At 38.7% G+C, this 905,265-nt stretch overlaps 7 protein-coding genes, 3 long non-coding RNA genes, 1 other non-coding gene and 3 pseudogenes across 26 annotated transcripts; 3 read left to right on the top strand and 11 right to left on the bottom strand.

Annotated features, from left to right (window-relative positions):
• Window positions 1–26,105: 26,105 nt before the first annotated feature.
• On the bottom strand, window positions 26,106–29,974 carry LOC123380509. The gene is made up of 3 exons (XR_006586363.1): window positions 29,332–29,974; window positions 27,077–27,361; window positions 26,106–26,627 (listed from the first exon to the last, which is right to left on the bottom strand). It is a non-coding gene; the product is annotated as an uncharacterized LOC123380509 (long non-coding RNA).
• Window positions 29,975–103,080: 73,106 nt separating this feature from the next.
• On the top strand, window positions 103,081–109,400 carry LOC123380508. Its single transcript, XR_006586362.1, has 2 exons — window positions 103,081–103,587; window positions 105,514–109,400. It is a non-coding gene; the product is annotated as an uncharacterized LOC123380508 (long non-coding RNA).
• ADM (adrenomedullin) lies at window positions 103,937–105,667 on the bottom strand. 2 transcript variants are annotated; one of them, XM_045038945.1, is made up of 3 exons: window positions 105,550–105,667; window positions 105,249–105,398; window positions 103,937–105,040 (listed from the first exon to the last, which is right to left on the bottom strand). In XM_045038945.1, the coding sequence occupies exons 1-3, from the start codon at window positions 105,645–105,647 to the stop codon at window positions 104,722–104,724; spliced, it is 567 nt and encodes a 188-aa protein (XP_044894880.1). In that variant the 5' UTR covers window positions 105,648–105,667; the 3' UTR covers window positions 103,937–104,721. The 2 variants fall into 2 exon arrangements, with proteins under 2 accessions (XP_044894880.1, XP_044894881.1); XM_045038946.1 differs by having other exon boundaries at window positions 103,937–105,037.
• A 6,028-nt stretch (window positions 109,401–115,428) lies between the features above and the next one.
• On the top strand, window positions 115,429–604,955 carry SBF2 (SET binding factor 2). 3 transcript variants are annotated; one of them, XM_023239557.2, is made up of 42 exons: window positions 115,429–115,635; window positions 215,166–215,251; window positions 331,885–332,022; window positions 348,654–348,776; window positions 350,524–350,634; window positions 352,914–353,019; window positions 390,174–390,306; window positions 391,565–391,673; window positions 393,807–393,920; window positions 396,738–396,815; window positions 397,931–398,044; window positions 398,504–398,632; window positions 401,963–402,061; window positions 413,739–413,943; window positions 420,648–420,757; window positions 422,459–422,608; window positions 476,154–476,222; window positions 518,712–518,882; window positions 526,776–527,038; window positions 529,449–529,621; window positions 530,663–530,736; window positions 532,192–532,387; window positions 542,039–542,166; window positions 543,847–544,022; window positions 545,971–546,116; window positions 548,645–548,843; window positions 556,726–556,922; window positions 559,271–559,411; window positions 560,295–560,390; window positions 567,267–567,341; window positions 568,661–568,845; window positions 572,414–572,590; window positions 574,621–574,722; window positions 575,419–575,604; window positions 590,657–590,783; window positions 593,516–593,643; window positions 594,906–595,139; window positions 596,208–596,312; window positions 598,457–598,650; window positions 599,345–599,432; window positions 602,093–602,224; window positions 603,216–604,955. In XM_023239557.2, exons 1-42 carry the CDS (start codon window positions 115,581–115,583, stop codon window positions 603,312–603,314), a joined length of 5,721 nt encoding a protein of 1,906 aa, XP_023095325.2. In that variant the 5' UTR covers window positions 115,429–115,580; the 3' UTR covers window positions 603,315–604,955. The 3 variants fall into 3 exon arrangements, with proteins under 3 accessions (XP_023095325.2, XP_023095326.2, XP_023095327.2); XM_023239558.2 differs by lacking the exon at window positions 567,267–567,341; XM_023239559.2 differs by lacking the exons at window positions 560,295–560,390; window positions 567,267–567,341.
• On the bottom strand, window positions 158,111–158,538 carry LOC101086842 (10 kDa heat shock protein, mitochondrial-like). The gene is given in 2 exon segments (XM_011286713.4): window positions 158,111–158,357; window positions 158,360–158,538. Coding segments are annotated over 2 exon segments (306 nt in total). The 5' UTR covers window positions 158,535–158,538; the 3' UTR covers window positions 158,111–158,226.
• LOC102900162 lies at window positions 404,045–406,514 on the bottom strand (annotated as a pseudogene).
• On the bottom strand, window positions 432,526–432,921 carry LOC111556620 (annotated as a pseudogene).
• Window positions 604,956–609,666: 4,711 nt separating the features above from the next.
• Window positions 609,667–613,998, bottom strand: LOC102899545 (annotated as a pseudogene).
• Window positions 613,999–624,192: 10,194 nt separating this feature from the next.
• Window positions 624,193–703,141, bottom strand: SWAP70 (switching B cell complex subunit SWAP70). 3 transcript variants are annotated; one of them, XM_003992986.6, is made up of 12 exons: window positions 702,947–703,138; window positions 676,798–676,938; window positions 662,304–662,477; window positions 647,329–647,556; window positions 645,016–645,162; window positions 643,771–643,879; window positions 641,436–641,617; window positions 635,234–635,341; window positions 633,207–633,373; window positions 627,186–627,384; window positions 626,112–626,208; window positions 624,193–625,786 (listed from the first exon to the last, which is right to left on the bottom strand). In XM_003992986.6, exons 1-12 carry the CDS (start codon window positions 703,043–703,045, stop codon window positions 625,680–625,682), a joined length of 1,758 nt encoding a protein of 585 aa, XP_003993035.2. In that variant the 5' UTR covers window positions 703,046–703,138; the 3' UTR covers window positions 624,193–625,679. The 3 variants fall into 3 exon arrangements, with proteins under 3 accessions (XP_003993035.2, XP_023095324.1, XP_044894879.1); XM_023239556.2 differs by lacking the exon at window positions 635,234–635,341 and having other exon boundaries at window positions 702,947–703,139; XM_045038944.1 differs by lacking the exons at window positions 624,193–625,786; window positions 626,112–626,208 and adding an exon at window positions 626,222–626,929 and having other exon boundaries at window positions 702,947–703,141.
• A 45,931-nt stretch (window positions 703,142–749,072) lies between these two features.
• On the bottom strand, window positions 749,073–767,654 carry WEE1 (WEE1 G2 checkpoint kinase). Of its 5 annotated transcripts, XR_006586361.1 has the most exons (13): window positions 765,952–767,651; window positions 764,273–764,478; window positions 763,709–763,772; window positions 763,348–763,520; window positions 762,522–762,643; window positions 758,730–758,876; window positions 755,522–755,617; window positions 755,349–755,434; window positions 754,345–754,515; window positions 754,100–754,245; window positions 752,897–752,985; window positions 749,501–749,681; window positions 749,073–749,304 (listed from the first exon to the last, which is right to left on the bottom strand). XR_006586361.1 is itself a non-coding variant. In XM_045038939.1 (12 exons), the coding sequence occupies exons 1-12, from the start codon at window positions 766,525–766,527 to the stop codon at window positions 749,186–749,188; spliced, it is 1,995 nt and encodes a 664-aa protein (XP_044894874.1). In that variant the 5' UTR covers window positions 766,528–767,654; the 3' UTR covers window positions 749,073–749,185. The 5 variants fall into 5 exon arrangements, 4 of the variants coding, with proteins under 4 accessions (XP_044894874.1, XP_044894875.1, XP_044894877.1 ...); XM_045038939.1 differs by lacking the exon at window positions 749,501–749,681 and having other exon boundaries at window positions 765,952–767,654; XM_045038940.1 differs by lacking the exon at window positions 749,073–749,304 and having other exon boundaries at window positions 749,316–749,681.
• A 22,298-nt stretch (window positions 767,655–789,952) lies between these two features.
• Window positions 789,953–845,959, bottom strand: ZNF143 (zinc finger protein 143). Of its 7 annotated transcripts, none has more exons than XM_006937087.3 (17): window positions 845,823–845,903; window positions 832,126–832,302; window positions 828,767–828,885; window positions 828,360–828,452; window positions 827,410–827,493; window positions 826,573–826,656; window positions 824,866–825,062; window positions 824,220–824,294; window positions 813,557–813,676; window positions 811,707–811,782; window positions 810,910–811,035; window positions 808,021–808,200; window positions 804,661–804,888; window positions 801,059–801,207; window positions 797,789–797,950; window positions 792,406–792,552; window positions 789,953–790,959 (listed from the first exon to the last, which is right to left on the bottom strand). In XM_006937087.3, the coding sequence occupies exons 3-17, from the start codon at window positions 828,876–828,878 to the stop codon at window positions 790,876–790,878; spliced, it is 1,917 nt and encodes a 638-aa protein (XP_006937149.1). In that variant the 5' UTR covers window positions 828,879–828,885; window positions 832,126–832,302; window positions 845,823–845,903; the 3' UTR covers window positions 789,953–790,875. The 7 variants fall into 7 exon arrangements, with proteins under 7 accessions (XP_006937149.1, XP_044894873.1, XP_006937150.1 ...); XM_045038938.1 differs by lacking the exon at window positions 845,823–845,903 and adding an exon at window positions 837,283–837,329 and having other exon boundaries at window positions 828,767–828,881; XM_006937088.4 differs by lacking the exon at window positions 845,823–845,903 and adding an exon at window positions 837,283–837,328.
• Window positions 845,960–846,177: 218 nt separating this feature from the next.
• Window positions 846,178–848,512, top strand: LOC105260976. Its single transcript, XR_890812.4, has 2 exons — window positions 846,178–847,310; window positions 848,121–848,512. It is a non-coding gene; the product is annotated as an uncharacterized LOC105260976 (long non-coding RNA).
• Window positions 848,513–853,795: 5,283 nt separating this feature from the next.
• On the bottom strand, window positions 853,796–900,794 carry IPO7 (importin 7). Its single transcript, XM_011286710.4, has 25 exons — window positions 900,551–900,794; window positions 889,356–889,437; window positions 885,615–885,768; window positions 883,993–884,151; window positions 880,298–880,454; window positions 878,701–878,790; window positions 875,887–875,981; window positions 875,424–875,508; window positions 872,847–872,981; window positions 872,081–872,180; window positions 870,524–870,600; window positions 870,253–870,369; window positions 867,939–868,028; window positions 867,362–867,527; window positions 867,049–867,209; window positions 865,342–865,470; window positions 863,350–863,416; window positions 863,145–863,270; window positions 862,619–862,716; window positions 860,796–860,891; window positions 859,918–860,138; window positions 859,623–859,828; window positions 858,243–858,449; window positions 856,819–856,935; window positions 853,796–855,947 (listed from the first exon to the last, which is right to left on the bottom strand). Exons 1-25 carry the CDS (start codon window positions 900,632–900,634, stop codon window positions 855,850–855,852), a joined length of 3,117 nt encoding a protein of 1,038 aa, XP_011285012.1. The 5' UTR covers window positions 900,635–900,794; the 3' UTR covers window positions 853,796–855,849.
• Window positions 867,609–867,792, bottom strand: LOC111556839. Its single transcript, XR_002736554.1, has one exon. It is a non-coding gene; the product is annotated as a small nucleolar RNA SNORA23 (small nucleolar RNA).
• Window positions 900,795–905,265: the final 4,471 nt, after the last annotated feature.

Below are 905,265 nucleotides of genomic sequence, written 5' to 3'. Positions count from 1 at the left end.
GAAATAAAGTACTCATCTGAGCTGAGTGTGGTCAATCCAGTGTTTGAATTCAGGGTCTTTATCTGAGAGGTGATAGGGCACAGTGGCTAAAAGCACAGATTCTGGAGTCAAACTGTGTTCAAACCCCAACTCTGACCCTGAATTAACTGTGTGAATCTAAGCTAGTCATTAACTCCTCCAAACCTACCAGTTTTTATCAATTAGCTGGGATTTATATTACTGTGTTTGTTGTCCTCTATTTGCCCTTCCATATCCACTTTTCCTCCCTCCGTGCACACCCTGATTTATGTCCCAGGATACTGGCCTATAAGAATGGAATCAAGGGACTCCGTTGCTCTCTGGCATCTGGTTGTGTCCAGGAATTTAGCACATGGGACGAGAGTGAAATCTTGGTATTTATTTCCCTAGATCCCACTCTGCTGGGTTGCTGCAGGTTGGTTGTGACCCTCTCCCAAAGACCACAGCTACTTTTCATTATAGCTTTTTTCCACAGGTTCCTAAAACCACTACCTCCTCTTTCCTTTTCAGGCCTGGCATAGTAACGGTTCCCCACTATCACTAGCTCCAACATACTCTAACATCCCTTGTCTCTTTCCCTAAACTCTTTCCACTTAATCCCCTCATTAAGTGCTCTTCAATTACCCACTTTTGAGTGCCAGGACCTTGACTAATACAACTACATGCTTACAGTAGATACACCTTTGGGTGGCTAACTGGTTCACAGTGACTCCTTTTCTCTGAGAACCATCCTTATACAAAGGTGGCCATCCCTGTACTACATGTCCCTTCAACCTGATTGGTTCAAGGATAGATACCTGACCCAAGGTAGGCCAATCAGATTCTCCCTCATAGAAATGTGATATTTGTAACAAAGAGAAGCCAGTAGGACTGCACCAGGTTTATCTCCAAATCCACCTTGTAAAGAGTCTACAAAAGCAGGCAAGAGTGGGTTCCTATATTTCCAAGTTTTGATTATTCAACCCTTCCTCCTGTTCCGTGAGATACCCTATTATCCTTTCAATACATTTCTTCTTCTTTAACTAGCCAGAGTTGGTTTCTGCTGCATACATTCCAAAGAATGTCAATGAATACAGTACCTTATAGAATTTTATGAGATAATATATACAGGGTAGTTAGCACAATGTTTGATGTATGGTAAGCTCCCAATAATTTGTAGCATTTGTTGTTTATAACAGTGGAACTAATAAGAGAATGAGAAGACAAGCCACAAACTGGGAGAAAATATTCATAAAGACACATCTGAAAAGAACTGTTATCCAAATTATACAAAGAACTCTTAAAATTCAACAATAAGAAAATTAACCCAATTAAAGGATTAAAAGTCCAATACAACAGGAGACTTAACTCCAAAATGGAAGGGTCCATATGGGGTCATATTATGTACTCCCACTGCAGTAAAGTTAGAGGGGCACTCTTCATGGGCTCCTATATATAAAATAAAATCTATACTCCCTTCACAGGAAACCAAAGGGCCTTCTCATTCCTGTGAACCTGTAGAAGACCTCAAACTTCTTATTATGGTTGTACATTTTTCACTCTCCTTTCCCCAATTTATACTAACAATTCCTCCTTACAGTGGGCCATTCAAGAGGATCACCACAGACATTTTAATTACAAAGCAGAAAAACCCATCTATTCCTGCTGTCTGTTCCCATTCCCATCTGAGGATGCTTCAAGCCTGATATCTAAAAATCTTCTCGCTGGCAGCATTGGCAGACACTGGGTTTGTAATTTGCTCTAACCATTAACCTGTATTTTTCTTGTGTCTATAAAAGTACCTCTTATTAATTACCTAATTGCTTACTAAGCAGAACAGAGTCTATATGATGGCTAAACACCACCTGTTACACAGTTATGGCCTCAGTAACTCTCAAAATAAGATTATATTATTAAATACTAAAATAACTCAAATGCATAAAGCAGTTCTACAAAATAGAATGGTATTAAATGTTTTAACTGTTGCACAAGGTGGAACTTGTGCTCTCAAAAACAGTGCTGTGTGTGCATTCCAAATTACCACAAAAATATTTCTGGATTTCTAACTGACATGAATATTCAAATTGGCGCTTTTAAACAATCCCTCTCTTTCCTTTAATAATTGGTTAAACATCTAGACTGGAGGATTTCAATCACCTATTAAGGGTCTCTCTGTTGGACTTCTCATAGTTCTAGCCATGCTAATCCTAATATGTTGCCTTTTTCAATGTCTCTCTGCTTGGTGCTGAGACTCCATCACCATGGCAGATGATCCTTACCCACAGAGGTACCACCTTACCATCCATGTTGGATTCAGCTGCTTCTGCCTTTTGTAATTCCCCTGTATATTCCCTGACTGACCATTGTTGACCATTAGGTAGGTACATCACACCCCTACTCAGCGGGAAGAAGCTACAGAGATGAGATCTTCCACCTTCAACAACCTTAAAGATTTAAGGGTCAAAATTGTTCAGGAGGGATATGATGAGGGACCTTATGACAAGCTGATGGTCAAGCACAAGCTAGCACACTGCCCCTCCCCCCTCCCCCCAGGTGGGATATGTGTGGTATTCCTCAGGCACTCCTAGCTGTTCACAGACAAAGGAAAGGGAAAGAAAACCAAAGGTTAAACTGATAGAGTCTTCATCAGTTTACAAATATTTCATCAATAGCCTAATCTCCAGAAACTCCCTACTGTCTTAATGATAATGTTTTGCTAAAGAGGAAAACATCCTTAGCTTCACAATAGCTAGGTCTCCAGTAATCAGTGAGTCTTCTTTAGCATATGGAAATCCCTTTAAGAAATTTGACTTTATCTTCCCCAACTCTACTGTATATAACCACTCTTCACAACCCCAGTGCAGATCTTTCTGCCTATGGGTCCTGTCCCATTGTTTAATAAAATCACCTTTTTGCACCTAAATGAATAAATAAATAAATAAATAAATAGTAAAAGACAATAACAAATACCTCACCAAATACAGATGGCAAAAAGCATATAAAAAATGTTCGACATCACATTTCATTAGGGAATTATAAATTAAAACAATGAGATACCACTACACATTATTAGAATGGCCAAAACCCAAACACTGACAACAGTAAATGCTGACAATGATGTGGAGCAACTGGAACTCTCATTCATTGCTGGTGAGAATGCAAAATGGTACCGCCACTTTGGAAGACAGTTTGCAGTTTTTTACAAAATTAAACATGCTTGTATTATACAATCCAGTAGTTATGGGTATTTTCCCACATGAGTTGAAAACGTATGTCTACACAGAAACCTATACAAAAACCTGAACATTTATAGCAGCTTTGTTCATAATTGCCAAAACTAGAAAGCAACGAAGGTCTCCTTCAGAAGGTGGACATAGAAATAAACTGTGGCAAACCCAGAGAATGGAATATTATTCAACTCTAAAAAGAAATGAGCTATTGAGCCATAAAAAGCCATGAAGGAAAAAAATGCATATTTTTTCAAATGCATATTATTAAATGAAGATGCCAGTCTAAAAAAGCTATATATATACTATATGATTCCAACTACCTGACATTCTGGAAAAGACAAAATTGTGGAGACAAAAAAATTAGTGGTTGCCAGGGGGTGGGAAGAGGGAGGTATGGACAGTCAGAACATAGAGGAATTTTAGGGCAGTGAAGCTACTCTGCATGATACTATAATGCTGAATACATGTCACTTATACATTTGTCAAAACCCATAGAAAGAACAACACCAAGAGTGAACCCTAAACTATGGACTTTGGGTGATGATGATGTGTCATTGTAGGTTCATCAATTGTAACAAATGAACCACTCTGCTGGTGGTGGGGGTGGGAGGGTGTTGATAGGGGAAGAAATGGGGGTGGGGGTAGGAGGTATAAGAATTCTCTATGGTTTCCACTCATTTTGCTGTGAACCTAAAAGTTCTCTAAAAAATGAAGTTTACTAATTTTTTTTAAGCGGAAAAAAGGTGGAGCTAATAATTCCCTCACATATTTTGTGAAAATTAATGAATCCATGTGGTCTCTACTAAACTCTGATGAGCTCCCATAGGACTCAGTTCTGGAGAGTTAATCTAGGCAAATCTCAATTAGTTCTAATGTCCTACAAGAGAGATAATATTAACAATGCCACAAGATGTCCACTGACTGATGAATGGATAAAGAAGATGCGGTGTGTGTGTACACACACACACACACACACACACACACACACACCAGAATACTACTCGGCAATCAAAAAGAATGAAATCTTGCCATTTGCAACAACGTGAATGCAGCTAGAGTGTATTATGCTAAGCAAAATAAGGCAGGCAGAGATAGACAAGTATCAAATTATTTCACTCATCTGTGGAATTTAAGAAACACAACAGATGAACATGGGGGAAGAGAAGGAAAAATAAAATAAAAACAGAGAGGAAAGCAAACTCTAAGAGACTCTTAAATACAGAGAACAAACTGAGGGTTGCTAGGGGGTAGGTGGGTGGGGGGATGGGCTACATGGGTGATGGGCATTAAGGAGGGCACTTGTTGGGATGAGCACTGGGTGCTATATGTAAGTGACGAATCACAGGGTTGTATTCCTAAAACCAATACTACAGTGTATGTTAACTAACTTGAATTTTAAAAAATAAATTAAAAAAAAAAAAACAATGCCACAGACTGACACAGTCCAGCAGTGGACTTGTTATTTGGTCTGTTTGAGTTTCCTCATTTGTAAACTGTTCTCTCCCTCTCCCACAGGAGTCTTGTGAGATGGTCAATCAATCAAGTCCTGGGGAGGCAAATGATTAAGTGGTCCAAAGAGAGCACTCCAGCTCCTACACACAGGGAAACTGAGACACCTAAACAATGACCAATTAGAGTTTTTCTGTGAAATTAGTTGAATTACTAGGAGTTGTCTCTCTTCTTTTAAGATCACAAACTTAAGGATAATTAAATCCTGAAGTCTCTGAGATTGTTTCAACATATGGGAACAGTGTGCTAGAAAAGAACTCCAACATAGAAGGAAGCCATCCCAAAAGATAGAGGAAAATAGAGAAATGGATTCCTGGCAAATTTGGGGGTTCCTTGATCCAGCTATGCCTGAAGCTAAAACCTGGAGTTTTCCTTTATGAAAGCCAATACATTCTCTTTTTGCCTATGCTGATTAGAGATGGATACCTGTTATTTGCAGCTGAGACAGTCCTATCATTATATAAACCTTTCTTCTAAAAATGTTAGATACTTTCAGAATTATTTCCTTTGTCTTAAAAAAATAAAAATATGGGGTGCCTGGGTGGCTCAGTCAGTTGAGCGTCTGACTTCGGCTCAGGTCATGATTTCATGGTTCATGAGTTTGAGCTCTACGTCGGGCTGTTTGCTATCGGCACAGAGCCCACTTCGAATCCCAATCTCCTTCTCTCTCTGCCCCTCCCCTGCTTGCACTCTATCTCTCTCAAAATAAATAAATAAACTTTAAATAAATAAATAATAAAAACAGAATTATTTCCTTTGTCTTAATAAAAGCCCTGGGAAATAATGGGTACAGAAATTTTTCTTTTCATTTTTCTGGGGGGAAAAAACTAATATGTTAAGAAATATTTTCATGGGCGCCTGGGTGGCGCAGTCGGTTAAGCGTCCGACTTCAGCCAGGTCACGATCTCGCGGTCCGTGAGTTCGAGCCCCGCGTCAGGCTCTGGGCTGATGGCTCGGAGCCTGGAGCCTGTTTCTGATTCTGTGTCTCCCTCTCTCTCTGCCCCTCCCCCGTTCATGCTCTGTCTCTCTCTGTCCCAAAAATAAACGTTGAAAAAAAAATTTTAAGAAATATTTTCAAATTTACATAGCAAGTATTTACAAATTTACATGGTTCCAAGTGTAGAATACCAGTCCCACTAGGGCCACATTATGACCTTTCATGAGTTCCAGACACTTTTGTCTTCATGAGCAACTTCTTCCATAAAATGATATTTGAAATTGCATTTTATGAATGCACTGGGATAACACAATCCAGACTGGCTTCATTTTTCTATATTATTTTTATTTTTTTTTCTGTTTTTTTTTTAAGATTTTATTTTTAAGTAATCTCTACACCAATGTGGGGCTCAAACTCACAACCCTGAGAGCAAGAGTCCCATGCTCCACCAACTGAGCCAGCCAGGCACGCTTTTTTTTGTTCTTTTTGAAAGAAACCAAAACATTTGGCCCTAATGAGCCAAATGGGTAAGACGACCCTAAGCCTTGTTTGCAAAAGAAAATAGAAAGAAGTATGAGATAATATATGTGAATATACTAGGTACTCTGTTGACCATAAGTCACTGAACAAATGTAAGAACTACTAATTATAAAAGGGTGCTCTCAGGAGGGTAATACAAATGTGTAGCCCACATATATGATCATGAAATGGTTAAACACCAAAACCCCAAGTGGCTACAAATAGGAGAGGCTTAATGGTAAGAGACCAAAGGATGGGGAATCAATGGCTTTTGACAGTAAGGAGCCTTTTGCAAGTCACTGGGCTCTGTCACTGGGCCCTGTGTTCATGGCATGGACCAGCATGAAGCACTGCCAAGGAGAAGCAACCTTGGGCACAGAGGGAAGCTGACATACACTCAGTTGAGTCTAGTCCTGCTCTTCAACTGGACAAGGCTGGCAGAAGTCATGAAGAGACATGTGGGCCAGGGAGTAGTTTTGGGACAAGGCTGAAAGAGAGTTTTTACCCAGGTGGCCATAGGCAGGGTGGAGCCAAAAGCATAGATCAAATGTCAAGTGCAAAAAGGTAAAGTGAGGTCAAAGACAAAGAAATGACAGGTCAGGAACAGGAGGGATCAGGAACAGGAGGGATCAGGAACACTATGTGGTGGGGCGCCTGGGTGGCTCAGTTGGTTAACCATCCGACTTCAGCTCAGGTCAAGCTCCGTGTAGGGCTCTGTGCTGACAGCTTGGAGCCTGGAGCCTGCTTTGGATTCTGTGTCTCCTTCTTTCTCTGCCCCTCCCCAACTTACAATCTGTCTCTCTCTCTCTCAAATAAACATTAAAAAAATTAAAAAAAAAAAAAAAGAACACACTGTGTGGAGCTGTCAGAAGAGGATGACACACAAAGCCATGAACTAGAAGGCATGTTTTAGGGGCCTGTTATAATGTGCTGACCCCATGGCCCAAAGGCAGTCCCTGGTATCTGTAAGATTTTGTGCAGAGTCAGACATACTGGATGAAATTAAACCCTCTCAAAAACATAGTCACTGAAGATTTACTCCTTTACTGTAAACTTTGAACAACTGTTGTTGGAGAGACTGGGAATTCTCCACTGTTGATATTAAGACCCCACTTTAAGGAAGTAAATCAGTTCAATGTAGAAATGTAGTATGCAGACAGCTTGAGGTACAGAAGAGGATTAAGAAATAAAACCAGGCTAGGGGCACCTGGGTGGCTAAGTCTTTTAAGCGTCTGACTCTTGATCCCAGCTCAGGTCATGATCTCATGGTTCATGAGTTTGAGCCCCCAAGTCAGGCTCTGCACTGTCAGCATGGTGCCTGCTTGGCTCTCTCCCTCTCTCTCTGCCCTTCTCCTACTCTCTCTCTCTCTCTCTCTCTCTCTCTCAAAAATAAATAAAAAGAAAGAAAGAAAGAAAGAAAGAAAGAAAGAAAGAAAGAAAGAAAGAAAGAAAGAAAGAAAAAGAAAGCAAGCCAGGCTAAGGTAAGACAACAAATGAAGAGGATGCCAACCAAAGCAGGACACAGATGATGTCCTCTGCCACACCTGACTGGAGTTGTCACAGTCCCCTAGCAAAAAGTGAATTGCATCAAGAAACGAACAACATTTTATCTTCATTTGTGGTTACTTGTATAAGTGCATTTGCTTCAGTCTGCTTGTATAGTTTTCATCCCCCACTGTGAGCTCAGCCATTCTAGACTAGACTTTGAGTTCTCATTGCCTTTATAGAGTTCTGAGAGCAAGATGTCTCGTATGGTAATAGAAGACACCTGCCTTTATGGAAAGACACCTTGGACAGGTAGGTTCCAACAGTCACTGCTTAGATCCTAGTGCCCAAATTGAGAAGATGAGGTAACCACTCTCCCCCTCACCTCCTTTGAAACTACAGAACAAGCCAGAACATTAGAGAACAAGGCCTCAACAGGCCTAGTACTATGCGGGTGTGCCACATATTACATAAGCACATGGATTAATTAAGAAGCAAGGTCTGAACTGGGTCAGACATGAAGGGGCCCAAGAAACAACAAGTACTCAGATAACTGAGAACATGACACAAAAACTTGCCAGGCAGCTGTGCTGTTAAGTCAATAAGAACGTGTTGCCTGGAGATGCTCGGTCTCTGCAATATGACTGAGCCTTTTGTCGTGCTGCCTCTTGCTGCTTTTTGCTGCATTGCTGAAGGAATGACCTTCACAGCACAGGCCTGCGGGCACGGTGAGAGGGGAGGTGGAAGTCCTCACACTGGGCGGAGATTGGGAAGCCATGATGGGCGGTGCCCTCCGAGGTAGCCAAGGCTCCTTCAGTTCACCTTCACGGACAGCCTGGCCTGGGTTGAAAGCAGTGGGGGAGGATGTCAAGGTTTCAAAAACGTGGCCCACTCCAGCCTTCCCTGGTTCTGTAAAAATTGTGTAGGAGCGCTGGGTCCCTTCTAGAGCCTCAATAACTCATAAAGTCAATGTGCTCAGGTGCCCGGCTTCTCTCTTTGCCTCCTTCAAACAAGTAAAATTTTATCTCTCCCTCTCTCCCTCGCTCTCTCGCTCTCTCTTTTTTAAATAAGTGTGTTTGTTTCTATTTTTATTTTTGTTTTTCTTCAAACCAAAAACTTTAATAACCACTAGAAACACAAAGAAGAGGAAATTGTGATATATAGTCACTTCCTAGACTACAGCCCAAACTCCTAGAAAGAGTCTGTGTCTTAACATCTGCCCTGAGCTGCAGACCACAGATCTCAGTTTTAAATTGGAGGCAGGGACGCCTGGTGGCTCAGTTGGTAATGCGCCCAACTCTTGCTCTCTGCTCAGGTCATGATCTCACAGGTCCTGAGTTCCAGCCCGGTAACAGGCTCTGTGCTGATGGCAGGGATCCTGCTTGGGATTCTGTCTCTCCTTCTCTCTGCCCCGCCCCCACTTGTGCAAGTGCACGTGTGTGCGCGCACGCACACTCTCTCTCTCTCTCAAAATAAATAAACTTTAAAAATAAAAATAAAATAAATAAATTGGAAGCAGAATGGGCTTCTTTTAACCATTCTGTTTAAAAAGAGCTACAGAGGAGCATCCTGCATGCAACACTCCAGGACTCTTCTACAAAAAAGAGAGCTAGGAATCCGTACCAGGTGCAAACAACACATCTTCTGCTACCTCTGACAGACTCAGAGCCTTCCAGTCATTCTCAACGCCACTCCTCGCCATTGCACTTGATGGAGCTGACTGACCACGTGGAAAATTACCCAAAAAAAAAAAAAAATCTGTGAAAGAAACTTGCAAGGAAAGTTACAGAACATCACAGTGGAAAACTCCTGTTTAGCAGAGCAGAGGACCAGAGCAAAATCTTTGCAGAGCCATGCCACTGAGCTTCCCCCACCTCCATCTTCACCTTTATTCTTCCATCTTGGCTCACTGACCCTTTATAATTGCTGGCATCATGTAATACACTGGCCTACAATGAGGAAGGGAAACAAAATTTTAAGAGACACGGTTAGAGGTACCTGTTCTGCCTACCTCCCTGTCTCTTGGAACTGTCCCTGCTCCTAGTCCCTTCAGTCTAGCTGGTCATTCATTCATTTATTGCATAGATATTTATTGACCACTTACTATATCCCAAGAGTGTGGTAAGTGGAGATACAAAAAATGAGCAAAACAGACAGGCCCAACCTTACAGAGTTAACTTTTTAGTAGGGAGAGTTAGGTGATATGCAAGTAAATAAATAAATGAAGAACATAATTTGGGGTAAAAATGCTTGCTATGAATTTTTAAAACAAAAAATGAAGTGATATTCTAGAGAGTGATTTGGAGAAGGGCTGCCTACTCTAGATAAAATAGACTAGGAAAACCTCTCTGAAGAGTTAAATATGAGCTTACACATGAGTCAGGAAGAGTTTTGGCCACAGTGAAAATTGTGGACAAAAGAAAGAACAGGTGTAAAGGTCTTGGGGTAGAAATGGGAGAGCAACAGAAAAGCCACTGTGGCTGAAGCCTATATAAGAAAGGAGGGTGGTAAAGAGAGTTTGAAGAAGAACAGAGGCTTTGGTAAGAAGACTGAGTTTTACTTTATTTTTTTAATTTATTTTTTTAATTTACATCCAAGTTAGTTAGCATATAGTGCAACAATGATTTCAGGAGTAGATTCCTTAATGCCTCTTACCCATTTAGCTCATTCCCCCTCCACAACCCCTCCAGTAACCCTATGTTTGCTCTCCATATTTAAGAGTCTGTAATGTTTTGTCCCCTTCCCTGTTTTTATATTATTTTTGCTTCCCTTCCCTTATGTTCATCTTTTCTGTGTCTTAAAGTCCTCATATGAGTGAAGTCATATGCTATTTGTCTTTCTCTGACTAATTTTGCTTAACATAACACCCTCTAGTTCTATCCACGTAGTTGCAAATGGCAAAATTTCGTTCTTTTTGATTGCTGAGTAATACTCCATTGTGTATGTGTGTGTGTGTGTGTGTGTGTGTGTGTGTGTATCACATCTTTATCCATTCATCCATCAGTGGACATTTGGGCTCTTTCCATACTTTGGCTATTGTTGGGGTGCATGTGTCCCTTCAAAACAGCATATCTGTATCCCTTGGATAAATACCTAGTAGTAAAATTGCTGGGTCATAGGGTAGTTCTATTTTTAATTTTTTGAGGAACATCCATACTATTTTCCAAAGTGGCTACACCAGCTTGCATTCCCACCAACAATGCAAAAGAGATCCTCTCTCTCTGCATCCTTGCCAGCATCTGTTGTTGCCTGAGTTGTTAACGTGTAAGGTGGTATTCTGATAGGTGTAAGATGGTATCTCATTGTGGTTTTGATTTGTATTTCCCTGATGATGAGTGATGTTGAGCATTTTTCATTGTTGGTTGACCATCTGGATGTCTTCTTTGGAGAAGTATCTATTCATGTCTTTTGCCCATTTCATCACTGGATTATTTGTTTTTTGGGTGTTGAGTTTGATAAGTTCTTTATAGATTTTGGATACTAACCCTTTATCTGATATGTCGTTTGCAAATATCTTCTCCCATTCCATCAGTTGTCTTTTAGTTTTGCTGATTGTTTCCTTCACCGTGCAGAAGTTTTTTATCTTGCTGAGGTCCCAATAGTTCATTTTTGCTTTTGTTTCCCTTGCCTCTGGAGATGTGTAGAGTAAGAAGTTGCTGTGGCCAAGATCAAAGAGATTTTTGCCTGCTTGTTCCTCAAGAATTTTGATGGCTTCCTGTCTTACATTTAGGTCTTTCATCCATTTTGAGTTTATTTTTGTGTATGGCGTAAGAAAGTGGTCCAGGTTCATTCTTCTGCATGTTGCTGTCCAGTTTCCCCAGCACCACTTGCTGAAGAGACTCTCTTTATCGCATTAGATATTCTTTCCTGCTTCATCAAAGACTATTTGTGAGTCCATTTCTGGGTTCTCTGTTCTGTTCCATTGATCTGAGTGTCTGTTTTTGTGCCAGTACCATACTGTCTTGATGATTACAGCTTTGTAGTATAGCTTGAAGTCCGGGATTGTGATGCCTCCTGCTTTGGTTTTCTTTTTCAAGATTGCTTTTGCTACTTGGGGTCTTTTCTGGTTCCATACAAATTTTAGGATTATTTGTTCTAGCTCTATGAAGAATGTTGGTGTTATTTTGATAGGGATTGCATTAAATATGTATCTTGCTTTGGGTAGTATCGGCATTATAACAATATTTGTTCTTCCTATCCAGGAGCATGGAATCTTTTTCCATTTTTTTGTGTCTTCTTCAATTTCTTTCATAAGCTTTCTATATTTTTCAGTGTATAGATTTTTCACCTCTTTGGTTATATTTATTCCTAGGTATTTTATGGGGTTTTGTGCAACTGTAAATGGGATTGATTCTTTGATTTCTCTTTCTGTTGCTTCATTGTTGGTGTATAGGAATGCAACCAATTTCTGTGGATTGATTTTATATCCTGCAACTTGGCTGAATTCATGAATCAATTCTAGAAGTTTTTTGGTAGAATCTTTTGGGTTTTCCATATAGAGTATCATGTCATCTGTGAAGAGTGAGAATTTGACTTCCTCCTGGCCAGTTTGGATGCCTTTTATTTCTTCGTGCTGTCTGATTGCAGAAGCTAAGACTTCCAATACTATGTTGAATAACAGTGGTGAGAGTGGACATCCCTGTCTTGTTCCTGACCTTAGGGGGAAAGCTCTCAGTTTTTCCCCATTGAGGATGATATTAGCATTGGGTGTTTCATACATGGCTTTTATGATCTCGAGGTATGATCCTTATGTCCCTACTTTCTTAGGGGTTTTTATCAAGAAAGGATGCTGTATTTTGTCAAATGCTTTCTCTGTATCTATTGAGAGGATCATATGGTTCTTGTCCTTTCTTTTATTGATGTGATGAATCACATTGATTATGTTGCGGATATTGAACTAGCCATGCGTCCCAGGTATAAATCCCACTTGGTTGTGGTGAATAATTTTTTTAATGTATTATTGGATCCGGTTGGCCAATATATTGTTGAGGATTTTTGCATCCATGTCCATCAGGGAAATTGGTCTATTGTTCTCCTTTTTAGTGTGGTCTCTGTCTGGTTTTGGAATCAAGGTAATGCTGGCTTCATAGAAAGAGTTTGGAAGTTTTCCTTCCATTTCTATTTTTGGAACAGTTTCAAGAGAATAGGTGTTAACTCTTCCTTAAATGTTGGGTAGAATTCCCCTGGAAAGCGATTTGGCCCTGGACTCTTGCTTTTTAGGAGATTTTTTATTACCAATTTGATTTTTTACTGGTTATGGGTCTGTTCAAATTTTCTATTTCTTCCTGTTTCAGTTTTGGTAGTGTATATGTTTCTAGGAATTGTCCATTTCTTCCACATTGCCCATTTTATTGGTCATAATGTTGGTCAAATATTGCTTATAATATTCTCTTATTATTGTTTTTATTTCTGCTGTGTTGGTTGTGATCTCTCCTCTTTCATTCCTGATTTTATTTATTTGGGTCCTTTCCTTTTTCTTTCTGATCAAACTGGCTTGTGGTTTATCAATTTTGTTAATTCTTTCAAAGAACCAGCTTCTGGTTTCATTGATCTGTTCTACTGGTTTTTTGGGGGAGGGTTTCAATAGCATTAATTTCTGCTCTAATCTTTATTATTTCCTGTCTTCTGCTGGTTTGGGGTTTTATTTGTTATTCTTTTTCCAGCTCTTTAAGGTGTAAGGTTAGGTTGTGTATCTGAGATCTTTTTTCCTTCTTTAGGAAGGCCTGGATTGCTATATACTTTCCTCTTATGACCACCTTTCCTGCATCCCAGAGATTTGGGGTTGTGGTGTTATCATTTTCATTGGCTTCCATGAAGTTTTTAATTTCCTCTTTAACTTCTTGGTTAGCCCATTCATTCTTGAGTAGGATGTTCTTTAGTCTCCAAGTATTTGTTACCTTTCTGCATTTTTTTCTTGTGGTTGATTTCGAGTTTCATAGCATTGTGGTCTGAAAATATGCACAGTGTAATCTCAATCTTTTTGTACTTGTTGAGGGCTGATTTGTGTCCCAGTATATGGTCTATTCTGGAGAATGTTCCATTTGCACTAGAGAAGAATGTATATTCTGCTGCTTTAGGATGAAATGTTCTGAATATATCTGCTAAGTCCATCTGGTCCAGTGTGTCATTCAAAGCCATTGCTTTCTTGTTGATTTTTTGATTAGATGATCTATCCATTGTTGTAAGTGGGGTGTTGAAGTCCCCTACTGTTATGGTATTACTATCAATGAGTTTCTTTATGTTTGTGATTAATTGATTTATATATTTGGGTGCTTTCACATTTGGCGCATAAATGTTTACAATTGTTAGGTCTTCTTGGTGGATAGACCCCTTAATTATGATATAATGCCCTTCTGCATCTCTTGATACAGTCTTTATTTTAAAGTCTAGATTTTCTGATATAAGTATGGCTACTCTGGCTTTCTTTTGTTGACCATTAGCATGATAGATGGTTCTCCACCCGCTTACTTTCAGTCTGAAGGTGTCTTTAGGTCTAAAGTGGATCTCTTGTAAACAGCATATAGATGGATCTTATTTTCTTATCCATTCTGTTACCCAATGTCTTTTGATTGGAGCATTGAGTCCATTGACCTTTAGAGTGAGTACTGAAAGATATGAATTTATTGCCATTATGTTGCTTGTAGAGTTGGAGTTTCCGGTGGTGTTCTCTGGTCCTTTCTAGTCTTTGTTGCTTTTGGTCTTTATTTATTTGTTTATTTTTTCCATCTTTTCTCCCCTCAGTGAGTTCCCCTTAAAATTTCTTGCAGCGCTGGTTTAGTGGTCACAAACTCCTTTAATTTGTGTTTGTCTGGGAAACTTTTTATCTCTCTTTCTATTTTGAATGACCGCCTGCTGGATAAAGAATTCTTGGCTACATATTTTTCTGATTCAGCACATTGAGTATATCCTGCCACTCCTTTCTGGCCTGCCAAGTTTCTGTGGATAGGTCTGTCTTCTCTTGTAGGTTAAGGGCTTTTTTTTTCCCTTGCTGCTTTCATGATTCTCTCCTTGCCTGAGTATTTTGTGAATTTGACTATGATATGCCTTGTTGATGGTCAGGTTTTGTTGAATCTAATGGGAGTCCTCTGTGCTTCCTGAATTTTGATGTCTGTGTCTTTCCCCAGGTTAGGAAAATTTTCCACTATGATTTGCTCACATAACCCTCTAGCCCTATTTCTCTCTCTTCTTCTTCTGGGACCCCTATGATTCTGATGTTGTTCCTTTTTAATGAGTCACTGATTTCTCTAATTCTTAAATCATGCTCTTTGCCTTAATCTCCCTCTTTTTTTCTGCTTCATTATTCTCCATAAGTTTGTCCTCTATATCACTGATTCTCTGTTCTGCCTCATCCATCCTTGCCGCCATGGCCTCCACTTGAGATTGCAGCTCAGTTATAACATTTTTTAATCTATTTTTGACTCCAGCTAGTATTCTTATTATCATGATTCTAAATTCTGGTTCAGACATCTTGCTTGTATCTGTGTTGCTTAAGTCCCTGGCTGTCGTTTCTTTCTGCTCTTTCTTTTGGGGTGTATTCCTTTGTTTTGTCGTTTTGAAGGGAGAAAAGGAATTAATGAGGTAAAAAAATAAAATTAAAAAATATTAAAATTAAAAAATATTAAAATCAAAAAATTAAAAACAAACACACACAAAAAAATTGAATAAATTATGCTAGATCCTAGGTGTGTTTTGGTCTGGGTGTTGAATGGGGCTTGATAGATTAGAGAAAAAAGGGGAAAGAAAAAATAAGGAAATTGTTTGAAAATTTGAAAAAATGAATACACCAAAGTAGACTAAAATGAAATAATGGAAGTAAAATAGAATTTGAAAAAATTTACACAAAAGTAAAAAATACAGTAGAAAAAGTTAAAGAAAAATGTTTTTAATAAAAATTGAAAACAAAAATGATTTTTTTCTCTTTCTGGATTCAAGAAAAAGAAATTAAAAATAGAAAAAAGAAAAAAAAGAGAGAGAGAAAGTTGAATAGATGGGCCAGTGAACAGACTGTAATATGACTGAAATTACTTCGTTTTCCCCTAGAAGTCAAACTATGAAGTACTTTATAGTCCATAAACTAAGTAGGCAGTGAGACTTGTGTTCCTGAAGAGCAAGGTTGGCCCAGGTGGGCGGGGCTCAGTGTAATGGCTCCATTCTCCACTAGATGGCACTGCTTAGCTTATTGGGGTGGATTGTTGTGGTGCTTGTAGGTGCATATGCACATGCACAGGAGTGGTGAAAATGGCGTCACCCAGCTACTCAGTGTCTAGTATCTGGACTCTGTTTTCCCCAATCAGCAATTGTGCACCTGTCCTTTGTCTTCAGCTTCTGTCCACTCCCCACTTTTACACAGCCCATGACCAAGTCCCATGCAGCACCTCCCTCCTGAGTTTCATCTCAGATGCAGCTGTTTTTCCCAGCCCCTTACTTCTGAGGGACTGTGGCTTTGACCTGTTCTGCCCCTCTGCAGGAAGGTCTCACTGAGCAATGGCCAGGTGCCAGCCACACCCAGTAACATTTGCGGGACCGTGCTACTGCTGATGCCCAGAGACTGTGGCTGGGTGCCAGCCCATCCTAGAAAAAATTTGCGAGATAGTGTAGCAGCAGGGTTTCAGGGATTTCGGAAAATCACAACACAATCTGGCACCAGGCTTCACCTCCAGTGCCCTTGTTCCAGCATCAGTGAATATGGTTGTTCTCTTGGGTCCACTGGGGTCTTTGCCTTTGGGGAGCCCTCACAGCTTCTACCACATGTCCTCCCAGCAGGGGAACTGCCTCTCTCCATGTGACCTGAAGACCCTGGACTTCACACTGCTCCTGGAGATTTTCCCTTCCCACCAGAGCACCGTCAGGTATCAAGCTGCAGAGTTTCAGACTCTATGCTCCCATTTATAGTCTTAATGGAATTTAAACCCTCTCCTTTCTCCTTTCTCCCTTTTTAGTTCAGTCCCTGCAGCTGTTTCCACTTTTCCACTTTCTCTCCAGCTGCTTTTTGGGGGGTTGCTCTTCCCATATTCACCACCCACCCCTCTCCCCACCCCCCGCCCCGACTCCATCCTCTCTCTGCACACAAAAGCACTCCCTGCCCTCCGCGGCTTCTCTCTCCCCCAGTTCACCTCTCCATGCCATGTACCTGCTGAATTCTATGGTTCAGGTTGTGCAGATTGCCGTGTTAACCCTCATATCAGTTTTCTAGGTGTGCAGGATGGTTTAGTGTTGGTTTGGCTGTATTTCATGGATGTGAGACACACAAAAAACTTCCATGAAGTTCTGCCATCTTGGCTCCTAAAAGCGATTGAGTTTTAACTTTAAAGGCAACAGGAAATCACTGGAGAATTTTAAAAAGGGAATGGCATAACCCAATATACATTTTTAATACAAATTCTCATATTTTATTTGCTAATCTACACATATTTCTAAATTAAGAAGATGCTCACAAGAAAGGTTAGGGTTACTCACTCTAATCCATTAGTAAGTCTGGGTTTGACTGAACTTTTAAATTACTTTTGATAATTCATGCATCCTGGCTCTTAGACTTCACTGAGATAAAAGAACTGTTTTCTTTTTTTATTTAGAATGATGGTAGACTTAGCCCCAGTCTAGAGTTTCTCCCAGTGAGACAAACATTTTGGAGAATTCCTTAATTCTCATAAGGAAAATACATGCTAACCATATACTCCTGTCACCAAACTTTAAATAATCATAGTGTTGAGCAATATTTGTGATTAGGTCAGGGGTCAATAAAGATCTAGATAGTAAATACTTCAGACTTTGAGGCTATATGCTCTCTGTCAACCTCTTAACTCTGCCATTGTAGTGTGAAAGCAGCCATAGGCAATACATAAACAATTGCTTATAGTTGTATTTTGATACAACTTTATTTATAAACACTGAAATTTGAATTTAATATGATTTTCATGTGACAAGAAATATTATTCTTCTTTTATTTTTTCCAAAATGTAAACACCATTCTTGGCTTATGGTTAATATAACAACAGGTAGCAGGCCAGATTTAGCCAGGGGGCTGTGGTTTCCTGACTTCTGTTTTAAGTGAATTGGTAGATGCCTGGTGAATTGGTAGATTGGTAAATGCCTGCTAGACATTTTTAATGGGATTATTTTGGTTATAGTGTGGAAAGTGGATCATGGGATATGTGGAGTAATGGTGGAAGCAGGGAAATCAATCAGGAGGTGACTGGCATAGTCTAAGCAAGACCTGATGGTAGCCCGATATGGTAAATGGGAACAGAGAAGGACAGAATAGAGAGAAGCATGATTTTGGGTTTGGTCTTGAACAACTGCATATATAGGCCTGTCATTTATTTTGATGTCAAAAACTAGGAAGGAAGAGGTTCAGGGGAAAATCAAGAGTTCTGGTTTATCTGTGTTAAGTTTGAGATGTCTTTCAGGTATCCAAATGGAGATACCCAGTAAGTTGGAATTCAGGGAAAATATCAGGGCTGGATATGTGGGGGTCATAGGCATTTAGGAGGTAGTTAAAGCCCCAGCACTAATTCAGATCAACTGTGGTGTATAGATAGAGAAGATAAGAGGCCCAAGAAAGGAGCCCACAGGAATTTCCACAATTAGCAAAAGAGGGTGAAGAAAGGAGCCTACAGGAACTTCCAGAATTAGCCAACAGATGAAGTGGACAAATCAGAAGAATGGGTTACCATAAAGGTCAAAGAAGCAAGTTGCTGAAGAAGGCCATGATCGAGTATGAAGAGAGACAGTATTGTGAGGAGTGATAAAATCTTTAGATTTGGTGACATGAAAATAATGTATGTCCTTGACAAGAAGAGCTTCAAAGAACTGATGGAGAGGAAATTGGAATGGTGACTGGGACTTCCAGTTAAGCATGGAGGTTTAAGCACAGGTGTACCTCCATTCCCTCCCAGCACTCATTAAAGTCAAGGTGATGAAATACAAAAGAATGAGACCACAAGAACAATGAGAATGACATAAAGGTGACAGAGGTCAAAAGAAGTTAATAAATGCTTGGAAGAGGTGAGAAGCTGGATAATGGTAACTAACTTAGCAAAGCAGAGAACGCTGGAAACAAAGATCCTGCAAAAGGAAGGAGGGTGCCAATAAGAGGCAAGCTGGTTCCAATCACTGAAGTCCAGAAAGGCTCGTGGCTTTGAGCCAAGGTAAGAAATGGGGTTGAAAACAGGAGGATAGATAGAAAGTATTTATAAGGAAGTGTTGACTCCTCCAGAGCTCCTCTCTATTCTTGCACTGCCAGGGAACTATCCTGGTGGGAAATAAATGGAAATAGTCTCTGCAGAAATTAATCCAGAGAGACTTCAAAATAAGACATACCTGGGCGCCTGGGTGGCTCAGTCAGTTAAGTGTTCAGCTCTCGATTTCAGCTCAGTTCATGATCTCATGGTTTCATGAGTTGGAGCCCCACCTTGGGCTCTGGGCTGGCAGTGCAGAATCTGCTTGGGATTCTCTCTCTCTCCCTCTCTCTCCCTCTCTCTTTGTGCCCTTCCCCCACTCGTGCTCTCACTCATTTTCTCTCTCTTTCTCTCTGTCTCTCAAAATACATCAATAAACTTAAAAAAAAAAATAAGAGATACCTAGCACAGGGGATGTAGGGGTGAGGCACTATACTGAAAGCAGGGAAAGTAGGTAAAATTTACATACTAAGTGGTGAGACTCCTATCACCCTCCCCAGCTCACCAGCCAGCCGAGCTCATAGCTCTCTCTCTCTCTCTCTCTCTCTCTGTAGCCAGCTAAGCAGCTGTGGGCTACACCCACTCCAGGCTGGTAGTCAGGTTGGCTGTGTGCAAGCAGAAGCTGGTCAAGATGAGAGAAGAAACCAGCAGAGATGAAAGATGTCCCTGGGAAATGCAGACAGTTTTGAGTTTCAGCCTTAGGCCGGGACCAGGCAGTTCTTACTATCCCAGGCTGTGAGATCCCCCAGTGTATCCTCCCAACAAACACCTTTACTGGAACAACTTGAGTGGCTCTGTCCTCCACCTTGTAGCCAGATGATCCCCAACCAGGGCAAGAGGCAACCTATGAAAGGCTGATCTTCCCCACCCTGTGCAAGCCCCATTTGCAGTCTTCCTATAATAGTCTATTATGCAGAGATGGCCCACTAAGCTCCAGGTGCCCTTCGCTCAGGGACTTATGGCCAGGAACCGCCCAACGCAGGTCTAGAGATTCTGGGAGGGCAAGCAGTGTTTCCACTTCATAAAAGGCCAAGTTCTTAAACAATATTTGTGTAATCACCACATTTTACAGACAATGAAGGTAAAGCACGGGGGAGTTAAACAATTTACCTGAAGTCCCAGAGTTTAATTATTGAAAGAAGTGCTTGGGGATAAAACCTAGTCTCCTGACCTTCAGGCCCTCTTTGTACTGCCCCACTTCTTTCCCTCTCATCATGCTCAAAGACTACTTTGACAGGTGGATTTTCCTTACTTCCATGACACTACTGAAACCGAATCCCTAAAACATGAAACTTTAGGTTCACCATTGCATGGTAGACAACATGCTGCATGCGGAGTCCAGTGATGTGGGTTCTAGTCCCAGCCCTGCCTCTTATTCTGTGCTATCACTTAGGCAGGTCTCTGAACATATTTCCTCATGTGTAAAATGTGGAGAGAGTGGCAGTCCTAGGAGCAGAGGAAAGAATGCAAATCCGAAGGGCCTGAGAGGATAGCCTGAATATGCCTCTGACACTCGAGATTTCTGTCAGGGTTCCCAATTCACTTAAACATTGATGCAAATTTTGGATTCTGTTTCTATACGTCTTTTTTTTTTAACATAAATATGGGTGGGAGTGGTGTTCCCCATAAATAATTCACATCAAAATGATGCTTCAGGAAGATAGTCCATATCTTCATGGCATAGCATTACTTATTCCAATTTGAAAAGTCCAGGATAAGAATGCTAAGAGAATTGCCAGCTCTTAAAATTCTTTAAAATGTTGTGAACTTCAACAAGTGCATCTCCATTCTGCCACCGTGGGAGCCAACATCCCCAAACCATCCATTCCTAGAACAGAAGTCAAGCCTTGATGCTATTAAGCTCCTTCAACACCGGAGCTGTGGCCAGGAAGCTGTACTGCCTTCTTAGAAGCTGTGAGACCAGAGCAGACACAGGTGTTAAATGGAAGCTGGCCCCATATTCCTCCAGACTGATCTGTACCCAAGCGACGACCACAATCTAATATTGGTGACAGCCATTACCATGACTGTCATACCCAGGAGCCTTGTTTTGAGCTTCTCATACTCCAAGGCTTTGTCCAGGGGGTGCAGCCGGGGTGGAGGAGTTGTAGAGGTGGGGGAAGGGAATGCAGAGTCCCTCTGGACTGCAATGCCCAGGGCATGACAGACAGCCAACAATCTCCTTTCCTGGAGGCTCCAGCAGAAGTCATAGTATTTAACATTGTCAGACTCCCCAACAATGCTGACCCTACCCCACATGGTGGGTCCCTTGGGAGTTCTTAAACAGAGGTATGCATATGTCTGTGTGTGTGCACATGCGCGCGCGCATATCTGTTGGGAGGGAGTTCAGCCTGGGTTACTTTCCCAAACACTGGTGTCAAACCTTCCTGACTGCCCAAAGGGACGGACTAGAACTCTCTCTCACCTCCATGCCTTTACAAATGCTGTTTCCTTTACTCGAAATTACCATCTTCCTGCCTCCCCACGCTGCATCTGCAAAAGTGCCATTTGCTCTGGGTTAGTGTCCTCAAGAGCCTCACCTCCAGGCAGAATTGGACACTCCCTCCCAAGCCCGTCCCTGTTGAAGCATAAGTCACCTGACAAGTCATCTGCTTTCTTGCCCATCCCCTCCACTCTCTCCAGACTGAGCTTTCTATCTGCGCCTGACACAGTTCTGATTCTAGAAGATCTCCCCTGCATGGCCCTTGTGAAGGAAGGAACACACATGTCAAAGAGGGAAGCAGCAGCAATGACTCAGGCCAGAGACACGGAAGGCCAAGCTGTATGGTTCCACCACCAATTTTCCAAGGCCTCACAGGTGCTTCCCTCAAGCCACAGAATACTAGGCCTTAGAGAAACCCCCTTCTTGCCACCCAAAATTGCCCTTTCCCACTGCAGTTATCCTCTGGAGCCCCAGCAGGAAACCCCTGGGAGCTGAACTCTCTTCTCTCTTCTCAGGCCCCAGGGGAGGGGAGAGCCTGGGTTTCTGGGCCTCTGTAATTAGGCCCCAGGGATGCTGAAGGAACTCGCACATTCCTGCTGGCTAAGCATGTTGTCCTAGGAGAGGCAGCTAGCTTCTCTCCCTGACAGGGCAGGTCTCTGGCAGGAAGCCCAGGGCCAAGGCTGGGGCACAGATCTCATTCCCCCTTCACTCTGCTTCCTGCTCTTTCTGTCCCTATCCTATGTCAGTGTTCCTGCCAAAGTCCCTTTCTGTAACCCTAACTGTCCTTGTCTCTGCCTCCATCCTTCTCTTCCCTGGGCTGTTACAGGGCTCGCTCCTTGATCCCCATGCCTCCCCACCCCTGAATGTCCTGTTAGTAAGCACCACAGAATGTTCTAGAGTACAGTGACCTGCAGGCACCCTCGGTGGCCAAGGGCCCTTGAGGACGTAGCAGCAGGGGCTGGCGAGAACTCCCAGTTTCCAGCCAGGCTGCACGTCCCACTAGTGAACTGTTAACTCAATTCCAGCCAACAGACATTATCAAGGCCCACTCAGGGCCCAGCCCTGTTCTAGGTCCTGGAGGGACACACATAGCCCAGCCCAGCCCCTGAGGGGAGACAGGCCTAAGAACCCCCAGTTACAATCTGTTGACTAGACAGAGAAGACCCCTAATGAGTGGGAAGGGCATAGGAAGCAAGGGAAGGGAGCAAGGAAGAAATCAGGGTTGCCACCCCATCCCAGGATCAGGACTCTGAAGGCTGGTTCCCAACAGGGGGGCAAATGAAGGGAGCCAGGGAGATTATGCAGGTTCACTATTCCCATGTGAAACTGCCATTTTCCTGGCTCAGTTTGCAAATGGTAGGCCCAGGAGAGTCCCCCAAGTCCCAGGGAGGAGGGGGAGGGCAAAAAGCTATGCAACAGTTCCATCCTGAAGCACCAATTCCTGATTTCAGCCAAACCCCCGGGAGCAAAACCAAAAGACTGTGCATTGTGACAAGGAGGAGGAAAAAGAGAACAGGGAAAGGATGCGGGGTTGCAGAGGGTGAGAGATGGGCAGGAAGCAAAAGGCAGAGTTGGCTGTGGGTTTCTGTGAACGCAGTCTCAGCTACAGGTATGCAGGTGCTAAGCATCACACAGGCCCAGAAAGAGGCTTGCTCAGCCCTGCCCATGGGGGATGCTGCTTACCTGGCCAGCCTGCTCTGTGTACCATGGGAATGGCTGCAATGGACTTCCGACCCGGGGTCAAATTAGCTCCCTACAATGGCATCCAAAGGGGCTCCCACCCTGGACTTTCCTCAGGCAGTCACTTCACACACACCTTTTTATAGACCTCAAAAACATAGAATTTGGTTACTCATAACCTCTGGCACTTATTACCACATTTTTTAAACCAACGTGTGACCTTCATTCATTATTTTATTTGATGTCATGCTGAATGATGGCTGAAACCTTATTTTAAAGTCAAATTCAAGTGACGGAAAGTCAAATAATACATTTGTATATTATGGATGAGGGTTGTACTCAGAAAGTTAAAATATATTAGCTCCTTCAGGGACTGGGGGTACTGCTGGTTGCATGTAAAACAAACAGAAACTAAGAACATCTCAGTAAAGCTAAAGGTCATGGCTTCTTTAATTATGTGGGAACTCAGAAACCCACGGGGCATCCCTTTCCAGAAGTCCTGCATCCTCAGGATCCCTCATACTAAACACCCATCTCTAGAACAGCAGCCAAGCTACGCCCAGCCAGCCAAATCCAGCCCTGTTTTGTAAGGCCTGTGAGCTAAGAGTGGTTTTTACATTTTAAGTTGTTAGGAAAAAAGCAAAAACAAAAGAACTATATTTTCTGACACTTACAAATGACATGAGTTCAAATTCCAGCATCTATGAATAAAATTGTATCAGAATACAACCACATTCATTCATTTGTGTTTTCCATGGCCCTCGTCACACTACAGTGCAGAGTTAAGTAGTTGCAATAGAGAGAGACAACCTGAAAGCCTAAAATGTTTCTTCTCTGGCCCTTTACAGAAAGGTGTGCCAATACTTGCTGCAGACCGAAGTCCAGGAAAGAAATTTACAACCCTTGTGTCTGAATGTTCTCACTTCTCTCCTCCTCTCCTCCCTCCCCTCCTCATTTCCCCTCTCCCTTTCCCTCTCCTTCCTCCTACAGCTGGGTGGGCCCAGAGAAGTGGATGCTATCCATTTCCTTTATGTAAGATCTTCCGCCTTTCTGACTCCAGCCTCATGCGTAAGCTCTGGGGACAGGCATAGGAACCCTCCCAAGGCCAGAGCTTTCTTGTGGGTATGCCTCCAATGGGCCACAGCTATGCAGCAATGTGGGCTGGTCACTCCTGTGGAAGAACCTCACTTACATCTCCTTGGAAGGTGGCCCTCTCAAGCGGGCCCCCTCTGGCAGCAAGGACAATAATCTTCCCCCAGCAGCCAGCTGTGCTGCTTCCCATTGTGGACAAAGGCGTGTGTGTTCTGTGTGCCCAGGGAGCACAGAGCACGGGCCACAAGGGGTTAAGCAGGGCAAGGAGAGCAGGAGGGAGCTCCTGGTGGACACAGCATCAGACGGTAGCCCTGAATCGCTCCCTTCGTGCACGTGTACAGAACCATTTAATCTATTGTCCAAATCAGTACATTTTCTTCTTTTCAGATCAACTTTAATAGAGTAAAATGTAGCCATTTTAAATGTATGGTACTATGAGTGACTGATCTACCAGTGTAACTACTGCTACAACCAAGATAGAAAGCCTTGCCATTACCCCCCAAAGTTACTATGTACCCTTTTGTAGTCACCCCCCACCCTTAGTCCCACTGCTCTCCCAGACAACTACTCATCTGCTTTCCATAACTACAAATTAGTTGTGTCTGTTCTAGAATTTCAAATAAATGAAATCAATCACACAGCATGTACTCTTTGTGTCTGGCTTCTTTCACTCAGGATAATGTTTTTCAGATTCATCCATGTTATATGTCAACACCAAACTGATGTCCTTTTTTTTTTCTTTTTTTTTTTTCTTTTTTTTTTTTTGAGTGAAAGATGCTATGAATAGTCATGTCAGGTCATAAGTGGGCGTCAGTCAGAACCTTCAGGACAAATCAGGACAATGGTCGCTCTATGCATGTGGGCAGTTTGTATCCTTTGGAGAAGCTGGGCTTTTTTAGTCAAGTTAAGCTGACTGCAGGGTGACTGTTCTAAAAATCCATGTGTATTCCGCAGATTAAAGCTTCATCATTATTTCAGTATACTCAAATCAAAAAGGTCTGATGGATGTTAAATCCAGTGCCTTATCACAAGAGACTTCAGCACTGCTGGTGTCGATGGAAAAAAAGACAAAGCTTATATTCTTTACATATATGATCTTCAACTACTATAAATGTTTGAGGGGTCATGAAGTTTTCTTTTTTGATTTTCATCACCAGCTTGTACAAACAAAATTTCTTGTCAATGATGATTATCAAGAATTTGAAGAAATCATTAAAAATCTTGACCAAAAGTTTATTGTTGCCACTTCAGCATGAAATTGGTTATAAAAACGTACATTAATGAAATCAAGTTCATGTTTAACAATAAAATGTTTGAAATGATATTATTTAGACTTTTATACAAATTTAATATTAATATTTTCCTTTACTTTGTATCTTAGTATAGTTATAGAACATGAAGAAATGTTATATCTTCACCAAGCCCCACATACGTGTCCCCAAGTCCCCTTCAGTTTACCCCAGTATGCCATACACATACTCTTATTTTCTATGTGTGCTGTGACAGGGAAAGATTAGGCAGCACAACCCCTGACTAGGGGAGAAGCAGTGGCCTGGGCCGGAAACCTGTTGTTTTGCTAAAGAAGTCTCTCCTGCCCTCTAGTGATGATCTTTGTGGCTGGGTCTCCACAGGAAAACAGTGATGTAAGGGGTTATTAAATATATCAGTTTTACATTTGCAAAAATATCTTCCCTATTATGTAGGCGTTGTGCCTGCTCTGGGTCCTGGCAGGTGAAAGCCTTCATGGGCGTTCCCCTGTTGCTCCATGGGGCCTGGAAAGGTCAAGACTGTGGCTCATATGCCATGATTCTGCCACTCCCTTCTGCCTTCATCTTCTCCACTACCATAGCATGGGGAAAATCTCTACCATCCCTGGCCAGAAGACCCCACTTACCATCACCTAAAACCACCCGCATCTGAACCCCTTCCCCAACCCCCAGATGCAAAGACCACAGGAAAAGAGAGAGATGAAAGCATCTGTTCTGTCCAGCCATCGGACATCAACGAGCAAGCTCCAGGCCTCAGGTATCCAGGGGATTCGCAGCCCGCCCCACCCTGCCTGGCACATTGAGGGTAAGGGGGCCAGTTCCACCATAAACACTTCCTGTACACCCACCCGATCACCTAGGTGGAGACCTAGCCTTTTATCAACTAGCAGCAGCGGGTACCAAGAGACCACCAAGAGAAAACACAAAATCATCATCCGTCAACTGATACAGTACCAGTTTTAAAATATCAATGTATAGTTACATAAAAGTTATATGAAATTAGAACATATAAAAGTTGAGGCTAATTTACGTGGGCAGCAAAAACTCTGGTGGGTTTTTTTATTTGCATGTTTTTATTTTATTTTTGAGAGAAAGAGAGAGCATCCATGCAGGGGAGGGGCAGAGAGAAGGAGACAGAGGATCTGAAGCAGCTCTGTGCTGACAGCAAAAAGCCCGGATGTGGGGCTCGAACTCACGAACTGGAAACTCACAAATCCCGAAATCATGCTCAACAGACTGAGCCACCCAGGCGCTCCTAGCAGAAACTTTGTTGAGGACAATGGAGTTCATCTGAAATGAGAACTACCATTTACTCCTGAGGTAATTTCAGTTATGTTCTGAGTACAAATCCAGCAAAGTACAAATTCTATATAACACATACTGGTATTCAGTTCTATCCCATCTTCATCTTTGGAGCTATCTCTAGCCTCTCATCCATTTAGAGACCTCTGAAGGCCAGAGGCCCTGACCCCTTGTCTGGACCTCATTTTACCAGGCTGAGACCCAGGAGTCCATTTTGGGAAGAATTGTCAGAAGGTTGTCATAATGGCGGAGTGATAATTTCATGACTGCTGTGATGAAGGGTATCAGAAGGACATAGGATTTCTCTCCCAGCCTTTGCTTCTAAGTGGGACCTTCAGAAGCACACACCTCCTTCCTGAGTGCACCTGCCATGAGGTTAAGTCCAAGTTTAGGTGTCTAATAATTCCCTTTGCCCTAGACTTTGTGAGAGGACTTACCTTGGGCTGCAGAAGTTGATGGTAATCAGCCCAACCTCTTCTTAGTCACAGAGACAGATGTCACAAGGCAGGTACAGTGGTGTCCAGGTGGGCAGGCTCTGGGCATGCCTCACTTGAAGCCATAAAGCAGCTCTCCGGAGCCCGCCAGGCAGCCAGTATCTGATCAGCCAGGGCCCCACTAGACCTTGCACAGGATGGCAGTGATCAGCAGATGGGTCCCACTGAGTCACCTTGGGACTGAATTCTGATGATCTCTTGAGGAATCTTCCCATCACATTGTTCTTTCTGAACACAAATTTTATCACAGGCTCTATATTGGATAGGACTTTTTGCCAATGATTAAACACACACACACACACACACACACACACATACACACACCTTTCTGAAAAGTCTCAGGGATGGCTAACTTCAGGCAAAGCATCTTATGGGGCTCAAATGATGACATTTTCCAGTCTACCGCTGCCTCTACTCTGTTCTCCTCCTTGCTGACTTCAATCTCAGATTTTACATCTAAGGGAGAATGACTACAAGCAACTTCAGGCCTTCATCTTCCTGGGTAAAAGGCCAGTGAGAAAAGAAGCATCTTCCTCAAAATTCCTGCTCCATTCCTGGAAATCACTCTGCTAGACAGCTCTTGAGCCATGCACTAATCCCTGAACTGAGTTCTGCAGTCGAGTGATTGAACAGAGCACATGCTCAGTATGTCCAGACTGTGTCCCCCTCCCCCTAAAGTCCGGCTCCCAAGGCAGCAACAAACTCAAGTCCTCATTCCTGAGTCAAGACAACCTGCCCATGACCACTTCCATGGGTCAAAACCTCACTTCTACAGAATTCTTTGTCCTCCTATCTTTCCTTCTCTTCCCCGGGCTATCCACTGAGAGGCCTACCCCACTGAGCCTCTCCAGGTCAGCTGGTTCTCATAACCTACTTCTCTGTGCCCCCTCCACCACCCCCAAGTTTAGGCCTGAACTCAGGGACTGGGAGTTCCAAAACACTTGGGTCTTTTAGCAGCAGGCATCCAGAATTCCCAGGAAATTGGGGGGGAAACAGAGCTTCTCCATACTCAGGTGCCCTGAGTATGCCCCTGCCAGCCTGCCAGCCTGCCTGGCACAGAAGACCAGCTGCAGCTCCAGGTGTGGTATGTGAAGGACTGGGAAGTCAGAGCAAAGTAAGACCAGTTCAGGAAGCATCCAGCTCCCTCCTGGATAGCTCAGACTGTGAAGGGTTTCAAACGCCATGCTGAGGGGCTGAGACTTTATCCAACAGTCCTAGCAGATGGAGAATAGTCAAAAGGCTTATTGAATGGATAAATGGATAGATGGACAAACAAGTAACCTGGACCCAGAGATGTAAAGTGACTTGCCCTACATCACACAGCAAACAAGTAGGAGCAGCAAGACCAAACTCCAGGCCTCCCTTTGCCTGTCCTAGGGCCCACGCTGCCTCCACCCCAAGCGGACTTTTGGGGAACCTGAAGATTATCAGCCATTAGTTTTATTTCTGGACTTGGGATCCTGAGCTTCGAGAGAAAGCAGGTGTCTAGGGATTAGAAACCTAGACACAGTTGGTGAGAACCAGCAACCAGGAAGCTTCAGGAAGATGCAAGCTGGCACCTGATGCTGAGGCAGAGAATCTGAGTGAGTGAATTCTCTGGGAGTGAAGTAGAGGAAGGATGGAGAACTGGCCCAAAGCCCAGCTGCATTTTGTTCTGGGTGAGTCCAGCCAGACTCTGAGAATAGTGCATGCTGAGGAAACCCAGACTTCACCACCCCTTATGGAGGTGCAACTTCTGAGGAAGCTTCAGGAGACATGGGGGCAGGCACTTCTCCTGCTGAGCCTGGCCTTTTGCACCAGGCACAGAGCTCTGCCCAAGCTGTCGTTCACAGAGGCCAGGGACAGGGATTGAAGGTGGAGGGGAAGAGCCTTCTGCCCCTGGTTTACCAGAGCCTGAAACTAAGGCAAGATAAATCAGGATTTCAAAGGTGAAAAAAGGTCCAGAATTTCCATATGTGCAAGAACTTTGCATCTGGCTCACCATGGTATTCCCCAGTGCCTGGAATAGAGCCTGGAACACATAATAGATGCTCAATAAATATTTGGTGAATAAATCATGGACTCAGTAAGGTTTGGGGGAAGCAAATTTGCACTCTGCTTATGTCCACAATCCCCTCTCTACTGTGCCCCCACCAGGTAATAAAAATTCTGGCAGGAATCAAGTCTACACCATTTACAGTGGTTAAGTGAGAACTTACCGTCCTCAGAGTGGTAGCCCACCCCAAGTAGAACACATCACCTTAGCTCTGCCAAACATGTTTGATGGATACAAAAGGTACTAGACTGGAAATCAGGAAATTTAAGTCCCAGGGACAGCACAGACTCTATCAGTGACAGATGTGAAAAACCACTTTCAGAACATTTTCACATTCAATCACCCTATTATTATCCCCATTTTATAGATGTGGCCGCACAGCCAAGAAGTGGCAGCGCAAGGCCGCGGGGGGCTCTTCTCAACCCGTGTACTGGCTTCGCGACCCCAGGCAGCTTTGTTTGCCTTCTGGGGTCTGTTTCCCATCTGCGGTGCTGCGGTCTCTAAACACAGTCCCGGACCTCCTGGGGTGGAGGCGCCCCCTGCTGTCCCTTGGGCCACCGTGTCCAGTGCCGCAGTGCCCGCTCTCCACCGCCTCCTCCCGAGCTCCGAGCGCCGCCTGGAGGAGCCTCTGTGCCCTCGCTACGGGCCGGTCCAGCTTGAACGTGCCACAGTGCTGAGTGTCGGGGACTGCTCCGGTTCTGGCAAGGCTGAGGCCACCATCTGGTCTGGATGTTTCTGTCAACTTCCCCTAGAACGGAGAGTGGAAGAGCCAGACCAGGAAGGCAGGAAGGAAAGAACAGGGAGAGCAGACGGCAAGGAAGAGACACCCAACCCTCACATGTCCCCTCCCCTCAGCCTCAGTCGGTCAGGGATCCCTAGGCCTTGACAGGGCCCCTTTGAATATTGACTGTCACAAAGCCCCATTTCTGGGCATAGTTACTTAGCATCCACAATGGGCTGTGTGGGACCAGCTGTGCAGGCTCAGGAGCCCCACAGATGAGCAAGACCCAAGCCTGTCCCCCAAGAACTCACAATCTCATGGATTGAAGGCATGAGGAATAGGAGGAGTAGACAGACAGGGTCACCTTCCATCCAGCCTGAAACGTGCCCTGAAGAGGCACGTCCCTTCGACTGGAGGCACAGAGGAGATGATGTCTCCACTTGAGAGTTTAGGGAAGAAGGGGAGCCTGGAGTTGCCACTGCCGGGATATGCCAGAGGCAGGGCTGTTTTAACCCCAGGAAAGAGCACATACAAGGTATGGGGACACAGTTACCATGAGGAAACCTGCCATCTCTTTTAGCTCTGAGGTCCCCCTTTAAGAGCACAGCCTCCAGCCCTACATCTTACTTCCCTGTCTCTACCTAGCTTCCTCTCGGAGTCTCCGGATTGACTTCTCACAGTTCTCCAGGTGCAGGTCAGCCATGCATACTCTGGCCTCCTGACTTCTGGTCCCCTCTTCCCTAATCCCCAGACCCTTTGCCAGTGAGGAGTGAGGACCACAGGAGGGTCACTTACAAAGGTTTGGCCCCACTACAGAGTCATGATCTCCATCTACCAGGGAGCCTTCCTGAAGACCTTCATTCAACCCAGGGGTCTCGCCACTTTTCTAGCCAACAAGTTGCCCTTCTCTTCTCCCCTCAAAGCCCCAAAGCAACCTTTGCCAACCTCAGTATTTTCAGAATAGCCTCTCCATCTACTCTACTGACCCAGTCATCATTCCGCTGACACTCCCTCAATTTCTCTTCCTCCAAATCTGTACCTCTCTCATCTCCCATTCTTTCCTCCTGACTCCCCCTCTCCAGTCTTACCTATGTCCTATCCACACTTCACCCACCTTTCTGATATAGATGGACAGATGATAGATACATAGATAGATAGATAGATAGACTCATATGGATATGTGTGTGTGTGTGTGTGTGTGTGTGTCCTATTGGTTCTATTTTCTCTCTAGAACCTATTCTATTCTATTTCCCTAATAGAACCCTTCTCTCCAGTTCATCCACAGAGACATAGCCCAGGCTTCTTTCTGGGGGAATTCAAATAAGTTTGAGATCATTGTGGAAGTCCTGACAATGCCGTGGCCCTCTTCTCAGGCATCAAGGATCCAACTTGAGCATCACCCGGCTGGACTGTCCTGTTGTTGCAATCCTTCCAGGAATAGATTGGCTCATGACCCAACACTGAGGAGGTCCCTTGTACTGATGAGACAAGATTATGAGAAAATGGGTTTAATTTAAAGAAAATGTTGATAAGCGTAACAAACATTCACTCTGCAGATTACATATCAATGTTAAAGAGTCACCAAAACCTCTATTCTCATCAGATTTAGTCACTCATTCACTCACTCAACAAATATTTATTAAATCTCTACACATTCCAGACACTATTTTAGGCTTTGGGAATGCAGTAGTGAGGAAAAAAAAATTCAAGCATAGAAACAGACAAGAAACAGAAAGATGTAATATTTTATAGAATGGTAAAGAACTAAGAAGAAAAATTAAGCATGGCAAGGGGATGGGTAATGGAGAAGCAAAGGAGTGAGGTGTCTTATTTATGTAGAATGCCTGGAGAAAGTCTTTTTGTTAGGGTAGCAATTGAACAGATGGCTGAAGGAAGTGAGAGAGTGAGCCACTCAGGTCTTTGAGAGAAGAGGTTTCAAGCAGAGGGAGCAGCAAATGAGAAGACCTTGAGGCCTGATGTGCCAGCATGTTTGAACAGTAAGAAGGCCAGTATGGCTGCAGTAAAGTGAACAATAGAGAGTATAGGAGAAGTAGTGACAGACCAAATCAGAAGCCTTTTACTATTTTACTGTGAGAAAGATGAAGAAGCCTGGACTCTGTCCAGGGTTGATGTATTGGCTCCATAAAACTCATAAGAGGTGGAGAATAAAGGAAAGGGGGTGGGTGGTTTTACCATCCAGAACTTCTGTGCCAGCATCTCCTGGACACCTTTGTGACTGAATTCTCAACAGCCATTGCTTTACCTCCGGTTACATTGTCTTACCTCAGAGATGGGACAGGGTTTAACCACAGGGAAAATCACCTGCCAATTGGAGAAGTGTAGTGAGGGAGAAGGACCACCAGGCGGCCGCACTTTGACTACCATCTTTACAAGTTTATGTTTATGCTTTCAACATTGCTTCCACTAACTGTCTTCATTATCATCTTAGCTTTTGTGTCAACATTCCACCTTGAAGACTGTCTTCTAGCAAATGTGCTCAGCTCAGATGGATACAGCTGCTCCCCTTCTCCTTACCCACTAGAGTGTTCATCCCCACCCTGCACCTCCTTCTTGATTACTGAGTATCACAGACTTGTGGCTTGAAGAAGTACCTTCTGGGGTCAGGGAACACAGAAACTTCTCTGTTCCTTCCTCACTTTCTGTTCCCACCATCAGTATTCTACAGCTATGGCCAACCCTATCACCCCCTACACACTACTTCATTCCATTATGAAGTGGAGAGTCAGAAAATAAAGATATGAGAAGGGACAAGAAACAGAGAGAAGGGGAGAAATAAATCAAAGAAATTAGGAGCAAGAGCATCTGGGTAGAGTTAAGGCACTTCACTCCTGAAGAGGTAGCTCAGGAACCTCTGCATGTGGGGAGTAGGGAAAGGACTCTGCTTTCCCAAATGTGTTCTCTATTCTTTTTTAAATGTATTTATTCTGAGAGAAAGAGTGAGCATGAGTGGGTAAGAAGAAGGGAGAGGAATAGACAGAATCCTAAGCAGGCTCTGCACTGTCAGCATGGAGCCCAACATGGGGCTCAATCTCACAAACCATGAGAACATGACCTGAGCTGAAATCAGGAATTGGAAGCTTAACCGACTGAGCCATCCAGGTGCCCCACAAATGTGTCCTCTAAAGTTAAGAATGATGGCATCAGGCACCTCTACTGGAGAGTCTCTGAGGTACAGGCATAGTCTTCTAACCCAGAGGGCTCAGCCATAGGGATAGACCAGAGCCCCAGGCAATAAACATTCCTCCTGAAAGCCAGAGTAGAACACCATGTCCTTCTGTCTCACAGAAATGACATTCTCTCCTCCCTTTCCAATTCTTTCCTTTCTGACTTCAATATCAGACACGTCCGAGGCCCCCCTTCCCTGCCCCCCATCCACATTGTGTGAATCTATGCATGGGTTTCTCAGGGGTGAATAATTGCAGTGACTCAGCCTGACCACCTGCATCCATTTCCCAGCTCTTTTGCCTGTGGTGCATCCTCGGGATGTCCTCCACACCACAAAGCAAGATGTGCCATCTCTGCCTTTGCTGAATCCAAATTCAAGAGAATGTTTCCATGATTTGTTATGTTCTGAGAGGGCTTACATAAAAAGTAGTTGTTTCCAGGGCAAAGCAAAAAATAGTCAATGGAATTTAGAACAATCCTAGGAAAGCCTGGTCCCAGTGGAGAAGAGAAAATTCTCCTGCCACAATTAAATCCTTATTGTTGCATAGTCCTGCCCCTGCAGGAACCCAAGATCTCTCACTTCTATTAGAAGGGTGTTTTGGGACCCCCACCCCTGGCCTCTTTCCTCAAGACAGCATGAAAGATATTAGCTCTGATGCAAAGCTCCCAGGGCAACAGATGAGAAGGTGTCCCTCCTGTCTTGTCTATTTTCTGTGTGCTGACATGTCCGATCTATTTAACTCCTGCCCAAGCCTCTTTTCTGAGTGAAGTCTCATTTATCCAACTACCTACTTGTCCCACTTGGATGTCTAATGGAGATCTTAACATGCCCAAGTCTGAACTCTGGATTTCCTCCCCCAAACTCTGAAGCTTCTCTCCTTGCTGTCTCCATCTCTCCCAGTTAATGGCACCACTATTCACCCAGTTTCTGAAACCAGATACATGGGAGCCATATGTGGAGTCTCCCTCACCTAACACATATGATCTTCTTGTTCTACATCTGAAATGTGTCTTCCATGCCATGACATTGGATCAAGCAACCATCACCTCTCAGCTCAAAGACTACAGTTGTTTCTACTTAGTCTCTTGCATCCATGTGGCCCCTTTCCAATCATTTTCCACATAGCAGTTAGAATAATTTATATTAAAATTTTATATTTTAATGTATATAATTTATATTTTATATTCATATTTTGTAATTTTATATAAAAATATAAACCAGATCACACCAATCCTCGTTTAAGCCATTCCCTTTCCACCTTGCTCATCGTGGCCAAAAAGTTGTGCATGAATATGTCTCCTGCCTGCCTCCCTGATCTCATTTCATGCCACTTTCTCATTTGCTGCACTACTTAAGCCACACTGCCTTTCCATTCCTGAAACACATTTTCTTTCCCACCTCAGGGCCCTAACATTTTTTATTTCCCCCTGCCTGTGCATGTTTATCCCTCTACCGTATCCTTCAGATCTCAGCTTAAAGGTCACTTCCTCAGAGCCTGTCCCCAACATCCTTTCTAAATAGGTCTTCCCTCTAGTTCCTTGGTATTCTCTTTGGTTGTCCCATTTATTTCCTATATAACATTTCACCTATTAGCAGTTAATTATATGTTTACGTGCTTATCATCAGTCTCCCCCACTTTTGTCTGTCATCCCCACAATAATGAGCCCAGGCCTAAAGGAAGACACACCAGGGTCTCAAGCTGAGAAGAGGCGGACACGAAGATTCTTGAGAGAAGAAACCATGGATTGTTTATTGCTGTGTTCTCATTGCCTAGCACAGAATCTGGCAGAAGCACTTATTGAATGACTGGATGAATGGATTGTTGGCCGGGTAGGTCAGTAGGTGAATGAGGGAATTTCAGCCTTGGGCAAAATCTATAGAAACCATGTTTAAGGAAGGGGAGGTGATTAGACAGAACAGACTCTGCACCTACAGGAAACTTAAATAGACCCAAGTGCAAAGATGTAAACAATGTCATTTCAGTACATGGATTAAGAAAAAGGCTAGGAAAGTACACACAACCTTGCGTGTACTCAGGTGATACCTGCATGAATCAAGGCAAAAAGAATTAAAATCAAAAGAATAAAGAATGTAGTCTGCTTTTCTCCTTCATCTTGGGCAGAGCTGCTTGTATTAAGTTAATCCTATTGGTTGTAGGATGATCCATGATACTCTGGGACATTTACATGACAGTCTTGATTCTTGGTGCACCAGGAGATCTGTCTCCTAAGGGAAGACCTGTTGTCCATTGACTCCCAACAACCACTGCAACCAACAGAAGAGACACAAATGGAAAGGAGAGAAGACTCCAGTGCAGGATCCAGAGGGAGAAGAAGCATAACCAAGTGTCACTAGAATGGGCACACAGGAGAAGTATGCAGGGCCAGTGGGAGGAAAAAGAGAAAAGAGAGAGAACCTCCTCATTAACACTGAGCTAGGGATTCCAACCCAGCTAAAAAATGGGCAAGTGTAAAGTTTAGAGGGCATTTCTGCTTTGCATTAGTATTAAAAACAGCCTGTCCAGTAGGCAGAAATGTCAGAGATGGGAGGCAATGTAGAACCAGGTACAGCTGCATCATGGTGTGCAGAGTTCCATTCATCAGTGGCTGGAGGAATGGACAGCAAGTTCAAAGTTTGTAACTGGGTATAGAGCCCCAGACATTTTTGGCTTAGGAAAGTATAACCAAGTGAACTAGGAAGAAGGGACCAAGGTGGGAGCCCAGTCTATGGATATACCAACACAGTAAGGCTGGAAGAGCCCAACCAGGGGCCAAGCCTGGTGTTTTCCAGACCAAGTCTACTGATAGGAAAATGATTTCAAGCTCCAGAGAATGAGGACTGAGGCAACCATCAATATTGGCTTAGGCTCTGGGATGAACTCAGGCCTGGAAATGGTAATATCAATTGTTGCAACCATGATGTAGTAGAGACACTGAAGCAGGAACAGCAAAGTGTATGCAAAACTGACAGCATCCTTGAGAACCTTAGCATTGCTTCCCACACCGAGAGGTAGAATGAAAGAAAGATGTCATTGCCAGGAAATTTGAAGGATGACCAGGAGACACCAAATTCCCTTTCCCTTGGAGTCCTTTAGGAGGAGCTAGCTCTCTGGCTTGATGTGAGGACTCTCCTCTGAAGCCTCAGGAAAAGACTTCTCCACCAAAGGCCATTTTGTAACTCTCTGATTCCCTAGTTTGAGCCAGGACTCAGGAGAAAGAGGCATCTCGTTCTTGCCTTGCCCTGGCCTTTCCTACATTCTGTCTTAAGAAGTAGTCTCCAGGTAAAGAAGATAAGAGTAAGGAACCATCCTTCCCCCAGGGTCCTCATACCCCTGTGTGAGGTCACCCTATCAGGAACCTATGACACACACCTTCTGGGTCACAACAAGCCACACCACTGGTATTTGGCTCCCAGCTCCCTCCAAAGCCCGCCAACAAAATTCTCTCTAATCAACACTGTTCATTCTGCTGTTGTTCCCGAGGGGAAACTGCATAGGGAGAGTGTATTTCACAATTGCTGGCTTCACGTCAGGACCAAAGGAACAGTGTGTAGTGGAAAGAGCACTGGGCTGGGAGTTAGGAGCTCTGGGTCCAGCCCTGTTTCTGAAACTAACAGGCAAGCTTTGATTTCCCTGCCCTGTCTCCCTCACAGAGGTAGAGTTGGGGTCAAAGGAGAAACTATTTGTGATTTGCATCTTACTGTAAATACTTTGGCATGAAAAAGAGCCTTGGGCATGGGATCTCAGGATAGACTCCCCTTAGCAGCATTTACAAATGTAACTCTGATCCCTAGCCATAGCTGATTTTACCAAGAATGAGCCTGTCACCACCAGGGCCAATTAAAACTTTTTCCCAAGGAATTTGAAACTGGGGAAGGAAGAGAGATCAAGAGAGCAAGAGGCTCATGTGAACTCAGAAGCTATGGGGAAATCGTGTTTTCTTGCCATACAGTCTGGAGAGCAGAGAAACCCAGTCTATAATGAAAGAGGAGAATGAAACAAATATGCAAGATGGCAGACATGACGTAAGAGGAGGGCCCATGGACGTTTTGTTGTGGGTTCCAGGTGTCTCTGAAACCTGGCTGTATCTTTTCTTAAACTGGCTTTTAAAAATGGGTTCCTCTCTGATCCCAAGCCTCCTGACAGCTTCAAAGAGGTGAGTGCTGATGGAGGCTGTTATCAGATCCGCTCATCAGTCAGCTTGTTTGGTCAGGGCTCTCCACCACTGGTCTATGCTCCAGCAGACTAGAGACAGGCTCGGGCTCACATCTGCATCTTACCCCCACCGCACCACCCAGCCCATTTCATTGGCCACAGTAGGTGCTCGGTCAACTTTTGTCGGGTTGAGACAGATAGAACCCAAAAACACCCATTCCTGCATGAGGCGTGTTCCTCAGGACTGGTCCAGGCAGCTCTCCCTCCCTGTGCAAGGTTGTCTTTGGTGCCGGCCTCATGGCCAGCCCACAATGAATCCATGACCTGCCCAAGCCCTTCCGGCCCTGCAATCTGTGACCCTGCGTGAGCCCAGGACTCAACCCCTGATGTATCCAGCCCACAACTTCCCAAGTTTTATTTTCATTAACCCAACTGGAAAATTGGACTTCATTCAGGATTGTGCTGAAAACCAGATGCTGGAGCTGGGCTCTGGTTTCCTAGATAAACACATTGCAATAATATGCATCTACCCGTGAAATGCTCTCTGTGGCGGCACGTGGCAGCTCTCCAGAAGAAAGAAAAACAGTGTCAAAGCTACATTTGAAGCTTCTCACTCCCCTTCATGGCCTAGCCAAGTTTTTTGCTGGCCCCATTGCAGGCCAGCTCCCTTTCTGCTGGCTCCCCTCGCCCTCTCCCCATCTCTGGCCAGGATCTTAGCTTCTAGAAAGAATTTCAAGCCTTCCCCAATTCCCCCATCTGGAAGGATGCCCTTCCTCTGAGCTCCCACCATGTCTCTCATGTCAACCCCAGTCCTAGTAATAAAAAGATAGTGCTATGATTGTTTGGCTTGCCCGGTTCCTCCAGAATAGCTTGGAAGTTCCTTGAGGTGAGGAATGGAGCCTTGTTCTCTCCGCCCAAGAGCTGGCAAAGGTAGCTGTTAATGTTGCTGAATGGATGTGGAGGTGGTGTGGGTTTCTGGAATGCTGTTGGGGTCTGCTTCTCTTAGCCTGGTGTTTTCAGTCATCCAATGTTCATTGACCTTTTTACTTTGAAGAAGACTCTGTGCTTAGCGCAGAGTAGGAGGGATTGTGGCACACCCCTGCCTTCAAGGAGCCCACCAGGTGGTAAGAAGACGAACCCAGGAGATACAGTAACAGCATGAGGTTTTCTTTCCCCATCATCTGCTTCTTACCTACACATAACCCCACCATCTTCTGTAGGGAAGTTTCGTGTCTAGATAGTCATAGTAAAGTGACAGAAACTGTTAGCATAAAAACCCCAGGCTATGGAAGACAATCAATATTAGAAAGAGGATTACTTGTCTTATGGATGCTGCTATCTGATGATTTTGAAAGACATTAAAACCTGAAGATCCCAGGGTATGATTCCAAAAGTTCTAGAATGGAGTGTAGACCCTGGGAGGAGGCTAAGAAGTGGAATATCTAAGGCTATTTCTGTATGGACCCATGAATTATTTGAAGAAAAAATTAATAAATCTTTTGCTATGTCCTCTGGACTTGACAGGTGTACATGAACCCCTGACAGTAAGAAGTATGTCTGATGGTAGATTGTAACCACCTCATATCTACCCATGTGTTATAGGAATAGTCCAAAAGTTACAAGATACTTTCAATCTGAAATAACTGGGAATGTACAAGGGCCTTTGGGAGGAAGGGAGGACTTTTTAGGGGAGCCATGCCCTCGTTTAGGAATATGTGTAGTCTGACATTTGGGTTTAAGCCCTCCTGTTGTCCTCCTTGCTGATACTCTTGGCCTTCTGGAACTCAACTGCTCAAGGTGGGCTGTAAACATCCTATCACATTGCGATTTGGGGAAGGCCATGTGGGAGGATGAGCACATGAATTCGAAGAGCTGCCAGAGGAATCACAATTACAACCCCAGCTGTTGTTGTTGTCAGGGACACTTCCCTTTGACCAACTCACATAACTGCAGTTCCGCTCCAGACCACATGGTGCTTCTGTGTTCTGAGGACAGTCAGATCCTAGAGAAGCATTCAGCCGCTGCCCCCTCTCCTGACCCTCAGGTACAGATGGGTATGACAGCAGGGTGACCAGGACAGAGGTCAGATCTTCCAAGAGAATAGGGAAGGCAGGGCGGATTTCCCAGTAACCTCACAGACTGAACTAAAAGCAAGAAAATACCAAAACAGGCTTGATTTAGACAATAAAATGTAATCTACATAAAGTCAAATTAGGTCCTTCACATTTTTCTATTGGAAGAGAATTAAATCCTTAAATTAAAAAGGCTGAGGTTATGTTTAGGAAATCGATTATGGTGGCAGTTGTGAAGGCCACTTTTATTTATAAATGACAGGCAACGACACCATTTTTAGTGTATGTCAGACTTTTGTGTGACTGCTTTCTTAGGAACCACAGAATTTCTTTTTGTTCTAAACAAATAACAATTCCTGTAGGGGACCTCAGTTCATGAGGCGCTGAGACTCTTGGAAGCGGGGAGCTGGGTGACCCACTCTGAAGGAGGGGATCACAAGTGCATCAGAGCATCCACTAAGCCACTTACATTTTAACATCTTTGAATTGTGTGTGTAGATCCTTTATCTTTTTAATATATTTTTTAAAGTTTATTTATTTATTTTGAGAGAGCTCAGAGAGAGAGTGTGTGCATACACAAGCAGGGGAGGGGTAGAGAGAGAAGGAGCAAGAGAAAATCCCAAGCAGGCTCTGCTGTCAGCACAGAGCCCAGTGTGGGGCTTGAACCCACGAACTGTGGGATCATGACCTGAGCCAGAATCAAGAGTCACACTCAACAGACTGAGCCACCCAGGTACTCCAAGAAATACTGTCTTTTTTTAAAGTAGGCTCCATGCCCAGCGTGGAGCCCAACATGGGACTTGAACCCATAACCCCGAGATCAAGAACTATGCTGAGACCAGGAGTCGGATGCTTAACCAACTGAGCCACCCAGGTGCCCCAATCCTTTATTTTATATATGAATTTTCTAATAACAACTTAGCCTTTTTAATAGACTTATTGTTGCCATATATACTTTGTGAATCTTAATATTTTGTTATATATATTTGTTACATATTTACTGCAAATCTTTCCTCTCACCCTATTTTTTTTTCTTATTGCTTCCTCAGTCTATGCTTTACTGTTTGTCTGTCTGGCACCTGTTGGTTTTTCTCTCGAGGAGACAGACTGTAAGACAAACTCAGAGACCAGAGGGGAGAAATCCAAAGAAAAAGAATCAGAGACTCAGACAGGGAGAGCGAGGGGCTTAGAAGTGGCTGGGGACTGGGAAGAGTAGAAAGACAAGAACTAGAGAGAGGGAGACAGAATTTCAGAGAGCTTCTTTTGTGTTTGTAACTCATTGATGATGCTTTAATTTGCACAAAAGTATTTGGTAGTCAAATCTGTCTCTTCCAGACTTCTAGATTTTTGTCTTACTTAAAATGCCCTTTCCCCTACAAGATTAAAAGATACTCTCATATATTTTATTCTAAAATTTTTTTAGTTTGTTCTTTACTATTATATCCATTTGAGCTTTATTTTTGTATATGTGTGGAATAGGAATCTGGCTTAATTCTTTTCCAAATGGATATCAAATAATGCCATTTTATAATTCACGTTTATTCCCTTCTCTTTACCCTCTCATGTGAAATACCATATTCATCATATACTAAACTCCCACATAGAGATGACTCTGTTTCTGGACTCTATTCTGTTCCACTGAATTGTATATTCCTGTGCCCAAACCACAATGTTTTGTTGGTGGTGGTGGTGGTGGTCTTTTTTCATAAACTTTTTTTTAACATTTATTTATTGAGACAGAGAGACAGAGTATGAGTGGGGGAGGGGCAGAGAAAGAGAGGGAAACACAGAATCTGAAGCAAGCCTCAGACTCTGAGCTGTCAGCATCAAGCCCAATGCAGGGCTTGAACCCACAAACCATGAGATCATGATCTGAGCTGAAGTTGGATGCTTAACTGACTGAGCCACCTAGGCACCTCCAAACCACAATGTTTTAATCGCTGTAGCTTTATAGTATATTTTGATATTTGATAGAGCAAATTTTTCACCACTGTTCTTTTTCAAAATGTTCTTGGCTAGGTTTATGTCCTTTCTCTTCCAGATGAACTCAAGAATCAGCGGTCAAGTTCCATAAAAAGTTCAGAACACATCAAATAATGTGTTTCTAAGTGTTCCTCTCTGTCTGATTACTGATGTGTTTCTCCTCAACCCCACCTCCACCTCCTGGAAGCAGTTCATATGGTCATCAGCAAGACACAAAATTTTAATTAAATTGTTAAAACTCCTACATTCTAAATAAAAGTAGAAGCTTGTAAAAATCAATTATCCTAGACTATTCCTGGGGTCAGAAGTAGGAAGACCAGAATCCACTTTATTAGATTTAACAAACTTATTTTAAAAATAGAAAGAATGAGGGGCGCCTGGGTGGCTCAGTCGGTTAGGTGTCCAACTTTGGGTCAGGTCATGATCTCATAATTGGTAGGTTCAAGCCCCACCATAGGGCTCTCTGCTGTAAGTGCAGAGACCACTTCAGATCTTCTGCCCCCCACCCCCATCCCTCCCCTGCTTATGCACCCGTGTGTTCTCTCTCTCTCTCTCTCTCTCTCTCTCTCTCTCTCTTTCTCTCTCAAAAATAAACATTTTTTAAAACTAAAAAGAATGAAACAATCCTAAAGGGTATTGGTCAGTACAGTCAAAAAGTGTGAACATGAAAGGAAGCAGAGACAGTATCTACAATATGAGGATGGACAGAAGATGTAACATATGCTACCTGTGCCTCCAATTCTATCCCCTCAGCCCTATTCATTTTGGTTCCCACCAGACTATCTTTTAACTGGCATACCTATGTATCTTGACTTGAGGACTTTTTCTGGCTGCTAGAGTTCATTCTGTCTACATATGCAGTGGGATGGATATGTTGGCAAATTAACTATTCAACCCAACCCTGTGGTCAGGATCGTCACTCAACCAATGACTTATGAAAGCTGGTGGGTAAAGAACCCAGATCTCTTACCCTAGGGTAAGTTAATACTAAGGTGCAAATTGTATGCTCTCTCTCTGCATCCCCAATGAAGGTTAGATTCCAGTTGCCCATCATTATAACTTGTTTGGTAACACACCTGTGTTGACTTCCTTCTCTTCTCTGTTTCATCTCCCTATTCTGCTACCATTGTTTCTTGGAACCACCTCCCAAATAAACTACTAGCACTCAAATCCTGTTTCAGGGTCTGCTTTTGGAGGCACCCAAAGGAGAGTCAGCTCCATAACCTATCCAGCTTCAGTGGCAGGTCTTCCTCCCTCCTGGACAGGAGAGGATCAGATCTGTTGCCATCAAACCCCACCATCATAAATCAGCTTCCCCTTATCCTGACTCCAAGCTCACCAAGCAACCTTCTGATTATAACCTGGCTGATGGTTTTTCTACAGAAAAAGAGGGACTACTGACTAGAAGCGAATGTTCAGTCCCCAAGGAATTCTATATTTTCATTGCCAATGAACACCTGGCAAATAGTTTACAAAGTGAGCTGTTGCAAGCTTAGGCAGTGAAACCTTATTTTGAGTGTAATAGAGCCACTCTCAGTGTTGACAAAATGGCATTTTCAAGCCTGTAGGCTGGGAACCAGACTCTGGGCCAAGGTGACTTTCCCAGGTAAATGCAGCTTTATGAGGAGCCTAATGAAAGCCAACCAGCCTCTCCTGCTATCACCTAACCTGGCCACATACTTTCCTACAGGCTTCAGTGGCAATGTTCTACTTCTACTAAGTGAAGCGATAGATGAAATCAAACTTTTTCAAAGCTTCCTGTTCACTCTTAACAGAGAAATCTCCGTACATCATCAAAATTTTTCCCCCAGGGTGTTCGTAATTCTAAGACCTCCATTTCCAGTTAGACTTCTCTCTTCTACATGAGTCATTCTAGATTTCTGATTATGGGCATGATAATCATAATTCTGGGTTTTCTGAGACAGCCCAGATTTCAAATATTTAAGCGCTAGCCTTAAGATATTTAAAAATCCTTGAAATTCTAAGGTTTCAGTGTCTAACTAACCTCTCCCATATTGCATTAACACTGGGAACTAGCCCAAAACAATTTTTGTAAGATGATGTGTTCTTGGTGTTGATTTGGATCTGAAAGTCCTGTTACAAAAGATTCCTAAGCGATGACACACAAACACATGCTTGAGCTGTTTCTAGCTCAATCACTCAGACTGTTATATTTAGCCAAAGGAATCCTTTATTCAGGACAACTTGATATTCCTTTTTATACATTGTCTTGTGTATTTTAAATAATAAAACCACTTGATTGAAGTCCCCTTACAACAAAGTAATTTTTCTTAAGAAAGAAAGGAGAAAAATAACAAGAAAAAGACAAGTCAACATTCAGAGAACACCAGTGGCCCAGTGGCCCCATTGAGATGAGACTCTGGTGGTTGTTGTGGAGCTGTCCACCAGGGAGGTGCTGACAATATCCTAGTATTGGACAGGGGCTGGCTGCCCTCCTCAAGAGTTGTGAAAAAAAAACCCTCCACACCCCTACGACCATCCCATCCCCAAAGAAATATAAAGGACTATGAGAAGGTAGGTAAACAGGCCAATGTCTCCTGGTTGGAGTAGGGAAGACAATAATCAGTTGCCAGAGTCTTCTGAATCTTCTCCACATGAATCCACACATACCTGCCTAAGACACCTTTCCTTTGATTGTAAACATTCAGTGCAGTAGCTGCTATGGATGTCTCCAGGGAGTCTTTCAGTCCCTACAGATGCTAACTATGGTAGACTTAATACAGAAACAGGACTAGCTGCTACAGGGGGGCTACACCCTAAAATTCCCCTTCTTTCTCCATTGTCCGCTCCAAGAATAAGGACCTGAAGCCCTACCACTTCTCCTTACTTGTATAGCTTGGAGAAAAGGATTGATTGCCATTGAAGAGACAATTAATTGTCTTGTATGTATGTGTGTGACAGGCTGGCTGACTCTGAACAAGTCACTCTTCTTCTCTAGGCTCGGTCTCATCATGTGTAAGAGGAAGAAATGCCAGGGAATCAGAGCCCTTCTCCTGTATCCGTGTCCTTGGCCATCTTCCCTCAGTTATATGTGTCCCTAGCAGGCTATTCACAGCCTTTTTGCAAAAGGTTTCTGCCACTCAGGTTCTCCAGCACTAAGGACCCTGATGTTAACTCTGGGAATAAGAGCCTGGGGTGTGACCACTGTGGGTACTGTCTGAAACAATATTGTGGGTAAAGCCTGAAACCCTTTGTTTTGGAGTATAAAGTGGGGGTGGGAGGGAGTGGCAAGAGAAAGGAGACTCCAAATGTTGGGGAAAGCTTAAATCATCGTCTTCTTCTCTTTTTTTAAAGATAAGACTTTATTTTTATAAAAATGATACATATTATAAAGAATTTGCACAATGCTGAAGAGCACAAAAAGATATTTAAAAATCTTCAAAATCCCACCACTTCAAAATAGTCATGCCCAGCACAAGTGAACATCATTGCAGATAGTTCTCTCTTTCTATATACAGAGAGGATAGGTAGTCAGGTAACTAATAAGGGAGAGTGGATGAAAGGATGGGTGGATGGACAGATGGATTGATGGATGAATATAAAGAAATAGTTGATTAAAAAGGGATCACACTTCATATACTATTTAATAAAAGGAGGGACACCTGACTGGCTCAGCCAGTAGAGCACGTGACTCTTGATCTCAGGTCATGAGTTAGAATCACATGGTGGATGTAGTGATTACTTAAAAAATAAAAATTAGGGGCGCCTGGGTGGCTCAGTCGGTTGAGCGGTTGACTTTGGCTCAGGTCATGATCTCGCGGTCCGTGAGTTCAAGCCCTGCGTCAGGCTCTGTGCTGACAGCTCAGAGCCTGGAGCCTGTTTCGGATGCTGTGTCTCCCTCTCTCTGACCCTCCCCCATTCATGCTCTGTCTCTCTCTGTCTCAAAAATAAATAAACGTTTAAAAAAATTTAAAAATAAAAATTAATGAAGTGCCTGGGTGGTTCAGTCGGTTAAGTGTCCAACTCTCGGTTTTGGCTCAGGCCATGATCTCGAGGTTCGTGATCGAGGTTCCTGGGATCCAGCCCCACATAGGGCTCTGTGCTGACAGTGTGGAGTCTGCTTGGGATTTTCTCACTCTCTCTCTGCTCCTCTCTCTTTCTCTCTTTCTCAAAATAAATAAGTAAACACTTTTAAAAAGGTATAAAATTTAGTTTTCCTTGAATGTAACAAAAGACAATGAACCAAAGAAAAGCTAATGGATTTCCTTGATTTCCTTTATTCTCCACAAGAGATGTTATTCCTGAAAGATACCTCTAAGGTTAAGAAAATATATTATAAAAAAATATTAAGAGACTGGAATCACTATGGTTTTTTTTAAAACATTCTTCAACTTAAGTATCTATCAATTGACTGGCTGCTATGAAAGATAAGGAAATTAACACCCTTACACTTCCTCCCATTTCCCCTCCCCCACTTCCCGAATATTATGAGTAATATTTTTTTTTCTATTTTTGTCTCTTAACATGAGTCATTGTCAGTGCATATAATCAGTACTAACTAGTGCATGTAAAGGAGAAATGTGATGACCTGGACATCTATTACAGACACCAAAGAATAACAAAAAAAGAGAAAAACTTAAAATTTTGTTTGGCTACAGAAACATAATAATTTCAACCATTTGTGTGAACCACTAATTTTGTATTCCTAATTACTATCACATCACAAGAGTAATTTTATGTGATTATCTTCAAATGTCAGGTTTTTAAAATAATAATAAAATTAAGTCAATGAACAAAGCAGATTATCTCTAAGGCTTTTGCAGCACAGTGACTTTTTCCCAGAGCTCAGAGGACACTTGTCCTGTCTCTAAGCAGAGTCAGACTTGACAGTAACAATAATTTCTAACATTGCTCAGCACTTACCACCAGGCAGGGCATAAGTACTTTATATATATTGGTTCATTTAATCCCCCAATATATCAGTGAGAGACATGCTATCTCCTTTATTTAAAAAGTGAGGAAACTGAGGCAGAGTGGTTAAGTAATGCTTAGGATTCCACAACTAGTGAGCAGGGAGCCTAGATTCAAATGATTTTTTTAGTAAACAGTAGAGCTGGAATTTGAGCATTACACATTTCCCCAAATGGTAGCTCACTGGCTGTGTGGCCTTCGGCTAATCACTCCTCCTCTCTGGGCCAGAATGCCTTCTATAAACTAAAGACTAATAAGGATTTCCCTGCCTGTTACCCAGGGATTCACTGGGGATCAAGTGAGCAGTGCCTGGAAAAGAGCTTTATTAAGCAGCAATACCGCCTTCTTCTCCTCCTGAACTCAGTATGGCATGCAGCCGGTGGCCTTGGTCAGGACTCAGGCAGGAATCAGCCTCTGCTGATGAGAAAAACATTACCACGAGGCCGCAAAAACAAAACAGTCCTCCTGCCAGAGGGCAGTTAGATGGGATAGGCAGGGAGTTCCGATGGCCATGAACGCTTTACTAAGTTCATGCTCATGATGAATTTGAGCAAGACACTACTTGTCCTTTGGGTTCATTGTCAGACTACTATTTGACAGAAGTCATTGCATGGAGAGAATGACAAGATTGCCACTGGTTGCCGTCTCTACTCCCTCAGGCCAGCTCTTTTCTCTCGGGCTATGGAGTAGACATTCTTGACCTGGCCAAGATATCAATCTGCCTCTCCAGCTGTGATGCCTGAAAGGTGAGGGTCAGAGAAAGGCCCTTTCAAAACATCAGGTAGCATGAAGTGGGAGGCCACCAGGCCAGCATTCTGAGCCATGGAACTCCTAGGACAGGAAAGCTGACTTCTGGCCCAGACTCAAAACTGTGATATTGGGCAAGTCCCTTTTCCCCTCAGGGGTTTTGTTTTCTCATCTTTAATGTAAGGCTTCCTGGATGTTCTCCCAAGGCTCTTCTAACTCTGCCCTTGTGCTGGCTATTTTGGGGAGAGGTGCAGTACGGATATGACTGTGATTTATCTGGGAGATTTCCAGAGAGAGGAATCAAGCAAGAATCTAGAGACCACAAACTAAGATAAAGTGCAGTTTAAAACCTCTGGCTTTCAGTGTAAAGTTATAAAACCACAGCATTTGGTTTGTAGGGCAAAGAGGAAAAGAGAGTACAGCCAAGAGGAGCATCTGGGGACAGGGGTTTTTAACCAATGGTCACTGTGATCTTCTATTTTATATTATATGCAAGGCACAGGAGACACAGGGGGAAAGAGAAGCTCCAGAAGGTCCTAAAATGAATAAGATATGGTGTCTGCCCTCATAGGAATTGTAATCTAGGGTAAGAAACAGCTGTAGACTGAGCCAAGAGAGGAAGGAAGGGGGTTTGGAGCCACCCTTAAATCCTGTGCTAGGTATGGCATGGTCAAAGGCAGAGGTCCTCTCTGGTCAGAGGAGGTGGGGAGGGTAGCAAAGCTGGCTAGGTACAAGGGATACTCTTGAAAACCATCCCAGAGTCTTGGCAAAGAGGAGAGAACTCCGAAGCTCTGGGAATCAGATGTCACTGACATCAGTGTCAGTGAGGTGTCTCAGTTTCACACCTCAGTGAAGCCCTGTTTCTCTAAAGCAGGGCCATTTCTTAAGGAGCCAAAAAGGAGCCACACTTCCCCTTCCAACTGCCCACCTCTGGCATCAAGGCCTCATAACCTCTCAGAAGAAGCCAAGATTCCCAAACCTGTTCCCAGACTTGTCACTTACCTCATTTCCCACAGGGCTTCTCTCTAAGAGCCAGATCAGGGTCCCACCTCTCAGGGGGCCTGCAGGATTAGGAAAGAGGCTGCTGGATTTTCCCCACTAGATTATCAGGAACAAGGCTGTTTCTGTCTTGCTGGCTTTCCATGCTCTGCTGTGGGTCTAACATGTAGCCCAGACAGATAGGAATGGAGAACAGCTCATCTGGGACTTGCCCCCAGTCCTGGAATGTTGACTACAGTGCTGTGGGTCCACTCATGCAGGCCCCCCCTCTGGGGCAAACCTGAAAGGGCTCTGTGATCCAGGACTTTGTAAAGGTTACAAAAGGATCATTTGAAAGACCTGTACCCATCCTATGTTATCAAACATGTATTACTGTTTATTTTATATATTTAAAATACATGTATACAGGGGCGCCTGGGTGGCGCAGTCGGTTAGGCGTCCGACTTCAGCCGGGTCACAATCTCGCAGTCCGTGAGTTCGAGCCCCGCGTCGGGCTCTGGGCTGATGGCTCAGAGCCTGGAGCCTGTTTCCGATTCTGTGTCTCCCTCTCTCTCTGCCCCTCCCCTGTTCATGCTCTGTCTCTCTCTGTCCCAAAAATAAAAAAAAAATTTAAAAAATTTAAAAAACGTTGGAAAAAAAAATAAAATAAAATACATGTATACATATTACACATATATATTAGACAACTTACATTTACATAATGTAATACATATTACACTATATCTAATGTGTGTGTTTGTGCGTGTGTGTGTACGTGTGTGTGTTTATACTGAAGTACAGCAGTCACCCCCATTGGAGGTTCAAGATTAACTATAGATCCCTCCTCACCAGTACTGGATCCAGGTGGAATTTCTGTCCTGGTCTTCTTGCCATGACCTGACAAAATGTTACCTCTCACTCACCTGTCCACCTGCTGATCCACATCCCACACAGACTCACACTAAACCTCACTAGATTAGTCACTTCCTTCTATCAGATTCCACTTACTGATTATGATTCCCATATTTCTTTTTTTATTTTCATTTTTAATTGTGGTAAAAAAAAACCCACATAACATAAAATTTACCATCTTAACCATTTTCAGGGTACTTTCATTGGTATAAAGCATATTTCACATTGCTGTTCCCATATCTCCTTTTGTCATTACCTGGAATTCAGTCTTGAAGTGACAGGCCTCACTCATTGTAACTGCATTGCTTCCAGGGATTGACACCTATTTGTAGAGACTGCAGTGTGTGTAGAGCTGAAATGTAGGAAGCACATACTTCACCTTAAGTGCACTCTGCCAACAGCTGTCATAAGTTATCTGCACATTTTGCTGATTCCATGGATAAAAGCAGGTCAGTCCCTGCAGCCTTAGGCCAGGCTGTGGCATGAGCTTTCGTCCAGAGAACCCAGTCTCACAAAGGGACCAGATCTACAGATGGAATTGAGTCTTCCAGTCAGATAGGGGGACAAGAGGACTCTGTCTTTAAGAATGGAAGGTGCCTGCCTATGCGGTCCCTGCTTTGATTTTTGGAGAAAGCACCTGGAGGAAGCAAGTTATGTAATGTGAGTTTCTTATTCTGTAAAATGGGAATAACATCCATTTTATAGATTATTTCAGTGCTTTAAAATTATGATATACGTGAACTATTTACTGTGACATAACAAGTGCTTAATAAGAGGAAGAACAGTATTTGTTATTATTATTGAACCCCAAATTCCTCAAGCCCTAGAAGGCTAAAAGCCTAGTGAAGATGCTTTAACAGCAATAGCTCTTTTTATTTTTTAATTCAAGTTAGTTAACATACAATATACTATTGGTTTCGGGAGTAAAACCTAATGATTCATCACTTATATATAACACCCAGTATTCATCCTTAATGCCCATCATCTATTTAGCACATCCCCCCACCCACATCCCCACCAGCAGCCCTCAGTTTGTTCTCTGTATTTAAGAGTCTCTTATGGTTTGCCTCCCTCTCTGCCTTTTATTTTCCTTACCTTCCCCTAGGTTCATCTGTTGTGTTTCTTAAATTCCACATATGAGTGAAACCACATGATATTTGTCTTTCCCTGCTTGACTTATTTCACTTATTTCATAATACACTCTAGTTCTATCCACTTTGTTGCAAATGGCAAGATTTCATTCTTTTTGATCTCCAAGTAGTATTCCAGTGTGTGTGTGTGTGTGTGTGTGTGTGTACCACATCTTTATCCATTCATCAGTTGATGGACATTTGGGCTCTTTCCATACTTTGGCTATTGTTGATAATGCTGCTATAGAAATTGAGGTGCATGTGCCCCTTCAAATCAGCATTTTTGTGTCCTTTGGATAAATACCTAGTAGTGCAATTATTGGGTCATAGGGTAGTTTTATTTTTAATTTTTTGAGGAACCTCCATACTGCTTTCCAGAGTGGCTGCACCAGTTTGCATTCCCACCAACAGTGCAAGAGAGTTCCTCTTTCTCCACATCCTGCTAATATCTGTTTTTCTTGAGTTATTCATTTTAGCCATTCTGACTGGTGTGAGGTGGTATCTCATTGTGGTTTGATTTGTATTTCCCTGATGATGAGTGATGTTGAGCATCTTTCCATGTGTCTGTTAGCCATCTGGATGTCTTCTTTAACAGCAATAGTTCTTATTTCACCAGTTCACTGCTCCCCCTGGATAACTTAGGCCCTCACACTTATGGAATGTGCCCCAGGGGGTATCTTTGCTCACCTATCTCTGACACCCCTTATTCCACAGGGCTCTAGTTTCTTATGCTACTCCTCACACCCAGCACCACGACAGGTGTATTGGGCTCCTCACAGTGTCACACCAGCTCTCTACATGGTAAGCAAAGGTGTTCTAAAGAAATGTGGCTGGTACGCCAATTTTACATTTAACATTCTTTGTGAAATGGCTTCAGTGTTTATGTAGAACTCCCTGTTAATCACAAGACAGGCCTGAGTGAGTCTCTTAGGACTGGGTCTAGGCGATAAACACCAAATTGTGTTCATATTTCCTGCCCCCTCCTCCCCTGGGTTGAGTGCTGTCCTGAGAGCACTCATGCACAAGAGGCAAATCTGTCCCAGAGCAAGGGATGCAACCAGGCCAAGCACAGATCTATCATCATTATCATACTGTGCTTTGATATCCAAAACACAACGTCCCTAGCACCTGCCCTGTATTAGTTATTTATTGCTGCATAATGAGTTATTCCAAACTTACTAGCTTAAAACAATAAACTTTTATTATGGAATCAAGAATTTGGGAGAGGCTTAGCAAGGTGGTTCTAGCTCAGGGTCTTTTGTGAGATTGCAGTCAAGGTTGTCAGCCGGGCTGTAGTCATTGAGGCTTGATCAGGACTAGAGCATCAAGCTTACTCACAGGCTATCAGCAGGAGGCTTTTGTTCCTTGTCACATGGATGTCTCCAGAGATTTCATGACAGGCCTTCCATGGAGTGAATTATCAAAAGAGAAAGTAACCAAGACTGATACCGCAATTGTTTATAACCCAATCTTGGAAGTGACATACTGCTATTTCTGTCACATTCTATTGATCATACAGATCTACACTGGTAGCAGGTTGAAGAAGACTACTCAAGGGTATGAATACTAGGAGATGGGTATCACCAGGACCATCCTGGAAGCTGGTTACCACACACCCTCTGCCTGCTCCTGCTCCAGCTCTACAATCTTGCCTGAGGATAGCCTCTCTTTCTTCATGGTCAAAGAGGGTAGTTTAGGGACCCCGAGCATGAGCTAAGCAGTGACAAGGTAGCACTGGGATCCAGGGATATATTTGCAAAGAATAGGAACTAGAAAAAGAGAGAGCAGGATGGAGGAGGACAGAAGTAAATCAAGGAGTACAGAGTCTTGAGGGAAAAAAAGGAAAGGAGGTCTTGCAATATTGTGGGACAGGACAACTGGGAATAGACAGGACAACTGGATCTTCAATGAGGTAAGATTGATAGAAATAAGTGGTTTAAAACAACAGAGGTTTATTTCCCCCTTTGCTATCTGTCCATGACTGGAGGCTGTGCTCCACATCTCCTTACTTGGGAACTCAGGCCGATAGATCAGCCATCTTCTTGAACATTGCCTAAACTACTGGCAGAAAGAGAGCTCTGAAGGGTCTTGTCTTGGCAAGGAGATGCTCTGAACCAGAAGTGATGCATGTCCCTTCCATTTGCAGCCCATTGGCCATAAATGGTCACTTCAGCTCCAGCCAGCTACAATGATGCCTGGAAGTACAACCTCACTGTGTGCTTAGAATAGAGAAGAACTGGAAATAGTTGGTAAATGGCACTCATTCCTCAGGGTCTAAGGGCAGAGCAAACTTTTCAAAGAGAAAGTCAGGGAAGGGCTGAGAGTAGATCCTAGGGCCTAACCTGGAATATGGTCTTTGAATATGGAATTTGGAGTCTTTTCCAAAGCTGTGTTCCAACAGACTCTCTGCCAGTTACTCCATCACCCCTGGGCTCAGCTCATCTTTGCTGCCTCACACAGCAATCCAGAGGGGCAAGTGTCTCTTGAGTCCTCTGTGTTAGGCCCAGGTCATTCCCTGGCCTTCCCTTTACACTGCACTCAGCCCTTTGATCCAGGGGGAGGATGTCTACACACCAGGTTACACATCCACCAAATTTCATGCTCCAAAGCATGGTCACACCCCTGGGATCTCTGGAGACAGCATCCCACGCACTTCCTAGAGATGAGTATACCTAGCCCTAGCCTCACTACCTAACCATGGCTTCTGGCAGACAGATCTAGAACAAGCTCCCATCAGACCTGAGAGGTCCCTGGAGAAGTGAGATCCTTTCCTGCCTAGGCCTCACTTCTCTGCCTTTTGACTAGAAGCTCAAGTTCTCACCCACACTAGCCAGCCCTGCCCACCCAACACAGGCAAAAGTCCCACCTCTCCAGCAGGCCTTTCACAAAGGGACCTGGGGGTAGCCATAGCTTACTACCCTGACAGACTCCATATGACTTCCTCATGCTTGTTTGTCTGTTTGTTTTTACATTCTCACTTCCAAAAACATCTTAGGTTACAGCTGATTTAGTCATTGGCCAGGCTTAAGGACTCCATTCATTCACTGACAGATTAGGAAACATCCATGGCACTCTACTCCAGCCTCTTACCCCCTCCCTTAAGCCATTCCTAATCAGCATATCAGAATAGAGGTTCCTGTTTGGCTTAGTCAGTAGAGCATGTGAGCATGTGACCCTTGATCTCTGGGTCATGAGTTTAAGCCCCACATTGGGTGTAGAGATTTTAAATAGGTAAACTTTTTTTAAAAATTGAAAAGAAAAAAGAATAAAGAAGCAGCTTGAGTAACATATACAGAATATCTACTAGGTTAAGCATTAGGCCAAATGCTTCATATACATTATTATCTCACAATAACCTAACAAGTATATCTGTTATTTTCCCATTTTAAAGATGAGGAACGCTGGCTCAGAGAAGTCACACTACTTGCCCAAGATCACACAGCTAGTAAGTGACATACCCAGGATTCAAATGAAATCTGCCAGACAATAGATGCAATACTCTTAACCACTAGGTGAGGTTAAATAGTGACAAACAACATACTTACAAAAGTGCCTCCACATGGCTTTGGCCTTGGATGGCATCAGGGGCGATTGGCAAGAAAAGTGTCAGTCTGAGCCAGACAATTCACTGCATAGCTCAGGTCTCACCATCTGTTGTCATTCACAGCTGACAGCTGAACAGAAAGGCTGGACATACAAATTGTCTCAGGTGACAGGAAAGGACAGGGAAACAGCTTAGAGAACAAGGGGGTGTAGAGATGTAAGTCATAGACACCTCCTGAGCCACATCTGTCTCTAGGGACAGTGAACACTGAACCTGTGGAAGTGAGTCCCTTTCTCCACGCCTCTGGCTGCAGGGAAACATGACAAAGGCAGACATGGTGGCCAGAGGGCAGGCGAGGGCAGCAGAGAGCTGGCAGCAGAAGCTCAGGAGAGAGCTATGAGTGCAGCTGGGAGAGACCTCCTGGAGGAAGTGGGAGGGGCCCATGGAGAACCACCATCTGCCAAGGAAATCCCCTCCTCTAGGTTCACACAGAGGGCAGCTCAGGTTGAAGCTCAGATGTTAGGGGAGCGCACTGGGAAGTCAGCCTGAAGGAGAAGGGGAAGCAGAAAGATGCCAGAGACAACAGCAATGAGAGTCAAGAAAGAGGGCCCGGAACATGCTAGAGGTCGCCAGAGTCCTGGAGTAGCTCTAAATGTGAGCCAGCCCTGTTCTCACCAGCCAGGAGAGCAGAGAGGAATTTAGACAAAAAAGCAAAGAAGAAAGGCTGCCTGGTTCATTTTATGAGGTCATCATAACCCTGATAACAAAACCTGTCAAAAACAGCATATACCCAAAAAGAAACAATGGTGCCTCACTTTTATTTTCTTTTCATTTTTTTTTTTTGTTTATGTAATTGGAGAGAGAGAGAGAGAGAGAGAGAGACCATGTGTAAGCAAGCAGGGGAAAAGAAGAGAGAGGGAGAGAGAGAACCCTGAGCAGGCTATCCCTGTCAGCACAGAGCCCAACTCGGGGCTCAAACTCGCAAACTGAGAGATCATGACCTGAGCCGAAACCAAGAGTCTGACACTTAACTGACTGAGCCACCCAGGAACCCCTTTATTGTTATTATGTAAGAAAATGGAAACAACTATGTATCAATAGGAAATTGTTCAATAAATTGTGGTATCTCCTCAATGGCATATTATGCAGTTGTAAAAAATGGTGAGGAAGATTTTTATGTACTGAGTGGAATGAATTCCAAGGTATGATGTTAAGTGAAAATGCAAGTATAGGGGCGCCTGGGTGGCTCAGTCGGTTAAGGGTCCGACTTCAGCTCAGGTCATGGTCTCGCGGTCCGTGGGTTCGAGCCCCGCATTGGGCTCTGTGCTGACAGCTCAGAGCCTGGAGCTTGTTTCCAATTCTGTGTCTCCCTCTCTCTCTGACCCTCCCCCGTTCACACTCTGTCTCTGTCTCAAAAACAAATAAACATTAAAAAAAAAATTAAAAAAAAAAGAAAAGAAAATGCAAGTACATAAGACTACATATAGTTTACAGCCAATTGTGTGTATATATTTCTTAACAGGAAAAATTATACTTATGTATTTACCAATCTATGTGTAAAATATCTATGAATAAATGCACAACAAACTAGCAACATTTATTGTATCTGTACATCCTTTTCTGTGATTTTTAAGCCAGGTAAATATATTACCTGTTTATTAATACGTTTAATCTTAAGAAAGAAGAGTTGAGGGGGGAGGGGGCAGTGTGGAGACAAAAAAAAAAAAAAGGAAGAGCTGGGAAAAATGTTTGCAAGAAGAGTTTTGAAGGTTCTTTGTTTTGCTAGAGAGAATATATACTTATTTTTTTAATCTCTATTTACTTTGAGAGAGACAAAGACAGAGACATAGCAGGAGCAGGGGAGGGGCAGAAAGAGAGGGAGACACAGAATCAGAAGCAGGTTCCAGGCTCTGAACTGTCAGCACAGAGCCCCAGGCAAGGCTTGAACTCACTAACCATGAGGTCATGACCTGAGCAGAAGTCAGAGGTTTAACCTACTGAGCCACCCAGGCGCCCTAGAAAATATATTTAAACTACTATTGTTAAACATCACAAAACTATGGTAATGGCAAAAGTACTGACAAAAATGCAAATTAGTAACTTAAGACATGACATAGGAAACATCAGAAATTAATGGGGAGCATTTCTGCCCTCTTCCCCCACCCCACCGAATGCCGCTCCAGCAGCAAGGCGCTGGTTCAGAGCTCCTGGCTCCTGCTAAGCTAGCGCCGCTGTCGTCTCTCCAGCCTCTGTCACAATCATCTACTTGGACCTCATCAGCCATGATGAGATGTTCTCCAACATCTACAAGATCCAGGAGATCACTGACGGGCTGTGCCTGGGGCTGTAGGACAGAGAGTAACTTTGATGAATCACTCATTGGTGGAAATGCCTCCACCAAAGGCTCCCAGGGCGAAGGTACTCAAAGCACAGTAATAATTGGTTTCGGTATCAACCATGAATATTATCACTTGCAGGAATTGGCTTCACAAAAGAAGCCTGCAAGAAGTACATCAAATGATCTTTGTCTGTCTAAAATGAGTCAGGTAGTTTTCCTCCTCTTTTTAAAATGATCTTATAAAAATAATTAGTATTATTTCATTCTAAATATATGATAGGATTCACTCAATTAAGCATTAAGTTGTTTATAAGATTCTTATTTTTTTTTAATCTATAGGATCTATAATGATACCTCCTCTTTCATTCCTAATGCTGTCAATTTGTATCTGTCTCATTAATCTGGTTAGAAGTTTATCAATTTCACTGATCTTTTCAAATAACAAGCTTTCAATTTTATTTACTATTATTTTTCTGTGCTCTATTTCATTAGTTTCTGCAATGAATAATTCTCAGTCATTTCCTTCTACTTGTTTTGTGAGCAATTTGCTCTTTTTCTAGTTTTTTTTTTTATGACGGAAGCTTAGATCATTGATTTTTAAACCTTTATCCTCTAATATCAACATTTAAAGCTAAAGTGTATTTGAAAGCACTGCTTCAGTTACATATCACCAATTTTAATTTGTTTTGTTTTCATTGTCGTTCAATTCAAAATATCTTATATTTTATATATATCTTATATTTGTATATAAATATTTTATATTTCCTTTCTTTGACCTGTGGATTATTTATTTTATTTTTTTTATTTTTTATTTTTTTTTATTTTTTTTTCCAACGTTTATTTATTTTTGGGACAGAGAGAGACAGAGCATGAACGGGGGAGGGGCAGAGAGAGAGGGAGACAGAATCGGAAACAGGCTCCAGGCTCTGAGCCATCAGCCCAGAGCCTGACGTGGGGCTCGAACTCCCGGACCGCGAGATCGTGACCTGGCTGAAGTCGGACGCTTAACCGACTGCGCCACCCAGGCGCCCCAACCTGTGGATTATTTAGAAGAGTGTCATTTGATTTCCAAATATTTGTGGATTTCCAGCTACCTTTTTGTTATTGATTTTTAATTTAATTCATTTTTAGAGAATGTACTGTCTGTGATTTCAGGTCTTTTAAATTTATTGAGGCTCATTTTATGACCCATGATGTGTTCTAACTTTGGAATTATATATATAATATACAATTCCACATGCACTTGCAAAGAATGTGTGTCTGTCATTATGGGATGTTAATGTTTTATAAATGTCCAGTAAGACAAATATGTAGATAGTATTCAAGTTTTATCTTTTTTGTTTGTTTGTTTGTTTATTTATTTATTTTGAGAAAGAGAGAGAGAGAGAGTGGGGTTAGGGCAGAGAGAGAGGGAGAGAGACAGAATCCCATGCAGACTCCACGCTAGCAATGCAGAACCTGACGTGGGGCTCGAACCCTCAAACCATGAGCTCATGACCTGAACCAACACCAAGACTCAGAAGCTTAACCCACTGAGCCACCCAGGTGTCCCTCGAGTTTTCTTTATACTTAGTAATTATCTATTATATGAACTACTGGCAATGGAGCGTTGATATCTCCAACTGTAATTACGTATTTGTCCATTTCTCCTTTCATTTTTGTCAGTTTTTATGTCATATATTTTGAAGCTCTCTTATTGGGTATATACATATTTAGAGTTACGTGTTCTTGATAAAATGACGATTTCATCACTAGGAAACGTCCCTTGTTATCCATAGTAATAGTTCTTGGCCTGAAGGCTACTTTGTTTGATATTTATATAGCCACTCCAGTTTTCTTATGATAAGTGTTTGCAAGGTATATCTTCTTCTATTTTTGACTGGAGTATCTGAACCATCAGTGATTAATTCTATGTGGATGGATTTAAGTTTATCATCTTGTTATTTGTTCTCTACTTGTCCTGTTTGTTCTTTTTTTGTCCCCTTTTTTGTTTCTTTTCCTGACATTTTTTTGATTACTTGATAGCTTTTTCAGTATTCCATTTTATCTCCACTTACTTAGAGTTTCTAAGCTACACTTATTTGGGGGTTTGTTTGGTTTTTGCCTTTTTATTTCTCTGGTTTTAAGTGGTTGCTTAACATTTTATGTATATATATTTATCCTATCATGGTCTACCTTCAAATAATATACTGCTTCATGTATAACATCTGTCTTACAATAGTATGCTTCTATTTCCCCATCCCATCACTTGTGTAATTGTGGTGACATATTTTATTTCTACATACGTTATAAGCACCATGAAACATGATTATCATTTTTAAACAGTGAATTATCTTTTAATAAAATGTTAAAATGAGGTAAAATTATTTTATAAATATTCATATATTTGCCCTTTTCTCTGCTTTCTTTTGTGTAGTGAAGCATCCAACTCTTGATACTGGCTCAGGTCATAATCTCACAGTTGTGAGATCAAGCCCCCATCAGGTTCTGTGCTGGGTGTGGAACCTGCTTGAGATTATCTCTCTCCCTCTTCCTCTGCCCCTCCCCCCACACATGTGTACTCTCCCTCTCTCAAAAAAAAAAGTTTATTTTTTAAAATAGCTTTCTTTCTGAGATTTCCTGATTCTTTTTGCCTTTCCCACTTTTAGCTGCATGTTCTCTTTTTAGTTTTTGTGGGTTTTTTTTTTTTTACCTTATCAATTTTTATTTCTCTGCTTGAAATTTTCCAAAGTGCAGGGCCCTGTCTTTAAGTGGCACACAGGTTACTCAGTTTCAAGCATTCATGTTCAAATAGGCTAAAGTGCCCTGTCCCATCAGGCCTTACCCTAAAGCCCTTTGTTCCCATCCTTCTTTGGAGTAGGAAAATTCCTTTCAGTTTTAGCAGCTGCTCTCAAAATGACCTTTTGTGCCTTGTATCATGTCTGATGCTCTCTCATAATTGTTCAAGTCCATCAGATGCCCTGTTGCTTCCCTCTGCTCTCTCTTACACAGATGCCCAAACACATTGTTGGTGGTGGTGCTTGTATTTTGTCACGTAGTTTTGTTGTAAACATTGTCCTTAGGTCTTTAATTTTGTTAGCTAGTTGCTCTGTCTGTTTTCATATGATAATTCAAGAAGATTCAAATCTATGCTGCCCCACTCCTGCCATCTTCCTAGAATTCCAACATGAAGCATTCTTTAAATCAGAGGAAAGGTGGGAAACATTAGATATTCTGAAGTACCTTTTACATTCCTTTTGGAATTTAACCACACCAACAGAAACTTGGACAAAATAAATTGATTGACACAGGAAGTACACTATGTAGCATTTTGTATACTTCTTTTTTATAAAGTTATTTATTATGTGTTTCATACATAATCTTCACAGTGATCTTTTTAATGGTTTCAGAATATTCCATTGAGTAGAGGTACCAAAATTTACTCAGCCTGTCCTTTATCATTGGTCATGTGAATTGTTTCCATTTTTCTGCTGTCTCAGATGATGTTGTCATAAATACCTTTGTGCACTTAGTTTTCTGTTTTTGTTGAATTATTTCCTTATGATGGAATCCCAAGAGTAGGATTACTGGGTCAAGGGTAGGAACATCTCCCTGGGTCTGGCAATCTATAATCTGAAAATGTGTTTTGAGAATTATTTTTCTTATAATAGGGGAAAGGTTAAGACTCAGTTGTTGATAGTAAGGATCACATGAGGGAAATAGGAATATTTACTAAGGATCATTGCTATTTTAGCTTTTCTCCCAGCTATCAGTCTTTCCTGTTCATTTTTCTCAACTTCTATTTTTCATTCACTTAACCAACATACGTTGATGGCCTACCATGTGTCAGACACTGTGATTTCCCTCCCCCACACGAGGATGAACCCCACAAGTATGTGTGGTGTTCTGCTCAAGGACTGATCCAATACCTATGATACAAAGGGGCCCAATCTAAATGTGCACTGGCCTAGATTCTCTGTGAGCATAAAGAATGCTTTGGGCTGTCCTCATTTGACCCCTCCAGACATATCTGAGACTGTTCAAAGGACCCTAGAATATTGGCCTGGAGAGATCTGCTATCAGCAATCCACAGGCAGGCTTAGCCCTATTCTAGGGTGGACTTGAATAGAAAAGGGAGGACCTAAGCAATCTCAATGCACTGGTATAGCTGCCCAGAAATAATCTTATTTTTATCCCCCCAAAACTGGTAAGCTAGAAATAACACCCATGGTGTCCTAATTTCAACCTGTCAGCTATGATGATTCTTACATATACCTAACTTTCAACTTCAGTCCCCCTGTCTTTCCATGGCTTCCTGAAAACTGAGCGCTGCCCTGAGCCCAAGTCCTCTTGTCTTGGGTTCTTGTTATGGTTACAAGTCCTTGTCTGCCCTGTCCAGCACCCTCCTACAATGGGACCAGACCTTTTCTACAATTCTCAGTCACTGGCTGAGTTTGTGTGTTCAATGGCCTGAGTATTGAAAACCAAGATTCTGTCTCTACTCCATGCTCCATAGCTGCACCCTAACACTGAATGGAGCCCTGCAATCACAAGCCTTGCCCCAACCTGACTAGAATTCACCACATCTTTATAGCCCCTGCCAGGACCATTTAACTCCTGGGGCCCATCCCATCTAGTCCATGTTGCTGAGGAGCTTGCATAACTCGTGTTCAAGCTTGCTGAGTTAATAATCATCTTCCCAACCACAATGTTTTACAGGTGAGGAATCAAGTGCCAGAGAGTAAAAGTGACTTTGCAAACCAAAATAGCAAGTTTGTGTCAGATGTAGCCCTAAAGCTCAAAGTTTCTCATTCCTAAAAGGAAACCAGTGGGTGGAATACCAGAGAAGAAATTTAGGAGTAGATTCGAAAACAGGAGTCCAGTTATAAGTCCTGAGTCCCCCTGGAGTGGGGAAGAAGAGAAGGCCCCAGGATTTGAGAATAAGATAGGTTCCAGTTTTCAAGACAGGAGCATAAAGTCAGGAGGTATGAGCAGCAGAGTTACATTATGTGGAGAACGAGACCATCAGGTTGGATCTATTAAATGCCTCTTGCATCTCCAGAATGTCCCAGGGACCTGGAACACGGCTGGGCCTACGCATGCAGGCTAGGGGGTCACATATATAGGCCAAGGGAAAAGAAAGAGTAGAAAACTGAGGAAGGACATAGAGGCCAGAAACCAGGTTGGGCCTGACACATGTAGATGCTCAGGTAGCTCACATGTCAGCTGGGACCTCTCTGCATCATGAGGGTAAGGCAACATTTGCTCCAAATACACATCACCATGCCCTATGGAAATTCTAAGCTTTCTCTAAGATTTTTGTTTTTGTTTTTGTTTTGTTTTTTGTTTTTTTAATTTACATCCAAATTCGTTAGCATATAGTGCAACAATGATTTCAGGAATAGATTCCTTAATGCCCCTTAACCACTTAGCCCCTCCCCACTCCCACAACCCCTCCAGTAACCCTCAGTTTGTTCTTCATATTTATGAGTCTCTTCTGTTTTGTCCCTCTCCCTGTTTTTTTATTCTTTTTGTTTCCCTTCCCTTATGTTCATCTGTTTTGTCTCTTAAAGTCCTCACATGAGTGAAGTCATATGATTTTTGTCTTTCTCTGACTAATTTCACTTAGCACAACACCCTCCAGTTCCATCCACGTAGTTGCAAATGGCAAGATTTCATTCTTTTTGATTGCCAAGTGATACTCCATATATATATATATATATATATATATATACACACACACACACCACATATTCTTTATCCATTCATCCATCGATGGACATTTGGGCTCTTTCCATACTTCGGCTATTGTTGATAGTGTTGCTATAAACATGGGGGTGCCTGTGTCCCTTCGAATCAGCACACTTCTATCCTGTGGATAAATGCCTAGTAGTACAATTGCTGGATTGTAGGGTAGTTCTATTTTTAGTTTTTTGAGGGATAGGATTTTTGTAAATGCACATGACACAGATATTCTTACATCCTGGTCTCTCAGAGGTAATGTTCTTTGAAGACAATCTTTGTTCAGCTCCATATCAATTCAACCACAAAATTTAGCCTTTTCATGGAAAAAGATTTTTAAACACACCATCTATGGGACGCCTGGGTGGCGCAGTCGGTTAAGCGTCTGACTTCAGCCAGGTCACGATCTCGCGGTCAGTGAGTTCGAGCCCCGCGTCGGGCTCTGGGCTGATGGCTCAGAGCCTGGAGGCTGTTTCCGATTCTGTGTCTCCCTCTTTCTCTGCCCCTCCCCCGTTCATGCTCTGTCTCTCTCTGTCCCAAAAATAAATAAACGTTGAAAAAAAAATAAAAAATAAACACACCATGTATGAGATTACTAAACTTTGCTGAAAATGTTGGGGGTGTCACAGGGAAGGAGTCCCAGCACTCACTGTACAACAGACAGCCTAGAAATCCTCACAATACATTCCTGCTATTGTCAGTCTTTGTTAGCCAGCCCCTTATGATGGTTTCCTCTATTGGCCCAACACTACACTTTACTGTACCCATCCTCACCTACTCTTCTGGTTCCTCTGTTTTCCTTCTCCCTTCTCTATCTTCTGTTCTTTCCTCTCCCCTACCATGTCTCCAAAGTCAGAAACAAATTCCTTTCCTCATCTCAACACAGAAAGCCTGGAGCAGGAGGTGAGGTGGGGGCACATTCTTATACCCCTACTGCTTCTTTACCAAACTCTTTTTTCAAACAAACATACTTCCCTCCTATAGAGGAATTCTAGTACCAGATATTAAAGTAATTCAAAACGTTTTCCACCTGAATAGCCATGTATAAACAAAAGTATGCAGAATTATTCTGATGCATAGTTCATGCCAGACCAAGCACTATAATTGTCCTATTCAAAATGGACTGAAAAGAAGGTTTAGAACATCCTGTCTGATTCAGAAGAGTGCCCTTGGCCATGAAGGCTCAGTTGAATCTGAAAAATCCTGGGAAAACTGAGTTTATCTATGTCTCTTGAAGGTATTTTATAAATTGCTGCTACAGAAAAGATGTTCAATTTAGTTGCAAAAATTGTGCAGTGGATGTTTCATATGGTCAAACCAGGTGACCAGGTGATCAATGAAGCTTCAACATATGTGACTTGTTCTAGTTACTACCTAGGGGGTATAAAACAACAACCAATTTATTATTCTCAAGGATTATATGGGTCAGGAATTCAGAAACAACATAGTAAGCACAGTTTGTATCTGTCCCACAATGTCTGGAACCTCAGCTGAGAAGTCTGAAAGGCTGAGGGTTACTCAATGGCTGAGTACTGGGAATATCTTAAGTCCCTTCCACTCATGTATTTAATGCTGGAACATCTACATGTGGTCTCCCCACCACCTGGGCTTTCTCATAGTATGGTGGTTAGGTTCTGTGGTAAGAGGCCTCTAAGATGTCCCTGATCCCTACCTCTTGGTATTCACAGTCTTATGTAATCCTATCCCCTTGAGTAACTAGGTTTTAACCAATAAAACATGGTAACATTGAGCGAATATTTCTTCTTTTTTTTAGTTTATTTATTTATTTTGAGAGAGAGAGAGAATCAGTGGGGAAGGGGCAGAGAGAGGGGGATGGGATAAGGATCCAGAAGCAGGCTCTGGGCTGACATCAGAGAGTCCAATGAGGGACTCGAACTCATGAACCGTGAGATCATGACCTGAGCTGAAGTCAGACACTTAACTGACCGAGCCACCCAGGTGCCCCTGAGGGGATATTTCTTTCATGATTAGCTTATGAATATTGTGACTTCCGTCTTATCAACAGACTTTCTCTCTTTTGCTGGCTTTGACGAAGCAAGCTGCTGTGTTGGAGAGACCCCCATGACAAGAAATTGAAGGTTACCCTGGCCAATAGCCAGGAAGGAAGAGATCCCAGCTCTGGTCAAAACCTTGATTGTAGCCTATGAGAGATCCTGCAGCAGAGGAGCAAACCAAGCCATGGTCAAATTCCTAACTCAGAGAAACTGAGATAGCATATGTGTGTTGTTGTATATTGGTAAGTTTTGGGGTGATTTGTTATATAGCAATAGGTATCTACTATAGGTTCCAAGAGCATGCATTCCATAAGAACCATGCAGAAAATGTGTCATTTTTTATGACCTACATTCCGTTACATAGCATTACTTACCCCAAACTCACAAACCTGCCCAGACTCAGGGAGATGGAACATAGATCCCATCTCTCCAAAGAAGGTATGTCAAAGTATCATCATAGAACAACATGTGGGAGGACAGATGGTGGTGTGGCCATCTTTGGAAAATACAGTCTGCCACATGGCTCTTTGGCCTTGTCCCATAGCATGGCCTGATCTGATCATGTGTAAATTTTAAGAAAGATTTATATTGTTTTGCTATTTTGAAATTAAGGTTTTGTTTTATGCTCCTCCTGAAATGTCTCTTCTGCTTTTAAGAAATGCTCAAATAATATCTCAGTATGTCACAAGATAAATGGGAATTGGCCTTCCTACAACCAGGGAGACTTCAGAACCATAATTTCCAAGAATGTGACTGACTATCTGAAGCACAAGATTCTCTCCACTTAAGAATGACTCCTCATGAATTACGACATTGCCCCGGCTACATGTTCTGAAACATTCCAGCATTGCCCCACACTCCATGCAGGTTGAACAGAAATAGAACAATGAGCGAGGAGGATGTGGTGGGAAGAACAGATGGACACTCAAGCCAGGCTGGGCTCCAGTGATGATTCCAGCATGCCTTAGACTCTTAGAATTTCTGAGTGAGAAGATATCTCAGAGACTGATCAATTCAACTTATACTAGCAATGACAGTAGCTACATTTAGTAAAACCCAGCTACAGCAGCAAGCCCTTTACAGATGAATGAAGTAGACGTCAGTATCCTGATGTAACTCAATACTACGTCAGACCGCCAGTTTGTAAACTCAGGTTTCTACTTTAATGCCCCAATTATTTTAGCTTGAGTCTTCAAAAAAATCTAGGTTTTTACCAAGTTCCCCTGGGGCATACCTACACAGCCCACCTGTTTCTTATGTACTTTTTTTTTTAATATTTATTTATTTGGGGGAAAGCACAAGTGGCAGAGGGGCAGAGAGCGGAGGACAGACGATCTGAAGCAGGGTCTGCGCTGACAGGCTGACAGCAGCAAGCCAGATGTGGGGCTTGACCTCACAAACCGCAAGATCATGACCTGAGTAGAAGTTGGATGCTCAACAGACTGAGTCATCCAGATGCTCCATTTCTTCTGTACTTTCTACCTTAGCCAGGTGCCTGGTTCTACATGCAGGACTTGTAGATCTGAAATCTGCTTCCCTTAGGGCATGACATTCCTAAGGCTACTGCTCAGCTCCAGCATGAACTGTGCAGACCCTTTCCCCGTTTTCCCATTGTGATACCACAGATTGGGAGAGAAGAGAAAAGGATTACAACAGAGAGAAACTTAAAACCCAGTATTACTGTTCCAATTTCCCAGGCCCTGGGTTTGACTTTTACACTCCCTTCTGCTGCTGCCGTGGGGCAAGGGCCAGCCTGCCTCCCACAGTGGGAATACTCTTGATTTCCCAAATAGGTCCAGATAAAGGAGATTGTTATTTCCCCACACTTCAATCTAAGGCCCATCTCCTTTGTCCTTATTTCCTGCTTTAGGATTGATTTTTTTCCAAGACACTAGACAACTGAAGTGTCCATTTCAGAGAAGACTCCAACTCTGAAACAATATCAGAGCAAGCATTCTGGCCATAGAACACCATGCATATGATACTGCAGCCCAGCCAAGCCTGAGCCCCATAAAGCCCAGCTAAGATCCTTTTCACATTCTCTCTTCTGACATGAGTTTATAACCAGGTAATAGTCTTCCAGGCATCTTCAGTGTCTCAGGTCTGTGACTGACTAGTTGAAAAATGGCTCATTCATTTTCTAAAAGCAATAATAAATAGACAGGTGGCAGTCTAAATCCATACTTAGGAAATAAACACTGCTCAAAAAGAAACCATGTGGAGAGATTAAGGCTGCCTAATATAATGACATTTCAAAAAATTTTTTTTATTTTATTTATTTGAGAGAGAGTGGGCATGAGACAGGGAGAGGGGCAGAAGGAGAGAGAGAGAGAGAGAGAGAGAGAGAGAGAGAAATACCAAGCAGGCTCCATGCTCAGCATGAAGCCCAATGCGGGGCTCGATCAGTGACCCTGGGATTATGACCTGAGCCGAAATGAAGAGTCAGATGCTCAGCAGACTGAGCTACACAGGGGTCCCAATAATGACAAAATTTTATACAATTTTGTTAGCCATTTTAGTTTCTTGGAGCCACAGAATATCAAATCCACCCATTTCAGAGTAAGAATCTTGATCCACATTTGCGAAAGACCCATAGGAAGCTTTTTCCTAGATAGTTCTTCGTTTTAGAGGCATGACCCTCCTTGTGAATTATAAATGACAGTTCTTTTGCACTCCCTACGTATCAAGAAATCAAAAAATCTTCAGGTTCGATCTCAGCCAAGTTCACCTTCTTGTGCCCACTTTATGGGCAGAGGAAACTGAGGTTCCATGAAATCCAATAATTTGTCTGAATTACACAATTAGAAAGTGGGAAAGCTGAAATTTGGAACACTAACAGCACGAAGTGCTCTGGTTCTTGCCACTATACCAGGCCACACTTGGTCTCAAAGGAAATGTTACGTATCACAAAAACATGCTGTGTGAAGACCAGCCAAGCGTGCAACAAATTGGTCCCATTCAGTTTGGGATTACAAGCAGTACAAACAATAGAGCAGCCTTCAAAATGAACTTCCGTTTCCAGGATGAAAAGGAAACATGGGGACACAAGCTCTTAGGAGACACCTGCAGTGAGCAAGGACCCATGCCAAAGAAAGGGCATAAAGAAGAGCCTGAAAATAGAGGACTCCAAGGAGGACACTATATCCAACTTTTCATCCCACAAATTTTTGTCAAATGTGTCCTTTGTGCCTGGCTTTATATAAGCTAAGCAACAGGCATAGAACAAGGAAAAGTCAGAGTTCCTGCCCATTTTTAGGCATCCTGATCTGGCAGAAAAGGCAAGCAAGTAAATACTGAGCTTGTATTCCTCTGATTCAAATGAAAGCTTCATCCCAATTAAAAAATCCATGGCAACCCTGACAGCATTTGCACCCAAGGACAGCTGGGGTCTGAACTTGTCATTTTCTTTCCCTACCTGGAGTAGAATCCCTGGGCCAGCCCTGGCTGGGCACCCAACAGGATCCTTCCAGACCTCTGGAGCAGCTCATCACCCTCGTAATCGTTTTACCCTGGAGTGTTTTGGCCTTTTGAGGTACAATGTGTGACTACGACTATTGTCAACAGGCAATGACACAAAGCAACTGTCATTTTTGGCAAAGGCCAGCTGAGCAAAAGCTTAACTCAGAAGCCTGTTATGGTTTTTGTGAAAACAGATTACATCAGTGCTTACCCAGGGGTCTCCCAGCCAGGCTAACGAGTGTTTTCTTTCGTGAGTGTGCGTGTGTCAGCCGTGCTCCTGCCTCGTGGGCATGCAGGAACTCCACATAGAGTGAAATGGCACAAAAGTCTCCATATCTCAGTGCTTTGTCATTTTGTCCAGCAGAGCCCTTGGCAAACCTGCTTGGCAGGGAGGCAGACATTCTGAGAAGTCTCTGCATGCCAAGTCCTGTGCTGCGTTCAGGGAGATAGATGCAGGAGGTTAGCCAAGGTCATGGGCTCCCAGGGAAAGAAACATCCACTGAGTGACTGCCATGAGCCAGGTGCTGGGCCAGAGATTTCACTTACTTTACTCATTGAATGGGAAACTGTGTGCCCTCAGCCCCATGTCATTACCCCACCTTGAGGCCACCACTTGGCAAATCCACTCACTACAGCAATGGTGAGTAGTACACATTTTACCCCAGATTCCAATGGGGACAGAAAGGGAACATTTACATTGGGGACCACTAATAAATCTGAGTCTGACACTTCCGTCATCTTCTGCCTCCTCTCCCTCCTCCATCTCTCTGACTCTCCTGAGGCAGAGTTCCTCTCCCCTTTCTCTCCTTCTCTCTCCCTCTGCATACACAGCTTCTTAATCCCCTCCACACCTTTCCCTGTCACTTGCCTAACCCCACACAAAAAGCCTAATAGACAGACACAAAAGACAAGAATGTCCTAATATTCCTCAAACAGGACCCTTGTGGGTCTCACTTTGTCTCATTCATTCATTTAACAAATAGTTACCAAGTGCCCAGCACTGTTTTCACTGCTAACAGTGAACATAATAGACAAAAATGTTTGCCTTCATGTAGCTTCCATAATCCTATCAGGACCCATTTTTACATCTAAGAAAACTGAGGTTCAAGGTCAAATGATCCCACAGAGTCGGACACATGGAGTCCAAGGCCAAAATTTAGGCCATAAAAAGTAACTAGCAAGATCTATGCAGCGTTTCAAAGGTCCAGCCAGCACCCTGAGGTTTGTAGTGAGACTGGGTGCCTAGAACTTGGAGAACTAGCTGTGGAAGTCGTGCCACAAAATGAGCCCTTGGAAACAAGTAAGTCTGGGTTCAAGCACCAGCTCAGCTATTTACTGACACTAGTTACTTAACTCTTTAAGTCTCCTTTTTCTCGTTTGTAAAATGGGGATAAAATTTGAACTTACCTTATAGACTGTGATATAAATATAAAGATATGTAGATAGATATACAGATATATAGGAATATAGGTAAGAGATATACACACTCATGAAACCCTCACAACAACCCTATGTTGTGCTAGATAACATATATATTTGGTGTCTAGCACATAATAATCCCTATAAATATCATTTATTATTTATTTATTCATTTTTTTTTGCTATTATTATTAGGCAGAAAAATTGGACTACTTGGTAGTAGAAACTCATAACTTATCAGCCTAGTATCCCTCTTTTTCTTCTGGGAACAGACTTTCTCACAATCAGCTCCTCACCCATTATCAACCTCCTAACCAACCAACTCTATCCATGACATCTTCATGGAAGCCACCGTGTTAGTACAATATGACCCTCATCTCCCAAACATTGAACCCAGCTGCACTAATCAGAATTTTTCTCCCAGGAAGTTTGCATCTGGAACAGGAAAGAGATATCAATCTCCGGGTAGCTAAAGCTGCTAATGCTAGCAGCCATGTTTTCAGCCACATGAACTGAGGAGCAGAGAAGACCAGTCTACAATAAGAACAAAGAATGAAATTGATGTGCAGAGAGAAGCAGAAATGGGATATGGAAAGTTAAGCCATCATTTGTGTGCCTGGTTCTACTTCATTCATCAGGGCCAACTGCAGTTTTGTCCTTGACTTCCAGGAGAAAACTCTATAAGTAAATTCCTTGTTTTTCCCCACACTGCTTTGATTTGGGATTTTATTCCTTGCAATTAGTAAGAGTCCTAACTACATACAGGTCTAATCCAGCAAACTTGGCCTTGATACATGGGGTACACAGGCCTCTAAGGGCTCCTCTCTAAGGACATCCCTTAATAGTCAGGATTAATTATTCCCAGTCAGTTTAATAACCCTCTTCTTTTCCCGTTGATTTATTGGCATGAGGAGGTCAGCATGGCCAAGTGGTAGTCTTTACTTCCAGATTAATGGTACCATTGAGGTGTTCCATGGCAGAAACAGTCCTCCCTTGTGAAATAAGACTTCTAGACTACCAGAGCCTAAAATAGTAGAGATGGGAAACAAAAATTTTGCTAGTGGACAACTAAAAGGAACTGTAAGAGGAACCACTCCCATCTCCACCCCTTGATGCCTAGATCCATTAAAAACTATTAGCAAAATAGCAACATATATTTGTCACTGATTTAAAGCACATATTATATCCTGGAAGACTTTGCCCCAGCTCTACAAAGTGTTTCCACCCAGCTGGTACCATAACTAAGTCTAAAAAGTTTTTACTATTACTAAAGGTCATACCACCACTTTCTCAGGTGAGTTGCTTCAAGGTGATGGGCAACATTACAAGACCAGCAAATTTCATGAGTATGAGCCCATTACCACACTTCAGTTTCAGTGCATTCCCTGATCAGAAGCAATGTTCTGTGAAATACCATGTGAATAAAACATTCTGTAAGTCTCAGGATGGTGGTTCTGGTAGAAACATGGTGAATAGGGAAGGTAAATTTGTATTCAGAATAAGTGTTTATTTCATTGAGAAAAAGTTCTGTCCCTTCCATGATGGACATGATCCTTTGTAATCAACCTTCCACCAGGTGGCTTTCTAGTGCTCCCAGAGAATGGTGCCATATTGAATGGTCAGTGTTGGTCTCTGCTGTTGGCAGGCTGGACACTCAGCAGTGATGATTGGAAGTACATGTTGCTGAGCCCATTAATAAATAACCTCCATGGAGCATTTCATGTGGTTTCCACTGGACTAAGATAGGGCTGGCTGAGAAAAGAGATTAAAAGATGTCCACAGACAGGTCACCTCATCCATTTGTGTATTTATACCCTCTTCTGATGAGATTTCTGTTTGGTGAGCATTCACATGGGACACAATATCTTAGCACTCTGATCATATTAGAGATTCCTACTCACAGACCTTCTTATCCCAATTTTTCAGCCATGACCCTTCTCAGTCTTGACTACCCAGCAAAACTATTAGCCACTACCCACGTGTCAAAACAGATCCAGACTTCTGCCAACTGGGAGGATTTTTCTCCTCTCTTACCCTTCAAAGCCACCCATGTTGGCAGGCCTGCAGTTCTATAACCATCTACTTTGGGGTAGCACCAGCATACTATACAGACCCATCTTTAAGCCAGGCCTGGAATTTTTCCTCCTCAGCCAACTTGTTATAGGGAACTCCCCAGGAGACCACAGATTCAGGTTAAGAGGGAAAAGGCAATGTGGTAGGAGCATGGACTGTGGGAACATGTGCCATTTACTTCTGTAACTTATTTGCACCTTCTGGACTTGCTTGAGCCTGATCTCATATATACCACTTCCATTTAATGATGAAACAACATATTTCATTCCAGCAAATGACCAATTTTATGGCTTGGAGGATTAGACAACATCCAGTTCATGATGGGCAACTTATGTTGCATAGTAACTTGGTGACTCATGGTCAATCATTCAGTTTCTACTAAGGCCCAACCTTAGTAGAAACCCTTAGTAAACCTTCTACTAAAGTTTCTACAACTTAGAAACTGTTTCTTCAAAGAATACTTGTCTACAGAGGATAGTAAAGCTTTGCCTCCAAATCCTAAGTGTCTGGGCTGTGATTCACCTACAGGAGCCTGCTAAAGTTGCCACACAGAGTCCCTATCTGCCAGAGGCACTTCAAGTATCATTGAATATGCTTCATTATACAGACCAAGTGGTAGAGCTGTTTGTATGGCATCCTGGACCAGATGCAGAACCTTCTCTTGTTTGGTGTCTCAGTCAAAACTGGCAGTCTCTTAGGTTTCTCAACAAGTTAGTGAGAGTTACTTGCCCAAATGAGTTGTATGTTGCCTCAAAAACCTAAAGAAGCCCAATCAGTATGGTATCTCTCGCTCAGTGGTGAGAAGGGCCAGATGCAACAACTTTTTCTTCACTTTGGAAGAGATCTCTCACTAGGCCCCAGACCACTGGGCCTCTAGAAATTTTACAAAGGTGGCAAGCCCCTGAATTCTTCAGGAATCTATTTCCCAACCTCTGTATGCATCTATCTTTCTAATGTATCTAGCATAGCTGTTGCTTCCTGCTTATCAGGAAGCATGATATCATCAGCATGATATCATCAATCTACTACCAGGGTGATTCAAAATGGAAGGGCAATTAAGGTCCCTTGGAACAAGATAATGTCATAGGCCTGAAGAGCTGATACACACCTGAGGTAAGATAGTGAAGGTATATTGCTGTCCCTACCAATTGAAAGCAATCTGCTTCTGGCAGTTTTACTAACAAATAAGGTGGGGGAGGGGAGGATTCAGATCAACAGCTGCATGCCAGGTGTGTTGAACTATTCCAACAATAAAATTACATCTGTAACCACCACCTGATTCAATTTACAATAATTCATGCTTCAAGATGAATCTATCACAAGGTAGGTATTATTTTACAATTTACAGATGAAAAGGCAAACCACAAAAAAAGTTCACACACTATGAAGGGTAAGACTCTGGATTTGAATCCAGCATCCATTATGCTTTATCATTGTCCTACCACAGCCTTTAAACCATGATTTTTCCCATTTGGACCTTTGATCTAAGTCATGTAAAGATCTATCAAACCCTCCAGAAACAAGAGAATGAGTTATCAGAAAAGATATACTGTTCCCAGAGGATACAAAGGAAGTGTCTAATAAATATTGATTATATAAACCTTGTCCTTATCAAGCTTTATTTGTATCTCCCTGTAGTAGGTAATACAGATAAATAAATGGAAGCTTACAACATAGTGTGAATAAGTGTAATGATAAGAATGGGTCTTGTAAGAACACATAGGAAGTACCTTAACCCAAGTATGGGAGTCAAGGAAATTTTTCTCAGAGGAAGTGATACTTGAACTGAGATGTATAGGATCAGTAGGAGTTAGGCAGACGAAGTAGGGCAGGGCAAAGGGTGGGGGCAAGGAATAGAAATGAGTACAGGAAACGCCAAGTGCCAAAGCCTTGAAATGACAAACAGCACAGTGGATTCATTCAGCAAGTCTGGACCGCAGAGTGTGAGGAAGGTAAGAACAAGAGATGAGGCTGGAAGACTACACATGGGCCAGATCACGAATGAACTTAAGGAGTTTGTATTTTACCTTGAAGATAATAGAGTCATTGAAGAGATTTAATTAAGTAGGGGATACCATGACAGTTACACACTTTAGAAATATTACTAAAGCTACAGAGTGAAGGCTGGAGAATGGGAAGCTACTGCAGTAGTTGAGATTAAAGACAATGGCCCAAACTCAGGTTGTGACAAAGGGAATGCCAGAAATGGGTAGGCTGGAGACACAACTGATCGGCTGTTTGACAGTTATGTCAAAAAAAATTTCAACTGAGTTTCAGCTGTGGTAACCATACAGCATATGATGAGAACTAGAGCTGAGGAAGAATGTAGAGTTAGAAGAGGAAGACAGGATATTAATGGTGAAATCCTGACAAGGAATTCAATAGAAATTGGTGGGGGGGGCGGTGGGAGAATAAGAAATCCAGGTCCACTGAAAGTCTGTGTCAACTCTTCTGTGTCTCATAGTTAAATAATTAATCGTAGACAACAAGTTGTATGCAACTTTTAGAACATCTGAAGGAGAAGATTAGACTGTATCAATGAAAGACTTTTTCTGCTATTTCAGAATGCAAAAGGCCGACTGGGAGATGTGGTTTAGATGCTGAAAGATTGACATTTCTCAGTAGTCTAGTAGTCAATGAAAATAGGAAATGTGAAATCAGCAGCATTGTCTTGACTTTTCCAGGCTATGTGGAGATGTCACTCCTCATGCCCCACTTGAACAGGCTCTGGAAGGACTTTTGTGATAGAAAACTAACATATATTTGTATATGAACCTTCATGGACTGGAGAGGAAATTTTGAAAGAGTGGCACAGCACTCTGAGAATTGTGATTCTTCTGGAGGGTAGCAGAGATGGAGCAGATTGGAGATGGGTGACGTTATAGGCTTCTATTGTTTAAATACAGTTTTGACACATGTAACAATAGTGTCGACCCTGGGAATAACAACAACAATGACAAAGCAAAAACAAAAAGCTGTGATTTCCACCTTCAATAGCCAAGCAATCTTGAAAAAGAAAAGCAAACCTAGAGGTATCACAACTCCAGATTGCAAGTTATATTACAAAGTGGTGGTAATTAAAACAGTATGGTAGTGGCATAAAAATAGACAGATCAATGGAATAGAACATAAAACCTAGATATAAACCCACAATTATATGGTCAGTTAATCTTCAACAAAGGAGGAATGATTATACAATGGGAAAAAGACAGACTCTTCAACAAATGGTTTTGGGGAAAACTGGACAACTACATGCATGAAGAATGAAATTGGACCAGGACATCTGGGTGGCTCAGTTGGTTAAGTGTCTGACGTCAGCTCAGGTCATGATCTCCATGGCTCACATGTTCAAGCCCTGCATCGGGCTCTGTGTTGACAGCTCAGAGCCTGCAGCCCGCTTTGGATTCTGTATCTGCCTTTCCCCTGCTCTCTCTCTCTCAAAAATAAACATTAAAAAAAAATTTTTAAAGAATGAAATTGGACCACTTTCTAACACCATACACAAAAATGAACTCAAAATGGATTAAAAACCTAAATGTAAGACCTAAAACCATAAAAATCCTTGAAGAGAGCGCAGGCAGTAATTTCTCTGACATTTCTAGATACGTCTCCTGAGGCAAGGGAAATAAAAGCAAAAATAAACCATTAGGACTTCATCAAAATAAAAAGTCTCTCACAGTGAAAGAAACAATAAAACTAAAAGGCAACTTGTAGAATCGGAGAAGATATTTACAAACGTTATATCTGGTAAAGGGTTAGTACCCAAAATATATGAAGAATTTATACAGCTTAACACCAAAAAAGTCCCAAATAGTCCAAGTAAGAAATGGACAGAACTGGGGCACCTGGGTGGCTCAGTCGGTTGGGCGTCCGACTTCAGCTCAGGTCACGATCTCACGGTCCATGAGTTCAAGCCCCGCATCGGGCTCTGGGCTGATGGCTCAGAGCCTAGAGCCTGCTTCCGATTCTGTGTCTCCCTCTCTCTCTGCCCCTTCCCTGTTCATGCTCTGTCTCTCTCTGTCTCAAAAATAAATAAAAACGTTAAAAAAATTAAAAAAAAAAAGAAATGGACAGAAGACATGAATAGACATATTTCCAAAGAAGACATACAAATGGCCAACATACACATGAAAAAATGCTCAACATCACTTATCAGGGAAATACAAATCAAAATCACAATGGGCTATCACCTCACACCTATCAGAATGACTAAAGTGTTATCAAGGATGTGAGAAAAAAGGAACCTTCATGGACTGTTGATGGGAATGCAAACTGGTGCAACCACTGTGAAAAACAGTACGGAGTTTCCTCAAAAAGTTAAAAATAGAACTATTCTGGGGCGCCTGGGTGGCTCCGTCGGTTAAGCCACCGACTTCGGGTCAGGTCACGATCTCATGGTCCGTTAGTTCGAGCCCCGCGTCGGGCTCTGTGCTGACTGCTCAGAGCCTGGAGCCTGTTTGAGATTCTGTGTCTCCCTCTCTCTCTGACCCTCTCCCGTTCATGCTCTGTCTCAAAAATAAACGTTAAAAAAAATTAAAAAAAAAAAAGAACTATTCTACTATTCAGTATTTGCACTACTGGGTATTTACCCAAAAAATACAAAAACACTAATTCAAAAGGATACATGTACCCCTTTGTTTATTGCAGCATTATTAACAATAGCCAAACTATGGAAGCAGCCCAAGTGTCCATTAATAGATGAATGGATAAAGAAGATGTGATATATAGATATAGATGATATAGATATAGATATAGATATAGATATAGATATAGATATAGATATAGATAGATGTATGAAGAATGCTATTCAGCCCTTAAAAGGAATGAAATCTTGCCATTTACACTGACATGGATGGAGCTAGAGAGTATAATGCTGAGTAAAACAAGTCAGTCAGAGAAAGACAAATACCATATGATTTCACTCATGTGGAATTTAAGAAACAAAACAAATGAGCAAAGGGAAAGAGAGGGAGAGAGAAACCAAGAAACAGACTCTTAATTATAGAGAACAAACTGATGGTCGCCAGAGAAGAGGTTGTGGGGGGATGGGTGAAAGAGGTGATGAGGATTAAAGAGTACACTTATCATGATGAAATTAATTAATTAAACAATTAATTTTTAACAAACAGTGATTTTAACCATTGGTTTTCAAATTTAGCTACACATTGGAGTCACCCAGGGAGTTTAAAAAATTACTGAAACAGGGGCACCTGGGTGGCTTAGTCGGCTGAGTGTCTGACTTCGGTTCAGGTCATGATCTCATGGTTCATGAATTTGAGCTCTGCATCAGGCTCTGTGCTGACAGCTCAGAGCCTGAGGCCTGATTTGGATTCTATGTCTCCCTCTCTTTCTGCGCCTCCTCTGCTCATGCTCTGTTTCTCTCTGTCTCTCAAAAAATGAATAAAAATGTTTAAAAAATAGAATAAAAAGAGAAATGAAAGTCTACCTCAGGGACTTCTGGGAACTTCTCATTAACCCAAACTGTATTTCAAGGCCATCTCAGGTTGTAATGAGGCCTTGGAATTTGTGTGCATTGCTTTCAAGATTCTATGGTAGAAGACAAGGGAGAAGGTAGTTAAGACTGTTATTGGGTGAGCCAACCTACAATGTCTACAAAACATGAATGTACTACTTTTGTATTTTTTAATGTAAATATAGTAGTATAAAGACTGTAAGGAAATAACATACCTGGGAGAAATTTCATCATAACCTGACCTGTCTACCACACTATTTTACACTCATAGAAGTCCATCCAAACCCCAAACCTCTCTGCTGCTTTTACTGAGGCTATGTTAATTAGTTAATACAGCAACCTTTTCAAACCCAAAGTTTTATTCCAGTAGAAAAGAAGCAATCATTAGGCTAAGCCTGGTGAGTGGAATGACCACAAAATTCTCCCCAAAGTCCTGGCCTTCTTTTGCTTGATAGTCTCCAAAATAAAGTTAATTTCTCTGCTGACCTGATGTTCACATTAAACTGTTTGTTGCCAAGGGTTTGAATTACTGCAAATATGTCCCTTGGGTTTATCCCAGTTGAATTAATAATCAGAGCCCCCACCACGATCTCTTGTTTGGCAGTTACTCTCATTCCAACCTCCCTCCTGAATTTAAAACTCATGATTTCCAACTGCCTGCTGGATAAGAACATCTCAATGTCCCACGAGCAAATCAACCTTGGTATGTCACCATGATCTCATGATGTTCCCCCCAAACTGCTGCATTCCCCATCTCAGTGATTAGTTAAGTCCAGTGATCAAGTTGTTCAAACTACAGATCTCAGAACTATGCTCATATCTTCTCTTTTCTTTATCTCTTATTTCCATACATGCTTTCCAATCTTTCTCTTCTCTAATTCACACCCAACTCACCTTCTATCTGGATTATAAACCAAATGTCATTCAAATCATTCCAATGTCCTGAGGGTAGCAAATATTGTGACTTCAAGAAATGGAAACAAAAGCCAGTGGGGTTGAAGAATAAACACAAGGAGAGTGTCAGGAGATGAGGTCAGAAAGGCAGGCTGGGTCCGAATCCTGTATAAGTTATATTCAAGAGTAAGACATGCTAATATATATAATTGTGATGGAAAGCCGTTGTAGGGCTTGCTAATGAACGTGTACCAACTCAATACACTCTATGTCATTCGCTCTTCATACTGGCCTCAAACCACTTTGGTAAAATGTACATCAAATTACACTGAAAACCCATTGTACCCATAATCCCAGTCTGATCATGAGAAAAACATCAGGCAAATTCCAATAGGGGGCATCCTACAATATTCTTGACCACACTCCTCAAAACTGTTGAGGTTATTAAGAAGAGGAAAATCTGAGAAATTGTCATAGCCAAGAGAAGCCTAAGGAAACGTCGATTGAATGTAATGTGAGATCCTGTAACAGAAGATGGGCACTAAGCAAAAACTAAAGAAATTTGATAAACTAGGAACTTTAATTAATAATAAGGTATCAGTATGGGGTGCCTGGGTGGCTCAGTTCGTTGAGCATCCGACTTCAGCTCAGGTCATGATCTCATGGCTCAAGAGTTCGAGTCCTGTGTCAAGCTCTGTGCTGACAGCTCAGAGCCTGGAGCCTGCTCCAGATTCTGTGTCTCCCTCTCTCTCTACCTCTGCCCTGCTCACACTCTGTCTCTCTCAAAAAAAAAATAAACATAAGAAAATTTTTTTTAATTTTTTAGAAATAATAATAATGTATCAGTATAGATTAGTTCATTGTAATAAATATATCATGCTAGGGAGCCTGGCTGGCTCAGTAATTAGAGCATGCAATTTTTGATCTCAGGGTTTTGAGGTCTAGTTTCGGTCTGGGTTATAGACTGCTTAAAAAAAATAAATTAGGGGCGCCTGGGTGGCTCAGTCTGTTAAGTGTCTGACTCTTGATTTCAGCTGAGGTCATGATCACACGGTTCATGAGATCAAGCCCCATGTCAGGCTCTGCACTCACAGCACAGAGCCTGCTTAGAATTCTCTCTCCCTCTCTCTCTGTCTCTCTTCTGCTCGTGCCTTCTCTCTCCCTCTCTCTCAAAATAAATAAACATTTAAAAAATGTTAAAAAAATAAATGTTTAAAAAATATGCATACACACATATTATGCTAAATGTAAGATGTTAATAATAAGGGAAACTATGTGCATCTATGCAGGAATTCTCTGTAGTACCTGCTCAGTTTTTCTGTGTACCTAAAATGTTCTAAAAAATAAAGTATGTTAATTTAAAAGGAAAAAACTCTATAGTAATTCCTTAGTTCCTAAAGGACAAAGGCTAAACCCAGAAGCACAACGTGTGCTTAGGGCATTTTTCCAAGCCAATTTTTCGTATTCCTTCGCACACACACCCAAATTACACCATAGCTACAATGAACATTTAACTTTTCCACTGACATCCCAGGCCCTTCTGTGCCTCTGAGTCTTTGCACATGCTGTTCACTCTGCCTGGAATGCCATACTCTGCTGATCTCAGCTTAGCTAACTCTTCAGTGATTCGACTCAAGTGTTTCCCCTAATTCTTCCAATTCATTTGTCCTGTGACATTCCATAGCTCTTGAAACATGACACATTCTCTGCCACAACAAACTCTAGAAGAACAAGCTGTCCAGATCAACCATCTCTCCTTTACCATCATGGTCTGAGCAGCTCCCCAGGCCATCTCCACCGTTTACATTTTCCAAGGCAGACCAAAGCACAGTATGAACCCTCCCATGCCCACAACCGCAGGAGATCCATATCAAGCTCTCAGGGTGGTCCTGTTGACTTCCTTTCCTTCCATGTGAAGTGACTAGAGAAGCATTCAGTTCTGTTACACAGATTAGGTGGAGATCAAACTTCATAGCTTTTCCAAAGAAATCCTCTTTACAAACATCCTCTCTTTTCCATGCATTTTATACCTTTGACGTAGGTGAGCAACCCAATGAATTCTGTTATCAGTTTCAGGTATTCTTCTTCAGATATTCTTCTCTGAATATCTATAGGTTGATTTGTCTTGGGACTTGCTTTGCTCTTCTGACCTCTAGCATATAGTGCTGGATATGCCTACAGGCTTCAACATTCCTTCCCACATCCTTCTTTCTGCCTTCCCATGCTCAGAGGCTAGAAAGTTTAAACAACAGTTCCCCTGCAGCCAGGATACTAAGTTCAATTAAGAGTCCTCCAATGAGACTAAGAAGACATAAATAGGATGGAGAGCATCACCCCACTGCCATTTTGTCTTGGCAATCAAGGTCATTAGCACCTGAGTATAGAAAGCTAGAGGGGCAGCTGATCTCAGCTTTTCAGTGGCTGCTTGCCACTTTCCTGGGTATTAAGAGGCAGCTGTGATGCTCATGGCAGAGTTGACAGAAGAGGCATCAGCTCTGTGATCCCAGCTCACAGCCACAGCCGTCCATTCTTGAACACATTAGTTCTGATGGTAGTCCCTAACTCTAGCTACGCCAGCTCTTCCAATGATTTGGAAAGCACCTAACTCCCTACACTAAATCCTTGCATGCTTAAAATATCTAGACTAGTTTCTGTATCTATATTAGTCTGCTCAGGCTACTGTAACAAAATACCACAACTGGGTGGCTTAAAAACAGAAACATTTGCTCACAATTCTGGATGCTGGAAGTCCAAAATCAAGGTGTTGGCAGGGTTAGTGTCTCCTGAAACCTCTCTCCTTGGCCTGCAGGTGGTCAATATCTTGCTGCCCCTTCACATGCTCACCCCTCTCTGCATATACACCCGTGGTGTCTCTCTTTGTCCCCTAATTTCCTCTTATTATAAGGAAACCAGTCAGATTTTATTGGGGCTCACCCTATCATCCTCATCTTAACTTAACTGTCTCTTTAAAGACCCTCTCTCCAAACTGTCACATTCTGAGGTAGTGACTGTGTCTAGAGTTTTGATATGTGAATTTGGGGGGAGACACAATTTAGTCTATAACACTATCCTTCCCTGAAACCTGACTAATATAGATAGATAGATAGATAGATAGATAGATATAGATATAGGTATCTCAATGTGTCTGTCTATACTTCCAATTTAACATCCTTTAACAAACGAATGAACAAATAAACATGGCAGGGCTTCACAGTAAAAGTTCATCATTAAGTCACTTTCTTCTCTTTGTAAATGTTACTAAATTTCCTTTCCAACTTCTCTACCTTCTGGCCATTTTTTATTCTGCAGTTCTTAAGGAAGGCAGAAGAGACCTTCTTTATTAGCTACCTGTTGCTACTTACCAATATTACCACAAATTTAACTGCTTAATACAATACATACTTATTATCTCATAGTTTCTATGGTTCAAAAAACCAGACATGACTTAACTGGACCCTCTGCTCAGGGCTTCAGAAAGCTGCAATTAAGCATCAGCCAGGGCTCTGTTCTCATCTGAGGCTAGCCTAGAGAACAATCTACTCCAAACTCACTCAGAATTTGGTTGGCAGAATTCAGTTCCTTGTGGCTGTAGGATTCCAGGCTTCAGTTTCATGCTGCCTGTCAGCCAGTGGCCACCTTAGCTCTTAAAGGCTGCTCACAGGTTCTTGGCACACGGAGTGTGGCCAACATGGCCATTTGCTTCCTCAAAGCCAAGAGAGCAGTTAGCAAGATGGTACGAAAACCATATACCACATAATCAATAGTCATGTACATTCACGACTTTTGCTGTATTCTCTTGGTTAGAAAGAAGTCACAGGCTACACCCACGCTCAGAAAAAGGGGATTACACAAAGGTGGCAATGCCAGAAGTAAAGTTCATAGAGGTCACCTTAAGAGCCTGCCACAATTCATTTCTGCTTTCTTCCCTCTGTTAGGGTCTCTGCGATTAGGAACCTGAGCCTATCCAACAGCCACAAACATAGAAAAGGGGCATGGGGCCCTCAATCAGAGCAAGTACCTCTTCTAGCATACACTCCTGCACAGGAGCTGTCTGAAGGCAGAGAGCCCATCTGTCTTGGCTGTCCTAGGTCTAAGAGTGGCAGAAGAATTCAAGCTGTGATGAGACCCTGAGCTGCCTGAACGTCTCCTGGTTGCTATTCCAATCTCAAAGGAACCCCCACAGAGACAGTTACAGTTCTTTGCATTTCAACAAGGCCCCAGAGGACCCAGCATGCTCCTCTGAAGCAGCCCTTAATACCTTAATACATAGGACCTCGTTCCTCTGAAGGGCCAGGACCTTGCCCATTTTTCTTTTTAAGTGTTCACAGTTCTGACCCAAGGTCAGGCATATGGTAGGTGCTGAATATACTTTAGGAAGAATGGATTAACTCCACAATTTAAAAACAAATGACTGTGAAATCAGAACCTAAAGAACTTGGAGAATTTGTTAAACTACTAAAAAAATGGAGTGAGAGCCATATAACAGAGTTCTATTACTCAGATATAGAAAGGTGGCCAGAATAGATCAATGAAAATGAAGTTTCATGTGATTATGTTTTTTAAAGAAAAAAAATAATATGTATTAATAATGATAATAACTGGCACAATGATTATTGTCCATGATAGTCTACATTTTATTTTTCTATCGTGTGTGACATTTTTCTATTCTGATTTAAGACAATGAAAAGGATTATATAGGACCCTAGGAAGCTAAATGTCTCCTCAATTAATCATGCCTCTTTTCTCTGTTTTTTTTTTCCCTGTTTTTATATGGTTATTATGCTGATAATTCAGGGAATTCCATTTAATTCAACAAACATTTGTGGAGGGCCTACCACGCGCAAGGTATTAGACATTAGACAGAGTGTCTCACGATCCAGTGATGGATAAGAGCAGGAAGGTGAGTGGTGTAACAGTGTTGTGACACGGTTTTGCAGCTGCTTGAATAGCCATATACACAGCAGGTTGATAAATAACTGGTTGTCCACCAGCAGGAAGTTTCCCATGCAAAGTCACAGTTACTCTTCATATACCCTGCCTTCGTCAACATTTTTATCTATGACTTCAGTGAAGAAGATAAGCACAAAATTCAGAGTAATAGCTAAGAGCTAAAAGAAGCATGATGCAAAATAATCTGAACAGCGTGAAGTTCAACAAGAATCATTGCTAAGATTTGTATTTAGTTTCAAAACACCAACAGTACAAATTCATGGGGATTCTTGTCTTGGCGGTAATTCATGTAAAAAAAAACAACAACTGGGTTTTTTATTGACCACGGATTCATTATGAGGCATTAATGGAATGTGGCTGATAAAAACAGAGGCCAGGGCAATTCTTGACCACAGTCATAAATCTAGTGTGCAGATAAGAGGCTGACAGGTCAATCCTGTTCTAGTCAGATCACACTGGAGTCTATTTTCACTTGTAGGCACTCATTTCACTGTTGGAACAAGGCATCCTTAACCCATTTTTGTGAAGAAGTATTTTCTCACATTCCTGTTCCATCCTGGTTTCTCACACCCCCCAAAAGCAGTGTGCTAAAATGGGATAATGAGGTCTACTCTTCTGACGTAGCGAGGTTACAAAGCACTGATGTCACATGAACCAGGTTTCTTACACAGATTTCAGTCATGCCAGCTTTGTGTTGACTTATTCGTTTATTGCAGCCTCCTCTCCGTAGGGACTCAGGCCTAAATCTGGGGATGATGAAATGACCAGAAATCTGACTTACAACCACAATGTGTGCTCCAAATGACTCCTCCCTCCTACTACAGTCACAACACAACCTTTGTCCTTGAACCAGCTGCCCTGCCTAGATTCTTATTCTTCCTGTAAAGACCCTAAGGCACCAACCTTGCCAAACTCCTATAGGAGTCTAAATCCACCATTTAGTTTGAAAACTGAGATCCCTGCTACTCTCTATAAATGCCTCCCCTCCCTTACCAGCAATCCCTCCCAACTCTGGCTTCCCATGTTCTCCAGGCCTGAGAATTGGGAGTGTGCAAAAGTGTAAGGAGGTAAGTAGGAAAAGAAGGAGAGAAAGAAGTAAAGAGATTAACCCTGACCCCAAAGATGGGTCTTTTTTGCTATTGCTCCAACAAATCATGGTTCTTTCTTTTCTTTTCTCTTTGTCCCAAAACCCTCTTCAGTGCACATACCTGCCCAGGGGCTGAGGGAATCCCAGGCTTACAGAACCTACTCCCTCCAAAAGAGTTGATCCTATAACTAGAACCAGTCCAGCAGGGCCACCTCCCAGTCCAGGCAAGATGCCAAGGATCTGCTGAGCCAGAACTTCTTCCTTATCCTCAACAAAGGCCTGAGAAACTATGGTCTGTCCAACTAATGCCCCTTGGGCTAGAGGTGTGCGTATCACATCTATAAGTCAGACTTTGTGTTCAACACTGTGAATGCTTTATCTCATTTAATATCTGTGGTAAAAAAAAAAAAAAAAAAAAAAAAAACAACTATGCTGTGATGTCTTGGTTAACATATCTTCCAACTGCAAGAACAGAAAGCTCTACTCAAAATGGCATCAAGTGATGGGGATTATTGGTTTACACACTAGAAACAATAGAAGTGGAACAGGCTTCAGGGTGGGTTGATTTAGGAGTTCAGCAACTTCTTTCAGTAGTCCTGTTTAGCATCTCTCCACTCCAGGAGCTTCTTGGTGGCTCGGTTGGTTAACTGTCTGACTCTTGGTTGGCTCAAGTCATGATTTCACAGTTCCTGGGTTCCAGCCCCACATCAGGCTCTGTGCTGACAGTGTAGAGCCTGCTTGGGATTCTCTCTCTTTGCCCCTCCCCTGCTCTCTCTCTCTCTCTCTCTCTCAAAATAAATAAACAAATTTAAAACAACAACAATAACAAAAATATCTTTCCACTCTACCAGCTGCAATAAGAGCTTCCATTTAGGGCTGGCCCCTGTTGCAGTCTCAGAGTGGCTTTCTGTTGCTACTGGAACCACATATATCCCCCATTCTTATCTAGCAGGAGACAGGGAACGTTATTTATTTTTCTCCTGGAAGTAACCAGTAAACTTTGGCAAGCTCATTGGCCTGAATTAGGCCACACTCACCATTACAGCTGCAAAATGGAAGTGTATTAGGCCTGAGCCTTCAATAATGGAGTAGTCTGTTGGGCAGAGATGTGAATACCCTAACAAAAGTCATGGTAGTTACCAAGAGAAGCAGAACAGATACTGGAGAAGCAACCCCAAGGCTCTCATAGGTACCCACTACATCAGTTTTGCTAAGAAGAAACTGAACCTCAGAGAACCTATGGAACTTTGTAAGTAAGGGAGCCAAGATTCTCACCCATCCCTGTCTGGCCCAACACCAGGATACCTTGAGGGATGAAACTAATGAAAAACTGGAATAGTCATCCTTCACCTTCAGCCTTAAGCATATAGGTGGGAAAGGGGAGCAGGGGCTTCATGAGACTGTAAAGATCTCAGCCACTGTGTTGGCATTCAGGAGTCACTGAATCAACCCACCCCACAAATCTGAGGCAGCTTTGAATGTGGGGACATCAGCTGGTACTATGCCTAGCTTATCAAACATCTACAAACTGAAGACAGATTGCAAATCTATTGCCCATGATGAAAAGTTCTAGAGCACTGCCTTCCAAGTCCATTCTGGGTTAAATCCATTTAACCTGGTTAAACGGGGCTGTGGTCTAGCCTGGAAACCCTGCCACAATGCATAACATTGCTCCTCCTGCAAATATCTTCCAAGTTCCAAAGGACAGATTTGCAAATAGACTTCTGGAGCACAGCCCCAACCACTGCTGGGAACTGCCTTTCTTTGACTTGTTTATTCGGGAAAGCTGTTCTGGACTTTCACCCAGCAGCTGCCTGGCAGGAGGTGACCTGGATTTGGCCAACAGAGGGTGGGGCCAGCAGGAGGGTAAAGCTGATAGCTACTGCTCAGTGCTAACTGGACACCAATCTGTACCCTGGGAAGGGAGAAGGGCAGAGCATTCATAGGCCATAGTACAGCTGGTCTCTGACAGGGACTTTATGTAAGGAGTGCAAGTCTCCCCTTCCAACCCCACTTCCACTTGGTGGAAGAAGGATAGACAAAGTTGCATGCACTCATGTGGCTTGAAAGCCTTTTACAAGTTTTGAGGGTCAGCAAGCATAAATTTTCCTTTAAGCGGCTGATGTTTCTCCTTCCTGTTGAAGTCTCTCACAAGGCAGCATCAGGTTTGAGGATCATGGCCTGCGGCGGCTGCACTAACCTTAAAGAGTTCTGTGGTCTCTTTTGAGTGATTTTTCTGTTCCTGATCCTGGCAAACTTACCCATTTTCTGACAATATTTAGAGTCTGATGTAAGTGTGAACTAGATAATGACCTTTAAAGTCATAGCATGTTTTTCTCTTTAAAGCTTTACTTTCTTCCTCAGAGCATCTGCAAAGTCCTCTGACCCCTCTGCATGGTCTCTTGGTGATTTCCCCAAGTTTCTGTCCACTTGTTGGGGTGGGGACTAGTGGATGATGGGCAGAACCTTCATGTGTCTTGGGCCATGAGGAGTTTCTGAGCCAGTTGAAACCATTCCTTATGCTTCAAAAGCTCTTGCAGCCCATTCTGAGATGCATAATACTGACTGGCTCATCTCAGGCCTATCTTTGTCTCTGGATATTTTTGGATCTTTCCCCAAAACACATACAAGAGCATACAACGAGCTCCCCCCATGAGTAGTTACTAGAGCTTGGCTAACATTTCAAGCTTGACATGACTAAAGCAATACCATATCTGCAGCTTAACTTTAGGTGACTCACCAGAAGAACTATTTTAAACAAAATGTGTAGAGACTGAGATTACATTTGTTCTAGGAAAAACAGACTGAAGGGACAAAAAGCTAATATGGTGTTTTGAAATGCTCTTTTTAAGTTCATAGAAGCCCTGCTGTATTTTCTTGACAGCATGCTAGTCACCAAACACAACAGGAGGGGCAAAGATGGTATCTAAAACACTCAAACTGGGGCACCTGGGTGGCTCAGTCAGTTGGTTGGGTGTCTGACTTCAGTTCAGGTCATGATCTCACAGCTGGTGAGTTCGAGTCCCGTGTCAGGCTCTGTGCTGACAGCTTGGAGCCTGGAGCCTGCTTCGGATTCTGTGTGTGTGCCTCTCTCTCTCTGCCCTCCTCCACTCATGCTCTGTCTCTCTCTGTCTCAAAAATAAATAAACATTAAAAATTATTATAAAACACTCAAACCACCACATCCTGACACCATCCAGCAGGAGTGTATGTTCATCGGAGAACAGGTTTGCTGAAATAGCAATGGTCTTGTTCATCTGGTCACGAGGGAGCCTCATAAACACCCTTGCAAAATAACATCTGTCAGGATAAGGGTCCAGTAGCCTCATGAAGGAAAGAGTTCACCAGGCATCTGTCCTACCTTATGGTTGTCTTCAGTTCTCCTGGCAATTACTATACCCTCTTCCCCACTCCAAAGTGTAGAACCAGACTAGGGTTTCTAGCTCTGACACTTGGGCTGAACCAGGTTTCTAGGGGAAGCAAGGGTTCAATAGGTACACAGGACAAAAGGCTCCTATGCTACTCAAATCAAGCACACAGGTGAGCATCAAACTCATTATTCTCCTGAGAAGTTGATTCCCTTCCTGAAAAAACATCTGTGCCCTGAACACTATCAAGATAATCTCCAGGGGCTCTAGTGGCTCAGTTGGTTAAGCATCCCATTCTTGATTTTGGCTCAGGTCATGATCTCAGGGTTCCTGAGATCAAGCCCTGCATCAGGCTCTGTGCTGGTAGTGAGGAGCCTGCTTGGGATACTCTCTCTCCCTCACATGTGCCCCTTCCCACATGTGTGTGTGCTCTCTCTCAAAATAAATAAAATAAACATTTTTTTAAAAAGATAATCTCCAGAAGACAAATACTGTATACTACCATATGATCTTACGCATATGTGAATCCTAAAAAAAGAAAAAGAAAAAATTGAACTCGTAGACACAGAGAGTAGAATGGCAGTAGCCAGGGGCTGTGGGGAGGCTGAGAAAATGATAGGTGTTAGTCAAAGGGTATAAACTTCCAGTTATAAGATGAATAACTCTGGAGATTGAATGTACAGCCATGAGGACTATAGTCACCAATACTGTGTTATATACTTGAAACTTGCCCAAACAGTAAACCTGAAGAACACTTACCACACACGCAGACCCGAGAGGTAACTAGGTGAGGTGATGGATGTGTTCATTAACTTAACTGTGGTTATCATGTCACAATATAACACATGTTCAATCATCACACTGTATACTTTAAATATATATAATTTTATTTGTCAATTATGCCTCAATAAATAAATAAAGCTGGGGGGAAGGAAGAAAAAAAAAAAGAAAACCTAAAAAAGAGAGAATCTCCAGGAGGGGAGGAGAAGTTGAAATCACTACTTTGACCTGGTCCTCTGGAGTTTTCCTTTCTGCCTTGGGTCTCCACTTCACGTTCCATTACCATCAGAACATGAGCCCCCTCGGGGAGATTCTACTATCTCTTTAGTAGTACGCAAGTCCCTTCCCTGAACTCTGATTTATACAGCTGAGACAGACCAGAACTTTTCCAAAGGCTTTACCAGATTCTAAGAGGGAACAACAGGGACATAAACAAGAAAATATGTGAAGCATAAACAGTCAGGCTTGTGCAAAACATTAACAGTGGTAATGCTTTAGGAAATGAGACACGGAAGGAGGAATTTTGTACATTCTAACCTTCTTGTTTGATTTTTTTCCACAAGAATTTTATTTAATTTGTGAGTAATACACATACATTTTGAAGCTTATATGGTATTAGTTTGGGTCCTACCATAGCATCCTAGTTGCTATGGGTAGTTGCTCTACCCACCGACTTTTCACCTTATTAACTCTGAGAGTCTTTCTTCTGTTCCTTTCTACCCCCACCCATTCCTTCTCAACAGGACTCACAGACCTACTGGAAAGAACAATGGATGATAAGTTTGATCATTTATTCAATGAACGTGCTACCACATGCCAACTATCATTCCAGACACTGAGCAATAGGCAATCACATACTTTCCATGCCTATTAGTAACACTCAGATGCCTTTTCTCTTTGATAGGAGAAAGATCAAGCGTCATTTCCTTCCATCTACAAGTCCCGGATCTTACTTTTTTTTTTTTTTTAAGAGGAAGAATAGGCACTTAGAATTATACAAAAACACACTTAATAGATTCATTAATCTCTGCCAATAAAAAGCTCTTGGTCAAACGAATTCTTAGAAGACAATGGAAAGGAACTCATTTACATACAAATGGATCTTCCTGGAGAATGCAGAGGAAAATCCCACTTTCAGATTTGGAGCAGCAACAACTACTAATATAGTCAAGACTAGGACATCTCTGTGCTCTGGGTGCCTCTACTAAGATGACTAAGGACCCTTATCAGGCCCATCTAAGCATATGACTAACTCTTCCCATGCTCTTCACTGTGCTTTTCCCTCTGTTGATCTAACCTGAGCTCAAGAATTCTCACCTGGAAGTGAATAAAATCGGGCTACCTTCATTTTCCTAGGGGGCCCTCTTCCTTAATCTGCTTCTGTTTCCTCAAGAAAACATTTGGAGACATTACAAAGGAACCTCATCCCAAGGTTTACAGCCACCTCTGCTGAGGAAACTACTTCCCAACAGGTATTTCTGAGGAATGCTACTCACTGGCACACCCCTGGGAGAACAGCCAGTGCTTGAGGAATTTGCCTTCAGTCTTGACTTCTAGGACTTCATGAGCCTGTGAAGAAAGGACTTCCAAACCTAAATCTCATTGGCCAAGAGCCCTGTATGAACTCCCTTGGAAGGTTGTCTGGGGTCAGTCAGGGAATCTGCCCTTCCCTCCTGCCCCCTACCTAGCTTATACCAAAGGATAGGCAGACAGGAATTAATGGCCAAAAAGAAGGAAGCCACGTGTGTGGCCCGACAATCCATCCTAGGAAGTGACAGACCAGATGGTATCCAACTACATAAACATATATTCTGAAATCCCCCAAATTCTTCAAGGCTTTTTGCTAAAATAAACCAATGCATAACCATCCTAGAATCATTTCAAGAATTTATTTCTAAGGAAGCAGCAGGTGGCAGCAAAGTTTCACATTTTTTACCCTTTGGGCTGGAATGAAAACAAAGTGTCATGGAATAGTCTCCTCATCTCTGAGTCAGCCAACTGGCCCAGAAACTGGCACACTGCCATCTTGTAATGTGGAGAATATAGTCTTCTCGAGTGGACTCTGTGCATTTTGACAAAAGAACCCAAAAAAAGTCCCCCGCCCCCCACCCTCAAGCCAGATGCCTGCCTGGTTCTGTAGGTCAGATAGGACAGTGACTGCCACAGAGTGGCCAGATCACAGAGGCAGAGGCTGTGGCTGTGAGTCTCATGTTCTCTTGCCCAATGTCAAGGAGTTGCTCACACTTGGTGGGGAGGCCGCAGAGAAACCCAAGTATGATTAAGTGGAAATAGCCCTAAGAATTGTCTATTCACCTCACAGCATTTTCACCATCTCTTACAATATAAAACATGGGGTGAAACGTGTGGGTAGAGAAAGATAGGGGATTCAAGGAGTTTTCAAATCTGGTCTCTGGTGCACCTAGAGATTTAAGGACCTTACCACCTCACAGCCACTGTAGCTCTGGGCTCAGGAGCAGGCAGTGCCAAGATCACTGTCTGGTTTGGCCTCAAATGTCTTCCTTGCCTCAGTTTTGCGCTTGGCTCCTAACTTCAAATTGTGGCTGGAAAGTTTCCATTGCCACAGCACAGCACTAGAGTTTGGAACCCAAATGTTTGCTGAACTGTTTTGCAGAGTAAATCCAGCTTTGTCTTTAAGAAGTAACAGGCCAGTTTATTTCATCCCCCAATGGTGCTTTGTGCTCTCTCAGCCCCACTTTAGATTGAGCTGCTTAAATTCCATCCAGGGGGAAACTTTTTTATCATTTAAAGGAGAGATGGAGGAGGGTGGAGATGGGGCTGAAGGATTTTGTAGAGTCACTATTTTTAAAGTTACAAAACTTGTTACAGAAAAAAAAGACAAAATTCAAGACCTTGTTCCAAGAACCTAAACAGACTTTTTTAAAAAAATTATTTTGTTTATTTTGAGGGGGAGGGGGGCAGTGGGAGAGGCAGAGAGAGAATCCCAAGCAGGCTCCACGCTGTCAGCACAGAACCCAATGCAGGGCTTGAACACATGAACTGTGAGATCATGATCTGAGCCGAAATCAAGAGTCGGACACTCAGCCGACTGAGCGACCCAGGCGTCCCTCCTAGACAGATTTTACAAACAGATATATTTATGGGTTTTCTTTTTGGAAGTGCAATTGACAGAAAAGTGAGTAGCTTTGGCTTTTTGTAAGTTACATAATTACATCTGCAGCATTAGCAGCTCCTGGTGATCAAAGAGAACATTCCTGAAAGGTGTAGTAGAGGTAGGACAAGTTCATTTATTTACATAACATGGGGCTTCAGCCCCAAGCACGTAATTTTCTTCTTTCCTGCAGAAAATGTGATCTTGTTCTGAGGATTTAAGGACATACTTCACAGCTCTCTGCACTGAAAGGGTCCTTCAAAATTATCTACCAAGGAAAACATTCTATAATTCCTTTGAATGTAATAAACAATATCTTTTGGGGCAACTTGCAGCAAATGTTCCAGAATTCCTATCAACATTTAATTCCCTCTCTGCATGTATGTTCTACACTCCCCAAATATGATGTTAAATCATTTAATGCAGAGAATTGACAGCACCAGGAAAATATTTGGATAACTGTCTGGAGTTGCCATTATTGGCTTTAATTATGACCTACTGGCTCTTGGGTCCTGCAGCAGCCAGAAAATGAGATCTGTATGCCAAAATATTCATTAGAATTCCCTTTTCAGTCATTGTTCAGAAAGAAAAGTTTCCTTCTGGCTCCCATCTTCATGCTTTTAAGTAAAGTCATTAATACGCCAGATTTTTTAAAGGATTGGTCAGAAAACAAGATTATGTGCATACCTTGTATTTTGCATTAAAAAACATCTTGAAAAGGTCAAACATCCCTTTGCTCTCATTCTATTACCCTGAAGAAAGAATCGTTTTTGCAGCCTTGAAGTTAGCTGGTACCCTCCACCCAGGCCTCCTCCTCCAAGCTCTCTTGAAAGGACATAATCCTATAAGCTTTGTAACCGGATGTCCTAGTGAAGCAAAGCTTGACCCTCCAGAGCAACTGATCAGAGAAGATAGTTTAATTCCTTCTGCTCTTCACTGCTCATTTCTCACTGAGTATAAGATCTTAGAATGTTGTGTAAGGGAGGAAACTGAGATGTCATTGATTTCATCTCCTCATTTTAGAGATGATTATTAATCCAAGGTGAAGTGGTACAACCATTGCTTCAGCTTTGGGTTGTAGCATGGGGAAAGAGCAGGTGTTTTGTTTTGTTTTTTTTTTTTTTAATCAGAGCATCCTTGGTTGTTACTATTAAAAACAGCTGCCATTTAATGAGCATTTACTACACTGCCAGGCACAGAGTTGAAGCTGTCATATACGTTGTCCTCACAACAAGCCTATAAGGTAAATATTATTATCCCCACTTTATAGCTAATGAAATGGAGACTCAGGTTAAGGGATTTGCCCAAAATTACAGGGCTAGGTGGAGGAAGAATCCATGTACAAACTCAAGGCTGCCTGACTTCAAAGCCTATGTCCTTTATTCTTCCCCCATGCTGCCTGCTGAATGAAACAAGGCCAGAGTACAAATCAGTTTGGGCTCTCACATCACTTTACTTTTTCAAATAATGGGGTGAGGAAAGAGTCCTCCACAGTGATAAAGTAGAGAAGAATGCCTATACCTTTTGTAGCAACGTGGATGGAACTGGAGAGTGTGATGCTAAGTGAAATAAGTCATACAGAGAAAGACAGATACCATATGGTTTCACTCTTATGTGGACCCTGAGAAATTAACAGGAACCCATGGGGGAGGGGAAGGAAAAAAAAAAAACAGGTTAGAGTGGGAGAGAGCCAAAGCATAAGAGACTCTTAAAAACTGAGAACAAACTGAGGGTTGATGGGGGGTGGGAGGGAGGAGAGGGTGGGTGATGGGTATCGAGGAGGGCACCTTTTGGGATGAGCACTGGGTGTTGTATGGAAACCAATTTGTCAATAAATTTCATATTAAAAAAAAAAAAAGAAGAATACCTATATTCAGGCGGTCCCCAGTTACCAGAATTTGCAAAGATATCAACAAGAACCATATAGATGCAACTATTTCCCATTATCTACTTGTCATGTTTAACAGAACAGTTTACTCTGAAAGCTTTGAAAGACTTCCCAGCTTTTAATAAAAGTTGGATGATTGAGTGTTGACAATTTTTCTCTCATTTAATAGAAAATTGGTGGGGGAAATTCAGAATGAATGCTTATTTTTGGAAAAAAAAATTATTTGGAGGATTGTTTTTTATGCTCCAGGTCATACGGAGCTGGGAGAGCAGATGTGGTATGAATTACGGAAGTTTATCTGATGATTGTCTACAGTGGCACAGATGATGGAGTTATTGCCTGGAAACGCTTGAGTTTTCCACTGAAACATGGGCTGGGAAAGAAACTTTGATGTTTTAGGAAAACTAATAAAATTAAGATAAAGTTGGAAAGTCATGCGTTAGACTAAGGAACATGGGATGGAGACATTCAGGGGAAATGTCCACATTTGTTAACCTAGGTGCCAGTGAAAACTTCATGTAAACTGAAACTTTACTTTCTCCCAATGAGACAAATCATTTACCTGGATTAGTTATAAGTAACCTGCCTCTTCCCTGCTCCCACAGCTCCCTCTCTCTGAAAATGAAGTCATTTAAAACCCTCTGTAGGTAGGTACATGCCTGCTCAGGAAGTCTTAAAGGAGCATCACTTCCATGTTGGGATTGTTTCAGTGTCCAATTTGCTCATTCACTGCTACCCTCCTAATCCAAGTCAACATCATGTCTCATCTGGACCACTGTGACAGCAGTATATCCAGTGCCTGGAACAGGGCCCACAACAGAGTAGGAGCTTAAAAAAAAAGATTGCTGATTGATTGATTGAATGACATCCTGCTTGCCTTTAATCAGTGACCCAGTGCTGGTTCCTTGACCCTTGTTGTATGCCTGGTATCAGACATGATATCCTATCTCCAGGACTAAAGCCCTGCCCTGTTCTCGCTGATCCCTCTGACAATAGTTAGAGCTGCCGTAACAAAAATGCCATAAATTGGGTGGCTTAAACAATTGACGTTTTCTCTCACAGTCCTGGAGGCTGTAAGTCCAAGATCAAGGTGTAAACTAGTTTGGTTTCTTCTGAGGCCTTCCTCTTGGCTTGCAGATGGCTGCCTTCTCACTGTGCCCTCACATGGTCATCCTTCAGTCTACTTGTTGTCGTGTCCTAATCTCCTTTTTGTATAAGGACACCAGTCATACTCGATTAAGGCCCACACACAAGACCTCATTTTTCTTTAATTATCTCTTTAAAGGTCTTATCTCCGGGGCGCCTGGGTGGCTCGGTCGGTTAAGCATCCAACTTCGGCTCAGGTCATGATCTCACGGTCCGTGAGTTCAAGCCCCGCGTCGAGATCTGTGCTGACAGCTCAGAGCCTGGAGCCTGTTTCAGATTCTGTGTCTCCCTCTCTCTCTGCCCCTCCTCATGCTCTGTCTCTCTCTGTCTCAAAAATAAATAAACGTTAAAAAAAATTTTTTTTTTAAATAAAAAAATAAATAAATAAAGGCCTTATCTCCAAATTACAGTCACATCCTAAGGTTCTGAAGGGTAAGACTACAACATATGCATTTGGGGAGGGGAAACACAATCCAGCCCATGACAAGCTGTCACAAGCATTTTCCTCTCTCTGTCTTCTATAGTTGGACATCCCTGAGGCCTGCCTATCTTCTGCTCCTATAATGCCTATTGCTGTGTTCTCTGCCATTCATGATGCCTTGTTACTTCCTACTGTTCCTCCTTGATGCCAATTCCTTATAGCAAAACCATCTGTTGTCTGTTACCTCGTCCTGGGCTGGCCTTCTTCCCGTCACCTGCGGCTGGTGTTCTTGCCAAACACCTGTCCCTGATGGCTGCAGTTAACCCTCCTATTTCTGGCTGTGTTACTGGATACAACCCTAAATCTAAAACTAACAACTAAACAACTAAATAAGCAAACTAACTATTGGTCTCAGTCTGTTATGATCACTGGGGTACATTTTTGAAATAGCTTAAGAGCGATAACGTCTGGGCTGAATAAAGTTAAGTAGTCTCACAAAAATAAAATTTTACTCAAAATCACACAATGGCATTATGCCCCACAGAGAACCTAGTTCAACTGGTTTGGGATGGGGCCTGATGAAGTTTCGGGGTGATGGTGGGGTTTGGAGCCAATGGCCAAGAAAGAATTATTGAAGTCATCTTTGGTGCAAAAAGGTGATTTTATTAAAGCACGGGGGGACGGGACCCATGGCCAGAAAGAGCTGCACTGGGGTTGTGAAGAGTGACTGGTTACATACTAAGGAGTTGGGGGAGGTAAAGTCAAGAAGATGTTTCTTAAAGGAATTTCCATATGCTAAAGAGAATTTACAGATTACTGGAGGCCTAGCTATTGTTAAGCTAAGGTTGCTTTTCCCTCTAGCAGAGCATTAACATTAAGACAGTAGGAATGGGGCACCTGGGTGGCTCAGTTGGTTAAGCATCAGACTTTGGCTCAGGTCATGATATCACAGTTTGTGGGTTTGAACCCTGCATAGGACTCTGTGCTGACAGCACAGAGCTGGAGACTGCTTCGGGTTCTGTCTCTCCCTCTCTCTCTGCCCACCCCCCTGCTCATGCTTCGTCTCTCTCACTCTCAAAAATAAATAATAAACAAACAAATAAACAAACAGAAAGACAGTAGAGAGTTCCTGGACTTTAGGCTATTGATAAGATTGCCCTTTTTTTTGTAATCGTATCAGTTTAACCATTTGTTTTCTGTCCTTTCCTTTGTTCTTGGGCAGCCAGGAGCCCCTGAGAATATTATACATACCCTACCTTGGTGGTGGGGGTGGGCAAGGTGGGGGGTTGCTAGCTTGTGCTTGGCCCTCAGCTTGCCTTCTAGTCCCTCATCAGGACTTGGGGTCAGTATTTTTTTTTTTAACCTCTTCCAAATGATTTTATTTTATTTTATTTCAATTTATTTTTAAATATTTTATTTTTAAGTAATTTCTACACCCAACATGGGGCTCAAACTCACAACCCTGAGACCAAGAGTCATCAACTCTCCACCAACTGAGCCAGCCAGGCACCCCTCCTCCAGGTGATTTTAACGGGCAGAAGAGGTTAAAGATCACTGCTTTAACTGGAGAAACAAACCCATCCAATTCAGACAAAAACTAGAGCACAAGAGTGAAAGTAGGCTAGGAGATCCTGTCCCACGTGTGACTTGCGAATATAATGCACTGAGTCTTTCAGTGTCCGGTTCCACCCAAATACAGAGGTGGGTGACTCACTCTGTATCTCCACCACCCATTTGGTGTAAAGTGCCCACACTTTGGTCTAAGAAGCTGCGGGTGACTTCATAATGTCTTCTACCACACAGAGCAACCAAGATGGGGCTCAACAATGACTGTGGGCACAGGCAAGCATCACTTCTGCTGGGCCACCTGAGTGTGGCTGATGATGAAAGATACTTCTCCCCCCACACCCCCACCTGCACCTGCCCTGCAGTGGTAAAAAACAAAACAAAACAAAAAACAAAAAAACCCAACCAACCAAACAAAAACACAGCTAATGAGGCTCTTCAGCTCAGCAACAGTGGGACTCACTCAAAAGGCGGATGAGCTCCAGGCATTGATCAGCCTCCACAGGCTTCCTGTGGCTGACTGGCGGCAGTCTCTGGAGGGTGCTGTCCTTTTCATGGTGGGGATTTTCCCCAGGCCTCCCTCCAGCCTCCTAGGTACCAGCCCTCCTCCAGGCCAGAGGATGCTTGGGTGAAAGGGCTTAGTCTGGCACTCTCTCTAGACTGTTTCCAATATGTCCTTAGGGCAAAACCCAATCCCTCAGGCTTCCGGGCCTTCCTTTTGATTCTCAAGGGCTTTTTCTTCTCTCAACAAAACCTGGTTCTCTGCAAATTAAAGGCTTTGGCTTTCAAAACTATTGTTCACGATGTGGGCTTCAAGAGGCTATTTTAAAAGTCAGAAAACTGAACATTGACTGTTTTATTCTGACTGTTTCTTTCTCTTTGCATTCCGGTTGTACCAATCCTAATTCTCTTCCAGGCAATGCCTCTGATTTACTAGGGAAAAGGTCAAGTGGAAAAAGTGTAGCAAAGAAAAGCACAAAGATTAACAGTTCAAGATACTCTGTCTCTGTAAGAAATACTACAACATTGACCACTCCAGGGCCCCACCCGACCCTGACAAGTGAGCAGGCCAGGATGTTCTGGCTGAGTTTACACAAGCACAGGGAAATGGAGAATCAAGATTTATCTTGATAATAAAAGTTCTTTTTTTTTTTTTTAATTTTTAAATGTGTATTTATTTTTGAGAGAGAGACAGAGCGTGAGTGGGGGAGGGGGAGAGAGAGGGAGACGAAGAATCTGAAGCAGGCTCCAGGCTCTGAGCTGTCAGCACAGAGACCAACCCAGGGCTTGAACTCACAAGCCATGAGATCATCTGAGCCAAAGTCAGATGCTTAACCGACTGAACCACCCAGGCACCCCTTAATAATAAAAGTTCTAAATGTGAATTATGAAAACATTGTTTTCTTCAACCAGTCGATGGCATGAAAACAAAAGGGAGAGGGGTTGCTCAAGATTAAAAGAAACTTTAGAGATACAACATTCTTATTTGGAATCTGTTTTGAAATAACCACTGTCAAAAGACATTTTTGAGGCAAGAAGGCAAATTTGATTATGGAATGGGTATGAGATGATACCACAAAATTACTGTTAATGTTAAGTGCGACAATAGCATTTGGTTATGTAAGAAAGATTTTTTTTTAAAACAGATGTATATAGAAGTGTGTGTGGGGGTGAAATGATATAGTGTCTGGACAGTAGACAGGAGAGTAAAGAAGGAAGGATGGAAGGAAGGAAAAGAAAACCAGGTTCTCTGGCAAGAAACAAAAAACAAAACAAAATTGGGATAGATGAATTAAGCACGGCAAATTCTTGCTAAGTGTTAGTTTATATGTTTATTTTATTTTAAAGAGATAGAAAAAGAGAGAGAGAGAGAGAGAGAGAGAGAGTGCAAGCTGGAGAGAGTGGCAGAGGGAGACAGAAAGAATCTTAAGCAGGTTTCATGCTCAGTGCAAAGCCTGATGCACAGCTTGATCCCACGAACCTGGGATCACGACCCGAGTCAAAATCAAGAGTCAGACGTTCAACCGACTGAGCACTTAGGAGCCTCAATTTTTATTTTATTTTTAAGTAAACTCTACACCCAGTGTGGGGTTTGAACTCACCACCCCAAGATCAAGAGTTGTATGCTCCACTAACCCAACCATCCAGGTGCCCCTGATAAGTATTAGATTTTGACAACAGGCATATGGAAGTTCATGTTATTATCTCTATTTTTTGCGTATGCTTGAAAAATTGCATAATAATTTTTTTAATTGTAAAACTAATACAGGAGAGATGGACTGAGCAATAGAAGAGAATAAAAGGACCAGAAGCAAATTCAAGTATTTAGTGTTTAAGAATTTAGGGAGTGGGGGGATTGGTTAAATAGGTGATGGGGATTAAGAAGTGCACTTGTGATGAGCACAGGATGATGTGTGGAATTGTTGAACCACTATATTGTACACCTGAAACTAATAGAACACTGTGTTAACTAACTGGAATTAAAATGAAAACTAAAAAAAAAAAAAAAAAAAAAAAAAGAATCTATTATATTACTGATTTGCAGGCAGATGAACTCTCTTCAAATAAAATCTGACATAGAGCCCCAACATATGAAACAAAAAAAGAATAGGACTGCTCCATCTGAAGCTGCAGTAGGAATCTGGCTCTTTTGCTTCCTCTTTGTCTCCCCAGGAATCTACAGAAATAACTCAGGAAAATCCTGTGGCTCTATAGAACACAGCTTGAAAACCTCTGTAGTATATGATAAAGGAAACCTCTTAAATCTGCAGAAAATGTGTACTACTTAGTATATGTACTAGGCAACTGGCCAACGATTTGGGAGAAAAGAAATCGAGTTAAATCCCTACCTCACATCATACGCCAAAATAAATTCCAGTTGCATAAAAATATTAAATATACAAAATGAAATTACAAAAGTGTTAGAAGAGAGGCATCTGGGTGGCTCAGTCGGTTGGGCACCCTACTCTTGATTTTGGTTCAGGTCCATGATCCCAGCGTCATGGGCAGGATCAAGCCCTGTGTTAAGGTCTACACTCAGCATGGAGCCTGCTTAAGATGCTTTCTCTCTCCCTCTGCCCCTTTCCCTGATTTGCGCCACATGCTCTATTCTAAAATAAAATAGGCGTGACTGGGTGGTTCTGTCAGTTAAGTGACCAGCTTCAGCTCAGGTCATGATCCTGTAGTCCCTGGGTTCGAGCCCCACATCGGGCTCTGTACTGACAGCTTAGAGCCTGGATGGAGCCTGCTTTAGATTCTGTGTCTCCCTCTCTCTCTGCCCCTCCCCCGTTCACACTCTGTCTCTCTCAAAAATAAATAAACATTTAAAAAATTTTTTAATTAAATTAAATTAAAATAATTAAAAATAAAAGAAAGCTCATGCTCTCTCTAAAAAAATAAAAATAAATACATTTTTAAAAACTGTTAAAAGAGGGGCGCCTGGGTGGCGCAGTCGGTTAAGCGTCCGACTTCAGCCAGGTCACGATCTCGCGGTCCGTGAGTTCGAGCCCCGCGTCGGGCTCTGGGCTGATGGCTCAGAGCCTGGAGCCTGTTTCCGATTCTGTGTCTCCCTCTCTCTCTGCCCCTTCCCCGTTCATGCTCTGTCTCTCTCTGTCCCAAAAATAAATAAACGTTGAAAAAAAAAAAGTGTTAAAAGAAAAATAGGCAAATATTCTAAAATACACAGAAAGACCCTAAGGAAACCAAGAAAGACAGAAATTATACCAAGAAAGACAGAAATTATAGGGGTGTCTGGGTGGCTCAGTCACTTAAGCATCTGACTTCTGTTCAGGTCATGATCTCATGGATTTGAGCCCCGTGTTGGGCTCTGTGCTGACAGCTCAGAGCCTGGAGCCTGCTTGCGATTCTTTGTCTCCCTCTCTCTCTGCCCCTTCCCCACTTGTGCTCTCTCTCTCTCTCTCTCAGAAGTAAATAAACATTTTTTAAAAGACAGAAATTATAAAGGGAAAGATTGGTAACTTTGATTACATAAATATCTATAAGTTTTGTATGGCAAAAAAAGCACACTCCACAAAAAGGAAAAAAAGGAATGTGCGAACATGACGGACTTTAATATTCTTAATCATTAGGTAGTATTTCAAGTCAACAGGAAAAAACAAACACTCCAACAGAATAAAAGGATCAAGAATATATATATGTATATACAGGGGTGCCTGGATGGCTCAGTTGGTCGAGTGTCCGACTTCGGCTCAGGTCATGGTTTCGCAGTTCGTGAGTTGTAGTCCCGTGTCAAGCTCTGTGCTAACAGCTCAGAGCCTGGAGCCTGCTTCGGATTCTACATCTCCCTCTCTCTCTCTCCCCCCCTCCCCTGCTCATGCTCTGTCTCTCTCTGTCTCTCAAAAATAAATAAATGTTAAAAAAAAATTTTTAAAGAATATATATATACATATATATATGGAGAAAGAGAGAGGGAATATAAATCATCATAAAGATATGTTAAAGAGGGTTCCTATGAAGGAAATGGAAAGGGGTATGGATATTAAAGGAGAAAAAATTAAATAATTAAAATAAAACAAGAGAGAAGCCCAGAATAGACTGGTAATGACAGTTTGCTTAAAATTGAGGAATATGTTTAATTCAGCTTTCTGCACTTGAGTTCAATTTGTATATAAATGTATATGTATTATATATATAAATGTCCAAAAGGGTATATACTAAGATATTAATAGTAGCTATCTCTAGGAGTGGTATGAAAGGTGAATCTTTTTTCTTCACTGAATAAATATCGTACAATAAGGAAAAGGCATTTTTTTTTTTTATGTTTCAAAAACTCATCTTAATACTCAGAAGTACTTTCCTGCTATTGGATAAATGCACAATAATCTACTAAATTCAGCCACCTGTGTGATCACAGTCATTTTTATTGTTTTTCCAGAATGTTCCAAAATAGCTCTGGAATAAGACCAGTGGGACCACCAGATAGCTATCTAGCCTCACCCTTCGTCCCATGCAAATGGAGATCAAGCCTCCAATCCAGCTTTGGCAGAAATCTCCGTAGGACCCAGGATAACAAGGCCTTCTCCTTGGCTGAGGAAAGGAGGGGCAGCCTTCAACTTACAGCAGTCAGCTTACAACAGCCTCTGAAAAGCTGCCTTGGGCAACAATTGCCAAAGACAAAAGGTTCCACCTCAAGAGTGGAAACTCTATTTGTAGCTTTGTAGACACAGGTGTTCTTACAGGCGACTAAAGACCTACAGAGTGGGACTGTGTTTGGCCAGGAATAGCTCAGAAGGCCTTCCCCTCAGAAGCCAGCTCTTGAGGCCTTCAGGGTATGTTCTAACTATATTTGGCAATGAAAACCAAAGAGGTCAGTGGCTTAGCTCAGGGGGGGGGAAAGCTATTCCTGATTTATATCCCCTGCTTCAAACTAGGACCAAGAATTTTAAAACTCACTTCATTTATTTATTTTGCACTCACTGAGCATACCACTAAAGACGTTTTCCCTTCCAGTCCTACCAGCCTCATGTAAACCTTCCAGAACCACAGGTGTAAATCACCTACTCAAGCCATCTTCATATTAGAGGACATTTGGGGACACCTGGCCTGAAAATCCAAATGTTAAAATTATCCCACTTACTCTCCATGTATTTGTAGCATTAAAATAGACTATAGCACTTGGGTGCAAATTCAGACTCTAGCACTTACTACTCACTGTGTGACCGTGGCTAAATTCCTTTGTGTCTCTGAGGTTTAATTCTCTTATCTACAAGTAGAGATAATAACACCTATTTTAGAAAGCTGCTCTAAGAATTAAATGAGATAGGGGTGCCTGGGTAGCTCAGTCGGTTAAGCCTCCAACTTTGGCTCAGGTCACAATCTCATGGTTTGTGAGTTTGAGCACTGCATCGGACTGTCTGCAGTCAGCAAAGAGCCCACTTTGGATCCTCTGTACCCCTCTTTCTCTGTCCCTTCACTGTTCGTGCTCTCTCTCTCTCTCTCTAAAATAAATAAACCTTTAAAAAATATTAAAAAAAAAGACTTAAATGAGATCAGGTGTACAAAGTGGCTAGGAGAATATATGATACAAAGCGGGTGCTAAGAAAAGAATCCGTTTCTATCCTCCCCCATAACTCCCTTCCACTCCTGTTCAGCCAAGGTGTTTGGCTTCTCAAGAAATTGCCCAGTATCCTTCGTCTGATTACAAGTGGATGGTACCATTCCCACAGCCAGCAACAGTAGCTAAAGATAAAAGTTGTGACTACTCAGCTGAGGACATGTCGAATCAGCTCACAAATGACTCATCACTGTTGATAAATGATGTGTTCTTGGCATTAGGAGGCCTTATCCTGACAAGCTTCAACACCTTATGAAAAAAATCCAGAAGGTAGATTGAATGGCTCACAGAGAAGGTCCCAGGGTTTGATGGTGACCTTCAGTCAGTTCTGAACTTGTACCACACTGGTCATAGGAGGGTCTTCTGTCTGTTCAGACACATCTCCAGTCACAAAGTTTTCAGTAGGGAAGGACTCCAGCCGAGCAGCTGCCTCGTTCGTCTCTGAGCTGAACCATCCCCTTCATTGCCTTGGATTCCCTGAAGGGAGTCATAAGACTCCTTGGGCTAAAGGCTAGATGCTCATTCCCTGCTCAGAACAGCCCTAAGTTAGTGTCCAACCTGCCTTTGGCAGCTTTGTCTGCTGCCTGAAGTCCTGCCAGGGTGAGGTTTGGCTGGAGGGTTCTGTGGCTGTAGGACAAACCTTGGTTCAAGGAAAAGGGTATTTAATCCTGAGCCACTGTCTGTGAGGCCGAAGTGTTTGCTACTCTCTGCAGCTTCTATAGCCCCTTCAGACCACCCAGAACCACTCACTGACACAGAAATTCCATGGCTGGAATTTTTAGTCACTCCTTCATTCATACATGCCCTGTACCTTTTACAATGACTGGCACAGAGTTCTCTCTGAATTTTTATTAAAAGACCCTTGATGACAAGGATGGTCAGTTGCTGCATTTGTAACCTTCTCAATTTTGATGAACCTCACAAAATTAAGATCAAATAGGACAATGAACTGTATGAATACTGACACTATTAATTTGGACCCCAGACCTAGGACTGATCTCTTTTGCTACTGTATATACAGGTTTTTTTCTGAAAGTAACTATCCCTGGCCCCCAGGGTAGCAGGTGTGGGGGATGGGCTAAATGGGTGATGGGCATTAAGGCAGGCACTTGCTGTGATGAGCACTGGGTGTTATATGTAAGTGATGAAACACTAAATTCTACTCCTGAAACCAATATTACACTGTATGTTAACTAACTGGAATTTAAATAAAAAATTGAAACAACAAATCAAAAAAGAAAAAAAAAACAGGAAGAAGAAAAAGGCAAAGAAAGAAAGAAAGAAAGAAAGAAAAGAAAAGAAAAGAAAAGGGTGCAAAAGGTCCAGGAAAAGGCAGGCTGCTGGAAACATTTCCATTCTCCAAACTCAGATTTTTCTCCACCAGGAAGGTTTCTGAGATCACCTACAAACACCAACATTTCAGCCATGCTTTGAAGTGGAAAGGCTAGGGACACTTGCTGAAAAGGACAAGCAGTTGATCTCCATCCTGGGTTCCCAGGACGTCGGGTGAGACAAATGGGGCAGGGAAATCAAGATCAGGGGTGCTTCCTCTTATCCTCCCCTTCTGTCCTGTTCCCAGGTCCTCTGACCTTCTAGTCACTCACTGAGGCTTAGTGTCCACCTTCTATCACCGGAACGCGGGTCAACCTTCTAAGATGATAAAGCTAGGCGGAGGAAGGAAGGAGAGAGCAAAAGGCAGCCTGGAGAGAAGTGGAGAAAAAAATGAAAAAACTTGGGGAGGAGGAAGGAAGAGGAGAGCGGCAAGAGAGGGCGGAACAATGAAGGTCTCAGGCCGTCAGAGGCGCACGATTCCGGCGGCACGTCCGTCCCGCCCGCCTCCGGCCAGCAGCTGCACGCTGCGCAGCGTGTGGGCGCTGAGTCACGGTCCCAGAACAGGGAGCCGCCGTGCAGGTCTGGGGGGGGCCGGCCCTGGTTGGCATCTGCAAACTGTTTTTTTCTTTCCTCTCTCATTAGGGCTGTGTGCTGACTCCCACGTAGGAGGACTTATTAAACCGCACGTACCGCCTGACGGCCCTCGGGTCGTTCCCCGGCTGCCGGCTGGGGGCGCCACAGCCTCGCTGATGAGCCCGCCGGCTGGCTGGGGCACCAGGCCGGCAGAAGATTGGGGTTACTGGCGTGGCTGCCGGATTCCCGGAGCAGTGCGAACATTTTGCTGGAGTAGCTTCTAACTTTTACACCGCGGCAGCCCGGGACAACTCCTCACTTAGAAGACCTCGGAGACCACCCTAACTCTCCGAGGTGCGTTTTCTTTTTCGCACGGGGTTCCGCGAGAAACTCCATAAAATCTGGGACTCTGTTGCGCAACGCAGAGAGTCGAGTCTCCCCTCTGCGCTAGGGCTCACCCTACCCAACCCGGCCCGGCCGCCACGCAAGGCTGCGACTTGAGCAGCCTTCGCGAAGCCCGGACCCGCTCGCAGGACAGGCGCTCTGCGCGCAGCACAAGGAGAGCAGCGCACGGGACAGCTCCGCCCGCGCGCGGACACGGCCGGCTCGCGCTGGAGCAGCCGTGCCACCTTCCCACTCTAGGCGGCTCCCGGACGCGCCAGGACCAAGGGAAACGTCTCTCCCAAGACTCGTGAGCCGAGAATTAATCAGCATCGAGATAGTTTATTGATTTGCTATTTCGCATATCACCCATTTTATGTAATAGATATACAGAGACACGGTGCTTCCTTCTTCCACAAGAGGTAATCAGTCTTGCACGCACACGCTCTCACACATTCCACGCAGCAATGTTCCATCTCGCTCAGACATTCACGTATTAAAATAAGTGGGGTGGGGGGGCAATGCAATTGCTTTAAAATGCCCTGAATACAATATATAACGTACAAAAATATCTCTATATTTGAAGTTACAAAAAAAATCTTGACAGCAACGAACTTAAATATTGATAGTTACCTCTATATATACAACACGCATTGCACTTTTCCTCGCTAGGTTTTGGAAAGTTCAAGTAATAGTGGGGCTTGCGCCCCGGTGGGGTGACAGTCCCCCGTGAGAAATCAGTTTGTGGGTAGGCACGGCAGGGACTCAGACCCCTGCCCCTGGGTGGGGCGGGGGGGGGGGGAGTCTCAAGCATCTGTATCTCAATTTTTCTCCTCTCCGTGAGTCTGGCAGACACTCCCTCACATTCTTCTGCCCCCACGGGGCACCTGGGCCCGATTGGGAGGAAGGGAACGGTGCCTCCGAGGAGAAGGGGCTCCTGCAGAGCCAGGGCTCGCCGCTGGACGGTGCCTACCGGACTCCCGGTCTCTGCAGGGCTGTCTCAGCCCGGTCTCCGTCGGCTGAGGAGCTCGGCTCTGGGAAACCCTCAGCCCCCAGGGGAAGCCAGCGGGATGCATACGCGCGCCTGTTCGCTGCTGCCACAGGCGCCTAAATCTTAAGGAGGGTGTCGAGCACCTGATGCACCCGGGAGGAGGCCGGAACCGCGCGTGCCTGTGGCTCCAGGGACAGAGTCCAGTTGGGGCCAGTCTCGGGCAGGGAGCGCCGGCGCCGGCGGCCGTAGCCCTGGGGGCTAATCTTGCTCCTGGGGGCGACGCCGTCCTTGTCCTTGTCCGTGAACTGGTAGATTTGGTGCGCCAGTTTCTGCACCGTGCACGTTCCGAAGCGGCAGCCGAAGCTCCGCAGGCCCTGGAAGTTGTTCATGCTCTGGCGGTAGCGCTTGACTCGGACGCGGGCGGCGTCCGGACTGCTGGGGAAGGGAAGGAAGGTAACATGAGACCCCCATCAAGCAGGGCTTTGGCCTCAGCCACCAGGAATCCGAGCCATTCAAGGACCAGAGGGAACTGGAAACTGCTACCGCGCTCTGAACTGCCAGACAGCCCTGAAGATCCCCAGGGCCAGGGTAGTGGAGGAGAGTTCCCCCTTGCCCACCCCGCTTCGGCGCAGGGCATAGTTACCTGGCCTGGGGGTTGTGAGTGGCGACCTTCACGTCCTGGGGCCGAATGAGAGTCTGGGTTGGCCCGGCCTTCACGTAAGTGAGCCCTGTGGGGTAGCTGCTGGACACCCGAAGTTCCCTCTTGCCACGACTTAGAGCCCACTTATTCCATCTAGAAAACACAAATAGACTCGATTCGCGTGCGTCCAGGCGAGGTCCCGGTCCAGACGGGCTCCCGTTCACTTCTAACCCCTCGGGACCGACAGCCAGTTTCCCTTGTCTCCCAGGTACAAGCACTGAGGAAGGAGCTGCTTGCGACTCACTTCTTTCGGAACTCTGACGCCACGTCGAGCCGTGCAGTGTCCGCGCCCAAGAAGGCCAGGGAGCCCAGGTACATGAGGGCGACGGGAACCAGCTTCATGCCGGCGGCGATGTGCAAACCCTGGAAGGAGAGAGAGGGGCCGAGCGTGAGCACCCCGCCTGTAGCACTGCCCGGGCGGGGCACGGAGGACGTGTGGGGGCCCCCCGCTCGGGCAGGCTCAGCCCGCGCTCTGCCTGGCTCAGACGCTTATCTCGCCCGGGCGCAGAGAGGCGCCAGCTGCATTTGCACCCGCCGGGCGGGTGACGGGCCCCTCAGAGGAGGCCTTTACCCAGCGCCAGGCTCCCAGAGGTTCCCTGCCCAACTTCTCGTTATTTGGCTGGCGGAGTAGAAGGGAGTGGGTCTCTGCAGTTCCAGCTGTGTGCACGGCTGGACCCAGGATATAGGACGCAACCCGCGAAGGACCTTCCAAAATGGGCTGTACCCCTCACCCAGCACTCCCAGTTTCCAGCACTCTAAAGTCCCTCCCCCCACTACCCGCCCTCCCACCCCCCCCCACCCCCGCTAACCCGCCCCGCCTGTGGCGCCTACCTGCTGAGGGGGTGATCTGCCAAGGTCTGGGAGGTGAAGTCTGAGACGTCGCTCTGGCACTGGCAAAACCCCACCGTCCAAGCCGCGGTGAGAAACCAGAGGTGGCAAGGCTGGAGCTGTTCCGGCTAGTGTCACCAAGAAACCACTGAGTGTCCGGCTCCGGTGCCTCAGCTTTATAAGAGCAGAGGGGGCGGGGCTTGGGCTGCCCTCGCGCCCTCCCATTCTTCCCTCGGGCGCGCGCGGGCCTCTGCATTCGGGCGCGCGCATTGCAGCCCGAGGATGTGGGATTGCGGTGAGGGTCCCTCATGCCCAGAGGGCTCAGAGATGAGCTCCAGAGATTGGTTCAGGAACTACCACAAGCCTAAATCTTCAGAACATAAACCAGGGAGAAGCAGGGCCGGTACAACCTCTTGGGGTCCTTACTCAGGACCTATGCAACCCAGAGTGTGAGGCCTACTGGCACGGAACTGCAGCAGTCAGCGGGAGGTACCACGCGTATGGCCCGAGCCCCGGACCTCGGGAGCGGTGGCCTCGAGTGGACCGCGCCCCCTGCCGGCTCGGCGCCTGACCTGACCGCGACCCCAGACTCCTGCAGAGCCGCAGGAGCAGGACACAGAGCAGAGACTGGAGGAGTGGGGCTCGCCAGCACCCCCCGAGAGGATGAGACTCCAAGGTTCTGGGATGGGCTAGAAAGATTTCGCAATAAGGGCAAGGCTCGGGAAGGCTGATTTGAGAATTGGGATTTGGAGGGGGGGAATTATCTGAAGCTTCAGAATTTAGTTGCCTATTTGGAAATATGGGAATAACTAAAATTAGGACGGACGACACCGTTTCGTTTCCTTCCCCTTGTAATCCAATTATTCCTTACAAGGGTACAACCTGAGAGTTTGCCTGGCTACCTTCGGAGACTTCATTCACCCATTGTAAACGTGTGGATTTACAGCCTGGGAGCACACTAATGCTTCACCTATGTTAATCGCTTTAGAGTTTACAAAACAGTCACATCCTGATCTTTGATCCAGACACCCACCCTTGAGTTAAGCGAGTTAACATTACTGTTCTCATTTCCTAAGGAGAAAATTGAAGTTCAGAGAGAGGAGGTATTTGACCAAAGTCACACCAAAGGTAGGGAGCAATAAAGTCCTAACTCGGCCAGGGAAGCAAACACCGCAGACCGGGGCGCGGCATGGATATTTCTAGGCTGGGGTCATCATGCCGTCAGGGGGGAGAGGAGAATCCTAGCCCCCGCCCAAGGATTTATGCCTGTTCATGATGAGTCACCCCCAAGCACGTTTGTCACCCTTTTGTGTTCTTCCTTCACCTCTTCTTGACTTCATTTTCTTCTTTTCTGAGGGCCAAACTGGAAGGGAACTCAGCCCCGCGGGGCTCCCTAGTTCTTGGATTCCGGCTTCTGGTATCCTATCACCACCCACTGCCCCACTCGCAAGTCCTGAAGCCTGGTGCCTAGACCAAGAGGCTGTGGTCCCGGGACCATTGGGACTCTGCCGGCCAGCTTCCAGTCCCCACCCCGAGGCTGTGTAAACGTGGGCAAATTAAGTTTCCCCATCTATGACATGTCTTCTGCAGATTTCTACGCTTCCTACCTGCTCTGTCAAATTGGTCCTGAGACCCATTGCAAAGAAGACTGGGCGCTAGGTGGCAGGGAATGGCCTGGTCTGGGCCACATACTGCTGGTTCAGCGGCCTTTTCATTCTCAGGACTGAACCATGGACATTTTACCCCGGGAAGGAATGGCTGCCGCCGATGTTATTTATTCTGAGGACTCTTCCCCCAAGGGAATCACCTGAATGGACCTGAGTTCCGGCTGAGGGTTGGGGGGCAGATTCCTGACTCTGGCTGTGGCACTGACTCTCTCAAGGGCTGGGGTCAGAGGGGTGCAGCGCAGCATAGTGGCTGGGTTCCAGCCGCCTGGAGGGCTGCAGGGCTGTCACTGCAGCAGGCGGCTCTTCCGTTGGTACCTCAGACAGTGGATATTACTGTGCGCCTGCTGTTTCCAGGAGCCTCCCCCAGCCAAACTATTCTGCTTCTCTCCCACTTCCCATCTCTTCCTCAGGCTCTCCGCACCAACCTTGTCCAAGACAGGCTGGCTGTCAGTTTTGTCTGAGGATGCGAGTTACTTGTCGCCAGCTTCCAGTTGGGTCCGCGCCAAGACAGGTTTTACTTTCATTTCCCTGGCGCGCGAGTCTCGACTTCTGTAAAGGTCAAGGACAGCTGGGCGCCGGCCCACAGCCAGGGTAGGTCCCGTGGTCTGGACTCGTTCCTTCCAGTTCCCACCAGCCCTGGGCGGTCGGTCTGCAGAGGACTCTGCGCTGTCCCTCGTTGCCTCCTCTGTGTCTTTTTGGAGAGCCTATGATTCCGTGGGAGTGGGTGGAGAGTTGGGGGGGGGGGGGGCAATTGGCTTTAGTTCCTCTGCAGGATCGCGAAGCGTGCTCTAGATGCAAACTTCGCTTTGAGCTACGGGCTGCTTCAACAAGCAAAGCAAACCCTGGAGGGGAGACTGGGCTCCGCTCCGCCTGGCTCCAGTGGCTACACCAGCGACTTAGCAGCGATACAAGGAATTCCCACCTGAGAGAGCCTTGGCACAATTCTTATCAGCCCAGGTGACCCTTGGCGCTCTAGCGCTTAGAGATCTGACGCTTGAAAACCCCCGCCAATCATTCCCCCCCCCCCCCCCATTTGTTTAAGTACTGAATTGGCAGCTCGGGATCTTGCTAGAACACCGTATCTTCGAAAGTGTGTGCGTGTGTCTGCGCGCGCGCGCGCGTTTGCGTAAGCGAGCGACAAGAGCCCGAGAGTTCCGTTGGGGGGTCATAGGGTATACGTTGTAAAAATATATAAAATTATACAAAATTTGCCAGATGTTGGCATCTTTTTCTCCCATTCTACTTTGGTTCGCTTAATCATCTCAGAGGAAACACACACACACACACGCACACACGAATGTATTTTCAGTTACACGGTGGGATCTAGAAGAAAACCTCACAGGAGTTCTGCTTCTGGTAATTTGTTAACGTGAAGTTTCAAACAAGCTGCAGTGATTGGATTCATATTGAGTAGAAGGAAGGAAGGGAAGGAAGAAACATCTTTAAAATCTCACTGTCAAGAAAAGAGAAAGACAAAGAAAAATTCTAGTAAATGATGGCCCACTTTTTTTGTGCCCAAGAATTCTTAAAGGGTCGGATTGTAAATAAACCCCAAAGCAGGGTAATAAATGTATGCATCCTGAAATCATACGTAAAGACACACAAATATGCTGAATGTTTGTTATACTGGTGTCTCAATTGGTGTCTTCTTTACATTCCAACTGAATTATTTTTAGGCCCTCAATCCAAGCCTTATTGTTAGTGATGTTTGGAGTTTAAAAAAACTGTGGTGGTTTCTCAGCTAATATATGGACACATTCCCTAAAGCCAGTTTGACCACACTCAGCTCATGCAGAAAAATGAGAAGCAATATATTATATTAATGATAGTAAGAAGAATAAAACTGAGGAGCTCAGTGCATTGCATAATTATCTCAGATGCCTCTTTTTTCAAACAGGAAAGTTCATAATGCATGTGTTATTCATGTTTCAAAACCATGCTGCTAAGCTAAGGGCTTGTTTACAAAGCCCACTTGAAAACAAGGTTTAAGAAACTTCCTGGAAGTTTCTAAACACAAAGTGGTTTAGAGAAAGGACACAATCAGTTTTACAGATTTGATCACTCACAGGGAAAAATAAAGCAGGATTCAAAACTTGGCACTTCTTTGGAATCTCTGACCTGTCCGAGGAGCTAATAAAATATAGATCCTTTCCAGAAAAATGCACATGTAAATAAACCAATTTAAGTATAAAATAGGCATACAATTTGCTGCCTCATTTTTGTGCAGAAACAATCAGTCCTGGGGTACCTGGTTGGCTTAGTTGGTAGAGCACACAACTCTTGATCTCAGAGTGGGGAGTTTGAGCCCCATATTGGGTTGTAGAGTTTACTAAACCAATTGTATATATATAAATCAGTCCTTGGGGCACCTGGGTGGCTTAGCCGGTTAGGTGTCCAACTCTTGATTTCAGCTCAGGTCATGGTCTCACTGTTAGACTGAGCCCTGCGTTGGGCTCTGTGCTGGCAGCGGGGGGCCTCCTTGCGATTCTGTTTTTCCCTCTGTCTCTGCCCCTCTCCCTTGCTCATGTGGGTGTTCTCTCTCTCTCTCTCTCTCTCAAAATAAATAAACAAACTTTAAAAATATAGTAAAAAATCAGTCCTTATATGTGACAAGCCTCCTTGAAGCTTAAAGAATATAAGTTGCTATAGACAGATGAAAGAGAATACAGAAAAGATGGTAAACATATAGAAGCTTGTTATACTAACAGCTATAACTTCAAGACAAATTTATAAACTTCAAGAGAAATTTATTACTGATGACCCAATGATTGGTATTAATAAATGGATTATAAAAGAGATGATTAGACCATTTGGGTGTCATCTGTAGCCAAAAGTGTTAACAGGAGCAACCATTATGCTGCCTGCCTCCAGGTGGGGATCCTATGCTATCAGATTAGAACCACTTTAATGAAGCAATTCTTATGCATGGGGCTATGTGATTTGAAAGTGCATTTATTCCTTTAACAACTATTTACTGAACACATATTACATGCATAGCTCTGTGCTGAATGTTGGGCATACAGTAATGATTAATGCAAACATCTTGTTCTCAATGAGCTTACAGCATGGTGGGTAGCCAGATGTAAATACATCTTCAAAAGAATAAATACATGATTATAAACTATGGTAAGTGTTCTGAAGGAAATGCAAAACTAGGGGGACCATGTTCCAAATGGAGGAAACAGCATATACAAAGCCTTAGAGGTAAGAAAGCACTTGGTATATTAGAGAGAGGCTGGTATGGTTGAAACACGTTGAGTGAGGAAGAAGAGTGGCATGAAATAAGATCAAAGAGGTCATCAGGATTAGAGTAAGTAGGACCCTTTGGGACATGATGAAGATTTTGTACTTTATTCATGATGATGTGGGAATCTGTCGACAGGTGTAAAGTTGAGAGAGACATGATCTGATATACATTTATTTAAAAGATCATTTTGGCTATTTAATGTGGCCCGGATGAAGGAAGAGCAAGAAGGGAAACAGTGGCAGTGATGGTACTCTGGAGAGACTGGTGAGGGCGTAGTCCACCCATAATCTCTATTAATTTACCCCTACACAGACATACACACACATGCACACATTCCACTCTAAGCTTCACCAATAGGGCCGGCTTTGTGGACATGCACCATGTTCTGTCACACAGGGTCCCACAGTTGGTTTAATGCTCTGTTTGTCACTGTTTTGAGATTCTTAATAGTTTTTTAACAGAGGATCCTACGTTTTCATTTTATATTGGGCTCTACAAATGATGTAGCCAGTCCTACTCATCAAAAAAACATGCAAGCTAAGTAAAAGCAGCCTGCAAACTCTCACAGCACCTACTTACACTATAGCTGCTAATGTCAGGGGTACTTAATATGTGTCAGGATTCAACTATTCATATAATCAACATGTGTGAAAGCAACTACTGGACAATTTCCATCAGCCATCAGTGAAGCCTCCTTCCTGTACCCCAAACATACACCCAAGGCAGAAACAGTGTGTTTGCTATACAATTTAATTTGAAGATAAGGTTCATTGCCCGCTTACCGTCCTTAAGTTTTTTTTTATCTACGTGGAAGATCTAGAACCACCAATGAAGGAGGGACATCAGTTAGGAAGTCATAGCAATAGTTAAGGTGGAAGGTGGTAGTGGCTCAGATAGTGGGGTGACAATGGGGGTCAAGAGGAATATACATATTTGGGAAGTGGGATCAATAGGACTGAGTGATGAATGGGGGGCTGAGAGAGGGGCATGTGTCGAAGGTAACAATCATTAAGATTTTTACCTAGGCATCCGAAAGGATGGGGATATGGCAATGGATCAGGCAATTTTCTAAATCGTGTCCTTTGCTACTGTAAAGACCATTTTAAGAAGTCCAAGCCCTGCTTGTGGACATTTGGTTAAGTCTAACTCTCATATTGCCTCTCTGAACTGTAGCGGCTAACCACAGGAAGCACTTGAAATGACTGTACAGATCAACCACTCACTCCGCAACAGCCAACTGTAGGAGCAGAGGGCTGATAATTCTTGCTCACTAGTAACTGGGTGCATTTTTGTCTTCTAAAGCATAGATGAAAGGCATATGCTATGTTGCATATTCTTCTTCCCTTCCTGCTCCTGCCTGCCTTCAGTAAAACAAATCTGGGTTTTACTCCCTCACTCTTTGGTGAAAGGTGATGGTGGTTATCTCAAGGGGATGGTCTGGCCTTCAGCCAACCTCAGTAATCAGGTGCCTTGTTAGGGCTTATCAGTTTCAGCAGATTGGCAGTTGTTGGCCGAGAAGCAAAGCACAGCTCCAGTGTATGCTAAATATGTTCACATGTGTATATAAACATATGGTGCCTTTATACATATACCTGGGATATGTCAAAATCCCTATGCTACAAAACACCCATTTGCAAATGGAATGGCAGCCCCCCTATGACTCAGCAGATGGAATATGCCTAACAGCACACAATGTTTAATTCTAGGCTTTGAAAACAACTAAGCTTCAATTAAAAAAAAAAAGTAAGTTAAAATTATTCATTTATTTAAACAAATTTTTTAATGTTTATTTTTGAGAGAGACAGAGTGTGAGCAGGGGAGGGGCAGAGAGAGAGAGAGGGAGACACAGAATCTGAAGCAGGCTCCAGGCTCTGAGCTGGCAGCAGAGAGCCCAACGTGAGGCTTGAACTCACAAACTGTGAGATCATGATCTGAGCCAAAGTCAGCCACTTAACCAACTGAACCACCCAGGAGCCCCTAAAAAGTTAAAATAATTTAAACCCACACTTGTTAATAAAATAAAGCTCAACATATTTAAAAAGTAAAATGGGACTCCTATGTCATGCTATATACAAAAATTAACACAAAATGGCCTAAATACAAGCTAAAACTATGAAACTCTTAGAAGAAAACAGGAGCAAATTTTTATGACCTTGGATTTGGCAATGGATTTTTAGATATGACACCAAAAGCCCAGAAAACAAAAGAAAAAATAGATACATTATATTTTATATAGTATATACATAAAATGGAATACTATTCAGCCATAACAAAATGAAGTACTGATACATGCTGTGGAATGGATGAAGCTTGAAAACATTATACTAAATGAAAGAACCCACAAAAGATCACATATTGTATGATTCCATTTACATCAAATATCCATAATAGGTAAATCCATAGAGAGCAAGCAAATGGTGGTTACCAGGGGCTGGGGGAGGAGAAATGGGAGTGGCTGCTTACTGAGTATGATAGAAATTATTTTGGAACTAGATAGAAGCGGTAGTTATACAACATTGTGAATCTACTGAATACCACTGAATTGTACTTTGAAAGGGTTAATTTTATGTTATATGAATTTCACATTAATATATTATTTAAAGTTTTATTTAAGTAATCATTATACCCAACATGGGGCTGGAACTCAACACTGTAAGATCAAGAGTTGTATGCTTTTCTGAGCCAGCCAGGCACCCCTTTGCCTTAATTTAAAGACACATAAAATGGGGAAGGAACATGACAGTTGCCTTAAAAATCTGAAAGTCTAACTAAAAGATAGATTTTTATTTCTGGGTAGTTCCAGAGAGAATAGGGGAAGTTACAGAACAACTGTAACATAATGAGTAAGACCTTTCTAATAGGGCTTTTAAACAGTGGAATGCGCGGCCTCCCAAGGAAGTAAGGTTACTTCTTACTGAAAGTGATCAAGTTGGATGATGAGCTCTTCAGGGAAGTTATAGAGAGGATTCTTACATAAGGTGTGACTGAGGCTTTTTTGGTTTAATTATTTTCAAGTTCAATCTGTTATCTTCTTTCCACCCCTGTAACTAGACTGATTAAGTTTGACCACAAGCAATTTGCATACAAATTCCTAGAGTTAAGGTATTCCTTCCTGGGAATTTTAGTTTTAGTGTAGCCCAACCCTCTCAATTTTTGGATGAATAAAGTATGGCACAGAAAGAGGAAATGATCAATTATACTTTCAGAATTGAAACTCCAACTCTCTGGACTCTGAGTTCAGAGTTCAAGCTATAGCAACTTCCTGTTGGTAGTTGAGGGGAAATTGTACATTCACTCTTTAAATATATTTGTTAAGCACCAACTGTATAACAGACAGATGTAAATGGTATGGGTCAAGTCCTCAATTAGTAAAGAGTAGCGATAAGCAACCACGAAGATGATCACATTTGCAAACCATGGAGATTCCCAAAACTTCAGCCTACCCCCTGTAACTTATCCGACTACTAAAACTTCCTCAGATACTAACAAATGACAAAACAAACTCATCTGGGTGTTTCACCAGCCAAATTTGAAATGATCAATACTAGCAGCCAAAAAGAAAGTGACCTAGAGAATCTCTAGTGAGACCCACTAATTCTTTGTATTGCGTGCTTGAGTGGGTATGTTGGAAGCCACCACCTGCTCCTGCTGCAAGAGCCCTGGGACCGCGGCAAGGGCAGAAAACCTAGGCGGGAGGGGCTCCCTTGGGAGAGACAAAGCCTGCTCCCTCACACTCTATTGAATCCGGCCAGTTCAGGAGGATCCCGGGGATGCCGCGTTCTTTGGTGGAATCCAGCCACCCCCACCGGGCACTCCGGGGGAAGCCCAGGCCAACCGCCCCCAGCCCACCCAGCACTGAAGCACGAGGCGCCTCAATATTGCGCAAAAGCCTCTCCCTCCCCCGCCTGCTCGGTGGCATGTTCCTAAAATTCCCATCTGCACAACATAAACAGGAAACGTGCAGCAAAAGCCCTGGCAGTGCAAATTCCATGCTGCAGTCGAGGGCGGGAGAATCTCGTCTTTGGTAGGGGAGTAGTGGGGGGAGGGGAAGAGCCAAACTTTTCAGGAGACCCCTCAACGATCCTTGTCTCTTCTTCCCAGATCCAGAAAGAAAGAATAGAGAAGGCGGAAGGAAAGGACTCCCCGCTTAGGAAAAAAAGGGGAGGGGGCGGGGGGTGGTGGGCCACGAAAGGGCAACCAGGCTTCCAAGTGAACCACCAGGAGCGGCTGCGGTGGCGGGAATACGTCCAGCAGCCCACTCTGCTAAGCCAGCAGTCCGAGCGACCCGGGGAGCTGCGGGGTGGGCTCACCCTTGGCCACGGGTCCGGGAGTCTGCGCGGGTGGGGGCGGGGGAGGAGCAGGCGCTCGGCTTAGCGCAGGCGCACAGTGCGCCTTGGTTGTCAAACATGGCTGAAGTGCCGCCGCTGCCGCTACTGCTGCTGCAGGGAAAATGCTGAGCCCTCCCGGGCCCGGTGGGCGGCGGCGGCAAGGGCGGCGACGGGCACCTGCTTCCCGGGCGCTGCGGCGGCGGCCATGGCCCGGCTGGCCGACTACTTCATCGTAGTAGGCTACGACCACGAGAAGCCAGGTAAGGGTGTGGGGCGGGCGCCGCCCCCGGGCCTCCCCGCCCCCGTCCCCCCCCCCCCCCCCGGCTGCTGTCCAGTGGGCTCTGCGGGGCTGGGCGTCGCAGCAGGGAGGCGGGGAGGGCCGGGCCGGCCGCGGCGGAGCGGGAGGTCGGTGTCCGGCCTTCGTGGCTGGGCTGAGCCTCACGGTGGGCGTGAGGGACCGGCACGAGGGGAGGGGGAGGGGAGAAGAAGGGGAAGAGGCCGCGTCCGCGGGGGCCCAGGGAGGCCCAGCTGGGCCAGCTGGGGGCGAGTCCGGGTGTTGCGACCCTCGCTCCGGAGGAGGCCGGGTACCAGGGGCAGCGCCCTGGTGCCCGCGGGATTGGGCCAGGATCTCAGGGCTAGGAGGGCAGGAGCCAACTGTGTTAAGTTCCTCGGGGATAAACTTCTGCCCTGCATCCTGAGTGAGTAACGAGTGACGCAGGGGGCTGTCCTCTCCAAAAGGAAATGCTGAGAGAGTCCAGTGCTACCTCACCCCTTCCTTGTCGGAGCCCTGTCTAGTCACCGCCCCAGTGAACCCATGGTACTGGGGAAGGGGGTCCTTGCAGTTTTAAACGTTTCTGGGAAATGCTCCCTGTTCTTTCAGGACAAGATATGATAGTCATTTCAGAGTGTCTGAGCACTATCTTTTAAGTAAGGACAGTCATCCAACCGCTGAAGGTCTTAATGTGTGACTAAAAAACCTTTTTTTGGATTAAAAAAGTCTTTTTGAGTATAATTGACACACAGTGTTTAATGCATGTTCTAATCTTCTAATTCATCGCAAAATTTTCTTCATAAGGAACAGTTTGGCAAATGCATTGAATTTTAATTTCATCATTGAACTTCTGCAACTTAAGAAAATTCAGGGTTCATGCACGTTTATTTTTGTATTTGCATTTCTTTGTATTCTGTAGCTAAGCATAATGTAATAAATTGAACTAGAAAGCACATGTATTTCAGGTTAATTCCAGTTGCACATTTGCAAGGAATTTTATACAGCAGCTGGTAGTCCCTACATCTTTCAGAGGAGATGCTGAGATTGTGTTTTGCTGATGGTTACAGTCATCTGTAGCGTCAGAATGTCATTGTGCTACCCATTCTCTGTCAACTCCTCCTTTCACTATTACTCTTCTAATTTCCTTCAGTGGGAAATTTTTATTTAAAAACATTTTTTTTTTTTTTTAATGTTTACTCGTATTTGAGAGAGAGGAAGAGCGTGAGCAGGGGCGGGGCAGAGAGAGAGGGAGACACAGAATCCAAAGCAGGCTCCAGGCTCTGAGCTTTCAACTCAGACCCCAATGCAGGGTTCAAACTCACAAGCCTCAAGAGCGTGACCTGAGCAGAAGTTGTCGCTTAACCGACTGAGCCACCCAGGTGCCCCAGTGGGAAACTTACATTTTTTAATCTGTCACTACTCATGACCTAATGGAGGTCAATTGTTAAGAGAAGGGGTTGGGCTGTATTTAAAGTATCTTCTGGCTCCAACATTTTCTTATTTCCTAGTAATTTTGCATTCTGCAGTCTCTTACCAACAATATGGAGAATCACAGTTTATTTATTTTTTTTAATATTTATTTTTGAGAGAGAGCACGCAAGTCGGTAGGGACAGAGAGGGGGACTGAGGATCGGAAGCAGGCTCCACACTAACAGCAGAGAGCCCAATGTGGGACTCAAAGTTACAAACCCTGAGATCATGACCTGAGCCAAAGTGGGTGGCTTCTCCAGCTGAGCCACCCAGGCTATTTTTAACATTATTTCATTTTTAGCAACATTGTTTTTTCTCACTTAAGAAAATTGAAACAATCACAAACTTGCAGAAACTTGCAAATAAGGTAGGAAGAACTTTTTTCCCTGAACCATTTGAGAGGAAGCTGCTGACCTGATGCTGTCATTCCAGAATGCTTTAGTGTGCATGTTTTTACAAAAAAGGATGTTCTCCTTTAATCACAATACAATTATAAAAATCAGGAAATTTCTGTTGATATAGTACTCCATCTAGTTTTAAGCGTTGTTGATAGTGCTATTAATCTTTCTACTGGCAAAAGGATCCCATTCAGAATTATATGTTGCTTTTATTAGTCATGTCTCTTTATTCTTCGGTCTGGAACAATTCCTTCATCTTCTCTTGCTTTTCATAACCTTGACACTTATGAAGATTATAGGGCAGTTATTTTGTAGAATGCCCCTCAGTTTGGGGTTATCTGTTCTCCAGTGATTAGATACATACAGGTTATGTACTTTGTGTAGAAATATCACAAAAAGTGATGCTCATTGCAGCCTATCAGGTGGTACACAATTTCAGTTTATCCCATTATTGATGATTTTCACTTTGATTACTTGATATAAGCAATCCCTGCCAGGCTTCTTCGTTATAAAGTTAATATGTAATTGTTAATAAATAGTTTTGTGAGGAGTACTTTGAAGCTCTGTAAATATCTTGTTCCTCATAAAGCTTTTCTTTTTAAATGTTTATTTATTTTTGAGAGACAGAAAGAGAGAGCCGGGGAGGGGCAGAGAGAGGGGGAGACACAGAATCCGAAGCAGGCTGCAGGCTCTGAGCTGTTAGCATAGAGCCCCACATGGGGCTTAAACTGCAAGATTATGACCTGAGCTGAAGTCAGATGTCAGACTCTTAAACTGACTGAGCCACCCAGGAACCCCTGTATGATTTTTTTTTTTTTTTTTTTTTAGTGGATTATATTCTGTTACTATTTATTTTGATGTTTAGGTTGTTTCTTATTTGGCCAATGAGAGCCCATTCAACCTGGCTTCTGTGTCTTTATGACATATCCCCATCATTCTTTGAGCATGTCTTTACTTTTTGGCATGAGAAAGTTTATCCTATACTATATCTGCCTTAGTCCTGCAATTGGCCATTTCTCTAGGGTCCCTGAATCCTTTTAGTGGAGAATGATTTTTTTTTTTAAGTTTGTTTATTTTTGAGGGAGAGAGAGAGGAAAAGAAAGAATCCCAAGCAAGCTCCACACTGTCAGTGCAGAGCTGGATGCCAGGCTTGATCTTATGACTATGAGACCATGACCTGAGCCTAAGAGTCAGACACTCAACCGACTGAGCAACCCAGGCTCCCTAAGAATGATGTTTTGAATTGTTTTAAATGTTTATTTATTTTTGAGAGAGAGAGAGAGAGAGAGAGAGAGAGAGAGAGAAAGAGAAAGAAACAGACAGACAGACAAAGCATGAGTTGGGAAGGGTCAGAGAGAGAGGGAGACACAGAATCCGAAGCAGGCTTCAGGCTCCAGGCTCTGAGCTGTCAGTGCAGAGCCTGACGTGGGGCTTGAACTCACAAACTGTGAGATCATGACCTGAGCTGAAGTTGGATGCTTAACTGACTGAGCCACCCAGGGGCCCCTGAGAATGACATTTTGAAGCTAAGATTTCAGTGCTAGTATTTTTTTTTTTTAATTTTTTTTTCAACGTTTATTTATTTTTGGGACAGAGAGAGACAGAGCATGAACGGGGGAGGGGCAGAGAGAGAGGGAGACACAGAATCGGAAACAGGCTCCAGGCTCTGAGCCATCAGCCCAGAGCCCGACGCGGGGCTCGAACTCACGGACCGTGAGATCGTGACCTGGCTGAAGTCGGACGCTTAACCGACTGCGCCACCCAGGCGCCCCTCAGTGCTAGTATTTTTATTGCTGTTCGGTTGTTAGTGCTCTCAGACCCTCTTAATGGATGAAGTTGGGGAATACATACATGTATGTACACAAACACATTTACATATATTTTTATTTGTCTGTATATAGTGAAAATGATGAGTTTACACTAATACCTCCAATTTCAGTACGACAGTCCAGGGTCCATTCTAGTTTTTTTTTTTTTTTTTTTCATATTTGTAATACTCTTCTTTGATAGTGAGAAATCTCGTTTCCATTATCCTTAATATATTTATTCAATCCTCCTGTATTTGACCAATCTTTCATATTTGCTACCTCCTCCTCCTCTCTTGGATGCCTTTCTTTCTCTGCTGATTCTTCCTTGTGTCCCTTCCACTCCACTACCCTTGTCAGGATCTAACAGCCTATACCAGGATATCCTGATAAAGGGACACCTTCCTCAACCTACTCTGACTCCCCATATCAGCTTCCCCATTGTTTGTGGATATATTTCTCACCCCACTTAGGCGCTGATACCCCACACTGGGCTACTTTCATGTGAATACATCCTCTTTGCTCTGTTCACCCTAGTGTCCCATGCCAGGTTGCCCTTCTGCATTGACACCCTTCTTCCAGTACTTGAGCTGAGAACATTTTTGAACGACCCTTCCCACATGGACTCCTTACTTGGTTCACTTGGGCTCTGACAACCCGCACCCCACCCAGGGCTGTCATGACTACTCACCATCCCACAGCAGAGAAAAGGAAGATTATTTTTTGTTTTTTGTTTTTTTTAAAGTAAACTCTCTGCCACATGTGGGGCTCGAACTCACAACCTCAAGGTCAAGAGTCTCATGCTCTATGGGCTGAACCAGCCAGGCACCCTAGGGAAGATTATTTTTTTAATTAACAGAATCCAGAAGCTTTTATAAACTATAGAATTTGGATAGTAAAATGTATGACTTTATTATAATTTCTTTACTTGGGATAATTTTTCTTTAGTCATGTTTATCAAAGTGTAATTTACATATAATAAAATCACTTTTTTAACTGAACAGTTTAAAGAGTTTTGACAGGTGTATACATAAATGTAGCCACTACCACAATCACGGTATAGATATAGAACATTTCTGTCCCTACAGAAAATTCTCTCTGCCCCTGTGCTGTCAGTTCCCTCCCTAGCCTCTGGCAATCATTGATTTGCTTTCTGTCCTTTTTTGTCTTTTCTTAGAATAACATCTAAATGGAATTATATAGTGTTTAAAAAAATTTTTTTAATGTTTATTTTTGAGAGAGAGAGAGCGCGCTATCACGAGTGGGGAAGGGACAGAGAGAGAGGGAGACACAGAATCTGAAGCAGGCTCCAGGCTCTGAGCCCATTGTGGGGCTTGAACCCTGAGATCATGACCTGAGCCGAAGTTGGGTGTTTAACTTACTGAGCCACCCAGGAGCCCCTGGAATTATATAGTGTTTTTAATGTCTGACTTTTTTTCACTTAAAAACATGTTTGAGATTTATCCATTTTGTATTTATTGTCAGTTGCTCCTTTTTATTGCTGAATATGATAGAATTTATTCATTCACCATTTGGCGGACATTTGAGTTTCCAGTTTTTGGCTATTATGAACAGTTATTCTGAATGTTTGCATACAGATCTTTGAGTGTTCATATGGTTTCATTTCTTTTGGATAAATACATGGGAGAAGAATTGCTGGGTCATATAGTAAGTGTCTGTTTAATTTTGTGTGAAACTGCCAAACTATTTTCCAAATTAGCTGTGCCATTTTGCATTCTTTCCAGAAATGTATAAAAGTTCCAGCTGATCTTTTTATTTTATTTATTTTTACTTTCTAAAATTGAAACTTTTTTTAGCGATTCTAGTGGATATGTAATCGTATTTCATTGTGGTTTCAATTTGCATTTTCCTGGTGACTAATGATGTTAATCACCTTTTCATGTGCTTACTGTATTTGAATATTTTTTTGTAAACTTTCAGATCAAATTTTTGTTCTTTTCTATTGAATTGCTTGGCTTATTTTAAAGGTTTTTTGTCTGTTTGTTTTTCACTTTCCAATGCAAGTCCTTATCAGGTGTTTTGTAAATAGTTTCTTTCAATCTGTGGTTTGCCTTTTCATTTTTTTACAGTGTCTTTTGAAGAGCAGATGTTTTAGTTTGGGATCACTTTGAAGACATTTGAACACTCTTATGTCTTGAGTGGTCTCCTTTGAATAGTCCTTTTTATGTGAAGCCCTCTGTTGAAACTTATTGGAAGAAAATCCACTAAATCTGTGTACTTGTTTGAATTGTAAGTGAAGAACAAACCTAGTTCATTCTGTAAATCTTTATTATGAAGTTTTCTTTGGGAATTACTATGATTTTATTACCTGTCTCTAAAAGCTAATCAGATTATGATAATATGATACTGAAATATTGTATACTTAATACCACAGTTTTCCTGCATTTAATCAGTGCCCTCTATATATGTTCCTAAAGTTACTTTTCATTTAGTAACACTTTTTTTTTAGTAATACTTCTTAGTTAAATTTTTTCATATATCTGCATTAAAATTGGGTTGAAAGACAACCTTGTCTTTTGAAAAATTGCTTTTACAAACTGTTAAAAATAATTAATGCAATTTGAATTGTATCCAAAACAATGGTAGCAGACACATAGTAGATGTTTGGTAATGATGTACTGAATGAACACGCAATTGCTGAAAATATGGAAAATACAAAAAGCTATAAAGAAAGAGTGTGGTTATAAAAGAGTAACAGGAAGGGAGTGCTTGGGTGGCGCAGTTGGGTAAGTATCTGATTCTTGATTTTGGCTCAGGGCATGATCTCACAGTTGTGACATTCCAGCCCTGCATCAGGTTCAGAGTTGAGCATGGAGTCTGCTTAAGATTCTATCTCTCTGCCCCCCCTGCCCCTCTCTCTCCCCCACCCACATGCTCTCTCTCAAAATAATAAAACATAAATGAATTTTTAAAAGGGTAACAGGAGGAATTTTTATGTTGGTAGAACTATTTTGTTTCTTGGGGTTTTTTTCTTTCCTTTTTTTTTTTTTTAATTTAAATTATAGTTAGCATACAGTGCAATATTAGTTTTAGGAGTAGAATTCCATGGTTTTTATCACTTATAGATAGTACCCAATGCTCATCACAAGTGCCCTCCTTAGTACCCATCATTCATCTAGCCCATCTCCTACCCACCTCCCTACATCAACCTATGGTTTGTTCTCTGTCATTGAGAGTCTTTTATGGTTTGTTTCCCTTTCTTTTCCCTACCCCATATGTTCATCTGTTTTGTTTCTTATATTCCACATATGAGTGAAGTCATACAGTGTTTGTCTTTCTCTGAATGACTTATTTCACTTAACATAATACATTCTAGCTCCATCCACGTCATTGTAAGTGGCAAGATTTCATTCTTCTTGGTGGCTGAGTAATGTTCCATTATATATATGTATATGTATATGTATATATATGTACATATACATCACATCTTTATCCATTCATCAATTGATGGACATTTGGGCTCTCTCCATAGTTTGGCTATTGTCCATGCAATAGAACTATTTTGTATCTTGACTAGGTGGTGGATACATGAACCTACATATATGATAAATCATATGGAAGTGAAACACACACACACACCAATGTGAATAAATATAGTAAAACTGGGGACTCTGAATAAGAAATTGGATTGTATTAGTGTCAGTTTGCTGGTGTTGATATTGTACTATAATTTTATAGGGTGTTACCATTGGGAGAAACTGGGTAAGGAGAAATGGGGTTTCTGTGTTATTTATTATTACAACTATCTCAAAATTAAAAAAAATAATTCAAAAAAGTTATAAAATAAAGCTATTTTATTTAATAAGATAAAGTTATAAAATAAAGTAGATAAAAAGATACTCATAGTATTCTTACTTTTTCCTTAATGTTGATGACATAAGGAAAGATTATTCTATAAAATTCCAGGAAAACATCTTCAGTAGATGTTATTATTATATCTTATGGGTATATCAATTTGACTTCATCATTTCACTTTATTATTGGATATTTAATATGTTTCCAGTTTTGTGCTCTTATAATATACTGTCATGCTAAGGAGAATATAACTTGAAAACCACTGATTTTTATGACAGATTGATTTTGATAATTTGAAATTAAGACTTTATTTTCCTGACTTTGCATATGACTCTGGCACAATATTTAGGAAATTAGGAAATATCATGTTTCTAACAGGTGAACTTATTTAACCAAAACTGTTTATTTTTCTTATTGTTTCTTCTACTTTACTGAAATTTGTCCAAGATAAATTGATAATGACCACATGAGTTAAATCCCTTAATGACTTTTTTTGTTGTTTTCTTTTTAAGTTAATTTTTTTTTTTTTTTTAAGTAGGCTTCATACCCAGCATGGAACTTGAACTCATGACCCTGAGATTAAGAGTTGCTTGCTATACTGACTGAACCAGCTGGGCACTCCTCTTTTTGTTTACTTTTGCTGTCCATTAATACATTTAGAATTTAACCGATTTATCTAGATATATTTAACCTGGAGTCAAGTATCATAATTATTTGAGGTTCTCGTATTCTTTCATATCAACTCACCTAAGTATATTAGCAAAAGATTTGAAATACTTCTTAGGTGTTTCATCAGTTTTATTTAGGCAGTATAAGTGAGATAAGCTAAGAGGTAAACTTATGCACAATACCTGTCCATATAGGTTGAAACACTTTAAAAACTGATTATTGGTTATCATGGAACCATTGTAATTCATAGTCAGCCTGGGTTCCTTCCCTCATTCCCCATTCTTCTTTCTTTCATCCTTTCTTTCTTTTCTTTCACAAGCTGGGGAGAGGGGAAAGAGAGCATTCCATGCTCAGTGCAGGGCCTGATCCCACGACCCTGGGATCATGACCTGAGCCAAAATCAAGAGACAAGTTATGTAAGATGAATAAGCATTGCCATGGGGATAAGAGGGTAAAGGAGATTATAGCCAGGGAGAAAAAAATGTAAATATGTGACTGTCTTGTTCCAGGAAGTGGAGAAAAGTATAGTGTAGATGGGAATTGACGTGAGCTTTGCTGGAGTGGGTTCAGATAAGATTATGAAAAGTTCTGTATAGGCTATGGAATTTAGCCTTGACTCTGTAGACAGTGGGGTCTGTTGAAAAATGGGGGTCTTGAAAAACAAGAAACAACATAGAAATATGACTCAAATGGCAATGGACTAGAGGAAGAAAGACCAGTGTGAGAAAACTCAGGAACTTTTACAGGGAATGGAAAGGAAGGTATGGAGTCCAGAGAAATTTGAAAGCTCAAATTAGTGAAATTTAGTAGTGAAATGGATGTGAGGGGTAAAGGAGAAAGAGTAGTTGAGGGTAACAAAGTCTCTAGCTAGTTAATTGGGCAGGTAATGATGCTATGAATGCAAATAGGGAATTCAGGAGAAGAAATAAATTTGGATGCAGGAAAGAAATGCTGAGCTTAGTTTTGGATATGTTAAAGGTGCTTGCCTATAATCAAGGTAGAGATGTCATTTAGGTGTTGTTAGATATATGGATCAGGATGTAAGAAGAGAATTGAAAATTAGAGATTTAAGTTGGCAATTACCAATAACCAACTGATTGTCAGATATAACAAAAAAAATGAGGTTGTTGAGGAAATGTGTATAGGGTGAAAAAATAAGTAGCCTAAGAAATGAACCCAGAGAAAATTCAATATTTAAGAAGGAGATGGAGCAGTAATAATTAGGAGTGGTCAGAGGTATTGCAAGAGAACCAAGATTGTGTGATATCATGGAAACCTTGGGTGTAGAGAATTTTGAGGAGGAGGAAATGATGAATAAATATCAAAAGCTCTGAAGATGTAATGTATAATGAGGACTATCAGTAGTGTCTTAGTCCATTTGAGCTGCTGTAACAACTGTAACACTCATTGCTGTAACACTCATTGACTGAGTGGCTTAAACAACAAACATTTATTTCTCACAGTTCTGGAGGCTGTGAATTCCAAAATCAAAGCCCAAGCTGATTCAGGGTCTTCCTGTGAGGCCTGGCTTCCTGGTTCATGGGTAGTGGTCTTCTCATCATGTCTTTGCATGGTGGAAGGGACAAGAGAAGTCTCTGGAGCCTCTTTTATAAGGGCACTCATCTCATTCATGAGGACAGAGCCCTCATGGCCTAGTCACCTCCAAATATCATCACTTTGGCTCCACCTTCAAATGCTATCACATTGGGAGTTAGGTCTCAACATATGAGTTTTGGGGTGACACAAATAGTCTTACTATAGGCTCATGGACTTGATAATAAGGACAAATAGGCTCATGGACTTGGTAATATGGATAGTGACTTTAGAACATTACAGTAGAGTTGTTGGGGGGCCAAAGCCAATTTGATAAATGCGCGTCCTAAGTCATATGCTGTATAAGCCTCACCGAATCCAATTTATTTTCTCTTTAGAGCTCATGATGGTGTGAACTTCCCATAGCTGTGGGAAGTGAAAGAGGAGTCAGAAGTGATGTAAAATTCCAAACATGAAACTCTGGGATACTTGTGATATCATGACTTAAATAGGTGGTTGAAAATATTTTTCTGTTAAAATTTGTCTTTGTGAACTTGGAAGATGGTGAGTTTTACTTCATAGCCATCCAAATTGAGACTTCAGAAAAGGGGACAAGTAGAGGCTGGACACAGAGACTTGACAGTCATTAGGATAGAGCTATGGCCATGTAGATAAGGACTTAAACCCTAGAAAGAACCTGGGTCCTAATGATTTATAGTGAGATTGTCATAACTGCCCTCTGAATTTTTATTTTTTACATGAAAGATTATAACCTCATATGGTTAAACCATTATAAATTAGAGTTTTCTGTGCCAGAAATCAAGAGTCATGAAAAGTGAGTCATAGAAAGTGAGGGAATATTTCTCAGTGTCAGGTATGGCAGAATGATCAGTGACACGTGGAGTTAATCAAGATCTTTCCATTTCATAAAATGTTAGAGTTATAAGTTAACTGTACAGATTGTTTAATTCAGTCCACTTTGTGGATATGAAACCGATGCACTGGGGTGCCTGGGTGGCTCAGTCTGTTAAGCATCCAACTCTTGATCTCAGTTCAGGTCTAGATATTGGGGTTGTAAGTTTAAGCCCCGTGTTGGGTTCCATGTTGGGTTTCATGCTGGATGTGGAATCTACTTTCTTCTTTTCAGAAAGAAACTGATGCACCTGGTTGCACCACCCACCCACTTCCTCTTGTGAATGGTTACACCACTGTTGGGTGGCAAATACTGGGCTAGAAGTTACCTAAGCCTGTACTCCTGTATGCCATGTTCTGATTTGAGAATTTATTCAAGGATAGTCTTACCCCAGAATTGTTACAGCTGGAATCATCTTGTGTTGTAAACCAAATTGCAAAACTTAAAGCAGGAGAAAGGATAGTAAGTTGAAACAGCAGATTAAGACCATTTGTTTGAGTCATCTGATTTTGAGAGGTAAGAATATCTGGTTGGAGGGCTGCCTGGATGGTTCAGTCAGAGGAGCATATCAATATCTCTTGATATTGGTGTTGTGAGTTTGAGCCCCACATTGGGTGTAGAGATTACTTAAAAAAGAAAAAAAAGAGTATCTGGTTGGAAAACTTTGAACACTTTATCTTAAGGATAAAGGCTTTATTATTGTTACTGTTTTTAAGGATGTCTTTTTTTTTTTTAATTAAAAAAAATTTTTTTTTTCAACGTTTATTTATTTTTGGGACAGAGAGAGACAGAGCATGAACGGGGGAGGGGCTGAGAGAGAGGGAGACACAGAATCAGAAACAGGCTCCAGGCTCTGAGCCATCAGCCCAGAGCCTGACGCGGGGCTCGAGTTCACGGACCGCAAGATAGTGACCTGGCTGAAGTCGGACGCTTAACCGACTGCGCCACCCAGGCACCCCAGGATGTCATTTTTTTTATCTGAGTTGTCTGTTTGATTGGTGCTTAGTTAGATATGTTTGAATTAAATTGCAGAAATAGGTCCAATGAGAGTTTAAAAAAATGTATAGGACAGATTTGAACGTAAATGAAGGCAGAACAATGAGTGGAAATGGATGGAGTTAGAGCAATTGATGCTGGAGAGGGTGGACAAGTATGGGAAGAAAGTTCCTTAGGACTTGGGGTCTCAAACACATTCTGTGTACAGAATACAAGTGTATCAGTGGGTTCTGACTCCTCCCTTCTAAAGAGTGTGTATTTTGGAAAATAAAATTGCCATTTGATTAGTCTTGGAGATATTTTATAATGGTGTACGTAAAAACATGTCACTGATCACCTGTGGGGATTTTGTGGGAGGTGACAAGTAACATAGGCATTTGATAGAACCAGAAATATACAGGTAAACTTAGCATTAGTGGATAGGGAAATACAGTTTTGGGTATTGGGAAAAGATAGTGGTAAAGTGTGTTGAGAAAGGTTTCAGGGTAAGCTTTTAAATTTTAGACACAACTATCAAAATAATGAATTCCTAAGAAACGTAACCTCTCAAAATAATTTTTTGAGCAGCAATTTTATTTCCCAGTTGTAGGTTAATTTATGTTATATATTATGTGCCTGACATGATGATCATCTTCATTAAAAACTGTTATAAAAATGAAGACACTGACTAAATCACTGTGTTGGTAGTAGACTAGTGTTTATTTATTTTAAATATTTATTTATTTTGAGAGAGAGAGAGTGGGAACTGGGGAGGGCAGAGAGAGAAGGAGAGAGAGAATCCCAAGTAGGCTCCTTGCTGTCAGCGCAGAGCCCAGTGTGGAGCTCGATGCCACGAACTGTGAGATCATGACCTGAACTGAAATCAAGAATCGGATGCTTAACTGACTGAACCACCCAGGCGCCCCTAGTATTTCTTAATTTTAAAACATTGCTGTTGTCAAAACTGAGATCATTAGGTATTAACAAGATTTAATGCCCAGTTACTTAATTATTGCTGAACTTGAGTAATTACTTGGGTTATGAAATTATTTACAAAGTAAAGGCTGTTCATTTAAAATTCTCATTTCTGTAATCTACCTTTTAAAGGAAAAGATAACTTATAGTTTCATAATTATTTAACTTTTTCTTATACTTATGTCTTCATTTTAGAATTTTTCATTAGAGCTTTTATTTATTTTTATTTTTTAGTTATATCTGTGTTTCATTGTTTACTGAAAAAAATGAATGAAAGTTTTGCCTATGGAAATATTTCATACAACTGCTGCTTAAGTTTAAATGAATTTGAGACAGGCTAGATTTAAAACAAAATTTATGTACAGTTTTACAGATATCGATTATTCTAGAGTATAGGAACAAAAAGATTAAGAAAAGAAAAAAAAAAGCTTGTATTTTAAGGGGACCTTCACATTATTATAGGAAAATACCAGAGAAATAATCTTTACTTTTCAAGATGTTTTAACAATACTACAGTGTATTGTATGATAGCTACAGTTTAGCTCTCCAGCACTTATGAGCTCTCCAGCACTGCCATAACACATCTTGCAAATTTGGTGGCTTATAAAAACACTTATTTTCTCACAGTTCTGGAGACTGTAAGTCTGAAATCAAGGTGCTGGGAGGGCACTGCTCCCTCTGAATACTCTAAGGAAGTATCCTTCCTTCTTTTAGTTTCTGGTGGCTCTAGGCTTCCTTGGTTTGTGACAGCAATCACTCTGATCTCTGCCTCATTTTTACATGGCTTTCTTTTGTGTCTCTGTGTCCAAATCTCCTCCTTTCTCTTATGAAGACAATAATCATTGGATTTAGGGGACACCCTAAATCTAGGATGATTTCATCTTGAGATCCTTAACTAATTACGTCAACAAAGACCCTATTTCCAAATAAGGTCACATTCTGGAGTTCTGGTGGAATTTTGGGGGTGACACTATTCAACTTACTATAAACATAGTGGCTCATGAAGTTTTTATAATGCTTGCTGTTTGTACGTATTAGGAAATTTATCTGGACAGAATAGTACAAAATATAAGACTTAATTAAAAAATAATTTTGTAATAATTTTGTAATAGGTTGTACTTTCAAAAGGCAAATACATTTAAAAAAAACCATTCTCATAACGTTACAAGTTAAAACAACACTCAGTGTAAATATTTGGGTGAATAATATACTATGGAAAAGTCAGAATTCCTTGGAATACACACACACACACACACACACACACACACACACACACACATACACACATACACATACACAGTTTTGCACATAGTTTTTAAAAAGGTTTAGATCTATGTGTGTTCTTTTTTAAAATTTTTTTAAAAGTTTATTTATTTTGAGAGAGACAACGTGAGTGGGGGAGGGGGAGAGAGAGAGAATCCCGAGCAGGCTCCACACTGCCAGCGCAAATCCCAATGCAGGGCTTGAATTGATGAAGCTGTGAGATCATGACCTGAGCTGAAACCAAGAGTCAGATGCTTAACTGACTGAGCCACCCAGGTGCTCCTAGATCTATGTATGTTCTTTGTTGTAAATTTTACTTGTGCTGGGGTGTCTGGCGGGCTCAGTTGGTAGAGCATGTGACTCTTGATCTCAGGGTACTTAGTTCAAGCCTCACGGTGGGCATGGAGGCTACTTTAATTTTTTTTTTTTTTTTTTACTTGTGCCACCGGTTCTCTCCGTATTGTTGTGTTGGGAAAGCCAATCGATATTTTCTTTAGATGTGTCACACAGCTTACATTTATTTAGGCATTTTCTTTATAGGAGAGACTATCAGATTGGATCTTCAGTTCATTTAAAAATACTGAGCATTTTCATGTATATTACGGACTCTTGATAGAAATACAGTGAGTTACCCTGTGGGGTCTATCAAAGTTAAATAATTTGCTCACTTTTATACTGATTTTAAATTGAATTAAGTGGGATTAAATGGTACTCAGATGATTTTCTAACTTTAAATCAAAACTTTTCTTAATACATTGTAGGGACTGGGGAGTGGAGAAGATTGAGGGAGAGGAATAGGGAGGGTTTTTTAGGTTAGGGGACAGTAGTAGTAACAGATGTACTGAAGTGATAAACAATGAGTAGATTCTCAATTTGGCTGAAATATTAGGACTGGAAGAGAACTGATACGTTATAATATTGGGACTTGAACAGAGAACTTGTAAGTAATAAATGAAGATTATATTAGAGTAGTTAGGACTTTTTCCCCCCACCTGTTTTCATAGGCTAGTTACTTTTCATTGCGTTTTTTTCTCGTCCTTCTGCACTTTATCTCTTGCGTTGAAATTCTTGATACTTTGGAAAACAAAATTTAAAAACCTGTTACATAAGAATGTTCAAAAGTATTTCTGTAGGAGAACTTGCTTTCATAAGAAGCAGAGTAATTGCCTTTGATTTTAAACTGGTGGTCTGCTCTCCTTTCTTTACAATCTGTGCATCTTGTTTTACTCCTCTTGACTTTTCCTACTTGGGAGATCTAGTTTCTGACTGATCTTTTTCTGCTTGGCTCTTAAATTCTTTTTTTTGTCCAGATGATTAGAAATTCTGCTCATCTATTTTTCTACCCAGTTTTGACTTATACTGTCATGGTTCTAGTATATCAGCACCTTCCTGCTTTCACTTACCTGTCTATTGCTAAAATTGTTTTATATTTTATTTATTGTAGTAATACATTCTTGTTATAAACATTTCAAACATTACAGAGGTTGCTGAATCTTGGCTGTAGTACCCATCTCATCAGATCTTGTCACAGTTAGATTCTAGGTACTGTTACAGAAATTTTTAGTTCTTTTTTATTTACTATTATTTTTTTAATTGAAGTATAGTTAAAATACAGTGTTATATTAGTTTCAGTTGTACAATATAATGATTCAACAATTCTCTACATTAGTGCTCATCACGATAAGTATACTCTTAATCCTTTTTGTCTAGTTCACCAGTCTGGCCCCCTCACCTCCCTCTGGCAACCACCACTTTGTTAACCTGCATTTAAGAGTCCATTCTTTGGGCGCCTGGGTGGCGCAGTTGGTTAAGCGTCCGACTTCAGCCAGGTCACGATCTCGCGGTCCATGAGTTCGAGCCCCGTGTCGGGCTCTGGGCTGATGGCTCAGAGCCTGGAGCCTGTTTCCGATTCTGTGTCTCCCTCTCTCTCTGCCCCTCGCCCGTTCATGCTGTCTCTCTCTGTCCCAAAAATAAATAAACGTTGAAAAAAAAAATTAAAAAAAAAAGAGTCCATTCTTTGTCTCTTTTTTTCCTTTATTCATTTGTTTTATTTCTTAAATTCTATATATGAGTGAAATCATATGGTATTCATCTTTCTCTGAGTAACTTTCTTAGCATTATATTCTCTAATTCCATCTATATTTTTGCAAATGACAGATCTCATTCTTTTTTATGGCTAAGTAATATTCCATTATATATATATATATATAGAGAGAGAGAGAGAGAGAGAGAGAGAGACATATATATATATATATATAGAGAGAGACACATATATATATGTCTCTCTCTCTCTCTATATATATATATTTTTAATAGAACCCCAGTCTTCCAATGTTGGCAATGGAAGGAAAGCCACCACATGTGACAGGTTGACTTGACCTCAGAGCTCCCCAACCTCTTCTGTTTCTCTAGTGTTTTTATAGAATGCTACTTTTTTCTTCACATTCTGGCCTAAATAACTCTCTCCCCACCCAGTCATTTCCCTTTTATTTGTTGAGATACAGCTGAAATAAGACTCTTTTTTTTTTTTTTTAAGATTTTATTTTTTTTAAGGAGGTGTGACTGGCTGGCTCAGTCGGTAAAATGTGCCACTCTAGTGGCACACTCTACCCAGTGAGCCAACCAGACAACCCTGAAATAAGACTTTTCTAAAGGCTGAAAACAAAACAAGGATAATGAAGCTAGAGAGTAACTTTCAAGTCAGTCATCTGGTTTGTGAGGTATAGTTTAGGCCTGTTTGATCTGTGGTCTCTGAAAGAGATACTGTTCTAGCTAGCTTATGGTCTCCTGTCATATGATGGAGGTCATTTTTCCTGTCAACATGTTTTCTTAAGTCTAGGCCTTCGATGGGGGTCAAACAGTCCATTCCTGTTAGATCTATCTAAGGTACACTTTCCTGGTTCTAGTTTCCTGTCCAGGGATCTGTCTCTTCTGGATGATTATACCAAGACTGTGCTTCAGGAGATATTTCATTCCTTAACCATGGTCCTTAAGCTATGGGATAAACTGGACTGCTATATTAGAATTCAGACAGGAAAAGAAGAATGTACCACATACAGAAATGTGGGAAGAGGACATCTTTTTTTACCTGTTTTCCACCCATGGTCTCTCAGCATTGACAAAACTTTGATGTTACCTGGAAACACGGTCATAATATTCATGTACAAATCAAAGTGCAGCTAAACAAGCATCACATTCTCAGTTACTTTTAAAAGAAAAATAAATTCTGTAGAACTATGTGTTCATATTTGTTTTTAATTAATGCTTTGTAATCTTCCCTGTTTGATTTTAATCTGAACAAATAATGATACCATTTTCATTACTCAGTAAGCATGAATGTTAGTTGAAGCAGTTTTTAAAAAAACAATAGTTTGAGTCTCCAAACATCTAAATCCTGGGCTGATTTAATTTGTACATTCAAATTGAAATAATGTTTTCTGAAAGCTGTCCTACCACTTTTGTTTTTGACCAAAAAAAAATTTTTTTGTACATTTACCTACCACTGGATTTGACTTAGAGCCTATAGAGAGTGTTATCTACCTTCTTGATTTATTTTCAGCCCTTCAAGGCATCATTGTAGATTAACACAAAGGCCCTCAGGAAGGTGACATATTCCTGGGAATTGACCACATAGTCCTCATCCTGGTTCAGGTCCTCCATCACCTTTGCAGTGTTGGCATCCTACAGCTTTGGGCCAGTGGTGAGCTCTTTCTGGATTGGCTCCTTCTGCTCCTTCTTGGTCAGGGTGTTCTTGAAACCTTCCCTCCCTGAGTACTTATGGAAGATGGCCATGAGGAGGCCAAAGCCCTGATCAGGTGACATGCCATGGCTGGGCGCTGGGCTCAGAACAGGTGGTTAGGAGAGCATTGAGAGAGTGTTGAGGGACCTCTTACCACTTTTTTTTTTACTCTTTTGTAGAATGAGTCTAGTTTTTCTACTAATGATTAAACAATAACTAGTTACCAAAGCATCCGATTAAAATATCAAACTAAACCAGCATAACTGGTGTTTTATGCACATGTTATGGCTCACTAGGGATTATGTATTTTTAATGGACAATTTTGGAGAAATGGTATGGTGAAATCACCATTTTGCCAAGATGCCATCCTACTGGGTGTGAAGTGATGTACTGCTGACATTTTAACATGTTTTTCTGGAAGTTTTTGTGTGCATTTATAGGTATCATTTTTTTTCCCAGTGTGATTTCTTTTTTTTAATGTTTGTTTATTTATTTTGAGAAAGAGAGAGAGGGAGAGGTAGAATTCCAAGCAGGCTCCATGCTGTCATCATAGAGCCTGACATAGGGCTCGATGTCATGAACTGTGAGATCATGACCTGAGCTGAAATCAAGAGTTGGATGTTTAACCAACTGAGCCACCCAGGTACTCCATCTTTTTTTCCTTTAATTGAAGTATAATTGACATACTGTATCTTACGTTTTAGATATAGTGATTTGATATTTTTATACATTATGAAATGATCCCCACTGTAAGTCTAGATATAGACACTGCTCACTCTCTCTGTCAAAATAAATGAACAAACATTACAGTATTATTGACTATGTTCCCTATGGTATATGTTATCATTTTTATTTTACTTGTTACAAAAGAAGTTTGTAGCATCTATTTTCTTACGCAATCCGTATTTTTAAAACTTAACTGCTTATTACTGGCAGCTTTCCATATTCTAAATATATATTATATGATAGCACTAATTTTTATTAGCTAAAAATTATGTTTATTATTTTAACATATAATTTATTGTCCATATAGTCATTTTACCAATTAATCACTTATGATTAGACATTTTGGTTATTTCTAAATTTTTGCTGTTAAAAATAGTTGCCTGTGAAGAATCCTCCTAGCTAAATCTTTGCATTCATCTTTAATTTCTTGGGATAAAAAAGAGGCCAGTAAAGTTTAGTAGTTAAAACCAAGGGATTGAGCCAGATGATCTGAGTTTGATTCCTGGTTGATTCCTCTTAGTAGTTCTGGCCTTAGACAAGCTATGTAATTTTTCTGCGTGTGAGTTTCTGTATCTATAAAATGGTATGATAATAAATAGTATCACCTCATAGAGTTGTTTTGAAGATTAAATGAGTCAGGTGCCTGGGTGGCTCAGTCAGCTAAGCATCTGACTTCGGCTCGGGTCATGATCTCACAGTTCATGAGTTTGAGCCCCATGTCGGTCTCTGTGCTGACAGCTCAGAGCCTGGAGCCTGCTTCAGATTCTGTCTGTGTCTCCCTCTCTCTCTGCCCTTCCCCTGCTCGTGCTCTGTCTCTCTCAAAAATAAACAAAAATTAAAAAAAAAGATTTTATGAGTTAATTTCTACAAATTATTTAAACAGTGTCTGGCACACAGTGTTAAGTTTTAATTTCTAACAGTAGAATTGCTAGGTCAAAGGATAGGTATATTTATGTTTATACTTATAAGTATATTTATGTGTTAATTTTCTCTTCAGCATCCTTTCCTGTGGGAAGCTGTTGTCTGTTTCCTGTAGTCCCAGAGAAAATGCTAGTCCTAGTTACTCCCACCCCCTATCTTAAACTGGGCTAAATAGAGCCATCTCTGGGTCTTTTCTTCTGGAAGAAAACAAGGAAATCTCTTTCTTTCTACAAGGATAACTAAGGTTGGAGACCATGACCAAGTTGGGGGTGCCAATGTGTTTTTTCCCTCCTGTGTTTAGAGAGTCTGGCTGAATATTGAACAGAGTCAAAGATAGCCAAAACATGAGGGAGAGAGTGCGAGCTTTGAAAAGATCATTTAAACTTCTGGTTCCAGCCATTCTTGAAAGCCAAAAGAACATTAAAAAATAGTTTTGAGGTGTATTGCTCAATTCTCTTCCGGAAGGATTGTGTTAATTTTTACTCTCATTTCCTTCAGGGGGATTTTAATTAGAAAAAAATCACTTAGTAAGATTCATTGCTTAAGCAACAACAGAGGAAACTGCAAAGTCTCATGAAGATGAGAATGCTAAGGAACTGGAGCAGGGATATGAGACCTTATACCTAATTCAAATTATGTCTCTGCAGTGTTACAAGTTGTTACTTGTCTTTGGCCTTTATCATGTCCTAAACATATTTAAAACCAGTGATCTTAGTTCTGAAAATTACAAGGTCTTCCCTTGAGGGCAATATCCTATGAACAGAAAAATCTTTAAAACTGGAAAAAAGTCCTTTCAGCAGAGATACTTCTATTATTTTAGCAGACTACTATCTAATGGATGGTGAATAATCATTTACTTAGTATTTATCAAGTAGACAGAATTGTAGAACTTTCTTTTTTGGTGATTTCCCTAATAGACTGAGTTTGGAGAAATAATTTTTATCTTCCTTGGAAAGGCTCATTTTCCATTGGTGAGACCCTTCTGTAGATAACTTCTTTTCCCTTGAGCCTTTGTTTGTAGCTCTTTTATATATTTTATTAATTTATAAGGTCAGTACCATGATTTTAAGAAAACAACTTGTTTGGGAACTTGACATCTCAAGGTATTTTCTCCTTTAAGCAAATATTCTGTCATTATATTTTATGTAAAATATAAGACTTGAAAACTTGAAATTGAAGATTTTTTTTATGTTTTGAGAGAGTGAGTGTGCACATTCTTACAGCAGGGATATGTACCCAACAAGTGGCTCCATCTCACCGTGAGATCATGACCTGAGCTGAAATCAGGAGTGGGATGTTTAACAGACTGAATCACCCAGGCGCCTCAAAGATTCTTGTTTAAAGAAAATGACTAGTTTTGGGACAAGTTTTTAAGTGAAAAAAATCTGTTTATAGTTAAGGACATCTGCTTGTAGGTAAAAATACGTGCTTTGTTTTTTCCAGATTAAGCTAAGTCTAGTTACATTTAGAGAAAGAAATCAAGTATCAGAACAAGCTTGGAAAATAATAGTACGAAAATTAATTTGCAATGGAAAGTGGCAGTTGGGACTGGAGTGAATTTTACAAATGCTTTATATAATTGTCCCACGCGGTTGTATGGAATTTGAAAAGAATGTTACTTGTTTTTCTTTTGAGACAGATGTTTTACCAAATAATTTTAGCTTGAGCAAACCAAGATCCACACAGGATTAGATTAATAATATCATTTTTTTTAAAGGAGGAAAGAAATGAGAGGGAACAACAATAAAGATTGATTTAGGATGGTGAAAAACTGAAGGTTTTTGAAAATACAAGTTAACTACATTACCCTTCTACCTCCCCCAAATTTTCTTTTACTGCTATTGTTCAGATTGTGTGTTTGAAGAATGTGATTGTAGAAGAATGAAGGATATTTGAAAACACTATAGCATTTGATAAAGTCACCACAATATGTTTCAGGAGATTATAGGATAATATTCTCTGGCCTTTTTAAATTTTTTGAAAGATGGGATGCATAGTTTCTATTAATATGACTGCCACTTATCAAATACCATATGTCAAACTTTATCTGGTTTCGTTAATTTCTCTTAAATATATAAGGTAGATGAAGTTACTGAGATTTGGAGACATTAAGTAATTTGCTCAGGGTTACATAGCTGGAACTTGAGGCATCAGTATCTGAATCCTGGTGTGTGTGTTTGTTTGAGTTCAAGGCTCTTGTTCATACACAGTGAACAAATCCTCTGTTGAAATTGGGGTATCCCCAGGTAAATACATTATTTAGTTATTTGTTTATTTGAAAAGTCTCTATTGGCTATTATGTGCCAGGCATCACGCTGCAACAAAAAACAAGCCAGATACTGAAGGTTCCCTTTTACAAGTTCTATTAATAGGAGTAGAGAATTTAGGAAAAAGCTAGACTCTTCTTTAGAAAAAGATTAGCAGCCTTTCATAAGTGAAGTGCCAAATGGATTTAAGCCATTCAGTCAAGTGTCAATAATTGAGTGATTGGTTGGTATTCGGGGAGGGGGATATTGACTTTGTTCTTAAGGAATTTATAATTTTGTTAAGCTTGATCAGTCTCATTAGCAAATGGAAAATTCTTCCTTTAAAAGACTCACATCCTTATCAGTTCCTTTAAAAGACTCACATCCTTATCAGTATGAAAACTAAATTTGTAATCATTGGGTAGTTTTGGACAGCCACAAGGCATCAAGAGGATACTAGCAAGGGTATATAGATGGGGAGTAGGAGATGGAACTGCCTACAGAAAAAAAAAAAAATCCACCTAAATGTCTTCTAGGACTTGGAAATTCAGTATTGTCAAATGAACATACCTGGCTCTTCCAAACTTTTTCACCTTGGTCATTCACCCAAGTCAGAAACTTGCTGCACTTTTTCTTTTCTCCCTCATTTTCACTTGAAAGTGTTTAATTTTTCTTCTTAAATTTTTCTCACATTCTTCTTTCTGTCTGTTCCTATAGTCAATGCCTTTCTTTTCCTGGAAGGGAAAATGGAAGGGTCTTTTTCCATTAGTATAAAGAGCACTCTGTTTGGACATAGGTTTGGCTGCCTATAGTAGAGACCTAACATAAATGTCTTCAACAATATAGAAATTTATTTCTCTTTCACATAAAGGTCTGGGTCTAGACAGTTTTAGGTTTGTATAGGCTGCTTCCAGCTTTACTTATTTATTTATTTTTTACTTTTTATGCTGATTATTTTGCTGACTTGTCTATCTATCTATGAGCTCTTTTAAGATAGGAATTGTATCCTACTCATTTTTTAAAAATTCCTAGTCCCTAGTAAAGTACCTGGCATCTAAGAGATCCCTAATAAATATGTGTGAAATGAATTTTGAATGAACAATTTACTTATGTGGGATGGCAACCTAAATGCTATCCTTTTCTGCTCCCTCCATGTCTTTAAATAGGTACTTTACCTAAAAACAGAATTTTTAGTATAAATAGATCAGGTCTTTATACAACCGCTAAATCATTTATGCTCAGCTTTTTTTTCTGATAGGCTAAGTTTAATTTTCCTGAAATACTTTGATTATTAGAGTTAGAGATAAGGGAGACTGAGTCACTGTACAAATTATCGATGGGGGGAGGGGTAAATTATGGCTGCTGGCCATCCCTTCCTCATTATAAGGACTACTCTGGAGCCACGAAGAGAGGAGTGTGGCAACAGAACTGTTTTGGAATCTATTGACTGTTATGATCTTCAAGCTGTCTGCTATTTACAAATGTCCCTTAGTAGGCTTTATCTAAGATGGAAGCACAGTTATATAAGCACCTTGAATTGTAGTTATTATTTTTTATATTAATTTCATAAATTAATAAAAAGACTTATTTGGGCATCTTTTCTCACATAGTGCTTGAGTTATATTATTTTTATTTATTTTTTAATGTTTATTTGTGTTAGAGAGAGGGAGATAGAGTGTGAGTGGGGGAGGGGCAGAGGGAGAGGAAGACACAGAATCTGAAGCAGGCTCCAGACTCTGAGCTGTCTGCACAGAGCCTGATGTAGGGCTCAAGCTTACGAACCATGAGATCATGACCTGAGCCGAAGTCCGACGCCTAACCGACTGAGCCACCCAGGTGCCTCATAGTTATATTATTTTTTAATGTTAACTACGTTTTTGCTTTTTAGGGATAACAGAGTGTTCAAGTATTCCCTTACATATCCTATAAGAATTTTTGAATATGTTGAATGTGTTCCAGATACTTTAATTTCAACCAGGATAAGTTTTCCATTTGTTATGGCACATTCCTCTTTTTTACATAGTAAAGGTAGTTTAACAAAATGAAAGAGAAAAATAGTATCAACTCAATAGGTGCAGAAAAACAGATTTGACAAAACTCAACATCCATTTATGATAAAAACTCTCAACAAAGTGTGTATAGAGAAGTGTACCTCAACATACTAAAGCCCATGTATGACAAACTCAGAGCTAACATCATACTCAGTGGTGACAAACTGAAGGCTTGGGGTGCCTGACTGGCTTAGTTGGTAAAGCATGTGACTGTTGATCTTGGGTTGGGAGTGTAAGCCCCATTTTGGGAACAGAGCTTATATTTTGAAAGGAACCCTGAGGGGAGCTTGGCTGTCTCAGTCAGTACAACATGCAACTCTTGATCTTGAGATTGCAAGTTTGAGCCCCACATTGGGTGTAGAGATTACTTAAAAATAAAATCTTAAAAAACAAACAAACCCTGAAAGCTTTTTCTCTAAGGTCAGGAACAAGACGGGAATGCCAGTTTTATTCAGCACATTATTAGAAGTCCTAGCCATAGCAATAAAGCAAGAAAAAGAAATAAAAGGCATTGACATTAGAAAGTAAGAAGTAAAACTGTCAGTATTTGCAGATGACATGATACCCATTCATAAAAAATCCTAAACTCTGCACCGAAAAAAGTGTTAGAACTAATAAACGAATTCAGTAAAGTTGCAAGATACAAAATCAGTATACAGAAGTCTATTGCTTTTCTCTATACTAATAACGAACTATCAAAAAGAAATAAGAAAGCAATCCCATTTACAACTGCATCAAAAAGAATAAAATACCTAGGAGTAAATTTAACCAAGGAGGTAAAACATCTGTATACTGATGAAAGATGAAAGAAAATGGAAAAGACACAAATAAATGGAAAGATATTTTGTGCTCATGGTTTGGAAGAGTTAGTATTGTTAAAACTGTCCATACTATCCAAAGCAATCTATAGATTCAATGCAATCTTTATCAAAATTTCCTTGGCATTTTTCACAGAACTAGAACAAATAATTCTAAAATTTGTTCAGAACCATAAAAGATCCCAAATAGCCAAAGCTGTCTTGAGAAGGAAGAACAAAGCTGGAGGTATCACGCTTCTTGATTTCAAACTCTACTACAAAGCTATAGTAATCAAACAGTATGATATTGGCCTTACAGTAATGTCACACAGGGGCGCCTGGGTGGCTCAGTCGGTTAAGTGTCCAACTTTGGCTCAGGTTATGATCTTGCGGTTCATGAGTTCAAACCCTGCATTGGGCTGTGTGCTGACAGCTCAGCGTGGAGCCTACTTCAGATTCTGTGTCTCCCTTTGTGTCTGCACCCCCACCCTCAAAAATAAATAAAAATTAAAAAAAATTTTTAAAATAGACACAAATCAGTGGAACAGAATTGAGAACCCAGAAATAAGCCCACACATATATGGACAATTAATTATGACAAGGGAGAGATGCTTGGGTACCTCAGTCAGTTGAGCATCTGACTCCTGATCTTGGCTCAGGTTGTGATCTCATGGTTTGTGAGTTTGAGCCCCATGTGAAGTTCCGCTTTGGGCTCTGCACTGACAGTGTGGGATTCTCTCTCTTGCCCTCTTTCTCTCTGCCCTTCCCCTGCTCTCGCACATGCACTCTCAAAATAAACAAACTTAAAAAAATTTATGACAAGGGAGCCAAAAACATACAATGGAAGGAGGACAGTTTCTTCAATAAAATGTGTTGGAAAACTAGTCAACTGAATGCAAAAGAATGAAACTAAACCATTATCTTACACCATACATAAAAATTAACTCAGAATGGATTAAAGATTTGAATGTAAGACCTGAAATCATAAAATTCCTTGAAGAAAACATAGGCGGCAGTCTCGACATAACTTTTAGTGATATGTTGTGGATCTGATGCCAAAGGCAAGGGTAAGGAAAGCAAAAATAAACAAATGGTACTACATCAAACCAAAAAGCTTCTGCGTATTAAAGGAAACCATCAAAATGAGAGGGCATCCCAATGAATGGGAGAAGTTATTTGCAAATCATATATCTGCAAATACCTTAGTATCCAAAATATGTAAAGAACTCCTACAACTCCCTGGTTGGCTCAGTCAGTGGAGCATATGACTCTTGATCTCAGGGTCATAAATTTGAGCTCCACATTGTGTGCAGAGATTGCTTTAAAAAAAAAAGAACTCATACAAGTCAACAATAAAAAACAAATCTGATTAGAGAAGGGCAGTGGAAGAATGCCTGGGTGGCTCAGTTGGTTAAGTGTCCGACTCTTGATCTTGGCTCAGGTCTTGGTCTTGGAGTCATGAGTTCAGGCCTCATGTTGGGCTCTGTGCTGGGCATGAAGCCTATTTAAAAAAAAAATGGGGGCAGAGGATCTGAATTGATGTGTTTCCAAAGAAGACATATAGATAGCCAGTAGGCACATGAAAAGATGTTTAATGTCACTAATTACTAGGGAAATGCAAATCAAAGCCACAATGAGATATCACCTCTCACCTGTTAGAATGGCTGTTGTGAAAAAGTTAAGAGATAAGTGTTAGAGAGGATATGGAAAAAGAGAGCCTTTGTACACTGTTGGGAAACAGTGTGGAAGTTCCTCAAAAAGTTAATTATAAATACATCAGGGGCACCTGGGTGGCTTAGTTGGTTGAGCATCCAACTCTTGATTTTGGTTCAGGTCATGATCCTGGGGTCATGGTATCGAGCCCTGTGTCATGCTCTGTGCTAAGCATGAAGCCTGCTTGAGATTCTCTCTCTTTCTTCCTCTGCCCTCTCCCTCACTCATGTGCTTTATCTCTAAAATAAAAAAATAATAAAAAATAAAATTTATAAAAATAACCAACTTGTTTGAGTACTAGCTTCATATCTTTTGGGGATAAAAATGTGGAATCATTAAAATTACTATAAAATATGAATGATATATGTGCTTATTTCCTTTTGTCCATACCTAAAGGTTGATTTCTTATGGTGGTATTTTTTGTTTAAAGGAGGATTACAGAAGAGTCTTATATGTTTTATTATTGGCCTTTAACAGATGTAGCCAGAAGGTATCTATAAAGTGATAGGAGATTTTAAGATCCTAAATGTGTATTGTGTATAATTTTTGCAGCAGGAAAGTAGTAACCCTTCTTTAGGATTAATTAAATGTTGTATTGAACAATGAGAAGATGTTGATCAATTTTAAAGAATGTCATCACTTTTTATGTGATTTTTCTGACTTACATGGTCATAAAATTAGTTTACACATAACTTCCCAGGGAAACCTTTGTCTTAAGATAAAGATCTGAGACCTCTGGTGTCAGAGGTCTTCACAGAATATTTTGAGAAAGCATCAACAGTTCATTTTGCACTGGTGAATTCAGTAGCCAAGAACTCAGAACAAAACAACAAAACTAAGGGCAACTTGGTTAAAAGTTATCATGGTTTTTACTTTAGTTTTCACCATGTGTGTGTGTTGTGTATGCAGATACATGTATGTATTTATATTTTAGTTGAGTGACAGGTTAGTTGTCTTTTGGAAATTATGTCTCATAAAAGAATTTATACTTACATAGAAAGTATGATCAACATCACTACTGTCTTTTGTGTTCTATCAAGAGGCAGCTCCCAAGAGGCTTACACTCTGTTTTATAAATACAAGACAGTGTGTGAAAAGATAACTAACATAAAATTGCCAGGTGAGTGCTATAGCAGGAAGACTGAGTGTTCAGAAGGCTGAGGGTGACAAGAAAGGGTAGTGGAAATAATTGATTTTAAATTGAAACTGGAGGGTGGGGCGCCTGGCTGGCTCAGGTGTTGGAGCATGCAACTGTTGATCTTGGGGTGGTATGTTTGAGCCCCACGTTAGGTGCAGAGATTACTTAAATAAAGAAACTTAATTTTAAGTAATCTCTGCACCCAATGTGGGGCTTGAACTCATGACCCCCTGAGATCAAGAGTCTCATGCTCTTCTGACTGAGCCAGCCAGGGGCCCCCAAAATAAAATCTTAAATAAAAACAGAAACTTGAGGGATTAGATATATATTTTTTCTCTACATATGATTATGAAAAATTTCAAAGCTGTGAAGTTGAAGGAAGTTTACAGTGAACACTGCATGCATACTATCTATTTTGTACAATTTACATTTTACTATATTTTATTACATATTAATCCATCTGTTTAATTCCTCTGTCATCCATTTATTCATCTGCTTTTGGATGTGTTTCAAAGTAATTGTTGATATCATTATGCTTAATTATTAAACTTAGCATGCATATTATCAACATTCTAAAATGAAATAATTCTTTTTTTTTTTTGATGTAAAATTTACATATAATGAGATACACAAATCTTAAGTTTACGTTTCTGGGAATTTTATGCACTGTATAACCCAGCCTCTTATCAAGATATAGTAGGGGCACAGTCAGTTAAGCGTCTGACTTCAGCTCAGGTCATGATCTCATGGTTCAAGGGTTTGAGCCCTGTGTTGGGCTCTGCACTGACAGCTTGGAGCCTGGAGCCTTGTTCAGATTCTGTGTCTCCCTCTCTCTCTGCCTCTCCCCAACTCACGTTCTCTTTCTCTCTCTCTCTCAAAAATAAATAAACATTAAGAAAAAGATACAGTATAGTACCGTTACCTCAAAATGTTCCTTTATGCCTGTTCCCAGTTCATTCTTGCCCCTAACCTCCTAGAGGCAATCACTGTCCTTTTTCACCATAGATTAATTTTTCCATTCCAGAACTTCATGTAAATGGAATCATACAGCGTATATACTCTTTTATGTAAGTCTTCTTTCACTCAGCATGGTTTTTAAAATTTATTTTTATTTTTTATTTTTTTTTAATGCTTATTTTTGAAAGAAAGAGAGAGAGAGTGCGAGAGCATAAGTGGGGGAGGGGCAGAGAGAGAGGGAGACACAGAATCCAAAGCAGGCTCCAGGCTCTGAGCTGTCAGCACAGAGCCCAGTGCGGGGCTTTAACTCATGGACTGCGAGATCATGATCTGAGCCAGTCAGAGGCTTAACTGACTGAGCCACCCAGGCGCCCCTCACTCAGCATGTTTTTGAGATGCATCCACATTGTTATATCTGTCAAAAGTTTCTTCCTTTTTTTTTTTTTTTTTAAGTTTGTTTATTTTTGAGAAAGAGCACATGCTTGTGAGCGTGCAAGCAGGGGAGGGGCAGAGAAAGAAGCAGGTGCCCCTCTTCTGTTTTTTTGTTTTTTTGTTTTTTTGTTTTAACTGTTAGTAATACATAGCAGTTTATCCCTTCTTTTGATGGATACCTGGACTATTTAGTTTTTGGCCATAATGACTAAAACTGCTATGAATACTCTTATGAGTCTTTTTGTGAAAATGAAAATATATGTTCATTTCTCTTGGGTAAATATTTAGCAGTTGAATTTTTGGGTCATAGGTGGGCATGTGTTTCATTTTATAAGAAAGTGCCCTAACCTGGTTGGCTCAGTTGATTAAGCGTCTGACTCTTGATTTTGGCTCAGGTTATGATCTCACGTTTCATGAGATTGAGCCCCATGCAGGGCTCTGCACTGACTATGCAAAGCCTGCTTGGGATTTTCTCTCTCCCTCTCTTTCTGCCCCTCCCCTGCTTGCTGTCTCGCTCTTTCTCTCAAAAAATAAAAAATAAACTAAACTAAAAAATAAAATAAAATTTTGATATAATTTTTAAGGTTGATCTAACCAATTTCCTTGCTATCAAACAGGAGAACCCAACTATCCAAATCAGAGGAGAATGATAAATACTTATTAAAATAACTATGAGTTATTCCTAGAAAGTATATAACTATTTTAATATATGAAGTTTATCTAATATGATCCAGGCATTAGTATGGTTAAAAACACAGTAAATGGTAATGAGATCACTTGTCTTTGGATTTGGCATTTTTTGTTATTAAAAGTCCTGAATAGGAGCTACTGTGTATTCTCTTTGTGTTTCTTGTTATTTTAGTAAGTCTGCAAATTGATTCCAGATATGATAACCTTAGAATAAAAGAAATAATTTATTGTTTTATAAAATGGGTTTCTTTTGTTGTCAACTTTAAAAGTTGTTATGTTTTGGAATATTTTTTAAAATGTTGATCCTTTAGATAAGGTGTATCTCATATTGATGTAACATTTTTACCCTGTTATGGAAAAATCATTTCATTAAGATCAAAGGTATTTTCAGAGTATTTGGTATTATATGCAAATTGTATGAAGGGTGAGAGATTCCCTAGAGTTAAGGCATTTTGTGGCTACAGTGGTCTAGTAAATTTAAAAAAACACTGTTTACCAGATTTTTACATCCAGTAATAAGATTTATTTCTTCCTTCTTAGTTATGGTCTAAGGACAAGATTTTTATGTTGAGTGAAAGAAAAGAAGTGCATGCAGATTAATAGTATCAGCTAACATTTATTCAGTGCTTGCTATATACACAAAACACGTTACAAACATCTCATTTAATCCTCATAGCCTTACTCTATTTCCATTTTACAGATGGGAATTGGAGGCTGTAGGTAACCAGTCTAGAGTTATGCATCTTAGAGTAGAGGACCTGGGATTCAATCCCAAGCATTCTTTCTATAGTCCATCCTCTTTTAACACCTGAACTGTACAGTTTCATTTCAGTGAAATAAATTAAAATTTCCTCATTTGAATTTAAATAAGATTGGTTTCAAGGAAAAGAGTTACTCAAGCTAGTTTAGTCAAAAGAGAGGTTATTATAAAGGGTACAGAAACGATCTAGAAATCCAAAGGCTCAGTTCATAAGAGCTAGCAATAACTCTCAAATGCAGGCATGTAGCCTGTCTGTTGCTCATCTCTACAGGACTGCTCTGTTCAACTCCCCTTTTTTTTCCCTGTTGGTCAGTTCCTTTGCTCCCTAGGGTTTCCTGTTCCTTTTCTAATTTCCTCTAGCTGTCCTACTGCCCCTCTATAACTCTGCCGGCCTGTCTGCTTTGTTTATCCCATTTCTTGGGATAAATCATACTGGCCTTTCTCACCTTTTTGAGGCAGACCACATAAGTGAATGGGCTGTCCTCTGGGTACCTATTCTATCCAGTCATTTCTGAACAGAGGTAAAGTCACATGATCCCAAACCTGGTCATTGACCCTCAACATGGCCATGACATTTTCACTGAGAGGTGGGGTATGAGTCAGCAGGTATCATAAGATTTACCGATTAGACCTAGTTTAGGTGATTTATCAAAGAAAAGGATGGTCATGTGAAATTTTTTACTCGATGAAAATTTTCTTTTTTCATTTTAGTTATATTAAATATTTCTGTAATTGAGAGAGAGAGAGAGAGAGAGAGAGAGAGAGAGAGAGAGAGAGAACGTGAGTGGGGGAGGGGCAGAGAGAGAGGGAGACACAGAATCCGAAGCAGGCTCCAGGCTCTGAGATGTCAGCACAGAGTCTGATGTGGGGGCTTGAACCAACAGACAACGAGGTCAAAACCTGAGCCGAAGTCGGATGCCCAATCAACTGAGCCACCCAGGCGTCCCTAAATAAATATTTTCTAAGGTGCATTCCACAGAACAGTGCTAGGCAGTGGCCTATGAACAGTGGTAACTTTGGCTAAATATATATGGAAAATTCTGCTTAATGTATTTACTTCTTGGAGATTCACAGTGTGGATTAGCATATTAAAAATTCTTAGAATACCTGCAATATGGAAATTTGATGATGTCTTTTTAATATACCATTTCCCACACATATTTGGTCACAGAACTGGTAATGTATGATAGTTACCTCACTGAGCAGTGCTTTGGGAAGCTCTGCATTAAAGTAAGGTAAGAGTTTTTGTTTATTTTGTGTGTGTGTGTGTGTGTGTGTGTGTGTGTGTGTGTGTGTGTTTAAGGATTAGTGTTACAGAATACTGTTGGTAATTCTACTTGGCAGTCATTGACAGTAGAGGATCGTTGTTAAAAACATGAGCTTTGGCTTACATAGACAGGATTTTAATTTCAGCACTATCATTATATGTGATTTTGTATAAGAACTTAATCTTTATGGGCCTCAGTTTGTTAATCTGTGATATTTCCTGTTGGGTGCTTAGTCCAGTGTCTGACATGGTAAATACTTTATAAGTTGTGACATGTAAAACTACCTGTGTTTCTACTAGAAAATGTTTGGGTGCACCAGTTAGGGCAATCATTCTTCTATAGTAGGAAATTATCTTATATCTGAATAGTTTTATCTAGCATAATTCATGTGTTAGACTTCATTTTAGATAAATATGGAATATATGTGGGTTCAAAAGAGAATCTCAATTCAGAGAAAATATATTGTTGGGAGAGAGGCTATTAAATCTTCCACACCTGGGAGTAGAAAATATTGGGGTGGGTTAAGGGGGGAGGGTTACTGTTTAATATCAGCTCTATAGGAGTGTGAAGGTGTAGGGGGTGACAGTATGGTAGGAGATCATACTTTGGAGAGGGTGGGTTAGATTTTTAAGTGTGAATTTACCTAATGATGTTTTGATTTAAAAACCCAATGCATATGGATAAACATAATGCTCCAAGTGTGAACAGCAGCCACAGCCCAATTCTGAAAAAAAACAAAACAAAAAAAGAAAAAACAGCTGCAAGGGCTTGCATCAGTTGTTAAACTTTGTGTCATGAGTCCCCTCCATTTTGCCACAATTAATTGGACAACAGATTGGTATCAGTGATACATATGTAGGCCATTGGCTTATAAACTAGCCTGATCCAAGAGCTGTACAGTATTCTTTCTTACAAAGTGGTGAATTAACTCAATGTAATCCTCTTCCTTACAGAATTTGACTATGAGATAGCAAAGAAAGCAGTAAGCAGAAGCTTAGGACATTAGAAACACTGTAGTAGAGAAAGTAGTCATAGTGGAGAGTAAAACATAACCACTGTCATAGTAGAGGCAGAATCAGGAAACAGTTATGACAATGTTTAGAGTTCTTATTGGATACTAGTCTTACTTTATGCTGACTAGTGTTTCAGTTTTCAGTGAAGCCTAATTGTGGAGACTTTTCTTGTGCTTCCGTACTATGTCACATATTCTTGCACTAAACTTGCATTTGTGAAGTAACTTAAGTGAACTTGCATATAGTTTTGGCAATTGGAAAGAGCCCATCTTGCTTACTACTACCAGCTACATCCTTTAAAGCACAATAATCCACTTAGTTGATGTAAATGGGATTAATTGATTAGCTGGGTGGGAGTAACAGGGACTTTGCCTGTGGCATTACTGACCAGGGAAGGTAATAGAGGTTGTGCTTCCCTTTTTTGACATAGTTGCCCCAGTATTAGAGTGAAGAAACCTGGGTTAATGGCTCTGCCACCTATTAGCTATGTATGATCTTTTTTTTTTTTTTTAATGTTTATTTATTTTTGAGAGAGAGTGAGTGAGAGCACACAAGCTGGAGAGGGGCAGAGAGAGAGACTGAGGATCTGAAGCAGGCTCCATGCTGTCAGCACCTGATGTGGCCCATCAGAGCCTGATGTGGGGCTTGAGCTCACAAACCGCAAGATCATGACCTGAGCCGAGATTGGATGCTTAACTGACTAAGCCATCCAGGGGCCCCTAACTATGTATGATCTTAGATAACTCTTAATTTCATGGGCCAGAGTTTTCTTCTACAATTTGAATTAGTCAAATTGTTTTTCCCCCCAGAAAAGAAGCTTTTTAGCAAAAAGCATTGTTCACAGCATTTAGAAATGGTTAGAGATAGCAATAGATATGAAAAATGAGAGGAAATAGTATCAATTAAACATTAAAATATTGGTGCAGCTTAACTAGTAAAATCTAATAGTACTCAACATTATTCTACTCTTTTATTTGTGAAAAAGGAATGATGGGGGGGTAATACATCTTCATAAGTGCGACATTAACTTGTCTACTTTTGTTACAGTGTGTTTGTTTTTGCTCTTTATTATATTTCAAATATTTATAACCATTTCCTCTAAGAATTTGACAAACAGATTTGCTTTTAATGCAGTGCTTTCCTAAGCTTTTTATCCAGAATCAACCTGATAAGTGGGGCAAAAGACCAAATGCTTTTTTTTGTTGGAGAATCTTGATCTTAAAGTTCGCCAAACTAAATTATACTATGATTCACCGTTAGTAATATTAGGTCAGGAGTCTTTCTTACCTCTTATGAGAAAAAGTGCCCTTTAGCAAAAACAATTGAAGACTACCCCCAAAGTAGTCATTGTACTCTTAATATTGATAGATTAATATTTAAGTATTGGTAGATGCTGTAATTTAGAGATTCTTTGTTATAATTTTCTGTTTCTCCATAGAGTTGGGAACATAGCCAGGAACAAAAAGAAGCTTTGTAAAAAGAAATATATATTTTTTGACAGTTTGCCTTCTTTATGCTTCTATGTATAATTTATAGAATCAGAAAACATTTGTTGCAAAGGTGTATAATCCAGTCTCTTATGGCAGGCCTCTATTCCTAAACATAGAGGTGTAGTCTGGATTTGTGTTAAGAAATGGGAAATTCTAGGGGTGCCTGTGTGGCTCAGTCAGTTAAGCGTCCCAGTCTTTTGTGTGGTGTTCAATTTTCCCTCCCACAGAACTTTTGGGATCTTATATATATTCTTATTTTTTGAAACTTCACTTCTTTAAATTGTTTTAATGATCATTTATTTTTAAAAGAGCATGAGTGGGGGAGACAGGTAGAGAGAAAGGGAGACACAGAATCCGAAGTAGGGTCCAGACTCTGAGCTGTTAGCACAGAGTCCAACATGGGGCTCAAACTCATAAGCCGTGAGATCATGGCCTGAGCTGAGGTTGGACGCTTAACTGACTGAGCCACCCACATGCCCAAAAACTTCATGTCTTGTAGTGGGTCTTTTTGTATCCATTATTATAGATGTTCAGTAGCTCTTCCAAATTGGTAACTTGTGAATTTAAGTCCTTCCATTCTCCACTGTTTCTGTTCTCTTTTTGGAGCCCCAATTTTCATCTCTTTGGTTTTTGTTTTCTTTTTTGCTGTTCTGTTTCTTCCCTTTTTCTTCCATCTCCTTTTCATTTATACTGTCATTAAAAATATTTCAACAGCTTTTTTTGTTGCTGAATACTCCTTTTCATAACATTTTCTTCTTGTTTTTTTTTTAATGGTTGCAATATCTTCTCTTATGTCTCTAAATGTATTACTGACTTTATTTATTTATTTACTTATTTATTTATTTATTTATTTATTTAAATGTTTATTTATTTTTGAGAGAGAGAGAGAGCATGAGCAGGGTAGGGGCAGAGAGAGAGGGAGACAGAGACTCTATCAGTGCAGAGCCTGATGTGGGGGCTCCATGCCATGATCCGTGATAGCATGATCTGAACTGAAGTCAAGAGTCAGATTCTTAACTGACTGAGCCACCCAGGCACCCCAAGATAGTACTGATTTGAAAAAATGTTTTTGTTTTCTTGAATATGTCTTTTTCTTCTAAGCCTCTGTGCCCTCCCTCCCCCTCCCCTTGTTTTGATCTTCCATGTTAGAGGCTTTCCTTAGCTTTCTCCTAATCTTGTACTCATTGTAAGGTTTTGGACTATTGGCTTCACTGTTGGGTGATCGGGCTGGGATTGGGTTTGATAACCTCCCCAGTTTTTTTTTTTTAATTTTTAAAAAATATTTTATTTATTTTTGATAGAGAGAGACAAAGCACAAGTTGGGGAGGGGCAGAGGGAGAAGGAGACACAGAATCCAAAGCAGGCTCCAGGCTCCGAGCTGTCAGCACAGAGCCTGATGCGGGGCTCGAACTCACAAATTGCGAGCGAGATCATGACCTGAGCCGAAGTTGAATGCTCAACCGACTGAGCTACCCAGGCGCCCTGTGTTTTTTTTTTTTTTTTTTTTTTTAAACCTTTTATTTGTCAGATTTTCCAGAGTAGGATCTTTCCATTTCCTGCCTGGGAAGTATAGATTTGGTTGCCAGAATTTGGTGAGCCAGGTAGGGGAATATTTGAGGTTGCAGAATTCACTATGTAAACTTTTACATAATTCCCTCTCTTTTCAGCTCAAAGGCTAAATATTCCCATAGGTTATGGAAACTGATTTGACAATAAATTTCATATAATAAAAATTAAAAAAAAAATATTCCCATAGGTGAGTTTCTGTCTTTTAAATCTTTTCCTGATGGTAAATCTCCACTCTTCTGCTGGGATGGAACAAGGACAGTCACCCATGTACATAGAGACTATTTGGGGATCTACCAGTTTCTTAACTATGCTTTTAAATAGTTCTACTCACATTTCACTTCTAGAAGTATTTGGTACTGCCAACTACAGAGCTTGTTGGGGGGGTTTTGAAGTATAAATCAGGTAGCTTCTTGTCATCCCTTGTGATGGCATAAGATTTAATGTTCTGAGGTGAGCTAATTCAGCTAAATTTATCTGGCTGCTTTTTAACTTTTATTTATTTATTTTTTAGTAGGCTCCATCCCCAAGATGCTTGAACTCAGGCCCCTGAGATTGAGAGTTGCATGCTCTACAGATAAGCCAGCCAGGTGCCCCCTGCTTTTTAACTTTTCAGCTTGCATTTTATCCTCTCTTGTTTTTTCCTTTTTCTTTGTGGTTGCATTGCTAATTATTGTTTCTTTGCTAGCACCTCTCCTTTATTTTAAAACTTCTGAAACACCAGAAAAAAAACTTCTAGTAATTTTATTTGCTTATTGACTAATACCCAGTCAGGTTTCTGCAAAATCATTTTAAATTTTCAGAATATCTTGGATGTTATTTTGCAAGATTTTGTTTGTGTTTTTACAATGAGATGTCAACTCTTAAAAAAGTGTTTTCAGGGGCACCTGGGTGGCGCAGTCGGTTAAGCGTCCGACTTCAGCCAGGTCACGATCTCGCGGTCCGTGAGTTCGAGCCCCGCGTCGGGCTCTGGGCTGATGGCTCAGAGCCCGGAGCCTGTTTCTGATTCTGTGTCTCCCTCTCTCTCTGCCCCTCCCCCGTTCATGCTCTGTCTCTCTCTGTCCCAAAAATAAATAAACGTTGAAAAAAAAAATCTTACTATAAAAAAAAAAGTGTTTTCAGATTAAGATAACATTTCTGACAAAAAGAATACAACTGAAAAATATGTACATGTGTCTGCTTTATTGGCTAGGGCTTATTCTGTTTTTCTTCCTTTTCCATTATAGTCATAAAAAATGATATGCTGTGAATCTTTCCTCTGTAAGCTCTCAGCTCTACTTGTTGGCTAAGACAGATATTAAACCAGAAGAGAAGGGGGTTCTGGTAAAAATAGTAAGAGAAAATGTAGCAATAATCATAAATGTGAGACTTTTTTTTTTTCATTTGGCAAATATTTATTGAATACCTATTATGTGCCAGTAATGCATAAAATGAATGTGGTCCCTGCTCTTATGGAGTTTATAGTCAGTTTGACAGACATTAAAAAAAAGTATTAAATGACTGTTATCTACAATGTCAGACTATGTTAATGTTTACAAATACTCCAAAACAGTGTGCATCTCAATTTTAATGTGCATATGAATCTACTGCAGATTTGTTACAAATGTAGATTGTGATTCAGTAAGTCTGAGTTGAGGCCTGAGATACTGCATTTCTTTCTTAAAAAAATATCCTTTTTAAGGTTTGAGTTACATGTGATAAAATTCACACATTTTAGGTATATATGTTAACAACTTTTGACATCTCTATCTCTATCTCTATCTCTATCTCTATCTCTATCTCTATCTCTGTCTCTATCTATCCTATTGTTACAACCACCCTAAAGACAGCGGTTTTAACAAGTTCCAGGTAATGCAAATACTGCTGGTTTGAGGGACCACACTTTTGAGTGTCAAGGTTATAATCATCAATTCAGACTTTACTCACCGAAACTGAGATAGCTCAATATCTATTTTTGGGACAGAGAGAGACAGAGCATGAACGGGGGAGGGGCAGAGAGAGAGGGAGACACAGAATCGGAAACAGGCTCCAGGCTCTGAGCCATCAGCCCAGAGCCTGACGTGGGGCTCGAACTCCCGGACCGCGAGATCGTGACCTGGCTGAAGTCGGACGCTTAACCGACTGCGCCACCCAGGCGCCCCGAGATAGCTCAATATCAACAAGAAGTTTTGGGTTGATTTTTATTTTAAAACTGGTCATGACTATATATGTACATTTTTAAATTGTTTTGAATTGAAAACGAAGTGTCATGAATTAAAAAGATACCAAAAACTGACCTGTTCTTGCTCCTAGCTACACAGTTTCCCTTTGGACAACCATTTCTTGCATATCCCTCCTTAGATATTCTGTACATATAGAAGTAATTATATATTTAAATTCTCCACTTACCTCCTCCTTTTTTACACACATGGCTGCTGTTCTAAAGACCTGTTTCTCTGATGCTTTTATTTTATTTTATTTTATTTGGGGGTGGGTGGGTGGAGAAAGAGTGAAAAAGAGGATTCCAAACAGGCTCTGTACTGTTAGCATGGAGCCCGATGCAGTGCTCTATCTCACTACTGTGAGATCATGACATGAGCCCAAATCAAAAGTTGGATGCTTAACTGTCTGAGCCACCAAAGTGCCCCTGATGCTTTTTATTTTTAAAATGAGATTTTATCTTTTATTTTGTAATTTTAAAAACATTGAAGTGAAATTTATATAGCATAAAATGCATAGATCATCAGCATACAATTTGAGCTTTAACAAATGAATACACTCTTGTAATGTAAATCCCAATCAAGACCTGATGCTTAACTTGGACAGGCTTCTGTCATGCTTATTTTGATGTTTCTAATTCTGTGATCATGCTAGGATTTAATAAAGCATTAATGAACCACTGCTTTATTGTATATAGGACTCATAGGTGCTTTGAGATATCAACTACTTTAAAAGAAACTTTGTTTTTTTAGAGACATTTTAGGTTCATAGCAAAATTAAAGGGAAAGTACAGAGTTCCCATACACCCTCTACTCCCACATGCATAGCCTCCCCCACTATCAACATCTTGCACCAGAGCAGGACATTTGTTACAGTTGATGAACCTAAATTCACACATCATAATCACTCAAAGTCCATACAAAATATAGAATAGTTTCACTGTCCTAAAAATCCTCTGTGTTCTATGTATTCATCTCTCCCCTTTTCCTAACCCCCGGCAAACAATGATCTTTTTACGGTCTCCATAGTTCTGCCTTTTCCAGAATGTCATATAGTTGATATCATGCCATATGTGGCCTTTTTCAAATCGGTGTCTTTCACTTAGTAACATGTAGTTAGGGTCCCTGTATGTCTCTCCATGGCTTGATAGCTCATTTCTTTTTAGCTATGAATAATATTTCATTGTCTGCATGTTCCACAGTTTATTAATCAAGTCACCTACAAGGACATCTTGGTTGCTTCTAAATTTTGGCAATTATGAATCAAGCCACTCTAAACATCCATGTGCAGGTTTTTGTGTGGACATACGTTTTCAACTCCTTTGAGTAAATACCATGGAGCACAATTGCTGGATTGTATAGGAAGATTGTGTTTAGTTTTGTGAGAAACTACCGAAGTGTCTTCCAAAGTGGCTGTACCATTTTGCATTCCCTCCATCAATGAGTGAGAGTTCTTGTTTCATATTCTTAGCTACATTTGATGTTGTCAGTGTTTTGGATTTTGGCCATTCTAATAGATGTATAGTAGTATCTTATTGCTTTAATTTGCACTTTTCTAATGAAATATGGTGTTGAACATTTTTATATGCTTATTGCTGCATCTGCATATCATCTTTGGTGAGGTATCTCTTCAAGTCTTTTGCCCATTTAAAAATTATTGGGTTGTCCATTTTCTTATTGTTGAATTTTAAGAGTTCTTTGTGTATCTATCTATATCTATATATATGTACATATATGTGTGTGTATATACATATGTATATATATATGTATATATATATATTTAAGTTTAACTATTTATTTTGGAGGGGGAGAGCACAAGCAGGGTAGGGGCAGAAAGAGAGGGAGAGAGAGGATCCCAAGCAGGCTCCATGCTGTCAGCTCAGAGCCTGATGCTGGGGCTCTATTCCATGAACTGAGCTCGATTCCAGAGCCTGATGCTGGGGCTCCATCTTCCATGTGAGATCATGACCTGAGCTGAAACCAAGAATTGGACACTTAGCCAACTCAGCCATCCAGGCACCCCTTTGCATATTTTTGGTAACAGTCATTTATCAGATATATTGCTTATGGATATTTATTTCCCAGTCTGTGGCTTGTCTTCTCATTCTCTTGAATTAACTCACTTTTTAGAAGGGGATTCTGAAAAAGATTGAAGGGTAACGAAAGTTCTGATACAGAGAATGGTTTATAATTTTATGACTAACATTTTTTTTAATGTTTATTTATTTTTTGAGAGAGAGAGAGAGAGAGAGAGAGAGAGAGACAGAGCACAAGCAGGGGAAGGGCAGAGAGAGTGAGGGAGACCCAGAATCCAAAGCAGGCTCCAGGCTCCGAGCTGTCAGCACAGAGCCTGACACAGTGCTCCAACCCACAAACTGTGAGATCATGTCTTGAGCCAAAATCAGATGCTTAGCCAACTGAGCCACCCAGGCAGCCCTATAATTTTATGATTTAAGATAGATCTCCAGGGACACCTGGCTGATTCAGTTGGTTTAGCATCTGACTCAATTTCCCCGTAGGTCATGATCCCAGTGTCTTGAGATTGAGCCCCATGTTGGGCTCCACACTGGGCTTGGAGCCTGCTTGGAATTCTCTCTTTCTCCCTTTGTCCCTCTCCTCCGCTCTCTCTCTCTCGCTCTCGCTCTCTCTCTCTCTCTAAAACAAAAACAAAAACAAAAGAGAGGTCTTCAGATAAAAAATTTGGAAGTACTACTTACACATTCAGAATCACTTAAGATTTTTATTAATTTTGTGAAATACATATCAGTTGCATTAACCTGCATATTATTTTAAAAAGAAAAACACTTTAGTTACTCTCCATTGTCAACTTTTTTTTTTTTTTAAGATTTTAATCTCTATATTCAACACGGGGCTCAAACTCACAACCTTAAGATCAAGAGTAGCATGCTTTATTGACTGAGCCAGCCAGGCATCCCCCACTCTGTTGTCTACTTAATAAAATTCTTTCATTATCTCTCTTGAACACATTTCCAATTTTTATTGTTATTGTTTTCCTTTATAGATGATATATAATACATCAGCCAAACTGAACCATTCTGTATTTCCCACAGAGGTCAGATTCAGGGCCTTGTTTGTTCTGTCTTTCTCCTCTCTATTCAAAAATCTTCTATCCTTTAATTCAAGTACTACCTTTTCATGATACCTTAAGGAAGACTTTGAATCTAACCTAAGAATATGGTACAAAATATGCAAGACTTAGTATCTAATGATGTTTGTTGTAGCATTATTTATAGTAGCTAAGTAGTGGAGACCACCATAATGTTTAGCAACAGTGGAACAATTATAATGAAAAATGATGTATAGTAGGGCCATATAGAAACATGGAGAGATGATTATGGTATAGTTGGGGGTAAAAAGCCAAATACCAAAATCATGCATGCAAAGTAATTACAGTTCTGAAACAAAAAACAAATGAAAATAGATGAAATGAGGAAGTACACCAAAATAAGTTTTATTAGAGTGGTAGAATGACATGTGCATTTTTTTCTCATTTTATAAATTTTATGTAATACATGTAAAATTAATAATAAATTTTTATGGTAAATATTTGTGCATTTTATTTTACTGTTTAAAGGTTTGGTCAAAGCACTGTTAGGAAAACCCCAAAATGAAGCACATAAAGTGTTGAATATTGGGTAACTGCATTGTAAGGGTTTGCAGTGTTTTATAGTTAGCTATAAAAGTTATATCTTTTAGTGATCAGGAGAGCTAGGAGACATCTGAATGTGATGTTTGGATATGGCAGAATTGGTGAAATTTTAATCTTCTAGTTTCTGGCTCTTTGAAGAAAAAAACATTCTTAAAAAATCATGGGGTATTGCCTGTGAGAAGAAAAGAAGGTAAAATAAGATGAGAGTGCATCTTTTTTTTTCCTTTTTCTTTTTTTAAGTAGGCTCCATGTCCAATGTGGGGCCCAAAGTCACGACCCTGAGATCAAGAGTTGCAGGCTACCAAATGAGCCAGTCAGGTGCCCCAAGATGCGAGGGCTGATGAATGAAGATATTGAAAGGACATAGGAAAGGGAAGGGCAGCCATATAAATAGAGATGACTATAAAAGAGAGACACCAGAGTGTAAAAATAGTGTGGAGAAGGCCAAAGCTTGGAATGAAGCTTGTGACAAATGCTTAAGTCCATAAAAAGCTTTTAAAATTATTTTAATAGCAATAACAACAAAGACAGAAAGAATAGTCCTGCTGTTTGGACTGTAGTGTTATGTTAGTAAATTGTCAGCGAAAGCAGAGCATTTCTGTTCCCATTTGGCTTTGATCTTTTATTTAAAGGAGAATTTTCTATTTTTATTTTTATTTGAATATAGTTGACATACAATGTTACATTAGTTTCAGATGTACAATGTAGTGATTCAACAAGTTTATAGTTATGCTGTGCCCACCACAAGTGTAGCTACCATCTGTCACCATATAATGCTATTACAGTACCAGTGAGTATATTCCCTAAACCGTACCTTTTATTTTCATGACCTGTTAATTCCATTACTGGAAGCCTCTACCTCTTCCTCCTCTTCACTCATTTTGCCCATAACCCCACCTGCTTTTCCTCTGGCAATCATTGGTTTGAAGGAGAATTATTTTTATTTTATTGTAATTTTTAAAATTTATTTATTTTGAGAGTGGGAGTGAGAGCAGAGAGGGGTAGAGAGAGAGGGAGAGAGAGAGAATCCCAAGCAGACTCTGTACTGTCAGCACAAAGCCCAGTGCAGGGCTTGAACTTACAAACCACAAGATCATGACCTGAGCTGAAATCAAGAGTCAGACGCTTAACTGACTGAGCCACCCTGGCACCCTGAAGGAGAATTATTTTTATAATAAAGAGGATAAAAGGGCTATTGTTCTTTTATAGTTACTTATATTTATTATGTAAGATTTCCATGTTTATTGTAAATTTATTAAAAAAATTTTTGGGGGATACCATTAGTTTATTATAAAAGAGAGACATGAGAATTATTTACATGATGAAAGATTTCACAACTTCACTGGAATGGGCAGCTTCACTTCATGCCATTTCAATAATGATTTATTTCAGTCTACATACCTTCCAAGAATGTCACCATCTCTAAATAAGAAATAATCCTTGTCATCTAGAACTACTTTGGTGCCTCCGTATTCTGGGAGAAGAACTTTATCTCCAACTTTCATACTGACTGGTTGATCTCTCCACCCTTTCCTTTAGAGCCTGATCCAACAGCTACTACTGTTGCTTGCAAAACTTTTCCTTGAGATTTTTCTGGAAGCATAATGCCTCCTTTGGTTACAGTTTCAGCTGCACTCCTTTCAACTAAAACTCTGTCAAAGAGGGGAAGAAACTTCCTAAACGCTTGTCCTGCCATGACTCTGGCCGCTGCAGTTCCTACTCTGCTCTGGAGTTGCCGCGGCTGCAGTGAGACCCGCAGTCTGACCCCCGGGCCACGTGAACGTGGGAAAAGCTCCATGTTTATTGTAAATTTAAAAGACAGACCTGTATGGGAAGAAACACACCACCCATATTTATGCCACTCAGGTATAACTATTACTGATGTTTTCTTGTGCACCCTCCCAGAATTCTTTTGAGCGTAATGTATATATATGCAGCATATTTTTTATAAAAAAGGGATGAAACTGCTATTCAGTAGTTTCTTCTTTTTCTCAGAAGTTAATTTCCTCAGAATATGTTCTAAAGTTTTCCATGTTGGTAAATGGAGACTGAACCATCTTTTAAAAAGCTTTTATTAAATTACAGCATGTATTGGGTCGCCTGGGTGGCTCAGTCGGTTGAGCATCCGACTTCAGCTCAGGTCACAATCTCACGGTCCGTGAGTTTGAGCCCCGCGTCGGGCTCTGGGCTGATGGCCCAGAGCCTGGAGCCTGCTTCCGATTCTGTGTCTCCCTCTCTCTCTGCTCCTCCCCCATTCATGCTCTGTCTCTCCCTGTCCCAAAAATAAATAAACGTTAAAAAAAATTAAAAAAAAAATTACAGCATGTATGCACGAGAGTATGCAAACTGCACAGCTCAGTAAATAATCTTCAAAATGAATATACTCATATAAACACCACTCAATTTAAGAAATAGACCATTATTAGTACCCTAGAAGCCCTAATTATGCTCTTTTCCAATCATTAACCCTTCCTCCTCTCCAGAGATACACTGTTCTGATTTCTAATTCCATAGATTACTCTAGCCTGTGTTTGTACTTCATATGTATATGAATATAGTAAATATGAATATGGTAAATATTCTTTTGTTTCTTCTGTCACTCAACATTATATTTTGAGGTTCATCTATGTTGTATGCAGTTGTGGTTTTTTATTGTTGTGTAGTATTCCAGTTTATGAACAAACCACAATGCATTTATCCATTCTACTATTGATAGACTTTGAGTTATTTGTAGTTTATTCTGTTTACCACTATACATACATAGTGCACATAGTTTTGTGCCTGGCAGATAAAAGGCATTCAATAAGTGTTTATTGAATTTAAGAATGAAATGTCTCACATTTCTTTATGATTACTACTGAATGTTCTCCAAGTTATAAAATGTTAGTAATATATTTTTATCTTCTTCCTGCTAATGCAAAGACCTTGGAATACTTTAACACCATTTATCCCTCCTGACTTGTATGCTGCTACTATAGTTTAGTTTTGTTTAAAATTTAAATCCTGTAGGGGTGCCTGGGTGGCTCAGTCGGTTGAGTATCTGACTCTTGATTTTGGCTCAGTTCACAGTCCCAGGGTTGTGGGATTGAGCCCTGCATCAGGCTCTGCTCTGAGCTTGGGGAATGCTTTAGATTCTTTCTCTCTCTCCCTCTACCCCCTTCCCTCCCCACTTCAAAATAAAATAAAATTTTAAAAGATTAAAAAAAGATTTAAGCCATATAGAACAGTCAGTATTCATTTAGGTTTACTTACAATTTATTCTTTCTGTTACTCCTTTTTCCCCCCCTTCCTGCTTCTCTAAAGACTTCATCTGGCATAAATTTTCTTCTGCTTGCAGCAAACTTTATTTGTAATAGTGCCAAAGTAGGAGCAAGCCAAATGTCTTTAATCAGATGAATGTATAAACAAATTGAGGTATATCCATATATACAGTCGAATACTACTCAGCAATAAAAAGGAACAAACTATTTTTATTATTTTTATTAAATTTTTTTTTTAAACTTTATTTTCGGGGGGGGGAGAGAACGAGTGGGGGAGGAGCAGAGAGAGAGAGAGAGAGAGAGAGAGAGAGAGAGAGAGAGAGAATCCCAAACAGGCTCTGCACTGTCAGCACAGAGCCCAATGTGGAGCTTGATTTCATGAAACATGAGATCATGACCTAGTGATGAGCCGAAATTAAAAGTTAGACACTTAACCGACTGAGCCACCCAGGTGCCCCACAAACATTTTATTTTATTTTATTTTATTTTATTTTATTTTATTTTATTTTATTTTATTTTATTTTATTTTATTTTATTTTTTTTAACTTCTATTTGTTTTTAATGTTTATTATTGAGAGAGAGAGAGAGAGAATGCATGCATGCACGAGTAGGGGAGGGGGAGAGAGAGAGAGGGAGACTGAGGATCTGAAGTGGGCTCTGTGCTGACAGTAGAGAGCCCGAAGCAGGGCTCAAACCCAAGAACCATGAGATCATGACCTGAGCTGAAGTTGGATGCTTAAGCAACTGAGCCTCTTAGTTGCCCCCAAAAGGAACAAACTATTGTTATACACAATCACATAAAAGAGTCTCAAAATAATTATACTGAGTTTTCTTTGTGGGAATTTTTTTTTTATGTTTTTATTTATTTTTGAGACAGAGACAGAGCATGAGCAGGGGAGGGGCAGAGAGAGAGGGAGATACAGAATCTGAAGCAGCTCCAGGCTCCGAGCGGTCCGCATAGAGCCCGACACGGGGCTCAAACTCACGGATTGTGAGATCATGACCTGAACTGAAGTTGGATGCTTAACCAACTGAGCCACCCAGGCGCCCCTCTTTGTGGGAATTCTAAGAATGCTCTGTTCTTGTTTGAAAGTGTTTATTTCACATTATGCTTGAAAGATATTTTTTCAGGGAATAGAATTCTATTAGTTATTATCATTCAGCAGTTTGAGGATGTGTTTCTGTTGTGTTTTGGTTTCTATTATTTTTATTGAAGGTAGCAGACAGTCTAATTTTTTTTTCCGTGAAGGTAATCTGTTTCCTTCCTCTAGTTGCTTTAAGCATTTTTTTCCCTTTGTCTTTGTCTTTGAATGTAGTATGATTTTCTTTGTACTTACTTGCTTGAATTTCATTGGGCTTCTTGTATCTCTATCATGATGATTAAAATCATTTTTTAAGAATTTTAAGCCATTATCACTTTGCATGTTCTTCTGTCCCATTTTCTTCCTCCTTTTGGAATTTTTGATTTTCCCACTATACCCTCCTCTGTCTCTTGCACCCTTCCTTTTGTTTTTGTTATATTTTATCTTTTTGTCTGTTTGTGTTTTATTCTGCATATTTTCTTTTGATCTATATTCTGAGCTGCTGTTAATCCCACCCATGGAATTCTTAATTTTGGTTAATTGTATGCTCCAATATTAGATTATTTATTTGGTTCTTTGATGATTTTGTCACTTATGCCTTTTATTTCCTTGAACACATTTAGCATGTTTTTTTTTTTTCAGGTTTATTGAGATACAATTGATGTAAAATAAACTGCACATCTTTAAAATGTGCAGTGTGATGAGTTTTGATATGTATGATCATCACCACAATCAACATAATCATAATCATTACTCCTGTAAGTTTCTTCATGTGTCTTTATAATTCTTGCCTCCTATTGCTTTCACCCCTGCTATTCCCTGTCCCTAAGTAACCACTGATCTGCTTTCTGTTGCTACAAATTACTTGTATTTTTGGAAATGTACAGTATGTACTTTTTGGGGAACTTCTTTCACTTTGAATAATTATTTTGAGACTCATCCATGTGGCTGTGTGTATTAAATAGTTTCTTTTTATTGCTGAGTATTCTGTTGTATGTATATATCTAAGTTTGTTGATACATTTATCTATTGAAGGACATTTCGGTTGTTTCTGGTTTTTGGCTATTACAATAAAGGTGCTAAGGAACATTCTTATATAGGTCTATGCATGGGCATAAGGCATGGATATTTTTTAGTCTGTTTCTGATAACTGTATTTTCTGGATCCCTGTCGGGGAATCTATTGTTGCTTTAAAAAAGATCTTTCTGGATCTTTCTCAGATCTTTCTGAGCCTGGGTGGCTCAATTGGTTAAGCATCTGACTTCAGCTTAGGTCATAATCTCACGGTTTGTGAGTCTGAGCCCCACATCGGTCTCTGTCTTGACAGTTCAGAGCCTAGAGTCTGCTTCGGATTCTGTCTCCTTGTCTCTTTGCCCTTTCCCTGCTCCCTGCTCGCACTGTCTCTCTCTCTCTCTCAAAAATAAAAAATAAACATCAAAAAAACAACTAAAGACTCTTTCCTTTTATGCCTAGTCATATTTGACTTATATTGGATGTTATGAATAGAAAAGTTATAGAGATAACTTAAGGTTTAAGTGTAAACATTTATGGTTGCTTCTAGCAGGCGACTAGAGACACTAGTGATTCTGTATCACCTTAATTCAGTTTTAAGTACTGAGATGATTACAGGATGATACAAGAGAAACTGCATAAGTCTGCCAGTTGATTTTTCAGCAGAAACTTTTCAGGCCAGAAGGGAGTGGCATGATATATTCAGAGTGCTGAAAGGGAAAAAACCTACAAGCAAGAACACTCTGCTCAGCAAGATTATCCTTCAGAATAGAAGGAGAGATAAAGAATTTCCCAAACAAAAGTTAAAGAAATTTATCATCACTAAATCAGCCTTTCAGGAAATGTAAAAGGGAATTCTTTAAGTGTAAAGAAAAGGCCATAAGAAGGAAGAAAATTAGAAAAGGAAAAAATGTCACAGGTAAAAGCAATTGTATTAAAGGTAGTAAATTAATTACTTATAAAGCCAGTATGGTGGTTAAAACACAAAAGTAGTAAAATCAGTTATGTCCACAAAAATTACCCAAGGGATACACAAAATAAAAAGATGTAAAATATGACATCATCTACATAAAACATTGGAGAAGAGAGTAATAATTTAGTGCTTTTAGGATGTGTTCAAATGTAAGTGACAGTCAACTAAATAGAGACCACTGTGCACTTAAGATGTTATATACTAACCAAGTGGTAACCAAAATCAAAAACTTGTAATACATACACAAAAAATAAAGAGAATGGAAGGGCACTTGGCTGGCTTAGTTAGTGGAGCATGACTCTTGATCTCAGGGTTGTGAGTTTGGAGTCACAAGTTCAAGCCCTACTTTGGGGAGAGTTTAATTAAAAAAAAAAGAGAGAGAGAGAGAGAGAGAGAGAGAGAATGGAATCCAAGCATAACACTAGAGAAAGCCATAAAACCACAAGGTGAGAGAGCAAGAGAAGAAGAAAGGAATATGGAAGAACTACAAAAACAACCAAAGAACAACTAATAAAATGGTAGTAAGTACATACCTATAAATAATTACTTTAAATGTAAATGGACTAGTGTTACACTCAAAAGACATAGGGTGACCAAATGGATAAAAAAACAAGACCCATCTAGATGTTGCCTACAAGAGACTAATTTCAGACTGAAAGACACATACAGAATGAAAGTAAAGGGATGGAAAAACATATACCATGCAAATGGAAGTGGGGGGGAAAAAAAGGCCAGGGTAGCAATGCTTATCAGACAAAATAGGCTTCCTTCCTTCCTTCCTTCCTTCCTTCCTTCCTTCCTTCCTTCCTTCCTAATGTTTGTTTTTGAGAGGGGAGAGCTTGAGTGGGAGAGGTGCAGAGAGAGGGACAGAGGATCTGAAGCAGACTCCATGCTGACAGCAGATAGCCTGATGCAGAGCTTGAACTCATGAACTGTCAGATGCTCAACCCACTGAACCACCCAGGCACCCCCTTATTTATTTGGTTTTAATTTAAATCCCAGTTAGTTAATGTATAATGTAGTAATTGTTTCAGGAGTGGAATTTAGTGATTTATCACATAAAACACCCAGTGCTCATCCCAACTTAATTCCTGTCACTCAGCCCATCTCCCCCCCCCCCCCCGCAACTCCCCTCCAGCAACTTTCAGTTTGTTCTGATTTAAGAGCCTCTTATGGTTTGCCTCCTTCTCTGTTTTTATCTTATTTTTCCTTCCCTCCCTCTATGCTCATCTGTTTTGTTTCTTAAATTCCACATATGAGTGAAACAATATTATTTGTGTTTCTTTCACTGACTTACTTTGTTTAGTATAATACACTCTAGTTTCATCTACATTGTTGCAAATGGCAAGACTTCATTTTTTGATTGCCAGGTAATATTCAGTGTGTGTGTGTGTGTGTGTGTGTGTATACATACACACACATACATACATCTTCTTTATCCATTCATCAGTCAGTGGACATTTGGGCTCTTTCCATACTTTGGCTGTTGTCAATAGTGCTGCTATAAACATTGGGGTGCACGTTCCCCTTGGAATCAGCATTTTTGTATCCTTTGGATAAATACCCAGAAGTGCAATTGCTGGGTCATAGGGCCATTCTGCTTTTAATTTTTTGAGGAACCTTCATATTTTCCATAGTGGCTGCACCAGTTTGCATTCCTACCAACAGTGCAAAAGTGTTCCCTTTTCTCTGTATCCTCACCAACATCTGTTGTTTCCTGAGTTGTTAATTTTAGTCATTCTGACAGGTGTGAGGTGATATCTCATTGTGGTTTTGATTTATATTTCCCTGATGATGGGTAGTCAGACAAAATAGACTTTAAAACAAAGACTGTAGCAAGAGACAAAGACACTACATAATGATAAAAGGACCAATCAAACAAGAGGATATAGTAATTGTAAATATCTATGCACTCAACATAGGAGCACCTGAATTCGTAAAGCAGTATTAAATAGGCATAAGGGAAGAAATTGACAGTAATACAATGATAGAAGGGGAGCTTAACACCTCACTTACATCAATGGATAGATCATCCAGACAGAAAATTAATGAAAACAGTGGCTTTGAATGACACATTTGACAAATAGACCTAACATATCTATATATACAGAACATTCTATGCCCAAACAGCAAAATACACATTCTTTTCAAGTGCATGTGCAACATTCTTCAGGATAGATCACATGTTAGGCCACAAAACAAATCTCAGTAAATTTAAGAAGATTGAAATTATGTCAGGCATCTTTTTGACAACAATAGCATGAAATTAGAAATCAGTTAAAAGAAAATCGTAAAAAAAAACATGTATAGGTCAAATAATATGCTGCTAAACAGCGAATGGGTCAACAAAGAAGTCAAAGAGGAAATTAAAAATACCTGGAGACAAATGAAAATGAAAACAAATGGTTCAAAATCTTTGGGATGCAGCAAAAGCAGTTCTCAAATGTGTTTATAGTGATATAGGCCTACCTCAAGAAAAAGAAAAAATCTCTAACAACCTAAAGGAGCTAGAAAAAAGAACAAACAGAGCTCAAAAATAGTAGAGGGAAGGAAATAATAAAGATTAGAGTGGAAATAGATAGATAGATAGATAGATAGATAGATAGATAGATAGATAAAAAGAAAAGCTCAATGACACCAATCTTTTCTTTGAGACAAGTTGGTAAACCTTTGGTCAGACTCATGAAGAAAAAAAGATAAATAAAATCAGAATTGAAGGTGGAGAAATGATAATTGACACCACAGAAATACAAAGAATTATGAGAGTATTATGAAAAGTTATGTGTCAACAAATTGGACAACCTAGAATAAATGGATAAATTCCTAGCATACAATCTTCTAAAACGGAATCAGGAAGAGAGAGAAAATCTGAACAGATTGATTACTAGTAATAAAATTGAATCAGTAATAAAAGAACTTCCAACAAAGGAAAGTCCAGGATCAGATTGCTTTACAGGCAAACTCTACCAAACGTTTAAAGATGACTTAATACCTGTTCTCCTCAACGTGTTCCAAAAAACAGAAGAGAAAGGAAAACTTCCCAATTCATTCTATGAGGCCAGCATTACCCTAATAGCAAAACTGGTCAAAGACACTACAAAAAAAGAGAGGCCAATATTTCTGATGAACACAGATGCAAAAATCCTCAAAAATTATTAACAAACCAAATTCATGGATACATTTAAAAATTCATTCATGATCAAGTGGAATTTATTCCAGAGGTACAGTGGATGGTTCAGTATTCACAAATTAATCCAATACTTGATATTAACAAGAGGAAAAAGCATTTGACAAAATACAGTATTTGTTCATGATAACAGCTTACAACAAAGTGGGTTTTAGAGGGAACATATCTCAAGGGTGAAAAACTGAAAGCTTCTAGTCTAAGATCAGGGACAAGACAAGGATGACCTCTCACCACTTTTATTCAGCCTAGTACTGGAAGTCGTGACTGCAGCAATTAGACAAGAAAAAGAAAGAAAACACATCCAGACTGGTAAGGAAGAAGTAAAACTCATTATTTGCAGATGACATGATACTTAATGTAGAAAACCCGAAAGACTTCATGAAAAAACTATTAGAACTGATAAATGAATTAAGTAAAGTTGTGGATACAAGATTAATACAAGATATTTGTTGCATCTCTATACACTAATAATGAAATAATGAAAGAGAAAACATTCCCACTTAGAGTTGCACCATAAATAGTAAAATACATAGGAATATATTTAATTAAGGAGGTGAAAGACCTATACTCTGAAACCTGTAAGACATTGATGAACAAAATTGAAGATAACACAAAGTAATAGAAAGATATACCATCTTCTTGGGTTCAGATAATATTCTTAAAATATTTATACTACCCAAAGCAACCTACAGATTCAGTGCAATCCCTATCAAAATGCCAATAGCATTTTTCACAGAATGAGAACAAATAATACTAAAATTTGCATGGAACTATGAAAGACATCAAATATACAAAACAGTCTTGAGAATGAAGAACAAAACTGGAGGTATCATTCCAGATTTCAAGTTATACTACAAAGCTATAGTAATTAAAACAGTATGGTACTGGTGCAAAAATAGAAACAGATCATTGGAACAGGATAGAGAGCTCAGAAGTAAACCCATACATGTATGGTAAATTAATCTATGATAAATGAGGTAAGACTATACAATGGGGAAAAGATAGTCTCTTCAATAAATGGCATTGGGAAAACTGGACAGCTACATGCAAAAGAATCAAACTGGACCACTTTCTTACACCTTACATAAAAATAAACTCAAAATGGATTAAAGACCTAAATGTGAGACCTGAAACTATAAAACTCCAAAAAGAAAACATAAGCAATATTCTTTTGGACATTGGCCTTAGCAACATATTTATGGATCTGTCTCCTCAGGCAAGACAAACAAAAGTGACAATACGCTATTGGATTACACCAAAATAAGAAGCTTTTGTATAGCAAAGGAAACCATCAACAAAACAAAAAGGCAAGGTAGTGAATGGAGGGAGATATTTGCAAATAATATATCCAATAAAGTTTAGTATCAAAAAAATACACAAAAAATTTATACAACTCAACACCAAAAAAACAAAAAATCCAATTAAAAAATGGGCAGAGGACCTCAATAGACTTTTTTTTAAAAAGAAGACATATAGATGATCAACAGACACATGAAAAGATGCTCAACATCATTAATCATCAGGGAAATGCAAATCAAAACCACAATGAAATACCACTTCATACCAGTCAGAATGGCTGGTATCAAAAGGACAAGAAATAACAGATGTTGAAGATATGGAGAAAAGGGAATCGTTGTGCACTGTTGGTGGGTGCTAACATTTGAGAAAAAGTATGGAGGTCTTTCAAAAAGTTAAAAAGAGAAATACCACACAACAAGGATGTCCACTGTCACCACTGTTAATTCATCATAGCACTGGAAGTCCTAGCCTCAGCAGTCAGACAACACAAAGAAATAAAAAGCATCCACATTGGCCAGGAGGAAGTCAAACTTTCACTCTTCACAGATGACATGATACTCTGTGTGGAAACCCCAAAAGATTCTACCAGAAAACTGCTAGAACTGATCCATGAATTCAGCAAAGTTGCAGTATAAAATCAATGCACAGAAATTGGTTGCATTTTTATACACCAATAGTGAAGCACCAAAAAGAGAAATCAAGGAGTTGATTCTATTTACAATTGCATCAGAACCAATAAAATACCTAGGAATAAACCTAACCAAAGAACTGTAAAATCTGTAGACTGAAAACTATAGAAAGTTTATGAAAGAAATTGAAGATACAAAAAAATAGAAATATAATCCATGCTCATGGATTGGAAGAACAAATATTAAAATGTTGATACTACCCAAAGCAATCATACATATTCAATGCAATTCCAATCAAAATAACAACAGCATTCTTCACAGAGGTAGAACAAATAATCCTAAAATTTGTATGGAACCATAAAAGACCTCAAATAGCCAAAGCAATCCTGAAAAAGAAAACCAAAGCTGGAGGCATCAAAATTCCAGACTTCAAAAGGTGTTATAAAGCTATAATCATCAAGACAGTATGGTATTGCCACAAAAACAGACACTCAGATCAGTGGAACAGAATAGAGAACCCCGAAATGGACCCACAAACATATGGCCAACTAGTCTTTGACAAAGCAGGAAAGAATATCCAATGGAATAAAGACAGTCTCTTCAGCAAATGGTGTTAGGAAAACTGGACAGCAACATGCAGAAGAATGAACCTGGGCCAGTTTCTTACACCATACACAAAAATAAACTCAAAATGGATGAAATATTTAAGCATAAGACAGGAAGCCATCAAAATCGTCAAGGAGAAAGCAGGCAAAAACCTCTTTGACCTTGGTCGCAGCAACTTCCTACTCAACATGTCTCTGGAGTCAAGGGAAACAAAAGCAAAAATGAACTCTTGGGACCTCATCAAGATAAAAAACTTCTGCATGGTGAAGGAAACAATCAGCAAAACTAAAAAGCAACCGATGGAATGGGAGAAGATCATAATCCAGTGAAGAAATGGGCAAAAGACATGAATAGGCACTTTTCTAAAGAAGACATCCAGATGGCTAACAGACACATGAAAAAATTCTCAACATCACTCATCATCAGGGAAATACAAGTCAAAACCACAATGAGATGGCACCTCACAGCAGTCAAATGGCTAAAATTAACAACTCAGGTAATGACAGATGTTGGCGAGGATGTGGAGAAAGAGGAACCCTCTTGCACTGTTGGTGGGAATGCAAACTGGTACAGCCACTCTGGAAAACAGTACGGAGGTTCCTCAAAAACTTAAAAATGGAACTACTCTACAACCCAGCAATTGTACTACTAGGTATTTATCCAAGGGAAACAGGTGTGCTGTTTTGAAGGGGCACATGCACCCTAATGTTTACAGCAATGCTATCAACAATAGCCAAAATACAGAAAGATCCCAAATGTCCATCGATGGATGAATGGATAAAGAAGATGTGATATATATAGAATGGAGTATTACTTGGCAATGAAAAATAATGAAACCATACCATTTACAACAATGTGGATGGAACTAGAGTATATAATGCTAAGTGAAATTAGTCTGTCAGAGAAAGACAAATATGATATGACTTAACTCACGTGGAATTTAAGATACAAAACAGGTGAACATAAGGGAGGCAAAGCAAAAATAATATAAAAACAGGGAGGAGGTCAAAACACAAGAGACTCTTAAATACAGAGAACAAACTAAGGGTTGCTGGAGGGATTATGGGTGGGGAGATGAGCTAAATGGGTAAGGGGCATTAAGGAAGATACTTGTTGGGATGAGTGCTGGGTGTTAATATGTAGGATGAATCACTGGATTTTACTCCTGAAATCATTATTGCACTATGTGCTAACTAACTTGGATGTAAATTTAAAAAAATAATAATAATAAAAAAATAGAAATACCATAGAGGGGTGCCTAGCTGGCCCATTAGGTGGAGTGTGTGACTCTTGATCTTGGGGTTTTGATTTCAAGCTCTGCATTGGGTATAGAGGTTACTTTAAAATAAAATCTTAAAAAAAATACCATATGGGGGCGTCTGGGTGGCTTAGTTAAGCATCCAACTTCAGGTCAGGTCATGATCTTACAGTTTGTGGGTTTGAACCCTGTGGTGAGCTCTGTGCTGACAGCCTAGAGCCTGGAGCCTGCTTTGGATTCTGTGTCTCCCTCTCTCTCTCTCCCCACCCCCCATGCTCTGTCTGTCTGTCTCTCTCTCAAAAATAAATAAACATTAAAAAAAATTTTTTTTAAATAACAGATCTTCTTGTGGGGGGGGGGCTGGGTGACTCAGTCCATTGAGCATCTGACTCTTGATTTTGGGTCAGGCCATAATCTCACCATTTCTGAGTTTGAGCCCCACATTGGGCTCTGCACTAACAGTGCAGATCCTGCTTAGAATTCTCTCTCTCCTTTCTCTCTGCGCCTTCCCTCCTCGAGAAAGTCGAGATAGAAGGAACATACTTAAATGTGCCAACAAACATATGCCAACAAAGAGGACAACCTGGAAGAAATGGACAAATTCCTAAGCACCCACACACTTCCAAAACTCGAACAGGAAGAAATAGAAAACTTGAACAGACCCATAACCAGCAAAGAAATGGAATCAGTTATCAAAAATCTCCCAACAAATAAGAGTCCAGGACCAGATACCTTCCCAGGGGAATTCTACCAGACGTTTAAAGCAGAGATAATACCTATCCTTCTTAGGCTGTTCCAAAAAATAGGGAAGGAAAACTTCCAGACTCATTCTATGAAGCCAGCATTACTTTGATTCCCAAACCAGACAGAGACCCAGCAAAAAAACAGAACTACAGGCCAATATCCCTGATGAATATGGATGCAAAAATTCTCAGTAAGATACTAGCAAATCAAATTCAACAGCATATAAAAAGAATTATTCACCATGATGAAGTGGGATTCATTCCTGGGCTGCAGGGCTGGTTCAACATTTGCAAATCAATCTATGTGATACATCACATTAATGAAAGAAAAGATACGAACTATATGATCCTGCCAATCGATGCAGAAAAAGCATTTGACAAAATTCAGCATTCTTAATAAAAACCCTCGAGAAAGTTGGGATAGAAGGAACATACTTAAACATCATAAAGGCCATTTATGAGAAGCCCACAGCTAATATCATCGTCAATGGGGAAAAGCTGAGAGCTTTATCCCTGAGATTAGGAAGACGACAGGGATGTCCACTCTCACCGCTGTTGTTTAACATAGTGTTGGGGGCGCCTGGGTGGCGCAGTCGGTTAAGCGTCTGACTTCAGCCAGGTCACGATCTCGCAGTCCGTGAGTTTGAGCCCTGCGTCGGGCTCTGGGCTGATGGCTCAGAGCCTGGAGCCTGTTTCCGATTCTGTGTCTCCCTCTCTCTCTGCCCCTCCCCCGTTCATGCTCTGTCTCTCTCTGTCCCAAAAATAAATAAACGTTGAAAAAAAAAACTTCTTAAAAAAAAAATAACATAGTGTTGGAAGTACTGGCATCAGCAATCAGACAACAAAAGGAAATCAAAGGCATCACAATTGGCAAAGATGAAGTCAAGCTTTCACTTTTTCCAGATGACGTGATATTATACATGGAAAATCCGATAGACTCCACCAAAAGTCTGCTAGAACTGATATAGGAATTCAGCAAAGTTGCAGGATACAAAATTAATGTACAGAAATCAGTTTCATTCTAATACACTAATAATGAAGCAACAGAAAGGCAAATAAAGAAACTGATCCCATTCACAATTGCACCAAGAAGCATAAAATACCTAGGAATAAACCTAACCAAAGATGTAAAAGATCTGTATGCTGAGAACTATAGAAAGCTTATGAAGGAAATTGAAGAAGATATAAAGAAATGGAAAAACATTCCATGCTCATGGATTGGAAGAATAAATATTGTTAAAATATCAATACTACCCAAAGCTACCTACACATTCAATGCATTCCCAATCAAAATTGCACCAGCATTCTTCTTGAAGCTAGAACAAGCAATTCTAAAATTTGTATGGAACCACAAAAGACCCTGAATAGCCAAAGTAATTTTGAAGAAGAAGACCAAAGCAGGAGGCATCACAATCCCACACTTTAGCCTCTACGACAAAGCTGTAATCATCAAGACAGCATGGTATTGGCACAAAAACAGACACATAAACCAATGGAATAGAATAGAAACCCCAGAATTAGATCCACAAAAGTATGGCCAACTAATCTTTGACAAAGCAGGAAAGAATATCCAACGGAAAAAAGTCTCTTTAACAAATGGTGCTGGGAGGACTGGACAGCAACATGCAGAAGAATGAAACTAGACCACTTTCTTACATCATTCACAAATATAAACTCAAAGTGGATAAAGGACCTGAATGTGAGACAGGAAACCATCAAAACCCTAGAGGAGAAAGCAGGGAAAAACCACTCTGACCTCAGCCGCAGCAATTTCTTACTCAACACATCCCCAAAGGCAAGGGAATTAAAAGCAAAAATGAATTATTGGGACCTCATGAAGATAAAAAGTTTCTGCACTGACAAGGAAATAATCAACAAAACTAAAAGGCAACCAACGGAGTGGGAAAAGATATTCGCAAATGACATACCAGACAAAGGGCTAGTATCCAAAAATCTATAAAGAGCTCACCAAACTCCACACCCGGAAAACAAATAACCCAGTGAAGAAATGGGCAGAAAATATGAATAGACACTTCTCTAAAGAAGACATCCAGATGGCCAACAGGCACATGAAAAGATGCTGAACGTCGCTCCTCATCAGGGAAATACAAATCAAAAGCACACTCAGATACCACCTCACATTAATCAGAGTGGCCAAAATGAACGAATCAGTAGACTATAGCTGCTGGCGAGGATGTGAAGAAACGGGAACCCTCTTGCACTGTTGGTGGGCATGCAAACTGGTGCAGCCGCTCTGGAAAACAGTGTGGAGGTTCCTCAAAAAATTGAAAATAGACCTACCCTATGACCCAGCAATGGCACTGCTAGGAATTTACCCAAGGGATACAGGAGTGCTGATACATAGGGGCACTTGTACCCCAATGTTTATAGCAGCACTTTCAACAATAGCCAAAGTATGGAAAGAGCCTAAATGTCCATCAACTGACAAATGGATAAAGAAATTGTGGTTTATATACACAATGGAATACTACTTGGCAATGAGAAAGAATGAAATATGGCCTTTTGTAGCAATGTGGACGGAACAGGAGAGTGTGATGCTAAGTGAAATAAGTTATACAGAGAAAGACAGATACCATATGTTTTCATTCCTCTGTGGATCCTGAAAAACTTAACGGAAGACCATGGTGGGGAGGGGAAGGGGAAAAAAAAAAAGGTTAGAGAGAGAGGGAGCCAAAACATAAGAGACTTTTAAAAACTGAGAAAAAACTGAGGGTTGATGGGGGGGGGGGTGGGATGGGAGGGAAGGGAGGGTGGGTGAGTGGTATTGAGGAGGGCACCTGTTGGGATGAGCACTGGGTGTTGTATGGAAACCAATTTGACAATAAATTTCATATTTAAAAAAACAGACAAAATAAAAAGTTGTAATTTTGTTAATAGTTTGGTTTATGTACTGCTTAAAAATGCGTGTGATCTGTACACACAAAATATGTTTTGTTTCTTAAATATTGGCTCATACTATCATGCTGTTTTGTGAGTTTTACCCCCATTTACTATGTTTTGGATATCTTTCTGTACTAATAAATAAAGGTATATGTTATTTTGAATAGTTATATACTGTTACTTGAAAAAATGGATTGTGCTTATTATGACTGGACTGTGATATGTGACTGTATTATAATTCACTTAACCTATTACCCATTTCAGATATCCAAATGATACAGAAGTAATTTAAATTTTTTCAGTGTTACCCAACAGTGTTGTAGTAAATAGGCTTATATATCTCACCTGAGTACTTATTTCTGTTGAATGAAATTTTTGGAATGAAACTCTTGTTTTAAAAACATGCACATTTAAAAAATTTCTGAAACATATTACTAATTGACCTCTAAATTTGATCAATTTACTCTTCTACCAGTAAGGTATATGAGTGCTGTTTTTTGTTTTTGTTTTAAATCCCATTATCAGCTCTTGGTATTATCAGTTTAACTTTTGCCTGTCTGATAGATAATAAATGGCATCATATTTTAATTTACTACAACTGCTACAAATGTTTGAGACTAGAATGATGCAATGTTCCTGGGTACTAGTAAAAATAGTTTCCCTTGGGATAGTTTGAAGAAAACTGCACAGAATGTTATCTTAAGAACTTCCATGCCATGCCAGAATGGATGAATTGAAGATTGCTGTTAATACAATTAAAGAAATGAAAGCAAACAAAAACAAAAGCAAAAAACAGCTCTCTCTCACTTTTTAAAAAAACTGATGTCATCATTATCATCTTGTTCTCCTGTAGAGATAATAAAGGAAATAAATATAGAACAGTTATTAGGAAATAAACTTCTATTTTTAATAGCACAAATACAGCCTCTACAACTAGTTTTTAGAGACAGAGAGTACTCTTTGTCTAGGATTTAGATGTTTACTATTTTTTAAAGAACATTCTTATACCACTTAGACAACTGCTTTCTTGATAGGAAATTGAGTTTTCAAAATGCTGTGTCTGTTTAAAAGATCCTTTTCATGTTTCTGGTAGAATTTAATGTTCCATTCAAGTCTTTTTTTAATGCAAGTAGGAATGTTTTTATTTCTGTTAATTGAAATAGTTAAAAATTTTGATAATATTCTCAAGTTGTATTTTAAGACATACTTCTGATGTGGGTCAGATTAGAAGATTGCCAGTGATTTGTTTTTGTTTTTGTTTTTTATTTATATAACTTAAGTAATTCTGAGTAACACAGATTCTCAGGGACAGTAAAAGAAATATTTTATGTTCTCTTTATTTTTAATAAAATTTTTGCATGAACATTTATTTGTGAAGTCAGTCTCCTCACACCTTCCTACTCCCGGTATGGTAAACTGAGATGTCAAATAAACCATTAAAAATGAAACAGTATTTGAGGTGTGTGACTATTTAAGACTATTTTTGGTTTTTACTTAATAAGATTAATAAAAATTATTAAACACTCTCAGTATTTTTGTTGCATTGGCTACTGGGCATCCTGGTAAATCGTGCAGACATAGTCTTTATTTTCATAGATTTATAGTCTCATAGGGGTCTCAGAGAATAAAAAAGCAAAAGAAAACAAAAACACCATACTTAGAATTCATGACAGGTGTTATAAAGGGGAAAATAGTGGAACATTAGAGGATAATGAGGAGACCAACTTTTGACAAGATGGTCAGGACAAGCACTCTGAAGCAGTGACATAGAAACAAACATGTAAAGGATTAGAAGGAGTCTGCTCTGAGAATAGCTAGGTGTCTTAGTTCAGGCCACTTTAATAAAGTTCCACAGGCTGGATGGCTTATAAACAACAGAAATTTATGTCTCACTGTTTTGGGGGCAGTAAGTCTGAGATTAGGAAGTCAGCATTGTTGGGTTCTGGTGTGAGGCCTTCTTCTAAGTTGCAGATTGCCATCTTCTTGTTGTATCCTTACATGGTGCAAACAGGGCAAGAGAGCTTTCTGGCAACTTCTTTATAAGGACATTAATCCCATTTGTGAGTACTCTACCTTCATGACCTTCTGAAAACCCTGGCTCCTATCTATCCCTACCTCCAATGCTATCACATTGTGGGTTAGGATTTCAACGTATGAATTTGTGGGGGAATCATTCAGTCCACTGTACTAGGGGATGGACAGGGTAGGAGAATTAAGGCAGTTTGAGGAAACAGTCTATAAAAAGAACTTTAGGTATAAAACATCTTGGCATGTTCAAGGAATTGAAAAGAGGGACTCTATAGTTGAAATATAATGGGTGAAGTTGAGACTAGACTGGGTTTTATGAGGTTGTGGAAGTAGGGGCCAGATCACACACATCTTGTAAGCTTAGTAAGTAATTTATTTTTTATTCATAGTGCAAGGGATTTTTATTCAAAGTGCAATGAGTAGGCAGTTAGGAACAGTGACATGATCCAATTTTTTAAAATGTTTATTCATTTATTTTGAGAGAGAGCATGTGCACGTGCGTTAGTGGGGGAGGGACAGGGAGAGAGTGGGAGAGAGAATCCCAAGCAGCCTCTGCACTGTCAGCGCAGAGCCCGATGTGGAGCTGGATCCCATGAACTGTGAGATCATGACCTGAGCATAAACCAAGAGTCAGACTGTTAACCCACTGGGCCACCCAGGCACCCTGAGATGATCCAATTTTTAACTGTTGTGTGAATAATGTATGGGGAGATGGGAAATAGTAATCTAGGTAAGAAATCATGATGTCTTGAGTAGAGGCAATAAAGATTGGATGGATTCAAGATATATTTAGGAGACAGAGATGACAGGACATATTGAGGAACTGGACATGGGACAGAGAGGAAACATAATTGATGTCCATATTTCTAACTTGTTAGGTTTTACAGTCAGTAAGTAAAGCAGTGTGTGCCTACCATGTTACTTTTTATTTGTATTCTTGGTTTCATAAAATGAGTAAGACTTTCAAATACACAATTTAGGAGAGGTGTTTTAGTCCATTTGGTTTCCTATAACAAAAATACCATAGACTGGGAAGCTTATAAATGGCAGTCATTTGTTTCTTATCATTATGAAGGCTAGAAAGTTCAAAATCAAGGTGCTGGCAGATTCAATGTCTGATGAGGACTTGTTTCCTTGTTCATAGACAGCCATCTTCTTGCTGTGTGCTCACAAGTCAGAAGGGCCAAAGGAGCTCTCTGTGGTCTCTTTTATAAGGGCAGTAACTCTTCATGAGTGCTCCATCCCCATGACCTAATCACCTCTCAAAGGTTCACCTCCTAATACCAATCACATTGGGGGTTAGGATTTGAACCTATGAATTTTGTGAAGTACGAACATTCAGTCTGTAGGAAAATGTATAGAGACTTATGGCTGGAATGTAGAGAACTGATAAAACATCCCTGAAAATATGGCATAAATTAATAAAAATGCTTTATTCTAAAGTTTATTTTGAGAGAGCACATGCACACGTGCAAGTTGGGGAGGGTCAGAGAGAGAGGGGGACAGAAGATCCGAAGTGGGCTCCACACTGACAGTAGAGAGCCCAGTGTGGGGTTTGAACTCACAAACCCATGAAATCATGACCTGAGCCAAAGTCAGATGCTTAACTGACTGAGCCATCCAGGCACCCTCAAAATGATCTACTTACAAGGTTAATGAAACACATTTGTTGCTTAAAAGACATTGTTTATCCTAGGTACTTATTAAGTATTTGTTGAATTAATGAATATATTTCCAGACATTCCCAGTGCTCTTTATTCTTTCTGAAAATCTGAGTTTCCCTTTAGTATCATTTTTCGTCAGCCCAAAGAAATTCTTTTAGCATTTTGTGTGCAGGTCTGCTGGCCCTAAGGCTTTGTTCCTTTTGTTGTTTTTGTTGTTCCCCCTTTTTCCCCCCCGAATCTTTTTTTTTTCCTTTCTGTTTGTCCAGATTCCATAATTTTATTGGTCTATTTTCAAGGGCACTGAATTTTTTTACTCATTCATCTTCATTTACGCTCATCCATTGAATTTTCATGTTACGCCATTGAATTTTAAATTTTAGATATTTTATTTTTCAGGCTAAGATTTCTATTTGGTTATTTTTAAAGTTTCCATTGCTCTATTAAGGTTTCTTTTTATTTGTTATGTTTTTATATTTTTCTGTATCATTGAGCAGAGTCCTAATACTTGCTTGAAAGTCTTTATCTACTAATTTTAACATATGAGCAATATGTACTTAGTCCTCCTTTTTGAATTTTTTTTTATCTGTCAAAGAATTTTGGATTGCATCCTGGACATTGTGAATATGAAGTTGTGGGGTCTCTGAATTCTGTTATATTCCTTCAAAAAGTATTGATACATGTGTTTAGCAGGCAATTGATTAACCTGATTGGACTCAAATTCTAAGCTCTGTCTCTTGGGTGGTAGTCTTAATTCAGTTCTTTTATCCTTAATTAGGCTTCTTACAGTTTACTCCTTGCATATGTGCTTCAGAAGTGAGCCAGAAAATTGTAGAGTTTGTACCTGGATTTTATGTTTTTCCTTCTCTAGCTGTCTTCTTTCTGAGATTCCTCTTTTCAACATCTGTGGTCTCCCTGAACTCTGTGCTCTAGTTCTTGAAGACGATGAGATTGTGAGGTTTTTATATGAAGTTTTAGGTACCCCCTGTGGTGCTAACTGGACCTGCCCTTAGGAAAAGGCTCTAAATGAGAAATTCACCCACTACTACTCTCTTCCAGCTATTGACTTGCCTCCAGTATTTGCCTTCTTTTGGTCACTCTTCAGTGTGTTTAGGTAGTTGACTTTTGTATTTTGTTTACAATTTATAGTTATTTGTGTGAGGATTGATCTGGTAGGTGCTTACCTAGCTGTACCAGAAGCTGAACTTTGCCTTGTTCCTTTTTGTATTGGGAAAGTCCTTTCAGTATTAAGTTCCCTACTGTAGATATCAGGTTTTGGACATATCATGTGCTAATTAATTAAGTCATTGCCATTTTGAATATTGTTTTTATAAATTTCCTGATTCAAAGAGAAAAGTCACACTTCCTGATCTTAAAATGGAAATCTTAAAATTCTAATGGAGAAGATAATCAGGTAAACAGAAAATAAGTGAAAGGAGACATGATAGAGGCATAAACAGGATACTAGGAAGAGCACAGAGAAAGGGAACCCTAACCTGATCTGGTAGTGAGGAGAGGAGACACAGAAGACTTTTTAGAGCATAGGATTTCTGTGTTGTATCTATAAGAAATCAGGGTGTTCTAGTTGAAAAATGGAATAAGTGACTCCCTAGAAAGAAGAAAGAGCATAGGTAAATATGTGGGGGCCTAAAATGAATGACTTTTAGAAGAATTGCAGGTGGTTTTGGTATGGCCTCAGTTATGGAGTAATATAAGGATGTGGGAAAATACAAAGCCAGTGAGATTGGGCTGGAGCCAGATCTTGAAGGGCCTTGAATGTCATGCCAAGGACTTTGGATTTTATAGGTAGTGGGAGGCCATTGACATGTTTTAAATGTGGATGTGACATCATCAAATTTACATGTTTTATAATGATTATTTTGGCATTTGTGCACAGAAGGGGGAAAACTGGGGGTATGGACACAAATTAAGGCAAGAAATTATGAAAGCTAAGAGAGTGGTAGTAAAGAGGAGGGAATGAATTCAAGTGAGAACTTAGGAGAAGAAACAGTGGGTTTTGGTAACAGATTTGTTGTGCGTGTTGTGTTAAAGGATAAGGAGAAGTCTGGAATGATTACCAGTTATCTTTACTCTTAGAGAATATTATAAAATACGGTAACATCTCTCTTGGCTCAGTTTTTTCCCCTTATAAATATTATCAGGAAGCAGTGATATATGTTGGCCTCTGGTAGAGGCATCACTGTTTCTGACTTGTAGCAGTGAGCATTTTGTTGTTTTACAGTGATGTTACTTTCAGAGTTATAAATAGAAGAAACCATATAAACTTGTCAGTAGTTTCATTTGCTTGTTATTTTAAGTATGTAATCACGAATTTTACAAATTTTTTCTCATATGTATTAATAACTTATTGTTAGCTGTTTTTTTAATTAAAAAGTTTTTAAAATATTTATTTTGAGAGAGAAAGTGCTGAGCAGGGTAAAGACAGAGAGAGAGAGAGAGTGAGAAAGAGAGAGAGAGTGAGAAAGAGAGAATCCCAAGGAGGCTCCGTGCTGTCAGCGCAGAGCCTGATGTGGGGTTCGATCTTACGAACTGTGAGATCATGACTTGAGCTGATATCAAGAGTCTGACGCTTAACCGATTGAGCCATGTAGTGCCCCTTGTTTTTTTTTGTAAAGAAAACATTTAGGAAATAGAAGAATATAAAGTGAAAAGTCTCTTTTACCATGCCCACTCTCATTCCTGTTTTCTTAAACTGAAATGTCTTTTAGTTTTGTTTTGTTTTTGTTTTGTTGGTGGACACATAATGGAGGAATGAATATATTGAATAAATTTAGATAGCATCGACTGGTTCTCCAATATGGAAAATGGGCAATTTAGTAAACTTAATAACTAACTTCTCCCTTTACTTCCTGATATGTTTGCTATGTTAATATTCTTAATCTAATTTGTTTACATAATGTTATTAAACTTAAGTTTTTTGAATTATGAAAAGTATAGTGTCTGCTGATTACTTACTATGGAAGAATCTAAGAAATTAGAGTAAGTTGTACCTGTCTTTAACTCCTGAACTATCTGTTGTGACTTTTAGACTACTCATTTAGACATTAGTTTGCTTACAAACTTAAATGTTAGCTTTTTCCTAAGATAAATTTTCTTTCTTATCTCTTAGCTTTCTACTTTTTAATCCTTTAAAAAGTTCTTATTTTGGGGTGCCTGGGTGGTTCAGTCAGTTAAGTGGCCAACTTTGGCTCAGGTCATGATCTCACGGTTCATGGGTTCAAGTTCTGATGTCGGGCTCTGTGCTGACAGCTCAGAGCCTGGAGCCTGCTTTGGATTCTGTGTCTCCCTCTCTCTCTGCTCCTCCCCCACTTGCTTTCTGTCTCTGTCTCTCAAAAATAAATAAATATTAAAAAAATTTTTTTAAGTTCTTATTTTGAGCCTATTTTTCCACATTCCTTAAGTTGTAGAACTCTAATCAGACACTATGTAATAAGGATTAGAACAATCTATAATGGGAAGATTTCTCAGTTCCATTAGAAGAAATAGGAGGGGAGGATGGGAGAATCATGATTATGGTCTTCATACAGCTTTTTATATATTAAGGAAGGAATAGACTTATTCTTTGTAATTAGAGGTGACATCAACTGGTGAGAATACTTGGGGAAGATTTTGACTCATTGTAATGAAAAACAAAGTTTTAAGATAATTTGGATATTTTCAACAATAGAATGAAATCTCTCAACCCCTTTTAGCATCTTTTTTCCCTTTTCTAGTTAGAATTCCATAGCTATTTATTGTAACTTTTGTTCTTATCTACCCTCAGGTGCCTTATTCTCCTTATTGTCTCAATCGAATACTCCCAGCATTGAATGAACCTAACAATTCTTTGGTTCTCTTATGTTTTAAAACAGCCAAATACTGCTGGAGATTACACCAACTGTTGGACTTTTCTTCCTTAAAAATTTGGAATAAGATATTATGGAAGTACAGAAAAGGAACACTTTGTCTTGGGACACAAGTGTCAGGAAACATTTCTAAAGAGATGACACTTGAAGTTAATCTTGTAAAATATGTAAGAATTAACTAGGGGCGCCTGGGTGGCTCAGTTGGTTGAGTGTCCGACTTCGGCGCAGGTCATGATCTCTCAGTTTGTGAGTTCAAGCCCTGCATTGGGCTCTGTGCTGACAGCTTGGAGCTCGGAGCCCGGAGCCTGCTTCCAATTCTGTGTCTCCCTCTCTCTGCCCCTTCCCCGCTCATGCTCTGTCTCTCCCTGTCTCTCAAAGATGAATAAACGTTAAAAAAAAAAATAAAAAAAAGAATTAACTTGATGATGTGAGAAAAGGAGATAGAATTGAAGAGGCATTTCTGGCAGAAGGGATAATATATTCAAAGGCAGATAGATGAATTTGAATGGACCTACTCATTTGGGGTGCTATACATAGGTTGTTGAAACTAGAGTGCTCGTAAGGAAGGGTATGGATGGGAGTTAAGTGAGATTCAGATCATTAGGAATTTGATCATTATCCTGACTGTGATGAGAAGTCAGTTAACTGGACAAATTCTGGCAGGATTGAGGAAAATAATTTGGAGTGAAGTCAGGGAGAACAGCTAAGAAGTTATTACATTAGTCCATGGAAGAAACAAGGAGGACCCAAAACAAAGCCATTGTAGTAGGCATGGGAGAATATTGAATTTCAAAATCCTAAGAGTTACATGGTTTTGTTACTGATGCAGTTAACAATGATGCCTTCTTTTTTATTGCAGGCCAGATGATACATAAAGAGATTCCTACAAGATGGTATTTACCTTAGTTTGGAATCTACTTTTCAGTAAGGCAGGCGCAGGAAACTGCATTATTAATAGGTCAAAACTCAGTATGTCTCTTGGAAAATATATTTTTAAAATGATAGTGAGAAATGTGACTTTCAGAGTGAGAGTATTTAATAGTCTTCCTGACCAGTATAGTCTTTGTTTGTTGGCTACTTTGTTTCTAGACATGATTTAGGTTCTACCCTTCAGATACACTTTGATTTGGAACTGAACCAAGCTGAGATAGAGGTAGGAGTGGGTTTGAATTTTGTTGGCATGGATTGTGAGATAGAATGGTTCCAAGCTAACAGTTTGTGTAGTAGCTACATGATTAAATGGGTAGCTTTCTATTTCTGCAGCAGCTTCCTTGTTTGCCAGCTTCCTGCAGTGATGGTGACAGCTTTCCTGATTGTGGCTGAGGTAGAATAGTTCTATAGGCTAGGAGTTGTTTCTGGGAGCTCGTTCACTCTAGATAGAGCCTGCCTTTCCATTTTTTCCAGTGATTTTGTTCTCCATATGATTCACGTATTAAATCCCTTTTTGCTTAAACTACTTAGAATGGGATTCTGATCCTTGACCAATACAGTAATTGGTACCAAAAATGTTACAGGCAACAAATCCTCAAGAAATATGGGGTGGCGGGGGAGGATCATTTGTAATCACTCCTTGGTGCGTAGTGGTAAAAATTACTTGTTTTCACCAGCAGTCACCTGAATGAAGGCAGAGCTTTGGTGAACTGAGTGGTGATGTATTCTAGGAGACAAAGAAATATAAAGATTGTGGGAGGATTGGCTATTTTTAACTCCTCTACAGACTTTAAAGCAGTGGTTCTCAACCTATGGTGATTTTGCCCTCCAGGGACTATTTAGCAATGTGTGGAGACATTTTGGATTATTACAACTGGGGGAGGAGGGTGCTGTTGGTATTTAGTGGGTGGAGACTAGGGATGCTGCTGTCCAGGACTTCCTCCTCTCCACCAAAACAACAACGTTATCTGGCCCACAATGTCAATAGTGCTGAGCTCAAGAAACTCTGATTTAAGGCAAATGGCATGGGTGGCAGAGTTTTAAAGTCTTGGCTGAAGTTATGGTTAGAGAACAAAAGAGTTTTGTGATTGGCTTAAAAGAACCTTTTACATCTTATGACTCCAGGGCTGTCAGAGCCAAAATCAGGTGGAGGGTCTGATCCAACAGGCTGTTGAACTTACAGTATAGGTTGAATCCACAGCTTAATCAGGCTTCTTAGGTGTAAATTGGGGGCATTGTTTGGGATAGAGTGAGATTCCAAGAATTGGAATGGTGGCACTTTGAGTATTTGGATTGACTTCAGGTTTTTTGTTTTGTTTAGGTATTCTTAATCTGTTATTTTTACTGAGCCTCCCTTGCCAGCAGAAGCAACCTCTCTTTCCTTGACTATACCTTGTAGAGCCAAGGCTGTTCTCATTCCTATCCCAACCATCTCACAGTCTCTGGACCTATTGCTAGAGTCAGATCCCAGAAAGTCCAAGGGGCCCATTTCAAACTTAAAGACAAGTTTTATGCATCAAAAGAATTGCCAATATTTTACTCATTTATATTAGCAAAAACCTAGGAAATAGATATAAATTTGGATTTTGAGGGTGCTAGACGAGGAAAGGAGGAATCTAATTTTAGTTTGAGTTGAATTTATTAATGTAGGTTCACTTAATGAGAGATTTCAGATTTGGTGATTGCTCAGGCAGCGAGGACTGGTTCTAATTGCTTGTTTGGCTGACTAAAACCTTGATTCAGTAGCAACCTACACTGAATAGAGTTGAGGTGCCAGAGTTGGGGAATCGGGAATGTGGGGTGAATTTATTATGTTTATAGCTGGCTTCCTTAATCTCTAATTTTGTCACCCAAGGTGGATATTCTCTACTATCTTTAAGAAATTAAAGTGATGAAGGGAATGTCACATCCTTAGAAAGTGCTGTAGTGGCTATTTTGTCTAGCCTTGGTATGAACATGAGAGATGCTGTTATAAGATGGGCCCTCTGAATTCAGTGGGATCCTGGAATGGCAGAGGCAAGTGACAACTTAACCATCATAGGCAAGGTGGGCATGGTTATCATTGTAGACAAATTGATCAAGGAGTCCCTAAGACTGCCATGTAGAGATGGCTCACTGAAGTACCTCCCATTGAGGCAGAACTTTTCTTTTTTGGGGGTGGGGGAAGTGATATCACAAGTAGGTTTAGTTAATTTTCTTCATAGCTTTCCCTAAAGAAAGAGACTTTTGGCCACTTATGAGTATAACTGTGGACCAGGAAGGGAAAAATACTCAAACCTTTCAGGGGTTATTGGAACCTGAGCTAAAGCTAATTCCTAGTGATTCAGGATACCACCCTGTCTCACCAGGCAGAGTGAGAGCTTTATGGAAATTAGAAATGGAATGAAGCTTTGGTGTGAAACTATTTCATAGTAGGCCTGGTGAGTCTTATGAATTCATCCTGTGGTTATATCTTGTTTCTTAGTACATATCTGGAATAAATGTGTTTGACAGCTGGGAGGATTCCCAAATTGGCTTCCATGTCCACGGGTTAAGAGCCTACCCATTGTAGGAAGAGCCAACTTTAACCCCCTGGAGCTCTCTCTTTCTACCAAGATAATAAGCCAAAAGCAGTCTCACATCCCGAATTACAGAGATTGTGCCACATTAAAGACTTGAAAGATTCAGGAGTGGAAAGGTTCAGGCTGCATTTAATACTTGTTTTGCCTGTGTGGAAGACAGATCCTGGAGAATGATGGTGTGTGATCATAAGCTGCTTCCACCACTCTAGTGGTATTTGGTTCTCCATATGTGATCTGTTTATTAGAAATAGATCCTGACACCTGGTGATTAAGTATTGCTCTGTCAAAGGCCTTTCATCATATACACACGCACACACACACTGTCTCTTTCTCTCTCATAACAGAAAATATTAGAAATAGCCAACAACGTAGTACAGTGTCACCGTATTGCCTCCATGGTTATATCAGCTTTTTAGCTCTGTGCCATAGTTTAGTGTATAGGGATTTTGTTTATCTCACAATCTCAGAGTACGTTCCACTGGTACTATACAGTGATAATATCATGCTATATGACAGTACTTTGTGATAGAAAACCAGCAGACATCCTAGATCCTTTGTAAAGGACCCAGATGATGGGTATATGAAATACATAGAAATTTTTAAGATCTGACACCTTCATGAAGTTTCTGAGATTATCGTGTTTGGGGATATGTTGAGATGTCTCTTCTGAAATAGAAGAAAAGCTACTACATCTTATATTCCCTGATACCAAAAGGATTGCAGTAACTGGTGGGTCTCTTTGGATTTGGAGTCAGAATGTACTACATATAAGTATACTGTTATAACCCCTTTATTGAGTAATTTGTGAAACTGTTGTTTGGTTGCTATATGGAGCTTGTTGTAAGCTCTGAAAGGAGAATCACAGTAAGGGCCCTTTGATTTTGGAGCTAAGCTACATCTCCTTTGGCAAGCAAATATTCTACTTTGGAAAAAGGCTTGCTGTTTTTTCTGACAGGGAACGAATATCCAAATACTGGTTATCAGTGACATGAACTACATATACGCAGGGCATGTCTAGCAAGCAGCATTCCATCATCAAAAGAAGTGGTATATCTAGGATTGGGCAAGATGTGGGTACTGAAAGCACATGTATGTCACACAAGCAAAAGGCTCTTTATGTACTGCAACCTCTCATAACCCTACACCCATGGTTTCATCCCTGGGGAGTTCCCCATATGCCTGGTTGACAGATGGTTGTGTATAATGTGTTGGCACTTTGTCTGACTGACTCATGGGCAGACTGGTAGAAACTACCAGTTGCTTCCTATTTTTTTCTCTTTCTTCAGAAACAAAACTGTGTTTTTTCATTTTCATTTTTAATTTTTTTAGCAGTATAATTACTTAACTAAGTATAATAACTAAGACTCCCTTTTGGTTGGGTGTGACTATGCGACTAGGGTTTAGCCAGTGATAATATAAGTGATATTATTCTTCTAGGAATTCTCCTTAATCTGTGCCTTTCTTTCTTCTCAATTTCTACTTGAAGCATGGATGTGTTATTTGGAGCTCTAACAGACATACTAAACTATGGCCGTGAAGGGCAAACCCTGTAGACGGTAGAGTGGTGAACCAAAAGAAGCTGGATTCCTGAGATCATAGATCTGTCAGTCCTGGATTCCTACTTCTAGAGTTCTTTTTTTTTTTTTTAATGTTTATTTATTTATTTTGAGGGAGAGAGTGCGAGCAGAGGAGGGGCAGAGAGAGAGGGAGAGAGAGAATCTGAAGCAGGCTCTGAGCTGTCAGCACAGAGCCCAATGCAGGGCTTGATCTCACAACCACAAGATCATGACCTGAGCTGAAATCAAGTGTCAGATGCTTAACTGACTGAGCCACCCAGGTGCCCCTTTTAGAGTTCTGTTATATGAAGTGAAGGAGGCCTCTATCTTATTTAAATCGCTGATATTGTATTTTTTCTGTCATGTGCTAGTGAACCTAATTGTAACTGAGACACTGAATGCCTGGATGGATAAGGTGCCGCTCTTTGAGACAGGGAATGGAGGAGAGGATACAGGTTTTACAGAAAAGATAGAAAATCCCATTTGGGTCTTGATTAATTTGCTCTGCCTGTAGAAGTGCTCAATAAGGAGTATAGATGGATGACACTGGGAGCTTGAGAAAGGTGCTCTTTTATCGTAGGAGAAGGCAGTGTTTGTTTTCAGGAGAGTCTCAAGCAAAACAACCTGCAGTAAAGTATATTGTATCCAGTCTTAGAATTTGGTTTTTGTTTTGCAGGACAGGAAGTCTGATTTTTAAGAAGAGTTGAGCAGAAAATATAAGGCTTGAATTATCTATGCTGTAGTTCTGCTCAAAGGTGAGCTTTGAGTTGGAAGTTAAGAGATGCAAAAGAATATGGATTTATGAAGGGGAGACCATTGTAGGTGAGGGACATGTTTAATATATTTGGGAAGAAGATATCTGGTATCTGTATTTGTTGAAAGGCCTGGTTGATTTGTAAGGCACAGGTGGCTAGAGATAATTTAAAACATGCATATTTTTCTGCCTTCTCTTTTGTTGACTTAGGGTTAAGGAAGCCATTGATAGGGACATGTTGAAAGAGTTGTAATCAGAAAGGTGTATCATGCTTGGTTGCATTGTGCAACAAATAGGAATATCTATTTTGAGAATGTTGAACACGGTGACCTTTGCTGTTGTTCGATCAGTAACTTTTCTCCCTAGTTTAAAAATGTTCTATTTAAAAATTCTTATACTAAAACTAAGTACCTGTCATACAGTAATCTTGTTTTCAATAGGAGGGAAATTAAAAAAGCACAAAGTGATACAGCAAGTCATACATAGTAGAGAAGAATTGTGTTAAATTTGCTATTCTCTTTTCATTCTAAAAGGGTTAATATGTTTTAGATTCTGCTAACTAATATGTGTTGTTAAGCTGTTTCTATGAAATTTGGAATTCTCATGTGGGAGTATTTTTTCCTGCTGTACTATGAACAGAGGCTAAATATTCTGTATATAATGGTAATACATTTCTAAAATACTTTGAAAGGCACAGATATACAATTATACTGCAGAATTTTTTTTAAAAGTTGCTTCTTTTTCTCTTCCCCCTATTTCCCTCTACAGAAGAAAGAAGTTCTTTCTTCTTCTACCTCTCTTTCATTTGCCAGGTTGCTATTTTCTCAGTATTACAAAATAAGCATGTCTTTGTAATCTTGAGTTTGGTTTAAGATAACTTTAACCAGTGCAGAAAGGTCTTTTATTCTATATCATACAAAATAACAATAGGCAGTAGCCTGGAGTTCTTTGCCAGAAGACAAATTATTGAGGTTTAGTTTAAATTCATATAGTTGAAATGAGTATAGTTTTCCTAGGAAGGTAATCTATCTGGAAGAGACTTTTTTGTCTACAAGCATGGTTTTATGCCCTCTAGTGGTAACATGTGTATATTTCACATTTTCTGATATTTGTTCATCATGGATAGAATTTTAGAGCCAGAAGAGACCTAAGATCATTTTTTGGTGGTAGACCAAGGTTCAGAGAAATTAGAGAATTTGCTTAAGGTTGCTAGTTAGAGATAAAGCTAAGACAGGCCTGAGATCTCTTGATAATCTTTTTTTTTTTTTTAACAAAACTTAATGGTGTATATCTGTGAGGACTTTCTAAGATTATTTATTGTGGGAAGTATTTATATTTTGGGTTTTTTCCTGTTTATTCATATTACTGTTGATATCTTTAATGTACTAGTGTTTTGAGATAAGAAAGTGTTTTGGACTTAAAAGAGTGACTGACACAGAAAGGAAATGGAAAACATATTTACCTTTGAGAAGACACAGTAGTTGAAGGATTACTTGTGGGAGATGGTTGAACTTATATTTATCTTGTTACATTTAGTACAGAAAATATTAATGATTGTGTCTCTGGGCTAACCCTGGGATAGGCTAGTTCTTTCAGTAGGGAACAGGAGAGAGCCAGTGCCCTAGAACTGCATAGATTTACTAGGGTCATATACTAGGCTCAACATCATTCTATGTTGAAAGAAGAGTTGGTTCTGGCAGTTCCCGTTCATCCACCCTGTCAGGCAAGCAGTAAGCTTCAAGGACAGAGAAATTTTAAGTGATCCCAACGTTTGTTAGAAGAAGGCTACAGAGTGGATGATAGTGCCCTGAGAAGAGGTTTGGAGCCAGTTGATATCAGGACACCAGCCATTGGTTGAGAAGCATTTGAGTATTAGATTTAGGATGACTGGGATTCACATTTGTGGTCTGTCACTCATTTATGCAGTGTGACTTTGGAAATATTACCTGAAATGTAAGTTTATTTCGTTATGTGTAAGTGGAGATTAGTATTTTGATTTCATAGGTAGGTAGGATTAAATGCCTCATGTATAGTAACTGCACTTAAATGTTAGTTGGATCTGGATCTGAGGGTGACTGACCTGAGCAAAAACAAAACCACTGTTCTAGGGAGACTGGGATTTTGAACAACTATTTCCACATAAGAAAGAACTTTCTAATAATGTGGGAAGTAGTGATTTTGTTTTCACTTAGAGATGTTTAAGGCAGAGGATTAACAACTATTCGGGATTATTATAGAAAGTATTCAAACATTGAATTGTTATAATTTAATTTAATCATATGATTTATGAAACTCATAAGGAGAATGACAGTTTACTAGGGGCACTTGGGTGGCTCAGTTGGTTATGGGTCCAACTTCGGCTCAGGTCACGATCTCATGGTTCATGGGTTCAAGCCCTGCATGGGGCTCTGTGCTGACAGCTCAGAGCCTGGAGCCTACTTCAGATTCTGTGTCTCCCTCTCTCTCTGCCCCTCCCCTGCTCGCTCTCTGTCTCTCAAAAATGAATAAAATGTTAAAAAAAATTTAAAAAAAAGAAAATGACAGTTTACTGCATGTACTTATATTTTTACTCTATTATTCTTTCAGCCTGATGCCTCAGTATTCCTTCTTTTAGCCCTTCCTTTCTCTTTGAATAATTTCTTTAGCTGATGTTTAAGGGTAAGTCTGCTAGTGCCAAACTGTTTTAGTTTTTTTTTTATGTGAAAACATCAGGATTTTCCCTTCATTCCTGAAGGATAGTTTTGCTGGAAATTGAATTCATAGTTGACAGTTTTTTCTTTCAGCTCTTGAAAAGTATTATGCCACTTCCTTCTGACCTCCATGATTTCTGGTGAAAAATTTGCTGTCATTCTTTTATTGTTATTGGTGTTATTCTAGTGGCAATGTAGTCTTTCTCTCCTGGCTTCTTTTAAGAACTTTTTCTTTTTAGTTTCCAGAAGTTTAATTATGAGGTGTCTTGGTGTAAATTTCTTTTGAGTTTATCCCATTTGAGGTTCACTCATCTCCTTGAATTTTTTGTTGGCTTTGCCAGATTTGGGAATGTTTCAGCCATTATTATCTCTGAATACACTTTCAGTTCCACCCTCTCTTCTCCTTCCAACACTCCAGTGTTGTGAACTCTAAATATTTTGTTATGGTCCCGTGGGTCCCCTGAGAACTCTGTTCTTTATGTTTTAGTTTATTTTGTCTAGTTCAGATTGGGTAAAGTCTACTGATTTATCCTAAATTTCAATAATTCTAACCTGTGCAATATCTAGTGTACTATTGACCCCATCCCCATCCATTGAGATTTTTATTTTGGTTATTTAGGGTTATTTAGGGATTATTTATTTATTTTGGTGGGGTATTTTTTGGTTTTAGAATTTCCTTTTGATTTATGACTTCTCTTTCTTTGCTGATATTTTCTAGTTTTTCATATTCCAAGAGAATTTGTGATTGGTTGTTGATGAATTTTTTGACAGTGCTTTAAAATCCTTGTTAGATATTCTAGTGTCTGATTCATGTCTGTGTTGACATCAGTTGATTGTCTTTTGTCATTCAGGTTTTGATTTTCCTGGTTCCTTATATGATGGGTGATTTTTTAAAATTATATCCTGGACATTTTGGCCATTTAATTAGTCATTCTATTTAGATTTAGCACATGGAACATAGTCTAATTTTGTGAGTTGTTATTCTAGTGGCAGTTTAATTTTCAGAGCTTTTGCAGTGTTATTTTGGTCTTTTTGGTTTATGTGGTTCTCCATACTGGTTCATACTGGTGCTGCCTGCCATGGCAAAAGTGTTTCACAGGCTAGGATGTTTGATGTTTCTTGGTTGGGGAGATTAATCTCCCCACAGGGCCTAAAATGTTGAGTTGATTTTTTTTTTCTTTCAGTATCTTAAAGATGTGATTCTACTGTCTTCTGGCTTGCATTGTTTATAAGAAGTCTGCTGTCATTCTTATTTTTGTTACTCTGTATAGAATGTGTCTTTTTTATTTGGTTTTTAAGATTTTTGCTTTATATCTTTTTAAAGTAATTTAACTTTAAAGTAATTTGACATGCCTTGGTATAATTTTATTTATTATTATTATTATTATTATTATTATTATTATTATTGTATTTGGAGTTTGTTGAGCTTTGGTCCCTGTATTTATAGTTTTCATCAAATTTAGAAAAATAAAATTTCATCAGATTAGGCTGTTATTACCTCAAATCTTTTTCATTTCCTTTCCCCTTTGGGGACTCCTGTTACATGCATATTAGGCCAATGAAAATTATTCCACAGCTCATTGATGCTCTGTTCATATTTTTTTTTCAGTCTGTCTTGTGTTTCATTTTGGAGAGTTTCTATTGCTGTAACTTGTTCACTGATCTTTTTTTTTCTGTAGTGTCTAATTTATTAATTTTATCCAGGGTATTCTTCATTATCTATTCCTAAAAATATGCATCATAGTCATAATAACTTTGAATGTCCTTATCTACTAATTTCATCTGTGTTGATTTGAAGTTTGTTTTGGTTGACTTTTCTTTTCATTATGGCTCATATTTTTCTGCTTCTTTTCATGCCTGGTGGTCTTTGGCTAGATGTTAGACATTGTGAATTTTACTCTGTTGAGTGGTGAATATTTTTATGTTCTTGTACATAATCTTGAATTTTTCTGAGATGTAATTAAATCACTTGGACATGGCTGATCATTTTAAGTCTTGTTTTTCATTTTTTTTAAGGTGGGTCCATAGCAGCATTTAGTCTAGGACTAATTTTTCCATACTACTGAGGTAATACCCTTCTGAAATTTCTTCCTAAAGCCCAAGGAATTAAGACGGTTACTTGCACCTCCCCTCCCCCCAACCACCCCCCCTCCCCCCTCCACTTCCCAACCCTTGGCTGTTGAGAACACAAATTGTTCCTGCCTTTTGTGAGCTCTGGAAAATCACTCTCTCTGTTCCTTTTATGTGGGTTGTTCCCTGGCCTCAGGTGGTACTAATCAAGTATTTAGGGGAAGACTCAGGGAGGTCCTCTGTGGATCTCTGGACTTGTCTCTTCCTATTAGTCTCTCTTCTCATTGGTACTGTGCCCTGTGAACTCCAACCTTCTTGTCTTTTCTTGGCTTTCAACTCTCTATTGCTTCAGCTCAGGGAGACCGCTGGACTCTGCTTGGATTCCTCCTTCCTGCAGTCTGGAAATGCTCACTAAGGAATAAGCTATAGCAATTGTCGGGTCCACTTAATTTGTTTACTTTCTCTCAGGGTTCAGTGTCCTTTACTGCCTGATGTCAGTGTCTAAAAACCATTGTTTCACATATTTTTGTCTGGTTTTTAGTTGTTGCAGGTTGGTGGGTTAATTCAGTCTTTGTTATTCACATTTTGGATGATGTGGAAATCCCTAAATCAGTGATTTAGACAATTTTATTATGTAGCCAGTGAGAGAATCATTTAATGATTTTGATCAAGAGGGTTAGCATGATGACCTTTGACTTTGCAGAGCCTATTTCCATACTGCCAGATGCTTGAACATGTTGGAGTGAAGAGAAACAGGAATCAGGGAGGTGATGAGCCTGCTGCTGTCATCCAGATGAAAGATGGTCAGAGTGTGAACTCCTTGGGTGATTGTGAGTGATGCTGGTGAGAGGGCACATTTGGTAGGTATTTGGAGATACAGACTTGAGAAGACTTTCTTTTAAAAATAGTGATTTGCACCCATATAGTTTGTACAGTATTTCAGACTGCCTGTAGTTCTTTATTCATTGCTATTAGAGAAGACATTTTATTCAGTAAGAAGATGCAATCTCAAGAGCTTTACAAAATGCAAATCATATGTTTAGTTTTGATTTCAGTTTGTACTCTTCTATCTTTGATTTTTATTTTTTTAAAATTTACACCCAAGTTAGTTGGCATATAGTGCAATAATGATTTCAGGAATAGAATCCAGTGATTCATCTCCTACGTATAACACTCAATGCTCATCCCAACAAGTGTTCTCCCTAATGCCCCTTGCCCATTTAGCCCACCCCCACTCACAACCCCTCCAGCAGTCCTCAGTTTGTTCTCTATATTTAAGAATCCCTTATGTTTTGTCCCCCCCCACCCTGTTTTTATTTATTAAAAAAATTTTTTTTAATGTTTATTTCTGAGACAGAGACAGAGCATGAGTGGGGGAGGGGCAGAGAGAGAGGGAGACACAGAATCAGAAGCAGGCTCCAGGCTCTGAGCTGTCAGCACAGAGCCCGACACGGGGCTCGAACTCACAAACTGTGAGATCATGACCTGAGCCAGAGTCAGTCGTTCAACTGACTGAGCCACCCGGGCGCCCTGCCCTCCCTATTTTTATATTATTTTTGCTTCCCTTCCCTTATGTTCATTTGTTTTGTATCTTAAATTCCACATATGAGTGAAATCATATGATATTTGTCTTTCTCTGACTAAATCTTCTATTTTTCTTAATCTTGACATTTATTCTCTAAATCATTGAATTTATACATTATCAATGAATTTTGAGTTTAATGGAGACTGAGGTTGTGTGGTTATTGTCGATTTATTATTTTTAATGGTATACTTTGTTCTCTATTCTGTTCAGTTTTAAATGCATTCTTTTTCACTTCTGTAAAAGCCCCAGGGCTCTTGGCTAAGTTTAACTCTGGAAAAAAAATAGTTTGTGTGTTCTAAATAAACCTATTGAATAATAGGAGATTATACTGGAAAAATCAGAAAATCACATTACATTCCTACCTAAATTTTTGAATAACCACAAAAGGCTTGTTTCAGTTGAAATAAACAGACTTCTTTGATTAAATACTAAATGGATCAAATATGAAAGCTTTTTGTGGAATGATTTCCTGCATGCTTTCATTTCAGTTAATGAACAGTATTCCTTTTCCTTATCCTTTGAAAATTGGTCTTTACTGACACAAATAGATCTACTTCTTTTGATGAGTTTCAATTTTCTAGTTGATTATTTTAGCATTATAACACAAGTCTTCTGGTGAATAAGTAAATAATATTTACCAATTTTCATTTGCTAAAAAGCATATTTTGTAATTCAGGGATGGGAAGTTTGAGACCTAAAAGTTGAATATGACCCTCATATTAATTTTACCTATTAACAGGTAAATTAAGTTTCTGTTGGTTAGCTTCTACCCTATTAAAGATGAGTAAGTCAATTATATATACTTGGAAGGTCAGAATTTCTGATTTTCTGGCATTGTGCTTTTGCTTTTGTCATTTACCCTGAGATGATATTCTCAGTGAAGGAGAGAACAGGTGGTGGCACAATGCTGAAGTTCCAGGCAGATTGTTTTGGGATAGAATGCATTACGACTGTTACCAATGTCAGTAATGTGTATATAGCATGTTTTGACTGAGATGTTTTCCAAGTAGAAATTTTGACTCCAGTTGGTAGATTAAAACCTACTCCATAGGTAGATTAATCAGACCTATGCCAATATTAATGAAGTTTTTTGGAAAATATTTTCTGAAGAAACTTCTTGAACAGTTTTTTAGTATAACACAAATAATTTCCATTTTTCAATTTTTGGTGTTTTTTTACTGAAATTGTTTTTATTGAGAATTTGTTAATACCCATTAAATTAACTTAAGATAGTCACATTTTATGATATGTATGTATATGATATGATAGTTATATTTTATGATATGACATAATATACCCTAACTAAAATACAAAAACAAAAAAAGTGATATACAGTGGGTAATAGAGGTAGGATGTAGAAAGTGAATGTGCTGTGCTGACTAAAGAAATTTCACAGAGATGAAGCTTGAGTCTGAAATACCTTTGTACAGATATGTGCTAGTATCAAACGTTGTTTTAAAAAAAGATTTATGTATTTTGGGGCACCTGGATGGCTCAGTTGGTTAAGTATCTGACTTTTGATTTTGGCTCAGGTCATGATCTCGTGGTTTGTGAGTCTGAGCCCCACATCGGGCTCTGCACTGATGGTGCAGAACCTGCTTGGGATTCTCTTTCCCTCTCTTTCTCACCCTCCCCCCCTCCCACAAATAAATAAATAAGCTTAAAAAATTAAAAAAAAGATTTACATGTTTTATTCAAAATGACTTTAATAAATCAAGAGTCCTGCGGTCACCAGAAGACCAATATGAAGCTTCACTGTTAGTGGTCCAGTTATCAAGAGAAGCCATTCTCTACAATGTATCAGTTAGATCAGCCCAATCTCAAATATTATATTCAGCTTGGAGTACTACTCAGACAAACTGGCACATACTCATTTTGTTATAATCATCATGGTTATCATCATCATCAGCAACATTTACATATAGCATTTACCATCTGCCAAACACTTGTTGACATACATTACATATTTATTAATTTCTTTTTTTTTTTTTCACAAGAACTCTAAGACATAGGTAATAGTATCACTTTTTAATGATGGGGAAAAAAATGAAGCACGGAGAGGTAATGTGATTTTCCCAGGGCCACATAGCAAGTAAATATGGAACTAGATTAGGATGTAGGTAGTATAGATCCTGAGTCCGTGTTCTTTTCTTTTTTTTTTTTTTTAAAGTTTATTTATTTTGAGAGGGAGAGAGAGAGAGAGAATATGAGCATGTGTGAGACAGGGAGGGGCAGAGGGAGAGGGAGATAGAGAATCTTAAGCAGGCTCCATGCCCAGCATGGAACCCAACGTGGGGTTTGGTCGCATGACCCTGGGATCATGACCTGAGCTGAAATCAAGAGTTAGATGCTTAACTGACTAAGCCATCCAGGTGCCCCCTGAATCCATGTTCTTAACCATGTAAAATAATATCAAATTGGGATCCATGGGATAAATTGGAAATACAGTTGATAAAGAAGATTGGGCCAATGGAGAGAGGCATAGAGAAGGAGGCAGGGGACAAGATTTTTGTTAGCTTTATTCAAAGATTTGAAAGACTGTCAAGTAGAAATGGGACTGAATTTATCCTGTATCCCAAGAATGTTGACTGTGACCAACAGGTAGCTATTCTAGCAAAACAGATTTTTTCTCAAGTTTTCTTTCATGTCAACAAATCAAATACCTGTTAATACAATGAAGTATTTATTACCAAATGTTTCAGTTTTCTAGGGGTGCTATAACAAAGTACTACAAATTAGAGGTACCTTAAAACAACAGAAACTTGTTCTTTTACTGTTCTTGAGACGAGAAGACTGAAATGAAGGTGTAGGCAAGGTTGGTGGTTGCCTGCAATCCTTGGCATTCTTTGACTAACACCTGCAACTCTATAGTCTCTGTTTGTGTCTTCACATGGTGTTTTCCCTGTGTGTTTATCTATGTCTCCGTTTATTATTACCGGGACACTTGTCATTGGGTTAGGGCCTACCCTAATCCAGTATGACCTCATCTTAACTAATTGTATCGTCTAAGACTGTATTTCCAAATAAGGTTTCATCCTCAGGTTTCAGGTAGACATGAATCTTTGGGATATAGTATTTAACCTGGTAAACCTAAAAACTCAATATATTTCCTGTCTTCTGGGGGTTTAGAAAGAGTTTTATTTTATTTTATTTTATTTTTTTTTGGCATTTCAAAATACTATTTATTTATTTATTTATTTATTTATTTTTAATATATGAAATTTATTGTCAAATTGGTTTCCATACAACACCCAGTGCTCATCCCAAAAGATGCCCTCTTTAATGCCCATCACCTACACTCCCCTCCCTCCTACCCCCCATCAACCCTCAGTTTGTTCTCAGTTTTTTAATTTTTTTTTTCAACGTTTATTTATTTTTGGGACAGAGAGAGACAGAGCATGAACGGGGGAGGGGCAGAGAGAGAGGGAGACACAGACTCGGAAACAGGCTCCAGGCTCTGAGCCATCAGCCCAGAGCCCGACGCGGGGCTCGAACTCACGGACCGCAAGATCGTGACCTGGCTGAAGTCGGACGCTTAACCGACTGCGCCACCCAGGCGCCCCTGTTCTCAGTTTTTAAGAGTCTCTTATGCTTTGGCTGTCTCCCACTCTAACCTCTTTTTTTTTTTCCTTCCCCTCCCCCATGGGTTTCTGTTAAGTTTCTCAGGATCCACATAAGAGTGAAAACATATGGTATCTGTCTTCCTCTGTATGGCTTATTTCACTTAGCATCACACTCTCCAGTTCCATCCACATTGCTACAAAGGGCCATATTTCATTCTTAGAAAGAGTTTTAAATTATTCAAATTCATCTAAAGATATCTATTTTGTGTTGAAAAACCAAAAGTTACATATAGAGAGAACAAGAAAAGAGAGAGAAAAATAATTATTCTTAGATTTAAACAGACACAATTATCTTCTCAGTTTTAATTCACGTATTATATTTAGTGTCATTTTTGAAATAAAAGAATGTGATAGATTGATTATGATAATATAAATAGCATAATTAAATATTTTATATATAAGTTTCTCAGAAAGATCTTCTGCTATGATAATCATCCAAAGATAAGATAGGCTGCCTTGAGATATTGCACATTTGTGTCACAATACCTATACAAACACAGACTAGAAGGGCAAACAGAGAAATATAGGGGAAATATAGAGAAAACTATTACAGGAGGAATGTATACACTATAGAAGAGTTATGCTAAGACTCTTTCATCCTTCCATAGATTATGATAGATTCCATTGAGTGTAAGCAAAAAAAAATTTTTTAATTGTCAAGTTAGCTAACATATAGTGTAGTCTTGGCTTCAGGAGTAGATTCTCGTGATTCATCACTTACATACAACATCCAGTGCTCATCCCAACAAGTGCCCTCCTCAGTGCTCATTACCCATTTTCCCCATTCCCTAAACTCCCACCACCATCATTGCTCAACTTGTTCTCTATATTTAAGAATGTCTTATGGTTTACCTCCCTCTCTGATTATATCTTATTTTTCCTTCCCTTCTCCTATGGTCTTCCGTTAAGTTTCTCAAATTCCACATATGAGTGGAATCATATGATATCTATCTTTCTCTGACTGACTTATTTCACTTAGTAATACCCTCCAATTCCATCATCCACATTGCTGGAAATGGCAAGATTTCATTCTTTTTCATTGCAGAGTAGTATTCCAGTGTGTGTGTGTGTGTGTGTGTGTGTGTGTGTGTGTGTGTGTATGTATATATACACATATATATGTACATGTCTGCCTTTGGAGACAGGTCAAGAAGAAGTTGCTGTGGCTGAGGTCGAAGAGGTTGCTGCCTGTTTCTCCTTTAGGATTTTGATGGTTTCCTGTCTCACATTTAGGTCTTTTATCCCTTTTGAATTTATTTTTATGTATGGTATAAGACAGTGGTCCAGTTTCATTCTTCTGCATGTTGCTGTCCAGTTCTCCCAGCACCATTTGCTAAAGAGACCCTTTTTTTCTGTTGGATACTCTTTCTTGCTTTGTTGAAGATTATTTGGCAATATTTTTGTGGGTCCATTTTTGGGTTCTCTATTCTATTCCATTGGTCTATGTGTCTGTTTTTGTGCCAATATCATACTGTTTTGGTGATTACAGCCTTGTAATACAGGCTAAAGTCTGGGATGGTATGCCTCCAGCTTTGGTTTTCTTTTTCAAGATAACTTTGGCTATTTGGAGTCTTTTGTGGTTCCATACAAATTTTAGGATTGTCGTAGCTCTATGAAGAATGTTGGTGCTAGTTTGATTGGGATTTCATTGAATGTGTAGACTGCTTTGGGTGTATTGACATTTTAACAATATTTGTTTTTCCAATCCATGAATATGGGATGTGTTTCCATTTCTTTGTGTCTTCTTCAATTTCTTTCATAAGCTTTCTATAGTTTTCAGTGTCTAGATTTTTCACCTCTTTGGTTAGATTTATTCCTAGGTATTTTATGGTTCTTGGTACAGTTGTAAATGGGATCGATTCCTTGATATCTCTTTCTGTTGTTTCATTATTGGTGTATAGGAGCACAACCGATTTCTGTACATTGATTTTATATCCTGTGACTTTGCTGAATTCATGTATCAATTCTAGCAGGTTTTTGGTGGAGTCTTTCAGGTTTTCTATGTAGAGTATCATGTCATCTGCAAAGAGTGAGGGTTTGACTTCTTTGCCAGTTTGGGTGTCTTTTATTTCATTTTGTTGTCTGATTGCTGAGGCTAGGGCTTCCAACACTATGCCAAACAACAGTGGTGAGAGGGGACGTCTCTGTTGTGTTCCTGATCTCAGGTGGAAAGCTTTCAGTTTTTCCCCATTAAGGATGATATTAACTGTGGTCCTTTCATGGGTGGCTTTTATGATGTTAAGGTATGTTCCTTCTATGCAGACTTTCTTGAGGGTTTTTATTAAGAAATATACTGTATTTTGTCAAATGCTTTTTCTGCATCTATTGACAGGAGCATATAGTTCTTCTCCTTTCTTCAATTAATGCAGTGTATCACATTGATTGATTGTGAATATTAAACCAGCTCGGTAGCCCAGGAATTATCATGGTGAATAATTCTTTTAATATACTGTTGAATTCGATTTGCTAGTATCTTGTTGAGAATTTTTGCATCCATGTTCATCAGGGATATTGGCCTGTAATTCTCTTTTTTAGTGGGGCTTTTGTCTGGTTTGGGAATCAAGGTAATGCTGGCTTCATAGAATGATTCTGGAAGCTTTTCTTCTGTTTCTACTTTTTGGAACAGCTTGAGAAGAATAGGTATTAACTTTGCTTTAAATGTCTGGTAGAATTCCCCTAGGAAGCCATCTAGCCCAGGATTCCTATTTGTTGGGAGATTTTTGATAACTGGTTCAGTTTCTTCTCTGGTTATGGATCTGTTCAAATTTTCTGTTTCTTCCCTTTCGAATTTTGGTAGTGTGTGATGTCTCTAGGAATTTGTCAATTTTTTCTGGGTTGTCCATTTTGTTGGCATATAATTTTTCATAGTATTCTCTAATAATTGTTTGTATTTCCATGGTATTGGTTGTGATCTCTTCTTTTTTCATTTGTGATTTTATCAATTGGGTCCTCTCTCTTTCCTTTTTGAGAAGTCTGGCTAGGGGTTTATCAATTTGTTTATTCTTTCAAAAAACCAGCTCTTACATTCATTGATCTGTTCTACTGTTTGCTTGTTTGTTTGTTTGTTTTGGATTCTATATTGTTTAATTCTGCTGTAATCTTTATTTTTTCTCTTCTACTGGCTTTGGGCTTTCTTTGCTACTGCCTTTCTAATTCTTTTAGGTGTGAGGTTAAGTTGTGTATTTGGGACCTTTCTTGCTTCTTGTGATAGGCCTGAATTGCAATGTATTTTCCTCTTAGGACTGCTTTTGCTGTATCCCAAAGGGTTTGGACTGTCGTTGTTTCATTTTCATTTGCTTCCATATATTTTTAAAATTTTTTAAAATTTCCTGGTTGACCCATTCATTCTTTAGCAGGATGTTCTTTAACCTCCATGTATTTGGGGGCTTTCCAAATGTTTTCTTGTGTTTGATTTCAAGTTTCATAGCGTTGTGATCTGAAAGTATGCATGGTATGATTTCAATCCTTTTATATTTGTTGAGGGCTGTTTTGTGACCCAGTATATAATCTGTTTTGGAGAATGTTCCATGTGTACTCCAGAAGAATGTATATTTTGCTTTAGGATGAAAAGTTCTGAATATAGCTGTTAGGTCCATCTGGTCCAAAGTGTCATTCAGAACTGTTGTTTCCTTGTTGATTTTCTGACTGTGCTGGTGTGGAGGAGAGGCCATCTGGTTCACTCAGTGTCAGTCCTCCTCTAATAGATAAGCAGTTGCCAGGCACAGTGGGGTGGGGTTTGGTGTAAGTGGGTCCCACCTTCACTGGGGGCCGCTGTCCTGTTCTCTGAAGCCCTACCATGTTGGTGATGGGCAGAAAAAAGGCCACACCCTAATATCTCCTCCCAGTGTCTCAAACCATGGTGTTCAAGCAGCCCTCACAGAGTAGCGGGTATGGTAGGCTTGTCCTGCCCCATAGTCTCCCGTGCCTCCCAGGCACTTGGCTGGGATTCAAACCCCAGTGCCTTAACGTATCCTGTTCCAGGCGACCCAGTTCTGGGGTAGCTCCACTCTGCCCAGCTGACAACGGGCCTCTGGCTGGCACCTGCAAGGTCTTTTGTCCTTGAGGTGGGAGGCAATAAGCTCTCTTCCCATAGTACTCAGGGAAAGGACTGTTGTCTCTCAGTGCGCCCTGAGATGCCTACCATCTCCCTCCCCCCAAGTAGGCACACATGGCAGTGGCTCCATTCTGGAGAAAGTCACACACTTTTGAAATCTCTGAGCTTTAGCTCTAAGGCTGTTTGCAAAATAGCAACTGGCACTCTCTGTATTTCTCGTTCCCCAGTTTGTGGTCCAGAGATGTTTTCCTCTTGTGCTAACTCAATAGTGCAATTTCACAGCTTCTCTGTCTTTCTCTCCCTTTTGTCTCTCCCTTCCAAAGGGAAGGTTCCCTCCCTTCCCTGCCTTGCAGTTTTATCTGCCCCACTTCACATATACACACCTTGATCCTGCCAAGCTGTCTCCATCTACCTGTGGAGATTTTTCTGTCACTCTGCAGACTAATTTCCTGGGTGTTCTAAGTGTCCCCAACTCAATATAGCGGTGTTTGAGGGATGAGGGAAATCCTGGTCTCCCTGCTTCTCCACCATCTTAACTCCTCCCTCTAGGCAGAATTTAAAGAAGATATAGTTCTCCCGATTGTCTTAACTCTGATAACAGAAGGATATAAACACCATGGCGTTAAAAATAAAATTTTCATCACTCTAAAAAGGTCTCTAGCATGCTTTTCATTCAAATCAACCCTTGATACCCATTCCTAGCCCTGCGCAAGCACTGATCTCCTTTCTATCACTATAGATTAGTCTTCTGCAATTTCATAGGAATGGAATCCTGTGATATATAGTTATTTGTGTTTGCTTATTTTTTAATTTTTCATGGCTATTTATTTATTTTGAGAGCAAGTGTGCAAGCAGGGAGGGACAGAGAGTGACAGGGACAGAGAATCCTAAGCAGGCTCTGCTCTGTCAGCACAGAGCCCAGTGTGGGGCTCCAACTCATGATTTGTGAGTTCATGACCTGAGCTGAAATGAAGAGTCAGATGCTTAACTGACTGAGCCACCCAGGTACTTCTGTGTTTGCTTCTTTTGCTCAAAATAATAGAGATTTGTCCATGCTCTTGCATATATCAGCAATTTTTTTCCCATTTAGTGCTGAATAATATTCCATTGTGTGGATATACTGCAGTTTATTATTCATTTACCTGTTAATGACCCTAAATATTCATGGTTTTTGATGCTATGGCATATGGTATTTTTATTTTAATTTTTATTCCTAGCATATAGAAATATAATCAATATTTTATACTACTACTTTTTGACATCTTGCTAAATTCATTTATTCTAGTGCCTTTTTAAAAAATTTCTGAGGATTCTTTATGAGTTGTTTACAAATAAAGATAGTATTCTACTTTCATTGCACTACTTAGAACTTCAGTACAATATTGAATAGCAGTCATGGTAATGGACATCCTTTTTTTGAATTTTAGTAGGTAAACATCGAGGCTTTAATCATTAAGTATGATGTTAGCCATAGGCTTTTTATAAATATTATTTATCATAGAAGAAGTTGTATTTGTGCTTCACTGAGTTTTTTTTAAATCATGAATGCATATTATATCTTATCCAGTCCTTTTCTGCATTTATTGAGACAGTTATAAAGCTTTCCTTTTATTGTCTGTTAATATGATTTATTTATTTATTTTAATGATAGTACCACATTTTCTTGATTTCTATAGCTTTTTTATGTCTTTGAGCCAGGAAGTATAAGTCCTCTTCTGCTCAATTTGATTCCACTCCCTGCAGTTTCTTCAGTGTGGGGGCCTAGATTACTCCAACAATTTTAGTCTTTGTTGCAGAAGTATTGTCCTTGCTCTTCCATCTTCAGCTGCTCTTTTCGAATTGGTCATTCAGCTTGTGAGCTATGTTGGGGTTCTCTTGTTTTCGTGTCTGCTGTTCTTAAACCATTATTGTTGCTTCCTTCTGACTTCTGCACAGATGCTGATACTTTGCAGACTTTGCGGATGTTAGTTTTCCTCCAAATGCACTATTTTTGGAGACACCTTTTCACCTAGTTTTGTTATAAATGTTGTCCATGAGATTGGGTTGTGCTATCTTTTTTTTTTTAATTGTGATTAAAAACATAACATAAAATTTACCTACCAAAATATTTTTAAGTGTATGGTACGGTAGTGTTAACTACTATATGTATACTATAGCACATTATTTTGCAACATATCCCTAGAACTTTTTCATCTTGCCAAACTGAATCTCTTTACCAACTGAACAACAACTTTCCTTATCACGCCTGCCCCCAGCCCCTGGCCACTACCTTTTACTTCTGTTTCTAAAAGCTTGACTACTGTACATACGGCATTATAAATGGTATCATGCAGTATTTGTGGTTTTGTAACTGACTTATATTACTTAGACTAATGTCCTCAAAGCTCATCCATGTTGTAGCATATGACAAGATTTCCTTCTTTTTTAAGGTTGAATAATATTCCATTGCATGTATATACCACATTTTCTGTATCCATTCACCTGTTAATAGTTATTTTGGTTGCTTCTACCTCTTGGCAATTGTGAATAATGCTGCAGTGAACATGGATGTGCAAATATCTCTTTGAGATCCTGTATTCAATTCTTTTGAATGCATACCTGGGTGTAGGATTTCTGAATCATATGGTAGTTCTATTTTGTTTGTTTGTTTGTTTGTTTGTTTTTGTGGAACTTCCATAAGGGCTGTACAATTTTATGTTCTAGCCAACAATGCCCAAGGGTTCCATTTTCTCTGCATCCTCACTAACGCTTTTTATGTTCTGGAATTTTGATAGTGGCCATCCTAATTTGTGTGAAGTGATATCTCATGGTGGTTTGGTTTTGCATTTTTCCAATGATTAGTGATGCTGAGCATCTTTTTGTATGGTGTTGGCCATTTGTATCTCTTTTTTGCAGAAATGTCTTTTTTTTATTGGGTTATTTGGTTTTTGTTATTGTTGTTAAGCTGTAAGAATTCTTTATCTATTTCAGACATTAACCCTTTAACATGTGCAGATATTTTCTCCCATTCTGCAGGATGCATTTCCTTGTGTTGATTGCTTCCCTTGTTGCACAGGAGTTTTTACTTTTGATGACTGTTTTTGCTTTTGTTGTCTGTGCTTTTGATGTCATATCTGAGATATCATTGCCAAATTCAGTGTCATGAAGCTTTTCCTCTATGCTTCCTTCTTAGGAGTTTTATAGTTTCAGGTTGTAAAGTAGGTCTTTAATCCATTTTGAGTTAAGTTTTGTATACAGCATAAAATAAGAGTCCATCTTCATTCTATCACAGGTGGATATTCCCAGTAGCATTTGCTGAAGAGCCTATTCTTTCCACCTTATCAGCTTTGTTAAAGATCTTTAAAGAAAAAATTTTTTTAACGTTTATCTTTATTTTTGAGACAGAGACAGAGCATGAGCAGGGAAGAGGCAGAGAGAGAGGGAGACACAGACTCTGAAGCAGGCTACAGGCTCTGAGCTGTCAGCACAGAGCCTGACGCGGGTGTCGAGATCATGGCCTGAGTTGAAATTGGATGCCCAACCGACTGAGCCAGCCAGGTGCCCCAGAGATCATTTGATTTATACATGAGGGCTCTCTATTCTTTTTTTTTTTTTTTTAATTTTTTTTTGTTCAACGTTTATTTATTTTTGGGACAGAGAGACAGAGCATGAACGGGCGAGGGGCAGAGAGAGAGGGAGACACAGAATCGGAAACAGGCTCCGAGCCATCAGCCCAGAGCCCGACGTGGGGCTCGAACTCACGCACCGCGAGATCGTGACCCGGCTGAAGCCGGACGCTTAACCGACTGCGCCACCCAGGCGCCCGAGGGCTCTCTATTCTGTTTCATTGGTCTTTATATCTGTTTTCATGCCAGTTCAGTTGTAGTATTTTTATGCTGCCTGTTATAATTAATTAATCATTGAGGAATAATTGATATATAACATTATATTAGTTTTAGATGTACAACATAATGATTCAATATTTATATTCATTATTTTTTGAAGAGAATCTTTTTTTTAACTTTATTTATTTATTTTGAGAGAGACAGAGACAGTGTGAGTTGGGGAGGGACAGAGAGAGAGGGAAACAGAGAATCCCAATGCACACTGACAGTGCAGAGCCTGACGCAGAGCTCAAACTCACGAAACTGTGAGATTATGACATAAGCCAAAACCAAGAGTCAGATGCTTAATCGACTGAGCCACCCAGATGCCCCAGTATTTACATTCATTGTGACATGATCATCACAATAAGTCTATTTCTTGTGAGAATTTTTAAGATTAACTGTCTAAGCAACTTTCAAATATTTAATATAGTATTATTAACTGTAGTCACCATGCTGTACATTACATCTTCATGACTTATTTATTTTATAACTGGAATTTTGTATCTTTTGACCCCCTTTACCCATTCCTCCCTTTCACCCCCCAGCCTCTGGCAAATAATCCAATCTGTGTATCTATGAGCTTGGTTTATTTTTTAAAATTCTAAACATAATTAAGGTCACATGGTACTTGTTTTTCTCTGACTTATTTACTTATAATACCCTCAAGGTCATCCATCTTATTGCAAATGGCAAGATTCCTTTCTTTTTATGGCTGAGTAATATTCCATTACACACACACACACACACACACACACACACACACACACACACCATTTTCTTTATCCATTTATCTGCTGGTGGATACTCAGGTTGTTTCCATATATTGTCCATTGTAAATAATGTTGCAGTGAACTTGGGGGTGCATATATCTTTTTGAGTTAGTGTTTTTATGTTTTTCAGATAAATGCCCTGAAATGGGATTGCTGGGTCATAGGGTAGTTCTATTTTTAATTTTTTGAAGAAACTCCATACTGTTTTCTATAGTGGCTGCACCAGTTTACATTTCCACCAACAGTACACAACATTTCTCTTTTCTCTGTATCCTTGCCGTTTCTTGTTATTTTTGTCTTTTTGATGATAGCCATTCTGACAAGTGTGATGTGATTCTTGTTATAGTTTTGATTTGCATTTTCCTGATGATTAGTGATGTTGAGCACCTTTTCATGTACCTTTTGGCCATCTGTATGTCTTTGCAATAATGTCTGTTCCAATCCTCTGCCCATTTTTAAATCAGATTGTTTTATTTTCTGTTGAGTTGCATGATTTTTTATATATTTTAGATATTAACCCCTCACCAAACATATGATTTGGAAATATTTTCTCCCTTTTTCATTTTCTTGATGGTTTCCTTTGCTGTGCAGAAGCTTTTTAGTTTGATGTAGTCCCAGTTGTTTATTTTTGTTGCCTTGGCTTTTGGTGTCAAATCTAAAACAAGTCATTACCAAGACTGATGTCAAGGAGCTTTCTGTATGTATTTTCTTCCAGGAGTTTTATGTTTTTTAGGTGTTATGTTTAAGGCTTCAATCCATTTTGAGTGGATTTTTATGTATAGTGTAAGATGTGACCCAGTTTCGTTGTTTTTGCATGTAGCTGTCCAATTTTCCCAGCATGATTTATTGAAGAGAGTGTCCTTTTCCCTTGGTATATTCTTGGCTCCTTTGTTGGAAATTAATTGACCATGTATGCATAGGTTTATTTTGGGATTCTTTATTCTGTTCTGTTTCATTGATCTATATGTCTGTTTTTATGCCAATACCATTTTGCTTTGATTACTATAGCTTTGTAATATAGTTTGAAATCAGGGAGTGTGATGCCTCCAGCTTTGTTCTTTATAATGATTACTTTGCCTATTTGAGGTCTTTTGTGGTTTCATACAAATTTTAGGATTGTTTGTTCTATTTCTGTGGAAAATGCCATTGGAATTTTGATAGGGATTGATTGAATCTGTGGGTTACTTTGGGTAGTATGGACATTACAACAATATTCCTCCAATTAGTATGGACTGTATTTCTATTTATTTGTGTCTTCTTTAACTTCTTTCATCAATGTCTTGTACTTTTCAGTATACAGGTCTTTTATCCCCCTGATTAAATTTATCCTTAGGTGTTTTATTCTTTTTGATGTAATTATAAATGGCATTATTTCCCTCATTTCTCTTTCCAGTGGTTTTTTTTAATTAGTGTATAGAAATGCAGTTTATTTTTATGTATTGTTTTTGCATCCTGTAACTTTACTGAATTTGATTAGTTCTTTATTTTGAGAGAAAGAGAGAGCGAGCATGTGTGCAGGAGTGAGTGGGGAAGGGGCAGAGGGAAAGGGAGAGAATCTTAAGCAGGCTTCATGCCCAGTACTGATCCTGGCGTGGGGATCAGTCTTACGACAGTGAATTCATGACCTGAGCCAAAAATCAAGAGTTGGAAGCATAACCTACTGAGCCATTCAAGTGTCCCTGAATTTGTTGATTAGTTCTAACATTTTTGGGGGGACTCTTTAGAATTTTCTATATATAACATCATGCCATTTGCAAATAGTAACAGTTTTACTTCTTCTTTACCAATTTTGATGCTTGCTCTTTTTTTTTTTTTTTGCCTAATTTCTCTGGCTAGGACTTCCAATACTATGTTGAGTGAAAGTGGCAAGAGTGGGCATCTTTGTCTTGTTTGTGATCTTGGAAGAAAGCTTTCAGCTTTTCACTGTTGAGTATGCTGTTAGCTGTGGGATTTATTATGCTGAGGTACATTCTCTCTATACCCACGTTGTTGATTTTTATCAACATTTTTATCATAAATGGTTGTTGAAAGGACCTTATTCAATTTGTACTATAAAGTTTTTATAAAACTTTACTATAAAGTTTTAATTTGTACTTTTACCAATATCTCCCTATTTTCCCCTACCCCCCAGTATAATGCTAAGTGAAAAAGCCAGACAGAGAAAGACAAATACCCTTCATTATTAGTACATTTAAAGATACTTTTGTCTTTGAATGTAAATAATAATAAATTTACTTGCAATATATTAGCCAGTCAGAGAGTCCATACTTAAATTACCATAGTTTTTCATGAATATCTTTGCAGTATTAAGTGGACTAATTATAAAGTTTGCTAGGTGTATAAATCATCAAAAAAAAAAAAGTTATTGTGAGAAGTCTTTATGCATGCATCCTGCACTTTTAGACAATTTTGAATTGCTTTTTAAGCCATGAAGGAATATCCACTTTTAAGATTGTTCTTTTGGATACTCCCTTACTTATTTTTTAAATTTGGATTCTTGAAAGCTTGTATTTCTCATCTTTGGACTTAAGCTGCTAGTATATCAAAAAAGAAGTAAGAAATACCTCTGTTCCAAAATTCGGAATTTTTCAGGTTGGAACTTTTTAGTCTGTCTCTGATTTCATTAGACTCATGACCTGATTTCTAAACAATACCATTTTCTTTCCTAATCTTTACTCAAATGTCATTATACTGTGCCTATGTCTGCCCTTTTATTTGCATTTCAAAAACCTCAAGTCCTAAATATTCTCACAGCAAGTTTTATCCTTTTCTCCTTAGCACCTAACACAAGGCCTCGCATAGTATTATTGTTGAATAAATGAATTTCTGTAATAGTCTACTTGCCAGCTTTTCTGGATTTGGCCTCTCACCATTCTGTGTGGTTTTTCAGACCAGAAAAATTGGTAGCTTGTCCACAGGTATTATCACTACTTTCTGTGCAAATTATTGTTGTTTTTTTTTTGAATAGGTGTCATTCTTAGAAGATTCTTCCTTTATGTTGACTCAAAGATAAGTCCTTTGAATTATATCTTTGGCTCTATTCTATTCTATTCTATTCTATTCTATTCTATTTTCTTTCATGTAATAGCTCTTCAGATATTTGGAGCACAATATTCTCACATGTGCACCTACTTTCCTTTTTAAGTTTTCTTACTAACTCCTTTAATGTAATTGTTTCTAGACCTTTTACCAGTTTGAAAGAAGTTGATCTATCGTGGTGTTTCTTACAGTGTATTCTAGTTTGGATTCTTTGTGACAAGTAATGCAGGTGTATTCTAGCCTAAGAGGGAAGGAGATTGTAAAAATACCTCAGAAGTTTGGTGACAGGCATTACAGTGCTGCCATAATTTACTACAGGTAGAACTTAGCTGTACAGCCTTTCTCTGTGGCATCTCTGCTTCTTTCTACATTTGTGTATACTCTTAATTTGTTTTTTCTACTGGCAAGTCTGACTAGAGTTTCTGTTTTTCTGTAACTTTAGTCTTTTTTAAATTTATTTAAAAATTTTAAAAAATTTTTCCTTGAGAAAGAGAGAGAGAGAAAGAGACACAGAGTACGAGTTGGGGGAGGGGCAGAGAAAGAGAGGGAGGCACAGAATCCAAAGCAGGCTGCAGGCTGTGGAGCTCAAACTCACAAGCTGTGAGATCATGATCTGAGCCAAAGTCGGATGCTTAAGTGACTAAGCCATCCAGGGGCCCCTGTAACTTTAGTTTTACACATGACCCCTGTGGTTTCCCAACCTTTCTCTAGATCATAGTAAGTCTTGGTACTTTTTTTTTTTTGACTGCTTTAGTCTCTCATTTTTTTCTATTCAGAATTCCCTAGCAGAAGAATTTGATTTGTCTGGCATACTTTTTATGGCCAGGTTATTCTGGTTATAAGTTGCTTGCCAGTTTATAGATGCCCTTGCCCACTTACTAGTCCTATTCATTTATTCAACAAGTATTTTATTAATTCTCTAACAAATACCAGGAATTATCCTAAGTACCTAGGATACATCGGTAAACAAAGCAAACCAAAAACCATTGTTTTCATTTTAGAGAGATGATACAGACAAGTAACAGTAGGTAAAAACAAATAAAGGATTTAGTAATTTTCTGGCTGGTGAGAGGAGTGGCAGGATTGTATGCTCTTGAATGTGACTGCTGCCCTTCCTTGAACAGTGAGTGATTCCATTTTTTATAGAAAAGGGTGTGAGCAGATGGATATCATAAAACAAGTGTAGTGTAGATAATCTCTGATCTAGTTTTGATAAACATATCATAGGAAATGATTTAGTGAATTATGTATTAGAGTAGCATCTCTCAAAGTTCAAAGCCTGTATTAAACCAAGCGATATATACTTTGTACATCTATAAGCACACACAGAAGGCACTCAACTAATTTTTGTCAATTGTTACAATGAATATCAAACATCCTGTTTTGTCTAGAGCAGTGTATTACATTTTTCCACTTAATTGATCCCTACTCAAACAATAGTTTGGCAGATATAGTTGTTCCTTATAGCTACTGGCAATGTCACACCTAGAGTATTCTAGTTAGCAATCCCAGAGAATACTGGTGGGCTCCTCTGGAGTCATGGCCAAAGCTAGGAGAGTCACTTTGTTAGGGGGGTGATGGATGATTGGATTATCCTGGGTCATTTGCAAATCCTGTGGCTGAGCTGGGTAGCCTGAAAGCTCTACCAGGACCCAGGGGAAAGTGGGTTACCGAATATAAGGAGGAGAAAAGTATTCCTGACCACACCAGTATTTCCTCACACTTCCTAAATTTGTTTTGGGCAGTTTGTGTAGCATATATACTTTTTTCAAAGAAACACATTTCCAAATGTGCTGGTGTCCCCTTTTTAATATAGTAACCACATTTATCATCATCATCATAATAATAATAATAATTCTTCTTCTTCTTCTTCTTCTTCTTCTTCTTCTTCTTCTTCTTCTTCTTCTTCTTCTTCTTCTTCTCCTCCTCCTCCTCCTCCTCCTCCTCCTCCTCCTCCTCCTTCTTCTTCTTCTTCTTTTGAGAGAGCGAGAGAGAGAGAGGTTATGCATGTGAGCAGGGGAAGGGCACAGGGAGAGAGAATCCTAAGCAGGCTCCACACCTAGCGTGAACCTGATGTGGGGCTCGATCTCACGACTGTGGGGTCATGACCTGAGCTGAAATAAAGAATTGGACACTTACCTGGCTGAGCCATCCAGGTGCCCCTAGTCATCATAATTCTTAATTTTATGATAGAGTAGGAGAGTAGGGACTGGGAAGAAAACATGAAGGCACTGATTAATAACTTCCCCCTCCTTTGCCAGTTTAGCAGTGCACAATGCAGTGGACAGTCACAATTTTGTCTGCCATTTAATACATGGTGCAAATAAGAGCTGCTTCCACAACGACTCTGATTGATATGGCATACTTCACTTCTGGACATAAGGATCAATCCACAGTGGACATCTACTCTAGAACACTCTTCCCTCACTATGGCTTATTCCTCAGTGTAAAATGCCATCTTCTCAGCATTCTTAAATATAATTAGTATTGCCTAAAAGAATAAGTGTCAGATAAAATACGTAAATTAGAAAAGGAGTTTAAATATTCAGACTAAATGCTTAAAAATCAAGAAGCAAGATTCAGAAAATGTTAATTTACTTTTGGTATGGTACTTTCATAAGTTCCTCAAAAGCTGATTGTTGCAGCAATTTATATATGTGATATTTGGAAACCAAATTATCGTAGCTCTTTCCACATTTTATTTATAGTGAAATATTATTTTACCATTTTCTTTTAAAATTTTTAAAAATGTTTATTCATTTTTGAGAGAGAGAGCGTGTGCACACACATGCACGGGGGAGGGGCAGAGAGAGAGAGAAAGAGTGAGAGAGAGAGAGAGAGAGAGGGACACACAGAATCCAAAGCAGGCTCCAAGCTCTGAGCTGTCAGCACAGAGCCCAATCCACAAACCTTGAGATCATGACCTGAGCCGGAGTCAGACGCTTAACCGACTGAGCCACCCAGGGGCCCCTGTTTTACCATTTTTATTGTCATTTTCTAAACTAATTTCCAGTTCAAATAACATTACCATATAACTGAAAGTTATTGCACTCACAAGTCATATTTCTGTGTGCATTTAGAAATGTTATATCAGTATTTCAAACTGAGCTTTCATGTTATATCATGCATATAATTTTAAAATCAGTAAATAGGGGCCCCTGGGTGGCTCAGTCGGTTAAGCGTCTGACTTCGGCTCAGGTCATGATCTTTCGGTCTGTGAGTTTGAGCCCCTGCATTGGGCTCTGTGCGGACAGCTCAGAGCCTGGAGCCTGCTTCGCATTCTGTGTCTCCCTCTCTCTCTCTGCCCCTCCCCCACTCACTCTCTGTCTCTCTCCCTCAAAAATAAACATTATAAAAAAATAAAATCAGTAAATAATGTTGCTTTTGGAGAACTTTTGAAAATTATGCTGCTGACAAGAACTTTTTACTTGTTTATTTTTTATTAAAATTTTTTTAATGTTTATTTTTGAGAGACAGAGAGATGAAGCACAAGTGGGGGAGGGGCAGAGAGAGAGGGAGACACAGAATCCGAAGCAGGCTCTGGGCTCTAAGCTGTCAGCGCAGAGCCTGATGTGGGTCTTGAACTCATGAGCCATGAGATCATGACCTGAGCTGAAGTTGGATGCTTAACTGACTGAGCCACCCAGGTACCCCCAAAGAAGAACTTTTAATCTCTCAGATTGGCAGTAATTAAAACAAATTTTTAAAATAACAATTGTTGCTAAGAATGTAGTGAAAATGCCAGTCTTATTCCTAAAGAATTTACAGAATGGAGGCACCTGAGAGGCTTGGTTGGTTGGGCATCCGACTCTTGATTTCGACTCAGGTCATGATCCCAGGGTTGTGGGACTGAGCCCTGTGCTGGGCTCTGTGCTGAGCGTAGAGCCTGCTTAAGATTCTCTCTCTCTCTCTCTCTCTCTCTCTCTCTCTCTCTCTCTGCCTGTGCCCCTCTCCCCTGCTTGTGCTCTCTCACTCTCTCTTAAATAAAAAAAATAAAATTAAGTTAAAAAAAAAGAATTTACCGAGTGTAAAAAGACTGTTGAATATCTTTCTGGTGGGCCCTATGGCTTTGTGTTAGTTTGAAAAGTTTTCATTCTCTTTGACCCAGTAGTTGTATATCTAAGAATTTTTCTGGGGAAAAGGGAGATGAGGGTAAAGTTTTATATAGAAAACTGCTTTTTATAGCATTATTTATAATAACAGGAAAGTAGAAAATATGTTTAACATCAAAGGCTCATTGTAAAATATCAAGTAATAAATGAATAGATAAAGCTAGGTTTTAGTAAGATCCCAATTCTGTAGAAAAAAATACATGTGTCTAAAATAATCTGAGATAAAGTAGTCTAAAATATTAACAGTAATTATTTCCACCTGTGGGAATGGGTACTTTCTCTATATTTTTATGTATTTAAAAATTTTTCTGCAGTTACCATTTTTTATTTTTATAATTAGTAAAAATTAGTATGATAAAATATTTCTTGAGCCTAATGTACATTAGCTATCACTCTCAGAACTGAATAAACAGTGTATGGACACCTTGTTAAATATGATTAGATATATAACATGCATTTATTTCTCTTTGAAAAGACAGGGAGATATGAGCTTAAAACAGTTGTCAATATTAACAAATTTATTAAAATAAACATTTAACTCAGTATGAACTAAGTGCCAGGCATTCAATATACTCTGTGCTTGGGGATACAAAGATGGTCCTGAAAGAAAGAAGAAGCTTGCTCTCCTTTCTTCTAGAAAGTTTTCCATAGTGTTCTCTGCTACAGTGAGTTAGGTTCCCTCCTGTCCTCGTACTTACCACGCTATACTCATTATCAGTTTATTTGCCTGTTTCTCCTATTAATTATGAGTGTCTTGAGGATAGGGACCATGTCTTTTTCATATGTGTATCTCCAGGACTTAACAATTTGGTGAATTAGGTCTGCTTACGATGTCAGAAGTGGTCATGTTTGAGGTGGATTTTGAAAAAATGAGTGCTTGTGATAAACCACTTTTAATTTAGTTTACCTTTCATGAAATACTTCATTCCCCTATAATGATGGATATATGAGGAGTTACTGTACTGCAGCAGTTGTTTATTTAATTGAGAATGTTTTCATTTTGCCTTTTTCAAATGTGACCTCGTTTTTAGAACACAGTACTAAGCTGTTCAGTTAAATGAATTTAACTTTTATTTATCTCTTAAAGATAAAAAATTTGGCCATGGAGCGATTGAGCTCTCTATGTGAGGGCCAAGGGGAAACTTGAGTTTACTGGGAGAGGGTGAGAGATGATAGTAGATAGTTGTTTAAAAAAATAACAAATTGAATCAGGTATTAAAGGCTCCCTTAAGTCAGGTGTATAAATAATCAGAATGTTACTTTTACTTCAAAGTGAACTGGGACAACATGTAAAATATGCAAGCACCTGAAGATCTTTAAAAAGTAGAGCAAAAAGCAATTTAGATCTAATGTGTACTTTCTATCCCTAAGTTACTCACAGATTATATCTCCAGTGTTGAATTATAAGTTGATCCATTATTTAGAATCATAGGATAATTGTGTAACAACAATGATCTTATAGGTGGGTGGTTTTCAACATAATTTTGCCTCCTCCCCCCAAGACATTTGGCAATGTCTCGAGATGTTTTTGGTTGTAATGACTTGGTGGTGATGGTGGTGATAGTGATTTGAGACTAAGGATGCTGGTAAACTAAATATCCTACAGTACACAGGACAGGCCTTCCCTGCCCCCAACACACAACAAAGGATTATCCGGCCCAAATGTCAATAGTGGTGATGTTGAGAAACCCTGCTTAGACATTTGCAAGTTCTCAGCCCACTCAAAAAAAATCTTTATTTTACCTGTAATAGTGTTTATATTTATATATCCCATAACTGAAACTTAGTGCTAACAGTACCATTTCATTTGTTGCTTAAGATTACTTTGTCTCCCTAAAAGAGTTGTGGTTTTTTTTTTTTGTTTTTTTTGTTTTTTTTGTTTTTTTTTTAGAGATACTATTAAGATTGCTTTCCTTACTGGGAACAGGGATAGTTCTCCCAAAGTATAGTAGAGGCTCTACTAGATTCCAATATCTCTGTTTATTTTTCTTAGCTTTTCATATATGTCACTCTTTTGAGAATCTATAGGACAGGGATTGCTTGTTATTTCAGTATTATGTTTAGAAGGTAAATACTTTTATACCCTGTAAAACTTGAGAACATTTAATATATCAATTTATTCAATAAATATTCATTTAGAAATAAGGATTAATATAATGAGTAGTAAGATTTTTTGGTACCATGTAGCTAATTCACTTTGATTTTATTAATAGGGTCAGGAGCAGGTCTGGGGAAAATAATCCAAAGATTTCCACAGAAGGACTGGGATGATACTCCTTTTCCACAGGGAATTGAATTGGTAAGTTGGTGTTGCTTTATTGTACATTTATAATGATACTTTTCTTTTTATGTTATTTATGGTTATATTTATGTTATAGTTACTGTTAAATAATTTGGTGATTTAACTGTAACATATTACTAGAAATAATCCCCTTGCCTTCAAGTCTAGTAACTTTTGAATATATTGATTCTGAAATACCTGTTTTGCTATTCTTTTCCCATGTAAACTTCTCTCTAATATTAAAGATGAAATTAATGATCTTTATGTACATGGAAGCTGAAAAATTCCTCTGCTTCTTTAGTCAAAATTTTAACCTAGTAGCTTCAGTGAGCGTGGCACTAAACAAATACTTATTATATTTTTGTCTGAAAAATTTCAGGTTATTGTTTTGGTGAAAGCTAAACAAAAACAGAACTCCCCACACCCCCACCCCAAAGATTGGTTTAATGATCACCAGTCATGTTTAGTTTGCTCTTGAAATCACAAATCTGAATTCTTTTTAGCTACACAGTCTGCAGATTGCTTTATAGTAGTGTAACTCAACATCTTTATTTTTGTCAGCTATTTTAAAGGGATTTAATAATTGAGCATAATTTTGATGGCCAGGACATTCTATCTGATGATGTATCTATGGTGGTAAATGAGGGACTAGAAAGATGACCACTAAAGTATTTGGCAATATGGCTATAAAGTTTTGTTGTCAGACATAGTGGAGTGTGGGTGTATGTGTAGGTGTGTATATGTATATATCTATATTGTGTGATTGAATACATATACATACACACATATGAGAAGTGTTCTTTTTTTAAAATGTTTTATTTATTTATTTTTATTTATTTTTGAGAGAGAGAGAGAGAGAGAGAGAGAGAGAGAGAGAGAGAACGAACATGAGCAGGGGAGGAGCAGAAAGCAAGGGAGACACAGAATCTGAAGCAGGCTCTGGGCGCTGAACTGTCAGCACAGAGCCCGACACAGGGCTCGGACCCACGTGTCATCAGATCATGTCCTGAGCCAAAGTTGGATGCTTAACTGACTGAGCCACCCAGGTGCCCCAAGAAGTATTCTTTAAAGTAGTTCTTGTTGAGAGAACATTTGGTATGATTTGATAGTGAAGAGTGAAGGCTCTGGAGGAGACTACCTAGGTTGAAATCCCCAGGTGTATGGTGTGACTTTAGACGAGTTACTTCATTTTTTTGAGCAGCAGCATCTTCATCTATAAAATGAGGATAATGCAATACTAATCTCCTAGGGTGTTGTAAAGATAAAATGGGAAAAATATACAAAATGCTGAGAACAATGGCTTCCATAAAGTAAGTGGAAGTAGCTTACTTAGTGAATGAAGTAGCTTATTGATAACGACGGTGATGATTGTTGTTGTCGTCATTGTTAACGTTTGTTTGCCATCTTACAGCGTCTCCTCTTCCTCCCCTAACTCCCTCAGCAGAATTGTTCATTCTCTTACTATCATGGGTCAGAAATACCCATTAGGAATAAAACTGATGTTGAAAATTGTGCATTTTCTCATTCTAGCTAATGGCTGTCCATTTCTGTTTATAGAGGATAAAAGATACATTGCTGAGTGTTTAATTTTGATTTTTACAGCTATACAAAGAGGGCTGCAGGTTCTGTAGACACACAGAAAGGTCAAGTCTTGAAGTTTTGTATTGAAAAAATGGGTAAAGAATGTGAGGATCTAAGGAAAAGTAACTTTTTGGAGAGGCCCTTGTATTCCTTTCTCTTCTCCTCCACATGCCTACAAATACTTGTAACTGGCCTTATGGTGTGAATAGCCAGGTATTTGCACTATTAAAACCTTTAAGCTCTGCTTCAGCATTCCTTTTAGTGGTGACTGAAACTGGAAAATTTTAGTGCTAGGGACCATCGAGAACTCTTATGTGAGTTCTTACCATTCCTCACATCAAAGTGTGGACGGATATAAACTATATCAGTTATATCAGTTTGACAGTGTGAACAGTAAACCACCATCATAAGTTTCAAGAACAACAGACATTATGGGAGCTATTAGCTATGACTGGGACGGGATTGTTTTTGTGTTCTGAAAGCCAGGGAAATGGATACTGTGATGTTTCTGATGTTTTTCCAGTAGTGAGGGAGAGACACATACTGAGTTCATTACCTAGTAAATGGTATTTTTCCTTTGTGTGACAGACACTCCCATGTTCAAGTGCTACCAGTGTATCTCTAATAATAAGTAGAATCATGTGCTGCTGACTGGTGAAGTAGAGGTGCTTAGAGTTAGATCTTTTCCTTACCTAACAGTTTCCCAGATGACATCTTGGCTGATTCTTAGCAAAGCATTTCAAGATCTTTTTTTGATGGGTTAATAGTTAAAGAATATTTGATCTGTTGAACTACACTGGCAATTTTTTTTCCTTTTTAATTTTTTCATCATTGATAGCAATTCCAATACTCTAATGTCTATTGTGCTTTGTCAGGTACAAAATAAATTTGTTTACCTAACATCTATTAAAGCCCATTTTAAAAACAGAATTGTTAACTTAAATTTTTCTTGTCCTTTTATTATTTATTGCTTTTTGCTATGCTTGATGTATTAGAGACATTCTGCATCTAAATAGCAATAACTTGAATAACTGAAATACTGTGTAATCTAATGTAACTCCTGTAGCATCAAGACCACATATAGGCCTGATAAAATTTTTTCCAATTGAAAATGATCTGGCTCAGTCCCTAAGTGGTTAGTTGATTTCAGAGTGATAGTGACCCTTTTCCAAAAATGTTGGCCCTTCCAAAGTAATGGAACAACTTTTAGCATGTAACATTAATGTTAATATCTACAGTTGTATAGGATTGATAGACTATGGTTAACTCACATAAATTGGATGATTGATGGTAGTATATCTAATTTAAAGATAAGTAAACTGAGGATTAGGAAGTTTAAACAGTTTCCCTAGGCTCTAACAGCTAAAATGCAGCAGAGCTAGGCTTTAAGTCCATTACCACATGAAATACTGACTCAGTCTCGGCCAAAATCTGAGAATATTCTGAGAGTGACGCTTTAGACTGTGGTTAGCATTTGTATTTTAGTGTAAATGCAGGATCTGAAAACAGGGTTCTATAATTTTGAAGAACTGAGGTTCAGAAATGTTAAAAGAATGCTGTGTTGGATAGAAACCAACTTTACATATTTATTTTGCTGGAGGACAAGTCTAGGTTCAGAGCATAACATTATACTGAAATTATTTTCTATTGCTACCTCTCCTCTCCAGACAGCATATATTTGTTGTATATAAATCTAAATGACAAATTATTGTGTTTACCTGAAGACTAAACTTTATGACTGTGGGAAAGGGTTTTAGATATCCATTCACTAATAAGTCAAAACCTAAATTTAATTTAGAAGATACTGAATTTGTTCTTTCTGTTTTTATGTAAAGAATTTGCCCTTTTTTTCCCCTTTTCTTCTATTGAGAAATGCTGGACTCTAATTTGAATGGATTTTAAAAATAAAAATATGAAAATAAGCTAAACCAAGCATAATGACTGCTTTTCCAGTTCTGGGATATTTTTATCTTTTTCTTGTGCTTTTTAGGCATACATGGAAACCACAGACAGTCATATAAATAAAATTTCAGTTAATTTTAGTAACAGTATTTCAAAGAAAATTTAAGAATTGTTTTGCAGAGGCATTCTATGGCCAACGATCTATTTCTGATTATGGGAACAAATGTTTTTATTGGCTAGGGTTTGGACATCAGCAAAATAGTATTGTTTTGGCACTACATCTTTTTAAAGATGCCCTGTCTCAGAAGTGAATCCTTTTGTACTATTATTCACAAAATTTGTCATATTCTTTACTAGGGAATGTCTGCACCAAGGCATTTGTAGAGCTATCTAATTAAAAAAAATTTTTTTTAATGTTTATTTATTTTTGAGAGTGAGACAGAGAGACAAAGCCCGAGCTGGGAAGAGGCAGAGAGAGAGGGAGACACAGAACCTGAAGCAGGCTCCAGGCTCCGAGCTGTCAGCACAGAGCCTGACATGGGGCTCAAACCCATGAACTGTGAGATCATGACCCAAGCCAAAGTTGGATGCTTAACCAACTGAGCCACCCAGGCACCTGAGCTATCTAATTTTTTTAGAAGAATAAAGTACTGTGATAGAAAAATGTGGCTTGAGTAAAAGAGTAATAGATATTTAGTTAGAATTTTAAGTTTCATATTGGTAAAAAAAATTAGTTCAGTTATTAAAATATAGACTAGTGATTTGACTACCTTCAATATGAATCTAGTTTTCTGTAATTGTAAGTATAGATTGGAGAGAAGAGGATTGTTGTGTATGCAACAATCGGCAGTTTTAACATAGGAGAATTAACCTTAGTATAGGATGCTATTTGTGGTCAGAGAAGTAGGTATAAGTACCATGTAATGCTTTAATTCTTTAAGCTGTTTAGAATGCACTGAACACAACATACAGGATAGTAGTTGTCCATTTGACCTAGATATAAATACTGTGTAGTCAGGGAACTGAGTGTAGAGGGATAGAAGAGAATATTCTCCCTCCTTTGTAGAGGAGTATGCATGAAAGGAGAATGAGAAAGGTAGTGTACATATTGGATGATGGAATCAGGGCTCACAAATATTTTATTTTATTTAGTCCTTTTTAAGTAATCTCTGCACCCAACATGGGGTTTGAACTGATGACCCTGAGATCAAGAGTCACATGCTCCACCGACTGAGCTAGACAGGTACTCCAGGGCTCATGAAGATTTTAAAGCGCTGGAATTATAGGCTATTAGCTAAGAAGATGAAATCTGGGACAATAGGAAAAAATGTAGGTTTCTGCATGTAAGTATAAAAAGTCAGCTGTATAATTATTTAGAATAAAGAAGGGCAGGATGATTTTCCAGCCAGAGAGATTTGAGAAATACACAAAGGCAGTTAAAAAAACAAAAACAAAAACAAAAACAAAACAATATATATATATATATATATATATATATATATATATATATATATATATATATAATTGTAAACAATACTTATGAAAGATACTATGGGTAGTGTCCCAAGCCAAGCCACTGTGCTGACATAGAGTGCTTGGTGATGAATTCAGTTGAAAGGTGGTATCCAGAATATGTGGAAGGATTTTTGATTTTGTGTAGAGTTGATGCTGAAAACATAAAAATACTGATGTGCAGTATAAAGACATGGCTTTTTAAAAAGTTTTGGGGCGCCTGGGTGGCACAGTCGGTTAAGCGTCCGACTTCAGCCAGGTCACGATCTCGCGGTCTGTGAGTTCGAGCCCGACGAGCCCTGTGTCGGGCTCTGGGCTGATGGCTCAGAGCCTGGAGCCTGTTTCCGATTCTGTGTCTCCCTCTCTCTCTGCCCCTCGCCCGTTCATGCTCTGTCTCTCTCTGTCCCAAAAATAAATAAACGTTGAAAAAAAAAAAGTAAAAAGTTTTATTTATTTTGAGAGGTAGTGTGGGTTCGGCTTTTGGCTTTGTCTAGCAAAGCTGAGGACAGCAGAAAGGATTACTCAAGACTTCATGCAAGTCAAGAGAGGTGAGAAGGAGGCTAAGGGAAGTCTCCCAAGCTGCTCTCAAACTTCGGTATTTATTAAGTATACATTCAGGGAAACATTGCACAATACATCAGTGGGCTACATGCCAGTAAGAACATATAGTAAGTGTGAAGAAAAGGCATTGCCAAGACTACAAAAGAGCAGTGCAGAAAGCAGGGTGGAGAACAAGATAAGATATTCCATAGATAACATAACATGGTCTAAGGGATTCATGAGCACAGGCAGGACCCAACCTGTGTATACACATTAACTAGATACTGCCTCATTGTTTTCAGCAAAGCCAGAAAGCAGTGTTCTGCTTTCATTGCGTTTCCTATAACCTTCTAACCCAGGGCATAGTTATTTGATTTCCCACAAGAGAGAGCAAGTGCAAGTTGGGGAGGGGCAGAGAGGGAGAGAGAGAATCCCAAGTGGGCTCTGCTCAGCCAGCGCATCTGCTGATGCGGGGCTTGTCCCACCAATTGCAATATCATGACCCAGGCTGAAATCAAGAGGCACATGCTTAACCAACTGAGCCAGCCAGGCACCTCTGAAGATATATATGGCTTTTAAAACATGCTAAGGACTACAAACAGGACTTTTAAAGTTAGTTCATGACAAAGCAAGTAGATATAAATGGAAGTTAAGCTGGTAAGTGGTGGTTTGAACTCACATTTTGTTTCCTATTCCCAGACAGTTGTCTCTTTGAAGTAATAAAACCATATTTCAGGTTGGAACATGATGTAGTGTAGAGCATGCATCTGCTGTTAGATTCTCTCAACATCTCTGAAACAGAGGATATTCAGTCTTAATGTTATTCTCACATTCCTCCATGCTCACTTAAGTGGTTTGTTATCCCATAATAGTACTAGACTTTCATTTACTTATAATTCTCTTTATTTTACTAATGTATTGGTAATCTCAGTTATGGTAAAGAATCTTTCACTGACCCAGTCTGTATGGTCTGCTATTAGAGTACTACTCTCAGAACCACCATAGGACAAGGTTTTCTTGCCATGCTCAAGTTCTCCCATACTTGATGCTTTGAGGCCATAGAGAACTTCCTGAGGAAGATGTGGATCTACACAGGCCTAACCTACTACAAATTCACATTGTTTGCAAATAGCCTGGACCTCATTACTACAAGGAATACTGCTACTCATCTGTCATGTATTGTATCACCCTGTGGGTTACTCTACTCTTCTTAATTTCCAGTTCCTTTTTCTACTCTTCTGTTTCCATTGATCTCAAGTATGGTTAGTACTAACAAAAAAAACTTTACTTCATCTCTTTTGGCTTTTATCCTGTTTCTTCTTCATCATAAAATGTTTGAAATGATTCTCCTTCATTTGCTGTCTCCATTTTTCTAAGAGACGTGTGGTGCAGTGGAAATAATATAGTATCAAGAATTTTAAAACCTTGAGCAAAGTGAATTTACCCTTTCTGATAATAATATTTTTCCTACAGGGATGTTATCAGGTGGTTGTCTATTAATACTTCAATAAACTATAATATGACATAATTATTATAATATTATGATTTCTTACCATCCACTCTCAACTCATATACCAGTCTTACCCACATCTCAAGGATTTATTCTGAAGTATAGTGTATGTCTTCTCCATTCTGAAATCACAATTGAAGTTTTTAACATTTTCTTGATTCACAAATATATTTCTTAATTCATGAATATATTTCTTAATTCATACTAGTTGTTATGATAGATAAACCTTGAGATTTTAGTGGATAGCATGGTAGAATTTTTTTCTCTTCTTACTTGCATAAAGTCTAATTAATGGCAGTGGGATAGATGGGAGTGTGGGCTATCTTCAGAGTGTGGTTCTCAGGGTCATCTTGGGTATCACCATTCAGTTGACAGAGTAGTAAGAGAAAGCATGGAAGATCGTAAGGCTGGATTTTATGGGATAGGCCTGGGAGGCAGTATATATCACTTCATTCTACTTAACGGAAGTCAGTTATATGGCCCCAGTTAACTATAATGGGAGTTTGGCAAATAAAGCCTAGATGTATGCCAAGGGGAAAAGTGAAACAGATTTAGTGAACAACTAGCTTTTCTCTGCCATAGCATTCTTGCTGAATTCGAACATCTTTTCCCTTATCTTAATTCTCTGTGACCATTTTATTTTGGACATCACTAATTCAGTGTTTGTGGTATAATAAAAAGTAAATATTTAGTCTTTGTCTCAGTTCCTGGCACAGAGCTCCTGAAATCCTTGGAATTTATTGCCTTTGTATGCTAATGAGATAGCTGATTGGTTTAGTGGACCCTAGATTGCTTCAGGAAGGGGCTGGTCTATGAGAGGGACCAATCTTGTAATTAGAGGGTTGGAAATTTCAGCCCCACTGGGGAGAGGAGAAAGGCTAGAGACTGAGTTCAATAACCAACAGCCAATGATTTAATTAATCAGTCACGCCCACATAATGAAAGTTACTATAAAAACACCTAAACCAAAGGGTTCAGAGATCTTCTGAATTGGTGAACACATTGATGTGGTGGGAAGGTAGTGTGTTTAGAGAAGGTATGGAGGCTTTGTTGGTCCCCCTTCTCCATACTTTGCCTTGTATTCTTCTTCTGTTTGGTTGTTCCTGAGTTGTATCCTTTATAATAAACTGGTAAACATAAGTAAAATGGTTTTCCTGAGTTCTGTTTTTCTAGCAAATTCTCGAACCTCAGGCGGGTGGTAGTGTAAGCCCCTGGATTCAGAAGTGTGGATAAGATTAGACACCGTTTACAGCTAGTGTCTGAAGTGAGGACAGTCTTCTGAAGCTGAGCCCTGAGCCCTTGACTGACCTGTGGCGTCTGTACTAACTCTGGGTAGTGTCAGAATTGAATTGAATTGTTGGACACCTAGTTGGTGTTGGAAAAATAAAAACATACCTTTGGTATCAGAGAAGACGCAACATAGTCTTCGTCGTGCTAGTTTGATGAACAAACCCGTAGGTTTGAGATAAATATATCTCACATTTACATATATATAATATCATGTATATATATCTCATATATATATATTTATATATCACATTTTCTTTAATCATCCGTTGATCATTGATGGATACTTAGGCTGCTTCCATATTTTGGCTACTGTAAATAATAATGCAGTGAACACAGGGGTACATATAATTTTTTGAATTGGTGTTTTTGTTTTCTTTGGATAAAACCCAGAAGTAGAATTTCTAGATTATATGATAGTTCTAGTTTTAATATTTTGAGGAACCTCCATACTGTTTTCCACAAATGCTACACCAGTTTACATTCTCACCACAGTGCACAAGGGTTCCATTTCTCCACACCCTCCCCAAGGTTATTTTTTTTTTGTCTTTTTCATAATAGCTAATCTGATAGGTGTGGGGTGATATTTCATTGTGGTTTTGCATTTCCCTGATGATCAGTGATGTTGAGCATCTTTTCATGGGTCTGTTGCCAATCTGTATGTCTCCTTTGAAAAAATGTTCAAGTGCTCTGCCATTTTTTGGTATTAAGTTGTGTAAGTTCTTTAAGTATTTTGGATATTAACTTCTAATCAGATATATGATTTGCAAATATTCTCCCATTCAGTAGGTTGCCTCTTAGTTTTGTTGATGGTTTTCTTCACTGTGCAAAGCTTTTTAGTTTGATGTAATCCTATTTGTTTATTTCAGCATTGTTGCTCTTGCCTGAGAAGACTGGTCCCTCCAAAACATTGCTAGGACTGATGTCAAAGAGTTTACCACCTGTTTTCTTCAAGGAGTTTTATGGTTTCAGATCCTACGTTCAAATCTAATTCATTTTGTACATAGTACAAGTACATAGTATATGAAAGTGGTCATATTGTACATAGTATAAGTAAAGAAAGTGGTCCAGTTTCATTCTTGTGCTGTCCAGTTTTCCCAACTCCATTTGTTGAAGAGACTGTCTTTTCTCCATTGTATATTTTTGCCTCCTTTGTCACAGATTAATTGACCATATAAGCATGGGTTTATTTATTTCTGGGCTCTCTATTCTGTTCCATTGGTCTATGAGTCTCTTTTCTTTCTAGTACCATACTGCTTTGATTACTGTTTCCCCTTCCTTCCTTCCTTCCTTCCTTCCTTCCTTCCTTCCTTCCTTCCTTCCTTCCTTCCTTCCTTCTGTGTTTTATTTTCTCTGGGAAGTGGTGGTATTACTATTCTGTCAGTCTTCTGTACTTGAATCCTAGTCATACCTCACGCCACACAAAAATATTAACCTGAAATGGATTATAGACTAAATATAAGCTGAAACTGTAAAAGTTTTTTTGTTTGTTTGTTTGTTTTTTACTTTGAAAGAGAGAGAGGGCAAGCTGGGGAGGGGCAGAGAGAGAGAAACCCAAACAGGCTCCACACTGCCAGTGTGGGGCCTGATGCAGGGCTTGAACTCACAAACTGTGAGGTCATGAACTGAGTCCAGATCTAGAGTTGGATGCTTAACCTACTGAGCCACCCAGGCACCCTGAAACGATAAAGGTTTTAAAAAGAAAATTTAAGAGAACATCTTTGCAACTTTTAGTTTAAGGAAAGACTTTAGATAGAACACCAAAAGCATGAGTGGAGTACCCGAAAACCTTTGAAAAAGAATGTATCAGTATGCAAAAAAGGTAGATCTTCAAATAGCAAGAATTCCCATTTTGTTTCATAAATTTTATTTGGAACTACAGAAACTGGTTGCTACTTGAGCCTTGTATTTTTTCTGTTTACCTGTAGTGAAGAGGAGGACCCTGAAAGAAATAAGGGGACATGCAGCAATTCACCTAGAAACTCAGAGTTTTCCCAGGTGTTATCTATGCTTCTAAGCCAGGTTTTCTTCTTCAAGTCAGAATTTTGGGTATATTCAAATATGTGGGGTGACTTTGACAATAGAACTTCCTTATTAAAGTTTTAATTGCTATGGATGGTAGCCAAATTTAGATATAAAACTTCAGATATACAAACATTATTATATGTGAAAGATTTTATGGTATGGAAGAAAGAGTACAGAACTCTGGGGATTTATTTATCTGTGTTAGTATTATATACCTATATACATGTATATATATATGTGAGATATATATATATATATATATATATATATATATATATATATATATATATATGACAATAGCTATTTAGAGAGAGCATCCATTTCCTAGGTCATATAATCTATTTTCAAAGGTATTTAAGGAACAGTAATTTGGTATTATCCATCTCCCCAACCCTCAGCTCTGGGTCTAATTAAGTTCTTCTATGATCCAGACATCTTATTTATCATATGAAATATGTTCAGATATTTTTTGCTTGAGTTTCTCTTGTGCTTTGAGTATTCCTGTGGAACTTTCGGTTATGGATATTACTGTGCACAGTCATCTCTTTATAATTATAGTTACAAATGTGCCACTTTTAAAAAGTGAAGTATTTGGTGGCCTCTAGTGGTACTCATGTGTCTATAAAAAATCACTAATACCACCAATATACAAAATTTTAGGGAGAAAGAATTAATAGGGTGACAAAACACATATAAGTAGATTTATCTAGGAAAAGTTTTTGATCTTTGAGAACTAAAATCGTATTAATCACTTATAAATCTATCAGTGATGTGACTGTCTCTACTAATTTGTAGCAAATTTTATCATTACTAGATTTGCTTTACTTTTCACATATGCCTTGAAATTATATACATGTATCTTATTTGGAAGTATTTCTATGTAGCTTGTACTTTGGTCAGCAATAACGTACTCTTTAGATTGTACTGAGATGTGTCCATGAAGGGGGATGGTAAGAATGATTCTGACATCTCCTTAAATAATAGGATCATTATTTCATAAATTAATCATAAAGATGATCAGTCCTTAAAGTCTATTTCTTTAAACAGCAAATTCTGGCTGACTTAAAAATATTTCAAGTTCAGCCCAGAATTATCCAGATATCCAGAATCTGAAATATATGTAGGAATTTAGACAGATCATTTCAGAATTTGGGAAAATTTATATAAATTCAAGATTTGGAAAGGTAAAGAGAAAACTGACAGTTTTAGGTAGGTTAACTTTTTTAAGTGCTGAAATTAATCTGTATTCATGCTAAAAATAAGATGATGAAATCCAGAGATTTAATAACTTGCCCAAGGCCATAAAGCTCCTAACTGTTGGTTGAGATAATACTAAAATCCTGGTTCTTTGACTCTCTACTAAAACTTTTTGAAAACTGAAATAAAATATTCTTTGTGTTGGTTGGTTGTTTTGTTTTTTTAATGAAGAAGTTAACAGGATAAGCCTTATTCTAATTAGGAAGGATTACCTGGCATTAGAAAGACATGAAAAGTGTTTTAACATTGAAATCAGAATAGTCTAATGTTACAACAAATCTGTGTTAATTAAGGAGTTAGCAGTTTTTATTTCCTCCAAAGATAGACTCATATTTATAAGAAATGCCTATAGTACATGTGAATTTGGAAATAATTTTGATTATGTGAAATCTAATGAAAAAGTTGGATTCCACTACTGGGCGCATAACTGACTGAAAGATTTCATTAGGGTATAGTAATATCTTCAGTACTTTCCTCAAATTCAGTGGTATGTACTTTGGAAAGAGAAATAAACGGATATAAAACTTGTATGAGATATGCTATCAATTTGTGAATTGTAATTTCTTGAATGAATTAATTTTTTAATGTTTTTATTTATTTTTGAGACAGAGAGAGACAGAGCATGAGCAGGGGAGGGTCAGAGAGAGAGGGAGACACAGAATCTGAAGCAGGCTTCAGGCTCTGAGCAGGCAGCACAGAGCCCGACGTGGGGCTTGAACTCACAGACTGTGAGATCATGTCAGACGCCTAACAAACTGAGCCACCCAGACGCCCCTGAATTAATTGTAATTTCTATTGTTTGAGGCACACTGGGCTCTTTCCTGGGCAGAGACAGCTTTTCCTGAGACTTCTCAGTACTGATACATAAGATAGAGTCCTAGATTCTGGTTTTAAATGTTTTACTTCCTTACAGGCCAGAGTAGAGGAAGAGACATGTTCTGAATTGAAAAGAGGCACAGGAAGGTCCCTGTTCATAAGTAATATTTTGTACTCATTCCATCAACCAGAGATTCTTTTAAGCTAAATATGGCCTCTTTAAAATTTCTGGAAGATGCTTTTTAATTTTACATTGTATATTTGCTTATATTAATATTGTTCTGCCAAGGTAGAATGTGTAATTTTATTTCACAGAACAACTTGTTGCCTAATGGTGACAGTGACTACTTTAAATAGAATGATGTGATGCTGCTAGTCCTAAAAGTGAAGAACCATTTTCTAAACATGAAAAAAGAATAAAGGGTGGAGTCCAGAAACTAATACCTTAAATATAGGTTCCAGGTGATTTTTTCCTCAAGTTTTTACTTACACTCTCATTGTTAGCATACAGTGTAACATTAGTTTCAAGTGTAGAATCAAGTGATGTATCACTTAAATTTAACACCCAGTGTTCCTCACAACAAATGCCTGCCACAGTACCCGTCACCCATTTAACCCATCCTCCTGCCCACCTCCCCTCCAGCAACCCTCAGTTTGTTCTCTATAGCTAAGAGTCTGGGTTTTGATTTGCCTTTCCACCCCCCATGTTCATTTGTTTTGTTTCTTAAGTTCCACATGAGTGAAATCATGTGGTGTTTGTTTTTCTCTGACTTATTTTGCTTAGCAGAATACTCTTTAGCTCCATCCACATCAGTGTAAATGGCAAGATTTCATTCTTTTTGATGGCTGAGTAATATTCCATTGTCTGTATATACCACATCTTCCTTAGCCATTCATCAGTCAGTGGACATTTGGGCTCTTTCCATAATTTGGATATTATTGATAGTGCTGCTATAAACATTGGGATGCATGTATCCAATGTACTGATCCCTTTGAATCAGTATTTTTGTATCCTTTGGGTAAATACCTAGTAGTGCAATTGCTGGATTATAAGGTAGTTCTATTTTTAACTTTTTGAGGAACCTCCATACTATTTTCCAGAGCGACTGTACTAGTTTGCATTCCCACCAACAGTGTAAGAGTGTTCCCCTTTATCCACATCCTGGCCAACACCTGTTGTTTCCTATATTTGTTTGTTTGTTTGTTTGTTTTTTAAGATTTTATTTTTAAGTAATCTCCACACCCAGCATGAGGCTCGAACTTACAACTCCGAGATCAAGAGTCATGTATTCCACTGACTGAGCCAGCTCGGCAACCCAATCTGTATTGTCAATTTTAATCATTCTGACAGGTTCAAGGTGATATCTCATTGTATTTTTGATTTGTATTTCCTTGATGATGAGTAATGTTGAGCATCTTTTCATGTGTCTGTTGACCATCTGTATGTCTTCTTTGGAAAAATGTCTATTCATGTCTTCTGCCCATTTTTTAACTGTATTATTTTTGGGGGGAGGTGTTGAGTTTTAGAAGTTCTTTATAGACTTTGGATACTAACCCTTTCTTTATCAGATATGTCATTTGCAAACATCTTTTCCCATTCTGAAGGTTGCCTTTTAGTTTTGTTGATTGTTTCCTTTGCTGTGCAGAAGTTTTTTATCTTGATAAAGTCCCAATAATTTATTTTTGCTTTTGGTTCCCTTGCCTTGGGAGACGTGACTAGTAAGAAGTTGCTCTAGATAAGGTTAGAGAGGTTGCTGCCTTTATTCTCCTCTAGAATTTTGATGGTTTCCTGTTTCACACTTAAGTCTTTCTTCCATTTTGAATTTATTCTTGTGTATGGTATAAGAAAGTGGTCCAATTTCATTCTTCTGCATGTTGCTGTCCAATTTTCCCAGTACCATTTGTTGAAAAGTCTTTTTTCTATTGGATACTCTTCCTGGCTTGTCGAAGATTAGTGACCTTGTAGTTGTGGGTCCATTTCTGGGATTTCTATTCTGTTCCATTGGTTTATGTGTCCATTGTGCCAGTACCATACTGTCTTGATGACTACAGCTTTGTAGTAAAGCTTGAAGTTCAGAATCATGATGCCTCCAGCTTTGCTTTTGTTTTTCAGGATTGCTTTGGCTATTCAGGGTCTTTTGTGGCTCAGTACAAATTTTAGGAATGTTTGTTAATAGTTCTGTGAATAATGCTGGTGTTATTTTGATAGGGATTGCATTAAGTCCGTAGATTATTTGGGGTAGTATAGACATTTTAACAATGTTTGCTCTTCCAATCCATAAGCATGGAATGTTTTTCCATTTCTTTTTGTCATTTTCACTATCCTTCATAAGTTTTCTATAGTTTTCAGAATATAAATCTTTTACCTCTTTAGTTAAGTTTATTCCTAGGTATCTTATGGTTTTTGGTGCAATTGTAAGTGGGATAGATTCCTTGTTTCTCTTTCTGCTGCTTCATTATTGGTGTATAGAAATGCAACAGACCTCTGTACATTAATTCTGTAACTTTACTGAATTTGTGTATCAGTTCTAGTAACACTGGTGATTTTTTTAAAAAAAAGATCATTAAAGAGCAGTCTTATGAATTCTTAGGAAAAACATTTTTGAGTAGTTTGCACATTTCTCTGGAATTCTGCCTTAAAATGTATAGATATTTTGAAAATTTGGCTACAATTGGATTCCATTTCACTCATTTAACTATTTATTGAGCACTTACTAGGTGTCAAGCCTTGAGATGAGTGTTGAAAATACAGCAGTGAACCAGATAAAATCCTTGTCTTTTTAGAAATTAAGTCTCTAGTGGAGAGAAACTGGCATTAACCATAATGAATAGGTAAATCATAAAATATGTGAGAGGTGATAAGCACTATTAAAAAATAAAAAGGCAGTGACAGGAAGAGTGATAGCTCCTTAGTTTGTAAATAACCAAGGCAACCTGTTGCTGAAATAGTCTAGCGAAAGCAAACAAGCCAGGTTAAATGCTTTTAGAATTTAGATATTACCAAGGAAATTTTAACTGTATACTTTTAACCTTACCAAATTATTAAAGAAAATATCTTTAATATGAAATAGTGATGGACTTTAGTTTGTTGGCTTTAAGTAGCCAAGAATTATTCAGACATGTGAGTTGTACATGATCATGATTATAATTTTCTGTGATCAAATAGGTTATACACTTAATGTGCAACCTATTTGTTTTGTTTTTAAATTATTTTTTTCAAGTTTATTCATTTATTATTTCTAAGAGAGAGAGAGAACACAAGTGGGGTAGGGATAGAGAGACAGACAGACAGACAGACAGACAGACAGAATCCGAAGCAGGCTTCAGGCTCTGAGCTGCCAGCACAGAGCCCGACATGGGGCTCGAACTCACGAACTGTGAGATCATGACCTGAGCTGAAGTGAGACGCCTGACCCACTGAGCCACCCAGGTGCCCCAATGTACAACCTATTTGTATATGATACAAAATTTTCTAAAATATTTGTATTTACTACAAGTGCCAAGAAAAGGGTAAAGAGATAGTCACACATTTACAATTTATTATTAAAGCAAGGTAAGTACAAATATAAAAATTCTGTTTTTCTGAATTAACTGAGCAGTTGTTTAACTGATATGGGACTTTTCATTTTGGGACTTGTAAGGAAGAAAAATGATTCTATGTACTTTTGATACCATACCAGGGAGTTTACTGCTACTAATTATTTGTTAATATACATAATACAGCACATAAGTATTTATTCTTTTAATACAATTCATAGGCTTGGTCATTTTTTTAGATTAATATAATTATCTAGTGTATATATATATATATATATATATATATATATAATATATATAATATATATATTTGTGTGTGTGTATGTGTGTATGTATATATATAGATAGATAGATGGTTAATTTGTCCTTTGATACCACTAATGTTTAGTGATTCCCTTTCCCTTCTTTCTTTTTTTCCTGCTTGGCAAACATTTGCAGAAAGAGACTGACTGGTATGTTATGAGGCTGCCTCTGGTTATTGGTAGACATTTCTCTACAAGTTCTTCCTATTAGAGTGTGACCTCATTTAAAATCTGGGATAATGATGAAAATATTGTGGAATCCTTAAAGTTTTCCTCATCAAATTCCAGTTTTTTGTTTTCCTCATCAGATTCCAATTCCAAACTCCATTTTGATGGTTAAATCAGTTTGTATATAAAACTCTTGCCAGGTGGTCATTTGGCTTTAGCTTATATTGAATACTTCCAGTGATTTATTTGTAAGTAATTTCTTAGTGCCTGCTATGTGCTGAATAATTTGTTAGGTGCTGGGAATACAATGGTAAATAAGACAGATGTGGCCTGTGCCTTCATGTTCAGACTAGTAGCATTTTTATAGTGATGGTGAACTTCCTCTTGTATATATATTCAGCTTAATCATCTTATACGTATCTTCTTAAAGGGTCTTGTTCTTTTCCATAAATTTATAGCATTAACCTGACCTATTCAGGTTAATATTCCAGTTTTTGTCACTGTACTTGGAAATACTGTGTTTTTTCTTTCTCAAAAGTCTGTTCATTAAATTTGTGTTAAATACATATTCACATTTCTTTTTTGAAAATTGGAGGTTCTAAAATGTTTGGATGTGTTATAAAATTACAAATACTGTAGGACTCGGGACACGTGGCTGGCTCAGTTGGTGGAACATGTGACTCTTGATCTTGGGGTTATAGGTTCAAGCTGCAAGTTGGGTGTAGAGATTATTTAAAGACAAACAAGAAAAGAACAAATACTATAGGATTTTTATTCTAATAAATTGGATTTTCTTACACTCATACGGGCAGAATGTTGAATCTTATCATCCTATTCAGTTACATTATACTGTGAGTGAGACTTCAGACACATAATCTAATTGACATGACTAAGATGGGAATGTTGTTCCATGTAATCCTGAATGTTATATTGTGTCAGTGTAAGCTTAGGATCTTAAGTTGCCTTCTGCTTTTCAAAAAAAAAAAATTCCAATTCTGGTATATCTTTGGACAATATTTTTTACTAGCTTTGCAATAGATCATATTGAGATTTCAGAATGGAAATGGAGTGGTATTTAATTGACAGGGTTTAGTTGGATGACCAATTGAATATGGAATGCACTAAGTGCCAAAACTCATCTCACAGATTCAAATTTGGGTGATTGGGAGAACAGAAGTACCTTGACAAGATAGTGCAAAAGAAGAAATAATTTCAGGTCTGTCCAGTTTGACTGCAAATGAATTTAGGTGTTGTAACACCTAGAGACAATGTGGTAGAGTGATTAAGAGCATGGACTCTAGAATTTGACTGCTTGAGTTTTAATTCTGGCTTCACATAGTAATTCTGTGACCTTAAGCAAATTACTTAAAGACTGTGCCTTTTTCCCATCATTCTAATCGGAATAAAAATAGTATTTACCTCATAGGATCATTATGAGGTTCAAATGAATTAATATATATAAAGTGCTTAGAACAGTGTGTGGTTCATAGTAATCATTATGTGTTAAGCTGTTACTACTGTTGTCATTATTAGGGTATGTTTTCCAAAATAATACTGTGATTTTGGGATAAAAGTTAGTGATGTAAAAAGGATTTATTTCTCTTGGAGCAATCCCAGGAGACTTAATTCTCCTTCCTCTCCTTTTCTCTCACATTTGTAGAACCAAGGTATAGAAAATTAATTGTGCAATTTTAATTATTAAATCATGTTAGTCTTATTATGTACTTTAGGGAAGTGGGAGTTGGAAGAAGTGTTTGAAAATGTTTTGTCACTGTAATTACAGTTCCTTTTGATTCTCTTAAAAGGCCATATTGAAGATGTTTATTTCCTGCTTTTTCACTTTCATCTGGACACTATGTATTAGCTCAGTTAAATCCAAAGCTTGGATGTCAGATTTCATTTTTTCTGCTAGACCCTACTCCGTGACATTAGCTTTGTCCTTCAATGAACTTATCTGCTTTTTTAGACTGTCCTGCACTGTTTTTGCTAACCTTTGTTTTTATACACTTCCTAGTATTTTCAGGGAACCTACAGGAAGCAATTTGCTCTCTCAGAGGAACTTAAACTAGCCTAAAGACTTATCTGGAAAAGCTGTTTTTCAGAAATTACAGATGAAAGGGACAGTCTAAGGAAAGTTATCAGATTGGAGGAAGACTGGCAAGTAAACAGGACTGTCCCTGGTTATTCTTGGATCTGTGGAATTCATATAGTTTGGATTTCCTTGTCTGTGATTTCCCTCTACCCATCACCTTAAAAATTTTTTTTTAACTTTTATTTATTTTTGAGACAGAGAGAGACAGAGCATGAACGGAGGAGGGTCAGAGAGAGAGGGAGACACAGAATCTGAAACAGGCTCCAGGCTCTGAGCGGTCAGTACAGAGCCCGACGCGGGGCTCAAACTCATGGACCGCGAGATCATGACCTGAGCTGAAATCGGATGCTTAACTGACTGAGCCACCCAGGCGCCCCTACCCATCACCTTTAAATAAGCTATGCCTACCCATTTCTGATAAATGTTTAATGAGCCTGTCTGTTTAATTGCATGCCAGATATATGTGTACAAATATGGAATGTGCCTAGCAATTTGATACTGATAATTCATGTATCAAAACTTGTGACTGATTTATTTATTTAATTCTTAAAGAGTTTATTTAAGGACATTTAAAAAATAATATTGTTCTTAGCTGCATTCTAGTATCCTTGACCAGAAGAGAAAGCAATGCCATTTTAGTTAATGCTCTGTCTAGTTGCAAGGAAGAAATTTGCTCAGATAGCTTAAACCCTAAGTTCTTATTTCAGGCAACTATGCTTTGAGTGTTCAGCATTTGGGTGTGTCTTTTCACTCTTGGCTGTATGTGTCTTTGTGAATTATATTCTTCCACTGCTCCCAAGGACACAAGTTTAATTTAGTTCCATTAGTTATCATCAGCATTTATTAGACTTAGATTCAATCTCAAATAACAGAAAACCCAAACAGTAGTGGCTTAAATGAGGTGGAGATGTATTTTTCTACCCTGTAAAATAAAATAAGTTTAGAGGAAGATGGTTTGGTGCTACTATAGCAATTTTGTGATTTTATTAAAGACTCAGGCTTTAATTTTTTATTTCTCCCTTTATGGGATGTTACCCTTATCTTCATGTTCTTATTCTAGGCAGAAAGAAAGGAAAAAGGGGAAAAGGATTAAAAATGTGGCTGAGTCTTCCTCCTCCTAAGAGGAGCTTTCCCAGAAGTGTGCTCAGTGATTTCTACTTACATCTCCTTGGCCAGAACTAGTATGTAACCATACCTAACTACAAGAGAGGCAGAAAATTTTGGTGGGTTCACTTATTTGTTTGTTTGTTTGTTTGTTTTTAAGCTGAGCATATTGCCATTCCCAATAAAATCTCCTAATAAGGGAGAAAGAAAAAATAGATATTGAGTGGGCAGCTAGTCATCTCTGCCGTATCCTCCAATATAGAGTCCTTATAGGGCATCCTTCAGCAGACACCCCTGGACTAATTATTTGTGGCCAGGAAATTAAAATTGGTTTCTCTTGAAGTTCTTGGCTTTGCAAGTCATAAAGAACTGCTTTGGGTTTTGTTTTTTTTTTGTTTTTTAAGTAAATTCTCTCCCCAACGTGGGGCTCAAACTCAGGACCCCAACATCAAGAGTTGTATGCTCTACAATTGAGCCAGCCAGGTGCCCTGGGTTTAGTTTGTTTTTTAAAGAAGGGGTGATATAACTGGCAAGCACTATGAGGCTTCATTAGGAATAGAGTTATTTAGTTTGTTGAAAGAATGCATAACTCTAGATATATCCATGTATGTGGCAGTCAGAAAAAAAGATTTCAAACTGTTGTTTTAAAGTAACCTGATCTCATTTCTAATTACGAATCTTTGATCTTTCCAAATACGCTGATGTCTTTCATTATATGTTCTATTAGAAATGTATTTCTTAATTTCAAGGCCAGTTCACTAGTGTTTATTTTTAGTAGCTTTGCATATTTAGCCATTATTTGTTCTCTCCTCTCCCCACCTCAAAGTATTTTAAGAGAAGCCCATTGTTTTTGCTCATCCTTATGTCCCCACTGTCAAGTATATATGAGGTGGTAAATAAATATTTGGTGAATAAATAACTGACTGAAGGAACAAGAATGGTGGCATTCTGTTTCACACTTTGAATACTCCCAGACTGGGAATCTGGTATTTTAGGAATTCACCTTTTCAACTTTTATACTACTCTAGAGAGGCAACATAATAGACTAGAAATAATATGACTTTGGAGTAATTAGCACAACAAACTTTTTGATCCACTACTTGTGTGTCAGGTACTGTTTTAAATACTGGAGTAGGAAAACAAATAAGTGTGTTCCCTTATCTCTAGGAAAGAGGGAGACAAGCTTATAAATAGTTTAATTATTGAACTACTGTGATATATGCTGTATGTATACACTAGGTTCTAAAGGTAGATCCTAGTGGGTTAACCTAGGTTGGAACAGTGAGTTTGAAGAGAGCAGGATTTGATCCAAGAAAACTTTGCAGAGAAGATGGTAGCTATGTTGGCAAGAATTAGCCAGAGGAAGGTGAATGGGGATTGTGTTCTGGATAGAGAATAGCTGCTTGTGCAGGGGAACAGATATGAGAGGATACAAGGCACGTAGGGAGTGGCAGGAGGTATAGGAACCAACTAATAGAGAACTTAGATTTTATCCAGAGTAACACTAAAGATGTTTTCAAAATGGCTTTTTTTTCTCTCTAACAAAAAGGGAAGTATGTTCTTACCTTTTAGAAGATCTCAGAAATACAGAAAGGTATACAAAGAATATGATTACTTGTATTCTCTTCAACTAGAGATATAACTACTCTTAAAATTTTGGTATATATACTGCCATAATTCCTCAGTGTCTCTCCCTTCTGTCTTCCCTCCTTTTCCCTTTTCCTTCTTTTCTGTTTCTTCTTTTCTCTTTTCCCCTTCTCTGGCCAGATCTTATTGGCCCATATGGCAAGTAAGTGAAGAACTCACTGAAAAAATAGGTTAAGGTATAGAAAGAGGCACAGTTTTTTCTTGGAGTCATTTTCTGAAATAAATGTTATAAATGAGGCATAGATTTGGGGATGGAGAGTTTGAATTTGGTTATTAGGTGTGTTTTTACAAAAATTTCATACACACCTATAGCACTTAGTATGTGTCCAGTTCTGTTTTAAGAACTTTCAAACATTACATATTTAAATCTCATGACAACCTTACAAAGTAAGTATTACTATTTCCATTTTATAGATGAGGAAGTTGAGGCATACAGAGGTCACACAATTTGTTCAAGGTTTACATTAGCTGTAACTGTAAATTTAAATTATGGTGGTCTGGCTCCGGCATTCATGCTTTTTCCACTGTACTTTCAGGTTGAGGCTGAAATGTGTATGAAACAGTCAAGTAAGTATATTCAGCAGACATGTGGTTATGCAATTGAAGTCCGGGGATGGGTCAGGACTGGGGATATAATTTGGGGAATGTCACATAGGAGGATATTAAAGTCATGAGAGTTAGTTTTTCCAATGTCTTCAGTCATATATTCTGTGATGGTAGTGAGTGTGCCTTGTTTTCTGGTTGCTTTTCTCTGGGCATCTCTATTTTGGCACTATTCCTTTTAAAATTGTGCCTTACATAACTAGATGTTGAGGTTGTAATGCAGAGCTATGACTGTATTTCCCCCTTTTGGGATACATGCTACTTCTATTAATGCTTTGGTTATATTATTGCCTTTTTTTTCCTTTTCCTTATACCAACTATTCTACCTTGCCCCAACATGCATATTGACTTTGTGATCACAATCCCACACCTTCTGCTCCCCTTGGGTTTTATTTACAGAAAAGCTTACCAAGATAACCTTCCCCATGATATACTTAAACAACTGATTTTTTTTTTAAACCAAAATGAGAACCTTATATGGTACCTAAATTTCGTAATTCTATTCTACCCAGCCATTTTACTTTTCCTTGTCATTAGGGAAGGAGTCAAAGAGCAAAGGAAATTTCTAGAAAAAGCAAAAATACATATAATCTTTCCCCAGTGTTCCTACTTCTGAATGCTCTTCGACGGTGGATGTGTATCACAGAATTAACTTATGTATATCTAAGAGTGCCATGTATTAAAAAGGGAAAGTCAAAACAGAGGATGTGAGGTCATTTAAATCAGTTTTGCTTATAAGCAGCAGTTAATTAGATCAGACAAAAAATTTGGGGGGGCTTTAAAACAGTTGTTTATATTTAGAATAGGAGTGTAAGAGTTTGCTTATGGATGGTTGGTGGTTTGCAGTTAACTCAAGAACCTGCATTTATATGTTAATAAAATTTAGATAGGTATATCTAAAAATATTTAGATGAATATAAGGAAATACTGTTGTTTTGCAAGAAGGAGTTTTTTAACGTTAAAAAAGCCTACTTTCCAATCACCAAAAGGTTTTTTTTTTTTTTTTAAGCTTTGATGATTTGAAAGGTCAACTCAATATAGAAATAGATATTATCTAGCCAACTCTGGTATTCAGTTACTTTCCGTAAAGTAAATGATCTGATAGCATGACAAGTTGGATCTTATTAAAGATATAAACAGTTTAAAGTGCTTGGCAATTTTCCCTATTTGTAACTGTTGCTGTAATGTGAAAACACTGGCATGACTAGAAAAATAAAATTATGAAGACATTTAAAAAGTTACTCTATTTTAAGATAAGATGGAGTTGAAAATTGTCAGAAATACAAAGAGTATTTGACCTTTTAAAATTTCTATCACAATTCTAGTGAAGTAGAAATAAAATGAAATTTTAACAAAAGGACATACAGAATTTCTAGATTATAGAGATACATATAATTTTTGGCTTTGCCCCAAAGTTTCATTTTATATCTTCCTTTGAAAAATTCAAATGTATGGGGACAGTATATATTTTAATATTGCAGCTTATGTTGAACCAAGAACACTTTATACATTTTCAAACTCTGTAAGTTTATTTATTTCAACTTTGTTTAATGTATGTGTCATCAGAACATGGCAATGGTGTTACAAAACTTCATGATTCTAGAAATGACTTTTACATTTTCGAACAGTTGAATATTCCATTTTGAGAGAAAATAAATTGTGGATTAAGTGTGACCAATGTATAAAACAATTCTCTTAGTGATAGCGAAACAATTACTGAGTTATAACTATTAGCAAAAATAAAGTTGACTGGCATTTATTTTCCATGTGACCAACATTGTAGCTATCTGTAAGTCTGGAGGGGCACCTGGGTGGTTTAGTCGGTTGAGCATCTGACTTCATCTCAGGTCATGATCTCCCAGTTTGTGAGTTTGAGCCCCGCGTCCGGCTCTGTGCTGACAGCTCAGAGCCTGGAGCCTGCTTCAGATTCTGTGTCTACCTCTCTCTCTGCCCGCCCCCCCCTCAAAAATAAACGTTAAAAAAATTTTTTTTAAGTGAGTCTGGATAAAGTTTAACACCAAATGTAGCTCTATAGAGAAAGAACATTCAGTTATTCACAGAGCTTTCAATAATAAAATAGAATTTAGAATTTTGTGATTTTGTTGGAGTCAGAACCTGGATAACTTCCATTCTTTTTGACTTAAATCAGCTTCTGGGTTTACTACTAAGTGTTATAATAGGCTACATTGTAGACATATGGGTGAATTAGAAATAGATCGTTCAGTTTAGGACTGAAACCAAGCCTTGAATTATTTTAACTGTTGATTAGATTAAGGTTATCTGCTATTTCTAGGGCTTTTAGACTAGCTGCCTGCTAAAAGGAAACATAAATTCACTTTGGAGGAAGATAACACCATGCAGAGTCTCAAATTATTTCAACCTTTTTTTTTAACATACGATATCGAGCATTAAGTTGAAAGTAATCAGACATTCAAGGGGACAAGACAGTGTGACAAAAAACTAAGATACAATAGACAACAGAGACAGACTTACATACAAGGGATTCAAATAATGCTGTCAGTCAAAACTGTGCTTAATGTTTAAAGAAAATAAAAGATTTGGCATTTTGTCAGAGTGTTTGAAACTAATAAAAGAACTAAATCAAATTCAAGAACTGAAAAAATACAATAGCTGAAATAAGCAATGAGAAGATTGACTTAACAGCAAGCTAAGCATTGCTGAAGAGAGAATTAATAAACTGGAAGATAGGTCAGCAACTGTCTTTCAAACTATTGCATGGTCAGGAAAAAAAGATGAAAAGTACAGAAATGAGTAGATAAAATGAACCAATGTATAAAATATCTTAAGGAATCTCCAAACACTAGCACAACTAATAACTGAATTCTGGGAAGTTATAAAATATAAGATCAATATACAAAAATTGTTTTTGTGTTTATTAGCAACGGACTATTGGAATTCAAATTCATATGGAAATGTGAAGGAATAGAATAGGAAAACAACTTTGACAAGTATGAGCAAAGTTGGAAGACAAACTAATTGACTTGAAGGCATGTTACTAAGCTACTGTGATCAAAATGGTTTTTAAAAAAATGCTTATTTATTTTGAGGGAGGGCAAGTGGGGAGGGGCAGAGAGAAGGAGAGAGAGAATACAAAGCAGGCTCTGTGCTGACAATGTGGGGCTCAGTCTCATGAACCATGAGATCATGACCTGAGCTGAAATCAAGCGTTGCCAAAATAGTTTAATATTGGAGTCATGATAGATACTGGAACAATATTAATTCCATCAGTAGAACAGAAGAGAGAATCCAAACATAGATTTGCATACACATATACACACATACATATACACAACTGATTTTTTAGCAGAATTAAATAATTCAGTGGAAAAAAGGATAATCTTTTCAACAAATGATGCTGAAACAATTACATAACTGTATTAACAAATGAACTTCTTTTCACATCTCCAGAACTCCAAATGCATCATTTAGGTAAAATATAAAACTAAAACTTTTATTTTGCTGATCAGTCTGTTAATTTTATTAATTTTATTGGTCTTTTCAATGAGTTTGTTCTTCTGCTTTGATTTCTTATTGGTGGAAGCTGAAGTCATTGATTTGAGACTTTTATTCTCTTCTAATAAAAGATGTTTAGTACTATAAATGAATCCCCAAGTATTGCCTTCACTGCATCCCACAAACTTTAATACATTATGTTTCATTTTTATTTAGTTCAAATTATTTTTTAACTTCCTTTTTAAATTATTCTTTGACTCATGGGTTATTTAGAATGTGTTTCTTACTATTTTGGGACTTAGTTGATAATCTCTCTTTTATTGGTTTTTAATTTAATTCCATTGTGGTCAGAGAATGTGGTTTGTGTGACTCAAATAATTTTCAATTTAGTGAATGCCTTTTTCATGGCCCAGAATATGGTCTGTCTTGGCTTCTACTATTTATGTTTGAGGTTCTTAAATCTTTATTCTCGGTAATTGCAAAAATTTCCCATCCAGTCTTACTTCTATTATCATTGCTTACATTTCACTGTTGTTAGAGTTACCATTTTTTTTTAAATGGGAAGCTTTTTTTTTAATGTTTGTTTATTTTTGAGAGAAAGAGAGAGACAGAGCATGAGTGGGGGAGGGGCAGAGAGAGGGAGACACAATCTGAAGCAGGCTCCAGGCTCTGAGCTTTTAGCACAGAGCCTGATGTAACGTTTGAACTCACAAACCATGAGATCACCACCTGAGGTGAAGTCAGACACATAACCGACTGAGCCACCTCGGCGCCCTAGAGTTATAATTCTTAAACACCAATCTGTTTGTTTTTCCAAAAGCTCTGGTGATATCCCATTATCTACAGAATGAAATTTGTTCTCTTTATTGGGGGGAGACAAGGTCTTTCATTATCAGACCACAAGTTATTCTAAGAAAGCCTTATCTAGTACTGTCATCCTTTTCTGCCCCTTTTCAAACATTCTGTATTCCAATTCATGTTAAACCGATTTTCTTTTCCAATAATGCTTTATGGAGGGCATTTCCTACATCTATACGTTTAATCAGGCTATTCCTTTCCCCTGTAATTCCCTTTCTCTTCCCTTCTTAATTTATATTTAACGTTCATGCTAATTCTGCTCACCTATGGTATTTTCTCTGCTTTTTTCAGCCAGAATCTACTATGTCTTTGGTTCATTGTTTATGTATATCTTAATGGGTGCCATATTTATGTATTTACTCAGTGTTTCTTCGGATCTCAATAGTGAGGAAATTAAGACAGTATTTAAAGGTTTTAAAAAAATTAATAAAATAATATCCTTAATTCTGCACATCTATAAAATGATATGTTCCTATGGTTTAGTAAAGGTGATATGTAGTAGTTAATGTTGATGATTAGTTGGAAAATAAAATTATGAATGATGTAAATATCATACCCATAGTGACAGAAATAGGTGGATCTAAATATGAAGAGGAGGAGGAGTTGAGGTTACCTCCAAAGCTAGAAATTCCTTCTGTGGTAGCCAAAGCTGTTTCAATCTATAATTTCATATTATTTTCAAAACTTAGTTTAAGTTATCATAAAGCAATAGAATGAACATCCTTCAAATAATATTTCTTCTAAACAACCTAAAAATTTCTCCTTGCAATAAAATGATGTACATTTATGTTTCAAGTTAAAATAAAAATTCAGAGGTATTTATCATTTATTATGATTACTTTCTTTCACTAATTTGTTTGATGAGCTAATTACCTGCTGTATACTTGTGATCTATAAAGAATTGTGTGAATGGGAGTTGTTCTTATAGCCAAGAAAATAAGCTCTGTGCAGTAATAACATTTGAATAGGCTTTACTCTTTTCAAAGCTCTTTCAGGTGTGCTGTTTCTTGGGAGGAAAGGAATCCTAGTGAAAGGAATCAGTGGGTATATGGAATCTTGTGGTCTTTCTTTCTAGTCAGTGGAAAGATGCAGAGGAGACAGAGCTAGGTGAGCAAAGGTGTGCCGGGGGTTTTCTTGTCACCATTACAGTACCTCTTTAGAACTGGATTATTTGGACTAGATTGTAGACATTTTTAGAGGTATTAAGTATGTGGTGTGTATGCATAGCTGAATATAGACATTTTCAAATATTATTGAATCTTTTGAAGGTGAGATCAAGTATATAAGAATCTAAAATTTGATGATAATGTATAAATGTGTTCTCCTCCAAGGGAGATAGATGCATGTCAACCTTTAACATAGAAAGTTGGGAGGAACACTTTAGTTATCTAGGAATCTTACAAGAAATGCTGACTAGTATTTCTATAATGATTTCACCCCAATTCCAGAAGGTATAAGTCATATGTGATTATGAATTTAATACATTAGGTAATTACTCCAGTTCTGTCTTTATCCTTATTTGGTTATTTATCCTCCCAGTCATGCCTGTTCTTGTTTTTACTTAGTAGTTGACCTTTTTACACAAACTTGGGGGCGGGGGAGAAACATCAAGAACGAAATCCCTCCATTTCATACCTGCCGTATTTATAAATGTTTTTTTGAAGTGTTTGTTAAGTCTGATCTGTTTTACTCAGGTGCAAAATGTGGGACATTTGTGTTAAAGTAGAATTAAAAGAGATGATCAGTTATTTTTAAGGTGAAGCATTTGCAGTTACACTGCTTAGAAAACAGGTTTTTTAGTCTGGATAGTTTCATTCAATAAAATATATTTACTATTTAAATTTTTTTCATGTTTATTTATTTTTGAGAGAGAGACAGAGTGTGAGCAGGGGAGGAGCAGAGAGAGGGAGACACAGAATCGGAAGCAGGCTCCAGGCTCTGAGCTGAGCTGTCAGCACAGAGCCCGACAGTGGGCTCAAACTCACGGAGTGTGAGATCATGACCTGAGCTGGAGTCAGATGCTTAAACCGACGGAGCCACCCCAACATATTTACTATTTAAACAAAACAAATCACTGTAGCTAAAACTTAAATTTATTTTTTGAAACATTTTAAGCCATGTCAGTCAACTTAAAATAAATGTAAATGTTAAGTTATTAAATTTACATTAAAATATCCCCTCTTCCATCACTAATGTTCTTCTCGAGAAGTAACTAATTTTTGTCTGTTGATCTTAATATTATGTGCTGATATTTCTTTAGAGCATGAGAATAGTGTTGTGCCCCTGCACTGTCTGAATTCCTGTTTCATGGACTCCATGAACATAATAAAATGGTGCTTAATTTAGACAACTATGTTTTGGATAGTTTATTATACAGCAAGAGTAACTGAAAGATAAGTGGAGCTTGAATATGCTAAAGAAAAAGGCACTTGTAGTAATGCCATTGCTGGGTCATAGGGTAGATCTATTTTTAATTTTTTGAGGAACCTCCATACTGTTTTCCAGAGTGGCTGTACCAGTTTGCATTCCCACCAACAGTGCAAGAGGGTTCCCGTTTCTCCACATCCTCTCCAGCATCCATAGTCCCCTGATTTGTTCATTTTAGCCACTCTGACTGGCGTGAGGTGGTATCTCAGTGTGGTTTTGATTTGTATTTCCCTGATGAGGGGTGACGTTGAGCATCTTTTCATGTGCCTTTTGGCCATCAAGGCATTTGTACTGTGTTTGCAAAAGTCTTGAGATAGGATGTTAAATTGTCTGAAGCTTAGTATTTATTTTGGATTTGGAGGGATGTTCATAACAGAAGAGAAAGCTGCAAAGATAGTAGGAGCCAATTGTTTGTGGCTTTTAACACTTCATTAATGGGTTTAAACTTTTTTGTATGTGCAATGGGAACATAAAGATTTTTTGAGTATAGAAGATCATAGAAAATGACCATGGAACTTTCTGTCTTACGTCGTTCCAAAATCTTGGAATGTGTCTTGAGTTCATTTATGCTTATATGTTTACTCAGCAAACATTTGTCACACTTCTACTTTTGGCCAGGATCGTAGTTTTGATTTTTTTAATATTAAGGCTTATTTATTTGTTTTTATGAAATTATATAGAGTCAGAACAAGGATCTAGTAAGAAAGCCATAATATTTTTTATATCTATAAGTAGGGCACTAAAAATTTTCATGGCTATGTGTATACAATAAGTAGTTACAGTGATAATTCAGGACATGATTATGGTGGAAAAGACTTGAAGGTTAAATCAAGATCAGAAAATATTTAGTGGGGATACACATTTCTATGGATTTGTTAAAACTCACTTGTTGATATCTAGGAAAAAGCCTGCTGGAATTTGATGGGGATTGCACTGAATCTGTAGATCAATTTAGGAAGAATTGATATATATATATTTTTTTAATTTAATGTTTGTTTATTTTTGAGAGAGAGAGAGAGAGACAGATAGAGACAGAGACAGAGCATGAGCAGGAGAGGGGCAGAGAGAAAGGGAGACACAGAATTGAAGCAGGCTCCAGGCTCTGAGCTGTCAGCACAGAGTCTGACGTGGGGCTCGAACTCATGAACCACAAGATCATGACCTCAGCTGAAGTCAGATGCTTAACCGACTGAGCCACCCAGGCGCCCCTTAGGGAGAATTGATATCTTTTTAAAAAAATTTTTTTTTCAACGTTTGTTTATTTTTGGGACAGAGAGAGACAGAGCATGAACGGGCGAGGGGCAGAGAGAGAGGGAGACACAGAATCGGAAACAGGCTCCAGGCTCTGAGCCATCAGCCCAGAGCCCGACGCGGGGCTTGAACTCACGGACCGCGAGATCGTGACCTGGCTGAAGTCGGACGCTTAACCGACTGCGCCAGCCAGGCGCCCCAGGGAGAATTGATATCTTAACAATATTGATCAACCAATGTATGAACCCATAATTTCTCTCCATTTATTTAGCTGTTCTGTAGTTTCCTTCATCAGTGATTTGTAGTTATCCTGCAACCTTGCTAAAGTCATCTATGAGTTTATGTTCAATTTTTTGAGTACTTTTATTTTTGATTATATTTATTTAGAAAATATTCTTAAACTTTCACATCATAATAACACATTTGCAGTTGTGCTATCTCGGTCAATATGGCCTTAAAATTTTTTTTTAATCAAAATATTTTGTGCACAAACTAAGAAAATGTTTTGCTTCTTCTTTGTTTTTATCTATCTTATATTTGCTTATTACTTATCATTTTCTGTAAGTTTGGATTCCAAAAGATTTTGTCAGTATCTTTTATTGCAGATTGTTTCACATGGGATTCCATCATGAGGGTCAGCAAATTTCCAACTGTTATGCCTTTCTTTGATCTCTTTTTACAGGCAAAAATTCATATACAGTTGACCCTTTAACTGGGTGCCCACATATTCCCTTTCCTATGTAGTCAAAAATCTGTGTATGACTTGGTTCCCCAAAAACTTAACTACTAATAGCCTGCTGTTGACTGGAAGCCTTGCCAATAACATAAGCAGCTGATTAACACATATTTTCTATGATGTATGTATTAGAAACTATATTCTTACAATAAAGTAAACTAGAGAAAAAATGTCATTAAGAAAATCACAAGGAAGAGAAAATACACTTACAGTGCTGTACTGTGTTTCTCAAATACAAAAATCCACATATAAGCAGACTTGTGCAGTTCAAACCCTTGTTGTTCAAGGGTCAGCTGTTAATTTCTTAGTTTTCTCAATACTTAAGCACAGTGCATGGCTCTCTGTTTAATAAATAGCTATTGATTCCTTTGAGAAGAGAGAAATTGCATGTAGATAACACAAAACCATTTTCTCAAGGCTTATTACCACCAAGGAAATAATAGCAAAGGAGCAAGAAATAGTTGTACATGGGAAACACAACTCTGAGCTTGTGGTCAGCTTGTTTGGATATTATCTGCATTGGTCCAGGTGGAGGGAAATTCCTGTGTTGATAGCTGAATTAAACTAGATAAGAAAACAATAAAAAAATAAACTTATTAATATAAAATAATTAGAAAATATAGTTTGAAAGAAAACACAGCTATTTCCCCTATCTGTTTAAAACTGATGAAAGGTTTACAACTCTATAAATTTACTACCTTTTATTTTGTTGAGCATTTTTTCCTATAAATTGTGTTTAAAACAGATAAAATATATTATTTCTCATTTTCAATCCAAACAACAGTAGGTTTTTTTTTTTTAATTTGAAGCTCAATAACTATACTTTCATCTAATCCCACAGTCCTCAAAGTCTTTAACCAATGATATACCACTATAGATTCTTTATCTGGCTCTCTGTTTTTGGTATTAGAACATGTTGTAAGATGGGTTGGGATTCAGATAGGTTGATATTTTTGTGGTGATCCTTTCCCAAATGTAACTTTTCCTTTTAATTTTCAGGAGGTTTGAATCAATTTTTTGAATGGAAGAGGGGTTGTGGTTAATGATACAAGTATCTGTGTAAACTCTTTGGACTTCATAAAATATTAGTTCTCTCATTAATTTATTCAGAAATTATTTGATTGCCAAATTTGTGTGCAGTATTGGTTCTTCCATATTCTGATAGATGCTTTAATCAAATAATAAATTAGAGGGGCACCTGGGTGGCTTAACCAGTTGAGTGTCTGACTTTTGGTTTCTGCTCAGGTCATGACTTCACAGTTTGTGGGATTGAACCCCGCATTGGCCTATGCACTGTGCACTGACAGCATTGAGCCTGTTTGGAATTCTCCCTCTCTTCTCTCTCTCTCTCTCTTTTTGCCTCTCCCCTGATGCGTGCCCACTCTCTCAAAAATTTGTTAAATTTTTTTTAATGTTTATTTATTTTAAGAAAGAGAGAGAGAGACATAGTGGGGAGGGAGGGAGGGTCAGAGAGAGAGGGAGACACAATTTGAAGCAGGCTTCAGGCTCTGAGCTGTCAGCACACAGCCTGACTGGGGGCTTGAACTCAGGAATTGCGAGATTATGACCCAAGCCGAAGTTGGATGCTTAACCTACTGAGCCACCTAGGCGCCCCCATAAGTAAATAAACACTAAAAAAATTTTTTGAAGTAAATTAGAAAGTCCATTACAGGTATATTCCCAAAAGTTTAAATAATCCTTTGGTGGGGCTTATTAAAACTGTGCTCCAGTATGACAATGAAAAGATGTGCTGTATTCTTTTTTCATTTCCAAGTTTTAGATAAAATTTCTTAGCACTGTATACTGTGGTAGACGTTGTAAACCAAATTAAAAGACAAAAATGTTGATATCCTTAACCAATGAGCACCTAGAAATGAATACTAAAACCCAACAACAAAAAAATAGAATACAAACTGTCTTTTTGCTGAAAAAGAAATTTACTTTGCCAGCAACCATGAGAAGCTACCTCTAATCTCAGTCACTATTTTATTTTATTTATTTTATTTATTTTTTATTTTTTAATTTTTTTTCAATATATGAAATTTATTGTCAGATTGGTTTCCATACAACACCCAGTGCTCATCCCAAAAGGTGCCCTCCTCAATACCCATCACCCACCCTCCCCTCCCTCCCACCCCCCATCAACCCTCAGTTTGTTCTCAGTTTTTAAGAGTCTCTTATGCTTTGGCTCTCTCCCACTCTAACCTCTTTTTTTTTTTTTTTCCTTCCCCTCCCCCATGGGTTTCTGTTAAGTTTCTCAGGATCCGCATAAGAGTGAAAACATATGGTATCTGTCTTTCTCTGTATGACTTATTTCACTTAGCATCACACTCTCCAGTTCCATCCACGTTGCTACAAAGGGCCATATTTCGTTCTTTCTCATTGCCATGTAGTACTCCATTGTATATATAAACCACAATTTCTTTATCCATTCGTCAGTTGATAGACATTTAGGCTCTTTCCATAATTTGGCTATTGTTGAGAGTGCTGCTATAAACATTGGGGTACAAGTGCCCCTATGCATCAGTACTCCTGTATCCCTTGGGTACATTCCTAGCAGTGCTATTGCTGGGTCATAGGGTAGGTCTATTTTTAATTTTCTGAGGAACCTGCACACTGTTTTCCAGAGTGGCTGCAACAGTTTGCATTCCCACCAACAGTGCAAGAGGGTTCCCGTTTCTCCACATCCTCTCCAGCATCTATAGTCTCCTGATTTGTTCATTTTGGCCACTCTGACTCTCAGTCATAATTTTAAAAGGCAAATTAAAATAACAGTGAATGAAGAGTTTGGCAGTCAGATTGGCCAAATTATAAAAGGTCTGTAAGTTGGTAACTGTGTAGGCATATTACACATTAATGATCAGGTTTTAATTTGTTCCAACAAGCATGTTCTTTGGTATTTCTTAAAAGAGCACAATACAGAAAACCTTCTCAGTAGGTGTGTGGTTAGGTATATATACCTATATATATATACTTGGTCTATAGACCAAGTTTCAGATTTATGGAAAAGAATTAGGTGGATTTGTCTTGAAAGCTGTTCATGATACCATTAAGTGAGAAAAAGGAGATGTGGATAGATAACAAATTTTTATTTGAAAAACTGTTACATGTATATCTTTATAGCTACGTCTGAAGAAATGTAGGAATATTTGTTTATTCTAGTGGCATAAAATATTTTACTTGTTTTTCAAATAGGAGTAGGTGATTTTGATTGTATTTTTTAAAGAATATTCTTCATATAAGTACACAAATTGAAATAATCACATTCTTTGGGAGATACCCTGTTGTGGCATTTTATAAAACTACCCAGTTAATAGGGAAAGCCTTCAGTTTTTCCTATTGATATTAAAGAGGGAGAAAGCAGAACAAGTATTAGTAATATGTAATACTCCAAAGTGTCTGTCATAAATGAACTACTAAGAGTGGGGGAATGAATATTTTTATTCAAATAAATTACAAGTATTTGTGAGCTGGGCCTCATGTCTTCTTCTCTTTTCGTGTGTGTGTGTGTGTGTGTGTGTGTGTGTGTGTGTGTGTGTGTTTTGGTTGGTGTCTATGGTACCCATGACAATAACCTGTCAAGCCCTTTGAGAACTCCTGTGATACATCTCTGACTCCCCAGAGTGACCAGCACAGGTTGCATACATGGTAGACACACAAGAACAGATGGATTGAAAACAATCCTCTTGCAGACTTTAAAAAAATGAGAAAATCTCAAAAGTCAAACCAGGAAAAAACCCATCATGTCTTACTTCTTATTCCTATTTCTTTTCCTCAGTACTCTTCCTTCCTGCCTCTTTCAGAGGTGAGCATTCTTGGATTCCATTTTATAGTATTTTGTGACACTCTAATCCCAATGAATTCTTTGCTTTCAGTAGGGAAACTGACGGGGAGGGGAGGGTTTCCTCCAGTTGAGTCAGGTGTTTGGAATGGTGAGACTAGGGAGGGAGGGATAAAGCCAAAGTCATGAGCTACTTATGTGGTGACTCATGAAGGAATCAAGGTTTGAGGAGCTGCTGGCAAAGGAGAAGAAAGGTGTAGACAAGGGGTGTGTGTGTGTGTGCGCGCGTGTGTGCACATGCATCACACCTGCAAAGGTATATATCTTACCAGCTATGCACCCAAGGTTACATATTAATGTAATTTAATATGTGACACATAAGGCTACTCAATTCTTTTTTTTTTAATATTTTTTTTCAACGTTTATTTATTTTTGGGACAGAGAGAGACAGAGCATGAACGGGGGAGGGGCAGAGAGAGAGGGAGACACAGAATCGGAAACAGGCTCCAGGCTCCGAGCCATCAGCCCAGAGCCTGACGCGGGGCTCGAACTCACGGACCACGAGATCGTGACCTGGCTGAAGTCGGACGCTTAACCGACTGCGCCACCCAGGCGCCCCAAGGCTACTCAATTCTTGTAATATGCTGCTGTAAGAGATACTTGCAAGTAGAATGCAGTATGTAGGTGGAAGGGTCAACCTATATGAATGTCCTTGTTCAGATTTCCATGTCTCCATCTTCACTTCCAATGTAAATGTACTTGTTACTGTTTGGAAAATAATATAATTAAATTTGCTAAAATTATGTGTAAACTGATAGTATCCAATAACTCTGTGAGAGTTATGAGGAAAACCAAGTGCTTTCTAACAAAGATTTTTGATCTAATTTCACTCCTTAACTGTTTGGTTGTTGGCCTATTTTTAGGATATTGTTTGTATTCTGAATGATTGAGGGTGTTGAACAAATGAGATGTTGGAAAATTCTTGTGATTCAGCTTTGAAGCAGATTTTCAGGACCTGCTTTAAGTTCTTGCTGTACACTCTAAAATACACAAGAAATATACAGTTTATTCTACAGTGTTCAAGTAAATGCATGGTGTGTACCAGCGTATATTCTTATATCGATGGTGGTTGGTTTTGTTTCTAAAAAAACATCAGGTTTTTTGACTGGCTCAGTCAGTAGAGCATGTGACTCTTGATCTCAGGGTCATGAGTTCAAGCCCCACATTGGACATAGAGAATACTTTAAAAAAAGTACTATTGGGGCACCTGGCTGGCTCAGTCAGTGGAGCATGTGACTCTTCATCTTGGAGAGATGTGGGTGATCAACTACTGGATAGTCATCTTTAAAACTGGCTTGTGAGAATACCAGCCCTGAGTATCTCTGCTTTGAAGTTGTGGCTTAAAGCTCCTTTTTACCATGTGAAAAAAATCTTTCCCTATCTAAATAATGTTAAGACTTTATATGTAAATGTCTTGGGGAGAAATTAGGAACATTCCCAAATTCATATTAAATTCTTTCTTAGCAACAGAATTGGATTGAAAGACAGAATATTCTGTTGGAAAAGGAGAGATGGGAGAGGTTCAAGGAAGGAAGCAGGCTAGATGGGATGAAAGAAGCAAACCAGTCTTACTTGAAAGTTTTGTCTATTATCTAAGTGTATTTTAACCATTACCTCTCTGTGCATATTTTCTCTTCTGAATGTCAATTCCATTTCTTTGGAGAATAATCTCCAGTTATTGAATGTTGGTGATGTGGAAATGTTGGGATTTGGAGCAAATGGTCAAGAAAGAATTCTCAAGATGTCTTCAGTGCAAAAGGGTGGTTTTATTAAAGCTTGGGGACAGGACTCAAGGGGTGAAAGAGCTGCATTGGGTTGTGAGGGTTGGCCGAATTTATACTTTCAAGTAGAGATGGGGTTAGGGATAGCCTAAGTCTCTAAGGAATTTTGGAGGCAAGGTTTCCAGGACCTTGAGGGGGCTAGCTATTGTTCGGAAAATGTCATTTATTACTGTTTAATGAAATCTTAGTTATGAGATCCTTCAGATGTATATCAGTGGGCCATATACTCAGAGAATGATTGCTAACATATGTCTTGGGAGGTAGAGATAATGGAAGTTTCCAAAGAAATTTTTATGTATTAAAAGAGACTGACAGTGTCCTAGAGGTCGGGGTAATGTTAAGCTAAGATTGCCTTCACCCTTAGCAAATTATTAACATCAAGGCAGTTGAGTTCCTAGAGGAAGATCACTCTGCCTGTCTCAAGGACTTGTCAGTGGACTCCAGGTTCTAAGGAAATTTAAGTTTTCTCTTTTGCCTTTGTTTTTCACATCAGTTGGCAATCATCACTAATAGGCAAATGCAAATTGAAACCACAGTGAGACCATGTCACACTGACTAGGGTGAGTACTGTTAAAAAAAACCTGTAAAATAACAAGTGATAGCAAGATGTAGAGAATTTGGAACCCTTGTGCACTGTTGATGGGAATGTAAAATGGTGCAGCTGCTGTACAGTGGTTCCTGAAAAAATTAAAAATAGAAATATCATATGACCGAGCAATTCCACTTCTGGATACGTATTCAGAAGAATTGAAAGCAGAGTCTCAAAGAGATATTTGTACATCTGTGTTCAAAGCAGCATTATTCATAATAGCTAAAATGTGGAAGCAACCCAAGTGTTCATTCCCTGATGAATGGATAAAGAAAATGTGGCACATGTATACAATGGAATATTGGCCTTAAGAGAGAAGGAAATCCTGTCCCATGATACAACATGGATGAACCTTGAGGTTCACATACATGAAATCTTTGAAGTAGTCAAACTTTAGAAACAAAAAGTAGAATGGTGTTTGCCAAGAGCTGTAGGGGAGGGTAATGGTAAGAAGTTGTTCAGTCGGTATAGAGTTTCGTCCATGCAGGATAATAAAGTTTTAGAGATCTGTTGCGCATCAATGTGAATGTAGTTGACATTATAGAACTGTACATTTAAAAATAATTACAATAGTAAGCTTTATGTGTTTTTACCATGGTCAAAAATAAAAAACTATTGATACTGAGGCCTAACTGCTGAGATACTCCAATGTATATGGTTTACAATGCGTGCCTGGCACAGAAAAGTTTTAGAAGCCTCCTGGATGATTCCACCGCTTAGTCAAGTTTAGAACCACTGAAATAAGGATAAAAACATAAGGGATTGTAAGACAAACTACTAGGTAGTTAATATCTACTAGGTAGATAATATCATATGTTATAAATAATTTTATTCTAGGACATTAAATATTCTTTGGTTCACATACTATAAATTCTGATTTACTAAGCAATCATTTATTAATTCAGCCGTTAGAGTTGAAATCAGAGAACCCTTTTAATAGTATATTGAAGAGATTTGTGAAAACAAATGAATCAAATTGTCTTATGAATGGTTTTCACCAATGTCTATAAGATACTAGCACATCACTTGGTTAACAATTTTTAAATCTACTTTCATCTTTGCAATGGCATACATACAGTTAAATGTTTATTTAACCTAAACTTTTGCTTTATGTGAAGGATTAAGTGCAGTTTAACTAGAATTGTGGTTATTATTTATACCTCCCAACATTGTTTTTCCTGTACATATATACAAATTTTCATTTTCTGGGTTTTGAAAAAGTTAATTTTGTCTTCAGTTTGTTACTGATACTTACTAGTATGTACACATGAATCATAAACGGTAGATGTATTTGATGCAAAAGGCAAAGAGGAACAGAGAATACTGACTGAGACCATCTTTTTTTTCTATAGGGTTTTAGAAAATGGGAGACTCAGACAACGATGGCAGATTTATTTAGTAAAATATAATAATAATACAACTAACATTTTAATTTTCTAAGTCTAGAATTTCTGCCTTAAGTAAATGAGAATACTTAAAAATAAAATTATTTCTTTGAAAACATTTTCCAGTCCTGAGCATTGCAAAATATCTACTGGCAGGATATTAACTTGGAACAGCAGACTGTTCTTTTTTTAGTAGCCTTTTTCCTGCAGATGTGACTTTAACAGAGGAAGATGTGTTGTTTTTGTTTTCTGTTTTTTTGGGGGGGGGAGGGATTTGTGGTGCTCTAGTAGGTAATCAGAAGTAGAAGTGAAGGCAGTAGTCATTTGTTAAATGAACTCTAGTCAATTTAGGTATACTGTGTGTACAACTGTTTAAAGATTGGTGATTTCTAGTGTTCTTATAAAATTGTTTTTTGAAACTCCTTGGGGTAAATTTTAGAAATAAATTTTAACTAATTTGATACTATGATCTCTGATTTTGGAGGTGGGGGAAGGGCAGATATATTTAGTTTCTGTTCTAAAATGGGAGGTGAAAAATTGGTGACAACATTTCTTATATTCGATTATCACATGACATTAGAAAAATCGGATGTATGGTGCAATCAAATACTTATTACAGAATTTAAAAAATATTTTGTTAATACTTTCCCCTTACCCATGTTAGAATATATATACTTTCTGGTTACATTTAAATTTTATACTTAGGCATAATTTTCTTTAGGCTAAATTAGGTAATATTTCTTTAAAATATTTTATAAAGATTAATATCCTACTGAACAGGAATTTGACCTAGACTTACCTACATATGTGTATATGCTTCCAACTCTGATCCTGACACTTGACTTTTTGCATTTTTCCTTTGTTGTGCTTCAGTCCCTGTCGTAATCTGGAATGCAAAAAGAACTTCCGGGAAGGACATAGTATTACTTAAAAAATGTACAAATAGGAATAGAGTCATTAGTCAGTGACTAAGGATAGCTGAATTCTATTTCGCTGATGTTTAAAGTGTCTAATGTCCTGTCTTTCAGTGAGACCAACATTTGGCATTCAATATCAGGGATTGTGGGTGAGGTAAAAGGAAAGGTGAATTCTAATAATGAATCAAGGCAGGAACTGAAGGAGGCTTTGTTTGTTTCTTTAACTTGTTTTGTAATAAGATCAGTTGTTTCAGTGCATAACCAAGTTTTAGTGACATGAGGAATTGCACGTTGCTTGTGAGATGTAGAATGACATAGGAACTGCCAAAATTCTTTTCATTTATCATGAATTCCAGAAACAGAACTTTTGACCAGAAGTATCACATTCCTTTTTTTTTTTCAACTAAACATTTTTCGTTCTTTAGGGAATAAAGCATTCCAGCTTTACTCGAAATCCCAAATGGAATCATATTGCATGATTGTAATCAGAAAAAAAAATTTTGTAAATAGCACCCAAGAGAGACTCTCAAAGCTGCTTTACCAACTTTAAGTACAGCTTTGTGTCTCTAAGCAGTCTATACCTAATCTTTTCTCTTTTCTCTCCTCCCAATAATCACACCTAATTTGTATTGGAACTTTAATGAAAGTTCACAAACTTTCAGTCTAATTGGGAAAGAGAATGTCAGTGGGTTAACATGCAAGAAGCTGAAGTATAGTACAGGCTTTGCTTGTGATTTCATTTTATTTTTTAATATTAAGCTGAAAAGCCAAATAAGACCTGGCTTTAACACATACCTTTTGTTTTGCTACTTACTTCATGTATGTCAATACTGTGTTGAAGAGAAAAATCACTAAACTGGGTTTTTGACAAGGTTGAACTATTTAACTCTGTTCTGGGCACTTTATTTAATTTCTCTGAGATTTAGTTTCCTATCTCTTAATTTCCTTCGTGTCTTCCTTCCTGCCTTCCTCCCTTCCTTCCCTTCTTTTTCCTTTTCTTTCTTAATTCAACAACTCTGTATGTTATGAGCCCTCCTTTTCTTTCTAATAGGATTTCTCTCCTCTAATGGAAAAGAGAAAGGCTGGATGATGTTTTCTATATTCCCAAGCCTTTTAAGATCTAAGTTAGGAAAAAGGAACAGTTAAGAAACAAATAGATAAGTGCCATTGGTAACTTATAATGTCTCTAGCTACAACAGGAGCTCAGATTTAAGTAGATTAAAACTTGAAATGTGATGAAAGGGTGAGTAGTGTTTTATCTGCTAGGAAGAAAAGGATGGGGGGAGGGTGTTAGTGAACGGATCAAGGCAGAGTTTGAAGAAAGGTGGAGACATCCTATAAGAGACTGACCCCCCTGATGCAAAGACTCAGGTAGGTAGAGGTGGGGGAAAAATGAAAATGAAAATTTCATAGATTTATGAAGCCAAATAATGGATGAAGTCTGCATAGAAATGTGTATTTGAATTAGAAGAGGCACTAAGAAGCCATTGCAGAATCTTGAACAGGAAGGTAACATGATAAAAAGCAGTGTTTTAAAAAATTACTCTATCAGCAGTGCTTCATTGGAATGTTTAGAAGAGAATAGCACAGTTTTCCCTGATGCATAAATTCTGTCCTGGCATTGGAATTTGGCCATCAATTCTTAAACAGTTAACATTTTTCTACTGTATTTAATTATTTTACCTGGTATGTGAAAATCAACTTTATATGTATTTTTACTTTCTGTTTCAGAGCAGCATCTCAGTATTATGTTAAAAAACAAACAAACAAACAAACTTAACAGAGGGGCACCTGGCTGGCTCAGTTGGTAGATAATGAGACTCTTGATCTCAAGGTCGTGAGTTTGAGCCCATGTTAGGTATAGCAATTACTACAAACAACAATAATAACAACAAGAAAAAAAAAACCTTAATGGACAAAAAAACCTTAATTCAAATTTGAATTAAAATTCAATGACATTTGGTGCTATAAGTCTAAATACCTCAACCAAAGTGATGTTCAGATGAGCAGATAGATATTTTATGTGCACAGTTGTGTCATAACTGGATTTTCTTCATGATCACCAGCAGGTTTCTTTTGACATTTGGAAAATTGGAAGATCCATCCTGACTGTAAAAACATTTAAATGTGAAAGATATATCTTAGAATTGAGACTATATGATGTTTTCATAATATGTCTCTAGGAGATTTGGAGGCTCAATTAGTATTATATACTAATAATTGAAGCAATAAAATAGGTAGGGAGTATTGTAGGATTTAATTATCCAGAATTAGCAGGAGACAAAAAGAATAGTTACTGATAATAGAAAATCAGATATGTGTACTATGAATGAATAGTAAGTGAGAATTTAGTATACTTCTATGTGTGTATATGAACGGCTTTGGACCTCAGATTTTAATTTCTAAAGTGGGGGGTGGGGGCTGGTAAATTCTGTCCTATCTTGTGGGGTTGGTTGTGAGGAACAAACTGAAAGACACTGTGTTTTAAATTTGCTTAAAGAATTATATAAACGCTTAACATGCTGCCCAAATGTATTTATTATCATTATTACCACTATTATTTCTAAAAATACACAGCAGTATATTACAGTTCTTTATTAAAAAGGTGATTTTATAAAAAGATTAGAACTTGCGGTACTTGGGATAGGAATATTCATTTCTGGTATGATTTGAATGTATTAGTATTTCAGAAAAAAGAATCTAAAAGAATGTTATATTTATTTGCTCACTGAAGCCAGGAATTTCTGTAACAATGGTGAAGTCATCTATATCATAATTAAAAGAATAATATAAAACACACACAAAGATATGTATATGTAAATAGTTCATACAAACTCAAGTGTGCAGATGAACTTCTTTCCCATCTCTCTAGTCAGGGACCAGTGAAATTCCTTGGGGCCTGGTAAAACAAATGAACAAAATGTACCTGTCCTTTAGGTGTCTTTTTATATATATAGCTCAGGGCAAACACTCGTTCCACACAGAATAAAGCAACCTCTGCTGAAGGTTGTAGACATTGTTTCTATAGGAGGAAACAAACTTCCATGTAGAGAATAAGTAGACATAACAAACAAGAGAGTAAATACAACAAGAACTGTAGGTAATAGAAAAACCTCAAAAAGACTATAAAACAAGTTTGTTTAAAATGATTAGAGGTTAAAAGAGGAATAGGAACCATAATGGAAAACTTGCGCATTATGAAAGAGGAACAGGAAGGTTTGAAACAGAACAAATAATGCCTAGAAATGAAAAAAAAAAAAAAAAAAAAACAAAAACAGCAGTGCTTGATTAAATACTTATTATTTACCAAGCATGTTCTAAGTACTTTACATGCATTATTTTACTTAATTTTTTCAACAATCCTTTGGGAAAATTGCTATTTTTATTCGTATTTAAAATTTGAAGAAACTGAGCTCAGGGAAGTTAAAAGTCACATAGCTTGTAAATGTGGGTGCCAGAATTTGAACTGGTTGAATTCCCTTGACAACATTGATGAAGAAAGAATAGAAGTAGACACTAATAATGTTAGTAATATAAAGGGTACATGTTGAGATTTAAAAATTATAATAGCAATTTTTAGTAGGTTTATTCTAAAAATATGAAAAATTTTAATAAAATTTGTAATTTCTAGTTTTCTAGAAAAATGTAAATTACCAAAGTTGACTAAAGGAAATAGAAAACCTAAAAAGAAATCTAGCCATTAAAAATTGATTCCATTTTTAAAAAGTGCACATAAGAGAAACACCAGTCTCAGTTATTTCATTTGTGAATTTTACCAGAATTTGTATTAGTAGGTTACCTGTGTCTTATATGAGATGTTCCAGAAATGAAAAGTTGAATAATTTTCCTGAGTAGCACTCATCACATCTCTAACATGTCTCACTGGCCCACTAGAAAGTAACCTTCATGAGGGCAAGGATCATGCCTTGCTTGTGTGTCTACTGCATTTTTAGCATTCAGTAAACTACCTGTCATCTGGTAGGTCTCAGTAAATGCATGACTGAAAAGTAATATATTAAATATTGTTTTAACATATTTATAAATATTTAATTGTATTCTCTTTATTTGAACTATCATAATTCCTATAGAAAAGTTGTATATGAAACAAGTTTATGTTCTTATATTTTATGATTTATTCTTTATAAAATTTATCTTATGAGGTTTTAACAAAAATACATAAGAGTTTTAAAGTATATCATTTTAGATGCATTAAGTAACTTAATGGGGGGAATCTTTTCATGATGTATGCATATATCAAATCATCATCTTGTATACTTAAGTATCTTACAATTTTATTAGTCAAATATATTTCAATAAAGCTGGTGAAAATGCCAGCCAAAAATTTTAAAAAAGCACATCGTTAAAATGTGTTTATTATTAGAGAATGATGTTTGTGAGATATAACAATTCTTCAATACTTTAAAAAATGATTTAATGAAGGAAATAACAAAAGAAATCCCCTTTTTTGTTCTCCGTCATAAGTATAAAATTTTATTTTTGATATATTTTTCCCTATTTGTCCTTCATCCTGTTTTCAGCATACTTAGTAAGGTTTTGTCTTAACAGGAATATTTTCATATATTCTTTTCTTTCATGCATTTTATTATTTAAAGAGGTATGTCAGATTTAAATGATTTGATTTCCCTCCTCTCACCTCTTCTTTTTATTCCTTTTGCTTGTATATTCTACTTCTTGCACCCTATTTTCTCCAAAGATATATTTGCCAAAGGACTTATTAAAGATGAATAAATCTTTAAAATTTTTCTTAAATATTTATTTATTTTTGAAAGAGACAGAGCGTGAGAAGGGGAGGGGCAGAGAGAGAGGGAGACACAGAATCTGAAGCAGGCTCCAGGCTCTGAGCTGTCAGCACAGAGCCCAACGTGGGGCTTGAACTCATGGACCATGAGATCTTGACCTGAGCCGAAGTCGGACGCCCAACTGATTGAGCCACCCAGGCACCCCAATAAATCTTATTAAAGATTTATCTGATGATAAATGCCAGATTTACTCTCAGGTTTTTTGCTTTTCTTTCATGAGTTTAAATAAAGGAAAAGCCAGATATACTTTAGAAATCAAGGATTCAATCTTGCCATGTATGGAGTGTGACATTTTTGTTCATGGCTAGTGTGATTCTTCTTTTGTTCCTTGAAATCAGAGATTTTTCATCTTTCTGCGATTCAGAGTAACTTTTGATGTCATTTAAATTCAAATGTGAAAATTAAATAAAACTTGTAACTGGTTTCTTAAGTGAATAGGAGTTTTTGCACTTGATAGATTTTTTTTTAATAGTGAAAAGAAAACATCTGTAACAGCACTTAAGTTAAATTTTTGTTCTTAATTTATTTGTATTTAAAATGTAACCACAGTTAGTTACTTCCAAAGAGGAAATCTTAGTGAAGTTAAGTTATTGGCACAACACCAAAATTGCGTGTTAAATAAATATGTGTGGGTGGTTCGTTTCTGGTACTTTATAGTTTTAGAAAAGAAATACTTTCTCAGATTTGAGTTATTGCACAGTTTTACTGAAGCCCATACCATATATTTTTGTTGTTGTTTTTAAATAGATTTAAAATATTTATTTTCTTTTTATATTCTCCAAAATTCACTGAAAAGTAGTTTATTCTGAAAAAGGTCTGTGATTAAGTATTTATTTTTTTGTTTTGTTTTGAATTAATTTTTTAATTTGAGTATAGTTGGCATACAATGTTACATTAGTTTCAGGTACACAACATAGTAAATCAGTTTTTCTGTACCTTACCACAGCGTGTATTCTTGTCTGTTACTTCACATTTGTTTCTAACACATATAGGAAATCATCTCCACCCTTTAGATTAAAAACTAATTATTAAGTAATGTTTCCTACTTGGAAAAGTATCTTCTTTTATCTTAGAATTTAAGTTCTTGGGATAACCATAAAGTGTTTCCGTGAAATCTTCTGAAATTGTATTATAGTATATTAAAATGAGTTATGAAGTTTAATTCATTTCATGCCAGGATAACATAACTTTAACTTTTTTATTAGATCATTGAAAACATAAGGTGATGGGGGCATCTGGGTAGCTCAGTTGGTTAAGTGTCTGACTTTAGCTCAGGTCATGATCTCGAGTTCGTGAGTTCGAGCCCCACATCAGGGTCCATGCTGACAACGCAGAGCCTGCTTGGGATTTTCTCTGTCTGTCTCTCTCTCCCCCTCCTTTCCCCACTCTCTCTTTCTCTTTCTCTCAAAATAAACAAAAAAAAAAAAAACATAAAGTGGACAGTAATTAAGTTGGTTTCATGTGCTTGTGTATGTATTTATACTTCTAAAATGTGGATTTACACGTGGTTAGCTGCTATTTAGTATTAAGCTGCTATTTAGTGTATTGCTTAATTTGTGTTTATATTTATATTTCATATAAAGTAAGTATTAAAGTTACACCCACGCACAACTATCATAACAAATTATTATGTGTACACATATTTTCCTGGATGGAATTAAACATTTCAACAAGATCATTAATTTTCCCAATTAGACTTTTTTGTTGTTGTTAAGTACTTAAATAGAAGCTGTTCAGTTTTTAAAGGATCTCTAGTGGAGGACAAAGGAAATGTATGTGTTAGAGGATCCATTTTTGTTTCTAGTTAGTTGAGATCTTAATATGATGGAGGTTGGTTTTTGTGATATTAGACTTTTTGATTTTTGGACTTGTGTCCATTGGTATTATAAAATGGTTTAAAACTTTGAGACCATGCAATTAGATTGTGTGTATTACTAATTTTATTAATAATTAAATAATTAGTAATTAGATTGGTATATTACTAATTTTATTAAATTTTGCTGTGTTTCATTTTTTTGTGTGTAGAAATTTATCTCAGATGTTGAAGTCATGACATTTTAGTTAAAGCCAAAGTTATATTTTTCTCTGTAACTTCCATGTAATGTCAAAACAAGAGTCGCAAAGAACAGTTTATACATTGTAATTAGTATGGCTTCTAAACACAGAAAAATTGGTGGATTGTAAGTGTTAAATTGATTCGGAATTACTAGTTAATACCCCTTGATTAGTATTAACTGTCCCTGTACTTTGGTAATTTATTAATAATGAAAGACTGCTTTAGATGAGTGGAAAACTCAAGAGTTACAGAATTTTCTTTTTGCTGTCTCTACATTCATGTATTTTTGTAGCCTCAGAAAAGGCAGTGAGAAATGTTTTATTTTTCCTCAAACATATAAAATACATCTGGAAGAATAAATTCACATCTGGTTCATGGATTTCCTCCATGGAGATTATCCAAATTCAGTGTCAAGATTAGAGTTTGTACTCATGGGTTTGCAGAATCTTGTACGGAATTTGAAATATTTTGTTTGGAAGTATTTGGGGAAACAATTGATTCAGATGTTTGTGTTAAGTTCTAATTTTAGATATATTTCTCCCTTATTAAAAGTACAAATGTTTTGTGATTCGTAATATCAAGGCACTTGTAAACACTGTTTACATTTAACAAGATTATTTTGTAGGACCATTCTCAAACATTGTTTTGTGAAAAAGAGATCAATTAAATTGTTAAAATTATCAGGTCATGATCACTGGTGACCCTGTTATTAGAAACGTACTTCTTGTACATAGCATAGTGTAGCCTCAATTATACTGTCACACTTCATTGACTCTATTTAAAATAGAAGCAGCAGCAACCATTTTTAAATTACTCTAAATGTCTGCCTAAATGCAATCTATACGTTTGAAATATAATAGTGTATGTACTCAGTTCTTCCTTCAGTCTTCCCTCAATGGCTAACGAATATATTTGTGTCTGAATGGAGTCCCTGGAGTAGCATAAAGTAGAAGCATTTGTGGGCTCAATCCAAGAAACATGTGCACTAAAAATAATATTGTCAAACATTTATGAATTATTTGTCTTATGCATTGAGGCTGCCAAACCAGGCTGCTAGTCATGTGAATTGAACTTGATAACACTAGAACAAATGGATGTTGCTCATTAAAGAGGATGTTTGATTTTTTCAAGGATTCTTTTTCACCCTTTAACATGTGATATATTTTCCATATAATAACATAATAAAATATAGATAAATCTATACCTGTTTGCTTTTCTATATGTTTTTTAACTTCGAACTTTCTGTGGAATAGAAAAATGTGTTTTGCATATGTGTCTAATTTAGTGATTTCTAAACAATATGGGAAGAATTTTTGTGTTTCAGCAGATTTTCCAGTGCATCATCAAATTGTAGGTATTATTAGAGTCTTGTAAGGAGCCGGTCCTTGAGAGCTTCTACTTTCCTCTTTTACTTCTATTTTCAATTTTTCTCCCACTTTAGTCATTGGCACATAAAATTTTGTTCTTGGAAAATGAGAATTAAGGTGGAAACGTTAATTTTTTATCATATTTATACAATTTTTACTGTTAGAAAATCTGTTTGCTGTATAGGTACATACAGTCACCTTAAAAAGTGATCTAATACCATTTCCTTTTGCAACCTTCTGTTCTGTAGTCCCTATTTTTTGTTTTGTGGGTCTATGAATATTATCTTACAGTTACCACAGAGAACTCTGAATGAATACTTCTTTGGTACATTGGCTCTTTTTCTATGTGTATGCATGTACGTGTGTGTGTGTATACATATATATGTATGCGTGTGTATATCTATGTGTGCGTATATATATGTGTGTGTGTGTGTGTATACACACACACACACACACACACATACTTTTAAAGTATTTTAAAAGTATTTTAGGGGCGCCTGGGTGGCGCAGTCGGTTAAGCGTCCTACTTCAGCCAGGTCACGATTTCGGGGTCCGTGAGTTCGAGCCCCGCGTCAGGCTCTGGGCTGATGGCTCAGAGCCTGGAGCCTGTTTCCGATTCTGTGTCTCCCTCTCTCTCTGCCCCTCCCCCGTTCATGCTCTGTCTCTCTCTGTCCCAAAAATAAATAAACGTTGAAAAAAAAAAAGTATTTTAAAAGTATTTCTTGAGGGTCTATATAGCAGGCAGTGTTCAGGGCACTAATTTTAAGCTGTCTGATTTACCTTTCTTCCCTTTCAGGAAGTGGAACTCCTTCTTGGCCTCTGTCATTCGTAATTTACAGCTCAATTTATTCTACTATTCTTTCTCAATTCCATATCCTTTCTAATAATCTTCTCTTTATTTTACTTTGAATTTTATGGTTTTATTTTGTACCATTGATGGTTGTATTTTGAACTCAGACATCAGAAATAATGGTGTTATTGTAAAGGATGTACTTTAATAACTTTTAACATCTGCATACATCCGTGAAGCCATTACCACAGTCAAGATTATGAACATATCTATCACCTTTAAAAGCTTTTTATGCCCCTTGGTAATTATTCCTTCTCATCTCCAGACAACCACTAATTTGCTTTCTGTCACTGTACATTTGTAGTGGTTGAATGGTGGCTTCCCACCACCACTTGGAGCTTGTGAATATGACCTTATTTGGAAGATGTAATTAAGGGTCTGGAGATGACCTCATCCTGGTTTAGGGTGGGCCCCAAATCCAATGACAAATGTCCTTGTAAGAGAAAGAAGACAGGGAGGAGAAGGTGATTAATGGAAGTTGAAATTGCAGTGATGCACAGGCCAAGGACTGTCAAGTGTTGCTGGCAGCCACCAAAAGCTAGGGAAGAGACATAAAATAGATTCTTCCTCAGAAGCTACTGAAGGAACCAACCCTACCAACACCTTGATTTTGGACTTCTAGCCTTCAGAACCCAGACAGAATAAATTTCTGTTGTCTTAAGCCACCAAGTTTGTGATAATTTGTTTTTAATTTCTAGAATTTTATAGAGAGTTTATGGCATGTAGTCTTTCTTATCTGGATTCTTCGACTCCGTATATTTATTTTGAGATCCATCTTTGTTATTGCATGTATTAAAATTTAACTTTTTATTGCTGAGTAATATTCCAATGTATATATCACAGTTTGTCTATTCACTTGTTGATGAACATTTGGTTATTTCCAGTTTCTTGCTATTATAAATAAAGTTGCTATGAACAGTTGTGTCAAGTCTTTGTGTGGACATATGATTTCATTTTTCTTGGATAAATTCCTAGAAGTTGAATGATTGAGTATATTTAACTTTTTAAATAAACTGCCAAGGTTTTTTTGAAAGCATTGTACATTCCTTCAAGTACCATATAAAGGTTCCAGTTCCCCTATATGTTGGCCAACTCTTGGTAGAGTCAGTCTTTTTAATTTTAGCTATTGGACTATTATACGGTGGCATTTCATTATGGTTTTAATTTTCATTTCCCTAATGAAGTGTAATATTGAGCAATTTTTCATGTGGTCATTTTCCATCTGCTTATGTTATTTGTGAAGCTATGTGGTCAAATCTTCATCCGATTAAAAAAGATTTTTTTCTTATTGAACTTAAAGATTAAAAAAAGCCATCTGGATAAAAATTCCTTTAAGCAGGTATATGATTTATAAATATTTTTCCTCCTCTGTGACAGGTCTTTTAATTCCTTTATAAGTATCTTTTCAAAGAGCATAAATTTTTAAATCTAATTTATCAATTTTTATTAACTATTTTTTTGCATGTTGTATCTCAGAGATTGTTGTCTAATCAATGTAAAAAAATGTTTTCTTATTTTTTTATTTCAACAGGTTTACTGAGGTGTTGTTTATGTAGAATAAACTATACATATTAAAAAAAACATTTGAAAACCACCATGAAATCACCACAGCGAAGATAACAAATGTATTCATCATCCATGATAATTTCCTCTTGCTCATTTGTAATCTCTCTGTCGAATTTTTCCCTATCCATCCCCTTCTGCCAGGCATTCACTTTGCTTTCTGTCACTGTGGATTAGATTGCAATTACTAGAGTTTTATATAAATTGGAATTCTATTATGTACTCTCTTCTGCCTGGCTTATTTCAGTCGGCACCATTATTTTGAAGTTCATCTGTGTTTTATCATGTATCAGTAATCCATTCCCCCTTTTTTTCCTTCTGAGTAACATTCCATTGTATAGATATACTACTATATGTTTAGTTAGTTACCTGTTGGTGGATCTTTGGGTTATTTCCAGTTTTGGGCTATTACAAATAAAGCTGCTATGGGCATTTGTGATATGTATTCTTTGGACATATGCTTTCTTTACTCTTGAATAAAAATTCAGTAATGGAATGGCTGGATTGGATGGTAGGTGTATGTTTAATTTTCTAAACAAATGTCTAAACCTTTTTTCCGAAGTGGTTATATCATTTTACATTTTCACCATCAATGTATGTGAAATTTAGTTCCTTTGCATTCTCATCAACAGTTAGCATGGTCCATCTTTTTAATTTTAGCCATCCTAACAGATAAGTAGTGGGATCAAATGATTTTAATTGCGTTTGTTTAATGACTAATGATGTTGAACATATTTTCATGTTGTTATTTGCCGTCTGGATGTCTTCTTTGGTGAAGTGTATATTCACAAATTTTGAAATATTGTAATTGAGTTGTTTTCCTGTTTTTGAGTTTTAAGTGGTCTTTTATATAATGAATACAAATCCTTTATCATATGATTTGCAAAAAAATTTTAATGCTGTGTATTTTCATTTTCCTAATGGTAGGCATTCTATTTTTGAAGAGTAGAGTTTTTAAGTTTTAATAATGTCCATTTCATGAAACCTTTTTCTTTTATGGATTCTTTTTTGTTTTATCTAAGAATCATTGCCTAATCCAAAGTAGTGACCAAGATTTTTCTCTTATTTCTTCCAAGAATTTTTTATAGTTAGATTTTTTAAATGAAGTCTATGACCCATTTTTAGTTGATTTTTGCATTTAGTGAAAGGTACAGAGCACAAAGTTCACTTTTTTGCCTGGAAATCCAGTTGTTCCAGACTGTTGAAAAGACTAGTTTTTTTTGCTCCCGTGAATTTGCCTTTGCACTTCTGTTAGAAAAATCAATTGTCTATATATTTGTGGATCTGTGTCTGCACTCTCTATTCTGTTCCATGATCTATTTGTCTGTCTTGATGTCAGTAGTACCCTATTTTGAAATTGTTTTTTATAATGGGTCTTGAAATCTGGACTTTGCCCCCCCCCCATTTTTTTTCAAAGTCGTTTTGGCTGTTCTAAGTCCTTTGCATTTCCACATAAATTTTCTAATCTGCTTTTCAGTTTTTAAAAATAAAACCTGCTGGAATTATTTTTTATTTTATTTTTTTAATTGAAGTATAATTAAAATACAATGTTACATAAGTTTCAGGTGTATAATATAATGATTCAACAGTTCTATACATTCTGTACATTACTGATCACTATAGCTATACTCTTTTTTTTAATGTTTTAATGTTTATTTTTGAGAGAGAGAGAAAAACAAAGTATGAGCAGGGGAGGGGCAGAGAGAGAGGGAGACACAGAATCTGAAACAGGCTCCAGCACAGAGCCCGACATGGGGCCATGAGATCATGACGTTAGCCCAAGTGTGACGCTTAACTACTGAGCCACCCAGGTGCCCCTTTATAGGTATACCCTTACTCCCCTTTATTTCGCTCATCTCCTCACCTACCTCCTCGGGCAGTCACCAGTTTGGTTTTTGTATTTAAGAGTCTGGTTTTTGTTGTAGTTGGTCTTTTTACTTTGTTCACTTGTATTGTTTCTTAAATTTCACATAGGAGTGAAATCGTATGGTATTTTTAATTTAATTTTTTATTTTTTAAAATTTATATCCAAATTAGTTAGCATATAGTGCAACAATGATTTCAGGAGTAGATTCCTTAATGCCCCTTACCCATTTAGCCCATCCCCCCTCCCACACCCCCTCCAATAACCCTCAGTTTGTTCTCCATATTTATGAATCTCTTCTGTTTTGTCCCTCTCCCTGTTTTTATATTATTTTTGTTTTCCTTCCCTTATGTTCATCTCTTTTGTCTCTTAAAGTCCTCATATGAATGAAGTCATATGATTTTTGTCTTTCTCTGACTAATTTCACTTAGCACAACACCCTCCAGTTCCATCCACGTAGTTGCAAATGGCAAGATTTCGTTCTTTTTGATTGCTGAGTAATACTCCATTGTGTGTATGTGTGTGTGTACACACACACACACACACACACACACACATCTTCTTTATCCATTCATCCATCGATGGACATTTGGGCTCTTTCCATACTTTGGCTATTGTTGAAAGTGCTGCTATAAACATGGGGGTGCATGTGTCCCTTCGAAACAGCACACCTGTATCCCTTGGATAAATGCCACCAGTGCAATTGCTGGGTCGTAGGGTAGTTCTGTTTTTAGTTTTTTGAGGAACCTCCATACTGTTTTCCAGAGTGGCTGCACCAGCTTGCATTGCCACCAACAATGCAAAAGAGATCCTCTTTCTCCGCATCCTCGCCAACATCTGTTGTTGCCTGAGTTGTTAATGTTAGCCATTCTGACAGGTGTAAGGTGGTATCTCATTGTGGTTTTGATTTGTATTTCCCTGATGATGAGTGATGTTGAGCATTGTTTCATGTGTTGGTTGGCCATCTGGGTGTCTTCCTTGGAGAAGCTCTTCCAACCTTTTAAAAATCACTTTCTGTTAGGTTAATTTGGTAGATTTCATCATATTTTGTTTTTTATCCTTCTTTTTTCATGTTTTCATCATATTTTCAAGCTAGACTGCTTTTCCTCAAAGCTAGGCCCATGTATCAGGCACTTTTTTTTTTTTTTTGTAAATAAAGTTTTTTTGAAACTCAGGCCCATTTGTTATTGTATAGTCTATGGATGCTTTTAGTATACAAAGGAAAAGTTGTGATAGAGATCATATGGCCCACAAATCTAAAATATTTATCATCTGTTCCTTTAAAGAAAAAATGTGCTGACCTGTGACCTAGATGATTATGTAGTCCACTAGTAAAGATCATTTTCTTTCTAACCTGGCATCTTTTATTTCCTTTTCTTGCCTGATTGCACTGGTTAGATCTTCTAGTATAATAATGAATAGAAGTGGTGACAACAGATGTCCTGTCTTGTTGCTGATTTTAAGGTGACAATATTCAATCTTTCATCATTATGTATGATATTAGTTATAGAATATGTTCCTGAAAACTGGATATATATGTTGTTTTCCAGTCACCCATTCTTGATTTTTTGTATTACTGGGTGATGACTGGTTAGTAGAGGTTGGGTCATGTGCCTTCCCGTGGCTTCAGTGGAGACTGAGAGAAAATATTTGGCATTTTCAGCTTATGTTAGTGGTCTGGCCTCATAAGTTGGTTATTCCCTTAAATATAAGAAAGAAGTTCAGATTTTTTGCAGGCTAAAAGAATATCAAATGCCTACTGCTTCCATCATTCAGAAGGTATTTATCATGTAGTGATACCATGTTCGTGTTGTACAAAGACTAGCACAACCCATTTTCTTCAATAAGATTGTAGCAGCGTGATGATTCTTCATGAAGGAACTGAAAGTTGGAGATATAAATTCCTTGTATAAAATGTTTCTTTCTGTCATCATGTTTTAGTGGCTCATTATCAAGATGCCAAAAGTTGCTGAGTTCTAGTAAAGGGGCTACTTATTCCCTAAGTTTGTTTTGAAATTTTCCAAATTTGTGGCTTTAATTATGCCATTTTTTTCACTTCTCTCTCCTAAGACCATCTTTCATAGGCCAATCTCAAATTCTCCACCCATATCAATCCTGGGACACAGTGTTTTCTTTGTTCTTTTGAATGCCAACAGCATTTACTTATTTCCAATCATCCACAAAATCCTCCAGTAAATAGAGGCAGAGGAAATACTTACCATGAGGCCAGCATTATCCTGATCTTAAAACTAGGCCAAGATGTTACAGGAAAAGAAAACAACAGCCAGTATCTATAGAAAAGTAGATAATAAATATCCTTAACAAAATATTAGCAATTTGAATCTAGTAATACATAAAATGGATCATGTACTATGACTCAATGGGCTTTATCCCAGGAATGCAATGATTGTTTAACACTCAACAAAAGAAAAACTGGTCAGAGATGACTTCTGAAATGGTGGCATGAGATGTTCTACAGATCCTCTTCCTAGCAAAACTAGTGTAATTGGTAACAGTTAAAACAAATAAATAAAATTCAGCCAGCCATTTAAAGTCTCTGGAAATGGTCCTAAGGACATATGGCAAATGAAGACACATTTAAGAAAATCTAGTTGGGATGAACATGGGGTGTTATATGGAAACCAATGTGACAATAAATTTCATATTAAAAAAATAAATTAAAAATGTGAATAGAAAATGAAAAAAAATAAAGAAAATCTACTAAATCTTAGTTGAGAAACTTGAAAGTCTGTGACATTTGAGTCATGACCTGCCCTTTTCACTTTCCCAACAGCCTTGCCCCAGAGGGTTCAGACAAGCATACGGGGCTCCTTCCCCCAGTATACCCCCTTAGCTCCCAGTCTAGGACAATGTTTTTTTCCCCAGATGGGGCAAGCTACTAGCATTTCTTGTCCCCTTTCCTTTGTACATCCATGTTGGAGAAGCTCTATTCCAGGCAAGACCAAGGAAGAGGGCTAGGAGTCTCTTCCTCTACCCAGACCCTCTGCTTCCTCCCCCCAGTAGGAGGAAGGAAGCACTGTTCCAGGGACAGTTGGCTGAGAATTCTAGGTCTTCAGTCGCCCTTAGCTGAGCTCATTAGTTGAAGGGAGGTTTCCCACTGGGAAGGGCAAGATGAGAGGACTAGGAGTGACTGTACCTAACCAGCACCCTACTCAAAGCAAGGGTGTCACCCTGAGAGAAGCTGGATTCTGTTTAGGTCTCTAGCTCTAGAGTAGTGATACAAAGTTTTGCTTGAGGGTGGGGAGGAGGCAGGCCAAAAGAGCGGAGAGCTCTGAAGCTCTCCCCAAAGGAACTGCCTTATTGAAACCAAGTGTGGGAGAGTTCAGACCTAAAGGTATGCTTACAGACTGTGGTAGGCAGTTAAGAGAAGGCTGATGGTTCCTTGAGCACAACAAGATAAGTTTTAGACCAGCTAGAAGTTTACCAGATAAAACCAGGGAAAGAGACAGTTAAGACTAGCCCTCTTGGGCTTGGAACAAAACTCAAAATACTGGCTTGAAAGACCACCCTCTACAAAGAGGACAGGATTTAACTGAATAAGACTGTAGAGCAATTTATGCCCGGCAGCACTGTTGAAAACCACAGTGCAATGAACTGGCAGTTAGGGGAAGCTAACAGTTGGGTGTGATACCAACAGAAGCAGACAACACAGAAATGGGGGGAAAAGACAAGGAGAGAGCCCTGTCCAAACTACTGTCATCCCAGAGTATCTTTGTGCATGCCCCAGGCTGTGCCCTCTAAGGAATATCATCAGAGGCTTCACACTGTGAGGGAGACAGACTTCACTAAAATGGTCCAGCTAAGTCATTAAAGAAATTAAAAAAAGCAAACTACAATAATCCACAGATGGATGAGAGAGCACTATCCAGAGTTAATAAAGATATTATCTAAAGTGTACAGTTTTAAACCAAAAATTATGGGACAGGCAAATAAGCAGGAAAGTATGACCTGTACACAGGGAGGAAAAAAGCAGGCAATGGAAACTGCCTGTGTAGGTGTTCAGATGACAGACTTAAGTGACAAATATGTCAAAGCAACTATTATAAATAAGTTCAAAGGACAACGGGAAATCATGCTTTAAGAAGTAAATGAAGATAACCATGTCTCATCAAATAGAAATCATCTATAAAGAAACATATTGGGAAAATAAGATAATTGCTGAGAGAAGTTTTAATTTAAAGGTCTTAAAAAAATGAAGATGGGCTTTTTTCTTCCAAGTTTTAATTTAAATTCTAGTTAGTTAACATACAGTATAGTATTGATTTCAGGAGTAGAATTTAATGATTCATCACTTACATGTAATACCCAGTGCTCATTATAACAAGTGCCCTCCTTCATACCCATCACCCATTTAGCCCATCCCCCACCTACTGCCTTCTGTCAACCCTCAGTTCTCTATTAAGAGTCTTCTATGATTTACTTCTGTGTCTCTCTTTTTTTTCTTTTTCCCTTCCTATATGTTTATGTTTTTTTGTTTCCTAAATTCCACATATGAGTGAAATCATACGGTATTTGTCTTTCTGTGACTTATTTTGCTTAGCATAATACACTGTAGTTCCTTCTATGTCATTGCAAATAGCAAGATTTCATTCTTTATGGCTGAGTAATATTCCATTGTATATATATCCCACATCTTCTGTATCCATTCATCAGTCATTGGACACTTGAGCTCTTTCCATAGTTTGGCTATTGTTAATAATACTGCTATAAACATTGGAGTACATGTACCCCTTCAAATCAGTATTTTTGTATCCTTTGGATAAACCCAGTAGTGCAATTGCTGGGTTGTAGGATAGTTCTATTTTTAACTTCTTGAGGAACCTCTGTACTGTTTTCTAGTGTGGCTGCACCAGTTTGCATTCCCACTGACAGTGCAAGAGGGCTCCATTTCTCCACATCCTCACCAACATCTGTTGCTTCCAGTGTTGTTGATTTTAGCCATTCTGGCAGGTATGAAATGGGCTATATATCATGTTTATGCATTTGGTATTTTTAAGGTGAGCATTCTCCCCAAATTGATTTGAATATTCAACCCAGTCTTACTTAAATATTTAAATGATAGCAGGTGGTGTGTGTGTGTGTGTGTGCATGTGTGCGTGTGTGCATGTGTGTTTTGTAAAGGACCTTACAAGCTAAAAGCTAATTCTAAAATTCATTTGGAAATGCAGTGGATACTAGATTAGCCAATCCATTTGTAAAAGAAGAAGAAGAAGAAGAAGAAGAAGAAGAAGAAGAAGAAGAAGAAGAAGAAGAAGAAGAAAAGAAGAAGAAGAAAAGAAGAAGAAGAAGAAGAAGAAGAAGAAGAAGAAGAAGAAGAAGAAGAAGGAAGAAGAAGAAGAAGAAGAAGAAGAAGAAGAAGAAGAAGAAGAAGAAGAAGAAGAAGAAGTTGTAGAACCTACCCAACTTAACTTTAATAAAAAGGTACATTAATCAAGAAATGTGACATCGGCATGAAGATTGACATCAATAGAACCAGAAAAGAGAATCAGAAAGTATATCTCCAAAGAGTCCACTGACTTTTGATAAAGCTACGTAGGCAATTCTTTGGGGGGAGAAGATAATCTTTTTGACAAATTGTGCTGGAACAGCCAGAAATTCATAGGACAAAAAGGAATCACAACCAGTATCTCATATGCGAAAATTAAGTTGAAAAGGATCATTTGAGCTAAAGATATAAAACTTCTAGAGGAAGGCATAGGATAAATTCTTTGAGATTATGGTTTAGGCAAAGATGTCTTAGAGTACAAGAAGCAGAAACCATAAGAGAAAAAGTTGATAAATAATACTTCATTACAGTTAAATGCTTCTGCTCCTCAAGATGCTAATAATATGAAACCACAAGGCACAGTTTAGCAGAAGATATTTGCAAATACATACATGATTAAGGAACTTTTATCCAGAATATAAAGAATTCTTACAACTCAGAAATACCAATCCAACTAGAAAATGGGCAATGACTTGTACCAACACTTCAGGAAATAAGGTGTACGAATGATCAGTGTGTTCAAAGTACTTGGTCATTAGAGATTTACATATTAAGACTATAGTGAGATATCTTTCCACATACAATAGAATGTCTAAAATTGAAAATACACGTAAGTACAAATGTCCCTGGACATGTGGAGTAGCTGAAACTCTCATACATTCTTACTGGTAGTGTAAAATGGTACAATCACTTTGAATAATTGTCAGTATTTTAAGCATGTATTTTTGTCAACAGGTTATGGGTAAAAAAGATATGGTACATTTATACAACAGAGTTAATATATTTTAGAATAATGATGAATCTCAAAAATCTTATACTCAGTGGAAGAACACAAAGCTACAAGCCAGAGACTGTATGATTCTGTCTACATGAAATTCTTTAAAAGGCAAAGTTGTGGAGACAGAAATCATATCAGTGGTTTCTAGGGCTATGGGCAAGAGAGACATTCAACTGCAAAGAGTACAAAGAAACATCTTACATGACTCTTTACTTAGCAATATTCATATAACTATATACCTGAAATTATTATGTTTTAATGCATGTACATTATACCTAAATAACGCTATTATTAAAAGAGAAGTGTAATTGATACCCAAAACAACATGAGTGAATCTCAAGGTCATTATTCAGAATGATAGTAATGAGATGTAAAGGACTATATTCTGTATGGTTTTATATGAAATTCTCAATAAAATGGAAACTATAGTGACACTAAGTAGATTAGTGGTTGTCAGGGGCCAGGGATGGGTAGAAGGAACTGACTGCAACAAGGCAGGAGGGAATTTTTTGAAGTGATTGGCATGTCTGATATTAATTGAGGAGATTGCTTCATGGGTATATAAAAATTTCAGAACTCATCAGTATATATGTATACTTCAAATGAGTACATTTTGCTTATGGAATTATATTTCATTAAAACCAACTTTTAAAAAACTTGGGATTCAGTGAAAGCTGTGCTTAGAGGAAAATTTGAGCAAAAATTTTACCTTTAAATAATTATGTAATAAGCTGAAAGACTTAAAATTAAGGATTCAAGTTTTTTACCTGAAAACATAAAATGACAATCAAATCAAAAGTATATATAGAAGGAAGGAAGTAATAAAGATAAAAATAGAAATCAATAAAATGGAAAATTGACAAAGGTAAGAAAAAATAACCACAAAAAATTGAAGTTGTTTCCAAGACTAATAGAACACACACATACACAAAAATTGTTGGTATTAGGAATGAAAGAGCGTATATCACCATATATTCTGATATTCAGGAGAAAACAAAGGAATGTTATGAACAACTTTCTGCCCATGAATTTGACAAGTGACATGTAAGAAACAAATTTTAAAAATACAACTTACAAAAATATAAACTGAAAGAGAAATCTGATTAGTCCACTATCCATTATAGACATTGAATTCATTATCAAAACCCTTTCCACAGGGAAATCTTCACATCCAGATGATGTCAGTGATGAATTCTTTCATACACATAGAAGAAGTAATACTAATTTTACACAAACTGTTTCAGAAAATGGGGGAGGAGGATGAGGTAAAAATTCCCAACTTACTCTTTTAGGTTAGCATAACTCTCACACCTAAACTAGATGAGGATTGGGGCACCTGGATGGCTCAGTCAGTTAAGCGTCCAATTCTTGATTTCAGCTCAGGTCATGATCTCACAGTTCATGAGTTCATGCCCTGCATTGCTGTGTCAGCTCAAAGCTGTTTGGAATTCTGTCTCCCTCTCTCTCTGTACCTACCCCACTCATGCTCGCATGTTCTCTTTCTCTTTCTCTCTCTCAAAATAAATCATTAAAAAAAAAAAAAAACTAGATGAGGATGGTAAAAGAAAACTAGGTGTGCCTGGCTGGGTCAGTTGGAGGGGCATGTGACTCTTGATCTTGGGGTTGTGAGACTGAGCCACATGTTGGGTATAGTGATTACTTAAAAAAAATAAAAAAATAAAAAAAAAACATGGACCACTATGTTATGAATGCAGATATACAAATCCTTACCCAAATAGTTGCACATGAAATCTGTAGCAATATATGAAAAGTTTAATACATCATGATTCATCATAATCAAGTGGAGATTTAGCTATGAATGCAAGATTCAAATGCGCGATTGGTTTGAATTTTATTGTGTTTTATATAAACACAATAAAAGACAAAGCAACTACATACATGGTTGTTTCAATAAAGGCAGGAAAAAAATTGAAATAATTGAACACCCATTTATAATAAAAAATTTTTATTATAAAAAAAATTGGATAAACTTCCCCAATCTGATAAAAATGGTCTTGAAAAAACCTACAGCTAACATTCCACTTAATGGAATAATACTGAAACAATTTTCCCCTAAGACTGGGAACGTAACAAATATACCCACTCTCACCACTTACATTCGGCATTGCTGTGTTGTTCAGTAAGGTGAGGGAGATAAAGACACAATGGTTAGAAAGGGAGACGTAAACCATCTTTATTTGCAAATGATGTGTTTATGTAGAAACTTGTAAGTAATCTACAAAACAATTACTAGAACTAGTAGAATTAGTAAGGTCTCAGTATACATGACTAGTATTATAAATTTTCTTTCTGTAGTCTGGTGGCCTTATGTGGAGATGGCATTAAGTAAATCTCAAATTTAATAGTTTGAAAACACACGAAATGCTTTTTGGATTAATTTAAGAAAAAAACACACAAGACCTCTAATTGGAAACTCCAAAACATTGTTGCGATAAATTAAAGAAGATAAAGGAACAGGTAAGTCATATTCATGGATTGGATTCATAGAATTGTCACTATTTTTCCTATAATAATCTGTTGTTTGAATATGATCCTAAACATAATGCCTACAGAATTTTTTGGTAATAGTTATCAAGATGATTCTATAATTTATATAGAAATTCAAAGGACTTAGAACAACCGAAAAGTCTCGAAGGAGAAAAACGATGACACACTTACATTCTGCAATTTCAGGATTTATTATAAAGCTGTAGTACTCAAGACAGCGTTGTATTAGCATAAAATTTGCAAATACTGTAGGTTAGTGGAACAGAGTAAAACTCCAGAAAAAAAGCCCACACTTGAAAGATCAGTTGATTTTGAGGTGACAAAGCAATGCAGATAGGGAAAGGAATATCTTTTTTAACAAATGAGGCTAGATTGCCAGAAACAATAATTAATTTTAGATGGATTATAGATTTAAGTTTGAAAGTTAGAATTATAAAAGTTTTTGTAAGATGTTTAGAAGAATATCTTCACCACCTTGGAGTAGGCAAATAAGTAGGATAGAGCAAGCAATACTTATAAAAGAGCAAACTGATAAATTAGACTTCTTTAAAGTTAAACGATTTTCCTCATCAACAGCCACTGTTAAGAAAATAAAAAGGCAAATGACAGATTAGGCCAAAATTATTTACAATATATTTACAAAATGTATATCTGACAAAGGATGTGTACCTGAAATGTCAAAACAATGGTCTACATGACTGTCACTTCTGAGTTAGGTTTTAAAAAGACTGCAGCTTCCATCTTGGGTGTGCTTTTTCATTCTACCTCTCTTTTACATAACTGGGTCTGGGGGAAGCCAACTGCCATATCATGAGGACCATCAGACAACCTATGGGGAGGCCCTTCTGGGAAGAAACCGAGGCCTGTCATAAGCTATGTGAGTGAACTTGGAAGCAGATCAACCTGGCTGACAGATTAACTACAGGGTTGGGAGAGACTGAGCCAGAGCTACCCAGCTGCTAAGCCCTTGGATTTCGGACCCAAAGAAACTGTGATATAATAAATGTTTGTTGTTTGAAGCTGGACTTTGGGGTCAAAAGTTACACAAATAATGCATTCGGCAAAAATGAAGCAAATGGAATAGTTGTACCCTGCTAATGGGAACAACCCATAAACCACTTTAAAAACCAGCAGGGACTACTAAGGGTAAATGTATGCATACTCTATGACCCAACAATTTTACTCCTTCATATATACGCAACAGAAATGTGTGCACTTTACATCAAAAGACATATACTATAAAAATATTTTACCAGCAGTTATAGATGCTGAGATGAGTTTAGACTTTTATTTTACGAAAATAGAACCAATAACACTTACCTGCTGTAGTTGATGTCACATTTGAGAGAAACAGGACTCTTTGGTGACTCCTAGGTTTTTGGACCTGGGTACATGGTTGAAGGGAAAAATCAATCATTTTGTTTGGGCCACACTGAAATTGCCTAGTAGACTTCCAAGTGCAGATGTTAAATAGATAATTGAATTTATGAGTGTGGTAGTAGATATATGTATTTCAGAATCTTCACTGTATATATAAATATAATCTTCAAGTCTTGGAGCTAGATGATTTCATCTTGGGAGTATTCCTACAGATGATTAGAGGGCTTTGAACTTATCCAGTTCTAGTGAACTTTAACATTTAGAGTTTTGGTAGAAAAGGCTGAGATGGAACTGACAGTGAGATATGCAGAAGCCCAGGTAGTGTGGTATTAAGCAAAACTGGAGAAGTGGTAAATCCTGTTAAATATTGCTGAGAGAGAAATTAAAGATGGGAGAGTCAGATATATTGGACTTTGCATGCTGTTCATATTTGGGCAAGTTACATTCTGTAATTCTTAATTTCTTTACCAGAAAAATTTGTAAGGATTTCTTTTTTTTTAAGTTTTTATTTATTTAAGTAATCTTTGCACACCATGTGGTGCTTGAACTTACAACCTTGAGGCCAAGAGTTGCATGTGCTTCTGACTGAGCTAGCCAGGTGCCCCGTGAGGATTTCTTTTTCACTAATTTTTTCTTTCATGGGTTTAGGAGATTTTTTAGTTTCTTTATTTTGTTTTGTGGTCTCAGCCTTAATGAACAGGCACTTGCCTGGAAAGTAATACCATTTCACAGCCTGATGTTTAATCATTTAATGTAGAACAAAATTGGATTAGAATAGTGGTTCCTAGAGGGAGCTACAGGGACCTAGGGTCCTAGAGGGTGACTGAATGCTGTAAATGTGTTGGTTTATTTCTTTTTTCTTTATTCTATAGTCTTTTTATTTAGATGTCCCATTTTTCCCCAGTTTCTATTGCTGCTGCCTATAATATAGTCCAGAAAAAATAGTCATAAATTCTGCATTTTGGAAAGCAAGTTGCTTTGCACTTTATAAATTAATTTTTTCTCTGAAGCATTGATCCACATTGACAGGTGATGAAGTAGGTTAGCATGACTGTCAGCAATGCACAACTGAGCTGCCTTTCAACTCTAGTGCAAAGGCAATACTTTGAAAGGACTTATGTCCCAGACCACCCACAGTTCCATTATTTGTATTTGGATAATGACTTTCCCTTACGTATCATAAAGCTCGTGAGAAATACTATTTTATTATTATTTTGAAATGCCTTGTGGAGAAGAGGGCAAGTAATTTAGGTATAAATAACTGATTGCTGATGACATTTCCAAGATTACCCTCTTGATAAAGGATATAATTAAGACATTTTGCTAATTCCATTGCTGTTTTTTTTTAATGTTTATATTTTATTTATTTTGAGAGCATGTGCAAGCACTTAAACGTGAGGGTGGGGCAGAGGGAGAGGAAGAGAGAGAATCCCAAGCAGGCTCCACATTGCAGCACGGAGCCCCATCTGGGGCTAGATCCCACCAACCATGAGATCATGACCTGAGCTGAAATCAAGAGCCGGGTGCTTAACCAAATGAGCCACCCAGGTGCCCCTCCATTGTTCTCTTAACAGAAACTTGACTTATAAGGTTATTCAAAATAAATAGGTGAAAATATGTATTTCCAGGGGAAAATATTTATTTTATTATATACTAAATCTTACATATTAAAAGGCAAAATTTTACTCACTTGGTATTTTTTATTACTATATAAGTAATTTTGGTTTTAAACCTTTGGTTACAGACTGTATCTTACACAGTGATAAATTAGCTGGCATATTTAGAAGATATAATTTTCTGGTTTTTAAAACCTATGGCATCTATTTAGCCAAATTCTTAAAAATAGAGACAGATTGGGGCGCCTGGGTGGTGCAGTCGGTTAAGCGTCCGACTTCAGCCAGGTCATGATCTCACGGTCCGTGAGTTCGAGCCCCGCGTCAGGCTCTGGGCTGATGGCTCAGAGCCTGGAGCCTGTTTCCGATTCTGTGTCTCCCTCTCTCTCTGCCCCTCCCCCATTCATGCTCTGTCTCTCTCTGTCCCAAAAATAAATAAACGTTGAAAAAAAAAATTAAAAAAAAAATAGAGACAGATTGGTCTATGAAAGTCCTCCTTGTTGTTCAATCAGTATGACATAGTTTATATGTAATTATTAGATGGTAGGGCATTCTGTGGCTCCTGGTTCAGTTTACTTTTGAAATAGTTCACTATTAATGTAGTTTGGACTTCCAGGTTTTGGTCTGGCATTTAAAGAACTTGGAAGTCACCAATCCAGCCTAACAGGTAAAAAGCTGAACACATTGAAAAATCAATGACTCTTATTTGGTCAGTAGTTCTTCACAGGGCAAACTGCTGCCGCCCAAATTGCAGAGACTGAAAGGTCCATCCAGTACAGAAAGTCACAACTTACCAGAGCAGCAACTTCCACAAGAATGGTGTCAGGGAGGGAAATGTGAGCTGTTCATTGGTGAATTGCTAGAGGCTCAATACAGGTAAATCCGAGAGATAAAAAGTCTAGCAGGACATCCTTCACATTTTTGTGAGTTTTACCTCTTGCATCTCTACTGAGTTCTCACAATGAATATTAGAGAAAAATCCTCTGTGATTCTCACAAGGGAAAGGAAAAAGGAACCATTTGGAACAGGGCATTCTGTTCTTAACAAGGTCTGCTCTCAGGAGAATCTGTTTAAGAACCTAAATGACTGGGGTTTTATCAGAGCTTAACTGACTTGAGGGAAGGAAAATACCCAACCCCAATTGACACTAGCTTTTCACATGGAAGAGGGAAATACCCAACTGTGCAGCCCACTCTAGCCGTCTTGTGCCACAGGGGGTGGGGAGCTGAGAAATATTTGTGAAGTTCACAGTCTGGGGCATGGGCTTATTAGTAGACTGAGACCTATTCATAGGGCTATACAATGCTTCTCCTCCCTTCCTCCCACCTCACCAACACATTACTAAAGCCTGTCTACAGCAGTTCTTTTTATCTAGTACACTGTGCCTGCCTATAACAAAAAATTACAAGACATACTAAAGTGCGAAAAAACACAGAAGAGATGAAACAAACAACAGAATCAGATTCACATATTGTAGGGATGTTGGAATTATCAGACCTGGAATTTAAAACCATATTCTAGGGGCTCTAATAGGTAAAGTAGCATGTAAGAACAGATGGGCAGTGTAAACAGAGAGAAATTTTAAGAAAGAATAAAAAAGTGCTACAGATAAAAAGTGCTAACAAAAATGAAGAATGCCTTTGATGAGCTTATTAGTAGACTGGACAAGGCTCAGGAAATCTCTTGAGCTTGAGAATATCTCAGTAGAAAACTCTAAAACTGAAAAGCAAAGAGAAAAAAAATACTGGAAAACAAAAACAGAACAGAATATCCAAGGACTGTGAGGCAACTACAAAAGGTATAATGTACATGTAACAGAAATGCCAGAAGAAGAAATAGAGAAAGGAACAAAAGAAATATTTGAAACAACAGTGACAGAGAATATCTCTAAATTAATGTCAGACACCACAGATCCAGGAAGCTCAGAGAACACAAAAGCAGAATAAATGACAAAAACTCTACCTAGGCATATCATTTTCAAACTGCAAAAACTTAAAAAAAAAAATCCTGAAAGAAACCAGAGGGGAAAAAAGCCTTACCTATAGAGGAGCAAAGATAAGAATTAACGTCTGACTTCTCCTCAGAAACCGTGCAAGCAAGAAGAGAGCTCAATGAAATATTCAAAGTATTAAGAGAAAAAAGCCCACAAGCATAGAATCCTGTGAAATTATCCTTCAAAAGTGAAGTAGAAATAGCCTTCTTAGGCAAAGAAAAATTGAGGGAATTTGTTGCCAGTAGACCTGTCTTGCAAGAAACATTAAAAGAAGTTCTTTAGAGAGAAGGAAAATTATAAAGGTCAGAAACTCAAATCTACATAAAAGAAGAGCATTGGGGGAGGAATAAGTGAAAGCAAAATAAAAACGTTTATTTTTCTTATTCTTTTTTTTTTAAGTTTATGTTGAGAGAGAGAGAGTGTGCACGAGCAGGGAAGGGGCAGAGAGAGGAAGAAAGAGAATCCCAAGCAGGCTCCGTGCCATCAGTGCAGAGCCGGATATGGGGTTAGATCCTACCAACCATGAGATCATGACCTGAGCCGAAATCGAGTCAGATGCTTAACCGATTGAGCCACTCAGTTGCCCCTATTTTTCTTATTCTCAGTTGATCTAATAACCGTTTGTTCAGAATAATAATAGCAACACTGTATTTAACTATGTATGCTGTGTGTGTGTGCTTATATGTGCTTATGCAGAATCTGAATGCCAGCAATAATACAAGTGATGGAAGGAAGAATTAGGATTATTTTGTAGTCATAAAATACTTGCAGTACCTGTGATGCAATAGAGTGTTGTTTGAAAGTAGACTGGATTAAGGGTGCCTGTCTGGCTCAGTCAGTAGTGCATGCACCTATTGATCTTGGGGTTGTGAGTTTAAGCCCCACATTGGGTGTGGAGATTACATAAAAAAGTAAAATCTTAAAAACAAAACAAAAAAAGAAAATAGACTGGATTAGTTGTAAGTACATATTGCAAACTCTAGGGGAACCACTGAAATTTTTATTTTTTTATTTTGAGAGAGAGAGAGAGGTGTGCACAAGCAGGGGAGGGGTAGAGAGAGAGGGAGAGAAAGAGAATCCCAAGCAGGCTCTGCGCTGACAATGAGAAATCAAGATTTGGATAGATGCTTAACTGACTGAGCCACCCAGAAGCCCCTAAATTTTTTTTTTAAGTATAACTGGTAATTTCTTACTAGATCTGTCTTCTGAGGCAAGGGAAACAAAGCAAAAGTAAACATTGGGACTACATCAAAATAAAAAAATCTTTGCACAGTGAAGGAAACAATCAACAAAATTAGAAGGCAACTAGAGAATGGGAGAAGATATTTGCAAATGACATATCAGATAAAGGGTTAGTATCCAAAATATATAACAAACTTCCATAACTCAACACCTAAAAACAAATAATCCAATTAAAAAATGGACAGAAAACATAAATAGACATTTTTCCAAAGAAGACATCCAGATGGCCAACAGACACATGAAAAGATGCTCAACATCACTCATAATCAGGGAAATGCAAATCAAAAGTACAATGAGCTGTCATCTCATACCAGTCAGAATAGCTAAAATTAACAACACAAAAAAACAAATATTGGCAAGGATGGAGAGAAAGGGGAACCTTCTTGCACTGATGTTGATAAAGCCAACTGGTGCAGCCACTATGGAAAACAGTATGGGGGTTTCTCGAAAAGTTAAAAATAGAACAACCCTACAATTCAGCAATTGTACTACTAGGTATTTATCCAAAGGATACAAAAATAATCTGATATTTGTAGGAGCATTGTCAACACTAGCCAGCTATGCAAAGAGGCCAAATGTCCATCAACAGATTAATGGATAAAGATGTGTATATATAATGGATTATCATCAGCCATAAAAAAGAATGAAATTTTTCCATTTACACTGATGTCGATGGAGCTAGAGAGTATTATGCTAAGCGAAATAAGTCAGAGAAAGACAAATACCATATGATTTCACTCATGTGTAATTTAAGAAACAAAACAAATGAACATAGTGGGGAGAAAAGAGAGAAAACCAAGAAACAGACTCTCAACTATAGAGAACAAACTGATGGTTACCAGAGGGGAGGTAGATGGGGGAGATGGGTTAAATAGGTGATGAGTATTAAGGAGGGCATTTGTTGTGATGAGCACTGGGTGTTGTATGTAAGTGTTGAATCACTAAATTCTACACCTGAAACTAATATTACACTACATGTTAACTGGAATTTAAATAAAAACTTGGAAAGAATTTTAAAAAGTGTAATAGGCTAAGAAAGAGAAAATAGAATCATATAATATGCTCAGTTTAAAACCACTAAAAGCAGAAAAAAGAGTGGAAGATAAAAATAGAAACAAAGAAAAAGGACAACAAATAGAAAACTAACATATGGTAGATAGTAATCCAACTATACCAATAATTAAATAGCAGCGGTCTAAATGCACCAATTAGAAGACACATATTGTCAGAGTGGATCAAAAAGCAATACCCAATGATATGTTGTCTACAAGAAGCTCACTTTAAATATAAAGATATATAGAGATTAAAAACAAATTGGTGGAGGAAGATATACTATGCTAATACTAATCAAGAGAAAGTAGAAATAGTTGTATTAATTTCAGGCAGGTAAGACTTCAGAGTAAGGAAAGTCATCCAGGATAAGAAGGGGCATTATGTAGTGATAAAGGTGTCAGTTTTCCAAGAAGGCATAGTGACCCCTAATGTGTATGCATCTAAAGACATAGTGTTAAAATATGTGAGGCAAAAATGGATAGATTTATAAGGAGAAATAGATGAATCCACTATTATGGTCGGAGACTTCAACATCCCTGTATCAGAAATGTTCATTCAGATCCAGTAGGCAGAAAACTAATAAGGACATAGGTTAGTTAACTTAACACTGTCAGTCAACTCAATGTAATGGACATCTATACACTACTTCATCTAGTAACAGCAGAATGCATGTTCTTTTCAAGATATGCTCACCAAGATAGACCACATTCTAGGCCTCATAGCATACCTTAACAAACTTAGAAGTATGGAGATCATACAGTCTGTTCTCAGGCCACAATGGAATTAAGCTAGAAATCAATAATAGTTCGAAAATCCCAATGTACTTGGGAGATTCAACAGCAGTTCTAAATAACACATGATTTAAAAAGAAATCTCAAGAAAATTTTAAAATATTTTGAACTATTTAAAGTAACTTAAGAAATGACAAATTGACATGATAACATTTTCTTTTTTTTCAGACATGTACTTCTTACCGTAGCACATACTGTTTTTCCTCTCTCTGAGATTCTACCTGGCTCTGTTCAAAATATCACAAGTTAGCATTTATTGACTACTCACAAGTATTTGGGGTGATTTTTTGTTTAGAAAAAAATACTCAAAAATTGTTTTTCAAATGATTAAACAGTTCTAATTTGTTAAGAGAACAGAAGTTATACATCCATTATTTATTGGTCTTAAAAATAACACTAGAAGAATATAGCATGTTAATTATATGTAGTATGACTACATATGTGAAAGATTCTAAAGTTAGTATAAAAGACAAAAATCTTGTGTTGCCAAAATGATCTTTTAAAATTTGATAAATATGTACAGTTCAGGGGTAATATAAAACTAAGTCTTGCATCTAAAGCAGCTGGTTCTTTCAGTGTGGGAAGAAATTGATTTTTTTCCAGCTGAGCACTGGATGAAGTTCTTAGTGTATTTTTGGTTTGTGTTGATTGACAGTTATGAATTGTGGCTTAATTACTTGAATCATACACAATACAATTTTTTTTTCCCTAAAAGGCCTTCCTGAATTGAATTCAGCTATGTGGAAAACAGGTTTTGTTTCTCATTTTATGCATATTCTAGGGTATAATATCACTGAGTGCAATATTAGGTAGAATTTTCCACACTGCATTCATGCTATATTTTCTCTTTCTCATCTCTGTCTCTGTCTCTTTTACACACACACACACACACACACACACACACACACACACACACACGTTGGCTAAGCTCATTTCGTTTAGCTTTTTTTTTTAAGCTCCTTTAATTCTTGAATTTAAATGCATGTGTATGTGCCATCCACTTATTCTAATCCTAAATTGTTATTTGCTTCTAACTCATACCCTCTTTCATACCTGTTGCAGAAATTATGACTTTGGTACAGATAGAAAGTTAAATTGACAGAATTAATTTTCTAGTCCTAGTACATTAGAGAAAGCAGATGTGTGATAAATAATAGAGTTATATGATTACATGGTAGCACTGCTGATGAGGTATAATATACCTCTTTCTTATGTTTGTGTGAGAAAGTTAGGTTCTGTTTTAGGGTAGGCCACACTTTTTCACTTATAGTGTACTTCAGCTAATCACAACTGTACATAGGTTACAAAAATGGCAACTTAGGCCCTGTACTCATGAATATCTACTTTTTAGAATAAGACATTTTAAAACTAAATATAGCAATAAAAATTATCTCTTTTCTAGGAGTAAATAAAATCACTTAGTACACATTATCTCTGAGGGAAAAAGTAGGATATTGGCTATAATTTTGGTATAAAAAATTATGGATAGTTATAGGCTCCTAGACTCTTATGGTTCTCTTGAGACTTATTATTTTAATTTTTTTGTTTCTTGAAATTACTAACTTTGTTGCTTTACTTTCCTTAGATATTTTCTTCAGATCATGTTTGTTGTAATTTTTCCACTATAGTTGAGTGTGTATTTGGTAGTCTTAAAGTTTTTTATTTTAAATTTCTTTCAAATAGTTAAGGGTGATTACATTTTACAGTACACATAAATTGAATTAAACTTTTTAAAGAGAAGTTTATTTATTTATTTTGAGAGAGGAGAGAGAGAGAGAGAGAGGGAGAGAGAGGGAGGGCATGTGCATGCATTCATATGAGGAGGGGAGGATCAGAGAGAGAGGGAGAGAAAATCCCAAGCAGGCTCTGCGCTGTCAGTGCAGAGCTTGACACGGGTCTTGATCCCGCAAACTATGAGATCATCACCTGAGCTGAAGTCATGAGTCGGATGCTTAACCAACTGAGCCACCCAGGTACCCCTAAATTGAATTAAACTTTTACTTTAGCGTTTCAAATCAGGCTAATACCCTCTGGACTTCTTCCAAGAGAAACATGGAAGCAAAACCCAAAAACTCCCTAGAAATCTATTGGGAACTGAAACTTCAACAAAATTGACATTTTTCTTGTTTTTTAGATCATTTCATGCTTCATTAAATGTATCTCCTTCTGCAACAAACCACAAAAATATGCACTGGTTCACCTATAAAGTATAGAATTATCCTGAAATGAAAGCAACTGTTGAATGTTTTACGTTTCCATAGTGCTAATACTTTCTGGAGGGAGAAATTGTGAGATAAAGGCCCTCTACCTTCCGCATCCCCAAGGTTATCTGTGTTGCAAACATAAAATAATAATTTTTTGCTTTTTTTGTATACTGGGCATTATTTCTATGTGCTTATTCGGAAACATTCATTTCAGTTCAAGTCTTTATGGAGCATTATCTCTATGTATAGATTATGCTAAGCAATATGGATATTTTCTGTTGACATATAACTGTTGGGGTGACAATCATGCTTATAAGAAATTGAGTACAGAATATGACATGTAGTATAGTAAATGATACAGAGAAGCTAAAATAATTAGGGAAGACTTCATCTATCCACAGGAGGGTAGTAACCAAGTAGAGAACTGGCACTTCTTGAAAGCCCTGGACATGTTTATAGATAAGTGTTATGTCTGACCTGGAAATTTCTTCCTTTCTTAGCTCCTTAAGGATCTATTGTTTGTGCCACTCATTTGGCACCACGTGCATGTTACTTTTCATTGTGTTTACCTTTTAACACTTACCTGTCTAGTTCCACACTAGATTATATTCACTTCCTGGAAAGGGAAGATAGTGCTATACTTCATTATACTTAATTGTAGCATATCTTGCATATAGTTGGTACTCAGTGATATTTCATAGTTATATCATCTCTAGAAGGGATGTTGATGAATTTCCAGTACTTATTTCTCAGATACAACATTCTTGCATTTTCCTGCAGGAGAACAGCGATAACATAAAAGTTAGGTTTCTTCATAGAAGCTCCTTTTTCATAGCTTCCAGAGCTGGAAATTCAAGAAGGGGGGAGAAAAAAAGCAGGTGAATGATTTAGCATATCTGCCTAATATTTGAGACTTAGGAAACAGGAAGTTGTTTGTGGGTTATAATTATATCAAGTTCTGATAGTTTGTTTATTTTTGTGTGTGTGTGTGTGTGTGTGTGTGTGTGTGTGTGTGTTTATTCTTCATAGTAATGTGTATCTATTAGGTGGACATGGTCCCTTCTACTTGAATCAGTGTTTGAATGAGACCTGTCAAAATATATATAACATAAAACTTATAATTTTATCCATTTTTAAGTATACAGTTCAGTTGCATTTAAATATATTCACACTGCTGTGCAGTCACTGTTACCATCCATTTCTACAACTTTGTCATCATCTCTTACAGAAACTCTGTACTCATTAAATAATAACTCCTCATTCCTCTGCTTCCCCCAGCCCTTGGTAACCACTATCCTACTTTTTGTCTCTATGAATTTTATTTTTCTAGATATTGCATGTAAGTGAAATCATATAATATTTGTCCTTTGTGTCTGGCTTATTTCACTTAACATAGTGTCTTCAAACTTCATCCATGTTACAGCATGTATCAGATTTTCATTCTTTTTGAAGGCTAAGCAATATTCCATTATATGTATATACTACATTTTATTTATCCGTTCATGCATTGATAGACATTTTGGTTGGCTTTATTTTTAGATTGTGAATAATACTGCCATGAACATTGGTGTACTAAGTTTTTATTTGAGTGTTCATGTATTTCACATTTCTCCCTACCTCTTTTCTAGTTAATACAATTCTTTTGAGATGATGTCTTTAAATAACTCAAAATGCCATTAGTTGGATCTTGATCCGGCCTGTAGACCTGGATCTCTTTAAAAGGTGACTTTATTCTATTAAAATGTATTGATTCTTTAAATTTTAACTTAGAAAACAGTCTTATTTCTCTTAATTCCAGGTTTTTTGGGTGTCTTACTGCCCTCTGTATACATAATACTTGCTTCCAAGACATAAAGTATTCTGGGCACCCATGGAGACAATAGAATTAATTTAATTAAAGTAAATCAGAAATACGTTTATAGAGGAAGTGAGATTGAACTAAGGCTCGAAAGATTTGTAGTACCTTGATGAATAGTTGGAGGATGAGACAGGCATTTAAAGAAGGAACGTTTTGAAAGATACAGAATCAGGGAAGTCCCAGATATGTTTGGAAGCAGTGGGAGTTTTATTAGCACATGGGTTGTTTAGAAATAAAGAAGGAATAAGGAGCAATGAAGGAATGAGGAATAAGAAAGTCTGAGTATTGAACAACAGAATTTGGTTTCTTTTATTCAGAAATAAATCTAGGATCTAGGGACCTAGAGATCCCTTTGGGATCTAGGATGAGTAGTTAGGTCTGTGAGATAAAGAGTGGCTAAAGACTAGCAGATACTATGAAGTGGCTTTTATAGTTTTGGGGAAAGTAATAGATTGTGAGAAGATGAGAATGTGGGGGCTGGGAAGAGGAAAAGGTCAGAATTTGATATTTTAGCAGTGGAATAATTACATTTTATAATGAGTCTTAGCATTAGACCTTGCCAGTTGAGTAATTGAGAAAGAGAAGGGGCAGAAAGTGATTTGAGCATATTAATTCATTAATTGAATAGGCATTTAATTTACTCTGTCTCAGGTAGTATTCTAGGCTCTGATGATTAATAGATTAGTAAATTACAATTTTACTTTTAAGGGCCTTAATCTTATAAGTAGATGTTTTTTTCCTATAAATTTTCTGTAGCTTAATTTCTTAAAAGATTTATGGGTAAAATTTTCAGATGAACAGGAAATAGACCAGCAAGTTCATTATTTTTCAAGAGAAGCTATTATAATGATTTTGATGGAGTGTGGATTAAAATTTAATTGGGGGAAAGACATTAAAAATTGGGTAGGTTGGTGTGCCTGGGTAGCTCAGTTGGTTAAGTGTTTGACTCTTGATTTCGGCTTAGGTCATGATCTCATGGTTTGTGAGATTGAGCCCTGCATTGAGCTCTGTGCTGACAGTGTGGAACCTGCTTGGGATTCTCTCTCTCCCTCTCTCTATGCCATTCTACTATTCGTGCTTTCTCTCTCTCTCAAAATAAATAAACATTCAAAAAAATACAAAAATTTGTTAGGTACTTAACATATACAAAATCATGGGGCCATTTAATTTCACTGTTTATTTTATTATAAATATTTTTTAATGTTTATTTATTTTTGAGAATGAGAGAGAGACAACATGAGTGGGGGAGGGGCAAAGAGAGAGGTGGACACAGAATCTGAAGCAGGCTTTAGGCTCTGAGCTGTCAAGCACAGAACCCGACACGGGGTTCAAGCTCACGACCTATGAGATCAGGACCTGAGTCGAAGTCAGACACTTAACTGACTGAGCCACCCAGGCACCTCTTTACTTTCACTCTTCAAGAAAATCAAATATTTCAAGTTCTCAGAGTTCTGGAATTATTTATTTACATATGTTTTTTCAATGAAGTATAATAAATCATACATATTTAAGATACAGTTTGAGTGATATATGTGTACTCCCATAAAATCTTTAACACAATCAAAAAAATGAATGTATATGTATCATTTACCAAGTTACCTTTCTCTTTCCCTCTTTTACATTCCTAGACCTTCTGTCACTGTAGATCATTTTGCATTTTCCAGAATATTTAATATAAATAGAATCATGCAACATTTTTGATTTAGCTTCTTTCATTCAACATTATTGAGATTCGTATTTGTTGTTGCATATGTCAATAAATTGTGTCTTTTTATTGCTGAGTAATAGTATTTCATTGTATGTGTGTACCACAGTTTTATCCATTCGCCTGCTAATGGATATTTGGTTGTTTCCAGTTGTTGGCTGTTATGAATAAAGCTGTGAAAGAGATTCATGTAAAGTCTTTATGTTTACACATGATTTCATTTCTCTTGGGTAAATTCCTAAAAGCTAAATGACTGGATGATATGTTAGGTATATGTTTACGTTTTTAAGAAAACTGCTAAACTGTTTTCCAAACACATTTTATCAATTTGCATTCTTACAAGCAGTGCATAAGACTTCCTAGTTCTTCTTCCTCCTAGACAACCCTTGGTAGACTTCAATCTTTTTAATTTTAGCCATTCTATAAGTGTGTATTGGTATTTATTGTGGTTATTTGTCATCTGAAATTTGTTCTTTGGTAAAATGTCTATTCAAATGTTTACCTATTTTTAAAATTGAGTTGTTTCCTTATTGAATTATAAGAGAAGTTTTTCATATGCTCTCTATACGTGTATATGTTTTGCAAATGTTTTTCCCAATCTGTAGTTTATGTTTTCATTTTTAGGACAATGTCTTTTGAAGTGCAGAAGTTTTTTGTTTTGGTGAAATCTGCTTTATAAATTTTCTCTCTTTTTTTGGCATGATATCTAAGTTTTGCCTAACCTGAGATCAATGAAGATTTTCTTTTATGTTTTCTTCTAGTAGGTATTGTATTGTATTGTATTGTATTGTATTGTATTGTATTGTATTGTATTGTATTGTATTGTATTGTAGAGAGAGAGCATGAGCTGGGAAGAGGGGCAGAGGGAGGGAAAAGATCTTAAGCAGTCTCTATGCTCAGTGCAGAGCCTGATAGAGGGCTTAATCCCATGATGCTGGGATCATGACGTGAGCTGAAATCAAGAGTCTGATGCTAAACCCACTGAGCCACCCAGGTACCCCTTTTCTAGTAGTTTTATATAGTATCCTTTCCATTTAGTTCTACAACTCATTTTAAGTTAATTTTTATATTTTGTACAAGTTATGGTTCAAAGATTATTTTTGTGGGCAGGGATGTCTAATTGTTCCAGTGCCATTTTGGAGAAAATATTCTTTTTTCTGTAGAATTGCCTTTGTAAAAATCAAGTTTTTATGTATGTATGCACCTATTTTTGGACATTGTCCATTCTGTTCCATTGATATTTATCATCCTTTCTTAATTACTGTAGCTTCCTTTATATTAGGTCATGAAACCTAGTACTATGAGGTTTTTAGCCTTTTTCTTCTTTTCAGAATTATTTTGGCTATTCTACTTCCTTTGCATTTCCACATAAACTTTAGAGTCAGGTTGTAGATTTGTATAAAGAACAATCCTACACTTGATCTTAGCCAAAAGGCCAAGAAACGATTGTATAAAAAACAATCCTACTACAATTGACTGGGCTTGTGTTCAATTTATATATCAGTTTGGAGAGAAGTAACATATTAACTAAATTAAATTTCCCAATCTGTTAGCATGGTAGCTCTTTATTTTTTTTTATTTTATTAAAAAAAATTTTTTTAATCTTTATTTTTGAGAGAGCGAGAGAGAGAAACAGAGCATGAACAGGGGAGGAACAGAGAGAGAAGGAGACACAGAATCCGAAGCAGGCTCCAGGCTCTGAGCTGCCAGTGCAGAGCCCAACGCGGGGCCCAAACCCACGAACTGTGAGATCATTCATGACCTGAGCTGAAGTCGGACGCTTAACTGACTGAGCCACCCAGGCGCCCTGTTGTTTTGTTTTTTTTTTTTAAATTTTAATTCCAATGTAGTTGTATTAATTTCAGATGTACAATATAGTGATGGAACAATTCCAATGTATTACTCTGTGCTCATCAGGATAAGTATACTTTTAGGGGCATATGGGTGGCTCAGTTGGTTTAGCATCTGACTTTGTCTCAGGTCATGATCTCATGGTTTGTGGATTCAAGCCCTGCATCTGGCTCTCTGCTGTCAGCACAGAGCTCACTTCAGATCCTCTGTCCCCATCTCTTTCTGCCCCTCCCCCTTTCATGCATCTGCTCTCTCTCTCTCTTTTAAAAATCAAGATTAAAAAAAAAGATAAGTGTACTTTTAATCCCTTCCAACTGTTTTACTCATGCCCCCCCCCCCCACCTCCCCTCTGGTAACCATCTTGTTTGCTTCTTTCTTGTCTGCTTCTTTTTTTTCCCCTTTGTTCATTTGTTTTGTTTCTTAAATCATACAAGTTGTGTGAAATCATGTGGTATTTTTCTTTCTCTGACTAGCTTATTTCTTTCTCTGACTGGTTTAGCATTATACTCTCTAGATCCATCCATGTTGTTGCAAATGGCAAGATTTCATTTTTTTGGGGCTGGATAATACTCTGTTGTGTACATATGTGTGTGTGTACATAGATATATGTGTGTGTGTGTGTGTGTGTGTGTGTACACGTCCTCTTTGTCTTATTCATCCGTTACCGAAAAACACTTGGGCTGCTTCCATAATTTGGCTCTGGTAAATAATGCTGCAGTAAACATAGGAGTACATATATCTCTTGGAATTAGAGTTTGTTGAGAGATTTTTTTATTTCTTTCATTATTGTTTTGTAGTTTTTTACATATAGATCCTGTATATATTTTGTTGAATTTATTTCTAAGTAGTTCATGTTTTCTGATGCACTTGTAAATGGTACTTAAAAATATAGCTCTTGTGTTTTATTCCCTTGCTAAACTCACTTACTAGTTCTAGTAGCTTTTGTAGATTATTTTAGACTTGTTCATAGATAGTTATGTCACAAGCAGAGAAGAAAGTTTTGTTTTTTCCCTTCTAATCTGTGTGCCTCTCTTCCTTATCTTGTTGCACTTGTTGCACATCCACTACAATGTTAAGTAGTAGTGGTGATGACAAGTATCCTTATCTGCTCCATATATGAGGGCAAAAACCAGTGTTTCACCATTATATATGATATTAGCTTTAAGTTTGGGCCTGATAACCTTTTTCAGGCGGGGCAATTTTCTTCTATTCCTAGTTTGCTGCAAGTTTTAAATCATAAATGGATGTCACAATTTGTCAAGTGCTTTTTCCTCTATCAAGTCGATCATATGGAGATTTTTTTCAGTCTCTTGATACGGTGAATTGCACCAATCAATTTGCAAATATTGGATTAGCCTTAAATTACCAGGATCAACTTCACTTAGATGTATTCTTTTTGCATATCACTGGATACAATTTGCTAACATTTTGGGGGGATTTTTCATTTGTATTCACGAGGGATATTTGTCCAAGGGATATTTGTAGTTTTCCTGTTATGACTTTGTCTGGTTTTGGTCTCAGTGTAGCACTTGTCTCAAAAAGTAGGTTTGGAAATCTTTCTTTTCTATTTTCAAGAAATTTTTATGGAGAATTAATATTGTATCTTATTGAAATGTTTAACTGGATTGCCAGTGAACCAATAAGGCCCAGGACTTTTTTTTGTTGTTGGAAGATTAGAAGTTCAGAGACATAAGACTATTCAAGAAACCTATTTCTTTTGTGTCTTTTTAAGATTTTACCTTTTTCATGTGAGTTGTCGAGTTTATGAGCATGAAGTTTTTTGAAGTACTCCTTTATTATAATATTAATGTTGGATCTGTGGTAATTTTTTTAAATTCCTGTTATAATTTGTGTCTTCTCTTTTTTTCTTTGGTCAGTTTGGCTAGAGTTTTATAAATTTTTTTGAGCTTTTCAGAGAACCAGCTTTCGGTTTCATGGATTTTTCTCCATTGTCTTTCTATATCCTGTTTTAAAAAAATCCCTCTGATATTTATTCTTTATCTTCTTCTGCTTATGATCTATACTCTTGGATATTTGAGGGGAATTCTCTGCAAATCTCTGGAGTTTTATCTCAGAACATTTCTCTCTTCTGTGATACTCTGCTCTGCAAACTCTAGCTTCTTAGTCTTTCTGGATATCTGCCGTGTCTTTGCCTGGAAGCTCAGTGTGGGTAACTGGGGCAATCATAGGGGTCCCCTCATCTCTCATAGATCATTGTACTTTATTAACTGATGTCTAGTGTTTTGAAAACTGTTAAGTCATATATTTTGTCCAGTTTTTTTTTTAAATTGGTTTTGGCAGGAGATTAAGTCTAGTTCCCTGTTATTGCATCTTGGCCCATCATTTACTTTTCAATTTTTATCTTATCTAAATGGCAAAGTCTTGAAGAGAAGACAGCTTTTGTACCCTACATAGTGTGTACTATAGGACCTTGTACTCCATAAGTGCTTTTTGCAAATTTGACTTATTACTTGAGTTTACTTGAACTGGATGGAAGAGGGAGATAAAGCAGAAGAGTAAAGGCACCATCTGACTGCATTTTCCCTGCTTGTCAAGTGAACTCAGTCTGGAGCCCTGATAGTAGAATTTCTATATTCCACTCCCATCTGTTAACTCTAGTGCTTATAGTTGGGTTACTAGAACTACCCCTAAAACCCCGTCAGACATCATCTGATCCAACTGGCCCCCTTAACCTTAGTTTTCACAAGAATTGTAATTTGATAGACTAGTAGGATGTTGAGAAGGGGAGAAATCTATAGGAAAGTCATAGACTAAAAAATAATCTCAAGGAGTCTTTTCTGGATGCTGACTCCAAATATTCAGTTTCACTATTAATCTGAAGATTGATTTTTCTCATGTTCTCAATTTTTCAGCAGTTATTGTTTCTTCAACCGTTCTTTCAGTCCCTTTGGAGTCTCTCAATCCACCTTATATGTCTTTTAACTCTAGTTTCAGGGGCACCTGGGTGGCTCAGTTGGTTAAACGTCCAACTCTTGATCTCAGCTCAAGTCACGATCTGATGGTTTGGGGTTTAAGCATTGCATCGGGCTCTATGCTGACAGTGTGGAGCCTGCTTGGGATTCTCTCTCTCTCTCTCTCTCTCTCTCTCTCTCTCTCTCTCTCTGCCTCTACCCCACTTGCTTAAATAAATAAACTTTAAAAATTTTAGCTGTAGTTTCAATTAAAATTTTTTTCTGACTCTGCTGAGTTCTCAGTGAATGCATCAGGACTATCTTCTAATTCAAGACGTCTGCCTTCAGTCTATCTAGAGAAAAGTCTGTTTCATCTATTGATTTTTTATATCAATGACCGAATTTTTTATTTTCACATTTTCTTTTTTCTAATGTTTATTTTTATTTTTGAGGGAGAGAGAGAAAGTGAGAGAGGGAGATTGAGGATCAGAAGCAAGATCATGACCTAAGCTAAAGTTGGACACTTAACCAACTGAGCCATCCAGGCACCCATATTTCCACATTTTCTAATTGGGTTCTTTTCATACCTACATTTTCCCCCTTTCTTTTGTTTTCATTATTTCTTGTTCATTTTAACCTGAAGTTTTGCCCTCATGTATCCCTGTGAAAATTCTGTATGAATTTACTTTTAATGTTTTAAATATTTATTTCCTTAAAATTATTTTCATATTGAATAAATTCGTGTAGTGATTATTGATTTTTCTGACTGTAATTCTTAGCATTAGATTTCTCCATATGATTCTGAATATTGGTGTGCTGGCTCATTTTGGGTGGGAGTTATTTTTCTGCTGTTGTTTTTCTCTCCCCTTCTTTCCAGTGTGCTCATACCTGTTTCTAGGTATTCAGTTAATTTTCAGTTAAACCCTCCTTGTCCTCAATCTAGAACTAAGTCTTATTCCAGAATTTCATTGATTTTTGTCATAAGTTACATTGGAGATAAGATAGAAACATTTGGTACTTTGCTTCAGTTTCTGGTAACATGTTAATAGATTATGCCAGCACCCTCTCCCTTAGACATTTTCCTAAAAGGACTAGGTGGCTTCGGTTAAGTGTCCAACTTCGGCTCAGATATGATCTTGCGGTTCGTGAGTTCGAGCCCTGTGTTGGGCTCTGTGCTGACAGCTCAGAGCTTGGAGCCTGCTTTGGATTCTGTGTCTCCCTCTGTCTCTGCCCTTCCCTATTCGTACTCTGTCTCTCTCTCAAAAATAAATAAACATTGACAAAAAAAATTTTTAATGAAGTAAAATAAAAGCCCTCACTGGAGGTTGGTGTGTGTGTGTGTGTGTGTGTGTGTGTGTGTGTGTGTGTGTTTCCTAGCCTTCTTTCTTGAACTAGCTCGGTTCTGGAGGGCAAGGGCTGGTATGGTACTGAACACTGCCACTCCTTTTTAAGGTCTGTAATCAAAGGCCTGAACTTTTAGCCAGCTTTACTTTTTATTAACCATTTCTGTTTTATTACTGGCTGCTAGAATTTTTTTAAAATTCTTTTTTAATGTTTATTTACTTTTGAGAGAGAGAGAGAGAGAGAGAGAGAGAGAGGCAGAGAGAGAGGGAGACACAGAATCCAAAGCAGGCTCCTCCAGGCTCTGAGCTGTCAGTACAGAGCCCAAGGTGGGGCTCGAACTCACAGACCGCGAGATCATGACCTGAGCCAAAGTTGGAAGCTTAACTGACTTAACCACCCAGGCACCCCAGGCTGCTAGAAATTTTTTTAAGTTTATGTATTTATTTTGAGAAAGAGAGAGCATACGTGGGAGGGGTGGCGAGAGAGGGAGAGAGAGAAAATCCCAAGGAGTCTGCACTGTCAGCATGGAGCCTGACACAGGGCTCGAACTCATGAACCATGAGATCATGATCTGACCCAAAATCAGGAGTCAAACACTCAACCTACTGAGCCACCCAGGCGCCCTGGCTGCTAGAAATTTTTATCTTGTTTTTAACCTATGTGTTTTGTGTTATCTTTTCATATATTTTATGTATCCTGGCCATGTTTTTGGTGTGCAATTAGTGATCAAAGTTTACCATTATGCTATTCTGATTTGAAGTCACATTTCCCGGTTAGGAGATTTCAGAATAAATATACCTGGCTTAACTCTTCTAGATTCTCAGTGAATAAGAAAAGACAAGAAAAACTCAGGATTATAAATCATATGTTATTCTTCTTTTGGTCCTCTGCAACAGATAATACAGAAGTGGTTTCTTTATAGAGCATTGGTTACTTGTATTACTTAGTTTCATTCTAAATTCTGTGAGTTACTTCTCCACGAATTTCTGCTGCCCAAGTCTTCTAAACACTGTCATACAAAGAGACATCGTTAGCTTAGAAGCTTGAGATCCTGGAACCTATCTGGATTAATTTGGGAACATTATTTAACCTTTCCATATTTGCTTCTTCCCTTATGAAACAAGTATAATTAATATCTGCTTTCCCTATCTCATGGGATAGTTGTGAACATTATAAAAGATAGAGTTCAATTCAACAAGGTTTTACTTAGCACCTGTTTGGAGAAAGACATATAGTTAGGTTCTAAGGAAATTGAATAAAACACAGTCCTATGGCTATTTATAATACAGTGGGACATACAGCTTGTTTTATAACCAGTTATAATACAGCATAGTCTGTGATAAATGCTTAAATACAGATATTAAACAACAATTTAAGAGGACCTAAAGAAAGATGCAACTTAGGCTTCAGGAAGTGAGCAAAAACCTTACTGAGGGCTGATCTTTGATTTAAAGCCATCGGGCTTTAAAAATGCCAAGGTGCTATGTAAACATGACAATGCTATTATTTTATATGCCAAATATTTTTCCATGAGCTAATCTGATTGGAGACCACTAAGCCATTTCTTCTTTATCTTTTTTGTTCGTTATGTAGGTTTGCCCTTGCTATTAAATCTTCATTCTTATTTGTCATGATGGTTGGGATGAGGCATACTCTTGTGGTATTACAGCCAATCTTTCTCTCTTCTGTGAATACTGATTTAGATGATGCTTTTTCAAAAGAACAATTTTCTCTTTATAGGTTTTATTTTTTGATAATGCAATAATTGAAAAGAAAATTTTCCCTCCAGGCTGCTTTTTCAGAGATTGTTACCTCTGAAGTTCCAAGGAAACACTTTGCTATTATCCAGATACATTTAGACTCAGCTTTTGCAGTAGAACATTTTGTTCTATTTGCTATAATTTTTTAAGGGACAAAGATAAACAGCTTAAATAGATAACCATCTCTGGTTGCTGCTTCTAACAATAATATTTAGCAGCTAGTGAATATTCTGTAAGTGCCTTTCTCAGAAAGGCTGCATTAAGTAAACAAGCAGTAAATATTGTTGGTGACTGATAGATGATAGAATTCAAAGCTAGCCAACCACTCATATCAGGCTAAAACATTGTTTTTCTGTTTTGGTAAATAGTACTCATCTTGTTTAGACAGGTCTTATCAAAAACAGTGTTAGCATTTCATACCAAACATATTTTTATAAAGCTCATGAGAACTAAAACTAACAAATTTTGAATTGCTTCAATCATATTTCATTAGCTTCTTTTGATGTATGTTTTGGTTTATTTCCAAATCACAAGTTATACTGTATCCTGTGTTTTGAAGAATGATAGCTCTTGTGCAGTGTTCCAGTCAGTCACCATTTACAGTAAAATTTGGCTTGTTTTTGTCATGGAAATCTCAGCCATGGATTGAATTGATACTTGGGAACATACTTTTATTTAGTCCTTGGCTGCCAAAAGATTTCATTACAGGTGTTTTGTGAGGTTTATGTAACTAATATTTGGTGGCTTCTGTATTAGATACGCTGTAATTTGAAGTGTCATTCCTTTGCAAAGCTTTTAAGAGATGTAACTATTTCTAGTCCTCTTGACTAAGTCCTCTTGACTAAGGAGACAGTTATTATATACATATTTTGGTTTAGGTGTTGTCTTGAATTACTTTATGTTTAAGTAGCAATGCATCATCAGAATCACCAGAAACACTAGCAAGTAAACTCCCACATGGATTTTATCTTTTTTATTATATTTTTATTGCTTGGCACAAAGTTGTTGTTCAGTAAACTAGTTGAATTAATTACCATCCACTTCAGAGTCACCATCACTCCTCCTATTGCTTATAGTAATTACTGATATCTAGGACCTGAAACCTATCCCCCAACAATGGTTTTTTCTTCCCTCTTTCATCCTACTTTTTAGGTCTCAGGCAAAAGGTTTACTCTCTTCTGGTCATCAGTGACCTTCCCCTTTTACAATGATAGCAATAGCAGTAATAATGAAAATGATATTTATTGCTAGTATGTCCGAGTACCAGCTTGTGACAGGCCAGTGGTTCTATAATAGGGTTTATTAATCATTTTCTATCTCCAGGTACTATGCTGAATAATCCACATGCATTATATCACTTAATCTTACCAGCAAAATAATAAGTTGTTTTATGCTCAAGAAAAACTGAGGTTCAGAGAAATTCACCAAAACCATAACCTAAGTTAGGGCCAGACTCAGGATTCAGTTCCTTTCTTTCTGGTGCCAAAGGCCATGAGATTATCAAGGTCAGCTTTCTTTATGAATCTGTTTTTCACTATGTCTGATAAATTGCCATCTAGCTTCTGGTTTAATACGTCTAGTAAGTGGTTCTTATTCTCTAGGAGATAATTAATTTCATTGTTTGACAGCTGTAATTATTAAAATGTTTTCATAATATTAAAGAAATATGATGTTTGTAATTTAAACTTGTTATGTCAGTAAACTTTTCTAGAGACATCTAAGATAGAATGAGTCTATTCTTACTAACATTGGCTATATTTAGCAAATTGTATTTAAAACATGTAGAAGGGTGCCTGACTGGTGCATTCAGAAAAGCATGTGTCTCTTGATCTTGGAGTGGTAAATTCAAGCCCCACATTGGGTATAGAGATTACCTAAATAAATACAAATTTAAATATATATATATATATATATATATATATATATATATATATACACACACACACACACACACACACACACATACACACAAATATATATATATACAAATTTAAATATATATATATAAATATAGGTAAGCAGGAAATCTCTTTTAGTGTGTGTATGTGATAAAAGACTCTAGAGAGCTTTTAGACATATTTAAAACTTTCTGTGTCCTTCATCTAGTTTATACTTACATCCATATCTAAGAAACAGAGATAGGTAATGGAATTCAGAGCAAATGTTTTTTAATTAGCCTAAATGAAATCATTAAAACACTAATTAAAAGTAGGTAAAAGGGATTGTAATGTAAGGAATGTATAGCTGTCATAACTTTTAAGTGATAGTAAAATGCAGAAAGAAGTGTTGCAAAATAAGTCATATGAGAGTTTGACAAAATTGAAGAACGTTTTCTTTCTAATTTTTGTTTTTCTATTTGTCTTCCTTGGTTAGTCTAACCAGTTTGTTTATACTGTTTTTAGTCCCTCTCTAGTTTGTCAGTTACACAGGTAGCTGTGTTTTTGTTAGCCCTTCATTTCTTACACATGGGCCTTTCTAAGACTAGCAATCTAGACATCATTTCAACATCCATGTTTTTTATATTTACTATGTGTCATATAGAGTGCTAATAAGCATTGGGCAAGGCACAGTTTAAGGCAAGGTTTTGTCCTCAGTTTTTTTTTTTTTTTCATTCAAAACAGAAAAAATTAAAACATCAAAATAGAGAATAGTGAACTCCTGTTCACTCACTCAGCTACAACCACCATTGCCACTAGGCCATTCTTTTTTCAGCTATAAGCCTTATCCACTCACCAGCCTCACACTTTTCCAGCTAGATTATTTTGAAAAAAACACAGATAATTATATTAATTGGACCATATGAAATTGTATATATCCATCCAATTTCAACCTACAAAATGATTGCATATGGTTCAACTTAGTTATCATTTCATTCATAAATATTTCAGTGTGTATTTCTAAAAAATAAGACCTCTTTTTGTTTATTAACACAACTTCAGTATCATTCTCATACCCAAAAAAATAACAATAAATCCTTAATATCACCAAATATCCGGGGCGCCTGGGTGGCTCAGTTGGTTAAGCGTCAGACTTCGGCTCAGGTCATGATCTCGCGGTTCGTGAGTTCGAGCCCTGTGTCAGGCTCTGTGCTGATGGCTCAGAGCCTGGAGCCTGTTTCAGATTCTGTGTCTCCCTCTCTCTCTGACCCTTTCCCATTCATGCTGTGTCTCTCTCTGTCGCAAAAATAAATAAACGTTAAAAAAATTTTTTTTTAAATATCACCAAATATCCAACAATCTTCATATTTCTTCATTTGTTTATGTATGTGTATTGCTCTTTCATTGTCTTTTGGTTTGCTTGAATTTGCATCCAGACAGGGTCCACATGTTGCTTTTAATTGTTGGTTTCTTCTTCCTTGCAAGTCATTTGTTAAAGACAGTGCTGTCTCTTAATTTCAACTTAGTAAGGAATTTAATAATTTTAATTAAAAATTAAAATAATTAAAAATTAAAATAATCTTAATAATCTTGTTCCAGTTTCATTAGGAATATGGGAAACCTATAAATATAACTCAGTGTATGTAAAAGCCTACTTTTTTTTTATGTAACTTTTATTGGGTAGTACTGAGCATGGTAGACACTGTTCAAACCCACTTTCATACTCACAACAGCCCTATGACGAAGAGACTATTGTTGACCTCACTTTACAATACCTGCAGTTGCTCAGACCCCAAACCTAAATCTCATTTTAGGTTCTCATCTTTCCCTCACATAAAACATTCATCCTATTAACTGCACCTTTAAAATAATTCATTAATTTTTCACCATCCCCAACACCATGAGCACAATCCTAGCTGCCATCATCTTTCTCTTAAATAATTACAGTAGCCTGGAAAAGGTAATATTTATGTTCATGGTGGAAAATTCAAAAAGGATAAAAAGTGAAATGTCTTTTCTACTCTGACCCTCCAGAGACAGTTTCTTGGGTTTTATTTCAGAGATAATTCTATTAATGTCCGACTATCCATGTTTACCCATTGGAGCAAATGCTTTCAGCACCCTGCCCATTTTTCCTCAGCACCTTGCAATTCTTTATACATTGTCTCAACATCTGATTGCCAGCACCTATGATTTTTAGCTTGAGGGCTTTGTCCCTTGGAGCCGGCTCTGCCCCTGAACATGGGCAGGCTAGAAGTTATGGGATATTCGTGCCTGCTACTTCAGGAGTATCCTTCAACTGATGACTTACAGAAATTGAGAGAAAAGCCTCTAGCTCCCTTACCCTTTGAGTGAGCTAACTCTGATGCATGCACTGCACTGACTGTCTCTCAGAATTCCTAGGCATGGCTGAGCTCCACTTGCCCACAGCTGTAGCCTTCTCATTAATGTACACCATGGCTGCCTTCTCTCCCCTACTCCTCTACCAGTTTCTTAGGATTATCTCCCAAATAAACTACTTGCACTGAAATTCTTATTCAGGGTCTGCTTTTAGGGAAACTGTAACATAAATTATGAAATGCTCAACAACCACCTTTTTTTAATTCTAAGTAATCAGAGACCTCCAGAAAAAAAAAAAAATCCTATTTACTTGGCCCTAAACACTCCAATTTGGCCAAGTTTATTTTTTTACTTCTCATAGGAAGCTTCTGGGATTAGTAGAATTTTGTCTGTTATTCTTTGAAAAAATTTTTATTGTTTAAGTTATTATACAATTAAATTGACCTTTTTGTTTGTTTAGTGTAGAGCTTTATATATTTTAACACATGTTTAGATCTGAGTAACCACCACCACCATCATGATACAGGGCAGTTTTATCACTCCAACAAACTTCCTCATGCTGTCCCTTTGTTGTCACACTCCTACCACTTATAACCCTTGACAACCACTGTTATGTTTTCCATTATTATGGCTTTATCTTTTTGAGAATGACTTATAAATGGAATCATACGGTTTATAACCTTTGGGTCCTCAGTTCTTTCAACTAGCATAAAATATTTGAGACTCATCTAAGTTTTTGCCTTATCAACAGCTTGTTCCTTTTTATTACTTAGTATTACATTATATGGATATACTGTATTTTGTTTATTCACCTGTAGAAGGGCAGGTTTGGGGCTGTTTCTGGTTTGGGGCTGTTATGAACAATGTGCTATGAACAATCACGTACAGGTTTTTGTGTGGACACGTTTCCATTTCGCTTGCGTATATACTGGTAGTGGAATTCCTGGGTCATATGGTAGCTCTATGTTTCATCTTGTACTGAACTGCCAGACTGTTTTTCAAAAGATAACTGCATCATTTTACATTCCCACCAGCAAATGTATGAGGGTTCCAATTTTTCCATATCCAGATCAACAGTTTTACCAGTCTTTTTGATTATACCCATCCCTAATGGGTATGAAGTGTTATCTTGTGTATTTTATTTGCATTTCCCTAATGACTAATGATGTTGCGCGTCTCCTCATGTGTTCTGGCCATTCTTTGAAGAAATATCTACTAAAATGTTTGCCCATTGCCTAATGAGATTGTTTTTCACTTTTGTGTTTTCAGAGTTCTTTATATATTCTTGAGACTTGGCTTTTTGTTTTTTTTAAACTGAATTTTCTTAGATGCAAAGTTTTAAAGTTTGATGTAGTCTGATTTACTAATTTTTTAAATGGATTTTGCTTTTGGAACTCTTCATCTAACCCTAGGTCATAAAGATTTTCTCTTACATTTTCTTCTATAAGTTTCATGGTTTTGTGTTTCATATTTAGATCTATGATCCATTTGGAGTTAATCTTTGTGTAAGATAAAGAGTTTAGTTTGAGGTTAATTTTTCTTTTTGCATGCATATAGATGACCTCTTGTTCCAACATCACTTGTTGAAAAAAGTCTAGTCTTAGTTGAATTGCTTTTGCACCTTAGGCCATATTTGTATGAGTCTAATTTTGGACTGTCTATTCTGTTTCATTGCCTTCACTAGTATTTTTATTTATATTTCTTAGCTGGTATGATACTGTCTTTATTACAGTAGCATTATAGTAAGTCATAAAATTTAGTAGTGTGATTCCTTTAACTTATTTTCTTTTGTAAAAATTCTTTTAGCTATTCTGGTACTTTTGTCTTACCATATAATATTTAAGAATGAATTTACCTATATCTTAAAAAAAGAAAAAAAAAGCCTTGCATGGATTTTGATATTGCATTAAATCTATACATCATTTTAGTGAAAATTGACATCTTTAATATGTTGAATCTTCTGACACTGTGTGTCCCTCTATGTATTTAAGTATTCTTTGGTTTTTTTCATCCTTGCTATGATTTGTTAGATTTATACCTATTTCCATTTTGTGGGAGCTATTATAAGTGAAACTTAAATTTTTTTATTTCATATTATGTGTTTCTAGTATATAGAAATTTAAGTGATTTTTGTTTGTTGACCTTGTAACCTGAAATTTTATTCATAGTAGTTCTATAAGTGTTTTTTTGTAGATTCCCTGGGATTTTCTACATAGACATTCTTGCATCTGCAAATTGGTACAGTTTTACTCCTTCTTTTCTAGTCTATATATCTTTTCTAAATTTTTTTTTAACATTTATTTATTTTTGAGAGAGCATGAGCGGAGGAGGGGCAGAGAGAGAAGGAGACACAGAACCCAAAGCAGGCTCCAGGCTCTGAGCTGTCAGCACAGAGCCCAACGTAGGGCTCGAACCCACGAACTGTGAGATCATGACCTGAACCAAAGTTGGATGCTTAACTGACTGAGCCATGCAGGCACCTCTCTAGTCTATATATCTTTTCTTGCCAGAACAGTGAATATAGATATCATTGTGTTGTTCCTATTCATAGGTGGAAAGTATTCCATCTTTCACCATTTACTATGATAGGTACAGGTTAATTACACATACCCTTTATTAGGTTAAAGAAGTACCCTTCTATTACTAGGTTGCTGAGAATTTTCATCCTGATGGGTGTTGAAATTTTGGTAAATACTTTTTCTGTTCTATTGATGTTACATTGTGATTTTTCTTATATGATAGATAATATTGATTTGTTTTTGAATATTGAATCAGCCTTAAGTTGCCTAGATAAACTACACTTGTTTACGTTTATTATTCTTACACTTGTTTGCATTTATTATTCTTTTTAATACACTGCAGGATTCCATTTGCTAATATTTTGTTGAGCTTTTTTGTGTGTACTTTATTTTGAAGCCAGTTTTTTAGTATAGTCAGCTTAATATACACTATGCAATTTTATTTTATGAAAGATTTCACCTTGGGCAATTTTTCCCTGTTCAGACCTGCTAGTAAGTAAGTCATTTTTCCTTGGAGGCAGGTGATATCTGCTTTTTCCTTTTGTTTTGTTAAACTTTTCCCTTGAAAATAATATGTCTGGCACCTTGCATTTCTCTTTGTTCTTTAGATGAGGTTGTGTTAGAGGCAGGCCCTTGAAATCTGTTTTCTTTAAGTAGAAAACTGGTAATTCTCAAGTTTATCTTCTTCCTTGGACTGTTATGAATCACTTGAAAGGACAAGAATGCAAATGAATATTTCACACATGGTGTAATTTCTGAAGTTTAAATTTCATGTAATATCAACCACATTACGTGTAAGCCTTTTGAAGGAGTCCGTTGAAATCAAGATTCCACTGGGTCTTTGTTTTTGAGATCATGATGATGGAATTATAAGTGGAAAAGCCCCAAATGAGAGCATTACTTCCATTTGTTATCCAGGAAATTAGTAAAATTCCAATGTTTATAAACAATGTTTATAAACTGGAAAGGAAGAGGAATTGAAACAGAACTCACCTTATTTCCTCTATTTAAACACTAGATTTTGAATTTTTTCTTTTCTTTTTTTAATGTTTTTTTTTTTTTAATTTATTTTTGAGATAGAGACAAAGCATGAGCAGGGGAGGGGCAGAGAGAGAGGGAGACACAGAATCCGAAGCAGGTTCCAGGCCCTGAGCTGTCAGTACAGAGCCTGACATGGGGCTCGAAGTCACAAACTGCAAGACCATGACCTGAGCCAAAGTCGGACGCTTAACTGACTGAGCCACCCAGGCACCTCAAGTTTTTTCTAAAAAAAACCCAAGGAATTCTTACTTGTTAATTTTCTTTTTCAGTGAAAGGTGTATCTATTACTGTTTTCATGGGGCATTATACCTGAGTGTTTCTGACTCTTACAGGCAGTGAGTTTCCAGAAGTAAGCAGATTTGTTGAGCCTAAAAGGTTTTGAGATATCAACTTTCAGTACTGACAAGAATCTTATTTCCCATAAAATATATGTGAAACAAAAAATATATATGAATGATCTTTTCTTAGAAGTATTGATAAAATTTCAACTTTAGTAACTATAGTCTTAATAAGTTCTACTTTAGAGGTTAGATAAATGCTTATGTTAAAAAGCAAAAGTAAATATTTGTGGTGAAATATTAGCAGTGAATCTGGATAAGGATGGATGGGTTTGATTGCACTAATTGAATTAAACCTGAATATTTATATATACACATACGTGTGTATATAAATGGTGCAACAATATTAGGAAGGAAGCATATAGAACTATAGTAGTCTCTCCAGCAACGTGCTCCCCCTCCAACCCCCCTGCCCTTCAATGGGATTCTGTCCTGCAATTTCAGTTACCTGTGGTCCTTTGTAGTCTGGAAGCAGATGATCCTCCTTCTGACAGATCATTAGTCAATAGTAGCCTAATGCTACATCACAGTGCCTTCATCATTCACCTCACTTCATTTTATCACATAGCCATTTTATCATATCACATCATCACAAGAAGAGTGACTACAGTATAATAAAATGTTTTGAGACACTACATTCATATAACACTTATTACAGTGTATTGTTATAATTGTTTTATTGTTAATTATTGTTAATCTCTTACTGTGCCTAATTTATAAATTACACTTTATCATAGACATGTACTATAGGAAAAAACATAGTATACCTAGGGTTTGGTAATATCTGTGGTTTCAGGCATCGCCTGAGTCTTGGAAAATGTGCCCTGTGGATAAGGGGGTACTTCTGTATTAATAATGAGTAACGGCTGGAGGTGAAGGGTAAACTGTCCATCTCACTGGGTAGGCAGCAAGAATTTGAACTTTTTTTCTCCAAACATTTGTATTATTTGGATTTTTAACAGCAAAAACAAATTCATTAAGTATTTATTTAAAAAATTTAAAAGTAAGGGTGCCTGGGTGGCTCAGTCGGTTAAGCGTCTGACTTTGGCTCAGGTCATGATCTCATGGTTCATGGGTTTGAGCCCTGTGTCAGGCTCTGTGCTGACGTGTCAGAGCCTGAAGCCTGCTTCAGATTCTGTGTCTCCCTCTCTCTTTGCCCCTCCCACATGCGTGCTCTGTCTCTCTCTCAAAAATAAACGTTTTTAAAAAAAGATCATATCATTTTTCTTTTTTAGTTTGTTTTATTTTCTTATGTAAAGGTGTTAAAATGATGAAATACATCAGTTGCTTTTCAATTGTAAACAAATCTCGTATTCCTGGGGTAAATTCCTCTTGGTCATGATATATTATTAGCCTTTTACTACACTGTTGAATTCAGTTTGCTAAAAAAACATTTTATTTTTTTTAATTTTTTTTTCAACGTTTATTTATTTTTGGGACAGAGAGAGACAGAGCATGAACAGGGGAGGGGCAGAGAGAGAGGGAGACACAGAATCGGAAACAGGCTCCAGGCTTTGAGCCATCAGCCCAGAGCCTGACGCGGGGCTCGAACTCACAGACCGCGAGATCGTGACCTGGCTGAAGTCGGACGCTTAACTGACTGTGCCACCCAGGCGCCCCTAAAAAACATTTTAAAAAGAATTTTTGAGGGGCACCCAGGTGGCTCAGTTGGTTGAACGTCCAACTTCAGCTCAGGTCATGATCTCCTCATTCAGGAATTTGAGATCCGCATCAGGCTCTGTGCTGATGGCTCAGAGCCTGGAGCCTGCTTCAGAGTCTGTGTCTCCTCTCTCTCTGTCCCTCCCCCACTCATTCTCTGTTTCGCTCTCTCAAAAATAAACATGAAAAAAATTTAAGAAAGAATTTTTGCAACTGTGTTTATGTGTTCAATATCCTTGCCAGGTTTTGGTATTGGTAATACTAGCCTCACAGAATGAAGTTGGGAAGTATTCAGTCCTTTTTAATTTTTGGAAGATTTTGTGTAGAATTCTTATTATTGATTCCTTAAATGTTTAGTAGAATTCAACAGTAAAATCATTTTGGACTGTAGTTTTCTTCATGGAAAGATTTTTACCTATAATTTTAATTTCTTTGTTAAATTATAGAGCTATTTATTTGTTTCTTCATGAGTGAGCTCAGGTAGTTTGTGTTATTTGGAGGACTTGTCTATTTCATGTCATGGTCAAGTTTATTCGCAAAAAGTTATTCATAATATTTCCTTATAATCCTTTTGATATCTATAATCTCTAGTGACATTATCTCTCTCATTCTCGATATTGGCAATTTGTGCCTTCTCTTTTTTTCATGATAAATCTGACTAGAAGTTTATCAAGTTTTTTGATCATTATCTTTTTCTATTATGTTTATTGTCTATTTCATTGATTTTTGTTTTTATCCCTATTATTTCCTTTTTTCTGTTTACTTTGAATTCAGTTTTCTCTTTTTTATCTAGTTAAGTAGATGCTAAGGTCATTGAGACCTCTTTTATTTTCCATTTTAAGTGTTTAGTGCTAGAACTTTCCCCTTAAGTCCTGCTTTAGTAGCATCCTACGAATTCTGAAAGGTTGTCTTTTCATTCTCATTTAGTTCCAAATACCTTCTGATTTCCCTTTTGATTTTTCTTCAACCCATGAGTTGTTTAGAAATGTGTCATTTAGTTTCCATGTATTGTAGATTTTCCAGAGGTCTGTTTCTGATTTCTAATTTAATTCCTGTGTGCTATGAGAAGATACTTTTTATGATTTGAATCCTTTTAAATTTATTGCAACTTCTTTTATGGCCCAGGATATGCTCTATTTTGGCAAATGTTCCAAGTATGCTTGAAAAGAATGTGTATTCTGCTGCTGTTGTATGGAGTGTTCTATAAATATCAGTTAGGTCAAGTTGGCTGATGGTATTATTCAATTCTCCTACATTATTAATATTTTTTTTGTCAATTATTGAGAGGGGAATTTTGAAATCTTTGACTAGAGGAAATTTATCTTATTTATTTGCTTGTTTACTTAGTTTTTGCAGTTCTGCTAGATTTGTTTCATGTATTTTGAAGATTGTTATCAGGGGTACGAACATTTAGGAATTTATGTCCCTATGTAAAAGGCCTTTTTTGTTTGTGTTAATATTCTTTGCAATCTACATTGCCATTAATGTAGCTACTCCAGCTTTCTTTTGGTTAATGTTGACGTAAAATATGTTTTCTCAATCCTTTTTCTTTTAACTTCTTTGGAACATTGTAATTAAAGTGTTTTTTTATAGGTAGCTTGCAGTTGAGCATTGCTTTTTTATCCACACTTGATATCTCTGCCATTTAATGTAATTATTAAATATTTTGGCTTGAGTATATTATTACTTGTTTTCTATTTCATTGATCTTCCATCTTTGTTTTCTGCTTTGTTTTAGTTTGATTATTTTTCTTGGTCATTGCATTTTATTTATTTTGTTGGATTATTAGTTTTAACTTTTTGTTTTGTCATTTTTTGGGGCTTATATATCTTTAGCTTATGGTGTGTTAAACTTAACACACTCTACCTTCAAGTGTCACTATGCCACTTTTCCTGTAATGTGTGAACCATACTGTACTACTGTACTCTTCCATTTTCCTCTCCTGACTTGAGCAATTGTTGACATCCATGTTACTTTTTTTTAAAAAAAATATTTCATTTATTTATTTACTTTTTAAAAGTTTATTTTAAGAGAGAGAGTGTGTGCGAGCAGGGGAGGTGCAGAGAGAGAGAGAGAGAGAGAGAGAGAGAGAGAGAGAGACTCCCAAGCAGGCTCCACGTTGTCAGTGCAGAGCCTGACACGGCACTCACAAAGCTGCAAGATCATGACCCAAGCTGAAATCAAGAGTTGGACAACCACCCAACTGAACCACCCAAGCACCCCTCCTTTTTAAAACAATGTTTGTTTATTTACTTATTTTGAGAGAGAGAGAGAAAGAGAGAGAGAGCGCGCGCGCACACAGGAGAGTGCGCAAGGAGGGGAAGGGCAGAGAAAGAGGGAGAGAGAGAATCCCAAGCAGGCTGTCTGCAGTCAGCTTAGAGCCCTACATGGGGCTCAATCACATGATCCACAAGATCATGACCTGAGCCCAAATCAAGAGTTGTATGTATAACTGACTGAGCTATCCAGTGCTCACCACCCCCCCCCCCATTTTACTTTTATGTATGCTTTAAACTCCATGCTGCAGTGTTATTTTGTTATATAGTCAATTATCTTTAAAAGAGATTTCAATAATACAAAAAATCTTTTGTATTTACCCATATACTTACTACTTCTGGTGTTGTTCATTGTTTTGTACAGATCCATATTTTCATCTGGTATTATTTTTGGCCATTATTTCTTCAGATGATTTTTTTCTGTTCCCCCTTTTCACTTCCTTGATTCTTATTACTTATGTGGTAGGCTGCTTCAGGTTGTCCTAGAGCTCACTGTTGCTCATTTCATTTTGGAGGGTTCTTCTCTCTCTCTGTATTTCTTTTCTTTACCTTTTTCTTCCTCTTTTTTCTTAGTAATCTCCATACCCAACATGGAGCTTGAACTCATGACCCTGAGATCATAAGTTGTATGCTCTTACAACTGAGACAGCCAGGCACCCCCTCTATTTCATTTTAGAGAATTTTATTGGTATGAATTCAAGTTTACTAATCTTTTTTCTGTAACATTTAATATGTTGTAAATCCCATCCAGTGTATTTTTTATCTCATACATTGTAGTTTTCCTTTTAGATGTTTGATTTGAGTCTTTTAGATTTTCCATGCCTCCATTTAATTTTTTCAACATATGAGAATCAGTTATAACAACTCTCTCTGTGTCTTTTCTGCTCATTCTAATATCTCTGTCAGTTCCAGATCAGTATTGTTTGATTATTCTCATTAGGGTTTGTGTTTCCCTATCTCTTTGGATACCTGTTAATGTTTTTTTTCTTAAGTTTATTTATTTATTTTGAGAGAGAGAGAGAGAGAGAGAGAGAGAGAGAGAGAGAGCAAGGAGGGGAGGGGCAGAGAAAGAGAAAGAAACCCAAGTAGGCTGTGTACTCTCAGCACAGAGCCTGATGCAAGGCTTGAACTCACCAACAGTGAGATCATGACCTAAGCCGAAAATAAGAGTAAGACACTTAACCAACTGAGCCCCCCAGGTGCCTCTTACCTGTTAATGTTTAGTAGGATGTCTGACATCATGAATTTTATCTTGTTGGGTGGTAGATATTTTGTATTCCTATAAATCTTCTTGAGGTTCTGAGATGCAGTTACTTGTAAACAGTTTGATCTTTTTGGGTCTTGCTTTTATGATTTGTTATGTGGGTTCTGAGCAGATCCAGTTTAGGACTAATTACATCCACTGCTGAGGCAAGACCTTTCTGTGTACTGTATCCAAGCTTTGGAGAACTATGAATTTTTCCAGTCTGGATAATGGGAGTGGGTATTTCTCCCAGCCATGCCTAAGCAATGGGCACTGTTTTTTCTAAACTTTGCAGATGGCTCTTCTGCCAGCCTCAGGTGGTTTCTTCACACACATGCACTGATCACTACCTTGCTGAATTCTTGAGAGGAACCCTCTGCAGATCTCCCACACTGTTTCTCTGTGTAGCTCCGTCCTCTCTGGTTTTCTCTGAGGAGTTTCTGCTCTGCCTCCTCATATGCAGAGTCCTCTCAACTCTGCATTCATTTCCTCCTCCCTACACCATAGCCTGTAAATTCTCTCAAGGCAGAAAGCAGGGCCAGCTCACATTGTTTCCTCCTTTCAGGGATCTTTGTCCTTCATTGCCTTATATCTAGTATGTTGCAAACCATTATTTCATACATTTTGTGCAGCTTTTTATGGTATTTTTAGGGTAAATCTTGGCACAAAGTGAAAGTCATCTCTCTGTATCAATTTTATATTGAATTACCTTACTGTATTCTCTTATTGTTATGGTAGTTTTTTTAGTTGATCCTCTTCAATTTTCCAAGTTATACTATCATGTCATTGGGAGATAACAATTTTTCCTTCCAATTTTTTTATCTTTAATTTCTGTCTTCGGTGTGAGTGTTTCAGCTAATGTGTCCAGTAAATGATATCAATGATAATGGAACTCAGTAAATAATTTATTTAAAAAAATTTTTTTAACATTTATTTATTTTTGAGAGAAAGAAACAGAGTGGGAGTGGGAGAGGGGCAGAGAGAGAGGGAGACACAGAATTGGAAGCAGGCTTCAGGCTCTGAGCTGTCAGCACAGAGCCTGATGTTGGGCTCGAACTCATGAGCAGTGAGATCATGACCTGACCTGAAGTTGGATGCTTAATTGACTGAACCACCCAGGCGACCCTCAATATATAATTTATTTAAGAATGAGTGTTATGGGGGTTCTTGGGTAGCTCAGTCGGTTAAGCATCAACTCTTGCTTTCGGCTCAGGTCATGGTATGAAGGTTCCTGAGATCGAACCCCATGTCAGGCTCCATGCTAACAGTGCTGGGCCTGCTTGGGATTCTTTACTCCTCCCTCTCTGCCCATCCTCCACCCATGTGCTTATGCACTCCCTCTCTCTCTCTTTCAAAATAAATAAACTTTTTTTTAATTAATTAATTTTTTAATTTTTTATGTTTATTTTTTTATTTTTGAGAGAAAGAGAGACAGAGCCTGAGCAGGGGAGGAGCAGAGAGGGAGACACAGAATCCGAAGCAGGCTTCATGTTCTGAGTTATCAGCACAGAGCCCGACATGGGGCTCACCAACCGTGAGATCATGACCTGAGCTGAAGTCAGGCGCTAAACTGACTGACCTAGGTGCCCCAAAATAAATAAACTTAAAAAGAATGGATGTTATATTGAATTATGTCTTAGTTTTTATTTGTTTATGTTTTTTAATGACAGCTCAGAGCCTGATATAGGGCTTGATCTCATGAACCATGAGATCATGACCTGAGCTGAAATCAAGAGTCTGACACTTAACTGACTGAACTGTCCAGGTGCCCCTGTCCTATTTTTTAAATTATGCAGTTGATTTTATTACTTTTCTGATTATATCTATTGATGTGATTAATTATATTAATAGATTCTGTTACTATTTTGATTTTTAACCTATTGTAGAATACATAAACCTGTTTTTTTTTAAATCTTTTTCATTGTTTTTCCTTTAGGATATTTTCTTTATCTTTCATTTACTTAAATTTTGTAATCATGTGCTAAAGTTAATGGATTTTAAGAAACATTAACTAATTATGCTAGGCATATGGAAATGTAATTCTCTCCTAAGGTTCTGGGCCTTTTTGTGGGGGAGAGGGATGTAATGGCTTTTTGGTTTGGGGTTTTGTGTTTTTTTTAATGTTTATTTATTTTGAGAGAGAGAGGGAGAGGAAGAATCCCAAGCAGGGTCCATGCTGTCAGCACAGAGTCCAATGAGGGGCTTGATCCCACTAACCAAACCAGGAGACCATGACCTGAGCTGAAAGCTTAACTGACTGAGCCACCCAGGCTCCCCTTGGGTTTTTTTGTAAATTTTTCCTTTGGATTAATTTTTTTATTTTCCTATTACCTAAAAATTAGAACTCCTACAGTGATCTAATTTCCTTTTCTTTCCTTTTCCATTTATTTGTCCCTTTTGGATACCTACTGGGACAATGTTCTAGTTTCTTTATTTTAAAATTTTATTATATTCCTCTAGCTTTGTAAATGTTCTCTGATATATAAATTCCTCTTCTTAATATTTTTATCTCTTCTTCATTCTCCTCTGTTTGAAATTTTCTGCATCTCTTTGCATTGTCTTTATGGCCACTGAGTTCCCTTTGTTTGTTTTTGTCTTCCATATTTGGTGACATTCATACATACCTGATACCTCCCATTCGTTATCTTTTCCAGGAAATTGTAAATCAGTTTACTAGCTTCCAAATTCTTGTCAACATTTTAAACGTGTTGTCTCCTTTCACCTTACTTTGCTGCTTTTTTTTTAATTACAATTTTAGAGGATTTTCAGGAGGTGTTAGAAGTAAACACATTTATTTAATCTGCCATGCTTAACCAGAAGTCATTAATAACATTTCTTTTGTGCTCTTCATCTTGGAATTGTTTTAAATTGGTAAATCATACAGTTGTAGTTTTTCAAAACTTGAAAGTTAGAAGCTATTCCAAGTGTTCATTTTCTCTTTGGTGTTTGCTTCTTGAAATTTTTGTATATAAAGACTTATGTGTAGGTATTTTTATGAGACTGACATGACAAAATATTTAAAACTTGAGAGGTTAGGTTAGCTCATCGTGTGGCTTCGACAACACATTAAGACTATAAATAGGATCTTTTTTCTAATTACTTATTGCTGGTATCAAAGAAAACTATTGATTTTTATGTGTTCTTATATCTCCCTATGTAATTAAACTCTTGTTAATTCCAACAATGTGTAGTCAATTTTCTTGGATTCTCCAAGAAGACAATCATATTTTTTTACACATAGTAAGAAATTTTATTATACTGGTGAGGACAGTGTAATGTGTAGTAGTAATAAAATATCTGAATGTAAATTTCCACTAAAAACTATTTAAGTGACCTATTTTAAATTAAGCTTCATTTAAAGCAAAGCAAATTGTTTTGGATTGTCTTTTTTTAAATTAATTATTTTTTAAATTTACATCCAAGTTAGTTACATATGGTACAACAGTGATTTTAGGAGTAGATTCCTTAATGCCCCTTACCCATTTACCCCCTCCCCCCTCCCATAACCCCTCCAGCAACCCTCAGTTTGTTCTCTGTATTTTAGAGTCTCTTATGTTTTGTTCCCCTCTCTGTTTTTATATTATTTTTGCTTCCCTTCCCTTATGTTCATCTGTTTTGCCTCTTGTATGTTGCAGAATTTGTATGAGCATGATCTGTGTGAAATGATGAGGGTCAGGTGTTTATAGTCAAAACATATAGTCAAAAACAAGCTGTTGCAAATACAGTCATATATGTATGAAAATATTATTTGTCAACATACATAGTGTGTTCATTGATAGTATCACCCTAAATAGATGTGTTTCCTTAGTGACTTGAAAAAGGAGGGCAAAATATAGGCCAGTTGGTTATGACAGTCAATTCTAAACAGTTTAGATTTTGCACCTGTGATAGCATTTTTTTTTTCTGTTTGCCAATAAAGACACTGGGGAGAGAAAAATCCTGATTTTATCCTGTTTGTTCAATGCTTATCATTTTGCTTACTGTCTTTTAGTGACTGTTCTGTTTCCAGCTGTCTAAACATTTTCTCACATTCCTGTCAGAAATGTGACTTGAGCTCAGGTTCAAGAATTGTAGTGTCCACTCCCTCATTGCTTATTACTTCCTCAGCATACTTTTAGTAAGATTTGAAGTAGGTGAACCAGCTAGTATTATTATAATTTAATTCAAATCCTATGAGGAATACTTCTCATTAAATAACAGGATCATCTCTTATACCCCAAATTCTGTTATTGCTTAATCTTATGATACAGTGGAATTTGGAAAGTAGACATTTTTTTTAATGTTTATTCATTTTTGAGAGACAGAGAGAGACAGTGCAAACAGGAGTGGGGCAGAGAGAGAGGGAGACACAGAATCCAAAGCAGGATGCAGGCTCTGAGCTGTCAGCACAGAGCCCAACACGGGGCTGGAACTCATGAACCGTGAGATCATGAGCTGAGCAGAAGTCGGACGTTTAACTAACTGAGCCACCCAGGCGCCCCAGAAAGTAGACATTTTAACTGGAGGTTAAATTTCCTTTGAATTTAAAATCCTTTGAAAATTGAAACCTCCAAAAACCTTTAACATTCTTGAAATTTTAAATCCTTTGAAAAAACATTTCTATAAATTCAGTTGTGTGAGCTCTTGCTTATTTTCTGAATATTTGTATATTCATTTTGTGCAAGAATACAGCATCAAAATTTCCTATCAAGTATTATTCTACTCATATTTTTAAAGATTTTTTTAATGCATAATATAAAATAATTCCTTTATTGCTGTAATTATATATGTGAAATAGGAGATCTCAGATATAACCAGTGTCTATCTTGACAGCATCTTTGTGCAAAATTTAGTAAAAAATATCTGACCAGGCCTGCCATGACTTACCATTACTATCTTAATTGTGGTCACATTAAGTTAGTTTTGAAGAAGTACTTATTGAATCTGAAAACTGATCCTTGGAATTTCCCAGAAGTTTTATCATTAATACCTTTTTTCTTATCAGAATTTAACAGAATGCCCTTTATAATGTAAACAATGAGGCCATTTAAGTAACTAAGGAGGTCTTACTATCCAAGCTTTCATATGCTCCTTCTGGATGTTTTATATTTATTATTTCTGTTAAAAGAAGAAATTTTCTTACAGATTTTATGTTTTAAAGGGACACCAGTTAAGTTTTTAAATTAAAGTTTACACAGAAAACTGTGTCTCAGTGAGCTATAAATTTTAGATTTGGATGAAGGTCTTGTGAAATGTTAAGGGTAACTTTTCTCCAAAGAACCTTCTATAATATTTCACCTTTGAGAGATCAGTCAAATTAATCAAAATAGTACTATGGACATTTTGGGTTATTCTATAATATTTTCATTATATTCTGTGTTTATATAAAGTACTTGAGAAAAGTGGGTATGTTAAGAGTTGCTTCTAGTTTTAAGCAGCAAATATTTGTTCATTTAAGTAATAGACCTGCTTGCTTATGAAAATTATTTGTGAACTGTGCTCTATGACTGGTACCTTTGAATTGAAAAGTCAGTATATGTGATAGAGTTAGAAATAACATAAAGAGATTATGCTTAATCCTCACTGGAAAACTATAATTTCATTTAAGTTTTGTGAAAATATGTAGTCATTCTGTAGTAAATAGCATTTAATGTCATTTACCAAGCCTAATGAGCAGCTAATGATAATGAATTACAGACCTCTAAGATAATGGTTCTATTTGTTATTAATTCACAGAACATATTCACTTTGTGTCAGAAGAGTTGTTTGTTGAGCAAGTGGAATTGATAATTCAGGCAGTATCCTGATATTATTTTATCACCCAGGCTCAGACATTTCTTTCTTGACTGTGAAACTCACTTTAGAAAATGATGTACCTAGGGGCACCTGGGTGGCTCAGCTGATTAAGTGTCCAACTTGGGCTCAGGTCATGATCTCACAGATCATGGGTTCAAGCCCCACATCGGGCTGTCTGCAGTCAGTGCAGAGCCTGCTTTGGATCCTCGCCCCTCCCAGCTTGCTCTCTCTCTCTCTCTCTCTCTCAAAAATGAACATTAAAAAAAAAAAGAGAACATGATGTACCTAATTCTGAAAAGAAGTTTGATGAGAAAGAGCAAGAAGATTTTGAAAGACACCTCTGAGTTTTGTTGTAACCTGAGAAGACTCCCTAGTTCCACCAAGGAGTATACTTTTCTGCTATCCAAATAGCTTCAGCCAAGGTTAGTTACATGTTAATACCCATTTCACTAAAATAGGAGGTTTCACACTTTCGGGCCTCACACTTTATACTCTTATAGATTATTGAGTATCCCCAAAGAGTTTTATTTATGTAGTTTTTATCTATTCATTTATGTATTAGAAATTATAACTAGAGGAGCGCCGGGGTGGCACAGTTGGTTAAGCATCCAACTCTTTGTCTCAGCTTAGATCATGGTCTCACCATTGAGAGATCTCAAGCCCAGCATCAGGTTCTGTGCTAACATTTTGGAGCCTGCTTGGGATTCTCTCTCTCTGCTCCTCCCCAGGTGTGTGTGTCTCTCTCTCTCTCTCTCTCTCTCTCTCTCTCTCTCTCTCTCTCAAAATGAAGAAACGTTAGTTTCTGGGCACCTGGGTGTCTCAGTTGGTTAAGTGTCCAACCTTGGCTCAGGTCATGATTTCACAGTTCATGAGTTCAAGCCCCACATCAGGCTCTGACAGCTCAGAGCCTAGAGCCTGCTTTAGATTCTGTGTCTCCCTCTCTCTGCCTCTCCCCTGTTCATGCTCTGTCTCTTTCTCTCTCAAAAATAAATATTTAAAAAAGTGAACATTAAAAAAATTATAACTAGAAAATTTTAAACAATTTAATCATTTAAAATCATAATAAGCCATCACATATTAAATAGCATATTTTTATGGAAAAATAACTATACTTTCCATAATAAAAAATAGAGAAAAGAGTAGTATTGTTTTATATTTTTGTAAATATCATATCATTGATATTGGCTTACTAAAAGACAGCTGGATTCTCATGCCTGCTTGTGCATTCAAGCTCTTACAATATGTTGTTTTGGTAAAGTATAGTAAGAAAGTCAGGTTTTTTACAGATATGTAGTTGGAAAAAGGAGGAATATTTTAATAGCTTTTTCATATAATTTTGGAAACTCTTACTTGAATACTATACCAAAGCTCAACCAATAGTAATTTTTTTAAATTAGATGCAGTGTGAAATGTGTAAACACATCAATGAACCTTTCATAGTGTTACCTTAAAATCTGTTGAGGGGTACCGGGTGCGTCATTTGGTTGACTCTTGATTTCAGCCCAGGTTATGATCTCAGGGTTGTGGGATTGAATCCTGCATCAGGCTCTGTGCTTACCATTGAGCCTTAAGATTCTCTCTTTCCCTCTGCCCATGTCTTCCGCTCACATGTGTGCAGTATCTCTCTCTATATATAAGTAAAAAAATAAAAACAGTCTGCTGGTCTGCCTAGCACTTTGAATGGGTCTTTTAACCATGCATGATTTTGTAATATTATACCTTGGTCATTTTACAGTGATATGAAATCAGTGAGTTATGCAGATCTTCCAAATATTGACACGTATTAATATATAATATTTTAAATATTACATTATTTAATATTACTGTCACATTCATCAGAAGTGCAAAAGCTAGGAGACTCATGACAGTGCTTAAAAGCTCATTTATCATTGGTAACACATAGTTTCAGATCTTTCTCTTAAAATGACAGGCCCACCCACTTCATTTGTTTTGAGAAAATGTCTGCCGAATACGTAAATCTGTATAAGCATATTTGTCTGTCAGTTATTCTTTCCAGTAAAAAAGGGTGTTCTTGAAAAAAAAAAGGCAGCTAGTTCAGCTCACAACTTAAACAGTTACACAAGTAGTTTTTCTCTAAACAACTATCATACTTCTCTATGCAGCAAAAGTTCTTTATATATACTATTTGAAACACAGAATATTTAAAAAGTTGTATACTCAAGGGTCAAGTTATAATTAAATTAAAATAGGATACTTAGAGCTTTGAAATTTCAACTTGCTGTGAGGCGTGTGCGATTGAGGTTTAAATTGCCAGAGAAAGTGAGCAGTCTTGCTCTTGCTTCAACAAATCCTCTCAAACGACCCCCTTTGACTTGAGTAGGCATAGTGGTCAAGTTGACTGGCTGGTGGTGAGACTGGCCTGTGGATGAGATTTGAATGCCAAGTCATCAGGGTCTGGCTGTGTAAAAGTCCAAAATATTGACTGTGATAATTGCAAAATTGAAACTGAGCAGGGGACTGGCATCTTACAGTCTGTTAAGCGAGAGAAAAATGGTGGCTTAGGAGGATGCTGGGCTAACCGCGTCCTGCTAATCACTTAGATTCCACCCACACCTGCCTAAATAACCCAGAAAACCACCAGAAGACTAGCAAAACGGATTGTCCAGAGCCAAGCGTAGACAAGAGGCCCACGGAAGAGGGGCCCCTCCCGGATCGGATCACTGAAGGAAAAGCAAGCTGAGCCTGCCCCTCCCGTCCCTGTGCACCTTGTCGATCCACCCCAGCTAATACGCCAGATCCCCAGCACCAAAAGCCTGGCAGTGTGCAAGTAGCCCAGACGGGCCACCCCACCCCACAGTGAGTCCCGCCCCTGGGAGAGGGGAAGAGAAGGTACACACCAGTCTGACTGTGGCCCCAGTGGTGGGCTGGGGGCAGACATCAGGTCTGACTGCGGCCCCGCCCACCAACGCAAGTTATTCAGGACAGCACAGGGGAAGTGCCCTGCAGTTCCGCACCACTCCAGGGACTATCCAAAATGACGAAACGGAAGAATTCCCCTCAAAAGAAACTCCAGGAAATAGTGACAGCTAACAAACTGATCAAAAACGATTTAAACAATATAACAGGAAGTGAATTTAAAATAATAGTCATAAAATTAATCACTGGGCTTGAAAACAGTATAGAGGACAGCAGAGAATCTATTGCTACAGAGATCAAGGGACTAAGGAACAGCCAGGAGGAGCTAAAAATGCTATTAATGAGCTGCAAAATAAAATGGAGGTGACCACCACTCAGATTGAAGAGGCAGAGGAGAGAATAGGTGAATTAAAAGATAAAGTTATAGAAAAAGAGAGATAAAAAAATCCAGGAGTATGGGGGGAGAATTAGAGAACTAAGTGATGCACTAAAGAGAAATAATCTACACATAATTGGTATTCCAGAGGAGGAAGAAAGAGGGAAAGGTGCTGAAGGTGTACTTGAAGAAATCATTGCTGAGAACTTCCCTGATCTGGGAAGGAAAAAGGCACTGAAATCCAAGAGGCACAGAGAACTCCCCTCAGACGTAACTTGAATCGATCTTCTGCACGACACATCATAGCGAAACTGGCAAAATAAAAGGATAAAGGGAAAATTCTGAAAGCAGCTAGGGATAAACAGCCTCTAACTTATAAAGGGAGACCCATAAGACTAGTGGCAGACCTATCTACTAAAACTTGGCAGGCCAGAAAGGAATGGCAGGAAATCTTCAATGTGATGAACAGAAAAAATATGCAGCTGAGAATCCTTTATCCAGCAAGTCTGTCATTTAGAATAGAAGGAGAGATAAAGGTCATCCCAAACAAACAAAAACTTAAGGAATTCATCACCACTAAACCAGCCCTAAAAGAGATCCTAAGGGGGATCCTGTGAGACAAAGTACCAGAGACATCGCTACAAGCATGAAACCTACAGACATCACAATGACTCTAAACGCATATCTTTCTATAATAACACTGAATGTAAATGGACTAAATGTGCCAACCAAAAGACATAGGGTATCAGAATGGATAAAAAAAACAAGACCCATCTATTTTCTGTCTACAAGAGACTCATTTTAGACCTGAGGACACCTTCAGATTGAAAGTGAGGGGATGGAGAACTATCTATCATACTACTGGAAGTCAAAAGAGAGCTGGAGTAGCCATACTTATATCAGACAAACTAGACTTTAAATTAAAGGCTGTAGCAAGAGATGAAGAAGGGCATTATATAATAATCACAGGGTCTATCCATCAGGAAGAGCTAACAATTATAAAAATGTCTATGCACCGAATACAGGAGCCCCCAAATATATAAAACAATTACAAACATAAGCAACCTTAATGATAAGAATGTGGTAATTGCAGGGGACTTTAATACTCCACTTACAACAATGAATAGATCATCCAGACACACGGTCAATAAAGAAACAAGGGCCCTGAATGAGACATTGGATCAGATGGACTTGACAGATATATTTAGAACTCTGCATCCCAAAGCAACAGAATATACTTTCTTCTCGAGTGCACATGGAACATTCTTCAAGACAGATCACATACTGGGTCACAAAATAGCCCTTCATAAGTATACAAGAATTGAGATCACACCATGCATACTTTCAGACCACAATGCTATGAAGCTTGAAATCAACCACAGGAAAAAGTCTGGAAAACCAACAAAAGCAAGGAGGTTAAAGAACACCCTACTAAAGAATGAATGGGTCAACCAGGCAATTAGAGAAGAAATTTAAAAATATATGGAAACAAACGAAAATGAAAATACAACAATCCAAACGCTTTGGGATGCAGCGAAGGCAGTCCTGAGAGGAAAATACATTGCAATCCAGGCCTATCTCAAGAAACAAGAAAAATCCCAAATACAAAATCTAACAGCACACCTAAAGAAAACAGAAGCAGAACAGCAAAGACACCCCAAACCCAGCAGAAGAAGAGAAATAATAAAGATCAGAGCAGAAATAAACAATATAGAATCTAAAAAAAGTGTAGAGCAGATCACTGAAACCAAGAGTTGGTTTTTTGAAAAAATAAACAAAATTGATAAGCCTTTAGCCAGGCTTCTCAAAAAGAAAAGGGAGATGACCCAAATAGATAAAATCATGAATGAAAATGGAATTATTACAGCCAATCTCTCAGAAATACAAGCAATTATCAGGGAATACTATGGAAAATTATATGCCAACAAACTGGACAACCTGGAAGAAATGGACAAATTCCTAAACACCCACACACTTCCAAAACTCAAACAGGAAGAAACAGAAAACGTGAACAGACTCATAACCAGCGAAGAAATTGAATCAGTTATCAAAAATCTCCCAACAAATAAGAGTCCAGGGCCAGATGGCTTGCAGGGGAATTCTACCAGACATTTAAAGCAGAAATAATACCTATCCTTCTCAAGCTGTTCCAAAAAATAGAAAGGGAAGGAAAACTTCCAGACTCATTCTATGAAGCCAGCATTACTTTGATTCCTAAACCAGACAGAGACCCAGTAAAAAAAAGAGAACTACAGGCCAATATCTCTGATGAAGATGGATGCAGAAATTCTCAATAAGATACTAGCAAATCGAATTCAACAGCATATAAAAAGAATTATTCACCATGATCAAGTGGGATTCATTCCTGGGATGCAAGGCTGGTTCAACATTCGCAAATCAATCAATGTGATACATCACATTAATAAAAGAAAAGATAAGAACCATGTGATCCTGTCAATCGATGCAGAAGAAGCATTTGACAAAATTCAGCATCCTTTCTTAATAAAAACCCTCAAGAAAGTCGGGATAGAAGGAATATACTTAAACATCATAAAAGCCATTTATGAAAAGCCCACAGCTAACATCATCCTCAGTGGGGAAAAACTGAGACCTTTCCCCCTCCCCCTGAGATCAGGAACACGACAGGGATGTCCACTCTCACTGCTGCTGTTTAACATAGTGTTGGAAGTTCTAGCATCAGCAGTCAGACAACAAAAGGAAACCAAAGGCATCAAAATTGGTAAAGATGAAGTCAAGCTTTCACTTTTTGCAGATGACATGATATTATACATGGAAAATCCGATAGACTCCACCCAAAGTCTGCTAGAACTGATACATGAATTCAGCAAAGTTGCAGGATACAAAATTAATGTACAGAAATCAGTTGCATTTTTATACACCAATAATGAAGCAACAGAAAGGCAAATAAAGAAACTGATCCCATTCACAATTGCACCAAGAAGCATAAAATACCTAGGAATAAACGTAACCAAAGATGTAAAAGATCTGTCTGCTGAAAACTATAGAAAGCTTATGAAGGAAATTGAAGAAGATATAAAGAAATGGAAAAACATTCCGTGATCATGGGTTGGAAGAATAAATATTGTCAAAATGTCAATACTACCCAAAGCTATCTACACATTCAATGCAATCCCAATCAAAATTGCACCAGCATTCTTCTCGAAGCTAGAACAAGCAATCCTAAAATTCATATGGAACCACAAAAGGCCCCGAATAGCCAAAGGAATTTTGAAGAAGAAGACCAAAGCAGGAGGCATCACAATCCCACAATTTAGCCTCTACTACAAAGCTGTAATCATCAAGACAGCATGGTATTGGCACAAAAACAGACACGCAGACCAATGGAATAGAACAGAAACCCCAGAACTAGACCCACAAAAATATGGCCAACTAATCTTTGACAAAGCAGGAAAGAATATCCAATGGAAAAAAGACAGTCTCTTTAACAAATGGTGCTGGGAGAACTGGACAGCAACATGCAGAAGGTTGAAACTAGACCACTTCCTCACACCATTCACAAAAATAAACTCAAAATGGATAAAGGACCTGAATGTGAGACAGGAAACCATCAAAACCGTAGAGGAGAAAGCAGGGAAAAAACCTCTCTGACCTCAGCCACAGCAATTTCTTCCTTGACACATCCCCAAAGGCAAGGGAATTAAAAGCAAAAATGAACTATTGGGACCGCATGAAGATAAAAAGCTTCTGCACAGCAAAGGAAACAATCAACAAAACTAAAAGGCAACCAACGGAATGGGAAACGATATTCGCAAATGACATATCGGACAAAGGGCTAGTATCCAAAATCTATAAAGAGCTCACCAAACTCCACACCCGAAAAACAAATAATCCAGTGAAGAAATGGGCAGAAAACATGAATAGACACTTCTCTAAAGAAGACATCCAGATGGCCAATAGGCACACGAAAAGATGCTCAACGTCGCTCCTCTTCAGGGAAATACAAATCAAAACCACACTCAGATATCACCTCACGCCAGTCAGAGTGGCTAAAATGAACAAATCAGGAGACTGTAGATGCTGGCCAGGATGTGGAGAAATGGGAACCCTCTTGCACTGTTGGTGAGAATGCAAACTGGTGCAGCCGCTCTGGAAAACAGTGTGCAGGTTCCTCAAAAAATTGAAAATAGACCTACCCTATCACCCAGGAATAGCACTGCTAGGAATTTACCCAAGGGATTCAGGAGTGCTGATACATATGGGCACTTGTACCCCAATGTTTATAGCAGCACTCTCAACAATAGCCAAATTATGGAAAGAGCCTAAATGTCCCTCAACTGATGAATGGATAAAAAAATTGTGGTTTATATACACAATGGAGTACTACGTGGCAGTGAGAAAGAATGAAATATGGCCCTTTGTAGCAACGTGGATGGAACTGGAGAGTGTTATGCTAAGGGAAATAAGTCATACAGAGAAAGACAGATACCATATGTTTTCACTCTTATGTGGATCCTGAGAAACTTAACAGAAGTCCACGGGGGAGGGGAAGGAAAAAAAAAAAGCAGAGGTTAGAGAGGGAGAGAGCCAAAGCATAAGAGACTCTTAAAAACTGTGAACAAACTGAGGATTGATGGGGGGTGGGAGGGAGGGGTGGATGGGTGATGGGTATTGAGGAGGGCATCTTTTGGGATGAGCATTGGGTGTTGTATGGAAACCAATTTGACAATAAATTTCACATTAAAAAAAAGTCTAGTTTGTCTGATATAGAAAAAAAGAAATACCTCAAACATCTCTATGCCCACAAATCTGACAGGCTAGATGAAATGTATCAATTCCTTGAAAGACACAATCTGATAAAACTCACACAAGAAGAAATAAACTATCTCAATAGGTCTATATCCATTAAATAAATTGAATCAATAACTAATAACTTTCCAAAACAGAAAGCATTAGGCCTAAATGTGTTCACTGGTGAAAATACTAAACATTTAAGGAAGAATTTATACAATCTCTTCCAGAAGATAGAATCAAAGGTAATTCTTCCTGGTTCATTCTATGAAGCCAATATTACCCAAATGCAAAAACAGAAAAAAAAAATCATAAGAAAACTACAGTTCACTGCCCCTCATGAACATAGATGCATAAACCCTCAACAAAATATTTACAAATTGAATGCAACAATGTATGAAAAGAAGTATAAACTACAACCGGATAGCATTGATTTCAGTTATGAGGCTGTTTCAACATTTGTTAATAAACACATCAAGAAGACAGATAAGAAAAAAAAATAACATGACCATATCAATAGATGCAGAAAAAGCATTTTAAAAAATCCAGTAGCCATTCATGATAAAAACATCAAGCAAACTAAAAATAGAGTGGAATTTCCTTAACTCGATATAGAACATTTACCAAAACCCTACAGCTAACATCATACTTAATGGTAAAAAGCTAGAAGCTTTCTCACTAATAACAAGGCAAGAATGTCTCTTATCACCACATCTTTTCAAAATTGTATTGGAAGTCCTAACTAATGCAATTAGACCAAAAAAAAAAAAAAAAAAAAAAAAAAGGTGGGGAGGAATAAAAGGTACACAGATTGGGGAGGAAGAAATACAACTGTCTGTTCACATGACATGATTGCCCATACAACAAAATCTGAAAGGATCAACAAAAAGACTCTTGAATGTGATAAACAATTACAGCAAAATTCCAGTATACAAAGTGTATATACAAAAGTCAACTGCCTTCCTACATGCCAACAATGACCAAGTTCTGTTTGAAATTAAAAATACATTATCATTTACATTACCACTGCCCCCAAATTAACTTAAGTTAAATTTAACAAAACACATATAAGATTTACATGAGGAAAACTATAAAACTTTAATAAAAGTACTCAAAAAGAACTAAAGAAAGAGATATTCCATGTTCATAGATAGGAAGACTCAATAATTCCAAGTATCAGTTCTTCCAAACTTGATCAATAGTAAAATGCAATTCCAATCAACATCACAGCAAGTTATTTTGTGGATACTGACAAACTGATTTTAAAGTTTATATGGAGAGACAAAAGATCCAGAATAGCTAACATGATACTGGATAAGAATAAAGCCAAAGAACAAAGTCACTATCTGACTTAAAAACTTACGATAAAGCTAAGTAATCAATACAGTGTGAGATCTGTGAAAGAAAAGACAAATAGATCAATCAAATAGAATTGAGAGACCAGAAATAGTATACACAAAGTCAACTTTGACAAAGGAGCAAAGGCAATGCAGTGGAAAAAAGATAGTCTTTTCAACAAGTGATGCTGAAATAACCAGATAACCATAAAATGAATCTAGACATTGACAGACCTTTCACTCTTCATAAAAAATTAGCTCAAAGTTGATCATACACCTAAATGTTAAAATAAAAAACTATAAAACTCCCAGAATATAGGAAAAAATCTAGATGACTTTTGGTTTTGGCAATAACTTTTTAGATAGAACACCAAACCAATGAACTATGGAATAAATAATTGATAAGCTAGACTTCATTAAAATTAAAACCATTTGCTGTGTAAAGGGCACTGTCAAGAAAATGAAAAGACAAACCTAAGACTGGGAGAAAAGTTTGCAAAAGACATACTAAATAATGTATCTAAAATATACAAAGAAATCTTGGGGCATCTCTGTGGCTCAGCTGGTTAGGAATCTGACTCTTGATTTTGGCTCAGGTCATGACCCTAGGTTAGTGGGATTGAGCCCCACATTGGGCTCTGTGCTGAGTGTGGAACCTTCTTAAGATTCTCTCTCTTTCGGGCCACCTGGGTGGCTCAATCTATCAGTTAAGTGTCCGACTTCGGCTCAGGTTATGACCTCGCAGTGTGTGAGTTCCAGCCCCACGTCAGGCTCTGTGCTGACAGCTCAGAGCCTGGAACCTGCTTCAATGTTTATTTATTTTTGGGACAGAGAGAGACAGAGCATGAACGGGGGAGGGGCAGAGAGAGAGGGAGACACAGAATCGGAAACAGGCTCCAGGCTCCGAGCCATCAGCCCAGAGCCTGACGCGGGGCTCGAACTCACGGACCGCGAGATCGTGACCTGGCTGAAGTCGGACGCTTAACCGACTGCGCCACCCAGGCGCCCCGAGCCTGGAACCTGCTTCAGATTCTGTGTCTCCCTCTCTCTCTGCCCCTCCCCTGCTCATGCTCTGTCTCTCTCTGTCTCTCAATAATAAATAAACATTTAAAAAATTAAAAAAAAAACATTTTTTCTCCCTCTCCCTCTCTAAAATAAAAAATAAAATAATTCAAAACAATAAAATAAAATATACAAAGAAATCTTAAAAAGTCAACCATAAGAAAATGAACAACTCAAAAAATAGGCAAAGGATCTGAACAGATACCTCACTAAAGATACACAGGAAAAAAAAAAAACATATGAAAAGAAATTCAACGTCCTATGTCACTAAAGAATTGCAAATTAAAATAACAATGAGATATTACTACCTATCTATCATAGTGGTTAAAATCCAAAATACTGATAATGCCAAATGCTAACAAGGATGTAGAGCAACAGAACTCTCATTCATTGCTGGTAGGAATGCCAAATGGACAACCACTCTGGAAGATGGTATGATACTTTCTTACAAAACTAAGCATATTCTTAGCATAAAATCCAGCAATTGTGCTCCTTGGTATTTGCCCAAAGGAGTTAAAAATATATGTTCACTCAAAAACTTACACATGAATGTTTATTGCAGCTTTATTCATAACTGCCAAAATTTGAAAGCAACCAAGATGTCCTTCAGTAGGTGAATGGATAAATAAACTGTGGGATATCCAAGACAATAGAATATTCTTTAGTGCTAAAAAGAAATGAACTATTAAACCTTGAAAAGGCATGTAGGAACCTTAAATGTGTATTACTAAGTGAAAGACCACTTTCCAAAAGGGCTGCAATATGGTATGATTCCAACTACATGGCATTCCGATAAATGCAAAACTATGGAGGCAGCAAAAAAGATTAATGTTTACCTGAAACTGAAGGCATTGTAGACATGAATAGGCAGAATACAGAGGATTTTAAGGACATTGAACCTGTATAATACTGCATGAAAATGTATGTATAATTCTATAATACTATATAATACTATATACATATGATACTGTATAATACTATATTGGTGGATACATGCTATTATACTTTTGTCAAAACCTACAGAAATACACCAAGAGTGAATGCTAATGTACATTGTGGACTTTGGGTGATAATGATGTGTCAATCAATATAGGTTCATCAATTTAACAAATGCACCACGGTGGTTGGGGATATTGATAGTGTGAGAGGCTGGTTTTGGGAACAGGGAATATATAGGAATTCTTAGTACCTTCTGCTCAATTTTGCTGTGAATCTAAAACTGCTTTAAAAATTAAAGTCCATTTTCAAAAATCTGAAAAAGTATATATGTTGATTAGCAGTATTATTCAAGAGATGGAACAAAAACAGAAATGAGCTCACCAATATAGCAGCTTTCTGTGCCAGATTACCTTCTGTTATTCTGCTTAATAAGTGTAATCTTGAGCAATTTATTTAACCTCTCAGTGCTTCAGTTTCCTCATCTGTAAAAGGTAGACTATTAGTACCTACCTGCTAGTTTTCTTGAGAAGTCTACATGAGTTAACACATGCAATGTGCTCAGAATAGCCCTTGCCATATAATTCAGTGAAGTAAACATTACTTCTTGTGAATTTAACCCACTTGGATCTAACCTATTTCTGTCATCATATCTACAACAGTTTCTTTCTCCTCTGTATCAATTTCTTCCAAAACCTGCCCCTCCTTTCTTTTTTTTTTTTTTAATGTTTAGGTATTTTTCTGACAGAGAGAAGAGAGAGAGAGAGAGACAGAGTGTGAGCAGGGAGGGGCAGAGAAAGGGGAGACACAGAATTGAAGCAGGCTCCAGGCTCCAAGCTCCAAGCTGTCAGCAGAGCCTGATGTGGGGCTCGAACTCAGACTGCAAGATCATGACCTGAGCTGAAGTCAGATGCTCAACCGAATGAGCCACCCAGGCTCCCCCCACCCCTTTTTTTAATGTTGCCTCTCCTTACATTGCCCCATACTCCCTGACTGAGTCTAAAGAGACATCAAAACAAGAGATCTGGATAGTTTCTTACATTTGGACAGAGACAGTCATCGTGTTCAGAGCTTTTCTACCAAAGGAAAAATTCTACCAGACTCATTTCCATAAGCAGATGTCATAGGAATAGCATAACAAACTTAAAAACACACTAATAAGCAAATAAGTGAAAACATTTTTCCTTACATTTTTATTTCAAAATAGTAATTAATCCAACAAATATTTACTGAGTACTTGAATAGCATTTATTCTATGAAGACTTCTCTTTAACTTCCCAGTATATCCAGAACCCTCCAGACCCAAGAATCACGAAGTTCCTCTACTGTGTTCCAAAGCCATTTTATACATTTAAAAAATAATAATTAATAAATTAATTATCTCTTCTTATCTATTTCCCTAGAACTTATCATCTACTCTACCAATTTGGTACAGAAAAGTTGGCTTGTAATTTTCTTTATGTGTATATTTCTCTTCATCAATCCATCTATCCAAATTCCGTGACCATATATCGTAAGCTTTCTTGTGGCCATCAAAAGGATTTCATTTTCCAGAACAGCAGCCCTCAAAGTGTGTTACACAGAATCATAGAGTTCCAGAGGTCAAAACTATTTTCATAATAATAATACTAATAATTAGTGGTTTCTTTCACTTTGTTGACATTTACATTGATGGTGCAAAAGTAATGGTGGGTAAAACTGCTGGCACCTTAATAGAAACGAATGCAGCAAGCCCCAAACTATACTTGTAGTCATTGTATTCTTCATAGCTGCACATCTGCAGTTTTTTCTAAAAAAAAAAAAAAAAGCCAGTTTCAGTTTAAAATGCCCTTGATGAACAATAAATATTTTAATTATTTATTATTATTATTTTTTAATATATGAAATTTATTATCAAATTGGTTTCCATACAACACCCAGTGCTCATCCCAAAAGATCCCCTCTTCAATACCCATCACCCATCCTCCCCTCCCTCCCACCCCCCATCAATCCTCAGTTTGTTCACAGTTTTTGAGTCTCTTATGCTTTGGCTCTCTCCCTCTCTAACCTCTGCTTTTTTTTTTTTTCCTTCCCCTCCCCCGTGGACTTCTGTTAAGTTTCTCAGGATCCACATAAGAGTGAAAACATATGGTATCTGTCTTTCTCTGTATGACTTAACTTGCGTTGGTGGGCGGAGCCACAGTCAGACCTGATGTCTGCCCCCAGCCCACCGCTGGGGCCACAGTGGTACTGGTGTGTACCTTCTCTTCCCCTCTCCCAGGGGCAGGACTCACTGTGGAGTGGTGTGGCCCCTGTCCGGGCTACTTGCACACTGCCAGGCTTGTGGTGCTGCTTTGATGGGAACCTGCGTATTAGCCGGGGTGGATCGGCAAGGTGCACAGGGGTGGGAGGGGCAGACTCAGGTCGCTTTGCCTTTGGTGGCCTGCTTCGGGAGGGGCCCTGTGGCACCGGGAGGGTGGTCAGAGGGATGGATCCACAGAAGCACAGCATTGGGTGTTTGCGGTGCAAGCAAGTTCCATGAGGGGAAGTGGTTCCCTTTGGGATTTTGGCTGCGGGATGGGTGAGGGAGATGACACTGGCCAGTGCCTTTGTTCCCTGCCAAACTGAGCTCTGTCCTCCCGGTCTCAACCCCTCTCCCTCCCGTTGTCTTCTAGCTCTCCCACTCTCCAAGCAGAGCTGTTGACTTATAACATTCCAGATGTTAAGCCCCTCTGGCTGTCAGAACACATTCCGACCAGCTGCTCCACTTTTGCAAGCCAGACTCGGGGGCTCTGCCTTGCCCAGTGGCCTGTCCCTCCACTGCCCCAGCTCCCTCCCGCCAGTCTGTGTAGCACGCACGGCCTCTCTGCCCTTCCTGCCCTCTTCCATGGTCTTCTTATCTACTCTTGGCTCCAGAGAATCCATTCTGCTAGTCTTCCGGCGGTTTTCTAGGTTATTTAGGCAGATATGGGTGGAATCTAAGTGATCAGCAGGACGCAGTGAGACCAGCGTCCTCCTACGCCGCCATCTTCCCCCAGACCTTTCTTTATTATCTTTTAATGTCCATGGGATCTGTAGTACTGTTGCCTCTTTAATTTCCAATGTTAGTAATTTGTAACTTTTTTTTTCTTAGTTAGCTGGCTAGAGGGTTGTTGATTTTAATGATTTTTTTTTCAAAAAACCAGCTATGTTTTGTTGATTTTCTCTATTGAATTTTGTTTTCAATTTAATTGATTTCTACTCTAATCTATTATTTCTTTTCACCTGCTTACTTTGAATTTAATTTGCTCTTTTTATAGTTTCCTAAGATAGAAGCTTAGATTATTGATTTTAGATCTTTCTTCTTTTGTAATATATACATACAATGCTATAAATTTTCCTCTAAGCACTGCTTTTGCTGAATCTCGAAAAATGTTGATAAGATGTATTTTCATTTTCATTGATTTAAAAATATTTTTTAATTTCTTTTGAGATTTTGTCTTTGACCCGCGTGTTATTTAGAAGTGTGTTGTTTAATCTTCAAATTTTGGGGGAATTTTTCAGCTATCTTTCTGTTACAAGTTCAGTTCTGTTGTGGTCTAAGAGCATACATTGTATGATTTCTATTCTTTTAAATACATGTAAATATATTATATAGCCTATAATGTGGCTTATCTTGATGAATAAGATATCTTTTTCATTGAATTGAATTGAAGACTCTTAGATTGATGAAGGAATTTTGAAATAATTCTGTTTCCTACCAGCAATAGATACTTAGCTCTTTATCTTCAACTCATTTCATGATTTGTTCTGAAGTGGGAAAGTTTTTCATTTATGTGATTTGTTCCTACATATGCTAATCTATGTCTCAGAATGAGGGGCATCTGTGGAAAATCTAGGGGCTGTCCTCATAAAATGTATATGTACATTAGATAAAGTGTTCTACGTTATAAATCTCCTTTTAAAAATATAGTGGCTGAGATAACATATCACATTAGCTGGAAATTTTTTTACAATGGGGTGATATGTAACATTTCAGAAAGATTTATAAAAAATAAATTTTCATTATGCTTTTAAAATGTGACAATTTTTTTCTATTCCCTTTAGTTTTGTCAACCTGGTGGGTGGCAGCTGTCCAGAGAGAGGAAGCAGCCAACATTTTTTGTGGTGGTCCTGACAGATATTGACTCAGATCGACATTACTGCTCATGCCTAACCTTCTATGAGGCAGAAATCAATCTACAGGTACAACCACTCTTCTAGGCAAACTACAAATGAACAACATTTAAGAATCTTTTTTTTAATGCCATATTTGTTTTTGCTAAACTGTAAGTTTAAGTTCTTTGGGCTACTTTAAATAAAGACTGAGGTACTAAACTGTTGGAGAAGAGAGAAAGTATACTTTGTTTTCTTTTATTTTTTTAATCATTTTTTTAAATGTTTATTTATTTTTGAAAGACAGAGACACAGAGTGTGAGCATGGGAGGGGCAAAGAGAGGGAGACACAGAATCTGAAGCAGGCTTTAGGCTCTGAGCTGTCAGCACAGAGCCCTATGCAGGGCTTGAACTCACGAACTGTGAGATCATGACCTGAGCTGATGTCAGATGCTTAACTGACTGAGCCACCCAGGCTCCCCTTAATTGTTTTCTTTTAAAATATTGATCAGAATCTGAATATTTCTAATAATAGCATATTCATGAATTGGTATATTAAGAAGATTTATATCCCCTCATGTAGAAGGTGTGATTTTTTCTCTCCTTTTCCTGAGCAATCTTTCACAGAATGTAAAGCACTTAATCAGAATGTTCATAAATCACCTATCACAATGCTTGATATTATTTTTTAAACACCCAAGTAAATGTCAACTCATTATTGTTAATGGCGGGAGTATCAACATGACTGAAATTCATAGGCTAGACCATTGAAACAAGAAATACTAGGTTTCTCAAAGAGTATTTGTTGGGGTTCTTAGTTTCAGACAACTGGACCTACTTTCTCTATGCATAAAAGGATTTATGACAATGAATTGCAGAGGTTATGTAATTTCATGGGTAAGAAATAAACAGGGAACCAACTTTGGATACTAGGAATTGCCTGGTTTGAGTCTATTTTAGTAGATACTTTTTCTCCCATTGACCACTTGTCACTTACAATGTTGGGTACTAGACAATATAACCTTTATATGTTACCCTAAAAATCTAATATCGTGTACAGCTTGTTTCACTATCTTACACCGGTGACTTCTGCTTTAATTCTCATATGTGTTGTTTCCTTGTGGACGTCAAGTTGCATACAGATCCCACCCCCCTGCAGAGGAATCAGAAAAACTCTTTGTTGTTGTTATGTGTTTGTTTATTTTGATTTCAAAGCTCTATAGTACAAGAAGGAAACTATAAAAGGGTTCAGAGGATATTGACTGAGCCAGTCAGCATTATCTGCAGTACTTTCTGCTACATGCAGGTGAATGAGTATCACTGCCATGGAAAAGGACTGGCTTTTCTAAAATGGCCTTACAAAAGAGCATTTGTCGTTTGGGTTACTTTAATTAAACCCTAATATCTGACTTTTCTAGATGCAGAAATCTGATTTTGCAGTACAAGAGGAGATAAATCACCTTTCCTGACACAGACTCACATTATCCACATTCATTAGACTGATGTATTAAAACCAGCTTGCTAGTTTATTAAGTTACAGTGATAAATTAAAAGATTACATGGAACAAAATATGCACCACATATTATCAATACATTCTTTCTTTGTTGTCAGATCATTGTGTGAAGCCATATCAAAATCTGAAGCATTTTGGCGTGGAATCAAACTAAGGAATACTTTATGCCAAATATTTAAAAAAAATTTTTTTTAATGTTTATTTATTTTTGAGAGAGAGAGTGTGAGCAGGGGAAGAGCAGAAAAAGAGGGAGACACAGAATCTGAAGCAGGTTCCAGACTCTGAGCTGTCAGCACAGAGCCCGATGTGGGGCTCGAACTCACAAACCGTGAGATCATATCCTGAGCTGAAGTAGGACGCTTATCGACTGAGCCACCTGGGTACCGCATGTCAAATATTTAATGCTTGCTAGACTAACATAACCCATTGTTTCTATTTGAAATTAGCCCATTGTTTCTATGTTGTCAATGGGGACAGAAAACTTAGAAGTTGATGACAATAGCCATTTCTGTTTTGGATAGTGTTTGAGTGGATGTTGCCGACAGGTAACTAATCAAATTCCCATTTTTGATCAATTCAGTTTAAAAGTATTCTCCAGCCAAGAGCCTACCTATGTCTTTTAGGTGACCTTTCATTTTTATGTTGATCTTCGGAATTTAAGTTGGTTCTGAGAATGCAGTAGCAGTATTTTCTTTTATTTCCGTATTCTTGACAGTACCTCTTTACAACTCCCTAGAATTGTCCAATGAAACTGATTATTTAAGTCTTCCTCCTTGCTCCTTCATTACAAACACTTCTTTCCCGAAAATAACTGACAGAAAAGTAATACATTAAGACAGTGTAGGGGGGTCCTGCACTGTCTATGGTGACATAGCAAGCTCCTGAAATCAGTTCCTCCCGCAGACACACCAAATCTACAGCTACATGGAGTGATTCCCTCTGAAAGAAATCTAGAAATGAGTTTAGCAACTCACATTTTGCAAACAAGAAAATACCCACACTGAAATAAGTAGGAAAATCTTAGACAAACTCTCACCATAAACCCTACCCCTGGCATAGCAACATGAGATTGGGAAGGAATTTACAACTACTAGCATTTTCCTGAGTCGTAAAGGATTTGGACCCAATATCTAGCCTCAACTTTAAAGACTTGTACTGAGGGATGGACACCCAAAACACCTAACTTTGAAAAATAATGGGTCTTATGTCCCTGAGACCCATCAACTATAGCAAACAAAGAAAGAGTTCTTAACAGGTTCATAAGAATTCACTGTGTCTGTGCCCCTACGACTCAGCATGGAAAGAACAGGAGAAATGCCCACCTCTCGGTCTTTCCTTGAAAGAGTCCTGTTTGCATACTTTAAAAGCTGCCTTAGGGTCGGGTCTCTAATTTAGCATATTTCTAGGGGCTGTACTGGAGACCAAGGAAGCTAGCAGGTACCATCTCTGTGTTGTCTCTCTGGCCCACTTTACTTTACCAGTTTCTCTCTGGAAAGAACTTATGCACATGTCTGGCACTTCAGATTTGCAGTTGCTGCCCAAGGAATGCACCCTTTTAATCTCCTGGCTCTGGTGGTCAGCAGAGCTTAAAGCTGTCAACTCCTACAGGACTGTAGCAAAGAAAGAAAGTTCTTAACTGGCCATCTCCACCCAGGAGTCAGTGAGAAGTAGCAGAGAGAAACACCCATCTCCAAGTCTTTCAATGAAAGAGGTATATTTGCATACACTAAGGTTGCTTCCTGAGAGTCTGGCTTTCAGTCAGTCTGAATCTAGTTGCTGAGGTCCTTCTCTTTGGGACAATGAAAGGTCTTGGCACACCCTCAACTACAGGAAGCACTAAGAATAAGGTAGGCTGTTTGTGGACAATTACAAAGATTTGAGAGACAGCCAAGAGCTACAGCAAGATTAAATGATAAGATTCATCCTCCTACAAGAGGCCACTTCTTCAAGACTAGGAGAGGTGGCTGTTTAATTGAATACATAGAAACTAAAAAGAGAGTCAAGAAAGTGGAGAGACAGAAGAATATGTTCCAAACTAAAGAACAAGATAAAACTCAGAAAAAGGAGAAATGGAGATAAGAGATTTATCTGATCAAGAGTTCAAAATAATGATCATAAAGATGCTCACTTAGCTCAGGAGAAGAATGAATGAACAAGGGTAGAATTTTAACAAACAAAACTTAAGAAAGAACCAATAAAAGTCAGAGCTGAAGCATATAATAACTGCATTGAAATGTACCATAATGGGATTTAACAGCAGACTAGATGAAGGAGAAAAAGGGATCAGTGAACTTGAGGACAGGGCAGTGGAAATCACCCAATCAAAAAAGCAAAAATGAAAAAAGAATGAAAAAGAGTAAACATAGCTTTAAGCATTTAAATGACACATTAAGTAGGCCGATGTTCGTGATTTAGGTATTCCAGAAGGAGAAGAGAGAGAGAAAGAGGAAGAAAACTTATTTGAAGAAGTAATGGCTAAAACCTTTCCTAACATGGGGAAGGAAACAGACACACAGATCCTTAAAGCCCATAGAGTTCTAATAAAGATGAACTCAAAGAGACTAGCACCAAGATACATTATAATTGAAGTGTCAAGAGGTGAGGACAAGAGAAAAGCAACTTGTTCATAAAAGGAAACCCCCATACTTATGAGCAGATTTCTCAGCAGAAACTTTGTGGGATACTAGGGAGTGTCAAGATACAGTCAATCTAACATATTCCACCTGACAAAAATGTCCTTCAGAATTGAAAGAGAAATAAACAGTTTTCCATACAAGCAAAAGCTAAAGGAGTTCATCACCACTAGACTGGCTTTATAAGAAATATTAAAAAGAGTTCTTTAAACCTAAATGAAAGGGTACTAATTAGTAACAGGAAAACATATTAAAGTATAAATCTTACTTGTAAAAAATATCTAATGTTGTAAAAGATGGTGGGTTAATCACTTATAAAGCTTAGTATGAAGGGACCAAAAGACTAGTAGGAAAAATGACTGTAACTACAAAAATTTGTTAATGGATACACATGATCAAAAAGATATAAATTATGACATCAAAAACCTAGATTAGGTGAGGGAGATATAAAATGTAGAGCATAGAATATATTCTAATGTAAACTGTTATCAACTTAAAATAGACTGTTATAAATTGTTTTATGTAAACCTCATGGTAACCACAAGCAAAAACCTATAGTAGATACACTAAAAATGAAGATAAAGGAATCTAAGCATATCACTACAGAAAATATCAAATCACAAAGGAAGAGAGTAAGAGAGGAAGGAGGAAACAACAGATTACAAAATATCCATAAAACAAGGAACAAAATGGCATTAGTAAATATAAACTGATCACTAATTACTTTAAATGTAGACAGATTAAATTCTCCAATCCAGAGACTTAGAGTGGCTAAAAGGATTTAAAAAATAAGACCCAACTAAATGCTACCCACCAGAGACTTTAGCTTTAAGGATAGAGACAGACTGAAAGTGAAGGGGTAGAAGAAAATATCTCCTGCAAATGGAAACCAAAGGAAAGCTACAGTAGCTATACTTGTCAGACAAAATAGACTTTAATCTAAAAACTCTCATAATAGACAAAGAAGGTGATTATATAATGATAAAGTAGTCAACTCATCAAGAGGATATAACAATTGTAAATATTTATATACCCAGCATCAGAGCAGCTAAGTAAATATAATATTTGCTTATGTTCTTTACGGATCTACCTTTTTTGTCCTCCAGTACCTATACTGCAGTTCACAATCACATACAGCTTTTAATTATCATTTCTCTTTGTTTCTTTTGTCTGGAATAGTTGATCACACTTTCTTTGCCTTATGACATTGACATTTTTGAATAATGCAGGTCCCATGGCCTCTTTTAATAGGCTGTCCATTATTGTGTGTTTTTTCTGATGTCTCTCATCTTTAGATACATCAGCAGTTGGATTACTGCCAACAATTGAAATACTGTGTGTTCCTTATATTGGTTTCCATTGGTGTCCATGTTAATTTTGGTAACTTGGTCAGGTGATTGTCAGATATTTCCATTGTCTAGTTGTTGTCTTTTGTCTTGCAACTAAAATGCCATCTGTGGGAAGATACTTTGAGACTATGCAAATATTCTATTACTCATTAATCATGCCCACCCCTAGATTTAGCATTAGTGATGATTCTTGCCCGTTCCAATTTTTATTTTGATGGCTGCAAAATGATTATTTCTTACCCCCACACACCCTCTACCTTTACCAGTTGGTAGTTGACATTTTGCACTAAGCAAGAGCTTTCCTGTCTTGTCTATCTGAGCTAGAGACTCACTTACTCCACTTTCTTTTTTCTTCAATACTATTTAATTAATGGTTTTCATTGTCTTATTGCACAAATTGTCATAGATTTGTACCCTTCAGGTTGGTTCCTGTATTCTTTTGATAAGGCCCTAGCATTTTTTAAGGCATTTTTTTAAAACTTTTTATCATAACAAGCTGATCCAGGCTCATCATATTCTTCCCTGCCCTTGGCCTTGAAATCAGCCATTTTCCCAAGGATCCCTGGCTAATTTGAGTAGAGAATAACATTAGAAATCAAGATGTAGGTTCTTATGTATTTGGAATCAGTGTTTAAAAAGTTTTTTTTTCTTTTTAAGTTCAGATATTTTTTCATTTTCCGTTTTAAGTGAACGAAATATTATAATTTATTTAGTTTTATAATCAACTTACAGAAGGTTAGATTCTGCTTCTTACGAGTTTTCCCAAGATTCTGAAAATAAAAATAAGTTGTAAGAGTTCTGGCTCCTATAGAATTACACTTAGGTAGTTAGATATTAGCCAGAATTGTATGACAGCTTTTCTGTGCTCACCAAAGAAAGTTAATGTTTTTTGGAATTGGTCTAAAAAAACAGCATGGACAATGAGGTAGGATTTTTAAAAATAATATTAAAACTCAGATGATGTTCCTTTTAGGTCATCATTAATGTTTTTCCCATTTTTGGTGTGAAGTTAACTATGTTCTTTTTTAAAAATGTGTTTTTCTTCTGTTACTGGATCATATCATCAGTTCAAAAATAGATCTTTTTAATTCTCATTTGGTCTGAATTACTTCAGACCAAATATACTATGACACATTATTTGGAAACCTGAAGAGGAGGAACTTAGGGACACATCATCCAAAGTATAATTGTGCAACTTTAAAAATGTTGGCTCTTATCTTTCCAAGATACAGTAATACTATCAGTAATCACAAGCAAAACCTTTTCATTAAACTTTCGAAAATGGGTTCCCAAAATTATTTGACTAAATATAATTGTGGATTTTTTTCAGGGATGAGTAAAATACAACAGATGTAAGGTTGCTTTATATTACTTCTCTAAAAAATGATAGACCTGTCTAAATTTTTTACTTAGTTGTATCACTTTAAAGTATTTTTAGTGTGTTGAAAAATGTGTTTATGAACCAATAATAATGATGCAATTTACAGTAAAGACATTTGGCATGTCAGCAAATAAATTGTCATCAAAGAAAGGGAGGGGGAAATGATTGAGGGTACACTGGAGAAGTAAGATGAGGAATAAAGAAGGAGTACATAGAAGGAATAGGATTTGTTTCTTCATCTCAATTGGCTTAACAATCTAGTGTGAGGCAAAATCAAAATTTAAATATAAAGATACTCCAAAGTACCTATGTTTAGCACTGATTCGATGATAGACTTAATAATTAAAGACAGGGCAGTGGAAATAAGTCTTACCGAGTTTCAAGGATTCAGTGGCCTTTTAGAAAACAAGAGCTAAGGAAAGCTTAGAGTAAAGGAAATGGAGCAGTCCAGGCAAAAAGCTCATGGATAGGAAAAAAGATTATAGTGTTTATGATACATTGAAGGGCTTATCATGTTCCAGGAACTATGCTAAAAGTTTTATAGCACTTTTATTCCATTTTATTTAATTCACATGTAGTTTATTTTATTCTTACAAGAACAGCACTTGGTAAGTTTTAACGTTCCAATTTTATGGATGAGGCTAAAAGACTTACCCAGGGACATTAAAGTACTAAGTCAAAAAGCTTGAATCTGTCTGTCTCCAAAGACCAAATACCAATATCAAATACTAAAGCATCTATTACAAGGCTGCAAAAATTATATCAGTGTGTTATTGGTTCAAGAAGAATTGTCAAGAATAAGACCAGAACTGGTCTTATTATTTATTATCAATATATGACTATGGAAACATTCATTACAAATGAATGGAGTTTGTACATTTTAACAAGTGTTATTTAAATAGTTATTGAACTTTGTGAGAAAAAAATAAATTGAAATGCTCATAGTAAAATACAATTCCAAATGATTGAGTAATTTATTTGGAAAAATGAAGTAATAAAAATGGATTTCTAAACTGATCTCTTGTTGGCAAAACTTGGAGCAGTAGGGGAAATCACATAAAACATTCAATAGATTTATCTGAAGAATAGACTAGTCATTTTTTCTTTTTTTCTCTTTTCCCTTTCCTGGTTATCAAGCTACTAAATTGTGCTTATTGTAGAAAATTTAGAACATATTGGGAGAAAAGTAAGACAACAGAAAAAAAATTATAGTTCGATATATTTTGTTTCAATATTAAGGGTTTTTTAAAAACTAAAACTCTATGTAGATCTAATTAATGTCTACACATTAATTGACCATATGGATGTAGTATACTTGATCCATCTCCTAATAGGCATTTAGTTTCCCTTTTGTCAATATCATGAATAACACTGTGATGAATATCTCTTTGGAATAATCTTGATTCTGCCAAGGAGGGTTTTGTCCGTGATTATCTATCTCACTGAATTAGAAATTACAAATAGAGAAAAGTGAGAAGTGGGTTTGCTAGTAATACAGTCAACATTATACTTGATAGTATTCTAGAGACTAATCCTCAGACCTCATTCAACAAAGAGAGTCTAGTGAAAAGTAGCATAAGTAACAATTCAGACAGTGATCAAAATTGAGGGACATACATCCTGAGTTTCTAATGTTTGTTTGATAATTTGCAGCATATGCAATTATCCACATAGGATTCTTGATATAGTAGGAATGGTGGAGATTATGCCTTTTGTGAAAGGGTCCTATCTCCATCCTCTCCCCCTTTTAAAATGAGAATTGCTTAATGGACAGAATGCTGAATCTTAACAGTCTCCCTGACATCCATCGCAGATACATTCTGTAGGGAAAACATTTCACTTAATTAGATATGATTGATTGGTGTTATATGCTTAAAATAGTATGAGACATTAAAACAACAGGAGAAGCTTTTGAGAACAGGCTCCTAAAGTCCTTCAACATTAAATCCCTTTTCTTAAATTTTGACAGTTTTACACTAGGAAAGGCTGCAGCAAGAACTGTTATTGCTATTTCAGTTTCACATAAGGATTATTACATGCAAATATACTTAATGGAAAATAGTGTGAACGTCTTTCCAGATTTACAGTTTAACTTTTTGTATGTCATCTGTTCTAAACAGTTTCTTTAAACTAGCACCTATTTCTTTTAAAGGTTGTATATGAGTACAAGACATTGGAAAGAGAAAACTAGCCCAAGAGTTATAAGACTTGACTTATTAATTCTCATTATACCTTTAATGAGCTGTATGATCATGGCAAGTAATTTCATGTCTCTGGGCATGAGATTGCTTGTTTGTAAAATAAAGTAGATACCTCCTAGTACTATAGTGTTTTTATTATTCTATCATATTAATAACTACATCTGATTTTATTTTATTTTTTATATTAATTTTTTTTAATGTTTATTTAGTTTTGAGAGACAGAGTGCAAGTGGGGGAGAGGCAGAAAGAGAGGGAGACACAGAATCTGAAGCAGGCTTCAGGCTCTGAGCTGTCAGCACAGTGCCTGATGCAGGGCTTGAACCGATGAACTGTGAGATCATGACCTGAGCCGAAGTCAGATGCTTAACTGACTAAGCCACCCAAGCGCTCCAGGCACATCTGATTTTAAAGATACATTTTAATTTTTCTCATAGTAGATACAAGGTTTCTACCCAAATTATGATCCACAGGATACTATTCTTCGTCATCTGAATAAGGCATACTTTTTAGACCACTATGTTGAATATAACCATATGTCCTATATCTTTATGGAATGTTTCAGTATGCCATGTTACATGATCATTAAGGTTTCAACATGTGTTCTTTGAGAAAATAAAGCTGAAGTCTTGAGTCTTTGTGCTCACCATATAAACTTCTAAATTAGGGATTCCATGGAAGTACATTTTATTTAACCCATGAAATTGTAAGCTTAATTTCTATGATCATATAACTCACCAAATAATATTAATATAATTTTTCATCTAAAAATGATACTTTATCATTTCTAATCTTTTTCGTCAATTTTCACATAGTGGGAAAGGACTTTGAAAAGAACCATTGACTTTGGTGGTTCACAAAATAATTTTCTTGAATTTATGAGAACGTAATTTTGAGTTGGTTAACCTATTAGAAAGGAAACAAACAAGAAGCTTATCTGTAGTTTCCCCACTTCATACAGAAGTTTGTACTCATTATCTCATTTTCTTCAGAGATAAGGTTTAGCTTAATAGTATTTCTCATAATGTTGATATTGTAAGTCAGTCCTAGATGTTCTTAGTCATTTTATAAGATACACCAGAGAATTCTTGAGTACTATCTAACAGTTGATTTGAGTTAATTATGTCTTGGGGATAAAAGATGAACATATTTCAGTGCCAGTGACCATATTCTTCAGTTTATGATGATTAATTTATTAACTGTGATTTATTCACTATATATTAACTGGAGGGTAAAAGGTGTTTTAAAGAAGATATGCAATAAGAATTACTGAAATAAAAGATGCCAAAAAGTAAAACTTCAATAAATTATCATTCTCATGTTTCTTACATTAAAAAGTATATTATAAATTATGTTACCAACTAATAGTGTGAACATAGGAAATGAATTTTAGTTAAGTATGCCTAGCTTAAAAATTTAGTGGTTAGCTCATATTTTTAAAGGTTATGTAAGAACTAAAATTAGGAAAATGAAATAGGCAGGATAGATAAATACTACAATTCAAGCTGGTATGTACATAGTATACTGCCTTTTTTTTTTTTAACATTTATTTATTATTGAGAGAGAGAAAGCATGAGCATGGGAGGGGCAGGCACAGAATCTGAAGCAAGCTCCAGGCTCTGAGCTGTCAGCACAGAGCCCGACGCGGAGCTTGAACTCACAAACTGCGAGATCATGACCTGAGCCGAAGTCAGACGCTTAATCGACTGAGCTGCCCAGGCACCCCAGAATACTGCCTTTTTCTAAGGCATTTTCTTTGGATGCTTTGACTTGTCTCATTGTTGGATTTCTTCTTTTCCCTTTCCCTTTCCCTCTGACTGTCCTATTTATTAAGTTCCAGCTCACTATTGTAGACCTCACTGATTTCCCTTCTCAGAGTTTCTCAACACTGTAAACATGAACTTCAAAATGTTACAATTTTGTTTTGCACTTATTACTGTTATTTCACCTGTGTTGGTTTTAGCACTTAAGCTAGATTATAAATTTCCTGACACAAAGAACTGCACCTTATCCTTCTGTGACACATGCTATGTGTCCAGCCACTTAGTAAATGTTTAATAAATAAACACATACTGATACATTACTATTTACTTTTTAAAACTTTAAACTTTTTGTTATAAAGATAATGCAAGAGTAAACATTTTAGCAAATTATTTTTCTCTGGATATGCACATATTTTTATATGGTATGTGAAAACCGTAATCCCATGACCCAGAGACAAATGCTAAGACAAATGCTAGTCTTTTGGTATATAACCTTCCAGGCCTTTTCTCCTCCATATTAAAAATATAAACATATTTAACACAAAATACGCACACACACACACACACACACACACACACACAAACACACTGTATACTACTTTTTTAAAGTTTATTTATTTTGAGAGAGAGAGGGTGAGAGTGAGCAGGGGAGAGAAAAAGAGAGAGAGAGAGGGAGGGAGAGAGCGAGAGTGAGAGAGAGAGACAGAGAATGAGTGAGAGAATCCCAAGTAGGCTCTGCACTGTCATTGCAGAACCAGTTGTTGGTCTTGATCTAATGACCAGCGCCGAAATCAAGAGTTGGATGCTTAACTGACTGAGCCACCTAGGTGCTCCTCCTTTTATCCTTTTTTAAGCAGAATATTTAAAGAAATACTGTAGGAAGAGTTTTAGTGTGAAATACTATTGTTGAAAATGAGCTTGGCACATTTTGGATATTGGATACAAGTCTTTTCAAGGTAGAAGAGACAGGAATCAAGCATCAAGAGTGCACAAAGACGAGGCTGACATATTCAACCTGAGTGAAAAGATGAACTTCCTAAATATTTTGAGTATGGAGTCAACCCATAAAATCAGTAATCTAATAATTTTTAGCATTTTTGTCTCAGGATACATTTAAAAAGCAATAGTGCTTTTGGGGAAAATTGATATGGTAAGTACTAATTTATCCCATGTTATTGAAGCACAGAGACTGTGACCTACATAGAATGTAAATTACGTAGAAGCTGGGAATCCCACTGGCACATGTAGTCCATGGTAAAAATAAGTAGGAAAAAAATCTATAAGTGGGCAAGTTGTAGCATGAGCTTATGGTGTGTATAAGAGATAAGGTGACCCTGCAAGTCATTGTGAGAAAATTCAGTAAACTTAGTGTTTAAGATAAATTTGTATCTTTAATGGCATCTACTAGAATTAGGAATAATCTTAGGTTAGAAAAAGGCTTGCAAGTACTGTTCAGTGAGATAAAATATGTGAAAATGTTTTCTACTATAAAATATAAAATTTCTGGGGCGCCTGGGTGGCGCAGTCGGTTAAGCGTCCGACTTCAGCCCGGTCACGATCTCATGGTCCGTGAGTTCGAGCCCCGCGTCGGGCTCTGGGCTGACGGCTCAGAGCCTGGAGCCTGTTTCCGATTCTGTGTCTCCCTCTCTCTCTGCCCCTCCCCCGTTCATGCTCTGTCTCTCTCTGTCCCAAAAATAAATAAACGTTGAAAAAAAAAATTTAAAATATAAAATTTCAAAGCATTATTATAACATCTGTTACATTCATAGCCTATGTTTTAAATTTCCTGCTTATTTTTAGATTTCTCACATCTTTTCAGCATGTGAAATACGTAATTGTTACACAAAAGATATTCTAGCTGCTGTAATGAATAAACAGTATTCCCTTAAATGATAAATTATTTATAGAAAAATTTTATCAAAACCACCACATTACTGTCTCTTGGAACAAACCTTATTTTAACCAGCAGTTTTGGGGTTTAAATTTTTTTAGTACTACATTTTTAGTACTATATTTTGCTTTGAAAAGAGGAGTATGAATTTTCTCTAAACTTGTGACAGTATATTCTCTTTTTTTGTAGAAACATTGTTTATTAATTATAATGAAGTATTTTAATAAGAATTTTGATATTTAATTCATAATTTGACTTAATAAAAACAATTAAGCAATAAATATTAAAAATAATTCCAGTCTTCCAACAGAGATTTGGAGAATTCAGTATTTTAAAAGGATGATGAAAGCTAGATTTAATGAACACAAACACACACACACACACACACACACACACACACACACACACACACACAAAACAGTCTTTGAAATTAAACATGAAAACCTGGTGTATTATTATAGTATAAAATCACTAAGAGGGATAGTATATCAGTGTATTATAGTAAACTCAAAGTTATCATAAGTAGTAGAGCTTCATCATATTTTATTTCCTTGGGATTCATCTTTTATTAAAAAATATTATAAGGAGTAAAGTTTGTATATAATTTCACTTTTGGGTTTTGGGTTTTTGTTGTTGTTTTTATTCTAAAGTATATATTAATGATGACATAAGATATACTAGATATATATTCTCAGGTAAATATTGCCAGGTAATCTATAAGCAAAAAGTATAACCAAACTAAAATTAGAATTTGGTGCTTATTTACTTCAACCAGAAATCAGAAAGTCTTAATATATTGCAAAATCTCTGATTAAAAAGATAAAATTATTACATAATATGGATGTTAATTGCCCTTAGTATTTTGCATTACTTTTTTTTGACATTTCTTTTTTTTTATTTTATTTTTCAATATATGAAGTTTATTGTCAAGTTGATTTCCATACAACACCCAGTGCTCATCCCAAAAGGTGCCCTCTTCAATACCCTGCATTACTTTTTGAGTTGAGATCTAATTACCATGCCATAAAATCCATCCTTTTAAAGTGTGCAATTTAGTCTTTTTAGTATATTAAAAAAAAATTTTTTTAACCATAGTACTGCATTTTGCTTTGAAAAGTGGAGTATGAATTTTTTCTAAACTTGTGACATTGTATGCTTATAGGAGAGCTGTTAGAATTAAGAATAACAACATCTTATGATTTATAATACAGTTATGAAGTAAAAGCCAACCTCTGTAATAAAAAGTGATATAAATAAAAATGGAATTGTTTTTACTTAATACAGATTTACACTATACTGGTGCTTTTTTTCTTTTTTGTTAATAACTATTCCATTTAGTGAATGTTTAGTTAAAGAATAGCTTTAAGAAAAGACCAATGCATTCTATTTTGTGTTTTGGTCAAAGTAGGTTAATGGTTATTTATTTGAAATGGTTATCTACTTAGTCAAGCTGACTTCTAATGGTACTCTAGGGCATTTATCACAATCTCATAAAATGAATAGCTTTATCTTTTTGAGGAATTTTAGTCGTTCTTTTGTCATTTCAAATTTGTTAGTAATCCATGAAGAATATGATTCATTATGTGTGGAAATATTTGGTAAATTCATATTCATCACATTTTTATTATTTCTAAGGATTTTAGAAACCAGCCAACCTTTTAGCTTTTGCTTTATAACAGATGAAAATCTTTCAAGAGCATAGGGACCTTATGACACATATAAAAAGTAAACAGATAGTTCCCTTTGGATATGTGCATTCCATAGACATCTAATACTTGATTATATTTCACTGTACTAGAAAATATACGAGCTCCAACGGAGATAGAAAATATAGTTTTTGGCCTCTATAAGTGAGGGGGGCGGGGGAGAGACTTTCCTTGGTGAACTAGCCAGAAAGTTATTCCAAGAAAATTCATTCCTGCATGTATGCAGTGAACAAAAATTAATGAAGTATCAACCATGTGCCCAGCTCTTGTTTTAGGAACTGGGAAATTACTAGTGAACAAGACAGAAATCCTGGGCTTCATTAAGCATATTTTAGTGGAGGAGACAGACAAACAAAAAACAAGATAAGCGTGGGGCACCTGAGTGGCTCAGTCGGTTAAGCATCCAACTTTGGCTCAGGTCATGATCTCACAGTTTGTGAGTTCAAGCCCCACTTCGGGCTCAGAGCCTGGAGCCTACTTCGGATTCTGTGTCTCCCTCTCTCTCTGCCCGTTCCCCACTCGCACTCACACTCTCTCTCAAAAATAAACATTAAAAAAAATTAAAAAAAAAAACAAGATAAGTGAAATAGGTTAATATGTTGGATAGTAACAAGTGCCAAGGAGAAAAATAAAGCAAGGAGAGAAAATAGAGAATGTTAGTGAATTGGGATTTTAATTAGGGTGCCAGCAAAGGCTTACCAGATGAGAAGTCACTTGAACGAAGACCTAATGGAGATGAGGGAATTCATCATTAGAGTATCTGTGGGAAGAGTATTTCAGGAAAAGGAATAACAGACAGTGCTTAAGAGCCTTAGTTGGGAGCATGCCCAGCATGTTTGAAGAGCAACAAGGAAGCAAACTGGGGCTAAGGAGGAATAGGAGAGACTGAAGGAGATTGTTAAAATAATCCAGACAAGCAATGATGGTGGCTCATAATACTGTGGTAGGAGTGGAGGTGGTGAGCATTCAGGATTTGCTGACAGTTTGGATATGGGGCATGAAGGGAGAGGAATCCAGAGTTTTGATTTGCCAAATGGACAGGTAGGATTTCCATTAGCTGAGACTCAATACTGTAGGAGGAATGGAGTTTGAGGAGAAAGATTTGAGCTATGGTTTGGACATGTTTAAGATATCTGTTAGTCATCTAAGTGGACAGGTCAAGCAGGCAATTGGATTTGGCATTTTGGGGAGAGGTTGGTGGGAGAAATGCGTTGGAGGATGTGTGATATATCGGTGAACTGTGCTAAGAATTAAAAGAAAAATAAGTAAAGGAAAGGCTTCAGGAAGGAAGACAGATTTTTGAGCTGCAAATTTGATTAATGGAAAAGAAAGAACATTCTAGTTAGGGAAAATGTCCTGGCATCTTAGAATATCATCTAGAAATTAATCTGAATGCTTTACTACCTTGTCTTTTTTTTAATTTTATTTATAAGTTTTATAGTGCATCATATAGTATAATGGAACAGTAAGTGCACAGGAAATACTTGTTGACACATAATGAGAACAAAAGTTTTCAAAGTTTATTTCATTAACCAGTATTTTTAGTCATTGTAATGTAGGGCATTTTTTTTTATTATAGATGTTTTTATTGTGCTAAAATGTACATGACATAGATTTGCCATTTTAACCATTATTAAGTGTACATTTCAATGGCAGTAAGTACATTCTGAAACTTAGTTTTGTGTAGAAAGATATTTTCTCTTCTCAAAAAAGTCAACATTGTTGCTTATGAGCAGAAGGAATTTAGAGCTGATTGGGTTTCACTTCTAAGAGCACTGAGCATTCTGTAAGCCTTAGAATCCTAAATGAGCATCACTTTTGTTTGAAAGATTGGTACAAGTAGAAAATCAAGAATGAAAATTAGTGCCTTCTAAAATAGATCTTTTCTTAAAAACTGACTCTCCATTTAAGTGAGTATCATTTTTAGTTGTTTGGGTCACTATCTAAAATAGTGTTAATGTGTCTTCTTTACCTTTGATTCCCGATCTCACATAGAAACCAAATGCTCACATAAAGTTGTGGTATATATCTGGAGCATAAGGAGCTTTTCAAAATTGAAATAAGCATGGCTTCCTTTATAATTTCTTTGTCTACTTACTTGCTTCTTAGATTCCTGTCAAAGTATGTATCTTTATTTTTAGTTTGAGTTTTGTAAATTATATTATAAATTATGTTTATAAATAATTTTAGATTTTGTAAATTACATGAAAATGTGTGATATGTCTATCTTTTGTGAATTATAAATCTAGAAATTCTGTCTGTTCATTTCAGTGCATCTTTTTCTAGGGAACAAAGAAGGAAGAGATTGAAGGTGAAGTGGAAGGGTCTGGTTTAATTCAGCCCGCAGAAGTATTTGCTCCCAAAAGCCTGGTGTTGGTATCCAGATTAGATTATCCAGAAATTTTTAGGGTAAAGAACTCATAGTTGTCATTATTGATTTGTATTATTGTGTGAATCTGCTTTGAGTGAATCATGGTAACAAGATTTTGTATTTAAAATATCTTTGAATTGATTTAGAGGTTCATCAATAAAATAAATGTAGTGTTAATAGAAAAAAATGTATTCATGTTGGATGAAATACATACCTAGATTAATGTAACTATTTAAACTTATAAGGATGTAGTGTTTGTTTTTAAATAGATCCCATGGCTACTGACTCCAAAATTTATGAATCTAAAAGAAATCATTTGATTGCCTGTAGCAAATTTAAAATGTATTAGCAGTATAACAACTTTGTGTTTTTATTTACCTTCTTTTGAGGAGACCAGGCTCAGTAAATAGATTGAATATCTAAATCTCAAATAGTTTTGGTCTCCAACATAGCTTTAAAATATTGTTTACTTCCAGATATTGTCTCTTTGAGACACTCAGAATTTTTAAATGCAAAAAAAAATTTTTATACATTTAAGCTTTGAAAGAAGAGGGCTTACTTTTCTTATTTCAGTTGCTACCTTTAGTAATAGTAATGTTGATTATTGTCCGAAATCACAGATGTCTTTGGAAAATATATAAAATATACCTTAAAATTTCTGCGGCGCCTGGGTGGCTCAGTCAGTTAAGTGTCTGACTTTGGCTCAGGTATGATTTCACGGTTCGTGAGTTCGAGCCCCATGCCGGGTACTGTGCTGACAGCTCAGGGCCTCGAGCCTGCTTTGGATTCTGTGTGTGTCTCTCTCTGTTTCTCCCCTACTTGCACGGTCTCTCTCAAAAATAAAGGTTTTTAAAAATTTAAAAATATACCTTAAAATTTCTGAAGGACTTGGGAAATTAATACATAATTTCTGGAAAACTTTTCCATATTCTTGAGATTATATATATTCTAGAAGAATTAACTTAGTGTCAAGATTTCAATGACAATGGGTAACTTCTAACAAATACTAATTTTTCTTTTTTTTTTTAATGTTTATTTTTGGGAAAGAGAGAGACAAATACAGAGTACAAGTAGGGGAGGGGCAGAGAGAGAGTCACAGATTCTGAAGCAGGCTCCAGGCTCTGAGCTGTCAGCACAGAGTTCGATGCGGGGCTCAAACTCATGGACCACAATAATGACCTGAGCTGAAGTTGGACGCTTAACCGACCAAACCACCCAGGCATCCCTACTAATTTTTCATAGTCACAAATTTTAATAAACTGAAAGATTCATAAAGATTGCATTTTATCTTCCATTTTACCACCTACCTTCTTCTGAGCTTACAGTGTTAATTATATCTTGTCTCTATTTTGCTAACCTCTGATAATTTACAAAATTTTTTTCTGTAGAACAAATATTCTGAATTTATAAGAATCACAAAGCAATAACATTTTGAAATTTTTATCTTGAAGTATGACTTTTTGCAAAGTAGGCTGAGACCACAACAGTTTTAAGCCCTACAAATTTGCTAGAGTGTTTATCTCAGCACAAACACCTGTTTTACAAATTATGGTTCTGCTTTTTATAAACTCATCGCAAAAGCTCATTTAGAGCTTCTGGTCAAGGAGGAAAATTTAATAAACTTAATAACATTTGCTGCTTAAAACTTATTCCATGGTCACTGTGGAATATACTTTACTGGCTTCAAAAAGAAATTTCCTTAAGAGCAGATGTCACAGCAATTTATTTTTTAATGCTTATTTTTTCCATGAAAAAGTAATCTCTTCTTTCATCTTCTCTTTGTAGGCTTGCCTAGGTTTGATCTACACTGTATATGTGGATAGTTTGAATGTCTCCTTGGAAAGTCTCATTGCAAACCTGTGTGCGTGCCTTGTCCCAGCGGCTGGAGGGTCTCAGGTAAATAGAATAAAAAGGGAGATGAAGAGGGCCTGTTCCTCTTCTCCTCTGCTCCAGTTAATTTAATTTTTGAAGAACAGAAAAAAATGGAATTCCTTAAATATTTTCATTTTAAAGAAGATCTTAGTTAAGCATTGTCCCTATGGTCTGCCTTCTAGAGACCCAAGATTCCATTCTCTTCTTAGGTCATAAGGTTAGTTTTAACACAGGGCTCACCTTTCACATAGCATAATTAGAAGTCATATTTTGTGTAACTTGAACTCTAGTTTACGTTTTCTTGGAAATATTCATTTTAAGCTGAACATTTAAAATGTCTCCTTTCTACCTTTATTACTCCTCTATACAGCTATGGCTCATTTCATTAACTTATATCAAAATGTTTTTTAGTGATAGAAATTAGAAAAACTCTAAACTACCTTTAGAAATATTAATGTTGATGACCATCCAAAATCACAGATCTTTTCCGGAAAGTATAAGCTATCCCTTAAAATTTCCCAAGGTTTTTGTCATATTTGAGCCTCATATGAGGACATTAAATTCTTTTACTGACATAAAAATTTCTCAGAGTAGTCATCTTGTTTGTCTTAAGATTTTAATTTTCATCTCTGCGGTCGAAAAATAAGAACCTGAGCTTTTATGCCTCAATGTTTCCAGGGCGCCATAGTTAAAAAAAAAAAAAAAAAAAAGACTTCCTTCACTTATTTTGCTTATTCTTGTGTAATGTTGTGGAAGAGGACAGCCCTCTAAAAATTACATTGTTTATCCTCCTCAGTCTGACAGAGGTGATACTTGCTATGAAACTGACATTTTTTCCCTTGCCCTTTGTCTTTTTTTTAATACGAAATTTATTATCAAATTTGTTTCCATACAACACCCAGTGTTCATCCCAACAGGTGCCCTCCTCTATGCTCATCACCCACTTTCCTCTCTCTCCCACCCCCCCATCAACCCTCAGTTCTTTCTCTTTTAACTCTTTGGTCTTACCTGGTGTCCTGTTACTCTTAAGTTTTTATCCTCTTGTCTTCCTCCTATTCCCTCCTCCCTCATTCTTCTTCCCTTACTACAAAGGCAGAATAGAAGATGTAAGTTTGGTTACAAATGAACCTAAACTTTAAAGCTGTGGAATTATTTTATGGAACTTTCTCATGTGGGATTTATTTTGACTTTATTATGTTAATTTATTTTTTAATTTAAAAAACTTTTTATTGTGGCTGCTAGACGTTTTAAAATATTACATATGTGGTTCATGTTACATATTTTACATATGTCAATAAAACTTTATTGACATATAATTGGCATAAAAATGGTGACTTTAATATTTTCTTATTTTTTAGTTAAGTATGATTGTCACTAATTTTTGTTTCTCCATTGTTATTAAATTTTCAGCTTTCTAATTACTGAATTTTCTCATACCATATTCATTTGGGCACAATGTAATTTGAATATTTTTGGTTTCATCATCACTCTTGCATCTATTAATTGGATCTTATAGGCTCATCATTACTCTAAATTTGGACTTCAAAAAAAAGTTGTTTTTTTTTTTACATTTTTTATTTATTTATTTTATTTAAAAAAATTTTTAACGTTTATTCATTTTTGAGAGACAGAGAGAGACAGAGCACAAGTGGGGGAAGGGCAGAGTGTCAGCACAGAGCCGGATGCGGGGCTCAAACTCAGGAACTGTGAGATCATGACCTGAGCCGAAGTCGGGCACTCAACCAACTAAGCCACCCAGGTGCCCCATATTTTTTATTTTTGAGAGAGAGAGAGAGAGAGAGAGACAGAGAGCACAAGTGGGGGAGGGGCAGAGAGAGAGTGAGACACAGAATCCGAAGCAGGCTCCAGGCCCCGAGCTGTCAGCACAGAGCCCGATGCGTGGCCTGAACCCACGGACCCGTGAGATCATGACCTGAGCCCAAGTTGGACGCTTAACCGACTGAGCCGCCCAGGCACCCCCCCAAAAAGTTGTTTTTTAATTTTATTTTGAGAGAGAGATAGAGAGCAAGTGGAGAAGGGACACAGAGAGAGGGAGATAGAATCCCAAGCAGGCTCTGCACTGTTAACACAGAGCCCCATATGGGCCTCAAACTCACAAACCTCGAGATCATGACCTGAGCCGAAGTTGAGAGTCAGATGCTTAACAAAACTGAGCCACCCAGGCTTCCCCCCAAAAAACATTTTTTTTAATAAATTTGAACTTTCAAAGGATTTTTTTTGTTTTAAAAAAATGAGAGAAATCATTTATGTTTGTGTATGTGTGTTTTTCACCCATTCTGCAGAAGCTGTTCTCCTTGGGTGCAGGAGACAGACAGCTGATCCAGACTCCTTTGCATGACAGTCTTCCTGTCACAGGCACTAGTGTGGCTCTCCTGTTCCAGCAGTTGGGTATGTCTTTTCTCCCATTGTCAGTGTCCTCTTGTAGAAGCCTATGAAAAAAAGATTTATCTGAAACTCATGTCACCTGACATAAATCAAGAAAATAAAAAGCTAATGATTAAATACCTGATATATAAAATATATAATTTTATGGGTCTTAATCTTAAATGGTATTCATTCTTTACTTTCTTTTTTTTTTTTTTTTTTTAAGTTTTAACCCTGGCCTCTTTTGCTCTGGAGTCAATTCGACTTTTAGAAAATAGGCAGATTTTCTTTATGCTTTCAAAAGTGAATAGATAGTATAGTTTGCATTTCCTTAGATGAATTAGTTTTGTACAATCCTTGTCAGATGGAACTAAAAGTCCCATTCTTCTAATCTATCACCTGAATCAGGACTTTATCTTTAATTTTCTAGCAATGGCAAGGCTGAAGAATTGTGGGGAGGACATCAGAAAAAGTACCCTCTATCCATTGGATACCTTGTACTTCATTTAGGGAGTAGTATAAAAATTTTTTTCAAAATTTTTTTTCTTTTTTTTTTAATGTTCATTATTTATTTTTGAGAGAGAGAGAGACAAACCAACAGACAGACAGACAGAGCATGAGCAGGGGAGGGGCAGAAAGAGAGGGAGTCACAGAATCCGAAGCAGGCTCCAGGCTCCAAGCTGTCAGCATAGAGCCTGATGGGGGCTTGAACTCATGAACCGCAAGATCATGACCTGAGCAGAAGTCAGACATTTAACCAACTGAGCCACTCAGACGTCCTAATTTTTTTTTCCAAAAATTCATTTAAATTCTAGTTAGTTGACATATAGTGTAGTATTGTTTTCAGGAGTAGAATTTAGTGATTCATCACTTACATACAACACCCAGTGCTCAACACAAGTGCCTACCTTAATGCCTATCACTCATCTAGCCCATCCCCCACCCCCCTCCCTCCATCAACACTCAGTTTGTTCTCTATCATTAAGTCTCTTATGATAGAGTCTCTTATGATTTGGGATGCCTGGGTGGCTCAGTTGATTGGGCGTCCAACTCAGGTCATGATCTCAGCTCGTGAGTTTGAGCCCTGCGTCTGGCTCTGTGCAGACAGCTTGGAGCCTGGAGCCTGCTTCAGATTCTGTCTCCCTCTCTCTCTGCCCCTTACCTGCTTATGCTCTGTCTCTTTCTCAAAAATAAATAAACATTAATTTTTTTTTAATAGAGTCTCTTACGGTTTGTTTCCGTCTCTTTTTTTCCCCCTTTCCATATATTCGTTTCTTAAATTGCACACATGAGAGAAATCTCATGGCATTTGTCTTTCTCTGACTTATTTTACTTAGCATAATACTCTCTAGCTCTAGCCATGTCATTGCAAAAGGCAAGATTTCATTCCTTTAGATGACTGAGTAGTAGTCCATTGTGTGTATATATCACCTCTTCTTTATCCATTCATTAGTCATTGGACACTTGGGCTCTTTCCATAGTTTGGCTATTATTGATAATGCTGCTATAAACATTGGGATACATGTACCCCTTCAGATCTGTATTTTTGTGTCCTTTAGGTAAATAACCTAGTAATACAATTGCTGGATTGTAGGGTAGTTCTATTTTTCACTTTTGAGGAATCTGCATACTATTTTCCAGAGTGGCTGCGCCAGTTTGCATTCCCACCAACAGTGCAAGAGGGTTCCCCTTTCTCTGCATCCTTGCTAACACTTACTACTTATGTTGTTAATTTTAGCCATTCTGACAGGTGTGAGATGGTATCTCATTGTGATTTTGATTTGTATTTCCCTGATGATGAGTGATGTTGAGTATCTTTTCATATGTCTGTTAGTCATCTGGATGTCTTCTTTGGAAAAATGTGCCTTCATGTCTTCTGCCCATTTTTTTTTTTTTTATTTTTATTTATTTATTTATTTTTTAATTTTTTTTAAATTTTTTTTTCAACGTTTATTTATTTTTGGGACAGAGAGAGACAGAGCATGAACAGGGGAGGGGCAGAGAGAGAGGGAGACACAGAATCGGAAACAGCCTCCAGGCTCCGAGCCATCAGCCCAGAGCCTGACGCGGGGCTCGAACTCACGGACCGCGAGATCGTGACCTGGCTGAAGTCGGACGCTTAACCGACTGCACCACCCAGGCGCCCCTTCTGCCCATTTTTTAAGTGCATTATTTGGGGGTTTTTTGGATGTTGAGTTTGATAAGTTCCTTATATATTTTGGATACTAACACTTTATCAGATATGTCATTTGCAAGTATCTTATCCTGTTCCATAGGCTGCATTTTGGTTTTGTTGATTGGTTCCCTCCCTGTGCAGAAGCTTTTTGTCTTGATGAAGTCCCAATAGTTCATTTTTGCTTTTGTTTCCCTTACCTCCGGTGACATATCTAGCAACAAATTGCTCTGGACCAGGCCAAAGAGGTTGTTACCTGTTTTCTTCTCTAGGATTTTTTTTTTCTTCTTCTTCTTCTCTAGGATTTTGATAGTTTCCTGTCTCACATTTAGGTCTTTGATCCATTTTGAATTTATTTTTGTGTATGGTGTAAGAAAGTGGTCCAGTTTCATTCTTCTCTTGCTGTCCAGTTTTCCCAGCATGATTTGTTGAAGAGACTGTCTTTTTCCTACTGGATATTCTTTTTTTGTTATTATTCTCAAGTTAGTTAACATACAGTTCAGTCTTGTCTTCAGGAGTAGAACCCAGTGATTCATCTCTTACACATGACACCCAGTGCTCATCCCAAAAAGTGCCCCCCTTAGTGTCTGTCACCCATTTAACCCCCGCCCCCACCATCAACCCTCAGTTTGTTTTCCGTATTTAAGAGTCTCTTCTTTCCTGCTTCATTGAAGATTAGTTGACCATATAGTTGTAGATAGTATAACTTTAAAGTGAGGATGTTTCTGATCACGGCTGCCTGAGATTCCTGTTTACCTCTTACTTGTCCTTTATATGTGCCTACATATGAGTGTCCCATTCTCCTTGATTCAGTCTTTGTCAGTGTTCTCCATCTGTCTTTGGGTCTTTTTTTAGTTACACTGGAACCTTCCCTTCCTTAGGGCTCATATTCTGCATCCCCATGGAGTTATTCCTTATACAAAACTCCTGCTCTCTTGTTTCCTTTCTATAATCATGCTGAATTTTGCTGCTTGCTCAGCTCTATAACTTATCCCTTCTTTTTCATGAAAGGCCCCATCCTTATTCTTCTGCTGTGACTTCAATTGTCAAATTTAGAAAGCCTCAGAAGAAATTAATGTAAATATATGCGGAGTTTTATAGTATCCTAATAAAGATGAATGGTGATGCCAATCCCCAAGTAGTAGTTTTTCTCCCATTACATCTATTTCCTTTCAGAAGTTCAAACACTAAAAAATCACCTATCCCTTTTTCTCTCCCCTCTGAAAGATTCTACTCAGTCATTTCAGTGAAGTCCTAATTTAATTAAACCTTTTTTTTTTTTAAGTGTATGAAATAGATAATCTCTCACTGGTGGCACTTACTTCTCTAAAGAATATCTTATTTATGAAATCCTCCTGCCATATACTTTTAGAAAATATTTTAGGGGCTTCATGGACTACCTGCAGCCTGTCCATGGTCCCTCCTAACCATTGACTTAGTTGATTTTAGCTAAACACTATTCCTGTGACTTTTTTACTTTTAGAAGAGGCTGTATACCTCTAAAGGGTCAATCAAAGCAAAGATTTACCATGAAGAGGAATAGAATAATAATGACACAAATATAATAATATCACATTCCCAAATGCTACCTTTTATCTTAATGAGTGCCTTACAAGCCTCGCATGTTTTTGAATTTTTACAATGATTTGATGAGGGGAGGAGAAGGATGTTACTGACATTCAGTGCCCATGACCAGGGATATTAAACATCCCTCATGCATGATGTATGTGCACCAGAAGAGTTTTTACTTCAAAAGCACTGGTAGCACTCCCACTGAGAAAAACTACAATAAAGTATAAATTTATAAAACCTGTATCTCTCTTCAGGTAACGGTGGTCTGTGTAACTTAGACTAACCCTCTTAGCAATAACTACTGGAAAAGCTAGGTAAATATAAGCATCATCTTCTTGAAAGTATCAGAAGCGGTAAAGGTGACTAAACCATGGTCCGAGAAAAGAAGGAAACCTAGAGAAGTGAGCCAGACATTTGGGACCAGTTTTTCCCAGAGCATCAGTTGATTTTGGAAGAAGTAACTGAAAAGCTGTCCACACACTATCGATATCCCGTAGGGATGGGGGAAATTGAGTTCAGGTTTACCAGGGGACATTTCTTTAAAAGCTGTCATCCTTTGAGTTGAGACTACAAAGGACCACAGCTGAGGAATGAGTCAAGGTCTACATAAGGTCCCTTGAGGAACTGAAGTGGAACTTGAGATCATTTTAGTTCCTTAAAATGGATTCTAGTGATCCTTGATGCTACTATAGTATATAGCTATATAGTACCAAGGTACCCCAAGTATGAGAAAACTTTGGAATGTTGTGTTCATTATCTTGATTGTGGTGATGGTTTTACAGGTATGCATATATATGTCAAAGTATATCAAATTCTACAAGTGAATTAAAAATATATATTCATACAAGAGCTTATACATGAATTTTCATAGCAGCATTATTCATAATAGCCAAAAAAATGGAAACAACCCAAAGGTCCATCAACTCATAAATGGATAAACAAATTTTGGTATATTTATATAAATGGATTATTATTGAGCCATAATAAGGAATGAATTTTTGATATGTGCTACAAATGGACAAATCTTGAAAACATTATGTGAAGTGAAAGAAGCAAGACTCAAAAGGTCTTATATTGTATGATCCCATTTATATGAAATGTGTACAACAGGCAAATCCATAGAGACAGGAAGTAGATTAAAGGTTGCCAGGAACTGGTGGGGGAGGGGACAGTGGAGTGACTGATAAGGAGAATGGGGTTTCTCTTCAGGTCATGAAATTGAGTTAGAGACTGGTGATGGTTTTACAACCTAAGCCTATTCTAAAAACCACTGAACTGTATTCTTTATAAGGGCAAGTTTATGGTATATGAATTATATCTCAATAAAGAAAAAACTTCTTGTCAGAAGAATTCAGAAGCCATCTTGAAGAGGCTTGCAACTGATCTGATGGTATAATTTGAGCTTCATAAATGATGGTAATTGCAATTGATTGAAACCCAGCAAATATTTTTAAATCCATGAATTCATAATAATATTAAATGAAAAATTATTACCTTAGAACATAATGGAACCAATTTGTTATCTTGAAAACTTATCAGTAAAGGAAAAGAGGGGCGCCTGGGTGGCTCAGTCGGTTAAGCGTCCAACTTCGGCTCAGGTCATGATCTCACGGCTTGTGAGTTCGAGCCCTGTGTCCGGCTCTGCGCTGACAGCTCAGATCCTGGATCTTCTTCGGATTCTGTGTCTTTCTCTCTCTCTCTCTGCCCCTCCCCCACTCACACTCTGTCTCTCAAAAATAAACATTAAAAAAATAGTTTTTTAAATAAAGGAAAAGAATCTAGCATTTATTCTGCCTTGTTTATATGACTATATAATACAGGACAACCAAATCGTAGATGAGGAGAATTGTGTCTTTTTAAAAGTATTCTATCAAGGTGTACCTGGGGGCTCAGTCGGTTAAGCATCCTGCTCTTGGTTTCGGCTCACATCATGATCTCATGGTTTGTGAGTTTGAGCCCTGCATCGGGCTCTGTGCTGACAGTGCAGAGCCTGATTGGGATTCTCTCTCTCTCTGCCCCTCCCCTGCTCTCTCTCTCTGTCTCTCTCTCTCTCTTTCAAAATTATAAGTAAACTTAAAAAAATAAAAATAATAAATAAAAGTATTCTATCAATAAATGAAAAAATTATAGTAACAGAACATCATCATTTTACAGTCTTTAGTAAATGAAGATCTGATAATCAACAAGTGTTATTATAAGAAGGAAAAAAGCAGGTATTATATATCTAGCCTTGTCACACACACTACCTGTAGTTTGGTCAGAGGGATTAATCTGAGTCTGATTTCAGGAAATACAGAAGACAGGGAAACACATTGAAATGCACCAAAAGATGGCAGTTGTCAAAATCTAGGCTCTCAGAAGATGTGGTGTGTGTATATATATGTATGTATGTATGTATGTATATAATGTGTGTGTGTGTGTGTATACACACACACACACACACACACACACACACACACACATATAATGGAATATTATTCAGCCATAAAAAAGAATGGAATCTTACCATTTATAATAACATGGATGGAGCTAGAGAATGTAATGCTAAGCAAAATAAGTCAGATAAAGACAAATACCATACTATTTCCCTTATATGTGAAATTTAAGAAATGAAACAAATGAGCACAAGAAAAAAAAGAGAGAGTAACCAAGAAACAGACTCTTAACTATAGAGCACAAACTAATGGTTACCACAGGGGTGGTAGGTGGGGGGATGGGTGAAATAGGTGAAGGGAATTAAGAGTACACTTATCATAATGAGCACTGAGTAATATATAGTATTGTTGAATCACTGTATTGTACAACTGAAACTGATATAACACTGTATGTTAACTATACTGGAATTAAAGTAAACTTTTAAAAAGTCTGGGTTCACAGAAAATCATTGGTCAAATGTCCCAGGTTCTTTTTTTTTTCTTTTTTTTTTCTTTTTTTTCTCTTTAATGTTTATTTATTTTTGAGAGAGACAGACAGAGCACAAGCAGGGGAGGAGCAGAGAGAGAGGAAGACACAGAATCCAAAGCAGGCTCCAGGCGCCATGCTGTCAGCACGGAGCCCAACACAGGGATCGAACTTACAGACTGTGAGATCATGACCTGAGCCGAAGTCAGACGCTTAACTGACCAAGCCACCCATGTGCCCCTGTCCCAGGTTCTTTAACAAATAAATTTTAATGAAAGGAAAGGAATGGAGGAATAACTTCAAGGTTAAAAGAGATTTATAACATACCCTATTTTTAATAGAGTGAGATTGAACTATAGTGTCTAGGAATGCACATTTTGGCAATGAAACTATAGAAAAAAAAGAAAATGATTGATAGAATAAAATCAAGATAATGGTTACTTATGGCAGTAGAGAGAGAATTCTGATTGGAGGCACAGGGAAGGGGCCTTTAGGGTTGCTGGCAAAGTTCTCTTTCTCAGCCTAGGTAGTGTTCCTTAATTCTTTAGGATAATTCACTAAGCCACCCATTTTACTTGTATGGTTTTCTATATTTGTGTTTAATCTTTCAATAAAAATATTTTTAAAAAACTTACAAAACTAACTCTTTACATGTATATATTTTATTTAAAAATATATAGTACTTCAACACATTAGAGATTTTATTCTCAGATAACAAAGTCTAGAGGTAGGCAGTACAGAGCTGATGTGTTGACTCACGATTGTCTTCAGGGATGGTATGGAAATTCTACTCCATAGTTTTTCCTTACTTATTAATAAGGGGTTTTTCCCTTACAAGACTGTGAGCTTTAAGAACTTCTTCTTATTCTGTGTGTCCTCTGTATTTGGCATAGTACCTTAGGCTCAAAAAACATTAATATTTGTTGAATACATGAATGAATACATTAGCCATGAAGAAAACGGCAATCATTATTTTATTAGATGATGTTCTTATGTATGGATGAAGTGTGTCGGAATGTATGACTATTAGTCATTTGAAGATCAGATTTCATTATTTTACTCTCTAGTATTTTCAGCTGAATTATCTTTTGCTTACATATTCAAAATTTAATTTTTCAGGGAAAAAATAAGGAAAAGATAAGAAAGGGAAGGAGAGAGAAGGATGCTTCTAAGCGCTGTGTTGTAGTTTCCAGAGCATGCGGCACTGATAATTCTGTCTAAAGGCATGTTCTTATCACCAGTCATTTTGGTTGGACTGTTGTTGAAGGCCATTATCAGAGTTCACTACCTGGGTTGGGGGTGAGATGGTGGTGGTGGATTTTATAAAGCATAGACAGGAAGCAGATAAGACTGTAAGATTCTTTTGTAGCCTTGACCAGTTTTCCTGTGGAAGGTCTAAATGTAATGATAGCATTTCCTTGGTTCTTCTCCCCACGGATTGTTATGATAATGAATTTGTTTTTCACAGTTTGAAAGGTCTCTGCCATTGCCTGAAATAATTATGTGGACTTCTACCATCACCCACCTCATTCCCCATAATTTCCTATTAATCACCTTCGTCTCTTACTTCCTGTATTATTTATTTGTTCCTTGTAGCCTATCTGAACTATTTTTGTTTACCTGCAGATTTGTGGAAAACTGTAGATGTTTTGTTTTTTTTAATGTTAGTAAGATTATATTCACAGGACTGGTTTTTATAGCCCATCTGATTTTTTTGTTTGTTTAATCCATAGCTGTTTAACTCACATGTCCCTCTTTAACCCAAATAATTTTGTGAAATTTTCATGACATGTTTTGCCATATCTGTTTAGTTATAATTTGGATTTTAACTGCAAATATGCTAATTTTAGAATACTTATTCCCCAGTTTTTACAGTATCCTATTTTAAAGTATACTTAAAAATGTATACTACATTTTTTAAGTTGCGTACTAAAATGAACTTGGACCCTCATCTATTGTCAGTTTCCGTAGTTAAACTACAATAGTCTTATATCATCCATGCTTATACTTCTATCACAGCTTTACCGATGTATTATTGACGCATAGCTTATGTAAGTTCAAGGTTTACAATGTGATGACTTGATGCAGATATATATTGTGAAATGATTACTACAGTAAGATTAGCTAATACCTCTGTCCTTTCACATAATTCTAAATTTTTATGTATGTGCTGATAATATTTAAGATCTACTGTCTTAAGAACTTTCAAGTATATAATACAGTATTATTATAATCACCACGCTGTACATTAGATCCCCTGAATTTATTCATCTTATACTTAGAGTTTGTGCCCTTTGACCAGCGTCTCCCCATTTCTCACACCCGTTAGCCCCTGGCAACCACCATTCTACTCTCTATTTCTATGAGTTCAGCTTTTTTTGATTCCACATGTAAGTGAGAACATAGAGTGTCTTTCTCTTTCTAATTTGTTTAACTTAATATAATGCCTTAAAGGTCTATCTATGTTGCTACAAAAGGCAGGATTTCTTTCTTTTTTATGGATGAAAAATATTCCATTGTATTACAGTTATTTTCTTTATTCATTCATCTATAGAAGGACACTTAGGTTGTTTCCATGTCTTGGCTGTTGTGAATAATGTCATGAACATAGGAGTGTATATAACTCTTCAAGATAGGGATTTCATTTCTTTTGGATATATAATCAGAGGTGGAATTGCTGGATCATATGGTAGTTCTATTTTTAATTTTCTGAAGTACTTCCACATTGTTTTCCAAAATGGCTGTGCCAATCTACATTTCCACCAAGAGTGCAGAATGGATACCATTTCTCCATAACCTTGCCAATACTTGTTATCTCTTATCTTTTTGATAAACATTCTAACAAATGTAAGATGATAACTTACTATGGCTTTGATTTGCATTTCCCTGATGGTTAGTGATGTTAAGCATCTTTTCATATACTCTACATGGCATTTGTATGTTTTTGGAAAAATGTCTATTCAAGTCCTTTGTCCAATTTTTAATCAGATAGGTCTTTTTTCTTGGCTATGAAGTTGTATGTGTTCCTTATATATTTTAGATATTAATCGCTTATCAGATAGATGGTTTGCATATATTTTCTCCTCTTTTGTAGGTTGCCTTTTCATTTTGCTGACTTATTTCTTTTGCTAGGCAGAAACTTCTTAGTTTGATATTGTCCCACTTGTTTATTTTTTCTTTTGGTGTCACATTCAAAAAATCATTGCAAAACCAATGTCAAGGAGCTTTCCCCTATGTTTTCCTCTAGTAGTTTTATAGTTTGGGTTCTTATGTTTACATATTTAATCCATTTTGAGTTTGTTTGTTTTTTAAGTGATGTGACTTAGGGGTCCAATTTCATTCTTTTGCATGTGAGTATCCACTTTTCCAAGCACTGTTTATTGAAGAGATTATCTTTTCCTCATTGAATATTCCTGGCTCCTTTATGAAATATTTGTTGACCTTATGAGTTTATTTCTGTGATCTCAATTATCTTCCCTTGATCTGTCTGTTTTTTATGCTAGTACCACACTATTTTTATTACTATAGCTTTGTAATATAGATTTAAATCAAGAATTATGATGCTTCTAGCTTTGTTTTTTGTCAGGATTGCTTTGACTGTTTGGGATCTTTTATGGTTCCATATAAATTTTAGGATTTTTTTCTGTTTCTGTGAAAAATTTCATTAGAATTTTGATAGAGATAGCATTGAATCCATAGATGGTTTTGGGTAGTAACATTTTAACAATATTAATTCTTCTGATTCATGAACACAGGATATCGTTCCATTTATTTGTGTCTTCTTTAGTTCCTTTCATCAGTCTTGTGGGTTTTAACATATAGATCTTTCATGTCTTGGTTAAATTTATCCCTGAGTTTGAAATTATTTTTGAATGCTGTTGTAAGTGGGATTGTTTTCTTTATTTCTTTTTTATTTTTATTTTTTTAAATTTTTTTTAACATTTATTTATTTTTGAGACAGAGAGAGACAGAGCATGAACGGGGGAGGGTCAGAGAGAGAGAGGGAGATACAGAATCTGAAACAGGCTCCAGGCTCTGAGCGGTCAGCACAGAGCCCGATATGGGGCTCGAACTCACAGACCGCGAGATCATGACCTGAGCCGAAGTCAGACGCTTAACCGACTGAGCCACCCAGGCGCCCCCTTTATTTCTTTTTTAGATAGTTTCTTGTTAGTATATAGAAATGCAACTGATTTTTGATTACTGTTGACTTTGTATCTGCGTCTTTACTGAATTAGTTTATTAGTTCTAATAGCTTTGTGGTAGGGTCTTTAGGGTTCTCTCTATATAAGATCATATCATCTGCCAAAAGATACAGTTTTACTTCTTTTCTTATGTGGGTGCCTTTTATTTCTTCTTGCCTAATTGCTCTGATGAGGGTTTCTAGTACTCTGTTGAATAGAGTGGTGAGAATGGGTACCTTTGTCTTATTCCCGATCTTACTAGGAAAGTTTTCAACCTTTTACCATCGAGTAAGATGTTAGCTGTGGGATTGTCATATGTGGTGTTTATTATGTTGAGGTACATTCCATCTATACCCAATTTGTTGAGAATTTTTATCATGAAATAATATTGAATTTTGTCAAATGCTTTTTTCTGCTTCTATTGAGATGATCATATATTTTTATTTATTTTTATTTTTTAAATTTTCATTTATTTTAGAAAGAGAGAGAGACAGAGCATGAGTGGGGGAGAGGGAGAGAGAGGGAGACACAGAATCCAAAGCAAGCTCCAGGCTCTGAGCTGTCAGCACAGAGCCCAATGTGGGGCCGAAACCCATGAACCATGAGATCATGATCTGAACCGAAATTGGACGCCCAACTGACCAAGCCACCCAGCTGCCCCAGTCATGATTTTTAAATCTTTCATTCTATTAATGTGGTGTATCACATTGATTTGTGTATGTTGAACCATCCTTACATGCAGGATTAAATCCCACTTGATGATTGTGTGTGGTCCTTTTAGTGTGATGCTGAATTCAGTTTGCAGATGTTTTATTGAGAGTTTTTGCATCCATTCATCAGGGATATTGGCCTGTAGTTTTCTTTTCAAATAGTGTCCTTATCTGACTTTGTTATCAGGATAATGCTGGCCTTGTAAAATTAGTTTGGGAGTGTTCCTTCCTCTTTAATTTTTTAGAAATTTGAGAGGAATTAGTATTAATTCTTATTTAAATGTTTGGTAGAATTTACTAGTGAAACCATGTAGTCCTAGACTTTTCTTTGTTGGGAAGTTTTGATTACTGTTTCCATCTCCTTACATATTATTGGTCTGTTTGAAATTTCTATTTCCTCCTGAGTCAGCCTTGGTATAAGCTTTTTTATATGCATAGTTTCTTTTTGCTTACCCAAATTAACCTCAGCCAGTTTTTCATTAACTATTATTAGGTCAGTTTTTATGTTGATTGTCTCTAATACTAAATATCGACATTATTAAAAAATTATTAAAATAGCCAGAGTTTTTTCTTCAGTTTATCTTATAAACATTATTTTTACTTTGTATATACACATCCTTAAAATTTTGATTATAGCTGTAACTTTTGGTTCAGAAAGTTACTTCTATTTTTAATTTTTTTTTTTAACATTTATTTATTTTTGAGACAGAGAGAGACAGAGCATGAGCAGGGGAGGGTCAGAGAGAGAGGGAGACACAGAATCTGAAATGGGCTCCAGGCTCCGAGCTGTCAGCACAGAGCCCAACGCGGGGCTCAAACTCACGGACCGTGAGATCATGACCTGAGCCAAAGTCAGACGCTTAACTGACTGAGCCACCCAGGCGCCCCTATTTTTAAATACTTTAATGGGAAAATTTTGGTATTCTCTTTTGTCTTCCCCTGGAAAAGCTTCTGTCTATAATGCTATATAATTATTCCTGAAGTGACATTAATTTTTACAAGAATATCAAAAATAATTTGTTCCTGAAATAGAAAGATGAAATGCCAGAGGAAATAATGAAAGTTTAGATTGTACAAAATATTATTTTTACATTAATACCTTTAAGAATATGTTGAGGGGCACCTGGGTGGCTCAGTCAGTTAAGCATCCAACTTCAGCTCAGGTCATGACCTCGTGGTTTGTGAGTTCAAGCCCTGCATTGAGCTCTGGGCAGACAGCTCAGAGCCTGGAGCCTGTTCAGATCCTGTGTCTCCCTCTTTCTCTGCCCCTCCCCTGCCTGTACTCTGTTTCTCTCAAAAGTAAATAAACATTTTAAGAATTTTAAATAAAAAGAATATGTTGATTGGTTAATTTACAAACCATATATTTTATGCATCAACTGTGGAATGATTTTTGTCTTTTTACCTTAAGTGATTGAAATCTAGTACCTTGGATTATGTTTCTGTTTTCACTCATTTTTTTCAGTTTATTCATGTAACATTATTACTTGTTTTTTGTCTTCTTAATTATAATGGGAAGAAGTTAAGTAGTCATTTTCTTTCTCAATATATGTAGTTAAAAAGAATAGTTGGAGAATTTGAACACACAAGAGTTTAGACCATTACTGTGAATGGCATATTGTGCTCTATATATGGAAAAGGAGGAATTAGGAGATTTAATGTTTTATTAGATCTATGACTAATCATTTTTTGACAGTTTGAATATCAACTCCTTTCCATGGGGATTTAAAACAAATTAAATCTTCTCACTAATCTGTTCTGGAGCAGTTTTTTGAAGGAACTACTTACCATGTGTACTCTATTCCAGAGGCCTTAGGATCTCTTGGGAAAACGGTTCAAATTTAATTTTTTGTAATAAACAGCACAAAGAATAAAGTCCCTATAATGCTTACCTGCAGGAGTATTTGTTTTTAATTTTTTTAATGTTTATTTACTTTTGAGAGAGGGAGACAAAGTGCGAGCAGGGGAGGGGCAGAGAGAGAGGGAGAAAGAGAATCTGAAGCAGGTTACAGGCTCTGAGCTGTCAGCACAGAGCCCATCAGGGGGCTTGAATTCACAAACTGCGAGATCATGACCAGAGCTGAAGTTGGATGCTTAACTGACTGAGCCACCCAGGTGCCCCAGGAGTATTTTTATTTTAATTAAATATTTACAAAGTCAGTAACATATGCCAGGTTCTGTGCTAGTCACAAGTGATATAAAGATGAAAAAAGTCATAGCCCTTACCTAGATATACTTTTAACCTAATGGAGAAACATACATATTTTAAAAACTGTATTACAGTATAATTAATGAAATAATAGGAATACCAAGAACTAAGAGAGATACCAAGAGAGATACCTTACTAGCTAGACAAGAGGATGAAGGACATTCCAGGTAGAAGGAAGAACATAAGCAATGGTATAGAGCCATAAAATGTCTTCATGAAATAGTAAGAGGTTTGATGAAGTTTGAGTATAGGGTTGTAGGAAATAGATTCTAATCAGGAAATTGATTGCTTTTCTTTTGAAAGTTAAAGATTAAATTTATGCTAGTTTTGTAAAGGAAGCCATTTTTAGGTTACCAAAGACTGATAGTCAGTGATCAATGGAGTGCTTGTTGACTAGTGTACTACCTTTGCTGGAATTACACATAAATAAAGCATGTGGTGGCTACATGATATAATTTGAGGACAGTTCAGAAGAATCCTGGTTCAAAAATGTCTTCTCCATTTTCCTTTTATGGTGTTTAAATGCTATATTAAATAGTAATCTCTATCTTTGTATTTAGTTATCCTTTAATGAGTGTAAATGTTTTGAGGCAAGATAGCCACTAAGAGTTATCCTTCATTGTCATGAAGTTCTCTTGTCTAAAATTTCATTTTACTCTTTTAGCACTCAGAGATTTAATATTCTTTGGCTATTCCAGCATTTAAGTATGCAACTTACGAATGATGGCAGGATAAATTACCCTCTCTTTTGTGCTCTGTAGCACTTTGTACATATCTATATTCTGTTACTTTTAATTATTTACTTACCATCTTCACTGAACTGTGAACCCCTGTTTCAGCCTGCCTCAAATTTCTTTATCCATCCCTAGAGTTTGCAATTTCTTATATATCTCAGCAGCTTGATAAAGGCTTAATAGTGGAGGAAAGAAGGAAAAAGGAGAAGAAAGGAAGAAGTTTTAATTAAAAGAGTTATTTCTGCCAAGGCAATTCCTTCCTGCTTGATCCTTGCTTTATTTTGTTCTGCAATTACTCAATATATTATCCTTCCCCTTTGTTTGTTACCTATTCCCAAGACACCTTTTGCTTCCTGCTTCTTAAATTTAGACTTTAAAAAGATTTTAAAACTTGGTCTATCAGAACAGGCACAGACTGGGAATCTGGGCCACTTGGGATTGGAGTAATCTGATGTGATTACCCCAGTCTCAGAATCAATTATAGGGTTATAAAGAAAAGAAATGTGCTGTACCTTTTTACAGTTTTGGTTGAAATGGTCATTTATGGATTGTTACTTGGGATATTCACAGTTTTAGAATTGAATTATTTGTGGTCATATGTATTTATTAATTCACTTCTTATATTTAAAGATTACCACGTTGCTAAGCTCTATTTATAAGCCTGTAAAGTATATTTAATTCATGTCACACTTAAGGGAGTAATCCTATGTTCATAACCACTAAAAATATACCCATGTCCCATGTATGGTTGCCCAATTCAGTTACATTTTTAAACCATTTTTTACTTAGAAGATTTTCATTTCTAACATATTTGGAAATAATGTACTATTTGTAATGTATTAAACATTGCCTCTCAGTGATAGTTATAAACTAACATATATGAACCTATATACAACTTTAGTTAATTTGTGAAGGTAGCAGTTTTGTTTTTCTTTACTGCTATATTCCCAGTGCCTGGAACATGGTAGGTTCTTGACAAATATTGATCAAATAAATGAGAAATCTCCTTTCCTTGACTTTTATTAAGTCAGGATCATTATTATATTGTCTTCTCCATTGTGGATTTATGTAAAAGAACTGTAATAAATTGTTTAAGGTTTCCTGAAATATATTCTGTCTTAAACCACAGCCTTCAGTTCCTCAATATGCCATTTGAAAGCTGAGACATAGTGTTCTACCTATGCAACATATTATTAATCAGAGAAGGGGACAATTTCTGGAGAAAATTTTTTGGTGTTTTCTTCAAAACAGGAAACAAATAGATTTGTTAATGTTTGATGCTATGAATTCTAGAACTTCAACCCCTAAAGAAAAGTTAAGAACAGGAAGTAATTTTTCAGAATGTTTTACTATTTGAATAATCAACAGGATGTATGTGAACCATTGTACTGAAATCAGTAGTAATTATCACTAGAATATTTGTTTGTCTTCTCTACTGTTATTGTGCAGCTTTAGATGGACATTAACTACTAAAGACAAGGAATCAATTCAAGACTATGTAGCAAACTGGTTATGACTTGTAGTTCAAAGAAATTTGAATTTCTAAATAATTACACAGCTATAAACACAGCAACAAACATTGCTAGTTAGGATTAAAAACAATTTCTTAAAATATTTGAGATTGTTAATTATCTGAATTTAAGAAAGCATGTGATATTCAAGAATACAAAAAAAATTTTTTAATGTTTTATTTCTTGAGAGAAAGAGAAAGTGAGAAAGCGCATGAGCTGGGGAGGGCAGAGAGAGTAATTAATCCGAAGCGGGCTCCATGCTGAGAGGAGCAAGCCCGATGCATGGCTCAAACCCACCAACTGGGAGATCATGACCTAGGTCATAGTTGGCTGCTTGACCAGCTGAGCCACTCAGATGCCCCAAGAATACAAAATTTAAGTAATACTTCAGTTAGGGATAGGTAAATTATTTGTACATATACACAATATTATTTTCTGGATAATGGAAAACTTCCCCTTTAAGTACTAGAATATTGTCCCTAACTCATTTCTAATGTAAATCCTAATATAAATCTTGTGTTAGTAAGTATAGTGTAATATTTCCTCCTTGGTATCCTAAACTGGTTGTTTTTACTGATATAAGTGGTTAAAGTCCCTTAAAAACTGAATACCTGCTTTCTTCACGATTTATCTAGTACTAAATGGTGCTGACTATGAATTTTATTTTCTGGTGGATGATCAGAACGGATTCTTTTTGTGGGAGATGGGGGGAACATTGCAGAGAGTTCAGATAGGAGTGGAGAGGCAAAAGTTCTTCCCCAGAGTCTTCAGGAAAGAAAGCCGGATTCCTTCTCACGGTATTCAGATTCTTTCTGAACATGCCCTTGAGAGAACTACTTATAGGTCTTACTGCCTTTTCCTCCTCAGCCCTGTTTATTTGCACATGGTTTTCTGTCAGCTTTGAAAGCCTTGTTTCTCCTGTCTCCCTAACTAACTTCTGCTTATTCTTCAAAATCCAGCTCAAGGATCGGTTCCTTTGGTGGGCCCAGTATAAATCATAGAGATCTGTGAAAGATGAAAGAGGGAGATAAAAGAGCCAGTGTTAGAGTGGTACATTCTGACATCACATAAATGAGAAACGCTTGACTGGCTTTTGTCAGCTTTAAAGATGGAAGGAGGCCATGAGCCAAGGAATGTGGGCATTTGCTAGAAACTGGAAAACCCCAAAATAGGACTTCTGAACATTAAGACCTGCTGAACTTCATAGTAATATGTTTGTGTTTTTTAAGCAAATGCATACTTTAATCATAATTCTTTTTTTTTTTTTCAACGTTTATTTATTTTTGGGACAGAGAGAGACAGAGCATGAACGGGGGAGGGGCAGAGAGAGAGGGAGACACAGAATCAGAAACAGGCTCCAGGCTCTGAGCCATCAGCCCAGAGCCCGATGCGGGGCTTGAACTCACGGACGGCGAGATCGTGACCTGGCTGAAGTCGGACGCTTAACCGACTGCGCCACCCAGGCGCCCCTTTAATCATAATTCTAAATTACTTATGTTCACATTTATATAAATGTTTCCATAAACCAAGAAAAACTGAGCTAATAAGTATTATACATTTAATGGTTAATATGCTTCAAAGAGTTTTTCTTGAAAAGTGAACAGGAGTTGGTTGAAATTGTTCCCACAGATATAAAGTATCTGTTAGTATTTTTATTCATAACAAATTCAGATCTAAGCTTTCTGAAAAGCTGTATTACCTAATACCATAAGAAGGATGACTAAGTACTTGACAGCCCCCCTCTTAAGCACTGGCTTAACATAAAGAAATTATTTTAAGAAACAGCCTCCCCTGCACCATCCTCACCCCTGTTTTATTTACAGTACAGAGACTAATATTTTTGCAAAGCATTCATTTAATCATGAAATGTAGACAGATGCAATGGTATCAAGGAAAAGAGTGTTTAGTACCTTTTCACTTTATTAAAGGTTTTGACAATGAGAGCCTTATAAAATGTCATGACATTCAGTTTGCTATACAATAAACATCTGTTAAGTAGGAGACATATGCCATATTATAAAACCATTTTAATGATTAAAATAATTCTGAATTCTTACTATAAAAATATTTGGCTAAAATATGAAACATCTTCGTAATAAAACTGACACTGTGCTTAAGTAACATTTCAGAAATGTCTCCTGGAAAAAATGGGAATGTTTCCTTTTGCCAGATAAACTCTGAAAAGTTTAGGTGCCATAAACAAGACAAAACTAGTAAGGAATATCCTGTTCCTAGAAAAGAACAGCATGTAATGTGGACTTCCTCCATGTCAAAGTGACAACCACTTAATGACAGTGACTTATTATACATAAAAAAATAGAATATAAAAGATAATATGTGTTGTTCTAAGCCATTAAGTTTGTGGTAATTTGTTACAGCAACCATTGAAAACTGATACGACCACAGAGTTTTTTTAACAAAAATTTTTGTTTGTATTTATGTATGTTTGTATGTATGTTTATTTTTGAGAGAGAGAGAGAGCACGAGCAGGGAAGGGGTAGAGAGAGGGAGACACAGAATCCAAAGCAGGCTCTAGGCTCTGAGATGTCAGCACAGAGCCCATTGCAGGGCTTGAACTCACAAACTGTGAGATCATGACCTGAGCCAAAGTTGGACACGTGACCAACTGAGCCACCCAGGCACTCCGATTTTTTGTTTTTAAATACTTTGACTCAGAACAGATGCAGTAAACTGGTGCAGAAAAGCCTCATGTATACATCATTCATATTTCCCCCAAATAATATTTTATATAGTTATAGTACATTATAACAACCAGGAAATTGATTTGGGCACAATACTATTAATTCAGGGAAGGAGTGACACTTCTCTGAGTAGACTTTTTATATAGATTCCACTTCTGGAAGTATATGTAGGTCTTACATATTCAGAACATAATACTAAATCAGTCATGATGGAAGAAACAAAAAATATATTAAAATTGAAAGCGTACGGAAACAAACTCCACTGTCTTTCAAATGAAGAACCTAGCCACACTGAAAAGAAAAACTAAAGTAACTTGCATACGCAGTATTTGATTAACTTCAGTTTTGGACAGGTTTGAGGAGAGAATTACATACAAATCATGAGCTCCTTTTTAGTTGGTGTGGTGTTTTGAGTTAGAATGGCTGAGGAAATTTTGCAACTACTTTATATGTAATATAAGATTTAGCAAATGGATAAATATGTGTATGTTATTACTCTCCAGGGTTCTCACTGGTGGAAGGCACACACAAATATGTGTTGGAGTCAGTGGGGAGACCCTGTAGGAATGGATTGGAATTAAAAGTAATGGTGTGGACCCAGGATTTCTCATGTATATGTATCTGTCTGTATGCATGTATATATGTTTATGTATTTGTGCATATATATATGTGTACGTGGATATATTTCTTATGTTTGTCTACTGAAGTGACTCAGGAACAAAAACTCCCAGTAAAAATGATCTAACATTACCCTAATACTCAGAATCTTGGTCCTTCTTTTTTTTTTAATGTTCCTGTTTAAATTCCAGTTAGTTAACATGCAGTGTAATATTAATTTCAGATGTACAGTATAGTGATTCAACACTTCTATACAATACCCGGTGCTCATCACAAGTACACTCCTTAATCCCCATCACATATTTCACCCAGCTCTCTACCCACTTGCCCTCTGGTAACCACCAGTTTGTTCTCTGTAGTTAAGAGTGTTTCTTGGTTTGCTTCCCTCTCTCTTTTTTTCCCTTTGTGCATTTGTTCATAAATTCTACATATGAATGAAATTACATCTTTCTGTCCTTCTCTGACTTACTTCACATAGCATAATACTCTCTAGCTCCATCCATGTTGTTGCAAACAGCAAGATTTTATTCTTTTTCATGACTGAGTAATATATTCGAGTGTGTGTGTGTGTGTGTGTGTGTGTGTGTGTGTGTGAGTGATATGCACACCACATCTTCTTTATCCATTTATCAGTGTATATTTGGGCTTTCCCCATAATTGGGCTATTATAGATAATGCTACTATCAACATCAGGGTGCATGTATCCCTTGAATTAGTATTTTTGTATCCTTTGGGTAAATACCTAGTAATATAATTGCTGATAGTTCTATTTTTAACTTTTTAAGGAACCTCCATACTGTTTTTCCAGAGTTACTGCACCGGTTTGCACCCTAGTGTAAGAGGGTTCCCGTTACTCCACATCCTTGCCAACACCTGTTGTTTCTTATGTTAATTTTAGCCATTCTGACTGGTGTGGGGTGATACCTCATTGTAGTTTTGATTTGTGTTTTCCTGATGATGAGTGATGTTGAGCATCTTTTCATGTGTCTGTTGGCCATCTGGATGTCTTCTTTCAAAAAATATCTGTGTGTCTTCTTTTTTTTTAACGTTAGTTTTTAAAATTTACATCCAAATTAGTTAGCATATAGTGAAACAATGATTTCAGGAGTAGATTCCTTAATGCCCTTTACCCATTGAGCCTATCCCCCCCCCAAAACCCCTCCAGTAACCCTCAGTTTGTTCTCCATATTTATGAGTCTCTTCTGTTTTGTCCCCCTTACTGTTTTTATGTTATTTTTGTTTCCCTTCCCTTATGTTCATCTGTTTTGTCTCTTAAAGTCCTCATATGACTGAAGTCATATGATTTTTGTCTTTCTCTGACTAATTTCACTTCTCTATGCGTGTCTTCTGCCCATGTTTTAGGTGAATTATTAATTTTTGAGTGTTGAGTTTTGTAAGTTCTTTATATATTTTAGATACTAACCTTTTATCAAATATATCATTTCCAAATATCATCCCCCATTCTGCAGGTTGCCTGTTACTTTTGTTGCTTGTTTCCTTTGCTGTGCAGAAGCTTTTTATTTTGATGAAGTCCCTATAGTTTATTTTTTCTTTTTTGTTTCCGTTGCTTCAGGAGATATATCTAGTAAGAAGTTGCTCCAGCTGGATGTCAAAGAGGTTATTGCCCCTGTTATCCTCTAGGATTTTAATGGTTTCAAGTCTCACATTTAGGTCTCTAATCCATTTTGAATTTACTTTTGTGTATGGTGTAATTAAGTGGTCCAATCTCATTCTGTTGCATACTATGGTTCAGTTTTCCCAACACCATTTTTTGAAGAGACTGGCTTTCTCTTGGATAATTGGATATTCTTTCCTGCTTTGTCAAAGATTAATTGATCATACAGTTCTGACTTCACTTCTGGGTTTTCTGTTCTGTTCAATTGATCTATGTGTCTATTTTTGTGCCAGTACCATACTCTTTTGATTACTACAGCTTTGTAATATAACCTGAAGTCTGGAATTGTGATGCCTCCAGCTTTGCTTTTCTTCTTCAAGGTTGCTTTGGCTATTCGAGGTCTTTTGTTGTTCCATACATATTTTAGGACTGCTCTGTGGAAAATGGTGTGAAAAATTCCCATTTTGATAGGGATTGCATTAAATGTATAAATTCCTTTGGGCAGTATAAACATTTTGACAATATTTGATCTTCCAACCCATGAGCAGCATGGTATGTTTTTCCATTTCTTTGTGTCACCTGCAGTTTCTTTCATCAGTGTTTTATAGTTTTCAGAATACAGCTCTTTCAATGCTCTGGTTAAGTTTATTCCTAGCTATCCTATTGGTTTTGGTGCAATTGTAAATGAGATTGATTCCTTAATTTCTCTGCTGCTTTACTGGTGTATAGAAATGCAACATATTTCTGTATGCTGATTTTGTATCCTGGGACTTTACTGAATTTGTGTTTCAGTTCTAGCAGATTTTTTTTAATGTTTATTTACTTTTGAGAGAAAGAGAGAGACAGAGGTGTGAGCCAGGGAAGGACAGAGAGAGGGAGACACAGAATCCGAAGTTGGCTCCAGGCTCTGAGCTGTCAGCATAGCTGACATCTCTTCATCTCTTGTTACAGCCTTTAATTTAAAATCTAGTTTTTCTGATTTAAGTATGGCTACTCCAGCTTTCTTTTGACCTCCAATAGCATGATAGATAGTTCTCCATCTCCTCACTTTGAATCTGAAGGTATCCTCAGGTCTCAAATGAGTCTCTGGTAGACAGCAAATAGATGGGTCTTGTTTTTTTATCCATTTTGATACCCTATGTCTTTTGGTTGGTGTATTTAGTCCATTTACATTCAGTGTTATTTTGAAAGATATGGGTAGAGTCATTGTGATATCTGTAGGTTTCATGCTTGTAGTGGTGTCTGGTATTTTGTGGTCTTTGCAACATTTCACTCAGAGTCCCCCATTAGGATGTCTTGTAGGGCTGGTTTAGTGGTGATGAATTCCTTCAGTTTTTGTTTGGGAAAACCTTTATCTCTCCTTCTATTCTGAATGACAGACTTGCTGGGTAAAGGATTTTTGGCTGCATATTTTTTCTGTTCATCACATTGAAGATTTCCTGCCATTCCTTTCTGGCCTGCCAAGTTTCAATAGATAGGTCTGCTACTACCCTTATGTGTCTACCTTTGTGTGTTAAGACCGTTTATCCCTACCTGCTTTCAGAATTCTCTCTTTATCCTTATATTTTGCCAGTTTGACTATGATAAATCGTGCAGAAGATCAATTCAAGTTACGTCTGAAGGGAGTTCTCTCTGCCTCTTGGATTTCAATGCCTGTTTCCTTCCCCAGATTGGGGAATTTCTCAGCTATGATTTGTTCAAGTATGCCTTCAGCCCCTTTCTCTCTTCCTCTGAATTCCTTTGATATGGATATTGTTCTGTTTGATTGCATCACTTAGTTCCCTAATCCTCCCCTTGTACTCATGGATTTTTTAATCTCTTTCTCAGCTTCCTCTTTTTCCATAATTTTATCTTCTGATTCACCTATTCTCCCCTCTGCCTCTTCAGTCCACGCTGTGGCTGCCTCCATTTTATTTTGCATCTCATTTATAGCATTTTTTAATTCATCATGACTATTTCTTAGTCCCTTGATTTCTGTAGCAATAGATTCTCTGCTGTCCTCTATGCTTTTTTCAAGCCCAGCAATTAATTTTATGACTATTATTCTAAATTCTTGTTCAGTTATATTGCTTAAATCGGTTTTGATCAATTCGTTAGTTGTCGCTACTTCCTGGAATTTCTTTTGAGAAAAATTCTTCCGTTTCCTCATTTTCACAAGTTTTCTGTCCCTTATGTGTTTTAAAAGCTTGTGTGCTCTGCACCTGTGAGCACTGTTATATTCAAGGAGGGTCATACACTGTCTAGAGCCTGGCCCTCAGATGTTTTTTCGGGGATTGTTATTTGCTCTCTGTTGTGACTTTGGTTATTTTATTACCTTACTCACAATAATATTTTGTACCCTCCACCAGGTGTGCTTTGATTTATTCCTTGGAGTAGCCCTGTAAAGGAAAACAGACAAACAGGAGACAAAAACATGCAAACACACAAACAAATAACACAAACAAACAAATAAACAAAAACAAAAACCTAAAGACTAAAAACAAAAAAACCCAAATTATTTCCTTGTTTATGTTTTGTTTATTTTATATATATATATATATATATATATGAAATTTATTGACAAATTGGTTTCCATACAACACCCAGTGCTCATCCCAAAAGGTGCCCTCCTCAATACCCATCACCCACGCTCTCCTCCCTCCCACCCCCCATCAACCCTCAGTTTGTTCTAAGTTTTTAACAGTCTCTTATGCTTTGGTTCTCTCCCACTCTAACCTCTTTTTTTTTTTCCTTCCCTCCCCCATGGGTTTCTGTTAAGTTTCTCAGGATCCACATAAGAGTGAAACCATATGGTATCTGTCTTTCTCTGTATGGCTTATTTCACTTAGCATCACACTCTCCAGTTCCATCCACATTGCTACAAAAGGCCATATTTCATTTTTTCTCATTGCCACGTAGTATTCCATTGTGTATATAAACCACAATTTCTTTATCCATTCATCAGTTGATGGACATTTAGGCTCTTTCCATAATTTGGCTATTGTTGAGAGTGCTGCTATGAACATTGGGGTACAAGTGGCCCTATGCATCAGTACTCCTGTATCCCTTGGATAAATTCCTAGCAGTGCTATTGCTGGGTCATAGGGTAGGCCTATTTTTAATTTTCTGAGGAACCTCCACACTGCTTTCCAGAGCAGCTGCACCAATTTGCATTCCCACCAACAGCGCAAGAGGGTTCCCGTTTCTCCACATCCTCTCCAGCATCTATAGTCTCCTGATTTGTTCATTTTGGCCACTCTGACTGGTGTGAGGTGATACCTGAGTGTGGTTTTGATTTGTATTTCCCTGATAAGGAGCGACGCTCAACATCTTTTCATGTGCCTGTTGGCCATCCGGATGTCTTCTTTAGAGAAGTGTCTCTTCATGTTTTCTGCCCATTTCTTCACTGGGTTATTTGTTTTTCGGGTGTGGAGTTTGGTGAGCTCTTTATAGATTTTGGATACTAGCCCTTTGTCTGATATGTCATTTGCGAATATCTTTTCCCATTCCGTTGGTTGCCTTTTAGTTTTGTTGGTTGTTTCCTTTGCTGTGCAGAAGCTTTTTATCTTCATAAGGACCCAGTAATTCACTTTTGCTTTTAATTCCCTTGCCTTTGGGGATGTGTCGAGTAAAAGATTGCTATGGCTGAGGTTAGAGAGGTCTTTTCCTGCTTTCTCCTCTACGGTTTTGATGGTTTCCTGTCTCACATTTAGGTCCTTTATCCATTTTGAGTTTATTTTTGTGAATGGTGTGAGAAAGTGGTCTAGTTTCAACCTTCTGCACGTTGCTCTCCAGTTCTCCCAGCACCATTTGTTAAAGAGGCTGTCTTTTTTCCATTGGATGTTCTTTCCTGCTTTGTCAAAGATGAGTTGGCCATACGTTTGTGGGTCTAGTTCTGGGGTTTCTATTCCATTCCATTGGTCTATGTGTCTGTTTTTGTGCCAATACCATGCTGTCTTGATGATGACAGCTTTGTAGTAGAGGCTAAAGTCTGGGATTGTGATGCCTCCTGCTTTGGTCTTCTTCTTCAAAATTCCTTTGGCTATTCGGGGCCTTTTGTGGTTCCATATGAATTTTAGGATTGCTTGTTCTAGTTTCGAGAAGAATGCTGGTGCAATTTTGATTGGGATTGCATTGAATGTGTAGATAGCTTTGGGTAGTATTGACATTTTGACAATATTTATTTTTCCAATCCATGAGCAGGGAATGTCTTTCCATTTCTTTAAATCTTCTTCAATTTCCTTCATAAGCTTTCTATAGTTTTCAGCATACAGATCCTTTACATCTTTGGTTAGATTTATTCCTAGGTATTTTATGCTTCTTGGTGCAATTGTGAATGGGGTCAGTTTATTTGTCTTTCTGTTGCTTCATTGTTAGTGTATAAGAATGCAACTGATTTCTGTACATTGATTTTGTATCCTGCAACTTTGCTGAATTCCTGTATCAGTCCTAGCAGACTTTTGGTGGAGTCTATCGGATTTTCCATGTATAATATCATGTCATCTGCAAAAAGCGAAAGCTTGACTTCATCTTTGCCAATTTTGATGCCTTTGATTTCCTTTTGTTGTCTGACTGCTGATGCTAGAACTTCCAGCACTATGTTAAACAGCAGCGGTGAGAGTGGGCATCCTTGTCGTGTTCCTGATCTCAGGGGAAAAGCTCTCAGTTTTTCCCCGTTGAGGATGATGTTAGCTGTGGGCTTTTCATAAATGGCTTTTATGATCTTTAAGTATGTTCCTTATATCCCGACTTTCTCAAGGGTTTTTATTAAGAAAGGGTGCTGGATTTTGTCAAAGGCCTTTTCTGCATCGATTGACAGGATCATATGGTTCTTCTCTTTTTTTTTGTTAATGTGATGTATCACGTTGATTGATTTGCGAATGTTGAACCAGTCCTGCATCCCAGGAATGAATCCCACTTGATCATGGTGAAGAATTCTTTTTATATGCCGTTGAATTCAATTTGCTAGTATCTTATTGAGAATTTTCATCCATATTCATCAGGGATATTGGCCTGTAGTTCTCTTTTTTTACTGGGTCTCTGTCTGGTTTAGGAATCAAAGTAATACTGGCTTCATAGAATGAGTCTGGAAGTTTTCCTTCCCTTTCTATTTCTTGGAATAGCTTGAGAAGGATAGGTATTATCTCTGCTTTAAACGTCTGGTAGAACTCCCCTGGGAAGCCATCTGGTCCTGGACTCTTATTTGTTGGGAGATTTTTGATAACCGATTCAATCTCTTCGCTGGTTATGGGTCTGTTCAAGCTTTCTATTTCCTCCTGATTGAGTTTTGGAAGAGTGTGGGTGTTCAGGAATTTGTCCATTTCTTCCAGGTTGTCCAATTTGTTGGCATATAATTTTTCATAGTATTCCCTGATAATTGTTTGTATCTCTGAGGGATTGGTTGTAATAATTCCATTTTCATTCATGATTTTATCTATTTGGGTCATCTCCCTTTTCTTTTTGAGAAGCCTGGCTAGAGGTTTGTCAATTTTGTTTATTTTTTTCAAAAAACCAACTCTTGGTTTCGTTGATCTGCTCTACAGTTTTTTTAGATTCTATATTGTTTATTTCTGCTCTGATCTTTATTATTTCTCTTCTTCTGCTGGGTTTAGGCTGCCTTTGCTGTTCTGCTTCTAGTTCCTTTAGGTGTGCTGTTAGATTTTGTATTTGGGATTTTTCTTGTTTCTTGAGATAGGCCTGGATTGCAATGTATTTTCCTCTCAGGACTGACTTCGCTGCGTCCCAAAGCGTTTGGGTTGTTGTATTTTCATTTTCGTTTGTTTCCATATATTTTTTAATTTCTTCTCTAATTGCCTGGTTGACCCACTCATTCGTTAGTAGGGTGTTCTTTAACCTCCATGCTTTTGGAGGTTTTCCAGACTTTTTTCTGTGGTTGATTTCAAGCTTCATAGCATTGTGGTCTGAAAGTATGCATGGTATAATTTCAATTCTTGTAAACTTATGAAGGGCTGTTTTGTGACCCAGTATATGATCTATCTTGGAGAATGTTCTATGTGCACTCGAGAAGAAAGTGTATTCTGTTGCTTTAGGATGTAGAGTTCTAAATATATCTGTCAAGTCCATCTGATCCAATGTCTCATTCAGGGCCCTTGTTTCTTTATTGACCGTGTGTCTAGATGATCTATCCATTTCTGTAAGTGGGGTGTTAAAAGTCCCCTGCAATTACCACATTCTTATCAATAAGGTTGCTTATGTTTATGAGTAATTGTTTTATATATTTGGGGGCTCTGGTATTTGGCGCATAGACATTTATAATTGTTAGCTCTTCCTGATGGATAGACCCTGTAACTATTATATAATGTCCTTCTTCATCTCTTGTTACAGCCTTTAATTTAAAGTCTAGTTTGTCTGATATAAGTATGGCTACTCCAGCTTTCTTTTGGCTTCCAGTAGCATGATAAATAGTTCTCCATCCCCTCACTCTCAATCTAAAGGTGTCCTCAGGTCTAAAATGAGTCTCTTGTAGACAGCAAATAGATGGGTCTTGTTTTTTTATCCATTCTGATACCCTATGTCTTTTGGTTGGCGCATTTAATCCATTTACATTCAGTGTTATTATAGAAAGATACGGGTTTAGAGTCATTGTGATGTCTGTATGTTTTATGCTTGTAGTGATGTCTCTGGGACTTTGTCTCACAGGGTCCCCCTTAGGATCTCTTGTAGGGCTGGTTTAGTGGTGACAAATTCCTTCAGTTTTTGTTTGTTTGGGAAGACCTTTATCTCTCCTTCTATTCTAAATGACAGACTTGCTGGATAAAGGATTCTTGGCTGCATATTTTTTCTGTCTAGCACCCTGAAAATTTCGTGCCAATTCTTTCTGGCCTGCCAAGTTTCAAAAGAGAGATCATCACGAGTCTTATAGGTCTCCCTTTATATGTGAGGGCACGTTTACCCCTTGCTGCTTTCAGAATTTTCTCTTTATCCTTGTATTTTGCCCGTTTCACTATGATATGTCGTGCAGAAGATCGATTCAAGTTACGTCTGAAGGGAGTTCTCTGTGCCTCTTGGATTTCAATGCCTTTTTCCTTCCCCAGTTCAGGGAAGTTCTCAGCTATTATTTCTTCAAGTACCCCTTCAGCACCTTTCCCTCTCTCTTCCTCCTCTGGGACACCAATTATGCGTATATTATTTCTTTTTAGCGTATCACTTAGTTCTCTAATTTTCCCCTCATACTCCTGGATTTTTTTATCTCTCTTTTTTCTCAGCTTCCTCTTTTTCCATAACTTTATCTTCTAGTTCACCTCTTCTCTCCTCTGCCTCTTCAAGCCGAGCTGTGGTGGTTTCCATTTTGTTATGCATTTCATTTAAGTTTTTCAGCTCCTCGTGACTGTTCCTTAGTCCCTTGATCTCTGTAGCAAGAGATTCTCTGCTGTCCTGTATACTGTTTTCAAGCCCAGCAATTAATTTTATGACTATTATTCTAAATTCACTTTCTGTTATATTATTTAAATCCTTTTTGATCAGCTCATTAGCTGTTGTTATTTCCTGGTGATTCTTCTGAGGGGAATTCTTCCGCTTGGTCATTTTGGATAGTCCCTGGCGTGGTGAGGACCTGCAGGGCACTTCCCCTGTGCTGTGGTGTATAACTGGAGTTGGTGGGCGGGGCCGCAGTCAGACCTGATGTCTGCCCCCAGCCCACCCCTGGGGCCACAGTCAGACTGGTGTGTGCCTTCTCTTCCCCTCTCCTAGGGTCAGGACTCACTGTGGAGTGGTGTGGCCCGTCCGGGCTACTTGCACACTGCCAGGATTGTGATGCTGGGGATCTGGCGTATTAGCTGGGGTGGGTAGGCAAGGTGCACAGGGGCAGGAGGGGCAGGCTTAGATCGCTTCTCCGTAGGTGATCCACTTCAGGAGGGGCCCTGTGGCAGCGGGAGGGAGTCAGATCCGCTGCCAGAGGTTTGGCTCCACAGAAGCACAGAGTTGGGTGTTTGCGCGGAGCGAGCAAGTTCCCTGGCAGGAACTGGTTCTCTTTGGGATTTTGGCTGGGGGATGGGCGGGGGAGATGGCGCTGGCGAGCGCCTTTGTTCCCCACCAAACTGAGCTCTGTCGTCAGGGGGCTCAGCAGCTCTCCCTCCCTTTGTCCTCCAGCCTTCCCGCTTTCCGAGCAGAGCTGTTAACTTTTTTTTTTTTTTACATTTTTTTTTCAACGTTTATTTATTTTTGGGACAGAGAGAGACACAGCATGAATGGGGGAGGGTCAGAGAGAGGGAGACACAGAATCGGAAACAGGCCCCAGGCTCTGAGCCATCAGCCCAGAGCCTGACGCGGGGCTCGAACTCACGGACCGCGAGATCGTGACCTGGCTGAAATCGGACGCTTAACCGACTGTGCCACCCAGGCGCCCCAAGCAGAGCTGTTAACTTATGACCTCCCAGACGCGCTAAGTCGCACTTGTTGTGGGAACACAGTCCGTCAGGCCCCTCCGCTTTTGCAAGCCAGGCTCGGGGGCTCTGCTTGGCCGGCGAGCCGCCCCTCCGCCCCGGCTCCCTCCCGCCAGTCCGTGGAGCGCGCACCGCCTCGCCACCCTTCCTACCCTCTTCCGTGGGCCTCTCGTCTGCGTTTGGCTCCGGCGACTCCGTTCTGCTAATCCTCTGGCGGTTTTCTGGGTTATTTAGGCAGGTGTAGGTGGAATCTAAGTGATCAGCAGGACATGCGGTGAGCCCAGCGTCCTCCAAGCCGCCATCTTGCCGATACCTATGTTTTGTTTAGATGATCTATCCATTGATGTAAGTGGGGTGTTAAAGTCCCCTACTATTATTGTATTATTATCAGTATTCAGAATAGAAGTAGCAATAAAGTTTCCCAAATAAAAACTAACAGTTTGTAACCACTAAACCAGCCCTGCAAAAAAATATGAAAGGAGACTCTTTAAGTGCAAAGTAGAGACCACAAGTGACAAAGATAAGGAATGATTAGCAAAAATCTCCAGAAAGAATGACAAAATCAGTAAAATAATAATTTAAAAAAGGCTATATATATGTGTGTGTGTGTGTGTGTGTGTATACATATATATGTATATGTATATGTATGTATATATATGTTGCTTTGAATGTAAATGGATTAAATGCTCCAGCCAAAAGACATAGGGTGACAGAATGGGTAAAACAATAAGATTTATCTATATGCTACCTACAAGCGACTCTTTGTAGACCTAAAGACACTTGCAGATTGAAAGTGAGGGGGTGTAGAATCATTTATCACACAAATGGATGTCAAGAAAAAAAAAAGCCAAAGTAGCAATACTTATATCAAACAAAATACTTTAAAACAAAGACTTTTAATAAAAGACAAAGAAGGGTATTATATAATCATAAAGGGGACAATCCAACAAGAAGATATAACAATTGTAAATATTAATGCATCCAGCATGGGGGCACCCAAATATATAACACAATTAATAGCAAACATGAAGGAACTAATTCAGGATCTTGGTCTTTAATACCATACCTCACAAAATAGTGCCAGGACTTCTTAGAGAAATTGCTGACCTTAGGGCAGGGACAAGGTAGTTATAATATGAGCCTGGATTGTTTTGTTAAGCCAGAAAGTAAGAAAAAACTAGGAAAAAAACGTGGGTCATGTCACAGGGCACAAGAACTAGGTTAAAGTCATGCCCACTGTCTAAATCTAGGACTTGTTTAGCACAAAAAATAGTTAAGTTAGTAATGACTTTATAGAGTGTTGGGATTAAAAATAGGAATTCATGAGTTCAAACTGATAGGGGATACACAAATAAGCATGTTAGGGAGGGATAAATGAGGAGTCTACTAATTGCAGAATGTTGAGTGCTAACTGGTGGATGTGGAAGAAGTGCTGGATTTGGAAAATCATTTTATAATCATCATAGCAAAGTCTGATTTTTGCAGTAATTATCAGTAGATGTGAAATCTAGGCAGAAATTTGGGGCATCTGGGTGGCTCAGTTGGATAAGTGTCCCATTTCGGCTCAGGTCGTGATCTCCCAGTTCATGAGTTTCAGCCCTGCATTGGCTTCTCTGCCGTCAGCACAGAGCCCACTTCAGATCCTCTGTCTCCCTCCCTTTCTGCCCCTCCCCTGCTGTGTCTCTCAATCTAAAAACTAAATAAACATTTTAAAAAATAATAAAAAATAAATCTAGGCAGAAATTTTGGTGAGGAGCAAGATACTTGCATGGCCTAAAGTGTCAGACCACAGATTGCTTGTTAGTTGCAAGGAAAAATGTGAAATATCCATTAGAAAAATTGGACAACATTAAGTAAAAATTTAGGTAAGCAAAACTGACATCACCAAGGACCACATGTCTGCTTATAGCAGTATAAAGAGATGAGCAAATCTCTTCCCCAAAGAACCAGTATGAAACTAGACAATAATTGTTGAATACAACTATTTCAGAGCTCTAAAAATTGACCAGAAGCAAACAAATTTAGAAGCAGTTATTCATGCTTGTATTTTGGGTAAGAACAGTAAAAATCTGCAGCGTTCTTAGCTGAAGTTGCTACCATCTCCCTCACATTTCAGGTCTGTCAGTAAGAATGATAGTTTCTTCCAGGGCAGAGCTGGCCATATAACCAGCAGCTTTGCCGCCAAATAGGACGGAAAGCTTAAATCCACATCATTGTCAGTAACAGTAGTATTGAACCCAGTAGGAAATGAAAGACAAAAAAACCCTCTAATTCTGCTTGTCTAATTTACAATCCTATTTGGGACTAGTGGCACACCTGCCAGAAATTTAACAGAGAAATCCTGAAAATAAGTCATAGAAGGCCTACCTGGAGACTCTGGACCAAGAAGGCAACAGAGGAGGCTCCTAAATTCATTCCTTTCACAGATACATCAAATGCACAGGTACACACAGAGCAATTCTCTCTGAGAGAAATCCAGAAACCGGTTGAGTAACTCCTGTACATTGGGCCCTTGACAAATACACACATTGAAATGGGTAGGAAAGATTAAGATACATTTTTGCCATAAACAGCACTCCTTGCAGAATGCTATATATCGAAGAGAGAAATCTCAACTCCCAACTACAACTTGAAGAGTGAGGAGTTTGGATCACACATCTTGTACCCCAACTTTTAAGGCTCCTGCCCAAGGGATGGGTCTTCCAAATTCCCAACTCTGTAAGTCAGCAGAGCTTTCGTTCATGAGTCTCACAGGACTATAGTAAACACACAGGCAGTTTTTAATGGAGTTCTGGGCACTCACAGCGACTATCCCTCCAGAACTCATTGCAGGGGGAGCTGCCAAAAATGCCCATCTCCCACTGTTTCTCCCAGCTACTTTACCAGTACCTGTCTGAAGGTTCAGCTTCTAATTAGCACATTTTTCAGGTGCCCGCTGCTGTCTTTACCAGAGCCCAAAGCAAAAAGACTCACTTCAGCATTTAGGACACACATTGACTGAAGGTGAAAGTATCTAAAAATATATTCCATGCAAATAGAAATAAAAGTAAAGCATGGGTAGCTATACTGATATATTAGACATAATAGACTTTAAGCCAAAAACTGTAATAAGAGATAAAGAGGTCATTGTATAATGACAAAGTGGTCAACTCATCAAGTGGATATAACAATTATGTTTATGTATGCAACATTGGAGTATCTGAATATATAAAGCAAATGTTAGCAGATTTGAAGGGAAAAATAGACAACAAAACAATAATAGTAAAGGACTTCAGTACTCCATATTCAACAATGGGTTTATAAGCAAACAAAATTAATTAAGAAAAATAAGACCGAGATGACACGTTAGACCAGATGGACCTCATAGGTGTATACAGAACCTTTCATCCAACAACAGAACACACATTCTTCTCAAGTGCACATGGATCATTCTCCAGGGTAGATCATGTGTTTGGTCACAAAACAAGTCTTAATAAATTTAAGAAGATCAAAATCATGTAAAGCATACTTTCCAACCAACCATAATGGTATAAAACTTAGATATTAATAAGAAAATTTGAAAATTCAAAGATATATAGAGATTAAACAATGTGCTCCTTAACAACCAATGGGTCAATGAAAAAGTCAAAAAGGAAATCAAAAACATCTTAAGACAAATGAAAGTGGAAATACAACATACTAAAATTTATGGGATGCAGCAAAAACATATCTAAGATGTAAGTTTATAGCAATAAATACCTACATTAAGAAAAAGGAAAGATCTCAAATATATGCAGGCTAAGGCTAACTTTACATTCCAAAGAACTAGAAAAAGAGCAAACAAAGCCTAAAGTTAGAAAGAAATAACAAAGATCAGAGCAGAATTAAATGAAATAGAGTTAAAAAGGCAATAAAAAAGGCCAATGATACTAAGATCTGGTTTGTTTGATTTTTTTTGAAAAGAAAAACAAAATGACAAATCTTTAACAAGACTAAGAAAAAAAAGAGAGAAGCTGCAAATAAAATCAGGTATGAAAGAAAAGACATTACAGTTGATACCACAGAAATGGCTAAGGACCATAAGAGAGTACTACGAATAATTACATGCCAATAGTTAGATAACCTGGAAGAACACATAAATTCCTAGAAACATACAACCTACCAAGACTGAATCATAAAGAAATAGAAAATCTGAACAAATAATTACTAGTAAAAAGAGTGAAGCTGTAATCAAAAACATCCCAGAAAGAAAACTTCAGGACCACCTGGCTTCACTGCTGAATTCTACCAAACATTTAAAGAAAAATAAAATACCTATTCATTTCAAATTCTTCCAAAAAAAGTAGAAGCAGAGGAAACATTTCCAAGCCCATTTTATGAGGCCACAATTACCCTGATATCAAAGCCAGATGTAGACATGGAAGGAAGGAAGGAAGAAAGGAAGGAAGGAAGGAAAGAAGGAAGGAAGGAAAGAAGGAAGGGAGGGAGGGAGGAAGGAAGGAAGGGAGGGAGGGAGGGAGGGAGGGAGGAAGAAAAGGAAAGAGAGAAGGAAAGAGAAACAAAGAAAGAAAGAAAGAAAGAAAGAAAGAAAGAAAGAAAGAGAAAGAAAGAAAGAAAGAAAGAAAGAAAGAAAGAGAAAGAAAGAAAGAAAGAAAGAAAGAAAGAAAGAAAGAAAGAAAAAGAAAGAAAGAAAGAAAGAAAGAAAGAGAAAGAAAGAAAGAAAGAAAGAAAGAGAAAGAAAGAAAGAAAGAAAGAAAGAAAGAAAGAAAGAAAGAAAGAAAGAAAGAAAAGGAGAGGAGGAGAGAAAGGAAAAGAGAAGGAAGGAAAGAAGGAAGCAAAGAAAGACAGAGGGAAGGAAGTAAAGAAAGAGAAAAAGAGAAATGAAGGAAGGAAGGAAGTAAACTACAAGCCAAATCTCAATGAATATAGAGGTAAAAATGCTCAACAAATATTAGTAAATCAAATTTAACAACATGTTAAGAGGATCATATACTGTGATCAAAGGGGATTTATTCCTGGAATGCAGTAATGTTTCAACATAAGCAAATCAATAAATTGTTCTCTTTAAAATGGTTATTTTATGGTGTGAATTCTACCTCAGTAAAAAAAAAAAAAACTTGTTAATATTGTGATAATGTTCCATATTGAATGAGACTAAAGAAACGCAACAACTAATTGGAATATCTGATTCCAGAACAAATTATGAGTGTAGAGAAAACAGTTCTAAAGAACATTATTGGGGGCGAAGCAGTATTGAGAAAGAACAAAACTGGAGGTATCACACTTTCTGATTTCAAACTATACTACAAAGCTGTAGCAATCAAAATAGTATGGTATTGGCACAGAAACATGTAGATCAATGTAATAGACTAGAGTCCAGAAATAAACCCATGCTTATATGGTCAGTTAATCTACAAAAAAGGAGGCAAGAATATACAATGGGGAAAAGACAGTCTTTTCAATAAATTATATTGGGAAAACTGGACAACTGCATGCCAAACAAATGAAACTGAACCACTTTCTTATACCACATACAAAGATAAAACTCAAATAGTTTAAAGACTTAAATGTAAAACTAGAAACCATAAAATTCCTAGAAGAAAAATTAGGCAGTAAGTTCTTTGAAATTGGTCTTAGCTGTATTTTTGGATTTGTTTCCTCCAGCAAGGGCAACATATTTTTTGGCAACATTTTTTCACATTTATATACTTCCTATGTAATTTTTCTCAGTCTGAGATTTGTCCTCATTTTTTGTTATTTTTTGACAGAAATTCTCAATTTAAAATTATTGAATTTATCAATCTTTTAATTTGTGACGTGTATTTTACACTTTCCCTATCTGAATTTATAAAGATATTCTCTGATATCTTCTAATGAAGGTTTTAACATCTTTTTATAGTGACTCCTGTCACCATTCAGAGAGCTTGTCAGTTCAGTGAAACATTTTTGAGTGTCTGCTATATAGTCAGTTCTTGGCAGGAGGGGTATAGCAATGTATAAGGCCCAGTATTACCTTGAGGGACTCGCATTTTAATGAAGGGGCAAAAAGAGCGAACAGGGGCGCCTGGGTGGCTCAGTGGGTTAAGCATCCAACGTCAGCTCAGGTTATGATCTCATGGTTTGTGAGCTTGAGCCCTCACAGAGCCTGCTTCAGATCCTCTATTTCCCTTTCTCTATGCCCCTCCCCTGTGTTCTCTCTCTCTCTCTCTCTCTCTCTCTCTCTCTCTCTCTCTCTTTCTCTCAAAAATAAATAAACATAAAAAAAAGAACATGAATATAAGAAGCAGAGATATCAAACTGAAAGAAGTATTCTGAGAGCTAGGTTAGTTTAATATTGATCACACAAGAGTGGGAGGCAGCAGCTGGGTTGGAAATCTGGAAGTAAGACCATAAAGACAATTTGGCATGGAGCTCAGACCTAGTCTGGTACGTCAGGTGTCTTCAAACAGTTTTAGCATCGGAATCCTAACTTCAAAGGAAATTAATGGTAACAACTATAATAATTACAATAGTAATTGCAACAATAATCATAATTTCAGCTAATATATCTATATATATTATTTACCATGGTGCCATGCTGAGAACTCTATGTATTATCTCATTTCTTCTTCATAGCAACCCTATAAGATAGGTTTTGAAATTATCCTCATTTTACCAACTGAGGTTCACAGAGATTAATATATAAAACTGAAGCAAAGCTTCTCTTAATAAATTGCTTCTGTGGAACAGAGTATACTTGAAAATCACTACCCAAAAGGATGGGAAGATACCAAAGAGATTGAGGCATGAAAGTGACATAATCAGATTTGTATTTTATGTCCATCATGCCGGAGAATAGATCTGAAATGAATAAGGACTGGATTAGAGAAACTAGTTATGAAACTTTCACATTAGTCAAAATGAGATAAAATTAAAAATGGAACTATAAGTTCAGGTGTATCATATGGGATAAGCTGGGAGTGATAAAAGAGGATAATGGGCAGTTACTAATGGGCTAAGAAGATATCTGCATGCCTCATGTGAAGGGACAAGCTGTAGTAAAGGGAGATAGAGGAAGTGTTTTACCTTAGAAAACTAATGGTAACTCTTGATTTAGTGGGTCCATGTAATTAAGGTTCAACTGATAATTTAAGGATGATTTGTTAATAAAAAAGAAAATAAGAAATGATGTAGTTTTTTAACTTCAATTTGGTATGTTTGAGGCTGTATTTTCTAGCATTGTCACTAGAAAAAATAGGGCTTATAAATTCTGGGGACTTATAAGGGGATAAAAGAAGGTCCATTTCTATTAATCATTTAGAAATGGTAAAAAAGGTAGAACAAATAAAAAGTATTGAATAAGATATTATGTGTATATATAGAAATAATTGCAATAAATATAAGTCAATTAAATGATCTCTTTAAAAGACAAAAGTTGTCAGAATGGATTTTTTTTTAATGCCAACTATATTTACAAGAAGTAGAGAAAGGTTGAAATGAAAAGATGGAAAAAGACATACCAGGAAAATTTCAACAACAAAGCTGGTGTGGTTATATTAACATCAGACAAATTGACTTTAAAGGGGAAAAAATTTATTTAACATTGCCAGAATCTAAAACAGGGATTTAAGTACAGTCCTTGGAGATGAAGTTGAAAAGAAGGTAATAGTGTATTTCCAAACAACTGATATGTTCACTGAGTGTTACACTGATTTGAAGAATAAAGACAAAATGAAAGTTTGGGAAAACAAATACCCATAGATTGTATGGAGTTTATAGTTTAACCAAATAGTTTTCTTTAGAGCTTTAAAAAATATTGGATTTTTCATTCCATGTCATTCTTAGTCTGTTTGTTGGCATCACATATAAAATTAAATGCATTTGGTAAGCATTTGCTCTTGTGTTTTCAGGAATTCAAAATGTCCTCAGCCTCTTCTGTGCAGTTCTCACAGAAAATAAGGTTCTCTTCCATTCTGCAAGTTTCCAGAGACTTAGTGATGCTTGCAGAGCCCTGGAATCTTTAATGTTTCCTCTTAAATATAGGTGAGATTTTCTACTTGGTACTTTAATTTATTCTGAATTCTGCATTACTTATTGATGATTAGTTGAAATGTCATAGCACAATCAATAGTTTTGAACCACAAGGGCATATTTTACAAAGTTACACTGTACACATGATTCTGATGGAAATCTAACCTAGAATTTGGAAAATTTCCAAGTTGTTCGTTATTGAGTGTTGATTAATTTAGTGGAAAAAATAACTTGCATAGTATTGTCAGCAACATTTAATTCTCTCTGAATACAATTGGTGATAAAAGTCTTAAGTTAGTTCTGGTTATTTGATATTAAAGACTTATTAATTTTTAGGAGTTATAATGGTATTATGTATATTTAAAAAGATACCTTACCTTTTTTTAGATATCTACTAAAGTATTTATGTATAAATGATATGATGTCTGGGAGTTGCTTCAAATAATACAGTAGGGGAGAGAATGAAAATGGGTAGAAACATACATGTAACCATGCATTGGTTATTGTCAAATCTGGATTGGATACATGGGGTTTCATTTTCCTTTTTTCCTCTTTATTTTCTGGGGGACACGTTAAAACTTTCCATAGTAAAAAGTAAAAACCAAAACAATCTAAACAGTGATGCTTGATAGTGTTATGAATAAAATATTTTATTCTAATATACTGTTTATCAATTTGATACTCATAACACTTAGGATCTTAAGTCATACAAACTAGAAAAAAATTTAGACTGCCTCCATATTTTATTTAAAAAAATTTTCTTTATTTTTTTTTACTATGTGCCTTTCTTAACCCCTAGATAAGAGAGCATTCTATGCCTTAATTTTTGTACTTTGCCATTCTGATTGAATTCAAACATCAAGTACAAAAAATGGAATTTGAATGATTGTTTTGTTTAGACAAATCATCATCATTATTGAGGGGGAGAGCCCATAAGGGAGTCACTGTTACCTCCTGATGTCAGATTTTTATGTAAGGAAAAATATTTTCAAGCAAGATGAATAAACCTAAAAAGACTGCTTACCTCAGAGGGATAAGGGATAAGGAAGCTGTCCTGGGTTCCGTTTACTTTATATCTTGTTATACCTGATCATCTCTTTTACATGAAAATTTTTTTAAATCTTTCTTTTTAAAAATTTAATGTTAATAACCATGAGAATATTAATGATAATGTAGGTAATCTAAAATTCATACTGCATAAAGATAAAAGAAAATACGTTCATATTACAGAAAAACAAATATATCTCACATATTCTTTTATTATTTCCAGTTATCCTTATATTCCCATTCTCCCGGCTCAGCTACTAGAAGTTCTAAGTTCCCCAACACCTTTCATTATTGGAGTACATTCTATCTTTAAAACTGATATCCATGAACTTGTAAGTATTCATCTTTAAATTGCCAGTTAATGAGACTAAAAGCTTATCATATTTATTTGAATCCTATAACATTTCACCTGATTACTATTTTCAGATCTCTTACATTCCCAATAGAAAAGATTGGCTGGAAGAAAAAGCATCACTGAAAAATATAAATATTATTTTTTTTTCATAGCAAGTATGGAAGATCTACAAAATAAATTTATTCATATTTAAAATGCCCCTTTTTTGGCATACTAATTTTATCTTCTGTATTCTTCATCCTATATATGAGAAAGGGAGATAAAATAATCCATTAATTAGTATTTTACTTATACTTTGTCATGAGTGCTTTAATATATTCATATTTTGAAGTGAGGTCTGGGTTAATGCTGAATGGCTAGTAGCTAAAAAGCAAAAAGTATTTGCAAAAGAGTGAAGGCTTTTAGTGGAATACAAGTTCTGTATGAGCTCCACCAAATTATTCTATTCTTAATGCCATATGAAAAGAAATAGCAAAGAAGAAAAGGAATACTGTATATTTAAGCCAGTGCTGGAATATTGTGTTTACTTCTCTGTACTGAACTTATTTAAGAGGGATTATAAGAAAATAATGTGCTTCGGAGAGGAACATCCAGGATTGTCAGAGTATAGAAACCATATCCTATGAGACCCTTAAATTTTCTCAGGTAATATCCTGGTTCTGTTTGATAGCTAAAGATAAATATTTAAATGGCTGTTGTAGGAAGGTTCACTTTTTATAGCTCTAAAAGGCTGAAGTAGAATCAATGGGTATAGTGGATATAAAAAGAAATTTCTCCTTAGTATAAAAGTTTTCAACTATGAGAGCTGACCAATGATGAAAAATGGGGTGCCTTACGTGAGGAATGTATGCTCAAGCACAGTAAGTGGAGTGCAAAGAACAAATTCCATGACACTTCAGGGAGTTTAAGAAAAATATCTTTACTGAAAGGTTGGGCTATATGATATCTATGATCCACAGCTTCTTAAGATTTTGTAATCCTACTTTTGTTTTAGTTTTAAATGCCAACAAAGATGCAAACTCTGTTGGTACTTACATATAGTTACAATTGTAGTCAAAGTATAGGTGTCATTAAAACTGACAAAGTACTATTCAACACTGTAATTATAAACGGGACCCTCATTCATATATTAATTACTTTTCCTTTCTTTATATGTTGGTATCTAGTTCCTATTTCGCTGTGATATCAGCATATGAAAATATGTGTAAATCAATAAACATAATCAGTAAAACCTACTTAGTACTAACTAGAAGCATACTGATCTGGTTGAAGGTCATTTTTTCCCACTAAATATAAACAGTTTCTGGAGGTAGGACAAGCCAAGTATTTCCAAAAATAAATTTATTAACTTTTAATGTATAAATTAGGATGAATTTTAAGCCTCTTGTCAGCATAAGAACTTCAACAGTATTGGCTGGTTTCTCTATTACATTTTTATGTAAGTTATTTTAAAATAGACTGTTGTAAAATGTAAAAATCAGTTTCTTTCTGAAGCACCCAAATGGTACCATTTTGGTGTGTACCAATTGTTTTGTTCGTTAACTCTTGTAATGAGTACTGTATTATTTAGGATATGGCTAAACTACTATACCAAAGCATCCAAAATACAGTGGTTAAAACAAAATGGAATTTTACTTAACACTTATGCAGCAGTCCCTAGTGGTATTCCATTATGCCAGACCAGCTTATTCCATGAACTCTTTCACGTTCTAAGCTTCTTTCCCTCTTGTTTGTACACCAGAAATCCCCTCAGCATTGTCATAATCTGAATATTCAAGGTTGGGTTGTTAACCAGTTCATAGTTTCAGCCATAGGAAGGAAAAGAAGAACATAGGAGAGCCTTACACCCCCTCTTTTGAATGCCTGAAGTGTACACATCACTTCTCACATTCCATCATCAGAAACTTAGTCACATGCCACACCTAATTTCAAAGGAAGCTAAGAAATACATGGTAGCTGGGAAGTCATGAACCCAACATTCTGTTCCTATGGACAACGAAGAGTCTCTTCTACACCTGGTTCTTCTTATTTTGAATTAATGAAGGCCAAATTAATTTCCTTAACAACAAATACATTTTATTAATTATTGATTAATTTTTATCTCCTTTAGCTAGATGTAATCATAGCAGATTTGGATGGAGGCACTATTAAAATTCCTGAATGTATTCATCTCTCTTCCCTCCCGGAACCACTTCTACATCAGACTCAAGCAGCTCTTTCTTTGGTATGACATTTTTAACAGTAATTTTCTTTTGATGTAAATGTAAACTCAGATCATTGGAATTAGATATCATTAGCAGTGTAATTACTTTAAAAAGAGTTGTGTGTTCTTAAAACATGAATATATCCTCAGAATATTTAGAATAGAATTCTTTACTGGATATTTTCTGAAGAATATACTTTAAATCCTGACTATTCATTTGTTTTACATTCACTGTTTCACTCGGCATATTTATTTAGTAGTTAGTATATACTGAATACTGTGTTAGGTATTGGAAACACACCAACACACCTGTGAAAATAAGACCAGACTCTGCCTCAGAATCCCTGATTTCCCTAGTGCCTCTAATTGGAAGGTAGCACTTCTTTTTCCTTCAGCCTCCTTATTGACATCCCATTCCTTTGGTAGATGTGCTACTTGCAAAACAGTGTGATATTGTCCTGCCAATATTTTCAAGTTACTACAGAAAAATGTAACTTATTGATAGATTAAATATCCAGCATTCTTTGGACTCAAGTTTTAATAAGTCTTGTAGCTTTGGTGTTTCTCACCGACACATTTATGTTTTTGTAGTTATTTTACTTTAGTTGATTTTGTTTTCAACTTTTTTAAAGTAAACTCCATGCTGAACAGGGGGCCTGAACCAATGATCCTGAGCTCAAGAGTCGTGTGCTCTATGGACTAAACTAACCAGGCACCCCTTAGTTGATTTTTAAAAGCATGGCATTTTATTTTACCAACAAAATTTTAGGTGCCAATTTATTCATCATCAGAAAATTGTAACTTAGAAATTCTTCATTACTTTCAAGCCATTACTAGAACTAAGGCCTTCATATTCTTGAATAATATTCCAATCTGAGCTGTTTAAAATAAAATTTCCCTTAAATAGGAACTCAGAAGGCTAGGATTACCAGGAAGTATTTTATTCTTAGAATATTTTCAAATTTGTATTAATCCTTATATTGTTAAGTGGTATGTGTGAGATGTGAACATTTAGAGAAGACTGACATTTCCTAGTGTAATCTAGAATACAAGATGTGATAGAGTAATAAGAGTACTAGTGCAGGACTCCGGAGACTTAGAGTCCAGTCTGCATCTTACCACTTGATACTACTGAGCAAATCACGTTCCATCTCTAGGCCTGTTTCCTGGTCTGTCTCTGCAGGAGAATGTTGTATGCACAGGATGCCTAAATGACTGTTTACCAAAGTCAAGGATGGATATGGTTTGGGATCATATGTGGCAACCTTTGTTGTTTTAATAGTTATGTATTTATCATAATATGTATTAAAAATAGCATATAAAACCTATGTTTTCAGAGATGATATTATCCAATAAAATACTAGATTTCAATAGGTGAGTTGATTTAAAGACAATTGAAAGAAAAGTACTAAGTACATTGGTGGTATATGGATAGAGCAGATGATGAGAAGGTAGTATTTGAGTGATTGAAAAAAAGTTTAATGTTTCTAGAAATCATAATTAAGTTTCTAAATCTTATATATGATTACTTAATAATAATATTAATAGTTATTCAGGGATGAAGTACCAAAATGAACAAATATTAACATTTTAGTTCTTAAGTCAATGGCTCCTGATAGAAATTCTGCTGCACACTGATATACCTTAACCTGCAACACCTGTGCCACCAAATTTGATCAGTGAGTAAAACTTGTTTTTGGTAAAGCTGTGTATACCTGTTTTTGTGGTTGTCAAGCACAGTGGTGGATTGGGTGGTACCCTGTAGTACCATAAATAAGACATGAGAACACAGTGTACTGTCAAGCTAGAACCAAAAAAATCACATTTGATTAACTGAGTGTGAGCTTTGACACACAAGAATATGAGCTTCATTTGGTTAGTAAATAACTGTGATCAAAGGGCAACACAGTTGAACTGAGTAATAACCATGGATGATTTTCTAGACGTGAATTATACTGTATTATTATACTGCAGTAATGATTGGGTTATTGGTTATAAATATTGTCAATATTTCAGCATCATTTTTAAGTATTTTTATGGGTCTTGTCATCAATTATAAGTATACTACCAAAACCTGAGTATTTGGAAATGATTCTGTAAAGACAAAAATTTGCTGCCTACTAATGCAATTTCATCTTTTTCTCTGTGTTAAGTCCTTCATAGATCTTTCTTACCTACCTGCTCCCCAACCTGTTTTTCTTTGAAGCCTAACTCAAATATTACCCTGTTTTTAGCTTTCTCTAGGTTGAATTAATTGTACTTTATGTTTCATATATTTTTCTACATATATTTGTAGTACTTGCACATTGCATTATATTTTTACTCCCTCTCGACTGTGAGGTTCATCAGCTATTCACTTTCCCCTCAGTATTTCTGTTAATTAATTAATTTTAAGTACATTAATAAACCTAAAAATAGATGCTTGCTTAACATTTTCAACTATATAGACAAATCACTCTGCCCTAGTCTGTTCCCTTACCAGAGGTAACTAATATTTTATAGTTTAGTATATATTCTTTCAGAACTTAACATTTTCATTTTGTATATTTAATCAGTGTGTGTGTATACACAGTTTAAGGTTTGTTTCCTTTTCAAATAAATGAGACCCTACTTGTGTGTGTTTTTTTAGAATATGTTTCTTCATCAAATATTTTATCTTAGAGATCTTTCCACAATAGTACATGCAGAGCTGCCTCAGCTAATTGCATTGTGTTTCTTAGAGGGAAATATATTGTAATTCATGTACTGATACTTTTTCATCTTAATGCTCCAAGTAGGTTAATTAATAGCTTTTACTGGTATTAAGATTTTGTATATAATCAAATTTCTTTGCTTTAGATTCTACACCCAGATTTGGAAGTAGCAGATCATGCTTTTCCCCCTCCACGAACAGCTTTATCCCATTCAAAAATGCTGGTAAGAAATTTAATATTTAAATCTGATGCTTTTAAACAGAGCTGTACTTTTATTTGTATGGCTGTTAAAGAAGCTGAATATACTGAGAGTCAGATGGACAGCCTTGTAAAAAGTGTACTGAATTAGAACTGTCACTGACTGATCTTGTGACCTACTCTCTGAGGAGCCACAGGTGGCACATTGACCTGGAGGGAGTAGAGTTGAGACTGTTGCCCTGAGGAGGCAAAAGTAAGTGTGGGATAAAAAATCAGAACATAGGTTATGACTTGGAAAACTATGCCAAGTATCAAATCGAAAGGGTCAGGCAAGGATAAAAGGGGGAAGCTTATAAAAAATGGATACACATATTGTTGACAATGAGAGAATCAAGTTTGAAGAGTGAGTGGATGAAAATAGTTTCGATTAGAAGCCATGGAAGAGTTAGTATATAATACAGTCTCCTTTTAAATTTTGCCCATTGCATTTCTTAGAGTTGAGCTTTACGGCCAAGAAAAACCTTATAGAACTGGACACCTTGGATAAGTTACTTAAGCATTCTTTAGCATTTCCATCCATTAAATAAAGGATTGACCAAATAAATCTGTAAGTTTCCTTATAGTTCTAAAACTATGATTTTATTAAAACCTGAATTATCAAAACATAGTTTTAAGTCATACCTTATTAATATAGGAATAGATTTTTATAAATTGGATAAACTTTGGAAGAATTTCATAAGCTTTTAAAATATAGTCTTTTGAGATTATTTTCTTTTATATTTATGACTGTAATTCTTTTGATGGATGTAAAAATCAAATGACTTGGGAAATATGTCTTTCTCTAACATGGTGAAAGGGTTAGACTTTGTGACTTTTTTCCAAGAGGAAAATTGGATACACTAGGAGGCAAGCTTTGTTTGGTTCACTTGTAAAAAGAACTATTTAATAGCCTACTCTGTTCAACAATAGAATGGGCTAGATGCCCACCACTCAGGGCTGCCACAAATAAGACTTATTGTAGGAAGCACAGACAGATTTATTAAATAACCTCTCAGATTCTTTTCAACTTTTTGTCTTTGTGATACTGCATTTTTTTAAAGAAATTTCAGTTACCTAACTTGTTTCTTCTTATATTTTCAGGATAAAGAAGTACGTGCAGTTTTTCTTAGATTATTTGCACAACTTTTCCAAGGATATAGATCATGCCTACAACTTATAAGAATTCATGCAGAACCGGTAATACATTTTCACAAGGTAAGATGATACAGTACCAAAATGCTGTATCTGTCTGAAATGTAGCCTCTCATTTAATGAAACAACTTGGTTGTCTTTTTCTAGCCTTGTATTTTGACCTTAGTTTGTTAAACGAAGGTCGTTCTTCAATCTCTGCTTTGTGTGATTTTATGGTAATTTTTAATAACGCTGTGGAACTGACATGTTTGTCTTTAGAGTTTGTTAATTTTAAGTTGGTTTTTCTTTTAAAATTGAGTGTTAATTTTTTGTTTCTCCTCCTGCTTTATAGACAGACCCATTTTTATTTTTTCCAATACATGTAGTATTTCTAGTATCAAAAGCCCTTTTTGAGAGAATGTATCTTATAACACATTTATACATAAAGATACTTATTCAGGTGTTGATCTTTCTATTTTTGTTTTGACAATTCATCTATTACTAAGTGATAAGATAGTCATTTCAATTTTTCTTTCTTTACAGACAGCTTTCTTGGGGCAGCGTGGTTTGGTTGAGAATGATTTCCTCACTAAAGTGCTCAATGGAATGGCATTTGCAGGTTTTGTTTCAGAAAGAGGTCCACCCTATAGATCCTGTGATCTCTTTGATGAGGTATAGTTCTTATCAAATGAATGCATATTTACAGACAAAATTGGACCAGTAGTTAAAAGTGGACAAGTGTTTTAATCAAAATCCTAAATATATTATAAATTAAATACCAAATAATCCAAATGTTATTTATTATTATGCTTATTAAATCTTGGTATTTATAATGTGGACTGGAAAATTAGAAAAATATAGGATGTTACAGAAGTACATAAACATCTTGAACACCTGAATTTAAATAGTTCATTAAAATATTTTTGAAAAAGTAACAGTGGTTATATAAATAGAACTCTTATTTTATAAGTTTGTGTATTTATTTTGAGAGAGAAAGAAAAAACACAAGCGGGGGAAGGGCAGATGGCTTGAGCCTGGATCAAGAGTCAGATGCTTAAATGACTGAGCCACCCCAGCGTCACAAAAACTTATTTTTAAAGGCAATAATACAGTGATTCCTTTATAAGTTTCATAGAGATAAAAGTCTAAGTTTAATATATAGATATGTGATTTCAAACTACAGTTACATTTAGTCTATTAGTGTCATAGAACCATAGCTTGGCTTAATGGCATTCTTATTAATCAATAATCAACATTTGTCTGTCTCCTGTAGGAGATCTTCAATGTATGGAAGACAGATTTTGTCTCTGTCTTCAAGGAATTGGCCTTATAAAGGGAAAATTAAGACAAATGTGACTCAAAATAAGGATGCTATTTTGTGTTAGTTTGATTTATTTTAGTACATTTTCCATTTATCATTTAGCTACGTTTATAGCAGCTCATTCTGGGATAGAACAATGAATATTATTCCCATTTCATTTTCTAAAAGAACACTGTATTGGAACCAATAAATCTAGAGGTTCCTTGAAGTCTATAAAAGGAAAACACTCCTGGCACCCAAGATAGTGGAGAATAGTAATAGTGATTATATTTTGCCACAGGTCATTTTATTGTGTATAGAGAGGATAGGACTCAAGTTGTTAAAGATCCTCAGTTCAGAGAGTGATCTTTTATTTTCTGTAAAGATAGTTAAGTAATCACAGATAAGAATGAAAGAAGAGGCACATGTTATAGTTCTGAGTATGGAGACCTTCACCAAATACTTCAGTTAATAACACAAAGCATATGAAGACTTAGGAGAGATTGCCCTGTGGTGAGCAATTCTTTCTAATCAGTTACTAATCACTGATTCCCTAATACCAACATTTAATATGATGGATCATTGACTATCTAATACTAATGTATATCAGCTGTTAGATCCTGAATTAAGTAATCTATACATAATGTTTTATGGAGTTAAATTAGATGCTCTCTAAGATCCTTTCTAGTCCCCATATTTTATTAATCTCTGAAGCATTTTGAATAGTTACATCAGTTTATATATTCCCTTTTTTTTCTATCTAATTCTCTTAGTAACTCCTTCTGGCAGCATTATCACAGCTAGTAAGTCAGATTGATTACTTGCAGAAAACTTGCTTGCCACAGCCTCTCACTGTTTTTGTAAATCCTTCCCTTGCCTAGAGTATCCTCCCTCTGCTTTTCAATCTAATCGTGACCTCCCATTTCTCATACTCTGCTCTTATCTCACCACCTCCTCCAAACTTTCCTAGAATAAGTGACTTTGAGAGCCACTTAGTCTGCATTAAGCTTTATTTTAGGTCTCTAACTTTATATGGCAACTTACCTTTTATTATACACCTTTATATACATTGGAAATAATGGTAAGACAAGGACTGATTCCTACTGAATCTCCCCTGAGTGGTCATCCAGTTCTGTGTTCTGCCTACAGTTACAATTTTTAGTGTCTAATTGATGTTGTTACTTGAAAGCCAGTTGTTCTTAGTATATTTCAGTCAAAGGCCTAGAACGAATGAGATACCAGATCTAAGTAATCTCTCCTTACCCCTGTTTTTTTGTTGTTGTTTGTTTGTTTGTTTTTAGGGAGAGCTGTGTAAGCAGAGGAAAGAGGCAGGGGGAGAGAGAAAAAGAGAGAGAGAGAGAGAGAGAGAGAGTGAGGGAGAGAGACTCTAAACAGGCTGCATGCTCAGCATGAAGCTCAACGTGGGACTTGAGCCCACAATCCTGGGATCATGACCAGAGCAGAAATCAAGAGTCGGGCACTCAACTGACTGAGCCACCCAAGCATCCCCCTCCTTCCACCCTTCTTGGGCCATTTCATTTGCTTGAATGTGCTTTTAAAGGAAAATAGCATTTGCTCCTAGGAAAGGGATCCTTGTTTTCATTGAACCCAGGGTAGCCTACCATACCCAAGACTTAATGAGCCTTTGAGAGACGGCCTGCATTGTGTGTTGTCTGGTCCCCACACTCCAATCAAATAGGCCTGTTAGAAGGAAAGGAATGTTTGTCTTTGTTTGACAATCTTTCTGAATCCTGGCCTAGAACAGAGTTTTATATGTTGCCTGTTCCAGTGAATCTGTTAGTTTCTAGAAGGAAAAATCTTATACCCTTTTTAAAGAAATCATTCATCTATTTATCCTTCTTCCCATTTTTTTCCTTTTTGTGCTCTTTCTCCACTCGCAAGTGGATATATTCACACAGTTCTCTTGGGGCGCCTGGGTGGCTCAGTCAGTTGAGCTTCTGACTTCGGCTCAGGTCATGATCTCATGGTCTGTGAGTTCGAGCTCCGGGTTGGGCTCTGTGCTGACAGCTTAGAGCCTGGAGCCTGCTTCAGATTCTGTGTCTCCCTCTCTCTGACCCTCCCCCATCCATGCTCTGTTTCCCTCTGTCTCAAAAATAAAATAAACATTAAAGAAATTTTTTTTAAAACACAGTTCTCCCAGTAAATTAGTTTCATGGGGAAATGGATTAGAGTTATATATTGTAAGAACTAGAAGGAGTCCACAGATCATTTTGTTTTTCCATCTGATTTTAGAGATGAAGAGACTGAAGCTCAGGGAGTTTTAGTGACTTGTTCCAAATCACTGTCAGCAGAGCTAGAACTAAAGTCTGAGTGACCTGACTTGAACATTTGGTTCATGTTTTGTAAGCTAGGGAAATGTTGGAGACTTCCTGACTGTCTGAAATTCTCTGAGAGCATTTTATGAATGAGGCCTGGAGAATGAGTGGGTCTCTCTCAGTTTCTTCCCCAAGAAGAAATAAGGCCCTGAATAATCAGGGAGAGACCACCAGACCATCCAAGGACTCAATCAACTCTGTAACTTTAGAATAGAGGTGAAATGCAGTAAAATGTAAAATATTTTGTTTTAATAGTAGCGTATGTTTTAGATGCTTTTTGGTTTGCAAATTGTATGAAATTATCATACTGTTTTCTAATTTAGCATTTTTGGAGTTGATGTTTTGCCATCTGATTCTTTTTCCAAGTTGGTAGCTTTTGAAGTAGAGCGAATTAAGGTTGAAGAAAATAACCCAGTGAAGATAATAAAGCATGTCAGAGAACTTGCCGAGCAACTGTTCAAAAATGTAAGTAAGTATATTTATTTAGACAGTCATTAATTTTAAAAGTATGTAATTATTTCGTTTAAAGAAACTACATCTTTCTAGTAATAATCTTTTTGCTCTGACTTAAAACCTTTAGGATTATAAGTTAGTTATAAGATATGTGCATCAAAACAGACCTCATTTTTCAAAGTGATTTTCCTGTTAATCAACTATATTATGAAAACACCTCAGTCACAGTTTCCCAATTTGTTATGTGCCCTCATTGGATTTTCATTTAGGTCCCTGTCTTCTTAAGAGCATATTGTGCATTTTTAAGACATAAAGATTAAACTCATTGGAGACCAGAACTAGAATTGACCAATGTGCTCTGCTTAGTGTGGTCCAGTGATTGTCATCTGGATCAGGAAAATTGAGTTGTATTGTTTTGAGCAGACAGGGAGTGAAAACTGAAAGGAAGAAACCAAATTGTCACGTGAGCACAGAAACTCAAGGGTGGAAATATTCCCTGTGTATAGAAGAAATGCAATAAATTCTAAAGAGTGGGATGTGATAAAGTGTGAAGTAATCACCTGGATACCAAAACAAAAGAGATCCTAAGATGACAGTGTCATTACATGCATGCAGAAAAATGGATTTTGGCTAATGATTACTAGTCATTCTTCCTACCTGTGAAGCCTTGCAGAGTTGAATCCTTTTACTAAGAAAAGGAAAGTAAACGGGAAGTATGGTCTTCCAGGGGAGAGTTGAGGGAAGATAATATTTTTCAGGAAATACAGTGAAGAAGGATTTGTGATCGGTATCCTAGTATTGTTTAACTTAATTACTTGAATAGATGGGTGTTTTTAGACAGTGGGTCATTAGTCAGTGCTTTGTCACACCCATTTGAAATCTGAGACCCAATTGGATAAAAACAAGAATGCTGAATTGTGTTTCTTTGTTTCATGTTATTCAGTTATTTATGAATTTTGTTTCTGAAGTTATTTTAAAATTTATCCCTTGACTAATACCCTAAACTCCACATATAACTGTGTCCAGTATACTAAATCTATTTCTTGGTTAGTATGCTAAAATTAAAAAAAAAAAGAATTCTGTCAGAAGAAAAATGTGTGTTCTGTGCTGGTGTTCACCATTTATGATGGCTGTGTAGAACTAATATAGAGCATGACCACATGAGAAATTTCTATTGATTGACTGTAATAATAATAATAAATATTGAATGCTTAACACAATGTACCAGACATGGGATTAAGCACTTTACATACATCATCTCTAATCTTCATAACAACAATATTAAGATAGGTGTCGTTATCCCCATTTTACTGAGGATCATTGGCTCAGGATCATATGGCTATTAAGTGATTGAATCCAGATTTTAAATTCAGAAACTTTCAATTATCCAATCCCTAAACCTATTTTCTTTCCCTCCATTAGACTGGCTTATCTCCAACTTGAAAAATAGTAATATTTTCAATGGCTGACTTTATACTTTGTCATTTTAAAGCACTTTAACATACTTTCTCATTTGATCTTGGAAATGACCCTGTGAGATAAATAGGGCAGTTGTTGATATGTGGGAAACCAAAGGTAGAAAGTCTTTTTTCTTGGCTACTAGGAGTGATTTATTGATGGATTTCAAAAAAATAGCAAAACATCAAATGGAAATCAGTGTTTGAGATTTTGGAACTGATCCCTTGAATAATTGAATGTTTATTTCTTAGATCTTTACAAGACTATTCCAGAACTGCAGAATTTTGTAGCCTGTAAGTGACCAGAGCTGGGGTTCTGACACAGGTTTGTCTCTGTTACATGACTGAGTACACAGTGTGTATGTAAGGGAGTGTGCCAAGTCACTTTGATGCAAAAACAAAGTAATTTCCCTTCTTGCCATCCTAGAACTTAAATTTTATGATACCTAGCTTGTACTAAGCTGACACAAGACTGAAAACTGCAATAAAATAAGTAATAATTATACATTCTTTTTTTTCTCTTTAAATAGACACTTTATTATATCCACAGGCAATAAAATCCCAGAGCTACTATTAGGTAAATCCAGACCCTGCTAAATACTTAATGTTACCAAGCTTCTGCGATGTCCAGCATGGTTTTGAGGCTGGTGACCTCAGTGTCTATCTTCCTGCCTGTCTTGGTGACAGCTCTATCTTGCTGGGCATGCAGTGTCACCATCTCTGTCCTCATTTCCAGCAGCTTCCTTTCATTTCAGCGAACACATTTCTTTCACTCTGCTCTTTTCTGGAACGAAGCCTAATTTGGTTATCTGTTCAGACTTTGATCACTTCATCCGTTACTTGGTTGTTTTAACCAATGTAGTTCAAGGTTTATTTTCTCATATTCTGCTCTGAGGGCTGAAAACTCACTGTTCTCCAAAATAATCATATCTTTTTTCACATTAGAAGTCTGGGACATTATATTGCTGAACAGTGATCTGCTGCATCTTGGTGACCATATCCTTGTAGACAATATCCATGTTGGCATCCATGTTCTTGACCAATGCAGAGATGGTGATTTCTGCTTGCTGGGTGATGAAACCATCTTTTTTTTTTTTTTTTTTTTTTTGAGTAAACACACTGAGGCATGGGTGTCCAGTAGAGCGTCTTATTCCCGCAAGAGAGGAAATCTGTCCTTTTGTGCTCCAAATCTCTCCCAGTGCTCCAGCTGCAGGCTCCTGCCCACTGCTACCCTGGGGGTAAGGCCCCAGCACCAGTACTCCCCATCCTGGAGCACTCCCAGTCTGCGAGGGACCAGTGCAGGGTGGGCACAAGCAGCTAATTTTTATACATTATTAAAGGTAAATGGAAAACACAGACAACGGCTGATGTGGTTTGGGTGGTGGGGTGCAGAGCCAAGGGCCAAGAAAGAATTCTTGAAACATCTTTGGTGCAAAAAGGTGTTTTTATTAAAGCACGGGAACAGTAGGACCCATGGACAGAAAGAGCTGCACTGAGGTTGTGACAGGTGACTGATTATATACTTTTAGGTTGGGAGGGGGTTAGGGATAGCACAAGCCTCCAAGGAATTTTGAAAACAAGGTTTCCAGGACCCTGTTGGGGGCTAGCTATTGTTAAGAAAATGTCATTTATTACTGTTTAGTAAAAACTCAGTCATGAGACCTTTCAGATGTGTATCAGTAGGCCTTATGCTTCGAGTATGATTGCCAATATACATCTTGGTGGATAGAGATAAAGGAAGCTTCCAAAGAAATTTCTATATGTTTGAGGTAGACTCACAGGATCCTGAGGGGTCAGGCTAAGATTGCCTTTTGCCCTTAGCAAAGTGTCAGCATGGAGGCAGCTGAGTTCCTAGAGGAAGGTCATTCTGCCTGTTTCAAGAACTTGTCAATGGGCTGTTAGTGGTAAGGAAATTTAATTGTTTTCTTTTTGCTTTTGTTCCCCCACATCAACACCTATCCTTTAAAAACAGTACTTTTAAAGTGATCATCATGAGGGACTTGTATGACTAGGTCAGAGATGGAAATCACCCTTCAAATGTACTCTGCATTTCTTGAGCCCTTATTGAGCTTTTCTCCCCCAATCTAATCCTATTCCATTTAATTTGATCCATTCCATTCTTTCAATATGTATTTATTAAGCGTCTGCTAGCACCAGGCATTTTCTAGGTACACGATTCCCATAGTATCCTTCGAAAGAGGATATATCTACGTGATGAGTGAGAATTTCAGAATATCCCCATGGATTGTCCTCAGACTTTCTGAGATTCTGTCTAGTTGTAAGATTCTAAACTCCACATGGTCCCAACATTCCTGAAGTAAATATGTTACAAAGTTAAAAGGCAGAGTATGATGGTAAAGTTACTTTCTTGGGTCATGCAGGAAGTTGAGGGGAGGGAGGAAGGATGGTCTCAATGCAAGGAAAATAATCCAGATGGTTCTATTTTTAACTAGTCAGTTTTTTTTTTTTTTTATCACATTCTAAATTCCCTTTTGGTCAGCAAGAACCAACCATATAATTTGGCTGTTTCCTTATTATTGGGTTAGAATTGAGACCTGGTGATTCCACTTAGATGTTTGTAAATACTTTGTTGCAGTGAAGTCTGGTATGTGTGCCTACTCTCTCTGCTTCATTTCCCTTTGAAGTACCTCAAAAACGAACCTTAATTTCTGTTTCTTCTCACTACTCCCTTGTATTGCTTTTTGGTGTGTGAGAATATGAGGAGACGTGAGTAGGATGGATTGTAACAGTGTTTGTGTGCTCTTTTAACTTTCCGGAGCTTCTTAAATAATTAAGGAAATAATTTGGTGACTTAGGTAGAGGACAGGAATGGGAAGGAGACATGAAGGAGAAGGAAGGGAATAACTCCATTAGAGACAAATTGTGTAAGCATTGGCAAGGTTTATACCATGAAGATTATTGGCCATTCACTATACAGCTTTTCTTTCCATTCCCAATTGATAATACTGGATCTGGGTCTGCTCAGTTTGGCTTTCAGAATCTTCCATGTCTATATGACAGCACATTTATCTACTTACTGGCTCTATCTCTGTGATTCTCACATATACTAATAAAGGACCACTGACTGTACACAAAATGAGAATGTTAAGATAGGCCAAGACAAGAAATTTAGAAAACCTCCATTCCAAGGCATCAAGGAATCAGTTGGATATGTATTTTACTGTTTTACATAGTGCAGTTTTTCTAATTTGTTTTGCATCTGCAATGGTATATAAATATTTGCTAGACTGTATAATTTGTTTGATAGTTTTCTTAAAAGTTAAAGGAAAAATGAGAAGACTTGGACCTTCTTATAGAATAATATGAGATTTCTATTTGTGCCTCATGGATGTTTCATTGCCTAGCATTGCAGTGACTAGGTTTTAAAATCCTAATGGGAGAACAAAGTCCAAATACAGGAATATCCATCATAAATCACATAAAGTCTATACCCTTTACATTTCAACATAAAGTTAATTTCACTACCATGAAAATTTAATCTACACTGATGTTATTATCTCTTTGCCAACTGTGAATAAAAGGATTTTGTTGTTGTTATAGGAAGGATGTAAAATACTGTGATCATCTTTAGTCTTAAAAAGTCAAAATATAAACAGCTTACTTAGATTATTGTGATGAAATGAGATCCCCAAAGCATAAAAATCAGACTTCTCCCTTATCTTATCTGATCTATTTGTTCATTTTTTTTTAATTTTTTTTTTCCAACGTTTATTTATTTTTGGGACAGAGAGAGACAGAGCATGAACGGGGGAGGGGCAGAGAGAGAGGGAGACACAGAATCGGAAACAGGCTCCAGGCTCCGAGCCATCAGCCCAGAGCCCGACGCGGGGCTCGAACTCACGGACCGCGAGATCGTGACCTGGCTGAAGTCGGACGCTTAACCGACTGCGCCACCCAGGCACCCCTATTTGTTCATTTTTAAGTCACGTTTACTGTGAGATAATTTACATGTAGTAATACGTACCTTTTTAAAAATGTACTCTAGGGGCGCCTGGGTGGCTCAGTCGGTTAAGCATCCAACTTCGGCTCAGGTCATGATCTCACAGTCCGTGAGTTCAAGCTCTGCATTGGGCTCTGTGCTGACACCTCAGAGCCTGAAGCCTGCTTCAGATTCTGTGTCTCCCTCTCTTTCTGCCCCTCCCCTGCTCATGCTCTGTCTCAAAAATAAATATTAAAAAAAAAACATCAAAATGTACTGTAGATATTAACAAATGAATGAAGCTGTATAATCCATCACCACTACAGTAAGGACAGAACATTTTTGACAACCCCCCTTAATTCCTTTCCTTGTTATAATCACTTCCTCGTACCACCTCAAACTCTTAATAACTGATCTGTTTTCTGTCTCTTTAGTTTTTGCCTTTTCTGTAATGTCAGTATGTAGCTTTTTGAATTTGGTTTCTTTCACTTAGCATACTGCATTTCAGATTCCTTTCTGCTGCATAGATCAGTTGTTTATTCCTTTTCATTGTTGAGTAGTAGTCCATTGCATGGATGCCTCAAACTTCTGTTTATCTATTAACCAACTGAAGGGCAATTGTGGCAGTTATGAACAAAACCACTAGAACATTTGCACAGGTTTTGTGTGAACATAAATTTTCACTTCTCTTGGGTAAATATTTAGAAGTAGGATGCTGGGATATATGGTAACAAAATGTAAACTTTATAATAAACTGCCAGACTATTTTCCCAAAAGTCTATACCATTTTGCATTCCCACCAGACATATATGAGTTACATTTGTTCTGCATCTTTACTAACATTTGTATCCTCAGGTTTGTTTGTTTGTTTGGTCTTATTTTGTTTTTAGCCATTCTCATAAGTATGTGGTGGTATCTTATAGTTTTAATTTGCATGTCAGCAGGTGAGCGAAAGTGTGGGTCTCTTACCTAGTTGATGCGTCCTCTCTTGGCACTTGTGAAAAGAGTACTTGTCTTAGAATATGAAACCTCCATCTAGAATTATGAATTAGAGCAGTGGTTCTCAGCAGGGGTAACCCCTCCCTTCCAGAAATTTGGCAACATCTGGAGACATTTCTGTTTGTCACAGCTGAGGAGGGTGTCCTAGTGGCATCTGGTAGGCAGATGCTAGGGATGCTTCTAAACATCTTACAATTTACAAATTTACAAGACACCCACTACTTCCCCATCCAAACAAAGAAATATCTAGCTCAAAATGTTAAAATTGCCATGATACAGAAACCCTGGATTAGGGGAATCAGCATATTAGGTATTAAAGTCATACACCAAACTTATTTGTGTTAAGGGTGCAGCTTTAATTCATCTGGGTGATCATTGAAAGTCCTGTGAGGATGGAAAGTGGAGAATGTTTCCTTTCATCAATATTGTATGCACAACTAGGCAACCCTAAAAAGTCCAGTTATATTTTGTCAGTGTTTAATGACTTAGTCCAGTGATAGTATTGATTTCAGCTGTGTTTGGAAGGTTTTGTGTAACTTGCTCTCCCACATGGCTCTATAATAATTGGTGCACATTAAATAATTATTAAATACCTAAATTAATATGGGAAACTTGGTAGCCACCAACAAGGTCACATCGATTTGTCATTCACTGCTGAGACCAACGTATAGGAAGAAATTGTTTTCCCCAATGTTGCCTACTTTGTATTTCCAGTAGGGTTTGGGGCTTTTTGTTTTATTTTGCTTGCTTTGCTTTTATTCGAAGTGCATTCTCAGCCTTGTTTTCCATAAGCCCTAGGCATATTCTCATTTCGCTTGCCAAAAAAAAAAAAGAAAAATCCATGTTTCCAGACCAGATGGTATGTGTGTCATTTTTTCAAGTCTGAGAAAATCATTGTACCTTCCATTACTATCATACATTCTCAGAGCAGGATTACAGAGCCCATTTCTTGAAAACCATTATCTAATTTTAAAATTCCCTCTAAACAATAGTGCATTTTGCTGGCTTTTGTGGGCAGTTCATCTTGGCTGCCTTGAACAAAATTGTTACCATGTTCACCATAGTGTTTAGTGGCCTGAATTCTTGGTTATTAATTTATATTTGCATTTCTCTGCAATCAAAGATGAAAATTTGGCAGCTTCTTTCTTCTATTGAAAATAATGAATTTCCTTGTTTCCACAAGGATATTCAACAACAAAATTAGGCTGCGGTTTTTAATGAGCTCAGTAATCTTCAAGGGAACAGTCCAAATGCAGCTGAAGTTCCAAGTAAGAGCAGATGTTTCTAAGAATATGCAGAGTTCAGTGAGCCTTAAATTTCCTCTCATTTCTTCTGTCTTCTTGAAAGCCATTATGTGACCAAATTGGGTGTAAAGTAGCAAATGTATTTCTTTATATTTACCACAGTGCCCGTTAGAGGGCAGCAGTATACAGACACACCATCCAGAAAAAACAAGCACTTTGATTCACAGGCATGAGCCTTTTTTGCATCTTCTGAACACAATTGAATATGTTATAATTTTGTAACTTTATCCCATAATATGAATTTTATGTATAATGTCTATACAACTGCAGGATAGCCTCATCTTTGAACTTTGTTTTAAAATGATTAAAAATGCTTTTTAATCTTAATTCTATAGATTTGGTTTATAATATTTCATATTGCTTATGAGAAGAATAACACTACTGATGACTAATAGCAATATCTTTTCTTTAATAAGTTATTTCTGTTTTAACTCTTATTGACTATGATTGTTGTTGTTGTTAAAATGTAAGTAGCTGGTGATATGATGGGATTCGTGGGAGAAAGACATGGTTTGAGTTTTAGAGGTATGGTGTCATGCTATAGAATATGCAGTGAATAAATATTTTTTACATGAATGTACTCTAAATTTTTAGAAAACAGCTTTCGTATTTTCTGGGAAAGTGTGTATGTGTGTGCACACGTGAGTGCACACAGGCACTAAAAGTTTTCCTGTAACAACTCATTTTGTCCTCTCAAGAACCTTATGAAGTAGGTACTGTACCATTATCTAGATTACAGGTGAGGAAACTAAAACACAAGTGGTGAGTGAATTGACACCGTACCAGGTCACACTACCAATAAGTGGCTAAGCTGGAATTTAACCCAGAAGGTCTGGCATCACAGACCAGGCACTAAAAATACTTTGTTGTACTACCTGTCTCATTGAATTGTCCAACCATTCCCTGTGAATCGTAGTGTCACCTGTCTCTATCACGTTTTTACACAGAGTCCTGTTTCTGGGCCTTTATTCCATTAGCCTTTTTAACCCTTTACTAATACCAGTTGCCATACTAGATTTATTATTATAGGCTTAGGTAAGTTTTGAGATCTTGGAACTTTGACTTCTCCACTTAATCTTGTTCAGAATTGCCTTGACTATTTTTGTATCTTTATTCTTCCATATAAGGTTTAGGATGAACTTATACATTGCAGGATTTTAAGTAGAAATAATATGTGTATCTTTATTTTTCTAAATGACCTTAAGTCATTTTCAGAACAAGATAAAAGAATATATAGTAAGAGAGAGATAAAATATAGTTAGGAAAGATAACTAAGAAGATGTATTTTTTAATTCTATTTTGCCATGTTTTAACATTTGTTACAATGAATATTATTTACATCATGGAAAATATATTTTAAGTTTTTATTTTATTATAAAGAAAATAAGTATAAATAGAAACAGAAGTAATAAAGACTGTACTTAAATGATTCTGATTCTGACCTCAAAATCCACATGAATTACCTTTCCAGCCTGAAAAAAAAAATCTGCCAGTGAGTTTTAGAAAATTGATATTTGTAACTTTGAGAAGATATCTTAGACATTGTGACTAAAGAACAGAAAAACAAAAACAAGCATACTACTTTTGAAAAGGACAGTTGCAGAAACTATAGACCAGTGATGTTGGTGTTAATCCAAGCATAATTTTAGAACAATTTTTTCAGCATTTAGTTTAGAAAGTGGTGATCATGAAGACTTGGCATAGAAATTTATTTATATATTTTCCCCCGCCTTTGCTAACAATGCAAAGGGAAAACACAAAGTGCATATAAGGGTTACTTTGGCAAGAACAAATTTTATAACTAATTTCACCTTCTCAGGAACCTTGTAAGATGTCCCTCAGGCAAAGTTATTTTCCCAACATCACACATGAGTCAAACAAAAACTAGAACTTGGGCTTTTTTACACTTAAAAGAGTATTAATTATTATTGTGTTGCTGAGATATGCTACCTATGTCATCTGCCATGGCTGAACCTTTTCTTTATCTGGGTTTGGACCATATAACCATAAAGAATTTTCGGGAGTAGCTCTAGTAGATGATGACAGATATCCATTTTAACTGTCTGGAGAAAGTATAGGGTAGTATTGAGCTTAATCTACAACACAAATAACAGGTTCAAGAAGAAGGGAATTTTCTGGTTGCAAAGGATAATAAATGCTAGAATTGGTCTAAGAATGGCAGTAAAACATCTTTCCCTAGAGAGCGTTATTAAAAGATGAATTCCATTCTACCTGTGGTGTTTGAAATATAATCCTCCTTAACTGGGTGGCAAGATAAAAATTTATGCCAGCCCTAAGGATCTATGAAAATATTAGCTGATATATTTACTTCAATTATTGCAATCCTAGTATGTGTTCAACATTGTGTCCCACTTATTATGAAATAGTGGGAAGTAGTTTAGGGTGCCTGCTATGTGCCAGGCAGTTTCTAGATGCAACAGGTATACAGCAGAGGGCAAAGAATATTTTTCTGATTGGCTGAAATGTTGGCCCTCACGGAGCTTCATTTTAGTAAGAGAAGGGTAGACAATAAGCAAGTTAAATAAAATTTATGATATGTGAAAAGATGGTAAGTGCTAAAGAGGAACATATAATAAGAGGGATAGGGAGTGTATTGGTATAACTTTAGATAAGGTGGGCAAGAAAGGTAGCATTTGAGCAAAGAAATGCAGGAAGAAATAAAGGATGCTGTTGAAATTGTAGGGGGATAGGCAAAAGTAACAGTTAAGTGCAAAGGCCTTGAGGCTGGAACAAGAAGGCCTGGGTAGCTAGAGCAGAATGAAAGAAAACAGTAGCAGGACAGTCCTATAGGAAAGCCAGATCTTGTGGGGCCTTGTAAATTATTTTAGGAACTTTGGATTTTACTCTGAGTAAGATAAAGAGCTACTTGAATGAACAGAGTATTGAGGTGATAGTTTGACATACTTTTAACTAGAGCACTCTGTCTGCAGTATTAAGAATAGAGGGAGGGAGGGAATGAGGATGGAAGCAGAGAGACCAGTCAGGAGACTGTTGTTCTGTGGTAATATAGAGATGTTGCCTTGAACCATAGGGTTGTTGAAAAATGGTCAGATTAGGAACATATTTGAAAGGCAAAGTCCAAAAAGTTTGCAGAGGAATGGATGATTGAGTGTTGGAGAAAGGCATTACAGATAGCTAAGCATTTCACCTGAGAGGAAAAATAAATATGCCATTTACTGAAGTGGAGAAGACTATAGAAAGCAGATTTGGAGGAGGGGAAAAGTAATTGCGCCATTTGGACATCTATTTAAGAAGTTATTTTTTTTTAATTTTTTAAGTTTATTCACTCAGAGAGAGAGGGAGAGAGCACAAGCAGGGGAAGGGCAGAGAGAGAGGGAGAGAGAATCCCAAGCAGGCTCTGCACTGTCATTGCAAAGCCCCATGTGGGGCTTGAACTCACGAACCATGAGATCATGACCTGAGCCGAAGGCAGATGCTTAACCGACTGAGCCACCCAGGTGACTCAAGAAGTTATTTTAAATCCAAATGGAAATACTCTGAACAGGCAGTTGAATATACGTATATGGCGTTCAGGAGAAAGCTCAGTTGGAGGAAAGAATTTATGGATCATTGGTGTTTTTATGGTTGAAATATTGAGAATGGAAGTTGTCCCCAAGGAAATAAGTGTAGATAGAAAAGAGGCCCGAAGTCTGAGCCCTGGTGTTTTTACATAGTTAAGAGATTAGGCAGATAAAAAAATAGACAAAGATGTAGCAAGAAGACCTAGAAACCACATGGAGAAAGTATTCATAGAAAAGGAGTTTGAGTGATCAGCTATATTATCAGATGCTGCTGATAGATCCCCTAAGAAGATTCTGGTACACTCTTTTATGGCATGTATCTGAATGTATATATAATCACTCATCTGTCTGATTTCAGTTTTTGTCCCTTTGAGCTCCCACTCTCTGCCTGGCAATCTTCCATTGGTATTTCAACTTCTGACTAATTTTACCTGTTTGATATTGCAGGAGAATCCTAACCCTCATATGGCATTCCAGAAAGTTCCACGCCCAACAGAAGGATCCCACTTGCGAGTTCATATTCTGCCTTTCCCAAAAATTAATGAAACTCGGGTACAGGAATTAATACAGGAAAATCTTGCTAAGAACCAGAATGCACCTCCTGCTTCACGAGTGGAAAAGAAATGTGTTGTGCCAGCAGGTCCACCTGTTGGTATGTATCTGTCTCTTTGTTTGTTTTAAAAGTAAACCTTTTATCAAGATAGAAGACACAAAAATGAAAGGGTGCTACTTGACGAATTTTTACAAAGTAAACAAACTTGTATAACCAGAATTAGAGCATTGTTAACACCCAGAAACACTGTTCCATTCACTGTCTCTCACAAACAGTAACCATTAATGTAACTGCTATACTATAGAATCTTCTCATTTTAAAAAACAGCTACATTGAGTTATATTTCACACACCATAAAACTCAATAAGTGCACCATTCAATGGTTTTTAGCATATCCACAGAGTTGTGCAACCATTTTCACTACATAATATCAGATTGTTTTCATTATGCCAAATAGAAATACCCATACCCATTAGTAGTCACTCCCCATTTTCCACCAAAACCATTCCTCTCTACCGTTAGGCAATAATCTTTATATCTTTATAGCTTTACCTATTCTGGACATTGTATATAAATGGAATTATACAGTATATGATCTTTTGTAACTGACTTCATTTAGCATAATATTTTCAAGGTTCATCCATGTAGCATGTAACAGTACTTCATTGCTTTTTATACCTGAATAATATTCCATCGTATGGAGATACACATATATGTATACATGTATGTGTGTATATGTGTATGTGTATGTGTATGTATATGTATATGTATATGTATATGTATATGTATATGTATATGTATATGTAAGTATATATATTTACGTTTTGTTGTCCATTCACCAACAGGTAGGTGGTTGGGTTGTTTCTACTTTTGCCTACTTTTGACTACTTTTTGACTACTGTTTTCAGAATGCTGCTGTGAGCATTCATGTGTAAGTTTTTGTATGGATATATGTTTTCAGTTCTTTCAGGTATATCACTAGGTGTGGAATTTCTGGGTCATATGGTAAGTCTATGTTTAATAGTTTTAGAAACTGCCAGACTGTTTTCCTAAACAGCTGCACCATTTTACATTCCCATTAGCAATGTATGGGGCATTCTGAATTCTCTATATACACTGATGTTATAGAGCATCTTTTCATCTACTTATTTACCATTCTTTATATCTTCTTTGGAGAAATGTGTATTTAGATCCTTTGTCCATTTTTAAATGGGCTACTGGTCTCTTTATTATTGATTCATAAGAGTTCTATATATATTTTGTATACAAGTCCCTTATCAGATATGTAATTTGCAAATATTTTTTCCCATTCTGTGGGTTGTCTTTCTTTACTGATTTTTATCTCTTCTTCTTCAGCTATTGAGGGAAATGTGTTATAGTCTCCTGTGATCATAGTAGAATTTACCTATTTCTCATTTTAATTCTATCCATATTTTCCTTCATATATTTTGGAGATGATTTGTTGGATCCACATATATTTGATATATCATAGCAACCTGGTGATTGATCCCTTTATCATTATGAAATGTTCCTCTTTGTGTCTAATAATACTTCTTGCCTTAAAGTATACTTTGATATTTATATAGCTATGCCAGCTTTCCTTTGCTTAGTGTTTGTATGGTTTATCTTTTTTTATCCTTTTATTTTCAAATTTTCTAGGGCTTTATGTTTAATATATGCCTCTTGTAGGGGCACCTGGGTGGCTCAGTCAGTTGAGTGTCTGACTTCAGCTCAGGTCACTTCAGCTTGTGGGTTTGAGCTCCACGTTGGGTTCTGTGCTGGCAGCTCAGAGCCTGGAGCCTGCTTCAGATTTTGTGTCTCCCTCTCTCTCTCTGCCCCTCCCCTGCTCACCCTCTCTCTCTCTCTCTCAAAACAAATAAACATAAAAAAAAATGTATACCTTTTGTAAACAGCATGTGGTGGGTTTTTTTTTTTTAGCCAGTCTATCTTAGTATATTACTTATATTACTTAATATACTATTTATCTTTGTGTAAATATAATTACTGATATAGTAATGGCCTTAATGTAGTTTACTGGTTGTTTTTTTTTCTGTTTAATCTTCCTGTTTTATGTTTCCCCTGCTTTCTTGCTTTCTTTTGGATTACTAAACTATTTTTCTTATTCCATAATTTATCTCTGTTAACTTTTTATTTATACATTTGCTTATTGATCTTTTAGAGGTTTACCTGCAGACCATGACACATATCTACTTTTGTCAGTTCAGCTTTCACCAGAAACTTTTGGTCAGCCTAGCCATATGCCAGATTCAAGCCTGGATTCTCAGTAGTCTTCTATCTGTACCCAAAATTGGTAGATCGCCTAGGGAAAATTTGGATGTGTGTGTTAACTCACCTCTCCAACTTTTTTCTCCTTCTCTGGAATTTTAGGTCCTCTAGTCCTCGTGCTTCTGTAGCAATCTGTTACGTTTAAATAGATCGTTTTGCATTTTATCTGACTTTTATAATTGTTCCTGTAGGAATTTTAATTTGCTACAGACTGTTCTATCATACCTGGAAGTAAGTGTGGTTTTATTATCAATGAATAACCGTATAGTCATTGTATATTTACATAGTAAGCTTAATAATTACACATTGTTAACATTAATGTTATATTACATATATAGTAATATTAATGCTACTTTTATTATTTATTTATTTAGTAATGTTAATTTGCCATTATTTTCCTAAGAATACCTTTTACTCAAGTGTTGATTGAACTTTTACATAGAGAAGAAGAGGGAGAAGGTAGAAACATTGGGGTGAATAATTATCTTTTGAAGGGATTAGTCAGGTTATTTTAATAATCATAAGCTAGTTGAGTTCTTTCTTTAATGTTTATTTATTTTTGAGAGAGAGGGAAAGAAAAAGCACAAGTGGGATAGGGACAGAGAGAGAGGGAGACAGAGGATTGGAAGTGGGCTCCGAGCTCAGAGCGGAAAGCCTGATGCAGGGCTCTAACTCACACACTGTGAGACCATGACCTGAGCCAAAGTCAGACACTTTATTGACTGAGCCACCCAGGCACACCAAGTTCTTTCTTTAAATACCCACATGAAGTTTGATAAAGTTTAATTTGCTTTAATTGTAGCCTTAACTGTCTCAATATTATCCTCATTTGATCTCTTTACTTTCTTCATTTTTAATCCACATCAAATTCATTCTTTAGATGCATGTGGAGTGTATCACTGTAATCAGTGAGGGAGGTACACATGACTCAGTATTTGGCCCTGCATGTAAAATCTGAATGAACGAACGAATGAATGAATGCAGGGGCCTCTGTCCAACTTTCTGGTTCATTTGAGTTGATAAGAGTCGGGATTTCCCTTGTACTAAAATTAAACAGTATGAAAGTTTCATTTTACATGATACTCATTTCATGAGTGTAAAATTGCTGTCACCTTAGGAGCCATTCACATTGTGAGAGGTTAATTAGTTTCGAGCTATTCCTCAGGGGAGCCAGAACTAGCATTGGTAAGCCAAAGCCTTAGAAAGGAAGCCCTGGGAATCAAGTGCCCACAAACCAGAGTTGTCATCAGACGTTAGAAAGCTAGTATTAGAACGCCACAACTGGGGGTTTGGCCAGTCTGAAGTATCAGTAACTCCAAGTGAAGAGCTTTCTTCTCTGAGTGAACTAAGTCATAGTCTCAAAGGAAAACAATAATTCCCACATGGTAACGGACTTATTATCAGAAAACGTGAGATGTTTTAATGGCTTGTCCTAAAGAAAATTTAAAATGTTGCTGAAGAGATTTTAGAATTAAAAGTTTATAAACACAGCTTAAAGATGTTGCTCAATAAAGTATGTGGTATTATTTGGAGACTCTAAGAAGTTTCCTACTTAACAATTTCTATTTCAGTCTATTCCACTGGCCTACATGTGTGGGAAGCACCAGAGCACACAATTAAGAATGAGCATTTCATAGAAGAGTCATGTGTAATAATCTATTTAACCATCATGGCCATGAAGAATGTCAGTGTCATATGATTAAAAATGAATTGAAAAAAAAAACTAGTAAAATTTGAGTTTTATTGTCTATTATATGGCGCCAATTGATTTCCTGATTCTGATAATACACTCTAGTTAGGCAAGATGTCACCAATGGGAAAAGCTGACTGAGGAGTGCATGAATCTTCTCCATACTATTTTGTAACTTTTGGTGAGCTTAAAATTATTGCAAAAAAAAATTTTTAAAATGATTTGAAAGATAAAAGATTTTGTATTGATGAAATGAAAGGGATGCTAATAAGTAAGATACGATAGTCTTTCTTCTTAAGTATGAGGGGAAGTAAAGGGATTATGCCTTTAGATTCCAAGAGCAACCATAAAATATAAAGGCTCTTAAACAAAAAACCATATCAGACCTATAAATGTAGAGAACAAACTGATGGTTGCCAGGGAAGTGGGGAGAGTTGGGAAAAATAGGTGAATGGGAACAGGAGATACAGGCTTCCAGTTTTGGAATGAATAAGTCACAGGAATAAGAGGCACAGCATAAGGAATGCAGTCTTTGGTATTGTAATAGCAGTGTAATGGAACAGATGGTAGCTACACTTGGAAACAAAGCATAATGTATAAACTTGTCAAATCACTAAATTGTACACCGGAAACTAACTACACTCAAATAAATAAAAAGAAAAAAATATATAAGGGGTCTTTCTTTTTGGCTTAAGAATGATTGATACTACATCATTTGTACCAATGATATAGTACTTTGTGAAATTAACATTCTTAACTAATACTACTTTGGTTTATATCCTTCTAATATTCTTTTCATAAGGTAAATTTATTTTAAGTAATTTTAGCCTATGTATTAGACTAGATTTTTTTAAAATATAATTTATTGTCAAAATGGTTAACATACAGTGTGTAAAGTGTGCTCTTGGTTTTTGGGGTAGATTCCCATGGTTCATCGCTTATATACAACACCCAGTGCTCATCCCAACAAATGCCCTCCTCAATGTCCATAACCCATTTTCCCCTCTCCCCAACCCCCCAATCCACCCTTAGTTTGTTCTCTGTATTTAAGAGTCTCTTATGGTTTGCCTCCCACCCTCTCTGTAATTATTTTTCTCCCTTCCCTTTCCCCGGTCTTCTGTTAAGTTTCTCAAGTTCCACATGAGTGAAAACATGGTATCTGCCCTTCTCTGACTGACTTATTTCACTCAGCATAATACCTTCCAGTTCCATCCACATTGCTGCAAATGGCATGATTTCATTCTTTCTCATTGCCAAGTGGTATTCCATTGTATATATAAACCACATCTTCTTTATCCATTCATCAGTTGATGGACATTTAGGCTCTTTCCATAATTTGGCTATTGTTGATAGTGCTGCTATAAACATTGGGGTACAGGTACCCCTATGCATCAGCACTCCTGTATCCCTCGGATAAATTCCTAGTAGTGCTATTGCTGGGTCATAGGGTAGTTCTATTTTTAACGTTTTGAGGAACCTCCGCACTGTTTTCCAGAGTGGCTGCACCAGTTTGCATTCCCACCAACAGTACAAGAGGGCTCCCATTTCTCTACATCCTCGCCAGAATCTGTAGTTTCCTGAGTTGTTCATTTTAGCCACTCTGACTGGCGTGAGGTAGTATCTCAGCGTGGTTTTGATTTGTATTTCCCTGATGATGAGTGACATTGAGCATCTTTTAATGTGTCTGTTGGCCATCTGGATGTCTTCTTTGGAAAAGTGTCTATTCATATCTTCTGCCCATTTCTTCACTGGATTATTTGTTTTTTAGGTGTTGAGTTTGGTAAGTTCTTTATACATTTTGGATACTAACCCTTTATCCAATATGTTATTTGCAAATATCTTTTCCCATTCTGTCAGTTGCCTTTTGGTTTTGTCAATTGTTCCCTTTGCAGTGCAGAAGATTTTTATCTTGGTGAGGTCCCAGTAGTTCATTTTTGCTTTTAATCCCCTTGCATTTGGAGATGTGTCAAGCAAGAAATTGCTGCGGCTGAGATCAAAGAGGTTGTTGTTCCCTGCTTTCTCCTCTGGGGTTTTGATGGTTTCCAGTGTATTAGACTAGAATTATTCAATCTTATGGTAAAGGTGACTGGTACGTAGTTCATAGGAGTAAAAAGTTACTCCCAAGTTCATATAGTAATTCTTGGGCCATAATCATTTCTCTTTTTGTGTGGTGTCTTTTCAGTTCCCCTCTACTCAGATTTGTAGAATCTGATTTTTTTGTCATATGTGGTTTTCCTTTGGTAATATCTTAGAAATATCAGCTTCTTTTTTTGTTAGTAGTCCTCTCATATATAAATGTTAGCTACTTTTTTCATGATACTGTACCCCAAACTTTACCAGTTTGTTTACAATTCAAGTTAAAAATTGGGGCATTTGGTGTGGGTTCAATTGCTGCGTCAGGCTCTGTGCACTGGCTGCATGGAGCCTGCCTAGGATTCTCTTTCTCCCTCCCTCTCTGCCCCTCCCCCATTGGCACGCTCTCAAAATAAATAAACTTAAAAAAATAGATACTTACTTTTGCTTATACAATTGAACTGTGCAGTATCAATTAATTTGCATAATAGTTCAGTTTATCTTTGGAAGCTATCCTGTGATATTATCCTCTATAAGCCTTTGACTAGCCTGACACTTCAAAACCTAAATATGTAATCAGAGTAATAAAATGGAATACCTCCAATGCCATGTAACCAGGGAAAAGAATAAATTCTAAATGTTGGTCATGTAAATAGCTATAGTCGTATAAACTGTAAATACTAATATTCCTCTTGCTTTTGTAGTTGCCAAAGAGGTTTAATTTGTTTGTGTTGTCTTTATATTCCTCTATTAGTCTCCATAATGGATAAGGTGACAACAGTTTTCAACAGTGCACAGAGATTGGAAGTTGTTAGAAATTGCATCTCTTTCATATTTGAAAATAAAACGTTGGAGACTGAAAAGGTAATAAAATTCCATCTTTCCCAAGTAAGCATTCATCATTTCCCTTTCAGATTTACATGTGTAGCTTGCCAAATGACCTCTCCTCTAATTCCATCTCTTGTCTTTATTGAGTGTCCTTTGATCGTTTTGATCATTTTAAGTGAATCAAGTCTAAGATTTAAAATCTTAGCCAAGCCTAGATATGTGGCTACCAGAGAAATACTAAGAGTCATTTTTTTCCTCAAACTTTTAAACATTGTTCACTAAATCCTATTTTACTTAGAAATTTAACATTTTAAGTATAATTTTATTTATTGCAAAGAATCTAGTCAGAATAAGTAATGAATTATAGAAACAGTGGTATTCAATTTAAATGGGTCTTATTAAAGCACATTTTCTTGAGGCTCATGGGTCGCTCAGTCAGTTAAGCATCTGACTTCAGCTCAGGTCATGATATTATGGTTTGTGAGCTCAAGCCCTATGTCATGTTCCATGCTGACAGCTCAAAACCTGGAGCCTGCTTCAGATTCTGTGTCTCCCTGGCTCTCTGCCTCCATCTCTCTCTCTCTCTCTCTCTCTCTTTCAAAAATAAACTTAAAAAAATCATAGTGTTTACAGTGTTCCCAGTATAATAATGTTATTGGAATAAACATAAGAGATGCTATTGAAAAAACAGTGTTTTAAAAAAACACATTTTCTTGACTTTTTAAATAAAACATGCTAAATGTAACGTAATCTTTTCTTAGTGACTCATTATAGCTCTGAACATCTATTACAGGAGGCTAAAGCGTGAAAAGAGTAACATTTTTACCCTTATAGTAAATGACCCCAAGCCTTTCTAGGTTTTGACTTTTTTTGGTTTCCATTTTCTCTTATGCTTGAAGTATCACAGACTTCCTTTTGCTTCTCTTGCTTTAGGTTTCCATCCTATTTCTTGTGCCTGCCTATAATAATACTGTGCCCTCTTTCTCTCAGACTTCTTCCCTTCCTTCTTAGTTGCTCCTTTGTTCTGTATTTTTTAGGTTTTCAAAGTTAAATAAGCTTATCACTGTTTTATATAAAATACATTAACTAGGCTCTCAATATTACTATTTTATATAAAATACATTAACTAGGCTCTCATAAACTGGAAGAGACATTCTTCTGGGTGATGAAATGAAAGAGTTTTAATACATAAATCTGGACATTTCTATTTGTTGATCTGAGTCCTTTATTATATTGAAATGAGGAAGGGAGATTTAGAATTTTCTAGTCATAAATTAAAACTGACTTGTGATTAAAGAACTGATTAAATAACCAGTTTAAAGGTATAAAGTCACCTGTGTTTATTTTCATTAAATTTTTCCTTCTATTCTTGCCATGAAGATGTGGCCAGTTATTAAAAGAGGTGTCTAAGTGTCATGAGTGTTTTGGTAACCAAAGTTTTGTTGAGTTTTTTTTTTTAGGTGAAGTTAAGGTTTTTTTTGTTTTTTGTTTTTTAACTTATCACATGAATCAGTTCTATTTCTTTTTCATGCTGGCTTACAAATAAAATTAACTGTTAACCCATATATTTATGTATAGTTGTTCTTAATAACAAATCAACTCTTGTAGAAGCTAGAAGTTTAATTCTAATAACTTTGTTAAATGGTTTATAGATAAGGTGCACTTGAATTTTTAGTGTGTTTGAAAGTACTTTTTTGCATTGATTCTTTTGTTCACTTCTGCCTCTCTTGTCCTCAGACCCTTCCAGCTGCATTGAGAGCCCTTAAAGGAAAGGCAGCAAGACAGTGTCTCACTGATGAGCTGGGTTTGCATGTCCAGCAAAACAGGGCTATATTAGACCACCAACAGTTTGACTACATAATAAGGATGATGAACTGTACTCTACAGGTAATTTTTAGTTGTTTTAGATTATTCCTAATATTTAAGACTACTTTTTATTTTCCCAGGAGATTCTGTAATTACTGATATGTCAAGTTCTTGAGCCTTCCACAGTGAATAAGATGAAGAACCAATATCCATACCATTTTGGGCAGAAACGCTTATTACTTGGCATAAACATTTTTATTTTCTCTTGAAAAATAGTAGGTTATATTACTTGTTCTCTAAGGAAGCTTTCTGAAAATGAAAAGTCATCTTTAAAACATTCATTTTTATATTACTTAATGTCAGATTACTTAATAATTACTACTTAATTATTCATGCCATTGTCAGGTTTTGGTTGTGCTATTAAGGTAGAGGGTAATGAATGATGGATAATCCAAATTATAAATGAATTACTCAATAAAGTACTTGCTAAACACTATGCATATAAAGCCAAAACATACTTCCATTTGGCTTCAAAAAATATATATATTATATTACAGAAATAAACTTCCCACAAAATAGTGATACCAATTTAAGAGAAGTAAATAATCTGCTTACCCCATCCTGTCTCACTTGTTAGATAATTTATTACATTGGCATTATATTCTTTACAGGTGATACAAAAATTATTTCTCAAACTTTCCTTTTTCAAACTTTTTGAACAAGGAGAAAAATGTTATTAAATATTAAAAATTCAAAGACTATCTGTGGGACTCTAGAGAAACTAAACAAAATGGATATTAAATTCTGTTACACTGGAAGATGAGAATTACCAGGTATAATTAATAATAAAATTTATGAATGAAAGAAGGCCTAATTAAATGGAAGATATACCATGTCCATGGATTAGAAGATAAAGATAGCAGCTCTCCCCAAAATAATCATTAGAGGCAATGCAATTTCTATCAGAACCCAAACTAGAAGAGAAAAAAAACCTAAGAATTACCAACACACCCCTGGGGCGCCTGGGTGGCTTAGTCAGTTGAGCATTCTCTTGATTTTGGCTCAGGTCATAATCCCAGAGTCGAGGGATCAAGCCCTGTGTGGGGCTTCATGCTGAGCATGGAGTCTGCTCTGTATTTTTCTCTCTCTCTTTCTCTTTCTCTTTCTCTCCTCTCTCCTCTCTCTCTCTCTCTCTCTCTCTCTCTCTCTCTCTCTCTCTCTCTTTCTCTCCTTCTGCCCCTCTCTCCTGCTTGTGTGCTTTCTCTCTCTAAAAATTAAATAAATAAACAACAGTTACCAACACACTCCTAAAAACAACAGCAACTTTAGAATTGGTCCTGTCAGATCAAAAATTAGTTTAAAAGAAGACATACCAAAATAAACAAACAATTAAAATAAGACATACAAATGTACAGAAGGCACCTGAAAATGTGTTCAACATCACTAATCATCAGGGAAATAGGAATGAAAATCACCATGAGATATCACCTCACATTTGTTAGAATGCTATTATCAAAAAAGATAAAAGATAACAAGTGTTGAGAGGATGTGGAGAAAAGGGAGCCTTTGTGTACTGTGGGTAAGAATGTAAATTGATACAGCTACTATGAAAAACATAAAATTAAAACTAAAACATATGATCCAACAGTCCCATTTCTGAGTATGTCCAGAGGAAAACAGGATATTGAAGAAGTGTCTGTATCCACATGTTCAATGAAGCATTTTTAACAATAGCCAAGATATGAAAACAATCTAAGTGTCTATCAACAGATGAATAGAAAAAGATGTGTTATATATAAGCAATGGAATTATTCACCCATGAGAAAAAAGGAAATCCTGCCATTTGTGATAACATGGATAGACATTGAAGGCATCATGATAAGTGAAATAAGCCAGACAGACAAAAACAAATACTGCATGTTATCTCTGATAGGTAGAATCTTAAAAAAAAAAAAAAAAAAAAAAAGGTCTAACTCTTAGAAACAAAGAGTAGAAAAGTGGTTGCCAGGGCCTGAGGGGTGGGGAAAATAGTGAGAAGTTGGTAAGAGGTGCAAACTTTTAGCTATTATAAGGCCAAGGCCTCAGGATCTAATGTAAAATGTGGTGACTGTAATTGATAAAACTGTATTATATACCCAAAATTTGCTAAGAAAGTGGAACTTAAATATTTGCACCAAACAAAAACAATAAAACAGGTAAATATGGGAGTCCTTTAATGATGTATGTATATATCAAGTCATCATGATGTACACTTTAAATATTTTATGATTTTATTTATCAATTATACTTCAATAAAACTTAAAATAATGTTTGACTAGTTTAAGATTGTAGTAATTAAGACACTATATAGTAGTTAGATTGACCCCTAGAACAGAATGTTCATAACAGATGATAACAGATATAAACAGAAGTACACATATATGGAAATGTGACTTATGACAAAACTGGCATTTCAAGGGAGCCAGTGTGGCTCAGTGGGTTAAGCATCTGACTCTTGATTTCGGCTCAAGTCATGATCTCAGGGTTGTGAGATTGAGCCCCATGTCAGGCTCTGCACTTGGCTTGGAGCCTGCTTAAGATTCTCTCTCCCTCTCCCACTGCTCCACCCCTGCTCACAAATACACTTTTACTCTCTCTCAAAAAAAAAAAAAAGGGCATTTCAGATCAGTGACCAAATGATGAAAAATTCAATAATAGTGCTGGGACAATTAGGTGAAAATGTACACAACTTCACTAATGTATGTGTACCACACTATGCACTAAAAACACTTTCACGTGGATTAAAGACTTAAATATGAAAAGCCAGGCTATCTAATTTTCCGAACAATCCTTAAAAGAGATATCCTTATGACTCTGGGGTAGGAACAGATTTGTTAAACCAGTTACAAATCATCCTGATCTTAAAATAAAAGATTGATAAATTTGACTACATTCAACTTAAGAACTTTTCTTCATCAAAAAATACCATAAAGTGAATGCATACCTCAGGGTGAGAGATGTTTGCAAAGAATATAACTGCCAACAGATTAGTGCTCAGATTATAAAAACTTCTACAAGTGGGGCACCTTGGTGGCTCAGTTGGTTGAGCATCCAACTTGATTTTGGCTCATGTCATGATCCCAGGGTCATGGGATCAAGCTCCATGTTGGGCTCCATGCAGAGCATAGAGCCTGCTTAAGATTCCCTCTCTCTGCCCCTCTCCCCTGCTCTTGCTCACTCTCTCTCTAAAATAAAATAAATAAAATAAAAACTCCTACAAATCAATAAGAAAAAGACAAATTTTTAATGGGCAAGAGACTTGAAAAAGTATCTCAGAAAAAAGGAAACCCACTTGGTCAGTAGGTGTATAGAAAGATTATCTAGAAATAAAAGACCTATGTCAATAATTGGAGAGTGTCAATTTAAACCATAATGCTATAGCCTTTTACATTCACTATTTTGGAATAATTAAAAAATCATATTATCAAATATTGGTGAAATTATGGAACAAACGGAAGTTTTAAACTTTGCTGGTTAGAATATAAAATAGTATATAACTCCTTTAGAAAATTTAGTAAGATATAAGATACTAAGAAATAAGATAATTTGTCATTTATGTGTAAAGCTGAATATGAACATATTCTCTGACCCAGTGATTCCACTCTCAGATGAGCTCTTACCCATATACACCAAGAGGCATGCACAAAAATGTTCATAGAAGCATTGTTTGAAATAGCAGAAAACAAAGGAACTAATATGCCAACCAGCAGTAGAATGAATAAATAAATTATGGGGTTTTAAAAAAATTTTTTTAACATTTATTTTTGAGAGACAGAGACAGAATGCAAACAGGGGTGGGGCAGGGAGGGAGGAAGACACAGAATCCAAAGCAGGCCCCAGGATCTGAGCTGTTAGCACAGAGCCTGACACAGGACTTGAACCCATGAGCTGTGAGATTATGAGCTGAGCCAAAGTCGGACACTTAACTGACGCTTGCCAGGCGCCCCTTTTTATGTTAGAATATTTTTTAGTAGAGAAAATGAATTGTAGCTACAAGGAACAATGTGGACGAATCTTAAGATAATTTTGCACAAAGGGGCGCCTGGGTGGCGCAGTCGGTTAAGCGTCCGACTTCAGCCAGGTCACGATCTTGCGGTCCGTGAGTTCGAGCCCCGCGTCGGGCTCTGGGCTGATGGCTCGGAGCCTGGAGCCTGTTTCCGATGCTGTGTCTCCCTCTCTCTCTGCTCCTCTCCCGTTCATGCTCTGTCTCTCTCTGTCCCAAAAATAAATAAACGTTGAAAAAAAATTAAAAAAAAAAAAGATAATTTTGCACAAAAATAAAAAGGCAATTCAATTACAATATGATTCCATTAGTATAAAAGTCAAAGCATGTAATGTATTATTTAGAAATATGCAAATTAGGGATACAACATGTATATGGTAAAACTATAAAGAAAAGCAAGGCTGTATACATATATATATCAAATCATTACATTGTACACTACAATTTTATTTGTCCATTATACCTCAATAAAACTGGGAAAAAAGGAAATCAAGGGAATAATAAACAAAATATTGAAGAAAGTTACCTCAAAGGTTAGAGAGGAAGGGCAGATGAACATAGAGATCTTTGATGGTAAAGGTAATATTCTATTTCTTAAACCAGTTGTATGAGTGTTCATTGTGTCATTATTCTTTATAACCTTATAACTTATACACATTAATATCTTAGGGTACTGCTATTGGGCTTTTCTACAGGGCATATTTTTCTCTTCAAATCCATTTCAAAGGATATCTTTCTCAGAAATTCTAATTTAAGGGGTGCCTGGGTGGCTCAGTCAGGTAAGCGTCCAACTTCAGCTCAAGTCATGATCTCACAGCTCGTGAGTTCGAGCCCTGCGTTGGGCTCTGTGCTGACAGCTCAGATCCTGGAGCCTGCTTTGAATTCTGTGTCTCCCTCTCTCTATGTCCCTCCCCCACTCATGTTCTCTCTCTCTCTCTCTCTCTCTCTCTCTCTCTCTCTCTCTCTCCTTCAAAAATAAATAAAAAATTAAAAAAAGAAATTCTAATTTAAAATTTACCATCAAAATGTAATCTTATAACAAGCACTTTGTAGCTTATTTAAGCAAATTGATGAGATCAGAGAGAATTTATCTTTACTGGAATACATTCTTACTTTAAAGTATAATAGACTAGCTATAATGGTTTATAATGGCAACAATTAAAAGCAACCTAGGGGTGCCTGGGTGACTCAGTCAGTTAAGCATCCGACTTCAGCTCAGGTCATGATCTCATGGTTCATGAGTTCGAGCCCCACATCAGGCTCTGTGTTAATAGCTCAGAGGCTGGAGCCTGTTTCAGATTCTGTGTCTCCCTTTCTCTGCCCCTCCCCTGCTCAAACTCTGCCTCTCTCTGTCTCAAAACTAAATAAACATTTTTTTAAAAAAGCAACCTAAATGTTTAACATTCGGATATTGATTAATTATGTACAACTATTTAGAATAGTGATCAGCTACTAAATAAAAAGAGGTAGATCTATACATGTGCTCATATGGAAAACCTTCCATTATATATATGTTGGTAGGTGGGAAATTACATAAAGTTAATATAATTCTATTTTTGACCTAAAAGTATACACACACACACACACACACACACATATATATGTATATATATAATATATGTATATATATATATTATACATACATATATAGATATAAAGATATTTGTAGTAAGTCCCAAACAATAATTATTTCTGGCTTATGGATTAGACACACACAGAGACAGGCACAGTTAAATTATGTAAAACATGGCAAGCATGTATTTTATAATTTTAAAAAAGATTCTCATTTTGGTAGGAAGGAAATCATTGAACACCTTTATGAAAAGAATAAAACACAATAAATTTGACCTAAAAAAGGCCATATCTTTTGTTACTTTGCTGCAGTTACTTTGATACTATCATTGTAGAGAACAAAGGAATTTGATTAATAGGTGAAGGTCTCTAGAAGCCCTACAGTTAGGTAATCTCTTGATACCCTATGATTGCTGATAAAAGTACAAAAACTATTTTATAGAGCTTTTTCCCCATTTCTGTGCTGCTTATTGACTGAGGAACTAAGTTTTAAGGCTTTCTTCAACTTAATTTTAGCATATACCAATTAGGCATTTATAGAATAGCCAGGTACCCTCAGGCTATGAATATTTCCCTTTTCCATTTGAATAATCACATTTCTGGGGAGAAAAAGGCATGGGCAATTTTTTTTTCCTGCTTTCAAATACACCGGGACTATGGCACTTACTATTTTATAATTCAGTATTTCATGAATACATAAAAATAGATCCTGTCCTTATTCCAGCACACGCTGTTGTTTAACATTATATAGAGGCTCTTCTCAGATATAAATGAGCTCACATGTGACAGTCTTATTTTAATGGGTTATTTATTACTAACTTGGGATTTATTAGTATTTATATTCTTGTTACAACAATGTTACTTGTGGGGATTTAACATGACATTCTGAACATTTTTGACAAAAGCGTAGAATTTCAAGGCAGAGGGGCCAGACATCTGTGTCGGTATTTTAAGAAAGAATCCTTAACTAAATGAACTAATTTTTAGCTAGCAATGCAAAAACTTTAGTTAAATTTTTGCTTTTCGTGATTTTGAAGTTATTCTGTCTTTCCCCTTCCTCAAGGGAAAATTAAGTGGAACATGAGTACTGCAGGGGATTATTTTATTTATTAGGTTCTTTCAATGCCAAGGAAATTTTTTAAAGGAAAAGTTCATAAAGGTTATAGATTATTTCTATTTATCATCTCATTTCAAATAACTAATTGTATTTGGGGTTTTTTTAATAACTAAGATTACTATAAATCTCTCCAAAACTGTCATGACCTTAACTCTTCATTTTAGCAGATACATGATTAAAACTTTATATGTGTCAAGATCATAGCTAAAATTTTTTAACAATAAGTTATAATTTAAAAGCCCAGTGAGGGGAGTACCTAGGTGGCTCAGTTGGTTGAGCATCCAACTTCAGCTTAGGTCATGATCTCACAGTTCATGAGTTCAAGCCCCATGTCAGGCTCTGTGCTGATGGCTCAGAGCCTGGAGCCTGCTTCGGATTCTGTGTCTCCCTCTCTCACTGCCCCTCCCTCGCTCATATTCTGTCTCTCTCTCTCAAAAATAAATAAGCATTATAAAAATTTTTTTTAAATAAAAGCCCAGTGAGGTCCTCCATTTTCAGTATCAAACAGCTGCATGCTACGAGGAGCTCTCCCACTAATATAGTAGAAATAGATCTTAGAAAATTGTAAAAAAAAAAATTTTTAAATACCCATGTGATTTTGGTACATTGTTTTTTCTAAGAAGAAAAGGAAATTTTCAATAGGCCCTTCCTCTGTTTTCAAAAAAAGGACAAATAGGGAAAACTAAATTTGTGAGCACAATTAAGCATTGGCCTCCATAAGGAGGGTTGTTTGAACCTGAGAGTTTTGCATTAGGCTAGGACACTAAAAGAGGAATAATCCCTATTTAGTAACATGCCCCTCACCCTCACCTCCGGAAGAATCCATTGTAAATCCTTTCTGGAATAATGCAGCCCCAATTTAGGCAATCAGGATATCCATAAGTTAAATTCAATAAAATATGAACTCACCATGTAAAATGACCAAATACCAAGGAAATGAGCCAGTATGAATTAGTGTCAACAAAACAACCAACAGCAGATTTATATGCTCAAATACTATATTTTGAATTATCCAATTCGAATATATAAGTAAAATATTTAAAGAAAAGACTGAGTACAAATAAGCCAATAATTAGAGAAACAAAAATGGCCAGGTGAATTTATATAATTACCAAAAGTAAAAATTCAGAGGATGTGGAATATTCAATATTGTTAAGATGTCTGTTCTCAGCAAACCCATCTACAGGTTGAATGCCATCCCAATAAAAATTGCAACACTTTTCTCTAGAGATTCACAGTGGACTCTAAAATTTATATGGAAATGCAGAGAACTTAGAATGGCCAAAGCAATCTTGAAAAAGAGCAGCATTGGATGACTTATACTACCTGATCTCAAGACATATTATCAACCCACCATAATCAAGACAGTATGGTACTGACCTAAGCATCAACAAATAGATCGGTGGAAAAGAGTACCCAGAAACAGACTTACATTTATGGGATTTTTAATGAAAACACCAAAGTGATCCAATAGGGGGAAGAAATTTTTTCCCACAAATAGTGTTGGAATAACTGCATATTCATATGGAAAAAAACTGAATCTTAACTTCTACCTCACATCAAACCCAAGGATAACTTTGAGGTAGAGCATAGACCCAAACATCAACTAAGAAACCATAAAGCTTTTAGGGGGAAAACATGGAACAGTTTCCTAACTTGGGAGTGGGCAACAGTTTCTTATCACAGAAAATGATAACCAAAAAGGAAAAAAATTATCATTATACTTTATTAAAATTAAAACTTATGCTCATCAAACCACACCATTATGAAAATGAATAGGAAAAATTGGGAAAAAATATTCCCAAAATATTATGTGGCAAAGAACTGGTATCATGTTTATATAAAGAACTCCTACAACTTAAGAAGAAGCCAAACCAACCAATTTTTAAAAATGGGCAATTTGAACAGATACTTTACAAATTGATATGTGTGTGAATGGTCAATAACCACATGAAGGTCTCAATATCGTTAGTCATTAGAAAAATGCAAATTAAAACCACTATGAGATAGTACTATATAACCCACCTATATGCTAAAATTAGAAAGACTAATGATGCCAAATGTTGGCAATGTTGTAAAATAACGAGAATTATACTTTATTGTTGAGAATGTAAACTAGTCTAATCGATTCAGAAAAAAAGTCCAAGAGATTCTTATGAAACTAAACATATACCTATCCTATGACCCAACAATTTCATAATAATTAATGTCTGCTATTTACTTTGAAATGCACTAAAAATAATATGGATTAATGGATAGTTAGATGGATAAATAATAAAGCAAGCGTAGTAAAATGTTCATGATACAATCTGGGGAGAAATATGTAGGTATTCAGTATAAAATTATTTCAACTTTGATATTTTTTTGTATAGAAGAGTAAAGAAATAAATACATATGCACAAAAACTCAATGGATAGGTCAAATATCAGACTAGACACAGTGAAAGAGAGAATTATAATGAACTGGAATACACATGTGAAGCAATTGCACATAGTAGAGCAGAGAGAAATAGGAAATGGAAAAAGTGCAGAAGAAAATACAGGCAGGAGATAGTAAGGTCGTCTCATACAATACTGTTCAAAGTGGTAGTCTGTGACAAGATAAGAAACTTGTGCCAAAATGCAAATCAGTGATCTTCATTGACAAAGTCTTACTATGAAAAAAAAGTAAGCTACTAAACATTGGGCTTAGTGTGACTTCATCGGGCAGTGGTCAGTATCCCCTAAAGTAACCAAGAATCCTGCCTTATTAAAGAGGAGAGGCTTAGGGGCGCCTGGGTGGCGCAGTCGGTTAAGCGTCCGACTTCAGCCAGGTCACGATCTCGCGGTCCGTGAGTTCGAGCCCCGCGTCAGGCTCTGGGCTGATGGCTCGGAGCCTGGAGCCTGTTTCGGATTCTGTGTCTCCCTCTCTCTCTGCCCCTCCCCCGTTCATGCTCTGTCTCTCTCTGTCCCAAAAATAAATTAAAAAAAAAAAAAACGTTGAAAAAAAAAAAAAAAGAGGAGAGGCTTCAAAGTCTAAGTCTCAGACTTTGTCAACGCTGAGAATTCCAGACACCAAGAAAATGTTTTCATAAAATTTCTTTGGTTGCTGAGTAGATTCTTATATTGGGTTTCTTTGACTGAGGACTCAGAATAATAATAGGAAACCACATACAGGTTTTAAAGTATGAGAGACTTTCACATCAGATTGATTTAATCTAGATTTTTTTTTAAGGTAGTTGACATCTATATTGGTTTGGAGGCAGGGGAGAGGGGGTGGGGCGGGTGCTCAGGAGCTCGTGGAGAAGTGTGCCCGTGTCCTCTTCACCATCACAGGCTTCTGGCTGTGCAGGATGGCACTGGCTCTGCGAATGGCATCCATGTGGAGATCTGGGCAGTACTTGTTCTTGTGGATCATGTGCCTGATGCTGCTTAGGATGGCCAGAGCATTCTTGTTGATGGTAATCCATACACAGGAGGTGGCGGGTTTTCATTGGCCTAATCTCCACTTTATGACCACCACTATACCTTTACCTTTGGCCACCAACTCCGTGCCCACACTCTTGTAGCGAATCAGTCAATTGTAGCAGGAGTTGTAAGCCTTCAGGTTACTGGGCTCGGTGCTGTATGTCTGCTTGTTCCTTTTGATCAGGAAGCTGGAGCAGTTCCCCACCACCATCCATTGTAGGTGGCAGACATGGCAGCAGCTCCTCTCATTACTGCAGCCAGAGGAGGAAAGGGCTATCTAGAAATTTTTAAGGACGCTCATATCCTGCTCCTATGTCTGAATAGCAAATTTGGACATTTTGTTAAGTGCTGTAGTCTGAATGTGTTCTCCCAGATTCCTATGGTGGAAACTTAACCTCTGAGGTGATAGTGTTAGGGGATGGGGTTTTGGGGAGGTGGTTAATCTCATGAGTGAGATTAATACCCTTATTAAAAAAGAGCCAACAGGGCTCCCTTAGCTCTTTTCACCAAATAAGGATATAGGAAGTCTACAACCCCAAAGAAAGCCCTCAGGTGATCGTGCTGGCACCCTGATCTTGGACTTTCAGCCTCCTGAACTGGGAGAACTGAATTTCTGTTGTTTATAACCTCTTAGTCTATGGTATTTTGTTACAACACCCAGAACAGACTAACATATGAAGAATTTATTAATCAGTAGAATCCCTCTTCCTTAATCAGGGTGTATTTTTTACTTTTTTCCTCTCCTCTTCAATTTACTGATTTCTACTCTATAGTAGTCTCTGTACTAGATATTGAGGTACACTTCATATGGAGGTGATTAAGATGAAGTCCTGGTTCTTAAGGACAACAACATTTTGGAAATTGGAAAATTGATGGGTTAATGATTTTATTTAGCAGACTCAAGACATCCTTTTCCTAACTGACAGTTGTAAAAGCCTTGAAGCAGCCGTATTTGCAGAACTGCAAAAGGTTCGGGGATTGGGGGCATCTAGTAATCTCTGGACACAGGAAGCTAAGGTGGGACTGAAACATTAAAAAGAGAATTGATTGAAAGTCTTCTTAAGGAGTGCCTGGGTGGCTCAGTTGGTAGAGCGTCCTACTCTTGTGATTTTGGCTCAGGTCATTATCTCACAGTCATAGGTTAGAGCCCTGTGGCAGGCCCTGAACTGAGCATGGAGCTTGCCTGGGATTCTCTCTCTCCCTCTCGCTGCCCCTCCCCTCCTTGTGCACACACTCTCTCTCAAAATATATAAACATTTCAAAAGAAACTCCTTAAGTTATAGTTGGATTGCCACAATCCCTATCAAAATAACACCAGCATTCTTCACAGAGCTAGAACAAACAATCTTAAAATTTGTATGGAACCAGAAAAGACCTCAAATAGCCAAAGCAATCCTGAAAAAGAAGACCAAAGCTGGAGGCATCATAATTCCAGACCTTCAAGCTGCATTACAAAGCTGTCATCATCAAGACAGTATGGTACTGGCACAAAAACAGACACGTAGATCAATGGAACAGAATGGAGAACCCAGAAATGGACCCACAAACGTATGGCCAACTAATCTTTGACAAAGCAGGAAAGAATATCCAATGGAAAAAAAGACAGTCTCTTCAGCAAATGGTATTGAGAAAACTGGACAGTGACATGCAGAAGAATGAACCTGGACCACTTTCTTACACCATACACAAAAATAAACTCAAAATGGATGAAAGACCTAAACATAAGACAGGAAGCCATCAGGGGCCTCTGGGTGGCTCCGTCAGTTGAGCATCGGACTTCAGCTCTGGTCATGATCTCACAGTTTGTGACCCGCGTTGGGCTCTGTGCTGACAGCTGAGAACCTGGAGCCTGCTTCAGATTCTGTGTCTCCCTCTCTCTCTGCTCCTCTCCTGCTCACACTCTCTCTTTCAAAAATAAATAAAGATTAAATTTTTTTTTAAAAAAAAGAGAGGAAGCCATCAAAATCCTAAAGGAGAAAACAGGCAACAACCTCTTTGACCTCAGCTGCAGCAACTTCTTACTTGACATGTCTCTGGATGCAAGGGAAACAAAAGCAAAAATTAACTATTGGGACTTCATCAAGGTAAAAAAACAAAACAAAACAAAACAAAACAAAACCTTCTCTACAGCAAAGGAAGCAATCAGCAAAACTAAAAGGCAACTGATGGAATAAGAGAAGATATTTGCAAATGACATATCAGATAAAGGATTAGTATCCAAAATCTATAAAGAACTTACCAAACTCAACACCCAAAAAACAATCCAGTGAAGAAATGGTCAAAAGACATAGACACTTTTCCAAAGAAGACATCCAGATGGCTAACAGACACATGAAAACATGCTCAATATCACTCATCATCAGAGAAATACAAATCAAAACCACAATGAGCTACCACCTCATACCTGTCAGAATGGCTAAAATTAACAACTCAGGCAAGAATAGATCTTGGCAAGGATGCGGAGAAAGAGGAATCATTTTGCACTGCTGGTGGGAATGCAAACTGGTCCAGCCACTCTGGAAAACTGTATGGAGGTTCCGCAAAAGATTAAAAATAGAACTACCCTATAACCCAGCAATTGCACTAGTAGGTATTTATCCAAAGGATACAGGAGTACTGATTCAGAGGGACCCATGTACCCCAATGTTTATAGCAGCACCATCAACAAGAGCCAAAGTATGGAGAGAACCCAAATGTCCATCGACAGAAGAATGGATAAGGAAGATGTGGTATAGGGGCGCCTGGGTGGCTCAGTCGGTTAAGTGTCTGACTTCAGCTCAGGTCATGATCTCACGGTTTGTGAGTTCGAGCCCCACATCAGGCTCTGTGCTGACAGCTCAAAGCCTGGAGCCTGCTAGGGATTCTGTGTCTCCCTCTCTCTCTGCCCCTACCTCCCTTGTGCTCTGTCTCTGTCTCTGTCTCTCTTTCTCTCTCTCTCAATAATAAATAAACATTAAAGAAATTTTTTTTAAAAAGATGTGGTGTATATATATTCGATGGAGTAGTAGTTGGCAATTAAAAAGAATGAAACCTTGCCATTTGCAACAATGTAGATGGAACCAGAGTGTATTATGCTAAGCGAAATAAGTCAGAGAAAGACAAATACCATATGATTTCACTCATCTGTGGAATTTAAGATACAAAACAGATGAACATAAGGGAAGGAAGCAAAAATAATATAAAAATGGAGAGGGAGACAAACCATAAGAAACTTAAAGACACAGAACAAATGGTTGCTGGAGGGGTGTTGAGTGGGGGGATGGGTTAAATGGGCAAGGGGCATTAAGGAGGACACTTGTTGGGATGAGCACTGGGTGTTATAAGTAAGTGATGAGTCACTGAATTCTATTCCTGAAATCATTATTAAACCATATGTTAAGTAACTTGAATTAAAAAAAAAAGAAGATACAGTTGGATTCCCCTCCCAGATCATGTTTCAGTTCTGTGTAAACAGCCAGCTGCCTCTCCTTTACCCTGGTAGAAGATTACAGGTTTGTTTGTTTATTTGTGTATTTGTTTTTAAGAGAAAGGACATCACTAGCCTGGGAGACATAGGTCTAGCTGAGGGAAATTCTGTTTTGCTGCAAACAAGGGAGTTAAGTGAATAACAGACATTGAGAATACCAGTTTAGCTCCCAGAACTCTGGCAATCTGCCCTCAAGTCAGGAAATTGGAAAACAGTTCTTTGAGAAATGTGACCAGCCAGAGAAAAAAAGATTTTACTAAAGATACTAAGATTAGAAGTTTCTCAACCAAAGAGCTTAACCGGGTCATGCTATAATGAAGCTTTCGGTCAACAAGCTTCACCATGTACACATTCTTTTTATTTTGTCATTCTTTACTTTGTGTGGAGCATGACCTAAGCAAGAGGGACCATTAAACAAAGTCAGTTCCTACTCCCCACCATTGTTTCCCAACTCTGCTTTCACTGCCCGCTCCTCCTTGTGAGAGAACCATCTAGTCAGCATTCCTAATTGCCCTGTCCTTTTCCTTCTTGGGGATGGGTATCACTTTGATGGCCTCAGACAACCTCAGCTTTCTTTTGGCTCTGAAACTGAGTTAGCCACAATCACTACCACTCTCTGGAAATAGGCCCAAAGAAATTAAACAGTTTTCCCAAATCTCAGAGCTCATAAATTGAGGAGGTGAGTTCTGAATCTAAATTTTGTTTTTTGTTTTTTATTTTTATTCATGCTGTGCCTTTAACTTACTGATGCTGTGTTCTTCAAAACACATTAAGTGGCAATAGGTGCTCTACAGCTAAATTTAAGTTTAGATCAGAAGCCTGTATTCTGGAAACTTGTGGATCTTTTATTTTCATTTTTTTTAAGTAACAACTACTATTGAAAAACTTCAACCTCAACTGAATAAAAACAGACCTTGTTTATGTTGTTCATTATTGTACAGCCAATATCCAGAACATCACCTGGTGCATAGAAAGTATTCATATGTGTTTGAATATGTAAATGATTATATAATTGTGTTTTTCCAAGTACAATTTTTTAATAAAGATAATTACAAAAGATGGAAAAATCAGCTCAGAAAGTGCAATTACTTCTTTAATCAGTTTTTTTGACATAACTTACATCAGTTTTAAATACTATCACATAAAGTATGGTGAAGAAAAGAAATTTTGCTTCACAATTAGAAACAATAAAACTTGCCAAGAGAAACAAAAGCCATTTTGAAAATAAATACAGTCCATGCCAAAGTAGCATAAAATGAAGCCAGAAGTCTTCAAAAAGAATAAATTTTTCTTCCCAATATTTTCTCACACTTTTATGGTTTCTGAGATTGGTGAAGGTTCAAGGGTTGAGATTCAAGGGTTGCTGAGCTATTCTGATTTAGCACCTTTGGTATCTGTTCTTTTCACTATTGTTCTTGGATTGAAATAAGATTCCATTTTTCCAAGTTACTTATTAAGGAAGCAACTTGGTTGTTAACAATTTTGAGTTTCAGATTTAGGAGACAATTCATTGAGAATTTAATTATTCTTTTTTTTTAAGTTTATTTTATCTATTTTGAGAGAGAAGCAGTGAGCATGAGCAGGACAGAGAGAGAGGGAGAGAGACAATCCCAAGAAGGCTCCACACTGTCAGCCTGATATGGGGCTCCATCTCACAAACCATGAGATCATGACCTGAGCTGAAATCAGGAGTCAGATGCTTAACTGACTGAGCCACTCATGCACCCAAGAAAGTTAATTATTCTAACAGTTGTAAGGTTTAGACCAAATCTTTGGCTACCACTACTCAACCAAGATCACTGATGAGAACTTATTGATAAATATAGTGGAAACTTTTCAGTTCTTACTTCACACTTGGTAGCATTTCATGATGCTCTTTACAAAACCTTCCTCCCTTATCTTTGATGACAATATTTCCCCTGGCTTTCTACTTCTTTTGAATTTTTCAGTCATTTTGATATGGCTTTTCTTCCTTCAGCCTTGCAAATGATGATGTTTATTTGCATCTTTAGGTTCATTTCTAGGTTTTCTGCTAGTCTGAGATTCTCAGAGCCAATCTTACTCCTCCCTGTTACCATCTTTTACTTATGCCATCCAAATTTGTATCTCAAGTCCAAATCTGCCTCTTCAGTTTCAAAGCTGAATATCCTGCTAGTTACTGTCCATCTGTGCTTGAATGTCCCAAAGCTATTTATAGATATTGTGTTCCAAACTGGAATAATAATCTTTTATCCCCATTTTGAGACCCCAAAAACTCTTCTGTTGAGTTTCCTACCTCAACAAATGACACCAATAAACCAAAAACGTGGAATTAGTCTTTCTCTTAGCCTTATCTTCCTATCTGATCAGCCACTGAGTCCTAGAAGTTTACTTCCTAAATCTCTCTCAACTCCATTCACTTTTCTCTCTCCTTAAATTCCAATATTCTGACTTAAGTCACCAACATTTCTTACCTCTGTTACTGCACTGACCTAACTGGTCTCCCTCCCTCCATTCTGACCCACCCCCCTACCATATCTATTTCCTTGCTTTACCAATGTGACATTTCTATAATACAAGTTGGGTCTTATCACTTCCTAACTTAAAATCCTTCCCCTTTGCCTTCAGAGTAAAGTCTAATCATATCTTGGCCCCTGCCTGCCTCTGTAGCTGTATCTTTCACTGCTGTCAGTCTTGTGGCCTTTGCACATCTTATTGCCTTAGTTCAGAACACTATTTCTTTCTAATCACTACTCCCTCATTCATCCCTTTCACCTACTAAACTCCTACTCATCCTTTAATCTCAGTGTAGATGTCGCTTCCTACTGGAAGCCTTCCTCAACCCATTAATTATGGATTGCTAGCTACTTTTGTGTGCTTCCACTATATGTCATACCGACCACATCCTGTCCAACATGACCCTGCAATAGTGCTTATTACAAATAATGAAACTACCTGTTTTGACTTATCTGTATTTTCTGTTATGTCTGACATGAAGTAGTTTCTCAATAAAAATCTGATAAATGACCAAATGAATAATTAAATGTAATGTAAGTAGCTACTTACCTCAGCTAGTGTGAGTTTGAGTTTTATACAGTTTCCATCCCTACACAGGTTTGTAGCTTTTACCCTTTTTTGGTTATACAGTAGGTTTCCCCTTATCTGCAGTTTCACTTTCCCATTTCAGTTACCAGTGGTCAGCCATCATTAGAAAGAGATGATCCTCCTTTTGACTATTCATAGATAGGTCAGTAGGTTAACAGTAGCCTAACACTGTGTCACAATACCTGTGTCATTCACGCCAATTTGTCTCCTCACATAGGCATTTTATTATCTTATATCATCACAAGAAGAAGAATGAGTACAATACAATATTTTGAGAAAGGGAGAGACCACATTAACATAATTTTTATTACAGTATATTGTTATAGTTATTTTAAATTATTAGTTATTGTTGTTAATCTCTAACAGTGCCTAACTTATAAATTAAACTATTCATCAATATGTATGTATAGGGAAAAAAACATAGCATATATAGGGTTCAGTATTATCTACAGTTTCAGGCATTCATTGGGGGCCTTGGAACATATTCCCTGTGGATAAGAGGGGGACTACTGGTAATCTAATCCCCAAACAAAACCAGCCTCTGTTCAATTTTATGTCTCATGTACAGGAATATCTTGGTAAGGGAATGTAGATGGATAGTTCAATACTTCATGACCTCTGCTTGAAAGTAAAACTTAAAGTTCACATACAGATGGTCAGTACTGTTCCAGTAGACAGTACTGTGACTGAGGTATTTATAGCTCACATGTTCATGCCTGGTACATTAGAATCAGGATGAAATTTAAAATTTGTATTTTTTAAAGTTCCACAGGTAAATTTGATGGGTAGCTAGAGTTGAAAAATTAATGTCCTATTATTTAGTGTAGTCATTTCTAAAACTTTTTTTAAAGTTGTTTAAATGTACATTTCTGGGTTCCATCATCAGAGATTTTGATCTGGTAAGTCTGAGAAGGGGTAGAGGTATCATTTAAAACTTAACAGTGAAATAGATTGCTTAATAAATATATACTCCCCATTGCTAAAGTATTTCACCAAATACTCTTTAGTCATTTTCAGGAAAGTTGACAGAAGGATTCCTACATTGTCAGAAGGGTCGGACTAGATGCCCCCAAGGTTCCTCTGACCACTGAATTCCATGATCTTAGGATCCTTTTCTTGCTTGCTTGCTTGCTTTCTAACTATATTTATTTATTTTGAGAGAGAGAGAGAGAGAGAGAGAGAGAGAGAGAGGAGAGAGAGATTCTGGAAGGGGCATAGAGAGGGAGAGAGAGAGAGAATCTCAAGCAGGCTTCACACCATCAGGTGGAGCCTGATGAGGGGCTCAAACCCGTGAACCATGAGAACGTGATCTGAGCCAAAATCAACAGTTGGTCACTTAACCAACTGTGCCACCCAGACACCCCTAGTTTATTTATTCTTATCACCATTATGCTCCTAGATTAAAGGAGAAAAATAATGATTAATCAGTGCAGAAAAGGCATTTGGTAAATCCAATGTGTGTTTGTTTAAAAGTTCTTAGGAGGGCGCCTGGGTGGCTCAGTTGGTTGGGCGGCCGACTTCGGCTCAGGTCATGATCTCGCGGTCTGTGAGTTTGAGCCCCGCGTCGGGCTCTGTGCTGACAGCTCAGAGCCTGGAGCTTGTTTCAGATTCTGTGTCTCCCTCTCTCTGACCCTCCCCCGTTCATGCTCTGTCTCTCTCTGTCTCAAAAACAAATAAATGTTAAAAAAAATTTAAAAAAAAGTTCTTAGGAAACCATTATACACAACGGAATACTATGTGGCAATGAGAAAGAATGAAATATGGCCTTTTGTAGCAACGTGGATGGAGCTGGAGAGTGTTATGCTAAGTGAAACAAGACATACAGAGAAAGACAGATAACCATATGTTTTCACTCTTATGTGGATCCTGAGAAACTTTAACAGAAGTCCATGGGGGAGGGGGAGAAAAAAAAAAGAGGTTAGAGAGGGAGGGAGTCAAAGCATAAGAGACTCTTAAAAACTGAGAACAAACTGAGGTTTGATGGGGGGGGGGGCGGTGATGGGTATTGAGGAGGGCACCTTTTGGGATGAGCACTGGGTGTTGTGTGGAAACCAATTTGACAATAAATTTCATATTAAAAAAAAAAGAAAAAAAAGAGAAAAGCTTTCATACTAGGCAAAACTACATAACAAAGACCTACAACAAAGCGGATACTTAATGAAGAAACTTCATATGTGTTCCTCTAAGATTGGAGCAAGATAAAGACACTGTCAACAATGTTGTCAAATCATTATGTTGTATACCTTACACTAAGACAATGTTATATGTCACTTACATCTCAATTAAAAAATATAAGCAGGGGAGGACAGAAAATGAGATCATAGAGTTAGAAAAGAAAGAGAAAGCTGTAATTTTCCAATGATATGATCCTCTGCCTAGAAAAGGTGCCACATTGAACAATGATTTTAACTAATGAAATGATTTAGTTAGGTTGCTGAATGTAAGATCAATCTAAAAAAATCAATAGCATTTCTTTTGACCAGTAAAAACCAACTAAAAAGTTAAAAAATGTTTTAAATACTCCCTCCATTTCCCCTTCCTTCCTCCAGTGTCCAACCACCATTAGGCAGTCTCATACAAGGCAGTAATGGCAGCTAGGCAGAAGCTGAGCCCCATACTTACCAACATGGGATCTCAGTGAAATGGTGTTGGTGGCCCAGTGGATTCAGAATACTGTTTACATTTAGAAGACTGAGCAATAAGTAACTATATTGAAGATAATGGTAGCCAGATTTTGCACTGGTAGAGAAGGTGCAAATAAAGAAAAGGACAAAGCTAGAATGAACGTTATGGTTTTGAATAAATTAGAGCTAATAATAAGAACTCATGATTTTCAACATACATTTGATACTGAAATAAATATAAGTGGAAATGTATGTATATGTCTGTGTATATATGTGGGGCAGGGGGGAATGGGAGTGGTTCATAGCTTTGTTCATTGAGAGGGCCTGGCATAGAGACACTCCAGTAACAGTGAGTACACCTACTATACAGATTTTGGTTTCTAAATACCAATCTCCACTGAAAGAAAGAAATGACTCCTTGAAGAAATGGCTAGGGCCAGGAATAGGGCAAAGAAAACATAAGAAAGGTTTTGGAGTTATCTTCACATTCCAGAAGATACAGAAGTACTCGAAGAATGAATGAACTCTAATTGGATTTTTGTTTGATTGTGGGAAAATATACATAACATAAAATTTACCATTTTGAGCATTCTTAAATGTACAGGTCAGTGGCCTTAAATATATTCACATTGTTATGCAGACATTTCCACCATTCATCTGAAGAACTTTTTCCATCTCTCAGATTAAGACTATACCAATTAAATATTAACTCCCATTTCTCCTCTCCAGCTCCAGGCAACCTCCATTCTATTTTTTGTCTTGATGAATTGCTGTATTTGTCCTTCTGAGATGGGCTTATTTCATTTAGCATAATGTTCTCAGTGTTTTATCTGCTGTTGTATCAGCAGAATTTTCTTCCTCTTTAAGGCTTAATAATATTCTATTGTATGTATACACCACGTTTTGCTTATCCACTCATCCATCAGTGAACACCTTAGGTTGTTTCTACCTTTTAGTGTTATTAATAATCCTGCAGTGAACAAAGGTATACAAATATGTCTTCAAGTCTCTGCTTTCAGTTCTTTTGAGTGTGTACCCAGAAGTGGAATTGGTGGGTCATGCGGTAATTCTATTTTTAATTTGGGGGGAACTGCCATACTGTTTTCAACAGCAACTGTACCATTTTACATTCCCACCAGCAATACACAAGGGTTCCAGTCTCTCCACATCCTCTCCAGTGCTTGTTATTTTTTATCCTTTTGGCAATAGCCATCCTAAGGGTGTGAGGTGGTATCTCACTGTGGTTTTGATTTCCATTTACCTAATGATGGTGGTGGTGTTGAGCATCTTTTCATGTGTTTATTGGCCATGTGTATATCTTTTTTGAAGAGATATCTCTGTAAGTCCTTTGGCCATTTTTAAATCAGTCTAGTTGGAATTTTTGAGGAACCTGACAATACTCTAAAATTTATTTGGAAGAACATACCAATACAAACTTTGAAACCATGATAATAAAACTAGTGGCATCAAGTAGACTAATAAACCAGTAAAATAGAGTGCATAGAGACATACTAGTCTTAATGGGAACTTAATAGGTGTCACAAATCAGTGGAGAAAGGAGAACTTATTTAGTAAATGCTGTTGGGAGGAGTGGATCACTGTATGAGGAGATGTAAAGCATTCCTAGAGAGCAACAATTACAAAGATGTTCTTCAGATGTTTACATCTCTGTGTAATGAAAGAACTCCAAAGTTAGTAGAAAAAATGAAGATGAATATCTTTGTGCCTAAAGAGCAGGGAAGAAATTCTTAAAATGTAAAACATGAATGCAATGATATAAAGTAAACATAAATATAAACAATACAAAACCAGATTGATTTCTTAAGTTATTAAAACTTTTTAATATATAAAGGACAACATGAGTGAAGTTAATATACAGATGTTAATTAACAGGCCAGAAATCATATTTGTTTTACCATCTAAAATCCACAAGGAAATAATATTTGGAATATAAAAAAGATTTCTTTATATCATTGAGTTAAACAGCACCCCCAATGAAAATTGAAAAAAGATATGAACAAGTTCTTTATAAAAGAGAGAACTTGAAACAAAGCTATAATGTTATGTAAATTAACATAATAACTCTTTATATTCTTAAGACTTAGAAAAATTAGAAGAATAATGCAAAGTGTTGGTAAGGATGTGGCAATACAGGAATCTTCATGCACAGCTGGTGAAGAACACAGGTAGGTAGAGTTATTTTGGAGAGCAATCAGGTGGTACTTAGTTAAAGGGAGACTATGTATATACCCTCCAACCCAGCAATAGTCCTTGATAGATGATTGATGGAGAGGGAGAAGAAGGGAGAGGGATATTAAAGGAATTATTAGTAATCCTATGTGATAAAGTACAATGTTTAGATTTGTCCTTTCCTAATACATGAATTAAAATATAGGTTTTATTATATATCTGTAATTAATTGATGATTACAGATTATTTAGTCCATATATTTACCTGTTTTTGAAAAGAGGAAGAGTAAGGACAAATTGGAGCTCCTATATATCCCTCACTGCCTTTAAACCTTCAACGTTGATGATGCACTTGACTTGCAGAAAAAGTTAATTCCCTTTACTACAGAGCTGCACATACACTAGCTCAAAATACAAAGAAGCTGAAAGGAAATCCAGCAAGAGCTGTAGGAGCTGCAGACCTGAATGACAAAATAAGTCAGAAGATTAGTGACACAACACTGACCTCTGAACATAAACATGGGTGCTGCTCCACTTCCTCCTTCCAAGTCTCTAGCAACTCTTAGCTCAGAACCATCTGGAGAAGGGAATTCTGGTGAACTTAGTTCCAGCTTATTTAAATTGACATAGTACCATCATTACCGTCTTCTTCCTAGTCAGTACCCTAATTTAACATGAGACTCTTTGAAGCTGTGAACTCAAATTCAGTTGTAATTCAGTCACCTACAGGATTAGACTTCATTATGAGTTTTAGACATCTCAACCCTGCAGCTACAGGATCTTATTTATTTTTTAGAGCAAGCATAGAAACTATCCCCTTGTCTGAACCTTGTGATAGAAATTCAATGCCCTGAGCTTATTACGATCTTTCTCCAAATTCTCTAGTTCATTTTGAAACAATGGACTAGCTTCATTGTTCCCCTTATTTGAACTAAAATATGTATGGCGACAATTAGTTGGCTATCTATAGGCACTCGATTATAGTTGTTTATTAGTGATGATTTAATTGTTTTGCCAGTGAGTGCCATGGACTACCAGTTTTTCATTAACTACTGGCAAAAGGCTAATAATGCTTTTCGGTTTTAGTAACTATTTTTATTAATACTTTTGTTTTAGAACAGTTTTAGTTTCACAGCAAAATTGAGGGGAAAGTATAGAGACTTCTCCTATATCCCCTGCCTCACACATGCATAGCCTCCCCCATTATCAGCATTCCTCACCTGAATGGTACATTTGTTACAATTAATGAACATACATTGACACCTCATAATCACCTGGAGCCCGTAGTTTATGTTTCACTTCTGGTGTTGTCCATTCATTGGGTTTAGACAAATGTATAGTGAGATGTATCCATCACTTTGGTATTATATGGAGTATTTTTACTACACTGAAAATCCTCTGTGTTCTGCTTATTAATCCCCCCTTCCAATTATTAACGCTTTTGAATATCATCAGATTAAAAAACCAATTCCAGATTTCCATCCTTAAATTTCTTTTCTTCTGAAACAGCTATTGGTACAGGTCCCGAAAATCCTTAAGTAGCACCCTTCATTTTCTGTAAGTTTGTTGTGTCATACTCATCTCCATTATATCTCTCTAAATGTGTAGAAAACACCAACCATAATTTCCAAATATTCTGGGCAATAACATAACTGCTTTTACAAATAAAATTTAAATTACTGTCTTACCTAGTTATATCAGATTTCATTGAATGTCTACTGTAATATCTAAGGGATATTTAATGGAAATTTAACAGACTGCTGAGAGTCATGGATTTGACATTCTGTGTATTGACCATTTAAGAACAATTCATGATAAATAGTAATTTGTATTTTTACTAGGTAGAAATTTGAGCTGTGCATGTAATGCTTTTGTGTGCTAGTCAAACACTTAGCTAGTATGTAAATCTTGCTAATCATGATCCATTCTGCATCTCAACTTGACCTTATTTTCAAATAGTCATTATGTGACTCATGAAATTCTATTTGTAAAATATATAGCATTTATGACATATGTGTTGCTTTAAGAATGGTAATAAAATAGGGGTGCCTGGGTGGCTCAGTGGGTTAAGCGTCTGACTCAGTTTCAGCTCAGGTCATGATCTTAGTTCGTGAGTTCGAGCCCCACATCGGGCTTCGCACTGACAGTGAAGAGCCTGCTTGGGATTCTCTCTCTCCTTCTCTCTCTGCCCCTCCTCTGCTCCTGCTCTCTCTGTCTCTCTCTCTCAAAATAAATAAACTTAGAAAAAAGAATAGTAATAAAATAAATACACATGTACCCAACACCTAGTTCAAGAAATACGACATTAACACTGAAGTCCTTGGGACTTTATGTGTATATTTTTAAAATATAATTCAGTTTGGTTTTTCCTGTTTGACCTTCATATAATTGGAATCATCCTTTTATATTAGATGCTTTGTCTTTTATATTAGATATTTTGTTCATTTTTCTGGTAATCTTTGGTTGTCTGCTTGTTTGGGAACCCTCAATATCAATGTCTTTAATTCATTGTTTTTTTTTGGGGGGGGGGGTTGTTTGTTTTTTCTTTTTGGAAGTGAGGGCAAGGAGCTGTTCAGATTTCCCAAAAAATAATCTAGTCACCTACCTGGAATGTGAATACCTGGCTGTCAGAGTTCTAGCCCAGTAGAGTAAGAGGGCTAGGTATCTTTAACATTCATTATGTAATATTTTACTTAATTTTGCTCATTTTTAGTATGGTACACCAACTTTCAATGGCCTCTGGTGTCCTTCAATTCAGGGCTCCTCTGTTGTACTTTCCCCAAGCATCTGAGCAAAAAACAAATGAAATAAAGACAAAAGACAAAAAACAAAAAACAAAAAAAACCACGAACCAATAGAACAGAACAATGAAACCAGGAGCTGGTTCTTTAAAAAGAGCAACAAAATTGATAAACTTTTGGTCAAACTCATCAAAAAAAGAAGACTCAAATAAATAAAATCAGAAATGAATGAGGAGAAATAACCAATACCACAGAAATATGAAATATTCTAAAAGAATATTATAAAAAATTATATGCCAACAAATTGGACAACCTAGACAAAATGGATAAATTCCTAGAAACTTAACAACCTTCAAAAACTGAACCAGGAAGAAATAGAAAATTTGAACAGACCAATAACCAGCAAAGAAATTGAGTCAGTAATAATAATAAAAACTCCCAATGAGCAAAGTCCATGACCAGACAGCTTCACAAGTGAATTCTACCAAACATTTAAAAAAGAGTGAATATCTATTCTTCTCAAACTATTCCAAAAAATAGAAAAGGAAGAAAAACTTCCACATTCATTCTATGAGGCCAGCATTACCCTGAAAACAAAACCAGATAAAGACACTACAAAAAAAAAAGAGAATTACAGGCTAATACCCATGATAAACACAGATGTGAAAATCCTCAACAAAATATTAGCAAATCAACCCAACAATGTATTTTTAAAAAATCATTCACCATAATCAAGTGGGATTTATTCCTGGGTTGCAAGAGTGATTCAGTATTCACTAGTTAATCAAAATGCTACATCACATAAATAACAGAAAAGATAAGAACCATATTATCATTTCAGTAGATGCAGAAAAAGCATTTAACAGAGTACATCATCCACTCATGATAAAAACCCTCAACAAAGTAGGTTTAGAGGGAGCATACCTCAACATAATAAAGGCCATATCTGGAAAACCCACAGCTAACATGCTCAATGTGAAAAACAACTTTTCCTCTACAGTCAGGAATATTTGTCTCTACAGTCAGGATATTTGTCCTCTCTCACCACTTTTATTCAACATAGTACTGGAAGTTTTAGCGACAGCAGTCAGACAAGGAAAAGGAGTAAAAGGCATCAAAATTGGCAAGGAAGAAGTGAAAGTTTCACTGTTGGCAGATGACATGATATCTATATAGAAAACCTGAAAGACTTCACCAAAAAATTACTAGAAACGTATAAACAAATTCAGTAAAGTCTCAGAATACAAAATCAATGTACATAAATCCATTGCATTTATATACACTAATAATGAGGCAGTGGAAAGAGAAATTAAGAAAGCAATCCCATTTACAATTGTACCATACCAAAGATAATAAAATGCCTAGGAATACCTAACCAAACAGATGAAAGAGCTGTCTTCTGAAAACTGTAAGACACTGATGAAAGAAATTGAAGACAATACAAAGAATTCGAAAGATATTTCATGTTTATAGTTTGAAAGAACAAATATTGTTAAAATGTCTATACTACCCAGGACACCTGGGTGGCTCAGTCGGTTAAGTGCCCTACTCTTGATTTCTTCTCCAGTCATGATTTCATGGCTCCTGAGACTGATCCCCACATTGAGCCCTCTGCTGACAGTGCAAAGCCTGTTTGTGATTTTCTCTCTCCCTTTCTCTGCCCCTCCCCTGCTCACACTCTCTCTCAAAATAAACAAACTTCAAAATATACACACACACACACACACACACACACACACGCCAAAGCAATCTACACATTTACTGCAATCCCTGTCAAAATATAAACAGCATTTTTCACAGGACTAACAAAAACAAACTTAAAATTTGTATAGAAGCACAAAAGACTTTGAATAACCAAAGTAATCTTCAAAAAGAAAAACAAAGCTGGAAGTATCATAATTCCAGGCTTCAAGTTATACTATAAAACTGTAGTAATCAAAACAATATGGTACCAGCACAAGAGCAGACACATAGATCAATGGAACAGAATATAGAGCCCAGAAATAAACCCACAATTATATGGTCATTTAATCTATGAAAAAGGGGGCAAGAATGTGCAATGGGAAAAAAACATTATCTCCAACAAATGGTTTTGGGAAAACTGGACAGCTACATGCAAAAGAATGAAACTGGACCACTTTATTATACCATACACAAAATTAAAAATGGATTAAGGACCTAAATGTGAGACCTAAAACTATAAAAATCCTAGAAGAGAGCACAGGCAGTAATTTCTCTGACATCAGATGTAACAACATTTTTCTGGATATATCTCCTGAGGCAAGGGAAACAAAAGCAAAAATAAACTACTGGGAGTACACCAAAATGAAAAGCTTCTGCACAGCAAAGGAAACAATCCACAAAACTAAAAGACAACCTACTGAATAGGGGAAGATATTTGCAAATGACATCTGAAAAAGGACTAGTATCCAAAATATGTAAAGAACTTACACAACTCAACACCAAAAACCAAATCAATTAAAAAATGGGCAGAAGACATGAATGGACATTTCTCCAGAGAAGACATACAGATGGCCAACAGACACATGAAACAGTGCTCAACATCATTCATCATCAGGGGAAATGCAAATCAAAACTACTTTAAGATATCACCTCACACCTGTCAGAATGGCTAAAATAAAATACAGAGGAAACAAGTGTTGGTGAGGATATAGTGGAAAAGGAAGCTTCATGCATTATTGGTTGGAATTCAAACTGCTACAAGCACTGTAGAAAATAGCATGGAAGTTCCTCAAAAAATTAAAAATAGAACTATATGATCCAGTAATCGCACTACTGGGTATTTACCCAAACAATATGAAAACCCTAATTCATAAGGTTATATGCACCCTATGTTTATCACATCATTATTTACAATAATCAAGTTATGGAAGCAGCCTATGTGTCAATCAATAGTGACTGGATAAAGAAGAGGTTTTATATATATATATATATATATATATATATATATATATATATATATACGTATATATATATATATATATACATATATATATATATATACATATATATATATATATATATAATAGAATATTATTCAGCCATAAAAAGGAGTGAAATCTTGCCATTTGCAACAACATGGTTGGAGGTAGAGGGTATAATGCTAAGCAAATAAGCCAGTCAGGGAAAGACAAATACCATATGATTTCATTCATACATGGAATGAAAGGAAACAATGAACAAAGGGGAAAAAAAGAAATCAAAAAGCAGACTCTAACTATAGAGAACAAACAGTTGGTTATCAGAGGAGAGGTGGGGTAGGGGGGTAGATTAAATAGGTGGAAATTAAGGGTGCACTTATCTTGATGAGCACTGAGCAATACATAGAATTGTTGAATCACTCTATTGTATGCCTGAAACTAATTTAACACTGTATGTTAACTATACTGGAATTTAAATGTATGTAAATAAATAAATATTAATACCTGTTCTTCTCAAACTATTCTAAAAAAAAATAGAAGAGGAAGGAAAGCTTCCAAATTCATTCTGCAAGCCCAACATTATCCTGATATGAAAACCAAACAAAGATACTGCAAAACAAAAACAGAAGTTTTCCAAGGCCAGTTTGGGGTTTCATTGATTTCTCTATTGCTTTTGTTTTCTATAATGAATTCTGATCTGATATTTAATACTTCCTTTCTTCTACTGATTTTATGTTTAATTGACTTTTCAGTTTTTTTAAGGTTGAAGCTGAGGTGATTGATTCAATACCTTCTTTTCTAATGTAGGCATCTGATGCTATAAATTTCCCACTAAGTACTATCTTAGCATCAGCCAGCAGTTTCAATATATTTTTATTTTCATTCAATTTAAAATACTTTCTCCGGGCTCCTGTCTGGCTCAGTTGGTAGAGCACGTGACTCTTGGTCTTGGGGTTGTAAGTTCGAACCTCTACACATTGGGTGTAGAGATTACTTAAAAAATAAAAAGAAAAAAATCATAGTAAAAATTTTTTAAAAATAGTTTCTTTTTCCCTTTTGATTTCTTTTGAACTCTTGGATTATTTAGAATTGTGTTATGTAGTTACCCTATCTTTGTGGATTTTTCAGAAGTTTTTATGTTAATTTAAGCTTTCTCGTTTAATTTCATGATCAAAGGACGTTCATTTTATTATTTGAATCCTTTTAAAGTTATTGAGACATGTTTTATGGTCTAGTATATTGTCTATATTGGTAAATATTCCTTGTACACTTGAAAAGAATATATATTCTAATATAACAATCTCAGTAGATATAGCACTGTGAAATTTTAAGTTGGGCTATCCTTTTCTTCCCCCCTATGTAAGATCTTTGCAGTAGTAGTTTGCTTTTTTAAAAAATGGGAAAACTTTCCTGATGCTCAAGGCTACACTCTAATTCTGAAAGTTCACCAACGTCAAAGAGGTTTACAGGTTCCTAATAGCTACAAGAGAATCAAACAGAATTTGCCTAAAAATATTTTTCTACTTATTCAGCACAGAAATGAGGAAGCTTCACTGTGAACAGAGGGAAAAAAAGAATATTAAATACTTTTTTATAAGTACAACATAAGCCAGAGATAGCAGAATTATAGTTTGCCTCACAGATAATCAGTTCAGTAACAAGGTCAAAGGGAAAAGATCCACGTCTCATTCTTTGAATCTGCTTGACTTTCACACCCTTTGAGTTTCAGACTGATCTCTTGACTATTTTATCTATGACTGATTTTATGAAAAACGGTTCCAAATCTCCTGTTCTTTAGCCTTTAAACACTGACATTTTTTAGTTTCTCTAGAAGGAGTTTAGTGCACTGGCTTAATATTCCCTCTCATAAGTTTTCATAGTTCAAAAATTGCAATCAAAACCTAAGAGTGGAGCAGTTGTGGGAAGAAAATGGAGGGAAAAATCAGTTTCCATAATTTCGGGTCTGTAAGACCCAGATATTAAAGGTATTATAGTCTAATGCAGCATTAAGATGGCACTTAGAACTAGATACCAAGTACATGAAATGTAGCGAGTCCAAATTGAGATGAGCTATACATGTGAAATACACACAGATTTTGAAAAAGGAGTGTAAAATGCCTCATTCATGGTTTCTATAGTGATTGTAAGTTGAAATGATTGTACTTTAGAGATATCAGATTAGATAAAATATATTATTTCATTTAGTTTTACCTGTTTCTTTTTACTTTTTAAAATCAGACTACTAAAGAATTTTAAATTACATAGTTCACATTGTATTTCTGTCAGACATTGCTGTAGAATCTCACACTCAGCCCTTAGCCCAAGACATTGGTCCTGTTTCACTCTACTCACATTCATTTTCCTTTGCCTTGGCAATAGAAGACTGGTTTCTTTGTTTTTTTTCAATTTTTTTTTTACATTTATTTATTTATGAGAGACAGAGAGAGACAGAGCATAAGCAAGGGAGGGGCAGAGAGAGAGGGAGACACAGAATCAGAAGCAGGCTTCAGGCTCCGAGCTGCCAGCACAGAGCCCGACGTGGGGCTCGAACCCACCAACTGTGAGATCATGACCTGAGCCAAAGTTGGATGCCCAACTGACTGAGCCACCCAGGCACCCCAGAAGACTGGTTTTAAAAAAGAATAATTGAGGGGCGCCTGGGTGCCTCAGTCAGTTGGGCATCCAACTTTCGCTCAGGTCATCACCTCACGGTTTGTGAGTTCAAGCCCCGCGTTGGGCTCTGTGCTGACAGCTCAGAGCCTGGAGCCTGCTTCAGAATCTGTGTCTCCCTCTCTCTCTGCCCCACCCCCTGATCACGCTGTGTCTCTCTCTCTCTCCTTCAAAAATAAACATTAGGGGCGCCTGGGTGGTTCACTCGGTTAAGTGTCCGACTTCGACTCAGGTCATGATTTCACACTTTGTGAGTTCGAGCCCCACATTGGGCTCTGTGCTGACAGCTCAGAGCCTGGAGCCTGCTTCTGATTCTGTGTCTCCCACTCTCTCTGCCCCTCCCCCACTCATGCTCTGTCTCTCTCACTCTCAAAAATGAATAAGTGTTAAAAAAATTAAATATAAAAAAAAATAAACGTTAAAAAATTTTCTTAAAGAATAATTGAGAACAAAAGTCTTCCAGAGATTTCTCAATGATGTTTTTAAATAATGGTACTAGCACAAAACTCATCCTAAGCTACCAGACTTTCTGGTATGTAACTCTGTATCTGCCTCATACTTCACACTTTAGTAAAATCCACATGGCTTGGATCTTACTGCAGTATTTGGCTGAACTTGAGGCAGGCATTTGGGGCCAGGAGTTAGAGATGCAGTCTTGAAAGGGTAAGAAAAATCATTTAGGTACAGACACTTGGCCAGTAAGTAAGGTGGTATATTCTAAAAGGTCACTGCTAAATTCCACCTTCTGCAGTTCACAGCATGACCTCCTTGTGCCAGCAGCCAGACCAAAAAATGGTAAAGATTTACAGCCTATTTTATAGTCAGAAAAATGTATCCCTTTTTATACTAATTTTTCATTCTTCAAAGTTACTTAGCTTTTGACAGGTTCAAAATTTCACAACCATAGTAAACAGTTGTCATTATAATCCTGTGCATTAAGAATTAGATTTGGACTGAAATATTCTAGCCATGTTTTCAGAGAGTCTCATTTCCCCTTAAAATCTATCTCACAGTTGCAAAACTTCTTCCACGTGATTTAAATTTCCCAGGCTCTCCATTGTGGAATGCAACTCTGGCCTTATCTGTGTTGTTGTTGTTGTTGTTGCTGCTGCTGCTGTTATTTTCAACTAGGGTATGTTTCAGAGCAAGTTTTGCAGTTTGAGGAATGACGTTTCTGTCAGTAATGCATCAGAAAGATGTTCAGCCAAGGTTTGACCACTGCCATGGCCTCATGAGGCATTTCTTGTTAGAGATGAAGTAATGTAATTTTAAGGATACTCTTTCCTAATGTGGTCTGTCATGAGCACGTTTTGAGCCTAACATTGTGTTCTGTAAACTTCTGGAATCTACCCTTGTAGCCAAAGAATTTGCAGAGGATATTTGTCTAGGTAGCCACAAAAAGAAGCATTCCTTTTCCTGGTGAATATTTTAATAATTGAACCAGTTGAAATCATAAATGGCAAAAAATGAAATAAAAATAAAAGTCATTAGAAATCATTAAGTCCAAACTCTTTTCTAGGTGAAGAAACTAATGTCCACAGTGGTAATATGATTCACTTAAGATCCCGGAAAAGATTGTGACATACTATGGATAAAGATATGGTTTTTTCCCAGTATATTACACATGATATTTAAACAATAAAATAGTATTTGATCTATAACCATAGTAACATGTATTAAAATTTATTTAAGGACATTTTTAATTCACTTAAATAAACATAAACTAGCTCAATTTGAAAACTTCTCTTGAGGCAAAACATGACGCTTTTGATAAAATCAAATCAGTGGACCTCATTTTCAATTCAGGAAAAAAAAAAAAATATATATATATATATAGGTTGTCATGTTTAACTTTATATTTAAAACACTGCCACTAATGCCATGTGCAAACTAACAGCCATTAACTAATGCCATAGAGGAGCAAAAAATTAGAGAGAGGTGTAAAAGAAGAGAAATGAATCCAAAGAGTCTGTTCATCATCCAGTTCAGCTTAAATGCCCTTCTCTGATGGCTATGGCAGACTTACTCCCTTTTGTATGCTCCCATAACACCTTTTTCTACTTCTAGTATGGCATGTTAAATGCACTGATTTGCATTAGCTTACGCTGGGCCTGCCTGTTAGTTCCATTAGTTTGTAAGCCTCTTGAAGAAAGGCTAACTCTAATGATAGGTACCATATGTAAGTTTTCATTTTGTAGGCCATATTTATTGGTTGAAAAAAACAAAGACATAAGTATAAACTAAGTAAGATAAACTTTTTGGTTTTTTTTGAAACACTTAGATTTTAGTCTAAAGAATTTTGTGCCAGTTACTTTAAGCAAATGTAGAGCAATTTGAATAACACAGTATATTTCACACAGTCACATGAGTCTAAAATCGAGTCAGATATAGCCCAATTTTTCTAGAGTGATTCAAGGTCATATCAGAAAGGACATTATTGGTACTCTATAGGCCAGTGATTCTCAAGGTTTTGCATTCATTAGAATAACTGGAGTGCTTGTTAAAACACAGATTGGTGGTCCCCACACCTAGATTTCTTATTCAGTAGATCTAGAGTGGAGGCTGAAAATTTTCATATTTAACAGGTTTTAGGATCATACTGGTGCTGCTGTTCCAGGGACAACATTTTGTGAACTATTGTAGGCAAACAGATTAAAAAAAGAAGGGAGGCAAACTGAAGCAGAGAAAGAGGGAAGTCAGAACAATGTACACATCAAGGCAGAAGATTAAGGATAAGAGCAGTTGTGAAACCCCAACCCAACAAAAAAGCATTAGGAAGACTGGTCTCTCTCCATTTCCTACTTCCTGACTAGGGTACTACTGTCCTGACAACTGGACATTCTTAAAGAAAAGTGCTGAGCACCACAACCAGATTTATTCTTTACCAGCCAATCAGTTTTGTTTCATAAAATTGGCCTCTTTCTGCAACTTGTCTTTTAAAACCAGTACTTTGAGGGACTACTTTTCCACACAGCACTAAAATCTTAAGGAGGAAAAGATAAAATCATAAAGAACTTTTAGATGTCTCTTTTCACATGTAAAAGAAATATAAACTTTATTACTCAAGGAGAGGAGAATATAATTCTTCATTCTGATTACAAAATCCCTTTAGGTTTATGTTGTGAAAGATAGATTAGGGCTTTTTTGTTTGTTTTTATTTTTTATTGAGATATAATTGATACAATGTTATATTAGTTTCAGATGTATAACATAACAATTCAATATTTGTATATATTGCAAAATGATCACCACGAGAAGTCTAATTAACATCCATCACCATACCTTGTTACAAATTCTTTTTAAGGTAAAACATCTAACATCTATTCTCTTGGAAACTTTCAACTTTAACTGTAATCACCATGCTATATAATTAGATCCCATGACTTACTTACTTACTTACTTAATTTATTTTAATGTTTTTTTATTTTTGAGAAAGAGAGACAGAGAGAGACTGCGTCAGCAGGGGAGGGGCAGAGAGAGAGGGAGACACAGAACTCGAAGCAGGCTCCAGGCTCTGAGCCATCAGCACATGACTTATTTTATAACAAGAAATCTGTATCTTTTGACCCCTTTCATCCATACTGAACTCTCCCATACCCAACTCTGGCAGCCGCCAGTCTGTTCTCTGTATCTGAGTTTGTTTTTTGTTTTTGTTTAATTCTGCATATAAGTGAGATCATACAGCATTTATCTTTCTCTAACTTATTTCACTTAACATAATACTAGAAGTTCCATTCATGTTGTTACAAATGGCAAGACTTTCTTCTTTTTTGTGGCTGAATAATATTCCATTGTGTATATACACCACATTTTCTTTATCCATTCATCCATTGATGGATACTTAGGTTGCTTTCCTATTTTAGCTATTGTAAATAATAATGCAATGGAAATGGGATGCATAGATCTTTTCAAGTTAGTGTTTTCATTTCCTTTGAGTAAGTACCCAGAAGTGAATTGCTGCATCATAGGGTACTTCTATTTTTAATGTTTTGGGGAATCTCCATACTGTTTCCCATAGTGGCTATGCCAATTTACATTCCTAACTAAGGGTTCCCTTTTCTCCATATCCTCACCAACACGTGATATTTCTTGTCTTTTTGGTAACAGGCATTCTAACAAGTGTGAGATGATATGTCATTGTGGTTTGGATTTGCATTTCTCTGATGATTAGTGATGTTGAGCATGTTTTCAACTAGCTCTTGGCTGTCTGTCTGTTACTGGCAAAAAGGTCTATTCCAGTCCTCTGATTGGAATTTTTTAATTAGATTTTTTGTGGGTTTTTTTTTTTTTTTTTTTTTTTTGCTATTGAGTTGTATGAGTTCTTTTTATGTTTTGGATATTAGCCCCTGACTGGGTATATGATCTATAAATACCTCCTCCCATTCAGTGGGTAGCCTTTCATTTTGTTGATAGTTTTCTTCCTCCCCTGTACAAAAGCTTTTTAATTTGATGTAGTCTCATTTGTTTACTTTGCTTTTGTTGCCTTTGCCTTTTTGTTTTGTTTTGGTTATTTTTTAATGTTTTTATTTAAATTCCAGTTAGCTGACATACAGTATAATATTAGTTTCAGGTGTACAATATAGTGATTTCAACACTTCCATACATTACTCAGTGCTCATCACAGCATGTGCATTCCTTAATCCCCATCACCTATTTTTTTAATATATATTTTTTATTTTTTTAGAGAGAGAGAGAGAGCATGAGCAGGGGAGAGAGACAGAGGGAGAAAGAGAGAATCTTTTTTTTAAAGTTTATTTTGAGAGAGGGAGAAAGAGACAGCACAAGTTGGGGAGGGGCAGAGAGAGAAGGAGAGAGAGAGAGAGAGAGAGAAAGAATCCCAAGTAGGCTCTGCACTGTCAGCACAGAGCCTGGTGTGGGTCTCAAACCCATGAACCGTGAGATCATGACTTGAGCCAAAATCAAGAGTAGGATACTTAACCAATTAAGTTACCCAGGTGCCTCTCCCCATCACCTATTTAACCCATCCCCCCCACCCAGCTCCCTTCTGGTGACCATCAGTTCTCTATAATTAAGAGTGTGTTTCTTGGTTTGCCTCCCTCTCTTTTTTCCCCCCTTGCTCCTTTGTTTTGTTTCTTAAATTCCATATATGAGTATTGTCTTTATCTGACTTATTTCGGTTAACATGATACTCTCTTCTTCCATCTATGTCATTGCAAATAGCAAGATTTCATTTTTTATGGTTGAGTAATATTCCATTGTGTACATAAACCACATTTTCTTTATTTATTCATCAGTTGATGGACACAGTTGCCCTTATCTTTGGATTCAGGCCCTAAAAGTTATCACTTAGACCAGTGTCAAAGAATATACCACCTATGTTTTCTCCTAGGCGTTTTATGGTTTCAGGTCTTACATTAAAGTCTTTTTCCCAGCATCATTTATTGAAGAAACTACCCTTTCCCCATTGTATATTCTTGGCTCCTTTGTCATAAATTAATTGACCATGTATGTGTAGCTTTATTTCTGGGCTTTCTAATCTGTTCCACTGATCTATGTTTCTGTTTTTATGCCAATACCATAGTGTTTTGATTACTATAGTGTTGTAATATACTTTGAAATCAGGAAGTATAATGAGTCAACATTATTCTTCTTTATCAAGATTACTTCGGCTATTTGGGGTCTCTTTTGGTTCCATACAAATTTTAAGATTGTTCTGTTTCTATTAAAAGCATCAATGGAATTTTGATAGGGATTGCATTGAATCTAGATTATTTTGGGATAATATGGACATATTAACAATACTAATTCTTTCAATCAGTGAGCACAGAATATCTTTCCATTTATTTGTGTCTTCAATTTTTTCATTGATATCTCATAGTTTGTGATGTACAGGTCTTTAACCTCCTTCATTAAGTTTATTTTTAGGTATTCTTTTTCATGCACTTGTAAATGGCATTGTTTTATTTTTTTCCTAGTAGTTTGTTATTAGTGTATAGAAACACAACAAATTTTTGTATATCGATCTTATATCCTTCAATTTTACTGAATTTGTTAATTAGTTTTAACAGTTTTTGGTGGAGTCTTTAGGATTTGCCAAAATGTAATATGTCATCTACAAATAGTCACAGTTTTGCTCCTTCCTCTCTGATGCTGATGTCTTTTACTTCTTTTTCTTGCCTAATTGCTCTGGCTAGGACTTGCAGTACTATGTTAAATGAGCATGGCAGGAGTAGGCATCCTTGTCTTGTTCCTGATCTTAGGGGAAAAGCTTTCAGCTTTTCACCTTTGAGTTTGATGTTAACTGTGGTATTCTCATACGTGGACATTATTATATCGAGGTATGTTCTCTACCCACTTTGTTGAGGGTTTTTATCATGAAACGAATGTTAAATTTTGTCAGATGTATTTTTGCATCAATTGGGATGATAATATGATTTTTATCATTTATTTTGTTACTGTGGAGTATCATACTGATTTGCAAATGTTGAACCATCCTTGCATTTCTAGAATAAATCCAACTTGATCATGGTGTATGATTGTTTTAATGTATTGTCAAATACAGTTTGCTGATACTTTGTTGAGGACTTTTCATCTGTGTTTATCAGGGATAGTAGCCTGTAATTTTCTGTTCTTGTTCTGTCCTTGTCCAGTTTTGGTATCAGGATAATGCTGGCCTTGTAAAATGACTTTAGAAGTATTCCTATCCCTTCTGTTTTTTTTTTTTTTTTGGAAGATTTTGAGAAAGATCATTATTAATTTTTCTTTAAATGTTTGGTGGAATTCATCAGTGAAACCATCTTGTCTTGAACTTTTGTTTGTTGGGAGATTTTGATTACTCATTCAGTTTCTTACTAGTCTGTTAGATTTTCTATTTGTCGTCATTCATTCTTGGTAGAGATTATGTTTCTAGGAATTTATCCATTTCTTCTAGGTTGTAAATGACAGACTAGGTTTTATACACTATTTACTAAGGCATATATGTGCTAATTAACCATATGTTTTCTTAAGCTGGTTCTTATAGTGTTCATAGTATGTCTTATAAACACTCAAAACGGGTATCTTCTCTCTCTATAGGAGCTGAGCCTGGCTCTTGCCTTTCCGTCCTATACCCTCAACCCCTTACTCCTATCCAAAGCTTAGTCACCTAACTTAGAATAAACTCTTTTTCCTTCCCAATTCTTTTTTTTTTTTTTTTTTTTTTTTGAGAGAGAGAGCTCAAGTTGAGGAGGGGCAGAGAGAGGGGACAGAGGATCCAAAGCAGGCTCTGCACTGACAGCAGCAAGCCCAAGCTCAATGTGAGGTTTGAACTCATGAACCGTGAGATTGTGACCTAAGCTGAAGTCAGACACTCAACTGACTGAGCCACCCAGGTGCCCCCTTTCCTTCCCAATTCTGCCTGTCTTTTCATGGAAAAAAAAATTCCTGATCTCCCTTATCAACAAGGATTCCTTTCTTTTTTCTAGTAACTTTGCGCCTTCTTTTCTCATGTCCAATACCTTTGCAGTCCCTACAGGCCTTTTGCCTTTTCTGGAGCAGTTACAATGTAGCGAAAAACCTTCTATTTTGTGTTTCTGTGTTGTTGGTTTTTTTTTCCGGATCGCAAGGTGTTTACTATGGGGAAGAGTGGGGGTAGGGGAGGGCCTATGAAAGATGAAGGGGAAGGAAAAAGGACTGGGCTGGGAGAGCCACAGACTACGTGGCAGATCTCCCAAAGTCATGGACATCTGGGGCAAAGAATGTTCATTAGAGGCTGTCAGCTGACTGCGCTCCTTGCGGGTGAACAGTGAGTTCTTTCTTGAGGGAAGAAACCTGGAGCTCAGTGACATACAGAGGACAGTAAGAAGCATGCCCTCTTGCCCTCTAGGTGCTTAGAGCGAAAGACAAACACTCATGAAACTCATTCCAGGAGCCCAGCTTCCGTAGGGCCTTTTAACTTTGGGGCGTTACACAGCTTGTGCATAGCCTGGCTCGGCACAGGACAGAGGGCTGGGGGCCATTCGGGTTCAGCAGAGGTTAAAGGACAAGGGAAGAAGGGGGGAGGGGAGAGATGCATGGTTAGGGTGTGTTTCTGTGTTATTTAGGAAAATTATACCCAGAAAGAAAAGAGTTTGATTTTTTAAAAGAATTCCAGCCAATAGTGTAATTTTTTAAACCTAAGATAGCAGTAAGAATTAAGTATTTTGATGATTGTTAGTTTCAAAGTTAATTCTTACATCCTTTCAAAAATAACATGTCCGTGTGTGTGTGTGTGTGTGTGTGTGTGTGTGTGTTCATTCCAGAAGTTTTGTGGAAAAAACATACGTAGTTCTCTAAAATGTTAATTAAAATTGGAAAGAGAATTTGATAGGTTGTCATGCCAATCATTTGACAAACTTTAGTGTTCCAAAATAAAAAATTAAACATAGTTCCTACCTGAGATTTAAGGCCCAAGGTATGTGTCACTAATATTTACACAGTGTTGAGCCTAAAGAGCTATACATGATTGCTACACTCACCTAATACACCTGCCTGCTTACTGAATTTTATTTCCTATTTCGTCAGTGACTGCAGGACTATATAAGACACTAATTAGTTTTTTAAAAGAAATGAAAGAGAAGTTGTTTCGAATCTTGCTAGAAAATCATGTAGCTAGCAAATGTGAAGGAAGAGGTATTAAAATATTCAAACAATGATGGCCTAGAGAAAATTCCAGAAATTGTAAGCTCGAGAATGTCCCGATTATGAGTCCTAGTCATTTGCCTCCACACATTTACTTCCACTCCCCTCCTAAAATACAACTAAAAATGGTAGTAGAGGGATTTTTTTAAAGATTAACAAAAATCCACACGAACAAATAAAACAAATGTTAGCGAAAGAAGGAAGGAAGGAAGGAAGGAAGGAAGGAAGGAAGGAAGGAAGGAGAAAGAAAGAAAGAAAGAAAGAAAGAAAGAAAGAAAGAAAGAAAGAAAGAAAGAGAAAGAAAGAGAGAAAGAAAGAAAAGAAAGAAAGAAGGAAGAAAAGAGAAAAGGAAAGAAAGATGAGCAACAAAATTTTGGAAGACAAAGCAAATGGACAGTGGTTAAGTGACTTAATAAGCATGAGAAAGCTGAAATTAGGAACATGAGGAAAAAGCAGAAAAGCATTCTGGTTTATACAGCAGAACTCCCCCCAAAACTCAGAAATTGGTAGGAGTAAAGAAATTATGGCCATGGTGGAAGTCCAAATAAAGGTAGTAAGTATGAAGATGAGGCAACAGATGACAAACGTGATGAGGACAGAATTAACAGTATTTGATGAAGCTTCAAGAGGGCGATGATTATATAACTGTTTAAGTGACAACCCCCCAGCACAATGCACCTAGTTCAACTAAAGATATTTGTTGGATGGATAGATGAAAGGAAGTTCGCATTGGAAGCATCAACTTGATATCTGATTGAATGTCAGAGTATGACATGATAGATTTCTGGTTAGGTGACTAAATAGATGGTAGTCCTTTTTACCAAGTCAGTATAGAATGATATCAGGCTTGAAGGTGAGGGTGAGGGGTAGAGATAATTCAGTTTAAGATACATTGAGTTTGAGGTATTTGCATGACATCAAATTGAAGGTGTCTTGTCAGCTAGAGATGAGGAGGGTTATCTAGGCTGAAAATATAAATTTCGGTGGCACCTTACACCACAGAAGTGGCTATGCCAGCCTAAGGAAAGTAGGTACTATACAAGAGGAGATACAAGGATGAAAAAAGAGTTGAGGGGGTACCTAGGTGGCTCAGTCAATTAAGCGTCCAACTCTGGATTTTGGCTCAGGTCATGATCTCATCATTCGTAAGTTCAAGACCCTTACCGAGCCACATGCTGACAGTGCAGAGCCTGCTTGATATTCTCCCTCTCCCCCCCCACCCCTCCCTGACACGCACTCACTGTCTCTCAAAATAAATAAATAAATTTTAAAAAAATAAAAAGAGGGGTGCCTGGGTGACTCAGTTAAGTGACTTCAGGTCATGATCTCACAGCTGACAGCTCAGAGCCTGGAGCCTGCTTCAGATTCTGTGTCTCCCTCTCTGTCTCTGCCCCTTCCCTGCTTGTGCTCGCATGCTCTCTCTCTCTCTCTCTCTCTCTCTCTCTCTCTCTCTCTCTCTCTAAAACAAATAAACATTTAAAATAAATAGTTTAAAAAGAAACAGAAAAAAGAATTGAGAAATACATTTAGAGGGTTGGAAGAATAATAAAAATCTATAAATGATATTGAGACAAAAGGATGATGGGTGTCAGAGGACAGAAGTTGTAAAAGGAAAAGTAGAATCATGGAGGCCAAGGAAGGAAATTAGTTTAAGAATAAAGTGACTTTTTAAAAAAAATTTAAATGGTATGAATAAACATATAATTTGTGACTAAGAAAAATATGAAGTATGGACACCAAATGTTACATTGGTTGTTTAAAGGTTGTGGGATTTGTCACAAGATGTTTTTCTTTCTTTTCACTTACCTATATTTTCTGTCTTTTATAATGAAATGGAAGTTTGTGTGTTTTTTGCTTTTTCTTAAGGAAAGCAGTTTCGAAAAAGAAGCAGCATGTGTTTAGTCTTAGCAAATGGTATGGAGGTTAAATTAAATGTCTAAATGTAATCCATTTGGTTAGCAAGTAAGAGATTAGCAGTAAAAGTGGGGGTGGGGGCTTCAGAAAGCCAAAGCCAATGTAAAGGGGGATGATCTTCTGGCCAGGGTCTAGTTTTATTTGTTATTAAGACAAAAGTGCAGAATTTGTACATTGTTTTCTTAAGATTCCCAGGGCTGCTTTCATGTTACTATCCTAACCTTCGGTAACACTTCACATTTTACTGAGTGTCTTTCTTATCAGTGCTTTAGAAAAAAAAAAAAAAATTAATCACAGAGTTGATCATTCCTTGCCGAATTGTCTTTAAGAATGGTTAGATGTAGGCTCCTGGGTGGTGCAGTCGGTTAAGCATCCGACTTCAGCCAGGTCACGATCTCGCGGTCCGTGAGTTCGAGCCCCGCGTCGGGCTCTGGGCTGATGGCTCGGAGCCTGGAGCCTGTTTCCGATTCTGTGTCTCCCTCTCTCTCTCTGCCCCTCCCCCATTCATGCTCTGTCTCTCTCTGTCCCAAAAATAAATAAACGTTGAAAAAAAAAAAAAAGAATGGTTGGATGTAGTTAATAGAGTCTCACTTTCATGTATTTCATTCAATGTATGGAATCTGCTTTTGACGTTCAAAGATTTTCATAAATAGTGCTGATGAGTAATTATAGTCTTACACATTCCAGAATATTTTTCTTGAAACCAAAAGCTAGGTAAGGTTTTTCTAATCTTATGTTATTATTATTTTTACAATGTAGATCATGTAGAAAATTATCTCTAGTTATTAATGATAATTGGTTGCATAAGTATTTTGTCTTTTGCTAATATTATAAAGGCAGCATAATGGTAACTTTAAAATACTAAAAAGAACTGTTGATTTTTCTTTATAACCTCACTTACATACATGAAGCCTTTTCTAATGTGGAAGGCTTTTCTTAGGTTGTATTTATTTATTAGCCGTTCTAAATGTGGCAGATTTATAATTTCTTTTTTCCTCACAGGAACTTACTTAAAATATGCTCTTTTGGGGGAGAGGTGGGGCAAAGGAAAGCAAACAAAAAATACAGTCTAAAAGGTACCTTGAAACTATGTCAACTGTGTAAATTATTATGTTATCTCTTCATGATTAAATTCACTAGCTTTGCCTTGCTTTGAAGATAGAGGAAGCATTTTATCAATTAGAATTTCTTTTTGAAGCACTCTTTTGCCTTGGCTTCCATGATTAAATATTTCCTACATGTCCTCCTCCTTCTGTGGCCATTCCTTTTCCATCTTGGAAAGCTTATCCTTCTCCACGTGGCTTTTAATTTGTAAAGCCTCTTATTCCCTTTTTGTCTCATTCTGTATCCTCTTCAAGGATGATCTCTTCCACAGCCACAACTTAACTCGCAAATTTGTTTCTCTTTTGTCTCATTCTCTGTCCTCTTCAAGGATGATCTCTTCTACACCCACAATTTAACTCGCAAATTTGTTTCTCTACTCCAGACCTTTTCTCTGAGCTCTACACCCAAATATCCAGCTGACTACCTGATATCTCATTTTCATGTCTCAAGGACACTTCAACTTCAGTTACAAACTGAACTTATGATATCCATTTTCTCTACCCTTCAACCCTCAAACCTTATCCCTTTTTTATTATTCCCAGTGTTGGCAAACGTACCATTGATCCAATTACACAAGCCAAAACCTGCATTATCCTTGACACCTTCTCCCTCATCCCCAACATCAAGTTATATTGATAACTCAATCTGCTTCTCTCTCCCAAGACGATGACTCTTTTCTTGTCTGCTGGTCCCTGGGCATTAGGAGTCAAAGTACCTTGGTGACAGCTCCAGTTTATAGATTAATGAGATTCTTGTTTTATCCCCTGGTAGAACTGTTCCTCCTTTGGGGACTGGAAGCTCCAACCTTCCAGAGCTCAGAGTTACATCAATGGAAGTACAAATTCTCCAAGTGGGTCACTATGTGTGATGAGAAGCAGGCAGGGCTTTTGATTCCTGGATCTCCTACAGAGCCTTTTATTGCTCTGGACGCCACTTAAATCTACTGTCACCTGGTATGAACTAGAGCGGTAGTCCCAGATGTGGAATATGCTGCCTCCATAATCCAAAGAGGCCTACCAGAAATTGTGCTTCCTTCCTCATGGTGGGAGATATAAGATGCAACAAATTGTCCTTTACTTTCAGTGAGATGTCCCAGCATGCCAGAACCTTCATAGTGCTTATCTCCCATCCTCTGGGTACATATGCCTTACCAAGGTTTCCAGTATGGTAGCCACTTCTTGTTCATCCAGCCTGATTAGCATGATGTCATTAACATAGTGGATCAAATATAATGTTCTATGTGACGTTTGAATGGTCCACATTTCTTCACAACTGAATTTGTATGGAAGGGGTTTTAGTTAACACAACCCTGTTTACCATTGTCCATTTCATATAAGTTCAGACCGTTTCAGATTGTCCTCTCTGATAGGGATAGAAAAGAACATGTTTACCAAATCAGTGGTTGCATGCAACATACCTGAGGCCGTGATAATCTACTGTAGCAAAGGCAACACATCTTTGTTACATAACTACGTCTGGTTTCTGCAGACACCAGACTGGAGAATTAAATAGAGATAAGACAGAGACCATTACTCCTGAATCCTTTAGCTCATAAGAAGGGAACTAATTTTCATTATCAACACCAATAAATCCATTTAAAATAGGGACTAAAATTTCATACCAAATAGTGGGGACAAGGGTTTGTTTGGTACATTGTATTTTCTAAAAAGTCATAAAATTTTATTTAAAAAATATAGGTTACAATTTTCATCATGTGCTGATTGTTGTAGAACTAAAGTATAAATCTGACTTTTGTTTGGGTGAGGGAAAAGTGTTTAAAATATTTTTTCTAGCAAAGTCACATGGTGGTTTACTTTGTGTTTGGCTTTTATAGCACTTTCCTAAGGACGATTTTTGTAAAAATTTTTAAAGCCTTCATTATTTTTCCCCAGGGACACCCTTAATCCTTTGACATCAAATTGTTTTCTTTTAAAGCATATATAAAATCATCCTAACTTATTATCTTTTTTTTACTTGATCTGACTTTGTTGGATTTTCCTTTGTTATTATGATTTGATTTAAGCACTTCTTTGGCATCACTATGGTAGGTTTCGTGACATCCTATCTTGTATTGGCACATGTTTACCCTGATGTGATTTAATTGGATAAGTAGAGATAGATGCCAGCATTAACCAAGAAGGTATGTTTCAGTGGAGACTAATTTGATGATGGTAATGATGGTGGTGGTGGTGATGTATTCTTTTTGTCTTGATAAAAAGAATATGTTTGGTAGAGTCATTGTGATGTTGGATATACCTATAATTCATTCATTTTCACTTTCATGTAGTATTCCTTTGTATATTATACCACATTTTATTCATTTTTCCAAATACCTTTTTTTCCTTATATTTGGCACTCACCAGACTCTTTACAGATGAAGAATAACTTCATTATTTATTTTACGTTCTCCTAACTACTTTCTCTGTTTTCTATTTATAGCACCCTGTTAGGCATATTTTAGAAACTTTGACATGATTCCCTGTATTTCTTAATTGTTTTAAATTCCTGAAGATAGAAATGGAATAAAAGGATACCATGACAAAAAATTATCTTCCATCCCTTCTTTTGTATCTTAATTTTAGCAAGCATATTTTCAATTTTCAGTTGCTTTTTTATAGATGTAATATAGTTTCAAACTCTGAGGATATTATTTATAATTGCTAGAAAATTTCTTAGTCTGAATTATATGTTTCCACAGATGCCATTTTTACATTCCATTTCATACTTTTTTGCCTTCGAGAGGCAAGAGAACATAAAGGTTTAAAGCACAAATCCTAGAGTGAGACTACCTGGGTTTGAATTCTGGTTCTGCCATTTGTAGCCCTGTAACCTCTTGAGAGCCTCAGTTCCTTCATCAACAAAATGGATAAAATTATAGTATCTACCTTCTAGAGATGTGAAAATTAAGTGAAATAATTTGTATAAATTCATATTTAAAGCATGTCTGGTACTTTGTAAGCACTCAATAAACGTTAGCTATTATTACTATATGCCAGGTGCAGTGTTCTAGTTTCCAGGCATATAAAATTAAAGCAGACGTGGGCCATTCAACTCAAAAACTTATAACAAAGATTGATATTATTTGTCAAGCCTAGCATTCATGTTCCATCCCAGTGGGAGTCATGGTACATATTAAATAACCATAGTGGTTCAAAATTATGATATATTCTTTGTTGTTATGTAAATTAATTTACCATTAAAATATAACCTGAAACTATAATGGGAGTTCTTGTACTTATTTTGTGCTTAGCACTGTACTTGGAAAGAGTAAGAACATATAGGGGTAGGTGTATGGAAGTTCCCAGGGGCAAGAGTGTAAATGACAAAGCAAGGCATGGATGGTATTCCTAGGGATATTACATGCTGTAAGAATTACAATGATGTGGAATAGGTGGTAAATAAAGCAGACTGCCTATAGCTGCAGCTTGTGGTAGGAGGGCCATTTGGTTAGTTGGGTTTGGAAATGGATCCACACCATGGAGGGCTTACAAGCCTGGCTCATGAGTTTGGTCATTATCCTGTAATGGTCAGAGATTTTTGAACAGGAGAGTAATATGATATAAAAAGGTATTTTGTCTGTGGTAGTTTAATTTTTGTCCCTATGTAGAAGACATAAATAAGTGTTCTCAGTGTTTTGGACAATTCAAAAAACTTCTGAGTTCTATCTAATCTCAACTCTAAAAAAAGTCAATTCTGTAAGACATTATGCCTCTCAATCTCATTTTTTCCTTTAATATTTAAATATTTTATTTTTGAGAAATTCCCAAGTTTTGTGAAATAGGAATGCTGGGCCATGACAGTTCAAAGGTACACAGATTAAAAGTATGAAATAATTGAAGGTAATGGGAAATTAAGATTGCAGGGCTCACTCTTCAGTTGTAGCAGGAAAATTAAAGGTAAACTACATAGCAAACTTCAGAATAAAACATGTATAAGTATTCAAGTCCTTGCAAGTTTATAAATTGCCTGTTAGGTCTGCAACTACATTGCTATTATGTGGCCAAAGCACATGGGACTTCAGGATGTGTATTTATGGACTGATTGCCCAACAGATAACTGCACTATTCCGGAATGCTATTGCTAGCTATGTCAATAGTTTTAGACTTATTGTTTTAAAATTTTTCCATTTTTCAGCCTAATTAACTTAGAATGTCTCTAACGTGATTTGCAAAGAATTTTATATTTATATTTTGCAATCAGCATTTGACTGGCGCTCAGGTTTGAGACATGCACTACAATGTGTAAACATTTTGTACGATAATAAAGAGTTCCTAAATGTTTTATGATTGCCTGTTCCCTGCTAATTGGTCATGGATTGAAAATCCCTATTGTTTAATTTTTTTTAATTTGTGGGAAATTTTTATAAATGAGTGTGTGGGGCTTCATATCACAGCTGTTGTCATTTAAAGTTTGGACAGCATCATTACAAATGAAGCCCTGCTGTGAAATCAAAGTCAAAAGGCATCTTGGCATCCCAACCATTTCCTTAGGAGAAGATTACAGCTCAAGTCTGTTGAATTTTATTGCTTTGGGCCCCATGACAGTCTTCAGAAACATGCAAGGCATTTCTGTTAAAGAAACTCAGATGTGCTAGGACACAGGGGATGACATTCTTGTGCATAGCAGTGTCTTAAGCAAGGGGGTAAGGAATAAGGAAGAAAAAGATGATTCACACTTTTTGTTGTGTTCTGGGATTATTTTATAAAGTCCATGGAAGTGATAGAGAACATAGTGTGAGTGATACCATATAGGAAAAAGGTGTGATATTTTCCTACATGGCCTGACTGTATATTTTTTTCAGCTTTATTGAGGTATAGTTGACAAAATTGTAATATATTTAAAACGTACAACACAACAGTTTATATGGTACACGTTGTGAAAGGATTGCCACAATTGAGTTAATTAACATATCTATCACTTCACATATTCATATGTTTACCTTTTTGGGGGGCAAGAATACTTAAGTTGTGTTTTCTCAGCAAATTTCATTTATACAACTATAATCACTATCAGCTATACTCACCATGTTTTACATTAGATTCTCAGACCTTATCATCTTACAGTTTAAAGTTTCTACCCTTTTAGTAACCTTTGTGCATTTTCCCCACATCCCAGCGCCCAACAAACAACCCATTCTACTCTGTTACTGAGTTCACCTTTTTTTTTTAAGTTCCATCTATAGGTAGTGTCATGCGGTATTTGTCTTTCTTTGTCCGGCTTATTTCACTTACCATAACACCCTCTACATTCATCCACATTGTTACAAATGGCAGGATTTCCTTCTTTTTTAAGGCTTAGCAATATTCCATTGTATATGTATACCCCATTTTCTTTATCTAGTCATCCATTGGTGGACACTTAGGTTGTTTGCATACCATGGTTATTGTGAGTAATGTTGCAGTGAACATGGGAATACAGATAATCTTTTCAAGATAAGGATTTCATTTCTTTCAAGTATATACCCAGAAGTGGGATTGCTGAATCATAAGGTACTTATATTTTTAATTTCTTGAGGAACCTCCTTACTGTTTTCCATAGTAGCTGTCCCAATTTATATTCCCACCAATATATTCCACATACTCACCAGCACCCATAATTACTTGTCTTTTTCTAGCATTATTTTTTAAATGTTTGTTTATTTAGAGAAAGAGTCTGTGAGTGGGGAAGGGGCAGAAAGAGAGAGAAAGAGAGATTCCCAAGCAGACTCCATGCTCACTGCAGAGCCCAACATGGGCCCCCATCCCACAGCCATGAGGTCATGACCTGAGCCTAAATCAAGAGTTGGACATTTTAACTGACTGAGCCATCTAGGCGTCCAACTTGTCTTTTTGATAATAGCCATTCTAACAGGGATAAAGTGATATTTCATTGTGGTTTTGATATGCATTTCCCTGATGATTAACCATGTTGAATACCTTTTTATGTACCCATTGGCCATTTGGATGTCTTCTTTAGAAAAATGTCTATTCTGTTCCTTTGCAAATTTTTAATTGGGTTGCGGGGCTTTTTTAGCGTTTTGGGGGGTTTTTTGTTTGTTTGTTTGTTTTGCTATTGAGTTGTATGAGTTCCTTGTTTTCTCCCTACCACTTTTATAGTTTCAGGGCTTATGTTCAAGCCTTTAATCCATTTTGAGTTGATTTTTGTGTACAATATAAGGTAGGGGTCCAGTTTTATTCTTCTGCCTGTAGATATTTAGTTTTCCCAACCTGACTATATCTTAAAATAAAAACCTAAATGTGCCTCCAAGGTAATGACTGCCTTCAAAATCATCTCTCAGTTGATTATATAATATTTTTGAAATGAGTTCTGATTGATTGGTATTCCTCATTCTTCCCCTCTTCCCTCCTTCCCTTACTCCTTCCTTGTCTCTCTCTCCCTCTCCTCCTTACTCCTCTCTTCTCTTCCTTTTCTTCCTCTCTCCTTTCTAGCACATACTCTTTTCTACTAGTATACCTGAGAGATGTTACTTAAATAGCTCTATTAGTCACTCTTTTTATATCTAAGCTTCATGTTCCAGAATTTAAAACCAAAGATCACTTGATCTAAGTTAAGATCTATCCAACCAGTAACCTAACTCCAGCAATCATTTCCAAAGACACATCATGTGTGAATATGGTTGTCCCTCATATTTTAAGGATGTGTTCCATTCAACCATGGATTCATCTCATCCCTATAAAATGTGTTATTTGTCATCTGTTTTCCCTTTTGGAGTAGTTTCCTGAGTTTATTGACTATGAAGTGCCTTCCATATAGTAGATAATATTTGTTGAATGAATGCAAATTGTTGTCCCAAAGAATATCCTGCTAACGACTCTAAACACTCATTCTGGAAATCTAAGACTCAGCAAGATAATTTGTTTCTACTGATCTTTCTGCTTTGTGAGTGTCTGAAAAAGATATAAATCATTCATCAGCTTTCCATAGACGTTGATACTGCTTCTTATTCACTGCTATAATAATCTGCTATCGAGCTAATAGTTTAGTAAGGAGACAGAAAAGTAAATAGATAATTACAGTATAGTATGCTATGCTAAGTATATCCTAACCTCAGCGATAATAAAAAATGTGTGTGTGTGTGTGTGTGTGTGTGTGTGTGTGTGTGTAATATTTGCTATGTGCCAGGTACAATGTTAAGTATTTTACTTATATTACTGGTTTTTAACTTAAATACATTGTGGTCTGACAACCATATCTATATGTTATTAATCTTTTGAAATTTACTGAGAGTTCTTTTATGGCCAAGTATAAAGTCAAGTTTTCTAAACCCATCTGAACAGGGTTAGAGTATAAACAGATCAAGTAGTGTTCTATAGTGTTCTATCCATTAGCTCTAACTTTTTAAAAATCTTCCATACTGATTTTTCTACCTGCTTGAGGTATTAAATACTGAAGTGGTATATTAAAATCTTTCAATGCAATTGTGAATTTATCTGTATTTTTTATATGTCTGTCAGTTTTTGCTTTAATGTTTTCAGTTGAAGGCTAAGTTAATTAAGTTTAAACACATTTAAAATTGTTATATATTTGTGATAAATTGAGCTATTTTATATAATGCTTTTTATTTCTTGTAATGCCTTTTTCCTTAAGATTATTTTATATGATTGTTAATATAGGTATTTCACCTTCTGTTGGTATTTGCTTGGTAAATCCTTTCCCATTCTTTTAACCTTTGTGTATTCTTGAGTTACAGATATATCCTTTTTAAACAAAAAATATATGGAATCTAATTTTTTATTCAGTGATAATCTTTGCCTTTTAGCCAGAATATTTGGTTCTTTTCTGCTATTATAATTTTATTTATTTATACCATCTTATTATTTTCTCATTGTTTCTCCTTGGGGGGGTTCTTTTCCTCTTTCTTGCTTTCCTTTGAGTTAAAAATTTTTGTTTGTTTTCCTCTCCATTTTTTTTCTCCATGAGATTGGAAGTGGTAACCCATTCTATATTCCTTGGCAATAATATTTTTTCTTTTCAAATTTTTATTTAAATTCCAGTTAGTTCACATAAATTAATTCCTCACTTATATATAACACCCAGTATCCATCATAACAAGAGCCCTCCTAATACCCATCACCCATCTAACCCATCCCCCACCCACCTCCCTACATCAACCCTCAGTTTTTTCTCTGTCTATAAGAGTCTCTTATGGTTTGTTTCCCTCTCTCTTTTTTTCTTTTCTTCCCTTTCCTGTATATTCATCTGTTTTGTTTCTTAAATTCCACAAATGAGTGCAAACATATGGCATTATGGTAACATATCGTTTGTGAGTTCGAGCCCCACATCAGGCTTGCTACTGTCAGCAGAGAGCCTGCTTTTGATCCTTTGTCCTTCTCTCTCTGCCCCTCCCCAGCTTGTTCTCTCTGTCTCTCAAAATAAATAAACTTATAAAAAATAAAAAATAAAAAAGAAGAGTTAATACTTATCCTTCTCAAACTATTCCAAAAAATAGAAGAGGAAGGAAAACTTCTACATTCATTCTATGAGACCAGCATTACTAAAACCAGACAAAGACTTCACTAAAAAAGAGAACTACAGGCCAATATCCCTGATGAACATGGATGCAGAAATTCTCAATAAAATACTAGCAAACCGAATCTAACAGTACATTAAAAAAATCATTCACCACAATCAAGTGGGATTTATTCCTGGGCTGCAAGGGTGAGTCAATATTTGCATATAAATGTGATATTAATATTAATCATAGAAAGGATAAGAACCATTTGATCATTTCAATAGATGAAAAAAATATTTGACAAATTACAACATCCATTCATGATAAAAACTCAAAAAAGTAGGTTTAGAGGGAACATACCTCAACATAATGAAGGGCATATATGAAAAATCCACAGTTAATGTCATCCTCAATGGGGAAAAACTGGGAGCTTTTCCGGTATGGTCAGGAACAAGACAGGGATGTCCACTCTCATCACTTTTATTTAACATAGTACTAGAGGTCCAAGCCATTGCAGTCAGACAACAAAAAGAAATAAAAGGCATCCAAACTGGCAAGGAAGAAGTAAAAAACTTTCCCTATTTGCAAACAACATGATACTCTATATAAAATACCTGAAATTTTCCACCAAAAAACTGCTAGAACTGATACACAAATTCAATAAAGTCCCAGGATGCAAAATCAACATAGAAATCTGTTGCATTTCTATACACCAGTAATGAAGCAGCAGAAAAAGAAATCAAGAAATCAGTCCCATTTGCAATTGTACCAAAAACAGTAAGATACCTCGGAAGAAATCTAACCAAAGAGGTAAGACCTGTACTCTGAAAAGTATTAAACACTGATGAAAGAAGTTGAACATGACACGAAGAAATGGAAAAACATTGCATGTTCATGGATTGGAAGAACAAAGATTGTTAAAATGTCTATACCACTTGGGGTGCCTGGGTGGCTCAGTCAGTTGGGCACCTGACTTGGGCCCAGGTCATGGTCTCACAGTCCGTGAGTTCAAGCCCCACTTCGGACTCTGTGCTGACAGCTCAGAGCCTGGAGCCTGTTTTGGATTCTGTGTCTCCCTCTCTTTCTGACCCTGCCCCATTCATGCTCTGTCTCAAAAATAAATAAACGTTAAAAAAAAAAAAGTCTATACTACTTAAAGCAATGTACACATTTAATGCAACCCCTATCAAAATACCAACAGCATTTTTCACAGAGCTAGAACAAATAATCCTAAAATTTGTATGGAACCACAAAGCAACCTTAAAGAAGAAGAGCAAAGCTGGAGGCATCAGAATTCTGGACTTCAAGCTATAGTACAAAGTTGTAGTGATTAAAACAATATGGCACTGGAACAAAAATAGACACATAGATAAATAGAACAGAACAGAAAACCTGGAAGTTGACCCACAACTATACAGTCAATTAACATTTGACAAAACGTGAAAGAATATCCAATGGAAAAAAAAGTCTCTTCAACAAATAGTGTTGGGCAAACTGTTCAGTTGGGAAAACAAAACAATAACATGCAAAAGAACGAAATTAGACCACTTTCTCACATCATACACAAAAATATATTCAAAACAGATTAAAAACCTAAACGTCAGATTTGAAACCAGAAACTCCTAGAGAAGAAGAGAGGCAGTAACCTCTTTGACATCAACTGTAGCAACTTCTCACTAGATATGTCTCGAGGCAAGGAAAACAAAAAGCAAAAATAAACTATTGGGACTTCATCAAAATAAAATGCTTCTGCACAGCAAAGGAAACAGTCAACAAAACTAAAAGGCAGCTACAGAATGAGAGAAGATATTTGCAAATGACATATTGGATCAAGGGTTAGTATCCAAAATATACCAAAGTCTTATAAAAATCAACACCCAGAAAATGAATAACCCAGCTAAAAAATGGTCAGAAGACATGAACGGACATTTCTCCAAAAGACATACAGATGTCCAACAAACATGTGAAAAGATGCTCAATATCACTTATCATCAGGGAAATGTAAATCAAAACTACAATGAGATATCACCTCACATCTATCACAATAGCTAAAATCAAAACCACAAGAAACAACAGGTGCTGGCAAGAATGTGGAGAAAGGGGAACCCCCTTGCACTGTTGGTGTGAATGCAAACTGGTGCCTCCACTCTGGAAAACAGTATGGAGTTTCCTCAAAAAGTTAACAATATGACTTACACTAGGATCCAGAAATTTCACTAATAGGTATTTACCCCAAAAATACAAAAATACTAATTCAAAGAGATACATTCACCCTGATGTTTATACCATTATCTACAATAGCCAAACTATGGAAAGATCCCAGAGGTCTAATCTACTGATGAATGGATAAAGAGAAAGTGATGTGTATATATGTGCATATATACATTGGAATATTAGCCATCAGAAAGAATGAAATCTTGCCATTTGCAAGGATATGAATGGAACTAAAGAGTATTCTGCTAAGTGAAATAAGTCAGAGAAAGATACCATATCATATCACTTATATGTGGAATTTAAGAAACAAAACAAAGAGAAAAAAAAGAGAGAGGAAGGCAAACCAAGAAACAGACTCTTAGAAAAACAGAAACTACAGAGAACAAACTAATGGTCACCAGAGGGGAGGTAGGTTGGGGGGGGGGGGAATGGGTGAAATAGGTGATGGGGATTAAAGACTGCACTTGTGATGAGCACTAGGTGTTGTATATAAGTGATGAATCACTAAATTCTACACTTGAAACTAATATTATGCTGTGTATTAACTAAATGGAATTTAAATAAAAACTTAAAAAAATTTTTCCCAAATTTTTTTTGTCTTGTTTCTAAAATAATGTGCTTCAGATACAGGAGTACTGATGCATAGGGGCACTTGTACCCCAATATTTATAGCAGCACTCTCAACAATAGCCAAATTGTGGAAAAAGCCTAAATGTCCATCAACTGATGAATGGATAAAGAAATTGTGGTTTATATACACAATGGAGTACTACGTGCCAACGAGAAAGAATGAAATATAGCCCTTTGTAGCAACGTGGATGGAACTGGAGAGCGTGATGCTAAGTGAAATAAGCCATACAGAGAAAGACAGATGCCATATGTTTTCACTCTTATCTGGATCCTGAGAAACTTAACAGAAACCCATGGGGGAGGGGAAGGGAAAAAAAAAAAAAGAGGTTAGAGTGGGAGAGAGCCAAAGCATAAGAGACTCTTAAAAACTGAGAACAAACTGAGGGTTGATGGGGGGGTGGGAGGGAGGGAAGGGTAGGTGATGGGCATTGAATAAGGCATCTTTTGGGATGAGCACTGGGTGTTGTATGGAAACCAATTTAACAATAAATTTCATATATTAAAAATAAAATAAAATAAGATAAAATAATAAAATTAAAATAAAATAAAATAAAACATAATAAAATAAAATAAAATAACAAAATAAAATAATGTGCTTCAAGGACAGTTTTGTTTTGTTTTGTTTTGTTTTGTTTTGTTTTGTTTTTTCAAATTTACTTAAGCAAGACTTAGTGACAATTTGGAACAAAAGTAAAAACCCCTTAAGACAGCAAACAATGTGTCCTAGATTTTTGTTTCCATATATTTGTGATTTCTGGTAAATGTCCTAATAATGCTCATTTCTCTTTGTTTTGTTTAAGGATTGTTCAAGTTTAGAAGAATATAACATTGCTGCAGCATTACTCCCTTTGACCAGTGCTTTCTACAGGGTAAGTTTCATTGGTCTATACATAAGCTCATTATGATTCATATAAATGTATGTAGTTTGATTTATCATAAAACTACATGAATCTTGTCCCCCGGTATGTCTAACATATATCTGTAGCAATATTTATTATAACATTTATTGCATACAGTTGACCCTTGAACAACACAGATTTGAACTACATGGGTCCACTTATTTGTGGATTACATGTGCAGTACCGTACTGTAAATGTATTTTCTCATCCTTATGATTTTCTAAATAGTATTTTCTCTAGTTTACTGTAAGCACACAGTATGTAATACATATAACATACAAAATATGTGTTAATCAACTTTGTGTTGTAATGCTTCCAGTCAACACTAGGCTATTAGTAGCTAAGTTTGGGGGGAGTAACAGTTATGTGTGGATTTTTGACTGCACAGGGGTCAATGCCCCAACCCCCACATTGTTCAAGGACCAACTGTACTATGTGTAGAAAATTTAATATATAATTATAAATCATCTCCTAAGATAGAATACCGCCATTCCAGCCCTGCTTTATTTTTCTTTATAGCTGAATTTGTACCTGAAATAACTGAAATTATATTATGCATTCATTTGTTTACATATGAGTATTTTTCCCTACTGCAGAAAGTAAATTTCATGAGGCTAGGATATTGTCTTATAAATATTTATTGATAAGGCCAGGTTTTTTTTTTTTTTAACTTCAGTCTGTTCACAGTCTCTGAGTTAAAGGTCTTAACCTTTAAAGGTTCTCCATAATCAGGAACTCTTTCTCTGCTGCTGTGTCACTGCATATCCCTCTTTCTTCTGACTTATTGTCCCTTCTTCTTTTAAAACAAAAAGTGGAATTATGATGTTCACACTTCTGAGAACTGGCAGGTCATACTGAACATGCTCAGGAAACAAAGACAAATCTCAAAAATACCAAATAAATGAATTTTAGGTTTAGAAACTAATGGCTGGAGCTTGAGCATCATCTTTTGGTCTTCCCTCCCCAGCTTAACCCTACCTCCAGGCCCATTCCAGTTTTCCTTCAATGAATACATACCAGCCTTCTCTGAACTCCCTCACGCTTCATCTCATTCCACTGCTAGCATGGAGAACACTGTTACAAAAATAGGCCAGGCTGTCCTGGATCCTAAGCTACCTAGGAAAGGTGTGTCTATATCTCAGAGCAGCCAGAAAACTCAGTCCTCTGTCTAACTAGCCTTCATGTAGGGCCTCACATGGCATTTGTTAAAGAAAATGGCATTTTTAGGGGCATCTGGCTGGTTCAGTTGGTTGAGCTTCTGACTTCAGCTCAGGTCATGATCTTGCACTTTGTGAGTTCAAGCCCTGCATCAGGTTCTGTGCTGACAGCTCAGAGTCTGGAGCCTCTTTTGGATTCTGTGTCTCCTTCTCTCTCTGTGTCCCACCCCGCCCCCCACTCCCACATTTGCTCACTCTCTCTCTCAGAAAAACAAACATTAAAAAAATTTTTTAAAGAAAATGGCACTTTAAATCTTTCCTACCTTCAACATTTAAGATATTTTTAAACTTAAATATTAGAGAAAATAAGAATTGACAAATGAAACTCAATTCCTCAAATGACCCATTGCTTATGATTTTTTAAGCAGAATTATTTAACCATTTTGCAGTATTAGGGTTTGATCATGATAGCAGACGCACCAAGAATGATATAATTAAGGAATTTATAAGGGACCAACCCTTATTTTGTTATAGAAACAAAGGGAAAGTTTGTGGAAGACTTTGAATTAGGCTTTGCCCATAGGCCTGAAGTTTCTGTAGGTCACAACACAGGGAAGAACAAGGACAAATTGGAATCTGTGTATACCTCTCACTTCTTCAAACCTCAGCGATACAGATGACCTGCAAAAGAAACAGCACTGTTGGCCATAGAGCTGCACGTGCACCTGGCCCCAGGCTAGGAGAAGCTGAAGGAGATGTGGCAGGAAACGGACGAACTGTGAGCTCAGTCCCTTCCCCATATCAACATGAGTCAGCAGATCAGGGACAAAGTATATGAGCTGTAGCAGGATATAGCATCCTATATTGCCTTCAGAGTATAATGACTGCTGCTTCATTTTTGTCCAAATGTTAGAGAAATTTCTCTTGTGGCCAATCCTAACCCTGGAACAGAAAGACATTTCTGAGAAATGTCTTAGTTTAGCTTATTTTACACAGTGCAAAACCATCACACTGGTTTTAGTTTTGTGAGAGTTTTTAATTAGCTAATAAGTTGGGCTAAATGTCATACTATTTATCAAGTTTGTGTTATCAAACTTAGTAATTCAAATTTATGTTTTAGGGGTGGGTTTATGGGTTTAATTCTTTGTTGTTGGCTTGGTTTGATTTGCTTTAGTTTGGGCATGGATTAGGAGCCAGTGACCACACCAATAATATGAGCAGGAAAAGTTTAACAAGTTATTAAGTAGTAACAGGGGATTAACTGCCAAGAAGTAAAGAGAATTTTAAACAACACAGGAATATCAGATATAGGGAGCAGCTACTATCTCTTGGGCTCAGGCAGAGTACCCAAGAAAAGAGAAAACTTGGAAGAGGGCTCCTCCCCAACAAGACTTGTGATTCAGACCTTGTTGGAGAGGTGTTGATTTGGCCACTGGATAGCATGGAAATTCACTGAGGTGCCACAAACCAGAGCTGGTAAGCAGGAAACTACCTGCTGGGGTTCTGGCAAGACTTTCTGGGAATCCCTCTCACTAGAGTGCCAGTGAAACTTGACAGGAAGTGAAGCCACCATCTGGAGTACCACTGAAACATCACACATGGTAAGCGCTTCAGGGTGTCCCACACACCATAGCAGGTACATGCCATAGGAACTAAAGCACAAAGCACACCAGAACCAGGAAAAGAAACTACTTTCTACTGCAGTATCCCTTCAGCACCCTGTGCTGACAAAACTTAATTTTGTGCCAGATGGTAAAGGAGAAATGTTTACAAGTCCAGCGCCAATGCCACACAACAGGGCAAAGAAAGGTAGATTTGGAGGAAAGAGATATTGCATTGATAACTGACACAGAGGGTGGATCATACCAGATACTTTAGAAATTTTTGACTTATGGGAAATTATTTCTGGTGCATAATTCAGGAAAATTCTATAGATATAAATTGCATTATCCTGGCCACAGATTGCAAATGAGCCATGCTCAAACTGTTCAACCAATATAAACTCCTGAGCCTTGTTCATCATGCTTCAGAGAATGGACTCAGCTGTTTGTCTTACTTAAACTTACTTTGAAAATATTTTTAATGATATTTATTAGTCTTTTTTTTTTTCAATACAACAGAAGTTTATTGAACATCTCAATATACAAAGTTACTATGGCAGGCAACAACATGGGCAGCCACATGAGTGCCATTGACATGCCACTAGGAGTTTATATTAGTCTTTCTAATACAATAAATAATAAGCAAGAAATCAAACTGGTCCACAATTCCATCAACTGGATGGCCATTTCCTTAAATAAAATATATAGCTGTGGTTAGAAAATTCAGATGCTATAGAAACATATAAAATGCAAAACAAAAGCTGCCTTTCCCACCTCTACCCCATATCCTCTAACAGTTGACTTCTTGGTTAAAAAAAGTCATGCATTATTGCCAGCAGATAGAATACAGATAAAATTACCTCTTTGAAACTAATCAAACTATTCAGTGTTTTCTCACCTTGCCTTTTTCACTTAGTAACATATCTTGGAGATCTTTCCATATACCTAATTATAATTAGGTATATAACACTACTACCTAATTATTTTGGGATGACTACATATATTTTTTCTTCTTAATGAAAAGATTGTGTGTGTGTGTATTTACCTTAAGCATAAGAGCAAAATATTTCATTGACTCAGATGAAATGTGATGTTTATCTCTTAGAGCTTTACTTTATGTAAAAAGTATCCCATGATGTTTTACTTGTAACATTATCTTAGATCCTTGGGAATTTTTTATGCTACAATCACCACAAATTTAGGGGTTTTTTTCCCCCCTTACAGTTCTCTCACTTTTCTCTACCTTTAATGAGTTGTATGTAACTCATGCTTCTTTAACTTATGAAGCCTTTCTTCAAGGTGGTACTTTAACAGCCAGGTTTAAGTTGTTAAGGATCACTTTAAATTTTTTTTTTCAACGTTTACTTATTTTTGGGACAGAGAGAGACAGAGCATGAACGGGGGAGGGGCAGAGAGAGAGGGAGACACAGAATCGGAAACAGGCTCCAGGTTCCGAGCCATCAGCCCAGAGCCCGGCGCGGGGCTCGAACTCACGGACCGCGAGATCGTGACCTGGCTGAAGTCGGACGCTTAACCGACTGCGCCACCCAGGCGCCCCCCTTTTTTTTTTTAATTTTTTTTTCAACGTTTATTTATTTTTGGGACTAGGATCACTTTAATGGTGAAAAATAATGTAATCATTTACATTTGTACTATGTTTAGCATTTATGTGATGCTTTCATTCTCAGTTCAGCAGACAGTTAGTAGGTGTGGCAAGCCCTGTGCTTGCATTTATTGCAGAATTGCAGGTGAATAGCACATGGTCCTCTCCCTGAAGAAACATATTGTCTAAAGGCCGTTCATATTCATTAATCAGCTATGAACACAGGAACATTTCACAGTTACTGAATAACATTGGGCTATACTTGGTTTACTTATTTGGTCCTTTTTATTAAAAAAATCATGATTGTTAAAGTAAGAACCAGAAGCAGGGGTTCCTGTCTAAATGTCTTTTTTTTTTTTTTTTTGGAATAAAAAGAATTAAAGAGTAAGCTAAAACCCAACAGAGCAGAAGTAGAACTAAAATAGGATACCCTTGTATCACTCTTTCCCAATTGATAGTGAGCAATAGTGAAAGCCCCTTATCATGAGCCACTGTGTAATGCCCTCTCCTCCGTGATCCATGTATCTTAGAGTTACCCTATTCTAGTTCTTAATCACCCAGGTAAACTAGAGACTGCCCTAGAATCTATCAAACCATGACAGAGCCCTTCTTTTTACTTCTTTGAGGTGTATTGGTTGGTTACTGATGCTCCAAATGACTCCCAGAAGAACTGACGCTTTCTTCCCTGGTACTCATTGTAGTTTGTGTTTACCCTGGGGAGGAATAGAAATACCCTGTTTATCTTAAATTCAAGCCCCTTGAAGTGATGCCTTATCAAATTCCAGAGATCTCCCATATACAGATGGCACTTTGAGTATGACTTATTGATCAAGATAGGTCTTACTTTATAAGAGCATTATTCGGTCTCTCATTCCCAATAGAAGTAGATTTATGCCCTCTTTAAAATTCTTATTTCAGGGGCGCCTGGGTGGCGCAGTCGGTTAAGCGTCCGACTTCAGCCAGGTCACGATCTCGCGGTCCGTGAGTTCGAGCCCCGCGTCGGGCTCTGGGCTGACGGCTCAGAGCCTGGAGCCTGTTTCCGATTCTGTGTCTCCCTCTCTCTCTGCCCCTCCCCCGTTCATGCTCTGTCTCTCTCTGTCCCAAAAATAAATAATAAAAAAAAAGGTTGAAAAAAAATTAAAAAAAAAAATTCTTATTTCATTCAACATGTAAAGAATATCTTCCCTAGCATCCAGCCACATGGAAGGTTCATATTTACTAACAGGTTTGTTGAGGTATAATTTATATACCATAAAATTCACTCATTTTAAGTGTATATTTTAACAATTTTTAGTATACTTACAGATTTGTACAACTATCACACCATATAATTTTAGAATATTTCCATCATTTCAGAAGAAACCTCCTGTCCATTTGCAGCCACTCCTCATTCCCAGGCAGCCACTAACATACCTTCTATTCTATAAATTTGTCTTTTTTGGACATTTCATATAAACGTAATCATATATGTTCCTTTATGTCTGGCTTCTCTTACTGAGTATAACGTATTTGAAGTTTGCCCATGTTGTTAGAAGATTTCTTTAGGACTGTTAATTATTAATTAAGAATTCTCCATACCCAGAGTACTTAGGTCACCTTCTGTATCGTTTCAAATTGTATCTAATTCAAGATGTAAGGTATGATTAAATTAATTCTCTTTTAATAAATACATCAGAAAAAATGTGAGATGTAAAACATAATTTTATAGCTGTTTAGGTTTTTTGTTGCTAGATTGTAACTTTTCCTTATACATTCTAAATGAACATCCACTTAACTTATCTGATTATATATAAATTTGAGATCTAGGTATTATTTCTACTTCAAAATATAAAAGCTGAAGGCAGGGAGGTAAATTCAGGGTGATGTGATAGGAAAATCTGTTGAGCACTACCTAAAAAAAGTTACTTGTGTAAACCTAGCTTACCTAATCAGTCAGAGAAACTGTGAACGTTGAAGCACAGAGAAGCACAGAATGGCCGGAGCCATCTCCTGAGTGATGACGTTTCTGCCACCAAACTAGAAGTATTTCTTCTCCCAACCCCTGCCCCCCCAAAATGAGTTAACTAAAATCTGAGTCATTCGTGTCAAAACCTGATATTTCATTTTTTTTAAGTTTCTTTGAGAGAGAGCAAGAGAAAGAGAGAGAACACTCATGATGGGAGGGGAGAGGCAGAGAGAGAGAGGGAGAGAGAATCCCAAGCAGGCTCTGCAATGGTCAGCATAGAGCCTGACATGGGGCTCTATCTCAGGAACCATGACCTGAGCCGAAATCAAGAGTTAGGATGCACTGAGCCACCCAGGCATCCAAAACCTAATATTTCTTCTTTTTCTTTTTTAAAATATAATTTATTGTCAAGTTAGCTAACATACAGTGTATATAGTGTGCTCTTGGCTTCGGGAGTAGATTCCCGTGATTCATCGCTTACATACAATGCCCAGTGCTCATCCCAGCAAGTGCCCTCAATGCCCATGACCCATTTCCCCCTTTCCCCTCCCCCAATAAACCCTCAGTTTGTTCTTTGTGTAAGAGTTTCTTATGGTTTGCTCCCTCTCTGTTTGAAACTATTTTTTCCTCTTCCCTTTCCCCATGGTCTTCTGTTAAGTTTCTCGAATTCTACGTATGAATGAAAACATATGACATCTGTCTTTCTCTGACTGGCTTATTTCACTTAGCATAATACCTGATATTTCTTGTGTAAGCCTATGCATTGAATAGAACATGGCAAAGAACATAAATCCAGAGGAAGGTGACAGCAATAATAATAACAGCTAATTCTGAATACCTACTATAAGATGCTACATTTGACATGCAGTACCTAATCCAGATCAATGAATACTATTCCCATTGCAATGAAGGAATCTATACCACTTAGCTTGTAAGTAGAGGAGCCAGGACTCAAACTCAGTTCATTCTGACTCCAGAGTTCATATTCCTTAACTACAATAAGATTCCCCAAGTGAGTTCCAATTTATAAAGCATAATTCTAGGAACTTCTCATCTTTTTTGCTTAGAGGTACTGAATTGACATCACTCCTGTCCCCTCATTTCTCCAATCAGGGTCATCCATATATCTGGCAAGGATACTTCATTAAGCTTGGGCTTAGAGGGGGCAAAGTCAGGAAATGTTGATTAATTGTATGCTATGGTTAGTAAATAACTGTCATGTGTCATTATATGTAAATCTCTAATTTCCACATATTTCTAATAGAAAGCATACTAAGTACTCAAAATCATACCAGAATTACTTTTGTACTTCTCTGATGATTTAGAAGTTACTTGAATAACTAATCATTAATAGGGACCCTACTTATCCCACTATAGATATGACAGCTTATAGATCATTCTAACTGATGGAATCCAGATGAACCCACATTCATGGTATTAAGATTATTGCTAGAAAAAATCTTATAATAATATAAAAAATAGATATTTCATCAGTCCTTTTTTTCCCCTCTGTTGGTAAATACTTGACAAGAGAGGTTCTTAAAAATCTACAAAATAGGAAAAGAATTTTTTTTTTCTTAAACTTCATGGTCTGGATACATTGAATTTCCTACAACAGGTCTCAAAGGATTACATTTTTGGCAAAAAAATGGGAGAGGGGGTGACAAAGGGTCTTTTTTCATCTTTTTTTTTTTGCTGTAAAATAAAATACTTAGCTTAAAAATAAATTAGCAGAGAGAGTGAAGACAGGCATCAACAGTGGGCTGAATCCAGATTTGGCCTGGAAAAGATATGAATGTGCTTATTACAGCAGATGCCTCCAGCACAGCAGAATTTTAGAATGGCCAGAGCGATACTGTCTTGCTTTTATTTCCTCCCTTCATATTCTTATTCTTTCAGACAATTTAGCATTCCTTCCTCCTCCCCTCTCAGCACATCCTCTTCTTGCTTCTCCCACTGTTTCTTTCCAGTTTTAGATGGTTGCTCCTTTTTTCCTAGTCCTGGAAAACCCCTACTTCTGAGAAACTGTGAATTATTATAATACTTTGGAATTACTATTCTTTATTAATATTAGTTTGTCTTCACTGTTTAAACTAGTGATATAAGACAACTGTGGAGTTTGGAGATTTGAAGAAACATTGTTACTTACAAATGTAGTTACATTAACCACCTGGTAGAAAATTGTATTTCACCTGCTTCCTTTGTGTAAAACCCTGTACTAGGCATTGTATGAGTTGTGGTGATGCATAAGACGTGGTTTCTGCTATCTAGTACTTGATTATCATGTAGCGTAGGCAGGCATGAAAATCGCTAGTAGTAAGCAAATAGGAGGAAACAAAGTCAACTGTTCTACTAAAGAATGTGCCAACAATGAAGGTACTCTCCCTGAACATAATGACGCTGTGATTCATCATAATTGTTTCCCCTTTTGCCCTTTCCCTCTGGGTTCAGGCCTTGATAAGTGTAAGTTTTGTTCTCTTCCTCATATGGGGGGGGGGGGGCTTCTTGATCAGGTTTTCTAATCAACTTTCCATGATTTCCTGGGCTTATTCCTCATTTTCTCCTCTTTTCCTTCTTTTCAGAAGCCTCTTTCTGTTATTGACTCTGCCAGTCTTAGAGCATCCTTCAACATTAGTGTGCATGAAAGCCACACTAATCAAGACTCTCTTATTAATATTATAGAGAAACTTATTCACAAAGGATAATTTAGTACAAATAATTGAACTTCAACCTCAACAACTGTTATGTCTTCTTGTTGGATTGTCCCCTTTATTATGATATAGTGCCCTTCTTTGTCTCTTGTTACAGTCTTTGTTTTAAAGTCTAGTTTGTCCAATATAAGTATTGCTACTCTGGCTTTCATTTGACATCCCTTGGCATGATAAATGTTTCTCCATCCCCTCCCTTTCAATCTGCAGATGTCTTTAGGTTTAAGATTAGTCTCTTGTAGGCAGCATATAGATGGATCTTGTTTTTTTATCCATTCTGTCACCCTTTGTCTTTTGATTGGATCATTTAGTCCATTTATATGCAAAATAATTATTGATAGTTATGTATTGCCATTTTATTTATTGTTTTGTGATTGTTTCTGAAGATTTCTCTGATCCTTTCTTGTCTTTCTCTTTCATGATTTGCTGATTTTCTTTAGTGATATATTTTGATTTCTTTCTCTTTATTCTTTGAATATTTATTAACGGTTTTTGATTTGTGGTCACCATTACGTTTGTGTATAACTTCTTTTGCATAACAGTCTATATTAAGTTGATGGCCATTTAAGGTTGAACCCACTGTTTACTCCTGTCTTCCCCACATTTTAGGTACACAGAATCATATTTTACATCCTTTTATTTTGTAAGTTCTTTGAATTTTTTATAGAAATACTTATTTTAACTGCTTTTGTGATTCCTACTTTTGTACTGTCACTTTTGGTCTTTCTCTCCCACTCACAGAATCCCTTTTAGTATTTCTTTAGAGCTAGTTTAGTGGTCATGAACAACTTTAATTATAGTTTGTCTGTGAATCTCTTTATTTCTCCTTGTATTTTGAATGTTAGCCTTGCTGGATAGAGTATTCTTGGCTGCAGATCTTTCCCACCCAGCACTTTGAATATATCATGCCAGACCCTTCTGGCTTGCCAGGTTTCTGCTGAAAAATATGCTGATAGCCATATGGGTTTTCCCTTTTAAGTAACTGTTTTCTTTTTTGTTGCTGATTTTAAGATTTTTTTTTCCTTCTCATTATATTTTGCCAGTTTAATTACAATATGTCTTGGTGTGGATCTGCTTTTGTTAGGGGTTCTCTGTGCCTTCTGGATCTGGATATCAGTTTCCTTCCCCAGATTAAAGAAGTTTTAAGCCATTATTTCTTCAAATAAATTTTCTGCCCTCTTTTCTCTCTTCTTCTGGGACTCCTATAATACAAATGTTATTATAATTGATGGAGTCACTGAGTTCCCTAAGTCTATTCTTGGTTCTATAATTTTTCTTTCTTTCTTTTGTTCAGCTTCATTGCTTTCCAATACTTTGTCTTCTAGGTCACTGATTTGTTCCCCTGCTTTTTCCTGCTGTTCATTCCATCAATGGAATTTCATTTCTGTCATTTCATTTATTGAACCCTTTATCTCTGCTGTGTTATTCCTTATCTCTATCTTAATGGTCTCACTGGCATCTTTCACACTTCTCTGAAGTCCAGTGAGTATCCTTATGATCATTGATTTAAATTCTCCATCAGGCATGTTACTTGTATCTGTTTCACTTAGATCTCTGGCCATGGCCTTATCTTATTCTTTCATTGGGGATAAATTCCTCTGTTTTCTCATTTTGTCTAAGTCTCTGCCTGCTTCTGTGTGTTAGAAAAACCAGTTATGTCTCATGCTCCTGAAAGTAATGGCCTTATGAAGAAGCGGTCACGTAGTGCCCAGGGCCTGATGCTTCAGGGAGTATCTCTGGTGTGTGTTATGTGTGCTCTGCTCTTGTGTTCTGGGCACTCTGTCCTTCAGGCCAGTCATCTGCAGAGTCTCTCCTTGCATATTGTGGACAATGTTTGATCCCTGGCCTGAATGTGGCAAGTTTTAATAAGGTGTGCTCCAGTCTACTTGTGAAATGAGACCTGACACCAATTTCTCCAGAACTGAGTCCCAGCAGAACTCCCTCGTTAGGAGACGTGGTGTGGGCAGGGGTTTGTGCTGGTCTTCTGATGAAGGTGCCTGCCACACTGGGACTAAGGTAAGCATGACTGAGAAGGGCAGTCCCACCAGATCACAGACAGTCCCAACCAGGATCTTAGTGTATAAGTGAGTTAGGCAGCCACTATGTGCACTGTACTAGTTCCCATAGGTGGCCCATGCTTATGCTGAGGGGCAGGGATGAAAAATTTGTGCTGGCTGGCTCCTTTGTTGCCATAGTGGTCTCTCTGTGAGTGCTGGATGGAACACACTCCATGAAGAGCAAATAATCTCCCCGCTGTGTGCCCTTCACTCTTCAAATTACTACTTCCGCACCATCTGTCCTGAGGTTCTTTGCCTGCTTTCTCTCCAAGAGCATCCCTGATGCCGCCAGACTTTCCCAGAGCCCAGTCTGCTGACACTAAAAACTTCAGGTGTTAAACCTCTCTGGTTGCAAGAACTCATGAAATTCAGCCCCTCTCACCTTCCAAGCCAGTGGCCATAGGGAAATGTTCTCCTTGTATGTTCCTCTCTCTCTCTCTCTGTCTCTCTCACCCTTCTCCATGACCACAGCTTTCTCCCTCCCCTCTGTAGCAGCCAGGATCCATTTCTCCCCTAAACCATGTCCCCACACTTACTACCTTCTTTGATATGGCTTCTTCTCTACCTTACGTTGTGGAGTTTGTGCTACCAGTCTTCATGTCAATTTTGGGGGTACTTAGGATAATTTGATAGTTATCTAGTTGTATCTATAAGATGAGGCAAGTTTAAGATCCTCCTATTCTGACATCATCTTCCCCTAAGAATCTAGGAGGAATTACTTTGCGTCTGACCACCTCGTTGGATTCCATTAATCTGCTTGAGCAGCTGACAGAACTCTGAAACATGTTACTTAGTAGATCACCAGTTTACTATGAAAGGATATAATTTAGGAACGGCCAGATGGAAAAGATGGAAAGGGCCAGGTATGGGGAAAGGGTGCATAGCTCCCATGCTCTCTCCAGGTGCACCTCTCTCCCCAAATCTCCATGTGTACACCAACCCAGAAGAAGCTCTCCAAACCCCCAGTATTCCATGTTTTAGATATAATTATGCTACTTTTAAATTCTTCCTTAAGACATCGTCTGACTTCCTCTTATCTAAAATCTGGGCTTATCTAAAACTCAGTTATCTGAGTTTTAGAAAACAGAGTGTAAGCTCATGAAATAATTTTTCCCTCATGGATTTTCTTTTTTCTTTTTTTTAATGTTTATATATGAGAGAGAGACAGACAGACAGACAGACAGACAGACAGACAGACGGAGCATGAGTGGGAGAGGGGCATAGAGAGAGGGAGACACAGAATCCAAAGCAGGCTCCAGGCTCTGAGCTGTCAGCAGAGAGCCCCACAGAACTTGAACTCACAGACTGTGAGATCCTTACCTGAGCTGAAGTAGGATGCTCAACCAACTGAGCTACCCAGGCGTTCCTCATGGATTTTCTAATACTTGATAGTTCTGATTTGTATACAGAATTCACTATGAAATAAAAAATATATACCCACAAAGATATTATCAGAGTAAAAAAATAAGCCATACTAAAAGCCACTTTAACTTCTTAAACCTTGGGAAAATATTTTTATTATTTTAATAATATATTAACATTATGTGATATATGTAATATATATGATATAATATTTAATAATATATTATGAACATGTGCTGAGCTGTTCTTTGTAGGGAATGGTGGGATGATAGATGGTACCCAGCTACCATAAATACCACAAGGACTGAGAGCTGATTTCAAGAGAAGAATTGAGTTAGCTCTGAGCCATCTGTTGTTTTATGCTAGATTCCCTTCATGACTAGTTCAGGTTATAAAATAAAATTTTGCTTTTAGTGGAAAGCCAACTGCTCTTCGTGAGACCAAATTTTTACCCACTTTTCTAGAATTACTTACATTAACCAGCCCAAATTGTGTGTGACTTTGCAATTCAAATAATGTATATTTTATGGAAAAAAATTTAATTATCCTCACTTTAAGGTAGAGAACACTTAAATTTTTGTCTGATAATATCTCATTTAAATAGCTAATGAATGGAGTAGTTTCATGGAAAGAGGAAGCCCTGAGCCTCGTCCAGGGAACCTAATGAACAGCTTACCCACTGCCACCAGTCAGCTGCAGCCGTCCTGGAAAAACACTCCCTGGAAGGAAAAAAGACCTAGCATCTCAGTGGGACCCACAAGTTACAGAGGAGAGATCCTACATTCTTTCCCTCTGTTTGCATAAACTGACTATTCTTGGAGGCATGAGATTGTTAGGTCTGATGTTTGGCTTGTTACCTCCCCTTCCACTTCTGGTCCTGGAGTAGTGGGAGGTGGCAATAAACACAGCATGGGTATTTTACTGAAGACATTTAATGAATCACAGCTGTATGAGTACAACCCCTATCCATTTTCTTAAAGGAGTGGGTGGCAAGAGTTCTTGTAACATTTTTATGTAGTTGGCTGTGGCCATGATATACATTTAGAGACAAACCAGTGGGAAAGGCGGACCTCTTTCCCACTAAGCACACTGCAGTTTGTAACTCATTTTCAATAGATCACTTCAGCAGTTGTTTATTGAGTACCTGCTATGTATGAGATGCTGCAAGGGTGGTGATGAGGAGGATGATAGGAAAGTAAAAATGTGTTTAGTATTTCCTGTGTGCCATGCATTGTGGCTAAGTACGTTATGTTAATTGTGTCATAATCTTCATAATAATAACCCCCATGGTCTAACTATTATTGTCTCAATTTCATATCTGAGGAAACTGGGTCTAGATAACTTTAAAAACCTTGCCATGGTTGTACAACTAATAAATAGGAAAAGGTGGAATTCTAAGGACTTTTCAGTCTGGCAATATAGCATACTAGGTAATTCTGAAACACCCCTCCCCCCACACCAGCAGCAGCAGCAATAGAACACTAAAAATCTAGGATAAATACAAATATCTTATTAAGTGCATAACTAAGCACAAGAAAGTAAGAGAAATATTACAGAGTGAAAGATGGAAAAGAAGCAGAATTTGAGGTGATCTGCTGCCATGGCTTAAGCTGCAACCAACTTGAAGACATTTAGCAATACCTGGAACCTAGAGCCTTCAGTATTGGGTGGAGAGACTGAAATTTGTAGACATATTTATAATTTAAGGAAACAGTTCTAAGCCATGGTCATCTCTTCCCTGAATTATTATCCTCTTACTGATTTCCCTGCTTTCACCTTTGCCCCTTACATTCCATTGTCAACATGGCTGGCAGAGTTACCCTTTTAAAATGTAAGTCAAATCAGGTCATTCTTCTGCTCAAAACCCTCCAGTGGCCTCTTATCCTACTCAGAACTACTTCCCCAAATCATGATTTTGTTCCTTAGTTTTCTCATATCTATGCCTAAATATCACTTTCAGTAAGACCTGTCCTGATAGCCCTATTTAAAATTCGACCCATCCCTCTCCAGCACTGCTACTCTCCTTTCCCTGTGTGTGTGCATCACATATGTTTATTACATTTATTTTCTGTGTCTTGCCACTTGAATGTAGACTCCAGCAAAGCAAAAAGCTTCATTTGTTCACTGGTGTATCCTCATCTCCTAGATTGTATCTGGTACATAATTCGTCCTTAATAATGGCTGAAGGAAATTAATAAAATGTGAAAACAAATATGGTACAAAAGATCAACAAAGCCCAAAGTTGTTTTTTGAAGATTAAAACTAGATTTCATACTCCATTTTGGCTAACTCCAGAGTCTATCACTTTAACCACTACAGAGTACACAGCTTCCAAAATACAGTTCCCTTCCAACTTCACAAATTTTGCCATCTAGTAATTGGACATCAGAGTCACACTGACAGGACTTTAAAGGCTCTTGGACATGTTACTTTACTTCTCTGTGCCCCAGTGTCATTAATTACAAATAAGGATGATAATAGTATCTACCTTGCTGGATTATTATGAGCATTAAATGCAATAGTACGTGTAAAATGCTTACTGCACTTGAAGGTAAACCTTCAATAAATGTTAATGACTGCTACTGATTTTTTTATTATTGTACCTTTTGCTCCTCTTTCTCCTCTTCCCTTCCTCTTGTCAAGTTAACTCAGTTCTCCCAGGAAGTGTTACGAATGTGATGAAAGCCAATCAAAAATGCTATAGGTGGGGTACCTGGATGGCTCAGTCAGTTAAGTGTCTGACAGTGTTAGTTAAGTGTCAGGTCATGATCTCACAGTTAGTGAGTTTGAGCCCCGCATTGGGTTCGCTGCTGTCAGCACAAAGCCTGCCTTGGATCCTCTGTCTCCATCTCTCTCTGCTTCTCCCTGTCCTGTGCGGTCTCATGCATGCACTCTCTATCTCTCTCTTTCAAAAATAAATAAACATTTTTAAAAAGTCCTATGTGGGGCACCTGGGTGGCTCAGTTGGTTGAGCATCTGACTGCAGCTCAGGTCATGATCTCACGGTTCATGAGTTCAAGCTCCGCGTCAGGCTCTGTGCTGACAGTTCAGAGCCTGGAGCCTGCGTCAGATTGTCTCCTCTCTCTGCCCCTCCCCCATGCTTACTCTGTCTCTCCCTCTCTCTCTTTCAAAAATAAATAAAACATTAAAAAAAAGTCCTACAGTTGGACACACTAATTGTCTAATACAAGAATCAACCCTCAAACCAACTGTACAATTAATTCTTATTGGCTCTGTGTTGAGTTTTGATGGCAAGAACAGATCAGTAATGTGGGGAAGGGGTGGGGTTGAAGAATGAAGGATGTGGTTTATGTATTGCTCTTAGATCAAGAGAACTTTGGGACAACCGTCCAAGGGCTCCATAACAACAACCTTCTCTCCATACACACACACACACACATACCCCACTCTACCTATCAGCCTATACACTCCCTACTAAAAGGTCATATGCTGATTCCTTGAATGGAAAACAAACAAGATATCTGACTAATTCCCCAATGGTGTCATATCACGTATTTAGAAGCATGTTTAGTGTTTAGAAACAGTCTGTCACTAAACATTTGACACTTGAGTAGAAGGATTCTAAAAGTTCCATTCAAGCCTGCTATCTATTCTTCCTATCCTCTTTTATAAGATTGCAAATTCAAATGCTTAAAGAAACCAGGCAAGTAATATAAATGGTTGAAGGGAAAAATGTACAGAACTGGAGAATGCTTATTTCATGTATTTAGTTCCAGTCATTTCTTGTCAGGCAAAAATGAGGGCATAGTGTACCAGGTCCCACACTTTTCAAAGAAGACATCTGCTTTAAAATTTTTTTTCCACAGGTTGCCTGGGTGGCTCGGTTGGTTAAGCATCCGACTTTGGCTCAGGTCTGATCTCACCATTTGTGAGTTCAAGCCCTGCATTGGGCTCTGTGCTAATAGCTCAGAGCCTGGAGCCTGCTTCAGATTCTGCATCTCCCTCTCTCTCTCTCTCTCTCTGACCCTCCCCCACTCACATTCTGTCTCTCTCTCAAAAATAAATAAACAATACAAAATTTCTTTTAATTTTTTTCCTAATTATTAATAATAAAATTCAAAACAAAAGAAATTCAAACTGCCAGTCTGTAGCCGCTGCTATAAAACTGGGTTGAGCTGTGCAGCAAACAATGAGAATTGCAGAGTTTTAACCTGAAAGATGGGTCTAGCTAAAGATATGAATTTGAGAGTCTTGTAAAGAGAGAGGAGTACCAAGCCCAGTTGGGAGGAGAAAGAAAAGAAAATAATAAAGGTCAGAAACTTGGAAAAAATCTGAGGAATGAGAAAAGGAAGAAAAGCCAAAGAATGAGACAGCTTAAGAGACTCACATGTAGGAGATTAGGAGAAAATACTAAATCCCTACTTTAGGAATAGAAGTTAAAAGAAAGTTGCTAATTTGAGCAGTCTTTTAGTAGGTTATGTAGTGCCATTAACTAATGGCACTTATAAATGATTAAACTAATCATTTATTTCACAGGAAAGCAATGAGAAAGGAAATATAGTTATGCCTAAAGCTAGGCTCTAATTTATTCCACAGTAGCATGGAATTTGATGTATTCTGTTGGCTCCTCCAAGTACATATTCTTTAGAGAAAAATATACTGAAAATGCACTGAAGGGAGGCAGCATCCATCTGCTGAAAAGTCAGACAGGGCTGCAGAGTTGGGTCCTCTGTAAGTATGTTTCTGATCCTTCCTCAGACTTAGTGTACTTAATATCCTGGATCCTGTGGCAGGATTCCAGGGCAGTCAAATAATTCCTGACATACTAATTTAAAAATAAAATTTTACAACAGAATAACTTAATCAAAACATGAAAATTTGTTTGAATATTTTCAACTTCTAGAGAAAATGGACTTCTCTCAAAAGTGTACCTCTTCTGAGGAGCCTGGGTGGCTCAGTCGGTTAAGTGTCTGACTTCAGCTCAGGTCATAATCTTGAAGTCTGTGAGTTTGAGCCCCACGTCGGGCTCTGTGCTGACAGCTCAGAGCCTAGAACCTGCTTCGGATTCTGTGTCTCCCTCTCTCTCTTTCCCCCGCCTCCACTCATGGTCTGTCTCTGTCTTCCAAAAATAAATAAATGTTAAAAAAAAACAAAATTTTAAAAAGTATATCTCTTCTTACTTTGCTGTCATCATGTATAGAATACAGTATAAACTGTCCCCCAAATTGAGAAAGGAACTAGCCAGCCTTAATGTCCACTCTGATTTTGCTTAGAACCAGTAAGATCTCTGCTATTCGAACCCACTGTCCCACCTATTATAAAACTTGGGGGAGAGGGTGGAGGGGAGATGATTATGAATTATACAGGCCTAGACTAGACAGGATTTTATTTATAGGCAACATGAGGGTTGGAAGAAAATATTAGACTATAGATTTTTAAATTATTCAGAGAATATTTCAAATTTTTTAAATAATGCAATTAAAAGTACATGAGCCACTAGGGAGCATTGACATGATGTGTAGTAATGGGAAAATGTTATACTGTTTGAATATCTAGGTCCCAAAAAGCTTTGGCTTATATATTTACTGCCTTAAAGTATTTCCATGAAAAGTTGAGAATGTGTTTATATGATTGAATACATAATGTATTTGTTAGGTTTTCTTTTAATATTACTGAGAACAACTGCAGAAAAGTAGCTATTCCTAATTTAGCTCAGAACATACATGTGACCGTCTTAGGTGAGAAGTCAGAAACTGGGCACATAGTATAGTGCCTCCGACAGGGCTTAAGCAGATAGAGACCCTCCTGGGCCAGGATTCTTGTGCAACCCACAGCTCTGTGACAATTTCTTGTCCTCATTTCAGTTGTGCCCCAAGAAAAGTAAAATCTGCAACTCGATGTAAGAAACAAGTGTGTTACCAAAACTATAGGAGGAAAATGCAGGGTTAGAGAGTCAGCTTCCTACATAGAAGAACACTGGGAAGGTTAATGTCATATAGACAAAATCCTAACTCCAACCCACTTCCTTTGTGTGTTTCTTATATACATTGAATTTACAAATAAAATTTCATTTGAAGAAAAGCTTAAACTCCACTTTCAAAAAAGGTCATAAACCCACTCCCATCTTTAAATGGCCCAGAACATGTCACCAAAAACTTTGTTGAATTGAATTAAATTGAATTGATTATCCAGTGTTCAGTACAAGAACCCGAGTCCTCTGATTCCAGATTAACTCATTGCTCTATATGAGCTTTAATCCTTTGGCCTGGATCCGTGATTGCACATTACTCATCCTTGCTGCACATTATTCACCTGGAGTGATTTTATTTATTTATTTATTTATTTATTTATTTATTTATTTATATTTTTTTAATATATGAGATTATTGTCGAATTGGTTTCCATACAACACCCAGTGCTCATCCCAAAAGATGCCCTCTTCAATGCCCATCACCTACCCTCTCCTCCCTCCCACCCCCCATCAACCCTCAGATTGTTCTCAGTTTTTAAGAGTCTCTTATGCTTTGGCTCTTTCCCACTCTAACCTCTTTTTTTTTTCCCTTCCCCTCCCCCATGGGTTTCTGTTAAGTTTCTCAGGATCCAGATAAGAGTGAAAACATATGGCATCTGTCTTTCTCTGTATGGTTTATTTCACTTAGCATCACACTCTCCAGTTCCATCCACGTTGCTACAAAGGGCCATATTTCATTCTTTCTCATTGCCACGTAGTACTCCATTGTGTATAAAAACCAAAATTTCTTTATCCATTCATCAGTTGATGGACATTTAGGCTCTTTCCACAATTTGGCTATTGTTGAGAGTGCTGCTATAAACATTGGGGTACAAGTGCCCCTATGCATCAGTGCTCCTGTATCCCTTGGGTAAATTCCTAGCAGTGCTACTGCTGGGTCATAGGGTAGGTCTATTTTTAATTTTTTGAGGAACCTCCACACTGTTTTCCAGAGTGACTGCACCAGTGTGCATTCCCACCAACAGTGCAAGACACCTGGAGTGATTTTAAAGACAACTGATACAAAACTCCCATCAAAAACCAATTAAAACCAAGATCTTTGGGACTGAGACCTGGACATCAGTGTCTTAAAAGTTGTGCAGTTGGAATCTTTAAGGGTCCTAAACCCAGAGAGTCTGCCATTACCTTTGTGAAAATGCTGAAGATATCTCATATAGCTTAATAACATACTTTACCAGTAGACATTATTATAAAGTTAGTACTCTCTAGACTTTGTGGGGAAGGGGAATGGTGCTTTTAGGGACCAAAAAATAACTTTGTGCCTTTCTTCAGGTCTTTAAATTTAAAATTCTGCAAGATAGGTTAATGAAAAATGAAGGCTACCTGTTTGAATTCATTGCGCCTATTGATTTAAATCAAAAAGTATATATTCAAATCTTTATGTTCAGAACCCTTTGGTAAGCTAAGTGAGGAACCTTACCATAGAAGATGTAGCTTCTATCTTTGAGGAACTTGTGATTTATTTTAATTGATTTGGGGAAAACTTATAAAATGCAATAATAATAATAATACCTAGCATTGATTGAACACTTCCTGGGTACCAGACACTGTATGAAGCAACTTATATGTACCATGCCATTTAATCCTCACAATCATTACCTTGAGAAGTATGGGATTAAAAACCCTTTTATCTTTATTTAACAGATGAGGAAAATAAAGCAAAAAATTAAGTAACTTAACCAAAGTTATGTAAACACAAGTAGCCTGAGTCCAGAACCCAGTCTCCTTAACCATCAGTCAACCTATAAAGTAGTAAGAGATAATGAAATTTTTTTATGTTTATTTATTTTTGAGAGAGAGAGAGAGAGAGAGTAGGGGAGCGGCAGAAAGAGAGGGAGGCACAGAATCTGAAGCAGGCTCCAGGCTCTGAGGTGTCAGAGCCTGACACGAGGCTTGGACTCATGAACTGTGAGATCATGATCTGAACTGAAGTCAGAGGTTTAACCAACTGAGCCACTGAATCACGCAGGTGCCCCTGAAATGGTTGTTTTTAAGCCACTAACTTTTGTGCTGTTATTTTTACACAGCAATAGATAAGAGAAATTCTGATTCATAGCAAGTGCTATGTAACTATTAGCTAATATCAATGTTACTATTTTTTTTTAAGTTTATTTATTTAGGGAGAGAGAGAGCATGCATGAGCCAGGAAGGGTCAGAGAGGGAAGGAGAATCTCAAGCAGGCTCTGCACTGTCAGTGCAGAGCCCTGCACAAGACTTGATCTCACCAACCATGAGATCATGACCTGAGCCGAAACCCAAGAGTCAAACATTTAACCAACTTGAGCCACAGAGGTACCCCCTTGATGTTATTATTATGTAGATCTTTGATGCCAAGTTTTGACATCCAGATATGATCAGTGAAGGGCTGTTATATGTGCTTCGGTGAGGGGAACAACATTAATTAAACAATATTTTATTAACTTTGCAGTAGAATATGGCTTAAAAGAAATATTGATTAGTGCAAGAGAAGTTTTTTTTAATATTAATTTATTATCAAATTGGCTCACACACGTTGTGTAAAGTGTGCTCTTGGTTTGGGGGGGTAGATTCCTGTGGTTCATCGCTTATATACAACACTCAGTGCTCATCCCAACCAGTGCCCTCCTCAATGCCCATCACCCATTGTCCCCTCTCCCTCATCCCCTCATCAACCTTCAGTTTGTTCTCTGTATTTAAGAGTCTCTTATGGCTTGCCTCCCTCTCTCTCTGTAACTATATTTTTACCCTTCCCTTCCCTCATGGTCTTCTGTTAAGAGAAGGTATTTTTAAGAACTGTTTTGGAAGTTTCACAAAAATAAAACACAATACATTGACATGCCAATCAGTGGTCTCATCATGCTAAATTACTTTATATTGCAAATACCTGCTGAAGTATGCAATTGTATACTTTCTGTGATTCAGGATATTAGGTCGCCATTAATAACTCTTGGTCTTCCTTGTGGTTAAGTCAAAATTTTACTGGCTTCATCCCAATACCTGTGAAATTTGATAGCAGATTTTCTCTGGAATAACAATGAAAGCACTAATTCATAATTCTCAAAGTTTAACAAAGAACGAAGAGGTTTGTTTTTGCTCAGACAAGCCCTAGAATGCTGTTTCCGTAGGCTCTCTGTCTGCTGTTTTCATTTTTGCTATCTCTCTCAAGTTAAGAAGGCATTTGTATTAGACCAGAATTTTTATCTATTTACTAAATAATTGATTTCACAATTGCATGTTTGATGGCTTGACTCATTATGTTATAAAGATCTGTGGTTTTATAAGGAAATCAGTAGAAAAACAACACATTTTGCTTTACTGTTTTTCTTACAAAATAAATTCATTTATTTAATTGGGGTTGGGGGGGATTGCAGGGACTATACTTGGCCAACACTAAAATACTAAAATCTGTTATCATCTCCATCCAAGAAAGTTAACTGAAGCTGACTTGACTTCTGGGAAGTACGTTGTAGCTGACATCTGGGTGTGCCCCATACCAAAGTGTTATCATGAGAGATTGATTGGTCCATCAGGAATGGAATTTGAATCCCCTCAAAGGACTGAATAAAACAAAATTATCTGGACTATATTACCTTTTTTGGAGTTAATAAACTTTACTTTTTTACAGCATAACTCTCTTTGTTAGTGGGATGCTGTGTCACAATTGTCAGTTACTTATTCTTCCTACTGTAACGATATACTATTCCAGTAACTTCATCCCAATGTTTTAAACCTTGTACATGACAGTACATTTTAGAATTACCATCATACCCCCCCCCAGCAGCGTGCTAAACACATCTTTGATGCTCTGAAAAATGTTCATAGTTATAGCATAATATATCCTTAGGTACCTATGCTGTGCAAAGCCTTCTATCCAAATGCAAATCTAATTTTTTTTAATCGTTGCTTACTTCTTTTATCTGTCACCCTGCTTTTCTTTTGGGTCTTGAGAAAAATGAGATTCTAATCCAAAAATGCTTTAAGAATGCTTACTGTGCTATGAAAGGCAAAGAAGCACTAGTATCTTTATATTTATGATTGACATGTATATAATCTTAAAACACCATTAACTCCAGATCTTTTTATTTTTCATGGTGAACACTTGCCAAAGGTAGGAAAAAGATTAAGGCATGCATCTCATAGAATGAATGTAAATAATTGCAAATATTTCCTATTCCTTCTCCTACTTAAATTTGAAAATCAAAGTTCTTGTAATCTAGTCATTGATAAAAATGTTGAAAAGGGCAGAACTTCATAGCAGGCTACTTGACACTTCCTTTTAGGATAGTGTCACTGTATTTAGTCATTAGATGTGGAAGATGTAACAGGTAAGATAATTTGGAATCAAATGCCTAGAATTGTTGTCTAGGAGCCAAAATATAACATGTGCTCTGGAGTCGAAATGTAACATGAAGACAGAGTTTAGAGATAAAGAGGAATGATAGTTTTATTATTTTGCCAGGCAGAAGAAGTTGCAGCAGGCTAATGCCTTCAAAACTGTAGACTTGCTCTGGGTAAAAGACTTGAGGGGTTTTGTAGGAAAATACAGGATCTGGGAGGTTTGGATAGGAATCAGGTTCGTGCTGCCAACCCTGTTCGTTATGTCTTCAAGGTGGTCCCATGACTAGAGCCATCTGAATCTCGTTATTAAGTATGCATTGAAATCAGTGAGAAGTCAATATGGAAATGGAGTTCATGGAGCAAAGGATTCTAGAGAAAAACAAGTGAAAGGGAGGGAGAGGTTTCAAGAATGAGGAAGAGAAAATTTTGTTCAGTTTGGTTCAGGCAAGACTTGCTAAAGCATTAATGTGTCCATTTTAATTTCCATCCATCTTTACATTTCTATAGCAGTTTCAGAATGTCATATTAAGGAGTTTAGACTAATATTATTTTCTAGTCACAAAGAAGTATACAATAGCATACTCTTGAATAAGGCAGTGATGTGATTGTGTTTCAGAAACTTACAATGGTGTGGAAGAGGTTCAGGAGGATTTAGAGGTTGGAGGAACAGAGGCCACATAGGAGGCTAGTATGACAGACAAATGTTGATTACAGTACTTAGGGAGAGATCCACAAGGAAAGTTATCTATAGCATGTTTCGCTTAAGCAGGGGTTACAAACTAATTGCCTACAGAGGCCAACAAATAATGCAAATAGTTAAACAGGTCAAAGGAAGAACAAGTCTAATGAGGGCAGCCTCCACTCTGCTCCATCAGTTGTCACCCGGCAGGAATGCAGGAACATTGTTACCACATCTTTCAGTTTTTCAAGAGAAGTTGGAAGTTTAGCCTTTAAATAGAATCTCTTCATTTGTAAATGTTGGCTTAATTTAAAAAAAAATTCTAGATGGCTAAAAAAAAAACAAACAAACAAAAACATCTACAGCCAGAAGCAGCTAGTAGTAGGATGCCAGCTTTTACAGCCTGTAGCTTTTAGTTTCTTTGGCCGTGACTCTTGTTGTGTAGTATGGTAAGGAAAAGACCTAAGGATAGGAATTAGAAAATTTCTGGTGAAGTACAGTCTGATAACATGAGAAAAGAATGGCAAATGCAAAACTCATGACTCTCTTTGTGGGTAGCAAAAGCCAAGATTTTATTAACAACTTGTCCCTAAAGAGCACTTTATAAATAGATGGCTCTGTTTAGGTTAATTTTGCTTAGGTAGCATTGTTTCCTTCCTATTAGTCAGCATTGTTAGCATTTTTGAGAAATCATGGATCTGATGGAGACTTGTGGAGGAGCTGCTGAATTACAGAAGTTATTACAGCAAAATAAATTATGTGGTGCTATAAATACTTGACTCGGTGACTCAGCAAATTCCCTTTACGTCCAAAAGGAAACATGTTGTACCTAACTCATGAGGTCTGTTTTTAATTTCTTCAGCTTTGCAGTTGTTCCTGTTTGTCACTGATAGATTTTTACATGATGTGAGACACATAAAGATAAAGACATACCACTTTCCGAGGGAGACTTAAGTATTGGGGAAATGAAAGCAGTGGTGGGGGGGACCTTTAGTCATTGGAGTGCTTTTGTATTGATGGCAGGGGATTACCAGGAAGAAGTCAGAGAACCATCTGGGATGGCTGTGAGAAACTAGATAGTTTTATTATACTCTTGGTGACATTTCCAACTAATAAAATTAGAATAAAAATTTTAATGTTAGAAGTAAAACCCTAGAAAATATGTAATTAACTTCTTTAGAATTCAACAATCATTCTATTTAACTCTAACACTCACATTTAAAATACTTTAACCAGACATTTGAGTTGATGCCAAGATGTGCCAGAGATGGTTTCTGCCTTCAAAGACTATTAGGAGAGAGACTATATGTACACAAAATTTTTAAATTATTTATGTTTAATTAAATAATTGTTCGATACTTTGTTTATAAAACCTAGTAAATTGTTGGTCTTTTAGTAAATATTTACTATCGTCTGTTAATGAGCAGGCAAAAATAGTACTATGTAGGAACTGATTTCATACATTTTCTTATAAAACAGTAGAGAATTATTTTTAAAACTCTTTGCATCTTGATTGTTTTTTGTAATGAAAATACTAACACTCCTTACTGCTATTAAATAAAGCATAGTGGCAACTAAAATCTGTCAAAAACTCTTCCATCCTGTATAATTCTGAAAGGTTCTAACCTTTCATTTCAGCATATTCTTGAACAAAAATAGCTAAATGTAAAAATAGAATGAAATAATTATTAAAGAAGTATAAACAAAATTCCATATAAGACAGTAGCTTAGTCTGCTTGGACTGCCATAACAAAATACTATAGACCGTGGTTGAAACACAGACATTTATTTTCTCATGGTTCTGGAGGCTAGATATCCAAGATCAAGGTTCCGGCCAATTCAGTTTCTAGTTAAGGACTTTCTTTCTGGCTTGCAGCTGCCTTCGTGCTATGTCTTTACATGATGTTTCCTCAGTGCACGGATACAGTGAAAAAGAGCAGGAGGGAGGGAAAGGGGAAGAGAGAGCACTTTCTGGTATCTGTTCTTAGAATGACTCTAATCCTATCGTGTCAGGACACCCACCCCCACTTAGGACCCCGTTTAATTTTAATTACTTCTTTCAAATACACCGTACTGGAAGCTAGGGCTGCAACATACGAATTTTAGGGGGACACAAACAGTCCATTCATAACAGATAAGAAATAGAGGGGAAGCAACCAGAAAGGCATTTTTGAAAAGGTAGCATTTGAATAGGTCCTTGGAGAATGGGTAGGCTTTTAACCATTAGCGATTGGAAGGAGAGATTCCAAGTGGAAGAAATAGTTTAACCAGTATCATGGCAATGAGGAAGCAAAGAGTATATTCAGCACACAGGAGTCAGCTCTTTCACTTGCAGGATGACATCTACACAAGTGAATAGTACTCAGGAAGTAAAGAGGACGTGGCCAAATTATTTTGTACCTTATAAAACATCATTTTCTGGTTTCAGCACAGCTCTAACTAGTTGTGTGACTTTGGCCATTCCCCTCTACTTATGTGTGTCTCAGCATGCCATTTGTCAATGGAAAAATTATCTCTGGGGTTTCTTTTAATTTAATAAATCTGTACTTCAGAACAAGTAAGCGGTTTTTTTTTTTAAGGTAACCATTGAGACTTTATTATAGGCTGTGAGATCTAACTTCGAAATGTTATAGCTGCCTTATGACATTAATATGCAAACATGCTAGGATACACAGAGGTGTGTTAAATTATTTCATCATTGAGCAATGGAACACACAGAGTGGAAATTTCAAATTTTGCTTAATACAAAGACAAATGAAATTTTGGTGTGAAATAAAGGATTAGATTTTCTCATTTGAGGGAGGTGTTCTGTGATCTTATGAAATTACTGAGCCTCAATTGTGTACAATTAAGATAAAATCCTCTGGATTTTAAGTAAGCGGTTTAAGTTTAACAAGTATTGTGTGTTTGCATGTGCCCATATGCTTTCATATTTGTGCTCTTACACCAGCAGATGTGCACACTTCTGCAAGTGTTTTGATGAGAGGCAGAAAAATCTGCAGCCACTTACCAATGTTGAATTGGACTCCTCCCACCTCTGCATGAATTGGGAACCTTTTTCTGCATATTCCAGGGAGAGAACATGGACCTCCCAGGGAGAGTTGACCAGGCAAATTAAGCAAATACTTGGTTTCTCCAACCTTGTTCCATGCCCTTTTTCAATTTCATTGGCTCTTTTATTTTCCCCTGCCTTGGACTTCTGATTCTTTCATGACTGCCTTTTCTGCCTTCTTTCAGTTCATTTGTAGGCACCTGGGTAAGGAAGCCATAGACTCATAGGGTTATTTCCTTTTGAGTAGGAACTAGACCTTAAGCTATAGCAATGAAACATGAAAAGTAAAACTCTGTACAATAAATGGACATAGAGCCTGGGGATAGGGATAGGGAGATGATTTTGTGGTGTTCCTTAAAGCCTTAGGAATGGAAAATGATCCCTTGGGGCTTAAAGAACATATTCAGTCCTAGAACAGTTTAATCTAGCTTTACAACTATTTATTCTTAACCCTGGACCTGTCTTGGTTATTTTTAGCCAAATAATTACTACTATTTACTTATTTTCTAGAATTCTAGGTTAGTTGTGAGCAAACTTGGATAACTTTGACCCAATCTGTATGATTCAGTAGATAATTCTTCTTTCTGTGAAACGGCTCCTAGGTCAACAGCTTGTTCCTCATTGCAGAGGCTTAGTTTTAATGAGTCTTTACAACTTAAATAAGAAGCAGGAGCACTAAAGTTGAAGAAGAATTGTTTTCCTCAACAACAGCATATTTCTTTTCAAGAAATATATTTTCTTTCCCCACTATATATAGTCAGCTTATAATACTAAGTTTTGCTTCTCAGAAATAGGTTGGTCTACCTTTTTCACATACACATTCAAGTCAAGAAGGTGTTATCTTCATAATGAACTTCAGCTAGAGCTTAGGTGACTCACCTGAGAGTATTCTATCAGTCAGAAACTATTCAAGGTCCAACCCCGGTATTTACTGCTCTGTGGCCTCCACTTTGCGGAGGCACCACCTTAATGAATCACACTGGCTGTCCGTCACTCATTCTCTCACGACCACAGTTTCAAAATAAAACCTTGGAAAATGGAGGCACTGAAGTAACAGTTGCAGTTACTTCACCCACTGTTGACTGTTCTATGGATGCAACCTACAATTTGAGTCTTTATTTGGTCGTTGACAAAGGCCTTAAATTTTTGAGTCAAAACTTCAGTAAAATTCAGAAATTTAGGCCCTAAGATGTTGATTCTGTTGTTTATAGGAAATGCTTTCAAGACTTACTTTGCTTTTCATAGTTCTAACAAAATAATTTAATGTGTGTGTTTTTTGGGGGTGGGGTTTTTTGGGTGGTTTTTTGTTTGGGGTTTTTGTTTTGTTTTTTTCTTTTTTTTCTCTCTCTGGAAAAGTTGAGTAGATGGAAACTATGAAAGGAAAAGATGTACTACAAAATTGTAAGTCAATAGTTCTGTGGTTTCTGCTTTCATCTAGTAAAAAGAAGAAAATAGTATAAGGAAGAAGTTCATTTTTCTTAGATTATTGGTAGTAAAATTCAAGTTAAAAATCAGAGTTTGCTAATTGTGTTTTTCCCCTAGATTCTCTTTCTCATCAGAATAATCTCTCAAATAAAGATAATATCTAAATTTAATCAGAAGTTTTAACTGTTAAGTTTAATCATGCAAGGAAAGAAATGTGCACTTTCAGGGGATTCACCTTTGTAGTTTTATCCTAATACAGTAGTGACCTGTTACATGTATGTTAGAGCTGGATGGCCATAGTCAGCTTTCTAGGTGCCTAGCCTGCCTTGCTGCCTCTGCAGGCCACTAAAACTGCTTACTGTTTTACCCAAGCAGGTGCTTAATTTTTCCAGCATATCCATGACTTCCCACATAGGCTTTTAGCTATTGTACTATTACCTTGTACAACTATGCTACTGCCTGCAGTATGTCTTTGAACCCCTGGCTGCTGCTTTTTATTAAATAGATATGAAGTGTCAGGTTGCTATGCTAAGTGTTTTACATATTGAATCTTGCCACCCCCATGGGGCAGAGCTACCCTTAAATGAAGTTAGCACAGTATACCATAATCTTAGCTTTGCTTCCGTAATGTATCTTCTGAATTATCAGACAGTGGTAAATGACTACAGCTACCATTCATAACTAAGCTTATTTTTTTTTCTTTTTTACTGTGGTAAGACATACGTAACATAAAATTTACCATCCTGACCATTTTTAAGTGTACAGTCCAGTGATATTAAATACATCCACATTGATGTGCAACCACGGTCACCATACTTCCCCATAACTCTTCTCAAGTCGTAAAACTGAATTTCTGTACCTATTAAACAATAATTCCCCATTCTTCTTCCCCCAGCCCCTGGCAACTACCATTATACTTTTTGTCTTCACGATTTTGACTACTCTAAGTACCTCATGTCAGTGGAATCATACAGTATTTGTCTTTCTGTAACTGGCTTATTTCACTAATCATAGTGTCCTTAAGGTTTATACATGTTACAGCATATTGCAGAATTTCCTTCCATTTTAAGGCTGAGTAATATTCCATTAGTATGTGTATATCACATTTTGCTTATCCATGTATCCAGTCGATGGACACTTGTGTTTCTTCCACAGTTTAGCTATTATGAATAATGCCGCTATGAACATGGGTATACAAATATCTTTTTGAGACTCTGCTTTCAATTCTTTTGAAGTAGAAGTGTTAGATCGTATGGTAATTCTTTTTCTAAGTTTTTGAGAAACCACAATATTGTTTTCCACGGTAGCTATACCATATTACATTCCCACCAGCAATGCACAAGACTTCCTCTTCATTTCCTCACCAGCACTTGTTATTTTCTGGTGTTTTTTTCTAGTTTTATTGAGAAATAATTGACATATTTCACTGTATCAGTTTAAGATATATAACATGATTTTTTATTTATGCATTTTAAAAATTTTTGTAATGGAAGGATGGTTGAATAAATGTTACATTAGTGTCAGATGTACACACAGTGATTCAGCATGTCTGCACATTATGCTGTGCACACCACAAGCGTAGCCACCATCTGTCAGCATATAACACTATTACAATACCATTGACTATATTCCTTACGCTGTATCTATTATCCCCATGACTTTCATTCCATAACTGGAATTCTCATCTCCTATTCCCCTTCACCCATTTTACCCATCCCTCCCACCCTATTTTCTGGCTTTTTTTTTTTTAATAGTACCTATCCTAATGGGTGTGAGGTGGTATTTCATTGTAGTTTTGATTTGCATTTGCCTTATAATTAGTGATGTTCAGCATCTTTTCATATGCTTATTGGCCATTTGTTTATCTTCTATGAAGAAATGTCCACTCAAGTCCTTTGTCCATTTTTGAATCAGGGTGGGGTTTGTTATTTTTCGTCTTAGAAGTTCTCTGTATATTCTGAATATTAATCAGATACGTGATTTATAATATTTATCAGAATATGGTTATCATGTATATGATTTGCAAATACTTTCTCCCATTCTGTGGGTTGCCTTTTTACTCTGCAAGTAGTGTGTTTGGGTGCACAAAATCTTTATTATTTCTTTTTTTTTTTTAAGTGTACTTAGAGAGAGAGCACAAGGAGGGGAGAGGCAGAGAGAGAGCACAAGCAGGGAAGAGGCAGAGAGAGAGGGAGAGAGAGAGAATCTCAAGCAAGCTCTGCATTGTCAGTGTGGAGCCCAACACGGGGCTCAAACACATGAACCATGAGATCATGACCTGAGCCAAAACCAGGAGTCAGACACTTAACTGACGGAGCCACCAGGCGCCCCTTTGGATGCCAAAAATTTTTAATTTTCATGAAGTACTATTTGTCTGTTTTTCCTTTTGTTGTTATGCCTTTAGTGTCCTATCCAAGAATTCATTGCCAAATCCAATGTCCTAATATTTTTATACTGTACTAATCCCCCCACTTTAGACCTTCGTGGCACACTATAAAAATTGCTTTATAGTGATTGCTTCAGGTCACTGAAAATACACCCCAAGTCCTAGAAAGGTAGTTTTCCCTTAATCTCTGATAAAGTGGAATCCAAGAAGTATGAGCTATTTTCAGAGTGGCTACCCTATTATTTTTATCTAGGAACAATATTCATTCTCATCAATGGATAAATAAAGGTTACTTTAGAACATGTGCTATTTGGAGGCGCCTGGGTGGCTCAGTCGGTTAAGCGGCCGACTTCGGCTCAGGTCATGATCTCATGGTCCGTGAGTTCGAGCCCCGCGTCGGGCTCTGTGCTGACAGCTCAGAGCCTGGAGCCTGTTTCAGATTCTGTGTCTCCCTCTCTCCGACCCTCCCCCGTTCATGCTCTGTCTCTCTCTGTCTCAAAAATAAATAAATGTTAAAAAAAAATTAAAAAAAAAAAAGAACATGTGCTATTTGGAGTAAATATATAGCCTCTTTGTATTTGTCACTTCATCTCTGGAATCTGCCAAGCCAAAAGGGCCTGGGCATTGGAACCATTAATTCATGCCTCTTCCACCCTCACTCATTACACCATTGCCTTGTTTTGAATTTGCAACTGTCCCACTTGCTGGTTTATAATGTATTATCCTCTTAAGATATGCTAGATTTGATTTGCTAAAATTGTGTTTAGAATTTTTGCATCTGTATTCATGCAGCATATTTATATAATTTTGTAATGTCTTCTGGTTTTTTTAATCAGAGATAACACACTCATAGAATGCGTTGAGAGGTATACAGTCTTTAATTATTTGGAAGAGTTTGTGTTGAATTGGTGCAAGTTCCTTCTTAAGTGTTTGAGAGAGTTTTTAGTGGAGCCATTTGTGTTGGGGGCTTTCTTTGTGAGAAGACTTTTTACTACAATTTCAATGTCTCTAATAGATAGGGGCCTATTCAAGTTATGTTTCCTCTTGAGTGAGGTTTGGTAGTTTATTTCTTAAGGAGTTTGTCCATTTCATCTAAGTAGTCAATATTGTTGACATAAAGTTGTTCATATTTCTTTATGATTTGTTTTAAATATCTGTAGAATCTTTAGTAATGTTACTTGTGACATTGGTAATTTTGTCTTTATTTCTAATCAGTCTGACTAAAGGTTTATTAATTTTATGAATCTCAAAGAACCAGCTTTTGGTGTTATTGGTATTTTTTACTTTTCTATTTTCTGTTTCACTGATGATTGCTGTAACCTTAATTCCCTTCTTTTGCTTGCTTTGACTTTAATTTACTTTTTTTTTTTTCTTCTAATTTTTCTAAGTATAAGCTGAGGTCATTGATTTGAGACAATTCTTCTTTTCTCTCACAGGCATTTAGTGCTGTAAATCTTCCCCAAAGAAATGGTTAGTGCCATCCCACAAATTCTGATATGTTTCACTTTCATTTAGTGCAAAGTACTTCCTAATTTCCCCTTTTATTTCTTCTTTGATCCATGAATTATTTAGTTTCTATATTTGGAGATTTTTCTAGCTAACTTTCTATTATTGATTTCTTTTTTTTTTTTTATTTAAATTCAAGTTAGTTAACATACAGTGTAGTATTGGTTTTGGGAGTAGAATCCAGTGATTCATCACTTACATATGACACCCAGTGCTCATCCCAACAGGTGCCCTCCTTAATGCCCATCACCCAGTTAGCCCATCTCCCTATTCACCTCCCCTCTAGCAACACCCAGTTTGTTCTCTGTATTTAAGAGTTTCTTATGATTTGCCTCCCTCTGATTTTATCTTATTTTTCCTTCCCTTCCCCTATGTTCATCTATTATGTTTCTTAAATTCCACATATGAGTGAAATCATATGATATGTATCTTTCTCTGCCTGGTTTATTTCGTTTAGCATAATACACTTCTAATTTAATTCCATTTTGGTCAGAGAATATATTTTGTGTGATTTGAATCCCTTTAAAAATACATATGTATGTTTTAATTTTTTAATTTTATTTAAATCCAAGTTAGTTAACATGTACTGTAATAATTATTTCAGGAGTAGAATTTAGTGATTCATCACTTACATATAGCACCCAGTGCTCATCCCAACAAGTGCCCTCCTTAAGATTTATTTTATCACCCACAATGCAGGTTTTCTTAGTAAATGTGTTGTATGCACTTGAAAAGCATGGATATTTTGCTATTGTGCTATTAAAAAATCAAATCAGGTTAAGTTAGTTGATAGTATATCCTTCCTGATTATTTTTTTCTTACATTTCTAGTATTTAGAGAGATTAAAATCTCCAACTATAGTTGTGTATTTATTTCTCCTTGCCTTTCTATCAGATTTCATTCATGTATTCTAAAGCTTTCTTACTTAATACATAAGTACTTTGGGTTTTATGTCTTCTTGATTAATTCTTTACCATTAGAAAATTATCTTTATTTGCACTAATATTCTTTACTTTGAAATCTAAATCTTCTATTAACATAGCCACTCCAGTTTTCTTTTGACTAGTGTCAGCATACTATATCATTTTTGTCTTTTTTTTAAGTAAACTTGTATTTTAGAGTATTTGCACATTTACCGAAAGTTGCAAAGGTAACAGGTAGTTTCCACACATCCTCACCCAGCTCTTCTTGTCAGCAACCTTTTTCTAATGTTTTATTGAGATGTAATTCACATGCCATATACAATTCATCCATTTAAACTATACAATTCAGTGGTTTTTAGATACTTTCTTCCATCACAATCAATTAAAAAAATTTTTTTATTTGAGTATAGTTGACACACAGTGTTATTAGTTTCAGGTGTACACCACAATCAATTTTAAAGCATTTTCATTACCACAAAAAGAAACACCATAGCCATTAGTTGTCACTACCCATTCCACCATTCCCCGAGCCTTGTGCTATCACTAATCTACTTTCTGCCTCTATGGATTTGCCTGTTCTGGACATTTCATTTGTATGAATGAAATTTTACAACATGTGATCTTTCATGACCAGCTTCTTTCACTTAGCATAATGTTATCAAGTTTCATCCATGGTATATAGCATGTATCAGTATCTCATATGTTTTATTGCCACATAATATTACATTGCAAGTCTGTACCATATTTATTCATCAACTGATGAATATTTGAGTTGTTTCCATTTTTTAATTAAGATATCATTCATGTACCATAAAATTCACTTTTTTAAAGTGTGAAGGGAGCTTTTCCTTCTCTAAGTAGTGTGGCGTTTCAGCTTATCAGTTCTTCAGAATTTGCTACTGCTTATAAATCCACTTCATGACTTCTAAAATTTTATTAATCTCCCTGATCTCTTGTCTATTTTCTCATTCTCTTTGCTCTTGTATGTTTTGCCATTTTGTTCTTTTGTGGTCATTTCAGTGGGGTTTGAGGAACAAAAGACTATTCAGTGTGCCACACTTACTATTTTTTTTTAATTTTTGAGAGAGAGACAGAGACAGAGAGACAGAACGTGAGTCCGGGGGTGAGCGGCAGGGAAGAGAGGGAGACACAGAATACGAAGCAGGTTCCAGGTGCTGAGCTGTCACAACAGAGGCCAACGTCGGGCTCAAACCCATGAAGCGTGACATCATGACCTGAGCTGAAGTCGGACATTTAACTGACTGAGCCACCCAGGCACCCCTAATCTGCCATATTTAATAAAAAGAGCCCTTAAAATTATTTTTGAAGAAGGAAAATAAATTGTCAAAATTCTACTACTTTTACTTCATTTTCATTTTTGCCTTTTTCCTCCCACTCTTTGTATACTTATGGATACAATCATAGCATATTTGGCTGATTTTCTTAAATGCAGCATAAGTACTTCTTTCATATAAGCATCACCATATAACTACTTTAATGGCAGAATAATATTCTTTGGTGTTAATAATGTTCTGTCATTTACCTTACCTTCCTTCTCCATTGTTAGGCATTAAAACTGCTAACTTTGGAGGGGGTATAGCTATTAAAGATAATGCCATAATAAACATTTTTGTTGAGCTTTTAGGGCATTTGCAAGTACACATAGTGAGATCTGTGACTCACCAAATTCCTCAATTTCCTGTGCTGGGACCTACGGATGCTTTTCTTCTTCCGTTCTTTTGTAGTCACACCTCAGAAAAAACACCTTGATGTGTATCTACTCACTTCTTTGCTGACTATGTTCTCCCAATCAGGCCCTTAATCTTCCTGATTTACGGTGCTGTTATAAACAACATTATGAGGTGCATCAGTCTTCACATGTGGAGTTCTTATCTCTCCATATAGATTGTAAGCACTTTGTAGACAGAGGTCCCATAGTGCTTGGTATTGAGTTAATGAAAAGCACGAGTTTACAGTAAACACTTATGGATAGATTATTTTGCTTTGTTCCTAAACAGGTTTAAGAATACTTAAATATGTTTTAAAATCCATGAGTTCAGGGGTGTCTGGATGGCTCAGTCGGTTAAGTGTCTGACTCTTGATTTTAGCTCAGGTCATGATCTCACAGTACATTGGTTCAAACCCGACATCAGGCTCCGTGCTTACACTGTGGAACCTGCATGAGATTCTCTCTCTCCGTCTCTCTCTCTGTCCTTCCCATGCTCTCTCTCTCTCTCTCTCTCTCTCAAAATAAATAAACTTTAAAAATCCATGAGTTCAGAAAAATATGAATAAAAAAAGAAAAACTGGCCAACTGTGATGGATGCTAGAAAATAATGCATTGTTTTTAAAACTGATAAATGAAGGGATAAAATCTTGTATTTATCCGGTACAAATTACATGTTCAGGTCACCAAACAGTTGATGAATAGGAAGTTTCTCTTTACAGAAATACTCTAATAAATGAGGAAATGATGCTAGAATGAGAATATCACTATTTGATTATTCCTAATAATTAATGAATAAGCATTGACCATAAACAACCTTTAACATCACAAAAAAGAAACAACCATATATAGTAATACCATCCATGAAGTATTCTTGCCAAACAGTCAAGCCTGAATCCCATCAAGCCTCTAGATCCAACTGCTACTTTTCAGGAAATACAGAGGACAAAAGAGTATGTCATATGACACCACTGGGATGTAGTCAACAACCACCAGACTAATGGAAACTATTGGATAAATGATCCAGTTTCTTCAACAAATAGATTGCAAGTGAGAGGGAAAATAAGAGAGAGAGGGGCACCTGGGTGGCTCATCAGTAAAGCATCCAACTTTTGATTTCACCTCAAGTGAGGATCTCACAGTCATGGGATCGAGCCCTGCATCAGGCTCTGCACTGAGCATGGAGCCTGCTTAATATTTTCTTCTCTCCCCCTCGGTCCCTCTCCCCTGTTTTCATTCTCTCTCTCTCTCTCTCTCTCTCTCTCTCTCCCTCTCTCTCTCTCTCCCTCTCAAAAAAAAAAAAACAGAAAAGAGAGAGAAAGAGATAGGTGGTAAAGGAACCTATAGATTAAAACATAACTCAGAGATATAACTAATAGTAATATATGGACCATATTTGGGTCCTTCCTGAATCAAACTAATTGTGAAAAAAAAAAAAACAAAGAAAAACTTTTAACATAAGGTAGTAAAAAATTCAAAACCTGACTAGCTATTTGATGTTAAAGAATTATTTTTTTAGTAATGTATTTGTAAAAGATTTGCATGAAATAATTTCTCACTGGAAAAATAGCCAATGTATCAATAACCCCAAAATTTATTTGTACAGAAAACAGTGGGAATTAATTATCATATTTCTTAGGCCCCTCTCAAGTATTTCCAGGCACTATTAAATGGTACTGAAACCAATAATCAAAGTTGACAGTTGACATGTGTGATAATGTTTATACACTATTATTTAACATAGCAAAAAGTTGAAAACAATATAAATGTCCATTAACAGGAGCAAGGAAATGCTACATATTCGTGTAATGGAATTCCATACCGTAGTTAAATTGTGCAGTAATTACGAAAACAGATTCTGGGTTTGAAACTGTTAAGAAACAGTCTAGGTTTGAATCCAACTCTAGTTCCACCACTTCCTGGCAGTTTTCTTTTGGATAAGATACTTGACTCTCTGTGCCTCAGTTCTTCCACCTTTAAAACAGGGGTAAAAATCTCAGTGAATCATAAGGTTGCATAAAGACTAAGTAAGTTGATAAGTGTACATAGTGAAAGATCAGTGTAGATTAGTTTTAATAATTATTATTATATACTATTATTACCTGAATAAGTCTAGCATCATAATATGTGAAAAAACAAACTGCAGAAGAAAACATAATATGGTAATATTTATATAAAGTTTAAAAACCTGTGTGTGCCTGGGTGGCTCAGTTGGTTAAGCATCTGACTTCAGCTCAGGTCATGATTTCACGGCTTGTGAGTTTGAGCCCCACTTTGGGCTCTGTGCTGACAGACAGCTTAGAGCCTGGAGCCTACTACAGATTCAGTGTTTCTCTCTGTCTCTCTGTCTCTCTCTCTGCCCCTCCCCCACTTGTGCTCGCTGTTACTCTCTCAAAAATAAATAAACTTTAAAATAAAAATAGAAATAAAGTTTTAAAACCTGTAAAAAAAAAACGGGGGGGGGGGGAGGTAGGAGATTTGGATCCTATCTTGTATTAAGAATACCAAACCCAGGCAAAGGACTTGACAACAAGCTTGTATTTTGTTCCTACAAATGTCAAAGTCAAAATTGATTTGACATCTGATCTCTTAATATTTTCTCTTAGTATTTACTAAGCAACCTAATACAGAGAATCTTTAGAAGGATAAGTGGTTAGGGGCACCTGGGTAGCCCCTTGATTTTGACTCAGGTCATGATCTCACGATTCGTGGGTTGAGCTCTACACTGGGCTCTGCACTGATACCACAGAGCCTGCTTGGTATTCTCTCTCTGCTCCTCCCCCGTTTGTGTGTACATGCTCACACGCACACTCTCTCTCTTTCAAAATAAATAAATAGGGACACCTGGGCTCAATCAGTTAAGCGTCCAACTTCAGCTCAGGTCATGATCTCATGGCTCGTGAGTTCAAGCCCCACATATCAGCTTGGAGCCTGGAGCCTGCTTGGGATTCTCTCTCTCTCTGCCCCTCCCCAGCTTGTGTGTGCGTGCTCACACGCATACTCCCGGTCTTTCAAAATAAATGAATAGGGACGCCTGGGTGACTCAGTCGGTTAAGCATCTGACTTTGGCTCAGGTCATGATCTCACAGCTCGTGAGTTCAAGCCCCACATGTCAGCTTGGAGCCTGGAGCCTGCTTCAGATTCTGTCTCCCTCTCTTTTTTTCCCTTCCCCACTCGTACTCACTCTCTCTCTCAAAAATAAACATTAAAAAGTAAGTAAGTAAGTAAATAAATAAATAAACTAAAAAAAAAAAAGAAGGATAAATGGTTAAGGACTTCAACCCTGTTGTTCTAACTACTGAAATCGGCACATCAGATGAATATACTGGTGAATGAATGTACTTCTTGTGCAGAAATTGTGTGCCTGAATCTTCTAAGTAATCTGGAAGAGGTTTAGACCATTATGGAGTTGAGGTTACTTGCACTAGTCAATCTTAGAGTATAAGGTAGCAGAACAGAAAAAATTATAGTAGATTCTCACAATCACCCTTTTTTTAACTATTTGGATTTACCATTCTGTAAATTGCAATGACTAATGCACACAGTGTCCTATATACTCATTATAAGCCACTCTGTTTCTGCCCCTTCTGAGTTATATGTTTACAAAGAGTTTGTTGTGTTTTTTCTCAATTATGTAGTTTAATTAAATGTTGCATAAGTCAATGAAATATAAATTGTATACTTTGAGAAGCATCAGTAAGGGGTAAAATGAAACCTACAATATAATCCTTGTCAGGCCAATGTAAAATCATAAAAGTACTGGTTGGCACCATCCCCAAACTGTGCAATGAAGTATACTTGTATTCCAGTATCAGAGGTAGATTCGGAATACCCAGCAACTTAAACAAGAAATATTTGTATTCTGCATTATTCTTTAAGACCATTACATATTTGTGGAATCAATCCTACCAGCTAGCTTTTTTCCTGAAATCTGGTTTCCCTCTACGCCCCCTAACTGGGTCCTTGGGCCTGGAGAACAAGCATGTCTAGCCAGACAGACCTTAGACCAACCCCTCATACTGACATCTTAACCTTCCCCTTGACCAATTCATCTCTGAAATGATTTGTGTCCATTTATTTAGATTTGAATCTGGCCTGCTGGTTGGTAAGCCTGGTAATTTTATTCTCCTTACCCTATCCCATGCTGAATTTCCTTTGAATGCTTTGTGGAAAACTAATGGCATTGTTTATTTAATCTAGTACCTTCAGGGCTATTGTTTTTTTCTAGATAAGGAAGGAAGTCAACATATTCTTAAACATCTCATAAAATTGCATGGCAAAATATCACTTGTTTTTTTAGGACAGAACCATAAAAAAATATTAGGAAATATAAAATAAATATTGTTGCCAAAATTGAAGGGAAAGAGAGCTGTCATTTGACAACAGCATTCCCTACCATGACCACCACCACCACCATTGCACTCTCAGTGTGAATTGGGTCTCATGTTTGTACAAAACAAAAGGTCGTGAAGATGGTATATGGGCCAATTTGAGAAACTATCATAGGAAAGTTTTCTCTTCAAAGAAGTTATTAGAATCAGGAGATAGTTTCATAGATAGGTGCTTATTTTCTTTGTTTACAAATACTACTGTTATAGAAATAGTGAATTGGAGACTCTAAACAATCTCATTGTATCCTTATCCAGATAATTATAATATAGTTTTGTGGAATATCTCAATTTTTATATCTTACAGAAATGATACTGAACAGCAGAAAACCTTATTTCTCATCCCTTCTACTCATCTTGCTGTATGACCTCGGGGAAATCCATTTTTTTTTGTAGGGTCTCGCAAATACACAGTGAAGACATGCAGCATTCACCTTACCACCCAAGACCAGCTAGACTACAAAGCTCCATTTTTGCAGTTCCTATCTAAAGCCCTGATAGAATGTAAGCAGAATAAGGTGCTACTGCCCTCTGCTGGTCCTAAGAACACACCTGCCCATCAGTGCATTTGCCCTCCCATCCTAACAGTGAGGGACACAGTGGCCCTTGCCTGTGGTTGGAAAGACATTGCAGGAAACCATAAGGAAGGAGGAAGGTTTCATATTTGGAAAAATAATAATAGTTGAAGTATTTGGGAATTAATGATTTATTATGCATATATCAGATGCCATAGCCATGTGTGACTGCCTTGCCACCAAAAAGTATCCTATAATCACTTCCCCCCCCCCCCCCCGCCCGCTACAGTGTCTCACCTGGGAAACAGTTGTGGGTGCTGATACTTTGAGCCACTGTCACTCTATCTTGGAATATATACAGGCCACTTTTGTATGGAAGATTTAGGAGAGTTTTTGCCTATTCATTTTTAGTTTATGAATAAATAGGAAGATAATAAGTCATATGTGCCAAGGAAAGTGAATATGCAGCATCAGTAAGAAAAATTCTGAAAAGGAAAGGCAGGGCTTCATTATGCTCTCAGATCCCTAAGGAACTCTGTCAAGTTGTAATAAGAGATCTAAAGTTAATAATAGCTTTTTTGGTTAGTTGATGATCCTAAAAGTACTTTATGTGAGAAACTGATAAGGATTTGCTAAGAGCTCTGTTTTTCTGAGCTCATCTATATTAATTTTGGAACTCTAAAATTTAAAAATTTTAAGAGCTGCTGTTTATTACCTTGCATTTGTAAGAAATGGTGCTGCTTCTGACTATACTTACAGGAGAGGCAATGGAGAATTATGCTCTTATCTTGTTTGAATTTCATGCCTTTAAAATCTCTTTCTTTTTTTTTGTTAATGTTTATTTATTTTTGAGACAGAGGCAGAGCGTGAGTGGGGGAGGGGCAGAGAGAGAGGGAGACACAGAATCCGAAGCAGGCTCCAGGTTCTGAGCTGTCAGCACAGAGCCTGACAAGGGGTTTGAACTCACAAACCATGAGATCATGACCTGAGCTGAAGTCAGACCCTTAACTGACTGAGCCACCCAGGCACCCCTAAAATCCCTTTCACAATAGGTCTGTGCACTGCTACTGAGATCATTATTAGTCCTTAGAGTGCTGCAGAGCAAAAAAAAAAAAAAAAAAAAAAAAAAAAAAGTGCAACTTACATCCCAGTATCTACAAGCAGAGTATAGGAGGAACGTGGGATTCACATTGTCTGTGACTTCTGCTTACGTACTCGCAGAACCACACACATTTTGCCCATGATTCCCCAATGGTAGATGGTAACTGTGTTTTAAAGGAGTATATAGGCATTATGAAGATCAACAGTGATCCTCATGCAGCTTCCCTTTGGAGAACTCTTGATTTTTGTTTTACAGCCAATCTCAACTTATAGTCACCTGATTGGGAGTTATAGTCAATCATCTCAGCAGCAGTACATAGTCCTAGCTTGAAAGGGACTTACACATGTGATACAGAAATACATAGACTCTCATAGACAAAATCACAGCCATCCCGCTTCTAACTAAATAAGTACTACATTTCGTGGTATGCATGGTGCCTATTCCAGTTCTAGGTTTAGTCTGCTCTAGACCAAGAAGGAAATTAGCATGTATTAGAATATCATTTTTACCAGGTATCTTATTCATCTGTTATACATCCCTAAGAAATGAACCAACTTTTGCTACATAACTCTTATATATATAACCTTAATAGTAATCTTCAGTGTCCAACATTCCAAAAGAAGAGAAGTAATCTTATTAAATTGCTTTAAAAACCTTATCAGAAACCTTAGTCCTACTCATTGAAAACAGATGAACTCAATTCCAAAAAATAAAATGAACCAAAATTTTCTATTGAGAACATTACCTGCTGTTTGCTGAGAAATTATCGATTAAAAAATTTTGAAATACCTTTAACCTTTAGAGATGAAAGCCAGTAGCTATGGAAAGATTATTTAAATCATTAACTGGAACTGACAATATGAATCACATGTGGAAGTAAAAATACAATGTTAATTAAAATCATATCAGATCCTTCAAGGCAGAATATTACTTTGGGAAACAAAACCCTGAAGTACAGGAAAAAAACAGCAGTGCTAATTAGTACTTAACTTCTTTTATGATGTTTTTTGCAAGACAGTTTGGTATACAAAAAAGAGCAGGGGCTTTGGAACCAAACAAACTTTGGGCTTGAAAATCGTTTTTACTACTTATGTAATTTGTTATTTGGCTTTAGGCAATCACTTAAACCTCCCTGAACTTCTGTTTCCTCTTCCTTAAATTGGCAATAATAAGGTGCATCTTATATTTAGTATTAAGTGAGATATGTAAATATTTATGAAGTGCCTCAATAAATATTTATGAAGTGCCTCAAGTGCCTGCAGAGTTAGTTTTCCTTCCTTCTATTGTAAATCACAGAGTAAGGTTTACTCTTACTTTGAAACCCAGCAGGAAGTCCTGGAAAGGAAGGTTTGGTTTGAGATTACCTTCCCTTGACCAGTCTTGGTTACCAGAAAATGCCATTGAAGTGCAGGACATTCTGCTAGGGAGTATGTGAGGCAGGCAGCAGTCTTGGTGGGGAGGTAATGGGCTAGAGTGACCAGTAGGGAGGGTGTAATTCTTCTTGAGTCCCAAATGCATGACACGCCCTCATTCTGTGTGTAAGGCCACACTGCGGGTTCACTCACATTTTAATTAGTGCCTCCCCCCAGCAAAATGTACTCTAAAACCAAGTAGAAAAAAATTTCAATTATCTGAAGCTTTGTTTAGGTTACGATGGATTTCATTCACATATCCTAATTGTAATAAGAGCTACCAACTCCAAAGTGCCAGGTACTTTTCATACATTCTCTAATTCATATAATAACTTCGATTTCTAGCTGATGCTAAAATGTCTGTGAAGTGACTGAGACCCTAAAGGATTTCATAGGGAGCCCAAAGTTGCCAGCTATAAAATTAATGTTTAAAAAAAGAAAGGAGAAAAATGAATAGGTTGCTGATTGCTAAGCTTGTACTGCCATAAGGTATTGTTTAGGTAAACACTTTGATAACATCTATGATCAACCATGACCCCTGTAATTTTCTGAACCTTCATGACTTGGTCAGCCCTGTGATGATATGTATTGTGTGTTCTCACAGAAACTGGCCCCTGGAGTCAGCCAGTTTGCTTACACCTGTGTGCAGGACCACCCCATTTGGACGAATCAGCAATTTTGGGAGACAACCTTCTACAGTGCAGTGCAGGAACAGGTTCGCTCTCTGTATCTCTCAGCCAAGGAAGACAATCATGCCCCATATCTGAAGCAAAAGGTAAGAGAAGAAAGGTGCTGGTGTGGGACTGGGATCTGGCTTCAAGGAAAGCTTATTCATATATTCCCAGGGCAAAAGGAAACCCAAGCACTTTCTACCAGTACATTTAAGTTTCATTTTAGGGAATCCTGTCGTGACCGTCTTTACTGTGTGGATTTCTGATATTACATTTTTCCATAATAACTTCTTAATATAGTTCTTTAGCATTAGAATTGTTTTATTATATTTTAATAAATAAGAATCCTTTTGAAACAATTATAGGAAGTTGAACAGAGAAAAGAAAATGAAAAGACCTGGGCAGATGTCTTTGTGCAATTAACTTTTTGAAGAAATGTCAAATTAAAGTTAAATGACTCTAAAATAAATGTAAAATTCAATAGTTCTTCTCAAAAGTATGTCAGCAATAAGTCTAGTTCTCCTTTTAGGAGTATTCTATATGTTTCTACATATTTTATCAGCATCAATTATACTTCAGAAAAATATCAGAATATTTTAAAACAAGAAAATTGTTTTTAATTTGAAAAAGGAGTTTAAATTTTCTGAAATTTTAAAGTGTCATTCACTAAGTGTCTGGTCTTAGGCAATCACTTTACTTCTCTGTGCCTTATTTCCACATTGGTAAAATGAGTAGATAGAATTTTTGTAAGACTTTGATGTATAATACAAGTAAAGGGCACTCAAAAGTGCCTGACACATAGTAAATAATAAATGTTAGAAATTACCAACCTTATTAATTGAACTTAAACCAGGATTAAAGGCTGATTGTCAATGTTGATTCACTTTAAGAGTAATTTTTTAATTTTTTTTTTATTAAGAGTAATTTTTAATTCTACATGCTGGGCTAATACATTACTGATGATCCTTCCCATCACCCTCCATTTTACTTCATTTTTTTTAAATTTCAGTGTAATTAACATACACTGTTATATTATTTTCAGGTGTACAATATAGTGATTCAGTAATTCTATATACGTTACTCAGTGTTCATCACATTAAGTGTACTCTTAATCTCCTTCACCTATTTCACCCATTCCCCCACTCACCTTTCCTCTGGAACCACCACATTGTTCTCTATAGTTAAAGCCTATTTTTTTGGTCTCTTTTTTTCTTTGTTCATTTGTTTTGTTTCTTAAATTACACATATAAGTGAAATCATATGGTATTTGTCTTTCTCTGACTGACTCATTTCACTTAGCATTTATACCCTCTAGATACATCCATGTTGTTGCAAATGGCAAGATTTCATTCTTTTTTATGGTTGAATAATATATATATATATATATATACACGTACATATATATATATATATATATATATACATATATATATATATTACACACACACACACCACATCTTTCTTCATCTGTCAGTGGACACTTGGGTTGCTTCCTAATTTGGCATTATAAATAATGCCAACATATCAATGCATGTATCTTTTCAAATTAGTCTTTTCCTATTCTTTAGGTGAATACCCAGTAGTGGAATTACTGGATCATTACCACCTGTATACCTGTGTCCTAATAATATTTGACTCCCACATTTACAAGGAAATTAGCTCTATTTTAAATTTTTTGAAGAAACTTCATTCTGTTTTCCACAGTGGCTGCACTAGTTTCCATTCCCACCAATAGTGCACAAGGGTTGCTTTTTCCTTGCATCCTCGCCAACACTTGTTGTTTCTTACATCACCACATATTTTAAATTGACCTGTATTATGTAAGATAAATGAATTTAGATACCTAACAGGAATTACATAGTAGTATTCAAATATTTATATATCTCATGTAATTTAAACCTTATTTGTCTATTCTTGAGTATGATAAGAACAGAAACATTACTAAAAAATAGCTGACATCTCATATTCCAAACTATTATTCTACACTGCTAGTGTGAATTGTTTACTTAATTTAATGTAAAACTCAGATTTTTCTTTCAAAACACCAAATGTACTTGGGTAAGGGGTAACTATAGCAGATGCAAATTAGTTTGAGGTCATGGTCCAGAAATATTTGGGCTGGCATGGTGCTTTTGATAGTTTTTAAAAGCAGATGTAGTGTAACAGAGGTATATCTCAAAAGCATTTGTAGAGCAAACACATGTCACTACTTCTCTGTCCTCTTTTCTAAAGAAGTCTCTCTATGATACACAGATTATATACAAGTGAGACTAGGGACACCTGAGTGGCTCAGTCGTTTAAGCATCCGACTTCGGCTCCAGTCATGGTTTCACAGTTTGTGGGTTTGAGCCCCACATCAGGCTCTGTGCTGATAGCTTGGAGCCTGGAGCCTGCTTTGGATTCTGTGTGTGTGTGTGTGTGTGTGTCTCTCTCTCTCTCCCTCCCCTGCTCACTCTCTGTCTTTCAAAAATAAATAAATGTTAAAAAAAAATTTTTTTAAAAACAAGTGAGACTAGATATACTAGCTCTACTTAACTTTTCAGCCTACTAGGAAACTCCTGTTTAAAATTCCATTGTCAGACATACCAAAAAGAAAAAAGAAAGAGGATTTTAAGAAGATGGTGGGAGAGAACCATAGACTCACATTGTCCCACAAATACAACTAGATAACTATCAAATCATCGAAAAACCTCAGAAATCAATCTGAAGATGGCAAAACAAACTCCACAACTAAAGATAGAGAAGAAGGCACATTGAAGAAGGTAGGAAGTGTAAGATGTGGCTTGGAAGAGAAACAGATCATGGCCACTGAGGTAGAGGGAGCTACAGTTGCACAGAAGAGTAAGAGACAAGCTCGCGTACCAGGCGTGCATGGGGAAAACAAATCCCCATAGAACTGGCTTAGAAAGTGAGAGCGACCAATTTCTTGAATTCTTGCAACCAGAAGAGCTTTAAAACATGAAGTTTTAAGGCCAGTGGACTTGGCTCAGTGAGAGCCCAGAGGACACTGGGGCTGCTCTTGGAGAAAAAGCAGGCCAAACAGCCCAAGGACATACTGCATAGAAACAGTAATCTGAAGAAAACCTGGGACACACAGTGGGGAGGTTAGTTGTTCATCTTAGAGTATGTCACAGAGGCAGCATTCACAGAGACCCCTCCAGGAACAAAGGAGCTGGCAGGTGCCATTTCCCTTACCTGGCCCTCAGCATAAACACAGAGCCACCTGTGGGAATCAGTGCAGCTACCTAATTTTCTTACTCCAAGCCCCACCCCCTGTACTCAGTGGAACCGCCTTCTTAGCCCCAACCTGGTAGATCTCCTCCCCTAGAGGACCAGCTCAAACCCCTGCCAATACCATCCCCATCTGTAAGCTTTGTGAGGACTCGGTTCTGGTGGCAGCAGCAAGAGGCCTCATTTCACAAGCAGACCAGAGCATACCTAGTTACAATGCACTGCAGCCAGGACACAACAGCAGACCACACACAGCACACATTGGAGGTATCTGGAAGCACCAGGGCTGGGAAAATAGGGGACACTACATTGCACGATACTACAGAACTTCATAAAGCCATTATCCTAAAAAAACAGGAGACAACTAACTTTTCTAACACCCAGAAACAGGCACAGAGACTTAGACAAAATGAAAAGACAGAGGAATTTGTCCCAAATGAAAAACCAGGACAAGGCCACAGCTGGAGATCTAAGTGACACAGATTTAAGTAACATACCTAGTGGAGAATTTAAAGCAATGATCATAAGGGTACTCACTAGATTTGAGAAAAGAGTGGAGGACATCAGTGAGACGATTAACACAGAGATAGGGAATAATATAGCAAAGATAAAAGTCTCAATAAAGGAAATGAGAAACATACTTGATGGAATGAACAGCAGGATGGAGGAAACAAAGGAATGAATTAATGACCTAGAAGACAGAGTAATGGAAAGTAATCAAGAACAACAAAAGAGAGAAAAAAGAATCATGAAAATTAGAATAGAATAAGGAACTTAGTGACTCCATCAAACATAATAAAATCCATATTATAGGAGTCCCAAAAGAAGAAGAGAGAGAAAAGGGTCACAGGGTTTACCTGAAGAAATGATACCTGAAAACTTCCTAATCTGGGGAAGGAAACATCCAGATCCAGGAGGAATAGAGAACCCTGAAAAAAATTAACAGAAGCATATCCACACCAAGACATCTTGTAATTAAAATGGAAAATATAGATATAAAGCAAAAATATTAAAAGACACAAGACAAAAGAGGACAGTTACATACAAAGGAAACTTCGTAAAGCCATCACCAGGTTTTTTTTAGCAGAAACTTCCCAAGCCAGAAAGGAGTGGCATAACATATTCAAAGTGCTGGGTGGGAAAAATTTGCATCCACAAATACTCTATCCAGCAAAGCTAACATTCAAAGTAGGAGGAGAAATAAAGAGATTGATAGACAAACAGTAATTAAAGGAGTTCATGACTGCTAAACCAGCCCTGCAAGAAATACTAAATTCCTCTCCATGAGAGGAAAAGAAAGACCAAAAGTGATAGTAGGAAAGTAGGAATCACAAAAGCAGTTAAAATGAATATTTCTATAAAAAACCACTCAAGGAAATCACAAAATAAAAGGATGTAAAATATGACACCATATACCTAAAACATGGGGAGGCCAGGAGTAAAGAATGAGTTCAACCTTAAATGACCATCAACTTAATATAGACTGTTGTATGCAGAAGAGGTTATATGCAAAGCTAATGGTAACCACAAATCAAAACTGCTAATAAATATTCAAAGAATAAAGAGAAACAAATCCAAATATATCAGTAAAGAAAACCAGCAAACCACAAAAGAGAGAAAGACAAGAAAGGATCAGAATCTTCAGAAACAACCAAACAAGTAAGTAATAAAATGACAGTAAACACATATCTATCAATAATTACTGTGATTGTAAATAGACTAAATGCTATGCATTTTTCACAGAACCAGAATAAACAATCGTATAATTTAAATGGAACCTCAAAACACCCCAAATAGCCAAAGCAATCTTGAAAAAGAAAAGCAAAGCTGGAGGCATCACAGTTCCAGACTTCAAGTCATATTACAAAGCCATAGTAATCAAAACAGTATGGCCCTGGCACAAAAATAGATACATAGGTCAATAGAACAGATAAAAAACCCACAAAGAAACCAACAGTTATATGGTCAATTAATCTTCAACAGAAGAAAAAAGAATATCCAATAGGAAAAAATAGTCTCTTCAACAAATGGTGCTGAGAAAACTGGACAGCAACGCAAAAGAGTGAAACTGGACCACTATCTTTCACCATACACAAAAGTAAACTCAAAATTGAGTAAAACCCTAAATGTGAGACCTGAAACTATAAAAATCCTAGAAGAAAGCACGGGCAGTAATTTCTCAGACATCAGCCATAGCAATTTTTTTCTAGAAAGGTTCCCGGAGGCAAGGGAAACAAAAGCAAAAATAAACTATCAGGACTACATCAAAATAAAAAGCTTTTGCACAGTGAAGAAAATAGTCAACAAAACTAAGAAGCAATCTACAGAATGAGAGAAGATATTTTCAAAAGACAGATCTATAAAGGGTTACTATCCAAAACATATAATGAACTTCTAAACCTCAATACCCCAAAAGCAAATTATTAGTAAATGGGCAGAAGATATGAACAGACATTTCTCCAAAGAAGACATACAAATGCCAAAAGACACATGAAAAGATGTTCATCATCACTTACCATCAGGGAAATATAAATCAAAACTGCAATGAGATATCACCTCATACCTGCCAAAATGGCTAAAATCAAAAACATAAGAAACAGCAAGTGTTGGCAAGGATGTGGGGAAACACTCGTGCACTGTTGGTTAGAATGCACACTGGTGCAAAACAGTATGGAAGTTCCTCAAAAAATTAAAAATAGAACTGCCCTACAATCCAGCAATCACACTGTCACAATACTGGGTACTTACCCAAAAAATACAAAAACACTAATTCAAAGGGATACATGCACCCTGATGTTTATAGCGAATTATCAACAATAGCCAAATTATGAAAGCAGCCCAAGTGTCCATTGATTGAGGAATAGGTAAAGGAGATGTGGTATATGTATACAGTGAAATATTATTCAGTCATAGAGGAATAAAATCTTACCATTTGCAACTACATGGACAAAGCTAAAGAATGTAATGCTAGGGGTGCCTTGGTGACTCAGTCAAGTGTCCAACTTTGGCTCAGGTCACGATCTCATGGTTTGTGGGTTCGAGCCCCACATCGGGCTCTGTGCTGACAGCTCAAAGCCTGGGGCCTGCTTCAGATTCTGTGTTTCCCTCTGTCTCTCTGCCCCTCACCTGCTTGTGCTCCCTCTCACTCTTTCTTGCTCTCTTTCTCAAAAATAAATAAACATTAAAAAAGAGTGTAATGCTAAAAAAAAATAAATCAGCCAGTTAAAGACAAATACCATAAGATTTCACTAATATGTGGAATTTAAGAAACAAATGATCATGGGGAAAAGAAGAGAGAAACTGAGAAACAGACTCTTTATGAAGAACAACCTGGTGGTTACCAGAGGGGAGGTGTGTGGGGGAATGGGTGAAATAGGTGATGGGGTTAAAGAGCATACTTATCATGATGAGTACTGAGTGCTTGTCGTATTATGTACTTGTTGAATCACCACATTGTACACCTGAAACTACTATAACACTGTATGTTAATCAAACTGAAATTAAAATTAAAAACTTAATAAAAAATAAAATGTCTCATTACCACCTGTATACCTGTGTCCTAATAATATTTGACTCCCACATTTACAAGGAAATTAGCCCTATTTTTTGTGATTTTGGTCATTCTGTCTCCTCCCAGCAACAGAAGAGAAGAAACGCATCAGAGTACAGTAAAACCTTGGTTTGAGAGCATAATTCATTCTGGAAGCATGCTTGTACTCCAAAGCACTTGTATATCAAAGCAAATTTCCCCCAAAGAAATAATGGAAAAACAGATGACTTGTTCTACAGCCCAAAAATATTCATATAAAAGTTATTATAATACTGTAATATAATATAAAATAATAAAATACAAAATATAAAGAAAAATAAATTAACCTGCACTTACCTTTGAAAACCTTTGTGGCTGGTGTGAGGGAGATAAGAAGGGAAGGGTTATTGTGCAGGATGACTTTCACTATCACTAACAGAATCACTGCTATCTATTCGCTCCATGGAATTTTTTCTTTTCATGCAACTTTAACAAGGAAGCTATCCAATGACCTAGAATGAAGCAAAGCATTCCTAAGCTTGTATGGAAAAGCAAAGAACTGTCCATAGGTGCTTTGAAGTGACAAAAAGTACGCTAGTGCCAGTTGTGGGCACTTCCAACGTTCTGAAAAATCACTGATTTCTTCCAAGCACCCCTACCTGAGACCAAGCATCTGAGCTTGGGAGACGATCACCCACAATCCCGTAGCAAGAGAGAGAGAGAAGAACCATTGGCTCAGTTGTGATCATGTGACATTCAGCATCATGTACTACTCATATTGCAAGACATTGCTTTTATCAAGTTAAAATTTATTAGAAATGTTTGCTTGCCTTGTGGAACACTTGCAGAACAAGTTACGGGCAATCCAAGGTTTTACTGTATTAGTAAATGCTGCTGGAGTGCATTCATTCATTTATAGGTATTTTGCATTAGCAATTTGTTATAATTAGCAGCTTGAAAGAGGTGGAGCCATAGAGATAAATAAATGCAATGAAATGTTAGCAGTGCAAAATGTATCTATCCATGCTTTGCTGCTGCTTCCCTGAATTTATCACATGGTTACACTCAAGATTGGCTGGAACTGGAAGAAAAAGGCTAGAATTTGTTTTGTTGTTACATTTTGTTTATATGTTTTTTTTTTTGGAGACATAGATATTTATTTAATAGATGGATTATTGAAACATGTTCAATGCTTTCTGAGCTTGTGTGATGTCACAGATTTGCATTGTTTTTTTAGGATAAGCTTCCAGATGACCAATATCAGGAAAAGACAGCAATGGACCTGGCAGCCGAGCAGCTACGCCTTTGGCCTTCTCTGAGCAAATCAACTCAGCAGGAGCTGGTGCAGCGTGAGGAAAGCACTGTCTTCAGTCAGGCCATTCATTTTGCAAACCTCATGGTGAACCTGCTGGTTCCATTGGATACAAGTAAGAATAAGCTCCTAAGAACATCAGCACCAGGCGACTGGGAGAGTGGAAGCAACAGCATTGTCACAAACAGGTACCAAAATGTGCACACACGAGACCTTTCTATTCTTGTCTTAGCAGACAATATAAACCATTTTGGGCAAATACTCCTGTACATGTTTCAAAAATGTAAGCATTTTCCTTACCTTCAGACTTGCTCAACTCCTTTTTTTTTTTTCAACTTTTCTATATTAAAAGATCTTCACTTCATCTAATTCTTCTTTTTTTTTTTTTTTAATTTGAGAGAGAGAGCAGGGGAAAGGGGGTGGGAATGAGAGAGAGAGAGAGAGAGAAAAAGAGAGAGAGAATCTTAAGCAGGTTCCACATGGAGTGCAGAGCCCCACGTGGGGCTAGATTCTATGACCTAAGCTGAAATCAAGAGTCAGACGTTCAACCAAGCCACCCAGACACCCCGTATCTGACTGTTCTTAACCATGTCCCACATTCTCTTCTCTTTTGTGACCTGATATTTCAAATGTCTCACCCACTACAGATCAAGCCCTTCAGTTACTTTCTGCCATAGCAATTTACAGAAAGCAGTCTGGAAAATTACTAATCAACTTCTTGCCAAAGTGATTATTTGTTTCTCGGCCCTCCTTTTTTCAGTGTATGCATTGCATTTGTTTATAATCGTGTCCTCAACCATGCCTTGCTCCCAACCCTACAATGACTTCCAGTATCACGGAGAATAAATCCATGGGCTACAAGGCCTAACCGGATTTGGCCCCTGACAACTTCTCTGACTTTATTTCCTATCATTCTTCTGCCAGTAAAACTGTCTCCCTGCTAATGCTAATCCTCAGACACTCTAAGCATAATACTGCCTCAGGATCTTTGTGCTTGTTCCTACAGTCTGAAATACTCTCCCTGAAATAGTCACAACAATCACTCCCTCACTTCATTTAATTCTCTGGTCATATGTCATCTACTTAGGCCTTCCTGACTTCCTTATCTTAGTAGCATATCCATCACTCTTTCTCCTACCTTGCATTTTTTTTCTTTCATGACACTTTCTACAACCTGATTTATTTTCATATATTTGCTTATTGTATGATTCATTCATTGCTGTACCCCCAGCTCTTTGCATATAGTAGACACTCACTAAATATTTGGTTGAACATGTGATTAAATGAATGAATAAATGAACTGCATACCCAACAGTAGTGAAACTCGAACCTTTTAGGTCTTCAGTGATGCTCTAACATCCTGGTAGTTCTTCTCTCATAAATCCTTCTCAGACTCTTTCAGGCAGCTTCTCCTCTCTTTCCATTTTCAATCCCTCTTCCAGGCTCTTCATACTCTCTTAGAAACTCATCCACAAGCCCACATCTCTGACCCCAATTTCTCAATCCCCCTATCCCAGATACTTAATTTTTGTCAAGAACACTTGAGAGCTTCTGGTCTTCCAGGCTAGTCTACTTTTTGTTGTTTTGAAGTCAGTCTTTTGCACCATGCAGTCAGCTGCACAGATCTCTTATTTCTTCCCGCAGAGAGTTATTTTATGTGAACAATGTAACCTGGGCCTTCATCACTTCAAACTATAGATAACCATGCTCCTTGAAAGTCTGCCTAGTGAGCGGCTAAGGCACTCAGGTTCTTTAATGTTTTGGTATGATGTGAGGTCATATTCCCTGTTTAGCTTCTCTTTCAAGCTGATTCAGCTAATGTGGTTGAATTTGGAGGAAAGAGAACTGAGTAGGTTAGAACAGGCAAATGAGTCTTTCCCATGGTTAGCAGTCTAAAAGAAGGCATGAAGGCAGGAGTAACTGTTGAATAGTGGGAACCGAATAAGCAGCCAGGACAGGGATGGAGCTTTTACATCTACTCCATTTCAAATTTATTCCCTTCTGTTGCATGATTTTATCACCTGCAGAAGATCAATGGCTTCACAGTGACTAAAAGGGTTGTGGTTCACTCAAAGAGATAAATATTGTCAAGAGAATGGTTCATAGGTCAGTTTGGTTCTTCCATTTGGAAAAATATGCTATATTCTGGGAAAAATTCCTTTACTTTGTCCACCAAAGAACATGTCCCCCCAGTTATCAGAGGCCAAAGATAGCCATATTACTTTGTCTGGCTCTATGTAGTAATTAAGAGAGAACAGGGTTTTTGTTTTGTTTTGTTTTGTTTTTCTGTTTTTTTTATTGTTGTTGTTTTTATGGGTTTTCTTTTAGAAGGTTCAAGTATCAGATAATAAATGAAGGAGTCTATTTTTGTTTTAGTTTCTGTGGTTCCTGAGTTCCCTTTTAGGAGAATGACAGAAGGTATTTGTTATAAAAACAAATCTGGGTCCAAAGGACAATGCCTGACAGTAGCTTTCGAATGCAGGCAAGTAGAATATCATAATGAAAGCAAATTTAAATTGCTATGGAAATTGACTGTGATAGATTAGTCATTTGTTACATTTGAGTACTGACCATGATTTCTTTCCTTGACTTTCTCAGTATTGCAGGAAGTGTAGCTGAGAGCTATGATACAGAAAGTGGGTTTGAAGATTCAGAGAATAATGACATCGCCAATTCTGTTGTGCGATTCATTACCCGATTTATTGACAAGGTTTGCACAGAAAGTGGAGTTACTCAGGATCATATCAAGAGCCTTCATTGCATGATACCAGGTAATCAGTTTGCAGATTAAATTAGAGAACCAGAATATTGGAGATAATTGGGTGAGAATTGTTTTTAGGGGTTTGCTTTTTTTTGGCATAATACCTACAATATTTGTCTTCAATGTAGTTTAGCAATAATATTTATTTATGTTCTAATTAAATTTTTTAACATTTCTAAATTGTGGTAAAATATGTGTAGCATAAAATATGGCACTTTAAACTATTTTAAGTATAAAATTCAGTGATATTAATTACTTTCACAGTGTTGTGCAATCATCATCACTGTTACCAAAACTTTTTTTTTTATAACGTTTATTTATTTTTGAGACAGAGAGAGACAGAGCATGAATGGGGGAGGGTCAGAGAGAGGGAGACACAGAATCTGAAACAGGCTCCAGGCTCTGAGCTGTCAGCACAGAGCCCAACGCGAGGCTCGAACTCACGAACTGTGAGAGCTGAAGTCAGACGCTTAACCGACTGAGCCACCCAGGCGCCCCTGTTACCAAAACTTTTTAACCACCCAAATCATATCACACTCTGTACCCATGAGTCAGTAACTCCTTATTCTCCATCCCCATAGCCCCTGGTAACCTCTATATCTCTGTGAATTTGCCTTTTGTAAATATTGCATATAAGTTAAACCATATAATATTAGTCCTTTTTTGTCTGACTTCTTTCACTTAGCATAATATTTTCAAGGTTCATGCATGTTGTAGCAGGTATCACAATGTCATTCCTTTTTATGGCTGAGTAATACTCCACCACGTGGATATACCACATTTTGTTTATCCATTCATCTGTTGATGGACATTTGGGTTTTTTTTGCCTTCTGGCCACTATGAATATTCACATACAAGTATCTGTTTGAGTCCTTATTTTTTTATCTTTTCGGTATATACCTAGGAGTGGAATTGCTGCATCATATGGTAAATCTGTGTTTAACTTTTGAAGAACCACCAAACTGTGATTCGTTTTTAATTGTAAAATATTCAGGATTTGTATTCTGCTTATTTTGTGCTCTTTCATTTTGAATACTCTGACTTGTTCTAGGAATTGTAGCTATGCACATTGAGACCCTAGAAGCAGTACATCGAGAGAGTAGAAGACTCCCACCGATACAGAAGGTAATTATTCTAGACTACATGTTTTCAGGGTATAACATTCTTCTTAAAAACAGCAACAATAGGCTGGTGTGCCCCAGAAAATACTTTCCCCTCATCTTTTACAAGATTAACTCCAGTTTTATCATGTAGATCCTCATAAAACAGATACTGAAGTAGAATAGGAGATTCAGCAAAGAAGCAATAATAGCCTCTTGTTGAGTCAGTTTTTATAGGCAGGGCATAAATTATGAACATTTGAACTTCTAAGCCCAAGCCAAGATTTTATGCCCTGCCTACTTCCAGAAAAAAGGACTTAAGGGAGTTACCATAAAAATACCAGGTTCCTGAATCTGTATACATTACAAGCATACGTCACAAGCATCTGGGAAGTCTATTAAAAATTGAGAGCCCAGAATCCCACCTCAGCCTCCTAAACTGGAGTTCCCTGAGACTTGGCCTGGGAATATATACTTTAATAAGCCTCCTAGATGATTATTTTGCAGCTAGTCTGGCACCAGTCTATAAACCAGTCAGGACCCTCTTACCTATATAACAGAACTATTAAAAATAAATTCAAAGGAAAAGTCAGAAGCCGGATGGACAAGAAAGGTAATTCTATCAGAAATCTGAGACACAGTGATCATTATAACTTTGGCATTACATTTAGCTCAGAGTTTCCTAGAGCCAACAAAAAGAATAGTACTGATTTATGTAGTTTTTATTGCTTAGTAAAAAATAAGCATATTAGATCTTCAGGAGAGATGATTTTTTTTTCTAGCACTGGTATCTTCAGAGGAGTGTATCATGTGATTGTGTATTTCCCAAGATGTGTAAATGTTCATTATTTGGACATTTATTGTGTTAATCTTCAGTAAAGGTCTAGAAGAGCAGTTCCTTTTTAAGATGCATCTATTTTTCTAAGTATTTGTTTTTTAAATTTACAGAAGTAACAATGTTCTTTGTATAAAATTGAAGCATTAGAGAAATACACATTCTACAAAGTGAAAGTCCTTCATGGTTTTTCCAACTCCACTTCACCTCCGCCCTTAACCATGATAGTACCACCTTTAACAGTTTGGTTCATTTTCTCACAACTTTTTCTTTTTCCAGAAAAGGGAATTAAAATATACATACTGGTTTGCAACTTGCTTTAATTTAATAATGTATCCTTGATATCTTTCCATGCCAGTATGTATAGATCTATGTTATTTTTTTTAATGCTTGCAAAACTTTCCATTGAATAGATATTTTAAACATTTTAGTGATTTCCAATTATTTTAGTGTTAATTAGCAAAAAATCTTTTCACATTTGGATGCAAAAACATCAATTCTGCCTCTTCCCAAATCTATTTTCTCTTTTTGGCTACCTAAGCAGTCTGTCTCAGGTTTTTTAGATCTGTGACTGAAAAGATAACTTTGGTCTAAGTGTTGGAAACCCCCCAAGATTTGTGTTTAAAATACCTTCTCTGTTGTTAGCCCAAGATTCTTAGACCTGCTCTACTGCCAGGAGAAGAAATCGTCTGTGAAGGTCTTCGAGTCCTGCTAGACCCTGACGGAAGAGAAGAAGCCACTGGAGGCCTTCTTGGAGGCCCTCAGCTACTGCCAGCAGAAGGAGCCTTATTCCTCACCACATACAGAATTCTGTTCAGAGGGACTCCCCATGATCAGCTGGGTATGACTCATATTAATGCCATCAGAACATGGATATACATGTGCTACTTGAGTTTTGATTCCATTTGTGTGCAGTAATTTGCAGATCATTTCAGATTCAAAGTAAGCCTTTTGTCACCAAGTATTTTTAGAATACTTTTGTCTGTCAAAGCTAATGATAATTTGGATTGTAGAGTCTAATTTAAAGAACCAAGGGTATCTTCTAAACAGTACATCAATGGTTCAGTGACTGAAACAATCATAATTTCATGAGGAAGCATATTGTGACTTAAGGAGAGTCATAGTATGTAGCTGCTCACAATGTCTCCTGCTGATTTATGCCACTTTTCTGAGTCCTACAGTTAACTGTGTCTTCCAGACACATGATCCCTTTTGTGGAAGGATATGCTAAGCATCACAGGGGTGAATAACAAACAAACGAACTACATTTCCCTCTTGGCAAACAACTTCTGTCACTAAACTCCCTCAACCTCTACTTCTCTTTTCCACTACTGTGTGCAGTCTTTCTTATTAGAAAGGAATAGCATGCCCTATCAAGTCAGAATTATCTTTTTTAAATCACTGTAATCTCTATGTAAACTACTGTGGTTGATGGGAAAGCATGTAAGATTTGGGGTAAAACTGTTGGTCTCCAAATAAGAAGCTCAGATTTAGATTGCTGTTGACCAATCTTGATATCTTAAGTCTTAAGTTATAAAGTTATAAAAGTCCCCTTTTATAAAGTAGGGAACTGGGCTTGACTGGTGATAGTTCAGTGGTTCTCCCTCCACCTTGACCCCATATTTGAATTATCTGGGAAGTTCTAAAAAAAAACTATCAAATTGTGCCCAACCCTTACACAGTTGAATTAATACCCGAAATAGGATTTTAGGAATGGGGAGACCCAGGCATCTGTGCATTTTTAAACCCCAGAAGTGATTATGATGCATAGTAAGGATTGAGAACCAGGGATAAATGGTCACTTAAAGTTCCTTCTTCATCTGAAATTATTCATTCAGTAACATTTAATGAGTATGTACTATATGTGCTGTACATTTTCTTAGTGGAATTTAGATGTATAAAATGCGGTTTCTTTGAAATCTCACAATTGTGTAATTCCTTGCTTAGATAGAATCACGATGGTTTATTATCTTGTTCATAAGAGTGTTTATCATATAATAAGCAAAAAATTCATAAAATTCAGTAAACAAAATGGACCCTTAGGTATAGTTATATTCATTTTGAAAAAGCGAAAATGAGCAACTTTTTCAGCCCTCTCCTGTCATATTACTATACATAAATTATATTTGTATTTGAAAGCAAATGTAATTTTAAAAGACACTAAATATCCAGTACTTATGTATTTTTTTGTACTACAAGTTGTGAGCTCAATGGTCACAAACATACATTTGGAACACATAAATATGAGATACTTGGTCACTTAAGTTATTCTAATTTATTTCTTTTAAAGAAAGAAAATATGAAAACATATTTAGTGTGAAAGTTTGTATTGTTCTCTTGTTTTTTCCTGTCAATTTTTGGGTTAATGTTGTAATTTAGGGAAATTATTTTTATCAGAGAAACCTTCTTATTTGCCTCTTTTGTTTCTCTTTTTAGACTTCTAATTTAAAATATCTCCTTTAGGGGTGCCTGGGTGGCGCAGTCGGTTGGGCGTCCGACTTCAGCCAGGTCACGATCTCGCGGTCCGTGGGTTCGAGCCCCGCTTCGGGCTCTGGGCTGATGGCTCAGAGCCTGGAGCCTGTTTCCGATTCTGTGTCTCCCTCTCTCTCTGCCCCTCCCCCGTTCATGCTCTGTCTCTCTCTGTCCCAAAAATAAATAAACGTTGAAAAAAAAAAATATATCTCCTTTAATGACACACAGAAATCTGATAATTTTAAATATGTTATATAAGCATAGGTAAACAACCTATGTATTAAACAAACAACTTACATATTAAACAACTACATTCTAGAACTTAAATTCTTTTTCTTTACACACTTATAGAGTTTATTATGAATAATCTTACATTTTAGGAAAAGCTCCAAAGTTATCAGAAATGAAATTATCCCTTAATGGAAATACATCACTTTGTGATCCTACTGACCTAGAATTTTTTTTTTTTAATAATTTATTGTCAAGTTAGCTAACATACAGAGTAGTCTTTGCTTCAGGAGTAGATTCCCATGATTCATCACTAACATACCACACCCAATGCTATCACAACAAATGCCCTCCTCAATGCCCATCACCCATTTTCCCTGTCCCCCTAGCCCCCATTAACCCTCAGTTCTCTGTATTTGAGAGTCTTGTTATGGTTTGCCTCCATCTCCGTTTGTAGTTTACTTTTCCTTCCTTTCCCCTATGGTCTTCTGTTAAGTTTCTCAGATTCCACATATGAGTGAAAACATGGTATCTGTCTTTCTCTGACTGACTTACTTACTTCACTCATAATACTCTCCAGTTCCATCCACGTTGTTACAAATGGCAAGATTTCATTCTTTTTCATTTATGCTAAATAGTATTCCATTGTATGTATATACCACATCTTATTTATCCATTCATCAGTCAATGGACATTTGGGCTCTTTCCATACTTTGTCTGTTGTTGATAGCACTGCTATAAACATTGGAGTGATGTGCCCCTTAGAATCAGCACTCCTGTATCCTTTGGGTAAATTCTTAGTATTGCTATTGCTGGGTTGCAGAGTAATTCTATTTTTAATTTTATGAGGAACCTCCACACTGTTTTCCAGAGCAGCTGTGCCAGTTTTCATTCCCACCAACAGTGCAAGAGGGTTCCCATTTCTCCACATCTTCACCAATATCTATTGTTTCCTGAGTTGTTCATTTTAGCCATTCTAATCATGTGAAGTAGTATCTCGATGTGGTTTTGATTTGTATTTCCCTGATGATGACCAATGTTAAGCATCTTTTCATCTGTCTGTTGGCCATCTGGATGCCTTCTTTGGAAAAGTGTCTATTCATGTCTTCTGCCCATTTCTTCACTGGATTATTTGTTTTTGGGTGTTGAGTTTGGTAAGTTATTTATAGATTTTTGATACTAACCCTTTATCAGATATGTCATTTGCAAATATCTTCTCCCATTCTATTGGCTGCCTTTTAGTTTTGTTGATTCTTTCCTTTGCTGTGCAGAAGCTTTTTATCTTGATGAGGTCCCAATAGTTAATTTTTGCTTTTGTTTCCCTTGACTCAAGTAAGAAGTTGCTGCAGCCAAGGTGAAAGACGTTGTTCCCTGTTTTCTCCTCTAGGATTTTGATGGTTTCCTGTCTTACATTTAGGTCTTTCATCAATTTTGAATTTATTTTTGTGTATAGTGTAAGAAGGTGGTCCAGTTTCATTCTTCTGCATGTTGCTGTCCAGTTCTCCCAGCACCATTTGCTAAAGAGACTGTCCTTTTTCCATTGGATACACTTTTCCTGCTTTGTCGAAGATTAGTTGGCCATACATTTGTGGGTCCACTTCTGGGTTCTCTATTCTATTCCATTGGTCTATGTATCTGTTTTTGTACCAATACCATACTGTCTTGATGATTACAGCTTTGTAGTACAGGCTAAAGTCCAGGATTGTGAGCCTCCAGCTTTGGTTTTCTTTTTCGGGATTGCTTTGGCTATTCAGGGTCTTTTCTGTTTCCATGCCAATTTTAGAATTGTTTGTTCTAGCTCTGTGAAGAATGTTGGTGTTATTTTTATTGGGATTGCATTGAATGTGTAGATTGCTTTGAGTAGTATTGACATTTTCACAATATTTGTTCTTCCAGTCCATGAGGATGTAATGTTTTTCCATTTCCTTGTGTCCTTTTCAATTTCTTTCCTAAGATTTGTATAGTTCTGAGCATACAGATCTTTTACCTCTTTGGTTAGGCTTACTCCTAGGTATTTTATGGTTCTTGGTGCAATTGTAAATGGGACCAATTCCTTGATATCTCTTTCTGTTGCTTCATTATTGGTGTATAAAAATGCGACCGATTTCTGTACACTGATTTTATATCTTGTGACTTTGCTGAATTCATGTATCAGTTCTAGCAGGGTTTTGGTGGAGTCTTTCAGGTTTTCCATGTAGAGCATCATGTCATCTGCAAAGAATGAGAGGTTGACTTCTTCTTTGCCAGTTTGGATGTATTTTATTTCATTTTGTTGTCTGATTGCTGAGGCTAGGGCTTCCAACACTATGTTAAACAACAGTGGTGAGAATGAACATCCCTGTCATGTTCCTGATCTCAGGTAGAAAGCTCTCAGTTTTTCCCCATTGAGAATGATATTAGCCTTTCTTTCTTCTTGAGATAGGCCTGGATGGCAATGTATTTTCCTGTTAGGACTGCCTTTGCTGTATCCCAAAGGATTTGGACTGTTGTGTTTTCATTTTCATTTGCTTCCATATATTTTTTAATATATTCTTTACTTTCCTGGTTAATAACCTATTCATTATTTAGTAGGATATTCTTTAACCTCCATGTATTTGGGGGCTTTGTAAATTTTTTCTTGTGGTGGGTTTAAAATTTCATAGCATTGTGGTTTGAAAACATGCATGGTTTGTTCTCAATCCTTTTATATTTGTTGAGGGCTGTTTTGTGACCCAATATGTGATCTATTTTGGAGAATGTTCCATGTGCACTTGAGAAGAATGTGTATTCTGCTGCGTTTAGATGAAAAGTTCTGAATATCTCTGTTAAGTTCACCTGGTCCAATGTGTCATTCAGAGCCATTGTTTCCTTATTGCTTTTTGTCTAGATGATATGTCCATTGTTGTGAGTGGAGTATTAAAGTCCCCTACAATCACAGTATTTTTATCTGTACATTTATTTATGTTTGTGATTAATTGATTTATATATTTGGGTGCTTTCATGTTGGGGGAATAAACATTTATAATTTTTAGCTCTTCTTGATGGATAGGCCCCCAATTTTGATATAATACCCTTCTTCATCTCTGATTACAGTTTTTGTTTTAAAGTCTAGTTTGTCTGATATAAGTATGGCTACTTCGGCTCTCTTTTGGCATCCAGTAGCATGATAGATGGTTCTCCATCCTTCACTTTCAGTCTGAAGGTGTCTAAAATGAGTCTCTTCTAGGCAGCATATAGATGGATTTTGTTTTTTTATACATTCTGATACCCTTTGTCTTTTGATTGGGGCATTTAGTCCATTTACATTCAGAGTGATTATTGAAAGATACAGATTTAGTGTCATTGTGTTATCTGTAGATTTCATGCTTGCGGTGATGTCTCTGGTCCTTTGTAGTCTTTACTGCTTTCTACTCACAGAGTCCCCCTTAGGATCTCCTGCAGGACTGGTTTAGTGGTCATGAACTTCAGTTTTTGTCTGGGAAAGCCTTTATCTCTCCTTCTATTCTGAATGACAGCGTTGCTGGATAAAGGATTCTTGGCTGAATATTTTTCCTATTCAGCACATTGGATATTTCCTGCCACTCCTTTCTGGCCTGCCAAGTTTCAATGGACAGGTCTGCTACTACCCTTATGTATCTACCCTTATGGTTAAGGCCCGTTTGTCCCTAGCTGCTTTCAGAATTCTCTCTTTATCTTTGTATTTTGCCAGTTTCACTATATGTTGTGGTGTTTACCTGTTTTTGTTGATTTCGAAGGGACTTGGATGTCTGTTTCCTTCCCAAGATTAGGGAAGTTCTCAGCTATAATTTGTTCAAATAAACCTTCTGCCTCTTTCTCTCTTCTTCTTCTGGAACTCCTATGGTACAGATATTATTTTGTTTCGTTGAATCACTTAGGTCTCTAATTCTCCCCTCGAGATCTAGTAATTTCCTTTCCCTCTTTTTCTCAGCTTCATCATTTTCCATAATTTTATCTTCTATTTCACCTATTCTCTCCTCTGTTTCTTCCATCCTTGCTGTCACTGCATCTCGTTTATTTTGCATCTCATTTACAGCATCGTGACTATTTCTTAGGTCCTTGATCTCTGTAGCAATAGATTCTCTGCTGTCTTCCATGCTTTTTTCAAGCCCAGCCACTAGTCTTATGACTATTATTCTAAATTATTGTTCAGATATATTGTTTATATCTGTTTTGAGCAGTTCTCTGGCTGTCATTTCTTCCTGGAATTTCTTTTGAGGAGAATTCTTCCATTTGGTCATTTTGGCTGAGTTTCTGTCTTTTATGTGTTTTTAAAAGCTTGTTATATGTCCTGTACCTGTGAGTACTACTGTCTTAGATAGGGATCATACACTATGCAGGGCCTGGCACTTTAGGAAGTGTTTTTGGAGTGTGTTGCATGCCCTCTGTTGCGCTTTGGCTGCTCTATCCCACCGCTCATAGTGGTGGATTGTTTGGACCTTCCACCAGATTTGCTTCGATTTGTTTGTTGAAGTAACTCTGGAGAAAAGGGGTGGGGGGAGCCCTTATCCCACACAAAGAAGGAAGTGAAAGGGGCAAAAAAAGAAAAAAAATATCAGGCAGAGAATCAAAGAAACTATAAGGCTTAATCCAGAGAGAGAGGAAAATAAAGAAGAAGGAGATACAGAAAAGGTGTAAAAAGAATAGAGTAAAAATGCCTGATTCAACAAACAACCAGAACAGAGAAATAAAGAAAAAGGATATATTTATATATAATAGGAATTGACCAAAAATCAAATCAGAAACTATGAGCCTGATTCCACAAGAAAGAGAAAAGGAAAAAGAGAGAGAGAGAGAGAGAGAGAGAGAAGAATAAAAAGAAAAAGAAAGGAAAAATGAAAAGGAAAGAAAAGTGGAGGGGGTGGGAGAGCAGTAATATGCAAGACCATAGGACTGTTGTCTGTTGGCACCTGGGACTGGTGGCTGGTCTGGAGGAGAGGCCGTCTGGTTCACTCAGTGACAGTTCCACTTCAGTAGATAAGCAGTTACCTAGCACTGAGGAGCCAGGTTTGGTGTAAGCGGATCCCGCCTCCACTGGGGGCTGCTATTCTGTTCCCTGAAACCCCACCATGTTAGTGATGGGCAAAAAAATGGCAATACTCCAGTCTCTCCTCCCCAGACAGGGTGTCTCAAGCCATGCTGTTCAGGCAGCTCTCACAGAATAGTGTGGGCAGTCAGCTTGCCCTGCTTCACGGTCTCTCACGCCTCCTAGGCACTCAGCTGGGATTCAAAACCTGATGTCTCACAGGATCCCACCCCAGGTGAACCTGGTTCTGGAGTAGTGCCAGTCCACCCAGCCAACAAAGGACCTCTGGCTGGTGCCCACAGGGTCTTTTATCCTTGGGGGGAGCAATAAACCCTCTTCCCACAGTACTCAAGGGAAGGGACTGTTATCTCCCAGTGCACCCCTGAGATCCCTACTGTGCTCTGGGGCTGGCTCCCTCCCACCAGGCACATGCACACAGGAGCAGCTCAGGTCTGGAGAAAGTTGCACACCCCTGAAAACTCTGATCTTTGACTTGTAAGCCTGTTTGCAAAGTAGAAACTGGCTCTCTCCATATTTTTTGTCCCCCAGTCTGTGGCCCAGAGAGGTTTTTCTCTTATCCAAATACAATCCCACACTTCCACAGCCTCTCTTTCTCTTCCTTTTGTCCCTCCACAGAAGGACATCCCCCTCTCCGTGCCTACGCCACCCATTTTATCTCTCCCAATTTGCATACACGCACCTCTGTCCCGCCAAGCTGTCTCTTTCCACCTGTGGAGATTTTTCTGTCACTCTGCAGCATGTATACCTGGGTGTTCCAAGTGTTCCAACCTCAATACAGCTGTGTTTGAGGGACAAGGGAAATTCCAGTCCTCCTACTTCTCTGCCATCTTAACTCCTCCCTAGAACTTAAATTCTGTATACATCCTAATTTTGTTTAGCCTCTGGATATGAGCTTAACATTAAAGAATAATCAGAATTTTCCAGGTTAAGAGTTGACAGATCCAGGGAATGAGAAATTCTGATGATGAATCAGGGAAGTACAAATTAAAACCACAATGAGATACCACCTCACACCAGTCAGAATGGCTAAAATTAACAACTCAGGCAGCAACAGATGTTGGCAAGGATGTGGAGAAAGAGGATCTCTTGCACAGCTGGTGGGAATGCAAACTGGTGCAACCAGTATGGAAAACAGTATGGAGGTTTCAAAAGATTAAAAATAGAACTACCTTATGACCCAGCAATTGCGCTACTAGGTATTTATACAAGAGATACAGGTATGCTGTTTCAAAGGGGCACATGCACCCCAATGTTTATAGTAGTGCTATCGACAATAGCCAAAGCATGGAAAGAGCCCAAATGTCCGTTGACAGATGAATGGATAAAGATGTGGTGTATACACACACACACACACACACACACACACACACACACACACACACACAATTGAGTATTACTTGGCAACACCAAAAAGAATGAAGTCTTGCCATTTGCAACTACGTGGATGGAACTAGAGGGTATTATGCTAAGTGAAATTAGTCAGAGAGAGACAAATATCATATGACTTCACTCATGTGTGGAATTTAAGATACAAAACAGATGGACATAAGGGAAGGGAAGCAAAAATAATATAAAAACAAGGAAGGGGACAAAACATAAGAGACTCTTAAATACAGAGAACAAACTAAGGGTTGCTGGAGGGACTGTGGGTAGGGGGTGGGCTAAATGGGTAAGGGACATTAAGGAAGACACTTATTTGGATAAACAATGGATGTTATACATAGGGGATGAATCACTGGAATCTACTCCCGAAATCATTATTGAATTATATGCTAACAAACTTGGATGTAAATTAAAAAATAAATAAGTAAATAAAAAAAATTCTGATGATGATAAGTGGATGTATGTATGAACTCAGATAAACCCAGTTCACTTCTCACCTCCTCTGGCTTACTAGACGAGGTGCTTTGCCCATCGCTGCTCCTGTTCTGTTACTTGTACCACCGCCTGACATCCCCTCCTCTTTCCCTCTGCCAGTCCAAACCTATACTCTCTTCAAAGCTCACCTTCCCTCTCACTTCTTCCAGGAATCATTTTCTAGTCATCTAGCATTCAGAAATCTTCTCCCTTTCTGAAATACTTAAAGCCTTGTATCCTCAAATCTGGGAGCTAATTACATGTTGTTGTATTCTGCATGTGAATCTCCTCTCCCATGGGGAACTTTGGACTCTCCAAGAGAGACTTCGTGTGTCCTACTTATTTTCTAGACTCGGATCTTTGCAACCTTGGGTAGTTGATAAATAATTATTTATATTTTCCCTTCCTTGCTTTAATACTTAAATTCCTAAAACTCTTCAGCCTAAGCTTAGTCCTGTATCTTCTGAAGGTACAAATACATGGTAAAACACTTTTTACCACATATGGAAACACATCTTAAAAACCTTTTCTTTTTTGCTTTATACTTACATTAAATATCATGGATGTCTTTAAGATTAAGAATCTTGAAAATTGCCTTAAGCCGGGTGATCTTGTGTAGTACACGGCAGGTTGGGGAAATAGAAAGAATGAAGACAGACAGACTGTGACAGTTGCTTCACTCCAGGAAAGAATCATGTTTCAAGAGTCAATTGCCATGCAATAAAATTAATGAATGTGATTCTAGAATTATTGCATTTTGTCTCACTGCATTCCTAGGTATTGTCCTTTCCAAATACATTTCTTTAGCAGAGGCTGATAAAATGAGGAGCAGAGACTCTGTAAATAACCTGTAAAGTGTTATTGCTGAGCCTGTGTCTTGCTTTCCTGTAGTTGGGGAGCAGACAGTTGTGCGGAGTTTTCCCATTGCCTCCATCACCAAGGAGAAGAAGATTACGATGCAGAACCAGCTCCAGCAGAACATGCAAGAGGGGCTGCAAATTACATCAGCATCCTTTCAGGTATTAAGAAAGGGAACCATTCTTCTGTTCAAAAGTTCTCTGGCACCTGGGTGACTCAGTCAGTTAAACATCTGGCTTCAGCTCAGGTCATGGTCTCATGGCTCGTGAGTTTGAGCCCTATATTCAGCCCTATATTTGTGCTGATTGCTCAGAGCCTGGAGCCTACTTCAGATTCTGTGTCTCCCTGTCTGTCTGCCCCTCCCCAACTCACACTCGCTCACTCTATCTCCCTCTCTGTCTCTCCCAAAAATAAATAAATGTTAAAAATATAAAATAAAATAAAAAGTTTTCTACAAATGATGTGGCCACTTTCTGTGATCATGGAGTCCAAAGTTAGAAGATAAGGAGGATTAGAGGGTCTGAGAGGGTAATCTTCAACTGAGTAAACCCATGAATCATCTTGTACTTAATCCCTCACTTCCTGAATCCTTTGGCCAACTGAGTACCAAAAGATTATCTGTCAATATTTAGATCCCAGAAATTCTGACACAGACAATTGACTGTTGTTCTCTGCCAACTCATACCTTTGTGTTTGATAAAAGCTTTAGATAGAAAGCAATTCTCTTGGCATCTCTTTCAGAAGGAAGTGCCCTATGGCCCTTCTGTGGAAGAGATAAAGCTCTAAGAATTACACTCAGGGGTAAAGTACTATTGGTACTAACTAAATAACCTCTAATTAAGCAGAGAATTTTCTAGGGGTTTTTGAACATATCATAACTTATGGAATTATTGATGCAAAACAGACACTGGGGGCACCTGGGTGGCTCAGTCGGCTAACTGTCCAACTCTTGATTTCGGCTCAAATTATGATCTCACAGTTTATGAGATCCAGCCCCACGTCAGGATCTGCACTGCTTGGGATTCTCTCTTTTCCTCTCTCTCTGCCCTTCCCCTGCTCACTTGCTCACTCTCTCTCTCTCTCAAAATAAAAATAAGAATAAATTTTTAAACTCTGACACTGGAAGAGTGATCTTTTCTTAGTTTTTCCTTTTTACAGTTCTGAGTCTGTGATACTTTGCTCTTCCTATTTTTATGCCTTGTCTCTGACTTCTCAGATTTTTAAGTGCTCCAATTCTTGCATCATTCCTTCTAGCCAGGAAGCCACCCCTAGAACCTCCGTGTGCTTATTGTGTGAAATGTGAGGCTGCTGACCTCTAAACTCCAGACCTTCTCCCATCACCTGGGGAGAGAAGCCTTCCAGGGATTTCTTCACTGTTCCAACTGCCAAAGGACTTTAAACTAGAATATTGCTTGACTATACTGGTTAGGATTCTAATCAAACATACTTTTTTCTCACTAGACTTATGGTATCTTGGGGTAAGAAGAGACTTCCTGTGGCCAAATTCCCTGTCTAGAACCAACAGTTGAGGAAAAAAAGAAGGACATGTTACCTGCTTCATCCACTATAAGTTAATTTCCCTATCCCATCATAGAAAAGATGGTCTTAAAGAAACCCAACTTTAAGATACATGATTTTCCTTACCAACAAACCATCTATGACAAGTAAACCTTTCTGAGCTATTTTTAAAAAATAAAACATTATATTCCATGATATCCAAGGTCCCCTCAACCTCTGGACTTCTGCCATTTAGTATTATTTTCTTTTATTTCAGTAACTTGAGGAGAAGTTACCTGGAAATCCTTAATGCCTCTAATGTATTTTATCTCTTTTGTCTCTAGTTGATTAAAGTAGCGTTTGATGAAGAAGTGAGTCCAGAAGTAGTAGAGATCTTTAAGAAACAGCTGATGAAGTTCCGTTATCCTCAGTCCATTTTCACCACCTTTGCTTTTGCTGCTGGACAAACTACCCCACAAATAATTTTACCCAAACAGAAGGAAAAGAACACCTCCTTCCGGTAAGAAGACAGTCAAGTTTCTTCATTTCAGCGTCTTCATAGCTGACTGTCAGGGGAAGTGACCTATCCTGTGGGTCAGTGTATGCATAATTGCTCATTTTGTTTGCCATTCTGTCAAGCCCATTGGACCAAGCTCAGAAAGTTATAGAACAGCAGCACTGATGTATGTAACAAGTTTCAGCAACTAAAAGCTACAAGATGTTTTGACCAATATGTCCATTGCTTATGATATATTTTTAGAGAGTGAAATTCTGTTTTCCCTTTTCCCCATATTAATCACTTTCTAACTGCCTTTGAGCAATCCCTTCAGTTTTCTTTGATGTCCAGGCCTACTAGACAGTTTTTCTTTGACCTAGAGATGGGAGCCTTTATTTTTTCTTTTTTTATAACTTTTTCTTTTGATACAATTTCAAATTTACAGAAAAAGTTACAACATAATACAAAGAATTCCTGTATACCATTTACCAAGATTCACCAATTGTTTGTTTTGTTCCATTTTATCATTCTCTCTCATATATATTGTTTTCTAAACCACTTGAGTTATATGTATAATACCTTTTTAGCCTTAAATATATCAATATATATTTTCTAAGAACAGACCACAGTATATAACCAGGAAACTTAGTTGGTATAAAACTTTCATCTAACCCAGAGTCCTTATTCAAATTTTGCTGGTGATCCTTTATAGCTACATTTTTTTTCTGCCTAGTACAGAATCAGGCATTGCATTTACTTGTCATATTTCTTTAAAGGAACCCTTATTTTCTGATGAAATTTTTAGTAATTTATGTTGAAACTTTTACATTTTAGTTATTACAGAATAACAATTGCAAAAAATTATCTTCAATTAGTGATAAAATATAGGAGCCAAAAGTTGAGTTCATTCACCATTAATCACCTAGAATTTGGGCATCTGCCAGTACAAATTACATATTAGGGAGGAGCATGAAGACTTTGGAGAAAAGCCCTTCCCTTTGCCTGAAAGTAAGATAAGCTAGAGATTATAGAAGAGGTAAGGTCCCAAAGAGTGTGTCATTACTAAATGGCATAGCTGACCACCTGTGCCACTGTTACCTGCTAAGTGAAGGAGACCATGCAGATCCAGAAATGATACATTGAAACATGAACAGCTTCCTAGGTATTTACAGTGGTGAGGCCAGCAACTTGTCTTAGCACTGTGGAATCACAGAGGAGCCTGTGATATCTATTATCCCAGCCTTCTATGGAAGAAACAAAAGTTTGTGTGGCATTTTATGTTGAGAACCTATGGACTAGGAGAGGAAATATATGCGCGCGCACACACACACACACACACACACACACGTATACCCACATACAAAATCAACCTTACTGTATCAAGCTTATGCTATTCACCTGCAACAGAGACATAGCAATTTTAAATTTAAAACATCTTAGAATTGTCTTGAGTATGTAAGCATTTACAGGGTCAGAAGGCAGGACATTATGCATACACACTTAAACATGGTGCTAACTATAATTATCATATGATCTCAAAGAAAAGCCTATGAGTTAGTAGAAAGAGTTTGAATCAGTAGAGAAGGGGGCAGACTGGCTTCCATGCAGGAGGACTGCTACCGGCATAGTTTGTAGGAGCTCGTGGGAGCAGTGGCGTGGATAACCAGAGTGCATTGAGGGGCATGTTTGACCAAAAAGCCAAACTGAGTTTAGATTGGGGAAAGTAGCTTATGTCCCACTCTAGGTTCTTGCACTTGTTGCCTACAGCCCTCCTGATGACAACAGTGTTTTATAGGAAATTAGTCTGCTGCCATATAAAAAATGATTTAAGAAGAACAGACTTGCTGAAGGTCTGGACAATACTAGTAGCTGTGGGAATGGAGAAGAAATAAGTTGAGCTGTGTAGGTATCAAAAAGTGTAAATGGTGTCTTCCTATTAAATTGATGTTGTCTTTGGTTTTATGACTTACAGTATCTTCTCAAAAACAATTGTGAAAGGTGCCAAAAGGGCAGGAAAAATGACAATTGGGCGGCAGTATTTATTGAAGAGGAGGACAGGGACAATTGTGGAAGAGAGAGTGAATCGTCCTGGATGGAATGAAGAAGATGACGTATCAGGTATGTGAGAAGTCCTTTTTCCTTCATGACTCAGTTTTATTCTTTTTTCTTATATGAGTAAGAATAAGAGACTCATATCGTTTCCCTTAAACCTTGACTCGCAAGAACCTAGATCTCATAAGAAGATTGGAGGCACTTACTAGCTTCTCAGAATTGGAAAAAAATATTTTATTTTCCCAATATTCCATTGTTCAGCTAAGATTCTGTTAAATTATGTTTCTCTGTTACTAAATCCACAGAGGTGGTTGGCCACTGTTACGTGGGTCTCATCAAAGGGAGAAAGAAACCCCAGTGCATAGAGAATTTAGGTATAAAGTAATCCCCAGTACCTTGTCATTATGCAATAAGAATAAGGAAACAAGGACATTGGGTATCCAAAATTAAAGATTTGTGTTTGGAATGAGAACATTGTGGATACTCTTAATCAAAATGAGGGACCAAAGATGAAGGGATCCTTAGATGGTAAGAAAAAAAATGCCTACTACATATTCAAAAGAACAGAATCTGAGAAGCTAAGATTCTTCTCGGTTGGGAAAATAGAGGCAGAAAAGCAGTCACAAAATGTCTGTTTTCTATTTCTTAACCCACTACAGAGTATGCTTATGGAATTAACACTAGGGATAATCTGATCTAGTAGGAGGCAGGATGCCTTTGCACCCTTTTTCTTTTCAAGATCTTAGAATCAATCACCAGTAACTACACCACTACTACTTCTACTAATAATAATAGCAAAGAACCTTTTGAAGAAAGAAACCTCATGTTTTAAGAGATCACTGGCTAAAGGTCTCCATTTCAGTATGGGTAGCTACATACTCTGAGAGCAATGAACAGACCCACTATGTATTACTAAAACAACCATTTTTTGGAATTCTGGCCTCTTTACAGTCACATGGAAAGCCATAAAAAATTATCCATCACTACTGACTCTTCTAATTTGAAGTTTTAATGATTACACAAAAGAAAAACTATTATTCTATGATAATAATGCCACCAAAACACCAAATTACATAATGTTCTGTGCTTCTCTGAAAATAAGAGAAAAGCTGATACCTGATGATATGTTTGCATTGTGAAGTTTACGAACTAAAATACAAAGTCTTGTATTTGTAGGGATAAGCTGTTACGGTTTTTTTTTTCTTTTTAAATGGAAGAGAGCCTTATTATTTCCCTTGAGGTTACATATCTTTGAGTACATATCCAAAAATTCTGAAACTTTAATTTGGCTTCTCTCACTGTAGAAATAAATAAAAAAGTAAATTAGGACAGTTCTTAACATGGACTTTTTTTTTCAGTTAGAACATAATGGTACCAATTAGGAATGTTGGGTTTTTTTTAAAATCCTCCCTAAAATGCTTGATTATTGGGTAAATCCTTCCACATCTAAAATCTTAAGAGATTCTGTAACCTGTGATTGCAACATTGTGAGGGAGTTTCCCATGTGTACCACATCCTCTGACAAAATATTTTCCACAAAAAAAGTATAGTGTCTTGATACCCCTCTAAGAAAGGTCTTTTCCCACCAGTGAATTTCTGCTTAATCTAGAAATTTCTAATAAAAGTTTATGTTCTGAAAAGTTAACTGAAATGTGGATGATGAAGTTTGTGTAGAGATTATATTAAAGATAAATTTTACTGATGAGTTAGCTTCTGACAGAGTTTGAGTGTTTATTTTATAGAGTCCTAAATAGAAATCACTATACTTTGGCATTAGTAAACAAGCTAGATTGAAACAGAAAAATACGGCTAATGAATTCAAAATTATACTGTTTTTAGAAATTTTGAGTTAATTTCCCTGGCATTTTTTTAAAGTTTATTTATTTATTTATTTAAGTCAATTCTACACCTGGGGCACCTGCATGGCTCAGTCAGTTGAGCATCCGACTTTGGCTCAGGTCATAATTTTGCAGTTTGTGAATTCAAGCCCCACATCGGGCTCTCTGATGTCAGTGCAGAGCCTGCTCAGATCCTTTGACTCATTCTCTCTCTGCCCCTCCATTGCTCATGCTCACCATCTCTCTCTAAACTAAATAAAGCATTAAAAAAAAAAAAAACCATGGGAATCTATCCCTGAAACCAAGAACACGCTGTACACACTGTATGTTAGCCGATTTGACAATAAATTATTGTCATAATTAAAATTGTTTTAATTAAAGGTTTTTTAATTAAAAACAAAAAGAAAGAAAGAAGGCTCTGCACCCAACGCAGGCCTCAAGATCACAACCCCAACACTGAGAGTTGCATGCCCTTCCAACTGGGCCAGCTAGGCGCCCCTTCCCGGGCATTTTGAGTTAATTTCCCTCACATTTTGAGCTTCTGATATTTTATTTCTTGACTATCCATTACTGTTTTAATTTATGTTTGGACATAATGATTCTTCAAAGAATTAATATGATTTAAACTGTGACATACATAGTGCCTGTAGCCCTAATATAAAACTCTCTTGGTTTAAGAATCCTCTTCAGAGGGAAGCTTTTAATCCTCTACTTTGAGCTATATCATTTTTTCAAAATCTGTTTCTGCATTCACAGTTTCAGATGATAGTGAACTCCCCACAAATACCACTCTGAAGGCCTCAGAGAAGTCTACAATGGAACAGTTAGTGGAAAAAGCTTGTTTCAGAGACTATCAGCGTTTAGGTTTGGGAACCATAAGTGGCAGCTCTTCTCGCCCAAAACCAGAGTATTTTCGAATCACTGCCTCCAACAGGATGTATTCGCTCTGCCGGAGGTAAGTCTGTTAGTGGCCTCTAAAAAGATACCTTTCCTTTCTTCCATTTGAGTCTTGAATGGGCTATTTGTCTCCATAGCCCAGAGGGAGAAAAATGCCAGAAAACTAGGAGCAAGATCTCCAGGGAAATGTGTGTTTAAGAGGTACTTTTTATGCAGCATGAGTAAGCATCTCCTTGGCATTCTCAGAAGTATAATTACATTACTGAACAGTGCCTAGATTAGATCAAAGAGTGAAAGGTAAAAGTTTTTGTCTCCTATATGATTTTTTCTTGTCTTTCTCTTCCCATTTGCATCTTTTCTAGTATCTATGCCTGAAGATAAGTTGAAATAAAAATAGGATTTGCCCAGGCAGATAGGAGAGATGAAGGTCTGCTGTAGGCTAGGGGTCCACAAACTTTTTCTTTAAAGGGCCAGATACTATATATTTTCAGTTTTGTAGGCCATATGGTCTCATTGCAGCTACTCAACTCTGCCAAAAAGCAGCCATAGATGGTAAGTAAATGAATGGGCAGGGCGTGTTTTGGCCCACGGGCTGTAATTTGTTGACCTAAGTGTAGGCAGGGTTTTCTTATGCTGTCTAATTAGAATATTTCCAAGGGAAAGTACTTAAAGAATGTAAATGAACATGTTTTCTTGTTTCTATTCTTGTCATCTCTCACTGTTTCCTATATCAGTAAGGCCCTATTTCATGCTTTATATTTTTTAAAACTACATTCTGCCATGTACAAGTTTAATCATTTTCATCTCTGGGTAAGCTGTTTCCTTTGCATTCATAAATTCTTGCTTTGATTAAACAGAATAATGCTGTGAAAGCACTTTGTACATATTTTAGAAAGTTGTCTTAATGTTACTTTTAGTTTCAACCCCACTGTTCTTAAAGAACTATAGATATCTCATTTTAAATGACAGTTTAAATTTATAAATACTTGGCCAACAGATGAAAAGGTACTCAACATCCCTCATCATCAGAGAAATGCAAATCAAAACCACAATGCAAACTGGTGCAGCCACTCTGGAAGACAGTATAGAGGTTTCTCAAAAAGTTAAAAATAGAACTACCATATGATCTAGTAATCGCACTATTGGATACTTAACCAAAGAATATGAAAGCACTAATTCAAAAGGATATATGCATCCCTATGTTTATAACAGCACTATTTACAATAACCAAATTATGAAAGCAGCCCAACTGATGAATGGATCAAGAAGTACACACACACACACACACACACACACACACACACACATGCACACAATGGAATATTACTCAGCCACAAAAAGGAATGAAATCTTGCCATTTGCAGCATAGATCTAGACAGTATAACATGGATGGATATAGAGAATATAATGCTAAGTAAAATAAGTCAGTCAGAGAAAGACAAATACCATATGATTTCACTTGTGTGTAGAATATGTATTTCACTTATATGTAGAATTTAATAAACAAAACAAATGAAAATAAAACAAGGGAAAAAAAAAACCAAGGGAAAATAAAAGAGAGAGAGAGACAAACTAACAAACTCTTAACTATAAAGGGCAGATGGTTACCAGAGAGAAGGTGGGTGGGGGGACGGGTGAAATAGGTGAAAGAGATCAAGAGTACATTTACCTTGATGAGCACTGTGTGGTGTATACAATTGTTGAATCACTATATTGTAACCTGAAACTAATTGAACATTATTTCAACTATACTGGAATTAAAATTAAGAAAAAGAAAAAGACCAAAGACATGCAGGATTGAGTGAGAGGTATAATGTGATTGGTGCTTCTGTTGGAGATAATAGAGGAAATGCCAATATTAAAGAACTAACTGCAGGGAATTTTTCAGAATTGCTGAGAGAAACCAGTCCTCAGGTCCAGGAAGCCAAAATGAATCCAAAGCAAATAAGTCCTCATCTAGAGGTATTGAACTGAACCCGCAGAACATCTAAGAAGAGGACACCAAGCAGTCAGAGAAAAGAGAAAGTTCACCAAAACAGGAATAGCAATGATGAATGACATTTCAGTATCAACAAAGTAAGAAGGCAATGGAATCAAATCTTCAGTAAGCTAAAGAAAATAATCATCAACCTAGGTTGTACACACAACAAAAGTATTTTTCAAAAATAAGGCAATTAAAAGTATTTTCAGAAAAACAAAAACATATATAATAAAAAATACCATTATGAAACTTGAGAAACAAGTGGGAAATACAGTTTGAGATTTGGGCCAAATAAAAATTTTTCATTAAGTACTGAAAGATTGTGATTCTGTTGAGTATGCAATAATTTTCCTGGATACTCTATCCTTCTAATTAAATTCTTTTTGTAGGTAGTGTAAGTCGTGGTGTCAAGGTGTAATGTCCTGCTGTTTGGGAAGCATGCTATCAAAATCCTGCCTGCCAGTGAGAAAACAGACCTCATTTCTCATTTTGATCTGTCAGAAACAAAATGAAATAACAGACCACTTATTAGAGCCCTTGTAATAAAATGTTTATAGTGATATAAAATAATATATATCCCTCAAATAATATATTAGGAAGAAAGGAATGGAATAATAAAAAATAATCCAAAAGAAGGCAGAAAGGAGAAAAAAGGGAACACAGAACAGATGGAACAAATAGAAAGCAAATGGTAAGATGGTAAATTTAAATTCAAATATATCAGTAATTACATTACTTACCAATTGACTAAATGTTCCAATTAAAAGAAAAATATTACCAGAATTTTGTTAAAGCTTTATGCTGCTTTAAAGGGAGATATCTAATATACAAGAATTCAGAAAAGTCGAAAGTAAGAGTACAGAACAAATACACGGTGCAAAACTGCCTTTTACAAAATCACACATGACAATTCATTATGACCAAGTGGAGTTTATTGTAAGAATACAAAACTGGCTTGAAAATTGAAAAACAATCAGTATAATTCACCATTTTAAAAGAATTAAAAAGAAAGAATATGTTGCATTACAGGAGGGGAATCAAAGCAGAAATGGCTACTGTGAGCCTGGTCCAAAGCATGCAGTGATGGAAGGTCCTGGAGACAGTATGTGGTGGGACAGCCAGACAGAAGATTCCTCTAGGCCAGAGAGGCAAGGGAAACTGTAGGGGCGTGTGATCCTCAAGCCCACCCCTCCCTCCTCCTATGGAAATTCGTGCGCAAAGCTTGAATATTTGCCTCTGGGGGGATCTCAAACTCAAGTGCAGAACTTGCAGAACAAGTGAACTGTGAAAATGGGGCAAAAACATTTCCAAATTGATAATTTTTTTTATTCCAAGAAAAAAAGAAAAAAGAAAAATATAAATTCACTATATACAGAAAAGCACTTTATAAAATATAATGTACATTTATGATTTTTAAAAGAAGAATTCTTATCAACTTAGAAATATAAGGGAAGCTCCTTATCTAGTGTCTAAAAAATCCTACAGCAGAAATTACTTTTTGAAAGTAATTGTAATTGAAAACTTCTACTCTGAGATCAGGACAAGGTAAGGATGCCCACTATCACGACTTCTACTCAGTGTCATACTAGAGGTCCTAAAAGGTGCCAAAAGACTAGAAAAAGAAACAATAAAAGGCATAAAGATTGAAAAGAAGGAAAACTATCATTACTCACATATGACTTGCTTGTATACTTAGAAAATCTGAAGGAATCTACAAATAAACCTTTAAAATTAATACATGAATTTAGTTAGGTCCCTGGTACAAAATTATTATACAAGAATTAGTATATACATAGCAAAGGTAAATAATAAAAAAATGAAATTTTAAATGATGTTATTTTGATACTGACACTACTTAGAGTAGCTCTAAAAAGCATTACTTAGGAATAACTCTAATGAAAGATATACAAGACCTCTATGTGGAACAGTCAGAACAATATTGAGGACCATTAAGGATATAAATAAATAGATATTTCATGTCCTTGGGTTTGAATACTCAGTACTTTAAAACTGTAATTTTTCAGGGCACCTGGGGTGGCTCAGTCAGCAAAGCATCCAACTTGGGCTCAGGTCATGATCTCACAGTTCATGAGTTTGAGGCCCACATTGGGCTCTCTGCTGGCAGCATGGACCCTACTTTGATTCCTGTTTCCCTCTCTTTCTGCCTGTCCCCAACTCATGCTTTCTCCCTGTTTCAAAAAATAAATAAAAACATTAAAAAAAAAAAACCTTTAAAACTATAATTTTTCCAGAAATTGGTCTATAGATTCAGTGCAGTCCCAATCAAAATTCCAGCAAAATGTTTATGGAAATTAAAAAGATGATTCTTGGGGCGCCTGGGTGGCGCAGTCGGTTAAGCGTCCGACTTCAGCCAGGTCATGATCTCACGGTCCGTGAGTTCGAGCCCCGCGTCAGGCTCTGGGCTGATGGCTCGGAGCCTGGAGCCTGTTTCCGATTCTGTGTCTCCCTCTCTCTCTGCCCCTCCCCTGTTCGTGCTCTGTCTCTCTCTGTCCCAAAAATAAATAAACGTTGAAAAAAAAAATTAAAAAAAAAATAAATAAAAAGATGATTCTTTTAATATATAAAGAGTATATAAACTTTAATATATAAAGTTATATAAAACTTCAGAAGGTCAGGAATAGTCAAGATAGTCTTATAGAATAATACTGTAGGATATCTAGACTTTTTATAAAGCTACAGTAATTAAAATAGTATGGGATTGACACAAGGATAGTCAAACAGACCATTGGGGCAAAATAGGGAATATAAAACAGCTCAACATATATGGACACTTGATTTAAGGTAAAGCTAGCACTTAACAGCAGTCAATAAAAGATGTTTTTTCAATATGCTGGATATCCATATGAAAAAAAATTAATCTTGACTCCTGCCTTATATCATACACAAAAATCAATTCCCACTGGTCTATGGGTCTACATGTAAAAGGTGAAAATAATAAAGCTTCTAGAAGATAGAAGAATATCTTCATAACCTTGAAGTAGGAAAAGATTGCTTAGGACAGGAAAAGCACTATCCATACAATAAAAGACTGATAAATTAAGACCTTCTGTAGATATCAGAAGAACATCAGGAAACATTAAGAGAGTAAAAAGGCAATAAAAAATGGCAGGGGACTTAAACAGGAACTTCACAAAAGAAGACATCCTGGTGGCCAATAAATATCTGAAAAGATGTTCAACCTATTAGTCTTTAGACAAATATAAATTAAAGTCCCAATGAGACTACTTTATACCTGCAAAAATGGCTAAAACTTAAAAGATCAACAATACAAAGTACTAGTAAAAATGTCAAGCAAGTGGAACTCTCATTTATTGCTTGTGGGACTGTAAATTGGTTAAACAACTTTGGAAAGCTGTCTCGCAGTATCTGCTAAACATCTATGGACCATATGTGTAACCTGTTATTTGCCCAGAATTTCCAATAGAAATGTATATGTGCTCCCAAAAGACATCTACAGGAATGTTCATGGCAACATTTTTCTCACATAGTCAAAAACAATAAACTACTCAAAATCAACAATAGAAGAAGAGATAGTGTAATCACATAGTGGGATACTATACACAATGAAAATAAACTACAGCTATATGCAGTATGCAGTAGCATGGATGGATCTCACAAACATAATGTTGACTAAAAGAACCCAGATACAAAAGAATAAATTTTATTTGTTCCTTTTATCTAAAATTCAGAAACAGAGAAAACTCATCCAGTTTTTTAGCAGTCAAGGACAGTGGTAAATTTTGAGGAGGAGAGAGAAATAGTGATTGGAAAGAGATACAGGGGATCTTCTTGGATTTTGGTAATGGTCAATTTATTGACCCAGGTAGTAATGATATGGATTTTTTTTGTGTTAATTCATTTGTGTTCCAAGCTCCATGTTTAAAATACATGTCTTGGGGCACCTGAGTGGCTCAGTCAGTTAAGCATCCAACTCTTGATTTTGGCTCAGGTCATGATGTCATGGTCTCGTGAGTTTGAGCCCCACATGGACTCTGTACTGACAGTGTGGCGTCTGCTTGAGATTCTCCCTCTGTCTCTGCCCCTCCCCCACTTGCCTCTCCCTGTCTCTCTCAAAATAAACTTTAAAAATAAATAAATAATTTTTTTAATTAAAAAAAAATAAAAGAAAATAAATGTCTTACCCCTCAACAAGTATGTTTCTGAGTCTTAGAAAATATCACAGTAATAACCTCCTTTTGGGAGGTTATTAATATGAAATCTCTTTAGTGTAATATTTCTAAATAAACTAAAGGAAATGACTCTGAAACCTGCCTATCTTCTTGTGCTTCCTATTCTAAAAAACAAAGTACTTTGTTTTGTATTTTCCCAGTGTCATATCCTGTAACTTTATGAGCTAATCTTTTCTTAAAAATTATCAACATGTAGTGTCAATAAAATATTTAAACTTATTTTGACCTTTGAACATACTGTTCTCATAACCAAAAATCATTTGGTTTTGATTTTTAGTTCTTTCACCATCTCAGGCAGACTAATGTTAGTGTGCTCTATTCTCAGCTGTTGCTGCAGCAGACTAATGAGTTGACAATTTGACTTGTCATCCTCATAAAGTTGCTATTAATCCACTAATCTTACAATCTATATTTCAAGTTGACAAAAAGTAGTGTGTAAGAAAGGAAATCATTAGTTTAACAGAGGCCTTTTTAGTAATTCTATATAGCATTTTTCTTTTTTTTTTTTTTTAATTTCCTTTAAGTTTATGTATTGTGAGAGGGAGAGCAAGAGCAGAGAAGGAGCAGAGAGGGAGACCGAAAATCCAAAGCAGGCTGTGTGCTGTCAGCGCAGAGCCTGACTCAGGCCTTGATCTCACAAACCATGAGATAATGACCTGAGCAGAAATCAAGAGTCAGACGCTTAACCGACTGAGCCACCCAGGCGCCCAACACAAGATTTTTATTTTTTTTTTAATTTATTTATTTTTGAGAGAGAGAACACATGAACGGGGTAGGGGTAGAGAGAAAAGGAGACAAAGGATCCGAAGCAGGCTTTGCACTGAGAGCAGAGAGCCGGACGCAGGGCTCCAACTCATGAACCGTGACATCACGACCTGAGCCAAAGTCAACACTTACCCGACTGAGCCAACCAGGCACCCCAGAATTTTTATTTTCTAGGCTTAGGTTATTCCACCTGCAGTATCATTGAAGGGGCTTATTTCAAAAAAGACTACGGATTAGTGGATAAATTAGCTATTTTCACTATCTATGGCTTTTTTTCTCAAACCCTGAAGAACTGAGTTAAAACTAAGTTCCATGTTTAAAATACAGGTCTTGGGGCACCTGAGTGGCTCAGTCAGTTAAGCATCCAACTCTTGATTTTGGCTCAGGTCACGATGTCATGGTCTCGTGAGTTTGAGCCCCACATGGACTCTGTACTGACAGTGTGGCGTCTGCTTGAGATTCTCCCTCTGTCTCTGCCCCTCCCCCACTTGCACTCTCCGTGTCTCTCTCAAAATAAATAAACTTTAAAAACAGTAGCGGCACCTGGGTGGCTCAGTTGGTTAAGCATCGACTTCAGCGCAGGTCATGATTTCGCAGAGCCCCACATCGGGCTCTGTGCTGACAGCTCAGAGCCTGGAGCCTGCTTCAGATTCTGTGTCCCCCTCTCTCTCTGCCCCACCCCTGCTTGTGCTGTGTCTCTGTCTTTCAAAAATGAATAAACAATAAATAAATAAATAAATAAATAAATAAATAAATAAATAAATAAATAAATAAATAAATAAATTTTAAAAAATAAATAAAAGAAAATAAATGTCTTACCCCTCAACCAGTATGTTTCTGAGTCTTAGAAAATTACTGTGATACTATGATACTCATGTTCTTATATTCTCTCTCTCCCTATCTCCCCATTTCTTTCCCTTTCTCTCTCCCATTCCCACTTTCTCACCCCATTCATTCTTTTTCTCCTTTCCATGTCCCTGAAGCTATCCTGGCCTTTTGGTTGTACCTCAAGCTGTACAAGACAGTAGTTTACCAAGAGTCGCCCGCTGCTATCGACACAATCGCCTGCCTGTTGTATGTTGGAAGAATTCAAAAAGCAGTACCCTGCTTCTCCGATCTGGAGGATTCCATGGGAAGGGAGTGGTTGGTCTTTTCAAATCTCAGAACTCCCCTCAGGCAGGTAAGCATCTCTGTACAGCACAGTTGTGATCCTTTCACTTTAGAGAATTCCTAAAAATAAAGGAAGTGATATCTGGGAGTGTCAATTGTGCCCTTATATCAGGCCTTCTCTCGCACACAGACTTCTCCATGGTGCAATATGAAACATGTACTATTTGACAATGTGGGTTTCCACCTTGAATTTGGCATCTTGCTAAATATGTCTGTCTATATTTGTATTTTAATATAAATTATCATAATAGCCTTTTGTTCTAGGCTATTTTTATTTCAGCAAACCAAACTATCCACAGATGGAAACTAGAGTATACTAATCTTTCTCTTTCCTTCTGGGGAGCATCCAAATATATTTAACAGCTTCAGAGGCAAGTAGGGATTCTCTGACCCATGTAATATGAGATATTTTATCTCATTCCTACAAGTAACATGCACACACACAAACAAGTCCACAAACCAATGACCAAAATGCTGCCTTAAAAGAAACTCTCAAGAAAAGAACATTTTAGGAAGCTAGAAGAAGGCCAACTTAAGAAAGCAGATAGTACTACTGTCTCTTTTTCTGAGGATATTTTTAAGTACTATGTCTGAGGTCTTGAAGTCAGTCAGAAGCTATATTTTGCAGACCTTTCCCATAATTTCTAGCTTATAGTAAATGTTCAGTAAAATTAAACAATAGACCACCAACATATCAGATCCAATTTAGGGATGGCTGTGTTCTTAACTCTTTGGAAATGAGGTAAGTCAAGTTCTGTGGTTCAGCGGGTAGAACCATGTGCTTTTGACATCTCTTCTTTATTCTCGTCCATTTCCCTCCTGAAAGTTAAAAGTTGGCTAGCGTATCTTTGATCATTCAGCTGAGGGCAGCACACACACAACATCATCATCATCATCATCATCATCATCATCATCATCATCATCATCCTGCCTGTCTTGGAGTCTCAACACTAGTATAATTAAAGGCAATTTGTTTTTAACTATTTCGACACTGAGGAATCCTCCCAAGCCACATAGTGGATATAACAGAACACAGCATATGTAAGTTACATAAAGTGAGGGAATCATTTCGGGAGCATTGATGGATATATCACTGATCATTAATGACTATGTTAATTTTTTCATTGGAAAAAGTTGAAACTATTTTATTCACTGGTTTCTGATTTTTTAATCTAATATAAATTTGCTGTATTCCATATTTTTGAGCTCACACATATGCTCACATTTTAATGTCTTTGAAATTGGGATACATCTTAAAATTGATGTGATCAGAGAGTTGTCATAGTTTAAATGGAAGAGTTGTTTTTGTTTTTAAGTTTATTTATTTATTTTTGAGAGACAGAGAGCACAAGCAGGGGAGGGGTAGAGAGAGAGAGAGAGAAGGAGACACAGAATCTAAAGCAGACTCCAGGCTCTCTAGTGGTCAGCACAGAGCCCAATGCAGGGCTCAAACTCATGAACTGTGAGATCATGACCTGAGCTGAAGTCAGACACTTCACCAACAGAGCCACCCAGGCACCCTTTAAATGGAAGAGTTTTTAATTCTTAGTACATAAAATAATGGTGCATCTTATAATTTATGACATCTTAGAGTTCATAAAATATAATAATGGCACCTTAAAGTTTATAAAATATAATTATGCTAATTTTTTCTTCAGGATGTAAAAAAAGTTGTTTATATCTGTTGTCTTTCTGATGAGTCCCCCATGATGCCTCTTTAAAGTGCCTGGGCCAATTTTAGTGATTCTTTGTTCCACACAAACCAGCTCAGACTCCCTCCAACCCAGAATTGTTCTCACATTTGTTTCCCTCCGTGCATACACAGAGGCATTCCCTCTCTGCCCTTCTCTTAGAAGGACTAGGGAATCTGGCAGTGGCTGTTGCTACCTTCTCCCCATCTTCCTCCACTCTTCCTGCAACAGACTCCTACAAGTTCATGTGCCCTGTTAGGCCTTTATGGCAGAATTAGAAGAAAACTACTAGTATGGGTGCCATTCTGGGATGCCTAGGGAACCCATTCCATCCTCTGCTCTCAAACAGTGGTATGGACAGGATAACTACACCAATTCTTGGAAGGACAGCCCTGTGCTGGTTTTCCAGACCTAGGCTCTTTCTGGGAGGATGGCAGAGCCATCTCTGATGAAGATGCAAGCAAGAAGTAGGTGTGGTGAAACCAGTAGCATAGGAGGATAGCCATTTAATAGTTTACAGCTGTAAATGGGACTGGTTTCTATATTTGGGTGTGGTAATTTGAAGATACACAGAAAGAATAAGATAGGTAGGTAGGTAGGTAGGTAGGTAGGTAGATGTCTTAACACAGAGACAGTTTGTTTTATTCACTATCTTTTTCTTTTATAGCTCCTACCTCCTCTTTAGAATCTTCCAGTAGCATAGAACAAGAAAAATACTTGCAAGCCTTACTGAATGCAGTTTCTGTCCAACAGAAACTCAGTGGCAATAACACCCTTACTGTCAGACCAGCACTTGCTCTGTCTCCAGGTAAGATTTGATAATACTTTTCTTCTTGACAACTATGAAAGCTTCATTCCTTGGGTTAGTCTCTTCAGTTATTTATACTGTTCCTTCAGTATGACCCCTTGAAGTTTTACCCTATGGGACTATAACTTTAGCTCCTTTTACCTAAAAATCAACATACCACTGTTAATGTCTAGTAACAGTAACCAAATGTGGAGATTCAATTATTTTCTTTTTAAAAGAATAATAGGAGTGGGGAACATAAATAAAGTCATCTCTTTTTTCTTAGAATCTATTTTACATAGACTTTAAAGTATTATTACAAAGTGGAATGTATAAGTTGAACACCTGATAATTAAATGCTTATGTAGTAAATCATCATGTATAAGTTTGAAATTCCTGAAATTTCTGCAACCTTTTATGATTTGTAGTACAGTTTGTTTTCATTAGATTTGGATGAAGCCATTAAGACTTGTACTAATATTCTGTTTCAGTTATCATGTGATGGAACCCCAAAGGGTTCATGTAGAGGTAACCCTAATGTGTTAGACACAGGAGCATGTGACTTGAAAAGTTGGTCTCCTTGGCTTAATCAGCTATTTGAATTAGCTCAACATAAGCAGAAAGTGGCTTTTCTTGTAAAGTAACACCATGCATGCCTTGCTTCATTTATCATTAAATTCTCTGATTGCACTTGCCAAACCTAACTCTCTATAATCTTGCAAATGTGTGTATCTCTGAGGAAATAGTAACAGTGCCTTGTTATCTCTATTAAAGCTTTGGGTACTTAAAAAGTACAATGTTTGGCAGCAATTAGACATGCTACACATGAAGATAACTTTTTGTCATTTGAGTAATGTTAACCTGAACGACATGGTTTTTGTTCTTCTTTTTGGCTGACTTTCAGGGACTGAAAGGAGGACTTCAAGAATGTCCACTGTGCTTAAGCAGGTAGTGCCAGGACATTTGGATGTAAACCCATCCAATAGCTTTGCTCGAGGAGGTTAGTAAGATTGATTTTATAACTGAGCACTGATACAACCTTAAAATTAGAAAACTTTACTCTAGATAGTGATACTCTAAATCAACTAATTATGGTTCAAATTGTTCTTAATTACCCTTTTCGAAATAAATGGTCTAATTTGTTACTGGTGTTGTGGCAGATGAGTTTAGCTGCATGGGACAAAATGTATAATAATTGCTGAAATCTTAGCTATTGATGATTTTGGAAGCAGTGGGAGGTGAGGGGAGCGTGTCTAAGTAGTCAGCCCCATGAATACTCCACAATGCTTCAGGTTTGCAGTGTAGAAAGGCTGATCACCGAAGCATAAGCAGCTAGAGAGAAGTAATCCCAGACTCCAAGAGTTGTGCTTCCCCAATGCCTGTAATTTTTACTCCTGTTCTCTGAAATGCTAGTTTAGGGAACAGAAGAGAATGATATCCAGGTTACTCTTTTTTTCCCTCTGGGCTTTTTAGCTTTTGGCATAAGGAAATAGAGAAAGGCCTGTATTTGCTCTTCTAGCCCCAAAGGAGGTCCACTTTGGTATCTGGAGATTATGTGAGATTCTTTTACTTTTCAGAGGTAATTACAGAGCAAGTATCTTGATTGTAAAACTTCCTATTTTACAATGGATTTTTCTCTCACGTCTATGCGATGCTGAATCCCCTTGAAAATTTACCAAGTGAATGATCCAAGTTCTGCTTGAACATCATCAGTAATGGGAAACTCATTTCTTCCTAAAAGTAGTCCCTTGCATTTGTAAGCAACTCTATATTTGTTAGAAAATTCTTTCTCATATTGATCTAAAAATCTGCCCCTATGTAACTTTGCATAATCTGCCCTCTACAGTCAGAAAATTCTAAATCTTAATCTCCCACATGCCAGCCCTTCAGATTTAAAAACTGATCTGATCTTTTCTCTCTGAGAGCTTCCATTAACTCCAAATATCCCTAATTGGAGCAGTCGCATTCCACTCACCATCTTTGTCACTCAGTGAACTCTCCACGGATTTGAACTCATGCAGCCTAAGATTACATCAGATATGAGGATGGCCCCATCATTAGATTGACCCACACTGAGATTAATATCACTTGAAATCTCTTCCCATGTGTTATTGTTCTTAACAATATACAGTACTAGCCTTGAGGGTTGGTTTTCGAACCTAAATGTACTACATACTATACCTACAAAATTCCATCTTGTTTTACATGGACTATTGTTTTAGACTTTGGATCCTAATTCTGTCTGCCTCTGTATTAGACATTTTCCCAAGCCTCTTCTCATGCATCAGTTTGATCTCTGCTGTCATGTAATTTGTTGTTTAAAAATATTAAACAGCCAGAGCTAAGGGCAAAAGTCTTCATCAAACTAATATAGAAGCTTCCCTGAAGAAAGAGATTGATCTGTTAATATATACCAGTTCAACCTCACCTGACCCATATTTCTAAATCTCTGCCAATCTCTTTAATTTGGTATTTTCCAGTCTTTCCAAGTATTAATTATATCACAAAAGATTATATAGTTAGTTTACCATGACTCATTATAAGAATTAGTGCTTTTTCCTAAGTAATCACAAATTATTCACTAGTATCCATTCTAGAATTTAGTTCAGAATCAACATACAGGAAAGCTTTATTTTACAAAATTCACTTTTTTCCCTTTTGAAAAACCAGATTACTATGCACATCTCCTAGCAGTCATATTGGTTCTTTAGATACTTTTTTCCCACCTCATCAGAATGTTCTATAATTACAGGATTTCCTAATAGCTTTCAGCCTTTTTCACTCATCTTGTGAATTAGTGAAATAAAGGTCACTGTATTAGTTTTCTAGGGCTACCTTAACAAAGTGCCACAAACTGATTGTCTTCAACGACATTTGTCTCATCATTTTCTGGAAGCTAGAAGTTCAAAATCAAGATGTTGTCAGGGTTGGTTCCTTCTAAGGACAATGAGGCAGAATCTGTCCCATGCCTCCCCTCTAGTTTTTGGTAGCTCACTAACCATCTGTGGCTTTCCTTAGTTTGTAGAAGCATCACCCAGGTAGGTATCAGCCTTCATCTTTTCATGATGTTCTCCCTCTGTGTCTGTCTCCAAATTTTCCCTTCATATAAGGACACTGATCATATAGAATTAGGGTTCCATCGCCCTCCAGTATGACTTCATCTTAATGAATTACCTCTGCAATAACCCTATCTCTAAATGAGGCAACATTCTGAGGTGCTGGGCGTTAAGACTTCAACATATGAATTGGGGTGGAGGCACACAGTCATATATAGCTTTATAGCTTTATAACCCATTATAGTCCTACATAGCTTTCTTTGGAATTTTTTAAATACCATTGTTTTAAAGTTTAAGATACAGGCCTCGTTCTTCTCATTTCTTTCTTGGTGAATTTGAACTAAAAGATAGTACAGTGACTTTCTCCTAAGATTCCTGCCTAGTATTTCTGTTGCCCAGAGCTCCTATCCAAATTTGGCCCAATATTGCAGTTCCCCTTATTGCTTTGTTTAGCATCTGCAAGTTTATATGGCCAGCAAGGCATGTCAGCAGTTTTTCCATGCTCTGCTCTTGAGTTTTGCCTTTGTCAACTTCATCAAGGACACATTATTTATTCCTCCATTTGGCCAGATGACTTGTAATATAAATTTCAGATGCAAAATGGTCTCATCTTCTATGTTAGCACCTAAGGCTCATGGACATTCACCAATGTGTTTCACCTACATTATCTTCTCTTTTTTAATACTGGCCTCAGACTCAGCCTTTTTTATACAAGGGGATCCCCACTTGTGGTTACATTCTAATCATGAGTTTATTCTTTGCTATTCTCAAAAGTACCTAAAAAGCTGTATTTACCTCTTAGGGTCAAAATCTCCCATTTAATTTCTGATCCATTCTGGGCATAATGAGGTCATAATTATTATTTCTGACACCCTTCCCAAATATTTTCTTCTGAAAATTATTGTGAACTTACTGCATTTCCTCATGATAGTTTTTTGCTCCTAACCAGATACTCATCATTCTGGTATCTTAAACTAGGATCCAGAAACATATATCTTACTCTTTTATTCCATCTCCTAATTCCTCAATGCCAAAGCCTCCCAGATCTTCCAAGGTCCCAGTGGTTAACTGGAAGATGAGATACTGCTGTTTCCTGGTGTCTTCCACTTCTCTGATCCCTAGAGCTGCTTCCTTTGTCTCTTCCAACAGGGTCATTCCTCCTCACATTGAATACCAAGAATGGACTGGGCAAGCAATTTGGGAAGTCTTAGAAGATTGCCTGTTAACATGACCATGACAGGCAGACACACACTCACATAGGCCAGGGCCAGACTAGGTGTGGATGTTTCCACACCCTGCAAATAGTTCATTTCCTCTTTCCTACCCTCAAGGAGAGTCTCTTCATTTTTCCAGATAGTGAGGCACCACTTCTCCAGAAATTCCTCATCCACCCTGTATGGAAAGAGCCTCCTAGTTCTAAATTTTCCTCCTAACCTTCTCCTTTTTCTCTTCTAATTACTACCTTTTCATTCCTTTCATCATGATAGAGTCTTAGGTACTGGTTTTTTCCTTAGGTTATTTTCACTGTGTGCCTTTCTCACTCTGCTGATAAGCCAGAGTTCAGACTGACTTCCACCTTCTCCTTTACCCTTTTCTCAGTCAGGGTGACCACTTTGCATTCTGTGTGCATGTTGATGAGTTCCTAAGTCAGGGGAAGCAACCTTTTTTACACAAGAACCAGTGAAGGAAAAGTGAGGATGTGAATAGAACACATTGCTTTTCATTTAGAATTAAAATCATTTTTGAGGCCCATGGGGAAAAATACATATACTTACAACTTGGATAAATTATTTTGTTGACTACAAATATAGGCAGCCTTTTAATTTTCCATCCTTTACATTTCTGTGGCCCTTAAGTTTCTCTACATGTAATATTTTATCCTTGTAATAATCTCTAGGATATGTGTTTTAAGAGGCTCTGAGAAATGAAGTGACTTGGCCAAGATCACGTAGCAAATAACAGCATAACTGGTACTGGGATTGGTTCAGTCCATTTCAATACAGCATTCACTGACTATAGCTTGTACCTCATACACATGGATAAATTCAGTACCCATCCCCACATCCCACCCAAGCATCTTTCCTCCCCTCCTTGGCCTGAACAGAGTAGAAGGAACAATACCAGTGCTCAGGAAACACTCGTGCTTTGAACACCAGTGCATTCCCATCAGTGGGGTGAACTGCACCACTTCTTCCCTGAAGCAATCCCCTCAGCCAGCCCCTGCTGGACAGCCCCAGAGCCACTTGGTTCCTTACATGACAAAACACTTACATTCAAATTCAAACTATAGCACTACGACTTAATGTGTGGTATTAAGCAATTTAGGAAACCTCTTAATGCTCAGGGTCCTCATCTGTAAAGTGCAGATAATAAATAGTATTAGCTTTAGAGTATGAGGAATAAGTGAAATATCTGTAAAACACTTAGCTTAGTAACTGGTTCATAATAGGAACTCAGTAAACGTTAGTTCCATGATTATTGTTGTTGTTATTAGTTATACTTGCCTAATACTCTGCTGAAATAGGAGAAAAGTCTACATTTGCATTTAAATTGCCTTAAGCCAGGTTGCTCTACATAGGCCTAGGGCAAGAAGATAGGTAAATATGCTCTAGGTCTAGGCCAAAAACTAACAAACTTTTTTGATCATGATCATAGTTAAAAATACATTTTATATTATATTACAGTATATAAGTATTATATCAGGTAATACTGTCACGGGTCAAAATGTATATATACTAAAACAAAAGTTTCATGAAACAGTATCTATACCACATGCAATGCACATAGTATTTTCAAATTCTAATCTCACTTTTTTGAAAATACCAACTTGACCTAGTAAAGTGATCACTAAAACCATTAAGGGGGACCCTACAGCTTGGGAAAAAACCTGACTCCAAGCCAGTAGTACATGGTCAGAACAAGTATTTGACACCTAGGAAACACTCAGGAAGCTAAGTAGACCTTACCACCAAAGCACTAGCGTAATCCCCATTGGATTCAGTTCTCAAAGCCCTCTGCTGGCCCCATGTCCATACAGCCCATTTTCTTATTGCTGATTTTCTGCTATGTGATAAATACTTGGCAGTTTTTCATTAATGAGCCTCTATAATAATAATTATATTATTAACCAGAGCAAATAATCAGGGCAGATAATCAGAGTTGAAGATATACTAGAAGGACCACAACAGCTCATAATGTATCAATTTTCAAAAAGAAAATAATCAACAAATGTGTTTAATACCTATAAATTAGGCTTTTAGCATGGATACAAGAATAAATATGATTAGGGCCCTACCCTTTGGATCGCAAAATCTAGTAGAATAAAATGTGCTAATAATCACAATGCAATGTGATCACAGTTCAAGTAGAGCTCTCTACAAGTCTGGGGACAGTGAAGAAGGCACTTCCTAGGAATTCACATTGTTCCTGGATCTTAAGGGATAAGGAGTTTGTCAGGTAAAGAAATGTGAAAAGTAGTTCCAGGTAGAGAGACTAACATGTAAACGTGGTATATGTTCAGGGAACAGTATCTCACAATCAGGAACCAACCACTAAAACTTCACTATAAGTATTTAGTGTCCCATATTCCAATCGGGAAGCTCAAAACCTTGGCAGAAAGGAGAGCAGGTGGACAGCACACAGGAAGCCTTGTGCTTTTACCATGTTGTCCCATGGTCTTTGTTCTGTCTTGCAATAGAATTCCCTGTGTGCAGTCAGCCAGCACCTTCACAACCCTTAGCTTTCTGAATTCCTTTGGCCACTAAAGCCATTATTGTCCTTCATTTTCTACTTCCAGAGGAGTGAGACAGAAATGAAGTAATGCTGCTAATGATTTTTCTATTATCAAATTATGTCATATGCAGCTTTGCAATATATAGCTTAATAATACCATTGTTAAAGTTTTCAATCCTGAATAAATACAGAGTCATTTTCCTTAATTGACTTGAGCAGTTCCTTTGCTCAGGAAATAATGTCATTAACTGTAACCCACTGTTCATCGCTTTTGTTACTACCAGGCTAAGTTTGCCTTACTCACGAAGCACTTTTTTTCTGTCGGGAAAAAACAATATTACTCAAATTACAAAAGTATTATCTCTAATACTGCCTATCATTTTGGTGCAAGTAGGGATTTTAGGAGGAGTCGTGACTTCAATCATCACAAGCTGTATTTTTTAGTGGCATTGGGTATTGTCACAGGATCATGAATTTTTGTTTCTCATAACTGTGTTAAAAATAAATGTAATTTCAAAATGACAAGAAAAAAAGAAGATAGTGTGGCAATGCTTGATGCTTTACTGCAAAAATATGCCCTTAGTTATTCCAAATGGTTACTGGAGCTTCATTCCTGATGTGATAACCTTGCTCAAAGAACCAACGTGCTGTACAACACGTAGCATTTGCCAATAAATCAGCCTCCTTAAATACTAGGGCCAATGCATTCCTAACATTTACCCCCTTCTAAATTCCTTAATTTTATTATATAAATTTGTTTCTTGCCAAATGACAATCTTCAAAAGCGTGTTCCATTTGGTATAATTTGTTAGTGGCGCTCTGCTGTGCTGTCCATTTCATTGTGCTTATAATACTTATAATCAGGTGCTGAAATTTCATTTAACAGGCGCTCAGTTCATCTATTTTGTGTGACTGTGCAGCTTTTTATTTGTTAATTGCAGTTTCTACTTTTATTATATTTACATTTTCCCCCTATGTTAACTCAAGTTCAAAAATTAAATAACCTATTCTTCTGTTACTCAATTTGCTCTGATGTTTGCTGCTATCTACATTTCATTCCTCCTTCTGTCTTTAATCTTACTTACCAGTGCATGGGTACAGAGATAAATGTTTTATTCAGTCAAACCCCAAATCTTCAACTAAGGGAAGAATCCATAATCAAGGTACTGTATTATCTGTCCTAATGTGTCACTCTTTTGAACCATCTTCATCTGGAAGCATATTTGTTACAAGTAACCTTTTTCACATTTGTTTGTCAAATTATGTCCTTTATTTTTATCCACGTTCTGAATTTGCTCTGTGATTCCATTTATAAACACTTGCCATAATATCTAAGACAAGCTTATAATTCATGTTAAGCTAATATCTGAAAAACAAATCCATTAAATAAAACCTTTTCTTGGGGACTGGTCTCCTGCCCCTGTAAATGCTTATAAAGAAAGAAGCAGATGAGACAGGCATTATTATGGTGACTTTCAGTCCCCTAGAAACATGACTTGATTTGGCAAATATTAAAGCTTCTCAAAGAGTCTTTCTAAGTCTAGAGAAGGAACCCCACTATAGACAAGCAGTGATAGTGTCCTATACCCCAATGACCCTATCACCAGCATGAGCGCCGTAGTCTATGGGCATTTATAAGGGGCTCTGTTATTTTGAAGGTACTACAGTGCTGGTCAAGTTTGAGGCTTAATATTTGCCTTTGTGTTTGAATATTGAATATTTAGTAGAAATGCAATTTTTCTAATTAATATAATTAAGGTCCATTTATAACATGAGATTCTTCCAGTAACTTAGCTTTGGCCTTTCCCTTAGAAGACATCTGCTTTTGACTGTAAACTTTAAATAAAGCCTCCTACGTATCAGTGAAATGCGCATTACTAAATTTATAACTTCTATTTTTCATGGATACTGGGACAAAAAGACTAGAATCTATCTTTACTAATTTAAAATTATGTCATTTGGGCATGACACACAAATATTCTAGATCCAGCCTCAGATTTTAGTAGGTATAGTAAAGTTCTAATTTATTACTTAATCTAGATTCCTTGTTGCATTGACTGACTAAAGCAGAAGAGTGTTCCTTACTTCTTTCATGAAACCCTGAGAAACTGAGTCACTCCATGTTTTCACATTGTTGCCTTCTGCCCGCATTTTTTGTTTCCCAGTGTCCGTGCACTCTATTTGTGATCTCAGCATTTACTTATAAATACTGCCTTTACATCAAAATACAAAAAATGGGATTGACTTGGGTGACTTGTTAGCTCCTTCCAACCCTAAGATTGTGTGATTTGGAAATGCTGTATTGAATAATGCTTATATTTGCAAAAGTAAACAACAAATGACCGATATGATCCATGATTACTTAGGTGAATTAACTTGCTATTACCTCTAAAATTGTCCCTACAGAGCATACATCTTTTTCCCTATTCAGTGGCATTCCCACATCAGGTTATCTCACTCCATTATTTTGGCTTTTGTGAAGGTGTTTGGGCAAGTCTTCGCTCTAGCACTCGCCTCATCAGCTCTCCAACATCTTTCATTGATGTTGGCGCCCGGCTGGCAGGCAGGGACCACTCGGCCTCCTTTAGTAACAGCACCTACCTGCAAAACCAGCTCTTGAAACGCCAAACGGCCCTTTATATATTTGGTGAAAAGTCGCAACTAAGGGTAAGATTTCTTTTTCTCACTTAGAAACTTTATGGATACACAAAGGCAGTCTATAAAACTTATCTCAAACAGCTTTCCTAGAAATTTCATTTTACAGCATAGATTCTTAATCTGGAGTTAATAATCAATCTCAAAAAAAATTTTAGCTCATACATATGTATGTATATCTACATATACTTATATCGAGATACATATGCATATCTGCATATTTATTAGCCACGAAAATATACTTACACATAATCACGAAAAAATCAGCATAAACATCAGGAATCTTAGGAAGTGTACATACAAAAAAGAAATAAGGCTTATTCGGGCTGTGTTTTTCCATTGTCTTGTTCAGCTTCCATAGAAATCTGTGCCCCTGGCAAAATAGATCCCTATTGATAAAGAAAGCTACAGGAAGGTAGAAAAGTGAACAAAAGAAAGCTGTGGCCCTGCATATGGAGACAAGGGAAGGCCAAGATTGTTTTCTAAGTTAATTTTTTTTTTAACTTTGCAAGGTTAGACACACATGTCCTAAGACATGTCAGAAATTTCAAAATATTAGAAGCCCTAATCAACTTTATTCTTACTTTGTTTTTTTTAAATGTTTATTTATTTTGAGAGAGAGAGAGCAGGGGAGGGGCAGAGAGAGAGAGAGAGAGAGAGAATCCCAAGCAGGCTCTGCACTGTCAGCCTAGAGTCCAACCTCACGAACCGTGAAATAATGACCTGAGCCAAAAAGAAGACTCAGACACTTAACTGACTGAGCCGCCCAGGTGCCCCTTTTCTTACTTTTTTTTTTTAATTTTTTTTTTAACGTGTATTTATTTTTGAGACAGAGAGAGACAGAGCATGAACGGGGAAGGGGCAGAGAGAGAGGGAGACACAGAATCAGAAGCAGGCTCCAGGCTCTGAGCCATCAGCCCAGAGCCCGACGCGGGGCTCGAACTCCCGGATCGTGAGATCGTGACCTGAGCTGAAGTCGGATGCTCAACCGACTGAGCCACCCAGGCGCCCCTATCTTACTTTTAAGTGATTGTGCTACAGAGCTTCACCATGCTCAGGTCCTATAAATTGTAAAGATAGTCTCTACCTCTAAAAGCAGCACTTCCTTGGGTTTGTTTTTGCAATTCACACATTACAAAATAGATTTCATTACTACTGATAGGTTTGTGGGAAATAAAAGTATTTGTTAATTCAGAAATCCCCTCAAAGTTTAGCCCAGTGCTCCAGTCAGCACTGGGCAATAGAGACAGACCTTCAGTTGAACTGTGGAGCAGAGGCTGTGAGCAGGATCCCACATGCTCGGTTTTCAAGATGCCAATGACTGCGTCATCTCTTCTATGGCAAGCTGGCTTTGCTAGCTCCCCTCCCACTGCCAGGACTGCTGCAATCACTTAGTCACAACCTTTAGGGGAGAGGGCATGAAACTGCTGGGTATAGTGCTCAATTGTTAAGTATGCACATGTGTCTTCTGATACAGCAGATAACTTTATATCCAGAAAATAGTTGGAACACTTTTCAACAGTAATCCAGGGTTGCCTGTACAGCCTCTTTGGCACCAGTGTCTTTCCCAGAGCACAGACTTTCCACACTTCAGCACAGCACTTATTCATGACCTGAATCACTTTCCAAGGTTTGTCTCCTCAGTTCTCACCTCTGCCATTGCCTTTGCACATCAGTCCTCAGTTTAGCTGTATGATCATGTATATATGAGTAAGAAAGACTGAGTTCTTGGGACTCATGCTCCTTTTTCTCCCTTCCTCCCTTCCCTCCCCCTACACGCCACCCATCTTCCTCCTTCCTTCTTTTTCTTTCTTTCTGCCTTCATGCCTTTATTTACTTTCTCTCTTTCTTTCTTGCTATCATTCTATTTGTCTCTCTCCTTTTCTCTCTTTCTTTTATCAGTAAAGTATTATATTTTAAAAACGATTCCACTGGGGCACCTGGATGGCTTAGTTGGTTAAGCATCATGATCTTATAGTTTGTGAGTTCGCGCCCCGCTTCGGGCTCTCTGCTGTCAGCATGGAGCCTGATTCAGATCCTCTATTTCCCTCTCTGTCCCTCCTCCACTTGCTCTTTCTCTCTCTCTCTCTCTCTCTCTCTCTCTCTCTCTCTCTCTCTCAAAATAAATAAACTTTAATATATATATGCATACATACATATATACATAATTCCACCATCCTGGCACAGTAGTAATTAGGATTTTTGTATATTCCATTCAAGTTTTTCTTTTTATTTATTGAATTGTATCTATAGAGTGTAGTCCTTACCTGTCTGACATGTGCCACATTCTGGATAGCCTAGTGCTGTCTAGTTGCAACCTGATACTTTCTTCTCCCCACAAAGGAGACATATAGAAACGCAAGGAAGTAGAGAGTGGCTTATTCTAAATAAACTTGAATTGCCCTTATTTACCTTTTTCAGTTTATATACTTTAATACCTTATACTTAGTAACAAGTTCATTATGACCTAATATGTGTCAACACTATGGTTGATAGTTTCTGGTTTATAAGATAAGCATACCTACCTCATGTATAGTTGAGAAATTGAAAGGAACCTGGTTCTCCTGGAAAGTAAGCTATCTATTATAAGTTTTTAAAAAAACTAATAGAAAAGCACTCTCTCTCTCTAAGATAAATAAACATTAAAAAATAAGAAAAATAATACAATAGAGTTATTTGGGCAGAATGTGAAGAAAGTGCAAAGAGTCTGAGAAAACTAACTCATTTTTTGGCATGAGAAGGTTGAGAGTTTTTAAATCCTCAGAACTAAGCAACAAGATTACCAAAACAAAATAGATCAAAGGGCCATCAATTTAGCATTTATAAATTACAAATGCAACCACACATGGAATAAATTCCATATGGATTAAAGATATAAATGATAAAAGTATTCAAATAAATATATATTGATACATGTGTCATATTGTGTGAAAAAAAATATTGTCCCAAAGCTAAAAGTCAGAAAGCCTTTCAGATTTTACTACATATAAAATTTTGTATATTCACTTTAAAAGAGCACTACAATGTTAATAGTGTTAGGGCAGTGAGATGATGATTTTTATTGCCTTCTCAATGTTTATCTCTACTTTTTTTCACTTTTACAATGACTATGTTTTACTTACATAATAAGAAACAAATATGTGTATGTCCACAAACTTTAATTTGTAGAGTTCTGAAACCTCAACAGTATATTACCTTTTCATTACAGTGTATATCTTGGAAGACTTAGTTTTGGATTAATCATGCTGTCCACGTGTCATTGGTTCCTCTTTAGACTCCAGGTTCATGGCCTTATAATTGGCTTATATTTGGTGTTATAAGTTCCAGCAGGTTCCAGCCTACCAGTAGTCTCTCCAAATTCTCAGAATGACAGCAAGCCAAGTCAAACCACAAGACCTTACTGAATGGCTCTTTCCAGTAACACTGACACATTAGCCACAGGATTGACTTTCTTGACCTCTGCAACCTCTATAGCAACTTGGCCTCAACTAACTGTACATCATCAAGTATTGGCATTAAAAACAGTACTCTTTTACCTATAGCACTTCATATGCCTAATTCTATGCATCTTCACCCACAGAACTTCAAGTTAGAATTTGCTTTAAATTGTGAGTTTGTTCCTGTTGAATTTCATGACATCCGACAAGTAAAAGCCAGTTTTAAAAAATTGATGAGGGCTTGTGTTCCAAGCACCATCCCTACTGACTCAGAAGTGACCTTCCTGAAAGCCCTGGGAGATTCTGAGTGGTTCCCACAGGTAATGTCTAGAGCAGTGTGTCTTATAACTCAAGGCAAGAGGTTCAAGTGGATATACAGAATTGGTATTTGAGAAAAAAGTATTGTGTTCCCCTATTACCTGACATTCTCTCCTTATTGTACACACTCCATAAAGGTTTTTCAGTTCCAGGAAACATGTGATATAGAAGATGAGGGGATAGAATTCTTCATCCCTGGGTTTTCAATCTCTTCTAATTGAAAACTTAATCTTCACAGGATGCTAAGGAGGAGATTTTTATTGTTAGATGGAAACTTTTTGATATGCAGCAAATTTAATCAAATATTTATAGGACTTCTGCTCTTTTGTCAGCAGAGTAAGGATCCAGGGACACAATTTGATTTCTAAATGATTCCAAGAGCCTTTCCCTCTTACTTTCTCACCTTCCATGTGTCTCTGCCTTTTCCTTGTCTGTAGATTTTAGATTCACCCTCAAACCATCCACCAGAGTCATATTGGATGCCCCAAAGCCTCCCTAAAGTTTAGGAAAAAAAACACATATCCCTTCTTCAGCTAAGTCAAACTTGGGATGTTTTTAATTAAACTCTTATTGAGAAATTAAGGAGAAATAGGTATCCCAGCACACATAACCCACATTTCTTCCAAACCACATAAGAAAGGTATTTATGACATGCATGTTTTAGACACTGACGCAGACATTTGGCCAAAGCATCTCTGCAATATACCCTTCAGCCTTGTTTTTAAACCATTGATGCTATACCCATTATTCCTTTGCCCCCTGTAGGAGTTCCCAGCCCCTCTGATCTCTGTTCCCATCTGCCTCCAAGCCTCCTGCCTCTCTTAGGAAGGAAAAAGAGTTGTTTTCCATAAGCCAAGAAATGATGGGAGTACCCAGGGCAGTGACTATTCTCAAGATACTTAAGCTATTAAAAAAAAAAAAAAAAGCCATATATACAATTAGCTATAAATCTAGATACTTTGAGTACTCATGGAAGGAGCTGATCAAAACTCCCTTCTGTCCCTAAGCTATGAGCACCAGCCCCAAACTTCCCACCACTCAACCTACCTATCTGTGCTTCTGGTACATTCTTTGTTCTGCTTCTTACTCCAAAGTAGATTCATACCAGAAGTTCGTGAGTAAAAACAGTGGAAAATACTGCCCCACTTGGGATATTGGCATTTTAAAAGTTAACTTAGAGCAAATGCTAAGCCCAAGAGAATTCAGGCTATGTTACAGGAACAGTGAGGAGCTTCCCATTGCTGGAGAGGACATGTGCCTTGTTCCTGGGTTTAAAATAGCCTAGCTCTGTTTAAAATATGGGGGAGTTAATTTTGTTTTGTGTTAGTTGAAAGTTGGATTCATCTACAAATTACATCAAGTGATACTTAAAATATAGTTTTAAACTACAATATACATTTGGTTTTGAATCTCTATGCTCTATTCACAGCATAATTGTTCATTAGGGACTTTGAGTCAGTTGGCTTGGCTTAAAAAGCTGAGCACAAATCTGAGTCTTCTTCCCATTTAATACACAGTACAAACAAGAGTGTCTTTCTTAAAATACAAAATTCGTTTATCATAAAATTCAACCCTGTGAAGTGTACAGTTCAGTGCTTTTTAGTATATTCACAGAGTTGTGCAACCATCCTCACTATCTAATTGCAGAAAAATTAAGAGTATCTGAAATAGAACTGACTACATCATAGAAAAACAAATTTTACATCCAGTAACTGTTTTGGTAGGACCACTTATAGAATCTCTCTTTTCCACTCTATGGAATTATATAACTCTTCTACTTTGAGATCATGTAAGGTCAGTTTATTTCATGATATATCATTTGAACACATTATTTTTGTCTGCTTTTAAATTATGTCATTGTTTCATCTTGATTTTGACAAAGAACTTAAAGCATTTAAAACTTACATGGTTCTTTTGTCCAAATACTTTATCCCTAACTTGTTTTTGTTATCTAAGGTTGATAATGAGTCTGTGTGTTCTTGGTGCTCAGAAAGTGCCTGGTCTAATTGTGGCCTCCTTTCTTATCTCTTAGCTTCACAGGATAATGCAGCTGGCTGTGGTTATATCAGAAGTACTTGAGAATGGTTCCTCAGTTTTGGTCTGTTTGGAGGAAGGCTGGGACATCACTGCACAAGTAAACTCTTAAAACATATTTTCAGATACTTAGTTTTATATTTGTATCGAAATTCGGTTGTTTTTAAGTTCTGCAGATGAATCTTTTGTATAATGACTAATGTAATTATGGACAGAGAAAGTCCTGTGTTAAAAACACCTAGTATCCATGAGAAAGCTCTGAGTCCTGAGCTTCCCAGCACAACATAGCCTGTAGCTCCGGCTCAGGGCATCAGGCTCCCACATGAGAGATACACCATGTGAGCATACAAATGGAGCACTTGATCAGAGGGTAGGACATGGATCATCCTTCCTGGTTTTATCAGCCCTTTCCCTGGCTTTCAATAAGCCCCTCCTTTACCCACTCCACATGAAAAGGAAAAGTATAAATATAAACTACAGTAAGACATTAATCTATACCTGTCAAAAAGTAGATGTAGGTTTGAACTGATACTCTGGCCTTATTAATTAACCTAGGAGAGGGCTGCAGTCAGCAAACTGGCCAGCTAAAGATTAAAATCGTAATTTCTGAAAGAAAACATGTAGCCAAAATGAATCTGAGTTTTAGTTTTTGCTGGAAAGTTTGCAGAATTAATTTGATTGGCTGTCGTGGAGCAGTTAGTGAACAAATTTGCTGTTGAGGTGACTTTGCTTGTCTTACTAACAAAATTTTTTCAGGACTGAAAGTAATGAAGTATCCATCCTGCTTGTGCCCTAGGTGACATCCTTGGTTCAGTTACTCAGTGATCCCTTTTATAGGACACTTGAAGGCTTCCGGATGTTGGTCGAAAAAGAGTGGCTCTCTTTTGGTCATAAATTTAGTCAGCGGAGCAGCTTGACTCTCAACTGTCAGGGTAGTGGTTTTACTCCCATATTCCTGCAGTTCTTAGACTGTGTACACCAGGTAAGTAGAGCAAGCTTAAATTGACTTGATATGAAGGAAAGAAAAGAACTAGCATTTATCGAGCCATTGCAGTGCTGTGCCAGGTATCCTCATGTCATGACTCTGATGGACCTGCTGAAATCTTAGCAGTGGATTGCTGGTAATAGAGAAGAAGAGAACTAGTTGGTTTCTGAAATTAGGATAACTGAGTTGGCTATAAGGCTGGCCCCCATGTGAAGTGGCCAGCACTCTAAATTATCATCTCCCAAGAAGAGGAGCAAACTTGGGTTTGTTGTCCAGAAAGGTTTGACCTATGGTAGAACAGCAAAAATCTCTAGGTAATGGCAGAGCCTGAAATGCAACAGATGGTCTTCCCAGTTTGAGAGGACTTTAGCTTGTGCCTAGGAATATAGAAGGTAGAGCCTAACCCCTAGAGAAAGAATCCGGGCCCAATCAGGCAAGCCTATGAGGTTGAGAACCCTGGCTCGGTTCTACTCAGTGACCTACTCAGGGCTAATCAAAGGACCAGACAGAAACACAGGTATATAATCCAGTCCAAGCCAGCAGGAGCAGGGGAGTGGGGGAGGTGTGAATGCTTTAGGCTCCCTCCTGCCTTCATCTCATGCACATAAGATATAAACTCCCTAATGGGGCCTTAATCAGGATTGGGCTTGAGAATTGCCTGGCACTGGCTTTGCTAAATTGGCCTAGGAAAAGCAGGACTGACATTTCCAGCTTTGTTTCATCTGCACCACAAAATGAATGGGTTCTGGCATATCAAACATATGTGTCAGAACAGTGAGCTTCCTTGGAATGATTGGCCTCAGGTACCTATTGGAAGGAAAGGTGGAAATGTTTTTAGGAGCCAAAACTGGAACTAAGTCTTCTATTTTTTTTTTTTTTTTTAGTTTGTATTCATTTATTATTTTTTCTTAATTTGAAATTTATTGTCAAATTGGTTTCCATACAACACCCAGTGCTCATCCCAACAGGTGCCCTCCTCAATGCCCATCACCCACCCTCCCCTTCCTCCCACCCCCCCCCCCCATCAACTGTCAGTTTATTCTGGTTTTTTTTTTTCTCTTTTTTTTTTTTATAAATTTTTTTTTTCAACGTTTATTTATTTTTGGGACAGAGAGAGACAGAGCATGAACGGGGGAGGGGCAGAGAGAGAGGGAGACACAGAATCGGAAACAGGCTCCAGGCTCCGAGCCATGAGCCCAGAGCCTGACGCGGGGCTCTATCTCACGGACCGCAAGATCGTGACCTGGCTGAAGTCGGACGCTCATCCGACTGCGCCACCCAGGCTCCCCCTATTCTCAGTTTTTAAGAGGCCAAGTTGGTATATGGGTTTTCTTTTGGTTTGGTTTTTTAGTCTATTAATAATTTGATCAGCTCTTTTAATTCACTACTTAATTTTTCATTTATTTAAAATGTATAGTTCAATAGTTTTTAGTATATTCACGGATTTGTGTAATTGCCACAATCAATTCTAGAACATTTTATCACTCCAAAAAAAACTCCATACCCATTACCTGCAACTTTCCATCCCCCTGATCCTACCCCCCACATACACACTCTGGTGGTTGTTTTTGATTGCTCTAATCGGCTTCTTAAAGAAAAGATCTATTGAATAATTTCAATTAATTCTGTCCAAGCAGCATCTGGAGAAGCTGGTGACCAGGTTGAGCTTACATTTTAAATCTTTGCAGCAAATGATATATTTGTTTACTATTTTAATATTAGTCTTTTTATTTCATACTCCTTTTGGCAGATAGATGAGGAAGACATTTGGAGCCCCATTGTCTCTGAAACAGAAAGCTTAACTGGGACCAAGGGAGGGAGCAAGCATCTTTTTTCTCACATCTAGATAGGTGAAAGCATATGAGTTCTTCATGAAAGCACTTCTTATTATCTTGCTTATTGCCTTCTTATATCACTTAGCAAATGAACTAGGCTGTATACCTTCAGCTTATGCAGTGATGTACGTCAGTTATTTCTCAGTATAACTGACAGAGGTATGGGGAGGCAGGTAAGAGCAACTACACATTATATGATTTAATTTATAGAAAATTCTACAAAAGGCAAAACTGCAGTGACAGAAAACAGATCAGTGGTTTCTTGGGACCAGTGGTCAAGAACGATGGAAGGGCATAAGCAAACTTTTTAGGATGAGGGAACTATTCTGTCTTATTTGTGGTGGTGACTACACAGATGTGTACAGTGACCAAAATTAATCGATCAGCCTATATGCTGAAAATATGGATATTTTGTTATATGTAAATTATATTTCAATGAACCTAAGAAACAAAATTTTAATTAGGAAGTCCAACATCTCAGTTAACTGGAGTTCCAGAGAAAGAAAACAGAAGCTATGTGGTTTCTCCAGAGAAAAATTTGTCTGTCTGGTACCCAGAGAATACTTATAAGCCTGACTGCCTAATTTTTAGAAATAGGCAAGAAATGGGTCCAGGGAGATCCCTTTTGAGTGTGCAGATTTTTTCTTTTTCCATGTTATTTTCAACTTCAAACCTTGTCACCAACCCAGTTGTGCCTGCTGTTCCCAAGCCTAGAGCTCATCAAGTTTGGTTTTTCCAGAGGACAAACCTCTAATCTCTTGCTTTCAAGGAGACAATCATATGACTGCCTGGGGTAGGAAAGGACCCTGGAGATCTCACCACCTCCTCTATAAACTTACATCTAGTCCTCATTTTGGGCTCTCATCTCACCCCTATATATGTTACTCAGCACTTGGGGGCCTCTGAGCCCTGGGCCTTTCTGGATTTACAGGGCAAGCTGTTGCCTTCTCAAATCATTGTCATCCTACAGGCATCCCAGTGTAGCTTCTCATCTTCTGTCATTTACTGCTGTCCTTCCTTCTGTTTTCATCATTCACAAATGTGCTGAATTTTCTTGACCTGCTACTGTCTCCCCTCTCCCTCTCCCTACCTCCTTTTGGTTTTTTACCTTTTAAAACTTCCTTTCCTTTAATTAAGGGAGAGTTGCAGGGGGTGAGTTTGTATGGCTGTATTTGCTTAAGTTAAATGCACTATTACATATGTTAAATATCCATGTTCAACTTGCAGAACTCTGCATACCTAAACATTAGAGTCAGCTAAAGAATCCACTCACAATCAGTAAGAAATGAGAGGTTCTCATGGAAGACATACTGTCCTTGAAAATGAAAACATTATTGTATCCCAAGTATAGTAATAATTACTTGAAATGTAATGCTTATATTTTATTGTTGGTGGTGTGTAGGAGTGTGAATAGTCTAGAATGTTTGAAAGTAACCTGTATTTTGTGAGTACCTCTTAAGTGATGTAAACAAAGTAACTTAACATAAACTAAAATGAAGTAGGAATTATATTCCTGTTGTCTTCAGAATACATTATAATAGATGCTAAAACTATGTAATGTTAAGTTATATAAAACAACTTGAGGTGTATTTCTAGCAACTTTTCATTTTAAATAATGAGTCAAAATTCAAATGTTCTATATAAATTGAACTTTGATGAAAGTTCACTTATTTGTAGGTGAATGCTTCACAAACTGTAGAAAATAATATTGTTCAGGGTCTAAAGACCCCTTTAGTATTCATTCAAATCTGGTTGTATCACGTTAAGATGTTTTTAATTAAAAGATGAATTTTTAAAAATTTTCCTGAACTCTCATTTGCCTTAGTACCCTCACACATAATATCCTGAGTGCAGGCAAGTCATGGCAAAGCGAGCATATGACCTTAATTGCAGTATTTAAAGGATGCTTGACTATGATAGGTATCAGCTTTGGTGAAGCAAATTACTTTGTGCTGAAAAGGGATTGTTTATTCATTCAAAAACAGAAGACTAAGAAGACTATAGTTAACAAATAGTGCTCTGACTCTTGCTGACTTAATTATAAGGTAGTGTTTCATCATCTCCTACATACTAGTTTTAGGCATTAGAAAACGCCTTCTTTGAATACCTTTCAAGTGAACACTAGTGCTTTACATGACTCTGGCTTTTGCCAGACAATTCGAATTACTGCTGTCCTCAGTCTCTCGGGGACACAAAACAGAGCCAGGCCCAACAACATTTAAAAAAAAAAAAAGTGCAAAATTGTGCAGCAGCAAGCGAAACTCCCAGGTGGAATGTGTTCACTGCTTATTAACCATTTCTAACATGCTGAATGCCAAAAGGCAGTCTATGGAAATTTGCCTAGACTTGTCCATTAGTACTAATAGAGTTACAAAGAAAACAGATGAAGTACTGATCTTAAATTAGAACTGCCTCATCATATAAAAAGCCATTGTTTATGCCAGTATATCCAGGTGTCAGATGAATTAAAATGCTAGATCACTGTTTCATAATAGCAACATCTGGCAAATTTTTTGTTGCTTCTAAAAGAAAATTGGCTTAGTTCAAATGATATCATTACAGGATGCTTCCTTTTCTTAAAATAGTTGAACCAAATTCAAAAAGAAATACATCCAAAATATAAAAATGAAATTTTTACCTAAAATTTATTTTTAAAATACAATACCAAAGGAACAAACCTGTATGATATAAACGAAAACATGGAGTATAGGAAAGCATCTTCTCTACTTCAACATTACAGTAAATCTTTGAGAACTTAGAACTTATTGTTTGAGGATCTGTTGTTTGAGAAAAACAAATACTAGTTATAACTTTGCTTTTGAAGTTTATTCAAATCGTAAATTGACTCACTCTGGTCTGGCTGTAAGAGATGGTTGTCCTCACAGTTACCATATGCCAGCACTATGCCAAGTCCTGTTCCAAAGAGAAAAACTATTTGCCTTTTGAAGATATGAACTTTCCTTGTGAGCACATGTGTAAGGAGCTAGGCTGCCCTCAAACAGTTTCATGACTATAAAATTTATCCATTAATATTGACGAAATGACTGCAGTTAGTGGATTAATGGCATATTCAAAGTTTCTGGTGTCTGCCTACTCCTCATTCATCTGAAAACTGGCAGAAACTGACACAATCCAAGCTGTTTTATAACAAGCCAATTTTGTATTAAAGTTGTTAATATTTTGAGCCCATCAACTGAGTTTACGTATCAGTCTTACTAATTTTTGATCTTTAACAAATTTTTCAACCTCTCTGTGCTTTGGTTTCTAGATAGATACATGGATAGATATAGCTATCAGATGGATTACAAATCATTTTTTTAATGTTTATTTATTTTTGAGAGAGAGAGAGACAGAGAGACAGAGCATAAGTGGGGGAGGGGCAGAGAGAGAGGGAGACAAAGAATCTGAAGCAGGCTCCAGTCTCTGAGTTGTCAACACAGAGCCCAATGCAGGACTCGAACCCACAAACTGTGAGATCATGACCTGAGCCGGTCAGACGTTTAACTGACTGAGCCACCCAGGCACCCCAGAAGGATTATAAAGCTTACGTAAAATCATTTGTACAGTAGAAACTGCACAGTTAATGTTTGTTAAATCTTAATCTTGAAATAACAAAAACTAACATTAGTTGCTTGTTTTTCTAGGGTGTATCTACCATACCCACAGTTTTTCCAATGTTGACACCATCCTATATAGGGTCTCTTGTAGCTTAACATTTCTAAATCTTGAAAGTAAAATCCAGTATTGACCTACTATATTTTATTCCCAAAATGTTGATCTTTCCTGGGATTTGAGTCATAGCTTATTTTATGGGCCTTTAAATTTTGTAAAGTATTTAATGGCACATGGGCAAAATATAAGACCCTATAAATTCATGTTTCTCCAAATTCCATTTCAGATTCTCTTCTTATAAATAAGTGAAATTGGCAAGTTTCACTCCGTAATGGAAAACAAAACTAAAATACCTCACATAGCTTTGTCTTTTAAATCTGTATATTTTTGTCTTTCATCAAGATAAATACAAAATTATTTTGGACAACAGAATCCAGATGATGCCTGACAAAGGCCTAAACTCTACTCATCAGCATATTTGGGGAAATGCTCATATAGAACTAATTTATAGACTGAGATGCCTATCATTTCCAATTCTGCATATTATAATAAGGCTAAATTCATTTGAAGCAGATTTGCCTTTAGGCTCCAAAAATCTTGTGGCCAACAGGAAAGAATAAAATACTGAATCCAAATGCTGTTCTTTGAAAAGATCAATAGAATTGATAAACTTCTAGCGAGACTGATCAAAGAAAGACACAAAATATCAATATTAGAAATGAGAGGGGCACCTCGGTGGCTCAGTTGGTTGAGCGTCCAACTTTGGCTCAGGTCATGATCCCGCAGTCCATGAGTTCAAGCCCTGTGTTGGGCTCTGTGCTGACAGCTCAGAGCCTGGAGCCTGCTTTGGATTCTGTGTACCCCACCCCTGCTCCTCCCCCCACTCATGCTCTCACTCTCTAAAAAATAAATAAATGTTAAAAAAAATTTTTAAAAAGAAATGAGAAAGATGACATCACTACAGAGTCTACAGATATGAAAAGCACGGTAAAGGAATATTATGAACATTTTTACACCAATAAAATAAACAGTTTAGATTAAATGGACAGATTCCTTGAAAGACACAAACTCCCACACTCACTCAAGGAGGAATACATAATTTGAAGAAGTCTATGTCTGTTAAGAAAATTGAAATTGTAGTTAAAAATCTTTCCACACTGCAAACTTCAGACCCAGGTGGATTCCCTGGTCAATTCTACCAAGTATTTAAGGAAGAAATAATAGAAATTCTACAAAAACTCTTCCAGAAAATTGAAACAAAGGTAATACTTCTCAACTCAGTCTATGAGACCAGCATTACCCTGGCCTGACAAAGCCAACAAAAGAAAACTATAGACCAGTATCTGTGGTGATCACACATTTGATGATCACACATGCAAATTTTCTAAACAAAATTTTAGCACATCTAATCCAACAAAATATTTAAAGATAATAGGGGCACCTGGGTGGCTCAGTTGGTTAAGTGTCCGACTTCGGCTTAGGTCACGATCTCACTGCAAGTTTCGAGCCTCACATCAGGCTCTGTGCTGACAGCTTGGAGCCTGGAGCCTGCTTTAGATTCTGTCTCCATCTCTCTGACCCTCCCCTGCTCGTTCTCTGTCTCTGTCTCTCGTTCTTAAATATAAAAAAATAAAACATAAAAAAAAATTTAATAAATAAAAGATAATATACCATGGCCAGGTGGCACTTACCCCAGGAATGCACAGTTGGTTTCACATTTGAAATCAATCACTATAATTCACCATATTAAGAAACTAAAAAAGAAAAACCATATGGTCAAAACCAATACACTCAAACAACCATTTGACAAAATATAACCCATTTCTGTAAAAATGTTCAGGAAACTAGGAATAGAAGAGAACTTTCTCAAACTATAAATAGTATTTTTTTGAAACCTACAGCTAACATCATATTTACTAGTGAAAGACTAAATGTTTTTCCCCTAAGATCAGTAATAAGATGTGGATGTCTGCTTTACCACTTCTATTCAACATTGTACTAAATAAAGATCCTAGCCATGCAATAAGGCAAGAAAATAATAATAATAATAATAATAATAATAATAATAAAGACGTCCACATTAGAAAAGTGAAATTATCTTTTTTCACAAACAACAGTTGTCTATGGAATCTACAAAAAAAAAAAAAAGAAAAAGCTAGTAGAATAAGTGAATCTGGCAAGGCTACAGAACACATGACCAATATACAAAACTCACTAGTATTTCCACAGATAACAATGAATCATTGGAAAATTGAAATGTAAAAATCATTACCTTTAAAATAGTGTCAAAGAACGTAAAAGAAATCTAACAAAATATGTTAAAGACCTAGACACTGAAAACTACAAAACCTTACTGAGAGAAATTAAAGGCCTAACCAAAGCAAGAGATACCTCTTGCTCAGAAGACTCAATATTGTTGAAATGTCAATCTCCACAAATTGATCTAAAGATTCAGTGCAATCACAATCAAACTCCCAGAAGGCTATTTTGTAGAAATTGGCAAGCTCATTCTAAAATCCATATGGAGGGGCACCTGGGTGGCGCAGTCGGTTAAGCGTCCGACTTCAGCCAGGTCACGATCTCGCGGTCTGTGAGTTCGAGCCCCGCGTCAGGCTCTGGGTTGATGGCTCAGAGCCTGGAGCCTGTTTCCGATTCTGTGTCTCCCTCTCTGTGTGCCCCTCCCCCGTTCATGCTCTGTCTCTCTCTGTCCCAAAAATAAATAAACGTTGAAAAAAAAAAGTTTTTTAAATCCATATGGAAATGCAAAGAATCTAGAATAGCCAAAACAAATTTGAAAAAGAACAAAATTGGAAGACTTGAACTATCTGATTTTATTATAAAGCTACTGTAATCAAGACTGTGTGATAATTGATGTAAAGATAGATAGGTCAATGGAAAGGAAGAGAGTCCAGAAATAGTCCCACACATATATGATATGCAGACAACTGATTTTCAATGAAGGTGCAAAGCAATCGGTAGAGAAAGGATAGTTTTTTTCAGCCAACAGTGCCAGACAATTGGATTCCCATATACAAAAAAAAAAAAAAAAAATTACTTTAACTTTGATCCAAACCTAGTAACAGTATAAAAATTAATTCAAAAGGGGTCATAGACCTAAATGTAAGACCTAATATTATACAATTTCTAAAAGAAAATATAGGAAGAATTTTTGTGACCTTGGGTTAGGCAAGGTATCTTAACATTCAACACCAAAAGCATGATTTATAAAAGAACAAACTGAAAGGTTAGACCTAGTTAAAATTTAAAATTTTGTTCTTCGGGGCGCCTGGGTGGCGCAGTCGGTTAAGTGTCCGACTTCAGCCAGGTCACGATCTCGCGGTCCGTGAGTTCGAGCCCCGCGTCAGGCTCTGGGCTGATGGCTCAGAGCCTGCAGCCTGTTTCCGATTCTGTGTCTCCCTCTCTCTCTGCCCCTCCCCCGTTCATGCTCTGTCTCTCTCTGTCCCAAAAATAAATAAACGTTGAAAAAAAAAATTTAAAATTTTGTTCTTCAAAAATTACTGTTAATAAAATGAAAAGACAAGTCAGAGAGAGAGAAAATATTTGCACATTATGTATCTGCTTAAAGGACTTATGTCCAGAATAATTCAAAAATTCTTCAAACTCAGTAATAAGAAAACAACCAACCTATTTTTTTGTGGGCAAAATATTTGTAATGACTTTACCAAGAGGTACAGATGGCAGATAAGCACATGAGAATATACTTGACATCATTTGTCATTAGGAAATGCAAATTAAAATCACAGCAAAATACCACTACATACCTATTTTAATGGATAAAAAATTTTAAACTGACTACCTCAAGCGTAGATGAAGATGTGAAGGAACCAGAACTCTCTAACACTGCTGGAGGGAATACAGAATTGTACCACCATTTGGGAAAATAGTTTGGCCATTTTTTAAAAAGTTAAACATACCTGTACCTACCATGTGATTCGGCATTCCATCCCTAGGCAGTTATGCAAGAGAATGAGAGTTTTTGCCCATCCAAAGGCTTATACATAACTATTCATAGCAGCTTTATAGATAACAACCAGAAATCCAGAAGCAACTTAATGCCCATCCACAGCTATGAATGAACAAATGGTGGTATATCCATACAATGGAATACTATCTAACTATAGAAAGAAATTAACTGATAACCCAACATGTCTGCATCTCAAAGAATTATGCTTAGTGAAAGAAGGCAGACAAAAAAAGAGTTCATACTTATGATTCCATTTATATAAAGCTCTAGTAAGTGTAAATTAATCTATAGTGACAAAAAGCAAATCAATGTTTGCTTGAAGAAAGTGTCCAGGAAGAGGCAAAGGGAGCCCAAAGCAGCTTTTAGGAGTTACGAATGATATATTCATTATCTTAATTGTGCTGATGATTTCAGGGTGTTATAGATATGTCAAAACTTATCAAATTGTACACTTTAAATATGTGCAGCTTATTGTACATCAATTATACCCCATTAAAGCTGTTTAAAAAAAGTCTCCTGGCTAACAAACCTCTAATCTCTCAATTATTCCCCATATCTTAAGTCCTTAGATGAGATCTCTTTGGCCTAACCCTATTTCTTCTACTAAAACAATACTTAACAGAGAGAAGGAAGCACATGGATTGTGCTTTTTGGAGACCACTGTAGAATTTTACAGTGGAAGAGTCTAGATGTCACATTGACAAGGAGGGGAAAAAAAGCCAGTGAACTGGGCAAACTGAGTCTCTGGAAGATAGGACTAAATAGAGAAAGTATAATTTTTCTTTTTTACTGGAAATCTAAGCACCAGATTTTGCCATGTGAATATAATCAAGTCTTCATTTCTTATTATGGTAAAAAGACATTTTAGAAGAGAGAATTGAGAGCCCAGAAATAAACCCACACATATATGGACAATTAATTTACAACAAAGCAGCCAAGAACATAAAGTGGAGAGAGGACAGTTTTCAACAAATGGAAAAACTGGACAACTACATGCAAAAGAATGCACCAGACCACTGTCTTACACCATACACAAAAATTAACTCAAAATGGATTAAAGACTTGAATGTAAGGACTGAAACTATAAAATTCCTAGAAGAAAACATGGGCAGTACACTCCTTGACATCAGTCTTAGCGATGCATTTATGGATCTGACTCCAAAGGCAAGGGAAGCAAAAGCAAAAATAAACGCATGGGACTACACTGAACCAAAAAGCTTCCACACAATGAAGCAAACCATCAAAATGAAACAACAGACTACTGAATGGGAGATGATATTTGCAAATTATATATCTGATAAGGGGTTAATATCCACAATATATAAAGAACTCCTATAACTCAATGATTAAAAAAACAAAACAAAACATGGACAGAGGATCTAAATAGACATTTTTCCTGTGTTTCTTAATGTCAGATTCCAGATGTGGTTATCTAAGTATTAATCAATCCAGCATTCAGGTCAATCTGAGTCTTTTTTTCCATTGAAGAAATCCTCACATGCTTATTTCTTAAACTGTTGCTAAAGAGGAAAAGAAAAAGAGAAAGAAAAAAAGTTGTTCTACCTCTTCTTTTCTACTTCCAGTAAACCTGATAATTAACCTCAGTTTGGGGGCAGATTGTTTTTCAACCCCAAGCAGTTAGCAACTGCAGGTGCCCTTGTGGCACATACAGGCACAAGCATAGTGCCCCAAGCACCCTCACGATGATGCTATCTAAGCACCAATTCCAGTTCAAGCAGGGTGAGTGCCAGGGTCCTTGAGAAGTGTCTAACCTTTCTAACATAATTGTAGGGTCTGGGATTTGTGGTGAGGCCAGTCACTCAGTACAGTGGGCTGTTAAAGTATTTTTCCACTTGTAGAGTTTTGCTTCTAGTCCTAGCATATGATCTCCCTGAAATGCCTGTAAGTTCAACATAAGGTCATATTCATTATCATTTCCATCCTACTTTACCTCATAAGTGGGTCTTCGAAATTACATACTTAAGCATATTAAGTATCAGAATAATCAAGGAAAGATACAGACATGTATGAGGCAAGTGGTTTCTATGGAAAATAGTTATTAAGAGAAATGTTTTGTTATTTGGCGCTTTGTTTAATAAAAAGATTTTTTAAAGTTTTTAGAATCTATTATGGACTGGGTCTGTAGAAATAACCCTGAACTCTTCTTCCCCTGTGAGTAACAAAGTGTATTCCAATGTCTTTTGGGGCAAAGTTGTTCTTGGAGCTCACTCTCCCTGAGCACATTGAATATTTCTCCTCCCTGAGACTCAAATGGAAGGGAACCAAGTTCTATCTCGGGCTTGTCCCCTGCTTCTGTCCTACCATCCACAACCTGAGTCACCCCCTGTCTGTCATGTGCACAATGGCTATTGGGGTGGTGCTGTTGGTTCTGAACCAGAAGCTCAGACTAAAGAGCTTGCAGTTCTAAAACCTTAGAATAGGGCACACTACCTAGCTATTCAGAGCCATGTTCCATGGAAAGCTCTCCTGTCTTATGGAGACCTGATGCAACAGGAGGTGGCTCAGATAAGGGAAGCAACTCCACAGTATATAAGCCCATTGTGTGAGAGTCACACTCCCTTTTAAAACATTTTCTTAAAATCCATTTTACTTCATATTATGAGGTAAATTTTTAGTTCATTTAAAAAACCAATAAGAAAATGTTAAGGGGAAAAAACACCTTTAATCACAGAAAACTAGGTTTCTAACCAAATGATAAACTTTAATAAATCAGTGATATCCAGATCGTGACTTTAAATTTTCACTCATCTGTGGTAGCCACCTGGGTAGCTCAGCCAGTTAAGCGTCTGACTTTGGCTTGGGTCATGATCTCACAGTTTGTGGGCTCAAACCCCGCCTTGGGCCCTGTGCTGACAGCTCAGAGCCTGGAGCCTGCTTCGGATTCTGTGTCTCCCTTTCTCTCTGCCCCTCCCCCTCCTTGCTCTTGCTCTCTCTCTCTCTCAAAAATAAATAAACATAAAAATTTTTAAAAAAATAGATTCTCAGGGGCGCCTGGGTGGCTCAGTCAGTTAAGCATCCGACTTCAGCTCAGGTCATGATCTCACACTCCATGAGTTCAAGCCCCACGTCGGGCTCTGTGCTAACAGCTCAGAGCTTAGAGCCTGCTTCGGATTCTGTGTCTCCCTCTCTCTCTGCCGCTCCCCTGCTCGTGCTCTGTCTCTCTGTGTCTCAAAAATAAATAAAAACATTAAAAAAAATAGATTCTCACTGATCTTTTAGTCTGTAATGTCAACATACATGCCTGCTCACTTTGGCTGACCAAGTGTGGGTCTACATTGCCAAATTAAACATGGAGAGAAAAGCTGGCTTCTAGACAGCCTGCCTAAAGTGTTCATTTGAAACAGCTTTTAAGCAAGTATAATTATGATTGGAACTTCTCTCAACCAAACAAAATTCTCTAACGGGCCATGAGAGATTGAGTCATAGAGAGGTGAAACTGCTAGGTTGATTGGAGTATCACAAGGTCATCAGCCTACCTTCTGCCACCATAAGATGGCTCCACAGAGTCTGCATGCAGCTTGTCTAAAGTACACTATAGCTCAGTGACAGTTCCAAGTTCTGCCTTGCTCCCTCCCTCCCATATCATGCTTTCATCCTTATTCCTATGTCCAAGGACCTCACAGTCTAATTTCATGATGACCAATCAGGTTAAATGGCATAAGCCCTTCCCCCTTCCCTTGGCACTTGAACGTATCTTTCTTCTACTCATCTGTCCGTCCTCATTTCCAAAGCTGTTCCCTATATCTGGGCCTGTAGTCTCATTCATTCTTGCTTTCCTGGAGCCTTACTCTCTTAGTTTCCAGCTCTTTTGCCACAACTTGTTCCCTCTCTACTGGCTTCTCTTGCATTGTCCTCAGACAGGCACGTCGTATTTCTTCTGTCCAGAAAAGATCTCTTGCTGTCCCCTAAACCACCACCTCCTCTCTCATTCCTTTCACTGCCAAATTGCTTGTTTTATTATCCACTATTACACCACAAACACTTGAAGGGAAAATTATGACTTGTGATAATTTATGTCTATCAAGTATTAGCACAGTATAAAGCAGTGAATAAGGCACAGACTATTGGAATCTAACAAGCCGGATTCAAATTTGGTCTCGCTGGTTACTGTCTAATGACCTTGGGAAGTTACTTAATCTTACTCATCCTCAGCTTCTTTGTTTCTAAATGGGGGAAGAGGTGGTAGGAATGATAATGCTTATCTTCAGAGGATCTAAATAGATATTTTTCCAAAGAAGACATGCAAGTGGCCAATAGGTATATGAAAAGGTGGTCAGCATCACTAATATCAGGAAAATGCAAATCCAAACCACAATGAGATATCACCTCACACCTATTAAGATGTAGAGAAAAGGGAGCCCTTGTGCATAGTTGGTGGGAATGTAGATTGGTGCAACCACTGTGAAAAAGTGGTTCCTCAAAAAACTAAAAATAGAATGACCTTATGATCTGGCAGTCCCACTTCTGGGTATTTATCCAAGGGAGTGAAATCAGTATCTCAAAGAGATAGCTCTAATCCTGTATTCACTGAAGCATTATTCACTAAATAGCCAACATATGGAAATAGCCTAAGTGTCCATCTACAGATGAATGGATAAAGAAAATGTTATATATATAAACAATGGGATATTATTCAGCCATGAGAAAAAAAAAAGGAAATCTTGCTATTTGCAACAACATGGCTGGACCTTGAGGACATTATGCTAAGTGAAATAAGTCAGAGAAAAATTAATTCAGTATAATCTCATTTATATGTGGAATCTAAAAAAGCCAAACTCATAGAAACAGTAGAATGGTGGTTGCCAGAGGCTGGGGTTTGGGGAAAATGGGGAAATACCAGTTAAAGGGTACAGACTTCCAGTTATAAGAGAAATAAGTTCTGGAAATCCAATATACAGCATGATGACTATAGTTAATAATGCTGTATTATATACTTGAAAGTTACGAAGAGACTAGATCTTAAATGTTCTCACCAAGGAAGAAGGTAATTTTGTGAGGTGATAAAGGTATTAACTAATCGTATTGTGGTAATCATTTCATAATAAATATGTGTATCAAATCATCACATTTTATACCTTAAATTTAAACATTATGGGGCGCTTGGGTGGCTCAGTCAGTTAGGCGTCCAACTTCAGCTCAGGTCATGATCTCACGGTTTATGAGTTCGAGCCCCGCGTCAGGCTCAGAGCCTGGAGCCTGCCTTGGATTCTGTGTCTCCCCTCTCTCTGCCCCTCCCATGCTTATGCTCTGTCTCTCTCTGTCTCTCAATAATAAATAAATGTTAAAAAAATTTTTTTTAATTTACACATTATATGTCAGTCATATCTCAATAAAACCAGATAAGAATGATGCCTATCATACAGTGTTGTTATGGAGAGTAAATGAAATTATGATTCTAAAAACCCCTTGCATGGTGTCTGGCACATAGTAGTTGCTCAGAAAGGCTGGTTCCCTTCCCACCTCCACTTACGGTAGGGATTCAGTTGATTGAGTGACCACATGGTCTCCCGCATATATCAGGACATCATTCAGTGGCGTGGCATCCAGTTTTTGTTAAGTTTGGGTCTTACTCTTTTCTTTGCCTTGTGTGTTTCAGGTTCACAACCAATATCCAACTGAGTTTGAATTCAATCTCTATTACTTGAAGTTCTTGGCGTTCCACTATGTGTCTAATCGCTTTAAAACATTTCTCCTGGATTCAGACTATGAAAGATTAGAGCATGGTATGTGTTTGCATGCCCTTGTTTCATCTTTTTTGATAGTTTTTGTGTGTTTTTAAAAAAAAAATTTAATGCTTGTTTTTGAAGGAGAGAGAGAGAGAGAATGAGCAGGGGAGAGGTAGAGAGAGAGGGAGACACAGAATCTGAAGCAGGCTCCAGCTCTGAGCTGTCAGCACAGAGCCTGACACGGGGCTTGAACTCATGAGCCATGCAATCATGACCTGAGCCGAAGTCAGAAGCTTAACCAACGGAGCCACCCAGATGCCCCATTTTTTTGTGTTTTTAATTGAAAACTCCAATAACATAACTACCCCCAAGTGTGGCAAGGCCATTTTAGGATTTATAAAAGTAGAATAGGTAGGAACGAGTGCCCAGATTCTGAGATTATGTGCTAGCTCTTAGGGACTGCAAGTGGTCTTCCCTGTAGCACCTTTGAAAGGTGAAATCTGCTTACTATTTTAATATCTCAAAGTGGTATCACCGTTTGAAGAGAAACATTTGAACTAGTTTTTCCATCCCAGGTACACTCTGGTAGGAAAGGTGCCTGCCCTTGGAGACACTTTGCATAGCAGTAAAGGCTCTGGAGGAAATAGAACAGGATTAAATTCTAGTATTCCCAGTACCAACTGAGTACTTTGGACATGTTAGGTGCCTCTCTGAGTTTCTTCAGTTTCCTCATCTTTAAAATGAGTACAATAATAGCACCTACCCCTTTGGTCCATGATGATCACATTAGGAAATATTTGTAAACTTCTTAGCACAGTTTATAGTGTATAATAATAACTCATTAAATTTTAGACATCTCCATCAATATTATAATTTTTAAGAGCAGTAATACTTGTAAAGAGTAGATTTTAAAAGTCAGGCGGCCCCTGTGAAAACATTCCCACAGGGATTTTACATTCTGTTGTTATAGGGAGAAGAGAAGGAAGGATGTACAGGATCTTGTTAAGAAGACAACAAAGAAAAAAATCAGCTATTTTCAGTATATGTACCTGGATTTTCATAAAGAAGACTCTTCTAGTAGCTGAAAATATTTACTGATGTTCTCAGTTTACAGTTTACAGTATGTCTTGGGACATACTGCTTTCCAGTGCATGCTGTTAAAATTGTCTAGTGTGATATTTTATACTGTTGGGAAGGGAGACAGCACTGGTTCTTATTTATACTTCTAGACCTTTGTTGACTCAGAATTGTTGTTCCACACGTCATAATCAGAAACTTTATAATTTCTTAAGCACCCATGGTTTGGGAAGATATGAAGGAAAGCTGGTTACAAGAGACATTGGAGTCACTTGGAGAACTTTTAAAATATCTGTTTGGACTCATCCTCATAGATTCTGATTTAATTGGTCTGAGGCAAGACCTAAGCACTGGCTGTTTTTAAAGCCATTGATTTTTCCAATGTGTGGCCAGGGTTGAAAACTACCACACTGGACTCTGCAGTTAAAAGGTAGACTAGAAACACTAATTAGTCTTGGGGGCCTCTTACAGGATTTTGTGCAGAGTTGGGCTTGAGACCATCTTTTCTGATAAACTGATAAGATGCTTCTTGACTTTTGACTGAGTCATTTCATTCAAAGCAAGACAGCACTGCTAAGGAAGGCACCCTTCCTGGCCTTTTGAAGAAATAACCTCCTGGGGCTACTGGGTGGCTCAGTCAGTTGAGCATCTGAATCTTGATCTCAGGGTCATGAGTTTAAGCCCAGCATTAGGCTCTGCACTGGGTGTGAAGCCTCCTTAAAAAAAAAAAAAAAAAAAAAAAAAAAAAAAAAAAAAGAAGGAGAGGGAGGGGGAGGAAGAGGAGGAGGAGGAGGAGGAAAAGAAGGAGAAGAAGAAGGAATGCCTGGGTGGCTCAGTCTGTTAAACATCTGACTCTTGATTTTGGCTTGGGTTATGATCTCACAGTTTGTGAGATTGAGCCCTGCATTGGGTGTTGCATTGACAGCACAGAGCCTGCTTGGGATTCTCTCTCTCTCTCTCTCTCTCTCTCTCTCTCTCTCTCTCTCCCTCCCTCTCTATCTGCCCCTCCCTTGCTCACACAGTCTCTCTCTCAAAATAAATAATAAAACTTTTGTTTTTAAAGCTTATTTAAAAAAAAAAAGTGAGCTCATGTGAGTGACACATTGACTGATGGGTGCAAAGATAGGATCAGAAACTCCCTGAAGCACCTCCCCCACCCACTACATTTGGCTTTTGTTAAGTCACCCAAGGATACAGACCACACCCTTCTATCATCCAAAGTCTTCATGACCATGATTTGCAGTATATAAATTACTAAATAAGAAAACACTTTAAATGGCTTCATAATGAACAGCCAACGACTGAAAAAAGAAACATAAAATTATGTTTTTAACTGAACTTCATCACATAACTCTAAGTCCTTCCCATTTCTCCTGAAAAATATGTAGAATGACTCCTGGCATGGAGCTCTGTGAATCTAGATATAGATGTAGGATATAGATTAGAAGAGAGTCGCTATGTGCTGCTAAATACTTGGGAAAACCTTACCAGATGTTTTCCTTCCATTTGGGTTTGTTTCCATATAGCTGTGAAGTTCATTCCTATCCTTAGCTTTGCGGTCACCACCTAAGGTTTCTGCACATACATTGCTGTTCTGAGAGCTGTAAGATATATTTTGCTTTTCATCTGGTACATGCATCATAGTTTTAGGCAAACGGTTGATTTATTTGACTTTTGTTGATTTTTTTTTTTGGGGGGGGGTTGATTTACAGGAACGTTGTTTGACGATAAAGGAGACAAGCATGCCAAAAAAGGAATTTGTATTTGGGAGTGTATTGATAGAATGCACAAGAGGAGTCCCATTTTCTTTAATTATTTATATTCACCAATGGAAATAGAGGTACAGTAAGAAAGCATTTATGTTTCACTTTCTGAGTATCTAGTGTTAAAGTTTTCCTTACTTTTAAGTATATATAAGCTGTTTAAGCTTTTTATAAACATTGGATTAGGAAGCTATTTAAAATACCAGAAGCTATTTAAAAATTTGGTATACACTATGGGTTTGGGTTATGATGGAATACAGACTGTTCATCATATTCTTGACCACAAAAATTAGGAGCTGGCCCCCAAAATCTAGGAGGGATAACTTCAAGAAAGTCAAAGTGAGGCAACTTTCTCCAGGAAGAAAGACCAAACAAAACTTGAAACCTCAACTGGTTATCTAAGCTGAAAAAATCTAAAATACTTTAGAAAAGATTTCCCTAAGTCCATTTATACCAAAGCTGTGGAAGAACCCCTATGGAACGCCGGATGTTTGGAGCCCAGCTCAAAAGAATGACGTCTCAGGGGCAACCATGCTCTGTGATGCACATCTATGTGAAGTAAGCTCTGGGATGGAACAGACTGGTTTGATGACAAGTGAGAAGTATCACCTTACTCAGGGGCAGGAATGCCCCTGCCCTGGGTCCCATGCATTAGGACCCCATTCTGGCCTTTCTCCAACTATCCCCTCCTCATAAAATGAAGACCACAAGAAACAAGGGTATGTGCTTAGATACCCTTTCTTCATCTAAACCATGTACCCAAAATTTCTTGCCTAAATCCAAGTTGCTCACAAAGCTACTTCTTTCAGTCTGTCTCCAAAGCCGGTGCATGTTCCCTTCAGCCTCAAGGGTGCCTAAGAAGTAGCTGTTTGGCAGGTAGTAGACCAAATTTAGTTTTGTGGACTAGGGTGTATATATATATATATATATATATATATATATATATATATACACACACACACATTCATAAAAGACCTCAGAATATAGGACAGAGCCAAGGTGAGAGGAGCAGGGGATTAGGCCAAGGACTGGGAGCTGGGACCAGCTTTCCCAGTGTCACCTTGGGCCTTGGTATAGAATTCCAAGGAGTCCAAGAATTCTCAGTTTGAGCCTGGTCTTCCAGATCATTAGGAAGTTATATTTACCAAGGTAGGAGGAGAGATATATTTTATTTAATAGTTTATCTTGATGTATAATATCTAAATATTTACATATATGGTATTTGAATCTCCATCATGCTCTTGCCCTGGACCCTGCAAATGTTAAGGGCTGACCTGCCAGTAAGCTGGGGTACTTTGAGGTCAAGATGAAACTATATTTCAGAATTTTCTTTGAACAGGCCCTGAAGCCCAGTGTAAATGTCTCCAGCCTCAAGAAGTGGGATTACTACACAGAGGAGACCCTTTCCACAGGCCCTTCATATGACTGGATGATGCTAACCCCCAAGCACTTCCCCTCCGAGGACTCTGAAGTGGCTGGAGGAGCTGGCCCCCAGAGCCGGAGGAGAACAGTGTGGCCCTGCTATGATGATATCAGCTGTGCTCAGCCCGATGCTCTCACCAGCCTTTTCAGTGTAAGTCAGGCCTGTGTAGACATGCACAGAGGGCAACAGGGGCCCTGGTAGTACCCGAGGCCTCAGAAACCAGGCTAAATTAAAAGTGGTTCGCACACTTCCGGACATGGCTGTCCTCACTCTGAGCCAGTGTGATACGTAGCATTCCAGGAGAATGAGGAAAACCAAATTTGCTCCCCAACAACAGTAGGGGACCAGGCTCAACTACTGGAAAAGGGTCTCAAAAAAGTAAGTTTTCTGGCATTATGAGGAAGCAATCAAGCAAATGGAGCAATTTGCAGCTTCCCAGCTGTTTTAGCTGCCCAACAGCCTGAGTCAGGCCTGGGTTATGGCTTTTGTGGGTGCTCTACTTCCTCTGGTCAGAAGTGTGGGTAGTTGATGGCCTGATGAGAATACTGCCAGCGTCTCTACAGAGAATATTCTGAACTGAAACAATCTCAGCAGTAGCCACCCTGCTGAGAGCAGCAGCCCTGAGGAAAGGGTTTGAGCCCTGATATGGGCCAAGCAGTTCCTGAAGAGTCTTCGTGCAGTCTTGTGACTGGGAGGAGTGTGCTGCAGTGAAGGCGTCACAGAGGCAGCTGCTCTGATCCCCAGCTTCCTTGTCCCGAGGAAATTCCATTCTTTGTGCATTTCTTGGTTCATTCTTTCCACATCTGGTTTTAAATCAGCAGAGTTAGGGGTTCCTCTGTCAAGGACAGACTCCTACCTCAGCTACTAGGGTTTGGATGCCAGCCCAGTGCTTGGCCTTTTGCGGTGGCCATCAGATTCCCTCTGGGCTAGCCAAAGGTGAAGGTGTTTGGGATACATATTTTATGTCTTTATTTAAGCTATTCTGTACAAAAAGGCCTGATTACGGATCCTAATAAATCATCTTTGCCATAGTGCATCATACCAGCCAGAGTTCACACCACTGCTCCTGGCTTGGGAGACCTCTGAGGCCATTGACTTCATCTGCCCTCTGACCATGATGTCCACTGGGGCCCAGTACAGAGGAGATGTGGCTCTGGGACACGTCCTGATTTCTATGAAATACTTACTATCAGAAAACTCCTTTTTATTACTTTGCAGCAAATTGAAAGATTGGAGCATAAATTGAACCAAACCTCTGAGAAGTGGCAGCAGCTGTGGGAAAGAGTAACTGTGGACCTTAAAGAAGAGCCCAGAACAGACCGTGTGAGTTGGTAAAATCCTTTGAGGAGCTACTTCTGAGCTTTTGGAGGGTGCTAGGTCAGGTAGGGCCCGCTGCCACAGGTAACCCAGGTGAGTTTATGGCCAAAGAGAAGGGTAGAAAGGGAGGGGTCATGCCCTGGAGGTCCAGGGCAGAAAGTTCCAAATGACTGAATAGTTCCTGAGTGTCTCACTTCACCGCAGTGACATAATACTTGTGTTTCAGGGCCCCGCATCCACGGAAAATTACTGGGTTCTTTTCTGTCTGTGTCTCTGTGGTTTCAGCTGATTTTCTACCACGAGTGGGGAGGGGAACACCCGGACCGTATTTGCTTCAGAGAAATAACCAGAGAAAAGAAAATATTTTTAAAAGACAAATTATGCTACTTTCTGTTGCTCACACCCCCTTTTCTGTTTCTGAATTGAGAAACATTTATCATAAAAATATTTTAAAAACAGAGGCACGTGGGTTGCTCAGTTAGTTAAGCGTCCCACTCTTGGTTTCAGCTCAGGTCATGATCTTACAGTTCTCAAGTTCGAGCCCAGTGTCGGGCTCTGTGCTGACAGTGCGGAGCCTACTTGGGATTCTCTCTCTCTCCCTCTCTCTCTGGCCCTCCCCTGCTTGTACTCTCTCTCTCAAAATAAATAAATCAACATTAAAATTTTTTAATATTTTAAAAACACTCTGTTTTCTGTTTTTCACACCCCCCCTCTCTGTTCTGATTTAAACTTTTATCAGGCATGTAATACATGCAAAAGACTGTGCTGAGCACCCTGTACACTTTAGCCTCCCACTTACCCCACAGTGAGGGTGTCCCTTCTGATGTGTGAGGGGACAGGCACCATCAAATCCACATCACACTAGCTCCAGATGCAACAGAAGGACAGATGTGAATGTTCAAAAGAGCATTTCAGAAAGAAGGAGAGGTCAGCAGGGTCCGATGTCACAGCGGGGCAGGGAGAATCGGGTGTAGAAGAACGCCTCTGGCATGGTAAGAAGGGATCCTCTGGGCACTAGCTGTTGCCTTCCAAAGGCAGTTCTGGAGCTGCTATCAGGCCGCAGGTGGGTGCTGTCTTACTGCTTTAATTCTCAGAAAAATAAAATACTTTCTTGATATTTTTTCTGGTTATGAAAGTGAGATATACTTATTCCTTTAAATAAGACAATACACAAATAGTTATAAACAGAGGACAAAAATCACCCACAATTTAAAACCTAGAAATAAACCACTAAGCTTATTGTATCATTCAAAACATACATATAAAAGGGATTTGCCATACATACTATTTATTTATTTATTTATTTTATTTATTTATTTTGAGAGAGAGAGAGAGAGAGCAAGCAGGGGAAGGGCAGGGAGAGAGGGGAGAGAGAATCCCAAGCAGGCCCTTCACTGTCAGCATAGAGCCTGACTCGGGGCTGAATCCCACAAACTGTGAGATCATGACCTGAGCTGAAACCAGGAATCAGACACTTAACCTACTGACCCACCCAGGTGCCCCCTATACATACTATTTTTTTTTATTTTTTTTTTAACGTTTTATTTATTTTTGAGACAGGGAGAGACAGAGCATGAACAGGGAGGGTCAGAGAGAGGGAGACACAGAATCTGAAACAGGCTCCAGGCTCTGAGCTGTCAGCACAGAGCCCGATGCGGGGCTCGAACTCACAGACCGTGAGATCATGACCTGAGCCGAAGTTGGATGCTTAACCGACTGAGCCACCCAGGCGCCCCATACATACTATTTTAAAACCTGCTTTCTTTTTTACTTACTATGAGGCATACATGGCCTCCCATTGGTCACTGTATATAAACCAGCATGGTAGTTTTAATGGCTTCTAGAATTCCATTGATGGAAATATTTTTTTAACCAGTCCCCTAATGATAGACATGTAGGTTGTTTCTGAATTTTTTCTTTTATAAACAACTGCAGGATAAACCTCTTTGTACATATACTTTGTGTATTTTGCTCCAGTTTTCTCTTTGACATAAATTTTCAGAAATGAAATTATTGGATTAGTTGCTCAATAAAATCTTTGTAAAACTTTCCTAGCTCTTTTTTTTTTTTCATTTAAAATGCAAATGTATTACCTTCTATTTTGGGGGGTGGAGGGATGTGTTTTTTCCTGAAGTATAGTTCTTTTTCAGCCCCAGAGACACCCTTCAGGCTCCCCAGGAATTGTGTCTACCAACCTACCTTCCTATCAGAAGAGGTCTCTGCTGCACCTGCCAGACAGCAGCACCGGGGAGGAGCAGAGTGCCAGCATCTCCCCATCCAATGGAGTGGACCGGAGAGCGGCCACGCTGTACAGCCAGTACACAACCAAGAATGACGAGAACAGGTGGGCGCGCTGAGCCCTGCCTGCGGCTGCACCACAGGCCCTTCAATCAGCCAGGCCTGTGCGGTACTGCCTCCTATAAACTTAAATGGGTTTGCCACGTAACTGGGTTTGCCTCGATTCTTTCTTTGTTCCTATTTTAAATGTGTCAAAGGGGTCTTTAAAGAGGAAAAATCAAAATTACAACTAAAATAATGTCAAGAGGTTATAGCTATTTGTGGTTGAGTCCTGATTATCGTTATCTCATGTCTGTCAGATCTCTTGAGGGAACGTATGTTAGTCAGCACTTTTGTGGTGGCACACGTCAGAAGGCCAGCTCGTGCGAGCTAGCTCAAGCAAAAAGGAATTTACTCACGTAGACTGGGAGGGCCAAGGATGTGCCAGTTTCTCACATAGTATCTTCAAGCTTCTGTTCATTTGCTGGCTCTGCTTTCCTCTGTGGGTTGCATCATTCCCAGCATGGCACAAAAGATGGCTACCGTGAGCTCCAAACCTCACAAATTTGGTAATTCCAGCAGAAAGAGGCAGTCTTTCCCCCATAAGTCTAGTAGAAGAATTCTGGAGAGAATTCTGATTGCCTTTTTGGGGGACTATCTGAGAGAAAGAGAGACTTGACAGACAAAAACAACAGACATCCTCTTCACAGTACTTTTTAAATGAAAACCAAAGTTAACTGACCTGTCATCATTTCTTCTAGGTCCTTCGAAGGAACACTTTACAAAAGAGGGGCTCTGCTGAAAGGTTGGAAGCCCCGTTGGTTTGTGTTGGATGTAACAAAACATCAGGTAATACTGTCAAAGCCTACAGAAATCACTTTTCTCTAAGCTAGGCTCAGTCCCTGGCTGTTGTACAACTCTAAACAGACAGACACATCCCTCATGTTCAGACAAGGCCTCACATATGCTGCCTGTGGGCTTCTTCAAGGACTCAGCATGTCCCTGACTTAGGGCAGTAGCCTTCCGAGGGAAGGTCCAAAGTAGCTCTGCCTGATGTATACAGGCAGAGGCAGTGACACTGGGGCCCAGAGCATTAAGAGCACTAGAACTCGGCTTTTCATCCTCAAATATCTTCTGCTGCCTGCTCTTAAAACCCAGGCTAGGAGAGGACCTGAGCTTTTCAGTGGGTTGCATTCCACATGCATATATAGAGCCTGTGCTTGGGAGCAGTCCTCAGAATACAGATTACCTTCATTTTTGCAGCATAAAGCATCCATTCAAAACTGAGGGCATTAATTTATTTGACAAACATTTATTGCTCATCACGTACTGGTTACTAAAGAAAGCATCATTTTCCCTCAAAATGAGAGCACCAGTGGAGAGAGGGGACCCTGAAATAGGCAGAAGGGGCTATACCCACTCAAAGAGGGAATTCTCACCAAGCAAGTACTAGCCTGGACCTCACTCGCCATGTTGGGAAGTCCTTTGTCCATTGTTAGGTTCTTAGCTATTGCTACAGCAACCCCTGCAATTCTTAGTATCATGATCTTTGCTCCAGTAATCTCAGGGGTGAGGGATCCCTACCCAAACCTCCAGCCCCTCCATACCCTTCCATGGTGACATTCTCATGGCCTCCAAATATTCTGACTGTGGGCCTCACTCTACCTTGGAACTGACTGCTCAGCCTGAGGCAGAAGGGTACACATCTTGATTCTCAGTGCATTCATTTCTAAAATGGACTCTGCTGAGAAAGATACAAACTGGTACCCCTATACAGTGCTCTGGTCGTACGTGCACCTCGGAAACTCTTTCCAGCTACAGATTTGAAATGGGGATCACATTTCCCTCTGCTCAGGGAATTTCATAAAAGTTACACAGTCTCTGTGGAAGAATATAGAGAATTGATTTACAAATATGCAATGGAAGCCCTTGGTGGGGGGGGGGAGGGGTTGTACTTTAAAATAACAATGTGTCTGAAATCATAGAGCCTACACTGTGGAGAAAAGTTCCATTAAACCACTAAATATAACATAGGACAATGTCATAATTTTTCTGTAATTTACAGTTACACCAAATTATACTTGCATTCTTACCGATCTTTTGGATTTAACACGAAAGGTATATAGTTTTTCCATTTAGACCTACTTATACCATGCCTGACTGGAGAGACAGAAAAGCCTGAGGCCAGAACCACAGTGACAGAGGCATCAGACCCTTTCCTACTGTGTAAGTTAGAGAGTGAAATCCAGACTCATTTAGTTAGAGAGTGATATCCAGTCCTGGCACGTGATAACCATTCAGTCAAATGGTGAGCTATTTATTGTTTTTCAAAAATCAATTTAAATGTTTGTTTATTTATTTATTTATTTTGAGAGAGAGATTGAGAGAGTGTGTGTGTGTGAGTGCAAGCAGCAAAGACGGACAGAGAGAGAGAGAGAGAGAGAGACAATCTCAAGCAGGCTCCATACAGTCAGCACAGAGCCCGATGTGTGGCTTGACCCCATGAACCCATGAGATCATGACCTGAGCTGAAATCAAGAGTCAGACATGTAACTTGAGTGAGCCACCCAGGTGGTGCCCCTCAAAAATCACTTTAGATTTACATGTGGTTTGGCAACTTGTATTTTTTATATGGTATATCTTGAACATACTTTCCTACCAGTTCATATAGATCTTCCTTATAATTTTTGAAAAGCTATATATAGTAGTCTGTATCATTGATATAATTAACCAACCATCATTTAATTAACCAACACCCCAATGAAAGACAGATACATCTTTTCAGTTTTTACCTGATCAAAACAGTGCTGAAGGAAGCCTCTTTATGTGTATCTCTGCATGCTTGTGGGATTATTTCTGTAGGATACATTTCTAGAGGTGAGAAGGTATATCAATAGGCATAAACATTTTAAATTTTAGATGATATTGCCAAATTGTCCAAAAAGTTTCTAACAAATTATATTTCCACTAGCAATGTTTGAGAATACCTAGTGCCTTGCCCTCACCGTGAATATTTCTTAATCTAAGTGAAAAGTGAAATCTTACTGATTACATCCCTTTTCTTTCATCAGTGAGGTTGCCCATCTTTTTAAATGTTTATAGGTCTTTTGCATTTCCTCTGTGACTTACCTGTTGAGATTTTTTTGACCATTTTTCTACTAAATTGTTTATCTTTTTCTTATCAATTTCTAGGAATTCTGCATATTTTTCTAAACAACCTCTTTTATATGTTACATATATTTTTTCCAATGGTTAGCTGACATTTAGTTTTAGTTTTTAACATGTAATACTTTTATCCATTCGAATTTCAGAAAAATATGTCTCTTTCCTCCTTTCTGTCAGCCACCTAGTCCTCCTTCCGAAAAGCAACAGTGTTTTTATTTTCTTGCTTATTATTTCAGACACAGTTTAGCAAGGTACAGAGGCAAGTATTCAAATACATTTTGAAAAGTCATACCATTTTCCTTTTCTGTGTCTCTTATTTCCCACCTGTATCCTTTTGGTTCCAGCTGCGATACTATGACTCAGGTGAGGACACAAGCTGTAAAGGCCACATTGATCTGGCTGAAGTAGAAATGGTCATCCCTGCTGGCCCTAGCATGGGAGCCCCAAAGCACACAAGTGACAAGGCTTTCTTTGATGTAAGTTGATCTCACTACATCTCACTAGAAAACCTGGCTCTGTCTGTACGTGATTCCTTACAATCCATCCACCTCCAAGAATTATGGGGCCTCAGAGCAATTGGTGGTGACAGATGATAACCCCTTGGCTATGGAAATTGCTCCAGAGCTTGAACTTAGCACTCGATCCCCAAACCTGACATCTCCAAGCTGTCCATCTCCAAGCTGTGGTGCGCTGCTTTGCACAAAGGACTCCTTTACTGGGTGTCCAGCCACACATGGAAGCAGATGAATTCCTTGATAAAAACATTGTTAGTTATTTTATTCACCACCTATTCAAGAACAGACACTACTTCCCTTTGGATCCAGTGGTCTTCATGTTTGACCATCCATAAAAATTGTCCTTAGTCATATATGATGACTGTTGGTCCTAACATCTTCAACAGCCCTTAGGTGAGCCTCAGGGCATTTGATGGGCCACATGATAGGGTTCTCATCCAGTTCCCATAGCCAAGCAGGGTTTCATAAAGAGCACAGCCACACTAAAGGGCTCTGCTCTGGCTATGAGGCCATTTACCTGATTCTGGGCTTCCAGTGTGTCCCCAACTTAAGCCTTTAGAGAAGGGGATGGAAAGAGGACAAGAAAGACAACTTCTTGGTGGGGGTGAATTTCCGGCTTCCCTGAGGAGCCCAGGGAGCTGCACTGCACTGCTCCCGGTGCAGTGCATGGGAGAGGCCCGAGGCTCCTGACCCTCCTCCTTAGGAGTAAGGCTCTCCTAGTACGTCTCCTTTTTCTGCCAGTGTCATTCTATTAACATCTACTGTGACTCTGGGGACCAAAGAAACAAAGTGACTATAATGGCAGTGACAGTATGGTAGCAGAGGGAAGAGAAAACATAGAGGTTTTGAAGCAGTACGGAGGGGAAGTTCACTGAGATTGATTCACACACTTGCCCAAAGCCATAAAACAGGCCTGCCTTTCATCTCTGCTTCTGTTCATTTGGTTTTGTAGCTCAAGACCAGCAAACGTGTGTATAACTTCTGTGCCCAGGATGGACAGAGTGCCCAGCAGTGGATGGACAGGATCCAGAGCTGTATCTCTGACGCCTGATGCCCATGGTCAACCCAAGCAAAAAAGAGGGAGGAAAGCCTCGTGCTGTCAGATAGAATAAAGTGCATGAATCCTTGAGGAAGCTGACAGCTTCCTCTTTGGTTCTGAGGAGTCATCCCAGGCCTGAGGTTCTTCTGCCCAGTCTTACCCAGTGCCCTCTTTGAACAATTGCTATGTCTGCTTAGCCTGAATGAATATGTCACAGAGGTCTGGTCGAGAACCCCAGGCACTCCCTGTATCTTGCACTAGGTTGTTCTAACAGGGTCTTAGTGGTTAGGGATCAGAAGAATGCTTCCTGAGCCAACTGTCACCCATCCCCTAGATAAATGGTTTCTATTTACTTGAGTCCTTCTCGATGAAACTAGATCCTTTTTGTTCCCCAAGGTCATAATTTCCTTGGAGAGCTTTCTGACAAGCAAAAATCAAAACCCCGCCAACACTATCTCATGTTCTACACAGAACAGATTTCTCAGCAGAATAGCTCCTACTCCTACTGCCTGACCTTAGAGATGCTCAGCTATCTGGTGCTGCCAAAAGGTGCTTCCATAACCCCTGCTCGGCCATGGGGGATCACAGCAAGAACATGAGTGCTCAGTGGCAGACGAGGAACACGCAGGATTCTCCTGAAGGAGAAAGACGGTCCAGGGAATGATGCAACAATGACAAGGCCAATGCAGGAAAATACTACTTTCAAAACACTGAATTTTCTAGGCCACAGGTGCCCTGAGGATCCAGGACTTTGTGTTCCTGTGTATTCTTCTGTTCCCTGACAGCTCCTTACACAGAATAACATGCAAAAAGCTGAATGCACTAACTCACAAACACTTGCACTGAACTCCTAATGAAGTGAAGGTGTTGGAAAGACAGAAGCCAGCTGTCTACAAGCACATTACACCTGTACCAGGGGCTGTGTCTGTGGCACAGTCAGATACCCAAACAGCACTTGTGCACGTGAACAGTAAGAACTGTTTGTAGATTTTCTCTACTTTTGATAACCTTGTGTTTGTTCAGCTAAAGATCCGAGGAATGCTGTTTGTTCCCTGTGAGGAGCAGCAGCATCTCTGCTACAGGCATTGCAGCCCAACTGGAGTCAGAGGTAGCTAGATTGCCGTTTTGAAATGTTAATATGTTAAATACCAAACTAATATTTCAAAAATATGTACATACGATTTCTATATCCTTGTTTTTCAGATAGCCTACTTATAATTTAATATAAAAGTAACTGATTCATGCATAAGATTTCAGTAATGAAAATAGTTCCCTTTTTAAAAAATAAAAAAAAACCACTTTGTCTTTGTAGATGAAAAATAAATCAGATTTTCAAATTTAAAATTACCTACATGCTAGGAAATAGACCTGTGTTAATATATAAGAAATTGGGGATAATAAGAATGAAGGATTTTTCTACCATTTTCATTTTATAAATTGCCACCTGTGAAAATGATTTTTGCACATTATTTGTATTTTTTCTTTGTATATGAAATAATTTTTTGTACTTTGTAAAATACGGAGCCCATTGTACCTTCAGCGATTTGAGACTGTATACAGTGCTTCTTTTATAACTGGATTCTTTTAACTTTCGTAAAGGTTACATGCCTTACATGCACTAACCACCCCGAATTAAATTTATTTCTTAAGAAAGAGCATCCCTCATTTACTGTGAAATAAAACTCATCGTGTAGTGCGTAGCACTAAGCAGGCAACATTCAGGATTTATATACGAGACTAAAAGCTCAAGAGTAAAACAGCCCATGTGGTGCCCTGGTTCTATTAATGCCATCACTGCCCTTTGCATAGAAGGTTACCAGAGACGTTGGACAAACTGGCATGAGCTTCTGGGTTCTGGACGTGCTGCTGCAGAGTTTAGGTAAGAGACCTGAAGCCACTGTTTGTGCTCTAATGAGATGTGTGAAATTGGTGAGGTCCTTTACATCATCTGGGTCACAGTTTTGCCACCTATGGTATGTGACAGTTTGTGAGAATTTTAAGCAGGATGAAGTGAACTCTGGTTGGGTGGCTGGTTTTTCTGCTTCAGGAAATTGTTAAATAGCACAAATGGGGATCAGTGATTTCAGTTCTGGACAACACTTCTTCTAGCTAAACCCTTGGAGTTTACCTTGGGGACCTTAGCTACATCTCAACATGTAGCCAACAGAATGCACATTCTCATCTCGGGGCTGAACCTGTAAGTCTGTTGATATCCAGGAGCCCTCTCTGAGCCAGGCAAAGAGGGCCCGTTGAGCCTTCAGATCTTCTCAGTCTAGAGGGTTCATGTGATCCAGGCAAGGGTTGGTCCCAGGCCTCTCTTCTTAGTGGCTGGTCCTGGGACCTGCCATTCTGCCCCTGCTGTGTCCCTGAGTTTCAGTCACAGGGGAAACAACTGAGATTAGGGGTTGAGCACAAGAATATCCAGATGCCCTTCATGCCTCAGATCTTAGCTGTGAAGGGGAGAAAAGCACTGGACTCCAAGGAAGAAGGACTAGGGCCTGGTACTGTGTCAGAGGCTTGACCGCCACCAGCCCCCCACCTTGGCACCTGTGACAGAGCCTGTCCGTGGCTGGGCTCTTGAAAGATGCAGATCTCAAAAGGAGCACATTCATACAGGTCTCACTCCCCAAACCCTTTGGCCCGAGTTCTTTATTCTCACTTCCCAGTGGCTCTCCTCCAGAGCTAGAGCTTATACTGTGAATGGTATGGCAGGTTTGCTTCTCAACAGAAATGGACATTTCTAGATATTTCATTGGAAGTTCTTTTAAGAGTTGTTAAGTAACCCCATCATCCTATAAAGAATTTCTGAACAGTCTCAAGCTGATAGCCGGGAAATGCCTTCAGCAGCAGCAACAGAAGCTATGAATTAAGCAAAGAATAAGACAGTATTGCTGAAGAGCTACAGCTTAGAGCAGCACTGTAAAATAGGTACATATTGGGGGCCATATAATGTATATTTCTTAATATTATTTCATTTTTGAGAGAGGAGGGGCAGAGAAAGGGGGAGACAGAGGATCTGAAGCAGGCTCTGCACCAACAGCACAGAGCATCACTCGGCTCAAACCCTTGAGCCAAGAGATCCTGACCTGAGCTGAAGTTGGATGTTTAACCAGCCAAGCCACCCAGGCACCCCTATAATGTATCTTTTTTGAAGTAAAAAGAAGTAGATGGAATTAATTTTAATAACATTTCATCTTATTTTCAAGATATTTTATTTAACCCAGTGTATCAAAAATATTTCAACATGTAATCAGTACAAAAAATTATCAACTCTCTGTCCTCATGCAGTTTACCCATTGGGCTTGGCCTCACTCAGGCTCAGTCCCAGAAGTAGTATTTCCATCTTATAGATGCTGTCAGGCCCATCCGTTTTTATGACCTGATGTATCCAAAAGAACCCAAGTCATAATGGGCAGTTTCAGATGTCCCTCTTGGTGTAACTTGGTCGAATGTTCTGTCTCTACCAGAGCCTAGTAACATGCCATAAACTGCTTCTCAAAATGTGCGTAATCCACAGTCACTGATAACGTGGCCCTGCTGTGGCATCCCAGAGGCCTATTTTGGGATTCTCCCACTGGGCTTGCCATAAGCTCCATGCTATTACATCTTTCCTCTTCCCACTGCTGACATTTCCAACACCTCCAGCTTCCAGGCTACCATGCCCGGACCTTTTTCAGAGCATTTTCCTGTCATGGGACCCCACCCCCCATAGCTGGCAGCTTTACACGTCACCCAGAATAATATGTTGCCTCTAACCCAAAGACGGTTGCCAGGCACTGTGCTCTCTTCACCATGGCAAGAGATACAATATGCAACAATTTATCTTATTCTTTACTTTTGCTTCCTTTTACTGACCACTGAAACCGCTTAAAAAGTTCACTAAAGTGGCAGGTCCTTAGGTCTTCATAGGTTTTATACGCTGTACTTGGAAGTGCATGTGACTTAACCATGGCCTCCAGCTTAGGGACACCTCTTACTCATCCTGCCTAATCAGCACCGGGTCATCGATGTAATGGATCGGTGTGACATTCTGTGGGATGTCCACACGGTCCTGACCTCTTAGGATTAAGACAGAGGGAAAGGCAGTTTACACAACCCTGAGGCAAAACTGTAAATGAATATTGTTGCCCATCCCATGTGAATAGGAACTGTTTCTGATCTTTTCTAATTGGAATGGAAAAGAACACATTGACCAAGTGACTGCAAACCACATACCTATGGCTTTATTAATCTGCTCTAGCTATGATTCCATGTCTGACACACAGCAGGGCTCCTACTTGGTTATACCTGAGGCAATCTCTCTAGTCTTGCTCCAAGATCCAGCCGATTCATGCAGAGGTCAGATGGGCAAATTAAATGGAGAAATGGTAAGGGACCACGACCCCTTCATCCTTTAAATTGTTAATGGTGGCATTAACTTCTGTCACATCCCCTGGTATGAGGTGAGTTTTTTTATTTTCTATCTTGGGCAAGGCAAAGGAGCAGGGAAATGGCAATTTCAGAAATTTGTACTTGGCCTTCTCTACTGCGATTTCTCCCACCCAGTAAGCCAGTGACCTGAGGTGGGGATCCCTTCAGGTCAGAGCAGGTAAGTTCTAACTAAGCAGTCGGGTACAAGGGCCTTCTGGGCAGCTTCGTGGACCCAGCAAGCCAGACCTTAGCCACAACTCCACTTTCTACCTGACCTCCACAGGCCTCCTTCTAAAAAAGGGCCCATGATGACACTTTGAGTCTCCAGATGTTAATGTCAACTAAACCTCTGTGTCTGCTAGTCCCCTTTCTTTTGTGAACAGTCACCCAAATACATTTCCCACCTTTGGGGAAAAACTCCAGGAACCATCACTATACATACTTGTTGCTGTTTGGCGGAGTCCTTCTTACTAGACATTGGCCTCCTCTTCAGTCAATGGGTCCCATATCTGCAAATTGGTTCAGGTCTGGGGACTGAGCAAGAGACCAAGAATTTCCCTTGTGCCTGCCTCCTGCACCTCCATTCCTGTCTGCTTTTTAAATTGCAGGTATTAAGCAGAGCCTTATTGGCTGCCTGGTTTGCCCCTAGGGACACCATGCTCTGTTAGCTTTCTCCGCAACTTTCTATGGGTTGAGCCCCCTTTCCTGCCCCTCTGTCATTACTGGCCTTACACAATGTATCCATTCCAGCACACCCACTTTTGCCAGCTTCTTTAATTTCTTCTTTACCATCTGCCAGGAAAACTCAGGTATTTCCATTTCACTGAGTGTTGGCCACTGCTTTTTCCAGACTTCTAAGAGCCACCCCAGCAGAATCTTCCCCATCCTCTAATGGCCCATCGAGGGTATTAAATCTGTGTCTCAACAGAGTGCCCCCAAATCCCTGAATGCTTGCTTTTCCAGTCTCACACCCACCCCCCGTAAGCATTCCCAAAATGCAATCCCAGGAGCATTCCCCTGGCTCCTGCCAGTGTCCGTGATAGTTACCATTCTTTCATGTAGTGTCTCTTTCCTCCATTATCAGGCCCAGTGTGTCCCCAGCTGGATTAGTCTGGAATTCAACCCTAATTACTGTCCTAGGCTACCAGGAGAGGAAGTGGGGGCAGCACCTGAGAGGGTACCTGTTGCCCAGCAAGGGTGAGGCCTCTGTGGCATCTTTCAGCACAGCAGAGATGGGAGCTCTTAGGAGGAGGGATGGCCATCTCTGCAAGCATCAAGGGTCAGGAAGGCTGCAGCACCAACATCTTCAGGGGCATCCATCCTGATGTCTTTAGCTCATGTTTCAGGGTTCCAGTTTTTCCCCACCAGGGCCTGACCTTCACATAACTACCTTGGCTGAGCAATCAGACTTATCTGTGCAACTCTTATCTCCCGCCCGCCTCTCAGCTGTATCTGTTCTCCACTGCCAGAGATAAGGACTTCTTTGTAAGCTACCGTGGAGGCCTGCCGGCTCTCACACCTCCCTGTTAACTGCTTGTCAGTGGCCCATAGTCCCTCTTCATCCCTCTGCAGAACATCAGCATGAGTTCACAGTAATCAGCCAACTTTTTGAGGGCCTTGTTCCCAGCCCCCTTATTTTTCGAATGCCTGGATTATCACACCTACCTCAACATTCTTCTCCAGGAAACTGGAAAATTCCCCAATGAAATATTCCCAGTGAAATATTTGAGCTGCTACCTTGCTTTAGGGACTATCTGGGGCCCCCATCAACCAGGACAGCATCCTCCTCCCCATCCGCCGTGACAGTCCCAGATCCCCATCTTGCCACTGTTTTCCTCAGACCGCTTATGTTAGTTCTGGTCCTTCCACTAAGACAGGACTCTGCATGCAAAAGACTTACAGAGTGAACAGGTATGAGAGTAGGTGAGCAGGACACTGGTCAGGGAGCGGGGTGGGGTGGGGGTGGTGAGAGGGACATCAGTGATGTAGGTTTGACCCCTGTGAACAAGAGACAAGAGGATGGAAGGTGGGGTGGAAGAGTCTTGGGCTGCAGTTCAGATCTAAAAATAGCAAGGCCAGTGGGGAGCCCTGTGTGCCAAAACTGCCCACCAGGGAAATCTTGTATCTCCCTAGAAGAAACCCACCTTAGTCACTGGCTGACAGCAGCCTGTGGGCCTCAGCGTAAAAACTGTGATGGCTATCGGAGCACAGTCGCGGGGGCTAGTCTGAAATCTGAGAGGTGCATTTTCATGGCCACCACCCAAGGTCCAGGTACTTCTCTTTTGGATCTCTAGACCCAAAGGAACAAAGGTGTCAGCGTTTTCTACCTGAGGGCAGTATATACTGAAGCTTCTGGCTCTGTCACATAGTAGCTTTTTTGGCCTAACTTCTCTGAGCCTTATTTTCCTCACCTATAAAATGGGGATGAAAGCTGCGTACCTGGATAAAAGTACCCAGGACAAATGGATTCTCAACATAGCATTGATTGAATCAGATTTACTCAAATATGTAATAAACACCTAGTACAGCCTGGGCATGGGCACTCTTTCAGTCTCAAGAAGTCTCTGGATGAGTAAGATACAGCACAGGCCCAAAGAGCTCGCAACCAAAAGAGACAGACCATCTGTGGTGTGCCGAATAAAGCCCCCCATGCCCGAAGACGTGTGCATCCAAATCCCCAGGATTTGTGAACATGCTACGTGACATGGCAAAGGACAATTAAGGTTGCAGATGAAATTAAGGCTGCTCATCAGCTGACCTCAAGGTCATCTTGGATGGGTCCAGTGTCATCACACGGGTGCTTATAAGTTGAAGGAGGAGGCAGAAGTGAGTGGCAGAGAGATGCAACATGAGAAACACGGCCAATCATTGCAGGCTTTGAAGATGGAAGGGGCCATGGGCCAAAGAATGTGGGCAGCCTTTGGAAGCTGGAGGAGGCAAGGAAACATTCTCCCCTGAAGCCTCCAGAAGGAATGCAGGCCTGCTGACACCTTGAGACCCATTTGGACTTCAGACCTTCAGAACTGTAAGATAATATATCTGTTTGTTTTGTTACAGAAATTAACCCATTTACTATAGGCTAGCTATGTTTCAAATGGTAGAGCTTCTACTGGCCTGCCAACTCCTTCAGTCTTCTGATGGCTGACTTTACTGTAACAGGAGAAGTGGTGTTGTAGGGCCGGGCACCACTGGCTACCATTTTCATGCAGGAACCACAAGGCCAGATCCCCACAGCTCACCTCTTCGTCTTGGTTTTGCCACAGAAGGAGCAAGTATCCTTGGTATGCTGACTTATTTCATATTTTCTTCACCATTTTCCTGAGGGAGGCACCATAACAGGTCCCATATTTACCAATGATTCCAACCTTCTTGGTGCATTTAACCATGTTGCCGCAAACTAGATCCGAGCCCAGAGAGCAATAAATCTGTTGTTTTAAGCCACTAAATCTATAGTAATGTGTTAGAACAGCAACAGGAAATTAATATGGCATGACACAAATGCCCCACAGTGATGTGTGCAGCGACAGAAGTGTGTGCAGGGCACAGGAGCCCAGGACAGGGACACTGGATGCGGGATGGCCCAAGGAGAGGCAAGAGGGAGGCAGAGGGCTGAAGTGCCATGGGAGATGTGGGCTTCGGGGGCTGTACTTGCAGGGGGTTACTGCAAGACCCTGGGGGGCTGGGGGCACTCACACACATACATGCAAACACATCCTGACACACAGACAATAGACAAGGCATGCATGTTCACCATGTACACTTGCACATGTACCCACCCTAGTGTCACAGGCACTTTATGTGCACACTGACACAAGCCCACCTGTCACCTAGAGTCCACCAGTGTTTGGCACCCTCTCTCAACATCCACATTTCCTAGGGGCAGCTGAGTTTAGCAGGTGGGGCTGGGGGTCCCTGCTGTGACCCTATCACTTGAGACGTCACCAGTGGGAGGCAGCTGGGAGTTATTTCTCTGCTGGGGCTTCAGTATGTGAGGTGCTACGGCAAGCCTGACCATGCACATGTTCCCCTCAAACCTCCTACTGTAGGATGGAGCCTACTATGAATGAGCCAGTCACCCCAAATCAGACCGTCCATCTTCCTGTGCATTTGTCTGCCCATGATTCATTCAGTCAACATGCTTTTATTAGTAGTTGCTATGTGCTGGTGCCCGTTCTGGCTACTTTGGACCCCAAGTAAAATAAGCCATTATCCGTACCTGCAAGGTATGATATCTAGCATAATCAGAGCTGTGACCTGGTGGGACAGCTAGGGTCCTGCAGAAAAATGGGAAGAGATCCTAGTCCAGCCCTGGGTGGGCATCCAGAGAAGACTTTCCAGCATGAAAAACTGATGTGACTGCAGTCATTTCAAAATAGAGTCAGGGAGGCCACTACGGAGAAACGGCCTTACCTGCCCTTGTTTGAACTGGGCAAAACAGCAGTTGTGTTAAGCGATTGTCCACAGAGTCAACAGGACAGCAGGCATCCTGGCCAAAAACTGTTGGTTGTGGACTTTCTGAAGACAGAGCAGTTAACTAAAGCGTACCAGGAATAGTTCTGTGTGTTAACAGAATAGTCAGTGCACACAGCAGTGCAGCCTGTTTGTACCAAGTCATGGAATTACCAGCCTTCCTCCTTCCCATAAAACCCCTTGCTTTCACCTAAAGGCAAGATGCTTCGCTGGTTACTGCCAGAATCTGTGCTCCCCAAACTGCAATTCTCTGATCCCAAATACACACTCGTTTGCCTCTTGTCGTGACTATTTTCAGGTTGACACCTGAATAAATGACATTTATGCTAAGTCTCAGGCCAGGAAGGAGGTAGCTGGGCGAAGAAGGCTCCATGGTTTGGAGAGGTCAGATGACCTTCCCCGGTCAGACGATAGTGTCTGATGGAGGTGGGTTCAGACCCAGGCTTGAGCGACTGAGTCCTGGTCTCACCCTCCCCAGCCATCTTACTTCAACCAGGCCAATCTTGGGGCCAGAGAATGGACAGTACAGGGGACCTGAAACCTTACCTCCCACCCAGCCAGGCCGGGCCACTTAGAAGGTCATTCAAGGCCAAGAGCACACTTCTATGACCTCACCCTCCTGGGGACTGGACCAGGACATAAAGTTTCCTCTGCTGGTGGAATGAGCTAAGGCCTCCAAGGAGAGGACAGAGGGGCCCACAACCGACTCAGCACCCTTACACCCTCTCAGCACAAGCTGTCCACCCCACAGACCGCCTGAGAAGCATATATCTCTATCCGAAAGCAAGGGTTCCTGCCAAGAGGAGCACAGGCCTGGCCCAGCTTGCCCCCCACTGTCACACAGCTCAGCAAAGCAGGGCCTTCCAGGAAATGCAGGCCTGGCCAGAAGAAACAGAGTTCAGGGCTTAGAACAGGGATGCTCATGTGATCCTGATGAGAGCTGGTCCTGTCTGAGCCTATTTCCTCATCTGAAAGTGAGGTTGGGCTCGTTTCTCTTAAAGCTTCAGCAGCTGTGATGCTCTTTTTTGTGTCTGCTCCACAGTCTCTGGCCCCATTCCAGCCTAAGGGTTGCACACCAGATGCCTGGTCCCTGCAGAGAGTCCCCGACTCTGGCCTCAGAGATCCACCTCCTCACTCCCCACAGGTCCCCCGAGGTTCGAGGTTCAGTGCAGCCCCAGCCAGAGGAATGTGAGCCATTCCCGGCATCTCCTCCCCTGTGGCCAGCCCAGAGAGGGGCTGGGGCCTCTGGGCCATTCTGACAGGAAATTAGCTGGGCCTGGCCTTCCCCACTACCAGCTGCTCTGCTGACCCTGACCCCATGTTTTCTGAAACCTGATACTGCAAATTTCAGAGCCTCTTCTCCATTCCCTAGGAGGCCTGGCTGAGCTCTGTGTCTAACCTCCAGCCTGCATGCGGGTTAGCCTTCCTGCCCTGGAAACTGCAGCCCTGCTATGACCCTAAGGAGGCCCTACTCTCTCTAGGAGAGTAGTATCCTCATGTCTGAGGCTCACGGCAGAACCCATTGTGCAGAGTGGCTACAACATGGCTTGGAGGGAGGCAAGTGAGAGGGGATGTGGAAAGACCACTTAAGTGGCTGTTGTGGTCCAGGAAACAGTGACAGTGGTTTGGATTAGGAAGGGACAGCAAAGATGTAAAGAACTGTACAGAGTCCTAAGTTATCTAGGTCGGAGAATGAAACAGGTGGTGGTCTGGCCATGGAGGCTGCATGGAGAGGTGTCTGAGGCCCCCTGGGTTCCTAAGTTGCACAACAGGATGCCTGGTGGTGCCTCTTGGGGGACGGGGGGGGGGGGGGGGGGGCAGTGATTACCCGGGGCTGAGCAGGGCTGTGGGAGAAGAGAATTGACCCCAAGTTTGGCCTTGCACCATGGAGGCTGAGGTGACTTTCAGATGTCCTAGTGAGCATCTGTATACAGAGAGGAATGAGCTGGAGATGAACCCTAGGGAGGCAGAAAAATAGATGGTAACCCAAGCAGAGACACGATGCCACCAGTGAGAGTTCAGAGAAGAGGAGAGAGCCAGCCCGCGCCCAAGGACAGGAATGCTGGCTGGCTGGTGACGGGTGGACCTGGAGGGAGCGGCAAGGAGCAGCCTGTGATGTAGGAAGAACCCAAGAATGCTGTGCCTGCAAGGACGGCAGAAGGGCGGTTCAAGAGTCCGCTGCTGGAAGCTGCTGGACGACTACGAAGAGGAAGACTGAAGTGTCCCTGGGTCACAGGCGACTTAAGGGCGCGCGTTCTAGGGGAGTGAGGTGCCCAGAAGGCAGGCTGCAGTGGGCAGGGAGGCCATGAGAGGTGAGCAGCAGAGAGGCAAGGGGAGGAATTGCCCCGTGCACGGGCGGGAGCTGCGGCAGCGGATGGAGGGCTGTGGAGTCAAAGACAGGCTCTTGCTTGTTCGCTTTTAGGGCGAAGGAGATGCGAGCGTGTTTAAATGCAGCCGAGGAGGGCCCTGTCACCGAGCGGGCTCATAATAGCCGCGAAAGCAGGGATGACCACCAGAAAGGTGGCTTGGAGCCAGCGCCGGGCTTGTGAGGCCCACTGCGCCCCAAGGCTGAGCTAGAACGCCACGCGAGCGCGGTATCGGGCGCGCCGCTGTCCTCCTTGCCCCACGCTCCACGCTCCACGCCGCTGGCCGGAGGGGCAAGGACGCGCCGCTTACGCGCGCGCGCGCACGCACACGCACGCACGCGTACGACGGGAGGCTTGGGTAGCGCGGCGTGAAACTCTGCCCCAAAGCGGTTGTCTGTATTGGAGATGACGGTCTTAGACAGTCACGCACTCTGTCCTCGTCGGAGAGCACGAATGTGAAGTATTCCTGAGAAGTCAGGTAGCGTCCAGCGTCAGCTTCCATTCTGAATGACGGCAAGCTACTCTTGCACTACGTTTTCCACTCACAGGTTTTCCGTGAAGCCTGCCGTCCGCCTCCGCCTGGAAGGCGCCGGAGCCAGAGCCGCTGCCGCCCCGCGGCCCCGCGCTAAGCCCCGCTCCGCGAGACACACGCCCGCGCCTGGGCTGCAGGGCGGAGCCTGATGGCCACGTCGCCGCAGTGGTCCTCCCCGTGCGCGGCGCGTCTGAGCGGGCACCTCACCCGAGGCGGGCGCGGGAACACCGGTCGTGAGCGGGAAAGAGGGGTCGCCCGCCTCGCCTTTCCCGAGCTCTCAGCAGCTCCTGTCAGTCCCCCTCTGGCTTCATTTTCTCACCCCGTGTCTCGTGCTTTCCCTCCAGGCTGTCGGCCACTCCGCCCAGGGCGCCCGTGCTGCCTGTTGTCTGGAGCCGACAGCACTGGCGGGCCGCCCCGGACCCGGTCTCTTCCCTGCCCCCTCCCTGGACGGCTGGGGCACGGTCCCGTATGGTCCTCGCAAGTCCGGCCTAAAACTCTTGCCGAGCCCCAGCTGTGCCTGCTGACGCCTCCACGAGCTCCCGAGTGTGGGGCAGGTGCACCTCCTCTCCCTGCACTCCCTGCCGGCCCAGAGAGAAACTTTGCTTCTGTTCCTCAGAAAGAGAAACCTCGTCCTTACGCTTGCCCTGGCCACGGGCTGAGTTGTCTTTGACGGAATGTTCCCTACTCAGCCACAGCTGACCCTGCCTTCAAAGTACACCCTAAACCGGACCTCTTGTCACCTTCGCTACTGCCGGCCTGGCCTGTCTCCCACCTTGGTTTGTGCAGGAGCCTCCTAAGGGGTCTGCCTGCTTTACAGCGCCCAGGGGGCGCCCCTATAAATGTAAGCTCATGGCATCGTCTGGCCAGCATCCTCCAGTGCTGCTTCCTCTTCCTTGGACTGGAAGTCTCCACGTCCTTACAACGGCTTACAAAACCCGGGGTGATCCCTCCCTCTGCTGCCCCTCTATCTCATCTCCTGCCATGGGCCGCTTGCTCACCTGCATCAGCCACCCACCACAGTTGTCCTGCGCTCTTCCTAGGACACTCCTCCCCTGGACTTGGCAGAACTCACCCCTCACTTGCCTCCATTCTCCCCCAGAGATGCTCCTTGCACACCCCGTGCCTGACAGCACCCAGCGCTGGCCTTGCACCCTGCACCCCTCTCCTGCTCTGCTGTGTCAGCAGCATCACCCCCTGGCACACAGCTGCCTCCTTGGCTTCCTGAAGGCAGTAACTTCCTGTTTGCAGCCTGCCTGTCAGCACATAGAAGCATGGTGGAGGCACAGACACACACTCGAATGAGTACTTGGTAAAAACTTGTGGGAGGAAGGAGCCAGAGTAGCTGAGAGAATGGCCACTGGGCCCGGAGGAGGAAGCCCAAGCCTAAAGGGAGGACAGACTGAGAGGTCCACCAAAGATGGAGAGAAGAGCCACCCTTCCTGACCTGCCAGTTCCAATATGCATGGGGCCTGAATGTCGGTGAGGTCTACAAGGTTGCCTGTTTTATCCTTAACTGTCTCCCACCTCTTTTCTGATGATACGGGTTTCTCTTCCTTGCAACCAAAATAGCCTTGGCTCAAGCACTGCCCTTCCACCTACCTTCCACATCTCCACCCTACAGCTAGCCTCCCAACCATCTAGACATCTAATCATCTGTCTGCAAGTCAAACAGCCCACTGGGCCCTTCATGCCCAAGAGTGCCTACCTGCCCAGAGTCTACCCATCCACCCAATAGATAGAACCAACAACTGTCCCTCCACACATCAGCCCCTCAGAACACACATGGTAGCATGGGACCAGACCGTGAAGGGTCTCGAACACCAGGCTAAGGCAATCTGACTCTGTTGATAAATAGTGGGGAACTATGGAAGAATTTTGAGCGTGATCAAATCTGCATTTTAGGAATATAACACTGGCAGCTGTGAACAAGATGGATTAGAGGGGGGAATCTAAAGGAAGGAAGATCAGTTGTGGTAAGATTACAATATTGCAGATGATGAAACAGGGCAGAAGCAGAGTGGCTAGGGAAAGGAAGCTTTGAGGAGCAGCCGTGGGCGCAGCCTGCCCAGATGGGGAACCATCTAATAGGCCTTGGCTTGGCAACCCCCAGGTGAGCTCAGGCACTGTGCTTGCCCCAGCTCTCACTCAGCTGGGGCCTTGCCTCCTGCATGTTTAGCCCCCGAAGTTCAGGACAGGCAGTTCCTAGGGGCCTAGCCCAGGAGCAGTTCTTTCTGGGACCATCTACAGAGTACTCTATCCTATAGCTCAAGCCCCTGAGCAAGTGATATTTCCAGAGTACGCTGTCACCCACCAACTCCAGTGTCAGAGCTCAGCCCTGGCTGCAGAAAGCTGGGGCCTCTTCTCTGTTAATTTTCTCCAACTCCTCAGAGGCTGGGCTTTAGGCCCAGTGAAGTCACAGTTTGGGAGGCAGCCCTGGCTCCCTGCCGCCCACGGAGGCTATATTTGGAGCAAGACAACTCCCTACAGACATAGACTAGGGACCCACCCTACAGCACTGCCCCAACCAATTTTACCAAGTAGCCAAACAGTGTGGGTGTCACTCGCATTTTTACTTGTTTGCTTATTCATTCATTCGTTCACTCATTTATTCATTCCACCTGTGGTTACTGATCCCCTAATATGGTGTGACAGGCACAATGGATGTATGGTGGGCATGTACATGTGTGTGAGTATATGTGGGTATCGTGTTGAAATGGGAATGGCAGAACATACTTTCAGTACCCTTTCTCAGGGTTCAACAGTGTCAGTGACTCAGGATCAGGTGTAAATGGCATCTGTGGGCACCTGCGTGCGTGTGCATGCAGGCACGTGCTCTGAGAGGCAGCTATGACTCAGCTGCACATGGCGTCTGTATGTACCTGTGCAGATAGGGCTGTGCATGGAGGCACGAGCTCTTGCCCCCAGAAGTGGGGGAAGTGGTTGAGACTGACTCAGCTGCATATGGTGACTGGATGCCCACAGCCCAGCTGTGACTTTACACCTTGCTCACTTGCCAAGCCAAACAGCCAGTGTTAGGTGCAAATATTCTGCACAGAGTGTGCAGGGATGAAGTCCCAAGTCAGGAGCCTCTGGTAAGCAATCTGGGTCCAGCTGCATCTGTCCCTCCACTGGTGTAGGGCCCCCATCTTAACCTCTCTGGCCTGGCCTCCTGGAGGCTCAGAGACTATGCCGCACGTGGACTCCTCCATCACCCTCGCCCACCAGTCCCAGGTTTGTGCACGTTGAAACCAGGACCACAGGTACAGAGCTGCCAGCCATCCCGTCCATGTTTCCACCACACCTAAAACCCCTCCTGTTTCAGCCATGATTGCATCTTTCTCCATCTGCACCCAGTCGCAACCTTAGCAAGCACAACCCCAGAAGCATTTCCAGGCTCTGGAGCTCCAGACCCACTGCCTCAGCTATGGCCCTGCCTGGTCCCTCCCTGTCTTCTTCCTCTGTGCTCCTTGCCCTGTCTATCCCTGGCCGTCTCTCTCCTTATCTGGCCAACGGTCTATCTTTGTCTCTTTCCGAGGCCGACTGTCTGCAGCGGAGGCTTCACAGGAGTGGAGGTGCTGACAGAGTGGGGGTGTGGGGCTGCCTCTCGGTGTCCCTTCTTGAGCCTTATCAGGAAAACTGAAGTTACTGCTCAGGGCTCAGACTGGAATTTCGCCCTGGATGACCTTGCTCCGTGTGCTGGGGCCTCCCCAGGGACAGCCAGGGTCAGACCAGTCAGGAAACAGGCCCCTGCTTGTTGGCTGCTCCCCCTCCCTCCTAACCCACTCTCATCCCAGCCGTGGCCCCCTGCCAAGCCTGTCCACAGAGGACACAGAGGGGAGAGGGCTGCCCCTTCCTAGGCTCTTACAGGAACAGGGCCCAGGCCGTGTGTGTGCCTGAGGCATGGGGAGGGGTGAATCATGACCAAAATGCCTCAAGCTACCAGTAGGGCATTCCTTACACCCCCAAAAGGAAACCTCTGGGCCTGAGGAAGAAGGGGGCTCCCCCACCTTCTCCCCTCAATGGGCTTCCAGGCAGTCTGCCCTGCAGGCAGGTGGTACATGCCCAATGGCTAGGAGAAGCTCTGGAGTCAGGACCCCTGGTTTTTGTCCCCCATCCCTCTGCGCCTGCCATCTCGTTGGGCAACTGCCTAACGTCTGAGTCTCGTTCTCCCCGTCTGTAAAGTAGAAAAAAGCCCACTTTCTGGCTTTGGAAGACACAATGAGATTGCCCACGGTTGTGTCCGCTATGCTTAGCTTCCATGGGTTTCCTCAATCCTTGGAGGGACTCGGCTGTGACCGCTGGCACTCCCTGCCACCCTGCTGAGACCGACCAAGTCGCGAGTGGGACACCTGGCGGGCGGGGTGGCCGGGAGCGCGACCGTGGCACACGCCTGCCACCTGGTGGCCCCCAGCGGAGTCGCCGAGGCCAGCGCCAAGGTCCCGGCTCAGCCTCAGTTGCGAGTGCCTGGGCAGGGGCTCATTTCCACAAAGGCGTGAACAGCTCACTGCCCCTGGGTCTGGGCCAATTCACGACCTGCCATGGAGGCGGTGGATGGTGGGGTGGGGAGTTGTCTCTTATGGGGCGGGTGTGTCCCTCCTTCAAGCCAAAACCTAGGCTTGGAGGATTGCGCCACAACCCTGATCGATTGTCTCTCGAGGGTGGGATCGTAGCGAGGTATTTTATTCTCTCTGCATACCTGCTTTGTCTCCATTTTCCACATTGGGTGTGTATTACTTTGTGAAATACTGCAAACGTTATTTTTTATTTTTTTATTTTTTTTTTAATTTTGTAATGTTTATTTTTGAGACAGAGAGAGCATGAATGGGGGAGGGTCAGAGAGAGACGGAGACACAGAATCTGAAACAGGCTCCAGGCTCTGAGCTGTCAGCACAGAGCCCGATGCGGGGCTCGAACTCACGGACTGCGAGATCATGACCTGAGCCAAAGTCGGTCGCCCAACTGACTGAGCCACCCAGGCGCCCCTGCAAACGTTATTTTTAAAAAATCACACAAAGAGGGAGAGAGGGTCCTAACTGGCCTGTCCATCAGAGAATTCTGGAAGTTTTGACTTTCTAGTATCTTTATTTTCATGAAGTCTCCCATGGTTCACTGGGAGAAATGGACACTAGGACTTGAGGCCCTGGGATTGATGATCCATCCTTCACATATGCTAGCATTAACTCTCTTAAGCGTATCCTCAGCCCCAGGACAGGGTTGGGGTAAATGCTCTAAAGAGAGCAGAAATTCTGTAGAAAAGAGTTGTTTGCAGGTCAGTCACTGTTGTCTCCTCTGAGCCCAGGGGACTACATCCAGGACATATTTGAGGACAAGGATGTCTTCCCAAAAGTAGTCATTAAAAAGCCAGCCTTTACTAAGGAGCTACTAGGTGCCATGTGCTGGCAATACAGCCATGAGGGGGGCATCCTGCCCTGAAGGGGCTTTGGACTCATCTCTGAGAAAGAGCAGGAATGCAGTGAGAAGCCTCACCCCACAGGCATTGAGACAGAATCAGCAAAAACATCAGAAGTAGTGTAAGGGGTAGCTCCTGGGTGAGGCCCTGGGAGGAGTGTGGAGAACAGCTCTGGCTTCCACAAGATCCCAGAGGGGAAAGCAGAGGCTGGGGGTCCTGGGGGTCCTGGGAGTGGCAGTCCCAGGCCCTTTAGATCCACTTCCAAGCCTAGCTGCAGCCCTCCAGAGGGCTGGTACGTCTGGGAAGTGGGGGGTCTTCACGGACAGGAGCCCTTGCCTAGGACCTCAGCCATTCAAACATCTGCCAAGCACCTGCCTTTGCAGGACACTTCAGAAGTGACACCTGACCATGGAAAATGCAGAGCACTCAAGATGTCCCCAGACTCTCCAGTAGCTCTGCATGATCACCTACCTCAGTCACCTGCGGAATTTTCTCAGCACTTGCCAGTTCTCCAGCAAAATCCCCATTATGTGTCCTGGCCCAGCCAAGATGGAAAGCCCCTCATCACATGACTTTGGAAACTGCACTAGGATGAAATAACGGCAGGAGGGGCAGCGGGGGGTGGGGGTCAGGAGAACAGTACATCTCTGTGATGTGAAGAAATCTGAGCAGGTCCTTATTCTCTCACCAGTTAAGGACAGATGAATATCATGTGCCTCCAGATATGACACCCTCAGAAGGACATATTACCTGTGCGGGACTCCCTCTGAGAATACAGAATCTAACTCAAAAGTGACACAGTAAGGTAGAACCATGAGTAGAACCCAGGTCTGTTGTCACTCTGAAATCCAGCCTCTTTCCAGTACTTTTGGAGGCCAAGCCCTGACTGCTTGTAATCTCAGACCGAGGGCAGCCACTCTAGAAAGGACTCATCCACCCTGTCCCCTTTAGCCGTCTTACAGCTAACTGCTGTGGGGAGTACGGGGCCTTGGGACTCAGGGATGAAAGCTTCTGCTTCTACACACTTTTTTGGATTCCCTGTGTGTTCCTGGCAAACAAATATTTCAGACACAAATGGGAACAGAGAGCCCAGTTTGGCAGCACTGGACAGTGGTGCTGCTTCAGAGGAGAGGGCTGGGCCTGGCTTCTGAGGGTAGCAAAGCTACAGATGAGTGTGGAGGTGACAGCAGTCCCAGCACCCTCAAAACTAGCCTGTGGGTTCACAGTGCATCTTCCCAGGGAGCTGGCCCAGGATGGCCCATCAAGAGAGCAGAGCACCAGGGCGCCTGGGTGGCGCAGTCGGTTAAGCGTCCGACTTCAGCCAGGTCACGATCTCGCGGTCCGTGAGTTCGAGCCCCGCGTCAGGCTCTGGGCTGATGGCTCAGAGCCTGGAGCCTGTTTCCAATTCTGTGTCTCCCTCTCTCTCTGCCCCTCCCCCGTTCGTGCTCTGTCTCTCTCTGTCCCAAAAAATAAATAAACGTTGAAAAAAAAAATTAAAAAAAAAAAAAAGAGAGCAGAGCACCTGAGATCAGAGTGGGGAAAAACACACGAAGTGCAGTCCAGGGAGGCCTGCTCTCAAAGACCTAGTGTGGGTGGCCGTTCCAAGCAGTGTCGGCCGAGGGGAAGAGGCAGGGTGACATGGGACAGGAAATGAGGGGTTCAGATGGGAAGGAAGGGTCAGCTGCTAGCCTCAGGGACTGCTAGACAAACTTGCCTCTCCCTACTCTTCACACCTTGCTGGCTCTCAGCCCGGCTCTGTGGACTGCTCTTGAGGAGGTGGACATAAACCGGGAGGGAGGCCGGCATTCCTGTGGGCAGATGACCCTAAGAAACAGTGTGCAGCATCTGAGTGGTGGGGATGGAAGAGGAATCTGAGGCTAGCCCTGGTTGGAACTCAGCGTCCACTACAGCTTAGCCTCTGCACAGGGCCAAAGACTCAGCAACCTCGCACCAACAGAAGCTGACCATAGGACAAGAGTGGTCAGGGCCCTCCCTCCATAGAAAGGTGAAGCCCGGACATGCAGTTTGGCCGGGCGATGGATGACAGAAGCACATTGAGATAAACATGTTTGATGTACAAATGTAAAGAGGAGGCAGGGGGTGTAAAGAACTGCATCCTAGAAGAGAGGCATTCAGTGTGGATTTGACTCCTCCCCTTCCAGGTCCTTCTCTGCAAAGTGAGGGGTTTAGACCCACTGACCTCTGGGGACCAGCCAATTCTAGCATTCTAGAGGCACTACAGTTAGTATCTGTACAAGTTGATACATTTTACTTATATAACAGCTTCCCATTTCCAGCATCCCTTATGATGGTATTTTGCAATCAACAACCACCCCTACCTAGATCACTATAATTCTGGCTCGGAAATCCACACATTACCTTTGCCAGTTCTGGAAATTAATATAATTACACAGACCGTTCTCTGGTTTCTTTGTTCAACATGATGTCTGTGAGATTCATTCATGTTGCATCTCTCAGTGATGTGTTCTAATTAAAATGTAATATCCTTTGACTATATCACAGTTCATCAATCTACTCCCTGCTTATGAGCATTTGGGTTGTTTCTCGTTTGGGGCCATCCTAAGCAAAGCTGCTGTGAACGAACCTCCTCGTAGGGTCTTGGTGGACAACGTGCCTCTTTTCTCCTGGGGGTGGAACTGCTGTGCACACATTGTCTTTAGCTTAGTAGATCTCACCAAACAGCTTCCCAAAGTTGAGACGTGACTTTTAACGGGTCTCAAAATGACTATACAAATAAGGAAATACAAGGGAAGAAAAAAGAAACCTATTCCTTAAACTATTCCCAAGACTGACCTTTTCAATAAATTTTGAGCACTTACTATGAACTGGTGAAAGCTGGGCAGTGCCTCTTCCTCACGTCCACATGGCCTCATGTTAACCTGATCCTCGCTCCATGAGGCAGCTGTGCTTTGCTGACACTCCTCTGAAGGTACAAGAGGCTCTGCCAAGTGGAACAGGCACCAGTACAAGGTGTGACACCAGCTGGGCAGTAGATCTGAATGCTCATTTCTTAGCAGCCGCTGAATGGTTCTGATGGACCCTCCCTCTTGTGAAAAGAAAATCAAGGTTGTGACAATCTTATTTCACACTTCAGCAACCTGCCTCACAAAGACTTTAAAACACATTCAAAGCAATTCCCCTTAGATCTGTGTTTAAAAATGCAAATTTGTAATTTCTGAAGCACAGCGCCCCCACACAGGCTGTGCCAAAGCTCCTGCCCTCCGCTCTCCGCCAGTTCACAGAGCAAGCGGCCTCTTTCCCTCCCATTTCTACCAAAGGGGTCAACTCCTGAGACTCCGTAAGGGGAAACCCTGACCCCTACTATTGTGTTCTGGACAACAGAATTTGCCTTTCCTGAGCAGGTTTTCTCAACCCTGACACTACAGACATCTCTCTCCAGATGACTCTTGGTTACAGGGAACTGTCCCATGAATTGTAGGACGTTCGGCAGCATCTCTGGCCTCTACCCACTAGATGCCAGTAGCACTCCCAGTTGTAACAACCAAAAATGTGATCAGATATTGCCAAATGCCCCCTGGTGGGCAAAATCGTCCCCTGTTGAGAACCACTACAGTACAGAAAGATGTTTAAAAACACCAGCCAGTGTGCTGTCTCCCTCTAGAAGGGAAAGAGCATGGGTCGCCTTAGTCCACCCTAGGTATTTTAATCTTGGCAACCATGTGAGACCAAAACAAAAAACCACACTGTTTACTCTGGTAAAACTGAAACAAAAACTAAAAGGCATAAAAAGAAAATTCGGGAAAGCAGAGTTAACAGGATTCAGAGGTAACAGCAACAATGAGGGAGAAATCATCATCGTAAATTCCCGTCTGTGAATGCACACATCTGCCATGGTTTCCCACATGAGTGACTCAAGCACCAAACACAAAGCCATAGCTAACGTCATCACAGCACTGGTTCGGGGGTCCAAGCTCCAAACTGTGTTTGCAGGAAGCATCCCTAAACTCAAGTCCATCTCGTTATATGAAAATACACAAATGTACCCTACTGTTCTATTAAATCGGACAGTTTAAAATGCATGCTGTTCTGGTATTTTTATTTTCTTACTCAGTCCATTTTACTAGAAAAAAAAACAAACATACAAAACATTTTTAATATATCTTAGAAAATTAGCAAAAAAATTAAAGTTCAGCATATTACATTGTACAACATTTAGGTAAGAATGTTTGAAAATTATAAATATTTGTTCCCTCTCAACATAAGACATCATAAAAATACATTCTTAAAACTTTTTTCATGTATAATTCCTATAAATGATCATATCCATATTTATCAAGGAAAAGGCCTAATCATGACAAACTTCCATATACTCCTGAAGTTTTCTGTACAGTAACTACAAAAGAAAAAGCAAGGGGTCTGGCAGCACGTTGACCCTTAAAACCTTTTTAAACATTAGGAAGAATTCAGTTAGTATCAAATTATCATTCCAAATGGGATTTACTGAGTTCATCTCTGTGCTGATTCCTAAGTATCTATCTTAGCCAAAGCCTCTTTAATAAGGTGTTTGCCTCCATGAGCTTAGTGCCACTGAAGCCAGGAAGTAACTCAGCAGCACTGCATTCAGCAGAAACTTCTGCACAACTGCATCCATGGACTGCGCCCTCTTAGCGGAGGCAAGATCCACACGTGGCCAGGGACCGCTCTGTGGGAGCAGCTGGTCAAAAGTATCCATGGCAACCAGCATGCCAAGGCAAGCAGACTGGCCATGCACTCAAAGAAGGAAACATGCTGCCACAGGAAAGGAATGACCCCAGTCACTCAGGTTCTGATTATCCAGTAATCCTGACCCCACACCCCCATGCACCTCAACATCGGCAGCTGATGGCGGCCACGGCGCGGTTTGCATGCTGCCTCAATCCCACAAGGACCTGAGAGAGCTAAAGGGAATTTTCAGAAGCTAAAGTTTTCAAAGAGTAAATAAAAAGCTTGATAGTGTCGACTTTTTTTTTTTTTCAGGTAAGCCCTTATTTTCAGGAAGATAAATAAGAAGCCTTCCTTAGTATATTGGCCTGATAGAAGGCACTGAAGAAAGAATGGTTAGAAGCAGCAAAGCCAGTTCCTTTGTCTTTAGCATCAAGCTTTCCAGCTACACCCGGAATCTGCACAATGGACGGGACTCCTGCCGGCTCGTCGCTCGGGTCACTTGGTCACTCTGTGTTCTTCTTTCCTTTCCAGTTCTTCTCTCTCTCTTCCAGTTCTGCCTGGGTGAAAGCTGCGGGGCCCCAGTTAGTGATCAGGTGAGGGTTTTTTGAACCTAAGGAACAAACACACATTAAATAGTCTTCACATTCTTCAATGAACATTACCATTTTTCCAGATAAAATAGTAACTTTCTACTTGATTTCTTCTCTGAGGAATATCCATAAATGTCACACCAGCCAAAACAACTAGAAGATGTATGCAAGGGAATCAACTGAGCCTTCTTATCTAGTACAGAGCAAGTTATTCAAGAGAAATGGGCCCTAAACAGTGTGATTTCTGTATATTTGGGCTCAAGAGGATTTTTAGCACAATTTAAACACACAAATAAAACAAGAATAAATTGGATAAATATCTTACTACTTCAAAGAGCGTGTTACCTGGCTCTATCAATCGAATTAATCCTTCATGCTGGGCCACTTTGTCCTTCCAGCTCTTGGTCTTACTAGTTGCCATCTCCAGCTTCTTCTTAACTCCCTGAAACAAAGGTAGATGTTAAACTATGCAAACGCACAGGCAGTTTAAGACCAAATAAAAATGCTTGGGCACTCACTCTGTTCTTGTGGATTATCCCATGAAATCCAGCCACTCGAAGAGGCAAGAACTATTAATCCCCCCATTTTACAGATGTGGAAACCAGGATGCAGAGAGCTTGGGTAACATGCCCAAGGTCACCCAAAGGACCTAATGACACGGCTACACATGAATGTGTAAGATCCCTGCGTACGCATTACGGCTCACCACCCTCGGCCCCAAATCCAGCCTCCTCTGTCCTGTACATGACACCAGGGTGACTCTCCTCACCAGCTGGCACGACTTCAGTTTTGTCAGTAAAGGCCACTGAAGGGTCACTGGAAGAAGGGGCTCTGCTCCCAGGTCCCACTGTGCTCTTCTCAGCGGCTCCTGTGACATGTGGGGCATCCACAGTGCTCACGCCAGTGGATTTTAGTGTCATTGCCCTGTGGGCTGCTTCCCCCAGTCCCCAGAGGACAGCTTCCCAGTCACGGCTTTTCTGCTGTCTGTGGGGCCAAGGCCATGCCCTCTCCAAGGTCTAGATCACAGCAATGCGCAGAAGGGGCGAAGAGCAGATGTGTTCCCTTCCTGGGTGCTCTGCCTCAGTCTCAGAGGCAGGGGCTGCTTCATGTACGTGCCATTCCTGTATTCGTAGAGTCTTCTTTACTGCTTCGTAGGTAATCCCCTGTTATAGTTAATAATTGTTTATATTAAACTTTCCCTGTTCAAATTACTGTGTGCCTCTTGACTGGACTTTACCTGATACACCTCACCACCTGTAAAAACGACTTCTTACAGCTAAGCAAATACTGTTATTTCTAAATGTTTTTTTAAGTTTTGATTTTAATTCCAGTTAACAAACAATGTTACGTTAGTTTCAGGTGCTTAAATGTTTGTTTTTAAAATTTTACATGGGCGTTTGCAGGGATCAGTTGGATTACCTCATACTGCTCAAGCGCTTGTTTCCGCTCTAGCTCAAGTTGCTCCAGCTGTTCCATGGCTTCCTGAAGGGCCCGCTCTTTCAGGACACGCTGATTCTCCAGCTCCTGTTTCTCCGCTTCAGTTGTCTGAATGGCCTGCTGCTGCTCCAGGTGCCACTTTTCCAGTTCAGCCCTCTTGGAAGACTCTTCCTCCAGCAACCTGCAAGGTGGGGAGCTCAGGACCAAACCTGCCCAGGCTTCCATGCCCGACCCAGCGGATGACGGAGCCACCGAGAGCAGCAGACAAGACCTGATGTCATCTAATCCACCTCCCTCATTTTGCAAGTTGGAAACTAGGGGCCACAGAGGCCCTTATTCACAGCGCTGGCAAGGTGCCCCATGTGTCCTGCCCTGCTCCTCTCTGTTTCACCCTTTTTTGAAAAAATAAAATAAAATAAAATGACATTTATGAAAGGTTTAATGTGCCACAACTGGGCCAAGAGCTAAGTGTATTTTCCCAATCAATCCTCACAGTAAACTTAAGTGCTATCAACATTCACACTTCAACGATGAAGAAAGTGAGACACAAAAGTTTAATGACCTGTACCACATCATTTGACTGGCAGGTGGTAGGGCCAAGTTTTGAAATTTGCCTGATTGCTACAACATTAAAATATTTCTCATCTGGGGGTGCCTGGGTGGCTCAGTCGGTTGAGCGTCTGACTTCAGCTCAGGTCATGATCTCACAGTACGTGGGTTCGAGCCCCGCGTCGGGCTCTGTGCTGACCACTTGCTCAGAGCCCGGAGGCTGCTTCAGATTCTGTGTCTGCTTCTCTCTGCCCCTCCCCTGCTCGCGCTCTGTCTCACTCTGTCTCTTCAAAAATAAATAAATGAAAAAAAAAATAAAATTAAAAACATTTCTCATCTAGTACAAACATACTACCAAGGAAAAAGGTAACAAACTAATGATAATGAAAATGAGGGGGAAAGGAGCCAACAAAAGGCAGAATAAAACAGATACCACTTACTGAACAATTACTACATGTCAGATACCTGACTTCATTATTGCTAACCGCCCATCAATTCTGCAAGGTATTTATCATCCCTCCAGATGAAGCAATAAAAATTCAGGGTATTTAAAAGTATGTCGCACAGATAGTGGTGAATTTTTTTTTTTTTAACATTTATTTATTGTTGAGAGACAGAGAGAGCATGAGCAGGGGAGAGGCAGAGAGAGAGGAGACACAGAATCTGAAGCAAGCTCCAGGCTCCCAGCTGACAGCACAGAGCCCGATGCAGGGCTCAAACCCACGAACCACGAGAGCATGACCTGAGCCGAAGTCGGACACTTAACCAAATGAGCCACCCAGGCACCCCGGTAGTGGTGAATTTTAACCAAGGTTTGTGTGACTCTAAAATGTTATCTTGAATAACAGGCTACCTATCTAAGAATATCCAGCTACACAGGCATTTAAATAAAACTAACATACAGCCCAAACCTATACCCAAAGTATAGACAATGTACTTAGATGCCAGCCCAGGACAGGACACATCTCTAGTGGCTTGACCATCAGTATGCTCTTCTAAAACCAATGACTGAAGCCATAAAGTAACAGAATAGACACCCCTTATATCACCACTCCCAACTCCTCCACCCCCAGCCCCCACCACTGAAGAATTCCCTCTACAACATCCTGCAACGTGGCTATCCTACTGTGCTCAAATACTCTGTGGGATGGGCCACTCACTGCTTCAGGAATCAGGCGAGTTCACAGTGGGTTCACAAACGGGCACCCTCAATCCTTCGAAAGTTCCACCTCAACTAGGAAGAGCTTTCCCACCCACTATCCCTAGTTCTACACAGGACCATCCACTCCCTCCTTAGATGTCTCCTGGAGTGTGATACCCACAACTGAACACAACACTGCAAATGTGGTCTGGCCAGTGTTTTATCACTCACTCAGTGTGTGTACACTGTGCACCTTTGTGTGCTTTTCTAGACACTGGGGATACAACAGTGAACAAGACTGGAAAGGCCTGTTTCTTCATCCTAGGGGTGAGAGTATGAAGGGGGAATGGACATTTGCAGGTGTTCAGGCTGCCCAGTCGGAATCCCCTCCATGTGTCCAAGGAATCTGCCACAGGAGGCATCTTGATGGGAAGTAGGGCCCACCTCCCACTACATAAGCCACAGGCCCAACCCCTGCCCTCCTGCCCTGTGGCAGCCAGGGCACAGTGGAAGCCCGAGCTGGACTTGGCTAAGCAGAGGCCCTTGCTGGAGCTCCGACCCTGAAGCAACTGATGCAAAGCAGAGACAGTGGAGAATTTATCTTGCCGGTGGCGGCAACAGCCCGGGCTGCATGACAGCAGAAGCAATGGTGACTCCCAACACACAGTGCCAACGCTGACATCAGCGGCATCCTGGGTGGACTCTCCCCTTGGCCTGGTTTGGGCTGTGGTTTGGGCTGCTCAGCTTCCCTTGGTCCATGCCTGTGTTCAGGCCTGGCCACCTGCCTTTCTTTGGAATTGGTGAACTATTCAAGAAGCTTTCAATTAACTATTTTATTGCTCTAGGAAACCCCAGTTCGTTTCTGTGGTTTCCAAATAAGACCCCTGAACAAAGACTAACTACTCTGTCCCTCCGTTTCCTCATTTATAAAAAAGGGATAGAAACTACATCCACCATCAAAGGTTTGTGGATGCATCAGTTGTGATAGTGCATGTAAGGTACCTAGAACTGTGCCGACCACATCTAGGTGCTGGATAAATATCAGCTTGTGTTATTATAGTAGTACTGATACCTCATTTGCTCCGAATACCTCGTATTCACTAACACTACCTGAGAGTGTATGGGGTTTTTGGCAATCGTATCCCAGGAAAGTAATACCATGAATCTTCTCAAAGTCTCCTGGATCCAAGACTCCTGTTGTTACTTTAAAGCTATCTCCTGGGGCACCTGGGTGGCTCAGTTGGTTAAGCATCCGACTTCGGCTCAGGTCATTATCTCCCAGTTCATGAGTTCGAGCCCTGCATTGGGCTCTGTGCTGACAGCTCAGAGCCTGGAGCCTGCTTTGGATTCTGTGTCTCCCTCTCTCTCTGCCCCTCCCCTGCTCACGCTCTGTCTCGCTCTCAAAAATAAAATAAACATTAAAAAAAATTTTTTTCAACTATCTCCTTGGTCTAAAACCATCAGTCCAGCCTGTCAATAGATCTTTTTGAATGCTTTTGACATTCTATACATTATACATCTTCCTCATCTGCAAAGTAAATAAAGGAACAGAAACTAACACACTGAGTAACTACCAAATACCAGATATTACACTAAATACTGTGCATGCAGTTCCTCCTCTAATCTTCACAACAACCCTGCAAGGTAGGCAACTACCCATAATTCTATAGATAAGGAACTGAAGGCTCTAAGTGGTGAAGTGACTTTTCAAAAATTACAGCTAGAAAGTACCAGAACTAAGAATCAAACTCAGATCTCACTCCACAGCTTGGTCCCTAATTGCTTTCAAATATATGAAAAAGTAGTATCATATAGAAGAGTAGCCTCTATTAGTAGAACTTGGATCCATTCATTCATTCATTCATTCAAAAAATATCCCTTGGTCTCTCACTATGTGCCAGGCACTGCATTAGTTGCTGGGAATACAGACATAACTTAACAGATCTAAAAATGTAGTGGGTAAAAGTTATAATGGGGCAGATTATGGCTAAGCCCCAAGAACTTTCCAATAATTGAGTTGTCCAAATATTAAACGGTTTTCTTCCGAGGTCCCATTTAGAAGACTCTAGACAACCTTCAATATTACACATCAAAATAACAACAACAACTACAATTTAATTAAAATATATATATACGGGGTGCCTGGATGGCTCAGTGTAGTTAAGCGTCTAACTCTTGATCTCAGCTCAGGTCATGTTCTCACAGTTTGTGGGATAGAGCCCCACATCGGGCTCTGCACAGACAGCACAGAGCCTGCTTGGGATTCTCTCTCTTCCTCTCTCTCTCTGCCTGTCTCTCAAAATAAATAATAAACTTAAAAAAAAAAAAATCATGTGCCCTAGATGGCTTAAGTCAAAGTTCTTGTATTTAAACAATTTACTACAAAACGTATCTCTGAGGAAACTTCAAACACTGACAGAGAAATGACTATCTTCTAGAAGAACAATGAGATACCAAATATTCTGAGAATGACTTGCTATTGCTTAAAGAAAGGTCAGGAAAGTTAACTAAAAAGCCCTCTACAAACACCCTCAACCTAAGATTATGATTCAGTTCAGCAGTGCTAGACATAAATGTATTACTCGACTCCATGATGCTTTCCTTTGATTTTCAACCCAGGAAGGCCTACCCAGAGGAGTGGGAGCAAGAAGAAAAGCCCCCTCTGACAATCTGACAAAATGTCCCTCTGAATCAGGTCCAGCTTCTGTGACTTCAGGAAAGAGGCAAATCCACCTCACGTAAAAATGACCAAATTTTATTCATCTCAAGTTCCAAAAACTAAGATGAGAAACAAATTCAGAATTCAGTAAATTTAGTAAAATTCACAAAATGGCCTTTGCACACCAAGTTCTCTAATTTCAACTTACTGGAGCAGAGATGCATGTATTGGTTATATTTGTATTCCAAAGGTTGAAACCATTTTGCAATTTACTTAAATCAGATTATACAAAATAATTAGCCCAAGCTTTTTAAATAACAATACCCATGCCTGGCTCCTATCCAAAGATAATTTGATTCAACAAATCCAGGACACTGATTAAGAACTACTATACTAGCTTCAATGACCCAAAATTGTCTCTCACTCAAAACATCACTCATTCTACAAACTCAAAATAATACTTTAATAAACTTCTAGAACAGGGGCGCCTGGATGGCTCAGTTGGTTAAGCATCCGACTCTTGATTTCTGCTCAGGTAGTGACCTCACGGTTCATGAGTTCGAGCCCCGCATTGGACTCTGCACTGACAGTACAGAGCTTTCTCTCCCTCTGTCTCTACCCCTCCCTCACTCACTTTCTCACTTTCTCTCTCTCTCTCAAAATAAACAAAAAAAAAGACTTGAGGAGTCTGGGTGGCTCAGTGGGTTGAGCATCCAACTTCAGCTCAGGTCATGATCTCACAGTCTGTGGGTTCGAGACCCACTCAGAATTGAGATGAATTCTCAGACACCATGCTAATGTTGTGGGGGTTGGGAGTGGGGGGGACCCTCCATCCCATCACATTAAAATTAAGAACCATAAGAGACATCCCCTGACAAGACATCTTAAAGAAAGCAAATGGGGAAACAAGTTAGAAACTGGAAGAAGATAGCTCAAATTTTCCCTTTGGGGTTTTTATTCTACTTTGTCCTCCCTGCTGCCATGAAGACCACAAATTGAGAGTTCTCACCTGAGATCATGACTATCATAAATAATAAACCTGACTTTTAAAGCTCTGAGGAAAAGAAGAATCTAGCTTTCAAGAACTTCTAAAACTGAGGTGCCTGGCTGGTTCAGTCAGTAGAGTGTGGGATTCTTGATCTCAGGGTCATGAGTTCAAGCTCTGTATTGGGCACAGAGCTTACCAAAATAAGAAACTTCTAAAACTAAGGTTTCAAGTAATAATTATTTAAGGAATGTCACCAATCCTGAATGACCAGATGGAAACTGCTTAATTCCTCATTATCCCTCGAAAGTAGCTGTAACTCTGGCCTGAAACAGGCCTCCACACAGTGGCCCTCTCTGGTCTGGAACGTGTTGAGGAAGGTTCTCACCAGAGCTGCTCCTGGGTCCATGGACATTCTCATTCTAGACATGGACATTCTCACCAAACAGATCCACCAGACTGCTCTAAAATAGATAGAAGGCCTGTCGATAGCCCCAGAAGCAAGGGCCTTCCAGTGCCATAGATGGAGAATAAACAACTCAACCCGCCCCGCCTCCAAGGTCTCTCCAAAATAGCAGAGACACTCCTCCCTCTTCACCAGAATGTTAGTCATTCCTAGAAATTCCTAGAAAAGTACATAAAGGCACAGTATACAAACTGATCTGGCACCTGGCCTGAAGCTTCCGCACAGTCTCTTCATCTTGCCGGGCCTGTCTCTCATCCTCGAGAGCCTCCTGCAGCTTTAGGTACATGTCTTCCAGCTCCTGTACTCGCTGCAAATACTGTTCCAGTTCAGAGGACTTCTGAGCAACCTGTTCTTCCATCTGCTGTCTGATCTGATGATATAAAAGGGTCATGTTTAAACTCAGGTTAACTTCACCCTCAGGGAAACTCTCCCACTCCTAACACCACAGCCTACCTTGCAGCTCGGCAGGGTGGGCAGGGCCCTGTCCTTCGCTCCTGGAACTGAAGATGGAGGAAGGAGGGCACCACACCCAGTACCAACACTAAGACCCAAGTCCAGGACACACACCCCAAGTCCAGGACGCAAAGTACACCCCAGATGCTGTGTTCCTGCCCTCTCTGAGTTTCTATCCCTTCCACTCTACACGTTAAGATTCAAGAGTCAAGAAAGGGCGCCTGGGTGGCGCAGTCGGTTAAGCGTCCGACTTCAGCCAGGTCACGATCTCGCGGTCCGTGAGTTCGAGCCCCGCGTCGGGCTCTGGGCTGATGGCTCAGAGCCTGGAGCCTGTTTCCGATTCTGTGTCTCCCTCTCTCTCTGCCCCTCCCCCATTCATGCTCTGTCTCTCTCTGTCCCAAAAATAAATAAACGTTGAAAAAAAAAAAATTAAAAAAAAAAAAGTTTATAAAAAAAAAAAAAAAAAAAAAAGAGTCAAGAAAAAAATCATTCCCTTGTATAATTTCTCCTTAAATTCCTTTTTGTTATAAAGCCACAACCTCTTTACCCACAATCTTCTCTAAAAGGAATGAACCTCTGTCCAGTCAGAAGAGCCCAAGGGTTACAATAAAGGGGAAAGGAAAGACAGACCTGCAGAGTCCTTGGTGCTTCCCTGGCTGCCTTGAGGCCCCTCCACTCCTGCCCTAGGGCACCTCCAGTCCTGGGGGGCCTCACACAGCTACGTTAGTGCCCTAACAACTCAATGGTTTCTCCCTTCTGTATTAAAGTTTTGAATCTCTGCCTTAAAAATTGAAAGACAAGGACATCCAAATGTAATAGCACACACATTAGTGTATGTGTCTGCGGTTTATAAAATATTCACACTTGCTCACATCATCCTAAGAGTCATGACAGATCACATGACAATGCCTCCAATTTAAAGAAGAGAAAACTAATGTTCAGAAGAAGGAGCAGAGAGGAAAAAAACCCAGATGTTCTGGCTGTGCACACAGCAACTCCTTCGTATCACATCTGCCCCACTTGTGCACTTTCTCTCATAAAATAAACATGTCTGTTTCAACTCTAAGCAACAAAAAGTTACTTAAAAAAACATCATGAGCAGCTATTTAATGGGCACTGGACTCAGTACCCTTCCACAAATTACAACTCTGTGTAAGAAGACCTGTGTTCTAATTAACTATCTAACCACCTAGGGCAACCTGACTCTTGGATGTCTTGGGGGATGGGAACCTCTAAGATGAATCAGAGCTGCCAAGAGCAGCAGACCAGAATTCCTATATTCTCATGATTTCAGAACCCCACTCCACCCCCACTTTGCTCATTACAGAAGAGAAAGGTCATGAAACCCATGCTTACTTTTCCCCCTAGCTATTTATTTTCCAAGCCAGGCCTTTCTGAGAAGGAAAATAGGATGCTGTTAATAATTATATCAGGATGGCAAGGACTGTCCCAGGCAAACCAAGAGATACAGTCACCCTAATCACAGTAGTTATCACCCTATTCATGAATTTCTATTCTGGGGTCCTAAAAGCAAGATTTATGTCTTTTACCTTTATATCCTGGCATGATGCCTAGCACATAGAAGGTGCTCAATAAAACCATAATGAGCAAACACAGAACTTCCCCCAATAGCCCACTGCATGTCTATATAGCATAGCCCAGCTGACAAGATGGCCTCACTCCAGTCTCCCAGGCCTTGACCCCTCCCCCTTCACCCAGAAAGAACCATTGTGAGCTAATGCAGCAGTGTTCCCAGGTTCCCAGCTGTAGCACTCACAAGCTTCTCTCGCTCCAGCTCTGTGCTGAACCTCGCCTGTAGTTCCACTTGAGTCTGAAGGCGTTTCTTTTCTTCTTCTGCTGCACGAGACGCTGCTTCTTCCAGTTTCTATCCAATCAAAACCCACCCACAGAAAAGCAGTAAGTAGGGGCGCCTGGGTGGCTCAGTCTGTTGAGCGTCCAGCTTCGGCTCAGGTCATGATCTCACGGTTCGTGAGTTCAAGCCCCGTGTCCGGCTCTGCACTGACAGCTCAGAGCCTGGAGCCTGTTTCAGATTCTGTCTCCCTCTCGCTCTGCCCTGACCCTGCTTGTGCTCTGTCTCTCTGTCTCTAAAATAAATAAACATTAAAAAAAAAAAAAAATTAAAAAAAAAAAAGCAGTAAGTATTAGAGTGGAGGTGTATTAGGAAAGAGAAATGGCCACACCTAAGTACATGGGAAAAGCAAAACATTCTTAATGTTCAATCAAGCTAGAATAAAAACCTTTAGATCCACTGGAATTCCATTCCAACAATTTTCCCAGTGAACATACAGAATGAATTAGGTAAATGAATGACTTGTTAAGTCTGAACAACATTTTGCAAAGAAAACTTTGTATAGTCATGGAGTTAAATTCACTTACAAATGCATTCGTGAGGTTCAACATCTATTTCTTCAGCTCCTTCTACAGTTTTGTCACCTCACACGTTACTCCTTTAAAACTTTTACCAGAGCTTGACTTCCAGAGGGTGGCAGTGAGGAGCTCCATGGACCCATTTCCCAGCAAAACACCCATAACTGGTGAAAATAATTTCAAAAAAAAACCCGAAAAACAACCATTTAAAGTCTCCAGAAATTAAACCAATTGCATATAGCAAATGGAGAAGATTTATCCAAAAAAATGAAGCAAGCCTAGAAGACCAGAGGGTACCACCTCTAGCTGGTGATGGGCTCAGAAAGCAGGGGTATCACACCCAGAAAAGCAGACCACTAGTTTCTGCCACCAGCTCCAGAGCATTGGCACAGAGGTTTGCCTAGGCAGAGATCTGGAGCTCTCCCCAAAAGAAATGACATTATTTAAAACAGATGTGTGGAAGTTCAAACTTAAAGATGCTCTTGAAAACAATGGAGATTTTAAGGAATTAAGAGGAGGCTCATAGCTCCAAGAGACCAACAAACTATAAACCACACACCAGGTGGAAGTTTAACAGAGAGAACCAGTTACAGAAAGTAAAGAGCCCTCATGTAATAGGAATAAGTCTCAAAGACTACATATGGGCTTGAATTTAAATAATATCAGACTGTGGAGCAAGTTAGGCCCCAAGCCCTTGTTGAAAACAATAGGGCTCTAACAGCTAGATAGGATAGCAACAGAGGCATACAGGTTAACAGAGTGATTAGAGAAAGAAACACACAAAGAGAACCTTAACATCATGGCCACCTCGGTATCTCACACATGCCCAAGGCTGTGCCTCTGATGAAGAAGACCGTCAGAGGCTTCACAGTGTGAAGAAACAGACCTCATTGAAACAGCCTAGCCAAGTCAGGAGACAAATGAATAAGCAACAACAGGCCCCAGGGGGAGGGGAGAAATCTATATCCAGAGTTGCTACAATATATTGTCTAAAATGTCCAGTTTTCCAAATGGAAAGATATTTCACGCTTGTGGGTTGGAAGAAGAAATATTGTTTAAAATGTCCATACCACCCAAAACAATCTACAAATTTAATGTAATCCCTATCAAAATCCAACAGCATTTTTCACAATACTACAAGAATAATGCTAAAATTTGTATGGAATCACAAAAGAAGTGGTTTGAAACAGAAGAAGAAAACTGGAGGTATCACAATCCCAGATTTCAGGATATACCACACAAAACTGTAGTAATCAAAACAGTATGGTATTGGCATTAAAAACAGACACATAGATCAACAAAACAGAACAGGAAACCCAGAAATAAACCCACAATTATATGGCCAATTAATCTAAAACAAAGGAGGCAAGAATATGCAATGGGAAAAAGACAGTCTCTTCAACAAATGGTGTTGGGAAAACTGGACAGCAATATGCCAAAGAATGAAACTGGACCACTTTCTTACACCAAACACAATAATAAACACACAATAGATTAAAGACCTAAACGTGAGACCTGAGACCATAAAAATCGTGGAAGAGAGGGCACAGACAGTAATTTCTCTGACACTGGTCAGAGCAACATTTTTCTAGATACGTCTCCTGAAGCAAGGGAAACAAAAGCAAAAATAAACTATTGGGACTACATCAAAATAGAAAGCTTCTGCACAGCACAGGAAACAATCCACACAACTAAAAGAGAGCCTATTGAATGGGAGAAGATAGTTGCAAATGATATATCTGATAAGTGGCTCATATCCAAAATATATAAAGAACTGACACAACATCAAAAAAAAAAAAGCAAATAATTAAAAATGGGCAGAAGACATGAACAGACATTTCTCCAATGAAAACATACAGATGGCTAACAGACACATGAAAAGATGCTCAACATCACTCATCATCAGGGAAATGAAATCAAAACCAAAATGAGACATCACCTCACACCTGTCAGAATGGTTAAAATAAAAAACACAAGAAACAGGTATTGGCAAGGATGTGGAGGAAAAGGAACCCTTGTGCACTGCTGGTGGGAATGCAAAGTGGTGCAGCCACTTTGGAAAAGAGTATGCAGCTTCCTCAGAAACCTAAGCACAGAATTACCATGTGATCCAGTAATCACACTACTGGGTATTTACCCAAAGAATACAAAAACACTGAGTCAGAAATATATATGCACATCTCTGTTTATTGCAGCATTATTTACAGGAGCAAGATATGGAAACAACCCAAATGCCCATCAACAAATGAATAGATAAAGAAGTGGTATGTGTGTATGTACACATACACACACAATGGAATAGTACTCAGCCATGAAAAAGAATGAAATCTTGCCATTTGCAATGTGGATGGATCTAGAGGATCTAGTACAATGGTAGGTAAAATAGAGAAAGGCTAATAACATGATTTCAGTTTTATGTAAAAATCTAAGAAACAAAACAATGGAAATAAGAGAGAAAAAAAAGACTCTTAAATATAGAGAACAAACTGATGGTTACCAGAGAGGAGGTAGGTGGGGGAATGGGTGAAATAGGTGGAAGGGATTAAGAGTACACTCATTGTGATGAGCACTGAGTAATGTGTGGAATTGTTGTTGAATCGCTAAACACTTGAAACTAATATGACACTATATGTTAATTATACTGGAACTTAAAAAATAAATTTTTAAAAATAAATATTGAAAATAATAATAAAATAAAATGTCCAGGGAAAAAAGTGGGCAACAGACTGCCTCTGAAGGGGCCCTGGTGGTGGATTTAGCAAAGATTTCATAAAAGTTTTATGTTCAAAGAACTCAAGGAAACCAAGCTTAAGGAAGTAATAGAAGGTATAACAATACCCTATCAAATAGAGATTATCAATAAAGATATAAATTATAAAAATAACCAACTGGAAATTATGGAGTTTAAAAGCATGATAACTAAAATGAAAACTTCACTAGATGTTTTCACCTTACATATTTGGGCTGCAAGAAGAATCAAAGATCAATTGATAGAAATGCAATTTGAAGAACAGAGAGAAAAAGGAATGAAGAAAAATGAACAGAGCCTCAGAGAAATGTGGGACACTATTAAGCATACCAACATTCACATAATGAGAGTTTCCAAAGAAGAGGGAAGAGAGAAAGGAACAGGAAAAAATGTTTAAAGAAATAATGGCTGAAAACTTTCCCAATTTGATGGAAAACATTAACCGACACATCCAAGAATTTAACAGATTCGAGGATAAACACAAAGAGATATACACCACACCCATCATAATAAACCTGTAGAAAGACAAAGTAAAAAAGAAAATCCTGAAAGCAACAGGAAAAAAATGATTCATCACACACAAGAAAACATCAATAAAATTGACAGATGACTTCTCGTCAAAAACACGTAACTAGTTCTGGGCAAAGTACTGTAAACAGAAGTGACACTTTTGAACTGGAGTAGTTAACTGCCAAACCCTTGAACACTTTTTCCTCTGTTACAGTGATTAGTAAGATTTGAAATAGTAGCTGTTGCATCAGCCTGGATTTCATAATTGTAAGTGTATATACTCTGCTCCAGCAATCCCATTTCTGAGAATTTATTCTAAACACATACAGTAAAACCTTGGATTGCAAGTAACTTGTTCTGCAGTGTTCCACAACACAAGCAAACATTTCTAATAAATTTATTGACAAATGAGCAACGTCTTGCAATACAAGTAGTATGTGATGCCGAACATCACATGATCATAAATGAGTCAATGGTTCTTGAAATTCACTTTGAGAAACAAGTGTTTTGTATTACAAGCATGTTTCTGGAACAAATTATGCTCACAAACCAAGGTTTTACTGAATTATTAGAATGTGTATAAAATGATACAGGTACAAAATAATTCCCTGTAGCATTGCCTATTTAATCAAAAGAGTAAAAATAACCCAAATGTTCATCAACAGGGGACTGGCATTGTTTTCTTAATTTCTCTTTCTGATAGTCCATTATTAATGTGTATAGACGTTACAGAATTTTACATATTTTTTATTCTACAACTTTACTGAATTTATTAGTTCTAACAGTTTTTTGATGGACTTAATAGTTTTTTCTATATATAATATCATGTCATCTGCAAATAGTGACAATTTTACTTCTTACTTTCCAATTTGCAGATCTTTTCTTCTTTTTCTTGTCTAATTGCTCTGGCTAGGCCTTCAAATACTATGCTGAATGAAAGTGGTGAGAGTAGGTGTCTTTCTCTTATTCCTGAGCTTAGAGGAAAAGCTTATGATGTTAGGTATGGGCTTTGTATGCATTTATTATTTGAGATACATTCTCCCCACACCTGCTTTGTTGAGAGTTTTTAACATAAGTCAATGTTGAATTTGTCAAATGCTTTTCTGCAACTATTGAGATGATCATGATTTTTATCTTTCATTTTTATAATGTAGTGTATCGTACTTATTAGCAAACAAGATTAAAAAATGTGAAATGAGACATAAAAAAGTAAAATATTGGGGAGGGGAAAATAAAAATGTTGAGCTTGAGAATGGGATCAAACTTAAGTTATCAACTTAAAATAGTGTTACAAATATAAGTTGTTATATGTAAGCTTCATGGTAATCACAAGGCAAAAACCTATTTTAAATATGCAAAAGATAAAGAGAAGGGATATAAACATAGCACTAAAAGAAGTCATCAAACCATAAAAGAGGAGAGCAAGAGAAAAAAGGAACAGAGAAGAACTACAAAAACAGCCAGAGAACAATCAACAAAATGGCAGCAAGTACCTATCAATAATTAATGTAAATACACTAAACTCTCCAATCAAAAGACAGAGTGACTGAATAGGGTTTAAAAAAAAAAAATTTTAATGTTTGTTTATTTTTGAGAGAGAGACAGAGTGTGAGCAGGGGAGGGGCAGAGAGAGAGACACACACAGAATCCGAATACAAAGCAGGCTCCAAGCTCTGAGCTGTCAGCACAGAGCCTGACATAGGGCTTGAACTCATGAACCACAAGATCATGAGTTCATACACTTACCAGACTGTTAACAGTCAGACACTTAACAGACTGAGCCACCCAGGAGTCCCCAAAAGTATTAAAAAATTCTTTGTGAGTCTATTCAGAGGATATCAGCACAAAGTGTGGCATTTCCATGGACTGCAAAGGGAGAACCCCAACAGAAATGAGGGGGCTTATACTGTGAGCATCTCCCATACTCCAGGGCATAGGTGCTACATAGGAGGACACAAAAGGGTCTCTGATCTTGTCGTTAGCAGGTGTTCACTGATGGAAGGCAGACAGGCTCAAGTGCCCATACACTGGGGACCCACCACCACCCAGAACCATGATATAACTGAGCAACAAGGTTTCCCAATGAACATCAATTATTCTTGTTGTTTTCTGGTCAATGAAATGTCTTGCTGACCTGAGATCCTCATACTTCCAAGGCTGGAAAAACCAGATTATCTCACTTAGTGACCTAGACACACTTCCTAAGAAAACGATTAACAAAAAAATCTTTCTAAAATTGCATGAACCTGGTCTTGGTAGAACCAAAGCTTGTAAGTAAGGAAGCTGTGGCTCCTGCAATGAAACAGAGCACCCTCCCTCAGCCCATTCCCACCTTCCTCACGGTCTCCAGCTCCTGCTGCTTATTTTCGTTGGCAGTCTGGAGCTCCTTCATCTGTCGCTCCAGTTCCTCCTGTTCAGCCAGCAGCTTCTTCCGGAGTTCTTTCCGACGTTGGCGGGCTTCCTTATGTGGTGGGGGGCTGCCCAACTTCAACAGATGGATAGTAGAGTGAATGGCTATAAAAAGTGTAAGATAAAAAACGGAATATACTGTTTATTCTTTGTAAGCCTAACATAAACATGGCACATTGGGAAGAAAACCAGAGACCCAGTGTAGATTCTGATTCTGCCACTGAGAAATGGTGTGACCTTGAGCAAGCCACATAACCTGCTGCAGAATCAGTTTCCTCATCTCTAAAATGAAAGAGATGATTTCTAGAGTCCCTTCCAGCTCTAAAATTCCGTAACTGTACATCTGTGCTTAAAAAGATACTTGATTCGGGAATATCACACACATTTGAAGAATTTCAAATACTTTCAATTAATTCCCTTCTCTCTATTTCTCAAAAGGCCAAATAAGAACAAGACATAGTTGGGGTTGAGATTATTAGTTCCTGATATCTGACTTGCTACCTGCTGGGTTTAGTCTGCCCCTTATCTATGCCTTATGAAACCATCTCCTGATACACTCCCTTCCTGAGATGGTAATAATAGCTACCAGTTATTGAATAGTTGCTATATGTATACCTTTTATATGCATTATCTAATTTTTACATATTTTCCTGATTGTTTGAATTATTTAAATTTAATTTTTTGAACAGCTAATACTCTCACATTGTTCAAATTCAAAAGCATAAAAAGATCTACAGGAAAAGTCTCCCTCCTATTCTTATCCCCAAGTACTGGGTTCCCCTCTCCACTACCAACTAATGTTAACAATTTCTTCTGCATCTTTCCAGAGATATTTTAAGCATATGCAAATAAGGAGGTATATACACCTTCCACCTTCCTTTGACATAATACACCCTTCTGAGCCTTGGTTTTTTTCACTTAATTTATCTTGGCGAGATTTCCATTATCAGTACATCAAACATTAAACATAATGTACCTAACTCCACTGTGTTACTGTACCATAATTTATTCAACCATTTCACAATTAATGGATACTTAGGCTGTTTGCAATCTATCACAAACATTTCTGCAATGATGTGTCTTTTTTAAAATGTGCAAGTATTGGGGCACGTGCGTGGCTCAGTCGGTTAAGCATCCAACTTCAGCTCAGGTCATAATCTCACAGTTTGTGAGTTCGAGCCCCACGTCGGGCTCTGTGCTGAGAGCTCAGAGGCTGGAGCTTGCTTCAGATTCTGTGTCTCCCTCTCTCTCTCTCTCTGCCCCTCCTCCGCTAGCACTCTCTCTCTCTCTCAAAAATAAATAAGTATTCTAAAAACATTTTTAATGTGCAAGTATATCTTCATTATCTAATTATTAGCCCTCACAAAAACCTTGAGAGGTAGGTACTATTATCCCTATTCTACAGAAGAGGAAAAACAGCTACAAAATTCCTAACTCAATTCAAGTGACCCAGGAAAAAGGACTTAAACCTAGGTGCGCTTGCCTCAAACTCTTAAACCACATCGAAATGACCACAACTTTCACCATAACAGTATTTTACTTATGTCCAAGAATACCATATTCAGAATCCCTTTTCATGATTTAAAAAAAAAAAAAAAATCTCATTGGAAGGCCTGGGGGGCTCAGTCAGTTAAGCATCCAACTCTTGGTTTCAACTCAGGTCATAATCTCACAGTTTGTGAGTTCAAGCCCCACGTCTGGCTCTACACTGACAGCGTGGAGCCTGCTTGGGATTCTCCCTCTCCCTCTCTCTCTCTCTCTGTCCATCTCCCACTTGTGCTCTCTCTCTCTGAAAATAAATAAATAAGCTTTTAAAAAAGTTATTAAATCAAAAGTTTGTGTTCTTGAGATAATTATTTGAAACTAGTGATTTCTTGTGAAAACAAATCTTGAAAATTATTGGAAATATTCAAAAGCGACTGTATTATTCCTGTTTTCTGTATTATTAAAAATTCATGATGATCACTTTAAAATTCTTCATAGTCCTTAAAATGGGAAATTCCATTATCTTTAAATAATAAAAGTAAAAAAAAGAAACCCTAAAATGTATAGTTTATAATTTTCCCAAGTTCATTATACAAATGAAATTGATGAAAAATTTGGGACTTCCTTTCACTTTATTTTTCTTTCAGTTACTATGCTGCATGTAGAAATAACTACAATGAGGGAACAATGCCTCATGAGATTAAAATGAGATTTAAAAATACAAAGTCAGAGCTCTCAAGTTATATCATGACAAATAATAAAAATTGCCTTACCCTGAATCCACTCCTGTTTCTTCTTCTTATCTGAGGCACTGATTTCAAAGGTTTTATCAAAACATTTTATGAGAAAAAGGCATTTCTTCCCATCTTTGTCAGGCAAGGACTAACAAAGAAAGCAAAATTAGTTATTTTTAATTTTATTTCTAAGCATTGAAATTAAGTTCAATCTGAACTATTTACACAAATCTTGCTGAAATTCAACATCAATAAAAAAAGTCCATAAGAGCATATTTCTAATTTACAAAATGCTGTCCTTTAGGCAACATTACCTATGGTAATAAATAACCCTGATTAGATACTTCATCTGGACTAGGAGAACCACCAACACCTGATAGGGACACTATGCTTTGGCTTTCCTAAGCACAATGACTCTTGTACATGAGCACATCCTTTATAGGAACCCTGGAAGGTATACCCACGTATTGACTCCAATGGGCTATGAGACTTCTAAGCCAGGGTGATTCCCACATCTGCCTGATGCAGATCCACTCTCTTTGACCTGGGATGTTACTGCTAGCAAGCTGTAGCTCCTCTCCTATATCCTTATAAGTAGACTGGTATGGCCTATGATAACCTCGTGAGTATCCATGTGTAGTTGAATCTAAGAAGACCGCTTAGTGGGCAGGGCAAACCCAGAGGCATTAATATATCTATACTATTTCATCCATCAAAATACACTGTCATTTATGAGTGAGATGTTAGGTATTTTAAATGTTCTTCAAGAAATACAAATATGGTGATAGTTTAGATATAAATTAAAAACTCAAAATTACTGTTCTTGAAGACTTCACTTCTTTACCGAATTAATATCTGGGAATAAAGTGTACTGAAAGTCACCCAAAATACTCAAAGGTAATGCTCCCATTTTCATTAGTTTTATTTACTATACTCAAAATGGCCCAGATGTCATGGTATATTCATGATTTCAAACACTGTCTTACTGAATAATTTTGTGCTCTTTTTTATGACTCCATTTTATTCAATAAATGATTCCTTAAACGTACAAACAAATCTGATTTAATCCCTATACTTTTTCCATAAGATAGAAGATAAATTCACATTACAAAAAACTTTTGTCAGTTATCTCTGGTTTTTGGTTCAGAAACTATGGCAACTGTATGCCTATGTTATTTTAGAAATGTAAATTTTAAGATTCTTTCAAGACTCTAAAGTCTAGAAGGAATATAAAACACTTGGGCAGCAGGGGGCAGCAACAGAAAGAAGTAACAGTAGACTGACCTCCACACAGCAGTTTTCATCCAAGAGAATGTCTCCTTTCTTATCTTTCAGATCTTCACCCACATAATAAGAAATTATGTTGGGTTTTAGTACAAACCAGCGTTCAGTCCAGTTTTTCCGTCTATGGCCTTTTTTCATCATGTAACCCTATGAAAGATTAAATTTTATATAAATACCTGTTCTTTTTCTTATAAGAGCTGATATCTCTTCCTGAATACATGAATATCAGTGGTTCTTGACCTCTGGAGATCATGAACCCACTGAGGATCTATGAAGGCCAGGGGCACTATACCCAGTCAAATTCATGCTAATACATGCACACAAAAGTTTACACAGAATTCTGGGCATGCAGAGACAACCCCTCTAACTCCACCCCATACAGAGAGTAGCCTTAGGACTCCTGGTGCTAAAAACATTGTGATTTTTTAGAATTCCTTATCTTTTAGGGATACCTATTGAAATATTTATAGATAAAATGAAATATCTGGGATTTGTTTCAAGATACAGGAGAGACAAAAGTAGGAGGGTAGGATTAACTATATGTTGGTAGTTACTGGGGCTGGGTGAATGGTATATGGGGGTTCATTATACTATTCTGTCTATTCTGATTAACACACACACACACACACACACACACACACACACCCCTAACAGTGATTCTCAGCAAACTAAAACCTCAATCAATGAAAATATTAAAGTTGGCCAAATATATCTTTCAACCAATCACCTTCTGGCACCAACCTACCCTTCCTACCTGACCTCTCACTATTCTGGAGGATGAACTCCTCCAGATGAGCGAAAGAAAAAGAACTAGACCAAGTAGTTAGGATTCTGGCTTCTACACTTGCACTTCTATACTTTCTTCCCACAAATCAGTCACAAAGGTATATAACTCATATTTTTACTTCAGCAAAATTATAATTATAGGCCAAAGCCCTTCAGGGTTGTCTGAGAATAGATGAATTTTAAATAGTAAATGTACAAGTGCTGATACCCTATAGCAGACTATTCATTATCATTATATAATATTAGCTTGACTGTATCATTTGGTTATTATACCAAGTTCTAATCATATTACTTGTTCAGCTTCCTCATCCTTGGACATTTAAGCAAAAGCTATCTCATATTGAAATTCATCTGTAGTCCAATTATCCTGCCATCCTGGTGGGCCTAGAAGTCCTCTTTGGACACAGACCATGTCTCACATCTCTTTGTAGCACCAAAAACCTATACAAATGAAACCTCAATTAATGTTTCTTGATGGGTTCAATTAGGGAAAAAGAGCAAAGACACAACTTCACCTACTGAGCAAATAAAGGACCAAAGTAAGGAAATCCCAAATTGGAATTATTATTCAGTATAATAATGTAAAAAATATGAAAGAGCCGCTAAAAAAAAAAAAAACATGTAAATTCTATTTAACAATCATTAAGCATTCCATATTTATATCAGATGCTATGTAGGTCATAATCTAACAAGATAAATGCAACTTTGCTATATAAAGGTATTTACTCCAAAAATAAGGGTATTTTTCTAATTTTATAAAAATATATAGGGGTGCCGAGGTGGTTCAGTCGGCTAAGCGTCTGACTTCAGCTGGGGTCACGATCCCACAGTTTGTGAGTTCGAGCCCTGCATCAGGCTCTCTGCTGTCAGTACAGAGCCCACTTCAGATCCTCTGTCCCCGTCTCTCTCTGCCCCTACCCAGCTGGTTCTCTCTCTCAAAATAAAGAAATAAACTTTAAAAAAATAATAAAAAAATTAAAATATGTAATCATATGCATACATTCATGTATAGAATCTAGTAGTAAATCCAATCAACAAGAAAGGAATAAAGAATAAAATAAAATTTACAGGAATCCCACAATCCAGGAGTAATCACTTTTAACATTTTGGTGAGCATCCTTCCAGATAGCCCTACACATATATATCACATTACATGAAAGGGATTACAATATACTTCCTGTTCAACAACCTGGTTTTTTTTTTTCTCTGAACAACATGCCATGAGGATCTCTCAGATTAACAAGTATGGATGTACACGTGACATGAAAGTACTTTAAAGATAGTTTGGAAATGTGGTCATTTAAACAATTCTTTCAAAATAGCAACTTCCCAATGCTTAAGTATACTTCAAAATTGTATCAGTAATTTTTTTTTTAAGCCTAATACAAGACTGGGAAAATAAGAAACTTTATTCTTGTTCTAAATCAGTATAAAGGTATAAATGACTTATACTCAAATGAAAATGTCTTATTTCAAACATGTCAAAGTCTAAAGGTAAGGAGAAACACAGTGTTCCAGGACTCTTACCTGTTTCAACACATCTAATATAAGCTCATTAAAGACTTCATTAATTGCCATGGACACCGTCTGCCGATCCATGCCTTTGCTAAACTGTCCATTTCCAATAAGTTCAATCAGTTCCCACACAGAAAGACCATCTTTACTGTCATCAAAGTTGATTTTATAATGTTCAAATTGTTCCTGTTGCCAACCTCCTCCCATAGCTTCTGTAAGTTTCTTAAGCAGGTATTCAATCTATAAAAAGAAAAATTTTTAATTATTAATTCCTAGTAAAAAAAATAATAACTTTTAAACTTAGGTATGTATCCATGTTATTTACACTGATAAGGTCAACTTAGGAAATGTTCCTTCTTAGTTTCAAAATTATATCTTTAAAAAATCATGATATTATCAGAGGAAAGGTATAGATAAAATGCCACTAGTCCTGTATTAACCTTATAGAATAAGGACCAAAAACTGAGGGGCACCTGGGTGGCTTAGTTGGCTAAGCATACAACTTTGGCTCAAGTCATGATCTCACAGTTCATGAATTTGAACCCCCAAGTCGAGCTCTGTGCTGACAGCTCAGAGACTGGAGCCTACTTCAGATTCTGTGTCTCCCTCTCTCTCTGCCCCTCCCCCACTGGTGCTCTGTCTCTCTTGCTCTCTCAAAAATAAAATAAACATTACAAAAAAATTTTTTGAAGGAATCAAAAACTTATAAACCTCTAATAGTATAGTATATTTGTATACTATAGCAGAACTAAAGCAAACTGTACACATACACTTAATTGATGTGGTTTGACTACTCTCTGTTGGATAAATACTTAAATATATCAGAATATCGATCTTACTGAATATGCAAGTATTAATTAAATAAGCATCTCAAATTAGTATTTACAACTTAGTCCCCAATTTATAAATTTCCCACGTAAGCCAATTATTTGAAATTTATGATGCTTCCTCCCATTATAACATTGACAATGCTGGAAACAATGGCCAAATTCCTACCCTGGGCTGAAAAAGCTTATTAAATCCTGAAAAACATACCTTTGTGTAGAACAGTAGAAAATATTGCTATTCAAATAACAGCAGGTAAACAAAACAGGCAATAATACTCACTGAATGAGAAACTGCTATCTTCTGGAAAGCCTGGGTTTCCTACAATGCTATCAAAGTCAACACATCCAAAAATGAATGCGTCACCTCTACCTTCCAAATGGTTTTCCCTTCTATTATTGATTTCAGTTGGGAACAACACCATTCACCCATGCCAATCCTTGTTCCCTATTCCTTTATTCCAAATCAGTGATAAAATCCTACTGTTTCACTTCCCCAGATCACTGCTTTTCAAACTATAGGTTATAACCCAATATAAAATCAACTTATTACATAGTCACCAGCATCTTTTTTAATTGAATGAAAATATTTGAGTCTACTCACAATAAAGACAAATGTTTTGTGGTTAGTTGGGTGTTGTGGGTATGCCTATGTGTGCTGGTCATGAAGTAGTATCTTCCTACGGATTATAGTCAAGAGAGAATGAAAAACTTTTTCCCAGACAATTCTCAAACCCATCCCCTCCTACTCCATCTACCTTGTTCAGGCCTCCCAGTTGGTACCCTTGCCTCCAGCATTGCTCCCTTGTATCTATATTCTGCCAGAGAAATTTTTTCAAAACATAACCTGAGCCTATCACCTCTCTCTATATTCTTTTAATGTTTTTTTTTTTATTTTTGAGAAAGAGAGAAAGAGAGATAGAGAGTAAGCAGGGGAGGAGCAGAGAGAGACAGAGAGACAGAAAGAGAGAGAGACAGAATCCCAAGCAGGCTCCGTGCTGTCAGCAAGAACCCAATGCAGGGCTCAAACTCATGAACCGTGAGATCACGACATGAGCTGAAACCAAGCGCTGGATGCTTAACCAACTGAGCCACCCAGGCACCCCTCACCTCCCTCTTTAAATCCTGTCCTGGTTCTCTATCACCTCAAAGATAAAAGCCAAGTTCTCCTGTGTCCCTTGGTGACCACCATTCCTCCCTCCCATTTACTATCTCTAACATGTCTTCCACTATGCCCACTGCAGATTTTACACACTTCACTAATACCACAGATCAGGGGTCTCGAGCTTCTTCTGTAAAGGGTTAGGTAGTAAATATTTGAGGCTTTGTGCATCTCTATTATAAGTTACTCTTTGTTTGGGTTTGTTTGTTTTTTACAATGCTTTAAAAATGTAAAAACTCTTCTTAGCACATGGGCTAAACAAAAACAGGCTACGGGCTACATTCAGCAGTGAGCCATAGCCATAGTTTGCCAATACCTGTCATAGATTATAAGTTTACCCATTTAACATACTTGTTTATGCTTCTATGCCCTTCCCCACCCTGTCCTCTCTGTCTTGAATACCTCTCCTCATTTCTGCACCAAGCTAAATGGTATTCGTTCAAATTCTGTATCGTCTAGGATATTCCTATTCAAAGTGAGGTATGAACAGCAGCATCAGCATCACCTAGGTTGTTAGAAATGAAGAATCTTGGACCCCACCAAAGACCCAAAAATCAAAATCTGCATTTTAACAAGAACCCAGGTACTTCCATATGTACATTAAAGTTTGAGAAAGCACTACTCTAGTAAAACTGCTCTGACCAACCCTAATCCAAGTTAGGTGTTCTTTTTTTTTCCCCCCCAAAATTATTTTGAGAGAGAGAGACTGAGGATGAGCACAAGCAGGGGAGGGGAAAAGAGAGAGGAAAAGAGAGAATCCCAGGCAGGCTCCATCCTGTCAGTGCAGAACCCAATATGGGGCTTGAACCCACAAACAGTGAGATCATGACCTGAGCTGAAATGAAGAGTCAGATGCTTACTCAACCTAGCCACCCAGGTGCCCCCAGGTCAGTTGTTCTTCTATGTCACTCCACTTAGCATATTGTACTGAAATTATCTCTTAATCATTTGGATTCCCACCATTTTCTGAATTCCTTATAGACGGGACCATGTCCCACCTATCTTTGAATATCCAGAACTCAGCACCATACCTAGAATGTGGTAAAGCTCAATTACTGTTTACTAAACTGAAATAAACTAAGCTAAGCCTCAATTTTCTCATCTATGAAACGGGCATAATAACACTTATCATATAGAACTACTATGGGGATAAAATGAGACCAATACTGATTATTTTGCACAGTGTCTGACATGGTAGGTACTCCATCAATGTTATTTCCTTTTGTACTGAGTGGTGCATTATTCAAACATTTTAAATGACATTTAATTTTTTTTTTATTATTTTTTTAAATTTAAATCCAAGTTAGTTAACATGTAGTGTAATAATAATTTAAGGAATAGAATTCAGTGATTCATCACTTACATTTAACACCCAGTGCTCATCCCAACAAGCATCCTCCTTAATGCCCCTCACCCATTTAGCTCTCCCCCCACCAGCCAACACCCCACCAGCAACCCTCAATTTGTTCTCTGTATTCAAGAGTCTCTTATGGTTTGTCTCCCCCTCTGTTTTTATATTATTTTTGCTTCCCTTCCCTTATGTTTTGTATCTGTTTTGTATCTTAAATTCCACATATGAATGAAATCATATGGTATTTGTCTTTCTCTGACTTACACATTCTAGTTCCATCCACATTGTTGCAAATGGCAAGATTCCATTCTTTTTGATCACCAAGTAATCATCCATTGTGTATATATACCACATCTTCTTTATCCATTCATCAGTCGATGGACATTTGGGCTCTTTCCATACTTTGGCTATTGTTGATATTGCTGCTATAAACATTGGGGTACATGTGCCCCTTCAAATCAGCCCTCCTGTGTCGTTTGGTTAAATACCTAGTAGTGCAATTGCTGGGTTGTAGGGTAGTTCTATTTTTAATTTTTTGAGGAATCTCCAAATTGTTTTCCAGAGCGGCTGCACCAGTTTGCATTCCCACCAGCGCTGCAAAAGGGTTCCTCTTTCTCCGCATCCTTGCCAACATCTGTCATTGCCTGAGTTGCTAATTTTAGCCATTCTGACAGGTGTGAGGTGGAATCTCACTGTGGTTTTGATTTGTATTTCCCTGATGATACGTGATGTTGAGCATTTTTCATGTGCCTGTTAGCCATCCGGATGTCGACTTTGGATAAGTGTCTATTCATGTCTTCTGCCCATTTCTTCACTGGATTATTGGTTTTTTGGGTGTTGAGTTCGATAAGTTCTTTATAAATTTTGGATACTAACCCTTTCTCCAATGTCATTTGTAAATATCTTCTCCCATTCTGTCAGTTGCCTTTTAGTTTTGCTGATTGTTTCCTTTGCTATGCAGAAGGTTTTTACCTTAATGAAGTCCCAATAGTTAATTTTTGCTTTTGTTTCTCTTGCCTTTGGAGACATGTCAAGTAAGAAGTTGCTGCAGCCAAAGTCAAAGAAGTTGTTGCCTGTTTTCTCCTCTAGGATTTTGATGGCTTCCTGTGTTATGTTTAGGTCTTTCATACATTTTGAGTTTATTTTTGTGTATGGTGTAAGAAAGTAGTCAGGTTCATTCTTCTGCATGTTGCTGTCCAGTTTTCCCAGCACCATGTGTTGATGAGACTGTCTTTTTCCCTTTGGATATTCTTTCCTGCTTTGTCAAAGATTAGTTGGCCATATGTTTGTGGGTCCATTTCTGAGTTCTCTGTTCTATTCCTTTGATCTATGTGTTTGTTCTTGTGCCAGTACTATACTGTCTTGATGATTACAGTTTTGTCATACAGCTTGAAGTACAGAACTGTGATGCCTCCAGCTTTGGTTTTGTTTCAAGATTGCTTTGGCTATTTGGGGTCTTTGCTGGTTCTATACAAATTTTAGGATTGTTTGTTCTACCTCTGTGAAGAATGCTGATGTTATTTTGACAGGGATTGCTAAAATTACATTTGAGAGAGGCACCTGGGTGGCTCAGTCAGTTAAGGATCCAACTCTTGGCTTTGGCTCGAGTCATAATCCCAGGGTCTTGGGATTAAGCCCCACATCGGGCTCTGGCTGAGCATGGAGACTGCTTAAGATTCATTCATTCATTCATTCATTCATTCATTCTCTCCCCCCGCCCTCCCCTCTCTCTCAGGATTCCTGGGTGGCTCAGCCAGTTAAGTGTCCAACTTCAGTTCAAGTAATGATATCATGGTTTGTGAATTCGAATCCTGAAATCAGGCTCTATGCTGTCAACACCAAACCTGCTTTGAATCCTCTGTCCCCCTCTGTTTGCCCCTCCCTACCCCTCTAAAAAAAATAAACATTAAAAAAAAAATTCTCTCTCTAATAAAAATAATTAATACCAAAAAAATAAAAATGTAAAAATAAATAAAAGAATGCTCAATTAAATTTACCTATAATTTCCACTGCATAAAGACTCTAAATATTTTCACAAATACTAGAGGAAAACACAGAAATAGTAAGTCTAACTTGTTACAGATAAGATTGTGAGTTAATTTTTCTTTCTCTCCTTTGCACTTCTACTAATTTGGTTATAAAGCTGTTTGTGAAATAACATATTTTAGCAGAAAAAGAATGCCAACAATAGCAAAAACATGCTTGCAAAGAAATGTACATCCACAAAATATCACAAAGTCAAAAAATATCAAGAGTTCTAGTAATTAAATTTGATGAGACACTATAAAGTCTTCTAATATGGAAATTATCTAACCTCCTAAATCAAGTATATAGTAAGTAGTCAACAAATATTTACTTGTTGGAGAAAAACACACTTAGGTCTTTCCTTTCCCTTGTTGGAGATATAACATCTACTGTTAAGTTTATCAGATATTATTATTTTCTTGGTTTTTAAATAGAAGTAACAAGGATCAGGGGTACCTGGGTGGCTCAGTCAGTTAAGGGTTTGACTTTACCTCAGGTCATGATCTCACGGTTTGTGAGTTCAAATCCCACGTCAGGCTCTGTGCTGACAGCTTGGCGCCTGGAGCCTGCTTCGGATTCTGTGTCTCCCTCTCTCTCTGCCCCTCCCCCGCTCGCATTCTGTCTCTCTCTCAAAAATAAATAAACATTAAAAAGATTAAAAAAAAGAAGAAGAAGTAACAAGGATCAGGGCACCTGACTGGCTCAGCTGGTAGAGCATGTGACTCCTTATATCAGGGTTGTGAGTTCAAGACCCATGCTGGGCATAGAGCTTACTTTAAAAAAACAAAAACATAGGATGCCTGCATGTCTCCACTGGATGAATGTGTCTCAGTTGATTGAACATCAGATGCTTAACTTTGGCTCAGGTCATGATCTCACAGATTGTGAGATTGAGCCCTGCGGAGGGCTGGGCACTGATAGCACAGAGCCTGCTTGGGATTCTCTCTCCCCTTTCTCTCTCTCTCTCTCTGTTCCTCCCCTGCTCTTGTGCATGCTCTCACGTGCTTGCTCACTCTCTCTCTCTCAAAATAAATAAACTTTAAATAAAAATGAAAAAAAAAATTTCATTTGTGCCTAGCTGGTTCAGTAATTACAGCATGTAACTTTTAATCTTGAAGTTGTAAATTCAAGCCCCAACTTGGGTGTAGAGATTACTTAAAAATAAAATCTTTAAAGAAAAAAAAAAAGACGTAGTAACAGGGATAGTCAGTGGAGGAGAGAGAAAGAAAATGGTAATGAGAGAGAAAGAAGAAAAAAGGACAGAATGTACCAAAAAAGAAAAGGGAAAAAGATTAAAGACAAGAAGAGACTCAAGAGAGACAAGAGAGAAAAAGAAAGTTAAAAAGGACATTAAGATGAATAATTGCCCAAAGTAAAATAACTTAAAGGCATTAACATGCACAGAAGTTCAATCTCCCTAATGCAGTAAAAAGAAGGGCCCATGCTGTCTGATCACAAGGTGGGATAAAGGCAGTACAAGCACAAGTAGAAGTGTTAGTAGTAAGGCCAACAGAAGCATATGCATATGGTCACGTGGATAGGCATGACAAAATGGTGCACTGGACTGACCATTCATACTATAAATCGGGAAACAGCCTTAGCTTTTCTTCATCTACTGTGAATATACATCCACTGTGAATATACCCAAGTCCCTCCCACTCCAAGCTTCAGTTTCTCTTGTATATCCAATGGTCTTTAATAATGTTAGTAACTGAGAGTACCTGTTAGTAGCAAACTCAGCTCTAGAGGCAGCTTCCTTGGTTCATCCTAAACCTTTATGAAGGTGCGCACTCCCAAACCCTCCTGAGTTTGTCATCCGCACCCAGCAACTGCTCAGCATTCCCAGTGATTGTCCCACATAATCTAGACTTATTTCCTGCTGACTTTCAACACAATCATATACTTATCATTACCAAATAATTTAAGGATCTCTTAATTCATTATATTGGGCCAGGAAGAGACAAACATTCCCACTCTCAACTATTCAATTACACTAAATAATAAATCACGTGCTGCCGTGTTAGTCTCGAGTGGCCTGCATCAATTCTAAAAGCTCATTCAGTTTCAGGAAGCAGCTTACTTCCTCCTTCCAAGCAAGTTTCACCAAAAATAACAAAAGAATAAACTTTCAAGCTGCATGTGATTTTCAAGGCCTTTGGCTCCAAAAATCATGTTGTTAAAAGTTCTTTCCCTGTCATCATTAAAAAAGGGCCTTTACTGGTTTAACAACAATTTAGGTTTTATTTCATTCACTAAGGATCTCTTAAAACTATTTCAGTTTTGATATTTAATTGCATCAAAGCAATTCTTCCAAATAAGTCCACAACAGACACATCCTGTTTTGTTCTTGGCTCTGCGGAAAATGAATGCTAATGAAAAAAACTATACAGACGCACATTTCCAGGAATATCGCTTGACAAAAATTAAGGAACCTTAAATGGGAACATACTATTTCTTGAATTATGCATGGTGTAAGTCACTTAAACATTTATTTAATATTTTTGATACTACTTTCTGGGTCATGGGAAACTGAATCAAAATCAAACATTTATACCACTTATGTTACTCATATAACTACCACTGTTACTTATATCTTATATAGCATTAATCAAAACTAGAGAATAAAATCTCAGTTAAGAACATTCTGGACTTAAACAAAATACAAATAATCATTATGGTAGATGGATGACTGGAAACATAAAAATTACCTTAAACTTATAAAACCTAAAAACTGTTGGTAAAATTACAAATTAAACTCATATATGCACTCATGACAAATTAAGACATTACACTTCAAAATTTATTTTTAAAATTTATCTATCTTTACATTAAAGTTTACTAAAACCTCTAAGTCTAAAACTAGTTCAAAATATGGGGCTTTTTTAATGTTATTAAAGTATTTAGGAAGGAAACAAAATGTAACAGAGAATGACCACCTTAAGAAATATTATGACTCTAGTATTTTCCATAAAATAGTGTGATCTTGAGTTTACAGTGCTTCATCCAAGGACAGGAGTTGTGCTAAGAGCTTAATAAATACATAGCCATATTTTAACAGGAGGCTGGTTCAGCAGCCAGACAAAGCAATTCCACATAAATCTGTCCTGATGATTCTTTCTCCACATAAGTACTTCTGGCCACAGAGAAAGGATCTATAAAACTAACTCTAATTCTAAATCTAAGCAGAAGAAATGCTGAGAGAGTTAAAGATGTCAAAACAGAGTAGTAAGTCCAAACAATAACATGACAAGGTATGCTGCCTGGCTATTCTAAACAGAGGCTATTCCCTTCTGGAATGAGATTAATTTGTTTAGAAGAAACACAACCAAAGACATTCCTAACAGCCCGCAGAGCCTTGGCGGGGCTCTAGAGTACAGAAGTGGATACAGTCATGGTACACCTCAAGGCTCATGTGGGCCCCAGTTCTTCAGGCCACCTGGAGCAGTTTCTTAGGCAGAGCAATCAGGAAGCTAGTGCTGACCAGCTCCCTTCATAGCCCATGGCTCAACAATGATTTAAAGCCAATGACAAGTCCTCCATATCAAGCAAGTGCCCCCTTGAGGAACAAGGTAAGTTTCCTTAGTTACTAAGGAAATTTCTAACGCTGAAATCAGGACAAGATCAATTTCAAGTCTACCATGAATATTTTAGTGATGGTAAGAGCCCAAACATCACAGGTAAGAGACCCACTCCACCTCCAATTCCAAAGAAAACACAAATAAACTTAGAACACTAGCGTAACCACAAAATGTTTTAAAAGACAACACTAGAGATTTTATTAGCATAATTCTTCCAAGCAACAGCTAGGTTTTTAAAATACCACCAGAGGGTACCTGGGTGGCCCAGTTGGTTAAGCATCCAACTTCGGCTGAGGTCACGATTTCACAGTTCATGAGTTCGAGGCCCGTGTAGGGCTTTGTGATGACAGCTCAGAGCCTGAAGCCTGCTTCAGATGCTGTGTCTCCCTCTCTCGGTCCCTCCCCCACTCATATTCTGTCGCTTTCTCTCTCAAAACTAAATATCAAAAACATTTTTTAGGGGCTTCTGGGTGGCTCAGTCTGTTAAGCGTCTGACTTCAGGTCACGATCTCACAGTTCGTGGGTTCGAGCCCCGCATCGGGCTCGTGCTGACAGCTCAGAGCCTGGAGCCTGCTTCAGATTCTGTGTCTCCCTCTCTCTGCCCCTCCCCTGCTCACGCTCTGTCTCTCTCTGTCTCTCAAAAATAAAAAATGTTAAAAAAATTTTTTTTAATTTTTTTTAGGGTGCCTGGGCACCTGGGTCAGTTGAGCGTCCAACTTCAGTTCAGGTCATGACCTCACAGTTTGTGAGTTCACGCCCCGCGTTGGGCTCTGCTGACAGCTCAGAACCTAGAGACTTCTTCGGATTCTGTGTCCCCCTCTCTCTCTGCCCCTCTCCTGCTCATGATCTGTCTCTGTCTCTCAAAAATAAACATTAAAAAAAAAATTGTTTTTACTTTTAAATACCATCAATACATCTTTTTCAACACCTATCAATATTCCACTCCTTCTATATGTCTCTGTATTAAGCTAGACAATTTTCATGGACAAGACTCCATGACACATTTTATTCTTCATATCCCCCTTTTTTTTTTAATGTTTATTTATTTTTGAGACAGAGAGAGAAAGAGCATGAACGGGGAAGGGGCAGAGAGAGAGGGAGACACAGAATCGGAAGCAGGCTCCAGGCTCTAAGCCATCAGCCCAGAGCCCGACGCGGGGCTCGAACTCACGGACCACAAGATCGTAACCTGAGCTGAAGTCAGACGCTTAACCGACTGAGCCACCCAGGCGCCCCACTTCATATCCCCTTTAACATTGACACACTATCACATCATTATTGTTACTAAGCACTAAAAAACTGTTCCCACCACTACATAAAACTGTTCTACTTGATTTCCAATGACCACCTAATTGGTAAATCCAAGGGCAACTTCTCACGTATCACCCTCTAATTTTTCTGTAGCATCTAATGCTAGTAACTACTTTTCTGCTTCTTAGAACTTTTTCTTTCTATGGCACTCATGACTCAATACTCTCCCAGTTTTCCTCCTACCTTATAGACTATTCAATTCAGCTTCCTGTACCAAAACTACTTCCTCTTCCTGTTACAGAAACAGTCCCAAGGTTCCGTCCTAAGCCCTCACTTCTCCCACAGTGGTTTCTTCCTCCTTGATCTAACCTACTCCCATAGCTTCCCCATCTCTGTCTCCAGCCCTAACTTCTCACAAACTCTAGAAGTGTAATTCCAGTTGAATACAGGGCAGCTCCACAAGTATGTCCCACTTAAAATACCAATGTACCCAACCCATCATCAGACACCATATCTCCAACTTATTCATCATCCTGTCATTCACACATAGACACTATTTAGTGAGCACTCATCATGGGGCCAGACATTATGTTAAATGCTTCACATATATCAACTATTTCAGTCCTCACAAGAGTCCAATGAATGAAGTAGCTGTCCCCATTTTACAGATGGGGAAACCCAAACAAAGAGATGAATTAATCTCTTCAAAGTCACATAGTTAAAATGTGGTACAGTCAGGATTTAAAGCAGGCAGTCTGATTTCAAAGATCATGCTTTAAACAACTACACTCTATTACCTCCCGATTGCCCAGGCCTGAAACCTGCCTATAGGCCTACACCAGGCACTATGAACTTTTAGTCCTGTCACCTCTAGGTCCTTCCCATCTGATCTTCTTTTCCATTCTCACTAACATCACTATACTTCGGTCCCCATATGCCACTTACCTTCTCTCAACTTCCCATCTCACATCTCTCCATATTTCATCTATTTATTTGACACCCTCTTGCTTAAAAATCATCAGTGGCTCAGGGTGCCTGGGTGACTCTGTCAGTTAAACATCTAACTCATGATTTAGGCTCAGGTCATGATCTCACCACGGTTGTAGGATCAAGCCCCATATCAGGCTCTGCGCTGACTGTAGAGCCCACTTGGGGTTCTCTCTCTCCCTCTCTCTCTGCCCTTGTCTCTCTCTCTCTCTCTCTCTCTCTCTCTCTCTCTCTCTCTCTCTCAAAATAAATAAATAAATATTTTAAAAAATCATCAGTGGCTCACAGCTCCCCATTGCCTACAGGATAAAGTCAAAACTCCTTCTAGCCTCATCTACCGCCATTCTTCTTCCTTCTAGCATATTCCAGTTAGACAGGGCATGTGTCATTCTTTTTCACTGCCTAGCATCAAACCCCCTTCTTACATCTAGGCAATTCCCTACCTCCCAATACAGACAATAAAAATGCAAATGGACCCTTTCCAGGACTCCTTTGCAACTATCTCATGGTACCTGACATAGGCCATACCAATTACATGTGTTATCCTCTGACTATGAACTGAAAAGTGGGCACAGAGAATTCTCTCCGGTAGCAAAAACAGTTGCAAGAAGATCAGAGTTCCTGAGCTGCACCAAATGTGCAGAGCCAGAGGTTTTCCATGGCACAAGTACAATACCCACCCCCTGGTGGCAGCAGCTTTTCCTTGTGGTTCCTCACTGGAGTTACCAGGATAGTTCCAGAATGATAGCATTCAAACCTGGTCTCAGCCATCATGACAATTCTGTGAGCTACCCAATATCCTTTTTAAAAATTCCTTTTTGGGGGCGCCTGGGTGGCTCAGTCGGTTGAGTGGCCGACTTTGGCTCAGGTCATGATCTCGTGATCCGTGAGTTCGAGCCCCACGTCAGGCTCTGTGCTGACAGCTCAGAGCCTGGAGCCTGTTTCAGATTCTGTGTCTCCCTCTCTCTGACCCTCCCCCGTTCATGCTCTGTCTCTCTCTGTCTCAAAAATAAATAAACGTTAAAAAAAAATTTTTTTTAAATAAAAATAAATATATAAATAAAAATTCCTTTTTGGGGGTGCCTGGGTGGCTCAGTCAGTTAAGCAACTGACTTCGGCTTAGGTCTTGATCTCACGGTTTGTGAGTCCAAGCCCCGCACTGGGCTCTGTGCTTGACAGCTCAGAGCCTGGAGCATGCTTTGGATTCTGTGTCTACCTCTCTTTCTGCCCCTGCCCCACTCACACTCTGTCTCTCTCTCTCAAAAATAAACATTTAAAAATTAAAAAAAAAAAAAAAGAACATGCCCTTTGCTTTTATAATTTTGTTCACTCATATAATTTTGCCCACTGTTTCTTCCACCCAGAATTCTTCTCCATTAATCAAAATTCTTCCCATCTTTTAAGGCCCAGCACAAGTGCTAATTTCCCCATAAACTTAAGAGCTAATACTAAATGAGTACTTTCAGGGCCAGGCATTCTCCTCATCTGATCTTCACAAGAAGAGTAAGAGATAGATACTAGCATTAGTCTTATTTTATAGTTGAGGAAACTGAAGCAAAAACAAATGAAGTATATTGCCCAAAGTCATAGAGCTAGTGAACAGTGATAGAGCTAGAAGTCAAATCCAGGAAATCTGACTCCAGACCCCTGCCCTTAACCAGGGAACAGCAAAAGCCAGTCCACAAGTCAACTCTAGCCCAGCAGCCAAATCTGGCTCATGGCATGTTTGTATACATCCATGATCTAAGAACATTTCCTGCATTTTTAAGTAGTTGGGAGGAAAAAAAAAAAAATTTCATGATCCATGAACATCATACAAAATTCACATTTCAAAGTCCAGCAATATTTGAAGTACAGCAACAAACATAGTGTCTGTGGCTGCTTTCACGCCATAACAGCAGATTTAAGTAGCTGCAACAGAGACAGGATGGCCTAAAGGGCCACAAAGCCTCAAATATTTATTGTTTGGCCCTTTATGGAAAAAATTTAAGACCTTACTTTTAACTACTACATTGTCTGTTAAAAAGCTTTCCTTGATCCCTTACTTCCCCCAAGCTAGAATAAATCTATCCCTTCTCTGTATTTGTATGCCCTTTGCATCTCTCTTGTAACAGGTAGTCTATTTTGCTTTAAATTACATTTGACTTATTTTTTTCCTTGAGCAGACTACAAACTCCTTGAAGGCAGGAAGTAATCTTTTGCACTTTGCATTACTCTTGGTGCCTTGCCTATTGTTGGCAGTCAATAAATGCTTGCTGGCTTTAAATAAAATTTTGTAGTATGCACTTTTAAACAGATTTTCCTAACATGAATATGAATCACAGAAATCACAGACTAGACTCTGTATTGGCAGGATGGGTAACAATACGCCTCAATCACTGCTGATAGCTATCTAAATTGGTACAACCTTTCCAAAGGGTAATTTTACCTGTTCATCAAATACCTTGAAAGTGTGTTTTGGGGGTGCCTGGGTGGTTCAGTTGGGTAAGCATCCAACTTTGGCTCAGGTCATGATCGCGCAGTTCGTGAGTTCGAGTCTCACGTCAGGCTCTATGCTGACAGCTCAGAGCCTAGAGCCTGCTTCGGATTCTGTGTCTCCCTCTCTCAAAAATAGACATTAAAAAAAAATTTTTTTAAGTGTGTTTTTTAGGACTCAGAGTTCCACTGTTGGAAATCTGTCCTAAGGAAATAAACAGACTTACATGCAAAAATGCAATAATAATGGTCATAGGAGTTAACACATTTACTGAGTACATATTACATACCAGATGTTGAGCTAAGTCCTTTAAATGCAGAACCTCTATTTAGCCCTATTTTATTTTTTAAAGATTTTTAATTTTTGTTTTGTTTTGTTTTTGAGAGAAAGCAGGGGATGGGCAGAGAGAGAGAGGGAAAGAATACCAAGCAGGCTCTGTGCCGTCAGCACAGAATCCATGCAGGGCTCAATCTTATGAATTGTGAGATCATGACCTGAGACGAAATCAAGAGTCAGACGCTTAACCAACCGAGCCACCCAGGTGCCCCAGTACTATTTTATAGATAGGAAATTAAATCTCAAGAGGTTAAATAATTTGTCAAAAGTTAAGGAATGACAGGTTGTTGTTTTGTTTTTGTTTTTGTTTTTTAGGGGAGAACTATAGCTAATTGTAATTCTTCATATTAGTCTTTTTATATTTATTACTGTAATAAGCATGTATTACATATATAATTTTTTAAGGCAGTAAGATAGCACAGAAACCTTACTCCTGTATTTTTTTTTTTTCCTTTGGAAGCTAGGGAAAATAAGTCAGAACAGAACAAGCAAAATATTCTTTTTCATTTACTTTGGAAAGAACAATAAAAAGTCACCATCCTGGACTTTGAAACAAGAACAGTATTTCCTCACATAAAAACAGCCTTGAGAACAACATTGTGGATCCTATGTGTTTCCCAGATAACATCACTCAGCCAATTTTGCCCTGCTTTCCTAAAATGCCATACTAGTTTTGCCAATATGTAAGGAAACAAAAAATTATGTTGTGACTTGTACTGAATAAAGATTCTTTGGATATGAGGATGGAATCATCCATAACTATAGCAATTTGGAGAGGAAAAGTCCCACCCTATCTACAAATCTCCAGAGGTTATTACATGACCCCAAATCACTAAGTCTTGGACTTTCTTGGATTCAAGCTGTTTTGCCTCTGGTCCAAAAACACTAGTCCAAGATCTCCCTCTGTACCTATACAATTTGAATTAAAACAATACTTCCAAGCTATATCTATTATGCTATGATGGCCAAGTAAGAACTTCCCAGAGCCACACCTTACCTCTTCTGGCACAATAATTAATGGATACTTGTCCTCAGATAAAAAGTTGAAAATAACCCATACTTTAAATGCATCTTCTTCTGTAATGAGCAAGGGGCTCTTGGTGAGGTTTTTTTTGACACAGAGGGTCCAACACATCCTATTGAACTCAATCTTGTCAAAGTTGTCTTGGACCTAAAAAAGAATGAGTTAAAATTTCAATGAAAAATATCCAATGAAGGAGGAAAAATTCCAAAATAAGCAGAATATAAGCCAAGTAAAACAGATACAGGCTTCCATTCTAATCGATCCAATTAACTAATAATCCAATTAATGAATAGACATTTTCTATTTTTTTTTTAACGTTTATTTATTTTTGAGACAGGGAGAGACACAGCATGAACAGGGGAGGGTCAGAGAGAGGGAGACACAGAATCTGAAACAGGCTCCAGGCTCTGAGCTGTCAGCACAGAGACCGACGCGGGGCTAGAACTCACAGACTGCGAGATCATGACCTGAGCCGAAGTCGGCCGCTTAACCGACTGAGCCAACCAGGCGCCCTGACATTTTCTAATTTCATTTGCTTGTGTACCACACTTTCAAAGGCCCAATTAAGAACGTTATAGTTAGCCTGACACTAAAGCAATATCTATCTGCCCATATCACTCACTTGGCACATAAAATACTAGCTTGTTGAATAGTTATTTTTTCACAGGTACACACTATCTTCTAAATAAAACTACCAACCCTGGTACAGAGGAGTGGAGAGTGTCAATTACTCAGTATGAGCCACATACTGCTATCTCATCTTTACCCATATAGTCAAAGAAGATATTTTTTTTTGGAAAAAACTTAAACTGAAATTCTAAAAAGACAGCCTGCCCTTCAGTCATTCAATCATGCAATCAACATTCCCTCAGGATCTACTATAAGCCAAGTACTATGTTACAAATTAAGGATATAAAGATGAAGAAGAACTTGGTCTCTGCTCACAAAATATTCACAGTTTATTAGGGAAAACAGATATGCAAATAGACAAATTCTAATATAACACCATGTGTAATTCAATAGTTTTTCACTCATTCAAGAGATAAAATTTAGATAGTAATTATGATCTGCCAGAGACAATGCAAAGATACTTAATGTAGTAGTAGCCCATGTCTCCAAGGAATGCCAAGACAATTATAATACAGTGTGATAAGTACTATAATAGAAATAAGCAGAGGGTTCTGTGGGAACACTGAGGAACTAACCCATCTTAAGAACTAAGGGAAGATTTGCAGAAAAAGTAACATGACAACAGAGTACAATTCAAAGGATCATTAAAAGTCAGTTTATAGTCACTATGGAAAACCATATGCAGGATCCTCAAAAAATTAAAAATAGGACTGCCATACAATCCAGCAATTCCACTTCTGGAAATATAATAATATATATATTATAATATACATAATAATAATCCAACGGTAACAAAAACACTAACTCAGGTAAATATCTGTATTCCCATGTTCACAGCAACATTATTCTCAATAGCCCAGACATGGAAACAACCTAAGTATCCATTGATAGATGAATGATAAAGAAATTGTAATACACACACACACACACACACACACACACACACACACACACGTATATATATCTATATATAATGGAATATTATTTAGCCATAAAAAATAAGGAAATCCTACAATTTGCAACAACACGGATGGAACTTGAAGGCACTACACTAAGTGAAATAAGTCAGAAAAAGACAAATATTGTATGATCTCACTTGTATGTGGAATCTAAAAAAAAAAAAAAAAAACAACTCATAGAAAAAGAGATCAGACTTGTGGTTACCAGAAGCAGGTGGTGGGGGGAGGGAGAACTGGAATAAGGTGGTCTAAAGATACAAACTTCCAGTTATAAAATAAACAAGTACAAGGGAGGTAATACACAACATAATGACTATAGCTAACACTGCTGTATGACATAGAAAAGTTGTTAAGGATATAATACATCCTAAGAGTTCTCACCATAAGGAGAAAATGTTTCCCCTTTATTTTTTTCTTCCTTCTTTTCTTTTTATTGTATGTGTATGAAATGATAGATGTTAGCTGAACCTATTATGGTAATTATTTCACAATATATGTAAATCAAACCATCCTGTGAGGCTTAAAGTTATTCTGTGATGCAAGTTAATTATTTCTCAATAAAACTGGGGGAAAACAAAATGTAAACAGTTCAAGAATGGGGTAAGGAGAGTTCTAGGTAGAACAATGTGAGAAAGCCCAGAGGTGGAGACAACCATGGTCAGTTCAGAAGTATTGTAGAAGTTTAATGTGAATGGAGCACTTGGTGCTAAAGAGTGGTATGATTCAAGGCTATTTTGTAAGTGCAAATAACAGAAAACACCCTGGGTTCCTTTAAACATAAAAAGAATTCATCGAAAAAACAACGGGTAACCTCAAAGATCCAACACAAGGGGTGGAAAATCTAGGCTCTGAAACTAAGTCATTACCGATGTAGGCTAGTCAGTCCAAATCACAGCTGAAACTATGCATGGTAAGAGTATAGTACAGACACCACTGCCAATGTAACAAGAGGCCATCACTGCTGCCACTGACCCAGTCTTTGATCCTCTGTGTCACTCATGAGTGTCTGAACTTTTCAATATCTGAGATGTGAGACAGGTCCTTCCCCCACCAAGGCACTGTGCAATTTCCTAAACATAAGAGTTCAGATACTGGGCAGACAAAAAATGATAAGTGACCCCTGCATGGAGCACAGCTAAAGATGAGGCGAGAGAGAGAAGTGAAGGCCAGATCACAAAGAGCCTTATAATCCATATTAAGGAGTTAGGATTTATCTGTACTGAAAGAGTGGATAGGAGCACCATATACAGCCTGCATTTTAAAAGCCATATTCTGGGACAGTAAGTAAGATGTACTAAAGAAGGCAGAGTGGCTGGCAGGACAATATGTGCAAAGCATCTCTGTTTGGAGAGATAGAAACAAAGCGTTATGTGTACCATAAGGAAGAAGTCACTAGCTGACTACACGGAGAAATTTCTCTTGATCCCTGACTAGGACGTGTGGTTGGCACACCAGTTCCCCAGGAGTAGGACGATATCCTTTGGGCTCTGCCTGCAGTACCCTGTCTCAGTCTGACACCATTTCTCACACCACAATCATACACAATTGATCCCTTGAAGGGAAAGCAGTAGTTGCTGCTGCAGCATCTTTTTTTCCTTTTTCTTTTTTAACATCATTTATGAGGACTTAGCATATGCTTGGCATTTTATATGCAGTTGCTTACTTAAACTTGGTATTAGCCTTGTAAGGCTAAATATTGCCCCTATTTTACAGATCAGGAAATAGAGGTGCAGAAATATTGAGTACTTTTACCAAGTTCACATGGCTTATAAACATTAGGAAACAGAAGTTCAGAAAAATTGAATACCAAGTTCATGTAGCTGGTAAATATCAAAACTAGCATTTAAATCAAGGTTCAAATGCTGTCTCTTTCCACTATCTAAACTGCTTATAGAACTCAACAGATGGAGGACATCTATATAATGTAAGACACCTCTATAGGACTAGTTTCACAGGCCACCACCATCAACTCTATCCACCTGCACCCCTAAAAAACACTAAGGGGAAATGACATGTACACAAAAGCATATAGGCTTACCTGAGGAACAAGAAGTGATTCTATGTGGATTATGTGACGAATTATAGGATTCCTGAGGGGGGAGTGCCTAGATTTATGGCTAGAAAAGCAAACATAGACCAAATCACAAACAGCTTCATAATTTTAAGAAATAGTCCATAAGAAACTCCCAATTGAAAGGTTTTAGAGCAGAGAATGAGTAGGTCATCTACTGCTCAGATTAGTACTTTGCAGAAAAGATGGTATTTGAAGAGGATCTTGAAGTATATTGAAGAGTATAAGGATAAGTAACACAAAAGACAGGAAAAGAAATGGCATGAGCAAAGGTATGGCAGAAACATCACACCAACCAAGTCTGGGAAACAGATACAGGATGAAGGAGACAAAAGCAAGACAGAAGGAAAGATAAAGTTTTCAATTATGAGCATCTTCAACCTGTCTAGTAAGACATTCCGATGGAGGTGTCCAAAGACAAAGAAGTGGAACTGTAGCAAATGAGGAGAGGCAGACTTGTCAGTCAACTGCCTGCTGATGATGACTGAAGCCATGATGGTCAAGTGAGATCACTGACAGAAAACATAAATCAAGAAAAGAGATGGGATCAAAAAACAGAACATCAGGGGATACAGACATTACAAAACTAGAGGAGGAAGAGGAATTATGATGACTGAAAGAACAAAGTGGCAGGAGAACCACAAAGATATGAAAATTGAGTGAGGAAACAGTTAAGGAAGTTTGATCAATAGTGGCATGCTACAGAGATTAAAAAGGAGTTAAGAACAGACCACTGGTTTTCCAATTTAGGGGTTACTAGTTACCTTCAAGAGAGCCAAGAAGTTTGGGTAAAAATCAGATTGCAATGGCATTAGAAACCAAACAAATTTTCCATAAATTTTCCCAGGAAATAAGTAGTGGCTTTTTTTTTTTAAATCAAATTCACATCACTATATTACTATTCAAATATACATTACTTAATTTTAATAAGTTGTCTGTTGGCTTATTCCTTCTCTAAAATATAATGGCACTATTCTTTAGTTTAATCATGCTCAATGGTAAAAGCATACTAAATGATAGCATTTACATCTTTTTTAAAAAGTACAAAATGAGATCATGTATGAAAAGCTCACAGCTAACATCATACTCAACAGTGAAAAACAGTTTTTCCTCTAGATCAGAACAAGGCAAGGATGCCTACTCTCACCACTTCTATTCAACACAATACTGGAAGTCTTAGCCAGAGCAATTAGACAAAAAAAGGAAAAAAGAAATATAAAGCATCCAAATTAGAACGGAAAAAGTAAAATTATCTGCCAATAACATGCTCTTTCTTTTATGTAGAAAGCTCTAAAGATTCCACAAAGAAAACCTTTTAGAACTAATAAATTCGGCAAAGTTGCAGAACACTCAGAAATCAGTTGGCAAAGTTGCAGGATACTCAAAAATCAGTTGTGTTTCAATACACTAACAATAAACAATCTAAAAAAGAAAATTTTAAAATCCCATTTAGTAGAGCATCAAAAAGAATTAAATACTTAGGAATAAACTTAACCAAGAAGGCAAAAGACTTGTACATTGCAAACTACAAAATGTTACTGAAAAAAATTAAAAATGATATAAATAAATGGAAAGACCTCCAGTGTTGATGGGCTGGAAGACTTAATATTGTTAAAATGTCCATACTACCCAAAGCAATGTACAGATTCAGTTCAATCCCCATCAAAATCCCTGTGGCATTTTTTTTTTTTTTTTTTTTTTGCAGGAACAGAAAACATCATCCTGAAATTCATATGGAATCTCAAAGGACCATGAATGGCCAAAATAATCTTAAGAAGAACAAAACTGGAGGCTTTATACTTCCTAATTTCAAAACATATTACAAAGCTACAGTAATTGAAACAGTATGTATGGTACTTAGCATAAAGAGAGACATATAGACCAACAAAACAGAGAGCCCAGAAATAAACCCTTATATATGTGGTCAAATGATCTTTAACAAGGATGCCAAGACTACACATTGAGGAAAAGACAGTCTCTTCAACAAATGGTGCTAGGAAAACTGAATATCCATACACAGAAGAAAATGGACCCTTACCTTACACCATATATAAAAATTAATGCAAAAGGGAGTAAAAATCTAAATGTAAGACCTAAAACTATAAAACTAGAAGAAAACTAGGGGAAGAGCTTCATGACATTGGAATACACAATGTTCTCTTAGATAGGACATTAAAAGCCACAGGCAACAAAGCAAAAATAGAGAATCAACTACATCAAACTTAAAAACTTCTGCATACAATGACAACAATCAACAGAGTTGTACGATGGTGAACCAGTCCTTGCTACCCCAGAAGTTACACTCTAAGAGGCATATCAGGTATCAAAAAATAGAGCAACAAAACAACCATCTATATGATGAAAATGTGCTAAATGCTACAATGGGAAAACACATTACAGAGCAGCAGGCTAGCTCTGGGAAGGGCAGGGTGCAACCTGGAGAACCCTCCCTGAGGAAGTGACGATCAAGCTGAGACCTAAAAGATGAACAGGAGTTAGATGCATGTTTTGGGTAGAGGAAGCCTTACAGAAGAGGAGGCAACATGTCTGAAGGCTCTGTGGCAGGAACAGTCTTGGTAATATGAGGAACAGAGAGAAGGCCAACACAACTGCAGAGAAGGGGACAATAAGGGGAGAGGAAGAAAAGGAGGGCAGAGAGGTTGGCAGAGGCCAAATCAAACATGGCCCTGTACACCATGATAAAGATGTTGCACTTTACCTAAAAACAACAGCAAACTATTGAAGGGTATAGGTTCAATATCAAGTGCTTGCTAAATTAAAATAGATCTATAAATTGAAAACATCACAAGGTCCGTTCTACCTACAAAAGATCTAGGAATCTATGATTCCATACTCTACCCCATCTAAGATTGCAAACTGTGCTCCAAAATCCCAGTTTATATCATACATAATAAATTGTCTCACATCTTTTGGAAAACTAATAATGGCTGCCAATGGTTTCAGGGTGTCCAAATGGAAGATAATATCTTAGAAAGAAATATGTAGGGGCGCCTGGGTGGCGCAGTCGGTTAAGCGTCCAACTTCAGCCAGGTCACGATCTCGCAGTCCGTGAGTTCGAGCCCCGCGTCAGGCTCTGGGTTGATGGCTCGGAGCCTGGAGCCTGTTTCTGATTCTGTGTCTCCCTCTCTCTCTGCCCCTCCCCCGTTCATGCTCTGTCTCTCTCTGTCCCAAAAATAAATAAACGTTGAAAAAAAAAAATTAGAAAGAAATATGTAGAGTTGTTCTTATTTTCAACATATATATTTCTTTTCACTAAAATCCATACGAGATAGCAATACTATTTATAGATCTCAATTCTGACTCAAAGTTCTGAAAGTATTGACAAAACTAAAATCACGTGTTCTCTAAACTAGAATTTTCATCCAAACCAGCTAAAGACTAAAGTTCCTATGGCACAGAGTCAGTTCTCAGAAGACAGGGAAATTGGCCAATTTGATGCTTTAGACATTGGTTGGAGAATATGTTTTCTCAGAAAGCATTCATACTCTTCAATCAATAATTCTACTTCAAATAATCTACCCCAAAAAGGGAATCAGAGTCAGATAAAGATTTACGTAGGGTAGTCACTATTATTTATAAAAGTGGAAAAAAATAAAAATAAAATATAAGCCCACCAAAAAGGGAATCGTTATAAAGTCATGGTACAAAACGATTATACAGTCACTTAGTAGCTGGGTAACCTTAGACAAGCATTTTAACCCAAAGCCCAGTCTCTTCTTTAAAATGGTATTAATGATGGTACTTAACCCATGGAGTTAATATAAAGAATTAATCAGAACATTTGTTTAAAATATTTAGCATAGTTTCTGATACATAGTAAACTCTAAATAAATGTTACCACTTTATCTTTATATTCAGGTTTTAAAAAAATTTAATGGCATGGAAAAGGCAATATTTATGTCTTCAATATGATCCAAATTTGAAAAACAATATATACAAAGACAGCTAAAAAAACAGACTTAAAGCAAACAGATCAAAATGATAACAGTGACTGCCTTTAGATGGTAAGGTTATGGGTGATATGTTTTCTTAATAAATTCCTCTTTTTTCTTAATTTCTAACAATAACCTGTTTCCTTTACAATTAAAGAAACTGCTTTTATTATAATATTTCATGTTAATCATCAGGAAGATTCAAATCAAAACACAGTAAGATACCATACTTCATACTTACTAGGATGGCTAAAATCAAAATGATAGAAAATAACAAGCACTGTGAGGATATGAAGAAATTGGAACCCTCATATATTGCTGGTAGGAAAGTAAAATGTGCATCTGCTTTGGAAAACAGTTTTACAGATTCCCAAAACGATAAACATAGAGTTGCTGGAGGGCCTGGCTGACTCAGTTGGTGGAGCATGCAACTCTTGATCTCAGGGTTATGAGTTCAAGCCCCACAAGGGGCATTAAGCTTACTTAAATAAATAAAATAAACATAGAGTTGCCATATGACCCAAGAATTCCATTCCTAGGTAGTATACTCTTGGGTTAAATACCATCATCATCCATTTTAAAGAGAATTGAAAATGTATATCCACACAAAAACCTGAACATGAACACTCCCAGCAAATTTACAATAACCAAAAAGTGAAAACAACACAAAGATCCATAACCGAATAAACGTGCAAACAAAAGGTAGTATAATTATAATGAAATATTCAGCCATCAAAAGGAATGAAGTGCCATCACATGCTACAATGTAGATGAATTTGAAGACATTATGCTAAATGAAAGAAGGCAGACACTAAAGGCCTCATACTATAGGAGTCCAGAATAGGCAAATCCATAGAGACAGAAAGTAGATTAGTGGTTTCCTAGGAGTGTGGGGAAGGAGAGAGTGAGTGCTAGTGGGTACAGTTTTCTTGAAGGAAGGTGGGGGAAATATTGTAAAATTGGCTGTGATGATGGCTGCACAAAAAATGTGACTATACCAAGAACCACTGAATTGCACACTTTAAATACTTAAATTGCATGGCATGCGAATACTCAATAAGACTGGTTATTTGAAAAAAAAATTATTTAAATTATATCACTCTTAGACTTGTATTGCTGGCCACAGTACTCAAGGGCATAAAGTCATCCATAGTTTTTATCATTTAACCTCTTTATTCACTCAGAAGTTTTTAGTGCTGTATAACTTCACTAATATGATGAAAATGTAGAGTCCAACTTGGCCGTTGTGCCAAAATAATACTATATAACTTTCAAGCAACAATGAAAGAAGAAATAACATGGCTAAAGGACAGTAAGAAGAATTGCTCAAAAACATAGTCTTGGGTTTTTAAGAGCAATACGACTTCCTATTAAATGATAGTTGTTAGGCACACATTTGAAGACATTTTGATTGCTGAAGGTATATTCATTCAAGTAACAGAAAACTGAAACCTCATTTTTTTTTTTTAATTTTTTTTTCAACGTTTATTTATTTTTTGGAACAGAAAGAGACAGAGCATGAACGGGGGAGGGGCAGAGAGAGAGGGAGACACAGAATCGGAAACAGGCTCCAGGCTCTGAGCCATCAACCCAGAGCCTGACGCGGGGCTCAAACTCCCGGACCGCGAGATCGTGACCTGGCTGAAGTCGGACGCTTAACCGACTGCGCCACCCAGGCGCCCCTGAAACCTCATTTTATGGAAGAACTGTAACCGACATGAACATCAAGCATCTGATGTCAGCCTAGGAAAACAATGCAGAGGCTACTAACCTCTAGAGAAGGGACATTGTATTTAACTGAAAGGTTTCTTTTTTTCTTTCATATGTACGTATGTTTCCCAAAAGCCAAAGGCCAAAAAAGAAAAGGATTATGATAGAAAAGCAGCAGATTCCCCAATAAGGACTTGGTATCTTCCCAAAGGATTACTGGTTTAAATCATAATAGTGCAGATCAACCTTTAATATGCGGAATCAGGGGAAAGAATTGACAATGATTGAACCCAAAAGCCTAACAGGCTATTAAATCTCATGCAAGAATTAGGTTGCCACATAAATATGCTAAAGCAGACTAGCTTTTGATGTAGTCTATTGATCAGTAGTAAAAAGGTAACAATATACTGCTTTCTTCAATTATTCACTGTCAGATAATCCAGGTATAATGTCTCTTTGCAAAAAGAAAGAGGAGAAAGTTCACAAAAACACTCTTCCTAGATGTTTATAGAATTCCATTCTTTACTAAAGGAGGAATTTAACAAACAAGCAAAAAAATTAAAAAGCCAACACTCAGGGAAGGCAAAATATCTGATACAAGAACATAAGCATATTAATCATTTGATGTCTCAGAAAAGCTGAAAATCAATTCTATCAATGTGAAGAACAGGAATGATAATCTCTGAAGAAGTAAATACAGAAATCAAATGGAAAAATTACTTTTTAGAAAGTGAATTTCAACATAATTTATCGCTTGGTCCCAACCCCTTCAGAATAATTCTAGGCAAAGGCAGAAAACCTCTAAAACAACCTGGGGGAAAACTGAGAAGAATGAACACTAAAGAACACCAGATACTAATCAATCACAAGAAAAGAATCATCTTAAAAACACTTAAGGGGGCACCTGGCTGCCTCAGTCGGTAGAACATGCAACTCTTGATCTCAGAGTTGCGAGTTCAAGTCCCATGTTGGGTGTAGAGGTTACTTAAAAAATAAAATAAAATTGGGGTGCCTGGGTGGCTCAGTTAAGAGAAATTAAATGGCTCAGGTCTAAAATCTATCTAACCCCTGGGGCTCCTGTGTGGCTCAGTCAGTTAAGCATCTGACTCTTGATCTCTGTCAGGTCATGATCTCACAGTTCATGTGTTCGAGCCCCCCACTGGGATCTGCGAGAATGGTGCGGAGCCTGCTGGGGATTCTGTCTCTCCATCTCTCTGTTCCTCCCCCACTTTTGCTAAGACTTTCTTTCTCTCAAAATAAATAAATAAACTTTTAAAAAAATCTATCTAACCCTTATCAGTTAGGCAACATTATGCTCTGTTTCCTCCTGAGCTAATTGGAAATAAGTCCAATTATGCATTGCAGGATTAACATGAGGATCAAATGAGATAGTATACATGTGTGTGTCATACACATATGTATATGACACAGACATATATATCACATCTTGCAAATGTTTGATCATTACTTTATATCTTCTTTGCATAACTGATGACCATCTCTACATTTTATGTTAACATTCTCCAGTTACTATTGGCATTTTTTCAACAAACTTTCAAAACAAGGCAATAATCTTTGCTCAATTTAAACCCACACCATGGAAACCGTGGCTGCTTTACTTGGACTGAAGGTCTGCCAAAATTCCACTCCAGGTGGCTAAGCAATAATAAACAAGAACTTACTGTTTCATCACATCCTCACTCATTTTGTGAATAAGTTTTTCTCCAAATTTAGTGGCTAATTTTGAACTTTTAAAATACTGCTATATTTTCTCCCCCAGTTAAAAAACTTTAAAAAACCTAAATATGGGTGCCTGGGTGGCTCAGTTGGTTAAGCATCTGACTCTTAATTTCAGCTCAGGTCATGATCTCATGGTCCTGAGATCAAGATTAGGATTCTCACTCTCCCTCCCCATCTGCCCCTCCCCTGCTCCTGCTAGCTCAAAAATAAGTCAATAAAATACCTAAATACCAAAACAAAAAACATTTTAAAACTTAAAATTCAAGATATTTAAAGAAAGTTACACCAACGAGAAAAAAAATGCAGTATTAAGAGTACAGCACTTCAAGATATGAAACCATGTTTCTCTATCCATTCGCCCACCCCACACAAATTCTAGCACTGAAAAGGCAATTTTCAGATTTCTGAGAATGTCCCAATATTCTATTTATTTTTATTTTATTTTTTCATTTTAGAGAGCACGCACAAGCAGAGATCATGACCTGAGCCGAAATCAAGAGTTGGACACTCAACTGACTTAGCCACCCAGGCGCCCCTGTTCTATATTTTAATAACGGACATAATTTTTACGATTAAACACATGCACACAGCAGGTCATCAAACATTTGCAGAATTTAAGACATATTTACTGGGGCACCTGGGTGGCTCAGTCAGCTGAGCATCCAACTTGATTGAGTTCAGGTCATGATCTCCATCTTGCAGTTGGTGAATTTGAGCCCCACATCAGGCTTGCTGCTGTCAGCCTGTCAGCACAAAGCCTGCTTCTGATTCTCTGTCCTCCTCTCTCCCCCTCTCCTGCTTGCACTCTCTCAAAAATAAACAAACATTTTTTAAAAATACATATTTACTTATAATACAATTACAGACCATAAATGAGCCACCTGATCAATGAATAGAACAGCAAGCAGCCAGGAAAAAACTCCAGAAAATAGTACAGCATCATACTATGAAGTTTTAATCAGTTTCTGTACAATTTGATTAAAGGATTTTTTATTGAGAAATAATTCACATACCATAAAATTTGTACTTTAAGGTATGCAATTTGGTAGTTTTTAATATATTCACAAAGGTTTGCAACCATCATCACTACCTAACTCTGGAACATTTTCATCATCCCAAAAAGAAACCCCAAGCCCATTAATAGTTACTCTCCATTTCCACCTCCCATCAGCCTCTGTCAACCACTAATCTACATTGTATCTCCATGTGTTTGCCTGTTTTGGACACATGATATAAATGGAATCACATAATTTGTAGCTTTTGTGAGTTTGATTAAATCTTATATTTCATTATGCTGTGGTTTCTCTCTTTTTTTTTCCTAATTACTAGGCATGATCAAAGCAATGTTACCATCTTTTCAGGAGAAATACTTTAAAAACGTAACACAGATACACATAAAACAAACACACAAAGAGCAGAAAATTGTATTGTGAGGCTGATATGGAATAACAGATACAGGTACAATGAACACTACATAAATGAACACACTGTAATCTTGACAACCTTTGCTATAAAATTTCTGAAAAACATGTAATTTTAAAAAGAATCCTCACCAACATTTTAGCATTTTCCAAACTACTAATTTAACTTATTACCATAAATTTTAATTACTGGACTTTACTATTATGAAAAAACACTAAACTATAAAAAATGTATACAGCAATAACAATCCAAAGAAGTCATAGAAACAAATATGCAAATAGTTGTGATATTTAGGTGATGGAAAATACAGTTTTTAAATGTTTTTAAGTTTGTTGTTTAAGTAATCTCTATACCCAATGTGGGGCTCTAACCCCTGACCCCAAGATCAAGAGTCACATATTCCTCTCAGTCAGCCAGGCACCCCTAAACATACTTTATTTTTAGTTTAAACGTATTATCATTGTCACTTTTTGAAAGGCATTTTTAAGGGCGCCTGCGTGGCTCCGTCAGCTAAGCATTCGACTTTGGGTCAGGTCATGATTTAACAGTTCATGAGATCGAGCCCCATGTCAGGCTCTGTGCTAACAGCTCAGAGCCTGGAGTCTGCTTCAGATTCTGTGTCTCTCTCTGCCCCTCCTCCACTCATGCTGTCTCTCACTCTTGCTCTCTCTCTGTCTCCAAAATAAATAAACATTTAAAAAAAGGCATTTTTAAAATACATCCAAAACTTTTCAGGCTCGATGTTATAAATAGGCAAAAGCAGGAATTTCTCAACTGTTCATGTGAATATATGACTACTTCCATATCTAAATATATACAATATGGAAAGATGACACTAATATACTGTTCAATTATAAAAAATAATTTGAAGAACTATATGTATAGCATCTTAGCCATATGGAAACAAAACACTATCGCTTATATAGGTGTGTGTTTGCATGTATATATTTAAAAGATATTCACCAAACTGTTAACAGTGGTTACTCCTGGAGAGTGAGTCTAAAAAGAGTAAAGGGACATTCACTTTTTATTTCACATATTTTTGTATTAACTGCCTATTTAATAATAACATGCTACCTTTCATAATTTTTTAATCACTAATATTTTTAATTACTTGAAGGTGCCAACAGTTTAGAGTATTTTCTTCTAAAAAGAAATCAAAGTACATTAATTCAACACCTTATGCCAATTTTCTTTTTTGAAAGAGAGACAGTAAAGAGGGGCAGAGGGAGAGGGAGAGAGTGAGAATCTTAAGCAGGCTCCATGCCCACTCAGCACAAGTCTGACATCTCGATCTCACAATCAGGTCTCGATCTCACAATTGGGTCTAAATCTCACGACCGTGGCATCATAACCTGAGCCAATATCAAGAGTCAGACATTTAATTGACTGAGCCACCCAGGCACCCCTTTTTGTGTCAGTTTTTAATTACCCAAACCAAGGGAAAAATTGAACATGGCAGCAAATGCCAAAAGGTTATATTTGGCTTCCAAATATATAATAGGTTTTTGTAGATCTTCACTCATAATATACCCCACAAGAAGCATCTGAGTGGTACCCTGAAAAGTCTATGATGAAAACTTGGCTGTACAATAGCCATTTAGTAAAGATAATTAACATTACCTTTAGTATTCACAGTTTACCCTAGCATACCCATTCTTTAACAATCATTGCCAATACATGTGGAACCAGAAGTTAACAGCACTCTGAGAGAAGACAGTTACACAGACTAATAGAAAATACAGGTAGCTCTTAATTTCAAAATAATGAACCAAGCTGGAAAACATCAAACCAAGTTTTAGAAGAGAGGGGAAGAAGAAGAAATAGGAAGCAATGTCTCACATTCTTTCTTTCCTTTCTGATTTCTCATGATGGCTCAAACCTGAACTCCTCAGTGAACTCACCAAAAAGGGGCTCTAGGACCCACTTGAAATGTGCAAATCAAACAGGAAGAATCAAACAGGAAGACATTAGAAGCATACCTTTTCCAAAATGAACTTGTTTAAATACGGCATGTAGCCCTGATTGGAGACGGGCCCCTCATCGTCATCCCTGAAGTGCTCTTCAAGGGCAACAGGGTCATGTGGAACCTTCAGCACCGTGCACAGGTTATGAGAAAGGACCTATGGGGGAAAGAAAGTAGTTTAAAGGCATCCACTACCCAGCACATGGCAGCTTCACTGAACACAATGGCTCAGTGTGTGTTGGTCCTGCCCTAGGGAGAGAAAAATGGAGAATAAGCCAGCAAGTATCGGGTGAGTACTTCTTGGCTGCCAGCTCCTCACTTGGCTGTTACCTCATTCCCTCCCCAGTGTTGGTTCACTTCAAACAAGTCTCTGTTACATACCGACAATGAGCCGGCTTCAAGCAAGATCTGTGACTATACATGGGAATAAAAGGCACAGCATAGGGAATACAGTCAATGATACTGTAATAGCACTGTATGGTGACAGATGGTGGCTACACTTGTGGTGAGCATAGCTTAACATACAAAGAAGCTGAATCACTATTTTGTACACCTGAAACTAACGTACATCATGTTTCAACTCTAGTCAAATTAAAACAAAAATTTTTATCTGTGACTATAATATTCCTTATAGTTTTTTATTAATCGGCCCACATTAGAAAGAAAAAGGAGGTTAAGAGCAAGAGGATGTTTTCAAAATGAAACTTCTCCCCAAGTAGAGCAGTGTCAGAACCGTAAGAGAAAGAACGTGGTGCTGGGCAGCTGCAGCACAGGGTTCTGGACAAAATGACTGACCTGAGCCACTCACATTTCTCTGGGCTTCAGTGTTCTCACTTGTTCAACACAAAGAGCCAAGTTAATACACAAATGTACCAAATATTAATTAGCAATCTCTAAGTGTCCAAATGTCTCTAAAATTCTACGATACTAGGCTGTTTTCAGCATAAATATAAAAGAACATGAATATAAAAAGCAAAAAGAAATCAAGGGCCTGGTTTAGAAAGAGGAGAAAAATCAATTGCAAAATATCTCAGAAGTCACCAAAATGGTTGAAATCTTTTGCAGAAAATTTGCATTCCATATATAAAGCATTACTGGTCTTGGCATAACCTAAGTGCATGCTTTAACAATCAGGTAGTTAGTTGAATTAGCAGTTTGGGCTATCTCAGTACTAACCTCATTTCATATTAAATGAAAATTTCAAAATAAAACTTAAATCCCTCCCATTTCATCTGTGCACTCTAAACAAATCAAAATACATAGCTAAGGCTATACTTCCTTCAACAGAGAATCTTATCAGATGTTAAATCAGATGTTAAAATATTCCATATTTTCTCAGCTCTACGCATTTAATCACTTGAAGAACCACATTCATCTCATTGAAGACTTTCAATGCCATTAAGCAAGTCACTTTTTTCTACATGCACATATTTCAGTTAGGATTTTTTAAGATGAAAAAAATTTAACCTATAAAAAGAATATTTGCATATCTTCTCTCTATATTTGTTTTGTTTCTCAAAGCTTCATTTATGTGGAGATCCTTTTCTACATGCTCTGCTGGTTTTAAGGAAGTAAGTAAAGTAAAGGAAGTAAATTCACAAATGGTTATAAATGAAGTAATGAAGACTTTTATCAGCCCCTACAAAGCAGGCTGTGTTTCTCAAGCAAAACCTCTATTTGCCAATAGTAGAGCACATGAAAAGAACACGGTAGAGCTTTTGCTGAAGAATCTTGCACCACAGTCAGCAAAGACCCAAATAGATATTTCCTTTCACTATTTACCTAGTAAAACCTAGGGAGTAATTATCTCCTCCCAAAGAGGTTCTGTGAGGATCAACTTCAAGAATATAAAGTGTTTATACATTTTTTTCTTTTTTTTTTATTTTTTTAACGTTTACTTATTTTTGAGACAGAGAGAGACAGAGCATGAACGGGGGAGGGTCAGAGAGAGAGGGAGACACAGAATCTGAAACAGGCTCCAGGCTCTGAGCCATCAGCACAGAGCCTGACGTGGGGCTTGAACTCACGAACCGCGAGATCATGACCTGAGCCGAAGTCGGATGCTTAACCGACTGAGCCACCCAGGCGCCCCTATACATTTTTTTAAAAACACTTTTCTTTATTTTTGAGCGACAGAGTGGGAGCAGGGGAAGGACAGGGAGAGAGAGACACACACACACACAGATCCGAAGCAGGCTCCAGGCTCTAAGCGGTCAGCACACAGCCTGACGCGGGGCTCGAACCCACGAAGAGTGAGATCATGACCTGAGCCAAAGTTGAGGCTTAACCGACTAAGCCACCCAGGTGCCAAGAATATAAAGTGTTTAAAAATTGCAATGTACTATAGAAGTAAGAGTTTAGAGAAATAAGCAATTTTCTCAGATAAGGCTCAAAGGTCATTCAAATTTGAAATCATGTAGGACTTTAATCAAAGTAAAAATTCCCAACCACTGGTTAAATTCTGGTGTGTTCATAAAACAATAACAATAAGGAAGCTCCCTGTGGATACAAAAAGATATCCAAAATAAAGTGAAAAAAGCAATATGCTTAAGACTATGTATAGTGTGCCACCTTTTATGTAAAAGAAAGAAAAAAATGAGAAACTCTAAGAGGATATGTAAGAAACTAATAACAGTAGGGGGAAGACTAGCTTGATGGTAGACCAGGGGTAGAAGACTTTTCACTGTACCTCTCTTTTTCTTAAGTTTGAAAAAAATTTTACCTATTCAAAAGTGTTCTAACTATTTAAAAATTACACAGGTATTTTTAAAAAGTGGCTGACCTAGGGGCGCCTGGGTGGCTCAGTCGGATAAGCGGCCGACTTCAGCTCAGGTCACGATCTCACTGTCCGTGAGTTCGAGCCCCGTGTCAGGCTCTGGGCTGACGGCTCAGAGCCTGAAGCCTGTTTCAGATTCTGTGTCTCCCTCTCTCTGATCCTCCCCTGTTCATGCTCTGTCTCTCTCTGTCTCAAAAATAAAACGTTAAAAAAATTAAAAAAAAAAAAAAAAGTGGCTGACCTAAGGTCATACAACTAAATCTATCCTTGAAGTCTATATTTTTTTCTTCTACATTAACCTATTCTCTAGAGGTTAGGTATAAAAGGAAGACATATTCCACAACAATGTACCATGATTAACAGATGAGTGAGTGAAAAGTAAGGGCAATAAATGAGTTCAGAAAGGAAAAACAATGTGTGCTAAGGTGACTTCACAGAGGACATGAAATGTAACCTAGGCCTTAAAACAAGGAGAGCTTTTTGGATAGGAAAGGGCAATTGGAGGCTTTCAGATAGGGAAATAACATGAGAAAAGTAGATGATTAATGTAAACGCTTCAGGGTACAAAAAGAAGACACCAATCTCTCCCACACCTCCCTTGCTCTACCTTTGGGTTTCACAGATCTTCCAATTAAAGTCCTGGCAGGGTCTTTGGATGCCATATTGTCATCTTTTTCATCTGACAGATGATGAGTACTGGCTCAAAGAGATAAAAATGTATTAATTTTTTTTTAAATAGGGTTATTTAGCAGAACTGAGACTAGAACTCAGGTTTTGTAATACCTGGTCCAACACTCTCTAGTAATAAGGAACATCATGGTTTTAGTTCTCTAAAATCAACAATGTTCTTTGTATGTGTAGGTGCTTGGTTCAAATCAGTGATCCCACTAAAGATTTAGATTTGAACTCTAGACTTCAGCCTTGGACAATTAAACAGCACTTGCGTGAAACAGAGGGATAGCGGAATTCAATGACAATTTTCTTAACCGCCTTTATCTTTATTTAAACAAATAGTGAGACAGACAGGACTCAGTAGTAACAAGGACCCCGGAGGAGACCTGAGCACCAGCCCTGCTCGTGCAGTGTGTTCCTGTTCAGTGGTTTGCCACTTGCTGTTTTATAACGGTTTAATGTTCTGCTGTTTATTCGCTCAGTCAGTATCCTTACTGCAGAATAAGGTGTTAATCTTGCTTCTAACAAAAAAAATTTTTAAGTCCAATCCTTAACTGTCAACCCAAACTCATTTTATGAATTTAGCAAAAAGAGCTATAATTTGATCAGAAATTCAGCTTTTTTCAATATGGCCTAGAATAGGGAAGTCTTCAAAGAAAATAACAAACTGGATAATAGTTCAATGAAAAGGTTTTGTTACTAAAAGAGAAACAAACCATTGTGTGCTATCTTTAAACTTAAAAAAAAAATTTTTATGAGCAATTTTTTAAAAGCCTAGACAGTATCTCAAGTTTTTTTTAAACAAAAAATAAAATGTATAAAGAAACCAGAATCTTGAAGGCCAGAGTATAAACTACTAACAAGAAGTAAACACTCCATAAGCTTGTCCAGTAGGTTATTATGCTTTTCAGAGTAGACTCATATCATCCATCAGTTGGTTTTAGTCTTGCCCCTGAGAAAGTAGGTATTACTACTATTTTACAGATGAAGAGGCTGAGTCAGAAATTATGAGATGTGCCCAAATCACAGAGTTTTATGTGCAGTGAAACTGGGACTAGAACCCAAGTCTCCTGCTCTGATGCCCTTTTCTCATTTGCCACTTTCCTTCTCTTTCTGAAAAAACAGAGAGCCCTATGACTGTGTAGCTGTGCATGCACGTTGTAGCTAATTTGCAGTGATGGACTGACTGCTGCTCCCCCAGCCCTACCTAGTCAGCTCTCCAGGACCCAACAAGATGGCTCCACTACTTTGTGGAGCCGAGTTAAATCCACTGGTGAAGAATATATGTCAGAACACTGGGACCATTCTCTCTCAAGGGGCCCCCATCTCCTAGTATCTACCTTTGGGGGAATGAGTTCCAAGAGGGACTAGCCCCCTCTGCAGATGAGGAAGCTGGAAAGCAGATCAGAACAAAAGCAATCGGGAGGAAACAAGGCTGCAAGTTCTCAGTTTGTATAAGGACTGCCCCTGAATCTCTCTAATCAGAGTGTTTGCAAGTTTCTCAAAAAAGTTGAATTTATCCAACTTCAAATGCCAGCTCCTCCAAAGGCCATTCTTTTAGCGCCCACATGATTGCTAAGCAACTTTGTTCTCATTCCCCTGATTTGAAGAATAAACTATTGTCACTACAATAAAAGATCCACGTCCATGCCAAAAACCCATCTCTCCCATTCTTTCATAGCCATCTACTATTGCCTCTGCAGGGCCTTTGCTGACAAGAGATGACTAATTAACTGCATGAGCCCTGTTTGTTGGTCTGTTCCTGTTCAGTGGTTTGCCATTTACCCTTTTTATGTGCTTTGCTCCAACTATCATGAAAATGAAATCAAGGATGATGAACGACTAAATGGTGTTTTAACACACAAGTGCATACTGTTTACCCTCCTCCCTCCCAAAGATGTAGAGATTATAAAGGTCCTCTGAAATGTGCCCCCCCACACACACACACACACAAGTCACAGTTTCCCTTTACAGGATGTGCGTAATGGACAAACTTCAACACTGAAGAAAAGGGGGGTGGGGATCTCCATTCCCACAAGCTTATCTGAACTAACACAATCATAGAATTATAACTCATAGTAAGCAATCTTTTTTTAAAACATGAAAATTCCTGTCTGATTTATAAAATTTCATGCTAATGGCGAATTACCAGAAAACTCTTCCTAACAATGAACCAGAATGACCAATTTCCTACCGGTATTATGCCCTGCCTTAAGAGCATTGTCTTAATAGAGGTCCTGCCCCTTACCACATAGAGTCATTTTCCCTTTCCTGACAATATCCTTTCATCCTGCTTATCACTGCTTTAAGTCTTGCTTGCTTTCTCTTAAATTATCTTCATTGTATTCAGTCTCAGAAATCTCAAAGTCAATGTTGACTCAGTCCCTAAATGCAATCACCATCCTAGACACTTTTACCAAATTAATTTTAAAGTAAGGCTTCCATCACATTATCCTCTCATCTAAAATTCATCAAAAGCCTACAGAAGCAAGACCCAAATAAGTTCTCAGCCCTGTATTTAAATCACTAGACAAGTCAGGCCCTCTTTATCTTTCTAGCTTTTTTTCCTGCTGCTATGCATGAACTGTACAAATCCCACCAAACAAGTTTACTCACTGTATCCCACCCAAACTCTGTACCACCCCCCTTCCCTCAAGGCCTTTGCTCCAACCACCCCTATGCCTCCATTTCTACCTAAAATAAGTGCCATCCTTTTCAGAAGCCTCCACCACCCAAAATAAAGACAGGCTTTCCTCACTTTGCATCTCCCAATCACTTTGTAGCTCTTATCTTATACTACCACACATGATTTTGCTCTCCCATAAGATGGTAAATTTCTGAAAGAAAGGCCCATGTCTTACCTATCCTTGCATTCCCAAAGCACCTAACATGCTATTCAAAAGGCAGAAGGCTTTCAATAAATTGAAATAAATTTCAATAAATGCTGAACAAATTCTTTCTAAAAATTCTTTCAACAGTAAAACCATATTATTTTAATAATGACAACAATCTTAGGGAATGTCCTACTCCTATCTCCTTATTTCACAGATAAGAACACTGGGGCCTGAGGCTTAGCCTAAGTCAAACACTGATTAGTAACAAAACAAGGATGAGAACCCCAGTCTATCCGCCTGTCCCACAATAACAGCATGCTAGAACATTCCCTTCTGTCTAGTTACTGGGTCATTCTCCACAAACTCTAAGAAACCTTTACTGGCCCACCTCTCCACTGAACTCCTATTCAGCATTTGAATGAATGACTTCATATGCTAGCAGTATCTCAAATACCTAACTGCAGCTCAGTGATGGAGGGAACCTTTCATAACACTTATATCCACATCCTTCACAGAGACTACTAGTAAGAGCATAACACTTATGAACAGACTATGGCAGCATATCTAACTCAAAACCACCTGTTGTGATGTTGTCCATAGACTATATGCCACTAAACTACCTACAGTAAATGCTACAGGATTGCATTCTAAATGAACCATCTTTAATAAGTTATTTCAGATACTTCATTAACTTATTCCTCTTCAGATATCAAACTGACAATATCAGTAAATTTGACCACATAAAAAGTGTTTTAATTTCCCTTTAAAAAGAGACACCATAGGGGTGCCTGGGTGGCTCAGTTGGTTAAGCAGCCAACTCTTGATATTAGTTCATGTCATGATCTCACCGTTCATGAGATCAAGCCCTGCATCAGGTTCTGCCCTGCTTGGGATTCTCTCTGTCTCTCTCTGCCCCTCCTCTGCTCTCTTTCTCTCTCTCTCTCTCTCTCTCTCAAAATAAATAAAAATAAACATTAAAAAAAGAGACACCATAAAGACACCATAAAAAGGCAGATAGCTCCAAAATTCAAATTACTCTTAGAAATTAAGTAAAAGATGAAAGCCTATTTAAAAATGGACATGGGGTGCCTGGGTGGCTCAGTCGGTTAAGCGTCTGACTTCAGCTCAGGTCACGATCTCGCGGCCCGTGAGTTTGAGCCCCACGTCGGGCTCTGGGCTAATGGCTCAGAGCCTGGAGCCTGCTTTCCATTCTGTGTCTCCCTCTCTCTCTGCCCCTCCCCCGTTCATGCTCTGTCTCTCTCTGTCTCAAAAATAAATAAACATTTAAAAAAAAATTAAAAATGGGGGCGCCTGGGTGGCGCAGTTGGTTGAGCGTCCGACTTCAGCCAGGTCACGATCTCGTGGTCCGGGAGTTCGAGCCCCGCGTCAGGCTCTGGGCTGATGGCTCGGAGCCTGGAGCCTGTTTCCGATTCTGTGTCTCCCTCTCTCTCTGCCCCTCCCCCGTTCATGCTTTGTCTCTCTCTGTCCCAAAAATAAAAAAATAAACGTTGAAAAAAAAATAAAAATAAAAAAAAAAATTAAAAATGGACATGTATGGAAAATTCACAAAAAAAACTAATGACTAATAAAAATAGGAAAAGATGCTTATCCTTACTAGTAATCAAAACAATGCAAATTAAAAGAGCTATTACTTATTGCCAGAGTAACAATACCTGGTATTTAAACAGACACATAAGGGAGTAAGGAGTGCCACCACTCAACACTGGAGAAGGAATAAAGAAGGTTTTCTCCATCACTACTGACATTTTGGACCCGATAATTCTTTATTCAGGGAGCAGGGGGAGGTGTGTCCTATGCATTATGGGATGTTTAGCAGCATCCCTGGCTGAGAGCATCCAAACATTTCAAATATCTATGAACAGGAAAGTGGTTAAATAAAACATGATGCATCAAAACAGTGAAATAGTTCGCAGCCGTTATTAAGAATGGTTGTCTGTATCTATGTGCAGTGATAATGGAAAGATGACCCTGGGGTGCCCAGGGTGGCTCAGTCAGTTAAATGTCAGACTCTTGATTTTGGCTCAAGCCACGATCTCACATTTTGTGAGATTGAGCCCTGCCCCACATCAGGATTCACTCTGACAGCACGAGTCTGCTTGGGATTCCCTCTCCCTCTCTATGTGCCCCTCCCTCCCTCCCTCCCTCTCTCTCAATAAATAAACTTGAAAGAAAGAAAGAAAGAAAGAAAGAAAGAAAGAAAGAAAGAAAGAAAGAAAGAAAGAAAGAAAGAAAGAAAGAAAGAAAGAAAGAAAGAAAAGGATGACCCTAACACTTGTTCAAGAAAAGAGATTTAAAAAGCATATGAAATATAGTCCCATATATATGAAAGGATATATATGTATGTGTATATGCATGTGTGTATGCATACAAAGCAAGGAAGGGGAGGAAAAAGGAGGGATACAGATGTTAGAAAGACATTCACTGAAAAGTTAACTGCATCTGCCTTTGGTCATGGAATTTTCAGTATTTTACCTTTACCTATATGCTTCAATGTGTTGTCTGAATATTCTATGTATTATCTTTATAATCAGAAAAAGTGAAATTTGTAGGTTGTGGAAAATTTTTAAATGAAATATGTCTAGGGGTTCCAGCTTGAGAATACCAATAAAATTACAAAATATGAAGAGAGAGATCATTATAGGACTATAGAGTTGATAAAATTAACTCCGTTCAGTCACCCAAAAGAACTATCCTTTGCTATGTCTCTTGAAGAAGCCACTTAATGGGCAACAAAGTCTCCCAATGTAGGATAGCTTCCTTAGATTTCAGCCTCCCACTGGACTACAGCATAAACAAATGTCTTTAAGAAGATCAATCACTTGGGGTGCCTGGGTGGCTCAGTCGGTTAAGCATCCGACTTCGCCTCAGGTCATGATCTCACAGCTTGTGAGTTCAAGCCCCACACCGGGCTCTGTACTGACAGCTTGGAGCCTGGAGCCTGCTTCAGATTCTGTGTTTCCCCCTCTCTCTGCCCCTCCCCTGCTCATGCTCTGTCTCTCTCCGTCTCAAAAATAAATAAAAACATTTAACAAAATTTAAAAAAAAGATCAATCACTTAAAATGGGACACCTGGATGGCTCAGTCAATTAAGTATCAGACTCTTCATTTCAGCTCAGGTCATGATCTCACAGTCATGGGATTGAGCCCCGCATTGGGCTCAATTGGGCTCAGTCTACTTGGGATTCTCTCTCTCTCTCTCTCTCTCTCTCTCTCTCTCTCTCTCTCTCACCCCCTCTCTCTGCCCCTCCCCTGCTTGTGCTTGCTCTCTCTCTCAACATAAATAAACTACAGAAGGAAAAAAAAATTTTTTTTGAAGATTTAACTCCAATAAGTGTCTGTCTCTGTCCCACCACTCTGTAAGTTCCATAAAGGGAAGGTCTATATTTTATCCATCTATGCAATATCAAAACCTAATAAAGTACCTGATGAGAGAGTACCTAATGTTCAACAAATGTTTGCTAAATGAGCCCCATTTAAGAATTTTCTTTTCTCTCTTTCTCTTTTTTTGTTTTTGTTTTGTTTTGTTTTGTTTTTGGTGTTTGTTTTTGTTTTGTTTTGTTTTTTTGGTTTAGTTTGCTTCTCCATCTTTACCTAGTTCTGGGTCTTTGAATTTATTTCACTATACTACAACTATATTCCACGAGAGAGAATTTTTGTTTTATTGGAATCTCTAATTCAGATCACTTTTAGAGTAAAAAACAATGCCTCCATTAGTTATTAACACCACCAGAACTAGCAGGCATAATTCATCTGACTGAGGTCTAGTAAAGCAATCCAGTTCCTCAAAATTTGAGTAGAGATTTTTGAGGAAATGACTCAATAAGAATAAGTGTTAAGAGAGAACTCTATAACAGAAGAGAGAAAAATTAGTACAATAGTTCAATATAGTACAATCTTCTCCAAAAGAAAATCTCAAGCCACAGTGTACACCCAAGGTAATGTTAAAGATCACAAATCTGAGGTTTAACTTTGCTGTCCTCTCTTCTAACCACTCTGTCTTTATGGTCTCCATAATATGGCTTCCATCCCTATCAATCTCATGAAATTTCTTTTTCAAAAGGATTCTGTGGCAGACAGAGATGTACTACTCAGATCCCTCAAGAAAGGAACTGCTACCCAGCTACAAGGACTGTGGTTAGCTAAGAGCCTCCAGCTATTAGTATTTTCAGGGTCCCCCTCAGCCAATGGACTGAGCAAGATGGTGGCATCATTTGCTCCCAGTTTTGTCAAGTCCCTATCTCTGTTTGACAGTTCCTTTTCCCAATCTTGCTTCCTCTTTTTTTTTCCATTGGTGTTTCTCCCCAATAACCCTTTTGCACTCCCAACTCTGTCTCAGCATCTGCTTCCTGGAGAACCCAACATGGGACAGATACCTTCTGAACAAGTCACTCTCCCAAGTCTCTGCCACTTGGCAATCTGGATCATCCCCCTTCTCTTAGACTTATTTTGGTTCTTCTCCTTCCTCCACAAAGGTGCCTACCTCCCTCACCCCTCATTCTCCCAATGTGGACATTTCCCAAAGCTCAATTTTCAGTCCTGCGTTCTTCTTTCTCCTTATTCCCTTCTTCAAAAGTGCTTTTTTTTTTTTTTTAATTTTTTTTTCCAACGTTTTTATTTATTTTTGGGACAGAGAGAGACAGAGCATGAACAGGGGAGGGGCAGAGAGAGAGGGAGACACAGAATCGGAAACAGGCTCCAGGCTCCGAGCCATCAGCCCAGAGCCCGACGCGGGGCCCGAACTCACGGACCGCGAGATCGTGACCTGGCTGAAGTCGGACGCTCAACCGACTGCGCCACCCAGGCGCCCCTCAAAAGTGCTTTTATTCGGACAACACTAAGTCACCTCTATTCTAATAATTCTCAGTTCTCCTTCCAGTTTTGCCCTGTCAACTGAACTCTGATTTATATCTCTAACTAATACTAGATCTGCTTCACATCCAAAAAATCCAAAGGAGGACTCATCATCCTTCTCCCAAAAACAGGTTTCCCACCCTGATTCTGACTTCGGCACTACCATTCCTTTAACAACAAAATTATGGAATCTCCTCTTCTTGTACCTCTTTTACTTACAGTTTACCCTACTGCTAAATCTAATTCAGCACCCCCAATGCCAGCTCCTCTCTCCACTGAGTGAGGTGCTCTATCGGCTTAGGGCTAACCAGAGCATGTAACGCTGGGGAAACAGGGGCTCCTTGCCCCCAGCAGCAGGTCCCATTCTCCCTTCTGAGACCCCAACAAAGAGCTGCTGCATAGCAAACACTCAACAGGATATGACTGTGGTAAACACATCAAACTAACATAGTTAAATTAGAAGGCTAACCTTCAAAGATCTCATCTGGTACTTCACATTTTACAAATGAGAAAACAAGCCCAGCCAGAAGTGACTTCCCATGGCCACACAAGTATCAGAGCACAGACAGATTTCCTGACTCCCCAACTAGTGCTCTCTTTGAACTTTTTCCTGTATTTCCAAGGGATTACTTTCCAAATCTTTCATCACAGATATTCTTATGGAGCAGTTTGACACATCCCTTAAGGTCAGTGACAAATGTCTCTTCCTCTAGAAGCATTCTCTGGCCTAACTCCTCTAATCCTCGCCGTAAGCAAGGTAGGTTCCCCTCTTCTATGCTTCCAGCACTTTTTTTTTTAGGTGAAAGTTTAAACAGAGTAGGAAAATTAACACTTGTCATTATACAAAAATTATAGAATTGATCTTAAAAATCACTATCTTGCAGCCACCAATGAAATAATTGATTATATGCCGGTGTCATGAATAGATTCCACAAGCATTAGGGGAAATGTGTACTTTTTTTATCTCACTATATTTGAATTACCAGTTTACTGGTCTGTATCATTCATAAGACTAAAAGTTCTATAAAGGTAAGGAGCATATCTGTTTTGATTCCTACCGCCACCATCCCAGTCTGGCATTCATCAACTTACTCATGAACTGTTACAGAGCTCCCCAATTGGTTTCCCCATCTTCAGCCTCTCACCTCTAATTACCACACCCATATCATCAGAATAACCTCAAAACTCTACCACTTTTATATCTACCCAAAAGTTTTAGTAACTTCTCCGCTTTACAGGATCAGGTCTGAACTACTGATTCTAATATAGTCAGCCAACAAATGTATGTTAACCATCTATTCTGTCCAAGAACAAAAATATCTAAAATGTAGCCCAACATCCATATGGCAAGGCAGATAATGTTCCATCCTCCCAGAGCTGCTTATGCAATGAAGTAGAATACCTTCAATACTGTCCATCTAACCAGAACAACTTTTATCCTAACTAGTATCACTTCTTCTGGCTAGTACACCATGTTCACATACACCACTCTCCTGATCCAAATCAAACACAGTTGATTACCAAACAAAGCTAATTATTCCTGAAGAAGCAAAAGGTATAGAAGGCACAGAAGAATCCTAAGATGAAAAAATCAGTTTTTCCAAAATTGTAGCAATGTCTCCCTAATCACAAGATCTCATTATATATGAAATTCAACTATATGCAGATTTACTCCTAAATATGTTTCCACAATTAATTCTGAGAATTGAAGTTTCAAGTAGACACAGAGTTTAAATTAAAAAAAAAAAAAAAAAAAGGAACCTGAAGGTACAATGAGATGAAGGAAATAAAGCAGAAAGCAGAGCAGAAAAATAGATTTATGAAATGAATCCCTGGGGAAGATAAAGGAAGCTGAGACAAAGGGCTACCTCAGACTTATGTTATAGGAAAGGAACTGGGACACACATAAAGGAGACTGTGTAGGCAAGTTGGAATATCTCGAGTCCCAATTGCTAATTATCCACTGAGGGGATAAATATAATAAAAACCCTCCTGTTGGGAGGGAATGAGAACATAGCTACTCTGTGATGGCACAGAGTAAGTGAGAAAAGGTCATTCAAAGCCTCTTCTGTCTCTAGCTTCCAGGTACTATGTACCTCAAGATTATAGTGAGACCCCAAAGGAAATACAAAATGGTGATCAAGAAGGTTAAGAACTCTGAGTCATAAGATTAGAAATGCACACTAGCGCTTCAGATGGAGGGCCATACGCATACACACAGTGCCTCACAGTTTGTGTATTATCTTTAATAAGGTATAAGTTTACATGTTATTTCAAAAAAAAAAAAACAAACCCAAATTTCCAACTTATCCCACTGAAAAGTTATTAGCAAATAAGAAATGAAGAAAGGAAATCACCCAGAATCCATTATTACCATTTTAAGATTTCTAAATGTCTCTTACATGCTTTTTATTTGGAGAGCTGTCTTTACTGCTTTGTTTTGGTAAATATAAAAAATATTTACAAAGACTTTTATAGGCTCACTCCTGATTCCAATCCCCTAACCCCATTTTTTGTAATCAGACTTTTAGCTCCTCAACAGAAATAACTTCTACCACAGTGATTAATAGAAGCGTAACACTAAAGATTAGGGAGAAAATATACATGCCAAGTTCACAAGAATTAACCATATTTTTACACTGTGTTTCACACAATAAAAGCCCTTTACTGCAACTTGCTTCCTTTACACAGTTGTCCTACTTATGCACAGGAGATATTCCAAGATTCCCAGTTGATGCCTGACACCATGGATAATACTGAACCCTAGATACGTGTTTTTTTCTGATACACACATACTGCTTCCAGATCACTGCAGGTAACTGAAACCATAAAAATCGAAACTGCAGATAAGCGGGGACTACTGTATTTTCAACTGATACATTGGCCAGGCTCAATTACTTTTGTAACTAGTAAAGTTAAACATTTTTTGAGGCTAAATGCCTACATTGGAACAGAACATGTGACATTATTCATAAGATACATAAACCAACTGGAAAGCAAAGAATGAAAGATATTTTGTTGAGGGGTGCCTGGTTGCTCAGGCAGTTGAGTGTTCAATGTTGGCTCGTGTCATGACCTCGTGGTTTGTGGGTTTGAGCCCCACATCGGGCTTGCTGCTGTCCGTGCAGAGCCTGCTTTGGATCCTCTGTCCCCCCTCTCTCTCTCTGCCCCTCCCCCACTTGCATGCTCATTTAAAAATAAACATTTTAAAAAAATTATTTTTAGGGGTGCCTGGGTGGCGCAGTCGGTTAAGCGTCCGACTTCAGCCAGGTCACGATCTCGCGGTCCGTGAGTTCGAGCCCCGCGTCGGGCTCTGGGCTGATGGCTCAGAGCCTGGAGCCTGTTTCCGATTCTGTGTCTCCCTCTCTCTCTGCCCCTTCCCCATTGATGCTCTGTCTCTCTCTGTCCCAAAAATAAATAAACGTTGAAAAAAAAATTTTTTAATTAAAAAAAAAAAATTATTTTTAAAAAGATATTTAGTTGGGGCGCCTGGGTGGCTCGGTCAGTTGAGCAGCTGACTTCGGCTCAGGTCATGATCTCGTAGTTCGTGGGTTCAAGCCCTGTGCTGACAGCTCAGAGCCTGGAGCCTGCTTCCGATTCTGTGTCTCCCTCTCTCTCTGCCCCTCTCCCACTCATGCCCTGTTTCCCTTGCTCTCAAAAATAAATAAACATAAAAAATTTTAAAAATACATTTAGTTGAAAATCTATCATTGAGAAACGAATAAAGATTAAAACTACCCATGTTGTTGGGGCGCCTGGGTGGCTCAGTCAGTTAAGCATCCAACTTCAGCTCAGGTCATGATCTCACAGCTCATAAGTTCAAGCCCCACGTCTAGCTGTGTGCTGACAGCTCAGAGAGCCTGGAACCTGCCTCAGATTCTGTGTCTCCCTCTCTCTCTGACCCTCCCCCACTCACACTTGTTATCTCTCTCTCTCAAAAATAAATAAACTTTAAAAAAATTTTTTTCTTCAAACTACCCATGTTATTTCCCCAAATTTTTTTTCCACTTAGATCCTCTTTTACTTCAAAAGGGCACAATTTAAAACAAAACACTCTGTTTCTAAAAACAGGATAAAAGTGCACAGCCAATAAGCTTATTTCAAGACATTTCCAGGAATGACATGTAATTCACACTGCAACCATAATTGCAAAGTAAAGTTATAATAAAGGTTGCAGAAAATATCACTACACTTTGCTATATTTAAAAGAACAACACTGGGGCGCCTGGGTGGCTCAGTTAGTTAAGCGTCCAACTTCAGCTCAGGTCATGATCTCACACTTCGTGAGTTCAAGCTCCGTGCCGGGCTCTGTGCTAACAGCTAGGAGCCTGGAGCCTGCTTCAGATTCTGTGACTCTCTCTCTGCCCCTCCTGGCTCACGCTGTATCTCTGTCTCTCAAAAAATAAATAAACATTAAAAAAAAAAAAAAAAAAGAACATTTACTATAACAATAAGAGTATTAATTTTAAGGTACATTTTGATCTCTGGAAGGAACATAACAAACTAGTTATAATGGTTACCTCCAGGGCAGGAAAATAGTGTGGTCCAGGGGTGGGAAAAAACTTACTTTTCACTTTTGTAAATGCCCTTTGAACTTTATGAATTGTATACCATATGTATATATGAACTATTCCAAAGTTTCTCTTTAAGGTGCAAGTGTTTAAATAGCAGGCTTCATCATCTTACCTTCTTGGAATTACGTGTATTTTTTTTTATGTTCTTTTAATCCCAGTAAAATTAATATACAGTGTTACATTAGTTTTAGGTGTACAATATAGTGATACAATTCTGTACACTACTCAGTGCTCATCCCAATACATGTACTCTTAATCCCCCTCACTTATTTCATCCATCCCCTCTCACCCACCTCCCCTCTGGTAACCACCAGTTTGTTCTCTATTTGTAAGAGTCTGTTTTGTTTTTTTCTTTGTTCATTTGTTGTTTCTTAAATTCCACATATGAGTGAAATCATATGGTATGTCATTCTCTGACTTAGTTCACTTAGCATTATGCGCTCTAGACCCACCATGTTGTTGCAAATGCATATAGATATATATTTATCTATAGATAGATATATATATGCACATCTTTATCCTTCATCTATCAAAGGACCATGGGTTGCCTTCATATCTTGGCTCTTATAAATAATGCTGCAATAAACAGAGGGGTGAATATATATTTTGAATTAGTATTTCATATTTCATAAATACCCAGTTGTGGAATTACTGGATCACATGATAATTCTATTTTTAATTTTTTGAGGAACCTCCATACCACTTTCAAGAGTGGCTGCACCAGTTTGCATTCCCACCAACAGTACACAAGGGTTCCTTTCTCTCCACATCCTCGCCAACACTTGCTGTTTCTTGTAGGGTTTTTTGTTAAGACTTTTTGGTTAAGCTTATTTATTTATTTTGAGGAGAGAGAGTGCACACTAGCATGAGCAGGAGAAGAATAGAGAGAGAGGGAGAGAAAGAATCCCAAAAAGGCTCCATGCTGTCAGTGCAGAGCCCAGCGCAGGACTCAAACTCACGAACCGTGAGATCATGACCTGAGCCGAAATAAAGAGCTGAACACTTAACCGGCCAAGCCACCCAGGTGTCCCTTAGAGATTTTATTTTTAAGTAATCTCTACACCCAACTTAGGGCTCGAACCTACAACCCCAAGATCAAGAATTGTATGCTCCACTGACTGAGACAGCCAGGCACCCTTTTGTGTTTTTAATTTCAGCCATTCTGACAGGTGTGAGGTGGTATCTCATTGTGGTTTTGATTTGCATTTCCCTGATGATGAGTGATGTTGAACATCTTTTCATTTGGCTGTTGGTCATCTGTATGTCTTCTTTAGAGAAATGTCTGTTCATGTCTTCTGCCCACTTTTTAGTTGACTTATTTGGGGTTTTGGGTGTTGAGCTGTATAAGTTCTTTATATATTTTGGATACTGACCCTTTATCGGATATGTCATTTGCAAGTATCTTCTCCCATTTAGTAGGCTGCCTTTTATTTTTGTTGTTTCCTTCACTATGCAAAAACCTTTTACTTTGATGTAGTCCCAATTATTTATTTTTGTGTTTGTTCCCCTTGCCTTAGGAAACATACCTTAAAAAACGTTGCTATGGCCGGGGCGCCTGGGTGGCTCAGTCGGTTGAGCGTCCAACTTCAGCTCAGGTCATGATCTCACGGTCTGTGGGTTCGAGCCCTGCGTTGAGCTCTGTGCTAACAGCTCAGAACCTGGAGCCTGCTTCTGATTCTGTGTCTCCCTCTCTCTCTGCCCCTCCCCCACTCATGCTCTGTCTCTCTCTGTCTCAGAAATAAATAAACATTAAAAATTTTTTTAAAAAATGTTGCTATGGCCAATGTCAGAGAAATTACTGCCTGGGCTCTCTTCTAGGATTATTATGGTTTCAGGTCAGAATTGCATGTATGTCTAAGTAACACTGGAAATTTATTATCTTACAGCAAGACCACTGAAATTCTAAATAATCTGAAGATCATTTTAAAACATAAATAAGTAGAGAAGAAAATAATTACTGCCTCTACTTCAAATAATATGCCCTATATCTATTTCCATTGACTTTTGCAAATTTACATCATAACCTAAACGTAACAATGTCTGCTTCAGATGGCATATACATAACATACAGAATCCACATACAAATGTCCCTCATTAAAAATATATATATTACAGGCACCTGGCTGGCTCAGTCAGTGGAGTGTGTGACTCTTGATCTCTCGGTCATAAGTCCAAGCCCTACATTAGGTGTAGAAATTAATTAAAAATAAAATTTTAAATACACACACACACACACACACACACACACACACACACAAAACAATAGCATAAACACCAAAACTAAACCAAGGACAAAATAGGTGGAAAGAAAATTGTACCATTCAACTCAATATTGACTTAGCTATCTATACGTACCTAGTAGTACCTGCCTACAGATATAAAGGAAAATTTCCACCAATCTCAGTAGTTTTCTTTTTTTATTTTTTTAAGTTTATTTTTATTAATTTTGAGAGAGAGAGAGAGAGAGAGAGAGGACGCACGCACCAGCAGGGAAGGGGCAGAGAGAGAAGGAGACAGAATCCCAAGCAGGCCCTGGGCTGTCAGTATGCAGAGCCCAATGCAGGACTCAAATTCACAACCTATGAGATCGTGACCTGAGCCAAAGTCAAGAGTTGGACACTCAAATGACTGAGCCACCCAGGCACCCCAATCTCTCAATAGCTTTTAACCTCACATCAGTTATAGTGTATACTAAAATTGCATTCAAAACAAAAAGTAGTCTTATAGTTTGTTCTAAGGAAAGACTATTCATAAATACAAGTTTAAAAGCAAGTGAGAATGTGTTTCTGAAGATTTTTTTCCCCACCGTTAGCCTATTGATATCTACTTCAGCAGCCAACAAGTAGATCAGTACACATAGGAAAAGCTTAATTTAAAATAATAATTCAGGGGGCGCCTGGGTGGCTCAGTCGGTTGAGCGTCTGACTTCGGCTCAGGTCATGATCTCATGACGGTTCATGAGTTCGAGCCCCGCGTTGGGCTCTGTGCTGACAGCTGAGGGCCTGGAGCCTGCTTCAGATTCTGTGTCTCCCTCTCTCTCTGCTCCTCCCCTGCTCACACTCTGTCTCTCTCTCAAAATAATTCAGGGGCACCTGGGTGGCTCAGTCTGTTAAGCATCTGGCTCTTGATTTCAGCTCGGATCATGATCTCATGGTTCATGAGTTCAAGCCCTGCATCAGGCTCTGCACTAACAGTGCGGAGCTTGCTTGGGATTCTCTGTCTCCCTCTCTCTCTCGCTCACCCCGCTTGCTCACTCTCTCAAAAATAAATAAACATTTAAAAAAATAATTCAGTTTAATGTCCTCCTGTATCCGGCCTGAAAAATAGAGTAACACCAAATCAATACGACAACTTAAAAAATGAGTTGCCTTGGGGCGCCTGGGTGGCGTAGTCGGTTAAGCGTCCGACTTCAGCCAGGTCACGATCTCGCAGTCTGTGAGTTCGAGCCCCGCGTCGGGCTCTGGGCTGATGGCTCGGAGCCTGGAGTCTGTTTCCGATTCTGTGTCTCCCTCTCTCTCTGCCCCTCGCCCGTTCATGCTCTGTCTCTCTCTGTCCCCCAAAAAATAAATAAACGTTGAAAAAAAAAAATGAGTTGCCTTCTAACAATCCAATTGCAAATTAAACTAATATAGCTGATGAATTCTATGGGGGTACTCAGGCCGAGTGTTGGTGGGGTAAAGACTTGTACAGCTGCAACTCAGGTGGGGAGCCAGAAAGGCCACAAGTGGAGCCCAAGAGAAAAAGGTCTCCTGCAGAGGGTGCACAGATTCTAAGGAAAAAGCCCAAGGAGGGCACAAGGAATGCAGAAGAAGGAGAAAGAATCAAGGTTAACAAAAGTGAGGCAGAAGTGGTCCCCCCTTTTTTTGGAGGGTGCAGGGAACAGGGGATTGGGGGAGTACATTAATGAAAATCAATAAGATACTGACCTACATAGACCTCATAACTGGTTGTCTCAACAAGGAAGCACCAGTGTGACTAAACAACCCTAACATCTTGCTTCTATAGTAGCTTATGCAAATCACAGATGGTTTTCAAATTCTGTGTTCCATATTTTTATCTTATTGATAAATTTAATGAAAGTCTATGTTTGCAACAACAAAATAATAATAATATAATTATAATATTATATTGTTAATTTATTCTTTGGATTTCAAGTTTCAAAATTTCTTGAAGTAGTGGGGCGCCTGGGTGGCTCAGACGGTTAAGCGTCTGACTTCGGCTCAGGTCATGATCTTGCGGTCTATGAGTTCAACCCCTGCGTTGGGCTCTAAGCTGACAGCTCAGAGCCTGGAGCCTGCTTTGGATTCTGTGTCTCCCTCTCTCTCTCTCTGCCCCTCCCCGGCTCATGTGCTGTCTCTCTCTCAAAAACAGAAAATGAACATTAAAAAAAAAATTTTTTTTAATTCTTGAAGTAGTAATTTTGGTTTTACTTAAAAATATGGTATTAATTAATAAAAATTAAGTATAAAACATAAGATTTCTGTACTAAACTTGGGACCCTAAATGAAAATATTTAGTAGCTATAGCAGTGACTCAAACACACATTTATCTGAACGATTACCGTACTGCAAAGTAATCTCCTTAAAAGTAAAAACTAAGGGCACTGGGGTGGCTCAGTCAGTTAAAGCGTAGGTCATGATCTCACAGTTCGTGAGTTCGAGGCCTGCTTCAGGTGAGCTCAAGCCCTGCACTGGGTGAACACTAGCCCCACTTCGGGTGAGCCCTGCCTCCCTCTCTCTCTCTCTCTCTCTCTCTCTCTCTCTCTCTCTCTCTCTCTGCCCTCACTCACTTGCACCCTCTCTCTCAAAATAAATAAATAAAGCAAAAATAAATTTATTCCCAAGATGATGCCAATATTCCAAACTTTTCACAACTTCTCTTTAGAGAAGAAATATGTAGTTCATAATCTATGGCAGGAAAGAATCAATCTCATTACTTTATAATCTTCAAAATATATGTATAATAATAATAACTCTCAAAGATAATAGACCATGTATTCCTTGAAATCTCTTCTCCTTCAGCTCCAGTGTTGCCCCAAAGTGGTTCCTACTCTCATTTCTGGTCCCTTGGCTTCTATTCTTCCTCTCACCACCTACTCTAGCCATTGCCCAAGACCGTCAGTTAATCTCTCCTCTCCTTTTCCCAAGCTCCAACTACCAGATCCTGTACAGACAGCCCCACCCTTGCCAAGGACATCACCTCCAACAAGGACCTCAAAAATAAAACAAAATAAACAAAACCCTACATGTTCAAAGTTAACTTTCATTTCTTTTCTAGCAGTTCCTTTTCATAACTTTCCTGTTTCTATTAAAAACCACTACTATCCATTGGTCATCCACAGCTGAAATGTGAAACATTTCTGACCGTGTCCTTTTCATTTCTCTTCATACCCAGTCATGAGCCCAGGCAAGTAGACAGCAAAATTCCTTCACCCACCATCCCCTACTTGTCTATCCTTACCACCTCCAGTCTCTGTTACCTCTCATCTGGGATACTGCAACAGTTTCCTAATTCCAGTATGCCCAATCCACTCTAACCTAGTACACATGCTACAGCCCAAGTGACTTCCTAATGTGTACTGATGATCATGGCCCATCACCTCTCAGAAAACTTGCAGGCTGTATGGCACCTACCTAACTAGCCTGGTACTCAAAGTCTTCCATGCATATTAACTGCAATCTATTTCTATAGCTTTATCACCAGCAATAACTCTCTCTTATATATACGTACACACACACTTATATTCTACACTGCAATCAAAATAAATTAGACAGGAACAAACGCCTGGGCAGTTCAGCCAGTTAAACATCCCACTCGATTTCAGCTCAGGTCATGATCTCACGATTGTGAGATGGAGCCCCGCATCAGGCTTTGTACAGACAGCATGCAGCCTGTTTGTCATTCTCTCTCTCCCCTGCTCTCCGCTCCTCCCCACTCCTGGATGGGCTCATGCGCTCTCTCTCTCTCTAAATAAATAAACTTTAATTAATTAATTAATTAATTAATTGTACAGAGGTCCCCATAAATGCCTGATTAATTCCTGTCAGCTGCAATACTTCACAGGGATGCCTTGGGGCTAAGAGCAGTCAACAAATATTCATTGAATGAATGAATGCATGAATGAATAGAATGAACATGAATGAACAGAATGCTGCATTTCTATATAATCACATCCCACCTGTCTTCCCTAGGAGTTCATTTCAAAGGAGCTTTTTTCATAAAATAATCCCACCAGTAAGAAGTAATCACCTCCTCCTCTAAAATTTCATGGCCCCTTATCTTCTAATCCACTCAACATCCTCTATCCAATAATACTTATTTCTTATCTCTACCACCACACTTCACATTGCTTAAGGATAAGGTAACTGAGTAATATAATAAAGAAAGAAAGGAAGAAAAGAAAAAGAAAAAGAAAAAAGAAAAAGAAAAAGAAAAAGAAAGGGAGAGAGAAAGGGAATACCAACCTTCTCTAATGGTTGATTATTTTCTTAATTTACCTACAAAAATTTAAACTCTGTGAAGGCAAAGATTTGTATTTGGCTTTCCCTCCTGCCACCTTTACTATCATCCTTAGCACTGGGCACAGTATCTAACACATGAATTATCCATTACATAGTTAGTGAATATCCATTCACTGTGTCAAATATTGTTAAGGTAATTTGCAAAGACAAATGTCAAAAATATTTTAAAGTGCCCATACAGTTTCACAAAGTGATAAATTTTAACACTTGTTTTGGATATATAATTTTCAATCTGTATTTAATAAAACCAATTATATGATATTTCCTCCAAGGAGATATTAACTCTTAAGAGCCTAAAAATTCTAATCTTGTTAGGAAATTAACAATGTACCTTACACAGAGTAAACACACAAAAGGTTATTGTACGAATGAATGTATTGTATTGAACGAATGAATGAATAAATTAAGGCAAAAACTCTACTCCTAGCCAATAAATCAGCGAACAACAAACTTCAAAGTCAAAACAAAAAGGAAAGACCTAAATAGAATTTTTTTAAATATTTTCCATTCCAGAAACACTGGCAAGATGGACAGAACTAAATCAACTCCAAAGTCTCTCAATTAAGTAGACAAGGGACAAACAAAATACAATTGCATAGTTGCATTATCAACATCTTATGGGTGAAAGGTATGTACTGGGATTTAATGCTTCTTGCCAAGCCTTTCAGTCACGAATCCTCTTTTTCTATAAGCAGCCATAAGGACAAGTTTGAATGGAGTAAAACAAAAGTAACAGAAAACATCTCATTTATGTCATCAATTAAAAGAGGAAAAATGAGGGCACCTGGATGGCTCAGTCAGAGAAACATGTGACTCTTGGTCTCAGGATCATGAGTTCAAGCCCACGTTGGGTGTAGAGATTACTTAAATATATAAAACTTTAGGTGTGCCTAGGTGGCTTAGTCAGTTAAGCATCTGACTTTCGGCTCAGGTCATGGTCTCATGGTTCAAGAGTTCGAGCCCCACACTGGGCTCTATGCTGTCAGCTCAGAGTTCACTTCGGATCCTTGTCTCCCTTTCTCTCTCTGCCCTACCCCTGCTCACACACTCATGCACCCTCACTCTCTCAAAAATTAAAAAAAAAAAAAAAGAAAAAACATTTAAAAATAAATAAATAGGGTGCCTGGATAGTTCAGTCGGTTAAGCATCTGACTCTTCTTGGTTTTGGCTCAGGTCATTATCTCATGGTTCATGGGTTCAAGCCCCAGGTGAGGCTCTGCACAGTCAGCACAGTCAGCCTGCTTGGGATCCTCTCTCTCCTCTCTCTGCCTCTCCCCTGCACATGCTTGCTCTCTCACTCTCTCTCTCTCTCTGTCTCTCAAAATAAATAAATAAACATTAAAAAAATACATAAAATTAAATTTAAATTAAATTAAATAATTTATTGGTGGTTCAAAGCAAAAAATTTTAATATTGTTAATATCTTCAATGTGTGTAAGTTAATAAATATGACAACTGCAACATAAAGCAGGGAGAGTAAAGGGACCTAAATAGTGATATAGTTTCCACATTCCTCTTAAAGTTGTAAAATATTAATTTTAAGGAGACTGAAAAGTTAGGTATATATTACAATCTCTAGAGTAATCATTTTAAAAACTACAGAAAGAAATATAGTCAAAAATTCAGTATTATTAAAATGAAATATTAAAATATATTCAAGTGGGGCGCCTGAGTGGCTCAGTCAGTTAAGCATCTGACTTCGGCTTAGGTCATGATCTCGCAGTCCGTGGGTTCAAGCCCCGCATCGGACTCTGTGCTGACAGCTCAGAGCCTGGAAACTGTTTCAGATTCTGTCTCCCTCTTTCTCTGACCCTCCCCTGTTCATGCTCTCTCTCTCTCTGTCTCAAAAATAAATAAATGTTAAAAAAAAATTTTAATATATATATATATATATATTCAAGTAATCTAAAAGAAAGAAGGAAAGAAGAAACAGTGAAACAAAAAATTGGAAAACAGAAACCAAATAATAAAATAATAAAAATAAAATTTAGGTTAGCCCTAAATCTAACCATATCAATAATTACATTAAATGTAAATGGTCTAAACACAATTAAAAGAGACTGTCAGTATGGATTAAAATGCAAGACCCAACTACATGCTATCTAGAAGAAATCCACTTTAAATATAGTGGTATAGGTAAATTAAAAGTAAAAACAATAGGGGCACCTGGGTGGCCCAGTAGGTTAAGATTCTGACTCCTGGTTTCCGCTCAGGTCATGATCTCACAGCTTGTGAGACTGAGCCCAGCATTGGGCTCTGCACTAACAGCATGGAGCCTGCTTGGGATTCCCCCCCTCCCTCCCTTCTCTCTCTCCCTCTCTCTCTCTTTCTCTCTCTGCTCCTCCCCTGCTCGTGCCCCCCCCCCCCAAATAAATGAACTTAAAAAAAAAAAAGCAAAACACAGTTCTATACATAATCACCAAAAAGCGGAAATAACACAAATGTTCAAGGGTGAATGGATTAACTTGGGTACAACAATACAATGAATTACTTAATAAAAAAGACTATTAATACACACAATAACATGGATGAATCTCTAAGGCATTACCCTGAGTAAAAGAAGCCAGTATCAAAAGGTTACATACTGAATGACTCCATTTACATGACACTGTGGAAAAGACAAAACTTAAGCAATTAAGAATACACCTCTCACCAACTGGGGGTGAAAGGGCAACATGAAGCTTTTTGAGATGACAGATCTGATGGAAAACTGATTTTGGTAGTAGTTATAAAATTTTATACATGTGTTAAAACTCATAGAACTGTACACCAAGAAAGTCAACTTCATTGAATGTTAATTTAATTTAAAAGTAAGATAAAGATTAGGAGAATGATCTCTGTGAACCCTTCCAGACTATGATTTTATGAATGAGGAGAGGAAAGGAAGATGGGGAAGGGGGAGGGAAAGCAAATGCTAAATCCTACTGGCCTAAAAACCACACTCATAAGAACCTCCTGATTACTGCACAAAATAAACAAAGCAAACCCAATCTTCATAAATTCATTCCCAGAAGAGGCTAAGAAAACCAGACATTCAGATCCAAAATGTGCATATTAGAAAATGCCTGTGAATGGGTCTTCTTGTCTGTTTCTATATTTTATACTTCCAAGAAGCTGCCAATTTCTCCTGGCTAAGTGCCACTTTCCCTGCTTGGGGTTACTCAACTTACAAGCATTCCTTTATTTATACCTTACCCTCTCAATGATGGGGTCTTTGGCAGTCCCAATAAAGATCTGCCAGAAAGATCAGTGCTCCTCACCCGGAACCAAGGTCCCTGCGGGGCACAGCACACGCGTGACTGACCTGAGGACGCTAGGCAAGGAGGTCTTCCTCACTAGTCAGAAACCGTCCCCCCCACCAAAGCTCCCAAAGTTGAAGCCGATGGGGACCGGGCTCTGGGAACTTCTCCCTCCCCACGAACAGCCAGAATGCCTGGGGTGCAGCTGGCCGTTTCAAGGGCTGCCCTGGCGTGGAGCGTGCGCTCCACAGAAGGCTCAGCCCAGTGACCTTGGGTAAGTCCCTCCTCTTCCAGAGTGCAGCAGTAATCTGGGTATGTTGTCTAAGGGAGTTTACCACAGCCCTGTCCGAATCGGAGATTTTCTGGATCGCCCCCCCCCCCCCCGCCGACAAGAGCCCGGCTCGCCCAGACCCCATCGCTGCCTCACCCCCCTCATCCCCCCACCGTCACGAAGAGCCTTGAGGAGACTAACAGCCGGCCCGAGGGCACGGCCTGAAGGCAAGAGGAAAGCAGAACAGCAAAATCCTGGTCTCTGGCCCCTCTGCCCACAGCAGGCCGCCGGGCCGCATTCCTGCCCTCCCCTCCTTGGGGTCACCACTAGCCGGGGCAGTGGAGCGCGCACCGGGTCGGGGCCGGGTGGGGGACCGAAGCGAAAGGGGGGGGGGGGTGGCGCCCACCTTGAGCTGGGACTTGGAGACCTTGCCGCTGTGGTCCAGGTCCAGCGCGGTGAAGGCATGCCAGATGGCCTTGAGCAGCTCGTCCTTCAAGCCTCCCATGGCCGCGGTGTGTCTATCCTGACTGCCAGCCTCCCTCGCCGACCCTGGGGCGAGTCTGACTCCCCTCTACAGCCACCGCCGCCGCCGCCGCCGCCGCCGCCCGCCCTGCAGTCACCTGACCGTGGCAGGCCCCGCCCCCACCAGGCCCCGCCCACTCGCTGCTTGCCCGCAGCCTCGCGCACGAGGGGGGGAGCGTTAGGGTGGACCGACTTCCCACTCCTGCGGGCGGGAATACAGGCCTTCTTGCAGGCTTAGACGCAGAGCACTACCCCGCATGCCTCTCGAGTTCCCCAGACCGTCTCGGGCCACCTTCGGGGCTCGCGTGCCCCTAAACAAGACCCGCATTCCGAGTTAAAATATGAGAATCGGCGAGAGCAGCCTCCCAGCTCCAGGCCGCGCTGCTCAGTGAAAAAGGGAGCCCTGGACCAACCAGTCCCGCGGACGCGCACTGTCTGAGGAGAACTAACAAGAGCCGGAAAAGTCCCCGAGCTGGGGCTCCAATGCTAGCGCAGTTCCTAGCCATAGAGGATGTAGAGGGGGAGGGGAGGCAGGGAAGGGCGTCTGAGGGAAGGTTTATATTCATTTTTCAAACGTTTCCTGATGCCTACTATGTAGTGGGCTCTGGGGGCCCAGAGACGAGGTTTAAGGTTGGTTTAGAAGCCGCGCAGTCAGGCAACCTTTTCTTTCTAATCCTCAGTTGTTCGGGGTCAGTTTACAACTTAGAAAGAGTTTGACCCTGGTTATTCTGCTGTTCCTGGTGTTTCTTTGCTGGCACAATAGGAGTTAGGAGAGAATCCCAGCAAATCACTCCACCCATTTTACTAGTCAGAATGGGTGGACCATTTAAAAGTACACGTCCAAGCCTCTAAGAGCGTCCTCCTCCTTGTAGATGTTCAATTAATATCTGTTAACAATGATCACCTGAGCTCTGTGGGCTTCAAATTCTCCACATGAAAATGAGCATGTTGTACCAGATATTCGGGGGGAGGGGGGGCCTTCTAAGGGTCACATCCTAGGATAACAAGGATTGCTGGCTGACTCCAATCTGATTAAGTCACCAGGCACAGTGCCTTGCCTCTCCAATCCAAGACTGAATCTGGACGCTATGAAGAGAACAAGTGCCAAGAGTTTTCAAAGAGATAATTCTCAGATCAAGTTTGGCTTTGTTTTCCTCTTTTATGTTCCTAAATGCACATATACGTACCTTATAAAAAAGGAAAAGTTCATATAAAGGAGGGGGGTTTGGAAAAAGCAGAAAAGGAAGAAATTGCTCAATGAGCTTGAGCCCAAAGGAAACTTGGCAGGGCAGAGGAAAGGGTGGTCTAGGTGAAGGGAAGGAGCAGAAGTAAAGGGGCTGCTGGTCCTTCACTGTGAGGGCTCTTGAGGCCCTACCCTACTTCATCACCATTTGTCAGGATTTTTCTTGCTGTGTCCGTATTGTTTCTATCATTTATCTTCCCCAATTCCAATCCAAACCTGCCAGTCAGCAAAAACACATGATTCAACCTTTAATCTCTGAATGCCAACTCAGCTTTCCCTGGGTAGTGACAAAAATAAATAAATAAACTCTCCTAATTCTCAGGGTTCAGCTTAACCACTAGATGGTTCTCTCAGTATCTGTTAGCACCAAATAAATATTTCAAAGCATTTTTTAATGGTCACATGACTAGGACATTCTGAACTTCCACATTCCCATTTCTTCCACAATCTCAATTCTCATAATCCAAACAAATTTTAAAAGCAGAATGATGTCATGAAAAGAACTGTGCTTTGGAATCTAACAGATTATATTAGTTATCTCTGGCTGTGTAACCAATTAACCCTAAATTTAGCTCAAAACAATAATAAACGTCATTTCAAAAAATAAAGAAACATTGTATCATATTTTTTCAATGACAGGGATGGGACACATAATTTGTCTCTTTAATTCATAGTTGTTTGGATGAAGAGGAGCTCTAATTAAAGACCCTCATACACCTGGACCCGACTTTGATGTGATCCTAGACTTCAAGCCAATTCCATGAAAGGGACATGAATTGTAGTGTCTGGAATGAGGTGAGGACTATGGTGGATAATGTCCAAGATGGCAGCAATTAACTGTGTCCCTCTCTATGGATCCATACTGCTCTAAATATCAAAAGGCAAATCTAATTCCTCTCCCCTCAGATATGAGGTGGATTAAGTGGCTTGTTTGGCCAACAAAATGTGACAGAAGTAGCAGCCTGGGACTTGTAAACCAGGTCATAAAAAGCCTTTCGACCTTAACCTGGATTTCTTGGAATTCTTACTCTCGGAATGCTCCCTTTTGGAACCTTGCTGCCATGCTGTGAGAAGCTAAGGACACATGGAAAACCACAAAGAGAGAGAACAATGCTGGCCAGATCCCAGCTGTTTCGATCATACCAGCCTAGACACCAGATATATGAATGAAGGAGCCATCTTAGACATTCTAGTCCAGCAGACACTACACGGAAAAGAACCCAAACCTGAGACATATGACCCCGGTCAAGCTGTCCCTGACATCTCCAGCCATTTTCTAGCCAATGCAGCTTAGGTCCCAGACATTGGGAAGCAAAAACAAACCATGCCTTCTGTACCCTGCCCAAACTTCTGGCCACTGAAGCATGAACATAATGAAATGGTAGTTCTTTCATGCCACCAAGTTTTGAGTGGTTTGTTATGCAGCATTAGATAACTGAACAACGGTGAAAAGATATGTTCCCAAGATAATATTTCCTTCCCCTGCCCACCAAAGAAGATTCTGCCTTGGCCGGCTCATTCCTCCCCTCCCCTGCCTTCCAAGAGAGTCCTACCTTCCCAGACTAGTTCTTGAGTTGTTTCTTGTCAGGGAGAATTGGGAAGAAAGGAAGAGAGAAAGACCACAATGCAGACATTTGGTGGGGGAAAGGACAGTTGTTGATAAGAAAGAAAAAGCAGCTCTAGTGTGTGAAGGTAGTGGGTGAGAAAAGGGGGATTCTAACAGGTCTCCTGGAGGACTGCATATTTCCATAGTGTTTGAAAGGTATAGATAAAGGATTTGAAACCCATTCAAATAGTTTTGACTAGATAGACTTTGCTCTCTCATTTAAGACTAGCTTAGTTATGGCTAAACACTCATGGCTTTCTAAGTGTTACAAACAAACAGCATGCCCTCCCCTTGGACTGCATTCCAGACCATCCTGTGTTTTTCTGCTAAGTGCTACGAAGGGGAAGTATGGGTTGATATGAGGGTGTACACAGGTGAATATGCTGCTCTGTCGGGAACAGAGAGGGCTGCAAATGAGGAATGACAGTGAGGCTGAGACCCGAAGGATGAGTTGTAGCTAACTGGGCAAAAGGAAGAGAAGAAACTTCCACCAGACAAATAACAGCCTAAACAAAGCACGGTTCAGTCAAGAAACCCAAGTGAAAGAAGGTGTGGAGAACAAAGGCGAGAGGAGAGATGTGAGAAGAAATTGGAGAGGCTGGGATCTGAGGCCAAATAAGCCAGGAGCGCCAGGCCTGTCAGTTAGGTCTGTAGAGCTCTTATCTTCCCCAGGGGCCTGAAATACCCTGAAATCAGTGGCACAATCTGGCAGCAAGAAGCAGAAATGCTGAACAACTGTGCCTGAAGTTGCAGATGTGGGAGTGGTGTCCAGCCTCTGGCCACTCAGCTGCTGATAGCATCTTCATTACTGCCATTACCCCACAGCTTTCCTGTGGGGTACCCCCACAGCTTTTGCGGGGAAACTTCTGGTTCCATGGGAAATTTCATAAACCAGTCCCAGAATTTCAGTAGCACCTCAGGGAGTCAGGCCTGCCCCACACCCTCAGACCCAGGTGAAATTGCAGTCCCCTCACCTGGTAAAAACAACAGCCCTCTCTGCCTCATGAGGGTGTTATTGTGAGGAACAAATAAGATACCATCTGTGAAAGCAGACATAATCACTAAAGCCTATCCAAATGGGAGGGGCAATAGTGACGAACAAGAAGGAAGAGAATAATAATAGAGTTCTGATGCCAAGAAGGACAAAAGCCTCTTGAGGCTTTAGGGCTGGGCGGTTTGCTCAAGACGCAAAAGCAGCAAAATTTGACCTTTTAATGATAACTGTGTGGCAGGGCTAATTCTGAAAGCCTTCTCAGACAACATTAGCTGGAGTTTTAGCCGAGCCCAGTAGTCCATGGAATATCCGGATTTAATGATCTCTTACTGAGAAAAAGGCCAGATCTACTGACTCACAGAATGCATGAAAATCAATGTCAATGTTACCCACTGAGGATGGGGATGAGGGTAGCCTTCTCTAAGGTGAAGACTGAGTCTTGAAAATTAGTTGGGGCACCTGGGTGGTTCAGTCAGTTAAGCATCCGACTCTTGGTTTCGGCTCAGGTCATGATCTCATGATTCATGGGATCAAGACCCACATTGGGTTCTGTGCTGACAGTGCAGAGCCTGCTCAGGATTCTCTCCCTCCCCCTCTCTCTCTTCCTCCCCTGCTCACATGCACGTGTGCATGTTCTCTCTCTCTCTCTCTCTCTCTCTCTCTCTCTCTCTCAAAATAAATATTTTTTTCAAATATAAAAAAAAAGTACAAAAGTTAGTAAAAGTTTACAAACAGCTGTAGAGGAGCAGGAAGGGCATTCTAGAAAGAGGTAGCTGAATGTGCAGAAGTATAAAATCCTCCCCCCAAAAAAAGAAAAAAAGCACACGGGAGATGAAGGGCTGAGGGAGAAAGAGGAATGTAGAATGGTATTTTGGCTTGGGGCGCCTGGGTGGCTCAGTCAGTTAAGCGTCCAACTCTTGATTTCTTTCGTCTCAGGTCATGATCTCACAGTTCATGAGATCTGGCCCCGCGGGATTTTCTCTCTCCTTCTCTTTCTGCCCCTCCCCTGTTCTTGCACACGCGATTTCTATCTCTCAAAATAAATAACTAAACTTTAAAAAAAATGGTATTTTGACTACATGATATTGTGATTCACAATAAGAAATATACACAGTTGACCCTTAAACAATGTAAAGATTAGGGGCACCAACCACGTCACAGCTGAAAATCTGCATATAACTTTTGATTTCCTCAAAACTTAACTGCTAACAGCCTACTGTTGACTGGATAACATAAGCAGTCAACCTACATTGTGTATATGTATTACATACTGTTTTCTTACAATAAAGTAAGCTAGAGAAAAGAAAATGTTATTAATAAAATCATAAGTACTTACTATGGCCTGTGCTGTTTAAAGGTAAGCTGCATTTGGCCTTTATCCAATATCTGGCACAGAACTCCTAAAACCCATGAATATCCTAAGTGATAAGAGTGATTAAATTGTCTTTTGTTGTCATTAATGAACAACTTTTGGAAAACACCTAAGGATGAGGGCTGGTTTCCATTGGAGCCAACCATATTATTAGAAGGTTGCAACTTTCAGTCCCACTCCTTGACTGAGGAGGGGAGAGGGGTTGGAGGTGTAACCAATCACCAATGACCAGGCATTTAATCATTCATGTGTATGTAATGAAACCTCCATAAAAGCCCCAAAAAACAAGGTTTAGAGAGCTTCTGGGTTTGTAAACCAGAACACACCCATGTGCCAGGCCCCAAACTCCACAGAAACAGAAGCTTCAGTGTGCAAGACCTCACCCTATGTATCTCTTCATCTGGCTATTCATTGACATTCTTTAAAATCTTTTGTAATGGGGTGCCTGGGTGGCTCATCGGTTAAACGCCCGACTTCAGCTCAGGTCCCGATCTCGCGGTCCGTGAGTTCGAGCCCCGCGTCGGGCTCTGGGCTGATGGCTCAGAGCCTGGTGCCTGCTTCCGATTCTGTGTCTCCCTCTCTCTCTGCCCCTCCCCCGTTCATGCTCTGTCTCTCTCTGTCTCAAAAATAAATAAAACGTTAAAAAAAAATTTTTTAATCTTTTGTGATATACTAGTAATCTAGTAAGTAAACTGGTTTCTTGAGTTCTGTGAGCCACTCTAGCAAATCAACTTGACCCAAGGAGGAGGGGTATAGGAACCTCTGATTCCTAACTAGTCTGTCAGAAACACTGGTAATAACCCAGGCTTGCACTGGTGATTGGCATCTGATTTGTGGGACTTAGCCCTTAGCCTATGGCATCTGATTCTATCTCCAGGTATATCATGTCAGAATTGATACCGGCTGGTGTTGGAGAATTGCTTGGTGTAGGGAAAAAAACCCATGCATCAGAACTGGTGTCAGAATCATAGGCTAAGACACCTTGGTCTTTGCAGTCAGAAGGATGACCAAGACACGGGTTTTGTTTAGGTAGCACTGAATCCAAAAGCCAGGCAGAGCCTGGCTGAAATCTACTAGATTTCACTACTGGTAAAGACTAGACAGAGGGGAGGAGAATTTGGTGCAAAAGCAGTGGTGCAGACTACTAGGTATTTATCCAAAGGACACAGGTGTGCTGTTTCAAAGGGACATATGCACCCCAATGTTTATAGCAGCACTATCAACAATAGCCAAAGTATGGAAAGAGTCCAAATGTCCATCGATGGATGAATGGGTAAAGAAGATGTGGTATATATATACAATGGAGTCTTACTCAGCAATCAAAAAGAATGAAATCTTGCCATTTGCAACTATGTGGATGGAACTGGAGGGTATTATGCTAAGTGAAATTAGTCAGAGAAAGACAAATATCATATGACTTCACTCATATGAGGACTTTAAGAGACAAACCAGATGAACCTAAGGGAAGGGAAACAAAAATGATATAAAAAACAGGGAGGGGGACAAAACATAAGAGACTTATAAATATGGAGAACAAACAGAGGGTTACAGGAGGGGTTGTGGGAGGGGGGATGGGCTAAATGGGTAAAGGGCACTAAGGAATCTACTCCTGAAATCACTGTTGCACTGTGTGCTAACTAATTTGGATGGAAATTTTAAAAAATAAAATAAAAAAAAAATAAATAAAGGAGTGGTGCAGAAATCAGGGAGAGCAGCCAAACCAAAACTCCAAACCCAAGGGTGGGAGGCAGAGCCTGAAGAAGTGCTTGATTTGTACATGGTTCCAGTGCTCAAAGACAAGAGTGTGACCTGAGGGCTTATGGGTAATGTCCAGCCTAGGTGTGACATACAAGTAGATGAGTGGGCAAGAACAGCTAGAGAAAGCAGAAGATGAGATAAGGATCTAGGGCTCAGGGAACACCAAATTTTAAGGAGTGGTTTGAAGAGGAGTTAATGAAAAGGCCTAAGAAAGTTCAGCCAGAGAGATCCAAAGCCTCCCTAGCCTCTACTACTTCTCTCAGCTCCACTCTCCCTTCATAGTGCTCCTTGTTCTTGAGTTAATTCTTGATCCTTCCCTTCCACCCTCTCCATCAAAACTCCTCTTCTTCTGAGTATAGGAAAGCAATCTAAATTAAAGCAATCCACATTTGAGTTTCAGTGACCATTTCTTCTTTACCTTCAGTCAGTCCTTGAGTGGTAACCTCTAAATGTAAATTAATCTCCAATAGGTAAACTTTCAGCCTACTTGGAAATGGCAAAGAAAACTTTGGCTGAGGCCATGCTGGCTATTTACTTCAGCTTGGGGGAGAGAAGCAGAGGAGAGAGTTGAAAGCAGCTATGAAGCCCCTCTGAAGTCTTAATTTAGTGACACTCATACGGTCATGCCCCATTCATAATGGGGAGCATCCATGTCTCGAATCTGGTGGAAACCTCTAACTGACAGGCAGGCATACCTAGAAATTCTGGGAACTCAGACAAGCCAAACACTGGTGCCCTAGGTGTGGTTCAGTTTCAGATTGAATATCCTTCTTGCTTCTTCCCCTTTATTGCCTCTCAGCAAGCACAAAACAACTTAGACCCTCAGACGCCACACAGGAAACTGATGGAGAGAGTAGTAGAGAAGAGGATATATCTCTCTGCCCATCTTCTCCCTCTGGGAATACCATCGAACATCTTTTCTTCTGATATAGCCATTATGAAAAATAGTTGGGAGTTTCCTCAAAAAATCAAAAATAGAATGAAATCTCATGATCCATAAATCTCACTCTGGGTATATATCCAAAGGAAATGAAATCAGTATCTTGGAGAGATATCTGCATATCCATGTTCACTACAGCATTGGTGACAGCAGCCACAATACAGAAACAACCTAAAAGTCCATTGACAGGTGAATGGATAAAGGAAATGTAATACATATATAATGAATTATTCAGCCTTTGCAAAGAAGGAAATCTTGACATTTGTGACGATGTGGGTGAACCTGGAAGACATTTTATGAAGTAAAATAAGCCAGACACAGAAAGATAAATACTGCATGATCTCACTTATATGTGAATTTAATATAGTCAAACTCATAAAAGCAGAGAGTAGAATGGTGGTTAGGGAGAGAGAAAGGTGGAAAAGGAGAGAGAAAAATAGGGAGATGCTGGTCAAGGGGTACAAAGTTTTACAAGATGAAAGAATTCTGGAGATCAAATGTATAGCATTGTGAATATAGTTTACAATACTGTATTGTACACTTGAACTTTGATAAAAGAATAGATCTTGGGGCGCCTGGGTGGCGCAGTCGGTTAAGCGTCCGACTTCAGCCAGGTCACGATCTCGCGGTCCGTGAGTTCGAGCCCCACGTCGGGCTCTGGGCTGATGGCTCAGAGCCTGGAGCCTGTTTCCGATTCTGTGTCTCCCTCTCTCTCTGCCCCACCCCCGTTCATGCTCTGTCTCTCTCTGTCCCAAAAATAAATAAACGTTGAAAAAAAAAATTTAAAACAATAGATCTTAAATGCTCTCAACACACACACACACACACACACACACACACACACACACAAAGGTGGCAAGGTGAGATGATGTATATATTAATTAGCTCTGATTGTGGCAATCATTTTTAAGTACATTTTTATTTAAGTAATCTCTACCCTCAATGTGGGGCTTGAACCCTTGACCCCAAGATCAAGAGTTGCATACTCTTCTGACTGAGCCAGCCAGGCACCCCTGACAACAAATCATAGACATTATATATATATACAAATTTTATTTGTCAGTTATACCTCAATAAAGATATGGAGAAAACCAGCAACATCCAAAAGAACAAAGAAAACAAACAAATCATCTTTTCTTCCATTCTTCACTCCTTTCCTTTCTTCCTCCATGCCTGCGTTCCTTTCCTTCTTTCTTTCTTCCTTCCACAAATAAGCATTGAGCATCTTCTCTGTATCAGGTATTGTGCCAGGCACTGGGAATCCAACAGTGAGCATGCATATAGCCTCTCCCCTCATAGACTCACAGTTGGGAGGAAGTTCTGTCCCTTTGGCTGGTGACTTGAAGCGCCCTATGTGGGTGCCACTGCCACTTAGTTACCATTCCAGAACTGCTCTGTAGGCACTCCTGCTCCTTCCCATATTTCCAATCTTTCCCCATATCTCCATCATCTAACTTTCAATATATTGGTAGAGTCATCCAAAAGTTTTACCTCCCAGGAAGGGAAGGATTGATTTTGCAGAGTCAACTTTCTTTCTTTATGACATTTAATTAATACGCCATCTTGTAACACATTATCAGACACCTTTTTTTTTTTTTTTTTGAGAGAGAGAGAGAGAGAGAGAGAGAGAGCGAGAGGGAGAGTGAGTGAGAGTACAAGCAGGGGAGAGGCAGAGAGAAAGAATCCCAAACAGTCTCCATGCTCACAACCGTGAGATCATGACCTGAGCCAAAATCAAGAATCGGACATTTAACCAACTGAGCTACCCAGGCACCCAAAGACTCTTTTTTTTTTTTTAACCTGGTAATTATATGACCATGAGGTTAATCATTTTTTTCCTGTTCTTAGTACAATCCCTGCTTTTTACATAAATTTTGGCTTACTTACAGTCGGCTGCATACACTCCTCCCTCGTTACACACAGAGAAATACATATTTATACTTTATATGCAAAATATACACAACAGAAGAAACAAAATGGCCAAAAATATTAACATCTACTTTCAAAATTAATACAAATTTTAATGCATTTTATTATATGTATCCTTTTGTATTGTAGTTACTTTTTAAATAGTTCTTTTAAACTTTTCACTTTGACTCACGCACTTTTACAAATGTATCATTAACTAATTATTCCTTTTGATGCTCAAAAGAATCACAACGTGGCCAGTGGGAACCCTCTTATATTGGCTTTGTTGCCCAATCAGCATGATTTCAAAATTTTTTGGAAGCATCCTTTTCTTGGATGTTACAAGCCCCTCTTGATTTTCCCCTGCTTCAAGACATGGAATTGACAATGCTTCAAAAAACCTTGGTTTCTTCTTAGGAGGAGAACAGAATCCAAAATCTGGATATTGGGTGTGTAAATCAATTTGGTAGTGAGTAAAGTTGTTTCCAGGTGACAGACCCAAAGATTTTTCTTTTTAAATCCATCAGTTTGCATTAAAACTTTCCATTTTGGGGGCACCAGGGTGGCTCAGTTGGTTAAGCATCTGACTTCAGTTCAGGTCACAATCTCACAGGTTATGAGTTCTAGCCCCGCATTGGGCTCTCTGCTGTCAGTGCAAAACCTACTTTGGAAACTCTGTCACCCTCTCTCTCTGCTCCTTCCCCGCTGTCTCTCTGTCTCTGTCTCTGTCTCTCTCTCTCTCTCTCTGTCTCTCTCAAAAATAAAACATTTAAAAAATAAAATAAAATAAAACTTTCCATTTTTATCCAGCTGGAAATTACTTTTGTTCTAACATAAAAATATACTTCCTTAATTTACCATATACTTCCTTTTTTAACCTCTAGCCAAATCTATAATTATAACCTCTTCTTCTTTATAATTTTTATTTGAATCACCTATCACTATTCAGAAGTCTCTTGATTAGTGCAAATTTGTTTGCATTCTTTTTTTGGTCCAGAGTAAATTTAGTAAGAAAGGTTTTCCAGTCAACTGTTATTATCTATACCCTGGTTACTTATAAATGACCTATGTTCTGCCTCAATTCTAATCCTTTTTGGAGGCACCTGGATGGCTCAGGCAGTTGAGCATCTGACTCTTGATTTCAGCTCAGGTCATAATTCCAGGGGTTTGGGATTGAGCCCTGCCTCAGGCTCTGTGCTGAGCATGGAGCCTAAGATTCTCTGTCTCTCCCTCTGCCCATCTCCCCTGCTTGTGCCCCCTCTCTCTCTTTCTCTCTCTAAAAATAATAATGATAACAATAACAAATAACCTTTTTTGCAAGAATCTTGATATAAATATAAAATAAATGAATAGTTTAGTATTGTAATCAAGTAAATCTTGGTAACGAAGCAACTGACACATATTTCATGATTTGTTATTGTGCTAATAAGATAATCCAGCATGTATGGAAAAGTTTATATAAATGATGATAATTGCACATGAAGACGGTATGTTAAGGGTCAGATGGTAGAAGAGATGGAGAAAAATTAGAAATATGGGAAGGAGCAAGTTACTCTGAGGGCCCACTGAAGAATTCTGGAATGGTAACTCAGCAATACCAACATAGTGCCCTTCAAGTCATCAGCAGAAGGGCCAGGGCCTCCTCCCAACTAGAAGTCCAGGAGGGAAAGGCCTACCTGCATGCTCATTGTTAGGTCCCCTGTGCCTGGCACAATATCTGATACAGAGAAAATATTCAACACATACTTGTGGAAGGAGGGAAAGAAGGAAGGGACAGGGAGGGGCGTCTGGCTGGCTCAGTCAGTTAAGCATCCACCTTCGGCTCCTGTCACCATCTCATGGTTCGTGAGTTTGAGCCTGGCGTCGGGCTCTGTGCTAATAGCTCAGAGCCTTGAGCCTACCTCTTATTCTATGTCTCCCTCTCCCTCTGCCCCTCCTCCACTTGTACTCTGTCTCTCTCTCAAAAATCAATATGAAAAAAACGAAAATAAATTTTAGAAAAAGAAGGAAGACATGGAGAAAGGAAAGAAGGGAGGGAGTGACTAATATATATGGCATGTTTATATTTCCAATCATTCCAAACAATTGGGTCAATACGTAACAAAAAGCAATACAACCAATAATGTAATACTAAATAAAACTTTAAAAATACATAATTTCAGGAAATTCCCTGTGAAAGGTGTAGGCATGACAAGTAACACTGATAGAGCAAGTAAAGTTTTTAATTTTTAACTTTTAATTTTATTTTATTTTAGACAGAGAGACAGAATGGAGAAGAGGGTCAGAGGGGGGGAAAGAGAGAGATAGAGAGAGAATCTTAACCAGGCTTCGTGCTCAGCATGAAGCCCAATGCTGGGCTCTGTCTCACAAGCAGGAGATCATGATCTGAGCCAAAATCACGAGTCAGATACTTAACTGACTGAGTCACCCAGGTGTCCCAAAGGTTAATGATTTAAAGGAGTCAAGCGTCTACATAGTGTTCCATTTGTATGAAATGTCCAGAATAGGCCAAGTCATACGGACAGAAAGTTGACTGGTGGTTGAGTAGAGCTTGGAAGAGGGGGAAATGGAGAATGACTGCTGATGGATTTCTTATGGGAGTGATGAAAACGTTCTAACATTGATTGTGGTAATGGTGGCACAGCTCTGAAGATATTGAAAACCATTGAATTGTACACTTTAAATGGTGAATTGTATGGTTTGTGAATTTTATCTCAATAAAGCTGTTATGAAGGTGGGAGCAGCCTGATGTCTGCCGGTTCAGATTTATTTTTTTTTTAATTTTTTTTTCAACGTTTATTTATTTTTGGGACAGAGAGAGACAGAGCATGAACGGGGGAGGGGCAGAGAGAGAGGGAGACACAGAATCGGAAACAGGCTCCAGGCTCTGAGCCATCAGCCCAGAACCCAACACGGGGCTCGAACTCACGGACCGTGAGATCGTGACCTGGCTGAAGTTGGACGCTTAACCGACTGCGCCACCCAGGCGCCCCCCGGTTCAGATTTAGAAGTTGCCACTAGCCCCCTGCTATGGTCAAGAATCAACTATAAATAACTCCAACCTATTAAAATAGCCAAACACAAATAACCTATAACCTTGGCCAGTATGAGGTGGTCTTATTTTACTTTGGGATCTAGTGGTATTATTTTAATTTGGGATCTAGTAAAATTACTGTAACCCTAGAAAAGTCTCAAAATAAATATTACTTATAAATATAGAAATAATGAAAAAATAAAACTGTGGTTTTAAAATTTTCAAATTCGATTTAAATGTAGCTCTAGCCTTTGTGATTATTTGACTTTTGTGTTTCTGTCGGCCCTTTGGTGTGTTAGGATGTTTGAAATGTTCAGAGAGGTGATCATATTGTATTTATGAATGTAATTTGAATTGTTTAAGGGAATTTAATTACATTTCTGCAGTGATCATGAAGATAAACTCCCCAGCACTCATTCACTCTGGGATAATTAGTAAAAGCCAAATGGCAGTCCCATTCTCCTTGCCAGCGATTGGTCTAGGAATAGGCATGTGGCACAGCTTTGATCAATGAGTTGTAAGTCAAAGTTCACCTAGGAATTTCTGGGAGAGGTTTCCACAGTTTTGTGCCCTGCCCCCCCACATCTCCCTAAGAGGAAATAAAAGAGTCCCACCTCCTTCTCTGAATTGTTGTGTCTGGATATGATAATGTCATTGCAGCAGCCACATTGTGACAAGCCTGAGGGTGCTGCCAATACACGGAGAAGGGCAGAACCCAAGAGAGCCACAACAAAATGGAGCTGGAGCCCAGCTGTACCACATCCACAGCCCACCCCACCTCAGGGCTTCATGTTGTATGAGATAATACATTTCCTTGTTATTTAAGCCACTTTGACCTAGGGTTTTCTGTTATTGTCACCCCATATAAATATAAGTTGCAACCCAGAGATAGTGCTACTAGGAATTTATCCAAAGGATACAGGAGTGCTGATTCATAGGGGCACATGTACCCCAATGTTTATAGCAGCACTTTCTTTTTTTCTTTTTTTTTAATTTTTTTTCAATGTTTATTTATTTTTGAGAGACAGAGAGAGACAGAGCACAAGTGGGGGAGGGGCAGAGAGAGAGGGAGACACAGAATCTGAAGCAGGCTCCAGGCTCTGAGCTGTCAGCACAGAGCCCGACACAGGGAGCTCGAACTCACGAACTGCTAGATCATGACCTGAGCTGAAGTCAGATGCTTAACCGACTGAGCCACCCAGGTGACCCGCAGCACTTTTAACAATAGCCAAATTATGGAAAGAGCCCAAATGTCCATCAACTGATGAATGGATAAAGAAGATGTGGTTTATATATACAATGGAATACTACTTGGCAATGAGAAAGAATGAAATCCTGCCATTTGCAACAACATGGGGATGGAACTGGAGGGTATTAGGCTGAGTGAAATAAGTCAGTCAGAGGAAGACAGACATCATATGTTTTCACTGGTATGTGGAACCTGAGAAACTTAGCAGAGGACCGTGGGGGGGAGGGAAGGGGAAAAATAGTTTCAAACAGAGAGGGAGGCAAACCATAAGAGACTCTTGAATGTGGAGAATAAACTGAGGATTGATGGGGGGCGGGGAAGGGGGAAATGGGTGATAGGCATTGAGGAGGGCACTTGTTGGGATGAGCACTGGCTGTTGTATATAAATGATGAATCATGGGAATCTACCCCCCAAACCGAAAGCACACTATATACACTATATGTTAGCTAACTTGACAATAAATTAAAAAAAAAAAATCAATGAGTTAAATAAAACACCTGAAAGCATAAAACTCCTAGACGTAAACAAGAAAGAAAGTTCCTTGATAAATAAATAAATAAATAAATAAATAAATAAATAAATAAATAAATGTTATAATCAGGATTTAAATGTAAAAACATAATTTAAGAAATTTTTATTTTCTAAGTTTTATTAAGCTTGTAAATTTGATAAATTGTGCATCTGTTGTCTTGATACTGGAAGTTGCAGTGTTCCTCTGCACACACAGAAGCCCTTGGACTTTAAACAACCTAGAAATAGTGCCAAGAGATAAATTTCAAATATGGATTCATCCCCTGGGGGCACCTGGGTGGCTCAGTTGGTTAAGCGTCTTACTCTTGATTTCGGCTCAGGTCATGGTCTCACAGTTGTGGAATCGAGCCCTCTGTGGAGCTCCATGCTGAGCACAGAACCTGCTTGGGATTCTCTCTCTCCCTCTCTCTCTGCTCCTCCCCTGCTTGTGCTTTTTCTCTCTCAAAATAAGTAAAATAAACATTAAAAAAAAATTTTTTTTTCAGAGAGGGATTCATCCCCTTGATCCTCATATGAAGACCTGCTGGTAACATGACACATGTATTCAACTGTAGCATTAAGTATAATCTCAGAAAAGACATAATCAGCAGAAGTCACAGATACTGACTTCTTCTGGTATCATTTCTGGTGGAGGAAGAGAGGTTATAGGAAACCCAAAGGAACAAAACACTAGTGGCCATGCTCTCCATCAATGACCAAAGAGGATTTCACAGGCCAAGAGTCCCCAACTCAAATGCCTTTAGGGTTCAGGCAATTTCCGTGACTGAAATTGAGTGGAAGTGAGGCAGAAGGAAATGGTGATCCCATCTGCAGGGAGCACCTCCCCACTCAGACTGATGATGCTAATATGAGAAAAACCTACAGCTTCGGTGTTGCCAGATCTTCCCTTTTCCAAGAAAAGCCAGAAATCTGGATCATGTGAATTTTTAGACCAGGGCAACCAATTCAAGTTCAAAAACAAAAACAAGACATTGTGTGGCCAAACAGAACACATCTATAGGCTATCCATGGGCTGCCAGTTTGCAAACTCACCCCATACGTTTGCAGCATGTCCATAGAGTAGACAAGTGAAAAAGTTGAGACATCTGCCCTGTGTTGCCAGGGAGAGCAAACATTTCCCTCCCACAGGTGCTTTTTAGACATTTACATTCAGGGCCACATAGCTGGAAAGGTGTGATTCCTAGCAACAGCCCAGCAAGAAGAATTACCTGCAAAACACAAGGCACCTACGGAGTGATCTGTTTACTTGGGGCTGTTTAAATGTTGTCCTCTGCTTAAATTTTGAAGACCGACAGGACACACAATTTGCATTTCAATCCTTGCCAGAGCCAAGTCGGGTAACAGGGATCAGCCACCAATGTGATCAGTCCTGCTGAACTCCTTTGCTGTGTTCCTAGGCTTTCTAAACTAGGAATAACCATTCACTTGCAAATGAAAAACTGAGAGAGACTGAGACTGCTAGCCCCAATGAGATAGGAGTCTTAGGAGAGCTGGAGTCTCATCACAGGGCTCTGGAGATTCCCAGCATCACCCGGCATAGTCGGTGGTCTGCAGGGATCACACAACAAATATTCTCTGGTTTCTTGAAGATTAGAATAAACCCAAGGCCTGTGAATGCCTCTGACTCACAGAAAAGTGTGCTCATTTTCATGGGTCTATTTGTGTATTATTTTAAAATACGTGTGATATGACACATTATAGCAGGAGGAACTTAGGTTAGATATTAAGAACAATTTCCTGACTAACAGGTTCTGAAACATTAGAGCAGGTTACGAATGAGGAAGTAGAGGCTCCATCTCTGCTGGACATTTCCGCTAGGGTAAACGCCTAATTCTGTTGGTCAGATGTTATCACTGAAGTCAGTGGTGTTTGTGTGGTATGTCTTCTCTAGTCTGCTCTTCACTCTTTTTTTTTTTTTTTTTTTTGGTAAAGATTTTATTTTTAAGTAATCTTTATACCCAACTTGGGGTTCAAACTCACAACCCTGAGATCAAGACTCACATGTTCTACTCACTGAGGCACGCCCGGCTCTTAACTCTTTTTTTTTTTTTAATGTTTACTTATTTTTGAGAGAGAGAGAGAGAGAGAGCCAGCAGGGGAGGGGCAGAGAGAGAGAGGGAGACACAGAATCTGAAGCAGGCTCCAGGCTCTGAGCTATCAGCAGAAAGCCCAATGCAGGGCTCAAACCCATCAACCATGAGATCATGACCTGAGCTGAAGTCAGATGCTTAACCGACTGAGCCACCCAGGCGCCCCCCCTGCTCTTCACTCTTAATAAGAGCTGCCATGTATAAAGGGTCAACATGCTCACTGTTGTAAGTCCCTTATCTTCCTAAGTCCTCATAGAAATCCAGTAAGATAAATTATCCCCATTTTACAGATAAGGAAGCTGAACCTCGAGAGATGAAATAACTTGCTGAAGTTCACCCTGGCAGGGCTAGAATTAGAACCTAATTCTGTGGCATGACTTCCAAGCCCAGGCCCTTTCTGTAAGGCCATGTTGCTGCAGGTCCTTTGGCAGAGCACCTATGACTACCTGAGGGGAAAAGAGACCAAAGGCAGGTTCAGGCAAAGAAAATATTATCCAAAACAGTTATGAGAGCACTGCTGAGGTCCAAAGAAGAAGCCAGTGTCAGGAATAAAGATAAGATGCCAACCAAGGAGGAGACAGAGACATAAAGGGGAGGCAAGGTCAGATCCTGGAAGTCAAGGGATATCCTTCTAGAAATGAGTTTGCACTGACTTGGACAGTCTAGGAAGTGAATTAGTGAACAGGGAGTTCCTTTTAAGCAACACCCAGCTTGTGTTGCCAAGCCTGTCAAGCACCAGGCTGGGTGCTGCTGACCCGCCCAGCTCAAATTTTCCTTTGGTGACTCCTGACTTGCTAACAATACCCTTAGACAATTCCCATTCCCACCGTCCCACCCACCAGCAATTGTCTTTGATGTACAGGAGCTGAAACACTGTTTCCAACAATGACTCTGCAAGGTAGTCAGGTGTTTATGTTCACGTTCAGAATACCTGTAACGGTGAAACTTCCCTTCTCTAAAACATTGTGCCTTTTGTTTCTGCCCTGCTAGGGCCCGGGTTCCCTGAATAGCATCATTGCTACAACATAAGAGAGGGCAGGCTGAAAATTAGTGGGCCCCTACAACCCCGATATATGACACGTTAAGCCACACTGCCTTTCCTACTTAACACTTGTGGCTGAAAAGAGTTTCTCTATCGTAGAATCAGCCAAAGAGCAGCTCCAAGAAAACTCTGGAGAGTTTTCAAGAGATAATCTGGGTCCCCTTTTCGTTCTATTGAAGTATAATGAACATACAGTGTTACATTAGTTTCAGATGTACAACATAGTGATTTGACAATTCTGTACATTCCTCAGTGCTCATCACCAGTGTGGCTACCATCTGTCACCATACAATGTTATTACAATCTTCTTGACTGTGTTTCCCATGCTGTACTTTTCATCTCCGTGACTTATTTATTTTATAACTGGAAGTTTGTACCTTTTTTTTTTTAATGTTTATTTATTTTTGAGAAAGAGAGAGAGACAGAGCACGAGTGGTGGAAGGGGCAGAGAGGGAGACACAGAATTCGAAGCAGGCTGCAGGCTCTGAGCTGTCAGCCCAGAGCCCGAGGCAGGGCTGGAACTTACAAACTGGGAGACCATTACCTGAGCTGAAGTCGGACGCTCAACTGACTGAGCCACCCAGGCGCCCCTGGAAGTTTGTACCTCTTAAGAGCTTGTTTTCCCAAACTCCAGTTGGCCTTAGCAGCTCCAGACTCTGTGCTCAAATAGGAAATCTAAGGAAATGAGCTTAACCACAGAGACACAGGAGAACAGACTCACTGGGCTGAGCTTCCAGCTGTTCGACTAGAACTCATAGCCACTTCCTTTCATCAAACTCAAAACTTCCTGGAAACTCAGGCCTCCGGGATCAGGAGGCAGGCCCAAACCTACCCTTTGGTCAGTGCCTTTGGGAAGTTTCTTCATTCAGTCTGTGCTTTCCTGAAGCACATTCCTCTGTAATAAGGGCAGGGAGAGAAAAATAAAGAAGAAAATAAACAAACAAACAAACAAACAAACTTCTTTTTTCTGACTGGTCTTAGCTTGGCCAGGTCAATAAATCAATGCAAGGACACATCTGCCTGAAATTATTTCTCTCACCCCACTCTCCACTCACTATGGAGAAAACCAGAGCTGTCTTATCTATGACTCCAGTGGAAGGCTAAAGCTCTCCAAAGCCTTCTCAGAGTTTGACCTATGGATTAACAGAATTCTGGGGAATGCTTTGGATTTAGGTTCATTCAGTTATCCCACAATCATTTATTGGGTAGCACCTATTTTCTAGGTGCTGAGTTAGGAGCGGTGAGTACTCCAGAGATGACTACAGCACAGACCCTGCTCTCTAGCTGCTCAGAGTGTGGGGGGAGACAAAGCACGACTTAGATGAGTGTAGATAGAAGGGAGAAAACGCTAAGTGCCACAAGAGAGCGAGAACCACATAATAATCATTATTTATATTTGAATGGGACTTTCTGAAGTCCGTTTCCTTCCATCAACTCATTTGTTCCTCAGCACACCCGTGGAGGACATCTGCAGTGATTCTTGTTCAGCATCCTCTCACTGTCCTGATAAATGTAACCCAACTTCTCACTGGAGAATCTCCATCTACCCACTGTCATCCCGTGTGCTGCTGCCGGGACAACCCCCAATATATGAGGTAGGACAAATCTCCTGGGTCACAGCCAATCTGAGCATCCAATTCTCCTGGCTGTAGTGACCACCTCAGAGACAGGAACATGACCTAAGGAAAGCAACGAGAATTTAGCTGGAACTTCTGCAAAAGAAGTTCTCAGACTTGTCCCCTGCAGTTGAAGCAGGAAGACTCTGGATTCTGGGACTACTGCCAGCCGTTTTGTCACTCTTTGAACTTGAGCCTGAAGGAGGCAGTAAAAGGCAGAGCTGACAGAACAAGAATGTAAATGTCCTGATGATATCATTTGAGCTTTGAATTCACCCATGCCTGAAGCCATCTCTGTCCCTAGACCTATGTAAACCAATAAGTGAACTTCTTTTAGAAGCAATTTGGTTTGCGTTTTCTGTCACTCCAAACAAAGAGTCATAAAAAAGGTTCTAACTCTGTGAGATAAATATTTCCATCTCCATGTTATAAAAGAAAAGTCGAAGGTCACATATGTAAAAAAGGGACAGCTAAGAAGTAGCAGAGCCCTGTCTGGAGCCCACAAGTCCTGATATCAATTTGCAGGACTTTGAAAGACAGGGTGGGGGCGCCTGGGTGGCTCGATCTGTTAAACATCTGACTTCGGTTCAGGTCATGATCTCGCAGTCAGTGAGTTCCAGCCCCACGTCGGGCTCTGTGCTAACAGCTCAGAGCCTAGAACCTGCTTCAGATCCTCTGTCACCCTCTCTCTCTGCCCCCTAACTCGCTCATGCTCTCTTTCTCAAAAATAAATAAAACAGAAAGAAAGAAAGAAAGAAAGAAAGAAAGAAAGAAAGAAAGAAAGAAAGAAAGGTTGGATTTTACCAGAGCTGATGGCAAAGGTATTATGGGTAAAAGGAGCCTTACATGCAAGATTGTGGATATGAGAAACTCAGGGTAGCTGGACAATAGCAAGTACTTCAATTTCTCAAATGCATGGGGTGTATAAGGAAAGATAACAGAACATATATTTATGAATAGAATGTTTGGGGAACTTGTAATTTATTCTGAAGCTCAATAATTTCCAAATGACCAGAGAGAGAGAGAATGAGTGGGGAAGGGGCAGAGAGAAAGGGAAACACAGAATCTGAAGCAGGCTCCAGGCTCTGAACTTTCAGCACAGAGCCTGACGTGGAGCTCCAACTCATGAACTTGGAGATCATGACCTGAGCTGAAGTTGTACACTTAACTGATTGAGCCACCCAGGCACCCCTCCAAATTCCACTGTATTAAAGATTGACTTCAAGTGACCAGAACTCAATTTTGGCTAGCTTAGTTGTACAAGATCTTGAGGATGAGGTTTATTGGCCCAGGAAAGAAGACTCAAAAGAACCCAGTGAGGAGAAAGCATCAAACTCTTTTCTTTGAGTTCCAAAATGGTAGCTTGAAACAGGACAAGATCTCTCTGAGACTGAAAGCAAGAAAGGGAAATTCTCAGGAAGCAGAAATCAGAGTCAAAGCTAGCATGGTGAGCAGAATCTGAAGCTGGAACAGAATAGGCTTTACAGATTAAGGATGAGATTTTAGCATTGATGTGGCAACAGAAGATGGGGCCTTGTGCCCTGGCAAGTCCTAGACTTGTAACAAAGGTCCTACATGCTCCCCATAGGAAGATAGAAAAAACCTGTTTACCAGCCAGGGGAAGGAGCAAGAAAACTTGCCATTGGCCTGGGTCACAGGGAGAAAAACAATCATCTGTGATAAATTGGAACCCCAGGGCTGTTTCTGCACTAGCATGGGACCTGAACTCACAGGTATATCAGGTCCTGTGCATTATCCATCAGGTGCAGGTCACAAGATGTTGAGCAATATACAAACAAATTCAGGGGCGCCTGGGTGGCGCAGTCGGTTAAGCGTCCGACTTCAGCCAGGTCACGATCTCGCGGTCCGTGAGTTCAAGCCCCGCGTCGGGCTCTGGGCTGATGGCTCAGAGCCTGGAGCCTGCTTCCGATTCTGTGTCTCCCTCTCTCTGCCCCTCCCCCGTTCATGCTCTGTCCCTCTCTGTCTCCAAAATAAATAAACGTTAAAAAAAAAAAATTTACAAACAAATTCATACCTAGATAGCATAATAAAATTGGAGAACATCAATTACAAGAAACAAAAATCTATCATCTATGAAAAAGGACAAGAGTACCTACAAAAGACTAGCAAACTGAATATAGTAAGCTACTTATCAGCGACAGTTATTGCCAGAAGACAAAGAGAGATCTTAAAACTGCTAATCTATTGAGCTGCAAAGGACAAGAATGAGAATCAGGAGAGTGCCAGGTAATCAAGCAGGGTGATGTTTTAAGAACCAGGCAGTAAGGCAGCGTTATTTACCATAACCAAGACATGGAAACAACCTAAGTGTCCATCAGTGAATAAATAGATAAAGAAAATGTGATTCACAGACACACATGCATATATATACAATGGAATATTATTCGGCCACATAAAAGGAAATCTGCCATTTGTGACAACATGGATAGATCGTAAGGACATTGTGCTAAGTGAAATAAGGCAGAGAAAGACAAATACTGTGTAATTTCACTTATATGTGGAGTCTAAAAGATAAATAAATAAAAAACTCATAGATACAGAGAACAGAGTGGCTTCCAAAGGTGAGGGTTAGAGGAGTGGGCAAAGCAGGTGAAAGTAGTCAAAAGGCACAAACTTCCAGGGGCATCTGGGTGGCTCAGCTGGTTGAGCATCTGACTTCAGCTAAAGTCATGACCTCACAGTCCATGAGTTAGAGCCCTGTGTTGGGCTCAGTGCTGACAGCCCAGAATCTGGAGCCTGCTTTGGATTCTGTGTCTCCCTCTTTGTCTGCCCCTCCCTGGCTTGTGCTCTGTTTCTCTCTGTCTTTCAAAAATAAATGAATGTTTAAAAAAAAATTTTTTTAGAAAGGTACAAACTTCCAGTTATAAGATAAATAAGCCATGCCGATACAACATAGAGCATGATAACTAATTAACAATACTGCATCATATATTTGAAAGTTGCTAACATAATAGATTTTAAAGGTTCTAATTACAAGGAAAATATTGTAAATATGTGTGGAAATGGATGTTAACTAAAACTATTGTGGTAATCATTTGCAATATATACATATGTCAAATCATTATGTTGCACACCTAAAACTTACATGATGTTATACATCAATTAAATCACAATTTAAAAAAAAAAGGCAGTAACTTATGTCAAAACCAGCCAAATAGTCAAGAACGTTAGGACAGAGAAATGTCCATTAGGGTTGGCAACATAGAGATCATGAGTGAATCTGACTTAATGGTTTCAATAGAGGGGTAGAGGACAGAAAGCAGGTGTGAGGAGGTTGACGTCAATACAAGGAAGTATATTTATATCTCCAAAACCCCTTTGCTTCAAACCCCTTTGCTTCACATAGCAATGACATTTAAAATGTAAAAAAATTTTTTTAAATTAAAAATAAAAATTATTTTTTAAAAAGACATAGCTAACTCTTACATATCTCCATGAACCAAAAATGGAATAGAAACAGTACAACGAGTGGGGTGAAGTCTCAGGCTTAGGGATTCTAGGTCTAGAAATTGGACAGTGGCAGCTGGGCAAGAGTTCAGCTTCTGTGGGGATAAAGTGCTCCCCTCAGTGTAGGAGACTGATGCTCACAGCTTGAGACCAGAGGCTGATGTAGGCTCCACAGCTTATTAAAAAAAAAAAAAAAAAAAAAAGCTGAAGAAAATAGCTGTCAATTTGTGGGCGCTGACTTTATTTGAGCCCAAGAAAGTAAGGAACAAAGAGAAACTGTCAAGTTGTCTTGTCTACTGGCTCCATAACTAGATCTGCCATATCCCTAATATCCAGGGGTGGAAAATCGTGAGTAGGGGCCCTGGCTCTGGACTGATGACCAGACAGTCAGATGGAGGCATCCTGGGAAGGGAGGAAAGTAAGAGAAACAGAGAAAAATCAAACAAAAACAAATACTTTCTCACTCAAAAGCTTACAAATCGTAGTTCCAAAACATATGAAAGAACGAATGGCGAGGAAGCTAGACTTTGAAATTAACAATCCAATCAGACATTTTTCTCAAATTTTCTCTGGAAATTTGGAAAAGAGTATAAAAAGACTTTAAAATGGTATGTTGAAAATGTTCAGAGATGAATGTACACCATTTCAAAAAGGAAAGTGTGAAGCAAAAATAAGCAGAAATGAAACAAATATAAATGATAACCAATTAGAAATCCTTGAAATGAAAAATACCCTAGGAGTGCCTGGCTGTCTCACTCAGTGGAGCGTGTGACTCTTGATCTTGGGGTCGTGAGTTAGAGCCCCACGCTGGGGGTAGAGATTACTTAAAAAATAAAATGAGAAAAGAAGAGAAAAATACCCTAATTGAAATCTAAGAGGCCATAAATGGGAGAAATTGTAGAGTCATCTACTCTCAAAGAGTATATTAGAAAATCGGAAGAGAGAACTGAGGGACTCACTCAGAATGTAGCTTGAGATAAACAAAAAGAAACAACAGTTAAAAATATGAAGGGAGTGCCTGGGTGGCTCAGTCAGTTAAGAGTCTGACTCTTGATTTCGACTCAGTTCATATCTCATGGTTCATAGGATCAGGCCCTGAGTTGGGCTCTGTGCTGACAGCACGGAGCCTTCTTGGGATTCTCTCTATCCCTCTCTCTCTGTCCCCCCACCCTGCAAAATAAATAAATAAACCTTTTTTTTTTTTCTTTAATGGAGTATAGGAGCACCTGGATTAAGCATCTGACTCTCGATTTCTGCTCAGGTCATGATCTCAGGGTCATAAGACCGAGCTTCTGCATCAGGCTCTGCACTGGGTGTGGAGCCTGCTTGAGATTGCCTCTCTCCTTCTGCCTGTCTCTCTCTCTCTCTCTCTCTCTCTCTCTCTCTGTCTCTCAAAATACAGAGAATAGATTAAATATGGTTTAAAGGTTTAAATATGTATATAATAGGAATTCCAGAGAAAGAGAATTGAGAGGAATGACAGAAAAAAAACAATATTTGAAGAGAAAATTACTGAGTTTTTTTTTTTTCCAAAATTGAAGAAAAAGCCCTAGGAATGAAAGAAATTTACACTCAGCCAAATTATTATTCACACGTGTTGAGGGAGGGGGAAATCTCATCATATAAAAACTAAGAAATGTTGGGGCGCCTGGGTGGCTCAGTCGGTTGAGCATCCAACTTCGGCTCAGGTCATGATCTTGTGGTCTGTGAGTTCGAGCCCCCGCGTCGGGCTCTGTGCTGACAGCTCGGAGGCTGGAGCCTGCTTCAGATTCTGTGTCTCCCTCTCTCTCTGCCCCTCCCCTGCTCTGCTCTGTCTCTCTCTTTGTCAAAAATACATAAAACATTAAAAAAAATTAAAAAAATAAAACAAGAAATGTTTGCTACTCACAGGGCCTTACTAGATGAACTACCAGATTTTTATTCTAACACATACATCTGTTCATATGTTAGCATCTCCAAAATCATAATGTGTATTACAATCAACCGGCAACTTTTATTCTTAGTTTTGTTTTCTCTTTAAAATGTCTACATTTTTATTTGCTTAGTTTTCGATGTACTTATCCTAATGTGCCGTTGGACATTCGATCAGCTGTGCAAATCTCCTCTCCAGGATATTTATTCCCCTTAGGGAATTTATTCCCCTCCTCTATCTGTTCCATCTACTTGAAGAAGTCTCCCCTGGAGGCTTCTGACTTGCTCCAGAACGTACCGGCTGTTCTCAAAGCCTGTGTCATCACGTCACCTTAGATTTTCCATTCAACATCATTTTTGAGGTTTCCTTCTCTTCTCTCTTGTGATGAAGACCAGTTCTTCTGGTTCCCATTCTTCCTCCCTCTTGGTTTATCTCCTTGTTTTGGTGTAGCTAATTCTCCTGTTATGTCCCAACAGTGCACTGGAAATAACATTTTTTGAGACTTTGCACATCCGAAAATATTTTTTTCCTACCCTCACTTGATAGCTTGGTAGGGTTAGAAATCTAAGTTGGAAATTATATTTTCCTCAGCATTTTGAAGGCATTTTCCCATTGCCTCATAGTTTTCCATGAGAAAACTGACAATTCAGAGGCATCCTGATCCATGAGCCTTTGTGGAAAACTGTTCTTTCTGTCTAAAAAGGTTTTGGAAACATCTCCTTGCCCACACTGTTCTAGAATTTCTCCATGGAGTACCAATTTTTATTCATTGATTTCTGGCACCTGGGGATCTCCCATTCTTGCTCCCAAGCTGCCTTGCTGATATCGTCCTGTCTCGGGGCTTTAAATACCATCTATAATGACAACTAGCAAGTTCTATATCCACACCAGACCTCTCCAAACCTGCATAGTTAGCTGCTCCTTGACATCTTCCTGGGTATGTCCAATAGAAACCTCAAACTTATCATTTCAAATCTGAACTCCTAATATTCCCCCTAAACCTGCCTCTCCCTCAGCCTTCGCTTCTCGATAAATGTCATTTTTCCACGTGCTGAATCTGAAAACCTCAGCGTTACTCTCAACTCTCTGTTGTGGCACACCCGCATTCAGTGCTATCGGCAAATCCTCTCAATCCTACCTTCAAAACATACCCAGAAACCAGTGAGTTCTCACCATCTCCATTGCCAACACCTGGTCCAAACCAGCATTGCATCTTGCCTCAATTATTAGTTTTCAATTCAGTGGTATCAGACTGTCACTGTGGTTGCCCCCAGTAAATTACAGCTGCTGTACTCATGTTCTTAAGGGGCCCCTCCCCTCAAATCTGGGCTGGCCCTGAACCCTGCATTAAATAAGAGAATGTGGGGGCGCCTGGGTGGCTCAGTCTGATAAGCGTCCCACTCTTGATTTTGGCTCAGATCATGACCTGAGCTGAAGTCAGATGAGCCACCTGGCCACCTGGGCACCCCCAGACTTTTACATTTTTAACAGACTGTTAAAAAACAAAAAATGAGAGGAAGAATACACGACAGAGACCATGTGTGACCTGCAATGCCTAAAATATTTACTATCTGGCATGTTACAGAAAATGTTTGCCAACCTCTGCCCAGCACAGTCTGGCCCCTTGATGACTCTGGGTTCATCTCCTCCCCTTGTTCGCCCATCCCTGGCACTCACCTAGCTCCAGGCAGACTGGCCACCTGGTCATTCCTTGCAGTTTCTTGCAGTTACTCCAAACAGCCAGGCACGCCCTTGTCCTGAGGTCTTTGCTCTGCCTTTTTCTCTGTCTGGAATGTTCTTCCCCCAGTTAGCTGTCCAACTCCTCTTCCCTCAGGTCTTTATTTGAATGCACCTTCTCAGTGAGGCCTTATCTGACCACCTTATTGAAAATTACTATCCCCCTGAGTCCCTAACTCTCTCTGCTTTATTTTTCTCTATATCAGGTCACTGTTGAATATGTATTTTTTACTTTTTGTTGCATTGCTTATTTTCTATATTCTCCCACTAAAATGTAAATGTGTAGACAGGAATCTTTGCTTTCTACACTGACGTATTCTCAGTGACTAGAGCTGTTCCTGGTGCATTGTGGGTACTCCATGTGTATTTCTTGCATGTCCTTATGAGTCATAAAAACAATCACATCCTTCTGTTTTCTGCATAGCACTTGTCACCAGCTGCAAATGCCATATGTCGTGGTCTGTCCATGAACTCCATGAAAAGTGGGAAATGCAAAGCAGTGCTCAACAAATATCAAGTGTCCAATGTAGTATTTATTCCATAAATAAATACACATCCCACACAACTTTTTTTTACAACTTTTTTTTAAAGTTTATTTATTTTGAAAGAGAGAGAGAGAACCCCAAAGCAGGCTCCAGGGGAGGGGCAGAAAGGGAAGGAGAAAGAATCCCAAGCAGGCTTCTGCGCTGCCTGCATGGAGCCCGACGCAGGGCTTAATCCCAGGAACTGTGAGATTGTGACCTGAGCCAAAATGAAGAGTCTGACACTTAACTGACAAAGCTACCCAGGAACCCCATCCCACACATCTTTTAAAAGAGTGAATGGGAGGGGCGCCTGGGTGGCTCAGTCGGTTAAGAGTCTCACTTCGGCTCAGGTCATGATCTCGCGGTCCGTGCGTTTGAGCCCCACGTCGGGCTCTGTGCTTACCACTCAGAGCCTGGAACCTGTTTCAGATTCTGTCTCCCTCTCTCTCTGACCCTCCCCCATTCATGCTCTGTCTCTCTCTGTCTCAAAAATAAATAAACGTTAAAAAAAAATTTTTTTTAAAAAGAGTGAATGGGAAGTAAGGAGGTAGAAACATAGTAAGTTAACAACTTTTTTATTTTACTTTTTTAAAAAAAATTTATTTATTTATTTTGAGAGACAGAGCATGTGGGGGAGAGACAGGGGCAGGTGCAGAGAGAGAGACAGAGAGAGAACCCCAAAGCAGGCTCCACACTGTCAGCACAGAGTCCTATGTAGGGCTCAACCTCACAAACCGTGAGACCATGACCTGAGCCAAAATCAAAAGTCAGTCGCTCAACCAACTGAGCCATCCAGGCATCCAAAGTCAACAACTTTTTCAAGAATTTTGCTGTGAATGGAAGTGGAGAAATGGAATGGTGACTGGAAAAGGATATAGGGTCAAGGGAGGGCTACAAATGGGGATAAAAGGAATAATCCAGATTGACACATACATTATTAGCATAGGAAAACGAAGAGGATTAGGGAAACAGTTCTTAACAGGATGCAGAGCCTAGGAGGAGAGGTTGGCTCGTGATGGGCAGAGATCTTTCCTTCCCTTGAACTGACGTGTGGGGGGTGAAATTAAGGGGTGGGTGGGAGATTGGAGATTTGAGAAGAGAAGGCAGAAGAGTGTGGAGACACAGACCTTCCTAGGGAAATGTGAAGGGACAGCCAGGCAGTCATCGAGGGCTCATCTGGGGTCAATAATAATGAATTTCAACAAAAGCAGTCACCCCATTTGTAATTTTTCTTAAGCTGCATCCAGCTACTTGGTTGCAGGTACAGAGAAGACAGAGTTAGGTTCAGTCAGGGTGACTGCAGCAAAGCAGTGATTCTCAGTACATGGTGCCCAGACCAGCAGTGTCAGAATCATTAAAAGCTGGTAAGAAATGCATATTCCCAGACCTCACCCCAGACCTCCTGATTCAGAAACTCTGCAATAGGGCTCAGCAATCTGTGCTTTTAGAAGCCCTTCAGATGATTCTAATGCTACGCCCAGTCAAGGCTGATCAGCACTGCAATAAAAGGAAAGAAGAATGAGAGAGCTAAGGATTCTTATAAGGGAATAATTATAATGGCAGGCTATAGGGTCTAAATTGTAAAAGAAAATAAGGCATGAGGGGGCTGATCAATAATGATAAAGTGGTGACATCAATGTCTTAAAATATAATAAGATAAATAATTATAATATGGTGGATTTATGTTCTATTGCTGCCATAGCAAATTACCACAAATTAAGTGGCTCAAAACAACAGCCATGGTGAGACACCTGGGTGGCTCAGTTGGTTAAACATTTGACTCTTGATTTTGGCTCAGGTCATGATCTCACAGTTCATGGGTTTAAGCCCCGTATCAGGCTCTGTGCTGAGAGCTCAGAGCCTGGAACCTGCTTCAGATTCCGTGTCTCCCTCTCTCTCTGCCCCTCCCCTGCTAGTGCTCTGTCTCTCTCTTTCTCTCAAAAATAAATAAAAATAAACATTTTTAAAAAATCATCTCTTTAAACAGGAAACCTATAGTAAGGCTTCGTGTCTTCCCCTGCTCTATACATATTTCTGTTAGGTTTGAAGCACCACATTGGAAATGGGATAACTTGGCACATGTTGAGGTGTTCCAATTTAGATATGTGTAGAATGGGTCCCAGGAATAATCACAAACTTTATCACTTCTTTCCGTTCCAGACTGCTGTTAAAGAATGGGCTGCTTCAGAGGCAGAATCCTGTGAGAGCAAAGCAAAGAGAAGTTTGGTAGGAAATACTAAGAGTGGAAGCATCTTCTATCATCGGGGTACAAACTCAGGGCAAGGCTCTCTTGCCTTACCTAGCCAGTCAATTTAGATCTAGAATTCAGGTGACATGTGTTTGATGGAAACACATGTGTATTGAAATCGAAAAAATAAAGCCTGGGGACACTTGGGTGACTCAATCAGGTAAGCATCCAACTTCAGCTCAGGTCATGGTCTCACAGTTCATGGGTTCCAGCCCCACATCGAGCTCTGTGCTGGAAGCTCAGAGCCCAGAGCCTGCTTTGGATTCTGGGTATCCTTCTCTCTCTGCACCTCCCCAACTTGTACTCTGTCTCTCTCTCTCTCTCTCAAAAATAAATAAACATTGGGGTGCCTGGGTGGCTCATTCAGTTGAGCGTTGGACTCTTGATTTTGGCTCAAGTCATGATCCCAGAGTTATGAGATCAAGCCCCAAGTTGGGCTCTTTGCTGAGTGTGGAGCCTGCTTGGAATTCTCTCCCTCTCTCCCTCTCTCCCTCTCTCCCTCTCTCCCTCTCTCCCTCTCTCCCTCTGCCCCTCTGCCCTGCTTGCACAAACTCTGTCTTTCTCAAAAAAAAAAAAAAAGATACAGTTTACTTTTTATTTTTTTAATGTTTATTTCTGAGAGACAGAGAGACAGAGCGCCAGCAAGGGGAGGGACAGAGAGAGAGGGAGACACAGAATCCAAAGCAGGCTCCAGGCTCTGAGCTCAGCACTGAGCCTGACATGGGGCTCAAACTCCTGAATTGGGAGATCATGACCTGAGCCAAAGTTGGATGTTTAACCGACCCAGGGGCCCCAGAGCATTTTATTTTTTTTAATTATATTGGCAGGGCACCTGGGTGGCTCAGTGGGTTAAGTGGCCGACTTCAGGTCATGATCTCGTGGGTTATGAGATCAAGCCCCACGTCGGGCTCTGTACTAACATAGCCTGCTTGGAATTCTCTCTCTCCCTCTCTCTCTCTCTGCCCCTTCTCCACTGTGCTCTCTCTCTCTCTCTCTCTCTCTCTCTCTCTCTCTCTCTCTGTATCAAAATAAAAATAAACTTAAAACAAGTTATATTGGCAATGCATATTAAAATTAATATTTTTATGTTCCAAATTCTGAGTATATTGGGTTAAATAAGATGCCTCTATGAAAGAAAAAGATACAAGTAACATTAATTTGTTAAGTCTTGGTAAAGCCTTTCTTGGTATGTTTCCCAGAAATTGAAAAGTGAATGAGTTTAACTGGGTAACAAATCCTTTTGAAAGTCAGGTGGTTTCCAATTCCTTAGCTTTCAACAAAACTGAAAATTGAGTTATTAGCTGATAGGTTATTAAAATTAATTTTTGATAATAGGTTGCCATGTGATTTTTGGCACATAACTCAGAAGGGGCACAAATAATCGAGAAAGACTGCAATAATAAAACCCTTTCCATTCTCATTTACTTATTATTTTGTTTATTTTGAGAGAGAGAGACAGGGCAAGCAGGGGAGGGGCAGGGAGAGAGGGAGACAAAGAATCTGAAGCAGGTTCCAGGCTCTGTCAGTACAGAGCCTGATGTGGGGCTTGAACTCACTAACCACAAGATCATGACCTGAGCTGAAGTAGGATGCTCTCAACCAACTGAGCCACCCAGGGACCACTCATTTACTTATTTATGTAAACAAGGTAATATTTAACCACCAATACATGGGCTAATAAAAACACAGGCCCAAGAGAGACATTTTCACTAAAATTTTGTTTTCTTGTTAGTAATTATTTATAATTTATAATATATTGCTTTGATCAATTGTGTACTAATAATAATTATAATGCTATTCAGTCCAAAAGAAATTTAGCACCTGTAACCTAATGATCATAGGAAATTTTTTTTATTTCAAATCTTATGTATTTTGTTATTACAAACAAGAATAATAAGGTAATCAGTAAAAGACTTTCAAGGATAAGAATATGTTACATCAAGATAAAATATTGTGGGGAGAAGGGCAATGGATTTTACAAACTCAAGAAAAAAATGGCACAAGATAAAATTCCAACTTTAAAGAAGAACTTGTTTGTCTGTTTTTTTAAAAAATGGATAATGGCTGTCACCGGGGTGCCTGGGTGGCTCAGTTGGTTGAGCGTCTGACTTCGGCTCAGGTCATGATCTCGCGGTCTGTGAGTTCGAGCCCCGCATCGGGCTCTGTGCTGACAGCTCAAAGCCTGGAGCCTGTTTCGGATTCTGTGTCTCCCTCTCTGTCTGACCCTCCCCTGTTCATGCTCTGTCTCTCTGTCTCAAAAATAAATAAACGTTAAAAAAATGGATAATGGTAGGGGTGACTGGGTGGCTCAGTGGGTTGAGCATCTGACTTTGGCCCAGGTCATGATCCCACCCTTCATGGGTTTGAGCCATGTGTCGGGCTCTGTGCTGACAGCTCAGAGCCTGGATCCTGCTTCAGATTCTGTGTCTCCCTCTCTCTGCCCACCCCCCACTCTGTCTGTCTCCTAAAATAAACATTAAAAAAATTATTTTAAAAAAATGGAAATGGTAGGCACTGAGCTGCCATGGTATTTAGATTCTTTTTCTTTTTTTTTTTTAAGTAGGCTCCATGCTCAACATAGGGCTCCAACTCAGGACCCTGAGATCAAGAGTCAGATGCTCTGCCAACTGAGCCAACCAGGCACCCTTACGATGGTATTTAGTTTCTATTAGATACATTTTTTATTTAAAAAAAAATTTTATATTTATTTATTTTTGAGAGACAGAGCATGAGCAGGGGAGGGGCAGAGAGAGAGAAGGAGACACAGAATCAGAAGCAGGCTCCAGGCTCTGAGCTCTCAGCACAGAGCCCGACATGGGGCTTGAACCCACGAACTGTGAGATCATGACCTGAGCCGAAATTGGACACTTAACCGACTGAGCCACTCAGGCGCTCCTCTATTAGATACATTTTTTAAAGGTTTTATACCAATTTTATTTTATTTAAAAAAAATTTTTTAATGTTTATTTTTGAGAGAGTCACAGAATGCAAGTGGGGGAGGGGCAGAGAGAGGTAGACACAGAATCTGAAGCAGACTCCAGGGTCTGAGCTGTCAGCACAGAGCCTGATGCAGGGCTCAAACTCAAGAGCCGTGAGATCATGACCTGAGTCAAAGTAGGATGTCCAACAAACTGAGACACCCAGGCACCCCTGTAATAGCAATTTTATTTTTTTTATTTTTTATTTTTTTTTAAACTTTTTTTTTTAACGTTTATTTATTTTTGAGACAGAGAGAGACAGAGCATGAACGGGGGAGGGTCAGAGAGAGGGAGACACAGAATCGGAAACAGGCTCTGAGCTGTCAGCACAGAGCCCGACGCGGGCTCAAACTCACGGACCGTGAGATCATGACCTGAGCCGAAGTCAGCCACCCAACCGACTGAGCTACCCAGGCGCCCCTGTAATAGCAATTTTAAATGTCAGCATATGAAATAAGCCAGAAATTATTATATCCTTTGAAATCATTCAAGCTTATAATACAAATTCTAAAACTGATTTTGGAGAACACAGAAACTCGAAAGTTCAAAGACTGCTGGCTGAAGACAATAGCAGGAAATATCTGGCCTATAGGTGCATCAATGTATCTTTGCTGAATTTAATTAGCAGCAAAGGTAAGACTAGAGGCAGGAGACCAATAGGAAATTGTTACCATAGTCCATTCACTCTGAATATTAATTGATGGCCTGACTGGCCAGTCTGTGCTGGGAGCTGTACTATGCTCCTGACATCAAATAATAACCATGGCCTTGCCTTCAGGAGTTCACAGGCCTGGAGAAAGAGAATGAGGGCTAAACATGGCAGGAATATCGAGGGTGGAGTTCAGCAGACAGGTGTCAGCAATACTGACACTGGCTTATCTGCCATGTCTGTGTTTTTACCCATATTTTCCTTTTTCTTAAGTTTATTTATTTTTGAAAGAGAGAGAGAGAGAGAATGCATGCAAGCAGTGCAGAGAGAAAGAGAGAGAGAGAGAGAGAGAGAGAGAGAACCACAGCAGCTTCCCAGCTGTCAGCACAGAGCCTGATGTGGGGCTCTTAGATCGTGACCTGAGCTGAAATCAAGAGTCCAACTGAGCCACCCAGGTGCCCCAACCACCAATTTTTTAAAAACAAAAATAAGTCCCGCTCATTTTAAGAATTCAAATAACACCAAATATAAAAAGTGAAAGGTCATCTTTGTCCCACACCATCCTTCTTCTGCAACCACAGTTACATAACGGGATGATTTTTATGATAACACACCCCAAGTAGGAAAGGATGTGGAGTAAGTTATGCACACAAGGTACATGCTCAGTGTAGGTTAAGGATGAAACTGCTATACCCTTTGTGTGTCCAGTTGCTTCTGGATTCCGGGGCCCAGTGAGCTTTGTGCATAACCCCTGCAGGCAGATTTTTTTCCTGGGGCAGTGCTAACCCTAGTTCCAATTCATCTCACCCCTTTCTGAAACTTGCATGTTTGAAAACCCTGCTGGTTAACCCAGTTGAATCTCTAAATGGTCTAATTAGTAGGTCTTCCCAGCACCCCCTCCAGGGGCCAGCACGTCCTGTCTCAGAACTTGACAGACCTCAGTTCACAGGAGGTGAGGGAGGGAAGGGAAGGCTGAGTAGGCTCTCAGTCTACACAGCTGCACTACAGAGCTGTTTGGGAAGCTTTGAAGCTCGGAGCCCACATCTGCTGCCCTCCTAGGCAGGAAGAGAGCAAGCTGTATTGGCCAGGGGAGCACCAGCCATTCACTTCACTCTTTTTTCACTTCTCTCACTTCTGAGATGTTTGGCAGTTCATACAACAAAGGCAGATGATAAAGTGTGCCTATAGAGTGGAAAAACGTGCAGCCATTAAAAACACAGATTGTGGAAGCGCCTGGGTGGCTCAGTCGGTTAAGCAGTCAGCTTTGGTTCAGGTCATGATCTCCCAGTTCATGAGTTCGAATCCCATGTTGGCCATTTGCTGACAGCTCAGAACCTGGAGCCTGCTTTGGATTCTGTGTCTTCCTCTATCTCTGCCGCTCCCCAGCTCGCACTCTGTCTTTCTCAAAAATAACAACAACAAGGGGCGCCTGGGTGGCGCAGTCGGTTAAGCGACTGACTTCAGCCAGGTCACGATCTCGCCGTCCGTGAGTTCGAGCCCCGCGTCGGGCTCTGGGCTGATGGCTCAGAGCCTGGAGCCTGTTTCCGATTCTGTGTCTCCCTCTCTCTCTGCCCCTCGCCCGTTCATGCTCTGTCTCTCTCTGTCCCAAAAATAAATAAACGTTGAAAAAAAAATTAAAAAAAAAAAAAAGAAACTCCATAGGGGTAAAAAAAAAAAAATAACAACAACAACAACAAAAAATTAAAAAAAATAAAAAACGCCGATTATGAAGGCAGTAAAATGTTTATGGTATGCTAAGGAAAAGTAGTAAATTGTAAGAACAGTTCTTAATATACAATTACTGTAATTACTATACTGCTACAATCACATAATCCTATGTGTACACATAAGAGAGCTGATATTAAAAACAAAATTAGTTATTGTTGTTAGGCCTATTAGTGGGATTATGAGTGGTTTTGCAGGTTTTTTTCTTCACACACACACACAGACACACACACACACACACACACACACACACACACACACACACAACTTGCATTCTTTTTTTCCTTAAAAGGAACACGTTTTAACTTCCTGGGCACATCGGCTGAGGAAAATCCCAGCCCAGTGAAGTCAGCACCTAAGTTCCCCCAGAGACTCCAATGCCTGAAGGGAGAGGTCCTGGGCTAAGCATGTGCAGAGGGCTGCCCCAGAGGCCGAAACCAAGTGTAAATGAGACATGTGGTATTTGCATGACTAACCCAGGGAAAAAACCCACCAGAGAGTTATTTCTATTTAAGCACAGAAAAATGCAGAAGTAAATCTCCTTGAACCTAACTTGACTTTAAAAGGAAACCAAACTTGCCCCTGAAGTTTTTGCTAGGTGGGGGGTGGGAAGACCTTTTGTAAGGAGGGAGAGTCAAGTTCAGGCTCCAGCGACCTTCACCAGAGAACCAGATTCTTTCAAGGGGGGGGTGTCTAGATTCCTAAATTTGTGCAAACGGTTCTGAGTTCATAAACCCACTGAGCCTTCACTTTAGACCAGCCCTGCTTAACCAAGCTAAGTTTGTGAACTTTGGTAATCATAAAAGCTACAGAACTTCTTCCAGAAAAGTGTACATCAGCCCAAAAATTTGAAACAATTTCAGGGTTTTCATTGATCCCACTCCCCAAAATCCTAAACAATCCTACTTATCCCCCAGATTAAGAACCCCTACTGGGCCCGAGTAAATACGATGTCTCACAAGTATCTAACATGAGTGCTATTTTTCAAGCCTGTTAATAGGACTGTAATGAATAAATACAAATTCATTTAAAAGAAATACTGGATTCAGAGAGTTGTTATGTTTTCCAGAGAGACAGTAAGTGGGTAGGTCCAGGAGCATGTTGAAAGTGTTCTCCTATCCCAGGTGTCCCTCATCCTGCAGAAAGACTGTCTCTTGCTAGCGGGTCCCCTGCCCCAGGACCCAGGCATTGGAGGGCGTGGGACTCCGGATCTCAACCTTGGAGGATCTGCCAAAGCAGACCCTGGCTTTTCGGGATTTTTTTTGTTTTTGTCCCACCGAAATGCTGCAGCTGCTGGTTGGTTCACATGTGTTTAAGTTTTATTCTCCAATTATGACCGGGTTTTCCGGACGTGGACTGTCAGCCCGAATCCAAAGAGTTACAGGCGTGGGCCTGAGCTCGAGGTGCAGCCACTGAGGTCGCTGCGGGCGAGCACCCCGGGGTGAGCCGCTAGGGGCCCTGGCGTGGGCGGCATGTCCTGCCCGCGAGCTCCCTCCCCTGGGCACACCGGGGCGCCGGGCCCTGACCCGGGGAGTTCACCGGCTTCTTGCCGGAGGGGCACGCAATGCGGGGCAGCAATGGCGCTGGGAGCTCTGGCTCCAGACTCGCCGTGACCTTGCGCTGGACCGCGCGGGGCCCGAGGCTATGCGCTCCCTGAACATCCTCGATCTCCGCGGCTGGCGGATTAATGGGAAGAGGCAGGAGATGGGTGCATAGCGCAGCCCATTCCCCACTGCTGCCAGCTCCAGGACCATCACCCCTTCCGGCTCTGCACTCATTTCCGGAGACGTTCAAAGACCCTGTTCAGTGATCTCGACACTGGCAACCAAACAGGGCTGGTTCTAGGCGCCTGGGGCTGGCTCAGTACGGGGCTCATCTGACAACAGTATCTGGCACACAGTTAAGTCTGTGCATCTGTTGAATAAATCAATTATTTTATTTTTCACGTGTGAACCGTGTCTGCTTCAACAGCACTTCCAACAGCGAGCCCCCTGTTAGGAGTGGGTATAGTCAGTGATGTGCGAAGAAGTGTGAGGAAACAGCTGGGGACGTGGAGGGAAATGTGCGGGCCCAGAGAGCAGCTTCTCAGCGCGCCCGAAAAGTCAGCTTCCACAACCTGTCCCGGCGTTGCGCCTCGGTGCGGCAGACCTCCGCGCAGAAAGTCAGAACAGCAGGCCGCCTGTCCTGGGGTCAGAGGGGTGGAAAGATGCACAGAAGAGAGGCCCAGGGGTGACACTCCTCACTCGACAGCAGGGTACAGGTCCGGCTCTACTGGGTACTAAAGACGTGGGATCGGAGAAGCTCAAGGCCAGGAGTCCTGGACAGAAGGAAGCCCCAAATCTTCCCGCGGGGTGCAGAGCGACACTTCCACTTGGCTGGAAAGGCAGATACCACAGTGGTGAGCGCCCTTGCTGCCCCGTCTCCGGCTTCACTGGTCCTGGAGGACAACGTCCGCCTCCAGGGGGCGAAATGTTCCTTCCTTTCTTCTGCGCAGGGGTTGAGATCTAAGTTAGAAGCTGAGCTCAACAGAAAAGAATGAGACTGAGCCAACAAAACGTGTATATACATAATCCTGATGGGACAAAGAATAAAGCAGTACCACCAAACACGGCAGTGAGGAAGGATTACTTGGTAAGGAATGAAAATTGGGGGGGAGGGGGGGGGAAGACCTAAGCTCCACATTATGCATCAAAATAAACTCCAAGAGGATTAAAATGCGAAATATTTTAAAGAACATAGAAAACACTACATTAAGTGGGATAAAACAGTTAAGTTTGTGGCTAAACGTCAGCGTTCTCGAGGCTTTGTAACAATAGAAGAAACTTCAAAAGAAGACTAACGTTTACAAACTTGAAACTGGATTTTAAAAAGACAAAAGCTTGAGAAAAAATGTTTGCACCAAATAATAATCAGAAAATGCCAAAAATGTATAAAAGCTTGTTTGAATATGTAGAAACAATTAAGATAACAATAAATAGACAAAGAAGGTAAATAATGCAATTCACAAGGAGAAATAGAATTAGTACTCAAGAACATGGGGAAATGTTTGTGGTTCTTGACAATAAAAAATTATACATTTAAGGGGCCCCTGGGTGGCTCAGTCGGTTAAGCACCGGACTTCCGCTCAGGTCATGATCCCCCAGTTCATGGGTTCAAGCCAGCCCCACGTTTGGCTCTGTGCTGACAGCTCAGAGCCTGGAGCCTAGTTCAGGTTCTGTTTCACCCTCTCTCTCTGTGCCTCCCCCACTCACACCGTCTCTCTCTCTCTCTCTCTCTCTCTCTCTCTCTCTCTCTCTCTCTTTCTCTCTCTGTCTCTCAAAAATAAATAAACATTAAATTTTTTTAATTTTAAGTTTAAATTTTAAACTTAAAACAACCTTGACATAGTACCTTACATTTACTAAAGTAGCAAAGATGTTAAGACTATAATGCATAAGATTAGCAAAGTGGTAAAATTAAACAAAGTCATGATAGCTTCATACAGTTCTTTTGAACAGCAGTATGATGATCTTCATTCATCCAGCAAATAGCTATTGAGGAGTAATGGAGAACAGACAAGAAACATACACTGCATGAGGTGGTGATCACTTTAAGAAGAAAAACTGCTAGTGATGGGACGTGCTGTTTGAATCTGGTGAGGGTAGACTTCTCTGATAAGAGCATTTGAACAGAGACATGAACAAAGCAAAAGAACAAATCTTGTTCATATTTGTGGGAAGAGTGCTCCAGGTTAGAGGGAACAGAAAGTACAAAGCCCCTGAAGCAAGAGCATATGACTGGTAGGACACCATTTGATTCCTTTTCAATCATGCAGAAATACTTGAAATATTTTAAAAATTGGTTTACTTTATATACATATTACAGCAATGATGAATTCATTACACTGAGATGATATATATAGTAACCAACAAAACCTTAGCCTCCATGGAAGCTGACATTACAAAAAGATTGCCTCACCCCCATCCTCTTCCATAAGATACTACTCCTTCATTTTCAGTACACTCAGCACTTTTCTAAATGAAGTATCCAAAGATATGAGTATTGCCACAGTTCATGGAAAAGCTCTTCAAAGTAAAAACAAAACAAGTGTTGTTTTTTTTTTAATGGGTTTATCCTCTGCCCTGAATTCCATACTCAAACATCTGTCTGTCCACTTGACCTCTCCAAACGGATGCCACACTGAAATGTCCAAAACTGACCACCTGTTCTCCATCCCCCCATCACACATACTTCCCACACACACACCACAAAGAAGACTCTAACAGTCTTCAAGTCTTCGTCTCAGTTAATAGCAAGTTAATTCTTTCATTTGCTCCACCAAAAACATGGAGTCATCCTTGACTCTTCTTTCCTTTAAAATCAAGTCAGGCCATGTCAGTCCTCTATTTAAACCTGTTCTTGTCTCCATCAGATGTAAAAGCTGAAGTGCTCACCATGCCCTAAAGGCCCAGTCACCTTTCTGACCTTTTCACCTTATACTCACTAGCCTTTCCATCACTCCCATCTGTCAGACCAGCCTCCTTGCTGCTCCTCAAACACACCAGGCGCATGCCTACCTCAAGCCCTTTGGACTTGTTCCCTCTACCAGAAATGCTTTTCCCCTCCAGACTCTTGTGTGATCAGTGCCTCACTTCCTTCAGATCTTTACTCAGAAGTCAAAGCAACTTTCTCAGTGAGGCAAACATACAAAAACACCCTGCTTTGGATCTTCCAGTTTATCAGAATCTAAAAATCTATCTCTATCTCTATCTCTATCTCTATCTCTATCTCTATCTCTATCTCTATCTCTATCTATCTGTTTTTTCACTGACATATCCCCAGTGCCCAGAACAGTGCCTGCCACATGATAGGTGCTTGATAAATATTCACTGAATAAATGAGGGGGGAAGGGAAAGAAAATAACAGTGTGGTAAAGAGACAAGGAGAAACATCAACAGAAAAGTAACTTAGAGATACGCTTAAGAATACAGGTTGATAGTGCAAAAGATTCTGCAAAATATAAATGAATGCCTGGGTCACCAAGATAAAAGCTATGAGCCATATATTCTCTGACACAGATTGGCTCCCTCCCTGGCTCCTAGTTTATTTACATCCAGCTCCATCATCAGAATCACGGTCTTCTGAGGGGTAAGAACACCAGAATCTACACCATGCCCTGCCCCACAGACACACATTGGCCCTGAAAGGTCATGTGGTAGAGCTGATGGGACAAAGGGATGCCCAAGATTTGTAACAGAAAATTCAACTCAAATTAGTTTAAATCCTAAAAGGCCTTTATTGTCTCAGAAGCAACGAGTACTTAACTAATGGTTTGATCCAGAAATTCCCAACATCTTCAGGAGCTTGGACTCTCTTGAGACTCCCTCAGTTCTGCCCTCTGCTGTGTGTTGGCCTTGTCCTTACTCTATTTTTCCTACGGGTACAGAAATGGCTGCAGTTCTTTCAGGTGGTACATCCTTATACCACACCATCCATACAGATTACTGGGTTTCAATCTATTTGGGCCAATGTCTGTCGTGTGCCCATCCCAAAGCAACTGCTGTGGCCAGAGAAAAGCCAACAGGCAGAGGAGGGCAGAGCTGGCGTAGGTCCTTCCCTGCACCAGTCAACTGGGCGAGGAGAATGAGGTCTCTCTAACTGGTTAAGGACATACTGTTGGGGCTGGAGGTGAAGTCAATCCTACCTAAAAAGCGTGGCTCTTCTACAGACAGGAGAAGGTGGCATGGATGAGGGACCTGCCACAAGATCCACAACAAAGGCATATCCATTCAGGGCTGGAGGTGCTGGATACCACTGTCTATTTCTATTCTTACTGGGGTCTAATTACCCATCCCTTCACCAGGGCCAAGCCCTGTAAAGGCTCCCAAATAATGTCACTAAATTTCTTTTGGGAACCTGGTACAAATCCCTAAATAGCACAATATGGAGGTCATTTCAATCATGGTCTCCTTTGGTTCCTGGTCAATCAGTCGCACTGTGCCCCTTCCCTCCCTGTCATCCCAGGCTAACTCTCCAAATGTAAGTGAGTTCAGTAACCTAGCTTCTCCTCCACTCAGGCTGATGCTGCTCCCTGCCCTGCCTGCCACTACTCCCAGCCTCCTGAGCCTATCACCTGGAACCTTTGTTCACCTACAGAAAGGAGCTCCTTCTACTTTCTGCCTTAACTGAAATCTGGCTGAAGATATGGCTTCCCTTGCTGACCTCTTGAGACATCCCAACTCATTCCAATAGCCCACTTTCCATGGGACAAGGATCAGCATCCTTCCACCCCTCACTGCCTCTCCTGGATCACCACTCTTCTTTGAGACTGCCATCTCTTCCTTGGCACCGCCATCTACCTACCTCCAGATATTCACCGAGGACTTGAGCCCCTGGCTCTCAGAGTTCTCGGGGGAAATATTGCCACCATCTTAGATGACTTAGTGTCTCTGCGGATAACACATTCTACATCTTAATTTTAAAGTCTCTGACTCCCTTGTCTTCAACGACCTTTGCCCTTCTTTCCACTTGGGGCACTTATCCCCTTGGCCACACTCTGAGCCTTGTCATCATTTAGAAGTGCTACGCTCTCTGACAAAATCCCATTCTCCAAACATAGTTGCTCTTGCAGCTCTCCTTTCCTTACTTCACTGCCTCATTTGTCTCCTTTCCTTCCAACGTCTTGTCATCACATACCACTGAGCAATAGTGGGGAAAATTTCATCCACCTCTGGACTGGGGCCAGGGTCTCCAGTTTCAGCCCACTCACATTTGGATTCTCTCTTTACTATATCCCTGAAGCTGCTCTTTCCAATGTCACCAGAAACTTCATATTGTTAAGATAGAGGAACACTTCAAGCCTTGTCATATTAGTTCTCTTCTCTACGTTGACCAGTTCCTCCTCATTCCTGAAATTCTCCTCTCCTGCACTACTGAGACACCAGTCACTCCTCATTTTCTTTTATCTTCTTAGAGGCTCTTTCTCCATCTTCCTCACTAATTCCTTTTCCTCCATCAATCCCATAAATATCGCTGTTCCAGGGTGTTGCCCTGGGTTTACTTCTCTCATTTTACAAATCCTTGTCAGCTTATCTCACAAAGGTTTCAATAACCACTCACTCAAATGCCAATGATGCCCAAGTCTACACCTTTGGCCTTGCTCCATAGCTGATTGTCCTTTGGATATTGCTACCAGTGTGCCCCTCAAAGAACCTTAAACTCCACATGTCCAAAATTGAACTTTCTATTCTGTAACCTCAATTCCCCATTCTCTTCACTAAAACATCAGACCCTGTGTGAAATAGCAGAGTCTACATTAAGACCAGCAGGTGCTGTCTCTCCCCTGGACAGAAAAGGAAACTTGAACCATATTCATTATTATGAATTTAAGATGCATGAAAATGTCCCAAACATTCTTTTTAGTCAGGAGGTCGGTAAATATAAAACATGCATAATCCTGAGTTGCTCAACAGTGAATTCTTCTCCCACGAATGATTTCAGAAGGAAACGTTCTGCCGTGGCCAGCTACCCATCTTGGGTCGGCAGTTGACCCAAGTCATGAACTGTGGAAGATGACCTAGGTGAGCAGGTCCAGTGCAATTGTCTGCATGTTCACAAATGAGTTTTGCTTTTTAGCAAATATTAACCTTTCTATGAGAAGAGACTGGGTCACACATAAAGCTAAAAATAGATGGACACTCCAGGAAGGTGCCTAGGTTTCTGGGTTTCATAGCCTCTCCTGAACTGTGGATTCTCAGAGTAAGGGACCAGCTTTTACATAAGTGAAGTTTCCTAGAAATGTGGATGCCAGCTCTGGTAATGGAGCTCCCAAAAATGGCTGGAGGGCAAAACAATCCCTATTGACACGGTTCCTCTGACAGATGCAGTGTAATCTGAGGTCTGAGGATGAACAAAGTTTTGGACAACATCAATTTAACCTATTTAATTTGTCATCCGCGTGAGAACTCTTGGTGCATGATGCAAGAAACTAAAATCTAACCAACTGCTTTAAGAAAGAAAGAACAGGATCATCGAGTGTTTCAAGCATCAACTAAACTAGAGGAATGGGAGTTTGACCTTGGTCAGATACAACTGGCACTGAAGATTCAACGTCTGGTTCTCTTCACACCCTAGGTTCAACTTTCCTCACTACAGATTGGATTCCTTGGTGTGACTGACTGCCAATAGCTCCCAGGCCTCTCTCACATCCCACCTGTCCCCAGCAGACAGGGACTAGACTATTCTCTCTTTGCTCTGAGGAAGGATTCTGGCCTGGCAGAGCCTGCTTGGGATTCTTTCTCCCTCCCTCTCTGCCCCTCCCCTGCTTGCTCTCTCTCTCAAATAAATAAATAAACTTAAAAAAGAGAGAGAGAATAGCATCTTTGACAGAGCAGTATTGTGTGGCAGACAGGCAAACAAGCTGTACATTTTAATTATTGCCCAAATCACCTGGCTGCATACGCCCCTTTAGCTCTTAATGGAACCATGTGATGTAATCCTGTTCAGTAGAGGTCAAGTTTTATCAGTAGAATTCTTTCTGGAACTGCTGTGGTGTTACTTTGCACAAAGTAGTTATTAGAAAGTTGATGTTCTCACCATAAGGAACCAGGAAAATGAAGCAGGTCAGGAGGAAATGCTGGGAGTCTGCTGCTGCTGTCATATGTCAGTCTTGACACACCAGGAACCTCACAAAGGGAATAATCCAGGGACCCTAGGATCTTTGGCATACATTTTCCAATCACACAACACCTGGAATATTTATGGCTGCCAGTTTAGAGAAAAACGTTGCACCAGTTAAACTCTTAATTGCAACCAATACCTCAAACTCACCTCAAAATAGCTTACTACTTTGTAAAATTGCAAACTCACCTCAGAATACCTTGGAACCGAACCAGGATTGGCTTCAGGGATTGATACACTGTCAGATCATAATGTCCTCCTTTCTCAGTTCTATTTGCATGTTGATTCACTCTCTTCTCCTATAGATAGGCCTTTTCTAAGCAGTGGAAAGCTTGACCAACATAGCAATTGGAGCATCTGCAAGGTTCCAGGGAAAACTGCATTTGACCCAGCCCAGATCATATAAATGCCCCTGTATTCAAGGGAGAGGTCTTCATTACCAGAAATGTACAGGGATGATCACTGGACGAATCTTTGCCAGGTAGGTGACTTTTCAATTTGTGTTGACTGCCTATTATCAGATATTTTTAAGTTTATTTTTTTCTGATTATAAAATAAAGGCTCAGTGTTTAAAATCCATAAAGTTCTGGGGCACCTGGGTGGCTCGGTCGGTTAAGCTTCTGATTTCAGGTCAGATCATGATCTCGCAGTTTGTGAGTTCAAGCCCCGCGTCAGGTTCTGTCCTGACAACTCGGAGCCAGGAGCCTGCTTCTGATTCTGTGTTTCTCTCTCTCTCTCTGCCTCTCCACCACTCACACTCTGTCTCTCTCTCTCTCTCTCTCTCTCTCTCTCTCTCAAAAATAAACATTAAAAAAATTTTTTTAAATACAAAAGTTCAGAAAGGAAAAAGGCGTGGGAAATATCCCATAATTCCACCACTTAAATGACAGCCAATGTTAGCCTTCTGTTCTTTGGTTTAATGCTTTAAAAAAAATCGCTTATATATAATTTTGCTTCCTGATTTTTCACTTTAACATGCATTTCCCCAAATCATAAAAATTCCTTGAAACATTGCTTTAAAGAGCCATATCCTATACTCTGAAAACTTTTTAACCACCTCATTCAGAAGGAAAGAAGGCAGTGGAGTGAGTCAGCATTCCTCCCATACATGAGCTCTGTCCTCAGGCACTTCAGTTCATAGGATTCAGTTCTTTCAGAAAAGGAGCCATCATACTGGAATTCCCCTCCCCCATTTCCTGCATTCCTCTAAACACTTTCAAACTTGTCTCATCCACATCCATCTGCTCTAGGCTTAGAGGATTTCCTATGAACTTGGTTAGTGGTTCAGTCAAACACTTTATTTACTTTCTTTTTCTTTAATGTTTATTTTGAGAAAGAGAGTGTGCGTGTGCAAGAGTGGGGGAGGGACAGAGATAGAGAATCCCATGCAGGCTCTGAGTTGTCAGCACAGGGCCTGACACAAGGCTCCATCTCAGGAACTGTGAGATCATGACATGAGCTGAAATCAAGTCAGATGCTTAACCAACTGAGCCACCAGGTGCCCCTAGACAAACACTTTTTTATTTTTTTTAATGTTTATTTATTTTTGAGAGAGAGGGAGACAGAATCCAAAGCAGGCTCTGCACTGTCAGCACAGAGCTCGACCCAGAGCTCAAACTCACAGATCATGAGATTGTGACCTGAGACAGTCAGATGCTTAACTGACTGGGCCACCTAGGCGCCCCTTAATTTTTTTCTTTATGATGCTTTGTATTTTTTTAATGTTTATTTATTTTGAGGGAAAGAGTGTGAGCAGGGGAGGGGCAGAGAGAGGGAGAGAGAATCCCAAGCAGGCTCTGAGCTGTTAGCACAGAGCCCAATGTGGGGCTTGATCCCACGAACCATGAAATCATGACCTGAGCTGAAATCAAGAGTCAGAGGCTCAACCGACTGAGCCACCCAGGTGCCCCCCAAGGCAAACACTTTAAATTTGAATCCTGAAACTTTGTAGCAATATCATCTGGGAAATTCCTTTTACCTACCTAAATATCATGTGCAAATGGGGATTTTGTTATAGTTTTTATGAGGATTAAATTATATGTTTGTAAAACACTTAGCACATAATAGATGATCAACAAGTGGTAGTGAAAACAGCAAAACCCAGTTCTCCTCTAACTATAGTCCTCTCCTCCCTTGCCCTTCTCTCTCAAGCCATGTTCCTTGAAAATGATTTATACTTGTTGTCTCTATTTGCTCATCTCCCATTTATATCCCAATTCACTGTAATCTGGCTTTTGTTTACCCCTCTACTGAAACGGCTCACCAAAGATCTCCACTCTAGATGCCTTCAGGGAGCTTTGAGTCACTTCTTAATCTTTTCTGTATATAGTCACACTTAATTTCTCCTTCAAACTTCTCTTTTAGTTTCCATGACACCAGACTTCCCAATTTTCCCAATATTCAGACTGCCCCTTCTTTCTCTTTGTTGCCTGCACTCTTTCTTTTAAATAGTATTTATCAACTTCCATGTCTTGAAAAAGCAGGCTTCTTTGCTATAACGTCTGAGTCAGAATTCTGTCTTTTCTACTTACCAAACTGAGTTCCTAAGTTATTTAACTTACCTCAGCCTCTTCATCTGCAAAAAGGTGACCCCTCTCTGGATAATCATCCTAATGGAGGCATTGTACACTGAATTTCCCATTGGCATAATGGATTGGTAGGCATAAATTGGAATTCCAGACCTGGAAACCCGTTTCATAAGAATGTCAAAACTCAAAACAAATATAATGCTCTTCAAAATATTTATTAACCATATGAAACTAAACAATATGAACTATGATATAAATGTTCCTTGAGGTATTTTTCTTCATAGGCTGGACTGGCCGAGGTTTCTTAGACTCTTAGTTTAATGAAGTTTGGACAGAACATGTCATCTTTTCCTGGTAAATCTTCCTACAGCATACATAGATATTTTTCCTTACTCCAGAGACCTTTGAACTGCATTGAAAATTAGGGTCATCTGCCACAAAGAAAAAAAAAGTTCAATGATGTTCAGATGAATGCTTCTCAAAGTTTTTAAAAGCTTAATGTTGGGAAAGGGTAAGTTTCAATGATGTCTTACTCCTCCAGTTTTACAAAAATCTACCTTGCTGAGCTTCTGAGAGATTTCTAACAATACAACCAGGTTTGCAGGAGAAACTTCTAGATCCACTCACTCTGCAATGTCAAATCAGTTCATTGATGCTTTTTACAGTTCTACAAATGCCTTCAAAATACTGAATGAGGCAGGTTCCTCCAAATTCCTAGTTTCAGGCTTCACTTAGGATTTTCACAATATCCGAAACACTTTCAAAATTCTTTTTTGATCCATCCTCCTTGTCGACCGCTTTCATTGGCCTTTAAAAATTTCACAAATAAATATACCTTAAGGATGCAATGACTTATTTGATCTGTTGGCTAAAGTCAGGGAGATGCTTTGTGGAGATGAACTGGGGAGGAAAACTACTCTAATGTCAGGATGCTGCTTCTGCTTTAAGAATTAGAAGACCGCTTAAAGCATTAAGCTGTTAGCAATATTTTAAATACCATTATTTCTTGACCTCTGGAACAGAGTGAAAATGAAAACCAAAGCTTCAGAATTGGCCCTTCAAGACATTAGCTCACTAATTAAAGGGGACTGCCTTGGATTCGTGGCAAGTTAATGTAAGGCAACAATTCCATTTGCACTCAACTGCAATGTAGGATTCCTCCTACCCAACTGCATAGTCAATATTTAAAATGCTTCTTCCTTACTAAAGTAAGCTTTCCAAAACAGTTTTATCTGTTACATATGTCTCAAAAAATAACAGGCATTTAACTTTGCATTCCAGTTAACTTTTCTGGAAAATTCTTCAATGCTTCCATATTAGCAGTTGTAGCTTCCTCCTGGTGTTATGCTAACAAGTTCTCATTCTGTTATAAAAACAAACAAAACCTGTTCAGTGTGCAGTGTTCCCAGCTAATGAAAACCCTATTCCCATGTGTCCATCCACATGTCCATCCCAGGTGTCCTAGTTCAGGCCCTCTTTACTCTTACCCTGAGTCAGAACAATAGCTGTGAAACCAGTCTACATGTAATCCCCTGCATCTACTCACTGCTCTACCACCAGCATCTTCCCAAACTATGGAATTGTCCTTTGAGCTACCACTCTACCTGTAGAATCCCTCCAACATAGCACTTACTACATTTTACTGTCATTTTATGTTTACCTGGGTCTCCCCTATTTTATCCTGAGTACCAAGGGGCAAAGACTATTTTTTACTGGTCTTTGGGCTACTAATTAGCACATAGAAGGCACTCAATGTAAGTATCCTGTGGTGAATGAATATAAGCCCAACTCTCCTCAGCTTTCAAATGGTAAGAATTCCTTCTTAGAAAACCAATTTTTTCCTACTTAATCTAATATTCTTAAACAATATGTGAAAATTTTACTGCAAATATCAACTTGATGAAAAACACCTGATTTTTTTTCTTTGAAGCTAGTGCACTTGAAAAATGCACCTTGACTTTGAGTGATCCCAATATACACCAATTATACTTTTTATAGCTTTGTCGTGACTACTGAAATGTGTTACCTACTCCAGTCTTTGCAGCTTTTTAGGCTGTCACCCACACTGATCAGCTTTCTTCTCTACTGTTCCTGCCTACACTAATTCCTTTCACACCTCTAAAATGTGCTTTTTAGCATGCCATAGGCTTAAAAGCTGAATAAAGTTATTAGAAATGTTTATAGTGGGAAGAAATAGACCCTAATCAAACAAATTGTTTACCCATGATCAAAAAGCACAAGGATCTTGTAACATCTTTTTTTGTGTGTGTGTGACCTTACTCTGGTTTTAATCTACATCAGAAAAAGATGTCACGTAGAATTAGCACTGTTTATCACTTGAACCTGCACTCTTAATTCTTAAAAAATCCAGCCTAGTTCAACTGAGTTACAACCTCATTTTAAAGCTCTCTTCTGTGACTCAGCTCAAATTAGAAAATTATGAGTCATTACATCCACTTAATAATCTAAAGCTATTTTAACCTACATTACATTTCTAGCAGATCAAATGTATAATATACAATGTGATGAACAAATATTAAATATGACAAATGAAAAACATTTATGATTGATGGACAAATTTTTCTTCAATCACAAAATGTAACTGATGTAGACTAAAGCTCATCATTAAACAATAAATGTTTCATATTCTATCAAAAATGTGTCCTCTGCTTTTAGTACTTTATATACATTATACTCTAAATGTTAAAATGTGATAGTAGACATAAAATAGTAGAAAACAGGCATCACAAGATTTAGACAATTATGGTAAGCTCAGAGTGACTTTTAATATGCCAATCAATGTTAGTAAAACACAAGTCAAGCAGACATGTGCAAACATGTTTCAAACCAAAATTAATAGGCAAACATACGACAGACAAATTCTATGTTGTTTTTGCTTCTGCAATGTCTGGTTAGCCAGTATTATTAGTCAAATGGCTAATCATTGATAAAATATATTTTGTGAAAAGCTTGGAATAGTCAGAAGTCATTCTGGCATTACAAACAGCTATGTACACTATCGCCAAGATTAGTTTATATACACAAATATTGAAGAGAAACCGGGGAAAACATTTAAAAACAGACTAACAATACAATCAAGTACAAAACTTGGGTGGAGGGAGAGAACATTTTTAAAAAGGGTCAGGGAAGGGCATTATCAGGAAAAATTACAAAACCAGTAATAATTATACTACATTAATACAGCAATCCAAAAGGGAAAAAAAGGTGCATTACTCCAATGCACTAGCTTCAAAGTTCAAAGGAAAAAAAGGCAAATAGCTGCTTGTCATCAAGAGCAGCTACATATTTCACATAATTGTTTTCCAAAAAAAGCCTATTAACAACAATGATTGTTTAATGCTACAATTTTACAGCAAGGACAAAACTAAAATAGCAGCAAATTCACAAGGCAATACTTCCACAGAATTATCATTCCATGGTTCATGCAGTGCCTACAAAGTGCTCCCAGTTGGATATACAAGTATAATTCACAATTAAAAAAAAAAAAAAAGAAATATAAGATTGACACACAGGTACACTGAAGGCTGAGTAGTACTGAGTCTCTTAGCATTTCCCTTTTCAAAGGGAGAATATGTTTGTAATAAAGCCCTTGAGTCCTTTTTACAGGTCACTACAGGGAAAGTCACCTTTTATTACAATGCAACAGCAAACCATAAGCAGCACACCACCACAGTGGTTAACCCTGGAAAGGCTGGTGTAACATCCAACAGTGACTGACATCCTACAGAAGACAGACTTGTAAGACTAGACGAAAGCCTGATATAGCACTGGTCAAAATACAGCTTTCAACTGTAATTCACAAGTAAAAGTCCTAAAGGTATTTCAGTAAAACTACTGACACCGATTGAGAAAGTAATTTGCAAACTGGATTCTAGCAGTGATTTCAACCTAGCTTCCTCTTGTCACAGTTTTTTGGGGGAGGTGGGAAATGAGTAGTTCAGTATATGGTAAGGCTGACAGAGCGGTTCATTTTCTTTCCAATAAGTCGAGATGTTCTATTACTCTGGGTGGTGGACCTAGTGGTCATCCGATCAGTGAAGAGTGCTCTTTCCTCAGCTGCAGCTTTTGCCATCTGGGCCTTCTTGAGTTCTCTAAGAACATAAAAATAGGAAACAAGACTTTTCACCTATTTTTTTAATCCCAGGAAGGGATCATAGGAGGCCAAACATATAACTATATTGTCAGTTGGGAGATCTTAGCATGTCATCATTATTCTAAAAATATAACTGAGGAAAAAACTACAATATTAACTTTGCTTTTGCTCAACTTAAATTTATGATTTTATTTTGTGCTTTCAAAATTAAAATATCATATACACTTGAACACAAGTAATAAAAATGCTAATAAAGAGGACACTGAATCTTAAATAATTTCAAACAACACTACTAATTCATATTGTGAAACTATATATAATAGAGATAAAAGGAAAATTCTACTTCCTATTTGTATGAACTATGATGGCTATCAAACTAGTGGCAAATAAACCTTTTAATATTTCAAGACAGTTTTATTAGATTAAAATCAGCAATAAAGCAAATGAATTAGAATTAACATTCCAATCATTTTAGTGAAAATATCAAAGGTCATTCAGATCAAATATGACACTCATTTACTAACCTAATTGACATGAATTTAATCCTTTCATAAAAATAAATAGAAAAAATGAAGGAAAATGTTGATTTATGGTGAGCGTTTAGCGGGGGAAAAACCTGTACAGGCTCACTTAGCTTTTGCCAAAGGGATTGGGGATTATTACCACTTGCAAATACTTGCTAGTCTTAAAAATTTTTTTAAGTCCAGGGGTGCCTGGGCGGCTCAGTTAAGCATCTGACTTCAGCTCAGGTCATGATCTCACAGTTCATGAGTTTGAGCCCCATATCGGCCTCAGAGCCTGGACCCTGCTTCGGATTCGGTCTCCCTCTCTCTCTGCCTCTCCCCCACTCACACTCTGTCTCTCTGTCTCTCTATCTCAAAAAATAAAATAAAATAAAATAATTAAAATTTAAAAAATTTCTTAAGTTCCTAATTTCAAAGTTGAGGAACAATACAAATTAATAGATCACAAACACTAATTTAAGGCAGAAATCCCCAAATTTTAACTGTATAGCATACCAGACCACCAGAGCCTTCACTGACAAAAAGCCTAAGTCATCTCATTAAAATTTGAAAATGAAAGTTAAAACATTCCAAAAAACCCTCACTTACTTCTGCAAAAGTGAATTTTTGAATTTTTCAGCATTCAATTCTATTCGTAATTGTTCTGCACTTTTTCTAGAAGCAGATAGCAATACTGAATGTTTTACCAGTGCCATTGCTGAAGGTCTTTTCTCTGGGTCTGGATGAATCATAACCTTAAAAAGATAAGTAAAATTAAGGTAAAGACAGGCAATTTAATAAAACATTAAACCATTTCAATAAAAAGTGCTTTATATACAAAAAAAAATGCTCACTTTTAGCAACTCTGTAAACTCTTGGGAAAGCACTTGTGGAATGCGAGGTAATCTACCCTGTCTGATTTCATGCCATTGATCTCCATTTCTAGGAAGAGGTTCAGCACCAGCAGCACATACCACTGTGAGGGCAAGGGCAAAAATATCCGCTTTTGGTAGATGGGTATAGTTCTGTAAAATTAAAAAAAAAATTTTTTTTTTAATATAAAAACACCCAAAATAAGGTAAAATTACAATGATGGCTTAAGTGAGAAATAGAACTAAACTGAAATATCCAATGCCACATTTAACTTTTAAGACCTATTCAGAGAAAAAGCTAAATTTGAGGAGTTTTTTTTTAATTACAAAGTAATACATACTTTGGGAGGGGAGTGGTAAATACATTTCTAAAAGTAAATGCCTTCTCTTTTTCAGTGGTTTGATTCAACTCTTAGAAACTCCTATCCTTCTGGGGGCATTCATATGAAAACACAAAACACGTATATATGGACAGGTTACAAATATACACACACGTATAAAAAGAACAATGGGATCGTACAATTTATTTGTTCTACATGTTCCACTTGCATTCAAAACTCTTACCACGAAATATTTTGTCACTTTTTTTTTTGGTCACACTCTTTTTGAAACAGTACTATTAACTATATGTCATTATTTATTTTTGTTCCCTTACTGCTAAACACTTACTTACATTGTTCCCAAATGGGAATTCTGGATCAAAGGGTACAGGATTTTAAAACATTGATACAAACTCTTTGATCTCCAAAAAGGCTATGGCATTTTATAGTTTTAATAGTAATGTATGAGAAATTCTCTTTTACCACAACTCCACCATTGTTGAATACTATAAATCTCTGCCTTTACTGAATTTTGCTAAATTAAATACCCAGCTAATGGTTTTGGCTTTTTTTTTTTTTTTTTGACCATTTTACCTATTATTAGCTTAAAAATTTAATGTCTGCATTGTTATAAAGCAAACAGGATTATTAAAGAAAAAAAACTACCTCCTGCAAAACTTCATTAGCAAGAAAACGGCTATCACCCTCTTCAACTTGTGGACTAGAGATCCTTGTTACATGACCAAGATCACCTATAAGTATTAAAAAAAATAGAGTCAAGAGTTAAACAACCTCTTACTTTATTTTAAGGTAATAATCTGGTCATCTTTTTTTCTTACCTATTTTAAACATTACTTTGTTTGATGCCCAGTCATCTTCATCTCCTTCTTCAGAGGCAGCATTTGGGATTGAGGTTCGAGATATGAAAATATTACCTGTCAAACAATTAATTATGTAAGCTGCACTAACAATTAATACTATAACCAAAGCTCAAAAAACAAGGCCGTGCAACAGAATCATCACAAAAGCTTTCAAATACAGATTCTCATATGTTCTACCCCAAAAGCCAATGAGAGTAAGAATCTCAGGGGATAGGAACCGGGGTTGTATTTTCTAGGAACATATTTTCTTGCCTAGTACTGATCTTTGAACACTTGGAAACTACTGCATTAGACCCTTGTCATCTACACATTGATCTTCGGCTTTAACTACTTAGAAACAATACAAAAAGTAATAATGTAGTAATTTGTGATGCTACAAAATTATAAATTTTAACCTAATGCTACAGGCTGGTGCAAAACATACAAATAATGGAACTTGAGTTTGGCTAACCATACAGCATCTACATCCCAATGTAGCTCTGTGGTTCATTTCTGCTGTACACATATTTTTCTTTAAATTCTAGTAAGTTTATGATTGACATAAGTTTCAGTGACAGTTTTCACTTTAACAGTTCTACCAATGTAATACGGAGTTCATAAATGTTATATTTACTGAAGTCATCTTTCCAACTTCACTTTATTTAAAGGACAACTTACTTTACGATGGTATTTGTGAATCTGAAATTTTAAAATTCACATGCCTTAATGTTTTCAACTTTTGGTACCTATAAGGGTCCACTGTGTTCGTCTGACACTTAATACAAGGTGTGAGTGATTTAAATCTTACTAATTCATATTTACTGCCTTCAGTCCAAATATTGTATTTTCCCTTTTGAAAATAAAAATCTGAGTTGTTTACACATAGGTAAGAAATTCTTCATGTAACTTACAGAATTAAAGTAGGTTGTGTAAAATGATTTAATTTCTCATAAATCACACATTTCCACAGACAAAAAAACAAAAACCAAAAAACTTCATTAAAGTCAACTTAAAAACACCTAGCTATGGGGTGCCTGGGTGGCTCAGTCAGTGAAGCATCAGACTTTAGCTCAGGTCATGGGCTCATGAGTTCTGTGCTGACAGCTTGGAGCCTTCCTTGGATTCTGTGTCTCCCTCTCTCTCTGCCTCTCTCCCACTTGTGCTCTGTCTCTCAAAAATAAACACTGGGGGTGCCTGGGTGGCTCAGTCGGCTAAGTGTCCGACTTTGGCTCGGGACACGATCTCACAGTCTGTGAGTTCAAGCCCTGCATTGGGCTCTGTGCTAACAGCTCAGAGCCTAGAGCCTGCTTTGGATTCTGTGTCTCTCTCTCTTTCTGCCCCTCCCCTGCTCTGTCTCTCTCTCAAAAATTAAAACATTAAAAAAACTTTAAATAAATAAACATTAAAAAAAAACCACACACACACACACACACCTACCCTAAAATTCATACTTGAATTCATCAACCTTTTATAACTTCCACTTTGTAGGAAATACAGAGGAAAGAGGAATAAGCTAAATGATGCAAGGGAGGGGCACCTGGGTGACGCAGTCGGTTAAGCGTCTGGCTTTTGGTTTTGGCTCAGGTCATGATCTCATGGTTTTGGGAGTTCAAACCCTGCACTGGCTCTGTGCTGACAGTGTGGAGTCTTCGTGGGATATTCTCTCTCTCTCTCTGCCCCTCCTCAGCTCATGCTGTCGCTCTCTCTCAAAAATAAATACGCTTTAAAAAATTATAAAAAATTATGGCGCCTGGGTGGCTCAGCTGGTTGGGCATCTGACTTCAGCGCAGGTCACGATTTCACAGTTTGTGGGTTCAGGCCCTGCATCTGGCTCTGTGCTGACAGGTCAGAGCCTGGAGTCGGCTTCTGATTCTGTGTCGCCCTCTCTCTCTGCCCTCCCCCATCCACGCGCTCTCTCTCAAAAATAAACATAAAAAGAAAAAAAAAAAAAAAGGATAGAAGCAGATGCAACACATAGTCCTGAAATGGATACTAGTATGGACAAATCAGCCATCAAGAGCCTGGGACACCTGGGGAAAATTTAAGCATGATCTGGGTATTAAAGGAGATGAAAATTTACTGAAACAAAAATGTAGAGGTGACATATGACAAGTTTTAAAACAGTATGTACATTATGAGGTTATTTTAACAAAATGAGAGGGATTTGCACTAAAATGCCATTGTAGCATGCACTTGCATCTTTTTAATATAAGATAATCATACTGCATGTGCCATTTGTCTTCTGCATAATACAGTAACACTTTCATGGTATATAGGCTAGAAATACCACCATGTTTGTATAGCACTTAAGTTTCCAAAAACATGTTCACATATCTCATTTGATTCTAACAACCCCATTACCAGTACCAGCATTACTTTAGGATTATGGTTCATAGCCTAGCAGAAGAGAAGGTCTTTAATTTTTTTTTTTTAATGTTTATTTATTTTTGACAGAGAGAGAGAGACAGAGCATGAGCAGGAGAGGGGCAGAGAGAGAGGAAGACACAGAATCTGAAACAGGCTCCAGGCTCTGAGCTGTCAGCACAGAGGCTGACACAGGGCTCGAACTCACAGACCGCGAGATCATGACCTGAGCCGAAGTCAGACGCTCAACCGACTGAGCCACCCAGGCACCCTAGAAGAGCAGGGCTTTAAACAACAGATTCTCAGTCTCCCAATCAGAGTACTACCTAGTTCATGACTATACAGTTCCCATAAGACGTGGCAAATTTTTCCAACTTTTAATAAAAATTAGTTTATTGTCTCAAATATTTTGGGATAACAAGGGAAAAGGTGTCTGGAAATCATAAAACAATACTTACATGTGGCTCAAAGTTCTTTTAAAACTAACAATGAAAAAACACAGTAAGATATATGTATATATACACATACATACATATAAAGTTTATTTATTTTGAGTGAGAGAGAGAGAGAGCGCGAGTTGGGGAAGGGCACAGAGGGGGAGAGAATCCCAAGCAAGCTCTGTGATGACAGCGCAGAGTCTGATTGTGGGGCTCAAACTGACAAACCATGAGATCATGACCTGAGCCAGAATCAAAAGTCAGATACTTAACCAATTGAGCCACTCAGGTGCCCCATGGACGTGTATGTTTTCATGTTGTTTTAATGAAATCATTTATTCTCTATAACACTAAAGAACACAGGTCAGAGAATTTGTAATACTTACTAGGCTTTATATCCATGTGAACCAAAGACATTGAATGAATATACCTCAAGCCCCGGCCAACTTGCAAAAGGAGATCCTTCAACTCTGCTTCTGTAAAGTAACTCATGCTTCTATAGTTTTCACTTATGGCATCAGCTAAACTTCCACCTAACGAACATGGAAAAAATTAGCAATTTCTTCTTTCTGAAATATTTTTCTCCATCTTTACTGAATGGTCACAAACTCAACAAAGAAAGTGACATTTTATAGGACCTATTCCCTCCTCCTTGTTTGTGATATCAAAATCTTACTCTTTCAACAGGTAATATACTCACATAGGTACAAAATATAAAGTCTCTGTGTCATCCAGATACCCCAGCATCCTACCTGGTTCTTTTTCCCAGAATAAACCAATGTTATTTGTTTCTTATATATCTTTTTCAATTCCTTTTTACACAAATGGTAACATTTTCATGATCTTGAAGATCATTCTTTACTAATACACAAAGACTACCTTGTTCTCTCCTAAGTCTCTATACAATTCCACTGTATAACTGAATGGTAAGGAACTAACCAATCTCCTGAGGAACATTTTAAAATAATTTCCTTTGCTACTATATACTACGGTCTAAGAAATAACTTTGTACATCGGTCATACAACATACATTTAATATATCTCATAGAAAAAAAAAACTACTGGCTTTTAGAGTATGTATAATCATAAAACAATACTAGTATGTGGCTCAAGCGTGTGTGTGTGTGTGTGTGTGTGTGTGTGTGTGTGTGTGAGAGATACTATCTTATATACAGGATAAATTTTTATAGCTAAGAGGGTTTTGGAAGACAAATCTGGGGCAATTTTACTTACACACACACACAATCCCCCATAGAGAAGTCTGTACTAATGTATACTCCCATCATTAATATACAAGAATACTTGTTTTCCCACACCCTTGACAGTAGTCTATAAATTTTATAGGTAAAAACCAGTGTCTTAGTATAGTTTTAACTTGCTTTTATAGAATCAAACCAACCAGCTAATTTGTTTATACTTTTAAAAAACTTTGTAAGTTTATACAAGTTTTATTAAAAACATTATAAGTTTATAACTTATCTCAAAGGAAAACAGGAGTTATACAAAGCAAACCAAAACAAAAACCAAAACAAACCACATCTGTTTAAAGCTTAGTTAGGAATAATAAAATCAGAGCCAGGGTAATAAAATCAGGGAGGTATACTGATACATGTTGTTAGTCAGGAAAGGCTAAATAGCAAAATGTCCAATGTGTTTTAAAAATAAAAATAAATCACACACCTCGGTATTTTAGGCTTAAGTATGTTCTCCATACTTGTACAAATTTTGAACTTCAGGAAAAAGAGGGCTTAGAAGAGAGGTCAATAAGCTTGTCAGACAAGTGGGCTTGAAGTCCTAGACCAAGTTTAATAAGATAGAATACAGCTGCTTTTTAGTGGGTCCAGCACCTATAGCTAGGCCAGTTCCTTCTATCTCATTGCTGAAAGAAAGAGAGAGGTGAGAGAAGAGCAAGACACTCAACTGATATTTCAGGTTCTCTTCCCCTATCCATCAACATTTTTCCACACTTGTTTACCATGGGTAAAAATTTCAGTCTCTCACCAAACCCAGACAAAAGACTTAAAATGCAAATGAGTATTTGAGATAATAAAGAAACTTAGTCACGGTAAAGGATATCAGTTAATCACCATGTACAAATGAAATAACAGAATCATTTCCCTGTGAAACTATGGAAAAGGATTTGAAGATCAGGTCTATTATTAGGAGATTCAAAGTTTTATGTGGAGAGAAGAATGGTGGCAAAAGGACACAAAAAAAGTTTACAAATGTATCTAGATCGCCTTATTTGCTTTCATCTACATAGAATGAACTATACTGAGGCAATCCTGTTTCACACAGGTCTATTTATTTTTTAAAGATCTGTATATTCTTTGTTTTATACTGTTCCAAAATAATAAACTGCTTCAGAAGATTATTTTATAATTTAACTTTATACCAGGACAAAGTTTTGTTTTTGTTAGGACAAAGTCTTCACAATGAGAGGTTAGCAAGACAACTCACCTCTCCCTATCCCCCCAGGACCAAGAGTTTTCTCAAAATTATTTGAATTACACCACCACATATTTATTTGGTAGATTGTTACAAATTTGTGATCCCGGACTGCTACGGAAATCCTTGTTAAGAGGACCAGCCACATCAAAGTGAGAGAGAGAAAGAAACTAGAAGATGGCATCTAGCAAACACGGAGTAGAGAAGACATGGTCAGACAGCCCTATATTAAGTACAGTAACTGAAAAATGAAGGTTAAAAACCGGAAGAGTCCACAAGGCCATGAGAGACAGCTACACACATATTTTGATGATATGAATAGAAACATTTCAAGAGATGTGTGAAACAAATTAGCAGCAATGCTGTATACTGAGCACTTAATTCTTTCAAGTGTAGAGAATAAAATGACAGTTCAGTAAGAAATAAGGCATGAGAAAAGGCTCTTTTACTTCTGTTTTGTTCAATGTTTTTAAATACTGAAAATCTGAATCCACTACCTACACCACTTATTTATTCACAAGCTATGAGATGGCTGGTCTTATTTAAGGAAAAAATAACGAAAGTCAACAAAAATAAGTAACACAAACATAAATCATTGTTAATCACCTCTCAACTGTTCACTAAATTCTAAATTCTCTACTATTCAAATATACAGAAATGGAAATCCAGTGTATATAATGATTTACCTATTTAATAACAGGTATTTACAAGAATCAGAATTGAGACCAGGGTTTTGACTAAGGTTTAATGAAAAAAGGGGGAACCAAGTTGGTCCTTGAAAGACTTGCTGAAATCGAAAGCTCTCCAGAAGTCCAAAATTGAACTTCTATAGATGCTTGTTTTGTTGGTTTGGAGGGGAAATGAGGGAGAGAGGCGAACGAAGCTAGAGAACTAAAAGAGTTTAACATCATAAAAAAAGTCTGAGTGGATTCTAGTGGTACACTAGGCTGGATAAACGGGAATGGGGGCAAGATTATAGAATACTTTGGACAAATGGCTGAAGTTAGAACAATGGAGAGTCACTGTCACTGGTTTAAACCAGTATCAGTTTTAATAGCACATAAAATGAAATGGAAAAGGACGACTAGATGCATTGAACCTGCGTTATTAACTACTATATCCCACATACACTATGCTACATGCTAGAGATGCTAAAATACCTAAAATATGGCAAGTCCACTGTCCTCTCCAAATCAGTGTGACTAACATGCACACAATATGCACAATTCTACTACTGAGGTAAAAGGGACAACGTTTACAATTTTTACTTAACATCAAGGTAGGCAATGAACTTGAAATTCATGTTAGGCTCCTTGATCTTTGCATTTTAAGAAATAAAAGGGGGGAGCACCTGGGTGGCTCAGTTGGTTGGGTGGCTGACTTCAGCTCAGGTCATGATCTCACGGTTTGTGGGTTCAAGCCCCGCATCGGGCTCTGTACTGACAGCTCAGAGCCTAGAGCCTGCTTCGGATTCTGTCTGTCTCTCTGTCTCTCTCTCTGTCTCTCTCTGTCTCTCTCTCTCTGTCTCTCCCCTGCTCGCACTCTCTCTCTCTCTCTCTCAAAAATAAACGTTGAAAAAAATTTTTAATAAAATTTAATTTAAAAAAATTTATAAAAAAAGAAATAAAAGAAACACAGAGTTAAAGTAGGATTTCAGATAAAAATAAGCATTTCCTCGGTGTTCATTTTTCTGAACTCACAAGTTTCAAACAGGACAATGTATTACTCACCATTACAATACTCATTCTGTATAAGCATATGATCATCTTCTGCCCATGCAGAGAAATATCGAACTACATGAGAATGTTGTCCAAGCACTGCATGGGCATACACTTCCCTCAAAGCGTTCTGCCTAGGAGAAATTTGACATTGATAGAATGGTACATCATTTTTATTCAAGCCTAAACTGAATTTATCTGAAACTTCATAAGGGGCGCCTGGGTGGCGCAGTCGGTTAAGCGTCCGACTTCAGCCAGGTCAGGATCTCGCGGTCCGTGAGTTCGAGCCCCACGTCAGGCTCTGGGCTGATGGCTCAGAGCCTGGAGCTTGTTTCCGATTCTGTGTCTCCCTCTCTCTCTGCCCCTCCCCCGTTCATGCTCTGTCTCTCTCTGTCCCAAAAATAAATAAACGTTGAAAAAAAAAAAAAAAGAAACTTGACTTGTTATCTATCATTATGCTGAAGAAATAACTTCCTTGAGAGGGAGGGTGTTAAGACTCTGTACCAGATTTTTCTAAAGGCTTCCATTAAAGAAAAATGCTAGTTACAAAGAAGGAACCTTGCTGGCCCTAGGACTCGGGAAAAACAAAACTCCATTTTACTGTGAATTCATGGATGCTCCCAGAAAAAAGAAATTTAAGTTAGCCTTCAAAATCAGACTACTCGTATTATTTTACCAAGTTCAGTAAGAATTAATGGCACAAAATGAAAAGGATCTGATTAAATTATTATGGCTTCTCAAAAGTGAGAGAATTAATTTCACTACTTGGTTATGTAAAATCTTAACATTTGCAACACCAGAGGGAATAAGAGTAAAAGACAAAAATTTTAATACGTACTCATCAACGGAGCCAGCCAATGGCTTTTTTGATCGCTTAATGGCATAAACACATCCATCCAGCCTCTTCACACACTTAAACACAGAACCAAATTCTCCAGAGCCAATTTTCTCTAGTTCATGAAATTCTGTTGTATACCGTGACTTCATATTGCTTTCAGTAATTGTGATTCTCTGCAATAAGGGGTATATTCACAAAGACATGAAAATGATTTTTTGCTATAATAATAGCCCTATGTGTGAAATTTAAAAATCATTACGTTTTGTTTGAATGCGTATGTAACATGTATATATGGTTACTTGTTAAGTAAGAAGTCGAAAATGAAATTTCAGAAACAATAAAAAAATAAAAAGCTATTTACTTTAGCAGGTCTTGTTTCATCTTCAAACTCATAATCACTGGCTTCCATATCTTCACCACAAGAACTGGAAAACATTATGTATGTTTCCATCAGTAGATCTGACAGACACATCAACTAGAGATCCAAAACTTTATCTGATAGATGTACAGTGAAAATGCATTTTAATGAATAAAAACAGACAAGAAAGCACTTAATTTTGTAATCACAAGATATACCTCAGCTGATTAAAATGCTGTCCCTACTGAAAAAAAATGCAGATTAACTACAAGCCAATACCACTGCACATATCAAAATTTAAGTCTTTCTAAATAATAAATAACTCTCTCTGCCTGCTTCATTTTGACACCAGATTTCCTACAAGCCATCTAGGCTTTTTATTCCTTCCTTTCTTACACTACTTCCTCTCTACAGCTGATTACTTCCTACCTGCCTCTCCTGGGAAGCAAGTGCTAGTAACAGAAAAATTTCAGAGCATAAATTTCCATGTCATTCAGATGAAATTAAATTTTGATAAGTACCACAAATCAACCTTGGATGGTTAGGGAACCAAACTAAATAACTTACTCATTCCAATGTGTTCGCTTTCTTCTACGACACTGTCCTGAGGAATGAAGTAACACAGAATCTGGGGTAAAAGGATTAATATTCACTTGAGGAGTCTGTCGCATGTCAAATTCCCTTTTTCCTGATTTTTCTGTATCCATGAACAAAGAACCACCTCGGAGTTTAACAGAGCTGGAATCGATTCCTCGAGCTTTGGAGAGCAAACTCTAGGGCAGGAAAAGTAAAATTTTAGTATCTAAATTCTATAGACCGCTTTCTCAACCCAACCTTCAACAAGCCTTTCTCATGGCTGATAGTGTAGGTCAAAGCAACACACAATCCACCACATCTCAAGCAAAATAAACAGTGCTTAACTTGAACAGGGAAAGGTGGATACCAGTCACCTTTTCTGAAAAAGACAGCCACATAAAATAGGTCTCTAACACTAGAAAGAATAGAAATGCAGACTAAAATTAAGTTTATTCTAGAGTCTAAAAGTTAAACTCTTTCAATCCATCTAAAAATACAAAGCAGTCAGGGAGCCCCATAAAAGCTCCCTCCCGCCCCCCCCCCCCCCCATCCAAATAGGGCTTTCAAAACCAACTTCGCTGGACTCCTCCCCACGCTTCTAAAGGGATCTTGCCTTGGGCATATCCTTAATACACAAGAACACTCAAAAAACAAAAAAAAACAAAAAAAAACCCCACACTTCTACCCAAGGTCTAGGATTAACCGCACGGAACCCGACTCACTTACAAGGTCCATTTTCCATATTACTCTTATAAACATGATACTTGTCCTCATTTCAGGTAGGGTTCATTTTAAAATCTGTTACTTCTCAAGTTCCACAAGTGGCAATCTGCATACTCACTTGCCACTCAAAAACAGGTGCTGAACACCTCCTTCATTGTGATACGTTATCAGCAGTTTGAAAGCACAAGGGTCCAAACAACACCACCACTGCTGGCTTTAACAGTTGGGTTGTCCCCAGTCATTAGTCAGGCTGACCACACATGGGCACTGCAAACCCAAGGGTGTAAGCAAACGCTTACCCGATAAATATGCACGGATAGATTCTTAAAAGCTACCCTGAATTAAGGAATCTTTACGACTGGAAATGCTTGGAAGGCCAGCCTTTCCTCCCAAGTCGAAGCGCAGTCACCCTGCATACCTCCAACTTAACCCCTTAAGGCCACATGACACGAAACGGTAAGCGCATGAAAAAATTTTTTAACCGAACTCCTGAGTGTGCCGCCCAAATTACAGGGCCCCTCACTGCGTTTAAAAGGCACCATATGGCTGCCGCCCTCGGGAGTGTCAGGTGGCCGCGCCAGCACCGCTCCAACATCTTTCCAAACCACGTTATATCAGTGCCACACTCCGGGCTGACACGCTCGGCACGGCCCCGACTCGACCGGCGTGAAATCGTCAGCCACCTGGACGGCGCCGATCTTGAAAGATGAAGAAGTTCCAGAAGAGGCCCATTGTTCAGTTACATAATCTTAACGGACAACTTCTGGGCAGGGCCAAAAAGAGGGGCTGCCAACTTTTTGTTGCGGCTCAGGGGAGCGAGTGGGGGTGCGGCCGGGCGGTTATGTAACCGAATCCGGGGAGCGCCGCGCTCGGCTCCTGGCGCCGCGGCCTTTTTAAAAGGCTGGGCGGGCGCGGGCTCGGGGCGCCCGGGCCCCGCGTCCTCTCACCTTGGGCGTGTGCGGCGTGTCGAAGAGCCGCAGCTTGCGGAAGGTCTTGTGCGGCGGGGTGCCGGGGTGGTCCGGCGGCGGCGAGCAGGGGCCCTCGCTAGCCCGGCGCGCCCCGCAACCGCGCGGGGACGCGTCCCCCGAGCCGCCGCAGCGCACCGGCGAGAACGAGCTGCCCAGGAAATAGGCGGCTGCCGGCGACTTGACCGGCGATGAGGAGCCGAAGCCCTCCTCCTCCCATGAGTCGCCCTCGGCCCCGCCGCCCGCCGCGTCCGCGCCCGGACAGGCGCCTCGCAGCAACATGTCCTCCTCCAGCTCCCCGGGGCTGCCGGGGGCCGGGCCGGGCGAGCGGCGGCGCTCGGGCCCGGGCTCTGTGGGGCTCCGCGCGGGCGGCAGTGGAGAGTCAGGCTCTTGAAAGGCCGAGTCCTCCCCAGTGCTGTGGCCGCTGCCCTCCTCCTCTTCCTCCTCCTCCTCCTCCTCGCAGTCGCTACAGGGCGAGAAGATCAGCTTCTGCCGCAAAGTGCAAGAAGCCCCGGGACGGCGGGGCGGCGGCGGCTGCTGCCGGCTTAGGAAGCTCATCTCGCCCTGGGGCCGGGGCCGAGGACCGGAGAGCCGAAGCCCGCGGAGTCGAGGACTCGGGACGGCCTAGGGGGCGGGTCCGCCACGTGCGACTGGGCGCGCCTGGTCGCCGCGGTGGCGGACTTGCGCGGCGGCGGTCTGCGGCTCCGGAGCGCTCGGAACTGCGGGCGGCGGTGGCGGGGGTCGGCAGCGGCGGCGCGGACTGTCCAGCGGAGGCGGGGCGGCCCGGGCGCCGAGGCTGGTGTCCCCGCAGGTCCAGCCGCAGGTTCGGGCTCCGCGGCTTCCCGCGACCGTTAACCACGTGAGTGCCCAGCCCACCAATCCCCGCCCAGCCCGGGGTTTGAAAAAAAAGGAGGGCGCGACGTAGCCCGCGGGGGAGGGATCAGCTACGCGATTTTGGCGCGAACCCGCTGGCTCCGCCCGCCCTCGGCGGCCCGGCCTGGGCGGGCGGGGCGCCACGGGCCTATGAGGGAGTCCGACCTCCGGGAACCCAGCCGGGCACCGCCCGGTCGGGGCCGGACGGGGCAGCCGAGGCGGCCCTCTGGGAGGAGCGAAGGGTGCTAGGCTCGACTAGGCCCAGCCGAACGCCACCCTGGAGGCGGCTTGCTCGCGGTACCTCAGCGCTCTCGGTTCTGAGGTGGGGGCCAGGGAACACTCCTGGGTTCCTCCGGGTCGGGGCGAGCAGGAAACCACCGTGGCTCTCCTGCCAGTCCCGTGTCCTTTCGGTGCGAGCCGCTGGGGGCGTTGTAGGCGTGGCTGTAGGCAGTCACGTTCCCCGGTAGAGGTTTGAGCCGGAAATGGTGACTCGGGCCTCTGGAGCTTTGCGAACTGAGCGCGTTGCTTAGGCCGGACCCAGAAATCAGCAGGAAGGCCCACAGACGAGAGTCGGAGGCGGGGAAACGGCTGTGGGGAAGGCCTGTGGAGCCTCAGTTTCCCCCCAGGGTGGCTGTTAGGGTCGGGTGTGTCCCCAGCGAGGTGAGTTCCCCCAAGCTGTGGCAGTCCACCCGAGAGTTGTCCAGAGTAAATACCAGCGGCACCAACAGTCGGCCCCAGCACGAAACCAAGTGCTCACCACGCGGCCACGGTGTTTATATTTGTTTGCCAGCACGTGGGCAAGTGTTGGCAAAACGGATTGGCCCACCTCACAGCAAACTTAAATGCACCTTGAGAAGAAATCACTCTAGTGCCCGGTCAAACTGTGATCTCATCTGCCCTTTAGAGTCGCATAGGAAAGTTTCTGGAATTTTTCAGTTGTAAATAACCCCGTGATGAATATTCTGACTCCTCGCGTGGTTTTTTGTCTCTGTGTTGTTTGAGGTTTTTTTGCTTTTTTTTTTTTAAAGATAGATTCATAGAAGTGAGAATTACTAGGTCAAAGGATATAAACTGCCAGACTGACCTCCAAAAGAAAACAATTTACGTTCTCACTAGCAGTGGGTTAGTGTACGCTGCTCATGAATTCTGGACATAAGTGGATATTTAATGTTTGTTAATGTAATTTTTTTTAATGTGTTGTTTGTTTTTTGAGAGAGAGCGAGAGAGCGGGGGAGGGGGAGAGATGGGGGACACAGGATCTGAAGTGGGGTTTGTGCTGACGGCAGAGAGCCTGACTCTGGACTTGAGCTCTAGCCGTGATATCATGACCTGAGCGAAGTCCATGGTTTAACTGACTCAGCCATCCAAGCCCCCTAATTTTGTTGCTTTGACTCATATGGTTGGACAGTTGTCATGTGCCAGTGGCCACTTATGTTTATTTCTATTGTCTGGTTTCTTATTGTAGCACTTTATGAATATTAACATTTGACCATATATGTTGTTCTAACACTTTTCAAAGACTGAACTCAAGCTGAATTTTTAATAATGGAAACACATTTTAGTACTTACCACATGGACCAGGAGCACAGTGTATACATTGTATGTTAGTCAATTTGACAATAAAGTGTATTTAAAAAAATACCACATGGGAAATTCCCTGATACCACATACTTGAAGATGCGGTGAGGGGAAAACAGCTGTCTTCTCCAGACATTTGCTTTTGTGTCTTTTTTGTATGTTAATCCAAATTTAGCGTTAAGCTCTTGAAAGAGTGGAACTCTACCCTTTTGTTATGTTTCAAGGGGAGACATTCTCTGATCCCTGGTGGCCAAACCCAAGGAATGATTTTTAGCACTCTTCCTAGAATACCCCTCTTCTTCACTCCTCATGGCAATATAAGCCTTTGATGTGGATAGTTGACCATATTGAATTGCTTTTCTTAATTTCATGTAAGTGTAAATAAAAATAACTTTAGGGGCACCTGGGTGGCTCAGTTGGTTGAGTGTCTGACTTTGGCTCAGGTCATGATCTCACAGTTCATGATGAGTTCAAGCCCCACAACGGGTTCTCTACTGTCAGCACAGAGCCTGCTTCAGATCTTCTGTTCCCCTCTCTCTTCACCTCCCATGCTTGTACTTTCTCAAAAATAAAACATTTTTAAAAATTAAAAAAGTAACTTCAGAAAACTACTCTTTATTGATCATTAGCATGAGTTGTATGTAAAACTAGTGTGTTTCCTAAGAACTTTAAGGGGCGCCTGGGTGGCTCAGTCAGTTAAGCGTCCGACTTCGGCTCAGGTCATGATCTTGCAGTCCATGAGTTCGAGCCCCACGTCGGGCTCTGTGCTGACCGCTCAGAGCCTGGAGCCTGTTTCAGATTCTGTGTCTCCCTCTCTCTCTGACCCTTCCCCATTCATGCTCTGTCTCTGTCTGTCTCAAAAATAAATAAATATTAAAAAAAAAAAAAAAAAACTTAAAAAAAAAAAACTTTAAAGCCCAGTAGATAACTTCTCCCCAACTAGAATGTTGCTTCTAAGCCCGTTCTATGTAGGAATTCTGTATCCTCTGAGGCTATGCATGCAAGCTCACTTCCCCTCCCCCCTCACTCTTTCACAACACCCTGTTATTTCCTTAACAGGCTTATATGTATCTCAAAGTGTGTTGGTTGTTTATTTATTACTATCCCCTTCTAGAAAATGAGTTCCCTGAATATAGGAACCTTTTCTATTTTGTTTATTGCAGTATTCTAACATGGCTTACGTGCTCAATATCTTCTGAGTGATAATAGAGCCCTTATTTAAATATTGTTGATTGGCTTACTTTTCTATCTCAATATAAATTCAAATGGTACAGAAGTACCCCAGCTACCTCTTCTTGAAGGTAAATACTCTTTTAACATTTTTTTTTTCGACTCTTAACCATGCCACCTGTCTGCTTCCTTAAACTGGGAGGTCCTTGAAGTAGATTAGAGCAAAAGGGCCTGGCTTCCAAACGGGGAGGGAAGAGTTCTTGGTCCACAGAGCCAGTACTTTGAATTCTTGGCACCAAGTTCTGCCCACAGAATGGGAGAGGTAAATTTCCATAGAATGACTGAAGGAAAGAAAGAATTTCTTTAAAAGTTGGAAACAAGATTCAGTGGGAGAACGATTTCTTCTATAAAGCCTTTTCTTAAGTTTCTCCACTTCTAGGTAAAAGAGACACTCCGGGAACCAGGTTTTCTAACCACACTTGTCATGGACTCTGTAACAGTCTTTGTTTACTGGTCTGGCTTCCCTTCCACCCAGGGCTGAGATCAAGTTTTATTTGTCTTTAGAGCACCAGCGACCAGCAATGTGCCTTGGCCCCTGAGAAGGTACTTAATAAATGTTTCTGGAATAATTGAAGAAAAGCTGGTGTTCTTTAAAACAAAAGTGCCAAAATGAGTACGAAACCAAGGCCCTACCTCCTCTAGCTGAGAACATGGCACAATGTTATGGTTTAACTGCAGCAATGCCCTAACTGAAATTCTAAATGATTGTCCTGATTTTTTAAATTTCATGCTTCTCTGAGTACAGCACTCACTGTACTGGAGGGATGGAGTTATGCCCACCTGCCCCGGGCATATCTAATTCAAATTTCCTGTTCTTTCACCACCCAATGTTCCTAACTGTAATGTTGCTAGGCAACCTTTGCAGAATCCACAAGTTTGTGGTAATGTTGTAATAACTGAGTAAAAATCTTGCCTCTAGGTGTTGGGAGAACAAACAACCTGTTTATCCCCTTTAGACAGATGACTTAGCAAGTATAAGGCTTTAATGCCACTATTGTCAGCCCATTCACCTCCCTTAGCGGCAAGATAAGCAAGATTCCTGCCTTGAAGATTTATAATTGAGATTCTAAATCACCCTCTCAAATACTTTTTTTTTTTTAAGTTTATTTATTTATTTTGAGAGAGAAAGCTCAAATCCTGGAGGGCAGAGAGAGAGCCAAGAAGGCTCTGCACTGTCAGCACAGTTTGGGGCTCGAATCCACCAACCATGAGATCATGACCTGAGCCGAAATCGGATGCTTAACCTACTGAGCCACTCAGTTGCCCCTCAAATTCTTTTAATATATGCAAGTACATAAATATATGTTCATATTCTTATTAACATAAGTCTTGCACTTTGAATGAACTATCTTTTAGTTCTTAGAGACTAATTTTTCACAGTCTGCAGACGTGTTTCATGAGAATAGCTAGGCTTTACCCAAAGCTGAATCTTTTCTAGTTTATGCTTTTGATTCTGGAGAAATAATAACTCTCTCTAAATAGGAGCCTATTCTGATAAATTTCTAATTTTTTTTAAAAAGAAGCCATGTTGGTCAAATGTGTTTTTCACTTAACAAATACTAGCAGGGGCAGTGGGGGGGTTGCGGGGGTTGCCTGGGTGGCTCAGTCAGTTAAGTATCTGACACTTGATTTCAGCTTAGGTTGCAATCTCTAGGTTTGTGAGTTTGAGCCCTGCACTGGGGGCTCTGGGATTCTCCCTCCCTTTCTCTCTGCCCCTCCCCCCCTCCCCCTACATCTATCTCTCAAAGTAAATAAATAAAATTTTAAAAATCCATATTAGGGATGTGTCTGGCTGACTCATTTGGTAGAGCATGTGACTCTTGATCTTGGGGTCATGAGTTTGAGCCCCACATTGGGTGTGGAGTCAACTCAAAAAAAAAAAAAAAAAAAAAGTCAACCAGGTGCTCCCCAGACCAAATCTTTAAAAAACAAAACAAGAACAAATACTATGCTAATAAAGCCCAACTGTCTTTTCTTCATCTTCCTGGTTATCTTTACTTTTTCCCTTCCGCTGCTTCTCTCAGCAAACTTCACCTTACTTCCACCCAGCTCTAACTGCCTGTTGGCCCTGGCAGTCCAGATCTCAGGCTAGAATGTGGTACTCCTATCCCTGCTCCTATTTGACTTCTCAGGTCTAGGTTAGCTTTCTCTACTCTTGTCACTTGCCTTCCTACCCTCTGATGGATAACATTGTTTGAATGTTTTACCACGTGTTCATTAGCTCACCCTGAGAATACAGTATAATCTAATTTAATTTGTCTTTAGTTCAATGGGTTAAGTGTGAGACTAGTGCTGTCCCTTACAAAGAATGTTCAAAGAGTGTTCAATAAATGTTATGTGTTGCTTTCAATTATAGCAATGTTGTTTGAGACTAATTCATACTTGTTAATGGCTTTATAAATGGTCAGTAAATGGAACATGTAACTCCTGATGTCCCCAAAATAAGTTCGCTTAATATGGATAGACAGTTGAGATTATATACAAATCAAGTCAGGACAGGTATAGTACAGTTGATCCTTGAAGAACATGGAGGCTAGGGGTACTGACCCCTTGCAGTCAAAAACCAGTATATAACTTTTGACTCCTCCAAAACGTAACTAATAGCCTACTGTTGACCACAAGCCTTACTGATAACATAAACAGTTGATTAACACGTATTTTGTATGCTATATGTATTATATATTATATTCTTACAATAAAGTAAGCTAGAGTAAAGAAAATGTTAAGAAAATTGTAAGGGAAGGGGCGCCTAGGTGGCTCAGTTGGTTAAGTATCCAACACTTGATTTTGGCTCAGGTCATGCTCTCACAGTTTGTGGGTTTGAGCCCCGCCTCAGGCTATGTGCTGACAGTGCAGAGCCTGCTTGGGATTCTTTCTCCCTTTCTCTCTGCCCCTCCTGTGCTCTCTCTCCCTCTCTCTAAATAAATAAGTAAATAAACTTAAAAAAAAAAAAAAGAAAGATTGTAAGGGAGAATACATTTTCAGTACTATATTGTATTAATAGAAAAAATCCATATATTAGTAGACCTGCAGAGTTCAAATCCATGTGGTTCAAGGGTCAACTGTATTGATATAATAAGAACTTGAGAAGTATGGCTCAGGAACAGTGGCCAGTTGAAAGCTTATATTTTAATGAAATAAACATTATTTGTTGTCCTGCCTAATTAATCCTTAATGACTACTAACATACTATTTCTGTTTATGCTTTTAACATTTATATAAGGTAGATCAAGTGTAAATTTCATTATATCCTTTAGGTGTGGATTATATTAATTATATCGGCTGCATACAAAAAGTTTGAGGACCTAAGATTTTCATTCAGTTTTTGCTTAGGGTCTTCAGCTGTGAGAGACCACGCTGGGGCACTCAAAAGCTGTATCTGCATGTATACAATACCTTGCCTATAACCAGCCTTCTTAGTGAAAGCAGCCTTCAGGCCTACTCCCAGTTATTTTAGCCCTTACACAGGCTTCCTAATCTTGAAAGAATTGATAGTCCCCTGCAATCAGTCAGGCCTGTGGCAATGATACTAACTTCAAGACTTTTCCCAAGAGAAAATACTGACCACTGACAGTATCATCCCTAGATAAGAAAGGAGTTCTCAGTTAACATATTTAAAACTATAGTTCTGTAAAGCAGTTAGCCAAAACATCATGCTTCCTCTTTGATATTTTTAAAACTCCTTTCTACTGGGATGGAACTGAGTAGCAGCATTTTCTCCAATAATGCTTTGTTTTTCCTTTACAGAGGCACAAAGCACTGCTTTTCTCTATGCTCTTAGTGAGTTTCAATAACTGAAAAGGTCACTTCACAGAAATGTTATAAAAAGGAGAAATCATGAGTGCCCAACAGAATGCTGGTGCTCAATACACATTTGAGTAATTGATTAATTGCCTCTTGGGTTAGTGACACACTCAGGAAATGACCTGGATGACCACAAGGACTGCCAGTTGTTTGCTGACCACACTGTGATTATTTAAACCAGCTTTCTTCTTATTACTGCATCACAAAAGATGCGATGACTCTTCTTCAGTGAGTCAAGGGTTTCTGTCTCATTAGGAGAGGGAAAGGAGGAGATAAGGCAGACATCCCATGCTGCTCTTTTGTGTAGCAACAGAAGTGTTTGGGTATTGCTGTTTTGATGACTCAGTAGTGAGTCACTTTTAAAGTTCTGTAAAAGGCCATGTTCAGCTCAGACAGGATTAAGATGAGCTCATTGGGTAGAGAGTACCCAGTAGTGTGTGATACCATCAGGTGATTGGTGGTGTAAATATGAATGTGGAAAAATCATACCAGCAAAGATGAACTAGTTCCTGAATGCAGAAATCAACTGTACTTGGCAGTCATCTTTTCAATGCCTACTGTGTTCAAGCACCATCCATGGTTCAAGCACCCACTCCCCATTACCTTTATAAAGGTCAGAATATGATAAATGTCTTCAGTGCTACAAAGATCTGGGGTACTTGAAGGAGCTGGGAAAGGGATACTGCCAGCTATATGGTAGGCACTGAGCCAGATGCTTTACATATTTACCTTATGTACTCTTTTTAAAAAATATTTATTTTTGAGAAAGTGTGAGCAGGGGAAGGGCAGAGAGAGGGGGAGACAGGATCCAAAGCTGGCTCTGTGCTGACAGCAGAGAGCCTGATGCAGAGTTCAAACTCACAGACTGCAAGATCTGTGAGTCATCCACAGTGACCCACCCAAGATCTCAGCCAAAGTTGGGTGCTTAACCAACTGAGTCACCCAGGTGCCTCTAACTTATTTAATCTTTAAAGGAACCCTTTGAGAGAGGTATTTTTACTCACATTTTATAGAACAAAATGAAACCCAGATAGGTTCAATGTCTGCACATACAGCCATAGGGCTAATATTCCTGAGACTGTATTACTACTGGCTTAAAGATTAGCTCTTTCTACCCCAGCAAGAATGGGGTAAGGTGAGAGTGATAACCAATTGGAAGACTTGTTGAAGCAAGGTTGCTGGACCCAGCTGATGGGCCAGACAGTTACGTAGTGTGATGCTAGAGTCTGGACAGCAGGGCACATTATCTTGTCTGGTGGGAATGAGGGAAGTGGGATCCAAAGAGAGTTAGACTTGTGCCTTTACTTTTTTGTTTTAACATAGAAAACCCACATGTATTTTAAATTCTAAAATCAAGAAGAAATATTACAAAAATTGATACTATTGTATGTTGTAGAGGATATGGGGAAATGCATTCTTGTCTACTATGGGGGTGGGTGTAAATTGGTACCATTTTTAAAAGATTAGTTTGATGTTTTCTGTTATAATTTAAGTATTTATACTCTTTGACCTAGCAGTTCTACTGAAATGTTTATATAGATCTGCAAAAAATATGTAAAAGAATATTTATCACTGTATCAGTTCATTCAGTGAATAGTTAGGGAGAGTCCTCTATGGGCTTGGCACTCCTCTTGGCACTGTGTGAAACAAAACAGTGAAACAAAACAAAGTCCTTTCAGAAAACTTTTGAGGCCTCTGGTGGAGACAGACAAGGCATATAAATAAACAAATGTACAAAAAAATATCAAGTAGTGATAAGTATAAGTGCTATTAAAAGGGGAGGGGGTAAGAGATTATGAAGTGGTAGAGGGTTGGAGGGAAGTGCTATTTTAAATAGTGTCATCTGGGAAGACCTTTCTGAGGAGGCAACATTTGAGCAGGAACCTGAATGAAGTGAAGGAATCAGCCAAATGGAGATCTGGAGGAGGTGTATTCTAAGCATTGTTTATAATAACAAAAATTGGAGGCCATCCAAATGTCTGTTAAATACTAAGTAATCACAGTCTGAAAAATAATAAGAGAGCTATATGTACAGAATGAAAAGATATTTAAGATATAATGAAAAAAATGTCACAAAAACTGCATAATAATTCATTTTTAAGAAAGTAGCCTAAGCAAATATATTTATCAGAGGGAAGACATCTAGAGAAACACACAAAATGCCAAAAAACCTGTTATGAAAGGTGCCTGGATGGCTCAGTTAGTTAAGCTTCCGACTTCAGCTCAGGTCATGATCTCATGGCTCGGCTCATGAGTTCAAGCCCTGTATTGGGCTCTGTGCTGACAGTGGGGAGCCTGCTTGGGATTCTCTTGCTCTCTCTCTCTCTGTCCCACCCCCCCACCCCCAAGCTTGCATGTGATCTTTCTCTCTGAAAATAAATAAACTTAAAAAAAAAGGTGATTTAGAAGCTACTAGAAGGTGTGTGTGTGTGTGTGTGTGTGTGTGTGTGTGTGTGTGTGTGTGTGTAGGGGGTATGGCAACCTGGGACCTCAGGCCTTGGGCCTGAGGGAACCAGTGGGATTAGATGGTGCTGGAGTCACACCACTGGAGGGGGAACACTGCACAACCACACTCCACACTGTCTTTGGAATGCCATCCCATTTCTGTGACCTCCCTCTTGTCCCCAAGGAATCACAGGGTCACAACCTATGCAGGACAACCATCAGACCAGACAGCAAGCATCCTTATTAGCTCCTTAGCAACCTTCTTCCAGAAAACTCATAAAACATTAAGCACAGTGAGGTCAGAGCATCTGTCCATCTCAGTCATCATTACCTTGGGAGTGAGACACGTAGGGTTGTCTCTGCAAAAGTTGGGGGAATATAGAGTGAGCAAAACAAAAAGCCTGCTTAGTCCTGTTTTACAGACACTGAGATGGATCTGGAGATCCTAGGAAGGGGATGGATGATGATAATTTGCTGAGGGGCACCTGGGTGGCTCAGTGGGTTAAGTGTCTGACTTCAGCTCAGGTCATGATCTCACGGTTCGATCCCCACATCAGGCTCTGTGCTGACAGCTCAGAGCCTGGAGCCAGCTTCAGATTCTGTGTCTCCCTCTCTGTCTTCCCCTCCCCTGCTCGCTCGCTCTCTCTCTCTCTTTCTCTCTCTCTCTCTCTGTCAAAAATAAACATTAAAAAAAATTTTTAGGGGCGCCTGGGTCGCTCAGTCGGTTGGGCATCCGACTTTGGCTCAGGTCATGTTCTCACAGTTCTTGGTTCGAGCCCCGTGTCGGGCTCCGTGCTGACAGCTCAGAGCCTGGAGCCTGTTTCAGATTCTGTGTCTCCCTGTCTCTGGCCCTCCCCCTCTCACGCTCTGTCTCACTCTCTCAAGGACAAATAAACATTAAACAAAAAAATTAAAAAAAAAATTTTTTTTAAACCTGTTACGAGTGGTTGTATGGATTGAATGAGAGAACAAATCAAAGTGCCTAGGTGCCAACTGAAGAGAGAGTCAGGAGGAAAGCCTCTGAAACAGGATAGGGTGGACAGAATTGTGACACAAGTCCTGAAGTCCCATACCTTTGCTTTTTCTGATGTAGTTGGGGCTCTCCTCTCAGGTCCCTGATGTCTGAACCCTCCTTTTTCCTTGCTTCCCCACAACCCCATCCCCCTCCTCTAGTTTTGCTCTTGAGAAAGGAGCCTGCGATTCTGTTTTCTTAGCCTGGTACTCCATCTGGACTGGTTTTCCTGCCCCTCCCAGACAAGCAACTTTATGCTCTGGCTGCAGTCTGATGAGGTGCTGATAAGGAAGAGGGCTTCCAGAACCCCTCTGATTTATTATAGGCTCACTTCTAAGTGCAGAATAAAAAGGCTTCATCCTTGGTTACCAGCTTCAGAATATTAACTGAGCCAGGGGCTCAGGTCGGGGGATAGGATTGCTCACACACACTCCCACCAGTGTTGACCGAACCACCTGCCTTACCATCAAGGTTTTTGAAGCAGCTAAGCTGTAAGTGTTTGATGCCCACCCCTACTCCCACCCACCACTACCAAACTCTGCTGACTTCGGGGCCCTGTGTATCTGTATGCTTGTCAATCAGTTGTTAGAAACAACACAAGAGCACAGAGAAATGCCCAGTAAAAAATAAATACTCAAGAAGTCAGGGTGCCTGGGTGGCTCAGTTAAATGTCCAACTTCAGCTCAGGTCATGATCTCACGGTTCCTGGGTTCGAGTCCTAATTCAGGCTCCCCACTGACAGTATGAAGCCTGCTCGGGATTCTCTTTCTCTCTCTGTCTCTGCCCCTTGCTCTCACGTGCACTCTCATGTGCATGTGTTCTGTGGTCTTACATAGTTTCTGATAATTTTTCAGTTAATTATCTTGGATTTCTAGGTAGATAATTATATAATTTATAATAATTTTCTTCCAGTATTTAGACTTATTTTTTATTGTCCAATTCCATTAACTAGCACTTTCAGAACAGTATTAAATAATAAAAGAGGTGTTCAATGGCCAGTTAGCTCAGCTGGTTAGAGCATGGTGCTAGTAATAGGAGAGGTGGTGAGCAGCCTTGTCTTGCTCCTGACTCTAATGGGAATATTAAGAGTAATACCGGGAGTAGGTTAGGTGTCAGGCTGGCTCAGTAGATAGAGCTTGCAACTCTTGATCTTAGGGTGTGAGTTCAAGTCCCATGCTAAGTGTAGAGCTTACTCAAAAAAAATAAAATAAAATAAACATGGGGTGCCTGGGTGACTCAGTCAGTTGAGCATCAGACTCTTGATTTTGGCTCCATTTTTTTTTTTTAATTTTTTTTAATGTTTATTTTTGAGACAGAGAGAGACAGAGCATGAATGGGGGAGGGGCAGAGAGAGAGGGAGACACAGAATCGGAAGCAGGCTCCAGGCTCTGAGCCATCAGCCCAGAGCCTGACGCGGGGCTCGAACTCACGAACCGTGAGATCGTGACCTGAGCCGAAGTCGGACGCTCAACCGACTGAGCCACCCAGGCACCCCTCCAGTTTTGGAATAGAGCCCTGTGTCAGGCTCTGCACCAAGTGTGGAGTCTGCTTGAGACTCTTTCTCTTTCTGTCTCTCTCTCTGCCCTTCTCCCCCGCTTTCGTGCTCTGAAAATAATTAAAATTAAAATTTAAAAAAGTAAAGACAAGAGTAATACTGGTTGATGAATGTATGTGTGTGTGTGAGTGCACACACACAGGATTTACACCTGTGTTATGTTAAAAAGGTCTTTTCCTTTTATCAGATATTTATGAGGAATGAATATTAAATGATATCATATTTTTAATGTTTCTCTTATTTATTCTGTTTCCTCTTTTGATTTATCTATATGGCGAATTGGATTAATGGATTTCCTTATGCCACTCTATCCTTCCTGACATAAATGTGCTTAGTCAAGTTGTTTTCAAATCCTGCAAAATAATGTTAGTATATTTCAATTAGACATTTTGCATCTGTAGTTTTAAATCGGACTGGTCCATGAAGATTGCTGTACAATCTTTATAAGATTTTGGCTTTGTGAAACACTGGGATGTTTTACTTCTTTCTCTGTGCTTTAGAATAGCTTTAATAGTAAGAAAATGATTGATTTCCTGAAAATCTGAAAGAAGTTGCTCATAAACATATCTAAGTTCTGCTTTTTTTTCTTCTTTCTTTCTTTCTTTTTTGGTATATAGCTTTTGACCACTTTTGTCCAAGATTATTTATCTGTTTAGATTTTCTACTTACTTTGAGTCTCTATTGGTCATTTATATTTCCTTCAGTATTGTCCATTTCATTCAGATTTTAAATAGTATTAGCATAGGATTGGGCAAATGTTGATTGAATCCCCTCCCTTGTATTTCTCATCATTTCTTCTGTACCCATCTGTAAACCCTTTCTCATTCCTAATTTGTATATTTATATTTATTTTTTGCCTTTCTTTTTTATTATGTTTGCTAGTGGCTTATCTGTTTTGTTTGCTTCCTCCCATACCAAAGAATAGATCTTAGATTTATTCATCAATTATGTTGTTTTCCTGATTTTGAAATAATTCATTTTGCTTTGTTTTTAAAAACTTTTTTAGGGGCGCCTGGGTGGCTCAGTCGGTTAAGCGTCTTACTTCAGCTCAGGTCATGATCTCACCGTTCGTGAGTTCAAGCCCCGCATCGGGTTCTGTGCTGTCAGATCAGAGCCTGGAGTCTGCTTCGGATTCTGTGACTCCCTCTCTCTCTGCCCATCCCCCACTCACGCTCTGTCTCTCTCTATCAAAAAATGAATAAACATTAAAAACATTAAAAAAATCTTAAAAACTTTTTTAACGTTTATTCATTTTTGAGAGGGAGAGAAAGAGAGACAGAGTGTGAGCAGGGGAGGGGCAGAGAGAGAGGGAGACAACAGAATCTGAAGCAGGTTCCAGGCTCCCAGCTGTCAGCACAGAGCCCGATGCGGGGCTCAAATCCACGAACCATGAGATCATCGTCTGAGCTGAAGTCAGACGCTTAGCCGACTGAGCCACCCAGGAGGCAACCACCGTGGGATATTTTTTTTTCATTTTTTTTTCAACTTTTATTTATTTTTGGGACAGAGAGAGACAGAGCATGAACGGGGGAGGGGCAGAGAGAGAGGGAGACACAGAATCAGAAGCAGGCTCCAGGCTCTGAGCCATCAGCCCAGAGCCTGACGCGGGGCTCCAACTCACGGACCGCGAGATCGTGACCTGGCTGAAGTCGGACGCTTAACCGACTGCGCCACCCAGGCGCCCCCGTGGGATCTTTTTGAGTGCAGGGCCCTGTGTACACACTCATGAAGCTGGCCCTGCCAGCATGCCTCTGGGCTCTGTTCCTATCCCTAACTCACCTCCCCACCGAAGGTACCCACCCGCCTGACTTCAGATAGCAAGAATAGCTCTGCCTGTAGTCTTCTGTGTCTAACTCCTATTGCCTAGTATTATGTTCGTGAGGATCATCCGTACTTTCACATGTAGTTGAAGTTTATACATTCTCATTGGTGTATGGTTACAACTATGTAATTCAGTTTTGTAATTCAGTTTTGGTTTCTCACTGACTGAAGAATTGTTTAAGACAACTTGAAAACTTTTCTACTCTGAGCACACTAGGCCATGGATCAACTTCCTAGTTTCAGGCTCTTTTCCTCTGAATGAGTTGGTCCTTACTCATAGAATATATAGGATGAATAAGAAACAGTGAGCTTTATTCCCTCCTCATGTTCTTCTGATACACAGTGACAAAGAAAGAAGAAGTTAGCTGAATTCATTTTAACACTTACTGGCGTCATGATCTTTTACAACACTGGAGAGGATTTGGAATGGTGAAGGTGTGTTAGGAGAGCATTTCAAACCTTATGTGGTATTGATCCTCTCTCTCTTTTAAAGAGTAGCCATTCTCCTTTTCGTTCAAGGCTGCCATGAATTTGGAGAGTGAGATGTAGGAGATCCTGAACATTTTGCCAGTGAGCTGCTTGCTTTCACTCTTTCTCTCTTCAACAAAATGAGTAGTTCCCCCCCCCCCTTTTTTAAAGATTATTTATTTTTAAGTAATTTTTACACCCAGCATGAGGTTCGAACTCACAACCCCAAGATCAAGAGTCATAAGCTCTTCCAGCTGAGCCAGCCAGGTGTCCCCAAAATGGGTAGTCTTTTTATTTATTTTTATTTCTTTAAAAAGTTTTTATTAATTAAACATTAATTTTTAATGTTTATTTATTTTTGAGAGAGAGAAACAGAGTATAAATGGGGGAGGGTCAGAGAAAGAGGGAGACACAGAATACCAAGCAGGCTCCAGGCTCTGAGCTGTCAGCACAGAACCCAACACGGGGCTCGAACCCATGAACTGCAAGACATGACCTGAGCCGAAGTCGGATGCTTAACCAACTGAGCCACCCAGGTGCCCCCAAAATGGGTAGTCTTAGAACAATAGATAGGTGGGAGGCAACGGGCAAGCATCTACTCACTCCCAACAGCAGATGGCTCGTTGTGATAAACAGCGGCTAAGTTACAATGGCTACAGAACGCCCTGAGAGAAGTGCACAGTTCAAGGCAGATGGCCTCCCCATATTTACTAACACTCTGTCCTGGACAGGCACCCTTCATTTAGCGGATTGTCACCAGGGCTGATCAGAGATGTGTGTGTCTTCTTCTACTCCTAACCCAGGGTAAGCATACATACCTTCAGTGGAAGATGGCAGCAGATATACAAAGATGGAAGCAGGAGGATACATACCTGCAAGAGAACGAGTGGTAGCAGTGTTATCACATGGTTCAGAAAATGAGAATGTCATCAGATGGTCTGTGGCTGTAGTTCCGCATCTTTCCTCAGTTCTACTCACTACTCTCTTGCCTCAGACATAAGGCTGTCCATAGCTAGTGCTCCAGAATAGGAAATATCACACTGAACTACACGGTGCAAATAAAACTTCTATTTTATGATCCTGTTCTTCCAAAATTAGAGCATTTTTTGTTTTTCTCTGGCCTTTTTTTCCCTCCTTGGTTTTAAAATTAGAGTTATGGGGCTCCTGGGTGGTTCAGTTGGTTGTGTCCAACTCTTGATTTTGGCTCAGATTATGATCTCATGGGTTTGTGGGTTCGAGCCCCACACTGGGCTCTGCACTGATACAGAGCCTGCTTCAAATTCTCTCTCTACTCCTCCCCCACTTGTACATGCTCTCTCTCTCAAAATAAACAAACTTAAAAAAAAATCCGGGGCGCCTGGGTGGCTCAGTTGGTCGAGTGAGTGACTTCGGCTCAGGTCATGATCTCACAGTTCATGAGTTTAAGCACCACTCTGGCTTGTCTGCTGTTGGCACAGAGCCTCTTCGGATCCTGTGTCTCCCTCCCTCATCATTCCCCTGCGCTCTCTCTGTCTCTCAAAAATAAATAAAGCATTTTTTTTAATTAGGAGTTATGCACCTTTCTGTTACTGTTAATATACAGTCTCATTTATATTTTATTTTCAAAATCAATAGTTTTCCAGTCAAAAAATAGAGAACAGGGTAGATAGATCCTGTTCTCTTCGTCTCTGACAGGGAAGAGAGAAGAGCAGATATATGACATGATCAAAATAGAGCACTAGTGGAGGACAGAGGAAGGTCTTTTGTGCCTTTTCCACTGTGCTGGCTCCTACCAGGGCATCAGCACTCCCGGACTGTCAAGGGAGAAAGTACATCTGCAGGAGGAAGTCACTACCTGACCATCCTCAGAGTCCCCCAGCTGGGAGGGTGGCCTCCCTCTTGCTTGGAAGGACTGTCGTGCCTCAACTTGCAAAGAGAGGAAGACCATCAAGCCAGAGCACCTATGTTCTTTAGAACTCTAAACTCAGGGACCAGAAACAACAGGAGTCCGAGGAAATCTCTGTAGAAGGTACAAATGCCAGTGGGGCACTTGATAGTGTTGCGCTTGTGAGAGCTGCCAGTGTGGGTGGGGGCCTTTCCATGCCTTTTTGTGAACTAATCCTGAGTAGAAGATCCTGGTTGCTCATAGCCTGGACATCTGTGGTATGACTTCTCTGTTGACTCCCTTGCTCCTGAAGGAGCTCCAACGCCAATGCCAATGAATAGATGAGAATGAATGGGACATGGAGAACCAGAACAGGGATGGAGTTTCACCTCTAGTGGGCACTTCTCTTAGAAACCCTCCTGGTCCCTGGGCCGGGTTTGGCTGGACCAGTGGCTTTGAACTCTCAAGGCTAAAATACCCTGTGTATTAGTTTCCTGTTGCTGCTGTAACAAATTGCCACAAACTTCTGGTTTAAAATCACACACACACACACACACACACACACGCACACTCACAAAGACACAAATTTATTCTATCATGTTTCTGGAAGTCAGAAGTCAGAAATTAGTTGCCAGGGTTAAAGTCAGGGTACATCAGGGCTGGTTCCTTTTGGAAGTTCTGAGGGAAAAAATCCATTTTCCTTGCCTTTTTCAGCTTCTAGTAGCCACCTGTATTCCATGGCTTATGGCCTCTTTCTCCATCTTTGAGTCACATCACTCCAATCTCTGCTTCTGTCACCACAGGACTTTCTCCTCTGTCTCTTCCCATATTCCTCTTATAAAGACCACATCGGGTTCACTCAGATAATCCAAGATTGTCTCCCCATCTCAAGATCCTTAATCACATATGCAAAGTCCCTTTAGCCATAAACGATAACACTCACAGATTCTGGGGATTAGGACATGGGGGGGGGGCATTATTTAGCCTACCAAATCTTACGACCAGTCCACCCCAGGAACTCCCAGAGCACCCCACTCAGAAGCCTACCGCTCAGTGCTGAGGCTTGGAGGAGCCTGATACAAGACTCTCCCATAATTTATCTAAGTGGTCCTCCATTAAGCTGTTTTGAAACTTTTGCTATTATGAGCGATGTTGCTTCAAGTATTCTTGACATCACTTCTCCACACGTGAATATATCCTTAGGGTACATTATTAGGAGTAGAATTGTTGGGTCAAAGGACATGTGCACTTTAAACCTATTTCCCTATATCCTTACCAATAATAAATCAACTTTTTAATATATGGGGTACCTTAATGTCTCAGTCGGTTAAGTGTATGACTCAGCTCAGGTCATGATTTCGCCGTTCGTGAGTTTGAGCCTCTTGTCGGGCTCTGTGCTGATAGTTCAGAGCCTGGAGCCTGCTTTGGGTTCTGTGTCTCCCTCTTTCGCTGCTCCTCCCCAACTCATGCTCTGTCTCTGTCTCTGTCTGTGTCTCTCTCTCTCTCTCTCAAAAATAAACATTAAAAAAATGAAAAAAAAATTTATTTGGTCAATATGATTATAAAGCCAAAAGTGGCTGTCAGATTGGGCAAGGAGATAAAACTAGTCTCCCAGGTCTGATGTGGGCATGTCCTTCTCAGTCAGTATCATCCCAGCGACTGAGGGAGGCAGTCAGGGTCCTTCTCTTCCCTTCACTCACCCTGTTTTCTCCCAGCATGAAATAATCTCCTTCCAGGTAGAGAAAAGAGCACCTCGCCCTCTACCTCCAGCCCAGGCACAGCTGGTTGAGTCAGAAGGAGGTGGTGAAGTAGTGTATGGTTGTGGATTGCTCCCTGGACCTACATAGCACCTCCTGCTGGAGACTGACTTCAAGGCTTATCATAGTGCCTTTAATTCATTAACTAGTTGCTTTCTTTTTGACTCTGAAATACCCACAATAGCAAAGCGAGCTTCACAATAGCGAAGATCATTTTTGCATAAAAAAAAAAAAAAAGGTCCACTTTTCTACTGTTCCTGATTTTCTGTTGAAAAGAACATTAAGCAATTTCTGGATGTTAGGAAAGTCCTAAGACAGCTGAGAGGCTGGTTGCTTGATCAGTTTATCTGGGTAAAAGATCTGGTGAATGTTAAGAGCTGCTCTCAGGACGCTTATCGCTTAAAGCCTGCCACTGGCTTGGAGCAAAACTTTCCTATTTAAAAAGATAAGACAACCTCCTTGCCACAGCAGAGATTTTACCCCTGCTTTCTCCATAGAATTGTCTGGCTGCCACGGGGACTGAGTCTGTAACCCAGGTTAGAGCTGTTTTTCACAACCCTTTGTGAGGCAGGGTTGTACCTAATGAAGCAAAATGAAACCCCTGCTTGGGGACTGGAGGGTTCTCTGTGCCTCTCAAGCCAGGTGAGTTTAGAGCTGGAGGGAGCAGCTACAGGTCACCCACTGCTCTGCAAGGCCTCCAGGAGTTATGGGGGAGCCGAAGTTCCAGGTTATACTAACGGAGCCCATGCTCTAAAAGGAGAAACAGATAATATATTTCCAAAGCACAAGTCATACCTCTTGTGTGACAGTGAAAAGAGAAGGATTGATGGAAGAGCTTTCCCCAGTAGGGCAGGCTACATAATCTGTGGGACTCAGTGCAAAAAGAAAATGTGAGCCTCGGGGCGCCTGGGTGGCGCAGTCGGTTAAGCGTCCGACTTCAGCCAGGTCACGATCTCGCAGTCCGTGAGTTCGAGCCCCGTGTCGGGCTCTGGGCTGATGGCTCAGAGCCTGGAGCCTGTTTCCGATTCTGTGTCTCCCTCTCTCTCTGCCCTTCCCCCGTTCATGCTCTGTCTCTCTCTGTCCCAAAAAAATAAATAAACGTTGAAAAGAAAATGTGAGCCTCTTGGTCAAAAAACAGGACAAAAGTTCTGTTAAAGGTATGTATAAAGCCAGACACAAAAAGACAAATAGTGATGCCACTTATATGACATACTGAGAATAGTCAAATTCATAGAAAGTGAAAGTAGAAGGGTGGTTGCCAGGGGCTGGGGGTGGGGGGGACGTGGGAGTTCTTGTTTCAGTTTGGGAAGATGAGAAAGTTCTGGTGATGGATGGTGGGGATGTTTGCACAATGATGTGGATGTGCTTAATAACACTGAACTGCACACTCAAAAATGGTTGAAATGGTAAATTTTATGTTATACGTATTTTACAGCCACCGCCCCCCTGAAGGAATGCATGAGCATTTTCCTTATTTTGAGGTCTCTCTCTCTTGTCTTGTGATGGTGTTTTTTATTTGCTATCTAGCATCATTCTAAGTAAAGAAAAATTAATCTTAAATTTTTAGCATGAATTTTACCTTTCATCTTTATATTATGCAATGCCAGGGTTTTGTTTTGTTTTGTTTTGTTTTGCTTTATTTTGTTTGTTTTTGAGAGGGAGGGAGAGAGAGAGAGAGCGGGGCAGGGGCAGAGGCAGAGAGAGAGGAAGATAATCTGTGCTGACAGCAGAGAGCCCCATGTGGGGCTCGAACTCACGAACCATGAGATCATGACCTGAGCCAAAGTCAGACCCTTAACGGCTGAACCACCCAGATGCCCCTGTAATGCCAGTTTTAAATAAAAATATCATAGTGTTGAACTTGTATTTGAAATCACTGAAATTACATGATTCAAATTTTGTGGCTCCTCCTAGAGGGCACCTCAAGCTGGCTAGAAGGATCAAACACCAGCCAGGCTCAGGAAAGGTGGAAGGAGGAAGTGAGGACCCCCAGGCGCAGAGCCTATAGAAAGAGTCCTCTGGGTCATGGGACTTCACAGGTGCCTGAGGTGGTGCCGGTCTGGGCCTGACAGCTATCAGGTCCCCCTTCCCACAGGCCTACTCCTCCAGCCCACGAGAAACAGGCTACTCCCAGGGATCTTCAAAATTCAGAACTGGGACACACTCAGTACAGGGTGTGCACGAGGCCTCATCCCTGTCAGGACTTGGCTAACGTCGGCTGCCCACCTCAGCTCTGTGCTGCTGCCTGCCTGAAGTGAGGATGGCCGCCACCACGCCTGACTCCACAGGGGCATGTGCCTGACACTGACCTGTTGAAAGCAGAGGGCAATTGCAAGTTGAGGGAGAGACCAGGTCAGGTAGGGGAGTGACAGAGAACCCATCCACAGAGGCTGCAGGTGGGACTGTGTCCCATTGCTCCATGAGACTTCACCTGCAGAACACACATTCAGGGGCACCTGTGTGGCTCAGTCGGTTAGGTTAGGCAACTGACTTCAGCTCGGGTTATGGTCTTGAGGTTTGTGAGTTCAAGCCCCATAATGGGCTCACTGCTGTCAGCCCACAGTCCTCTTTCGTTCCGTTCCTCTGTCTCCCTCTCTGCCCCTCCCCTGCTTGCGTTCTCTCTCTCTCTCAAAAATAAATAAACCTAAAAAAGAAAGAACGCACAAAGATAAAACTATTAAGAATTCCAAGACTGCAGGGGCGCCTGGATGGCTCAGTCGATTAAGCGTCTGACTTTGGCTTGGGTCATGATCTTGTGGTTTGTGGGTTCAAGCCCCATGTCAGGCTTTGTGCTAACAGCTCAGAGCCTGGAGCCTGCTTCAGATTCTGTGTCTCCCTCTCTCTCTGCCCCTCCTCCATTCACGCTCTGTCTCTCTGTCTCAAAAATAAGTAAACGGTAAAAACAAAATAAAAAAAAAAAAAAAGAATTCCAAGACTGCAACCACAGTGCATTAAATCCCAAGTGCAGAGTCTGGTCAACTGTACTGGTCACAAGTCCATGAGCCAGCCTTGTTCCTCAGTCAAAAGAGAAGAGGGTATTTGGCTGGAGTATTCTTTGTAAGATCTCTGAGGAAACCTAAGTATAGAGAGTGCTTAAGTGGAAGGGGCTGAGGCAGCCTTTTTGCACTTCCCACATGCTCCCTTTCCTTCCTTGGCAACAGACTCCAGCTGTGCCCCTTTCCTTTTGCCCTCTGCTTTCTGTTGGGATCTACTGATAGTTGACTGGTCTATAGTCTTTTATATATATATATATATATATATATATGTGTGTGTGTACATATATATATAAATATCTAATATATATATAAATATATATCTAATATAAATATATATCTAAATATATATCTAAATATATATATATATCTTTTTATATTTATTTATTTTTGAGAGAGAGAGCATGACTAGGGGAGGAGCAGAGAGAGAAGGAGACACAGAATCCGAAGCAGGCTCCAGGTTCCGAGCTGTCAGCACAGAGCCTCATGTGGGGCCCGAACTCATGAACCGTGAGATCATGACCTGAGCCAAAGTTGGATGCGTAACCGACTGAGCCACGCACGTACCCCAACTGGTCTACAGTCTTATGTGAGCTAGGAAACACTGGAACACAAATTCCTTGGAGTCCTGTCCATTTTAGTGCTGAATGCATGGTTTCCCGACATTACTTACCTAGTCCTGGAGCTGCCGTGCAGGAAAGGCAGCATGTGATATCACCCAAATGACCACCCCGAGGTGGAGGGGCACAGAGAGCTGTCCGGCCTTCGGGGCAGCTGCCACCTTTGGAGAGTTGAGGAAGCCAGGTTCTTCTCTTACTCTATTTCCTAAATTCTTAATGACTGCAGACTGTAGGCAATGTTCTTTTTCTCTGTAGTGGCCTCAGGTTGTGTCTGGGAGAGTGAGGGGTTTTCTTAGACTAAGTTTTGCCTTGAGCAACTGCCTGGATCGATCCCATTGCAGTTATGCTCCAACAGGCTCCATTTGTAAAGTACTTGTGTTTCATCAAGGGTCTTTGGGGACTTTCCAACTTTAAGGGCTCCTTTATGCACCCTACACTCTGAAGAAACCCTGCACCGGCTTAACTAGCAACTGTCTGCACATCAGCTGGAGTCTTCCCTTGGGGGAAATGTGCCACCACCCATCCCCAGGAAGGCAGGTAGGGGACAAACCAGCAGCGTCCCTCTGCCCTTTTCTCTGGTGCCGGTAGGAAGGCATTTTCTTTGGAGCTGAGGGATAAACAGGCCTGCCAGCAGAGTCCAGCTCAGCCCTGTCCAGTCTAGCTGGCAAAGGAGCTGGGGTGAGGGAGAAAGCCTGGAATCTGAGCACAGGCAGTAAGGGGCCCAGGGAGGCTGATAGCGTGGGCTTGGTCCTGGGAAGCACAGCAGGCCTAGCTGGGCCCAGCAGAGGAGCCCCGTCAGCAGCCAGGACTGGGGCTGGGAGGCCAGAGCACCACCCTGTGACTTTGCAGATCCTCTTCTTCCTCTGCCTCCCCATACCAGCCCCTTTCTGAGCCTTAGCAGGCCTTAGCTGTGAGTTCTTTGTGTGCTTTAAGGTCTCAGGCAAGAGAGAAGACAGGATCTGTGTGTGACTAAGACCCTTTCTAATGTTAAATATCTGTGAAGAGCTTTGAAGGGAAAGCAACCAGTCGCCTGCCCAACCCTGAAGGGTTTCCCATTTCAGATAAGTAAGTCATGACCCTTTTTTAGCAAGACTTCAAAGAACCTCATCAAAGATAACATTTGTATTAAATACAACAGTACATTTTTTCCTTTTTTACCATAAAGCTTGAAATGAAACATGAGAGCGGCATTTCAGCTCTCTGGCAAACAAAGCACAGTGAACACGGTGAAGGAATGATTACTGCAGGGCAGGCCTCCCCCTCCTTTCTTTTTTGGAACTTGGTGGACCCTAAGCTAAATTTCTGACATTAGACATGGTTTTTCGAGTGTTCTGGTCATTGGGCAATCAGAAAATACCAGAGCTCATCTTGATAATCTTTGCCGCCAGCATCATCTGAGAAGGCAGTTGTGGTGTGGTGAAAGCACACTGGACATGGGGGTCAGACTGGGTTCTCTGGGGTGCCTGCGTGGCTCGGTTGAACATCCGACTCTTGCTTTCGGCTCAGGTCATGATCTCCCAGTGTCGTGAGTTCGAGCCCTGCATTGGGCTCCATGCTGACAGTGGGGAGCCTGCTTGGGATTCTTTGTCCCTCTCTGCCCCTCCCCCACTCATGCGTGTGGGCACTCTTTCTCTCTCAAAATAAGCATTTAAAAAAAAAAAAAAGCCTGGGTTCTCAAGTCTTTGCCTTGCCTCTTCACAGTCGGAGGGCCTGGGTGGAGACACAACTTCTTTGGACCCTCTGTTTCTCCTTTTATAAATGGGGATAATGGGGATAATAAATCCCGTATATCTCACAAAATTGCTAGAAGAACATAACAATGTATGAAAAAATACTTATTCTGTGCTTGATAAACAATATACTCTCAATATATGTGTGTTGGGTTATAACTGATGGCATTTGTGCTCTTTTCTACCACACTCTCTCCCACACCCATACCACGTTAATAAAACAAATATAAAGGTAACATTTTAAAAATTGCTGTATTCAAAATTAATAATAAACTTTAGGGTAAATAAGCTTTAAAACAAAAGTACATAAGCAAAAATAAATAATTTACACGGACCCACTAACCTAATTTTCAGAGGAAAGCCATGTCCAATTACAGCACTATTATCCCGGGCTCCAGCCTATGGTCAAACTTTGATAGTTCATTATTTTTAAAAAACAGTAACAAAAAAAACTGAACGCTAAGTAAAATCTTTAACAAAACCAAAGCACTGGATTTAACTTTTTAATTTTAAATAACCAAACTTTGTTATTTTATACATAATCCAATGTAATGGATCCAATTCAATATAATTAGCATTTCAGCTTGAAGAGCTGGTATTTTAACAGGGATGGAAAACTATAATGAATAGTTTTCAAACCGTGAGGTACAAAAAAAAAAACCAGACACGTATACAGTAGAACAAAAACTGCAGACACTCTATTAACTTGGGGAAATATTTGAAGGCTTTACATCCTTTATTATCCATGATGGCTTCTGGAATTGATTGTTTGAAGTATAGAACCTTTAACATTTTAGATACAGCCTTTATTTTATTTGTCACAGTAAGTTAAAAATCCATCATAAGACTCCATAAGACTTTGCTGCTCTTGCATGTGGACTCTAGGAGTTTGTGAACTGATAAAAGAGTAACATGAAAATTTACTGTATTGCCCTAATTTCATACATCCTTGTACACAATGAATCAGTTTGGGAATCTATTCCAAGGGTTATATACACAAAAGTGTCAAGAATAAAATGTTCTCCACTCTTGCATAAAAACGTGTACAGTATTTCAGGAATGGAAAAATTCTAATTTTCCTGGGCCCGGGTTCCTGGGTGTCTGCTGCCCGAAGATGAAAGGCTCCTCCTGCTGCGATGCTCCACTGTTCTGAGGATTAATCATCCAACCCTGGTGTTTCTCCTTGTTGGATCCTAGATGCTATTCTGATGGCTTCTTCCAGAGATGGCTGTTCTCCAAGCTGAAACAGGAACAGACACAAAGCCACAGTCAAGATAATACCGAAGAAACAGTATATGCCCGAAGTAAAATCTCTGTAATTCTGACACCTGGACTCATTAAGATACGACTGCTGATCCAATCATTAAGAGCACACAAAAAATTCTTGCAGGAGAATAATGTAGTTTCTTACTTTAGGATTTTGCAGTTTTGTTTTGTTTAAGTAGGCTCCGTGCCCAACCTGGGGCTTGAACCTCATGACCCTGAGACTGAGAACTGCATGCTTTACCTACTGAGTCAGCCAGGCGTTCCATCTTTCTTTAGGATTTTCTTTTAAGCTTATATTATTTAAGCTTATATCTTTTTTTTTTTTAATTTTTTTTCAACGTTTATTTATTTTTTGGGACAGAGGGAGACAGAGCATGAATGGGGGAGGGGCAGAGAGAGAGGGAGACACACAGAATCGGAAACAGGCTCCAGGCTCTGAGCCATCAGCCCAGAGCCTGACGCAGGGCTCGAACTCATGGACCGCGAGATCGTGACCTGGCTGAAGTCGGACGCTTAACCGACTGCGCCACCCAGGCGCCCCTAAGCTTATATCTTTTAAGCTTATATATTTATTTTGAGAGAGAGAGAGAGAGAGAGACAGCAAGGGAGGGGCAGAGAAGAGGGGAGAGAGAGAATCCCAAGCAAGCTCCGTACCATTGGCCCAGAGTCCCAACGTGGGCTCGAACTCACAAACTGTGAGACCATGACCTGAGCCGAAATCAAGAGTCAGATGCTTAACCAACTGAGCCACCAGGCACCTCTTCCTTTAGGACTTTGATAAACCTTCACTCATGCAATGGACAAAAGATGCTCATCTTTTCCAATGGAAGTATTCAGAGAGCTTCCTGAGTCTTTAGCTTCTATACCATAAACTAAATTAAAAACAATGGTTGGCATTTTCTTGAGTGTGTTCTCTTTTCCAAGTAAATACATGAAAAACAACTCTTCCCAAGGAAAGGTAATCTGTATTCTAGACTGTCTTCCTGAATCCAGTGACTTCCCCAGGAATAGTTTCTTCTGTCGTCTGATGTTCTCCCAACATAAAATGGGGCTGTGCAGTGATTCTCAGAGGACTAATTTGGGTCTACATTTACACTAGGTTCATTCCCAAGTGCTTTACAGAATCCTGCTTAATTAGACTTATTTTGAAAGTAAAGATAGCTGGCTGGGTGCATGCTGGGATGTATACCAGAAGCTTTTCTTACTATAAATTCCCCTAAAAAACGTAAAGATAATAGCAAACAAAGTGCCAGTCTCTTTGAAACCACCTCAAACACAGCAATTTCCTTCTAGTGGCCAAGTGACACAGATTAGTCTGTCCCCAGCCTCCCCTAAAGGTTCTGAATAAAGCACAATGTGCAAGGTTGAGAGCTAGGAAGTAGTCTTCCTGTTGACTGAGGACAGCTGCTACAGAACTCACCTGAACTGCAATCTGGGTGCCATTGGATGTTGCCACTAAGGTCAGAGGTCTGGTTTCTGTGGTTACTAAATGATGGCTGTGCTGTTGATGCCCCATTTCTGATGAGGCAGTATGGAACGCTGCCAAGTCCTGAGCCACAATTGCGACCTTAAACAAAAAATACACAAAATAAAGCTATGATTAAATACATTAAACTCCATTTAATGCAAGGGACTGTCTTGAAATTTGAAAGGAAAAACTCCCTTCTGACCACAGACTTGTAGAAGCCTAAAGTTGGAAGAGAACTTCTGTATTGTCTATCTTAGACTCTTTTTTGTTTGAAGAAGTTGAGGCTCAAAAAGAAGGCATTTATCTAAGCTTATGTGAACCAATGACATAACAGGGTAGAGGACACTTGGCAGGTAGGTCTGCTACACCAGGCTTCATTAACCAGGACAGACGTGACCATGCTTAGGATCTCCTACCCTAAGTGGCTGCTTGGTACGTTACACATGTAGAGTAATTCATATCTCAAATGTCTACTTATTCCTGAGTTGGGATCAGTGAAACATAATATATACTATTTTCTCTTGTTTACCTGATGCATTTTTTTTTTAATTAAAAAAAACTTTTTAAAAAATTTTATATAGAGAGAGAATAAGCAGGAGAGAGGGGTAGAGGGAGAGAGAGAATCTTAAACAGGCTCCATGCTCAGCGCAGAGCCTAAGGTGGGGGTCAATCCCACAACCCTGGGATCGTGACCTGAGGTGAAATCAGGAGTCGGACGCTTAACCAACTCGGCCACCCAGGCACCCCTACCTGTTGGGGTTAGATTTCCATTTAACTAGGAAAACTGAAAAGACTAGGGATTGACTGGAAGGGATGACAAGGGAACTTTCTGGAGGTGATGAAAATGTTGGGGATGGTGTTATATGCGTGTGTATGTGTAACAACTCACTGAATTGTAAATTTAAAATTTGTACATTTCACTGTAAATTTTACCTCAATTAAGAAAAAATAGATTGTGAGTCGATCTGAAAAACATGTTCAACCTCGTTAATCAGACAAATGAAAATAAAATAGAATTCAACTTCTGCTTGTGAATTATGCAAATATGTTAAAAATCTTCAATGCTAGCAAGAAGAGTACAGTGAACCAAGAAAGCTTTCAGATCCATGGTGCAATTGTTAAAACTTTTTGGAAGAAAATTTGGCAGTATGTAGCAAACAGCTTAAAATACTTTATATCATTAATCCAGTAATTCCATGCTAGAGTTTGTTCCTATGAAGATAATCAAAGGCTTATACAATTTATGTTTGTGGAATGAGTTAATGAGTTCCATTTGATAGATTATTTTACAAATGATAAGAATCCTTTTACAAGAACATTTAATTGGTATGAGAAAGTGCTCAGAATGTAGTGTTAGATGGATGACAGGCATACAAAATTATAATCCTAACTCTGTATACATACACACACACACACACACACACACAAAGTAAGTAGTCCTAAATGTTGAGACTAGTTATTTTAACATCAAAAGATTATAGCTGATTTTTAGTTTGCATCTCTATTTTTAATTCTTCTGGAAATATATCTGCAAGTGGTATTAGTGGATCATATGTAGTTCTATGTCAACTCTTTTTTTTTTTTTTTTTTTTATGTAGGCTCTAAGACCAATGTGGGGCTTGAACTCATGACCCCAAGATCAACAGTTGCATACTGTACCAACTGAGCCAGCCAGATGCTCACTATGTTCAACTCTTTGAGGAACTGCTATACTGTTTTCCACAGTACTGGCACCGTTTTACATTCCTATGAGCAATGCACAAGATGTCTCTGCATCTTCGTCAACACTTGGTACTGTTTTTTGGATAACAGCCTAAACTAATGGGGGTGAAGTGGTATCTCACTGTGGTTTTGATTTGTGTTTCCCTAATAACTAATGATGTTGAGCATCTTTTCATATGCTAATTGGCCATCTGTAAAACTCCTTGGAGAAATGTCTATTCAAGTCCTTTGCTCATGTTTAAATTGGATTGCTTGTTTTTTTGTTGTTGAGTTATAGGAAGTCTTTATTCTAAATATTAATCCTTAGCAGATAACATAATTTGCAAATATTTTCTCTCATTATGTAGAATGTCTTTTCACTCTCCTGGTAGTAGCCTTTAATGCACAAAGTTTTTAATTTTTAACAAGTTTATCTATTTCTTCTTTCATTGCCTCTGCTGTGATATATAAGAAATAACTGTCATACATAAGAAATAATTTCCCAATCCAAGATCATGAAGATTTTCATCTATGTTTTCTTTCAAAAAGTTAATTTTTATATATGATATAAGGTAAGGGTCCAACATCATTCTTTCTCATGTGGATATTTTTTTTACAAGCACCATTTGTTTAAAAGACCATCCTTTCCCACTAGTCAAATTTTAATTGTTGAGATTTAATGGACTATATATTTGATGGTTTACTTCTAGACTCTTTATTCTATTACATTAAGAATATATATTACTTTTATAATCTGAAATTAACAAAAACAATTAACAAAAATAGATACTGTCTGTACTTGCTAACTAGGTTTTCAAGGCACCTGGAAAACTGAGGCTAAGAAATCCAATGACCTTAATTAAAAAAAAAAAAAAAAAAAAAAGGCAGGGAAAGACCACCTGCTTTCTTCCTGTGCATGTAAAGAAACAGGTAATTTAAGAGTTACAGATAATTCAAAGGTGGTGTCTGGACACCCCAAGTGGATAGTCATCAGTTGCCCAATGGCCTACAGTTGCAGCAGAAGGAGATGTGGCAGCAGCTGGTCCTCAAGGGAAACCCCCGCTCCTGTTGTGATATCCCCGCTTGCTGAAAGCTGCCTGCCTTCATTCCAGCCCTCAAAACCGCCTCTCCTAAAATTTTCCTAGTCCCCAGGCTACAGATAAGCTACAAAAGAATGCTTGGTTTAGGGCCACTATTCTTACAGACCTGCAACTATAACTGGTACAAGGTGTATTTACCCAGGCTGTGTCATACACCCAATCCAGGAATCCTAGAGCCATGGAAATGACTGGGACCATTCCGTAAGACAGCCTGAAAGCTAGTGGCTGGGTTTCGAGTTTGTTTCTGTTTTTGCATCGGGCATAATTAGCAAACAATAAAAATGCATGAATCTTTAGGTGTTCTGTTGAGTTTTGACAGTTAGATACATCTGTGGAACCACCACCTAAAACAAAATAGAGAACAGTTCCTTCATATTCCATTCCATCAATTTCCTTCCCCCAGTCAAGCAGCATTTTCTGATTTCTATCACCATGGATTTGTTTGGTCTGTTCTTGGATTTCATGTAAGTGAAATCGTATAATATGTATTCTAGTGGAATTGCTGGGTCGTGGAGTAGAAGAAACCACCAAACAGTTCTCCAAAGTGGTTGTATCATTTTACACTCCCACTAGCATGTACAAATATTTTAGCTGCTTCGCATCTTTACCAAATGTTAGTCAAGTCTTTTTTATTTTAGTCATTTTGAGCACTTTTTTTGTGTCATTGGCCGTTCTTGAGTCTTCTTTTATGAGAGGTCTGTTCAAGTGAGTGGTCAAATGATCTGCTCATTAAAAATTTTTTTATTTAGGGTGCCTGGGTGGCTCAGTCGTTAAGCATCTGACTTTAGTTTAGGTCATGATCTCACAGCTCAGGAGCCCATGCCCCGCTTCGGGTGCGCCCCACTTCACTCTCTCTCACACTCTCTCTCTCCCTCTCTGCACCTCCTGGGATTCTCTCTCTGCCCCTCGCTCACTTGTGCGCCTCCCCGCCTCAAAAAATACATTTTTAATTAATTTTGCTCATTTTTTATGGCCTATTATTCATCTTTTTATTGTTGATTTGTAGAAGTTTGTTACCTATTTTCAATTTCACTGATACATACAGAGTGAATATATTTTTCTCAGTTTGAGGCTTATCTTCTTCTTAAGAGGCTTATCTTATCTTTTTCCCAGTTTGAGGCTTTTCTTAATGGTGTCTTTTGGAGAGCAGAGTTAATTTTGACGAAGTTCAATTTATGTTTTTTTCTTTCCTTGGTAGTGCATTTTTAGGAAATCTTTAGCCAAGTTTGCAAAAGTATTCACTTCTAGAAGCTTTATGATTCTGAGTTTTGTATTTCAAGGTGTAGAAGACTTTCTTTCAACCTTGTTCTTTTTTCTTGTTTTATCATAGGTCCTTTCCATTTTCATGTATATTTTAAAGTGAGATTATTTAATATCTTCAAAAAACCTCTGGAATTTTGATTGTGATGGTATTGAATTTATAAATGAATGAGAGCTACTAATTTTGACAGACTCTTTCATTGAACATGGTAAGGTAGCTGCAGTGAATCTCAACATTGCTGTCAGCATAGTACAAGAAGATGTAAAATGTATTAATATCATGGATTTTAAGGGAAATGAAAAATTAAAACTACAGAGAGATACATGAGATTGGCAAAAATCCAAAAGTTTAGTACCTTTGTATTGACTATACAGAAGGGAAGAGGCGCTCTCGAATGCTGCTGGTGGTACTGTGGACTGTACAACACTAGAAGGGAAGCTTGGCACTACTTACCCCAATTACAAATGCATGTATCTTTTCACCCAGTAACTCCTCTCTAGGATTTACCTGGCAGACATACTCACCCATATGCAAAATCACATGAGCACAAAGTTACATGTTTGAAACAGCACAAGACTTCGATTAGGGTGTTCATAGAGTAAAATATGAGACAGCTTTAAAAAAGAATGAGGAAGCTCTCTACATAATGAAATAGAAACATTTTCTAGATGTATCATTAAGTTAAAAAAAAAAAACCCAAGGTGAAGAACAGTATAGTTTACTACCATAAGAAAAACAAAAGTGGAGAAGAGGACTATTTCTATTTATTTGTATATGCCTAATGAATGGCTGGAAGACTACACAAGAAACTAATAACAGTGGATTATCTCTATGGAGGCAAGAACGAGGTTGATGGAGGCAGGGGTAGGAGGGAGACTTCTCACTGCATACCTGTATATACTTTTTGATTTTTGAACTATGTGACTATATTATTCAAAATATTAAATAAATTTTGCCGATGAATTTTTCCTAAGTATCTGGTGAACACTTTATGAACCATTAATGAACCCTTAATATATACCTAGGCTTTATATTAAGTACTATGTACGTATTATCTCATTCAATCCTTATATCAACCTCATGGTGTAGATGCTACAATCACTCCTGTTTTACAGAGCAGGAAAACCTCAGACTCCGAAGGTCATGTGGCTAATAAGCCGTAAACCTGGAATTCAATCCAAAGTGTGTGAGATTAACCACCACACTACCCTGTATATCTATGAAATAGTTTTGATGATATATGTATTGATTAATATAAAAAAATAGCAATCACCTGCTGCCCTTCTGTGCCCTCAGCAGTAACCATAGCAACAGAGTGCGTTCCTGCCGAGGAGATGACTGCGTCGTGAGCTGGGACCGTGATGGGTGTGCCATCCTGCGTTACCATCGTGATGGTATTGCCAATGGCTTGCATGTCAGCTTGAGATATGTTGACCTGCAACACAATGCATTTTACATATCAGTCTGTTTCTTGTTCTATTTGGCAATCTTTAGTAAGGACTAGGCCTAGTCCTTAAATAAGTCTACTCTGTGGAGCAAATAAGAATTGTATAATGGAATAAACTCTTTAGAAAGAGATCGTAAGAAAACCTTTTTCTTTTTTAAAGATTTTATTTTTAAGTCATCTTTATGTCCAACATGGGGTTCCAACTAATAACCCCAAGATCAAGAGATCAAGAGTTGCATGTCCCACTGACTAAGCCAGTTAGGTACCCCCAAACTGATTCTTTCTTTCTTTCTTTAAAGTAGACTTCAGCCCAGTGCAGAGCCTAACACAGGGCTTGAACTCATGGCCCTGAGATCAAGACCTGAGCTGAGATCAAGAGTTGGATACCTGGGGCACCTGGATGGCTCAGTTGGTTAAGCATCTGACTCTTGATTTTGGCTCAGGTCGTGATCTTATGGTTTCGTGGATTCGAACCCCGTGTGGGGCTCTTTGTGCTAACTGCATGGAGCCTGCTTGGGATTCTCTGTCTCCTTCTCTCTCTGCTCTTCCCCTGCTCATTCTATCTCTCTCAAAATAAATAAATAAACTTAAAAAAAAAAAAAGAGTTGGACGCTTAACCGATTGAGTCACCCAGGCGCCCCAAAGCTATTTCTTAAATGCACTTCCTCCTCTCCATCTCTACTGCCAATTCACACCCTTACTTTTTCCTTGTCTGACTTTCCACAATAATACAACTTCTTTTTAGGTACCCAGTCTAACCCTTTCTTAAGCCATCCTCTACCTTGACATCTTTTTAAAAGAACAAATTTCATTATGCTCCCTGTTCAAATCCCCAGGGCCCCCCATCACTAGAGTTTAGACTTTTTACATGGTATTCATGACCTTTTGCAATCTGGCCTTTAACAGCATCTCTAAACTCATCTTCCACTACTTCTAAACCAGCATCCGGCATTCCAGCCACAACTAATCATTTGCAGTCCCAGAGTGTCATATTCTCTTCTATTTTCCTGGCTTTTCCCTTCCCTTCACTCTGCCTGACAAATGCATGAAAACTCCTCAAGATCCAACTAAATGGGGGGCACCCAGGTGGCTCAGTCAGTTAAGCATCCAACTACAGCTTAGGTCATGATCTCGCTGTCCGTGAGTTCAAGCCCTGCATTGGGCTCTGTGCTCACAGCTTGGAGCCTGGAGCCTACTTCAGATTCTGTGACTCCCTCTCTCTCTGCCCCTCCCCCACTCGTGCTCGGTCTCTCTCTGTCTCGGAAAAAATGAATAAATGTTAAAAAAAAAAAAAAAGATCCAACTAAATGGCCATTCTCTAAAAGGGTCTCCAATGGGGCGCCTGGGTGGCGCAGTCGGTTAAGCGTCCGACTTCAGCCAGGTCACGATCTCGCGGTCCGGGAGTTCGAGCCTGCGTCGGGCTCTGGGCTGATGATGGCTCAGAGTCTGGAGCCTGTTTCCGATTCTGTGTCTCCCTCTCTCTCTGCCCCTCCCCCGTTCATGCTCTGTCTCTCTCTGTCCCAAAAATAAATAAACGTTGGAAAAAAAAAAATTAAAAAAAAAAATAAAAGGGTCTCCAAGATTCCTTCAGGAATAATCATTTACTCCTTCCTCCAGGCTGCCACTGCACTTTACACATTCCTCAATTACATACCCATCATAAGAGGTTATTGTTCATTTAGAAATATCTTTCTCCTCCTTGACTATGATACCCCCCCCTTCTTATATTCCCCACATTAAGCCAACCAAAGTATCTGGCATTGGGTAGACATTCCATAAATGTTTGCTATTTAACTGACTAAAGGAATGGAAGAGAAATCTAATCCCTGAAGGAAATGGGAAGGTTACATCTGGAGAAAATACATCGGGATAAGGAAAATAGCTGCTCTGGAACACATGAAGGGGGATGAGGCTCACTTTATGTGGTCAGAGAGGAGCCAGGAGTGGCTGACATAGCAGGAGGTTCCAGTCTGATAAACATTAGAATTACCCAACAATGGAACAGGCTGCTTCTTTTGAAACTGCCTTATCTGTTTGGGGGCTCCTGGAGAGGGGAATTCTCTTGGGAGGGAGGGAGGGAGGTTACATCACATTACTTCCAGAGGGCCTCTGTCTGTGATGATCTAATTCAAGAAAAAGTCTTAGGATTGATGCTAAATTAAAACCGGGTTAGTAAATATGTTTAATCTTGCACAGCAATCAGTGGACAAAGAATACTGTGAGGGTGAGGAATTAGTGCCATCAAAAGTGAGGGGGAAGGGAATGAATGGGATGGTACAAGCACTTTTAATTTTCCAATCCTGAATATGTGCTGCTTCCTAGTTAGCATCAGCATGGTAACAGTTATCAACACAAAGGGCAGATTCATCATGGGAGGTAAGCTCTGAGACAAGTAAGGAGAGAGTTCTCCATGGAAGAGACAGTTATAGGAGGATAAAGAACCCCATATGCTCATTTCTACCAGGTACTAAGACAACCTTAGTTGGAGCCTAAAAATAAAATCAAGTCTGGATTATTTTAGGCTAGTGGCATCTAGAAACGTTCAGAGAATAACCATTATACTGCTTTTCCTGGGGAAATCAAGATACCTTTCTATGAATTCTGGGAGATAAGTTAAGTGAACTTCCATGACTCCAGGGAGGGAGAGAGACACACTTTGGAAATTTTATAAGTTTTGCCCATCACTGACTTCCCAGGATCTTTTAATGATCAACCCCTCAGCCAAGGCTCTGTTGGTTTCTCAATCTCACCTCCTGGATCTAATCAGCTACTAAATCCTATCTTTTCTCTGAATTATATTTTCACACAGATCCTTTACTTTTCAAGCCCTCCATTTCACTGTGGTTCTGACCTTTACCACCTCACCTTTGAGCTACGCCAATAACACCATGGGAATGCTGGGCTTACAACCATCCTGTCTCTCCTAATGTTCTTGTATGTAGCCTCTTTCAGCAGATTACTAGAAAGCCTTCAGGAGATCTAGCATTGCTTGCAAGCTGATATTCAAGGCTTTCCTCGATTAAGGCCCAACCTGCCTTTCATGCCCATGTTCAGAGAAACAATATTTAACTTGTTTGGCTTTTGGTGGATACTTACATGCTGAGTCCCATCCTGGGATATGAGTGTAACTTGTTGACTCAACCCAGACTGGGTTACTGTGGCTACTTGTGTAGACACAACATCATCCCCTTCTACACCTGTAACATACGTGATCTGGGACCCTTTAAGAACATCTTCACTTTGACCTATTTAAAACAAATGAGTCATTTATTTGACCAACCAAGCAAGCTGTTTAGAAAACAGAGGATATTTTCTTTCTTTTTTTTTTTTTTTTATCACTTTGAATATTTACTTTTTTCCCAAGTTTTTAGTTTAATTCCAGTTAACACACAGTGTTGTATTTGTTTCAGGTGTACAACACAGTGACTCAACAATTCCATACATCATCTGGTGCTCATCATGACAAATGCACTCCTTAATCTCTATCACCTATGTAATCCCTCCTCCAACCCATCCACCTGTCCTCTGGTAACCATCAGTTTGGTCTCCAGAGTTAAGATCCTGTTTCTTGATTTGTCTTTCTCTTTGCTTGTTTTGTTTCTTAAATTTCACATATGAGTAAAATCGTATGGTATTTGTCTTTCTCTGACTTATTTCACTTAGCATAATACTCTCTAGCTCCATCCATGTCGTTGCACATGGCAAGATTTCATTCTTTTTTATGGCTGAATGATATTTCAGTGTGTTGGCATAACACTCTGAATTAGTGTTTTTGTATTCTTTAGGTAAATAGCCAGTAGTGTCATTGCTGGATTAAAAATAGCTCTATTTTTAACTTTTTGAGGAACCTCCATATTGTTTTCAGAGTGGCTGCACCAGTTTGCATTCCCACCAACAGTGCACAAGGATTCCTTTTTCTCGGTATCTTCACCAACACCTGTTGTTTCTTATGTTGTTGATTTTAGCCATTCTGACAGGTGTGAGGTGGTATCACATTATAGTTTTGATTCGCATTTCAAGAACAGAGAATACTGTAAATATGACAGAGACATTTATACAAATTAAAGTGTATACATGTTATAGTCCAAATCACATGGCTTCTAGCACCTCCTTTTAATTCCTCTACCTTTACTTTTGTAAAGCCAAGCCAAATCAAAGCAGACCAAACCAAACCTTTCCACATCAAATTTAAATATTCTAATTTTGGGAGACCACTCTTATTCTTAATTGGAGTAATTATGTGATACTGTGCATGTGTGCTGGGGGGGCAGGGGGAGTACTGAACAGGAAGACTGCCTGGCAAATAACCCTTCCAACATGGCAAGTATGCTAAGTTCTTGCAGTCACTTAAGAAACTTTTAGATATGATAACACAATCTTCATAAACATTAGCCGCAAAACCAGAACGGTGTGTAAACAGAACCTACTAATACTAAATTACTTACTCTTTAACACAAGTGATTGACCACAAGTCATCAGTACACAATGACCACATTGTGTAAAGACAATGTAATGGCACATTATCTGGGGAGAGGTTAATCATTTAATAAGGGACAGAACAGGAGCACCCATCCACTTCCTTAGGTCATGAAGAACCAGCAAGTAGACAGCAATTTCAACAGTCCATTAGTGCTATACTTGGCAACCAGGAAGTCTGCTGATCTATTTTTTCATCACTTTTCACCTCCCAGGAAGCCAGAAGGAGGGTAAATATGTTTTTTTCTTCCTTCAAAGAAGGACTTATGCTAATTTAACAGTACTTCTCAAAGTTAGTGGCTGATGCATGCACTCCTATGGCTATGGTCATCATGGTAAAATCTCCAGTCATTATTTCATGTCTTTTTGTTCTGTTTCACAGCTATTTATATACCATTATTCCAATGGGCTACCATACCTAGAGAAGTGTATGAGAGAAAAGGAGTACAAATCCATCCCTATTCTTGGAAAAATAATCTTTATTATTTTTTAAATAAAATCTGTATCATTATATTACAGACTACTTTCTAAAATACAAGAAATTCAGACAGTCTGAAAAATCAGCACTGAAGGAAAAAGACTGAAGAAGCTTTAGAAAGGAAGAATTTCAAAACCTAAGCTTGTCCAGCCTATTTAAAAAAAAAAAAAAAAGCCTGCTTTCTAACTGCAAGGATTCAGCAGTTGTTGCGTTTTCTAACCATGCCCACTTACAGTGCTTTGGCTAGAAAGTACAATAGCATTCAGGACTGAAGGAATTGTTATTTTCTCACCATCACATGACAGATATCTGAAAAAACAAATTAGAACTACAGGGAATCATTTCAGCAGGGAGTGAATGATCTGTTCTTTCCCTTACTCTCCAACACTTCAATATAAGAATGAGAAAATATGATTTCTTTTAATTTTTAAGTCTACTTTGTTTAGGAGGTACTCAGTGAAACAGTAGGATGGCCCAGGCTTTGTTTTATTGGGTGTGTGTGTTTTTTTAAGAAAACCTACTCACTTACTTTACCTATTTACCTATGCTAAGTTACTTACGTGATATCACAGAATGTGATCCTCTAAAATATTTTTTCCCCAAGAGTTTATTCTTATGAAATGAATGTTTTTGTCTCCTTACAACAATACCTAATAGCACATAAATCAACTAAAAGTTATTTGGGAGTGCTCTGCCGTTCTCATGCTTAAGATCAACATCCTTAGGGCACCCGAATAGCCTAGCTGCCCCTACCTTGCTCTCCAGCCTCATTTCATACTGCCTTCCCAGGCAGAAGTGCCACACTGGCCAGGCTTCTTTTAGTCTCTCCAATTTACTTTGCTCTCCCCAACCTCAGGGCTTTTTGTATTTGCCATTCCCTCTATTCAGAATGTTCTCTTACCTTTGCTCCTTATTTCCCCTCCCTGCGAAATCCCTGCGTCTCCACCTAATTAACCCCTATCCACTCTCTAGATCTCTCGTAGTAGCTGTTACTTTAACCTATGTAAGAAGTGTGTCTAGCTAACCTGTACTGAATTTAAAAATACCAGAAGGCTCACACTGCTTTTGCAGGGGATTTATTGCAGCTATTTGCATTCACATCCAATTATACGTAGGGGTCACTTTGTTAAGCAGCAAAATAACTCACATCACTCAACTTCAACTCAAACCAAAGCCCAGACTGCTCTAGACAACAGGGGGGCAGTGGGTAACATGTGCCCTGCTCTGCCTCCAGGTGTGCCAGGGTCCTCTGCTCCTGCAGCTCAGGCCACTGTCACTTGAAACACATGTGATCTCAAAGTTGGAAGGTTCCAGGGCTTCCTTAGGGATAATTACAGCTTTTCTTGCCAAACGGAAGCCACATTCAAGAGGCAAAAACCCCTTCATCACGTATGTAAGCATGACTGAGGTCTGGCACCACAGCCTGGCCATTTCTCAGAAGAAAAACAGCAATTCAAGCTGGGTCTCCTAAATCCATTTTATTCCCATCTTTCTGTTTCTTTAACAAGAAACAAGAGAACTAAACAGGGGTAAAAAGAAAAAGAACCTCCCAGGCTAGATTAACTTCCCTTCTTATACATCCCACAGCACCAAGTACCATTTTTTGCTACCACTTATTACAGTTGTAAATTATATATTTGTGTGATTATTTGAATGAAACTTTATGATCTGAGAAAATGCTATGCATCATAAATGATGGTAGCTGTTGATTCCCAGAGAGAGATTTATTGGAAAGAACACTTACCTGGGGGAGGCTCAAAGAAGGCTTCCTGCTCCTCCTCGATGGGCTCAGTGTCATTGTGGGCCGTCCGTTTGTGCATGGCCAGTGTGGAGATCTGCTTGTAGGTCTTCCCACAGTGATTACAGTTGTATGGTTTGGAATGAGTGTGAACAACATGATGTTTGTACAAACTGGAATATTCTGTAAACCTTTTGTCACATCCAGGGACTGTACAAACATATGGCTTTTCACCTAAGTAAAGAACATACACACATACACACAAAAATCAACTTTTACATATATGAAGTTTTTACATATATATGAAGGCATAATCAATCCATTCCTCCCATGGGGAAAAAAAGCCTCTAATGGCAAAAATGTCTGTCAAATCTCTCTCTCTCTTTTTTTTTTACAATTTATTTTTGATAGAGAGAGACAGAGCACAAGTGGGGTAGGGGCAGAGAGAGAGGGAGACACAGAATCTGAAGCAGGCTCCAGGTTCTGAGCTGCCAGCACAGAGCCTGATGCGGGGCTCAAACTCACAAACCACAAGATCATGAACCTGAGCCAAAGTCGGACGCTCAACCGACTGAGCCACTCAGGCGCCCCCCCCCCCTTTTAAGTTTTATTATCTATTTATTTTGGGAGAGTCCAAGTGGAGGAGAGAGAGAGAGAGAGAGAGAGAGAGGGAACCCAAGCAGGCTCTGCACCAGCAGCATGGAGCCCTACCTGGGGATCGAATCCACGAACCGTAAGATCATGACTGGAGTCTAAACCAAGAGTCAGACACTTAACCAAATGAGCACCCAGGTGCCCCAATGAACTGTCCAATCTCTTTCTATACTGCTACGAGGCAGAACACAAAAAAAGACTCCCTATGATTTTGTCTTTGTTCAAAAGGCTGTCTACATTCTAAGTCTTATCTCATGCCTGAATACAACTCTTCCCTTCATTTCAAGGGATGAGAAAAGTAAGGATAGAGATGTTGCCCAGGGTAACTCTAAGCCTTGATAAAACTAATTTATTGTTATCTATAACTAGACAAGTCAGTAACATTAATGCTGTATTAAAAATGACAATAATAAACGCAATGATTACTATAACAAATGCAGCTTTCCCTAAGGGTTTTATAAGGAGAATAAAAAAGGTCTAGAAAAGTCTACTAGACATAGTCTGAACACTTCAGTAAATCTAAGGACATATTCATATAATTTCTAAAATGTGCATACACGTGTGTGCATACAAGTGCATGTCTTACTTTATTCTCATTTTATACCTTCCTTGGATAACTGCATTTTCTTGTAAGGTTCTAAACACAGTAAAACCACCCATAAATAGTAAAAAAATCTCACACTAATATAATCTGTAACATAAGTCTTGAATATAAAGTAATGGGAAATTGCTTCCTGTCCTCTGCCCAGTCTATAGTCTCAAACTAGGGCGAGGTAAAGCTCTTATCTTGGTAGATGATCATGGGAGACATGTGTTGAGGGCAAGCCCAGGCACGGAAAGGGCAGGCAATTCCAACAGAAAACCAGTCCCATTGATATTTAGGCTGGAGCAGAAACCGCCACTAGGTGGCACCAAACCACAGTCAAGATGTAAATAGATTTGAATTGCACTTTGGAGCTCCCTACTGGTTATCTGCATAGCCTCAACTGGGTCATCTAACCAACCTTGCAAGAGTGGATTGAATTTTACATGGCTGAATCTTTGTACTCCACTTACTGCATAATGCGGGCATTTACATATCATCTACCTGATGATCACTAGTCAATCTTTTCTACCTCTTGGGTCAGACCAACATTTCTAACTGCCTACTACACCTCTCTACTTCAACAATTCTCAATCATGTACACATATGAAAGACCTGGGTTTTTAAAAATATAAACTGATGCCTGGGCCTCATCCCAGTAAAATTATGTCAGAACTGTGCAGATAGAATATGGAGAATTCTATTTTTAAAAAGTGAATTCAACATGCACAGCCACATTTAAGAACACTGCTTGGGGAGCCAGTCAGTTAAGCATTAGACTTTGGCACAGTTCATGAGTTCAAGCCCAACACTGGGCTCTCTGCTGTCAGTATGGAGCCTGTTTCAGATTCTCTGTCCCCCTCACTCTCCGCCCTTCCTCTGCTCTTGTATGCATGAATCTCTCTCTCTCTCTCTCTCTCTCAAAAATAAACATTAAAAAAATTAATTAAAAATAAAAGCACTGCTCTTCTTAAATGTTCCAAAGATCAGTACAGCTAAACTTAATGTGAGCATCCCTCTTATTGGAATCTAATTTGCCCATTAAACAGGTGAACAGCAAACTTTCAGGTAATGAGTCTATATTCCATTTGCTTTAAATGGGTAAAATAATGTTTTCTCAGCCCATCTAAAAATCCCAGCCAATTTCCCCAAATATCATAAAAAGGCCCTTAAGCACCTGTGTTATAATCCACTAGGAATGTTTACATAATATTAAGATACTATAGATAAAATACCAATTATCTAGGGGTGCCTGGGTGGCTCAGTTGGTTAAGTGACTTGATTTTGGCTCAGGTCATGATCTCACGGTTTGTGGGTTCGGGCCCTTTGTCAGGCTCTTTGCTGACAGTGTGTAGCTTGTTTGGGATTCTCTCTGTCTCTCTCTGGCTCTCCCTCACTCGTGCGCTCTCTCTCTCCCTCTCAAAAATAAAAAAATAAACTTAAAAAAACCCCAATTATCTAATTATTTAACAGTCAATGAACTCAGTAGTGGGTATATGTCTGTGTGTAACACACAATGATACAGTAAGTATCAGACAGGAATTCTGTTTTCCTTCTACAACACAAACATGTAAAAATCAAATCTCTTAAAGACCTAAAAGAAATAAAAATTATAGTAGCAAAATATCATTTTTCTTCTAATCTATGGTTTTCTTTTCCAGGCCTCTGGGTTTTCACAGTCTTTTCCATTTTCTTAGAGAACACTTTAATAATGTAGGGAACATGGTGATGGACTCAGTCTAAAAGTCAATTTCCCCTGGGAAAGCCTTCCTTGAATACTTCTCCATTCCCACAGAGACGGCTGCTCCCCCTCTCTACTCCCCTAACATCTTGTCCACGCAATGGGAGAAACTGCACTCTGTAGCAATTAAATATCTGCCATCTCTCCCCAGTTCTACTGCTCTGGACTATGTCTTATCTGTCTCTGTACCTCTGATGCCTGGCAGGGGAACACACAACAGATGCTCAGTCTGCTGACTAAATGAATGTATACATGCTAATGTGAAGTTTTTTTAAGCTGCTTAATCCCTCCCCACCATGCCAAGTGGTAGGAAGGAGAGAAGAAAGGAATTACTTGGAAATGGGTTTATGGAAGAAAGACGGAAGGCAAAGAAATCAGAAACTGTTACCTGTGTGTATCCTCACATGATTTTTATAATTGGTTGCACTGGCAAATGCCCTCCCACATCCTGGTTCTGTGCAATAATAAGGTCTTTCTCCTGTGTGTGTCCTAATATGCACTTTTCTGATATTTGATGTTGTAAAAGACCGACCGCAGCCTTCAAAGGGACATTTAAAGGGCCTTTCTCCTGAAAATACAAAAAGGAATAAATTAAATAGTGCAAAAATACATAGAAAATTGAAATGTCTTATCCTTCAATTCTGCCTAGGATCATACTCATAGAGTCCTTCTGCACTTCCCTTTCAGGTTTTTTTCCCCTATGAATAGCGTCTTCTACTCCCAGCTTAAATTTATATAGGAGAATCTGAATATTATTCAAAACTTATCATTGCACAACTTTCCAAGAAGGAATCATCCAGATGGGCATATTAAAAATGAGCTGAGAAAAGCAGAGAAAGAAATATCATAAAGAAATACAAAAGAAAAACAGAGTTAGGGGTGCCTGGGTGGCTCAGTTGGTTAAGTGTCCGACTCGGCTCAGGTCATGATCTCACGGTTTGTGGGTTCGAGCCCTGTCTCGGGCTCTGTGCTGACAGCTCAGAGCCTGGATCCTCCTTCAGATTCTGTGTCTCCCTCTCTCTCTTCCCCTCCCCCCATTCATGCTCTGTTTCTCTCCGTGTCAAAAACAAATAAACATAAAAAAAATTTAAAGAAAAAAAAAGTTAGGAATAAGAATTATGTTAGAAAAACACCAGAATCCCCAAAAGCTTATCTCCTATTTTATTTATTATGTAATACTTCAAAGAAAAATTTATGTTTTTTAAAAATCCAGTGTCTAGCACATAATATGCATCACATACAGTTGCTGAATATATTACTATTACTATTCTCATAAATTAAGCTTATGAAAAAGTCTATCCTGCCAATTATATTTCTTTTCTTCATACCTGCTTTATACAACCTCAGAACCCAAAGGGCCTCTAAATTGTCAAGCATGAAATAATAGCCTTTGTTTTTGATGCTTTTTTAGAATGAGTTCGAATTAAGCAAACAACTCTTGTGATATATAAAAATCTCTGTGTATAGATAGATAAATAGATATAGATATTTACCCGCACATATAAAAGTGTGTTATTTTTCTTTTGGTCAAGTAAAATTAAGATTTTCCTGCTGGTAAAAAAAACACTCCAAAAGATTTCTGCCCTCAAATCTGAAATCATTTAAAAAGGAGCAGGAATCTCTGATCCTTTCTTTAGAGAAAGTTTTCTTTCAATATGTTAAAGAAAGTACTTTGTCTTGGGTAAGTCCCTTCTCCTGTCTGGATCTAGACAACCTTAACCTTTTCCCGGCTCTGCCATGTTGGGATGATAAGGAATCAAGAGTTCTAACAATTCCCATGGTGATATATACACTACTACACTACTCCTCTGACTCTATAGGACCTTGCTTTATTTTTGCACTGAAATCACTTGTTTGTAAAAGTCATCCCTAAAGCCCCCTTACACAACCCAACTTTTTACCAACGAAAATACTTACGATTTAAAAACTGATACACAAATATGTAGTTTGCTAAATGCATACTATCAAAGGAATCACAATTTCAATGTTTTGACCAAATATTAATAGAACTAGATTATGGTTTTATATAACTTTTACATAACAAGTTGGCATTATACAGTAAATCCAAATAGAATTTGCAGGAATTTGGAAAAACATGCTTCTGATACAATGGATAAAAATAAGTACATGAATGAAATAGAAGCAGAGACCTACAGCTTTGTTTGTAAACACTGTATAGTCATGTATTTTTTTTAAGTTTATTTATTTTGAGAGAGAGAGAGCACAAGCAAGCCTGTGAGCAGGGAAAGAGCAGAGAGAGAAAGAGAGAGAGAGAGAGAGAATATGAATCCCAAGCAGGCTCCACACTGTCATCACAGAGCCTGTCATCATCGAACCCTGATGTGGGGTTCGAACTCACAAACTGTGAGATCATGACTTGAGCTGAAATCAAGAGTTGGATGCTTAACTGACTGAGCCATCCGGATGCCCCCTGAACATTAAAAAAGCAAAGCCTATCTGGGATCAAATTTGAGCTAAAAGTTAAACTTTAATGAATGGACAAATCCTCCATGGAAATTTGCTAAACTATTTCAGAATACTTAGTAGTACCTGGGGACAAAGTTATCACACTATGTTTAAACCATCTGTAGTAAAATTTCAAACTAAATTATTAAGCTATATATAATATGCTTAATCAATAGCTTGTAACAGTACCTCTTATCAACAGTTTCTGAAATCTTTCCAGCTCTCATCCAAAGCAAATAATTACCTTTATAATTGGTTTTCCAATTCTACAAATAATCAAGTACAAGAAAGGGAGGGAAGGGGAGATATAAACAAAGTACCCTTTAGGAAAAGGAGAGAAGGAAGTTTAAAGGGAACGAGATATGATCACAAGGAAGTAACAAGCCTTTCTTTCTGTGGGGCTGTTAGGAGTTCATTTTCTTAAGCAATAGCTTAATATAGGAGAAACAACGCTGAATTGAGAAGGAACTGGGTGCCTTAGGTTCTGGTCTCAGTTGGGCTAGTACACAGACATGCAATCCTAGGTAAATAAGCCTGCTGCTCAGATAATACCTGCAAATTGAATGGGCTGGTTGTCTATGACCATTGTTCACCTTTTTTTGGGATATGGACCCCTTTGAGATTCTAAAAAAAATTATGAGCCCTCTTTCTGGAAAGAATTTCTGGAGTTTAAAAGAAGTCCTTGAAGCTAACTCTGAAATGTCCAGAGACTCCTTCCCCAAGTCCCCTCCCTGCGGATTAATTCCTGACCTGAAAAAAAAAAAAAAAAAAATGTCCTGGCCTACATACAGTTATTTGTTTATACCAGTACCTGTATGAGTTCTTATATGTTTCTGTAGATCTCCTGAAGTTTTGAAAGACTTAGTACAATTATCTTCTGAACACCGATATGGCTTTTCTCCTGTATGAGTTCTGACATGACTTTTTAATCCATAACCTTTAAGAAAAATGTAAAGAAATTTAATTATATGAGACCCCTTTAAGCATGCCCACTGAGATTAAACTATTGAAAAATATAGTAAACACCAAGGATATAATACTAGGCAAACACAACAGAACAACCATTAACAACGTGTAAGAGTGTAACAGCTAAGGACTGTCCTGCTGGAAATGCAATACTTTCATCTCTGTCTAGAAGAGGTTCTATATGTTTCTTTTTTTAAATGGCTCCAATCTTATTAGATGTTCACAACTCATACCCCAAAAGCTTGAAATGGAATCAAGACATTAAATGAGGACTAAGGTAGAAGTCAGGAGGCCAGGCCCCAACCCCTGCTAAGTTCTAGTTGCCCATGGTTCCCTCAGGTCTATCCTAACGTTAAAGTCTGTGTCAGCTTCTAATGCTCAGCTTTTACTTTTTTGCTAAAAGAAAGCTGAGTGTGGAGTGAAACACCAAACGCAGTAGGCAAAATAGGCCTGAGGAAAAAAGTGAGAACAGAGAGAGAGAATAGAACAAGCAGGAGAAGAGGAAGTTAAGGGAGAGACTGAAAAACTGGTCACTGTGCATCCACAGATTCAGACAAAGGCAAGGGGTCAGTTCCTACAGCCGGCCTGTTTCTGCTTGCCCCCTAAGAAAGACCAGGAAACAAACAAAATTCATGTTTTTACCTGTTGCAAATGCTTTCCCACAGCCTAGGTGCTCACACTGATAAGGCCGGTCTCCCGTGTGTGACCTCTCATGGACCTGTCATGAAAATACAGGCATGATTCTACTTCCTTTAAGCAATTCCTCAGGTAGATGGTCTCAACATAGACCTGTTTTTTTTTTTTTCTCTCTGTTGAATTACAGCTGACCTTTGAACATGCAGGGGTTAGGGATGCTGACCACCCCCCACCGCCGACCTCCTGTGCAGTCAAAAACCAGCATAGAACTCTTGACCCCCCCCCAAAAAAAACTTAACTACCAACAGCCTACTATTGAGCAGAAGCTGATAACAGAAAGTTGATTAACACATTATTTCGTATGTTATATTCTTACAATATAGTAAACTACAGAAAACGTTAATAAAAGAAAATACATTTACAGTGCTGTACTGTATTTATTAAAAAAATTCACATATAAGTGGATATGCAGAGTTCAAAACTGTGTTGTTCAAGGGTGAACTGTATTTTGTTGTTTGTATGGGTTTTTTTTGGAGAAACAAAAGACAACCTTTCTCAAAAACTGTAGCCCAACAGTTCTCAATATGCTAAACGCTTAATGTTATGAAGGATGCATTGTAATTTTTTTTTAATGTTTATTTTTGAGAGAGAGAGAGAAAGAGAGAGAGAGAGCAAGCAAGCGAGCATGAGACGGGGAGGGGCAGAGACAGAGAGAGACACAGAATCCAAAGCAGGCTCCAGGCTCTGAGCTGTCAGCACAAAGTCCAACATGGGACCCGAAACCACGAACCATGAGATCATGACCTGAGCTGAAGTCGGACATGTAACCAACTGAGCCACTCAGGCACCCCAAGAAGTACTCATTTTAAATAAGGAACAGGAGCATTAGAGGTCTGAGTTTTCCTACAGTGGTCAAAGGTGTCTGTATGGAACATATACATAGTGAAAGCTAGGATCAGAGCACAGACAGAGGCCACGCAATGTAAGGTTAAGAGTGTGGCGGCTGCTGCTACAGGGGCCTTGCCAGGAGGCAAGGCGTCACCATGAGGTGTTTGCCTTCTCTAAGCCTCAAAGTCCTTTCTGTAAAGCTGAGACATAACTATATCTAGTGTAGAGGGCTGCTGTGACGAATGATCATGACAATGGCCAACATCTACTGAATCTTTATCATGTACCAGGTCATTCTTTTCAGTACTGGTACGTATACAGTATCTACTTATTTATTTCTCACAAGCACTGTGTGAGGAAGGTACTTTTACCATAAGGAAAAAGGTAACATGTCATGGTGACACAGCAATAAGTAATGGAGATGGGCTCTAGGTCTGCGACTCCAAATATGCTAAATGTTTTTAGCCTTGCTAAAAGCAAGACTTCTGCTTCCTGACACACTAAGTTATTCAATAAATGTTAGCTATGGAGTTGTGGTATGTTGTGTTTAGCTGCCAGCAAAATACCTGGCCTATATATTTGAAACATGAAACACATTAACACCAACTTCTGCTAGATTTCAGCAAATCACTGTTAACAGAATGATTACACATACATCTCTCATAAAATTATATAAATTTCCCATTTGACAAAAATATATTCAAATATATAGAGTATCTACCATGTGCCTGGTAGTATTTTGGACATTAGGGAGACAGAGATGAAGAACACATAATCCAAGCGCTCAGAGTTGAGAGTTTCTGAAATCTGCATATGGCTTCATGTGATCTGTGTAAGAGCATGAGTGTGTGTCTATATCTTGGTAAGTGAGGGAAAACAATGGCATTTGAATACTACAACTATATCATGTTGGCATTTAATGTCCTAGGTACTGTCATAACTAAATACAGCATTTCCTTTATATATACCTTAAGATGATGAGCCGTTGTATATAATTTCCCACATCCATCATATTCACATCGAAATGCCTTCTCTCCACTCTGCTGAGACTTAGCAGTTACTCTTGTTGCATGTCCTTGTAAGACAATCTAGATGAAACAAAAAGTACGACTGAAATTATTTACACGGAAATAAAATAGATGAAATTATTATTTTCAGAATAAAAAAGATAAAACTGCAATGTGCGTTTCCAGACTCAGATCATCATTTTACAAAGATTCTATCATGTTGAGCCAGCTAGGTTAATTCTGTTCTGTGACTGAAGTCAGCGGCTGTGGAAGAAATCAAAAGGAGATCCACAAGGGGGCATAGCTAGAGCTCACAGATCTATTCCCATTCTAGAAAAATCAACCCAAGTAGCATCTCCACTGTATGCAGGTATTCCATGATGTGCTCAAGGGATCTATCTATCTATCTATAGATCTATCTATCTATAGATATATAGATAGATAGATCTATAGATAGATAGATATATTATATATTATTTAGGACATGTGTCCTAAAAACAATGTAAAGAGCACTTTCAATTTCAAAAGCATTTCAAAGCAATGAAAAAGAGAGGCTTATGACATTGGGGTCCCCTGCGGGAGACATTACAATCCATATGATCCTACTCCGTAACCTTTATTCAGTAGAAGATCATTTTTCTGGGACTCAACACCACGAATCTTCAAACAATTGTACTGATTTTAGAAGCTTTTTAAAGACAGCCACCTATTTTAGAAATTAAGATACCATAAAAATGGAAGACTGACTTTGTACTCTGCAGGCCGTGGGGTGACAGAGCTGTAGGTTAGTGCGAGCTGTCTCGAAGTGAAAACGAGGGGTGGAGGTGAGCAGTCCAGGCAGAAGGGAGAGTATGACCAAAAGTATGGAAGGGTGCCTGGAGGAAGTGGAAACTTACTATCAGACTGTCATGTCTATATGACAGAATGAATAACAAGAAAAAGGGAAGATTAGGACCACATTTGGGAAGAGCTTTAGATGCCATTATGAAGAGTAAGCCTCGACAATGAAAGCAAAGGCAGGCATTAAGAGTTTCCTTTAAAGGGGATGCAAGCTGGTGCAGCCATTCTGGAAAAGAGTATGGAGGTTCCTCAAAAAAGTAAAAATAGAACTACCATACAACCCAGCAATTGCACTACTAGGCATTTATCCAAGGGATACAGGTGTGCTGTTTCGAAGGGACACATGCACCCCCATGTTTATAGCAGAACTATCAATAATAGCCAAAATATGGAAAGAGCCCAAATGTCCATCGATGGATGAATGGATAAAGAAGATGTGGTACATATATACAATGGAGTACTCCTTGGCAATCAAAAAGAATGAAACCTTGCCATTTGCAACTACGTGCATGGAACTGGAGGGTATTATGCTAAGTGAAATTAGGCAGTCAGAGAAAGACAAAAATCATATGACTTCACTCATATGAGGACTTTAAGAGACAAAACAGATGAACATAAGGGAAGGGAAACAAAAATAATATAAAAACAGGGAGGGGGAGAACAGAAGAGACTCATAAATATGGAGAACAAACTGAGGGTTACAGGAGGGGTTGTGGGAGGGGGGACGGGCTAAATGGGTAAGGAGCATTAAGGAATCTACTCCTGAAATCACTGTTGCACTATATGCTAACTAATTTGGATATAAATTTTAAAAAATAAAAAATAAAACAAGTTAAAAAAAATGAAAAACAAAAAGTTTTCTTTAAGTTTACTTATTTAAGTACTCTCACACCCAGTGCAGGGCCTGAACCCACAACCCATGACTCAGAGATCAGGAGCGACGCCAGCCAGGTGCCCCAGGCATTAACATTTTTAAAGTAAAGGATTGACCAAGATCAGCTCTGTGTTTTAGAAAGAGAACTCTGGTAATGGTGTGAAACAGTGAAAGACAAAAGAGGCAAGGAGAGTGAAAGAAGCTTGTATGATCATGAATATGGAAGGAATAAGTGATGAAAACCAGCCTAGGACAATGACCATGGAATTCAAAGCAATAGATGATTCTGCAGCTATTTTAACGGTGAAGACGGACAGAATCCAAATTTCAAAAGCTAAATTAATAGGCTAATGCTATAACAGGTATTTCAGGGCTGTATTGGTTATTTCAGTAAAGGATGTATATAGTCTTTGTGAAAAAAAAAACCTGATATATCACCATGAGGGGAATGTCTCAAAGGCAACAGAGAAGCTAACACCAGTGAAATACTAACCATCTTCTAAAACCATCTACAGAAAATGACTTTATTACTATCTTGCTTAATGTATGTTCTGAGAATTAAGAGATAACCTTAGCTCTGCCATAAATTCACTGTGTGACCTGGAGCAAGTCATGTATGGCTTGTTTGTCTGTCTGTGTAGAGAACACATTGTACTAAATCAGTGATTTTTTTTTCTTTTTTAAACATTTTAAAAATTCCTTTACCAGATGAAATCTTACACAGCAGTCTACTGTGCAAAACAGATAAAGACATTCCTGCTTCTGCTGGCCCAGGCAGGCATGGGTAGCTCTGCTAGTCCCTGAGGGACCTCAAAGAAACCCTAGGATCCCACCCCCGCAAAAATCAGAGCTTGAAAACTGCTGTACAAGAAGACAGTGCTAAGTCCCTTCTAGCTTTAGCATCCTAGAGTTCTGAGAAGGTGCAAATCCCACTGGTAAATAAAGGGCTGGATCTGAGACTGAATTCCAAAGTGACTTCGATAATACAAGAGGTTAACTACCATTTATTGAGGAGGTGCTTTATGTGATGCGCCATGGTGGGTGTTTTGCATGAGCTGTCTTACTGGTCCTCCAAGACTATCCAATGAATTAAATATTTCCTGTGATTTACAAATAAGAAAAATGAAGCTCAGGGTAGTTAAGTAATGTAACTTGCCCAAGGTCCAAGGCTGGGAAATAGGACTTGAAGCAGATTAGCTCTAGAGTTCACTCTACTAACCCCCCAGTGTTCAGGATGCAGTAACCCAGCGGTAACGAACTGGCAGAGCTCTGTAGTCAGAGAGGGAGAGACCTGGCAGGTTTGAGAATAACTGGTCATTTTACTGCCTAGTTCAGGACTTAAAATTCCATTTATTATAAAGTCCTGATGCACACAGCAGACAGAACTTTTGTTATTTGATGTGGGTAAATTTCTCTCTTAGGATGTAAATAATTTATACTCTTGAGGAAGGATAAAATGAAAGCAACTTGAAGAATTTTTTAAAGTATGTTCTCTTTCAAGAAAGGAATTAATCAAAGAAGTATGGCAACAGAGGGATCTTTAGGGAACCATGAGACACCTCAGAATTGCCAGGAAGATTTAAAACACAAACAAAACACCTCCAGAGATTTCTACCAATGATTACTATTGGGTAGTGGTCCCTTCACTCTTTATTTTTACCTCTACACCATTTGGATTTTTTTTTCAAGTGTACATACAATTTGACTCGTTTTTTTAATGTAATATTTTTTTACTTGAGTATAGTTGACACACAATGTTACATTAGTTTTAGGTGTACATCAGTGACTGAACATCTCTATATGTTATGCCATGCTTACCACAGTGTAGCTACCATCTGTCACCATGTAACACTATGATAATACCACTGACTATATTCCCCGTGCTATGCCTTTTATTCCCTCAATGTATTCATTTCCGTAACTAGAAGCCTGTATCTCCCCTCTCTTCCACCCATTTTGCCCATCCCTCCACACACCTTTCTCCTCTGGCAACCATCTGTTTGTTCTCCGCATTTATAAGTCTGATTCTCCTTTTGGTTTGTTAATTTATTTGCTTTGTTTTTTAGATTCCACATATAAGTGAAACCATATGGTATTTGTCTTTCTCTGACTTATTCCACTTGGCATGGTCCCCTCTAGGTCCATCCATATGGTCACAAATGGCAAGAATTCATTATTTTATGGCTGCAAAATATTCCATTTTATATATCTCACAATTTCTTTATTCATCTATCAATGGACACTTGGGCTGCTTCCATATCTTGGCTACTGTAAATAATGCTGTAATAAACACAGGGGTGCACATATGTTTTCAAATTAGTGTTTTCAAGTCCTCTGACCATTTAAAAAAAAATTTTTTTTTTTTAACATTTATTTTTGAGACAGAGAGAGAAAGAGCATGAACAGGGGAGGGTCAGAGGAAGAGGGAGACATAGAATCTGAAACAGGCTCCAGGCTCTGAGCTGTCATCACAGAGCCTGACGCAGGGCTCAAACCCACAGACAGCGAGATCATGACCTGAGCCGAAGCCGGACGCTTAACCGACTGAGCCACCCAGGCGCCTCCCTCTGACCATTTTTAATCAGATTATTTGTTTTTCTGGTGTTGAGTTGTGTAAGTTTTTTATATATTTTGGATATTAACCCTTGATTGGATATATCATTTGCATATATCTTCTCCCATTCAGTAAGTTGCTTTTTTGTTTTACTGATGGCTTCCTTTGCTGTGCACAAGCTTTTCATTTTAATGTAGTCCCAACAGTTTATTTTTGATTTTGTTTCCCTGGCCTTAGGAGACCCGTCTACAAAAAATGTTGCTGTGGCCAAAGTCAAGGAAATCACTGCCTATATTCTCTTCTAGGAATTTTATGGTTTCAGGCCTCACATTTAAGTCTTTAATCCACTTTGAGTTTACTTTTGTGTATGGTATCAGACAAGCAAAGAAATAAAAGGCATCCATATTAGAAAGAAGTTAAACTTTCACTTTTTGCAGATGACATGATACCATACACAGAAAACCCTAAAGATTCCACAATAAACTATTAGAATAAGTGAATTCAGTAAAGTAGCAGGATACAAAATTATGCAGATTGGTTGTGTTTCTATATACATTAATAACAAAGAAGCACAAAGAGAAATTAAGAAAACAGGTACATTTAGAATTGCACCAAAAAGAATAAAATACTGGAATAAACCTAACCAAGGAGGTAAAAGACCTATACTCTGAAAACTATAGAACGCTGATAAAATAAACTGAAGACAATTCACAAATGGATTTTCTAAAAGTAAACATGATTACCTTTTTTTAAAAAACCAAGTATATAGGAGCTATCTATATAGTAAGTTCATTGGTCATTTTGGGTTTTTTCTTTGTATTTTTCTGAATTAAAAAAAAAAAAACCTCTAAAAATATTATTAAAAAAAAAATTCCTGGGTTCTATCTCAGACCTACTGATCAAATCTCTGGAAACTGATCTCAGCCATGAGTTATTATTTTATTATTAAAAAATTTTTTTTTAATGTTTATTTATTTTTGAGAGAGAGACAGAGACAGAGCGTGAGTTCAGGAGGGGCAGAGAGAGAGGGAGACACAGAATCCGAAGCAGGCTCCAGGCTCTGAGCCATTAGCACAGAGCCTAATGTGGGGCTTGAACCCATGAACCACAAGACCATGACCTGAGCTGAAGTTGGATGCTCAACTGACTGAGCCACCCAGGCGTCCCAGTCATGAGTTATTTTTTAAAAGTTCTGTAGCTCAATCTCATGTTTGTCCTTGATTAATAACTACTGATTAAATACCTTTCTTTTAGAGATGAAAAGAAGAGGCTCAGAAAAGCAAGGTTCATTTCCTCAAGATCACATAGTTAGATAAAAGTATAGAAAATACATATGAAATATGATCCACATTCAAACTGCCTATATCCACAGGCAGGTTTGGGGGTAATTCTCCAGCCTACTTTCTGGGAGAATCTGCCACCCCACCCATAGACCCTGATAACCAGAAAAGATGGTGTATGTAAGGCTGGCCAGTGGTCTATGCCCTATGTGGCCTAGCTTATAAAGTGAAGCTAATTTTGATAAGTCAAACCCACAAATTTTCCCTCCCTGGAACATGACCTAGGAAATAAAGGAAAATCTTGAGTTGGCTTTGGGTGGAAAGCCTGAGACAACAAGGCTGTGATGAGCTACATGTAAACTCAATGATACAAAAAGGAAGCCTGTCTGCAGAGAAAAGAAGGGAGCAGAGATGCCACGGAGGAGGCGAGGAGGAAGAGAAAGGAGTGGGATTAACCTCCGGTCCTGACTTCTTTGCAATTCTGGTTCCTGTGAAGCCCCACAGTTGTTCAGCAGTTCCTGTTCTCTGCTTCTTATAAGCTCTGCTGTATCCTCATAATATATCTCTTTTTTCCTAAACTGGCTTGACTGGCTTTCTGTGTTTTCCAACTATTAGAGCTCTGATTAAAAGTACCAAGCCAAAGAACTTTGATCTCCAATGTAAATAAAATTAGTTTCAAATGAAGTCAAAACTAATGGCACTCATGAAAAAAGTCTTAGTATTCTAATACATAAAGCATCAACAATGCTATATAACGCTGACAAATTATGTTCTCATATATTAGCTAGAATCTTAATCAAATGAAAATCTTATTTGGTTTTCATAATCTCATAAGATGGGTAAGGCAAGATTATTGTTATTTTCATTTAGCGGATAAGAAATCTCAGATCAAAAAAAAACCCAAAAACCTCAGATCTAGAGAAGTCACGTAATTTGCTCAGTCACACACCTACTACATGGCAAAACAGAAACTCTACTTGAATTTTTTATTATACGTGTGTGCTACTTTAACCCCATCAGCCTTACAGTTCTCACAAATGAACACATTGGCATTCTTAAGTAGAGTACTTTGGATCAGGTTTTCAAATTGGGCACCACTGATATTTTGAACAGGGTAATTCTTTCTGGAGGGGCTGTCTTTATGTCTTGCAGGACATATACCCACTAGATGCCAGTAATACTCCCCCAATTGTGGGGGCGCCTGGATGGCTTGGTCGGTTAAGCGTCTGACTTCGGCTCAGGTCATGATCTCATGGTCCATGAGTTCGAGCCCCGCATCGGGCTCTGTGCTGACAGCTCAGAGCCTGGAGCCTGTTTCAGATTCTGTGTCTCCCTCTCTCTCTCTGCTCCTTCCCTGTTCATGCTCTGTCTCTCTCTGTCTCAAAAATAAATAAACGTTAAAAAAAAAAAATTAAAAAAAAAAAAAATACTCCCCCAATTGTGACAACCCAAATTGTCTCCAGACATTGCCAAATGTCTCCTGGTGGAGGTGGCAAAACTACCTCCATATGAGCACAGCTGCTTTACATACTCTAGGTCTTTTTTTTTTTTTTTTTTTTAAGTTTATTTATTTTGAGAGAGAGCCTGATCAGAAAGGGGGCAGAGACAGAGAATCTCGAGTGAGCTCTCTGCTGACAGCCCCAACCTGGGGCTCAATCCCGTGAACCATGAGATCATGACCTGAGCTGAAATCAAGAGTCAGATGTATAACTGACTGAGCCACCCAGCACCTCAAACTCTAGGTCTTTCTTGTCTTATGACAAGAAATTTGGTTTCATGTAAGAGATCAGCTCAGCAGCACAACTAGTATGTTTATATTACAGATGGAAGAAAAAGTTCTCAACTATAAGCATCAAAATGAAAAAAGTCTAGAGCTTTGAAACAAGACTATTTACAAAAAATCTGCTTTAGCTACAGACTTTTTATTGTTCATTATTTATTTTAAAGTTCAGCCAGGCACAGAGTTACAGTTCTTAAGCATTCTAGCACAAGTAGCAATACCAAGAGATAAGCCAAGAAGTTGCAGGTGCTGTTTATTTGCAGGGGTTCTTTTGGGATATTTTGACCCTTTAATACTATGTACTGGGCTCTCAACCTCAAATATGATACTAAACTATATCAAAGGAGGGAGGTTTGGGGCACTTGGGTGGCTCAGTCCGTTGAGTGTCTGACTTCAGCTCAAGTCATGATCTCAAGGTTCATGAGTTCAAGCCCCACATTGGACTCACTGCTGTCAGCATGGAGCCCACTTCAGATCCTCTACCCCCCTTTCTCTGCCTCTCCTCTTGCTTGTGCACACTCTCTCAAAAATAAATAAACGTTAAAAAAAAATAAAGGATGAAGGATTCGTGAATTTCTGGTCTAGCACTAAAATGATGAAAAGAAATTATGAATCACAAGTGCAAACCACATATATAATTAAAAATGTTCTTGGGGCATCTGGGTGGCCCAGCCGGTTGAGCTTCTGGCTTTGGCTCGGGTCATGATCTCATAGTTTGTGGGTTCAAGCCCCACGTCTGGCTCTGTACTGACAGCTTGGGACCTAGAGCCTGCTTTGGATTCTGTGTCTCCCACCCACTCTCTCTGCCCCTTCCCCACTACGCTCTGTCTCTCTTTCTCAAAATTAAACACTAAAAAAAAAATTTTTTTTCTAGCAGCCACATTTAAAAAATAAAAAGAGGGGCACCTGGGTGGGCTCAGTCGGCTAAGTGTCTGACCCCTGATTTTGGCTCAGGTCACGACCTCACAGTACATGAGTTTGAGCCCCGCATCAGGCTCTGTGCTGGCAGTGCAGAGCCTGCATGGGATACTTTCTTTCTCTCCCTCTCTGCGCCTCCATTGCTCACTCTCTCTTGCTCTCTCAAAATAAATAAACCAACATTTTAAAAAAGTAACAAGAAACAGGTGAAATTAATTTTAGCAATTCTTTTATTTAACCCAGTATGTCTAAAATATTATCATTTCAATGTGTAATCAATATGAGAAATTATTGAGATATTTTATATTCTTTTTTTTCATAATAAGTTTTCAAGTGCTGTATATGCATTTTACACTCACAGCACATCTTAATTCTGAGTGGCCATATTTCAAGCGCTCAACAGCCACATGTGGTTACCATATTGGACCGCCTACATCTAGTCTGTAAGGGAGAGGTACAAAGAGCAAAGGAGAAAAAGCTACAGTTGCAAAAATCCTAGTCAACTTCCTTCTGTTTCTTTGTCTATTACCACCAACGCCAAAAGGTTATATGTCTGCGGTAACAGGGCTTTTTATGACATTTTGCTTTAGCAATACTGAACTCCTAGTTATGTTTTTGGATCCAGAAATTAATTACTGCTGGCAATAGATAGACTTTTATGATAATGGTATATTATAATGTTACACAACCCAGTGGTAAATTCACTCATTTTTTACAAGACCCATTCTATATTAGTTTACTACAAGTGTAGCTCTAACTGTCTCTCCTTAAAAATGTTCCATTATTGGGGCGCCTGGGTGGCGCAGTCGGTTAAGCGTCCGACTTCAGCCAGGTCACGATCTCGCGGTCCGTGAGTTTGAGCCCCGCGTCGGGCTCTGGGCTGATGGCTCAGAGCCTGGAGTCTGTTTCCGATTCTGTGTCTCCCTCTTTCTCTGCCCCTCCCCCGTTCATGCTCTGTCTCTCTCTGTCCCAAAAATAAATAAATGTTGAAAAAAATTAAAAAAAAAATGTTCCATTATTTAAAAACTTAATTGTTAGTCACTAATAGGAGATAGACTCTAAGGCACTGACCTACATCTCTTGAATGTATTTACACTACGCTTGCATTTTAGTAGTGTATGTCTTAAGTGGATTTGACATCCTGCAGTTCAAAAAATAGTTCTCATTTTATGAATTCAAACACTTGAAAAATTTGCCAAGAATCACACAGTTGCAAAGCTGATGGGCTTGGTGAATTGCAAACTGTATTTATACTACTGCCGCTTCATGATACCATCTCAGAGAATAAACAGAAATACTGGCTATTCAGCAATGTTTAGAAGCATGAAATTTCTACCAGTGATTTCAGTTATTTTATCATTTACTATTATTATAAATGTAAAATCTTCTTGATAACCCCTAAAAGTATCACTCCATGTTATTAAGTGTGATGCTAATGCTCAAGTTAAAATTGTGGCCCTGAAGCAATAATTTTAGAATAGGAGTTAAGTATGATAAAACTCTCAAAGAATGCAAACAACTACCATGGGGGAGGAATCAGCAAAATATTAGAGATAACTGCTGATATTTTCTCAAGGAGCAGCATTAAAGCAAGAATGTGCTACACTAATTATATACAAGCTCCAACACACCCACCCAAACATGTCCCCCACAAACACAAAATTCAGAACAGAAGCTTTAATTAATCTAAGTTTTGGATTTTTGACTTGTAGATGTCCTAGGAAGCATCTGTGACTACTTTGTACTTCCTACAAAAACCTTTCCACAAAACTTTTAGAGGCACTGCTGCTCTGGGCTGTTGTCTGGATAAGAGATGACCAATGACTGGACCCAGGGTGAGCATCTAAAGCAAAGTCAGCCAACCTGTGGCCCAGGAAGCAGTCTGGTACAAAAAGCAAAAACAGTTTTACTCAGTAGGAACAATGATGACTAGCTAGGCTGGACCTTCTCTTCAGAAGTTGAAAAACAGGGTATGTAGGGAATCAGATGGGAGTGGAAGAAACAAAAAGACACAAAGAAGAAAGTAGTGAGGGTGAGTGAGTCCCCAAAAAGGTGGAGCCCTAGAAAAAGAATCCACAAACAACCATGGGTGGGGGCAGTCAGAAGACCATCTGGTCTCCAAAACTGCCTTGGATTCCAGAGCATAAACTTCATTTGGATTTCTGTGATATTTCTATTTCTTTAGTGCCACTCTGCAACCACACATAATGAATCCTGAAACCTGGGGTAGTTCAAGAAAGCTACTGCCTAATACATACACTCTTTCTCCGGAAAGATTTTCCTAGAGAGGCAATGAGTTAGCTATTGCTTTCATCCACAGAAGGACCTGGAAATGCTAAGGGAAAGAGATTCTTATATAAAAAAGTAGCTTTCCATACCTGCATTTTCTTCTCTTGCTCATTCTCTCCAATTATTCCAGTACCTGCTACACTTTCACTTCCATCAATGGACACCTGTAGGAATAAAATAAAGCTTAACAAAGTTTTACATTTTGGTATTTCTTTAGGTTGGGTGACAAGTACATAGGGATTCATTATCATTTATTTTTGTGTATGCTTGAAATTTTCTACTATAAAAAGTGGGGGGGGGGAAACTCTTTTAGTCATATGAAAGATATATGTTCAATATAGGGAAAAAAACCCAGCCCTTCTGATGTAAAATGTAATTGAGACTTTCCTTCATGTTTTCCAATCTCTAATTTCTGTTTCTTAATTCATAAGCTGTTCCATCTATACCTTATTTTTTCTTTCGCGGCACTCATCCTTGAATATACATCTTTTTGTGAGTTATCTCTCACCATTTCTTTTCTAGAAATTCTTATTTCATTCCTTTTATCTTTATTCAAATAGTTCTTTCTACACTTCATTTCTTTTAAGATAAATGCTGATCTTCTCCTCGAGGCTTATCTGATTTTGACTTTGAATTGCTAGTTTCTTATTTGATAAAGTATGCTTTTTAATTTTATTTTAATGAAAAACAAAGAAGCCGTATCTGGGATGTTCTTGACATTGTAAAATGCTGTACCTTTGCTGCATACTGTTCCAAAGCACTGATGGTGTCGGGGTCAATCGTGGCATCCCCGGTGTGCAGACCTGCTACTGTGCCGTCAGCCTGAATTGCCAAGATGGTATCAGACTGCGGGACTTGCACTGCGTGGTGGATGTATGCTGTGGTGCCGTCTTCCAGCTGAACTGCCTGTAATGCGCTCTGGTCATAACTATCTGGGGGAGTGGAAGAGAATGGCATTAAATTAAAGGAAGTCTGACAGAGTTATATGTTTAAAGGAAGAAGGGAATGAACTTTTACTGAGTAGTTCTATGAGCACCAGTCCACGTGCCTAACATGTGTGACTTCGTTTAATCCTCACAACAGTTCTGTGAGAGGTGGGTATATTCACCACTCTCATTCCATAAAAGGGAAACTGGAGGTTTGGGGAAGTAAAGCCACTTTTCTTAGGAACCAGAAAATTTCAAAAACTAACAATTAACAGTCAAAATCAGTATGTAGAGGAACCAGGATTTAAACTCATGTCAGTATGACCCCAAGATCCATGAGCTTTTTTTTCCTTCTAAATAGCCACACCAAGATATATACAGCATTGTGAAATAATGAATCTAGACAATTACAATGAACCTGTGATTAAGTCCCACTGCTAAAGAAAAAAATTCAGAGTTTACTTGTTCTCAACTTTAATTAAACAAATTTACTTAGAAGTTTAAGGATCCTAAAATTTAAAAAATTCCTCCCTTTGGTTTCACAACCAGTCTTTCTAAAACATGTTATATCATTCTATAAAATATTTTATAAAGTAATAATAGCTAACATTTATTGAGCATTTACTATGTGACAAATATTGTTCTATGTGCTTTACAAATGCTTGCACACATTTTGTCCTCACAACTACCCTATGATGTGGATACTTATAATAATACTCATTCTACAGATGATGAAATTAAAGCACAGGGAGGTTAAATAATCTGAACAAGGTCACATAGCTAAAAGACGGCTGACCCAGATTTGAACCCGGATAGTCTGGTTGCAGAGCGGTGTTCATTACTCCTATGCATTCCACCTCAAAACCCTGGTCCTCCCTACACGAAATTAATATAAAGCATGAACACTTCTGTCCTATTTGCTTCAAATAAAGTTTAAGATTTTATTTAGATTTATTCATTTATTCATTCATTTATGTATGTATGTATGTATGTATTTATTTATTTATTTTTAGAGAAAGAGCATGCAAGCATGGGAGAGGGGCAGAGAGGGAGAAAGAGAAACTTAAGGAGGCTCCATGCTCAGCACAGAGCCCAACGAGGGCTCAATCCCATGACGCTGGGATCATGACCTGCACCAAAATCAAGAGTCGGAATGCTCAACCGACTGAGCCACCCAGGTGCACACAAATGGTGCTCTTTAGTTTTAAAGACCAACACGACAGGCAAAGGACTTTGCTTTAAAAAAAAAAAAAAATTTTAAGAGGAAAAAATCAATAACTTTCAAATGCTTAATTTCATATTTGAAAAGCAGCCTCTATTTAAAGTTTTCTATTCCAACCTGTTACTTGACAGTTCAAATTGCTAGAAAGTTTTTCCTTGGACTGTGCCAAAATCTGCCATATTTCAGAGAACAAACACAAATCTTCTTTTACATGAAAGCACTTCAGCATGTAAAGGCAGGTCTTATTTTTCCCACACTCCCATTTCTCTCTTCCTATTTCCAAAGTTATTTTACCTTTGGAGGTGTGGTGAATAAATGCTGTAGTTCCATCTTCTAGCTGCACTGCTTGACCATCCTCTAAACGCAAACTGTCCCCTGCTCAAGAACAATGCTTACATTTAGATCTCATGTCTTCTAAGTACATTCTGATAACTCAGCAGCAAGAGTCAATAAACCATTAAACACATTATAAAAACCTATACGTGCTTTATGAGTCCTTGAACGTTTAGTATTTTCAGTAAAGCTGCTCTAAGTAAGTGCTTAGTAAAAAGATATTAGAACACTTGTTTTGAAAAATATACTAGAGAATTAGGAGAGTTGAAAGAAGGGAAAAAAAGAAGAAAATGAGAGACATGTAGGAATTAGTTCAAGTGACAGAAAGATTCACTTAGGACTGTTGTCCATTTATCTCTGGAGCGTAGTCCAGTAACTTCTTTCGTATCATTTTTTTTTAACGTTTATTTATTTTGAGAGAGACAGAGACAGAATATGAGTGGGTTAGGGGCAGACAGAGAAGGATACACAGAATCCAAACCAGGCTCCAGGCTCTGAGCTGTCAGCACAGAGCCCGACGCAGGGCTCGAACCCACAAGCTGTGAGATCATGACCTGAGCTGAAGCTGGCCACTCAACCGACTGAGCCACCCAGGCGTCCCAGTCTTTCGTATCATTTTTGAGAGAATGTCTCAATGAAGTCAAAATGGTCTTTAGATCCTCTCTTTCACACATACAGATCTCCCCTTTCAAAAGGAAGACTAGAGACCTGAACCAAGTTTAGGCAGTAAGAGGCAGCTGGAGGTAACAAATCCTGAAGCATGAGAATCAGGACGGTAAGTAAGTATCAAATACTTACTACTTTTAGGTATGGGTACATGTTGAACATAGGCAGCAGAACCATCCTCCAACTGAATGACCTGGCCATCTATGAGTTTTCCATCTGGAACAAAAGATTTAAGCCAATAAATTAGCACAAGCAAAAACTTTAAACTTTATACAATTTCAAAATGGTATCAACTATAAAAACATACACTACTTAAGATCATGTTCATCTTGATTCTTCCCTCAATGTTCTGAAGCAATTCAAAAACACATCCAGTGATCCTATAGAAAGCAGAAAATCCTCCCTCAGCCATTCTTCCTCCCCTCCAATTTTCAGTTAAATAAGTTCAAGAGGAAGAGTGGCTCATCACAGCAAGCTACGTGAGCTGAATCTCTATTTACCTTTTGGAGCCACTTAGGAACAGTGACCCTGACTACAGAGAAGCTGGACCTGGGAATACTGGCAGATATGTCAGTGTATGTGAGGCCAGTTGTCATTCTCATTCCTGGGTGCTGTAAGTCCCTTGACTATGTATGCATGTGCTCAGTAGGTGTCCATAAAACAAGGAGTTTGAGAATTGGGCTATTTCTTGGGGCGAAGGAGACACTGATTTACAGTTGATGTTATATAAACAAAACCAAATGTCTATACTTCTATGCATGTTTTGTAAAAACATTAAATACATAATAACCTCAAGTAAAAAAGCAAGAAAGGTCTTACTAGAAATAGGTTGGGGACACTCCCCCACTTTCCCTCTAATTTTCACACCCCAGAGTGTATTCCAAAAATCTCACAGGGAGTCCCCAAATTATCAAAACAAATTTAAGTTAACCTGAAACTATTTAAAAATTACCATATGCAATGGTAATATGCAACGAGGCATCTTTAGGATGGACTGGGAAGGGGGGTAAGCTGCCAGGTGTTCGAACTCTGAGGTTATGAATCGCTGGTATTAACCCATGAGCTGTATATGAGGCACATACCTTTAGAATTGTGTTGTATATAAGCGGTAGAACCATCTGCAAGTGTTACTGCTTGCAAGCTTACACCTTCCATATTTTCTAAATTGTCACCATCTATTATAAAAAAATAGTTATTTTCTTTAGATAACTATCACATGTATGTGCTGTTTAAGTTAAAAAATTTTTAATGAAAATTAGGCATAAGGCAGATTGCTTAAGACTTAAATGGGATTTATTCTAGCATTTATAAAAAAGATTTCCCTGCCCTATTGCACCCAGTATCCACAGCAAGAAAAGAAAGGCTTAGTTTTGGTCACGTGTGCTAAACAAGGAAGAGGGAAGTAAACACAGTGTTGTGAGTTTTTATTCTCCCTTAAGATAAATGATATTTCCAAACCCACATGATCCCTGCACACAAAACTGCTCACCTGCCACCGTTACTGCCTCTGTCAAGCACAGGGTAACATGTTGAGCCTCCATTCCTCCTCCAGGAAACTCTGTCATTCCCTGAGAATCTCGATTTATTTGGGCTAACAACATTTTCTACCTTGAAGAAAAATACAGGCACTTGAGAACAAAGAACAATGCATATGAAATAAAAGCTACAAAGAATATTTATCAACCACAAAAATTTGCTACAGAAGTAAACAGAATTCAAAATAGGCTGAAATTTCACTTAATTTTAGTATATGTGCTGCCGAAACGAACACAATGAAATTTCACTTAATATGCAGGGTTAAGAGTATTAACCCAAAGTCCAGAGCACGCCTTTCATATTCATCAGTAAACTACTGAGCACACTGACAAGTCTTGCCTATCAGTTTTGTAACATATCTAAACTTTCCATAATCAGAGTACTTTGGGTTTAACATAGTTGAAGATCCCCACTTATTCCCACAGTCCTGTTGAGTCAGTCTTCAGAAATCTATCCTGAATCTGGCCACTTCTCAGTTTGCCATTACTTCCCTGATTCCAGCCACTACCACCTCTTGCCCACGTTACTGCAACAGCATCCTAACTGGTCTTCCTGCCTCCATTGTGACCTCTCCAGTCTCCTCTCAACACAACAGTCAGAGTGTTCTTTTCTGGTCAAAACCTTCTGATAACTTAGAGTAAAACCAAAAGTCCTTATGCTGCCCTATGAGGCCAATAATCTTGTCCCTCATTTCCTACTACTCTCTACCTCATTCATTGCATTTCAGCCACATTGGTGTCCTTGCTTTTCCCCATAGTGGGTGTTCTGTTGTCTCAGGGCCTTTACATTTGATGGTCCTTCTGCCTGAAACATACTTCTCTGTATCTTCATTGGTATTCCCTGATCTTCTTCAAGTCTTTGCTTAATGTCACCCCAATGAGCGCTTCCTTGTTCACCTCATCTCAAACTGCACCTCCCACCGCCAAACCATGATACACCCTAACCCTCTTCCCTCTTTCATACTTCTGCATAGCACTATAACATATTACATGTATTTACTTATTTTGTTTCTTATCTATCCTCCCCACCCCACCCACCCACCTACAATACACCAGGATTTTTATCTGCTTGCTCACTGCTGACTCACAGGTCTAAAAAGTACTTGACACACAGTAGACACACAATTGGTGCTGAATAAATGGATGAATGATAGCTCTTTTACCAATTACCACCACAACCCTCTTCCTCCCTTCTCTCACTTCGTGGTCCCATTATCTCTGTGTGCCTTGGGTTGTCTCAAATAGGAGCTGGGATAACTTAGCTGCATTGAGCCAAGGAATTGGACCAGAGGATCTCTCGAGGACTTTCCAAGTCTAAAGATTTGATTTCAGTGTCAATATTTAAAAGAAAAATGTGCAGACTGTAATAATTTGCAATTATATTTATGACTACTTAAAGCATTTTTGTTTTAGAAACACTATGAACTGGGGCACCTGGGTGGCTCAGTCAGTTAAGTGTCCAACTCTTTTGGCTCAGGTCATGATCTCACAGTTCATGAGGTTGAGCCCTGCATTTGGCTCTGTGCTGACAGTGCAGAACCTGCTTAAAATTCTCTCTCCTTCTCTCTCTGCCCTTCCCCAGCTTGCACTCTAAATCTCTCTCAAAATAAACCAAAACAAAACAAAACAAAAAAACCCTATAAACTGTATCCTTTTATTAAAATAAATTTTTTTTTAATGTTTATTTATTTTTGAGAGAAAGACAGAGCATGAGTGGGGGAGGGATAGAGAGAGAGGGAGACACAGAATCTGAAGCAGGCTCCAGGCTCTGAGTTGTCAGCACACAGCCTGATACGGAGCTCGAACTCACAAACCACGAGATTGTGACCTGAGCCAAAGTCAGACGCTAAACTGACTGAGCCACCCAGATGCCCCAACTGTATCTTCTTTGAATTAGAGCCGGGAACTGTGGTTTAGGCTCATAGAAAAGCATCACAGCTATGGTGAAAGTCAATCAAAGGCTGACTTTTTAGGGAGTCCTGAAAGATTCCTATCTATAACTGTTCATAGAGCAGGCTGAAACTTCAACACTTCCTTGCTACCTCTAAGAACTATCAGAGAAGCCTCAAAGTATACATTGGTATAGCTGTTAAGACCCCTGATGAGGGGGCACCTGGGCGATGAGTCAGTTAAGCCTCCAACTCCTGATTTCGGCTCAGGTCACGATCCCAGGGTCGTGGGATTGAGCCCCATGTCAGGTTATGTGCCGACAGCGAGAAGCCTGCTTGGAATGCTTTCTCTCCCTTGTTCTCTGCCCCTCCCCTGCTTGTGCGTGCTTTCTGTCTCAAAAATAAATAAATAGATATTAAAAAAAAAAAAAAAAAAAGACCCCTGATGAGAATAGGACTGGGACAGATTAATTTTCAAAACAAGTTCTGTCACTATATAACAGAAACAAATTTAGATAGGGAAATGGAAAGAAAAACACCTATAAGATGTAGTAAGCATTGTGATTTTTATAGTATTCACCTAGGAAATAAATTTTTAAAAGGCAGATTACAAGGTACTTTGGGTCGTGATGTTAAGAAATGTCTAAAGTTGTCATTTTCACTCAATTATATATAATCTCCAAATAACTACCATATATAACATCAAAAGGTAACTGACAATATCTGTAATAAAAAAAAGTTATTTCTTGTCTGAAAGCTGGTCAACTGTTAAATTTCTTTTATTATTTTTTTTAATGTTTATTTATTTTTGAGACAGAGAGAGACAGAGCATGAGCAGGGAAGGGGCAGAGAGAGAGGGAGACACAGAATGTGAAGCAGGCTCCAGGCTCCGAGCTGTCAGCACAGAACCCGATGCGGGGCTCGAACTCACAAACAGTGAGATCATGACCCGAGCCGAAGTCGGACACTTAACCGACTGAGCCACCCAGGCGCCTCAACTGTTAAATTTCTTTAGGAAGATTTCAACACCTACAGTTTCATTCCCAGTGGAAAAAAAAGCAAAAAACTACATTAATAGAAAGATGAATAGACAACTATTCCCTGGACATGAACTGCTGGCAAATACATGAAGTAGCGATGGGAAAAAACATTCAGGGGAGTTCAAATGGCACTACAATTACCAGAGATAATAAATGATGGCAGGTCCCTCTTATTTTTAAAGTTCTCAGAAAGACTCTGGGATACAAAGCCCTTTGTTAGAAAAAGATCACATGGGGGAAAAAACGATAGTGAAGAAAAGAAGTAAACAAGCCAGAGATCAAACACCCCATAGTTGCTCACATATCCATCATCATGTCTTGATCATTTCTGTCATTGACATTTTCAGGTTGTGTGGAAATGAACATGTAAGACAGACACGATACCTTTAGAAAGGGCCACCTTATGAAAGGTAGTCAATTTCATGTGGTTTAGTCATGAATCATGGGCCAAAATCAGACACAGAGGAGGCTGTCCTGAAGCACTACAGGAATCTCCATGAAGACAGTGTGTAATATATAAACTTCCTGCCTTTCTGGAAGATGATGATGATGCATGTCAGCCTAAGAAAAACAAACATACTATAGAAATGTAGCAAATGTTATATACAGAATATATAAAGAAATTTTAGGGGCAGCTGGGTGGCCCAAGCAGTTAAGGGTCTGACTTCAGCTCAGGTCATGATCCCATGGTTCATGGGTTTGAGCCCCACATCAGGTTCTGTGCTGACACTGCAGAACCTGCTTGGGATTCTCTCTCTCTGCCCCTCCCCTGCTCGCTCTCTCTCAAAATAAAGTTAAAATAAAATAAAATCTTAAAAAATAAAATAAAATGTGAAGCCCTTATATATTTCAAGGTTAGCTTAATTTGTTAGAGAACATTATTACCACAAATTATTATGAAGACATAAATCTAATGGTCCAGGTATAAAAGCAAGAACTCTAACTGCAAGTAATCTTATCACAATAAAAAATGATACAAAAAGATCTAGATTAACAAATCTTAGATGTTTCTTTGCATGGAGCCACACAAACCAGGCCTTCAGAAATTGTCAAACTCAGGCCCTAACTTCAGGTCAATTTCACCTAACCATAACAGAGAAGCTAGGTCTTTCTATTACCTGCTCTCAATTCCAAAATTTCCTACTATAAAAAGTGCTCCGTGCGCCATTTGGGTGGCCCAGTTGGTTAAACATCTGACTCTTGATTTCACCTCAGATGGTGATCTCATGGTTCGTGGGACAGAGCCTCACATGGGGCTCTGAGCTGACAGCTAGGAGCCTGCTTGGGATTCCCTCTCTCTCTCTCTCTCTCTCTCTCTCTCTCTGTCCCTCCTCTACTCACACTGTCTCTCTTTCTCTCAAAATAAATAAACTTTAAAAAAAGGAAGTGCTATTTCATTTAACCCTGGTCATTTGTGCTACATTTTAGGACATCTCCTAACCTGGAATGAGGAAGTTCCTTAGTATACAGCAACATGAAAATAGTGGGCTATCCTGTACATTTAATGTTTATAGAATTAGTTATACTGCTTTGGTTAGCATTTGTAGAAAACTGTCTTTCAAGTCTCTTCAGTTTTATTTAAATATACACAGGGACTAAGTATGTTTCACTGATGAAATGTAATTCAGTTAAATACAGGGCAGTTAGAATGTGCTGGCAAATGAGGTGGGAGTTTTCACAGGCTCCGTAGGAGGGTAAAATATAGTGATAGAATTTATACTACCAATTTTATTTTTTTTTAATTTTTTTTCAATATATGAAGTTTATTGTCAAATTGGTTTCCATACAACACCCAGTGCTCATCCCAAAAGGTGCCCTCCTCAATACCCATCACCCACCCTCCCCTCCCTCCCACCCCATATACTACCAATTTTAACTGGGAAGAATATTCTAGTGGATGGGTGAAATGCTGAAACTTGAAGGCTTCGCCAAAGTCCAGGACCATTCAGAAACTGAGTATTTGATACTGACTGGCAGGTAGCTGAGATAAGGTCTACCAGGCCTAAAGCTAAAAATACTTATGAGAAAAAGAGGTGAGAGCAGAGATAAGAATTTAGAAATGAACAGCTAGGTCTAATCATCAGGAATGCCAATTTTGGTGATGGTTTGATCTTAACTGAACCACTGATATAAAAAAGAGCTTTAAAAAATATTTCTCTTAAACCTCAATAGATTAGCACCAACAACATGGGTTGGTAAGGGCACACCGGCAGGCAGCAGGTTGCTAAGCATGCCCCGGTTTGCTTTTACTGAGACTAGGGAGTTTGAGGAATAGAAGCAGCAGGAGAAAGATTCTGGCATATTCAGAAGCCACTTCTGGCACTGCTCCATTAGAAAAAGGCATAAGAAAGTCATTTGAAAACTACTATGCTAAATTGCACTTTACTTCTCTAAGATAAACATTGTATATGTTAATGTTTTATTATTCAAATTGCTATTTTTACATGGGTAAGGGAAGCAAAGCATAATTGTTAGACAATTATGAAAATTACAGAGGGCATTCCTGACACACAACTCCTAAACAAAATAGATCCTCTGTCCAAAAAGGCATTGAATAGGACACTAAATGTGGATAGTTTAAACATATACCTCTAGACAGAAATAACTAGAAGTAACTATTTCTGTAGGCATCACATTTACAAAGCACTTTTCAGATCTAATAACTTATTGATAGTTAAATGGAACAGTCCTGGGGCGCCTGGCTGGTTCAGTCGGGGGAGCGTACGACTCTTGATCTCAGGGTTGTAGGTTTGAGCTCCACACTGGGTGTAGAGATTAATAAAATCTTAAAAAAAATAAAAATAAAAATAAATGAAACAGGCCTTCAGCGCCATAAGAGTTCTTGAGCTCTTCCAACCTCTGAACTTCCAAAGTTGTCCAGCAAACTGTTTGTTTCTTCATGGTAACTATTTAAAATACGTTTTAAGGTTTAAAAATTTTTTTTAAGTTTTTATATATTTTTGAGAGAGAGAGGGAGGGAGGGCAGAGGTGCAGAGAGTGAGGGAGACACAGAATCCAAAGCAGGCTCCAGGCTCTGAGCTGTCAGCCCCGACATGGAGCTCACACTCACAAACCACAAGATCATGACCTGAGCTGAAGTCGAATACTTAGCAGACTAGGCCACCCATGTGCCCCAAAGATTTTTTATTTTTAAGTCATCTCTATACTCAACGTGGGGCTCGAACTCACAACCCTGAGATCAAGAGTCACATGTTCTACTGACTGAGCCAACCAGGTCCCTCTAAAATAATTTCCATTTGCCTCAAACCTCTCTATCCTCACTCCCTTTCCTGTTATCCCCCATTCCTTATCCCTGACACCACATTTTCAACAAATTAATCAGTCCCCAACTTCACAGAAAATATAGACATCATCATAGAGGAATTCTCTGCCAACAAATCTATCACTTGACTGCATTTCCACATGCCTCCTCCTTCTCTCCTGCCAGATTACCTTCCTACAAGGTAAAACTAATCCCTCCAACCTACATTTCATTTGTCTTTCCTCCTTAGGGATCACAGGGACCTCTTCTGAAAACAATCCCTCTATCTTCTAATTCCTTCCCATCAAGAACTTAAAAAGCACAAAAATAAAATCAAATAAACAATCTCACATCTGACTTAGCTACCAGTCTCTTTTCTTTTTATCTAGACTAGATTACTTTAGCTAGATTTCCTTAACAGTTGTTACTAAGAATACCTCCTGATTTCTCATTATCATCTATCTGGTTTCTGTCCCTAACTCTAAGGAAATTGCCCTGGCTGTCACAAATCTCCAATTTAACATAAAGTTCACTGGCCATTCCTAGGCTTTCACCCAATGAAAATGTATGTGTATCTTGCAGAAAAACTTGTACAAGAATTGTCCGTGGCAGTTTTATTCATAACAGTTCCAAACTGAAAAGAACCTAAGTGTCCATCAACTAAAGAATGGATAAAGAAGTTGTGATAAATTTATACAGTGGAATATTACTTAGCAATAAAGAGGAACAAATTACTATACATACAATAACAGTGATAAATCTTAAAAGTATTGTGTTGAGGGGAAAAAGCCAGATACAATACATATTGTATTATTCTATTAATATCCAAGAACAGACAAAATTAATCTACAGTGATAGAAACCAAACTGTGGTTGGAAGGTTGGGGGATTTTCTTTTGAGTGATGACCATCTGGGCGAATACAACTGCTAAAACTCATCAAATGCATACTGAAGATTATACCTCAGATTTTTAAGAAGTTTAAAAAAGGACCTAATATGACAACAGTTAAACATTTAAAAAATGTAATGGCTATTTTTCAGTTGTATCATACTTGATTCAATACCACTGACCTTTATCTCCTTGGAACATTCTCTTGCTTTGGCTTCTGTGGCATCCACATGCTTCTGGTTTTCTCCAACTTCCTAGCTAACCCTTTCCAGATTCTCCTATGGGGTCCTAAATATGTAGGATCCTCAAGTTTCTGTCCTAGTTTGTTTTTTCATTTTATGCACTTTTCCTCTTGAACAATCGCATCCATTCGCATGGCTTCAAAGATCTCTGAAACTTGCAAGCTCTCTAAAATCTATCTAGTCCTTTCTCTTAAAGAGCTGTTGATCTATATATATGTCTCATTGCTTACTGGCCTCAATGACCTCTGTGGTCCATAGTCACCTCCATCCCAACAGGTTTTCCCATGAAATTTTCCTGTTGCATTTCTACCTCTAACAAATGCAATCACCAACCCAGTAGCTGAAATCTCCCTTATTCTCCAGCCAATCACTAAGAACTATCACTCTATTTCCTAAATACCTGTCAAATTCATTCACTTCTATTAGACTGCCTTAATTGAGGCTACCATTACTCACTTGGATTATTACATCAGCCTCCTAAAGTCCACTCCTACCTTCCTTCAGTGTAATCTCCATAGCAGTCCAAGTGCTTTTAAATCCAATCATAGCAGTTCTCTGTCTCAAAACCTTTAGTACTCTCCCATTTCCCCAGAGTGCAAACATCACAATCTAGACTCTAGTAACTTCTCCAGCAGGTTGGACAGCCATTCCAATTGGCCCAAGACTGAGGAGTTTCCCCGAATATGGGACTTTCCACTTTAAGTGGGGGACTTGGTTTTAAAACTGGAATAGTCTTGAGCAAATCAAGACAAGTTGGTCATTCTATCCTCTGGTCTTGTTCTAGCCATAACCTCCTCACATTCTACATCCCACCAATATATTTTTAAAATTTTTTAATGTTTACTTATTTTTGAAAGACAGAGCACGAGAGAGAGACAGAATCCAAAGCAGGCTCCAGGCTCTGAGTTTTCAGCACAGAGCCCAATGCAGGGCTCGAACCCACAAACCTTGAGATCATTATCTGAGCCGAAGTTGGCCACTTAACCAGACTGAGGCATCCAGGCACCCTTATGTCCCACCAATATTGACAAAAATTCTAGTACTTAATGATACTAATATTATTTAATAGATTAATAAGAATATTAATAATACTAATATATTAAATATCAAATGATAAAGATAATAACTAACGCTTCCATAAAACTTACCATATGCCAGACATTACTAATTCATTTAATTCTTCTAGCAATCTTGGGGCGCCTGGGTGGCTCAGTCGGTTAAGCGGCCGACTTCGGCTCAGGTCATGATCTCGCGGTCCGTGAGTTCGAGCCCCGCGTCGGGCTCTGTGCTGACAGCTCAGAGCCTGGAGCCTGTTTCAGATTCTGTGTCTCCCTCTCTCTGACCCTCCCCCGTTCATGCTCTCTCTCTGTCTCAAAAATAAATAAACGTTAAAAAAAATTTTTTTAAACGATTCTTCTAGCAATCCTATGAATAAAGAACCATTTTATCCCAGTTTTGCAGATGAAGAAAATGAAACTCAAGAAAAGTTAAATGGTATCCTTAGAGGTGCCTGGGTGGCTCAGTTGGTTAAGCATCTGACCCCTGAGCCAAAGCTCAGGTCATGATCTCATAGTTCATGAATCCAAGCCCTGCATCTAGCTCCAATTCTCTCTTCTCCCCTCTGCTCTCTCTGCCCCTCCCCTGCTCACTCTCTCTCAAAAATAAATAAACTTAAAAAAATAAAAATAAACAGTATCCTTAACTTCACAACATAAGTAGCAAAGTCAATCTTCTAACCATTTGGCCCAGCAACTCTTACATGAGCTACTGGATTATTTGACACTCTCAGAAAAGCCCAAGGCTTTATATATACTTTTTAAATATATAAACATACATATATTCACCAAGTCTTGATAGAAGGCCAAGCAAGGCCTTTTTCTCTGAAAATTGCGTGTATGGATTTCTCTATTCAGCATCAACTTTTTTACAAAAATCACTAGCATGATGAATTCCAATTTGGGTTACTTTATTTTTTTAATTAAATAAATTTTTTTTAATGTTTATTTCTTATTTTGAGAGAAAGAGCAAGTGCAAGTGGAGTAGGGGCAGAGAGGGAGAGAGAGAATCTCAAGCAGGCTCCATGCTGTCAGCACAGAGCCCGATGTGGGGCTCCATCCCATGAACTGTGAAATCACCAGTTGGAGGCTGAGCCACCCTGGCGCCCCTCCCCCATGATCTTTTATAGTTGTACTACTTATAGAACTAAACTCCTGTTCCTTAGTCTGACATTCAGGCTACTCTCCAGTCTGGGTTCTATCCATTTTTCAAATTTCATCTCCTATTATTCTCCTATAGGTCTTTACCTTTACCATAATCAACTACTAAAAATATATATACATTTGTTGGATAAATACCCAGGACTGATATTTTGAGTAGTATATGTATACATGTACATGTGTGTGTGTGTATGCACATGTATATGTGTATACGTGTGTGTGTGTGCATACAACCCTTTAGAGATACAGAGAAGTAAAAAAGAAGTTCTTGTCTTTAAGAAACTCATTCCATGGTGCAAGACAAGTGAAAACAGGTAATTAAACACAATGTTAAGGGAGGGACCACAATAATTAGAACAACTTGGTACCACTTAGCAATATTTTATTTTTTATTTTTTAAGTTTATTTAAGTAATCTCTATACCCAATGTGGTGCTCAACTCATGACCTCGAGATCAAGAGTCACGAGCTCCTGACTGAGCCAGCCAGGCATCCCTACTTATATTTTAAATGCAATTTTCAACGTTTATTTATTTTTTTGGGGACAGAGAGAGACAGAGCATGAACGGGGGAGGGGCAGAGAGAGAGGGAGACACAGAATCAGAAACAGGCTCCAGGCTCTGAGCCATCAGCCCAGAGCCTGACACGGGGCTCGAACTCACGGACAGCAAGATCGTGACCTGGCTGAAGTCGGACACTTAACCGACTGCGCCACCCAGGCGCCCCCTTAAATGCAATTTTCAACAAAGTAATTCTTCTTGGGACTTATTAAACAGACACTCTCTTAAGTGTGCAAAGTTCATTGTAGTATTATTTATAATAGCAAAAATTAGTCAACAATCTAAAAGTGCACCTAAAGGACAAATTAAATAAACTATAGGACATTCATAAATGAAACATGCAGACATGACAAAGAATGGGATATGAAATGGTAAGAAATATGTCCAAAATATATTGTAAGTGGGGGCGGGGGGGAAGCAAACTGCAGAAGAAGTATTTATGTATGGTATGACTGCGTTCATGTTTTTAAAAATGTATACAGGGGCGCCTGGCTGGCTCAGTCAGTTGAGCGTCCGGCTTCAGCTCAGGTCATGATCTCACAGATTGTGAGTTCGAGCCCTGTGTCAGGCTCTGTGCTGACAGCTCGGAGCCTGGAGCCTGCTTCAGATTCTGTGTCTCCCTCTCTCTCTGCCCCTCCTCTGCTCATGCTCTCTCTCTCTCTCAAAAATGAATAAATGTTAAAAAAAATTTTTTTTAATGTATATAAACATCTGCATATGCTTGTATATACATTTAAAAATTCAAGTGGTTACCTCCCAGAAATGGGATTAGGAGATGTGGTGGAGTGGGTAAGGGACTTTTAATTTTTACTGTACACATTAAAAATTTTTTTTTTCAACGTTTATTTATTTTTGGGACAGAGAGAGACAGAGCATGAATGGGGGAGGGGCAGAGAGAGAGGGAGACACAGAATTGGAAACAGGCTCCAGGCTCCGAGCCATCAGCCCAGAGCCCGACGCGGGGCTCGAACTCACTGACCGCGAGATCGTGACCTGGCTGAAGTCGGACGCTTAACCGACTGTGCCACCCAGGCGCCCCGTACTGTACACATTTTATAAGTTAAAAAAATATTTACCATGTATGACTCTCATGGCTTTAAAAAATAAAATACTTTTAAAAAAGTTATTATAAACAGAGGCATTAACAGAGTAAGGAGCACCTAACTTTTCCTCAGGATGCAAAGATGATGACATGGAAATTTGGGCATAAAAAGATAAGTAAACATTTCCTAGGAATAGGAAGAGTAGAAAGAGCAGTCTAGGCACAGGGAAGAGATTTAATTGTCACCGGCTCTTCCATGGTGCCTCTGTCCCCAACTAGCCAGATCTCAGTCATCATTTGAATCCTATAGTATTTGCTGTTATTTGGCTTGGAGCCCAGGTCACTATGGATACTAGTCACATTTTTATTATCATAGATTCCAACTGAATATGGCTTAATAATTTGCTGGTATTCTAGCATCTGACTCCTTGCTCAGCTCCTAGGCAATTAACCTGCTGCTGAATTCCCATTTTCTCTTTTGAAAAAATGGGAGAATACTCGTCTGATAGGACTGTTGTCAGAAGTAAAATAATGTTAAAAAAAAAAAAAGTGAAACAATGTATATAAAGCCCTTAGCACTTCAGATGTACTCAAAATATGCCAGTTTTTGTGTGTTGTTGTTGTTGTTTTTTTAAAGTTTTATTTTTGAGAGAGACAGCACAAGCAGGGGCGGGGCAGAGGAGACACAGAATCCAAAGCAGGCTCCAGGCTCTGACTGTCGACACAGAGCCTGATGCAGGACTTCAACTCACAAGCCACAAGGTCATGACCTGAGCTGAAGCTGGATGCTTAACCAACTGAGCCACCCAGGCACCCCAAAACATGCCAGTTTTCTTTCTACAGGTGAGGAAAGTGAGGTCTATGAACCTCGTTTGTGACTGTAAGGCTTGTTTCCTTATCTACTACTCCTCTCTCCTCTTACAGTCTTTTTTTTTTTTTTTTTTTTTTTTTTTTTTGAGAGAGACAGAGACAGTGCGCAAGGGAGGGGCAGAAAGAGAGTGAGAAAGAGAATCCGAAGCAGGCTCTACACTGTCAGCTCAGAGGGGCTCAAACTCACAAACCCTGAGATCATGACCAGAGCCGAAACCAAGAATTGGATGCTTAAACCGACTGAGCCGCAGAGTCACTCCTCCTTTAAAGTTTAAAAACTTTAAAGTTTTTAAAGTCCAAAACTTTAATTTCCACATCCAGTCTGCCCAATTAGACTACAAGTCTTCTAAGGTGGGTACTGTGTCCTATGGGTCTTTAAAATTTTGACACCTAAGATTATATGTTCAGGGCACCTGGGTGGCTTAGTCTGTTAAGAATTGAACTCATCTTAGCTCAGGTCTTGATCTCAGGGTGGTGAGTTCAGGATCCGCACTGGGTTCTGGGCTGAGCATGAAGCCTACTTAAAAAAAAAGTTATATATTCAATAAATATCTAATGAGTTTAACATAATTCATGTTGCACAGTGCTTTACAAATGTCCTCCATTGTATACATCCAGCCATGCTGATCTTCCTGCTTTAGCACATACTATGTCACCTATCTAAAATATCCATTCTACCACCATCCCCTTATTCTTTACCACAGAACTCTAGCTCCTTCAATAGTACTTAACAGAATTTCTAAGTGAACTCTAAGTTCCATTATGGCTGGGCCTCCATCTATGTTGTTCACCTCTGAACTCTCAGTGCCTATAAGAATGCCTGGCACATAGTATACACTTACTAAATATTTGTTGACCAAATGAATACAATTTGTATAAGGACATGGCTAGTTAACTGAGACAGGACTAAAGACTACATTGTCTTTTATTCCAATGCTCTTTTCATGGTGCCACACTTTTTATCATATGCTACTGTATTGGGTGTGTATATAGCATATGTAAACTGCAATTAATTTTAATAATTCCAACTTCTTGTGACCATTACATCCACACTATATAGAAGATCTCTATTTTTCATTACATGGCCAAAAACATCCATCGTTAAAGTTGTGCAAATATCGGGACACCTGGGTGGCTCAGTCGGTTGAGTGTCTGACTTTGGCTCAGGTCATGATCTCACAGTTCATGAGTTTGAGTCCTCCATCAGGCTCTGTGCTGACAGCTCAGACCCTAGAGTCTGCTTCGGATTCTGTGTCTCCCTCTCTCTCTACCTCTCACCCATTCATACTCTCTCTCTTAAAAATAAACATTAAACAATTTTTAAAAAATAAAGATGTGCATAAATAACACAATAATATCCCTGCTATGCCAGATTATGTACAGCACTCAAAATATTTTATCATTCTAGAGCTACAGACACCTTATTTTTTCCCCCAGACATCTTATATTTTAAAATTTAAAGAAGTTAAAGAGATAGGTACTTGGTATGTTACTGAATAACTCAGCTGAGAGACTAGGCTTGAGCCAATCATTGATTCAAGTCCTAGCTTTGTTGTGTAATAATTGGACAAGTTACTCCAAACTTCAGTTAACTCACCTGCAAAACAGGGAGAACTCTAGTATTTGCCTTAGGTTCATAATGAATAGTTTTATGTATATCTGTAAGCCACTCAACAAACCATTTAACTCAGTGCCTAGCCAAAATTAAGTGCTAAGTAAAGTGGAATTTTAGGTACACACACACACAAAAGTAGTTTGGAGTTAAATGCCTGTGCCTACACATTAATGGACAAGTTATTCCCACAGGCTGCAGAGTTCTCACTGCAGCATAGTTTTAAATTAGGATTAGATTTATGGAAAACTGTGGATAAAAGTGTATTATTGTTTTCTGGGTTTTTTTTTTTTTTTTTATGAGGGAGAGGGAGCTTTCTCAGTCTAAATCCATCTTAAAAGCAAAATCATTTTGATAGTACAATAAAGTTTAAAACACTATCCTAGGGGCACCTGGGTGGCTCAGTCGGTTCAGCGTCTGACTCTTGATTTCAGCTCAGGTCATGATCTCACATTTCTGAGATCCAATTCCGTGTTGGGCTCTGTGCTTGCAGTGCAGAGCCTGCTTGGGATTCTCTCTCTCACTGTCTCTCTGCCCCTACCCTGCTTGCACTCTCTAAGTAAATAAATTTTTAAAAATAATAAAATAAAATAAATGCAAATTAAGCATAGGAAGGAGCAAGGACAGAACACAACCCAAGTCTTTAAGAAATCATTATGTCCTGAAACCAAGCCAGGAGCAAAAAGACTCAGAGCTAAGTAAAACCTCAGATTTAAAAAAACAACAACAAGGGGCACCCGGTGGCTCAGTCGGTTAAGCATCTGACTTGGGCTCAGGTCATGATCTCATGGGTCGTGAGTTCAGGCCCCACATTTGGCTCTGTGCTGACAGCTCAGAGCCTTTAAAAAACAACAACAACAACAACAACAACAACAACAACAAAAAAAAACCCCAAAAACTTGGGGCACCTGGATGGCTCAGTCAGTCAAGCATCTGACTCTTGATTTCAGCTCAGGTCATGATCTCATGGTATGTGAGTTTGAGCACCACATCAGGCTCTATGCTGACAGTGCAGAGCCTGCTAGGAATTCTCTCTCTCAACCTCTCTCTCTGCCCTTCCCCCACTCTTGTTTGCTCTCTCAAAATAAATAAAAACTTTAAAAAACAAAAATAAACATACAAAAACCTATATAAAAATTTCAAAATTAAGTAATGAAGAAGACCTCAGGCCTCAGAAAGTTCTCCTTACATGATCAAAAACTGCATACATTTTATAAATATAAGCTAAAGTAATACTGGAGGCATAATTCTGCAATCCAGCTAGGTCATCTTTCCATGAAGAATGTGATGAATGTTCACTTCACAATATCCCAACTTATAGCAAAGGGCTATGGACAGTTTGCAAACCATCTATTTGATAAAGACTTTTATGTAAAGAAGTCTTACAACTCAATAATAAACAATCCAATTTAAAAATGGACAAAAGATCCAAATAGACATTTTTCCAAAGAAAATACACAATGGCCAATCAACACATGAAAAAAATGCTTAACACCATTAGCCACTGGGAAATGCAAGTCAATAAGAGATACCACTTCATACCCAGAAGGCTACCATCAGAAAGAATAGCAAGGGTTGGCAAGATATGGAATAATGGGAACACTCAAACACTGCTGAGAGGAATATAAAATGGTGTAGACAATTTGGAAGAGTTTGACAGTTCCTCAAAACGTTGAGCAGAGTTACCATACAACCAAGAAATTCTACTCCTTGGTACTTATACCAGAGAATAGAAAACACATGTTCACGCAAACACTTGTACACAAATGTTCACAGCAGCATTATGCATCACAAAAAGTGAAAACCCAAATGTCCACCAACAGATGAATGGATGAATAAAAGTTATGTCCATGCAATGAAATAATACTTGGCAATAAAAAGAAATGAAGTACTGACACAAGTTAAAACATTAATGAACTTTGCAAACACTATGCTGTGAAAAAAAGTCACAACAGCCCACATACTACGTGATTCCATTTATATAAAATGTTCAGAATAAGCAAATCTGTAGATTAGTGGTTGGGGAAGGTTTATGGGTAAATGAGGAGTAACTTAACCGGTACAGTTTCATTTTGAAGTGATGAACGTGTTTTAAAATGGATTGTGGTGATGGTAGCACAACTGTGAATTTATTAAACCTACCTAATTACATACTTCAAATGGGTGAAGTGTAAGATATGTAAGTTATATCAATAAAGATATTATTTTTAAAAAATAAAAGGGGGCTATAGAAAAAACAGCCGATCAAGTATTTGTAAATGGCCAAATAATTAATTTCCTAAGTAGTCAAAATACGCCTGGAGAAATTAGTTATGCATCGTATTTAGTGATCTGATCATCTATTCTTACTAGACACTTTAACAATGAACTTAAACTAGGCACTCAGTAAGAGCAAGTATTAAATACTGCAGATTTCTGTTAACTGCAGATTTTTCTTAATTCAGCAAAACACGTATCACCCAAAGGACAACTTTGAACCTACAATTTTCCACCACATCCCCACTTCATTATTATACCATCTGATTAGACACTTCTAAAAGCAACGGCTGAAGTTGATTTTAAACAAATATAATGGGTTTAGCAATGGTATTCTTTCCTATTTTTTGCTTAACTTCGTTAATGCGGTTAAAACGCTTAAAATGTTCAAAATAGCAAAAGCGGCGGGAATAAAAATTGGTTCCCGTTCCACGGTAACATAGTACAAAGCAACTGAAAGATTCGTTAACTCTGGCCAAAACCGAGAAAAAAGGGCAAGGAAAACTGACAATTTCCAATATTCCATGTTAGGCCTCAGTAATCTAAAAGTGGAAGAAAAAAAAAGTGAGAAAACAAGAAATCTGTGCACGATCTGGGCGGGAGGAAATTCTGGGTGCGATCCGCAGGCAGGATCCCGAGAGGGCCCTTGGCCAGTCCTGCCGCCGGCGCCAGGCTGGGCTGGGGCCTGGAGCTGACCGTGCCTCGGCGTCCCAGCCGGAGGAGCTTCGCCTAGGCGGCGTCTGGGGACTCGCCCCAGCGCGGAGGTCAAGCCGAGAAGCGCCTCCAGGCTCCCGAGGGCTCCACCCTCCCCTCCTTCACTCCCTCCCCCTCGGCGGTCCCCTGAGGGGAACAGGCGGGGCGCACCGCGCAGAGACTAGGTTGGGGGGGGGGGAGGTTGCGTTCTCAGCGAGAAAAGCTCCGCCGCCCTAGAGTGGCGGCCGCGGGTTATTAATAAACTCCGCTTCTACCCAGGCGCCGCTACCGAGGCCGGCCGTAGGATCGGCAGGGCCTGCGGCGAAGGCTGAGCAGCCGGAGTCAGAGCCCGGGCCCGAGCGGGCCCGCGCCGCCGCGCTGAGGGCGGCGGCCGGGCGGAGAATAATGCACACTGGGTAAAAACACATTTATATACGAACCTCCGAGAAAATTTTCCAACAATTCCTTCGTCCGACCACCATGCACCAGGACAGGAAACAGCCGCCCGGCCCCCAGGCCCCGTAACCCGCATAGTCAGTCTGAGGCCCGCCCCCAGCCTCCATTGGGTGGGCATTACGTCACTCACAAGACGCTTCCTGCTTGCCATTGGCTCAAATTAAGGCAACGCGAAAGGAGACCGCCTTATTCACGCCTCCTTTTCTTGACGTCAGTTTCGTCTGGCCTTACAGCTAGCGCCTGAGTGGTTTGTGCAAAGTGCGGAATCAAAGTTCCTGTGTCTGACTGGTTGGCAGAACCGCTCATCCTAGACCGACACCGCCTCGTTGACAAGTGATTTATGCCGATTCTGGGGCCTCAGCGGGAGGCGCCATTTTGTAGCGAGGGAGGGAGGATGGTCCTTGTGACTAGCCGGGAGGGAGAAGGGGTGACAGGCGCCATTTTCCCCACAGGGGCTAGGAGGTGGCCTTGGCTCTCCCGGTGGGCTTGCTGGAGTGCGTTCTGGAGACTGGTTGGGCCTTGCCTAGCGACTGCCGAGTGTCGCCCCGTTGGGAGGGAGGTTGTGGGGAGGGCTAGTACAGAATAAGACGCCTGACCGCTCCCTGGGGGCTCTCGGTGCCAGTTGAGGCCTTTGGTTTCGGGCGACGGCTTTGTTTTCCAAGAGCTGCTGTGTGCCGGTCCCTGGCTGCTAGGCCTGCCTGCGCTTCTCAAGTCGCCGGGGCATCATCATTCGGTGGGAGAGTGGGCCTCCTGCCCTTGCCGAAACTGCGAGGGAGCTCGGCAACGAACGGGGCGGTAGTCCTAGACTCTGCTGGGAGACCCTTCGGATGCTTTTGCGCTTTCATGTTGTTTAGGTTAAAAATCTTAAGTCTGTATTGGTGTCGCTACCCTCGTTTTTTACTTTCCCTTTTGTATGTGTTGCTAATTAAAGGAAAGTTGAAAGGGTGGGAAAAACATTGACTTGGGCTCCCCCAAACCGTTAAGAATGGATACAAATTAGTTGTGAAGTTTAGGTCATAGTTTCTTGTAGCTCTCAACCCAGACTTTTTCTAAACTATTGGAAATACTAGTGTTTTCAGGAGTATTCAGTGTTTATTTGCTTTGACAAAGCTGCGTAAAGATGAGATGGTGTGAAGACTCAAGATGTGTTAAACCGAGCATTATAGATGTAGAATGAGGGGGTTACTAAGAGAATAAGGTGGCTGATGGATTTTTAACACTTTTGTGACCTTAGAAAAACTGGAGAGAGCTGTATGGTGTTTCATTTAGTGTCTTGGATTTCAAATGGTGATTATGGCTAAAGGATTAAAGCAAAAGGATGTTAGAGTGTTAGAGGTAGCTAGCCTGTGGATTCTAGTTTGAGACATTAACGTTACATTCTTTTTGGCGGGGTGTGGAGGCCGACTCACCGGCCCGCTGGGTTACCCAACCAAGGCACAGTTGCATAATCGGTGCCCAAACTCCATTAGAAGGTAAATAGGACTTTGAATTTATTTTGAATACGAATTGCTTAGGAATTTAAAGTAGTTACTATTTTTTACGCCCATGTAAAGAAAAATGTGACACAAAACTAGATTAGGTTACTTGAGGCTGGAGGAATACGCTTACAAAACAAATTTGTGCCCAATGGATACATTCCCTTTGTCACAGAGATGGAGAGTTTAGATGAAAAACAAGATGTTTTAATTGATCTTTCAGTACCTTCCGGATGTTATATTTGTATAAACAGAAGTGTCATTAAATAATCTGTACTTTTATGCAGTTTAGCCAGTTATTATTACTGAGTCCCTTGCCTTCAGTCTACTCATTAAAACACAGTATAATACAGAATCTCAAAAATAACTTAAAAATCACCCTGTAGTTAGTTGTAGATTGCAATTATAGGATATCTTTATATCCCCAGAACCTTCTGAGTGGTTGAAAAATTGGTGGTGGTGGATAGGGTGCTATAATTGTAACCTGATTGAGAGAAAAAACCTTAATTCTGATTTTGTCACAGGTAATGATACTTTGTTAATAGCATTTACCAGTGACTGTAGAACAGAGTTGAAGTACACGTGGTATTCAACGCCATTCATAATGTTCAGATTTTCCCCAATCACCTGTCTTCTATCTTACTACATCTCAAATTAATGGCTTAAAAATATTTCACTTCCACTCAGTGCTATTTCAAGCTCTTAGATAAAGCTGGACCATATTTCCCCAGTTTCCTAAATAGGCTTGACGTTTCCAGCCTCCTTTAAAAACTGTTCTCATCATGTTTTTTAAAACATTCCTTTCAGTACCCAAAACTTTCTGGAGAACTGGTTGATTTTCTCATATCAAGCCCCATGTTGGACTGCAGCCTGGGTGTGAAGCATGCTTAAAAAAAGAAAGAAAATGGGCACCTGGGGGCTCAAGTCAGTCAAGAGTCGACTTCGGCCCAAGTCATGGCCTTGCGGTTCCTGGGATCGAGCCCCAGGTCAGACCCTATGCAAACAGCTCGGAGCCTAGAGCCTGCTTTGGGTTGGTTGTCTCCCTCTCTCTGTGCCCCTCTCCTCCTCTGGCTCTGTGTCTTTCTCAAAAATAAACATTTTTTTAAAAATTAAAAAGAACAAAGAAATGATTTCTGGGAGAAGTTGTTATAGCTCACTTTACTAAATTCTGTAATAAATTTGAATTTTTTTATCATGAATTTGTAGATTTTACTTTCAACACTAACAAATTTAAAACCAAACTAGTTTCTTGCTCTCCTCTGGGAGTTGTGGCTGTAGATGTGTCCTAGTCTCAGAATTTGTTAACTCATTGGTAAGGTAAAACCACTTATTTCACAGTGTAATTGGGAGGATATATGTAGAAGTATAGGTATGATACAACTAGTAATGTTTTGTTAGTGGCTAATTGCACAGTTTCCCTTATTTCAAGCTCATCTCTAACGCCAATATGAATGCATTTTTTTTTCTTTTTACCAACTCTATTGTTGGATCAATTTGTCAACCTTATTTGAAAAGATCACCCAATTAATGAGCTTCAGGGTTTACCAATTGTTAATGTCTGTTGTTTACTTTAGTGACAAACTAAAGGGAAAATAACACCCTCAATTTACAAAATATAAATCTTCTGAAGCCCCTTAAGATTCCAAGTGTCCTTTTGAAACTATCTCCATGACATTCTATCATTTTGGCTTCTAATTATATTTACTTAAATCTGAAGTACAACATTACAGAAAAAAGGAAAACCAATTAATATACATAGTAGATAGTGAGCAGTCAAAGAATGCAACCAGTGGTTTTAACATGATTTTATTTTTCTGGGAAAACATTCTCTTGAGACAAGGTGGGATTTTTTTTAAGTGAAGTTCATGTCTCCAAATAAGCAGTATGATTGATACACCATTTTACAGAAGAACACTAAGTGCTGTAACTTTGTTGAGAAAAAGAGTTTGGCTCAGTCTTAAATTCTTAATACTATATATTACATCAGAAGATAAAGCAGAGGTACACCATTTATGGAAAACTACAGGTAGTAGGGCTGCTGTTAGGGTGATGAGATTTAAAATATGAACGGGGCACTTGGCTGGCTCAGTTGGTGGAATGTGTGACTCTTGATCTTGGAATCCTGGATTTGAGCTCTATCTTAGGCCTACAGTTACTTAATAAAAATTAAAAAATAAAGAACGAACTAGTAACAAAACAAAGTATGAGAGTACAATCCCTAAGATTGACTCCAATCTCTAGACTATTTACAACTGAATAACCATGAGTAAAACTGTTTTTACTTTAGGCACATTTCATGCTTTTTAGAGAACTTTACCCAAATTTGACTTAAGAAAACTGAAAATTGAGGGGCGCCTGGGTGGCTAAGTCAGTTAAGCATCAGATTCGATTTCAGTTCAGGTCAGGATCACACAGTTGGTGAATCCAGTCCTGCACTGACAACATGGAGCCAGCTTGGGATTCTCTCTCCCCACTCCCGCCCGCCCCCCACCTCTGCCCTCATCACTCTAAAAGTAAATAAACTTAAAAAATAATATATTTTGGAAAAAAAAAATGAAAATAGGGGTATTCATGTAAAACTCACCATTTTGAACTATACTTGAGCAGTTTTTAGTATATTCACAAGACATGCAACCTAAAATATTTTCATCAGGGTACCTGGCTGGCTCGGTTGGACTCTTGATCTCAGGGTCGTGAGTTTGAGCCCCACATAGGTGTAGAGTTACTTAAATAAATAAAACCTAAAGAAAAAATAAAACATTGTCATCTTCACCAGAAGAAAACCTTCATCATCCATTAGCAGTCTTCATTCCCTTTCCCACTCCCACAACCACTAATTTGTCTCTGGATTTGACAATTCTAGACATTTCATATAAATGGAACATTTTGACTTCTTTCACTGTTTCAAGGCTCATCCACATTGTAGCATGTTAACAGTACTTACTTTTTATTGTTAATATCCGACTGGTTGTGAGTATACATTTTGTTTATCCATCAATTAATGGTTATTTGGGTTTTCACCTTTTGGCTATAATGCTATGAACAATTATGTCCATGTTTTTGTGCAAACGTGTTTCATTTCTTGTGGGTATGTACATCTAGGAGCATTTCTGTGTTCCACTATTTTCAGTCTTCTGAGGAACTGCCAAACTTTTCTACAACAGGTAAGCATTCTCAGCAATTTGAATGTGCCAGTTTCTCTACATCCTCTTCAAACTTGTAATTGTTCACCTTCTCGATGATAGACATGCTAATCTGTGTGAAATATCTCCTTGTGATTTCCCTAGTGGCCAGTGACATTCAGCATCTTTTCCTGATACAGGTCATTTCTTTGAAGAATTTTTTTTTTTTTTTTTTTTTTTAAATAAGCTCTGTGCCTAACATGGGGCTTGAACTCCTGAGCCCAAGATCAAGAATCGCATCTTCTACCAACTGAGTCAGCCAGGCAACCCAGGATTCCCATTTTTTCAATTGGGGTTTTTTTGTTGTTGAGTTGTAAAGGTCCTCTGGGTTGTCTTTTCACTTTGAAGCAGTTTAAAATTTTGATGAAGTTCAAGTCACCTATTTTAACCTTTTGTTGCTTGTGCTTTAGTGTTAGATCCAAGAAACCGTTGCCTAATTCAGAGTCACAAATATTAATGCATTTTTTCCTAAGAATTTCAAAGTTTGAGTGAGGTCTTATATGTAAATCTTTTAACCACATTTATGTACGGTGTGAGGGTACATACCCAGCTGTCTCAGAATCACTTGAAAAGATTATTTTCATATTGAATGGTCTTGGCACCCTTGTCAAAAATCAGTTGACTATAAACTTAGTTTTATTTCTGTATTCTCAACTTTATTCCATCAGTCAGCATAAAATGTCTATTCTTACACCAGTACCACTGTCATGGTTGAGTCCCTTGCATTTCCATACAATTTTACAATTATTTTGTCAATTCCTGTAAAAAAAAAAAAAAAGTAGCTGGGATGTCTTAGGGATTACACAGAATCTGTAGATCTGAGGAGTGTTGCCATCATGATACTTTCAACTCATGAATATGGGAGGTCTTTCCATTTAGGTCTTTTTCCAACAGCGTTTATAGACTTTATGTTCAGCTTTGCTAAATTTTTGATGCTATTATAAATGCAATTTTATTTTCATTGCTATTGTATAGGAATATAAGGGTTTTTTTTTGAATATTAATCTTGTGTCTTGCAACTGTGATCAAGCCCTTAGCTCTTTTCTATATGTGGATTCCTGTAAGTTTTCTATAAGATCATGTCATCTGCAAAGTTTCACTTCTTCCATTCCAATCTGAAAGGCTTTTATTTCTTCTTCTTGCCTAATTGCCCTGGCTACACAATCTCAGGTAAAATGTTGAACAGAATTGGCAACAGGTTACTTGCTTGTCTGGTTCTTGATTGTAGTTTTTATCCTTTCATCATTAGGTCCTTTAATTAGCTTTTTAAAAAAGGTTTTTGAGGGGCACCTAGGTGGCTCAGTAGCTTAAGCATCTGACTTCGGCTCAGTCATGATCTCATGGTTCATGAATTCAAGCCCCACATTGGGCTCTGTGCTGACAGCTCAGAGACTGAAGCCTGCTTTGGATTCTGTGTCTCCCTCTCTCTGCTCCTCCCCTGCTTGCACCCTCTCTCTCTCTCAAAAATAAATAAATAAATAAATATATAAATAAATAAATAAATAAATAAATAAATAAATAAATAAATAAAAATAAAGAAAAAAAAGAGTTTTTGGTAATGCCCTTTTTTCAGGTTGAGGAGTTCCCTTGTATTTCTAGCTTTAGTTCATTAAATGATTTTTTTAATCTTTTATTTTTTAATGTTTATTTTTGAGAGAGCAAGCATAAGTAGGGGAAGGACAGAGAGAGAGGCACAGAATCTGAAGCAGGCTCCAGGCTCTGAACTGTCAACTCAAACTCAGAGCCCAATGCAGGGCTTGAACAACCATGAAACATGAGATTATGACCTGAGCAGAAGTTGGATACTTAACTGATTGAGCCACCCAGGTGCCCCTAAAAACTCTTAAAGAGCACCTGGATAGTGGCTCAGTTGATTGTCTGATTCTTGATTTTGACTCAGGTCATGATCTTACAATTAAGAGACTGAGCCCCATGTTGGACTCTGCACTGTGGTGGAGACTACTTAAGATTCTCTCTCCCTCTCCCTCTGCCCTGCTTGCGTGCGCACATGCACTCCTTCTCAAAAAGAAAAAAAAAATCTTTTAAGACTCAGATGGGAAGCATTTAAATATAGGATTCAAATATTGAGTGTAACTGACAAATTTCAATCCATACACGAAAGCAAAATCTAGACGTATATATCACCTATGCTTTAAAAAAACCGAGAAAGGGAGGATTACTTCACAAAGAAGTTACTTAAAAGATACTTTCCCTTACATACTGATAAAATCCCGGATTTCTAGCTGGGTATCTAGTTTCCCTTTGTAAGAACCACATGCACCAAAGTGCAATTCCAAGAGTGGCCAACCTCATCAAGGGTAAAATCTAGAATTTAGGCATGCTAATAAAGATTCACAGATAATCTTCACCAGAACTTAAAAGTATATAGAACAAAACTGACATTTTTATAATGGATAGGTTTTAATGTAATTTTAGGTCATTCATTTTACAAACATTTATGGAATGCCTACTATGCTTAAGGCATTGTGTTAGATCTTCCCAAAGATGTGGTTTAGTCCTATTAATACAGTTCTTAATGACCTTTTCTTCATGCTTGCTTCAAGGCCTACATCTGGGGCTGAATAAAGGCATATAGTCATAGGGTTGTGGTTTGGCCACCCCTGCTCTACACTCTGGTCTTTTCCAGAGGTGAGCACAGCAATCACTATCTTGATAAGGTGTGTAGCTTAGTAATCACCATTTATACCTGGAGAGAAACAGATTAACTTTTTTTAACAATGATAAATGAATATATTTTTAAAAAATAGATCATTTAAGTTTACCAAAAAGTGAAATTTCTATGCTTTCGCTGAAAGCCGTTAAACAAAACAAAACTTGAAACCTAAACCAAATCATAATTAACTTCTAGAAATTAAAAAGTTTAAGTTATAGGTTAGCGAAACTGTGGAAAAGGCTGTATATTGAATAAATACTATCTACATGCAACCAATTACAAGTCTGTAAATACTCTTGAAGTTACCCAAAGTTCTACAACCTTGTCCAGAAGCACTGACAAATACCAAGGTGCATAATCTGTAAAAAAAAAACACAACAACTATAATTTGATGTTAAATTTAAGGAAATACTGTGAATAACTGAGATATATATATTTGATACATTAGAAACTAACACTGGAGTACTAGTTAATATTCACGTAATTTAATTTTAAGGTCTTTACTTTCAATTAAAATCTGTAAATGGAGATTAGATTGTATGACAGAGGAGACAATAAAAATTCTCAAAGACATAACAATACGTTTTCTTGGAATAAAAGCTCAGCAAATGAGAATTTTCATACTGTGCATGGGAATAACTAAAACCTTTATTAGATATGGTTTTCCAATAACAATGTGAAAATTGGAATTATCAATTCAAAGAGCATTGAAGTCTGAAATTTAAAAAAGTAGACTAGATATTAAGGGATAAAAGGTAAAGGAAGACGAAAATGTTTAATACTATTCAATATATCCCCTCTGTACACAATGTTGCATATATACAACTACTCCATTTTAATTTTATTGATTTTTATATAATAGTGAAATCCCCTTAAGCAACCTAGGGTATACAGATGGTGTCCAACTTGGGGGAAAAAAGTAGAAACACACTTGATTAACAGTTTTCACCCACACATTTTAGACAGACAATTTTTTTTTCTTTTTTTGCCAAGATTTTCATAGTAAATTCATAAATATAGGAAATACTTTCACTCCTTCAGTGTTAAAATAGAAAACCACACAGTGCCAACAGTAGTGGCTTAATTATTGGCATACAAGAAAAGCACAACACCAATGGGTTTTCTTCATTACGCATTTTAAATATCAATATGTGCATTTGTTTCATTTTTACAATTATAAATTTCCTAGTCTGTTATAGACAACAGCATTTAATAGTTTTGAATCCATTGAGATGTTGCTTTCAATTTGAAATATTGTGTGTATACATGTATATAAAAAAATAACCCAATGTATGACTCATCTGACAGATGTTCAAGATCAATAAAGGCTTATTTTTGAACATGCAGTTAGGAGAGAGGGAAGCAAGCCAACCTCTCCATGTCTTTGTTGCTGGCTTGTTTTTGCAGTGGTATCAATAGTGGTTTCTGGAGGGAACCGTGTGCCTTCAGCCTATCTATCTAAGATCAGATACCACAATCAACAAGAGGGGTAGGAGAGATAAGGAGAGGGGGATATGGGCAGGTATTAAATGTTAAATTTTAGAAGTGTGCATTTTGCACTGTTTCCAGGTACAGGATAAAAACAGGCCAATAAGGAAAAAGTTTTATAATTAGGAAAAAACTGCAATCAAATCAAGACATAATAGCCGAATTAAGTTCTTTTAATAGATTGCATATATAGATGTTTAACCATACTCTTTTATCAACTCTTTAAGAGTAGAACTTTATATCCAATTTACATGCTTCAAATATCACCTTTCTTATTTGATACAGTAAGGTCTTGTATCCAAGTATCCACTTGTACACTGAGAGCTTTAAGAAAAAACAGGACACAGAGGGAGTTGCCATTTTTTAGCAGCAATGAAATATCACTAACCCCTTTTAACATACCGAATTCAAGTCACTATCAGAGGTGAGTGCACCACAAAGTCACCAGGTACAAAATTGCTAGTTCATTTTTAAATTAATAACTTGAAATTACCCCTGCCCCCCACCCCATTACATCCCTTCTTTTTATAAACAGCAAACATTTTGCTATTTTATACATAGGCTAGCAGGCTTGTTTCAATATGAAAGTGCTAATTCATTTACAGATTTGTTTTAATCAGTTATGTAGTGCTACAATAAATGTTCAATAATCTACATAGGAACAATCTTTGATGAATGAAAATGATGAAGATTGAATAAGGCTATCGATTACCTTATCTTATTTACATATAAAGAATAGATACCCAATGGTGAGGAAGAGACAGAAATCGGACAAATACTCATAGGTATAAAAATTACATCTACCTTTGAGCTTATACTGTAAATGAGACATTTTAAATAGTCCTGTAGCCCATGCCTATTTTTTCCTCAGAAAAAGAAAAGCTGCCTTCATGACATCCCCTCGTTTCAGATTTCCACAGTGTCACTTGAACTTTCAGTCAGAATCTTACTTTCTTCAAAAAATAAAGAAAATACAGCCCCCAAATTACCTCCCTCCCCCTCCCCCCTGCTGAAATCCCTCTGGTTTCTTTTTCAGTGCCAAGTTGCATGATCAGGTCCCACCTCCTGGGTTTTTTTGTCCATCTATTGATCAATTAGTTTAGAGTAGATAACATGAACCAGTTCTGGAACCGCTACTAGGAGGAACACAAGCTCTTCACTACAATCACACAGCAGGAAACAAAGTGATAATTCAATTCATCCCTGGTGCCGGGCCTCCAAAATTGAAAGAACTTGGCACAACTGGAGCACTGAATTTGTATCCTCCATGCTTCTCAATCATTTTGGATTCTAAAAAAACAAGTACGTGGAAGTTTAATAGAGTATCTGATCTTCTTACTACTTTGAAGAAGAGAAGAAACTGACAGACATTAACAAAAGCTTATTAACCCACTAGTATTAGCTAGGAAGTTCCAAAGTTGTCCTCTTCCCCCTTCTCTTACATAGAAATAAAAGAGGGGTACATTATATGGAGAAGATAAACTCTACTGTTGTATGCTATAGACATTAGCCAACTTTCACTTTCTGATGTTAAAAAAATTTTTTTAATAAACCTTTTTGAGTCAAATACTAAATCAGGATTTAGTCTTCAAAGGGAGTAACAGCCAATGAATCTAGTGTTGGCAAATCCAAACATAAAATACCTTAATAAGAAGCTATGCTTTCTCTATAAGGAGGATACTTCTTTTTATATTAAACTAGTTTGGCTAATGGTATTAAAACCTACAGAAAATTGTTAGGCTATGTATTATCTAAAATGTCCTTTTCTAAAATGCATACTGAAATGTTTAAAGATGCTAAGATGTGATGATGTCTGGGATTTCCTTTAATATATTTCTAAGAAAATGCATAGTTTTCATAACCTAAAAACTTGTTTACACTTTTAATAGAACTTTCTACTATCAAGCCATCACCGTAAGCTTGAGCAACTTTATCAAAGCTATTGTATACTGAAAGTAGTCTCCAATTACACTTAAAATCAGTGCACTATGGGTAAAAACAGAATTCATTTCTTCATTCCTTCACATTTCCTTCCTTCAGAATTCCTATCACCTGCAACAATTGTAGCTTTTATATAATTTTATATCATTTAATATAAAGATTTTAGAGCTCTATCAAGTCATTAATTGCATTAAAGAGGGGTTGTGGTCAATTGACATACCATGGGCTGCTCTTCTTTGATCAGCCAGAGTTGCTATATCCTGTAACTGTTTTCTTTGCTCTTCATTAAGACCATGAGTCAAAGCCTGATACCACACAGGATTACGATTTTGTATAGCTATCAAAAAGAAAACAAGGGGAAAAAGGGAAATTATGAGAGGCCTGGTAGTTCCTTTCTATTCTGTTCCTTCTACTTCACCTCCAATACTGACATTCTGATCTACTTTATATTTTCCCAATAATAAGTGAAGTTACTTTATTTGTGATAGGGAGGAAAAATTCTGGTTTGGCTTATGCCTCAAAAAAATCTAATCATTCTCATAATTTATATCTGTAAGCAAATAAAGAATCAGAACTGAAACCAGGTCTTATATAATTAAGTAATAGAGTAGGGAAAATTTACAAGTACCTCAACCATTTAAAAGATTCAGAGTTAGGGGTGCCTGGGGGCTCAGTCGGCTGAGTGTCTGACTTCGGCTCAGGTCATGATCTCACAGTTCGTGGGTTTGAGCACCACATTGGGCTCTGTGCTATCAGCTCAGAGCTTGGAGCCTGCTTCAGATTCTGTGTCTGCTTCTCTCTCTGCTCTTCCCCTACTCATGCTCTGTCTCTCTCAAAAATAAATGAACATTAAAAAATAATAATAATAAAATAAAAGATTCAGAGTTAAAAGCAACTTGAAAATGATCAACTTGAAAAGCTATTGTGTTTCTGTAACCTTGTATCAAAAATGCTTTGTCATGGGATTGGACGAGTAATGCCTTGGTTATCAGAAACTTTATTCTACATCAAAGTTCTCATATAGAACTGACAGTCAACATAGTCGTTAACTGTGGAGAAAAGGGTGTTTCAAATATAGTGCCAATTTGAATTTCTTAAGCTGGATGGAACACTGATGTTATATTTTGTTGAAGTCCAAGTAAAAGATGGTAAAGCCACATACAATGTGCTACAGGAAAAAAGAAAAGGGATTCTAAGACCACTAATGTTAAAAATGGTCAAATTCTCCAAAGTTCATTATGGTTTTGGCCAGGAAAAAAAAAGACACACAAATACACAAACACACAACAAACAGATGTAAGAGCGGATACCTCTGGAAAATGCTGAAAGGCTAGGAATCAGAAGTGGGAAAGAGGAACTGTCATTGTATAAACTTTGAACTACACCATTTTCTTATAATGTGCATGTTTCAGCACATTATAAGTAAAATAAAGTAAAATAATAAAATGAAGCAATACTCTGAAACTCTATGGTAACAGTAGAAGTAACTTTGTATACTTTAGCTACCAATCCCTAAATCATATTCTAGTTTGGGTTTGATATACCTAAATACCTTCTTTAAGTGACAGACACAAACAAGAACAGATGGATTCAGGAAAATGGATCATATAGACCTAGCTGAGTTACATATAAAAGTTGACTTACTTTGAAATATAGCTTTAAATATCTGATACTCATCAACAGGGTTATCTTCATCATCAATGATTGTGGAATAGCCTTCCAGAGCAGTCTCCTCAGCATCATCCTCTTCCCAGTCTTCATCATCTCCATCCTCCCCTGCTTGCTTAGCCAAAATCTCCAAATATTCTTGCCCATCTTCATCAATATCATCTTCATCACTCCCCAGTTCCTCTACCACAGAGTCATAAATAGGTACGTTTGTTAACAGTATTCTGTTACTCAACAAAGTGACAGTGACCACAGTCAATAAATTACAAATCACAATTGAATAAATTCAAGTTTCAGGAAGTAGCGTTTAAATACTCAGCAACAGGGGCACTTGGTTAGGTGTCCAACTCTTGATTTTGGCTCATGATCTCATGGTTTGTGAGACCAAGCCCTGTGTCAGGCTCTGTGCTGACAGTGCAGAACCTGCTTGAGATTGTCTCTCTCTGCCCTTTCCCTGCTCACATGCACGCTCTCTCAAAATAATGAAACAAATTATATATATATATGTATATATATAAAATAAGCAATAGAATAAAAAACTTTTTTAAAAATTTTATTTATTTATTTATTTTTAATGTTTATTTATTTTTGAAACAGAGAGAGACAGAGCATGAATGGGGGAGAGCCAGAGAGAGAGGGAGACACAGAATCCGAAGCAGGCTCTAGGCTCTGAGCTGTCAGCACAGAGCCCGAGGTGGGGCTCAAACTCACGGACTGTGAGATCATGACCTGAGCTGAACTTGGATGCTTAACCGAATGAGCCACCCAGGCGCCCCTAGAATAAAAAATTTCTCATAGAAATCCCAAGAAACCCAACCACAATTCTTAATACTAGAGGTCTGAAAAAGGATTACATAATATGAGATTCAGCACTTATTGTTCTCTGGAACTTATGGTATATACCAAACCAAATACCAATAAAAAAATTACAGTTTATGTTATATCCATAGAGTAGCTTTTGGGAGTTTTTTTTTTTTTTTTAAACCATTACTCAACTTTCTATCAATTTATACTCTTATAGTCTAGTGTTCTACAGATGAAATGTATTAGCCAACATCTAATTGACTTAATTTTATAGCGTAGGTATACTTAGGTGTTAGTGCTAACAGACGATAGATGTTTGCCCACACTAAAAACCATAAATGCCTAGAACTGCTTTACATGTTGGAGATCTATCCAAAGTTCCTGCCTTCATACACCTTACTCTATTTGGAAGATAAGGCAGTCTTTCTATGAATGAATGAACATGAAAGCATTTGGCTATGATCCATATTTCTTTAGGAGACAGGCTAAAAAACAAGTTCAATGATATTTCGAAGTCGGTAAGTCTGGCTTCCTCCACCACAAATTCCTTACCGGTTTCATCATCATCTTCAGCTTCATCATCATCATCACTGTCATTTTCGTGTTCTGCATGGCAAGCATATGCTCTTTTTAATCCATTAAATAAAAGGATAAAAGCTGGCAAAATCTGTCCAGAAACCTGATTTAAAACTTGTGGTATTTGTTCCATATCAATAAGAGCACACAGGCCCAGAACACACATCTTTCTGTCATGAAGCCTAAAAAATAAACAAAATATTTTCCTTTTTTTAATAAGCAGAGTTTCTCACCAAGTTAAATAAACAAAGATCCAATGTATGTCACTTACCCCAAGAAACAATCAACATCATTAAGCCACTGTGTAATAAAATGATTTGTAACTGGTTCAACATTATTAGGGAAACGAAGATTTTCTAAGGTGTTCAGAAGGAGGTGTGGATTATAATACAAAGCTGCAATGGCAACTTGCAGGCACATTGTCCGAAGTTCACTTGTCTTCACCTCTCTTGTCAGTCTCTCTAAAGCTGCTTCCACAAATAAGGGAATGCACTATAAAGAGCAAAATATTTCAAAACTGTTAATAGTAATCTAACCATCCTACTCATATTAACTTGTTGCCTCAACCAACTTCTTTTTATCCCCATTGGATGACCCAATAGTTTATATTGTTGAGGGATTCACTGAGAAATCTACCTTTAGAGAAGACAAATCTTCACTGAGCCTCACCACAATAGCCAGGTGGATTCACAATATTCTTACTAATAACCTTATTGTAGTAATCACTCCACAATATATGTGTATCAATTCATCATATTACACACCTTAAACTTATATAACATTATGTTTGAATTATATCAATAGAGCTGGAAAAAAAACTCCTACTGAAACTGACCATGGAAATTTAACAACTAAATCTTTCTTACTGCGAAGCAATAATGTGACAAACAATACTCCACAGCATACTATTAAAAAAAATCTCACTCTGCATAACAAGTAGCCATAAAACTTGTCATATTTTCAGACATACTAAACATATGATCATTATATATTAACTTTAAGCCAACAATTAAAAAAATGTTATCTACAGTGTCATAATAAATAATAACATACAAAATATACAAAAAATACCCCAAAAGAAAAAAACTGGAGGGAAAGATTATCTCTCTGAAGCCTCAGACAGGAAACATTAATCATTGCCTCACTGACCTGGTCAATGCCACGCCCTTTGCACTGTAGAATGATGACCTCTAACAATTTTGCTGCATGACACTCTGCATCTTCTCCTGCAACTCCTGTAAGAACCTGATCAATACAGAATATAAAACTGCAATGAGGCATCATGAAACCTTTAAATCAAGGAATTTCTCTGTCCCCTGTCTAGACAGTCTCTGGAGTTTTTCTTAAGATATTCTAATTCATATATATGATTGCAATATTTATTACACAGACTATAATCTAAAACAACAGTGAGGATTTGGGAATTACTGGTTGGTCTTATTTCAGCACTCTTACCTCCTGGTCTAATCAAATCACTTCCCCTATAGTGTCACTCTGGATTATTGCATGTTGAAAACTACTATCTTCTCATACAACCCTGGTAGTAGCTAAAGCACCATACCTTTCTTAAGGATATCTGGCTCTTATGTAAAGTGAAAATAAAAAAAGAAAGAAAGAAATAATAAATTTTAAGAAGCTAACATTGCTAGGAAAGCCTTTTCTCTACATAAATCTCACAAAATAAGAAATAGTGTCATTGAAGTGAGAGAGAAGAAAAGGCAGCCTGTTGATGGCAAATGCTGTTCCCAGACAAGAAATTTTTGGACTTGTGCTAGTTAGCGTTAGAGGACTCGAAGTGTTAAGGATAACTTCTGGAAAAGGCAAATAAATGGTATGGATATCAATATTCCCAGAGTAGTAACATAAACTGTGTAACTGGCAATAAATAATAATATACCAGATAATGATTTTGTGATGAAATGTTCAAAAAGAAAAGGATCAACGAGACAAGCCCATCTAAAAAATGCCATAGAACAAAATCATTTTTTTAAATGCTTGGTATTAAACACCCTGCTGCCTCTCAACACTGATAGAACTGCAAATGCTACTCAATTATATTGACTGATAATGAAGGACCCCAATTCAAAGATTTTATTCCCTACCTTCTGTTTAAGAAAAACATTATATAAAACTAACTAACTGGGGTGCCTGGGTGGCTCAGTCCATTAAATGTCCAACTTCTGATTTTGGCTCAGGCCATGATCTCACTGTTTGTGGGTTCAAGCCCTGAATCGGGTTCTATGCTTGGGATTCTCTCTCTCTTTCTCTCTCTCTGCTCCTCCCCAACTCATGCTCTCTCTCAAAAATCAATAAACATAAAAAAAAAGTTACATTCACCATACACTTACTTGTGATTTTCCAAGAAATGGCACAGGACTATTTGACTTTCATTTTAAATAAATCCTTGACTTTTGCTTTGGATTCTGTGTCTCCCTCTCTCTCTGCCCTTCCCCTGCCCACACTGTCTCTCTCTCTCTCTCTCTCTCTCTCTCACTCAAAAATAAACATTAAAAAAAAAAAAATCCTTGGCTTTTACAATCTTGCTATTTACTAAATAACTTCCGTATAGTCTCCATAAACCTGTAACCTCCAAGAATTTTCTGTATAATAAACACTTCTAACTATTCCTAATCCTTTCAAGTATCTCTCAAATCAGTTGATTCTTTCCTTCTTTTGAATCAAAGCCTAGCAAAGAACCAGGCTAAGGTAAGTAAGTTCCAGGCACTCTAAAATTCAAAAAAATTTCTAACTCCAATTAAATGTCAGGGCAGACAGAAGACAAACACTTGTCAAAGCCATTACTGTGGCATCTAGAACCCAGTCTTTTTTAGTTTATAGCTTTTAAAGCCCTTATTCTGTCAGACCCATATATTTGCCATAATGTATCATGTATCTTCATTCTTCACAATTGCATACTTTTTGTAGTACCAGCCTGATGAAATATATCCTTACATTTACTAAAAATGACCTACCTTTTTACACATACTATATATCATTTCAAGATACTTGGTATCCGACAGAAGTGTGTCTGTATCAACTGTTACGTAATTATGAAGCAGAGGCATCATATCTGTATTAATAAAAAGCATAAAAACATTAAAAATGAATTAAACCAAAAAATTAATAAAATTTAAATATCTTTACTAATATAAATGCTTTGTTTCTGAAAAAATCTCCTTAGAAAAAGAAAGCAAATATGAGACTGTCTGGTCCCTTATAGTTGGTCTGTATTATACAAAGATGATTATTATACAAAAAAGACTAATAGGGGGCAAGAAGGTGAGAATATGTGTTAAAGAAAACAAACCTAAAAGGATAACTAAATCAAATATAAAATGGGTATCAATGTTATTGTCCTTGAGCATTAATTGCTAGTGATAACATCTAAACAATGGAGCACTTATAATACTCAAAAGCATATGTTTAAGTTATATACTAAAAATGAATCAAATTGGGGGAAATCCTCAGTATTTCTACTGAGTTACTGACTTGACTTACCTGTAAAGTAATCAAACCCATCTTGCTGAAAAACCTCAAATACCAAAGGTAGTAGCTGCCACATTTGTGGAGATACTTGTTGACAAGTCAAACTATGTGCTAAAGAGAAGATCTCCTCATAGAATTCTAAAAGAGAGTATGGAGTCATTAGGACAACGCTTGCTGATGTAAAAAAGCAGCAAATTTTAAACACAGAGGTATATACCTAAGACATGCTGTTGTAAAACAGTTCCAATGACCTGTAAGCAGATGCCCTCAAGCTGCTGGGTTATCTGAAAGAGGAGAAAACAAATTGTATGTAACTGTCCCACACCACTGAATAAATTATTAAATAACATAAATGTAATTCACTGCTTATTGAAATATATAGTATTTTAAGAAATCATTTTAAATCTTTGCTTTGAAGTGACTCATAAAATTGTGGGTCAATAAGGAATTTAAATTTAATGAAATACCATTATGATGAAACAAACAAGAGCAATAATGTGTAGTTTACCTAAAAAAGAAAACATAATATCCTAGGAAAATGTAAATAATTATGAAAATAAAGGAGCCACATCATTTTGCAAATAGATTACAGACCTTTTTGTGTTTATATATAGATTATCGCAGTCCAGACATCACTGTCAGTGGCTTACAGCAAAATTATTTGAAAGAAGGCATTATTTCTACCACTCCAATGCTTAAGTCACCTCTATTTATGTAATTACAGTAGATATAGTGAACCATGCCCCAAGCCATTTAAGAAAGACTGAAAATACAAATTGCTCTTTAATTGTCATTATGGTCCTCAATCAGATCCCAAATCCCTGGAAGGCATCAGAATGTTTAAAAAGTGGGGAGACGAGACAATAAAATTTACTAATTGGGTATAGAACCAGGACATCCATTTCAAATACATATACTTACAACATTTTCAACTCTTCAAATATATAGTGAAAACTGATTTGTTAACCATAAGGCAGCTACAGAATTCCTCATGGCTTCTACCTATGTCCAATTATAATATAGAATATAAATAGCTTACAAAAAATTTCATATTGCAAAAGGCAATTCACAGATAACCTGAAAACATGATTTATGCATATAAATATCTGCACTAGAATTCTAAACACCAAATTCAGGACACTGGTTATTTCCAAGGGAAAGAAGTAGGGAAATAAGATTGCGAAGTGGTACCCCAAGGGCCTCGATTACATCTATCTGAAATTGCTTTTCTTATTAGAAATAAAGTTTAGGGGCGCCTGGGTGGCGCAGTCGGTTAAGCGTCCGACTTCAGCCAGGTCACAATCTCGCGGTCCGTGAGTTCGAGCCCCGCGTCAGGCTCTGGGCTGATGGCTCAGAGCCTGGAGCCTGTTTCCGATTCTGTGTCTCCCTCTCTCTCTGCCCCTCCCCCGTTCATGCTCTGTCTCTCTCTGTCCCAAAAATAAATAAACGTTGAAAAAAAAAAAAAGAAAAGAAAAAAAGTTTAAAAAAAAAAAGTTTAAAGGATATCCTACGAAATTTTAAAATCTAATATACTTAGGTGGTGGTTAAAGGGTATTATTGGTTTTGTTTTTCTCTGTTCTTTATCCTTTATGTTTTAAATTATTTCATTTTTATTTTTTTTTAATGTTTATTTAATTTGAGGGGCATGCCTGGGTGGCTCAGTCAGTTAAATATTTGACTCTTGATTTCGTTTCAGGTCATGATCTCACAGTTCATGGGTTTGATGCCCACATTGGGCTCTGCACTGACAGTGCAGAGCCTTTTTGGGATCTTCTCTCTACCTCCCCCACTTGCTCTCTCAAAAATAAATAAATAAAGTTTAAAAATATATGAAGTTTATTTAATTTGAGAGAGTACGCATGTGAGCTGGGCAGGGACAAAGAGTCAAGAGTCAGGAGTTGGGACGCTTAACTGACTGAGCCACTCAGGTGCCCCAAATTATTTCATTAGAAAAAAATTCATGATTACAATTCTCTTTCCAAAAGACAACTGTATAAGAAGAAAACTTGAAAGATGATGGTAATGGTAGCACAACAATATGTGCTTAAAACCACTGAACTATTTACTTAAAAATGGCTAAGATGGTAAATTTTATGTTATGTGTAGTATATCATAATTAAGAAACAAAAGCAGTAGTACAGTTGAAGAATGGCTCTAAATTCCCTAAAACCTGAATCAAAACCTTGTAAACACTGGATCATTTTCTTACCTCTTTATGATCTTCAACTACACTAAGAAGTGTGTCAATGGTATTCAGGATTCCCATAGCAGTAACTGCTTTGTCATCACTTCCTTCTTCATCTGGCCCAGTCTGGATTACCTGATTAAATGTCATTGCCTAGGTTCAAAAGAATATAACTTAGGCTTACCATTAAAGCAGTATAAACACATTTTGGTCTAAAACTTCATTTTTAAAATGTTCTCACTGGGACAGAAAAACCAATCAATATCACCAAACTGGTTAATAATAATTAAGAGCCTGGCTCTACAATCAAACAAATGGCTCTGCCATTGAGTAGGTGATCTTAAAGTTACTTGACCCGTTAGTCCTAACATCTCATTTGAGAAATTTATGATAGAGAACTGTGAGGATTAAAAGAGGCAAGGCATAGAAAGTGCTTAATATTATGAGTATTTTTATTAATTTTACTGGCTAACATTCAACAATGCCCAGATACAGGTATATTAATCAAGGTTTTTTGTTATAAAATTCAATCATTTTCAAAGAAACTTCTAAGAAGTAAAGGGTGGAGTCATAGCTAATAATGCACAGGGTGCCTAAGGGACACAGTCTGTTGAATGTCTGACTTTTCATTAATGTTTATTTACTTTTGAAAGAGAGAGAGAGAGAGAGAGAGAGAGAGAGAGAGAGGGAGCACGCGCGCACCATGCACATGTGCGTGGGAGGGGCAGAGAGAGAGGGAGATAGAATCCCAAGCAGGCTCCATGTTGTCAGCACAGAGCTTCACCCACAGAGCTTGAACCCACGAACCATGAGATTATGACCTGAGCTGAAATCAAGAGTTGGACACCTAATCAACTGAGCCACCCAGGCACGCCGAGTGTCTGACTCTTGATTTCTTTTTGGCTGAGGTCATGAGTCCAGGGTCGTGGGATTGAGTCCACCCTCAACGTGTAGCCTGCTTGGCATTGTCTCTCTCCCTCTGCCCCTCTCCCCCACTCACACTCTCAATCTCCAAAATATTTTTAAAAGGGGGGAGGGGTATGCCTGGGTGGTTCAGTTAGTTGAGTGTCCAACTCTTGGTTTTGGCTCAGGTCATGACCTCACAGCTCTGTGGGTTCAAGCTCCATGGTATTCAAGTACTGCACTGCCAGTGCAGAGCCTGCTGGAGATTCTCTCTCTCCCTCTCTCTAACTCATGCTATCTCTCTCTCAAAATAAATAGACTTGGAAAAAAAAAAAAAAAGAATCCCCCCCCGCCCCCCCACCCCAGTGTGTTGTGGAGGTGTACACTTGAAGGGTGAATCCCAGATCCACCGTTCTAGCTTTGGCAAGTTACTTAACCTTTTCATAGTTCACACTTTCTCTCAGTTAGGAATATTCCTGGGGCGCCTGGGTGGATCAGTTGGTTAAGAACAGATTCTTGATCTCAGCTCAGGTCATGATCTCATGGTTCATGGGTTCGAGCCCCATGTCGGGTTCTGCACTGACACCGCAGAGCCTGCTTGGGATTCTCTCTCCTCTCTCTGTCCCTACCCTGCTTGCAGTCTCTTTCTCACAATAAACCAAAAAAAAAAAAAAAAAAAAAAAAAAGGAATATTCTTCACATAGGACTGTGAAAGTACTAAATGAGCCTAAATATATGTCAGAGGCTTAGAACACTACCTGATACACAGTACACTCTGAAAATATTTGTTGTAAGTAATGAATAAGTGATTGGTTCAAAAAAACATACCAAATGCTGTGTCATTTCTACTGCAATAGGAGTAACTTCTTCACTATACTCGCAGATCATTTTCTGAATTACATTGGTAAGATCATCATTTTCTGTTTCTCTTATAATATGAAGAAGAGCCTGCATTACAGGTCTGATGAATGGCGTGATATATTCTTTAGCTGTGAGAAAAAAAATTGGAAACAAAACTCCTTAAAACCTTATATATATCAAAGAATAAACATAGGCACCTTCACAAGGTATCAAGTTCCTAAGATGCCTTGTACAATTATGTATAAAAACACTGTACTATTTTTGAGATAAAATCCTTTACCCTTTTCTTGATTGCTGATCAACACTTGAAGTGCAATGGCAGCTTCCACTTTCACAGGCATTTCCCTATCATCTATCAGACATCTTCGAGTCAGCTCTAAGGCCGTTTGCAGATTCTGGTCACTTTTGAACTTCACTTCACAAAAGTAGTGAAGGACCCAGCAAGCCTTTTTAAAAAAATGCAATGAGTTACTATAGATATCCTATATTAAATTGCCACAAGCTACAGTACCTCTATTCCCAAAGTTTTTTGTGTGGGAATCTGGAGGCTGGCCAGTGGTAGAGATGTCCAAAGAGACAACACTAGACCAGTACTATGATCCCAACTTACTCTTTGGCTGCATGATGTTTGTGTGGATAGCAAGATCTGAATGCAAAACACAGGCAGACACTGCTATCAGACACAGATGAAAACTATGCACACATTATATCAGCCATTTAAATACTTACATGAAACAGAAGTCTAACATGAAATATGGCTTTTAAGGTGAGCATTAAAAAGTTTCCACATAAAAGTCCACATAAGCAGTTATTCATTACAAGACAAAAATGTAAATTAATACAGCTTTAACACATACCCTCGCTCTCATATAGCCTAGTTCACTGCTGAAGAGAGGGAATACGTGATTCTGCAACATGTATTCCATCTGATCTTTGTAGATCTTTTTCTGTCAATATAAACAACAATTATTTTTGAAAGAATTCCAAATGTAATCATCTTAAATACCAAATAAATACACTAATGTTAAAAATCACTACTGATGTCAAACCACACATTTATTCTGATTCCTTGTACCTCAGTATCAATATCTAATTTTCTCATTCTCAAACGTAACCATCAAAAAACACAGAATACCTTTTCTTTCATCTTTTTACCTCATTTACTTAGAAAACAATTACACCAAATCTTAACAGTAATTATGTTTGAAGGATGGAAGTGTGGTTAATTTTATTCCTTACCTTATAATAACTATCACAATGAAAAAAACCTCTCTGGAAAAGTTCTAAAGGAATATAACATACACTGAGAAAAGACCTTGCTTTCAAGGTAATCTGGATAACTAAAAAGACTCTCATTAGCCTTAAAGTAGGGTCTTTTCTAAGTGGTAACAAGCTTTTAAGAGTTCCTGGAATTGCATATTACATCAACATTAAAAACTAATAAACACTTCAAGAACTGAAAACTAAGACATGGGAACTAAATGCAATGTGGGATCCTGGACTGGTCATGGACCAGAAAAAAGGACATTAGAGGGAATTCTTGCAAAACATGAAAGGGGTCTGTAAGATTAGTGAATACTATCCCAGCAACATTAATTTCCTGGTTGTGAGAATTGTGGATGGCTATCTAAGATGGTAGGTAACATTAGGGGAAGAGTAATGAGAACTATTTTTGCAATTTTTCAGTGAGTCTAAAATTACCTAAAAATAAAAAGACAGAAAAATCTGAACTTGCCAAGATCACTCACTCAAGATTCCCAGCCTTCCATACAACAAATAACCATTGTCTTTAATTTATAAACTAACAGAAGGATGGACAGACAGATATAGAAAAGCTGAAAAATACACAAAATATACCTACAAATGGTGACATGGAACAAGGTTCCTGGGAGTTGGATGATTCTGTGACTAATACTTACTTGAACTTTGTTATCATTTATTAGCTTTTAACCAAAAACAAATTTCAAATTTATGAAGCCAGACACAACGTGTATAATTAAGCTGAGGTTCTTAAACATAAATCTAACCCAGGGTCATTATTTACTAGAAAATTTATGTCACAAAAAGCATGATGTTCCTAAGTTGCAAATGGATACATTCATGTTTATAAATTTCCTTAAAAGATAAATTTTTCAAAGAGAAAACCCCACTATTTTACAATTACCTTGCAATATGAAAATAACTCCTACAAAAAGAAGTATCTTCAGCATAAGCAGCAAAAGAAAATATTAACTGGACATAATTTCAAAATCATATTAAAACTTGTACTTCAAAGGGCATCAAGTAAAGTGATAACCCACAAAATGGCAGAAATACCTGCAAATCATTATAAAAACCATCTAGTATTTAGAATATACAAAGAACTCTTAATAATTCAACAATGAAAAGACAATCCAGTTAAAAGTAGGTGAAGAATTTGAAAATATCTCCAAAGAAGATAAACAATGGCCAATAAGTACATCAAAAAAGATTCTCAATGTTGTTAGTCATCAGGGAAATGGAAATCAAAACCACAATGAAATATCATTTGACACCAACTAGGATGGCTATAATAAAAAAGATTGCTAAGAATCAGTGAGGACATAGAAACTGGAACCCTCATACATGGCTGATAAAAATATAAAATGATACACCACTTCAGAAAACAGTCTGGTACTTTCTCAAAATATGACAGCAATTTGAATCCTAGGTAGGTATTACCCAAGAGAAGTAAAAATATTACATGCACACAAAAACGTGTATATAAATGATCACAGCTTCAAATGGAAACAATACAAATGTCCATCCATGGATGAATGGATAAATACAATGTGGTATATCAATACAATGGAACATGATTTGGCAACAAAAAGGAATGAAGTACTGACACGGGCCACAATATGAACTTTGAAAATATTGTGCTAACTGAAAAAGCCCTACTCCTAACTGAGCACATTCCCTTTACATGAAATGTCCAAAATAGGTAAACCTGTACAGAAGACAAAAAGTAGATTAGGGGTAGCCTAGGGCTGAAAGCTCTGGAAAAAAATGGAATGTGACTGCTAACACTTTTGGGGATGATGGTTATACAACTCTGTGAATAAAACCCACTGAGTTATGGGGTATGTGAATTGTATGTGAATTGTATCTCAATAAAACTGTTACTAAATCACTTGCACACAAAAGAAATACCTTGAGAAGTATTTCAGCTAAAGATCCAATCATATGCAGGGCTCCATCTTTTTTTCGAGGATCAGCATTCGGTTCTGTAAGAATCTGATAGCAAAATCCCATTGTCTTTTGCAGTACCTAGATTAAAAAAGAAAAGTAATACTTAAGTGATTTCCAAACAATCCTTAACAAAAACAAAAAGACAAAATGACTTACATGGCTAACATTAAAAGCTGAGCATACACCTGAACAAATTTTAAATATTAAAGCAAAAGTTACCTAAACAACCTACCTCTTTCCTCTTGCTACAAGCTGTGAACAAAAGTGTTTGGGCAGCGGTAGTAGGAGAAATGAAGTCTTCAAACACATCTAAAGAATAAACTTAAAATTAATACGAAACCCAGGAATTTCAATTTCTTCAACAAACATTTTCACAAAATTTACAAATGATGCTCTGTAAAAAACAGACCTTAAAAGGTGTCAGATGGGTATTCTGATAAGTTTATTCTAAATGCTAACTTTTAAGTCCCTTGAAGTTTGCTACAACAGTACCTTTGCAGAAATAAGCACTGCCTTTCAAATCGCTCTCATTTTGTATCTCCTTTATCTCCAAGATGAGGGTGGCAAACTATGGCCCTGGACCAAATCCAGGCCATCAACTGTCTTTCTACTGCCCATAATAATTGTTTTTCACATTCTTAAATGGTTGAAAATCAATAAAAATAAGATTCTGTGATATAAGTAAATAAAAAAGTTGTCTAAATCTACATGCAAGGTATGAAAATGAACCCAGATTCCTACATAATTTTGCAACAGCTTAATTTCATGTCTTTTCTGTACAAATTAAAATGTTAATCCATCAATTTCTCCTAGTGATTATTTTCTTTAATACAAAACACTACAAATGTGAGAATTTCCACAATATGGTCACAAAAGAATAATCTGCAAATACAACAGATTTTGGTAGGAAAAAGAACTAATACTCAACATGAGCCAAATTACAATTCCTTAGTTCCATGCAGAGACTCCATGTGATACAGCTTCCAATATGCATCTTCTCAATTCCCACATATATGATGACTGACATGAGATCCAAAAGTATAGTTTAGGCACTTAGTATTAAGGTGTAATCTTGAATTTGCAACAATTCTGGCATATGCCAGAAACACATCCACAAACTGTAACTCAGTAACACTACTATATTTGTGTCTGTTAAAAATGCAGATCATTGGGGTGCCTGCGTGGCTCAAGTGGTTAGTTGTCTGACTTTGCTTCAGGTCATGATCTCAGTTCTCACAGTTTGTGAATTTGAGCCCGGCGTCGGGCTCTGTGCTGACAGCGCAGAGCCTGGAGCCTGCTTTGGATTCTGTCTCCCTCTCTCTCTGTCCCTTCCCTGCTCATGCTGTCTCTTTCCTCTCTCTCAAAAATAAACAAACATAAAAAAAAAGGGGGGGGGCGCCTGGGTGGCTCAGTTGGTTGGGTGGCCAACTTTGGCTCAGGTCATGATCTCATAGTTCATGGGTTCAAGCCCTGCTTCGGGCTCTGTGCTGACAGCTCGGAGCCTGGAGCCTGCTTCAGAAGCTGTGACTTCCCCTCTCTCTCTGTCCCCTTCCCAGCTCATGCTCTGTCTCTCATAAAATAAATAAAGGTTAAAATAAATAAATAAATAAATAAATAAATAAATAAATGAATAAAGACAATCATGCCATAACTAATGAAAAGACCCCAAAAAGTGGGGGTCTATAAAGATTTTTCAGTACCATACCAAAGATGAGGCCTTAAAACTCCCCTAGGTTTATTATACAAACTTAGTTACTGACATTTTATTTCAAAGAAAGTGAAAATTTACCAAACTTCATGCGTATATATTCATAAGGATCTTCTTGCCAAAGTTCCTCATCAGCATCTGTATAGCACATCAAGGGAAAAATAACATCTTGGATAATGCCCTGCGATTTAAAAGTTAAGAAAAGTAACCTTAAGTCAGTCTTCAAATTTAAACCCCGAATTTTGTTTAAGTGCTAAAGCAAAACCAACCCTATAATATGTATTTTAAGCTTAATATCAAACTTTAGTAATGATTCTCAGATCAACTATTACCCTTTGTGAAACAAGTAATTATAAAATAAGACTTATGTGTATATAGGTAGCAATTAATATTCTGAGAAAAATACAATATGAAATTTTAGTCCATCAAATCCTGTAGTTGTAATAAAGCAAATACATTACTCATAGAAATAGTATATAAGCTAATTATCCCCCAAACTAATCTGGTGAAGCAGTCCTTTGCTTACTCCAAATTATATAATTAAAATGTTCTAATCTTAAGCCAACCAAAAGCATTTAAAGGCAAGTTAAAAAAAAAAAAAAAAGAATTTAAAGGCAAGCTTTAAGATAATAGTTTTAAATTAAAATTAAAAAAAATTCTGAATATTAAAAAAGTACCTTTTAAAAGTTTATGTCAAGGTATGGTCTCATTCCTACTATACTCTCAAAACAATTAAAAGAACTAGACTAACATAAGTCAACAAAATATGCATTTTTCAACATTTATGATAATTAATGTTATTTCCATTATATTTGCCAGAAAAACATTTCAGATAGAAAATTATTACTTGTATATGAGGCTTCAGATTCTTCCAGGTGAGGGCATGTGAAACTCCTTGATTAATATAATTTAATGTCTGCTGCAAAACTCGAGGAGCCATATATTGCTTCTCCTTGTACTGATATAATACCTTTAATAAAACCTTTGAAAAAAATTTTTGAGCAAAAACCAAAAGTTAAATAGAAATTTTAACCACTTCTAAGCCAGCCAAAACACCTGACACACATATCTTAATACCCAAATCATCATTATAAAATAACCATATTTTAAAAAGAATTTTTAAAATTATGTATTAGAGAACCATATTTAATCCCAAGGTATTCCTATAAACAAACTGAAATAATACTATTTCAAAGGACTAGTTTCCAATTAAGTATAGTAAGAGAAAATCATAGGTTACTTACTGAACACATCACAATCTTTTGTGACAGCCCGATATTATTAGTTACCTCCCTGAAAAACCTTGCCCAAACCATGTCTGCCATGAGTTCTAATTCTAATTGATATTGTCAAGATTTGGCCCACAGACCTCTCACAGGTCTATGAGGTCAAAACTATTTTCATAACAATGCTAAGACTTCATTTGCCCTTTTTACTGTGTGACATCTACATCGATGGTACAAAAGCAATGGTGGCAAAACTTCTGGTGCCTAACACGAATAAAGCAGTGGCAGGCACCAAAGTGTACAAGCAGCTGTCATACTCTTTATAGCCATATTAAATGCAGAACAACCTCTCCTTAAGAACACTCTTAATGAATCAGAAATATAAATATTATTAAATGAGGAGTGTATGTGTAGCACTTTTGCTACATACCAAAGTACAGGGGTTGGAAGAAAACATGAAATAAGTAATAGCTTTTCCCATCAAACACCATCATATACTTGAAAGAAAACCTGACAAATTGTGGTTATTTAGACTTGTGTATCTTTCCTCAAAAATGAACAAAAAGTGCCTTCTCCCTTCAAGGAAAATAACCAAAAATACATTCCTGGTGCTAAAATCTAAGCTTTCAAACAAAAATTAGAATTCTCAAAATCTTATACCTAAACACTTAGATCTACTTAATCAGCTTTCCAATATTTAAAGATATTTCTAATAACATCAGTGGTGACATTAGTTAATGTGATTTTTTATTTTTCTTTAATGTTTATTTATTTATTTTGAGAGAAACCATGTCAGTGGGGGAGGGGCAGAATGAGGGGGAGAGAGAATCCCAAGCAGGCTCTGAGCTGTCAGTGCAGAGCCTGACAAGGGGCTCGATCTCAGGAACCGTGAGATCATGACCTGAGCGAAAATCAAGAGTCAGACGCCTAAGCAACTGGGCCATCCAGGAGTCCCTGTAATTGCTTTTTAATATGAATAATGCAATGTATTAACATTTGGAAAATCTTCATTAACTCAATTTTCCAAATGACTGTATGTTACAAAATCATGTATGGATAAAAGATCCATTTAAAGTGCAATATAGGGGTGGGAGGGAGAGGAGGGTGGGTGGGTGATTGGTACTGAAGAGGGCATCTTTTGGGATGAGCACTTGGTGTTGTATGGAAACCAATTTGACAATAAATTTCATATATTAAAAAATAAAGTGCAATATAGATCAACAGGTGTTAATGTAACAGAATATAAAATATTTGTTCTTACAAACATTATACTGCAATTAACCTTTAAGAAACTACCACTTGGGACACCTGGCTGGCTCAGTCTATAGAACATGTAACTCTTGATCTTGGACTCGTGAGTTCAAGCCCCAGGCTGGGTGCAGAGTTTACTTTAAAAGAGAGAGAGAGAGAGAGAGAGAGAGAGAGAGAGAGAGAGAGAGAGAGAGAGAGAGAAACAAACTACCACTATCAAATTTTGATGTGGTTATCAAAGAATTTCCACAACTATGTGAAAGTCTATTAAAACATTCTTTCCAGGGTACCTGGGTGGCTCAGTTGGTTAAACTCTGACTCTGACTTCAGCTCAGGTCGTGATCTCACGGTTTTTAAGTTCAAGCCCTGCACTGACAGTGCTGAGCCTGTTTAGGATTCATTCTCTCTCTCTCTCTCCCCTGCTCATACTCTCTCTCAAAAATAAATACATAAACTTAAAAAAAAAAAAAAAAGCCTTTTCTTTTCCAACTTATCTCTGAGTCCATGCCACAGTTATTTATGTCCACCAAAACAAAAGACTGATTACATAGGTAGATGAGTACATAGCTGTCTTTTCTTAAGCCAGACATTAAAAATATTAGTAAAAATGTTTAACAATGCCATTTCTTTTTGCTAAAAACATTTCATTTGGGGAACAGTTATTAAAAAAAAACATGTATTGTGTGTTAATATATAAGAAGTTTATTATTTTTAAATGAATTAACTCTTAAATTTTAATTTCTAATATGATAAATACCACTAGGTATAACTCACATAAATAGAAGTTTGTTGAGGTTCTCAAAAAGTTAAAGAGAATAGTAAACACCTAAGACCAAAAATGACAACTGCTACAGAGTTCATGCAGTTTTGGATACCAATGAACTATGAAAAGACAGAAATTAACCCAATAATGCCATGTTTCAACTTAGAAAAATTCTTAGACTTACCTGCTGGACACCAACTGCAAATGCCTTCAGAAATACTTCAGCAAATTCATTATATTCCTTGGAAACATTGCCAGGGCTTCCATATCTAAAAAAACATTATTAAAACACCCAGTTTCTTTCTTTTTTTTTTTTTTAATGTTTGAGAGGGAGGGAGAGAGAGCATGTGCGCATGCAGGGGTAGGCGGAAAAAGGGAGAGAATCCCAAGCAGGCTCCCTGCTGTCAGCATGGAGCCCAAAGCAGGGCTTGATCCCACCAACTGTGAGCGGTGAGATAGAGATCCCATCAACTGTGAGCAGGGCTTGATCCCACCAACTGAGCTGAAATCAAGAGTCAGATGCTAAACTGACTGAGCCACCCAGGTGCCCCCACACTGTTTCTCTATATTGCTTTATGTATCAACACTTATAAAACCAAGTGCTTGAAAAAATAAACTTAAATCATCATATACTGAGAGAAACTTACCTTTCAAAAAGCCTTGCTAAGATATGTAAAGCCCACTTCTTACATTTCCACCATGGTAACTCAGGTCTATCATCTTCTTCAACTTGAAGTGTTTCCTTTAAAGAGATATTTATTTAAAAATAAATAACGAGATAGATTTTTTTTTTATAGGTCTTTTTTTTTTTTAGCTTATTTATTTATTTTGAGAGAATGAGAGAGCGGCAGAGAGAGAAATGGAGAGAGAGAATCCCAAGCAGGTTGCATGATGTCAGAACGGGCCTGGGGTGGGGCTCTAACTCACAAACCATAATATCATGACTTGAGCTGAAATCAAGAGTCGGACGCTTAACTGACTGAGCCACCCATGTGCCCCTCAATTTTCATTTTCTTAAGTCAAATTTGGGTAAAGTTCTCTAAAAGGTAACATGAAATGTTTCTAAAGTAAGAACAGTGTTACTCATGGTTATTCAGTTGTAAATAGTCTAGAGATTGGAGGTGTCTTAGAGACTATTTACTCAAGAAAAATGAAAATTTGTGATTATAAGATTTCTGTAAACACATTCATAGCAGCTTCATTTGTACTACTAAAATCCTGAAACCACCCAGATGTCCCTCAACTTGTGAATGAATACATAATTGTAGTATATCCACACAACAAAATATAACTTGGTAATAAAAAAGAACAAACTACTACAATACAACATGAATACATAAGAAACAAACTATTACCACACAACATGAATACATACCATAAATACATTATGCAAAAGAAGGTAAATACAAATAATTACTTTTATTAAGTTCTAGTACAGGCAAAACTAATCTATGGTGCCATAAATAAGAATGGTAATGGTAGGAATGACTAAAGCTAACTACCAGCAAATATTTTAGGTGATTACATGGATACATATAACTGCTAACTCACTGGGATATTTATTTATAGTATGTGCATATTTATAAATTATACCCAAAAAGTACAGAGTATATAAATGAAAATTTTAAAATTATATTTTGTGGGGCTCCTGGGTGGCTTAGTGGGTTGAGCAACTGACTCTTGGATTTCAGCTTAGGTCTTGATCCCAGGGTTGTGGGATCAAGCGCCATGTCGGGCTCCACGCTCAGTGTGGAGCCTGCTTAAGATTCATTCTCTTTCTCTCTCCCCCTCTCATGCTTTCTAAAATCCAAATGAAAAATTAAATAAAAAGTAAAAATTATAGGGGTGCCTAGGTGGCTCAAGGGGTTAAGCATCTAACTCATTTAGGCTCAGATTATGATCTCATGGTTTGTGAGACTGAGCCCTGCTTCAGGCTCTGCACTGATAGCGTGAAGCCTGCTTGGGATTCTCTCTCTCTCCCTCAATCTCTCTGCCCATGCTCTCTCTCTCTCAAAATAAATAAGCAAAATTATATGTTGCACCTATTAAATGTGTACAGTTTCCTGCAGAGTGGGAGAAATGTCCTATTTATTTCTTCTACACGTTTTTTTTTCTTTAAGATAAAAATTTAAGCGATAAACCACAGAACACGAGGTTGGTCTCACTTATTCCACTAATAAAATTATTTTGGATAAATTACATAACCCTTCTAGGTCTCTATTTAAAATAAATCCAGAGGGGCGCCTGGGTGGCTCAGTCGGTTAAGTGTGCTACTTCGGCTCAGGTCATGATCTCACAGTTGAGTTCAAGCCCCGCATCGGGCTCAGTGCTGACAGCTCAGAGCCTGGAGTCTGCTTCGGATTCTGTGTCTCCCTCCCTCTCTGCCCCTCTTCTGTTCATGCATGCGCTCTCTCTCTCTCTCAAAAATAAACATTAAAAAAATTTTTTTTAAATAAATTCAGAGGGATTTTTTGAGGATTAAATAAGGTATGTAAGAACACTAAAAACATTTTATGTATTTGGGACTTAGGAATTCCCCTACCTCTCTAGAGAACTAGATAATAAAGAAATATAGCTGTTATTTTTAAAATTGTGATTAAATTAAAAACACAGCTGGACAATTCTTTCTGTACTAAAAATCACTGAATCGTATACTTTGAAAAGGTGAATTTTACGGCCTGTGGGCTTTATCTCTATAAAGTTGTTATTTAAAAAAACAAGTAATGTAACTAACTACAAAGTTTTACTAATTTGCCAAATTCTTCCCCTGGTTCATAAGTGTCTGATAAATTAATAGGTTAAAATCTAACAATGAGTGTCTTTTAAAATTATACATAGTTAATATATAACATTGTATTAACATGTATAACACAATGATTTGATATACACATATATTGTGAAATGATTACCATCGTAAATTTAAGAAGGTAGTCAAAAAATATAAACTGTCAACTATAAGATAAAGAAGTTCTAGATATGTAATGTTTCGCATACTGACTATAGTTAACAATACTGTACTGTATATTTGAAGGTTGCTAAGAGAGTAGATCTTTAAAATTCTTATCCTGAGAAAAGAATTTTGTAACTATGTGAGGTGATGAAGAGCGTGCAACTCTTGATCTTAAAGTCGTGAGTCTGACCCCCACCTCTGGGTGTAGAGTTTAGTTAAATAAAATAAAACCTAAATAAGATTTTTAATATTAATAAATAAAAACTGAAAAGAAACAAGAATAAAGATAAAGAGATATATATACGTACCTAAATAATAATATATGAAATAACCCTTTATAATTTTTTACTTAGTATATGCACATATGTAAACAAAGTGGTCTCTCCATCTAGAATAATTTGTATTATGAATTATATAAACTCTTAAAAAATTTACAGGAAAGATCAGTTAAAATTTTCAAAAGATACTTAAGTATTTTAGTAATGTTAAGAACACAAGGAGACTTACTTACATTAGGTACATCTCTGTTCACAACAGTCTTTAAAATTTCTATCCATTCTGTCAGGTTCTGTTGGTTTATCAGTTCCAGTGGTAGTGTATACTGAATGAAAATCAAGAATCAATTATTTAAAAATCCTTACAAAAGAAAATCTGACTTCCTTTAATTCTTCACAAAACCTAAAAAAGTATTTCATTTAATTTTTTAGTACCCAACCAAATTTCTCATTCGGCTGATCTGGTCAGTTGTCTACAGTGGAGAGTTGTGGCAATGACAGTAGGCATCCTTGTCATCCAAATTACTGGGAGTATGTTTTATTTTAACCACAGGAGTGACATTATGGACTTGTAGTGAATGTCTTTTATCAAGTGAAGAAAATCTCTATTCCAGGACTCTTAAGAGTTGTTTTAAGTAGGAATGCTTATTAAGTTTGATCAAATGCTTTCTCTGATATTCTTAAACATGATTACAGGTCTTTTTTTTCCCCATGTAATATGAGTTAATCACAAAAACTGATCTGTTGATCCACTCTGTTCCTTGGATAAATCCTCTTAATGGGCTCATAAAATCAATATCCTATTTAGAATTTTAGGGTATCTATCTATTTTCACAAGTGAGACAGGGCTATATTTTGATACCAGGGTATGCTGGTGTCAAAAAAATTAGTTGGGGAGGTAACTATTTTGTCCTATGCCCTAAAACAATTTATAAAAATAACAATCTAAAAAAGTTATAATCTTACCAACTAGAAAACAAGCGAAAACGGTATAGATAGTATATATCCGAATCACTTCAAGTGCCCTTTGCTTAAGACTGGGAGATAAGAGATTGTCTAAATCTATTAAATCTACAGATTTAGCAAAGAAATGCAAAATCCAACCAAACAATAGAGTCAGTTACAATCTTTGGGGAAGTCACAGTTCTATTTAAATGATATTTTAAAAGTTAAGTAAGGGCATGAATTGAACCAAAGGTCCTAGTAGATGAGATGAATCCTTCTTTGGCTACATGGCACAAAAAGAACCAGACTTTTAATACTGATCAAAAACGGTTTCATATAAATAATTACATCCCACTGAGAATATACATACAATCACTTTCTTACTGGATATCTTTTATCCCAGACTTAGAATATGTAAAAATGATGAAGCCCATTATTGTGTGCCAGTCAAGTAAATCAAAAGTACTAGCATTTTTGTGTTAAGCTTAGGAATAGGTTTCGTAATTACTTGGACAATCTAGGTACATTTGGCATATCAGGTTCATCTAGATATAAACTGTAATTTCAGTAATTGATTTTCAGACTTTGTGAATGCTTAAGGTGAAAGGCATAAAAATTTTTTACTGATTTTGTAAATAGTGTTAGATGGTTTAAGGGAGCTTAAGATTGACCAGTTATAATTTAAGATTTATTGGAGTTGTTTGTGTATTTAGGGAAGTGTGCTTGGTAAGACTTTTAATGTACTTACAATTTTGGCGATTTATATTTGACTAGCAAGAGATCTACTTGATCCAGATTTTCACATGAAATTAAGACATGGAAATTCTTTATCTTTTAATGTAGCAAAGACAGACTTATTACATATAAAAACAGTTTTATAAAAATTACCTGAACAAGAGCATAGAAGATCTTGAAAATTTGTTTCTGGATAAGGACAGACTGATCAGACTGATCAGAAAGAAGCTGGATAAAACGGTCCTTTAGAACTGGCAGAAAATGCTGCATTGCTGCTACCAGTGGACTCCGTTCCTCTGGTTTCTTGTACCTTTGGGTAGGAATACAAACTAATTCTGTAAGAATTTATTTCACAATTTTATTTATATGTATGAGTTACAAAATTAAACTGCTTGTTTGTTCACATAAATATATAAACAAATACTTCCTAAGCAACTTTAGATTCCTAGAAAGAAAAAGAAAAACCAACTATGGAACCAAATCACAAGCAAAAGCAACTTAAGAAAACCCTGAAATAATAATAAAATATTTAAAATTTTCTGAACATTCATTATGAAGCCGATAATCTTCAAGGCTCCATTAGCATCCTTACTTCCATGGTTTGAGGAAACTGGGGCACAAAGAAGTATCCTTCCCTGTATACTCATCAAGGTATAAACCTCATCAGTCAAGATCAAAGGTCTGTCCTCTTAACCATGTCACTATGCAATCTCTATTTGTGAATACTGATACAAATGAGGAGCTACAATGACTTGACTTTTAAATATTAGCAGCTGACATAAAATCAATTGTATATTACCATCCTTGTTATTTACATACCAAGACCATTAAGGCAGAAATGGCATCTATAAGGCAGAAAATATTCTACTTCTAAAAGTACTATAAACAGGAAGGTCTTTTGTAACTTATCTGGCAACAAAACCTGACCTCAACAGGCTATTTATGACCTTCACTTATCCCATCTAGAGTGGATATTCACACATTTCGTAGCAGATATAATAATGTGTTTGAAAAAAACAAGAATGTGTTTGACTACTGAGTGATGGTTCAGTTTCAAAAGGAGTGTTTAACATGTATTATGTGAACCTTGCTACCTTTCTAAAATCCAAAAAATCTTGAATTTGGAATCACATTTGTTCAAGGATGTGGGTAAAGAATTGCTGACCTAAGTGAGAAATTTCCGCATAGAGATTTCTCAGCCTTTTAACAGTATTATTTAAAAAGGTCTGTTGGTTTTTTAAAAAATTAAACTATACTTCAACTTAAAAAAGTTGTCAAATATGCTTCAATGAAAAAAATTTTAAATAACTTAATGGATTCGAAATATAGGAAAGACACCCCAGCTTCATTAAGGAATAGGAAGAAAAGCTCTGCAAAATACAGACTAGTTGTTAAGTCATTATTCTAAAAGACACAATTTATCTTTTCAGATTAATCTAAACCACTTTAAATTGGTGTTCCCTACCAGACTCCAGTTTTATCTACTGGTAGCCTTCCTGAAGGAAGAAAATGTATTTAAGAATTGAATATTTGAGCACATTTTTAAAAGGTAAAGGTAAAAAAGCCAGATTCTTTTTCCCTACTGGATGAAATTAGAACCAAAGTAAATTGCTCACAATAAAAAAACACCAAGACAAATGTTCTCACTAATAACAACAGAGACTATTAAACAATAAACTGACATTATTTTAAGTACTATTTTAATGTGCTAAGAAATTACATGTAGCATACATTTTAAAACATTATCTGCACAGTTGAGTCAAAAAAACCACAACAGTTTATGAAAGGAAGCCATTTGCACTCTCCAATCTGATTATATAAACTACAGTAATTATAGAAAATATTTCCTTTAAAAAAAATATTTCCTTTTAACAATAAAGGTAGAACTATATTAGGTGCTTCTCTCCACTTATCCAACCCAGATGATCACTCACATTAAGAGGGTTTGACTACCCATTTCATATTACACATTCTTTTTTCCTACCTCCCTCTCAATATCAAGGAGAGGACTAGAAGTTAGATGGTATTAGTTGCTAATCTAAACTAACTGGTATGTGAAAATAATTATGATAGGAAACAAATCACTATCCCATAAGACCTGAAAAGTTCCTGAAAGCATGAAAATATGACACTAATAAAAGCGGACTACCACAAGGCTACAATGTGACAATCTGGTGAGCCAGGCTCACCAGAAATCCTAAGTACTAGTCCATCACTTTTCTCTTAAAAAACAAACAAAAAAAATCTTCAATGGTATATCAGCATCTAAAAGAATCACATCCAAATTCTCCATCATGGCATTCAAAACTCTCTTTAACATGGTCCCAATTACCAGACCAAAATTATCCCCCACCTCTCAACAGAAATTATCCATACCATTTAGTGGTCTCCTCACTACCCACTAAAGACAGTATCTCATTTCCACCTCTGTACCTTTCTTTGTTCATACTACTCCGTATGGTGTGACATGCTTTCCTCTTCAAATGCTCCTTCTGTGCTCCTTCAACTGACAAGCATTTCCTGAGGATCTATGCTCCTGAAGACCACCACAACTTCCAATTTCTCCATGAATTTTCTTAGAACTGCTTCAGTCCACACAGATCCCTTGTGAACACCTTGTGCTCCACAATCAACACTGGCGGAAAATGAACTGGAATTCCAATACTGTAGCAGCCTCCTATGTCTCCCATTAAAAAAAAATCCCTGTCACACTCTCTCCTGCTAAGATTATAGGACAGGAGAGACTTGAACCTCCTCAATGACAATAACAGATTATTGTTATTCTCTCTCATTTTAATCACTCACTTACCAGAACTACAACAACTGGCACTCTGACAGAGGTTGGAGCAACAGCTGGAACATTCCTTAGCAGGAAGATGGGTAGCTGGTGGGAACACAAGAAAACACCAGTACCAATGCTGTAAATGGTATATTTCTCTCCTGCTCAGAAGAAAAGCAGCAGTTCATCAGCTACTTTGAGCTGGGACCCAAAAAGGGTATTTATATTGGAGGCTAACTACAAGCCCCAGAATTAGAGGGCTCACAATGGCATCTGTGTAGCTGTTAGGACTGGAAATAAAGCCACCATCATGGTGTTAAGTGTTCCTCATGCCTTCCTCATAATTTTCTAGTATCAAAACTTTTAAGTGCCTACAAATTTCATTACTTTCACTATACACTTGGAGATAATCCCTTCAACATTTGGCTTACCACCTTTAGTGCTATGCCTCAACTTCCAAGGTTATGTATTTTTTCTCATCCCTAACCCCAAATCTAAAATGATCCCTTAACCTAAAATGTGTCTTACTGATACTACTTACTTATATGAACTATAATTTGTTCAAATATGCAAACACTGAAACAGGATCCCTCAAAATACAATGATTACAAATGATCATATGAAATTTCAACATATCTTTCTTAAAGGATCTTATCAAGACCCCAAATTAAGATAAAAAATTCACAGAAAGCCAGAAGTTAAATAAAGAGCTCTAATGCTCAAAGTACTCTGCTACCCTTCACATTTTAAAAAAGCTCATGTTTAGTTTAGGCCTTTAATCAACACAAATTGATGAGCCCATATTGAGGAATTAAAGATAACTGAGTTTTTGAATAGGGAAACATAGCAAGAAAAAAGGGCACAAGGAGTTTCTTAGTTGAATCAACAGAAGCAATTGTAGAATTAAAATAAGAATGCTATTTCAAAAAGAAAATACTGAATTAAAATCAACATATAATTCACTAATATTTATATACCAAATGCAATTTTAGATGTTCAAACAGACTACCTTAAAATTTCCAAGCTTTTCCTACTTCTCAAATCTCTGTAGGAATTGAGAGACACTTACTCATAATTTTTCACAAGCTGATAAAGGCAAAGAAGAATTCCTAGCCAACAAGCACTGTTATCAGACTGAAGATAAAAGCCAATTTTGTCCACAATGGCAGTCCAGCGGCTTGGATAATCGTGTTTGATGATATGGTGAATGCATGTAGTAAGCTGTACCCTGAAAGTCAAAAATAAACAATAAAGAGGAAGAAATGCTACCTAGATAAAATTCTGCTCCAAGAAAATTGCTGTTTAGACAAAAGTAAGCCACTGAGCAAAATCTACCTGTTCCTACTGATTTAAAAGAAACCCAACAAATGTTACAAGGTGATTTGGGGGCCCCTGGGTGGTTCAGTCGGTTAAGCGTCTGACTTCAGTCCAGGTCATGATCTTGTGGTTTGTGGGTTTAAGCTCCACATCAGGCTCTGTGCTAATAGCTCAGAGCCTGAAGCCTGCTTTGGATTCTGTGGCTCCCCCTCTCTCTGCCCCCTCCCTTGTTTTCTCCCCTGCCTCTGTCTCAAAAATAAAAAAATTAAAAAAATTTTTTTAATGTCTATTTACCTTTGACACAGAGAGAGACAGAGTGCAAGCAGGGAAGGGGTAGAGACAGAGGGAGAGACAGAATCCAAAGCAGGCTCCAGGCTCTGAGCTGTCAGTACAGAGCTAGACGCAGGGCTCAAACTCACGAGCTGCAAGATCATGACCTGAGCCAAAAGCCGGCTGCCCAACCGACCAAGCCACCCAGGAGCCCCCTCAAAAAAATTTTTTTAATACAGGTGATTTTGTTTTTTTATTTTTCACCCCTATCATCAACTGACGAGTTTCATTTAGAACATAGTTATTCTCATTAAAAATTCTGCAGAATCATATAAAAATAAGAGCTTTTAAATATCAAGACTATAAAATATGGGGCACCTGGGTTGCTCAGTCAATTAAGCATTCGACTCTTGGTTTCAGCTTGGATCATGATCTGGCAGTTTCGTGAGTTTGAGCTCCACATTGGGCTCTATGCTGGCAGCATGGAGCCGGCTTGGGATTTTTCTCTCCCCATCTCTCTGCCTCTCCCTCACTTACATGTCTCTGTCTCTCTCAAAATAAATAAACTTAAAAAAAAAAAATAAAAAAAAACAACAACCAAGACTATAAAATATAACGTATATGACAGCATTCTAAAGTTTTGTTTTACCTGTGTCCACCTGATCACACTATGTTTCACAAGTTTTACAGGAAGTTTAAAACCTTTAGGTTTTATAAGTGTAAAATTCACAGTAAGAAAATTAAATAAAAAGAAATTTGCCTGTAACAGCATTTGTTAAGTTTACTGCTATAAAAATGACAGGTTTTTAGGGGCGCCTGGGTGGCTCAGTCAGTTAAGCACCTGACTCTTGATTTCAGCTTAGGTCATGATCTTATAGTTATGTGAGATCAAGCCCGAAACAGGGGCTTGAGATTCTCTATCTCCCCCTCTGCCCCTCTTCCCTGCTTGTGCGCGCGCGCTCTCTCTGTCTCTCTCTCTCTCTAAAATAAAAAATTAAAAAAATTAAAAAAAAGACAAGTTTTTATATTCTGGAAAGACCCCCTCCCAAACTCCACAAATTATATACCTGCAACAATGGGTAAGTTTTAAAAATATACATATACCTGATGAGCTCAGGAGAGTGGATAATAGCTTCTACAATATTTTCTCGAATACAATGTCGATCTTCTTCTGGAATAGTATAAGGAGATATATCTCCTGGTGCTGTTTCCCGATCAGGCCAATACTGTGTTATCATATTTTTCAAATAGATAACACCTAAAATGTAGATAAATTTGACAACAGTATTTACTGTGAAAGCATTGTGAATACCCCTATAAGTGTCCACACCTCAATTTATTTCTTTCGGATCAACCACTGTCAGTAAAGCTATCCTTTTTTAAAAACAAAATACTGCTTTCTATTATTTTAAAAGTTGATAATCAAAATACAAGTTTAATTCTTAGCTACTGTTATGATCCATAAAGTTATTATTAAACATATAGCCTTAGAGAACTCTGCAAATAAACACACTATACAAACAAAACTGCTAAAGACTTTTCACATCACATTTATTCCTAATATTTTTTATCCTGTTTTCTGTCGGAAAGCTATTTAATTTCACCTTATCAATTTTCTAAACGAAGCCTCTAAAGATAAAACCACATACACATACCAATATAGCTTCTACAATTAGTAACACTACTATAGACTGAATGTTTGTGGCCCCCCTCAAGTTTATGTCAAAATCCTAACCCCCTAAATGACAGCATTAGGGGTGAGGCCTTTTGTAGGTGATTAATGCCTTTAAAAGAGAAACCCTAGAGGTTCTTCCCCTTCCACCATGTGAGGTTCTAAGAACCAGAAAGTGGGTTCTCATCAGACACCAAATCTGCTGGCTTCTTGATCTTAAGACTATTCAGCTTCTAGAATTGTGAGGAATAAACTTCTGTCATGCAGTCTATGGTATTCTGTTACAGCAGCCCAAACTAAGACGTACAAAGGCTGTTATTTTTATCATAGAAAAATTATAGTATAAAAATCTCTAGTCTACAAATTTAAGTATTTCATTAATATGCAATTGTACAACTTCAAATTCATTTTATTTTATGGGAGAATTTGCTATGTTCAAAAATTACAGATTACCTATTTTGTGTTACCGATCACACTGCTATCTTGAACATTGCTAGTTAACATGAACTAGATTGCTAACAGTGCTTTTAATCCAGTCCTCCCCTTCCCATGAGAGAACCTTTAATCACAAATGCATAAGATGTACAGGAAAGGGAAATTATTCAAAATTAATCAATTACTAAATTCTAAAAAATACCAGCTCTTCTCTGATTAGTAATTAAGACCTGGAGTTTTACACCTATTTGAATAAGGATAACTAATACATCTATGATTTTTACATTCTACTTTGTTTATCTTGGGAATTAAAATAATATCCCGCCTTAAAAGTATTGCAAAAGAGATTAAGACTACACATTAAAATACCCTTCAACAAAAGTTTTAAGACAAACTACATCTACAATAAAGAACATTGACTCAGGGAGCCTGGGTGATTCAGTCAGTTATGCATCTGACTCTGGATTTTGGTTGTGATCTCAAGATCATGAGACTGAGCCCCAGTTAGGGCTCCATGCTGAGTGTGGAGCCTGCTTGGGATCCTCTCTCCCTCTCTCTCTGCCTCTCCCCTACTCAAAAACATAATAATAATAAATAATTAAAAAAAAACCCACAGACTCAGTATATGTAACATATTTTAGATTACTACTATTTCCAGAATTTTGATTCTTCCAAAACAGAACAAAGATTAAAATTAAGACTTGATACACTCCTATGTCCTCTGCATAGAGCCTCTGAGTATTTATTTCTATCATCTAGCAGCTGCTATCACCATATGCCCTATACTAAAGAGCAGCATTCAATTTTTTTTTTTAAGTTTATTTATTTTGAGAGAGAAGGAGAACGTGCACATGGAGAAGGGGCAGAGAGAGAGAGAGAATCCCAAGCAGGCTCTGTACTGTCAGTGTGTAGCCCAACATGGGACTCGAACTCAAGGACCATGACATCATGACCTGAGCCAAAATCAAGAGTCGGATGCTTAAGTGACTGAACCACCCAGGTGCCCCAGGATCATTCAATTATTATAAGAATGCAACTTTTAAAGTAGTTATTATATTTTAAAATTTTTACTAATTCCACAGTTTGGCTGCTTCTGGTTTTGTACATACTAAACAACTGTCTAGCACAATTTAATTTTGTTAATGTACATAATCATGTCTCAAAATATTAAGGCCCCTAAATGCCACTTTCAACATCTTAAGTAAAAATTTCATATTTTAAAGTCAAAGATTCTTATTTAAAAGAATAACCAAATGGGAAAATGCCAACTTCACTGGTAAAAGAGAAAGGACAGTTAAAATAAAGATTTACATCTGACCAGGGTCCAGTGAAATCCCTATATTTTATAAACATAAAAAATATTCTATTATTGTGCTACTTATATACCAATATTGTAAAAAATAATAAACTTATAAGCATTCATTTATTTTTTAATTACTTTTGGTGTATCAGGCAGTATTTTAGGTACTGGGAATACAATTGTTAATGAAACAAATCTAAGATTAAATGCTAACAATTGAGAAATGGTTCACTGCCTATGGCACATTATAGTAAATTATGTAGCCACTGAAATATGTTTTAAAACTAACACTATGTTAAGAAAAGGGAAATGATTACTATACATTAAATGAAGCAAAAAAAAAAAAATTTAACGAAATTGATGTAGGGAAAAAGAACAGCAAGAAATAATACCGGAATATAACTGGTTTTCCTAGAATGGTGCAATTATTAGTATTTTATATTTCCTATAACAAAATTAATACATCTGCAAATAAATTAAGTAACAGGACCCTAAAGATGGGAATTCCATTATTTTGCATACCAACAGCTAATATCAGAAATAGTGTACCACATTTTCACACACTATCTGGTACTGAGAGAATTGCTCAATATCTTGTTGAAACTGGAACTAAGAAATACAGTAGTCCCCCCCACTTCTGCAGTTTCACTTTCTGTGGTTTCAGTTATCCGCGGTCACCCACAGTCAGGAAGCAGATGAGATGATCTTTTCTGACGTATTACCAGAAGGCCAACAATAGCCTAGCATCATGTCAAAATGCCTACATCATCTACCACACCACATCTCATTGCACAGGCATTTTATCTTCTCACACCATCACAAGGGTAAGTACAGGAAAAGAAGGTATTTTGAGAGAGACCACATTCACATACCTCTTATTACAGTATATTGTTATAATTGCTCTAATTTTTATTAGTTACTGTAACTAATCTCTTACTCGCCTAATGTACAAATTAAACTTTATCAATAAGCATGTATGTATAAAAATAAATGTAGTATATATAGCATTTGGTACTATGCACAGTTTTAGGCAATTACTGAGAGTCTTAAAATGTATCCAGCATGGATAAGTGAGGGCTACTGTAGTATTTTTTTAAATGATTTAAACAATAAAGGCAAAAATTAAAGGAACAACTGATAAACAAAGAGGTTTGTATCTTAGAATCATCCACTGGGCAAATAAACAGGGAATAAACAATCTTTTAATAAACCTTATCAATTTCTCTTTTTAGCTTCTCTTTTAATTCAAGGAAATATCACATTCTTTTCTGCCACCAAATATCAAGGCACTAGCTGTTTGTAGTAAACACAAGAGGGCAAACCAAGTTTCAGGGAAGAAAATCAATGAAGGGCCATCCCAACATACCTCTGCTATTCAACTATGAACCTTTTAAATAAATGACTTACATAAACCCAAGAAAATAATTTAGTAACTTGCCTGCCTGTCTCACAGGTAAATCCAGTTGTTCCGACATAGTAATCTGAAGCAGTGTTGAAACAAAATTCAGAGACTTGTGTGCCTACAAACAAAAAAACAGGTTTTAAATTTCTGCAAATAAATATTCTCAGTACTTTATTCCACTGTTCGGCACAAAAGGCTACCCACCTGGAAGTTGGTCCCAGCCTTATTTCCCATCACTCACCAACTATGAACTAAAAGAAAAATTTAATAACCTACCTCCTAAAATATTTTGGATGTTTGTATTTGCCTTCCCATTTATCCCAACTAGCATTCTTAACCTACACTGGCACCAACAGCTCAAAAACCATATCCTCGGTAATGTCTATTTCCCCAATTCGGTAATAATTTCCCAGTAGAGATGTTCTACTAAGTGGCTACACACAAACGAAATCAGTAAAAATTAACAGCCTGGAAAGTGGTTTACAAGGGGCTAATAATGTTTTATTTCTGAATATGGCTATTTTACATAGTGTGTTCAGTTTGTGAAAATTAATCAACTGTACCTTTATGACTATTCTGCATGCATGTTACATTTAAATACAAACTTAAAAATCAATAGCTTTGAACATATGATAAAAGTAGTATACAAACTATAGGATTATTTAATACACTTATATGAAATTCCAGTGCAACATACACAGAAAATAATGAAATATATCCAAAATGCTACTATAGTTGTATCTTGGGTGGTAGGATTATAAAGAAGCTATTCTTCACACATTTTCTATTTTCCAGTTTATACTATGGACCCTGGTCACTTTCATTAACAGTACAAAAAAGTTAAAGACTCCTAAAGTTGTCATATTTGTTTCTGGTTTTCTAAAAAAGAACTGGGGGAACCTGGACGGCTCAGTCGGTTAAGTGTCTGATTCTTGATTGCAGCTCAGGTCATGATCCTAGTGTCGTGAGATCTGGCTCCATGCAAGGTATGGAGCCTGCTTAAGATTTTCTTTCCCTCTGCCCTTCACCCACGCACCCACTCTCCCTTTCTCTCGCTCTCTCTAAAAAAAGCCAAAACAACAAAAAAGGCAAGACTACCTTTACCTGAACATTAACAGCAGCATTATTTATAATGCCCTCAAGTGGAAACAACCCATGTCTACCAACTGATGAATAGACAAGCAAAATGTGGCTTATCCATACATAATGATTAAATATTTGGTAGTAAAAAAAAAATGAAGTACTGATACATGCTACAACATATGTGAACCTTAAAAATATATCGTGTGAGGGGCGCCTGGGTAGCTCAGTCGGTTAAGCATCCGACTTCGGCTCAGGTCATGATCTCGCAGTTCGTGGGTTCGAGCCCTGCATCAGGCTCTGTGCTGACAGCTCAGAGCCTGGAGCCTGTTTCGTATTCTATGTCTCCCTCTCTCTCTCTGACCCATCCCTGTTCATGCTCTGTCTCTCTCTGTCTCAAAAATCAATAAACGTTAAAAAAAAAAAATAAAAAAAATAAAAAAAATATATATATATATATATATTGTGTGAAAGATGCCAATACTCCAGGACTGTGAGTTGGCAGGGGGCAGAGAGGGAGATGGAGAGTGACTGCTAACAGGCACAGAGTTTCTTTTTGGGGTGATGAAAATGTTCTAAAGTTTGTGGTGATGGTTGCATAATTCTGAATATACTAAAAACAACTGAATTGGATACTTTAAGTGGTTGAATTCAAGTTATAAAAAAAACTGAACCATGAAAATAAATGCTTATTTTATTACTCTTTAAGTTACTTTGCCTTCAGAAACACAAGCACATATCTCAAAAGTGCAAGTGAGGAAAAAAAAGGGTTCCTTTCAGACAACTGAGCTAGACCACGTGGTAAGAAAAAAAAAGGATGTTTCTGACAGCAGAAACAGCACAAGCAAACTCAACCTGGGACATTTATATTTATATACCTGCCCCCATACAAATTTCCATCCAGGTGAAATCCCTAATGCCTTGTATCCTCCCAAAGAAGGTAACAAATAGACATAAAGTAATACTAAATATCAGACATGACATTCTCAAGAAAATCCAGAGCAAAAGTAGATTAGCAATTACCTAGACCTGGGATACAAGATTAAACTGGAAGGAGGGAGTTTACTGAGAAAACAAAAATATTCCAAAACTAGATTGTGGTGACAGTTGTACAACTTGCTAAATCTACTAAAAATAAAAATCACTGAGTTTCACCTAAAAGAGTTGTATTTTATGGCATGTAAATTATACCTCAATAAAGTTTAAAAATGAAGGAAAAAAAGACCATGGATTGGTACAACTGTAAAACAGAGATCAAATAAAGATACACTTTAACTGTTCAAACAGGAAAACCTCCTTTTAATCACTAGCCTCACTCTTCATCACAAAAACCTTTTAAAATCTGAATAATTGGGGTACATGGGTGGTTCAATTGGTTAAGCATTTGACTTCAGCTCAGGTCACAATCTCACAGTTTGTTGAGTTTGAGCCCCAAATTGCGCACTGAGCTGATATTGAGCCAGCCTGGAATTCTCCCTCCCCCCCTTGGGTATGCGTATGCGCTCGCTCTCTCTCTCTCTCTCTCTCTCTCTCTCTCTCTCAAAATAAACTTAAAAAAAAATAATAAAATCTGAGTAATTATGTTATCACTCTCAACAGTTTGGCAAACATTGATATGGGCCTCAAGATGCTACAATAAATCTTTTAGAGTATGAGTTAGAGATGCTGACACTAATTATAGGCCCTTCTTCAAGCTTCTCGTTTCCAGCAATCAGAGAACCAGAAGAACTGAAGCAACAAATGGGTCATCATACATCATTAGGTAGCGCTACAACGGCTAATACTAAAGTTTAAAAGCTGCTAACCACAACACAAAATTACCTTTCAAGACAACTTCTTACCTTCTCATTGTCATCGACCCAGACAATTCAACATTCACCCTTAAACCCATTTCATCAAAATTTTTCAAAAGCCACAACCTGAATTCCATTTCCTTTAACTCCACTCCACCTATTGGTACTTACGATGTGTCAGACACTACAGAGATGAAAGATCACTATAAGGTAGGTTGGGGTATTAATTCTATTTCGACGTAAAATTTTGAGTTAGGTCCAAAAGGACTTAAACCCATAGAGATGAGATGGGGGGGTGGGATTTTTAAAAAGAAAAGAAGTATGGGTTATGTTCAAGAGATTATTAGGAAAATGAAAGACAATAATGAAAGATGAAAATGAATAAATTGTGACATCAAGATCTAGTTAAGTGTGAACTTTTTTTGAAATTTTTATACAACCTGATAAGGAAGATAATAAGGTCTTGAAGCAGTATCAAGGATTTAATTCTAGGATAAATGAATATAAAACATCACAGGTGGAAAGCTATTATTATAACAGGTAATAATAGGCCTGAAAAACTTCTACTCTAGGGGCAGTTTCCCCCACCCCCCCAAGTAAGTCTAACTTTACAAAAGGAAAAAATGATTACACATACCCACATAAACAAATTTCGCCAGACCCTTTAACCTACAATCTTATCCCCACCCCCTTACTAGCTTTCTACTCACTAACTCTGTATTCAGAAAATTGTTTTCTGTAAGGTTACCAATATTTTAAACGCTTTTTCCATCAAAAAAGTCTAAATTTTGCTTTAACCTCCCTCATTTAAAAATAACAACCCTTTCTTTTTCTAATAGCTTTTTACTTAATACATAATTCGTGTTGACTCGTAGAAAAACTAATCGTTGAAGTAAAAAGGAAACGAAATTACCCACAACCAACCTTCTTACTTAAAACTCCTTTTCTTGGCTTCCTCCTTTTATATACAATTATCCAGTCTCCTTTTTTCTGTTTCTCAAAGTTCCAAAAATAGGAATGGCCAAAAGTGAAGCCCTCCAGTCCACCCTACACCTCCAGATGACACTCCCTCCCTCTCAATTCACCAAGAAAAGTCTCCTTTCCATTGTTGCTTTCTCTCCTAACCTTCAATTCCACATTCCCTATTGCCTGCTACACATTTTCCCTCTGATATTTACCAGCTCCTCAAACCCAACTTAAAATTTAAGCCATGTTTTCTCCAGTATCAGTTTCCCCTCTAGACCTACATTTTCCAATGTAATTACCTAATGTCAATATCTTTTAAAGCTAACTCTTTAAGAGGTAACTTTTTATTATTTCTCTCCAGTGGAATGCAATCTGAAAGACCTTCAATTAGCTACTGTACTTAACACTATTTATAAGGAAAAAGATGGGCATAAGGGCACTGTGACATCAGAATACATAAATGAATACAGCCAGATAATTTCAAGAGCAAAGGGATTTCTAACTTTTCTGTTTTACTAGAGAATCTGACAAATATCCCGATTTTATCTACCTGAAATATTAGGCATAGTGAGGTTACATCATCATAGTGATAGAATCAGGACCAGTCTGAGGCTCTTCACTAAGTCTTCCAGCCTTTCATTAAATAGCGGTAATACATAAATGCTTTCCCACTAAGGAGTTTTAAAAAACTTAATTATAAAGGACTTATAACCAAAAGAAAAAAAAAAACCCACTTTAAATCAAATATCATTAATGTGCCACTGATAGAAGCAAACAATAAGTAAAATAATATATGCATCTACTCTATCTGAAAAAGAAATTTTTCTTATAAACGTTAATATGGCAATATCTTTCTTTCAGATCTTTAACATGCTGTGTCACTGAATAACTTCCTATCTAACAAAGTATCCAGAGACTTTCCCTCTCCCAAATTCAGAAGAGTATCTACTTACAGATATTCCTAATTAAGGAATTTTACCTGCTCAGAGTACAGACAACTGTGTCTTCCAAAAATGCATATTTTATTCTCATAAGTATTTTGCTGAATTTCTAGACATGCCAAATTGTCCTATAAACATGCCATCATTTTGCACTTTTCCAGATCTAAGATTTTCATTAATTGAACATTTCTTTTTTTTTTTTTTTAATTTTTTTTTTCAACATTTATTTATTTTTGGGACAGAGAGAGACAGAGCATGAATGGGTGAGGGGCAGAGAGAGAGGGAGACACAGAATCAGAAACAGGCTCCAGGCTCTGAGCCATCAGCCCAGAGCCCGACGCGGGGCTCAAACTCACGGACTGCAAGATCGTGACCTGGCTGAAGTCGGACGCTTAACCGACTGCGCCACCCAGGCGCCCCTAATTGAACATTTCAAAAGTCCTTTAATTAAACAATCAAATTCACCATTTATAAATAAAAATTTATCACTTACACTAGTAATTGTAATCATCTGTGAAAACCCTAGAAGTGACACAGGTAGTTTATGTATTTAAAAGATAAACACAAAAAAATCAAGAAACATATCAAAGCTAAGTCCACTTACTTTTTCACATAACGAATGTGAGAAACAGGATGTCTATCACATGACCATTTTAAAGCACATTAAGCTTAGGAATTGAAGGTTTAAAATGCTCCTAGGTAAGCTTTCTAATTCTACTTATGGCAATTTTTCTTGCTGCAAGTGTAAGAGGGGAAGGGATACTGATACTTAGATTCTATCTGCCTTAACCAAAGTCAGATTTAAAAGTATCTTTATCCAAAACTTACACATAGCTCTACTGTAAGTCCAACCACATGTGTTATGAGGGCCGTGTTGACTATGAAACTCCAGAAAGGTAGGAATCAAGAATCTTTCCATCTACTTAACTCAGTACCTACCACAAAGACATTTGCTATTAAATACACCAGACTGGAAGCTGTCATCCTAAATAAACGTTTCAAAAAAAGTTTCCTGACATTACATTTAAAACTTAAGTTCAAATGTAAGCTTCACGAGAGTGAGGACTTTGTCTTATGTATGGTATCAGATCTCCAGCATTAAAGATAGGATTTGCCACATGATAGTCACTCAAATTTTTTTTAAGTTTATTTATTTTGAAAGAAAGCATGAGGGGGAGGCCAGAGAGCAGGAGAGAGAGAATCCGAAACAGGCTCAGCACTGGCAACACAGAGCCCCAATGTGGGGCTGAAACTCATAACCTGAGCCAAAGTCTAACACAACCAACTGAGCCACCCAGGCGCCCCTCAAATATTTTTACAGTTTATTTATTTTGACAGAGAGAGAGAGAGAGAGAGCGCGCACGCGCACACGTGACAGACGGACAGACAGCAGGAGAGGGGTAGAGAGAGAGATTCCTGAGCAGGCTCCACCCTGTCAGTGCAGAGCCCAAGGAAGGCTGGATCCCAAAACCATGAGATCATGACCTGACCTGAAACGAAAAATCGGATGCTTAACCGACTAAGCCATTCAGGTGGCCCTCTTCCAAATATTTTAAAAATAACAGAAGCAATTATTTGTTGAACATCTATGCTCAGCTAATACTCCGAAGATTTAAAAAAAAAAAAAAAAAATCTTCATCTACAGATTTTATTCTCATTGGAGACTAAGTTCAAGGTCAATGCACTTTCATTTTTTTTATTTTATTTTTTTTTAAATGCATTTTTTAAAATTTTTTAACGTTTATTTATTTTTGAGACAGAGAGAGACAGAGCATGAGCAGGGGAGGGTCAGAGAGAGAGGGAGACACAGAATCGGAAACAGGCTCCAGGCTCTGAGCTGTCAGCACAGAGCCCGACGCGGGGCTCGAACTCACGGACCGTGAGATCATGACCTGAGCCGAAGTCGGCCGCTTAACCGACGGAGCCACCCAGGCGCCCCAAAGTCAATGCACTTTTAGAGTAGAAAAGACAGCAACCATCTAGTTCAAATAAAATTAAAATAGTTAAAATATAAGAATATATACAACTAGGTATTAAAAAGGTGACTTTTGAGTTTACAAAGTACCACAGAAGGTCAGAGTAGGAAAAGATGGCATTTAAGATGCTATTGATGAGATTTGTGAACAGGAAAACTTTCATTTTTAGGTTATAAGAGCTTAATAGGAGGAATGAGTAGCATGAGCAAAGGTTTGTATGGAAAGGTTTCCACTGAAGAACACTGGCAGCTAAAGCAGGAAGAACGGCAGAGACTTTGTCTATTATAATAATCTGCCAAAAACCTTCACAAATGTCTTAACTTTATCTTATAAAGGAAGAAACAAGTTTTTCTGAGTGAGAGCAAGAGTAGGAAGTAGGAGTCTCTGGAAACATAACAAATAATTAATGTTGAATGAATAAATACCAAATGTCATATATTTTAATTTCCTAAAATTTTTTAGAACTGTACTTCTAGATCTATAGAAGTCAATCTCAAAGTATACAATTTACATGTCAAATGAGTTTCCTGTACACAAATCTACTTTAAAGATTAAAAGACATTTCTGGCTATTATTCAAGTTCTTATTTCTCCATGCATACAACAAAATATTTACTGAGAGTCCATTGAGTGTCAGGCACTGTGCTTATAATTGTGCCAATTTTCATGATACAATAATGCTATCTACTAACAATCTCAGTGTCCAAATACATACTTGTATTCTTTCCCCATTTTCCACTAAAATATGAAACTACTATAGTTAGACTGAGACAAGAAATAAAATGTATAGTGTGGTAGAGTGGTTAATCAATTGGCACTGATGCAGTGGTTCAAATAACCTGGAGAGAACTTAGCAGGTTCCAAGCACTTTGCTGAATTTTTTACATGCATCAACTCACATGACACAATGATATGCACACTATTACTACTTTTATTTTGTACATAAGGAAAATGATGCTTAGAAGTTAAATAACTTTCCTAAGATCCTCCAATTAGTGCAAAATGCTTCATTGTTTAAAAAAAAAAAATCAAATAACTAAGGAGGTTTTCAATTATATTTCCAAGAATGCTTGTACTTTTTAATGGTTTTCTCCAGTCTTTGAGGCAAAGTTTGTTACATGAAGAAATTTCAAATTGAGACATGATAATGTAGTCCAAAATTATAACAGCAATGAAAAAAAAAAAAAGGATCAAAATTCGTGCCATGCTACAGTGTAAATCAGTGGTGAATACTAAAATGTGTCTTGAAAATATCTGCCAAAAAACAGTCTCCTTACTGTGGTCTCCAGCAGTCTCATGGAAATTTCTTAATTTTATCTATATGAAATATAAAAAACATATAAATACTCTAAAAAGTTCTCTAATGAGAGATGGTATAACAGCTAAAGTCTTACTGTTTGTTATCTGTCATAATAAAGTCAGTAAAGCCTAACACTAACAAATCAAAGAATTGCAGTGACAAAAGACAAAAATTCCTCACCTCATGAAACTTGAAAATTATACTGGCGAGAATAAGTAAAATATGTATGACAAACCAGTGTTACAGAGAAAAATAAACTAAGGGAGGTATAGTGTGTCTGGGGTGTCATAGCCAGGGGAACTCCTTAGTGATATGGAGACAGTTGAACAATGATAGAGGGAAGTAAGAAAACAAGTATGAGAGACAACTGAGTAAAAGAGGTTCCACACAGATGAAACAGTTAAGTGTAATCACTGCGAGGCAAGAGCACTTTGTTTTTGTTTTATCTGCACTATTAATACTTTGATAACATTTACAATTTTTACAGTTCGTGATTACTTCACTTAGCTGAAAAGATTCACTCAAATGTCAATCTTTTTCTTTTAACGAAAATGAACCAAAATATAACTTGCTGAAAAAAAAAACAAAAACCAGTATGGAATGATTGCTTCATCCTGTCTTATCCAAAATCAAGAAGAGCCTGATGAAAATAAAATGTTACTTCCTCATTCTTGCTATAGTCAAGCTTCTTCAAGACTTATCTGGAATCTATTTCCTAAATTAAGGTTCTGCCACAAAAAAAGTCAAAGCAAGAAAGTATTCAAATGGGAACACTTCATTAAGGTGGAATGAAGACTAGAGATGAGAATATTCTAATTAAAAGAAAAGTTACTTTAGGAAACTTACTAAAAAATCGAGGTGTGATAATTGAAAGAAATTTGCAAAATGTAAACAGCTAACAATTACAGAAATACAGGCTAGACACCAAATTTTCTTTCACAGAAAAGCAGTGTTCACTACTCCAAAGTATTCCAAAACTCTAACAGAAGCTTAACAGTTAAGTAAAAAATGCTATGAATACTATTTTGATTATTCATCTTCCAAAAATCAGATTGTGAAATATTTATCCTAGGTCTCAATTACAAAATGTCAGCATATATAACCAGACATTTAATAACTGCTTGAAGAATGAATGAATTTCAAATTTTTCTATTAGGGAATCAACTTTTTTTTTCAAATAGTAATTTTTAAAATTAATAATTACACACAGCATGTTTTGGCAGGATAATAAAGTCATAGTAGAAATCACTGTGACTGAACTTTTAGAGTGCCTAAACTTACACATGTATTAATACTTCATAAACAAAATGTTAATCTTAACCTGTGTCTATCACAAAAATAAATCAAAATAAAAAGTGATCCATAACTACCTCCATAGTTTCGTAATGGTTCAATATGGGAATTTGTTTCAGTGCGTTATTTTATATCCAAAAGAAATCTAAGCTCCTCCCAAGGTGACTTTGAGCCTAAAAATTTGAGCACTGGGGCATGACTGGCTCAGTGGGTGAAGTAAGGGACTCTTGATCCCAGGGTTGTGGGTTGAAGGACCACCTTGAGTGGAGAGAATACTTAAAAACATCTTTAAAAAAAAAAAAAACAACTTGAGCATCACTCTTGGTATGATCTAATGATGGTCTCATTTATATACGTAAGACTTAATTTTTTTAGGGGTGCCTGGGTGGCTCAGTCAGTTAAGCAACCAACTATTGATTTCCGCTCAGGTCATGATCTCACCATATGTGTGGCTTCCTCTGTGCTGGCTCCCTCTTTCTCTGCCCTTCCCCTGCTCACATGCTCACTCTCTCTCTCTCTCTCTCTCTCAAAATAAATAAACATTAAAAAAAAAAATTTAACTTTTTTATTTTGAAATAATTTTACACTTTATTTGTCTAAACTCTGTGGGTGGTCTTCTTAAAACACAAGTTCCTTGAGGGCAGAGATCTCTGACATAGCATTGTACACTGATGATGTCCTGTTAGGAATACTCCTGTGGCTTCTGCAAAGTCAATAATAAGTAATGTTTTTAAATGAGTTACTTACCAGTTAAGAGGAGTATAAAATAACTGAATTTCTACTTTAAAAAGGGACTTCTTTTTCCGTTTAAAAATAAATGTACACTGAACTTCACTAAAGCTTGCACTCAGTAGTATACCAAAAGACAATTATTAACTGGCATAGGAATTACAGGGGTCCTTTTAAGAAGCCTTTAAAATACTCACTAAAATACAAAAACTTGCATTGATTTAGAAATAATGAAACTTAAGGTAGTACAATAGTATGCCCACATATTAAAGCTGTTTTCCAAAGGGTGGTCCCTCGAAAATAAGGAAGAAAAAAGGAACCAGTCATGAGCGAGTTGATATGGAGCTTGGCACATTTCAAGGCACTCGGCCTTACATTGTCTCACTTGACCGTCACGGCAACCCTGTGGCCTGATGTTATGAATGGGAGATACTCAGCATTAAAAGGTTAAGCGACTTGCCCAAGGTCAGTCAAGAAAATTAGTGGTTCAGCTCTACCTAGAAGGGTGTACTTCACCTGACTTTCTACTACATTGTCCTGCCTCCCCGACTGGGGCATTATTAGAGTAAAAGAGCAGTGAATCAGACTGGTATCCAGCACTACCCTCGCCCTGCCAAAGAGGCGGGGGCTTGCCTCTGAAAGCTTTCCCTAACAGCTCAGTCGCAGAGAAGAAAGTTGTGCCGATCACCGATCAGCCCACTTAAGTGACAGGATGACAGGCGCAGCCCCCAAAGGACCAGCTTCTGCATTCCCAGGAGCCCCTCCAAACCCGACGCCAGCGAGACTGCTCCCGGAAACGTCTGAAAAACCTTTCAGCGAGTTTCGCCCCCTCCTGGGCGCGAGGAACGAGCTGGGTATGAGCCAGAGGGCGGCCGGCCACCCGAGCCAGCCATGTGTCCAGCCCGTCACGCCCGCCTCGCCTCAGCCGGCTCCTCATGCCTTGACCGCAGCCAGAGGCCCAGCTCAGGATCCGACGCAAAGGCTGCCTTAGCCGCCGCCACCACCGCAGCAGTCTGAGGCGCCCCGGCGCGGCACTCGCAGTTAGGTTCCCGCCCCACCCCTCCAGTTGGGCCCCTCAGCGACGCCGTCCGCGCTTCTGGCCAGGCCCGGAGGGCTCGGCCTGCCACAGTCCACCGCCCGCCCGGCGTCCTTACTTCATTGAGCTGGCGCTCCGCGGCCTCACGCAGGGCTGGGTCCATGGTGCCCCGCAGGGCCTCGATAATGGTGTTGGGGTCCATCGCAGCGCGGACTCGGTCAAACCCGGAGCTCGGGTGCTACTGGGCCAGGAATAGCGCCGCTCACTGCGCACATGGACCTGCCGCGCTCCGCAGCGGCAACCGGCGCGAAAGGAAAGAGAAGCGCCAAGGCCCCGGATAGAACCTCTTCGCCTCGGCGTGGAGGCGGGAGATGCTCCAGCCACTTCCTGTCGGCGCGCCCGCGGGGCACCTTGGGAGACGTAGTCCGCGTGAGCTTTCCACATCCCACGTGGCCCTGAACTGTTGCTCCTACAGGCAACTCTTGCTTTTCAAAAAGGGAAAATGTTCAAACTCCACAGTAAAAAAAATTAAAACAAACCCAAGGATTTCCCATAATAATATACCTCTGGTGATTGTGAGGTGAATCTAATTCAATGTATGATGCAATCCATTGCTAGTAGCTTTGTAATTGAAGGTAATCTTTTGAAAAGCAGTTTGAGATGTGTTTCTAGATGCCATAAAAGTATTCATAATCTTTGCCCCAACTATTCCCATTAATGAGACTTTATCTTAAGGAAATAACACAAAAGATTAAATCTGATTTATGTGTAAAAGATATTATAACATTACATATTTATGATTACCAAATATTAAAAATATGGTTTTTATGGAGTATCCAAATTTTGGTAGGAACTTCCTATAAATCAACTGTAAATGCAGAATAAGAGCATAATCCCTATTGGAACACTACCTTCTTTAAAACAGTTAAAGCAACAGTTTCAGAAAAGTTAAATCACATGCCCAAGGTCACTTAGGTAGTAAGAAGTTCACCCAGGATTTCAAACCTAGGATGTTTCTGTTTTAAAAGATTTCATTCTCTTTACTGAATCACTCTGCCTTTCAAGAGAAATGTGGAGTGATATAGGAATTGTTAAGCAAATTCAAAGAATTCAGTCAGTTAAATATTTCACAGGCATTAAAAATTACAAATATCATGTACTTTGGGGCGCCTGGGTGGCTCAGTTGGTTAAGCGTTCCACTTTAGCTTACAGTTGGTGGATTCCTGCATCAGGGTCTGTGCTGACAGCTCAGAGTCTGGAGCCTGCTTTGGGTTCTGTGTCTCCGACTCTCTCTCTGTCCCTCTCCTGCTCACAGTCTGTCTCTCTCTTTCTCAAAAATAAATAATCGTTGAAAACAAAAATTAAAAAAATATATGTATATATATATATATATATATATATATATATATATATACATAATATACCTTGTAACAACACAGAAACAGTTATGTGAGGATATGGCTTTGTAACATGGACAAAGACTTGGGAAATAAAGCTGGCAAATGAAGTTAATTTATTTTCTAGGATGGTGATATTTTGAGTAATTTCCTTTCATAACTGTCTTGATTATAATAAAGTTATGTAAACATATATCCTTAAAATGAATCATAAATTTTAAATGCAACTTGTTAAAAAATCACTTACTGTTTTCAGTTTGCAAAAAAGGAGAAAAGGGGGCACAAAAGTCTTTCCCTGGAATAGTGGACTTTGCAATATTAATATCCCTTATATGCCAACCACTGTGCCTGGAGGTGTGGTTTACATAATTATCCCTAATTTACAAATGAAGAATCAAGGCTCACATAAGCTACTTAAATTGTGAAAGGTCATAAAATTTCCATAATATAACCTGTTGTTAGCTCCATCAGTGTACTGATACAACCTGTTTGAGAATTTCTTCTCCCTGGGGCATCTGGATGGCTCAGTTGGAAGAGCATGTGACTCTTGATCTTGGGGTCGTGTGTTCAAGCCCCACATTGGGTCTACATCTTAACATTACTTAAAAATAAAAATAAACCGAAAAAGAAAAAAAGGAAAGGTTTCCTCTCCCTATCCATCCCTTGATAGTGAGGGCCTTGAAGATAAGGATTATATTTTATTCACTTTTGTATCTTTACCTCCTACCATGAAGCTTGAATGTCTATTAAGAGTTCAATAAAAGGGGCGCCTGGGTGGCGCAGTCGGTTAAGTGTCCGACTTCAGCCAGGTCACGATCTCGAGGTCCGGGAGTTCGAGCCCCGCGTCGGGCTCTGGGCTGATGGCTCGGAGCCTGGAGCCTGTTTCCGATTCTGTGTCTCCCTCTCTCTCTGCCCCTCCCCCGTTCATGCTCTGTCTCTCTCTGTCCCAAAAATAAATAAAAACGTTGAAGAAAAAAAAAAAAAAGCTTAAGTCTTAAAGTCAAGCAGTGTAAATCTTCTAACTTTGTTACTCTTTTTCAGAATTGGTTAGACTATTCTGGGTTATTTGCATTTCAAAATACATCTGGAAAATTCAGCTTGCTAATTTTCAATTTTAAAAAGTCTGTTGAGATTAGGATAGATACTGCATTTAATCTCCACATCAGGGGTGTCTGGCTGGCTCAGTCAGTGGAGCACGTGACTCTTGATCTTGGGACTGTGGGTTAGAGCCCCATGTTAAGTGTGTAGATTATTTTTTAAAAATCTTAAAACAAAATCTACAGGGGTGCCTGGTTGGCTCGGTCAGTGGAGCATGCAACTCTCAATCCCAAGGTCGTGAGTTCATGCCCCACGTTGGGCATAGACCTACTTAAAAAAAAAAAAACTACACATCAACTTGGGTAAAATTAACATCTTAACAGTATTGAATGTTTTGATCCTTGAACACAGTATATATCTCCACTTATTTGAATATTTAAAAATTTTCTCTCAGCTATATTTTTAGTTTTCAGTACACAGATTTCACACATATTTTCTTAACTGTATCCCTAAATATTTCATGTTATAGTCAATGATATTTTAAAATATCATTTCCAACTGTTTTTGCTTATATCTAGAAATACAATTGATTTTCATATTTGACATTGTATCCTACAGACCTGCTAAGCTAACTTATTGATTTTAATAGTTTCTTTTCTAAATTCCTTAGAATTCTGCATATAATAAGGTATTCTTCATATAAAAATGGTTTTAGGGGCACCTGGGTGGCTCAGTCGGTTAAGTGTCCAACTTTGGCTCAGGTCATGATCTCACGGTTCGTGAGTTCAAGCCCTGCATCAGGCTCTGTGCTGACAGCCCGGAGCCTGGAGCCTGCTTCAGATTCTGTGTCTCCTTCTCTCTCTGCCCCTCCCCTGCTCATGCTCTGTCTCTCTCTGTCTCAAAAATAAATAAAACATTAAAAAAATTTTAAAAAAATAAAAATAAAAATGGTTTTACTTTCTTCCCATTCTTTAGCCATAAGGTTGCCACAGATTCTGTCACATTGAAAAGATTCCTTTTAATTTCCAGTTTTCTTAGAGTCTTTAATATGAACAGGATGTTGAATTCTGTCAAATATTTTTCTAGAGCTATTGATACCATCATATGGATTTTCTTTATTCTTTTAATGTGGTGAATTATACTGATTGATTTTCACATGCTACATTCCTGGGTTAAACCTCACTTGGTCATAATGTGTTAACATTGGAAAAAACTTTATATATTGCTGGATTCCATTAGCTACTTTTTTTGAAGACATTTGCATCTATCTGCATGACGAATATTGGTCAGTAGTTTTTTTGTTTTTTTTGTTCTTTTTCCCTAAATGTCTTTACCTAGTTTTAGTATCAGGAGTATGTACTCCTTCCTCTTTTGTTTTCTGAAAGAATATGTGTAGAACTGGCATTATTTTTTCCTTAAATATTTGGTAGAAATCATCAGTGAAACTATCTGAGCCCTGGAGTTTGCTTTTTGGAAAGATTTTAAATTATGTAATGTAAGTTTTAATAGATATAAGACGATTTAGATTTTGGGGAAAACACACTAAATGTTTATTCTGTTGTTATTATTTTTTTAGTTATTTCTTTAACACTTTTTTTTTTGATGAACTTTTGAAAATTGAAGTATGAACTTTTGGGGCCTCATCAATATAAAAAGCTTCTGCACAGCAAAGGAAATAATCAACAAAACTAAAAGGCAACCAACAGAATGGGAGAAGGTATTTGCAAATGACATATCAGATAAGGGGTTAGCATACAAAATCTATGAAGAACTTAAACTCCACACCTAGAAAACAAATAATCCAGTGAAGAAATGAGCAAAAGACATGAACAGACACTTTTCCAAAGAAGACATTCAGTTGGCAAACAGACATGAAAAGATGCTCAACATCACTCATCATCAGGGAAATACAAATCAAAACCACAATGAGATAGAGTCTCACACCTGTCAGAATGGCTAAAATTAACAACTCAGGAAACAACAGATGTTGGTGAGGATGCGGAGAAAGAGAAACCCTTTTGCACTGCTGGTGGGAATGCAAACTGAATCTGCTAGAGGAATTCTTAGGATGAGTAATTTATAGATAATTTTCATTTATTTTCAGTTAACTTTCTGGTTATTTTTCTTGTTGGCAGAGATTGTAAGAGATTAAGTCACATCTTATAGAGTACAGACACTGGAAAACAGTATGGAGGTTCCTCAAAATCTTAAAAATAGAACTATCCTACAACCCAGCAACTACACTACTAGGTACTTACCCAAAGGATACAAAAATGCTGATTTGAAGGGGCACCTGCGCCCCAATGTTTATAATAGCACTATGGACAACAGTCAGATTGTGGAAAGAGCCCAAATGTTCATCGACTGATGAATGGATAAAGATGTGGTATATACATAC

The sequence above is a fragment of the Felis catus genome, chromosome D1 (genome assembly GCF_018350175.1).
Source record: "Felis catus isolate Fca126 chromosome D1, F.catus_Fca126_mat1.0, whole genome shotgun sequence".
NCBI lineage: Eukaryota > Metazoa > Chordata > Mammalia > Carnivora > Felidae > Felis > Felis catus.
This window is presented reverse-complemented; position numbering and strand designations above follow the sequence as displayed.

Coding starts and splice junctions, on each gene's coding strand:
- WEE1 (XM_045038939.1), bottom strand. CDS start 766,527: ATGAGCTTCCTAAGCCGGCAGCAGCCGCCGCCGCCCCGCCGTCCCGGG. Junction 755,435..755,521: donor CAAAGTAATGTTTAAAATAG/GTAAGAAAAAAA, acceptor TAATACTTATAG/GTGATCTTGGTCATGTAACA. Junction 752,986..754,099: donor AAAAATTCACTTTTGCAGAA/GTAAGTGAGGGT, acceptor TTATGTTCTTAG/AGAACTCAAGAAGGCCCAGA.
- SBF2 (XM_023239557.2), top strand. CDS start 115,581: ATGGCCCGGCTGGCCGACTACTTCATCGTAGTAGGCTACGACCACGAG. Junction 398,633..401,962: donor CCTGTGATCTCTTTGATGAG/GTATAGTTCTTA, acceptor TCTTTTTCCAAG/TTGGTAGCTTTTGAAGTAGA. Junction 413,944..420,647: donor GCCAGCAGGTCCACCTGTTG/GTATGTATCTGT, acceptor TTCCTCTATTAG/TCTCCATAATGGATAAGGTG.
- IPO7 (XM_011286710.4), bottom strand. CDS start 900,634: ATGGACCCCAACACCATTATCGAGGCCCTGCGGGGCACCATGGACCCA. Junction 863,417..865,341: donor TAGTTGAAGATCATAAAGAG/GTAAGAAAATGA, acceptor CTCCTCTTTCAG/ATAACCCAGCAGCTTGAGGG. Junction 856,936..858,242: donor ATTTAAAGCTATATTTCAAA/GTAAGTCAACTT, acceptor TCTTTTTGATAG/CTATACAAAATCGTAATCCT.
- ZNF143 (XM_019812038.3), bottom strand. CDS start 845,864: ATGGTGGTCGGACGAAGGAATTGTTGGAAAATTTTCTCGGAG. Junction 825,063..826,572: donor TATTCACCACACCTCCAAAG/GTAAAATAACTT, acceptor CCACTCCCCCAG/ATAGTTATGACCAGAGCGCA. Junction 824,295..824,865: donor TGGAACAGTATGCAGCAAAG/GTACAGCATTTT, acceptor TTATTCCTACAG/GTGTCCATTGATGGAAGTGA.
- ADM (XM_045038945.1), bottom strand. CDS start 105,647: ATGAAGCTGGTTCCCGTCGCCCTCATGTACCTGGGCTCCCTGGCCTTC. Junction 105,399..105,549: donor GCGTCAGAGTTCCGAAAGAA/GTGAGTCGCAAG, acceptor TGTGTTTTCTAG/ATGGAATAAGTGGGCTCTAA. Junction 105,041..105,248: donor ACTCACAACCCCCAGGCCAG/GTAACTATGCCC, acceptor TCCCTTCCCCAG/CAGTCCGGACGCCGCCCGCG.
- SWAP70 (XM_003992986.6), bottom strand. CDS start 703,045: ATGGGAGGCTTGAAGGACGAGCTGCTCAAGGCCATCTGGCATGCCTTC. Junction 626,209..627,185: donor AAGCGCTTGAGCAGTATGAG/GTAATCCAACTG, acceptor CCTTTGTTTCAG/GGAGTTAAGAAGAAGCTGGA. Junction 625,787..626,111: donor AATTCGATTGATAGAGCCAG/GTAACACGCTCT, acceptor TTTGTTCCTTAG/GTTCAAAAAACCCTCACCTG.